This window comes from Ambystoma mexicanum, chromosome 5q, assembly GCF_040938575.1.
Source record: "Ambystoma mexicanum isolate Mex_15411 chromosome 5q, UKY_AmexF1_1, whole genome shotgun sequence".
NCBI classification, from domain to species: domain Eukaryota; kingdom Metazoa; phylum Chordata; class Amphibia; order Caudata; family Ambystomatidae; genus Ambystoma; species Ambystoma mexicanum.
The window spans coordinates 87,639,467-88,469,108 of NC_090933.1; the positions used below are offsets into that span (position 1 = coordinate 87,639,467).

The 829,642-nt window shown below is 46.1% G+C and overlaps 1 protein-coding gene and 2 long non-coding RNA genes across 4 annotated transcripts; 2 read left to right on the plus strand and 1 right to left on the minus strand.

Moving 5' to 3' along the window:
- Positions 1-22,760: 22,760 nt before the first annotated feature.
- Positions 22,761-35,547, plus strand: LOC138497233 (uncharacterized). The gene is made up of 2 exons (XR_011278546.1): positions 22,761-28,752; positions 29,271-35,547. It is a non-coding gene; the product is annotated as an uncharacterized lncRNA (long non-coding RNA).
- A 255,615-nt stretch (positions 35,548-291,162) lies between these two features.
- LOC138497235 (uncharacterized) lies at positions 291,163-561,414 on the minus strand. The gene is made up of 7 exons (XR_011278547.1): positions 561,343-561,414; positions 332,939-333,065; positions 332,707-332,828; positions 332,440-332,540; positions 331,991-332,072; positions 331,409-331,574; positions 291,163-291,649 (listed from the first exon to the last, which is right to left on the minus strand). It is a non-coding gene; the product is annotated as an uncharacterized lncRNA (long non-coding RNA).
- SCGN (secretagogin, EF-hand calcium binding protein) lies at positions 367,690-814,821 on the plus strand. Of its 2 annotated transcripts, XM_069620565.1 has the most exons (12): positions 368,144-368,437; positions 409,131-409,187; positions 459,328-459,398; positions 590,996-591,088; positions 641,168-641,257; positions 649,809-649,865; positions 650,767-650,844; positions 743,426-743,481; positions 747,008-747,053; positions 751,846-751,905; positions 791,745-791,813; positions 814,176-814,821. In XM_069620565.1, exons 1-12 carry the CDS (start codon positions 368,368-368,370, stop codon positions 814,302-814,304), a joined length of 876 nt encoding a protein of 291 aa, XP_069476666.1. In that variant the 5' UTR covers positions 368,144-368,367; the 3' UTR covers positions 814,305-814,821. The 2 variants fall into 2 exon arrangements, with proteins under 2 accessions (XP_069476667.1, XP_069476666.1); XM_069620566.1 differs by lacking the exon at positions 409,131-409,187 and having other exon boundaries at positions 367,690-368,437.
- The last annotated feature ends 14,821 nt before the right edge of the window (positions 814,822-829,642 follow it).

Below are 829,642 nucleotides of genomic sequence, written 5' to 3' on the forward strand. Positions count from 1 at the left end.
AGATCGGATTTATTGTTTGCGTGAGCGTACGCATGTTTTTCACCTTCAAATGGCAATGGCTTTTTTTCTGTATTTACGGACGTTCTACAAAACTATACAGGGTATATATGCATACCTGCCTACATTTGAAAATCAAAATTCCTGAGATGTATGACCCGCCTGCAGTCACACACAACTCCGCCCATTTTCACATGACTCCGCCCACATGTCAAAAAGGTAAACTCTTGTGATGGGAAGTCAGAAATTTGCAGTTCAAATTGATATATGCATATTTCATTAAATTGCCTTTTCACAAACAACCAAATTGCATTCGCCTTCCATAAAATCCACACGTTAAAATGTGCACATGTACGCTCCAAGAAACAATACAAATACAAAGTTTTCCCGGAATTTTGCAGTACCGAAGTGGACATTTCACCTTAGTTGTTTTTCATCAGGTTGTGGAGTGGTGAGTTGTCCGGCTTGCAAACCCGATGGCTGTGGTTCAATGGGGCTGAGTCCACCCTAACCTGGGCAAAAAGAACGAAAGCAAAAGAAACATGCTTTCGCGTTGAAAGTCAGCAAAAAAGAATGAAAGGTGAAGCAAAGTAAACGCGTGTTATTTTGCTTCACCTGCATTCTTTTTGCCAATGTGCTGGAATCGTTAGTCATTGCTGCAGAGATAAAGCCATACTCGGGCAGGTAGTCCGTGGCGGTGCAGTCCTTCAAGCATAACAAAACAAAAAAAAGCAATCAGTGAAAGCTGTCCCCCACCAAAATTCCTGAGATTCCAGGGTCTTTCCCCAAAGACCCACAGGAATGGTTAAAATTCCTGAGTCTCCGGGAAAAATCCAGAGGTTAGGTAGGTATGGGTATATGCCATATTTCTTCAGGCTTATCTGCGCAACACGGCTTTCACTGTTTCAACAGCAATGAGCTCACCCAAATTGGAAATTAAGCCCCATGTTTAACTCCTCTGCATGTTTGCTTCTTTTTCTGCACTGCTGCATAGGCTCATGCAGGCTTGGATGCCTTTGGGGCTGACAATCCCTCCTGTGCCTGGGGCAGGCTTAAAGTGGGGTAAGAAATCGAGGGGGGGCCCTCATTTGGGGGCGTGGCTTGTGGGAGGGGCATGGGCGAAAACGTACGCAAATCGTAGGGTATACAAATATATATAAATGTTATATATTTGTGTGCGTACCTTACTATGGTTTGTGTACTATGCAAGCCATCTTTTCTAAACATAGAAATATGTAACTTATTTCTACGTTTATAAAAGATAGCTTGCAAAGTACACAAACCATAGTAAGGTGTTACACCCCGACCTTCGCCGCATCACACTCCCCGGGCTCTGCCCCGTGCCTCTTCAGTCTCCCGCATTAACAAGGACAGTTGGGGAGCTCTATGTAAGGCCAGAAAGAGGGACAAGAAAGTGGTTGCTCTTCGGGCTACGGCGCCGCCATGCACCTTTTTTCTCACGCTGGCAGCTGCCATGGAGAATAGCTGCAACAAACTACATTTCCCAGAAAACCTGCCATGGGTCGTAGTTCCCGGCATTAATACGGGAGCCTCATTTTCGATTATGTCACGCCTCGTTGTTGTATTTAAACCACACCGGTTTTCAGAACGCCGCTTCTGTTTATAGTTACAACCGGCATTTTCTGAAGTGCTACTTCTGTACCTTAATTCCGGAAGTCTCCTGTTTTTTTCCGTGTATCAACCTTGCCTACACACGGACTCCTACATTTTGATTTTCCTTTAGTATTGTTTGCTGACCGTCTGTGTACCAGACCCCTTCCCTGCTCCCTGAACTCCTGGATTGTGATTTTGTTGTGTTTGCTGACTGCCCGTGTACCAGACCTTTTGCCTGCTCCCTGGATGCTAGAACTAAAATCCCCTATTGCCCCCACTGACAAATGTATCACTGACACATTATGGTGTAGCAATATTCAGAAGGCCTTATTAGACAAAATAGCTCGTCTACAAACCAAAATTAACGCAAAAAAATCCTTATTACTAGCTGACCCTGACTATACACAACCACCTAACAGACCATCCACCTTCAAATCAACGTGTAAACCTTTCAACTTTTCGTCCCTCGCTATCTGGGAAGTGGAAAACATCATCAGGAAACTCAAACCTTCGAACTGCCAAGGTGATGTCTGCCCTGCCCCGATCATCAAAGCGGCCGCGCATGACCTAGCACCTTTCATCACCAACCTCATTAATGCCTCATTTAAATCTGGAATAGTACCTGATAACCTTAAAGACGCCTGGGTCATTCCTCTTCTTAAAAAACCTACTCTTGACCCTGCCAACCCGTCTAACTATAGGCCTATAACGACTGTACCGTTCTTATTAAAAATATTAGACAGAGCAGCCTACTTACAAATACAGGCTTACTTAGAATCAAACAACCTCCTAGGACTTAGGCAATCAGGCTTCCGACCAAGACACGGTACGGAAACTGCACTAATACACCTTACTACTCAGATCCATAGCCTGAAAGACAATGGCAAACTCGCACTCCTTCTATTGCTTGACCTGTCAGCAGCTTTCGACTTGGTCAACCACCACTTTGTCATCACTTGAAATCTGCAGCACACTTTTCTGACGCAGCCACGGCTTGGATTAGCTCCTTCTTGGCGAACAGAACCATGAGGGTCTTTTCTGCTACAGATTCTGCTGAACCCTCACCAGTACCTTGTGGGGTCCCGCAAGGCTCTTGCGTGTCCCCGACACTTTACAATATATTCACTAAACCACTCTTTGATATCCTTGACGTTCTGGGTGTCACGTATACTAATTACGCGGATGACACCCAGATACTCATTCCTATCTCAGGTGACTACGTAACTGACAGTACCACCCTTAATGAAATCTACTCGGTAATACAAGCATGGATGGCACACCATGGACTGTGTCTCAATGACAAAAAAACAGAGTTAATCATCCTGGGTACTCATGCCAAACTTAAAAATCTCAACCCCTCATTCAAAGCCTTTACCATAGATGGTAACCTCATCCCTGTGTCAAATAACACTAAAACTCTTGGTATCTACATTGATGCCACCTTATCCTTCTACAAACAAACCAATGCAGTAGCTTCCTCAGCCACATACACCTGCAAGCTGATCACGGCATGTAGACCGTTCATCTCCACACCCAATTGCATTACTCTTGCTAGAGCACTAGTCCTTTCCAAATTAGACTACTGCAACGCCCTTTACCTGGGCACTAGTCACAAAAACATCAACAAATTGCAAGTAGTCCAAAACAATGCCATTAGGGCTGCCCTCAACATCCCCAAAAAAGCACACATATCCGAGACCAGACGTAAACTACGCTGGCTCCCTGTCGAGCACAGGATAGCTCTTAAATCATTGGCCCTCATACACAAAGTCAGGGCCAACCTCGCCCCAGCATACCTCACAAACCAATTTACACCCCACACCTCCTCAAGACCACTCAGGGCAGCACAAACTAATACCATGACCATACCGCGATTCAAACTGCATAACTCAGGTGGAGCTAGCTTCCCTGTTCAAGCTTCCAAATTATGGAACACTATCCCCGCGCCTTTGCGTGCAGAATCCTCATTCAACCTGTTCAAACATAACACGAGGTGTTGGCTTCACAATTTGGACTCCTCGACAGCCTATCCCCGGATCCTAGCACGCTACACTGATGCCGGCACACCATGTAATTTATGCATATTTGTATGCACTTGCAACACTATGATTGTACCTTCTGTAATTGTAACGTAACCACTGTTGACTGCTTTTATTGTAACTGTAACCAGATCTAACTTACGCGCCCTTATGCCCACGGGCCTGGCTGCGCTTTACAAATAAATAAAATGACAAATGAAATGCCTGGATTGTGATTTTGTAGTGTTTGCTGAGCGCCCGTCTACCAGACCTTTTGCCTGCTCCTGGACTGCTGGATTGTGACTTTGCTACTGCTACTCCCTGTTTGAATTCCATATCACTTGGCCACGGACTTTTGAACCCATTCCTCAGAGTGCTTCCGTTCTTCTGGGGAATAACATTGGTAAGAACAATTCTTCATTTTGGGAATCCTGTCTTCATCGAACTGTTACCTCATCTTTGGATAATATTGCTTCATTACTAAAGTGCATTTTAGAACGCTTTGCTGTGGTGCACCATCCCGAAACCAGTGCGACCCTCGTTCCGCCCGGGGATAGCTACCCTTCCTTTTTTTTTTTTTTGTTTTATACTTTCGTTGTTGCTCAGGATTCTTTGTACTACTCTTACCTCCACCAATGGTAAAGTATATTTCCTTGATTACCTTAATTGGGTAGTTTCACATTTAGCTAGTATCTAAAGTCTCTTCTGCTTTATAGGTTGCTCCAGGTCCTTTTTTGTGTCTTAAGGGGAACTCACTCAGGTACTCTAAATTTGATAGAATATTAATCTCTTGTCTTTTCTTTACAGCTGGGTCCGTGGCGGTGTGTTCTCCCCGCTCTTTTGATTGATCGGTCCCCTTGTCTGTATAGTTCAGCAGGTGGTCATATCAGTTTAAAGAGTTCATTTCCTCACAGAGAGGAGGCTCCAACCCGAGCTCCTTCAAGCAAATCTCCAGCACAAGAGAACCGGTCTGTTTTTAAACACTCCTCATACCGGTGAGTAACATAAGGTACGCACACAAATATATAACATTTATATATATTTGTGTGCATACCCTACGGTGTGACTAGTTTTCAGGCCATCTTTTTTAAACATTTCAGGTTTATAAAAGATGGCTTTGAAAGTACACAATTCAAGCCATCTTTTATAAAGCTTTGACTACGGACAAAATTGTCAGTCGGAAAAGCTTGATAAAAGATGGCTTGAAATGTGTACTTTCAAAGCCATCTTTCATAAACCTCGAAAAATGTCGAGGAATCCCCCAGGTTCGCCGAGGGTTAAAGGCGACCTGGGGAAACAAAGGGACAGTAACTCCCTCTGGTGAACTCTCGCGAGAGGGGTCACCAGACGCAGTTACTATGACTGACGGAAGTGGCAGCCAGTCACAGCATCGCTGTGGCTGGCTGCCACTTCTGTCAGCATGCCTGACTTCATTGCAGGCGCATCTCCCGTCGCGGCTGCGGCCTCAACGGGATAATGCATCCCGCGATTCCCACCAATGTTGCAGTAGGACTCAGGCCCCGGCCAACTTTAAGCACTGGCCGGGGGTGATATCATGTATGCCACCACCAGAGCGGGGACGAGTGTTGCGGCAGCCCAGGGTTCTGGTTGAAGAGCGACAGTGAGGGTTTAGCACCATACCTGCCTAATCTCCAGATCTTTCCCGGAGTCTCAGGAATTTAAACCATTTCTCCTGGTCTCTGGGAAAGACCCTGGAATCTCAGGAATTTTGGTGTTCTTTTTACAAGGTGATAGGAGTAGAATGTGTGAAGAAATTGGGATGCTTTTTTTTGCCCACTCATGTTTCAGTTGGCAAACTTTAAACTGTTCTAGATAATAGCTAATTTCCCTCCTGAATACAGAGCTGTGGCAAAAGATCTCTTCACAACAGTGCAGTACTTTTCAAATATCTGCCCAAAGTGCAGGATTCGATATAAGAGGGCATTCCACTGACAGGTGGGCATGGCGTGTGGGTGGAGCCGTGTGCAAATGGGCAGAGTCTTGTGTGGCTGTGGGCGGGGCATACATCTCCGGAATTTTGATTTTCAAATGTAGGCAGGTATGGGTAGCTCTATGGCATGAAGTACCCTTACCATGATTTCTGTAAATGTACTTCCTTTATGAGGGGCTCTGATTTGAACATTGCAGGGAGATGTGCCTATCTTCTCAGTGCTGACAGGCAGTGCATTGACCTGTAACGGCCAGCGTGTACCACAAGATGTCTTTTGATTCTCTGCACTGGCATTTCTTCTGCTGTCCATCTGTATAGTACAGAGTTCCTTTGTTTCCCTGTGTTGTCTCATGACTAGATGCCGGCATGGTCATGTATACTATGCTAGCATACAGTGAAAATGCAGTCTTGCCAGCAAGATAACAATTAAGTATTTCGCCTTAAAAGTAGCCATACGGTAAGGGGACGGGGGCAAAGGCGGCCACCGATGGAGAGGAGGTGAGCAGGGGGTCTGGATCACTGCAATGCCGGTCCCCCTGCGCCCCTCTCCCTCTGTGCCCCTACCTTCGGGGCCACAGAGGAGAGGAGGCGAGCGATGAAGGAAGCACGCATTGCTGGTGTTGTATGATATCAACTGTCTGCAATCTGCTGTGGGGAGCTGGATATCCTACAACACCAGTCCCTCTGCCTTGGCTGCCCCTCTGCCTCGTCACCCCTCTGGTCGTGGGCTGGCTTTGGCCGGTTCTGAGATTTGGCATCAGATGTCTGCCTGGATCTCGGGGCCAAGCCTGCCATGGCCCTGACCAGACTTTACCAAGGCCCCCCCCCCCCCCCAGCTTTGCTGAGGGGAAGCTGGGGGCTTGGTGACCTCATCTCCGCTGTGCTGCTTTCCCAAGCTGTCACTCGGCCATTTCCTGACTTGGTTTGCTCATCCCGGTTGTTTTCTTCTGTCCTGAAAGGGTCACCACAGGAATCGATGGCAATGAACATCACTGGGGTTGGGAGGGGGTGGCATCACTGTTAAAAGCAGCCATTCTACATGCTGGACACATTATTGTTGTTCAAATGTGCATTTTACACATTCATAGGAAAAATAATTTCCAGACTCAAAAATGCTGCTGAAACTTACGTTCACTGGTTTTCTTTGAAAGGTATTTTTTTTTTTGGTTGGAGCACCACACCAATACTCATAATCTGTATGCCCTTGCTTTGTGATTTTTCACAGGTTCTATTTATAAAGAGGTTATATGTTTGCCACTGATTAATCACAAATAAATGCTTCCCTTGTGCAGACAGCAGTTATTAGGAAATTAAACTGTGGGTTCATGGGTGCCAACGTTTGATTTTCACTATAGGGGCAGAGGAATAATTCCCCCGGCCAAACACATTTTGTAGCACTTACTTTTGTATAAGGAATTGCAAAAATTCATACTATTAACATGTTTTTGATGCATAACATCTCAGCAACGGTCTGTCAACGAGTCTATGCATCCGTTGATGTAATCAAAATCACTGCATTACCAACAGTATTTTGGGTGCACCACTGCCATAGAAGTGATTTAAAGTGAAATGTGTGTATATCTTTCTGCTGGTGGTGCCAGGCATTCGCCTGCATGGAGCACCATGTGCTGCAGAGAATCCAGGGGTCTCGTGTCTGACAGTCTGCTGCTACTTAGCACTGTCACCAAACTGCAGCTAGATGGCTATTACTCAATGTTTCCAAAAGTTAGCTTGGTGGATTAAACACTTCATGTAACATATATAGATAAATGATTAGAATGCCAGCAGGCTGGACTTCTCAACTATTGTAGGCAGGGAATAAATAGAAATGGTAAAATGTAACAAGCTGATGCTTTCTGTTTATCTCGCTCTCATTTATTGTCTCAGTGACTGAGAACGAGTCACATTTTCAGGTATGTGCTCTTGCTGCTCTCTGTTCTCTCTGCCAGCTGGGGTGGACTGACCCAAAGGGAACTTTGGAGATTTCCTAGTAGGACTCTGCACCCTAGGACCCTTTTGGGTGTGGGGGAGGATGTGCGCTCACTGGCAGTGTGTAGTGCTCAAATATTGGTATATTGGTAAGGTCAGTCTGGTAGGTCTATATTTATTTTTTTTATTGTACTTTTTCAATTGCAGGAACACAAATTGGCTCTCATCCGACCTAGGACAGCAAAGTCCCCAGCAGCAGTGGCCCCATCAAAAATCCTGACATCTGTAGTAGGACTTGCCGAAGGTAAGGATGCCTTTTTTTTAAAAAAAGTAACTGTAGTCTGGAGTGAGTCCAGTCTACTCCAGTCCGCTCTAGGAGCCGGAAGCCGGGTGCGCAGTGATTTGCAGATACTCGACTCAGACCCACATGCCAGGAGATGCTCAGTGCGATATAGAAATGCCTAACGCCGCCAGTCCACTTAATCGGCAGATGTCGCTACTTCATGGTCCACTGGAAATCGAACAACGCCATGGCAACTCCAGGACCGAGGTGAGTGTTGTGAGAGATGTTGATAGAGGAACGAGGCTACAGCTGCGCCATCGTCGACATGCCTCTTGGCAGATCTGCAAATTGCTCCGGACCCGTTTGATGGGCCAACCTCTTTTCCCTCCCAAATTCCTCTAACTCACTTAACATCGAAGACATTGAAGTTCCTTTTACGAAACTGGCATGGGAGATGACAATGCTTCGCCCCGTATGGTCGCAATGGGTCCCCTGGCGCAAATTCTAAATTTGACATAACGTGACACCGAACTTCTAGAAATGGCCATGCCAAGTATTTATACAGTGCAAAATGATGTTGACGTAAGCACTAAGATTAACAGGGTTCAGCCAATATGTCACGGTGATCAGCTTACAGATACCGCTACATTAGATGGCCACGCGGTTCTTACTGAGCTGAACGATGTTGATGCTACTTCAGCACTTCCACCACCATTAGTGTCAGCAATACTGAAGACGAATGCATCTCAAATAAAACACGCTCCCATTTAAAGAAACCGACATAAGTATTGAATTACCATCATCAGAGGAAGTATCAAAACAACAAGAGGTGCGCGTCGCCAGTGGTCAAAGACTGACTCAATACACCACAGATTGATGAGACCACAGAAAGACAACGAATTTGAGATGAAATTGCCAGAGCGACATATGGCCTTGATCTGACAAATGGATGTCAACTCCGTCCTGACCCAGCGGTGAGAGAGGCATGCTTAGCAGAACGCCTCAAGAAAGATTTTTTGAAATTGAGAGAGAGAGAGGCTTAATGATAGTAGTGAATCTCTAATGGCAGCTACAGTCCGCGGTGCCGCTACTAATTGTTCTACGCAATTTATTGGTGCAAAAACTACAGAATCGCTAGTGAAAAATGGATGAAAGCAAAGTCCAGCAACATTGCATAGAGACCTCATGAGCACGCCACAGTCCAGGATGACAGCTTAGGACCAAAACAAAATTGGCTTGACGGCCTCGGAATGTATGCCAAAAAATAATCATGGTTGTGCAGTTAATGGAGACTCGCAAAGAGATTGCCAAGTAGCTGAAGGTAATCTTTCTTGGTCCTGAATGAACCCTCAGCAAGTCGAAATTGACAACGAGTCGACTAACTAACAAAAGTAACACATCAGTGGTTGCTGGCATACAAATTCATAATAATGTACTGGCAGCAACAATAGCCATGGTTCCCTTTGTAAAATTATCAGGCATTGAACGACACCTTGAAGGATCAAGGGTCGCTACTTGCGATGAACTCCAAACTCATGGCAATGGCAATTTTGTATTGATCGAATTCAAAACCGACTTGACTGTGAGGCCGAAACCTCATCGAAATGGCACAATTGATTAAGCGATTTGGCTAGGAACGAGATGTCAGGCAAAGAGGACCTAATGGAAGCTGTAATGGAATGCACGAAATGGATGAGGCACAATTTTGACAAACTCGGTCCAATTGCAACGACATACACATGCAAGTGCATAAACAAAGTGGCGCCTGGCTTAGACGTCACAAAAAATAGAGGCATGGCTCTGAGTTCTGCATTCACGACGACCAATTCACCTGCCGACGGAGTTGAATGTTGATCAACTACCATCTTGAGGTCCAAACCTATGAAGGAAAAACTCAAATCCTCCGGCCCGCCAACAACACAAGTGGTAGTGTCTTCAGATCAATCTACAGATTCCTTATCACTAGCAAGAAAGGTTAGTCCCACTCAAGGACTGCTCAATGACGCTACTCTAAATGCCACGGCTCTTTCCTCTGGAAAGCGCTCCCTAATATTAGACCATGCGCCTGCCTCTTTTGACGGCATGACAGGAAAGTCAGTTGTTGACAAATGCAAATATTGGAACCAAACCCTCGTTTGGGATCTTTGCAGTTTCAACTAAGTCCTCAATATATCAAGTTACAAAAAAGGGGGAATTTCTCACCAATTTTAAGGCCCTGCCAAAAAAAAACCGAGAACCTTGGGCTACAGGTGAAAAATAAGTCCAACAGTTCAAAAAAGTTCATAAGAAACTAGACAACCCCCCCACAATTAGCAATGTTCCAACGACCATCTCAAAAAAATCAATGTGAAAAGACGAAGGTACCTCCAAATCGCTACAAAATTCTTTAGAAGCAATTCTTATCCAAAAAAACGTCAATTCGGAAAATAGAGACCTGGGTTCATTCGTAGATGAGTCTACATATTCTATTGAAGACGCTGAGCCGAATTATGACGTAAATGTTCTTTCCAACGAAATGGAGAATCTCTGCCGTTTGGCACCCAGCCGTAGGTCAAGTAAAGGAATTGAGTCTAAAACCCGCCCTATTGTGAAAGGTGGGTCAGGTGATCGGAATTTCGAAGCAAGTATTTTCACTGGTGAAATATCACCAGGAAAAAAAAAAGGAGAGTCCGGACAGAATCAGTTTGTCACCGGAAGAACGACCTTCATTCAAAACTGAATCCAAAACTCGCCTTTGCACAAGCCCAAAAAAATGGAGTTAAAAATGATCAAGCAACAACCCAAAGCTATGCAAACAGACACACCTGTCGGAAACTACAATTGGAAAACATCCTCTGTGAAAGAACGAGGTGAACATGAATAGGGGTTATACAATGTCACTTTTCCATTGTGTACCTTCACTGAGAGCCATAACATCTGAGGACATTGATATAGTGGAGTATGTGTCAGAAAATCAATCGGATTGGGTCATTTTGCACATACATTCCCAATTGATTGAAAAAACCCTAAGCGATGCCAGAAATGAACTTCTATCTTTTGGCTACGAACTCACAAGTTACATCGACTGAGAATAGACGACCCAAAATTCCTTTGAACCTTAATGTGAAAAACAGTCAAAATCTAACCAACAATGAACAAAGAAGAGTGTTTCTCAAGGAAAGGGAGGAAGACAAAAGAGGCAACTATGTTGGAAACAGATGTCGGAGTGGCAACCAATCGAGTTTAAAAAATGGTGATTAGAGGGGATCGAGAGGTTAACTAAATATCCTGATGCAAGGTGTCGACTGTTCCCTCATATCTTGGAACACCCGAGGCTTCTTGTATTTATTCCAAGAGACCGGTCTAAAAAAAGGTGAACATTCACTGATATGCCTTCAAGAAACCTAGCTGCGTGACACACCGGTATGCGATAGATACACAATCCTCCTTAATGCAGCAAAGAAGAACTAGACAGGCCGTCCTTTTTCTGGTCTACTGACAATGATTAGAAACAGTACAATTTGGACAGTAATAAAATCCTCAAATCCAAATATATTCAGACAGGAAAATATTTACGAAGTGCTAAGCAAACTAATACCACAATGAAACCACTCTTGTGAATACTTATTGGAATCCCGCAAATATTTCCTCTGGGAAGTTCATTGCTACTTTTACAGTGTTAATTGATGACTGTATGTTGGAGTTTACTCATCCATCCATCCATCCATCCATCCATAATTGTGTGTGGGGCCTTAAACTTATCCTGGTTCGATGGGAAGGGATTAAAGAAAGATCTATGCGTAAATTCACATGATGGAAATATGGAACGTGGTAAAAGTTGGGAGAAAGAACTAGAGATTTGAAACTGTTAAATGGTCAATCAAGAGGCGACATCATGGCGTCTCGCACCTGGCATAGAAACAGCCACAAAACGCTGTATTACATTTGGGCTTCGAAAAATCTCCTAAGTAAAATTAAACATCTAGAAATAGTCAAGATGGAAAATAGTGATCATGATGACGTGAAGCTGACCTGAAAAACTGATTTGTCTCCAGTTGGTGACTGTTATGTGTACAATGTAGAGATCAATCAAGGTCTAAATCGACAAAAATGAACAAGAAGGAGATCGAAGACCTAACAAATCAAATTTCAACCAAAGACGCATTGAAAGTGAGTCTGCTAAATCACGCTCCACTTTTATCTCAATTTAAAAGAACGAAAAGCGGTTTCAAAGAGAACATCATAAACGTAAATGCCCCTCTAGCAAAAAAGTTGCTGAGGAGAAGAAGAAAATGAAAACGGACATTATGCTATTAAAGTCAGGCGATCCAGTTTTGATGTCAGGCAATAAGAAAATGCTGCCAAAGATATTGCAACTGGCTTAAATCATTTAAACTGATTCGTGACCAAAAGAGGGCAGAGTAGATGCTAAGAACAATATATAACCATTATAGCAGAAATATTTGGACAATAGTTAACAAAGGGTCCTTATCCCAGAATGCTAACATGAGTTCCAGAGTGAATGCCGACGTCTGGGTAAAACATTATACAAATGTGTTTAAATACTCTACCCCTGAAGATTCCGCTCCCATGGCGGAGATGAAAGTTCCATGGAACGTCTGTTACACTGTAAACGACATAACGGAAGCGATCTCCAAGTTAAAAAAACTCGGGGGCAGCTGGTCCCGATGGACTCTCAAACATCATGTTAAAAAAGAGCACAGAGCATTGTGCCTCCTTTAAAGTCCTCTTTAGACAAATCTCCGAAACGAGGACAATTCCGTCTTCCTGGCAATCAGCGGTGGTTGTACCAATTTATAAAAAAGGAGAAGGGGATGATTTCCCCACAACTGCTGCCTGATTGCATTGTTAGATGCCATTGGTAAGATCTTTGCCTCTTTTCTTAAAAAAAAAATGTTCAAGATGGGCGAATGACTCTGAAACTGTCGACGTGCGTCAAACAGGCTTCACAAAAGCAGTCGGGAAGGAGCTAAATTTATTTCTGTTTATACCTATGTCAAGACAATAAATAAAAGCAGGGCTGCCCGTTGGCAGCATGAAATTTTAAATTGTACATTTCTTACTTGCCTGCAGCATTATTGAAGACAAACTTTTTTCCACTGAGAATTAACAGACCAAATCAGTTGGGCAATTTATGCTGACGATTTGGTGCTCTTAGAAACTATATGCAAATTGGCTGACAGAGATTATTAAGTAATCTTGAAGATTACTTGCAGAAAAACGATTTGCAGATAAATGTAAAAAAATCAAATAGTCTCTTTTGGCACAAAGCTGGGGGAAAAGAGGAAACTACTTCAAATGATTCACAGCCGGCGAACCTCTATAAAATAGTGTATTCGATACCTCGGCATTCTCCATAACAACTCAATAAGAAAATCGGAGCGGACCCAGGATATGAAAATGAGAAATCTAGCATTACAAGGCGCAAAACTTCATGCTGACTATGGCAAATTTACCTTGAAACCAGCAATTATGTTTGACGTGGCAGCCATAACTTTTGGCAGTGAAGCTGGCCTCAATATAAATCGTGTAATTTGGAATCACCTTGAGGGTCAAGTCTGGCGAATAGTTCTCCCGCTGCCACCAAATGTACGGATTGCTGCCATTTGTTACGAACTTGGGTTAGAGTGTCTGTTTTTAGCAGTTCTTTGGAAATCGGTGGCAACGCTAAGGAAAATGCTCATAGTATCTACCCCAACACCTTATCAGATCCTGAATCCAACTCCTGGGAAACCTTATTTTGGTCTGCTAAAGCGATGAACAGAAAAAATGTTTAAGCAATTGGTTTATGCCGGCATTGAAATTAATACTTTGTTGAATAACCCCTGCTATGGGACTGTATATAAACTGGTAATAAAAGATCAAAACTCTATACAACATTAAACACCAGAGCTGACGCACGCAGTGTGAATCAAATCCCGAAATATTTGGAAAAATTCCCTTCAAAATACCAACGAAGCCAGTTTTTGAGACGACTAAACCTATACCGAAAAACATACATGTTGTTCCTGAAACATAAGAACACTTCGAACAATCAATGTCGGTTTTGTGAGAACTCTGTCGAGTCTTCTAAACACTTGGTTATTGAATGCTAAAAGAAATTACTTTTTGGGAGAATTCACTTAGTTAAACGGAAATATGCAAGAGTGGTCGTATGTTCTGCTTGCCGGCAAGAATTTTAGGTTACCTTGTGCAGTAGGGATTTCAAACCTTTTTTTGCGGCTGTTCCTTGCTCATGCCCAGTTCAGGAGGGGAGGGTACTGAAAGTTCACATGTTATGTGGCAGATGCATTTACGGTGCACTGTGTAATCTATTCTGGTTTTCCAGTGTTTGGTCCTGCTTACTAGCTGATGCCCAACACCCAAGAGCTGGTTTTAGCTGCTGCTCATCTAATCTTAATTTTGAAGTCTCAGGTAGACCCATATATCCTTCACTAACTGTTAGTTTTCATTGCAGAAGCTTCGCTCCAAGCGTTAGTGTATCAACCTAACTAATTTTGTCCCAGCAAGAAAAATCCAGTGAAGTGCTTCACCCAGTCATACAGGCAGGTAAGGATTTATTTTCCCAATGTACCATTGGTTGAGTAGAAGTGCTGAAGGTTTATCGGCCCTGTGCAATGTGCATCCAGGTGTGGTTTTTTCTGCCATCTGTGGCCTTGTCCAGGACCATACTTCAAAAAAGAAAATTCAAGCTAGGACTTCACAATCTGAACAGGAAGTCCTCTGTGGTTTTTAAAAAACATTTTTTAATTCAACCAATATTTCGGACCCATTTTTGCTAGTCACTCCGCCCTCCCTATACACTAAAGTGGGGGTTTGCAGTGTTTTCACAGATTCAGGCTCCATTTTGAGATGGACGTTTCCTAGTGCCCAGAGTTGGTAGGAATCTCCAATGAAAAGCAGAAGAAGAGGTGCAAACTGAGAAAAGAAATGCAAAAACACGAACTATGAGGACTCTTTATTTGGACTTTAGGTTCACATGGATCGCAGTTGCTGGAGAAGTTAAGCCGCAGTGTGTAGTTTATGGTGCTACGCTAGCAAATGACAGCCAGAAGCCAACAAAATTAAGGTGCCATTTGGAAACAAAACATGCTGATTTAGCAAAAAAGACCAGGGATTGCTTTGTACGGCAGCTGCAAGGTATATAAAAAAGCAAAAAGGCACTGTTAAAAATGTGGCCTCAGTACCTTCACATGCTTTTGAAAGCTTACCACGTTGCATACTATCTGGGCAAAAAGAAAAGACCTTTTACAGATGCTGAGAAAGTGATTCTGCCAACAATTGTCGCTGTTAACTGGGTAATGCTTGGTGACGGTGCAGCAGAGAATTGCTAAAGTATCCCTATGTCTGACACCACAATTTTCTGCTGCATCACTGACCTGTCCTCTGATATCAGTGTATTATTATATTGCGCTTGAGACAGTCAATTTGCCCTACAGTTGGATGAGGCCACTGACATTTCAAAAGAACTCATTTGATTGCTAATGTGAGTTACTGCCACAGTGAAGAAATCTTGGAGGATTTGTTTTGTAAGCCAATTCAGGGCAGAGCGACTGCATCTGAACTCTGTGACATTGTTAACATAACAACTTCCTAAATTCCCACTGCCTGAAGTGGGAGGTGTGTGTTGGTATTTGCACAGAAGGTGCTCCTTCAATGTGTGGTGCTAGAGCTGGGTTAAAATCAGACGTGTTGGCAGTAGTGCCACTTGTATTGTGGCCCCACTGCAGGATACACTGTGAACTCATTGAGTTGCTTACTTCTGTTGTAAAGATTGTATATTTTCTTAAGAGGCACCCCACAAGAGCCCGTCTGTTTGCTATATCATGTGCAGAAATAATGGGAGCTGAACATATGAAGCTTTGCTGTTTCACAGGGAAGTCGGGTGCCTATCCAGGGGAAAGGTTTGAAATCGCGTTTTTGAACTCGGGCGCTAAGTGAGACACTTTCTCCTGGGTTTAGACCAGAGGAAAGAAGAGCCTGTGCGTGATTCACGCTGGTTTGTACTGTTTGCTTACCATGGCGACATCTTTGAAAAGCTACATTTTCTAAACCTCTCCCTTCAAAGCACAGAAACCACTTAATTTGCTATGAATGCAGACATATCAGCGTTCAAGAAGAAACTGGAGCTTTGGATGAGGAGGGCTGATGTTGGCATTACTGATGCGCTTCCAGTATTGGCAGATGCTCTTGAGGAGATGGAGTATGATATTTCATGTGTTGCTGAACTAATAGGAAACCATCTCAGAACCAGTCCTTTCCTGAGGACAATTGTATTGTCAATGACGGGGTGGTTCACCCTTTCCTAGCAGACGTAGGGGCACACCTCCCAATAGACCTCCCGGAGGATCTAATGGCGCTTCACAATGACCACCCACTGGGAGATTACAAAAACTGTCTTTGGGTGGATTTTGGCAAAACGTGTCTGCAGAGTTTCCAACTTTATCCAAATGTGCCCTCAATTTACTGTTACCTTTCAGCACCTTGTACCTTTGCAAGATTGGATTCTCAGCACTTGCAGCCATAAAGACTAAATATCGGTCAAAGCTGGAGGTGGAAGAAAACCTGCAGTTGGCTATTGCAAACATTGAACCCAATAGTGACAGGCTGGCTGCTGAAAGACAGGCCCACCCTTCACACTAGTTCTCCAGTATGCCACTGTCCACCTTGAAAGTGATAGCATTGATAGTAATCGCAAAGTTATTGTACTTAAGAAACAAATTGTTACATCAGTTGTTTGTCAAATGTTACTATATGACTGCAATATTGGCTGTTTTCTTTTGTGGGAAATAATTATCCAACACTGCTTTTAGTCAAGTCCTCTGTATTGTAGAACACATTCTGAGTGCTGTGTTTACACGTGTTAGAGTTATTGCAAGCAATGATTTTGAAAGAATTTAATGTTTGGCACCCACACCTCCATTTGTGGCACCATGCTACACCAGCGTGTGAGAACCGTTTGCAATCCATTAAAGCATTGGAGTCCGTGTGTATAAGTGGGCCCAAGCCAGGTATGTTTTTCTTAGGGGGAGCAGGCTCGGGGTCAAAGGTGGAAGACCACTGCTGTAGAGTGACTCTTGTTATAAAGAACATGTATTTCTTTTAAATTCATTTTTTAAAGGCGAAAACCTAATTGCTATCTTGCTGGCACTGTATAACCTATATTTTGATTGCTAGTTTGGAAGAGCTCTTAGACCCTCCCCGGTCCTTAGTGGACGGTGCACGTGGGGGCTTGAATGGCAGAAGCTTAATGTACTAAACAAACCTTTGCAAAATTCCTGGTTGCTTTTTAAAATGGTCCATTATTGCTGAGTAAAATTTTCATAGCAATGATCTTCTTGACCTATGTTAACCCCAGAACACTTTGCTTTACTGGTGATTATTTTTCCTTCTACCTCAGTGAGTGGGAACCTTTTTCCACACTTTGGGACTTTACTCTTTTTATGGGTGTCCTTTTTAAGACTCTCCACAGTGCCTTTTTAATGTTATCCTCTTTGACAACTTTTGGCACATACTGCCTAATGTTGCTGGGTTGCCCTTGGGGCTCCCCTTTTAACTTTCTCTGGCTAACCTTGTGAGAACTACAGTTGCCAAGGGTAGAATTCATCCCTTTTACATTTTATTAGGCGAGACCAGCACCCCCACCGTATGTGGAGTGCTGGGTAGATGCAGTGCATCCCAGTTCTCATTTTAACAGTGACATTTCTGTTACAGAGACAAGCTTATCTGTTAATGGCTGATGGCAGTGAACCTTTTTGCTAATTGGGTGCACCTTTACTGTGGGCAGTTTCCACAACCCCGGTAAGGGCACCCATGGGTGCTCATTTTACCAAAAAGTCCCTGTCCTCTTTTTGGTCATTTTAGTGTTCCTTGTCCTTTCTTGTTCCTTACAAGGCCGGGAAAATCCTTTGTGATCTTTGTTGGGAGACCTGTGAAGGCAGGAAGTGAGGTAGGAGTCCAATGCTCTGCAGCCCTTTGTCTTCCAGCTTGACTGCAAGAATCCAGTTCGAACTGAGAGACTGGCTGTCCTGAAAGGAATGCCAGCCCCCTCCCCCTCACACCCTCCCCCCAAGCTTGAATGTTGCATGGCAGTTTGATTGGCTGGGTTCCTGCATAAAAGTTTGATCCTGGAAGCTGAATAGGTAGTTGACAACTGGTAACCTTCTTTCCAATCGACCTGGGGATTCTGAAAACGACGACCAAGAGCTTGGTGAGAACCACTAGATTAAAGAAGACCTGCATTTTGAGCCATCCCACTGCAACCTTGCAGGCTGCAATACCCTGGGACCTCGCATGGTGTATGGTCTTCCTAATCTTGCTAGAACTTTGTGGGCATCCTGCTGGACCTCCAGAGATGTAAATCAAGTCGAAAAGTCCCCTCACCACAGTGCTGGACTTTGCAAACAATGAGAATCCGATCAACAATATTCAGTCTTATTCTGGCTCCTGAAAAGGGTGCCAAAACCACAGAACTGACTGCATCCAGCCGCAGAGAAACTCCTACCTAGCACCTTTCTAATTTATCCTTGCTGCAAACGTCCTTCCACTGTACTGTTTTCATGATAAAGGAATTCAGCGAATGGGTTTTTGGCTGCAGATCCTGAAGTCGTCCTGCTGCAAACTCTTCTTCTGTGCTGAGGTACTGTGTTGACTTGGGTATTACCTTAAGTCTCCTGTGATGCCTGTGTAGCTTTGAGGGGTTTCCTGTGATTGGGAGTCTTCTCGTCCAGTACCCCTGGGCCCACTGCTCGAAATCCTCCTAGGGTGTCTTCTCAGAAGTCCCTGGACCCTCAACTAACTCTAAATACTTACTTGTGTGAAAAGTTCCTCAGGAGCACTGAACTTTTCTTGCAACTGAACCCTATCTCACCCTGCCTGCAGCTGGCTCCTAGGCCACTAGTGTCCCTCTTCTGCCTCTGAAAGAACTCCTGCCATAGACAAGGAAAGGGCTGGATAATTACAGGGGTCTGCCTTGAAAAGTTACTTACTTGTAAATTGGTTGGTAACAGTAACAAAAGTTCTTGCTTGGAAAGTGTTTTGCCATTCTCAAAAGTATATGTAAAGTCTTACATTCTGTTTCGCCATACTAGCAGAAAGTAGATGTAAGGTTAATTTTCCCACCTGTGAATTGGTTGTGCCTCGTCCCCAAAAGTAATGCGGTTGGTTTCACTTTACTATTCCTATTGGGATATAAATGTATCCCAACAAGAATAGTATATAAATTGAGTTTTGCTTCCCCAGACATGCTGTTAGCCTGTGTAGATTAAGTCTGTCTTAGGTTATACTTACCTTTTCAGTTGCTGATGGCTCCCTTAAAAATTATACAGGTTTTACTTTCCTTGTGTTAGCTGTGTGACATCCTAAAACAAGTTGGAGTAGTTGCTTACCTAACCTGTGTTGCACGCATCTGAAAACCAACTATCGTAGTATATAACAACATTAGTATTTGCCTGCCTAGCATAACTGTGTGGCATTCTTGAAAAGTGTTCCTTTAGGTGTAGATGATCTTGGTCTGTCTGGTGCATCCAGAATTAGTGCAAAGAGTTCTTGCTCATCTTAGACTGTGTTTCACTGAGCTGAAAAGGAACTGTATTTGTATATTGCATCAAAAAGGGTTTTACTCACTTAGAATAACTGTCTAATCCTCAAAGTGTTTATAGGTATCTACTGTTCCTTGAATGAGAGTTCCACTATGCAGAAAAGTATATTTGCAAGTTGGTTTATTATGTGATTTCTTTGAGTGTCACTGCATGACTGACGGGGTCTACTACCCTTGTTTTTATTGTAAAGTAATCTAAAAGTAGCTAATGGTTTGTACTCCCCTAGAATAGGTATGACGTATACTGAATGTGTATGATAAGGTTTAACTTCCCTAGAACTACTGCTGGGTATTCTGAATGAGGTTTTATGCTTTGGTCTGTGTACCTTGAAGCATAGTGGTGTGTTTTTAAAATTGTGTTTGACTCTATGATCAGTACCTACCCCAAACCTTAACTTGGCCTACTTGTATTTAAAATAAACCTTGTCAGTGTTTCTATTGAATCCTTTTTTTCTTTTTTTTTCTTTTTTGATGTACTACATGTTCGGTGTACTTTCCGACAGCCCTCTCTCCCATCTAAGGTGAGCCTGGCTGCTCTGTCTATGCTACCTTATACTAAGAGTGGAGTCTTGTACTCTCTCAGTTGAATGGTTTTGCTAAACCCTTGGTTGGACTTCAGAAAAACTGTCCTAGCACTTATCCACGTGCTTATGATGGCCTTGTTCGATGTTGCTGTAAGATACAACTCATACACCTGACCGGACCTTCATTCGGTAGGAGCAAATCATTCCAGCGCTTTACTGGCAAGGAAAGAGTCACACAGGCCCAGCGATACTCAAGATTTGACTCCGTCGTCTGCTTAAGAACATTGCAGTGTTGGGTAGCACCAGTGAAAGTGTGTATATAAAGGGCACAGTGGCGCTATGGTTGTAATTTTCAATATGTTGCCCAGACAGCTGCATGCCGGTGCAGACGCCTGCTGGCATAGATTTCCCTTGTGTGAGGAGTGTTGATGTGGGAAGCGTGTGCACCTTTCAGAGCATCTTCAATATTGCTTAATTCTGAAGCCAGGTTCCAAGGGGCACAGTTTAGTTTGGCTTGGCTGAAGGCTAGCCAAGTTTTGAAGTGTGTGGCAGACTATTGGGGCCACTGTGTGGTACGGTGTGTGCTGCACGCATACCGCCAGGTGTAGTCTCAGGCTGGGGATGGTTAAAATGCCCTGATGAATGCACTCTTTCATTCCTGCTTCTGGTTGCACAGGGTGCTTTGGGCTTGGATGTACAATCACAATGATTTGCTTTTACTTTACGAAAGCTTCAAATTAGATTTGCTGTTGTGTTTCTGGGCACAGAGAATGGTTGCAGACATTGGCCATCCAAGCTCTCATTAACAAGGGAGCAAGAAAGGCTTCTCTAACCAACCGTGGACAGATGCCCACCCCCATATCTATTGCTTTCGCTTAACCCCTTAAGTGCCAAGGGCGAGCTATCTCGTTCTTGGGATTAGCTTCCTGTAGCCAAGGACGTAATACTTTGTCCTTGGCACTTAAGGAGTTAATGAAACCGAAAACGTTAGAAGGCATTGAATGGCGAAATACCAAAATCACCAAAAAAGGCCTTGGCACTGGGGGCGGGGGGGGGGGTCCATGGCAGTTAAAAGGTTAAGCCATTACTTTCGCTTAAGTCCTTGAACACCAGCCAACTAAAAAAGTAAAAACACAGAACGCCACTCTCTAAGAGGCATCCATTAATTGTCCAGCGACTGAATGAGATTTGCCTTGTCCCTCACCCCCCCCACCCAACCCCTCAACCTACCTCAAATCCCCCCCCCCCCTCTCCTTTCCACCTCGTTCAAGCTGGGGAAGATTGTTTACGCTATATGCATCAGTTTGGAATTTGTGTAATGCTAGTGTACAGGACAGGTACTCTGTTCTCAAGTTAAAGGTAAGGTCAAAACACCACTAAAGAGGTTCTGTAAAGCTGCCCCCTATACAAAGCGAACGATCTGGCATTCAAAGACTGTAATTTTGTATTGTAATGCTTTTGAATATTTATTCACTGCTGGAAGTGGCAGATGCTATACCTATGCAGCAGAGCTGTTGGATTGCTTTCACGCCATTTATTTTAACTCTTTAAGTGCCATGGGTTTTTCCCCCCAGTGCCAAGGCCTTTTTTGGTGATTTCGGTATGTCGCCATTCAATTCCTTGTAACTATTTTGTTACATGAGATATCTCGGCCAAATTTGTCCCATTTCTTTTCCCCCACATGTAGGCGGTCGCAACTCCACCCCGGAATACTATGTTGCTATAGGGGTGGGTGAGAGGAAATAACCAAAAAGGGCAAAAATGTGTTTTTTCAAAAAAATGTACAAAGAAGCCTGTGTTTTTTTTCCTTGTAAGAGCTAGGAACAAAATGGTTTCCATCCCAGACAATCCCAGACAAAGTGTGATATTTGGTGGTGAAAAAACACAATGTACACGTTGGGGGTTCTGGGTAATAAATTCTGGCCCGCTTCGCGCAAGTCAGACCTCTGTGTATTTCCACGGGTGTCCTCTTTTCAGAAATGCATGAGGTTCCCTGTTTTCCTTGCTGGCTTGGACACCCTAGGCCCATATCTGTATGGTGTGCCCGTCTGAAAAAATCGTGAAATTCAGCTGTCGGAAACATGTGGGAACGCGGTGTGTTTCGGTGGATGAGCAGAGTGAAATGTCTGAAAATTGTGTTTTTTTTTTTTATTTTATATTTTATTTTTTTTACCCCCAAATTTGGACTTTGCTGGGGGTTCTAGTTAGTAGTTTCTGGGCCGATTTGTGCAAGTCAGACCTTTGTGGATTCCCATGGGTGTCTTCTTCAGAAATGCATGGGGCTATCTGTTTTCCTTGCTGGCTTCAACACCCTAGGCCCAAATCTGTAGGTTGCCCACATGAACAAAATGTGCTGTGCCGAAAGGCTTGGGGTTACCAGTGGGTTACCCATTTCCTTTTGTGCCCCAGGTAGGTGCACCCACACATGTGCAGTACCGTTTTCATCGGGAAATTTGTGGGGATGCGGGAAGGCAGGCCATGTGTTGCTGGCGGTGTCTTGGTGGGTGGCCAGAGTGAAATGTCTGAGAATTGTCTTTATTTACAGCCAATTTCAGACACATTTCCCTCTGTCCACTCACCAAAACACGTTGCCAACAACAGATGTCATACCGTCCCGCGTTCCCACAGGTGTCCCGACGAAAACGGTACCTCACATGTGTGGATGGACCTACCGGGGGCAAAGGGAAAAGGGTAACGCACTGTTAATCTCATGCCTTTCGGCACAGCACATTTTGTTTGTGTGGGCAACCTACAGATTTGGCCCTAGGGTGTCGAAGCCAGCAAGGAAAACAGGGAACCCCATGCATTTCTGAAAAGAAGACACCCTTGGGAATCCAAAGATGTCTGACTTGCGCAAATCTCCCCAGAAGGTATTACCCACAAGCCCTGCCAAAGACCCACATGGGAGAAGGGTGCCCAAGGCCAGGGTTATTACCGCCAACCTTGCTGGAGCTCTGGCTGGCATGCGGTACAGCTTCTCCCCACCAGGGAGTACCGGCAGTGTGGCAATACCTCCCCGAAGGCAAAAGCTGTAATGCAGTTCAGCTGCAACTCCAGGACGGTTGGAGGTGATATCCCTGGCCTTGGACAGCCATGCACCATGTGGGTGTACTGTACCCTAAGCACAGCGGCAGCTCCAGGGATCCCCAGCAGGATCCCCATTCCTCCCCGGAGGTGACACCTCTAATGTAGCACAGCCAGGGCTGCAGCCTGGGCTTGCAGACGGAGAACCCACATGGGAGGCATCCGCTCCCAGGGAAACACCAATGTTCTGTTGGCATGGGGGGCGATTTGTGGCCTGCCCATGCAATAGTGTCCCAGCCCACCAAAATATCTGCCCAGATGGCCCATTCCCACCCACACCACCACAAACAATCCAGCCCCAGTCTCACCCACCCCACTGACAGTGGGCCCTAACCGTAGAATAATAAAAAACAGTACTCACATAACGTTGCAGCTGCTCACGTAGAAAAAGCTGTAAACAAAACAAAAAACATGTGTTACCTACGGTCACACCAGCAAAAACAAATCAATACTTTCCAAGAATGCTGTCATGCCTGTCAACCCTGGCATGCCTGCTTCTAAACAGAAGTCTCCCAGAACTGTGATTCTGCCTGTCCACACGGCCAATAGAACTGCTAGGTCATTTTATACTCCGTGGAGACTGTTTGGGAAGCTGCCTGGGAAACGATTTCATTAATGTTCAACACACGCATTTGTAACTCTCGGTTTCATTGACTTCAACACTCGCAGGTTTTACATCATGTGAAATGCGAGTGGTCACGTGTTGCTATTGCATGAATAAAGCAATTTACGTTCGCTGCTTCTAATCGTAATTGATTCCTGGCGTTCCAGAGCTTCACCCGCTTGCTGTGGACTTTCCTTTTCGGCTCCTGCCTGAAGCCTCATTCCACAGCAGTACGTCCGATTCTTAACAAGTCCGTTCCAATTCCACTCAGAATGGCAGTTTCGTAGTGCCATCTGCCATTGAAGCCTGTTGGCTTCCCCTCATAGCGGTCTCCCCACCATTCCATCAGCCATAGCCGTCTCCCCGCTATTCTTTCACTCATAGCGGTAACCCTGCTATTCCATCAATCATAGCCGTCTCCCCGCAATTCTAGCAATTCATAGCGGACTCCTCTCTAACTTATAGGGGGTTACGTCTGTGACTGTGTGCGGGCAGGGACCGTTTCTTCTTCCCTGCTTCTTTTTTCTCTGTGCATTAACCAGCCTATAACTGTGCATTAACCAGCCTATAACTGTGAAATAACTAGTCATCATTACAGTCACCTCCTTCGACATCAAAGACTTGGAACAACAACTGCCAACACCAATGCTACAACACCCTTGGGCATTTTTCCTTAATTCAGGACACGTGCACTGGACTTATTGGACGCTATCCTGAGTGCACCAACCGGACATCAGTGCGGCCCTTGTTCCTTTTGGGTTTAGCTTCCTCTACTAACATCCTTTTTTCCTTGTCGTTGTTTCCCTCTTGGATTACCTGGTGTTGATTGGGATTCTACCTGAGACTGTCCTTATCAGCAGGTTAGTGTGTTACAGAAAAGTCCATACTCTGCTCTTGGCATTCGTGTAGTCTTTAATGTACGTTTTTTGTTTCTATTTGTAGTCTGGCGATTTATTGTTCCTTACACTCCCCTTTCCACTGATTACTCCCTTTGGCGGTCTGACATCATTTGGAAGGTCTAACTTTGACAGGACGTCGTTCTACCTCAGATAACTCCTCAATACCCAGGAACGTCTTCCACTTGTATCCTTTATTGTGTTCCAACCTGTATCCTTTGCTTGGTGTACTGTACTGTACATTCTGGTTTATGACAAATGCCATCCCTGGTGGTCTACTGAACCTCACCCCCAGTGAAAACCAATTTGCCCTTCCTATGGGCAGATATCTTCCCCCAGGGAAGGCTGCATGAGGTGCCCCCCCACACTCCATTTGTGGTGGAGGGAGAAGCCCACCCCAAAAAGTCAGACAGGCCCCCGATGGATGAGGAAGTAGGGTCTGGGCACCCTGGGGCCAGAGTGGCACACCAATGTGCCCCTCTGTGCCAAGGCAAGTTTGGTAAACAAAAAAAAAATGGCAGGCTGCACTTTAGTGGGGGTTGAGGGGCACCCTACACCACTGGGGAATTTTGTAATGTGAAGGGGGGTGCACCTCTCCACCCCAATTGGAGGGGTGGTGCATCTCTTGTAGCCCTCCCTGGGGGAAAATAAAGGGGGGGGGGTTGCATGACATGCCCTCCACTCCATTGTGGGTGGAGGGTCACCACCCTGTCCCATTAGAAAATTCCCTGTCTGTTTGGGGTACTCCACAGCCCCCCTAAAATGTGGTCCACCATTTTCACTTTTTTCCTTTGGTAATCCAACTCGCCTTGGCGCAATGGGTGGTGGGGGCACCTTATCCAGTCCTCCCTGGGCCTCCTACAAACGGCTGTGTGAGGTACACCCCCCCCCCCTCCATTTGGGGTGGGGGAGAGGGCCACCAACATTTTGTGGGACAGGCCCCCCAGTGTGTGGGGCAGTAAGGTTTTGGCACCATGGGGCCAGATTGGCACACCAATGTGCCCCTCTGCGCCAAGGCAAGTTTGGTAAACAAATTGAAAATGGCAGGCTGCAATTTAGGAGGGGGGGCTGAAGGGCACCCTAAACCGACAGGTGATTTTCTAATGTAATGGGTGGGGGTGAGCCTCACCCCCCCCACACCAAATGCAGGGAGGGCATCTCATTCAGCCCTCCCTGGGGCATCTTATGCAGCCCTCCCTGGGGTCCCTGCCCCTTCCTAGGAGCAGATATCTGCCCCCAGGGAGGGCTACAAGGGGTGCCCCCATTTCCCCTTGGGGAGAGGGCCACCCCCCCCTTTTCCGTAAAAATAAATCCCTGGTGGACCCCCGCCCCCCCACTCCCACCCAAATCGCCCTTTTTTTTTTCTCCATTTTGCCTGCTTCCCTGGTGGCAGATAATCAGGCCCCCCCCCTGGGGCAGATGGCTAACATGCAGGCCCCATCCTTTTGGGAGCCGGCACACTTATTCCTGGTGGCCCTCCCCCATGCCTTCCAATTGGATGGGGAGCCACCTCATGCACTCCTGCCTGGGGGCAGAAATCTGCCCCCAGGGAGGGTTACAAGTGGTGCCCCCCCTTTCCACTTGGTGTGGGAGGGGGAGGGCCACCACCCTTTCATGGGTTAAAAAAAAAGCCCTGGTGCCACCCTCAGCCCCCCATCCCTGTTGCATTCTTTTTTTTCTTCAATTTGTCCCCCTCCCGGGGGGCAGATGATCAGCCATCTGCCCTCAGGGTTCTGCACATATGTGCCCCCATGCTTTGGGGGCTGAGGGGGCGGGGGGAGAGGGCTGCTTACTGTAAGCATCCCCCGCCTCTCAGACAGATCCCTTGTGTCTAGTGGGCATTGTTGGGCGCGGATCGAGCGCTCTGCGCCCAGCAATGCTTTCACAAAAGGTGTTGTTGGAAAGGGGAGAATCTCCCCTTTCCAATGACACCTCCCTCGATCTCCGGCTTGAAATGGGGCCGGAGATCGAGGGGGAGAAATGTGCAGACTCGCCTTTCATTTTCACCGTAGCAGCCCGAAAAGGCTGCTGCGGTGAAAATTACTTTCACGCCGGCGTGAATTACACACGCTGACGTGAAATTGGAAGTAATCCAGCCCCCTGGCAGTGATTACTGTTTTGAACGATCCCTGCTCTGCACGGATCGCTCAAAACAACGTGCCAAAAAGGACGAGCTATCTCCGAGGTAATGTCAATGACGAGATATCTCGTCCTTGGCACTTAAGGGGTTAAAGAACATATAGAGAGCTTTGTAACCCCAGTTGATTTTCCGTTGCCTTTTCAGTAGGGCAAAGTTGTGCAAGCCTTTGGGCGCATGGGACAGTGTTTTAATTCCCTCCATGACTCGTGCTCTCCTCCATCAATGTTTAGTTTATATTTGACACTTGGGGGGAAATCTCTACATGATTTAATAAATACAAATGTAAGTTTCAGGGACTTGTACAGATTACTGCATGTTCTAGTTCTACTTATGTCCCATTCCCTGTATAGGTTGATGAGGTTCCTGGAGGGTTTATATTGCCCCTTCAATGCGGTTTATTTTTTCCAACCATTGCACCTCCGCAGTTAATTAGTTTGCCTGTAAACTTTTAACTTATTTATTGAATGCTTGCCTGGGCTAGTTGTGATCACTACTTCATTAATTTGAAATTCTTTTTTTGATAATGATCTGCAGTGAATGGTTGGTTTTTCTTTAATGATGGGATCAGTTCATTCTCGTTCGATGTTGTGGAGCTGGTAGCTATTTTCTTGCTTTTCTGGATTTTTCAAGAGCCTTGTGTAACAGAGGACTGGCGCGTTAGCAGGTGTTTCTGACCCAGGCGTGAAAGGAGTGTTGTTAATCGCTTTGCTATTTGAAAGTGGAAGGTTACTTTACTCCTTTAAGGCAGTGGTCTTTAAACCTTTTTATGCTGAGCCCCCACCCCTTCAGTAAACCTTTCTGGGCCCGCCCCCCACAAGCCACAAATGTTTAGTTTCTATTAAATGCTTGCTTTCTATTAAGTCACCATAATCCTGTTTTAAATATATTCATGCCCCCCGCACCCCAGGCATACTTCAGGACCCCTTCAAGGGGTGAGGAGGGGTGTCAGCCCCCAGTTTGAAGACCACTGCCTTAACGCACCATAGCTGTTCAGCATAGAGAGGCCCCCTTTTTGTGGGTGGGTTGATTCCTTCCCCTTTCTAGTTCTGCACAATAACTGTTCTACTGATCAGTCTGATTGCTTTCAAACCGTCGTCAAGTAGGGGATACATGCTGCCCCTCTCTGGATTTAATGCTATAGCTGCTCCAATACGCCCATAATGTTCCACATCAATAGGTCCATGCCTTCCTCGGATGGGTGCACCCGACCCTCTAATAATTTGGCTTATCTACATGCATCATGCCTCTGCAAAATGTACCCTCGGCTTCTTTTGCTTTTTTGCAGGATTGTTCCACTGCTGATGAGCGCTGCACTATTCCAGCTGTAGTGCATCATTTATGGCACAGTAGCAATGCCTATTGGGGGAGGCGGGGCTTTTGTTGACCATTCTGGTCTGGAGGATAGTGCATGGCTCATATTAGCAAAGGCCTTCCTGCTAAGGTGTCATATTTACTTTTTGTTCCCCCCGTAAAGATCACTTTGGTCATGGGTTCTGTCCCTGCATACCCTCCTTTTTCTGGTCTCTCTAATTTCCTGTGCATGTTGCAATTCTGGTTGATATTTACATTTAAGAAACAAACAGGTGCTTATCTTTTAACGCACAAAACGACTATGCAGCATTTTAGGTACAAGAGCTCTGCCGAAAAGAACGTATTGCCTTTCCAGAACACCCACCTCAAATTTTATTAGCAAGCAGATGAAACTAGTTGGGGCCACAATGGGTGAAGCCTTGGAGGAAGTTACTAAGCAAAGCTTCGCTCACAAATAGGGACACTTCAGGCATGAACTTCCATGGCAAGCCCATTGTAAATTAATGGTTTTGGGTTGGGTACAGACAAGTTTCACAAATACTTGGAGCATACTAAATGTACTTTTTTTTTTGTTTCGTTTATATGTTCTCCTTTTAGGCAATAAGTCAAATCACAGCACTCTTTAATGTGTGTGTCTTTGATTGTGAAAATTCTCTGTGTATTTGAAAGGATGGGGAATTTGAGCCTTTGCCAATTCCTGTTGAAGTTCATTGTAAATGGCTGATGGAGGGTTTTGATGAAAGTAGAAGAGAAATATGTGAAGAAAAGGATTACAAAGCAGTAGTGCTTTTCCAGTAAGCAGGTAAGCAATCTATTTGATATTTGGTGGAGGAGGGTACATCTGACGTTCCTAAGCAGAGGCATTCCCTTTTTTCACACATACAGATGAGTACTGCACAATGCCTGCCACTCTTCTACAGCGTCTCTATATCCTAACTCTCTAAAGTACAGATGACCTACATGATTTGTATTATGTTATTGGGCATTTGTAGAGCGCCTTTTACAATTGGTTCGATAGCAAAGTGCTATGGGTTGAACGCCCTCGGGGACCATAGTCCAGGTCAGAGTATGTGTGCAGCTAGACTGCGCTGTGGGTAGGTGCATGGGGAGGGTGAGGGTGAGGGGGAGAGGGGGGAAAGGGGCGGAGGACAGGCAAAGCAAAGCGCCAAGGAGCACAAGAATAAGTAAAAATGAAACCAAGGGGACAGGTGGGATCGTGGTTAAGGGGAGTCACTTATCCCAGTGTACAGCTCAAGCAAAAAGTATGTTGTATCGATAGCCACATTTTGACGTTTTAACTTGCCTTTTTCATACCCGCAGCCAAGAAACAGTGTATTAAGACACAGAAAATATTTGATGAACTAATTAAAACCTATTGTGATGCAGAGGGACTCATTAAGGCTTTAAAAAGAAAGGCAGAGGAGGAGGAGAAGAAGCAGCTGCTGATGGAATGTGTCAAACTGGGAAGCGCTGCAAGACTGAGTGTTGCGTGAACTACAAGAAGAAGATGCAATGAAAAAACGAAAGGAATTGTATTGTAAAAGCTGATGGGTGGAAACTGACTATTCTCTAACTCCGTTATGGTCACAAAATCTGGAAAACCTGGCAGGGATGGCTAGTGTACTTCATTCCTCCCTCAGAACCCGCATCTCTGTTACTACACCTGGTCAATTGAAAGACACAACAGTAAATCGGCAGATGTCTCTGTGTAATGTGGCAGTTCCAAAAGATGTAGCTGCGCAACAACTACAAAATTGTGGACTATCATTGTCTGCTTCAAAGGTTTTGTTGGGCAGATCTAATTTGACAGTGTGTCCTCCTTACAGTATGACGGTCTTGCCTGTTTACACAGAGCAGTGGCACCTACACATTCCCATGCTCCTGCTCAATCATTCATACGGTATTTAAAAACAATGGAATTGGAACATTCCCCACAACCGAGCTTGGTTGCTATATCAGCCCTTGCTCCTAATTGACAATGTAATTTTAGCTCACATGCTGCTGTATTAAACTGAAGATGTGAGTGCTTTTGTGGGTAGAATTATATAGCTGATCTGGTGTATTTGCAGGTTGGTGCCAACTTGTAAATGGTACATGTTATTGGGTACTGTCTATGATTTCTGGTCGGTCAGCAAGTGGTTTCTTGGGTGTGGTGAATGGTCTAACTAATTGTTAGTTGCTCATAGTGATATTAAGCGACGTGACTGTCAGCAGTTTGTCATGCAGGTAGACCTTTAATGGATTCTGTTGTTTAGATCACGGAAAGTGGGTATTTTAGTGTGTGATGCCGTGTTTAGCTTGAGGTGAGAACTGAAATGAGGGAGTTTACAAGTTGTTTTGCGGGGTGGATTTGTAGTTTTGTACACTAAATCGAAGAACTTAGATGTTTTAGTGCTCTAGCATAGAAGGCAAAGATGGAAATTGACGGCTGCAAATTCCCTTGAGTTTTTTGCATTACACTAGCCATAAGTCTAACTAGACTCACCCTATAGTAATACCACCCATCTTATACAAAAGAGATGCATCCTGGGATAATCCAAACCCTTTTCCTAAATCTTTTGTATGCATCATGAAATCACTCCTCCTGGAGTTGTCTGCAATAATCGTTCTCAATTCCAAACCCATCCTGAAGTAATCCCCCCCCCCCTGCCCCCATCCTGAAGTTATCCTGGGGGTCCTCCTGGAGCAATGCCCTCCTGCCCCCTTATCCTGAAGTTGGCATGGGGTCATCCTGGAGTAATGCCCCCCCCTGAAGTTGGCATGGGGTCATCCTGGAGTAATGCCCCCCTGAAGTTAGCATGGGGTCATCCTGGAGTAATGCCCCCACCCATCCTGTCATGGGGTCATCCTGAAGTAATACAAGATCATCACTGTAAGTAATCAGAACTCATCCTGGAGTAGTTTGTGATAACTCTAGAATCATCTAATATATTTCAGCTTATACACCTACTTCAGTATGGTTTCGGATCATTTCCCTGAACATCCGGTGAATCTAGGATGGAGTCACCGAATGACTCCAGAATGAGCTTCCTTTTTGTCTGCTATGCTGTGATATAAATTATTCCACTTGGTGTAGAGGGGAATGAATGTACAATATGGACGCTACGTACACTCCTCTTCTGTTGTAAGTGATGTTTGAATAATCAGAAAGACAGAGCTCTGGAGGTCTGAGAAACAGTCCCTGTGTGCTGTCCACGACAGTGAGTCTGAAATATGTCACTGAGAACCGTTATAGAAGTCATCTATGTGTGGAAAATAATCGCATGGTTCTAAATAAGTCCGAACAATTAGGCCTTACCTGCTTCTTTGGTGGTCACTTAAATCTCAGCCAGCACCCGCATACAGTGAGACATGTCCGGAAGCAATGAAATATATGTGGAAATGCCAAAACAAGGTTAGCGTCAGACAACTGTTGTGTTAGTTACTCCGAACATGGGGGCACAATGACGCCATTTGGAGTATCTGCTGGCGTCAAAGGTGGTGTAAAGAGAGCCTCTGCAGGGCTTTTGAAAAGTGTACGCTAGTGCTACAGACTAGAATTCCGCTACATCTGGGAGAAAGTAAACTTGGTGTCATCCTGTAGTGGGGATCCACCGTCATGTTGGCCAGAAGTTCTAGAATGTATTTTAATTGTCCACTTCCAGGAACGCATATCATTCAGCAATCCCATTATCAATGGCATGGGAGACTTGAGTTCATGGTGAGAGGAGGTGGACATACATGCCGGCAATATTTATTCCGTTCGGGAGACGCTATTCCAAAACCTGGTTTTAATTTTGAATTCTGGGATTTGCTGTCCGGGATTGCCCCATTGTAACCCCAGGATTACAAATCCTAGAATGCAAAGTTAAGACCAGACTTGGCCTAGTGTCTCCCGAATAGAATGGATAATGTTGGCATTTATGGGTGAGGGGACACTGGGGATTGAGGGGCTGGCGGTGGGCACACTGCTGGCCTCACAGGTGCTGCAGGGCCCAGCCCTGTGTTGTGTTGCTGGAGTCACCCAGACTTATGAATGTTGCAGCGCGGGACCCTGATAGGCCATGTGGACATGACCTGGGTGCCGGGGGCACCATGGATGCTGGGAACATCGGAGATGGAGGGTGCCTGGGGTTGCCTCAGGGCACCATGCTGATCCGGGGGGCCCAGACCAGCAGGAACTCGCAGGACTATTATCACACGGTGTGAGCCTGCAGGCCCGTGATCACAAGGTATGGGCATGCAGACCCGAAATGAGAGACGTAGTCAGCAGTTCCATTGTTGGAGTCTGCAGCCGTTCAGAGTCACGTGCATGCAGGAGTGCCTCCCTCTCCAGTTACAGAATGGCAATACTTAGAACACTTGGGAATTATACGGTAGACAAATCATAGGATAGACCACTGATACATACATAGGGACTCTGGTAGTTGTAGACATATAACACATATCGAACACTGGAAATGTATTCGGCGGGTGACCGTTGTGGTTGACAAACTGCTTTTCGTGTGTTGGCAGTTTTACCACATTTTAAGAGACCCTTTATTAACCTGGGGCATGTGGAACCACTGAATGACACTATTGTTTTCTACTGGAACTACCTAGAGCATACCGACAATCTGCAGGAGCACAGCTTCACTTAGATATCCTTGCTGAGACCACTTTAAGCATGGAAATGACATGCAGGCTCACAGCACCAAAATACCAGTTTACTGTGTCCTCATTAAGCATTTGCGGGGCTACAAGCAGCCAGTTCAAGCTTGCACTGGTTTTATTTCAGAATAGTTGATAGCAGAGTTCAGGAGCCGGCAAAGCTGCATCCGGGGCAACGGGGGGCCACATCGGCTTAGTCCCTTAATGTTGGTGCAGGCAGTGGGACACAGGTAGCAGGGCGTCTAGGCTGCACCAAGTTTCAGGCCCATCTCCTGATCTTGCTGCACGAGCACTCTCATGAGCCGCAGCCCAGTAAGTGTCTTGTGGGCAGAGGGGCTGACCACTTGTCAGCCGGGCAGTTGCACTTGGTTCTCTTCCCAAGGCAGCAGGAAGCTGCTCTCGGTCCCTCCCTCCTTCTGGCCGGAGTCACTGCTATAGATGATGGATCTCTCCTAGTTTTCCTTTTTCCCCAGCAGTAAAATTGGTGATATCCCCGTTGCGTTCAGGGGCTGGCAGAAAGTCGCACCCGGGGCCACATCAGCCTTGTCCATGGATGGTAGGGCTTGCAGGGCAACAATAGTGGCAGGGCGTAGGGCCCACTTGCTGGGCAGGTAGGGTAACACTAGTGGCAGGGTGGTGGTGCCACTTGCTGGGCTTGCAGGGCGACACTAGTGGCAGGATATTTGACCCGATGTATGCATTGATGGTCTGTGCTGGACCTTTTCTCCCCCAGACATGAGACTCCTTTCTTTGTCGTCTGTGTCCTCTCCAGCTATACATTGTAAGGGCACACCGGGACACCTTTGCCTTTCCATCCCCCCCCCCCACCATGATTTCTGAGCACCGTGCCCAGAGCCTGCATCATTTACTTCCGGGGGAAAGTTATACATTTGATTGTAGCAGCTGGGACTGACCACTTCTTTTCTTTTGAACTCCGACATGGAGCCCAGCTGAACACTCACTGCTGTCATGCCCTAGGATCACCAGAGGGCCCTATATGCTGTTGTCCCTTTTGTCGACATGCAGTGCTTTATTACTTTCCCTGCCGGCGGCTCGGTATTCCTGCAGGAAGGATTGCTGGCACATCAGAGTGCTGCCTGCACTATCAATAAGCGTGGGCAGCCAACCAGAGCATACATTATTCACTGCCCAGTGGCCTGGGACCTCTTCTGATTAGCGGGGCTTCTATTTTCCCAGCTCTGTCACTGGAACTCTTCAATTTTCACCACTGCCCGCCTGGCCCGGGATCTTGGTGAGGGCTTCGGCAGGGTGGCAGGGTGGTAGGCTGGAGGATCCTGTTGCCGCTTGTTTGGCAGAGGGTCTCTCACCTTCTGTCTTTAAACTTGAAAGCTGATGCTTTCTCTTTCGCCGCCCGCCTGGCTCTGGATCTTCATGATGGCCTCGGCAGGGCAGATCCCTTCTGGATTGTGCTGGTGGGGTTCAGGTTCACTGCTGGCAGCCCATGTATGGTGTTGCGAGCATGCAGACAGCCACGTTGTTTACCGCACATTCCTCCTCTCCGGCGGGGGCAGGCACACAATGAGCAGCAGATGCTGGAGGGGCTGCATTTTCACCTCCTACACCCTCAACCCCCGCCTCTCCCACCACGGCTGCACAAGCAGACTCTTGACTGTGGGTTTGTGGCCGGGGTGAAGCAGACCGCCGGGTGTTGGGCATCCAGTCCTCCTTTTTCTTGCGGCTGTGGATTCCGCTTCCTCTTCCTCCCCCTCGGGCAGGGGAGACCACACTGCAAAGGTCCTTCTCCCTCATTGCCATTATTGTGGGCCTGGTGGTGGGCACACTGCCGGCCTCACAGGTGTTGGGGGCTCAGCACCCTGTTGTGCTGCCGGGGTCTTATGATTGTTGCAGGGCGGGACCCTGATAGGCCTTGGGCACACGGCCTGGGTGCCGGAAGCATCCGAGATGAAGGTTGCCTGGGGTGGGCCCAGGGGCACCATGCTGATCTGGGTAGGGGGAGTGGTTGGGGCGGGGGTGGGCAGTCCAGCAAGGACCTGCAGAACCGTGTTCACACTGTGTGGGCGTGCACGCAAGGGCTGCAGGACTGTGATCACACGGTATGGGCCTGCAGGCCCAAAATGAGAGACGGAGTCAGCAGTTCCATTGTTGGAGTCTACAGCCGTTCTGAGGCACGTGCATGCCGAAGCTCCTTTTATCAGCTTTGGCATCATGGCTCATATTAGAAGGGCAATACACTTGAGAGGGTCACACATAACACTGGGCAGCAAAAGAAGTTTAGAGGGCTTCCTAAATTGCCTATGTAGTGACTACAGCGACATCACAGAAACGTATCGGAGCACAAGTCTAGTTTCGACATCACAGAAACGTATCGGAGCACGAGTCTAGTTTATTATGGGAAGTTATAGTAAAAGTTGTAGCACTGAGTGAGCCAAGGGAGTTATTAACTGTGATTTACAGTATCTGAATGGTCACTGTTATGACATGTGGCAATTTAATATGTGGGGCTTTTTTGGAGGAATTATTTCTATGGACCTATATTTTGGGCAGAAAAGGCAAAGTGCGATAAAATGATTTGCCCAGGAGCACGCTTTGGTAAAGTGGTGAAGCTGGGATTGGAGACCAGTCTGCATATCAGGCATTTGACAGACATGCCAACATTACCCATTTTATTCAGGAGATATTAATCCATTCCTGGCTTTAACATTGCATTCTAGGACTTGTCAAGGTTTTATAATGGGGCAAACAAGGACTGCAAGTTCCAGAATTCAAAATTAAGACGAACACTACAATATTGTCTCCCAAATGGAATGCCTAATGTTGGTTTGTATGATTTTAACACATGTCTTCTCAGATGTGTCTGCTAGAAATGTTGTTTGTGACAGGTCTTATTGCAACTTTGGTTTAAAAACACCATCTGGCTGTGAACTGCACAGCAACACATTTGAATTGTGTTTTGCTAACTGAAGTAAAATTGTCTTTTTAAATAGTTTCTTGATTGCTTTTATTTTTATGGCATGTATATTTCGCTATATTGTCCGAGCTAGCAATATTCTGTTAATTCAGAAGCTACAGGTGAGGATTATTTTGGCTTGTCACAAGAAATTAATCACCAAGCACTGCATAAGGTGAGCTACATGCCTGAAGAATGTCTCTTGCTTTAACCTAACCACAGGTTCCAAGGGCTTCAGGGTAGAGGTTGGACTTGAGGCAGACAGAGTAAAGTGCCTCTACCACAGCTTGCCTAGTAGTGCAACCAGAGACGTCTTTATAGGATGGCAAAAGAGGGGGGCCCCACAAGGCTGTCTAATCTTAAGGAGTCTGTGACCACGGTACCAAACATAAATAGAACATCAGGATATTTGATGGTGTGCTTCTTGGCATACTTAAAGCTTTATAATACAAGAAGAAAACCAAGACAAAATCTTTTAAGATCACAGCAGACTGGATGCAAATCTTGTGGTTAACCTCTTGACCAATGTGTGATCCTCATCTCATTAATTTCGTATTGCCTAACCAGTCAAAATTACCCGTCCCTACACCTTTCAAAATTGTAACCCTTCAGAAACAATTGATTTTGTTCTCAGAACATGATCTTTAAAAAAGCCTCACTCATTGTTTCATTGGCTATAGTGTTGCTTCCTCTATATAAAAGTGAGCATTGATATATTACACACCACAGCTAATTGTCTTTCCTCTCTAATGGAAACACTATTTCAAAACCATGTCCTTTTTCTAATGTCAGTCTGTCTGGATACGGACATCTTTCTGGTAGCTTCTAGTCTTCATCCACTATGTATGCTATGATATGTGTAGCTTCAGCATTGGGCCAAATTGGTTTGCTTGAGCATCTTTGCATTCTGTGAGGCAGCTAAGGTCATCTGTCTATTCTGGATTATGTGTACCTTTTTCATACGACCGATGTCCTGCTTTTATGTCATAGCCTATAGCTTCCTCATGGCTACGCTTGATGAAAGTGTCCTCTACGTATGCTAGAACACATGTACCCTTATTGTGTAGTGTTAATGTTGCCCTTAGAATGCTACTTGTTTATCCTGTTTACAGGAAGAATGAAGAGGGTAATGGGGACTGAAATGGAGTACCGAGGCTTATTTTGATCACTGGGAGGCAGCATATCATGCTATGGGAGGTGATTGTGGTGAGGGGGGTGCATCCAGATGTTCGGATCGCTTAATTCCTTTGGTTCGGTGGAGGGCGAGCTGCCAAACGGTCTCCGGGCCGCAAAAGTGCTGAAGATGGCCCTGAGTGCAACTGAAGTAGAGCTTATTTGAGCAGAGGTCTTGAGGCAGGGCGAGCAAGCAATTTTGCATGTCTTTTTTTATGTTTAGAAGAAATAGCCTGGGCAAGGAACAAGGAAAGCAACCTCTCCAGTCTCCAGGACAGCAACCTCTCTACCCAAATCCCTAGCAAATCGTCATGACCCACTTACCCTCTTTTCCACTCCTCACCCCATGTTTGGTTTTCAACAAAGCTATGTTATATAAAGATGCCTTGAAACACAAATCGTGATAAAGTTTGTGGAGGTATGTAAATCCTTCTAAAAATATGTTAAGCAAAAAGTGAATGATTTCCCCCCCCCATCCTGAATGGAAGACTACTATGCCAGAATGCAATTCAGGGGAAGGCTAAAACAAATAAATGTGGGTTTGTTAAATGTACTTTCAAGATTTTCATAACACACAAAAAATATAATGTCTGAAAAGGCAACGTGTTTTTTTTAATTGTTTGACAATGGATTGCTTCATTTGTGATTTGAGTAGTTTGGTGACATTCTGCAACAACAACTAAACTTTTGGTGCGTTAAATGGGAGCACATGAAAATAAGGCAGATAGTTTAAAACTTTATGTGGCATATTTTACATGCCTTGGAAGAAGGCAGATTCGGGCAGGTAACTGTTGTTTTGTGTGCACTTTAAAACTATAAATACCTAATTTCCAGTTATTATCACCTAAACTTATAAACGTCTTGCCCAAAACAGAGGTTACCTAAATGAATCGTCACTTATAACTAGCCTCCAATTTAAATTCTGTACCAAAACAGAGAGTTGTAAGTAGCAAAGTAGTTGTGAGGCTCCACTCCCACATGCTGTGCACTGTCGTCTGGACCAATGGGGGGGGTGCACCCCTGTTGGGGAGGGGGTATTTGTCTCTCGTGTGTCACATGGGATTGGGAGGTGATGGCAGGCCTCCAGATAAGGTTCATACCAGGCCTGTAAATCTTGTAAACATGACAGATTAATTTTCCTGTGTACATTTACACACACCTTTAGAGCAGAGGGCAGTGCAAATGTCAGGTTACTTGACAGAAACCAGAAAACTTCTTTTGATTTTTATCTACATTGATGTAATTGCAAGCCATGGGAATAAGTCTCTGAAACCAAATGTATTTGTCTGAAGCCTTTCAAAATAAGAAACTGCGCAATGCGATCTTTCCATTCAGCTTCTGCGGTGTGTGTAGATGCTCATGGAGCAAACGGAAGCACTGTGCATATTTATTTTTCTAACATTTTAGGATAGGATAATTAATAAGATGGAAAACTAAGTTGCAATTGAGAATTAATCTTTTGTAACAAATTATGCTTTTTCCTAGTGAAAGCTAACCAGTATTGCACAATTGAATTTTTCCTGTGGTGTGTGCATAATCGTGCAGAGGCATTTTTACACTTATAATTTAATTTACACACTAATTATGAAAACAGTGTTTAAAATTATGAGTATGCAGGGTCTAGCTTACATCCATTCAACCTTGCAGTCAATGGTTTACATTACTATAAAAGGTCAGTGGCAGCAGGGTCTTTGCTCAAGGGTGAGTGATTAACATTACACCAATCACAGGTGTTATAGCCTCTCAAATCATCAAGACTACAATTAAAAGATCCAAAACCTGACTCTCCAGGGAGTGCCATCGCTTCTCAAAAACAAACAAATGAGTTACATTTGTAATTGAAATAGAAACTCAGCAGAACCTGTCCCTGTGATAAGCCAGATAGGTATTTAACTTTATGAAGCGCAACATACATGGTTCGTCCAACATCTGGGCATTGTGTTTATTATACCTCAGTCAATACTCAGTTTAGCGACCTCTGAAGGATGTTAGCCAATCAGATTGCTCAGCCGGTTGAGCACTCGTTGATGTGATCTGTAGGTAGCAGCGAATCCCGGCAAGGCCAACTTATCCTTTCGAGGTCGAGTACCAACTTCAGTTTGGTGATAATTGTGTTAAATATGTTCTATGTACAGCGCTTTGCCAAAAGCGCTGTACAAATAGCCATTTCACCATGAGATTCGATCCATGCCTCACTGCACTTTTGTATCATAACATTGGCATACCACTAAGGTATTCATCGCTACAGGAAATGGGATGACTTTCATTAAACATCAAAAGACAATTCTGCTATTGAACCACAAACCACACAATAAAATTCATGTTTGCTTTACTATGTAATTGGCTAGTTTTTTGAGTTTTCAACATTTAAATATATACAGGAGAGATCAAACGGGCAAACCCTAGAGAAAAAATGAAAGGTGTATTCTGTCCCATTGCATAAAGCTGGCGCATGCAAAGAATTTCCATATGGTTTTTGCACACGTTGGCTGGATGTCACATACATTTTATTCTATTGCAAAGGAGAAAAGTAATTGAAACCACATTCACTCTCAAAGTTTAAAAATCGGCAGTACAACTCCCACCTCAAAATCTTATCCGGAGCACTGGGTGACAGCCCAGATTGATTGCGATAGACAGAAAAAAGAACCTCATGCTTGGGAGTAACGCAGCTCCTACATAATACAATCTTTAGTACATTGTATACGTATGTCAGCTGGTACCTGTGGACCAGCTTGAGCGTGGTGCCCTGGATCATGGCACAGCCTGCGGATGGCCCTGGGGGCAAAGGGGGTCACTGTTATGTGAACCTGTCCTTATTAAAGTCTGCTCCAGAGCTAGAAATGTAATGCACAATGCAGTGGAACTGCGCCCATAGCAGTGGTGGGCTAGTGGATGGGGTTTCGAAAGCAATGCACAATACACGGCAAGAGTATGCAGCGGAGCGAGGAGGCAGCAAAGTGAGTGGGTAGGGCAATAGAAAGGGATCCTGCTGGCCCCTTTATCATTTTCTTCTCTTTGGTAAAACTTGATTTAATTTAAAATGCAACTGCTGTGAAGGCTTTAAGAGGTTTCGCTTCTCGTATACATACATAAAGTGTGGGGGATTTGGCCATTTAGATTTTCTTTCTTTTGTTGTCGGCCCTGCTGAGACATTTTATTTTCTTGTACAATAGTTTCACATTCTTTTGTGTTTAACAGTTCAAACTGTAAAGGAAACTCGAGGTATTCCAAGTAACTAAATTCAAGTGGAAGAGGCAAAGTCCTGTTTTTTATGTAGCCCCTCGCCCCATCTTCCTTTGTACATGATAATGTGGTATGTTATTGAAATGTATACCAGTATTGCTGCCATTTCCGTGTGTGATGAGTATTTGTTTTTCCTGTAGCATACTTTTTTCACAAAATGGGCGTCTCCCCTCATACTCCTACAGATCCGACCCAAACAGGATCATGAACACTGAACATACAGGATCTTTTTACATTGTTTTACTGCCCCAGTTCAGTAGGAGACCTGAAGACATGATTAGCTTGTAAGGGCCCAGGAAGCGAAATTAGGAGTAATCCTTTAGCAGCAAAACTAAACGGAAAATTGTTATAAAAAGTAGTGGAACAATATACAGTAATAAGGTTGGGGAAATCAGTTTTACTTCCCACACACCTCAACCTCTGGTCAGTTCTCCAGGCAATCAAATTTGGTATGCCAAACTGTGTTATGTTATATGCATTGCCATGTTTTAAGTTGTAGAAACGTGTAATGTCTTGTTCTGCTGATATCAATGTGTCCTTTCCTAAAGCTAAATGCACGTTAATTAGAATGTACCTGAGTGGCTACTCTATATACTAATTCACATCTTTGGGGAGGAAGGAGAGTTGATGATGGTTTCCTTTTATACTAGCCTGATAAGTCATGTAGTATTATGTTCAGGTTTTATTATAATGTTTTGCTTTCAATGTCTAAATTTCAAAAGCCTTTGAAACAGGTAGCGACCCCATAAACATGCACAAAAAAAAAGAAACGCCAGAAGGGTAGACTAGGAAATCGAATCTGTTATAACTAGATCGTACACCACTCTTTTGACCTGTCACATGAGGCTTTCTAATAACAGGGCACTAACTGCCAATCAGGTTGAGAAGGCTAGTCAAAGGTGGGATTATGGAAATTAGCTCCTGTAAGAGCCCAGCCATTACCTTAAAGGTCCGAGCTGGACTCAGAAACCTTCAGGAAGGCCAGACTGGGCTTCTGCTTCCAAGGAAGCCGTGCTTGAAATCGAGTGGTTAGTTAAATGTGCCCATATTTCCTTTCAGCTTTACCCTCTATAGAACCTCACCGTTCGGGACTCAGCGGATTGAATATAGTGGCTTTGCACACAGAGTTTTCTTGTGCATGGTTTCTACATGACTTGGCTCACCATGACACTGTGGCAGGCTCAGAAGTCTGACCAGTGCTAAGCCATAGACAGGACTGCTGTTTTGCACACAAGCCTACAATGTTGGTAACCACGATATAAATAAATGAGGAAACCAAAAAATGTGAGGTTTTTTTGCTCACATTTCAGGGAGCTGTTGCAAAAAAATGGCAGATAAAGATTTCTGTCATACAACCCCAGCCAAATGTTTTTGGGGGCCCAGGGAAGTAAGTAGAAGGTATTTGCAGCCTGTGATTTCTTGTTTAGGCTTCATCATACCCAGTCTCACAATTGAGTGAGTAAATTCCAGACATACCCCCTGGCGCAGTGAACGCCTCTTCTCCAGCTATCTCTCCTTTCTGCGCTGCGCCCCATAGAATACAGTTGAGTCCCACGATAAAGTCGGTCCAATTGTACACATAGCTCTTCCACCTTTTCCTTCAAAGGCCTTCCTGAGCACCTTATCCCTCGCCCTCATCCCAACTATCTACCCGACTTTGCTCCTCCCTACCACTACTGAATATTCCATCATAGTCCTCCATTGCTTCTCGACAGGCAAAATCACTTCAATGCCATGAACTATGGCAGTAGGTGCTATGCAAATTCAAGGTAATTTAAGATAACATAAATATCATTGAGCAGTCTCGTTAACAGTGGCATGACCTTCCTGGCTATTAAATGTACTGAGAAACTTTGCATCATATACGAAGTTATAAGTCAGAGAATTTAAATTGATTTAAGGCTAGAACCCTCACTTACTAAGTGTTAACTCTTTCTTGGTCTACTGCAGTGACTGTATAGCCGGTGATGGTACTAGGGGACAACTGCCCTCTTGGGCAGCTCCTTTATGCCCAATGCACCCCATCCACTGTACATTGTTTTTTATTTAATTTAAAAAGAGTGCAAAGTTCCCATAAAAAATATGCACTCAGTGAGGTGTTTCAAAAGCGGCAGAAACTCATACTGGCCTCACTTACTGCAGCCACAGATCGTGATTGCTTGGAAATTAGACTCCACTTTTTATTTTGAAACTCTTTTGCCCTCAAAAGAGAGGTCCTGAAAAAGGAAAGACAGTGTAGACGAGTTAGGAATGCTTGTATATTATTCCAAACTGAAGATTCTCTCCAGTGATACTGAAAAGCTGTTCTATTTGCATAACTGCATTCATGCAGGTGCTCATAATCCGAAGGAGCTTTTTTCTATCGTATCCCAGCCTTTCCACAGATGTATGATGCAAAAGCCAAATTCCTCTCTTTGGCTGGCCAACGAGTTTAATGAGTACTCTGTAGCTAAGATTCAGACTATTCGACACAACCTTCAGGTTATATCTTCCTTGGCTTTGCCGAAGGAGTGAGGAACTACATTTAGGCCAGTTCCCCTGTTTAGATTTCAGGAAGATATAGAGGAGATGGTCCTTCCTTTTATTAACAGGAGTTCAACCTACCCAAATAAAGCCAGACATCCTTCCAGCTATCTCGGTGTGCCATCTTGCACCTGGCCTCTCTTGCGTATTTTGTAATTTACTTAATCTCTCTTTTTAGCAAGGCATCTTTCATTGTGCTTTCAAAACAGTACTGTTCTACCCTCCTATTAAAGAAAGCCACATTAGATCCTTTTGTGCAATTACACCCCAATTACCGGTTCAACATGGATTGCCAACATCGTGGAAAAGTAAAAGTAAGCAAATACTCAATTGCAGCCTTTCATGGTTCCTCCGTGCTGCACTTCCTGCTTAGTGTTTTCTTTACCTGGATCATCATCTTCCACCATCTGTTCAGTACCAGGAGTCCTTCTTTGGAGGATACCTCCTTTACACCGAACTTACCTTGCTGACACAGGTTTTTCATCACAGTGGCTCTTCACAGTCCTTGCTACACATTAATGGTGAATAGATTGCGCCTTTGTGGAGCAGGGATTGGGCCATATTCATCCCTGTGTGTCCATTAATGGAGTCTGTGGTTTGCTTCCTGCACATGCTCACTTCATCCTGGACTGTGATCCTACCTTGACCCAGGTGCTCATCACTCAGCAACTAACTGGTACTGACGCATCGAGAAAAGAGAGAGTACTGAAGTAGCAGATCATAGTGTGTAAAAGGTAAATAAAGTGTTGGGGTGCATGCGCCCCTGTTTCAACTGTCATTCTCCAGCATGGGGTCTGGCATGGATTCACATGCTCATGAATATTCCCCGTCGTCAGGCTGGGAATCCTCGGTAAAGAAAAAATCTGTTTTGTTTCTGTTCTGTCTTTCTTAGTAGTAACCAATCATTGGTCCCTGGGTCATACTGCCCCAGCCAATGACTGCCCTCTCCCTAAGCCCCTCCCCTGGCAGCCATCCTCCGATTTTTACCACACGTTCAAGTGTTGGGAGTCCTCGTGCTATAGCTCTCGAGCTTTTACTTCATTTTACGATTTTTCAAAGAGTTTAATCTCATTTTTCGGTCAATCGAGCCTCCAGCTCCACCGTTTCTACTTCCGATCAACAGGGACCTGTTTCGGAATTTTCTACGGCCCTCAAGGGCAAAGTTTTCATCGAGTACGCTTCTTGGAGGATTCCAGAAGACCTTGAGGCCTACTCCGTGGACATGGCCCAGGACAAGGGAAGCTCGACGCCCGGATCCAAGCTGTTCAGGAACTGCCCTGGATGCGGATTGCAGAATGTGTTCAAGGAGGACGAGCATTCTAGATGCCTCTACTGCCTTCACGAAGACAAAACGTACGTGGAGAAGGAATGTGCGTTTTGCAAGAACGTGTCGGAGCGGACCATGAGCGATCGACGGATCCGCCTCACCAACTGGCTGGAAGGAAAGAGCCCAGCGGTAGGTGAGAAGAAGAAGAGGTCAGAGCGGCCTTCTAAGTCCTTTGAGGGCGTCCCGGCGACGGGGGCCCAACAGAAGGCTAAGCACTGCGAGTCTGCGGGCACCGGAAGTGCCGAACAGTCGGGCTCCTCGGCTGCCAGGCAGGGCACACTTTCACCAACGCCATCAACCACGAGCCAACGCTCTGGCTCGAGGAAGAGGAAGTCGTAGAACCTGGGTAAGCTTCTGGACAAGCCCCAGTCGATCCCGACGGAAACAGCCGAGGGGGAGTGAGGCGATATCCCTCCCTCCAAGGTGAAGGCCTCAAGCACGCCAAAAGTCATGAAGGCCCTGATTCACCCGGCTATGGCCTCTATCGAGGGAATCGTGATGACCCTGGTGAAGCCTGTGGAGGCTACCCCAGTGGAGGTGACCTCGGGGCCCAGAGTTTCCCTGCCACCGCAGAGGGAATCCTCTTTTCAGCCCATCCAAGAGACCCCCGTGAAGACCCCGGTGGAAAAAGAGGGGGGGCCGATGGCCATCACAGACACGGATACAACCTCTGAGGAGGAGCTGGTTGAAGTAGTGCAAGGTCTCAACAAGAGGTTTGACGAGGTCTGGTCCCACGGGAGGAACCCCGAGGAGGCGGACGAAGAAAGCGACGGTGGCGCTGACGAGGTTCCCGAGGAGGAGGAGCATCCATCGCGCCCGTCGCAGCCATTGCCGGACAACTCGGTGGCAATTTTGATGGCAATCCAAACCTTATGCACGGAGATAAGGACAAGATTGCCTCTACCCCCAATGGACGACCCAGCGGAGCCGGGCCCGTCGGGAAGCCCTCCAAACAAGCGGAGGAGAGTTCACCCCCCCCCCACCTTTCCAGCCCTCACGGCCTGTCGAGCCTTCATCTCCTTCCCCTGATCCTAGGGATGACGCAGGAACAGATACGGCTACGACGGGGACGGATGACGAGGGTGGTGACGACGGGATGGGCCTTCCATCACCACCCCCTCAGGCCTGCCCGCCCGACGAAATTGGCTCCTTCCATGCCATGATTTCCAAGGCATCCGAGCTCTTCCAGCTTTGCCCCGAAGAATAGAAGTAGGAAGGCTTCCTCTATCAAAGGCGCAAGGTCAAGAGGAAGACTGTCCTCGCTGTGCCATTGCTTGACGAGATCTGGCACGAGGGACTTGCTCTCCTGAAGAACCCGTCCACCACGCCTGCCAAGAGGGATCGGTACGAGAAGAAGTACCAGGTCCCTGATTCCACCCCTTTGTGCCTCAGGGCACAGCCAACCCCGGATTCGGTAGTCTCGGCGGCGGCCAAGAAGAAGGCGGCGGGGGCAACGGCTTCGACTTCAACCTCTCCACCTGATGGCGAGGGAAAGAAACTGGACGCTATGGGATGACAAGTCATCCATCCGCGACGACGACCATTAAGGCGGCCAACGCTCTAGCGATTGTGGCCCGCTACGACAGGGAGTTGTGGTTCAAGATCACCCCCCCGCTGGACTTCCTAGCGGACAACAAGAGGGCGGAGGCCCTGGGGATCCTACAGGAAGGTGAGGTGGCGTCAGACCATGCCGTAACGGTGGCCACGGACATCGCGGACACCGGGTTCGTCCAGTTGGGCAACAGTGTTTGCCTTGGATGGCGGGGATGGCTCAAGGCAACAGATTTCTGCCAGGACGTCCAGACCAGAGTTCTGGACATTCCCTTCGACGGGAGCAACGCTTCAGGCCATCAAGACCGACACGGAGACGGCTCTGGCCTTCGGAGTTTTGCAGCAACGACGGCCGCCCTTTCGGAACTCCGGAGGCAAGCAAGGTGCCTCCAAAGGATTCGGCAGTGGCTCCTCGACTGGGAGGCCGGCTGGTGAAGTTCGTCAGCATGTGGGAGTCCATCTCCACCGACCGTTGGGTGCTGGATGCCCTGGCCCACGGGCACACCCTCGAATTTCTAAAGAAGTGCCCCCGAATTCCTCCCATGGCCAGGAAGGAAAATCACATCCTACAACTGCTGTTAGAAGTAAGGGCGATGCTCAAGAAAGGTGCCATCGAGCTCGTCCCGAAGAGGCTCCGGGGCTCCGGAGTATACTCAAGATACTTCCTCGTCAGAAAGAAGACAGGCGGTTGGCGCCCCATCCTGGACCTGCGTCGGTTAAACAAATGCATCAAGGCCCAGAAGTTCCGGATGGTCATCCTCCAGCACGTGCTGGGACAGCTGGAGACAGGCGACTTCCTATTGTTGCTGGACTTGGAGGATGCATACTTCCACATCCCCATTCAAAAAGGACACTGAAGGTTTCTCAGATTCATAGTCCAATGACAGCACTACTAATTCAAGGCCCTGCCATTCGGATTGAAGTCGGCGCCCAGGGTAATTACCAAGTGCCTAGCGCCAGTGGCGGCGTAGCTGCACCTACAAGGGATCCACGTTTACCCCTACCTGGACGATTGGCTCATCCGAGCAAGGACAAGGGAGCTCGCCGTCGAGCACACAGCGAAGTCCATCCAACTGCTCACAGACCTGGGATTTTCCATCAACTTCCCCAAATCCCACCTGGTTCCGTCGCAGGTCACGCTGTTTCTGGGAGCCACGCTCGATACAGTGGCACGATTGGCTTCCCCATCGGAGGAAAGGACAAGGCCATCCTGGGCAAGGTGCAGCGCCTGCTGGCCACGGACGTGGCCAGGGTGAGGTCCATCAAGTCACTTCTCGGCATGATGTCCTCTTGCATCTACCTGGTGCGCCTACCCAGGCTGCGGATGCATCCTCTACAGAAGTTCCTTGACGCCCGTTGGATGCAAGCGGCGGGCAGCTTCGAAGACAAGATCCCGCTCAACCAGGTCTTCTGCCAAGCTATTCAGTGGTGGGGCACCCAAGCGCATCTCGCAGCGGGCACAGACTTTCAGACACCAGCACACCAGGAGATGGTGACGACGGATGCCTCCCTGGAGGGTTGGGGTGCGTACACCGGAGATCTTCACGCGAGAGGCCTTTGGCTCCCGGAGGAGAGGTCACTCCACATCAACATCCTGGAGCTCCGAGCAGTGTTCTGGGCTCTCAAGTCGTTTCTCCCGTCCCTCAAGGGCAAAGTGGTGAGGATCTTCACTGACAACACCACCACAATGTTCTACATCCGAAAGCAGGGAGGAACCAGGTCCCTGGCCCTATCCAAGGAGGCCCAGGATCTGTGGCATTTGGCCGTTGCCCAGGAGATGTTTCTGGTGCCCTTCCACCTAGCAGGGATAAAGAACACCATCACCGACTCGCTGAGCAGGAAGCTGCGCTCATGCCACGAGTGGGAACTGCGTCAGGTCAAGTGGATCGGCTTTTCCGTTGATGGGGCAAACCCCAGATCGACCTGTTTGTGACGGCGGCGAACTCCAAGTGCCAGAGGTTCGCCAGCAGGTTTCCCCAGCCGAGGAGCATGGGCGATGCTTTCTCGTTCCCCTGGGACGGCCTGTTCCTGTATGTGATCCCTCCATTGCCGTTGCTACTGCGACTCGTCAACCAGCTCAAGAGGTCCAAGTGCAGGATGATCCTCGTCGCACCGGCGTGGCCGAGACAGATCTGGTTCCCGGACCTTCTGGACTTGTCAGCGTCCCCCCCCCCCCAAAACAAACTATCGACGGACGCAGATCTTCTATCCGGAGAAGGAGGCGCCATCCTCCATCACAACCTGGGGTCGTTGAACTTGCAGGCCTGGCTCCTGCGGCACTAGAGTTTGGAGGGTACGATATCCCGGCGGACTGCAAGGTGGTGCTTGCAAAGGCCAGGGCGTCCTCAACTCTCAAGTGCTATGGACACAAATGGAAGAGGTTCTCTGTCTGGTGCCATGCACAGAAGATTAACCCTCTGCGAATTACAGCCCCTCAAGTGCTGCCGTACCTGGCTAAGGCAGGGCTGGCTCATGCCTCCATCAAAATACATCTGGCAGCGATCTCCCGCTACACCAGAACTACGGGACGATCGTCTCTGTGGTCTCATCACCTGGTGAAGGAGTTTATGAAGGGACTGTTCCTTTCATTCCCGCCGGTGAAGGCTCTGCCCGGCGTGGGAGCTCAATGTGGTGCTGCCCAGGCTCAGAGGCCCACCATTCGAGCCTCTGCATTCAGCACCGTTGAAGTTCCTGTCGTGGAAAACAGCATTTCTTGTGGCCATCACCTCCGCACGACGAGTGGGAGAGATCCAGGCCCTATCCTGCAAGCCTCCATACTTGACTTTTCACGAGACGAGGGTGGTGCTGAGGACGCACCCCTCCTTCATGCCCAAGGTGCCGTCGGACTTCCATCTCAACGAGCCCTTGGTGTTACCAGTTTTCTTCCCGTCGCCTTCGTCGCCGGCCGAGAGGACTTTGCACTCGCTGGATGTAGCTAGAGCGCTGAAGTTCTAAGTGGATCGCACGAAGAGCTTTTGGAAGACATCACAACTGTTTTTGAACTTTGGACCTGTGAACCAAGGGAAGGCCCTCTCGAAGGCTTCCATTTCCAGATGGCTCTCCGGCTGCATCATGCACTGTCACTGGTTGGCAAACCGACTGTTGCCCGGCCGTCCAAGAACCCATTCGACCAGAGTGATTGCTGCTACCACGGCATTTTTGTCTGAAGTGCCCCTGCTGGACATCTGCAGGGCTGCTACGTGGAGGTCGACGCACACCTTCACTAGATTCTACTGCGTCGACCGGGATTCCAGGGAGGAGTCCAGGGTCGGCCAAGCAGTGCTGCGCAACCTGTTCACCTGAAGGTGGGCCTGGCGAGGTGGTAAGAGTTGCTTAATTTTGAGTTTATGTAATGCTTAATGTTGAGCCTTGCCACCTCCCGTGGTTGTGCATGTGTGTACTGCTATGTATTCTTATATTCATGAGCATGTGAATCCATGCCAGACCCCATGCTGGAGAAGGAACACGTTACTTACCTGTAACTGTTGTTCTCCAGCATGGGTCTGGTATGGATTCACATGCAAACCCTACCTCCTACCCCTCTGCGGCTCTTCACTTGGTCATACTGTCACTTTACGTGCTACCAAATCTGAGGATGGTTGCCAGGGGAGGGGCTTAGGGAGAGGGCAGTCATTGGCTGGGGCAGTATGACCCAGAGACCAGTGATTGGTTACTACTAAGAAAGACAGATCTGAAACGAAACTGATACTGATTTTTTCTTTACCGAGGATTCCCAGCCTGACGACGGGGAATATTCATGAGCATGTGAATCAATGCCAGACCCATGCTGGAGAACAACAGTTACAGGTAAGTAACTTGTTCCTTTGTCCGTGTTGGGGTGGAGGTGTGTGCACAAGAGTTTCAATGTGTTTGTGCACATGTGTATGTGTGACTATCAGGATTAGTCAGGCGAGTACAAAGGCAGCGAATATGGCAAGGGAAATGTGCACCCAGGAACAACGACTCAGGTATGCTAGAACCCAGGAGTGCAAATAGAGTGTGACATCAAAACCAATATATGAAAAGGGATGTGGGGTAAGCACCTGACCGCGAGGAAAGTCGGCAAGCGCCTTACCCCCAATTGCTGTTACAGGTACTGACAGCGCTAAACCCACGTGGAGGGCAAGCAATGACAGGATCTGTGTGCTAACACTCTTGATGGTATTAAATAAGGGAACTTAAGAACTGTACTCACGAGGACGAGATAAACCTCTTGAATGTCAGCTAGCCCACGAATCCTGTTGATGAAACTGGGACCCCGAAAGGCTAGAACAGCAATGGAAGGAAAACTAAATACCTAAGTTGGAATAGTGATTACAAAATAGTGAGGAAAACATAAGCATTCACACAGGAGCTAGCTACAACCGCACACCACACCTAATAATCAAAGGGAAAATAAATGCAGAAGTGCAGTGGAAAACATGGAATGGATCCCACTAGAAAGTAAGGATCAGGAGCAGGGAAAAACGAAATAACCTATGCAAACTTCTCCCTACCCCTCCAAGGAAAAGACAGGAAGCTAAACTAAGAGGAAGGCTAAGGCAAACGGGTTTACAGCAGCAAAGGACAGAGTCAAAGAAATATAGAACACAGACAAACTGGGCTGCATCTAAAAGGGGAAAGCACTGAGAAATGCTGCCTGCAAACAGAGGAAGACAAAAAGGGAAATCAAGGGAGCAGAAATCAATTAGCGCATGAATCCGAAATTCAGGGCGGAGGAAACAAGAAAACAGGAACTAGGAAGTAGGTACAAAGGCAAGGAACCAGGAACAAGGGACTAGTCAAAAACAGGAACACTGCAAACGATGACCAGCGCTGGACTGAAGTAAGACTGAGGCTTTTAAAGCTGCTTAACGAGCACACGCCTCGGGTGTGCTGATTGCTGCACCTGCCGCCACAGCTGTTACCTATCCTCCACCCAACCTTGTCCTGCAAGGGTGGAGGTGGAGCAGTGGGCCAGGCATTCTGGGAAGCATAGTCATTTGGTTAAAGAAGCATTCTGTCTGCCAAAAACCTGGAATGGATCCGGAAGGGAAGTAGCTTGGAAAATAGGGATTTAGCGCTCCCAAATCATTACAGCACTGTAGTATAAAGTTCGGAGGAAAAGTCCAGTAGGGAATAAACCCCAAATCATGCCCCCAAGTGGTGGGAACGGGAGCGAAGGGAGCGAGTCGTGACAGTGACTGAATGTGTGCATGCATGTGTTTGTTTGGAGGATTTGTATGGAAAATTAATGGAAACAGGAACCTGCTAAATCGGAGTCAATCGCACTGAGAAGTTCCTGCCTATTCTTCTAAAGAATACCGGGTGTTTTTCTGAACTCCCAATTGCCAACAAAAAATGACGAACCTGTGAAACACAGTCAAACATTTTATTTAGAGAATACATAATACTATCCCCTACATATAGTTCGGAGCACACCATGAACTTTGAATGATGATGATTATTTATTGATCTGAACATACCAAAATGTGAGCTATCCAACGCACTGGTATTCTGTTGCACATCACCTGCAAAATGCTGCCATGTTGGTTCAAATGGAGCACAGCCTTAAACATGAAGGAAACAATCTTTCATCAGAACACTAAACTTCTTGTTGTAAAGATAAATATTTGAACATTTGTATTGTTTTCACTGTTGTAACCTGTATCTCATTTAGAATATGGGGCATGATGTTAAAAAAAATAAAGTATTTCTTTTTCTCTGAACAGCAAGAGATCTGCCAAATAAGTCATACTTTTTCAGATTATCTGGGAAAGAAATCACCATGGTGCAACTGCGAAAAGAGGAAAGCATTCTTTGAATACATAAAAAGTCAATAATTACATGTTAACCTGTTAGAAATCATGCAGGAATTATTCTGTGGCATTCTCTGTATTGCAGATTGTATATTTCTTAGATTGTATTTCCATATTCTTGTTCTCGTCTATTTTTCAAGTAAAACCCATGACATAGGGTAACTTCAGTTTAATTTTGCGATCAAAAAACAGAAATGGGGAGGTCTATGATGGCCACAAGTTAAGCCATCTGGAAAACCAGACATCCTACCCTTTACAAAATAAAACCATTAGGCCAGACTTTATTAAGAGAATTAAACGCTGAAGGCCTACAAAAATGCAGAAAATACACCTAATTATAATTTTCCGTGGTCCCAAGCTAATAAAATCTGGGGGTGGGCACGTGGTACATAGGCCAGGTTTGAGAGACAAAAGATCTAAATGACCCATATCCATTTAAAATTCTAACTTTGACATTAGATTGGTCATAAATCTAACATCTCGGCCTTAGTAATAAACAACTGGGCCCCTGACAGCTTTTCTCATGATTCATTATGCTAACACAAGGTTTTCATGTGCAGAGTTCGACAGAAATAAAGCTGGCCATTTTATATGACCATGTTTAAAAGCTATTTTGGTTATAACTTAACCATGCTTATGTCTTTGTTGAAAAAAGATAAATGTGCTAATATTGTGAGTGTCCCCTTCAAAAGGAGTTGAAATATGATGTACTAATATTTATCAACAATTAATAAATTATATAAACATTAAGAATGTTATCCCACAAACTCATGTTGCTGAATTCGGCATGAGCGCCCAAGTTTAAAAATCCTTATCCAATTAATGGGAAAAATACCTGTTAGGACTTATGACAGAAAATAGGAATATGGGCCGGAATCTTCCAGGACCACCCCTTGTCACATGTTAAAAATATGTTGGACCTGCTAAATTAAGGGGTGTCTTCATTGGGAGTGCCTGACTACTAAGCAAGCCAATAGAAAGATTTAACAAATTAGAAATTGTGATGTTGTATGACAAACAGTGGGAACAATTGGAGCCTATATAAGAAGGAACCTAAAGGGAAACCTCTGTCCAAAGGGATGAGTGCTGAGCTGGGACAATATCATGAGATGGGAGAGACCTTGAGCCTTGTACAAGAGGAAACCCAAAGCAGATATTACATGAAATAGAGCTGATTTCCTTGAGATGAGTGTAGCAGAGGCCAGATGAGACCTAGCTGACTGGGGAGATTAACTGAAGGCTGTGGGGGTCCATGATGGCTCTGTGCCTGAACATGATAATCAAAATGGGAGTATTGAATCCCCAATATAATTAGATATATGTCTTCTAGGATAATCCTTCTGCTAAGCCCCTGGAATGAGAGAAACAGAGGGATGTCACTATGGGGGCACCTTGCTTTCTCACTATATTCAAAGCTAAGTGACATCTGATTTTGTGCAGAACAGATAACATTTATCTGTGCAGAGTGCACAGTCTCTTGCAACTAAAGTCAAGTAAAGTTAAACCCTATGTGTCTCTACATGTGTAGTTAAAGCAGCATTTAATAAACCAAGACCTCTGAAGGCCTAGCCATTTCAACCTTGCGATGAAAGGGAACTTAACCGAGCAACTTCCATAGAGAATTATGCAAATTTAAATGAACATTCAAACTTTGCAGTTTAGCACAGAAAGGGGAGGCCTCTGTACTAGATAACCTCACTTTGCAAAGTCAAGTGTGAGGGATACTTCTGCTTTCAGACAATCACAAAGTCACGTTCCTTGGTTGTGTAGGCAAACCATTATTCGGTTCGTCAGCACAGCTTCCATTAACTCAAGCCTGTAGATGCTGGTAAAACCTACCGTGGTGTGGCAAGAACAGTAATCTGACCTTGTCGTGAGGGGGTAAGAATCCCACTCATCTTGGGGTGGGAGTCCTACCAGGGTGGAAACTAGAGCCAGTACTACCCAGAGGGGGATGGCAGGTCCAAATCCTTTTGCCTCCCCAAGCACCGCCTTATGTAAGGGTAGTAACAGCTTGCCTCACCCCACACCATGGGAATAAAGTACTGCCACATTTTCTCTTTTTCTGCTCAAGTCAAAAAGGAAGCAATGCCAGCACGTAGAAGCTACCCTCAGCACTACAAACCATCAGTGCCTCATGCAACCTGCATACAGCCATATGAAGTACAGAGACCAGACAGAGAAAGCCAGTGGGAGAAGGACCAGACATTGTATGCACCATTCCCTGGCACCGCACACCGCTCCCCAGTGCTGTGATGTAAAGCAGCAAAAATTCTGCAGCCGTCCTAAATAACTAAGGAATCACAATCACAACAGAGCGGCAACTACTCCACAAAACTTTACTTACCTTGACGAAAGTGTGCCATGGTCCCCGAACATGACTTGGACAATTTGCAATGCAGGTCACCATTGCTGTTTCATGGTGGCCCCACATGGAGAAAAGGTGCGGGGCTCAAACCACTCTTTATAATTTCCACTGTTTGTAACAACTCCGAGGTGGGGAAGACAGGGCCAGGTTGGAAATCAATGGGAGGATAAGGGGGAAGCTGTGGGTTGCTCAAGTGAGGTCAGAGGAAGAGTTGGTATACCAAGTGGCCAGCAGGAGAAAGGACCGTGGACTGGAGTGTGGAGGTGAATTAAAGAAAAGGTGAGGTATTGGTTGGTGTGAGCAAGTGGGACTCTGTAGTGAGTGTTTGAAAGGTGGGTGAGAGATTTAGATGGGAATGTAGCAATTAAATGGAAAGTGTTTGTGAGAGTTAAAGGGGGTTTGACTGAGTAGGTGGGGTGGGGTCATAGTGTGAAGGTGAGAGTAGTAGTGTGAAGGAGGTAATAATGTGGAGGAGAGTGCAGTAGTTTGTAAGAGAAAGTGGCAGTGTGGAGGAGGTACCTATAACAGAGGGTGTAGATGAGTAGTAGAAGGAGTGAGAGATATCAAAGTGACAGAGGAGGAAGATATAGGGGGAAGAAAGAAGGTGGATTGACTTCCACGTAGGAGAGTAGAGACACAAACGGAACATTTAGAGACAGGGAGAGGAATAGCAGAGCATGGGTCATGTAGAGTGCCTGGAAGGCACATTCCCTACCCCCTTTTAAGACTAACAAAATCCATAGTGTAGGTCTAATTTAGAAAGTCCAAAAGAGAGATTAGATAGAAATGGCTGTCACCTTCAAGTTCTTCTGTACAGCCAGTTAGAGACTAGACAGTAGGGATCAATAGGCTATATCTACTAACTCAAGGATCAGGGATGTCTGTGTTAGGGTTGTAAGGCACTCATGGTGGCAACAGTAAAGACAAACACAAATGATCACAGTTCAAGGATGTTTATTGCACTGTGCAAATGCGTTGGAAAAACACTTAATCTAAACCTAAAATGGGAGCAAGCGACAACCATCAAATAATAATAAGGCAGTCCTAGTGGCGCCTTGTCAAATAAAAGGGCCTATACAAAAAAAAGAAAAAACATTGCCAATCCTTGCCGCTAAGCAAAAAAATTTAAGTGTCGAATAATGTTCACAAGAAAAGAAAGAAGTGTTCACAAATTATAAGTCAGGATGTTATAGCTCGGGATCTCCCTTCCCCATGTTTTTAGCACGGGTCAAGACGGGATTCCTGAGAACAGCACACTTTCGGAGTGTCCTCAGCACATGGGAACATTTCCTTTCACTGGTATTGGGACATTTGGTGGTTAAGTCTCTTTTCTACAAAAAGTCTCTTGTCTCCAAGGATCTGATAATTTCAAAAATCACAACAGCAAAAAAAAACGGTTCCCTCTGGTAATCCCATCAGAAAGCAATGGTTTCCTCCCCCTAGCTTTCTCCTTGGCATCCCTCAGTCGGGTTCACATTTGCCACAGTTCACTATTTCAACAAAAAGATATTTCGCACCTCTTAGGTTCTTCCCTTTTCCTAAGTCCGGGTCTCAGCCCCCAGTCAGGCTTCGCACAGTTCAATCACCACAATGTCCCAGGGTATGTTTGGGTTCATCCCAGTTCACATGCTTCCCTCAGTTGTCTTCATGTCTGGGACTTGTTGTTTCACATGGATCAGGAGAGGAGGTACCAGACCTAGACCTTCGAATGAGCGCCCATTTGGCTCCGGACCACTCTAGCGGCAGTTTCTTTCACAAATGTTCCTTTGCGTCTCCCTCTTCCGGACTTGGGCCCTTCTTACAAAGTTCACAAGGTTCAAAAGGGCATCCCTCTTCCGGTCTTGGACCCTTATTAGCAAGTGCACAAGGTTCAAAATATGGTCTCCCTCTTCGGGGCTCGGACCCTTCTCACAAACTGTACAGGGTTCAAAAGGACCTCTTTCTGCAGGCTAGGACCCTTGTTAGAAAGTTCAAAAGGGCCTCTCTCTTCTGGGCTCAGACCCTTCTTAAAAGTTCAAAGGGTCTCCCTCTTCCGAGCTGAGACCCTTCTACAAAGGTTCACAAGGGATCTCCCTCTGCCGGGCTCGGAACCCTACAATGTTCACAGATGGCTGCCAGGCTCGAGTCTCCTCTCACACCTATTTTATTTATTCGTATTTATAAAGCGCACAGCAGCCCGGGGGCATCGTGGCGCTGTTACATATGCATAGCTGGTTACAAAAGAAGGCTTAGTAGTTACATTGGAATTTGCATTTACAGTTCATCTTAGCGTTAAATAGTACAATGAAGGCAGTATATATTTGCAGTACAGTTCATCTTGGGGTTACATATAACATGGTGGATAGCAGCTAGTGGGTTAGCAAGGCGCTAGGGCGTAATGGTGTAGAAAGGGTTATATGAATACTGTTGTTTTGAGGGATTTGCGAAAGGCGAGTAAGGAAGGTTCCGCTCTTAGTGCGTTGTATTTATTTATTTATTTATTCGTATTTTTAAAACCTAGTTTTCATAAGAAAGGTTTTGAGACTTCAAGTCCCAGAATGCAATGTTACGATTTTGCTCCCACTTCTCAGCAACCCAAAATGGCATTTGGCATTGGGAGCCCCAGGAGCTAAGAGGGGATATAGTTCTGAGGTCAGGGTCTCTCCTGCTGACCCTCAGAGACCTGGGTTTGCCTGACTGGCCCAGGGGAGGAGTTCGGCTGTTGGTACTGACAGGTAACCCCAGGTGCCCCTGGTGGTACAGCTCCCACTCCTCAGTGCAGTCTCCTCTCGACTCACAGGGCCAGTGTCAGGGCAGTTTCCTCCTCCTCTTCCTCCTCATCCTCCTCTTCCTCCAGGTTTCTAGGGCCTCCGCTGGCCTCCTGCACCTTTCAGCATCCCCAACTCAGTCACAGTGTGCTTTTCTGTCCCGCCTTTTATACTTCCTGGGAGTAGTGATTTGATCCAGGTGTGAGTGGTTGGAAGGGAATGCCTGGCCCTACCTGTCCTCATTAGCAGGACAAAGTGGCGGTCGTCCATAGGAATTAATGGCCCAGGGATTCCTATGGGTAATCCTTATCCTTCCAATCTCCCTCCACCTCGTCTCAGTGGTTTTGGAAAGGAGGGGAGTAATTCTGGCAAGTGTAGTTTTTACTAGGGAGTTTAGGAAAATCCAGTAAAATATTGTCAGGGAAAGGGGGGGTAGTCCTGTTGTACGGTACAGGGTGACATAGGTGATTTCGTCTCCGTGTTGGGGCTTGTTGGAATTGGGGAGGGGTTAACAGGACAGGTTTTTAAATAATATATGGCGACTGAGGGAAGGTCGGGTAAGGAGATGGTACTGTGGACGAGGATAGTCCTGCAGTTGTAATACACAAGATAGTAATTGCAATGTCTTTCTCCTGGTTCTCCCATGCCTCCTTTCTGAGTTGGTACTTGTTGGAATTAGGGGCAGGGGTTACCGGGACAGGATTTAGAATAACCTATAAAGCTGGAGGAAGTGTCAAAACGGGGGAAATATCGCGTCTCGCCATCGGATGTCTCACCCCCATTCACCGAGGACCCCTCTGCCAGGTGATCCACCCTCACTTGTCCACCCCCAGGGTCTGGATCCAAGGGCGATGGCCATGCCCTGGCCACCTGAGAAAGAGATCCCCAGGGTTCAGACAGTGAGACACCTTCATGTTTCTCACAGGTGTGAAACACAATCTATAGATGAGAGAGTGAGGGGCGGCCATAGTGCTCTGCCACAAGAATCAGTAAAAACTCTTGAATTTTCTATGGGAGTTGGAGTGTTGTTTGCCGCATCTGTGACATTAGCTTGTATTTCATTTACATGCATATGCTAGAAGCCAACCACACCACATTTTCACATGGGAACACATTACTACTGGGGAATTAATATCAAATACAATAAAGATGTCATTTTTCTGTGTAATATTTCTTTGATACCAATATTGGACTCTTCTTACAAAGTCCTTGATATTAGAGAAAGCAAGTAGTTTTATAAAGTTAACACAAAGGCTGACACGTGGCAATGCTAGCCTTAAATTGTATATAATGTTTCGAAAGTTATATAGAACTATAGCTCCCTTTAATTCTGTTATGATTGTGTGTGTTCTGTATCTTAGTGAGTTGCTTAATTGGCAGGCAAATTCTGCTTTTTTATAAACAAGCTGCTCATGTTTTTATGCTACTGTGGTGACTTTCCTAGTATAAAGTTAAGTGACCACCTTTGATTTCAATTTTTTCATTTACATAAAATAAGAGTTTTAACTCCAAATACACCGAATATCTTGTCCCAAAATTGTGGGGTGCGTGCCATGCCCCGCATTCCTGCATACAGACGTCCCGGAGCGTCTGTCTTCATGTGGAAGCGGTCCTGGCGACTGCACTCGGTTCGCGAGATACGCCGCACTACATTTCCCGGCAATCGCTCTGCTCGCGGTCACGTGAAGCGCACGTAACGTGTCCTGCGTCTTCGAGTGCCTCCAGTACTTAGTTCGGCGAATCCCAGCAACGGGTGCTCCTAAAACTAAGCAATTAGTTTGAGTGCCCGACTCTTTGATATTCTGATTCCTGTATTTTACCAGACCCGGCTCGTGCATCAAAGGACTATTCTTTCGCTTTCCCCTCTATGATTTCTGGTGCTAAATTCCCTCGACTGTTTCCCTCGGTTATTGAACATACGGCTATCAATTTGGACTGCCTTCATCTTGCCCTTGTTTGTTGTGACGCTTGCTAAGTACATTAATCTCACGTCCAGCGCAGTCTACATTAGGAAACTTTGAGCTGGACGCCTGTTCTCTAGTTTCTTTTTTCCGCACTGGCTACTGTTTGTTCCACTAGCTCCTTGGGACCCCCACCTCGCATAAGATCACAGAACACTCCACTTTCCGGATCCTACCAAAGAAACTGTTTTGTTTATCACAAGGAACTTTGTTCTACACATCGCAGTGACCACTTGGACACTTTCCTGATTCAAAGGTCACAACTTGGATTGGTTATTTTCATTTTGGGACGCTTTGCTGATTTCATTGTGGATTATTCTTGGACTATTTAGTTGCGCCCTCATGCCGTTCGGGTTAGTTGGTTTGCACAGACTTTCAACTGGGACTTCCTTTCCTTCTACTCTTCATCACCATTTTTCTGATTCCCAGTAGGTTATTGGAATTCTCCTTGACTACGTAGGTAAGAGGGGGTACTTGTGGGTGGTGATTGCTGCATTTTGGCATACCTGGCTGCTCTCCTGAACTGCTATATTTTGCTTTGTTCCCTTAGCTCTGGTGTCGCTGCTCCTGCCTTTTCACTCAAACCCCTGGCCTGTTAGTCATATTACATTTGTACAGTCTGCGCTCTTGGGGGGAAAGTCTTGTTAACGTTGCGTTCAAAACCTCTCAGAGTGAAGGGTTCCCATAGAGTGGATGCTTATCTTGTATCCTTTTTGAAGTCTGTATCCTTTTCAAGGTGCGCTACAAACCCTCCAAAAGGGGTGTTTACTTGTATGCTTTTGAAAGTGTGACAGATTTAGGAGCCTATTTTTGCCTGTCGGTCATGGAAACCGGACCTGACCCAATGGCTGCCTTGTTGCAAGCCTTTGCTGCCCTACGTACCGACATGGCATCCGCACATGCGACCCTCCATCAACGCATGGATGTGCCACAGAGTTTTGTGCAGCCTTTGCCGCCCGATGAGGAGTTTGGTGGTGCTGCTGTCGCAGCAGCCCCTCCTGTACCCCAGGCGCAACCACCTGCTCCAACACCCGTTGTGCTCCCTGGACCTTTTCCTTTCGCCCCACCGGAACATTTTGTGGGAGATCCCAAAACCTACCAGACTTTTGTGAATCTATGCCGGTTACATTTCCTTGTCGACCACTGGCATTTCCAAACGCTACTACTAAAGAAGCATTTATTCTTTCCCATTTGGGGGCAACAGCAGCGGCTTGGGCTAATCCGTTACTAGAAGCAAACGACCCAGCCCTGTATGACTTTGATGCCCTTATTCAAACTATGAATAGTGTGTTTGATATGCGTTACAAGGCACAAACTCCAGATCTTGAATTCCTTGCTATCAGTCAGGGCAAAGCAGACCTTTTGTCCTATCTTGCCCGCTTTAATCAATTAGCAGCGGAAACCACGTGGCCCAAACAGAAGAAGGCAGCTGTCTTCTATAAGGGACTGGCAGACGAGCTGAAGGATGCGCTGTCAGCGGTGTCTGCTCTGCCATCCGGCTTTCCTGAACTCTTGGACTGGTCTTGCAGGTTGATGCTCGCCTGCGGCAGAGACGTGGCGAATGTCGTGTTCCCGACCTTCGCTTGTCAGCTAAGTCAGAATTGGCATCTCCTGCCCTTGCAGGAGAACCTGAACTAATGCAAATCGGGGCAATTAGGGGTCCGTTAAACAAAGCCGAGCGAGAAAGGCGTATGGTTAACAACTTATTCTTCTATTGTGGGCAATCGGGCCATTACATTCGTATCTGCCCTAAGAGACCTGTCAGGACGGCGGGAAATGCCAGGACTAGTGGAAATTATATGGACATCCAGTTGGCAAAACATCATGGCTTAACTGTGGTTCCTTAGGTTAGACCCGAGGAGGTACATGCGGTAGACGGCTCTCGTCTAATATCCGGATGGGTAACAGAACAGACAGTCCTGCTTTACATGTCTACAGTAGAAGGCCATGCAGAACAAATCGTGTTCGACCTTATTTCTGCTCCCCAGTTCGGGATTATTCTTGGTCTATCCTGGCTGCGGACTCATAATCCCGTAATAGATTGGATCAAACAAACAGTCCACTTTTCTTCTGTGTTTTGTACTCAACATTGTTTTCAAAACCCGGATGTGGCGACTTTGTCTCCTTGTTTGGCCTTGGTGGCCAATCTCTCCTCCATCAATGTTATGTTGAGTAGTCCTAAACCTGAATTACCAGCAATATACAAGGACTTCTCCGATGTATTCGACAAGGGGCTATCTGAAAAACTCCCTCCTCATCGTTGCTATGACTGTCCAATTGATTTGGTGCCTGGGGCAGTGGTACCTCACAGTCGTGTCTACTCCCTGACCATAAAAGAAGAAAACTATCTAAAAGAGTATGTGGATAAGGCGTTGCATTTGGGGCACATTCGACCTTCCCGTTCCCCTGCAGCCTCTCCCATATTCTTTGTGCAAAAGAAGGAGGGGGATCTGTGCCCTTGTGTAGATTATAGAGCCTTGAATAAAATAATGGTTAAAAACCAATACCCATTACCCCTCATAAAGGAACTACTCGATAAGATGACCTCCTCTACCATTTTCACTAAATTGAACCTCAGCAGGGCATATAATTTGGTGAGAATGCAAAGCGGGGATGAGTGGAAAACCGCTTTCAAAACAAAGTTTGGGCTTTATGAATACTGTGTTATGCCCTTTGGGCTTTGTAACGTCCCGGCTACATTCCAACACTTTGTTAATGACATCTTTAGAGACATGCTGGATTGGTATGTAGTGATCTATCTGGATGATATCCTGATATTTTCAGATTCACTCACTCAACACCCCCAACATGTTCGTTCCGTGCTGCAACATTTGCGTGAACACTCTTTATGCCAAGCTAGAAAAGTGTGTGTTTCATGCATCCTCAGTGGAGTTCCTGGGGTTTCAGATATCTGCAAAAGTGGTGCTCATGTGTACCTCTAAGGTCAAGGCAGTAATGGACTGGCCGGTTCCGGACTCTGTGAAGGCGCTTCAGTCTTTTTTGGGGTTTTCAAACTTTTATAGGCGCTTTATTGCCTCATTCTCTGAAATTGTGGCACCCCTTACCCGTTTTACTAGTCCCAAGGTTCCATTCATTTGGGACTACAAAGCCCAGTTGGCCTTTGAAGCTCTGAAAGAAGCCTTTACTACTGCTCCTGTTTTGCAGCACCCAAACCCTGCTCTCCCTTATGTAGTGGAAGCAGATGCCTCTGCTACAGCAGTGGGGGCCATCCTTTCACAAATATGCCCTGGCACGCAACAATTATATCCGGTGGCCTATTTTTTCCGAAAGCTGTCCCCGGCTGAATGCAATTACACTGTAATGGAGAGAGAGCTCTTAGCAATTCGAGCGGCTTTTAAGGCATGGAGACACCATCTTCTAGGTGCTCGGCATCCAATAACAGTGTACACTGATCACCGGAACCCCCAGGCACTGTCACATGCAAAATGCACCAATGCCCGTCAAATACGCTGGCATTTATTTTTCACACTGTTTGATTTTACAGTCACGTATCGTCCTGACCCTGTACATGGTAAGGCGGACGCCTTGTCCCGCATCGGTACCGATCTTGACACCCATAAATCAGCATCACCAATATTGCCCTCAGGTTCTGTTGTTTGTGTATGCTCGGTTTCCACCTCACTTCTTGACAGAGTGCGGCAGTGGGCCAAGGACCATGTCTCTTTTCTCGACAAATTCGGTGCCCAGATTGTTACAGGTCTTCCTTATGTTCATGGACGGTTGTACCTGCCTGATAACCAAACCAGGCGGAAGGCCCTGGAATGGTCACATGATACCCCGTTAGCGGCCCACCCAGGTCAACTCCAGACCTATGACCTGCTGCATCGATGGTGCTGGTGGCCTGGTATGAAGAAGGATACTGAATCTTATGTATCTTTGTGCGGTATGCATACAGTGCAAGAAACAACCGGGGAAACCCTTTGGTCTATTGGTGAACATGCTCCTACCCCCACATCCGTGGAACACGGTTACTTTTGACTTCGTGGTAGAACTCCCATTGTTAAGGGGCATGTCAGCTATACTCATGGTGGTTGACGTATTTACTAAAATGGCACGGTTCATACCAGGTTCGGGAATACCTACTGCTCCAATTTTGGCCAGTCTGTTCTTCGATCATGTGGTACGTTTCTTCGGTCTACCTACAATCATGATATCCGATCGAGGCACCCAATTCACCTCACGGTTTTGCCGGGCCCTTACCCATTCCTTGGGGATTGATGCGCGGCTTTTGTCTTCTTACCATCCACAAACAGATGGCAGACTGAACGTACCAATGGCACCATGGAGCAATACCTTGGTTGCTTGTGCTTACAACATCAATCTAACTGGTTAACTGTCTTGGGAACCACGGAGTTTGCATACAATAACTCACGACACTCATCAATAGGTTGTTCCCCGTTTTATGCCTTGTATGGTTTACATCCAAGAATCCTTCCACCTGTTCTACCTTCATTGGACTGAATCCGTGCTGCGACATCCACGAGGGACACTCTGATTGCCATACGCGATTCAGTCATTACACATCTACAGACCGCACGGTCCCGGGCGAAGTCGCAAGCGGACAAACACTGTTCGCCTGCTCCGTCCTATGCCTGATGTGATTGTGTCTGGCTTTCAACCAAGCACCTCACCATTCAGGGTAAAAGGAAGTTGTTGCCTCGTTATGTGGGTCCATACAGGGTTCTTCATTGTCTCAATCATGTCGCTGTCCGTTTGGATATTCCGTCTCGTTGACGGATTCACCCTGTTTTTCATGTTTCTTTGCTCCGTCCTTTTGTGCCCGACACCCGGCTTCCTGTTTCACCTGCCCCAACCACTGTGCATGGGAGAACGAATATGAAGTGCATGCAATACTGGACATCCGTGTACGTCATGGAGTACGATGCTACCTGATTGATTGGAAGGGCTATGGTCCTGAAGATAGGACTTGGGAACCAGCATCCAATTTGCATGCACCCCGGCTATTACGTACCTTTTGGCTGGAAAGATGGCGTACCCGCAGGGGTGTGCGTCTTTTGTGGGGGGGTACTGTCATGCCCCGCATTCCTGCATACAGATGTCCAGGGGCATCTCTCTTTATGTGGAAGATGCCCTGGCGACTGCACTCGGTTCGCGAGATGCGCCGCACTACACTTCCCGGCAATCCCTCTGCTTGCGGTCATGTGAAGCGCACGTAACATGTCCTGCATCTTTGTGTGCTTCCAGTACTTAGTTTGGCGAATCCCAGCAACGGGTGCTCCTAAAACTAAGCAATTAGTTCGAGTGCCCGACTCTTTGATATTCTGATTCCTGTATTTTCCCGGACCTGGCTCGTGCATCAAAGGACTACTCTTTCCCCTCTACGATTTCTGGCGCTAAATTCCCTCAGCTGTTTCCCTCGGTTATTGAACATACGGCTATCAATTTGGACTGCCTTCATCTTACCCTTGTTTGTTGTGACGCTTGCTGAGTACATTAATCTCACGTCCAGCGCAGTCTACATTAGGAAACTTTGAGCTGGACGCCTGTTCTCTAGTTTCTTTTTTCCGCACTGGCTACTGTTTCCACTAGCTCCTTGGGACCCCCACCTCCCACAAGATCACAGAACACTCCTTTTTCCGGATCCTACCGAAGACACTGTTTTGTTTATCACAAGGAACTTTGTTCTACACATCGCAGTGACCACTTGGACGCTTTCCTGATTTGAAGGTCACAACTTTGATTGGTTATTTTCATTTTGGGACGCTTTGCTGATTTCATTGTGGATTATTCTTGGACTATTTAGTTGCGCCCTCGTGCCGTTCGGATTAGTTGGTTTGCACAGACTTTCAACTGGGACTTCCTTTCCTTCTACTCTTCATCACCATTTTGCTGATTCTCAGTAGGTTACTGGAATTCTCCTTGACTACGCAGGTAAGAGGGGGTACTTGTGGGTGGTGATTGCTGCATTTTGGCATACCTGGCTGCTATATTTTGCTTTGTTCCCTTAGCTCTGGTGTCGCTGCTCCTGCCTTTTCACTCAAGCCCCTGGCCTGTTAGTCATATTACATTTCTACAGGCTACGCTCTTGGGGGGAAAGTCTTGTTAACGTCGCGTTCAAGACCTCTTAGAGTGAAGGGTTCCCATAGAGTGGATCCTTATCTTGTATCCTTTTTGAAGTCTGTATCCTTTTCAAGGTGCGCTACAAACCATCCAAAAGGGGTGTTTACTTGTATGCTTTTGAAAGTGTGACAGTGCGATTGTATACTCTGGAGTGTTGAATCAGAAGGTGCTCCTTAGCAGAGTAAAAAGGTATATTCACAATGAATCCGACAGAGGGTTTGGATAGAACGGATCCATAGAGGTAAGGGGCTAAGGTGCTACACCAGCAACATGAAAGTAGCTTACATTGGGACTGATATCATGGTGATGTTTTTATAATTTGACAGGAAGGGGAATGCAGATGGGGTGAGTTATTTGGTAAAGCCCACTATACATCTGGATTTAGCAAATCTAGTGCCTGAAGAGACAATTGCAGTACCTACAATAATGGTAGAAAAAGGTACTGCCTGAATGCAACAGGTAGTGGACCCTGAACAAAATAAATTGACGTCCGAAGTAAAGACTCTGATTGTAATTTATGATCGCTCTTTGAGTAACAATATGCTGAAAGGTAGAACAGGGGTCAGCAGGCTGTAGTTCTCTAGTTGTTTTGGTCTATGAATCCCATGATCCCTCGCCATTGTCTCTGCCGGGTAGAACTGGTGGGGGTTCGTAATCCAAAACATCTGGAGAGCCAAAGATTGCAGACCACTGGTTTTGAACATCTGAATTTCTTTACCTCATCCATCGGCAATGAGAAACCTTACCTTCCAGACATCCAGACCATGCCAGCACCAAGCTTCTTTGCTGCCAACTGTACCTTGCCTACTGTGTTCACCTTGAGTACCACTAAGTGTAAGATCTCAAACATTTGCCCCCCAACCTTCTCAAAGCGGATCCACCCCCTCCATCCCACCCAAACTGTCCTGCAATAGTTACCAACTTTCTGCACTTGCTCCCACAGCAATGGACACATCCAACACAAATGACATAAATTATTTCTTGTCACTCCATTTTGCAATTTCCTTCACCGTGTATCAGCCATGCCTGTTGTCCATACCACTGTCCCCTGTACAAATAAAACATTCTTAATTCCTGCCATAGCTGGTCTATTGCTCGCCCACAATTACCCGAGAACATTCTTAGCTTTACCGAAGGGAGTACCAATTAGTGTGATCAGACAAGAACTTGGCTTCACTTCTATGCAGTCAGGGATCGCTTGGAAAAGGTAACGGATTTACAGTAAATCAATATCCCCCCATCAAATAGCCTACTCAGGAATCTTAATAAACAAGATTCAATCCATTTGTGCCGGGTGCGAAAGCAATAGGTGGAAGTGGAAGCCTGTGTAAACAAACTAGCTGAGGTGGAATCTAGTGCTGAGGATTGGATTTCCAACCCATGTAAAACAAAAAAGAACATGAATGAATGCGATTGGATTACCAAGAGGGAACGCATATGAATTTCCACCTATTTAACCATTCATGGTTAGAAGTGAAAGCTTACCATGAGGCGTCATACTTGTTTGCTTAAAAACCCATCACAAACGTTTAGAACTGATTCCATGAGATTAAAATGTAATCTGTGTTTAACGCATGGAGTTTTACGGCTCGAAATAAGACCATAAGGGAGGAAACATTAAAACATCTGGTGATTAATAGCAGTGTGTTGTCTGCACAGAGGGAATGCTGGCTAAGGACATTTGTTTATCAGGAGTATTGTTTGCAGACAGATGAGCTCTGGAATCGAATTCTCAATGCCCAGCAGATCTCGTTAGCCATTGCAGCATTAACATTTTTTAACTATAATGTTGGTATACGTTGGTGATATGGTTGTGTCATAGGATTAATCAGAGTTGTAAATGTGCTTGTTTTAGCTGGTTATATTGAGTGTAAACATTTTAAGTCTGCAATGGTATTCTTGAAAGGTTTAAGTGTAAACCAATGCACACCCAAAAAAATATTACTACCCGAGAACAAGATAGTAATAAAAGCGGAAATTGTCAGAATGTTTTTTTTAATATCTTATCACTTTTTATAGAATGGACTGGAATACTGGGCTGTTTGTCTCAGGAATGCTTTACTGGTGTTTGTGGGTAACTATTTTAGGGATGACAAAATCCATACCCACAAGAACAAGGAGAACTTTGCCTCAAGGAGAACGGCATCAAGACAACCACTGTATCACCCACATGAAGACCTGCAATCAGTAGAAACCAGCAGCAACCAGCGTGTATTCATGCCCATGTTACAATCTATTAAAGGGAAATTAAAATATCATGTGTGTAATATACAGTTGGCAACAGTACACCTTTGTGCTTATGGTTGTTGCCTAACATGCTGTACATTATGTTAAAAAAAGGTCACTTTATATTCTTTGCTATCTTTTAAAATTGTGCTTAACTCTTAAAAGAGCCTTGCAGTTGGCTAATGTTTCCTATCTGCAGTATACGTGGTGCCCCTCTGCCAACGCATTTCTGTGCCACATTGCGCCATGTTAGTGCCCCCCGTGAGCTGGGAGCATGGTTTGAGAAAAAATATTATGATGGGTGGTTCGAAGTGGCAGCATTGCACGGATGCATTGCTAGGTGTAGTGCTGCAGCCTCCCCTGCCTAGTTAAATACAGTACCTTAGGGCCGTTCCATTGATTTTTCCATACCACTCCTACAGTGGATCTTCACGCTGATGTGCTAAATAGGATGATTAATACCAATGGAGAAGTGTTTCAATCAATATTAGGAAGAGTGGCGTTAACAATATGTCAGGACAACTGATTACATCATATATATTACATGGCCACGTAGTTATGGTTAAGTTGCTGTTGCCATAGGAAGAGCACTTTTTGGGCGGCTTATAACTTCGCTCCCCCTGGACGAATCCACACCCACTCTGATTTTTTTTGCAAAGTTTGGTGAGGTTTGGTCAGAGGGGGCAAAGTTATAGGGGGGTCCCCATTTTTTTTTCCCATAGACTGAATGGGAAAAAAACTTAGCTCACGCCTACAGCTCAAACCGCTGGACGGATTTTTACCAAATTTGGACCAGGAGCCGCGGCTTGGTCCCGAAAGCGTGCTTTTGTAAATGTGGTGAAAATCCGTCCAGTAGTTTTTTAAAAAATGACCAAAAAGTAGGTCAGAATAAATTGGTGATATCTGTGTCCGCTTTGCGGACATACTTCCCTGTTCGCTCCGCGGACAGGACAGGGATTGGGCAAGCGGCTTGCGTGGTGTCCGCGGACATGTTACGTGCTTTCCCATTGGCTGCGGTGCAGCGTGCAGTGCGTCGTATTTTCAAAGACGCCCGCCATCTTTGTTTATCCCGAGGAGCGGGATCTGCCGCCTGCTAGTAAGGTCATGCCCGTGTCTTCCTCCCGTTCCCCCCACCCCCCGCTCATGCCTGTGTCTTCCTCCCGTTCCCTCCAACCCCTGCTCATGCCCCGTGTCTCCCCCTGTTGCTCCAGCCCCCGCTCACACCATCGGCACACAGTGTCCTGCAGAGGGCCGAAGAGCAGATCTGCCACCTGCACACTAAGTTTATGTCTGTGTTTTCCTCCCATGTCTCCCCTGTTCCCTCCACCCCCACTCATGCCAGTGTCTCCCCTGCTCCCCCCCACCCCCCGCTCATGCCCCGAATCTCCCTCATGATCCCCCCCACCCCCTGCTCATGCCCCGAATCTCCCTCACGATCACCCCACCCCCCGCTCATCCCCTGTGTCTCCCTCACGATCCCCCACCCCCCGCTCATCCCCCGTGTCTCCCCTGTTGTCCCCCACCCCCCTCTTATGACCCGTGTCTCCCTTGTTCCCCCCACCCCCGCTCATCCCTGTGTCTCCCTCACGATCCCCCCACCCCCGTGTCTCCCTCCTGTCCCCCCACCCCTTGCTCATGCCCCGTGTCTCCCTACTGTTCCCCTGCCCCCCGCTCATGCCCCGTGTCTCCCTTGTTCCCCCCACCGCTCATCCCCGTGTCTCCCTCACGATCCCCCTACCCCCGTGTCTCCCTCCTGTCCCCCCACCCCCCGCTCATGCCCCGTGTCTACCTCCTGTTCTCCCCACCCCCCCACTCTTGCCCTGTGTCTGCCCTGTTCCCCCCCCACCCCCTGCTCATGCCCCGTGTCTGCCCTGTTCCCCCCACCCCCCGCTCATGCCCTGTGTCGCCCTCGTGTTGCCCCCCACCCCCGCTCATGCCCCGTGTCTCCCTCGTGTTGCCCCCCACCCCCCGCTCATGCCCTGTGTCTCCCTCATGTTACCCCCCACCCCCGTTTATGCCACGTGTCTGCCCTGTTCCACCCACCCCCGCTCATGCCCCGTGTCTCCCCTGTTCCCCCCACCCCCCGCTCATGCCCAGTGTTTCCCTCTTGTTACCCCCCACCCCCCGCTCATGCCCTGTGTCTCCCTCCTGTTCCCTCCACCCCTCGCTCATGCCCTCTGTTTCCCTCGTGTTCCCCCCACCCCCGCTCATGACCTGTGTCTCCCTGGCGTTGTCCCCCAACCCCTGCTCATGACCCGTGTCTCCCTCGTGTTGCCCCCCGCCCCCCGCTCATGACCCGTGTCTCCCTCGTGTAGCCCCTCACCCCCCGCTCATGCCCCGTGTCTCCCTCCTGTACCCCCCACCCCCTGCTCATGTCCCGTGTCTCCCTCCTGTACCACCCCACCCCCCGCTCACGCCCCGTGTCTGCCCTGTTCCCCTCCACCCCCCACTCATGCCCCGTGTCTCCCTCATGTTAACCCCCACCCCCTGCTCATGCCCCGTGTCTCCCTCCTTTTCCCCTCCACCCCCCGCTCATGCCCCATGTCTCCCTCTTCCCCCCCCACTCCCTGCTCATGCCCCATGTCTGCCCTGTTCCCTCACCCCCCGCTCATGCCCCGTGTCTCCTTTGAGTTACCCCCCACCCCCCGCTCATGCCCCGTGTCTCCCTCCTGTTCCCCCCACCCCCCGCTCATGCCCCGTGTCTCCCTCCTGTTCCCCCACCCCTTGCTGATGCCCTGAGTCTCCCTCGTGTTACCCCCACCCCCACTCATGCCCCGTGTCTCCCCTGTTCCCCCCAAACCCCGCACATGCCCTGTGTCTCCCTCCTTTTCCCCCCTCACCCCCCGCTCATGCCCCGTGTCTCCCCTGTTCCGCTCCACCCCCCGCTCATGCCCCATGTCTCCCCTGTTCCCCTCCAACCCCTGCACATGCCCTGTGTCTCCCTCCTGTTCCCCCCACCCCCCGCTCATGCCCAGTGTCTCCCTCCAGTGCACCCCACCCCCGCTCATGCCCCGTGTCTGCCCTGTTCCCCCCACCTCCGCTCATGCCACGTGTCTCCCCTGTTCCCCCAACCCCCGCTCATGCCCCGTGTCTCCCTCCTGTTAACCTCCCACCCCCCGCTCATGCCCCATGTCTCCCTTCTGTTCCCCCCCACCCCCGCTCATGCCCCGTGTTTCCCTCGTGTTCCCTCTCCCCTGCTCATGACCCATGTCTCCCTCGTGTTGCCCCCCACCCCCCGCTCATGCCCCGTGTCTCCCTCATGTTCCCCCCACCCCCGCTCATGCCCCGTGTTTCCCTCGTGTTACCCCCCAACCCCCCTGGTCATGCCCCATGTCTCCCTCGTGTTCCCCCCACCCCCGCTCATGTCCCGTGTCTCCCTCATGTTCTCCCCACCCCCCGCTCATGCCCCGTGTCTTCCTCGTGTACCCTCATGCCCCTTGTCTCTCTCCTTTTCCCCCCCACCCCCCGCTCCTGCTCCGTGTCTCCCCTGTTCCCCCCACCCCCTGCTCATGCCCCGTGTCTCCCCTGTTCCACCCCACCCCCTGCTCATGCCCCGTCTCTCCCTCCTTTCCCTCCCCCACCCCCGCTCATGCCCCGTGTCTACCCTGTTGCTCCCACCCCCCGCTCAGGCCCTCTGTCTCCCTTGTGTTACCCCCCACACCCCCACTCATGCCCTGTGTCTCCCTCGTGTTCCCTCCACCCCCCGCTCATGCCCCGTGCCTCCCTCGTGTTCCCCCCACCCCCCGCTCATGCCCTGTGTCTCCCTCGTGTTCCTCCCACCACCCACTCATGCCCCGTGTCTCCCTGTGATGTCATCTTTGATGTTGTGGGTGTTAGTCTTAGCAGTGTACGGTGGTGGCGCGAGTTATGGTTGCTTAGCTTACCATAACTGGCGAATTTCAAGGGGTTTTCGGTTTTACTTGGAACCATAACGTCCCTTTAACAAAGTTTTTTCACTGAATTTCATAGGTCTTTAGTAGCGCAACTTAACCATAACGTCCCTTTAACAAAGTTTTTTCACTGAATATTTGTTTGGCCCCTCCGACATGACATTTGGACACCCCACCCCTTTGGCCAAGATTAGGGATTAAATGGGCTGGCTAGGCTCCAGTAAGCAACCCAAGAGGTCAGGCATGTGGGTGGGTGGGTGTTTCAGGAGGTCATGAGTGTGTGCGAGTGCAAGAGACCCGTTATATGTCCAGCTAGACAACATTTTTGCCATAGTGTGTAGCTGTATCCGAATGGCAGAGGTGTTGAGGCAAGTCTGTGTAAGTAGGCTTAAAAACATTAAAAAGTGTCCAGCTAGACCGAATGTGTTGCAGGTCATGGCTGCATTCTAATGTGTGTGCATGAATAGCTGTGCCTGTGGCAGATGTCCAATGAAGTGGTACGTTTACACTTACTCAGAAGGCCCTGATACCTTCCTTGTGGCCAAGAAGCCAGAATGTGTGCGAAGCTCAACTGTGCCACCTTGTCCCGTGCTGAAAACATGGGCAAGAGGAGCCAACTTCTCAACTATCCTGACATATCATTTCTTGAACACTTTTCTTTTGCATACATTGTTGTCCCCCACCAATTTGTATTTAGAAGTAAGTATTGGCAATAGGTTTATTAGTATAGGCCCTTTTATTTTGACAGACTCCACTAGGACCGTGTTATTATTATTTGATGGTCGTAGCCTGCTCCCATCCTTAGATTTAGGTTTAGATAGGCGTTCAAACAACCCATTTAAATGTTCAATAAATACCCTTGAACTGTGATCACTTGTGTCGGTCTTCACTGTTTGATCCCGTGCCTGCCCAACACCTGCCAAGCCTAATCTGCGTGATAGTGACAGCACCTTCATTACATCATCAAATATCTAGTCATGGGGGGGACGATGCATCTCCACTAGTCAGATGAAACTGAGTTTCAGCATGGAGTGCCTGCACATTGGTATATATTATATATTTTGAACACAGCATCATGTAAGTGATTTACAGTGGGAATGCTGATATATATCCTATTTGCATCTTCATGAAACTGATTTAAAGTGGTAATGCTGAAATATATTGTGAAATCAGTTCATTAACGTGATTTACTCTGGCAATGCAGATTTATATTGTGGATGCAGCTTCATTAAGAGAGGCATATAGTGTTGTGGGCACCTGTGTCATGAACGTGTTTTACAATGATAATCCTCACCTATAATCTGACACAGGCATCATGAAGGTGTTTTACAGTGGCAATGCTGCCTCATACGCTGACACCAGTGTTATTAATGTTTTCTTAGAGTGGTAATGCTGACATATATTATGGGAACCAACATCATGAAAGTGTTTTACAGTGGCAATGTTGACATATATTGCCAACACAGGCATCATGAAAATATACTGTTTGTGAACTTGCATCTATTTTATTTTTGTTACCATAAGATAAACAATTTTAAATTGCATGGCTTTTTATGCCTTGTTTCTAAACAATTGTACTGTAAAATGCCCCATTAAAAGCATTTATTTTTAAAATGTCCAGAGGAAGACCCCCTACCCATGTATGCCATTATATCCCTTCTGGGGTATTATGCTATTCTTGGTGACTCATGCTAATTTGGGGGAAATATTAATGACACCCCACTGAAAGTATTCTTCAGTCACTAATGCCCTTAAATCATTTAGAATGCCAGTGCCGGACCAGGAGCCAGATGCCCTGAGCAAGTATCAAAAGCTGCCTCTGTCTTTGGTCTGCAGTTTCGAATTTTAAGCAACACCCAGACTGTATAATCAAGTTGGAGGGCCAGCGATCCCTCCCATAAGTGGGATCAAGAGTATTACATCTTGCATACAGATTCCTGGTCTAATAAGCTTGTACCCACTCCCAGCCTGCTCTACTCCATGGCCTCGCCAAGGCTCACCACAGCTCTGTGTTACAGAAAAGAATTCCTTCAACAGTAGTATTCGTTCAACATTACCCCTGCATAGTGGGATTTTAATTTTCTAAATCACTGTCCAGGGCCATGACCACTATGTAAAAAGTGATTAACTAATGGGGCTCCCACTTTTTTGTTGGATATGCAGGATCTGTACTCACCAATACATAATTTGACTGTCCTAATGGTCATACCCATGTAGTGTAGCCCACTTGGACACCTAATCAAGTAGATAGCACCCAATGTATTGCAGTTGGTAGCATGCTTTTATAGTCAGGCAGACCTAGAACGATTTATTTAGCCCTTGTGTGAAAGGGAGAGGAAGACCAGCTGCCATACAGATTGTGGTCAGATGGATATTCCATTTTCCACAATGTGGTCAGTGTACGGGAGTGGCAGTCTCAGTATGAGTGGGAACATAGTGATCGCGAATGTTCATAGCTGTTCTAAAGGCTGTCATTTGTGAGTTTCCAAATAGATTTAAGAACTATAAATCTGCTTGGGATGGACATAAAGATGTCACACTGAGAGTGATGCAGTCATGAGACACCGGACCCTCACTTAAATCATCTTGCTCTCCCTACCTTGGAAGTAGCTAGTTCTAAAGAAGGATTAAAAGTGATTCAATTACGAGACACCAGACCATCATCAAAACCATTCTGCTCTCCCAGTTTTGGAAGTAGTAAGTCCTGAAGAAGGCAGCTTAAAAAATTAGACTGCTGAAACCAGTCGTCTACCATGGGGAGATCATCAAAGAAATAAAGATAACCCACAAGATTAGATCCTTTTTGTTGTTGACATAGTATCAATTGTTTTACAATTATTTCAATATTTTTCAATTTTTTCCTGTTTTTATCAATGAGGACTCAAAAGAACGAACAATAAAGGGTTCTTTTTCTTTCTTGCTCCTTGTTTTTTTAAACTTTGTTCACTTTGTTCTATGGGTAACAATGACACCGCGTTTGCATATGCGGTGCATGAAAATATAGGTTTCGCTTTCTTCTATCCACTTTCCTAGATAGGCGGCACAACACTGCATGCTAGGGAAGATGTGCAGCTCTGAGGGAAAGAATAGTTTTTCCAATAGGGCATAAATAAGTAATAACATGCAGATTCGTGCTCAGATGTGTCAAACTGCAGCAGTGCACAAATTAAACCTTCTAACATAAACAGTTCCTTAACAATTAATGACAGTAAAGAGACACAGAAAACGATTCTGCAAGCACAGAATGGGAAATGTAGAGCTGTGTATGGCTTTAATTAAGTGCTGCAGTGACAGCTGGAATTCTTTCTTCTGGCTCAAGTGGAAGCCATTGTGAAGTCACAACCGAAGCGTAATACCTGATTGCAGAGCGGTTGTAATGTAATTTTCTTATTACAAGTCAGCTGTGATGTCACAACTAGCTTATAATAATGACATTATGCCCAGGCTATCATGCAGATATTGCAGGCAGCCATGTATTATAGAGAGCTGTCACCAAAGTCCTTGGCAGACAATGTTGAACAACGGAACGAAACATAATGGTACACATGACAATGAAGTAAGTTGACAGAGGGAAGGAAAATTAGGTGTTAGAGGGAAGGCAAAGAAAGTTTATTTTTAGATGGGTACAAAAGATTAGCAACGAGTGGAATCAGGAGGATGAGTGAATAGCATGGGGTAAAGAATTCCAGTGTGACAGACCGAAGGCGAGAGGGAACATGTTACAGTTTAGGAACAGAAAGATGGTACAGAAATTGAGAGGATAAAAGGGAAGATAAATAGGAAGGGGCAAGAATGAGCAGGCATTTAAAGAGGATGCCTCTACATGTATAATAGTACGATCACCTTCAAGCGTACATCCACGATCCCCACCATTGCTGGCTATTGCGGAACATTTTCCCTGCGGGTCGCTTCTCTTGCCATATTTCTCCCAGTGCCACGAGGCACAAAGCTATCACGAGACTCCCTATTCACCTTAAGGTACTGCTAACTCCCGCTTTAGCACTACCCACTAGCGCCACCTACCGAACACCTTTTGCGCCCTCGCCGAAATAATGATCCTTGTTTATCTGCATCAGTACGCTAACTGGGTATACTGTCCTAATGCCATACTGCCTAACTGAAGCGGCCTAAAACTGTATTAGGTACTGCTATAAATTGTTCATGTCTTTTCCACAATAGCCCATCTTTAAAGAGGTGTTGTATTACTGTATTGCCTTACTAACTGTTCGACACGCCAACCTCTTAACAGCATACTAAGTACTATTGTGCACCCTATTAATTCTGTTGCTTGGCTATTTGTAACGCGCTTAATACCCACAGGTTTCTAAGCGCCACAGACCAAACCCATGTCTTGCTTCCAAGGCGAGCACGTTGCAACTTGCCCTGCAATAGGTTTATTACTAAAGACCCTTTGATTTTGACAGAGACTCCACCAGGACTGCGTTATTATTATCTGCTGGTCGCAGCTTGCTCCCATCCTTAGATTTAGGGCATTCGGATTGGCTGAGAGAAGGCGTATATAATCTATACAGATACATCTGTCACAGCAGTGTGGGTGCACTTTCTCAGCTGAACGAGAAAGAGTAAGACATAATTGCAGCCTTCGGAAATAGAAAGTGATCAGAGAAGGAAAGGGGGTGAGAGAGAGAAAGAGAAAGAGAGAAAGAGAAAGAGAAAAAGAGAGAGAGAGAGAGAAAGAGAGAGAGAGAAAGAGAGAGAGAGAAGCGATAAAGAGGGGCATACTTGCTATCATTCCTGCTCTCAGTAGTATTAGGCCTTCTCTGCATGCTTCAAACTGTACAAGATTACATCAAAGTGACTGGTTTACTATGCAGACAGACCTTCATAAATGCCTTGTGTGTGAGGAAACCTATTTACAGGACACAGAGGCGGTGTGCTTTGATTCAGCGCACACTCATGCTACACAAGTAACCCGCTCACTTGGAGCAGTTTCGGGCGCGCACCCCACTGCTCGGTGAGACATTGGACCCCACAGATGCGGGGACCAAGGTGCAGTGAGAAGCCCATGGCCTGTATTGCTCGGCCCTTGAAACTCTTCTAATTGGGCTCAGAACTAGCACATTGCTGCTGGTACCATACGTGTTTATCACTCACATTGCATAATGCGTGTGCAATGACGCATCTGTTTAATAAGAAACCTTTTTTTGGACATAAGCTCACAGTTGTGGAACTAATATTTTCCCTGTTGAAGGGCATGGCAATGTGTGAAAAATGTGCTGGCCATGACATTTTATAAGCTTGTGCGTGAAATTTGAAAATGCATAAAAAGCAAAGACAGTCCGCTCTATACCGCGTTACAAGCCTCATTTCGGTCCTAATAGCTGTTGGCAAGCACTAGTCTGACTAACATCTACACCTCTGTGGAACCGGGTTGACACTGACAAAGGTCAAATGCAAAAGCAGCATGGACCAGTCTTCGTGTTACAAGAACATGGGGCTGATAAACAGCCTTTTACAATGGCACAATCCAACATGCTTTGTAAACCAGGCCCCGTAGAGAATGATTGCACCAGTGCAAGTGAAATAAGAAGTATGGCTAACATATAAATAAAAAAAATGGTCAAAATTGCCCCAGTGCAAGAAACATATCCTTCCAATGCATTTCTGCACCAAGGCAATGTTTGCCATAGTCCCAGCACTGGTGCAGAATTTGCCCTGGTGCAAAGATGCATTGAAAGAATATGTCTTTTGCACATGGGTCATTTTTTTGTCCAAGTGAAGTGCACGATTCTGTGAAATGGCCCTATACAGAATGGAACTTGGATGCCCCATTATACCAGCACAAAGAAAAACATCATACCTTGCACAGGCCCAGGCAACATGAATTATTCCACACAAAGACATTTAAAAGAGCAAGTTATAAAATCAAGTCTGGCCAGAACTTGTTACTTGTGCAAGAAAGTCAGTGGCCTCGTGAAAGAAGGTGAGGCGTTAACATGCTGCACCCAAGCTCACCCGTTTCAGTGCACAGTCATTCATGCACAGATAGGAAACACTTCTAAAATGCGCGTGCGTCACGTGTAGCGTAGTGATCAAGGATGGCTGCCCGGCCCCTCAACAACACAAACAGAACACACTGCTCTCTAAAGCCCCCCTTTGCCCACCATCAGCCCAACTAACGTTTCTAAAATACCAAATGACGTTTTTAGTGATATATATTTTGGGTCAACTTAAAGGCATGGTCTAGTAAAATTCTTTTATTGTCCCTACGGGTCGGCCATGTTTTTTTAAGCCTAAGTGACTTGATTTTAGAAAACTTTCCTATGGACCTTACCCGAGTTTTCGTCCATTAAACGCACACGAAAACAAGCACCAGGGAGCCGCCATTTTCTGATAATCCTATCTTTTCCCCGATCGCCCTGGCTGACCTGCTTTTGCGGCACTAAATCAATTCCCCCGCCCCTGAGCCTGACATTATCAAAACATTCATATTCCCCGCCTCTCCCCGTGACGTTACTGTGCTGCGTAGGCAAACGCAATCAGTTGTCTTCTGCGCGACTCCACACAGAACCCGGAAACCAACACAGATCAACTCACAACACAGCGCGCCACAATTCGGAATATGAAACTGTACTTTAAAATGAAACAGCAACATGGTACATTTGGTAAACTACATTTATTTGACATTAAATGTTTAGAGAATATTCAGCATTTGACATATGAACTCCGGAAGCCATTTATTTTCTTTTATCTGTATCCGCAATAACTGTTCCGTTTCATCTTGAGTCACGCGCTGTTCCTTTATGGTACACAGGGTGTTCATTTTCATAAAAAGAATCACTTTGGAAGCACAGTGAACCGCAAAGCTGTTCCATCAACCAGGCACTAGTCCAGCCTAAAGGTTGATATGTTGCTTCTAGCCACTAGTACAGCGTAAGGGCATGTGGGCCCTTGGCGATCGTCCCATAATATGGTGATCGTGCTCCAGTTGTTGACACAAAGCTGCAGGTGTCTGTTGAAGAATCCATCCGCCGGTGTCTCAAACAGATGGCAGTGGCAGAAAGGGATCAAATACCTGTTATGAAAACAAAAAAATGATAATTAGTCTCGCTAGCCGAACTTCATTAATATTACTCATTTTATTTATTACGGCCGATCAGAAACTATTTGCTTGCAAGGATAGTTCAATGGAGTATGTTCGTCTCTAAAATCAATGCGAAAAGTAACGAGATAAATCGAGGCCAACACACAATGATAAACGACAGTCTACATGCGTGAGGAATGATATGATATATGATATGGCATTTGTAACGCGCCTATACTCAAGTGTTTCTAGGCGTGACGAGGCAGGTGGGGAACAAGGGCAGACAGACAACGATCCTACTAGGCCAGGTGTCTTTCTGATCGCGCATGGGGAAGGGCTGTACATGGTTAGTTGAATACAAATTAAATAATAGGGCCAGCTGGTGGCAAGTGCAAGGTAAATGCCGGGAGAAGGGGCTGAAGGATACAGAGACAGTCCCGTAGTGCAGGTAGGCAGTGCAGGGAAAAGTGGCTGGGCCAAGGACCGAGATCGGTGAGACCAGTGGACCTGCATGCCCATGTGCCCACTACGAACAGTTTTACTTGCTTTTCCTAGCTCTTCATTCATTCATTTATTCATGCATCCATTCATTATATCTTCATTCCGGTATAAAAGCGCGTAAAGATTTACTTATATTATATTTGAAATTTCCATTGTGTCTCTTCGTAATGCAGTCTGTAAAACGGACCGTGCTCTTGACAACGATTTTTCGTATACTGACCTAAAACTGAAACTCGGTCTAGTTTCTGAATTTTCTGCCTTATCGTCTCTTACGTTATTGCACACTCCCTTCAAATGTAGTTCTTTCGGCATGGTCCCTGTCTAAAGGTCAAAAAACAATAGACCCTTATACTTCCAGTGCGACTTGTGGGCCTCATCTGGGCGCTGTCCTTCGCATTCTTTATTTGCGATATCACGTAGTAAAGGCATCTGTGAGAACTTGAAGTTTAGAATCCATCTATGTAGTGCGCCTCAATGTGCAAATGCGAACTGGCTTCTCTCCCAAATGCCAAGGCCCGCTTGGCTGGCGCGTTCTAATTGCCCCAATTTTGTCCCCGTTGTCTGCGAGCTTTGAAGCCCAAATTGAGACATTTAATTTTTGGCGGAAGGTCAGGGAAAGTATAAAGTACCACAGGAGTTGAGTTAAAAGTGAGATTTATTGTTTGTTTGTTTGTTTTATTATTTGCAATACGCAAGCCTCCCCTCCATTAACAGTGCGCAGCATTTACATTTACATGAGATGAGACATGAGAAAAATATATACATACACATATGTGAGGTGAATAAAGAGAATTCAAAGATGACACCCAGCTTGTTCGCCACCCATGATGGTGAAGGTAGGGGTTAGGTTTACAGGTACGCTGTACAATAACATTTATTTACAAAAAGACAATCGTATTGCAATTATTTAAACCGGGATTTGTACTTCACAATCAGCTGTGCTTCGGGTGGGCTTGGCACAGTCGCAATGTTCGGTGGCAATGGATCACTGCTCTGCACAGAAACGTCCAAAATTCCATATCTGTGCTTCTCTAACACAGCAACAATAAGGCCTTTCACAAAGTCGAACTGCATTTCATCATAGACTGGTTTGATCACCCATTGCTTACTTCGTTTTGAAAACACCTTAGTGTAGCGAGGCATCCTTACTTTACCCCTAGTCCTAGATTGTTCACGTCCGACATTGCTGTTATGGGCCAAGACCGCTAGTAGAGTGCGATGTTTCATGCCCCGAAAGCTAAAATGCAAGCGCTTTGGCCTGTACTTTAGGCACATATTGTGGAACACCTCCAAATCTCCTGTGTGACAGAATTCTGTCAGTCCTCTCAAATCTCTTGATAGAGTTTTGTCGAAAACAATCTTCTCAATGGCTTTGTGTGTCGGTGAAGATGGAATCAACCACTTCTTCTTCCGTGCCTCCTCTGGGGACAAAGGGCCATGTTCACATTGGTGGAAATGTTCATTTGCTGTCCAGCGGTGAACGTTGGTACAGTGGTGCATCAGTGACCGCCATTTTTCAAGCAGTATTTCCACTGACCCCTCACAAGTTTTTGAGCTCCACCAAAGATGGTTGGTGATAGAATGTGACCACTGCAAAATACTTTCAAAACCTTTTTTTTTCCCTGCAGCCGAGATTTTCTTATTGATTGATTTAGCAAGATGCCATACGTCATATTGATGTTTAATATGTGGGAAATGCTCTCTCATTGTCTTGGCAATTGAAACGTGTCTATCCGTGGCTATGAGGTCGATATGCATTCCCCTCGATTGTAGATATTCTACTGATTTTATAAAACCTAGTTTCTTCATGGCCACTGAGGATGTACATTGTGTTACCTGCACGAACACCGAACTCACAATTTTCTTACTATCCATGTCCTGAAAGTAGTAGGTGCAGTACTTGGCAGAAAATCCAGGGCTGTCGCACTGTCCATCGCCGGCTAGCCTGAATCGTTTGCCTTCGAATGTACTTGCTAGAGACAATTGTTCAATTTTCCAAGCATCACTAATGGCCGGAGATAATCACGTTGGTATGTGTAGTACAGCGCTTTAGAAATTAAATGGAGTCCCACAAACTGAAAGAAAACCTCTAACTTTCTAAAACTGGAGCCACTAAAAAGTGATGCAGCTGCACACAGTAGATTGCCTGCTGGCAGTTTCCCCAGTATCGGTTGTGCAGACCATGAGAACCTATGATTTAATCTACAGGCGGCATTTATTTTGACGTTGCTGCCTTTTATTTGACGAGTCACATTAATCAATGGCTTCCCACATACTTTCCCTCTAATGGAATGCACATATTTCAGCATACTTATAATTTCCATCAAACAACTGTCGAATACAATGTATTTGCTCTCTTTCATTAGACTGTCATCCTGCGTCAACGTTGTTTCGGCTTTGACGTTGTGGAGATTTCAACACATTGGAAAGTAATATCGCTGATATCAAGTTCTGATGCGTCTATGGATGCTGCGGCTGGTTCATTCTCTGTCATTTCAACATCTATTACTTCAACATTGATGGGAGAACACAACAATGTCGACAGGTTTTTTGGTGGCAAATTTTTGGCGGGTGTAGATTGTGTAAATTGATCTGCAACTACTTCAGAGCTATCTTCAATACATTCAATAACATCTTCTTGTGGTGGTGCGGTCGCACTGTAGCTATGGTCCAATGCAACTTTGCTGTAGTCTCCAAACACAGTTAATTCATGTTCTGGCCATTGGACATGAGCATCTCGAGCCTGAACACGCCTCGCCTCAATTAATAGTTCTTCCATAGTGTACACGGTCTGGCAAGCCACATCTCTCATTCGCTTCACTGTCTGGTTTGTGTATAGTTCTGACACCCACGGGTAACTGGAGGAGAGATTGGAAAAGGGATGTTCAGTTTAAACACAAGATGGAGTGTAGTAGAATTGACTGGAAAAAAACATAAAATAGTCCCCAGCACAAACATTTTTTTAAAGTTATGAACTGTTTGTAACTAACCTTTTTTTGTTTTTCTTTTCTTTGCAACTTTTTTGACTCGACCTTCAACATCTGCACGCTGTAGCTCCGATTCGTTTCCGCATGTCCTCCCTTCCTCTTGCGCTGCAACGACTATATTTTCTGTATCCGCATAGACAGCACGGAATGAGGCTCCATCGTCTCCCTGAAACATAGTACTTTCATTACTATGTATCAAAATATTGCTAGCATAAAACACACGTGAGGACGAACACACAGGTACATCTCAATAGCCAAACACGATTTAAACATTGTCTGCAACAATCAAACGACAAGTATTCGACCAGTGATGATCTATTTCGATGGAACTGTCAGTATCCATACCTCTGGCTCTGCATGGACTGCTATGAATGGTTGTATTGGAGAGGAGGCATCCGCATCTCCCTGAAACACAGTACTTGCATTAGTATGCTTTTCAATATTAGAAACACAACACACACTTGGGGTCGACGGCACAGGTACATATAAAGAGATAACCACAAATGATGCATTGTCCAAAAGAATCAAGGGAAATCCAAATATGATCACATCTCATCGACTTATTTCAACGATTCCTTTACATCTGCATCATCTAAATGAGATGTGATTGTGGTGGAAGCTCCGTCGTCTCCCTGAAACACAGTGCTTGGATTAGTATGGTTTTCAATATTGGAAACATAACACACACTTGGGGTAAAACGCACAGGTACATATCAAGAGATAACCACAAATGATGCATTGTCCAAAAGAATCAAGGAAAATCTAAATATGATCACATTTCATCGACTTTTTTCAACGAATTATTTACATCTGCATCATCTAAATTGGATGTTGTGATTGTAGTGGAAGCTTCGTCGTCTCCCTGAAACACAGCACTTGCGTTAATAGGGAAGAAAGTATAGCAAATGGAATCACGTTATATGATCACGCATGATGGAGCTGTCATTATCCATACCTCGTGCTGCTGAAGAATATCTATGGATATTGCAAATGTAGTGCGCACTTCCGAAAGCTGTTGCGCCGATTCGTATACTTGAATGTCAGGCTCTGCATCAAGTGCAGGGGTTGACGCTCCATCAACTGCCTGAAACATAGTACTTGCATTAGTGAGGATTACAATTGTGAAAACATAACACACACCTGGACAGCACAGGTACATATCAACGGCTAACCACGAATGAAACATTGTGTAGAACAATCAAACAACAAGAATTCCAGCTCTGATGATGACGCTCGATGGAGCTGTCAGTATCCATACCTCCTGCTGTTGAAAAACATCTAGAAATGTTGTAGATGTTGCGGACACTTCAACATCTCCCTGAAAGACAGTACTTGCATTAGTATGGATAACACTAATTATAACTGAAAACAAACACCAGTGGACGATAACTAAGGTGTATATCAATTGGAAAGCAGTAACCAAACATTCGGTAAAATAATTACACGATAGAATAAAACTATTACTTGACATGCATAAAACAAGTATGTAGCGGATTAGCCTAGTAAGATTACCTGATACGCCCTAGAAGTGGTTGATAAATGCGACCACGTCAAGGATGTAGAATGTTCTTGCTTCAGATTCAAGGGATAGTCAAGAAGTTGTAAAGGTCAATTAATGATTGATAATGAAATGCCAATATTAAAAATAGCCATGTAAGCCGACAGAATACTTGAAAAATGCTCAATACAGCACAGTTCCCTGTCCCCATATATATATACATTGCGTTTGTGGGTTATGAAATCGAAAAAGAATATATTGATAAATGTCATTATTCAAAAAACTATACACTCATATCAATATCGAAATTATTACAAGGGATAGAACACCTACAATATCAATTAATCCATTTGGCTACCTACACACTACCGCAAGGCCGAAAGCTAAATCCGGACACTTGACTCACCGGTGGCGGAATGTGGACAAATAGAGTGGGAATAGCATTTTCGCGCAATTTCCGTGTCATTCGCCGTTTATTCTTCTTTGTTACCCAAGAAGTTGTGTACATGTCCAAGGAAAAGTGCCGGCTGCAGATGCGGTATCAATCACCCCTCTTGTCTTGTAAGACTTGTTGGACTCTACTTTCCAGCTATTCCAGTGGATATCCGCAATGTCTGACCCATTCTCTTATTCGAGCAACAGTTTTCGGGAATACATGCATTGTAGTTCCTTCAGATTTCGCATGGGTCTTCGAAGGGCAACCGCTAATCGAACAGGCAGGCATTGTTGATAAATCTGAAAAGTAAATATCGACATTATTATACAATCTTCAAGAGTAAAGATTTGATACAAAAGTAAATGAATCATACAATGATCAATGCAAGGTTTGTTTTGGTGGCAGGAACTATACCAGTTCATTATGTGCGGCTTAGTATTTGCATAAATTACAGAAATTATTTAAATTATGTGACTAAACTCTGAACATGTGACCCGTCCCTTGGATGTTCTGTCTTGCACGAGAAGGAAACATGCTTACATTGTAGACTGGACCCCCGAAGGATGCAATTCAATGACAATAGACAAAGATGAAAATAAATAGATCTATTGATAGCATAGCAATGGAAACTCAAGTCAATAGCAATGAGACCAATGAACATAGCACTATTGGGTACTCTACTCGCAAATAGATAGAAATTTAAAAATCTGCAAAATATGACCAGGATACATGGCCTTACCTTGACCAACAAACAGTTGGATTCAGCAAGCAGAGCAGTATGTTGCGGGAGAATAGGTGGATGGCCACAGGTAGCGCACTGATGGGTATGCTCGAAGCGGTCACAGAAGTTCACGGGTAGCACGACGACGAGCAGATTAGCATAGATCTCAGTGGTTCCCAGGTAGCACGTTCAGGAGTTGACTTGCAAAGCACAAAGATGTTCTCATGAGACATATCGAGTGGTTTTTAAAGTATTAGAAACTGGGGTGTGTTTGTGAATAAATGACATATGTATGTCGTGGTATTAGGGGGGCGGCCTGCTTGAAGGGGAGGCCTGCATGGAGACACGGGGTCTGAGAAGACCATGTGAACAATGGCCCCTTGGCGTGGGACACCTTTTGAAGTGTACATGTAGTTTGGCACCTTGGCCTTTCGCGCCCCTGACAGCCCCCCATGCCAGCGCTCATCCACTGGCGCGAACCGCCTTTGATACAGGGGGGTGGGATGGATGGCCCTGGGGCGTGCAGATAAGGCACAGGAAGACTGCTGAATGGAGACACACTTATGTGGATTGCAGGGGGGCGGCCTGCCTCAGGGGAGGCCTGCCTGGAGACACGGGGTCTGAGGAGACCATGTGAACAATGGCCCCTTGGCGTGGGACACCTTTTGAAGTGTACATGTAGTTTGTCACCTTGGCCGTTTGCGCCCGTCACTGCCCCCCATGCCAGCGGGCATCCACCGGCGCGAACCACCTTTATATCAATATACAGTATATCGCCTTTATATCAATGATAGTATATCGTTGCTTATCAATAACAAATGCCACATACCGGAGATTCTTGTGAGCACAGACCCACACTTCAACCGGTGTATTATAGTGGTCAAGACTGTATAATCCAATGGTAAATGTTAGTATAGATATATGTGTGACTTTTATAGAGACATAATCTACTGAAAGACTTTGAACAAGTGTGTTTTAGTGCATGCATTATCGAGAATATGTTATGTTAGCTTAGATAGATAGTGACCACCCTGCTTCACAGCAACCAGACCTTCACCCATTCGGAGCACAGATGTCTGACGTCCATCCTTGAATGGAGACACACTTGATTCATTTAAAAAATCGAGACAACCGTTGTTAAAATATATGTGGTGTTTTATTTTGTATCTTATTTTCATGACACAAAAATACAAGACTTTAAAGATTATACAGGTCAGGTTGCAGCACAGCGAGAGAAAATCCCCTGTACTGACCGCTGTCACTCGGGAACGTTTCTCTAATGGCACGAACGGCACACGCGGGTATCACTCTTCGAACGCGGTGTCCAAGCCTCCCGTGAAGCCACCATGTAAAGGAACGATAGGCCACCAGCCTGTACCATCTGTGAAAGGGAATGAAACAAACTGTTTTTAAATGACCAAGATAAGTTTAATAAACGTTTGTTGTCAATGACAATTCTTGTAACTAATGGCATTTTACACGGACAAATGCTATCTACACAATGCACACTATTGAACAACTTACATGCGTTACAATGATATGTAGATGTAATTTTGGATATAGTAGAAGAACATGAAATAGGAGTGGCATGACAAGCAGAGTATACTTACTCGTTACTCGGATTACGAGGACGAACAGTTTCTCGAAGTTCGTGCATAAGCACCATCATTATTCTCAACACGGCCCGTGTGAGGCAAGCTGCCCTGAAGTCTGGCAGCTCGGTGATGCATTGCGGTCGTGGCTTGCCTTCCGAAATGTAGGCCAGGCTTCCCAAGTTTTCTCGGCAGCAGCAGTTCTCGTCGTCAGTTGGCATTAGCTCGCACCGATTGCATGTGCACCAGGTGGAGACGCCGTCCATTCGACTAGGCCCAGGCTCTTCATCTGTTGATTCGTCCTGCCAACTGCCGTCCGAATCCCCACCGTTTTCGCGTGCTTCCCTTTCCAGTAGTTCCTCCTCAGTATACTCGGGCTCGTACATGTAGGGCATTATTGTAGCCATTGTGTGTTAAACAAACTAAAATAATTTATAGCAGTGGTACTGGTATCTGTTCACACGGGCTACAAGCGACGAAGGTAGCTGACCAGAGCACTGAAACGAGTCACAGAATACTCAAAGTAACACAGAGAGAGGAATGGAATCAAAAATCGGCTGCTGTGTGTTGTGAAACGGTCTGTTTATACTTATTGAGGAGAGAGGCGTCCTGCCATTTCCATGGCGACACGTCATTAGCTGAAGCGCAGCGAATGTTGACACGAGACGTGCTTTGGCGTTGGGAAATGGGCGGTACGAGTCTGCTGATGACAGGCTCAGGGGCGGGGGAATTGATTTAGTGCCGCAAAAGCAGGTCAGCCAGGGCGATCGGGGAAAAGATAGGATTATCAGAAAATGGCGGCTCCCTGGTGCTTGTTTTCGCGTGCGTTTAATGGACGAAAACTCGGGTAAGGTCCATAGGAAAGTTTTCTAAAATCGAGCCACTTAGGCTTAAAAAAACATGGCCGACCCGTAGGGACAATAACATTTTTTACTAGACCATGCCTTTAAGTTAAGGCGGGCGGGCCTAAAATAACATGTGACTACTGGCAAAAACAAACACAGAACAAGAAAGACAAATAACAAATTACAAAACTTTTCAACAAAAAATCTAAAGTAGCCAGCCATAATAAATAAGTGATCAGGCTGCATTGGATGGAGTCATAACTTGCTGGGGGAGCCACAGATGCAGTGACACTTGCGACTCAACAAACAGGAACACGTTTGAAGGCAAGACGCGATTTGTCGAGGCTAGCGAGAGTGCATGGCCAGATTATAGAACACACACTGGCACACAGCAGCACACACGGCTTGTCACAGACATCTTAGCAAATCTGTTAAACCCAGAAAACAAATTCCACGCCGTGTTTGTTTCTTTTCGTACAAATGCTGCACATCAATGGCCTTTAGGAATACCATCCTAAACTAAATTGCTGCTGTTTGAAAGAGCCAGAGCAGAGTGCCGCCGGTGTGCCCCGTCCATGGAAATCAATGCTTGTGTCAGAGAAAGCTTTTAACAGTTGTGTATTACAGAACGTGGATGTCAGTAACATAACATTAACCTATCCAGTGCTACGTTTACATTAGTTCAGGAAGCATGCACGCCAACATCTGGACCGCAATGAAACGGAAAGTCTCTTGCAGTGGCTGTTTTAAGTGTGTTCATAATGAGACAACTTGGCATTGGAAATGAGAGCGGGTGAATTGTTAAGTTTGAGGGAGTGGCGGGAATGAGAGTTTAGGAAGATGGGAGAGAGCAAGAAGATTGGGCAGTCAGAGTAAGTAAAGTGTGTAGGTTTGGGGGAGAGGACTGGAAAGGAGGGAGAAGCCGAACTCGATGAGGTGGGGAATGATGTATAGGGAAGGGAATTAAGGCAGGCATACGAGTGAAGGAGTAAGGCGTGAAATGAAGGTCCTTGGAGACGAAATGATGGAGAGTAGAAAAAGAAGGAGGGGCTGAGTGTGGCATGAGGAAGAGGAATAGGCAGGAGAGCAAGTTGGAGGGCAGGAGTCAAGAGAAGGAAATGAGGAAAAAAGGGGCAGAGGCGCATTTGAGTGGGGGTGGAGGGGCGTGGGAAGGGCAGCATGAAAGGAGGGGAAGATGCATTAATATAGCTTTAGAAATAAAATGGACCACTGTACAGACAGAAATGAACAGAGGTCAGGAAGCATGGTAAGGAATGAGGGGTGTCAGACAGAAACAGGTAGGGATCAGAAACGTGGTGGGGCGGGAGGGGTTAGAAACAGTTGGGGAGGGTGGGTTAGAAACAGGTGGGGAGTCAGAAACAGGTGGGGGGTCAGAAAAAGGGGAGGGCTTTAAAAACAAAGGTCCGAGGAAGGAGCAGGTGGGGGAGAGGATGGTGGGCCGGCAGACAAGAGGGGGCAAACTGTTGGAACTTGGAAGAGGGGGAAGGAACTAATCAGGGATGCGGCGGACGGAGGGTGATGGGGAAGAGGCACGTATAGAAACGGGCAGATAAGGAACGGAGAGTAACGGGAGTGAGAAGAGGCGGGAGGGGGCAGACATTGTCTGGAGCAGGCAACTCTTGGCAGCAAGGTGTTAGTGGGGCCAAGAGTGGATTGAGATGTGCTGGGGGAGGCGGTGGGAGGGGATAGGATGATGGTAAAGTGTCGAGAGTATGGAGTACTAGCAGGAGGGACTGAGGCGGGAGGGGATGGTATGGCACATGGGGGAAATCGGGTTGGTGAGAGAGTCAGAGAGAGTTGGGGCACGGTGTGTGTTGCAAGTGGGGCGGTGTGGTATATTCGAGGAGAGGCGTGGGCCGGGGCAGGCACAGGTGCTGGTGGGCTGTGTTGGGAACCTAGAGTGGCACACGACAGGCAGAACAGAGTGTGGCAGAGTGGGGGGAAGTTAGGAGTAGTCAGAGATGGGATGCAATTGATGTGAGAGAGTAGGGAAGGTGAGGGGTGGGTGCGGGAGAGCGTCAGATCCATGGGAGCCCAGGCAGGGTGGGGGAGTTGGGAGTACAGGGAGGGCAATGTCTCGTTGGAGTGAATTCAGGCTGGGTGGGGACGTCATGGACATGGTCGGGGGAGTGGAGTAGGCGAGTGTTGGTGTACTATGGGGTGGTGGCGGGGCGGGTAATTGGAAGAGAGGTGACAGTGCACATGGGGTGAAGTGATGGCCGAGTGATGAGGAGCTCAGGAGTCAGGACCTGCTGAAAGGTGGGTGCTGTATAGAGAGGTGATAGTACATTTCGTATGAGGCCTAGCAGAAAAAGTGCTAAATGTTTGCCTTAAAGCATAGGCCCTGTGTGGATCAATCAATCTTTCTTACCTCACGGTCGAGAGAGTAGTCGACTCTTCTGTATTTAAGTGTAGCCGCCTGCAGCGCCGGTCAACAACTGCTGCCTGCCTGCCTGTTGGTGTTGCTGCTGCTGGGCTCAGGCCTGGCACTCAGTTCGGTCGACGGTCCCACCCTGTCTTCTTGGGCCGGGGGGCCTGCCTGCTGGACTGGTTCTGCGGTGCGTGTGTGTCCTCTGTCGTCGTCGCCACGTCAAGTGGGCACTGCCACTGGCTGCCTCGTCGTGCGGTCGGGTGACGGGTGGCCAAAAAATAATGCCCAGGGTGAGGAGGGGAGGCCCACTTTATTCTCAGACTCAGAGAGAGAGAGAGTCACGTATCTCTCCACCGACTTAATTGTGGCGACACAGAGTCTGTATCGGCCCCAGCCCCAGGCACAAGTTGCTTTCAACTTTGCAGGGCAAGCAACACGTTGTTGTTAGTTCCTGCAAAGTTGAAAGGAACTTGTTGTGTGAACTTACTTCAGCCTCGCCCCCAGCCCAGCCAGCCCTGCAGGCAAGCAGCCCAGCCAGCTCTGCTGCTGCAGAGACAGCACTAGGCCGCCGCCTGGGCCCGGTGCAGTGTTTGTATTTGTAATTGTATTAACACTTGAGTCGACTTGACTAGGACGTCATCAATCATCACAGGAGCACGCACGTCCACCGGGCCACCACCCGCTGCGCAGCTGCCGGCCTGGTGGTGGCGGCCGGTCCTGATGCATCATGCATGCATGCATGCAATTTGCAATTGCAAATCATCAAAACAAGGTAACAACGTGTTGTTACCTTGCTTTGATGAATAATTATGCTTCCGGCAGCGCACCAGGCAGCTCCTCCAGCTTGCTCCAGGCTCCAGCCCCTGGAAACATGGCTGGAAATCCACCCCCCCCAGAGTCTCAGTTTCCTTTCTGACGCTGGCCTGGCCCCGAGCCTCAGGCGAGCAGCTCGGGCCACGCCCAGGCGGCCGCCCATGGCACACACTGTTATCTATCTTCAGAATTGATAGTGAGACTGACATCAACAATTTAACAACAAAAAAAATAATGATGGCCCAGCTTGGCCCGCGCCACGCGCAGCCCGCAGTAGGCACTCTGTGAGTCGCCGACTCGCGCTGCATATTTCTAAACATTTTACCGGCAAAAAAAACAGCCCTGGGGTGGCCTCATGAAAACTGCCTCCCCAGGTCCGAAAAGGTCAATGCGGCAAGTCCAACCCTGCTCCAATGCTGCCTCAAATAGCAAAGAACTGGGAATTGGAGTCACCCATTCCACCTCCTAGCCCAAACATCGCAAGAAAAGCATGGTGTACTACCATTCAGAATGCCTTAGCCACCAAAATCAAATCACTCCAAGACAAAATCATAATGGAAAGAAAGCTACTGGCGTACATTGCTGAAAACGCCCCCTACTGTTCTGTTTGACAACAGAGTAACATCTTCCAAGTTTAGTTTTACCGCAGTCACCCAAGTCCGTACTTTAAACTATCACTTCCCTCAAACCATCCAATTGTAAGGGAGATAGCTTTCCCGCGAAACTAGTTAAGACATGTGCTCCCACTCTAGCACCTATTATTACCAACTTTATAAACGCATCCTTCAGCACCAGTTCCATCCGCCCTAAGATCAAAGGAGCCTGGGTCACGCCTCTCCTCAAAAAACCCACACTAGATCCCACTATTCCCACTAACTACAGACCCATGACCACAGTCCCCTTCCTCCTCAAAATAATCGACAAAATGCCATATAACCAAGTGAAAATCTACCTAGAACACAACCAACTATTAGGCGATAGACAATCCGGCCTTCGACCTAAACACAGTACAGGGACAGCATTACTTGATTTAAAAAATCTGATGGATGCCATTAGAGACTCAGAAAACCTTTGCATCCTACTCCTACTCGACCTGGCTGCTGCGTTCGACCTAGTGGACCATGACAAACTATGCCTAGCACTAACAAAAAACTTTCATTTCTCCAATGATGCAACCACTTGGATAAAATCATTTTTATCAGAACGCACGTCCAGAGTAGCCATCGTCGAGGAGGCAGCCGATCCCATAACAGTACCCATAGGTGTACCCCAAGTATCCTGTCTCTCCCCCTCGCTCTATAATGCCTACACAAAACTTCTATTTGCAGCTTCAGATAACTTCAGATGCAGCTGATGATACGCAAATACTCATTCCACTCACTGGAAACAGGATACTATTCTCATAAATACAATCTACTCCCTCATCCAAAGGTGGATAGCAACAAATAGTATATGCCTCAACTGCGAAAAACCGAGATCCTCATAGTAGGTGCGCCTGCCCAGCTAAAAAGATTACACCATGACCACAGTACTATTGTCATAGATGGCACTCCCATATCGATTTCACACCAAGTCAAAACTCTAGGTGTATACTTAGATTCAAGTCTCACCATGAGTAAGCACATCAACTCACTCGTCTCATCCACTGCCTACACGGCCAAACTCATTGCCCTCAGTCGACAATTTCTTACTCCTCAGAACTTCATCACATTAGCTAGAGCCCTCATCATGTCCAAGGTAGACTATTGTAACATACTCCTGCTAGGCATAACAAAGAAAAATCTAACAAAATTGCAACTACTGCAAAACAAAGCACTAAGTGCAGCACTGGGCATCAAAAAGAGGGATCACATATCAGAGACTGGGAGAGAGGTACATTGGCTGCCCATACAAGCAAGAATACTACACAAAACTCTCACCATCGCTCATAAATGTATCAATCAAAACGCCCCCATATATCTCAACCAATGTCTCACTCGCAAAACATCTATTAGATCCCTCAGATCTAATAATAGCACTCACTTACTCATCCCCCATTTTAAGAGCAAAAGAACAGTTATCTCGAGCTTCCCTGTAGCAGCACCCAGAATCTGGAACTCTCGCCCCTCCAACATATGAAACGAGCCGCCCCACACTTATTTCAAGAAACTACTAAAAACCTGGATTTTTAATAAATTCTAACCTTCTTGCCTTTTTATGATTTATCGAATAACTGCAAGCTTACAAAATTTGTTTACCCATATTGAATGTTTGTAACGACAATGTCTAATGCTACTACTTGTCTTGAAACCAGAAAGCATGATGTTATCTTGTGACCTACGCCGTAATACCCCATGGTTTTGGCGTGTAATCAAATGAAATAAATAAAATAAATAAATGATACAAAGAAAGTATAAAAGGAGATGTAAGTCAAATGTTAAGAAGGATGCAGATTGAAGTGAGGAAGAGAACGAAAAAAGTGAGGACGTAAAAGGAAAAGAAGTTGGATAGCAGAGTTGCACATAAAGTGAAGGGGGTAAGGTGAGAGGAAGGAATACTAACCAAAAGAGCAGAGGAGTAATCAAGATGAGAGAAAGGGAGGAGATAAGTTTGTTAGCGTGAAATGAAAGAAGGGGAGAGACGACACAAAGATTATAAAGGTGGTGTGAGAGAGGCATGGTATCAACAGATGACACAGACAACAAATGTAACAGTTTCAAAAACCTTTATTAGAATATCAGGATGGGTGTAACGCCTAACGTGCCCTATTACTATAGTGGGATAAAGAAACTAAGGAATGTATATGTCTAAAAGTCCAAAACAAAAGCCTGCATGTGTCAAAACCTATGTTTGCCTTCACATTTAATACTTCAATGTAGTGTAGGGATTTGTAAACTCAAAATAGTGTTCAAAGCAAAAGTTTGGAGCAGTCTCTAGCTCCCTCTCCGAGGCTACCGGTCCAAAGGATAATGTTCACTAAAGACTTGGACTCCAATTCTTCAAGCCTCAAGTCTATCCCAACACACAAAAGTTCCAATGAACAATATCTTTAAGGAGCCCAGGGATCTTTCCCCAAGCTGTAAGTTCTGGTGCACAATCAACAAAGTTCCAAAGGGACTCAGATCTTCCCCAAGTTTCAAACCATAGTTCACAAACGCAAATGTTCCAATGAACAATGTCTTTAAGAAGCCCAAGGATCCTTCCCCAAGCCTCTAGTTGAAATTCACATGGTAGCAGTTCAAAGGAGCTCAGGGGTTCCCTTCCCCAAGCTTCCTGCATTGGCACACAACAAATAAATGTCTCAAAATAACTCAGGGGCTCCTTCCCCAAGCTGCCAGCCTTCGTCTGTATGAGCTGGAACTTCTTCCCTTGGTCTAGGTGCAGTTAACGGGCTGCACGGCCCACCCTTTACAGGTCATGCAAACCAGTGTAGTTTGCCCTATGTTCAGCCACCTCAGCGATTCTTTCAGGCTTACACATTCACAGTAATTCAAAGAATGGAAGTCTGTTTGATGTTAAGTAACTTTTGGCTTTTCTGTTCCTCAAATATTCTTCCTTGGCTGTCCACAAAAGCCTTCACTTTGCTGGTTTAGTGTAAGAACGTTAAAGGAGCTTTTTTGGCATTTTTCCTCCCACTTTGCTAGCTCCCCTCGGCTGTGCTTTTACGCTACTAGTGCTCTGTTTCCTAGCAACATTGTTTCTTTCACTATACTAGCGTTCGGACCTTGAAGCCTTGGGTTCTATTGGAGGCTTTCAACAACGTGCCGGTTGCACGTGACCACTCCGATACAATGTAATACCTTTAATTGTCTTTGCTTTTATACGCATGCCAGGTTTCAATACAGTACTATGAAACTCACCGGCTGCCGCGTTCTCTTCTCCATTCAAAAACTTCTTGATACTTGAGGTCAGGGTCTTACCACCTGCCCCTCAGGCACCCCTGGAGGATGTTTCCCCCTAGGGGATTGAGCAATCGTTAAGCACGGCAAAGGGGGCTACCACTCTCCATGGCTCCCTTCCCTCTCGCACTCCGCCTCCTTGGAGACACGGCTCCCTCACCATGCATAGACGCTCCACCTGGCAATGTCTCCTTCCAGCGTCTTGACGTTCCGTGCTCCTCTGGACTGTTGCGCACGTATCTCCTCCTCGCGCTCTCTCTCTCTCTATCTCTCTCTCTCTCTCTCTCTCTTTCTCTCTCTCTCTCTCTCTCTCTCTCTCTCTCTCTCTCATCATCTCTCTCTCTCTCTCTCTCTCTCTCTCTCTCTCTCTCGTCTCTCTTTATAGACACATGTGCCCCTTGAAGGGCTTTCAGGTGTGCACCACTTTCCTTATTTGCCTAACTGCAATCAGGCCAATTATTGGCATGTCCTTGACCTTCAGATTTGCAACTCTTAGGCTCCCTTTTCTTTGTCCCAGTACTATAATGGTACTTTCTATTGGTAACCTGCATTACTCTTGGGATCATGTTCTTCTTTCCAGTACTGGCCTTCATTTTAGGGGAATCAATAGGATCATAGTGACAATATTGTATGAAAGAAAGCTAAGGGAGGGTGAATTATGTCACTGTCATGAAGGAGGCATGCCATGTCTCTCACCCTCTGGTACTCTCTCCCCAATCCCCAAGGACCCTCCGCCTAGGTGATCCTCCCTCGCTAGTCAACCCCTAGGGTCGGGATCCAAAAGCAATGGCCCTTCCCTGGCCACCTGAACATAAGATCCCTGGGGAGTAGATGTGAGAGTACCTTCCGGTTTCTCACAGTGGAAACAACAGATGCAGGCTGTATTGTTGATGTGAGCTGAAAAGGAAGGGGAAGAATCAAAAATGACACAGAGGTTGCAGGCAGAAGGGAAAAAAGATAGAACAGCTGGAGGAAAAAGTTTGGTTAAACCGAGGGGAGGGAAAATAGGGAGGAAAAACAGGAGTTTGGCTTTGGAAGGGTCCAGGTGTAGAAAGAGGGAGGACATCCATGACTGGATGACTAGTAGGCCGGAAGAGATGGTATAATGAAGAGAATCGAAAAGAGAGGAAAATAAAAATAAAATCTGTGAATCATCAGTATAGATTCAGATCAGGGTGTAGAGACTGATAGTGTAACGATAAGAGTAAGGTCACGAGGGCATATACTTGAGGAGCACCATAGAGTGGTGGGCAGGGAGAAGAACAGTGGCCAGTCCAGGAAACAGAGTCGGAGGGATCAAAGAGATATGAGTAAAACCATTTTGGGACAGAGCCAGAAAAACACGATAGGAGAGAGAGGGTGGAAGAGCAAGATGCTCAACAGTGACAAAAGACAGCTGATAGGTGAAGAAGAGAGCTTGGCATGAATGCCAAGAGGAGAGGGTTGGAAACATACAGTAATCAGTTTCTGTAGCGTGTGCAGGACGAATGTCAGATTGAAGATGGGAAAGGAGGGGAACATATTGTAAGGAACTAATGGTGGCAACAGTAAAAACAGACACAAGTGATCACATTTCAAGGGTGTTTATTAAACTGTATAGGTAGGTTGGAGAAATGCCTAATATAAACCTAATTCTAAGATGGGAACAAGCTATGACCATCAAATAATGATAAGGCAGTCCTAGTGGCATCTTGTCAAAACAAAAGGACCTATACTAAGAAAAACCTATTTCCCATCCTTAAAGCTAAAAATAAAAAGAGTGTGGGACAGGGTTCACAAGAAAGAAAGAAGTGTTTCACAAATGATAAGTCAGGATCGGGTAGCCTGGGGTCCACCTTCCCCACGTTTTGGGCACGGCACAAGGAGGGACTCCTGAGCACAGCACATGCTCAAGCTTGTCTAGCACGAGACTGCAGTTCCGTTCTCCAGCATCAGGACCTTTCTATGGGTAAGTCTCTTTTCTACAAAAGATCTCTTGCCTCGGAGGACCTGATGTGTTCAAAATAACAAACAAAAAGTTCCTTTCCGTATGGATATTGGGTGATGACTTTTCAGCCCTGGGTCCCCCTCATCCAGGCTCGGACCCTTTTCAAATATCGGCCTCCCTCTGTCGGGGTCACTATGGCTTTTCTTTCAAAACAATTTCAGCTGTGGCATTCACAAGTCTTAATAACCTTTTAGGCAATCCACTGTGGACATCCCTTTGTCAGGTTGTCGGGCTAATTTCCTGGAGGTCGGCAGGGCCGCCCGCTGACCCCCAGGGGTAGGGAGGCCCCAACTTCTCCCGTGTCCCAAAGGAATATGAGGCACACACAAGAGCAAAGGGTTACTGCTGTTTATTGCATAGAAACAGACAGGGACAGGTTCTTGGAGCGTAGGTACCCAGGAATGTCTCATTGGAAATGGGCTCGCAGGCCCTTTTTCTAGCTGAGTAACGCCACAATGTGCGTCATCTGGGAAAACTTTCCCCCAAACCTAACGCTATCCCGGGTTGGTTCCCAGAGTGGTAGGGTCAGTATAGACCAGTATAGAAGGAAATATTATTGGTAGAGAAGTGGTCAGGTGGTACGCTTGGGTCGTCCCTAATAATTGTTTCATGAAAATAGTTACATGAAGAGAGTTAGTGATTGGTTGTGTTATGGTGTCATCAGTGGTTAGCCCCTCGTGTTTAGATTGGTTCATCCGCGAGCCCCCAAGCCTGGGACCATCATCGTTCCCAACTCACGATGTACCTGGTGCTGGCAACAATGTGTGACTATGTGTCAGTGGTGGACAATGGACAGGTCTTGCTACTGGCTGTTAGTGCGCTCCTTTCCCATCGCCGCCGGTGTCCAACTTGTTACTTTGTTGTTGCAGTCTGGATCCCAGACGTGAGACCCCAAAGCTTCTCTAGTCCTTGGAGCTTGGCATTGTATCAAGTCGGCCTGGTCACATGTTGAGAGACCATGGCTGAGGCAGAATTACGGGGATTTCATTTTTATTTCTGCTCGGAGAAGTCTTTAGCAGTGGCAGGTGTAACCTTAGCGTCGAGAGCACGGCATGTTAATTGCAACTTCGCGGCCTTGGCTGTGGGGCTCCCGTCAGGGTTGTTCTGCATGATCAGCACCTTGTAGCTCCGTCTGAGCTGCTGCGGGTCTGGGGACTCTGGTTTGCGGCCTACCTTGGCCTAGTTATGGGTGGCGGTATGTAGTCCATAAGGCGAGGGCTGCGAGCTGCAAATTGGGTCCTTATACATTAGTCCATCTACAGGATGTTATCTTCAGGGTTTTAGTAGCATGAAGCGTCTGCAAGCATGTACACAAGCTCTTCTGTCGTCTTGCATTTTAGCGATGTGGTAGTTGGCCTATGTGAAAAATAACAGTGATGCATGTCTGTGAGTGAGCGCGGTTCTCTAAATCATAGCACGGAGCGTGTTCTTCGTGTGGGTTGGTGTGTGTCTGGTCCAGGTGCTTGGCAGCACATGTGTTTCTGTCCATTGTGGCTATGTCGTCATGTCATCTCTAATGATGGCGGTATTGGTTTGTGACGTTTAGTCGAGTTGGTCCATATGGTTTCCCACCTCGTGCTTTGGATGGGGTGCGGCTGGCTTGTGGAGGTGGGGTGTGGCCATGGTGGATCATGACGTCCAGGGCGGCAGTCAGAGGGTCAAATTCATCCCGCTGTGGGTGCTTAGGTTGTGACTTCATTGGTCATAGTTTGTTTGGGGAAGGGATTGTCCCATTTTCCCTCTTCAAGGTTCACTCTTGTCAACACAATGTTCATTGGAGCATCATGCTCTGCCCCGCTTTGTCGGCCTCCTTTCGTTGGGTTCACTCTTGCCAACTATACAATTCCTTCTCCTTTCTTACTATGTGGGATCTGTCTCCCTTAGTTTTCCAATGATGTGTCGGTCAAAGACTTTCAACTGTACAGGGGGTTTTGCTTGACCGCTTTATGACCACTTTGACCATTTCTTGGCGGCTCTCCTTAGGCCTTCTGATATCCGTAGTTTCAGCATGAAAAGGGGAATCAACCAGAGTCTCTTGAGTGAGCACCCACGGAGTTCTGGACCCCTCTGCAGCTGGTCTTCTTGACAAATGTTAACAGTTCTTTGAACATCTCTTAATTTCCCTTTTTGCCACTTTTGTTCAACACACTTTGGATTCTTATCGGCACTCCCCTCGACTCACTGGCTGTGATGAACCGCTTGGCTTTTCTTGTCTGTGAAGTCAAGGACGGTACCACAGTAGTAAGCATCTCTCCCTGTTCTGCTTATCAGTGTAGGAGGGCTTCGTGTATGGTTGACATCTGCTCTAACACACACTGGCTATTGTTCACGGTCTTATGATTCCTTCCACGGAGGCTCCGCAGGTCTGGGTCATAAAGGGCAAGGTCGCTTCTCTACTTGTCGCCCCTTAGGTTCTTGCTGCCTTTCTCCTCCTCTTAAACTGCCGCCCTGGGATAGCTGTGTCGTCGTGTGGTTTGCCTTGCTCGTCATGTCCTCTCGTGCTCCACCTTTATCCCTGTGGGAAGGGCAAGGTATGTCAGGTGTGTGTGATTCTGGGCCATTCCCTTATGTTGGGACATGTCAAGTAAACGGCTCTGGTGTTAGTCCGTTGTCTTTCATTATGTGGGAAAGTGTTCGTGTCGGAAAAGGAGGGTAGAGTTTCTGAGTACCCTACATGGTAGGATGGGGATAGGGGCTCATAAGAAGGGGGACTCTGTGTCTCACCCATCAGTGTCCTCCTTCCACTCCCAGAAGACCCCCCTTCCAGGAGATCCTCCCTCACTGGTCCACTCCCAGGAACTGGATCCAATAGCGATGGCCATATCTTGGCCACCTGAATGACAGATTCCTGGGGTATGGTCAGGGAGACACCTTCAGGTTTCTCACAATATGTAAAAAAGAAGATATCTGAGAATATTCATTAATTTTGATAAGTTTAGATGGAAGCAGGAGACAAGGAATGGATCAACAATTAGATGGATGTGGTGGATCAAGACAAAAAGAAGAAGGAACAGTGGAGGAGTTGAGGGAGAGATTGAAAAAAGACAACTAAGGTACGGGGCAGCTAGGGACATACTGATGGTACTAAGGACAAAGGAATGGGATCAAGAGGGAAGTCAGTAGGACGCGCATATTATAAGTGGGCAGTATCAAAATCAGAAGGAGGAAGGTATATGGCAAAAGGGTGATTGAGATGAAAGAGGGGGGGTGGGGAAGTAGGCGATGGATGGGAAAGTCGAGGCACAAGCAAGAGATTTTGTTAGTAAAGTAATCAGCAAAGTCAGTAGAAGAAAGGGGGGTTGAGAGAGAAAGGTTAGGTGGACAAGGGACGAGAAGTCTGTTCAGAAGTTTAAATAGTTGACAAGGATGATTAGAGGGAGATAGAGAGAAAGTTGAGAAATTGTGTTTTTATCATTGAGTAGTAGAGAGTTGTAAGAAGAATAAAGAGCAGAAAGGGCCATGAGATAAGTAAGGCATTGTGACTCAAGTTCTATTGTGGCATAGTTTCTTTCTCTGGGGAAACATTTCCGACTTATATACAACACAGGCTGTTCTATCCCGTCATAGAATTGACGGCACCGCTCCTAACCCTAACTTTGAGGTATCAGTTGGGAAGACAAACTGTTGAAATTTGCCACTTTGAGGATAGGTTTTCTACATGAAATTAATTTGAGGGAATCGAAGTAATCATGATTGTTCCTTTCCCACCTAATCTTCTGGGACTCTGCCATCCTTAATTTGTCAGTTAGGCAAGAAGTAATGGATGAAAAATTGGGAATACATTTTCTATAATAGCCTACTAACCCTAAGAAAGTCCTTAAGCCTCTGTTGGTTTTTGGAATAGGAGTGTCTGTGATGCTGGAAATGCATCGGAGGCACAGGGCCTCCGTATCCTTCTCCTTTACTGCTTTTTGCGTATTTTCTGTCATGTTTTCCACGCAGGAGTTCGTGTGTGACTCCTGGCGGTGCAGCTCTCTCTCTTTTGGTTTGGTGAACAGACCCATGGGATACCCTTACGGCACCCATGGGTAGGGGTACAACCCTGTGCCCCTAGTGTATGTTTTTGGGCACCTGTGTGTGACCCACAGAGGAGGGTACGGGCTGGTGGCAGCTCCGTGCTGAAATGACTGGTGCCCTGAGCATCCTCCATTTTGGGATGCCCAGGCCCTGTCATTGGAATCGGTAGATTCCTGATGGAGACAAAATGGCCCCCATGGCCTCTTGCCTTCCATCACCTGTTACCCTGATCTTCCCGAAGTCCCGGGAAGCCGTGCCTCTGTCCCTTCCCCCTGACTCGCTGTTGGGTGAAACTTCCGTATATGGTAGTGTGGGGAAGTGCCGACCAGACTGGCTGGAGCCTTCTCAACGACCGTATGTTGTGGGTACGCCTGTGGGTGGGACCTGGGTGAATGGAGTGTGTGACGAATATACATTCTATGTTGTGTCTGTCTAGTATCTGGTGTTTCACACAATGGTTGAGACAGCCCTGCCCGAAACTGGTATGAATGCAGTTTGGAGTGTAAAATGGCTCGGTACTTGTCCCAATACACATAACTTGTTGTGAGTGTCTGGAGAGAAGTGAATGGCCTGAATACCTTGTGTACCTGATTGGTTGCCTGCCTGCATGAATGCCCGTAGCCGTCACTGGATGCTTGAGTGTGACCCATGGGAATTAATGGGAGATCAACAGTATGTCTGGGGACCTCTCACTGCTAGGAATCGTGTTCAGACACTGAAGTCCACTACGACGAGTAACTGGAGTGAAGCTTAACCTTGAGCCCTGCTGGACGAGAAGAATTGCTGTTGCTCTCTTTCGCAATCTGAAAGCTGCTGTGCTTCAAGAACTGACCCAGAGAGGACCTGGTGAGGCGCCCTCTTCCCGAGCTACGAGGGACCATCGTGCACAGCTGATCTGTGCATACACTCACTGGTAGACAGACCTTCGACAGGCTGGCGACCCAATATGGGGATTGCTCCGGAACTTCAAGGAGAAGCGCCCGGACTGTTGTCCGCCACTGTCGCCGACCGCCATCACCGACCGGAGCCGCCGTGCTCCCGTTGCCTAAGAAACTTCCATGATCCAAGGACGCTCTCGTCCGCATCGTCGCCACTGTATCCTGCTGGAGAAGGCCTGACCGTCGACGCGCCTAGGAGCATCCACCGGTGGGTTTCCCACCACCCAAAGACCACAGAGACGCCGACGACTCGACGCCCTTGCTGGGCCACAGTTCTTCAACTCTTTGCGGTCCAGAACTATCGATACCGAGGTGCCCCGCACGCTTCTTCCTGGCAGGACATTTAGGCTTCCCCGTCAACGAGCACCGCTAGGAACGACACAGACGCTTCACCGTCGTAGCTCGATCTGTTCTCCGTCAGACGTTCGACGACCCGTGACTCCTGCCTGAAAGGGAGGACACTCAAGAAGGGTTGTTGATTTCCCCGATGCAGAACACTACAACACCAAGGTACTTTGGGGTTGCAGAACTATTGGGAAGTCTAAGGGTGAACAATATATGGACTGGGCTTGTATCTTTCTTCTACAGGTTGCCCAGGTGGGGGGATCTCCACACAGAGCTGTGTTTAATGGTAGTTACCAGTATTCTGCCTATTGCTCAACCATCCTGCTTTCCTTCCTCTCTCTACTGCTGGTTTCCTCTTTATTTTGATCCGTGTGTCATGCTGACCGTATGCACTTTAATAAGATCGAGTAACGTTAGTGGTACCACTTTAGAACTGTACGTATTTACCATTGTTGATGTTCGGAGCACAAAGTGAGTTATCGTGATCGTGTATATGACTTTGAATATTAATTATATAAAGACTGTGTTTTAACCGATACAGTGTGTGGACATTCCTTCGTGGGGGCTTGGGGACTACACTGTACTTAAGAACCAGCTTGCATCACCTCCCGAGAAACTAGGCCTTGATTGCTCGACTACGTTACCATAATAGAGAATCTTGGCAGGGGTCTCTGTGCCTCCCCTATACCATATAGAGAGCAGAAGTGCAGACCCCCCCTCCGGTCTTTACAGTGTCCTTCACTGCTTTGACTTTTTCTAACTGGGGTTGGACTATTCCATTACCCACAAAGAAACCCAGTATTTTACTGCTGACTGGGCAAGGTGGCATTTCTTTGGGTTGGTCATAGGCCTAGCTTGCCTTATGTCCCTCGTGATCTGGTATAGATTAGACATATGTTCTTCCCAAGTACGTCTGTGTATAACAATGTCATCTAGATGGGACCCACTAAACTGGTGTATGGCGGGAATAACTGATCCGTTAACCTCTGAAAGGTTGCCAGAGCACCATAAAGCCCCAAGGGAAGGACTTTAAACTGGAGTATTCCTCTGGGGGTGGAGAAGGCAGTCTTTCCTTTATCATCAGTGTTCAGGGGGACCAGCCAATAGCCCTTGGTCTCATCAATCATGGAGATGTAAACGGCGGTGCCCAGCCGATCGATGAGGTCATCAATTCTTGGCCTTGGATAGTTATCGAACTGGGACACCATGTTTAACTTTCAAAAATAATTATAAAGCCACCATGATTGATCTGGTTTGGCTACCAGGACTATTGGCTAGGGCCATGGACTCTGTTATGGTGCTATGATATCATCTGCCAACACCTTCTCCACCACCTTTACAACTATTTCTGGTATCCGGTATGGTCTTAAATGTATAATCTTCCCCAAGGTTGTGCGGATATGGTGGTAAATTCCCCTGACTCTCCCGGGTAGACAACTGAACACATCTGGGAACTGGTTCAAGAGGTCTTGTCTATCCTTCTGCTGTGGTGCAGGGAGGTCATTAGGTATTTGTCACAATTCGCTCTCTTTGCTCTCTTTCCTGCCACTTGGGGGCGTGATGTGGGGATTTGGGGTTTATTCCCTATTGCACATTCCTTTCAAATCTTATAAGCCAATGCTGTGGAGAATTGGGAATGCTAAATCCTTATTTTTCATGCAATTTCCCTTCCAGATCCATTCCAGGTTTTTGGCAGCCAATATGCTGCTTTAATGAAAAGACTATGCTTCCCAGAATGCCAGGCCCACTGTTTCATCTCCACCGTTGCAGGACAAGGTTGGGTGGAGGATAAGCAGTCCATTTGGCTGGCAGGTGCTAGCAAGCAGCACCCCTGAGGTGTGTGGTCATTAGCCAGCTTTAAAAACCTCGGTTTGCTTTTTTTGTTTCAGATTTTGTTAAGATTTTGCGCATTGTTTACCAATGACCCTTTTATATATTCATATGCAATCTCTTAATCCAATTTCTGAAAGCATTATTTCTTGATCTAATTTGGGAGACTTTTTCACCATAGGGCAAGCCAGATCTTTCAATACATCTAATTTGGTGTTTTACGCAGCATTTTGTTGCTCTAATTTCTGGATTATAAGGCCTTTTCTTATTTAGTCACCTGAAACTATGTTTCCCCTGCCTACAGGGGTGTACTTGGACATGCATTTAGTTATTAACTCTGTCACATCACAACTTGAGCCTCCCTTCATAATTGTAATTCTTATTAATGTATTTCACCAGATGCTGATTGAAGGATTTTATATTCGAACCCGACCAAGGTACTCTATTGCCGCCGGTATGTACATTTACATCTCCTATCTGTTTAGTGTATTTTTATTGTGCCCCCTTCGGAGTTGAAGGAAGACTATCACATGATCGCTGTGAGTGTTGAAATGGACGCTCATTTCTTCTATCATTTCAAAATCTTCCTTAGTAGTTAGGAAGTAGTCAATAACTGCCTCACTCCCATTTCCCCACCATGTGTTCTTGCTAGGGGTTTTATCCTTTATAATACCATTTAGAATAGTTAGTCCCCATTCTTTAGCGCACTTTAGGCATGTTCGACCTTGCCTATTTCTTAATTTGGTCAGTGCTGAACCCTGTGCTTTCTTCTCACAGCGAGCATTTAGGTCTCCGCCCATAATATCCAGCTATCATTATGTGTTGAGGATCTCACTTGTTTTCACGCCCCCTGGTGGAAAATATACATTAATCAGCAGTAGGTTTCCTTATCACCCGCTTTATCACCCCTTACTTCCACTGCTAGTACATGTTCACTAAAACAAGAAATCGCTATACAAGATGCTGTTGTAGTTTTTCCCGTCCCAATTATAAGGCCACCACTCGGGCAACCTTTTTTTTTATTTTTGTGACCACTCTCTGGAACAGGGTGTAACCATCTATAAAGATTTCATGAGTCAACCATGTTTCCTGTAATAAGAATATGTCAAACTCATACAGGAGTTTGTGCCCCTTATTACAGTCCAAAAAAAGATTGTGGCCTCAAATGTTCCAATTTAGTATAGATGTGGATCATGGGTTCTGAGTGTTTCTTATAGACGGAAATCTCGATAGCCATTCCCATTCACCTGACTCTCCAGCCGGCAACTCAATTTCTAGCTTGCTTTCCATGGCAGTAGTCGTTACTTTAAGGCCTGCTCTTACAGTTCTGCTCCCGCCTCCTTCTTCCAAAGGCTGCTTCCGCTCTTTAGGCTGCAGTGTAGAAGTGTCATAGGCAGGCCTCTGGTGAGGAAGATACTCACGAGTTGAAGAAAGCCGTGAAGGACTTGCAGTATCTGAGGCAGAGTTGGAAGGCACAGGAAACTCAGTCACTGGGAGCGGGCACGTGTAAGTCCTTGAGGATGATGGCAGGCTAGTGTAGCATGCAGTAGACAATGGCAGACAGTCTGTTAGCCTTTTTGCAGAGAGTGGACAGGCGGGAGGCATAGAAGCTACAGGCAGGCTGGCGAAAGTTGTAGTATCTAATGCTCAATACTCTGGAGGGTCTGATGCTGAAGTCAAGAAAATCATCTTGTGTTGAATGCAAGAATTCTGGTTGTCCCCCAGAAGCATAAGAAGGGCAGGGTGGAGGTGCTTTGGAAGTAAATGGTTGGGATTTGGGAGGAATCTTTGGAGCTAAAGGAAATGCAGCAGTATCTGACAGTGTGGACAGGTGTACCTGTGTCATTGGCACTAAGGATAAGCACGCCACAGGTGTCTCATGAACTAAAGGCAGACAAGCAGCAGACTAGGACGGACTGCCGGACACTCTATGGCTGAATAGTGATATGCTGGATGAGTAGCTGTAGCTGAAGACAGGCATGCCAGAGGGGACTTTGAGGTTGAAGACATGCATGCTGGAGCCATCTCGGCAGCTGAAGACAAGCATGTAAAGGTCTCTGGGACTGGCCATGTGCACAATGTAAATGACAGACATGGCAGTGGTTATTGATTGAAGACACTTGTGCCAAAGATGACTGCGAGCTGGGGACTGGAACGTAGAAGAGTCAAAGGCTGTAGGAAGACAGGCTGAAGTCTTAGAAGTCGACAGACACATTGGTGGCTCAGGAACAGAAGGCGCCTCTAGGCAGTGGACTCCTTGGCATCAGTAACCAATGACTGAGCTGCATGTTTGCAGTCCCTTTCCTTAGTCGATAATCCAGACTCTCTTTCCTTGTCGAAGTAAAAATCAACCAGAGGAATTGCCACAGTAAAGTCTCTTAATCAAGATTTTGTCACTTGTCCACTCATGTGTTTTAGCCTCTGAAAGTAGCAGATTAACATCAAACATTTCAGGAATCACCTGCATGGTTTCTGGTTCTATAGACTGTGGATTGAGTTAATCAAAAAATGTGCTTTCTCTGACTGTTTGTTGTGATCCAAATTGGTAGGCTGCAGACTGAACACAGAGATAGAATCATGTTCCACATCAGCTAGATCCTTTACTTCAGTCTCAGCAGCTGGATCAAGTGCAGAGCCTAAGCCTACTGCAGTGCCTGAATCTATGTAGGCCACTCTTGTGGATTATGTATGGAGACCAGAAACGTACGTGTGTGCTAGCTCTGGGTTGTGACAAGCTGCTACTCCAGAAAGGTACAGGAGTGCATAGTAAATATTCAGCTAACTGGAATCCCTACCAAACAGGAGGACACATGTCACAAACTGTGCCCGGATTAAGTGCTGCACTAGAAACAAGACTTTCAGTATCAGTAGCTCTTACATACTGACAAATATCATGGTCTTCTAAAGTCTCTGGGCCCCATCACGAGTTGGGTGTTATCCCGAATGGGATACCGCCCAACTTGATTTGCGTTACCCCCCACTCATCCAGCGATATTACTGCTGGATCATGGGTTGGGCAGTAAATGTTAACGTTATTCCCCATTGGGTCTATTGGACCCAATGGGTAAACACGCCATACTCATGATTGGGCGTACCCTTAAATGCAGCAGTAACCCTGTTCCCACCGCATTTAAGGGCTACTGCCCAACTCATGTTGAGGCCCTCTGTGCTTAGGGACTGAACAGTGTTCACATCATCAACAACGTTTAAGGTCTGAGGCGTATTCAGCAAAGACTGTAGAGTTCAACCTGGATGGAATCGTGCATACTGTCCCCCTAGTGATGCACCCTAACACAGGTCAAAATGTTCTCCCGGGATATAAATACACAGTCGCGCACCGTACAGAGCCAATGCAGGTTTTAATTTATCAGTGCTTCCCTGGATTCATACTGGTTATGGGATACTTTGGGGATCTGGTGCCATATATACCGTTCCTCTCGTTGAGCACTGCCCGTACTGTGCTCGAATGGCCCAGGAGTGGGCTGCAATTCTAGCTTGATTATGGGCTACATGACCAGTCCCCGCAGTAAGTTTGGAATTTGGTGCTATGTGTCCCGAAGCTGGGCCTACCCCCCTGAATATGGGCTGCTTGGGCAGGTTTATATTTTGGTTCAGGGATCTTGACATCAGCCTAGTGCGTTTGATTGGAACAGTTGAGGCACTAAGTACCTGGGTTGTCAAAGCCCTTTTGGGACCAATACAATTGCTGTTTTGGCACATAGTCACGTCCCTGTTAGCCCCAGGCAAGGAGCTGCCAGCTGGGGTAGTTGCTTGCCTCCCTTAGGTTCCACCAAGTCCTTTTCAAATCCCCCCAATAGTTCTCCTCTTCTGTGTGTCTCAATGAGAATCAACAACAACCTCTTAAAATCCATTAGTTCATTCAGAAATTATGCTGGGTTAATTGATCAGGGTAGTAATGGATGCAGCGGTCATTGATGCTCAGCAGAGAATTACTTCCATGATGGTTTGCATTTTGATTATGTCCTGAAAGGGAAAAGTTTGTAGAGGGCACGGTGCCATTGGGCGGAAGCTGGGTAGCCTTTGTATTTTCAGGTTCCTTTACATCCCTTAGGGCTGGGGCCTCTCCAGATCTCAGCTGAGTTCCAGTAGGTTTGAAGGAATAGGGCGCTCAGCAATATTATTTGCTAAAATGATGGCCAATAGTCTAAAACATAGATAAGACATATTTTGAATGAAAGTTCCTATGTAAACACTTTGAGCAAACAAAGCTCAAAGTCTTTACATGGGAGCATCCATTTTGTGATTTCAGGCAGCCTCCTCAGCTCTGCCCTGGCGGCACTAAAGAAGCAGCAAAAGCCTCCTACTGGGAACTTTTGCTTACTGCAGCCAGAGCAGAGCTGAGGAGTCTGCCTTCACATTAATTTTACGTTTACGGTGCTCCCCAAGCCCAGGGAAGCACAGAAAACATAAAATGAAGCCAAAAAGCCAAGGCGTGTCAATTAAATGATAATTATACGTTGTTGTATTTGTGATCGCCGTAATTAGAAAACCACAGAAATCATAAATACAACAATTTTGTTATTCTTACTGCAGCAGCTTTCGCCTGGAGTCTCCTCAGCTCCCCCAACCCTGAGGGAGTCCAGGAGACTCCAAGCGGAAGCTGCCGCATTCAGAATAACAACATTGTTGGATTTGTAAATACTGCTGCATTTACAAATCCAACAACGTTGTATTTCTCACTGCGGCAGCTTTCGCTTGGAGTCTCCTAGACTCCCTCAGGGTTGGGGAGCCCAGGAGACTCCACGCAAAAGCTGCCGCAGTAAGAAGCACTGTGGCATTTCAAAACACCCGCGTTGTGTTTCTGCCTGCAGCGGCTTTCACTTTGGGGCTCGCGGGCTCCCATTGGGGAGCCCGCGAGCCCCAAAGTGAAAGCCGCTGCAGGCAGAAACACTGTGGCATGGAAACACAACTGCGTTGTGTTTCTGCCTGCCTTGGCTTTCACTTTGGAGTGGATAGAACAGAACAGATGGAGTGGAGCCCCGGAGACCCAAAGTGAAAGCCAAGGCAGGCAGAAACACTGCAGCGTTTTTGAAAACACAACGCTGGAGACCCAAAGTGATGGCCACGGCAGGGAGAAACACAACGCGGTTGTGTTTCAGAAACGCTGCGGTTTTTCTTTCTAAGTTTCTCTGGCTTCTCCGGCTCAGAGGAGCGCGAGAAACTTAGAAAGAAACCTGCAGCGTTTTTAAATACAACAACGTTGCATTTATGTTTGCGGTAGCTTCAGCTTGGAGCAAAGCTGAAGCTACCGCAAACATAAATACGTTTTAAAAGCTGCAGTTTTCTTTCTAAGTTTTCCAGGCTCCTCCAGCCTGGAAAACTTAGAAAAAAAAACGCAGCTAGTGCTTATTTAAAAATAAGAAATTAGCACTTACCGAAATGCAGCTTTCCTGCCTGCAATCTCTGGTCTCCGTCCTCTGGCACCAATGAACCAAAAGCCACCCAGTGGTAGCTTTTGTTTACTACAGCTGGCTGGCTTTTGCTTCATTAGTGCCGCAAGGAGAAGCAAGGCGGCATTCATTTCACAAAATGGATGCCTCCTAGTGCTTCCCATTTCAAAGTTTGAGCTTCATTTGCTCAATACTTTACATAGGGACTTGTAGGACATTTTGTGTAGATTTGGGGTCTGGCGGTATTTTCTTACCGACAAAAAAAAAAAAAGTAATTTGGCGATGACTTATCTTTGCATTTAGATTGGGTTTGGCCTTACCTCTTTTCAGTGACCATGTCTTGTTACATTATATTAGATAATTGAGTAATATACACTATTGGTGGTAATTTCTACTGGTGAGCATAACTTTCCTGTTCTATTTATGGCCCCAACATACAAAAAACCTTCCTTATTCTTATAATATTCTTGTGATCTATAGAGAGCCTTGGACCTACATTGAGAAACACCACAATTTCACATAGAGCGTCATCAATAACCTGTGGTATTATCATTGATTTATCTACATCAGTGAACTATGCTTCCATAGGCCTCATTACTGATTCATTACTGGTTCATAGACCCCCAGTAATCTATATTGTGTATTAGATTTCACCCAGACACCATGCACTGGGTGAACACACGCATACATCTATTTATCACCGCTAATTCTATTATTCCATCTGCCTGGGAAACATGACAAATGTACTACGTAATATCTTCCCTGTGTCATAAAATGTTATTCCAAAGGCACCAAGAAAAGAGAAAAACAAAAACTCTCTACACGTTCTGCTTTTATATTGTGTGTATTAGAAACAATTGCAATTCAAAATAACCTCTTACCAATTACATTGTGCTGTTCTCTGTAATAAAAAACAAGAAAAGAAACAATACAAAAACAGAGCAACATTCACTAAGAAAATCTAACACCATGCACATTCTGTGCATGATTGTGTCCCACTCACTATCCACACATTATGGTGAATTGTTTTCTGTCCAATACTAATCTTCAGCATCTGCCTGCAATTTGATTTTCAAAGTCTGGACTGTCCAAACCAGAAACATGTTGGTTTTGAATTCTAAATTATGGGATCTCCTCCCTCTCCATTATTTTCTGCAGTAATTTCTCATTAAAAAGGCTTCTTTCCTGTTCAAGCGCTAGTATGGCTTTTACTACTTTAGAACAGTCATTTATACCAATGTGAACCCATGGTTGCTCATTTTCCATGTGCATTTCAGCAAGTGTAGTAATGTGTTTTTCTGTGTCTGTTTTAGGAGTAGTATTCTGTTTGCATGTCTTCTCTTTTAAATAAAAACATAATGTGTGCTCATCTATTGCAGTTTGCCATTTTTTCCTAGGGCCTAAATAAATTTGTACAGATTGTTTCTCATTTTCACTTTGCATTTTATCTTGACATATCAAGATAACAGTGACGCTAGGTATACAGCTATTCTGGAGATATACCTCTACTGCATCATTTGTTTTGGCAACGGTGTGACATTCATTTATATTGCTCTTTTGTGATTTTAGTTTCTTAGGTCTCAATGCTTTTTTGGTTAAGGACCACAGTACTCCATTCACCCCATTTATGAGAGGAGACAATCTTTTCAGGCAATCTGTCCCCATCAGAAATGGAATTTCACAAATAGATGTGATCAATACCTCCTGTTTCATTCTGTGTTTTCCTATCTTTATGTCAACCTCGGTAACACCTATAATAGGCACCTCCTCCCCGTTAAAATTATGCACAGAACCTTCCTTTTTCCTCACTGTGATCTTATTCCGTGGAGATCTCCCCTCATTAATACTTTTTACCAATTCTTTGGACACAATTGTGGCCTGTGCACCAGTGTCAATCATTGCAAATGTATTGCATTTCTCTTCGACAGTGATAGGAGCATAATGCCTGTCTTCACCTTCCTCTAATACACATAAGAAGTGCACATTCTTACTGATTTCAGGACTCACCTTTCTCAGGCCTTTTTCATTTTTGTCTAAGCACATTGGTAAGTGGAAAAACATTTTTCCCTCCTTTCTGTCCATTTCTGTGTGAGAGACTTTATTCATTTCCCCATGTTAAGAGGTTTTTTGGAGTGTGGTCACTGTTCACCCATCCATCCAGGTATCATCAGAGGTCACATTACAATCCTCCAACTGAACATGTGTAACAACATCAATTGGCAATGTGTCATTGTCTAACTCTTTGCATTTGTGATCATTTAGTATGGTACCAGTCCTTTTAACTTCTTCAAAAATAGGTGGCTCAAAAAATTCTTCAGGTGATTGACCTGTACCCTCCTTTTGCGTATTTTTTTGTCTGCCTGTGTTTGGTTATTGTTTTGATTGCCCAGGGAAGGAGTTATAGCATCCCCACTTACTCCCTGTATACTGGTATTCCCCATACATGAGTCATTTTTCTTAAATCTGTCTCTTTGTTCTTTTGGAATTTCAGGTTTGGGTTTCCTGTTTCATTTATACAAATCTCCAAAGTTTGATTTAGCTCTAGGTTTAACCGAACTTCTTTCATGAAGGTATTTGCACTTTCTGTCACATGCACATTTGCTGGTACTTTCATTTTTAAATCATTAGGCATCTCAGAGTCATTATGGAAAATCACAGCAGAGCAATCTGTTTTCTTGGCACTGCAGGTATCATAAGTACTTAATCACTTATCAGAAACCACCCGGTCGTTGCTATGGCCTTCTGCCCACTCCTTTGATGACTGTTTTTGTGCTGTACAGAGCTTTCCTATTTGCTCAGCCAACATTTTCACTTGGGCCTCGAGACACTGGAATCTTTCCATTTCTTTAGAAGCCTCTCTTTGTGGCCTTGGTCGATATTGATTGTTTTCCCCCTGATTGAATATATTCTGATATCTCTCGGGAGAATAATTTCTATTGGGATTGCTTCTGAACTCTTGATTCATATGTGGAGGGGAGCGAGGTGTACCCATCCTTTGGTTGTAGTCCCCTGGTGGTTGTGAATCATTGTATTGACGTGGAGCGTAATTCATTTTCTGCCTCATGTCCTGTCTCTCATGTTGTGGGTACTGACCTCTATGTTGATTCCCATTATCAGTAAATCGATCCACATATCGGGGTCTATCCTGATTACCATATATCATGGTGTTGGGATCAAATCTGCTCTGTGTCCCCAATGTCTGGTAGGGACCATTATTTATTTGATCCTGTCTTTGTCTCTGATTATTATTCATACCTGACATATCAGGCCGATAGCCTGACCGGGGTCTATCTCCTAAGTACCTAGGGCTGATGTAGCTCTCCCTATTACTAGGCTCATGTGATTGAAACATTGGTGCAGGAAGTGACGACCTTTGTTGATTACCCCTTTGTTCAGGTGTCAAATTATTTTTACCTGGACTTTGAGCAGACTCAAGGGACATTTTGGCTGACCTGATTTCCATCACTGTTGCTGAGGGTTCTTTAGATTTTGGTCTAGTCTCTTTCATTTTATCAATTTCTCTACCCTGACAATAGAGTACCTCATATAGTTTTGTGCTTTGGTGTACAATCCATTCAAGTGATTTGTCACGGTCAAATTCACAGACCAACTGTGATATGATGTCTTTCTGTAGCCCATAGAAGTAGGCAGTCTTAAACTCATTAGAATTGGGGTCAAAAGATACATCAAAGCGAGAAAAAGCTCTTTTTAAGTCTTGTAAAAATTGGCAAGGTGATGTATGAGGCCCAGCAGTAATCGTGTAAGCACCTTTCTTCGCCTCCTGTAATGACTGGAAAGGAGAAAAATGACGTCTAATCTCTTTTTCAAATTCAGCCCATGTCATATTCTGCTGTTCATTTAATCACCTTATGATACTGGCTGTGGGAGCATCTAGCCATCTAGAGGTAAATGAAAATACTGTCTGTATTGTTCCTTAGGTATCTGGAGGACTTTAAATATGTCATGCACCGCTTCTAAGTGATCCTCTATGCAGCACTCCCCTCCCTTTTTAAATGGTTTGATCAGAGCTTTGATGGATTTCGTTATCTTGGGGCTACTCGTTGCAATGCACGGAATTGCACTACTTGGTGATTCAACCCTGGTTTCAGGTGTATGGGATTGGTGGCGGCCCCAAATGGGTGTATCAAATCCCCCAAGGGCACTGCAACCAAGTTCAGTCACCGGCCCACTCACTGGGGCACTAGCTCTTTGGGTAGAAATAGGATTCACCCAACTCCATTGAATGTGGTGCCCTGCCATCTACCCTCGGTCCTGGAAATGCACATTTGCTGTTCCAAATCCTTACACTTCTTAAGGAGCCTGTCTGCCTCTTTTTGCAAATAGTTGTTTTCATCACTCATTTTATTAATTACCTCCTGCATATCACACATTTGCATTTGGCATTCATTGAATTCTTTGTTTCTCTTGTCTCTTTCTTGAAACATTTTAACCATTTCCTGTTCAACATTTTGAAGATCACTTTCTTTTTCACAATGTTCTTTTTGTAAAATCTGCACCTCATCTTTGTCTTGTCTAATATGGTCTACCAATGCTTTTAAATGTACCACTTCTTGTTCACTATCCTCAAACTGTGTCTTGCTTTTAGACAATTGAGTATCAAGATCCCTACATTTTAACTGCATGTCTTTTTGACATACCTCCAATTCTGCTCTTAACATTTCCTCCTTTTTACTTGCCCCATCTAGATCAGCTTTTAACCTGTTACTCAGCTTAGTATCATTTTCTTGCATTCTCAGGGACCTATTCAAAATAAACCATGTCTTGGCGCATAGCCGTATCGGACAATCTTTCTCTGCATGTTTATCAGCTGCATTTAATAATCTCAGAAGGCAGACCTGAATTATGCTGCCTTCTGCAAAAATGCTGTCTAGTGGTTCTTTCTGCACTTCACCATAAATGCGGTCATGCCATTCTGTGGCATTATTTGATGAGCATGTCCCATGTGAATATAACTTTGCCTCCAGATATTGCACTAGCTCTGAGAATGTGGCTTCTATTTGAGACATTCTGAAATTCGCTTTTAGTAACACACTGCTATTATGAAATGGGTTCCCTCTAATGCATGGATGGTAGTGTGAGACACACTTGCCATGCCCAGTAGGTGTTCTATGATCACTTTCCCGGCCTGCAACACACCATATATATGTAGGATATTTTGTGTAGATTTGGGGTCTGGCAGTATTTTCTTACTGCCAAAAAAAATAGTAATTTGGCGATGACTTATCTTGGCATTTAGATTGGGTTTGGCCTTACCTCTTTTCAGTGACCATGGGCCTCATTACAAGTACTCCGGTCCGGAATTAACACTGGCGGTAAAACCATACCGGCACCGTTTCCATGTCCGCCCAATCATGACCCGCGGCCCCGGTAATAGCACCACCCTCAACCGCGGAAATAGGGGTCCCGTTAAGTCCGTCTGCACGGAAACCCCTCCGTTACCGTCAACACGAAACACCGTGAGCATCACAACTAGCGCGGACACGGAAATACCGGCAAAAAAAATGGTGGAAATACCGTGATCACGGTCGCGGAACCGCCGCCACCGCGAACACGGCGTTATACACTGCCTGCTGAACTGAATCAGGGCACAGGTGCACCAAATCAGCCCAGCTGGACCTAGCAGGCCACTGGGAGCCTACAAAAGGGCCACACCGAGCCCAACACAACACAGAACCATGCAGGCAGCAGCTCTAGTAGCACTGGGACTGGGCCTACTCAACCAACAGACAGCACTGCACATGGTGGCACATGGTGGTAACCACAGTGCCTTTTTTGCTTAAATTACTGGACAAAGCCGCACACTGCCAAATCCAACACTTTCTGGAAACCCACTCCATCCTCGGGACTAGGCAATCAGGCTTCCGGAAAGGACATGGCACAGAAACAGCCCTGGTAGATCTGGAGAATCAGATCACCCAAATCATGGACAAAGGCAAGCCTGCTCTTCTGCTCCTTTTAGATCTCTCAGCCGCTTTCGATCTGGTTGATCACAAGACCCTCACTTCACACCTCACACACTCAGCCAACTTCTCCAAAGAAGCAGCCCTCTGGATCTCTTCCTTCCTAGAAGGAAGAGCCATGAAAGTCTTCTCAGGCATCGCCAACGCCACTCCCACGACAATACACTGTGTGGTCCCTCAAGGATCCTGCACTGCACCCACACTCTATAACTTGTTCACCAAGCCCCTCTTTGACAAACTTGACTCATACGGCATTACATACACAAACTACGCGGACGACACACAAGTACTTCTACCCCTTTCAGGATCATACAACGAAGACGCAAAGGCACTCCACACAATCTACTCCGTCATAAAGGCATGGATGGCAATTAATGGCCTCTGCCTCAATGGTGACAAGACTGAAATCATGATACTAGGTCAACAGAACACCCTAGACAAACTTGACAAACTATACGCCAACTTCTCCATTGACAACTCCATCATCCCCGTATCCACAGCCGTAAAGACCTTGGGAGTATACCTTGACTCCTCTCTATCCATGACCAGACAAGTCTGCGCAATCACTTCTGCTTCCGCACACACCATCAAGCTCATAAATGCCATCAAGCCCTACCTCTCCAAACCTAATTGCCTCTCTGTAGCTAGAGCAACCATTGGAGCCAAATTGGACTACTGCAATGCACTCCTAGCCGGCACATCTGCCAAAAACATAAACAGACTACAAGTCACGCAGAACAATGCTCTTCGGGCCGCTCTTAGTATCCCAAGAAGAGAGCATATCACACAGGCTAGGCACTCAGCCCAATGGCTCCTGGTCAAAGAACGGATCACTCTCAAAATCCTCACCCTCACTCACAAATGCCTCTCTCTCTCCGCCCCGTCCTATCTATCAGAAACCATCCTCAAACCTTCCTCCTCCCGTCCTACCAGGACGCAATACTCTAACCTAATCTGCATCCCACTCATCAAAAAAGCCAAAGCCGGAGGACTAAGTTTCCCCTACATTGCAGCCAAGACCTGGAACGCCCTCCCTGTAGACATTAGAGCGGAAAACTCTCTTCCCATTTTTCGCAAGAAGTTGAAAACTTCATACCTTGCAAAATAACTAAACCGCTCAGGATTCCATGTAAATATACTGCATCTCTATTGTATACATGTCCACTGTAATTTTTGTATTATATGTAATTACTGTACCCTATGTAACTAAGATTTTGCCTGTAACAAGCGCCGCGATGCCTCCGGGCTGACGCGCGCTCTACAAATTTGAATAAATAAATGGCGCAGAGGAGGAGGCGTAGGCGGAGGAGGCGCAGGCGGCAACCAGCCAACCCTGCAGCTATGGCAAACCCCATTGCCCAGCCAGCCCGACCCCGCCACCAGCCAGCAATACCACGCATCAGGGCCTCACCCTGGAACCTCACCCCAGGACAGATTCGCACACTATACCGGCTGGACCGTGCAACAATCCTGCACATCACCGCCATGATTGAGGACAACATCAGCAGCCAAATTGACACCCCCACCGCCATCCCCCCCCTCTTGAAGGTTGTCTCAGTACTGCATTTCCTTGGCACTGGCACCTATCAACACACGGTTGGTGAGCTGCACGGCATATCACAACCCTGTTTCTCAAAAATCCTGGTACAGGTACTGGATGCCCTGTTGCGCCATGTGTCGGAACACATAGCCCTACCCCGCACCCTCCCCGAGGTCATTGCCACCAAGTTGGCCTTCCATGCCATACCAGGCATGCCAAATTGCATAAGCGCAGTTGACTGCACCCACGTTGAGCTGACAATACCACGTGCAATTGAGGTGGTGTTCCGCAATAGGAAACAGTATCACTCTTTGAATGTCCAGATGGTTTGTGATGCCATGCAACTGATACACACTGCTGCGCACGTTTCCCGGGCTCATCACATGACTCAATGGTACTGCGGAATTCCACGTTGCCACGGTACATGGAACGCTATGCCGGACAAAGCACATGGCTATTGGGTGAGTACAGCTGACAATGCTACAACCCTGTCGAAGTGGTGTGTGTGTGTCCAGGCCAATGAGCATTGTGAGTGTGCCGCTGTGACCGCACATGCATCACCCCCCTTCCATCTACCAAATACACAGCGGATGCCAAACATCATGAAGGAAGACATGACAGGGCACCACAATGTGCCCGTGCACACGCTGGCACAGCCAATCCCGTCACTGTCCCAAGAAACTTGTGCCACTGCAGACACCCACCCTCAATTGAAACACTGCCTCAAAAGGCACGAGAGGCGTGTAAATGAGACGACGTGTATTTACTACTTCCGTACAGTGGAGTCACTCTGCCAAGTGTGGACAGCACTGCACCGTGACATGCACACAATCAAATGTCACCCACAGGGCACAGTAAACATGCAAGTTAATGTGTAGACCCATATCCAGTTAGCGACATACATCGTGATGCCCAAAACATACCTCCATACACTGCATGGTACATATGCATGAATGAATGATGATACAAAATTGCACAGCAGCAGTTGAAGACATGATGCCACAAACACTGACATGTTCCCCCATCTACATCCCATGTAGGTGATGCGGGATATGCACTCACGCCATGGATGATGACACCTGTACGGAGACCAAGGAACAGGCATGAAGAGGCATACAATAGGGCACATATCCGCACACGTGGAATGATTGAGAGGACATTTGGACTGCTGAAGGCCCGTTTCCGCTGTCTGAGCAGATCTGGCGGATCATTGCTGTACAGCCCAGTGAAGACGGGTAAAATCACGCTCGTATGTGCCATGCTGCACAATATATGCCTGCGCAGGAACATCCCAATGCCACCAGATGCAGATGAGGAAGATGGGGATGGGGATGGGGATGGAGATGGGGATGGGATGGCACCGCCTCCCCCTGGGGGTCCACATGATGGCCAGAGAGCACGGGATACCCTGATTCGCATTTACTTTTGAGTCACAGCACATTCACAGAAATGCACGAACATGGTGACGACAGTGAATTAATAGTTGCACTGCAAAATAAATGATCAATGTCCACACATGTATGTCTTGCTTCGAAATGGTGATGTATTGATGTAATAACAACAGGGAAGGAGGTGCATTGGTTAGGGAAGCTGTACACCCGGGGCCACCCACCACCCAAACGTGTCCACCTCCACCCAGGCCCCATTGTTCAAACCCCCAAAACTACCTACCCCACCACCCAAACGTGCCCACCCCCACCCAGGCGCCATTGTTGAAACCCCCAAAACTACCTACCCCAACCCCCAATCGTGCCCACCCCCACCCAGGCCCCATTGTTCAAACCCCCAAAACTACCTACCCCACCACCCAAACGTGCCCACCCCTCTGACACCCTTGTAGTCCACATGTGTCCTGCACTGCCCCACACACATGCCATCACTTCCGTGTGCGCTTCTGTGCCTGTGCAACCTTGCCGAGGGACCCGTTAGCCTACCCGAGCGCCTCCTTGGACTGGCAGTAGTGGAGCTGGATGGGGTGGTTGTGTTTGATTGCGCAGAATCTGGGATTGAGGGCATCCGTGCCAGATTTGCCTGTTGGCCAACCAACATGGCCTCTACAAGCCTGGAGGTGTGGTCGTTGCCCTCCCGCACATGGCGTGCAAGGGTTACTATAGTGCTTGCAAAGCGTCCGATGGACCTCGACAGGCGACGCACTGAGGCGCTGTAGCTCTCCCTCTGCAGCCTGGATTCCTCTAGCTGCCTCTCCACCAGCTGGGTGAGGGTAGCCTGCTGCTCCTCCATCCGCTGCATGCGGGCATTCAGTTCGGCCATGGATGGGGTGGGCGACCTCATGGGACTCCTCAGTGATGTGGGGCTGAACTCCAGCTCATGGAAGGAGCCCAGGTCTTCCAATGTGGGCATCTCCCCCTGTGGCCCCGTTTCCGAGTGCTCTTGCGGGGCACTGTAATCACTGCAGGCCGCCCCCTCTGCAGCACTGCTGCCTTCGGTCTTGTGTTGGGTGGCCATGATAGGTTCCCGTGGCACCTGTCTAGACTCGGGCAGTGTGGAGACGGTGGGGATGTCGGTGGTGGTGGTGGGCGGCACATCTGTAGTGGCTGGTAATGTGGCCAGAGGTGCAGAACTGCCGGGAACATCCTCCTGTGTGGTGGCGGTGGCTTGTGTACTTGCCGGTGCAGATTGGCTGGCCTGTTGTGCACTATCCCTGTCACTTGAAACGGCTGTGGGGACACAAAGGGCATGCAATTAGTGTTGTTGTGGTGGCAGATGGGTGCATCACATGCGTCATTAAGATTGTACATTGAATAGTGTTAGTCACATGCATCTGATTGCTGGTGTATGCATTCTGTGATATTGGTTGCCATACGGATCAGGATGGGTCCTTTGTCCCACTCATGTACTGCCTGGGGGGGGGGTGGTTGTTAATGGGTCCTTTGGCTAACACATGCACTGCCTGGGGGGGAGGGGGGTTGTTAATGGGTCCTTTGGCCCACTCATGCACTGCCTGGGGGGGTTGTTAATGGGTCCTTTGGCCCACACATGCACTGCCTGGGGGGGGGGGTTGTTAATGGGTCCTTTGGCCCACACATGCACTGCCTGGGGGGGGTTGTTAATGGGTCCTTTGGCCCACTCATGCACTGCCTGGGGGGGTTGTTAATGGGTCCTTTGGCCCACACATGCACTGCCTGGGGGGGGTTGTTAATGGGTCCTTTGGCCCACACATGCACTGCCTGAGGGGGGGTTGTTAATGGGTCCTTTGGCCCACACATGCACTGCCTGGGGGGGGTTGTTAATGGGTCCTTTGGCCCACACATGCACTGCCTGGGGGGGGTTGTTAATGGGTCCTTTGGCCCACACATGCACTGCCTGAGGGGGGTTGTTAATGGGTCCTTTGGCCCACACATGCACTGCCTGGGGGGGTTGTTAATGGGTCCTTTGGCCCACACATGCACTGCCTGAGGGGGTTGTTAATGGGTCCTTTGGCCCACACATGCACTGCCTGGGGGGGTTGTTAATGGGTCCTTTGGCCCACACATGCACTGCCTGAGGGGGGGTTGTTAATGGGTCCTTTGGCCCACACATGCACTGCCTGGGGGGGTTGTTAATGGGTCCTTTGGCCCACACATGCACTGCCTGGGGGGGTTGTTAATGGGTCCTTTGGCCCACACATGCACTGCCTGGGGGGGTTGTTAATGGGTCCTTTGGCCCAGTACTCACAACTGCATATTTTCATGTGGCATTCATGTTTGGGCACTTACCGGCATCTGCAGGTGGGCTCACTCCTGCCTCAGCCTCCCTGATCCCATGGATTCCCTCAAGGTGGAGGACGCTGCTGCAACGCTCCTCCCATGCTTGCAGCCTCAGTGGGGAAGGGGGTCCTCCGCCTGTCCCACTGCTGCGTTGGCGGTGCGTGGAAATGAGGTTGCGTACCCTCAGCCTCAGGTCGTCCCACCGCTTGTGGCAGTCCTTCACGCTCCTCACTGTCACGCCCACAGCGGTGCACTTGCGTGCAGCTTCGGCCCACACCTCCTTCCTCCACTGCTGTGTGGCACGCCATTGGTCGGCGCTGAACAGCATCTCTGCATTGTCCACAATGTGCTCCACCAAGACGGTTAGCTCTGCCTCGCTGAAGCGCTGTTTGCGCTGCCTCTGAGCAGGAATCCTGGAAGACATGCTGGTGGTCCCTTTTGGCTTCTCAGTGTTAGGATTGTGCTTGTGCTGACTCTGGGTGGCAATGGATTGTGCTTTTATATGATGGCCGCCTCTCTGTTTTCTGTTTTGGCGATCATGGTATTTCCGGTTCCGTGTCCGTGGCGGCGGAAGCGGACACGGGTTTTGCGCCACTTGTGGCTGCGTTATTTCCATTTGCGTGGGGTTTTCCGTGACGGCGGTAACAACGTTTCCGAGTCCGTGTGGTGCGCGTGACCGACAGCGTGTAATCGGACGGTTTTTCCGCAACCTTGCAGACACGGAAACGTTTTTACCGCCGTCACGGATTTTGCACGGTCCCGGACTGGCAGGTTGTAATGAGGCCCCATGTCTTGTTACACTATATTAGATAATTTAGTAATATACACTATCGGTGGTAATTTCTAGTGGTGAGCATAACTTTCCTGTTCTATTTATGGCCCCAACATACACAAAACCTTCCTAATTCTTATAATATTCTTGTGATCTATAGAGAGCCTTGGACCTACATTCAGAAACACCACAATTTCACATAGAGCATCATCAATAACCTGTAGTGTTATCACTGATTTATCTACATCAGAGAACTATGCTTCCATAGGCCTCATTACTGATTCATTACTGGTTCATAGAACCCCAGTAATCTATATTTTGTATTAGATTTCGCCCAGACACCATGAACTGGGTGAACACACGCATACATCTATTTATCACCGCTAATTCTATTATTCCATCTGCATGGAAACATGACAAATGTACTACCTAAAAATCTTCCCTGTGTCATAAAATGTTATTCCAAAGGCACCAACAAAAGAGAAAAACAAAAACTCTCTACACGTTCTGCTTTTGTATTGTGTGTATTAGAAACAATTGCAATTCAAAATAGCCTCTCACCAATTACATTGTGTTGTTCTCTGTAATAAAAACAAGAAAAGAAATAATACAAAAACAGAGCAACATTCACTTTGCAACATTATCATATGATAAATTAAATGCATGGGATTTCTTTTGCTTTGCTATCCTGACTGCCTAGCATTTTTAGAACACATTCGCCAGCAATCGCATAAAAATAACCTCACTTCGAACTTGGCTGCTTACCAAAAGATTTGTGGTTTTCGCCCCCAGGCGATTTCCTTCAGAAGAGCGGCCCGGTTGGCAGGGGTTGCCTTCGTAATCTCGGTGTCTAAAGTGTGTGCGGCGAGAACGTAGGGTTCTCAAGCCAATGTTAAGACACCAAGATCATCCGTCTCTGGAGCCCAGCAAAAACGATCTGAACTTTTTCTGTCAGACTTTCCCCAGCAGAACTCTGCACCGTCCCATTCTGCCTAGGTGGCAGAACTGCAGATACACTTCCTTCCAATCATATTAGCAGAAAATGTATTCTGTTAACACCCTCATGTCCCAAACAATGGTAGCTTCAGATTATAATAACTGTATCTTTTTCGATTTCCTGCTGCCTTCCTGCTTTCTGCATTCAACACAGCAAGAGAAAAGAAGAGAAAAAAATCCAGTGCATATTTAAAACGAATTTCAAAATATGTATTTTCACCTCACTTTGTACATGGGACTACATTATAATGTTAATGAGTTAGCACTAGTGATTAGTACTTGTTAATTAAGTCAGTCAGTTAGATAAGTAATGTAGTCTCCTGTGTATGAGGCATTTCAAGGAAGAGAAAAAAAAAAAAAAAATCTGGTGCACTTTTAAACCTGCAGCCTGTCCCCATCTGCATACTCATACATTATGCTAGCAAAATAGGACTGGCTATATGTGTATGCCACATTATTGCTGTCAATAGAATGCTATCACATTCAGTGAGGCACTATAAACTTCAAGGCGCTATATTTTATACTACAGACCTTTAAAAATATATATTTTTAAGATATTTTTTTATTATTGGCCATCTTTTTTGCCAATAATATTTCTGAGCGCACTATTCCTTTAATATTTGCTTTTTGGCTCTCCAGTGCTTCGGTCATGGAGTCCTCATCCTTTGGGACCTCCAAATTGCTTTGGTCATTTGTTACGGTATTACTGGGTAACACCTCACCCCTCGGGGGCTGAAAATATGGAATCAATGCAGGGCTAGACAGGCAATTCCAATCCGCAGGTATGAGATCTGGGGCAGACGTGGATACTAACTTTCTTGGAGGCCTAACTGGGATAATAAGGCAGATGTTGCTGGGAATAATGGCAGGGCTGGTTGGGAGCCAATCGTTGGTCATGGGTGCTATGGGGGCCGGTATTGAGCTTGCTCTGGCATTATCGCTTTCTGGCTCGTTGAGATGTTTGTTGGCCAAAAATATACCTGAAAGTTCATGGCTGCATTTAGCCAACGTGTCGATGCTTGAGGGATCAGAAATATGGGCAGCTGGAAGAGCTGCAAGACTAGTTCCGCTTCCCGCCTCCCCTGCCCCACAGCCGTGATATCCCAGTTTTCCGGAAAGGTTTTGAGGTGAGTCTACAGTCGTCCCCACAGCCTCATGAACTCTGTTCCTGCAGACATTCCATTCCTGCTGATTCAAGTCATTAGCCTCCTTTCTGTTACCTATGGCGCAGGGTGGCCACAAATGCTCCCTTGCATTACAATCCTGGGCCTTAACCATACTAGCCTTGTGACTGGAGCTAGAAAACAGGTTGATTTCTTGGAGCAAGAAGTAGGCAACTCCTGTGATGGTTGAGGGATTCTGTATTAACTTCGTATGTATATGGGTACCAGGACCGGGGTGTATCGGGCCGCCAGCTGCCTCCTGAGTGTCAATAGTTTGTGATTTGCCTTTACCTGGTCCTCGCCCATGTTGGTGCTGTTGCAGTGAGGCAAAGTTCCAGCTGAACTGGTGAGCATAATGTGATGTTACAGTCTCTCACCTGGGGGGGACACGTTTTTCCGTTGACTTCCCTGCTTGCAGGGGAGGAGCCTCCACCTCCTCCTACAACCACCAAACTCCCTGCAGTCACTAAACTCCCGTGCCTTTCCCCCCACGGGCTTCACCCTGCGGGGGGAGGCCGTGACTCTAGACTGGTGAGGGGCATAGCCAAGGCAAGAGCTTCCCAGTCCAAAGTCTGCACAGCAACTCATGCACCCTTCCCCCATGGGCTTCAAAGTAGGCATAATTAATTACATCATGCATTTATTTTAAGATTTCAAAAAAACATATGTGCTAGTTATAATTTAAGTTATTATTTTTATTATTATGTATTCAATTATATTGCGGAGAAGGCCACAGCCATCTGGGCGCATACATTTAGACAAGGAACAATATAGATAAGCACGACAATCTTTTGGACTACATGGTCTTACCACAGTCATGGTCTCATTTCTCCTCATTCTGATTTACAGACAGAAAACCGCCCAGTTTGGGCCCCAAGATCCAACAAAGGCCCTATTCTTAGCCAAAGTTTATATAAAGCTATATTCAGTCTATGATCTGTGGCCATCAGGCACTTACTTCAGAATTGGTAACATTTTATTTCCTCGATCCAGTGGGTAAATTCATACAGTTAATTCATGTAAAGATGGCCCAGTTTTTTTTACAATTTTATAATATATGTTGTGCAGATTATATAACCAGGGGGACTCTGCATAACCTGCATCCTCTTTCTTCCATATGTATATCCATCCATGCGCCCCTCTCTTCTGGGAGCATCTTAAATCTTAGTACTATAATCAACCTTCTTATTGCTGGTGAAGTTGACTTTAATAAGTATTATTGGGGCTCAAGTACATTGTTTGGATCTCTACATACTTCTTATAATGCTTTAATTCTGACAGTTGTATATGATTTAATCCCCAATCGGGGATGAAGTCTGTGACACGGATAGAGTGAATGGAACGGATGGAGTGAATGGAACGATGGATGGATGGAGCGGAAGGAGTGTATGGAGCGGAAGGAGTGTATGGAGCAGAAGGAGTGTATGGAGCGGAAGGAGTGTATGGAACGGAAGGAGTGTATAGAACGGATGGAACGGATGGAGCGGATGGAGCGGATGGAGCGGATGGAATTGGATGGAGCGGATCGAGTGAATGGAATGGATGGAATGGATGGAGGGGATGGAGGGGATGGAGGGGATGGAGGGGATGGAGGGGATGGAGGGGATGGAGGGGATGAATGGATAGACTGGATGAATGGATAGACTGGATGAGTAGATGAGGTGGATAGAACGGATTAAATGGATGGAATGAATAGAGTGGATGGAACAGATGTACATAAAAAGGATGGAGTGGATGCTATGGATAGAGTAGATGGTACGGATAGAGTAGATGGTACGGATAAAGTGGATGGTATGGATAGAGTGGATAGAGTGGAAGGAGTGGAAAGACTGGATGGAACGGATAGAGTGAATGAGCGAACGGAGTGGATGGATCAGATGAAGAGAATGAAATGGACAAAAAATAGAACGGATGGAGTGGATGGAACGGATGAAATGGATGAAACGGATGAAGTGGATGGAAAGGATGAAGTGGATGGAACAGATGGAGTGGAGTGAACGGATGAAGCGGATGGAACGGATGAAGCGGATGGAACGGATGAGGCGGATGGAACGGATGAGGCGGATGGAACGGATGAGGCGGATGGAACGGATGAAGCGGGTGAAATGGATGGAACGGATGAAATGGATGGAACGGATGAAATAGATGGAACGGATGAAATGGATGGAACGGATGAAATGGATGGAACAGATGAATTGGATGGAACGGATAAATTGGATGGAACCGATAGAGTGGATGGAATCGGATAGAACGGATGGAACGGATGGAGTGGATGGAGTGGATAGAGTGGACGGAACCAATGGAATGGATGGAACAGATGGAACGGATTGAGTTGAAACCGGACGGAATGGATGAAGTGGATGGAACGGATAAAGTGGATGGGAAGGATAGACCTTGTCTTGTCTGGGTGTGTGGAATCGATGGAGTGGATCGTTTGGATAGAGGCGATGAGTGGATAGAATGGATGACTGGATGAGGCGGATGATGGAACGGATGAAGTAGATGGAATGGATAAAGGGGATGGAACGGTTGAAGTGGATGGAACGGATGAAGTGATTGGAACGGATCAAATGGATGACAAGAATTAATTGGATAGATCAGATGAAGTGGATGGAATGGATGTAACTGGATGGAACAGATGAACCGGATAAACAGATGAAGCGTATAGAACCAATGAAGCAGACAGAACGGATGAAGCGGACGGAACGACTGCTATGTACCTGTATCCCCATGTTACCCTATCCATCCTGTCGCTTTATACACGTATCCTGCTATGAGCGCCCCCATCCTGCTCTCATCCCTGACTGCTAGCGCTTCAATGATAAGCCACCATATCACACTACTACACCTACTCTCTCCTATACACCATTGTAAGGAAGTGCACAGAGCCAGGTGAGACAACTTTAGTTTATTGTAAAGAGCCCCCAGGGAGCCAACACCTCCCTGTCTCACTCCGTCTCCAACCGCCTCTCTCCGGTCACGCGGCAGCCGTGCTTGAACTGAAACAAAGGCTCGCATGATCGCAGCGAGTCTCAGGGCGCGAGTGAACCATGTAACTCACTACACATCTTCCCCCTCAAAGAAAACAAACTAACAAAGTAACCCCAATCACTTACAACCTAAATAATACATTACTATGACAATAAAATGATGAAGAAAATACAACATGAGAATAACAAGGAATTAACATTTGCCTTCCCAGAAATAATCTTTACATTCCCATAAATATTACAAAACGATAAATGAAATTGACGCGAATGAAAAATATTTAACATTTATAACCTCTCATCCACACAACTAGAAATTATGCTATGATGTCCTCTTCTACCACAGCACTGGCAGCTCCATTAACACTCATAATCTCTCATCCACACAGGCTTTGATCCTGTCCTATGAGAACCTTCCCCATTCAAGTCCTCTTCTACCACCACACCGGCATCACCGGCATTTCTATTATCAACTCGCAAAGTTGCCCTTCCAGACTCCTCTTTCGAATCAACTGCTCTTGCTAATCTTCCTTTTGACCACACTTCTCCCCCTTCTAGGATGACTACACTCTTTTTTACTGCATATATCATTTTCAGACCAAGGAACTTACTTTCCACACATTTATTCACCAACCTGGGATTTTTAACAAAGACCATCTCCCCAACCTTCCACTCATGATCTTTCACACTCATCTTGGCATCAAACAACTCCTTGTTTCTTTCCTGACTCACGTTGATAAGCCTCATATTGCAGTCCCTATCTACTTGAACAACTTTGGCTATTCCTAGCCATCCTGGACAGAGCCTTGTCCCAGGCTCTCTACCCTTCATGGACACAAACAGAGAAACTCATGTCACTCAATGTGCTGTAGTTACATAGTTCCAAGATAACATACTCAACACTTCCCTCCAAGGCTGTCTCATCCTCATGGCCATTTGCAAACCCTCCTTCAAATATCTGTTGACTCTCTCTATGAGACCATTAGCCTTGGGGTTATACAGTGTCCTAGTGTGTTTTATTCCATAACTATTTAGGAACCTCCTCATGGCCTCTGACACAAACCGTACTCCATTATCCGATACAATTTCAGCGGGTACTCCTTCTTTAAGGATGACTCTCTCTAGGAACACAATCAATTCCCTGGCCGTTACTTCTTTAACAGCTTCCCACTCAATCCATTTAGAGTGAAAGTCTACCACAACAAATAAAAATCTCGCGCCCTCACCTAATCCCGCTATCGGACCCATAATGTCCACCGCCAACTTGGTCCAAGGCTGGTCAGGTATGACGTTGGGGACCAATGGAGATTCTCTTACAACTCTGCTCTTGTCACAAGTCTGGCAAGCCATACAATCCTTGACATACCTCTCCGCCCTCGTGTCAATACCTGGCCACCAATAGCTCTGCCTTAATTTCCTTTTCATGGCTCCTTCCCCTGGGTGTCCCTGATGCGCAAGTTCTACCAACACGGATCTGAGAGATTCTGGGGGAACTACACATCGTCCCCTCCTTAACCTGTCTTCATACAAATTGAACTCTTCCTTAATCTCCCACAATCATTGAACTTCCTATCAAGCTCTTTCCTGTCCGGCCATCCCATCACAGTCCACCTTTTGATCAATTTGAGGTCCTCATCCAAATCCTTTTCCTGTGCCCACCTTTCCTGGCTAACAGCACTTTGTATCTCTGCTACTACCGACTCCTCCTCTACCTCCTTCTCGGCCTTGTCTACTAGTAGTTTCCCAACCGGCAGCCTGGACAGGCAATCTGCCACCACATTCCTTTTCCCAGGCAGATAACTCACATCAAAGTTATAATTCTGAAGTCCTAAGCCCCACCTACGTATCCTAGGGGAACCCATAGCCCACATTCTACTTTCAAAAAGCTGCACCATGGGTTTGTGGTCCGACCTGACAATTAATCTTCTCTCCCCAAAAAAATATTTAAAGTGACTCACGGCCCAAAACATTGCTAACGTTTCTCTTTCGATAACGGAGTACTTTCACTCTGCACCCCTGAGCAGCCTGGAGGCAAATGCAATGACTCTTTCTGTGTTGTTCTTGTCATATTGCACCAAAGTCGCGCCCAAACCCAACATGCTCACATCAACTACCAAGAGAATCCTATGTTTGGGGTCAAATCTTCCAATTGAGGGTGCTTCACTCACCGACTGCTTAATACAATCAAAGGCTGCATCACACTCTGAAGTCCACTCAAACCTTGCACCCTTCTTAAGCATCATTCTGAGAGGTGTGGACACCTTGGCAAAGTCCTTCACAAATCTATGATAATATTCGGCTATTCCTAAAAATGATCTCACTTGATCTTTATCTAGTGGCACGGGAGCACATTTCACCGCCTCCACCAAATCTCTCTTAGGTTTCACCCCTTGTTTATCAATCTCGTGCCCCAGATATTCCACCCTGTCAACAGCAATCTTACATTTGCTTCTCCTCACAGTTAACCCAGCCTCACTCAATCTGCTTAACACTTGTCTCAAAATCACACCATGTTCCCTGATGGAGCTTGCATATATTAACATATCATCTTGAAACACAATAATGTTGTTAACTCCATTCATTACAGTCTCCATTGCCCTTTGGAATACGGCCGCCGCCAAGGAAAGCCCGAACGGCATTCTGCAATATCTAAATGTTCCAAAGATTGTTATGAATGCTGTTAAGTGTTGACAGTCTTCCTTCAGGGGAATCTGATGATATGCCTGAGAAAGATCAATCACTGAAAATACCTTGGCATCATTAAGTACTGACAATTTGTCACCGATTATCGCCAAGGGATGTCTATCTATTAAAATGTTCCTATTGACGTCCCACAAATCTACACAGAGCCTAATGTCTTTGCAGCGACCACCACCGGTGACAACCATTCTGAACTCTCACTCTTCTCTATGATTCCTTTCTGCAATAATGACTCAATTTCCAATTTAAGTTTCTCGCTCAAAACGTGAGGCACTGGCCTCACCTTGTGCACCTTAGGACTGGCTCCAGCCTTCAACCGTATCTCATGTTCAAACCCTTTCACCATCCCTAATTCCTCTTGAAACACCATTGGAAATTCTTTCTCCCATTTGTCTCTCAGCTCAGCCACAGCAATAGGTTCTTCGGGACTTGCTTGTATTCTAATTCCCAATTTACGCTGCTCACCCCACCCCAGGAGAGACAAACCTTCTTGAGTAACATACACTTCTGATTCACAGCTTCTCCCTTTCTATTTAATGGAAGCTTGGAACTTCCCCAAAACTTCAATTCTCACATTGCATACGCATATGGTTCTATTCTGTGCTCCTTTAATAGTTTCACATCACCCTGCATACAACCTTCAAAAGTTGCCTTTGACATGAGGGTCCAAGGCGAACAACTGTCCACCTTCATTGTTACCACTCTACCATTGACCATAAACACATCCGTTGGTGCACCTCCCTATGTGAAACCTCGGATTCTTCCAGCACGTGTTTGGCCTGACTGTTTTGCAACGTCGCCGAATTCTACTCCTGTTCAGTTAATTTTCTGCCTAATTCAATGTTTTGCAACAAACCTAGATTCACGACATACTCTCGCGAAGTGTCCCTTCTTTTTGCACTTCATACATGAAATGTTTCTTGCAGGACAGAATAAACTAGTAGATATGTGGCGGTTGGTCCCGCACTTATAGTATTTAACTTCCTTGTTAGGGATTCCCTTGCGAAATCCTCTCACTGCAGCTGCTTCACCTTTCTGTTTGTCGCCTTTCATAGATGACATGTACTTGTGGGTCTGTTCCATACTTCTTGCCGTTTCTACAGCTGTCTCCAGTGACACATCTTTTGACAACAATCCCTCCTGTATTTTCATGTTATTGGTACATCGGACTAGTTGGTCCCATATAAGTGAGTCTGTTAGCGGTCCAAACTCACAGATGTGGCTGAGGGACCTTAAGGCTGCAATAAAATTCTCCACAGGCTCCTGTGGATCCTGCGCCCTCTGAAGAAACGTGTGTCTCTCAAATGTAATGTTTTTTTTAGCTTCGAAATGAATTTCTAACTTTTTCTCTGCCACAGAATATTGATCTAAGTCCCCTTGGCCCTCTTGTGGAGGTTCAGGTAGTCCATCATAAACGCTTCTACCTTCAGTTCCCAGATTGTGGAGCAATATTGCCTCCTTTCTTGCTGGAGCAAACCTTTCCCCCCCCTATAGCAATCAAGTAAGTGTCAAACAGCCTTTTCCATCTGTCCGACCTTATTGCAGAGTGCCTGGTTCTGATAGAAAAGGCGGTGGTGGGGACATGCTTGCTGCAGCCATTGTTATTGAGGGATATGCTTGTTTACTTTGGTGGAAAACAAATTCCCCAGCACTTTTGTGTGTCTTCCTGTATTAAATGTTCCTTATCCTGTATATCTATTTGCAAAAAATTCCGGTTTATTACCAGCTCAAGTGTGTCTGTTCTCTTTAGAGTCTTTTCTTCCACACTGCCAATTTGCAGGGGCCCTTTCCAAATCCTGCTTATGCTCAAACAGTTTTTTCTAGCAATTGGGCTTATCTTCTTGGCACAATATCCCTTATCCAATGGGAGACGGGTTGCTACTACATTGAGTGGACCTCCCCCCTCTGGGTGTGCCCAGCTCTATTCCCTTTTTGCTCCTCGCCTCGACATACAATGAGAGCTGGGGTGGGCGGGTCCAAAACAGGATCGGTTGCACTTCGCTAGCTTTGGCAACTTGGAGCGGGACTAGGGAGACCGCCCCCCCTGCAGCGCCGCCTCGCACTACTGGGGGCACCTCCCCGATCGGTTGCGGTCCAATCAGGCCGCAATGCAGAGGCGTCTGCTCTGCTGCGGCTCCGCTCCCGCTCCGCTTCGCTGGCAGGTCAGCTCCATAGGCAGCGGGCCCCCGCTGCTCGTAATCCGTGGCGGTCTCCCAGTACACCTCGTTGCCAGTGTAAGGAAATGCACAGAGCCAGGTAAATCTACTTTAGTTTATTGTAAAGAGCCCTCACGGAGCCAACACCTCCCTGACTCACTCCGTCTCTAACCGCCTCTCTGCGGTCACGCGGCAGCCGTGCTTGAACCGAAACAAAGACTCACGTGACCGCAGCGAGTCGCAGGGCGCGAGTGAACCATGTAACTGCTATGTACCTGTATCCCCATGTTACCCTATCCATCCTGTCGCTTTATATACGTATCCTGCTATGTGCGCCCCCGTCCTGCTCTCGACCCTGACTGCTAGCGCTTCACTGATAAACCACCATATCACACTACCACACCTACTCTCTCCTATACACCATCATTCAACTAGAACACAGCTATGCTATGACACATTCGGCCTAGCTGTTCTAATACTAACATGACCCCACTAACACCTCATCATCCTAATAAAACATAGCTAGCTTAGCACATTCCGACTAGCTTTAGGCGTTTTCTCAGGCCCAACACAGCCAGAACTCATCTGAGTGTCCACCTTCCAGACTGAACACATCCAACTGATTTCCTCAGCACCACACCTGCCGCTATGAAGCAGCTATCATGCAACAATCACACCAGCTGCACACATATCCGGTGCGCCCACGCACTATACCACACTCTCTCTCCCTACTGACCTGAACTACGGTTCCCGAGGGCGTTCAACCTACCAGCGCTTTGAGGTCATACCAATGAGGTAATGATACAGGGCGCCTGGCTAGGTCCTGATATGCCCAGGAGGGTGAACGTATATTCAAACAAAAAATCAGGATGGGAGAACCACACTTCTGAGATTCAGGATAATATTAGTTTAATCTCTGAATTTTGGTGATGATACATATAATATATCGATTGTTAGCATAATAACAGACAGACGGACAGTTGTACATTTCATATGTAGGTGTACCACTAGGTACCACCCTCAAGAGTGTGGAGGGTCTTAGCCTTCTGATGGTGCAAGATCTTTTGGATACACAGTTAACAAGGGTTTACAACACAAGAGTGAATGCAGGCCAGGACCTCAGTTGGTCCATGGGTATTGTCATAGGAAAGAACACAACAGCAGGTGTGTACAAGTATGCATGGGGTGAGATTGTGTCATAGATCTATGACACAACCTCACCCCATGCACACTCTTGAGGGCGGTACCTAGAGGTACACCTACATATCAAATGTACAACTGTCCGTCTGTCTGTTATTATGCTAACAATTGATATATTATATGTATCATCACCAAAATTCAGAGATTAAACTAATATTATCCTGAATCTCAAAAGTGTGGTTCTCCCATCCTGATTTTTTGTTTGAATATACGGTCATACCAATGATACATAAGGCGCTATATAAATGCCAAGTAACATAACATTACATAACATAACATAACATAACAAAACATAACATGTTCCTCAGGCACTCAGATTCCTACCTACCATTCTTGATAATGCCTTTCCCATGAAACCCAATAATGGGCAGAGTGAGTTATTTTTCTTGTTGATATATAGCCCTCCACGTCTGGTCACCACTGTGGCCAGTATAGAGCTGAGACCTAGTTCTATTCTTATGGCTTGTACCGGTACGGTACGCCCTGCAGTAGGCCCAGAATGCCTCACCAGATTTTTCCTTCGATTATGTTTAACCAATCCTGATTTGCTGTCTAGTAGGTTTCCATGCCATAACTTATTGCAGGTACTATGCACTGTTTATAGATGGTTTTACTTCCTGCCATACTGAAGCCTGTAGACTGGCTAGCAAATCTCATTGTCATCACTGCCAAGGCTGATGCTTTTTAGCTTTTTTCCACACGTAAGAGAATATCATTAATTTTCTCATTCAACAGGAACCTCAAGTATTTATACTCCGGTCGGTACTTGTTCAATCAAGGTTCCCGTGATATAACGCTTGCCACACTTTCCTTTTCTCTTTTTGCCCAGAATCATATATTTAGTTTTATCAAGGTTGAGTTGTAAATTGCTCCGCTCTGCAAATTTCTTTAAGTAATGTGAGAAAACTGAAGGTGTCTCACCTGCCAGTGCCCGGGGATCTATCGTCCAGGCGGCCAGGGCAATGCATCACTTTTGGATCCAGTTCCTGGGGGTGGACAAGTGTGGGAGGATGACCTGGCTGAGGGATCCCCGGGAAGTGGAAATGGGACACCAGAGGGTGAAACACGGTATCCCCTTCCCAATAACACCTTTTCCCCATCCTACCAGGTAGGATACCTAGGAACTCATCCCCCGTCCCCCTTTCCCGACACAAACACTTTTTCACAGACAGCTCACTGTGAGAGAAAACGGACTAACACCAGAGCCGCATACCTGACCTGTCCCAACAAAAGGATCAGACACAGTCAGGCAATTACTGATAATTACACACCCCTGACTTCCATCACACTTTCCCACACGGATAAAAGGCGGAGCACAAAAGCATACTCTGAGCAAGGCAAAACACCCGTAGCAGCAGTTCCGAGATGGCAGTTTAATACAAAGAGAAAGACAGCAAGACCAGAAAGGGTTGCAAGGAGGGAGTTGCCATTGGCCTTTTCAGAGGAAGAAAACTGTTACTTTCACAAGCCCTTTCACAAGCCCTCGAGGATAAGAAACATAAAACGGGAATTAAAGCTCAAGAAAGGTACATTGTGTGTCGAAGGTACCCGAGGCTCTCCCGCATCGATTGTCGAGTCAGGGAGGAGCGTTTGCCACCATGGTACTGTCCTTCGCTCCTACAACCAAGCCGCTCCAGTAAAAGTCAACACAGCCGGTGAGTGGGGGGAGACTTATAGCAGACCGGTCTGTGATATAACCAAGGTTGCAAGCTGCAACATTGTATGATGAAATCTGCAAAGAAAAAAGTGTAAAGCGTATGCGATCAGCGACACAAATATAATTGAATTTCCAAGGAGTGACTGAACTTTTGAAACCAAGGTAGATGCCATAAAAAGAGTGATCCAGCGCCACGTGGATGCTCATTCGAAGGTCTCTGTTAGGTATCCAACTGTGAGTGTAAAATTGAGAACTGTAAAATTGAAGTGGTCCTGCAACGCGTCAAGCCAAACCCTGTGCACATTCGAAAGTCTTGGATGGATATACAAACTGTAATTGGTCCGAGCACGGCTGAGGCAGACTAATCGTGAAAAGGCATCTGAACCCGGCTGAGGGGTATCCGTGGTGAACTGTGAGTCACCTGACAAAAGCTATTCTACAGGCATTGGAGAAGCAAACTGCAATTTGTCTGAGCCCGGCTGAGGGAGACCAATTGTGAAAGGGGATCTGAGCCCAGTTGAGGGGGCTCAGGGGTGAACTGTGAGTCAATTGAGAAAAGATATTGCTGTGGAAAATGTGAACCCGACTGAGGGATGCTAACAAACTGAAATTGGTCTGAGCCCTGTTGCGAAAAGGGACCCAAGCCCGGAAGAGAGGGTTCCAGGGTGAATCATTAGTCATCTGAGAAAGAATATTTTCTGACATTGTAAAGGGGGATCTGATCCCGGAAGAGCAGGATCCAAGGTGAAGATTGTGGCACAAAAGGGATCGGAGCCCGGCTGAGGGGGATCCAGGGTGAAGAGTGAATCGCCCTACTTGAATATTTGAATAGGAACTTTTCATTGTTTTGGTACATCAGGCCCTCTGAATCAAGAGACTTTGATATCTTAAGAAACTTAGGCACAGAAGGCCCTGATGTTGGTAATGAAGTTGTGTCCTCATGTTGAAGAAGCCCAAGAGTGCACTATGCTCGAGTGAACCGCCTTGTCCCGTGCTGAAAACGTGGGCAAGGGAGGAAAAACGTCCTGCACATCCTGACTTATCATTTTGTGAACACTTCTTTCTTTTTCATGAACATTTCCCGACACTCTTTGAAAATTAGTGATAAGGATTGGCAATAGTGTTTTTTAGTATAGGCCCTTTTATTTTTAACGAGACTCCATTAGGACTGCATTATTATAATTTGATTGTCGTAGCTTGCTCCCATCTTCAGATTTAGGTTTAGACGGGCGTTTATCAAACCCTTGATAAAGTTCAATAAAAACCCTTGAACTGTGGTCACTTGTGTCTGTCTTACTTTGATACCATGCCTTCCTTACAGTAATTAGCGATTTAAAGCAATTCATGTCTGGTATAAATGGACCAGATCATCTGCATAAGAGACCCAATCCATCGCCTGGATTCCAATTATCGGTGGGAAGTTGTTCACTTTTTCCAAGACTGACGGAAAGTCCGCAAGATACGGGTTGAAGAGCATGGGCGCCGACGCACACCCCTGTTTTAATTATTTTCTCAATGGTAAATCAGCAGTGCAGGTGCCCATACTGTCCAACGGATCAGCACAGTGTTATCGACATGAAAATTCCTCAACATTTGCAACAGGTCTATCGGTAGACCCCAAGCTTTCAACTCCCGCCACATTATTTCACAGTTAACAGTGTCATAAGCAGACTTAAGGTCCACAAATAGGCAGTAGATAGGTTTCCCTGATCTTCACCTGGTCTTATTTGCGAGAATATTCAGCATCAACAGTCTGTGTGATGTACCAGACCCAGTTCCAAAGCCCTTCTGGAGTGGGCCAAGTATTTGTTTGACATTTGGCCATGTTTTTAACCTATCCAAGATTAATGTACCAAACAGCTTGCCTGTTGCATCTAGCAAGTCTATAATTTGCCGGGTCATTGTGCTGGAGCTTTTTATACACAGGAATTAATACTGTCTTTTTTCCAGGTATGTTGCATCTTTGCCATTCTGCAAACCCTCTCAACAGATGACCCCACATTTCCGGCTTGTGTTTCAGACCTAAGTTTGGTCTTCCATCTGGACTGGGGCCAATGATCTTTTAAGATTTTTTATTTCTTCAATTATTTCTTCCTTATCAAAGGATATGTTGTAAGGTATCCTTCTGTTTCTAATAATAAAGTAGGAGATGGGCCCCCATCTCCAAACACTTTCATCATGTGGTATCTCCAAGTTGTTTCATCAATGGGGTTACTCACCCTCTTCGCTACGCCCCTGTGCTTATTTAAATGTTTGGGGTTGAGGGTATGGGGAGGTTACGGTGATGGGGATGAGGGTGTGGACAGGGTAAGTTGTGTGGGATGACAGTGTGGGGATGGTAAGGTGTTGGGGATGAGTGTGTGTACATATCAAATACATCACTTTGGACTACAGCCAATGTATCCAGTGGTTATTTAATTTCAGTGATGCATCTGCATTCAGCGAAAGGTTCCAATACAGTGGCAGGTGCATATGTGTGGAAATAGACATAGTTGTCCATTAGGTCCTGGCAGACAATGCGTCCTTCTCCCACTTCCTTGCATCTATCCTGAGGTGCCCCGTTGTCAACTGCAACTTCTTCATCATCACAGTCGGGCGGGGGGGGAGGATGTCATTATCCCCATGTGGAGGCACTGGAATATTCTGCAGCATTGCGAATATGACTATGGTTGTTCCAACTTTTAATACGCTTCTGTGCATGAGGGAGCCACCTGTCTGGCGGAGGCACCTGAATCTTCCCTTTAGCAGTCCAAATGTGTGATGAATACATGTCCTGGTCCGATTGTGTGCCTCATTATTGGCTATCTCCTGCAGTTTACCAGGGATCGCCGTGGGTGTCGTCGACAAGGGTAACTGCAGATAGCCTGAGTCTCCTGCCACAAATAGAAAGGACAGTATTGAACATGACTATTGCTTGTCAGAGGGCCTATTGTGCTGGTGGCCTTTGTGTGCTCAAATGTATTTGTGGATGATGCCCCATACATCACTGGGGGAGAGGTGGGGTCGGTGGCTTTCCATGGGCACTAGCAGAAAAGTGCATTATTATTCATGGGTTTCAGTCTCTTTGGGCATCACCCCTGAAAGCGATACTATGGCGATGGCGCTAGGGCATTTACTGGCCTATCAACGTTTATTGGCCAGGAATGGCTCGTTGGATTTGACAGGGGCCTTGATTGGTGTGAGGAATAATGTGCCTACTTTCATGCTTGCCAGGATAGCCTATAGAGTCTCCTCTGGTCACTCTGTGGCCAGCGGAAAGTGGGTAATGGGCCATGGCCTATTTCATGCGTCTTGGACTAGGCATTATGGGACTTGTAGTTTGCTCACATTTGTTCTCAGACCTGTCCCCATGTGTGCCTCTGTGCCACTTCCTTTTCAGAGTAAATACTTACCCAAAAGCCAGGTACGCTGTTCTCTTTGTGTTCATGTAAGCTGCAAGGGTGCTGTTCGTCAGGGCCATGGCATCATGGGTGGCACCTGGAAATAGGCTGCAGCAGCGGCTGATGGTGAGACATGCACATTTCTTCTGAATGTTCATGGAATTATACTGGTTCTGGTTCTGATATGCCGCCTCCACTGACTGGGGAGGCACCAATGCCACATGTGTACAATCCAGTGCTGCTGTGACATTGTGCAACTGGGTGATGGTGTACAACTGTGCCTTTGCATCATGCTCCAAGGCCTGTATGTTGGGCAAGAAGATGTGCTGGTGGCCATGCCTCATGAGCTCACCCAACACTTGCTCCAGCACTTTCGGGAATGTGGGCTGGGACATGACATGCAGTATCCTAACTTTGTATTGGCATGCACCCATGGCACAGAAGAGAAGGATGGACACCAGCTTCAGCAGGGGTGGGATGGCCGTTCTGATGGTGCTGTCGCTCTGAAGATCTGCCTCAATCAGGATCAGGATCAGCATGTCTGTAATGGTGTGCCGGTCCAAGCTATACAGTGTGACTAATTGTTCGTCAGTCAGTCTCCGGAGAGATGGACTGACACGTGGTGTGGGCAGCCCCAGCAAACACGTCTCCTCCGTTGGTGTGGTGCCTGTATCCTTCTCTGGATGACTACAGTAGCAGTTTGTAGAGGCCATAGTTCATGTGTGTTTGGGGAAAGTGTGGACCTTACATACCCTCCCTTTTAGTGCCAATTATTGGCACCAGTGGATACATTTTCCTCACCTGGATGCTTTTACCTCCACCAAAACCACAACTGTGGTTTTGGTGGAATTACCACCCATTTCTGATGGTATTTTGGTGGTATTTCCACTTGTAATGTGGCAGAAAACCATTTTTACCAGTTTTCAGCACTAATTCCACCAGTGGAATTTCACTGAGGCTAATTAATTAGCACCCATTTTCTGGACTTCTTTTTCGGTGGACTGGTATAAATTGTGGTAATTCCGTTACAACCACATTTTCCACTTACTGCCCAATTTACAATGAGCAAATTAACAAGGGCAGGACAAAGACTGATATGTTTGGGATATTTCTTCTCTGTGAAAGATAGTGAGCTAAAGATTCTGGGTAAGTCTCTCGTAACCAGGACTAATGTCTGGCAGAGGGACTCCCAGGACCCCGATTGTTAATTTGCATATTTATGTAACTTTGGGTCTCACCCTAAGTTACTAGGGGAATTCAGACGTGGACCTCTTGCTCACTATTCTTAGAGAGGCACAGATCCACCCTACTGATGAGGTCCAACCAGACCAAAACACGTGTCTGGGATTTCTGTTGGTACTCTTGTTCAGAGGAGAATTGCCTAGCATTTTGGTGCTGGACTTCCCCAGGGCACGACAAAGACAGATATGTTTGGGATATTTCTTCTCTGTGAAAGATAGTGAGCTAAAGACTCTGGGTAAGCCTCTCGTAACCAGGACTAATGTCTGGCAGAGGGACTCCCAGGACCCCCCCCTTGTTAATTTTCAACTTACAATGAGGCCCATAATGAGGAGCAGTAAACCCATAACAGGAGACAGGGAGGGAGCTTGGAGGGGGATGGGTAGACTGGAAGCTTAGTTAGTGTCCAAGACGTCCAGAAACAAGACCCAGCTGTCCCATGCCCGCCCAAGTCACTAAAGCCAGCCTAATAAAACTCAGTCAGAGACTGACAAGTCTGCCAATGATGATCGTAGCACTACTATGATTAGTAACCCCAATCTGCAGAGCAGCCAGGAGCGTCCATTGGATCCCTCTCAATTGGAGATGGTAAGGAAAAAAATGGCACTGGTCTAAGGTCTTCGATTTAGATACAGAGGTTCATAATGCGATTACTATTTAGGAAGCATGAAAGGACGGCAAGTAACATCTACTACTGCTGGTAACCATACTGTAAGAGTAAGTATTAGGGATAGTAAGCACTTATTTTCCTGGTCATTTCATTTAATTTATTTCTGCGAAAATGAAATAACATTATTAGTCAGACATATGTGAAATCAGCAAAGTTTTGTATAATCTGTACTATTCGAAAATGTGCATTTGCAACAGGGAAAGAGTGCTCAGCTAATCAGGTCACTGGAAATTGCCAGTGAACAGCCCATGTTTCATCAGCACCTGAGCCCCTACCCCAGGTGGCACCAGGTTTTTTCCTCTTGCCCCAGAGCTCTTTCCCTTTGCCCCTCCTCACCAACACCCTCCCCGCCACCAGTCCCCAAGACATCTCACACCTCTCCCCCACACCCACACTCTCTACCCACTTACCTGATGAACACAGCTTTCTGACCCGGTCACAACCTCCATCCCTGCCCTAGTGAACTGACATAGAAATAGAAAAGGGTTCTTACTATGGCAGCAGACATCTTGATTTTCTACTTCTATGGGAGATTGGGCTCCTGCAATAAGTGTAGAGCCTGTGTCCTTTGGAGAGATGTCGGGGCAAGTACATGGCCGGTAACGGCCCTGAAACCTCGCGCAGGCTCTGGCTGGCAGGTCTTTACCGTCCATGTATGCCTCCGATGCGGGGTTGAATGCTACATTAAAACCTGTTAAAAAATAGATAGAATGTGTCTGACTTCATCTGGACTTCATTTTCATCAGATATATTATTTGCTACTGAGTCTTGATTTACATTGGATTGTAATCAGAAACTTCCAAAAAGCATTCCGATACTAAGAACCGGGGGCCTCCCTCGCCCAGTACTTACAGGTCTCATGATGGCAAACACTCAGTGGGTGAAGCTAAATCACTTGATACAAATTTGCTGAAAGAACTTCTGGCGCTCACAATCAGCTTTTCCCACAGAATCTCTGTGCTTCTTCACAGGCATTGGTTAAACAATTTGACAGGCCCAGCTTCATTAAATTGTCCATAACTAGCCAATAAGGTGAGCCTATTTATCATATTGTATTACAAAGGTAGCGGGCGCCCCTCTCTCGCAAGAACAGACATGATAACCTGTTCAGTGGTTATTAACCACTTGAGAGTTCGCAGCCACTGCTTTTACTCACTGTGCCTTTCACAGATGGGAAATATCCATTTGCATATCAGTCTTTGTCCTGCCCAGGGGCAGTCCAGCACCGAAATACAATGGCAATTCCAATCTGAACGAGAGTACCACCAGCAACCCCATACACGTGTTTCACCCTTGTTGGGGATCATCAGTGAGGTGAAGCTGATGCCTCCCTAAGCACAGTGAGAGGGAGACCACGTCTGGTTGCCCCCAGGAGACCTAGGGTTACCAATCCCAGGTTCCTTAACAAATAGTATTACAAAGGTAGCGGGCGCCCCTCTCTCGCAAGAACAGACATGATAACCTGTTCAGTGGTTATTAACCACTTGAGAGTTCGCAGCCACTGCTTTTACTCACTGTGCCTTTCACAGATGGGAAATATCCATTTGCATATCAGTCTTTGTCCTGCCCAGGGGCAGTCCAGCACCGAAATACAATGGCAATTCCAATCTGAACGAGAGTACCACCAGCAACCCCATACACGTGTTTCACCCTTGTTGGGGATCATCAGTGAGGTGAAGCTGATGCCTCCCTAAGCACAGTGAGAGGGAGACCACGTCTGGTTGCCCCCAGGAGACCTAGGGTTACCAATCCCAGGTTCCTTAACAAATAGTATTACAAAGGTAGCGGGCGCCCCTCTCTCGCAAGAACAGACATGATAACCTGTTCAGTGGTTATTAACCACTTGAGAGTTCGCAGCCACTGCTTTTACTCACTGTGCCTTTCACAGATGGGAAATATCCATTTGCATATCAGTCTTTGTCCTGCCCAGGGGCAGTCCAGCACCGAAATACAATGGCAATTCCAATCTGAACGAGAGTACCACCAGCAACCCCATACACGTGTTTCACCCTTGTTGGGGATCATCAGTGAGGTGAAGCTGATGCCTCCCTAAGCACAGTGAGAGGGAGACCACGTCTGGTTGCCCCCAGGAGACCTAGGGTTACCAATCCCAGGTTCCTTAACAAATAGTATTACAAAGGTAGCGGGCGCCCCTCTCTCGCAAGAACAGACATGATAACCTGTTCAGTGGTTATTAACCACTTGAGAGTTCGCAGCCACTGCTTTTACTCACTGTGCCTTTCACAGATGGGAAATATCCATTTGCATATCAGTCTTTGTCCTGCCCAGGGGCAGTCCAGCACCGAAATACAATGGCAATTCCAATCTGAACGAGAGTACCACCAGCAACCCCATACACGTGTTTCACCCTTGTTGGGGATCATCAGTGAGGTGAAGCTGATGCCTCCCTAAGCACAGTGAGAGGGAGACCACGTCTGGTTGCCCCCAGGAGACCTAGGGTTACCAATCCCAGGTTCCTTAACAAATAGTATTACAAAGGTAGCGGGCGCCCCTCTCTCGCAAGAACAGACATGATAACCTGTTCAGTGGTTATTAACCACTTGAGAGTTCGCAGCCACTGCTTTTACTCACTGTGCCTTTCACAGATGGGAAATATCCATTTGCATATCAGTCTTTGTCCTGCCCAGGGGCAGTCCAGCACCGAAATACAATGGCAATTCCAATCTGAACGAGAGTACCACCAGCAACCCCATACACGTGTTTCACCCTTGTTGGGGATCATCAGTGAGGTGAAGCTGATGCCTCCCTAAGCACAGTGAGAGGGAGACCACGTCTGGTTGCCCCCAGGAGACCTAGGGTTACCAATCCCAGGTTCCTTAACAAATAGTATTACAAAGGTAGCGGGCGCCCCTCTCTCGCAAGAACAGACATGATAACCTGTTCAGTGGTTATTAACCACTTGAGAGTTCGCAGCCACTGCTTTTACTCACTGTGCCTTTCACAGATGGGAAATATCCATTTGCATATCAGTCTTTGTCCTGCCCAGGGGCAGTCCAGCACCGAAATACAATGGCAATTCCAATCTGAACGAGAGTACCACCAGCAACCCCATACACGTGTTTCACCCTTGTTGGGGATCATCAGTGAGGTGAAGCTGATGCCTCCCTAAGCACAGTGAGAGGGAGACCACGTCTGGTTGCCCCCAGGAGACCTAGGGTTACCAATCCCAGGTTCCTTAACAAATAGTATTACAAAGGTAGCGGGCGCCCCTCTCTCGCAAGAACAGACATGATAACCTGTTCAGTGGTTATTAACCACTTGAGAGTTCGCAGCCACTGCTTTTACTCACTGTGCCTTTCACAGATGGGAAATATCCATTTGCATATCAGTCTTTGTCCTGCCCAGGGGCAGTCCAGCACCGAAATACAATGGCAATTCCAATCTGAACGAGAGTACCACCAGCAACCCCATACACGTGTTTCACCCTTGTTGGGGATCATCAGTGAGGTGAAGCTGATGCCTCCCTAAGCACAGTGAGAGGGAGACCACGTCTGGTTGCCCCCAGGAGACCTAGGGTTACCAATCCCAGGTTCCTTAACAAATAGTATTACAAAGGTAGCGGGCGCCCCTCTCTCGCAAGAACAGACATGATAACCTGTTCAGTGGTTATTAACCACTTGAGAGTTCGCAGCCACTGCTTTTACTCACTGTGCCTTTCACAGATGGGAAATATCCATTTGCATATCAGTCTTTGTCCTGCCCAGGGGCAGTCCAGCACCGAAATACAATGGCAATTCCAATCTGAACGAGAGTACCACCAGCAACCCCATACACGTGTTTCACCCTTGTTGGGGATCATCAGTGAGGTGAAGCTGATGCCTCCCTAAGCACAGTGAGAGGGAGACCACGTCTGGTTGCCCCCAGGAGACCTAGGGTTACCAATCCCAGGTTCCTTAACAAATAGTATTACAAAGGTAGCGGGCGCCCCTCTCTCGCAAGAACAGACATGATAACCTGTTCAGTGGTTATTAACCACTTGAGAGTTCGCAGCCACTGCTTTTACTCACTGTGCCTTTCACAGATGGGAAATATCCATTTGCATATCAGTCTTTGTCCTGCCCAGGGGCAGTCCAGCACCGAAATACAATGGCAATTCCAATCTGAACGAGAGTACCACCAGCAACCCCATACACGTGTTTCACCCTTGTTGGGGATCATCAGTGAGGTGAAGCTGATGCCTCCCTAAGCACAGTGAGAGGGAGACCACGTCTGGTTGCCCCCAGGAGACCTAGGGTTACCAATCCCAGGTTCCTTAACAAATAGTATTACAAAGGTAGCGGGCACCCCTCTCTCACAAGAACAGACATGATAACCTGTTCAGTGGTTATTAACCACTTGAGAGTTCGCAGCCACTGCTTTTACTCACTGTGCCTTTCACAGATGGGAAATATCCATTTGCATATCAGTCTTTGTCCTGCCCAGGGGCAGTCCAGCACCGAAATACAATGGCAATTCCAATCTGAACGAGAGTACCACCAGCAACCCCATACACGTGTTTCACCCTTGTTGGGGATCATCAGTGAGGTGAAGCTGATGCCTCCCTAAGCACAGTGAGAGGGAGACCACGTCTGGTTGCCCCCAGGAGACCTAGGGTTACCAATCCCAGGTTCCTTAACAAATAGTATTACAAAGGTAGCGGGCGCCCCTCTCTCGCAAGAACAGACATGATAACCTGTTCAGTGGTTATTAACCACTTGAGAGTTCGCAGCCACTGCTTTTACTCACTGTGCCTTTCACAGATGGGAAATATCCATTTGCATATCAGTCTTTGTCCTGCCCAGGGGCAGTCCAGCACCGAAATACAATGGCAATTCCAATCTGAACGAGAGTACCACCAGCAACCCCATACACGTGTTTCACCCTTGTTGGGGATCATCAGTGAGGTGAAGCTGATGCCTCCCTAAGCACAGTGAGAGGGAGACCACGTCTGGTTGCCCCCAGGAGACCTAGGGTTACCAATCCCAGGTTCCTTAACAAATAGTATTACAAAGGTAGCGGGCGCCCCTCTCTCGCAAGAACAGACATGATAACCTGTTCAGTGGTTATTAACCTGGGATTGGTAACCTTAGGTCTCCTGGGGGCAACCAGACGTGGTCTCCCTCTCACTGTGCTTAGAGAGGCATCAGCTTCACCTCACTGATGATCCCCAACAAGGGTGAAACACGTGTATGGGGTTGCTGGTGGTACTCTCGTTCAGATTGGAATTGCCATTGTATTTCGGTGCTGGACTGCTCCTGGGCAGGACAAAGACTGATATGCAAATGGATATTTCCCATCTGTGAAAGGCACAGTGAGTAAAAGCAGTGGCTGCGAACTCTCAAGTGGTTAATAACCACTGAACAGGTTATCATGTCTGTTCTTGCGAGAGAGGGGCGCCCGCTACCTTTGTAAAACTATTTATCATATTACTTATTTTAACGTGGCCGTGCATACAAAGGGGAAAAGGAAAATGTATGTATTAACCTATTAAAAAACATCATTAAAAAGTGTGCAATATTTCCTAAAATGATAACATCCAGCACTATATTCTCACTACATTGAAATTCGTTTTCAAACGCAATGAATTATAAAACACTTATTCAGTCTCCTAGCTGTACAATTTTAAGTGAGGCAACCTCATTGGTGTTCTTTCATTAGAAAACGTTTTCTGTTTAATGCAGATATAATGCCCTCTTTGGGCCTAATCTCTTGGCCATCCTTATCGCAAGAAACATGCCGCCCATCCTCTGAATTTAGCCCCCTCTATTTACTGAAGAGCCGCACGTTCCAGCGGCAAATCTTAACTGTAGTGCTGTGCTGGCCTCTCTGGCTGGCAATTTTACACACTCAATACCCAAAAACTGGAAGCCAGCCAGCGAAGGACCATGGAACTCTCAACAGTGTATTGCTACACGATAACTAGAATGTCTGGTTCTGTTTGTCCTCACGTGCTCTTACATTCAATGGTCTCAGAGTAGAGACCACATATTGTTGCAGGGCATCTTATGAGGTATACTTAATTGGACAAAGTGCATGATATCAATTACTGAAATGTATACTTAGTCATGGCTCCTGCATTAGAAAAGTCATGGATTGTATTATCCACAATGAAAAAACATAAGGAGAGGATTAGCTGAACATTGAGGTCCAAGATCACGTTTCAAAAGGTGCCGGAGCCTATTTAAAATGTGTTGTACTGAAACGCGATCAATCAAAACTTTGTAATAAATCTAACCTGGGAGTCTTCCCCCAACTGCAGGACCAATATTGACTCTTTCATGAGCCCTGTCTTTCAGCAATTCTTTCCTATCAAGGCTTAGTGTTTTATTCATGGCCATTTTGGCCACCTGATCATGGTGTATTGTTTTCGGCGGAGTAAATTACAAAGAGGTCATTTACTTTGCCAAAATGACATTGTGGTGGTTAAAAGGGGTATATGTCTGTTGGGGGCTAAGTGGAATAAGGAGGTGAGTAGGGGTATGGAAGGGTATGTGTGAAGTTGTTCACGGGGGTCCTCCCTTTATAAAAAAAAAGGTGAGCTAATAAATTATCCCTTTGAAATGTTCTTTGTTGAAATCAGGTAGAGCCCTGGTAATGGTATCCCCCACCCTTTTTTAAATAAAATGAAGGCCATTTTTGTTGCCACCTGCTTAAAAGAACCGTATTTCATACAATTGCAACCCCCCTAATGATTTTGGCATATGCAATGCTTTTATTGTAGATCTGTGGTGTTGGATACTATGAGAAACTTGAAGGTGTCTTCATATCAAGTCCCAAGTGGTTCTGTCATCCAGGTGGCGAGGACACGACCATCGCTATCGGATCCAGTTCCTGGGGGTGGTCCAGTGAGGGAGGATCAACTAGATGGGGGGGTTCTTGGGGAGTGGGAGTGGGATACCGATGGGTGAGAAGTGGTATCCCCTTCTTTAAACACTTTCCCCCATCCTACCACGTAGGATATTCCAAAACACTGCCCCCACTCTCCCTTTTCTGACACGAACACTTTCGCACAACACGAAAGACAATGGACTAACACCAGCGCTGTTTACCTGACATGTCCCAATACAAGGGTCAGGCAAAGTCAGGCGATTGACCCGAATAACACACACCTGATGGGCCTTTCCCTTCACCACAGGGATAAAAGGTGGAGCACGAGAGCACAGGACGAGCAATGCAGAGCGCACAATGTGAGAGCTAACTCAGCACATCAGTTCAAGAGCAGGAGAAAGACTGTGCAAGTCGAGAGGATACCAAGGGGAGAATTGACTTTGCCCTTATCGACAGAGGCCTGTGAAGTCTCAAGAGAAGGAATCATAAGGCCGCGGACAATAGCCAGCGTGTGTTGCAGCAGATGTCCAGGGTTCCAGGGCACCTCCTCTACTGACAGCCAAGCCAAGGAGAGACGTATGGCCCAATCGTACCGGCCTTATCTCTACAGACAAGGAAGCACATCAGTTTGTCACAGCCGTTGAGTTGAGGGGAGAGCCAAAAAAGAAACCGAGCTTTGTTCAACGAAAGTACCAAGTGACTAACTGAACTTTGATTAAACAAAGAACTGTTGATCTAAGGAAAGGGGAAAGCCAACATAACAGAATCAAACATCACTTGAGAAACGCTAGGCGAATATCCTGCTATTGAACTACAGTAACCAGAAGACCTTGGGAGAAAGGAGAGAAAAGGGGTCGAACTGGTCATACAGGGTCTTGTCAAATCCCTTCTACAGTTGAAAGTCTTTGACCGGCAGATGATTGGGAAACTAAGGGAAACTAATCCCACATGGTAAAAAGAGTGCACGAACAGTGCTCTAAAAAGGTTGGCAAGAGTGAACCCGGCGGTGGGCTGCTAAGAAGAAGGGACGAAATCTGAACTCCCATGAACATTGTGTAGACAGGAGTGAACCCGGCGGAGGGAAGTCCATAGTGAATTGTTTGATAAGACATTAAGATTTGTGAGTGTAAGAGTTTAAAGACATGAACAATGTGCTGACAGGGGTAAACCCAGCGTAGGGATGTCCACAGTGAACAGTTTTGGAAAAGGGGCAAAACCTAAAAGAACTGTTTAAAGAGACTTTTAGTTTCTTTTAAATACAAAAGCATTGTATGACCATAGGAAGGGGAGTGACCCCCTTGGCATTGGGATCCGAGCCCGGCAGTGGGAGAACCCGAGAGAAAAGCCATTGTGAACCCAAAGGAGGGAGGCGGGAAATTGAAAAGGGGTCCGAAACCGAAGGGGGGAGATCCAGGGGTAGAAAGTCACCACCCAAAGTTCGTTAAGAAAGGAACTGTTTGATTGAATCGCTGAGTACGACTGTGAGAGATCTGGGCCCGGAAGAGGGGGACCCAGGGGTGAAGCCGTCACCAAAAACCATATGTGGAATAGAACCTTTGTGTTTGTTTGTTGAAACTATCAGGCCCTCGAAGGCAAGAGACTTTTTATTGAAAAGAGACTTTTAACCATCCGAGAACATGATAGCTGGCACAGAACTGTCTGCTTGTTCTGGGAAAGCTCGGGTGTGTGCTGTGCTCAGGAGACCCACCTTGTCCCGTGATGAAAACCTGGGGAAGGGAGACCCCTGGTAATCACACCCTGACATATTATTTGTGAACACTTCTTTCTTTATTGAAAGCCCTATCCCACACTCTTTCTGTAATTAGTTGTAAGGATTTGGCTATAGTCTTTTTTAGGATAGGCCTTTTTACTTTGACAAGACTCCACGAGGACAGCCTTATTTTTCACTTGATGGTCGACACATGCTCTCATGATAGATTTAGGTTTAGGTTAGGTGCTTTTCCACCCTGCATATACAGTTTCATAATCACCCTTGAACTGTGATCACTTGTGTCTGTCTTTACTGTTGCCCCCATGGGTTCCTTACAATACCTTTAGATTGTTCTTCCTCCGAAGGGTAACTTTCATCTGCTTGGCACTGCTGCAGCGTGCGCAAGCTAACTGATCCAGGGGGGTTGTCCATTCACAGTCCCTTGTTTTGGATGATCGTCGGTGACGAGGGAGCCACTGGCCCCCCAGGTCTGCCTGTCTGTCTCACAGGACATTGGGAAGGGTCTTGAAGGGAATTTGTGACTGTGATAAAGTGATTCAAAACAATGTGTGGGATCCCCTTTTTTATCGCAGGCACCTGGGGAACAACATTATTAAATTCTATCGAAGGTGATGTCTTGCGAGTCAATTATTTCGATTTCTAGGACTAATGCTCAGGTAATGGGTTAGTTCAAATACATATTTGAAAATAGCATTCTTTATTAATTCATAAATATCAAAATACAATTCAATGACATATACACATTAGGCAAAACCAGAATAAAAAGATTATTAAATTATGTACATCATTAACACAGATTTTGTGCAGAATCATGCATAAAAAAGTGCCAATGTGCATTAAGTGCAAAAAACAACTGATGTTTTTACCATCAACTGTTCAGCACTCTCTGCTGTGGAACATTGAATACTACAATGTTTTTCTTTTATTGCACACATAACCGTTCTCAAAACTTCTTAATTGTTTTACCGCAGTTAAAATAAAACTCTTTTCTTTTGCAATCCTAAACACATTTTACAAAAGAGGCTCATTCTTAACAGTCGTGATTGACGTGATGTGTGGGAGATAGGTGGAACAAACAACAAAGGAGTTAACTTCACCCTAGAACTCGAATTACACTGCTTTGCCTCCCTCTCCTCCCCTTTTCCCTGTTGGCCCCTGGACACTGGGCCTAGAGAAATGAAAGGCCCAGATTTATATTGTGGTTGTGAAAGTCTTGATGGCCCTTTTCTTGGAGACCAAAAGGAAAGAAAAAGAAAAAATGCAACTGTACCCATGAGAGGACAGTCCTCTCCTACTGGCCGCTGGATAGGGTCTCAGTTTGAGCATGGGCCTTGTATTCATATGAACGCCGATGAAATACTCCCGTAATGAAATGGGACAGTCAGTCCTCAATCCAACATCAATCTTTCTGTTGGTCAGATGATGGTCTCCTGCAGCTGGCCGCCACTTGTGACGCTGAGACCGGAAGTGACCGCTTTGTTCTTCCAGGTAAGGTTTTGTCAATCGTCTTGCCTTGAATCCTGGGGTTCAGGCACCAATTGATGAAACAGGTGCCATCCTACTGGTGTCAGAGGTGTTGCATTTCCGAGCCTTTACTCCCCCATGTCTCTTCCTCTTTGGGCATAAGGAACAGCATTGGGGGAAGTATATTTGTGTAATGGGCGGGAGACAGTGTAAGATATATTGTGGTTAATGTATGGCTTCTTCACTAAGTGGGTGCCCCTGATCTAATGCCCCTAGTATGCAGTCCCACCACACAATTCGAGCCAGAAATAGGCGGCTTGATCAAAACTCGAATTCATTTAAATTAATGATTTAAAGGTGGCCCCCAAGCTTTATGTAGTAGAAATAACCAAATATGACAAAATCACAAGCAGCTTGTCTACAAAAGTCAAAAATAACCTGCTGGCTTGAATCTTATTTCTCACACACAAGCATTCATTTACATAATCAAATCTCTATTGGGCACATTTTCGAGTAGCCCGGGGCTTAAATGGAGGCGCTAAAAACAGGTGTAACCGTATTATTTGTGTTTTTTTTTTTTTTTGCCTGAGGGCAGGGGCGGAATCCTGAGAGATCTGGTCTCAGGCAGTCATTGGCCCCCTGGAGCCTGGCAGAGAACTGATCCCATCCCTCGCAATGAGAGGCCTTGGCGAGGTTGAGATCCAAGATGGTCACCACAGGTGTGGCAGAGCTCCGTTGAAGGAAGAGACGGGGTGGCAGCAAAGAGGGTACCCTGAACGATTCCCGGAATGCTTGCCAGTGGGGAGAGGGGCATGGCCCTCCTGGCATCTCTCGGAGGGATGGGGGCTGCCTCTGCTGCATTCAGGAGTGGATCTGGAGAGGCTGGGGTGCTGCAGAGGATTAGGATGTCCGCCATAGGAGCATTAGAGTGCTACTGTAGGAGGTAGTGGGGCGTAGTAGACAGTGGTCAGTGGAACCTGCGGCCTGGGGGTCACTTGAGGTATGAGGGCTGACACTGCCTCACTCGGAGAGGACCCACAGAGAGTGGGGGAGATGCCATGGAGGTTGGGTGCTTCCCGGTCCTGTTGCAGGAGTCTGCGCCAGGGGGGTATCCAGGGAAGGCTTTTATAACCATAACATGGGTGCTTGCATTACTGGTGGGACCTGAAAGAGGAAGACTGATTAGAAAAGAGTGCTCTGGGAGAAGAGCCAATACACAGAACTCTCCAGCAAGGCTACAGTTTGCACCAAAGGGGTCCCCATAGTGGAAGCGGGACCTTCCCCTGACCCCTTCCCACCTCTTTCTTCTTGTCGTTGATCCCTCGAATTAAAGGGGGATCTCAGGAGTGGAGGGAGGAGAAACCCTTCACACAACAACAAAGGCGGGTGGCGATGGGCTCAACGGCGCAGAATCAGTGGCACTTGGAATAGATCCTCCAATTAAGATAGGAGGCAACCCCCAGTTCCTCTCCAGGTACGGCGTGTCCCCTTGGTGTGCAACCCCCAGTTCCTCTCCAGGTACGGCGTGTCCCCTTGGTGTGCAACCCCCAGTTTCTCTCCAGGTACGGCGTGTCCCCTTGGGGTGCAGACCCGCATCTCAGAGCCATGAAAGTGCATGCAGGGGCATATTTGCATATGGCTACATATAAGGCACATCAAAGTCTTACTTGTGAGGACTCCTGCTAATAGATACCAACCTCAGGTTGCTGGGTTACAATGACAGGCGGGAGGCATTGCAAGGCTCCCCCAAATCAAACATCATGGACAACTGCACTCCCTCAAAAGGGGCAATGCCAAGGTGACAGAACCCGAGTCAAGGGGGCAATGAGACGGAACAGAGTTGCAAGGCACGGTGGGTGCGCAGGGACACCACCGAGTCGATGATAATGGACAGGGGTGGACTGGGAACTAAAAGAGGCCCTGGAATTAATTACTGGGGACCAAAAGAGGCCCTGGAAATAAGGTTCAAAGTGGCCCCATTTGACACATTTTCAGCAAGCCCAATGCTTTTCCTATGAGAAAATTTGGAAATATCACACAAAAGAGGCCCAGGGTGCAGAGGCCCACCGGGAAATCTCCTGAGTTCCCTATAGGCCAGTCCACCCCTGATAATGGACGAGATAAAAAAAGCAGAGTGAAACTGCAGAACAAGGTTGGTGAAATAGGAGTGGAAATCACTTTGCTGAGGGCTGACCTCAGGAATATCACTGACAAAACCAAAGAGGCTGAAAACGGCATCCCTGCCCTGGAAGACTAAATGGCTGCGTAGCTTAAAGAGCAGATTTCGGCACTGGAATGCTTGTCCGATAGAGTGGCAAAACCAGTGGATGTGGCGGAGGGATGATCAGAGGAAATAACATCCAAAAAGTGGGCCTACGAGAGCAGGTGGAGGAAGAATCGATGTAACTCTTACTGGAAAAATGGCTGGTGGAGGCATTCACGAAGAGTGGCCTGTCTGCCTTTTTCTCCAGAGAGCTCACTGTTTGCCAGCCAGACCTCCCCTCCCCTGGGTCATATCTGAGGACCACAAGGGCCCTTTTCCTGAACTACAGTGGTACAGACTCTATACTGCAGAAGGTCAGACGTAAAGGCCCAGTGATGTTGGACAACGCAAACGTTTCCCTGCTCCCAGGTTTTACACAGGACGTACAGAGACAGTCCTTTGAAGGAGTAAATCGAGAGCTACAAAAGCAAGCTCTCAGATGCATGCTTTTATTTCCACCTAAATGAAAGTGGTGCACAAGGGGAAATCCTGTTTTTGTTGGCAATCTGTAGGAGACTTGGACTGGTTAGAAAGGCCAATCCAGGTGTCTGGGGTTCTGCGCCTAGCAGCGGTGCCAGTTGGAGGAAAGAATCGAGTCAATATCAGGGGAGTATGGACCGAGCAGATGGGGACGTTTGTCCCAGTGGGGACTCGCAAGCCAGCAAGAGTGTGGGTAGTAGAGGACGGGACCATGATGCTCTGAAATCCTGATACAAAGACTTGAGGGGTCGCAGTTCAGGACTCTGGGGCTGGGTCTAATGAGGATGAAATGATATTTGTAGACACCATCTAGGGGAAAACTATCAAGTCATCTGTGAACTGCCTAGTCAAGAAAATGTTAATGCTATGGGGTCATTGAAGAAAGTTATACAGTTGGTCTGGGTTCTATGTTCTTACATCGGCAGGTTTTTTTTTCGCAGAGTTTTTGCAGAACATTTTGTCTGAAAAAACGAATTGAATTTTCTTTTGATATTTGGGGGTATTTCCTGGCCACCCCTTTCGCTATTATCTAGTCCCCATTCCCCACAGGCCTGCCCCGACCCTTATATCACCTTGCAGAGGAGGGCTATAGCAAGAGCTACAAGAGTTTGTGGTAATATCAAGTTGCGATTATAGGCCATGTTTCAGGGGCCTGCAATGTCTTAAAGGGGAGGATGGCTGAAGCAGTAATACAATGCCTATCATAGAACATTAATGGTCTTGGAGACAAGTTCAAGAGCGAGGTGATGATGCATTTCTTAAGGCTGCATGTTCCCGAGGTGGTTATGTTTAAAATAAAATGCAGTTGCAGAGTTCAAACTGCCAATTGCTGGGTGAAATCATCTCATGATCAGGGTATTCCACACAGGGTTCATGAAAGGGCGCGGGGGAGTGGCCACACCAAGGAAGAAAATGATCTTGTGGGCAACCTGGTCCGTCAGACTAGGTAAAGAGGGGATAGATGAAGCTGTGTGTCAGGCAGAGTCAGTTTGGATCTCATCACATTGATAAAAGTATATGACAATCCCCCGGTTAAAGAGGACCCGATGGGGGGGGGGAAATAAGAGGCCTAATCATTGAAGCTAGATCCAATATACTTTTAGCGGCCGTGGTTTAAATGATGTCATGGAAATTGATCGAGACAGGAAGGTGGCAGCAAGGCGAAGGGGTTCTGATAGAATTAATTGGCAAGTTCACTTGGCCTGGTTGTTATTGACTACATATTTGTTGCAGAGGGATAATATCCACACGGTAAGAGATGAAATATCTGTCATGGGGTCTTTTGGACCATGCCCTATTGCTGTTGGAAGGTATTGGAACAAATGGGTTTTGAAGTAAGGTTTATAAACTGGGTGCGGCTGCTCTACGAATCGCCTACTGCTAGGATGAGGGTGAATGGCAGAGTATCAAATTACAATGTGATGGAGAGGGGAAAAAAGACAGGGTTGCCCTCTGTCCCCCTTCCTTTTCACACTTATAATAGAACCACTGGCAGAATAGGTTTCAGGAAGAAAGGATCTCTCTTTTTGCAGAAGATGTCATCCTTTAATCGAGCAACCGTGGTTGCCAAGTTTGGTGAGCACAAGGTTTACAAGTGAGTTGGGAGAAATTGGTCTGTCATTTGCTTTTGGGTGAGTATTGTAGCAACCATAGCTGGGGGAACAGAAAGCCACAAAAGACCCCTTTAAGTACTGGGGCCTTCAGATAGTTAGGTGTAGGGAGGATTTCTTTAGACTGAACTGAGAACCCCGCCTGGCAAAGTTGCTTCTTGAGGTTAGGAGACGACCCGGCAGATGGGCGGAGTTGCCTTATTTAGGATGACAGCATTCCCATAATTCCTGGAGGCCCTGAAAGCCACGCCTTATGAGGTTCCATCTGAGTAATTCAGTAAGTTGGAGGGTGGGCTATGCAGATTACTGTGGGGCTCCTCTCTTCCCAGAATTGCGCCAGAGACATTATCCAAATGTGTATAAGAGGGAAGTCTCAACCTACCCTAGAGAATATTTCTGGCCAATTCAGCTTGTGTCTGCCAATCATTGGCTATTCCTATATGAGGAGGATCTTGCAATAGAATAGAAAGATGCTGTACAGTATTGTTAGCGCTGTGCAACATCTTATATTGCAAGAGGAATTTAACGGTACTGCCTCCAGTGGTTCCAAATTACCTGGGGACCAGCCACCCAGGAGCAAAAGACTATTAACTGAATTACAGCAGATCCAGGTATTTTGTTGGTCGATGGAAATGTGGGCCAAATCACTGGGGAGCCTATTGGGGAACAGACTAATGCGCACCTGTCAAGAATGACATGGCAATTTCCGGCTTGAGAATGGACGGTTTTATCAATACTTACAAATAAGGCATGCACTGCATTAACAGCTTGGGGCGGTGTTTGACATTCCTCTGGAATCCCCCTGGCTAGGGCTGGTAGGGACAGCAAGATTTCAGAAAATAATCAAATCTCAAGGGCCTACAAGTGGATAAAGGCTGCAACTTCTAAGTTACTGGTTGGGCTCAATGCTAGATGGGAGACGGACCGGGGGCTGCAGGATGAAGGAGATTAGGCATGCACTCTATGCTCAGTGAGGGAAATAGCCATTAACGCTAGATATTATATGGATCAATACACATTTCTTCATAGGATATACTATACCGTATGGAGGCTTCAATAGATGGGCAGGACTGAGAAGGATGAGTGCCTGAAATGCAGTAGAGATGCAGGAATGTTCATCCGGGGGACATGCCATGCCCTAACATAGAAACCTTCTGGGGTGAGGTCTTGACCACTATAAGCAACATATTGGGAAGGGGATTGGGATCAAACCCACTTCTTTCCCTCTTAGGTGTATGGAGCGTCACAGACCTCTTGAACCATGAAAGTGCTATGGTAGGACTTGCCTTGGTTCTAGCTAAAAGGGATTTAGTGGGGATTTGGAGCTCCAGAGAGGTTTCCACCTTGAAGGAATGGGAAGAAATTATGGATAGGAACATAGAACTTGAAAAATTAGTCGACAAACATAGAGGCTGCCCTGACAAGGATGAGATGGTGTGGATGCACTGGAGGGAGTTGTGTGGGGTGAGAAATGTGATGGCAGACAACTTTGTAAAGAATTTTCAACATTTGGCATTTTATTAAAAAAACAGGTTGAATAAACACCTCGCTATCCCTACCCTGACAAGGATTTCCCTGCCTAAAGTAAACCAAAGGGAAGACTCTAACTAATGGGATATCTAACCCTCACACGTATATAACAATCAAAGTAAAAAAGGTGTAATATGGAAATTCATTTCAACACATATAACATATAACCAGATAGACAATATGATCAGTCTCTTGTCGTGATCGGGGTGAACTTCCCTTCTTGTGAGAAACCTGAGGTTATTCTCACTCCTAAACCCCATGGTTCCTCTTCTTATGTGGCCAGAGAAAGGCCATCGCTCTTGGATCCCGGACCTGGGGGTGGAGAAGCGAGGGAGGATCACCTGGGTGGAGGGTTCTTGGATATTGGTGAGTGGGATACCCACATGGGAGACATGGTATCCCCCTTCCCCTGTTAATGACCAACCTAACTGTCCCCCGGCCTTTAAGGACTACTGCAATTCCACCCCCCTAATTTCCCCACATTTAACATTTAAAATTGCTGGGACAAGGAAGAGGAGACCAAGAGTGATTAACACTACACCCACATTTTATCCTCTGGTACTAGTACTCAGAAGAGGCCTGCAGCTAGCTGTGAGGGTCAGGCATGTCCACTTAATCATAGGCAGGCAAACCTTGGTAAGGGTCCACACCTGCAACCTGTTAAGTGGCTGCGGGTGTATGAAATGAAGGTCAGAGAACAGTACAGGGAGAGCAACAGGGAGGCCTGCGTGGGTGAGACCAGCAGAGGACACTTTAATGTATGGAGGCAGCTCTGGTGGGACTGGAGCAGGAACCCGGATGCTGTCAGATAACCCAGGGAACTTGTGGGGCCCAAGACGAGTGGGCTGTGCTGTCACTACAGGTGTGGGAGTCTCCAGGACACAGCCCGAGCAACAGGAGCTGTGGGTGAACCAGGGGGAGAGAGGGTGCTGCTCGTGTCTGGAGAGAAATCTCTCCAATTGCCAGCGTGCAGAGAAAAGTGCCTGGGAGGCGTGTGGGGCTCACGACAGATGGTCCGCTGGCCTTGCAAGCAAGGAGAAAGCTGCCAGGGCCATGAGAGGCAGACTCAGAGAGGTGGTGAGTGTCAGGGAGAACGCTTGGGTACCGGGGCAAACCTAGCTGACCGTAACTTAGCAACTGTTCTTGAAAGCAAGTTCAGCTAACATATATTGAATACCGAATTGAACAGGAACCTACGATTAAGCATAACGAATATATCTTAAGTCCTGAATCTGCACCATTTTGGAAGGCAGTCCTGGTATACATGTTATGTTATGTTAGTTATGTTAAAAGATATTTATCCCGTGCTCTGTCAACAACGAAGTGGTCCCCTGGCACTCTGGCAGATCTGAAAAAACAAGAGGGTAGGGTAAGTTAGTAGGACTGGGCGGGAGAAAGAGCAAGAGAGCTGTGATGTGCCGCTGTTGACACCATCAGTTTGGTTTACACCGTTCGCTGAGCTTAGGAGTGTTTTTCGGTTGGTAGCCTTCATGTGCTGTTGTGCAAGGCTATGTGTGGTTTGTTTTGTTCTGTTGCGGTTTAGTCAGGGACGTCATTTCACCAAAATGTCAGGGGTGGCGGAAGTGACCTCACAATCCCATGCTCCGTGAGTGACATCACCGGAAGTGATGTCATTTGACTCCACCCTATGTGACATCACAGGCAGTGGCATCATAAAGCATTATCCCTCAGTAGACTAAGAAAAATATGGCTACAATATCACTGTATTGTGACATTTCATACAAGAATGGCTCATCATATGTAGCAGTGTGTCAAGGCCCATGTTGCCCATGTATGAACCCAAATACCCTTTTAATGTGGTTCTGCTCAGTTATTTCAACAGGACTACAGACTGAAATCCCATTCTGGGGGGACAGGGGCGGATAGACGGGTATAGGGATAGGGGAAAGCCAAGATAAAAGGGGAGGGGGAGAATATTTCACCAGAGAACATGTATTCTTCTAGTCGATGACATCCACAGTCCTCAATGATTTTGGCACCTAGCTCATTTTCTTCTGATTCGACAAGTTACCTTCAGTGTTGTGTTGTACTGTTTGCAGTTGTTTCTTGGGCTTTATTACTCCTGCACAAAACAGCCAGACATCTCAGATTTTCATCTCTTGCAGAACCTAGAGCTAAGTTTAAAATGGGTTTCATTAGTGCATTGGCAAATACTGCTATCTGCTCATCTTCCTGTATCTCTTTAAAGTGCTTGCATAGCTCAAAAGGAACAAAACATTTCTAATTCTTGTTTCTATACATTACTAGTATCGCGCTCTCACACTTTCAACAAGTATAATTATTTTGTTTTTGTTTCAGGTACACATCCTACCATACAAGGTCTGCAGAAGTTTGGTGTGTTACAAAACCTGATTACCAACATTGAAAACCTGTTATTCCACGTATGCAGTGCTTATGCATTGCCATTCTAGTTTTGCATCCTTACCCAAAATCTGAAAAGATTACTTGGAGTAGTCTGCATGCTACTGTGCATCACACATTTGAAGGATGGGTAGGTATTACACTCACATCCAGAAAACAGAGATCAAGACTCCATCTTCCTCCTTGTACTCTCGTGAGACTTCTGGTGTAATACTTGTTCTTGAGTTATTTCGGTTGCAAACAGAATGGTTAAAAATGTGTTCAAGACATACAGTGCATTACTGAGTGTTCCCAACTTCAGTACCGAAAGCCTCATGACTCCTGTCCCCATACATTGTGGGGAAAAAATCCTGGCTGCATTTTGCACTACTCCCACACTCACCAACACTCTTTATATGCCTAGGTTTTTGTTCCTACATTTTCATTGTCCTCTAGACCGCACACCTCTCCATAATGGTACACATTCCAACAATTACTACTATTGTATAGATTTTTGGATAATGCCCAACAGTTGCTCTTCCTTCACTCTGATCATAAGACTTAAAGTGCAGTTTCTTACCAGATTGAGCAGAACAATGGCTCAGCAGATGTGTCCGGTGCTGCTTTTTCAATGACAACAGTTGGGCTGTGGAACAAATTCTGCATGCCTTTCCTCATGTAAGGCGAAGATTCTGACTGGAAGGCAGGTTGTTGCTTAGGTGACCGGAAACCACAGAGGAGGGCTGTGAGTGTTGAATGGCAACAGATTAAGACACATAACTCTGGTAGTGGAGCAGCAGCTGTTTGGCAGAGAAGAGGCTGCCAGCATGCCAGGTGCTGTTTTGATGTCATAGAAAACTGGCTATGATGCCGATGGTGCCGGGCTGGTTTTGACAGAGGACACTGGCCCTCATTACAAGTCGGGCGTTAAGGGGTTAACGGCGCCGTCGGCGCCGTTAACCATTAACGCCTGATTCACACTTTAAGGCCTGCTTTTTGCAGGTGTTAAAGTCCAACCCGCTAAGGGACCTTGGTGCTAATTACGGCACCATAATTTACGGTGCCGTAATTAGCGCCTTCCCCATTCCCATTGAGCCCTATGGCCCAAAAATGGGAATGGGGAAGGGGCCATGGTGAATGGGGATTTACCGCCCCGCCAACCTTGGAATGGGACGGTAAATCCGCCATCCACCATGGCGGAATCCGGCATGGACCATGGTGCTAGTAGCACCATGGTCCAACGCCAGGGTTGTAATGAGGCCCACTGACTGGATGCGTCTCATCATTGCTTGGTTGACTACAAATCAAGAATAAGGTGCTGGCATTGCAGCATTTTGAAGACAGAACTGTAGCTGTGGGGCAGCTGGTGACTGGCTTAAAAGATGATTCTGCTTAGATGGTTCATCATTGCTTCATTGACTGGAAATGAAGAAGAGCCAGGCGGGATAGCAAATGTTTTCATGGCACAAAACTCTGGCTGTGCTGCAGCTTCTGGCTGACTTGGCAAGAAGATGCTGATGGAGGCTACTCAAATTCTAAGAGACTGTCAGGTGGCAGATACTTGTGGCTGTGCTACTAGTAGTGCCTCTCTGGCTTCACAGGAAAATACTGATTGAATGGCCTGCTGTTCCTTAAACTGCAAATCTGTAAGAGGCCAGCAGTGTGGCATATGCTGCCATTTTGAGGATACACATGACTGCTGTAAGTGTATGTGGTGCCCTTCTTAATTGGGATGTTTCTGATTTCATGGTCCATTGTTGCTTAGATCACTGGTAAACAATAGGATGCTGACAAAACTGAACAGCATACCATGCAGTGTTTTGAAGGTAAGACACAGAAGCTGGTTGTAGTTCATGAGTGATGTATCATGGCTGACTTCATGAGGAGAAGAGACTCATAGTGTAGGACAGTAGCAGATCGTTTTGAAGACTGTATGTGGTACTGATTAGGTCTGCGTTTCATGCAAAAAGAAGGAACTAACTGGAAAAGTGAGCTATAACCTAGCAATGTCAAAGAATATAATCGTTAATCTTTTCAGAGGATACCTCCTGTGCCGTATGTCAGCAAACCGGTGAATGGCATCACTCAAATTTACCTCGTCAACCGCCATAGGTTCACATGCCATTATCAACAAATCACTAAGTCTCTTGTCTTCACATCTATTACGCAAATAGTTTTAAACTCTTTTCAAACAGGCGAAGAACCTCTAATTAGTTGCAGTTGTAATCGGCAATGCAAGCACCAGATCCAACAGGTTTAGGACCTTGGAAAAGCCTCCTGGTGATGTATGGAGATAATAACTGACAAAGTGAATACCTGCTATAGTCTTGTCAGATAAAAAGCTCCTTGCAGTGGCAAGGCCTGAATGTAATCCAATATAATTTACTTGGGGGTCTAGGTAGTGCTCAGCAAGAACATCTGCAGATGAGTCGCCCAAGAAATGTGTAGACCCTGGATTGAACATGCCGGCAACCTTGATAAGCCCCATGTTATTTGTAAAACGAGCATCCAACTCTCTTACAAACCTATCCAAGGTGGAGAAAAATACCTCTTGCTTTAACCGTTCAGTCTGTGGCATTCTATCCTCAGAGTGTTCATAATGTCCAGGCCTCTTCCCTACAGTAGTACCAACAAAGTATTCTGTTAGTTTGCTGCTCAGTTGGTGCTGCCTTAATGGTAAAGCTCTTCGGTTGTGGTCTTCAACTGTTTCAACAGCAACTTTTTCTGCCAATTCCTTTGCGTCATTGACGATTTGCACCTAATGGTAATTCTTGTCACTTGAATTAGTTCACTCGCATTTGGCAAATCAAGATCCTTTCTCCAAAGTTCTTCAGATAACACATGACTCTTTTTCAGAATTTCTTCCATACTTAGCAAAGTTAGCAAAAACTCAACGCTCTGCATATTTCGGAGAAGCCCTCTGGCTTCTGAACAAGTCTGCTTGTCACATTGTTGGGATTCTATCACATTGAGTACAACTATAACGGTTTCAAATCGAACCTGATTTTTTTAACACAAGCGCATCAATAACACCATCTAGTCTTTCTAATTCATACACTACCAGACAACTGTCTTTTTGAGGTTTTACAAAGAGTTTATGTCAAGGAGAACTTTGTGAAAGGAACACATTCTCAGCCTGCAAAGTGCAGAAAAAATCGTGCACTGTTTGTATGTTAGTGATAGTTTGCACTAACACAAGGGTTAGACGATGTGCATGACAGTGAATGTAATTGCCCGTGTACTCCATTGAAACAGCCCCTCATAACTGATGCCCTATCATAGCATTGTGCCCTGCAGTTCTTCCAGTCAAGGCCAGCTTTGTGTACAGCATTGTCAATGGATGCAGCTAAACAGGAGGCATCTAGCTTCTCAATGTGGTAACATCCCATGGCTTTTTCCTGAATGTTCCAATCTTTATCTACAAACCGGATCACAAAGCTCAGCTGTTCTTTATATGAAATGTCTTTGGTTTCATCAATCAACACTTAAAAGTGCTTTGTCACTCTCCTAACGATATTCTGACGTACAAGATCTGCCACAACTGAGATCATGTCATTTTGATACTTAGGAGCTGTGTAGTGCCCATATCTTTGAGCCATTTTTACTTTAAGAAGTTCATTATTATCAGACAGCAAAAGCAATATTTCTATGAAGTTTCCCTTATTGTGGGACTGTTGCGATTCGTCTGTGGCTCGGAAAGCAAGTCCTTGACGACCCAAAAGACATACAACCTTTAGTAACTGCAGCACATGTTGACGATTCTCTTCAATCTCTTGGTCCCCAACCTTTTCTAGCATGGAAGCAATTGAGTTTTGAGGGCCTGTAGTCTGTTGTACACGCTTAAAGTCTCCTCAAGCTACAACTAAGGATTCATGCTTATCAGAATCTAAGTGTCTTTAAAGCACAACATGTCTTTTCCAATTTATCAAAGCCAATGTCAACAAATGGAGCATTGCCACGTGCACGCCCCCTCCTCCAGAAGTAGAACCACAATGTCTGCATGCAAAGCAGTATACTTTATTTTTCAGAACTGAATACTCCCGCCAAAGATATGTTTTGTAGTCTTCATTAAATTTACGGGAAGCAGTTACAGGGTATGTAGGAAGTTTTGGCTGTACAGGGTCACTGTATCGATATTGTGACAGATCAGTCACTACAGTGTCATCTAAATTAGGAGTTGGAGATCTTCTCGGAAATGCCAAAACTTGACGCATCTGCATACTGTCATCGCTCTGTAACCAAGAGCTGTCTGTGCTCTCTCTGAGGAATAAATTGTCAGGAGGGCAAGCAACAGTGGGGGGGATCATCAAACATGCTAACACAGGAAGAATAATCCTCAATATCAGGATTGAAAGAACATTCAGCGCTATCCAGGAAAGTTGAAGTATTGTTTAGGTCAGCATCACGTGAAACCATCACAGAACTGTCTGCATGTGAACAAGAGACTTCAGTGTCCACTACAAATGAAGGAGATGCTTTGTCAGCCAAGGAAGGAGGAGCTATAGACAAAGTGTCAGCATGTGAAGATCTCGGACCAATGTCAGCACATGTAGATGCACTGTCTGCACCAGAAGAATCAGCTGTGCTGCCAGCAAGAGTTGATGTGCTGGCCGATGGTTGGACAACACGTACAGCTGTGCTTGAACTGGCATTCGAGGTATCATCAGAAGGCTACTTCTTTCACTTGCTAGAATCAGAGCCTGGAGTAGGGTCAGCTCCTCTTGGTTTTGGAGGAAAAATATCAAGGATTGACCTTTGTTTTGGATCCTTGAGTTTTCCTGTAGGTGTAGACATGTTTGTTCTTTTAGTACTGCTGAATCAAAAGCTATTATTCAAGCAAATGATAGATTCCTGGGTGTCCTCATTTGTTTTGTTCTTCACTCTTCTTTGGGGGAGCACTTCTCCTGCATACTAAAGAGGAGACAAATCTTAAATGTATTCGTTTGGCTTAGAGCATATATATTATTGTACTCCCTGAAAATAAGCTAATGCTCCCCAAAAATTAAAAAAGAGATTGCAAATACTCCCAACAAAAAATAGGAAACACAGTGGATCTTGAGCCCCTGCTTTCACGCACACAGCTCCCTGGATGTTTGGAGAGGTAGTGCACATAGTACCACAGGAAGAAAGTACTATTATTATTGCCCGATCAGTAGACATGCACATGTATCTTTGTATGTGTATGAGTAACTAGGTGCAACATAATTATTAGAAAAACATTTCAGTTTTTCAGTTAAAGCATTTTTACTTGCTTCCGTAATACACATGGGGGAATTGGATTTACATTTTTCCACTCAGCCTTTCGTACACCCATCCCTCATCAACCCACACATCTCTCCCACAGTTACCAATCCATTCATCCAGCACACACACACCCTCACGCTTACCAAATCACCCACCTCTCCCACCCTCACCAATCCATCCGTTCACTCTCTTCCTCCCTCTCACCAGTCATTCGATCCAAAAGCGTGCATATTCCCTCTCACATACTCATCCATCAAATACAGATCTACTCACTCAGCAATTGAAACTTCCATTGCTCACCCCCTCACCAGCCTTTTCACTCACCACTCACTCTCACAACTCACCAATCCATTTAAAAAGCTCTCAAACCTACCATATATAACGTGTTGCCCTGTAGCACTCACAGAAAGTGTATGGGGGGCTAGAGAAGGGAGGGAGTACACACCCTGCTCAGAAGCATGGCAGTGAGGAAGAGGATCGCAGCAGAAGAAGCAACGGGATCGGCGAGCGCCATTGTTCACAGCGACCCTCGGGCCAGGAAGTACCTATGACGGATCCCCAGGTTCCCAAAGGATGATGAGACATCACGGTTTTGCCAGACCTGTCTGTCCCGGAATAGGGTGCTCTGTCCCCCTTTCTCAATATTATTTTTCCATTGGAAAACTCAGTGGTGCTGGTTTTTGGTAGTAGGTCTTCATAGCTGGCAGGCAGGAATGCACAATCTCGCAAAGAAGAAATGCAGCATTTTGTAACTTAAGATAGTGGTAATTTATTTGAACAGTAACACTTAAACCCCCTTCTCGTGCCTGGACGTCTTCTCTGCTGCTTCTAATAATTAAAGGCAATGGGCCTCATTACAGGTTTGGAGGTAAAGATCTGTCATTACCGGCATGCCGGTATGAACGTGTCCGAGTAGCGCTGATGCTGCAAAAAGAGGCTGATTACGAGTCCTTGTGCACGCGCGTAACAGCATGCCGGTAATGCAAGTACCGCCATGCCAGTAACATCCCACAAACCCCCTGATAGCGGCATCATGGAATGCACTGATACTTCCCCCTCCATCGACATCCCCTAAATAACGGTACCGCTAATACCATTACCGTTATTACCGGGTTCATCATTACCGGAACCGGAAGTGATGTCATCGCGCAGGAATGGGAAATGCACCGGCGGCCATCTTCAAGAACACAATCCATTTCAATCCTCTGCAGACAGGACCTGTGCAGGCAAAATCCCAAACACTCCTGGAAGAAGAGGTCCAAAGCTACCCAGAAAGCTGCAGCTCGCTTGTATAAACCGAGATTTACCGATGAGGAGCTAAATATGTTTTCCGACACGCTAGTGGAGCAGGCCGACGTAGTATTTTGTGCTGACCTGAGGCGTACAGCACAGCTAAGAAAAAAATAGATATGGGAGGATGCAGCACGAAAGGTGAGTGCTGTTGGCACCACCGCACGCACCATCAAGGACTGCAAGAAGCGGTGGGGCGACCTGCGCCTGCGAATACTCAACATTCTGTCGGCCAATCGCAGACAGGGGCTGACAACAGGCAGCAGTGCACACTCCCCCATAAAGTTAACAAGGTGGGAAGAGACCTGCAGCTCAACAATTGATATGGAGGCCATCGAAGGAGTAGGCGGTGCGGAGTATGGAGTCCCATCATCGGCTGATGAAGGTGAGTGAACCTTTGTGCACAACACAAGTACCCACAAACACCTGACATCCAAAGTACATTGTTGTCCAACAAATGTGAATCTGATGAGAGCTACTACATGGCCCGTCATACACACATTCACATATCCCTGTCTAGATGCTGGCCCCACCACTGTCACATCAAAATGCATCCTGCATGCCGCTCCTATACCTAATACACACACGATACAAAGAATGACAGCACATGTCAGACAGCACGCAAGCCACAACACACCTGTAGGCCACACAGCAGACACCATGCTAAACATGTCAACACCTGAGGGATGCCAATACTACCCCTGTCCCAATCTTGCACGCACCCTCTCCGCCACAATAACAAGCATGCAACGATCCACATGGCACAAACTGCACAAACACCAATGCATGCATGATGTAAGTACTCCCATCACTGATGCCCTGCCTCTCTCTCTGTCCCCCACAGGTACGGATGCAGACAGTGACGGGCATAATGCTGCTGCACAGCCCAGGACACCAGCCAAAACGTCCAGGAGTAGAAACGATGGCACCAGGCCATCCACATCCAGAGGATCAAGGTTGATCCAAGTGCCACACAAGGCACAGACCAGTACCCAACCAGCTGCACAGCCCCCAACACATGACCAGCAACCACCTGCCCCTACACCCCTGGAGACACATGTCTCACAGGATGACCCCACATCTGTGGGCACCGAGCATGACGGCTCACAGTCAGCAGCCACTAGTTCTGTCGGGGAGACAGCTGTATGCGCACCACATAGTGCCAATGAGGACGATGGGCATGTAGAGTACACCCATGAAGGAACCATATTGTTGAGGGATGTTGTATGAACGCCCTGCCCACAGGACACCCCACAGGTCACCCCACAGGGCACCCCTCAGCATGACCCTGAAGGCAAGGGCAGACATGAAGAGTGGGCTCTATCAGAGGACAGCCCCGTATTGGCCACATCAACGCCAGCCAATGAACCATCCACCTCTACCGCAATACGGGACCTCGAGGGACGTTTGTCAAGGATGGAGGGCCGCCAACAGGAAATGCATGAACTTGTAAAGCAATATGTTGCTGTTGGGGAGGTAACACGCCGTGCCATGAGGGACAACACTGTGGCCATTATTAAGGCTGTTAATAGAAACTTCAAGCGGGTCCATGAGGGCTTTGCTACTGTGGCCCAGATCCTTGCAAGAATGGCCAACACCATGGAGCAGCGGCGTCCAGCGGCATCTGAGCTACAGCCATCAACCTCGCCCACGGCCACGCCTGCCAGCTCCACGCAGACCAGACCTGTGTGCAGCATGCAGTGCACTGACACGCAACCCACTCCTCCGAAGAGGGGGCGGCAGTAGCAGGGGTACCCTGCACGTGTTCACTGGCAGTGCATCTGGACACATGTTATGCACTTGATGTGTGGGGGTGTTGGGGGGAGGGGTGAGGCTGGAGGGTGTGTTGGGGGAAGGGGGAGAGCGGAGGGTGGAGACTGGAGGCTGGAGGGGGGTGTGGAGGTATGAGGGGGGAGGGTAGAGGCTGCAGGGAGTGTGTGGGGGTGTTGGGGGGTAGAGGGGAGGGTGGAGGCTGAAGGCATTGTGTGGGGGTGTTGGGGGCATTAGGGGGGGTGGGGAGGGGAAGGGGTGTGTGGTGGGTGGAGGGTTCATTCATGTTGTAAATACCATCTGCACAATACACCTGTTGTGTAAATAAATCACATGACTGGACATTGCTTCTGAAGCATGTGTCAATTTATTGAATGACTGGGTACAGTGCAAATTCATCCCCAAAGCCAGTGCCAATATCCCCCTGTCACAGTGTCCAGGGTCCCACATCCATGTCACCCTCTGCATCCAGGTGCATGAGAAACTATGGTTAATCAATGATTGGCGCACAGCACGTCCCTCATGTGCATCGCGGCCTGGCCGATGTGCAACATCTTCTCCTTCCTCATCTATCTTCTTCTTCACCTGGTGGTGGCTGCTCCATGTCCGGTGGCAGAGGAACGTTCCGCCGGATGCACATGTTGTGCAGCATGACACATACCATGATGATCTTGCCCACCTTCTCAGGACCGTAAATGAGTGTGCCACCCGAGCTGCTGAGGCAGCGAAACCGTGCCTTCAGTAGGTCAAAGGTCTGCTCTATGACCACACGAGTGTGTGTATGGGCACGATTGTAGTCCTCTTTGTGTCTGTTCTGCGGATTCCTGACGGGTGAGGAGCCACGGCTTCAGGGGATAGCCAGCATCACCTGCATGGGAGCACAATAAGGTATGTGTACGGGTATTTATTCTGTTCCATTTGTGCTCAGCTTGTACATCGTTCATGCTCATATGCAGTATATCATGAATGGCAGTGATTGACTTCACATCTGCGCAACTATCTGCCTTGTACACAACTTGGCACTCCATGGTGCTGGTCTTGGGTGACGTACACAACTTGGGGGCCTTGACATTGGAATCGCCAACCACCCAGATGGAGTGACAAGGTCCATGATGCAGTTACATGTGAGGGTTGTGTGGCAGGGGATAAGACCAAATGCATGTTGGGCAATGTTTGATGCATTAGGCTAATGCCCAACGTGATACAGCTTGTTTAGTATATCAATTGTTGACGCTATGCACGTGTCCCTCGATGTCTTCACACATGTCACAATGACACAATATGATTGTTGGTAGGGGCCCCCAGGGTAGGGATGTGTTTCTTTGATTTTTCAGTGAATCGACTTGCATGCTGGTACTCATGTGCTGTGGGTGATTCCCCCACCATTCGCACCCATGTAGGTGTTGTTCAATACTTAATGGCTCGTATTTGATGGAACAACAAAAAAAATAATAGAACAACAAAAATGACCCTGGGCGAAATGAGATCAGAACATCTGTACACATTTAAACAATACCAAATCTTGTCAAAAAAAATATATATTTATTTATAAGCAATTTACACAAATATTTATTGTTCTCAACATCCACATTTGAACACCACCATTCATTCCATCATTCATTCACAATCTCACTATACATGTCAATATTCCACACTTGTGGTACCAAGACCACCTTGAACCAATATATTAACATACATTTCAACACCTCTTGGAGATTACAGTTAGTGTTAATACAAAAACAAATAGCATATTGCTTATTTGCTGTAACTCAACATATGTTTTGGTCGTCACAATAGGCCCCTAATTCAAGCCGGTAAATATAAGCGACCTTCTTCAGGAGACGGATGGTTCTGTTGCAACCACTCCGAAATGTCAAAAGGTGGAGGATGTCATCAAACCTCACTCTCCACGTGAAATAATGGAAAAGCGTGTCAACGATGGACTGAATCCTGCAGTGGTGCTAGATAACTCTGCGCCTAAACTGATCAAAAATTCAGGTATGGGGGTGTCTTGCGTCTTTAGTCAATAAATCCAAAGAGGAAAAATCCCTGTTCTCGCCTCATGCGGCCGAGTCCAGATATGTTCTTATTCTGGTACCCCAGTTTTTTCTCACTGTGCGGTGGTTCCAGTTCAATGTTCCCTGGATTCCTTCTCTCTTGTCCTGCACACAATCCAAATGTGGCTCCTATTTGAGAAATCATTGTCACATGTGTTTACCCATTTGTATTCATCAGCACATGTTGCCATGGTGTTATGCAGTGTTACTGTCGGGAAGGGGCAGTGACAGGGGATTTCCCTGAGAGGGTAATCATACTGCGCACTCATGGAAGCATGACCTGCGAGGCGCTTCGATGCGGTCATGTGTATTCAGCTTTGTGACTTCATGATGGTGCATTGTGGTGCTGTGGGTACGGGCAGGTGATGTCCAGTGGACAGATTCAGGGGTGTGCGCTGATTGTGGACAGATTGTGGACAGATTCAGGGGTGTGCTCTGATTGTGAGTCTGACATTTCCACATTGGTGTGCGGGCCAAATATGTCGGCCTCCATTTTCTGTGTCATCCATCATATTTTTATGGGCATGTTGTTTGCCAGCATTGACAGTGTCCAGACACCACATTGAGGACACTCCCATGGCCCAGAGGGCAGACAGGTTGCAGATGCATGTCCCCCCCCATGATACACTCCCATGGCCCAGAGGGCAGACTCACCCAGCATCCAGGCACATTGTGAAGCTTCCCGTTCCATATAGCGGGCCAGCGAGGAGTTCTGCAGCACCCTTGAATCATGCGTGGGCCCTGGGTATCTGGCACAGCAATGTGTTATCATCCTACTGGCGTCACACACCACATGCACATTGATGGAGTGGTATAGCTTCTGATTGCGGTACACAACCTCCACGGCATACAGAACTACCAACTCCACGTGGGTGCAGTTGAGTGCACCAATGACATTGGGCATGCCTGCCAGTGCATTAAATGCAATTTTGGTGTCATTCACCTCCTGTGCTGTCTGTGGTAGGGATATGTGGGCCCTTGCGTGCTTTAGGAGTGCATCCAGCACTTGGTTTAGCACACCGGAGAGACATGGTTGCGAGATGCCATGCAGCTGCCCCACTGTGTGCTGTTAGGTGCCTGTGGCCAGGAAGTGGAGCACCGACATCACCTTCAGCAGAGGGGGGTGGCGGTGCAGATGTTGATCAGGCTGACCAAGTCTTCATGTATTAGATCCACTATGGTGCTGATGGTGTCCCTGTCCAGGCAGTACAGGGTGTGGATCTGTGCTGGGGTTAAGTTCAATGGATTGGCACTTATGCAAGGGATTGGTGGCTGTCTGCACTGGTGGGATTTGCTGGGGCCGGTCTCACCCTCCTTCTCCTACGTCTCCTCTGTAATCCCTGCTGTACTTTATATTATAAGACAAGGACATAGGCTACCCCACCAGTATGGCACTTGCCGGTAGTGTAATATCGCAGTAAAGACTATGGCATTGGTCTTTTCATGAAACTGAGTACACCAATATGCATTCTTATATGTGACAATTTATTTTTCAATTAATGATTTTTTAAAACCAGCCTATACGGACTGCTGTATCTATGTCACCAATATTCAGCTCCTTTTTCCAGGAGAATTATATACAAAAGTCATCATATTGTCTCTTCATATGACTAACAATTTTAGTGTTAGTAACTTGTGAGGGTAGGTATCCAAAGTGACTTATTATGTGGTTAAGCTACATAACACATCTATCTAGTCGACACTTCTGGTGTTTCTGGCACGAGCGAGGTCGCTAATGCGAGCCGCAGGTGCAGCTGTGAGTAGCACACACGACGAGGAGGACTCACCAGCATCGTCCCCACCCAGCACATATTGAGCTCACTCACACCTGATCTGTGTCCTACACTGAGGGGGCATTGGCAAATGGCATTAGAGAAACGCCCTCTACTACTTAAAGATCTATGGGCATGGACCGGAGTCTCTTTACCCGTCCTCTCATAACGATAACAATTCCGGAGAATAGATATAAGATGTTGCTCGACCCACACAATCGGTGCAGCAGTCACAGCTGATCGGGCCGGGCAATGAGTCCTGCCTGGGCGGGCTGGCACCGCGGCCCTGCCAGGCCGCAGGCTCAGTGGCTCGTGGCCAGCACACACGACGAGGAGGACCCACCGGCAACCGTCCCCACCCAGCACTGAGCACACTCACCCCTGACCTGCTCACTCACCTTACCGTGTTTTAGCAGCCCAGGGGCTCGCTCATCGGCACGCGCACAGCTACAACGCCACAAGGACAAGAGAACCAATGAACCACACAGGCTGCTGGGGCAAGAGTGGACAAAATAGAGGAACCAGGCACACGCTGCACCATGCTTGGTAGCTGTGGCCACGCCTGCTTCCTTCTCTGATTGGAGGAAATGCAGAGGCCGCAAGAGATTGACAGAGGTCGCCAGCCAATCAGCAGAGGTCGTTCTTGCGACCTCTAGAGACCCCTGAATGACGTTCCTGTGTGCAGTGAAGTGCTTGCGGTTTGTTGTGGTTTAGAGGCATGGTTGAGTTTAGTTCAGAGTTTGAGAGGTTTACACAGAGGGGTGAGTTTTCTTTTATTGGTGGGGTTGATTAGTGGCATCACTGTCTTTATGGGACGCATAATGATATCCACAATTCCAGCTAGATGTGCCACTGGCTAAACTTCACAGTTCTGTCTAGATGTGCCACTGGCTAAACTTCCCAGTTCTGTCTAGATGTGACGCAAGCCAATATTCACAGTACTGTCTGGATGTGACACTAGCTAATATTCACAGTACTGTCTATATGTGACACAGGGTAATCTTCACAGTTCTGTTTGGATGTGATGTAGGCTAATATTCACAAATCTGTGTAGGTGTGACACAGGCTAATATTCACAAATATCTATGGATGTGACGCAGGGTAATCTTCACAGCTCTGTCTAGAAGTGACACAAGCTGAAATTCACAGTAGTTGCAGTAATACCTAAACTGATGGTTTACAAAGTGGTCAGTCTAAATGCGAGATATGGCTAGTTAAACACAGTAAAGTAGCTACAGTCAGGCTAGGTGTGGATAGAGAGAGGGTAGAGCATAGAGTGATGGTGGCTGCACTGGTTGGGTGCAGATTAAAGGGGCAACTAAGCAATCGGGAGGTGGGAGGGTGCACAGACCAGGAAACACATTTTTTTAGAGCAACAAAAAATAAATAGTTGGAGTTGGAAAAACCAGCGCGGACCGCAGGCAGAGTGATTACACCCTCCTAGGTGTTTCAGGAAGGGCACTAGGCCCAATCAGGAGTCAGGTGCCTTTTGGGAGGCGGGCGGGCAAAGGGGGACATGTAGGGGCTATGGGAGGTGATGGGAAAATGACTGCACCTGCCGTAAGGGGGCTTAGTGCAACAAAAATAAATAATTAAAGATGGAAGTCTATTCCAATGAAGGCACCAAGTGGGATGAGGCTCTGGCACTCACCAGGGCTGCAGCTGGAGATGGAAAACCAGCACGGACCGCAGGCAGGGTGAGAACACCCTTCTAGGTGTTTCAGGAAGGGCACTAGGCCCAATCCGTAGGTAGGGGCCTGTGTGGAGGCGGGCGGGTAAAGGGGGACACGAAGGGGCTATGGGCAGTGGTTAGAAAACTACTGCACCTGCCCTTAAGGCGGCTTAGTGCAACAAAATAAAGTCGGAAGTCTTGGACATTTGGATACAATTACAATCCAACTTCTACTTGTACTCCTGCCTGCGCAATTCAAAAACTAAACTCTTCCTAAATTAGACAGGTTAAATAAAGTGCATAGTAAGGCCGTGTGCAGTGGCTGCTCTTGGGGGAAAACGTGAGTTTTTCCTCATATACGAACTGTGTGACTATTCCTAAATGTTTGCTTACATGCACGTTTCCACACTTATTTTCAAACGTGTTGATTAGCGCTTCGACCACTAGATGTCAGCATTGTCACATAGATAATAATCAGCCTTTCACTATTTCTCCCATCCAAATGAGTACTTCTTAACATGATTTACGAGAGTTGTGCTTACCTTTTCTCCCTTGCCATTATTAAATGTTCCTCTTGTGGCCACATGCTGAAAATATTTGTTTCTAATGTTTTATCTCTCAAAGTTGAAACCTTGTTCCGAGCATTTCCTTTTATATTTTATATCCGTGCTAGGTGTGAAGTAGTGCGCTACTTATTTGCACTATTCCTATAAATACAGCTCTCTGGCCAGCTGTACACGAAGACCTGTGAACTTCGGGGCAGTTGTGTTATGGGCTCTGAATATCTTGATGCAGATTATTAATAGGGCGAGGGATAAGATAAAACCACGTATCCGCCCACGGATATACCCCATTGCCGAAAAGCCTAACTTTTTTTCTTAACTCCCCCGCCTTCCTCATCGAGTGCATAAACCCCTTACCTTACCCATAATCCTCCTGTTTTCATTTCAGACCCCTGGACAGGGATCCCTGAAGACGCCTGACGGGCCAGCTTGTTTTTGTTCCCCTGAAGTGTACCCAGCTACAGGACTCTGAGGCAGTTTCATGATTCTTCGTTGGTGTTTGGTATTCTCACCTGGGGGTCAAGTTGTACATGCTTGGTCTGCTTTCAGTGTTCGTTATTGTACACTTTCTGCTGAGTGGGCTCAGGCCCTGCCTATAGGTCTGGTCTACCTTGTAGGGGCCCTTAACTGCTTACAATTTTCAGTTTATTTTTTGCCCTGATTTTGGTCCCACTCTCAGGTGGGGGATTTCAGTGTTTCTCCCCTCCCCTGTGTCTCCTGTCAGGGTCGGACTGGGACAAGAAATAGGCACGTTCACCCAAAAAAAAGTGGCCCACCCCTCGCCTCAAAAAAGTTGCCCACCCCTTGCCTCACGACCCTTGACCTCTGATGACCCCATCCTAAAGTGACATCCCAGGAAGCGATGAAACACGACCTTTCACCCCTTGACAAAACAGAAAGTGGCATCAAATAGCATTGTTCCTAAGAACACTACGAAAAATATGGTTATGATTACACTAATGTGATATACATTTCATACAAGAATGGATCACTATATGTATAATTAATATCTGTGTGTATAGATCCATATTGACAAATTACTGTGAATACAGGCAGACGTCCACGGCAAAATGATAATGTTATTCTATAGCACTTACGCTTAAGCTCTTTTTTATAGAACAAATATCCATACAATATCACCCAGCCTGTGTTGGTACTCATTTATCGACCTAAGAAGCATGAAAGGCTTTTTGGAAAAAGAAAATTGGAAAAGAAATTAAAATAAATTCCATTTTTTTTCTTCCATACCGGCCCAGGCGTGGCCAGAAACCGGCCCCCACTCCCCAGGGACGATTTCGGCCCGGCCACGGGCCAGAGGCCGGGGGGCCAATCCGACCCTGTCTCCTGTTACTTTGGTTTCTTAGGTTACTTCAATTTCATAGACGTTTCTTTGTAGTGTTTTTGAGTAGCTTCTGTACATGTGTGACCTGCAGCTTTTGGTATTCGCCATGGAGTAAGTACTGGGACGAGGAAGAGGGACGTGAGGAAATGCTCGGATTACTTAGTTGTAATCCTCATTACTCCTAGTCTTGCTCTTCCTTGTCCCAGTACTTGTGGACCACCTCTCCCACCCTATTGGGCAGATTGCCCTAGAGCCGCGATATAACAGCATGATTCTGAGTAAGGTTTTATACCCTGGATGAGGAAAGTGGAGGAGTTAGGCAAAAAGGAGATCTTTTTTGTAATGGGTTCTGTCGGTGGACGGGTAGCACTTGGACTAGGACGAGTAGGACTAGGCGTAATGAAGATTATTTAAAGTAATCAAAACATTCAAATGTGCAGGAATGAGAACACAAAGACAATATTGTACATATTTATTAAATCCCTTTATTGCTTCCATTTACATCCTTTGGACAAAGATACCTGCTCAGTGTGTCTGTTTCATGCCCATCCAGTTCCATATATCCTCTCCCTCATCCCCTTGATTGAGTGACAGCACAGCAGACAGAGGGAGAAAGTATTGTCACTCCATCGTCCTCGTCTCTTAATGCACCTAAAGAGAAAGAGGGTGAGAGAGAGACAGTCTCGCGTCTTTTAAGATCTCCTCAGACCGTCCGCTCCAGTCTTGGGTGAAATGCCCTTGCTCATGTAGTGCATGCATGCATGGGATTTATAAAGCGTGAACCTGGTTTGGAAGCACAGTAGCGCTGTATGTAGGGCACTCACCCATGGGGTTACAGGTAGGGTGCAGGGGTATATGAGGTAGCTAGCTAGCTAGGATGGATAAAGGCTGCAGGGGAGTAGTGGGAACTCCTGCCCTTGTTCTGTGACCTTGACTGATACAATTCTCTTGTTTCATGGGCTTGTATTGTTCAGTATGCTCCCATAGGGTTTGCCTTCAGCTTCTCTTAGCTTTGCTTAGTTCATAAGTCCTTGCTACCTCTTGCAAGCCAAGTTCTACAAGGACTTGTGCCACTTGTATAGAGTTTTTTTTCTCGATAATCCAGATATGAACATCACTCTTCTTAGTTATACAGGCTTGCTATACATGCATTTGGTATGGATTACTCTGCGCATAAGTATGATTTTCAACTAATCGCCTTCCTTTATGGCATGTGATCATGTAGCCTTTCTCATATCATAATTGCCTATATGTTGACAGGAGCTTACCCTTTCACGTATTACATCACCTGTGACGTGCTCCAGTCCCATGACAATTTGGTGTCGCTCACTGCGCTACTATTGCTTCTTGTATACACCAGGTGCAGTCCATCCATCCTGCAAGCCCCACTGGGATTGTGCCTTTCATGAGCCCTTTCAATCTCTCCCTCTGTCCATTTCTTTGGGGTGGTATGCGGGTGATCTGGGCGTATGTGTTCTAGCGTATGAGCCACCAGAAATCTCTTTATCTCTGCTGACAAAAACTAGCCTCCATTTTCCCTCACCATCTGGGAGGGGGCTCCTTACCTGCAAAGGCCTCCCTGAATAATGTTTTAGCTGTCTTGGTAGTGATGACCTCCAGAAACGTCTTTGCTATCCTTTTGGTGGTATAATCAACCAACAGGATCATGTATCTTTGCTTTGGTGGCATATGGTTCATGGAACCAATGACATCAGCTCTCACTTTCTTCTATTCTTAAAGGGCACTTGTCTTGTGGTGAGTCTTTCCCCTTTCTGCACAGACCCTGCATTGATCTACGTGTGTCTCCAATGTGGTGCCTATTCAAGGCTACAAATCGTTTTCTCGCAGCCTTTCTTTGTGTCCTTTTACCAAAATGCCTTTTATGCGTTAGGTGGCTGAGCAACAATTGGGCCTCCTTGGGTGTGTTTTTCATCCATACCTTTGTGATAAGGATGCGAGTCAGGTGGTAGGGTTCATGGCTCTGCTAGACCCTTTTCAGTGTGGCCCTTTACTATGTAGAAGACAGTGTCCGATGGGGCATACTCTTCCCATTTGGTTTGGGCAATGGTGCCCTTGAGTACTGTTTAATGCCTGAGATGTTGGCTGCCATAGGCTCTCCTTTTACTTCTGTGTGGTTGTGGTCGCTCTCAAGTGGTAAATGGGAAAGATAGTTACTTGTTTGTTTTGGCAATCAAGGATGTTCTCTAAGGCGAAGAGAGAGCTATTCCTGAATTGTGGAAGCTCATCGGGCCAACCTGGGTGCTTGGTTTCCTTTGTCTTGTGGCGCCGCCAGGGTGTTCATCAATGGTGTGTGGTCTATCTGTAGATGCAAAGGCCTTCCCCGTAGGTATGCTCTGCAGTCTAGCGCTATACCCCATGGACAGGCTACTATCTCTTTCTCAATGATAGACTAATATCTTTCAATATCATTAAGGATTCTGATATGAATGCGCTGGTGTGTCGAATGCACCCGTCCTCTTGCATCACAGTGGCATCAAGTTGTCTGTCAAACGGGTGCAAACATGGCGGGTTCACAATTCCCAGTTTTCATTTCAGAAGAGCCTTTTCACATTCGCTGGACCACTCCTAGCGCCTTGAGAGATGCCACGGTAGCTGAGAAATCCCTTATGAGCGTGACTGCAGAACTCTGCCAACCCCAAGAAAGAATGTATTGCTCTTTTATTTGGGAAGTGAAAAGACCAGTAGGCTTCTAACTATGTTTTGTTTTGGGGCGCAGCTCTCTTTGAAATTGAGTACCCCAGGCAGTTCAGTTTATCCTGGAGAAAACTGCACTATCCTTTCCAACATTTTCCAGTCTCATCAATTCCTGGTTAAAAACAATAAATTATTGGGTTTTTATAGATATGTAACTGCTCCAACATACAACTCTGAATGAAAATATCATCTCTGTTTACCCTCCCCACCCCAGGTTCCCACCCTCATTACCTCCCTTTCCGAAACCACACCGAGCAGGGGTCATTGTTATCAATTCTTCGACCCATTCAGTTTGCCAAGTCTATCCACTTGTCTGGAATAGTGTGCACAGATGTCTTGGCCAAGCAAAGCATAACCCACTATTCCCAGGTACCTGTAACACGAGCAATGTCTGTAACCAATCTCCTATTGTTGTCCTTGTATTGTACCTATGTCAAGTAAGCTTCATGTAACAGCGCCACAATGCCCGAGGGCAGTTGTGTGCTTTAAAAATGCAAATAAATAAAGAAAGAAATAATGCAGTGGAATTTAAATGCTGAATCAGTGGGCTCCCTTACGACTCACATTTCTGTTTGCTGCCTTTAATGCACGCCGTTTGCATTCTCAATTGCCGCTGTCCTCCTTTTTTCCTGCCTTAGTCATATTTCCTTCCAGATGCAATTGGCTGCCCACCGTTTCGCACACTTTTTCTGAGAGCAAACACAGGAGAGTAGCCCTGCCCTCGTAATGCCTCAACAAAAGGGACCCCTTAGGTCAGTGTGATGGCACACACATAGTGCCCAATTCCATAAGAGAGAATTAAGATGAACTAGTTCAACGCAATAAAACCCTTGATGTTCAGTGAAAAAGCTTGAGTTGAAATGACATTAAGGGGCTTGTTTAATGCAACAAACCCCTGAAAAGTTTTTAAGTGCTGGAAGCTACGCCACCATAACTGTGAGCCCCACCAATATGCAGCCCATGAGTACACTGATGACATCACAGATGACGTCAGGCATGGCATCACTTATTACATCCTCAATGACATCACTGGAAAATAGCTGAAGTGGGATAAGGCATCAAAACTAACAATATCAGAATGAAAAAAACTGGTGAAATCAGCCTCCTCATCTCTATACGCACATGTCAGTATGTAGAATTATACATGGGTGACTATCAACTACAGGGAAATACTCAAAAAAGCTTTCTCTATGAGGTGACTCTGACGTCCAAGGTGGAATATTTCCTATTGGGTGTCTATTAGTTTCTTGCGTGTTTTGGGAGAAAGGTAGTGTGCTTTACTTTTAGGCTGAGTAGTGTGGGTTCACTTTGCTGCTCTTACCATATCCCTACCTAAGTAATAAATTCCAGACAACTTATGTGTATGGAAAAATTGTAGGCTGTAGGCATTTTATTTTTTTACAGAAAATCCAACATAAAAAAAAACATTCCATACCCATATGCTTTTGGGCACATTGTGTCCAGATCCGAAGCAGCTCAAGGTTCCTTCTGAGTCCTTGTTATCACTGAGCCTTCGTTCCTGGGCACATGCCGCCTACAACGTCTCTTGGACCATGTACCGAAAGAGTACTCAGCGTTCTTTTCTTCTGCCTGCTCCTTCTTTTCTTGGACCGTGTACCGAAAGAGTACTCAGCGTTCTTACTTCCGCTTTGCTCCTTCTTTTCGTACCGTGTACCGAGAGAGTACTCGGCACCCTGGCTCCTGCCTGCACCCCCACCTCTTCTGTTTCTCTTGTAGGGTGGGTTGGGAGGCAACGTTTTTCCTTTCCCTTCTCCAGGTACCAAGAGCCTACCCGAGAGAGGTGAGCTCTTACCTGGTTTGTGCCGCCTCTCCTTTTCCCAGACTTACTTATACCCCCCCGGCCTTTTGTTCCTTCCTGGGGGCGGCCGGGTTACCCCCTGACCTCCTGCTGTTATATTTCGCAACTTCCCAGGTGCCGTTTCCGGCCCTTCCTGGGCTTTTGTTTCTTGTGGCGCCATTCGGACGCCCCTCCCTATGCTCTCGCGCCGTTTTCCCCCCACCCCACGCCTGAACTCCCAGACCCTCTATCGTCCCGCATTTTATGCGGCCCGGGGCCTGCGTCGAACCACTCGCTCACTTCCGGTTTCCAGCCTGGACAGCTGGAGGCAGGCTGAGCGCTACTGTGAGGATTCAGCGGAGGGCCGTGTGTGAAGAGAGCTGACAAGCGTGTGATGTCATGGAAGTAAAATATAACTTATAAATAGGGCGTATTTGCTAAATGGGTTCAGCGGAGCCCATATGCAGCAATTCTGCTCTTCCCTAATGGACAAAGCCACAGCTTTTTTGTACACAGCTCCCCTCCTCTCTTGGCGAATAATAACTGGCCCGCAGACAGCAAATTAGAGAATGAATATTGTAATAAATGACTCAGTTTCGAATATCAGTACATAATTGTAATGGGTCCTTGATGGCAAGAGGGTCTGACATATTTCAGGGCTCCCTAAGCCTTTCATCCTCATGTGCTCGATAAATGAGTGTCATTGAGTTGGGTCAAACTAAGATTTTCTCATCAATTTGGGACTTATGCGATTGAAATTTGTATGAAATATCAAATATGATTAATAGTGTCATAAGACAAACTATGGCACTGGCGTTACTACTTCGGCCAAGAGCAAAAGGCTGCCTGGCTTCCCTGGGCGCCAATTTCATTTTCAGAAACCGAACAGGCAATCACTTTGGTGGGCGCAGCTGAGTCTATACGACTGTGTCATTACCGCCCCCGCGTACTCGGCGCCCCTGAGCACAGACACAGTCTCTTCTTCTGATCCATCATGTACGGTTGCATTTCTGTAAACATTACTGGCATGCACTGAAAAAGAGACATTGCCAAGACACAAAAGGTCTCATTTTTCAACTCCCAGAAGCATAAACAAAGTGCTAAAGACGGGGGCGAAGGAGTTAGTTAAGCCTGCCTTAACACCTTCTTTTACACGCTGCCCTTTTTTTGTTTTTTGAAGGGTGGGTGGGGTGCGATGCAACAGGAGTTATGTTTCTGCCTCCCTTTTCCCTTCTGCCTTCAAAAACCACTGGGTTTTACACCAGCATGACATTTTCATGATGAAGGAAAAACCACGAATTTCTATAGAATCCGCCTGCCTTTTACACCAGCAGAAATCAGGCGGAATCTGTAGGAATCCACTGTAAACGCTGCCTGCTATGCATAAACATTACAGAGGGAGATAATCATCAGTACTTATGTAACACTGAAATAATCCTCTAATTACCCTGGATCACGTATGGTAGACTGTCAAAATAAGAGTTGGAATTTTATTTGCTCTCATTTTTAAATTAAATGTTTTACCTCCAGGGCCGGCCTGAGGCATGGGCAGTCTGTGCTGTTGCCCTGGGCCGCACGCTCTTGGGGGCCCCGCAGCCACCAGCTGTCAGAATATGCAAAGTAATACACGTTGCGTTTAACGCGGGCTGTGCTGCTTGCAGGCACAGATCGCTTTTTTGCACCCATTTTAGCGAGGCGGTGCTGCCAGCTCCCAAACCCCTGTGACTCTCTTCTAGAGACAAATACCCCCCTGCGCCCACCTCCACAGCCGCCCATGAGACCCCTTGGGACCTCACAGTTAGGACTCATTGCGCTCTTCGTTTGAGCAGAGCGTTTAAACTTGAAGCTTTTTCTAAGTAATGGTCCATTTAAGAACCATAGTTTTGGTCAAGGCATTAAAAAGGGGTATTTTATTCTGAAAGCACATACAAAAAAATGTGTTTGCTGCCTCAAGCTGTCTTCTTTGCAGACAATTAAAATATTTCAACAAGAAAAGTTGCAGACTATCTCGCTAATGTGTTTTATGTGCTCGCTTTTTGGTGTGCTAAATGTCATATTTCACTTGCATCATATGAAGAATGCATTTGTCAAACGTTGCAAAACACACATGTTTACCTTTTCACCTTATCTTTTATGAGTATTTAAGTCTTGAAAAAAAAAGCCTAAAAAACATTTGTTTATCCTTTTGCTGAGTTGCATTCTGGCATTTGTAGTCTACAAGATGGGGAGGCGTGATAACATGATGGTTGCAGTCTTTTTGTTTAACATGTTTCTGTAAGAATTCCTATAATTTATGGAGTAATTTATAGGGTGCAATTTTCAAATCTCCTTTATGAAACAGAGTGTTGTTGCAAGCCAAGCCTGGGGGTCAGCAGGGGAAAGAATCAGAGAGCAAATTGGTTGAGATGATTTATCAGATCAATGCATGGGTGCAGGACTGAACATATTGCGCCCCGAGATCCTGTGCTGATTTTTAGGACACTTGTGGGTTGAAAGCATCCGCCTTCTGCTCTCAGAGTGCAGGCACCACCCCCTTGGGTGTTTTTGAGGACGGCATGCACAAAAAGCTTGTTTGCTTCAGTGTTCACCCACCAGGATTTGAACCCGGGTCCTTAAGATCTCGGGGCACATATCTTGTATGGGTATTTTGCTGCAGGTTTTTGGGTTTCAGAGGTGTGCACCTTTTACATTTTGCCAGCAGCGTTATAGGAAAGTCTCCTCCATCTGGTTAATTTTCAGGCATTGATGATTCACTAGTTGTAAGACAATGCTCATTTGTATTGTGCATTTTCTTCTATTAGGAAAGGGAAGGTGAATAAAATGTGCATATTTCACTTTAATATACCTTCAGTCCTGAACCCCCCTCTTTTTGGGGACTTCATCCCTATTGTTAACATATGAGGACCTGCAGAATTACTTACTCTGATTGCCTCGATACCTTCCCGGCAAACAGGCTTTGCTTTGATTGCACTATAAGGCAACCCAGCAGCAATGGCGCTTTGCCCTATCTGGCCAGTTCCAATTCCTGCCCCTACATCCTTTGAACCTGCAGTCACATTATGTATGCTTGGAGTACTTACTGGTGATCTTCATTACTCTTAGTCCTGCTCTTCCTCTTTACAGTACTTTCTTTTGAGGCACCCGCCTCAAAAGAAAAGTACTGTGACGAGGAAGAGTAAGACTCTTAATATTGAAGATTACAAAAAAGTAATCTGAGCATTATTTCCATGTTCTTCTTCCTTGTCCAAGCACCTACTTGTGAGACATACCAACTTCAGTGATCTATGGACCTAAATATTCAATCAGGTCGCCCGATGCCATGAACACCTGCTACCCTCAAATTATTGGACGTTTTCCAATGAGCGTGAATCTCAATGCACACCTGCACTAACTACACCAATATGAAAAACATCTCAATTCTGCCTCCTGTGCAGATTCAGCCGATAGTGTGGAAGTGGCAGCTGGACAAATGTTCTGAATAGCCACCTCCTGTGCTTCTGCCCTAGAGGCGGCAATTGATCTGTCTGATCTCCTCTGGGTATTTGCCGGGAAAGGGGCTTGGGCAACCGGATAAGCCATGGAAATAGTTTCCCTTATCCATCTACTGATCGTATCTACTGTTTCTTTCCTGCCGGGCACAATCCTCCATACGTAATGAACATACTGTTGTATCTTCTACACCTGTGTGTTCTATTGTGTAATAAGGTTGTAAATAATGCATATGTTACACTTGACTTGCTCTCCAGTGTACCCCTCATGACAAGGACATCAATCTGTTTTACCAAATTGAGAGTAAAACAGTTAAATACCCAGGGAAGGACACCCCCATGTATCTATGTACTCTATAAGCCCATAGTCCTTTTCCTTCACATGGCTGTCCCTTCTATTTCTAGTATCTTCTAAGGGGCCCCGATTTCTCCAAAGGAATCAGGGCTTCCCTCCTCACACCCAACCGATCCCATTCCACCCCTTCAGGTGACGACGGATTTGGGAAGCAAGATGGAAGAATGATCTCCTGGTGAAATTTGGTACCATCTTGGCCTTGGCTGGATCACAGCAAAGAAACAATGCATCCTCCTGCACCTCTAGAAAAGTAGTTTTGCAAGTTAAGGCATTATTTCCCCCAAATCTTTTAGCAGAGGGGATGGCCTTAAAGGACACTTCCTTAAGGGTTACCAAGTCTAATGAGATGCATCTTAACCAATCCTGGATTGGTTTTTATGAAGAAAATGATGATGAATGCTTAACCTTTTAAGGAGATAGCTGAGTACTTTTATGATGGAGTTTATGGCGCAAAATTGACTCTTATAAAGGTTTTGTCTAGATTGCATTGTTATGTGTGTAATGTATTTGGAAAATGTATCATGCTGTACCTAAAGGCCTATGCTGAATAAAGGTTTCCAACAACAACTACTAATGAGATCTTCCCTAATTGCTCAAAATGGACATCTTGTGAAACTCCCTACACTAATGGAAGATCCCGCAAGGGAACTACAGACACAGCTATAGGTCTGAAAGGATAGAAACCTTTCAAGAGCCAGTTCACTAATTGTACACTGCCCGGCTCTTCCCAAAACTCCCTGAATGCCCACTGACTTCCTAGTGTAGACATTGCCAACCGCAGTTACATCCCCTCAAGAAGGAAATGAAGATCTGGGATGCTGCATTCTAAAGCCAGAATCTATTGTCTCCAATGCCTTTCATAAACTCTGAATGTAGAGAGCCGACTCATCATTTTGGATTGCCTGGGCTAATTCTGCAGATAACGCCGGGAGCTGAAACTTTTGCCTCTGAATGTCCAGTCCCCCTGTACTGGAATTTTAGACTTCCCCATCCCTGAAATACTTTGATGGGATACTGACGACACAGGAGTAGATAACCTGTGTAAATTGCCATCTATGGGATCAGGGGAAACCAGGGCCTGCACGGGCAAAAAGGAGCTACCAGGATGACCTCAGCTTGGAGATTAATATATTTGACAGTCAAAATAATCATCTAAATTAAGTTTATACTGCTAGTTTGGACAATACGACAAAAATATGTACACCATAAAAATAAAAGCAACCAAAAAACTGCTCCAAAAACAACAGTTAACTTCAGTTAGCAGAACACAAACACCACTGTTATGCCCTGCATCCCACAGTCAGATTGTGTTTGCAAACCAAAGTTGCAAAAAGACCGGTCACAAACAATATTTCACTATCCACAGCGGAGACGATATGTATTCATGTGCTTGAGTTGCAGATTGGTCTCAAATTCCGGCTTAGCTACTTCTGTGAGCCACTTGTGTGAACTTGGGCAAATTCATTTATCTCACTGAGGGCTACCTGGTAAAATTAGACATCTCTACGAAGGATTCAGCTCACTTATATGCAGCCCAAAATATGCCTCACTCCTGATATTGCCAAATGTGTAATAGTAACAGTTAAAATGAATGTACTGAACCTCAGTTTATTTGATCCCCATGAATATTAAACACAAATGTTATGATGTCATTTTCTGTGATGCAAATTAGGGGGCCTGCAGATCTTTTGCCACCCCGGGCGCAGGCCCACAGAAAGTGGGGGGAGACCCCTGCACCGCCAACTGCCTCTCACAACCTACTCACCGCACCTCCACCAATATTGACTGACCCCCAACTCACCATATACATTTTGGGGTTTAAATAAGTTTAAATAATTCGAGAAAAATTAAATTTGACCGGTTGCCATCACTGGGCATCAGGGGGCGCTACCGCGAGGCAGTGCGCATTGACAGACCTCTGATGCCTTTCTGCCTTCAGTGCTATTGCCTGCCATGCTTACCTGGTGGCAGGCGCGGCTGCTCTGTAGGTTTGCTCCTGGTAGGTTTGCTTCTTGTGTTCGTTTATTCTCCTTTGCAAAAACAGATTTTATGAAACAACTAAAATTATAATATACAAATGACAGCACTTACAAATAGGGGTGTACCGAATAGTAGATTTAAGCATTCGGCCAAATGCCGAATAGTTAGTCAAGTATTTGTCCGGTTGCTTTACAATAAATAAAATTATGTAAACAAGGGAAAACACTTTGTAAATTAAAAAATGCTTTAGTATATCCATTCTTTATTGCATTTCTTTTCTTTGCCTGTCTACGGAAGATGTTTGTGTAAATCCTGAAAGGAATACATTATTAGAAAATAAACTGTTGAATAACAGCACACTTTGTACTTTTGTGCATTCATAGGTGTCGCTTGTTGGGCAGTGCCCAAGTAACTAAGACTAGCCCAAAAGTATAGTGTGCATCTATGCAATCGCTGTGGGGGCAGCCTGGGATGTGTCTGCTTGTGCTTTCAAATGTTCCTTTTGGGCCTACACATTTTTAGCCTTCTGGCTCCAGCAAGGCACTGAAACACAAAAGTAGTGTTTACATCAATTAGAACCCTGCTGACTGCTGAAGTGCTACTGAATACAAACCTTTGGGATTGGAAAGGCCTTTCAAAAGTTTCTTTTCTTTTTTTTATTATATTTTTTATTTACTTGTGTATAATCAAAGAAAATTGCTTTTTACAAGAAGAAGACCTGTTGAAACAAGTGTTCGGGTGATCAGATGATTCACGTATTCACGTATTCAGCTATATGTTTTCTGGGATGTCGACAATCGTTGTAGAATGCCGACAATCGAATGTGAGTTCTTCTTGGCAAAAAGAGAGATCTAAGACTTAACTTAGCTTAACTTTAGCATTAGCATTTGCTTGTATGCTATTGTGGAGTGGTTTCGATGGAATGTTTCTTTTCATTAATAGATTCATTTTCGGCTGGTGTAGGGAAGTATCAGTGCTGATTTTCAGGTCTTTAATTGCCATGTACATGTTAATTGTACTTATTTGGTTCACTTGTACATCCATTTGGTGCAATGTTTCTAAATTGTCAAATTGTATTTTCTTGTATTTATTACACAAAATATCCCTCCTTTTTAACTCTCTAATGCTGGGAGGGATATTTCTGCTGCCACAGACTGGGGCATTTTGTTTAAGAAAAATGTAGCCACGTTCTTTAGTAACATCTGTCACTTTCACTCCATTCAAAAAGACTCATTTTGGCAACATGAGAAAGTTGGCGGGTAGGTATTGTAACCTATGTTTTGATATTACGAGCACATCTCTGCCGCAGGCACAGTTCCCATTGAGCCATTTTACTTGCTTTATAACCTTGGCCAACAGGCCGGATACAGTTCTTTGATGCAGGATATGAGAAACCTGAAGGTGTGTCACCCTCTAGTCCCTGGGGATCTGTCATCCAGGTGGCCAGGACATGGCCATCGCTATTGGATCCAGTTCCTGGGGATGGACCAATGCGCAAGGAAAACTGTTACTTTCACAAGCCCTCGAGAATAAGAAACATAAGACTGGGAATTAAAGCTGAAGAAAGGTGCATTGTGTGTTGAAAGTACCCGGGGCGCTCCTGCATTGATAGTTGAGGTGGGGAGGAGCAATTGCCGCCATGGTACTCTCCTTGGCTCCCACGACAAAGCAGCTCCAGTTTAGTCCGCACAGCCGGTGAGTCGGAGAGGATGATAGCAGAACGGTCTGTGTTAGAACCAATGTTGCAAGCGCAACATTGTATGAAGAGGACCGTGTGTGAGGCATTGGTGATGAGCGACACAAGTATAATTGGAACTAGAGAAGTAATTGAACTTTGTGATTGATCCTTGGCAGACACCCCCAAGATACCATACACAGAGTGGTCTGGCACCACGTGGGTGCTCATTCGAAGGACTCTGTTAGATATCGATTACATTTCTTTCCATCAAACTTTTTCCATCTAGGGATAGTTACAGCAAATAATTTCCATCGAAAGAATGACCATTGAATGCATTTTTTATTTATTTTTTATTTTGTATGGGGGTGCCCCCAACCCCCGGTTTTAAAGCCTTAAAAACCTACCCAAAACAAAATTAACCCTTTACCCCCATAAAAATACATTCGATGGATATTTTTTCAATGGAAAAAATGTGTTGAATTATCCCTCGATGGAAAAAGTTTCTATGGAAACATTGCATACCTTAGGTATCCAACTGAGAGTGTAAAAGTGTGAAGTGTAACATCGAATTGTTCCTGCAACGGGTCAAGCCAAACCCTGTGCACATTCAAAAGTCTTTAATAGCTACTACAAACTGTAATTGGTCCAAACCTGGATGAGGTAGACTAATTGTAAAAAGGGGGTCTGACCCCCGACTGAGGGGTATTCGGGGTGAACCGTGAGTCACCCGAGAAAAGACTTACTAACTGTAATTGGTCTGAACCCGTCTGAGGGAGACTAATTATGTAAAAGGGATCTGAGCCCGGCTGAGGGGGGTCCAGGGTGAAGAGTGAATCACCCTAAGTGAATACTTGGAAAGGAACCTTGTGTTTGTTTGATACATCAGGCGCTCAGAAGCCAGAGACTTTTTGATAACTTAAGAGACTTGGGCATAGAAGGCCCTGATGCTTGTAATGGAACTGTGTCCTTGTGCCGAAGAAGCCCAAGAGCGTGCTATGCTCGAGTGAACTGCCTTGTCCCATGCTGAAAATGGGAAGGGAGGCCAACGGCCTGAACATCCTGACTTATCATTTAGTGAACACTTCTTTCTTTTTCATGAAGATCACCCCACACTATTTGTAACTTAGAGGTAAGGATTGGCAATAGACGTTTTAGTTTAGATCCTTTTATTTTCACAGGACTCCAGTAGGACTGCATTGTTATTGTTTTATGGTCGTAGCTTGCTCCCATCTTAGATTTAGGTTTAGATTAGGCGTTTATCACACCCTTGATAAACAATAAACACCCTTGAACTGTGGTCACTTGCAAGGCACACTACGACCTGAGCTATTTTACTCAAAGTTTGTATCTTACTGGGATCTCTTCAACAGCTAAATTAATCCACTTAATTATATTGTTAGGATTTGGAACTGGTGGGATTGGAACTTGTAACTTTCTGATTTCTCACACAGTTCATCAGCAAATCAATAAGCGCTTAAGGAAAATATCATTTTCCAATTGTGACATTGCGACTTGATAAACTATTGTTCCACAACAATGGTTTTCAACTGCAAAATAGAGGGGGGCTGGAGATAAATTAAAAATTTTGAGAGTTTTGCTTCAGCTCACCCATCCCCAGCAAACACTAAGATGAAAGTCTGTCTGTCCAGCGCATGAAGGGCAGCGACTTTGTTTGCACGATCACACCTCTGCTCTGTCTGTACTCAATCAAAAACGTGACAGCAGCATTTGTCCAGATCCTTTTAAAGGATAAACATGACATGCCTGAATGATTCCAGGCAGCAGTCAGAGCAGTACTTTATGTATTTTGTAGGAGAAACTATTTGGTTTAGAGTGATCCTTAATTAAGTATTCGTCAAAGCTGAATACCTGATTTTCAGCTGGAATTCGGCCAAATACTTACTTGAAGACAAATTTCGTTACACCCCTAGTTAAAGCCACTTATGCTGATTTTCGATTCCCAGCTGTGTCCAGTTATATTTATTTGCTACAGGATTCCTAAGGAAGATGACCAAAACATTTCGGAATGATCTTATTGTGGGCTCTTGTTGCCTTTCTCCTTCAGATAGATATGCCGCCATTTTTCTTTGTGAAAAATCCCATTTAATTTCCCTTACTTTGTCATTTTTTGTAATAATAAAAGGTGTGCCGCTTCTGCCCGATCCATGTTCCCTTTATGTCAAGTTTAGCTCCCTCGTAATGTCTCTTCAATCGCTTTGGACGTTTCAGGTTTGCGCCACCAGTTTTTGTTTTGTTTGAAATAGCTCAGCAGTAACTGCTTCATTGTATTTAGGTGGGTGTGTGAGCACACAGGCGGGTCAGAGAGTGGACTGCTTATGCGGCAGACACTGCAGAAAGAACCAACACAACCTGCCTTTACTAACAGCTGCTCCCTTACCATACATTAACAGGTCTGTTCCTCAAATAGCCAGCCCTGGAAATGGAAAAAATGCACTCTGGGAACCCTTTCCTCCTTGGGGGAGGGGGAAGGTGGGGTCGAGTGAGGAGGGGGCATGGCCGAAGGGAGTGACCGCAAGCCAGGGCACATCGCTTCAGGGAACACAAGCCTGAAGAATTTGCATTTAAGCAAAGAGCATTATGGGAGCATGAGGATGACCACAATTTTTAAATATAAAACATGCCTGTGATAGTGATCTGTAAGAAACCCTTCTGTTCAGTAATACAAGTTGAATGCTGCTCTTTTTATTGGTCACAGTAGTCACCCTAACCAAAAAAGTCTGTACATCGCGGGACATATATACCAATTTGGACAGCCTCTGACCTGGTGCACATCATCCTTTAGGATGGGGAAGCGCCTGCGTGGGTCTGCCCACGCCTCCGATAATTGAAAGAAAGAAAAGACAGCCTCTGAACAATATATAAGGTTTTGGATGTTTCTGCAGCTAGCCTCTCGTGCCCTATTTTCTGACGCACAGGTGCTAGCTTGGGAGGGGATTTACATCCTAAGTGGTGCTAAGGGCGAGTATGTTCGTCCAGCTCTGCTGGATCCAGACCCAGTCAGTGAAAGGGGCCTGAGCAGAGCTACCGCAAAGTGGTAACAAACGCTCAGGCCCATAGTATGATCCACCTTGCGCTAAACTTTAAGATACAGCTAACATACATTCTGGAAAATATTGTTTCTTATCCTGTTATACTTATTTTATTAAATGTAGGCCGCACTGGAAATGTCTGATCCCCTGCAGGACCTCTGACCTAGACAGGTTTTAAGAACAAGAATGTTGCAATGTGCCTTTAAAAAGCTCACTAGATGTTACACACTATAGATCTATCCTCTAAGCAATGCATGTGTTGGCATTATTTCGTTTTTCATTCATTGTGATTAGATGTATCCGGTTATTTATTTATTTATTGAAACTTTGGGGATATTATGTGGCGGTTACGTATGTTCTTCTGGTCTTTAGTGATTGATGTATGTTGAACGAAGAAGTCGATTTCTTTCGCGTCTCTTCGAATGAATAACTTTAAAACATTTTAAAAATGGATCGATCATTTGAAAATTCTTTATAAAATGATAGGCGCACGGTTGGGTGTGTTCTTAAAACCGCGGCACAGTGTGTCTTGCTGGAGCTCTGCTCGGTCCCGAGGCCCAGGGGCTTGCCTGGGAAACTTCCATTAAGCAAGGCAGCTGTGCCAGACAGGGCAGTCGCAGGTGTGATGAGATCATGCAGGCAAGCCTTCCCACTATACAAAAAAAGTGCACAAGAGGCATATGTTTGGACTCAGGGAAACAATCTGATTATTTTCAAATGCATGCGTGTTATTGCCTGTTGGTTAAAAGGTGGTGCTGGGAGGTTAAAAGGTGGTCCCAGGTGACCAAATACAAAGGCTGGGTGGAAACAATATCAGATGTAAGGATGCAAGACAAGTGAGAGGGAAGGGTGAGAAGGGGTAGAGTGGTTACAAAGACGAACACCCAAGTCGTTATACATGCAAAAAGAAAGGGCAGCATTGGACATGAGCGTGTAATATGCAAGGGGTAGGAATGGTACTGCATAGGTGAGCGATGAAGAAAGAGCTAGCCAACTGTTAAGTTAAAGGAAGTGATTATATAGCATCCATTAGCCAGACTAAGATACAAGTTTTGGCGGATACAAGAAGTGATTATAGAGCATCCATTAGCCAGGCTGCGATACTACAAGTCTTGGCGGATACAGAAAGTGATTATAGAGCATCCATTAGCCAGACTGAGATGCAACTGTTGGGGGATACAGGAAGTGATTATAGAGCATCCATTAGCCAGACTGAGATGCAAGTGTTGGGGGATACAGGAAGTGATTATAGAGCATCCATTAGCCAGACTGAGATGCAAGTGTTGGGGGATACAGGAAGTGATTATAGAGCATCCATTAGCCAGACTGAGATGCAACTGTTGGGGGATACAGGAAGTGATTATAGAGCATCCATTAGCCAGACTGAGATGCAACTGTTGGGGGATACAGGAAGTGATTATAGAGCATCCATTAGCCAGACTGAGATGCAAGTGTTGGGGGATACAGGAAGTGATTATAGAGCATCCATTAGCCAGACTGAGATGCAACTGTTGGGGGATACAGGAAGTGATTATAGAGCATCCATTAGCCAGACTGAGATGCAAGTGTTGGGGGATACAGGATTGCCTTTTATGCTTATTCCAGGCAGACATTTTTATACAGATGTTTATCTGTTTACTAGCTGATATACCCGGCGTTGCCCAGGCTTTCTTTCCCTCATAGATACAGGTAACTGTGCAAAAATTGGCGCAGATTGGTGAAACAGTGTGGAATTGTATAAGGAACAACACTTCGCCAAGCCACAAACCCACACATTTTGACTTTTACTGAAAACCATGGAAAGGAGTGGGGGTGTAAAAATATCTTGAAGCCAGTAATGTCCGGAGGGCTCTAACAGGTGACTGAAACATTTAGTGCAGATTCGTGAAACGGTGTGGAATTGTATAGGGAACATTTGCTAAGCCACAAACCCACAATGCCTACACCCAAATGTTCACTTTTGCTGAAATCTGGGAAGAGGGGTGGGGTTTCCAGATGTCATGCAGCCAGTACTGTCTGGAGTGTCCTTACAGGTGACTGCGTAAAATTTGGTGCACATTGGTGAAACGGTGCATAATTTTATAGGAAACATACACAAAGCCACAATCACACAAATGTTCAATATATATATATTGATTACATTCTAAATCCAGAGCATAGGACACAAAGGTCCTCATTACGAGTTTGGCGGTGCCGCCAAACCCGTCTCCTTTACCGGGTTCCCAGAATGGGGAATTACCGGGCCATTCCGAGTTCGGAGGGCCCGGTAATTCCTCCCTCTGGGAACCCGAGCCCGGACGTTCCCCATTCCCATCTGAGCCCCCATAGGGTTCAATGGGAATGGGAGAGGGAGCTAACAAGGGGCCGATTACGACCGGCCCGTTGTTAGCTCCTTCTTCCCCTCGCAGGACCCGGTAACAACGCCTGGTTTTACCAGGTGTCCTTACCGGGTCCCGCGAGGGGACCTCGTAATGAGGCGGAATGGTGTTAACGGGCCCGCCACCATTAGCGGAGCCCATTAACCCATTCCGCCTCACTTGTAATGAGGCCCAAACTCTTAAAGGAAGACACCCCCTAACCAGCACATTCAATACCCTAAGTTCTGCATGTGCAATTCTCTTAATACTTTGCGTCTCATCCATTTATATCCTGCAAACATTGCACCTCCGTTTATCAGCTGTCGTATTAAGCTTTCCACTAACTCCCCTTCATATGCCAATGCCAAGTATGGGGTGAAGGAGATTGGTTATATAAGCCGTTAATTGACCTATTCATAGACTCCATGGCTCAACAAGTCCCCTATATTAATTCGACCCATCTTTAAAAACAGACTAAAGAAAAATCGACTTTTGGGTTGCAGGAAGCCCCAAAACTAGCATAATGTAACTGTCCGCCTTTAAATGATTTGCTCCATATCACCGGCGACATGCGTCACCCCGACCCTAGTCAGCCTATCCTTCTGGTTTAGCAAAGCACTCCCAGACTCCTTCAAAATCTCGATGTTTTTTTTTGTCAGTGCTCCTTTTTAATTCGTCTTTATTTTGGTAGACTTTAGGCCCTTGAAGGCTACTGTCCTCTGATTGCATCCCTTTTTATCTGCCATTTTTCCTCTCTTTTCCTGCACTGCTCGGGAACATGGAGAAAAGGCTGCTCTGCCATGGTATGCGGAGATGTGCGTTGTAGCATGAGGTGGAGCGGACAACTGACCCAAGACTTGCTTGGTGAGATACTAACAGTAAAAACCAAACTAGGCGAAATATGCAACTGAACTTTTGACTAATGTCTAACTCTCATCCTCCAATCCTTACAACTCTACACTAGCCCTTCCACCTGTATCTTTGCACTCGCACAAACTGCATCACACAAATAAACACTATCCCACCATTTATATCTCTTCTCTTCTCTTCTGTGGTTTACTCGTACCATCTTATCCTACCCACTAAACAAATCTGCCTCCAGGCAATGGACTACGCTCTGATGAACAACCAACACCCATTGAAAACCCAAGCACAGCACAAACACGCAAGCACGCACACACACACACATACACACACACGCAACACTAAATCACATGCTTCCCTGCACATTGTGACGAATCAGCCTTGATTCTTCCCAAATCCCGGGTCAAAGACCCCTCTCCTGTGGCCAGGAGACAAAAGATACATCCTGACCCATTCCCTGGGAGTGGTGATGTGCAGATGAATTGCCTGGGGGAAGAATCAAAGCAATGGAGGAGGAGATTAAACACCTTGAAACCCCAGCCGCGACGCGGTATCCGATTAGGGTAGCAGAGGGTAAGGAAGACATCCCTGACGACTTCATAAGGAATTTGGGTCTTTCTCTCTTGAATAAGAAATAGAAGTCCAATCAATGAATGACAAGGGGGGGGGAAGTACGGGATTCAGAGGGAACAGAATCTGTTTGACTATAACATCAACAGGTCCTTCCCCAACTGAAGTTAAAGGACTTCTTATCTATATCAGTCCAACCATGCCATATCACCAGTAAAGAAGGATGAAATGGGAAAAAGGGAATTGTCACAGTTATATAAAAATCCAACTGGGTGGTCCCCTTTTCCCCAATTTCAACCACTGTATTACCATTCATTCTGCAAGAACCCTTATTGGTCTTGTCCCATTTCCCCCTCCCCATTTCCAATAAGTACTGGGACGAGGAAGAGGAGGTGATCGGGAGCAATGTGGATTGCCCATAGAAACAACATAGAAACAACATAGGGATGCAAAGTGAGGCTTACGATTTAACACCTTTGAATTGTCCCACTAATAGAGTCAGGCAAGGTCAGGCACATTTCTCCAACTATGCACACGTGCCAGAATCAGGGAGTGAACTGGGGGTGTTGACTGGACCCAGGAGCCAAAGAGCCAAGGAGCAGGGAGCTGCAGGTGTAGAAACCTGGAGAATCAGTAGGGAAACGGCATGCAGAGACCCTGGCCCGGTGTTCGTGAGGGGCTGCAGCGTGGCTAGGGAGCCGTGTCTCTGGGGAGCCAGAGCGAGGAAGCCTGTATCCTGCTGGCGGTGTTCAGTGAAATGCGTGTTTCCCTTGGGATGTGTACCGATCCCAAGGGCGTCTGAGGGTCAGGTGGTAAGACCCTGACCTCAGTCCAAACCCATTTCACCTGCTCGCCGGCGCTGCGCTACTGTTGGTCAGTCTCATGAGACAGAGAGAAACTCAGTACCATGTGTGTGGCTGGAGCGGAAGCAGGAGCGTTGTTGTCAGAAGAGCCCGGTGAGCGAAAGTGGGATTAAAGCATGCGAAAGCTGGAAAGCAGTGAAAGAAAGAAAATCAAAGCAAGAGAAAGGTAAAAGCAAAGAAAGCAACAGTTGGAAAGCAGAGAAAGAAAGCAAAGCGGAATGACAGAAAATGTGTTCTGGAGACACGGAAGTAATGAAAGACAGCTAAGTGTGCTGGTGGTGCAGAAACAGCCAAGAGTGGGTGTGAGAGAGACCCGAAAGTAAGGCCAGGGGTACAAGTGACCCAAAATCGAGAGAGAAAGCAAAGAGATAGTGAGAAGAAAACGGACAGTTAAGAGAGGGCACAAGCAACCCAAACATGAGAAAGGGTGCAAGCAACGCAAAAGAAATACAGAGTGCAAGAGGCATGGAAAAGAGCAAATGAAGGTGCAAGAAAGCATTGTGAAAACTGAAGGTGCAAGAGAGCACAGTGAAAAGTTAGGAGAAGTGTGCCAGGGGCACGTAAAGGTGGAAAGAAGGTGCAAGTGTGCACAACTGACAAAGAACTTGTGGGGGAAGCACAGTAAAGTGGAAAAAGACAGAGTGAAAGCAGCACAGAAGAGGAAAAGGATCCAGGGAATTACTCTGATGGGTAGATACTCAGTGGGCAATGAGGATGTCCCTTCGTCGGTTAGCCTAGTCTTGAACAGTTCCGTTGCTTGTATTGCTTTGAGGGTATTCCAGTGCAAGGGGGGAGGAGGAGGAGGAGGAGGAGGAGGAGGAGGCGGCGGCAAAGGGTGGTCAGGGCAAAGGCAGCCTATTGAGAGATGTTCATCATTCTGTCTGTTTGTATTCTGCCTCGTTGTCTTCCTTTGTACCTCTGTCATTACTCCTTTTCTTTCACTTTGCAGCCCCTCACCTTACCACCACTAGGTCTGATTACTCTTATTGTGCCCAACTCCTTCGCTTCTCATCTTTGGCACGTGACCTCATATCACTCCCTCTCCCCTTTTTTTCTTTATACATTCTACTCAATGTCTCTCTTGGTCTGCCTACATCTTTGCCCGTGTATCTCTGTCCTCCACCTTGCTCCCTCTCCACTCTTCCTTTCCTTGGCTTCATTCCCATTTCTCAGTTTCTAGCTTCTCTCCCATCTTATGTTTCTCATTGCCTTTAAACTCTCTTCCTCATAATTTCTTTCTTTTTTCACTCTATCCTCACATTTCGCCTTTCTCTCCCTCATGTTGCTCCCTATCTGTCTTCTGTCTCATCTTTCATTCCTAACACACTCACTTCTCTTCCCTGCTCACTTCTAATCACCCCTCTTTGTCTCCTTAGCTCCTTTATTCTTCTCTCTCTCTCCTATGTTCACCCCTCGACACACTTTTTTCCATCTCTGTATCTCTATTTCTCTTTCTTCTGCCTCACTGTATATCTGACTGTCTCACCAGTCCCTCTTATTGTCTTCTCTTTCGTTTTCACCCTCCCCTTTCAAACCCTCTCTATTTCCTTTTGCTGAAATCATTTGTGTTTTACAGCTTAGAGGTTGATAATTTGCTTCCATACTACATAGGCACAGTTAAAAAAAATTGACTTAAGGGCTAAACAGCAGGCAAGCCTAACCAGCAGTAAAATATACAATTTCTGAAAAGACACTTGATGGGTGCTAGGATGGGGGACTAGAGGCAGTATACCCAACCCACTGCCCTCCTTCACAAACAATTAACGCTCAAAGAGGGGCACCACAGCCATTCTACTCACAACCTCCACCCAGATCAGTCTGACACAGTGGACCAGCCCGTTATTTTGCATTCCTGCGCTAGAGGCATGGTGTCACCTGTGAGCGGTGTCAATTCCCTGCCACATGCCACTCCATCCAACCATCTCCCCAATTAGCCCCCAAATCCAATACTCCTCATGCACCTGTGGCGGCCGAAGCTGCGCCTTCAGCTCATCACATCTCCCCACTGTTTATTTATTTATTTACTTTTTACATTTGTAAAGCACCCACGCCCAAGGGCATCAGGGGGGCTGTTGCAATCCAGTTACACTGATCTTTGCACAAACATAAACCACGCTAGTTATACTGAGTGCTAGACATAAATAGGCAATCTAGGTAACTTTGATATTTGGCCTACATAAACAGCGGGGGGATCGGCGGGCAATGGTTTGCAGGTGCCTAAAGATGATAGCAATAGTCATAGTCATGAAGGGAGTTGTAGAGCGACAGGCTTCGTGCTTACTTCCGGTTTGAGTCTTGTAGCCTGGCGGTCGCACTGGGCAAAATGCCAGGTTTTTAAGGCCTTTCGGAAAGGCCAGTGTTCATCAGGTCTCTGCCTGCTCTTCTTACAAGTGCCCACAGGGGGGGTTGCAGGCTTACAGGCTCGCTCAAACGAGCAACAGCAGGTTGACAGGTTTAATTTCGAACTCCTGCAGTTTTCTGATATATGCAGACCTGTTGTACTGATTTTATGAATTGGAGTTTGTGTTGAACAATATTCCTATGTATTAGGAAGTTACATTCCTTTATGTGCAGATTTATGATTTGAATGAAATAATTCTTTCTTGTCTATAGAACATACGTAGTTTGCACTATGGGGGTTCCATTTCTTTTGGGAAATGTTTTTGAACATACCCATGTTCATTTGGTATTTAGGTTACTCAACTGTTTTGTTAGGATGAGAAGAGCAAACAGGGGTGTGTCCTTATGTGGCACTGCTGGCACATAGTTGCAAAGCAAGCATGCCAGTGTTTTCTTACAGTATTCTTCCTGGCATAAGGGGCAAAGCAAACAGGAGTGTGCTCTTACATGGGGATAATAGCCATAGATGTGTGCAGCCAACATGGACATTTTTTCTAACAGCATAACTAACCTTATGAACAAAGCCAACATGAGTGTGTTCTTACATGGTGTCAATAGCCATAGATTGGTGCAGCCAACATGAACATGTTTTCTAACAGCAGCATAACTAGCCTTATGATCAAAGCAAACATGAGTGTGTTCTTGTGTGGGGATATTAGGGCAGCCAGGATCGACATTTTGTATTTCAGTATCATTACTGGCATTATGCTCAAATTGGCATGTGGCCAGTAAGGATACTTCAAAAGTGGTGCCCGTGCAGCTTCAAGACCATGTAGAGAGGTTCGCACTACTGGAAAACCTCCAGCCTGGCTTCGACCCCAGACATGGGACTGAGACAGCATTAATAGCTATTTGGGATGAGCTTTTGATGCAAGCTGATGTTGGCAAACTCCCTATTGTAGTGATGTTGGATCTATCAGCTGCGTTCAACACCCTGGATCACAACATCTTGTTTTCACGTCTATCAGTAGTTGGGGCAGTGTCAGCACATAGGTGTAAGTCTTTTCTTGCTAACTGATGTAAAAAAGTAAAGCTTGGAGAATGCCTGCCAGACACATTACCACAGAACTGCGCCCATCCGCAAGGTTTGTCCTTGTCGTCACTCTTTGTCATGCATGCTGGACGTGGTTCTACCTCTTACGCTCATAGAACAGCTAGACCGTTCTATTCCAAATGGCGGTTGTTCGATTCATTGCCGGGAAAGAGACGTCTGCACTTTTCACGTCGCTAAATTCACGTGAATTCGGCTTCGTCACGTGATCTACGGCATTACGTATATAAGTAGCGTGGAAACTTCACTCGCTGCTTCTGATCGAATCATTTGGCGTTGTGTAGCTGAACCTCTGATCTGCATCCTTGCAGTTTTCCTCAACTGCTTCTTGGGCCTTCTATAGTGTGTTTTCCTCCACACGCTGATTCCTGGAGCTGTTTGTTCGCGTGTAATTCCACACGCGCACGTTGTCTTCAAACGTGGCTGTCCTGGGCTGCGTGTATCCTGTCAGTGTGCAAATCCACACGCTGTCTTCAAGCGCGGCTGGCCTGGACTGCGTGAATCCTGTTCACGTGTAATTCCACACGCACACGTTGTCTTCAAGCGCAGCTGGCCTGGGCTGCGTGAATTTGTTCGCGTGCAAATCTACAAGCGCACGCTGTCTTCAAGCGTGGCTGGCCTGGGCTGCGTGAATCCTGTTCGCGTGCAATTCCACAAGCGCACGCTGTCTTCGAGCGTGGCTGGCCTGGACTGCGTGAATCTTGTTCGCGTGCAAATCTACAAGCACACGCTGTCTTCAAGCGCGGCTGGCCTGGGCTGCGTGAATCCTGTTCGCGTGCAATTCCACAAGCGCACGCTGTCTTCAAGCGCGGCTGGTCTGGGCTGCGTGAATCCTGTTCGCGTGCAATTCCACAAGCGCACGCTGTCTTCAAGCGCGGCTGGCCTGGACTGCGTGAATCTTGTTCGCGTGCAAATCTACAAACGCACGCTGTCTTCAAGCGCGGCTGGCCTGGACTGCGTGAATCCTGTTCGTGTGTAATTCCACACGCACACGTTGTCTTCAAGCGCGGCTGGCCTGGGCTGCGTGAATCCTGTTTGTGTGCAATTCCACACGCGCACACTATTTTCTTTGCGGCTGTTCAGAACCGTGTGTACTTTGTTTATTCCACAAAAGGGCGCTATTTCCGACTCCTGCATCTGGATTTATTCATTTCTATACTTTTCTCTACATGGGAAGGAAGCTTTTCAAGGACTGTTGGAAGGTGACAGTGAACAGTACTTTGGACGCTATCCTGTGGTACAGCAACCCGGTATCTAGCGTGAGCCTCGTGCCGTTCGGGATAAGTCTCCCTTACTAATCTTCCCTTCCTTGTCGTTTGTTCCAATTCCGGATTTTCCTCAAGAGACTTCTGCTGGATTCTTCTACACCAGTTATAAGGTCAGTGTGTGAATCAATGCCAAATACTGTTCTATCATAGAGAGTCGATTTGGGGCAGTTTCTTATGATACTTTATTTTGTTCTAGGCTGACTTCCTATACTTTACCCACGCCCTTTCCAGTGATCCATCTCTCTGCCTGTTTCATCAGTCAGAGAGTCGTATCATTTGGAAGGTCTAAACTTGACTTCACAACTATCAAATCGTGTGAACAGGGATCCGGAAGACCCTACCATCTGTATCCTTTTGAGTACCGTATCCTTTTCAGTCAATACTTTGGTGCTTTATGACACTCTTGTTTAACATCTATGTGCAACCACTGATGGCAATCCTGAGGAAACATGAGGTCGGCTTCCAGTCTTATGCTGACGACACCGAAATCTATTTAAGATTGGCTACATTGGAGGAATCTCTCCCAAAAGTTCAAAAGTTGGTAGGTGTCTGGAAGAAGTGAGTCACTGGATGATCCGGAATCAGGGACAACTCAACCCTAGTAAGACAGAGGTGGCATTATTTGGCCCCCAGCTTCTGCTGCCGAAGGGTGCCAATGGTTTTCCCCTACCATGCTTCTTGGGTTCAATATTTAATTATACACCCAAAATCAAGAACTTGGACGGCATATGGTAGTCCTACCTAGGATGTAATAGCCAGGTTGGGGCTAAATTGCAGTTTGTGTTCTACTCTTTGCATCTCCTTCCTCTGGCATTGCTATACATACCTCCTCAAGAACACACAGTCATTGCAGCTTCCTGAATTAATTAAACACTGGACTACAGCAATCGTTTGTTAGCAGGTATCCCTAAAAGTCAGCTTTACAAGCTGCAGAAAGCCCAAAATTCTGATGTCAGACTTAGATTTTAAGTCCCAAAAGCTAGCTCCACCTCGGCATTGCATCGTTCCCTACGTTGGCTCCTGTTGAAACAGAGAATAGACTTTAAGATATGATGCATGGTCTATAAATGCCTACATGGTCAGGCTCCCTCTTATTTGACAGAGAAACTGACCCAATATAATCCATCCTGCTCTCTTCACTCCTCCGACAGGTTGCAGCTGGTCATTCCCCCTTCACGCTGTGCCACCAGAGCGGATAGACGATTTCCAGTTTATGGTCCTAAACTTTGGCATTCCATTCCTTGGAGGATTAGGAATCTGAAAGAAGTGTCACAATGTTGGAAAGCACTGAAAACCCACTTGTTGACCGAAGTGTAGGTGTATTTAATATGAACTAACAGGTCCCTTCTAGCTATACTGGTCGATGCCCTTATTAAGATCTGCGCCCAGACGCATTCAATTCTGGTGGGATTGCGCGGTACAAGTAAATCAAATCAAACAGGAGTACGTTTTTTAATGTGTTAATAGTGCTGTATAATGGGATATATCAGAATTGACATGTTTTCTCTGTGGTGGTAATTCTGATATTGTGAGTAAAGTAAAGAAGAGTGTGTCCTTATGTGGTGATATTGGTGCAGCCAGTAATTACATTTTCCATACTGTCGCATTAACAGTGTTGTGGGCAAACAAAACAGGACACACGTGTGTTTTTGTGTGGGAATACTGGCCTTTATTGGTACAGTCAGATAGGGTATGTTTTATTGCAGTGGCAATACTGGCGTTATTGGCCACAGTGAGCATGAAAGTGTCTTCTTACAATGACAGAATACTGCTATATAGTGCAGGAAAAAGCACCATAGGAATGTGCTGGGAAATACTTCTGTGCACTGTTGGTGACCTGGCATCTATTGAATGTTTCATGTACTTACCCTAAAAACCGGTTGCAAATTTGATGGCTTTTTAACACACTTTCACCAAATGTGTGTTGTAAAATGCACAATTTTCAGCTATTATTTAAAATAATTTCCCAGGGGGAGATCCCCTCGAGCTCCACTTGGTTTATTGGGGCTCCATCCCCAAGCTTGGCTGATCATGCCCAATCAAGGGAAATCAGTCTGCCCCTCCAATTCAATAATTCACCAGCCGTCAGGGGCAAGGAGGACACGAAATGGCCAAAGGTGCACTCTACAAGACCCAACTGCACTACAATACTTTCAATTTCATTGACTGCTGGGATCAAAGATCAAGAGACCAAGAGATCTTGTCAGGTCTCATAAAATATTATCCATAGTTTGTGGAACAGTTTGTGGAACAATGTGTGTTTATTTTTGGGTGAATAACTCAACAAGAGCGGTGATTTGAATAGTCAAGTGGGTTTCCTTCTAAGTTTGAATTGTTAAAAGTAGATAAAACACCCCATTTTCATAGATTTGATGTAAATGCAAAAGCACAGATTGGGCATATCATCATGGCACTAGAACTCCTCAAAGCGCTTGCTTCATAGGATTTGTGGGATAGAGATAGAAAATTTTCCATCCTGGAGCATTACGTTTTTGGACATCCAGGAACTGGGCATATGTGTGGTATTTAATATAGATTGTGAGGTGGCCAGATCTCATTGGTTTAATTGTTCACCACCAAAAGTCCAGGAATGGTAACTTCACACATGCCCAATTGTCTGCCTGATGGCCCTCATTACGAGTTCGGCAGTAATTATGCCGCTATTGGCAGCATGGTTGCCGCCAAAATCGCGTTGTGGTCCGGGTCCTCGGAATGAGGACTTACCAAGCCATTCCAAGTTCAGATAGGGCTGAATGGGAGAGGGAGCAAACAATGGGCCATTACGAGATGGCCCGTTGTTTGTTCCCTCTTCCCCTCGCGAGACCCGGTAAGCACGCCTGGTTTTCCCAGGCGTGCTTACCGTGTCCCGCGAGGGGAACTCGTAATGCGGCGGTACGGGGTGAATGGCGCCGGCACCTTTTACGGCGCCGTTCACTCCGTACCACCAAGGTCGTAATGAGGCCCTATAACTTTAGCTGACAATATGTGTCAGGAAACAGTAATAGACTAACTCACTATTGAGACTACCAGTGGATGTATCTAGCAGAATGGAGGAAGATGATAGTTTACTGGCATTGGTGGGTGAGAAATAGAATGTAGCAATTGGTGAGGAGAATTGGGCTCAATCATTTGAGCTGGACACAGAATTGCTGCAGGTCACCAAATATCTGTATTATGTGGGAGAAGGGGCTATGAACGAGTGGGGGGTTGGGTGTCAGAATGCAGGTTGGAATTGAAAAGGGGGTGTTCAATGTGTGCCTCCAGTAAATGCCAGAGTGATGGTAATTGTAACATTTAGGGCAGCGTTTGGCTAAAAGGGGTAGTTCTGGGATGCATTGTTGGCCTGCTGGAATGAACTCCGTCTCAGAGGGAGCGGATCCGGATAGTATTGATTGGACATCCACTAATAACATGAAGACACGTGGGTTCTAGACTTGCAGTTTCCAAGTGTACCATTGAAGGGGTGAAGGGAGGTGGTGTTAGATGTAATGTGCCCTTTGGAAATACTGGAATGGTGAGAAAGAACCTCTGCATGCCCCATACTCCTTTCTTGGTCATCAAAATAACCGACCGGGGACCAGCAAAGGTAATACCACCCAGATACCAATAAACGCATTTTCAGAATAATGATTTCAGTTCGTCTTGTTCCCAGTTAGACTGATCCAATTCAACAAGATTCAAAATAGGTGCTTTTAAGATCAAAGTTAACACATGAATTAGGAGCCCAGATATGTGCATGAAAGTGTGAGCTGTGGAGCCACAAACTGATTCTTTTTGTGGTCTAGATTGCCATGTAGGAACTCGCATTAACAAAAGAGGACTTATATGGGTTAAGACTATCTCCAGAGCAGATCTTATTCATCCCTTGAGTCACCATCTGGAGCATCTGGATCTACCTGCAGTGTGGCTGGAGTCCTCTGTCCAATGGGTCCAGCAGGCATGGAAATAACCAGCATTTAGGGAGGATGGATGGACCAGGCCTCCTTCGTCGAAAGCGTGTGCATACTGCATCAGACCAAGATATGGAATTTCATTTGAAGGTCTTTCTGGTGGTTCCTCGAACCCTGGGCCCAACCACCTTTAGTGCTGACCAGGAAGTATACAACTCCAGTTCAATACTCTGCTGTTTTGGAACATAGTCTATGTTTAGGTTTGCAGGAGATATTTGATCCATCCTGGAATTGAGTCAGGAAAAGCACCCTGCAAGACGACATTTTGAGCCTTTCTCAGACAACCCTGTTGCGCCGCAATGACTTTCAGCAAATGAACATGTTCATCACACTTGAGCATCATCGCTGGGAGCACCTGCAGAGATGATCCATGGATGTTGACAATTGTTTCGATTCCCTCTGACACCTGCACTCGCTTAAAATGACTTTGCTCTGAGAAAGCAACTTAAGTTCCAAGCCGGCACACTCTCCGCCACAAAACAGAAGTGTTGTCTCTTAGATCAAATCAGCACCAACACCATTTTCCTATTAAAATTGTCCACCCATACTTAGCCGTTCTTTCTTTTTTTTTTAAACACTTTATTAAGTTTGCAATGAACAACAACAACTACCAATAAATTAAATAATGTCTCACAGTAAAGCGTCACAACTTAATTTACAGAACAATATAAGCATCATACATCTTCAATCTGTCATAATAGTTTTATCCTGCGAAACATAATAGCAAACTGACAAATATACACAGAACAACAGTAGTCTACCACTATAGATTTAGAATGCACATCTATTGTAAGAATGTAGCCATCATTTTAGAATGGACGATTAAATTAGCCCATTTATCAAGCTATTTGGAATGTACTTCATCTGAACATAATAGGAAACCACAATGATGTAATGCAACCGTAGTACTTCATCTATAGCGTAAACACAACAAAACTATCTTTCTCCCTGGTAATATATACCAGTCTCACAGACCCGTGTTATGTCTGTCTTTAGTTGCCCCTACTTATCCGATCCTGTGCCGTGTCTTTTTCTACTTCTGACTATCTAGCAGACACTGCACTGTGGCTGTTTGTACTATCAAATGTATTCCCACTCGCACAAACTGCATCACACAAATAAACACTATCCCACCATTTATATCTCTTCTCTTCTGTGGTTTACTCGTACCATCTTATCCTACCCACTAAACAAATCTGCCTCCAGGCAATGGACTACGCTCTGATGAACAACCAACACCCATTGAAAACCCAAGCACAGCACAAACACGCAAGCACGCACACACACACATACACACACACACATACACACACACGCAACACTAAATCACATGCTTCCCTGCACATTGTGACGAATCAGCCTTGATTCTTCCCAAATCCCGGGTCAAAGACCCCTCTCCTGTGGCCAGGAGACAAAAGATACATCCTGACCCATTCCCTGGGAGTGGTGATGTGCAGATGAATTGCCTGGGGGAAGAATCAAAGCAATGGAGGAGGAGATTAAACACCTTGAAACCCCAGCCGCGACGCGGTATCCGATTAGGGTAGCAGAGGGTAAGGAAGACATCCCTGACGACTTTATAAGGAATTTGGGTCTATCTCTCTTGAATAAGAAAGAGAAGTCCAATCAATGAATGACAAGGGTGGGGAAGTACGGGATTCAGAGGGAACAGAATCTGTTTGACTATAACATCAACAGGTCCTTCCCCAACTGAAGTTAAAGGACTTCTTATCTATATCAGTCCAACCATGCCATATCATCAGTAAAGAAGGATGAAATGGGAAAAAGGGAATTGTCACAGTTATATAGAAATCCAACTGGGTGGTCCCCTTTTCCCCAATTTCAACCACTGTATTACCATTCATTCTGCAAGAACCCTTATTGGTCTTGTCTCATTTCCCCCTCCCCATTTCCAATAAGTACTGGGACAAGGAAGAGGAGGTGATCGGGAGCAATGTGGATTGCCCATAGAAACAACATAGAAACAACATAGGGATGCAAAGTGAGGCTTACGATTTAACACCTTTGAATTGTCCCACTAATAGAGTCAGGCAAGGTCAGGCACATTTCTCCAACTATGCACACGTGCCAGAATCAGGGAGTGAACTGGGGGTGTTGACTGGACCCAGGAGCCAAAGAGCCAAGGAGCAGGGAGCTGCAGGTGTAGAAACCTGGAGAATCCATAGGGAAACGGCATGCAGAGACGCTGGCCCGGTGTTCGTGAGGGGCTGCAGCGTGGCTAGGGAGCCGTGTCTCTGGGGAGCCAAAGCGAGGAAGCCTGTATCCTGCTGGCGGTGTTCAGTGAAATGCGTGTTCCCCTTGGGATGTGTACCGGTCCCAAGGGCGTCTGAGGGTCAGGTGGTAAAACCCTGACCTCAGTCCAAACCCATTTCACCTGCTCGCCGGCGCTGCGCTACTGTTGGTCAGTCTCATGAGACAGAGAGAAACTCAGTACCATGTGTGTGGCTGGAGCGGAAGCAGGAGCGTTGTTGTCAGAAGAGCCCGGTGAGCGAAAGCGGGATTAAAGCATGCGAAAGCTGGAAAGCAGTGAAAGAAAGAAAATCAAAGCAAGAGAAAGGTAAAAGCAAAGCAAAGAAAGCAACAGTTCGAAAGCAGAGAAAGAAAGCAAAGCGGAATGACAGAAAATGTGTTCTGGAGACACGGAAGTAATGAAAGACAGCTAAGTGTGCTGGTGGTGCAGAAACAGCCAAGAGTGGGTGTGAGAGAGACCCGAAAGTAAGGCCAGGGGTACAAGTGACCCAAAATCGAGAGAAAAAGCAAAGAGATAGTGAGAAGAAAACGGACAGTTAAGAGAGGGCACAAGCAACCCAAAAATGAGAAAGGGTGCAAGCAACGCAAAAGAAATACAGAGTGCAAGAGGCATGGAAAAGAGCAAATGAAGGTGCAAGAAAGCATTGTGAAAACTGAAGGTGCAAGAGAGCACAGTGAAAAGTTAGGAGAAGTGTGCCAGGGGCACGTAAAGGTGGAAAGAAGGTGCAAGTGTGCACAACTGACAAAGAACTTGTGGGGGAAGCACAGTAAAGTGGAAAAAGACAGAGTGAAAGCAGCACAGAAGAGGAAATGGTTCCAGGGAATTACTCTGATGGGTAGATACTCAGTGGGCATTGAGGATGTCCCTTCGTCGGTTAGCCTAGTCTTGAACAGTTCCGTTGCTTGTATTGCTTTGAGGGTATTCCAGTGCAAGGGGGGAGGAGGAGGAGGAGGAGGAGGAAGAGGATGAGGAGGAGGAGGAGGAGGAGGCGGCGGCAAAGGGTGGTCAGGGCAAAGGCAGCCTATTGAGAGATGTTCATCATTCTGTCTGTTTGTATTCTTCCTCGTTGTCTTCCTTTGTACCTCTGTCATTACTCCTTTTCTTTCACTTTGCAGCCCCTCACCTTACCACCACTAGGTCTGATTACTCTTATTGGCCCTCATTACGACCCTGGCGGAAAGGGGAAAACGATGGCGGAAAAGCAATACCGCCATCGAAAAGCGCTCGGTGCGACTATGACCCGTCACCGCAAAGTACGAAGCCATTAGCGACACCGTAGTGAACGCCAACGCTAACTGCACTAAGCACGCGCGCGCGCACCATGCCAAACCGCAAACACCACCATGGTGCAACGGTACGCCAATTCCGACCCTAGCGGACATGTACCTAACGCCATCAGGCATGGCGGAATGGACCATCCCGCCATGGCGAGAAATACGGCATCGTGAACCAACCGTAAATGGCCCACTGAGTGCCTGTACTCCACTCCCTGGCCACATTGCACAACTCCTGGCAGGCGCAATGTACTCACACCATGCAACCAGTGAAATCTACAATTCACCCATGCATGCCAACGTAGAAATGCATGCAGGTGTTCAAAGCGCCCCGTGAGTGGGCATCCATGTACGGCATGTCACCATAGCCGTACTGATGCAGCACAGGCATGTGAAGGTACAAGACATCAAAATGGAAATCAAGAACACATGACACAAAACAACAGTAGTCCCCCATCGCTTGCCACCAGCGCAAGGCAACATCCAAAACAGCATCCTGAGGGGGATTGCACCAGCCCTGTACTCTTGCCAGTAAACAAACCAACCATCAGCAGAAGCATGTACCACACAAGTTGGCAGAGTGACTGAGCAGCCAGGCACATCCCAAGAGGGGCCGATGGGAGCTGCAGGGCACAGATGGCATCAATACAGAAGCTATTCCAATGGACATGACCCCAGTCCCCCTCCAACAAACGCACGCAAACACAGGCACCTGTGACCAGCCACATTCTGAACATCCCATCATACCATCAATCGACCTGGCTGACAGGCACCAGTCGGCCAAAAGCCAATCCCCCGCCCCTGAACAGCACATCATGTAAACAGTCACAATGGCAGCCCCTATCCGTGACCACACTGTGCTACGTAGGCAAAAGCGGCCAGTACTGTACCACACAACTCAACTCAGAAGGCGGAACACAATGCAGATCATCTCGCAATACATACCGCCACAAATCGAAAATCGCCACATCACCTGCAAAGAATAACGCAACACGCCAAATATCGGAATACAATTTAAATGCACATCCAAATGACAAAGGCCTCACAGCAATTTGTAAAATAACACCAAAACATCCATCATCACCGAGGGCTGCATCTGCAATAATTGACCAGCTTCCACTTGTGTGACGCCCTGTACCATCATGGCACACAGGGCCAACATCAACGTTCCAAAAGGCAACATGGAAGCGGCAAGAACCGCAGGTCCGTCCCATGAGGCAGGCACTAGTCCAGCTGAAAGGCCGAAATGTTGCACCTAGCCACCAGAACAGCGTAAGGGCATGTGGCCCATTGGCGATCGTCCCATAAGATCGTAATGGTGCTCCACTGATTCACCCGAAGCTGCAGGTGTCGAGAGTAAAATCCATCTGGAGGAGTGGCGTACAGATGGCATCTGCAATAGGGCAGGAGATACCTGTCACCAAAATGAAACACAAATTAACCGATTGCACTACAGGACACATGATGCATCACTATCTTCATTCAACACACCAAATCCACACCCATATGCATGCTAGCCCACTCCAAAGGAATATACACACCCCTAAATCAGTATCGATACATAACGAAACCAATCGAGGTTAATACACCATTGGCAACGTCGGTTACTGTGCATGCGTCCGTCAAGATAGAACCCATGACATGGGATTAGTAACGTGCCTAGACACAAGTGTATGAAGGCGCGTCGAGACAGGGAGGATCCGACAAGGGCAGATAGACGTAAGTCCCACTATGGCAGCCTTGCATCACATAGCGCAGGGGAAGGGGATTGAATCAAAAAACACATGTACATGGCAGACCCTAAATGGAATCATCTGTCCATGCATCCATTCATCATTCCCTCATCCCGCAATGAAAACGCATGAACATTCACTCACATAATATGTGAAACTTCCATCGCGTCTGTGCGTAATGCAGTCTGCAAAAACCACTGTGCTCCTGGCCGGATCTGTAGTGTCGTGAAGCTAGATGGACTTGGGAACGTCCTGCCTTATCGTCCACTACGCTATTGCGCATCCCATTCAATTCATGTCATTCATTGCTTGCTCGTTATGGGCCCTGTCCCAAGGACATTCAACAATAGAACGTTACATTTCCAGGCAGACCTGTGGGCGTCTCCTCACCGCTACTTCGCAACCAAAAATCCTGGCCTTCGAATTCCTCACTTGCAACATTACGTCGAAAAGGCTTCTGTGAACGCTTGCATTCACAATTACATCAATGTAGTGCGGCTGTGTGTCATAATGCTAACTGGCTGCAATCACAAATGGGACGCCACGCCCGTCGGTGAAGTACGATACTGTGCTGCATGAGGGTCGGCCATCGATCGAGCCCTACATACCACTGACTCTTCACAGGTATGTAAGCGGCTGCAATCATAGCATGTGTAACAATGGGAGCATAGCATGAAAATCAGTCAAAGTACATCACACTGCCATCGGGATTTGATACATGATTCCAATCCCAAGATGCCATGCGGCCAAATGCAGCCTTACGTGCGGGACGTGCTCGGCCAGAAGGGATTGCATCCGCCACAGATTCATTCAATCAGCACAGGTGGAGGCCATACAGGCCGACAGCACATATATAGCAGACCCAAACCCCTCCCACAACCACTCCCACTCCAAAATGCTACCGGCAGGACTAGCGATGTTGGGCCTGGGGCACCAGATAGCACTGCAAGTGCTACAACTACAAGAAGACGACGAACAACAACAGGTACAACAACCGGGCGCACAGGGGAGACGGAGGAGAAGGAGGAGGAGGAGGGCAAGGCAGGGTCAGCAAGGCCCACAAGCACTGCCACTACCAACACGCAGGCGGCCCGCAATCCCACGCCTCCGAGCTGATCCGTTCAACCTCACTGCTGAGCAGATCCACACCCTCTACCGTTTGGACCGGGACACCATAATCGCCATTGTGGACATGACACATGCTGACCTCGTGAGCATGATAGATAGCCCAACCGCCATCCCACCCCTACTGAAGGTGGTGTCTGTACTCCACTTCCTGGCCACAGGCACCTACCAGCACACAGTGGGACAGTTGCATGGCATTTCACAGCCACTGTTCTCACGGACACTCTCCCAAGTGCACGATGCCCTCCTGAAGCACGCCGACGACCACATCACACTACCACGCACGTACCAGGAGATTACCAACGCAAAGGTGGGATTCCATGCACTTGGCGGCATCCCGGGTTGCATTGGTGCCATCGACTGCACCCATGTTGAATTGGTTGTCCCACATGCCATGGAGGTCCAGTACCGCAACCGGAAACAATTTCATTCAATCAATGTGCAAATGGTGTGTGACTCCAACAAGATCTTTACGCATTGTTGTGCCAGATTTCCAGGATCTACCCATGATTCTATGGTCCTGAGGAACACAAGAATACCACGCTACATGGAGCGACACGCAGGGCACAGATCCTGGCTACTCGGTGAGTCTCATTCCATGCATGACATCGTGGCCCATTTGATGCGTCAATGACCTTGCAGGAGGGGGGGGGGGCTACTTAGCACTATCATTCCACTGACACCCTTTATTCGTCCCATACAGGTGATGCCGGGTATCCACTGAAGAGATGGCTCCTTACACCAATCCGGAACCCACAGAACCAGCATGAGGAGGACTACAACCATGCCCACTCACGTAGCCGTGTGGTCATTGAACAGGCATTCGGCCTACTGAAGGCTCGTTTCCGCAGCCTCAGCAGGTCTGGCGGGGCACTCATGTACAGCCATGAGAGGGTTTCTAAGATGGTCATGGCATGTGTCATGCTGCACAACATGTGCATACGTAGGAATGTGCCCATGCCCCCTGACGCTGTACTGCATGCACCTGAAGATGATGATGATGAGGGTGGGGATGTGGAGGCACCCCAAGGAGTCCATGAGGCACAGGATGCACGTGCAATCCGACAGAGCATCATAGATGCATGCTTCTAGCAACCACGCATGGTGCCTATTACACGGAAAGGGGACCTGTGGCACTGTGTGTGTGTAGTACAGGCACATAGTGGACTGTACGCCTATGAAGGCCTCGTACGCAAATATCAATGTCCACACATGTCATTGGATGATAATGAAGTGCTGTATTGTTAATGTGATTTGATTCATACACCCTATGGACCCGCCACCCAGTGAAGCCCAACACACCCCCTCCACCCTACTTCCTCCCCCCCCAACACCAGTGTCCAAATATGCATGCTGCCCGTGGGTAGACGCTATTGCAAGCCCCCTCTACGGGTATCAGGGGCACCCCTGCCCGTGGAGCGCAGGTTCCTGCCAGATCTGCGTTGGGGGCTGCCCTGGACGGAACTTGCCACGGATGACGTCTCTGCCTGCTCGCGTCCATGCATGTCTCTGAGGGTTTGTGAGAGCTCCGAGAGCACACGGCGCACAGCAGCAAGTTCAGCACAAACGTCTTTGGACGTCGCATGCAGTTCCCCCCTCAGGCTCTCGGTGCTTCTCTCCATTTGTGCTCTCAGGCTCTCGGTGCTTCTCTCCATTTCTCCCCTGAGGCTCTCACTACTTTTCTCTATTTGTGCCCTGAGTGTCTCGGTGGATGTTTCCATGGCTGCCCTGGAACCCCCGCATTCATTCGCATGGTCCTTGAGTAGCGTGGACACTTCCTGCTGTTGCTCGATCAGCAGGTCGAGGGACTGTTGCCTCTGCTGGGCCATGGACATTTGCGGTGGTGTGACAGGGGGGCTGCTCAACACATGTTGCCTTGGCACAGGACTTGTGGGGGTTGGCCAGTCGTCGTCTTCTGGGTGCCCCTGCGTGGTTTCGTCATGGTGTAGGGGATGGGACATGCAGGGGGATTGGGAAAGGTCATGGATGGTACCTACGTCGCCAGCACTGTTTTCCGTGTCGGAGCATGCTGGCATGACAGCTGTGTCACCTATGGTGCTGCTACCACCAGAGGCAGTGCCATCAGATACGTTCTTTGGGGGGACCTGTGGTGCTGGGGTTGTGGACTTGCTGGCTGCTGGGGTGCCTGTTGCAGTCCCCTCCAGTGTGCTGGCACTTGATTCCTGCTGCTGCCGTGTCTTGATCCTTGCACCTGAGGTGGAGGCTCTTGGGACGTTGGTCCTGGCCCTCTTTGCAGGCGTGCTGGTAGGGGTGTCCTGCAGCTCGTCGTTGGTATCGGACCCTGTGGTGGAGTAAAGAGGGGCGAGCGTTAGTTATGGGTCTGTCGGATTTGGAATGGCAACGTATCAAATGCATTGGGGTGGTACATGAGGCTGATATGGGACTGGGCCTTGGAGGTGGTCTCATTTTCGTGTGGATTGAGGATGCATTCATTTGGCTGCCTGCAGTTAGGGGGTGCATGCTGCACATGTAGGGGTTGTTTATGGCATCTTGATTAATTTGTTTATTCATTCTGACTTTTAGAGGGCGCTGTCAGGGCAAAGTATGTATTGCACTATGGGGTCACATGGTACTGCACATGTTCGTGGTTTGTGGATTTCGCATTGTTTCTCTTGGCCAACCTACCTGATTCTCCGGATGTCGGCACTCCTTTCTCCATCCCTCCGACTCCCTCTATGCTCTCCATTCCTATGGTGGAGGCGCAGATCTCCTCCCAGGGGGTCAACTTGATGGGCGACTCTGATCCCCCCCCGGTAGCTGTGGCGATGTTCCTGTTCGCAGAAAGTATGCTGCGTACGCGGATCCGCAGGTCGTCCCACCGCTTGCGACATTGCTGTGGCGTGCGGGGTGTTGTCCCCACCGCACTTACGCGCTGTGCCACAAGGGCCCATATGGCCTTCTTGTTGGCAAGGGCCGTCCTGGTCATTTGACTGGAGAAGACGACGGCGGCATTTTCCTGCAGGGTCTCGGTCAGCACGGTCAGTTCCTCTCGGGAGAAGTGGACCTGCCGCTTGCGATCACACGCTTTCTTGGCTACCTTTCCCATATTTATTTTTTTAACTGGGGTTGCTAACGGGTTGGGATGTGTGTCAGGGTCGGATTTTTAATGGTTGTGTTGGGATTCGGATTTTATAGTTGTGCGGCGTGCTGTTTCCCGTTCCGGCCACATGCTTTTACTTCCGTTTCCGTATATTTACGGTGCCCGTAATTTGCGGTGCCCGCTCATTACGGTGCCCGCTCATTACGGTGACCGCTAAGATGGGTGGCGGTATTGCACCTGGTGCAGCGTACGGCGGCGGTAAGGGCCGTTTTGGGGTCATTTCCGCCATCGCAGCCTTTCGGATTCCGCCATGGCGTAATGCTCGTGCCCGATGGGTCGTAATTAGCCGCACTTTGCTCCTTCGTGCAATGGCGGAAACGCTATTTACGCTGTTGCGGTCCGGTCAGTCAATTTCCGCAAGGGTCGTAATGAGGGCCATTGTGCCCAACTCCTTTGCTTCTCATCTTTGGCACGTGACCTCATATCACTCCCTCTCCCCTTTTTTTCTTTATACATTCTACTCAATGTCTCTCTTGGTCTGCCCACATCTTTGCCCGTGTATCTCTGTCCTCCACCTTGCTCCCTCTCCACTCTTCCTTTCCTTGGCTTCATTCCCATTTCTCAGTTTCTAGCTTCTCTCCCATCTTATGTTTCTCATTGCCTTTAAACTCTCTTCCTCATACTTTCTTTCTTTTTTCACTCTATCCTCACATTTCGCCTTTCTCTCCCTCATGTTGCTCCCTATCTATCTTCTGTCTCATCTTTCATTCCTCACACACTCACTTCTCTTCCCTGCTCACTTCTAATCACCCCTCTTTGTCTCCTTAGCTCCTTTATTCTTCTCTCTCTCTCCTATGTTCACCCCTCGACACACTCTTTTCCATCTCTGTATCTCTATTTCTCTTTCTTCTGCCTCACACGTATATCTGACTGTCTCACCAGTCCCTCTTATTGTCTTCTCTTTCGTTTTCACCCTCCCCTTTCAAACCCTCTCTATTTCCTTTTGCTGAAATCATTTGTGTTTTACAGTTTAGAGGTTGATAATTTGCTTCCATACTACATAGGCACAGTTAAAAAAAAATTGACTTAAGGGCTAAACAGCAGGCAAGCCTAACCAGCAGTAAAATATACAATTTCTGAAAAGACACTTGATGGGTGCTAGGATGGGGGACTAGAGGCAGTATACCCAACCCACTGCCCTCCTTCACAAACAATTAACGCTCAAAGAGGGGCACCACAGCCATTCTACTCACAACCTCCACCCAGATCAGTCTGACACAGTGGACCAGCCTGCTATTTTGAATTCCAGCGCTAGAGGCATGGTGTCACCTGTAAGCGGTGTCAATTCCCTGCCACATGCCACTCCATCCAACCATCTCCCCAATTAGCCCCCAAATCCAATACTCCTCATGCACCTGTGGCGGCCGAAGCTGCACCTTCAGCTCATCACATCTCCCCACTGTTTATTTATTTATTTACTTTTTACATTTGTAAAGCACCCACGCCCAAGGGCATCAGGGGGGCTTGTGCAATCCAGTTACACTGATCTTTGCACAAACATAAACCACGCTAGTTATACTGAGTGCTAGACATAAATAGGCAATCTAGGTAACTTTGATATTTGGCCTACATAAACAGCGGGGGGATCGGCGGGCAATGGTTTGCAGGTGCCTAAAAATGATAGCAATAGTCATAGTCACGAAGGGAGTTGTAGAGCGACAGGCTTCGTGCTTACTTCCGGTTTGAGTCTTGTAGCCTGGCGGTCGCACTAGGCAAAATGCCAGGTTTTTAAGGCCTTTCGGAAAGGCCAGTGTTCATCAGGTCTCTGCCTGCTCTTCTTACAAGTGCCCACAGGGAGGGGGTTGCAGGCTTACAGGCTCGCTCAAACGAGCAACAGCAGGTTGACAGGTTTAATTTCGAACTCCTGCAGTTTTCTAATATATGCAGACCAGCTGTACTGATTTTATGAATTGGCGTTTGTGTTGAACAATATTCCTATGTATTAGGAAGTTACATTCCTTTATGTGCAGATTTATGATTTGAATGAAATAATTCTTTCTTGTCTATAGAACATACGTAGTTTGCACTATGGGGGTTCCATTTCTTTTGGGAAATGTTTTTGAACATACCCATGTTCATTTGGTATTTAGGTTACTCAACTGTTTTGTTAGGATGAGAAGAGCAAACAGGGGTGTGTCCTTATGTGGCACTGCTGGCACATAGTTGCAAAGCAAGCATGCCAGTGTTTTCTTACAGTATTCTTCCTGGCATAAGGGGCAAAGCAAACAGGAGTGTGCTCTTACCTGGGGATAATAGCCATAGATGTGTGCAGCCAACATGGACATTTTTTCTAACAGCATAACTAACCTTATGAACAAAGCCAACATGAGTGTGTTCTTACATGGTGTCAATAGCCATAGATTGGTGCAGCCAACATGAACATGTTTTCTAACAGCAGCATAACTAGCCTTATGATCAAAGCAAACATGAGTCTGTTCTTGTGTGGGGATGTTAGGGCAGCCAGGATCGACATTTTGTATTGCAGTATCATTACTGGGTTATGCTCAAATTGGCATGTGGCCAGTAAGGATACTTCAAAAGTGGTGCACGTGCAGCTTCAAGACCATGTAGAGAGGTTCGCACTACTGGAAAACCTCCAGCCTGGCTTCGACCCCAGATATGGGACTGAGACAGCATTAATAGCTATTTGGGATGAGCTTTTGATGCAAGCTGATGTTGGCAAACTCCCTATTGTAGTGATGTTGGATCTATCAGCTGCGTTCAACACCCTGGATCACAACATCTTGTTTTCACGTCTATCAGTAGTTGGGGCAGTGTCAGCACATAGGTGTAAGTCTTTTCTTGCTAACTGATGTAAAAAAGTAAAGCTTGGAGAATGCCTGCCAGACACATTACCACAGAACTGCGCCCATCCGCAAGGTTTGTCCTTGTCGTCACTCTTTGTCATGCATGCTGGACGTGGTTCTACCTCTTACGCTCATAGAACAGCTAGACCGTTCTATTCCAAATGGCGGTTGTTCGATTCATTGCCGGGAAAGAGACGTCTGCACTTTTCACGTCGCTAAATTCACCTGAATTCGGCTTCGTCACGTGATCTACGGCATTACGTATATAAGTAGCGTGGAAACTTCACTCGCTGCTTCTGATCGAATCATTTGGCGTTGTGTAGCTGAACCTCCGATCTGCATCCTTGCAGTTTTCCTCAGCTGCTTCTTGGGCCTTCTATAGTGTGTTTTCCTCCACACGCTGATTCCTGGAGCTGTTTGTTCACGTGTAATTCCACACGCGCACGTTGTCTTCAAACGTGGCTGGCCTGGACTGCGTGAATCCTGTTTGCGTGTAATTCCACACGCACACGTTGTCTTCAAGCGCGGCTGGCCTGGGCTGCGTGAATTTGTTCGCGTGCAAATCTACAAGCGCACGCTGTCTTCAAGCGTGGCTGGCCTGGGCTGCGTGAATTTGTTCGCGTGCAAATCTACAAGCGCACGCTGTCTTCAAGCGCAGCTGGCCTGGACTGCGTGAATCTTGTTCGCGTGCAAATCTACAAGCACACGCTGTCTTCAAGCGCGGCTGGCCTGGGCTGCGTGAATCCTGTTCGCGTGCAATTCCACAAGCGCATGCTGTCTTCAAGCGCGGCTGGCCTGGACTGCGTGAATCTTGTTCACGTGCAAATCTACAAACGCACGCTGTCTTCAAGCGCGGCTGGCCTGGACTGCGTGAATCCTGTTCGCGTGCAATTCCACAAGCGCACGCTGTCTTCAAGCGCGGCTGGCCTGGACTGCGTGAATCTTGTTCGCGTGCAAATCTACAAACGCACGCTGTCTTCAAGCGCGGCTGGCCTGGACTGCGTGAATCCTGTTTGCGTGTAATTCCACACGCACACGTTGTCTTCAAGCGCGGCTGGCCTGGGCTGCGTGAATCCTGTTCGCGTGCAATTCCACACGCGCACACTATTTTCTTTGCGGCTGTTCAAAACCGCGTGTACTTTGTTTATTCCACAAAAGGGCGCTATTTCCGACTCCTGCATCTGTGATACTAACAGGTGGATTTATTCATTTCTATACTTTTCTCTACGTGGGAAGGAAGCTTTTCAAGGACTGTTGGAAGGTGACAGTGAACAGTACTTTGGACGCTATCCTGTGGTACAGCAACCCGGTATCTAGCGTGAGCCTCGTGCCGTTCGGGATAAGTCTCCCTTACTAATCTTCCCTTCCTTGTCGTTTGTTCCAATTCCGGATTTTCCTCAAGAGACTTCTGCTGGATTCTTCTACACCAGTCATAAGGTCAGTGTGTGAATCAATGCCAAATACTGTTCTATCATAGAGAGTCGATTTGGGGCAGTTTCTTATGATACTTTATTTTGTTCTAGGCTGACTTCCTGTACTTTACCCACGCCCTTTCCAGTGATCCATCTCTCTGCCCGTTTCATCAGTCAGAGAGTCGTATCATTTGGAAGGTCTAAACTTGACTTCACAACTATCAAATCGTGTGAACAGGGATCCGGAAGACCCTACCATCTGTATCATTTTGAGTACCGTATCCTTTTCAGTCAATACTTTGGTGCTTTATGACACTCTTGTTTAACATCTATGTGCAACCACTGATGGCAATCCTGAGGAAACATGAGGTCGGCTTCCAGTCTTATGCTGATGACACCGAAATCTATTTAAGATTGGCTACATTGGAGGAATCTCTCCCAAAAGTTCAAAAGTTGGTAGGTGTCTGGAAGAAGTGAGTCACTGGATGATCCGGAATCAGGGACAACTCAACCCTAGTAAGACAGAGGTGGCTTTATTTGGCCCCCAGCTTCTGCTGCCGAAGGGTGCCAATGGTTTTCCCCTACCATGCTTCTTGGGTTCAATATTTAATTATACACCCAAAATCAAGAACTTGGACGGCATTTGGTAGTCCTACCTAGGATGTAATAGTCAGGTTGGGGCTAAATTGCAGTTCGTGTTCTACTCTTTGCATCTCCTTCCTCTGGCATTGCTATACATACCTCCTCAAGAACACACAGTCATTGCAGCTTCCTGAATTAATTAAACACTGGACTACAGCAATCGTTTGTTAGCAGGTATCCCTAAAAGTCAGCTTTACAAGCTGCAGAAAGCCCAAAATTCTGATGATAGATTTTAAGTCCCAAAAGCCAGCTCCACCTCGGCATTGCATCGTTCCCTACGTTGGCTCCCGTTGAAACAGAGAATAGACTTTAAGATATTATGCATGGTCTATAAATGCCTACATGGTCAGGCTCCCTCTTATTTGACAGAGAAACTGACCCAATATAATCCATCCCGCTCTTTTCACTCCTCCGACAGGTTGCAGCTGGTCATTCCCCCTTCACGCTGTGCCACCAGAGCGGATAGACGATTTGCAGTTTGTGGTTCTAAACTTTGGCATTCCATTCCTTGGAGGATTAGGAATCTGAAAGAAGTGTCACAATTTTGGAAAGCACTGAAAACCCACTTGTTGACCGAAGTGTAGGTGTATTTAATATGAACTAACAGGTCCCTTCTAGCTATACTGGTCGATGCCCTTATTAAGATCTGCGCCCAGACGCATTCAATTCTGGTGGGATTGCGCGGTACAAGTAAATCAAATCAAACAGGAGTACGTTTTTTAATGTTGTAATAGTGATGTATAATGGGATATATCAGAATTGACATGTTTTCTCTGTAGTGGTAATTCTGATATTGTGAGTAAAGTAAAGAAGAGTGTGTTCTTATGTGGTGATATTGGTGCAGCCAGTATTACATTTTCCATACTGTCGCATTAACAGTGTTGTGGGCAAACAAAACAGGACACACGTGTGTTTTTGTGTGGGAATACTGGCCTTTATTGGTACAGTCAGATAGGGTATGTTTTATTGCAGTGGCAATACTGGCGTTATTGGCCACAGTGAGCATGAATGTGTCTTCTTACAATGACAGAATACTGCTATATAGTGCAGGAAAAAGCACCATAGGAATGTGCTGGGAAATACTTCTGTGCACTGTTGGTGACCTGGCATCTATTGAATGTTTCATGTACTTACCCTAAAAACCGGTTGCAAATTTGATGGCTTTTTAACACACTTTCACCAAATGTGTGTTGTAAAATGCACAATTTTCAGCTATTATTTAAAATAATTTCCCAGGGGGAGATCCCCTCGAGCTCCACTTGGTTTATTGGGGCTCCATCCCCAAGCTTGGCTGATCATGCCCAATCAAGGGAAATCAGTCTGCCCCTCCAATTCAATAATTCACCAGCCGTCAGGGGCAAGGAGGACACAAAATGGCCAAAGGTGCACTCTACAAGACCCAACTGCAGTACAATACTTTCAATTTCATTGACTGCTGGGATCAAAGACCAAGAGACCAAGAGATCTTGTCAGGTCTCATAAAATATTATCCATAGTTTGTGGAACAGTTTGTGGAACAATGTGTGTTTATTTTTGAGTGAATAACTCAACAAGAGCGGTGATTTGAATAGTCAAGTGGGTTTCCTTCTAAGTTTGAATTGTTAAAAGTAGATAAAACACCCCATTTTCATAGATTTGATGTAAATGCAAAAGCACAGATTGGGCATATCATCATGGCACTAGAACTCCTCAAAGCGCTTGCTTCATAGGATTTGTGGGATAGAGATAGAACATTTTCCATCCTGGAGCATTACGTTTTTGGACATCCAGGAACTGGGCATATGTGTGGTATTTAATATAGATTGTGAGGTGGCCAGATCTCATTGGTTTAATTGTTCACCACCAAAAGTCCAGGAATGGTAACTTCACACATGCCCAATTGTCTGCCTGATGGCCCTCATTACGAGTTTGGCAGTAATTATGCCGCTATTGGCGGCATGGGTGCCGCCAAAATCGCGTTGTGGTCTGGGTCCTCGGAATGAGGACTTACCAAGCCATTCCAAGTTCAGATAGGGCTGAATGGGAGAGGGAGCAAACAATGGGCCATTACGAGATGGCCCGTTGTTTGTTCCCTCTTCCCCTCGCGAGACCCGGTAAGCACGCCTGGTTTTCCCAGGCGTGCTTACCGTGTCCCGCGAGGGGAACTCGTAATGCGGCGGTACGGGGTGAATGGCGCCGGCACCTTTTACGGCGCCGTTCACTCCGTACCACCAAGGTCGTAATGAGGCCCTATAACTTTAGCTGACAATATGTGTCAGGAAACAGTAATAGAGTAACTCACTATTGAGACTACCAGTGGATGTATCTAGCAGAATGGAGGAAGATGATAGTTTACTGGCATTGGTGGGTGAGAAATAGAATGTAGCAATTGGTGAGGAGAATTGGGTTCAATCATTTGAACTGGACACAGAATTGCTGCAGGTCACCAAATATCTGTATTATGGGGGGAGAAGGGGCTATGAACGAGTGGGGGGTTGGGTGTCAGAATGCAGGTTGGAATTGAAAAGGGGGTGTTCAATGTGCGCCTCCAGTAAATGCCAGAGTGATGGTAATTGTAACATCTAGGGCAGCGTTTGGCTAAAAGGGGTAGTTCTGGGATGCATTGTTGGCCTGCTGGAATGAACTCCGTCTCAGAGGGAGCGGATCCGGATAGTATTGATTGGACATCCACTAATAACATGAAGACACGTGGGTTCTAGACTTGCAGTTTCCAAGTGTACCATTGAAGGGGTGAAGGGAGGTGGTGTTAGATGTAATGTGCCCTTTGGAAATACTGGCATGGTGAGAAAGAACCTCTGCATGCCCCTTACTCCTTTCTTGGTCATCAAAATAACCGACCGGGGACCAGCAATGGTAATACCACCCAGATACCAATAAACGCATTTTCAGAATAATGATTTCAGTTCGTCTTGTTCCCAGTTAGACTGATCCAATTCAACAAGATTCAAAATAGGTGCTTTTAAGATCAAAGTTAACACATGAATTAGGAGCCCAGATATGTGCATGAAAGTGTGAGCTGTGGAGCCACAAACTGATTCTTTTTGTGGTCTAGATTGCCATGTAGGAACTCGCATTAACAAAAGAGGACTTATATGGGTTAAGACTATCTCCAGAGCAGATCTTATTCATCCCTTGAGTCACCATCTGGAGCATCTGGATCTACCTGCAGTGTGGCTGGAGTCCTCTGTCCAATGGTTCCAGCAGGCATGGAAACAACCAGCATTTAGGGAGGATGGATGGACCAGGCCTCCTTCGTCGAAAGCGTGTGCATACTGCATCAGACCAAGATATGGAATTTCATTTGAAGGTCTTTCTGGAGGTTCCTCGAACCCTGGGCCCAACCACCTTTAGTGCTGACCAGGAAGTATACAACTCCAGTTCAATACTCTGCTGTTTTGGAACATAGTCTATGTTTAGGTTTGCAGGAGATATTTGATCCATCCTGGAATTGAGTCAGGAAAAGCACCCTGCAAGACGACATTTTGAGCCTTTCTCAGACAACCCTGTTGCGCCGCAATGACTTTCAGCAAATGAACATGTTCATCACACTTGAGCATCATCGCTGGGAGCACCTGCAGAGATGATCCATGGATGTTGACAATTGTTTCGATTCCCTCTGACACCTGCACTCGCTTAAAATGACTTTGCTCCGAGAAAGCAACTTAAGTTCCAAGCCGGCACACTCTCCGCCACAAAACAGAAGTGTTGTCTCTTAGATCAAATCAGCACCAACGCCATTTTCCTATTAAAATTGTCCACCCATACTTAGCCGTTCTTTCTTTTTTTTTAAAAAACACTTTATTAAGTTTGCAATGAACAACAACAACTACCAATAAATTAAACAATGTCTCACAGTAAAGCGTCACAACTTAATTTACAGAACAATATAAGCATCATACATCTTCAATCTGTCATAATAGTTTTATCCTGCGAAACATAACAGCAAACTGACAAATATACACAGAACAACAGTAGTCTACCACTATAGATTCAGAATGCACATCTATTGTAAGAATGTAGCCATCATTTTAGAATGGGGGATTAAATTAGCCCATTTATCACGCTATTTGGAATGTACTTCATCTGAACATAATAGGAAACCACAATGATGTAATGCAACCGTAGTACTTCATCTATAGCGTAAACACAACAAAACTATCTTTCTCCCTGGTAATATATACCAGTCTCACAGACCCGTGCCATGTCTGTCTTTAGTTGCCCCTACTTATCCGATCCTGTGCCGTGTCTTTTTCTACTTCTATCTAGCAGACACTGCACTGTGTCTGTTTGTACTATCAAATGTATTCCCAACTATGGAAGTTTGTACTTTCAACTGTGCTACAATCTAGCAGTCAAAGCGTGTACTTGCAACTGTTGTGACTTGTGAGCCTTTCATATATTTTTGCATCTCTTATTTATTTATTTATTTATTTATTTATTTATCGCACCTAACCCTCAGGTACCTGGGCACATTTCGTGGGGTTACACAATGAGTTACATATCAACAATATAAACAGACTGCACATAGTTAGAACCATAGAGAACCATAGTTATATCTATAGATCTATATCTATAATCTCTCTCTCCTATATAGAGATATACACGGATGCACACACACAGAAACAGGCCTACAAAATAAGGATATTCCATTAAGAATATGGTCTAGGGAGCTTCCTCAGTGATGCACACCACACATACTAGTGGTATTGCAGGTGGCCTCTTGCCATCGCTGCAGGAGTTATTTTGAATATGGACTGTGCCCATAGCAGTTTATTATTAATGTGCTAACAATGGAGAGCCAGCTCTGCTTAAAAAGGAACACAATCAAATAACCTTTTGTATGGTTGCCCCTGTGTTTTAACTTGAGGATCAGGGGGTGTTGCAAGGTTTGTAAATGATCCGGGGCTATGCTAATGTCGGGAAACGGGGCGAGCTAGACTTTTGGTTGTAGCCCCTGAGCTTCTATCCGGGCGCTACAACCAAAAGACCGGGGGCTATAGCCCCCCCACCCGGACTCCCTAGCAACACATTATGCGAGGCGATTCTCCTCTGAACGTCTGCACCGCCACAAGCCTCAGTGTGCGTTTCTACCTTGTTGAACATGAACCGTGAGAAGTGGCCGTGGTGCTGTACCTTTCTAAGTGCAGCGAACCAGGGTTCTATGTCTAGATTACCCTTAAAAACGTAGGGCCCGATTCATGGAATATTTGCCTGGTTCAAAGTGAATTTGCAGTGCTGAAAAGTGACTTTGCACTGCCGACACAAAACCTGATTCATGGAACCGTGAAAAGTGTATTTTTGCCGAGCAAAGTCAGCGCAAAGTCATTTTTGCAGTACAAAATGACTTTGCCTGGCAAAAATACACTTTGCACAGTTCCATGAATCAGGGTTTGTGTTGGTAGTGCAAATTCACTTTGAACTGGGCAAATATTCCATGAATCGGGCCCTTATTGTGAAACTTCAAGATTTTGCAAATTTGTAAAAATGTGGGAGCCCCTCTACTGAGAACGAAAATCGGCCAAATAAACTTTTTTATGGGATCGGAACCACACAAGAGCCTATGCTAACACTTATTAGCTGACTCCCCCTTACCACCCGTAAGGAAGGGCAGACGACTGATCTGCAAATGGATTGTTCTTGTCTGGAAAGGCACAGTCGTCTGAAACATGAATGCAGGCCCTAGCAAGGGGCATTTTTCAAAAGAACCAGGTTTTTCAGCCGGGTTCAAGGGGCGCTCAGATTTTTGCCCGATTGTTAATCTGGTTTCTCCCATAGGGACAAGATGTATCTCAATGCAACACTTTGTGGTGCTGACTAAGGAATCAGTTGTTAACATGGGTAGCAAGTGTGCGGTCGCGGCACATAATTGGGAGGTACATATATTGATGATATCGCCCTTTGGTTGATATCGCTCTTTGGTTTATGTTTTGATACAAATGGTGTGTATGCAGGACAGGGGTGGACTGGGAACCATAAAGAGGCCCTGGAAATAATTACTGGAAACCAAAAGAGGCCCTGGAAATAATTACTGGAAACCAAAAGAGGCCCTGGAAATAATTACTGGAAACAAAAAGAGGCCCTGGAAATAATTACTGGGAACCAAAAGAGGCCCTGCACACAAAAAAAGGCCCTGGAAATAATTACTGGGAACCAAAAAAGGCCCTGGAAATAATTATTGGGAACCAAAAAAGCCCCTGGAAATAATTACTGGAACCAAAAGAGGCCCTGGAAATTATTACTTGGAATCAAAAGAGGCCCTGGAAATAATTACTGGGAACCAAAAGAGGCCCTAGAAATAATTACTGGAAACCAAAAGAGGCCCTGGAAATACTTACTGGGAACCTAAAAAGGCCCTGGAAATAATGACTGGGAACCAAAAGAGGCCCTGGAAATAATGACTGGAAACCAAAAGAGGCCCTGGAAATAATTACTGGGAACCAAAAGAGGCCCTGGAAATATTTACTCGGGATCAAAAGAGGCCCTGGAAATAATTACTGGGAACAAAAAAAGGCTCTGGAAATATTTACTGGGAATCAAAAGAGGCCCTGGAAATAATTACTTGGAACCAAAATGGGCCCTGGAAATAATTTTCAAAGTGGCCCCATAATATACATTTTCTGCAAGCTAAGACTTTCCCTATGAGAAAATTTAGAAACACCACACAAAAGAGTCCCAGTGTGCAGAGGCCTACCAGGAAATTCAGGGGTCGAGCGTACCTCAACATCTGAGAGGGACTGTATAACAGTTTTTACAGCTGGTCTAGAGTGGGGAAATTAACCAATTTGGCTGTCGCCCCTCCCTCCTTCCTCTAATCCTAGGAGGCTGAATAGGGAGTACCCCTTCCTTTGGCCCATAGCTGCATCTTTCACATCAAGTCTATTTAGTTAACAAAGCAAAACTAATTATTGGAGGCGTGTGCCATCCAAAGGTTGAGCTCAGCGGGTAAACCATTGGCTTCGTCATGGGGGGTACTGGCAGCCTTTTTTCTTCTGCATCTGTGCTCTGCTGTCACATTGATGTCGATTTTGAACGTGATACATTTGGCAGGCTGTGGGCTGGGCGTCGCGCCAGAGTGCTGCTTTCTACCTCAAAGTGGGAGGGCTTAATCCCTCCCACGCCAGGGGCTGGCACCAACAAAGTGCGTACTACAGTTTTCCAGTTTAGTCCACATATGATTTAGTCATCTGACAAAGTGCGCCATCAGATGAAAATCCATTAAAAACCCAAACCAGGCAGGGAGCCATCTTGGTAGAAACATTCGTTAAAAAGGTGAGTACTCTGAGCATGTGAGTGTTACATTGCTGTCTAGGACTGTCCGAGAGGCTGTACGCAGTTTCACAATCAGCTTACAGAAATCCCAGAAGGCCACCGCCCAAACTGATGCTCAGTGCACCAACGGCAGTGTTGCGGGATATCACAAGCTGCAGCAGAAAAGGAAGATGTCTCCGCGCCAATTAGCTCTATAAAAAAGCAGTTTTAGGAATGACGCAACACTACAGAAAATGCTCTCAAGGGAATGATCAAGTTCCAACCAGGACATTTCAAGCTGCAAAAGGAATATTAGAAAATGTGCCCACATGAGAATTAGATTGCACTGCGTGTATGCCTCTGGCCAAGGAACATGGCGCCACAGTGACAACGTAATGCGCCTTCCCGGATGATGAGTCCGATTCTCCATGGGCCTATCAGCGCCTGCACTTTCTTTTCTGCACACAGGCTTTTAGGTTTTCTTGTACAGTGTGGTATATTACAGTCTGCTTGCACAGGGAAGCAGTACCATCTCCAGTGGGGATATCCGTAAGGAATAGGGAACGCGAGCAGAACCAGGGGGTCTTCGTGCTTTTTGGCGCCTCTTTTACCTGAGGATTTTTTTTTTTTTACAAACTGTATTTATGTCTCAATAGCACAAGTTACAAGCATCATTCCCATCTTTGGTTTCGTCGCATTTGTACTCATGAGTATAACTGTTATAACAGCCCCCCGTTCCCCCACCCTCTTTGGGCAATATAACTTCCAACTTTGATCAAGGCAGCACAACAGTGTCCAATATAAAAGAGGCATAGTATACCAACTCCTATTGTTAATACTCAATATTCACAGCATGGAAACCCTGCGGAAGAGATTAGGCTTAAAGTACATTTGTTCCTTATCGTCCATACACTCATGGAATGGCAGCCATGTATTCTTGTATCTCAGAAGCGATCCATATGCCAGTGCCGTTACCTCTTCCATGGCCATCACTCCCCACAGTCTCAAGCACCGTCTGGCCACTACTGGCCCCTGCTTGTTTTTCCATGTTTGTAGCAGGTTGATTCTAGCCGAGTTCAGCATATGGGTGATGAGGTCTGTTCGGTACCCAGTGTTCGCGTAACATCCCTCAGCCGCCTCTCCCAGCAGGATTATCAATGGATCTAAGGAGACACCTGAGGGTTTCACAGTGTTAAGAAGTATTTAGATGCCAAGTGCATCTGCGTAGGCAGGGGTATTGCTAGGTCTGGAAAAGATCCGGGACTACGCTAATGTTGGGACTGTTGCGACTCGGGGCTAGCTAGCCTTTTGGTTGTAGCTCCTGAGCTTCTATCCGGGCCTGCAACCAAAAGACCTGTGGCTATAGACCCTTCAGCCCCCCGCCGCAACAACGCCTCTGTGTGTAGGAAAGACAGCATTGAGCACAATGCATGAAACACTTTGAAGTTATCAAGACCAAGACTGATTTGCGTGTGATTGGTCCCTCTCTTTAGTCTATACCCAGGGCCTAGAGACCCAAGCTACACCTCACTGATGAGGCTCAATGAGGGCGAAACATATATGGGGATGCTTGGGGTCTTCTTGCGCAGAACGGATGTCGACAAGAATCTCAGTCTGTACGCTCCCTTTTGGTGTGGGACCAAGCCGAGTTTGTATGTGTTCCTTCAAAAGGCCTAGGCCCTAAATCAACCAGACCGGAACAGACACATATGTTCTGTTACTCGCCCAACATAGAAGCAGATTTATCTTGGGTGTATGCACCAGGAGAGGAGCACTGAGTGCAGCTGTGTTGGGGGAGGAGCAAAAACAAGATAATATGGGGGAGAAGCACAGGTGGGGAGAGGTGGTGTAAAAGCAAAAGTGAGCACTTATACAAGGCAATGGTAGCCACATGAGGCCATTCATTTCATAATATTCCAAGGTGAGGCTGAAGAGATCCTATGACTAGATGTGCCCTTATATTGAAAGATATTTCCATCATAGACCAAGGTGCTGCCATCAAATGATCAGGTATGGATTATACATCCATTTACACAGGGGTTTGGTGGTAGGTAGTGCAGTCATATACCCTAATACCGGGTTTTCCTACCTTTTTTGGTCAATGAGCAACATTTGCTTATGAAATGAAACTGTGAGCAAGATCCAGACCTTGACAGAACAGTGGGCATCGTTACGGGTTTGGTGGTAAATCTGCTGGTTTACCACCAAACTCGTTTACCGTTACCGCCACTTGGTCCCGGAGCATTACCGCAGGATTATGAGTGGCAGAAGAATGGGGTAAATCTCAAGGGGATTTTTCATGGATTTACGGCGAGTGGCAATATTGTGCTGTAAATCCGTGGAATTTTGGGTTTACAGTGGAGGATTTACCTGCAGCATAATGCTGGAGGTAAATCCTCCACTTGAATGTCTAACTCCGAATTCGGTGGTGCAGTAAAAGTGGCAGTAATTCTGTTAGCATCACCTTTTATTAGTAAGGGAATTACTGCCACTTTTTTAATGCAATGCCGAACTTGTAATGAGGCCATGTTTTTTTTCAGGTGGTGGTAAAATGACTGAAACTCGATTTATAACAGTAAAACATTGACTATTTCAAATGGAGCACATCAGTATGCAGGAATTAACAGTAATCTAATTGGAGGGCAAATCTACATCTTTTAATTTAATTTCAGATTGCACAACACCATTATTGACACAGGCCAAAACGGAGGCTGGAAATGACATTTGACTGCGGCTCTGGGGTTATTCACCAAGGCATGTTTGGGAAATGTAGTGACAAACGATACTTTTGTTAGCATTTTAGGGCAGAAGTATTATATCTATGTGATCATTGCGCTGCCCGAAATTTCAACTACGAAAATGTTGAATCCGAAAATGGCGCCCCTCAGTGATCACATGGATCACATTTACCCGCTACGCCTTTATCCCTACTTACGTTTCCACTGCACACCCATTTCCCTTGCCATGGCTGCTCCCTCCCCCTGCAACGTCGGTCCTCTATCCCCAACGTGGGGCAGAACTGGCGCCGTAAGGTCCCTTTTTTGGGAGGGATCTTTATTGTCTCCCGCCATCCTTGTAATGGAAGCAGGGGACACCCCCACAACGCCCAAATCCCATTTTGCCAAACATGGCAATCGGGGTACAACCCCAGCACCCCCCCCTCCCCTCATTTGGTAAAATTGGATTCAGTATTTTTGTAAATGCCAAATGTGCACTAAACACACATTCAGCATTTTTGGGGGGGAGGTTTTCTCAGAACACCCAGATCTTGGTCCCAAATTAGAGCATTGAAAGAGAACCCTATTGACTGGTTGGGGAGTTCTACTCAATTAAAAATTAACAGCAGCTTCATTTGATGGTAATTAAGTTATGCGATGTATTCCATCATGGACAATTTGTCATGAATCTCACTTACTTTTGCATTATCCATATGCTGATGAGCAAAGTATCAGACAATGGCCCTCATTACAAGTCAGGCGTTAAGGGTTTAACGGCGCCGTCGGCGCCGTTAACCCTTAACGCCTGATTCACACTTTAACGCCTGCTTTTTGCAGGCGTTAAAGTCCAAGGCGCTAAGCGACCTTGGTGCTAATTACGGCACTGTAATTTACGGTGCCGTAATTAGCGCCTTCCCCATCCCCATTATGCCCTATGGGGCAAAAATGGGAATGGGGAAGGGCAAATGGTGAATGGGGAATTACCGGCCCACTCACCTTGGAATGGGGCGGTAATTCCGCCATCCACCATGGCGGAATCCGGCATGGACCATGGTGCTAATAGCACCATGGTCCACCACCTGACTTGTAATGAGGGCCAATGACAAGTTGTTCACTAGATTACCGTTATGAGGATGCATTGTGCATTGCTGGCAAATATGCATTATGGCATCAGCCACAAACCTTGTCTGTGCAAATTAGGCATATGCAAATTATTTATTGATGGAAAGTTGGGCATGCGTGCCACATTGTTGGTCATTTACCCACTAGCTGTGCAGTTGAACTGAAGATCAGGGCATAACAGTCGAACAAATGATGTGAACAGTGCACACAATCCCAATGTACAAAGAAATCGACTTGCAACCTATGTAATTGTGGACAGTTGGGCATTCATGTAACTTATTTGCCCATTCTGCACTTGCCAACATTTACTAACAGCCCTATTACACCCTGCCATAGTGCAGACGGTGGGTGGCCACGTTGATTACAGTGGTGGCTGAACCGATTACATAGCTGCTCCAACTGCGTCTCTTTCTCCAAGTGGTGCAGAGGTTCTGGAGGGTTGCGGAGGCATTTCCGGCCTCAGGTGCTCCATAATTGCCACCTCATTGGCTCCGTACGCATTGCACACCAACATGGACCAGGCAGTGTAGGTTTAGCAAGTAGTGGTCACGGTTTTCATGAGGCCCGCCTAATCTGTAGCCTCAAGATTCACACCATTAGTCCCCTAGCATGCTCCCTTTGCAGTGCAGACCCAAGTCACCACCCAATGGGATAGTGTAATAGCATGTTGTCTATGCTTCTGTGCACCAGACCCTCCCAACACCTGCCCTTCTGCCCACTGCCCAGATGCCTCCAAACAAGTAATATGACATGTCTATCCGCCAGAGCAGGCTGATGGCCTAGCTTTCCCAAACATCCCTACCTCAGCCTACTCTGCAGTGTCTTCCATCACTGTAGCACCTCCTCCTTCTTGGTCTCTACACTTTGGCCCAAAGCAACTGGGGAGCAACATTTTAGGGGGCTACGAGCAACATGTTGCTCCCGAACTACATGTTGCGGACTTCTGCCCTAGTGGTTCTCTGGTAGCTCACGTTTGTACAAAATGTGCATACTGTCACCAAATAACCATATAAACCAATAAATTATCAATAATTCCAACAACATGCTAGCAATTTCCACATGAGGTGCCAGGTACTCCTATTATAGAGGAACTATTCCCATAATATGTATGGGTACTCCCATAAAATGTCAGGTATTTTCACTATGTGCTAGGTGATGTCACCACTGGCTGATGTTCTCCCATCTCATTCACATATACACATGTGCACTCACACATATATTTACTCAAACACCTGCCCATCTACATCCTCGCAGTCACAGGCATGCACATTTACAGACAACACACATAGGGCCTCATTACAAGTATGCTGGTCCGGAAATAGAGGTGCCAGTTGCTCTGTACCGGCACCTTATTCCGGTCCGGCATACTCTGAGTTGCGATGCCACTAGCACCGTCACCGCAAGTGACCTACCGCATCCACCAACACCGTGACTGGAAAAACTGCTGCAAAACGCGCCGGCCGTGCCTAAGACACTAGCATGGCGTTAGTATCTGCACATTCCGAGCACCATGGACACAGAAACACTGGCATGGACATGTGTGCAGGTGTGCAGAAACAGGCCACAGGTGGCCCAAATCAGCACAGGGGGCCACCATGAGTACTGCAAAAGCACAAAGGGACCACTCCCACACCTCTTACAACACTACCATGCTTGCAGCAGCAGTAGCAGCACTGGAGGTCCTGCATGCACGCCTACAACTTGAAGAGGCAGGGAGCCAGAGGTATACGGCGGAGGCATTGGAGGAGAAGGAGGGCCATCATGGCTCTGAAAAACAATGGCCAGCAGGTTGCAGCCTGAAGGCTTCCAACCATACAACGCATAAGGGCCACACCCTTCAACCTAAGCCAAACCCAGATCCACACCCTGTACCGGCTAGATAAGGACACCATCACAACCATAGTGGACCTGATCCATGATGACGCTGTCAGCCTCATACAGATCCATACTGCCATCCCCACCTTGCTCAAGGTAGTGTCTGTGCTACACTTCCTTGCCACGGGCACCTACCAACGCACTGTGGGTAAACTGCATGGGCTTTCGCAACGATGTTTATCGCATGTCCTGTTTCAGGTTATTGATGCACTACTGCGCCACGTGGTAGATCACATAGGCCTACCCAGAACAGTTGACCAGGTCAATGCCACAAAAATAGCATTCCATGCCCTTGCAGGCATGCCCAATGTGATTGGTGCATTGGACTGCACACATGTGGAGGTGATGGCAAGGCATGCCATTGAGGCAGTGTACAGGAACCGCAAACTATACCACTCACTCAATGTGCAGATGGTGTGTGATGCCCACCACCTCATCACCCACTGATGTGCCAGATTCCCGGGTTCAACCGACGATTCCATGGTTCTGCGGAACTCCATGCTGCAAGGGTACATGGCATATCACAGTGGAGAGTGTACTTGGCTGTTGGGTGAGTCTATTTATTCAAGCATGTGCACAGTTGAATGGGGGGCATGATACACCATAGTGTACCTGGCTGTTGGGTGAGTCTATTTACCAAAGCATGTGCACTGTTGAATGGGGGGCATGATACACCATAGTGTACCTGGCTGTTGGGTGAGTCTATTTACCAAAGCATGTGCACTGTTGAAAGGGGGGATGTCCAACTTCTATTTGCAGTGCATGTATGCAATGCAATGCCGGACTCAGAAATAGCATGCCTCAGTTGAAGGCCTTGACTGTTTGTTTGTTTTGTTTTATTTGTATGGCGCTCCAAACCCAGAGGTAGAAGGGCGCTTAAGAATTTGGTTACAGAGTTGAGAAGTATCTGTGTGTTGCATACTTCGTACAGGTTTATAATATATACATATATATACAGTGGTCAATAAACAGAACATATGCAGTACGTACAATATACAATTTTCAGAATAGATACAGTGTCTAAGCCAGTTTCCGCACGGGTCTAGAGTTAGTGGTGTTATTCTTTGTTTAGCAGCCAGCTGATGACCTGCTTCCTAAAGATCTGGAAGGATTCGACAGTTTTGATGTTAAGCGGTAGGGAGTTCCAGAGTTGGGGGGCAAGCACTGTGAAGCTTACCCCTCCAGCTCTTTTTAGGTGGAACCTGGGCACTAGTAGGCAAAGAGTGTTGGAGGATCTGGTGAATCTGGTGGCAGGTTTCAGGGTGAGTTTATTAGCTAGAAAAGGTGGTGCTAGGTGATTGAGGGCTTTGTACGTGAGGCAGATGGTTTTTAGATAAATTTTTTGGCGTATGGATAGCCGTTTGCAGGCTTTCCTAGTAGCAGAGATATGCTCTTGTCTGAGAATGTTGAGGGCTCCGCGCAAGGCGTTATTTTGACTGGCGTCTCTGAAATGGCCAAACTGATCATGCACATGCATAAAAACATCAAAGCTGTACTGCAACATCAAATGTACTACATGTACCAGAATGCATCACACCAATGTCCCAAAACACAGCAAACACACGCTCAGCACAACCCACACCACCTGCAGCACAGACTAATCATTCTAATGCATCACAACACCCCACCTCCAAACCACTAGCGTACCGCACACCAAGTAGCCAGGTCACCTGCATGTTTCACGTGCACATACACATATGCATGTGACCTGAGCCGCTAAGAATTTGCCAGCCATATCTATGGTTGTGTGATATGGCCATCATAGGACTATAGAATTGGAACTGAATAAGAACACATACCAGTCTCATTCGTGTGTGTCGTAGTGAAAGGATCAGAGGTCAAGGAGGGTGTAAATGGGCCAATGAAAAGTGACTGCAAACCACACATCGACCACGCATGTTGCCACCGTCTAGTGGCTTGGTTAACATTGGGCTGTCATCGCCTTCCCCATCCATCTAATTATTTGTATGGTACCCCTCTGTGAATCTATCCACATCCATCATTTTGCAAGATTCATTGATGCTGTGCAGCCACTGCCATGCAGCACAACATGTGCATTAAAATGCAAGCACGCCTTCAGGAATGTACTGAGTCCCAATTTAATCATAACTCTTATTGTAATGCAGATAAACATCCTTACCTGTGTCAGCTCTGCCTATCAGGACTGCGGCCCCCGGCAGGATCTGCCGTGTCAGCCACACCAGCTGTGTCAGGCCAAATACTATCTTGCAGGCCCAGAAACATGCCACCTGGTAATGGCATCGGCACACTTACACCCGGACAAGCCACATTTCCTTATTGAACGTGTCATTACATTGACATTGATGACTGCATACATAAATCCCTAAAACCACCCTGATTCCACACAAAAATTTCCACACAATGTATGGACATCCTTTCCCACTGACAATGCACATGTCAACATGCTCAACTATGACATATGCTACGTCTTCAGCAATTTGCATGTGAAATTTTGCATTGGTTAGTGAACACCATACAGACTATACCAACATCATACAGGCCCAACAATAACCTTTTCCCCTTTCTGTCCCTCACATGCATGTGATGCTTGATACCCATTGATGCCATGGCTGATGCCCCCCATGAGGCAACCACAGAACCAGCAGAAGCAGGGATACAACTGTGCACACATCAGGACTTGCACGATTGAGCAGACATTTGGCCTATTAAAGGCAAGGTTCCGCTGCCTGAGCGATCGGGGGGGGGGTCACATATGTACAGCCTGTGAAGCTGGGCGCAACATCCCATTAATCCCTGACATGGACATGCAGCCACCAGAGGCGGAGGAGGGTGACAGTGTTGATGAACTGCCATTGGCACATCGCAGGGATGCCATGGATGGCCGTGATTCGTGTGATGCACTGATTCACCACTATCTTTGAGTACTTCACACATGCACCTGGCACAGGCCAGCTAACACAATGAGCATTGCACAGTAAATAAATCACTCACTTACACTAAAAAAACAATGTCCAGATATGATTTCAATGCAACACCAAGTGTAATGTGTATAATGGAATTATTGACAATTGTGGAATGGAAACCACAACTGCCAAAACTAACCCTCCCCACTCCCCCTACCCAACTATCCCTCCCCACTGCCCCTCCCCAACTATCCCTCCCCACTCCCCATACCCAACTATCCCTCCCCACTGCCCCTCCCCAACTATCCCTCCCCACTGCCCCTCCCCAACTATCCCTCCCCACTCCCCATCCCCAACTATCCCTCCCCACTCCCCATCCCCAACTATCCCTCCCCACTCCCCATCCCCAACTATCCCTCCCCACTCCCCATCCCCAACTATCCCTCCCCACTGCCCCTCCCCAACTATCCCTCCCCACTCCCCATCCCCAACTATCCCTCCCCACTCCCCATCCCCAACTATCCCTCCCCACTGCCCCTCCCCAACTATCCCTCCCCACTCCCCATAACCAACTATCCCTCCCCACTGCCCCTCCCCAACTATCCCTCCCCACTGCCCCTCCCCAACTATCCCTCCCCACTCCCCATCCCCAACTATCCCTCCCCACTCCCCATCCCCAACTATCCCTCCCCACTGCCCCTCCCCAACTATCCCTCCTCACTCCCCATCCCCAACTATCCCTCCCCACTCCCCATCCCCAACTATCCCTCCCCACTGCCCCTCCCCAACTATCCCTCCCCACTGCCCCTCTCCAACTATCCCTCCCCACTCCCCATCCCCAACTATCCCTCCCCACTGCCCCTCCCCAACTATCCCTCCTCACTCCCCATCCCCAACTATCCCTCCCCACTCCCCATCCCCAACTATCCCTCCCCACTGCCCCTCCCCAACTATCCCTCCCCACTCCCCATACCCAACTATCCCTCCCCACTGCCCCTCCCAAATATCCCTCCCCACTACCCCTCCCCAACTATCCCTCCCCACTCCCCATCCCCAACTATCCCTCCCCACTCCCCATCCCCAACTATCCCTCCCCACTCCCCCTCCCCAACTATCCCTCCTCACTCCCCATCCCCAACTATCCCTCCCCACTCCCCATCCCCAACTAACCCTCCCCACTCCCCCTACCCAACTATCCCTCCCCACTGCCCCTCCCCAACTATCCCTCCCCACTCCCCATACCCAACTATCCCTCCCCACTGCCCCTCCCCAACTATCCCTCCCCACTACCCCTCCCCAACTATCCCTCCTGCCCCTCCCCAACTATCCCTCCTCACTCCCCATCCCCAACTATCCCTCCCCACTCCCCATCCCCAACTATCCCTCCCCACTGCCCCTCCCCAACTATCCCTCCCCACTCCCCATCCCCAACTATCCCTCCCCACTCCCCAACTATCCCTCCTCACTCCCCATCCCCAACTATCCCTCCCCACTCCCCATCCCCAACTATCCCTCCCCACTGCCCATTCCAAATATCCCTCCCCACCCCCAACTGTCTCTCCACAACTCCTGTCATGTTGGGCAAGTCGTACTTGCACAAGTCACATACAGGGCACATGTCTGTTCTGGGCCTATTTGTGTCCCCTTTTTGTTGTTGGCGTGAGACTGTGTGCAGATCTGGATAGCCGCATTGAACGCTGCCTTGGGCTGCTGGGCACGGAACTAGCAGACGTTGAACTGGTAGATGGTGTGTGGCCCTGTTCCACGGGCTGTCCGTCTAGCAATGTCTGAGGGAACATAGCCAGTGCTGCCTGGATGGGTGCAGCTGGTGTGACTGATGCTGCCTGGAAGGGAGCAGCTGGGGTGTCCGATACTGCCCGGCGGGTGCAGCTGGGGTGGCAGTGGCAGTTGTACCTGTTTAGGGTGTGTGTCCTGGGTGGAGGTGGTGGTCCGTCGTGTCCTGCGGCGTCAACAGCTGGTGCCCCTTGAGGTGCTTGGCTCTGCCTCTTCATTGTCAGATGATGCGCCTGAGGGAGTCAGAAAGGCAGGTTGTCAGTGAACAGTGTGGATTGATGAGGCAGAGATACATGCATTATGTTGGTTGTGGCTGTGCTGTGTCGCGGACATGGTGGGGTACCTGGCATTGTGCACACATGCTTGTGTCATACGTACTGTGCGGGAGGATGTGTGATGTTCGTACATTGTAGAGTAGTGCGCTGGGGATACTATCGTGGTGTACAGCCAATAGCGGGGTACGGTGTTAGGGGTGGGACCTTCACGCTGTGGGTTGTTGGGGTGGGGGTGTGGTATGGATGTGGTCAGCATGTGCCTGTTGGCTGTTGCAGTTACAGGGTTCTGTTGGCAGTACAGGGTGCCTGTGCTGTGTTCTAGGTGTATTAGTGGTATGTGTCATGTTTTGTGGGACACAGTGTATGTCGATTTATCCACCAAGGTTGCTGTACTTTTGCAGGGGGGCATGCAGGTTTTTTTTGGGTGTTGTGGATGATGCAATTGACATTCATGTCATATGTTGGTACAGTAGTGGTTGCAGGATGGACAGGGAGGTTGGCATTACATTGTGGTTAAGTGTACTCACCAGCCTCTGCAGGTGTCCCAGCTCCAGCCTCTGCAGCACTGACCCCTTCAATGGCCTTGAGGTGCACACTGCTGCAAGTCTCCTCCTAGGGCAGCAGGCGTATAGGATATGCGTTCCCACCACATGTGGCCATGCACTGTCTGCGCTGGGCAGAGAGGAGGTTGTGTACCCTCAATCTTAGGTCATCCCACCGTTTGTGGCAGTCTCGCACTGTGCGAGTGGTTGTGCTGACTGCAGAGACCTTCTGGGCAACCTCCTCCCAGATGCTTTTCTTTTTCTTGGCCTGCTGGGCCTGCCTGCGCTGGTTGTTGAGAAGAGCTCTGCAGCATGCTGGACAATGGTGTCCACTTTATCATGTTCAATTCGACCTCACTGAAGCGTGGCTTCCGCTTTCGGGTCTCACAGACTCTTGATGTCATGGTCGGAGTGGAGTTTGTGTGGTCAGTAGAGGTGGATGTCGCCTGTGCTTTCAGGATTGCAATGAATTGTTTTAATAATGGCCACCAGCTGATTTTCTGTTCCGGCGATCACTTTCTTCCTGGTCACTGTATTTGCAGGACCGCTGTTTCCGTTGTGGATGGTTCCGGGACCGTGTTGCCGGATTCAGAGGCACCGGCATTGAGGGCGATGGTGTTGGCATTTTTGGGGGTTTTGTTTCTATGATGCTGGTACTGCCGTTTCCGGCACGCACAACAACATGTAATCATCCGTAGATTTCGGCATCACGGGTTGCTGGAAAGTGTGGCACCGGCATGCCAGAAACTGGAATTATTTACTGGCATACTTGTAATGAGGCCCACAGACTCTCATGTTCACACACTTGTACACTCTCCCACCCGTGCTCATTCACACATCCACTCTTGGACACTTAAACACCTGCCAACAAATATAAAATCAGTCACAGGCACCCATAAAGTGGCATAACCAACACGCATACACGCACATATGCACACACAGGCAGGCCCCTATGCATACAGCGCTAACACATACATATGCATGCTCCAGTGTGCTCACAATCACACACTCATACATGCACTCATTCATGAACAGCTCCTACCAGTGGTTAATCGCACTCGCGTACACAATGGGGCATGGCTGGCTGGTCGTCACACCCCATCTTTCGTGGGTCTTATTATGCACGGAGAGTGCATAGCTAGAATAAGTTCACAGGGGATAGGCAGCATTGACTCAGTAGGTTCAGCTGAATGGGACAAAAAGAGACAGTGGGGTTGACTTCCCTGCCATCCTGACAACCTCTGCCCTTTAACTGTGCCACTGACACAGTTCACAGACTCCTTCCCAGGAGCACGTGCTCATGATCAGTGAATGGTGACAGCTGCTGCTGCACTGAGTTTGTCGATACAGTTCTGTCAGGACTGGATCCCAATACTGCAAGGCTCTTTGATCAAATAGGCGTAACAGCGCCCCTCAATAGTACATCTTCAATGTGGCACCCATTTTAGTGCACAACTTTCCCTGGCTGTGGAAGGAAATGCTTCTACTGCCTTACGCGATACTAGTGCAGTCATTACACTCTGATTACTATGAATTATTCAGAGCACTTGACCTCTGACGGCTAGCACCACAAGTCAACCAAAACTATAAAAGTACAGAACTAGGTAGAGTGCCTCATCTGAGGTTGGTGCTTGGGGTTAAGCACAAAAACTGCAAATACACGAGTAAAAGAATCATTACCAAGAATCCTCTTTTCAAATGAAATTGTAGTGGATCATTTTTAGGGGAAGACAAATTGTGAACCCTAAATGTGAAAGAAGCCCAAATACGATCCCTATTTCTGGTTCAAATGCCGGTTATCAGACCCAAGATAGACAAGTAAAGATAGGGAGCAAATTCAAAAGATTCTGTATTGCATGTGGAGGATGTGATGCACAACAAAGGAGTTTATTATATTGGAGAAAGAGAAGAAGCGCAATTGATCCTGACAGGAAGAAGAAATGAAGTAAGCTGAACACTGGGCATTTTGCATAGCTGAAATAGGTTTGAATGGATGGGCCGTACGGCACTTGTGGAACCTGAGTAAAAACATGCATTTTTTAAGATTGAAACTATCTATCAAGAGGATCTGACAGTGGTAGGATGATGGATGCAGATTAGACAAGAAATTGATAGAAGGAAATATTAGGAATAACATTACAATCCTCTAGGATGAAATCTCTCTCTAAACAGGAGCCTCTGAGCCAGAAGTCTGTGTAAAATTAGAAAAGTGTTGTTCAATGGAGGAACAACACTTTAAAAAAAAATGTATTTGCATATGGTTAAAAAACAATTAAACCTTTTACAAAATTCACATCATGTTCGAAGTAAAACAAACATTAAAATTTGACAAGGAAGAAGAAAAAACTAAAAAGAAATCAAAATCAGTTAACAGATTCAATCTAAACATAGCCATCCTTTAAAAACATTATACAATTCTAACTTGCATTCGATTTTAAAATATCATGGCTTTTCTTCATAAAATTTCTTTTTAAAAAGCCGACTACCGTGAGCGCAATCCATGTGGAGTAACCTCCCAAAAGCCCTTGCCAAAGATTCTCAAAATCAATAAATTCCAATTTATAAATCTGTTTCTTAAAATATAAAATACAAAGATGCGCTAATGCAGGGCAAAATAGGATAAGGTGCTCCAGTGTTTCCTCTGCCTTATGATTGAAAAATACCAGATCTTTGGAAATCAACACTCTCCGGACATGGATTTGCCTGGTAGGAAGAATATTCAATCTGAATATCAGGAAATCATTACATACCTTTCTATTAGGCTAAGGGTTTTAATACGGAGCAGAGCCACAATCCCCAATTTTTTATGTTAAGTTCTAAGGTGGGAAAGTGCCTGATACTTATGCAAACGGTCTAAGGTATTGGCCCAATCTTTCCGATACAGCAACAATTTAATGGATAGAGGGGCATGCAAAAGGTCCTCCACCCTGACTACAAGATTAGATAAAATATTAATCCAGTAATCTGCAAGTGTATTTATTCTCTTTTCTTTCTTAGATCTTACTAGTTAATAAAAATCACAATACAGTGATTGTTAAGGAGGATCTAGCATATTGCGGGATAAGGATAAATATCTCCATTCAGCACGAGTCACTAAGGATGTCAAGTCGAGTCCATACCTAATTGCTGCCATCGGTAAACAATTTGGCAATCGCAAAACCCTTTCCCAAATTAACGCCTCATACTTTACCAGTTTCTTAAGAAACCACTCTTGCATCATTTCCACTCCATGAGCCTGATTCAGAATGCTGTGTAAAATCAGAAAATTGTTGTTCAATGGAGGAACAACACTTTTCTTAAAAGCACCATATTCTGTCAAAGAAAGAATGTTCAGCACTGACATCAAAGCCTCCACTCTTTCATGTCGCTGATTTATGACCTGACAACAGCCATGGCAACAGTCAGTAATGCAGGGCAGGCACTGTGTGGGGATTCTCCTTGCCTCTCTTTTGCATAAAAAAGATGAGTTCGAATTCAGTATCTAAGAGATGTTGTTAACAGCTATTGCACCGGTCTCCTTTTGCTGTACAGCATGCAAGCTAAGCATTTCCTGGATGGCAGCACCCGTATTTTGCTTTACTTAAGGAAAAAGACATTTGTAAAACAGCAAAAGTGGCAGACTTTTGAGGATTGCGCACAGTCTGACACTGGTGCACATACTCCCCTCCGAGCGATAGATTTTATGAGGTTTTGCAGCTGAAAGGCATGACAGCATCCCTCCAATTCTTCTACCTACCTGAGAATGGTGGTGCTGGAAATTGGAGGGGAGAATGTTGGTTTTCTAATACATTTTCTACCACATCTCAGAATCGTGCCCTACGTGTCTGCAAGCACAGCATTATGGGGTTAACAGAAGGATGTAAGGGCATTTATTATGATTGTTATATCTCTATGCGTGGATGCACACTTTTTGAAATACACAGAGAGAGGAAAGATGGGTGGAATGGTACGTGAGCCGAAAAGACAGCTTAGACAGTTAACCACCCAGCCCTGACGTTTGTGTTTAGCCTCCACGACACAGGGATTGCTCAGTATTTCATCCTTCGAGGTCAGTAAATTGAGGGCCATACTATTAGAAACTAGTAATCTATAACTCCATCTAAAAATGTTCTGGAGGCACCAAACAGCCACCCACTGAAAGGTAGACAAATAAGGTAGCAAAGTTCAAATACACCCACTAAGGAAGAAGGAATGGCTTACAGACCTAGAGAAATTGAAAGATCCACCTTGGAAACACCTCTTTGAGTGGTGACTTCATCCCCAACACTGTCAAGTCTTCTTCTTGAACCCAGGGGAAAGAAGAGTCTTATCTCTGGCTATGAAAAACATTTGGGGCTGTGACAAACTGAAACAGAGAAGGGGACAGCCCACTGAATGAAGGTCCCTGTGCCATGGGGTTGCACTCGAAAACCTGGAACATCTGTTATGCTACTGTCCCTGGTACACTGCACCAAGGAAGACCCTGTTGGTTTACACCATGCCATGGATTCGGACACAAAGTAAAAAGGAACTAGCACTCTTCCATTTTGGAGACCTCTTCCCAGAGAAGCAGAACACTAGCAAGCTTTCTGTGGAGAGCACAGTACATCTGGGTGAAATTCAGTATGGAACTTCCATTAACCAGGACCTAACATCTTTAGGGAGGCTGCAGGGCAAATAAGGCTTGGTGCCTTGTTCGTGCAGTTTTAAAACCACACAATATTCAGGTTTTGGGACTAACTGCAAATACTATGTAGGAATGAAGCAATGTATTAGCTTTCGAAGTCCCACAGACTTCTTCATCAGATCGTGCAGAGTGAAATGATTGGTTAAGAAAATCAGAAAAGACCAGTTCATTCTCAAAGTGAAGGAAAAAGAAGCATTTCGAACAGCATTAGATGAAGAATAAATATGCTTGGATTACAGGTTTGGAATTTCAGTTTTATCGAAAAGACTGACATTTTCCGAAAGCAGGGAACTCATGTAGCTGTTTGCAAACACTCCATATTTCTAGCTGAGAGATGCATTTTAGGAAAAAAATCATAAACTACGAATAAACAGGACCAACACTGTGTACCCGATAGTGGACATCACCACCAATCAACTTTCCGCCATCAGCCATCAACCTCTCCAAGCATGGACTTACACATGCTGAATAGTACTGACCATCTGCCCCGGCTAGGAACTAGAACTAGACCAAATTAAATTCTGAAAGGGTACTGGAAGACTACACACCACGCTTGTGTCTTAATGAATACTCCCATGGTAGAGAAATGAACAAAGGGCTGCCAAATGTTATGATGCCTCATAAAATGCTCAAACTGGACACTGCTATCTGACCTTAGCTTAAAATTAGAAACCTACATCTACTATCTCAGAAAATGTTCAAAAGCTGACCTACTCAACAAACAGGTAATTGAACAAAACCTCCTGCTACGAGAGAAAAACAATAAGAACGCAACAAACAAACAAGGAAATTATAATAAAACCAGCTGACAAAGGTGTTGCTATTGGCCATTGGGCCATGGATGTGCCAAAATACAAAAGAGATGCCTACAGACAAATTCCTGACAAAATGTATTCCCAGACAACACCATGACAAGATTTTTTACCTGAAACGTAGTAACACCCCACTGTGGAATACAACAATCTCTGCAACTCCGGAGTGCGTAGTGCATTCTAAGTGCAGTTGTGGCAGAAGAAGGATCTCTGCTGGTTTTAGCTGGGCCCCCGTGAAGCTTTGATCCAGCAAATTAGGGCCTGATTCATGGAACATTTTCCTATGGGATTGCGCCATTAGAAAAACACTTCCATGAATCAGGCCCTTAGTCTTGGCGTGCAGCCGGAGACCATACTTGTGGATGACTGGAAGTTCTCCCTCCATCTTTACACCAACTGCTGATGAAGGCAGAGGAAGAGGATGTCTTTAAAATGACTGCAATGATGCGTGAAGTGCACTCTAAGTGCAATTGTGGCAGTTGGTGCAGGGGCAGAGGAGCAAGGAGTCCAAGGTAAGTGCTTGCCTTGCCATTGTCATGTGCAAGTAAGCCAATAATGCATTAACCTGAGGTGACGCAGCAAATGGCCAGCAGAAGATAGCAAGAATCACCCTGAAGTCCATGCATCCCTGATGTGGCTGAGACAGGGACAACAAAAACTCAGGGAAATCTTCTGGGGAATAAAACCATGGTGATGTTGGCAGCGGACCTCGGTGGAGCTAGATCTAAAAGCTGAGCAGTGGATTGAAGTGTCCAAGAAAATCAGAAAAGAGATGCAGAGTCAGGATGCAGGAATAGGTGCCTAGCAGAAAGCCGCTGCTTCAGGTAAGCAGGAATGGTAGCATACAGGATAAAACACACTGCAAGGAGGTTGTCCCAGTCTGGAGCATGGATAGGGGAAGGCACTGAACACAGACAAAAAGAAGCAGTATGAAATGAAGTACGCTGCCGATAGAAAGCACACACACAGAGTAGGATATCAAAAGAGGAATGAGAGGGAGCAGTTCGGTAGCGGAGCTTCGGACTAGAAGAGTAGCAACGAGACAGCTGCCATGGTAAGTAGCCTTCCTGCGTCGGGAATCAGGATCCGAGAACGTCATCACGCTGCGTAGGAACATTTATACTGTGACCCTACGACGCTGCCACACGGACCAATGCCTTGTATGGGGCATGACACCCATGCTATTTTGCGCACTCATAAGCAAAGCCATATTATAATATCTTGCTATTTATTTTATAACAACTTGTCATTTATATAGCACTTTTATCCAAGATGCTTTACATAGAACATATACATCCGTTTTTATTATTACAATGGGGGAGGATTGAAATGAAGGGCAAAATGTTCCAGGAGAAACAAGTAGGCCCAACTCGCTTGTCTCAAGGTTGGATCCTATCAAACACCTGTCCACACTACCTAGAAGCTGTGGCTTTTCAAAAAGTATGAACTTTTCGCCAAAAGTACTTGTAGTCCTCGGGGGGCAGGCAGCATGAACAGCTCTATGCAGATGGGCCGAGACTTGACCCCGGGCAGCTCTCTAGTGGGAGAGTTACTCCCTCCTGAGGATTAAGACAGCCGTCTGGCCAGCATTGAATGTATGTTGCTCGCTCCATCTGCCACCACTGAGATGACCACACAGGATAATGAGAAATTGAATTACAATCCAACTATCAAATTGACAGAGATGAGCAACCGAGTCTCACCCCCCGTCGACTCCCCCCCCCCCCCCGGCTGCCCCCCGGCTCCCCCGTTACCAGCGAACCAACTTTAGTTAGATCCAGGACACAGTACCACCATGCACATAATTTACTGGACAAATCACTTGAGGTCTTTAGAGCTTCAGTCTCCACTCAAGCCTTGGATGGGCGCTCAGATTTCATAACAATAGAAGCTGGGTCTAACTTAAGGAATACAAATTATAACAACCCTCTATGGGTCTATGAGAACATCACTTATGATACGAGAGATGTAAAGGTGCAGCTTAAAACAATGAGTGCAAAAATGAGCTTCATTGAAGGCAATATCACTGCTCAAAATGTCAACATGGGCAGTAGAGCCCAGTGTAGCCAGTCCTTGCACTCATGCACCATAGTTAGCATACCTACCCCAATTTAGAAAACAACTTCAGTAGATCTGGTAAACTGCCTGTTGACAGAGGATATCAGGTAGCTGACTTGAGCCAATTCATGGGTCCTGCATTGAACACACCACAACTGGATGATGATAGGTTGAATCTGGGTGTGACGAGCCCTGTTAACAATGGTGAGTTTTCCCATTGGACAATGAGGCTGTGGCTTCCAACTCCCAAGTTCTATATACTCCTCGGAAGATCAATTTGAAAGGTAAAAACAAAACAAAAATTCAGGATTATCAAGAATACCCACTCCATAAAAAACAGAAGTTCAAGAACATTTCTGACAAATCTCACACATCAAATACTGCGTCCTGCCTCTGTTGACATTGGTCTGGAAGAGCAGGTTACTAGCATCAGAGCCACAAAGAAAAAGAGAAAGCATAAAGCAGAGAAACAATGAAACTGGCACAGTAACACAACCGCAAAACAACAGAAGGGAATATTCTACACTTTCTGCAAACGTTAGCACACAGGATTCCCTGCAGGAGTTGAAAACCTCTCAATCCATGATGTTGATGTTGCCCCTGCTATTCAGACTCTGACCCAACACCTTTCACCTGAATGCTAGACACCTCTGACCTGCTTGACGAAGGCTTGGACATGGTTGCCATTACTATAGAAACCGCTAATAATCCACAAAGCTCTAAAGATCCATCCAGCCCAGCAGGCACACCCTTGGTCGAGAAAGAGAGGGCATCGGGTCTGTAAGGAAGGCATGGTATGGTATCAAAAAGTAAGACAGCCACAAGTGATCACAGTTCAAGGGTGTTTGTTGAACTTCAACTGGGTTTAAAAAACGCCTATCTAATCCTAAATCTAAAGATGGGAGCAAGCTGCAACCATCAAATAATAATAACGCAGTCCTAGTGGTGTCTTGTCAAAATAAAAGGGTCTATACTAATCAACCTATCGCCAATCCTTCCTTCTAAATACAAATAGTGTGGGAAACAATGTTATGCAAAAGAAAAGTTTTCCAGAAATTATATGCCAGGATATTCAAGCCATTGGCTTCCCTTCCCCACGTTTTCAGCCCGGGAGAAGGCAGCACACTCAAGCTTAGCACAGTCTCTGTCTTCTCTAGCTCGAGGGTGCAGTTAAAAACCTCAACATCTTGGCCTATTGTGCCAAAGTCTTTTTGCCATTCAAAGTCTCTTTTTCAGCGGGCCTGCTGCAACACCACAAACATAAAATAGAAACCACCTGGGAAATTGGCATTAATTAAGGCCTTAAAACAGGCCTATAAAAACCGGCTGAAGGGTTACAAAGCAAGGCTACACCAATCGGAAGGGGAAACCATGTTAAAGGTGCATATACAAAATGACTCTCAAGTCTTTTGGAAGCTTATGAATGAGGATCCTGGCTACCAAGAAATGAAACCACTAAATCCGATTCCAGAGCACATTCGGGTGAAATATTTATTGGACCTATACAGTGTGTTGAATGACAACAAAGGTTTGTACTCCAAACTAATTGTGAAACATGGGATTTAAAGATGGCCATAGAGGACATTGGGCCTCATTACGAGTTTGGAGGTAGCCATGCCGTTTTTAGCGGCATGGCTACCCCCAAATTCTGGTCCAGGTCCCAAAAAAGGGGACTGACCGGGCCATTCCGACCTTGGAGGGCGCGGTAATTCCCTTTCGCGGGACCCGGACACGGTACATCCCCATTCCCATTTGATCCCCCAAAGGGCTCAATAGGAATGGGGAGGATGCAAACAACAGGCCCGTTAATGACGGGCCCGTTGTTAGCATCCTGGACTGCTAGCGGGTCCCGCTCTGCACCTCTGGTCTGGCCAGGCGTCCAGAGCGGGACCCGCTGCAGACCTCGTAATGTGGCGGCCCGGAAACGCCCAACATTTCTTTGAAAAAACAATAAATAGAACTCTGCAACAAATCAGCAAATCCATGACCTGCAGCAACGAGGAACACCTCCAATATATGATATCAGACAATCCAACTCCTGGGACTTCTATTTTAATTTGCACCCAATGATCAACAAGCCAGGAAATCTGGGCAGTCTGATCATCTCTTTTGTAAGTACATTACCCAAAGCCATGCCTGGCTAGATTGAATCCAACTTAAAACACTAGAGATGGACACAGACACAATACACCTACTCAATAAGATGCAAGAGATAAACTGTGTACCACTCGATGCACACCTGGCCACATTGCATGTCGCCAGACTGTATTCCAATATTCCACATGAATTTAGATCTAAAGCATTCCCGGAATGCCTGAAAAAATGGTCACCAAGCACACCCTAACCACAGATGTCAGAGATCTTATTATAAGCTCCCCTTATTAGGGTTGTGAGGATAGCTTAGGGGAAACACACTTGTCTTGGAAGCAAGACAACATAGAGCAACATAGGTTTTAATCCCGGGCCCGCGCTTGGAGACTGGTCCGCGGTATTAAGAATGTTATAAAAGATTAATTAATTCATTATTGCATACATTCAATTGATAAACTGAGCATGGACCATGACCAGAAGTACATGTCCATTAGATCTAGACCAAAGAAGACCTGGAACATACCCGTGCAATGTCAGGAGAAGTATGATGTGCCAACACATCTGCACCTTAAGAACCCCACAGAACCGAACAATACAGCTACAATACAATACAACCGGCAGTTCAGGCCTGCCAGTTGTTCAGTGCCCCTACCGGCAGACTTGAAGTAAGCCCGACTGGAACTTGTTACCGGCACCAATATTTCCGGACCGGCTCAATTACAATGAGGCCCATTGTCTCACTGTATAATCAGTTCTAGGCCTGTAATCAAAGACCGCTCATTGTCATCCTCAGCATGGTGCAAAGAGTGTTTAGTCAGGTTACGATGCTTTGGGGACAAGCAAGCCATTGCCTATCAATTTTAGCTTGGAGCTCTGAGTGTCTATCCAGGTCATCATGCTATCATGGTACAGCAAGATGCTTGGAACATCATTGTGTTCCTAGATATGAAGTCACAGCCTCATTATGAGTTAGGTGGCAAGTGGTAAAATTGGCAGTAACAGAGTTACTGCCAATTTTACCACTACGCCAGATTATGGGCCTCATTCCGAGGCTGGCGGTAAGGGTTAACGGTCACCGTTAATGGCAACGGTGACCGTTAACACTTACCACCATATTCCGAGTTCCCTTTTGCGGGTTGGCATTTAACGCCTGCTTTTAGCAGGCGTTAAAAATCCAACCCGCAAAGGGACCCTGGAGTAAATTACGGCACCGTAATTTACGGTGCCGTAATTTACTCCTGCCCCATTCCCATTGAGCCCTATGGGGGCAGGAATGGGGATGGAGAACCGGTATGGTGAATGGGGAATTACCGGTCCCTCCAACCTTGGAATGGACCGGTAATTACTCCATTCACCATGCCGGATTTCCATGGAGTAAATAGCTCCATGGTTGCTTACCATGGTGCTATTTACTCCATGTATAGCGCCAGCCTCGGAATGAGGCCCTATGTGTTTAGGTTTTCAGTGGACGATTTACCTCCACTCAATGCCGAAAAATCGGCAGAATTCACGGAATTACTGTGACGGTAATTCTGCCATGGTAATTCCGCAAAAAAAAAACCATTGAGTCCAATGGACCAAAATTAAATGGGGAATTACCCCACCGCCACCACTTTGTAACCAGGCAGAGATTCCGCCTGACCAAGTTGCGGTAACAGTAATTCCTCAGGGCTATTTTTGGGAGGATTTATCACTGATTTTCATCCTAACTCGTAATGAGCCCCTTTACACTGCCCCGACTTCATCAGTAAATTGCTATTTCCTAGCCTTTGTTCATGCAGGGAATAAGAAAATGAATCTGTGTGCATGTCTTGCTGGTTCAATGTGTAAGCAATAGGATTCTATGCAGAACTAAGTATATACGCGTGCATATTTATTTGAGTAAGCAATCAAGCTACTAGGTACCTTTCTATAATGAATGGTCACATATATTCATAAATGAAAAGTAACATAAAACACACACCTCACTAAGAGGCTGATTTGCAAATGTAAAGCAAATACTGGTGGATACAGGCTTCTAGCGCACTGAGCGCGTCCTGTTGTTTAAAGCAGTACATTCTACTAACAGGCCTTGTCCGGCCTAGGCTAGGTTACATATATGAGGGGAGTTCTAGCATGTCATGGTATCTCATTTGCTGCTTTTCTACCCCGCATGGGGAAGACTTTATTTATTTATACTGCGCCGTAGCCCACAGGCATCAGGGCGCATACATTTAGACAAGGACATACATATTGTGAAAGGGACAATTAGGTGTTAATTCTTAGTCCTAAGTATCTGTTTCATTATTTAAAGATGACCATCTTCAGCGCTTTCCTGAAAGCTAAGTAGTTGCACTCTCGCCTCACTACTTTAGGTAGACCGTTCCATATTTGAGCGGCTCTTATTGGAAAAGATCGGCCCCATCCATTTGATCGCCTGAAGGGTGGACAGCCAATCTGCCCCGACGCTTTGGATCTCATGAGCGGCCTGGGGTGTATTGGAATATCTGATCCCTCAAATAGCCTGGAGACTGTCCAAAAAGACATCGATGTACTATTCTCATGGCGTAGAAAGTAATCCTGTCGCTCAGTGTATGCCAGTGCAGGGCTTTCCTGTCTGCTGTACTGTTTTCCCTTCTGGCTTTCTTCTTTACTATTCCTACAGCGCTGTTCTGTATAGTTTGGCATCGAGCAATGCACCCATTATTTGCTCCAATCATCAAAGCGTTTCCATAGTCCAGCCTCGATAATATTGTGGCCCTTGCTATAGTGGCAACATTCTTTTCATTCAGATAAGGTCTGATCTGCTTTAGTAGTTGCAAGTGGTATTGGCAGCTTCTGTTCAAGTTATTAACGTGACATTCTGCGCTAAATGACGCTTCAAAGTAGATCCCCAGGGTTTTTACTTTTCCAAGAACTCGTATTGGGGAGTTCTTAATCTGGAAGATCTCATATTCCTTACTTAGTTTAGCCCGTGCTTGATGTGATCCAAAGATCATCAACTCAGTCTTACTCCCGTTTGAACACATCCAATTGGCTTTCATCGAGGCCTCAATGGTGTTATAGGTAGTTGCAACCTTACGAGCGTCAGTGCCATAGCAGCCGCTCTGCTCCATCACCAGATGTGTGTCATTTGTATAGTTCGTAAAAAAAGCTCTGATGTTATCGAGCACTGTGCATGGACATCTAAGGTACAGGTTAAACAACAGGGGAGCCCACACAAGAATGGGTGGCCACACATGACAGTTCCAAATTCGAAACCAGCATAGTAAGGGTTTCATTTTTATTTCAAATGCTATACCATTGAGGCCTAAGTCTAAGCATATAGAAGCGTGTGGTGTGCTGCATAGGAATGACAGGAGTGATTTTAGAAACACATTTCAGTCAATTCTTGGCCATCCATGCGCTCCATCCCCTAAAGGTTTGCCTCACACGTAGCAGCTGCCAATGCTTGTGCTGGGAAGACATCCAACATTAAGCCAGCTGCACTTCCTCCAGACCTCACAGAAAATACCTTTATCACCCCACCCTGTCTTTCCAGACTCAGGGAACTTTTTTGCACTTCAGTTGTGCACCAGCCGTAGGCACTAAAGTGAACCCCAAGATAATCAAAGTGATCCACTCCTCCTATTTCTATTCCATGTCATTTTATACAGGTTCTAAGCCCTTCTCTTGGATGCTACACTAAGCATTTATTTTTTGTACCATTATTTTTAACCTCAGTTTAGTGCAGAGACTGTCAAAAAATTATAATACTTGTTGAAGACATACATATGTTCTACCAACACAGCATCATCAGCGTAATACAGACTATTAATCAGCGTCCTGCTGAGCTACGGGGTGTCTCAGGTGATTTTACCTAGGCAATCTGTGATCTTCTTGAGCTACATGGAGAACATCGGGGTGCAAGAATGCACCTCTGTCACATTACTCTCATTACCGGGAAGATCACTCCACCCACTCCATACCGTACACATGCATAGTTACTGGTGTACAACCGGGAACAGCAAATATCAGCTCTAGGTGGACTCCTTGACGCTCAAGGCGTTCCCACAAACACTCTCATGGAACTGCATCAAATGTGGCTTCAAGATCTACAAATAAGAGATAACGGATGTTTAAGTAGTTTTGCATACTTCTTGTGAAGGAGATATAGCTGAGGCAGAGAGATGCGTACGCAAGCAGGGGAGGAGTCAATGAGCCCTGCACAGCCCGCAAGTTTGAAAAATGTTGTCAGAGCAAGAGCAAAGCAGCGGACACGCAGCCCCCACACAGAGGGAGAAAACGAGGAACAGACGCTGGTTACATGACCATGACAACTTTGTGGTGGGAAGGACACCCACTGAACAATGCTGAAACCACCACGTTGCAAAATCAGCAAACTGTCCATATACCCACAGCATTACCAGCTCACATAGAGAGAGAGCACAGAGAGCAGGACACCTGAGAAGACAGATACGTTGAGAAAACAAGCAATCGAAGAGACCCCAAGCGAAGAAAGTCCCTGGAAACATTCTCCCACTGAATCCATGGTAACGGGAGAATGGGAGACTCGGGAGGCCGCCAGGCATCATTATGGAATAGCAGGAAGTCGACTCAGTAGAATTGACAAGACAGTAAAGTTGAAGTTGAGGAGGTGGAACTTTAATAATGAGAGCGAATCACGATAAATAATTGGTCTACAGTACTAATTCCTAATATGAAGCTCGCTTGCAAGTCCAACAGAACATTGTTTTCTTTTGTTTTATTTTTTATTATTAAGTTTATTGAAGTTTACAGAAAACTAACAGGACATCAAGCTTATCAGCATTGTAACTGTAGAATTCATCGCAAATAATCTACACCGCTACTACCATCCCCAACCTTCACAGAATTAAAAATGTAAAACAGACCAACTTATTATTACATGCCATCCAAAAATCCACCCCACATTTGATCAATTTCATTTTTATATTTCTGCGAAGGATAACCCTCTCAATCCTGGCAACCTGCCTCAAGTCCTTCACCCATTCCGAACAGGTCGGCCTCTCATCACATTTCCATTTTATCAAAATTATTTTTTTTGCTGAATTTGCAGCCCTGAAAAACCAGCATTTCTGTGGATAAGTGAGTTCTTCCACTTTATCATCTTCGGCCAAGATGACAGTGTTGTAATCAAAATCCTCTTGCAACAATAGAACCTCATTAATCTTCTCAGTAACCTTCCTCCAAAATGTCCCCAGTTCATAACAATCCCAGATCATTGTTTTCTTCAACCCATGATTTTAGCTGTTATAAAAGTACCTTGCCATACATTTTGACAACTGCATTGATCAGCAAAATTGCTCGATAGTTGGAGGGTATGTTTCAATCCCCTTTTAAATATCGGTATGATCTCTGCTCCCCTACAACTAGTTGGTATACACCCATTTGAATAAATGATGTTAAATAATTTACACAAAATGAGAGCTCATATGGATGGTTCTGATTTATAGAGGTCGATGGGTGTACAATCCAGACTAGGTACTTTATTGGCTTTTTGGGTTTGTAGAGTGATGATTATTTCCTACACATTAAAGATTAGTAGAGGAAAGAATGTAGACAGTTCACCAAAGTTAGGCAGTAGAGAATTACCACAAAAGGGCCTGTTATGTAGCCCTTCAAAATGCTCTGTCCATCTGTCTGCCATAATATGTACCTCAACTGAAGAGACCCCACATAAGGTTCCCCCTTCATAACAATTTGTAAAAACGTTTTTCCATGCCTACACATACAAGCTCAATTCAATTGCCGGTAAGACAGCTCAGTGGGATCAGCGCTTGCTGCTGCGATCTGTGTGTGATCTCCAGGACAGAATCAGAATCCTGGCAAGGGCAAATCAGCCTTTCATCGTTTCGAGGTCGATAAAGGAGTAGCAACTTCAGTTGGATGATATTATATGTAAACCTGTTCCATGATGCATCAAGTCCCTTCTCCCCAAGGGGTCGCTCCCCGCTTGCAAGGCTAGGGAGGTGAGCCCACTCCGCAGCACCCTTCCTAGGGGTCAAGGCAAGTGGGATCTTACTGGAAGAGACTCCCCCTTTGGGGACAAGGACTCCTGTTCCTGTGAGGAACTCTCTATCAGATTCATAGAACAGTATACAATCCAGAGACTTGATTGAAGAGAAAATTAAAATATACTGTTACCAACAAGAATGAGGATCTATCCCTTTAAACAGAAATCTCCATTTAACTGGGACGAGGGAACTGGAAGAGGAAGACACGCTGAATAGAGCCGAGGCAAGAGACTCGTACGCAAGCAGGGGAGGCCACCTGCCAGTGTAACACCTTAGAGGGGAGGAGTCACTGACAGCCACCGAGCCCACAAGTTTGGAAACTTCTGTTGGAGCAAGAGCAAAGCACCGGATATGCAGCGGCCACCGAGAGGGAGAAAACGAGGAACAGACGCTGGTGACATGACCATGACAACTTCGTGGTGGGAAGGACAACCACCGAACAATGCTGAAACCACTACGCTGCGAAATCACAAAACCATCCATATACCCGTAGCATTACCAGCTCACACAGAGAGAGAGCACAGACAGCGAGATATCTGAGAAGGTAGGTACGGGGAAACAAGCAACCAAAGAGACCCCAACCAAAGAGAGGCCCTTGAAACATTTCGCCACTGAATTCCATGGTAACGGGCAGAATGGGAGAACCGGGAGGCCGCCAGGGATCATTATGGAATAGCAGGAAATCGTCTCAGCAGAATTGACAAGACAGTAACGTTGAAGTCGAGGAAGTGGAACTATAAAAATGAGAAAGAGCGAATCATGATGAATGCTGGATCAGATATCAGTAGGACTGAGTTACAAACACCATGCGAAGAGGGGAGAGAACTATATGTGTTAAGAGGCAGAGACTGTAAACCAGAAGGAGAATCCTATGAAGGGACAGCAATAGAGGTCCACAAGAGTAAAGATAAGTCAAACCACACCATGAGAGGGGGAACCTCAACTATCAAGAAAGCTTACCACAGCTAAGGAAAGGTATGCTACCAAAGTACAAAAGGCACTTCATTGTGGATGAAAAGTTAAGAGAGAGAGAGACAAAAGAGATTCCTGGAAAACAATCCCTAAAGAGGAGAGAAATCCGACAGAGCTTCTGAAAGAGTTACAAGAAATTGTACAGGGGGTGACAAGAGACTATTTGAAATGTACCTACTAATACGAAGCTTGAAGCCAAGGTGAACATCTTGAGAGAAAAGACAATCAGGAGAAGGGAGAAATTCTCCTGATCGTATTTTCGTTAGAATAGTGGTAGGGTCAGTTAGGATTTGTTTTTGAACAGCAGACTATTTTTGTGTTTTATGAATTCCTGACGAGACGACAAGTACCTTAGTTATTTATATATGCAGGGAACACCCACATGGAAATAGGGAAAGTAGTCCTTTCCTTATCATTTAATAAACATCCTAATAGAAATGTCAACAACGTGCCTGCATCCTTCTACTGACCGTCCACAGTTCTATGTAAAGCCCTTTGGCAAAAGCTCCATACAAATAACACATATTTATCAATTCTTGCCACCTTTAATTTTCCAGTTCAAGATGTTCCTTTTTCATTAGAGCCTAGTATCCTTCTGATGCTTTTACTGTTCTCTTCTCAAGTTGACTTAAGGGCTTGTACTTACTGTTTTCTTGGTTTCACTACATTCTTTGTCCAACCAGCCCTTAGTTTTAGTGTTAATAGCTCTCAGACTTTCACTGGTCTTTGTTACAAAGGGTTTCGAAATATCTGACAACTTTGGCCATTGTGCATTGGGATCTATTTAAGATTAGTAGGGCTCATAAACTGACTTATCAATGGCAATATATCAGAGTACATTGCTGGCTTTACATTATCCATTTCTAGGTTCAAACATTTTACATGTCTTCTGTTATTAGTTAGGGGCGCCTTCCCCCTCCTGCTAACTCTGCTCTGCTTATCTTTCAGACTCCCATTAGCCCAGAGAAAGCAAGACCATGAGGGAATGAACATGTAACAGAGAGGCCATTCTGTGCTTTATTGAAACTGCATTAACTCTCCTTGAAATATTCTGTATAAATGGCTTTCGAACACCACCCCCCACATTTTATCGGCAGTTCTGGTTGAAGCCTTATTGTTGGTGTTGCAGCCTGCAAATCATAGACTCGTGGCAATTCATCCTTTTTGATATCTTTCTTAATGCCGAGCAAAATGCATTTTGGATTTTCATTTTCATCTTTGAGATCTACCTGATGACTCTCCTCCCCCATTATGTAGTTATCTACTCCATCGGTTTGGTTATTTGATTATAAACAGGAGATTGTTATCAAGCTGTATTATTTGTGATTTATCATCCAAGGTATTAACATGGATCTCAGCGGGAACCATAGGGTTTCCCTTCCCAAATATGTTCTGGTGTATGAGGTAATTCTAGTGAGCGTGGCGATGTGGGCAAAGGTCTATGTAAATGCTTTGGCATTTAGTGGTCGCTCGCTGCAGGCACTATTCATCCAGATTTAAAAGGTGAGCCAGATTGTTTGATATAAGCCCCCTAGTTATTCAGTCTTAGATCAGTTTTCACTTTGATTTGCTCATCCGATGTAGTGTTATACTTTTCACTTGCCCCCTTATCATTGTCAAGGTCAATTAGTTATGTCTAAATCTAGTGAATTCATATATTGGCTTCCTTAATTGGGGTGATTTTCTTTGAGGACTGTTTTTCAACAGGGACATGTGATATATTGCTTGTAGCTGTTCACTTTCTCAGATTAAGTACTTTAAATAGTCAAATGTATCTGTTCACCAAATGGACGACCACAATATTTCAAAAATCAAATATGTAAAGCATTAAAACCTATATAGTAAAAATCCTAAACCCAGCAATTGATAAAGTGCAACAATATATTTGTGAACGGAGGATAGCACAGAGGCAATGCGTTTTGGAAGCAAGACCACGCAAGGATACAGAAGTTCGAATCCCGGATCCGCGCTTAGAAACTGAACTCAGGTTTGGTATTAGGCACGTTTATAAAATAAAACTACAAAATAAAATATTCCTGGCGCATTTAGCTCTCTTCGACCAATTAAGTTCACTACCAGTGGTTATACAATACGATTCCTGTTTCTGTGCCTGATTGAATGAAAAGTTATATACAAGTTCTGCTTTACAATGGGCATGCTAGACAGCCAAGCACATATGGAAAGTCATGGAGGGCTGAGACCAGAGTAAATAGTGTGAGCCTGGAGGGGCTCTAACAGGCTCAAGGGAGGAAGCCTGAAGCCCCCTCCCACTTATCACTCTCCGTTTGAATGAACACCAAACTATGCCAAACATATGCATAAGGAGCATACCTGGAGGACATCTAGTTGTACTATTTATTGATAAATATTTCAAATGGGGATACCCTGGCGGCAGAGCAATGCACACCACTTTTCCAATCTCTTGGGGGCACTATGCCAATGTTTTAATCGGTGGGATCGTATGCAGTGCCCAAACAAAGATAGGTCCAGTCACTATTGATTCTCTGCTTTTTTATCTTGATGAAGCTCAAGTCATGTTAAAAGAAAATTCAGAAGGGGCCAACCGTAATTGCATCCACCAGTCACCCCAGTTCTAAATAATTGGTGAAGTGTGGTGTTTGGGCCTATGGGAATCTATACGTGACTGCTATATTTCCACCCAAATACACACGAGCACCCTTCACTTTCACACGTCATGACGTGAGAGAGGCAGAAAGTAAAAATCTATTTTTATTGAACCAAGTGAAGAGAACAATATACAGGTAATTCTACGAGAATTTCTTTTGAAACGGTGACGCCCTGCCATACCCGTCGACACCCACACTGGCAGGCCCAACGGCTAAAGCTGGTTTCAGACGGAAATGGTGGCCCATTGACACCAGGGACAAGATCTTTCAGAGTGTGCAGTTGCAAAGGGCAGCGCAGCACAACATGGCTGACACTGGCGCGAGCCGGGTGCACTATATGTGATCAAGGGTTTATATACCTGAAGGTACTTATTAGCAACTCCCAATCTAAATTCCAGAACCAGTATGCCACGTCGGCAAATGGCAATATGGCCCAGAAACTGAGAGGCGCACTTAAACTGCAGATCCTTTCGGAAACGTGTGGTCATCCACCTGTCTGCCCAAGTGATAGGAAGAGTACCGATCGTTCAAAGTCTATATTTTAATAAACCTTTCGAAGAACTGTTGTTGAAGGTTTCCCCTTCACATTTGCACGCATGCGTATTAGAAGGTAAGACTTGGCTTGTATTTCATGAACTATACCTTGCCAGGAAAGATGTTTTACGTGAGGATTATGGCACAATGACGCTCCCAGACTATTGTATTTCTTTAAATGTAGCATTTGTGCAAGACACACTGCAAACCGAATGCTGTGTTACTGTTGCCATTACAAGCAGGAGGAGTTAGAGTAGACCAAGTACATGTTATGGTTTATTAGTACCCAGGAAGGCGTGCGGACCAAACAACTCACTCAAGCGTAACCTCAAACTAATAATCTTAGTCCGCTTTCGGAGCGATCTGAGCGGTCCACACACTACTGCTGCCATTTCCTCTACCTCACCGCTACTCTGCTGGAAACTTGCCAAACAGACCTCCCAAGCCCACCTCAACCTCACTTACATATGTCCCACTGCCGCTCTCCCTCCACCCTCGCCCGTCCCCTGCCCAAAAACATACCCGCCAGTTACGTGGAGAAGGGACAACTGGTAGTTCCCTTCTCCTATTTTGCCCGGTGGCCATTTTCTTTTGTATTTTTTTTAAATTAGCATGCCGGAAAGCTATTAGCCATTGGACCCTTTCCTGCAGGTTTCACCGGCTAGTAACGGCACTGGGACCCAGAGTTAAAGCCCTCACTTCGCTCAGGACTTTAATTTAGGCCTGTGCCATTGCTAGCCAGTTAAAGCTAAGGACTGGCTGTTATTACTTTAAATAATATCCTAACTGGACACGTATGTGTTAAGCATATAATGCATAAGAGCAAACCATGCTGCCTTCTCAGAATTGTGAAAATGTAGCATGTCACTACCTCTATCTCCAGTTATTATGTGTTCCGTAGTGTTGGGGCCATTACTAAGAACCTCTTACCTCCGCTCTCTGTGTGCATCTTTTCTATTGCGCTGCTGGGGGCTGTATTTTATACTCATTTAAAAGTCGTTTGGTATCTTATGTTAAGTATGATTTATAAAGTGCAGTGTTCACCTTTATCATGGCTTCCTGGCGCTGTTGGCTGTCACAGAGGCAAAGAGCTGCACCGCCAGTGCGGGGTTGAACTCAGGTAGGATGTCACTACGTGGTGGAGGTTCTGCTACCTCTTCAGCACTGTAGAGTGTCATGGGTCTTTGTCTGGTCAGTCATTTAAACACCATGCAGAGGATATTAAAACATATTGGCACATGGGCCGTGCAGCATAACCAATCAGGTTTCTTGTAATGCAGGCAATAATCACCGGTAGTGCGGGTCAGTCACGAGCAAATGAAGAGTTTGGCTTGTCTCCAGGCTTCTTTTTTGTTTAAATTTACCGTCATCCCTTTGTGGCTTCCTGCTCTTCTAGTGCTACCTTTGGCCCGGAAACAGAAAAAGGTCTCTTTCAAGCCAGATGGAGATCACTTCCCTCCCTTTCCATGCCAGCCAGGTGAGTATAGGTTTTTCTCTGTGATATGACATGATTGGTTACTTATAACACACTTAATACCCAGAGGTTTCTAAGTGCAGACCCTGGAATCAAACCTGTAGTGCTCCGTGTCGTTTTGCTTCCAAGGCGAGCATGTTGCCCCTGAGCTATCCTCCCGAGACAAGGATGTGGGAAAGATGTTTTTGCTCCAGAGGGAAAGCTTGTTTGCCAGAGAGATGCTATTGCCCTGGCAGTTTGACAAGGTGCTAGAAGCCTGGTGGCTTGCAGCTACTTATGCCAGCAGGCTAAAGCCACGAGACCTTGTAATCAACACCATTCCGCCTCATTACGAGTTCGGGGTGCCGTGCATTTCAAGCAGTAACTCTGTTTCTGCCACTCTTTTTGGAAGTGATGGAATTTCTGCAAGTTTTACCACACTGCTGAATTCCGACTTTGGAGGTGAAGTGAAGGATTTACCTCGAGCGTGCAGCTGGCGGTAAATCCTCCAGATTTAACATGGCGAATTATTGCCCACTGTATCTCCGACGAAACCCTCCCCCTCTGCTAACGGAGCCCTATGAATTCAAAAATGGGGATGAACACTGCCTTACCACCATTCTTCATCCTACGGTAAATCTGCGAGGCCAAGTGGTGGTAACGGTAAATTATTTTGGCAGTTATTCCAAAAGAATGACTACCAAACTCATGATGAGGCTCTGTTGTCCAAGGCTTGCAGTCTTTAATAGCTGGTAACGCCCACAGATACAGGCTTTAATTTTGGGTGCATAGTGCATTCTCCTCAGGTTTTGGGCACACTGTTTTTTTCCCCAGGAAAAAGATCAGTCTACCTATCCTATTACTATGTACTGATATATCGTAAAGCAAAAAAAGCAATACTTTTGGTGAAAGACAATTAAAATCAACAATGCAGAATTGTTGAAAGAGAATGGCCAATAAAAAGCGCCGTTCTAAAGACAAATCACAAAGAGAGAAGAAAGCGAGCAAGGAAAAAGGGCGCGGCAGCGGAGAACCACCGAGAAAGCAAGAAAGGTGCAGACAGTCCCCGACAGCTCTGCCCTCGTCTCCTCGCTGCCTCTGCTACTCAGCACGTGCACCTGGTCCCGCCCTCCATCTAATTGTGCCTTTATTTAAAAAAAATATGTTTCCAGAGAAAACAACCTGACACCTGCCTGAGATAAACAATATTTCCAACGTTCGACCCACCCGCTCCAAATCCCGCCAACTCCTCAGAAATACCGTACTATCTGAGGAGATTTTTTTGACGTCAATTGCAAGAAATCTTGTTAATAAGCAAGACCATGTAAACCTATATTAATAATTCATTCAACTTTCAAGCATGCCACCCTCTTCCCGCCTTTGTACTTCATGCGCGCAAATAATGTTTTGCTGCGTTCGATCCAATTTAATTATTGACACAATAAAAAAAACGGCTCACGCTGCGCTTTCTCTATGAAAGCAATCAAGTGAAAGGCACGCACAGCACATGGGTCCCGCGAATCAACATAAATCATGCATCTTGATAGCAAGCATGTAACTGCTGGATTCAATTATCGGTGTTAGCAAGATTGTCATCAGCTGCTGGCAAGCCCAGACCGCCTTGAAAAAACATTACCATGAAAGCATGGAACCAACATACTTCTGCATCTTTTATAATGTGTAGCAGTTCAACCTGCTCACTATGCAGAAAGTCTTCATAAATCCTAAACAAGAGACATTGGGCTTTTTTACCGGCATGGCTACCCCCAAACTCGGGTCCGGCTCTGGGTCCCGCTTAAGGGGAATAAGTGAATAACCGGGCCATTCTGACCTCGGCTGACCCAGTAATTTCCCTTTCGCTTGACCCGGAGCCAGTACGTCCCCCATTCCCATTCAAGCCCCCATAGGGCTCGAATGGGGAGGATGGTAGCAGCGGTACCATTCATAACAGTACCGTTGCTACCATCCTGTTCTGATCGCAGGTGCCGCTCTGCACTCCTAGTCTGACCAGGCGTGCAGAGCGGCACCCGCGAGCAGAACTCGTAATGTGGCGTTACAGTGATAATGGCGCCGGCATCACTACCAGCACCGTTATCACTCTACCGCCACAGTTATAATGAGGCCCATTGTTTATTGGGCCTCTTTACCAGTATGGTGTGGTGCATAGAGGTGTGATTAAAAATGGTAATAAAATCACCAGCACTTTTACCATGCCACAGGTTTGGTGGTAATGCAGAGGAGATAACTCCAACTCTTGGCTGGAGGTATTTCATCAACATTAACATCAGAAATTGCAGGAAATAGGGTAGTGGAATTACTGTCCTCGATAATTCGCACCAAATCTCCCCTGGAGTCCTATGGACTCTGAAAATCAGGCTTAAGAAAGACTGCTGCCCAACCACTTTTCATCGGGCAGATTTTGTCCAGTGATAAGTGGTGGTAATGGTAAACAAGTCTTGCGGTAATTCCTGTGGAATTGCAGTCAAACTCACAGTGAGTGCCACAGTGTGGTCTCAGGGAGAACCCGACTTGGGTAGGATTACTCAGAAGATTAGTTGAAGTACACATCTCTTTATATTTATGAATTATAATGAAAAGAGGATATTGAATATAAATGGCAGCATGACACGGCTCACGGTGCCCATCAAATGAAGATGGGTGAGGCCGCCAATCAAAAAAAAAGTTAGGGAATAGTACCAACTTGCTTTGCTTCAGTACCTCCATATTGTGTAATGCACGGGTAGCCTCACCACCTGTGCTGTATGTTTGCATGGGGTCCCATGTAAATGACCTCTGACTGCATCCGGAACCGGTGCTGTTAACCTATGCCCTGAAACAGCAATGCCAGAGACTAGGCCAGCACTGTCTGGTCTGGTTGGGCACATCCGTTTCTACTCAAAATGGAGCTCGGGTACAGACATTAGAAAGTCTCGTCCTCGTCCGGCTGCAAACCCTGCATCAACTTTCTAAAATCATTGCAATGTAAACAAAAGCAGGTTTGATTACCTTCTAATCAAAATACTTAAAATGAGAAGTAGACACAGAAAGTATACAGATTTTTAAAAAAAATTACTATCATTATCACTGTTATCGTTTATATGTTCATTTTTTTGCTGCTGCGTAATAGCTTTTTCTCATCATTTAGCGATAAATTGAAAATATAACAAGAGCCAATAACCTCTATTCAGCCATTTATGGCCGTAATTTTTTTAATCAGTGTTGATTATCTGAAGCTGCTCTCATGATTAGCAGCAGCGACTGGAAAGGTCCTGAAGGATCTGAAAAAAACAAATGAAACGAGACGCTCTGGAGGCCTGTTTCAGTGGTGACACATGGGTGAGAATGTGCATACCTCATGGGACAACCATTGGTGGATATGAGGTGGGCACATGTCTGTAGGATAGGCGTCCCTCCTTGTATGGCATCTACCCTTCCACCCACACTCTCCTGCCAAGTGTTTTGTCATATAATGTGACTAGAGCTGCTGTTAGGAAAGATTTCATAATTGTAAGTAATGTTCCTTCCATGTGGCAACCCCCAAACCTTTTGCTGTTGTTTTACACCATGATCTAGACTTTGCCAGAGAAGCGCAGCCTTCCTCCGCACTCCTCTGGGCTTTCGCTCCATTCTTACGGGAAACTGATATGCCCTTAAGACAGTCAGTACCGGGAGACTCGTTTCCCTTAGTCCTTTCCTCATATTGCAGCTTTTGAGCAACATAAAACAAGAGTGCACCGTAACTTACATTACTGCGCTCTTGGTTCTCTAGTCATTCCAATGGTCCTAGAAACTCTCGTTGGACTTATCATGAAATGTGCAAGTGTGTCACGGACGTGACTGGTGGCAGCTATCATTTCTTTGTGTTTTGAACCCCTTTTTGCCATGTTAACCGCGCTTCCCGCGTTTGGCCCAAATGGGTGGCCTGGCCTCCAAAATGGCCATGCCACGAGGTTCCTTGTCCTGTCCGCTGACCGTCTCGCCCCTTCACCTTCCCCCACGTCGAGCTGACCCGGGGCAATCCTTATTTGGTCATGAACTTTCCCGCGAAACACAACACTTTTGCGGGCTTCTGCATGCCTTGTGTGTGCCTCCAGGATGTGGGCTGGGATGTCTGTTCCCAAAACACATCCCGGGTGCCAGAGAGTCTAGTGTGTCTTGAATGCATGGGGCCACCGTGGTCCGTGATAGGTCCACGTATGATGTGAGTGTTTTGTGAGCAGGTCTCCCATTGGGTCCTCTCTGTTTTGGCGCGAAGGAAACTCTAGATAAGAGGAGTATTGTGCAACTAAGAAGCTGAGTCAAAGAATCACTGGTGACCCGCTGAAGGTTTGGCATCCTGCACTGCTGTCATCCTGTGAGACCCCTCTGCCTCTGATCGAACAAGAAGGCCTGTGCTGGCGCTTCGACCCTTTAGAATAGTGGGAACAATAATTCTCGGCACCTTCACCAAATTTTGTATGTAAGCCTTCGGAAGCGTCCCTGGGCCATCCAGTGGACTGACCAGCCTACACAGGAACCTTGCTCTGTCACCGCCGTCTGGCTTACTGCTAATCCTGTGTCCTCGGCACTCTCACACGATTCGTACACTTGGCATTCCTAGGTCTGAAGTGAGACGTGTGCCTTGCGACCGGAATACTTGCGGTTGCCGCGTTGCCCTGCTGTGGTAACAAACCTGTGTGTGTTCGCTGCATGTGGGACACCCTCGACCCTGACTCCTGCTGTCGCGGAATCTACACGGCATCGAGACATCCTGCTGATCGCATCTGAACCTGCCAGTACCGAAACGGAACGGAGAAGCCTGGGTCTGCCTGCATCGGGGACCGGTGAGTAGTCAATACTCTAACCGGTCGCCCTCCCGCAGGAGTCTGTGGTTCTCCACCGCTGACGTAAACAGCAACCCTTTTCCGCACTCGTGCCCTGCTTCTGCCCACAAGTGGAGGCCACGCTTGAGTAGCGGGGAACTGTTCATCATCGTTTTGTTCACCTCTCTGAACTGCCTGATCTCCCTGAAGAGACTCTCCTTTGCCTGTTGGCACCCGCGTGTGCAGGTACTTTTGAGCACAAGGCTCTACTCTTCGTAGGGCTCAGACTTCCTCCTAGTTAGGTGGCCTCTGATGTTGAACTGGATCTAACGATTATTTGCACTGCCTGTTTTCCTCCCCATCTAGGTTGCCTGCATATTTCGTGCTTCTAACTCTAACAACCAGTGGCTGCTGAATTTTTTGCCGCTATGGTCTTAAAAAAGGTTTCACTGTCATGATTGAATAATACTGGTCTACGGGCATGAATCCAGTTGGTATATCGGCATTTAGCTGATCTTAACATTGCTTTTATTGCCGGTGTATCAGCTTTCAGAATGATTTTACGTTCCCTGAGATATGCAGCTCTTTTTTCCCACACTTCAGAATCATATCTATGGGTGTGCTTCACCATTTGTTTGTACTTAATTATGATATTATCTTTAAATTGTTCTAAGATTTGTGTATATTAATTTAGAGTATGATGATTAGTATAGGCTTTAATAGAATTATTAAAGGCTTGCAATTTAGCAGCCGACCAACTAAATCTTGTTCTCGCATTATGAATCACCAGTGATTGTTGGAAATACTGCCGTTCTTCACTCCCACCAGATTTTTCCCATTCAAACTGCATGGTTAACAAATTGTAATCACTTGATACTTGGGTAGTGACATTTAACGAAATTATTCATGAAAAACTCCTAGAGTCCACAAATATTTGATCAATAATACTGTGGCTTATTTCTATGCAAGTTAGTTGTGCGGGTAGATCTCCTTTAGCTGAACCATTTACCATAGTGAAATTTCTTTCGGACATGAACGCAAACCATCTTCTGGCCGTCGGCTGCCCTTTTTTCTTGTTATCACAATCTATATTAGAATCCCCTAGTATGAACGTTAAAGTTATATCTTTAGCCACTGCTATTACTTCCAACATTGTTGAAAGTTCATGATAGAAAATATCGTCCGAAATTCCATAGGGGGTTTCGATATATATTTATCAAACCAATTGAGCCCACCGGGCTAACCAATTTGACCAGTTGTAGAGAACTACTATACGACAACCAAGGTTCTAGTTTGAAACCAGACATCAAGCGAACCGCTACCAATAAACCAGAAGAGGGTCTGCCTTTCAGTCCCCTGACCACAGGTACAAGTTCAACATGATAATTATCCCACACAGGAGTTACAAGTAACCAGGTCTCCTGAAAAACCAACACATCAAACAACACGCTAAATTTTTTTATCGAGGTCTCCAGATGACTATGACCACTTGTATTCCAACAGCCTACAGAGATATGAACTGCATCTTCCTTTTTATTTAGTTATGCTCTGGCAAACACAGGGGTATTAGATTGTAATCTTCCACTTCGCTCTGGTTTATCAATGTTCTTGGATGATGCATATATTGCATTAGAGTTTTGATTGAGTGCTCGTAGAACCTTTCAATGTTGCCAAAACAGGTAATGGCTTATTGTCATTATGATATATCTAAGCCACATATAAGATCTGTGGCTCGGACACAAATGCCATCAAACCTGAGCCAGCCGTAACAACAGAAAGATAATTCAAGGTACTTCGGGATAAAAATCCTCCTTATACCCAAAGGTATAATGGAAAGGAGATGGGAAATATTGCCTTAAATAAATTCTATTCCTCTGTAACAACACATTCTAATGATTCATCCTTAAATAACTTTAAGGAAACTAAATCTACCTTTAAAACCAAGAAGTTATTAAATAGAAATAACTTTGTTGTTGAGGACTACAAGTCCCAGAATCCCATAACTACTGGTATGAGGAAGAGGACTGAAGTGTTATGCTTTGGTAGTAGTCAGGCGATTAAGCCTGATAGCCCACACTTGAGGGAAGCTGAGAGGCTTAAAAGCCCCCCTCAGGCGCAGGCACTAGGGAGAAGTTGGTACTGTTGCTAGAGTGTATGCAGCAGTAGTAGAGGTAGAAGTAGAAATACATGGGGTTGGCAATCCAGGAAGAAGTGGGAGAACCAAAGGGATGCCAGGACTCTGATGCAACAGAATACACCTGCTTGTCCTGAGAGGGTCCTGTTCCCCCGAACTCTGTGGTGCAGAGGCTGCGCAGCAGAAGGCATATAGGAAGACTGCCTTTCCTCATGTGAGCCGAGTTGTAGAGATTGTGCAGCAGGAAGCATGTTGAAGACGGTGGTGAGCAGCTGTTATGAAGGGTCTCAGGAGTGAGAGGGGCTCCTTAATTGAGTGGGCAGACCGGAGACACCTTCAGTGAGGAAGGGCGGGGTCCCAAGTGAAGCCAGAAGTTGTAGAGGTTGTGCAACATGTGGAGAAAGAAACTCAGAAGTCAGTGAGCGAAACCTAGCATTCTGATTTCTTGCGCAAGCACTGCCGGCAACAGTATCCAGCTTAACAATCACTTGTGCAAGAGTAGAAGCGAAGATGTTTGTAGAGTTTTAAACAATTAAACACTTGAAATGTAGCATTCACGTGTGAGCAGGAATTCCTCCTTTTCACTTGCGTGAAGAGCAAACACTACGAAAAGCAATTGTTAAATTTAGATCCTGGTAAACTACCTGAAGAAATGGTCGCGTGTGCCTAATTACACTTGTCAGAGGAAGAGCATTATTCACGCAGACAAACAGTGCTTATGAAGAGAAGTCAAGTGTTAAATCTTGTTATTTGAAGTAGGAGAGAGCAAGTGGGGCCCAAGCCAAGAGTGAACCAGGTATTTGCCATTTGAGACTGAAACCAGCCTTTCCCAGAGCCAGAGAACAGTTTACACAGCCCTGTGAACCTATTAGTACTTCAGCATTGTCTAAGATACAAGTGTGCAAGCATTACCTGAAGCCAAGAGACTGGCAACAAAACTTCTGGGTAATTATTATGGCTAACTGTGGGAAGAGGGATAAAGGAAAGGTTGGGGAAGGAAAACCTGCTACTTATTAATATTTCTTGAAGTTGATGCAACCTACGTTGCCAAGGACTGCAGACAGAAGAGAGAAGTGTGTTCCAAAGGCAATTCTAGGTTTATTGTTGGTGGCAGACAGACAAGAAAGTCAAAGAGGCTGCACCTTTGAAAGGAAGGTTCTGAGGAAGAGTGCCATGCCTACTTGAGGGTTTTGAAGCACAGGAAAGTGTATCCTGTCAAACGTCATAGAAGGTTGAAGCTGTGGTGTTGTATTTTGTTGTCAGTAGATTTGAAACTTCAGTTGCACAAATGAAGTGGAATGCTATGAACCAAAGGAGTGTAGGTCCTCATGGTAACTCTTGTAGAAGTTGAAGTTGTTGAAGTGGAAGTGGCAGTCATACTGACAAATATACTTACTGTGACTCTTAATGTTCTAAAGAGAGACAGAATAACTATTAACCAAGAACTGTGTTTCATTAACATGTGCAGAAGTTGTCTTTACTTTGAATTGTGGTGATCCTTCTGGGACAACTGGAATTTGTGTCAAAGCATTGTGGCTGGGAATGACATTGAGTGGGGTTGAGTGGAGAGTGGTCTGCTGTGGTGCTTTGTGACCCTGAAGTAACTTTCTGGCTCTACTGCTGGAGGCGGAGCACTCTGTGTGCTTGATGCAGTAAAGCCTCATTAGCCCCTGAGACTGCGGAGCAGAGTGGGGTTGAGTGGAGCGTGGTGTGCTGTGTCGTGGATGAAGCAGGAAAATAAGCTTCTTCAATGCTGGTGCTGGTAAGACTTCTCACCTCTTAGTGTCAAAACAAGTGATTTCCCACCTTTGAGGTTTTGTGGATATGTATCGGTTTAATCTCTGGAAGAGGAAACGATGCCTGCCGTTACACATAGATATCCACCTTGGAGTCAAAAATATTCTGCCTGCTCACAAGTTATTTTAGTCTGCTGAACTCTAAAGAAGAGGAACTGTAAAAAAGTGTCTAGTGTTCCATTCGGCTATGCTGAGTAGTGGATTCAGTTTGTGAGAAAACTGGTATAGAAAACTCAGTTAGAGGGAAAATCATTGCCTTTTTAAAAGCCACAACGAAGAAATCTACCAGACAGATACCCATTGCTGAACCATCTACCTCAACAAACGTTGCTATTACTACTAGTATTGGAAATATGTCTCTCGACTCTTCGAGTGATACACCTATTGACAATAAATTATTGTTACATGTAGTTCTTAGTTAATGTGGGTGATGGTGTGATAGTGTGATAGTGTGATTTCCTCTACCTCTGGTCCTACAGCCATACCGTCCACGAGATTATCTAAATCACCTGATCTTACATAGATTGTGGCCAAAGCCCATAATTCATCATCAAGATGAAATTCCACTACATTCTCCCCAGAGACGTCATTTATTGATCCCTATACTGAACCTGAATCTATGACCATACTTAAAGCATTATTTTCATTATGCAACATATTATACAAAGATCAACAAATCATGTCACAGGGCCTTATGAAACTGGTTGATGTGGTATTATCTTCATACGATCAATTGTTGGTGGAGAATGCATCTAATGTAGTAGATCTGGCAGTAACGGCTGCCACCTGCATAGTCAATACACCTGATATTGCATCGAAGAAAATCAAAATAGCGCACTTAAATCCAGCAATAATTCATATATGATACATAAACGGAAAATGAGTAAGGATCCAAAGCAAAATCTTGGGACTTCGCTGAAATGCAAAATCAAATCAGCAAAAACCCAAGTGCCTTCCCAAGCCTTAGGTCTGACTTTTCTGAAACATCTGTGCTGTCAAGAGACAAATAAGGGTTTTGAAATTGTTCCAACCAACATCATAGCATTGAAACCAGTAAAAAGAAAGCATTGATGCTTTTCTTATGAAGTGGAAGCTCTTATCACCAAGAGAAGAAACTTTTCTGTTATTGGACATTTGGTTAACACAACCTTACTATGTTATTTTGAATTGCCATTTGATGTTTAGTGTGAAGGTCAGATATCCTGTGTTAGAGTGTTTCCCTTTATTTGTGATAGGAGGGGAAATCCTCCTCAGGGTAGGGATGGCGAGGCGTTTGAGAACATTTCTAAGTTAATAAAATGGCATATTTTGAACAATAATCCAAAAGTTGTCTGCCTCGCATTGCTGACCCCTCACAGCACACACATATATTCAGAACACAGTAAACAAATCCCTGAGAGCATTACTTCTATTCAAACCTGCAGGAGTCAAATGCAAGCTGGCCATTGTTCATATTGATATTACTTGCACGTAGCCAATACATCCACTCCCTCACACCTGCACAGCGGAGTCAAGTTGATTGCAATGTATTCTAAATGTTATTTGTTGAAGTAACTTTCTTTGATACCATACTTCACTTCACTTTTATTGCTTTATTTCGACAAAATAGTCAAAAAAGCAGTTCACAGAAAAGTTAAAAAACACAAATTACATCGTCACAATCGCTTAGCTCATAATTACTCCACTAAAATTACACAATCAGTGCTTTACCTTAAAACCAAATAAAAACAGATCAACATTATACAGACAATAGCAGGTCATACAGAAAGATGTCTTTACCCCATAGCACTGTTCAGCAATTTAGCGTTCCTTATATACATTTTTCTTGCCCAGCTCAGATAACTTGTTGTGGCAAACACAGTCTCCTTATCTGAGGCGTCCAGGCAAATTACCACAGCACCAGCTAGGAACCTACATCCACGGCTTAGGAGAGGCTTCAGGGAGCATTTCCTCAGAGGCTTGGTGGCCGGACTCCAACAAATGGTGTTGTACCATTTCTTCAGACTCACCACCAAGGATACATGACGCGGAAACAGCAATATTCCATCTATGCCGAAATACAGAAGGCGGCGAGATTCCAATATGAAACTTTAAATATAATGCTATTTCCCACCAGGGTGAGACATAGTCCAGATATTCTTCGCAGCCCGTCTGCGTCTTTATTGAACGATATCTGTCCAGCTGCTCAGAAGCCTTGGATCTTCCCTGGATGTCCTCCCGCACCTTTGCCCCTGCTGCACTCTTGAATGCTTCCTTTGCATGATACCATACTTGTTTTGATACTGGAGAAAATGTAATGTCCCGTACACACTTGCCTCATTTTGAAACGGTATAATTGAAGTCGACTGTGTTGTCTAGATATAAGCAGCATAAATGTTTCCGATGCCAAGGCTCTTTTAGAGTAGTAGTGTTGTGCTGACTATTTGTTCTTAGTATTTATACTATTGTAGTGATTTTCAGTTTAGTTGAAGTTACTTTATTTTTTAAAATACATTTCAATTTTTGAAAATCACAATCTATTTTATTAAGCAAAATTGTGGAGTGGGAATGTTAAAGATGGGGATGTTAGAGCTGGATGTTACACTAACGAGAGTCTAGAATTTAAACGTATAAAAATACAAATATTCCTACAGTAGGAAGGTGTCAGTAGTCCACAGGTTACAGCTGAGTCTGTACATTTTTGTAAGTGTTTGTCACATGACCGAGTACAGCAGGCGTACAGAAGGAAAAGACAGATTAATTGAAAAGTGTGGACAGATTAAGTGGAAATCTCTCCCAAGGCTGGCAAAGGTGGCTCCCTAGAACTGAAAGTTCCCCCACCCAATCTGAAAATATATAAATCGTTATGGAAGCAGGTTGACTAAAAAGAGTATGATTGCAGATTTAATGCCCCCATCGAAAACAGTAGAATAAGTCAGCATGAAGACAGGGCTTTGTGTGGTTCGAGTCGGCACTCGAGACTATGCGGTCCGAAGGGTTCAACAGGATGGAGTCAGCAGTTGAGTCGGGTTGAGGCAAAGGTACTGGTGGATCAAGTCACCCGTGACATAATGGCTTACACTGGTTTCAGTCAGTGGTCGAGTTGGGTTGAGATGAGGTCCAGTTGGATCCAAGCAGTGTTCCAAGATGTAGCTAGGTGGTACCTCCACAGCAGTGAGACAGCACTCAATTTGAGGCAGTAAGAAACGCTACTGGTGCAAGATGTAGTCGAACTGGTTTTAAGATGACAGCAACAGTACAAAGAGGCAAAAGAATGCCAAAAGCAGCACCATGGCACCTGTGTTGGGGCCAAGCATGGCCAAAGCAGTCGAAAGGCTGTCTAAGTGGTGAAAGAGGCTGCTTTGGACATCTCAGGTTTCTTTGGGTCACAATCAAGGGGCTCTATGACAATGTGAGTCCTTCTTGCTTCGCCCTCTCAATCCAGGGCCCTACAGGGGTTCCTTCACCTCCTGTTAGGAGGCTTTTTGCAGTGCAGCCAGCAGAGTGAAGGCCATTGGTCCACAGCAGTTCATCTCAGTGTTTTCTCGGGATGGCTAGGGGACAGAGCTCTCGTCTATGCTTTGTCCCCAAAATACTTCTCACCTATTATGCTGGTCACCGATCCATAAATGCTGAGTCATACTCACCGTTTCTCCTTACATCAGCTCTTTTGTTTGAATCTTGTTCCCCGAATCTGCCAGCTCTGTTTTCCTCTCTGTACCATAAAGAGGAGCTCTGCCCACCATACAGTCAACCATCCATCATACACACCCCACACCAGCGTCCTACTCCTCCTTGTCCCTTAATAGGGGGCTCAGGCCACATGCCCTCCACCCCTTCACCCGGCTTGCCCTATGGACCATAACCGCTAGCTGCCTCTCCTCCCTAGCCACCCATGCTCAACTTACCTCTCCTTAGGGATCCTCCTCCCTGTTTGTGCCTTCTCAGAACTTGGAACAACTGCCTCACTGAGTGGCCAACACTGGATGCCACCCCTTTCACTTACCTGTATTCCTCCCACATACTGTCAGCTGGCCCAGATGGTGGTGACTGGCGCTTGAGTGCAAAGGATTTGGCAAATCTATCTTCTACCAAGGTAGGTGAACCTGAACAGTCATGGGTCAGTAGAACAGCCCTCTTATGCCAGTGCATCCTCCTAGGGCCTTTACTGACATCCCAGGCTTATTTGCCTAGGCATATCCTTGGGCCATTGGGTCAGCCTTGAATGGACCAGGTTAGGATGTGAAGTTTTTGGTGTTATGGTGGTGCATTTCTAGGGTAAATGATTCCTCTTTTTGGTAGACTAACTGTACTGAAAGATTTTTTAGGAAAATTAGACCCTACAAGCAAAAGTGATTTGCCAAGAATTTCAAAATTTGTTGGAGTGGAGAAGCCAGCAGTTAAGACCAAGTGTCCTTTTTTTGCAATCTTCAATTTACCAAGCAGACCAATTTTTTTGACTTCTTATCTTTAGTTTTACATCAACATAGTAAGATGTCTACATTGTTTTCTTTCATGAGGAGATATTGATATTGATCGTTTTTTTGTATAGCGCATATACACACACATATGTTTCAAAGCGCATTAAGGCAAGTGAGGGAGCAAGGGAAAATACAATGACATTCTTACAAGTCCTTGAGATATTAAGAATGTGAAATTAACTATTGTACTGGGCCTGACGACATTTCAGATAGTGCAAGAGTTTTTGACAATGATAAGGAGAGGAGGGAGGGAAGGGGTGGTAGGAGTTGAGACAGACAAGCGACTATCATGCTAGGCCTGATGAAATTTCTGGTAGTGCAGGGGAATTACAAAAGGTGAGAGAAGGGGGGAGGAAGGAGAGGAACAAAACAAGCGACTGTGGTACTAGGCCTGATGACATTTCTGGTAGTGCTGGAGATTGACAAAAGGTGAGGGAGAGGGTGGGGGACATAAAAAGCGACCATCGTACTAGGCCTGATGACATTTCTGGTAGTGCTGGAGATTGACAAAAGGTGAGGGGGGGGCGGAATATAACAAGCAACTATCATACTAGGCCTGACAACATTTCTGAAAGTATAAGGGGGGAGGCAGGAGAGGAGCATAACAAGCGACTATCATACTAAGCCTGATGACATTTCTGGTAGTGCTGGAGATTGACAAAAGGTGAGGGAGAGGGGGGGGGCATAAAAAGTGACCATCGTACTAGGCCTGATGACATTTCTGATAGTGCTGGAGATTGACAAAAGGTGAGGGAGGGGGGGCGGAATATAACCAGCAACTATCATACTAGGCCTGACAACATTTCTGAAAGTACAAGGGGGGAGGCAGGAGAGGAACATAACAAGCGACTATCGTACTAGGCCTGACAACATTTCTGGTAGTGCTGGAGATTGACAAAAAGTGAGGGAGAGGAGGGGGGAGGGAGAGGAACATAACAGACTATCGTACGAGGCCTGATGACATTTCTGGTAGTGCTGGAGATTGACAAAAGGTGAGGGAGAGTGGGGGAGCGGAACATAACAAGCGACTATCATACTAGGCCTGACGACATTTCTGAAAGTGCAAGGGGGGGAGGAACCAGCAAGCGACTATCGTACTAGGTCTGATGACATTTCTGATCGAGTAAGTGCATAGAATCTAGTGAGGGGACTGGGGAGATGAGAGAGGGAAAAGACAGTGAGCGGAAGAGAAGACTGAGAAGCAGTGAGTGTGGTGAAAGAGAAGAAGCAAAGCCGGCGGAATACAGTTTATAGAACTCATAAGCAAATGGAGAGAGCACATCAAGTTGCAAAGGTCAATACTGAACACATAATGTTGCTAGAGATCAGCAAGTGCAAGCCAGGTTTCAAGTCGTAGATGGGCACAACATGATTCAAGGTCTCCCTGATTATGTGATGCTTAAGGAAGTCCAGCATGATAACGAGATTCGAGATGGGTGAACCAACATGAGTCACATGAGTCCAAAAAGTCAAATCAAAGCATCAGCAACAAGGCGGTGATGGTGTCACCATAATGTGTCAATACAAACTCCCACAATGGGCAGGGAGGGATTGTTGATGCAGGGGGGATAGCAGGAGAGGGCTGCCTTGGGGGGTGGACAGCAAGATGAAGGATTCAAGCATACAGACATCACATGCATACAAAAGGGGGCAGCGAAATACAAGAGGCAGGCATACAGGCATCACATGCATACAACAGGGGGTACAGCGAAGTACAAGAGGCAGGCATACAGGCAGTACATCCATACAACAGGGGGACAGCCAAATTCAAGAGGCAGGCATACAGACATCACATGCATACAACAGGGGGGACCGGTAGCGGACAAGGGTCTTCGTTGTGGGCCTTAGTAGTCTGGGCCGGCTTCAGCCTCCCAGTTGCTGTGATTGGCCTATCAAGGCCAAGGCAACCAATTGGAGAGGGAGTAAAGGCCAGACCAGGGTAAAGGCTCACTCCAGTGATTGTGATCCAGCCATCTTGGAAAGGTCAAAGCACATGAGGCACACAATGTGCAGCGTGGAAATGAAAACGAGAAAGCCAGGAAATGGGTTGAATCAAGGAAAGTGATTGCTCTTCATGCAATCATCAGGCTGCGTGCAGTAAAAGCAAAATTTTTTTGTAAATGATACCGAAATCCGCGCAACAGGCACGATGCACGCCAAAATTGTGAGGGTTACCCCAGCAAATGCGCAGCATTCAGATGTTGCTTGCAGGCAGGGTGAGGGCTGCAGGAGCAGGACAGCAGGGCTCCGTGTGTTAAAGAGAAGGCGGAAATGTAATGCAGGCCTCGTTGTGGGCCTTAGTAGTTTAGGCCTTAGAACCAGTTGATAGTATGTAATAAAGCGAATTTACACCAACCAACATTCTAAATCAACCTCAAAATATAAAAGAAAACAGGTTGGGTAGATCAAGTATTATATATTAACTTGTTTTCTATACTGTGCTTGCTAACCTAAACGTCCAATGTCTTAGCACTATAGCAGATAATGTTATCTAAAGATTGTCAATGTGTCAACATTGAAAGGATGAAATGATGATTCGGCTCTGCTGGGATTTAAGCTTGTGATGGGCTGCGTGATGAATACCATTGAATACAATTACAAACAGCAATCACTTAACTCACTGAGCTATTTGCATCCTTTCTATATACTGTATAAAAGGGGGTAATTTCTAAAGGTTTCAGAAGTACACAGAAATAAAACTGTCATGAGGAAGACGTAACACTTCAGACTGAAGCAAATTTGAAACGCCGATCTCTCTCTGTCTCTCACACGCACAAACAAATTCAAATTATACAAAAATTGTTTCCTACACAATCATTTTGAAGCTACAAAGGCTATTGTCGAAAATGTTTAGTTTGCTAATGCTAAGGTATAAAGCTCACGATCCCATTGGAACTTCGTATGGTGAAGGCTCCAATTTAGCAGCTGTGATTTTAAAAACGTGAGTTGGACTGCACCTACTTATACTCTCAAAACAAGGTTGTTTATTTCAGACCAAAAGTGCTTTTAACTAAATACTTTATTACATGTAATTGTAAGGGTTAGTGGGCCAGAATTGGCAAGGGAATTGCCAGGGGTAGCAGATGACTCCCCTCTTCTGAGATGATACCCAGAGTGTCTTGCTATGCATAAAGGGAGGGGACAGGAAGGAAGAGAGCCCTAACATAAAGCCAAGATGGTAAAGCCCCTTATCAAGCCACATTTCTACTCTGGCTACTCTAAATTTGCCCCATTCCCATCCCTGCTGACTTTGTAGGTCCTTTGGTGTGCAAAACACTAGTGTGAGGCGGGCCTTTGTTCTGTGAGTTCCTCTTTGAAGCAGGTTCCGAGAAGATCTCCTGGTGGGAGATCCTGTGCCTTAAGGTGAGTTGTTACCCTTCTCCCTGGGGAATCAAAACAAGGAAGCATCCTGGTTATTGTCTTCATTGACTTTCACAGCATTGATAATGGCAATCTGTCGCATAGACACAAAGTGAAAGGAAAAGCATGATAAGGAAACTTGCTTGTAGTCATTGCTTCACCTAGCAGGCAACTGGTTATACAGCTATCTCATTTCTAATCCCCCAATATTCCCACTTGCCACAGACAATAGTTACTAACTGTTTTCTGTTGTTGGAGTATCCTATTGCCGTACTGTTGTTATTTGGAACAGCCGGTTATAGACCATATGTTCTAGGGGAGATCCGTCTGTCCCTCTCAGCACCATCCAACACTGGCGGGCAGCTAACAAATGATTGTGTACCTACCTCGTCTGACCCCCAACATCTAACTGGGGTCACAGCGAATGGAAGGCTTTACTAAAAAGCTGGGCCTGTGAACATGCACGTAGTTCATTTAGGTTGTCGATGCCCAAATATACAACAGCTGGACTACACACATGGTAATAGGAAGGCATTCTGATTTTTGCGGTTGCATATTAGTGTAACCTATGAATTGGCATCAGGTTTGTCCTCAACAGAGATAACCTACCACAATTGGGCCGACCTCTAAACATTCTCATGAAACGCCTTGTCTGCTACAAGCTTCCAGCAACAATTGACGATCCTCCATCCTTATTGCCCCAAGAAACCAGCACTAGCATTGCTTCTGAGTATGATATGATATGATATGGCATTTGTAACGCGCCTAAACACAAGTGTTTTAAGGTGCGATGAGGCAAGGAAGGGGGAACAGAGGGAGGACAGAGACAACGATCTTACTAGGCCAAGCAACATTGAGATCACGCAAGTACTGGGGGAGGGGAGAGGGGAGCTTGATGCATGACTATGTTCTGCAATGCCTCGATTACATGTAACATAGTCCACTTTAGGCATAGACACAGTAGGGCCTGAGCGGGCAAGACCCATCTAAAATCTGTAAATTCCTGCGCAGAAGCAACGTGTGTCATTTACAGATGTCAATGTCACTGCGGTGGGCCCAACTACATTAGCTTCAGGCCCCACTTGTTGGACAATCCTGGCTACGCCTCTATGTGGCGTAACCTCTCTAAAGAACATATTGAACGGGATCCAAGAAAGAAAGGAAACGATGATGGAGAACGACCTTGTAGATTTTGGGTCAAATTCCATAGAGTTGTCCTACTCCCAACCGGGCATACCCTGAACAGTGGCCGACTCCTACCAAAGCCTTAATAAGATTATTAAGGAGATCCTATAAAGAACACACAAATCAGAGAGTCCTACATCTGCCTGATCAATTAATAAATATGATGTCTTCCTAAATACCCTTGCTGTTGAGCTCTCCCCCAGAAAGTTCAGTGTGATAGAAGCTCTACTTTCCTTAGAAACATTATGATGCTGACAGCAGTTGGGGCACTCTGAGCATCTACTGAAGGCGTTCTTCTATTATAACAGTATATGTAATACTTCAAAGAATTCGTGACGGACTGTAAGATTGTAATCAATAGATTCGATAAATGCCACAGCTTGTAAACAAGTTAATTAAGATGCGCGTGTCTGGTTTATTTCCCACTGTGACAGCAGGATAATGTAAGCTTCTGTGACCAATTTAGCTTTCGCTTGAGAACAACTGGTGCACGGGACAAGAGCTAGTAACAAACAGTAAAATCAACTGCAAAGAGACTGTCATAAATAGACCAATTGATGGCTCTCTGTTCCTTATCGGAAGCTTCTGAAATCAGGAGCAGGTCTGGGTAGGTTTCATTTACAGCAGCAAATTGAGAACCAGACTGAAAATCGTAATTGTTATGGGTTATTCATAACGCGCTTAATACCCAGAGGTTTCTAAGAGCGGACCCTGGGATCGAACCTGCGTTGCTCCGCATCGTCTGGCGTCCAAGACGTGTGCGTTGCCCCTGAGTCACAACTGCCTTTATTTGCCGGGAAATGGAAGCAGTGAGAGAGTGACTGTTGCGTAGTAATGCGCCAGTGTGCGCATGTGCGAGCAGGAACGAGGCTCGCGCATGCGCTTGAGAAAATGAATACAGCCTGCCAGCAGTTCGCGCCGGGGACCTGAATGGCAACAAGTCTCCGGCGTGTCTCCTTGTGTGAATGCGGAGCGCATGAGTGTGTGACAGCGTGGGGCCCACCAACGCCCCCACGCCTCCTAACACTGACTTGGTGTAGCAAATCTATACATGAATGTAACTCGTAGGGGGATGGCAACAAACCCTTATCTCAAACATTGTCTTGCTGTATAGTCTAAAACCACAGTCTCCAGTTCGGTGATTGCGAGCGACTGGTAGCTCGCCTGAGGCTTTACGCTCGCTCAATCCCAGACCCTCCCCTCACCATTCAAACAGCTGCCCCCTCCTTCTGCATTTTCCCTGCTAAGTAAATTCATTTTCTTTCAGAGGAATCAGCTGGGCTCTAAGCAAGCACTGAGACAATCTGGCTCCGCAGGCAGCCAGCACCATAACAACCTCCCAAACAGAATGATTGTGTTATCAGCAGAGCCTTCTTGCATGTGTGATAAGACATTTCTAGACCTGAAGGACTAAAACAGCACAAGTTACCTAGCAAATCTGTGTCTGCTTAAAAATCAGTAATCGGTTCAAGTGAGTAATAGAATAAAGCCTGTTTTCAAAATACATTTATATCCATATGACATGATTTCCTGAACTTAATTACCTCTTTTCAGCGTGATGTCAAAATCAAAAGTACCTGTTGTGCTCCCTATTGCTGTTGTCTTCAAAATAAACTGTTTTTTAAATCATTTTTGTGAAAAGAAACAAAGGTTTTGGGTCTGGTGATGACCGGGTACTTTTGGCTATGCTGCCCACTGACATCATTAAAATAGGTGCAGCTCATAGTGAGCATCTAGTGATGTCAGCATTAGGGGTGGGTGATCTGAATTAGTGCCGCGAGGGCACTTGAACTTAGAGCAATGGATGAATGGATAAGAATAGCACAAAATGGCGGTACACGACCTGTCGTTTTCGCATGTGTTCAAGTGAGCAAAACTCAGGTGAGTTGTATTGGAATTTTTAACTTGACGCCTTCCCGTTGCAAACCCCAAGAGCACATATATATTATAACCAAACTGATTCACAATAACATACACAATGGCATTATGGGGAACATAGCATTATGGGGGACATCAATGGGAACATGCTGAGTTAAGCCGGTCATGACTTCCCAAATGTGCTGAATTTCAATGGTTTAGTTGCAATAAATCTGGTCAATTTAACTAAACTTTAACCAAAGTTTTTTCAATGAATACATATACATATATATTACAGAGCCTGTGGTAGCGGCCCTGTAGTTATGGTTAAGTTGCTCAACCCATAGGAAGAGCACTGTTTGGGTGGCTTATAACTTCACCCCCCCTGGACGAATCCTCACCAAACTTTGCAAAACAAGTATATGCCCCTCTCGGAAGGAATGATTTTGCAAAGTTTGGTATGGTTACAGCAAGGGGAAAATGTTATAGGGGCGTCCCAAAATGTGTGGAAATCCTCACAGACCCAATGGAAAAATAATTTTGCTCAAGGCTACAGCCCAAACCACTGGACAGATGTTCACTAGATTTGCACCAGGAGTGGTGGCTTGGTCCTGAAAGTGTGCTTTTGTAATTTTGGTGTAAATCCATCCAGTAGTTATTTTTAAAACGGGCAAAAAGTCGGTAACATATAATTTGTGATATCTGGGTCCTGTCCACTGACTCATTTCCTGATACGGTCTGTGGACAGCCCTCTAGACCATCAGTATTCAAACTGTGGGGTGCAGCCCCACGGGGGTCCGCTGCCACATCCCTGGGTGGCCTTGAGAGCCCAGCATGAAATGTAAAAAAAAAAGGAATAACGTTTTTTTTTATTTTTTAGATTGGTAGAAATGGGCAGGGGCAGTTCACATGGTCGGGCTGAAGCATGACACTGTCTCAGGCACCAATGAAAAAGTGGCAAAGAAAGGTACCTCGAAACAAGAGGGTACAACCAGGGGCACACACAATAACTAACAAGTTATACACTTTAATTCGACAATTATGTCTGTAGTGATATTCAAAAAACAATTTTTCAACTTCAATATATCATTTTTGTTCAGACATTACATCACACAATGAAAAAGTGGGCCACAGTTGTAAATGGATATTCATTCACAGACTGTTTGAATAGTACTCAAGGGGTGCTTTGTGTTAAAAAGTAAGTACATTGTGATATTTATAGAATATTTATTCAGCAACAATGGTCAAAATTGCTAACTGCATAGTGAAGTAACTCATCAGACTGGCCCACATGGGCCAAAAAGGTGGCCCATTTTGACTGGCCCACACTAGCATTTTGTATTTTTGGTACAGACATTGCACTATAGGCCAGGGGGGAAGGAGGGTTGTACAACAAAGGTATTTTAAAAATGCCTAAATGCCTTTGTTGCACAATCCCCCTACCCACCTGCCAAAATCAGCTCTCCTTCTGAGGTGCTGTGGAGCCCAGGGGACATGGATGGTATTTATTTACTGGATTTCTATCATAGATGTCCAGTCAAAAATACCATGCTTTCCCCCTTGGCACCCCAGCGCCTTGCATACACACATAACCATGTTGATTGTGTTAGGTCTAGTGGGGCCCAGGATACAGAGATGGTATATTTTTGGTGGACATCTATCATAGATGTCCAGTAAAACATGTCATGCCTGCCCCCTGCACCCCCGCCCCAGCAGCAATTGCAAACTGTTTGGATATTTACCATTTCTTTTTAAAGAATACTCTACAATGCAACATTTTAACCCATTATTTTATAAATAGATTTACGGGGGGAACCCCCCTGAACCCACCTTGATTGGTTCGGACTCCCTCACTGCGCTCGGTCGCGGTGGCATTTTTGTAGGGAATAGTTATGCCCTTCCACTTAAAAAATTCACCAGCCGCCACTGGCTCCCGGACTGTGTTGGGAACGGGATGGGGGAGCCCAGGGACTATGGTGGGAGCAGGATGGGCAGGAACCATGGGATAGTGGTGGGAGCTGGGTGGGGAGAGCCCAGGGTGTGTGATGGTGTGGGGAGAGCCCAGGGACTGGGTAGGAGTGGGATGAGGGAGCCCAGCCACTGTGATGGGAGCAGGTTGGGGAGCCCAGGGACTATACTGGGAGTAGGGTGCAGTGACGGTGCACTAGGCTCTAGTGGATTTACAATGTTAGGTAACTTCTTTGATTGGCATGCTTGTCAGAGTCTCATATACAAAACAATCCAGTGTGCTCGTGAATGGACATCACACATTTCGCAGCTATCTCTATAAAAAATAAATAAAGACCAACACAGAGGGGCGGGGTAAGGGGATCCCGAACAATTTATTGTTTGCTCAGGGGTGCCTTGGCATAAAAAGTTTGAAGACCACTGCCCTAGACCAATCAGAGTCCGGTGTGGTGTCTGCGGACATCAGACACGCCCACTAATTGGATGGTGAAAAGCGTGAGGTGCGTCATATTTTTTTAAACGGTGGCCATGATGCTTTCGAGAATGGCATCAACATTTATTGGGCGCGCAACATAAAGTTACTATCTTTACGTACCCCCGGAATCTACTGCCCTTGAAATCGGTCCAGTGCTTGTCTGCAAGGCAAGCGCAATGACATTTATTTTTTTCCCTTTTTGATTTCATGATTACCCACAGGCCTGCGGTTCTCCATACCAAGGCTGATGCTCTCTCTCGCCTGGGGGTAGATGGTTCCTCATGTTCCTCATCGAAACTGACACAACCCTTCATATTACCTCACCATGTGGCTTGTGGCTGTACTCCTCATGGTTCACTCAAGGACAGGATTCGCAGCTGGGTGCTTTCTCTCCCTACTGAAGTGAAGGATATCAACGCACATGTCATCAATGGTTTACCATACATTCAGGATAAAATATACATCCCTGATACTGAAACTCGTCTCTGCGCAATGCATTGGTGCCACGACTCTCTGGTGGCTGCCCACCGAGGCAAGACTAAGATATTGGAATTATTATAGAGGTGGTCGTGGTGGCCCGCCATGTCAAGAGACGTTATTGATTACATTGCAACGTGTTCTGTTTGTGCCCATTGCAAGACACAGAGACCGAAACCAGTCAGTCTCTTGCACCCGGATCCTGTCCCTCACAAACCTTGGTTTATGGTCGCTATGGATTTCATAGTCAAATTTCCTCCAATCCATGATTATGACACCATATGGGTGGTAATCAATTACTTTACCAAGTTGGCCATTTTTGTTCCCTGTATAGGAGTACCGTCTGCTCCTGTTCTATCAGATCTCTTTCTTAAAGATGTGTTTTGTTCCTTCGGGCTACCTTCTGTTATTGTTTCCAACAGGGGGTCTCAATCCACTTTGCATTTCTGGCAAGCTCTGACCTCCTCCTTTGGTATTGAGGATAGATATTCCAGCACCTATCATCCTCAAACTGATGGACAGACCCAGGGGCTTAATGCCAGATTGGAGCAGTACTTGCGCTGTCTTTGTCTACAGTACCAGGAGACTTGGTTGACAGTCTTTTTCTCGGCTGAGTTTGCCTGCAACAACTCTGTTCATTCTTCTACTGGTTCCTCTCCTTTTTTATGTTCTATATGGGCAACACCCCCATTCGATCCCTCTTGAAGCATCTCTGCCTGCTGAAAGTCCTGCTGCTAGTGCTTCAGTCCGAGATCTAGTGACTGTGCATAAGGTTGTCAGAGACCAGTTAGTACAGGCGCAGGCCCATGCCAAGAAACACGCAGATCTACACCGTACCCCTGCTCCTGTCTTTTGTCCAGGGATGAAGGTCTGGTTGTCTACCAAGAATCTAAAATTGTGCGGTACACGTAAACTTGTGCCGCATTTTGTTGGTCCTTATGAGATACTCCAAGTGATCAACCCTCTTGCTTTAAGTTTGCATCTGCCCAGGAGGTGGCGAGTTCATCCTGTGTTCCCTGTTTCCCTGCTGAAACTGTGCCCCCGCTACCCAATTGTCCGCTCGCCCACTCCTGGTCCTGGTCGATGGTGATGAGGAATACGAGGTTATTGTGATTCTGGACATGAGGGTGTGGAACAGTAGACGGTTCTATTTAGTGGACTGGAAGGGTTACAGTCTGGAAGAGTGGACCTGGGAGGCCTCTGATAACATCCCCACTCTGGTATTATTGGCTCATTTTCACACTGCCAAAGGGGTGCACTTTCCTTTGGCGGAGGATACTGTCATGGCTCCGGTTTCTAGCCTTCATTGCCGTCGTTTTTGAAGGTGCCGGAAGCCTGCTATTCCGCTGCGGCTCTCCTGGTGGTTGCCATGGCACCTCCTGGAGAGAAGCAGCTGCAGGCGGCTGCGCCCCACCTTCTTCTCTACTCTCCGCATCTGTTGCCATGACTGCGCGATGCACACCAGCATTGCGCACACAAACGTCACAAGGCACACGTTCAACCCGGAAGCACAAAAGAACTCAAAATGCATTACGTAAGTGCTTCTGATTACAGATAGTACGTTGCTGCTTTGATCCTTCAATCTTGCCCATATCATTTGCTGCCTGGTAACTGACTTCTGTTTTTGCATCGGACACTCCTTCGGAATCAAGTTAATCCCTGCTCCCGACCTCGACTATGGTAAACTACTCTGTCTCTTGGATTTCGATCTTGTACTGTTAACTCATGCTTATCTGAATTTTTGACTTGGTTACTCTCAACCGATTGCTACTGGATTGCTTCCCTAGTTCTTGACCCTTGATTCACAACGGATTGATACCGGATTGTCCTTCATTTAGGTGAATTGATCTCTCGTACACAGAGTGCTTTGAACTTTGGACGCTTTGCTGTGTTTTCTATTGCACTCTGTCCCCATTAGAGTGCCCCATGCCGTACGGGAAAAGGTTCCCACAAACCAAATTAACTACCCTTCCCTTTACCCTACCTCTTCCAAACCCCCTAATTCATGTGTTGCTGCTCCTATCCCGGAGTTCCAGCGGAAAACATCAAAACATAGAGTTTTTGCCTATTCAGGTTAGTCTCTCTCATATTGCATATTATCATTTATTTCATGCTGCTCTGGTCTTAAAAACTCTCCTTCATTTCTTTTCAGCCTGGTGAATACCTGGTGGTATTTTGCTCTTCCATCTGAACTTCCATCCCGTCTGTATCTTGTTATCTCGGACTGGGTGGTATTTCATAGGGAAGGTCACCATCAGGGAGGAGGCCCACAGTGGGTTACTCAACTATTTCCAAACTGACTTTTTGACATCCCTGAGCACTTCTGGGTGCTTCCCGCCCTGTGAGTATTACAGAAAACCACAAGTTCCTAAACAGTCACAAAGAGGTCTGAAAGCCCCTTAACTGAGAACAAACATGGTCATATAACCTGTTCTATGGTAAAGTACCCACTCGGGAGGATCTACAACCACGTTTTAGCTCACTGTACCTTCCACAGAGGAGAAATATCCATTTGCATGTCAGTCTGGTCCCATCTACAAGGGCAGTTCAACACCGAAATGCATGAGAATCCTTCCCTGAAAAAGGTTATCATCAGTAAAGCCATCATACTCTTGATCAGTGGAAAATTGAGACCCCTCAATGTCTGAATATAAACCACGTATGGGTGGCAATTATCTAAAGCGTGACACAATGAACAAGGGACAGATTTCACACCTACTTACATGACAGAATGGCAGGTTCTGAAAACAGGCATCTCCCCAGATTAGAGGGATTGTCTGGCACTTTCCACACAGAACTAATAAACATTCTGGCAAGGCTGATTAAAAATACCAAACGTTTTCTGATGGTAATGGCCTGTTGAGACCACTGAGTTGGAGAAATCCGATATAATGTACATACGTAAGCTTTATCGACCTTTTCTCCTGATTGGGTAAACCTTTGCTACAAAAGTGACTCAATGCCACAATTTTTTAGGATTGTTAATTGATATTAGAGCACAATTATAAAACTATACATACAGCATTGCCAGGACGCTACGTGCTGTCCTTCAGTGATGTTGGCATACTACATTGCGCATAATTGCTTAGTTGACCCAAAACATAACTCTACACCTTCCCTTGTGATTGGGGAAGTGCTGAAGGACTGTGCAGGGATTTAAACATGTTTGGTACTTGCAATACATGCCTAATTACTCAGGAGTTTTTCAGAATTTAGGAGCCTGCACATGCTGGTCAGTAGCCATCATGCCAGAACATTGGGTCCAACTGCACGTTTTAGCTTTGCTGGCATGAAGACTACTGGTTACTTCCGTTTATGGTGCACTACACCGAGCAGCAGGGGCTGAGAGCTTTGCAACACCAGTATGCATACAATGGCTGTGACCGTGTACACAGACCCAAGGTATGAAAAGGGTATATAAAAAGTAAAACAAACGAATTGGTGTGTGGGTCCTGGTGAAGGCATTAGAATACTATTTTGCCAAAACATCAACATTATGTCAACTCTGCCCAGATATTTTTCTTCAAATATGATGTAGTTGGATTTCTGTATGAAAGAGAAAAATTGGACGGATCAAGTAGCAATATGTTTATGCTGCTTATTGTACATGTGGGTCTAGTGTAATGTATGTTTCTAGTATATCATTTTTGTTTTCTGATTGTTAAATATCCCCCCATTCAAGAATAGATCATAACAATCAGGGAAAGCTTCTCTCTTTTAAAAAAAAGTTCTTCTATACAAAGGTTCTTTGAATGAAAATTGATATTGGTATGAAAATGAACATGAATATGACTATGATATATTCAATTAATGATATAGAACAACACATTTGTATCGAGATTGACGATAAATTGCACATTTAATTGGAGCTTAGAATCGTTTAAACTGTGTGCGTATTTATTTTACGACAGGGGCATTTTCTTAAGTGTATTTTGGTTATCCCGAGCTTGCTGCCATATTGCGGGTCCCTCTTCTGTATGCAGACACCGCTAATGAAACTCCGGGCTGGATGCAGAAGGATGGGTGCACCATATCAGCTGCTGAAAGCTAAGTGAGCCAACCTCCACAGAGAGCTTGGGTCTGAGGAGGACCTGATGTAGTAGTGTCATGCTTGGGATCACTGGGTATCAAGGAATGTAGAGGTGAACACCCTCAACTGAGAGCAGGGCCCACAAAAAGTACCATGTTGCCATGGCAACTAAAGTTTGTTTTGAAAGGGTATGCAGTCATGTTATCGAATTCAAAAGAAAAACTGCATTTTTAAACGAACCCAAAACATCTAAAAAAATGATGTATTGTAGAAAACTATATATATGTGGTTGGCAATGGTAATAGTAGTTATAGGGGTGGGGGAAGTATATTTTTTTAAAGGAGGGTTTGAGGGGGAAACCCCCCGCAAAAAACATCGAGAAAAAAAAGCATTCGAAATAGACACTCACTTCTTTAAATGAATAATTTAATAGTAGTTATGTATATTATCAATTCATAGCAGATGCCAGCCTAGGGGTCAATAGACTTGGGCTACGTCCAAAACAAACCGGGCCAAAGGACATGACCCAGTCATCTCAAAGCGAGCCATTGTGCTTACTAAGCACAGCCTGTAGCCATGCCCAGTGTACACTGCCGCCATGCCGCAGAAGAACTCCGAGTGGTTATAGGAGGTCAGCAGGCTACCACTATACGTGCTGACCCCGTCACTCACCTGAATTAGCATCTGGATTTGACATTCAACCATGTAGCCACTCTGCCCAAAGCATGGCCTCTGGTCATGTCCCAGGTACCCCTAGTGGCAAAGGTGGCAAAGGTGGGCTGTGTTGGTCTTTTTTTGTATGTTCCCAAGATTAATTCAGGCCAGTGACAATTGCCTCAGAAAACATGTTTCTAAATTAGTTTATTTTCTTTCGAAAATGGTATCAACTTCACAGCTGAGCAGGATAGTAGCTCTGGGATTAATCCCTGTTAATCCAATGTAAAGTGAAAGAATCACAGTTTATCTCTTGTTACAATGAACGTAAATGAGCAGTTGGCATATTCCAAGCATTCCCACTACAGAGCCATGAACTCAGAATTAAGCAAAACGGCTGGTTTTAAACCTTTATCGACTTCTATAGATATGTTACAGAAGGCGTCTTGCCACAGCTATTTTTCTATGCCATGCTCCTATTCGTGTAGGCTTTCTAGTAATTTCTTAACTTTTTCTCTATAAGGGGCAAGTATCAATCTGTCCTAATTCGTCCACAACGTAGCTGGAAATGCACTTGCCAATTCAATCTTACAACACACATAACCAGTTCTACAGAAATTGTTCTAGCATTTATTAATTTGCCATAATGCTAGTAGGTCAGATTTACATTCTGATTAGCATTCTTTTTCTCTTTTTCACTTTTCTATTTATAATTTTAGACAAACAATACAACTAAACAACGTGCAAGCCAAGGGGCACATTTGTTCAGAAAGTACAAAAAGGTGCAATGTGATGAATATAAAAAGTATAATTCATACAGTGTTTAAAAGCATAGTGAGGTCTGTGAAGGCGTCATTTGCATTAAAAGATGTTTTTTGAGTCAAAATCTACAAAAACCATTACTACACTGCAGAGCGGGAACTCTTAACTCAATTCCAGAATTCCTATCAAGGTGTACTTAATATACGTCCTTTGTCTTAACCTAATAAGTGTCAATTGCCGGGCAGACATGTGACCAATATTCGGGTCATTTCCAGCTACGTTGTAGATGAATTAGGGCAGATTGATACTTGCCCCTTATAGAGAAAAAGTTAAGAAATTACTGTGAAGCCTACATGAATAAGAGTATGGCATAGAAAAATAGTTCTGGCAGGACGCCTTATGCTTGCTTCACAGTTTTTTAGCCCTTAGCCCTCCCACGATTTGGGCCGTCCCTCCAGTTACTCCTCTTCTCCTTCTATAGATATGTTGGCATGCAGCACACTGCTCAGAAGACAGGGTTGCAATTGATTATTACTGGTTACAGACAGTGGCGTAACACCAAATGTGGGGGCCCCCCTGCGAGCCATGCTGAGGGCCCCCCCCCCCCAACTCGGCAACAAATCACAGGTCGTACTACACTCTGAGCAGTCCTAGATTATCACGCTTGCACAATACGCATGAACGTGCTGCTGAAGGTGTATGCCGCACACTGTACTAGGAGAAAGATATAAATATGTGTTTTAATGCAATATAGAGCACACTTTCAGAGAATAATTGGCTAAAAATCCAGAGTGTTTACAATTGTTTTGTAGGGTAACACCAATCCAATACATGCAAGTCACCAGCAGTGCACACGAACATTAATGCTTTGCTATTAAAAATGCCATGCCACATTGAAAACATGTCTTACTTGCTGCACAATGTAGACCAGTGTAGACACGTTATAACATTACAGTAAAGCATGCCAGGCCACATTTAGACATACCTAGACTGGTTGCACAAAAATGCCAGTCGAAGCAATAACACTCATCAAGAAGAGAGCACACATTGAAGCCCGGGTCTCTGCTGCCTCTAACAACACGGCCAAACTCTTTAAAATATGCATGGAACTGGTCAATCCTGTTGCGGTCTCCACCTCTACTGTTCCCTCCCAAGCCCTCTTTATGGCTCTGGCCTCTCACTTCTCCGCTAAAACTCAGGACATCCTGTCCACTATCTCCTCTTCATCTCCCTCTTCCTCTCTTGGCCCCCTTTGGCCATCTCTACCTCTCCTCCTCCTTTCTTCTCTTTCTCTCTGACAACACCTGACAAGGTTTCAAGACAAGTCCGATCCATGAAAGTGTCATCCAAACAGGTGCTCCCCATCTCCTCCAGAACCATCAAGGACCATATTGACACCCTTGCTGCACCTGGGCTGATTTCTGTAATCACTCTTTCACCACTGGAACGTTCCCCTCCCCCCTTAAGCACTCCCTTGTGCACCCACTCCTCAAGAAGCCGTCTGCTGATCCTACCTGTCCGGCAAACTATTGCCCAATCTCCATCACCCCTTTCCTGGGCAAACCCTTGGAAAAAAGCTGGCCATCTCCCAGTTTACTCTCCACCTTGAATCTGTTGGTTGTCTCCATGACCACCAGTCTGGCTTCAGAGTAGCCATAGGCACGGCAAATGCTCTCCTGAACACCCATGAAGATCTGCTCTATAACCTTGATTCCAGCATTCCTTCTGTCATAATCATCCTTGATCTTTCCTCTATTTTCGACACAGTCAACCACGCCATCCGGATCAATGGACTACGTGAGAACCTGGGCATCACGGATCAGGCCCTGGAGTGGCTGACCTCCTTCCTCTTGGACTGCCCCTCCCAGGTCCAACTTGGTCCTTTTCTCTCCACCAACTCTCTCTCTACCTGTGGCATTCCCCAGGGCTCTATCCTCTCACCCTGGTTTATCAACCTCTACTTGGCCCCTTTGGCCCACCTGATCTCTACCTTCTCCTCTAACTTTAAGTGTAATGCAGATGACTCAGCTTTCCTTAAGGCTCCCCTCAGCCTCCTCTCCTCTCTCGCTCATTCCTGACTGTCTATCCGTGATTCAGGATTGGTGCGCCTCCAACGATATTTACCTTAGCGCCATTAAGATGGAGATCCTTCTCATTGGGACCCCTGCTTTCCCTCTCTCACTCTGGCTGCCCACCTTGGGCCCTCTTCTTTAGCCTTCCTGCGAGGCAAAAACCTTTTGTGTCATCTTCGACTCCACACTCTCTTTCTCTCCTCGCATCTCGGACGTTGCCAAGAAGTCCCTCTACCTACCAGCTGCTCCTTCTCAGAGGGACTGTTCCCTTTCTCAGTTTCCCCCAGAAGCTCACTGTCTCCAGAGCCCTGCTTCTCTCTAGGCTGGACAACCGCAACCGCCTCTTTCTCAAGCTGCCTTCCTCTATTCTCCGCCCTCTGCAACTAATCCAGAACAGGACAGCAAGACTTATCCTTGGCCACAAGCCCATGGATCATAACTCTACAGCCCTGAAATCTCTCCACTGGCTCCCTGTGGTTGCAAGAATCAAGTTCAAGACCCTTTGCATTGTCCACAAGGCTTTCTGGGGTCGGGCCCAAACTACATCCAACACTCTCTTCCAAAATACTTTGTTTCTCGAGCCCTTCCCCCGGCTACCTCCAACTCTCTAAGAGCTAGACGCTTCTTCAGGCAGAGAGTGGTGTAAGATCTCTCTCCTCTGCAGATGCCTCCCTCCGGAATGGCCTCCTTGCCGCTCTCAAACTTTAGCGGACCCCCTGATGTTCCGGAAGCAGCTCAAAACTTTCCTCGTCTACTCTGCTTTCGCTCTCTCCCTCCCCTGCTGACCTACCTGTCTGCTGTACCGACTAGTTGCTTGTCTACCCTCGGGGTCTCACTGAGTCCAGGCTCTTACTTGATCAGTCACCCTTGCACTGCCTCCGGCCTACCATGCACTTAGGGGCTGTAACTCTAACCCTACAGTCCCTTGTTCTCCTTGCACTACCCAGAGCCGCACTGTCCTGGCTGCACTTACTCAGAGCATTACAGCCCTGTTTTCCCCTCAATTCTTCCTTGCACTTCCCCCCTCCCTTTCCCCTTGCATTTCTCATACTCGCACTTGCACGATTTGAATGACACAAGGTCTAGTAAGATCATTTGTCTTGTCAACCCTCTATCTTCACTCTGTTGCTTGTCGCGCCAAGAAACGCTTGTGTACAGGCGTGTTATAATAGACTTATATCATATCACTTTATCACAGATGCTCAAAAAAAGATACAATGCTGCAGTAAGAAATTGCTGGACTGGCAGCACCCAAATGCCAATCTAGCCAGGTAATTACACTCAGCAGGACTGCTTTATTAGAAATGCTCAGTTAAAAAAAAGTCATACCAAACTGAGGAATAACTAGACTGGCTGCACCAAAATGCCTCTTTAGCCACTAATACCACATATCATGCCTGCTTTGCCTGGACATGGACAACCATTATGATTTATCGTACAATCCCACTGCCCACACATCCCCTCTCCCTTCCATGACCTACCCCAACCTCCAAAATCAGCTCCTTGGCCCAGAATTACCTTCACGTCCCTCTTCTTTGTCCCAGAGCTTACGTTTGAGGCTCCTTGCCTCATAAGTAAGTGGGATTAGGATTAAAGAAGATACAGGTAGCTAAATCAGGCATTACCTGAATGTACCTCTACCTAATCCCAGCGCTTGTGTATGAGGCAAACTGCCTCATACACAAATATTGCCTCATACACAAGTACGGGGACATGGAAGAATAGGGTTAGGAGTAATGACGATTACCAATAAGCAATTAAGGCATTAAACACAAGTAGGGGCTTAACAATATTCAGTTGATTGGGCTGCAGCACTCACCTCCAGAAATTCTGGGCTATGTTGACTCAACCTGGCTGACCTTCAGAGCAGTTGCCGGCCAGAACAGGACACAGATGTTAAACAGCACCTCGGTTTCGCTGTTAACAAGGGCCCAGCAGTTACTTACGTAAAGCATTTCACTGTTAGTACCAGCATTCAAATGCCAATTTTTTAAGCAATTGAAATTGTGATGTGTGTTTAGTACTTTCATGCCAGGGAAGTGATTGGAAGGGTAGAAAGGGAACAGGAGAACGTCATTCTCACAACAGTTCAAAAGTGGGTGCTTTCACACTTAAAGGAGAGAGTTAACTGCTTGTAACATTGAAGCTGCACTAGCATAGTCTAATTAAAATGCGTAAAGAAGTTAGATGCCCCCACACAAATAAGTTTGCCTCCCCCACCATCCGTGAAGTTAGCGCCTCTCCCAAAATGTAGGTTTTGTTGCGCCTCTGAAAACAAGCACAAACACCATTCACCATATACACGCATGCACACCCAGCCATCCTTACATTTAAGTGTGCACCCTTTCACCGTACACACACACACACCCAGTCACCCATACATTTGTGTTTACCCTTTCACCTTAAACTCACACACGCACACGTCATGGGGTTGAGGGGAGCCCTATTACTTCAAAAAGAAATTGGGCCTCTGTATAAGTTTGCCGGTCTGGTAACAACAGTACCGGTAAACTTGCTGGTACCGTTGTTACCAGACCGGCAAACTACGAGTTCTGTTTGCGGGTGCCTTCCCGCCCGCTAGGTCTGACCTGGCGGGCATACCGGCACCCGCGAGCAGAGCATGTCGGATGCACCAGCACCATTTTGAATGGTGCCGGTGCATCCGAGCTCCCCATTCCCATTGAACCCTATGGGGATCAAATGGGAATGGGGAGCATTTTTTTCCGGCATTCGCAAATGGGCATCTACCGGGTCCGGCGTGGCCGTAATAAGCTAATTCTTTTTGAATTCATATGGCTCCCCAACTCCATGACATGGAGGCCTCCAGCCTGGGGTCTTCCATGTCATGGGGTAGGGGGGAACCTGGGACTTCAAAAAGAAAGTTTCTTTTTGTAGTCACTCTGTATTCATAAAGACATTATTTCTGTTACAGAAATAATGTCTTTATGAAGGCAAAGTGATTTCAAAAAGAAATTAAAAAAAAATATTTAGAAAAAATATTTTTACATTATTTTTCTCCAAGTGGGGCCCCTTCCCAGGACATGTGCTCGTGGGGCCCCCCACACCGCGGGGCCTGCGGGGGCCCTGTTACGATTAACATCTGGCAAGCAAATATGACAACACCCAATACAATGCTACAGACCTATAGACCGAGGGAGGGGCCATTGTCTTGGGATAATGACCAACCCAGATGTTATGGCCCGAGGCAAAGTCGAGGACCATACGTTGGCGTAGGATCCTTATCCCAAGTGATAAATACCCCTGCCGAGGTCTATAAGGCTAATCGCACATACCGGCAATACCAATATTGGTTTTGGAGTTGTGCTTATGAAGTAGAAAAAGTTTACTATCTGTCGTTATGGGGATCGTTCAATGCCCTTTATGATTGATGTAGTAGAGGGATGGTGAGAGGTGGGGAAGAAGAGATGTGTAAGAGGATAAGTTTTCACCCCCCCCCCTCTTTTTTCTCCCTCCTTTCCATTAATATTGTCTTTTGTGATGTTTTGTGTGTGTTAGTGAGTACTTTTGGTATTGTTCTGCTATTTTATAGTTCACATTGGGTGATTGTTTTTTGATGTATTCAAGGCGGGATGCTCTGGGATTTTAGATCTTGATTGTTTTTTGCAGTACCTTGTTGAAACCTATGTGAAGATATTATGTTTTGTTGAAAAACTAATAAAGAAATATTTTTAAAAAACGAAAAAAGTTTACTAGTGAGTCAAATAAATAATTAATAAATTGCACGTGCTATTATTTTGTAATATTTAAAAACTAGGGCTGTCTTTATAAGTAAAGCATTTTAATTGAAAACGTTGTTGAGCTGGAAAGGTTTTAATATGACCATACCTTTGGTGTAATGTAAAAAGAAACGGATTTTCTACAAGAAAGAGAAAGCGTTTCACATGTTGTATCTTTCGCATTGGTGTGGTAAATTGTGGGTAGCAGTGGGAAAAAATACCCTCCCAGAGAGGGAGGGATTTGTTAAGCAAAGTCATAGCAGGGAGTTGCATTGCTGCCTCTCTGTCTGCTTCTGACGTCAGAATATTCAGGAGGCAGCCAGTACCAGTAGGTTTGACTGCACTTCGAACTTTCCGATTGGCTGAGAGGATGTCAATCACGACTTCCAAGTGCTAATATTCAGTGGGAGTCAATGACAGCATGCTGTTTGGCAAACAAATACGGTACTACTTTGCAACAATGGCGCAGCCTCTGTGCATGAGTGCATTGCCCAGATTTAGTCGCGTTGCCTACACAGCGAGGGAAGAAGTGAGAGAACAAAGAGGAATTATCTGGTTTCTGATACATGATGGCCTTGAAGTAAAATACCATCCCACTACACTCTTGTTTACAGAGCGCTTTCTTTGCTAGACAGGATGCAAGGTAAATGCTTATTCCTGCTCGACACATTTGAAACAGAAATGATTCTTCTTTTAAAGTTGGCTCGACTTTATGTCTAGTTCACACCGCGCACCCATGCAATCTTAACCCAGTTGATCAAATTCCTTCATTGATTTTGAAATTAAGAAGTACTGGTGATGGCTTTCCTTTTTTATGTGCAACGCATTCAGAACGTCTCTTTATACTTATTTTGCGATCTGAGAATGTCTGAGAATGTCATTATGACTCTGTCTCACTCCACCAGCCAGGAACCCCCAGCTTGGAAAAGTGCCCTTGATCCAGCTATAGTCCAAAAAGGACAGCCACCCCTGTCAGGGGGCCACGGGGCCAAGCTCTGGTATCCAATTCCAGGAACTCCCTCAGCCAGGCCCTCTCTGGTCTAGCTGGTAGATAGTCAGTCTCCTGGACTCACATAATCTCCAGACAGTCCATCTCCACGGATTCTTAGGAATTCGGACCTGCAAGAGCGTTCACCCAAAGCGCATTGAGGCCATACCAACTGAACTAGGTGCTATACAAATGCCACCCAGCATAGCATAACATAGCATGACATTTGTTTCCATAAACACATGCACCGTGTGTAGGATTCTGCATTTTTGGTCATTTTCTACATCTTCTAGCCTAGTGACGGTTCTCAATTCTGCAGGTGTTCCAGACTTCTCTAACCTGAAACTTGAAACTCTAGAAAAAGCAGCAGATGGCATGTTTTAACACTCTGACTGCGTCATTTATCCCAGCTACTTAAATGCATGATTGTGTCTTTTGTCAAATCCCTATCTATCATGTAACCATCACTGTGCTGGACTCATCCAGTTCTTGACCAATCGGGGGTTTTATAGACCCCCCTTCAATTTAATGAAATACAAAATTGAAGATTTCACTCCCCTTTTGGCGTTCAACAAGGTTTTTCTCCAGTAAAGCAACCTTCTAAATCCTGAACAATGCTCCCCAGGAAGGCCTGGTTTCATGACTTACCCACAATAACATGTGGTCTAGCTGGTACATAGTCTTCTGGACTTGCATACTCTCCAGACAACCCATCGGAGCACCCATGCACTAGCCAGATCTCCACGGGTCGTCAGCAGGGATGTACCTGCCCCTACCTACCTTCGTACTGGCTAAACTGCACCCACGCATTCTAAAATCCTCTCATCAATTCTAATACCTCGGACTTCGGTCCTCCAAGGGCGATCATCCACAGCGCTTTGAGGCCATACCAATGGCACTAGGCGCTATACAAATGCCATCTAACATAACATAACATTTGTTTCCATAAACACATGCACTGTTGCAATTTTGGTCAGTTTCTAAATATTCATTTTAGATTAACTAAGAAAGGCCTTCTGCGTATCCCCATGCAAATCAGAAGTTCGAATCTATTTCTGCTACTTTAAAAAAACAATGTTCGTGCAGATCAGCTGTTTGTACAGTCTTACGTGAGAGTCTCATAAACTGTGCACTTTAAGGGTGTACATCTGAATAGAATATGTTACACATATTCGTCTCTATTTTATCCATTGGCACCAGGTCCTCCAGGATGCCCATGTGCCCCGATGCCCATGAAACACACCCTTACCTCTCTAACAGCCTGTTGCCTAAGCCATCTAAAAACGTGTGATCGTTAGTATCTTTTCCTTGTATTTTCCTGCTCAGAGTCAACAACGTACTCATTTAGTTGGGCTATGAATATCAGGGGGGACTGCAGAGTTCCCAGTAGGCTTCTGCACCCTGGGTCTCTTGTGTGGTAACCTGTTTAACTTCCACATTTACTCAAAGGAAAAGGGTTGGATTTGCTGAAAATGTGAGACATGGGGCCGCTCTGAACATTATATCCAGGGCCTCTTTTGGTTCCCAGTCCACCCCTGCTGAACATACTCCAGATCAGATAACACAACATGAGACCCTTGCAGAGAAAACATAACTCAGAGTTCAGCAAATACAATGCACAAATGTATGTCAAATTTCATTGGAGTTGTGTTACTGCAGCCATCAGATGACTGTCTTGATTTAATCCCTTTAATATAGTTCGGTGCCTACGATGACACTGCCAAAGCACCTCTGGCCCGTGTAATTACAAAGTCATGTAATTGCTAGTGCAGCTTAACCTACTATTTTGTACCATTGTAATTTTTCGCACTTCTGAATTATGACTCCTAGCCCGCTAACCATGGGTATTAACTGCAGTTAATGTGTAAACAGTTAAGATTTGTGTCCTAAATTCCTAGATCTCCTCCTTTTTTTGTTTGCTTTGAATATCCCAAAGCATTGATATGATAAGATATTTTATTTATATCGTGCTCGTACATAAGTGTTTCCAAAAGAAATCGAGTGGAAACCACTGTATACCATCCTATTCAGGAGGCACTGTAGTCAATCCCCGTTTTCTGAGTGTTCATACCCGGTTTCACTGATTCTATCTTTGATGTCGACTTGTGCATGAAATAAACACACTTACAACTCATGCTACTAATTAAACACAAATTATATGGATGTTTTGGTCTTCTTCAGATAGTCTATATTTTTTATATATACATATGTATTTCTTTGTGCCTGAAACATTGTCACGAGATCCTTCACTTTTTTATAATAATACACCAGGTTCAAGTACATTCCAATAAAGCAGGATTGTCCAAGTCCAGGTCTCGAGGGCCAGATCCATGTTGGAGTTTCAGGATACCCTCATTAATATTCCTGAGATAAATTTGGAAACCATGATTCTAAACGTATGCAAATGCTGTTTCATGAATATTAATGAGCAATACCTGGAAAACCCTACAGGATTCTGGCCCTCGAGACCTGGAGTTGAACAAACCTGCGTATAAAGGTTTCTTCACACATCACACGTGTTATTTTCTGAACACTTTCCTCCTTCTCGTGATCGCTAGACTCCAGAAGCTCCTGGGATCCCTTCCCGGCTGATGACTCCACCTCGGGCATCGGATTGGCAAACCTCTAGTGACAAAGGGCAGTTGGCCTCATCTAGGATTGATAGAAAGATAAGAAGATTAAGTATTACATCATCTTGATTCCTTATTGATTTTTAAATTACTTCCTCTCCCCTTGCCAGGAAATCAGAAACAGAATGCTGGTTATCATTAAGGACTTGTTATCATTTAGCAATTCACTCATTCTTACGATACGTAACAGGGAAGACATTCATTGAAACAGCTGCTCAATCTGTGGCAATGGTGAATGAATCCTCAATTTTTTTAATTTAAGAATTTGGGTGATGGAGCTTCAGTTGCATCATAAATAGCTGCTCCTGATCACCCTCTTTGACTAGGATCTAATACACTACTGGATATGGTTTGTTCAAAAGTATTCATGACCCTTGCAAAACAGGCGAGATATTCAAACTACTTTGCCTTATTTCTTGCACGATTGTTTTTCTAAACTTTACTACCCACTTTACGTTTTATGGCCGTTGTCTTCCCAGTTTACAGCGCCTTTGAAGTTCTTGCACTAAAGGCAGCCTTTTGCATTGTAGGGGGAAATTGGGAATTTAACAATTTAAGTATTCCCTAGTGTACTGCTACATTATGATATTAAATAGGCACTGTAAACTGCCATGTTTGAAGTCTGCGGGTTGCTCATGTGAGGCAAGCCTTTAGACTTTACTGCACATGAAGGCTCTTTGCATAGGGTGTAGGAATGCTTGCCTTCACATCTCTTGCTTCTAACGTTTTTCCCTTTTGGCATATGTAAGTGTGTTTTAGGTTCCTGCTTTCTTAAGAGAAGTGGCATTAGAAGACATGAGTCATCATATTATAAGCGTTCTCACCTGCCTCACAGCATGTGTCAATCTTTGAAGAGTATACTCACCAGGGACGTCATTTCACCAAAATGCCATGGGTTGCAGAAGTGACATCACAAGACCACTGACCTCTGATGACATCACAGGGAGTGATGTCATTTGCCCCCACCCCAAAGTGATATATATATATGTATTTCTTAGCGATGGAACACGACATTTCACCCCTTGACAAAACAGGAAGTGGCATCACATAACGTACACTATGAAAAATATGGTTACGATATCACTGTAATGGGATATATATTTCATACAAGAATGGATCGCTATATGTATCATTAAGATCAGTGTGTATAGGCTCATATTACCAAATTACTGTGAATGCAAGCAGACTTCCATGGCCAAATGATAATGATGTGTATTATATAGCACTTACTTAAGCGCTTTATATAGAAAAATATACTTACAATATCACCCAACCTTTGTTGGTACACATTTATCGACCTCAGAAGGATGAAAGGCTGAGCTGAGGTGTTTAAGAACAGACTAAATCAGTGACTCACCCCCTGAAGTGTGCCTGAAATAAACCATTAATGAGTCTAGTAATTATTGCGTAGAATTCCAGAAAGACACATTATTTGGTATTCCTATTCTTTCTTATTTAGGGTCACTGCTGAAAGTGTTAGACATGTGGAAACCCTGTTCTTTTTTTCTTTTTTAGGAGGCCTGAACAAGAAAGCCAGCCAGTCCAGAAGCGAAGAGCCAAATGGCACTGGCCACAGCCCAGGAGCTTGCATTAAAAGAAATGTTTTTTTATATTAAATGTTCTTCTTTTGCTTTTTTCTTTAGGGGTAGCAAGGGAGACCTCAGGGGTCACAGTTGCGACCCAAGGCGACACCTAAATGACATCCCTGATACTCACCTTCACTTACTATATTACGATATGCTGCCCTCCCTGATAACACCAACTAACTTCAAAGAACACAGCTGAAATCAAAGGATGGCATAGAGGGGCTTTGTGCCCCGCTGGCAACATTGCTTCAGTATGATTTTTTGCCCTGTTGTTGGTTTGTTTTTGTTCTTTTAATGCTTTTTATTAATAAATTTTTCACCAATCCACTGGAATCGTGAAAGGTAATTTTTCCCACTACAAATCTGGTGCCTTAGACATCGGATTCCCTGTGGCTCTGCAGCCAGGTCCTAGGCCCTCCTGGCGCACTTCCCAGTGATCGCCCCGTGAGTCCGGAGAGACGATTTCGTCAGAGGGGAGAGCTGGCCGGAGTGCCCAGAGACTCGAGGAGGGCAGGCAGAGCAGGTGCAGAAGAAAGGGACAATCGAAAATCGTGGGTTGGTGAACACAGGTAATTGTGTTAGTGCATTGTTATGTTTTCTAATGTGTTGTCTGAAATCTGTTGTGATTATCCAAGGATACAGGACAGGAAAGTACAGTGCCTACAGAACTGTTTATCTGAATAAGACAAAGTAAAGTTGTTGGCCACCGCAGTTTAAAAGCAGCGCATCCATGCTCCCTTCTGATTTAAGAGAACACGAGAACGCTGTGCCGGTCTGAGCAGTTTAGTATTGATTTGGGATTAGGAAGAACGCGATCTGAGTGTGAAGATAATATTTTGGTTAGAGCCCCATGATTGTCCTGTCTTAAACTTAATACTTGAAACCCTAAATATGCAACTCAGTTGTGCCTCCTTTAAATTTTACACTCTCCTCTATCTTAGTAATTATTTATTTTATTTATTCATATACAGGAGGAACAATGTTCTTTTGATCACAAAAGAACGTACAATGGATAATAAATCAGATTTGGCGGGAAGCATGAGCTTCTTACAATGGGATGAGTTTGAGGGACATTCTGACCAGGTTGTGGAGGGGAGTAAATGGAACAGCCACCGGGGACAATTCATAAGTGAACATGCATAGATTACAGATAACCAACATTGGACATCTTTAATTACAGGTAGGCGGTATGGCCAGTTGTGCTTGGGGCGTGACCACGATGGGTGAAGTGCTAGAATGGAAGCAGAGAAAGTGAGAGACAAAGGCAGGTTAGAGGCAAGGGACATTTTTTAGCTAGCAGGCAGATGAGAGGTATGTTAAGAGGGTAACTCAGAGGTGTGAAGATTGGCTATTAGTTTTGTTTTGAACAAATAGTACGGGAGCTGTAACAGGTACTGTTTCTACCGATTATGTGTCTTGTCTTTCACTCTTACTGAAAAAGCTGAAATACTGCTCTGTATTGTGAGTAGGGTAATGGGGGATGTAGGCTGTAACCCAGAAGTCATCTGAATCTGACCAACACCTGTGGGTGTTTCCGTAATTTCTGTAATGGGGAGGAACAGAGGTTGGGTGTGTGAGAAACCCAGGTCTAGTCTCACTCTTTCTCCCCTTGAATCCTCAGGGCAGGTGGCCAGGGAAAGGCCATCACTCTTGGATCCTGATCATCGGGGTGGAGAAGCGAGGGAGGATCACCTGGGTGGAGGGTCCTTTATGGGCTATTATAAGCCAGTGTCCCTCACTTTTCCACACATGACATTTGACAGTACTGGGACAAGGAAGAGGTGGCTAGGCGTAATGCACACCAACATGCAGCACTTTGGTTCTGAGATGAGGAAGAGGGCCTCAGAAAAGTACCATTGGAAGGATCTGGCATGTCTTGCTAATAAGCCTATTGTCAGGCAATTAAGGAAAGGGACTTGCACCTACAACCCCTTTACGCAACTCAGATGTATAAAAGGGGCGTGTGCAGAAAGATGAGAGGAGCGAGGCGGGATGCTGAAGGGAGCCGTGTGACGCCATGCTGCAGCCGAGGAAGTACATTGAAGACCGACCTAGCTAAAGGTCCAAATGGGTGTGAAGTGGGAGTAGGAGCTCCGTGGCGTACAGGCGAGGCGAAGGAAGGAGACCAGATGAGGTCCTTCACTGCCCCTAAATGACTGCTGGCAGGTATGGCATGGATGAGGAGGAGGAGGTAAATGGGGATGATGAGGATGAGCACACCCCCTGCCCGACACCATCGTTCTGCCCGGCCACCCTGCACAGCCCCCCTCCAGCACCCATCCCCAAAATCTGGGACATGGATGTGTGTATCCGTGGTATGGAGGAACGGCACTGGGCATTGGCCAAGATGGTTCAGCAGCAGCAGACTGAATCTCGCCTCATGGGGAGTGCATGCAAGCTAGCAGCTGCAGGTACACACAGGCCCTGGGACACACCATCGCTGCCCTCATCATCCTTTCCCAAAAGGTCCAGGAGGGGTAATGAATAGGTGTCGGCAATGGCAGAAACCCTCTCCCACACCCTGCAGGTCACCGTGGAGAGTTTGGGGTTCAGGGGTCTGACCTGCCCTCAACTGTGACCACCCGAGCGAGCTTGCAGCAGGGCAGCCCGAGGCGCAGCTTCCAGCGGCTAGCAACCACACCTGGCCCAGTCAAGTACCCTGTGGCCAAGAAGCCTAAAATGTGACACTTTTGTGTTTGACACTGTGACTTTTGGGTGTTTGGGGTATGTGGGGTGAAGGAGAGGAATGTGGGGACAGGGTGTTTGGGGAGGAGGAGAAGGGGGAAGGGAGAGGGTATGTGGGGAGGGGCAAGGGTGTGAGGACATGATGTTTGGGGAGGGGGCACAGGGTGTTGTAGTTTGAATGTTTTATCAATACTTTCAAGTTTGCACTTGAAGCAATGAGTGGACATTCCTTATTTTGGTGCAAGTATTTATTGTGTGTGCGCATCATATGCAGTAAGGTGCAAGGGAAGTGCAGAGTGAAAGGGGTGCTGAGAAGAAGATATCAATGAGTTCTTGATGGGCCATGCACCCATCCCTGGCCTCCATGTGCACGTGCCTGGGCCTGGCTGGTGCTGCATCATCAGCATCATCCTCTGGCAGAGGAATGTCCATATCTGGGGGTAGGGTTATGTTGCGTCTGGCACAGATGTTATGCAACAGACCAGGAGTATCTGCCCCACCTTCTCTGGCCTGTGCATGAGTGCACCCCCAGACCTGTTTAGGCATCTGAAACGTGCCTTCAAGAGCCCAAAGTTCAGCTCGATAGCCGCCTTCGTCCTCACATGTGTCCTTTTCTATGCCATTGCCTCCTGCAACTGAGAGGGGTCATCAGCCACAGAAGCAGCGGGTATTGTGAAGGCATCATGAAGCAAGACACAGACAACAGATTCAGAATTCAAAATAAAACACTTTATTAATTTAAATGTCAGAATGGAAAAAGGCCTAACTTGCCCTATCCTAAGGTGGGACTTCCCTACCTAAATGAAACTAAGGAAAGTCTGTGTCAAACAGTTCAACTTAAGAATCTGTCTGTGTCCAAAACCTATACTTGCCCTCACAATTAATCTATACAATGTGTAGGGATGTCAGCAGCCAAAAGAAACAGTGTGCAACATAAAGTTCCGAGCTTCTTCCAGCTTGCAGCTTCCTTTCAGCTACCTATCCCAAGTATACAACAGTTCCAACTAAAAGTCTCAAAATTATCTCTCTTAAGTTCAGGGTGATACAGTTTTATCCAATATTCAGGGTTCCCTTCCCCAAGTTCCAAGTAACACAGTTCCAAACACAAAAGAACCTTTAGACTCCGTCCTCAAGTCAGTAAATGTTTCAAGTCTCAGGGTTCCCGTCCCCAAGACTTAATTTCAGTATCACAGAAATATCCTTTGTATTCTTAGGGGTCTTTACCACACTTGCACACTCTTTTTATGGTTGGTTTTCATGTGAATATATTGAATGTGTTGGATTATACTTCGGTGTTCCAGTTAATTCGGCTTTCAAGGAATATTTCTGTTATATGTAGTTTTCACACATTTTGGTATTTAATATGCCTCTATTTGGTTTAATATTAAAGTTCAATTCACTTTAGAATTCAGCATACAATGGTTTTACTTGGATTTCATTTTTTAATACAGCACATAACGGTTTTACTTGAATTTCAAGTTCTGTTCACTTCTGAACTCAATATGTAACAGTTCTGCTTATTTGTAAAGTTTTCAATCAGTTCAGTATTCAATAGACATGGGTTGTACTCATAAGACACTTTCAATTCAACCCGCTGTTTAATATTCCTTTAGTTTGCTTTAAATGGAATTCCCAGCACTTAGACTTTCGAAGACGTGTTTCCTTAAACATGCGACCACTTCAATACAAAGTATTTCTGGTAGTTCAATAGTTGACAATGGTTTAAACCGGAGACCTTTGAAAACGTGTTTCCTTAAACATGCGACCACTCTGATACAAAGTATTCCTCTAGAATAGAAAATGTTCAAACGTTCGCGCACCGGGTTTCTCATTCACTCGGTCGCGTTCACAGGTTTCCCAGCAGTGTGGATCGCACAGCCTTCTGCTTTTCAGGCCAGGGGTCCAACTCCTGCCCCTCAGGCACTCCTGTGTTGACATCTTAACACAGGGGAACGAGCATCTTGAACACCAGGGAAAGGCACTACCTCTCCACACAGCTCCCTTCTCAATGTTCAGGCTGCTCCACAGAGCCCCAGCTCCCACGTCACGCGTCGGTAGACTGCCTCTCTCTGCAGACCTCGGTGTCTCAGTGTGTTTCTCAAATAAGATTCCTTGCTGCTTGCACCAGCCTCCCCGCTTCTACTCCTGTCGCTCTCTTTTGCTGCTGGGCTGGTCCCTTAACAGACTGCAGGTGTGGATGCCCAAACATCCCTGCCTGACCGCAATCAACAGAACATGCTTGACCTTCACATCTCTTAGCAGGGATCTTCCTCGTCCCAGTACCAGAGTGGTAAAAGAGTGTTTCGATCAAGGGCACCCCACTCCCAGGCCCCAAGGACCCTCAACCCAGGTGATCGTCACTCGCTTCTCTGCCCCCAGGGTCGGGATCCAAGAACAATGGCCTTTCCCTGGCCCCCTTCACAGAGGATCCAAGGGGTTTTGGAGTGAGAATACCTTTAGGTGTCTCACAGTATCCAGAGTCACCTGCAAGGGGTAAGGATACAAGGTTAGCCTATTCTTGCATTTGGTAGAACTGTGTTTATTTGCCATGTTTTACACTTAGCCTGTATGTGTCGGGTAGCCACATTATGCATCTCGTCTAAAAGTATGGCTGTGCCTTTTGCTCCCTGCTGCCCCCTGTGGCAAGCATTATTTTTGCATCTGTGTTGTGATGGGTTATGCTCTCTGAGGCAGATTGCTGCGGGTAGGAAATGTATTGCCACTAACTGACCATAGTGAAGACTCACCAGTCTGCATACGTGCCCTCATAGTCTGAAGTGAACAAACCAAGCCTCTACCACACCACTGACTACACGCACGTCACGACGCCTGCAATGAGGTCAAACCATACACATTCATGCATCAACACCACAAGATGGGTACCAAGCACAGAAGGCCCCAATGCTCACTGACCAGTTCAGCAACACTGAAGCTGCCAACAATACCTCTCAATCCCACTAACCATCCACCCTAACACTGGTTCCATAGTAGACTCAGCAGAGTGCCAAGAAACTACGAAGGTGGCAACAGTGTGTGGTACAACATCCATTGACATTCACATTGACATTTACATGTCTGAGTAATGATGCTCAGCAGTGATGTTACCGGTGACAGCTGAATCTCAACAGTCAGTCTGTGCATGCATGCCCCATGTCTCACCAGGACATATGTCTCATGGCCCTAGGTGGCACAGTCTACTGATACACTTGCTTTTGGAGGGGTGGCAGTGATGCATCCTGGTACCTGTAGTGCACTGCACGTGGATGCCCTTTGGTGTTTGGAATGACCTGGTCAGTGACTGATACTTCTCCAGTCATGTGCTACTCCTGTGTGTTGTGGCCTGTCAATTGAGGTGTGAAGTGTTTGGTCCTGCATGTATGTACAGGGTGATTGATGGACATGCATTTGAGGTATTACCCACCCACTTTGCCTGCCACCCATGCTGCAATGTAGGTGTAAATGTACATGTACTCGCCCAACATGCATGTCCTTTGTTCTCTGTGATGTGCCATGCAAGCCTGCAGGGTGCTGTTCTTCAGGACCATGGAATTGTGGGTTGATCCTAGGGACCGGACACAGCAGTGTGTGTTGGTCTGGTCAGCATCACAGGTCACCTGGACATTGAGGGAATGGTATTGCTTCCGGTTCCTGTAGACCTCCTCTGTGGTGTGGGGGCCACGATTGTTTTCGTGCGTGCAGTCTAATGCTGCCAACACAATGGGCATGCCCGCAGTCGCATTGGTGGTGTTTACATGTGCCTGAGTGGTTGGGAGAGATGTGCTGGCCCACATGGCACAGGAGGGCCTTCAGTATCTGCACCAGCACTCTGGAGAAAGCAGGCTGCAATATGCCTTGCAGCTGGCTCACAGTGTTACACCATTTCGCCGATGGCAGCTTAGGCGTCATTGGTCCCTGTGTGGAGCTATGATTCGAGGAAACTCCGGTATAGCAAGAGAAACCTGTGCCAGCAGTCTAGTTGTTTCACGTTGCCGTCAGGAACACGTGATCAGTCATCTGATCCCTCTTAAGGAACCCGGAACTCTGCTCCGGCGCGTCGCTTCTGCTGAATGTGATGCTCTGTAAGTTCGCTAAGATTCAGATCCCCGAACCCTATTCTATCGACAACTATCTAACTCTCTTTTTCTCACTAACGTTCCTTTTGGTTGTAGAATTGTGTCTCGTCTCGGGCTGCTCACTTCCTCTCCCTCGATCAGTCCAGGGAATTCCTCCGTCCCTTCAAGCGGGGCCTTCCATTTGATATTCCGCTCTAGACCGCAAGTCCGCCTAGCGGAAGTAAGTCCAATTCCTACATTTAGCTCATCTTTCCCTTGTTTAGAACCATACTTACCAATCTTCCTTTGTCAGTTGTTATCCTCCTTTTTGGACTTCAAATCCTTCAACTGCCAGGGAGGACCCATTCGAAGGATCTAACTCCAGTCATTTCTAAAGTTAGTTATCATACTCTCCTCATCTACTTACCCTTCATTCTGCTCTTCTTCTACTCACCTGTAATTCTCGTTCTGTAGGTCTCTTTCCACTACACCACCTAGAGAAGGGCCATCCTGAGAGAAAGCCAGTCCTGACGTCCGGAGTCTTTCCTTCAAGAAGACTGATTCAAGATCTCCAGGGTTTTCTTCCCCAGAGGGTTTCCCTGGGGTTCGTGTTTCCCCTCACCGATTCTTATATGTTCGGTGCTAGGGGGGAACAGGGATTCCGGGGTGATTCTTCTCCTCTGCTGTTGCTGCTCCGAACAAGTTGGCATCCGATCAGGTTAGTGTTTGTACTCCTAAAATATCCTTTTTGGGATTTGGTTACACAATACCAAGAGGTACTAACCTCAACGGAGTTATAACTGTAACACACAGAGTGCTGGAACGTGCCAGTGGGCAGAAAGTGCAGGGCCAACACTAGCTTCATCATCGGTTTTATGGCTGTGTTAATGTAGGACTTCCTCACAATGTCATCCTGGATAAGGGTCAGGAGGTCAAGAATCGCCTCACTGCTTAGGCGGTGCAGGGTGTATCTGGCTTTTTGTGTGAGCCCAGGGTGTAGCACTTGTGTAGGGAATCACAGCATGACTTTTCCTCACCACCTGCATCCCCATCATCATCCTTCTCCTCCTCCTCGTCCTCCTGTCCCTGGCCTCCTGTCACCACTGCTGCTGCTCCAGCTCCATCAGCTGCACATCAGCATGCAGCGCCTCCAGGTGCATGGCAGCAACAAATAGTGTAAGCATGGTTGTTTTGAGAAGGGTTCTTGGGGTGGGTGTGGGCCTTTATTACTTTTTGAGTGTGTAGTGGGTGTACCTGGGTGGATTGTGTGCACCTGTGGCCTTATTTACACCACCTGGTTCCATATACCGGCTGCTCTGAGGTGGTGGTGTCTCCGGCATGGATTTGCTGGTAATACTGGCATATTTCTGCCTGTATTACCAGCAAGTCAATGCTCATAATATGCCGGTAATACCATTGTGCCGGTATTACCAGCTCATGTTTTGGGTATTGCCGGTATTTCCATTGCCTGTGTACCGGCAACGGTAATTCCATGAGAGGTGTTACCGGTGCCAGTGATTCCAGCAAATGTGTTCCTTGTCACTCATGATTTGCTGCAATAATGCCGGTATACGTTATTACTGACACTTGATTACTGGGCCAACAAACTTGTAATGACCTCCCTGGTGTTATCCGGTTGTAGGTTAAAGGGTCGACTGCAATTGATTTGAATGCAATAGTTTTGAGTTAAAAGGACCGGGAAAAAGATTGAATGTTTTTTTTGGGCTTTTTTGGGGCAGCTGGGGGCTCCCCACCCAAACCCCCGTTTTTGGTGTAAAAAACACTTTTTTTCCTATACGGAAGTCAAAAAATAAAAATACATTTTAAAAAAGGCATTCAACCTTTTTTTCGGTCCTTTTGTTTCGAAAGTATTGTAATTTGAAACAATGCATTCAATCCTTTGACTGGACACCGTCTTATCCCTGTGAGAATGGGCACAGGTCCGTCTAGAGAAGTGCCACTTCCTCCAAAAGAAAGTCCAGCACACTTCATGTTTCCTCACTATTCGCCCAAAACATGTAAGTACTCGGATAAGTGGCACGAATGTACACATAGTGAGTAACTTAGACACGTTCCCCAGGAAGGTACATTTGACTTAGACAAGATAATTAATTTATGTAAGGCACTAGAGGAAAAAGGGGTGCATGTACACCAACGCCAATGGGACAGTTATCTAAAGCTACTAAGCGACACACTGAGTCCATTCAAACCCTAGGACCTGCCTGACACTTCCTGTTCATGAAATCGTTTCCACATTCAAATATTTGGGAGTTGAAATCAACAGCTCCAAGAGAGGAGTGACCATGCAGCAAGCCTTATGGACCAAGACAAAAAATCTAACCTCACAACTACTTCTTGTTCATGGCCAACCAATGCAAATGATGCTGGATACATGGCTAATAATGAGCCAGTTCAAATTACTTTGAATCCTGCCACACTCCTGCCATGTGTCCCTCAGTATCCTATTTCTCAACATGCTAAATAAGGTATTCTCTCTGTAATATAATCTCTTCTCCACCAGGATATTATTGTACCAACCCACAGTCCCTGTAATGCTCCTATTTTGCCCACTAACAAGCCAGGTAAAGAAGTTTACTGTTTTATTCAGGATTTGAACGCAGTTAATGCTGCACTGTTACCATCTTTTCCAGTTGTCCCCAATCCAGCTACCACTTTGTCATGTATTCCCTACTCAGCCAAGTATTATACTGTTGTAGATTTGTTTTCAGCATTTTTCTCCATACCGATACATCCTGAAAGTCAGTACCTGTTCGCATTTATCAATAAATCCACACAATATATGTTCACTAGGCTTTCAATGGGGGTACGTAGAAGGCCCAACAATGTTCTCCCAAATTTTAAAGAAAGATCTTGATTAGGTTCAGTTTCCAGGAGCGTCTAAGCCGGTGCACTATGTCGATGAGCTGCTCCAAGCCTCCCCCCTCCTTGAAGTGTGTGAGGAAAACTCACTTATTTTGTTGAAAGTGCTTGCAGAAAAGGGTCAGGCATATAAAGACAAAATATAGTATTGTGTGATATCTGGGCCATGCGATTTCTGCAGGAAAAAGACACCTGTCCCAGGATCAGATTGGAGCAATCCAGAAAGTCCCTAAACCCCAGACCGGGAAGCTGATTAGGGGGTTCCTCGCAGGGTAAGTTACTGTAGGCAATGGGTACCAGGTTATGTATCCACAGATAAGCCCTGTGTGTACCTCACACATGAATCGACCCCCAATCCTTTGCTATGATCCCAGGAAGCAGATGATGCCTTTGTCACCATTAAGCAAACACTTGCAATGGCCCTGGCTTTAGGTTTGCTGGATTGTCACGATTGTGGTTCCCCATGCTGTGTTGTCATTATTCCTTAAATGGAAGACACACATGAGTCAAATTCCTGGCTTGCCCAATTTGAAATGTTACTTATTTCTGCTGGCAATGTAACTCTGAGTCGCTGTTCATTTCTAAATCCTACCTCTTTGTTACCAACCTCTGAGGATGGGGAGCCACTTGACTGTCAGGTTGTCATGGAGACACTCTTGCCACCCTGTGTTAAATTGTCTGATGTACCTTTGTTGAACCATGGCTTGATTCTTTTGTTGACAGATCTTGTACCTCTGTTCCAGAAACTGGGTAATTGGTTTCTGGGTACTCTGTATTTGCACCCCATGCTATTCTAGAAGCATATCAATTACCTATTGCAAAAACAGCACAGGTGCTGAAACCGTGGCTCTCACCCATGCGTGTGCTCGGGCTCGAGATAGATCAGCTATAATCTATATACCAACTCCCGGTACGTCCACAGGGTGGTTCATGACTTCGGAATTCTCTGGAAGCAGCATGGATATTTACCCTCCACAGCACCCCAGAATTAAATGGAAAATATGTATCAGCTCTATTGAATGCAATGTTACTTCCTGCAGCTGTAGCCATAGTAAAATGTAAGGGTCACAATCCCTCACAATCATTTACAACCCAAGGAAATGCTCTAGCAGATAGATGGTGCAGCTCGAACAGCGGACTTGAAAGGGTTCCCTGGCTCCTAATGAATTTCTTGTTTGTGTTGCGGTTTCATGGTCATGTATCCCTCCCCTTTCCCGTCTGGTAATCCATCAAGATCAACTCCCAGAGGCTGAAAAGGTGACCTGGACTCACTGTGAGAGTAGATTGGGAGTAGACTCCCTCTGGCGCTCCTCAGGTGGCTGCCTAATGGCACCCAAGATACTTTTTCCCTACCAGATCCATGAAGCTCACGGCTGGGCCCATTCAGGTAAAAACACTATGATCACATTGTTGCATCGATATTGGATGGCTTCTGGTTTAGCCTATATGACTCAGAGTTATTGTGAAAATTGTGTTATATGTCAAACATACAATGTTAGGAGAGCGGTGCCTACGAAGCTGTCTGCATGTACTGTACTGGAAGGTACATTTTTACACATGCAAACAGACTTCATACAGCACCCTGCCTGCATGACGTAAGTTTACTGTTAAGTTCTTGTTCATGTATTTTCTGGGTGGGTGGAGGCATATCCCTCTTGAAGAGCAGATGCTGTCACAGTAGCTAAGAAGATGTTAACAGAGTTTATACCTCGGTTTGTATTGCCCCTCAGTATAGACAGTGGCTGAGGTATCCATTTTACTGGTCAGGTTATTAGAGAAGTGTGCAAAGCCTTAGGAATAACTGAACAGTTCAGTTGCGCTCATCGCCTGAGCTCTAGTGCGCATGTGGACTGCCACAATGGGGACCTCAAGTTGAGGCTGTCTAAAGTGTGGAAATATACAGGGTTGAAATGGCCTGAAGCCTTGCCCCTGGTTCTGTTTGTCATTCAAAATAATTCTCAGCGTACACATACATTGTCTGCTCATTAAATCCTTACTGGTCTCCCTATGAGAATGGGAACTACCCTAGCAGCAGTTCCCCACATTCAAAGTCTGTCATTAGAGAAGATACTTTGATTAAATATTGTTGCATTTTGATTAAAACTGTTCGATCTCTTCATGCCCATCTCTGTGAAGCTCCTCTTGAACCGGCTACTAAACCTTGCCACCCTCTGCAGCCAGGATGCTGTGTTCTCATCAAGGTCCACCAGTGAATGTCTGCGCTCCTGCCAAGGTGGCATGGTCCATTTTAAATTCTTCAAATTATGAATTCCACCATCAAGTGCGTAGGGTTCCCAGCCTGAATCCATGTGACTCATTTCTGCAAAGTCGCTGCTCCAGCTGATGACATCACCTCCATGTCCACCGATCTCTGCAGGTTGGCTCCAGTTTCACTGTGACCACCGATACCACCACCCGTGACATCTCCGATCATTTGCCAATGTCAGACTCTTTCAGTGTTGCTGGAACGGAACATCCACTACCAGATGGTGATGGTGTGGCCCTGTCAGGAGTCTAGGCGGAGAGTACAGGGCAGAGGCTATCTCTCACTGTATGCAAGTAGATTAAGGGAGATTCCAGAGACAATGCTAGAATATAACAGATTAAAGGTACATACCAAGCTGGTAGTAGAAACAGGTATTCACAGGAACTGCAGGAGCAGGCTGTAAACAAAGAGACAGAGAAATGGCAAAGACAAGCAAGTGCGCTGGGCAACTTGGATTGATCAGAAATAAGGGTGTACTGGAATATGATAAGGGGTCTCCAGGGATTAAGGAAAGCCCTTGGGATAGGTACCAGCAGATTACTTTTAACAACAGTCATACAGCAACGTCATGACTTAGGCGTGCCGAGGAAGCTGTTGTACTCAGTGCAAGGGTAAAACTGAAAGACTATATACTGAGGCAGGTACGACTTCAACGGACTAGGTGAAGGCAACAGAAGTCTTCCCTTATCTGATCGGAACGGAGAACAACCCAGGGTCACACTGTAAAACGGATTCAAGTGGAGACACCACAGTGGACCAAGATGTATACAAGTAGAAAGCAGTGTTGAAAAAAATAACCAGGTACAGGACAGGATATCAGAAGCTAGAACTGGCAGGTTGTAAGGCAAAGGAACAGGGCAGAAGACAGATGAGTGTGGCAAGGCTGCCAGGCAGGGAAGCCCAGGGAAGAAGGCCAGAAGGCAGCGGAGTGCGGCAAAGCCGCCAGGCGGGAGCCCAGAGGAGCAGGGCGGAAGGCAGCAGAGTGCGGCAGAGCCGTCAGGCTGGAGCCCGGAGAAGCAGGGCGGAAGGCAGCGGAGTGTGGCAGAGCCATCACGTGGGAGCCCATAGGAGCAGGGCGCAAGGCAGCGGAGTGTGGCATAGCCGTCAAGTGGGAGCCCAGAGGAGCAGGGCGGAAGGCAGCGGAGTGCGGCAGAGCCATCAGGTGGGAGCCCAGAGGAGCAGGGCGGAAGGCAGCAGAGTGCGGCAGAGCCATCAGGTGGGAGCCCAGAGGAGCAGGGCAGAAGGCAGCGGAGTACGGCAGAGCCGCCAGGTAGGAGCTCAGAGGAGCAGGGTGGAAGGCTGCAACAGACTGGAGAGGGAGCTGCAAGTATCACCAGCAACAGGAATCAAAAGTCCAAAAGAGGAATTCCAGGAAAGGTCAAAAACTGGTAACAGGAGCACTAGCACGAACTCCCAGAGAAAGCAGTTGACTGACCACTGCTTCTGTTCAAAGTGAGCTTATAAAGGCCCTCCCAGCCAGCAGGCCAGCAGGGTGGAGCTGATTGCAGACTCTGGCAGCTGTGTTAAGACCAGCCCTGGCTTCAGTAGCCTGCAGCAGTAGCAGCAGTGGTGGTTTCTAATCAAGTGCCCTCACGCTCTCTGCAGCCTAGCCTGCAGTAGCTTGGAACAGGTGAATGCAATCAGGCCCTCTGCAGCTCTTAGTAGCTTGCTGCAAACAAATTTATTTAGTATGCCTCCTCTAGCCCTCTGCCTTTTGGACAGCATACATGTCCCAGAATGCATCTGCTGGTTTAACCCAAAAGCCGGAATGGAACATGCAATTAGATTAGTCCAAAACTGCAGCGGTAAAACAAGGAAATAAAGGCCTAGACGCATGTAACGGTGCTGCGTGGCAGGCGAGTAGGATCGTGACAGGCCCTTGATCAGCCAATATGTTTACGTGCTGATCCAAAATCTACTTATTAATTGGGAGGGAGTTGTTACATGGGGTCTATTCTGCCTCCAGGGCATTATACTCCTACATTTCCCGTTCAATCCTTTTTTAGGAGAAGCAGTGCGTGGTAAAACTTTGCTGTGGGAGTGGAATATCTGATACCAGCCTTTGGGATTAAGATAAACAGAGACCATTTGACTCAATTATCACGGTTAGTAGAGGATATTGCAAATGGCACTCCATCCTCGTTGCCCCCACTTTCCCGAGAGCAAGTAGCCATCCGCACTATGGTGCTTCAGAATTGTATGGCGCTATTGTAAAGAGTGAGTGCTGTACTTTCATACCAATTTACACAAGTAATATTTCTGACATCATCACCTATGTTTCTCACAATGTATGCTTCCTTCACACTAGTCCAGAGGTTTCCTTGACCTTTGGGGCTTGAATTGTATTTCTTGGGGGAGCTCTGTGTGCGTCTTTTGGTCAGATTTTACTTATAGCATGTTATGCTCACCTGATCTCCACGGGGGCGCCGAACGGAGCTGGAGGTTCTGGTGATGAGTGGTTCATTGTGCCCCCCTCTGACTTCGTCACGAAAGCAGGTTTGCCTAAAAATGTTAAATCAAATGTTACCCAACCATTAGGACGAGGGCAACTCCCGCTTCCCGTGACCTCCTCTTGCACCCCTCTGCTAGGTCTCACCTTTGTATTGTAATTGGCGGGCTCTCTGTCCTGCGTCTCTATGCAGGGGTACGTAGTAGTTCTAGGATCTAGTTACTTCACTGATCCTGCAGAGTTCCAAACAACTGTGACTCATTAGGTAAGACTTTTTCCAATGGTGTGGATTGCTTAAGAGCTCAAGTTGTTAAGTCCACTCCTGTGCCCCTTCCTTACAGGTTTCCCCTTGTGCTTAATATGGAGCGAGGTCCTTTTCAGGAATGGTAGCTGTTGAGTTCGCGGGCCCGCGGTCTATGCGCAGGGGCTGGCAGTGAGCAGATAGGCCGCGCGGCCTGCGGCGCAGCTCCAGCTGGAGCTTGAAATAATGTACACCCACGCTGGTGCTGGGTCTGCCCCGGAACTGCCTCCCGAACGCGGGGGCGGGGCTTTTATTAGAACGCCCTGCGTCACCGCGCAGCGGGACGCAGGGCGGAACGTAACATTCCTCCTTTATTATAAAACAAAACAAAACACATAGCTGTAACTGCCAAAACCAACTGCGAGGTCCAACAACAACTGTCTGTCTTCAACACTCAGCCGCCCTGCTATTAGGGTTCAGGGTGCCAACGCACCGGCTACCACACATAGTCACTTAGCTTAGCTGGGGGCCTTGTTGTTGTCCTCAGTCCGTATCGTCCTTCGCGGGGGTCACTCCCCCTTGCTTCCGGCTCTGTTCCATCTTCGCGGTTCAGGTCCTCGCGGCCGGGTCCATTCACCGGCTCCCAGTCTCCATCCCTCGCTCCGTCGTTCTCAGGGACGGCCTCCGGCTCTTCTTCACTGGGAGGAGTGTCCTCGCCTTCACAAGGGCCCTCCTTGTCGGTCCACAGTGTACGTGGTACGGCCTTGAACCATGACGCATTCCTCGTCACTTGACGGTTTCCCCGTGCCACCGTCACCATGGTTCCATGCCGGTTGCTGACGGTCCATGGAAGTTCTTCGTACCTGGTGTCCAGTTTAGACTTGGAGGGGTTTCGTAGCATGATGACCTGGTCACCCACTTGATAATGGGACGGCCTCGCTCTCCGCTTGCCACTCATGTGTTCGTTGGCATCCCTTCTCCTTCTCTCTGTGCGTTCCTCGTTCACTGTGTCCGGGGTTCTGCTTGGGTGATGCGGGATTGAGGATCTGATTACGGTGCCGAACATGAGGTCCGCTGGCGGAATGCCGGTTGTGCTGTGAGGCGTGACCCGGTAATTTCGGAGGAATCGGAAAAGGTCAACCTTCCAAGGGCTGGCGTTAGCCTTAGATACTCTGAGCACCTTATTTATAGTCCTCATAAATCGCTCCACATCCCCGTTTGCCTGGGGGTGTCTTGGAGTGATGTGGTGATACTTGACATTGAGTTCCTGTAGATACTTTTTGAACTCCTCCCCTGTAAACGGCGGCCCATTGTCGCTCTTGATTGAGACAGGTAGTCCGTGAGTCGCGAACATTTTCTCAAGTGCCGGAATTACCACTTCTGCTGCTGTGGACTCAACTACCTCGACTTCCGGGTATCGAGAGTGATCATCAACCGCCACCAACAGGTGGAGACCTTCTCGGAGCTTGCAGAAGTCAATGCTGATGGCCTCCCATCGAGAGCGGCCCCGTTCTGCTGATATGATAGGTTCCGGGTTTGGCGGGGCCCCCGTGATTTGACAGGGTAGGCACGTGGCAACGAGTGTCTCGACCCGCTCTTCGATCTGGGGAAACCATACTCGGTGCCGAATGCGGGCTTTCGTCCTCACCAGTCCTTGGTGTCCTTCATGTGCTAGGGCCACTATCCTGTCTTGTAGTTTGAGGGGTATCACGATGCGGTTTCCCCGTAGCAACAATCCACCTTCCGTGACTGACAGGTCTTGCCGCACTGTGAATATGCCAGACAGAAAACCTTTGGCTTCGGCTGTTCTGTTGTGGGTGTGTCTCATGAAAGTCTTCCAATCACCGGAAAGGATGGCATTTTTCACTAAGTCACAACACGGGTCCTGGTGTGTTTCCGCCTCTATCTCCTCGATGCTCACCGCCTTGGTGTCATGCGCCGCCTCCGCACCTGGCGTCTTTGGCCCCGCTGCCGCTTAGGGACTTCCTGATTCCCGTCACGCTGACGCTACGTTCTCTCTATGCGGTCTAGTCTTCTCCGCCGTAGCGCTATTTAACCACTCCTCTCCCTGAGCACAGCGCGTTGCAACCTTCCACGGTCAGCTGCTTTTCCTCGCTGCCGCGGTCTTGCTACACGCTGTTTACCTTTTGCTCCTCGAGCATTTTTACTCTTACTCTTTCCGTCCTTATTACCGGTCCTACTCCGGTCCCAGTCTTTCGTTTCCTCTCTACCTCCATTCCTTAGTTCCAGCTCTTTGCCTTTACTTTGTTTTTCTTACCTTTTGGCGTTTTTCGCTGCAATATAATTCCACCTGGTTCCGGTTGCTGCCTTCTCCCATCATTCATCTGCATACACGTCCAGCGGCCATCAGGATACTTACCGGTCCAAGGGGTTTTTTGCCTACTCTGGCTTTTTTCCCCCTTCCCGTCTCTCCCGGGAGGGGGACACGGTCAGGGCGCATTTACACGCTCTCACTGTGGCTTCCTCTTGTGGGAGACACTCTCAATCTCGAAAAAAGGAAAAGGATTATACGGCGCATCGAGCACTCAGTCCAGCTGAAGAGGATTTCGACTCCACAGGTGAGGAGGTTGAAGAGAGAAAGAAGGGTATTACACCAGTGGTAGAATCGGAAGCTGACAGTTTGCAACGCCCACAAACACCAATCATGGCTACTCCTGAGCAAGTGCAGGAACTAATCGCTGCGGTACAAAGCCTTTCTCTAGAAATGCAGAATATGAAAACTGAAAACAATCTGTTAAAACAAATGGTGGCAGTAAGGGAGCCCCCCAACACAGACCTGCCCCCTATGCCTTTGTCTTCAGGGAAGTATGATGGTTCCCCCAAGACCCTAAAAGAATTTCTTGACGCTTGCAGGGTGTATTTTTCCTTCAGAACCCGCACCTACGCCTCAGATCATGCCAAGGTTGGATTCCTGGTGTCTAATATGACAGGGAACGCTCTAGCTTGGGCCACCCCTCTAGTCACCGGAAATGACCCTGTCCTTCAGAATTTCGATGCATTCATTGCTTTTGTTAAACAAACCTTTGAGAGACCCGAAGTCTCGATGGCAGCTGGTGAAGACTTGATGGACATTCGTCAAGGACAGTTTGATGTGCTGTCTTATATCTCCTCATTTAAGAGATTGGCCATGGAGACGGGTTGGTCTGAACAGTCTCAATTTATTTTGTTCCGCAGAGGACTTCGAGAAGAATTAAAAGATGAAATGGCTCACTTTCCTCGGCCTACTTCCCTGCAGGATCTTATGACGGCCGCCCTTCAGATGGAGTTCAGGATGCAAGAAAGGCGTCAAGAAAGAAGAAAAGCACGTACCTCCTTTTCAAGGACCTCCTCACCTCCTTCGGCAGCGCCCAAACCTCACGATGAGCCCATGCAAATCGGCACTACTCGCCGTTCTTTAACACCTGAAGAAAGAAGGAGGAGAAGGGAACAGGGCCTATGTGCCTACTGTGCCTCTGATCGCCACACGGTGCATAATTGTTCTGAACTAACCAAGAAACCGGCGGAAAACGCAAACCCTCGAACCTAGTGGGGACGGGTTATCGAGGGCAATCTTCCAGTCCCTACGTTACTATGTCTATTGATTCCTCGAACCCTACTGAAGATTCCCGCCTGATGGTTATAACGGTCCAGGTTACTATCAATGGCAGCCCCGTAGAGACGCTAGCTCTCTTGGATTGCGGTGCCGCAGGAAACTTCGCTGACACCCTTTGGGTAGACAAAGTGGGTGCTTCACGGATAGACCGCAGCCACGGTCAGAAAGTAGAAGGAGTAGACGGCACACCTTTGAGTTCAGGACTCATTGTTCAGACAACCGAACCCCTTCCTCTGACTATATTTCAACATTCAGAAGTCATTACTTTTGACATCATTCGAGCAGCCCATTTTCCTCTTATCTTGGGGATTACCTGGTTGCGACAACATAATCCCCATGTCGACTGGAAGTCTAACACTTTGCAGTTTAATTCCAGCTATTGCCAGACACACTGCTTTAAAGAAGCACATTACCAGGAGGTAAAGATATCTCCCACTGTTCTCCCCACGAGTATAGGGGTGCTTTCCATTGACTCGGTATTGGAAGAATACCCTATGGTGTTTGCTGAATCCGCTCCAATGGCATTACCACCTCACAGACCGGAGGACTGCTCTATTGAGCTAATACCTAATGCCCTGGTCCCATTTGGACGAATGTTTGCTTTATCCAAGACTGAAAAGGACGCTTTACGAAAATATCTGGATGACAACTTGTGCAACGGTCTCATCAGACCCTCTAAATCCCCGGCGGGTGCTCCCTTGTTCTTTATTCCAAAGAGGGATTCTAAGGACCTCAGACCATGCATCGATTACAGGGGACTCAATAAAGTCACTTGTAAGGATAGATATCCCATGCCCCTCATTCCTGACATTTTGGAATCTGTACAGGGAGCAACAGTCTTCTCTAAATTGGATCTGCGCAATGCATATCATTTACTCAGAGTGAGTCCAGGAGATGAATGGAAGACGGCTTTCAGGACACCATTCGGCCTATACGAATACTACGTTATGCCTTTCGGACTGGTCAATGCTCCCGCTATATTCCAAAGGTTCATAGACCGAATATTCTCTGATTTATTGTTTATTTCAGTTGTGGTTTACCTTGACGACATACTTGTTTTTTCACAGTCTATGTCAGAACATCTACTACATCTCACTGAGGTCCTGGAGCGCCTTAAAAAACATCATTTATTGGCCAAACGTGAAAAGTGTGTTTTTGGGGTATCCTCGATCCCTTACTTAGGGTTTATCCTCTCACCACAAGGAGTACAAATGGATCAAAAGAAGGTTGAGGCCATTCTCCATTGGCAGGCTCCTTCCTCAGTCAAAGAAGTTCAGAGATTCCTGGGCCTGGCTAATTTTTATAGGCGTTTCGTGCCAGGTTTTTCCAACACTGTCCTACCAATCACCAATTTGTTAAAGAAGACATCTGTGCCTTTCATTTGGAGCCCACAGGCTGAAGAAAGCTTTCAACTCTTGAAGAAAAGCTTCTGCAGCGCTCCCATCCTATGCCAGCCAGACCAAAGCAAACCTTTTATTGTTGAAACAGATGCCTCTGCCGCAGCAATAGGAGCAGTTCTACTACAAGAGCATGACAACGCGGAACACCCAATAGCATATCTATCAAAAACTCTCACTCCGAGTCAACGGAATTATTCAGTAATAGAACGTGAACTACTAGCCATGAAAAAAGCCTGTGAAGTCTGGAGACACCTCTTACAGGGGTGCAACCACCCTTTTGTAATCCGGACAGACCATAAGAATTTACAAGTTTTACAGTCAATGGATTGCATCAATTCCAGACAAGCCCGGTGGGCGCATTTTTTCTCACAATATGACTTTACCATCACATATATTCCTGGAAGCCAAAACACTTTGGCAGATGCTCTGTCCAGAAAGGCTTTCTCCTCCCATGTTGCCTCATCCTGCCCGGAAAAGTTGTTTCCCAGGAACCGCATTGTTGCCACTATCTCTTCCCTGTTTCAACGGATAAAAGAAGCTGTCTCCTTACATCCAGAACCTCGCGACATGATCCAAAAGGATGGTTTGTTCCTGAAGAAACAGAGGATCTGGATACCATCCAAACCTCTTCAAAAAGACATAATGTCCTGGTGCCATGATCACAAGACAGCAGGCCATAGGGGACAAACCAGCACCTTGGACTTGATTAGTAGAGCTTTTTATTGGCCTAATATGTCTAAAGATGTTAAACATTATGTCAAGTCCTGCAGAGTCTGCTGTCAGAGTAAAAACAACACAAAGAAACCCATAGGTCTGCTACAACAAGATGCCATCCCGGAACGTCCGTGGAGTCATATATCTACAGATTTCATTGTGGACTTACCTTTGTCCCACGGATGTACATGCATAATGGTGTCCATCGACTCTCTCACCAAGATGGCTCATTTTTCTCCACTCCCTGGTATACCAACTGCCGATGGTATGGCATTAGTGTTCATTAGAGATGTGTTTCGACTCCATGGTCTCCCCGACAAGATTGTATCAGATCGAGGAAGCCAATTCGTCTCCAGATTCTGGAAGTCCTTATGCGCCGCTCTTAATATTCAGCGCGCTTTGTCATCAGGATATCATCCCCATACCAATGGGCAGACAGAGCGGTTAAACGCCACCTTGGAACAGTATTTGCGCAGCTATACCAATATGGAACAAGACAACTGGGTGGATATGCTGCCGACAGCGGAGTTCGCATATAATAATGCCAGTCATTCCGCAAGCAAAATGTCTCCATTCTATTGTTCATATGGCTTTCATCCCCGAGCCATCATTCCACATTTTCCCTGCAAACCTGCACTTCCGGCGGTAGAAGAGACACTTATCCGAATAAAGGACATCCAAGACAAAGCCAAGTTGAATCTCAGAGATAGCCTCCAGACTTACAAAAGGCAGGCTGACCGGCACCGGCAGGTTGTACCTGATTGGGAGGTTGGTTCCAAGGTATGGTTATCTACTAAATACCTTCCTAGATGGTCTCGCCCATCTAAACTGTCCCCCAGGTTTATCGGTCCCTATCCCATTTCTGCCAAGATCAATCCAGTGGCCTTCCGCCTTAAGCTGCCACATTCTCTTAGGCGGATTCACCCGGTGTTTCACGCATCTCTTTTGAAGAGTGCCGAACAGTCATTAAGGGCTCGTCCTTTCCCCACTCTTTCTCACTCACCTGATGCTCCTGATTATGAAGTGTCCGGGTTGCTGGACTCCAGATACCGCAAAGGGCGCCTGGAATACCTGGTGCATTGGAAAGGTTTTTCACATACTGAGGACTCTTGGGAACCAATTGCACACATCCACGCTCCTATCCTTCTCCGGAAGTTTCACCGTTTGCATCCCGGCAAACCGGGTGGCCTGGGCCTTGGCAGGGGGCATACTGTCATGCGCCGCCTCCGCACCTGGCGTCTTTGGCCCCGCTGCCGCTTAGGGACTTCCTGATTCCCGTCACGCTGACGCTACGTTCTCTCTATGCGGTCTAGTCTTCTCCGCCGTAGCGCTATTTAACCACTCCTCTCCCTGAGCACAGCGCGTTGCAACCTTCCACGGTCAGCTGCTTTTCCTCGCTGCCGCGGTCTTGCTACACGCTGTTTACCTTTTGCTCCTCGAGCATTTTTACTCTTACTCTTTCCGTCCTTATTACCGGTCCTACTCCGGTCCCAGTCTTTCGTTTCCTCTCTACCTCCATTCCTTAGTTCCAGCTCTTTGCCTTTACTTTGTTTTTCTTACCTTTTGGCGTTTTTCGCTGCAATATAATTCCACCTGGTTCCGGTTGCTGCCTTCTCCCATCATTCATCTGCATACACGTCCAGCGGCCATCAGGATACTTACCGGTCCAAGGGGTTTTTTGCCTACTCTGGCTTTTTTCCCCCTTCCCGTCTCTCCCGGGAGGGGGACACGGTCAGGGCGCATTTACACGCTCTCACTGTGGCTTCCTCTTGTGGGAGACACTCTCAATCTCGAAAAAAGGAAAAGGATTATACGGCGCATCGAGCACTCAGTCCAGCTGAAGAGGATTTCGACTCCACAGGTGAGGAGGTTGAAGAGAGAAAGAAGGGTATTACACCAGTGGTAGAATCGGAAGCTGACACTTGGGTCTCATTGCGCGCACTACTTGGCATATGTGTTCCTCTGTCTCTGCCGCCACTTGGATCTCTTGTTGAGTGGCCTCTCGCGGATGCCTGGAGAGATAGTCCGCAGGGTTTCCGCTGCCTGGTTGATATACGAGATCAAAGTCATACTGCTGGAGGTGCAGTAACCACTTGGTTATTCGGGCCGGAGGGTGTGCAGATGTTCCCATGAATATTGGTAGCAGGGGCTTGTGGTCCGTGATTGTTGTGAAATGGCGCCCATAAAGATAGAGGTGAAAGTGTCGGCACCCCCACAGCACGGCAATGGCCTCCTTTTCGATGTGTGAGTACCTTTGTTCAGTCTCTGTGAGGGCTCTCGACGCATATGCAATCGGTCTCTTCTCCCCTTCTCTCGTGACTTGCATCAAGATGGCTCCGAGCCCTACGGGGCTGGCATCTACAAACAGCTCTGTGGGCAGTTCAGTGTTGTAGTAGGCCATCTTGGTGTCAGCTGAGAGGGAGTTCTTGATGCTCTCGAACGCGTCCTGGCACGTTGACCCCCATTCCCACTTGACGTTGGCCTTCGTGAGTTCCCGCAGCGGCTCAGATAGCGTGGCCAGGTTTCGGATGAACCTCCCGCAGTAGGTGGCCATTCCTAAGAAACTGCGCACTTCCGTGGGGGTCATCGGTGGGCTTGCCGCCTGGATGTCTGCGACCTTCTGCGGGTCAGGTGAGATGCCTGTGCTGCCAAACTTGTAGCCGAAAAAAGTGATCTCGGATTTAAGAAACTCGCACTTTTCCCTGTGTATTGTGAGCCCAACCTCTTGTAGACGGCCCAGTAGGGCGTGAAGCCTCTTGACGTGTGTTTCTTTGTCGGGGGCGTGAATCAGAATGTCATCGCTCACGTTGAGGACACCGGGGATGCCCCTGATGACCTCCTGGATGGTTTGCTGGAACACCTCCGCGGCAGATGATATTCCAAAACTCAGGCGTTTGTATCTCCGTAGCCCCAAATGTGTAGAGAACGTTGTTATGTATCGAGAGTCTCTGTGGAGTCTGAGTTGGTGATACCCCGCCTTTAGATCAATTTTTGAAAATATGCTCGACCCTGTGAGGTCAGCCACAATCTCGTCGATTGTTGGGGTTATGTGGCGTTCCCTTTTGATGGCGGTGTTGGGGAGGCGCATGTCTATGCAGATCCGTACCTTCCCAGGCTGCTTGGGCTTCCGGGTTACCACCATGGGAGAGACCCAGGGTGTGGGTCCTGTGACTTCCTCAATGATACCTGCTTCTTCCAGGGCCTTGAGTTCCTGCTCCACTTGTTCTCTCATGTGGAAAGGCGTTCTCCGGTGCCGGACGGCTTTCGGCTGCACTGTCTCATCAATGTGAAGTTTGATGGTTTTGCCTTTCAGACAGCCTATGCCTTCTTGCAGGTCAGGGTACTGGTTCAGCATGTGCTCCACTTCCTTGTCCTCATTGACATGGCAGATAAATTGGACCACCCCCAAGTCCTCCGCTGCGTCCCCGCTCAGGAGGCTCTCAACACCTGCCTTCACCACATAGACTTTGGACCATAGTCTGTTTTTTCCGTGTTCCAGCATGGTGCGGAACCTGCCAATGACCGGCAGGGGCTTTCGACAGCCGTATGCATATAACAGAGTGTCGGTGCTTTTGAGCTCTGGTGTAGGACTTAAGGTCAGGAAAATGTTTTCAGGCATGACGTTCACCGAGGCACCTGTGTCGATGGTCATCAGAATGCACTGGTTTTGGATGGATACCATGCATTTGCGCCTTCGGGCGGCTTTTCTGCGAGGTCCTCGGTCTTGGCATAGTGCAGACACCATGTACACCTTCCTTCCTTTCCTGTCTGTGTCCTTGGAGGGGGCCTGCAGCATCGCCGAGATATCATCCCCTTCATCCTCCGTGGAAGAGCTGGCCACTGCGACCCTTCTAGCACTGGCTTGCTTCTTTTTCTTTGTCGCCGACTTCTCCGACTGGTTCTGCGGAGGTTGTATGGGGGTGTCCGTCGATCGGCATACCTTCGCGTAATGGTCCTTCCGGCCACATGCTCCACATGTGGTGCCTTGCGCAGGACAGTTGCGACGGCCATGTCGTGGGCCACCGCACCAGCCACACTCAGTGGGTCCCGGAGCGCGCGGTTGCCATCTGTTTTGGCCGTATCCACCACTGTTGTCATCTCTCGATGTTTGTTTGTTGGTGACGCGGGCCACCATGGCTGTGTTCAGAGCAGGTTGCAACCTGTGTAATGTGGCCTCCATGTTGGCCGCTCTGGTGTGTGCCAGTTCCCTCTGACGTCCTAGTTCAAGGATCCGCTGTAGGGGAATACCCTTCTCACTGAGTATTAGGCGCCTCAATTTTTCCGAATGAATCCCGTTGATGATCTGCCTCCTGATATCCTTCTCCACGTTCGTGAATTCACAGGACATGGCTAGCTTTCTCAGGCGGGTGTGGTATGCATCAAGGGTTTCCTCCGCTGCCTGTAGGGTGGTGCAGAAGAGAAACGTCTCATAGTCTGGGTTTAGTTGAGGGAGGAAGTGATCGGTGAGGGCGTCTTTCGCGCTTCGGTACCCATCCTGGCCATCCGCAACGTTGAGGGAATTGAAAATGCGCAGTACTTCGTCACCCACGCTGAGTAGAAGGTGTGCCTTCAGTTTCCTGGGCGCGGTGATCTCTTTGCACTCCATCGCCATCTCGAACTTCTGGATCCACAGCTGCCATCTGGGTCCGCATGACGACGGGTCCGTGAACGGGTCAAACGGCTGGACCAGTGTCGACGAAGTGCCTTGCGTTCGAGGTGGAGGTGGCGTCATGGACAGGTTTGCTGCAATTCTGGACGGCGTGGAGGGCCCAGGCGTGGATGTGCCGGCCGCCATGTTGGCGTGGACCTGATCCGTGATGTCGTAGTTGTCACTGACGGCCACCCATGCAGCGACGTAAGGCCTACCTTTGAGGTGTCACCGTATCCAGGCGCCGTGGTACGACTCCGGGCCTGGCCTTCCCTGCACGCCGTGATGCTGCTCCCTTGTGTTGGATGTTCGATGCCACCTGGATTTCTTGTTTCAGGAGTGAAGAAAAATTGACTTGGTGGCAGAGAGCATGCTGGATTCGGTAGGGAAGACGAAAGGAAAAAAAAAAAAAAATTTTTTTTTTTTTTTTTTTTTTTTTTTTTTTTGGGTGGGGGGGTCACGTGTGTGATGGCACCCCCACCGGGTGTCCAAAAATTTCGCCGATGGCTGTGTGGCGTTATTGTGCTCTCCGAGCACCGAGCCTTTCGTGATGTTCGTCTCTCCTCGTCGCCATTGTTGAGTTCGCGGGCCCGCGGTCTATGCGCAGGGGCTGGCAGTGAGCAGATAGGCCGCGCGGCCTGCGGCGCAGCTCCAGCTGGAGCTTGAAATAATGTACACCCACGCTGGTGCTGGGTCTGCCCCGGAACTGCCTCCCGAACGCGGGGGCGGGGCTTTTATTAGAACGCCCTGCGTCACCGCGCAGCGGGACGCAGGGCGGAACGTAACAGTAGCTGGCTTCCAAAGCTACGTTTTTTTGCGCCAGCGCTATGCGAAAGTCTTTCCCCACGGTTTTGTTTTCTGCGCAACTAACCTGCTGTTCTTTGCATTCTGCAGGTGTGGAATCTCCAGAACAGAGTTTGCGTGAAGATGGTTTGCGGGTCCGCGAGGAATTGCTGTCTCCGGGTGAGTAGCGGCGTTGCACAAGATTTTAAGTCTAAATGAGGCTTTCACCACTGCGATGCTAACCTGATATTGTCTTTTATGTTTCTACAGATGTGGCAGCTCCGGAGCGGCGATCGGGTGATGGGCAGCGATCGCGTGATGGTGCTCCGATGGACCGCTGGATTGAACAGGCTTCTGGTAAGTATTAGCGTTGCGCTGAATAGCGATGTAGCTTGCGTGGTCTGCACAGCTAACCTGGTGTCCTTTCCCTTGCAGCTCGGCAGTAACAGAGACTCCAGGAAGACCAAGATGGAAAATCAGGTAAGTGTCTTGTTCTGCTCTCTTTTCTCTCTTCCTTGCAGGTAGCTTGAGACAACTGGATGGGCGTAGCTGAAGACTGGCCTGGAGTTTGTAGACACGGTGAGTCTTGCGCTGCAGGAGTGCATAATAACGCGAAGCGTGTTCTGTACAAAGGGCGTGGCTTATATAGTCTTCAGAAAGTCTTCAGAAAGTAGTCCTTAGGAAAAGTAGTCCCAGCAACCACACCCAAGCAAATAGTTCCCTAGGCAAGTAGTCCCCTCAGCACTCTTCAGATTGGTTTACACATGCTTCACTGAGTTTGAAACTTGTCATCTTGGTGATGGCAGTATGAGCCTGGCGCCAACGGTGCCAGGACTGAGTCCAGGAGGCCCCTGCGAGACCCTTTGGGGCCTTTAAGGCCCCCATGGAACCCAAAGCCCTGGGCATGTTGGCCTACACCTGATGTTTGGGGGTATGGACCGTGACATAGCACTAGTCATCATTTTAAGTCGGTCTTGTCTGTCAATGGTTTGTTAGTGCCTCTATTATCGGTTATGCAATACCTGTTCTGAAGTTTGTCAAACTGCTCAAGTGCTTTACTGCCATGCTACTGAAGATATCATTTGCTATGATAAGCCCTTTGGGATTAAGATAAACAGAGACCATTTGACTTAATTATCATGATTAGTAGAGGACATTGCCCCTACTTTCCCGAGAGCAAGTAGCCATCCGCACTATGGTACTTCAGAATTGTATAGCGTTAGACATTGTTCTGGCCTCACAAGGAGCTGTCTGCGCAATTGTGAAGAGTGAGTGCAATACTTTCATACCAATTTACACAAGTAATATTTCTGACATCATCACCTACATTTGTCACAATGTATGCCTCCTTCACACTAGGCCGGAGGCCTCTTGGACCTTTGGGTTTTGAATTGTAGGTCTTTTGGTCAGATTTTACTTATAGCACTAGTCGGTTTGTCTGTCAATGGTTTGTTAGTGCCTCTATTATCGGTTATGCAACACCTGTTCTGAAGTTCGTCAAACTGCTCAAGTGCTTTACTGCCATGTTACTGAGTATATAATTTGCTACGATATGCCGGGATGTGATGTTTGTTCCCCTAGAGATGTTTGTTTTGATACGGGAGTGAAGGTGTCATAGGAGTGGACTGCGGGGGAACATTGGGAATTGAAAATGTTAGGAATTCGGCTATTATACTGCTCCATCTTGATTTTGAATAGGCATTGTAAACTGCCATGTTTAAACACTACTCCTTGCCCATGCAGGGAAAATCTTTAAACTTTAGACTTTACTGTGCATGTATTTGTAATGAAGGCTCTTTGCCTAGCATGTAGGAATGCTCACCTTCGCATCTCTAATTTCTGATGTGTTTCTATTTTGGCATATGTAAGCGTGTTTTAGGCTCCCACTTTCTCAGGAAAGCGACATTAGCAGACGGAAGTCATCATATTACAAGCATTGTCGCCGGCCTTTGATCGCGTGCAAATCTTTGAGGAGCATATTCACCTTCACCAATAGTATTGCGATATGCTGTCCTCCCTGATAAGACTAACAGGAAAGAACGCAGCTGGCCTCAAAGGCTGGCATAGTGGGGCTTTCTGCCCTGCTGGCAACATTGTTTCAGTATGATTTCTTGCCCTTTTTGGTCCACTCCTTCCATTGAAATGTATGTGTGCCTTTGGGTATAAGAGAATGATGCATGGAGTGTGGGGGGTCTCACTTGCGCTGAAGTCTCTTACTGTTGTTGGCTTGTTTTTGTTCTGTTATTGCTTGTAATTTATACATTGTTCACCTATTCACCGGAATCGTGAGTGGTAATTTTTTCCACCACACCATGTTCTTTTGTGTAAATGTTAATACATGCTGAAGATGATTCCTGAGTTTATCCATATACTCAAGAATTTTAGATGCATTTGTTTGTTTGGCCTGTGAAATAGGTGTTGTGGCAACACCATCTTTGTATCAGTTATCAATCAACTCTTGTAGCCTGAAATTCGTAGACTTTGTGGGCTGGCTCTGTTGACATGTGTTCTATGGAAAGGCAAACCCCAACTAGATCTGACCTCTGCCATACACATTTTTACAATATCAACAGTTGTCACATTATCTCTTTCAAAACCACCACTGAGCACACTGGTAAATACATGAAATAAAGCATCCTCGTCACACCAAGAGTCTGCCACATCTTTGTCATTTCTCCACTAGTGATGCAACTACTATCATCATATTCAGTTATTTGGGGAATGCCATCGGTGTGTGGATAGAGTGGGGTTAGGTAAGGTGGGTGGATGAGAATAGATTAGGGTGAGGTAGGGTCAGTGGGTGGGAATAGATTGGGGGTAGGGTGTTTGAAGTAGAGAAGAGTGAGTTAGTATGGAGTGGAGTGGGGCAAGCTAGAGTGGGATAGAGTCAGGTGATGAGAGTGGCTTGGTAGAGTTGGCTGAGGTAAGAGTGGCTGGGGATAGATAGGGTTGAGGTAGAATGGTTGGGGTGAGCTAGTGGGGAAGTAGAAAGCATGAAGTGGGGTGGGTGGGATAGAGTTGGGTAATGTAGGGTTGATTGGGATAGAATGGGCTGATGAAGGGCGATAGGGATGCAGTGGGGGAGATAGGATGTGTAGATGTGGACATAGTGGGATGAGGTAGGGTGGGTGTTTGAAGATAGATGTGGCTGAGGTACGGTACGTGGGTGGCAATAGATTGGGGTGAGGTAGGGCAGGTGTGGCAAGAGTGTGGTGAGGTAAGAGAAGGTTTGGATAGAAGGATTGGGAAGGGGAGGTAGTGTGTGTGGGGTGTGACAAATCCCAGGAATGTGTCTCTTCTCCTCAGGGAGGAGTCACCCCCTGTGAGAGACTAGGACAGTGAGGCCACTAGGCAAACTCCTCCCTAGGGGTTTGGGTAAGCAGGTTCTCACTGGAAGTAACTCTTCCTTAGGTGAAAAGGACTGTAAGATCTCCCTTAAACCCAATAACACTAGTGTTCTCAGCATATATGGGCATGATGGAAATGTTGACATAATGTGACCGTTTCCCATGGTTGATGTGGATGCTGACCCCTCCTGGAAGTTGAAATTCCAGGACCAATGGAACTATGTCTCTCACCTCAAGATATCACGTATAAGGAACCATACCCTCAGCCGGAGAGAGAGTGGAGCTTACGTGAATTCAAACAGCTGGAGGAAAGACTCACAGAGCAATGCCACCACTTCTGCATGGAGCTGATGTTGCCTGGGGGCAGGACCACAACCAGTAGACGGTAGGCAGAGAGCCTGGAATGGCTACTGTGCCCAGGAGTGATGGAGGAGCAAGTCTCCAGTCTCTCTATCCAAGAGCCACTCCAGTGCCAGGAGAACAGGCAACCGCCAGTGAAAGCACGGAAACAGCATCCCGAAAAGGAGGAAACTGCCGCCAAAGTGGAAAGCTCAAAATCCTGCAACTCAGAGGCCCGATGGGCACAGCAAAGATGCCCTATTGAGACCTTAAGAAGGGGAACCAACATCTTGCATGACGAAACAGATCCCTAGAAAACAAAGCACAAGAGAAATACCCCAAGGGGGAGGACCAGAGGAGTATACCCAAGAAGTGGGTGCAAGACAAACAGAGTAGAGGAAAATACCTCGAGGGGTGTAGGCAAATAGATAGATATGTGGTCAAGACACAGAGGTCTGAGTCGACCAAATAATCAAAGCTATGTATAAAAGCCAAAGAACTTTAATCAAGGTTGTGAATCAAAGGCCATAACTCCTCAGGAGACTACTAGAAATTATGCCAAACAAGAAAGTGATCTGATGTGGAGAGCCAAAAAAGCTACACTTGCAAAGCTTATCCAGAGTATGTGGAAGGGTTCACCAATTCGCACCAGTGAAGACAACCGCCTGATACCTAAAGAGAAGAGCCAATATCGCTCGAGACTAAAAGGGCCCCTAATACAAAAACATAGGAGAAAACCCCCAAAAGTAGGGGGAAGCAGAGGATTATACCCAAGGGCTGGCTGCAAGACAAATAGAGCAGACGAGAAGACTCGAGAAGGGTGTAATCAGGGTTGTTCAACTCCAAGCCTCGAGTTCCGGATCCATTTCGGGTTTTCAGGATACCCCACATTAATATTCATGAGATTAATTTGCATACAATGATTCTATTTTTTCTCATGAATATTGATATCCTGAAAACGCGTCAGGATCCTGGCCCTCGAGGTCTGGCATTGGACAACCCGGGTAGACGGACAGGCTAGTTGGTCCGCCAGAGATACATGGTTGAGACACAAAGGCCTGAGTCAACCAAGTAATGAAAGCTATTTAGAAAAGCCAAATAACTTTAATCAACACTCGGTATCAGAGTCCATAGGTCCACAAGAGAACACCAGCAATGATCTCAAACAAGAAAGTGGGCTGTTCCAAAGGGCCGAGCGAAAGGAACTACTAAAATTACCTTCAACACTACAAAACCTAATATAACAAGCAGACAGTGTACTTGTAAAAGTTGTCAAAAGTGTTTGGAAGGGCCGAGTAATCCACCCTGTTCACCTAAATTAAATATTTGTTGAGAAATGTTGTGACTTAGGTCAACGAAAGTCAAAAAGGAAGATTTCAGTTACTTTGCTGTGAGCATACTGACGGTGTGCAGACAAGAGGAGTCATTTCACCTTTATGCAACACTTTTGGGGTTTTGTTGGAACTGTGATGAGAGGCAAAGACCTGTGAAATTGAGAAGGACGCTTCATACATTTAATGTGAGGGGGTCAAGCACCAGCCACCAACCAACTAAATCAGAGTGTTCATGTGTACTAATTTTTGTTTTTCCTTAGAGTGTAGAGCCAGTTAGGTAGTTTTCGTTTTGGACAGACGACAGTATTAAATGTAAGACATCCTGACGAGTACTTTTGGAATTTACTTTCAAAGATAGGGAACCCCATTGCATCAATAGGGTTAGGTGAATAAAACGTATATTTTTACCATGTCCAGTTGTCCAAATTCTACCTGTGGGCCACCACAGGGGGTAAAGAGGGGTGGGGCATCAAAGTGTGGGTTACAAAATGTGTGGACAGGAACGGGTGAGGTCGGTGGGTGGGGTATGGAAGGGGGAAGTACAGTCAGTGTTGTAGAGACAGGTGGTAGTAGAGCGGGAGGGGTTCTTACCACAAACAGTAGTCAGGTAGAGAGCAGTGATGGTAGAGATAGTAGTGGTGAGGGTTCAGAGGGGAAGGAGAGGGAGGGTGAGGTAGCGAGGGTGTGGATAGAGTTGGCGAGATAGGGTGGGTGTAACAAAGGTTGGGGTTAGAGTGGTTGGGGCAGAGAAGAGGGAGGTATTATGGTTGAGATAGAGAGGGTGATGTAAGGTGGATGGGGCTAAAGCAGGTGGGGAAGGGATGGGTGAGGTAGGATGGATGGTGAATGAGTAGGCAGGGGTAGGGAGGGATGAGGTAAGGATGCTGAGAGTAATGACGGTTGAGGTAGAGAATGTTGAGATAGGGTGGATGACAAAGAGTGAGTGGGGTCCACCCACCAACAGGGTGAGGTATGGTATGCGAGGGGTGGTAGTGGATGTGGGTGTTGGAAGAGAGTGATTAGGTAGTATACGTGAGGGTGGAGAGGGGTGTGGGTAGAGTAAGTTTGGTTGAACAGGTTGGGTATGGTAGTGCGGGGTGTTGCTAGAGTAGGTGGGGCTGACTAGGGGGGCAGCTTGTTCATAATGCGCGAGGGGACAACAAACCACCAGTACCCTCTCCAATCTTGGAGGAGCCTTGCTAGCCCAGTGGAAGCACTGAGTATTCCTTCAACTGCCTGCTGCAGCTGAGGGAACACTCGGGGTTGGCTTAAACTGTAAACGGGAAATGTTGTTTCTCTTCTAAAGTTTAGTTCCCCAGCGCGCATGTCCAATAGACCATGCAAGGCCAAAGGGGTTTCTGGGGAACTTCACATCTGAATGTGTGTAGGGAGCGCTCGTGTGCTTCCCTGAACATTCAGACTGATCGTGGTGCTCGGATATAGGAACAAGGACGTGTGCTTTACTTCTTGATTCCTCTTCTTGCTGCTCAAGACCCGAGGAGCTTTTGTGGAGGCACCTACGCAGCAGAGCAGAGTGCAGACTGGGGCTGCAGGTAAGAAGAATAGTATTATGTACTATGCATTATGTACGTGTAAATGAGTGAGTGTATGATGTATGCATGCTCGTGTGAATGAGTATGTGTAGGAAGTAAGGATGCACATGTGAATGAACGAGTAAATGATGTGTGTGAATGTGTGAGTGAATGTTTTGTATGAATGTGTGTGCATTTCTGCTTGCGCTGGGCTAAGCTGATTTTGGTGGGGGAGCGAGCCAGGGTGGGCGATGGGGGGATAAAGCAAGCATGATATATGTTATTACATGATTAGACTGGAATTTTGGTGCACCCAGTCCAGATATTTCTCACTGTGACATGACATTTTTTTACTGGGCATCTATGACAAAACAAGAATGATAAGTGTTATTACGTGGCTAGACTGCAATTTTGGTGCAGCTAGTCCAGCCATTTCTTACTGTGGCATGACATTTTCTTTACTGGGTATCTATGATAAAGCAAGCATAATAAGTGTTATTACCTGGCGAACACCTTTGGTATTTACTTTCTACATAGGGAACCCCATTGCAGCAATTGGTTTAGGTGAGGGACTTTCTTTCTTTTGTGAATAAAACATACATTTTTTACCATGTCCAATTCTCTGAGTTGTACCTCTGGCTCACCACAGGGGGTAAAGATGGGTGGGGTACCAAAGTGTGGGTTAGAAAATGTGTGAGCAGAAAGGGGCGAGGGTGGGTGGGGTAGAGAAGGGGGAAGTAGGTTGGGTGGGGTAGAGATGGGTTGAGGTAGAGCGGGGGGGGGTTACCACAAACAGCGGTCACGTAGAGAGCAGTGGGGGTAGAGATAAGCTAGAAAACAAGCACGATGATGTATTCTGTGCCTAGACTTGCATTTTTATGCAGCTAATCTAGCTATTTCTTACTATGTCATAGCATTTTTCTCTGAGCATCTACAGTCAAGTAGGACAGAACTACATATAAATACGAACTGTGATTTCAAAATCCAATTACAGTGAACACCAAAACAATGCTCGCCTTTTTCCAAGCATCTGGCTTAAATTATGACAGGGTTCTAACGTCAATTCTTGCAAATAATGACAAGGGCTATTCTGTACAGCAAAAATAAAATGCGGGTTCAATAGCTTATGTGTCATATAGAGAGAACAAAAGGATTTTCTTTTATTTCCTGCAATCTCCTGAAACTAGACATGCTAGTAACCCACTGATGCACCCCTGCACCCCATATGTGCTACTATCACATACTGTTATACGTGTTTGGTTGCTAATGCTATACATGGTGTATCAGACCCTATACGTTAGAAATAAGAATGAGGTGCAAAATAATTATGGCACGTTTTCTCAGATGTAAACAGTTCTACTATGGAATAATGAGAAGTAGTGTGCTATATTTCAACATTGGAAAGATTCACCATGTTCAGGAAATCCAGTAACACTTCTCCTTTTGGTCACCAAGGAAATAGCCGAGAAATGTGTGCCAACCATTTATCTGCCCAGAGTGTTTCTGTGCAGATCTTCAAATTCAGCTGCATCATCTACAAATACCTTGAACCCCAAGCTACCTCATTGAGAGGTTCAGCATCTTTTGAGGCCTGTGATCCCCCAGAAGTAAGGACATGTGCAGACCTGACCTCTAGAACCAGAAGACAGGCCTTCAAAACTCTGGGACCTCCTCCCGACAACATCCGACTCACCCCTCTCTTCTACAGTACAGGGAGGGGCTCAAGACCCTCCTGTTCAAGGAATGGCTCTTCCCTAACACCTAGGTCCACCCACCTTCTCCTCCCCTCCCCATGCTACCTGAGACTGGGTTATCTGATCCCCACTGTTTCCTCCCGTGGTTGCTTGTAGATCCCTTGCTCACAAATTGCCCCCAAACCCTGGCCAGATGTTAGCTCGTTGCTTCCCGAAGCTAGGTCCGCATTCAATAAATATACTAATAATACTAAAACCGAGAAACAAAACTGGCACAGTGTTACCACAAGTGTCTGATGGTTAGTCAAATTTACCACGAAAAAGAACTATACACATACGGAAGCCCTGTGCACATGCCAAACAATGTGTGTATGCACAATGCAGCATGCATATATTGGCTCTTGGTCGCTTCTTTGGCATGCCGGTGGTTGGCTGGGATCCGGCAGCTATGGATTCACGGAAGGTGGCAAGTGGCGCCTAAGCCCCCAACACCCTGGCCCCCTGAATCGGCCAATGCCCATGTGTCTCGTACACCCTTGGGGGTGGTGCAGTGATGGATCCGGATTGGGGGTGTGCTTTGGCAAGAGCTCTCATGAAACCAGAGAGGATGCTTGCAGCTTGCTTGGCACGACTACTTGAGGAACAAGGGGTGGGAGGTTGAGTGGGGAGTGGGCCTCGGAGGACTCAGGGCGAAAGCTTCTCTCCTGAACTGGCAGGGTCAGCATGATGACGATCGTTGCTTTAAATGGAAAAAAAGGAGGTGCCGGTACTCACCAAACTACGAAGATGGACATTCCGGCGTAGTGCTTTCGGGGCCTGCCGTTTCAGCAGGCCACATTGCGCACAGGTCCCTTTAAAGCACACTCTGTTGTTTGCAGGCAATGCCCAGTGCGATTAAATAATGTGCCACGGATCACACACTTTGGTAAAGCAGTGTATCTGAGATCCTTTCGTGCAAACTGTGTTATTATGCTTTGTGTTTAGAAAGTTTGAATATCTATATTAAATGAGACTTTCTTTTTTTGCATATCATACTAGCAGATATAGCTGTAAAGTAAGCTGTAGAAGGGGGGGAGGTCATTATTGCTCAATTTCATTGCATAATAAGGAATTTGGTAGGTACCTGGAGCTGTGTGCGAGTTTTCAGTGGAAAACGTTCCATCACAACCCCAATTACTTAAACACTTACATAGTAGAATAGGCACTGCTAATAACAAAGAAACATCTTAAACAGGTACTTTCCTACACTTTACAAGTCAATCCCTGCTCCATCAAAGGACACCACTGGTAAGAGGTGAGGCACACTTAGCGAAGAGGTGTTCTGGAATCTCAAGTGTGCTGAGAGCACAGTAGATGCAGGTTTGTTTTTCCTTTTGTTCTGCAGGGTGGGCCCTGAAGAGACATTATGGGCACTGCGGGTGGTGGAGAGAGGAGGAGGGAGGGGGCGCTGCTTTCCCCAGCAAAGGCTGCAGAAGCTTAGTCCTTTAAGTTGTGATAATGTGAAATGAAAAGCTTTCATTTTCACCTCACAAAATAGTTAAGTACCGGTACTCTCTTTCTGGCGTTGAGAAGTGCAGGTACTGGAATACTAAAAAATAAGAAGTGCAGGTACTGAGGGCCGGTTGAGCGGCCCCTGTTAAGCATTGATGCTGATGGAGGTTGGAAACAAAACAGTTCTGCTTAGGGCTGCAATCAAAGGAAGAACAACTGAATTTACCTCAGAAATGAAAGCACGTGGCTGCGGCAGACATTTTAGGCGCTTTCTGAAGCTGAAAGGCAGCTTCAGCTGCAGATTATACTCGAGTAGCTCCTACAGATCGTTTAAATATCACAGCTACAGACAATTAAGCGAGTTCTTATGCCAGGGACCTTACTTGTCCTAATCAGATTTTATTTGGTTTTGTTAATACTACCCCGCGTGCACCAAGCGTATAGAGACAAAGCTGCCCTGAAGATGGACCTTTCAGTCCGAAATGCATCAGCATTGGCCTCTCCCGCATTTTAATGAGAATAATAATAATAATTTAGCATTTATATAGCGCTATGAACCCTCAAGCATCTGAGTGCTGCTTCTTATTCCCCGCGGTGCGTGGTTCTCATTTGTTGACCTCGGAAGGATGAAAGGCTGAGTTTGGCCCTGCCGGGATTCGAACCTACAGATGTCAAAGCGAGCACTCTACTCGCTGTGCTATCTGACCGGCTGTGGGAATCACACAGCTGCACCAATAAAAAGATGAATATGAAGATTTGAAGTTTGCGTTGATACTCCAGCATTCATTATATCTGATATACAGTAGCAGTTGCTTCATTACTGCCGTCCCATAATTACCAGAAATTGTGCCGGGCTCTGTTTTCCTGATTGGGTGTTTGTCAGGTTTCTGGAGGACGTCTAGAAGTTTATGATTAACACACGCACATATTGGGCCTCATCACGAGTTTGGCGGTAACCCTTAAATGTGGCGGTAGCGCTATTAGTGCCGCATTTAAGGGTCCGCCAAATCACGGCTTCGGCTGATTTCCCCCAGCTCTTAGCTGGGGGAAATCAGCCGAAATTTTGCGCTCATACTGCCGGCAGGAAATCCGCCGGCGGTAAGAGCGCGAAATTTCCCCATTGAGCCCAATGGGGAATGGGGCATTCCAGTTCCGCCAAACCCGTGATCCGGCACTAATAGTGCAGGTGGGTTTGGCGGTAGGGCAGATAACGCCGGCGCCCAACTCGTGATGAGGCCCATTGTGTTAAAAGAGTGCAGAAGGCTTGAATGCCACACTTATTGCTAAGCATACCATCGTTGGGTCAAATTGGGCCAGGTCACAGAAAAATAAAAGCCATCATGCTTTCATGCCACAAGCCAGATATCCACTTTACAACACACCTTCTCTGCATTTCCCTCGTACGTATGAATGATCTTGCCACATATGGGTGCACCTAAACCACAAACGACAGCAATGTATATGCCATACAAAGAATTACAGCTTTTGGGTCAATAGAATGCCATCCATGCCAGCCAGGAACAAATTAAAAGCAACTCCTCACATCTGTTTTGCTTTTATTTCCCTTCATCAGATGAGTACAGTGGTAGGATAACAGTAGTAAACTGTGACTCACAGTAAACCCCCTTTCATTTTTATATTTTCACCAGCCTCTTTTTCCCAGTAAGGCACCATCCAGCCACACCTGCAATGTAACTCAGTGTTAGTGTCCCTGCCAGTCCATGAGACTGCCAGGTCAGGATGCCCCTGTAATTCGTTTCTCGAGCATGTCGCCCTGCTCAGCTCCTTTTGTTAACTCTCTAACTGGTGGCACCTCGTTGGTGTTTCAGGAGGCTGCAAGCTGCTGCAGCCCTGCGGCGAACATGGAACCAAGGCCTTTTCCCCGCAGGCCCCTATTAAAATGGCGACGTGTGACTATAGGCCCCGGCAGACTCCACAGTCAGGCTGTATTTACCTGGCAAGCATGAGTACAAGTGTGCAACATTCATGGGCGTGCCCCTCCTGGGAGTCCAGACCGGGTAGTCGTGCCCAATGTATTTATATTGATCGGTTCAACTGATCTCGCTTGTGTCTGCGATTCATTGCTGCATTCATATCGTGTGTGTTCAGTCAGAAAGATTCATGGGAAGGTTTGGATGTGGTAACCATCTTTGATTGAGTGGTTGCCAAATGTTTGCATGGCCACTGTGTCTGATTGAAGGGTGGATGCAAATCCAGCACACAAGATCTCTATAAGACTAGTGTTATCTGCACTCTACCTTTGCCAGACGCTGACACATGTCCAGAAGCAGCTGGAGGGTGGACTCCCATAAGGAAGATGGAGGTTCCGCTCCAGCGCTCCAGAATCTTATGCCAAAGTGCTGCTCATTCCAGGACTACCGGAAACCACACGAAACCACACAGGTGATTCCCTCCCTTGACTCTACATACACAGTTGATTTATTTACCTCAGGACTCTGGGGGTCTCATTGGAATGAAATGAAATGATAGGTTATTTATAACGCTCTTAATACCCAGAGGTTTCTAAGGGCGGACCGGGGATCGAACCTGTGGTGCTCCAGACGTCTTGCTTCTAAGGCGAGCACGTTGCCCCTGAGCTATCCTCCCGAGACTATAGTACTTGTAGCCACTTAGCTGGGTTAACTTGTGTCTCTGACCCGTACTCTGCGGCACCAGATAAGCAATAGGTAGCGTGTAAGACCTACCACTGTTCAATCATCTTCTTACCTTCTCCAGAACTGTTGGACTTCTGCCTTTTCTGCGGTTTTCTCCAAGGAAGCAATCTCTGCTACACGAGTAGCCGCACCGAACTCCAACATCAGGTTCACCTTTATTCAAACCAGCAACATCATGCCAGGTCTTTGAATCATTCTCCTTGGCTGGTGGCCATCACCTGCACAAGACAAGGAAAAGAGTCAGAGCACACCTGAGTAAGGACTGTTTTCAGGGTAACATGTTTAAGGATCACACCAGGAGGGTGGTGTTATTCATATTTTATGAGGTGCGGGGAAGGAAAAGAGGGTTTTGGCACACAAACCCTATGGTAAACAGGAGCAAAGAAGAGGACCCAAGATTGGAGTCCTCCCGTCTCCTGCACACTCTGGTGATACGTAGCAAAGGCGTATAATTCTTAAGAACAATAGTACATCATACTGTGTGTAAAGTTGTAAGTTAGAGCTATATTCGGTCTAGTTAGGCCCGAGACACTCAACTAGATATAGTGTAAAAAGTAGATGGAGGGTGAACTCCCATTTATTCGTAAAAAGATAATTGAAGCAAAAGCAATACAGGAAGCAACATATTGTTTACATCATCACCAATAACAGAAAATCCACTGTTGTAGGCTGACGCGTTTCGAGGTCAATCCTCTTCTTCAAGAGCCTTTGTGGAACTGATGTGGAGAGTAGAATGACAAAAAGCAGATCAGAAAAATAAACAAACATTCCATTAGATCTAGTCATGTCCAACTAGTCTACTACATACTTAAAAGTCACATGAGTACTAGAGACATATATCCATTGTAACAAGGGCAAACTGTTTAAATGCAACCAATACACACACTACGGACCCCTGGATCAATGCATAAAATAACAAAAGATAGGCAATGATAGGTCACAATAATCATGGGGAGGTCATTAGTCATTATACATGGCTAGGAGGGTGACAAAAACCGATCCAGGGGGGGGGGAGGGAACTAGGACTGTATATAATCTCTATTGGACAGTAGAGAAACGAAGTTAAGGAGGGATGAAACTTACCTATAAAGTGGATGGTGTATGAACACAGTGGTATGTTGCTAGAGTTGTTGAAAGACAGGAGAATCAATCCTACAGAGAGGAATCGTGTGGGCCCAGAAACACTGAAGGGAGAGAGAAAGCGTGTAAAGTACTGATGGGTAGTAACGGTGGCAGATGAGCTGGCCCAATGAATATGGATGGTAAGTAAAGACAAAGGTTGTCAACAACATAAAATCAAAAAAGAGGTAGACTCAATTGTCTAAGTACAGAAAGTCAAAAGGGACTCACATGAAGTCAAAAAATGGGAAGACAAGCTGGTAATGGTGCGCGTGCGCACACTGTCTGTGTGGAGTGCCTCGTGTGGAATGGATCGTTTTCCAGTTTGTGGACCCAAACGATGAGTTGGCCACCTATGGATAATGTACAGACAAGCTATCACCTAAAAAGGCGAAAATTACACGGAAGACAATTCAAAAGACTCGTAAGTATGAACTCATTGTAATACACACAAGTAACTAACCTTGTGACCCAGGGGGTTCCTAAAGTGTAGTATGCTTCCCAAGGGTACAGCAAGACGTCATGGAGTTCGGTATACAAAAGCAATCAGCTTCGAGAAATCGAGTGGCAGGCACAGCAGTATTTGCACTCTATAACAAAAATTGAAAATTAGTCATACACGAGCTGCGTGTCTGAAAATATTGAGTAGATTGAGTCAAACAGAGGGGTTAGTGAGCGTACCTAATCTCAGTGGCATCGGAAGCTGTCAGCGTCCTCCAACAAGGACTGTGTCCATGGATACCAGGGAATGTCGCAAAACTTTTCTTTTCTTTCTTTAAATTAGAGTAGGCGTGGACGGACCCACGCAGGCGCTTCCCCATCCAATTGGATGATGTGCACCTATCCACCATTCAGCATTCAACCCACGTAAAATTCACAATTCCTCCCACCGCCCTGTCTGCCTCACAAAATCCAACAACACACTACTCCTCCTCCTGCCACTCACCCCGTCACCTCCCAACAAAGCCTTCCCACTCAACTCAGTCATACCCTGCGCAGACAATCGAACCCTCATCAATTCTCTCTCTACAGCATGTCTCTCACACCTAAACAGAAAATGTTCCACAGTCTCAGGCACTCCACACACCGCACAATCCCTCGACTCTCGCTTCCCCACTCTAAACAGACATTCATTCAGCCTCACATGCCCTATTCTCAATCGATTCAACATCACCTCCTCTCCCCTCCTCCATTCTAGGCTTCCCGGATCTACCTTTACTGACACTTTCTCATGAATACCAAACATCCACCTACCTTTCACCCCACTCTCCCACTTTTCCTGCCACTCATCCATGATCCGCCTCACCATCACTGCCTTCGTTTCATCCACACTCAAAGGCAACCTTACATCAACTGCTTCCCTTCTCATACCCTCACCCGCCGCCAGATCCACTAACTCATTTCCCAGAATGCCGCTATGACTTGGGACCCATGCCAACTCCAGATCCATCCCCCCACGCACACACCGATCAATCTTTCTCCTGATATCCAAAATCACATCCTTCCTATCACCATCCCCTGCCACAATCGCCTGCAACCCACTCAATGAATCTGAAAATACCACTACTTTCTCAAACCTCAACTCGCATACCCTTTCAATCGCCATTGCAATCGCCACCAACTCAGCCGTACAAATTGACACATCATCCGTCAGACGCCCCACTTTATACTCCCCAGTGCTTTCCAAATAATACGCCATTCCCACTCTTCCAGATACCGGATCCTTTGAACCATCCGTGAACACCCTGCACCCATCTTTCCCTTTCACATATGCCTGTCCCAAATCTTTGATCTCACCCCGCAATCCCCGCTTCTTTGACACCACACTCGTCAACTCTAAGCACACCTTAGGAGACCTCATCATCCACATCGGACACCTCACCAGATCCATATCTTTCACAACCATCAACTCGCCCACACCCCACTGCACCCCCTTCTCCCACATATGGAACCCCAAAGTGCCCCCTTTACTCCTCCACCGATCCCCATAATAGTCAAACCTCCAATTATACCGCAAACATTCACGTACCGGATGAGCCACACTCTTCGCACTACACTTCATCCACCACCTCATATTCAACACATCCCTTCTCAATCCCAATGGCATCTCCCCCACAAGTACCTGTACCGCATTCATTGGAGAGGACCTCATCACACCCGAACACACTCTCAACGCTCTCGCCTGCACCCTATCCAACCGCAACTTCTGACTCTTTGTGAAACCCACTGCCACCTGACATCCAAAATCTAGCACACTCAAAATCAATCCCTTATATAACATTCGTAAACACTTCTGCTGCGCACCCCACTCTTTCCCAGTCACCGCCCGCAACAAATTCAACCTGCGTTTACACTTGTCCATCACTCCATTCACTTGCATGTTCCAATTCAACTTTCTATCTAGAAACACCCCCAAGTACCGGAACTCCTTCACACTCTTCACCCTCACACCTTTCAAAACCAAGTTCAACTCCTGCTGCACTCTTCTCCTTGAAAACACCATACTCACACTTTTTTCCACAGACACCGAAAAGCCCCATTTCCCACACCACTCCTCCATGCGTACTATCACAGCTTGCAAGCGACTCTGCACCATCAACAAACTCCGCCCTCTTACCCATACCACACCATCATCTGCAAAGAAATCTACCTGACACCCGAATCCCATCATAGCCCGAATCAGTCCATCCACCATCACATTAAACAGCATTGCACTAATCACACTTCCCTGCGGTGTCCCATTTTCCATCTTCCAAACTTCAGACAGCACCCCCCTCACTCTCACCTGAAAGGTCCTATCCGCCAAAAATGCCCTTATCCACCGAAACATCCTCCCCTTCACACCCACCTCCAACAATCTTACCAACAACCCACTCTTCCACACCATATCGTAAGCCTTTTCCAAATCCAAAAAGAACGCTCCCACCAACTCTCCATCACATATTGCCTCTTCCACCCCAGTCACTAATCTCACTAATGGATCAGCCACTGACCGATTTTTCCTGAACCCACTCTGAAAATCACTCAAACACCCATTCGACTCCAAATAAAACCCCAATCGCTCAACCACCATCCGTTCCATAACTTTACACATCACAACAGTCAACGCAATCGGCCTATATGACTTACACTCCGTTGGAACCTTTCCACCCTTCAAAATCGCCACCACAATCGCTCTTTTCCACATCTTCGGCAAAACACCACTCTTCCAAATCTCATTGATCAAAGCTAATACCTCCAACTTACATTCTACCGGCAACTTCTCCAAAAATACATACATAACACCATCCACCCCTGGACTTGACCACTTCCCCTTCCTGATCGCACCATCCAACTCCAACATCGAAAACAGGACCTCATATTGCTCTTCCCAAGGCCCAACATTTGCCAACACCTCCCGCATCTCCTCCTCTACCACACCCATTCGTAACTTCACTGCTTCTGGAAAATTCCCCGAACTGTGCACCTCCGCAAAATACTCCCCCATCAAATTCGCCTTTTCCCCATCCTCACTAATCACCTCTTCTCCTTTCAACAACACTGACATTCCACCCTGTGATCTCATTAATCCAGACATCCGCTTGAACTGTTTCCATACCTCACCCACACCGGATTCATTCCCCAAGGACCCACAATAACCCCTCCAATAACCACGTTTTTGTTCCCGAATTACTCTCTGCGCCTTAGCTTTAGCCTTTTTATATGTCACCAAATCTACTATCATTCCTGACCTTACCGCCCTGGCCCTAGCCTTCTTACGTTCCGCCACCGCTCTCGAACATTCAACCGTCCACCAAGGTACCTCAATCTTCCCACTCTTCCCCTTCTCAATCTCTGGAACTGCCGCCTCAGACGCTGCTCTCATTCCCTGCACCAAATATTCATTCCATTCATCCACCCCCTCATCTCTACCTCGAGAAACAATCACTTCCTGACACACTCTTTTATACATCTCCCAATCAGCCTTCCTAAAATTCAACCTTCTCCCAGTCATCCGTGGCCTGATCCCTACCTCACCCCTTACAGTCACCAAGATACCAGAATGATCACTCCCCATGTCCCCTTCCACACGCACCTCCCAATCACATTCACCCGCTATAGCAGCAGACACCCAGGTCAAATCCAAGCACGACAACTTCCCAGTCCTCACATCCAGCCGCGTACCTGAACCATCATTCAGCAAAACCAGTCTCAATTCATCCGCCATGTCCTCCAACATTTCCCCATTTGTATCTGTCCGATCGCTACCCCACAACGTGTTGGCACTATTAAAATCACCACACAAAACACAAGATCCCACATGTCCCCTTATCACTTCAGACAGCACACCCACTTCCGCCACCTCACACGGATTATAATAATTCAGCACCAAAATCTCCGATCCTCCTACCTGTATCCCCACCCCGATCACCTCTACTTCTCCATCCACCACAATCTCTCTTGCTACCAACCCCTTTCGAACCGCTAGAGCCACACCCCCCCCTCTCCCTTCCAACCTATCCTTACGAAACAACTCAAAACCCGGTATCACAAACCTCAGATCACTCCTCAACCACGTCTCCTGAATACAAACCACATCAACATTCAGTTCCCCGCACAACACCGCTTTTAACTCCTGTCCATTTCTCAACAAACTTCTCGCGTTCCACTGCAATATCCTCATGCCGGAATCCCACTCTGCTTCCGCATTTTAGCAACCATCTTAAATACATCCTCTTCCACCACATCCACAACACTCAAATACCTCCTCCCCGCTTCCACCACTCCTTTCGTAAGATCCGACACACTGATAGAAGCATTCCTTTGAACCAACTCCAGCACACTCACTATGAAACACATAAACTCTGTTTTCGAAACAATCACCATTTCTTTGCCTTTCACCTCACCCATCACTTTCTTCCTTCCCACACCCTCTTCCACTACCAATTCTTTCGCACTCACCTCACTTGCTGCCCGTGCCGGTTTCACCTTTGCTACGGCCTCTGCATACGACAAACCTTCCACCGCCCTAACCTGCACCACCTCTCTCGCAACCCTGTGACTCTCACACCCCCTAAACGCAGTAGAATGCCCTCCCCCACAATTCACACACTTCATCGGAGTCTCCACCTTGCATTCCTTAATGTCATGATCCCCTCCACACCTCCCACAATGTCTTTCATTCCTGCATACTCTCGCCATATGCCCAAACTGTTGACACTTATAACACCTTATTGGCATCGCTACATAAGCCTTCACACGGAACCTCTGATAACCCAACTCCACCATTTCCGGACACTCCTTCCTCGCAAATCTCACTGCTACTGTCGTAGATATTACATCCCCACGTGCATCTCTCCTCCCCAACCTCCATGCTTCCACCACCCCAACATCCACTAATTTATCTTCTATCTCAGACATATTTACAGTCACCGGCACTCCATACAACACCCCCTTACACGACACACCACTCTGATCAATCGCATGTACCGCATGTCTACCCAAACAACGCACTTCCAAAATCTTAGCTTTGCTATTAGCATTCGTTCCCTCCACTAGCAACCGACCCCCAGCCACTACTAACACCCGAGTAACATCCCCCACAGCTGCCTCTATCCATCTAGCAATTTCCAATGGATTCACCCCCAAAAATGTCTTTTCGCGACTATCAGGTTTCAATACCACCTTCCACACACTATCATGTTGCATCTTTTCAGCCTCCAACACACCACTCTCCAAAGCCCCCAGCTCCTCCAAATCACTTTTTTCCTGACACTCCGACCCTGAGAAGTCCTGAACCAACCCTCCTTCATTATTCCTCTGAGGAGACCTGCTGCGAAGCCGTCCCCCATTTCCCCCTTTCCCCTCCTCCACAGATGAGGATCTCACAGATGTCACCTTTCCCCTCTTCTCCCTTTCCTCCACCCCTCCTTTCTTTCCAGGCTTCCCACCTCCCTTGCCCATCCTTACCTCCTCTTCTGGACACACTTTCCCCTTGCTCTCGCCTAAGGAGACCTCTCAGCCTCCTCAAGCCCAACTCCCTCCTCTTAGTCCCTGCTCCGCCCTGCCTGAGTCCGTCCACATGTAAACCGACAGTAACCCGGAAGTGAATGTCCTCGAAACCCCAGGCTCTCTCCCCTCGTCGATGTCGCAAAACTGACGATGTGCTAGTGGGAGCTCTATCACAAAGCGTGTAGAGGAAATAGAAGAGGAACTAAGTTCCTTACGCGTGCCAGGCAGACATCTTGGAGAAGGGTAGGTAGCACTCAATCACAATAGTGGCATATACAGACCGGCATGCATAGTATATAAATCACAGATGGAGAGCCATGATTAGGTATTGAACATAAAGGGCTCTTATTAATATTCATATTCAGAGTTCACACATTAATTTACAAGTTCCACAATATAACTACATTAAATGCCTAAACTGACATGATCAATCAATGGAAACTATGAAATCAATGCACATGCGCATGCATGAATGGATCATGAATAGATCTTGGTTGGACACCCGAGTTTAAGCCATCAACAAGGGGGGCCTCGCGATTGATCCAGAGGGTCATGAATGACAAGTGACCTGTTGTAGTCAATAAGTTCTATGCATAAACATAATCATACAGTGTAGGCTGTAAAATCAGTGCGTTTAGACTTAGAGCATATAAATGATGATAATGACAATAAAAGCTATTGTTCGGCTGACTAGATGTATTGATGGAGCATTCCTATAGGATGGGTCGCTAACTCGATCAAGGCATATATTATAGACGTAAACTTCCACGTAGTCTGACTATACCTCATGTATGTGCATCTAATGCAGTATATTACACGTATCATAATATGACCACATAGGAATATACATGGCCATAGACATTCAAATGAAAGCTGCACACAGTGCGCCCATATGTACCTTCGCCGTAATAGAGATTAGAAAGAGAACTATCTAGTAGACATCAGAAATGCCTAGAGCGGTCCTCATGATTAATTCAATAAGGTGAACATAACATATAGTAGCCTTTCATAGTTTATTATTAAAGAAGCGGATCCTCATCTTCATCAGAATGAATAATATTATAGACTCAGAGGGCTCAAAATGTTATGCACTTGGAGAAGAAGAACTATTGATACTGTGTGTCAACTCAATCCATACCTTGAGGGTATGGCTATGAAGATGATGTATGTAAAACTATGCAAGGTCAAGGATGCTAGTGGTGTATGGGTATGTAAGGTTCAAATAAAACAGTTCAAAGATGTTTCTTCATTTAGCCCAAGAGGATATTTGGTGTCCAAAAGGTATATCCAGTATTTTTCCCTTTGGGATAGGATTGATGGGTAGTTGCCACCCCGTTGTGGTTTTTTGACAACTTCAATGATTTGAAATTTCAGTTGGGCAATGCTGTGTCTTGCCTCCAAAAAATGTCTTGCCACCGGTGATTTTTGGTTGTTACACCGGATGGTTGATTTATGTTCCGCTATGCAATCCTTCAGTGGTCTTGTGGTCTGTCTAATATAAAGCTTCCCACAAGGGCATTTCAAAGCATATATTACGCCTGGTGTCATGCATGTGGCAAAACACTCAATCTTGAATTTTTTCTCCGTTTGTGGGTGAGAGATCGTGTCCCCTTTAATCACGTTATTGCAACAAGTGCAAATAAGACAGAGGAAGGTACCCATTTTTTTGGTCTGAAAGGTTCTTTGCTTGTCTTTGTTAGGTATTTCTGCCTTTACAAGTCTATCTCTGAGATTCCGGCCTCTTTTGAATGCCATCATCTGAATTCTTGGAAAGAGATTTTTTAGATGTTCATCACTTTGGATAATGTTCCAATGTTTCCGTATTGATTTGCTTATCTGAAAGCTTTGTCGTGAATATTTAGAGATATACATTAGAGGATTTGAATCACTTTTAGGTTTTGGTCTCAAAAGGTCCTCCTGTGTCAACCGGTTAGATCTCATATTCGCCTCCTGCAACACGTCCTCCGGGTATCCTCTTCTTTCAAAACGTTTGATTAGCTGGGAACACTCAACATCTAAACGCGCTGGGTCAGATATGATCCTTTTTAATCTCAATATTTGGCTATATGCAAGACCCTTCAGCATGGATTTTGGATGAAAGCTGGTGAAGTGCAACAGGTTGTTAGCCTCTGTAGGTTTGTGGTAGATAGTGGTAGTGAACTTCCCTTCATGTATCCTCAATCTGACATCTAGAAAATGTAGATATGGGTCTCCAGTCTCCATTGTGAACCTAGTTTACGGGTTCACTGTGTTCATATGTGCCAAGAAAAGATCCATCTCCGATCTCGTGCCACACCAGATGCCGAAGATATCATCTATGAACCGTTTCCATTGGATGATCTTGGTGGACCAAATAGGATTGTGCAAGACATGATCTAACTCAAATTTGTACATGAACGAGTTAGCATAAACAGGGGCCATGGCCGAGCCCATTGATGTTCCCGATATCTGATTGTAGAAGGTTCCTTGTAATCGGAAGTAGCTGTTGTTGAGGATCCGTGTGAGGAGTTTGATAATGAATTCCGGATTGCCTTGACTCTGATCTGAACTGGAGAGGAGCCAGTCGACAGCATTGATGCCTTCATCATGGGTAATTGAGGTGTATAAGCTGCAAACATCCATGCTAAAGATCAGGCAGTCAGAATCAATGGCTGAGATTTCCTTAAGGCAATTCAAAAAATCGGTGGCGTCTTTGAGATAAGTGGGAATACTCTGGATCAAGGGTTGTAGTATGCGATCCACATATATAGCCAGGGGGTCAAGGATGCTATATGATCCCGCGACTATTGGTCTCAATGGTGGATTTTGGTTGTCTTTATGAATCTTGGGGAGACCATAGAACACAGGTGTTATGGGATGCTTATTGACGAGATACTGGCATGTTTTAACACTGATCCACTTGTTGTCTAATGCATTGTCAATCAAGGTTTCAATAGAGATCTTAATGCTTAGTAATGGATCACCATTCAATGGAGTGTATGTGGTGGGATCATTGAGATGTTCCACGCATTTGTTGGTATAGTACCTTGTGTCCATTACCACTATTGCACCTCACTTATCTGCTGGTTTAATCGTGACCTCTTCGTCTCTTGCTAGTGTCTCGATGTGATCGAGTTGGCAGTTCTTGATATTGACCGGAGATGTTTTCTGGTAATTAATTTGTCTGAAGTCATTGAGTACTTTTCTCTCAAACATATCAATGATAGGGTTTTGTATCGGAGGGTCAAACAGGCTCTTAGGTCTTAACTCAACGGTTTTTTCTGTGACATCATCTTGTCCTGGCTCACTCTCGAAAAACATCTTTAATCTAATTTTCCTCATGAGTCTGTGGAGGCAGATTTGTTCCTCAAATAAAGATGTTTTACACGTCGGGACGAATAAGAGGCCTCTGTTGAGGATGAACAATTGGTCACTCGAGAGGGGTTTGCTGGAGATGTTAATGACCACATTTTCCATTACTTGTTCTTTCCCCTTTGTTGTTTTTTTGCCTCTTCTGGTCTTTCTCTTAGTCTTCCTCGTAGGCCTAAAAAAGCCCCTGAGGGTGTCGCTATTGGCCCCGTCTGTTGTTCGGCCAATCTATCGTTGTGAGGATCACTAGTATCACTCTGTGCAGCTGGTGGATATTGTCTTGATGTTTGTGGTATTGGATCTCCTACACTCCCACTGCTAATGTCGCTACCAGAGATTAGGGAGTTGGGGTGTTGTGGTCTATTTCTGTTCAGATTTCGGTGGTGATAGAATTCCTGCCAGGTGTAGACAATATCGTTTAGATAATCGAAGGTGTCTCGTTTAAATTTTCTTAATTTTCTTTGTTCAATATCTACTTTGTAGTTATTCAATTTATCATTAATGTCTTCAATTAAAGCTGGATTGCAACTTTGACAGCTCCTTGGCTATTGAGCCAGAGGCTTGCCGTTGGGATTTGCCACAGTGGATATGACTGTGCACCAGTTTAGAACAAGCATGACTTGTGGTGACCCTGCCCTCAGTTTGGTAGCTGTGCTTTACAATAACTGAGGAACTTCACTGTTGTAGTAATTCCGTTGACTAACAATGGGTTTTCACAAAGTTCTAAAAATCCTATTTGAAGATTATGAAAACTGGAATCCTGAACAGTTTCTTGAACACTTTGTGATTTCTGAGGAAGTCACTGGCCTCAAAGATTCTATCGTAGAAAGCTACGCACCTGAAAAATACAGCATAACTGTTTCTGCTAAAGCTGTCTGCAGAATATAATTGAACATACATACTGTGTGGACATCACCTCCTTGTGTGTTGTTTTATGCTCCCCTCTAGCTTTTCTCCACCCTGCTCACCTCTTGAAAGTATATCCTTGACTGACCTGCTACATCTACCCATGGCAGAGTCATGCATAGCTCCCCTGTGACCTTGATCGCTTGAACCATATGCAACCTTACACATAGGGTTCAGGAACAATTGATGGAGATTACTCAACAAATCTCAGGAATTGCTATCGGGGCCTGCTATGCACCACACTTAGCCAATTTATTATGGGTTTTTAAAATGATGCATGTGTTGACTGTGAGAAACCTGAAGGTGTCTCCCTAGCTAGTCCCCGGGGATCTGTCATCAAGGTGGCCAGGACACGGCCGTCGCTATTGGATCCAGTTCCTGGGGGTGGACCTTTGAGGGAGGATCACCTGGATGGGGGGGTCCTTGGGGAGTGGGAGTGGGACACTGACGGGTGAGATGCCGTGTCCCCCTTCTCTCAACACCTTTTCCTCATCCTACCACGTAGGACATTGAGAAACACTGCCCCGCACCTTTCCCAACAAAAACATTTTCAGATGACACAACAGAGAAAGGACTAACACCAAAGCCATTTACCTGACATGTCCCAGTACAAGGGTCAGGCAAAGTCAGGCAATTGATCAGAATCACACACACCTGACAGCCCTTTCCCTTCCCCACAGGGATAAAAGGTGGAGCAAGAGAGCACTGTACGGGCAAGGCAGACGGCACGACAAGACCGTTATCCAGAGCCGGCAGTTCAAAAGAGGAGAAAGGTGGCAAATATCGAGAGGCTGATGAGGAGAGATACAACAGGAGAGATATAACTTTGGCCTTTTCGACAAAACCCGTGAACCCTCTGCTGAGAGAAACGTAGGACCAAGGACAATAGCCCAAGTGTGCTAAAGCAGATGTCAGCGGTACACAGAGTTTATCGACCACGATAAGCCAGAGCGAGGGAGACACCTGCTTCCGTGGTACCAGCCTTGACTCCAGTGAAGAGGAAAGCCAAGTGGTTCATCACAACCGGTGAGTCGAGGGGAGAGCCGATAACAACTGAGCTGTGGTGTATGAAAGTCGCAAAGTGGCAAATTAAGAAAGTTCAAAGAACTGTAAAATTGTAAAGGAGAGACCAGTTGCAGAAGGTGACCGGCACCACGTGGGTGCCGTTCCCCTTGTGATTTGCATGTGATTTGCCTTGCTGGTAGCATGTGATTTGCATTGCTGGCAGCCCCTGTCACAGCAACGCTGTGTGTGAACATCCAGTGAGGGTCCCCGCTGAATCCAGAGATTGTGAAGGAGCCAAGGACCGAGGGAGATGTCCCGTCGTGTAGAGGCCTTTGCGGAGTGAAAAGGCGGGCCGCCGCTAAGTGATACGTTGGGCTGGGTGTAACGAGGAAAAGGTCAGACAGCAGACCTGCGCTGCCCAGGCGGACAGCTACATCAGTGAGGCATTTGGCGGGAGTCACCTGACCGATGCATGGCGGCAGAGCAGGCAGCGAGTGCCTGACAGCAAGAACGAGCCTCAGAGAAGAGTTCGCTGTGGCGAGATCTGACAGCAGGAAGAGCGGGAGGCCCTGCCAGCCCCAGTCGAAGGATGCCGGAGGTCCCTGAGGAAGAGGCTTGAGAGCCAGTGAAAGTCACAGAACAGACGAAAGTCAGTGCAGCGCTGATGAGGTATGACAGTGGGGAGCAGTTGGACTGCACACCTGTGGCGCTCCTACTTAATAGCTTGGGCAGCCGGATCAGAGAGGGGCAGACTGCCGCCCCAGGAAGAAGCAGAAGCTCCAGGGGCACCCCGGGGGAGCCGGGAGGCAGTGCATTGTGCAGAAGGGAGCTGCAGTGAGGGACCCCAAGAAGGCATCCTGGTAGGAATGGAGGGAGCCGGGAAGTTTGGAACCAGGATCTTGGAACTACCATACTCTATGGAACCCTGAGGCCCGGCTGTGATTTCAAAGGCCGATCTGGCAAACTTGTATGAGAGGTGAGGCGGACCTATGGCCTGCAGCTTTGAGGTGCCCTGTAAACATGCTGTCTTTTCTTGACAGTGTGTTGTGGGTCGAATGATGGACACAAGGTCACCAGGATATAAGGTATGTCCTCTATATTGGTTCAGGTCACCCCGTTAGTAGGTAGCTCTTATATATGGGTAACTGGCACCACCACCCAGGCTATCCTTTCTCAGTCACTCTCTCAGCCAACTGATTTCCTGGAATGTGGACACTCAAGCAACCCATCACATTCTACCCTAGAGTCTCATGACATCACCCTGACATCACCACTCACACAGGTAGTGCCCTCTACACAGTTCTTGAAGGTTTGAGGGCAGCATGAAGGCCTTTACCCTGCCTGAGTCCACCGGGTGAGGGGGCATCCTTGCTATCTACATAGGGAGGCCAATTGGGCACATCTAGGAGTGGTGCAAAGGAGGTGGGCAAAGGGAGGGGTATACAACCCCGCCTTGGAGCGCAGCGCAACAGAGCCTGGGGGTGCACATTAAACACTGCAGCAAAGATACAGGATTGGGCAGTGCAGGGTATGTTACCTCGCTGATAGGCCTCAGTTGTGAGACAAAGACAAAGTCAAGAAAAAAGGTGCTTTCCCCCCTCAATTAGCAAAACGTAGAGTGTAGACAGTGAAGAGTGTGGCTATGGTGGCAGGTGGCTTGGGAACCCTGCAGCAAGATGTCCAGATGATTCTGCTAGAGCTCAAGCCATTCAGGGCAGTAGTACAAACCTCTATGGGCACCATCACTGACAGGGTCTCTAAGGTAGAAGAGCGGTTGGAGACCCTGGAACACAATCAGCGAGTAGCGATTATAGAAGATGTGGGTCCAGAGGTGCACATAAAAGAGCTCAAAGGCACGGGAAGGGAGGGCGAAGAGCAAATAGGACGATTTCAGGGATAGAGAAAGGAGCAACAATCTAAGAATATGGGGTCTCCCAAGTAAGGAGGATGAGTCATCCAGGGAACTGGCGCTCCTGCTGGGCTGAGTGTTGAAGATGCTAACGGGAGAGACATTTGATAGGGAGATCCGCTTTGATAGGGTCCATAGAGGTGCCAGAGCAGCGAATGGGCCTCGCTCAGAGGTGGCTAAATGTCACTACTACTGCAACATTTTGCAAAAGGCACATGATTTGGGAGAAATAGACTGTGAAGTCACGTCAGTAAAAATATTCTGGGATTTGTGAATGTACACTCTGGAATAGAGGAGAAAATGCAGATCCTTAACGAAATGGCTTCAGGAGGAAGGGGTGCGATACCAGTGGCGGTTCCTCTTTGCCCTCTTCTTTGAGTACCACAGAGAGCACAATGAGCATAAACAGGGGGAGGAGGCAGCCCAGCTGCTGACAGAGCTGTAGAAGGAGGTAGCAAGGCAGGATCGGGAAGGCCAACACAAGTGCTTTTGCAAGAAAGACAGTGGAGCCAGGAAATCCAAGAAAATCCAGGCATTGCAATCAAAAGCCCCTTGTGGAAAAAGGAGCTTCTTTGAAGAATGTATTCAGCCTATGTTTGCGGGAGGTGGAAAAGTTATAACAGTTTATAGTTCTGTTGTTCGACACGATGCTGGCGTCCACGTTATCCTAGTGTCCCCGACATGCCTGGATTTCTCAGGGAGGCCGGACCTGGAGCCTCGGCTGATTGCAATTACCTGAGAATGTTGAGTATGTTATTCGAGTTCTGGGAGTAAGAGGGAAGGGGGAAGATGCATGCATTATTTTGACACAACCACAGCTGGAAGTTATCTTAACCAAGAGGGAGATCAGGAAAGGCTTTTGTGGTTGGAAAATGACTAGGTTGAAGGCTGCTGTATCAAGGTCCCTCATGGCGAACATGTTCCACAAAATCCCCCAGTATTGTTTCTGCAGGAAACCCATTACAGGTGAGCATGCTTTTGAAGAGGATGGGAATTGGGCAAACGAAATGGGTTTCAGACAAAGTAAGTAAAAAGGAGGGATTTGGGATTGTTTTAGCAAGGTCTATGCAGCTCAGGGAGGTCCAAGTCAGATGGAGGTTCGGAAGTAGGTTTATAGTAGTTAAGGCTCTTCTAGAAGGGAGAATGCTCAATGTGTCATACCTAGATGCCCCCAATGTGAAGCAACTGGATTTTCTTCAGGCGGTGTTCATGGTGTGGGAAGATTGGGATGAAGGATCTGTGATGGTGAGAGGGGATGTTAAAGTGGATTGGTGGTCTGTGTGGGGAGATAGAATCAAAACAAAGGAAATGGAGCACAAGCCATTTGAACTATTCCGATCCAGGTTTCCCCAAGTTGGGGGGTATACCTTCTTTTAACCCCCACATCAAACACACACTAAGATTGACCTCCTGCTAGTCCCTCAAGAACAGGATACCATGGTTGGTTTGCCTAGGGTGGAAACTGTTACATGGTCGGACCACGAGATGGTCACAACAGAGTGGTGGGTAGAGGAGGGGAGGAAAGCGACACCTAGATGGTGCTGCAATAATGGTCTCCTTCGGAACCAAGTATTTGGAGACTTCTTGAGCATAGAGATCAGCCATTATTTCGAAATCAAGGTCTCGACAGAGGTGCATTTGAAAAATGTGTCAGAAGCAGCCAAGGCAACGATATGAGACCTCCTTATAGTATAAGGGGCCCGGAAAAAATGGAGAGGGCTCCGGTAGAGTGGTGACTGATGGAGGAGATACGGCGTTTGAGGTCGACACTAACAAAACCAGGAGTGGACCGTACGGGACTACTAAGTGAGATGAGGTATAAAAGGCAAGAGCTGCACTCACTCTATATAGGAGAAGTACTAAAAAAGATGTGATCTGCCAGGCAAGAGGTTTTATGAAAGGGGGACGGTGTGGGACCCTTTTGGCAAATAGGGTGCATGAGCATAGAGTGGAGAGAAGAGTTGCTCGCATGAAGGATGCAAGGTGAAATTTGATTGATGTCCAGGGAAATATTCCAGATTGTTTTGCTGAATATTACAAACATCTCTATGCTCAGCCCCCCTCGTGTAGATAGGGGAACAAACAGGAGTATTTAGACAGACTTCCCATCCTACGGCTGACCACTGGGGAGAGCGCCATATTAGAGGCAGACATCACAGGGGAGGAGATACTTCATTCAAGCCATAAGCCATCTTAAACCAGGAAGAAGGCTACATTTCAGAATTTTTAAAACAGTTTCAGGAGATCCTGACGGGGCCCTGAGCCAAAGTCTTTAACTCAATGAAGGATGCCGATGATATACCGCCCACGTTTCTGGAAGCACTAATAGCCATTATCGCTAGGCAAGGGTCGTGGGCATTGTGCTTCCCATAGACCTATATCTTTGCTAAATGTGGATGCTAAGATATTCGTGAGAATATTGGCATCAGGGTTAGAGGCACATCTCCCCTGGCTGATTCACCCAACCAGACAGGGTTTATTCACAATAGGCAAGGCTCCGATAATTTGAGGAAGACCCTTCACATACTGAATGCACTGGAGGTACAGCATAGCAGAGTCCTGATCCTATCCTTTGATGCCGAGAAGGCTTTTGATTGGGTCAACTATTCCTTTATGAAGGGGGTTCTAAAGGAAAATTGGTATGGGGGCAAGGTGGGTGTGATGGATCTCTGCCTTGTATTCATCCCCAAGAGCCAGAGTGGTAGTGAACGGAAGAATGTCAAGGACGTTGTTTTTGAATAGGGGCACAAGGCTGCGCTGCCCCCTGTCACCCCTGCTGTATGTGCTGGTGATGGAGCCATGGGGATTTAGACTGCTGGGCAATGAGAGAATCACAGGAGTGGTAGTGGGAGGTCAGAATTATAAGATGAGCCTTTTTGCGGACAGCGCTTTGCTTTATCTCAGAAACCCACATACTCCCATTCATAGCCTGCTCTGGGGACTTTCGGTGTACAGTGAATGTTCAGGGTTCAAGATTAACTTCGATAAGTTAGTGGCATACCTGGCGGGGAACTGGTGTCAGGCGGATAGGGAATTTGTGGAGGGCATTGGATTTAGGGTACAACCGGAGGGGTTACAATATCTGGTGAATGAAATTATGAGGGACACAAAAGACCTGTTTGATAGGAACTATCTCTCTCTAGGAAAAGATGCATTCAGATCTGCAGGTTGGGGGATGGCTCAATTTCTCATGGATGGCACATTTAACTTGTGTCAAGATGATGATCCTCCCCAAGCTGTTGTTCTTGGTCCAGATGCTCCCAACTCTGCTCGTAACCCCCTTTTTTGCAACGATTCAGAAGGCTCTCCTGCATTTTTTGTGGGCTCGAGCAAAACCTAGGGTGGCCTACAGAACTTTGGTCCTACCAAAAGATGAGGGAGGGCTGAGATGCCCAGCCTTCATGGCATAAACTGCGAATCATGGTTGACCATCTAGACCCCAGCTCAGGGAAACAGTGGGTTCACATGGATAACATGGTCCTTGCACCGGCCACATTGGTTGAGTGGCTGTGGGTTCCACAGAAGGAGATCCCCAGAAGGGTATTGACACATCCTGCATTAGATGCGTTCTGGTCAATATGGTGAGAAAATAGCACCACACGCTGGCTGTCGACATGGCCCTTGCCCCATAGTTGTATTTGGACACTACTCCTGAGAAACTCGATTGTTGTCCCATTACAGTTCCAATCCTGGTACGAAACAGGCCTCTCAAGGGTGAGGCAGATGTGGGAGGAGGGTAGGTTCTTGTCCCTAAAACAACTGGAAGGATGCCTTCACATAGGTAGACTGTCGACTTTTCGGTACTTACAGCTTAAAGGTGTGCTGACAAAGTCAGGTTGGGGGGACAACCTACGAAGGGATCTCACCTCCTTTGAGAAGATACTACTGCAGGACACAAACACGAAGGGTCAGATAGCCAAGTTATATGGGGAGTCAAGGCGCAGTGACCCTTTTGACATCCTGCCAACATGGGCAAAATGGGCTAAAGAACGGAATAGAGATATCACTGACCGGTTGTAGACCAGGGTTTTTAAGAGGGTAAAGTTATCAATATTGTCTCTGCAATACAGAATGCAGGCAGTCACATTGGTACATGGCTGGCACTATCCCCTTGCCGAATTGGCCAGAATGTTCCCAGGGGCAAACTCACGCTGCTGTTGCTGTAGGCAGCCGAAAAGTAATTATTGTCATATGTGGTGGGGTTGCTCTCACATACAAAAGTACTGGACAGAGGTCCTGGACAGGCTTAAACATTTGGATGGGAAACAGAGGATATTGTCACCATGATTATTTTTGTTTGGGGTGCCTGCCGTGGATCAGGTGGAAGAGGAGGAGGGCCACATGGTGAGAGCCTTATTAGTGGCGGCGAGAAGCTGCATTGCACAACACAGAAATAGAGGTAACATCCCCATTGAAAGAAAATGGGTCCAGAAAGCAAGGGCCATATGTGATATGTAATATGTAACGCATTTAATGGATTAGGCGCACACGAACATAGGGGGAGCTTGGAGACGAACGATAACCTGCCATGGGAGAGCAGCGACATTGAATAAGTATGTGGGAGTTGTGATGGGATTATAGGTTGTTTTCATTGCAATGCATGTGGGAGGGGGCTAGGAAGGAGGATACAAATTGACAAGAGCCGTATGTTTTTGGATTGTAAGGTGTTTTATTGAGCTATACTGGTGTTTTATTGAGCTATACTATGAAAATGACAATAGATTTGATTTTCCAAATAAAAGCCATGACTGAATGAATACATGTGATCAGAATGGCATGTGATCAGTTTCCATCATAATCGAATGATTAACGTAGACAAATTGTTGTATGTTCTCCACAGGGATCAGGTTGCGAGTGTGGTATTTGGTGAGGTTGCAGACCTGAGAGTCAGAGCTAGAGAGACCGCAGGAGTACAGGGGTGACTAGTGGTTTCTAAACTCCTACTCAGCACCAGACTACTACTAAACCAGCACTGATCCTAATCTTGAAGGTGAAACAGGCACAACCCGACAGTTACACCTCCTTTGCCTCTTGTGGTAATGTGGGCTGAGGTTAGGCTATACTCTTCAGGAGGAAAGTGAGAGACCAAAGAAGCATCCCAAACAACAATAGTACTGTGGTATGAAAACAAAGGAAATGTCCAGCCAAGGTTCTATAAAACACAGGAGTCTTTAATTAAACTAAAAATATGTAAATCTACCAAAACAAGTGACAACACACCCCATCAGCGAAGATGCAAAATATGCAGACTTCTGAATAAAAGAGGCACCCTAGTTCTGAAGATAGGGGGACAATGAAATATTAGAGGTTGCAATTGGTTGGAGTTATATGGGTCGGGAATCCCTACCTACCGCACACCTTTCTTTAGAACCACTACGTATGTCAACCTGCAGCCTCACTCCTTGTTCGTCTGGGGACCAACTCCAGATCCCCAAATGGCTGAATGGTTAGTGGGATGACAAACTGCGGATAATGATGGGCGCTGGGGGGCTTCAATGGCCCAGGCATGTAGCGATTATGTTTAGATATAGGTTCATGGTCAGATCAGAACAATCTTCTTGGTGCCTAAAACTTATTGCTTTATTATTGCTTTTGCAATTCCACACGGTAAAAATGAAACATCATAGTGGCAGATAACGACAGTCATTAACCCATTGGTGAGTGCAAACAGCTGACGCGCGTTTCGACCTAAGTCTTTTTCAGGGCAAGTAGATTAGTAAGATGAGCTCTGAATGGGGCTGGTGGCTGGTCCTCCCGAGTCCGGGTGCCAGTTGGGCTGATTGGCCTGATCTGATGCTGTGTCCAGCGGAGGGGAGCGTGGATCCTGTAGCGCGAATAAGCGAGATGAAATATTGTCAGCAGAAAAATGTTCAAGTTCAATGGAGATGTCTTTAAAAAGGTCAAAGTGGGGACATAAATGTCATAGGGCCTTTAAATCAGGCCATGGGGACAGACTCATTACAATATCTTGTAGGGTTGTTCCTGAGGCCTGACAGTATAGAGCCAGGAATCTAGGCCATTTACAGTGGGTCCATACTGTCAAGTCGGCTCAACGCCATCCAGCGATGAAAGGTAGTCCTACAGTAGTAGCCAGCTCGAATCAGATAACGAACAGGCAGGCAAGGATCAAGTCGGCATCTCAAAGTGGTCATGTCAGCTCGACGCGGCCCAAAGATGTGATGCAGCTATTCAGTGGCAATCAGCTTGAAAATGGCTGGAGCAAAGGCAGGTGATTGTCAAGCAAGCAGCTCAAAGGCTTGAGTTAGACTGAAAAAGCAGTGTATTTTAAAGGCACATGCAAGGATCCTGCGGCTGCTCAAATGACTCGAAAGCAGTTGAGGCAGCTCAAAATCGACCAAGGCCCTAGATCTGTTCCTTGTCTTAATGGTTGCTGGGGAACGCAGTCCAGGGTCTCCGGTGATAAGTGGAGTCCTTGTTCTGCCGTTCCCAGCGTGGGAGGTTTTCATAGAGCACTTGAATAGGCGGACACCTCCATTGAGCGTAATTCTGGTTCCAGTGTTCAAGTAGCAGGTAGGCCTTGTCCAAACAGCAGTTCCCACCCACAAATGTTCTCTGGGATGCTTGAGGAGAAGGACTTGCTTCTTCCTTGGAGTGCTTTATCTTCACCTATATGGAAGAGGACTTGTGCACACTGATACCCCAATTACGTTCCAGGTGAAACCTTCTTATTCTGATGTCCAAAGAAGATTCAAAGAAGGTACAGTACGGGGGGGGGGATCCACTTCTCCTTATTTGGTCAATCGGTTACAGTGTTCCCTTGTCAAGCTGTCAGTAAGGGTCCAATCCTGGGTGCTATGATCAGTGTTCTTGCCTGGTGATGTTTGCTTTGTCTGCAGGAAGTGGGCAGGTGGAACAGGAGGTTTCAGTGGCCTAAGAGATTCCACGATAATGGGTCCCTTCTCCTGACTGTGACTAATTGTTACTCTAATTCCACCCCCTCTCCTGACTGCCCTGCATCAAAGGGACTCCAGCAATGACCTCCTTGGTGTGACCTCCATGTTGTCCTGGCAGGGCTATCCTTTGAAGCACAATACCCTCCTCAGCTCTGGAGTATTGCACTTTAAAATGTCTAATGTTGATGGCCCTTCATCTTTGTAAGGCCCTCAATGTATTGTCCCGCGGTTGCGGTTCCATTTACTCCCATCCACAACCTGGTCAGAATGGCACTCAATTTCACCCCATTGCAAGAAGCTCACTGTGGTTAAATGCGACCATAATACTGAAAAACACTGAATTTCTTTATTTGGGGGTGGGAGGTCGTTCCAAACCCCCTGATTTTCTACCCTTATAACGCCACAACAAAATCATGCCGACTCAGTTTAACCCTTTATCCCACTACCCTATATATATTTATTTAATATTTTCAGTGTTTTCCGGTATTATGGTCTTCGGTGAAATGTAGCACTCTGAATTGCTTTCGGTAAATTGACTGGGTACTGCTCACAGCTTCCCATCAAATCTGATTTCTTATGTATTGTATGTTCTTTGGTGATCAAAAGAGCATTGTCTGTTCCTGCATATAAAATAACTCAAATACAATATCAAAAAGAAATCTGTATTTCCTGCACTCTGACAATGGCAGCAAGCCTTTCCCAGAGAGAACAAAGGGGAATTCTAAGCGGAGCCCACATTATTTCTTTTGGGTGATACTCGGTCCCAAACAGCTGATACAGAAATGCCCTATCTCAATAATGGGTCACTAAAGAAAGGATGACAATAAAATGACATCAAAAGGTTTGGTCAATATACTTGTATATTCCCAGGAGCCAGTATGTCAAACCAGACATTCCTTATATACATTATTAATCAAACCGTTAATCAAACTGCCACCAGGCCCTGGGTTTATACAATTATATAGAATTTAGAAAGGGATGTCCATGGTTGAAGGCATCCCCTGGCTGTCTGAACTTTTCTTCCCAGCAGGTTGTTTACAGGAATGCGCATGTTACTCTAAATCTGCCAGGTTGTGAAACTACAGGGCAGCTGGTGGGGTTTTCAGTAGATAGCCTCAGCAAAGTTACATGTTTGGACTAGACTTTGCAGCATGGAGCATTATGGGAGTGAGGTCTGATTGGAAGATCTCACTTTAAAAGGTAGAATTACAAGCACAGTTTTATAAAACAAAAAAAGAAAAGCTCAGGCTTCTACACCCTAGGTGGTATTCCGTCAAAACAATGAATTGGGTGAAAGGCAGATAAGGTGTAAGAAAAAGCTCACTCACCTCACACACCAAAGCCACTACTTCACTTACTTTCACTATCTCAGGTTGGGGTAGATTGGGAGCAGATTACATTAATGGCACAGAATAATAGTTAAGGTTATGGCACCGGGGGTATCTCCTGCAGTGCTTTAAATGGAAAAAAGAAGTGCAGGAACTCCCCAATCTAGGCTTTAAGTGGGCTGTGGCTACCAGATAAGGTTCAGAAATTGCTGTAGTCCTGGGCCCTGCCGGGTCTCCCTGGCCCAGTGCTATGAAATTCACCCTGCCTCCCTCACTAGTCACATAGTTCTGTAGTCGACTCACTTTCTATGTGTTTCTTGCTCTTTGTGCCTGATTGTCTATTTTTATCACTTTCTGTTTGTCTCTTACCCCACTTTCCCAGCTCCTCCCGTTGCTCCGCGCCCACACAACCACACCACTTTACCCAGACCTACTATCTCCAATAGAATGGATAAACAGATTCGCCCGCCCACCTTCACCATGCATGCCCTGTCCCACACCCATTAGAAATGCTAGACTAGGTTCTCGCCTTGCTGCACCCACTACCACATGCCTGAACGCAGCCCCACCGACCATGACTAGAAACGATAGACTCAGCTATCGTACTAATCTTGTTACAAAGTTCACCAGAATGCTCACCAATCAAACTAAGAACCCCAAGCAGCCTACCTCACTTACTGAACCCCCACCGAGTCACAACCCTACTATACCTCACTCGCCACCACACTCGAAAACTAACCCTCCACAGATCTCTATCAAGGGAGCCCTCATCAACGCTCGCACATTGGTTGCCCACGCTACTGATGTCGCCGACATTATTTCCACTAACCACCTAGACTTTATCTCCATCACGGAGACATGGCTCCAACCAGCAGCCGGTCCCACTATAGCTCTAGCCACTCCAGACAACTACAACATCATCCGAGCTGACAGGAAAAATGGAATAGGAGGAGGAATAGCAATTATTGCGAAATCCACCATAAACATCAGAGAAGTAATCAGCACAACCCTACATTCAGCCGAACTTTTATCCGTCAAACTCCCATTATCTGACACACAAACCATCCTGCTGTATATTATATACAGACCCCCAGGACCCCTCTCAACCTTTGAAGAGGATATCTCCCTCCTACTCACTACCAATTTGAAACCGAAATCCCAAATCATCAGTCTGGGAGATTTCAACTTGGGAGTTAATGACCCCAATGACAACCAAGCCACTTCCCTTAATGACACGATTACTCATCTAGGCTTCACCCAACACATTAATCAACCTACACATACAAAAGGAAGATCCTTGGATTGGCTTGCAGATGCCAATTGCAACCTCTCACTGACTGACATCACTCCCTGTGCTTGGACTGACCATTATCTTATTACCTTCTCCTTACCTAGATCCTTACCATCTACCACACGACCCACAAAGTTACCTCAAATAATCTCCAGAAATAACCGCAACATCACTATAGAGAACCTCAAACCTCTCCTCGTGCCTATCAGTAAAGCTAATCTACCCACGCAAAAAAACAACCCAGAAGCCATAGTAGACCTATATAACAATACTTTAGAACTAGCCCTCAACCAGATAGCTCCTCTCAAAAAACGAAAAGCCAAACCTATTGCCCACTCCAACAAATGGTTCTCAGCAGAATTAAAAGCTCTCCGCAATATCAAAAGAACTGCAGAAACTAGTTGGAAAAAAGCCCCTTCTCTCTCCACTAAAGAGAAATTTGCAGCAGCTGCCTCCACCTACAAATCCGCCATCTTAAATGCTAAGAAAGAGACCTATAACTTGAGAATACAAAAGGCCAAATCGGGCACCAAAGAACTCTTCTCTATACGAAGAGAACTTGAATCACCATTGCCTCCTACAGAGGACTGCATCAAAGACAAGGCCTGGTGTAACAATATCCAGCTAGCCCTCGCTAACAAAATTGCCCTCCTACAAACCAAGATAGAACCAAAAAAAGCTAGCCTTGCCTCCAAGCAGAACCCCAGCAGCAAAATTAACCACACCACCCCTAATTGCCCATCTTTCCACTTCTCACCAGTCTCAGAAGAGGAAATAATCAAAATAATCACCAGCCTCAAACCATCCAACTGCAAAGGTGACATTTGCCCAGCATCTGTCATCAAAGATGGTGCTAATGAGTTAGCCCCTCTCAACACCTGTCTGATCAACTCCTCCTTCAAAAACTCAGTGGTCCCCAACAACCTTAAGGAAGCGTGGTTCTTACCCCTGCTCAAAAAACCCAACCTAGATCCCAACATCCCCACAAATTACAGGCCCATCACCACAGTCCCATTTCTTCTCAAAATCTTGGACAGGGTAGCCTATCTCCAAATACAACAACATTTGGAAGACAACAACCTCCTAGGCCTGCGACAATCCGGCTTCAGACCAAGGCACGGGACTGAAACTGCCCTCTTGGATCTAAAAATCCAAATGGATGACGCCAAAGACAAGGGCAAACTGGCCATCTTGCTCTTGTTGGATCTTTCTGCTGCCTTTGATCTGGTTGACCACCAGATCCTCACTCAACACCTCTCCTCGGCTGCTGCATTCTCTCAGAATGCCACTAAGTGGATCCAGTCATTTCTGTCTGACAGGTCGACTAGAGTCTTCGCCCCCACTGCGGCTGCGGACCCTATCCCAATCACATGTGGAGTGCCGCAAGGCTCTTGCATTTCTCCCACACTTTACAACAACTTCGCGAAACTCATATTTGACCGTCTTGATGATCTGGGTGTCAGCTACACTAATTATGCAGACGACACCCAGGTCCTCATCACGCTCACTGGTAGCTATGAAGAAGATGCTGCAAAGCTTAATGATATCTATTTAGAAATCCAAGCCTGGATGGCCACACACAGTCTTTGCCTTAACGACGATAAGACAGAATTGCTTATCGTAGGCTCCCAGGCTCGCCTCAATAAACTGGACCAAAGGTATCAATCCTTTACCATTGATGGCAACATCATAAAAGTTTTCAAAGAGGTTAAAACATTAGTTGTATACCTCGACTCTACCTTATCACTGAAGAAACAAATAAACTCTACCATCTCAGCTACCTCATACACCAACAAATTGATCAATGCCTGTAGGCCTTTTCTCTCCACCTCTAGCTGCCTCACCCTATCTAGAACGCTGATATTGTCTAAATTAGACTATTGCAACACACTCTACTTAGGCACTACCACAAAAAACTTGAATAGACTCCAGATCTTGCAAAATAATGCACTAAAATGTGCCCTCAAGCTCCCGCGCAAGGCGCACATATCCACGGCTAGAAAAGAAGTCCACTGGCTCCCTATCCGTGACAGAATTAAACTAAGAACACTGGTCATCACCCACAAGTGCCTATCACGTACTGCCCCACGTTACCTCTCTGACAAATTCTCTGGACACTGCCCCATTAGACCCACCAGAACACCTTACCTGCACCAACTAAAGATCCCTAATTATAACCTAAAAACAGCAGGAGGCTCCAGTTTTCCAGTGCTCGCAGCACAATGTTGGAACACCCTCCCCACTACAATTAGATCGGAAGCCGCATTCTGGCCATTCAGAGCCATGGTAAAATCATGGCTACTAGCCTAAACATCTAGATTCTCACCGACAAGACCGGCCAGCCGCCGCTCTCTACCTGTAGTATTGTTTACTCGATCTACAGCCTATTCAGGACCAACCTGTAACCCGGTCCACATTAGCCACTGTAACTTTTTTTGTGTCTATTCTCTGTACATACTCTCCTCGGTATATTCTACTCTTGTATGTAAACATTCAAAGTCTGGACTAATGTATGCCCTGTCTGCTGTATTATGATGCTCGTGTAACGATATGTAACTCTGCTATGCACATGATTATGCGCCCAGCTACCTGAGGGTTCGGACGCGCTTTATAAATAAACAACTAAAATAAGCTAAACTACACTTACAGTTTCAGCCTCTCTTTTTGTCGGTGTAAGTCCCTTTTTCCAGCGCTTGGTCCTTGGGCTGGGGCAGACTGAAACATTACAATTAGCGATTCCAATCAAATGCCCAGTATTATGGTGTACTTTTAAGTCATTCACTTGAAATCTGATTCCGTCAGGCTAATGCAGTTATCTCTCAAAGACGTTCATCAATCACAGACTGATTTTGCCCTGTTTCGCCACCAATATTCTGATGAATAAAAGTTGGCAGGCTTTGAAGGAAAGGAGGGTCAGAAAGACTACTATACAAATAACTACAATCTATAGATAAACGTGGGTGCTTAATGAGAATCATCACTGATAATTGTTCACAATCCCCATTGAAACACAGGGTGGATGCATTAATAAAGAAATTAGCAGACAGGTGTATAATTTAGCTCCAACCCCGATCATTCTTTCTAATGAGCTGCTCTGCAGACTTTTAAATGTGACACTTGGCGCCAACCCTGAACACCTGAAAGAAGCTCTGCAGATTTTTCCAAGGGCAACAAACCATGCATACTCTGGAAGGGGGGGGCTTTTTCTTCCCTCTGCAAACTGCAGAGAGAGGACCGCTCTCCCTACCACTGGTGTGTTAGCAGACTTTTCATGCAATGTTGATTGCTTCCACCCCGAAGTGCAAATGCATGGAAATTCAGGCGATTCCCAGTTGCAGTGCATTCTTTGCACTTCATACTGTAATCGTAAATGCCCTCCTGCATGTATGTACCTGGCGTGAGGCATTTACATGAATATGAATCTACCAGTGTTTACCAGTTGCTACGGATTCTGGAGGACTCCAATGCGTTTCTGCCATCATCAGAATCAGATGCTGGCAGATATGCAATCATTTTGGGAGGTGGAGCAGATAATGTGGTGGCCATGTCATTTTCATCCTGGAGCACAAGAGGTGGTACATGAGGTCAAAAAAAAGCGTAATTCTTTTACACATGATTTTCATTCTTCATTTACTGCTCTTGGAGATTGAAAAATGTCCCCCTAAATTTGATCCATTGTTAGAGAGGTTTTTTTTCTCAGTACTCCCAATTTTCGCAGGTAAGGCACAGCAATATTAAATGATTTGTCCAGGATTACACACTTTTTCCTTAAGTGGTGAAATCAGGATTTGGGGCCAGTCAGTGATTTAAGCACTTGTCCACAAATCTACCCGTCTATGGATAATATAAGTATTTGTTAAGGTTTGGGTTGGAAAACATAAAATTATAGTTTTATAGCAATGCATTTAAAAGTACACTGTTAAAATGGATTTCTAAACTCTGACCTGGTGGGCAGAAGTTAAGGATGCCACAGGGCCATCTTAAGCACTTGTGGGGCCCTGGGTACTGATATCTTTGGGGCCCCCTCCACCAAACCAAAGGAATGAAGGGATCAAGGATACTGGCCACGCCCCCCACCCGTAGCGCTCACAACCTGGGTAATCTGAGCACCGCACACACCGTGGATAATAAGCACCAATCAGATACAGATGGTTTGTAGCGCTATATAAATGCTACATTATTATTATTATAACCTATAGGTTGATATGCTGTCTCGGAGCATAATAAGCATGTTAACTCCCTTTAAAACCCCTTACCCTCTTCATTCTTGCTCTAATCAGAATGATAAACAAGTAGCATTTGAAGACCAACATCAGCAGACTATGAAGAGGTTACTGCTCTAGTACATACAGGATCATGTGTATCAATAACACCCAGGAAGGTATGCTTCTTGTAGTATTAATGCAGGACCATATGTAAAAGATACATGTAACCCGTAATAGACAGAGAAGTCACATTTGCTGCCTCACAGAATGCAAAAGTGGTCATGCATGGACAGAGGAGACCAATTGGAAGCAAGGAGAAAGCTACACATACCGTAGCATGGATAGTGGATGCAGATTAGAAACTACCAGGAAGGTGTCTTTATCCAGACAGGCTGAGATTAGAAGTGGGACTTGGTTTTCAAACAGTGTTGCCATTAGATGTCAAAGGAACACATGCCTGTGGTGTGTGATATAAATATGCTCACTATTAAAGTGGAAGCAACCCTAGAGCCTGTGAAACCATGAATAAGTATGTTATGAAGATCATACCATGAGAAGGAAATCACTGTCAAGGGTTGATAATTTTGAAAGGTTTAGGGACTGGCAATATTGAGAGGTTAGGCAATACAGTATTAAATTAGATGCCCAGGATCACACATTCGTAAAAGGATCAAGGGGTGAAGCTGGGATGTGTGCCAACTCTGCAATTTCTGCATTTGAACACTTTCTTTTCCAGTTCTTACCATTAACGAAAACAATCTCATTTTATAAAAACGGACTTGGAAAGTACACAAATCACATTACCAAACATGAACATTTTTAAACAAAATATTATAGAAGGGTGTTATGCAAAATTGGAATGGTTCTAGCTTCATTCTCTCCATCATCAAAGGAAGTATATAAGTACCATCATACCAATTGATGTGATTTAACACATTTAATCTGGGTTTGTCTGTTGTATTTTAGAGCTTTAAATACTTCCAAAACAATGGTTTGTGACATTTTCATTTATAAACGTGCACGTAAACCTTTGAATTTTACCAAAAAGCAAACCGTTTTTTGTGGCAAAAAAGCAGACCTTAAAATATGCTTGCCTGAGGCCTGCAACTTCTGGTCCGCTCTCTTCTGTCTACCAGCCCTTAAACTCAAATGGCCTACATAAGAAGAAAGATCAAGTAATGGGCTAAACAATACCAGCAGCATTCAAGAAGGCTAACCTTACAGAAGACAGCATAGTAATGTAAGATATATCAGATGATTTGACCAGGATCACAGTCTGCTGGCAAAGCCAGGAAACCAGCATGAAAACTTTCTTTCCATAGTCTTGAATTTGGATACTTATTCACCTCTTGGACTAACAGTTTATGCCATTGTTGGAGGCGATTGTCTAGGTTTTACAACACCCCATCTGAACAAACCAATTTCTAGACCTTCACCATACGGATCATATGTTAGTTTTTACAGCAACCCCTATCTGGTGCAGGTACATTGCTGATAATAGCAGATGAACACATATCTCTGCAATGGGTGCTTCACACACTGAGCTACCTTCTGAACCATTGTGGCACTCAATTTATCAATAAGCATTTCACTGTTGCCTATTGCACATAATCAACATAATTCCCACAGGAAGGAAAGAATGCTACAGAGTTGTGCTGTAAGGAACACAAAAACTGTGTATACCACAGTTAACACAGAAAGCAATACATGATGAATTGATCAAGGCAGAATGTACTTGTCAAAACGGAAAGGCAATGGGTTTAGAGCCTCAGCAGCACCCCATAAAATATCCTGACATGTGCCATTTAAGACTGGTGAACAATGGAATCTTACTTCTTCATATCAGGCAGCCTAGTGGGCCCCCCCTACAAGGTGGGGGCCCTGGGAAAGTGCCCCTTTTGCCCTCTCATAAAAACGTCTCTGGGATGCCCCCTAGTTTAGTGAAACAGGGGAACTTTCTGGACGAAGTAGACCAATCTACAGTAGCTTGGCAGGCGGTCAAGACTGAGGGGGTCATTACGAGTTTGAAGGTAGCCATGGTGCTATTAGCACCATGGCTGCCTCCAAAGTCGTGTCCGGGTTCTCTGAATGGGGACTTACCGGGTCATTCCAACCTTGCAGGGCCCGGTAAGTCCCCATTCAAAAAACCCTTCCTCATTCCCATTTGAGCCCCCATAGGGCTCAATGGGAATGGGGAGGGAGCTAATAACGGGCCCGTAAATTACGGGCCCGTTATTAGCTCCCTGGTCTCTTAGCGGCTCCCGCTAAGGATGCTGGTTTTACCAGCCGGTCTTAGTGGGACCCGCTAAGGGACCTCGGAATGCGGTGGTAAGGGTTTAATGGCACCGGCATCCTTACCGGTGCCGTTAACCCCTTACCACCGCACTCGTGATGAGGCCCTAAGTCTCAGGAGGGGTGAGAGTGATCGGAAGCCCACAATGAGCACACACAGTAAAACTCCACAGATTACCCTTAGACAAATGTATATCAAAAATACATTTATTATAGGCCTTATAACACGATTACACCACAGTTATCAAGAAATCAATTACTACACATTCTTATTCACTATGTAACATATATACAATAATGTGATTAGCCTAATGCTGATGATAGGGGAGAAAATAACCACAACCTGTAACAGAAAGGGGTTAGTTCGGCACATATATCAGTTTAGGCAGTCCTTCATCTACAATTCCTAACTTATGTAGTCCAGCCCTACGAAGTGAGGAGCCTAGTGCTCAAAGTACTGTTGTGCGCTAACAACGTCCGGCCGTGCATAAAACGGAAAGCGGGTTCTCTTCAGGGAGCTGTTGCTGCTCACAAAGGGGCTTGAGGCAAAGAAGAATGCATTTCCTATTCCCAGAAAATAGTCTACCCTTGCGGATAGAGCTGCTTTTGGAGTTCGGGAATAGCTGGGGAGTGCAGGCTATCCCAGACAAGGTGAGTATCTTTTGAGGAATTCTTGTACGTAAAAAGAGATGGATGTGCCAGGGGGCCACCGGTAAGTACTCACCGACCCTCGACACATCGTGGACCAAGCTTTGCCAGTCTAGCCCACTTCGCCTGTAGATGTTAACCCTGCAGTTTTAGGTTGCTCCGGCTCTTAGCGGCTGCGGGACGAGACGATCGTCTGTGGCGGTTCAGTAGCCTTAACTCAGCTCTCAAAGAAAGGAGAAGCACGTCTCAGGACATGGTAGGGCAGAGCTGCAGGCACTTTCAGCGATGGTCACACCAGGGCAAGACAGGGACTGTAAATGCTTGCAGCATGGTGCACTCTCATAAATTGTGACCCAGAGGAGCTAGGACAGCAGGTGGGAGAGGGCAGAGGACCATAAGCGAGTGATTCACAAAGTCTCGAGTCTCAACTCAGGACGGCGGCGTTCCTGTGCGATACCCTCAGTTCGAGTTGGCCCAGGAACACTTCCAAAGAGGCTCTTTGCGAGGGTAAGTAGGAGGCGCCAAGAGTAGTTGTTATCACTACTCCAAAGGGGCGAAGCTCCCTTGCAGGCCTTCCTGGTTCGATGAAAATGTAGGGGTCTGACGGGACAACAGGAGGGTGAGGGTGCCAAACCTTCCTAGCACATCACCGGCGGTTCCTGGAATCTGCTCTCTCATTAAGGATCCTTGGCTCCTTATGAAGTTCAGTGTGAAACTCAGTAGATCAACCTGGAATGGATGCAGAGCCCCTTCTCTTATCCAAGATTCATCCTGCGTCTAAATCTCAGATAGCCAATGGAAGCTCTGCTCTCTTGCATGCCCACCAGGCGTGGACCAATCATGGCCCACGGTGCTTCTAGTTATTCATGAATACCCGACATATGGCACCAGTAGTGTGGATTCAGACGAGAGAGTCCCAAGCCTCTTCCTGGGCACTAGCAAACGTGACATGCCAGAGCCCGCGAAAGATGCGGTTTTCACGGGAGGCTGCATGCCCAAATAAGGAATACCCGGGTCTATCAACCTGGGGGAAGGCAAAGGGACGAAATGGCCAAAGGACAGAAAAAAAGACTTTATGGCACTGGCCACAGTCTTGGGCCAAACGCAGTAAACACGGTAAATGTGGTATGGTTCATAAAAACAAAGTAAACTGCTGCCACCAGTTCGTCCTAGGCACACTTGTACAAACACCAAAAAAGAGGGTGACTAGGGCCATAAAACGGAAGGACCCCTATGCGCGGTACTGTAAGGTATTTGGCACATAGATAAAAAGTTACCAAAAAATGGCAACGTAGTCAAAGATTAAGAGAAACATAGTTTCCCAGTACTGACAGCCTGAAGATTGTTTCAATTTCCTCAAAACAAATGAGCTAAAGCCCAGAGGAGCGCAGCTGAAGACTGTGCTCCACTGGAAAAAGTGAGGTTAGGTAAGCCAAACAAAAGCAAAAGGTTTGGGGGGTTTGCAAATGGACTAAAAATTGCACCTAATGGAAATCTTTCCTCACATACACAAATTACATAAGGCATTGACCAGATATTATATAAAACATTATAGAAACATGTTGGCTAAAAATAGGATTCCAGTTTTATTTTAACCCTCTGGACCAGAAGACTAGTAAAAGCCTACAAAGTATGTGAGTTTTTAAAGCTGTATTTAAAGTGAAAGAAAGTGCAACACAATGTGATGTAATCGATTATAGGCTGTATTTCCCACAGCATGTAATGTTATGCTGCCCTCCCATTTATTACTCCCCCCATGCACACCTCTTAGTGGGCAATTGTCCCTCACCCACCCTGTGCCTGGACTACCAACCTCTCCTCTACACAAAGAAAACCTTCAGGGGGAGCAGAAGCGCTTTCCTGCACTTGGACGCTTCGTAGGGCAAAGTGTGAAGGCGGAGCGGGAGAAGGTTCTGGACAGCTGATACGTGTGGACGTGGAAATGTGGGATGGTTGGGAGTGTTATTGAGCACCGGTACGCTCCTCAAGCCTGGGGATGTCCCAGTCCTCAATACAGACAAAAAAAGAGAAGTGCAGGTACTGAGGGCTGTTTAGAGCCAGCTCATTTAAAGCACTGGATTCTCCCCCATACCTGGTTTTATTCTTTGCATTCAGGACCGCAGGACAAATGATTGGCCTTATTTCTTCAGGAACGAAACTGGTGGACATGAATCTCCTGCAACGATATTTAAACCTGGAGTCATTTCCACTGGCATATGATCCATGATTGCATTATGTTCCAAGCTTAGGAGTGTCCCACTGTCATAGGCTCCCGGCGTCAGTGACTGCGGCACAAATACTTACCTGCTGCGCATCCTGGGTGTCCGCTTGGGGCTCAGTTTTCTGGTGGGCATATACATGATTTCCTGCCTAAAAATGCTTCTGGGCGTTGAGGCAGACATGGCATCTGAAGTCGTGTAGTGCCTCGTATGTGCTGTGCACCTGCAGCGCTATCTACTAAGCCTATGGGCCTGAGTTACAAAATGTCTTTCAATGGGATTGCGCCATTTTAAAATGCTTTTGTACGTCAGGCCTTATGACTTTTCTTGATTCAATGTCTTCTGAAATCGGTGCTGTGAAGTGTACTATTTTCACCCATATTTTAAAAATATGTTTCCAGACATGAACCTGCTTTCCCACCAAAATCCTCCTAGGCACGTACGTTTGCTGCTGTTTGGGGCAGGTATTTGCACCATTTGAGAAAGCTAACAACTCCCTGATATTCATGTATCCTTACAAATTATTAAGAAGGCCCCTCAAAGCCTTGGTGCCTAGAGGCACCATTGGATCTTAAATCAGCACTAAGCATTGCTCTGAGAGGCAGGACCTGCTAAAATACATTCTTTGCTGTGAATGACGTATCTCACTTGGGATGCTCTCCAGCTATTATGTGCACTTACCCAGAGTTCCTGGCTTCGTTTTGCATAACGTATGTGTCACATTCTTCTTCTTCCCTGGGACCCGCAAGAGCCAAGGCCCTGCAGAAAGAGGTCCCTTGTACAAAGGCATGTGCGTGTGCATGCAGGAAGGTGATGTCACCCATAAAAAAGGAAGGGCCTGACAGATGGCCACTTCCCCTGTCCACCGACACCTACTTGGTGGTTTTCGGGTTAAACAAAAGAAGGAGCATATTGCCGGGCACCCGGGAACTGAAGAGGCCTACAACTTTTAGCAGCTACCTGTCAGCAACGCAGGGTTCCAAAGAACGAAGGAAAGACCAAAGGAAGACCACCAACTAGACAGGTTGAGGCCTCTGGTCTTGCAATTACCGCCTGATGTGTCTCCCTGCCCGCAGGCATCTTTTTTTACTATAAAAGGGTGGGCAAAAGCAGCCCATCAATGCTTTCTCTGCCCCTCCGCATGCATGTATGTCATTTAGGGGTTGCACCTGTGACCCCCTCTCGGTCTCCTTTCCTACCCGTGTGGTCTCCCTTGCTACCCCTAAAAAAACTGAAAAATAAATACATTAAATTGAGGCTCATGGGCTGTGGCCAGCAGCATGTGGCTCTTTGTTTCTGGAGTGGCTGGTTTTCTGATAGCTATAGCAGTAAGATAGCTCAGTGGGTTGAGCGCTCGCTGCTGCAATGTGTGTGTGTGTGAGCTGCAGGTTGCAGGTTCGACTCCCAGCAAGGTCAACTCCGCCTTTCATCCTGCTGAGGTTGATAAATGAGTACCAACACAGTTTAGGTGATATTGAATGTATATTTGTTCTAAATGAAGCGCTTAAGCTTAAGTGCTATATAATAATACATCATTATCGTTTGGCCTTGGACGTCTGCTTTTCGCAGTAATTTAGTAATATGGGCTTATACACACTGATATTAACGATACATATGGTGATCGATTCTTGTATGAAATGTATATCACTTTACAGTGGTATCATGACCATATTTTTCGTAGTGTACTTAGAAACAATGCTATGTGATGCCACTTCCTGTTTTGCCAAGAGTTGAAAGGTCGTGTTCCATCGTTTCCTGTGATGTCACTTTTGGGTTGGTCACTGTGATGTCATCAGAGGTCAAGGGTCATGTGACGTCACTTCTGCTACCCCTGGCATTTTGGTGAAATTACATCCCTGTCCGCAGAGAGGGAATACACGGAAGGGCAAGAGAAATGCAAAACACCCACCCTTCACGCCCGTGATTGACCAGCCACTGGCACAAGAAAAAAGCAAGTTACAAGAGATGGAACAACGGAGGTTGGATTGGCGTAAGAAAAATGGAGAAAAGATTAGTCCACAGCTCATCGCTGTGCACCGGTCATAGGCTTAAGAAGGGGCGGCATGGACGGCCTCGAGTTGGCCCATCACTGGACTTAGCAGCAACTTGGGCACCTGATCCCATGATGCCCAAAAGCACATCCTGACTTATTGCTCACTTGTTTTTTTATGCTTATCTTTTGGCATAATGAACCCTGCGGCCTATGTTTTCCCGCAGATCTCTCTCTCCTGGTATTTTTTGCAAAAACAAATTGCGTACAGTAAGAGGGGTGTTTTTTAGTTTTTTGCTGCGTTGTATGCCACTTCCAGGAGTATAGCGTTTTGTCTCTTTGTACTCGGAGATCAGCCAGGCATCTCCTAATCAGAAGCATCGGAAGAAGTGATCCAGTTAACGCCCTTATCTGGGGTCTGAAAGCCTGCAACGCCTCAACTCCTGGATCGATTTTCCGCTCTCAGTAATAATGGGGCCCTCTGCCTGCCGCCCCCAACTCACTCTAACGCTCCAGAGAAGGAAACGCCCCACCATACAATGTGCTCAAGGCCCCGCTGCCTGCCCTGCCCAAGACCACTTACAATTGATTACAAGGTAGCGTTGAAAGCCCGATCCGGAGGGGGGCGCGGAGAGGGCGGGCAACCGCACGTCACTGTGGATTCAATTTGCTAATGAGTTGCGCGAGTCCTGTCAGCCAGGCACGCGCAACATTTGCAGCTACCTGCGTGCCCTTGGGCGCGCGCGAGTGTTAATGCGGTTAGCTGTTTCCAGGCACTATGAGGATGTAACTCCGTGAACCGAACCCCCCATCCCCCATTTTGTAATCCTATCTATCATATTAGGAGCGTCCATTTTGCAGTGCTTTTGTTTTATATCACTGTCCCCGGCAGCCCGGGCAGCTGCGCTTTTCCCGTGCAGTTTCCGACTGAGGTCGTGCAGATTTCGCCGCCAGTGTCACAGGGGAGGTTGAGAGAGGATGTCGGATAGACTGCCATGGCAAATCCCCTTCCTTCCACATTATCGTGCGGACATGTTTTGTATGAAATATCTTTTGTTAATTAAATTGAATGGGGAGGGGCAGAACATGCTTTACTAAGTAAAAGAGTGCGTGCAGAAAGCCGTCAGCGTACAAAAATGGCATGGGTTAGACCGGTCAGCACAGTCACACACGTTCTGCTTTGGTACCGGATGGAGGAAGGGGGCGCTGGCATCAAGAGGGCATCACGACTAGTGCCATGTTATCACTTCAGGTCACAGCCCTCGCAGAATTTAACTTAATCCTATGGATGCCCCCACTCTTTCTTTATCCTGAGCGCGCGCACTACTTTCTGGTAAATTCTTTTCCGTGCAAAGTATCCCACGCCCGGATGCGAATTAACGGCTCCATTTTAGAGGACCCGCATTGAGCTGCAACAGCTTCAGGGCTATTTCAAAAGTTGGCTGCCCGTCCCTGAAGACATTATATATGCATTTCAGTGCGCTGAGTTGTGCCCACAAATCACCCGTTGCATTGTGTGCTGCTTTGTATTGCAACCCCTTGTGCCAGGGCTACTCCAGGGACAGCAGGGCTTGGCGCATGCGCTCTGTGGCAGGGGCGCGCGCTTATAACCCCAGCCTCACCCCAGAGCAGCAGCAGCAGCAGCATCAGCAGAGGCGCTCAGTAGCAGCGCTTGTCCGCGCGAGAGGCAGAGCCCGCCCCCCTCCAGCCCAGAGAGACGCCAGAGGCAACTAGAAAGCAAAACAACAGGAAAGTACCAAGAAGCAAGCGACCCGCGGGTGGGTGAGCAGCCGCCCTCTGCAGAAAGAGGACCCTCTGCCCTGCGCTCAGCAGCAACCGCAGCACCATGGACAGCGCCTTCCTCAAGCTGGACGCAGCCGAGTTCCTGGAGATCTGGCAGCGCTTCGACGCCGACGGTGAGTAGGCGCCCCGGGGCGGCCATGCCCCTCCCCGCAGGTCAAGGCACCCGACCCGCCTATTGTTTCCAAAAGCCAAGAAAGCAGAACGTGTCCTTGAACAGGAGGACTTCTTGTCAGAAACTAGCTCAAAAGGTGTGAGGGTGGGGCCGGGAGCGAGGGCTGCGACAGGGGCACTCATTTCTGAGTAAATCGATTTCAATGCACAACTTGAACTGAAAAGGAGTCCCCAGTGCTGGAGTCGCCCGCTGTAAACTCTATTTCACTCCGTGAACACAATATTGTTCTTGGTGCAAGCGTGCCTTGCTTTGGAAGGGTCCTCTCACAGTGCTTTAAATGGAAGCCGGTCCTTAGCACCCGTGCTTCTTATTTTTGAGCATTTGAGTACCTGCACTTCTCAAAGTCTGAGACAAGAGTGGAGGTAATTAACTGCGTGGTGAGGTGAAAATTAAAGCGTTCCATTTCACGTTATCGCAATGAAGCACTACACTTCTGCAGCCTTGGCTGGAGACAGCAGTGCCCTCCTCCTCTCTCCACCACCCGCAGTGACCATAATGCCTCCTTCAGGGCCCACTCTGTAGAATAAAAAATGAGACGGGCAGGGCTGGCTTAAGGGCAGGGTGGGCAGGGCAACCGCCCGGGCCGCCATGCCCCCCAGGGCACCATTAGCCCCATGCCACGCCAGCTCAGGGAAGTCTTTCAAGAGCTCCCCCGAGCTTGCATAATGGGAGAAGACGCGGCAAGTGCCCTTTTGTTATTAAATGCTGCTGTGGCGGCGGGGCGCATTTATAACAATAGGGTGCATTAGAACCCTATTCAGATTATTACCTCCCCGCTCCGATATGGAAGAGGCGGTTTTCATTGCAAGATGATGCTCATGCATTAGCGGGAGTGCCCAATTCCAGTGATTAAACTCCCTGCCAGTCTCTGGAGCGGGGAGTTAGAAAAAAATGTGGCGCTCCTGCACGCCCTCACCCCTCCCCCTGTTGACCAGGGGCGTGTGGGTAGGGGGTTACCGGGGGGGGGGGACAATTCGTCTAGGGGGATGCTGCTGCTAAGGCCAGCCCTGGAGACAGGCATATGCAGCTTCTGAGCTCTCAGCAAACTAGGCGTGGAACACGTTTCGCTAAGTGGGCTTCACCTGTTACCCACGGGGTCCCTGGAGAGTTTGCATATGGAGCAGGGGTTGATTTGGAAAACCTGGCAAATAACTTTTTAAACACTTTTCTTGGTTATTAGTAGTGCCTTTTCTAATATGTAAATGTTTATGTAATTGGGGTTGTGAGGGCACATTTTCGACTAAAACTCACGCACAGCTCCAGTTACCCACTGAATTCCCTTCTAAAGCTTAGTTTTACAGCTATGATATCTGCTTGTTCGATACACAAAAAGGAAAGTCTCAATTCATATGAATATTCAAATTGTTTTAGCATAATGTATAACAAAGTGGAAGTTTGTGGGAAAGGATCCCAGATACACTGCTTTACCAAAGTGTGTGATCCTTGGCAAATAATTTAATCTCACCATGCATTGCCTGCAAAAACTGGGAGTGGTCAAAGACAGCCATCTTTTATACATAACAATACTGGTGTCCAGACCGGTCAAAAGCAGTCGCGCCTTGAAACACTTGTGTATAGGCGCGTTACAAATGCCATATCATATCATGTGATTGGTGATCGTCTTTGAGAGGTGGCAGCATTGGGCTAACAGAATCAGATTTAAAGGTGATGACCTAACAAACAACCATTACACTGAGATTTTAGTTGGAAAGATTGAGATATTTCAGCAGAACATGCTCCCAAGGCCAGACTCCACAGAGTTAATGGGGCGATATCGCCCAGGTGGGGGTCCACTCTTTGGGTAATGGCCTGCCGACCTATTTAAGGGCCCGAGCGACGCAAGGGTCCCTTAACGAGGGTGGCTGCCGTTACCCACAGGGTGGGCCCAGCCACCGAGGGGCATATTGCCATTAGCACCCAGTGCTAACGTTTTTTTTATTAAAGAAAAGTATTTTCGTTCTGTGCCAGGACAACTCGCGGCGTCCCGTTCACAGAGAGAAAATACTCTACCAACATGGCCACCAGGGATTAGGAACTCGAGGCTCCATATGGCCAGAACGGGGACAGGAGCAGCTGCAGCGAAGGGACTCGCAGCTGCAGCGAAGGGACTCGCAGCTGCAGCGAATAGGTATGGGGGAAGGGATTTTTTTTTAAAAGCGTGGTCGGGTGAGGGAAAGATTGCGGGCGGGGGAACCGGCCATCATGCGGCATAGAATGGTGGCTGGCTCCCCTCTCCCCCGCCCAGCATGCTAATGAGGATGTGAGAACATAATTGAAGTGTGAGTGTGGGGAGTGAGACATATAAAAATGGACGCAAATAGAGAACGATAAACAAAGTGAGACAAACACAGAAAGAGACATGGAGTTCATTCCAAGTGAGATTAATTGAAATGGGTCAATGAGCCTCAGCAATTTCAGCATAAGAGCTATTTTGAGATAATCCCAGACTGAGCCCCTGCCCACTTAAAGCTTAGGTTGGTGAGTGCCTGCACTTCTTTTTTTCCATTTAAAGCACTGCCTCAGCAGCTAACTTTGGTGCTTCACTTGCAAGAGCCCGCATTTCCTCCCGCTCTCTCAAGTATCCACTCACACACGCGAGCTGTAGGAGACACTGTGCCAGCATTTTTTTTCTTATCCCTTTGGCTGTCACTACTAGTTTTGGCTGGTGTCCCCATATAGCAATACACTGTCACAACGATGTTTCAATACCTGACACACGTACAGACATTAAATTAGCCCTCTCGGCATAAATAATGAACGTTGTCTCTGCTGTCTGTGCTTTAAAATACACAATTATTTTTTCTGCCAATTTGAGATCCAATTGCTCAAATCTTTGACAACACAAAAAAAGTTAAAATCCCAAAGCAGTTTCAGAAGCTATCCCCCACATCGGTCTAGTTATTTACAGACGAATAACCAAGAGCAAACGGAAAGGCCCCGCACGTGCGTCGTTTCCCCACGGCGGCCTGAGAAGCCCGGACTGAGAAGCAGGCGACGTTGTCCCCAATACGCGCAGACTCTGCGCTCTCCATGCGCAAACCACCAAAAAAGCCGCGGGCCGCACCACTCACCGGGGCGTGGCGGTGCGCTATTTCCACGGGCGGCATAGTGGGGCCGCGCCCCTTCCAGGTTTCCACCCCGCGGTTTAATACGCTTCAGCGTGTTCTAATATTTGGAGAAGAGGCTTTGCCTGTGTGGTGTTTGTGCGTGTGTGGAGGCTGGAAAGGTTATGTCAGCAGCTGCTCTCGCCGACGTAATAACTTACGCCTGAACGGAGCCCGACGGCAAACAGTATGTGTGAGTCTTTCTCTGACAGACACCCAGGAGGTACCGGTGGGATACACACATTCTTTGTGTCGGTCTTTCCTCAAGAGTAAGCATTGCAGGCACGTATTTCCCCAGACATTCTTTTCAAACTACAACTTAAACACGGGAGTTCGATAGTCCATCAAAAATGTTCTATGTAATTCAGGATGAAAATAACGCACCCTAACACTTAACGGTACGGAAAATGTCGATGACAAACCAAGTGGAATGAACCCAACTTCAAAAAATGAAGTGGGGGGGCCGGAGGGTGGCAAATACCGCTTTTATTAACTGTTTTCCCCCGACTATGTTTGACTAAAGTAGGGGCTTTGCAACAGGCTTGTGTTTGGTGAATATAGGCACAGGCACCAGGGAGGAGTTGCAGTGTATCCCTCGTTCATCGCTATATGCTGGTAAGGTAGCTCGGCCGATTGAGCGCTCACTGCTGTGATTTGCAGGTGGCAGGGTCGAATCTCAGCAATGCCAACTCAACCTTTCATTCTTCCGAGATCTATAAATGAGTACCAACTTCAGTTGGGTGATATTTTATGGGAATATGTTCTATGTAAAGTTCTATTTAAATAGCATCTCATTATTCACAATTATATCGACATCTCTATTTGCATCAGTGATAAAAAAAAATACAGCATGTGCAATTGTTCAGCAATCTCAGGCGCAGTAACAAGCATAATGTGACCGGTAATATAAGAAGCAGAATAACCAGCAAAGACGGGCACATTGGAGGTTGGGTGATCAGTTAGTGCACAGCAGCATGGCCACAGAACATGAGGCAGAGTGACCAAGCGGGTGTAACCAGAGTAATCAACGAGAAAATAATGGTGATGGCGGAAGAGGCTGGTTGACCAGTGACTGTTAAGCAGGAAGCAGGGTCATGAGCTTACGAAGCAGCTTGTCGGGTGGGCGAGGCCGCTTCCCAGTGAAAGATGAAAGTGGATTGATGATGGGGTGAAGAGTAAAACTGGCTGGTGAGAAGTGAACAAAGCAAAGACACCAGGGCTCCAGCCCTAAAAACAAAAGTGGGGGGACTCGGTCGAGCATCGGCAGGCGACGTCACAGGACGTCAACAAGAAATAGGCGCTTTTCATTCATGCTTGCCTTTCACGGTTGAAAAGAAACCCACATCAGACAAAAAGCATTTGCCAAGGGAACAGACTTTCATCTGACCTTGCTGCTTGGGTATAAAGCGACCGCACCCTTTATATCTGAGAACCAGTACCAGAGCATGTCCATAGAGAAACATGTCAATATGAGATATTTTGCAACTCAACCAGTAATGATTGCCTGGTCTTGCGGTTAGGTTTCCTGCGTAAGTTGCCAATTTCTGAGTCAGGAGAACAGGCTTCGAACCCGGCCGCAGTAGTAGAGCTTGTTGTTATTTTTAATTTATTTTTACATTTCTTAAACACACACGGGGGATTTATTTATGTATTTATTTTATTGTTTATTCATAATGCGCTTAATACCAGCAAGTGGTTTCTAAGCACGGATCAGGATTCGAACCTATGTTGCACCGCGTTGTTTTGCTTCCAAGACAGACGCGTTGTCCCGGAGCCACCCTCTCGAAAAAGCAGACGGACACGTCCACCAGCCTGGTCCCTCGACTTGAGCCCTGAAAGTGACCCTATGAATGATATAGGGGCAATGAGCTAAGGAGAGTGTGCAGTCAATGATACAGAGTGAACAATGTTGAGCTAGGGTAATGCGAATGACGTGACCAGCCTGAGAGGCAAAGTAACCAGTGAAAGTCAGGAAATGGGAGGTGGTGTTCATCGGATGAGGCTGTGAGCAGGGTATGATTTGGGGTGACACATGAATAAGGGTGGATGACCTGTGAATGAGACAGCCTGAAGTGAACATACCAGGATGAGCATCGAATGTTGAAGTGAGAAGAAAGGGGAGTAGTAGGGTGAGCGTTAAAAGGAGAAAACGAGATGGGACTGGGGGTCATGAGCTGTGAAGGAGGCAGGATGAGCAATGGATGGGCGGGCTGATCAGTAAATGGTAGGAGAAGGTGCCAGTCTGAATAGTGAATGAGACAGGCCGAGTAATACTATACTTCTCTCGAAATGTACCAGAATAACCAACTTTGGAAACATGATGACAGTAGAAAATGGCTCTTACTTATTTTAGTATTTTTCTCCGAACGTTTCCATTTTAGGAAAATGTGCTGGAAATGCCTGCATGCAAAATCTCCTGTTGGTGACCTCACTCTCTAAAGTCAAGCAGGAATTAGAAGTCTCTTCCATGTTAAGCGCCCTGATGCCTGCGGGCTCCGGCGCTACATAAATATATTAAATAAATAAATAAAAAATAAATTTGGGCTGTCACGGCTCTCTAGTGTTTACTCTCCCTGACACACCCAGGGCATTACATGCGTTATAACCAAGGCTTGTGGGATGTGCCTGTAACACCATCAATGCTGTTGTGGGTTTAAAAATGAATGAACAAAACACCCTCCGACCAGAAATGTGAGAGCAGAATTGGCCATTTCAGTGAACAAACCACATATGTCACAGCGCTCATGCCATTCTTGGAAGTTCAGCTCCAGATCTGAGCCACGGATGAACGCATTGTGGGTATGCAAATTAATTCAAAAGCATACATTTTGCTATAGAAAACTGTCCTTGTCTTATAGGGCGGCACAGCTTTATACACAGCATTACTAGCCCTCAAGTGCACATGCACATTTCAGCATCATTCGAGATGTCCACTGTGGTGTAGCCTGACATTCTGCGGACTGGAGTCTACATAGCAAACACTATCAATGTTAGGGTGGGTTTAAAAATGCATACACCAACTCTAACTCAAATGTGAGAGTAGATTAGGTCATTTCAGCTAAGAGGTTACTACACCACTGGAAGTTGCTCGAGAAATGTGTTTTTGTTTTATAGTGTAGCACTGTTTTATGCACAGTCGGAATAACGAAAGACAGACCGTTCAAAGGATGCAGAGCACCACATATACATTTCACCATCATTAGGGATTGCTAGTGCATCCATTTTCTGGAGTAAAATGCATGCTTTTCAAGTAATATGTATACCCACAATGCATTGTTCAGGAGCTCTGAACTGTAGGTGAACTTCTAGGGCGGTCTGCCAGGTGACGTTGTGGCATGATGTCTGCACTTACCCTTGCACTTACCACCAGCGCACTTACCACCAGCTGGCCGTACTTCTCTTATGTTTTATTTATTCTATTATCCCATGTACTGCATTGTCCCCACCCCCCACCCTGCACTTTTCCTCCTTCCCCTGCAATTGCACGATTTGAAGGACACCTGGCCTAGTAGGATCGTTGCCTCTGTCTTCCCTCTTTTCCCCCTCCCTTGCTGCATCGCGCCTTCAAACACTTTTCTATAGGTGCGTTATAAATGCCATATCATATCATATGTATGGAAATATAGAGCTAAAACTATTGATATAGATCTAATAATGCCACAATGGCAGAGTTGCAGACGCACAGTTAAAGTTACATTGCACATGGAACCAATGCAACATTTTTCGTATGTAACTTAAGTTTATTTATTTATTATTTGTATAGCGCAAAACAAGGCCCGGAGGCCTAAGAGCGCTCACAAGACGGAAAAAACAAACAAATGAAAAAATGCCAGAGGAGGGGAACATTAACAGCCAGAGGAGGGGAACATTAACAGACGACCATCCTAATTTTGTTCAGCGCTTTGGTGTAAAGCGCAAACAAAATTACAAATAAAATACAAAACATACAAATATTCTCATCCATGAAAGCCCTCCAGATTTGGCATGAAACTGATCTGGCTAAATTTGAAGACTAATGACAAATTTGTCAAAGTTTAATCATTTTCATGCTGAAGATGATGGCCAAATCAAACATGTTTTTGCATTGCAATTTGCAGAAACTCTGAAGAATCCCTTTGTTTTCAGCCATTTAGCTTGAAATAGTCTGCTTTGATTTTTGAGAGTTTTGGCATACATATAGACTATATCCTTAAATGTTTTAAACCATCGAGAATCTGATCAGAGAAACTAAAATATTTGCTTTTAAGCAAAAAAAAAGTTGTATTATTTCCCTACATGCGCAGTAAGTGTGGAGGACAAAACTAAATGAAAGCACCCTGGGGCCGATTCATGGAATTTTTGGCGGGGTGCGAAGTGACTTTGCATTGCCAGCAAACACCCTGATTCACAGAGCGGTGCAAAGTGTACGTACTCTACCCCAGGCATTTTGGTGAAATGACGTCCCTATTTAAAATAAAGGCAACATATATATAAATTAACTTTTAACTCGCTATTGAGGCACCATTATTAGAGTAGAGAAATAAGGGATAGGTTGGTTCTTTGGGGGTCTTCCTGCCATCGTCACTTAGCCAAAGCCAGTAAGGGAGGGGAGACAGTGCAGGCCTACCAAGGCTTGCAGAGGTTATTTGGGTGTTTCTGTCACCTCTTCACTTAGCTACATCCAGACCAGGTGGTACACAGTGGAGTGAGTCATATTGTTCATGTCTCCAGTTCCTCTCTGCCTTGTGGGGAGACCTAACTTTAGGGGCTCCTCACACATCACAGATGCTAGGCATCCATGACGTTCTAATACCCCGCCAGCTGCCTGATCTCAGGCCAATAGGCAGAACAACCGGCTTGCTTGGTGTCACACAGGCACAGTAGGTACACATTGGGCCTCATTCCGAGTATGGCGTTAAGGGATAGCGGCCACCGCTAACGAGAGCGGTGGCGGTAATCCCTTACCGCCATACTCCGAGTTCCCTTAGCGCCATGGTGCTTTTAACACCTGCTTTTAGCAGGCGTTAAATACCATGGCGCTAAGGGACCTTGATGTTAATTACGCCACCGTAATTTACGGTGGCGTAATTGACGCCTTCCCCACTCCCATTATGCCCTATGGGGCGAGAATGGGAATGGGGAAGGGTAAATGGGGATTGGGGAATTACCGCCCCGCCAACCTTGGAATGGGGCGGTAATTCCGCCAACCACCAAGGCGCTGCCGGTCCGGGTACGGCGTCAACCAAGGCGTTAATAGCGCCATTGGTTAGCGCCGTACTCGGAATGAGGCCCAATGCCTTTCACCCGCTTCCTCTGCGATGCTGCCCCTTAACGACCCATCATTGGGTCAGTATGGTCAAGGTTTTGGGCAGGTCAGGGTAAGCACCGAGTAGCCATGCTGCAGTGTCCCTGTGCTCCATGGCCCGACCTGCTTGTGCAGGTCCACTGTCATTGGCAGCAGGGTTTTGGGCAACGGGCTTGCAGCAACTCCTGTACTGCCAACCCAAACTCGTCTCATCATTGACACCGGCGCATGGGAGAGGAGCACAACATAGCTGCTCATTTGGGTGCGTCTCATTCACCATCCTGTGCACCAGCATTAAGAAGTATTTGAGTTTGGCGATCACTTGTACTTTTGGTGACAGTACCGGTCCATGGCACGTTATCTGGGCCCTTGATTGCAGTTACTCGCAAAGGGCTGATTATCTGGGCATTTCATGACAATGTCGCTCAAATGATTGAGTACCTGTGCGTTTGATGACAGTCTATTACGATCAGTGCTCGAAGTGGAAAAAAGGAACTAGTGGTACTCTGGCTTCAACCAAAAAGGAGGGAGTGGGATGGTCGGATAGTTGGAAGGGGGTGGGGGCAAAGGGGTGACCAGGATCACAAGCCTTGGCTCAAATTGTTGGATTTCTAGGTCTACAGTAATAATGTCTTATAAGGTTTACTTACAAAAAACACAAATTGAATAATAAAGCTATATGGCAACATGTAAATCCTTATAGCAACATGTTAAGCCAAAAGAGTATCATTATGGCTTTAATTTTCACATCGTGAATGGGAAATGGGAAACTATAAGGCCCAGAATGCAAGATAATGGCAACCTGAAAAATCTAGTTAAGCCCACTGTACTTTCCGTGATTTAAGACATGTAATAAACAAAGATAGATATGCCGATTCTTTGTCACACACTTAACACTCGTTGCTTTCGGAGCAGAAGCAGCTTCCTCATAAACTCGTGTTTTTCCTTGTTTTCATTTCGTTTTTGCCAAGCCTTGGGACACTTGCTTTGTGGTTGGATACCATTCCCCAGCCCCTCTGTCCCTTCATGCCCTGCTGCACACGCACCAGAACCGGATTGGCTGCTGGGGCTGAGCCAGTGACCAAAATGTGTTTGGGAGCTGAATTGGCTTGAAAGTGCGAGCACATTTCTTTTGGGCATTTAACATCATGCTGTCCTTCAATCCAGGCGCCAAGGTAAGCCATCCAGTGCAATCTGCCCCATCCATTGCAACTTGAGCATTTTTAAATGTTTGTGCTTTTTGTGAGCGCTCCGCTCTGTTTCCCTTCTGTGTTGCTGTATACTTTCCCTTGTCCTACCCCCTATTGAGACTGGCCTACTTAAGGGAATCCTATAGCGAAACTCCACTGCAGCCCCCTGCGGCAAAGGGCCCCAAGGCAAATGGCAGCTCCCACAGAAGCAGCTCCAGGTTGTGTCCGCCGGTGACAGCCAGGTAAGCAGGAAGCCTGCAGTCGTCAACCTGTTTCGACTGACAAAGTAGGTGTGGTGTGGACAGGGTGGGGGCAGCAATCACTGTAACCCACCAAATGGTCCCTCATCTCTCATTACTCTTTTTTCTCTCACATCTCCACCCATAAACCTACAACCCAATGCATGAACTCAGAATCATATGACATCCACACCTTGCATAAAGACCCCATGTGTTAGCGTCCCACACCTAGGTGAGTTGTACTGTTTGCCAATGACTCACACCATAGTCAAGTCTGTTGCTTAGACTACTCTCACATCTAGGTGAACTGTGTTGCTTAGCCATTTCGCACATCTAGGTAAACTGCCTTGCTTAGCCATTTCTCACATCTAGGTGAACTGTATTGCTTAGACTACTCTCACATCTAGTCGAACTTTTAGGTTAGCAATTTTGCAAATCACACCTCCACGGCCAACTTAAAGCTCTCAGAAAAAATATTTTTGTAGACGAGCAGGTGAATGCTTTTTCACTAGTTCTGGCCCCCTCACCACCAACATTTTGGAACAGCAGACAAAAGGCTATGGTTCGCACCTCTTGTGTTATCCCATTTCTGCATAATGGGTATGGGAGACATGATGCACTTCGACAGTCATATAGAATGCACTCTTGCACTGAAAGTTTGGAAGGATGCCACATTGAAGGATGTCAGCACGCACCCCTGGGCATCATGGAGGGTTAAGTGAAATTTGATGAGGGCAGAATGATGTCATGAGGAAGATATATGAACCTATGCTGAAACGATATCAAAATACTTAAGAGTGACGATGTAACTGAAGCACCAAGAGAAATATGTATCTAAAGCTGAAGTAATCATGAATATAAAGAAGAATTAAGTAACCTATGGGTCAATAACTGTAAATACACAGTAACGCAAGATATAGGCGAAAAGCTTGCTATAGAGGAATATATAATGTGACAAGGATGGCCATGATAGGAAAATATACGCTGGCTCATGTCGAATTCAACCAAGCTACCTCAGAGACAGACCAAGACGTCAGAATCAGGAAATGCTCGAAATACAGTTTGTGTGCAAAACAGCGATGAGTCGAGGTTGGCCTGGGATCAAGGATACTATTTTAAAGGAATAATTGCAAGGTACAAGGGGAGTTATACAGATAAACCCTGAATGTGAGTCATGCCTCTTAGATTAAGGAAGAAGAAAACATCTGCAACTGCCAAAGTATTGGACAATTAAAAGTGTATGAACGCTATGCAAGATAGAGTGAGCAAGATTCTAAAGGCCAAGAGGAGCAACAGCACCCAGCATAATTGAATTAAATAGCAGTAAAAAAGAGGCTGAAATTGACAAATTTGTGGTCTCTTCACATGTAACTCAGAAGCCAAAGATAAGGGCTATTTATAAAAGCCACAGATGAAAAAAGTGGTGTGCTCATACTCCCTCAAATGTTTGAGGACAGTGAGCAGGCTACACGGTCAACTACAGGCAGAAGACTTTGGCTTATGGCTGACCGATGAGGGATGATGGATTAATTGGGAGAACAGAGAGTAATCTGATGCAGTTCAAAGCACCCAGGTTTCGTTTCACGTACGTACTGCTAAACAGCCGAAAGTCCAAGGTTGGGATAGTATGCCAACCAATAATTGTGTCTAAGGGGCAACCTAAGATACAAGGTTGCATAGACCAATCCGCTGCTATTTTGTCTGCTATAATCAGTACTATACATATTTAGAGGTAGTTCAAGGCGTTACTTACAGATAAGGGGCAACCAATGATGGATTAATTCTTATATGTTCTATAAGTAGATATGTTCCCATAAGCAACCCCTACTTTCAATAGGTTTTATGATTTGCCAGGTAGGATGACATCATAGATGACCCATATTGGGGTATAAGACCTCTGTGTAATCAAGTTTGTGTGTGAGTGTTCATGCATCAGTCCAATGCCTATCAGTTCTCCCTGCTTTATCAAATGAGAATAAAGTAGTACTTTGCCATATTCCTTGAGTCTGTGCGGTTATTTGGTGTCAGATCTTTATTTGTAATTCCATCTAGCAAAAGAGCCGCTTCAAGGTGTTAGAGCACAGGATGATAAGATACAAATGCTAGTGCCAGGGAAGTAGGCCAAGGAAAACCCAGGGATGTACATGGGAAGTGGGCCTCACCCCCCGGCATGCCACGAGTAAGGGCAACAAGAGGGAAATGGAACAAGCTCTATCTATGCCCCTACTAGAACCTAACCCCCAAGGGAACCCACTTAAGAACTCACCGCCCCTGCTGATTACCCTTTGGGCTAGGAACGGGCATCTATTCAGAAAGAGGGTCTGCACTCAGAACTCAGGCAACCAACGGAGTAGAAATGTATTGCAGGAACCCATCAACCCATAGGCGATTTTACTAATACAACTAGAAAAGGGCACACAGAAGAATGGAAGATACAACTAATAAACCGGAAAAGCTGAAGAAGATCAGCCACGGCCACTAACAACCCAAACTGCCACTAACAATCTAGCGCCGCATACACCGCTCACATACTGCACTAAAACAACCAGAACTCCTCAGCACAGCAAACCGCACACACTTCACAACACCGCAACAAGAGATAGCACACACAACCTTGCACAACACAACATGAAACCCACCTCCTGAATCTCGCACCCAAGCTCAGCGAACTGCACATCCGTACTGAAGTTGCCAATAGCACATCACAGCTTCCTTGCTCTTTCTCTCACTCCTCCCACTAAACCTCCCCCTCCTCCTTCTTAATTTCACAGAACCACCAGAGCGCAGAGACCACGCAAGGGGCACCAGCGTGCGGTATAAAAACCTTTAACATTAAAATTAGCTTGTGTCACATCTAGACAGAACTGTGAGGATTAGCTTGCGTCACATCTAGACAGATTTGTGAATATTAGCTTGCGTCACATCTCGATGGAATTGTGGATATCATTATGCGTCCCATCTAGATAGTGATGCCACTAACCAACTCTAGCAATAAAAGAAACTCACCCCTTTGCATACACCTTTCAAACTCTGAACTAAACACAACCATACCTCTAAAGCACAATAAACTGCACGCATCTTCACTACACTGCAACAACAAAACAAACATAGCCTTGCATAACAGGACATGAAGGCTACCAACCGGAAAACACACCTAAGCTCAGTGTACGCTGTAAACCGAACCGTTGTTGCCAACATCACATCACAGCTCTCTTGCTCTTTCTCCCGCTCAGTCCTCGTAACTTATCCCACCCTCTTTCCTTTTCAGATCCGCCAGAGCGCCAGGGGACCACTCCAGTGGTGACAGTGCGCAGTATAAATATCCTTTAACATAACATGATGTTGAAAACATTTGATTAGCAACTCCATTTTTTGCATGTCAAGATTATAGATATAAACAAATCTTTAAATGGGCGCTTTGTGTTGCTCACTTTAACTATCATAGATGTGCAAGATAACTGGTGCTTTGGGAGCTCTTTGAGTTTGGAAATGACCATCATGCATATGAAAGGCTCTGCTACTGATAATAGAAAGTTTTTTTTTTGCAACCGGATCACCATAGCGACCTGCAGAGCCACGGACGCTGTGTGTGTGTGTCTGCCTAACTGAGACCTGGGAAACGGACAGTCTTGAATGTCCCGCCTGAGACGACTCTATATCTGACTCAAGACAAATAAAAAGCATCCAGGTCGTGTTTCTTGAGCCTTTGAGCTAAAGGTATGCTCTGTAAAAAGCAAACAAAACAATGGTACGGCATACCAATGGTTTAATACACTCCTATCTCTGATTTCGATGCAGAGGATACCTCGTCATTTGGTGCAAAGCCTGGCAATTGGCTGTTTAACTGAGCATTCAACAGTACTCTCTGGAAACTGGTTGGGTACCTAGGTGTAGTATTCATTTGATTGATTTAGGATTGATAGAAGGCTGGGTCAGCCCATTCGGATCTGAAAATGTGATTTCAGGTTGTGCACAGATTTCTTCAGCAGGCACTTAGCCCACTGAACTATGTAAATCAGATAGCTCAGTGAGTTTAACATGGGTTGCTGACATCTGTATTTAAATTGCAGTTCACAGAATCCTAGCAGGCCAATTTCAGTTCTCCGTTCTTTTAAGGCTATTAATCAGTGTGCCATGATAATGGGTGATATATAAGGTATTTTATGAAAGCGCTATCAAGAAGCACAAACTGTGCTAGCAAGCTGTATGAATGAATAAGGGCAAGTAGCAAGGTATATGAATGAATAAGGGAAAGGTATTATCAACATCTTTATAACCCCATGTTAGGACTGATTTTCTATACTGTGGCCTGGTGGACAGATGTATAGAAGGCCAACCTATACTGTGACAGGGACAACTCCTATAGCCAAACCAGTTGGGGACCTGCAGCCAAACCAGTTCAAGGTAGCATTATCGAGGGTCTAGGCTAAGTCTCAAGAGGTGGTGACCTTGTAAAGAGTCCACAATGAGTACACACAATGGGAATCACAGATTACACTTAGACAGTATGTATACAAATACATTTATTTATTTATGGCCAAACAACACTATAAGAAATCACTACTAACAGGTAGAAATATCACACAACATTAATAATAGATTACATATATCCAGTCACTGGTTGAAGGCATAATCCACCTCAAACCCCTGTAAAAGAAAGTACAGATTAGATTATGCACCAATAGTGCACAGAGAGTTAACCCTAACTTCAATTGTCCTTCCCTAAGTTGTCTGGGGCCTTCTGCCCAAAAGTTCAGGAAAGTTTCGATAAAGTTTGTGAAGCTGGAAAAAGGAAGGTAGGGTCTCTGGGGTCCAGTGAACACTTCAAGGGTTAGAGGACAATGTATTCTAACTAATAGAAGTGTCCCCATCTTTCGGAAGGCTTGCACCAGTAAGCTATGGTAAAGCCAAAGTATAGTAAACGTTTTGTAAAAGTTAGGAACACTTTTAAAGGGAGTATAGGGGCAGCTGAGAACAACTGTAATTTACTCCTGTACTCTGATTCTTCCCCAGAATTGGCAGGTCAAGGGAAGAGAGTTCCAGGTTGCTTTTCCCACCATTAGTCACAGTCCTTGATTCGCAGGGGTTGCAGGTTCGAGCTGATCTCCGGTTGGTGTCTTTCGCTGGTGCAAGGACTCTCGGATGAAGAATGCCGCAAAACCTGATGCAGGACCCCTCACAGGACTGGACTCGGGTCAGGTAAGCTGTTTTGGACGGTGGTCACCTCAGCATGGCAAGGCAAAGGGCCTCACTTGTCGCAGTAAGACTTTCCCTTCTATCTCGGGTCCCCTTGAAGCTAGGATGCTGACATTTCACCGAGGCGAGTCTTGTAGGACAAACTGAGGATCCCCCAATTTCCAGGTTGAAACTCGGAACGGCGACATCAGCAGCATGGTAGCCCAAACTCAGAGCTGGTCAGCTACAGGACGGTCCCGGGACACCTCCGGAGGCTCTTCTTCGCAGGGTACCGAGCAAACTTTAGCAATGGATGTCCCCTCCACTTCAAGGGTCGTAGCTCCCTCGCAGGACTGTTGAACATCACGAGCAAGACAGGCCTCCACGAGGACAGCAGCAGAAGTTGGTTGCCAGGCCTCCTTCAGAGGAGTCTCAGTCTCTTCACGGGTCTCACAGCTGAACAGGAGTCTTGGCTCCTTCAGGCTACTCCAGGATCTCTGAAGAATGTGTGCAGTGTTCCTCTTCTTATCCTAAACGCCAGGTAAAAGCTGAAACTCCCACTAGCCAATAGCAGGACTAGCCCTAACACACACCCCAGCAGTGGTCCAATCAGGACCACTGGCGGGTACATTCATGCATACCACTCAAACACACTGAAACCCGTTTGTGGATTGGGACCAGACAGTCGAAGCCCACACCCTGCCAGCAAACATACATAGCCCTCCAGTAGCCCGCCATAAGCTTCTTCTTTCCCGGGTACTGGAAGTCCTCATAAGGATTTTCCTGGCCTCACAGGCCAGGAAGAAGGCTATAGAATAAGATGGCCAAAGGACAAGCGAAAAACCATGTGGCACGGCCATGTTTGAACAGTAGCCACAGTTAGTAGCCAAACATGGTAAACAATGTAAGGCTGAAGGCTGAAAATGAAAAGCACCAACAAATGGTAAAAAGTCACTGCTGCCACCAGCTTGTCCATTTAACAAACCTAGAGTAACCAAAAATCATTCTTTGAGTGTTAGTCTAGGGCAAAATAAAAAGTGTACCCTATTGCACTGCATGGTAAGATGCTTTGTAAAACGATAAAAGTTACCACAAGGGATAACAAGTAGTAACAAAGTTGCAATACTAAGGGAAACAATGTTTCCTAGTACTGACAGCCTAAAGTACATGTCAGTTTCCCCATAACAGATGAGCAAAAAGTTTGGGGGTCCATTAAAATGAAAGGAAAGATGCAGTAAAGAGAAATATTTCCTAACACCCACATACATACAGTTCATAATATACATGATCATTCATGTTTGAGATTGCATTGTGTTTTGCTAAAATAGGATGCAATATAGTTTCCAGCTTGTTTTCTATCACTCGTTCTCATGCATTATATACATTTCATGCTCATTTCTATGGGCTGTGGAAAATCAGTATGATCTATGACTGTCGATTATTTCTGTAAGTCTCTCAGAAGAGGGGCTCTCACACCCTTGTTTAATTTGTTAAACTTGGGATTTCTACCTAAGTAACCCAAGGCAATCCAGAAGTGGATCCCTTGCTCACTGTGCCTTAGAGAGGCTCAGCTCCACCTCACTGAGGAGGCCCAATAAGGCTGATGCACGTGTCTGGGGTTGCTGGTGGTACTCCTGTTCAATGGAGACTTGCCTGGCATTTCGGTGCTGGACTGCCCTTGTGGGTGGGACAAAAACTGATATGCTAATGGTTATTTATCCTCTGTGAAGGGTGCAGTGTGCTAAAACGTGGTTGTAGGCCCATATGAGTGGGAGATATTCCATAGAGCAGGATATTTGTCCCATGTTCGTTCTCAGTATAGAGGCTCCCACACCCTTGCTTTATTTCTGTAAGACCCCTAGGGCTGGGCCAGGGCCAGCCTCATGCCAGTAATGTGGTGTATGATAGACCCTGCCCCCGCCACAAGGCCTTTTAAGAGGCACTATCCTTTTATACATCGCCTTTTCACTATACCAGAGTTGCACTGCGTTTGAGAAAGCTTAAGCCCACAAAGCGGAGCTAAGGGGTTGTGTGTCCAAGGAAGGTTTTTAAAAAAATGATCCAAATATTGAATTTTAAAACGCATTTGTCCCTATATATGCATTAAAAAGAAATTACTGCCACAAAAGAGATATACAACATTTGTTAAGACTGAGGAAAAATAGAACAGAAGATTTACAACAAATTCTTTGCTTCAAGGAATGTGGGGGTTGAGGAGACAAAGAGCTGAAAACCAGGTTTCCCAACCAATAGAGGCCCATGGGGCAGAGACCCACCAGGAAATCTCTGGAGTTCTCTGTAGGCCAGTCCACCGCTGGTGTCAATCGTGGCATTCGAAAACTGGGACCTGGCTTACAACAGAGGTAATGATGAAAAGGTTGTAAAAATAATCGCAATACTGTATTTTAACTTGCTATTCATGAATCTGCTAAACTGGCTCTTAAGGCTTAACTATAACTTCCAAAACAGTTCCAGGTCCATGTATTCACAGCACAACTCACTCTATCTCCCCTGATACACAACACATCTCGCTTAGCCATTCACGACACCGCTCACCGCCCCTCACATATTCCTGATACAACTCTCAATACCACTTGACCACAGGCGCTCTCAACACCACTCTCCCGAATCCACTCACAGCACCTCTCACCTACACACAGAACATTCAGCCTCGGCCACTTAAAACTCCACTCATACTCAGCTTCATACAACCCCACTCAGCCATTCACACTACTCGCTCTAGGCCACTTAACGTCCCTCATCAGTAGTCACTAAGAAAACTACGGACCATCAATCACTCAGAACACAATTTACTCTCAGCCACTCATGATGCCTTCTTTTTGAGCCACTCACAACCCGCTCACATCACTCATAATCAGATACACGCATGACCCCTCAATGTCAGCCACTCCCAAAACCACTGACCTTAAACCACTTGTGACAAAACTTGCTCCCAGCTCACACACAATTACTCAGATACAATCTATTACAAAACCACTCACTATCAGTCCTTTAAACTACCAATAAGCTTCTGCCATTCCAAAGAAAACTCAGAATCCACTAGTAACAGAACTGCTCACCCTCTGCTGCTTACACACTCGCCATTAGCTGCTCACACCACCCCCACCCCCACACATACACACGTGCGCGTGCGCGCGCACACACACACACACACACACACAACATCTGTCCCTCAGATCACTCAGGCACAATTTCACACAAAATTATGATCCCCCTTGCACTCTTTACACATGCCCATTTTCACCTATCAAAATACAACTCAAACTCATCCACTTCCGATACCACACACACCCCCTGGCCATGCACAAAACCACATATACTCAGCCAAGCAGGATATCATTTACATTCTATCCTCTACAAAACGTACCTCAGTCATTCACAATGCCACTCACCCAAAGCTACTCACAACAGCACCCACTCTGCCACTCACAACACCACTTACGTTCAGCCTCTCATAAATCTACTCACCAGAGCAATTCATAACAACCCTCGCCCACAAACACACACAAAACCACCCACCCAAAAATACTCACATCTCTCACCCAAAACCACTCATAGAAACATTGAGAACAGTATTAGTTATGCACAGCAGCAGCCCATAGACAGACACTACTTCACTCACCTACAATACCACTCACAATTTTCCCTCAGTGTGACGGATGCCATCTGCAATGGTGTAAAAGTCTTAGCTTTTTAAAACTTTTGCTGATAACATTATGTGGGTAATTCTGTTTGGAAAGCGAGGTCTGCTAATCAGCCCCCCTTTCATAATGCTGCATGCCAAAATTATAGTGCACCCTTGTGACTTTATTTTTTTAATTTTTTTTAAAAAAATGTTTATTTGTCATGGCTGTGAAAACACAACCTTTCAAATATTTAACTAAATATAACATAATACATTCATATAAAATTATTTATAATGTAGAGTTCAACATAATAACAAATTAATTCCTGCCAAACATAAAAAATATCTAATGCATAACATTTCTAGCAATCTCTGCATCAAATTTAGCATAGCAGTTATCTAATGTCCCAGTGTCTTAATCAGATTAATGTGGTTAGTCCATTAAAGTCAGAGATTCCACAAATCTGATCAATGCCAAATTCATTTTTGTCAGCTGGCTATTATACAAAATAGACCACAATTCATCAGAGTCTAATGAGTAATGCTCTGCAAACATATGTTTGAAAAAGCGCACTCTTACGTCTAGTAAGGCCGGACATTCAACAACCAAAGGTTTTAGGCTCTCAGTCTGTTTCGGCGTAATACAAAATCTACATTCTTCATTTAGACTTTGTTTTCTCATAAAAAGTATCTCATTCGTATGACATAAATTCAGCCTTATTCACATGAAACTCATCCTACTTGTTGGGACCGGAAATTTTGTTAGATAATGTTCTAGACAGTGAAGTTTCTTGTCTCTATATGGAAAGTTCCTCAGGGATTTCAATTTCATACATGATTCTCCTGTTTTAATCCAATCTTGCCACCACAATTTTCTTTTAGCGTTTCCTGGATTAGACACAAGGAGATTATCATCAATATCTGCCTCTTCCATTACCTTCTTTGTTAGCCACACCGCTTCCGGGATGTGCCTTTACTTAGTCTCTCGACATTCTCAGAACCAGCACTAAACTGGCAAAAGGGAAGGTTCAATGGCCACATGCGCATTCCTTACAGCTGCCGGAACAACTTGTTACAAAAGGCAGAGAGGTGTATTTGTAATCATCTGCATCTTTGATCCAAATCAATAATTGTATATCCTAGTCAGCCTGATGGCCCATTAAACTGTAAATATAAGCCATGCCTGGTTTTGGCATGGTAGCTACTAGGTCACACAATTATAAAGCCAAAGCCATTTGATATTATACTAGTGCCCAGCTATAACAGGGCAATCTGTGTTAGCTGTGTGGCCTGGATGTCTCCAGAAGAGCCCAGTGGGACAATGACCAGGAAGCTGCCTTTTGATAATTCTGGAGGAAGGGCAACACCTTCCTCCCAGAGCACAGGAACCCTCATGAGGAGGTCACTTGGGAACCAGTGCTTTAAAGGCAGTCCTGATATAACAAGCCACACTTACACCAGAGTGCTGACCAGTGGAGTCCCTTTTAAGTCAGCAGACAATAGAAGGGAGAGGAGTTACAGTAGTCAGAGGAGAGATGTAGGCTGAGAGTGGGGTTCTACCATCTCGGTTTCTGTTTGGACGCTCTACAACTTTCTATCCTCCCCATTTCTTTCAGACAGGGCTGATGTCAGAAGTAAAAGAGCACTTTTTAAAAACCTCTTGGATTGGACTCCTTACTGCAGGCTTGCTTTGAACCAATCCTTTGTAACATTTTGCCTTCAAGGAGAGGAAACCCTCTCCTTAATTGAATGATCTTTGTACTTCAAGTCAAGAAGAATTCACCTAGAATTCTTTGGGGAATACAGCATATTCCAATGTCCTCTACCATGGGTGAGAAGACAGATGGCTCTATGGAAGAGCTCTTCTTCCTACACGACTCAAGGGAATATTTGGCATGAAACCGCTGAGTGGAGAAGGCCTTCTTCAACTGAAGTACTGGTACCGAGGAACCTGCAACTAGAGGTGACAGAACCCCAGCTAGTGCTCTGTACAAACCTTCCTGATTGGGAAGGGCAGAAGAAAGGACTCGCTTTGCCCCTTGAGAGCCTGGACTGCGTCTCCCAGCAACCGAAAAGTCAATAAACATCTCTGCGCCCTGGTTGCTGCATAGATCTGCTTGTGAGCTACACCCACCTGGATTTCGCCTGTCTTTTGCAAGCTTCTTCATGCCACGTGTCATTGCTGGTTGGACTAGACCCCTTGTAGGACCCAGTCGACCAGCTCACCAACCGGAAGCCGAATCACTGTTTCAGAAAGTGCCTTGAAGCCTGGGTCGATGCTGTTGAGTCCTAAAGACAAGTAACCAAAGGTATCTGAAGAGGTTCAGTCCCTCTGGCCCACCTTAATTACTTTTATGTCCCCTTCTGTACGTTGTAAGAGATATCCTTGACTATAGACATCTGCTGCTCAAATCATTTACCTGCACCCCTATCTCCACCCAGAGTGCCCCTTTATTGTAAAAGTTTGCATTCTCTGTGTTTACAGGCATGTGTCTGTAGTGTTGTTGATTAGTTGCATGCATTGTTTATTTTTTATTAAAGTTCCTATTGTTTCTAGAACCTTGGTTCGACATTCATTTATTTTGAAACCAGCGTACCATTGTTGTTTGTGTTGGAACTGTATCAGATCACACCCCTCCTGAAGCGGACAGCCTGCCCTCGGCCCATGTTACCACGGGAGACAAAGAAGAAGGTATACCCTCTAGGGCTGTGGCTGTTTCATCTTTATGAATAGGGTGACTCCTGGTGTAGCAGTAGTGTGGGGTTGAGTAGGCAGTATAGCCACTATGTATCCCTTTACTCCTGCAGAGCAGTAGTCAATTCGTCACATTCAGCCACTCAAAAAACCCCACCCAACAACACACACATAATACCTCTTAACTACAACAATACAGAATAACACTAATCTGCAGCGAGTACAGTCCCGCATTTCAAGATCGGGAGGTTTGGTCGCAGTAGAATTTGTAGAATTCGATATTGTTAATTTCTATTAGCTGAATTTGGCCGCAAATATATGTGGGGTGGGTGGTAATTGTGATAATAAATATAGGGGGCAGTCGGGGGACAGGGTGCGGGGGTCTACCCCTGCATATATTTGCGTCCACATAGAATAAAAGGAAAAAAATGGGACGAATTCGAATTAAACAAAAAAAAACGGACCAAATCACATTGTGCCCCACATTTTCACCTTCTCTCCACAAATGATGCACCGCAGAAACCTACCCATCTCCACAATAAGAGCAAGAAGCCACATACATTCCGCAGCATCCTCTCTCACTGCAGAAAATACGGTCATATTACCACTAACCATAGCAACTTTAAAAAAAATCACATTCAATGCCAAGATTAACTACTCACTCCACACGAGTTTTGTGGAACACTGACAGCCATGCACGATGCGAATCACCCACAACCCTCCCACCCAGGACCACTCACAGCACCGCACACCCCAGGCACTGCTTCACCTTTCCTCCAACTAGCATGCACCAGAAAACACCAAAGAATGTGTAGCAGTCGCAATGGCAAGCAGAACATAGTCAGGATTTGTATCTCGAAATAGGCACGCACACAACACTGTTGTCTTCAACCATGATAACTGTGCCGAAAGAAAAAAAAACTCTTCACAATTAACATACCCCGACTTAGTCCCAACCAGGAACCTTACCCTTCATTAGCATATTACCTTCTATCTGTGAAAGATATATAGCTCAGGGAGTTAAGTGTGTGTTGCTTTCATCTGCAGGTCGCAGGTTTGAATTCTGACAAGATCCACCCAGCCTGTTATCCTTCAAAGGTCGATGAAAGGAGTACCAAGCACAAGATCAGTAGTGAAACACAAACACAACATCTTAGACTTCATCCCTGAGCAGAAGACTGCCCGGCCATCACAGAAAACTGCAGGATACCAGAGTCGGGGTAGTATTGTCAGAAATATACCCAATTGGGGCAACACCGAAAACATCATTAAATCTTCCATACCAGCAGCGGGGCACAGCCACCTACAGAACTCTCCCGCAACTGGCCTATCCCAAAAGAAAGATACTTTGCCCCTCTTCCGCGCCCATATCAACACAATGAGCTCACTTCATCAAAATAACGTCACTCAAAGGATGCCTTCTCTCACTAAGCTCTGGCATCTTGGAAACCACTTTTAATGGTGCTCGAAAGGGCTGCTATCCAGACACAAGAGAAACTCATCCTGGTTCACTGGTTACCTAACTTCACAGAAATAACAACACTGAGGGGCAGGATATGCCTGCAGAAAACTGTCAACAAGAAACCTCAAATCCCATAAAATATGAATGAGACAATACCACCAGAGAAGCAAAGACCATTTTACAGAATCAATCAGTTGAACAAACATGCACCCCTATTAGAAGCGTTTTTCAGACTCTGATCTCCACCTTCCTGGCCTCTGCTGCCAATGAAGATTTTGAACTTGTTATAAACTACCATACTAACCTTTTGCCCTGCACTTTTGCCCTCTCCCGTGTAAATGAGTAAACGTTGCCTGCCATGGTTGCATGGCAGGTAGTGTTTACAATTGCAAATCAACGCTGCCTGCCAATGCTGCCTCCCATGGCAGGCATCGTTTAAAATGGATGCCTATGGAGTCCGCCCCCTTTATGCTGGTGCATAAAGCCGTCGGGCTCCATAGGGATCCTCAGCATTTGCGCTGGCATTAGAATGCATGCTGGCGCCAATGCTCGGGCATTTGTATGGTGGGGAGGTAGGGAGGTGGTAGAAATGCAAGTTGGTTGCACCCCTCCTCACTGCCATACAAAATGAATGAAAATAGGGTGTGACGTTAATGGAAGGCGTAAAAGCCTTAGAAAGGCATTTACGCCTTCCATAACATTATGCCACCATACAAAATGAGCTCCATATTGTTTGTTGTTATGCTTCGCTGTGACAATAGTGTTGGTAAACATGCCTTTCTATAAAAAACAGAGTTAATTTGGCCGTTATTGTACAAGATGATTTTTAAAAAATCAAACTACTTCCCTTAATAGAGGCTCCAACCCCCAAAAGCTAACCCCTCCCTGCTTTCCCTCTTACACACGTCCTTTCCCTTACTTTAAAAAAACTGTTTCCTTTATATTATTTTCATGTGGCCAAGTATATCGTTTTTCAATAACCACTTGCGGTTTGGTCTTTTCTAGACTGGCGTTTTTAAAAGCGTCATTATCATGTTACTGTTTTTATGAAACATCACCTATGAATTGCTTTTTGTCTTGGTTAAAAGATTAAATACAAATAAATATATTACTACTCCCATTAGGAGCCATCGCTCCTAGTCCCAAAGGCAAAAGCCTTCAGCTCATTCTTTTTGGGGACAGGCCTTATTTGGCTCCTTACTTTGCTCTCGGTGCAGGCATCATGCAGACAGAGAGGCCTGTCTCTGAAGCCACCTTGACCGCTGAGCATACAGAGGTCTAGGGGACAGTAAGTCCCTGGGGAAAAGCTCAGAGGGCAAAAACCCCTGGACACCGCAGAGTGGAATGAAGATGTCTGGTGACCAGACGGCGGAGATTCCTATCGTACAGAAGTTCTGAAGATGGTGAAGCGAAGATAACATACAGCGGGGACATAGTGGGCATGTGCGGGCTAGCTGCCCATTATTACCACAGAAGAGACAAAGACCATTGACCCACTGTCTTCTGCGTTCCTCTTCGGACAAAGGACCTCTGGCCATGTCTAATTGCATGGGATCGTCTTCTTCACTAGTAATCTTAGAAGCATTTTACAGAAGGTGGACCTAGCGAACGACTAATCGTGTACTGTTCTATCCTCCTTTTCATTTTTAACTCCTGTAACTTAAAGTCGATTTGTATCACTATCCACATAAGCTCTGAAGGGTCGGTGGGAGAGGTACCCTGGCGAGTTTACCTATTAACTCATCTCGTAATCTGCGTCGGAAGATGGGATATTGCGTTCCTTCCGGCCATCCAGTCTCACTGGCCATTTGCATGAATTTAGTCATGTATGTGAGAAGGTCTTGCTTTCCTTGGCGATAATCTTGGAACACGTCTTCATGTGTATGTGAGAGTTCTGTATGGTCAAAAATAGCCTTCAAGGCTCATACAAATGTATCATAATGTCCTGAAGTGACACCGCGTACTCACCTGAGTCGTCTTCAGACGAAAACACCACTTCCTCGTCGGATTGGAGTAGTTGAGCCCTTCTTCTTTGAAGTCTTCCTTTCTTTGTAGAGAAATGGCCGATCCCGGGAGGTAGCCACTATGCCCACTGGATGTACAGCCTAGTCAGGAGGCTGACCTCCTAGAAGCCGCCAATGGAGAAGGGGAAAAAGACGGAAGCAACAAAAACCCTTCTTTCCAGCAAAGCAGGTGGTAAGGATCCCATGATATCCGGGAATGTATCTGATGAATAATGCAGGTAAGTCTCCAGAAGGAAACCGTCCCAGAAGCAAGAAGATTCCTGGCTCCCTCTGCCTACTGGTGGCAGAGGGAGCCAGGAATGTATCTGGAGAGAGCGAGGCACAGAGCATCTTGCCGCAGGCAGGAGCATGCAGGAGAGCAAGGGGTAAAAGAGCAAGGAGGAAGGCAGCGGAACAGGGAAGGAGTGGAAGCAAAGCGAAGCAGGACTGAGGAGCAGCGGGAGAGGGAGGGATAGATAAAATGAAATGTGGAAACTAGCGTACGAACCAAGAGTAAGGCAAAAACACACTGCAGTTGCAACGCAGAGAGGAGTGGGCAGAGCCAGCTCCTGTGCGAGCGAGAAGCTGGGAAGCCAGGAAGATTAGAACGCACAAGCGCGTTTGCAGGAACGTGAAGGGACTTCAATGGAGGATCTTCCACTTCCTCCAAAGACTCCGCGGGCGACTCCACAGCGCCACCCAGTGACACATAATCATCGACTATGGGGTTAGCATGGCCGACATATGGTGTGAACATATGGTGTGGCCCAAGCCAGGGCATTACCTGTCAAATGGTCCACCATGCTACCCACCTTGGTGCATTCTGAGATGTATTGCTGAGTTTGGAAGACGAATTGTACAGCACATGCATGTAGGAATTCCTTCATCAGTCCAGGATTGCTGTCAAAACATACACCCAATGTGGCTGCCTCTATGACTAGAGGCAGCCTAATAGCTGCCTGTTGTTTTAGAGTGATGTTTTAGACCTTCAGGGCCTGTACCTCCACTGTAAGGGCTTGCACGGCGTTCACTAATTCTTGCAACTGCTCCATGGTTTTGGGCGTATCCAGAAGGACTTAGCATCGCAAACTCTTAGGGGCAAACCTCATTTGGCCCCTTACTTTGCTCCTGGTGCGTTTATCATGTAGAGAAGGGCGGCCTGTACCTCAAGCCACCTTGACCGCTGAGCATACAGAGGTCCAGGTGACGTAGGAGGAAAGTCCTGACGATGGAATCAGAGTGAGCAAAAGGCATGCAAAGAAGCAGGAACAAAGAAGAAGGCCAACAGGATACTAAAGTCAAGAAATGGCAGATTGGAGCAAACACCAGACTGAGGACGAGACACAGACTTGGAAAGTAGCAAGTAAGAGGCCGTAGAACTGAGGTGAGCAGAAGATCCAGAAGGTGGAGTTGAGGAAAGAAACAGGAACACACACACACACAACGCGGTATCCTAATATTGCGACGCACTGACTGAGCTCTGCAGCACTGCACGTCGGGTGCCATGACCTCATGGCGCCGTTCTATAAAGGCATCAAAAGTGACGCCGCCATCTTGGTGTGGGTGCGGTGGCGGCTGTGGCCGCAACAATTCTTGGCTCAGCTATGACGCTTGGCGCCATGATCAGAGCAATGGGTGCCAACTCCTCACACCCTTCCCCACTTGAAAGTCCACATTTATTCCATCTTTCTGGTTGGTTAATGAGTGGTTTGAGTAGTTGTTAGACCTATAGTATACATATAAATATATATATATTCAGTGAAAAAAACTTTGTTAAAGGGACGTTATGGTTAAGTTGCGCTACTAAAAACCTATGAAATTCAGTGGAAAAAAAAACTTTGTTAAAGGGACGTTATGGTTCCAAGTAAAACCGAAAAACCCTTGAAATTCGCCAGAAAGCTAAGCAACCATAACTCGTGCCACCACCGTGCACTGCTAAGACTAACACCCAGGACAGCAATCTTGAGTTTCTATATACCTTTTGAAACTTTCCGATCCTTTTTTTGTGTTCGATCTGTCCGCGGACAGTGCGCATGTCCGCGAACCGCGCACAAGCTCCCCTATAAAAGACCACGCCCAAGAGCTTATTCCCATTGTGTTTCTGGCTATTCTTCAGAACACAGTGATTTTTGCTGGCACCTGCAGACTACAGCATCATCGAGATGGCATCCTTGGCTGCTGAACTGCCACTTGGTGCTGCACCTGCTTCAGCACCACCCCCACCCCCTCCACCACCACCACCTCCCCAAGGGCCTGAAGAGGGGAACAGGAGTGAGGATGCGGAGGAGGAAGAAGAGGATGATGAAAATGAGGTAGAGGAAAACTCTATCCATATGCATGAACACAAACTTCAGGTATGCATATTTTCTGTATAGTAGATGAACACATTTTCAAGCAGACTTTTACCTTGTAAAATCTGTAAAATGAATTTACTGTACTTTTTTCAATTTCCTAAAATCAACTATCACTTATAAACCTTTATACTATTTACTTTCTTTATACACACACACTCAAATCATGTTAAACTAACATTTTTTAAATGAAATATATAGACTACATATATTCAAACAAAATTGCATGCAAACACAATCTATGTTTAAACCTTTATAAAAATACTTATACAATTTTATATTTTTTGTTTTTATTTATTTATTTACTTAATTGCTTTAAATTAGACATGACTTTGAGGTGCTATTACCTAGAACAGTTTACTTACAGAAATAGTGGTATTCACTAATGTATTATAAATTTCACAAGACATAGTAAAGATATTTTTTTTTGCTAGTTAGTCATTCAATACAATTTGTTCATTAAGAACATATCATATGTACTGAACTGATGCAATGTATCTTATGTAAATAAATTAGTTTAATGGTTTTACAGAAGGCACTGAGGATTTCAATTAAAAAAATCAATATCTAAATTAAAAACAGTGCTATATACAAACAAAGTTACTAATTTGAAGCTTTACAATTGCAGTGAAGACCAGTTTCCTAAAAAGAAGCAGCCGAATTCAAAGAAGAAAGAAAAACTAAGAAGTTACCTGTTAATTTTAAAAAAAAGTAAGTAAAATATCACCATAATATTTGTATTATTAATCAAATATACTACAACGTTAATACGAGCTATTTCGGTTTCTAAAAATAGAGATTTTGTACCATTTTGTCCAAAAATGTCCATGTCTTAAACAGCGATTTACAGCCAGAATGGCCCACAAATTTCTATTTTTGGACACACAAATTACCCAACTGAACCACTACAATTTTCATATTATAGAACAAACAACTGTTTTAATTGTATACATTAGATTTACTATTTGTACTTTTCCACACCACTAGCTTACTTTTTTTTTGTCATCTGAACCCCAGTTTAGTAACACATAAATTCAAGAATACCTATCCCTACTAGTTTTAGTTCCCAATGCACAATCACACACCATTACATACATCTTTATCATCTTACTCAAACACTCATGCACACAGCACACATACATTCCAGAACACCCCAACACATATTTTCTTTATTTTTTTCAACAGACCCTAAAGAATGCCTACCAAAAGTCAAGTCCGTAGAAAGCAACGAAAAAGTAGAGCAAATGAAAATAAAGGTGTCCAACATAAGCATCCATCTCTAGCAGAATTTGTAAAAAAAAGTTGAAACAAAACAGCTAATACAATCATTTAGTGAAACACAAGAAGTTTCAAGTACAACAACTTCGCTTCCTCTATCAAAATGTAAAACAAACCAAAAAACAATTAACAGAAAATCAGCTATCAGTACAGATAAAACTACTTCTTCAAATTTTAATATAGTGCAAAGTAAGCATACCAAGAAAAGTATTTTAGCCAAAATATACCGTCACAAAGTCCTTCAAAATCTTATAAAAACAGGAGAGAAATCAGGTTCAAAGCTTAAAACCTATCGTAGGAAATTATTCTTAGAAGCATTGATGGACAGTGCAATTCTTCTCAAAAGAAATTTATTTATTTTACTGTTAAAGAAAATGAAACCACTAACAAAACTAATAACTAAATTACAAAAAAGACTTCTCAATAAGCGAAATATCAACAGAAAGAACTTCTTAAGTATCAGCGCAGGTGAATGGAATCACACTACAAGCACAGAACCATATTTTAATGAAGAAGCGTACAAACAAAAGCAAACAAATACAATTGCCATACATAGCAGTGGTCGAGGTTATGAAAAAGTGAATAATACCATAATGGAACAAGAAGTACTTCTTACAAAAATATGCCCTGAAAACTTAGAATTACCCCTCCATTCAACTGAATCAGAACGTCTAGTGTACAAATGGCCATGTACGTCAATGTGTAACATTCCCAAACAATGTTTCAAATCTTTACGCCAATTCCTCAATAAATATGTAAAAAGCAAAGACAAAATCAAAATTAAATTACTGCAAAATATAGATACCTGTCCAGTGCGCAAGTACACAGGACGACAAGGACATTCATTGGCTTGCATTACAGGACCTACTTGTAAAACCACTTTCCATGATATCAAAAGGATATCAACACATCATTCAACTATAAGAAATCTAGTCTATAAACTACTATGCTAAAAGTCCTGCTTTAGCACTAGCAAAGTTAAATAACATCCTTCTACATGGTACAGCAAAAGACCTACTTGAAGAAATTCACTATATCCAGAAAAAATATTTTGAAAGTGAAAGCCATTTACAGAATGAAATAGATTTAAACCAATTAAGCAACAATTCTACACATGGCAACCTTTTGCTAAACACATACAAAAAAGAAATACTAAAATTTAAAAGTACATCAGCTGAAGTACCAAACCATGTATGTGTATGTTGCCGTAGAATTTTTTATAAAAGTAACACAAAAACTGTGGACCTATCATACAAAATATAAGACAATGAAGATTCTAAATGGTTTGAATTAGCTCTCTACCTTGTAGCAGAAAACAAATATGAAATAACTGAGCCCTTAATACTTTGCAGTTATTGCACTACAAAACTTGACAACAACCAAACTCCTTCACGTTCTATCACAAATAATTTGGAATTATACCCAGTACCAAAACCTCTACAACAACTTAATTTATATGAGAGCATCATAATTCAAACAGTACACCCATTTAAAGCAATAATACGCCTTCAACCAAAAACAGCAAAATTACCTCCCTCTGAATTGGTAAAAGGCATTCGTGGAAAAGTAGTTTATTTACCATTAAATCTAAAAGAAAATGTGCATACTCTAGGAGTGCAACGTCGAATGCAGCAATCTTTAATTATATTAGTAAATGGAGTACCTACAAAAGACAAAAAAATATGGCAACAGCTGGTAGATTTATATAAAGTTAGACAAGCCTTATTAATATTGAAGAAAACTTGAAAGATACAACTGAAATAATTCAAGAAACACAAGAAGCTGGTCAATTTGAGCTACTAGATCCTGCTACATATCAAATACTTTAGACCATTATACAATTCATCCTTTGCATTGTAATGACACCGTACAAGATGTACTGGAAACTTACCAAATGCGTCAAACAAAAGGATCGCCAATCAGTATATGGGAAAAAAGTATAGAAGCACATGCTTTTCCTCTACTCTTTCCTACCGGCAAAGGAGGAAGGTATGATGATAGACCTATTCAAATATCAGCTTCAGAATGCCGCTCATTACGGATGTATTCTGAAGATCCCAGATTTAGACAAAATGTGGAATACATATTCCACCTACTCTTTGAAAGTGAACTAGCAACTTTATGTTACGGAGTTGCACACATATTAAAATCAGGATCACACTTTCAAAATATGACATCTACACAATTATTACGCAGTCACGATTCATAAATCACAAGGTCTTACCCTAGACAAAGCAATGACAGATATTGGTAACACAGTCTTTAAAGAAGGCATGAGCTACGTAGCACTATCACGCTTATGTACACTTGATGGTCTATTTCTAATCAACTTTGATGCAAGTAAAGTAAACGCTGATATTCCTTGCATTTTAGAATATAATAGACTTCGCTCACTATACACTCCCCATCTAAACACATATTCTGTTCCACAAAAACTAAAACGTTGTAAAAGAAAACTAAATCAAACAGAAATGCAACAGGACGTCACTGCAAATCCTCCAAAGAGAGTAAAAGAAACTAATACTTCATCAAGTACCACAAACAAAAAAGAATCAAGTAGAGAAAGTAAACCAGGTACTTCTTTAAAGAAGGAAGACAAACTCCAAAAAAAGCAGTTAGATACAGAACTACCTGGACCATTTAAATTCTCAAATATAGTTGGTGTAAGTTGCTATGCAAATGTAGCAATGAATATTCTATTTCAATTACCACCAATTGTTGACAACATTTACTTACACAGTACAGACCCTTTGTGTTTGCAAATGTTAGTACTTCACAGAAATGCAGCAAACAATCCTGACAACACATATAGGCCCTCATTACAACTCAGGCGTTAAGGGTTAACGCCACCGTTAACCGTTAACGCCTGATTCTGATTTTAACGCCTGCTTTTAGCAGGCGTTAAAATCCATGGCGCTAACCCGCCATGGTGCTAATTACGCCGCCGTAATTTACGGCGGCGTAATTAGCGCCTTCCCCACTCCCATTATGCCCTATGGGGCAAAAATGGGAATGGGGAAGGGAAAATGGGAAATGGGGATTTACCGCCCCACTCACCTTGGAATGGGGCGGTAAATCCGCCATCCACCATGGTGTAAACAGAGTTTACACCATGGTGGTAAAGTTGGTGCACTTAGCACCAAGGTTGTAATGACCTCCATAGTGTTTTTGGAATAAGACGACAATTGGACTACTGTGCTGGAATGGTGAAATTCACTATAAACTCACAGGAAGATCCACAAGAATTTCTAATGTACTTACTATTAGTACTGGAAAACAAAAACATACCTATAAATGAAATCTTCCAGATTTCATACATGTGGAAACATGCATGCACTCTGTGCAACAATGTGACACAAGAAGAAATTCCCAATGAACGCTTCATATATATATCAATACCAAATTGTGAATCCATTCCATTTCAGCAACTTGTACAAAATGCAAACCATGGTAGATTATGCTCTACCTGCAATTCAGATAATCGCTCCACGTTAGTAATACAAACACATAGTAAATACGTAATACTAATGCTTCTACGTTACAATGCAGATGGTACCAAAAACAACTGCAAGCTGACTGGATTCACACATAGTCAAATATCACTTGGTACGAAAACCTTCACAACAATAGGTATAATCAACCACGCAGGAGCCACAACCAATTCAGGGCACTACACAGCATGTATAAAAAAGAAATGTGGATGGTTTGAATGTAATGATAGTACCATTACTCTAAAGCAGAGATTACCAGCAAATCTTACAAACGCTTATTTGATGTTCTTAAAACCAAAATTTCATAAATAAACTGCATTTAAACCTTTAAGTAAATTTGTGTTAAAAAAATATAAACTGTTAGAATACTCCAAAAGCTATCTAACTGCTCAAAGATTCTACAACAACTAATCAGATAAATGAATACCACTAAATTAGACCAAAAAATACACAGTTAGAATACGCCAATTGGTATCTAACTGTCCCAAAATTATAAATGTGCGTTAAAATAATATGAACTGTTAGAATACTCCAAAAGCTATCTAACAGCTCAAAGATTCTACACCAACTAATCAGATAAATGAATACCACTAAATTAGGCCAAAAAATACACAGTTAGAATACGCCAATTGGTATCTAACTGTCCCAAAATTTAACAATATCCAAATAGATAAATCAAAACCACTAAAATATATTTAAAAAATAGACAGTTAGAATACGCCAATTGGTATCTAACTGCTCCAAAATTTTATAATATCAAAACAAATGAAGAATCTGTTACTGCTCCAAAAAAAATACAACAAAGCAAAGTATAAAGCATTAGCCAGAAACAACAAGTGAACACTGAAAACAAACAAACAAATAAACTGTAGCATAACAGAAAAAAGTTTTTTTTTTAATCCAACATGGATTTTTTTTTCTCCCACAGACCCAATGATTTTAGCAACAAATACAGAAACTGAGCAAATTGCACAGTACTATCAATGTAATAAGTCATTACAAAATACTAATACTAACATGCTATTTTCTTTTATCACAGAAATGAAGAAGAAAAACATGGACTCCCATTACTAGACCAAACTGTAAGTATACAATAATAAGGACAACCATAGCAGCATATCACATCCATAGTATCTAATACCTTTGTTCCTTATACATTTGTTTTTCACCCAAAGTTATAAGCAAATATGAATGTGATATGCTGCGGTGGTTGTTGCCAGGGCATACAGTCTTGGGTGCATGGCCAAATGACCATGCACCCATGACTGTATGCCCTGGCAACAACCACCGCAGCATATCACATCCATAGAGTCAAACATTTCAACTATGATCTATGGGAAACTTTTAATGTCCGCGAACAATGTGAGTGTTCTTAGAACACTTTGAACTTGCCAGCGAACAATACGGACACCGTTTTCAGGACACCCCCTACGAACATTTCAGAACAGCGCGATAGTTCTTAGAACACTTTCAACTTAACAACGAACAATACGGACAGCGTCCTAAGGACACCCCCTACGAACATTCCAGGACACCGGGAGTGTTCTCAAAAACGTCTTCAGAACACCCCCATTTTGTTTATTTGCGAACATTTCAGGACACCGCGGGTGTTCTTAGAACACATTCAACTTGACAGAGAACAATACGGACTGCGTCCTCAGGACACCCCCTACGAACACTCCCCGGACACCGCAAGTGTTCTTAGAAGCGTCTTCAGAACACCACCATCTTGTTTATTTGCAAACATTTCAGGACACCGCGAGTGTTCTTAGGACACATTGAACTTGACAGAGAACAATACGGACAGCGTCCTCAGGACACCCCCTACGAACATTCCAGAACACCGGGAGTGTTCTTAGGTTCTTAGAAGCGTCTTCAGAACACCACCATCTTGTTTATTTGCGAACATTTCAGGACACCGCAAGTGTTCTTAGGACACATTCAACTTGACAGAGAACAATACGGACAGCGTCCTCAGGACACCCCCTACGAACATTCCAGAACACCGGGAGTGTTCTTAGAAGCGTCTTCAGAACACCACCATTTTGTTTATTTGCGAACATTTCAGGACACAGCGAGTGTTCTTAGGACACATTCAACTTGACAGAGAACAATACGGACAGCGTCCTCAGGACACCCCCTACGAACACTCCCCGGACACCGCGAGTGTTCTTAGAAGCGTCTTCAGAACACCCCCATTTTGTTTATTTGCGAACATTTCAGGACACCGCGAGTGTTCTTAGGACACATTCAACTTGACAGAGAACAATACGGACAGCGTCCTCAGGACACCCCCTACGAACACTCCCCGGACACCGCGAGTGTTCTTAGAAGCGTCTTCAGAACACCCCCATTTTGTTTATTTGCGAACATTTCAGGACACCGCGGGTGTTCTTAGAACACATTCAACTTGACAGAGAACAATAAGGACAGCGTCCTCAGGACACCCCCTACGAACATTTCAGGACACCGGGAGTGTTCTCAAAAACGTCTTCAGAACACCCCCATTTTGTTTTTTTGCGAACATTTCAGGACACCGCGGGTGTTCTTAGAACACATTCAACTTGACAGAGAACAATACGGACAGCGTCCTCAGGACACCCCCTACGAACACTCCCCGGACACCGCGAGTGTTCTTAGAACAGTTTCACTTTGCTTGCGAACAAAACGGACACATATTGAGTCCTTAGAACACCCCCCAGTCAGTTTATTTAGAACATTTCAGAACACCCGTGATGTCCGCAAACAAATCGAATACAAAAAGAACGTCTAACACGTAAAAAACACAACTTTCATCCTATCTCATACACTCCCACCCTCCCCAAACACTCCTACACACCAACACACTCTACAAAATACACATTTTGAACAAAGTTTCACCGCGCTGCCCGCGAATCCAAGATGGCGGGCGCTACCGAAAATCTGACGCGCTTCACGCTCCACGCCGTCAATCAGCGAACACGTTGCATGTCCGCGAACATTACGCAAGACGATTGGCCAATCAGGACACTGTCCGCGGAGCGAACAGGGAAGTGTGTCCGCGAACCGAACACAGATAGCACTAATTTTTTTTGACCTACTTTTTGGTCATTTAAAAAAAAACTACTGGACGGATTTTCAACAAATTTGCGAAAGCACGCTTTCGGGACCAAGCCGCTGCTCCTGGTCCAAATTTGGTGGAAATCCGTCCAGCGGTTTGGGCTGTAGGCGCGAGCTAAATTTTTTCCCCAGTCTATGGGAAAAAAAAAAGTTTTGGGACCCCCCTATAACTTTTCCCCCCCTGGACGAATCCTCACCAAACTTTGCAAAAAAATTCAGAGTGACCCAAATACTTTTTTTTGCAAAGTTTGGTGAGGATCCGTCCAGGGAGAGCGAAGTTATAAGCCACCCAAAAAGTGCTCTTCCTATGGAAACAGCAACTTAACCATAACTACATGGCCATTATATATATTAGTTTGTAATAAAAAAAGTGCCAGGCCTCAAATATTTTCTAGCAGGCCTTTGCCACGTGGGGGTTGCAGTTTGCCACCTACTGCTGGTACCACCCACTGCTGCTCACCGCAGCGCCAACATATTTGGGGTTGCAACTGTAATTTCCACTGCCTAATTGTGGTTGATGGGTGCACTGCACTCCCAATGACAGATGTGCGATTGACAAATACCAACCAACATTAAATAGTTGTGTCTGCAAATAAGGTTTTACTACTTCTTTGAACATATCTACAGGATCATTTTTCTCTGATTCTATGGGTGACAAGTGTAACATTGTGAAAGTCTTATTACTTAAAATAGAGTGAAAGTGCATTCTTCCTGTGGTAAAGTGATGCATAAATGCTTGCCATTGGCCTTTTCCTTGGCCTTGCCCATGTGGTGGTGCTGCTGGCTGGTGATTGTCCTATTGTTACCTTCTCTATACAGGCACCCTTCTGCCCTGCGAATACCACTCAGGACTGTGCAGAGCCAATCGCAGTCACATGCCTGCATGCTTTCAGACTCTGTGGGTTGGCAGCCTGGCACCCACCTGCATATATGTTCCCCCTTTACTGGCCGCATCTCAGAAGAGGAAGGCGTGGTGCCCAGCATAATAAGGCTTTTTGTGTCTGCCCACTTACTCCTCAACTCGCAGAGAAGTTGCAGTTCAAATGTGTGTGCCAGGCACCGGCAGTACTGACTCTGGCACCCATGCATGTGCGTGCCTGCCGGCTGAACTTGTTAACTGCAACAGGCGGCTGTCTGGCTGCTGCCCCTCACCCCCCACACACATACCCACATACACCTGAACTACCTGTAACACCCATCCCGCTGCAGTAGTGGAATAGTGCCAATGTCTGGAGCAGTGTGGGGCCCTGGGTGGCAATAGCGCCCCGCACTGCCACCTTCCGGCCCATGGATATTCATGTTCATATATAACTACCACCGTAGTGCCTGTGTGGCTCATCAGGTTCATGAATAAAAATGAGTCGGGGTAGGATGCAGGGCCAAGCGCTCCGTGCACAGTCTTGTTGCGTGACTACAAGTGATAGTTCAAATAATCAAGTGGGCAAAACACCACATCATAATCAAACTGAGCCTGAGACAATAAGTGCCAGGGTTCAAGAAGAACCCCCCCCCAGGATCAGCCCTGGCAAGCACCCCCACAAATTAAGCACTGTAGATGTACTTGTCTTGCAAATTCAATGCCCACCGCTGCATGCTTCCCACTCTTCTACAAATACAATGGACCCTGGAGGGACTTAGGAGTCCGATGTGCCGAATCCCACACCAAAGGAATCGCTGTGATTTAACTAAGCTGGCATTAAGTCTTAAAATCACCAAAGTGACCTGCTGTCCTGGGCAGCATGCGGCCGAGTGCACGACCCCCACTGTAAGCGTGCAGGTGGGGTGGTGATAGAATTGGACTAACATTTGAAATACAAGATGCGATGCCCAAACAGATACATTTAATAACACTTTCAAATATATTAAAGATAAGGGCGTCGGAGAGAGTTATGCTTGACTTAACAAGGACACACAGAATTGCGAAATGGAGGAAATATATAAGAAGGCAGGCATTTTGAAACTTAAATATCAATCAAAAAATCCCAAATAACTTTAAAATTAGGAATCCTTCAAAGCCAGTTTGCTGTAGAAGTGGTCGAATTCCAGCTTGGCGTTGTCTCAAAATAGCATTTTTCTCTCAGGGTAGAGAAACATAGTACTTTCATTTTTCTGTGGGACCTCTATGTTCTATTTGGCATCTCCTCGTGAAATTACTTTTCGGTGAGTTCCTAGACTTTCTGCTTTCGCTTAAGTACAAGGATGGATAGATAGGCAATCTAGGAAAGCTGCTTCCAACTGAGTTACTTGGGCTACTTACCTGGTCATGTCACTGACAAAAATCAATCAGGCCCTGGGGGTGACAGAAAGGGCCAGTGTTGAAGCAAAATGCCCATGACGCTTTACCCATGTGCCCTCTGGTCACGCTCACAGCTCATTCCGGCTCCTAAAACATAGCACCATGGCTGAGCTCATCCATCAGTGATATTGGTCAGGCAGCCACTCCATTGTCCCTGTGTCAGATGCTTTCTGCAACTCATTGTCATTTTGGCCAAGCTTGTTGCCAGGGATCCGGTGTTGTCTTACTTGGATGGTAGAAATGCCCCTTGTCAAGTCCATAAATGGACCCCAATTATCAAATATTTCAAGTAAGAATATGATTTGCAATAGCTCACTGAGGGCTGCCAACTAGGGGGGTTTTGCGATTGAGCCCAATTCCACACCCAGACCTGGGTCCTATATCACTAATCCTGTCTATGGTGTCCAGTCAAAGGGTCGAATACATTGTTTCGAATTACAATAGTTTCGAAACACAAGGACTGGGAAAAAAAGGTTGAATGCCTTTTTTAAAATGTATTTTTATTTTTTGGCTTCCGTATAGGACAAAAAAGTGTTTTTTATACCAAAAACAAGGGTTTGGGGGGGGGAACTCCCCCCCCCCAAAAAATAAAAATAAACCGACCTTTTTTCCTTTTGACTGGAAACTATTGCATTCGAATCAATTTCAGTCGACCCTTTCACCTACAACCCCTGTGTATACTGTAGGCATGGGGACCCCGCCTTCACCGCCATGGCCCGGTGCATCTCAATATGGGGTCTTCCGCCCACCTCCTCCATGCATTTGCGACACAGTACATCACAATATGGGGTCTTCCGCCCACCTCCTCCATGCATTTCCTCCATGCATTCGCGACACAGTGCATCTCAATATGGGGTCTTCTGCTCACCTCTTCCATGCATTTGCGACACAGTGCATCTCAATATGGGGTCTTCCGCCCACCCCCTCCATGCATTTGCGACACAGTGCATCTCAATATGGGGTCTTCCGCCCACCTCTTCCATGCATTTGCGACACTGATGGATGAGCCTGTGCAGACTCTTTGGTGCTGGCTGTGGAGGCACCAGAGCTGTCTGCACCCTGGGATCCTGGGAACTCCGAGGCTCAGGGCCTGCACCGACAGGCGCTGGGATGAGCTGCCAAGGGGTATGACCACGCCACATGGTCCCAGGCTGCATCCACCACACATGCGGGTTGGGGCTGCGTGGCGCAGATCTACTCCCCTGGCGCCCCATATACACGTCCCAGTGTCTTTGGTTGTGGGCCCTCCTAGCCTAGCGCCTGGGCGAGCGGACAGGTCAGCATGCCCTGTGGGTGCCTGGACTGTGCCGGGCCCTCAACATGGGTCCACACAGCCCAGTGAATAGCGTTCAGGTAACACATGGGGCCGCTCAAGGCCACAGCCCTCCAGGGAGCTCAGACTCAAGCCTCCTGCTCCTTCTACAGGTAGGAATGGTTGTTTTCTCTTGTCAGTTATCTCTCGTGCCAGTCAGCTCTTTTTTTTTTTTTTTACATTCCGTCCTGCCCCATGGTGGGTTGGATGGCACAGTCCATGGTGAACCGTGGGAGTTCACCTGTCAACATAAACACATAATGTACACAATGCATAAAATACTATCCCACCCTGGTGTGTGTGTATGTATTTTTTACTTTCCCTCAGGGGAATAGGTATGTAGCCCTCACCAGCCGGGCCCAATTTCGGCCAGGAGTTACATTAGCACGGTGGTATTGGTAGCTGATTGTATTTTCTCATAGTTGGCTGCCAAAATACAAAATCTGAGGTGAGACGGGTGGCTCTCACTCGAACCCTTCACATCCACCAGCAGGACACTCACTGTCTACCTGTGGATATACACTAAGGCCATGAGCATTTTGGTAATAATAACATTCCGCCAGTGGAAGCTCAGCCCTTCAATTGTACAGCAACCACAATCTACTCTACATGATGGTAAGAAACAGAAATTACGAATGAGGGCACCACATCTCGGTATTGAAGCCAACTCCGTAACACCCTCCTCACTGATACCAGAAGTCCCCATGCTTTTGGAAAGAACAACACCCCTATTCTAACACTCTTCTGCAACTATCTCAGCCAGGAAGTTCCTCGAGGCAAAACCGTTCCAGTTGCAGTGCTATACAAGGTTTCTCAATCACGCACACACTCGCTGATAACCAAGGGGCCTGATTCATGGAGGTGTTGTATAATGGCACAATCCCATAGGAAAACGTTCCACGAATCAGGCCCAATTTTCATCCACTTGTAATCTAGCAAAAAGTGTCAAATCGCTAACCATTCTGTGTGGACCTTATCTTCTACTTGAAAATTGCAAATTGTATTGGATTTTAATACTAAACATCTGCGTATATACACACACACACATGGGGGTAAGGGGGACGGATAGGGCATTTCTGTCAATTGTGCAAATTTCTTTGTGTTTGTATAGCTGAAAATCGTTGGCATATTAGCCCCAAAAAAGGGCAATGCATTGCAAGAAATGAATAGTGGTAATTTTTAATTTAGTACAATATAAGATAGCTTGTTTCTCAAGTAATAATCTTTAAGATGTTGTGTGTGCAGGATGCAGGATAGTACATTTAGAGGGTGACATGTTGATCTTACAAATCTGATCGGATTCCACATTGTGGTGTTTACAAAATGTTTGCCGTAAATTGACCCAGCTGTGAGCAAGGGGATAGGCCCACCCCAGTGTTGACCAATGCATCCCAATGGGTGAGGCCAGGGGGATCTTACAAGGGTGTGGGGCCCAAAGTCTACATTAAGACTTCACAAGACTTCCACTAGTACTTCATCATTATACTTTTGACCATTGCGGACATGCTGCATTAGACTCCAATGCTTTGATGTTAGTGTGGCTGAGTTGCCACAGTTGAGCAGCCTAGCCATGCACCTTGAAACCTAGATGTGGGGATGGGAGGATTCAATTACAGGGCATCTGCTGTTCTTGCGTGGAGTTACAGCATTCCTGTTAATTTGCAAGGGAAAGGCGCTGTAACAGTGTGAACTACGTCTATTCAGAGACAAAGTCGCTGTTTTCTAAATCAGTCTTTGTCTAAAGCGATATCAAAGTATCACACCTGTTGGTGGTGATATGGCCATGGCCAAGTCGCAATGCTGATTTTGAACATAATAGTGATTGTCTTTTTCACACTTATACGCCCAGAAACCCTTTTTTGTAATCCACCGTCCCTTAACGCTACTTTTATGGCCAACTTTCATTCTTTCTTCCTTCCCACTCTTACCTCCCATTAGTTGGTCATAAATGATCCGGGTAATCTACTAACCAACACCGTCTTTTGTTTTGGTTTTGCTTGATCTTGCAGCTGCTTTTGACACGGCTGATCACTCGCTTCTCTCTCTGATTTCTAATGGTCTTTTGGGTAAGGTGATTTTTTTGCTTTCTTTGTATTGTTTGTGATGCCCATACGCTGTGTTGTGGCCTGTGTTGTGGATCAGTTGTACATATTCTTGACCTCTTCCCTGTATGGTTTAACCGGGTACCATTTTTTTGTTCATCTTCTCCGTCCTCTTTACACCGTTCCTAAGTCTCTCTCATACCTTCCTTTGGATTGAATGCTTATGTCAATGCTATTGACAGAGATATCATGTTTATATGCTCAGCCTACTTTCTAACCAACCTGGCATCTGTGCTTGTGCACGCCCCCAGTTTCACAGATGGCTTCCCAGTTTCTACGCCTGAGCCTTTCTAAAGCGGATGTCACATTCTTCCCCTTTTCAACTTGTTTACCATTCACACCTCCTATTTCTAGTTTCTTTTTCATTCCCACCTCTTTATTTGAGAATATCTCTGACGGCCAAATGCCATAGCTGTCAAACTCTTGCCATTCCTGGTGAAATATTGCAGTATTTAGTGTAACGTGTGTGTCTCATCCTTTCTTGCTTCACTATTTGCTACATATTCTACACACCGTTCTTGCTTCTTCACTTTTCCCCCTCTGTTTTATGGACTGCCTGGCCCTCTCTTTTGCCACTAATGTGGATTCTGAATCTACATGCTTTTCCCATACTTCCTTTTCCATACTGCATGCCCACTTCTTCCAAACATTCTTACTTACAATGAGTTCACATGTGTCTTCATTTTGAAGTCTATTTTGTAACTGTTGTAGCACACATGTCCTGTCATGCCCTTGTCGTTTAGTTTTGCTCTGTCCCCATTGGGTTTTATATGCCCTGAACTCCACTGTCCCCTCTCTCTCCTCACTCCCACTTCCTCTATCCATCTCAAGATGTCTTTCATTCTCCCTTCTTGCCATTTACTATTGAAGCATTCCCTAAACATGTGGTATATTAGTTCGGTTGATAATCAATTCTTCTGTCGGAAGATCATTTGCATATCTCCCCCCCAATAAATCTTTTTAAATATCACATTTGGTGTCCCTAAGGTCTCCGATGCCGAATGAGCATGCTATCTAAATAACATATATATTGTGTGTTGGTCGAATAATGAGTTGCTCGGAGCATTTATTTCCCCATAAGAACCATCAGTTGTCATATTTAATCACTAATAAGAACATAAAAACGTAATGCTAGTGCTACCTCAACTACTCCTAATAATACAAATATTAACAATAATAATAATTAGACAAATATAGAAACAGTCTAAGTATCTAAGCTCAAACCTTAGATAGTTCAACACTCTTTTTTAATACAAATGTTGTGTTGTCACTCCATACAATTCATATCAAAAGTGTAATCACACTTCATAGCAGCAACTGTTTCTCTTATGTAATGCTGACATTTTTAAGCAAACTTTAACCAGTAAAATGCATTACTCTCAGACAAGCAGGCCACGTTCCATATAGGAATCTAAACCTAAACACATCACAGAAATCTTTAGACTAAATGTCCCAAACAATCCAATAATCAAAGTGTGATCTGATTGAAATCTTTGTGTAGTCTTGGGTCAGGCACATTAATTACCATAACCATTGATATTGATATTGATATTTTATTTGTATCGTGCTCATTCACAAGTGTTTCAGAGTGCAACAAGGCAAGAGAGGGGAACAGGGGAGAACAAAAACAACGATCTTACTAGGCCCAGTGCCAGTGGCACTGAGAATGCGCAAGTGCATGGGAGAGGGAGAAAGGGGAATGCAAGGGAGGGAAGGAGAGGTGGAAAGTGCATCTCTTCCCTTCTAACTGAACTTACAAATAAACCCCAGCACCTGCATAGCCTCCTCTTGGTCCATCCACTGATCCACCCCGTTGTGATCACTCCAGTAAGCTTGCATTAATCATACACTGGACCAGAAGCCAGGAACCTTCTCTACACTTTCCAAATACCCGCTATCAAAACCGCAGCACTTAACACAGCCCCTCATCCTAAGAGTTAAGGCAAACAGATGTAAGAAAGCAGCAACTACAATAACATCACATTTCTCAAGCCAGAACTCAGTCTGAATCGGTTTCCAGCAGACAATCAAACCTACATCAAACATTACAAACATGCCATGCCGTATAACATAAAACAATTTCCATGGCAAAGTAAGTCCTCTTCACCTGAAAGGTCTCCAACTCAAAATACAAACCACAAATAATTAAAATAATCTCCCTGGCTGTACCCCATCCTATCGAGAAACAAACGAACACAAAAACTCTGTGGTGATCTGCCAAATTTGTCCAGAGATTTACCTTCATCATGAAATTCAACACAATTGTTAGTTGCACTTACATTGTGCTCCAAAGCGAAATCTAATCCAACAGACTTGTTCTTGGGTTCTGCATTATAACTCACACAAATTCCCTCAAAACATCCTCAAAGAGGCACTCAGAATTGCATGCGCTTGCTTTGCACCCATCTACATCATATTGAGCAAAAGGGATACAGAGAGCTTGCACATTTCAGCCCACCCACCACACACTTTATAACTCAGCCCGGTCCATCTTCACGCATTTGCCACCAACCTACTGAAGAATAAAACCCTTGTCTTGGACATCTTCACTATCAACAGGCCCATAATCAGACACAAAAGACTTGAAATTACATTTTATTTCCACGTCAAGAAACATTAGTAGGTGGCAAGCTCACGCTTCTTCATCCACTTCAATCCTCTCACCGTGGAACTGAAACAAACCTACTCTAAATCTGAGCTTACATCTTTGAAGCCACTGTTTAAGGCATGGCATGTCTCCCAGTAATAACAGATTCCAATGCAACTTTCATCACTAGTGGTCATAAAAACCCTCTTCCATGACTCCAAAGTAGTATGAGGCATGTACCTCACCCTGCCCTATTTACCTTCCTCATTGCTTGTTTTATTGGAGTTGCTGAAGCTTGGAACCTTCCGGCTTAAGCCAAAAAAAGGTAATTTTGAAGACTGAGTCAATAATGGCCTCAATTGACTTGTCTCATTAACAGCAATCTCTACCCTTTTGAAGACTATTGGCAACCATGAACTCCTCCACCACTCCAACAGTGATCACACAGAACGATACATGTTGTGGTGAGTTGGTAGAATGGAGAACGAAAGAGGCTCCAACCACAGATAAACTTAACGACACTATCCTAATGTCGGAGTGTCCATATAATTCTATTTTGAAAACTTCAGGGTAGTGCTTCAAGTAGTAAGCCAAATATCCTTTACATACATTATTAGGTCATTAAAGAGTGATAGAAGAAGGCACGAATCCCTCATACTTAATTGTAATTAAATTCAACTTATTGATTTTTTCAAGTTAACCAAAAAATCATGAGCCATAGCCGGCTAGTTACTAAGCAGAAAAGTAAAACATAAATACAATAGTTGGAAAAACAATTTCACAATGGATACTCTCGCTGTTAAATAGTCACACAGTGAGTGGGTTAGTATCATGCAGTGGTGCAAGAAAACATATTTGTGCACAGTGAATGGAAAAGAACAGGGTCTTTTCAGTTGTATCAACAGGTTTTTCAGTTATTCTGTAACACAATTAGAATGAATATGCTGGCCAATTGTTTGGTCCCCATGTTATAGCAAAGGCTGACTAGTAACCCTGTTTTAAGTTGGATATCCAACGGATAAAGTTTCACAGGTCAGAGTTAATTCAGTCAGAGCAGAACCAAATTGGTATATCCAAAAAAAAAAGAAAAAACAAAAAAGAATTCTTGTGAATAATGCACGAAAAACAAGGGAAAGTATGGGAAGGGGGGAGCCCGATTTGTTAGTCCACTAATACAGCCAGGTACTCAAGTGGCCCAGCTATATTTGGGGGGATGAAAAAATCAAATCAGGGTGTCAATTGAATTGCAAGAGCAGAGGACCAAAACCATCGGTCTATGCCAGGGGGAGGGGCCCCCTATCAAGTTGTAAAGGTCAAAAGGGCACATAAAGTGCTAGGCCTTGGGGCGTTTCGGCTGGAGAATGGAACGCCTTCATCTGGGCCTCCGGTTTGGAAATCTCTGTGGGTGGGGGCCGCTGGACTTAGCCGCGGCGGGGCGGGATCCTGTCTCACTCTAGAAACCTGGCATCCACGTGCAGGGATAGTTCCGCTTGTCACATGGTGGGTACATCTGCAGGGGGGAATTGGTGTACCTTTGTGAAGTAAAAAGGGTCACCTCAAGGGGTGGAGCTCTTAGGAGGGGGTCCTAGTGGATAAGTCCGTGGTCAGCTGGCAAGGTCTGACTGAGCTGGCGTGCTGCAGGCTGAAGCTGGCTGTCAGCACTTCATATTAGTCACAGTAGACAGCTGTGATCGAATCGCTAATTCCGAGCATTGCATTGTTCTCCATTGCGGCTGAAGCTTTCCTAACGCCGCGAGGGAGCTGTATCAGTGAATGATCTGGAGGTGGTGAGTTGGTGGAGCTCCCCATTCTATTCTGTGAGCTGGCCAAGTTGCAAAGGACTGCATTGGTCTTTTTGCTCCCTGATTCGCTACCCATAGGATGGACAGACAGGAAACTGCATGCTTGCCCAGCCCCTCTCAAGCTTGCCCACCTCCTCTCAAACGTGGTAACAGCCCATCACAGACTTACTTCACACTGTTTGCAAATATGGATTCTGATGCTTGTGAATCTGCTTAGAATCGCAAGCTGTGCACATAGTCCGACATCTAGTGGTAATAGTGGAGTGCATCTTGTCTTTCGAGGATCAAAAGGGGGACGTCGACATGGGCATGCTTGTAACACTATCCCTAACGTGACATGTAGTGTACCCAAAATCCTTCACGCGTGGAGATCCCTCAAATTGTTTTTTTCCACATAGCTAGCTGGTCGCCCTATGCGGAGCCCGTACATTGCAAAGTTTTAACTTCATTATCCACAACCGTTGGTCAATTAGTCTTCGACCTTTCATCATCGACGACTACTTCTGGACCTACTTCGAAGACGACTATGGATTTCGGCAACTGGTGCTTCGGTTGACGCTGTTGACCGTGTGGCCTCAGCCCTTCTGGCCAGGCCTATGCAGTAGGGAGAATGGGGCCCTGGGGTTTGATTCTTTCTAGAATGCATTTCCTTTCACCCCCCCTATTTTCCCTTCTGGTCTTGCTGTCGCCCTTTACCTCAGCTATTGAGAGGACACCATTTACGTTTTGCCCGTCCTGCAATAGCAAATACCCGTGGAAGGACACTCACCGAAAGTGTAACAAGTGTCTCCCCTTGATCACGACGAGCGATCCTATAAGTCTTGCCAACTTCTTCGTCCAAAGACGCTAAAATATCTGCTGACAGTGAAGAGGATTCAAGCGGCAGCTATGGGTCCTATGTGGAGGCCATTGAAATGTCTGCGGCACCATCAGGTTCCGAAGTGCCCGGCCCCGACAGACATGCCACCGGTGCTGCTTTGGGGAGACAACATCCCGCGACAGGGGCACACTCGCACCATAAAAGTTAAAGCACACAACCCCACCAGCTCCCTCGATGGATACGTTGAGGAAGCTAGAGGCGCCAACGGGCCCGTCGAAAATGTTGACGCCCGCTGATCCTCATGATCGGCTGCCTTCCCTGCAACCATTGTCATGGCATGTGTCTGGGCATACACATAATGGCGTCTCTACCAAACAACACAAGAACGCTGATGCACCTCTTAAGAGCGAGTCAGCCCCAAGGCTTTCGCCGGCACTGCAAACCTCAACAAGGCCAACAGGCACATCAAAAACCCTATCGATCGGTCAGAACTACGTGAGAGTCTTGTTTTGGTGGCTAATAAATTGAAGGACACGTCCAAACATCTAGAGGAGTATTTGGAAGGGTCACGGTTTCTCTTACTTGACACCTGATGTCTGCACTTACCATGCACTTGCCATTAGTTGGCAGCACTTTTTATTTATTGTTTTTATTTATTTTATTTATTTTACTGTTATCCTTTGTACTAAACTAACTCCTCCGGTATCCCCCTAACTTGATCTCAATGTCACCTGGCCTGGTAAGATTGTTGTCTCCGTCTTCCCTCTGTTTCCCCCCTCCCTTGCTGCGTCGCGCCTTGAAGCACTTGTGTATAGGCACGTTATAAGTGCCATATCATATCATATCATATCTAAGGCTATGGCTGATAAATCTCGATCTCCTAAAGACTTCTGTCCTCCAGGAGAGCCCTTTCCCCCTCCAGACCCCTCTGGTTCATCCCTATGGAGCAGAGGTAGGTTTGAAGGGTACATGGACAAACTTTCCAAGTTTGTTGACTTCTCTGAGAAATGTATTACCCCAAAAAGACCTAGGGAGGAGGATTCCTGCCCTACTCCTTCTAAAGTACAAAAACGTTCCAGTCTGTTTCCCCAGGAAAAAGTTTTAAAATTATCAGAACCTGAAGAACTCTATGAGGACCCCTATTGTCAGGAAGAAAATCCTTTTGAGGAGACACCAGACCAGTGCGCAGACTGGGGTCAAGAACATCAGGTAGAGGAAACACCATGGCTTTCCCACACTACAACTCCAGATCCTGATGCCCTTTGTCTAGACCCAAAAAGAACAGAAGGCAGAGTCACAGCTACCCCTCCCTTCAACACACTGGTAGTGATGGAAAACCTACAGAAGGCTAGAAGATCACACTTACAAGATGAAACATTACTGGTAATACAAAATGTATTCTAAATTGAAAAACATAATAAAATCACAGAGGACTAAGTGGAGATCATTATCATCCACTTATACATGAACCATGCAACTTAATACATAGTGTAGTTGGTAACAAATACAGTGTGATGGTATGTACTGTAAAACATTAGCAGCACATTTCTACTATCGACACATATTGTGTGTTTCTGGTGCGGATACAATTTTGCAACAAATTCTCTGAGTGACACAATTTGTACAATGCTCCAAACTTTCCTCAGGACACAGTGGGGCGTTGTTGTCAAAGACGTGTAGAAATGGTCTAGAAATGAGTGAAGGTGTCTTGGGAAACTATTAGTGTCAGCTGTCACGTGTACAGTGGTATATATTCAGAGGCTCTGGAGGTGGCTTATTCCAGGTAGTAGAAAAATCCGGGAAAGAGCCGTCTAGAAGTGTGTCAGTGGTCCGGTCTGTGCGCATGCATAGACGTCTAGTTTCCCAAGATGCCGTCACTAATTTGTATACCATTTCTACACGTCTTTGAAAACAACGTACCATTCTGAAGAGGCACGCCTGCTTCAAGAATTTGGGCTTTAAGCCTGAGACACAAGCCTCCCTTGTAAACAAGCCAATGGAGAAGACTCATTTGTTTGGGAAGCCAGTAGGCGATGCCTTACAAACAGCAAAGCAGGTGCATGGGACTCTTAAGTCTCTGAATCAAATTACAGCAATACCCTATCAACAGCAAGGAGGTAACTCTCGCCATTCCTTTCGGGGGCAATCCTTCTCACATTCACCCTACAAGCAGTATGGGAAAGGGAGTTCCCCGTGGTCCTCCGGACAGGGCGCAACTGCCTCAAGTCAATACCAACAAAGGGGTCAGCAAAGAGGCAGGGGTAGGAACTCCACCCCAAGAGGCTCCCTGGCCTCCTCTCAAAAATGACTCGCCAGTCTGGGTCTGCTGGGTCCCCTCCCATGCCTCACCGGTCGGGGGGGGACGATTAACATCTTTCCTTCATGCATGGGAGGGGGTCACTTCAGACCAGTGGGTGCTCAAGACATTCACCCACGGTTATTGTATCAAGTTCCACCGGCTACATCGATACCGTCCACCAAAACCCAGACGCCTAGAACACCTGAAAATTCTGCCATAGGAGGTGGAGATCCTTCAAGAAAAGGGTGCCATACAAGTCGTCCGCTTTCAACAGGTAAATTAGGGTATTTATTCAGTGTACTACCTTGTTCCCAAAAAGGATCTTACCATGTGCCCTGTGTTAGACTTGCACTCAGCGAACAAGTTTGTCAAACCACACAAGTTCAGAATGGCAACATTGCAGGAAGTAATCCCACTGCTAACACAGGGGGATTACATGGCGAAATTGGACATGAAGGATGCATACTTTCATATTTCAATGTTGCCAGCGCACAGAAAGTATCTAAGGTTCATGATAGAGGACAAGCACTATCAGTTCAAGGTCCTCCCCTTCGGCATTGCCTCAGCCCCAAGGGTGTTTACAAAGGTGCTGACAGTAGTAGTGACTCTCCTGCGCATACAGTCCACCCCAGTCTATCCTTAGCTCGATGACTGGCTAATAACAGGGGATTCGTATGGAACATGCCTATCAAATACCCAAAAGACAGTCTCCTTTTCAGTCTGGGATTCTCGATCAACGAGGAAATGTCCAGCCTAGACCCCAGTCAGGTCCAGCAGTTTCTGGAGACTCGAATTCGGACCAAACACAGCCTCATCTTTCCCTCTATCGGGAGGGTTCAAAACATGATGTTCCAAATCCCTCACTATGTAGCCAGCCGTGAGGTGACTGTACGCAAATTCATGCGAATGTTAGAGATGATAGCCTCCTGCATTTATCTAGTCCCACACACGTTTGTGCACGCGCCCCATGCAAGAGTGTCTCTCCAGCCAATGGTGTCAGGCCAGCGGACTATGGGACGAATTAGTGGTTGTCTCGGCAGCCTTCGTTATCTCTCTGCAATGGTGGGCGAGGGAAAACCTCTTGCAGGGGAAGACCATCACCACCCCAGCAGTAGAAGCCACTCTCACCACGGACATATCTCTCATGGGGTGGGGGGCTGACCTCCTTCATCACACGACGCACTGCGTTTGGGGCCCAGCAGTAGCATCCAACCTCATGAACCTGTTGGAATTGTTAGCAGTGTTCAAAGCCCTGAAGGCTTTTCAGACACAATTACAGGGAAAAACAGTAGTGGCCTCACGTACAGCTCCACGGCCATGTATTACCTGAATAAACAGGGGAGCATGCACTCTCCAAACTGTCTCAGAACATATGGAAGTGTGCTCTCAAACACAAGATGTTCCTCCTGTCTCAACACGTTCCAGGAGAACACAATCTTCTGGCAGACGTGCTCAGCACAGACTTCCCACTACCCACAGAGTACGAATGGCGATTACACAGAGACATCGTCTCCAACGTCTTGGCAGACTGGGGCTTCCCAGAGATCGACTTGTTCGCAACTCTAGAAAATGCTCAATGCCCAGATTATGCCTCCAGGTACCTGTAGTAAAGCTCCAAGGGGAACAGGCTCTGGATAACATGGTCAGGGAAATGTGTCTATGCTTCCCCCCCCCCCCCGACTCTCTGTCATGGGCACTACTCCCGAGGGGCCAGGACTGGCCCAGCACCCTCGGAAGCAGACCCGTCTTCGGACCCAACAGACCCCTACAGGGGCCCTTTGGACCGTGTCCTGGCGCCTTTGGCGCCAGGCTCATGAAAGGTTTCAGTCCCGGCGCCAAGGGCGCCAGGCTCATATTGTAAAACAGTATCATAATGCTTGGGTGGACTTACCTGAGGCAGACCATGCTGCATACTTACCCAGGACAATCCAGTCTGGCTGAAGTCTCCAACCATCTGGGCTAGGAGGAACTATTTCCTTCTGGAACTCTTTTCTTACCTGGGTGGGACCAGTGGAAGAATACACACTGGAAGCACTTCTCTGCTATTTAAACCACGCCCGATGGGTTTCGCGTTATTCTGCAGCAGCAGCAGGACGCTCACCGAGTCGGCTCCTGCATCCCTGGTCCTGATACACCCTCAGCTTCCCGAGCAGCAACCTGTGGATGAAAAAGCACACAGGAACACAAACTTACCAGAATTCAGCCTCCAGAATCCAGTCTTCGAAACCTGCAAAACAAGAATCAAGGTTAGAAATCGTGCAACACGCTTGCAGCCGCGCTCGCTTACCTCATCCAATGGTGATCACGCCTAAGCTCACCGCGGCCTTCACTCTGGCTGCATCCAGCGCCTGAAAGGGAAAAAGACATAGTAAGAGGTGCCCGAGCAGAAGCGGTCGCAACGCCGTTATACTTACGAGCCTCCGCACGTGCAGCAGCGGCGGCATCGCCCACAGCCTTCCAGCACCTCAAAGGAAGGAAAGACATTGTTAAAGGTGCCCATTTCGGAAAACGGCCACAGGTCAGTGGTACTTACGTGCCTCCGCATGTGCAGCAGCGGCGGCTTCGCCCACAGCCTTCCAGCACCTGAAAGGAAGGAAAGACATTGTTAAAGGTGCCCATTTCGGAAAACGGCCACAGGTCAGTGGTACTTACGTGCCTCCGCACGTGCAGCAGCGGCGGCATCGCCCACAGCCTTCCAGCACCTGAAAGGAAGGAAAGACATTGTTAAAGGTGCCCATTTTGGAAAAGACCACAGTTCCGTTATTCATACGTGCCTCCGCATGTGCAGCAGCGACAGCATCGTCCAACAGCGTCTCTGCACCTAAAAGACTATACAAAGGGACTCTAAGCCTACACACTGAACTAATCCAGTGACGTAACTGTATTCCCTGCGCCCCTGCACCAGAAGCAGGATGGAGAGCTCAGCTTTACCAAGCCTAAGGTAAGAGCTCGCTGAGACTAGTTGAGAGCCTAGAAGTGGGAGAAGCAGAAGACTGGGGGGGAACCTTATCCCACCACTTAGGTATTTACCCCTTTTCTTCCACCTACAGAAAACTTACCTCAAAAGCCAGGCAGTTCATATTCGGAGGTCCCGTCCAGAGTGCATTCCGGGCCCGGTGCCGCAGTCCAGTCTGGGTCAGCGCCTCCGTAGGAACCAGGTGAGTGTTACAGAACGCGAAGCCTACCAAAAAATGTCCTACCCAGGCGCTATGGAAACTTCCGACACAGACCAATTGGCCCAGTTGTTGGGGGAATTGAGGGCCAAAGTCCATGCTGTTCGCCAGGAAACGAACGCCCTTAGGAGGGAATTGATAGTGTCAAAAGAACGAACTGATGAACTCGCAAGACAGTTATTACAGAGTCAAGCAGGACAATCCCCTCTACCTAACTCAGGGGGGAATTATACCCCAGTGGCTTCAGCCAATCCGTTTCAAATCAACCTACCTGGAAATGTGCCATTGGCACCACCTGAACGCTATTCTGGTGACCCTAAAAGATTTGCAGTGTTTATAAATCAATGCCGTTTGCACTTTCTTTGTAGACCCGCAGCCTTTCCGACGGACCAGACCAAGGTAGCCTTTGTACTTTCGTATCTTAGCGGCAGCGCCGCGGATTGGTCGATCCCTCTGGTTACACAGGATGATCCAATCCTTCAGGACTTCCCCACCTTCCAGGCCAGTATGGAAAGACTTTTTGCAAGGCATTCCCAGGGGCAGGCCCTGGACAACGAACTCCTTTCCCTACGACAGGGCAACCAGGACCTATTAGCCTATATTGCATCTTTTAATAGGTTAATCGTGGAAACTAGATGGCCTGAGGATAAAAGGATCACGCTATTTCACAGAGGTCTACGTGGTGAACTTAAAGACGTCCTGGCCCAGGTCGTGAACCCTCCTCAGGACTGCGCAGATTATATTGATTTGGTGGTCCAATCGGATCATAGGCTCCAAAATAGAAAGGCGGACCGATCCAGGTCTGAAACTCGAGTATTCACTAAAACTCAAAGCAACGCCAAAGGGGTTGACGCCATAGAACCTATGCAGATTGGGGTCGTAAAGGGCCCCATAACCCAGAAAGAGCGTGACAGGAGACGACAAATGCAACTGTGTCTCTATTGTGGAAACCCAGGACACTTCCTTCGAAATTGCCCGGTAAAACCACCAAAGAAGACAGTAGGAGCTTCTGACAAGAATTCTGATAAGCCTGAGCCGGGAAACGACCTCGCCCGACAAGCGTAGAGGTCAGCTTGCCGAGCTTAAGAACCAGTTCTTTGACCTCGCACTTCATAATGCCGATGGTACTCGTAAACCCAAAGCAACCAGAACGTTTGCATGCTATCAAGGCATACATCGACAGCGGAGCAATAGGAAACTACGTGGACCGCGAATTGGCTTCCAGGATGAACTTACCTCTTTGTCCAAAGGTGGTTAAAGACGTCATTACCACGGTGGATGGGACGGAAATCGCCTCCGGGCCGGTAACCCATACCACTACCGAAGTGACGTTACTAGGCCAAGACGGGCATCGGGAGGTAATTGTGTTCGACGTGATCAAGGCTCCTCAATTCCAAGTAATTCTAGGGATTCCTTGGTTGGAGAGACACAATCCTCAGATTGATTGGCGAGCAAAGACGATAATGTTCCCAGAGTGTGCACCAACTTGTTATCCACGACCCAAAATTGGCCTAGCGTCAGTAACTGCTGACGGTCCACAATTACCTCTAGAGTATAGAGAGTTCCAAGATGTTTTTCAAAAGGAACAGGCTAACACCTTGCCGCCCCACAGATCATACGATTGTCAGATAGATCTGCTACCCGGTGCAACTCCCCCTTGCAGTAGGATTTACGCCCTTACCGAGCCTGAGAACCTTCATCTGCGACAGTATTTAGACCAGTACCTGGCCAATGGCTTTATCCGTCCATCGAAGTCCCCTGCATCCTCGGCTCTGTTCTTCGTACCAAAAAAAGAAGGTGACCTCAGAACCTGTATCGACTACCGTGCTCTGAACCAGATAACAGTAAAAAATCGGTACCCTTTACCTCTGATCCCAGAACTCCTTGACCAAGTGAAAAATGCCTGTATTTATACTAAGCTTGATCTCCGGGGAGCTTACCACTTGGTAAGGGTCAAGGAAGGAGATGAATTGAAGACGGCATTTCGCACTAAGTATGGGCTATTTGAATAACAAGTGATGCCCTTTCGGACTATGCAATGCACCGGCCGCCTTCCAATATTTCATGAATGATGTCCTCAGAGAGCTCATTGATGTCTGCGTTGTCGTCTATATAGATGACATTCTTGTACACTCATCTTCAGAAGCTGACCATCAAAATCATGTCAGAGCGGTCCTTAAAAAACTTCGCCAACATAAACTTTTTACCAAGCTTGAAAAATGTGTTTTTCATGTCACTGAGGTCGAATTTTTGGGATTCATTCTGTCACCCAAAGGAGTCCACATGGACTCAAGAAAAGTTGACGCTATCCTCAAATGGCCATCTCCTACTTCCGTGAAAGGCGTTCAAAGCATGCTTGGCTTTGCCAATTTTTACCGCAGATTTATTCCAGAGTTTTCACGAGTGGTACAACCCATCACCGCCCTCTTAAGAAAAAATAAACGCTTCGAATGGTCTGCAGAAGCAGAACAAGCCTTCCAAGAGCTAAAGGCTAAATTTACTTCGGCGCCAATTCTGAAACACCCACGCCCGGACCTCCCTTACATCGTTGAAACCGACGCCTCCAGCTTAGCAATGGGAGCTGTCCTATCACAAAGAGATCCAGAGACTAACCAACTGCATCCTGTGGCATTCTGGTCTCGAAAGTTCTCAGCACCAGAGATCAACTACACCATCACAGACAAAGAGCTTCTTGCGATTAAATCCGCCTTTAAGGCCTGGCGGCATTATCTCCTCGGGGCCAGACACACCGTCACAGTGATCACAGATCATTGAAATCTGCAGTATCTGAGAACCGCCAAGGCTCAATCCTCCAGACAGCTTCGCTGGGCTCTATTCTTTGCTGAATTTGACTTTGTGATCACATACCGCCCCGGCAACAAGAACGGCAAAGCGGATGCTCTTTCCCGAATTGGAATGGGAGATAACGTTGCCAATCCAGAACCTGTACCAATAATTCCTGAACAAAGGGTTGTGGGTCTGATTACTTCACAATCCATCGGGGATATTGAAGAAAGAACTAAAGAACTTGTAACCTCACCAGACTTACAGAACTGGTTACAAAAAGGAAAAGATTTCACCGTAAGCAATGACTTGCCTTATTTCCGAGGACGATTGTTCCTACCACACGCCGATTTACAAAGACAGGTAATCTCCTGCTATCATGATTCATTAATTGAGGGTCACCCTGGCATTGCCAAAACCACAGAAAAGGTGAAGAGACACTTCTGGTGGCCTTCGTGGAGAAAAGACATAAAAGAATTTGTGATGTCCTGCGGTGTGTGCGCTCAAAACAAGGGTCAGAAGAAAAGGCCGGCTGGTCTTCTGCAACCATTAGACATTCCACCGTGTCCCTGGCATACCCTTTCCATGGACTTCATCACAGACTTACCCTCCTGTTCCGGGTACAACACCATTCTTGTTATTGGGGACTTGTTTTCTAAATTGGCCCACTTCATTCCACTAAAAGGTTTACCCTCAGCTTCAGTCCTAGCCAGGGTATTTCTCGAAAACATCGTCCGGCTACACGGCTTCCCGTCGGTACTAATCTCAGATAGGGGAAGCCAGTTTGTTTCCCACTTTTGGCGTAGGTGTTGTCGATTAGCTCAAATCGATGTAAGGCTTTCGACCAGCCATCATCCCCAGACCGACGGGCAAACCGAGAGAACCAACCAGACTCTTGAGCAATATTTGCGGTGCATGCTACAACAGTCAGAGAGCAACTGGAAGGACATCCTTTGGATAGCTGAATATGCATACAACAATTCAGTTCATTCGGGAACTGGGAAAAGTCCCTTTTACATCTTGTATGGGATTCATCCTCGAACCTCCAACCTTGATCCACCTCAAGATCTTGGAACACCCGCTGTGGATCAGTTGCATACTGTTATTACCCAAGCGTTTAAGGAAGACACTGCTCATCTACAACAAGCTAAAGAAAGGTACAAGAAAGGAGCAGACCAACACCGAAGCGATGCCCCTCAATACCAGGTTGGGGATCAAGTCTGGCTGTCCACCAAACATTTATCGCTTAAAGGGCCTCGCACCTTCAACCCCAAATACCTGGGACCATATCCAATTACGGCCATAATTAATCCGGTGGCCGTTAAATTGGAATTGCCAACCCATATGAGAATACATCCAGTATTTCACGTATCTCTTTTGAAACCCATGCAACCTGGGACCAGATTGACCAGTCCTCCAGAGCCCATTCAAGTGAAAGGGGAGCCCGAATTTGAAGTAAAGGACATTCTGGACTCTAAAATCATCAAGTCGAAGCTATTCTACCTAATCGACTGGAAAGGCTACGGACCTCAGGAAAGATCATGGGAACCCTATGACCACGTTCATGCTCCTCGTCTAGTCCGGAAATTTCACCGAACCTTTCCCGATAAACCAAAACCCCCGGGGAGGACATGTTTGGGAGGGGCCTTGAGGGGGGGGGGGTACTGTCATGGGCACTACTCCCGAGGGGCCAGGACTGGCCCAGCACCCTCGGAAGCAGACCCGTCTTCGGACCCAGCAGACCCCTACAGGGGCCCATTGGACCGTGTCCTGGCGCCTCTGGCGCCAGGCTCATGAAAGGTTTCAGTCCCGGCACCAAGGGCGCCAGGCTCATATTGTAAAACAGTGTCATAATGCTTGGGTGGACTTACCTGAGGCAGACCATGCTGCATACTTACCCAGGACAATCCAGTCTGGCTGAAGTCTCCATCTATCTGGGCTAGGAGGAACTATTTCCTTCTGGAACTCTTTTCTTACCTGGGTGGGGCCGGTGGAAGAATACACACTGGAAGCACTTCTCTGCGATTTAAACCACGCCCGATGGGTTTCACGTGCTTCGCGTTATTCTGCAGCAGCAGCAGGACGCTCACTGAGTCGGCTCCTGCATCCCTGGTCCTGATACACCCTCAGCTTCCCGAGCAGCAACCTGTGGATGAGAAAGCACACAGGAATACAAACTTACCAGAATTCAGCCTCCAGAATCCAGTCTTCGAAACCTGCAAAACAAGAATCAAGGTTAGAAATCGTGCAACACGCTTGCAGCCGCGCTCGCTTACCTCATCCAATGGTGATCACGCTTAAGCTCACCGCGGCCTTCACTCCGGCTGCATCCAGCACCTGAAAGGGAAAAAGACATAGTTAGAGGTGCCCGAGCAGAAGCGGTCGCAACACCGTTATACTCACGAGCCTCTGCACGTGCAGCAGCGGCGGCATCGCCCACAGCCTTCCAGCACCTGAAAGGAAGGAAAGACATTGTTAAAGGTGCCCATTTCGGAAAACGGCCACAGGTCAGTGGTATTTACGTGCCTCCGCATGTGCAGCAGCGGCGGCTTCGCCCACAGCCTTCCAGCACCTGAAAGGAAGGAAAGACATTGTTAAAGGTGCCCATTTCGGAAAACGGCCACAGGTCAGTGGTACTTACGTGCCTCCGCACGTGCAGCAGCGGCGGCATCGCCCACAGCCCTCCAGCACCTGAAAGGAAGGAAAGACATTGTTAAAGGTGCCCATTTTGGAAAAGACCACAGTTCCGTTATTCATACGTGCCTTCGCACGTGCAGCAGCGACAGCATCGTCCAACAGCGTCTCTGCACCTAAAAGATTATACAAAGGGACTCTAAGCCTACACACTGAACTCATCCAGTGACGTAACTGGATTCCAGGCGCCCCTGCACCAGAAGCAGGATGGAGAGCTCAGCTTTACTAAGCCTAAGGTAAGAGCTCGCTGAGACTAGTTGAGAGCCTAGAAGTGGGAGAAGCAGAAGACTGGGGGGGAACCTTATCCCACCACTTAGGTATTTACCCCTTTTCGTCCACCTACAGAAAACTTACCTCACAAGCCAGGCAGTTCATATTCGGAGGTCCCGTCCAGAGTGCATTCCGAGCCCGGTGCCGCAGTCCATTCTGGGTCAGCGCCTCCGTAGGAACCAGGTGAACGTTACACTCTCCTACTGAACAAGATAGTGCATAAAATGCACCAGGAACCAGTCACTATGATTCTGCTGGCCCCAATGCGGGCCCGCCAACCCTAGTTTTCTCATCTGATGGCAATGTCAGTCATCCCTGTGAGGAAGCTGCCATGCCCATACAACATGTTGTCACAAGACAATGGGGAAACTCTACACCCATTCCCGCAAACTGTCAACTTAGCAGCCTGTCTCCTGAAGTCATAGAGTTCGGACACCTCCACCTTCCTCAAAGATTCAGACTTAAAGCATGAAAACCAAACACCAGACACTGCTACTCCAGCAAATGGAAACACTTTGTGGTCTGGTGCAGTACTAAAGGCATCAATTCAATTGAATGCTCACCAACAGTTAGGGTCCTGTACCTAATTCACTTGCTAGATTCAGGCTTGGTTTTCAATACCTTAAAAGTCCACTTAGCTGCACCTTCGGCTTACACCACGTCTCATAAAAGGGATAACCAGTGGATATCTTTTGATATCGATTCTCTGTGTCGGAAGCAGCCTCTCTGTGTGCGTAGTGGAAAGCGAGGTGCGGCTTGACACGGGGACCTGGAGCTCGTAGGTGCTTTCCTCTAATCTCGGCTCGGCTCGGAACGGCTGGCGAGATTACGAGCGTGTGGAGGAACGCGAGGAACGCCGCGAGGAACACCGTGAGGAACGCTGACCACGAGGAACACGCCCGTGGGTAAGCAAGCTAGCAGGGAGGCAAGGAGGCTCCCTGCACCTTGCACTCAGTTCAGCTGCCCAGCAATACACCTACTAGGTGGTCCTCGGTGGCCCCCTGTATTGGCCTCCGGTATCCCATACCCTCCCATGTATTGCTTTTGACTAAGGGCCACCTCTTATTGTTATAGCGCGGGAGTGATCGCGAGGAGTGGGGATCGGGAGCTTGGAGGTGGGATCATGGGGGGCAATTATCACTTGGTATCCGTGCCCCTAGGGAACAGGAATACTTATAGTAGGGGAGTGTGGGGAACTGGAGGGGTTCAGCGCGGCTGGTACAGGAACTGCATTGTCTGCCTGCACACCCGGCATTGGTCCTGGAAGTGACCGCTTTGGGGTGTTGGCAACCTCTCAGGCGGCAACTGATATTTCGGATTACATCGAGGGTCCCTCTCCTCCACACTGGGGCGCCAATAGCTGTTTGCACACAGTGGTTACCTGCGGAGTATCAGTACAGTGTTTTGGCTGCCCGGAGACTGTGGACCTTAGGCCTTGGATCCGGGTAGAGAAATAAACGAACGCTGTCTAAACAACAGGATTTATCGCTCTATCAACCCTCAAGTGAGTGATTGCAGGGAATAACTTCTTTGTGCCATTACAGTTTGCTCCGAGTAGTACTTCTTTCACTGAGGTAGGACTCTGATAAAGGAACCTCCCACGGATTGTGTTGTCACTTTGCGGACATGCAGCGGGGGAAAAGAGTTCCCCAGTCGAACTACAAGTTGCGGAAAGGCAAGACACAACTTTTGAAGGAAGGCAAGGAGAACAATAAGAAAGGCAAAAAATGCAAGAAGAATTTAATAAACCCGGTGCCTGTGGTACAAGGAGCTATCACAGATTTTTTGGTGTGAATCCACCACCGGAAATAAATTCAACAATTAATGAGGAAACAGCTGTACCAGGCATTAATGGCAGCATCTCATTAAACTCCACGAACTTTGAGGATATTGATAACAACTCATTACTTGACCTCTGTTTGAGTATTCAGAGAGGAATGGCATCACAGAATTCACAGAGGGCAGCTAACAATTTAACTCATCAAAAAGAAAGCATTAGTACAACACTGGAGGTATTTAATTCCGAGGGCAGTAGTGGTCGGCTATCTGCCTCTCCAAATCTAGCGATGGCCTCCATGGAGGACGGCCCTGAAAACGATGCCGAAGAGGAAAATAGTCTGCACATCAATATTACGGCAATAGCCGAGCTCCAATCGTCAGTAGCCTCTCTACAATTTGCACTCAAAATACTCTTGCAAATGTCAGGGCGCATATTAACAAACACTAATACCATCACGAGGGCTATGGAGCTTAAGGACTTTCCTCGAGATGAGGTGGAAGTGAACCTCTTGGATGCAGTCCATATTGTGGAAGAGATGGAAGAGTCGGAAAAGATTATTTAGGAAGCTGCTGAGTATCCTGTTCCTAGTGGTAATGCCCTAGATGAGGAACCTTCAGTAGCAAATGTAGAAGACCTAGAGATAGCACAAAGTTCTTGGACCTTTCCTACACGGAAACAACGTAGACTAGCCAAAAGGGCACTCAAAAACAAGAAAGCGTCAATGAGCGCTCCACTTCCTATTGCGGGACTCCTGTCTGTCCCTGAGACTCGCTCTAAAAATGCCAGAAAAAGACTGGCACGAGCAGTAGCTCGAGCTACAAAGGCAAAGGGGCCTTTGTCAGACTGGTTAGTACCGGGAGAGAAGTCTAGTGTGGTGGATCTAGAGGAAGTCTCACGGGTGGACTCTGAGCAAGGTCTAGACTACAGTGCTACACTTTATCCTGAGGATCTCTTAGGGTCGGGGGGAACAGGAGAAGCACTTGAGCCTATACGGCCCGCAAAAAGAAGCTCAGATGAGGAACGTAATTTGAATCGCATCTGTTATATTAAGAATCTCTATCCTAGTGGAAAAAATCCCTGGTTGTCACGTACAGAGTTCTTAACCAGACTCCACTATATTCCTCAACTTCGAGTTATGAAATCTGATGATTTATTATTTATTGAACCCCTTCAGGTGCCTAATTCCCATGTCTCTGCCAGACATTGCACCTTTCTGGCTTCTGCGCAAATGATTAGAAAATTTAAAGAAGAGCTGATAGCAGTAGATATTGCCATTGACGTTGATCCACAGGAGAGGGACTCAATTGAGGAAACAGAGACTATTGATACACAAGCCCCCACTGCCAAAGAACCCAAAATGGTGGCACTGGAAAATTCTGCGGTGATTGAGATACAACAAGCCCTCAAAACACTATTGGAAGCTCTCCCGCGAATTACACAGAACCATTGAAGCTTTTCACTTATTTCATGGAACTGTCGAGGCTTTGTTCACCTTTTGAGGCCAGAGGGATCAGTGGATTTGCTGTCTAAGCACAGTTGCATATGTCTCCAGGAAACATGGACATTGAATCCACTAGTGCTTGATGGTTTTGTAGTATACCAGTCACTTGCCAAAAGGGGGGATAAGGGTCGCCCTTTTGGGGGTTTACTCACAGGGGTGGTTAACACGGTCAACTCACGGAAGATACAGTCCAAAGCCGCTGATTATCTTCAGGCGGTTGAGGTGGACTATCCAAATGAATATGGACAAAGCAGATTCCTACTGATTAACCTCTATAATCCCCCTGGAGCATTATCAAGAGAACCACTACAAGAGCTATTCAGGAGTTATTGTCGTCTTGGACACAAAGGTCTGGCAACATAGCGGTAGTGGTTATGGGGGACTTTAATTGTCATATGAGGGGCGATCATTTGGTTTCTCCTAACCCCGCTTTGAGTGAAATATGCTTGATGACTCATGGGAGAAGGGAGAGCGAATGGTTAGGGAGGTTACAATTGTTCGATACTTGGGAATTAACCATGATCAATGGTCGAACATTAGGTGATCGGCCTGGGAAACACACATGGACTAATGGCACATCGCTTATATTTATGTGCCCTGAAATGCAGTCCAGAGTTACTGATATGAGTGTAATGCCCAATAATTGGAGCGACCATGCGTTACTTCTTTGCTCAATTCGCCTCCCTCTCCCCTCTGCCTCTCATTTGAACATTGGCAGCATTCAAACCAATTGCTCAGGATCCAGAATAGTCTGGTCGGAGAGGAGCATTAGAGCGGCCACAGAAGCACTTCAATCTGCCGCTCATTGGACTCTTCCTCATTTCAAACAGATGACTGTTAATGAAATAGAAGAATGGATCCTGGGCTTCTCGGGTTTACATGCCACTATAAAAAAGAGGCATATGCTAAAATTGGGAGGTACAACACTCCCTTATAATAAGGGTATACGTGACGCCAAGAGAGGCCTAAGAGCAGAGATTCCGGGTTTTAAGCACGTGTACATAGGGGGAGCCACTTATTATGAGAAAGTCAGAAAAGCTAAAAATAGATACAGAGTTTGTATTAGGAACATCAAAACAACAGAGAGGATTAACAGAAATCAAAGGCTTGTTAAAACCATCTGCTCTAGAAACTCGCGTAACATATGGCAACTTTTAAATGAGAACAGAGAGAAGGTTAAGGGCCAGTTAGTTAATCCAATTGGTGCGGAAGCATGGGTTAAATTTTTATTAGGTCGTAATTCTGGAGAGGCGGATGATCCTAATATACCTATAGTGAAGGCTCCCTTTCCCCCGCCTCTTGATGTCTCTGAGGAGGCCATTTATAATAAAATAGCCACATTGAAAGCTTCCAGAGCTCCTGGCCCTAATGGGTTGGCCAATGCAGTTATCAAGAACCACCCTGTTTTTGGGCACACCTCCTTTCTATTCTTTTCAAAAAGGTCTTAGCCCAGGGGACGACTCCCCGCTCATGGCAAACGGCTATTTTGGTGCCGGTGTTCAAAAAGGGTAGTCGCATTGATCCAAATAACTATAGGCTCCTCTCCATGCTTGATACCACGGGAAAACTTTTTGCAGCATTTCTGCTTATTGAACTGCAGAAATGGGTAGAACAGACCAACACTCTTAGCAAATTTCAATGTGGTTTTCGCCGTGGCTTCTCTACCACTTGTTAAGACGGATTTCTGAACTCTGTCCTGGTGGCGCAGAAGTTCAGAAGGCCAACCTAATTACTTGGAACAGGGTAACCTCTGGACAAGCCAGACCAATCAAGGTAGCAATCGCGGCGGTCAAGACTAGGTCTCAAGAGGGGTGAGGGTGACTGAAAGCCCGCAATGAGCACACAAAGCAAGAGCGCTTACAAACTACTCCAAACAGTTGTTATATCAAAAATATAAACACATTTATTTTAAGGCCTTTAAAATAATGACCGTAGCGAGAAAATCACACTATAACAATATTAAACCAACACATACCATATCAACACAATATATATACAAATACACAGTCGCAAGCGTTCAAAGCACGAAATATGTAGTCCACCTGAAAGGAAAGGAAAACAGGCAGTGCGATAACGCTTTAGACTCAGTTCGCCTTCAGAGGCACCTAACTAGATGGAAGTCCGAGCCCTGCGAAGAGTGGAGCCTTGTGCTCAAAGTACCTGCCACGCCGGTGCCAACGGGCAAAAGGGGGAGCTCTTCGTAGGAAGTCAGGCAGTTCGGGTTAGTGCACAGCAGAAGGAGAACAGGTTCCGCAACTCAAGCGCAGCCTCCACAGCGGGCAGAAGCAGAGCGCGAGTACGGCCAAAAAGGTGCTGTTTTTACACAGCAGGGAAAAGCAATGGGATACTGCAGGAGGGCGACCAGATCCTAGCTAAACTACTCACCGGTCCCCGAAGCAAGCAGACCCAGGCTTCTCCACGTTAGTTTCAGCAGCTGGCAGGTTCAGAAGAGCAGGGAACGCCTCGAAGTCGTGTAGAGCAAAAGGACGTCCCAATCGACGAAACCAGCACAGTTTTGTTGCCGCAGCAGGACAACGGAGCCGCCGTGTGTATTCAAGCCAAATGTACACTCCTCCCTTCAGACTTGGGAACGCCAAGTGTACGAAGCGTGGGAGAGTGACAAGGACTCGAAATACAGCACAACCTGGCGGCAGTTACAGAGCAGGACTCCCTTGTAAGCTGGTCAGTCAACTGGATGGCCCAGAGACACTTCCGAAGGCTTACTTGGCAGGAGATGATGAAGTCGCCGGGAATAGCTGTTCCTGCTATTCCAAAGGTCGAAGCACCAGTACAGGCCTTCTGGTTCGATCCAAGGAGGAAAGGGTTTCACAGGACGACAGCAGTGCAAAGGAGGATTCCTTCAGCGGGTCACCAGCGATTCCTCGGTCCAGCCTCTTGGTTGCAGGATACTTGGCTCCTGTATTCCTTCGTTCGTGAGAACTCAGGAGATCGACATGGCAGTGGTGTTTCCAGCTCCCTCTTATCCACGGTTCCCTTCGCGCCAAAACGGAGGGGAGCCAATGGGAGATCCGCTCATCAACACACATACCATACGTGGACCAATCACGGACCACGGTGGTCCCAGGCATTCACACTACCCCAGACTCTCTGGCACCCAGGATGTGTATTGGGACCAGACATCCCAGCCCACACCCTGGAGGCACACAAACGACATGTAGAAGCCCGCGAAAGCAACTACGTTTCGCGGGAAAGTACATGCCCAAATAAGGAAGGCCCCAGGTCGCCCGACCTGGGGAAGGTGAAGGGAGCAAGACGGTCAGTGGACAAGACAAAGGAGCCTCGTGGTCTGGCCATTTTGGAGAGCCAGGCCACCATTTTGGGTTCAGGGCAAAAACGTGCTCAGAACGCCAAAAGGAGCTCAAAATAAACAAAACGATCGCTGCCACCATTCGAGTCCCTGAATGACTTGCACCGATCAAATACCATCCTAAAAGAGTATCTAGGGTCTGTAGAAGGCTAGAGACCCAAGAGAGCTGTAACTTAGCTTACAGTGCTCTCTTGTGTCATGTTGCACTAAAGCCGCAACATGATAAAGGAAACTACGGGAAACAGCGTTCCCCGGTACTGACTGTCTTAAGGGCATGTCAGTTTCCCCATAAGAAAAGGAGCGAAAGCCCAGAGAAGTGCGGCAGAAGGCTGTACTTCTCTGGCAAAGTCAAGAACAAGGTTAAAAACAATAGCAAAAAGTTTAGGGGTTGCCACATGGAAGGAAAATTCCCTACAATTACGAAATCTTTCCTAACACTCCCCCCTCCCAGACTATGGACAGGGGGAACTAATCCACCCCTGGATGAGTCTCTTGTTCAGGTCGGTAAAACATTCTGGACAACCCATCAGCATTGCTATGTTGGACACCTGGCCTATGCTCAATAGTGAAGTCGAAGCCTTGTAGACTTATGGACCACCTAAGCAACTTTGGATTCTCCCCCTTCATGTTCATTAGCCACTTTAACGGCTTATGGTCAGTCTGCACAGTGAAGTGGGTCCCATAGAGGTAGGGCCTCAGCTTCCTTAGGGCCCACACAACAGAGAAACATTCTTTCTCTACCGTGGACCATCTGAGCTCTCTGTCCTTAAGCTGGCGACTAATAAAACCGATAGGGTGTTCCTTACCCTTCTCATCTACTTGTGATAGTACAGCTCCTATCCCAGTGTCAGAGGCATCCGTCTGCACGATAAAAGGTCTTTGATAACCAGGGGCCCGTAGGACAGGGGCCTGGCACAAGGAGTCTTTTAAGCCATTGAAGGCCTTCTCACACTCGTCAGTCCAAGTTACCTTCTTGGGTTTCTTCGGAGTTGTGAGGGCAGTCAGAGGAGCAGCTATGGTACCATAGTCTGCCACAAAATTGCGGTAATACCCCGTGAGTCCGAAAAAGGCTCTCACTTGGGTTTGCGTAGTGAGGGTAGGCCAGTCTTGTACTGCTTGTACCTTACTGGATAGAGGCTGTCTCCTCCCTCCACCTACTTCATGTCCAAGGTAAACCACTGAGCCTTGTCCATTTTGGTGAGGGGCCACTCGGACACCCTCAAAAGAGCTAACTGAAGGACTGCTTGGGAACAGGTCGGGGAGAGGTTCAGACTCCTCTTCCTCAACATCTGAAGCCAGTAGCAGTGCTGCGATTTCGACGCTTGGGCCGAAAGCCTTCAGCCTATTCATGTGAAACACTTTGGGAGCCTGTCCAGGCCTTCCAAGGTCCACTGAATAGTTAACCTCACCCAGGGGCTCCACCACTGGGTAAGGGCCTGACCATTTGTCCCGTAAAGCTCGAGGCCTTATGAGATTCATGATCAGGACTTGCTGACCAAGTGTAAAGTTGATGAGGGAAGCTTTCTGGTCGTACCAATGTTTCACCAGCGCTTGCCCTGCCTTCAATTTATCACTAGCCAAGCCCATCAGAAGTACCATCCGTTTTCTGAGCCCTAGCACATAATCAACTACATTGGTAGTAACAGGGGGAGTGGGCATCTCCCGTCCCTCCTTGACGATGGCTAAGGGTCCCCGTACGGGATGACCGAACAGAAGTTCGAAGGGGCTGAAGCCAACACCCTCCTGTGGTACCTCTCGGTAGGCAAACAGTAAGCCTGAAACAAGAAGATCCCATTTTCTTCTCTGGGGCTCCTCCAGAGCCCCAATCATGCTCGTTAACGTCCTGTTGAAATGCCCCCCCAGACCATCGGTCTGGGGGCGGTATGCAGAAGAGAACCTGTAGGTGACCCCACATTCTTTCCACATAGCCTGCCTATACTTCGACATAAAGTTGCTGCCATGAGCCGACACAACTTCTTTAGGGATGCCAACCCTAGTAAACCTGCCGAGTAAAGCTTCTGCAACTGGCTTGGCAGTTACAGTGGTAAATGGGACGGCCTCAGGATACCTGGTTGCATGGTCGACCAGCACCAGGATAAACCTATTGCCTGAGGATGTTTGCGGGTCAAGGGGACCAACCATGTCGATCCCTACCCTTTCAAATGGTACCCCCACAACTGGGAGCGGTACCAATGGAGCTTGGATTGTCGCGCCAACCTTACCAGACAACCGGCAGGAGGCACAACTCCTGCAGTGACTTTCTACTTGCTCCCCCATCTTGGGCCAGTAGAAGTGCATGGATAACCTTTGCTTGGTCTTCCTCGTACCGAGGTGACCAGCAAGGGGAACTTCATGCGCCAACTGCAGGAGGAAGGGCCTAACAGCAAGGGGAACCACCAACCTCCTATGGTCTCCTTCTGTAGACTCTGTGGGCTCACTATACAGGAGTCCACCTTCCTGGTAAATCCTATGCATCCCAGGAGGTTCACCCTCTAGCTGGGAGCAGGCCTGTCTCCTTAGGCCTTCCAGAGATGGGCACTCACGTTGGCCTTTACTGAATTCGTCCCTATCAGGAACTCCTTCAACTAACAAGTCTTTTAGTTCAGGATGATCGTTGGGGTCGAATACTTCAGGCATCGCCACCTCCTCGTCAGGCCCGGGCGATTGACCAACTTCCTCCACCGCAGTGGTAGGCGAGCTCGGGGGAATATTCTCTTTCCCTCGTCTTGACTTGTAGACTCCTTTCGCCTTGGGTTTCCCCTTCGGCTGGGGCGGCGTATTGGACTTGGCCAATGCTGCCCGTGCTTGAGACCGTGTGTAGGGTCTTTCGGCAGTGTCTCCTACGAGCCCTAAACCTCTGAGATCATTGCCCAACAAGACCTTTCCCGGGACGTTTCTCTGAATGCTCTCTGGAATCCTGACTGCTGTACCATTTAAAGTAAGATTTACAGGGATCACGGGAAACATACGGAGGGGGCCGTCAGCCAACTTAGTGGGCATCAGAGTAGCTCTGGCAACTTCCTCTGAGTCTACCAAGGTAGAATCCACTACAGTGCGACTGCACCCACTATCCCTAAGAGCTGGAGTATCCACTCCATTGATCAGCACACTGTCTTTAAAGTAGTGCTTGGTATTATCCGGAATCCTAGCATAAGCCTCTGCGACTTTAGGCTCCCAGGAACCCAGGGACACTAAAACTACCTCAGCCTCTATTCCGCTGGGAAATGAGTCTGAGGAGAAGGATGCTCCTGTAATCTCTTCTTCCTCGTAGGAGAAGGCCAGATTAGCGGAGTGGACCCCCAAAGGTCTAACCTTACAACGGGGATCCCCCTTCACATGGTCAGTTGCTCCACAAGAAAAACAAGCCCCATTGGGTCTGTTTACGTAGGGAGGCTTATTGTAACCAGAGTTCTGTTTCGGAGGCGAACCTCCACTACCCTGTGAGTTCTCTTGTGTCTTACCCTTGTTTTTCTTTTTGTGGCCCTTATGGGAAGAAGATTTAGCAGATTCCCCACCCTCCATATCTTTGGACTTTTTCCCTTCCTCCTGCTTACCAGGATGAGTTTTGTCCTTATGGGACACTCGATGTGACACCCATAAGTCTGCTGCAATGGCCAGCTTCTTAGGATCTATCTCCTTCGAATCGGCCAAATGCTGCTTAAGCTCCGGGGAAGAAGAAGCAAAAATATGTTCCAGCATGACCAGATTGATCATGCCTTCGAAGGTAGAAACCTTATAACCTTCGACCCAGCCAGTTAAGTTTTTCAAAGATTCAGCGACATAAGATACCCAAGTACCACCTTCCTTTTTCTTATACTCTCGAAAACGCTTTAAATATTGGGCCGGAGTCTTCCCAAACTTTAAAATGAGAGTTTGCTTTAACATTGCGAAATCAGCCCGCTCAGCCTTCGACATTTCCATAATGGCACTGCAGCCAGAATGGGGCAGTCTACTGAGCAACCACGCAATCTTATCAGCATTGTCAACTTCCTGGACCTCGCATGCATACTCAAACGCATTCAGCCAGTCCATAATGTCATTCCTCTCTTCATACACACTGAGCAGATCTTTCGGAAACCGTGGATGAGAGGAAGCCCCAGACCCATGTCCAGGACCCTTGGATCCATTTGCAACCTGAAGCTTGGCCAGTTCCAACTGGTGATCCCTGTCTTTCTGTTTTTCTGCCTGTTCGATTTTTAGTTTGGCTATGCTGAATTCAAGCTCCTGCTGCCTAAACCGCAGCTCTTGCTTCTTGAATTCAAGCATAGCCTCCCCATCAACACTGGCAGAGGAAACATTAGACATTACATCCTCCCTGTCCTCGTGGTCGCGATGGATCAGTGCAGCGGCAGAACCGTCGGTTCTGCCAGTGAGAGCAGCCCCACCACCTTCTGCACTGTCCTCGGAAGTTATAGCGTCAAGCTGCGCTTCTTGCCACGCCACGATTCTCTGGATCATTTCCAATTTTGTGCCTTGAGAGGAAACACCTCTCTCTGCACACATCTTTTTCAGCGTTTCTGATTTGGAAGCATTTAAAGTTAACAAGGTATTTGCTTCCATACTGTTTGATAGGACTATGGCCTTTTTAAAGTTATATTACAACAATTCACTACGTGTACTGTTTGGAATAACCCGAAATGCCTTAGTTCGAGCGCAACACTGGATACCTTCAGTCGTATCCCACCGCTGTACACCAATTTGTTAAGACGGATTTCTGAACTCTGTCCTGGTGGCGCAGAAGTTCAGAAGGCCAACCTAATTACTTGGAACAGGGTAACCTCTGGACAAGCCAGACCAATCAAGGTAGCGATCGCGGCGGTCAAGACTAGGTCTCAAGAGGGGTGAGGGTGACTGAAAGCCCGCAATGAGCACACAAAGCAAGAGCGCTTACAAACTACTCCAAACAGTTGTTATATCAAAAATATAAACACATTTATTTTAAGGCCTTTAAAATAATGACCGTTGCGAGAAAATCACACTATAACAATATTAAACCAACACATACCATATCAACACAATATATATACAAATACACAGTCGCAAGCGTTCAAAGCACGAAATATGTAGTCCACCTGAAAGGAAAGGAAAACAGGCAGTGCGATAACGCTTTAGACTCAGTTCGCCTTCAGAGGCACCTAACTAGATGGAAGTCCGAGCCCTGCGAAGAGTGGAGCCTTGTGCTCAAAGTACCTGCCACGCCGGTGCCAACGGGCAAAAGGGGGAGCTCTTCGTAGGAAGTCAGGCAGTTCGGGTTAGTGCACAGCAGAAGGAGAACAGGTTCCGCAACTCAAGCGCAGCCTCCACAGCGGGCAGAAGCAGAGCGCGAGTACGGCCAAAAAGGTGCTGTTTTTACACAGCAGGGAAAAGCAATGGGATACTGCAGGAGGGCGACCAGATCCTAGCTAAACTACTCACCGGTCCCCGAAGCAAGCAGACCCAGGCTTCTCCACGTTAGTTTCAGCAGCTGGCAGGTTCAGAAGAGCAGGGAACGCCTCGAAGTCGTGTAGAGCAAAAGGACGTCCCAATCGACGAAACCAGCACAGTTTTGTTGCCGCAGCAGGACAACGGAGCGGCCGTGTGTATTCAAGCCAAATGTACACTCCTCCCTTCAGACTTGGGAACGCCAAGTGTACGAAGCGTGGGAGAGTGACAAGGACTCGAAATACAGCACAACCTGGCGGCAGTTACAGAGCAGGACTCCCTTGTAAGCTGGTCAGTCAACTGGATGGCCCAGAGACACTTCCGAAGGCTTACTTGGCAGGAGATGATGAAGTCGCCGGGAATAGCTGTTCCTGCTATTCCAAAGGTCGAAGCACCAGTACAGGCCTTCTGGTTCGATCCAAGGAGGAAAGGGTTTCACAGGACGACAGCAGTGCAAAGGAGGATTCCTTCAGCGGGTCACCAGCGATTCCTCGGTCCAGCCTCTTGGTTGCAGGATACTTGGCTCCTGTATTCCTTCGTTCGTGAGAACTCAGGAGATCGACATGGCAGTGGTGTTTCCAGCTCCCTCTTATCCACGGTTCCCTTCGCGCCAAAACGGAGGGGAGCCAATGGGAGATCCGCTCATCAACACACATACCATACGTGGACCAATCACGGACCACGGTGGTCCCAGGCATTCACACTACCCCAGACTCTCTGGCACCCAGGATGTGTATTGGGACCAGACATCCCAGCCCACACCCTGGAGGCACACAAACGACATGTAGAAGCCCGCGAAAGCAACTACGTTTCGCGGGAAAGTACATGCCCAAATAAGGAAGGCCCCGGGTCGCCCGACCTGGGGAAGTTGAAGGGAGCAAGACGGTCAGTGGACAAGACAAAGGAGCCTCGTGGTCTGGCCATTTTGGAGAGCCAGGCCACCATTTTGGGTTCAGGGCAAAAACGTGCTCAGAACGCCAAAAGGAGCTCAAAATAAACAAAACGATCGCTGCCACCATTCGAGTCCCTGAATGACTTGCACCGATCAAATACCATCCTAAAAGAGTATCTAGGGTCTGTAGAAGGCTAGAGACCCAAGAGAGCTGTAACTTAGCTTACAGTGCTCTCTTGTGTCATGTTGCACTAAAGCCGCAACCTGATAAAGGAAACTACGGGAAACAGCGTTCCCCGGTACTGACTGTCTTAAGGGCATGTCAGTTTCCCCATAAGAAAAGGAGCGAAAGCCCAGAGAAGTGCGGCAGAAGGCTGTACTTCTCTGGCAAAGTCAAGAACAAGGTTAAAAACAATAGCAAAAAGTTTAGGGGTTGCCACATGGAAGGAAAATTCCCTACAATTACGAAATCTTTCCTAACACCACTCATAACCTCTGGGTGATGGATACGCTCCGAACGCGGGCGCTTAGCAAGGGGCAGCCCCCGCTTTATGCGCTATACATTGACTTTAAGGCTGCCTTCAACTCCATCCCAAGAGTTAGGCTGTGGACTAAGCTAGAAACCATGGGCTGCCCGCCAGGTCTCCTACACTATCTAAGACAGTTGCATTACAATACTACGGTGTGCCTCAGATTAAACCAAGAGGGCAGTATGACCAGACAGGTAAGACAGAACAGGGGGGTAAAGCAGGGATGCGTAACGGCACCCCTGGTTTATAATCTATATGTTTACAATATTCCAACAGCACTTGCCGAGGCGAACAACTGCCCACCTAAAATTGGGGAAGCACCGTGCATGGTCTTAGCATACGCAGACGACCTGGTTGTATTCGATAACACCATAGCTGGTATTAGGCGCTCTGCGATGACATTATGGGAATACGCCAAGATCAATGGTTTGACGATCAACCTAGACAAAACAAAGGTGCTCAGATTTACGAAGAAAAGAGTATCCCGAGTCGAGCTATGGGTGTATAATAATAATATACTATATGCTCCATCCTATCGGTATCTAGGTGTTGAAATAGAACCGCGGGGCGACTATTCCCTGTGCAGAAAAGGGCGTATAACTAGGTCGCAGCAAGTAACAGCATTAATTGCGTCATTTACCTGCAAGCAGGCCGGTTATACCCTATGGGGGACGAGACACTTATATATTCAAGTGTTTGCGCCCATGATTACGTATGGGCTTGAGGCCCTAACTTCATTCGATCTGGCCTGGCTACAAGTGATGGAGGGTAAATTCTGGCGACGGATACTGGGATTACCTCCGAGTGTCCCAATGGCCCCGATTAGGCTTGAGTTGGGCCTTCCATCACTGAAAGCATTGGTACTTAAAAAGAGGGCGGGTTTCTATCTCAAAATGAAGAGTAGTTCTCCTAACCTGTTATTGGCTGTTATACATCAAGAAGTGAGTAAAAAACATACCACTTCCCCCCTTCAGAAAGATATGACCAAATTTCTCAGAGACATAGGTTGGACTCATAGAGGGGTAACTGTCTCCCAGGACGTTTTAATAGCGCTTGGTAAAAAGGTAGACCTTTGGGACTGGTTAGAGAACTTCTCACACTTGAGTAGTTTAAAGTCTTGTTCTTTTGTTAAATATAGACTCTATAATTTTATGAAACCTCAAGCCTATTTGTACCTCTGCCCCACCATTAGGCTCAGACGTTTTATTACTCTGTTCCGTTTGGAGCAATTACCCACTTTATATAATTTAGAAGCCAGGAATAAGATCCCTGCTATTGAGCGAGTATGTCGTTTATGCAAACTTCCTGATTGCCTGGAGACCGCTAAGCATCTGTTGACCGAGTGCTCGATATTGGGTTCCTCAATTTCTAAATATCTTGGGGAATTTGTGCACGACCCGCAAACTATATGTGAAAAATCATTCTGGCTTTATTGTACTAATACTTCCAACATGCATCTGTTCATTGCGCTGTATAATGTGTGGCTACAGGCTGAAAAAGTTATGGGCCTCTTGATTTAAACGTCCTAAAAGGGTGGGTTAACTATTAACTGAGTTACTATGATTAGGAAGAGGTCATACTTCTCCTACACAATCAATGGGTTTGGAGGCACAGCGTCTCTGGTAGGGGGGTATAACTCCTGCATAACCACCACTATGCATATGCTAATCTGTAGCCAAGGATAGTTGGCTATATATCATTTGTATTTTACTTTTCTTTCTCTCTGGAGTATTTTTTGACGTATGTAAAGGAATTATGTATTGATGTATATATTTATGCCTTATTTTAAATAGTTTATTTTTTCTATGTAATTTGTAATATGTGTAAAGTTTGAATTACTTTCAATCTGTATCACATTAAAGTATTATTATTATTATTAAAAGGGTTTTGTGGTGGAAATTTCCAGTTGTCAAGGCTTTCATGGGGGGGGTTAAAAGACTTCTTCCCCCAATTTCCAACCACCTCCCGGATGGGACCTAAATGTGGTATTAACTAGAGTAATGGGATCCCCATTTGAACCTATGCATAAGGCAAGCCTTAAGGCTCTCACTTACAAAACCACCTTCCTGGTGGCAGTCACTTCAACAAGAAGAGTTAGTGAACTGTAAGCTCTTTCAGTCCTAGACCGATTTGTCACGATTCACAAAGAAAAGGTGTTCCTGCGCACTCACCCACAATTTGCGCCTACATTTATTTCAAAGTTCCATGTCAACCAATCAATAGAACTACCTACTTTTTTCCAGAACCCCACTAACAAGGCGGAAAGAAATGCCCACATGCTTGATGTGAGGAGAGCAGTCATCTACTATCTGGAAAATGCTAAACCACTAAGAAAGACAAATCAGATTTTCATTTCAGTGGCAGCTTGCAGAGAAGGGGATCCTGTCTCTAAATCAGCGATTTCCAAATGGATTGTAAACTGCATCACACTCTGTTACACTCTTGCCAAGAGAGCTCTGCCCTTCAAGCCTAGAGCACACTCTACTCAGGGCAGTGCGGCTTCCATAGCATTCATTGCAAATGTTCCTCATGAGTCAATTTGTAAAGCAGCAACCTGGAGTTCTGTAAACACCTTTACAAGACACTACTGGCTGGATGCATATTCTAGGTCTGATTCTCATGTGGGACAAGCGGTACTAAGACATCTCTTTACTACTGTTCCGTCACACATCCCACCACCATCTCTGGGTACTGCTCGCTAGTCTATGCACAGCATGTGATTCTAAGCAGAGTCACAAGCATCAGAACACATGAATTACTTACCGTAATAGCATTTTTGATGATTGTATCTGCTTAGATTCACATGCGCCCACCCTTCCTTGGAGTAGAGGGAACATAGACTCTTACTCCTTTCTCCCTCTGTACTCACGATAGTCATAAGGCTCCCTCAAGGCAGAAAAAGCACAACCAGAGGGACCTCGACACGTGAGGAATTTTGGGTACACTACACGTCATGTTAGGGATAGTGTTACAAGCACACTCATGTCAACGTCCTCCTTTCGATCCTCGAAAGATAAGATACAATACTCCGCGATTACCACTAGAGGTCGGACTATATGCACAGCATGTGTATCTAAGCAGATATAATCATCAGAAATGCTATTACGGTAAGTGATGCATGTTCTATGGTTCCCACACCCCTTCAGGCAATGGCAGATTGGTTCATGGGTTAAACCCCAGGGAACTGAAGAAATACTCTCTGTCAGTTTGTGAACCAGTGGAGCATTGCCAGAGGGCAGGCATAGGCCAAATGTTGCATCTTGAAAGCAGGAAAACCGAAGAAGGGTCCAAACTGTGAGCAATGACCTGAAAGGAACCTTCACATGAGAGCTTTTATTTATATTGCTTGTTGGTTATGGTTGGTTATTTGTAAGATAGGATTTTGTGACCTACTTTGTTGGCCAAGAATTGGAACCTTTACGTTTAGGTACAGGATTAGTCGGGAGTCTAAGGACTTTCTAAGAATAGGTTCATACTTTTCTGTAATCCGCCCTTTTTGGGCATTGCTTTCTAAGGATTCATTACGAGTAGGTTTATGAACTTTCCGATTTCTTGGAAACTTCATTGAAGGTGCTGCATACAGCACAAATATCCCATTCTGTGTTGTCCAATCCATGACACTCTTTCACTCGTCACTCCCTTATTATTTGTTGATTTTTCCATAACACCTCCAGACTTTTGGTCCAACCTCTTGCCTGATATAACAAATAATAAAGACACTTGTGAAATCAGAGCTTTCTCATGTCGCTTGTGTTATTGCTTGACCTTCTTATACTGCGCATTACTAACAAGCAATGGCAATGCCAACAATTTGGGCATTTGTGTAGGCATGGAAAGGTCCTCGCCAGGCACTGCCGCAGTGGTATTAACTGGCCATTGATGGTAGCAGGTGCAAAATGATGCAAATACCTTGGCATTTAATAGCAATGCCTGGCAAATGCCTTACACTTATACACAAGCCAAAATTATTGGCATTGCCAATGCTTGTTTTTAACAGGACTTCAGTGAAGGACAGACCTGATTTAGAAATGTTCATACCACCAGTAGCACATTTACTGCTTAAATCATGTCATTAACTCTCAGAAGACTGCTTTGAAAAACACCAGCAGGCACTTAGAGAGAACAGTTTGATGGTAAGGCTTGAATAAAGTGAGCTTAACGAGCTTCCATGAGGAGGTGTTTGGGCATGCAGGAACAGGAACTAAATGACCATAGGGATTAGCATGGTCATGGGCAGTCAATGGGCGGATAAATAACCAAACAACCCCTTCAAGCTTTGTGTCCTCCCTTATGTGCCATTTCTCAATATCTGTACTCTAATGCAATAGTTAAGGCTTATAGGTGACTCTGCCACCTAATAGCCCAAACTATGAAGGAAAACATCGGCCAGTTACCATACCTCCATATGTCGCTCCATTAGCCAAGTCCTTAGTTTCGAGGTGTACATCCACAGAGACAGGAAGTATTTCCAATTTTTCTTCAAAACCACATCCTCCCTTAACCAAAGGACATCCTACTTGTTTCCTGTTCTTTCGCAGGAGGGTGTGGGGCCTGTTGGTAAGTTTTCCCTTTTCCAATGTTTTCTTAGTTTATAAAGAGGAGGCGTGCTTTCCCAGGGACACTGCAGACTAGGATCTTGGTTAACTATTTCTGCACCTCTGGTAAATATGACTGCCTTCTCCCTACTGGCTCTAGCTCGATGTAGGTGTGTGGTTTTTGTCAGGGCGATGATCCCAGGATGTCTTCTGGTCCCTGAAGGCCTCTTCAGAGCACGGGCTCTCACATAGGTGAGTGCCCTAGGTAGGCATGTTGTACCTCCTCTGGATGCTGCTTGGGGGCACATGGATAGGTGATTAAACTTCTGCTCTCGCCCATTTTGTGAACAGTCTGGATGTAAGTGTGAGGTTTGTATTGTGCTCATTACATTATTTTTCCCTGGGATCCTGTGGGGCGAGGATCCCAAGATGATATCTGAAATCTGCCGATCTATGCTAGGTTTGGACCCGGACAGATGTTTGCCTTAGACAGGCCCATTATGCCTTCCAGGGACATTGGGAGAAACATTGGTAGGCGTTTAAAGGTACTAATAAAGTTTCAGTATGGCGAGTGCCAGGTTTCTTGGCAATCTGCAGCCGTGCCCCTAATTCTCTGATGTCTTGTTCATGTGCTTTAAGTCCGAGATGATTAGAGGGTAACCCGACTCGCTCATATGCCTTCTTACATAATAAAGTGTCTTATGTCGGTTCTATGTCATTTCATCGACATCTGTTTTCACGACGGGGGCTTTGCAGTGGAAGTTTTGCCAAAAAAACATTTCAAATATTTTTACAAATTATTTTTGGGGGGTTCCCCTCGCAACCCACATCATTTACCTATTTTCTTTATTTCCCAACCCCCCCAACCCTTAATATGCCCTTGACTCCCTCCTGCTTTATCCCCTATGCCCTGTACCATCTCCTGCACACCCTGCACAATAAAAGGCGAGCAGCACGTGCAGCTCCCAGACCGGCCCGTGTACTCATTTCATAATCGCCCTCCGAGCGCACATTCATTCACATTCACATTCATTCCGGCTGCTTGATCGGTACTAAGTAGAACAAGTATATTGTTATCCACAAGGACATTTTGCGAAGAGTTCCCTCTTGAGCCTGACCTGGACCCCCTACAACTAATGCTAGTGGAGTCCTACACACACTGTGTCTAACAAGATACACACGAGTAACACAGGATCCTGCCTCCATTGCTCCTCCACCTATTTCTCTTTCGTCCTGATGAAGGCCACCCAATCTTAAGCACACCTGATCTGCTGCCAGAGGCTGAAACACACGTGTCGACATTTCCCTCCACAGTGTCTTACGTCAACACTGTCACCACTAAGTTATTTAGATCAGCTAATGTTGAATACATTGTCTGGTTCCAAAAGATTATATGGGACCAACCTGTTTTTGTTCTGCATGACATGTATTGTCAATAATGTTCCTATTTTGTGTTCCACATGTGCATCTGTTAGCTAACTTGTTCAGATCACATGACTGTTATGTTCTGTTTCTTCCTGTGTAACTAGGATTATTAATATTCAGTTTATTAGGCTATTAGTTAAAAACAAAAGTCTCTGAGTCACTAGTGGTTGTGATCCGTTCGGGACGCCCTGATTAATTGTGTACATTGCTACTTGACTTACCTGGACAGATCAGGGAATTGCACAGGGGACCAGGGGGTGCTCGAAGGCGAGCATAGGAGCAAGGTTGCAAAACGTTTTGCTCAGTGGATTTTCTCAGATTGAAAATGTGCATAGCAACCAGTGAGGATGAGCAGGTTTGAAGCCATTTTATACACATATAGCCTCATTGCTTCATGACCTTGCATGGGGTGTTCAGCGTGCCATGCTCCCCGTGCCCAGTCTCGGAAAAAAAGATGAACTTAGAGTGAAAGAGAGAGTGAGAACTAAGAAGGAATAGGCGATGGGGAGTTAAATGAGGTGAGAGGGAGAGACAGAGAGCGAGAGAAAGAGAAGGGGAAGAGGTTGGGAAAAGAAAGCGCTAGACAGGAAATTCAGAGAGAACACGAAGACTGACCAATATTGAGTGATGCACATAGATAGTGGGAGAAATAAAAAATAATAAAGATAGCAGAGAGCACAGATTGAGAAAGGGAGACACATAGGCATAAACAAACGAGATCATTGCCTTCCTTTCAACAAGCCTTTCTTTTTTCCCATTGGATAGGGAAGGGATATCTGTCACTGTCCTCTCCTAAAATTAAACGGCTGATCCCTGCAGGCCCCATAATCAAATTGTCACATTCTTTGTCTGCCTGTGGCTTGCCTCTATGATATTGGGTCCCAGTACCATCTTGATATGATATGGTTGGTTATTTATAACGCGCTTAATACCCAGAGGTTTCTAAGCGGGGATCGAACCTGTGTTGCCTCTGTCCAATCCCCATCTTTATTAGACTAACAATTTGACCAGCGAGTAGGAGACTAGGACTTATCTTACTCCTCTGGACTGCATGTCCTGTCTCTCCATCTGTTCGCCCTCATACATTCATCTCCAGGCTCCATGACCCCTCGCCACCGCCTCTCATTATAACATTCTTTTCGGTTCCATGAGGTGTGCTTTTTCAACCCTTTTTTGGGCTTCTTGAAGATGTACCCACACAGTCCGACTTGCCCAGCCATTGGCATCATCTTAGAAGCCATCCCTGAGAAGTGTATCAGCAGACAGGGATCCCATTCCGAGCACAGTTTTCAACAGGAAGCTCCCATTGGTTTGTTCCATGGAGGAGATGTCCTAGCACAGCACCACCTTCTCTCTCTGGGAAATACATATGGTTCTAAGTGATCTGACCGCGGCTGATTTTGGTGCAGCCGGAATGTTCGCATGAGAAAGGTGCGAACCACCAAAAGTTTGCACCTTTATCATGCGAACACACGTACATACCACGTGAGCTGCAGGAGTTTCCCCCGCAACCTATACTGTAAAGTATAGTGAGCGGGGTGTTAATGGGGACGCCCCCACAATTTTTTTTTATTTTTTTACTTACCTGCAATGCTACCACCAAAGGTTCGAACTTTTGGTGTACAAACCTTTGGTGGTAGCATTTTTAGAACTTTTGGTCCTTGATACCATTTATTTAAGATATGCTTCTTGCTCCAGCCTGGGAGGGTGCCCATTCTTTTACCCCAGGCTGGGGAGGGACCACCTTGGAACCACTCCCTCCGTCCCAGACCAGCTTGCCATAAAGAGGCGCTGAGCAACGTGCAACATACAGGTGGTAACAATCTCGCAGGGGTTGGGCTACAAGCCCCAGCTCCCTGAATGCAATAAGGCACATTACACGGGATGTGTGTTTTGTTGCCATTTCAGGCAATTATATGAAAAACAACACAGACCTACATAAAATGCCATACTCATGACTGCCCTTCCCCTATAGGTCCCCTCTGCCTGGCTTCCACATTTCCTAATGAGTTTAAGTGATGACATCGAGGTTAGCAACCCCCTGACAAGATGGACCGTGGACAGATCTCATTCCCATATTCTCCCCGGGGTTCCCGTATTATGCCTGTGAACACTTACATTGCCACTTCCAAATACATTTCTATCACCTACTATCTGCAGCTGCAATCTGCCCCATTTATATTCAGTGCTGCATGAACAACAGTCACTGTCTATATACATTATTCTTGTTCCAGTACAGTCCCTCCTTCTACATGTTGCTGTTCTCTTTTAACATTGGCCCAACTGGAGCCCAAACCCGTGGCAGCCACTCGCAAGTGTAGCTGAGTCATGTGGGTTATTCCTTTTAGGGCAGGACTGAGCCTGGCATGAGAGAACTAAACCAGTATATTTACTTACCAAATGAAAGAAAGTGCCACTCTGCTCTCAATGTTCCCAGCGCAGGTAAATTGGCGCAGTAAAGCAGGATTTTTAAAGTCACACAAAGCATCTTATATATTGTTATAACTTAAAGAGTCAGAAACATCCTCGAACTAAGAACAATTCACAGATCTGAATAATAGAGAAATCAGAATTTTGATTTCTACATTTAAAAAAGAGTTTTAAAACCAATTTGTGTTGTTGGCTCCTGGACACCCGCCTAAACACAGAAACTACATCCAACTCAGGACACCACCTCTTCTATCCTCACCTCTGCTCCCAACTAGACCCCACTCCCTCATAGACTCTCCTATTCCCAACCCAATCCACTCTCTTTGCCTCACCTGCAAGCCCTCCCAAACCAGCCCCAACCCCACCCTCCCTACCCCTGCTGATCCTTAACTCTCCCCTTCTCCCACCTCCCCCGCCTCTCCCTATCAGTGTCACCAGCTCATCGTTCTATCCCTTTTGCTCCAAAATATACCGAGCACTCCCCCTGCCTCATCTTAGACAGATCTCCTCTGCTCCAACCCCTCCACCACCCTCCCAAGAACTCGTCCTTCAGGAACCCTCTTCCCCATCAGCCCTAGACCTCCCCCTGCATCCCTTTCCCCTTCCATCAACCCCCTTTGCTTCACTACCTCACACAGCTCTTCCCACACCAAACCCTCTCTTGGATTCCACCTAGAAGTTTGCATCCCCTGCCCCCACTCCCTCCCCCCTCTACTCCCATCCCTCCCCAACTCACCAAAACCTTCCCCACCCTACCTGCTCTCTTGCATCCTTGTTAACGCCAAATCTGTCGCCAAAAACAAACACATAATTTTCGACTATGGGCCTCATTAGGACTCCGGCGCTAAACCATGGTGCTATTAGCACCATGGTCCATGCCGGAGCCCGCCATGGCGGAATGGGGAATTACCACCCCGCTCCGAGGTTGGTGGGGCGGTAATTCCCCATGCCGCCCTGGCCCTTCCCCATTCCCATTTTTGCCCCATAGGGCTCAATGGGAATGGGGAAGGCGCTAATTACGGTACCGCAAATTGCGGTACCGTAATTAGCACCAAGGTCCCTTTGCGGGTCCCTACTTTAACAGCTGGTAAAACCAGCCGTTAAGGTTGGGTCCCGCAAAGGGACCTCGTAATTAGGCGCTAGGTGTTTAAATGTGCCGCAGCCTTTTACAGCACCGTTAAACACTTAGCGCCTGGGTCATAATGAGGCCCTATATCTCCATTGAAAACCCAGACATCCTCTTTATCACTGAAACCTGGTTCTCTGACGACTTCGAAAACATCGCACGAAAGGGTTTCCTTCTGATTACTCCATGATCATGCACAATAGATCCAGCAGAGCTGAAGGATTAGCCATTCTCTACAAACAACACCTCATAATCTTACGTTCTGAGAAACAACCCTGATACACTGACTGCAAATCATTGCTAGTGAAATTCTAACTCACACGCTCCTTCACCCACAGTTTGCTATTCCTTTACAGACTTCCTGGCTACAATAGAAACGTTGCAGACTCCCTTAGTGACTCACTTACAGCCATCCTCATACCGCACCACTCCCTCTAGCCCCATGACCCGTCCACTCATTGATAACATGGAAACCCTCAACATGACCCAATGGATATCAAACCCTACTCGCAGCCATACCCTCAATGATTTAGTCAGCTCTACTGACTTGATCACTACTCGGCCTCCCCGTACACTAATCTGGACAGAGAACTCCAACATTGTCTTCTCTCTCACGACCTCCACCCCATTGCTCACCCATCACCAGCCCCATCCTCTCCTCCCTGTAGCTCTTTGGAAAAGGGTCCTTACCCCAACATGGTGGATTCCCTCCTATGCTCCCTCCCAATCCTCGCTCTCCATGAAGATCTTTTCGACGGATGGCTCTCTAGTGCCCTCATCCCTCTCATCTCGACTAGATCTGCTTCCCAGAGAACAGGCACTGATTCCAAATGGTTCACTCCCTCTCTCAAATCCCTCCAAACCTGTAAGCACATGGCAGGCCAACCCCACCCCCCAGAACAGAGCGACTTATGTTAGACAGATCTAGGCCTATAGGATGGAAATTAGAAAAGACAAAATATCCTTCTATGGAAACCGAATAGCTAACTCCTGTAACCCTAGCAGGGAACCCCACAGGATAATTTCAGAATTCTAGCCTTCAAGCTGTTCCATACCCTTGCCCCCTATTCTCAAGCACTCTGCAATGCCGTGTCAGACCACTTTTACAATATTGTTATCTAAAGACACTGCTCCATCAACACCAAATTAGCCGCATTCATTCCCCGTCGCTGCTGTCTCACCCTGAATTCCTGAAACTACTATCCCAAAGCCACCCCTACAGCGCTCCTGGAGACCCCTGCCCCCTCTCTCTTAAAGAACATTCTATCCTCAACCTGTGCAAGCAGCGTCGCAAGATCCATAATTAACCATTCACTGACATCCGGCATTGTCGCTGCAGCATTCATCAAAACCTCCCCCATCAAGCCTTTACTTAAAAAAGCCCACCCTCAACCCCCTCCTTCCATCCAACTACTGGCCAATCTCAAACATCCATTTCATAGCTCTTAGACTGCACGGCATACACCCAGCTCTGCCACTGCACGGAATCCAGATCCCTAGTCGACCCAGCTCAGACTGATTTCAGACACCTCAGAGGAATGGAAGCTTCCTTCGTCTCCGTCTGGAATGAAATAAAAAGAACATCAGACTCAGAAGGCTGTGCTGCACTTATGCTCCTTGACCTTTCAGCTGCCTTTGACATTATCGACCACTCCATCCTCAAGGACAGACTCCACTCTCTAGGCATCAGGGATTCAGCCCAGTGGCATAGCACATTTGCCCCGCCCAAAGCTGCGAGCCATGCTGAGCCCCCTTCTTCACCCCCAGCTCGGCAACAAATCACGGGTCGCGCAACACTCTGTTCCGGCCTAGATTACCACACTTGTGAAATACGCACAAACGTGCTGCTGCAGGGTTATGCCGCACACTGCACTAGGAACACGACAAACATTTCTGTTTTAATGCATTATACATCACACACTTTCTGGGAATTGACTAAAAAGCCAGAACATTTGCAATTATTTTGTAGGGTAACAACAATCCAACAACAATCCACAATTCCAATACATGCAAGTCACCAACAGTGCACAGGAGCATTAATCCTTTAATTAATTGGATGCTTTGCTATTAAAATTGCCATGCCACAATGAAAACATGTCCAACTGGCTGCACAATGTAGACCAGTCTAGACATGTAACAACATATTACAGTAAAACATGCCAGGCCACATTTAGACATATCTAGACTGGTTGCACCAAAATGCCAGTCAAAGCCATAACACTTATCATGTTTTTTTTTTTATCACAGATGCCAGAAATCTATGCAATGCCACAGTAAGAAATGGCTAGACTGGCAGCACCCAAATTCAAGTCTAGCTAGGTAATTACACTTAGCAGGACTGCTTTATCAGAGATGTGCAGTTAAAAAAGTCAAACCAAACTAAGAAAGGACTAAGACCGGCTGCACCAAAATGCCTCTCTAGCCGCTAATACCACATTATGCCACATATCATGCCTGCTTGGCCTGGACATGGAGGACCATTATGATTTATCGCACAGCTGCCGCCCCACCCCCCACACATCGCCTCTTCCTCCGACCCCCTGCACTAACCCGCAAAATCAGCGCCTTGGCCGAGAACGACCTCGAAGTCCCTCTTTCTTGCCCCAATGCGTATGTGTGAGTCATCTTGCCTCATTGCCTCATAGGTAAGTACTGGCATGAGAAAGAGTGGGACTAGATAAATGAAGATTACAGGTAACTAAGCCAGGCATTATCTCCATGTCCATCTACCTCACCCCAGTACTTGTGCATGAGGTAAAGTACTGGGACGAGGAAGAATTGGGTTAGGTGTAATGAAGATTACCAATAAGTAATCAAGCCATTAAACACAAGCAGTGGCACAACACCATTGAGCTGACCAGGCTTCAGTCCTCCCCCCACCGAATCCCCACTTGACATTTTGGGCTACGTTGACTTGAACTGGCTGACCTACAGAGCCGGACATAACAGGACACAGATGTTAAATGGTGCCTTGTTTTTTTTTGTTAACAAGGGCCCATCAATTACTAACGTAAAGCATTTCACTGTTAGTGCCTGCATTCAAATGCATATTTTTTTAGGCAATTAAAATCGTGAGTTAGGTTTATTACTTGCATGCCAGGGGAGTGAGTGGAAGGGTAGAGAGGGGACAGTAGACTGCTCATTCTCAAAGCACTCTTCAAGTGGGTGCTTTCAGACTTAAAGGAGAGAGTTACTGATTGTAACATTGAAGCTGTGCTAGCATAGTCACATTAGAATGGGTAAAGAAGTCAGATGCCACAAACACAAATAAGTTTTCCCCTTCCCCACCACCCCTGAAGTTAGCACTTCTCCCAATATTTGAAGGGTGTTGCTGCCCTGAACACAAGCACACACACCCAGGCAGCCACTCATATATTTAAGTGTGCAGCCTTTCCTCATACATTGACACAGGCACACACAGGCAGCCCCCCATATATCATGCACTCACTCCTTCACACAAATTACATTATATACATATATACACACACACTCCCATACACGCAGAGGCATTTAAAGAAAATACATTTTCTTACCTTTAATCCGTTGGTCGAGGAAACAAGGCCTACCTCTCCCTGCAGCATCCACAAACGCTTGTTCCCGTCATCTGTAGAGGATCTGGAGGCCTACATGTCACGGGGTGGTGGGGAGCCCTATCACTTCAAAACAGAAAATCGTTTCTTTTTGTAGGATCGCTGCCTTCATAACAAAAGGATTTCTGTTATGCTGTAACAGAAAAAATTTCTTTATGAAGGCAGAGTGGCTTCAAAAAGAAACTATTTATTTATTGAAGTTCAAAGGGCACCCTGCCAAGACAAGGGGTGGTGGGGCCCCTGATACCCTAGTGATTCCACCCTAAGACAGATCTCTTCCTTCCTCTCCAACCGCTCACAAGTCATGCTCTTGCCTCCCTTCTCCACCACCTGCCCTGTCTCCAATGGGGTCCAACAGGACCTAACCTGCTACAACTACGCTGATCTCACTCAGATCATCTTCAAGATTCCCAAGACCCCGGCCTTCTCCCATCCTGACCTCTCCTCCCGCCTCTCTGAAATCGACCGCTGGATGACGGCCAACCACCTCCTCCTTAATCCTGACCAAACCAAAATAATGATCTGTGGTAAAATCTCACTCTTCCCCCAACCCATCCCCTGGCCACCAACCTTAGGACCCCAGCACGTAGCATCCAACTCAGTAAAAAAACTGGGATGCACCTTGGACTCGGATTTAACACTCTCTCACCACATGAAACCGTATCCAGAACTTGTCATTAACACCTCTGCATCCTCAGACTAATCTTCCATTATCTCTCCTAGCCTCACTGAGTCTCAGCAATCTTGGCTATCCCCTCCCGATTAGACTATGGCAATTTCCTCTATCTGATTGTTCCTGCCTATGAGCTCAGAAAGCTCCAGCGGATCCAAAACTCTGCAGCCAGACTCCTCCTTGCCCTCTCACCCAGAGAACACATGCTTCCTGCCCTTAGAGTGCTCCACTGCTTCCAATCAGCCGGCGAGAGACCTTCAAGGCCACGTCATTACACACTGCACCCTCCACAACACGGGCCCTGAATTCCTCCAACACAAGCTTACACAGTACCAATCCATCGGAAACCTTACATCTGGCTCTACACTCCTTCTTGTGATCCCCCTTTAATTCCACCAGAGCTGGATGATCCTCCTCCTCTGCCACTCAGCATCTGAAGCGATGAGAACTAACTTACCTTAAGGAAGGCCCTCAAAACCTTGTTATTCCTCCAGCGACCTGACAAATGTTGGGAAGGGGACACCATCTTCCCACACCCCCAAGTGCTTCAGGATAAGGCAAAGGCTGCCACAGGTATTGTAAAAGAGCAGGGGTTAGGTGGGTGCCCTTAGGACTTCTGCACAGTTACATTATTTGATGCTTTATAGGCGCAGCACAAATGCGAGAATAGCAGCCATCTTAGATGCTAGCAGCCATTTTGTGGCACAAAGTTTAAACATAGTGCTGTAGTCAGCACCCCAGGCCTAGGACGCGAACATGAGCAGGGGAATAGGCTGTATCCCAAGCACTGATGAGAAAGCCCAGAGCTACACAGATACATAAACCTTTCATTGTCCTAAAAATGTTACCAATCTTTGCGCCCTGGGAAGAATGTTTTCCCCTGCATGGCCCTGAGAGGAGGGCTGAGTGTCTGTGAACTCTACGAACCCATGAGAAGGAGGGCACGGCCCTCCAGCCCCCACCACTCCCAATCCTAAGTTATTGCACCCAAATGCCCTCATTTTTGGACCCCTGAATTTCAAGGTAGCAGCCAGCACCAGACCACTGACCATAAACCTCTTAGACCACCTCCGATTGACAAAAAGATCACAGAGCAGGATCTTCCTGCCCTCACTTCTAGGTCACGTGATTTGTGCTGCAAGGTGCAGGAAGGGATGATATTGTAGCCAGGAACGAGGGTGGAAGTCCTTGGATAGATGCCGGCCTGTGTGGGAGCGAGTGAAGTGTGAGTTAGTGTGCCCTCGGCTTTTCCCCCGGACCCCTATCTACCCTTGCCAGGTGCACTGTTACATAGATAGAGATGTTTTCTGCATTTGTAATACGATTGCTACTCGGCCAACCTCTGACCGATGCCGACTGCAACATCACCCACGTCGCAGAATATGGATGGACAGGGCTGGGACCAATGGCATGGCACCCCCTATGGAGCAGGTAACCTATGTGTAGGGTCGCACCAACCAACCAGCTGCGCGGGTTTCCACTGTATGTAATGATGTCACTGATGATGCTGTGTACCTTCATACTGCTCATGCAGGTTTTTTTCAAAACGTTCCATGGCAGCAGAGATCTGTGATGCCGCTTTTTCCTTTTGTATGAAAATAAAACGTTGTTATCATTGCAAGAGGTGTACTTTCCTAAACAATCTCTCACCATTTCACGCTTACCTTCATGACACAGTCAGTGCCTCCCTGATATTTTCCCCAGAGCGAGGTAAAGTATCCTCTCGGAGCAGACCTAACGATCTGATCACATGGCTACACAAAAAGAAAAGCTCTAACTGAGGCTCAAGGTACATATTTCCACACCAATTCGGTGGACACCAGCAGCAGGCACGGCCGCCCACCCACAGGCATCTGCCTCCATACATGAGACTGAAACACAAAGCACAATGAGTTAATAGGTGCACACCAAAGATATAATTGTTCTTTTTAGATAAAGCGACAAGTCCAGACAAGCTGGTATTAATTAATTAGAGGTGTAAGGGAGGAAAAGAAGGCCTTTGCACAAGGCCCCATTATTCATAAGAAAGAGAAAAAGAGGATCCAAACATAGGAACCCTCCCGTCGCTCGCACACTATCAAAAATCCACCATAATGGTGGTAAATAGATGTCAGTAGAGTTTTACCTTTGTCTGATTGTTTCAATGGATACTGTTACATATATGCAGTCAACAAAAACTGGGGGGGTTTGTTTAAAGTCTGCACTCAAACCAAAAAACTATAAAGTCCAATCACAGTTTCTGAAATGCCAAGAAATCATTTAAATATGAGTTCCAGTATTTCCCAAAAGTTCTTTAATATGGTGAACAGCCGACACGCGTTTCGACCACTGGTCGTTCTCAATGCGAGTAATTGTTCCTTTTGGTTGTGTAAACCTTTACAAGTTTGGGAAAAATGCTAGTTGTATTGTGCTCTGTATATCAGCTTAGTCATATTTCCTGCGTGTCCGATATGTCTTCCAATTACACAATGGTTAACAGAGATCTGTAGATTTCTGAAAAACACTCTCTTTTTGGAAGTCTACATTCTTACTACAATTTCTCCTGGCTCGGTAAAATTCTCCTGCTGGAATATTACAGATTGTGGACCTCTGGTGACTACTTTGTGCGTATAGTACGGAATTAACCTCAGTTGGCTTGCGATATGTTCTAGTCTGTATTGCACCTCCTTCTAAAAAAATATGTAAATCCAAGAAATCAATAGCATTCTTGCTTGCTGAACCAGTACAATTAATGCCAAAATTATTAGTATTTGCATGTTCCACAAACAAATCAAATGTTGTCAAAGTACCCTTCCACACAATCAAAACATCATCTATATAGCGTTTCCACGCAACACGATTTGTCTTAAAAGAATCATTATTGAAGATATGAGTTTCCTCATATTGTGACATGAATAAGTTTGCCAAAGAGTGGGCAAATTTGGCACCCATTGCCACCACTTTGGCTTGTACATAATACCGATCATTGAAAATGAATGCATTGTTGTCCAATGTAAATCTTAGAAAACTTTTGAGCATCTGTACATGTTGTAAATATGATGCAGAGGCATTTTTAAAGACAAAATCTATAGTTTGAATCACCAGGTAGTGGTCTATACTAGTGTATAATGCCGAAACATCTAGAGTGGCCAGCAAATAATCTGATTCCCATTTTAGTGTCTTGAAAAATTGCAGTACACGTGTGCTATCTTTTATATATGATTGCATCTTGAGATATTGAGAGAAACCCTCAGTTACCCATCCTATACCACTCATTATTGGTCTTACTGATGGAAAAGTGTCATAGGGTTTATGTATCTTCAGTAAGAAATATATGGTGGGTACTGTGGGGTCTGTGTTAGTCAAAAAGGCCTTTTCGTCTTCTTCGTCTTCACTTAAAAACCCTTTATCATACCGCATCTGAACAAGAGTGAGTGAGTCTTCAACAAATTTCTTAGTAGGATTCGTTTTTAGGGGGATATAGCATTGCGGTGTATTCAGATGTATCATAGCCATAGGGATGTAATCTTTAGTGTTCATAATCACAATGTTGCCCCCTTTGTCAGCCTCTTTAATTGTGATAGATTTGTCTTTAGCTAAATTTTCTAAAGCTTGTAATTCGTTAGCTGTAAGATTCAATCTACATTTCTTCCATTTATTCGGATTACTGTCCAAGTAATTATGAATGTCTTTTGTGATTGCTTTGTGAAAGGTTTCTATGACATTATCTGTTCCCAACTGTGGTGTAAATTTGGATCTCGTCTTAAGTTCTTTTATTGGCAAATGTCTTGATCTCACATTTAATCTTTGCATATGGTATCCAAATCTGTGGCTGTTTCTTGATTGAGTGATGTTAGTGTTTCGATATTAGTCACACCTGAAATAGAATATGTGCTAAGTGGGTTTAGGTTGATCTTAGGCTTGAAAGTCTGACCTTGAGTAGAGAAAAATGTCTTCAATTTAAGTTTCCTCAGAAATTTATATAAGTCAATTTTGAAAGTTGACATAATTGGTACCCACGCTTGGTGCAAAAGAAAAACGTTTATTGAGCACAGCGATTTCTGCATTCGTTAAGTAATCAGACAATGGGTAGCCACAAGTTTTGGGCTTTTGATGTGTGAGGGAAGGCACCTAATTGAGTGGAAGCGAGCTGACTGCTAGAGTGATGTTGTGCAACAATTGGAGTTGCACCCATTGTCTGATTACTTAACGACGCAGACAATTGCAGTTCATACTAGGCTTCTGATGAAGAGGGATCACCCTTGAAAGGCGTCAAGCCTCAACCCATCGAACTTGAAAAATATGTGTTTGCTTATTTACACATGCTATGTGTGATTCAAATTCTCGTGCATTTTATGAAATGTATGCCTCCTGAAGTTCTGATTTTGACAATCCATATATGTAACAGTATCCATTGAAACAATCAGACAAAGGTAAAACTCTACTGACATCTATTTACCACCATTATGGTGGATTGTTGATAGTGTGCGAGGGACGGGAGGGTTCCCATGTTTGGATCCTCTTTTTCTCTTTCTTATAAAACACAAAGCACAACAACTCTGCCATTGGACTACAGCTACGTCCTAAGACAAAATGACAAAATATTTGTTCTAGCTGGACACATAACATAGGCAGCTGAACGCCGAACACGGAGGAGCACAGACTCCAAGGCCCAACAGGAGCCACTGTATACACAGGACAAACCCTACCTACCCAACCAGAACCCCACAGGGGGCGCCGGACCGCACTTCATAGCCTTGAGAAGGGCCTATGGGTTGAAACACGTGTCGGCTGACCACATGGGGTCATAAGAACCCCGACTGTACCTATAAAGGGCGTTTACAACCTAACCTAACAATCTAACAAAACCAAATAAACAAACCCTTTCACAATCAAGCACAAAACGTAAAAGCTGTGTGGAAAATATATTTCTTGGACTTAACAGATGCAAGGTATACAGGTTTCCCCTCCTTTTCTCTACCCAACAAACGAGGTGTGGGCTGCACTTCAACACTAACCTGTGATCTTGCCGCAAAAACTAACCAAACAGACCTTCAACACTAGAGCTCAGCAAGGTCGGTTCCACTCTAGAGCTCACGTTCTCCCATATTGGACACATAACAAGTCTCTCCTACTCGCGCACTCTCCTGACCACCCCTCAGGACCTATCCACTTGCCTGATCATCATGGGTAGCTTACTGGGGCTCGGCCATCCCACACAAATCCCTACTTTGGCCAAACGCACACACGCATTCTTATCCTTCTGACAATTTTCCCATATCTTGGACTTCGGTCCCCCGAGGTCGATACCCCCCACAAGCGCCTTTCGGCCATACCACTGAGGCGTTATATAAATGATAAACTACCACTACTACTACTTAATGTATATTTTGCTTTAGCAGCCAGGTGTTTTTTTGTTGTTGAGCCACCGGCTATCCCGGTCTCTGCTGTTATTTTTTGTAGGCTACCATTTTGCTCACTGGAGCACAGTTTAGTGGAATCTTTCTGTACCACGATGGAGGCCTCCATCGACAGGTGATGCATCCACAGTGGATTAACTAGCAGGATAGCTGTGGGCGAACCGTGACACAAACATTAAAACTGCATTTGGTCTCAGACAGCGAACAGAAAGGTAACTTCATTATAAAACCTGTGGTACAGTTACTGATACCCAATATCCCAGGACGGGCAAGGAAGGCAGTCTTCACCAGTGACTTGTGGGATGCACTTTTTAATTTCATTAATTTAAACCCTGCTTGCCACGTTTTCATGCTGAGTAGTCATGTGGTTGGTCTCAATACTGGATAGACAAGTATTCGTTTAATCATAACCATCTCTCCTGTGCACACTAACTTCTTTGGCCAATCCTGTGCCCCTCTGTGCTGCAGGGTCCTCTATGCCCTGTGTTCTGCCCTATCCCCTTTCTTTCTGTATCAGTGCTTAAACACTCTTTCACCAAGCGTCGGCGCACCAAACCCAGATGCCCTAGGGCTTGGTGCGCCACATAAACAAATAAATAAATAAATAAACAAACAAACAGAGAAAAGGCTTTCTCTATACAAAAGCCAAATCCACTGACTTTGTCAACGCTTTTGTTTTTAAATAATGACCAGAGGCGCAAGATCATACTCATTTCAAGGTTAACCCCTGTGTTAAGCGAAACCCGGCATAAAGAGAAGCGTGACAAACCCGTTTATACCTGAAAAGGAAAGACTATTATTATGAATGGCCTTCATGTCAGGGATGCAACACGCCAACATGCATTTCGTGACATAAAAGAATATGCAAGGAAATGCAGAAATGGAAAACATAAAGTTGATGTATACCATAGACTTCAGGGTCTCTATTTTGCACCATATATTGCGAGCTGGCAAAGGAGCAAGTAAACAAGTCATCACGTCTTTGCTGTGGCTGTTGGAATGCAATCGGTTTAATGTTTGGGAACACTTTTATGTCTTCGTTTAGATAACGGTTACATCGAAGGAAAGGAGCTGGACGATTTCTTTGCTCACCTGCTGAAGAAGCTTGGAACCTCCGTGAGTACAATGTGAACAACTGAGTCCTGATTGTCGCTGTTTTGGTGCTGCCAAACCTGCCCACATATCAGCTTTCCGTATATAATCCAGAAATCCCACAAGGGCCAAGGCTACACAACTATGGGGTGTTTTACATGTGCATCCAACAACATCGTTCTCTTGATTATGTGCACAAAATGCCCCGGGTGGGGCTATTGTTTGGGGACACTGGTCAGTCTCTACATTAAGGCATGGACCTCCACGGTTAAGAGTGTCCAGCTATTCTCCCTTCACACACACACACACACTCTCCCTCTATATGTATATGTCTCTCTCTTCCACACTGGGGGTGATCATTTTAAAGGATAGCTTATGCTAAAGATACTAGCCGTAGCTCTAAAGGTTTGGGTCTATTTGACCTTAAACATTTGACCTAATCACATTTGATTTAATTTATTTGACCTTTTTTTCCCTGTCTAAAATGCTGGGGAGACCGCCTGCAACCCACCCACTTCAACTCAACCTAATCTATACCCTTACACACACCCATATATATATTTAATTAAATGTAACCAAAAAAAAGGTTTAAAAAATAGGTCAAATGTTTTAGGTCAAATGTTTTTAGGTCAATTATTCTAATACCTGTATAAGCATACACTTGTGTAGAACTCTGGTGAGGTAAACCTCTAGCAATGGTACAGAATACTCCCCAAAACAACCAACAATGGTTCGCTCGTAGTTCTTTTCATCGTCCTGTATGCATTTGTTTGCATTCAGTCAATTCATGGTGGATGTACTCCAAAGACTAGAATGTGTAGCCTATGTTGCCTAGAACGGTTCAGGTTCAGTCCTCCATCCTGCATAGACCCACACACAGAAGCAGGCTTCAAAACAACGCATCCCTCATTGTATGCAACTGAAGTCATGCAATGCCCTCCCCTTATTACATTAATGTTACTTACTGTCGGGGCCAACAAACATCGGCTCATGGTGGGCTGTGACCCCTGGCAATAGAAATGACGGAAATGGCAAACATTTTTCAGCGCAAGGTACTCTGTATCCCTCTCCTAATATAGGTGCCACCCCTCAAACCCCTCTTTAAGAACCTTGAATCTCATATGAATATCACAATATAGCAAGCACTGGCAGAGCAAATGGTGTTAGCTTTTATGTAGGCACTGGATAGGCTTTTACTGTGGGGGTCTGGGAAAGGAGTTCATTTGGAGGTGTCAAGAGAAGAGCCCTCAGAGGCTGGATGACGCTATGATGGTTTTAAAACGTGATTGTTCTCTGGATATAGGAAAAATGTGTTTGAGTTTTCGAACAGAGCGAAAAAGATACATTTTTAAAGTTTAAAAATGGACGGAAAAGTATAATGGTAGTTGCTATCCTTGAAATAGAACACTCTGAAGGAGAGTGTATTGCCCATTTTTATGTACACAGGAAAGACACTTGCCAGGCACTGCCATAATGGTACATAGTCATAAGATGGCAACCGCTTGGAAATGGTGAGAGTGCCTGGGCATATGATGTCAGTGCCTGGAAAAGTCCTATAAAAGAAGCAAAACTGTTAGCGTTGGCATTGTTTGCTTTTACCACAAAGAATAGATTTATGGACACAAATATTGCTTGAAAATGAATTGATTGGCTAAAGGGACACAAGGCCAATACAGTTTGTATCACTCTAGGATCTGATTTACAATGGTAATTCAACAATTACCTTTCAGGAGACAGCTCAGAAATAATAATGGCTGCCTTATAAAAGGAAAATATGTGAAATGCAGATTGACTTCCCCTCTCTTTTAGTCCTGTATGAATCATAGACAAGGGTAAAGGTGAACCTATACTCTTTGTTTGTAAGGTCTAAGCCTTGTTGGGAAAAATTGCACAGGGGCTGCAACGTTTTACGAAATATCTATCTCTTTAATAATCATAAAAATACCTTAAAAACTTTACAAACATAATTGATTGTCAGTCATACCATTCAATCATCAACATCTATTCTAACAGGGGAATACGAAAGCTTACAAAAGACTTGTTGCATAACAATTAATCTGAATATGCATTCAGGACATAGGAAAAAGACATTAGATTTTCCCTCTAACAGTCGACATATGTTTCGGCCCGTTGTCGTGTACCACTTATGTCAACTGTGGTCACGGAAATGAATGTGGGGCCATCTTCAGGACAACGATTATTTTTAGAAGAGCAATCTTGTTCCCCATTGACACTCAAGCACATCTGTAATCCATAAACTGTGGTTTAGAATATTGAGCTTGGTCAGACATTCGGGTATGGCATGTAATGAACATCCCTTGTCCTCGTTCAGGTAAGTAACTTCTGTTTGTATATCTTTGAAACCAGCATCAAATTGACTGAAATCGGCCGGGGGCCTATCAATGGCATCACATGGACCTATGTTCCAATGACTGATGTTATGCCTTGATCTGTGCCGTTCGTGCACTGAGAAAACACTGTGTGTTTTCAAGCCGGCGAGGACTCCTTATAAAAGCCCATAGTAAGAGGTTACTTCATGATAAAGCTAGCTCAAAGAGATGCCACAAGAATATATTTTGGGGAGGTATGGGCAGGTAGTGAGTGGGAATGGTCATAGTGATAAGTAGGGCCACGGGTGGTCAATTATTTTGTAAAACACCAAACAACTCCCAAGGACGTGGCCCCCTCCTCACATCCCGTCTTGCGCCTACCTATAGTCCTATTCCAATTTCTAGGAGGCACTAAAGCACCACCCAAAAGAAAAAACTAAAAAGCATTGTATTGTAGATCTCAGTTATATATACACACTCGGAAGTCACACAGAAAAATCAGCTATGGGCCTACATGTCAAATAACACAGTATTGCTTGATTTAAATATGAAATGTTGACTTTTTTAAACATTTGCTCCAAAAACCAAAAGCCCTATTTTTAGAGAGGATGTTTGGCTGGTCAACTAGGAGGTGGGGAGTCTGTTTCTCCCGGTGAAGTGCTCAGTAAGTGATTGAATTATGTGATATGTGTAGTTATTTATATTTCATCAATACATGGCGCACCATACCTGCCTTCCCCAGGCAACTTGCCTCAACGCTGACAAGCACTCAGTCCATTGAAAAGCTACACACGCTTAGTATCCATGCCTACAGTACATGTTATGGTCCTTGTGTGCCCATTCCCATGTGAGTGATGCAGACCAGAATCAGCAGATATGCTATAGAAATTAGCATATCAAAAATCAAAAGCATAATTTCCTGGTAAATCCTCCTAGACAACAGCTTAGAGAAGGTCCATCTTCTACCCACATGTGCATTATGTTATTTTAATCCGAATAAGATATATTATGACCTTCTCTTTGCTACACTGTTTGAGTATATTCTTTCATCCAACTATGGAGGAATACTGATTATTTTTGGAGAACATTTTCAGAAAATATCGGCACTCACCTGTTTCTTTAGGAGTTTTTAGACCTTAATCTCTATACACTCCCATCAATAGCCCGTTTAACTACACCCAGAAGACCCATATGAATTTAAATGTAGGCCACCCGATGATTTGATGTAATCCTATAGAGCAGAGAGACTTGATATTGCAACTTTTGCAAACTCTTAAAGTCAAGTCCTGTTTTCAGTGAAATATCCTAGTGTAAGGGAGGCATGGTATCAAAAGTATAACAGGCACGATCTGCAAGTTCAAAACCTTTATTAAAGTTTTCAATGGGGTTGGAAAACTCCTATCTTGCTCTACAACTAAGATGGGAGTATTCTTGACCAATAAAGTAAACACAATTCTAGTCAGTCTTTGTCAAATCAAAATGGCCTAGATCTCTCATACAAAAAGTGTGTAAAGGGGCATATATATGCACAGGAAAATCGGTGTTATAACACAAAGGATTAAAGTGGCCTTGTCAGCTCTCCTCCCCATGTTGGAGAGCACGGAGTGAGGCGGCCCCCGTAGACAGGATGTCACACTCTGGCAGTTCAAAACATGGATCGAGTCCCGCCTGGCCTTTCAAGTTAAAGTCACTTATTCCAGCGTTCCAAAAGTTCTTTCACAGTACAACCAAAAAGTTCACCTCGGTCTCCCTCCATCGGGCTCCGACCTCTCAATCGCAATTTAATGTAGGCCTCCCTCAGTCAGGCCTGGACCTCTTTCAACAAAAAGTACATGATTCAACGTAGGTCTCTCTCAGCTGACCACGGACCTCGCAATCGTAGGAGTTGTAGGGGTTCCCTTCCCCAAGCTTCAATCACACTCTCTGGGCTCCCCTCATTCGGGCTGAAGCCTCTCTTCACCTTGCTTTCACTGTCAAGTGTTTCGAATGTGCAAGGATTTCTCCAAGTACCTCAGCATGACTACTTCGACTTTTGCTTACGTATCACCCTTCCCTTTTACACAAAGCATCTTGGTTCATGTAGTTGCAAACACAGCCAAAGTTCAAAGACAACCGTTTGATCCAGGTTTTCCTTCTGCCAGGAACAAACTTAATAGTTTCACGATTCAAAGTTAATTTCTTATATCTGGTTTCTTTCATTCAATTCTTGGCGCTTCACAAAATACCTGAAATATTTTGCGGAGAATTTCGAGTGGGCAATCTCCTTTCCCCAGGCCATTCCTCTACTCTGTATCTTTCTGTTTAAAGTTCAATAAGGCTTTAACTCTCACACGGGTCCCCCTCAGCCAGGCTTGGACCCCTCTGGTTTGATTCTGGTTTGATATGATATGATATGGCATGTATAGTGCGCCTACAAGTGTTTCAAGGCGTTTGGCAAAAATAATTGTCTCTGGACTTCAAGTGCAGAATGCAACAGTCTTTTTTGTTCCAACTTCGCTGGCTACCCCTAAATGGCATCCAGGCGGTTTTGGGAGCTGCAGAGGATCTTAATGGGATGCTTTCTTGCGGTCGTGGTCTTTCCACCTGCTCCTCAAAAGCCTGGGTCTTTCTGTCTCACCCAGGGGAGGAGCTCTGGTTTGGGCACTGCTAGGCAACCCAAGCTGTCCCTGGTTTGGCTCCCTGGAGTCAGAGTTCCCTCGCCATACTGCAGCCTCCCCTTTACTCACAGGCCCAGTAGTTTGGCAGTCCTCCTTACTCCATGCCTTCTAGGTCTCTCCAGCTGCAGTCCTTCTCTCGTGGCTTCTGTACTTCCGTCAGCATCCCCGGTTCACTTTGAGGTGGCCTGTGTGCTCTGCCTTTTATACTGACTGGGAGGCTTAACAGGTTTCAGGTCGAAATGATTGTAGAGGGAGTTCTGACCTTGCCTGGTCTCATTATCGGGACATTGCCATAGAGTTGATATGGTTTATTTGTATACCTTCCCTTGTGTAATCTTCATTACTCCTGTTTGGCTCTTATTCTTCGTCCCAGTCCTTGAAGGATAGAATGAATGTAAGGAATTCTGGGAAATGTAGTGTTTAGCAGATTTTGAAAAGAGGTCAGTTGAATAATTGTCAGGAGATCCGTCCATAAGAAATAGGGATTTATGGGGTTTATAGTGTCCCTCAGAAGGAGAGGGAAAGTTATTGTAAGAAAGAGGGGAATAAATGTGTCATTGCGGATAAATGGATTTTGGTTTCCCATTAGGATTTTGCCTCCTTCTCTTTAAGGGAAAGCGCTGTGGATGGGGCTTAGTTTGGATGACCCGGAAAGGGTGGGAGACCACGTCTCACCTTTGCATGTCCCACCCCCACTCCTTGACGACCCCTCACCCAGGTGATCCTCCCGCATTGGTCTACCCCCAGACTGGATACAAAGGCCATGACCGTGCCCTAGCCATGCCCTGGCCACCGGAGCAAGAGACCCCCGGCGTCTAGACAGTGAGACACCCTCAGGTTTCAAACATTAGCCACTCATTCTCGAGAGATGTCAAGTTTCACCTGCCTGTGGACTGCATATGGAGTTCATAGACAGAAATACAATGTTTTTCTATATTTGCTTTCATCGATGGCATGAATGTATTTCCCCCAAAAAGAGTCCCTTATACCAGTTGTAAGGGTGCATATGGAGCAGACAGGTAACATAGTGATTGCTATAGACTTTTATTAGGCAAGAAAATAAAGAAACAACCTAACTTTCCCTATTACTAAGAGGGGTTTCCCAGCCGCAACTTAAATACTTAACAGGGTTGTCAGAATGTCCTTATAACTTAAAGAGTTCACCGTCCTGTGTCAAAAATCCCTATCTCTGTCCCTTACACTTATAGTTAAACTAAAGGTTGCTCTAATGTTCTTGGTTCAGTAGACTCCCTTCTCCTGGACTGGGTATCACAGTTACTGGTTGTGATTTGCCTTGCAATTTCTTTACCTCACAAATAAAGTACAACCAATCCTTTAACACTCTGTATCAGAAAGTTCCCTGTTTCTTTACTCCCGGGGGAATGACTCCTTTCCCCTGGATCAAATGTTCTTAGCACAATACTTGTCCTGCCAGGGTGAATGACTCCCTTCCCCTGGCTGAAGGTTTCATGGTCAGCTTTCTCAATTGTCAAGAGAATGACTCCCCTCTCTTGACTTTGGCTTTTCTTTATACGGGGGGAATGCCTTCCTTCCCTAGGCTTCTCAGACCTTTTTTGCATTTTTTGCAGATGCCAGAGAATGACTCCCTACTCCAAGTAAATTGGTTTCACAGTCTACTGTTCATCTGATGCAGCCAGTATCCATAGGCAATTTAATCTAAAATTGCCCTATCGCGCAGAATCTTGCTTTGCTGTTTCTTTGTCTGCGCTGCCGCCTGATTCTATGATGGCGGGCGCAACACGGCCTCAAAGCGAGGCTGTAGCACGTCGTTCGGCAACAACAGTGCCTATTTCACCCAATCGAAGCCGCCGGCAGGCAGAAGCCGGCCCTAGAAGAAGACCGGGGAAAAGGCCCTGTTTGCCCCTGATTTAATCACATCTACCTTTCCTGTGGGTTCGAGAGGGCTGGAGCCCTTCTCCCCTCTCTGCTGGACCTTCATATCTATGCTGCCTGATGACCGCCGCGCTGCAGCCTCCTACAACAGCCTTCACAGCATGAGCCTCAGATCCATTGCACTGCACCTAATATCTAACCTGAGGTATTATTGATATTGTTCATCTGAGGCAGCCAGTATCCGTAGGCAATTTCACCTGAAATTGCCCACTCGCTGCAGAATCTTGCTTCGCTGTTTCGTTGTCTGCACTGCCGCCTGATTCTATAATGGCGGGCGTAACGCAGGCCTCAAAGCGAGGCTGTAGCATGTCGTTAGGCAACACAGTGCCTATTTCACCCAATCGAAGCCGCCGGCAGGCGGAAGCCAGCCTTGGAAGAAGGCCGGGAAAATGACCCTGTTTGCCCCTGTTCGCCGCGTGAGCCACAGTCATCCACAATGTCTTGGTAATCTCGTTGTTCTATTATCCTGCTACAATCATCCATCTACTGTACACTGCCACACCCCCAGATGCTTTTCCCACAGCCCACAACTATAGTGATCACAGCTGCGTTCAGTGTACTGCCTCCACTATTCGCTTACACTGTCCAGTTGCCCTCGCACATAGAGAAACTTTCGCCAAAGCTATAACGCCCCCTGCGCTCAATCCAGAGTACAACGATCTCGAATTGCCTTAACAGACTACGGTATCTAGACACATTCTCTAGGCAGAATTCGCCCCTGCCATCATTTGTTTATGCCGCAATACTGCATACGACACCACTGTTGTGTCGGTGTAACTAAAATCTCCCTTTCTTGCTTCCAAGTTTGAATACCCTATTATTACCGATGCACATTGTGTTTGCGTCCCAGTTGATGAGTTGATGCACTCACCACTATTGTTAACACATGCTTATTATCTATGTCTGTCGATATATGCCTTGATATATGCCCTATCTGCTCATTTAATGCCGAATCACTGATCCCGCCTACTGCATTCCTGCTGATCTAGCACAAAGCATTTAAGTCAAGCTAACCTACTGCATCTATATTGATCCTACCTATTGCATTGAAGCTGAACTAGCCTACTGTGTGATCCTACCGACTGCATTTATACTGAACTTGCCTACTGTGTGATCCTACCGACTGTATTTAAACTGAACTAGCCTACTGTGTGATCCTACCTTCTGCATTTAAATTGAACTAGCCTACTGCATCTTTATTGATCCTACCGAATGCATTTAAACTGAACTAGCCTACTGTGTGATCCTGCCCACAGCATTTAAGTTGAACTAGCCTGTTACATAGCAGGTGTACGCTACCTGTGCAACATCAGTCATGAATCTTGTCCAAACAAAGATTGCTACTTATTTAGTGCTCAGCTACATCACAAGTACCCTTACGCTCCTATCTCAGTGGCTATCACTACTATGGCCAATACGACTCTTATCTATGCAAAAACCTTTACCGCCATCTAACCAGATAAGGCCAACCTATTTACTGCCGCCTATCACTCCTACATTGAAACTAACACTCTCAATCAGCAAAGACACCCAACACATGTCAGAAACAATATCGCCAGCCCAATGGATCCTACGCTTCGCAAGTAAGCCCAAGCCCAACCAACCGTGCTCCACTAACTGGAGAAATTATAGATTAGGCTCCAGACTTACCAACCCCATCTCAAACTCAAGAGAGAACACCCAGCCACCGCCTAGGCCAGGCACTATCAACCACAATTCTAAACTAAATCAGGAACCTGAGCACTTATCACTCATCCACAAAGATCCAACTAATAATAGGACTAAGGAATCCCACAAAATTAGCGGAGCTCTCATCAACGCCAGATCTCTCGTAGCCCATGCCACAGAAGTCACTGACATCATCACAACCAATCAGCTTGATTTCCTAGCCATTACAGAGACATGGCTCGACAAAGCTGTGGGCCCTGCCCTCTCCCCAGCTGTCCCGGAAAATGTCACCATCATCAGAAGAGATAGAGAAACTTCCAAAGGGGGAGGCATAGCATTCATCTGTAAATCTAACCTTGACATGAGAGCAACTGAATCTACCGCTCTGCTCTTCGCTGAACTAGTCTCAGTCAAACTACGATTATCAGCCTCTCTCACCGTCTCCATGCACCTTGTATATCGACCCCCAGGCCGCTAGGACCTTTGAAGAAGACATAACGATCCTCCTTAACACCAACACTAAACCTGGCTTCCAAACTATTATACTCAGAGACTTTAACCAAGGTTTGAACGATCCCAGCGATACCAACGCCACCATCCTGGCTAATACTATCACAGAAGCAGGCCTCACTCTCAGGAACAATGGACCAACACATACAAAAAGTTGCATTGCAGATTGGATCGCAGATATCAATTGCATATCCTGCATAACGAATACTGAACCTTGTGTGTGGACAGATCATCACCTAATCTCATTCACCATTCAAGATAGTCCTCAAACTAATTTGGTTAGATCAATGGCCCCACCTGCCCTAACAAGAAACAAAAAAAAAATAACAGTCTCCAACCTCTTTCCCCCGATCCAATCTATCACTAATTCTGCAAGCCTACCCTCTAACCCAACAGACCTGGTTGTCTTGTATAATAATACCATCAACTCTGCTATTGACTCCATTGCACCACTTAAACTCAGCAAAGAGAAACCTACAGCGCACTTGAATTTGTGGTTTACTCCCAGCCTGAAAGCTCTGCGCAACGAGAAAAGACATGCTGAAGCCAAATGGAAAAACAACCTGACTGATCAGAACAAGTACTGTCTCACCTCTTTGGCCGACAGGTACAAAAAGGAAATCATTCAAACTAAATAAGGCACATTTAATGAAAGAATAAAAAAAGCCAGCTCGAGCAGTAGAGAAATCTTCTCTATTCTAAGGGAATTGGAATCCCCGGTCACTCCCAGTGACTTGTGCATCAAAAACAAATCTTGGTGCACTAATATCCAAGATGCCCATTGCAATAAAATACCATGCTCCAAGAGAAAATTAGTGCTAAGAAAATCACTCCACATAAGATTGCCTTAGAAACAGAAGAAGCCATCTTGCAAGAAACTACCATCAAACAAATCAAACCTAGTCACCAATTCAAATTCAACTCTATCTCAACTACTGAGGTTGTAAAGATCATTACCTCCCTCAAACCTTCTAAATGTCTAGGGGACACATGCCCAGCACCAATTATTAAAGATGCCCGCAAGGACCCAGCTCCTTTCATTACCACATTCATCAATTCCTCCTTCAAATCATGCTCAGTCCCCACCAAGCTTAAAGATGCCTAGGTATTATCCTATTTAAAAAACAAACTTAGACCGCAGCATTCCCACTAATTATAGGCCAATCACAACCGTACCTTTTCTTCTTAAAATCCTCGATAAAGCTGCCTATCTCCAGATTCAAGCTAACCTGGAGATTAATAACCTATTGGGCAGTCGCAAATCAGGCTTCAGACCGAGACATGGGACAGAGACTGCCCTTATTGACCTGAAGAACCAACTAATCGACCGGAAAGACAAAGGAGAGACCTCCATCCTTCTCCTTTTGGACTTATCCGCCGCATTCGACCTGGTCGACCACAATGTCCTGTGCAACCACCTAAGAACAGCCGCCCACTTCTCCAAAGAAGCCACCATATGGATAAGCTCCTTTCTGGATAACAGATCCATGAGAGTCTTCTCCCCTTCCTCCGCAGCAGACCCAGTACCTATTACATGCAGAGCACCACAGGGTTCTTGCGTCTATCCAACCTTGTATAATATATTTACCAAGCTCCTCTTCGACATACTTAACAATCTGGGTGTCTCACATACTAACTATGCCGACGACACCCAGATTCCCATCCCCATCCAAGGAGACTATGACATAGATGTAACCATGATTAATAAAATCTACTCAATTATACAAACGTGGATGGTCACCCATGGCTTATGCCTCAATGATGAAAAGACGGAGCTCTTAATCGTTGGGGCTCCTAACAGATTGACTAAACTCTCTCCCCAATACAACTGCGTGATCATTGATGGAATTAAGATCAAAGTGACCAAGGAAGTAAAGACCTTGGGCTTCTACCTGGACTCTGCACTCAACCTGAATAAACAAATTAACGCCACAGCCTCTGCTACTAGCTACACGTGTAAACTGATACATGCATGCACACCTTTCCTGTCTACGGAAAGCTGCATTACGATTACAAGGGCCCTAATCCTCTCCATGTTGGATTACTGCAATGCCCTATACTTGGGCACCAGTAAACACAATAAAGACACACTCCAGACACCCCAAAACAATGCCTCTAGATCTTTATATCTGCCCTAGGCATCCCCAAAACTCAGCCTTGGCATGCCCTAGGGATCCCCAACCCACGTGAGATGCCCTACCGATTGGCTCTCCATAAACGACAGAATTAAGTTCAATTCACTTAACCTTACTCACAAATGTCTTTCCAACAAGGCTCCACTATACCTCATTGATAGATTCATCAAACACACCTCAGAACAACCTATCAGAAAGGCGCAATCCAATAGCCTTAGAATACCCAACTTCAAACTCAACAAAACCGGTGTCTCTAGATTTTCAGTCTTGGCGGAGCAATTATGGAAATCTATCCCTGATTCATTAAGAGCCACATCTCCTTTCCACTTGTTTAAGTTTAATGTTAAGAGGTGGCTGCACTCCCGAGACCTGTGACCACATGTGCATTTATCCTTGTACCAAATCTTGCATATCATACCAAGGTAAGAAACTGCAATTAATGTATATGTACATTTCTGCCACAAAATGTATGTGTATGTATTTTTGCCCTTGGCTTCTGTAACTATGAAACCTGTAATGCGCCCAGATGCCCACGGGCTTGGTGCGCTCTATAAATGAATAAAAAATACAGTACAATACAACTTCACACTGGGGGAATTACTTCCTTCCCCATGTCTCTACTTTTAGCTAGTCTGGGGGAATGACTCCCTTCCCCAGGCCTTTCCGGCTTGTGCTGTTTTTTCCCGAAATTAGGTGAATGGCTCCCTTCTCCTGATGTCTTGCACACAGTTCACTACACGCAAGGGGAAGTGCTCCCTTCCCTTGGTCTTCCTTTTCAACAAATTTAACATTTGTAACATCCCCTTTGGGTTTTGGCTCTTCTTTGCACTGGCCCACTTGGTTCAATTCCCTGCCAAGTACTGCCACGAGAAAGAAGATTCATATTGCTATTTGGTTTTGGGTCCCCAACCCAAGTTTCACTTCCAGCACTTCTTTGGTTTGGCCCACCTGGTTCACTTCCCTGCCAGATACTGCCATGAATGAGGACTATGACTTGTGTCGTTCTCAGATTAGGGGTCCCAGAATCATGTTTCACTTTCACTTCTTCTTTGATTTGGCCCACCTGCTTCACTTCCCTGCCAAGTACTGCCTTGAGGGAGATGACTCGTGTCTTTCTCAGAGTAGTGGTCCCAGACCCGTGCCTCACATTCGTTCCCTTCAGGGGACTTATGTTTGCCGCTCCTGAACCAGACGTCGCCTCGTGGTAGCCAAGACCCTCTCATGCCCCCACCTGCCAGCTTGCTCTCTCCCATACCTTCTGGGATCTTCTTGCGGGGCTCCATTCTCTCCCGGGGTCTGCACTCACCTGCTTCAGATCTTCTCTGGCTTCCGACAGCATCCTGGTAACTGTGGCAGCTCTGTGCCTTTCGACTGCCCGCAGTCTGCACACTGGTTATGGACCACATGGTCCACCTCAGCCCGGAGGTAGTGCTACTGCCTCGCCAGCCTCATGGGTTTGTTGCTGCTTGACCCCATAGAGCCGCTCCTTCTCCTTGGTCAGCATCCCGGTCTCCTCCATACGTTTCTCCTGCTCTGAGCAGCTTCCACCAACAATATTGCTCCGGGGAGAGTTTGAACCATAAATAAGTCCTTTCTCACGTTTTATTCTCCACTTTGGATCATTCCTCCGTGGAAGACTAGACCGTTTCTGCCATGGGTTGTTCTTCATGGCTCCACAGTTCTTCATCCCAATGTCCAACTCTTCTACCTGACTGAAGGGTTCTATGTGATATTTTCGATTTTTTATAGGTCGCCTAACTAAAAGACTGATTTCTTTCGGCCGATTTTATGCGACCTATAAAACAGCAAAAAGCCACATTTCCATGCCCTCCCTCCCCCATCAATCCAGTACCCTCCTCCTCCTCTGGCGAAATTGACCCCCCCAAACCTCCATCACTCAGCCGCTGCCACCCCCCTTCCCACCCAAGACTCCCCCTATCCCCAGTCCAACACAGACACCTAAAAAACAAAACACACACACTCACACCCATAACCCCCCCCCCAAAACCCATTCCCAGGCTGTGCCTGGTGGTAATGGCACAGGGCCTGACTTTGTAGGCTGCAGCATAGCAAGGGCCTCTAATGAGAGCCCCTTGGATCTTACCACATAGTAAAGCCCAGGGAAGGGGGATTATTTCTACTAGCACCCCGGTTTTGAAAACCGGGGTGCTAATAGAAATCTTTTCTTTCAGATCATGGGCCGCAGCAACCGCGTGCCTCATTGCTGGTGAGAAAAATAACTCAACAAACATAGCCACCATTGAAATGGAGGGCGGGCCTTCGTTTCGTGTGGAGCCCATCTTCCATTTTCATGGCGGTAAGAGTGGGTGGTGAGCTTCGCCAAGGGCCATTGCCATGGGAAAAGGACAGATAAGTGTGGGTGGGGGAGTAGAGGATGGGGGAAGTGGCAGGCCAGCTGCAAAGAGGGAGACAATTTGGCAGGCATGGGTGAGCAGCAAAGAGCTTGCTCTGAGTGTAGCCTTGGATTAGTATATTCAGCATGCATTAGCTGCCATACCCTCCCAGGGTGCCAATAAACTTTAAGAAATAAAAATTCCTTTTCTGAACCCAACCACTTGACGGGTTTATAGTCATAATGTCGAAAAGAAAATGTCGACAGTCAAAATGTCGAAAAAAAAATGTCGACTTTTTTTTCAATGCATTTTTTTTTAAATGGGGGGGTTCCCCCCCAACCCCCCTTTTTTAATTTTTTTTTAACTTTTTCCCTTTTTTTAAACTCCCGAACCCCTAAAATAAATATATAATTAAAAAAAACGAAAGTCGACATTTTTTTGTCGACATTTTTGTCTGTCGACATTTTTTTTTCGATATTATGACTGTCCACCCACTTGACGATAGTATTAGGTAGAGTAAGTAAATCTATAACAGATGTGATGCTGAAAAACTATTGTTCCATTTGGCCAGTGTCCACAGTGCCGCAGAAAAACACATATTATTTGTTCAGTTTACAGAATACACTAGATACACCTGTATTTGTTCAGTCTTCACAGTGCCGCAGTAATGTATATATGTGTACCATTTTCCCATTGCCACAATAATGTATATATGTGCACAGATTCACAGTGCTGCAAGAAATATATTTTCCGTTTCAGACACACTCACAGGCATGCACAGACACATTGGGCCTCATTACAAGTTTGGCGGTAGCCTTGTCGGTAAAACCGGCAGGCTGCCGCCAAACTTTCAATGTTATCCGGCGCCCGCAAATGGGCAATTACCGGGTCATTACGGCCCTGCCGGACGCGGTATTTGCCCATTTGCGGGCGCCGGAAAAAAGATACTCCCCATTCCCATTCGGCCCGATAGGGCTGAAAACGGTGTTGGTGCATCCGACATGCTGTGCCCTGGCAGAAAGGCACCTGCGAGCACAACTCGTAGTTTGCCGGTCCGGGAACTACGGTACCGGCATGCTTACTGGTGCCGTAGTTCCCGCACCGGCAAACTTATAATGAGTCCCATTGTCCACATACCTGCCTACATTCCCAAAAGCAAAACCCGGGGAATGACGTCACCGATGCCCGCTCCCTTCCCCAAGACCAGCCCACCCGACTCTACTACTTAAAAAAAAAAGAAAAACAGCTGAGAGAAACGTGAACACATAAACAAAAGAAAAAGAGCAGTCTTTTTTTTTTTTTAAGTGTGCGCGGGTCACACCATTTTCACATTAGTGCAGGAGATGCTGCTAACTGGGCGCCGGCCTTCAGATCCGTTGCAGATCCTTAGTTTCCGCCCCCACCTCGATGTGATTGGCCACAATCGGTGTGTGTGTAGTCAATCACATTGCACCATGGGTGGATTTCCTTAGATTGCTGGAAACCCCGGAGACTCCACGCTCTTCCCCGGAGACCCGGAGAAGAGCCTAAAAACCTGGAGTCTCTGGGGTAAACCGGAGGCTAGGTAGGTATGATTGTCCATCAGGCAGACAAAGAGACTGAAAAGCAGACACGCACAAACACACACGAGCACACACAAACACAAAGACATTTAGTCACAAAGGCACTAAAGAACGCACAAAGACACACAATCTGACACTTGGATGGCACAGCCAATCATACTGAAAGAGGCAAGCACATACACAGACACACCTGCCTTCCAAGCATCACTGTGTGTGACCCACCACCCCCCATACACTGGTGGGTGGACTGGCTGTGGTAGTTTTCGGGTAGTAGTAGGCAGCATGGCTGACAGGCTACAGGGGAGGCATCCAAATGTCTACAAGTCTCTCACGACCACCGTGCCTTTCCAGGTACTCATTCAATAAGATCTACATGCACATAGGGCACCATGGAGGCATGAGCCCTTGTTTGAGGATGCAGATGGGTTGTCATACATGTGGCAAATATATCACTTTGCTGTTACTTCAGATCTTCCTGATAAGTCTGAGAGTGCTGATTCCACAAGGCGTCAGTAGGCCTAGCAGGCGTGAAGCAGAAGTTCAGCCCTGGAAGGATTTGCACAGCGCCACAACATTGTGTGGCAGATGCGCGCAGAATGGTCTGTCTACGCCCATGCATATCAATAAATTGGGAGGCCCACAATGAGCTGTAAGTGTGCGCCTGTACAACACCTTTCGCCTACCTGCGTGCGTACCGTCTGACTTCATGAGTTGCTCAGGCCCAACCATACATTGCACTACTTAAGCAATATTCCCGAGCCGCGGGGGAATTACCGAGTCAGGTAATGCCCCGGGGCCCATAGTTATAGGCCCGAACGAAGCAAGGTCCTTAACGAAGGCCCCGGGCATTACCTGCCTCTGTAATACCCCTGCCGCTCGGGGCATATTGCTATTAGTACCCTGACCCACAAGACCGGGATACTAACAGACTTCTTTTCTGTTCCGAAATGGTGCAGCGTTTCAAAACAGAAAAGAAAAAAAATGTCAAAGGAAATGGCCGCCGGGAATGGGCAAACGGAGTCCGTTTTCCCTTCCCATGGCGGCCATCGGGAGCGGACGCACAGGGAACAAAAGTGGTGAGGGGATTGCGTGCAGGGGAGGACAAAAAAAAATACCTGAATCCCCAGCGGGGGATGAAGGCGGCTTCCAGCCGTGTGGAGGCTCTGAGCGGGGATGGCCCTGCTTGGAGCCTCCTCATTGGCTGAGGGACTGCCACGCCCCCTGCCACGGACAAAAGAATTTGAATCCCGGCCGAGGGATTCCCAGCAAGGTATGGACCTGGTGGGGGCCAATCAGAATGTTTCTTACATTCTGGTTGACCCTCGCCGGGTACTAATAAGTTATAAAACAGGCCTAAATTGGTCCAAATTAAATGGGTAGCACTGCCCAGTGGGGCCATACCTTCCGGTATCGGCCAATTGCCAGACAGAACAATTAAAGCTTGTCGATGTTTTTAATATACCTAGGAATCAATTGCTGGAGAATTTCAGAGTATTCTATGTGCCTATTACACAAGTTGCCTGGAATTTATATTCTTTTATTGCTGGAGCTTTATTGTTGTATGGGAAGTGTTTTCTCAGTTAATTAGTGCATTTTAGTTTTCCCTTTTTGTTACTTGTATGGTTTTTACTGTTACCTTTGAGTACAAATCTTTATATTATTCTGTAATGTATTCATTATTCTTTTATGGTGATTTTTAACCCTCGAAATAAAGAACATTTAAATTGAAAGATGAAATTGTGCTTTTGACCACCTTATGGTGTGTTGCTGGAGCATACCTGATGAAAACACGAGGAGGGTTTCCTTTGATTAACATAGCGCCTAGTTTCTAGCATTATGATCCCAATCATGACTTATTTGTAATGTTCAGCATTTACTGCACATGTTGATCTTCGAATATCTCATTACACTGGAACACGGCGTGGGAGCGGGTGGGAGGCATTTGCTGCAGTGCTCTAGTGAGTCAGTTTGCGTGAATGTGGTCTGCAGAAAAGCAATGATGGCGGATGTGCTGTGTCCTGCCTTTAATGGGAAACCAAGTCCCCAAGGTGAAGATGAGGCATTTAGTACATCCGAGTGCACCAACTTTCGAAGATTCTATGCATGCCTATTGCTTGTTCTCCTTCGCCGGCCCACGCACACAAGTCCTTGAGAGCTCGAATTCAATTAGAAAAAGCTCTGTGCTTGAACAAGGATGATGAAATTGTATGGCCATTAGCTACATGGCCGGCCTAATCCTTTATTAAGCCATTATCCCATTATTGATGATTAAACATAAGTGGTGTATATTAATGAGAGAGGCCTTTTTAGATGTTGGCTAACGGGTATTGCTTTAGAGACACGAGGTTCATAGAGATCCACCTTTGTGAGTTCACATCATTTCCTCCTTTTTTCAAAAAGGTAGCAGGCGCCCCTCTCCAGAAAGAAAATGGCATGATAACCTGTTCTGTGGTTTTTTTCCCACCTTGAGAGTTTGCAGCCATCGCTTTTTGCTCACTGTACCTTTCACAGATGGGAAATATCTATTTGCATATCAGTCTTTGTCCCGCCGACATGGGCAGTCCAGCACCGAAATGCTATGACAATTCACCTCTGAACAAGAGTACCAACAGCAACTCCGTACACGAGTTTCAGCCTTGTTGGGCCTCATCAGTGAGGCGGAGCTGTGCCTCTCTGAGCACAGTGAGCAGGGAGTCCACGTCTGGGTTCCCCCAAGTAACTCAGTGTGACCAACCCCAAGTTCCTTTTGAATGCTTCTGATGGGATTGGATGAAAGGGGAACATTCTCTGGGTGCCTAGCAATAGGAAGCTTTTGGGGTCATTTTAATGGAAAGTCATTTTCCAGGGGGGTTAGGAGGAGTGTAAAGTCCATGTGTACAAAACGTATGCATTCACTTCATACCCGTCACATATTCATTTATTTCCAAGGAGTATAGGGTGCATGGAGCTTAATTTACTATTCTGCCTCCCCCTTCCTATCTACCATACAAATACTCTCATTTACGCTAGAATGACATTTTCATGCTGGCGTAAATGCCATGGATTCCTATGGAATCTGTCTACTTTTTGCTGGTGTAAACAGCAGGCAGATACCATAGGAAGCCATGGTAAATGGCAGGCAGCGTTCACTCACTTTGCACTGCTGAGTGCAAAATAGAGGCATAAAGGCAATTTCGCCTGCGGGTTAATACCTCCCTTTTGCACTCCACAGTGCAAATGATGAAAAATGACGCAGCAGGTCTGTTTGCAAGTGCAAACATGAGCAGACCCCTTCAGAAAATTGGCAAGCATTTAGAAAAATATGCACTTGTGAGTTTTGCTCTACTTCAGGGTTTGGCTCCCAATTGTCACTTCATTAATAAAAATGTAGCCAATATCTATTGTATAAAGTAGGAATTATGGGACGTGAGGAGGTTTAAATCAAAAGTATCTGATGCTCTTTGTTATCTAACTTATGTCAGACTGAGTTGGTTTTATAGCAGCTATTTCTGCCTGCAAAACCAGGTGTCTGAGAATGAATGGGGTAAATGCAGCTATTAAGCCTCTGATTACCTATATCTTGCCACCTCAATATGATTTAGAACAACGCCAGCTGCCTGGAAGGTAGTGGGTTGAATGCAGCTAATAGACTGAAGATTTAACACGTTGAACAAGAGGGTCTCTGTCAACCACTTGATTTCAAAGCAATTAAAGCAACCCAAGAAATAAGCCTGTTTAAAATAGTTTATCTTGTCCTTATTTGAGGTGTAAACATTTGCACACGTTTTTCACCTGTTTCGTTTGTAATCTTTCTTTTGTTATCATTTATGTTAAGATGAATGTACGTTAAAGATGGATGTATGTTAAACAAAAAAAAGAAGCATTGGCTTCTTTTCCCTTGCAAGGCAGTACAGAAAGGACATCCAATAATTACTGATTTAATCCCAGATTATGCAGCGAAAGAAATTATCTAAAATAGGTAAGGCAAATAAATCCAAATTAAAGACAGCATCAGGCTCTCCAATCTAGTCTAGTGGCCAACATTCCGGTATATGTTTTCTCATGCAATTATAGGAGTGATATCGGATGATATGATTGACAGTATTCTGTTTGCCACCCCTCTTTTGGGATAACCAAAATCAGTGATTTGTTGAATGAGGGGGGTGCCACCCCGTCTCTAGTATGTTATTGTACAACTTTACCAGATGGGGGAGGAGGAGGCCTGCACATTTTTTGTAAAATCCTACGGTGTATCCGTCCTGCCCGGGTGCCTTTCCATTCGGCAGTCTATTAATGGCCCCCTGTACTTCTTCAGGGGTGAAAGTGCTGTCCAGCATTACCACCTAACCCTCTTTTAGTTGTGCCATATACATCTCCCCCAAATAACCGTCCAGGACCTCCTCTCCCACCAGGGGGTTGCACACATATCGTGGCTCGTAATATTGAGCAGTCAGCCACCCCTACTGGAGTATTATTTAGCCTCCCCCTTTATCATGGACCCCAGGTACCCATCTGGCCGTCCTCTGCGCTTGGAGTCTGGCTGCCAGTATCATGTCTGCCTTATCCTCTTTCTCATAGTATTTTTGTTTGCCGAATTTACATTTCCTGGCTACATCCCCTAAATTCACTGCTTTTATGTCCATGCGCTTCCCCTGTAAGGCCAGAACATCCTGTTCCCTATATGCCCTGTCCCCCAGGTATGTGCTTCTCCAGGCCCAGATATATCCCTGCGCAGGGAGTCTTCCTTTAACTTTCGTTCCTGTTTCCTTCTCACATCCTCCTGTATCAACAGCTCCCTCCATGTCGCTTTCCCCACTTCCCACAGCGTTTCCCAGCTCACTTCCCCGGTGTCATTAATGCAGAAGTACTCCTCAATGTCCTGACTTGGGTGTGTGGCAAACAGTGGGTCTCTCCATAGCGAGTCATTGCAGTGCCATCTCGAGTCGGCTCTGCTCAGTCCCCCCCACATCTAGTGTCATATAGACCATGTCATGGTCAGCCCATCCCACCGGGCGAATTTCACACTGATGTATCCTCGTGCCCTCTTCTCTGTTTACAAACAAGTAGTCTATCTCATAGAGGTGGCATGGGGCGCTGAGTAAAAAGTGTATCCCATTTGGTGTGTATGCTTTTCCTGCCATATGTCCAGCAAACCTCTGCCCTCAACACTTTTACCAAACCTGTCTACTCCCTCCCAGAGTCGCACTTTCCCTCTACCCCCTGACAGAGACCCTATCAAAACTTGTGTCTGCCCAAGAGTTGAAATCCCCTCCCCCGCCACCCAGAATTGCCATCTCCCCATTTAATGCCATCACTTCATCCAATTCTCGGGTGTTGAACTCTTTTTGACCTCGATTAGGAGCATATACCGATGCCACCACCATGCTTAATCCATCTCATTGCCCCTGAAAGATCAGCAGCCTCCCGTCCAACCGCTCCTATACTATGCTATGCTTAAATTTCATGCGGCTACGCAAAATAATGCCTAGCGCTCCCTTTTTAGTTTCCTGTATAAACAGCATATCTAAGGCAGAATTGCAGAATTCCCCTATTAGAAAGGATCTCTTAGTGGGTAAATTAAGCCCCTTGACGTTGAGAATACTTATTTTAAGTCTGAATTCACCCTTCCATTCCTTTGACTTTTCCTCCATCAGAGGCTGACCATATTTCCATCGTCCCCCGGCCCCTGCCGCATTTCCTTTTTTGCCATCCAAGGCTGCGGCCCTGTTTGGCTGGTCTACGTCAGAATCTTCTATTCGTTGCCACCCACTTCCCACCTTGCCCACAAAATAACAACTACTCCTTTCTCCTCCCCTCGTGCCCCCTACCATCCCCTTAAAGATGCCCCAACTGAAATCCAGGGCCACCAGGGTTGCATCACCCCCCCATACTTTACTTCATCCCAATATTTCTAAACTCTCTGAACAGCGAGCCCAAACATGTTTCAACACCAACACCTCCTAGTACTGTTAGTTATTGTCCCTCATACCCAGCGCCTCCCACTCAGTTGAGCGGGGAGGGAGTGTTCAAGTTTCCTGCTGCCAGGCCTCTTCGCTCTTCTCCCTCCCACGACCGGTCATTTGGGCCTGCGCTCTTTGGGGGCTTCTGCGCCCGCTCCTGAAGATTCGGCATCCATTCCTTGTAGGTGGGCTAGCACCCCATCTGCTTCCTCCTTGGGTGTCACACGAAATTCTTCATTCGCCCTCTTGACGGTGAGCGAAAAGGGGAAATCCCAGGGGTACCTTGTGTCATGTTCCCATAGCCACAGGGTCAGGGCCCTGCAGTATTTACGTCTGGCAAGTGTGAAGGCTGACAAATCTTGAAATATGGCCACTTTCGCACCCTCATAGGACAGATCAGGGCAGCGCCTGCCTTTTTCCAGTATGCAGACTCTGGGCCTCATTCCGACCCAGGCGGTAAGTTACCGCCTGGGTCGTACCTTTTTCCAGTATGCAGACTCTGGGCCTCATTCCGACCCAGGCGGTAAGTTACCGCCTGGGTCGTAAACTACGTTTACGCCATGGTGGTTGGCGGACTTACCGCCCCATTCCGAGGTTGGCGGGGCGGTAAGTCCCCAATCCCCATTTACCCTTCCCCATTCCCATTTTTGCCCCATAGGGCATAATGGGAGTGGGGAAGGCGTTAATTACGCCACCGTAAATTACGGTGGCGTAATTAACAACAAGGTCCCTTAGCGCCATGGATTTTAACACCAGCAGGTGTTAAATCCTCCATGGCGCTAAGGGACCTCGGAATCAGGCGGTAAGGGTCGGCGCTGTTTACGCTGCCGTAAACCCCTTACCGCCTGGGTTGGAATCTTTATAGTTGTATCATTTGGCAAATATGGAGCATGGCCCTCGTGGGGGACCCCCTGCCCTGTCAATCCTTTCAAATATTATTTCCTTAATCTCACTCTTGTCTCCGTTCCAGGCCAACGACGCCTTCTCCTTCACCCCCAAAATACAAACTTTGCATCTCCCTGCCCTTTTTTCCAGGTCGTCGATCTTTAGCGAGGTCTCATATTCCTTCTTCCCCAGTTCTTTCATTCATGCCTCCATCAGCATCTCCAGAAGATCCGTTGACAACTGGTAGTGTTCCAGCCCTTCCACCTTTTTCTCCAGTTTATCCACTCTACCACCTAGCATCTGAAGTGAGGCCTCAATGTCCCTTCTGATCGATTTAATCTCCCCCAACAGCGCCTCAAAGTATGCCTTTGTGACCATCACAGCTCCTGTGACTCTATACTTGATGCCGTTTTCATTTCTGCTGGGCCTGCTGCATCCCGTGCAATCCTCCTCCTGAAAGTCTCAGGTTTCCTAGCTGCTCCTTCTGTAGCATGGACTCACCAGGCACTGTCTCCCGATTCCAGCAGATTCAATAGCAGGGAGGGTTGGGGTTTTCTGGAGCACCACCCCAACACACCACCTCCTATGGTTCTTGCCTATGGTCCTCAGCAATGTTCCAGCCCTCCAGCAGCCAGGCCACGCTTTGCGCAAAGTCTGCTCACGTTCCTGGGTCCTAGACCACAGGCCTCTCCAGCGCACACACTTGCTGCCCAAGGCGCCTCACTCCGCTTCTCCTCTTCGATGGGGAGAGGGGCCTCAGTCAGCTGCCCGCTACTGTTCATGGGCCAGGTCCATCCTGGATACACTCCGCTGCCCGCCGGTGGACCGATCCCGCCTGGGCGGGGCACAATGCTTGTTGGAGGCATTCACCCCGTTCATGGGCACGGCCAGTCCCTGGCCCCCTCCACTATCAGCCTGGGGGGGCCAGGCTACGCTCTCTGCTCACCCGTAGGGCGGGCAGCGGGATCACACCTGCGGTCGTTCCCTCCGCCCCGGCAACAGGAGACTTGTTCCCCAGCCCGGCCCCGCATAGACACCTCCTCCGTCCCTCAAATCTGCCCACCAGGCTGTTGTCGGTCGCCCGCCTGTAATATGATATGATATGATATGGCATTTGTAACGCGCCTATACACAAGTGTTTCAAGGCGCGACGAGGCAGGGAGGGGGGAACAAGGGGAGACAGACAAAAGATCCTACTAGACCAGGTGTCATTCAGATCGCGCAAGTGCATGGGTAGGGGGGACGGGAAAAGTGCAAGGGGGAAAGGGAGAGGGGAAAGTGCAGTACAAAGTGATTAGTAAAATACAAGATAAATAATAAGGGCCAGCTGGTGGCAAGTGCAGGATAAGTGCAGACAAGTGCTGGGAAGGGGGGGCTGTGGGATACAGAGACAGTCCCGTAGTGCAAGGGTTGCCAGGGAGGCAGTGCAGGGGAGAGTGGCTGGGCCAAGGGCCGGGATTTGCGAGTGGCCCAGTTGCTGATTCAGTACAGTTTCAGTGATTTAGCAGGGGAGAGGGGGAGAGAAAGCAGAAGTAAAGAGGAAGGTTTTGAGGTGCTTCCGGAACCGGCGATGGTTCTCCTCAAGTTTCAGGGAGGCAGGAAGGCTGTTCCAGAGGGAGGCCCGCTGCGGAGAGAGATCTCCCCCAACTCATTGCTTGGAGAAGTGGCTGACCCTGAGGGAGTTGGAGGCGGATGAGCGAAGAGCTCGAGAAGGAAGATATTTAGGAAGAGAGAGTTGAAGGTATTTTGGCCCAAGGCCCCAGAAGGCCTTGGGGACAATGCAGAGGGTTTTGAACTTAATCCTCGCAGCCACAGGGAGCCAGTGTAGCGATTTCAGTCCTGGAGAGATACGGTCCCTGGGCTTGAGGCCAAGGACAAGTCTCGCAGTCCTGTTCTGGATGAGTTGCAGCGGGCGGAGAGTAGAGGCAGGCAGATTTAGATAGAGGCTGTTACAGTAGTCCAGCTTCGAGAGAACCAGGGCTCTGGAGACAGTGAGCTTCTGGGGGAAGGAGAGGAAAGGAAGAATACCTCTGAGGGGGTGCAGCTGGTAGTGTGACTTCTTAGAAACGTCAGAAATGTGAGGAGAGAAGGAGAGTGTGGAGTCGAAGATGACCCCAAGGTTTTTTGCCTTGCAGGTAGGAGCAGGAAGAGGGCCAAGAGAGGCCGGCCAGAGAGCTGCAGGGAAGGAGGGAGTGGGTGTGCCGATGAGTAGAATCTCAGTTTTACTGGCATTAAGGCAGAGGTCGTTGGTGGCACACCATTCCTGGATAGCAGAAAGACAGTCAGAGATGAGGGAAGGAGAAGAGGAGGCCGAGGGTAGCCTGAAAATGAGCTGGGTATCATCCGCATAGCACTGAAAGTTGGGGCAGAGAGCAGCGATGCGGTGGGCAAGAAGTGCCAGATACTGGTTGAACAGCCAGGGAGAGAGGTTAGAAACCTGGGGGACATCACAGGTAGAGAAAAAGATGTCAGAGAGGAAAGACCCCAGTTGGACCTGGGAGGGTCGATTTGAGAGGAAAGAGGTCAGGCAAGCCAGAGCCTGACCAGTGATACCCAGGTTATCACGGAGACGGTTAAGCAGGATGGTATGGTTGACAGTATCAAAGGCAGAAGAGAGATCAAGCAAGATGAGAACACATGGAATGTTAGAGTCAAGGTTCGAGAGTAGATCCTCACGGATGTTCAGGAGAGCAGTTTCCGTGCTTCTGGCGCTGTGAAGCCAGACTGATGGTCATGAAGGCTACCGACAGATTCAGCATGGAGATTAAGCTGGGAGATGGCCAGTTTCTCCAGGAGCTTGCCCAGGAAGGGGGTGCTTGAGAGGGGATGGGAAGACTCCAGAGGCGAAGGAGTGATTGCAGAAGTCAGCAAGGGCAGGAGCCAAGGAGTCGATGTGGTCCTTGATAGTTTTGGAGGAGCAGGGGTGGACCTGTTTTGACGAGACTTTCATAGATCGGACTTGTCTCGAAAACTCGTCAGCAGAAAAAAGGGGAAAGGCAGAGAAGGAGAGAGGAGGGGTGGCTGCAGAGGGGCCAGAGGACGGGCAGGGAATAGAGGGGGGAGGTGATAGGAGGAGAGTGAGGACAGGATGTCCAGGGTTTTTGAAATAAAGTGTGAGGCCAGTGCCGTACAGAGGGCCTGGGAGGGGACAGGAGAAGTAGATACTGCAGCAGGATTGGCCAGCTCCTTGCAGATTTTAAAGAGTTCGGCCGAATTGTTAGATGCCGCAGTGATGCGGGTTTGGATAAGGGCTCTCTTCTTGCTGAGAACGGAGAGCCGGTATTGCCTTTGAAGCAGGCGACAGGCCAGTTTGTCAGAGGATGAACATGAAGCACGCCATTTCCTCTCTGCCACCCTGCACCTGCGTTTAAGGGTGACGAGATCAGAGTCATACCAGGAGTTGCATTTGGCTTTGGGCTTCAGGCGGATTCTCATGACAGGGGCAAGGATATCAAGAGTATCAGATATAGCAGAGTGGAGAGAGGAGAGGGCTGTGTCAGGATGGGAGTCAGCCGACGGGGGATGAGGGGGCGAGAAGGTGGCAGGGAAAGCCTCAACTGACACACGCTTCTTGGGTCGGATGACCGAGAAGGAAGGTGGCAGTGATGAGGGTGGCTTTGCCTGTGGGGTAGGGAGGGTGAGGTGGGAAGAAAGGAGAAAGTGATCACTCCAGCAGAGAGGAGTGGAGAGAGGGGAAGGTCAGAAGAGATCAGGGCATCTAGAGTGTGCCCTGCAGAATGGGTTGGCCCGGACGGGAGAATAGAGAGTGAGAGAGAGTCGCAGAGGTCGCGAATGAGTCCAGAGGGGGAACAGGAGGCATCCAGGTGGATGTTGAAGTCTCCAAGAATGAGGAGTTGAGTGGTTGAGGACAGGAGTGAGGCGGAGAGGACCGCCCACTCGGAGAGGAAGGAGGAAATTTGACCAGGTGGCCGATGGATAGTAGCCACAGTGAGGGAATGGCTAGGAGAGAGAGAGAGTCGGCAGACAAGACATTCGAAAGAGGAGTAGGTCTGCGTGGGAATAGCCGTGGCAGGAATCCACTCAGGGAAGATAAGGGCCACCACCCCGCCCCCCAGCACGGCTGGACCTGGGCACGGAGAGGATCTTGTAGCCGTCAGGTAGGAGTGTGTCAAAGCTGGTGACAGAGCTGGCCGTGAACCATGTCTCAGTGAGACCGAGTACGTCAAGGTCCAGTTCCTCAAGAAGGCGGCAGATATCAGAGGAATGTTTGACGGCAGAGCGAGAGTTAAGAGTGGCAATGTGGAGAAGGTTGCCATCTTTAAAGGACTTCCGGGGAGGGGTACAGATCAGAGGTACGCCCTGCGGAGGTGAAGAAGGAGCACGGGAGGGGGCAGGGAGGGAGGGTAGAGGCAAGGTAGCCGTGGACAGAGAAGGGGGGACAGCAGGAGAGGAAAGGAAGTTGATGAGCCGCGGGAAGCGTCTATCAAAGAGGTGAAGGTTGGCCTGAGGGCCTTGGACCAAGACGGTCCCATTAGCGTAGACATTAATGATGGCCTTAGAGGAGTGGAAGGAGGCCAACAGGACATCCCAACGGGTGCCGCCATAAATGGGAGAAGAGGAGAAAGGAGAGAGCACAGAGACCATATGAAGGGTCCATAGGTCAGGTGAAGGCACGAAAAAGAGGATATCAGTGAGAGTTTCCTTAGATGAGGCACTGGTGTAGGTGTCAGCGATAGGGAGGCCTGGGTTGGAGACCAGGATGTCCTTTTTAAACATTTTCCTACCAGATTTAGTGAGGAGAGCAGGATAGTCAATGGAGAAGCAGTTAGAAAAAATAGGAGAGATAGAGAGCACCATGGGATAGGTGAGGGGGGAGGAGGACAGGACAAGCGCAAGCAGACAGGAAGAGAGCGACAATCCCATGTTTCCCACAAATTCAGGACACAGTGAAGACAGTAAAGCATAACAGGTACCCAGTGGGGGGGCCACCTAAGTTTGAAAATCCTGCGAGAGGAGAGAAAACCCCTAGTTTACCGCTATTTGCAGGGCAAAGTGAGGTCAGGGCACCATGCGAATGAAGTGAACAGGAGTAGGTGCGGTGGGCCGAGGGAGCAGGTGGAGCTCACAAGGTGGACCAGCGCCAGGCGTCCCCTGCGGACACCTGCAGACACAGTGGGAGCCGCAGGTGTAGGAGCCGCCCTTTGACTGAGGGGCCCTTAGCCGTGGGGGCTGCCGGGCAGGGGGCTGCCCAGGGGGATCAGTATATGGGGGGGGAGGTGGGATGGGGAGGGCACCAGGAAGAGGCTGCAAGGGGAGGGGGGAGGAGGAAACACACACGCGCTCGGAGCGCAGGGAAAATAAAGTTACACGTTTAAACAGGAAAAACTAAATCCACTCACTTGAGGCCCTGGATGGGCTGGCAGGGAGTCACTCCTGCACTGGGCTGCCCGGCATGCTGCTCGCAACCCCAGAGCTCTGCACAAAGAGCCGAGTGGGGAGAGCAGCCGTCGGGTGGTCCAGGGACACCTGAAAGAGCCAATCAGTTGGGGGGGTGGGCGGGCAGGGAGGCGGGATGAGGAGGGCACCAGGAAGAGGCTGCAAGGGGAGGGGGGGAGGAGGAAACACACACGCGCTCGGAGCGCAGGGAAAATAAAGTTACACGTTTAAACAGGAAAAACTAAATCCACTCACTCGAGGCCCTGGATGGGCTGGCAGGGAGTCACTCCTGCACTGGACTGCCCGGCATGCTGCTCGCAACCCCAGAGCTTCTGTGTGTCTCGCCTCCTCTTCCTGTCGCGGCTGGGTGGCCCGTGGGGTCACTGTTCTCTGATGCCACCCCACCTAGGACCCCGGGTGGCGGCGGTTGCTCCGGCTCTCCAGGATAGTGCACACGGGTTCGGTCCGCCCCCGCTGCTCCTTGCCACACCTCATTCGACCTATCTGTCTGCGGCCGTTTCCACCTCTCTGCTATTGGGCCCAAACTCTGCCTTGCAGCGATTCGCACCTCCAGGGGTTTTCTTGCTATTAGCCCCGGTGATCACCGCCTGAGCCTCCGCAGTTGTCACCTTGGGGGGTTCATTCACACTTATAGCCCTCTGGCAGGGCGGACAATAGGGCTCGCTGTCCAGATCTCTGGGCGTTCAGGCGACCATCTTGCCTGCGCCCCCTGGCGGTCTCCTTGCTATAGAATAATTTTAAATAAAGAAATTATTAAATGGAGCTTGATTGGTGCTGGAGTAGCATGGTTTAACTGATATTGAGTAAGAATCATTGCTACATCGATTGTCAATAGATTTCACAGTCCATCAGAAAAACCTCAGAAACGTGATTTGTCAAAATTAGATAAACTATGCTGTTAGCGTGCTTGAATTGTAAATAGGACCGCTGAAACCTTATTATAGAATCGATCTGACCATTTCTTGCATACTGAAAAAAACTGTATCTGAAGCTGACATTTGCTGAGTGGTTAAGCAAGTCTTTCGAGCTGTTAAATAGCTCTGCTGAGCTACGTTGGATGATTGATCATGATGGAAACATCGAATGCCCTTTTAGGAGGAAAAAAGGGCTACAAAGAGGTTTCCTGGAAGAAATTGTGTCCTGAAGATGGCCTAAAAAGAAAGAACTAAAGACACTGGAGATAGTGTCTGAAATATAAAATGGCCGAAACATGTCGACAGTTATCTAAGATACCCATGTGAATTGCTTGTGGGATTTTGATGCAAACAAAGTGTTTACAAACTTATATATTTTGTGTTGCCTGCACCTTTTGAATTGTTTGTGCATTATGCACAATGTTTTTTCCTTTACCAACAAAGTTTTTTAAAAAAAAATAGGTTAATCGTCTAATTATGCAATGTTTTGTGTTTGTGGCAATTTGTGCCTTTTAATCGTGTATAATATGCAATAAAATTAGCTCATTTTGTAATTAGCCTCTGTGTGCTGGGTTCATGATGTTAAGCAGTAACAATATCAAATGGTATTTGTTTAGTTTGTAATGATTGTTCACTCGAAGCACTGGGGCAATGGAAAGAGTCACCCTATATGTTTTCTCCTTCTGAGTTAGTTCCCTTTGAGTTCTGATCCCCCGAGTGAAATAATTGAGAACTTTACCTGGTTTAGATAACATTTAATCCTCTGCTGACAGAATATTTTGAATTTCAAAATGTTTGCGGCCCAGAGACCTATCTTGATCATATGTACACTCTTTGTAAAGTGCTGTATTGGCGTTCTGCCTCTAAAACCTAAAATAAGAAAATGGCGGGGCACAGAGCCCAATGAAAGTCAGTGTTCCTGTGATAATAGCTCAAAGGTAATGCTGGCTCACTTGCTCTTCTATGGTTAAACCAAACCACTGACTTAGAATGACATATCGGGTGTACAGAGAACAAGGCAATACAGATAGTGCTTTGCTACTGATGTAACATAAATAAGGATCATGGAGGAGAACCATAGTCTTTTCTTTATTAAACTGGTTATAAGTCATGCGGACGACTTTGCCATTTTATCAAATTGGCCAGGAAGGTCATTTTTTGATGGCATGTGTTTTTAAAAAAAATGCTTATGGTTTGGTTGTTTGGTTAAAAATGTGCCCCCACCATGCACCTGCCCCTAACCCACTCCTCATCCTCCCCTTTTCCTATTTTCGAAATATAATCTTCTTTCCTTTCTGTTGTTCCCTTTTTTCTGCTGAACTTCCCCAACTATTTATGGTCGTCATTGGAATTCATCAACATAAGGGTCGCCTAGTAAGTTTCATCTTTTTTTCATCATACTGACTGAACAGTTCTATGAAAGTTTGCCGCATTTTTGTTGCAGAATGGGAACTTCTGCACATTTTATTTTGCCAAATTTGCAGATTTGTTTTGACCACAAACAGCGATGGAGGGGGCCTTATACCGCCACTAAACTCCCCCATTATATACTATTAGGCTGTATTCCGAAAGATGACATGTGAGCCGGGCTGGGTAGGAATCTTCTTTACTGAAATTCAGTAGGAAAAGACATTATGATCTTCAGGTACAAAGGTATAGAGAAGACATCCACCGGTGCCCATTCAACTCAGCCACACTCCTCCAACTGCCTCACTAAGACCTGACACACACCACCACTCACAGGACAGTAATAGGAACGACAAAAAGACATAACACATCTCCCTCCTTCACAACAAAAACACAACACAAGAGAGTAAATGGAACCAGGAACATAGGAGCAAAGCCAAAAAGTGACAAAAACAACCAAAAGCGCATAGCTGCTGCACACACCATCCCATCCCCTCACCCTCCTTCCAATGAATTGCTAGGACAACACACAACTAAAACTCCCCACCAACTACACTGTTGGCCAAGCAGCAGGAACCAAACCAACACAGGGAACCAGCCCCAAACCACCAGCCACATCCAAGTGCCCAACTCAGCAATACCAAATACCCTTCACAACCAAGTCAAAACATTGACCTCACTGAGGCTCTTTAAGTGAAAACACACTTAAGGCCCCAAAAATAAGAACAACCTACCAAAAAGACCTCCACATCGAAGGTGTAAGAGAAAAAACCTCAAGGGTACCGAGGTCCTCTACACACGCACAAGGCAAGACAATAGATCCAAAGGACAGCCAAAAACAATTGTAGAGTCAAAACACACTCAACCAGGTGAAAAGCAGCCAAGACTTCTAACGTGGCGTGGAAGAGACCGCCCCAACAAGCGCTGGGTGTCCAACACCACTGTGGCAGAAAAACTGTAAGCCGGGCCCAAGGCAGCTGGCACTAACGTGTCCCAAAAACCTAAACACACTGAGCTCAGGTGCCACTGGCGAAAACAGTCCCAAAAAGCCCTGGGTGTATAACACCCCTGCAACAGCAAAAACAGTATGCTGGTTCCAGAACAGCTGGTACTATCCTGCCAACGAAACACTGATACTAACCCACCCACCAAGTGGTTGAAAGACCACCCAGAGAGCATAAACCTTACAATCAGCCATAACACACACCTCTCCAAACAGTAACACTCCCACCAAAACATAGCCAAGAGGCGTTCAATAAGATGGAACAAAAATAACCAGTTGAAAGTCTGCAACATAATATAAATCCTAACTCTTAAAAGTCCATGGCCTGTTCTTAAGTCTTAAGGTTGGAAAAACTGTGAAAGCAAAAGTTACTCAATATGCAAGAACAACAGTTTCATGTCCATTGGTGTTCAAGACGGACCTATGAAGGCAATGAGGTTAATCAAAACATGCCAGAACCAATAAACATTGAGCTTCCAAAGAGGCCACGGCAATACAACCACACCAGACTCGTCACACACTGGAAAGGAAGACCAAACAGACAACTCCTAAACAGGCCTCACATCACATATTTGCTGCCACTCAATAATCACGGTTGAGCATTGAAAGCTCTCGAAAAAATGACAATAAATCTAGATCTAGCTCCTCTAAAACAGCCATAAATGTATTCCTTGAATCCCCCAAAGTGGTGCCACAGCCACGACAGTAACCCCACAGCTCTTCCCAGGTGGGCATAAAGCAGTTTCCTTGCTGATGCACAGTTTTCACAGAACGCAGAGTCCTGATCACAGTACCTTATAGTCCTGTGACACTTGCTCAAAGCACTGATCTGGGCCCACCACCATTACTGAGACAGCTTGACCTGCTCAGAGCCAGACCGCTGCATGACACGCCCTTATTCCGAATCAACAGAAAGCGCAGAACAGCCCGCAAGTAGAAGCTGTTGCCTTTTACCAGCATCATAACACGAGCATACTTCCTCTGACTTCTACTTGAGAGCTGTACAAATGTGCACATCACCACGTATCATAAGATTATCTGCAGCCAGCGTCTCGTGTGGTATTCCTGCCTCCCCTATTGGCTGATAGTGGGGCTCTGCATCAAATGGACTCTGCATCAAATGGTCTCTGCATCAAATGGACGCCGATCTTGGAGTTTCACGGAGCTCCTAAGGACAACAAGGACCAACTGACACTAGCAAGGTCCCGGAACAAGGCACCACCATAAACTGGTAAGAGACTCTCTCAGCTTCCTCGATGACCTCCCCAGCTTGGAGACCCACAACGTTTGGCACTGTAGATTGCAGCACCACTGACACTTTTGCCGCACACCTCCTCTGCCTCCTCGTACTACCCCAAACAGTGCAGCTACCCCTTTTGGCTGTCATTCACAGACCCTCACTCCACACCAGCCCTTTGCCAGTATGTCACCTTTGCCTCCTTGGAGGATACCTCCTCTGCACTGCCCCTTGCAGCACCATTCTCTGGCCGCCCCTTGCGGTCCCGAAACTGCTCTACCGGCCCCTTGCAGATCCGACTGTCCGTTGGCCACTGCAGACCGGACTCCGTAGCACAGATCCTCTCAATATTCCCTGTTTGTGCTGCCCCTCGCAGTACTGGTATCGCTGCCCCTTGCAGGCCTGTCACTTCTCCTCTGCTGCCAGAAATGGCTACCTGGGAGCAACCACTTATATCCAGCTCCCCTAACTGCAATGCAGCCAAAGGCAGCCAGAATCTCCGGCGGGGAAGCAGTGTAGGTCTTCTCCGCTCCTGCAGTGTCTCCGCCCCTCAAGCAGTAACTTCCCCCCTTTGACAGACTATGTAGGCCCACCCGTCCAAACCAGCTTGTCGCCAATATTAGGATGTATTCCAAAAGATGACACATGTGAGCCAGGCTTGGTAGGAATCTTTTTTACTGGAATTCAGTAGGAAAATATTTCAGGATTTTCATGTACAAAGGTATAAGGAACATATCAACTAGTGCCCATTCAATTCAGCCACACTCCTCCAACTGCCTCACTAAGAACCCCCACACATCAACAATCTTAAGAACCTACCACGCTGAGGCATTCTACACACATACCTACCAACTCACGCTCACAGGGCAGAAATAGGAAGCTCCACAAGACGTAACACATACCTTACCCCAGATCACCATATCTGTGCTTGTGGCAAAACAAATCTGCATAAAAAATGCTGCAAAACGGAATTTGGCAAAAGTTGGCTATACCGACTGAACACAATTACGGATAGGGGCAAACTGTATGACTGAAGAATTCATGTTCTGGAGGCTGAAAGTCAAAGAACATAATTAATCTTTCCTTTCACAGTTATCGGCTTTTGGGACTACACACTGGGCGGTGACAGGAGGGTATGGCAATAACAATCAAATCACCCCCTGTCCTCTGCTCTTTCGAAAGGGCTGTGGCTAATAACATTGGCAGATGCAGGTCCATGACCTAAACGGGAGGAACAAAGGGATATTCAACCAATTAGAAAGCAGTGGGCGAAGCCAGGGGGTTCTCATCCCAGACTATAAAATCCTTTTTAAGACCAGGGAAAACAAAAGAGTGGGTCGTGTTGTAGTAACCCACATCTCAAATGTATTCTGCTTTGAAATATTATACACTCACTGTTCCTCCTTTGAATGTATTATTCCTGCACGATAGATGCAAATATTGTATTGTGACAATGCTATACCCCTCCCTGAGCTATATTACATAATTCTTAGAAGAGCACTTGAAACTAGTCTTACTCCTATTAACAACAGCCATTTAACTTGAAATGCTAGGCGATAATTGAACTGGGGATTATTCAATGCCAAATAGTAGATGAAGAAAATTCAAGGGGACTCACCTGTGAGATAATACGGACTGATTTGTACCTACCGCCTGATATATACCCAACGTAAAATACCTGCGTGGTCCTGGAATTTGACAGCACTATACAGTTAAATATGCTTAGTCAAGTGAAGCTACGGAGTGTAAATCTTCAAAATACTACAAATCCAGTTGAAATATTAGCTTTAGGGGTGGGGGTTAGATGGGTGTGCTCATTTCTGAGGGTGCAGATTTGCATGAGTGCAATTATGCTGTTATATAGCCTTATGAGGATGATATTTAGTGAACAGAAGATTTTGGTTGTTTGATTAATGCATTTTGAAAAGTAGTTAATAACAAAACATCAGCCCATACAATTCTGATTTTAGAAGACTTTAAATTTGCCTGGATGTAACTGGAGCAATTCACAAAGCAGGCCACACTCTGGTTCAGTTGTTCTCTTAAATGACAAAACCATCAACCTCACAATACAGCCGCAAATCTGTTCAGATCATTCCCTCAAGATGTTCCAGCTGGTTAACACACAGTATCGCCCTCTCCCCATAACCACCGTAAGTCAACCCTTCTCCAAGTCCAACAATTCAACAAGATAAAAAAAGAACAGTAACATAAACTAAGCATGGAAAGCTTTGAGTAGACAAATCAAACTTTAAAATTATTGGTGGTAAACCAATGTCATCCTCACACCCATAGATCCCGCTGTCACTCATGATATTGAAAAAAATCAAAACCTTAACCCAAATGCAAAAATAATTTGGAAAAAGAAGAGCTGGCTGAACAAACCAGAATAAGCCACAACTTAGAACGCCTATGGCAAAGATCTGAGCCTACCTCCAAGACGTACTTCGCTAATTAGATCAGTAAAGTTACTAAATAGTTTTGGAGATGTTCAACATATTCAAAGAATTGTCTAATCCAGAAGCCACTTGGAATGTGGCAGGATTGCCCAACCAAGACTCTGAAGATTTGCTGCTCTTTGATGCTAAAATCTGTGACAAATATAGGGAATTTGTTCCTTCTTCTCAGGGGTAGCCAACCCCATTGAGACTAGGGAGGTGACGAGCGCTGAGCCGGCAGTGTGACTCAGCAGTCTTTGCAGAGAGCACCACTCGCTGCATCGATCCTGTTAGCAGCTTTTGGATCCCTGCAGAGGACACCAGATTCGTTCGGAAATCACATCCTGAACTTCACAGCTTCACCTTAGAGGAGCCCCGAGGGACCATCATTGACGAGATCCCGCTCCCTTTAAAGCTTGTGTGGCTAATTTGTTTACCGCAGCACTCCATGAACATCCAGCTCAAACATTCCCCCGTCCTGAAGAAGACCGTATCAGATATGAGGCACATCTCGCCCCTATAGACGGCTGAAACACCACGGTGTAGACGCACCTACTACGGCAGTAGATTGACACTGCTCTTGGAGAAATTTGCCATTTGCATTTTCTGTTTTAAATGCCCACTTGTGTTCTTGTTTAGCACTATTCACTGTAAATTGACAGTAGAGGATTCATGCTTCATTCCACACACACGCATGCGGATTGACCTATTTCTATGTTTTTTCCTTGTGTTTTTTTATCTGTATGACTGAAATTTATATTTCTGTGTTGTTTTATGTTGTATCGAAGTCTACACGGAAATGTACAACCATATAAAGAACTAAATATTTACCACACCTGGGTACAATTCACACAGTGTTTATTTAAAAATAAAAATTGTATTTGTGCCACGGAGACTAGAAAAAGGAGAGTGTTTTGAGTACACAATCGACCTATTCACCTGTATCTTTGTTTAACAAGTAGCCCTCCTGGGCAGAATAGGGTCCTCTCCAGGAGCCCTGATTTTGAAATCAGTTGACGTAGAGTCAATCAGCTCGGTTGGAGACGCGCTCAATGGATGCCGTTGCTATCGCCCGGAACCAGTACTGCCTGTAGGTGGGACCAAAGAGTGTATGTGGTGGGTGAGCAGCCAGCAGAACTTTGCTGAGCCTAACAACTCCGACCCAACCAAGTTTTCTAATCATGTCCTAAAGAGATGCTGACAAAGGACATAGAAGAGACAACAGTGATTAAGCGAGAAAGCTACTGCCAGAGATGGAGATACCGGCAAGCCACCAAGAAGGCTGCAACTGGAGAATGCCAGAAGGCAGCCCGATGCGAGGGATTTGCTGCCACCGGAGCTCCGTGGCGAGAGTACTGCAGAGTATAAGCTACACGGTTTGGGTGCAAGAAAGGGTTGTGGGTGGTTAAGATCTGCAAGAATATGGGGAAATACAAAACCTAATGATACCCAAGGAAGGCGAAGTCTATGCACTTGCTAGTCGACGAACCCATAAGAGATGCAAATAGCCCACAAAGAAATAGAGACGCAAGCCCAGCTTAAGAGAGACAGATCAAGCCAAAGAGATAATATCACTAATCACCAATCAACCAGATATTAACACAAGGAAATATCCTAGCAGGGTGTAAACCGACGCTCTAGAGAGCCCAGTCAAGGTCTGAAATGACCAAGCAAAGACACAGAAGTTCAAGATAACGAACCGGGCCAGAAGGTCCATAAGAGAGAGTTCACAATAGCACAAACACTGATCACAACCCTGAGGTGAGGCGTAATTGCTCCGAAAAGGGGGCTGTCAAGATACATTGTGAGTATTTGGAAGGGGATAACAAAAATAACCCTTTTTGTGCTTCAGTGACTGAAAGGGAAACCAGTTCATTTGGAGAGGCTTGAGAAGTGAATCATGCTTTCAGGAACTATAGCAAGACTGAGTGACATTTGTCAAAGGTCTTCTGGCAAACGCCAAGTACACAAGAACTGTTATGAATATTAAATTCAAAGAACTGTTAGGAGAGAAGGGGGGATCAAGTATAAGACCCGCAGAAGCCAAGCCTAACCAGCATTTACTTCAGTTGTTATAATTTGTGTGTAGTGTAGGAGTAGTTCGTAAGATTAGGTTTCAGACTGAGGACAGACTTTTTATGTTTACATGGGGTGTTGCTAGATTTGTAGAAGATCCAGGGATACGCTAATGTCGGGATTCAGGGCTAGCTAGCCTTTTGGTTGTCCCCCTGAGCTTCTATCCGGGGCTACAACCAAAAGACCAGGGGCAATAGCCCCCCATCCTCCCAATAGCGATGCCTCTGATGTTGACTAAATGTCCTGAGAAGCACCTTAGGTTTTCAGTTGTATATAGGTAAACTATCAGAGCAGTAGGGCCAGATGAGGCAGTTTCCTATTTAAGTTAATACAAATCTCCTGTTCAAATATGTCCAGTATTCTGATTCCTATTTCTGGCACACCTCAGATCGGAAAAATCAAAGGTTCCATTCTCAGTAGCAACCTGGAAGCACCTCTGTTCTCAATGCCACAACCCCATCATTTGCATTCAGAGTTCACAACCATCAAAAACCATGGCAAATTAAGACATCTTCAAGCTGGCTCGAAAGACAAAGTCAGCAATGCATGCCCAGCGCCCTGCCTGTTAAGATTCATTCTAACACTTGCCTTGGATATTACTGACTTCATCGATGCATACTGAGTATGGATATAGTTCCCAGTCCACACAGGCATGGCATTATTTCTCCTTTAAAATGGAAAGAGAAGTAACAAGACAACTTCAAAGAGATAGGATTTGGTTTTATATTGAGCTATACGCCAAAGCGCTGTACAGAAGTAGAACGCGGTACAACTAATGTAAAACACAATTAAAAAAAAAGTTAAAAAGCACAGTTAACCAGTTCGGAGATAAGATTTAAGATAACAGCGGAAAACAGGGAGAGGACAGGTATCGAAGAGGAAGAGGAAGCGTGTTCCAGTGCTTAAGGGCCAAAAGAGAAAAAGAGCAAAAGCGGAAATTAGCACAAGGGGGGAGAGGGATAATAAGAACAAGATCGGACTGGGAATGGAGAGATCGAGATGGGACATAAAAAGAGATGAGAGTGGAGAGATGGGTTGGGGCAAGACCATGGAGGCATTTAAGACATAAAACATTTAACAATAACCATGACTCGAAGAGAAGCAAGAGCTGGGCCAAAGGAAATAAAGAATAAAAAAGACATATAGCAGAATTGTATATGGAACAAAGAGGGGGGAGATGAGTAGCAAGAAGATCCAGTAAAAGAGAGGAGCAATACAAGAGTCGGGAGAAGATTAGAGAAGAAACAAGAATTTCTGTGGCAGAGACAGAAAGAAATGGTCTAGCCTCCTGGATATTAAAGAGCTGAAACTGCCAGGAGCTGGAGAGAGCAAAAATATGAGGAGAAAAGAAAGAGATGAGTCAAGAATAACACCTAGATTCTGGGCAGAAAGAGAGAGATGGGAAGAGGAGGGGGAAAGGAAATGGAGGGTGGAGGCAAAGCAGAAGGAAGAGCAAGAAAGAAAACCACTTCAGTATTGGAGGGATATTGATGAAGAAAATGGGCCGACATCCAAGATGAATAGCACGAAGAGAAGGAAATAAGAGTAGGGTGTATAGAAGATGAAAATGAAGATAATGGTAGAAAGAGCTGCATATTGCCAGCATAAAGATGATGAGAGAGACCAAAAGAAGAAATAAGAGAGGCAAGTGGAATTGGTTACGGAGAGAAAATTAGGGGACCCAGAAGAGAGCCCTGTGTCACCACATACTGGAGAGGAAGAGTAGAAGAAGAAACACCAGCCCAAGAAACCAAATAAGTGTGATTTGTCAAGTAAGAATGAATCCATTGCACACCGAGTCACCAAAACATAGACCATAAAGAGAACAGAGAAGAAGAGAATGATCTACAGTGTTGAAAGCGGCAGAGGGATCAAGTAAGACTAGAGGAGAAGCTTTCTGAGAATAGCGAGCAGAAAGAAGAGTCACAGACAGCGAGAAGTGCCATTTCTATTGAGTGAAGAGGACGAAAACCTGATTGATATATCGAAAGAAGACAAGAGGAGTTAACATAAGAAGGTATTTGAGAGTAGACAATATGTTTGAGGAGTTTAGAAAGAAAAATGAAGTGAGATAGGGCGGTAGAAGGAAGGTAGGGAAGGTTTCTTCAGAATTGGAAGAATGGAGAAATGTTTGAAAATAGAAGGGAAAGTGGAGGATTGAAGAGGAAGATTAAAGGGCAATGCCAGATAGATTAGCAAGACTAGGATAGACCTAGGGGATAAGAGAGTAAGGAAGAGGACCAGAAGGAGAGGCCGCAGGGTGGGCTTTAGAAAGAAAACAAGAAATATCAGTAAGAGTAAAGGAATGAAAAGAAGACAGCGAAGAAGAGATAGGGCAATAAGTGGTAGTACAAGGAGAAGGGGAAGAGAAAGAAGAGGAAAGAAAATAGGAGAAGAGTAACTTTACAAGAGAAGTAAGAAGCAAGATTGGATGCAGTGAGAGAAGATAAGAGGGAAGGGTCAGGGGCCAAGAGAGAAAGGATAAGGTTAATGATCTAAAATAATTGATGTGGTAGGCTGAAAGAGAGTGCAGAAGGTTGGTGTAAAAAAAAGGTGTTTGGCCAGGATGAGGGCTGCATCATAGTCAGAGTGTAGGGAAGAAAGGTTAAGAAGGTCAGAGGGATATTGAGATTTCCACCAGCAATGCCCAGCATGATGCAAGGAATGGCGGAGAGAATGAAGGGCAGCGGTGACCCAGGGTTGAGGAGGTTAATGAGAAGGTGAGAAAGAAGAAGAAGGATGAAGAGAATTGAGAGTGTCGAGAACCGAAGTAGAGAACAGAGAAGAGAAGGTATCAACTGGAAAGGATGCAAGGACCTCCAAAGCGGGAAGAGTAGATGTTAAAGAAGAGATAAATAAGGAGGTATCAAAAGAACGAAGATCATGATGAGAAAATCAGGCGGAAGAAAGAGGGGAGGTGGAAGGAAGAGGAGGAATGAGTTAAAAAGAGAGAAGGGAGTGATCATATGAGTAGACATGAAGGGCTGAAACTGAGGTAAGAGAAAGAGGAGAACAGTAATTCAGATCTAATGATGAACCAGAGGCATGGGATGGAGGAGAAGGAACAGTTGCAAGGTGGTAGGAATCACAAAGAGAAAGAAGTGGGATAGCATAGTGAATAGAGGAAAGATGGAGATTGAAATAACTCAATGGAATCAGAGGAACATCAAGTTGGAGGACAGATAATAATAGATCAAGGTCATTGCAAAAAGAGGTCCGGGAAGCAATAGATCAAGAGCAAATCAATAGTTAACGGCTTGGAAAAAGAAGAAAACTGATATTTGAAAGATGGAAAGAGTGGAAGATTTGGAGGAGAAGGAAGTAGAATAAAAGTGCATTGGAACAAAATACCGACACCACCCCCACAGCCTGAAGGGCAGGAGGTGTGAACAAAAGAAGTAGTAGATGAAAAAAGGGCTGAAGGAGTGACCTGATTAGTAGGGGGAAGCCAAATTTCAGTGATACAAAGAAAGTGAAGATTAAGATGGAGGAAGGTGTCAAGAACAGATTGGGCCTTGTTACCGATGGACCAGGCATTCCAAAGACCAAGATTCAATGTAGAAAGTGAAGAAGAATGAGACGGATAAATAATATTATTGAAGTTACAGGACTGAGCATGAAAGTTAGGACTAAGGGTCAATGGGAAGTAAGAAATCAAGGAATTGGAGAAGACATGGTAAAGGAAAGATTGAGAAAGAACAGAAATACAAATATGGCTATAGAACTCAAATGCCTTCTAGATGACTGCAATCAGGTTTCAGACCTGACATGGCAACAGATTTCAGCGACCTACCTTACATTTGTGGACTTCTGGCCTTTTCCAGCAAAGTGATAAGGTCGGACCCCAGCAGCTAGCAGCTGGTAGGGCTATCTCTGAAGTAAACAAAGAGTGGGGCTCCTCGAAGGGCATCGCCCCTACAAGGAAAAACCTCCCACAATAGGAGTTAAAACTCTCATTAAGATTTATGAGGGGTATGAAGCAGCCTTCAGTGCACCAAGGAACGGAGCATAGGATCCCAATGGAGGTGACGAAATAACAGATGAAGAGAGTGAGGCTGATCACGGTACGACATACAGGTAGGAGCGAGACAAATATAAGTTGCAATAGGTCAAGAGGTGAGACAAAAGAGGGGCACTAAACGTTGTGCATTGGGAAAGGAAGCAGCAACACATCTGCTTACTCGCAAGACAGCCTATTCATTTACCAATCTGTTGACTGGGCAGCCATATGGCGTGTTGATGCACATCGCTTCGTAGGCGCCATCTCGGTGGGGGGTGACGTGTCGGGACGGCTGCCATCTAGGAAGGGAATGGTTTGTTTCTGGTGCCCTGTCCAGTTCCAACATGCCCATAGCAATCATGGCGGAACTCGGTGTGACAGCATTCTGACAGCAGACATCAGAGCAGAACTCCTCACCACACATGAAAGTGGACAGCAGGCGGCCCTAGTTAGAACCTCTGGACCTATCAGTCGCATACTGCTGTGCATAGAATGCTCCTAAAAAGACTAATTTGCGCTCTTACTGCCGGCGGATTTCCCGCCGGCGGTAATAGTGGAAATTTTTGGCAGATTTCCCCCCAGCCAAGAGCTGGGGCGAAATCCGCCAAAGTCCTGATTTGGCAGACCCTTAAATCCGGCGGTAATAGCGCGACCGCCAGATTTAAGAATTACCGCCAAAGTCGTGATGAGGCCCTAAATATGGTGTTGCAGCAAGCAGGGAATTTGGCAACTTCGGATGGGCAAGATGGCCCCTGTCTGCCATTATCAACTGATTTAAAACAAGAAATACATTCTGCTTCCGGGGGCGTGCATCACCAGCACCGGCCTGCCTGCCCGAGCCAAGTAGGGCCGTGTGCAACATTGGCAGCCCTGCCTCCCCACATTGAACGCAGTATTTATCGCTATTAGCAACCTGGGCTGCAACCAGGCATACTGATACTTTTATTTTTACTTTGAGGGGAAGCAGGATTTGTGTGATTCACATGCGCCTTCTTCCTTAAAAAATAAACTACAAGCATATATGTCTGCAATTAGTAATAACTATTTCCAGGTCTTGGGAGCTGGCTGTGAGGTGTGCAGGATAGTCAGGAGAGGGAATTCTGGTGAGAGGAGGGGGGCTCAGGGTGAGCAACTCTAGTGGGGGTGATATGGATACCCGGCCTGGGGCAACAGCACCAATATGGCGGCTGGTGTAGAGGTGCACAGGTCTTGCATGGAACACCAACAGTTACTTGTGGATTCCATCTGTGATTCCAGTTTCCCTATTAGGCAGTGCCACTCCTCAGATGAGCATATATAATATTATCATAAGCGGAGAGCAAAGAGAAATCTGGTGACTGAGTTTACAGTGTTACAGTAGCTCTATACATGTACTGACTGGAAAGAACTATTGATTGCTACTTTGTGTAAATATCTATTTAGAATGTGTATTCATATGTATGGGGAAAGACAAAGTTAGAGACCAAGCAGAATGGATGTTATTGTAGCAGGCAGAGATCTGGACAGAAAAGGTGGAAAACTGCGGTTTGCAGACTGTCCGGGTAGCTGGTTTAAAGCAAGAGGTGGATGTGATAGAATGTGTAGGAATTTGTGATCAGCTGAAGGACTTAGCACCAGCTTCACATTTAACCAGTAGGTCACAGAACTAGATTTTCCATCAAAAGTGTTTGGCTGTGTGATAATGTACATTTTCAAAAGTGTTCTCCCATGATTGTCAATATGACGGCCCTTCCCCTACACATTTAAATACAGTTTACACTATAAGATTTAAATACATTAACCTAGACTGAACATTACTGAAAGACATAGAGACAATGCAGTGTTTTATAGTAGCCATGTTTTGAGCCTTGTGTAACACCTTATATTTTAGGATTAGAATTGCATGACTGACTTTCAAAAAAGTTAAAACATACCGATCCTTGCAAAACAGACTACAGATAGCTTAGTAAAAGTATCATCCTGTTTACTGCTGGTTTCCAATTATTTGAACACAAAACCTCTTTTCCTGGCAAAGACTGAGGCAGAAGTTGTTAGCACTTTTAAACGTGGAGGAGAAAATGACTGCTTCACTCTCCATTACCACCTTTTGAACTTGTAGTGAACAAAGGAAGGAGGGTAGTGAGAGACCTGTTGGCAAGTGAAGAATGCAGTGTGATCTGCACATTTTTTGAAGAGGGTAATTTAAATTGGCAGCTTTGCTATGCAACTGTCAAAGTAATTCACAAACCTATAAAATTAAATCACAAATAACGATGCAATACTGCTTGTTGTATGCCTTGCACATGACACACAAATCATCTTCTGCTCGAACAATACCCAGGGATCCAAGAATTCAATGACGCGATGTCTAATTCCAATTGACCAGTAGATGAAGGAGAGAGGCTTGTGTCTTAACAGAAACAAGATTGGCATCTTCCTTTTGCGACACACTCCAGCATACCCATAAACATTTCGAAAGGCTGCTAGCCATGGGACGCTACCTGCCGCAGTACAGCAAGGGTTCCTATTTTACCCAGATCTTTCTTTTCCTTCTCAGTTAAACATGATAGCAAAGAGCACACAACACCTGAACTACTGCTTATGCCAAAATGGAGAGGGCATCCCAACAAAAACATGTATATATATACTCAGGATACATTTGCAAACAATTATTAAAGATTAGTTATACAAATGTGTTTAATGTTTAATAGTCAAATACATATGCCACAAAAACGTTCCCAATGTGCATGAAACATAATTCAAACAACAAATCACCAAAAGAAAACACAGTGACATTTTTTAATCATTCAACTCAATCCAAACAAATGCCATGTAATGAAATTATTCACATATATTACAACACATAATTACATTGCCACAAACCAATTGCAACATGATACAGACTCAATGTAATAAATGTCACAAACAGCAAACATTATCAAAATAATGTATGCACAGATAATTATTGGAATGATAAATACAACTAAGTACTCTCCGATTAAAGATAAAAATGAAAATCAGCAAAAACAAAACACAATAACCCACAAATGAATAGGAAAACTTTGGTGGATCTGCATGCTACAATACAAAAAGGTGAAAACTTTAATGAGCAAGTAAAAATTACTTTGCACACTCTAACAGCCAATTTCAAATCCTCTTACAAGATATGACATAGAAATATATGCTAAATCCTGTACCAATCGGGCTGCCAATAATACACCACTATCACATCCATAAGCAAAATCTCATCTCAAGGGACTTTCAATCTACAACTGGATTCTTGAAGTGTGTTACTTTAAAGGGGAGGAGTAAGAAACTTGAGGTAGACTACGAAATAATCTCTGAAAGCATTGTGTGATGTCACTGAACAACAGAAACCTTTTTTCAGGATGTCACACAGATGGCTTCAATTACACATAATGGGGGTCATTATGACCCTGGCGTTAAGGGTTTAACGGCGCCGTAAAAGGTGTCGGCGCTGTTAAACCCTTAACGCCTGATTACGAGGTCCCTTTGTGGGACCCGACCTTAACGGCTGGTTTCACCAGCCGTTAAAGTAGGGTGCCGCAAAGGGACCTCGGTGCTAATTACGGTACTGCAATTTGCGGTACCGTACTTAGCGCCTTCCCCAGCCCCATTGAGCCCTATGAGGCGAAAATGGGAATGGGGAAGGGCCATGGTGAAATGGGGAAATAACGCCCCGCCAACCTTGGAATGGGGCGGTATTTCCCCATTCCACCATGGCGGACTTGTTACAACACCGGCACCAACCATGGTGCTAATAGCGCCATGGTTTAGCGCCGGGGTTGTAATGAGGGCCAATGTTTCAAAGACAGCTGAAGTGTTTTTATTAGGAATTTAAGGGGTGTCCAATTAATGGCTGTCCCTCTTTTGCTCACCTTTCTGTGGGCTCCCTCCACCCTAGCCCAGAATTCCCTAACCCCAAAGGTGATTGTCACTAGAGATCGGTAACCCATACTATCTCAAAAGCTTGGTGGCTATGGGTGGAGGGATAAAAGGCCTGGGTCTTATCTATATTTCTTCCTCAGGACTTCTTATGGGTTCCTTAAGCCTTCCCCACATATCAAGTGATGTTAAGATTGTGTCAGACTCAGGCAACCTGCTCTTACAAACCATCCCTTCCACTAGCACCCTCACTTGCCCCTCCCTTCTCCCATTCTCCTGTCTCTCCCTCTCTTCTACCTCTTTCCCTCTGGTCTTCACACACACAAACACACTCTCTCTCTTTCTCTCATTCTCCTCTTGCGTATCTCCTCCCCCTCTACATACCTTTCACTACACCACTCTTATCTCTCCCTAGACACCTATTCTCACCTCTCACCACACTTCTCTTCACACCTCTCACTATACCCCTCGCCCATCCTCTCACTACACCCCTCATCTCTAGCTATGTCTTATCACACTCTATTTGCCAGTCTTACCACTACCTTCAACCCCCCTGCTTCACTACACCCTCACCACTAAACCTAATACTACATAGCACTCTTCTCCTCACCCTGCCAACATACACTCTCTCTCTAATTCTGCCTACTCTTCCCCCTCTCTATATATCCTTCTTTCTCATTCACCTTTTGCACCCCCCCACCACAATACAGTTCCTACCACTGGTACCACGCTCTCTCTCACTAAATACCTCACATGCACTCTGGTCCAACTATGCTGCCAGCACTTCTTAACTCTTCTCCTCCATCTGTCCTCCGCCTGGTCTCTCAGGCCACCAGCACATCTCCTGGCCGCTCTCCTGCAACCCTCACTCTGTCTCTCATTCATTCCCTTTTATATTGTGTTCTTCCTGGTTCTGCACCCCTCCCTTCTATTGGCTAAAAGGCTCACCTGACTGTTTGGCCAATCTTACCTGTCTTTTTCCCAGGGGCTGGGTTGCACAGGTGAAAGGCTTTAAAGGAAACTCAACGCCCTCCCCATTTTCCAGCATGCTTTTGTTTGCTGTCTCTTGATGGTGTGGCAGCAACTGGAGGTTCAGGCTGCCCATTCCTCTTTGGCTCCCTTCATATGCTGATGAATTCTGTTGCCAATTCGGTTTGGAGAGGGTTTCTGTTTCTCTCCTGTTCCCCTCTCAGCACTCACAGTTTGTTTTCTATTCCCCCACCATTTGCCTGTGCTACATCTGGAGTTGGTAGGTTGGGTGTTCGGTGTCTCATTTCTGCTCGACAAGGACTTTCCCAGTTCCGTCACTGTCTGTTCTTGATTCAATTCTCCTGTCTCCGGGCCTGGTTTTCTTGGTTGCTTCTAGGTCCACTCTGGGAGTTTGAGTTCTAAAAACGTGTATAACATTGATGGCTTGTGGTGGGGGTAATAAAGGACTCTGTTGTCCCCCAACTCCATCTCCCCACTTAAGGGAGTTGTCCCCCCCCCCAACAGGCCCATGACCCTGACCCTGTCACAAATGTTAAAAGGAGGGCCAAATAAATACTCAACCACAACAAAAAATGGTCATTCAACCGAATATGAATTATGAAAGGGCTAAAAACCGACTCACCAAAATAAATAACGTTTTTGTAGGAGACATTCCAAACGGATCAAGTTGTTCAGATCAATTCTCCATGTTTCTAAAATCCCTAGGAGCATAAACAAAATCCAAAAGGGGTAATGAAATACATTAAAGAAAATATGAATTATACCAACCAGGTAAGCACAAGCAATAGTACTATGCTCACCTCCACCTTCTACAACAATAGGCATGCTCTATGTGAACACGCGGGCAAGGACTGTGGGACCAAAGAGCATTCCATACACTTGCGAGCAATACAAATAGTACAAAACACAGGGAAAACGAGGAAACGCAATGCATCGTTCCTCTACAAAAACGAGTTCTTTTCAGGCCTAAAGAATAGGCCATGAAATGTAAAATAACCTGAGCCTGTGATCTGGAAGGATAAAGACTACTAAAGCCTCAAAGCAAATGTTATCATAGACAAACAATGCTATAAATAAAGTTTGTTGACATTGAAGCAGTAGGGGAAAAGCAGTACTACTTCAGAGAGTTGATCAGAGCGTTCATAACGGTCTTTACCATTCATCTTCACATTAAAGCCTTGGTTATAAGAAATTAAACATTATATCAATTATTGTCACTGTTGCAATAACTTCATATCAATCCATCACACCTATGATCCAGTGTCATCTTTTCAAATACCCGCCTAGCGATTTCAATGGATCTAGCAGCTTCCTCCACAGGCCATTTTTGGCAAAAGCTTCAGTGCTTTGGGGAATTCACCTCACTGTACCAATCCCCCCCGCCCCCGCACCGCCCCCTCTGCATGTTCGCTCATGCAGGGGACACCCCAGCACACCTGAGTCTCCCTGTCGCTCTTCCCCCTTCCAAATGCCCCCGTAGGTGGGGATAGTCCCCCACCCCCACAACTACTGGCCTCCCCCTCTGTCCACTCACTCTGCCTCCTCCTCTTCTCTCTCCCAATGCCTCGCTCTGCCCATTGGAAATTCTCTCCCCCAACGCCTGGCCTCACCACCAACCCTGACCAATCCTTTCCTTTTCGGCCCACCACCACCTCACCAGCCTACTGCTTATTTGCGAAAAGCGTGAGCGCTAACTCCTGAAACAAAGCAGCCTGTTGCGAATTAGCCCGTGGCTAAAGTCGCCTGCATGATGTCAACAGTCGTAATGTCCCAAATTGACAAAATGCTGCATTAGTGGTGCAATCAGAATTCTGGTACGGATTTTTGAGTGATGCTTGTTCTCTCTAAAGTTAAAAGTGCTTGTAGTTTTCCCCATATAGGTTTTCTCATAAGGACATATGATTACATAGATAACGTTCTTTGATAGCCCAGGTGTTGCAAAAGGAGTGTCTTGTCTCTAAGAGTGTGAGGTTGACAGCCACACAAAGCATTTCAATTAAATGTCAATATTTAGGCCTAAACTGTCTGAGATCCCTACCTCTCACTATATGTATGCAACTACAAGGCAGCAGAGAGGTGTGATATTCCCTGCCTGCACTGCATGCCCAGCTTCTGAGTTCAGCCACAGTTGCTTATGGTGGTTTGCTGTACACATTGACAACATTTAGGGTCTCTTCAGAGATTTTGAACTCATGTCTTTCAGGTTTGTGAAGAAAAGGGGGGAAATGATTGGGATTTTGCCTGGTATCTTAATAGGTGGCACTTTTATCAGCATGGTGTATTGGAGACATATCGGCTCATTCGTATTCCCAGGCTACTGCATCAAACATGCCGACCGGCCAGGAAGGGCAGGAGGGAGATTGACAATAATCCACAGTAGGGATTGTATCAACCGCTCATCCAAGAACAAGGTGTTTGAATCATTCGGCTGGAATCCATCACCTTCCCACACATCTACAGACCATCTCACAGGAGTGACTCTTTCATTGCCGACATCTCCGACTTACTCTCCTCTGCTAAACCAGCACACACTAATAATGTCTTTCTCAGAGCCGACCCCGAGTCTCATGCTGACAACCACACCCAAAGGACACTTAACACAAAGACTGGATCCATGGACCTTAACCAAAATGTGCTCTCTCCCACACACAACAAAGGCAACTCTTTAGACTTACAGCCTCATCATTAGTTTGGCAGTAACCCTTAAATGAAGCAGTAACGCTATTACCGCCGCATTTAAGGGTCTGCCAAATCACGGGTTTGGCTGCATTTACCCCCAGCTTTCAGCTGGGGCAAATGCGCTGGGAATTTGCCGATGTTCGGTGCAATTACCACGCACTAATACCGCCGACGGTAGTTGCGCCAAAAATTCCCCATTGGGCCCAATGGGGAAGGGGCAATTCCCAAATGGGCCCAATGGGGAATTCCCGTTCCGCCAAACCCATGATCAGGTGCTAATAGCACCGGGGGGAGGTGGGGTTGGTGGTAATGCTATAAGCCCCAGCAGTATCCTGGTGATAATACCGCCGGGATACCGCCCAACTCGTGATGAGGCCCTTAGTCTTTGCATCATCCACCCTCTCCACCTGTGGAGATTCTATCCCCCTCGACATGCCGTCTTCCCACTGTCGATCAGCCACTCGTCTACAGCCCAGAAACCGGTTAGGCTAAATGCCCCCTCATTCAGTGCTGCCCATTCAAAACCTTCCTGATCAATAAGCTAGAAGCAAACTTTGTAGACTTCCCCACCACAGGAAATGCCTCCACCCTCCTGGAATTATTCAACAACTTCACTATGAAACTGGTGGAAACTCATTCCCATCCTAAAACCAGTCGCGCTAAAACCAAAGCATCTGCTCCGTTTTACACCCCGAGCTTTCCTCCAACAAATGCTCAATCAGAGCCCTAGATAAATGGTGGTGCAAAAATCATAACGTTGAGATCTTACCAACCTCAAATCTCTCTGCGCCAAGTGTAGGATTCTGATTACCACGGCAAAAGCTGCTTACTAGACCACCACCATTGCGGCAGCCCCTAACAGGAGCAAAGCCCTCTTTGAAGTAATTAAGCATTGTACGAAACCCTTGCCAGACCCCAGGGTGCCAGCAACTCAGGAGAAATACGATGGAATCAGCAACTTTATTGAAAAAAATAGACAAATCCAGCAGATCATCGAATAAACCACCCACAGCTTTAGCCCTCCCCTGCACTCCAGCACACACAGTGCCCACAATGCCCATCTGGACTGGATTCTCTCCTCTCTCTCTCCCCCGACCATCTAAAATCCGTCGCCTCCCTCCAGCCTGCTTCCTACTCTGATATCATCCCAGCCACCATCATTAAATAATTGACAGGCCCAGTGCTTAACCCCCTCTTCATCATCAATAATGCCGCTCTCACAGAAAGTTAACTCCCTGACACCCTCATGGCTGGTCTAATGCAGCCTCATTTCAAAATAGCCCACCCTAGACCCAGGTTTCTGACCAACTACTGCCCCAATACGAACCTCCCGTTTATTGACAAAATCTTGGAGAAAGTAGTTGCGACACAACTACTTTCCAGAATCGAACAACTACACCACCTAAATGACTATCAATCAGGGTTCCTCCACAAGTGCAGAATTCAGACAGCCACCATTCAGGTGGTGGATGATGCCCTCCAAATAATGGATAAGGGCGACTCATGCCGCCTTGTCTTCCTTGACTTCTTCACTGCATTCGACAACATTAACCACTGCTCCTCCTCTCCCTCCTTACATACAGGATAGTATTCTCTTGCACTGTCCTGAATTGATTTTCCTCCAACCTCAGGCTGAATCCAGGCTGTCAAAGTGAACAAGTTGTCTTCTAACCGACTCCCAGTCTCCTATGGAGTCCCCCAGGGCTCCATCATCTCACTGATCCTTTTTAACTTTTACATGAAGCATCCGGGCACACTCCTGAAAGATCCCGATATAGCCATCCACCAATAAGTGGATGATACTCAGTTGACAAGAGAGTAAAAAGCCCACAGGATATTAGTTGTCTCTGTGATTACCTAGCCATCATCCACTTATGATGTTGACTGCCTATTGCAAACTTTACCCTCCAAGACTGAATTTGTCCTCATCGGTCCTGCTTCTAAACAACAGCTTGTTCAATAATGGCATGTGCCTAGAAGGATTTGATCTGCAACTCTCAGATTCAGCAAAATCCTTAGGCTTTACCATTGACAGCAGCCTGTCCTTCCAGAAACACATAGCCAAGAAGGCCCACATGGCCTGGCTCCAAATCTCCACCCTTCACAAAACCAAACCCTTCATCCAGACTGTAGAGAGGGCACTTGTGGTCTCACACATCGAAGAGGGAAACAACCAAATGATAGGGCTGCCAGCCAATCACTTGGCTCCCCTAAAAGCAGTCCACCACGCCACAGCACGTCTTATTACTGATGCATGGAGATTTGACCAGGTCACTCCCATCCTACGTGAACTACATTTTCTTCATATCCACTCCAGGATACTGTTCAAGACTGCTTGCATCATCTGCAAATCAGTCACGAGTATCACATCAGCGTACCTGGAAGCTAAGCTCCAAATATTTGGTGGCACATACTCCTCGCACAGCAAATGGACCGACCGGCTCGAATCACAACTCGCCCACAAAGAAAGGAACCAAAAAAAATCCTTCGCTTGTCACAAGCCCACCTTCTGGAACTTGATCCCAGTATGGGTTCGGAAAGCCACACAATTTACATTTTTTAGCAAATCTCTCAAAAGTGTGGCCTTTTCAAAAAGGACCAATCCTAATGGGATCTATGTGAATAATGCAAGAAAATTATGTTGTGGTCGAAAATACCACATTTTCTTTTACCTCTTTTAGGGAAATATGTATGCGCAGGGTGGCGACCCCTGCGGCCCCAGCAATACCCCTTCACCTCTTATATTGACTTAATCCGCCCCCACATACATATCTGGTAAAATGGGGGTCTCAAATTTCTGTATTTTTGGCTTCGACATTATTTCATATGATCCCATCCCAATAGACACACAGGCTGACGAGCGGACCACAACTCACACTACTGTGCTTGCCAGCCAAAACAGTGGCTACTCATACCCTGTACAGCGCTCCTCTGCTCTCAAGCTAGGTCTGCACTTTAAACAACAAAATAAAGTAATAATAAACATTCTGTAAGCGGGTTTATGAACAGGTGTGCTTCCAGTTCCAAGGGCTGCATGTTTAATAGCGTGCACAGTAATCGCCGCAGCGTGCACAGTACTCATTGACAACTAATGGACCTTCCCTATTTGCAAAGGCTGTTATCATGCATCTGGTCTCCGAGGTGGCTTAATGAGCACACCATGGAAACCAGGAGGGGAAACATGCTCTAATCTGTGTTCCTGTTACGGTTCCATCTGTCTTCTTGACATATTTTGCACTGAAGGGAGTCCTGTTCTTTAGAATTTAATTTGAGCGAACAATTCAAAGCAAAATCAACTAAAGGGTGTGGTCTCATCCCCCGAAAACGGTGGAAAGAAAACATATGGCAGGCAAATTGCCAACACACTCTCCGTACATCCTTGTGATTTGGAGTTTGCCAAACTTCATGGCTTAGTGCTATTGGGAGTTTTAATAATGACCTTTTTTAAAGTCCACTCTACTTGCTGTTGATGTAGCCTAATTTGAATATTATCACTGTAACGACAAATGTGGTTTCATAAGGAAGGTTCAGAATTGGAGAACCCCTTTAGAGTGTGTGACAACTCTGCCCCCATTTCTTCCATGACAGAGCCCCTCCGTGGCAACTCTGTCACCCCCATGGTGTTGCTATGTGACCATAGCCTGATAGGTGTATCCCCGGGCCCGTGTGCCCACGGAGCCAGGGACTGTTTTTGCAGGGTGATCCCTGCCACTAGAACTGTGTGCGTGTCTGCTGGGTGCCACCAGCAACCCACATCCTGGTCCTTGTGCCCTCGAGCCAGACCGCAGCTGTTACTGTGAGTGTGCCGGATGCCCCGAGCGAGGTTCTCACTGGCCTGTGTGATCGCAGGTCCAGTCCCAACACTGAAAAAAGCATTTGTTGTGTGGTTTGAAGGTGTGGTCGCTGTCGACCAAAACACCAATGTTGTAAACCTTCATGACTAGCTTCCGGGATGTATTTAAGAGCCCAGCCAAGCAATGGTAGAGATGATGGATCCACTGAAAAGAGGAACAGCATCTCAGTTTTCATGCCATTGGTTTATCTTCATCCAATGCTGATCTTCTTTCAGGTAGATTCCCCTTGTTGATCGTTCCCAGACCCCTCTTCTACTTTGAGTCTCAGATGTCTGTGTGTCATTGGCATACATGTGATAACTGGTAGCAGGGACTTCCAGGAAGCGGGCTAGTGAGTCCTTGTAAATGTTAAGTAGGATCAGGGAAAAAAGTCAATCCTTGTGTTACTCTGCAGGTGATGTTTCCAGGTCTGCAAATACTGGTCCCAGTTTGATTTAGTGCAAGCATGTGTGAAGAAATTATGCGAACCAGCGTAGGGCTCGTACCCTGATGCAAGTCGATGTTTCGAGGCAGTCCATGTGCACTCCATGGTCAAAATGGTTCAGCACTGCTGATCAAACAAAAAGAGCTAGCACACATACTTTGTTATTCTTTGCAAATGGTAAACAGTCCATTGATGAGGTTGGAGTTCTGGCTGGGAATTGCTAAGTAGATTGTTGGACTGAATGCGCGAGGAAGGTTGGTTTGTTAAGACTCTTTACAAAGTAAAACTATATATCACAGACTAAAGATTGGTCTGTAATTTGCCACAATATCTGGGTTTTCTGTTGATTTTTTGGTAATGAATGAACCTTTCCTCAGGCAAACGTAGCAGTGATAAGGTTTGTGATCAGACACGAGTGCCGTGAGGCCCAATTTAATGAGCCCTGCATTCCATATGCAATTACTTTTTAAACGAGTCCAAACCCTTTCTGAGATCTTCTTCCAGGGCTCGAGTGACCTCAGTGGCTGCCATGGTGGCTCCGGGGAGTGGGGTAGATGAAGTTGGTGGATCAGTAGGACTGTGGCAGCTATGTTTGCCCAGAATTAGTCAACTGTATCACAGCGGAAAAGGATTAGATGTTTGCATAGGTATTTTCAAGAGACAGAGATGAAGTTAGGGCCACCAGATCCCGTTCGTTCTGTCCAGCTTTTTAGTGGAGTTCTAAGGCTATGAAAATGAGGTCCGAAAGGGGCCTTTATTCATCATACAACTGCTTAGCTTATAGCCCTGGGAATGTATTGTATTGTATTGTATTTATTAGGCTTATATAGCGCTTTATACCAATATACAACACTCTGTCAGGTCAGCCAATAGATTGTGTCTTAATCCTCAATTTCAATACGCAAAGATCTTTTATCTACCAATTGTTTTACTTCCTCTGACTGAGATTGATTCGTGGGTATTGAGAGGGACCAGTATGTCAAGGGGAGTCGAGACTTTTTATTTCAAGTTGTGCAAGGATTTTGGAAAGAGGCAATAGGTAGGCATAAGTTTCAAGAAGGGTCATTTTGACATCTAGGCTGTTGGGTTAATTTTGACACAATGTCCAGAGTCCATTTGTTAGTGATTCACGGCCTCATTCCGAGTATGGAGGTAATCATGGCGCTATTTGCGCCATGACTACCTCCCATAGCGGTACAGAGTCCGACCTGGTTCAATGGGGACTTACCGGTCTATTCCGACCTTTGCGGGGCCGGTAAGTCCCCATTGAAAAAGCCATTCCCCATTCCCATTTTAGCCCCCATAGGGCTCAATCGGAAGGGGGAAGGTGCTAATAACGGTACCGCAAATTGGGGTACTGTTATTGGCTCTGATTTCCCTTAGCGGGTCCCGTTCTTAACGCCTGGCAAAACCATTATCCCTTTGCGCCCAACTCGTAATGAGGCCCTCAGTCTTTTTTAATATTTTTTGTAGTTGGTTTAGACGGTGAAACATTTGTGGGGTGTCCATACAATATATGAAGATGGTTTCGTCTTTCTTGAGGACGATTCATAACAGAAAATGTCCATAATGTATATGAATTGTCATTAGTATACCTCTGAAGAATGTCGAGCAGATTAGCAACATCGATAGAAACATGTTGGGTCTTGATGTATAAACTGCATATACATTAGCAATAGGATTGAGCCAGTAACCTTGCATATTCTCTTGTGGTGGAATTAATGTTCTCTTTAGAGACTTCTTTTAGGTCAATGTATGTATAGATTGTCTAATTCATGTTTTGTGGTTGATTGTTTTACAATGTCAAAAAATTGTTAGGCGTAATTTGTGTAACTACATGTGAATAAATATTGTATTTGTGATCCCTGGTTAGTTAGTTACTTTAATCAGCCTCTTTGCGTGTTATAATAGGATACGTTGGGTCAGATCAGGAAGGTACGGTGGTGTAACCTTTTTGGAGTGATGATAAAATAGTGTTGATATGGATTGCCAGACATTTCACAATGTGATATGCAAAAGACTTGTATTCTGGGTCTTGAAAATCTCCTTGCAAGATATATGATTATAGAATTCGGAGGCTACTGCCAACCCTTCCTCTCCTTCTGTGGTAACACGGTTTAGTTTGGTAGAAGGTCCATGATGGCTGCTGTTGATTTGTCGCTGAGCAAATTTTCAGTGTGGAGGGGGGTCAAAGAAATGGGAGACTGAGTCAATGATCAAGTTGCAGTCGTAAGAAGGATTTTTCAAAGCATATCTTGCCTTTATGTGGGATCCTGTGAGTGAGCTTTTTGGAATAGCTGTATGTAGAATGTACAGAGCATACAATTTGTTTCTATAATCCATGGTGATGGATGGGGCACAAAACTCAAAAGAGAAGCTTTCTGGATGGGGCAGGGTAGTTATCTGCTCAGAATTCTCTCTGGCAAACCTCTGAAGTGGGCGGAAAGCTGCGTGCAGGAAGATGCAAGTTGAGGGAGGCTCATCTTGACCTTGCCTCATATGTTTAAATTGGTCGCTCATGGTGCCAGGGCTTCTGTGCAATGATCTAGGCTGGGCAGTTGTGGGGATGATTGTGTGAGCTTGGTGTCATCATAGGGTCTCTGGCCGGGCCTTTTGTTTGTTTATGGATGCAGCAGATGGTGGTGGACACCTTTGTTTGCAGTTCTTGCGTGGGTTTTATCAACCTGCCTAAAGATTTTTTAATGCAGTCTGGTTGCTATGGTTGTGCGGATCACTACCTTCCTGTTGTAGATGTTTATTGCCATGAGTCTGTGATTATGCTTCTTGCAGTTGTGACAAGTTCTGGACTCGCAGGGATTGCATTTGAAAGCAAGGTAGAGTATGCATGCCGGGGGAAAAGTCACCTGTATTTTGTATTGTTATTAAGGGAACTAGGTGTTGCACAGAAACAGCAGTATTTGGGATCATCCTGTATCAGGTGCCTTAGAGTGCAGTGAACAGTAACAAGTAATTGGCCGCTTCATGTTGGGGTGTGGACGATACATAGACCAGAGAAGGGACAAGACACACAGCAGACACTTGGAGGTAATACATGGAATGAGTACTTTGCATTTGATGGCAATACTTTACATCTATAGAACCCGGCCATTCTAGACCATTTGGAATCTAGGGAGTAAGTAGAAGGGTGTTTGCTCGCCTGTTCCCTTGTGTGTTGTTTTAATGTACACAGACCAACAAAGAAACCCTAGCATTGTGGATGACATTCCCTAAAAGAGTTGACTAAAAGGGTGCTGGACTGTTAGTGCGCACAGAAGGGCAGACATCTAGCTCACCCCTCCCTATTTACCCTGTTTATCTTCGCCACACGTTTGCCTTTCTCACTGTGTTTTCTTGATTTGGAGAGTCTTGGCCACTAGACTTTGCAGTTTGAGAATTACAATTCTAGAGTTTGTTTTGTGAGAGAAATGGTGCGTACTACTGGCCAATGGAAGCCAACAGGCTTCAAGGGTCTGTTTGAAGCACATCTCGGCCTATCACACAGCCACATGCCACTTTCAATAATACCTATCGCTCTGAAACTGCCCTCAAGTGAATATTTCCTTTTCCTTCAGACCTCACAAGTTTCCCTCCTAATTTCTGCAATCCTGTTCTATGATTTACTTTGGCTGGATCAGGATTCATTCAAACTATCAGAAGCACTCCCCTTTTTCCTTAAACCCGCCCATCCTCCGTTTGAACCCCCTTGTTTCTTTTCCCTGTCCCTTGCTTTTCTGCCGGTGGTGATTTGGCTCCTTATAAGGTGTTTAAGATAACATGACATGTGGGTGGGTGGGTGGTGAGATATTTATGAAGTGAAACAAATCGTCTCAAAGAGGCATCATGGCGCTAAAATCTTTCTATCGAAGCTATCCTCAAAACCTCAAAAACCACAAAAACATGTGATTTGAGTACCTCAGCATTCAATGGAAATACTGGCTAACACTGAAAACAATTTCGCTATACAAAAACCCAAATGGTTGAATTTACCAATTCCTTTTTATACTTTCAGAGCACATATTTGGTCGAGAGAAATGAAAAAGCTGCATTATTATAGACGAGTTGTTCTCCTGATATGAAAGAATAGGTTAAAGGTAATGCCTAACAGTGCACTTAATATGCAAAAGATGTCAAACAAAACCAACTCAATATACCAAGTCTTAATAGATTTGGGTGCAGGGGAGGAATAACTGCCCTGACACGAAGAAGCAAATATACACATGTGAAGGAAGAGCCCAATCTGCGAGCCCTCCTGGGCCCCGGACATACCATTAACCCAGGAAACTGGCTAAAAGTAATTATATAAATTAATCCAAAATACTACAATACACAAATACAATTGACACCCCGAAACGCGTTGAGCATTGATTACATCTTTGAATTGAACATTCATCATATATCTGAACATCAAAGATTAAAAGACATTTTTATTTAACATAATAACATTGTATTTGTGTGTTGAAGTATTGGGCTCTTTCTTCACATATGAAAGAATAGGTTTTCAGAATGATGTACATATTGAATTCATGTCAGAAGTAACCTTAATACACTCCGTCCACCCACCTGTACCCCTATTAGAGCCCTGTAAAACGGGATATCTACTTATGGTTTTGTCGCTGTTACTCACCCAGAGGTAGGCAGCGCAATTGCTACAAAGAAATGTGGTCTGTGTCATGCATTGGACAGTGTACATATTGTTAATGTGTCCTTCTGCAACATGCAACATCTAAGTGTCTCAGAAGCACAAACATAGACTGCTAAGCATTCTTGCTGTTGCATTTGCAATGGAACATGCTAGTGGTCTTCTTGCGTCATGATGCCAGGGAAAGAAAGACAACAGCACGCCTCTACATTTACAAGGAACTGCTGCATGCAGATTGTTTTTGTCTCCAGCAGCCCATATCCTAAGAGGGTGTGAGAAGCAAGAAAAAGAAGAGCTCCCCCTGCCTTTCGGCAACTGTGATAATAATGTGTTGTTTATGTAGCGCGTTTGCCAAAAGGCTTTACATAGAACATATTTACATACACTATTATCCAACCAAAGTTGGTACTCATTAAACAACCTCGGAAAGATGAAAGGCTGAGTTGGCCCTGCCTTGGTTCGAACCTGTGACCTGCAGATCACACAAGGGCTGCAGCAGTGCAGATCACAAACAAATTGCAGCAGGAAGCACTCGACCTGCTGAGCTATCTTACCGGCTATAAAAACCATGGTCATTGTCACTGAGAACGAGGAGTTGGACAGAGCATGGGAAGCACCAGAAAATGGTTCCCAATAATAGTAGTTGTGGTATTCCACTAGTGTACCACCCTTCCACAGAATGAACTACAATTATTAGCACATTGTGTCTTCTGCGGTCTTGCCTATTCCAGTTCCCCACGGCCTTAAAGTGTTGATGTGACTGTTAGAACTGACCTCTATAACCTACTGCGGTTAACTCAATCCTGGTACCTTGAACTAATCGTGTAGAGGACGAGTTCTTCCTAATAATGTACCACCCTACTGATTTCAGCAGGGCAGTCTATTCATGGAAAGAAGGAGGACACAGCCGGAACACCGCTGGCTGCAAATAAAGGCCACAGGTTAGTAAATCACATTACATACACACCAAGAATTAGAAGGATAAGTGAGGCTCACCTCTAGGATCTAGAGCTGTGTGTTATTACTGTAGTTTGGGAACGGTGCAGGCCAGAAATCCCCTTAAACACAAATAACCCTAGAATGAGTGTCACATCAACTAAAGAATTACGTAAACCCAAATAATTCGTTTTAGGATTCCTTACCCCCCAGTTCTCCAAGGTATTCCTGAACGAGTGTGTCCACAGCTGTTCAGCAAGTCCCAATAATCCACAGGAAAAACCCTATTCCTGACGGCACGAGTACGCCTAGTCCAGTAAACAACCAAGTCTCAAGTTCACAACAGGCGTGTGCAGAAATAGTTCCAGGAAGATGTGGATTCCGATTGGGTAGTAGTTTGAGGAGAAAAACAGTGAAGGGCAGATCCCAGTGAGCAGAGGAGCAGGGCTGAGGAAGCGACGTAGGTAGTGAAGGCGGTGGAACTGAGGTGAATACACTGAATGAAGATGAAGCCGTTCATGGTAAGTAGCAAGATGGGGCTGCTATAACAGCGTAGTTAGCAGGTTGGCAGGCAGAAACAATCCATTATGCGTAGCGAGAATCAAAACCATGGGAGCAGTGTCAGGGACAAAACGTAGGCGAGGCAATCCGTTTATAACATAGCCGGTGGTCAACAGGATCGGGTAACAATGAGGCAACAAAAGGGCAAGGCGTAGCAGGTCCGTGAAGCAAGCAAAGGGGTCAAAGGTTCCCGGATAACAGACAGCAAGACAAAAATCACAAGGCTTAAAGAACGATATTCAGAAGTGAGGCGTGTTGAATCCAAGCCATATTTAACCAATGGCAGTATGGGAACGCCGTAAAGCACATCTTCGAGACTTCCTGTTTCAGCGCATTGCGTTCCAGCGTTTCCCTAGCAACCCCCAGCTGGAACGCAACGTGAATCTTCGTGAGAGTGCTCTCGTCGGAAACCATGATGCAGACCATAAGGGAGGAGGAGCTCTCCTAACACGAGAAGGAGTGGGAATCTGGGAATGGGAGCACAGGGATGGACGTGTCCTGACAGTGACTCCCAAACATTAATTAACAAGCATTGGCTTGGTCAATTCTGGAGGATTTGTGCTTGGAAAGGCTTGTCTAGCTTTTGATCATTATTGCAATCCTCCAGTTCCGTCCGCCAAACCACTCACACTGTCAGTGGCACCAGAAAAGGAGCGGTTGGCAAGTCTGGGGTAGCTCAGCGACACTGCACTGTCCTCCATTGGTGGGATCTTCTTCAAAGCCAGCACACTGAAGAGTAGTAAATTGCTGAGCTCATGCCTGGTGGCTGCCATTGAAGAGGAGGTGGCCATGGATGAAGGGGTCAACCTCACTACTCGCCCTCCCCTCCTTGCTAACTGGTGGTTTTGTTAAGGAGCAAGCCATGAGATAAGAGTTGAGCATTGCTTTGCTCTTCTCCCACACACTGGCTGTCAAGAGCTGCCAGACATGGGGGGGAGAGGTGGACGAGATTGTGAGTAATGGGGCATTACTTGACCAATGGAGGCTGTTGGTCAAAATGGCAAGTTGATGGCAGTCCTTGCCTGTAGGACAGATACATGGGCCCTAAAGTGCAATCATTGGGACAGGGAAAATGGCTGAGCAGTGGATTGCAGCCTTTGGCTTTGGGAAAAGTATCTGAGAAGTTAGTGCCAATCAACGGAAATGGAGCAGGCTTCAAGGCATTTGATATCAATCCTTGACGAAGGGGCCATTGTGGTTTCATTTGATGACAATCATTGGCAAAGTGCCTGTCCTTCTTCTCCCATGGCTTCCTCCCGGGTCTCTCTGCTGCCTTTCGGGTCCCTGGCCCAAAGGCCAGGATGTGGCATATACAGCCAAAGGAGTTGACTATACAAAGAACAAAACTATTTGTTTTGTCAATGCTTGTTCATTAATGTCTAAATGCACTTTGACGATTTCATGATCCAAGGCCTTAGAATAAGCCATTTCCTAAGGCTTTAGAGTGGAGAATTGTTACGCTCACCTGACTCCCACGGAGGCGCTGGCCTGGTTCGCGCTGCTGTGACCTCTTCTAAGGTGATGCGCAGGGTTCGGAAGACGGACTGGACCAGGCCCCCAAATCTGGCTTGCCTGGCTCGCAGAAGTATCCTTCTGTAGGCGAAAATAGGGGATTAACTGTCTGCGGGGTAATGCAATCGGCCTCCCACTTTCCCCTCTCACCCTCCTCAAAACCCTTCTGTGATTTCTCATAGCGTCTCACCTTAGGGTCTGGAAGGACGAGCCCTCCATCCTGGTTCTGATGCAGGGGCGCGTTGGTATCCAGTTACTTCACTGGATTTTCGGATTGGTGAGAACCAAACTTGCTTGGCTTCCAGGTAAGTTTTTTGATAAGAGGTTCCCCTTGTGTTCATGCATTAATGTACTAATGCTATTGTCTTTTTCCCGATAGGGGCCGGTGTACGGAATGCCGGGGAACAGGCACCGACCCGAGATGAGAGGTGAAATCCTTGTAGAAATCAGGTAAGTCTTTAATGAGCGTTTTTTGGTAATGTCTTTTCATTCGCTCATTAACGCTGATGTCTTTTTTTCCCCTTAGGGGCCGGGGTCCGGAAATGCCAGGATGCGGCGCGGACCCGAAATGAAGAGGGAATGAATCAACAGGTAAGTCTTAACATGGAGATTTAGCTTTCCTTATTCCCTTCTCTCTCTCACCTTTTGTTCTGGTCTTTTTCTCCCTAGGTGCTGGGGCGTGACTGTGAATCCGGATGATCGCTGCTGAACATGGAAGCGCCCTGTAAAGGTGAGTGGAATGCGGCGCTGCAGCGATCGACGCGATGAGCTTTTAAATTAAAGTCTTCCTTTTCAGGATTGTCGGCGAGATGTCTCCGGGATGCGGATTTAGCAGGTAAGGACTTTTCCTTCTTCTGTTCTCTTCTTCTCTTCCTTTGCAGGTGATCCAGGATGCTGGCAGGCGTGCCAGAAGTCAGGATGCAGGAGCAGACACGGTGAGCGTCCAGCTGCTAGATGCAGAACAATGCGAAGCACGTGTGGCTGTTCGGGTGGGGTTTAAATAGCCTTGGAAGAAGTTCCAGGTATGTATCCTTCCTCCAATCAGGTATGTATCCTTCCCTGACCACGCCCGGATGGTAAATTAGTCCCACAGGTAAAGTAGTTCCTTTCAGGCCTTAAGGAGGCCGGGATCCTGCAGCATGGTCTGCATCAGGTAAGTGCACCCAAGCACTCCCATAATGAGCCTGGCGCCTATGGCGCCAGGACTGATGTCTTTTATGAGCCTGGCGCCATAGGCGCCAGGACACTGTCCAAAGGGCCCCTAAATGGGGTTGCTGGGCCCTTCCTTGGGGACTGGATGTCCGCTTTCGGGGACGCAGGGCTTGAACCGGCTCCGCGGGAGCGGCCATCATGACAGCACTCCCCCCCAAGGCCCCTCCCAAGGTTGTTCCCTCCGGGGGTTTTGGTTTGTCTGGGAAGAGTCGGTGGAATTTCCTGACTAATCGAGGTGCATGCACATGGTCGCTGGGTTCCCACGACCTCTCCTGAGGTCCGTACCCCTTCCAATCAATTAGGTAGAACAGTTTTGACCTAAACATTTTTGAGTCTAAAATGTTCTTCACTTCGAATTCGGGCTCCCCATCTATTAGAATAGGTTCTGTAGGTTTGAGTAGTCGGGTTCCGGGGACCACTGGTTTCAGAAGTGACACATGAAAAACAGGGTGAATTTGCATACTAGCTGGTAAATCAAGTTTAACAGCCACTGGGTTAATTATTGCCTTAATAGAATAAGGTCCCAGATATTTTGGGTTAAAAGTTCGAGGCTCTTTGAGTGGTAAATGTCTGGTAGCTAACCACACTTGATCCCCAATCTGATACGGAGGTGCTTCACTCCGATGTAGATCAGCATTCTCCTTGTATTTTCTCTTGGCTTGTTGTAAATGCGTAGTTGCCTCTTTGAAGGCTTGGGTAATTGTAGAATGCAGATGTTCTACTGCAGGCATTCTGAGGTTCTGAGGTGAGTCAAGGTTTGAGGTTCGAGGGTGATGCCCAAACAAAGTATAAAAAGGACTGTGGCCAGTTCCAGAGTGTACCGAATTATTATATGCGTATTCGGCTATCCAAAGAATGTCTTTCCAGTTGCTTTCAGATTGCTGTAACATACACCGTAAGTACTGTTCAAGGGTCTGATTTGTCCTCTCTGTCTGACCATCGGTCTGGGGGTGGTGACTGGTCGATAATCTTACGTCAATCTGCGCCATTTGACAACATTTGCGCCAGAAGTGGGAAATGAATTGGCTTCCCCGGTCAGAGATTAGTATAGATGGGAATCCATGTAGCCAAACAATATTTTCGAGGAATTCTTTGGCTAGGACAGAAGCAGAAGGTAAACCTTTCAAAGGAATAAAGTGGGCCATTTTGGAAAATAAATCCACAATTACCAGAATAGTATTGTACCCCGAACAAGGAGGCAGGTCCGTAATAAAATCCATTGATAGGGTGTGCCAGGGTGCTGGTGGTATGTCTAGAGGTTGAAGGGGACCGGCTGGTCTTTTCTTTTGACTTTTATTTTGGGCGCAAACACCACAGGACATCACAAAAGATTTAACATCTTTTCGCCAAGAGGGCCACCAAAATTGTTGTTTCTCCTTTTCCTCTGTCTTGGCAATACCGGGGTGTCCCTCTATTAATGTATCATGATAACCGGAAATAACTAGTTTGTGTAATTCCTTATGTGGCAGGAATAAGCGTCCTTGGAAATAAGGTAAACCATTATCTATGGTAAAGTCTGATCCCTTTTGTATCCATTCATGTAAGGTTATAGGGTCCAGGAGTTGTTTCACTCTGGCTTAAATGTCTTCGAGCGTCTGTAACAAAGTCATGCCTAGAATCCTCTGTTCGGGAATTATTGGTACTGGTTCTGAGTTTGTATCAGATTCTCCCATTCCAATTCGGGATAAGGCGTCTGCTTTGCCATTCTTGCAGCCAGGTCGATAGGTAATCACGAAATCAAATTCAGCGAAAAACAAAGCCCATCGGAGCTGCCGTGATGACTGAGCCTTGGCGGTTTTCAAATACTGTAAATTCCGGTGATCAGTGATCACTGTGATGGTATGTCGAGCGCCAAGCAGATAATGCCGCCAGGCTTTAAAAGCGGACTTAATGGCTAACAGTTCTTTGTCCGTGATTGCATAATTAACTTCGGGTGCCGAGAATTTTCTGGACCAAAATGCTACGGGATGCAGTTGGTTGGTTTCGGGATCTCTTTGGGACAGGACAGCTCCCATGGCTAGGCTAGATGCGTCAGTTTCGACGACATAAACGAGATCTGGACGCGGGTGTTTCAATATAGGTGCGGAGGTAAACTTAGCTTTTAAATCCTGAAAGGCCTGCTCGGCTTCTTCAGACCATTCAAAACGTTTATTTTTCCTCAAGAGTGCAGTAATGGGTTGTACCACGCGTGAAAATTCCGGGATAAACCTGCGATAGAAATTGGCAAAGCCGAGCATGCTTTGAACCCCTTTTACAGAGCTAGGTGATGGCCATTTGAGGATGGCATCCACTTTTCTTGAGTCCATTCGGACTCCTTTGGGTGTCAGGATGAAACCTAGAAACTCAACTTCTGTGGTATGGAAAACACATTTCTCCAATTTAGCAAATAGTTTGTGTTGGCGCAGTTTTTCAAGTACTGCCCTGACGTGTTTTCTGTGATCAGATTCCGAAGAGGAGTACACCAGAATGTCATCGATATATACGACAACACAAACATCGATGAGTTCCCGAAGGACAACATTCATGGAGTATTGGAAGGCAGCCGGCGCGTTACACAATCCGAAAGGCATCACCTGGTACTCGAATAATCTGTATTTAGTACGGAAGGCAGTTTTCCATTCGTCGCCTTCTTTAACTCGTACCAGATGATAAGCCCCCCGGAGATCTAACTTGGTGTATATGCAAGCGTCCTTCACCTGGTCAAGGAGTTCAGGGATCAGAGGCAGAGGATAACGGTTTTTAACCGTTATCTGGTTCAATGCGCGGTAATCTATACAAGTTCTAAGGTCGCCTTCTTTTTTGGGCACGAAGAACAAAGCCGAGGATGCCGGGGACTTTGACGGGCGAATAAAACCATTAGCTAGTTATTGATCCAAATATTGTCTGAAATGCAGATCCTCGGGTTCGGTAAGGGCATAAATCCTGCTACAAGGGGGTTGTGCTCCGGGCACCAGATCGATTTGGCAATCGTACGATCTGTGAGGAGGTAACGTGTTGGCCTGTTCCTTTTGGAAGATGTCCTGAAAGTCTTGGTATTCCGGTGGTAGTTGCATGGAGGCAGAGGTTACAGATGCTAGATTAATCTTCAGGTTTTCTGGGTAGCAGGTTTGTGTACAATCCGGGAAGGTTATTCTCTTAGCTCGCCAGTCAATTCGAGGATTATGTGTCTAACCAAGGGATTCCAAGAATAACCTGAAACTGTGGAGCCTTGATTACATCAAACACAACACCCTCCCGATGACCGTCGGGACCAATAAGAGTCACCTCAGTAGTGGAATGTGTTACCGGTCCAGAGGCAATTTCAGTTCCATCGACTGTGGTGATGACATCTTTGCTGGTTTTAGGATGGAGAGGGAGGTTAATCCTAGAGACCAATTCACGATCCACATAGTTTCCAATAGCCCCACTCTCGATGTATGCCTTTATTGCATGCAACCGCTTTGGCTGTTCTGGATCTACGAGAACCATTGGCACAATGAAATGCGAGGTCTGAGAGTTAGTTTTCAAGCTCGGCAAGCGGACCCCTACACTTGTCGGGCGGAGTCGTTTCCCGAAACAGAGTCTTCATGGTTTTTATCAGCGGCTCCTACCGCCTTTCGGGGCGGTTTTGCCGGGCAATCTCGTAGAAAGTGTCCAGAATTCCCACAATAAAGACATAATTTTAACTGCCGCCTCCTTTCACGTTCCTTTTGAGTTAAGGGTCCTTTAACCCCTCCAATTTGCATAGGCTCAGAGACATCAACTCCCTTGGGATTAGCATGGGTCTTGACCAACACCCGGGTCTCAAACCTGGACCGATCTGCTTTTCTGTTTTGAAGCCTGTGATCCAATTGGACCACTAAGTCTATATGCTCTGTGCATTCTTGGGGCGGATTTACAACTTGTGCCAAGACATCTTTAAGTTCTCCGCGAAGGCCTCGATAAAACAACGTGACTCTTTTATCCTCTGGCCATCCCGTTTCCACAATTAGTCTATTAAAGGTTGCAATATAGGATAGGAGGTCCTGATTGCCCTGTCACAGGGATAGAAGTTCGTCATCCAGAGCCTGCCCCTGAGAGTGTCGAGCAAATAACCTTTCCATGCTTGCTTGAAACCTTTGAAAATCACGGAGAATCGGGTCATCTTGAGTAACCAGTGGAACTGACCAATCGGCAGCGCAGCCGCTGAGATGTGACAATACAAAGGCTACCTTGGTCTGATCATTAGGGAAGGCCCCAGGTCTGCATACGAAGTGCAAACGACACTGATTCATGAATACTGCGAATCGTTTGGGGTCCCCAGCAAAGCGTTCGGGTGGGGCCAGCGGCATGTTTCCAGGTAGATTAATCTGCACAGGGTTACTGGAAACCACAGGAGCAGGGTTCCCTCCGGAACCGGGTAGAGGAGTTTGCCCAGCTTGACCTTGCAAAAGCTGTCTGGCCAGGTCATCAGTTCTTTCCTTTGATATTATTAATTCCCTCCTGAGGGCATTAGTCTCTTGACGAGCGGCATGTACTTCGGCCCGTAATTCCCCCAGTAATTGGGCCAACTGATCAGTCTCAGAACTTTCCATAGCGCCTGGGTGGGAATTTGTACGAAGGCTTCGCATTCTGTTACGCTCACCTGACTCCCACGGAGGCGCTGGCCTGGCTCGCGCTGCTGTGACCTCTTCTAAGGTGATGCGCAGGGTTCGGAAGACGGAATGGACCAGGCCCCCAAATCTGGCTTGCCTGGCTCGCAGAAGTATCCTTCTGTAGGCGAAAATAGGGGATTAACTGTCTGCGGGGTAATGCAATCGGCCTCCCACTTTCCCCTCTCACCCTCCTCGAAACCCTTCTGTGATTTCTCGTAGCGTCTCACCTTAGGGTCTGGAAGGAAGAGCTCTCCATCCTGCTTCTGATGCAGGGGCGCGTTGGTATCCAGTTACTTCACTGGATTTTCGGATTGGTGAGAACCAAACTTGCTTGGCTTCCAGGTAAGTTTTTTGATAAGAGGTTCCCCTTGTGTTCATGCATTAATGTACTAATGCTAGTGTCTTTTTCCCCATAGGGGCCGGGGTACGGAATGCCGGGGAACAGGCACCGACCCGAGATGAGAGGTGAAATCCTTGTAGAAATCAGGTAAGTCTTTAATGAGCGTTTTTTGGTAATGTCTTTTCATTCGCTCATTAACGCTGATGTCTTTTTTTCCCATTAGGGGCCGGGGTCCGGAAATGCCAGGATGCGGCGCGGACCCGAAATGAAGAGGGAATGAATCAACAGGTAAGTCTTAACATGGAGATTTAGCTTTCCTTATTCCCTTCTCTCTCTCACCTTTTGTTCTGGTCTTTTTCTCCCTAGGCGCTGGGGTGTGACTGCGAATCCGGATGATCGCTGCTGAACATGGAGGCGCCCTGTAAAGGTGAGTGGAATGCGGCACTGCAGCGATCGACGCTGTGAGCTTTTAAATTAAAGTCTTCCTTTTCAGGATTGTCGGCGAGATGTCTCCGGGATGCGGATTTAGCAGGTAAGGACTTTTCCTTCTTCTGTTCTCTTCTTCTCTTCCTTTGCAGGTGATCCAGGATGCTGGCAGGCGTGGCAGAAGTTAGGATGCAGTAGCAGACACGGTGAGCGTCCAGCTGCTAGATGCATAACAACGCGAAGCACGTGTGGCTGTTCGGGTGGGGTTTAAATAGCCTTGGAAGAAGTTCCAGGTATGTATCCTTCCTCCAATCAGGTATGTATCCTTCCCCGACCACGCCCGGATGGTAAATTAGTCCCACAGGTAAAGTAGTTCCTTTCAGGCCTTTAGGAGGCCGGGATCCTGCAGCATGGTCTGCATCAGGTAAGTGCACCCAAGCACTCCCATAATGTGCCTGGCGCCTATGGCGCCAGGACTGATGTCTTTTATGAACCTGGCGCCATAGGCGCCAGGACACTGTCCAAAGGGCCCCTATATGGGGTTGCTGGGCCCTTCCTTGGGGACTGGATGTCCGCTTTCGGGGACGCGGTGCTTGAACCGGCTCCGCGGGAGCGGGCTTCATGACAAGAATTGGATTGGGAAATTGCTAGACCACAGGAAATTAAATGTGCTGGTAAATTGTGTTTACTACTACCATTAATGGCCCAATCATTTCAGTTTGGTGGCATTGTAGAAGGATTATACCACTAACACAGGGTGTATATCTGAGACGATGATTGACCAACCCTTCTATGTGTAATGATATATTGGGATACCTCGCTTAACATAGGGTGTTCCCCATCCCCAATTAAACGAGACCGCAACACACCATTGTTTGGAATTTAACACACCCAATCTATGACTCATATAGAGCCCCCTAGACCCCTCTCCCTGTGCCAGCAATGAGCCAAGAACCAGGCAGGGGTATAGGCAGAATATATATTTATTTATAATTTGTTCAATTAATCTTTAATGATGAGACACACTGCCTTCTCTGGGGCACACAACCAAACTTCAACAATAAACAGGGAATTCATATTTGATCATGTATAGAGTGAAAACAAAGCACAGTTTTAACCTCAGAACACTTTACACATTGTACATGCCACCCTTTGCTTAATTTCCGGCAGACTTTAAAATGCTTGCAGTTTTGGAAACACAGATTTGGACAACTGCATGTGGCAAAGAGCACCATGTTTCCTTTTCACACAAAAATGATCTAAAATCGTTCTGCTAGTAGAGTCACTTACTTACTCTCATGAGAGAGTGTATATTGTTCATTGGAAATAACAGTAGTTTTACTTTAAAAAACACCTCTCCCCCAGCACCCAAAACCCAGGTATCACTGGCATGCAGCACTGCTGTGTTTAAAGGCCAGGCGAGGGAGTTGGGACAGTTTAGGAATTTCGTTTTGGGCCAAGGGCACTCCTTTGTTTAAATAGAATGTTTAAGGAGTGGTGACAATTGGGAATTTCGTTTTGGGATAAGTATACCTTTGGTTTAAAAGCAGGTTTTGGGAAGGGGTATCAGTGGGTAATTTCATTTTAGGGAAAAGGGCCTTTTTGTTTTAAAGGCAAGGTTTGGGAATGATGACAATTACACATTTCATTTTGGGGGCTAGGAAACCCCAATTATTTTATGGGACTATAATATTATTCAGAGAGGGTGGAAGTTTTGAACTCTTCCACGCTCCCACGCGTCAATGTATTTGGGAGTTATTAAATTAATATACAGTAAAATATGCTAAGGATCTACACAATTTGCCCTCCACCCACTATGAAGGGAAGATATTAAGGCAGGCAGATCCTCCACACACTTGGTTTCAAATGGATCAATTCTGCTTGCATGGGACGTCTGTTTTGGGGTGCTCGGGAAAGACGGCCAGGCTCCTCTTTGGACAGCACAAGGTCTTCCCACTTCAGTCAGAGATTGTCACCAGCGTTCATCCCTCATCTGGCTCTTCTTAAGGATCAGGGCCTAGTCATCTGTTGGCTTCCTCAGTTCCTCTCTCCCAGGCAAAGTTTAAGGCCTCTCAATGTTAAGGCCTCTCCGCCCAAGATGTCAGGCAGCTGGCTCAGGATACCCCCAGGTGGATTTAGGCTACGTCCTGGAAGATGTTTGGCAGCTCTCCCTCAAGGATGGTTTTATTGGGCAGTTTCTCTCCTTCTCTCCTCCCTGTCTGCATAGAGCAAATGCTTTTTAATATATCAGCCACACCTCCAATTATTACAATTAGGAGGTGCCAGTTTATTGGTGCTAACTTTCCCATTGGAGGATCATTCTCTCTTCTTCCTCCCAAGAGCCATTGCCTCCCTGCGTATAGGCTAGGGAGTTCTGTGATTTAAGTGAAGTGAAGAGGTACCCACTTTCTATCATTTGCATGTTTTAACACAACAGCTTTTTTCCTCAAAAAGTCCCTACATTACAAATGTTAGCAACTTAATGATAAATGCCATCATATATATATATATATTAATATCCCCCTCATGGCGAATCAGAAGGGGTTGCTTTCATTTCGGCATGCTGTAACATAGGCGCACTATGGTTTTTCACCCTTTATTTGAAAACTAACATAATTGGGAATATGAAACTTTATAATCAGATATTTGATTTCATAAGTTATCAGCTCCCCATCATTTCAGATTCGGAATAATTTTGGGGAAGCTAGAAACAACCTTTTCGATATATAAAACTCTACATTGCATCAAATTGAAAGTCACATTAATACCATTGCTTGAAAATGTACTTTAAAGTGAGATCAGCCACAACCCTGTAAGTCTCTAGGTCTCAAAATTATTAAATAATATAACATTTACAATGAAAGCCAATGACCACATGAAATGGTAGTCTTAGTTTTCCATTTTCCTGAACCCACATGGTTCAGGTCTTCAATAACATGATCAATCACTCTTTTGCGGCCCAAAAGCTGAGGTCAGAGATATAGTAAATATTGTATCTTCTCTTTATGGCATGCCATCCCCCAGTGAAGCCAGGAATTAGTCCACAAAATGTCTTCAATTTGGGGTATTTTTCAAAGTTCAGCTTCACTTCATCAAAGCCTCAGTTTATACAGCCCACCAATGTCCCTGTCACGCTCTGACTACATCCTTCTGCTTGGGCTTGAAAGGTTCAAAGCAATAGCTTATCAGCTGGGGAAGCCTGAGCAAAGCCAGGAGTGGCAGATGTTAGTTAGGAATCTCTGTGTTTGATGTCAGCCCCACTGTTTATTAGAAATGTCATTTTGGCTAACCCATAGTCTTTCTTTTGCTTGGCACACAGCAATTTTTATTAATGTGACAAAATGTAAGTGAAGGGATGCTGTCCATTTTGTCATTCACAAATGCATTTTATTTACATGAAGTCTGTTTTTGTGCTGAAAAGCGGGTTTTAGTCACCTGAAAGGAAATATATTCACATGGCTTTGAATTTCACCTGCAAGTCCCACTTTCTACTCTTCATTTGCTGAGTGCAGAGCATTTTGATGTGTGGTTGCTCCCATGGCAAATGCTGCTTTTTGTCTCTCAGCCAACAATGTGCCTTTTCCATAAGAACAATGTATTTCACAGTAAGGCCTAACCTGGCCTTACAGTTTATTTTTCCTGGGCTGAAAATACCCCACATATGATACGCCAACCATACAAAAAGCCAATAACAGACAGAAGACTGTCTGCTAATGAACAACATGCTTTTTATCCTTGACATTATCACACACACGTGTACACAGATACACACATGCATGTGCGCGTGCACACACACACACATTGGGAAAGGAAACCGGGGCACAACTCCTGTATTGGGTCCATCAATATAGAAATCCACATAAGGCAGAGGACATAAGCCTCAGAGCCCTGGCTCTACCAGTTAAGTAGAAGGTCACAGATGCAGCCACTCTGCTTGGTTCCATTCATTGAGAAACCCCAAAACAGGCAGAGGACATTTGGCCAACAAAACAAGATCTCTTGACTCCTCCCCCTTCCAAGGCACATTGTAACGGTCATGGTGACAGATCCATCCACTTTATTGGATCTTGGATAGGGAATAAAACAACCTTCAAAGTATGCCAAACTAAGGAACATAGTTCACTAACACCTATTGCCACACACCTCTTGGTATTGCGGAGTGTGTCAGTCTCAATCCGTTTGTCCCACACAAGGCTGCCCCTACGGGGAAACCCACACCAGAATGGGAAATTCTGCCTCCACACCCACGATATCTGCCAGAGGTGGGAGGCCAGGTGAATGGCATGCTTCGTGCTTTATAAATACTGCAAAGCATAACAGAAAGGAAAGGTTACACCTCATGCTAACATCTGTAACAGAGGTGGCACTCAAAAAAAGAGTACAATTATTGTGGGTACATTTTTAATGAACTCAAAAATTGCACAGAATGTATAGGTGTTGAACCCAGGAAGCAGAAAGGAAAGGCTACACCTGATGCCAGAGTTGGCACTAAAAAAAGAGTGAAATGATTGTGGGTACTTTTTGTAATGAACTCAAAAATTGCACAAAATGTATAGATGTTGAACCCAGGAGGCAGAAAATAATTAGGGGGAGAGGATAGGCCATCACACAGAACAAATGTCATAGAGCCAGGAGTATATCCGGTTGCAGATAGAAAGGCCTAACTAGTTGTGACATATGGTGTATCAGCACTGTATACATTATCAGGGATGCATGAATTAATGTGCAGCCTCCTGTTCTGAGATAGTTCAAACCACACTATAGAAAAGCTCAAGGTCTGCATCTGAAACTGACCAGGAGACACAGGAATTCTTAAACAGCTTAACTCAAAGGGACGAGAGAGCGGCACGCTATGACAGACACCTGTACATGCCGCATAGATATAAATACGGCAGATATTTTTTTCCCCAGATTCATTTTCGTTAACCTAATTCAGTGGGTCTCGTCTTAGTCATCTTGGTAGGGTGAAAGGCTGAGCAAAACCGCCAACATTCTAAAAAGGGACTTGTAGCTTGCACAAACCTTTCAAACGCGAACGCAAAATAATTATTGATAGCCTACCCAGTGAAGACTAATGTATGGTTTTACCCTGCTTGCAAGGGGAGGCGGCCTTGCCATTGAGGAGATGAGACCTAACGATGGGCTGTTGTCTCGCTCCATGTTGCGCAAGGCATCCTCTTTAGAGAAACATCGACGGAACTTTTGTTACGAATTCTTTTGTTTATAGAGTTCATATTAATTCTAAGGAACAAAAAGAGATTAAAAAGTACCCCTCTAAACCTCCTATATCAAACAGTAGCTATAGTGGCGCAGTTAAACAATATATACATGGGCCTGATGTAAGTAGACACTTAGGCCACATCAGGTGAAATGCGTTCCCCTTTGTCTCCATTCTCGCCCTCACTGGCTCTGGGGTTTCTAGTTAAATATTAACTACGCCAGAGTGGGGACAGTTGCTCTGTGAGGCGCGGGGCCTAGCGCCGCTGCACCTGGCTTCCCGCGTGTGCTTTGTGCCATCTCTGTTGACACAGCGGTTCTGCGTCTAGGCAGCGCGTGCTGTTTGCAGAGAGCACGGAGCCGCAGGTGCGGCGCCAGGCGAGATGGGCATCTGCTTCCATAACTCCCCGGCAGCAAATGGACTGGAATCGCATTTAAAGATGGGTTGTTCGTGTGTGCCTGGAACCCTGTCATTGCTGTTTGTGGTAGAGTATCCGGTGAGGCTGCTGGAAACAACTGGAGCAGATGAAGATCACACTCTTCTCATGTTAAAATGTCTTACTGCATCAGTGGCCGTCCATTCGTGACCTTTCCACACGGCTGCTTTTGGCATCAGCCTATTGTACTGACAAGGGTGCCTTTACATAGCCTCGCGTACAGCCAAACTCAAAAACCCTGAACGCCCCGGGAAATCTCCAGAGTTCCCTATAGGTCAGTCCACCCCTGGTTGTGTGTGACTGTGAACACACTCAGTGGGGGATGGGCCACATGTAGGCCGCGCTGCGCTAATGAAAGTCACAAGCCAAGCAGTGCTGGTCATTGGGCAGGCTCTCGCCGGATCCGAGATCCGGCACCAGATATGAAGCCAGATCTCGAGAACCGACCAGAGCCACACCAAACACCAAACCCATGCTCTGCAGCTGGGTTACTTGCAGCAAAGAAGAAAAAGAAAATTGCGCTGACGTCGTCACTAGTTTAAGTTGCTTTGCTGCCGGAACCGCAAAGGTGGGGGTTTGGCTGCTCGGAGCACGCGACGTTGGGGGCTGGGCTGCCCGGAGCACGCGAAGAAGGGGGGGGGGAGGTGAGGGCTGGGCTGCTCGGAGCACGCGAAGGTGAGGGCTGGGCTGCTCGGAGCAGATCTAATATTCCCTGTGCGAGCCGAGCACTCTGCACACAGAGCAGATTACTCTTTGTGCATAGTGTACGCACAGGGCAGAGAGGGCTGTCCTTAGCGATGGGCGAGGGTCAGATTGGCCCTAAGGCTTCTCGGCCCATGGCAAAGCCGAAATCGTCCCTGGGGAGTGTGGGTTAAGGGGCCGGTTTCTGCCCACCCGTGGGCCTGCAAGGCTTGCTCCAGCGAAACAGAATGGTATAAACCTAGTGTTCAGAAAAAAAGAGCCTAAAAGCTTCTGCACTGCGCCCATCAAGTTCATCGGCACAGTGCCTTAGGGCTCAAATGCTTGTACGTATTGTGGCATACTTAATTTGCCCTCTCCACAGCTCAATAGCTTGCTCTGTGGGGTGAAGGTCAAAAGGGAGAAGAAAGGTCAAGCGGTATTGGTGCAAAGAAACTGAAACGCAATTGCCACCTTTGTGTCCAAGGACGTCATTTCACCAAAATGCCAGGGGTAGCGGAAGTGACATCACACGACCCTTGACCCCTTGATGACATCACAGGAAGTGATGTCATTTGACCCCAACCCCAAAGTGATATCGCGGGAAGCGATGGAACACGACCTTTCACCCGTTGCCAAAACAGGAAGTGACGTCACAGCATTGTACACTATGAAAAATATGGTTACGATATCACTGTAATGTGATGTACATTTCATGCAAGAATGGATCACCATATGTAGCGTTAAGATCAGTGTGTATAGGCCCATATTACCAAATTACTGTGAATGCAAGCAGACGTCCATGACCAAATGATAATGATGTGTTATTATATAGCACTTACGCTTAAGCGCTTTATATAGAAAACATATACACCCAATATCACCCAACCTGGCTTGGTACTTATTTATCGACCTCAGAAGGATGAAAGGCTGAGTTGAGGAGTTTAAGAACAGACTAAATCAGTGACTCACCCCCTGACGTGTGCCTGAAATAAACCTTTAATGAGTCTAGCAATTATTGTACAGAATTCCAGGAAGACACATTATTTGGTTTCCTATTCTTTCTTATTTAGGGTCAGTGCTGAAAGTGTTAGACTTGTGGCACTCCTGTTCTTATTTTATTTATTTATTTTTTTAAAGAGCTTTTAAAGAGCCTGTACATGAGAGCCAGCCACTCCAGGACCATGCATTACAAAAAACGGAAGAAAAACAAATTTTCTTTTTTTTTTTTTTTTACAGAGGTCGCAAGGGAGACCACAGAGGTCGCAAGGGAGACCTCAGAGGTCGCAGTTGCGACCTCTGGCGACCCCCAAATGACGTCCCTGTTTGTGTCTGCGTCTTCTGTGAATAATTCAAGGGATTATATAAAGAGTTGCTAGTGCTAACTAGATATGTATGAAAACACTTTCACATTTACCAACACAGTTCAAAGGGAATTCATAATGCATACCACTGCCTTTCATGGGAGTGTTACGGAAAAGAGGGCTATTTTTATGAAGCAGTTACCAGTTTAATGGTATCCACTACAGAATAATTGCTAAGTGATATCATATTTTGGGTGCACCAGTTCCATGGACGTGCTTTAAAGTGGAATTGATATATAGTTTGAAAAAGAAGAAGCATGAAAGAAATTGCGTCGCTTTAAACTATTATTTTGGACATTTCCTTTGATCGGAGGTCACCTGCCAGATGCGCCCCCTCTAAACCCTTCCTCCACAGACACTGCCCACCCCCAAAACTCTGCCACCACCCTCAGGCCTTGTGGGATCCCCCACCAGATTTTTCCATTTCCACTACTGAATCCAAGTAGTGTCTCTAACGGTTGCCGCTTGTTAATGTCTTGCAGTGAGCGAGGGGCCATATTACTTCCTGCACATAGTGGTGTGCCACATCACTGCGTGCCCTCATGCCATGTAACACACCTCCCTTTTTATGCAGAAACAAAACTTTCAAAAGTGTCCACACTAACTTGTGACAATACACAACATTTTACCAACATTCAACATAACTTATACAAATAATTCCAGAGTGAGCAGGTTGTCTAGACCCAACACTATCTCCAGCTCAAGCGTTCATATCATAGTCGTGTAGGTATGCCGGTTGGCACCTAGACTCGTGCATGGGGTGTCAACGCTCTTTTACCACACGCAGTATTTTTCCTTCCTCTTCGCTGGGCTCTCTTGTCATGCGTTCGTCCCCTCTCTCTGGAGGCGTCCATTCAGGGTTGACATAGTTCCCATCGTTCATTTCTGGGCAAAGGACTTGACTACTCACTCTTCTCCCAGGCCCCTCTCTGGCTGGGTTCGGTAGATCAGACAGCTTATGGAAGAAGGTGGAATTCCGCGTTATCTGCTCTTGGCCGTCAGCTGCATTCACTTGGGATCCATGTACTTTAACTACCTGGAGGAGTGTAGGTTTGCGGTTGAGTGACATCTTCGCCGCCAGGTTCCGGTTCCGCACAAGAACTGGGTCTCCATACTGCAAAGTCATACTCTTGTAGTCATCGGCTTTCATTCTCTCGTTCGATCAGTGTTTCTCTGTTCACCCGCACTGCCTCATTGTCTAGGGTGCTTGGTGCCCTCTTTTCCACTTTGGGGAGCTATGTACGTGCGCATCCTTGAAACAATGCTTCTGGAGGAGCCACCCCTGTTGAGCAATACGGGATGCTGCGATATTCGAGAAGAAATTCAAACAGTGCTCTCTTTTCACATACCCCTTGACTGTGAGCAATTCAGAAGGTTTTGTTCAGGGTGCGCATTAAACGCTCTGCCTCTCGATTTGCTCATGGCTACACCGGCGTGACCTTTATGTGTCTGATCCCTCGCTTTGCCAGGAATTCTTCCAGACCTGAAACACTCTGAAACAGTGACCCGTTGTCGGAACAGATCACCTTGGGGAATCCATGCGTGCCAAAGATTTTCTCTATTATGGGCACCATGTCGTGTAGTGCCACGGATGGCACAAATTCTACCTCAGCAGGACCATTGGTCCACCATCACGAGGAAGTGAGAGTCACAGTGTGTGGAGTTAAAGTCCATATGTTCACAGTCCCAGGGTTCTTTGCACCTTGGCATGCCTTTTATGGAGGGTTCGTTGTGTTTCGGGATGCTTGCCTGGCTCCATAGGCATCCGTTAAGGAATTTCTCCACTTTCTGTTCGAGTGTAGGGAACCATACTTTCAATTGAAGGGGGCTTTTCGTCTCCGCCGCTCCTTGGTGCCCATGTTGGGCTAGCGCAATCACTCACTCTATTAGAGCTGGAGGCACTACCATGTGGGACCCTTGCAAAAGAGGCTGTATTCTGTGAACGTTAGATCATCTTTTACTTTCCAGAGTTGTTCTAGCGTTGATTTCACATCTTGGGTCTTGTTTCCCAGGTTTTAAGGGCTGTTTTCCACTGCCTAGACACTATGGCTTCTTTCAGGAGTTGGAAGCAGCTGTCGCTCATCGACGCTTCTCTCAGCTCTTCCACTTCCATGGAGTTTGATATGGTCCCATTGGTAACCATCCTCAAACTCTTCGCTCTCTGAGATGCTCTCTCGTGCTGTAACACCTTCATCGTTCGGATGCCTGGACAGGTAATCGGCTGTGTTATTCGATCCTGGTCTGTATATCAGATTGACACCATATTTGTCACTACTCACCAAGGACAAAGATGAGGGACCTGTTGTTTTCCTCAGTAGTCTTGCAAACCCAAGCCCAGAAGGTAGGGCCTCTTCTTTGAGGCTGACCTTCCCTTTGATACTAGTAGGAAAAGTTGCAACTGTGCCTGCACTTATTTGCGCCAAGATAAATTACTGGTGTATTTCCTTTTGCTATGAATGACAAATCCAAAAGTTCTGTTGTATTTGATAAAGTTTTTTATTTTGAATTTTCAGCCCCTCTTGGATCACACGTGTTTCGGCGTACAACCTGCGCCTTTTTCAAATCCGGGCCTTTAATGTGTCATTACGGTTCACACAAAGAATAATGTTCTTGTTGTAAATGAAGCACTTTTAGTCTACAAGCATCGGGTTGTAGCGCGAGCATCAGAATTTTCAGGTGGGATTGAGCCCAAGACTAAAAGTGCTTTATCAAATACAACAGAACTTTTGGATTTGTCATTCATAGCAAAAGGAAATACACCAGTAATTTATCTTGGTGCAAATAAGTGCAGGCACAGTTGCAACCTTTCCTACAGTTTACAAACGGAGTAGAGGAACTCAGTGTCTCCGTAGTGACCTACACTCATGCGACAAAGAACCATCCACAAAAGACAAAAACCCTAAAAAGGCTAATAATCAGCAAGCAACCCCGATTTGGTCGCGAAGGTACAGGCCTATGATATCTCAAAAAAAGTTCCTCAATGTTAGAAAATCCTTTTGATACTACCCTCTGTTCATTCAAGTAAATACAAACAAAGGTGTGATTCAGATGAAAGAGAAAAAAATACCACCAGGTATGCGGCAGGCTGTGGAAATAAGGACAGGTCTTAATATTGGCACTCTACTATTGGTCTGAAATACAAGGAATAATTTCAGCACTAAACTGATCTAGCTTGGGGCTCAACCGGTTATTGAAGGGATCATCTGGTGGCAAAAAAAGGCTTTGTTCTCACTCTAGACAGAAGAGGTAGTCGATGTATGAACTAGCTGAATTAACTTATGACGGTGTAGTTCCTAAGGAGTGCCTTACCTACACGGATAGAGAGTGTAGTTCAGAAACTGTTGAATGGCCAGAGTAGCAGTTCCAAGAAAATCCAGAGGAAAGAAGAGCACAGAAACAGTGATGAGGGAATGTATTATTAGGGCTAGTAGAGACCTACACCCGGATGGCACAAGGACGCATTAACAACAGGATGGAGCACAGTAATTAGTCAGAACAGCATCCATAGTCCAGTGCACAACACAACCCTCCAGGTAATAACAGTCATCTATTAATCCCACAGAATCAAAGAAAACGAAGTCACGGTACACATAGGGCAATCCAAAAGGCAATCCAATAGACATTAACAGTGCGTTAGCAGATAATCAGAAGTAATAGAAGAATCAAAATCGGAATCCAAAGCAGTCCATAACCCAGAAGCAGGGTCAAAAGGAGATTCAAGACTAGAGACACAGAAACCAGGATACTTACTTCAGTCAGAAGCTCTGGCGCCATTGTGAGGCTGTTCCTAATGGTGCCAGGGAAAAGTGTGCAGCGTGTTGACATTGCGTCCTGTACAGGTAACCATAGTGATTCTGTTGTTATCCGATGCAAGAGCACGGCTGTTGCAATACGGTGCCTACGTGCATAGCGTCTGCTAAGACGCCATGGCAACCGCCAATGCCGAAGGAAAGGAGAAGCTGTGATACAATATTTACGTGTTGGGCGCTTGTCACAGGGCATGTTCATGATAATACTCTTGCACCGCTTGCAGCCATTTCTCAATGCATGGTGGAGGGTTTGCCGAGCTGCCAGTCATGATCGGGAGTAGCATTTTGTGATCTTTTATGGCTTGGACTGCCTTTTCATATATATATATATATATATATATATATATATATATATATATATATATATATATGAAAATGGCAGCATCCCCAGAGTACTGCTAGGGCCTCCGTCTCTATCTGAGAATATCTCTGCTCTGTTGGGCACAGGGCCCGACTGGCATAGGCAATGGTCCTTGGGGTCCCAACGTGGCCTGCCTGGTTGAGTACAGCTCCCAGTCTAAACAGGCTAGCGTCGACCACAATTCCGGTGCTTTTGTCAGGGTCAAAGAAAGCCAAAGTGCAGTCTTCTCACAGAGCTGCCTTGATGTCATCGAATGACTTCTGTTCTAGTGGTGTCCATTGCCACAGGGGGGGACTGTTTTGTGAGGTTCCTCAGGGGTTCTGACAAGGTTGCCAGGTCTCTTATGAATCGGCCACGGTAGGAGACCATTCCCAGGAAGCTTCTCACCTCAGAGATGGTTTTCAGTTCCTTGGCTTCGCGTATGTCTCTTACTTTAGCTGGGTCAGCCGATATTCCGCTTTCTTTGAATATGAATCTAAAAAACTCTGTTTTCTTCTTCAGGAATTCACATTTTTTGTGATGGAGCATTAACCCTAGAGACTGTATTCTTTCTAGCACCGCTCCAAGGCATTCCAGATGCTGCTTTCTGACTTTGCGAAGATCAGAATGCCGTCCCTCACATTCAGGTTCCCTTGCATTCCTCCTAGGGCTCCCCAGAGGGTGTTCTGAAAACCTCAGCCGCCGACAGTATTCCGAAATTAAGCCTTTTGTAACGGTATAGGCCGACGTGAGTCGTGAATGTGATTATGTATCTACAGTCTTGTTGGAGCACCATTTGGTCATATCCAGTTCTGAGATCTAGCATGGAAAAGAAAGTAGCTCCTTCCTGGTTGGCTGCTAGTTCATCAAGTGTCAGTGTTATATGGCACTCCCTCTTAATTGCTTTATTTGGGAGCCTCATGTCTATGCAGATTCTCACACTGTCAGGCTGGTTTGGGTTTGGTGCCATTACTATTGGAGATACCCATGGTGTTGCTCCTTCTAACCGTTCAATGATTTATAGATCGATGAGGTTTTGGATTTCTTTTTCGACTCGCTCACGTAGATGGAACAGTACTCACCGGTGTTTTAGCGCTATTGGTTGGACCGTCTCATCTCTGTGGAGGCATATGGGTTCCCCTGAGATACACTCTATGCCTGTGAATACCTCCTTGAACCGCTTCACCTGCTCTTCCACGTCTTCTACGAAGACTCTGTGTGCGAATTGAATCAGCTTGAGGGCTTCCTCAGCTGTGCATCCCAACAGGGTCTGCTCACCCATTTTGGACACGTAGAACCATGCTCTGATTGACTTGTCTTCATGCCTTACCAGTGTTATGAATGTTCCTTAGAGAGACAATGGGGTATTGATCCCAGATGTGAATATTCTTACTTTTGTTCCCTGGAGTGGTGGTGGGTTGTGCAGTTTCAGATAATAGGCTTCTGCCATCACATTTACTGAATCTCCTGTGCCCAGGAGTACAGGGATGGTGGTGTTCATTATGGTCACTGAGCACTTTGGCTGGTGCTTGCGTTTACCCCGAAGCTCAGTACTGCTGAGATGAGAAAGACGTCCTCGTCACCCTGTTGTTGTTCATTCACTACCTCTGCGGAGGTGACGTTTGCATTCTGCTGTGGTTTGCTTTGTGCTGGCCCTCTTGGTCATTCTTTCCCTCGGGATACTGCAGCCGGTGCTGGCGCTCTGCAAACTTGTGCAAAGTGGTTTTGGTTTCCACACCTGGTGCACGTGTACCCTTTTGCAGGGCAGTCTTTTTCATGAGCAAGGTTGTAACCGCATTGGAAACTTGGAGTCAAATTAGTTCGCTGTCTCCTCTGTTGCCAGGCATCTCTACAACCAGGGTTCTTTGCCGGGCGTCTTCCCACTGCACATACTTCCTCCAATTTAACAGATTTTAATGCTGACTCCATCTTAGAAACCCTTTCGTCAGCCAATTCGTGGGAGCGCCCCAGCTCAAGTATTCAGGCTAGTGTTATTCCAGGCTCACAGAGGATTTGTCGACAGAGTTTTACCGAATTACACCCTATTATTATTTGCAGTCTTACTTCTTCCTCTTCATTAGACCATGTGCAGGTGGCTGCGAGCTGCCATAGGAGGCTGTGGTATGCTCCGGGCTTTCGTCACTTTTGCAGAACATAATTTTCATAATCAGTGTTGATCATTGGTGCAAAGGATTCCGACAGGGCCCCCACCGATGCACCATATGAGTCGTCCATTGGATGCAGTGTCTTAAACCGTTTGTGGACTGCAGAGCCTTCTGAGTATATCAGCGTGGACTTTTTAGCCACGTCGTTGCGCTCCCCTGTGGCGTCGAAGTACATTTCTAGGCATTCGTGCCAAAGTTCACAACATGGGCCTAGGCTGGCTGGGGCTCCATCAATGTCAAACTCGCATAGTGGGCCTAGGGACCCTTGCTGGCGGGATGTTCTCCGTTTTGGTGGTTCTAGTGCACCGTCCTCTCCCCCAGATATCGTGCCTCTGTTTGCCGAAACCCAGTGATAACTGGTGTCTCTGCCCCTTATTGCTAGCGGGCGCATGAATACTCCTCAGGAGCTGCAACCCCTTCTCCCAGTGATGATGGAGGACAAAGGTGACACTGGTGATACCTCTCTGGATCGGGCGCACAAGCACTCTCATGGGAGAGCCGTTCCTAAGAGTGGCCCTGGGCAGGAGGATGGCTGTGAATGTTTTGAACATGTCATGCGTTCCAAGAATTGAGGTGGTGTCCCTCCTGTGTGTGTAGAAACTCGTGGTGTCAGAAAGAAATTGCCTTGGGCTCTTACTAGTGGCATGTCACAATCCGCAATGAAAATGCAGGCACGGCAGGGTAGCATAAACTTGGGTGTTCTGAAATCAGATGCCTGCTCATAGATGGAGCAACAAGCGGGTCCAGGCTCGGAACAATCTCGTTGCCATTTGTTGTGTGTGACCGTGATCACACTCAGCAAGGGACGGGCCGCATGTAGGCCGCACTGTGTGTCGCTGCGTGAATGAAAGACGCAAGCCACGTAACGTCTGAAATGGTCCCCGCTCCTTGATGCCTTGCAGTGAGCCAGGCGCGATTTAATCCTGCACGCAGTGATGTACCACATCACTGTGTGCCCTCACGCCATTTAACAACCAGTAGGTTAGAGATGTGTTACCAGGTTTAAAAAATCCATACTTCGTTGTTAACACTCTTTTTTGCCTGGAAACCAGGCTGCTGTGGTTACACCTTATTACTGCGCCAGAACAAAATTATGCTGGAGACCAAGTCCAATTGCTGTTGTGTGATAGGGAAGTTTAATTGATCTGCCCTATGGATTACACGTGTTTCGGCAAGGTGCCTTTCTCAAATCAGGGCTTATCCAACTTTATTTCTCTTGATCATTACTGGAAGTGTAATAACGGGGATCAATCCCAACTGCAGATATCATTGCCGCGTCCCGCGTTCAAGCAAAGTGTTGCCTGCTTACATCTGTGTGTTTCAGTACCATTTTTAAATTGGATTAAAGTTAACATTCTATTTACACTTGCCTAGAAAATGGCATACAGCTCTAATGTTACTGTATTTGCCTTTTATAAAACACCATCCTTTTAGGTAATACTTTGTATTACAGTGATAATTGGAATAAGCATACAACACCCTTTGAGGAGAGCTCCTTAACTTTATTCTCTCCTTATTCCTCCTACAAATAGTAACTGTCTTTCCTGGCTCTGCCCCTTCCTCTTCCTCCCTCATCTCGCCTTGTGCCCTTGGCTCTACTTAAAGGTGCAGTAGCCTGTACTGGCTCAGCATTCTTCTACTAGTCGTGCGGGCCGCCTGAGGACCCGCTGTAGGCGCTGTCCTCCTCCCTCAGCTCCCCCGACTGCTGGTTCTCTTATCTGTTCACTTTCGCTTTCCGCCCCTCTGTCTGGGGGCATCCATGTGTCGTTGTGTGGTTCTGCCACCTCTGGTTCTCAGTCCGTTATTGGTGTGTCCGCTTCCTCCCTCTTGATGGAAGTGTTTGAATCGTGAGGCATTCTTTGTGACTTCTTATCTTGTGTTCTGTGCTGTCACCTTGGTCCCTTTAAGGGCCACCAACATGAGGGGTCTCGGTGAATATCGCCTTGACGACTGCAAATTCTTTGGACACTGCTTTCCGCTGGTTGTCTGTGTCTTGTTTGGCATGCTCTTTCTTCTCTGCATCCCTACTTGCTATGTCCTCATTTTGTTCTTCTGGGTCACTTGGGTTTCTCACCAACTTTGTCTATACTTGGAAGCGCATCATAATTTTGGCCGGCGTTCTGATGGTTGCTTCGTGGGGGGTGTTTCGGTAGTCCCTAAGCATCCTGCACAGTGCCTGGTTAGGGTTTACGGCTTTGACGTGAGCCCTTTGGATGGTCATTTTGATGGATGCCATGAACCGTTCAGCCATCCCGTTAGCCTGGGGCCATCTGAGTGTGATCTTTTGGTGGTTGAACCCATTGTGTTTTGCGAAAAGAGAGACGTCATGGCCGCTGAATGGTGGTCCGTTGTCCAATTTGATGGTGCGGGGTGTGCCCCATTTACTTAGTACTTTGTCGAAGATGGCGGCAACCTACTGGTATGCCATTGTGACTGTCCTCTTGATGTTGGGGAACTGTGAATATTCGTCAATTAATACTAATAGGTTGTCACCTGTTTCCATTGGGCCATAGAAATCGACCGCTATGCGGCCCCATGGTCTGTCCGTAATTTGTGTCGGTTGTAGCGGTATGGGTGCATCTGCTCTCACAGTGTATTGGCAGGGCAGGCAGGTTTTTATCCATTCTTCCACGAGGGTGTCCATGAAGGGGAACCAAACGTGGCACCTCAATAGCTTTTTCGTGTTGTCTTCCCCTCTGTATCCTTCATGGGCTGCTTTTATAACTTCCACTCTGAGCGTGGAGGGGATGACTAGCTTGCATCCCCACAGTAGTATTGAGTGGTCCTTGACTGCCAACTACTTGTTTATTTTTGTCAGCCTCTCAATCTCTTTTTTGCTTGCCTCCGAGTTTGTGAGCTGTCAGTGATAGTCCTTCCACTTGTTGTTGGTGGTTAGAGCTATGGCCAGGGTCATGGATGCGTCGGCTGCTGATGCTGAGGCAACCGTCTCTAGTGAGAGTGCAGATGGTAGGGCATTCGCTCTGAGGTAATTGAGATATTCCAAGTCGCACTTCCTTGTTATTTGTCCTCCTGTGGGGTGATGTGAGATGTAGTCCGATGGGTTCTGGTCTCCCCCGGGTCTGTGGATGATTGTGTAATCCTATTCTTGAAGGCGTATTCCCCACCTCTCGATCCTTGGTGGAATCCTGGTTCTGGGGTTCCCAAATAAGGAGAGAAGGAGAGAAGGACCTAGTGGTTGATGATTAGGGTGAATCTTTTTCCAATAATGAAGTTGTGGAAATGTTTATATACCCAGACCGCTGCAAGGCTTTCTTTGTCAACTTGCAAGTATGCTTTTTCCGTGGGCGATAGTACCCTGCTCGCATATGCCATGTTGTGTCTGGCGTGTGTGTCTGCCCAACTTGTTTGGGCAAGGATGGCCCTGAATCCGACTGGGTTGGCGTCCACGATGAACTCCATGTGCCATGTGGGGCCAAGGTACGCAAGGTGTTTGGCTTTGGCTAATGCTTGCTTGACGTTGTCGAATGCTATCTGGCATTCATCTGTCCATTGGAATGTTGTGTCTTTCTATAGGAGTCTCTGCAGGGGTTCTGTGTGGGCTGCGTAGTGCGGGATGTGTCTAGCACAGTAGCCTGCCATACGGAGGAAAGATCACACGTCCGCCACTTAGTGGGGTGCATGTAGGTTTGTGATGGTGCTGGCTTTCTCCGGGTCTGTTATCATCCGTGCGTCCGAAAAGACTTGCCCGAAAAATGAGAGTTTCCTCTTGTTGAACCTGCATTTCTCCAAGCTCATTGTGAGGCCTGCACTTTGCAGTGCTTTGCATGTCAGTAACAGCATGCCATTGTGTTCTTCCTGCGTTGCCCCGAAGACCAGGATGTCGATGCTGTAGTTCAGCACGGATTTGACCGGGCGGATAACTTGCCTGATGGCCTCCTGAAATATCTCTGCCACTGAGGAGATGCCGAAGTTCAGTGACCGGTATCGGAAAAGGCCCTTGTGTGTCAAGAATGTGGTGATGACCATCGACTCTGGGTGTAGTTCCACTTGGTGGTATCCTTGGACCAGGCCAAGTTTTCTAGAATGTGGTTGACTTGTTCAACTGGACAATCATGTCCTGAATGCATGGGCCTGGGTGTCGTTCCCGTTGAATGACGGTGTTGACAATTCTCATATCGACACACAGCCGTATGTGCCCTCCTTCTTCGGGGACGATCACTAGTGGGGAAACCCACGAGGTGGGTCCGGTGGCCGGTTCGATGATGTTGTTTAGTAACAGTTGATTAGTTCCTGTGGTACTGCCTGTTGGAGATGGAATCCCACTCTCTTGGGGTCCTGGGGTACAGGCCATATTGTCTCGTCAACGTGTAGCTTGATTAACACGCCTTTCAGTTTCCCAAGTCCCTTGCACAAATCTGGGAATTAGTTTGGATGACCACTTTTGAGATCGGGGGGCCTCTGGCGGTGGCATTGTCTATACTGCACACTATTTCTGAGTGGTTCGTCGGTGACTCGGTTGATTGGATCACTTTGCAGTTTTGGTAATGGATGTCTATCAGTCCCAGGCAGCTTGCCGTGTGGTAGCTTAGTATGAAGTGACCCTTGATGGGGCTGCAGATCACATGTATGGTGGTGTTGACCACCTGGCCATTATGCACTAGTGTGCATCGGAATTGTCCTACGGAATGTAGTGGTTGGACTGCACCCCATTGAAAGATTCTCGATGAGGTCTCTGAGAGGGTCGGTTTCTCAAGCATCAGTAGGAATTCTTGTTCACCCATTATGTTCACTGTTGCGCCCGAGTGTATTAGGAAACAATAGTGCCTGTTTCCTCGGTTGACAGTGATTCTTGGTGCTTCTTTCACCTCTTAGACATCCTGAATGAGGTTGACATATTTGTCCGCTTGGGGGCGGTCGTAGTCATTCGTGTATTCATATGGGTGTACTGCTTGTTGTTGTTCTCCATGCTATTAGTATGGGTGTGGGGGTTTATCGTACTTGTTACCAAACATTGTGCTTGCGTCGTATTGGTCATAACCGTGTTCCGGGTGCTGATATGGCATCTCGTCCATTGCCCTCACAATCCGCTGTTGTCCTTGGAATTGTGTCTGCTGGGGTCGTGGGGTATAGTGCGGTTGTTGAAATATTTGTTTGAATTGACTCCCTGGGTTGGAGGGTTCACCCTGGGTGTGAGGAATGGTCTCCCTTAATGGTATACTGATTGGAAATGCGCCTCCCCTACGCAATTGGAACAGTTCTGGGTGAGTGCCGGGCACGTTCCTGAGTGAGGGAAACTCATATCACATTGATAGCAGTGTCTTTTGGTCCGTTGGATTGTCTGGTTGCTTGGTCTTCCTGTGGGTGGTCCCCGGTCCCCAGTTCTCTGAGGGAGAATTGCCATGATTGACTCACTGTGTTCTCCCTTGGCTCCTGGGGTGTGCTCAATGGATGCCGCCTGTGCGTCCACTCTCTCGAATATTCTGGCGAGCTCACTCACCTCGTCGATCATTAGCGGTTTCTTGAGAAGTTGTTTTCTAAACGTGGGCGAGATGCATCCTTCAATGACACGTAGTCTTATTGTTTCCTCTACGGAAAATTGGTGAAATTGGCAGTGGATGCTCTTCATGAATTAATCTCGAAGGCGTGTGATGAATTCATCTATTGTTTCATCTGGCCTTTAAGAGTATTGGTTGAAGTAGTGCTCGTAGTCGCGGTTGGGTTCTATGATGAGTTTCTTGTTGAGTGCGGTGATGAGTGCAGCATAGCTTTCCTTCTCGTTTGGGGGGATGGTCTTGACAATGGACTTGATTTCCCCACCCACTAAGTTGATAAACATGTCACACAGAGTTGTGACTGTTCCTCCCCTGCGGTCTTGACAACATAATTAAAGTTTTCAACCCACTCAACCCATCTGGGCCCTTTGTCGCTCTGTGGGACCAGTGTGAATGGGAGTGACTTCCTCGGTAATGCGGCTTTGGATGTTGAAGCCATTACTGGGGGATGTATCCCTTGGCACGTGGGTGAGCTTGGGCCACTCATGATGTGTGAGCTGGTGGCTGTGGGCTCTCTCTCTCCCCTGGTCAAGTGACGTACCTTTGTTTGGGTTTGTCTTCCTTCGCAAGGTCTGGGGTCCTCAGGTCCTCGGATGAGTCCCTTTTGTTCTCCCCTGGTGTCTTGTGGTGTTGTTTCTCCCGCTCTTACTGGACAGGCGTTAGGCAGTGGGAACAGCCGTCCCATGTTGCGTCCGATAGGCTGCTGCTGCTGTTGTTGTTCTGGCGGGATCGGTGCTTTGGAAAAGGACGGCGGACTGCCGTGGAAACCCAGTGCAGGTCGGGTAATTAAATGCAGAGGGGGGAGCCGGCGGGATTGCCTCTCAGGAAGCTGACGTTGGACTGCCGTGAAAACTGTGCAGGCCGGCGGGATCGCCTCTGCTGTAGGACGGCGGATGCCGGGCGGGACTGTGCGTGGTAGGAGAAAACTTTGTCAGCAGTTGTTACAGTGATAATTAGAATAAGGACGCAACACCCTTTGAGGAAAGCTCCTTCATTTTATTCCCTCTTTCTTCCGCGTACAAACAGTAACTGCCTTTCCTGGCTTTGCCGCTTCCCGCCTTGTGTCCTCGGCTCTGCTTAAAGGCACAGTAGCCTGTAACAACGGGCGGCATAGTAAAGGCACATCTGCCGTCTACTTGACCTTGTGATGTTGATAAACATCTCACGCACATTTTGCATTTTATTTATGTATTGCATATGTATGTCGTTTGGTTAATATGGTAAAGGTCGGTAGCCTGTGGATGGTTGAATGAGCAGTAATGGTGGGTGGGTCAAACCTCTATATTCCTTCCCCATGTACCTGTGCAGTAGGAACACCATCATGATTCCCAACCTCTAGTTCCAGGCAGGGGATTTCGTATCTGCAGTCCTAATTCAACATTAAGCAGGGTCATGGCGTGTGGGATTGTGGGTAGTTGAAGTGAGTATTCCTCATGGGCTAGGCGTGGGGTCAGGAACCGATAGGCTTTCCCCAACACCTACCAGCGCTGTATGAGCATGCTTGTGATTCTGCAAGTGGATTTGGGCCACTTAGCTAGCCATCCCCACCTTCTGCACGCAGGAGTGCTGTGATGTAGGTCTTTGCATCGCACCTTTCCCATCCCATCACTGCTCTTTCCTGGTAGTTTGTGGTGATGTATGAGGGTCTGTGTGATTGCTTGTTCATGATGTTAGGCATGGGAAGCGGGAACAGATCTGATACCTCTAGCTCCGAGCTCCCCCGTGCTATCGTTGTTTGGGACCCAGCTTCTGTGCACAGTTGACAGCACTGGGCCTTATAATGCATTGTCTATGCTTACAGATTCCGTGCTCTCCTGTGTATCCGAGAAGCGGCAAGGCCGCAGGGAGCATGCGCGTGTGCTATTAAAGTGGTCACTCAATTCTCATTTTTAAGAGGCATGATTTACAAAGCGTTTTCAGTGGGTTTACGCCATTGTGAAATGCTTTTGGAAATCAGGCAAATCAGGTCCTCTGCCTGTGAAGCAGCGTTTGGTAAAATGGCGCGGAAGATCAAAAGGGGCCCTGACTAGAAGGACACGCTATCTATCTATTAAATAGCTGCATTTATTGACCGTATGTTTCTAATGTTCACACCAAAGCAACGGATGTGCAATTCCACTGGCTGCAAGCCCAGGCTACTTGTTCATCAGTATTTTAATGCTCCCTTTGAACGCCCACCAGGCCTAGCCATCCTCATCCTATTTGAAACCTCTTTCAGTTCTGTAAAAGTAACTCACTGTGCTAGTGTGCCTGCTGCAGAGATCTCAGTTTAACCAGCAGGTTTGCCTCTTCCTTTCATAGTTCCAAGGTTGTTGCATGTGTTCCATGTAAGGTGCCAAATAACAGCCCCTGCTATTTAAGTGTCACAATGCTGTTTGTGACATGTGCCGCATACATGGTATTTTGCATTACTTTAGCTATGGTTGTATGGTTTTCTGTACCTTAAATCTGAGCACTTTTTTCTATTTCTAGTAGTAGAACTTGTTTCTAATAATCACCTGATAATGTGTGCAGTGTGAAATGCTGAAATCGTGGTTTACATGTCTGGTTCGTTGGCTCCTACCTGGGATTGGGTGCGTGCACATGATGTGCAATCACCCAGGCACTTTGTCTTTAGTGTCCCCTTTCCAAAAGTCCCATGAACTCATGCCTTTTTTAGTTTTTCATACTAAGTGGCACGAAAGGGCCAGCTTTAAGCTGAAACTATTACATGGAAGTGCAGCTAGAGGGGGGATATCACACCCGAGGAGGGACAGAACGCTTGTGGGTGGTCTTTGGTTATTTACTCACCCATTGACTGTCCATGCCCATGCCAATTCCTATGGCTATTCCCAATCACTACCTGCCCCCCAAAACCCATCCTACTGGGATCTGGTTGTGCCAGCTTTACCAAGCCGTAACATCAAACTGTGTGCTGCATGCTGCCTTCAAGTGTTATTTTTGGTTCTATGTGATTTTGCCGAAGTATTTTTCAACATGGGACTTTTCATCGCCACGTTTTCATCGACCAAAATTTTTTAAATTTTTTTTTTAAAAAAAATTATTTCTGGGGGGGTTCCCCTCCCATACCCCACCTTAATTAAATAATCATTCCCCAACCACAACAAAACACCCACCAAAAAATATTTTTTTAAAAACGAGTTTTGGTCGATGAAAATGTTGGCAATGAAATGTCCCACGTTGAAAAATACTTCGACGAAATGCGTGTATGCCTTATTTTTAAGCTGTCTGCTGAGAGTTAATAACTCAATTGCAGCTGAAAATGCGCTACTTGCGTAATACACATGTCCTAACCAAGTGTGCCTTCAGCCGCTTGATTTATCTCCATTTCATGCACTGCAGTCTTTTTTAAAACACATATAGACAAAGCCAAGGCTTTTTGCTCATGTTCAGGTATTGTTAGCAGTGGTGTCCAGTTAAAGTACCGAATACAAAAGGATCGAATGCCAAAGGGTCGACTCAATTTGACATAAAACAAAATGGTCGATTTTTTTTTTTTAAATATATATTTTTTTTGTTTCCGTTTTGGAAAATAAAAGACTTTTTTACCACAAAACATGGGGTTAAAAATGTTTTAAAAATAAAAAATTCGACCCTTTGGTTTTCGGTCCTTTTGATTCGACCCTTTGGTCATTCGATCCTATGCATTCGAAACTTTGACCTATAACCGTTAGCAGTTATATGTGATTTTACAGGTGGACATTACAGAGTGGTACATTTCATCGTGGTCAAAACACAACCCCATCCCGACCCATTTTACCCCCTTAACCCACTACCTTTTATACATTTATTTAATCTTTTTGGTGTTTTTCGGTGTTATAGTCCTCTCTGTTATGTACCACTCTGTAATGTTTGCGATACATTGACTGGGTACCTTAATAGCTAGGCATTTGCTATCATATGTCCAGGGACTCTCACAATGTTCTACCTGTTAGCAACTTAAAGCCAGCCAGTAGCATGATGGCAGTGCATGGCAAATGTCTTACCCATGCCAACGCAAGGGCCAAAAACGATTGACTTTGCCAATGCTCGAGTCTGTTGTTCTTAGGCTCCTTTATGTTCACACGCACCCATAAGAAGAGAAACCATTGACACTATCTGCTGATTGGTGCGTTTTTTAAAGTTTCTTCTTTTAAAACAAACAGCAAATGATGCAGAACAAGTTACCATGAATACACTAAAGGTTATTAAAAAAAGGACCTCATTTGTCCAAGTTCCTTTTCATGTTTGCCTAAACAACGCACTCGTGTAGACTTTGCAAACATCATTAGCGTTCACCATCCGAGTGTATGGCTATGATAATCTCTAGCGTTTCCATTCCATCATTAGAAACTACACTTCCCACATCCTACATTACTACACAACCAATGAAGCGGCACATAAACAAAACCTTGCTTTAACTTTTTTTAAACGTTGTCTATTCTCTGTTACTGAAATACTTTTTTTCTTTTTTTTTATTAAACAGTGTTTTTAGTATATAAATACCGTACGCATAAATGAAACAAAGAACACTGCAAATCCAGAATTAGACAAAGGGAATGACCACAGAGAAATACAGACCGATGTGTAGTAAACAAACAGGTTTGGACAGTGCTAATGCGTGTTCCTTTACCGTTCTAGAGTCCATACCCCATTGTGCAAAAACGATTCTGTTTTGTAGTCAAACAGAAAGAACATTGCTCAATTACCTCTCTCTTAGTCCACCTTATAGGCTAGTCAGATAGAAACTAGATCAATTGGGGTAAGTTATCTATTTCATTTACCCACAGTGCATATGTGTTGACAAAAAGATTTGTCGTGCCAGAGAAATACAGGTGTTAAAAACACATTTTAATCAGCAATTAAATTCAATACATAGTGTGGTATATGCTTTCCACAAGACATTACCACCTTTCAAATATATAAAAACGTTGTACGTTTAAGAAAGACAATTTAGAAAAAACAAATCCAGAGTAATGGCACGATGGTGCCAATTGTGGCTGAGGTTAGTAAGTGACAAACACAATTATGCATAGACATAAGATGTTATTACCAATATCTATTTTAGCAGAGGAGCAAACTATCAGTGTTCAAACAGAAATTACACAAATGTTTTGTGTAAAAAGACAACGTTGTTTAAAGTGTCTTGGGGATGTCTACATATGTTTCGGTGTTCCGCTGTTATTGTTTAAAGCCCTCTTCAGGACAGTGCGTTGTTTTAGAAAATTGACAGTACGTTCAATGCTCCCGTCTCCGTTTGGTTGGAATCGAAAAGGAGACTCTAAAGAGAGAAAAGAAATTGGAGTCTTTTTTAATGAATTGTCCCGGATTGTGCAAAATTTAAAAAACAGAGTGATTTTGACACACTATCTTAGGCAAAATGTATATGTGATCGGGCTGTTTGCATGCCCTATGTGAGCAGTTTCACTGACCTTTTGATCTTGAATTGGTTGGACTAAAGTATTTAATGGTTTTTTTAAGGCCGTAACGTCCTGTTTCGTGATTTATGAATTTGGACAATTTATCCACTTAGTAACTTCGAATCTGTTTCTCAATAATTCGGGTAACAGACGTGTTTTTGCATTTTTCAATTTCAGGCTCTGGACCTATTGTGACATAGACAGAGGGGAGAAGGAAGAAGACACATAGTTGTCCGATATATTTTTGAAAACTTTTTGTTTAGTTTTTTCAGAACTGGTTTCTCTTGCAGAGATATGTTGGTTAACATACCTCCTTACCGAGGCTTCTTCACAGCTTTTTTATGCTGTTTTTTGTTTTGGGAAGGAGATTCAAAGGGCCCACATACATCGACTTCAACTTTATGAACTCATCTGCCTGAAAAAAACAAAACAGACGGGCGGGCTTGTAATTATATCTAGTTTCTATCTGACTAGCCTATAAGGTGGACTAAGAGAGAGGTAATTGAGCAATGTTCTTTCTGTTTACACTATATGAATAGTCCCTTTTTTTGCTCAATCCCCCTTAAACAAAAAACCCTGGGACTTACCTATTTTTTTCCTGTTTTGTAGTCAAAACATAAAACCTCACTTCACAATATATAATAAAAAAATAGATAAAAATAAAAATTATTAAAAGATAATCAACCACAAATAGACAGTACCTCGCAATTAAGTGCATGTTCGTCAAGATGTTCCTTAACTCTTCCTTAGTCTGTCTCACTGTGACATTCCCTAATGCTTTCTTAATAAATGGCGTCCCCCGTACCAAACTCTACCACCATAAAACCATTACATAAACCAAAAAATGAAGAAAAAAGTTTTCTCATACATAAAAAGAGTACATTTCAAATTTATCTTGTACATGTCAGAAATACTTCTCATTTAAGGTGCATTATGCATCAGTCCAGCAAGTAATTTATCACCCTGAACTATCACACTTTCAAGAGCTACACATAATTTCTTTAGGAGCCTTACTAATGCAAGTCAAAGAGATGTGTTAGTACTAATCATTAGTCTCATCCACAAGTCCTTAGCTACGACTGACGATGTGGAGTATACAAAAGGTGCCAATGTCTCCGGACACTTTAACACAACTTGGTATAGCGTTGCCTGACTATCTGACTTACAAAGGCAACACTTACGAACTCTGAAATACCAGTCTCTGTGCCTCTGAGACGGAAACTTACGTAGATACAATCTCCTTTGTCTTATCGAAACATAAAAGATTCCTCTGTTTCTGTATAGTTCGTCCTACCGTTTCATCTTGTTTTTAATGGTCAATTCAGAATCAGTGTCCACAATCTCCAGCAAACTCATAAAATGTACACATTGCTTGTTAAAATTATTCAAAAAAGGACAAAGATAACAAAACCTTGTTTTAAGTTTTTTTTAATGTTGTTTATTCTCCGTTACTGAAATACTTTCTCTTAAGTGTAATGTACACACACACGGTTAATATGTATTCCCCAGGTTCCTAACACAAATGGAGTGAATCCAGATGTGTCTCTTTGGAAAAAAGCAAATTTCAGCAACGGTCCTACTAATACAATGGTTCAGTGGAGTCTGAAATTGTTTGGCGTATGAGGAGCACCATTTTTACGGAGGTGAATAAAACTCAGGAAAAAGAAAGGTAGTGAGACCAGAGAGAGACCCAAGATTAGCTGCTCTGAGAGTTAGATAAAGTGTAAGAACGAGACAGAGTAAGTGTTGCAGGTCAAGGCTGTTAGGGGAGAAGGAGGATGAGAGAGTGAGAAACATGGACATGAGATACAAGCGAGGAAGAGGGAGGGACAGAGTTTACTACATACTGTTGATAACTACATAATGTCAAGCCAACTATAAATGTAGAGTGTTGCTGCATAGATTGCGGGACCCTCATTGTTGGCCCTGTCATGCGATGCTAAGCAGACTCCTAATAAAAGTTTTGGGCCCTGCCACTTTTTTTGGTGCACATTAAGCACTCAGCATTACCTATTTACCACCCATAGGAGTGTTCTGGTGTGATGTATGGATGGTTTAAATAAGTATTCCTGGCAGGGTAGGTGGTACCTATAGGTGTTCCCAATCTCCTACATGTTTGCGTTTGTTGATGTGATGTATGAGGAACTGTGTGATTCCCGATCTCCTCTGTCAGCAGAGATTAAGAGACATGTAGGCCGCCTTCCTCTCCTGGCAGTGGTATGGTTTAGGTCTGTGGTAGTCTTAGCAGGGGGTCAGGTGTCTATAGGGCCTTCTCGTTGCTTTTCATCTGTGTTTATTGAGGGGGTGTGGGTGATTCTTTGTAAATCCAGATCCATGCTGTTGGGCAAGGGGAGGTCGTCCCTCTAGGCCTTCCTCATCTCTTGCATGTAGGAGGAGTCATGGTGTAGGTTGCATGCGGTGGGTAGTCATGACGATAGGCCTTGTAGAGTCCCAGATCAATTAGAGATGATCATAATTGGTCAAACGTAATTTAATTATGGTAATGGTGTATTTGCTGTGACCCATGGTGTCGGCAAAGAGATCTGTTTGGCACTCAGTTTATACTTATTCAGTATAGAACCATAATTAGGTATGGCAGGGTTGCGGTTTGTGTATGTGCTTAATTGTTACCTTCTTATCAGACTTCACTGATCAAATAGTTGCATGTGCCAGAAAGAGAATGCTGGTCATTTGTACCTGGGAACAGAAAACATCCGCCAAAACATGTTGACATGTGTTTGGCTTTTGGAGCTCATGAGAGGGGTAGAACTCAACCCAGACAGGAGCAAGGCACCCAGTTCAAATGCGTTGATCACATGTTTAGATAGTGACTTACAGAAGAAATCCATTGTTTAAAGGCTACATTTCCAATTCCGTCCTAGTCTTGTTTACATTTACCCGCTCTTCACCTGATGATAGTTCTGCTCTTTGCTGATGTAGACCCTGCTTCGTGCTCCTGTTCTTTATAAGTTAGAGGGAAGGATAAATCCCTGACACGGGGCTGCATATATACGCAAACATGCCTGCAACCACATTTATGGCCAATGTCTATGTTTACTGAATTCTCTATTGATTTTGGCATAACTTCTTTGGAGTGTCATTTCTATAAAGGGGCCTTTCTTGGCTTAAACTATTGATCTGGTACCCACCTATCCATTGTGTCCTGGGGAAGGGGGTGGACACCTGAGTGGCTTTTACCAATAGGAATCACTGCCAGATACTCCCCATTTTGGGAAGGTCACAGGCTGCAGCTACTGAAATGTAACCAGCCATCACTTCTTGAGTGGTGCTGTCATGAAGCCTGCTGGGTCTAGAGACCCAAGCTGCACCTCACGGATGGTGGCTATTGCACCTGAAACATTTCTAGGCTTTCTTGTGGTATCATGTAGAAGGGATGTGGTCTAGCAGTGGACTGCCCCTTTTGGTGTGGGACCAAACCTGATTTGCATATGATCTTTCTCCTTCTGTAATGGCTGAAAAACGATGGTCTGGATGGCTGCCTATGGCAATGTCCATGGTTATGATTGTTCTAAACCTGCCAACCGTCACTCTTCAGTTTTGCATAAACATCCCCAGCAAGACAGGTGTGCCCAGACGTGGATCCTGAGCCTGCTGGGCCTAGAAACCAAAACTACAACTCATTGATCATGGGAAATCGACCAGAAACATGTCTGGGGTTGCTTGTGGGTACGTGCATCGGGGATATAACTAAGCAGTTTAGGCTGCACTACCCCTGATTTGCACATGGCCTTTGCCCTTCTGTAATGATTTTGCAGGATGAAAAACAATAGTCTGGAGAGTTGCACAGAGTAACGCCCAGAGTTATGATTGAGTCAAAACCTTCCAGCTATCACTCTTCCGTTTTCGTAGAGGCTGTCAAGAAGTAATCACCTCTGTAACTTCCATTTTCATTACTACAACTGCCATGAGAGGGAGCAGCCCGTGGGATGGAGCACTGCTGAGAGCCAGAGAAGTAAACTTCAGCTATTGGTCGATAGAGACAACTCGGCCCACCGCTTCAGTGTCAAGTATTGCCTCATTTGTCAGTCTCTGTCTTGTTTCTTGAAGCCTAGATAGCAGAAAATATCAGCTTAGCTAATAGTTTTATCTTTTGTGGTTGATCATTGTATTTTGCTTTTATGGGCACAAATTTGTGTACGCCCCATAAAAAGTGGTCCCATCTTAAAAACATGCAAGGTGAAAGGCGAGTTATGAGGTGGCCACTGCTATGTAAGCTATTAGCCTCTGCTAGCTGATTAAATACTTCTGACATTTTACATTGGCAACTGAGGGAGGAAGCCTGAAGTTACACACCCTGCTAGAGGTCCACAAAGTGCTTTTGATCTCAGCAACAACTTGCCTGGTATCATCAATTATTTTAAATCACACCGTCAAACCACAATTGCCCAGGGCTGTAAACAATGCCTAACAGACTGTGTGATGCATAACACTCCTTTTACTATGGGGCCAAAATGTAGGGCATTACCACTTTGAAATGTAGTCCATAGATGCGTGATGTAGGAGACCATGTGTAGGAGGGCATGTACTGCTTCATAACTATCATTTGCAGCAAGGTGCAAATATTTTTCTGTACCAACGTCCATTACCAGTTTACCAGCCACCCATGCAGAGAGAATCAGTGTTCATCTAAACTTGCTAAAGAAAGAGAGAGGCAAAGAAGGATATTATGAGAGGGGAAATTAGAGAATATAAATGAAGCAATAGAGAGGGGGTTGAGTGAGTGACTGTGACCGAGAGTGACTTAGAAACTGAGTAGGATGGTGACTCGGACTAGGATGAGCAGCTAGGACCTGGAACTAGCACAAGGGCTGGTAGGAGGGACTAGGATGAGGAACTGAAACGAGGATGGGGAGAGCGACTAGGACAAGAAAGAGGGCGAGGGACTCGGGTGACTGGTGAATTTGATGGCCTACAATGAGCACAAGGGACTAGGAATAGGAAAATGGACTAGGAAGAAGAGGGGCTATGAAGAGGGACTAGAATGAGGGACGAGGACAAGGGAAGAAGACGAGCACAACAGACTAAGATGAAGAAGAATGACTAGTATGATTAAGAAGAGCGAGGATGAAGGTTGGGGAAGTGGGACTGGAGTGAGGGACTAGGATGAGGGACTAACATGAGTAAGAAGAAGAAGCATGAGGATGAGGGAGAAGAAATTACAACAAGAGAGAAGGAAGAGGAAGAGAAAGAGAAAGAAATCCAATGAAGATGGAGATGCACTAGGACAAGGACGAGGGATGAGTCTGAGGAAGAGTGTCTAGGATGAGCAAGAGAAAGAGGGACCCGCAGAAGGAAGAGGGATTAAGATGAGGTAGAAGTAGAGGGGGGTAGAAGAGGAAAGAGGAAATGGTGATAGGAAGAATACGTAGGATGATAAGAAGGAACTAGGACCGAGGCAGAGGGTCAAGCTCAAGAAATAGCGATGAGGAAAATAAAGTGGCCCTAGGTCAAAGCAGAGGGGCGATAAATAGGAAGAGCGGGTAGGAGTAGGAAGACGGACTAAGACGAGGAAGAAGGAAGAGCGACTAGGACATCATTTTGGTGGCACTCCTACCAGGTATATGTAGGATTTCCTAGTCAATGTTTTGATGGGTTGGTTGAAGGCCTGGCTGCTCTGCTGCTGGGGTTTCCCTACAGCAGCTTGCATTGCTCTCTGCTCTCGCGTGTAACCTCACAAAGAGCTTCTCCTTCACTGTAAACTGAATTATCCCTTAATGCGTGGGTGCATTTAAAGTGGATTCAATGTTTGTGAAAGGTGTCCCACGCAGGCTCTACAAATGAAAGGCCTCCACGGTGGCAACATCCTCAAACTGTACCCAGGTGTTCATCAAACCTGCTACAGTAGCGATGGGGTACATCCTTTCCGCTCTACCAACTACCGAAATGAGGGGTAACTCTGTGTCACTTGGTATAGAATGTTTGTGAGATAAAGAAAAAGACAGGCATGCTCCCGGAAACAAAAGACCAGAGAGTCACAGAGTGAAAGAGCGTCATGGGTTAGGTGACTTCTAGGCCCTCTGAGTGCACAGGGTAATCTGGCAGGTAGGCTGAGGCAGGGGACACTGCAGGGGAGAGAGTTGGGCTGCTACATTTTAAAGAAATTGATCTCAGACATTGATAGGCAAACAGGGACATTCAGGGGGCAAATATAAAATGTGATTGCTTTATTTAGCATGATAACCAAAATAATTCAGGGCATGGACGACATTGTATTACTCTAATAGTTTAGTGCCACGCTGCCTTTGAGATGCGTCCGAAACACAAGGGAATGGGTAGATGGCGCCCCCGGGAGAGAGGGGTGAACACCAGGAGGACCGTGCCCTACCAAATCCAAGCAATGCCTAGTGCCCGTTCAGGTCACTCTGCACCTGTAAAAGCCACAATCCGCCACTGTTTATGACACAGCCACCCTGCTTGCCAGAGGTGCTCTGATGCTAAGGCATCCTCTGGGGCTTAAGGGGAGGACTAAGGAAACAGATGAATTGCCTGTGACGATGGCTGTCTCACAGTGACGAGTCAGGTGACAAGCGTGCCGCCCAGGATTTGTCACCATCCCACAATGTGATGTCCATGCCATGCTAAGTTGTCCATGCGCCCGTCTGCTTGCTTGGATAGAGTGTGTTATGACCGCGTAGGTTAGAGTAAAGGTTCCCTGCCTGGCTGTTTCTACATCATACAAAGGAACACAAAGCAAACAGAAACAAACCTTGACAAGGCAAACAGTTTTGGCTTATGTGTAGGGCATGGATAGGCATTTTCTAAGCACTTCCATGATGGTACTACCTGGACATAAAATGGTAACATCTTGCAAATGGTGGGAGTACCTGGGCATATGACGTCAGTGCCTGGCAAATGCCTATCTAATACCTGTGCACAAGCCAAAACGTTGTCTTTGCCAATGCTTATTTTTAACAGGACTGAGGACACACGTAATTTTCATAAATCAAGTGGCTGAAGACATACTTGGTTAGGTTAAGACATTTTTACTAAAACAGGAGCTCCTTTACACCTGCAGTTGGGCAAATTATTCTTAAAAGACTGCATAGAAATAAATAACACTGATATCCTTATACAGCACACATGTTGCTGTGGGACAGAGCTAGCTCATGGAGATCCCAGGGGAAATGCTTTGGGAGTGGCGGGTAGTGGCTGGGCATGGACATAGGGACATGGCATGGCCATGTGCAGACAATGGGTTAATAATAACCAAACAACACCTTCAAGCTGTGTATCCCTCCACACATCACATCTCCCGCCTAGCTGTACCTCAATGCAATAGATTTGGCTTATAGGTAGCAGTAGAGCACAACTTAACAGCCCAAAGTAAAAATAACGACCTTTAACGTTCTTGCCGCCAGCCAATGTCTATGATCAGCTGGGGAATACAAGCTGCCTGACCTTCTAAATCAAACAACCTACTGTGGATATGTGGCCCGTAAACAATAGTATTACTGAGAACCTGATATTGAACCTGATATTCCTTCTACATTTGTAGCAGTGTTTCGGTACTTTTCGTTATCACTATTATTGTGTATGAAACGTTGGGTTGCATTCTGTAGTGTCAAGAAACAGACCTCTGTCTAATGTAACAGTAACCTTTATAATTGCTATTATTGCATATGAATCATTATATTTCATTCTATCATGTCGAGAAACAGACCACAGCCTACACATGTGTCAAGCAATGTGCTCTTCATCAGGGCTTCAAATCAGAGTGCTGCTAGTAGCATACACTCTGTGTACATCAAATCATTATATCAGTATTTATAAATGATGTTCTTTGTGCACAAATATATCCTTGTGGGCCTTTCTTTGGTACCCTCACCCACTCACAATGTGTAGAAATTATATTATGTTTATTTTTGTTTATAAATGATCATTAATTTATGAAATTTTTGTTCTCTCTTATCTTTCTCAATCTTAGGTATGTGGGCTCTTGGGCTTGATTGTACTGGCTACTCACGCCAAATCAAACAGCCCTTCTATCATGGCTGTGATTGGCCATAGTAATTGGCATGGCCATTGGCAGAGAATGGGTGGCTAAAAAGCCAAACAGCACCTGCAAGCTGTGTGTCCCTCCTCACATCCCATCTCCCGCCTCGCTGCACTCCCGTGCAATAGTTTCGGCTCAGAGGTCGTGGTAAAGCACAACTGAACTGCCCAAAGTTAAAAACAACCTTTAACTTTCTTGCTGCCAGCCAATGTCTGCAATCAGTTGGGGACTGGAAGCTGCTTGACTTCCTGCACATCTGCAAAGTGTATAGAAATGCAGCACTGCAAGAATTGATGAGAATGAGATGCATTGTATGGCCAAAAAACACCAACGTGAGTGTTTAAGTGTACACGCCTTCATTTCCTGTCAACCCTAAAACCAACAAAATAGAAGGAGCCACATAAACTACAACTAAGAAACATGGGGGTTCCAGGATTAATGCTAACTTTCATGCATGTTACCATGCATGTGCTGCCAAGGGCCCAGATCATGCAACCCTTGGAAACGTGCCCTTCTGACTTCCACATGACAGGTTTCAGGACAATAGAAAACATAGATTTGATCCTTTTTGAAGTAATTCAATGCTTCTATATATATCCTTATTCCTAACAGATAATCACAAATAACCACTTACTCAAAGGAGGCTTTTACAGCAGAAATATTAACCCAGCACACAAAAGAGCGCAGCTAGCCCCCATGATAAGAATTCATCCTAGCTTCACACATAACTGTTTATCTCCCCGCTCTCGCATACTCTCCGACTACCTCTCAACACCCATCCAGCACCACATAAACTACACTGATGACACATCACACAACACCTCTGCCATCTGAATGCAGCTATCCCCACGATAAAACTTCAGCATAGCTGCACACATAGGGCCTAATTCACAGAAGCGTTTTCTGATGGCCCATTGGAAAACGTTCTGTGATTCAGGGCCAAAATGCCTCTCCTGCTCTCACATGCCCCTGAGCTATCTCTCAGCACCCGTCCACGTGCCAGCTTGACATGGGTGGCTAGCAGAGACTTGGCTTCGTATTGGCCAAAAGGCACACACGCATTCTAAACCTCACTGATGACTTTCCCAATCTTGCACTTCTGTCACCGAGGGCGGTCAACCTATAGAGAGTTGGGGCCCATACCTTGCTACTCTTTCATTCTGCTTTTCTGAGATTGGATATTACCCGGCAACATTTGCCCAAACCAGTTGATTCTTGAGCTGTGCCCGACTGCGATGCGTTACTCTCCCTTATAATAAAATCATCTCACATTTCACCTACATGCAGTACTAATAGGCAACGTTTTAAACAAACTTGTGTGGACTTCATAAAGAGTTCATATAGGTAGCTATTTCAACAATGTTGTGTTGTGTGCTAATGGATCATTTATCTCGTTGCCTTTGCTGTATTGTGGTTTAACAATCTGTAGGTGCCCCCTTTTCCTGACACCCTTTCTTACTGCCAGTCTATCCAAACATCACAACTCACTTTATACCTTGCAAAGGGGCTCCGTTGAAGCAGAGCACACTGTTTCCTCGTGGAGCCTGCACTTTCTATGTTGTGGTTAGATATAGCACATGCTTCACAGCACAGTCCATGGTAGGTAAGTGGTGCAAGCTTTATGCACACCCGAGGAAAGCACAGGAGGCTTTGCAACTAATAAATCAACCCCTTCGTTCCTAAAAGTTGGTTTAGTATTTTTATCTCACTGCTAATGTTATTTTAATTTTATTTTCTGTAATTCCAATATTACTTAATGTCTTTCTCCTTCGACAACATCAGCATTTTTGCGTTCTATAAAGCGTCATTAATCCATAATTGGGTTTACAAAACAAAATACTTTTTAGAAGGCTTCAATGGTAGATTAGAGCAGGCCTTGCCCTGAGTTCAGAGTGTGTATATGTATTGCTCTCTGTTTATTGATATATCAGGCCCGACCTACCCCTCTATTGGCCTGCACTTGATTATAGTCTGCTTGTGTTTAGCCCATGATTCTTATCATCTGGGACACGACTACGAATTCAGTGTCCGAATTATGTTAGCACAAGGAACAGATGCAAGGACACACATACTACTTACGCATCAAGACATTTGTATTACACCAGGAGCTGGCATAGCTGTTTTTTTTTTAGCTGCAATAAAGGCTTTACCTTTCAGGAACTCTGTTCAGAAAGCACAGAGCTAAACTCAAAAAGTTCACAGAGGGTCTATTTTGGGCAGAGGGTGGGAATGTTCATAAGCACTAGTATGGCCCTGGGCGATCAATGTGTGGGCAAATAACTCCACAAAACCCTCTAAGTAAAAGTAAATGTCCTTCATTTCATCTCATCTCTCCAATATATTCTATTAGCACATTGGCCGGGGATCACAGGCTGATACCCACAATCTCAGCCCACGTTCCAGGCAGCCTGTTGGCTGCTTCCCCTGCCCTGCATCTTCGACACACCCACCATTCACTGCCTTACGCTCCAATGTCAGGTCCCTTCCCACCCCCCACCCCCCACCCACCCTTACCTGATTAGTTCGGCAGCAGCACTCACTCCACCGCCGCTGCTGCCGCTCCGTGTCCCTGCTTGCTGCCATGCAAATGGCAGAGGGGCTCTGCATGGAGCCCCGCCTTCCAGCTCCACGGCGGCCATATTAAGTAAGTATTTTGTTTTAATAAATGGGACGCCACGAGGTGTCCTGTTTATTCAAACAAAACACATTGCTGTTAGCACCCCAGGTTTCCAAATTTAAAACCCCGAAGGCGCTAGTAGCGATAACACACGACCCTTGGGGCCAGATCAGGTGGTAATGGCGCCGGAGCCCATCATTAAATGCCGAGCGCCATTACCACCCTATACGCGGGTGTTATTGCTACCCCAGCTCCCCTAATAGTCAATGGCACAGGTACAAGAGAGGTGCAATATCTGAGCGACGTGTGGGGTCATTTCTACTTTTTACGTAGCGCATGCAGCAAATATCGCATGCAATCCCAACTCCTTATTGGGTGGTATTTTAGAATCAAGTGGGCTTTGTAGTACATGCTTTTACAATTGCTACCATGCTTATGGCGAGGCTTGCAGTGGTGCGTTTGTGTGTCTAACGTTATAGTGCATGGTGGATCTCTTGCAGTTACTCCAGGCATTCTTCGATCTTCCCTTTGGTACCAATCTTTTCCCATTACTTTTGTGGTAATGTGCACCCCCAGTCTGCCTGCTTGTCCTCCATATGCTTCGTGTGCAGACTAGGAATGTGGGCTTGCACCAATCCACTCGTGTTCTTGGTAACCTGCTGTGCCACGCCCCCACCCCTCTTGGTAACCTGCTGTGCCAGGCCCCCCACCCCTTATTTACTTGCTCAGGTCTCTTGTCACCCACTACTCACCAACGTGATGGCCGCCAGCATGGTATGATATTTATAACATGCTTAAAACCCAGCGGTTTCTAAGCGAGGACCCGGGGATCGAACCTGCATTGCTCTGTGTAGTCTTGCTTCCAAGGCGAGCACCTTGCCCCCTGAGCTATCCTCCCGAGCCATGGCTGGTGGCCGCCAGCAGATTAGAAACGGGAATGACTTGTGTGCCGCCTACGCCCGTGTGTCCCATCATCATGTTGTGTGTCATTGGTCCACGTTTTCCTTAATGGTTTTGCACTACACGGCAAAGAAATGAGAACTCCATGGGTTCTTGCCCAGCTCCTTTGCCTGCCTCTCGTGCCTGTCGCATGATGTTGGAGATTGCACGAAGAGGTCTCATTTACAAAAGCGATAGAAGCCTAAATAGTTGTTGTGCCAATATCCCGTACTGTAACTTGAATCTAAATGCAGTTGCCATTTGGGCAATCGCCAATGTTGGGGTAGGTGGCTAGGTCGAATGTAATTGGTTTATTACTGACTGTCATTGGCTTGGCTAATCGCCTGGAAACAGAAAAGCATTTTCTGCTTTTTATAGTAAAATCCACTTTGGTGTCATAAGCTTGGCCGAATTGAGCGTGCCATTTCCGTACCCGTAGAAGGTGCGTGCCAGGTTGAGGGCAGTTCAGCCACCCTCAGCAGTTTAAGCAGCTTCATTCTGTGCCACTGCGGATGAAACACAGCCCTTGGCCTCTCAGCTGGAGATTCCAGCATGGGTGCCAGCTTTCTGCATGCTGCAGAGCTGCTTTGAAAGGAAAAGAATAGGGAGAGCTTTGCATAGTAGAGCGGTGCTAAAGGGGAAAGACAATTAGGCCTTGCATTTCTCTCGTGTGTGACAAAGCCAGAGAGTAAGGGTCGTGTTGGGGTCAAGGTCTACAAATTTAAGTGGGGGGACTCCTCATCAAACTCGACGGGAGGCGATGTCACCGGAAATTAACATATCAGGGTGAAAAATGAACATTTCATTAAATCGGCTTTGCATAACCACCCAAATTGCACAGGACGAACGGCATTTGCCTTTCATAAAATCAACACACACACAGAATCAAGCAATCATATTTTCTTCTAATGGTGTTTTGAAAATGTTAACAGGTGTGCATGTTTTAAACCCCAAGAACCACTGCACATGTTTTCCCTGGGACTTGCAGTAGCGAAATGGAACATTTCTCCTGTAGTTGTTTGATGTTTTTTATCAGGTTACATAGTGCAGCGGTGAAGTATCCAGCCTGCAAGTCTGACGACTGCGGCTTGATCCCTGAGGTCGGCTTTAATTCATGAATTCAAAAGGACATTCCATTTTTCTCGTTTTAGTTGGGGAGACTGAGTCCACCCTCTGAAACAAGTGGGTGGACCCCGTACACCTGCATGTACCATTGACCTGAGCCCTGTAGTTTAGTGTATGAAGCATATACATTTCATGAGTTCCGGGCAAGTAGAATGACTGCCACATTTCAGGAGCAATTCTGGGTAATGTTTTGTGGGCAAACCCAGAATCTTGAAAGGCAAGTTTAAATTGCTGGGTGGATAACTCAGGGGCAACGCATTTGTCTTAGAAGCAAGAGAACGCAGAGCAGCACAGGTACAAATACCGGACCTGCACTTAGAGACTGGTCTCCATTGTTAGGTGTGTAATAAAAGATCAATTAATTCATTCAGTTGTTATCGGGCTGCCTACAGTGAGATTCTAAAACACTTTGTCTTGGAAAGGCAAAATAGTGAAGATTTTTCCAGGAGGAGGAACTGTCGCAAGAAAACAAGCCAACTCTAGAGTACACACGCCCTGTTCTCTGTAAGTCTTAACATAACTCACTGCACACTCTCAATAAACTGTCCTGTCAGAAATCATAAAAAAGTTATGCAATAGCTGCCACATACGTGCGCTCATGCAAATTATAAGAGTAAGAGCCTGTGACGCTCCCTGTGCCTACAGATCAAAGATTCACCTAACTGATGAGCTATGGCGACCCATCAATAATGGGCAGTGGGGTTGTGCCTCTCCATCCATAATGGAGAGGCCGCGAAGAGCACCAATGGCTCATGTCGGCTGGCCTTAGCTGTAAGGCCGGCTGTAAGGAGCGTTCTCGTCCACAGCAGCGGTCTTAGTCACAGGGACAATAGGCTCCTAAGTGTGGCCGATTCAGAGAGCGCCCAGGGGCCCGGTGGAGTTGGTCAAGCATGGACCATAACATGCTTTGGGAGCTCAAATAATCAGAGCCCTGGCATGCACAGAATGGCGAAGATTCCAACGCACCCCTATGGCAAACATATATTTTGATTCAAATCCATTCATAGTGTTAAAAGATAACATCATGAAAATGTATAATATTCAGATACCATAGGAGCCAATGTTTACATCATCATGCTTATTGTTTAGCACAATAGAGTTCTTTACAAACCTATCAACAACAACTCAATGTGGACACATTTTGAGCACAACGATGAAGTTGTCAAATCTACTATGACACTGATATATAATCTTGTTGTCCACACGTTGTGTTTCGGTCTACTTTGATATTAGAGTCTCCGGCTAGTGGGCGACTTTCAGCAGGATGATTTTTGTGTATATATATATATTTGTATTATCTAATTGTTAAATTCATGGATATGGTACTTGAGGTTAAGAAATGTTTGATTACTAGAATAGACGCTTACAGGTTACGAGAGGTACATCATCGAGTATTGACCATGTAGAGGGGTCACCCAAGGGGCTACCTCCTAAACCCACGTGTAGTTGGGTGTCACAAGTGGGTGGGGGGCAGCTGCTCTGAGTCCCTCCCTGAGGGTCCCTTTTGTAGTCCTCTTGATGCCAGGATAGGCAGATGGCACAGGACCCAAGGGGCGACCACGCCAGGGACTGGGATATTAGGAAGGCCTGCATATATGTGGTGAAAATTTCCATGATGGTTTATTTTACCTATTTGAAAAAATACATGTACCCTATGGGTCTTCAAAAAACCCACTCTGGTGTCAAGTGATTGTTGATTAGAAAGTTATACCATCTAGGAACTCAGGTGGTAACCCATCTCGTGTTGAACAGTATATCTGTTATATCACAGGTTGCCTGTCGCGCTCTTCCTTTGCAGCTGGAGTGGGGGAGGAGGCATAGCGTGGTCGCACTCCGGCCAAGTGGCGAGGGTCTAGCTAGTGGGCCAGGGCCCAGATTACACTGAAGGTACATTTGTGTAGTTTGAGATGTATATTTATTAGTTGCGTGGTTTGTGTACTGGATATTGATAGTCAAAAAAGGCTGTTCCTGCTTTCTCATTCTCTGTATACTTCTCCCTGTCTTTCCCTCCCTTTTTATTTATCTCTCTCTCTCTCTCTCTGTCCATGTGTCCCTTTCGTTTTCTCTCTCCTTCCCTTCCTCCCCACTTCTCGTCCGAATTCGGAGCACTGGCTTGAAGTCATGTTCCACTTCGCCTTTACCTTAGCAAAAGGTCTCCCTTGTAATAATGCCCCTAGAAGACAGCCTCAATCCCTTCTTAGCCCTTTCATGTGTTTCAAACCAAAAATATGTCTAAATCCTTGCAGATGGCGTCCAGGCAAGTCCATAACAAAGGCGTTGCTCTGCCTATGAACGTTTCATTTGAGGACCAGGTCTGAGGGATTCGGCCTCAGGTGGGTCTAGGACTCCGTCCAGTTTGATTTGGTTGCATCGTGTTGTAGATGGTGGTACAGCAGCTGTCACAGTAGCTGTATTTCACATACGGGTGTCAGTAGTGAAATATTGACTGTACGTTTGTCACAACATGGTAAACGATGACAAGCAATTTACTGCACAGCGAGAGCTGCATAAACCTCCCCAATCACTCCTCCAAAGACCGTGCTGACATCAGCTTACAGAGCAAGGCAATACAATTCATGGACCCTCCCTCAGGACCCATTTCTTATACCGCAGTATTTAACTCTGCCTATTACTCTGAAAGGGAGCAGGGGATATAGATTGGCTCCACAGCTTCTATGTTCCACTCTGAGCAAAGATCTGCACCAGTATAGCTCGGTGTAGCTTGGTATCTGATTAGCTTCCCCATAGCTTTACTGTGGTCACACAGACTATTCTGAGCTCAAGTGGATGCAAAAAAGAAAGCAGTCAAGCTATATTTCGACCTAGTATGTTCAAGATAGCCGGTCAACGACTACCTATGCTATAGCCAATTCCTATTTCAACTATCATCTAAACCTGTGCACTTGAAAACGAAAAAATAGGGTAAGCCTTATGTCAGCTGCTCCTAAACATGCCCATTTCCCTCTATTCCTCAGTGCTAAACATAGGGCGACACCCCCTGACACCTAATAATTCCCCACCCCCTGTTCTGCAACCTCTTCTACATGTGTTTAGCCAGCATTGTTTTACTTAAGTCTTTGTATGGAGAATATGTCCCTCTACATGTTGTACCTGACATGTTGAGCCTCATCACAAGTTTGGCTGTAATTTGGTGGTAAATCCACTGAATTGCCACCAGAATCAGTTACCGTCACCACCACTCGTGCCACGGATTTACTACAGGATTGCGAGTGGTGGTAAGGCAGTGTTTATCTACATTTTTGAAGCCAATGGTCCTCTTCTCTCTCTTGGACACCCAATCCCTTTCTTCAAGCATCAATGCTATAACTGTGCACATCTCCTCTCACCCTTTGCACCTGCGTCGTTTTCCACTGTTTTGCCCACATTTAGCTGGGCTTGCGGTGGCACAGACCTTCCCCATTTAGGACGTCCTCATACCCCTAAACATTCACGCTTCTCCATGTTTCAGGGATGTCATCATTTCCAGAGTAGAGGTAAAAGCAGAAAGTGGCAAAACACCCTTCCATAATTCAAGACGGATAGAGGAATGTGCAGAAATAAAGATGTAAGGATTGAAGGATGGAGGTGTGGAAATACAGAAGCCGAAGCCTGATAACCAGTGGAACAGACAGGTGTATGGGGAGATGGATACATGGATAGCCAAGGACTTTGTGAGGTGAAGCACCTTGAGATGGATGTTTATGTGGGATTTTCACACACAGTCCAGGGAAAAGGGTCTGCAACCTTCAGCTCTCCAGATGTTTTGGACTCCCATGATCCCTCACCTTTGACTCTGCTAGTTAGGTCTGTTGGAATTTGTAGCCAAAACCTTAGTAGAGGAAAAGGTGGCAGACCCCTGGTCAATGGGGATATATTCAGCCAAGAAAAGAAACTCACTTACCGGGAGGCGGCCATTAAATGTGATTGAGAAGTCAAGTCGTTTAACTTTTGTCTGCAGTCACATGTCCACTTGGCGAGTCACATTCTGTCCACAGTGAATTTCTATGTTTCAACTTGATGATTTTAAAGAAAAAAATGTGTAGCTTTTATAGCACCTGAGCAGGGATGTGCACTTATGCTCTGGCCCCCAAATCGTCTAGGACACCAAGCTCAAGAATGGAGGCTGCCATTTCTGCCATGGCTTCCTTCCACATGTAGCCACACTCATGCCTGTTGACACCGATGTGCATCCAGGGTTCTCTGCATTCCCTGCTTGAAGTAGTACCCTCTATTCGTTATCTGCGCTACACTTCTTGGTGGGTGGAGTCTCCATGGATATGCTCTCATATTCCCCACCACAGAATACCATGCTTCCAGAATGGCAAGTGCCATTTCAGCAAGGCAGGGAGAAACAAGGCAGGGGAGGAATCTGGAGGAATACGAGCAGAAGGGAAGATGGGGAAATGCAATGTACGGCAATCGGAGCGTCGTGCAGCAGGAAGGCAGGCAGGCAGGCAATGGAAAGGCGTTGTTTCGGGTGTAAGGTATACCCAGAAGTCCTTTCTCCAACATGTTGGATGTGGTGTGGAATGTTCCTTTAGCTTCCCAACTCATAAGTCCCATGAACCAACCAAATGTTAGCAAAAGCCGATCCCCACCTTCCCATACTTTCAGTCTTCTAATAATAATAATAATAAATAATAATGATATTAAGAATGTTGCCATAGGGAATATCCTGGCATGAGGGAGTGGAATGAAGGTCTAACGCAATGTCCCAAAATGAAGTGCCAACAGAATGAGTTCAACCCATTCTTTATAAGTCCTTAGCCTCCAGTCTACCCTAAGCTAGCTAACAATACAAATGTTCCAAAGATTGGCTAACACAAGTTTGATTAAACCTAGACTTAAGAGTCCATCATTCGAGGCCTTACCAACATCAAACAATAAAGTGGTCCAAGAAGGCAACAAAAGGTTCCCTCCGAGAGCACCACTATGAAGATAAAAAAAATAAATCCTTTGCAGACGGCGCAGGTGAAAAGTCAGGAGGATTACTGCATGGCTCTCTTTGTAGCTGCAATAGTAATAAACAGGTTAAGAAACAATCCACATGAGCCCATTGCCACAATATGATATTATATGATACGATAGTTTATTTATATCGCGCTCATACACAAGTGTTTCAGAGCACGACAAGGCAGGGGAAAAGGGGAGACCAAAACAATGTTCTTACTAGGCCCAGTGACATTGAGAACGCGCAAGTACAGGAGGGTGGCAGTGCAGGAGGGTGGCAGGGTGAGCAGGTACCTGGGCCCAGGGGACAGTGGGTGGCCAGGTGCATGGTGCCAAGAGAGAAACAGATCAGCAGGGGAGAGGAGGGACGAAGGCAGAAGCAAAGAGGAAGGTCTTGAGGTGCTTCTGGAACCAGAGATGGTTTTCCTCACGTTTCAGAGGCTGTTCCAAAGGGAGGCCCCGGCCAAAGAAAGAGATCTACCCTCAGCTCGTTAAAAAAAAAAAACGACTGACACTGAGGGAGTTAGAGGTAGAGGAGGGAAGAGCTCGAGAGGGGAGGTATTTGTGGAGGGATAGATGAAGGTATTTTGGACCCAGGCCCCAGAAAGCCTTGTGGACAATGCAGAGGGTTTTGAATTTAATCCTTGCACCCACTGGGAGCCAATGAAGGGATTTCAGAGCTGGAGAGATACGATCCCAGGGCTTGAGGCCAAGGACAAGTCTTGCAGTCCTCTTCTGGATTAGTTGTAGAGGGTGGAGAGTAGAGGCAGGTAGATTTAGAAAGAGGCTGTTAGAATAATCCAACCTGGAGAGAACAATGAGCTTCTAGGGGAAGGAGAGGGAAGGCAGAGTACCTCGGAGGAGGTGCAGGAGGAAGTTTGACTTTTTGGAAACATCTGAGATGTGGGCAGAGAAGGAAAGTGTGGAGTCAAAGATGACCCCGATGTTCTTAGCCTCACTGATAGGGGTAGGAGGAGGGCCAAGGGAGGCTGGCCAGAGAGTGAGGGGAAAGGAAGGTGGAGGCGTTCCGATGAGGAGGATCTCAGTCTTGTTGGCATTTAGACAAAGATCATTTGCGGCACACCAATCTTGAATGGCAGTTAGGCAATCCGAGATGAGAGAAGGAGAGGAGGAGGCCGAGGGTAGCCTGAAAATGAGTTGTGTCATCAGCGTACTGGAAATTTGAGCAGAAAAGGGCAATGCAGTGGGCGAGAGTTGCCAGGTATTGTTTGAAAAGCCAGGATGAGAGGTTAGACCCCTGGGGAGACCACAGGTAGAGAGGGAGATAGATGATAGGAAGGACCCAAGTTGGACCTGGGAGGGTCGGTCAGAGAGGAAAGAAGTCAGCCAGGCCAGAGCTTGATCGGTGATACCCAGGTTATCACAGAGATGGTTGAGCAGGGTGATATGGTTGACCGTGTCAAAGGCAGAAGAGAGATTGAGTAGGATGAAGACAGAGGGAATGTTATAGTCAAGGTTGGAGAGCAGATCTTCACGGATGTTCAGGAGAGCAGTTTCCGTGTTTCTGGTAGATGTGAAGCCAGATTGGTGGTCATGGAGAGAGCCAACAGAATCGGAGTGAACATTAAGCTGAGAGATGGACAGTTTTTCCAGGAGTTTACGAAGGAAGGGAGTAATGGAAATCGGGCGATAGTTAGCCGGGCAAGAAGGGTCAGCTGCAGGTTTCTTGAGAAGAGGATGCACAAGGGAGTGCTTCAGAGGGGAGGGGAAGGATCCTGAGGCAAAGGAGAGGTTGCAAAAATCAGCAAGGGCCGGAACGAGGGTATCAATGTGGTCCTTGATGGTTTTAGAAGAACAGGGATTATCCTGTTTTGATGAGGCTTTCATAGACTGGACTTGAGACCTAATCAGGGGAATAAAGAGGAAAGGAAGAGAAAGAGGGTGGGGGGTGGCTGAAGGAGGGACAGCAAGTACAGTCTGAGAGGGGATAGGGAGGATGGGAGGAGAAGGTGGACAGGGTGTCCTGGATTTTTGAGATAAAGTGAGAGGCACAGGCATTTCAGAGAGCATGGGAGGCAAGAGGAGGGGTAGAGACTGCAGCAGGATTGGCCAGCTCCTTGCAGATTTTAAAGAGTTCAGCCGAGTTGTTAGAAGCCACAGAGACACAGGCTTGAATGTGGACTCTCTTCTTGGTGCGGACAGAGAGACGGTATTGCCTTCAGAGCAGGCGACAGGCCAGTTTATCAGAGGATGAACAAGAAGCCCTCCATTTCCTCTCAGCCGCCTTATACTTACATTTAAGTGTAACTAGGTCGGAGTCATACCAGGAATTGCACTTGGCTTTGGACTTCAAGTGGATCCTCATGACAGGGGCAAGAGCATCAAGAGTATCAGAAATAGAAGAGTAGAGAAAGGACAGGACTGTGTCCAGGTGTGAGACAGCCAGAAGAGGAGGGGTGGGGAGAGAGAAGGTGGCAGCAAAAGCCTCAACTGACACAAGCTTCATGGGCAGGATGGCCCAGAAGGTAGGTGGCTTCTGTGTTGGGGTAGCCATTGCTTGGGGGGAAGAGAGTGAGAGCTGAGAGGAAGCAGTGGTCACTCCAGGAGAGAGGAGTGGTCAGAGGGGTAGAGAGAGGGAGGCCAGAGGAGATCAGGACATCAAGTGTGTGTCCTGTAGAGTGAGTGGGGCCAGAGGGGAGAATAGAGAGGGAAAGGGAATCACAGAGGTCGTGAAAGAGTAAAGATGAGGGACAGGGAGAATCGGGGTGGATGTTGAGGTCACCAAGGAGGAGGAGTTGAGTGGTTGAGGCCAGGAGGGAGGAGGAGAGGTCAGCCCACTCGGAGAGAAAAGAGGAGATTAGAACAGGGGGCCGGTAGAGAGTAGAAACAGTAAGAGAGTGGCTAGGAGAGAGAGAGAGAGAGAGAGCCTGCAGACAAGGCATTCGAAAGAGGAGTACATCTGAGTGGGAATGATAGTTGCAGGAATCCACTCAGGAAAGATCAGGGCTACACCCCTTCCAGGTCTGGTGGATCTGGGTGCGGAGAGGATCTTAGAGCCATCAGGGAGGAGAGTGTCAAAGCTTGTGACAGAGCTGGCCGTGAACCATGTCGTGGTGGGACCGAGGACATCAAGGTCCAGTTCTTCAAGGAAGTGGCAGATGTCAGAGGAGTGTTTGACAGCAGAACGGAAGTTGAGTGGCAAAATGGAGAAGGTTGGCAGCCTTAAAGACCTTCCGGAGAGGCGTATAAATCAGAGGTAGGCCCTGAGGAGGTAGCCTGAAGTGGGACGGAGGAGTAGGGAAGAGTGGGCAAGGTAGCCAAGGAATGAGAGGAGAGGACAGCCAGAGATGAAAGGAAGTTGATGAGGCGAGGGAAGCACCTATCGAAGAGGAGGAATTTGGCCTGAGGGCCTTGGACCATGACAGTGCCATTTAGATAGACATTAAGCGTGACTCTGGAGAAGTCGAAGGAATCCATGAGGACTTCTCAGCGAGTGCCACCATTGATGGGAGAGGAGGAAACAGGACAGAGCACAGGGATCATATGCGTGGTCCATAGATCCGGCGAAGGAACGACAAAGAGGAGGTCGGTGAGGGTCTGTCTGGAAGAGGCGCTGGAATAAGTATCAGCGATAGGGAGGCCTGGGTTGGAGGCCAAGATGTCCTTTTTAAACTTCTTCTTTCCAGACTTAGTGAGAAGGGAAGGATAGTTGATAGAGAAGCAGTTGGAATAGATGGGAGAGACAGAAAGCGTCATGGTTAGAAGGAGAGAGGAGGAAGAGGGAGGAGTATGCAGGTACAGCGGTATGGAACAGTCACTGGGCTAGCAGATTACAATCAATGGTCAAAGTTCAATGCAAATACACCCACGATTGACTTTCAAGTTAAATGAAAAATACACCCACGTTTGACTTTCAAGTTAAATGCAAAATACGCCAAAGTTTGTCTTTCAAGATTAAATGCAAAACACACCCAAGTTTGACATTGTAGTTAAATGCAAAATACACCCAAGTTCGACTTTCAAGATTAAATGCAAAATACACCCAAGTTTGACTTTGAATTTAAATGCAAAAACATGCTGCAGTTTGACTTCCAAGTTAAATGCAAAATACACCCAAGTTTGACTTCTTCCCTCCTCACTTTCTGCCCTCCCGCTCAGCCGTCTACCACTGAAAAATCCTTTAGAGCTGTAAACCTTAGTGTGATTTTCCATCCCAAAGAACACAAGCAAGAGTCCATAGATCAGTTAATCTGCCCGGCGAACAGTTGACAATAGAAGGAACCACAGAACAAAGTCCTGAAGGGATTTAGGCTGGGTGCCACTGGAATGAAACTAAGAGACAGGAGCGGAAATCCACTAGAAGTAGTCAGAGAATTTATCTATTCTCGTAAGAAGGCTGAGGAATGGTAGGATGTATTCTCAGCGATTAACACAATCAAAGGATCTACGTGATTACATCGAAAATATTACAATGAATCCCATTACATCGAATTTTTGTTTTGAAAAAAACATATTTCACCCTAAATCAATGCGGGGAGAGACCCCCTGCAACGCCCCTATCCTTCCCACCTTAATGAATACCCTAACCCAACCCCCATCTATATTTGTGTTGAAATGTGTTTTTAAAAATTCGATGATGGGATTTGTTGTAATCCCCTGAGATGGAATGTTGGGATGCCCAATAAAACCAAGACCACCATTTCAAGTCAAGGGTAATCGAACTTCAGAACCAGGAAATTGTCTAGAACAATACTTGGAGTCACAAGGGAAACCAAATAAAAATCCAGTGAGCAGTCCAAGTCACAATCAAATCAGGGAAAGAATACTAGAAGAATAACCTACTCAAAATTACAGTGACAGCACAACGTCAAATATCACTAGAATAAGAAAGCAAACGCTGCTCACTAACCGGATGGAATCCACCAAACAAGTTGTGAAGCACTGCAGTCCAGTTGAATGAATCCTTGTTGATGTGACTCTCTGACCTCCACTGTAAAGGTTCACATAATTGTTTGTTTGTCATTTCATGTTCTAATATTCCTGCACATGCATGATAACATCTTCTTACATGGAGGTCTAAGGGAAATGGAGTCTGAATTGGGTTGTCCCTCCTGGACCTTAATTCTTCAAAAGTCACAACAGGCCCCTCCTATAAATTATTTCCTTCACGATTTAAAAGAGGCTCCTTCTGGACTTTGCTGTTCTCAAAATTCACAACAGGTCACTCTGTGAATCACTATCCAGGCCCCTGGATCTTAATTGTCAGGATTTACAACAGGTCCATCCTGGACCTTAGCTTTTTTTTAACTTTCACCACAGCTTAAATGAGTAGGTCTTTTATCCCCCCACCCCCCTCTCACACATTCAGGGTCCTTGTCAGGCAGTCAATATTATGTCATTCTCCTATCTATCATGGGTCAATGTTATCTCTTCTCCCCGGAGTTGTTGGTGGTAAACCTAGTGGGTTTGGGGGAGGGTTATTCCTCTAGGTGCTTGGAGGTAGGGGAGCATACCTTCAGGCAAAGCCCCCTTCTCAGGCTGTCCAGGTCTAAGCATCTCACAGAGACTTTTTCCTGAACTCCAGGGTCTGTAACGCCTTCATACAGAAAGTAGTTTCCTTGAAGCACTCCCATGGTTTGCCCAGTCTGTCAGCTTCTCTGCAAGTCCTCTTCCAGTCTTCTCCCCTTGTATGAAGAGATCAGTACTTTTCACGCCTGCTTGCACTGTGATTCTCTCCCCAACTAGTCCTTCCTCGGCCCTTTTATTTAAACTCCCTAGGTCAAAGAGTGTTTCCTATGATTATATCTCATGAATCTTTTAAACACTTTTTGGGATTGGTTATTGTTATGGGGATGCATCATTTCTCGCATTGTTACTAGTCCCAGCTAGACATTGGGTAATTTCCTGGTGGATTAGTGATTGATTAATTCAGCAGTGCGGGGCTTGAAAGACGTCTGCACCATGCAGCTATTTCCTGAATTCGGTTTCCTCATGGGAAGTAGAGTGGGTTCATGTCCTTCCACAAGCTCTCTTGGCCATGAGCTTCAAGGCAGCAAACAGTGCATGGGTGCACTGGTGTTCGGATCACTCAGAGAACCAATCTCAGTTTAGTAAACAAAGGATGTTTTTTTTAAGGTTTGTAACTATTCTTCAAATACCCTCATATTGTCAGTATTTAACAGTTCTACTACTGGAGCAGCTCTCGTTCCACAATGTGCATGCTGGTACTTTGAGTTCCAACAGTCAATAGGAGACAGCTTAGCCTCTGCAAGTCGCCCTTAAAGTTGCTCCCTTGGTTATAGTTTAGCCATTCTATTGCGGGGGTTGTTCTGACTCCCTGCCCTGTGTTCTGAAGAATTAAGTCTGTAGCCTGGAGGACTTCCTTAGAAAAGGGTGCATTGTGGGAAATAGCGAGCCAGCAGGATCCCTCCTCAGCCTCCCTGTGGGCGGCCCATCGGGTAGCGGCCGAACCAACCCAGACCCTGGTGGCCTGCTTTCTTCAATAATCTGATGGGGCGTTTAGGTAGTTCACCACAGATGATCCAGTCCTCTTCAGTTGTATTTACCTTTTGACAACAATGGCTAGGAATCCATGAAATTGATTGCCCTTATCACTAAACGAGTTTGAGAAAAGGCCATATTTAAGTCCTGTATTATGAAGATTGCTTTATATTTTTTGTTGATGGTGCAAATACAAAGATAATAAACTACATTCGCGTTGGTGGCCACACAATTTGTGTACTCAGGTAGAAGCAATTGGATTGTGAACGCAACAAAATGTGTAACACATTCAGCAATACATTAATTCACATTATACTGATTTGTAAGTCGTCTGTACACGTATAAAGCCTTTATAACTGGCATTGCACATATAGGAAACATCCATGTATGGGTCATTTTTACATCGAGGTCTAAAATTAAATGATCTGTTGGGAAATATGGCCGCCTTGTTGGAAAGAGTTTCTAACATCAGCAGCGGTACGGTCAATATTAATTTCACATAATAGGAGACTGGAGCATTGAATCAGTGTAGAAAGAGCTTTAGGGAGTTCCAATAGGAAATTCCAAAAAGCACACACCAGGAACTTGGCACAATCCCTGAAAACACAGGAACAAATGGTTTGAAAAGAGATCAGTTTCGTTTAGTTTAGTTTCTTTATTTATACTGCACGCCGAACCCTGAGGTAACTGGGCGCCGGAGACTTAGAGCAAGTTACAGCAGGGCCACTATGGAAGTCCCTGTTTGATAGAGACATATCAAAACACAAAGGAAGGACGTTCTACTGGCGACCTCTTTATTTTCTGTGATAGGGCCCAGGGTGAAAAAGAAAAGCGTGCATGTGAATTCTTGCTTAAAACATTCCCTTCTCCATCAGAGCCACTGATTACAAACTCTGAAAGGATTCAAATCACTGTGGCTGAGAATGGACGACCCATTACTATGATTGCCTGTAGTGATCACGCAAGCTGACCCCTCTGCAATGTCTCAGTGGTCAACTGGGGACTCGAACCAGGAGCTTCTGGGTCAGCAAACGAGTCTGACAGTGAGTTCAGAGGAACTCCTCTAATAGAGCTTTGGGAGAAACTGCTAGCCTTCCAGCGATCGATTGGTCCTCAAGCAGCAACAAAGGAAGCAGTCGATTTTAGCAGAAAAAGCTGCAATATTGCTTAGTGGGATGATGGCTTCCCTCGCCGGCCCTATGGGTTTGCTGTAAAACCTGCACATAGTCACTGACACTTGAGAAAGGTAAATCCTGCTGTATCCCTAAAAGGCCTTGTGCTGTAAATCTGATGCAGAAAAATCAAAGACATCTGAAGTACAGCATTGTGAGTCGGAGCTCGAATGTATGAGTCAACACGGGGCCAATGTCTGACCTCCCTCTCAGCATCTGTCCTGGTTATCTCCTTCTGTGCAACTGGAGCACTGCCAAGAGAGCCATTTCATTAATCCGAAGATCGGCCATTACGGGCATCGACTGTACATGAATCAAAGGCCTTCTTTTCATTGTCCTCTCGGTGTCAGAGCAGAAATGATTAGGGATTGGATCACCATCACTCACATAGGCGGGAAAGTGCTTCCTCTGTCGTCAGGCAGCACACTCAGTTTTGCAGGCTCGCCGCTGCCCTTAAAGGAGATTTCTGATGCCATTCTAGGATTAGTTGCCCTTAATTACGGCGTACTTGCTTTGAGGTGTCTTGCTCGAATACTTCCTTTTGGATTGTTTGGTTAGGGTTAGAAAACGGTGACTCCCCTATGTAGAATAAATTATAGTACTTTTAGTGCTGCTCCAGAGTACCATTTTCTTTTAATTAGACGTGTAGTACACATGTGTAGTTAAGTAAACACTCGAGTGATTTATGCAGGTATTTACGGTATCATGATATGATATATTTAATTTTTATCGCGCTCATACACAAGTGTTTCACAAGTGTTTCGCCATACATATAGTCGGCGGGAAATGGCATAGGCAACATTATTTATGGGGATAATATATGGGGTAAAAGAGAGCGGGGTTTGCGGGGGTGTGCCCCACGCCCTTTAACAAAACATGCAGGTTTCACGGGTGTGCCGCGCAGGTTCCATATGGTAATATCGCTGCAAAAAAAAGGCCCCATTCTTGTATGGCAACATTTTTGCAGAGATATTATCACATGGAACCTGACATACATCTGATTTGAAAGGCCTATCCTACAGAATAACGACTGCTCATTAGTGAATTAGACTATATAAAATCTGAAATTAAATATCCCATTATACACTATGAATCACTATTTACATTGCCATTTGCAAATCCTTTAGCTCCTCTGTCTCCCTCTCTCGTAGGTAAACCAGATGATGCTATCATCTCAGTGAAAAGCAGCGTGCCGCACAGACCCGGGGATCGAACCTGTGTTGCTCCATGTCGTCTTGCTTCCAAGGCGAGCACGTTGCCCCTGAGCTATCCTCCAGAACCAAGGACGAGTTCCACTGCCTGTCAGTTCACCCCCTCTCATGCTCCGTGTTCTTTGCCTCATCTGCACAACAACAATCCCATTGCTGAACCGCTGGATCATCCTGTAGATGCCGACAAATTAAGGGGCCTGCTGACAAGGTTTTCGTCTAATCCGATTCTCATAAGACGATTCCTTGCAAGGGTGACTTAGTCTTCCAATATCGATGAGAGAATCACAACTCTTGAGCAATGGAAATTCCATTGGAAATCTAAAGCCTTGGCGTTATTATGAAATCAAGTGTGTGCTTCCATAGTGGCATCCCATTCTATACCAGGTCCATCCACTGCTTCATCAAACCACATCAAGGGCACACAACTCATGAGATCTTATGGCCTGTGTCATAGATGGTCTCAAGAACACAGCAGCTCTCGAAGACAGTTCAAAGTTTTTTATTGAAAGGCTTGAAAAAGCAATCACTAAGGCCTGTCCATCTCTCTTGTCTCCAGTGGGCTAATCCTCTCTAGCCCAGGCGCTCCTGTGACCAAGATGGTCACAAGAGATTGGTAACCCGTACTATTTAGTAGCTGACCCGCTGGTTGTGATGACCGAAAAAGTTCCCTATTAGGGAACTCCCATCCCCTGCACACTGTCTAAATCGCCAAATATTTAAGGATGAATGGTTCAATCTTCATTGTGTTAATTCGACAACAGTTTGTTTAAACATTCCATTTTTAGACTAGGATTTATACATCACCTAGTCTAGTTGTTAAGTAAAGTGACAAAAACTTTTTCATTTTTTTCATTTTTACACACTAATGTGCACAGAAAACGACTTGTAATTTGATATTTTTGACTGGTTCGGGATTTATTGTTCCAAAATCAGTTGCCCAATGCATTTTGAGATAGATTCTCTTCTTCAGGGGCTGTATGTATGCAAATCAAACTTTAAATCTAGTGGAAAAATGTAAACAATATTCTAAATTAGATATGGGTTACAAACTTAAATTGTTTTAGCAAGATTTCCAAACATTAATGTAGAAACAAAAATTAGATCAATTAAACAAATTTTGACATCGTCGAAGTTTGACCAGAATCTGTCATCATGTTAGAAGAAAACGGAACAATAGTTAAAGTTTTACACCAAAAGGTAAGTAGGTATCAATGCACTGTACAGAATACTGTATCTATGTTCATGGTAAGTTAACCTGCTGGTCAACTAACTACATAGATTGTGGTTTTTGAAGTGAGAAACCAAGTGTTTAAAATGTACCATGATTCTTCTAATCCCTATATTAATTTTTGTTAAAGTGCAAAGGAATATGCTTGCCCTGTTCCTTTTTCTGTAAAAAATGGGTAGAAGGACATTCTTCCCTCCGTGGTCTTGTCCGGCCAGTAGTGTTTTTGTTCATGTTTTCACCAGAAGTATCTAAGATATATATTACATGGTTAGCCTAGCTCTTTGTAAATCAGGGGGAGAATGAACAAAACTAAGTCCATTCTTTTTTTTAATATAACATTTTTATTGTTTTTTTAGAAACACACAAAACATACAGCCCCGTACAGCGGGGTAAACAAAACAAAACTTCCCAACCCCTGCCCGACAACAACCTCCCACCATAGCTCACCACCAACGTTCTCCAAATCACTTCTCAACATTTTGCACTCTTATGTCACACCCACCAGGTTATACGCAAGTCTCAGAGTTGCGCTATGGTACAATATTATGCTTACTGTTAGTGCATTTCTTCCCACTTTTGCCATATTTTCTGCGCTTTCTCAGGGCACCCTCTGGCAGTATAAACCCTCTTTTCCATGGCGATGCAGATGTCTACATCTGTGATCCATTGTTCAAAGCTCGGTGGCCTATCCGAGCCCCAAAGTTGCGCTATGTTCCTTTTAAGTATCGCAGTGGTGGTAGCTAAGAACGCTTTCTCATACCTTGATAGGTCAATGTCTCCTTCTATCCCCAGCAGTAATTGTTTTGGATTTACAGGTATTATCTTCCCCATTACCCTTGATAATTCATCACAGCACTGCTGCCAATATTGTTGAATGTTGACACATTCCCACAGGATGTGATAATACGAGCCTTCCTCCCACTTACATCTCAAACAGTATGGATTTGCAATCTTACCCCATTTGAACAGCGCCACCCTTGGGTAATATACCCTATGTAGTATCTTCAATTGGATTAGTCTCAGCCTGGAGGAGATGGTCGATTCTCTGGGGTACATTAATGCATTTATCCATTCCTCTGGAAGTATATCCCCTACCTCCCTCTCCCACTTGGCTTTCAGACTCGACATCTCTTTTGTGTCAAAGGAGTTAATAACACTATACATAGTCGATGTAACTTTCTGTTCAAGCAACTCTGGAAACACATTACGTTCTACTGGAGAATAATCAGGTATATCACACAATTCCGGAAAGTGAGCCTGCAAAGCGTGTTTGAGCTGGATATAGTGATATTGTTCGTTGGGTGGGAGTGCGAAGATGGCAGCTAGATCCTCAAACGTTAATATTACATTTTCCTTCATTACGTCACCAATTTTCGTGATACCTAGTTGGGCCCATGTTTGCCATTTAGGGAGTTTATTCACCTCCGGGAGATGTCTGTTGTTCCAGAGTGGTTGTGCTAGTGTTAGTTTTTTTATCCCAGCCCAGGTATTTATGTACGTCAGTCCAAATTAGGTTTATATGGGACAACGTGGAAGGGTTTGCGGATCAATCTTTTTTCTGGTACAGGAGGCTCATGATGGGCCTCTCCTGTGCATCAGTGTTCCGTATTTCGTTATGCGGTAGAGTGGTATCCCCATGCAGTTTGTTATTCACTATTGCCATTTGACTGGCCCAATAATAGGTTTGTAGCCGGGGGAGTCCAATCCCGCCCTCCCATATGGATCTCTGTAACGTGGTAAGTGGCATTCGCGGGTGTCCCCCCTTCCACAACAGCCTTCTAAGTGTTTGGTCTATCTTACGGAATTCACTGGTTGCTATTGGTAGTGGTGCGTTTTGTACTATATAAAGAAAACGGGGAAGGGCTATCATTTTAAAGAGTGCCGCGCGTCCCAGTAATGTGTGTGGCAGGGACATCCAGTGGCGAACATCATCCTAGAATCTAGCCATTATTGGATGTAAGTTCTCCCCTACATAATCCGTCAATTCATTTGTGGCTTGAATACCGAGGTATGTAAATTGTTCCCTTTCAATGCGATAGGGGCATACGTCCGGTATTGCATTGTCTATGTGCTTCATCGGGAATAGTATAGATTTCGACCAGTTGACGCGGAGTCCGCTGAACGTGCCATATCTCTCTAATAGGCGCGACACAACGGGACAGGAAACACGCGGATCTGCCAGATAGATTAACAAATCATCCACGTACAAGGACACCCTGTCCTCCCAGCTGTCCGCCCACCTGAAGCCGATCCATGTTTGAGTGGTCCTTAACAGGATTGCTAAAGGTTCGATTGCTAACGCAAAAATCGGCGCTGATAGGGGGCAGCCCTGTCGTGTGCCTTTACCCAGTTGGAAGAGTTTGGAGGTATACCCGTTTACTCTTGTTACTGCTACAGGAAGGTGATATAACAGCTTGATCCAACTCCTGAAGTAAGGGCCTATTCCCATTCGTCGCATAATTTCCCAAAGTGCCTCCCAGTGTACGGAGTCGAAAGCCTTTTCAAAGTCTATGGATAGAAGGGCTAGGGGGTTGTTTAACTTAGGTATGTTTTCTAGTGCCGTGTGTAGTCTATATATGTTTTGCCTGGTGGACGTTTGTGGCATAAACCCACACTGATCTGGGTGTACCAGTGTGTGTATGACTTGTTGCAGCCGATTGGCTAACACCTCGCAATTTATAAGAGAAATGGGTCTATAGGAACTGCACTTGTCAGGTGGCTTATCAGCTTTTGGCAAAACTATTATTGTAGCTTTTCTGAGGTCTGGGGGAGGCAACCCTGCGAGCGTGAGTGTTGGAATAGGCGCAGCAGTTGTGGGGAGATTATGTTTGCATCAATCTTTTTCCATATTTCAACCGGAAAACCGTTAGGGGCCGGGGTCTTCCCTGATTGGAGTTCTGACATTGCCCAGGTTACTTCTTCCTCTGTAATTTCTTGTTCTAATAGGGCCGCCTGTTGTTCATCTAGGGTAGGGAGGGTAATTTCTCCTAGTATATCAGTCGGTGGCGGTGCAGGTGATGCACTGTACAATTCCGCATAGTATTTAGCAAATCCTTCCGCTATATCTTGGTCTGTCACTAGTGGGTCCGGTTCTTCTGTTGTTAGTTTCCTAACTTGGGTGAGACCTAATTCCCTGCGCTCTAGCCACGCCAGTATTTTCCTAGCCTTGTCCCCAGTTTCATATATTTTCACACGCATTGCTGCGTGGGCTTGTTTTGTGTTGTCTAAGGCTATGTGCTGTAGTTGTTTCTGTGCCAATTGGAGTGCACGTTGTGTCTCGGGTAGATCATTGGCCACGTGGGCAGATTGAGTGTCCCGTACCTTGGCCTCAGCTGCATGTATCGCCTCAAGGTGTTTTTTCTTATAGGCTGCGGTCCAGGCTATGATTTCACCCCTTAATACTGCTTTTAATGCCTCCCATATCGTTTTTGGGCTATCCACCAAGCCATTGTTTGTTTCAAGGTATCTTTCGGTAACTTTTTGTATGTGTTCCATCAATTCCGGAAAGCCCAGGTAATAACCATTCAGTCTCCAGCTGGGTGGGGGGAGTGGTCTATTAGTCCTTGTTAGGAAAGATTTCTTAATTGTGGGTAATTTTCCTTCCATGTGGCAACCCCTAAACTTTTTGCTGTTGTTTTCACCAGGATCTAGACTTTGCCAGAGAAGTGCAGCCTTCTGCCGCACTCCTCTGGGCTTTCGCTCCATTCTTACAGGGAAATTGACATGTCCTTAAGACAGTCAGTACCGGGAAACGTTGTTTTCCGTAGTTTCTTTATCATGTTGCAGCTTTCGTGCAACATGACACAAGAAGGCACTGTAAGCTAAATTACTGCTCTCTTGGGTCTCTAGTCTTCTACAGGCCCTAGATACTCTTTTTGGATTGTAAATGATCGGTGCAAGTGAATCACGGACGGGACTGGTGGCAGCGATCGTTTCTTGTGTTTTTGAGCTCCTTTTGGCGTTTTAAGCGCGTTTCTCGTGCTTAGCCCAAATTGGTGGCCTGGCTCCCAAAATGGCCAGACCACGAGGCTCTTTGTCCTGTCCGCTGACCGGCTTGCCCCCTTCACCTTCCCCAGGTCGAGCCGACCCAGGGCCTTCCTTATTTGGGCATGTACTTTCCCGCGAAACGCAGATGCTTTTGCGGGCTTCTACAGGCCTTGTGTGTGCCTCCAGGATGTGGGCTGCGATGTCTGGTCCCAATACACATCCTGGGTGCCAGAGAGTCTAGTGTGGTATGAATGCCTTGGACCACCGTGGTCCGTGATAGGTCCACGTATGGTGTGAGTGTTTTGTGAGCAGATCTCCCATTGGGTCCTCTCCGTTTTGGCGCGAAGGGAACCGTGGATAAGAGGAGGCTGGAAACACCACTACCATGTCGATCTCCTGAGTTCTCACGAACAAAGGGATACAGGAGCCAAGTATCCTGCAACCACGAGGCTGAACCAAGGAATCGCTGGTGACCCGCTGAAGGACTGCTCCTTTGCACTGCTGTCGCTTTGTGAAACCCTTTCTACCTCGGATCGAACAAGAAGGCCTGTACTGGTACTTCGACCCTTGGAATAGCGGGGACAGCTATTCTCGGCACCTTCACCATCTCCTGCACGTAAGCCTTCGGAAGTGTCTCTGGGCCATCCAGCAGACTGAGCAGCCTACCCAGGAGTCTGGCTCTGTAACCGCCGTCCGGTTGTGTTGTATTTCGAGTCCTTGTCACTCTCACACGATTCGTACACTTGGCATTCCCAGGTCTGAAGTGAGTAGTGTACATTTGGCTGAGATACACACGGCCGCTCCGTTGCCCTGCTGGGGTAACAAACTGTGTGGGTTCACTGCGTTTGGGACGCCCTCAACTCAACTCTGCTGCTGCGGAATCTACATGACGATGAGACGTCCCCTGCTCCTATTTGAACCTGCCAGCACTGAAACTGACGCAGAGAAGCCTGGGTCTGCCTGCATCGGGGACCGGTGAGTAGCATAGCTAGGAACTGGTCACCCTCCTGCAGTAGCCCATAGCCTATCCTCGCTGTGTCAAACAGCACGCCGTTCCGTACTCGCACTCTGCTTCTGCCCACAGTGGAGGCTGCGCTTGAGTCGCGGAGCTCTGTTCATCTTCATTTGTTCACCGAACTGAACTGCCTGATTCCCTCAAAGAGACTCCCCTTTTTGCCCGTTGTCACCAGCGTGTGCAGGTACTTTTGAGCACAAGGCTCCACTCTTCGTAGGGTGTGGACTTCCTTTTAGTTAGGTGCCTCTGAAGGCGGACTGGGTCTGATTATTATTCGCACTGTCTGTTTTCCTCCCCATCTAGGTGGTCTACACATTTCGTGCGTCTAACGCGTTAGACTCGTTTGTATTTGTATATATATTGTATTGGTTTGGTATGTGTTGGTTTACTTGAGTTTTATTGTGATTTCTCGCTACGGTCATTGTTGCAAAGGCCTTGGAATAAATGTGTCTATATTTTTAATATAACACCTGTTTGGAGTAATTTGTAAGTGTCCTTGCTTTGTGTGCTCATTGCGGGCTTTCAGTCACCCGCACCCCTCTTGAGACCTAGTCTTGACTTCCGCGATCGCTACCCTGATTGGTCTGGCTTGTCCAGAGGTTACCCTGTTCCAAGAATTTGGGCTGGCCTTCTGAACCTCTGCCCCTCCCGGACAGAGTTCAGAAATCCGTCTTAACAGTCCTAATCGTTTCGTTAGCATAAGCGGGGAGTGGTCTGAGATACCTCTGGGGAGTAGTTGCGCACATGAGGCCTCTCATGCCTCATGTATGTTACTCAGTGGTAGGAAGAAATAATCCAACCTGGATAGCGAAGCGTGTGCACCAGAATGGTACGAATATTCTCTTGTGTTGGGATGTAGGGATCTCCATGCGTCATGTAACCCCAGTGCATTGGTAAATGTGGCGAGCTTAGTGTGTATGTTTAGGTTTCTGGATCGTACATGTGTCTTGTCTAACTCTATATCCATGACTTCGTTAAAGTCTCCTCCAATCAACGTGAGACCTTCAGTGTTGTTAACGATTAAGGGCGTAATGTCAGTAGTCAGAGGGGTTAGTAAGTTAGGTGGTGTATATACAGCGATCATGGAAATAGTGCGTTCCCAAAGGGTTCCTACCGTGTGTACATATCTACCTCCCTGGTCCTGGGTGACCGTAGTAGGGCTGTAGGGGAGTCTTTTACGTACTAGGATCAATACCTCACATGACCCCATGGTAAATCCTGCGTGAAAGGCTTGCCAGTAGTTTGTACGTCTAAACAGCGGACATCTTGTACCCGCCAGATGTGTCTCTGTTAAGAAGGCTACATCCGGCGAATGTCGGTTCAGTGCTTGTAGGACTAGTCGCCTTTTAATGCTATTACCAAGCCCATTAACGTTCCATGTCATCACACGGATGGCTCTACCTTTATCTACGTTGGTGCTCTGGGCCATAAAACTTGTGTATATGTGATGTCAGTATATTGTACATCTAAGGGTGTTCCATGGTCCACCAATCCAGGCAGGGAGTGAACTAGACCATACATCTGACGATTTATTGTCGAGACTCGTTTGTTCCTTTGTTCAATGCTAACCTTATGTGGGGGAGCTATTGTTGTGCACCCCTTAAACTTGGTGCGGTTTTTAACATAACACTTCTGACCCACCCAGCCCCACCCTATACTCCACCTAACCTGAAGCATCTGTCGCCCAATATAACAACCAAACACCCTGTCAAAAGGACATGTAACTCATTATCTAGTAACCATTACCCAAGTATCTTTGTTTCTGCTGTAACCAGCCTCCGATTATCTTGCTTTTGGTCGTTTCGCTTCCAAACTGACTGTTCGTAGTCACAGTCTAAATTCCTGGGAGGTGGCCTCGGGCGGCCGCCGTCACTAAATTGGTTTTGAGCTGTTGCATGTGGCACGGAAAGAGAGTGCTTCTCGTGCGATGTTTTGGCCATACTCTCAATGCGTCGGATCTGTTGGTGCTGCAAGGAGAACGACAAGTAGATGACTCAACGGGTCCCAAATGTAACCTGGCCATGCAGCAACCCAAGATCTTTCTGAAAACCTTTGTGTGGCATGATTATGGCGTCCGAGGGGCAGGATGAGGTTGTATCCAGGGTGCTGTGTTTCTTATTTCCAAGCTTTGGTTCTGTCGTGTTCCAGGAGATGGTGGCCCACAGCTCTTTTAGCAATATTCCTTCGCCTCATCCTGGTTGTTGCTCTGCGGGCTCCACCGCCTGTTCCAGCTCTACTGGTGCCATGTCCGCCGGGGGTCTCCCTCGGGGGGCACGTTCCGGGTGGGGCCAGGGTCTACCCTCCCGTCTCCCCGTTCGCGCCAACCAATCACCCTCAATATGGGTTGCCGCCCATTTCCATGCCTCTTGAGGGTCAGTGAAGTGCGCCGTCGTCCCTTTATAATAAATCTTAAGCTGAGCTGGAAATAACAATCCGAATTTTACCTTCATGAGGGATAGCTATTGCTTCCGTGGTTCAAAAGATTGTCTTGCCCGTTGCACTTCTCTCGTATAGTCGGGAAGAATGCTATCGGGAGCTGTTATAGGTGACCGTTCCCTTTGCACGGGCCATCTGGAGCAGCGCGTCCCTATCACGATAATTGAGGAGCTTAGCGATTACAGTTCTGGGTGGCATTCCTGGAATAGGTTTGCCAGAAGGTATCCCGTGGGTACGTTCCACCGAGAAAAATTTGGAAAAGGAATGTGGATCATAAATGTCCGCTAACCATTGTTCCAGGAACAATTCCATGCTCGGTCGCTCTGTCCCCTCTGGGATTCCAAGGATGCGTACGTTGTTGCGGCGAGACCTGCCCTCACCCTCATCCACTCTGGCTTCCAGGGTCTTCAACCGGCGCAATGTCTGTGACAATTGTTGGTTGATATTGCCAATGCTGTCTTCCGTACCTGAGATGCGCTATTCCGCTTCCCCCATGCGAGAAGTGAGTTTTTGCAGGTCATGTCGCAGGAAGGACACATCCGCCGCTATACTATCTATTTTCATTTCCATGGAGGTGCGGGAACTCGCGATGGCCGCCATTACATCTTTCAAGGACAGGGGATCCTCCATGTCTGGAGAATTTGGTGGTGGTGTTTGATCCGTTGGTTGAGATGTTGTGGCGAAAGCATATTGATCCATTTTGCTTTGTATGGCCGATTTACGCAGTCTGTCCTTCCCCATTCCGTAGCGTGGGATGTGGCGGAGTATACTGTGAAGGCCTGCTCTGTTGTGCTCCTTGACAGACTTCACGAGTGTCACATAGGCTTGTGGTTAGTATAATAACAGCAATGTGTCGTCGCGCCCCAGTAAAGGGACCCGCGTGAGCCCGCTCCAGGCAGTGTCTGGCAGGGAGTCTCTATACCCCAATGCTGCACCTCGGACCCGTTCCAGCACTGTTGTTGCGCTGCACCCTTTGATGTGTCGCCGCGTGCCCCTCCACCCAGTCTGTGGGTTGCGGGCGTTATGCAGTCCTCTCCATGGGTTGGAGGCCGAGGGCAGAGCCGGTCGTAGGCTGCAGGGCCAGCTCTACCGGGGGAGGGCGGAGGCCGTTTCACCCGATCGCACCACTCCGGCGCTGGTCTCCCACTTCATTCCCAGAGCGAGGGAGGAGGGGGAAGGAGAGGCAGAACAAATGTTAACTGGCCCAGGGGACCCAGTACTCCAGCGGGTGCAAAGGGGGGATCTGTCCGCTCTCCCTCCGCGCTGCAGCTCCTCCTACCTTTCTTCAGGGGTGCACACGCAGTGCCGTGCCTTCCGGGCTACAGCACGGGCCGATGCCCTGCCCCGTATCGCCCGTCACTCCCACTGCTCCCAGCGTTTCTCCCGCCGTCTCACTCCACAGTGGTCCGCGTACACTGTCCGCCTCTTCGGCACCGGGCACACCAACAGCGCGAGGGCACCTCCACGCTTCCAGTCTCTGCGTGGGCGCCGCAGCTCTCCTCCGCAGCTCTGCTAAATCACGGTGGCCATCTTGGTGTCATGTTTACGCGCCCGATCGGGTTTCAGCGTCGGCAGATTCCTCGGCAGATTTCTCAGCGATGAGTTGGTTTCCTCCTTTCTAACTTTGTGTGTTTGTGCCGCACCTCGTCCCCTTTGCCACAGATGTCTTAAAGACAAGTTGTGTTCTGCCAAAAAGGATGTTTAACACAGGATTTCTTCGGCGGCCGCTGGAGCTCCACAGACTCACGTCCTGTCCGCTCGCATTCTGGCCTCGCCCCCTTAAGTCCATTCTTAAACTATAATACAAGCTGTAAAAAGTATTTATTCAAGATGTAAATAATATTCTACACAAGTTATTCTGACCAAATATAATATACGTTGTTGCCTTAAACCCACAGACTAAAATGTAGGTTTTAAAAAAAAAAAAAAAGAAGACTAATGATGGCATTTACTGGTTTGTAAGTAGCTCAAAAGGTTGGAAAAACGGAAGTGCTCACTGAGGAGCTCTCGAATTCTACACTTCTGTAGGGCTGTTCACAAGTCACTGGTCTGCTCAACAGGTATGGTCATTCAAGCGCTAGTCACCTAAAAATAAGGGGACCCTTTGTTGGAGCACCTTTGTTAAGTTTTAAAGGTGCAGAGTTATAAAGCCTAAAGGGTGACTAAGATTCCTATTGAGTACTTACTATTAAAGGGTTGTGTTCCTCTCCAGGTCGCAGCGTTGTTAGAGCTCAGAGGGCTGGTGCAACGCCGAATGTATGTTAATCTAAATAAAATGGCTGTATTTATGTCGTTAATGAGCGTGACGTCATCACGTAGCGTACGTGAATGACGTCACATGTGTTAACAATGGTCGAGCATAGGATTACTCCAATATCTCATACTAGTCTAGTTATGAGAACAGTGGATGCTTATACTGCCATGCTGCTTAGTATAGAAAAACTGCTTTAAAACATGAGGTTTGGTCGCTTGTGGCGTTGCGGGCATGACGTCATCATGTAACGTACGTGAGTGACGTCACATTTGTAATTATTGATGAAATGACGGATCCCTATCCTTAAATGGTATCGTAATGCAACACAGTTTCAAATCCCGGCCCGCGCTTAGAAATCACTCGCTGGTATTAAGCACGTTATAAAAGAATAATTATAATAATTATGCTTCCTTTCCCTTTCTTCTGCTCTCTCCTCTCTTCCTCCCACTCTTTTTCCTCTGCCTCAATCTTTCTCTTGCTGTCTTTCAAATGTTCTTCTTTCTATTGGTACTCTTCTTGCTCTCTGCTATCCCCCTCCACTACCCACTTTGCTACTCTCCCCTCTGCACTCTACTACTCTCCTCTCCCTTTTCCCACTACTCTACACTCCAACCCTTCTTCCACAGTCACATTCCTTTTACTCTATAATTTCCTTATCTTTCACTCCACCTTACTTTCTACCCACTTTCACTTAATCTCACTCAGTCACTCATTCACTCAGTCACTTAACCACTCTACCATGCATGCACTCCCACACCCAAGTACCACGTTCTATCACCAACTAAAGCCTCTCCTTGCACTCAATATTTGCGTTCTTCTTCCTCGCTCTGCTGCACTGTCCTTTCCCCTCTTGGTCTGCCTCGTCCTCCTTCTTTTTGGTCTGCCTCGTCCTCCTCCTCTTCCTTTGACCTCACCCGAACAACCCACACTGACCTGTCCCTCCTATCCTACTTCATCCTCCCTGTTCCCCCTTGATTGGCCCTTTATTTCAGCTGGTTTCCCAGGCTAATGTCTATCTTCTTCCCTCCCACCCCCCGTGGACCGGGTTACATACATCAGAAATCACAACAGGCCTTAACAGCTGCCCCCTTTTTGTACACAGATCCGCTGGTTTTTCATGAGGGTTGCCCGCTGCAAGCAAAATCCATACTAGAGTTTGTGTCCATGCCACATAGAGTGTGTGAATTGAGGGGTCTGACTGTTGCTGTGTTCTGCTGCTTTCCCAATTGCTTCTGCTTCCCTTCTCTTGAGTTCTGTAGTTAGGTCTCCAAAGCAAGGACTCTGGTAGCTGCATTCCCATGGGACACTGGCCAGCATTGTGCACAACAGGTATGGGGGCAAGAAGAAGTGGTACTTCTCTCACTTAGCCAGGCACGGATAACAGAGACAGAAACTGGAGCCCTCCCAACCCCCACATCCCGACTCTAGGGCAGGACTGCCTCTGGCAAACACCCCTTTAGGCCTCCTGCCCCATGTTGACAGGGAGCACTACCCCATCTTGACAGGGTCAGGTGCCTGTCCCTGTCGTACCTGTCATTATTATGAAATCAAGTTTGACTTTCCCTAATGGTATCCCAGGCTCTGCACAGTCCTTTCATTACCTCCTCAAACCACACCAAGGGCACACAACTCAGGAACACATTATGCCCTAGCATTAATATGGAATTAAGTGTGGCCTTCCCAAGAGGCATCCCAAGCTGTATCGACAACCTCGTCAAACCACACCAGGGGCACGCAAGTCAGCAAATAATATGTCCTGTGATTATTTTGAAATGAAGTCTGCCCTTTCCAAAGGCAGTTCAGGCGATACACAGCACCCCCATATTGCCTCAGCAAACCACATCAAGGACCCACACCGCCTGCTTGACATTTGCTGAATGACTGAATGCTTTAAATTAAAGTCCCTACTTCTCTTCTCTTGAGATCTTCCAACTGTACTAAAAAATGTGAGATGTTAATAGGTCATGCTCTCACTCCAGCACCAGTGGGTGAAGTGGGCGGGGGCGGTTGGGAGCGGTGCTTCTCTACATTTGTAACTTAAGTTTTGCTGTTTCTATACTTTTATCTAAAAAAGAAACCGTTCCGGAATAGTTTTGTTTTAAAATAAAAGGGTGTAGGAAGCAGTTGAAACGTGCACTTCAGTGCAATGCACTGAACCTACCGTTATTCGCATTTTGTTTGTGGGTTTGTATTGTGCATGGGAGGGGGCTTGGCGATGGGGTTTGTGGAGAGTAGTTCCACTACTTCTTTTCATACACTTCGACCACTGTCCAACACATAATATACGATGGCTTTGTTGTAGCCAGGGCTGAATACTGATTTTTTGCATCTGCCTTCTTGCATCCTCCATGTCTGTTAAATAATTTTGTTCCAAAATTATGACTTGTTTTATATACACACATATTGTAATATCGCATGAGGGTTTGGCTGATGCTATTGGCCAGGTGTGCTTTAAAATCCATCCGTTGCCACTAAATGTACCCTAATTATTTTTGGTGAGTTTGGGTTGGTTGGGAATATCCCTAACCCCCTTCTGTGAAGTGGCCTTTGAATTGTGTGAAATGTTTAACAATGTCCCTAGTCCAAGATAACTTTAAACCCTTCGTTTCCCACTATGTTGTCAATAGTGGCGGCTGGTGATTTTAATTTAGAATGCAGGAAAAAAAAAACGCCACTAAATAACATTTACTAGACCCTAAAATGGCGTGCATAGCTCTAGTCACTGCCTGGCCATGCTAATCATTGCAATTGCTTTCTTTTTTTGGTCACAGAATGCTGTCACAAACGAAAAGGTGCAGAAAGTTAAAGAGCGATTTATGTCGGCATATGATGTCACTGCTGATGGGCGTTTACAAATACATGAGGTAACAATTGTGCTTTTTTGAAATGCTTCTAAATTTGAATATTTTCATGCTCATTGTTGATTCATAGAGAGAGAGAGAGAGAGAGAGAGAGAGAGAGAGAGAGAGAGAGAGAATAAAAATCCTCTGACAGCTGCAGCCTGACAGTATCTTCCAGAAAGAGCACTACAGATTCAGAGTAGACTAACAGAAATGTTGCCCACAAGCAAAGAGAGAGAGAGAAATATCTGTAATATGTTTACTATGCGATACAGGGCTGAAACCAGCAGAGTAATGCCTCAGCATTTAGTTGGTGGAGAAACAGAAGAAAAAAACATTGTCAAGCAAATGGGAACAGCAGGAGAACAGTTTAAATCGACCCTGCTCCCCAAATTCGACTGACAAACTGCACAAAAGCCTCTGAATCAGACAAATGGTGGTACAAATGGACTGGCACTTTTACCACCATTTTCACCCATTAGCAGTACCCAGAATATGACCACCTTTTCTTTTCCACTATATGGCTGAAATGTAAAAATTTGCGAGGAGAGGATCTTCTGCACTTAAGTGCAAACAGCAGCCGTCCACTCCATGAAATTCACAGTTCAAGTTACAGTGACCCTCCTAATTATTATGCGGCCAGTGGGGGGTGGGGGGTGGGGGGGTTGTTGTGCTGCGTAGCGCAGTGCTGGAATGATTCTCCAGCATGGGGTCTGGCATGGATTCACATGCTCATGAATATTCCCCGTCGTCAGGTTGGGAATCCTCGGTAAAGAAAAATCAGTATCAGTTTCGTTTCTGATCTGTCTTTCGCAGTAGTAACCAATCACTGATCTCTGCGTCATACTGACCACAGCCAATGACTGCCATCTCCCTAAGACCCGCCTCTGGCAGCCATCTTCAGATTTTTTACTGCACGTTTAAGTGTTGGGATCCTCGTGCTATTGCTCTCGAGCGTTCTTAGGAACATTTTCTCTTTTTCGGTCAAAAGAGCCTCAAGCTCCACCGTTTCTTTATCCGATCAACGGGGACCCGTGTCGGATTCTTCTACGCCCCTCAAGGGTGAAGATTTCGTCGAGCCACGCTTTTGGAGGACTCCAGAAGTTTCTCAGGCCCTTCTCGAGCATGGCCCAGGAGAAGGGAAGCTCGACGCCCGGAAAGCTGTTCAGGGTCTGCCCTGGATGCCAGCTTCAGCATGTCTTTAAGGAGGACGAACACTCCCTTTGCCTTTACTGCCTGCATGAAGACAAGACGCACGTGGAGAAGGACTGTGCGTTTTGCGGCAATATGTCAGAGCGGACCATGAAGGACCGCCATCAGCGTCTCGCCAACTGGCTAGAAGGAAAGAGCCCGTCAGGCGAGAAGAAGAAGTCCGAGCGGTCTTCTAAGACCTTTGAGGGCGCCCCGGCGACGGGGGTCCAACAGAAGGCCAAGCACCGCGAGTCCGCTTGCACCAGGAGCGCCGAACTGTCGGGCTCTATGGGCGCCAGGCAGGGCGCATCCTCCCCGGCGCCATCAACCACGAGCCAACGCTCTGGCTCGGGTAAGAGGAAGGCCGAGCACCCGGCGAAGCTCCTGGAGAGACCCCGGTCGTGCTCGAAGGCCCCATCGGAGGGGGAGCGAGGTGGTGACCCTGCCCCCAAGGAGAAGGCGGTGAGCGCACCTAAGGTGGTGAAAGCCTTGATCCATCCGGCCAAGGCCTCTATCGAGACAGTCGCGGCGGCCCTGGCTCAGCCTGTGGAGGCTACACCAGTGGTGGCGACCTCGGGGCCCAGAATCTCCCTGCCACCGCGGAGGGAGTCCTCTTTCATGCCCATTGACAGGACCCCCGTGAAACCTCCGACGGAGAAGAAAAAGGGGGGGCGGAGGTTGTCGTGGATTCGGCCTCAACCTCTGAGGAGGAGCTGATCGAAGTCTTAGGCCACGGTGCTGGTGTGGAAGAAGACCATCCTGTCGGGAGGGACCCCGACGTGGGAGACGACGAGAACGTCGAGGGTGCCGACGGGGCTCCTGATCGCCTGTCGGAACCCCCTCAACCAGTGCCGCAAGACAACTCGGCGGCCATTTTGTTGGCTATACAGTCCTTATGCTCGGAGATAAGGACGAGACTGTCGTTACCACCAACGGAAGAACCGCTCCCGACGGGGGACCCGGAGCCAGGCCCTTCTGGGAGCCCTCCTCTTAAGAGAAGAAGGATTCATCCTCCACCTCCTTTTCAACCATCGCGCCCTGCTCAGCCCTCCTCCCCGTCCAAGACACGTGGGGATGATACGGGGACTGACACGGCCGCGACGGGTACAGACGACGAGGTTTACGACAAGGATCTCCCGTCGTCACCTCCCACCCGGGCTTCCCCGCCCGACGAGATTGGATCGTTTCACGCCATGATCGCCAGGGCATCCGAGCTTTTCCAGCTCTGCCCGGAAGAGAAGAAGAAGGAAGGTTTCCTTTATCAACGGCGCGAGACCAAGAGGAAGACGGTCCTCGCTGTACCTCTACTGGACGATATCTGGGATGAGGGTCTCTCCCTCCTCAAGAACCCATCCACAACGCCGGCTAGAAGGGATCGGTATGAGAAGAAGTACCGGGTCCCAGACGCGGCCCCCTTGTGCCTTCGGGCACAGCCGACCCCGGACTCGGTCGTCTCCGCGGCGGCCAGGAAGAAAGCGGGGGGGGCGCGGCCTCTACGTGAACCTCCCCGCCGGACGGCGAGGGAAAGAAATTGGACACGATGGGACGCAGAGTCATCTCATCGGCAGCGACGACGATTAAGGCTGCCAACGCCTTGGCTATCGTAGCCCGCTACGACAGGGAGTTGTGGTACAAACTCGCCCCCCTGCTGGACTTCCTACCAGACGACAAGAGGGTGGAGGCCCTAGAGATCTTGCAGGAAGGAGAAGTGGTGTCGGACCACGCCATTACGATAGCGTCGGACATCGCTGACACTGGATTTCGCCAGTTGGGCAACGGTGTGTGCCTTAGGCGGCGTGGATGGCTCAAGGCTACTGACTTCCGTCAGGACGTGCAGACCAGAGTCTTGGACATGCCGTTCGACGGGAGCAACCTGTTTGGGAAAACAGTGGACGATTCCCTACAAGCCATCAAGGCGGACATGGAGACGGCCTGGGCTCCTGGTGTTCTCCAGCAACGACGGCTGCCCTTTCGGAGCGGCGGAGGCAAACAGGGTGCCTCCAAAGATTCCAGCGGCGGATTTTCCACCTATCGTCAAGCGGCCCGTTCGTCGTCACAGGAAGCCTACAGGGGACGAGGCAAGTCGGGCGGACCCCGCCGTCGTCGCCAAGGAGGACAAGGCGGCAAAGCCTCGTCGAAGCAGGACTGAACCGGCCGTGGGGTCGGGCCCCCACCGAAGAACCCGGTGGGAGGCCGGCTGGCGAGCTTCGTCAGCGTATGGGAGTCCATCTCCACCGACCGTTGGGTGCTGGACGCCCTGGCTCAGGGTCACGCGCTCGAGTTTCTAAAGAGGTGCCCGCGCGTCCCCCCTGTGGCCAGGAAGGAACATCACGTCCCTCAACTTCTCTTGGAGGTAAGGGCGATGCTCAGGAAGGGCGCCATCGAGCTTGTTCCAAAGAGGCTTCAGGGCTCCGGAGTTTACTCAAGATACTTCCTCGTGAAGAAGAAGACGGGAGGATGGCGTCCCATCCTGGACCTACGACGACTGAACAAATTCATCAAGGCACAGAAGTTCAGGATGGTCACCCTCCAACACGTCATGGGTCAACTGGAGGAGGGCGATTTCCTGTCGTCGTTGGATTTGGAGGATGCCTACTTCCATATCCCCATCCTAAAGGGACACCGAAAGTTTCTCAGATTCGTGGTCCAAGGGCGTCACTACCAGTTCAGAGCCCTTCCCTTCGGATTGAGGTCGGCACCCAGGGTGTTCACCAAGTGCCTCGCACCGGTGGCGGTGCGGCTGCGCCTAGAGGGGATCCACGTCTACCCCTACCTGGACGACTGGCTCATCCGAGCAAAGACGAAGGAGCTCGCCGTGGAGCACACGGCAAGGACCGTCCAACTACTCACGGACCTGGGATTCTCCATAAACTACGCCAAGTCCCACCTGGTGCCCGCGCAAGACGCACTGTTTCTGGGAGCGAAGCTCAACACAGTGTCGCTTCTGGCCTCTCCGTCGGAGGAAAGGACGAGGGCCATCTTGGGCAAGGTGCAGCGGATGCTGGTTGCGGACGCGGCCAGGGTGAGGTCCATCAAGTCCCTCCTCGGAATGATGTCTTCTTGCATTTATCTCATCCGCCTGTGCAGGCTCCGGATGCGCCCGTTGCAGGAGTTCCTGGACGCGCGCTGGATCCAGACGACGGGCAGCTTCGAGGAGAGGATCACACTCGACGAGAGGTTCCGACGAGCGATCTGGTGGTGGGGCACCCGCGCGCATCTGAGGGCGGGGATGGACTTCCAGACCCCGGGCCACCAGAAGACAGTGACCATGGATGCCTCCCTGGAGGGGTGGGGAGCGCACACCGAAAACCTGCACGCGAGGGGTCTTTGGCTGCCGGCGGAGAGGTCCCTCCATATCAACGTCCTGGAACTCCGTGCAGTGTTTTGGGCCCTCAGGTCCTTTCTTCCGTCCCTCAAGGGCAAGGTGGTGAGGATCTTCACCGACAACACCACCACCATGTTCTACATCAGGAAGCAGGGCGGTACCAGATCCCCAGCCCTGTCGAAGGAGGCACAGGATCTGTGGCATTGGGCCGTCGCCCAAGGGATGTTTCTGGTGCCGTTTCATCTGGCAGGAATAAAAAACACCATCGCCGACTCGCTCAGCAGAGAGCTGCGCTCGTGCCACGAGTGGGAACTATGACAGGATCTAGTGGACCGCCTCTTCCGACGGTGGGGCACACCCCAGATCGACCTGTTTGCGACGGCGACGAACTCCAAGTGCCGGAGGTTCGCTAGCAGGTTTCCCCAGCCGAGGAGCATGGGCGATGCTTTCTCGTTCCCCTGGGAGGGCCTGTTCCTATATGCGTTCTCTCCATTGCCGCTGCTGATCCGGCTCATCAACCAGCTCAAGAGGTCACGGTGCAGGATGATCCTCGTCGCACCTGCGTGGCCGAGGCAGATATGGTTCCCGGACCTTCTGGACTTGTCAGCGTCCCCGTCAATCAAACTGCCAGTGGACGCGGATCTTCTCTCCAGGGAAGGAGGCGCCATCCTCCATCACGACTCGAAGTCGCTGAGCTTGCAGGCCTGGCTCCTGCAGCGTTAGAGTTTGGAGGTTACGACATACCGGCGGACTGCAGAGAGGTTCTTGCAAAGGCCAGGGCGTCCTCAACTCTTAAATGCTACGGATACAAATGGAAGAGGTTCTCTGTCTGGTGCCACGCACAGAAGATTAACCCTCTACGGATTACGGCTCCCCAAGTACTGCCGTACCTGCTGACGCTGGCCAAGGCTGGACTGGCGCACGCTTCCATCAAGATTCATCTTGCTGCGATCTCCCGATACACCAGAACCACGGGACGGTCGTCTTTGTGGTCTCATCGTCTGGTGAAAGAATTCATGAAGGGACTGTTCAGATCGTTCCCGCCGGTGAGGGCCCCGGCTCCGGCGTGGGAGCTCAACGTGGTGCTGACCAAGCTCATGGGACCTCTGTTCTAGCCTCTGCAGTCGGCTCCGTTGAAGTTCTTGTCGTGCAAAACAGCGTTTCTTGTGGCCATCACCTCCGCACGACGGGTGGGAGAGATCCAGGCCCTTTCCTGCAAGCCCCCGTACTTGACTTTTCACGACATAAGGGTAGTGCTCAGGACGCACCCCTCCTTCATGCCCAAGGTGCCGTTGGACTTCCACCTCAACGAACCCTTGGTGTTGCCTGTTTTCTTCCCGTCGCCTTCGTCGCCGGCTGAAAGGACTTTGCACTCGCTGGATGTGGCTAGAGCGCTGAAGTTCTACGTGGACCGCACGAAGTGTTTTCGGAAGACGTCACAACTTTTTGTGAACTTTGGACCTGTCAATCAGGGGAAGGCTCTCTCGAAGGCTTCCATTTCCAGATGGCTTTCCGGCTGTATCATGTACTGCCATCGGTTGGCAAACCGACCGCTGCCTGGCCGTCCGAGAGCCCATTCCACCAGAGCGATCGCAGCTACCACGGCGTTCCTATCTGGTGTGCCCTTGCTGGACATCTGCAGGGCTGCTACGTGGAGGTCGACGCACACCTTCACGAAATTCTACTGCGTCGATCGGGATTCCAGGGAGGAGTCCAGGGTCGCCCAAGCAGTGCTGCGCAACCTGTTCGCCTAAGGTGAGCCTGGTGAGGAGGTAAGAATTGCTTAATGTTGAGTTTTGATGTAATGCTTAATGTTGAGCCTTTGCCACCTCCCGTGGTTGTGCATGTGTGTACCGCTATGTATTCTTTTATTCATGAGCATGTGAATCCATGCCAGACCCCATGCTGGAGAAGGAACAAGTTACTTACCTGTAACTGTTGTTCTCCAGCATGGGTCTGGCATGGATTCACATGCGAACCCTCCCGCCTACCCCTCTGCGGCTCTTCACTTGGTCATACTGCCTCTTCACCAAATCTGAAGATGGCTGCCAGAGGCGGGGCTTAGGGAGATGGCAGTCATTGGCTGTGGTCAGTATGACGCAGAGATCAGTGATTGGTTACTACTGCGAAAGACAGATCAGAAACGAAACTGATACTGATTTTTCTTTACCGAGGATTCCCAACCTGACGACGGGGAATATTCATGAGCATGTGAATCCATGCCAGACCCATGCTGGAGAACAACAGTTACAGGTAAGTAACTTGTTCCTTATGCACACACAGGTGTGTGTCTCACAGGTCCCCGCTTCTGTCTGCCCGAAAGCGCGCCAAGCCGGATCCCTTTATTTACTCTGCACGTTGTGACGTGCCACGTCACAGCGTGCAGTCACATGACACAACACTCCTCCCAAATTTTTATAACAGCAAAACATACTTGACAACATGTCAAAACAACAACACATATGTGAACCGTACACATATGTCATAAACACTCAGCATTCGAGAACTGGCACCGAGGGTTCTGTGCAAGACCATGGGGAAGGTTATGTCTCTATTGCATGCAACAGTTCATTTCCCGAGGTCAAAATCCCTCAGGCGTACAGGTGTCAGCTTTGCTCCTGGGTGGGATACCGCTGTTCAGTTACGGCAGTACCCCCGGGGTATCTGCTCTGCTCCACTCTCTCTGCAAGGCTCTCCTGGTCTGTCGTCTTCAGTGCCACTTGCTGCTGGGTGGCGAGCTGCAACAGTCCCTTCCCGTTCATACATAGCTATTCTGTAGTCAGCAGCGGTGTGGGGGGGTTCAGAGAGTCTGTGGAAAGAAACTCAAGTTCCTTGTCACTAGCCCCTTGTCATTTCCAACCATAATTTGCAATCCTTGCATCCGGACCACCTTACAGGGCGTTGGCTCATGTGTGAGGGAAGTTTTCCCTGTCGGGTGTCGGGTTCTCACCAAAACTGTGTCCCCTACCGCCAGGTCATGGACACGCAGTCCTCAGCGTGTATTTTCCTTGCTAATCATTGTCTCTCTTCAGGGCCAGACCGCCTCATTGTCTATAGTTGCTGGAGTTCTCTCTTCCAGTTCGAAGTGGAGGGTGCAGGAACATCTTCGGAAGAGGGCTTTCGCCGGGGCTATGCTGTGGAACAGTGGGGGGGGGGTGGTTCTATATTCAAGCAGAATCTGAAAAATTGCTCTTCGTTCAAACTTCCTTGTCCGTGCACGTTGCGAAATGTCTTGTTTAAGGGCCGCATGAAGCGCTCGTCCTTCACATTGGCGCAAGCCCACACCCGAGTGATAAAACACAACACTCCTCCAAAAATTTTATAACAGCAAAACATACTCAAAAACATGTTAGAACAACAACACATGTGTGAACAGTAGACATATGTCATAAACACTCAGCATTCGAGAACTGGCACTGAGGGGTCTGTGCAAGATCATGGGGAAGGTTCTGTCTCTATTGCATGTAACAGTTCATTTGCAAAGGTCAAAATCCCTCAGGCATACAGGTGGCCCCTATGCTCCCAAGTGGGATACCGCCGTTCAGTTACGGCAGTTGGGAGATCTCCTACCTTGCTGTCGAACCCCTGGGGTATCTGCTCTGCTCCTCTCTCTCTGCAGGGCTCTCCTGGTCCGTCGTTTTCAGTGTCACTTGCTGCTGGGTGGCGAGCTGCAACAGTCCCTTCCCGTTCATACTAGCTAGTCTGTAATCGGCGGTGGGGGGGGCAGCGGCAGAGAGTCTGCAGAAAAAACTCAAGTTCCTTGTCACTAGCCCCTGGTCATTTCCAACCATAATTTGCGATCCTTACATCCGGACCTCCTTAAAGGGCGTTGGCTCATGTGTGAGGGAAGTTTTCCCTGTCGGGTGTCGGGTTCTCACCAAAACCGTGTCCCCTACCGCCAGGTCATGGACATGCAGTCCTCAGTGTGTATTTTCCTTGCTAATCATTGTCTCTCTTCAGGCCGGACCGTCTCATTTTCTATAATTGCTGGAGTTCTCTCTTCCAGTTCGGGGAGGAGGGTGCAGGGACATCTTCGGAAGAGGGCTTTCGCCAGGGCTATGCCTGTGGAACAGTGGGGGGTGGTTCTATACTCAAGCAGAAATTGAAAAATTGCTCTTCGTTCACATGTTCCTTGTCCGTGCGCGTTGCAAAATGTCTTGTTTAAGGGCCACGTGAAGCACTCGTCCTTCCCATTCGTGCGAGCCCACACCAGAGTGATTTTTCGTGTGCAATCCCTCTTTCCACGAGGAACTCTTCGAGACCTGAGCTTTGGAAGGGTGGCACATTGTCCGAACATACAGTTTTGGGGAACCTGTGGGTAGCGAACATTTTCTCCATCGCTGGTATCACATCACGTAGGGCTAAGGAGGGTATGAACTCAACTTTGGGATAGCAGGACCATTGGTCTTTCATCACTAGAAAATGGGAGTCTCGCTGAGTGGAGCTGAGGTCCACGTGGATGCCTTCACGCGGCTCCTCACTCCTGAGCATGCACTGAATGATGGGTTCCTTCTCTTTCGGGGTGGCTGCATCGCACCACTTGCAGGCTCTAATGAATTCATCAACTTTGAGTTCTAGGGCGGGAAACCAGACTTTGTGTCTGAGGCAGGTCTTTGTTTTTGCGGTCCCTTGGTGGCCATTTTTTTAATTCTTTTTTTAAAAATGTGTATTGTATGTTTGTTATGCGGTTATACAGAAAGTAAAATACTGTTTCAAAGTGCCCAGTGGGCGAGGGGGGAGACAGGGTAATAAAATACATTACAAAACACAATATTTAATAAGTGCAGTGGCGGGAAAAAGGACAAACCTACTATGCCTTGTGAGTATTCAGACTGTGCAAATGCATCAATGAATGAAGAGGGCAGAGGGGGTAAGTGCTGGGGAGTCCAAGCTTATGGGCGAGCCACAGATGAAGTGCTTGGGTTGAAGAGTGCTATATGGCCTGGTGCCATGTTAGGTGTAAATGCGAACCTCAAGGACCGAGGGTGTGCCAAGGCAAGTGGTGAGGGTAGACAGGAGCTGGGCCGATTGGGTGTGGGAGGTCAGGGGTCCTGAGGATGCATAAGGGCCCTGGACACCAATCATAGCAACTGTGGGGTTAGCAGAGGAAAGAAGGGGAGGAGGAGGTAAAGAGAAATGTCTTCAGCTTCCGGAATTTTAGAAAGTGTGCCAAGGCAATTGCTCTCTCAGTCACTTCCATGGGGATCACCATGTGAGCCCTTCTCAGAAGGAGACCATCATCGGTGAAGGTTAGTTCATTCCTCACTTTCCTTAATTGTTCAAGTGTCATTTTAGCTTCATGGGTGCGGTTCCCGAGGTTTTCCAGTGGTGACTTCCACTAACCTGACACCATGGCTTACTGTAGGATCCTGAAACACCATCATTTCAAGATGCGGACTTGAGTTCTTTGGCATCCATGGACCTGGGGATGATCCCCACCGTGACTAGTCTCACGTATTCTTTTGCGTCTGCTACATGGCTTTGGGCGATTCCATATTCCGCTTGCGGGCGTCGGGATAGGTATTCCGTGGCATTGCTCTGTACAGGCCTGCAGACGAGGTTGACGCCATACTCCTGGAGCGCCAGGAGCCATTTCTCGATTTGTGGTGGTAGGTTGAGCCACCCGTCATAATGGGTAGTATGGGCTTGTGGCCCGTGCCCATTCGAACCGGCTTCCCATAAATGTATACGTGAAAGTGGCGACACCCCCACAGTACCGCCAATGCTTTGCGTTCAATCTGAGAGTACCTCTGCTCAGTTGGGGAGAGGGCTCTGCTGGCATACGCAACGGTACATGGCTGGCTTGCGTGAGGATGGCCCCTAGGCCAAATGGGCTGGCATCGACAATGATTTCAGTGTCTTTTCAAGGGTCAAAAAATGCTAGGGTGCATTCTTGTGATAAGGTGACCTTGATGTAGTTGAAGGACTTCTGTGCCAGGGCCGTCCATCTCCACGTCGTGGATTGCTCTGTAACATTTCATAGGGGCTAGGAGAGTGTGGCCAAGTTTTCGATGAAACGCCCACAATAGGTGACCATTCCTAAAAAACGACAAACTTCTGAAACTGATTCTGGGGTGTCCTCCCATATGTCTCTTACTTTCGCTGGATCAGCCGACAGTCCTCCCTCTTGAAATATGAAACAAAAGAATTCTATTCTTCTCTTGAGGAACTCACACTTTTCGTGGTGAAGGGTTAGTCCCAGTGGCAGTATTCTGGTTAGCGCCTTTTCTAGCTACTCCAGATGCTCGCCTTCTGATTTGGCATGAATCAGGATATCATCGCTCACATACAAGGTTCCTGGCAATCCCGCCAGGGCCCCACGTATGGCGTTTTGAAAAACGTCTGCCGCTGGGATGCCGAAATTGAGCCTCTTGGGCACTGTCAGGCTGTTTTGGTTTTTGGGCGATGACTATTGGGGACACCCGGGGTTGGGTCCTCCCACTCGCTCGATGACATCGAGGTTGATGAGGTTCTGTATCTTCTTTTCTACTTTGTCCCGAAGGTGGAAAGGGACACAGCACGGTTTTAACGCCACTGGCTGGATGGTGTCTTCGATGTGGAGGCGGATCAGTTCTCCCGCCAACTGACCAATGCCTGTGATCACATGGTGGAATCATTTTAGCAGTGCTTGCACGTCTTCCAGGAACACGCCAAATCAAAGTGGATGAGTCTGAGGGCTTCTGCTGTGGCTCAGCCTAGTAGTGTTTGGGTGCCTACTTTGGACACACAGAATCAGGTGCATATGTAGACGTCACCATGCTTGACATGTACTATGAAGGCACCTTCTAGGAGTAGGAGGGTTTTACTCCCGAAGGTGAATATGCATATTTTTGTTGTTTGGAGTGGTGTGGGTCCAGGCAGCTTGTGATATTGTTCGTCACTCATCAGGGTGACAGATGCACTAGTGTCCAGAAGTACTGGTACAGGGGTGTTTAGGATAGTCACCGAGCACCTAGGTAGGCGCTTCCCTCTGCCGCCTACTGTAAGCACGGCTGAGATAAAGAAGACATCCCCTGGGCCTTCTCCTTGTAGTTCCATCCTGGTGTCTACTGACATGGTGTTGGCTGTCTGTACTGCTTGATCCGGGGGGTTGCCTTTTGGGCGCTCTTTACCACGAGATACGCTGGCCGGAACCGACGCTCTGCAAACTCTTGCGTAGTGGTTTTAGTTTCCGCATCTCGTACACGTGTACCCTTTTGCTGGGCAGTCTTTCTCATGTGGAAGGGCATACCCACATAGTGGGCAGGGGGCAGAAGTGGGTGCATTCCGTTGCTTTTTCTGTCACCTGGTATTCCTTCCTCCTTGGCTCTTGGGCGACTGTTTTTTGACTGAGCTTACCTCCTCTAGTTTCACTGACTTTAGTGCTGACTCCATTTTTGAGGCTCTGATGTCTGCTAGCTCATGGGATCACCCGAGCTCAAGGATTCTGGGAAATGTTATTCCGGGCTCACGGAGGATTTGTCTCTGCAGTTTGACAGAGTGGCATCCGATGATGATTTATAGTCGCACCTCTTCTTCTTCATTTACTCAGGCGCAGGTTGCCGCGCGCTGTCTCAAGTGGCTGTGATACTTGCCCAGGCTTTCATCACTCTTCTGCATAGAGGTACGCATAACACATTTCTCGTAATCAGTGTTAACCATGGGAATGAATTAGTCTGACAGCGCCTTCACTGCAGCGCTATACAAGTCATTGGTGGGGCGCAAAGTCTTGAACAGCTTGTGGACTGCTGGACCTGCCGAGTATATTAGTTTGCATTTCTTTGTCAGGTCATCCTTTTCCCCTGTAGCATTGAAATACATGTCCAGATGTTCACGCCATAGTCCTAGACTGGTCTGTGCATCTTCTATGTCAGATTAATACAATGGAGTGAGCGACCCCCGCTGATGGGATGTGCCTCCCTGTTGTCGCAGTGCGGGCGCACCGGCCTCATCCGCTAACATCTTCCCTATGGGTGTAGGTGTCCATCAGGGTTTACAGGCACTCAGGTGGAGCCGCAACCCTGTACTTGGAGGGTGAGACCTGTCTCGTAGACAGCAGGCGCACAGGCACTCCTGGAAGGAGCCGCAACCCAACTATGGGTGATGATGGTGGCACTTTGAGGTCGGAGCACAAGCACTCTGTAGCGAGAGCCGCACCACGCCTTCATCGGGGTGACCCAGTGACAGTGCAGGGTGCAGGTTAATAAACCTGATGGGGGTGGTCTCAAGTATGACCCAGGGTTTTCAAAAAATTGAGGCAAGTACCTCAGAATTACTATCTGGACAGCAGTGACTGAGAGGAAGGCCTATGGCCTCTTACCGGCGTTTGTGGAACTCAAGATGTTCGAGCAGTGGGGAACCCAGATGACGTGAGCCTGCAGAGCTGGCAGGGGCGCGTCCTTGTCACCATTTGTTGTGAGACCAGTGGGGGGGGGCTGTGCTGTGCTGTGCAGCGCAGCGCTGGAATGACTATGCACACACAGATGTGGGTCTCCCAGGTCCCTGCTTCGGTCTGCCCCAAAGTACGCCAAGCCAGGCCTCTTTACTTACTCTGCACATCGTGCCGTGCTACGTCAAGGCATGCGGTCACTTGACACAGCACTAGTTAGTCCAGTCGGTGCTATTAACCGCATTGGTAGGTCACCAGCCAGCGACAGCTGCCCGCCCAAGTTAACAGTCCAGAGCAAGGACCTGTGGTGCCATCACAAGCAGATATGGCACGCTGATGGGGTTATATCGTCATTAGCATTCCAGCCCAAAGGTCCAGGTTACTAATGGCAATGGTTTTCTCCATATTAAAAGCAGTGGTAGAAGTGTGCCAAAAATAGTAGTGGAGCTGTGACTCCTATGGGGAAACGGGTCGGCTAAGGGAACTAAGGTCAGCACATATTTCAAGGGGTTTTGGATGGGCCAGGTTGACAGCCAGGTGGATGGAACAGGCAAACAGGTAGGTACCCTGTAGTTCGATCAGTTGGTCAGTCAGTTAAAACATTTATATATGGCCCTGTGAAATGAATCGCTTCCACTCTGAAGTCTTCTGGATCCCATACTTAAAACTTGCCTGAACAACAGATGCTTCAACAAGGCCGCCACTAGAAAATCGTGTGCTTCTATGAATACAATGTGGTCATTTATTACAAAGCCGGGATCCCAAGACTGAACATTTATTATCTCTGCTGGTCTCTCAGAGTCTGGCAATGAATAGTCTGTGGTCCTGAAGTAACCTGAAGTAACCCCGAAGAGTGCTTTACAGTAGTTTAAGGCTCATACTGTAACTGCACACCTGCCCAGTGGCATGAAGGGGCAAATCTCATGTAGAGAATGTAGACAATGTTAAAATAATGTTAAAATAAAATCCTGTGGAAATGACCTTGACCTTTATCATATGTAACATTTAACCTGAGATAAAAACGTCACAAGTTTTCTAAAACAATCCGGAGATGGGTTGTTGCAAGAGATGATTTCTTAGTCTTAGCACAACCTCCTTTAGCTCCCGATAGTTAAGATGAAACCAGATGGCGTTCATCCAGGCTGAGATGTCATTCGGATTTTGTAAATGTACAGTGAAACCGATTTCAGTTTAGCTGTAACTCCTCTAGGGTTAAAAACTGAAGAGGTGTGTTTTAACTTCAAAAATACCTATTCTGGAGTAATGAACATTTGTTTAAAAATTAGTGGAACTGATAAAAGTAAAAAATAAAAGTGTTGCTACTCAGCTTCCGATAGCTCCCGTTCACTTCGACCACTAATTAAGAACTCCTTCAGATTTAAGCAGGGCATGCTTAGAACACAAACAGTTGCATGTAAATGAAAAAGGATGGCTGCCAAGAAAACATTGAAAATGATCTCTTTCAAAACAGAAAAAAGCCCTTTTCAGTTTGCATTATTGCCCAGATGTGTCCGAAGAGATGTGGCCTGGGCGCAACAGATAAAAAGGTGTAAAAAAATAAATTTTAATTTCTTTAAAAGAAAAGGAATTGGTGGAGAGTGTGGCCTGGACGGGGACCATCCAGATTTGAGTCCTGCTGGCTCAGGCCTTTGCAATACAGAGGTTTACTGAGTCATATAGCAAGCATTGAGATACAACAGAGATCTCCATCATCAATGAAATTAAGCAGTACCTGGAAGATTAGTGGCAAGTGAACAAAACCCCAGTCCCCCCTGTCGGGGTGGTCAAGGAGGGTCCCCTTTATTGTAATGGATTCATGTTGTGCACACCATATTGATGGCAGGAGGGGGATGACAGCAAAACTGGGATAGTATCGAAAATCTATATGAATCACGTAGGAAGATGCAATATTAAAACTGCAAATGCAACATAAATACAAACTCATACAGGCGGATGCTTTTTTACACCAGCATTTTAAAGTAGCAGGGACATCCTTGACGGGAAAGAGAACTAGTTACTTAGTAATAAGGTCGTACCAACAAGGCAAGGTTCACAGTCCTTGCAAGGGAACAGATGTTATCTAGCCCTTTGTGTTAAAATGTTTAGAGGGGATTCGTCATTTGGTCGGTGGTAGTAAACCTAACGCCTGAGGCCAGGGTCCGATAGTTAAGTATTTTTCCAGGTCATCAGAGGGTGCATGTGGGCGCATAAATTAGATTAAAGCGCCAGGAGTTTGTGGAATGGAGATGGCTATCTGTGGTTCAAAGAATAATCCTATTTAAGCAGACCTCTCTCTAGATGCCAAAATACATCAGTAGACCATGCGCAATCATACTTAAAGTTAAAGGTTTTGGACCAGTTTTTGCTAGCAATTAATTATGTTTTCATACCAATGTTTAACAATGTACTGTCATCAGGACCTACTACAACGAATCCCAGGAAGAGGTGGGTTTTGAATATGATCTGAAGATAATAATGACAATAAGCCTGACCAATGAAAATGGAAGAATTGGGAAAAGATGGGATTTCTTTGAAGAGGTTTTGTCCAATCATATTTTGGGGGTGGAGGGTAATACATGTTTCGAATCAATTGTGTCCTCCCATGTATTCCCAACTTAGATATATCCTTACCTTCAGCTTTGCTGCTTCAGAAATGTTTTCTCTCTCCACCAGAGGGCACTCCACTCGAGGCGGCGGCGTCGATGTCCCTCGGCGGCATCCGTCGAGCACCGATGTCATCCGCTGTAAAAATGCCTCGAGCGTGCCCATTGGCTTCAGTTCCGTTTTTCCGTTAGCTTTACTTCGGATCGAGATAAACGGCGCTTCAGTTCAAACGATTATGTCGCCTTCATCGAACCTTTCCACACTGAAAACTGGTTTTAAGAAATGCCAGAAATGTGGGAGAAAGATGTCACTGACTGACCCTCATCGAAATTGCCTCTGGTGCCTCGGTTCCGACCATCAGATTGATGACTGCGATTCTTGTCAGTCAATGACCCACAAGGCCTTAAAAAGAACGAAGAGGTAAACTGGCGGTGGGGGAGGAATCCTCAAAGTTTTCTTCAAGAGGGAGGAAAGACTCGGCTGAGTTTTCGACAAAACGTCATAAAACATCTAGGTCGAGAATTAGATCCAGGAAGTCCTCTTCTTCATCTGAAAAAGCGAAGAAAAGACGACACTGGTCTCCCTCTTCCTCTTCCTCAACGTCATGTGAGGAAGTTATAACATGTCTGACAAGACTTGACTCCCCTAAAAAGTGGGAAGCTTTCAGAGCATCTATGTTGAAAATTTTTGAGAATGCGGCCCAGACCCCCTCAAAAATGTCTGATGAAGACCATGCCCCTACAAACAAAAAAGTGACAGGGGAAGGTCCAAGACGAGGAAATCCGACGAAAAATTGTTGAGGGTGTCTTCCAGGGAATCTTCCCAAACACCTCAAAAGAAAAACCTTCTGGTGCATAAATCGGAGGTAGAACATATGAAAAAGGCGTTAGATTTTCAGACGTCATCAAAGACCTCATCCAAAACATGTCCGAAGCTTCCATCGAAGCACAAGGGGTCGAAGACCCAACCGAAAAAGGTTACATCGAGTACACAATCGACGATATTGAAGACTCCTTCGACGGCGTCGATGGTCTCGACAACTCCTTTGATGATTCCTTCGGAATCATCGAAGACTACCTCGACATCATCGAAGGTAGTAGCTACAACATTGACGCCATCAACGCTTCTGTCGACGTCGACACCCATTACAATGGTGAAATAGGTGTTTCACTCAGAAAGTAGACATGATTTTTTTCAGACCATGTCATCTATATATGAAGGAATGTCGTCAAGAGAAGGGGAAGAAGATGAACAAGAGGTTTCATCTGCAGGTGTTAAATTTGGTACAAGACAAGTCCCTGAGGAATTAGTTGGTCCTCAATCTAAGATGCAAGATCTCTATGAGTGCCTGCAATAGGCAAGTGGACTGGATACTTCTCCAGAATACGAATTTGAAAAGCCTGACCCAGCAGAACATGCTGATTTAGGTTATAGAACATTAGTGAACAGGGTTAAGGAATTTATGGGATGGGGTAGAAACTCACCTGTTTATCAGGATGATGACATGACTGCTATCCTGTCAGGAGGACCTCAGCCAGACCCCATACTTCCTTTTCATATAGCTTTACAAAGGAGAGTTAATACTGCTTGGCAAACACCTGAAACTATTCCAGCAGTAAATAAAAAATGTGTGGCAAAGTATAGGCCCTGGAATTCTGACCCAGAATACTTAAGTAAACACCCATCTCCAGAAAGTCTGGTAGTTCAAGCACCTACATCAACTAGAAATGCTGAATACCCTACAATTCCCCCTGATAGGGATGATAAAAAGATTGATGCATGGTCTAGAAAGATTTTTACATTAGGGAGCATGGCTCTAAAATCCACAAATGTATCTTGCGCTCTGGCGAGATTTACATATACCCTGTGGGACTGCATGTCAGTGGCAGCTCAACACATCCCAGAAGGTGAGGAACGTGATGGGTTCCTATCCATAGTAAAGGATGGAAAGGAGGCTTTGGGGGAATGCCTTCAAGCAGGTTTAGACACAGCTGACAGTATCAGTAGGTCCATGGCATCTAGCGCAGTGCTACGCAGATTTGCATGGCTAAGAAAGTCAGGTTTTGCACCGGATGTACAATCCAGACTTCTTAATATGCCATTTGACGGCTTGAGGTTGTTTGGCAGCAAGGCGGATGAAAGTTTGGAAAAGCTGCAGACTTCCAAGGCAGCGGCAAAAATCACTCAGTGCCACTATACAACAACCTCAACAACGTCCCTACACATGCTCATCTTCCTGGAGGGGTCGTCCCTTTCATTCTTATTCCTCATTTGGGAAAGGAATGGGACAGGCCAGTCAAAGAGGACAAAAGAGATTTCCTCGGGGGCGAGTAAGAGGTGCTAGATCTGCCCCAGCAGCGGCATCTGTCCCTTCAGCCGCTGCTGCAGCTGCCGCAAAACCACTCTGAGGTTTTGATCCACAAGACCCCAGTGGGAGGCAGAATCTCACAGCATCTGCAGAAATGGCGGGGCAATACCTCAGATGCTTGGGCTCTGCAAACAGTATCCCAAGGTTACTGCCTTCCTTTTCAAAAGAAACCTCAGAATCACCCACCGGGATACAACTCTACCAAAAATCCAGACCCGCTCCTGTTGCAGGAAGTTTTAACCCTACTACAGAAAGGTGCAATAGAACATGTACCTGTAGCGGAGAGGAACAAGGGTTGGTATTCCCCATATTTCCTCATACCAAAGAAAGACGGAGGATTGAGACCCATCTTGGACTTGAGAGACTTGAACAAGTTACTCAGGAAGGACAAGTTCAAGATGGTTACTCTTTCTCAGATCAGACTGGTTGGTATCATTGGACCTTCAGGATGCTTACTTTCATGTGCTAATACATCTCAAGCACAGAAAGTACCTGAGGTTCGCGATTGGCAATTCTCACTATCAGTTTCGAGTTTTGCCATTCGGGTTGACCTCCGCCCGAGAGTTTTCACCAAGTTGATGGCGGTAGTGGCATTGAGTCTCAGAAGAGGGGGAGTTCACGTCTACCCCTATTTGGACGATTGGATGATCAGGGCACGTTCTCCCGAACAAGCCCAGGATCATCTATCCAAGACTTGCCACTTCCTTCACAAACTAGGGTTTTCTCTGAATTAAAAAAAGTCAAACATTATACCATCACAGAAGCTCCAGTTTATCGGAGCAGTCTTGGATACGTGTTCGGGCAAAGCCTCGTCTCCCAAAGAGAGAGCTCACCACATTCTGCAGATGGTAATAACATTCCAGAATGCCCAGTATCTACTGGCCTTAGATTTTCTCAGGTTGCTCGGTTTGACGGCATCCTGCATTTTTCTGGTGCAAGAAGCCAGATTGAGCATGAGATCCCTTCAATGGGCCCTCAGGACTCAATGGTCCCAATTTTCAGGGGAAATGTCAGATCTTTTACAAGTTCCAACCAGGGTAGTGCAGGATCTACAATGGTGGGCTTGCAAGGAACATATCCTCAGGGGATAATGTTTTTGGCAACCATGGCCGGAGATAACAGTAGTAACAGACACCTCACTCACAGGGTTGGGAGCTCACACCAACGAGTTGACAATCAGCGGTCGTTGGTCTCCATCGGAGTCCAAACTACACATCAACCTATTAGAGCTGAGGGCAATCAGACTAGCGCTGAAGGCCTTCCTGCCCTATGTACGGGGAAATAATGTCCTGATAATGACGGACAACACAGTGGCCATGTACTGCCTCAACAAGAGAGGAGGAGTAGGTTCACTACCACTGTGCAGAGCAGCAATGCAGCTCTGGTTCTGGGCAATACAAGAAGGGATCTCTCTGTCTGCCATTCACCTAGCAAGAGAGCAAAACACAGCGGCAGACACCCTGAGCAGGCAGAGCACAGTCTCCCATGAGTGGGAACTAGCTCAGGAAGTCCTTTTAGAGATCTTCGCCCTTTGGGGAACCCCACAAGTGGATCTGTTCGCTACCATTGTCAACAGGAAGTGCGGACTGTACTGCTCAAGGGAATATCCCCCAAGAGGAGCTCTAGGAGACGCATTTGTAGTGGAGTGGGAGTTTCCTCTTCTGGATACGTTCCCTCCAGTCCCTATGATCCCTCAGGTAATCAGGAGGTTGAGAAAGTTCAGCAAAACCATGATCCTAATTGCCCTGGATTGGGCCAGGAGAACGTGGTACCTGGACCTTCTCGACATGTCCATCTGCCCTCCAATATGTCTTCCAAAAAGAGAAGATCTTCTCTCGCAAGTGGGAGGGCACGTTCTCCATCCAGAGGTCAACATACTCAACCTTCACGCGTGGCTTCTGAGAGGTTGAGATACAAGGATTGGGACCTTCCGGATGACGTTATGGAGATTTTGCTTTCGGCCAGAAGGCCAGCAACTAAATCTTTGTACCGGTGTCATTGGAACAAGTTCAGTAACTGGTGCAGGGATAAGAATGTGGACCCTTTTCAATGTAATATTCCTACAGTATTATCTTTTCTGTTACATTTGGCTAATCTGGGGCTTCAGGTTAGTACGATAAAAGGATACTTAGCAGCGCGATCTAGTTTCAAGCGCTCGTCAGAGAAGGAATATTAATTTAAAATACCTTTATTAACCCAATTTATTAAAGGTCTAAATAATGTGTTTCCTCCAATACCCTTTCAAGTTCCTGTGTGGGATTTAAACTTGGTACTAAAGTTCCTCACATGTGTTCCATTTGAGCCTTTACATTCTTGTCCATTAAGGCTTCTTACTCTGAAAACAATACTTCTAATTGCATTGACATCTCCCCGCAGGGTAAGTGAGTTGCAGGCACTTTCTAGTGGTCCTCCTCACACCATCTTTTATAAAGATAAAGTTGTCCTTAGGGTCAAACCTTCTTTTTTTCCAAAAATCGTCTCAGATTTTCACCAGTCACAAAAAATAATACTACCTACTTTCTACCCTCCTCCTCACACAAGTAAGGAAGATGAACAACTACATAGATTAGATCCTACAAGGGCTCTTAGATTTTATATTTCAAGATTGGCAAAAATACATCAGTGTGATCAACTGTTTGTAGGATACACTGGCCGTAAATTAGGACTAGCTGTAACCAAGCAAACATTATCCAGATGGATAATCTTAGCTATAACTGAGTGTTATAGATTGGCTGGGAAAGATCCCCCCGATGAGTTGAGAGTTCATTCAACTAGGGACATGGCAACTTCAACAGCACTTCAAAGGGGTGTCCCTGTACAAGATATTTGTGCAGCAGCCACATGGTCATCCATGCACACTTTCATAAAACATTATGCTCTGCACTCAACTACCGCTCAAGGAGTTCTATTTGCTAAATCAGTACTTCATTCTGTACATGACTAAAGAATGTCTGTACTCCCACCTCCTATACAAACCTGCTTTGGGAGTCTATCTAAGATGAGGAATAAGTGGGAGGACACAATCTATTCGAAGAACAAGTTACTTACCAACTGTAACGTTCTTTCGATTGTATGTTCCTCCCACGTATCCCTCATCGACCCTACTAGCCCACCCCGCAATACAGTTTATGTGCTTTACACTCTAAATTCTTTTAAGCCTTGGGTCAAAAGAGGCACGCCTTTAACTACAATCCATGGGCTTTAATACATGAAAAAACAGAACTGAGGCCAACAGGCACGCTCAAGGCATTTATACAGCAGATGATGTCGGTGCTCGACAGATGCCACCGAGGGACATCGACGCCGCCGCCTCGAGTGGAGCGTCCTCTGGTGGAGAGAGAAAACAATTCCGAAGCAGCAAAGCTGAAGGAAAGGGTATATCTAAGATAGGAACACGTGGCAGGAACATCCAATCAAAAGAACGTTACAGTTGGTAAGTAACATGTTAATCTGGGAGTGTTTTAAATTGTTGCAAAAAGTATATAAACTGCCAACTGATGTTGTATTGTTGAGACTTGGGTTAGTTTGGTGCTGCAACACCATCTAACCCAGCGGTATTCAAACTGTGGGGCATGCCCCTATGATGGGCCGCAGCCTCATACTCAGGGGGGAGTGCATCCACAGCCTGAAAAGAGAAATAGCTCAGGAGGTGGGCGCAATAAGGGAAACACACAGAAAGCTGCCAGACAACAGATTAAGCAGCCTGCTGTGCTGGTAAGCACTGCTCTGCGATGTGCGTCTGTCTAATTTCTGTTTCTTGTAGATGACTGCGATGCATTCGGAATATGCAAACAAAGGAATGCATATTCCAAACGCAGCATGTTAGATGCTCTGGAGTCACACAACCTGCACCCCTCATTCTTTGTGTTGTCAGCCTTTCAAGTGGGGGCAATTTATAAGTGATGGCTCATTTAACAAGCCATTGTTTTTATACAGTATATGCTTAACATTTCAGTGTTAAGAACTGAACTGGGTCATTTTTATTCACCAGGCCAGCACAAGTATCAGTTAGCTGATCAAACCTATGCAAAAGAGAATTAACGTGCCACACAGAACATTTTTAAACTATTTTCTTTATTTTCGTGTCTGTATTTGACACACCAAAACTTTTTTTTATATTAGTTTTTAGTTAGATATGGTGCATCCCTGGAAAGGTTAACTCTAGTTTTCTTGCTTACGTATTCTAGTGGCTGCTTTGGGACATGGACTAAATGCATCCTCTCAGCACCAAAGGTCTTTTAATTGCCTAAACAAGACAGCCACTGCCTAGCGAGCACACCAGATGGCAACTCAATATCACTTGGCACCTTGATTAGGAAAGTGGAGTTCATTGTGTGTCACCATGCAGACAGTAGTGCATGGCAAATTAATGCAGTGATGTGTGCAGCAATGATTTGTGCGCTGCACAATTCGCCACCCTGTTGGTTAATGGTGTCTATGTGGTGCTCCCTTTTGTAACAGCACATATACCTGTTTTTGTCTGATGTGCCCAATGTCCATACAAGAGCACACTGGACTGTTTTGTGTATGTGACTCTGATGAGCATGCCATACTGTACCCACACTTACAACACATAAAGCAATCAAAGAAGTTGCCTCAAATTGTAAATCAACAAGGCCAAATGCCCTTTCTACACAGACACACCATTATTTTCACTAGCTGCGGGCCAGCACTAATAAGAGATGCTAATGCCAGCTCTGTTAGATAAAGCATTAGCCTGCTCTTTTTTGCCGAAATAACCCCCGAGGCCTGCACAATGGTGAGGAGGAGGTAGTGGCTGAGGAACTGTGGGCCCTATACCACGCATCAGCTTATTACTGATCAGGCTAAAGTTTGAAAGAGGTTAAATCCTTTCTGTGTAGCCTTTCTGTGCATTGTTTATTGGGTCTCTCTTGTGCAGTATCCTGCCCTGTCTGTAGATATAATTCCCTAAAGATGTTTTTGTATTGGGGTTAGGCATGCCCACACTGAGACCCAGCACTTCCTCCTCTAAAATTCTTCAGAAACAGGAAGCAAAAGAGCCGTTGTGCCCTATTTGAGTGGCTGATGTTGCAGCCATTTTATACTCACATCCAAAAACCTGAGCATGTATGGTTCATAGTTACAAACATTTTAATGTTAGGGTGAGTATTGTGAACCGTGATGTGGACACCAAGCCATGCATCAGTTATGCATTTAGAGATTCACACATACAGTCCTTTTATCACAGGAGGTAGAGATCTCTGATCACTTTTATAGTCCTGAAATGCTCTGTGATTTAATGCAAAGTATATAGGAATCCTCATTGGTGCTATTTGTCCCTTTTGGATGTGGACACTGGCAAAGCAAACCATCTGTGTGATCCTCACTGGCTTTTGCTCTTGGCATACCTTGCTGATATTTTCAATAAGCTAAATACCCTCAATATGTCTTTGCAAGGAGCCAATGCCAATTAATTTACAAATTTACAATGAATAAAAAAGTATTTGCCTTCAAGCGGAAGCTAAACCTCTGGAAAAGAACAATTGGAGCTGGCGTAGCAGTTCAGTTCCAATTGCTTGCAGAAGCAATTGAGGAAACAAGAGTACAACTTGCTGCATATCCTAGAACCAATCACAAGTCACCTAACAACATTAAGGTCCAGCTTTGAGAAATACTTCCCTGAAGAAAATGCTGGCATTAATGACTGGGCGATGCAGCCTTTTCTGGCAGAGAAGATGGTGCATCTTTCATTTGATGCCCAGGAGGAGCTGATTGAGGTTCAGTCGAACACTACTCTGCAATCTGAATTTAAGAACATTGCAGTGGGTGACCTTTGGCTTAAGGTAATCCTGGAGTATCCTACATTGGCAAGGTCTGCTATACAGTCTCTTACCCTTTGGGTCTTCCTACTTGTGCATAATAGGCTTGGCTGTACTGAAAACTAAATAGCGCACAAGGCTGGAAGTGGAGGACAACCTCAGAGTGGCGGTCTCAAAAATAAACCCACACATTGACTCACTTTCTGCAGAGAGACAGGCCCACCCTTCCCATTAGTACTTGCTCTGTAAAATCAAATTGCCTTCTGCTGAATATACTAACAGAAATGTATTTTGAGAAAATAAAAGCCCTACAGGAGAATTTTGTGTTTACTTGCATGGTTTCTATGTTTGGATTGGAAGTGATTGTCCTACTGTTTTGGAATGTCTCCCCAAAAACATATCCCTCCAGAATTATGGCACCACGCATTCTGCAGCTATCTCTATAAAGAAATATAACACCAACACAGAGGGGCAGGGCAGGGGGGTCCCGAACAATTTATTTTTTGCTCAGGGGGGCCTTGGCATGAAACGTTTGAAGACCACTAATCTAACCACTCCCCAGAACTTGTGTACAATAAACTTGCTTTGAGTACAACCATGTACTCGCTTCTGAAGTGGTGGGCCTGTCTTGGGTTAAGGTGATAAAAGGTCCACTCCTACACCCTCTCATTCTTTGGAGACAATGAGACACAATAGTCTTAAAAGGCAGCCCATCAGCTGAGCTTTTTTTTCAGACCCAGACCACATGCTTTGGTGACTTGCAGCATAGGTGGGTGTATTGTGGCCAATTGAAGACCAGGGTTGGCGCTGTTTACATTGGTACCCCCCCACAAGGGGCTGCATGAGATAGGGGTTGCTGCTGCAGAGTCTCCCCAGCACAAATAGCTGACAAAGAGACCCAAAGGAAATATTAAGCACAGTGAGCTCCCACCCTTTCCTTCTGGAGTTAGAGAGGGGAGAGCTGAAAGCTAGCAATTGTTTTTCCCTGCATCAAAGGGGATGTGATTTGGTTGATGGCGTATTGGGAAATGTCAGGACCTACCTGAGGCATAACTTGTTAAGCTCCTGGTGACACATAGGGCGGGGTACAGGAATTCTTGAAACTGGCTCTATGGTATATGATCCCTCGCGCACTCAATATCTCTACGCTGGCGCTAAGCTCATAGTGGAACACTGTAGGATTGAAGTCCTGTACATCACAAGGACACACTGGCCGATGTACTATTTGATTTTGAATCTACATTGCACTTAGGGGTCTCATATGTCAACCCATCCACCCAAAGATTTCCTTAAAGGGGAAAAACTGGCAGATAGAAAGAGGTGACAGACAAGAGGGAACCTAGAGATGGGCCGCAACAACAATATTATGATATGAAAGACTTACTCAACCCCTATAAAGAGACGAAGTTGAGGCCATCAGATGCTTCTTTGGTGATAACAATAGCAGAGGAAAATTCAGTGGCCCAATCAGACAATAAGACAGAACCGCCAACAAAAGGGAATATTGCATTCCTTTTGTGCCAACCTGTCAAGAGCAGTAACAGAATTAACCACAAAGATTTGGGTGATAGACCACAGAGTTGAGGAGACCTAGTCAGCCCATTGTGTTCAGGTGCAAAACAACGCAGTATTACACTGGCGACTTCACCAGTTAGTTAGAAGAAAATCTCAAACAGCTAGTAGAAAGACTGAAGATGGAGAGAGCCGATCAAAAATAAATAACGTCTGCATTCACAGCATCCTATTGGCAAGTGGTAGGGGTGGCAGGGAAGAATTGGTTGGTTATGTTAAGGGCTTTCACAGAACTTCTGCGAGAAGGTGAAAATACTGATCTTGAGGGATTTGTGGATGCGAGCAATGGTAGGAGCGAGGCAAAGGAGAGATCATGTTCAAATAAGCCTTTATCTGGATATAGTTTCAGGTTGGGGTTTGCAAAATGCCCAGAGGGCTTATGGTAAATGACTAAAAACCAAAAAGGAACAGCTATGGAAAATGTGTCAGGGATGGGCAAGCACAAAGTGATGGGTCGAATGTGGCAAATTAAAATCAAACCAGAAATCTAAGCCTATTCTTAATCAGTCCTCCTCTTTTTTGGGGATGCCCTAAGCTATCAAAATAAATGCTCCAACAAGACGTCCAACCAAAATGTTCCAAAACGCAATCTTAAGCAGTCCTGTTAGGCCCCCTGCCAACAAATAAATCCACAATATGTCACTAATGTCCAGTTCTATACTACAAAATAATGCAAAATAGCAAGGGCACTCAGCCTCCCTCTCCTGGAAGCACCCACAACACTGATGGGTCTTCTCATTTGATTGGCTCTTTCTCAGGTTTTTGGTTCTTCCTCCTCAGGGTCCCTCAGAGTTCCCATGTTTCTCCTGGCACCGTCTTACCAGGTCTTGCGGTCACAAGTCACACATTTCTCCTTCAAGCTTTCTCCGATGTCCTTCTCTGCTAGGGCTTTCCTCTCCTTGCCATTAGATGCCAGAGCCTTTCTCTCAAAGCATCCAACAATAATTCCACCTTCTCCCAACTGGGGTCTCCCTCCACTCTCAAGGTTGGAGTGCCAGCATCTTCCAGCTCTTCCTGGTAAGCATTTCTCCAGGGCTTCCATGAGTCAGGCAACGCTCTCCCTTCCACGAAGGGAGCAGCGATAGATACTTCTAGCCTCTCCGGGTCCAAGACAAGAATTGATTACCTACAGCCTCTTTTATAACCACCAGGCTGTCAGATGTCTTGTAAATCCACTTCAGATTGCCCCAGTTTGTGGCCCAGTCTGGGTCCCCAGTTCTGATTGATCCTCTTTTTTAATTTATTATTGCCTTTCCCCCATTGATAACCCATTAAAGAGGGACCCTGAAGTGTCAATGCTCCCTTGTGGTGAGCGTAGCCTTACGTGTATTTGCGGTCCTTGGCGCCTTCTTGAAATCTCTGCTGTGTTTTCATGTAGCACCATGGCATTCCAGACTCTTTGGCTGCCTCCCAGCCTGTGCTAGCATAGTGTGTCCATGCTCGTAAGGTAAGCCAACTTGATTTTGGTTTGCTCTGGGTTACTTGTGCACATGCTTCACGTTTCTGCAGCGGGTCTGATGTGACATGTAGTACCCTTTCATTTTTCTAAATATGCGGTTCCCGTTAGTGTTCATAGTTGTACCATGCCTCCTAGGGGACATTGACCCCTGGGAATCCTGCTCCTCTCACTCTCTGGGAATCTGTCTTTTTATGAAACCTTCAGAAAGTGGGAAAATTACATAGAACCGAGTGGCCCTTATCGAAGGGAACTCTGTGGACTACTTAAGGACAGATTGATAGACTCTGAATGGCCAATGTCTCCCAGAGGAGCTGTTTAAGATCTAGAACATGATCTAAAAGGTGCAAAAAAATCACACGAATCACAGCACATTTATTAGATTGATGTGCAACCCCTTGTTGAGTTCTATTTTCCTGTGTGTTGTCTCCTGGGTACAAAAAACATATTTTGGTCACTGCTTCTAACCTCTGGGTGAATCGTTTTCACTTGAAGATTCCACCTCATTGGCCAAGGGCGCTTTTATTTGTAACAATGCAATGGCAGAGTCGGTGCAGAGTCTCGTGAGTCTGCTTTGCCTGCTGGACTGCTGCTGGAACTGTGCAGTCCTCTTTCTACCTTCATCAACTGCAAGGGGTGTGCTCATAACCCCCTGTACTCCGCGGCGCGGAGTCGGTGCAGAGTCTCGTGAGTCTGCTTTGCCTGCTGGACTGCTGCTGGAACTGTACAGTCCTCGTTCTACCTTCATCAACTGCGAGGGGTGTGCTCATAACCCCCTGTACTCCGCGGAGCGGCGCAGAGTTGGTGCAGAGTCTTGTGAGTCTCTGGAGGCTCCCCAGTGTCATGATCTCTGCTTCCAAAAGGTCAGGGTTTTCCCAACTCCCTTGGAAGCAGATCCATAACCCAGGTTCCGAGTGCCAACCAGTCCCAATTGGGACCTTTTGGACCCAGTCCTGGCGCCAGTGGCACCAGGCTCATAAATATGCCCAGTCCCAGCGCTGGAAGCGCCGGGCTCATAATGCTTGGGTGGACTTACCTTCAGCAGACCATGCTGCTTACTTGCCTGCCAGTTGAGCCTCTGATCCTCTTCTGTTTGGAACTACCTTTCCTGTTGGGTGGGGCTGGAGCCACTCCCTAGATTCAGAACACTGGAACTGTTCTGGAAGGCAGGAACTCTTTTCTTACCAGGAACTCTTTTCTTACTTAGGCGTGGCTGTGGAAGGAGACACCTAAGCACTACAGGAGGCTATTTAAACCACACCCGGTGGATGAATCTTGCTTTGCGTTATTCTGCAACCTCTGCAGCAGAACGCTCATCGTGTCTTCTGCATCCGGTCCTGGGCCTAAGGAAAAAGGCTTACCATCCTGAATCCAGTCTTCAGCAACACCTATAAAGACAAGAAAGAACAGGTTAGCATTCCGGCATCTGAAAGGCAAAGGCTTACCATCCTGAATCCAGTCTTCAGCAACACCTATAAAGACAAGAAAGAACAGGTTAGCATTCCGGCATCTGAAAGGCAAAGGCTTACCTACTCTTCGTACGCTCCGGAGGCCTTCGGCGCTGCATCCCGCATCTGAAAGACAAAACAAGGTGCGTTTAAAGACATTGGGGAACTTTAATACTCACGTGCCATTACTCCTTTCCACATCTAATCCAGTGGGTATTCCGGCACCCTGCAGCCGCTCCGAACTCGTACCTGCAAAATAAAAAGACAGTTAGAGCGCATAGTGAAGCAGGCAACAAGCGCTTACTTACGTGCTTCCAGGCGCTTCTATTCATCACACGGGCTCCATCTTCAACTCACTTCAGCCCGTCATCCGCCATCGCCGGAACCCTGCAAAACAAGAGACATCATTACTAAAGACTTTAAAGACATTTGAATGACTCGAAACTTACCGCTCGTGCAGTAAACGACGGACAGCAGTCCTCTGAAGTCAAGAGGCCTGCGCTACCTATCCAGTGAAGAAACTGGTTACAGCACCCTGCCCTGAGGCAGATGGAGAGCTCGGCATTCACTTACCTAAGGTGAGAGCGTTAACCTTTGGGGGTCTACAGGAGAGGAGAAGAGGAAAGAGATAGGGACACCCCAATAACCCCAGTTCATTAACCCCATATCTTCTATCTGCAGACATCTTACTCTACACGTCAGGCATACAGTGCACAGAGGTCCAGCCCAAAGAGCCAACCGGGTGCTACACATCACCTTTGAAGATACGGTAGTCGCCCAGTCAAGACCGGCGCCTCTGCGAGAATCAGGTGAGCGTTACACCGAGGCTCAAGGGGCACAACCCCCATCGCACAACCCCCATGGATCGAGGAAGAATATCTAAAGTGCCGACAAGAATTATACATCACCCCTTTACCCGTCTGCAGCTGAAACGTGCTGAAGAAGGATCTGAAGGAACTTTACCTGTGTCCTGGAACCGCTTTGCCGTGTCTACTACAACAGTGGGGAGCAATCAAGTAAGGAAATCCAAATCTCATTCTTCCCCAGCCGCACGCATAATATCATTGCCGCGCGTGTCAATGGAAGAATTGAGCGTTTGTGCTAGTGACGTGTGAATCACGCATGCTGTTGTTTCTTGTGTAAATCGCTCCCACAGTGAGCCAGACTGTTGCCTTTCTCCCGATAGCCTATTGAGCTTAAAAAAAACAGGAAATGTTTCTATTAACTCTACCTGCAGAGTGAATGAAGGGGGGCCCTGTGACAGTGAAGTATGGGGAGAAGGTAATGGAGTCCCGCAAGTAATATGCACACAAGTGTAAGTTATCCTCTTGGGAACGGTGCACAAGCGCTGGGAGAGTCCTCATTTGTAGACGATGATGTCGGCTCTAACGGAGTCCAACTCCCATGCGTACAATCCGCTGACTTGGCAGGGTCTGTATGCTTACCGGGAGAAGCAGTGTTAGATGTTGATATGCAGGGTTCAACAAACCGCAAATCGCAACGGCTAACCTCGGAAGCTATTGGCTCATGGCTTGAATGTACTTCTGATACTACTTCCCTGATAACCATGACTTCTCACACAGGGAGTTCTTCACTGTCCCCTAAGTCTTGTGTCTCTCAACCTCTGTTAGACTCATCCAGCCCCTCGTCTCCCAATAAAACTTCCTCCAAAGTACCGATAAGTAATTTGTCTGAAATTATGACAGAAGCAGAGGAACGAGGCGCTAGAGAAGCTAAATGCAACCATCCCTCCTTTAACTGCATCAACCTTAATGACTCAAACTCCTTACGAAGAAAAAAGCAATTCCTTGGCCATAGTGAACAAACTCCTGTTGGATTTAACAAAAATGAACAGCTCATTGAATGCCAAATCAACATCAAATGACATTGATCTGAATAGTGGACTGACCACCATTGAAACCTGTTGCATGGCAAATGAGGTTGAGGTTAATGTACGACCAAGTAGCGAATGGCCAAGGGGTCTTAGAAAAAGAAGACGAATTGCTTCCAGTGAATCTCCCCCCATACCATGCTCCCAAAATAGAAACCAACGGAACAGAATTTCTTTGGCTCAAACCTATCCAGCGTCACCTAGAGGTTACACGAAAACCAACACAAGGCTGCCTATATCTTCATGTAATGATGAGCTGTCTGACTTCTCATCTTTGGACGAATCGCTGAATGCCTCTCCTATTAGACATCAGCCTCCCAAAGGGAAATCATCCAACTACAGAAAATCCGCCTCCCAAACATTGAAAGATTTCAAGCTGCAGAATATGGTAAAAGAAGCCTTAAATGATCTTAGACCTTTTGTTCTGTCCTCGCTGACCATAGCTATGGCTCCAATGCTCAAAATGTATAAGCAATTGAATGACAATGTCAAAGATCTAACTACACTTGCAGCATTGAAAAACTCCAAACTTGCAACAGCAGAATTGTCGCATAATGGAGGTAATACCAAAATGCAGGATTATATCCAAAAATTTGAAGCCTTAACCAAGGATCTTGTGGATCAGAAACGCTCAAACGTTGATGAGAAACGTCTAATGTCTGAAATAACATTGGAAGCGTTAAGTCTCCTGAAACAAGCTCAACCATCAAAGAGAATGTATGACGAGTCCCATCCAGCTTCCTGGGAATCTGAGCCCACACCACTAATGCCAGACACCTTATCAACTGTGCGGGAAGGCTGTGTCCTTCGCAAAAATGATCCAGGAAAGTCGTTGAGGACAATTGCTCCACTTTCAACAATGAATGGACGAGAGGAGGCAAATACTTCTAGGCCTCAACTAACGCAGCCGACTGTGAGTATTCCCCAGAGGGTTTCCCTGGGTGATGAAAGATCTATGAGCGAGGGAGTCAATCCCTCGGATGTGTCTCACTCAGATTCGTCACAGAAGCTACCATCGACTATTCGGGTTGCTGATGTTGTTATTCGTCTGCCAGACGTAAACATTATATCACCTCTTATCGAGCAATCTGAAACCTCATTGAAACCTCCCTCAGTTACTCCATCTACTCATCCTGAAAACAATTTGTTGGATGCAAGTATCCCTGTGCCATCTACGTCTGCCAATACTGAAGGAATTACTGGACTCTCAGAACAAGAAGCAAGCCGTTGTTCTGATACAAAAGATAGCACACATTGCCGATGTAAGCAAACTGCAGGAAAAAAAATCAAAGAATCAAAAATGCAAACGAAAAGGTAACAACATGGGATCAAGGAAATTTCTAAGAAATCTAAAATCAGTCAATGTATTTGTTAATACAGAAAAAGCAAATGAATCATCTAAAAAGACCAATATAGATGTCCTGCAAAAGTGCCCCGATGACTCTGAACCGACAATTGTGATAGAGGAAAGTGCCCAAACTGATGAGCAAGAGCTCTTAAATTTATCAGTCTATGAAGATGTGACAAATGCTGAAATAGACGTTGAGGAGTCGGAACACAAAATCACAAGTCCTGAGGAGTTGGCCAAAATTGATCAGCCAAACTCTTCGAATGGGGCACCCCAAGCCAGTAACGGGCGAGTTTGTGAACTAATACTCCTGCCAACAGAAGCGATCTCGTTGGCCCCCATTGAAAACTCTTAATAAATTCGAAACTATGGCGGAAAAAAGAAGACGCCTAGGTGTTTGGAAAGAAGCCCCAAAATTTGGAACTGAAAATAGCTCAGCTTGCTGGAATGACCATAGCAAAACGCAGACTGAAGAAACTGCTAAATCAAAACTTAACATGACTGATACGGCTAGTACAATTCAGCCCATCCTGAAGGATCCCAAAACAACTGCAACATCAAACATGGCTAACAAAAACCAACGAAGTTCGCAACAAAACCTTTTCGTAAACAAAGACAAACTGGTAAAAACTGCGAAGTATATGCTAATATTGGAAAGAATATTGGACACTAAAGATGGCCTAACTTTGAATCGAAACAATGTCCTTAGACTTTTACATCATGTTCCTGGACTTCGGTGAATTGAGTCCAATGACATTCAAACAGTGGCCTTCATCAATGATCATCAGAATGACAAAGTCGGTCTGCATATAAATTCCAGACTTGTCTGTGATTTACTCCTAAATGCAGTCTCGTTTCTGCTATCTTTGGGCTTTGATATCCATGAGGTCTCTCAAAATAATGTTGCAGACCCTTGTTCCACAAAGGCAATGGTAGCAATGGATAACAATTCGTCCTCAACCTACAAGGTTACCTTTGGAAACAACGCTAACTTAAATCCTCCCAATAAAGCTGCCATTACGACACCGAACAAGCCAGAAATCAACAAGGAATTAAACAGCCTCCCACAGGAAGAAACATTTTTTAACTTGGGAGAAAACATCAAAATTACAATTTTGGGAACAAATTCTGTAGTTGCAATCGAGCAAAACATTGAATCACAAACTTTGGATGACAATAACACGACAAAAAATTGGGATTGGCTAGCTGGCGTTCTGGGAGGGCAATCTAGCTAATGCCATCAGGGACGCTGTAGTCCCCACATGAATGTCCTCTCATGGAACACCTGAGGATTAATGCATTTATTTAATGAATCTAAAAAAAATCCATTGAATCAAACAGGGATTTGTCTGCAGGAAACGTGGCTGACTCTGTGCCCATTATCAGATGAGTATGAAATAATTATGAACCCAGCCATAGCGAGAAAAAAAGGTCGCCCATCTGCTGGTCTAATAACAATGGTGGAAAAAAACTTGGGTTGGACAGTGAAAAGTGCCTGTAATTATACTCCATATATCCAACACACAATAGCAGAGGCTACTTCAATGAATCCAAGAAAAAAATCCAGCTTAACATAATCAATTTATACTGGCATCATAAAGAAGCTGGTACATATAAATTTATGAATACAGTATTGGATCTAATTGACGCGATTAATAGCGAGCAACAAGTACCCAACATAATCTGCTGTGGTGATTTCAATCTATCATGCTTAAGGGACGTGCAAGATTCTGCAGCATCAACCACAACACAAAAGTTGGCAGCAAAATGGTGCTCGGCCCTGCAAGAAAGAAACATAACAATGGCAAATGGGAACACTAGTGGAGATATTCCAGCACAAAAAACATGGAAAAGTGGAAAGTCATCTTCCACTATAGACTATTTCTTTATTTCTGACAATCTGAGCCAACGAGCCTTGGAACTAACGGTATTAGAAGATCTAAACAGTGACCACAGTAAGCTAACACTCACTCTGCTTTCTCCGACTGTAGCGAAACCAAACAGCTGGAGGAATCAGGTTGAAGTAGAATCTAACAGAATTCGCCTGAAAATAAAGCCATTTGAAGTGAAGCGGATTACAGATTTATACTATAACCTCATAACAAGCTCAACAGAAGCTAGCCTTGAATACACTGTTGTATTAAAACAGTTTGACCATTCATAATGGTTCAAAAAGACCGGAATTTGCTCCCAAACACTGCTATAATCACGAAATTGCAGCAAGAAAGAGGCAATTAAGAAAAGAGCTAAGACATCACGCACAACTCGATCTTGATCAGCGACAGCTTGCAAAAAAAGCCTCAATGCAGCAATATAAAAACTGGCTAATTTCGCACAAAACCATCCAATACCAACAGGATAGCGAAGCCATGTTAGCGGTGCTCAGCAACAAGAATTCAGCCGACTTTTGGAATCTGATTAACAACATGAACTGTCAACAAAGTGCAATTCAGACAAACATGGTCCCGCAAGCTGAATAGGTTACCCATTTCGATTCGGTTTACAGAAAAAACAGCTCAACAATTGAACCTAAATTTCCGAAGCTCACCAAGTGGGATTTAAGGTTCGACAAGGAGAGCAGAGCACAGAGCATCCTACGAGCATCTTCTTCAAGAGCACCGGGTCCCAATGGACTTACCAACCATCTAATAAAACAAAACCCAGAGGATTGGTCTGAGTTCCTATGCTACTGTTCACAAAGATCGCGGAAGAAGCCACTATACCATCTAGCTGGAAATCAGCAATTATAATTCCCATCTTCAAGAATGGAAACAGAGCAGATCCGAAAAATAGCCCATAGCATTATTAGATGTCCTTGGAAAAATCTTTGCTACCCAGCTACAAAACCAACTGATGAAATGGATTGAATCTACAAAACATCAGGACCTCCGACAAACTGGTTTTGTCCGAGGCGTTGGCTGCGGCCTAAATCTGCTACTGTTGAATATTTTGAAAATGGATGCCATAAGAGCAAATAAAAAAATCTATCTTGCATTCGTGGACTTATCCCAGGCATTTGATAGCATTGACCAGGAATTATTATGGAAGAAAATGGCGACCTGGAACTGCCCTCCCAGTCTACTCTTGGCTATTAAAGCACTACACACTGACACTGTGATAAGGGTGAGACTGAATCAACAAGGACTCCTCTCTGAGCCAATAAAAAGTTATAGAGGAGTTAAACAGGGTTGCCCACTTGCTGCCATAATATTTAATCTGTTCATCTCAGACCTGGGGACTGCCTTTGAAAATAACAATGCCTTTGCTCCAAAAATAAACGGAAATGAAGTAAATTGGCTCCTGTATGCGGACGATCTAGTCCTATTGGATTTAACACCAATAGGACTGCAACGGAAATTGCAGATCCTTGATCAATATGTCACGCAAAACGGATTAACTGTGAATTCCCAAAAATCTGTAATCCTAACTCTGCAAGATCTTCAAAAAAACAAAAAGAGAGAGGGCCTGAAAAAGTTTAAATGGAGAATTGGGAAGGAGTCCTTAAAAAGCGTTGACCAGACCATGTATCTTGGCATGTGCATTAGCTCAAGTATCAACGAATCTCCTTGGGTTGCGAAAACAAAGGATATATGTAAACAACTAACAGCACAGGCCTGTATACTTAACAAGAAGTTTGGTAAACATTCATTAAAACCTGTCATGGACTTCTATAAAATTAAATTCATTCCGGCAATTACACATGGAGCCAACAGTGCCCTGGGATGTCCAGACACATTATGGTCTTCGCTTGAACATCACTTCTGGTCCAAAGTCTTGCGTCTCTAAATGGGTGTACCAACTGCTTGCATAAGATACAAGCTAAGTCTCTTGTCAATCAACGCAATAGTAACATGGACCACTCTAAATGAATTTAGAAAAATAACCTCTGATTCAATTGCTCCCCAATATCAGATTCTAACCAATGCAGACACAGGACCGGCAAATTGTATTCTGTCCCAATGGATAACACGCTGTGACAACATCCTCAGTGATCTATGCATCAATAGAGAGTTACTTCATATGAATCCTGTCAAAGTAAAATTACTACTATGGCAACAAGATTGGATTGATACAGGGGGCATAAGAGGAAATCATAGAATTATAAGAACATGTCCAGCCGAAGCAAGAAAACTAAATGATCCTCAATCTTACTTGCTTAAGTTCCCAAATACTGCCCGTAGACTCCTTTATATGAAATTTCGCTTGAACCAATTTCCAACAAGAGAAATGTTGGCAATTCGACAAAAAGATGGAGCTCCAATATTGACCTGTCGCTTATGTGGGGAGGAAAATGAAACTTTGAAACACCTTATTCTCTTCTGCACACAATTGCGACAGGAACGATCTATTCACTTGAGAAAATATATTGTGGCAAGACCAACCCTGTCTGCTGAGGATTGGTGGGATATGATGCATCAAGACGTGGAACGCAGCCTAACAATCGAACTGACTTTCCTTCTTGAAAAGATGATCGAAAAGCTGGAAAAACATAAAAACAACATCAAAGACGCCCTAATTTCAGCTTGAACATTGGCAACCTAAGAGTGTTTTGGACTGCAAACGCTCCATATTTAGTCTTATGCCTCTCCCTCTCGCCTTCTTCTAGTCTTTCTGTATATCTTTGCCCTTATTTTCCGATTGGCGCTCCTTCTGCGGATCTTTGTTCTTCAAGAATGAACTTTCTAATGTATTTGAGATTTTTTCTTTTTTTCTATTTTTTAAAGGTTTGTAACAAACCAATAAAAAAAAACAAAAAAAAAACAATGCAAATTTTCCTTTTTAGTGTTTTGGGGCTTCAGGGGGATCTTAGCTTTTCCCATCCTTTGCTGTTTCCTTTCACATGGGTTCAATGCTTAAGACTCATTCCTTAAATCTACATGGCTTGACGATAGTATGAGGGCAGCCGCCATCACCATTAGGGGGAATGCCACACCTTCTGAAAAGGTTAGTGGGACCCTGTTGGTAATCTACAATTTCACTGTCTTGGTAGGAATGTTGTGGACGGAGGTTGGGTTCCCATTTTGGAATTCTTTTGGGAATTAATCATTTTCATAATGTTAATGTTAGCCTTGCTGTTTCACCCAATGAAAAACTGCGATTCACTTAAGTCAGTGGTCATTATCATACAAATATTCACATTTATCAGTAAAGGTATTCACTTTTTGTTTAAATATTTATTTATTGAATCATAAACCATCAGCATGACAGCATTGTTACATGTGCAAATATACATAAAGCAATCGTAGCAGAGTTCTAACCATGCATTGACAGGAAGGGTCTGTAAACAATGTTGATTTGTTAAAACAATTAGGGGCAAATGTACGAAAGTCTTTACCCCAGAAAACCACATTTAGCATGCAGTGAAAGAGAAATCAGGGATTCTGACCATGTATTGTTTGGGCAGAATTTTGGTGAAGAGACTTATTGATCAATTAGTTTTGATGCAGATCCCAAATATCATTTGTTCTAGCTGTATCCAGTATTGCATTCTTGTAGATTACTACCACGTCGTAGCAAAAAGCAATGTCATGCATCCATGTTTGCAATAATGGGGGAGGGCCCCTCACCCATGTTCTAGTCACGCATCGCTTAGCCAATACAAGTAGTAGACCCACCAGTCACCTGGCATTCATAGGACCATTTTTGTGTAACTCTACAAGGCAATAATAGGTGGCGTCTCAATAGATTCACCTACCATTTTGTTAATATTTCGGAATACTCTAATCCAGAATTTGGCTACTCCAGGGCAAGTGCAGGAAGTTTGCCAGGCTGGACGCGCAACCTTCTGGGCAGTATCTGTGTAATTGTTCAGGGGTGTTATATATTTGATGCAAAATCTTAAAATGAAGCAATTTGAAATGGCTGTTAAAAGAAACAGATTTCGTCTGCGAACAATAGTATTTCCACACCTCTTCAGTTATAGGCTGTTCCATATATGTTCATAATGAGTAGAGGCGTGTATAGAGGTGTCTCAGCTACCTTAGTTGTCACCTGAGTCCACGCAGCACAGGTATAAGCAACTATGTTAACCTCACCAACCTTGTTCGGAGTTCCCTTAAGTATGACCAATCTAAGCAGGGCTGGTGTAGCTATTTCTCTTTTGATTCGGACATGAGATCTATCAGGGTTCGTGAGTACCAATAAGATAGAAATTGTGCCTGAGCAGCGAGGTAATAGCTTTCAAAGTACGGCAGGCCCCCTCGGACAAGCAGCACTATTAATCTATCCCAGCCAATTCTGGTCTCTTTGCCAACCCATATAAACCGGGAAAGGATGCTCCAGATTGATTTAAAAACTGGACGGGGAAGCACAAGCAGCAAGTTTGAAAGCAAGCACAAGAATCTCGGAAGCAAGGCCATTTTGACCAGAGAGATCCTCCCGAACAGTGACAACGGTAGGTTTCTCAAGGGCCCGGCTATAATGCTCCCGAAAAATTATCCAGTGTTTCTATCAATCTCTATTCCCAAATGATTGGTCTTGCATACGTGGCATTGTAATCCCAGCCCATAAGCAAATTCGATAGTCCAATCAGTGAGGGGAAATGAGACTAACTTTGACATATTATAATCAGAGCTGAAAAGACACTAAATTCCTGAATACTGTGCATCACCGGGCCTACGTTAATTAGGGGAATTTCAAGAAGCAACTACTCAGGATTGTCACCAGATCACCTCGTATTGTCCTCAAAATTCCAGACTCTCTAGATATCCAAACCCCTCTAATGACGCATTGCAATGCCTCCCACAGTGTAGAAGGGGATATCACTGAGCCAGTACTGTCCTCGAAAAAGGTAACAATATCCTCTTGATTGGAGGCATGAAAGAGCGAAAAAGATACAGCACTGAATTTAAATTTCCAATAAAGCCCGCCCCGTTTTGTACTGAGAATACAGAGTCGTAAGCAGACATGGGAGTGACCCGACAGCATTTGCGTGTGCGACGCACACTCCCCTGTCCAGCTAGCTCTCTCATCAGGCACAAGGATCAATTCGGGAGGGAGTGCGGTGTACAGAAAATTACAAGGTTAATTAAAAGGTCAGGTCATGCACCAACAGATTCAGAGTAGTGTGGTGAATGTATTTTGAGGGCATAGCAATTAATCAAGGTGACCGGGTGACCATAAATGATTCCAGTGACCACCAGTGTTGTGCCCACTGGTTCCCTGGTGGACCCTTTCAAACATAACTTCTCAGTGACTTGTGCAGTAAAATGGCAACCACCCTAGCTTAAGTGGAAAAGGTGGAAAATTATCTATGAAACTACCAGCTTCTAGCAAATCGTGACTCCGTAGCGGGATGCATGTGTATTTCCGGTAAGAAGGCAATGTTAATTCAGTACCTATCCATGTAAATTAAGATTTTCCTTCCTTTGAACTAGCGATTAATCTGGTTTTGTGGAGCCACGAACATTCCACAAAACCAGATTAATCCCCTTTATGATGTGTAATAGCTTAGGAGTCAGTTCAAATCCTTTAGGTACAGAAGGCAGAGTGTTGGGCCATAGAGACCAGTTCCCTGCAAAAGTCCATCGATAAGACCTCCCTACATCATGCGTTTTACTAATTGATAGTTGTACCATGCTGTAAAATATAACAACTGTGAACTTAAACATTTTAGAATTCCCCCCTGCTTCAACCCCCACCAGCAATCCCAAAACACCAGTGAATAGCTAACTCCCACCCAATAGAGGAGCCCATGCCAAGGTGTACTTCTCTGTGGGGCAGCTGTGACGAATCAGTAATGGTTCTTCCCAGAAACCTGGCCTGGGACCCTTCTCATGTGGCCAAGGAAAGGCATATGCTCAATGGTCCCAACCGTGGGGGTGGTGTACTGCTGGAGGATCACATTGGGGGGACAGGTCAGGAAGACTGGGAAACCCCCCTGTTTAACTTTCCCCGTAAACCCACACTTTTGATGGATGTTTGCCAAACTGCCGAAGTTAAAAGAACTAATTTTGCTGTTCTGGACTACATGTCCCATAATCCCAAAAGTACTGGGATGTCAAAGAGAGCTGGAGAGGCATGCTATGGCAGTAGTCAGGCAATTAAGCCAAATAGCCCACACGCAAAGCAACCTGGGAGGTATAAAAGGCCCCCTCAGGTGCAGGCAATAAGAGGGAGCTAGAACTGTAGCTGCAGTGAGCGCTGGAGTAGCAGAGGCAGAAGGAAGAAGGCACAGTGCAGACAGTTCAAGCAGAAGTGGGAGAACCCGAGGGGCACCGGAATGTGGATGCAGCAGATTTTACCTGCTTGGTCTGAGAGGGTCCTGGTTTCCCAAACTCTGAAGTGCAGAGGCTGTGCAGCGGAAGACATGCAGGGAGGCTGTTTTTCCTCCATGTGAGCCTGATTGCCGTGATTGCTGTGCAAGAGTTGTGTTGGAGACCGAAGCGAGGAGCTGTGGGCGAGTCGCAGGTCTCAGGAGCGAGAGGGGCTTCAAAAGAGAGTTGCTGAACCGGAGACATCTGAGCAGAGGAAAGGTGCAGATCCCTGAAAAGCCAGAAGCAGTAGAAGTGGGCAATCCACAGAACAAGGATCACAGAAGCTGGTGAGTCAAACCTGGCATTCTGAATCCTTGCACGAACATTTCCGGCAACAGTATCCAGTTCCAATATTCACTCGCATTTAAGTTAAAACGAGCTGAAGTGTTAATTGAAGCCTTCAAACAAAGGGACAATGGGAAAGTAGCACTTGCATGTGATCGAGTAATTCACATTTCACTTGCGTGAAGAGCAAACATTACAAAGATCATTGTTGAAACCTTAAAGCTCATAAACTTTATGAAAAAGTGGTTGAGTGTCTTCCATTACACAGAATAATGTTACGAAAGACATTGTTAAACCTCTAATATTTGTAAAACTTTATTCACCTGAACCTGGGATACAAGTCGTGTAAGAAGTCAAGTGGTTAAACATTGTAGCAATGCATATGCGGCTGAAGAGAAAGAGCAAACATTGCCCAAGCCAAGAGTCTTTCCCTATTTTACACTGAAAGCAGCCTTTCTCAGAGCCAGAACGCAATCGTATCCATACTGTGAGGACAAAAGAAGTCCAATCTTGCTGAAGACATCAATGTGCAAGCACTATCTGAAACCAAGAGAGTGGCACCAACGTTTTGGGGTAATTGCTTGGCTAACAGTTGGCAGAGAAAGTGAGGGCAAAGTTTAGAAAGGGGAACTTGCTGCTCATAAAAATTGTTGAAGTTGACACAACCTACATTACCAAATACTGTGAGAGAGGTAGGTCATACAGGCAAACTTGGGTTGTTACTGTGGCAGACAGACAAGAGAGGCAAAGAGGCTGCCCCTTTTGAAGATATACATTCAGAGGAAGAGTGCCTTGCCTATGTGAAGGTGTTGAAGTACCGTGAAGGGAGTCTTGTCAAATTCTGTCTATTTATTTTTAAATATTTTTGTTGGCATTTAGTTAAAACATTTTGCGTTACATGAGGTTGATAAGGATCATGCAGTAATGCCAGTTTTTGGTAATAACCATCAAACAAACAGAACAAAACAAGTCAAGCGGTTTTCTACTACAATCTTGGCGTATGGGAACATGGGACCGAGCGGGCGACCCGGCGTCCGGAGTGCAGTTCTTGCCCCTTTCCTCAAGGCATCCCCCCCAGTTCTCATATAGTTGCCGCCTGGGCATGGGGGGTCACACTTCATGGTATGCAGTTCATTCATGGGGGTCTGTCGTCGGATGGGTGAAACATGTCCCACACCAGTGTTTTCCAAGCAACCCATTTGTCGTTGCCATCCAACCCTGATCTATTGACTGCCTCCATCCATACTTAGTTTCAGCCTCCGCCCATCTCTCGAATTCCCTGTGCCAGTGTTGGTATTGTGGCCCCCCAACCCTCTTCCATGACATGAGATGGTTCTCTTGGCCAGGATGCTTGTGAGGTCCATAAATCTGAGCACATGTTTATGTTTGCTGATCCTGGGGTAAATTCCAAGCAGGCACTCCTTTGGTGACCACTCGTACCGGACAACACAGGCTGTTCTGCAAGCTTGCTCTATTCATGACCAGAAATCCCTCACCCGCTCACAGCCCCAGAACATGTGTGTCATGTCAGCTTCCTCCCTTCCGCACCATGGGCATTGCAAGCTAGCGTTCTTATTGAAGGTGGCTATCCTATGTGGGGTTATGTAAGTTCGGTACAACACTTTTAGCTGTATCAATTTGAAACAGTGGTTTCGTGACACTGCTTTGGGGTAGCTCAGCGCCCTCTCCCAATCCTGTTCTGTTAGTGTCGTGCCCAAGTCTTCCTCCTATTGTTCTTTTAGCGCTGCTCTCTTGGGGTTGGGTGTGTCTATGAGCATACTATATAGTCTTGATACTGGGCGCCAGCCATCGCTAAGGTTGTACATCAGAGTGAGGATTGGCCCAGCCAGCGACTCATCCGGCCAGCCCTCCCAGCCATCTCTGGCCACTTTTCAAACCCGTTGGTACCACAGGAACTGCCCGCCGGGGACCCTCTCCCGTTCCTGTATTGAGTTGAACTCCCTGAAGGCCCCCTCGTCATACATGTGTCCCCACGTGTATATCCCATTCCCTTCCCATCTTCGCAGTGCCGCCAAGTCTGTGCTGTCCTGGCATGGCCTGCCGCTATTAGTATTTCTGGGGAGTAAGGGTGCGTGACCTTCAGTACAGCTTGTGTCCTCTTCCATATTTTCCTCCCCAGTGTTACCACCATTGCAGTGTGCTCCGCCGCCCCAAGAGTAACCCAGAGTGCTTCTTTTAGTGTAGTGGGCGCAACTAACTGTTGTAGCAAAATAGTCTCCGAGGTGGGGTCATCGGACAGCCATTTTACCACGTGGCTAAGTTGGGCTGCCAGGTAGTACTTTTCCAGATGTGGCAGTTTCACGCCTCCCTGGTCATATGGCAGGTATAGCGTTTTTAGTGAGAGTCTGTGGCGGGCAGCGCCCCATAGGAACCCCTGGATCAGCTTCTCCAGTATGCGAAAGAAGGAAGCTTTGATATAATAATGCACATTGTTAAAGAAGTATAAGAATCTTGGGAGGATGATCATCTTGGTGATAGCTACTCTGCCTAGTAGAGATAACGGTAGCTTGGCCCAGAACTTCATGGAGTTCCTCATGCCATGCAACACTCTAGCCGTGTTATGTTCGTGTAGTTGTTCAAGCGTGCGTTTGATGTTGACCCCCAGGTACTTAAACAAGACAGTTTCCCATCTGAGGCCAACCGCAGGCAGCGTGCTGGAGTCTCTCCTTGCCAGTCCGGCTATTGGGAATATGCAGGATTTGGATCTGCTAAAGCTGATTCCGGATACCTTGGCATAGTTGTCCAGTATTTCTAGGATAACCGGGATGTTTAGATGTGGGTCCCTAACATATAAAAGCACGTCATCCGTGTAGAGTGACAATAGGTGCCCCACTCCCCCAACCCAGATACCCGCGTCTAGGTACTGTTTCCTAAGGTATATCGCTATTGGTTCGAGGCCCAGGACGTACAGCATTGAGGAGAGCGGGCAGCCCTGCCTAGTCCCCCTCTTTATGTCCCAGATTGCAGACACGAACCTCCCTGTTTTTACCCTGGCCTTGGAATTAGTATACAGGATGCGGACCCAGCGAATAAAGACCTCCCCGAATCCAAACCCCCTCAGTGCCGCCAGCAACCACTCCCAGTAGATTGAATCAAATGCTTTGATAGCGTCCAAGGAGAGTATAGCGTATTCCTTTTGAGATCTCTTGGTCTGCGCCAAAATGTGTTGCAGTCTGCGCAGGTTTAAAGCAGTGCTGCGCCTAGGTATGAAGCCTGTTTGATCGCTGTGTATTAAGTCCCCAATTATTATATTCAGGCGTTTGGCAAGGATTGTGGTGACGATTTTGACGTCATAGTTTAGCATCGCCAAAGAGCGGTAGGAGTCGCAGCTTTCTGTTGGTTTCCCAGGTTTGGGTATCGGGACAATTAATGTTTCCCTCATAGATCCCGGTAGTACCCCATTGGTGAATGCTTCTCGATAGACCTCGAGCAATACCGGTGTGATGATATCGTCATATGCTTTGTAGAACTCTGGGGGGAGTCAGTCGCTACCCGGTGTTTTGCCGGAGGTGACGGACCTGATTGCCTCAGTAATATCCTCACCCATTATTTCAGCGTCTAGGGCCTCTCTATGTGTTACCTCTATTTTGGGAAGGCCTATTTCTTCCAGTGTGTCTAATATATCTGAGTGTGCCACTTGATGGTCGTGGCTGTATAAGTGGGAGTAGAAATCCCGGAATGTATTGTTTATGCCTTGTTGTGTTTTATGTGATGTGCCTGTTTCGTCCTTAATTTCAGTTATTTGGTGTTGTGGGTGTTCCCTTCTACATAACCATGCTAGCAGCCTGCTTGGTCTGTCACCCTCAGCGTGCAAATTTGGCTGTTTTCACTGTGTAGTCAAATTTGGAGAGCCTACCCCATGCTTCTAAGCAATTTCCTCACATCAATGCTAGTTCTTCCTCCTCCCCCTGTGTCCCTTTGGTGTTGGCTTCCTTGTGTTTTATCTCCTCTTCCATTTTTTCCAGTTCAACCCTTAATGTTTTCCGTATGCCTCTTGCTCCGGTGATGGCCTCCCCTCTGACAACCACTTTCATTGCTTCCCATACTGTGCCCCATTGTTCAACGCTGCCCACGTTTATTTACATGTACCCTTCCAGTTTGTCCCGTAACCCCTCCGCAAAAGCCTGGTCTGTCAGGGCATCTGGTGATATGTGCCATAGTGGTAGGGGTGGTCTGGGGCCCCTCACTTTCCACATCACCTGCAGTGGGGAGTGGTCCGATATTGAACTGCCCAAGTATAGAGCTGAGTCCATTTGTGGCTGGTAATGTTTGGGTACGAATAGATAGTCTATTCTGGTGCGCAGGGCGTGGGGGCGGAGAAGTACGAGTACTCTCTGTCCATTGGGTGGAGTTCTCGCCACACGTCGACCAGGTCCAAGGTTTCTATCAGCGTGTTAAGCACACCGGTCGCCGCATCATTCCTGGTTACTGGTGATTTGGATCTGTCCAGTTCCCAGTCCCTAACGCAGTTAAAATCACCCGCCCAGATGCAAAGGCTGTCTTGACAGCTGGCTAGTTTGGCTCCCAGTGTGTCCAAGTGTTTTGGGATTCCGTAATTGGGGAGTTTATTATGCTGATTTCAGTCTGTTCAATCCAGCCCCTCACCACCAGATATCGTCCCTCTTGGTCTGCCTCCCAGCTCGATACTTTGAATGGGACCAATGGGCTAATCCAGATGAGCACTCCCCGGGCATATTTGGAATAGGGAGCCCCGTACACTGCCTATCCCAGTGATCTCTCAGCACCCCCAGGGTTTGTTGCGTCAAGTGGGTCTCCTGAAGCAGAGAAATGAATACCTTCTTCCTATTAAGGAAAGACTTGATTCTGTTTCTGCGTATGTAGGTGCCCAAACCCCGGACATTCCATGTTAGGATTCTAATGTTGTGGGCCATTTTGGTGTGTGCGTCCCCGCTGGTTGGCTCTGGGGTCATCCAGCCATTGCTCTCGCCCCAGCTGACGAGCTGGCCCATCACTCCAGCTGAGCCTACCCCCCACCCAATAACATTCAACAGCACACCCGTTCTTCATGTTACATGTGCCATTTTGTGTAGAGATCTCACCGATTGCATGTTTAAAACAAACAAAAACCAAACAAACTTGTAACCACACCCTTGTGTCTGTGGCGCTCGAGCGCCCCCGCAACTGACAGGCCCTCCAGAGCCAAGGTGTGCGGGCTGTGATGTGTCAGCAACCGGCCGACACTGAATGGTTAGTGGGGTGTGTACTCTCACCCCGTCGGAGGCTCCCGCCTCGCTCCTGCCTCATAACAAACTGTGGCGACCTTCTTGGTTCTTTACTTGTGCCCATGAGAGCTTCCTTTGTTGCATTCCACCCATGGCTGTCTGGACCGCTGTTCCTCATGTGACCGCTTCCTGGCCATCATCAAGGTTGTTGTGCTCCAGCCACATATTGGCCGCAGCCGGCATTTCTAGAAAAACAGCGTGCCCTTTATAGAGGACCTTGAGCTGGGACGGGTACATCAGCATGTACTTGAGGTTCAATTTCCTGAGTTTCAGCTTGACAGGTACAAAAGAGTTCCAGGCCCTCTGCACCACTGGGGTGCAATCCGGGTATATGGCTATGTTGGCGTTGTCCCGGCGGATCACTCCTCCTTCTCTGGAGAACTTCAGTATTGTTTCCCTGTCGCGAAAGTTTAGTATTTTAGCTATCATGGGTCGAGGATGTGAGCTCGGGGGCGGGCTCTTTTGCAGTGATCTGTGGGCCCTTTCCACCGTGAACCCCTGCGATAGCTCCCCAGCTCCAATCTCCTGGAGTATCATGTTTTCAACGAAGCCTGTTGGGTTGGACCCTTCCATTCCCTCTGAGACCCCGAAAACGCGTATATTGTTGCATCAGGCACGCCCTTCCGCATCTTCTGCTCGGGCCTCCAGCATTGTGTTCTTCCTTTCGAGCTCCATCAGTCGCCTCCCCAGGTCGCTAGTGGTTTCTGCTGTCTCTTTCAGGGTCGTTTCAGCCGTTGTGACTCTTTCCGTGAGGTTTCTCATTTCTTGTCTCATCAATTGTACATCCGACTTTACCTCCTCGATCTTGGTGTCAATGAAAGTGCGTAGGGCTGCGATTGCTTCGAGCACCTGGTTATCCTTGCTGGCAGAGCTCTCTACAGGCTGTGCCGCCTGTGTTTCTTGGGCGGTTTGTGGTTGCCCCTTTTGTCTGACGACGTTAAAGGAGTCCATGATTGTTGATTCCTTTTTCTGTTTCATGGATGGCATGTCCCCAGTGGTGGTTGGGATTGCAGGGGGTATCGGTTCTTCTCTGCCGGCGTGCCCTTTGTCATTTATGCGGTGGCGTATCGCTCGTGGGGGGGTTCCCGGGTTGGTGCCATCTGGTGGTTTCCCTCACGCAGTTTTTGTGTCTTGGGTTTCAGGTTTTCCACTGGCCGCACGGTCGGCAAGGGTGCGGCAATGCTATTTAGTGCCCTGGCGCTGGGTTGGCGATGCTGTGTTCCCTATTGCCGCTCATGCCGTGGTCCTCTCTATTCAGCTAATGCAGTGCTCTGATTCTCCCCAGGACTGCTTGTGTTGTGCTGTCGCCTCCACGTGGGGCCTTACAGATCAGCCCTGCCGTGTGCAAACTCAGGATTGTGGCCACGCGCCTGGCAGGGATCGATTTGTATCAGGTGCCCCCTGGTGGGTTCTGTCGCTGTCGAGTGCTGGTGACCGTCTCCAGGTCTGGATATGATATTCTCCTCAGGGGGCAGGGGTCCATGGCACCAGCCACAGGCACCGTAGTAGGTCCAGAGCACTCCGCGTCGTTTGTGTGTCGCAGACCCTCATGTGTGGGGGTCCCTCAGAGTGTTGTGTCGCACGCCATCCTTGTCACAGCGTGCTCTGTTGTAGTTCCCAGCTCCCAAAGCCCTCTGTGGTTTGTGGAGGCTGTGGTCTATTGCCCCAGGATCTGAGCTCTAATGTCCTCAGTTAGGCACAGGATGGGTTGCCTCCAACGTGATGTGGCAGGCAGTGGGCTCCAGCACCCTGCCCAGTGCCTTGTTCTCGGCCCGCCTAGCGCTTCTGCAGCAAGTGCATGGTCCCGGGGATGGTGTCCTAGCTCTGGGTCATCTGTTGTTGCGTGTCCCTGCCCACGCTATGGCGAACGTCACCCGCGATCTGTGGGGGACCACAGGTGGTTGTGTCCAGGTTTCACGTGGCCCCAGACCCCGTGCTCGCAGTATGTTTGGTTTTGTGTACTGTGGGAGCGCAGGTGTGCCACGTACCTTTCGTCCCTCGTGGCGTTTCCCTGCACTCGTGTGCAGAGGGTGCCAGTTCCTCCCCAGCCCGCACCCGCCGATCCTTGATCAGGGCAGGACTCTCCGTCTCCACCTGACGTCAGCGGAGCTGCACTGCCGTGCTTCAGGGCAGCGGGCGCGTGTCATGGGCAGCCCAGGCCGCCCGCAGCAGGAGATGGCCCGCCTCCACGCTTGGGTCAGTAGGCTCGCCTTAGCGCACGAGGGAGTTCAGGCAGCCACCTGACGTCAGCGGAGCCGCACTGCCGTGCTTCAGGGCAGCGGGCGCGTGTCATGGGCAGCCCCGGCCGCCCGCAGCAGGAGACGGCCCGCCTCCACGCTTGGGTCAGTAGGCTCACCTTAGCGCACGAGGGAGTTCAGGCAGCCACCACAGCAGGTCTCTGTGACCCCCAGGATCCTCCACAGCACCTTCTCAGTGTGCCGGAGCGCACAGCGCCGCCAGGCTTGCTCGGCGCCGCGCGTGCCAGACGCTCCTCCCCCTCACTGCCAAATCGATGTCGCGTCAGCCATCTTGAAGCCCGGGGGGTCCCGACTTTACCGTCGTCTCCTCACCCGCCCGCACTCCATTTTTTTGATTTGTGCGGTCCGGGGGTTGGGGAAATTCCTATTGTGTCCGTTGGTGCGGGCAAAGCCACACTGTTATGTCTTCTGATTGAAGAATGCAGGATCTTTCCAGGATCTGGGCAGGAACCGCGGGTGAAAGCTTCCTCAGGCATGAGCTCAAGCCACGCCCCCGTCAAATTCTGTCTAGAGTCATAATACTACCAAAGTAGTGGTGGTGTATCTGATTGTCAGTGGATACAAACGTTCAGTGACCCAAGTGAAGTAGAAGGCTATGAGGCAAAGGAGAATGTCCTCAAGGTAAACTATAGCAGTAGTGAAGTGGAAGAAGTAGTAGCACTGTGAAGGTATCCTGACAATTATACCTATTCTAAAGTGTAATACTGAAGCTGTGGATGTATCGCAAAGTACTGAAGTTGGGGTTATATTCCAATTTGAACAGAAGAATAAGTACTGTTAGCCAAGACTCATGTTCCACTAACCTTCTAGAAGTAGTATTTCTTTTGAACCGTATCTTCTTGAAAGTGGTGAAAAAGCTTTGTGGCTGGGAATAACATTGATGCTATTCTGAGGAAGTGGAAATTCTGTATTTGTTCAAGAAGAAGAACTCTGTTGTTGGAACTTTGGTTAACAAAACTTGACCTTGCTATTGGAATTTCAAAAACCGAATTAAGACTTTGCTACCTATGTGGATTTTCTTTTTCTTTTCTTTTGATGAACAGTAGAGCTGAACTAAGCTTGAATCCTGTGGAAGGGAGTTCACCCAGGTTACTGAAAAGGGTCACAAGAAACTGTAACTATCCTGGTTTATGTTGATTGAATTGCCATATATTTATTTCTTTGTTTTGTATGTTTAAGCGTGAGTGCCAGACATCTTGTTTTCGAGTGTTTCCCCTTGTTTTGTTAGGCAGGGAAATCCTCAGCAGAGTTGGGATAGTGAGGGATTTCTTATTATTTTCATCTTAACAAAATGGCATGCTTTGAACAATCATCAAACAGTTGTCCGCCTCGCATTGCTGACCCCTCACACAGCTCCGACCAGATAATCGCATTGCACCCCTCAAGAAATTATTACATGACCGACACCGCATGGGAGAGTGCACCCATATCCTCATTACAGTAGGACCTGGCATCTTCATGAACCCCCTATCACGAATCCCCAGAAAGGGATGAGCCCCCTCAGGATCACCCAAGGAAATTTGTGGAAACAGGCGGCGAGGAGTCTGAAAATTCCTTGGCAGCATCAGGTGTATTGCAAAGAACGATCTTTTCATTGTGTTCCACTCTACGTTCCTTGCCCTCATCACTTGCTTTATTCCCATAAGGGCCTTCCTTGAGGCCTAGCTCTTTGTCGAGAATTGAAGATGGCCTTTATCCTGAGCCATTCTGAGGATGGTGTCACAGACCAGATAGTAAAGTAGACAGGCAATTATCAGCCCTGGTGGGGCTCTGGGTACTGGTTTCTGGTCAGGGACCCTATGAACCCACTGAACAAGAAAGGATGACAAAACCAAGCTGGCTCCAGAGTGTCTTTCACAAGTTGTTCCACCAAGAGTTCCATCGATCCTGTTACCTTTTTCTCCGGGGCACCAGTGACTCTGATGTTATTTCTGTTGGACCTGGGCTCCAAAACATCTTGCTTGTCCACCAGGCTCTGCATGGTTTTCTTAATATTGAATAGCTCAGAGAATGTGGTTATCCCATTCTCGACCGTGGAAACTCTTTCCTCGGCTACGTCCAGCCTTGTCTAACCAGGATTTCATGTGGTCCAAAGTCAGCGCATAGTCATTTTTGCAGTACAAAATGACTTTTCCCGGACTTTGCACGGCAAAAATACACTTTGCACAGTTCCATGAATCAGGGTTTGTGTCAGCAGTGCAGAGTTACTTTTCAGCAGTGCAAATTCACTTTGAACCAGGCAAATAGTCCATGAATCGGGCCCTTAGTATATTGAATAGCGAGAAGGTTGGCATTGGCTAATAAGTTGGACGAGTTACTTTCATTGTTATATAACGACTGATTGTGTTAGGTCACAGTAACGTTTTGAAATGTTATTGTACTATACATGATTTTGATGCATCAATGCAAAAAAAAAAGGCTTCTATTAGCGGATTCTCTCTCGTTTCTGTTAAGGTTGTTATGCATAAAAATGAACCGATTTGATAATGTGGCTTTAGACCTTTAAAACTAGTGACGCCAACTTGAAAAAAAAAGGATGTATTTTCATTTTTAAAAAGGTATGTTTTGTTTCTTCTTTCACCAAGCATGATATTCTGGTAACCTGCAACGTTTATTTGTGCCTGCCTGTTCTTTTGCTGATTTTCTTCTCATGACTCTGTCCTACTTTGCATCTAAATTGTGTCCTTCAGCTTGCCAATATGATCCTTCCAGAGGACGAGAATTTCCTTCTGCTTTTCCGGCGAGAGACGCCCCTAGACAACAGCGTGGAGTTCATGCGGGTGAGTAGTGCCTAGCGCATCCAGTAGAGGGCGCAACAACTTCCGCTAGCAGGAGAGCAAGCTTGCAGAACGGCAGGCGCAGGGCAGGGATCAATCCATCGGGATTTGTCATCGGCTTAATATGTGTTTGTTTTTCGTGAATCCAAAACACATGCAGTTTGGTTATGTTCATCCGGCTAAGGCTGCACACAGAGTTAACTCTCAATGCCACTAACTGGTTAACACACACAGCAGTGTGAGAGGAGTCCGCTACACCAGCTTCAGCACTCAAGGAGGAGAATAGACACCCAACCCACATTAATTAATCCATCAGCCTTAGAACACCTACAGAGCTGGCTAGAATAGAACGGCGAGAAGCAATCATAACACTTACAAAGCGCGTTAGAACAGCACAGGGAGCGCCCCACACAAACCAAACCCTGCCAGGCGTAGCCCTTTTGCCCACCCCGATGATATTGGGAGGATTGGCGAGTGCCACACTCGGACAGATTTCTGAACTTCTGTTAACCTTCATACAACCGACTAACAAAAAACTCAGCATTTCTGCAGACTTACCTCACTCAAAAATCTCACACAACCATCTCTCGCACAACAACCCGCACGCACCTCACAACACTGCAACAACACATAAGCAGCACCAACAACACACGAGGACTGACATCGATCCAATACTCACACCAAAGCTCAGCACCCGGTGTATACCGAGTTGAAGCTGCCAACAGACACCACTCCTCTCACTATCCTACTCCCGCTTCACCTACTAACCCATCCCACCTTCTCATTTGCAGATCCGCCAGAGCACCTGGGGACCAACTCTGTTGGTGACGGTGCCCGGTACAAATACCTTTAATATTTAACATTTAACATATCTAAGGCATTTAGTCTAATGTTTGTAATGAAATAGCAATCATAGGGAAAGGTTCCACTTTTGACTTCTATGCTCCTTCTCTTTGGAATTCTCTGCCCTGTCATCTCCGTGATGTTCCAGCTTTATCACAGTTTAAAAAAGCTGGTAAAACCTTTCTTTTTAATTCTGACGACTAGACCTTTCTTGTGTCATCTCTATCTGTCTTGTGGTTGAGCGACTCATCCCTCCTACTGGACTACATGCGCACTGAGGCCATCTGGCAAGTTGCGATATACAAGCGATACTAATAATAATAAGGATATACTATATATCCAAATTCTTGCTGCTCAACCGACTCACTGATTACACTGGCTCATAGCAACCTACAAACTAAATCAGGGACAGGATGTGGAATGCCTTTTATTCCTCTTAGAAGAAGCACCGGTAAAGCATTTAGAAGCACACAGAATTCCCCAGAAACATTAAGGCACAAACGTGTAAGATTGGACGTCACTGAAAAAAGGAAGCCCAGTCCAGATACATGTGTTTCCAAAGCTACACCTAGGATGGCTAAATATGTTTTGGCATTAACATGTTTCCAGTGGCCCTCTGCCAAGTCTTTCTATGTCATCATCTCTCAGAGGAGCAGGACAGAGTGACACGAGCTGGCGGCTCTGACTATCACATAGTTGGATGGGGGTGGCAGGGTTTCAGTTTCTGCAAATATTTTGAGCTTTTTCTCCAGGATCCTTTGGGCAAGGTGCACAGCATCCTGGAATCAGTGATTTGCTCTACTTTACATACTGTGGCATGGACTCCTTTCCTGAGTTACCTCATAGCTTTGCAGCTGTGTTTAGTAACCTCTGGAGTTTTGATATTTGCGAATGGTTGAGTCCTGAATAGATTGTTTTACAGCTGTCAAATCAGAGAAGGATTAGAGCCTTGATGAGGTCATTCTTCGCTCTGAAATAAATTGCTGGAGCATCCTTCTGAGCATGTTTAGGTGGGAGGTCTTTCCTATTCATGCCATTTTGTGAGGGAGAGGCTAGCCCAGTGCCAGCAAGGACGCTGTAGATCTGTGCACTCTATCTCTCTACACAGCATTCCGTTGTTTTCTCTATTTCTTGTATCCCAATGGCACGAGATGTATCCTGATAGGAACGAGAATTGCACAAGGTGTGGAAACGCTGCTGGAAATTAGCAGCCTGTGATTTGAGAAATGCAATAGGTTTTTTGGTTTAAGGTAGTGAATTGTCCTTGTAATCAACCATCAGGGCTTGGGAGGGGAGATTGGTTATATGTGATTTTAACTAAAAGGAAAATTCGAAGTGGTACATTTCATCGTGACCAAAATACCGAAAAAATACAGAATGTTCTTTTTTTTTATATGTGGGGGTCCCCCAATCCTCCCGATTGTCTATCCTTATAACACCCCCCCAATCCCATCCCGACTCATTTTAACCCCTTACCCCACAAGACTTTATATATTTATTCGATGTTTTTGGTGCTTTCGGTATTATGGTCTTCAGTGAAATGTACCACTCTGAAATATTTTCGGTAAATTGACTGGGTACCGGGGAGATTGTACCCAACTCTCAAAAGCTCAGGAGCATTAGGGATGGTAGCATTAAGGACCGATTTAGACAATATGTCATCTTTTTCAGCACTTCAGTTGGCTAATCCCAACTTGCGCATAGAGTATATTTTGGTTGCTACCAATTTTGGACTGGTAATGTAATATAATGTGCTGTAAAGTGATATTGTATTGTGAAGCACTGTCAGTTATTTGAGACTTTGTACGGCGTGGTAATGCACAAGAAAACGGTGCAGGGATAGTAGTGGGGCAGAGGGAGAAGCAGGTGTGAAGCCTCTGGACGTAATGAGTGCAGGCCAAAATGATAGAGTCCTTGATCCCGGTATGGTTCTATATGGTTTGTGGCACCACTATCCAGAGAAAACCCACAGTCTAATGGATGACAGTGCTTGGATACCGTGAGAGCCATAGGTCTGAGAAATCTGTGGTTGAACTAAAGAGGTGGTGGACCATGCAGTGTGCTCTGTGCAGGGTCACCAAGGTTTATATGGTGGCGACCTTGCTATTAGGCAAAATGCTGCTGTGACAAGAAATGCTTCTCTACGGACTAAACAGCAGTTTGTAAGCTTGCAAGGCCTATTAACGTATCACAGGTTTGCTACAACCTACCTTGCTGTACTACCACTCCGCCCAGAGCCTGTATGAACCACAGACCCACCAAAGTTAATTGTATACCACTGAATTGGACTTAGAGTCTGATTCAGTATCTGGGCTATTTTAAAACATACTATGTGCAATATGGAGTAAATGGCTCCAGGCTGTTAGAATCAATGAAAAGAGAACTGGGGAAATATAGCAGATTGGTCATAGTATGTAATAGAAAGTATTAGCACGCGAAACAGAAATTTGCTGTGGCTTTTGCTTTCAATCAATCCCAGTTGGAATTTTGAAGGCCAAAATGTCTCTGCTCCAGGGCTTGATTGCGAAGTTCATGTCGTCAACATTGGGCAAGGGTTTTCAGGTCTTCGGCAAAGAGTGCAAGAGGATGAAGAGAATTGGTCTCTTGCAAATTATTGATCTACTTCTTGGCAATGTAGAGACTTGACTAATGTTTGGTGACATATGGCTAGAGCAGTATCTGGAAGCCCCTGACACATGGTTACTTAATATGTGGCATGCAAGATGATGTGGTCTACATCTCCCATCATTCTTCTCCAGTGTCTAAACTGGCAGGGGCTAATGCGAGTTGAAGTCCTCAATATCTGGGGGGGGGCAAACAATGAGTAAGCAGGCCCTAGAGAAATAACCTCAACCTTAGAAACAAGTCTCTGAACTGTGTCTTTCTGTGCAAGCCCCGTAAGCAGAAAAGGAGTTTGGAATAAAGTAGCAACACAAAAAAAGCCTGACAACCCCCCTTCTCATCTTACGCTGATTCATTGGAATCCAGATTGTTTATTTATTTTATTTATTTCCATTTATAAATCGCACAACTGCCCTAGGGCATCGTGGCACTGTTACAGAATATTCACTTAGGTGCAGGTTACATGGGAGAAAGACTTTGGGGGTCATTACGAATTGGGCGGTAAGGGTTAACGGTCACCGGTAAGGATGCCGGTGCCGGTAAACCCTTACCGCCCTATTCTGAGGTCCCTTAGCAGGTCCCAGGGGTTCTCTGCGGGTCCCGTTAAGGGACCTTGGAGCTAATAACGGGCCCTCAATTTGCGGGCCTGTTATTAGCGCCTTCCCCATTCCCATTGAGCCCTATGGGGGCTGAAATGGGAATGGGGAATGGTAAACTGTATGGGGACTTACCTGGTCTGCATAGGTCGGAATGTCCCGGTAAGTCCCCATTCAACCAGACCGGACACGGACCCGGGTTTGGAGGCAGCCATGGCGCTAATAGCGCCATGGCTGCCTCCAAACTCGTAATGATCCCCTTGGTCTTCAGAGCCTTTCGGAAGGCCATGAGAGAAGTTTCTTTACTAAGTTTGAGTGGTAGGGAGTTCCAAGATTTTGGTGCTAGCACTTCAAAACTGGAGCCTCCTGCTTTGACTCTGTTAAAGGCGGGGATTGTGAGTTGATGTGAGTATAGGCCGCATTTGGGTCTGAGAGTGGGTGCATGGTGTATTCTTTCGGTAAGATAAGGGGGTGTTATGGTGGCATGATCGGGGACCATCATTTAGTGAAATTTGATTTGTTTTGTAATAGCGAATTTGTGTCCATTTGACAATGCAAGTGTTCTTTCAACCTCTGAGAATCTGCCAAACTAAGATAACTGCAGAAGCAGCACCAAGTTCTCTTCGCAAGCATTCAGCCATCTTCCTTATGATCAGAAATTTGAATGACTTCTTAGAAACTACAGGAAGACTTAACTATCACAACTAGGCTAGCCACGTGGACCTATACGAAGGGGCGGCATAACGATTTTGAGCGAGAGGTGTCTGACTGGGAGGGGATGAAAATGTGGGGACAGATTTTGAAACTCCTTTCAAATTCATGAAGATAAAAGAGGTATCATAAGGTTTTACATATATGCTTCCTGGTCCTCGGTTACACACAGGATCAAGACAGGTGATGTAGGGGACGTGGAAAGAGCAGCACAGTATTACATGTTTAGTAAAGCAGCCCGGTGCTGAACCGGTTTGAGTGGAAGTATATTGTGTTATAAGAGAGAACCCCTCTGGCACTACTGTGGGACCTGATGGCAGTGCCATTTAACAACCCAGATAAATTGTGCTCTGATATTGGCTCTCCATTGGCATAATCATTCCTTGCCGTCAAATTACCCTTTGCGGATATTTGGAGAGGGCAAAATTGCAAACATAACTACAAATAAATCATGAATCAGGAATCCCGCCTCAAGTCGTTGCATATACCATTGTATTACGCACAGCACGGTTGAAAATAGAATTCTCGATTGACGTTGGAAGTTGAGGTCTCTGAGACTGCTTCCCTTGGTATAATCCATCTCACTGCAGAGTAAGCAGTTGTCCATCAGAGAACGCCTGATGAACAACCATCTGATAGAGCTAAAAGCAACGGACTGGTGCCAGAAAATGGAGTTAGTTTAAATGTCATTGGGGAGAAGGATAACCCAATGGGGGTCATTATAAGTATACCAGTAAAACAGCGTTAATACCAGTCTGGCAGTGTTACCGTTACTGGTGGGCTGACTGACGGAAGTACCACAGTATTACGACCTTGCACGGGTGCACTCACCAACCCGCTGGTAATGGTAATAACGCTGGACTGGTATTACTGCCAAAAATATGCATTTGCCAGAAATACTGCCAAATAAACAGCGGTATTACCGATACAGAAATAACGTCGCTGCCAGAACGGGAAGCGTAGCAGCAGCCATCTTTAAAAACTCAATACACTCCGAATCACCCATTTCCTGCTGGCATCCAGTCCCCATAGTTGTGTCAACATTATGGCACAAGACAGAAAGGCCCCTTTACCAGACCCTTAGCTCTGGAAGGCAAAATTCACAGAGTCTGAGCTAACTGCATTAGCAGATACAGTGGTGGAGCATGCCAAAGAGCTATTCGACAGCAGACCGAAAATCCTCAGCCCAGAGGAAAACAGCCATATGGGCTGACATAATGGCAAGTGTTTAGGCAGTGGAAACCGTACCCCGTAGAACCTAGGACTTTCACAAGCGCTGGGACGACCTAAGAGCGAGGGTCTGCAGCCCCGTACCCAGACACAGGAGGGAGACAGCCAGCACAGGAGGAAGCACAGTGGAACCCCTCCACCTCACGCCCTAGGACGAGATGTCAGCTCCATCCTCTGCATAGAGGAGATAGGGAGCACGAAGGCCAGAGGAAGGACCCACAGTGATGGCGGTAAGCACATCTGACACCATGATAAAGTGAATGTAGACAAACAGTGGATAATACCGCTCACTCTGTACCAAGACATACATGGTGTAGTAGTTTGCAGAGCTAATAGTGGCCTGTGGGCTTAAGCTGCCCCAGGTACTGAGACAGGTTTACCAAAACCTTGATGCGATCAACATAGATTAAATAGGGTACACTGGATTGGGCGCTAGTAGGTAATATTCATCAACTTGCCAGATTTACCTTGGAAGAAAACAATGTTAGGGTGTTGTTAAGAGTGCCCTTAAAGTTGACACATGTTTGGTCCTAAATACCTTCAACTCTCTCTTCCCAAATATCTTCCTTCCGAGCCCTTCGCTCATCCGCCTCCAACTCCCTCAGGGTCAGCCGCTTCTCGAAGCAACGAGCTGGGGGTAGATCTCTCTCCGCGGCAGGGGCCTCCCTCTGGAACAGCCTTCCTGCCTCCCTGAAACTTGAGGAGAACCATCTCCGGTTCCGGAAGCACCTCAAAACCTTCCTCTTTGCTTCTGCTTTCTCTCTCCCTCTCCCCTGCTGAACAGCTAATATTCTTCAGTGAAACTGCACTGATTCTGCAACTGGACCACTCTTAACGGCCTCGGTCCTGGGCCCAGCCACTCTCCACTTGCACTGATGCCCTGGAACCCCTCTGCACTGCGGGACTGTCTCTGTATCCCTACAGCCCCCCCTTTTCCAGCACTTGTTCTGCACTTACCTTGCACTTGCCACCAGCTGGCCCTATTTATTTATTACTTTACGCCACTTACCTTGTACTGCACTTCCCCCCTCCCCTTCCCCTTGCACTTTTCCCCCTCCCCCACCCCTGCACTTGCGCGATCTGAATGACACCTGGCCTAGTAGGATCGTTGTCTGTCTCCCCTTGTTCCTCCCCTCCCTGCCTCGTCGCGCCTTGAAACACCTGTGTATAGGCGCGTTACAAATGCCATATCATATCATATCATATCATAACCTCGTCTCATATCTTCAAAACTGGACACAAACACTACAGAGTCTATAATGTTCCCAATCAATGCATGTTGCATGCAGAATATTATACTTGGGGCCAAATGCCCAGGTTCCAAAGCAAAGTGATGGGATCCCTGTGTAGCGGCGGGATCACTGGGCCAAATGGCGATCTGCTTGGTTTGCAGCTCACCATTTTGCCCAGTGATCCTTCCACTAAACAAGCCTATAATTAACTAATCCATTTGGGATGCTGAAAGCATGCTAGACTGAGCGCCTGATTCTGAGCTCCATGTAAAATAAGAAAAGTGCCATTCCATGATGGAACAACACTTTTCTCATTTGCTCCGCACTGCATATAAATATAGCCACATAGGGCTTGATTCTGAGGTGCATGATGTAATTGAAAAGTGTCCTATGAAGGAGGAACACTTTTCTTAAACCCCATATTCTAACAACGAAGGAATGTGGTGGAGGGACATGAAAGCCTCAGCTTTTGCATGTGCCTGGTTTGCGGCCTATCAACGGCCCTGGAAACCAATCAGGAATGCAAGTCGGGACAGCAAAGAATTCTCCTGGCAGATCCCTGCTTTTGCCTATCAAAACAAAAGAGCTAATATACGGCACCTAAACCTTCACCTCTCCTGCAAACATCTTTCCTTTATAACAAATAGCATTTCCCAGACGGCACCAACACTCTTCTAATTCGCTGAAAGGTTTAGGACACTTTCTCAAATTAGAAAAGTGGCAGTCTTTTAAGAGATGCTCCAAGTGCCACCAGTGCACATATTTCTCCCACAACGAGGGATTTTAGCAGCATTTGCTGCTGTAAACCACAAATCTGCCCTCCAATCCTTCCACCCCCCCTGAGAATGGTGGTGCTGGAACTGGAGGGGAGAATGTCGGATTTCTTCACCACTTTGATCAGGAGCTCAGAATCCCTCGAGCAAAGAAGAAAGGCGTTCCTCCATCACTGAATTACACTTTTCTTTTTTTACATGGAGCTCAGAGACAGGCTCAAGCTGGATTGCAGCAGATAATCCCCTACAACCAAAGTGAAATGCTTGAGAGCCGGGGGGGGGGGGGGGCTACTCCTAACAGCAAATGCATACAAAATGGAAGAGAAACGAAGGTCATTGAATTGAATGTCTGTTACTGCCTCTGAAACATCTGTCGTAACATGCATTAAGTGAATATACAGTAACAGCGCCACGATGCCACCGGGCAGCTGGGCGCTTTATAAATTCAAATAAATAAATAAGTAAGGGGCTGGGGGATAGATATATGTATGGATTTTCCCACAGTTGGAATTTGCCTTGATTAATTTGTCCTGAATTGTTCCAATAGATTTGGAGGAAATATGATGCAGACAGCAGCGGCTTCATATCAGCTGTGGAGCTCAGAGTGAGTAGTCAATCTCTTCTTTTGATTCATTGATCTGTATTGCTACCGCACAGGGGTATGATGCTCATACCACGCTGGTATCTTGTATCTGCGTCACGGAATTCGCACCCCATCACAAATGGGTGCAACATTCAGAGAGCAAGTGGCACTGCGGTTAGTAATTACTTTGTTCTGAGATTTTCTTTATTACAATTCTAACTAAAATGTGGGCTCTCCTAAATCAAAGTTTGGAGGCCCATACCCTCTACCTGTCCTTTCAGACTGATAATTGTATTATTTGTATTTTTGAATACTGGTAAGAAATAGTATTTTTTATATACAGTATGTTTTACGAACAATGGGAAACATTTTCTTTTATATTGAAAGTTTTTATGTCAATTGTAGTTTAGAATAATCGGCAACAAAATTTCGTTTAAGTATCGTCGTTTTATGGAATGTGTGATATGTGTGGTTTTGTACTTAAAGGTTTTTATGCCGAATAAAATGTTGTTTGACTGACAGACTTTAAGGCTGGGTTAATAACCACTGATGACAGGATTCAGGGAGTTATGCTGTGTAGACAATGTTCCTTTTCTACTGATGCTAGAGCCAAAAATGTACAAAGAACCCCATTGGCCCAATGCCAACAGGTTCACCTTTATCCAATCCTGGCTGTTTCAGCCAACAACGCTTTACATGTTGTGACTTTTAGGCCTTCGGCTGGAATGGAAAAGGGGCAACTGTAAGATTCAGCAGGAAAAATGTGGTTAGCTAAAAAGTGGGCATTGGTTGAGGATGAAACTGATGACATGTGGCCAGTAGGCCACTATGCCCTTTGCAAAGATGCCCCATGAGAAACCATGTCAGAAGAGGTCACCAGGGTAAGAGCGAAATAAATGCTATCTTCCTCTTGTGTCGACAGGGCTTCCTGCAAGACCTTTTCTTGCAGAACAAAAATAAGATTTCAGACGAAAAGTTGGACGAGTACACTGATGCAATGGTAAGCAGAGTTTTCCTTATACTGTTCTATTGGTAATGCTTTTCCCATGACTGCATGATGTGTCCTGAAAACTGAAATTGAAAACGTACGCCTGAATCTGATTGTTGTGAGTCTTCACGGAAGAGAACCTTCAGAACCTAATTTATGAAGCCAGGTCAAAATTGTGTGATATGAACTGTATATTAATTTTTCTTTTCTGTTTAAGCCGCATCTTTAATAAACAAAACACAAAGTGTTGGAGTTATGGAAATTACTTATGCATTTTAACTTACTGTACAGTATAATATTTGGAAGCAAAACATCCATGAGTTGTCACATCCAGATGACAGAACATCTCAATATCAACTCTTTCTACTGGCAGGAGAGGCAGGCCCTGAAGCAGTTCTATATAGAAACAGTATGTGAATGTCATACGCATGCATGCTAGACTCATTACTTCTGCGCTAGTCTCCTGGCACTCAGGCTCCTGCAAGTGAATTCTGTGGATTATGGGCATGCCTGCGTTTCCAGATCCAGATGACGGGCTGGGTTGAGAGGGAGTTGGAGAATACAGCAACAGGAAGCACACAATCAGGTGTGAGGTGGGGTTGGGAGTGTGTTGGTTAAGGTTGGGTACATGTACACTCAATATCCCCAGTTCAAAAAAGTGGATGTGCCGAAAATACGTGGTGCCAGACTGAGATGACAATCACTTTAGAGGTGCATTCTAGCTGCTAGATCATGAACTATCAGCTGGTGTTCTCGGAGGGAGTGCCATTGGATAATTGAAGGGACAATTTATATTAATCAAGCATTTTGGGCTTTCCTGTAAGCATGGAAAAGGCACTTGCCAGGTACTGTTGTATTGGCATTAACTGTCTATTGATGGTAGCAGGTGCAAAGCGGTGCAAGTACCTGGGCATCTAATAGCAGTGCCTGGCAAATGCCTAATAGTTATACACAAGCCAAAACTGTTTGCTTTGCCAATGCTTGTTTTAACAGGACCTCAGTGAAGGACATGCACAGTGCTTATAAATCAAGTGGCTGAAGGTAGACCTGGATAAGACATTTTTATTTCCCCAGTTCGAGTTTACAACTCCAATTAATTCAGTAACTCTCCGAATACAGCTTTGAAAACACCCTGGTAGACACTTTGTGCAAAGTTTGATGGTAAGGCTTGATTAAAGAGAGCTCAAAGAGTTCCCATAAGGAGGTGGTTTGGGCGATGCAAGGACAAGGACTGGGTGGGTATGGCAACAGGGATTAGCATGGCCAAGGGCAGTCAATGGGTGAGCAAATAACCAAACAACAGCTTCAAGCTGTGTATTCCTCCTCAAATGGCATTTCTCCCTATCTGTACTCTAATGCAATAGTTTTGGCTTATAGGTGTCGCAAGTGTCAACAAACTAAAAATGAGGTAGGGTGAGCGAAACTAAGAGATAGAAGCAAGACTAGAAATATAGAAATGGTTGGAACAATGAGCAAGATTAACTGAGGTACAGAGGGTTTACTGGGAAGGAAACCGTGACAAAAGTAACAAAGAATACTGTGACTGCAAAGAAATGTCAAGGGTACTTATGGAAGTCCAGACATTATGAAGATTGTTGCAATAATTAAATAACCTTAGTCAGAGCGCAGGCTCCGCTGACAGAAATCATTCAAACATCGTTCTGGTCTAGGAAATGTCAGGGCAGTGCAGCATGCCCTGGCAGTTTACTATTACACATAACACCACCTTCTAAGCTGGAAATAACGGTTCTTATATGAAAGCAGCTCATGTGGATCAGATGGATGTAAACAAAAGTGCCTGCTGTTAGTTTCTTTCATTCGGTCACACCTCCAGCACAGGAATTTACCAGCAAGAGTAAAGATGCTACAAAATACTCCGCCTCCTCCACCTCTCCCAATTTCTCTTAAGTACTAGCGCGCGGTTTCCAAGTTCCCGTAAGTGCCCGCTCAGTGAACACTCACTCATCCAGGTGTGAAACCACCACTGAGTGTGAACTTCATGCAGAGTGTAGCACACGAGGAGACAGAAGAAACACCCAGGAAGGAGAATGTGCTGCAAAAACAGAGGGCAGGCAACATCCCAGAAAACTCTGGAAAATACATCATTCACCCTTCTCCCAACTGATAAAACAATGGAAGAGGGGTTACGTTAACACTAATATGAATTTATAGAAAAGTTTCAGTTTTACAGTAAAAGAGGAATATATGGAAGCATGTTCGATAGAATGTATCTTTTTTTCTTGGTGGATGACAACACCTTATTCATTTTTTTTAAAGAAATTACAATACATCTAAACAAAAATCTTATAACATTTCTCATTAGGATGAGAATAATGATTGCTTTTTTGTTTAAATGTATTTTAATTTCTTTAAAAAAATAAATAGATGTTGTCATCCTCCAAGGAAAAGCAAGCTCCCAATATGCAAATGACTTTAGCTATTTCAAACAATTTATCATTTTATTTGGAAGATGCATGATATATTTACCATTCGAAAATGGCCGACCAGAGAGCTTCCTTAGAGACAGTTATCCAAAATGGCTGCCTCCATGGGAGAGCTCACACAAAATTAAAGAGTTCCGAGAGGGGCAGGAATGGGTGGGAGTATTCATAGGGATTACGTTGACATGGGGCAGGGAATGGGAGGGATTACAACTGTGTATCCCTCCTCAAATATCATCTCTATTGGAAAAGCATTACAGATCCTCAATTCAGAGCCCATATTTGAAGCTCTTGTGTTAATGACAATAGTTCTGGCTTTAAAGGTAGCGCTTTCAGCACCACCTAATAGCCCAAACTAAAAATATGGAGGTGAGGGTGCATGGAGAGTCACGTACCATTTTTTCACTTCCAACCTGATGAGAAGAGCTGTCATGCCGCCATAGTGTACAGGTCCTTCAGGCTACTGGTAGAAAGGGCAGACTTCAGTTGAGGTCTCCCCAAAGGTGACAGCGATGCTGACCCTTAATGTAGGATGCTGATGTGACACGCAAATGAAGAGCTAAACATATTCGTAACAGACCCCTTTCTCTGGATCTTACTCCTCCTCCTGCTGGCCTCTCATCACCGCGTCCTGCTTTTTCACCACATCCTCCGTTTGCTCTCCTGTCACCACCTCTTGTTCTCCTTTTGCATCCTCCTGTTCTCTCACCACCTCATCCGGATGCCTTTCCTCCTCTCCCACTTTATCTCCACTTCTACCTTCTTATGCTGCCTTCAGCCTCCTGATTCTACTCAATTATTTACCTCTGTCCCTTTCCTCCAAACCACCTTCTTTTCCTCACTGCCACCTCCCTCTCTCAAGCCTCTGCCAAATCAGCTTCCTCATCTCTGCTCCTCTCGCCTCCAACAAGCTCTTTTTTTTCACCTCTGGGCTTTATAGACCTTCCCACTGTTATGGTCATCCCTTCTATTCCAGGTGAATATGATTTTGTGTATTCCTCAGGGATTGGCTCGTTTGAACGACAATTTTCACCTTGTCACAGAAGCAGCAGGGTCCCGCTGGTCCTGGATCTGTGGCTAAGCATTTATGAGGGTCAGCCGGGCATCTTGGAACGTGCATAGAACATGAGCGTGGGGAGGGTTGATACTGAGGTTACAAACATTCTGCTTTTCCCTGGTCTCTCTGATCAGTGACAATATATGGTATGTACAATCCACAGCAGTCCACATGTACTTCATTCTGATATTCCTCATGGCTATTTGCAGCGAGTAGCTGCAGGCCTGAGTTCGCTGAAGTTCTGCCTACTAGATCCCCAGACATGCTAGCCCAAAGAAGAGCCAAAGGGTAGTACTATGATCCTCTGCAGCTGTAATATCAGACTGCCCAAGCCCTTTGACACAGGAACAGGTTCAGATCGTCCATAATGGGCAACAGGCTGTTGACCCACCACTAATTATGGATGAGCCCAACCAGCCCAGTGACAACACTGAGACCTCCTCTAGCTGCAGTAAGCTGCTGAGGGAGGATCCTGGGTTTACAGTCCTCAGCACGCATGTCCAATGGACCATGAAAGGCAGGGGGCGTTTTGCTTCCCCAATCTTTAACGGCTCATTGGGGATGCTGGCTGGGGTACTGCAGACCTGAATGTGCCCTGGGGGTACTCTTGAACATCCGCACACATTCAGTGCCCCTGTAGTAGTGTGAAGGAGACGCTCTGGTCTTTCACCTTTCTGGTTTCTGTAGCTTGCTGCGTGAGAGCTGGAGTGCCATCACGTCAGGCAGTCTGTAGTTACACTGCAGGTCCAGAAATGATGTTTGTATGTACGTATGCATAGGTTTCCATCTGTAAGTATGCACACGTGCATGAGAGAGTGTATATTGTATAGGTGCGTATGGGGATGAAGGAGAGTATGAATGCTGTGTGGGTGCATGTGTGCATGTGTATAAATGTGGGATGGGTTTGTATATGGATCAGAGAGTGAATGTGTATGTAGGAATGGTGTGTGAATCTGCATGTGTCTGACCAGGATCGGGCCTCTGATTGGGGAGGGGGCATCAGAACATGTTTTTTTTACAGGGCATAGAGGGTAAAGCCAATATAAATGCTAGTCTGATTTTCATTGGTGCAGCCAATATGGATATGATTTCCTATTATGGCATGGCATTTGTTACAAGGCATAAAGGGTGAAGTCAACATGATGAGTGTTATAATTTTGCTAGACTGACGTTCATTAGTTCAGCCAGTCTAGTTATGTTTTCTTACTGTGGCATGACATTTTCTACTGGTATGAAGGGTCAAGCCAGTATGAAGATATTTATTGCATTGCTAGACTGGCCTTCATTGGTGCAGCCAGTCTGGATATACTTTTACTGTTGCATGGCATTTTATACTTGACATCAAGGTTAAAGCAAACACGATAAGTGTTATTACATGGCTAGACTGGCCTGCATTGGTACAGCCAGTCTCGACATGTGTGCTTACTGCGGCATGGGATATTTTGCTGGCATAGCCCAAAGGAGTAAGTTCTTATATGGGGATCGATGTGATCAATTTGGCCTGCATCACCTACCCGCCTCTCCTCCCTCCTTACTTTTCGGCTGCGCACTTCTGTGTGTGCCTCCAACTCATCTCTGTCCCTGCGGCATCAATTACCTTCCACTATCGTAGCTCGTAACTGGGACTGCAGGGTCCTTTTTAATAAAAAATCAATTGCATCCTCCCCTGCAACCCCCATCTCCCATTACACCGAACAAGAAGAGCGGGGGACACCCCTGCAACCCCCGCTCTCCTTATTCGGTGTAATGGGATTTCTTTTTGACCTTCCTATTTGTTTCTGCTTTCTCTCCTCCTCTCCCCTGCTGATTTCCTGGCTGAAACTGTAACTGCATTGGTTACCTGGCTACCCTCTGTTCTCGGGCCCAGGTCCCCTCCCCACCAGTTGCACACCTGCAATGCCCCCTGGAAACCCTTGCACTCAGGGACTGTTTCTGTATCCCTGCAGCCCCCTACCTGCACTTGAGACCTGATGTCTGCACTTACCCTTGCAATTGCCATCAGCTGGCCGCATCTTAATTTTTTGTCTTTATTTATTTTATTGTTTATCATATCCACCACACGGCCCCCTCCCTCTTTCCCCCTACACTTTTCCCCTTCTCCCCTCCCCTGCACTTGCACGATCTCAATGTCACCTGGCCTAGTAAGATCGTTGTCTCTGTCTTCCCTCTGTTCCCCCTCCCTTGCCTCGTCGCGCCTTGAAACAGTTGTGTATAGGCGCATTATAAATGACATATCGTTTCAGATCCCACTTTTGCCCCTTACCAAAATTCTGACTATGGATTCAGTCTGAATTTTGGTATTGATCAAAAGTGCAGTAATTGTACTGGTCGACATTTTGGTATAGTCCTCTTATATTGCATCACTGGCATACATTGGTGCAGCATGCTTGGACATTTGTTTTTATACTGGCGCATGTTGTGTGAAAAGTTGGCTTGAAAATGTGTTGGAAAATGCTAATATGCACTGTTGGTGACGTGCTTCTAATGGGTTTTTTCTTGCGCTACCATACAAAACCAATTGTAACTGTGGCTTTTTACATAATTTTTCACAGAAGATGTGCTGTAAAATGCGCCATTTTAACCCATTATATAAAGAATTTTCTCAGAGGAGAAACCCTCTGAACTCGTCTTGATTGCTTTGGCTCCCTGGCTACGCTTAAATGCTCCCACATATTCCAGGCAAACATTTACTCCCTTCAAATTAAACAATTCACCACCCACCATTGCCCGGGAAACTGTCAGACTTTAATTTGTCTCCTCAAGAAGATTGGCATGACTATGGGGTGCTGAGATGCAGGAAGGGACACAAAGTAATGGCTGACTTCAGGAAACTAAGAATTCGTCAAGTGAAAGCGACTTTAAATGCCTACCTGTTACAAGCCCCTCAAGTATTCTTATGTTCTTCCCTGGTCTTTCTGCTCAGTGACAGTATGCAGTTTGTAGTATTCTTGTGGGGATTCAACCAATGGAAGTCAGAAAGTCATTCATTATTATGTTCCTCATGGCTCTCTGCACCAGGTATATGCAGGGCTGACTTCAGGAAACTAAGCACTCCCAAAGGGCCAGCGACATTCAGATGCAACCTGGGAAAGTCCCAGAGGATCCTCTTCATGGAACTCCCGGGCCCTGGATCACATAGTGGGGGCCGGTTCCTGGCCACATGATCTATCCTTCTCCAAACCTCAGGGCCCATCAGATCATTTCATCACATATCTCCACCTTTCTTCCAGCCGACCCTCAACAGGGTTGTAACAGTGTATTTGGTGATGGAGTATTGTGGCTATGAAGCTCCTCCCTACTAGACCAATTCTTGGTTGTCTTGTTTCTCCCCTCCTAGCAGTTATGTTCCTTTAAGGGTTTTGTGGGGAGTGGTACAGTCACTCAGGATTATTCAGAATGTTAATGTCCTTGAAACCATCTGTCGGACTGGGGTAGATTTATTTATTTATTGTTTGCTTGTTAGGCACTTATACAATAAGGATATACTGTTTCAAAGCACCCACAGGGTAGGGAGGGTGTGAAATACATCACAACACAATATTTAAGAGCACAGGGGGAAGAGGGAGAGGGACAAACCTACTATGCCTTGTGATTATTCAGAATGTGCAAGTGCAGAAAGGAAGAGGGAAGAGGGGGTAAGTGCTGGGGAGTCCGAGCTTGTGGGTGAGCCATGGACGAAGTGCTAGGAGTGTTGTGTGCTGTGCTAGGAGTGTTGTGTGCTACACGGCCAGGGCCAATGGAGGTGTAAGTGCGAGGCTCCAGAGCGGAGGGTGTGCAGATGCAAAGTGCTGTGGATAGACAGGAGCTGGGAAGAATTGGTGTGGGAGGCCAAAGCCCTGAAAATGCATAAGGGCCACAGAGAAGGAATCAGCAGAGGAGAGAAGGGGTAGGAAAAGAGGAAAATCTTAAGGAGCTTCTGGAATTTGAGAATATCCTGCTAAAGGAACAGGGGGAGGGGGAGGCTGTTCCAAAGGAGTGATCTGTCCCAATCATTTACTTTTTAGTTAACCCAGCCATGACTGCTATTTCTGCTTTGAGGTTTTCTATCTTTGTTTGAAACTGCAGTCAGGCCTTAAGTTGCACAACTTAGACTCTGTGTATGCAGGCTATATCGGTGCCGGATTGCAGAGGAGAAGCCCGTCAGGATAAACCAGGTTGGCTCACAAGACACTCTGATGTCTTCCTGAGTCAAAAGGGCTTGGACCGTCTGACCTTAAAGCCACAGAGGAACATAGTACTGCTCTTCTCGTATGCCTTCGGCCTGTGAATCTTGTTGAACAAGACTGTCTTGCGATTCACTTCATTCTGGGATGAGACACCAGTCCACCTCTTCCTCCTCGCCCTTTAATGCTGGAACACAGTAACAAGTATTTATTGGCTATGAGGAATGGTGAGTAGGGCAGTGTCAGGCAATCTGTTCGATATTGCCACTTTAATCTGCTTTGTTCGGTTGTCGAAGTTATTACTGTCTTCTACTCAGACAGGCAGGTTAGAGGACTTGGAAGGCGACGGTGGTGGTAGCGAATTCCAGACCACAATTTCCAGTCCCATCTTCTTCCACTGTTGAGCCTGTTGGTGCCCAGTAGCCTTTTGAATCCCTAAATCCAAGGTGGCCTTGTGTAGTTGTCACACAGGCTGTTGCAAACTTGCAGGTAGGAGGCTACAAATTGGTCCTTGACAACTCTTCCTTTCTTACTTCATAGGTTCACTTCCCATTCTACCTCTCCAGGATATCATGTATCCTGTAACTCATCTGGTGCTGTGTTTCTAGTGGCAACATCCAAGCTTCTAACCAATCCTTAAAACTTCAAGTCACAACACAAGTATTGTCTCTGTTTAAGGAATTCAAAAATGTAAAGTAATTAATGTTATTAAGCTTGCTGGGGGTAAAACAACCCTAGGTCTAGGTTGTCAAAATAATTACATCGAATAGTGTCCTATCATTGAGGATACTCCTATCCCCTGCAAACCAATAAACTGAAATCCGTCAAACGTAAATGTTCTTAGCCAAGTTAGATTATTTTTAGTATAGAAATTAAAGAATTAGTGTCTGAAAAAAAGAGTTATAAAAACATATGCAAAATGAGCAAACTTCCAGCTGGTAACTAAGAGAGTATTTTATAAGCAGAATGTTTAAATTTCAATGTAGAAGATTCCACTGCTTGAAATCTTTGCCGAACGCGTTTCAGAATATACAGATCCCCTAATTAGGAGCTTGAATTAAGTTGATTTGATTGAGAATGGCATTACTGTAATCAAGTTTAGAGTTTATCAATTATCCAATGGCTGCTAATAAATCTTTTTTCGCAGTGAGATAAAAAATAGGCTGCAGAAGTATGAGCTGGTAATAAAAAATAAAACGAAATGCACTTTCCTGTCTCACTGATCTGCAGATTGTAGTTCAAATTAGAGTGCCAAATGCAGCCAAGATGTTTTACTTCATGCGTGAAAGAAATAGGAAGATCAAAAAGGGCAGGGCAAGAGGGGTGGTGATGTGAGTCAGCCAAAAGATGTTTGGGGCTGAATAAAAGAACCTCTGTTTTTGGAGGGGTTAAGTTTCAACCATTTTGCCAACATCCAGCCTTGCATTTCTTGAGCACAGTCAGATATTCATTTGATTGAATCTGATGAGTTGTTAATCCTGACACAGATCTGTATATCATGGGCATAAGAGTGGAAACGGGCCGAATTTGGAAAAAATGCTCAATAGTGGTCCCTTGTAGACATTAAATAATATAGGTGAAAGGGGGGAAGAGAGAGAGAGAGTAAAGAGCCCCAATTTACACCTGTTGGGTCCAATCAGACAGGAAAGATGAGAACCATCGTAGGGAATTATCCGACACTTGGGCGACTTTGGTCAGCCTGCATTTCAGAATATCAAAGTCAACTGTGTCGAATGCCGCCATAATTGGCTTGTACAAACTATTAAATTAATTTTATGAAGTTGAAATACCTTAAAATCCAAGCTTTTCACTGTTTCTGGTGGTGTTGTTCCTTATCCAACCCCAGTTTAGTATCACATCTCACGGCATATCATAAGGCATCTGCTAATCTGCATTAGGTAGCTGGAGGGCGGATTGCAGAGTCCAGGTAAGAAAGAATGTGTCTGATGTATTGTGCCCAAATATCGTTGTCTCTCTTACCTGCTTCTGCAATTCGTCCAATAGTACAGAAGAATGCATCTGGATCTGGCACTGGTGCAAACATCTGGTGTATAGTTTCCAGAAGTTCTGCGGCTTGGGCGGGGTGAGTGACAGCAGTTTTTAATGGTTTTAGGACTGCTAGCTATCTTGTCACCAGCTTGGCCAGAACCCTTTCTCAGGAAAGGTAACATCTGGGTGAGTAAAAGATAAAACTCTTACAAAAAAAAAAAGTTAACACATTCCCTGAAGATCTTCCTGCCCCCTTCAGTAACCCACTTAATGTCAAAGAGCTCCATAAATTGTGGTTTAACTGCTTACTGAGGGATCATGTCTTGTAACAGCACTTTCTCCTTCAATGGCATCCTTGCATTCCTCCATCATAAAACAGCAAGACAACTGAATGCTGGTCTCTTTCAAACCTGGGCTCCCCTTTTCCAAGATCCCTTCAGATCAGGACAATCCCAGGATCCCCTCAAACACCCCATGTAATGACTCCAGGGAGAAGAGTGTGTCCATATGCCATCCTTGTAAGCTGGCACCTCCAGAATTAGCTCCTTAGCATACTTAACATCGCTTGTCCTAGGGAACTCAGGATGCTCATGTAGGGCTTCCAGATTTGTGACAGGCCGAAGTGTCCCATTTGGGATGACTTCCCTGAGATTCCTCGGGCACGCTCGACAGCCATCACTTTAGTTATCCCCAATTGCACTTCCTTTCCGAATCTTGCACTTTGAAACATCAGCGCCCACAGACTTCTAGAGATCCAGGGGGATGCTTTAACCCAGTTGCCCACTTTTCATTGTCACTCCCACGCCTCCATTGTCGCATCTTCACTCCTCTCCTTGCTGTTCCTCGAGCATCCCAGGTTCAGCCGCGGCATTCTACCAGCTCTGCCACCACACCCGCCCCCTCACTCCCCATCCAATCTCAAGCTTGCCCTGTGCTCAAGTGTAGCTAAGCTTCATAATCTCTGAGAAGAGGTCTGCCATTTGGAAAAGTCCCTGTCAGCTCAGGGAGAGCACTCAGGTCACACAGTAACTATATCCACAGCATCCATTGATCCCAAACTCTCAGTCCAGAGTACCATGGTGCCTCTGCACTCTGAGGCTATCCGGAATAAGCCCTTTTAGCTGGAAACAAAAATCAGAGCCTCCTGAATCGGTGCAGTTGGCGGAGCCCGCAGGAAAAGCATCCATCTGGCTGCCCAGCAAGCTCCGCCCCAAACAAATTATGTTGTATTTTATTTGTAGAATTTCTTTATGTTCTTTGATGGTGCTCACTTGTTAAGAGAGCCCTAGTATCACAGGGTCTCTTCTCACAATGTCCAAGCGAACAAGAAAAAGCCACAGAGTTCTATGCAGAATGTTTGCACTCTCTGAAATAAACATTCCTAAAACATTGAATACATTTATAAAAGGTTTTAATTGATTCTTTACATTTGTGATTGGTGTAATGTTTTTGCTTTGGAATATGACAGCTTTCAATAAAGTATTCACTCAGTGAAGATAATCTAAATCTACAAAGTTAAAAGGCATAGAAGAGAGAAGGTAGAACCCTCAATTGGTTTTCATCGTTTCTTGGGAAACTGCATTCATCAGGACAAACCGGAACTTGCACTCTCCAGACTCAAAACTACAAATAGTCCGAAATGATGGCACTAATCGCACAGTAGGATTTAATAATGAGACAATCGCGCCAAAACTGATGACCTTTCACTAGCACCACATACTGGTAAGAGCCCATTTGTTGACCATGTTCCTGGTCCAAAAACACCTCTGCGGTTGCACTCCAAGTTCTCCAAGTCCCTATCAACTACCCAGTCATTTCAGATTAGCCAATTTACATTTTATATTCATCCACCCAACCACATAAAATAGATTTGGTGGCATATGGGTACACCTACATATTTAAGGCTCTGCTCACTTTAAGGCCCTATCACCACAAATTCAAGCAGAGGAAGAAGTCCTCAAATTCCAGATTAGTAAGCTCTTTCATCTTCAGCTCACGTTACAGTGAAGACATCCCAATTGAAAAGTATACCCTCGCTCAAGCCCAATTTTTAATATGTGAAACAGATCTCATCATTGGCTGGATATGAGGCATTCCTCACCCAGGAACATTGCCACTTATAACCAAGCAAATGCTTAAAACTGCCTCCAACATCTACTGTTTGCTTAGTGTTGGTTCCGCCCACACTAAAGACTTTTCCAACCAAGGGGTGCCCTCATGGAGGACATTCAGGGCCAGCAGGTTGTAACCTCACTCCTCTTAGTATGGGTTCTGCCCACACTAAAGCCTTTGTCAACCATCAGAGGCCCCCTTGGAGGACATTCAGGGCCAGCAGAATGTAACCTGCCTCCTCTCCCTGAAGATACACTCACAAACATTCAGGCACTTTAAAACTCACTTGCATTTTTGAATTGCCTCTTACTGAACAAAGACTGCCCCCGATGGCCTGCCATGCTCAACATATCTCAAATGAATAAATAATCAATATATACTGCACTACACTTGCCGGTGTCTTTCATGCAGTAACTCCTTTCACTTCCAAAATGCTGCTCTATGTATTTCAGGATCCTATGTTCTTTTCGTAGGAGTCAGTGTATTTTCCACATTAAAATTCAGCTTCAGCAGAATAGCCTAGAATCCAACTGCCTTCTATTAGAACACATCAGAGAGAGGTTCCTAGTTGTAGACTATTGGATAGAGGTCCTCCATTCACTATAACTTCTTTAAAGAACTGTCCTGTTTTCTATGTCTGGTGGTAGACTTATCTATGAATGGAAAATAATGTTCTCAAATCGGAATAGACAAATGGGTATCTCATTCTCAGCATTCACCAAAAATGTTCACTCACCTTGGTACTTAGAGAACACTTTAGCCATAGGAATATCAAGTTAAAGAAATTATTTTTGTAGTCTCTAAGTCAAGTGTTTGTGTCTGTGCAGACAACACACTGTCAGTCAGTTTTCTTAATTTTGAGGTAGTAGGAAATACCAAGAGGCTTATACCACCTCAGTAATGAGTAGGAAAGTGTTTAATCAAAAAACAGGATGACCTTCATCAAGGACTCACCCCCCCCATACACAATGATTTGGACTTTGACTTCCTGATTAGGTATAGGTTCTTGCGCAATAATGTGAATTTGGGACTCATACCAATAGTTTAATTTGTGACCAATGACAAAAAGCTACAAGAGAAAATGTTTAATGATTAATGACCTCTATCTTGAACAAGCGATGACTGTGGCCAGGATTGAAGAACAATCTGCAACATATACCTAGACCTTGGCTACAGCTAATAAGGCAGAAGTGAGCAGCCTCCAGAACAAGACGCTTAAACATCAGCGACTACTACCCAGAGAAAAGCACTTGTGTCCCAAAGCAGGTGGGTAAGTGGTGAACCCCACCAACAAATCACATGGGGCATGGAGCATATGTGTATGTGTTGTCTGTGGGAATAGTGATCACTTAGCCAGAAATCCACATTGTCCGCGTGCAACAAATGTAACAAGAATGGGGATATGGCCAACATTTGTAGAACAAACATGTGGTTGATCAGATATTTATATGAGGAAATATGCTTGGTGCGGGAAGAGATGAGTGATTTATTAATAGCGGCTGTTGAAGAAGAAAACATTTAGGCTCCCTGGTGTGAAATCAAGATAGATTGGATGATGGCTGATTCATGATCTCAGTATACAGTTATAGGAGCATTGATGTCCCCTAGGCTTGGATGGATGATCTGGCAAGTCCTGATATCAACCCCAGGGCATACAGAGGGGTGGCCATAAACATATATTTTTTTTCTTTTTTTTTTTTAAATTTAGCTGAAATCAATCAACTTTTTAAAATTTATTGTATAACATTTTAAACATAATTAATACAAAAGATATAACATTCTACATTATTTACATGAGCATGGATATCAAAAACTTTCAAGGAACATGTTTTTTAACACAAACAGCACTAGGTTACAGAAAGGAAACATTCTAAGTTTAGTTATACATTTCAACTTGAAATAAGAAGAATTAAATGCAGCAATGTCAGTAACCTCTGCTTATGCATCAATTTCATCAACAGTTTTTTTTTTTAGAGAATCCATTAATCATTCAGATGAAGAGCATTAAGGAAATTCACTGATGCTATATGTACACTCATATTAGCAGAATTAAGTAAAAAAGCCCATCTAAGGTTCGGCTGTACATTTGCAACTGTAATCATGTGCTTTGCGTAAGACTTATTTCTTAATGGAATCAAAGCTACGCATTCTATGATAATGTGTTCCACAGTTTCTTTTTGTGTTAAGTCACTACAAAATCTACAGAAGTTCTCTGCCATGCTAATTTGTCTATGTTGGGCTAAAATATCACGAGTGGGCCAAAGAGTAAGTCGCATTCTCAGAATTGCCATGCAAACTTGTGGAGATGGAGATTTTGACAAATAGGCTTCCACAATCCCCATTTTCTTATCAACATAGAATTTGCTGTTAAAATGCTTATATTGTAAACATAATGCACGAGTCTCAATCCAGTCATGGAGAAAGATTTTCTTTTTTGCTCTCACGGGATTCATTATGAGTGTCTCAACATTAACATCTGCCACAGCCATAATTTGATAAACATATTTTGTCCATTTCTGGATAAACAAATAACGCGATGTCAACAAATATAAAGACAATGTAGCAAGAATCGACTCTTGATTGGTATTTACAAGACATTTTCGAAATAATGCACATAATTGCCAATGATATTTTGAGCTTAACGATGTAAGAGCAAGCTCGTATCTCAAGCATGGACCAGGAGTTGATTGTGGTACATTTAAAATTTGTCTCCAAAATTTGGCTTCCAATGTATTCAAACATTTAAAGTTGGTAACAGCTCTTGCCTCCAACCCATACAATAAAACCGGTGTTACTTTTTTTTGCCAGAAGTGTAGCGCTGGGTTGATAGTAAAATTGCCATATTTATGGAGAATTCATTTAGTTTGGGATATTGCTGAGGTCAATTTATTTTGCAATGTCTGAAGATTTTCCATGGCCAATGAATTTCCTTCAAATTGTAAACCCAAGTATTTGTAGTTGGGAACAATATCTAATATGATACCCTTGACCATCCAAATATATTTGCTTCCCTTAGTTGCTTTATTGGTATATGCTAATATCTGCGATTTGTTTACATTCATCGACAACTCATTCTCATCAAAATAAATAGGGAGTGCAGATATTAACTTTTGTAGACCTGTTGGGGTCGACAAGAACGAGATCGTCAACATACCATAATGCTTGTATGGCAATTGAATTCATTTTAGGTGAATCAGATGCTATAGTCAAGAAAATATCTTTTACATCGTGGATAAAGAAGTTGAAGAGGGCTGAAGCTAGGATACACCCCTGCTTCAGCCCTCTTGATGTTCGAATAACCGCAGACAGCAGACCCATAATAGTCAAACGGACCTGTACGGACGTCGAAGAGTGTAAGGCAAAAATGATGTCTATCAGATACTGAGGACATTGAGCTTTGTGGAGTTTTTCGATTAACTTCACGCTGGAGAGCAAATCAAACGCTGCATTTAAATCAATAAATGCAAAGAATAAGGATGTCTTTGTGTTTTGCGCTTGTTCTTTTAAAGCGTTGAGGATCATTAAATTAACTACAGTCCCCAGGCCAGCAACAAAGCCTGTCTGATTTCGATCACGGCAGTTACTTGACTGTGTCCATCGGTTAAAGTCCCTTAGGACGAGCCGATTAAATATTTTACCTGGCGGGTCCAATAAAGCTATTGGCCGATAGTTTGACGGTGTTCCATGATCACCCTTTTTAAAGATGGGAACTGTTAAAGAGGTGCGCCAAGAGTCCGGAATTTTCTGCGATCTGAGAATGCGTTGGAAGATGTTATTCAAAATTACTGCCTAGTGTTTCGGGTGTTTTAGCATATAGTTGGTGATGCCATCAGGGCCAGCAGCTCGTGATGATGAAGACTTTACTATTAGTTCCTCAATTATGGCCTCTGAACATTATAGGAACCAAGGAGTTGTGAGTTGCCTTTTATACTGGAATGATTCGAAGGACTTGTCAGCATATAATGAAGTAAAATGTGTTATCCATTGGTTTTCAGAGACTCCATTTAGTTGGATCTGGAATTGTTTATTATTTGCATTTGCATTTAATAATTGCCAGATTTGTGAGGCATTTGTATTCGATGTTGCTACCAGAAATGCTTCTCTATCTTGCTGATACAATTTACCTTTGTGGGATCTGACCCAATTTCTATAGTGTGATTTTATCACTTTGCAGGCTTTGATTCTCTCGATCCACTGAAGTTTTCCGGTTGTTCTTCATGCTTTGTGATATTCTTTTTTTGCCTGTTGCGTAAGCGGGTCAAATGTGTGATTATGAGATCTTTTGGTTGGAATGTAAACGTTTTTGTATAATGACAGAGCATCTACATATGAGCGTGTTTGGTTGAATTTATCTTGCATCTTCAGTGTTTCATTTAGTGATATCAAGTTCTTCCGGGACCATTTGAAGCGAGATTTAGCGTTATTAACGCTTAGGGCTTGAGACATCCAGTGTCGCTCTCGCAGAACCTCGTGATTAATCCTGGGCCAGATTAACATTAGCATATGATGGTCACTCCTCGATTGTGTTATTATCTTAAAACTCGTTGACAGCATAAAATGTGCCTCTGATAGGTATATATAGTCGATGGTAGTTGATGAGGCTCCTCTCTGCCATGTCACCTGAGGTGGAATATCACCAGGAAGTGATCCATTAGCCATTCTCATTCCTATGTGTGTCATAAAGCTATTCCACTTATTAATCTCTTGAGTTTTTTTCTCTTTAGTGGTTTTGATGGGATCGAGATTGAGATCTCCAGCTAGTATGATTGATGTTATTCCTTTCGTTTTTGCGGTCAATTCGAAAAGCTCTGACAGATCTTTATAGAAGAGGCCATCAGATATGGCTGCTGGATTTCTATATAAGTTAATTAGTGCCAAATCTTGAGAATCAACTGTAATTTTGACAAGTTGGATGTAATTATTCGGGCTTGCCCACGGTTGTAATTTTAGCCCCGAACTGGATTTTACGGCTACTAAAAGGCCTGCCATAGGTCGACCCTTTTGCGCGGTTACTGCTGGAATAATAGATACCTCGTGATTGTCCCATATTGGCGTGATAGCTGTCCAAGTTTCTTGAAGGGCAACTATATCTGCCTCTGTAAGGTTGTTATTCGGTTCCGTTAGTAAGTGAGCATATCCCCTTGTGTTCCAGCTTACTAATGTAAGAGAGCTTTGTTTTTCTTTGATCACTTTTTGCTGCAATAATGGTTATGCTTGAGGTAAGAGTGGATGCCCTGTAATAGTTTGTTCTAAGGTGCAGTGCATGCACTGGCACTCATTAATGGAGGGTTTTGTGCTTACTTGTGTTTCACTCGGTGTTTCACACATCCTCCTTTCCAGATCTTGGGCCAGCAAGAAGCCCATTTTAAAGAGTTCCATCCTCGCTTGCCATAAAGTATTCATCACCTGACCAGATTTCATCCATAACCGGACTATGGCTAAGTTCACATCACAGATGAATTCTACTTGCTCAATATCCGCTGATGTTAGATCTTCTAGTTCAGAAACGTCATTAAAGATGTTAAGAACACTTGCTCTTGATAGGTCATATTGCTGGTATGGGGCCGCACGGCATTTCAATATCAAAGTATGGTAATTTGCAAAGGCCTTTTTTTTAAGATCCATCTTTTGCTGTTTAGGTGAAGGATCTTCAGATATGGATTGAATTTTAAATGAAGAATTTTTTGCCAGATTGCTAGACTTTTGTCGTGGTGCAGAGTCTCGAGGGGGGAGACTGCCATTAGAAAATGTAACTTTTAGTTGTGTTTCTTTCGGTTGAGCAGGGAAATTCAACATCTGAGAATGTTGCGCAAAATAGGCTTCAATCGCGGTCTTAATGGTGTCATTCTGTTCGTTGAACAAGCTGACAAAAGTCGTTTCTCTTAATGACACTGGAACGGACTTCTTAGAGCTAGGTTGATTTGGTTCTTCAAATCCTCCCAGCCGATTCGTTTGTTGTTGAGCTTCGCAGGCATTTACTGCTTGAGAATTGGGTTTCACAGCATAAACTTCTTTCTCTATCGACGGTGCTAGCGGCTTAAGTTCATTTGACCGTTGAAGAAGATATGCATCCACCGCAGTTTTAATTTCATCAATCTGATGATGGTTGTTTTTTATGAGAGCTGCTTGCTGTGAAACAGCTAGCGGCGGGGCAAAGGTTGATATATGTGCAACTTCCTCATAAGAACTTGATGGATTTAGTTTGTTGTGATGATCCGAATTCACTAACTCAAGTGCCGTAATAGGTTGATTTAACGGAGAGTGGTCCGTTAGTAATTGAGGCTGAATTAGCATTTGATTTGGAAGAGCTTGCTTTTCAACCAATGGTTTGACTTTGCTCGAAAGTTCATCAAGGTTCTCCCTGGGTTTTGTTAAGTCTACCATAGGACTACGTGATGGAGGATTGGTAGCTTTAATGTTTCTCTTAGTGAGTTGGAAAGGTTTAGTAACAAGATGTCTTGCTTTACCCTTGGGATGAGAAAACATCATAAATTGCTTTATTAGACTGTTGATTAATTTTTGTGGGATTGTTGTCAACACTTATCCATGAAGAGTTCGGGTCCACTGTTTTCGGGACATCATCTGCAATTGGACAGATGATGTGTTCAAAGTCAGGAAGACTTCCCGGGACCATCGAAGGTATTGTCAAGATTTCCACACACCTAGACATATCATTTGCAAATAAGACCTCCTGTTGAGACCGCTCTCTCTGATGCGGATGTGCTTGGATCCATGAGGTGATGTGATCCATCTTTTCGGATTGTAAGTTAATTTTTTGCTCAAGGGTTTCAAAAAGCTTAAATAAACTTTGAATGGTGGTGTTTACCGCCACCAACGTGATTTCCAAAAGCCCTGAATTTGTTGGAGTTACAGCTTTTTCTCTCGGGGAGGCACGATGTCTCGGCATAGGTAGTATATATGAAGCAGCCACGGAGATGGAAGAATCCATTGAGCAGCGCTAATGATAATCTGTAATAGCGGATCACGCAGACGCGCTCTTTCCCCGTGTAACAGTATGAATCGACACTTCTGAGAATACCTCTTCATTATCTTCATTGTCTTTGGCATCTGAGATTTCTTCTATTTGATCCAATTGAGGTTTCGGTAGCTTATCTTGTTCAGATTGCTTAAGCGTTTGTAGCATGGTATTATCAGACACAGGGAGTCCCTCACTAATCTGAGGTTCCACATCAGAGTTTTTTGGTATCTCTGTAGGTTCGAGTTGTGAAGACGGATGCATAGGATCCTGAGCCCTGGGTTTCAAAGGGATTTGTTTTTCTTCATGCTTCTGGGAAATAATCTCAGAAGAACCATTTGAACCTGAAAGAGGGGGCATACCTGCTTCAGTGAGGTGACCCTTCTGTGGAGTAGAAATGGTAATGTTTTGTGGTGTATTTTTCAAAGTAGGGCAAAATTGCCTAATATCCTTACTCGCCGCTGGAGTTTTTAATCGAGATTTAGCTCGCGGCGTTAATATAATTGATGTAGATGATGATACTCGTTTTAAATTGCTTTTAAATTTACTCAAATCTGCTCGCAAAGGCGAGCAAGTTTGTGTTACTGAATTCGGCATATTGGATTTAAGAGTGTAAGGTAACATACTCGTGACAAGGATGCGAATAATGAAGCTAATGCAAGCTAAGGCGCTAGGTTACTACAAGGGTAGTACAACTAAGCCAAGTAATGACAGTAATGTTAGCAACGTGTCATGAACTAGCATAAAAATAAATCAAATCCACATGCGCATTTAACCTTGCCTTGTGTCAGAAAAGCATTATAAATAAAAGATAAACATAAAAATAAACTCAGAAGTCCCCTGGCCACAAAGCCGCAACTCCGTGGCTAAGCGTCAAAGAGGGATTTGAGGGGACTTGCTTGGATGTGCGCGTGCGGTGCGCGTGCACAGCAGATTTTATAGTCCCACCTCTGTAGGCAGCCAAGCCTAAAGAAATAAACACACACAACGTTTTAGAAAGTTATTTTAGCACTATAAGTGCTATTATAAAAGTCAATATTAGTTGATGGAGGGTTCACCTTCTGGTATAATGAGTCCTTGTCAGGCTGTACTTCTAAAGGATCCAAAAAACGCGACCAAACACAGGAGTAGCAGCAGCAACAGTCTCCTGCGGCAAAGCAGGACTTGTGGGGATTTGCTTGGGTGCGCGCGTGCGGTGAGCGCGCACAGCAGATTTTATAGTCCCGCCTCTGTAGGCAGCCAAGCCTTCTGGTATATTGAGTCCTTGTCAGGCTGTACTTCTAAAGGATCCAAAAAAACACGACCAAACACAGGAGTAGCAGCAGCAACAGTCTCCCGCGGCAAAGCGGGATTTGAGGGGACTTGCTTGGGGGCGCGCATAATTATTATTTTTTTTTAACTTTTATTTATTCAGCTCGGCAGCACAGATACAGGTGAGTAACAACAGGGCATATAGAATCAAAACAATGCAAACGTTACAGATTCATATGGTAAATACAAAAGAAATAAATAAGGGAAAAAGGATCATCATATGCACATGGGGGACACATAGAAGGTCAGCACAAGGGTAGGTGGGAAATAAATCAAGGACCAACTGGGGATGAGCGAGGAGAAAGAGCTGTGGATGTAGGATCTGAATCGGTGTCAGTGGGGGACATAAATGAGCGAAACTTCAACCAAATAACTCTAGGTCTGGAGCGGGCAGGCTGTTGTATCGCCCAGGACTCTTCGGTGTCGGAAGCCCACGTAACTGCCTTGAGCCACTGTGCGTGAGTAGGAGTGGTAGGCCGAAGCCAGCGAAGTAAAATTGTACGCACAGCTAGCAGCATACAGAGGCCAGCTAGTTTCCTGGAAGCACGGTGGAGCTCGGGGAAATCGTGAAATAGGCACTTCATTGGGGATGGGGAGATAGGGTATTCGAGGATGGACGACACGGTGGAACACACTGCGCTCCAGAATTGAGTGAGACGGGGACAAGACCAGATCATGTGGATATAGTCAGCATCCTCATAGTCACATCTAGGGAACCTAGGGGAGGAGTCATTCGAAATGCGATGTAGCCTAGTCGGGGTGTAGTGGTACCTGTGGAGCAACTTAAATTGAATTAATTTGAATCGGGAGTTGAAGGAGACCCCCTGGATACGTGCGCACATATGGGTCCAACGATCGTCGGTCATTTCCAGGCCGAGATCTGTCTCCCAGGAGCGCTTTAGTTTGGAGAATGCAGGGGGTGATCTGGTTTGAAGCAAGGTGTATAGCCTAGAAATGTTGCCCCACATAGGGGAAGGTGAGGATAGTTCAGTGATTGCAGGCTCATCAGGTGGCAGTGCTGGGAAGCACGTATACTTGTGTTTGAGTACTCTACGGAGGGATGAATATTGAAGCCAAGCGGAGGGTCTCCGCCTAAGGGGCAGTGGGAGGTCAGGCCATTCTATGAAATTACCCTGTTCAAATATGTCACGTAGCAATTCATAACCCGCCTCAGCCCATGTACGAACAACCCGAGGGAGGGACTTGTGGGACCTCCGGGAGAAAATTCCAGATTGGGAGGTTACCATGAAAAGGCTGGGCGGTGCCCAATATTTGCCACGATTTGGATAAAGCCAAGTCGTGCACGTAACTGGATCCAGTGAGGCTAATACCATCGGCATGGGTGTGATCACCAGAGACCGGATGTCGCGGTCACTGACCGATAGCTTTTCCAGTTTGACATGGGGAGGGGGGTCTGATATATTAAACCAGTGCGCAATGTGTTGTGCTGCCAGGCAGTACTTGAGGAAGTCAGGTGCCCCAAAGCCGCCAGCCTCCATCGGGGCAGCAAGGGTCTTGAGCTTAAGACGGACCGCACCCGAGTGCCAGAGGAAGGTATTAAGCGTGCGTGTCAATGCCTGAAAGAAGTTGGCTCCCGGCCACTGCGGGACATTGGCAAATCTATACAAGAGTTGGGGAAGCACCACCATCTTCAGTACCCCTATCCTACCTGCCAGTGAAATCGGAAGTTTGTTCCAGCCCTGTATTTTTATCATAAGGTTTGTAAGGTATGCTTGATAATTCTCCTCCAAGACCCGTTCAGTGTGACGCGACACCACTATGCCTAGATAAGTAAATTTAGACTGTGCCCATGTGAATCCCATGGTATCGGGAGGGGGAGTGTGCTGGGAGTGAGCGGGAAAAGGGTTGATTTAGAGCAGTTCACTGTGAGACCAGAGATACGACCAAATAGAACAATATCCTCTAGTATTGGAGCCAGGTTAATTTTGGGGGAGCGAATGAAGAGGAGAGCATCATTAGCATACAGGGAGACTATTTCCGAAGAACCAGCGGTACGTAGACCCCTATGTGCGTGGTTTTGGCAAAACATGTCCACAAACGGCTCCATTGCCACAGCGAAGATTAAAGGAGAGAAGGGGCAGCCCTGTCGAGTGCCCCTAGCTATATGGAAGAGGGGGGAGCAACAGTCCTCAGTGCGGACTCTGGCAACGGGGTGGGAGTAGAGTAGCCTAACCCAGGAGAGAAAGGCAGGGCCGAATTTGCATTTGTCGAGTACCCGCCAGAGATACCTCCACGAGACTGAGTCAAAAGCTTTCTGCATATCAAGTGTCACAGCCACCGCGTGTACACCTGGGCTCACTCTACTTATAATGTTGAAAAGACGTCTCAAATTCAAGGAGGTGGAGCGTCCCGAGATAAACCCCGCCTGGTCTGGGTGGATGATATATGGCATGAAAGGGACAAGTCGTAGAGCGAGTAATTTTGCATAAATCTTGACATCACAATTGATTAATGAGAGTGGGCGGTAAGAGCCGCACTGAGTGGGGGGTTTGTTGGGTTTTAGTAAGACTGTTATGGTGGCTTTGCGGAGCGAGGGGGGGAACTGGCCTACCTCCACCGACTCCTCCCAGAGAGCAACTAGACGAGGGAGTAGGAGTGATTTGAAATGCTTATAGAACTCGACAGGTATACCATCCGATCCTGGGGATTTGCCTGATGAGAGGGAGTCTATGGCCTCCGAGAAATCCTCAGGAGTGAATGGGTTCTCAAGAGATCTGATGGTGTCGGGGGGAAAGGACCGAGAGGGGAAGTTTATCAAGATAGGCGTCAATTTCTGACGTAGTGGCGTTGTCTGAGTGAGCATATAGGGATTGATAGAAGGAGAGGAATACGGCATTGATATCTCCAGGTGAAGTGGCCAGGGATCCGTCAGGTCTCTCAACTCCAGGAATGGGAGGGGCACCAAACTCACGGCGGAGAAGTCTAGCCAGGAGACGGCTTGGGCGTTCACCCTCACCATATTTCCTCGCATGACTGGGGTTATCAAGAAACCTCAGTTCGCGGTCCGCGAGCGTGCGGAAGGTATCCAACTCTGTGCCAATTAACGCAAGGATTTCAGGGGTTTGGTCTAGGGTATGTTGGGCCTCTAACGCGGATAATGTGGCCTCGCTCTCGGCGATCTCCCTACGAATAGTTTTGAGGATACCATTTTCCTTGGAAAGGGCAATGCCTCTGATGTAGGCCTTAAAAGACTCCCAGAGAGTGGCCTGCGTAGACACAGAGTTGGTATTGATCTCGAAGAACTCCTCGATTGCTGATTCCATCTCCGAGCTGAAGGCCGGATCGAGGAGGGAGAGAGGTTTCATTCTCCAGTGTCTGGTTCGGTCACGGTCTGGGCCCCAGCGAAGGGTGACCGTCACTGGCGAGTGGTCAGAGAGGGTCCTAGGGAGGATTTCCAAGCCTGAAACGCTCCTTATCAGTATATCAGACACTAGCCATCTGTCAATCTGGGAAAAGGAATCTTGAACCGAGGAATAAAAGGAGTAAGATCGGGAGTCGGGGTAGAGGAGCCTCCATGCGTGAATCAGGGACAAGCGGGGAAGGGAGGAGAGTGTAGTGTATGCAGATCTGGAGAGTTGACGGGGTCTGGAACCAGATCTGTCCAGGTCCACATCTAATAGCGTATTAAAATCGCCTCCCCAGAGAATCGGTACCAGCGGGAAGCCATCTAAGAGAGTCATAAGGTGTGTATAAAATTCGGGATCATCGATGTTGGGACCGTAGATATTTAGCAGGACCACTTCCTTATTCTGGAGGGCACCATGGAGTAGCACATATCTGCCCAGGGGATCAATTTACATTGCAATGGGGTTGAATCTAAGGCTCCTGTGAATAAGGGTCATAACCCCACGGCTCTGGGTAGAGTAGGTGGTAAAGTATCTTTAAGAACCCCATATTTTAGCAAACTTTTCACAATACTCAGCGCATGCATGCGTTTCCTGAAGGAACAGGATTTTAGCCCCATGTCTCTCGGCCTGGAGCTGTAGTAGTCTCATTTTATTGTAGTTACCCAGCCCCCGTACATTCCAGCTCATAAATGTCAGAGTTTCCTCACTCAACACTCCCGAGGTAGCCATAGAGGAATACGGGTGGATGGAAATGTGCACCCCATGGACGGTGCTCAATGCAGTCAGATCTGTAACGCCATCGGGTCCATGGTGTCCTGGACTCTACCTTTTCTGCGAATACCAAGCTTTTTTAACGTATAACCCCATTCCCCCACCCCCTCCCACATCCCTCCCCCAAACAGAGGGATGAACACCCCATAGCCAAACAACCAAATCCAAAACAATGGCATCAACGCCTGGGGGGCCTGCGAACTGGCCTGGCGACGATGCTCCGAACCATGAGGCAATTTTAGGATAAACATGATGCCCGACAATGAGATCCATTCCCACCCGGGGGTGGTCCCACGGGGGGGGGGAGGGGTGGGCATGGACACCAGATATTGAACCAATATAACGGGATTGTAGGAAGTAAATTTCCGATCAACTGGATCGAGATGATGTATGGGCTCAGCCACAGATACTGAGAAAGTGTCATAATGACAAAGGAGCATCGGGAAGGGGAGGCAGATCCAGGGAAGGCCCAGAAGCGAACGGGGGAGCTCAGCAAGAGGTCAGACAACCCAGCAGGAGATTGTCGAGTGTACACCGCAGATGCCCGGAGAGGCCTCCACGGTGCACAATCGGCTAGTGGGTTATAGTTGTCCAGTAGGGTCTCTCAATGAGAGGTGATCGCTTGTAATGTCAATATCTCAACCAATATAATGGTGGTGGAAAAACAACGTCAAAAGGAGTGCAGTTCGAGAAACAGTCAACACTGGGACCAAAGGGCTTCCCCGGGATTCCCGGGCAAACAAGAGATCAGAGAATGCATGTGGCGAGTACCTGGGACGCATCGATGGGGGAGAGACCGCACCATCGACCGCCCAGCAGCCCGACCACATTGTGGTATGTCAGTTAGTCAGTAGCCAAAAACAACAGAGAGAAACAGCAAAGACATTAACATTATATGTTACAGATGAGACCAAGTCGGGATGAATGGTGACTCTCTTGGCCCATGACGGCCCGTGGGCGCCGCAACATGTAATGACAGTATGTTACAAGACTAGATAAGTTCTGGAACAGGTCACAACGGCATCCACTCAACAATAAGTCTATGTTGTGGCCAGCCAATGTCTCATCGTGTAGACTGATGCAATAAGGGATAAGACCCTCACAGTGCTTGTTGCGAGTGCAGTTCAGCCGGGGAAGTGTTCATCTATGAACCTGGAGGCCTCCTCGGGCAGCGTGAAGAAGTACACTCGATTTGCATGCTCGATTCGCAGTTTGGCGGGATATAGCATGGCATATTTAACCTGGAATTCGCCTAGTCTCCTCTTCACTGCCAAGAAGGTCTTGCGCTCACGCTGGACCGCCACCGAAAAGTCTGGATATAGATGGATCCTGGCTGCGCCCAAGAGAAGGTCTCCCTTGATTCTCGCCGCCCTGAGGAGGGCATCACGGTCGCGAAAATTCAGGACTCTGGCTATAATAGGACGCGGAGGGCCGCCAGGTCTGGGCTTCGCTTGTGAGTGCACGGTGGGCTCTCTCGATCGCAAACTTTGGGGAGAGTTTAGGGGAGTCCAGAAGTTGGAGTAGCATGCCCTCCACGTAGTCCTCCATAGATTCTTGTATATCATCCTCCGGTACCCCGATAATGCAGAGGTTGTTGCGCCTCGAGCGAGACTCAAGGTCCTCGTTTTTCTTCTCCATCTCAGTAACGCGGGCAGATAGTGTGGAGACCTCTGCAAGGAGGGAACCTAGGCCGTCCTCGGCGGCGCTCACCCGCGTCGCGATCTCGGCCACCCGCCCATCAGTTCTCTCCATATGTGCCTTAATAGAGAATATTGTGCCATTCATGTCATCCAATTTACTATGAATTGTGGTGAACCCCTCCCGGATGTACTCCATCATTTTCTGGGAATCGGATGGTTCCAGCGCCAGTGAAGTGGAAGGTTCCTGTGGAGATGTCTCCGCCCCAGGGCCCCCCAAGGGCTTTGTGAACATATTGATAGAGGATTGCTTCTTGCCAGTTCGCGTCGACATGATGCCGGTGAGAGGATGAATTTGAGTCTAGAAGACCAGACAGGGAAATGGATAGGGCCACAAGGAAGGCACCCGGATCGTCTCGGGAGCCGTGTGAGTGGAGGCAGGGCCGAACACCAGGACAGAGTATGGCGACTGCTTTCCAGATGGGGAGACCAGTCAATGCCAGACTGCAGATCCTGGGACAAAAGGGCCTCCTCGGCCAACTAATGTGTGCAGCAGCCAGTGAGCAGTAAGCGGCCCCAAGAAATTCTGTAGGGGGTCAGGGCCCAAGAAGCAATGTCCAGCAGGAGAGGCAGGAGGAGCCGGAGTCTTGGGTGTTGATGTAGTGAAGTAGTGCAGGGGTACACCACTGTATGAGGCAGTAAGGTGGTCGGCACTCAGACTAGTAGGTGGAGGTCGTCAAGGGCAGGTGGAGGGGCCCGGAGCCCTGGAACAGGCATAGCAGAAGGACAAGCAGATGGGTGGTTCGGCAAGGGTAGACACCTCTGGTTGTCCCTGTATCAGTTGATAAAGCAGATGAACCACCAACCACAGCCAGAAGGTTTAGGGGGGGAACTGGCTACAGGGCCCCAGGGGGGATCCCCCGTTGACGTCAAAAAGGAGCTGGTGAGTGCCGTGGCCGGGGGAGAGACCCACTGAGGGGCGACTCCGAGCTGGCACACCAGCGCCAGTGGGTTCCAGGGGAGAGAGAATGGGGTCGCCGTGACCAGCCAGTTCTGCACGTAGCGCCCGCAACCAGCCACGAGGGCAGGGGTCCAGTGCAGGCCGTGGGGCACCACAGGACCCAAGCGTCCCCCAAGGCTTCCAGAATCAAGGAGACGCAGGGCAGGGTCTGCCGTAGTGAAGTGGGCGCAGAGGAGATCGGGGCCCGGGACAACTCACCGCCCGGAGCCGGATCAATGGAGGGTCGATCGTGGTCAGCACACCGCCCAGGACGGGGCAGCGGAGCGGGTCGCTCTGGAATCCAGTGTGGGTCCCAGCCCACAAGGCAGAGGAAGAGGACGCAGCGGAGGTCAGCCCCTCTGGTGTAAGGCGGGAGAGCGCCGCAGTGCAGGGTGAGTAGAGCGCCCCTCCCCCACAGCGGGCCGCAAGTCGCGGGACACTGGCGCGATCACCTGGAACTAAGAGCGGGGCCGGAAAAGCACCTGCTCCCGCCGCGCTCGCAATGGGCTGTAGCTCCACAGCAGGAGCGGCTCAGTGGGCGGCACTCGAACTGCAGACGCCCGGCCCCACCAGCAATCCCAATAATGGGTTGATTGTTCGTAATGTCGGGGCAAACAGGAGAATTTCGGAGGGAAGGTGCCTCACGGAACGGAGCTGAGAATCAGGCGGCCATCTTCTCTGAGCGCAACAGCGTCCCCACGGTGCGCGCATAATTGACATAATTGGATAACACATGGTCGATAAAGAATTTAAGGGGAGGAGAGTGCATGGTAAATTGTATGTAGTCAAAAAAGGGGAACCTTTACTAAGCTGGAGGCACCAGAGTGACCTAAACATTAGTCCCTATTTCAACACATTAGATGCAGATATGCAAATGGATAGTGACATCTGCAACACATTTCCAGAAGGTTTAAATCCGGTATTAGGATGCCTCAAGGGATCTTCCCACAAGATAATCTGAAGAGGGGCACAGTGCCTGTATGACATAACGCTAGGCAAGTTCCACTTATATTGTGGGGACAGCTCAAACAAGAAATAAACCAACGATGTGCCAATGTGTAATAAAGGAGATAGAAGCAGCAGTTTTGCCTGTAATAATTGCAAAAAAAACAAAATGGTACCATTAGAATGTGTGTAGACCTCAGGTGTCTTAAAGAAAATATATGGATAGACCGCCACCCCGTCCCCAGAGTTCAGGAAATGAAGAAACCAAGTATTTCACCGCATTGTACCTCTCCTGTGCTTATCATCAGATAGTACTTCATCATGACTCTAACCCCCTAACTTTGTTTGTCAATCTGTTTGGAGCATACAGGTTCAGGTGAATGCCATTCAGCCTCGCCTCGGCCACAGCATTGTTCCAAAGGGTCATGGAGAAATTATTCCACAGTATATTGAGTGTGCATTGTTTTCAAGATGACACCTTGATTTTTGCAGAAGATTTACTACAGCATGATGCATGTCTAGAACAAGTGCTAATGATTCTTAAGAAAGGTGGGTTTGACTATAAAAAGAGAAAAATTGCGGTTTAGAATAAGAGAAGTGACATATGTGTGATGTGTAATCAAAGATCGAAGTATTGGACCAAAACCAAGTCTGATTGATGCAGTTAGTAGGGTGTTAACAGATAATGGTGTCCAATTTCGATCAGATGCAGTGGCCACATTTTTTAGTGTGGCTGGAGTGTGGCATGAGACCATGGCACAATATTCCATGAGACATAATGGAGAAGAGAGGTTCAACAGGGTTGTGAAGGGGACTCACCAACTTGCTCATATCTCAAATGTAGACACCCAAGTATTACTGAAGGATATGGGTATGGGCATATCCCATGACACCCGCATTCCACCCCCGGGGCTGTGCCATTTGTGTTATTCAGTGTATGAGACCTGTGCTTGAGTTGACACCGGAATGCCTATGGACATCTGGACCCATGACAGTGAATAGGCAGGAACTCAAAAAGAGAGTAAAGCAATGTCAGGTGAGGTACAAAATGTGGTTTGAGGAACAAAAACGGGGGTGCTGACGTTTTAAAGGTGGGCAATTGGATTTGATTCATGAACCCCAGGTTAGCTGGGAAGGGGATTCTCCATCTGTCTTCCAACAAGAGGGTGTGCCGTGCATTGGGCGTGGTAGTGTTCTCATAAGAATGGGACAAAGTGAAGTCAAGAACAGTTAGTCAGATGTCATGAGGCGGAGTTGAAGGCAAATGAAAGCACTTGGCCAGCACAGATAATTTGCCTATTCAGGCTCCAAGTGAAGTGAAGAGAAGAATGAACACGCTAACAACAGAATTGCAGTATGCGGAATAACAGGGTGAAGCTTCAAGTGCAACGATTCTTCCCAGGAGATTGGAGGATAATTCCTTGGACTCTGGAACAAGAAGCAAGCAGTCCTTGCAGGGAGAGGAGGGGTACAACAACAGCATTATGGTATTTGTATTTGTATTTGTTTTATTTATATAGCGCAGACCAGGCCCAAAGGCAACCGGGCGCATATCTTGGCAGAAAATTACAAGTATAACATATCATCACAATGGTACCAACAGATTGTGAACAAAATATACAAAATATACAATTGACGTTACAAATCAGAGCAATAAGCAGAACAGTAGTGGCGGAACAAAGCAGAGCTAGGTCCCAGATGGCCCGTCAGAGTCAGAAGGGCGGTTGTTAGTGAGATGTAACTAGCCAAAGCTTGGCTTTGTGTTTGAATAGGTTAAATGACGGTAAGGTTCTGATAGTGAGTGGTACAGTGTTCCAAAGCTTGGCTGCCAGGACAGGGAAGCTGGCACCCCCAGCTGTATGAAGCTTGAATCTAGGGATTGCAAGACCGTTGGACTGTGCAGATCTAAGTACTCGCGTTGGTATATGTTGAGTGAATCGAGAGGCTAGATATGAGGGGGCCAGGTGGTTAACACATTTGTATGTAAGGGTAAGTGCTTTCAGTGAGATCCTTTGGGCGACTGAGAGCCAGTTGAGGTTCTTCCTGGTTTCTGAGATGTGGGCAGATCGGGGGATATTAAGAGCCGCTCTAATGGCATTATTTTCGGTAGTCTGAAGTTTGTTAAGATTACCCTGGTTAGTGCCTTGGTACAATGCATTGCAATAGTCCAGTTTGGACATAACCAAGGTCCTGGCCAGGGTAATGCAGTTCTGGGCGGTAAGGAATGGGCGACAGGCTGAGATCAATTTGCAGGTGTAGGCAGATGCAGCAGCCACTGCATTGGTTTGTTGGGTGAGAGTCAAGGAGGCGTCCAAGTAGATACCCAAAGTTTTGGTATCTTTAGATACTTTAATTAGATTACCGTCAATGTTAAAGGAGCCGAACAGGGGACTCAGTTTGTTAAGTCTCTGTTGCGTGCCTAAGATGAGAAGCTCAGTCTTGTCATCGTTGAGGCACAGCTCGTGCTGGGCCATCCATGCCTGAATGACAAGGTAAATGTCATTGAGGGCTTTGGAATCAACAATGTAGTCACCAGTAATGGGTATGAGTATCTGGGTGTCATCGGCGTAATTCGTGTAGGTGACACCCAGATAGTCAAGCACATCAAATAATGGTTTGGTGAAGACATTATAGAGAGTAGGGGAGACACAGGACCCTTGCGGGACTCCACAAGGGACTGGTGTAGGGTCGGCCGATGCGGTAGGTGAGAAAACTCTCATGTGCCTGTTGTCAAGGAATGACCTAATCCAGTTGGATGCGTTGTCAGAGAAGTGGGCAGCAGACTTCAGGTGCCGACATAGTATTTGGTGGTTGACCAAGTCGAAAGCAGCGGATAAGTCCAGTAGTAGTAGAAGGGCCAGTTTACCATTGTCTTTAAGGTCCTCAATTTGAGTTTTGAGGTCAAGAAGAGCTGTTTCAGTCCCGTGCTTGGGTCTGAAGCCAGACTGTCTTGAGCCGAGGAGGTTATTAGTTTCTAAGTAGTTCTGAATCTGCAGGTATGCTGCTCTGTCAAGTTTTTTGAGTAGGAACGGTACAGTGGTAATAGGTCTGTAGTTAGTTGGTGTTTCGGGGTCCAAAGTCGGTTTTTTTAGGAGAGGGATAACCCATGCGTCCTTTAAATTGTTGGGTACCATTCCAGTTAGGAATGAAGAGTTGATGAAGGTGGTTATGAAAGGAGCGAGGTCATGTGCCGCTTCCTTAATGATAGGTGCTGGGCAGGAGTCACCTTGGCAATTAGAGGGTTTTAGGTTGCGAATGATGTTTTCGACCTCGAGGATGGTGAGTGGGGTTAAGCTGAATGGGGTGTGAGTAAAGGAGGCCGTTGGCGTAGTGGAAGGTTTAGTGGGGGGGTTGGTGAGTAGGGTAGTTTGTTTGGCGTTAATTTTTGATTGCAGGGTGGTGATTTTGTTGAGGAGAGCGTTTTGGATGTTGTTGCACCATTGGCTGTCTTTAGTGCAGGTATCAGGAACGGGGGAGGGGGCTTCCAATTCTATAAGGATTTTAAATAACTCCTTAGTGTTGGATTCTGCTTGTGTGATACGTTGGTTGTAAGTCTCCTTTTTGGCTTGTAAGATCGCTTCCTTGTAGTTGTGGGTAGCGATGATGAGGCGTTCTTTGTTAGGGTCACATGGGTGGCTCTTCCAGAGTGATTCAGCCTTGCGTTTTTCTTTGCGTAAGACTCTTAACTGCGGGGTGAACCAGGAATTCAAATGGGCTTGTTGTTTAGCTTTCCGTAATTTAAGCGGTGCTATATTGTCAATGGCTTTGAGCAGTGTTTGATTGAAGATGTCTACTAAGACTGTAGGGTCGTTGTGTTGGGACATACATTTGTTGAGGATAGGAAGGATGAGTGGGAGAAGTTTGTCCCTGGTGATGTCTTTTTTGTTCCTTGTGGGAGTGGCTGGAGCTATCGTTGGAGTGGTGAGAGGGTTGGTCGCTGGTAGGTGGAAGATGATGATGTGGTGGTCGGACCAGGCACAAACGTGGTTGGAACTTATGGTAGTGTTGCAATTGAGGTCAGTAATCCAATCGAGCGTTCTGACTTTAATATGGGTAGGTTTGTCAATGCGCTGTTGGAGTCCTAAATTAGCTAATGTGGTAGCGACCTCAGAGGCCAAATGATCCTTAGTGTCGTGTAGGCCAAGGTTGAGGTCACCTAGAAGCAATACCTGAGAGTTGGGTTTCGTATTGACAGTCAGAATGGCTGTGATCTCATCTATGAAGGAGCCAAGTTGTCCTGGAGGTCTATAGATAAGGTGGAGGGTAGCAGTGTTAGTTGGAGATAAGGTGAGTTTCACGGAGAGGGATTCTGCAGAACTGAGCTCTGTGTTGGGGATGATTCTAAGTGTGATGTTATTTCTATGTATGAATGCGACTCCACCTCCTTTGGATGTTGATTGTCGGTCAGCTCTAAGGATAGAGTAAACGTTGGGGATAGCGAGGGAGAGAAGTGGGCCAGAGGCTGCGTGTAACCGGGTTTCGGTAATGGCCACAAAATCAAGGTTATGAGTGGTGATGAGGTCAGAGATGTCCAGTGCGTGGGCCATAATAGATCTGGCGTTAATGAGGGCACCCTTGAGTTCTTTGGCAGAGATGGTGCTGTGGGATGGTAGTAACTTCTGTGTAGTAGTGGTGACGTGTGTGTGCTGAGTGCAGTGGGCACGAGGCAGTCTGGATCCAAGTCTAAGATTCCTGACTTGGAATGTGCAAGGTTGATTAGGTGTGGGTTTAGTGGCAAAGTGTTGGAGCCATAGGGCAGGGTCATTGAGGTATGGGCTACTAAGGGGCATTGCGGGATGGTGTAAAGTAGGGTGATGAAGGTTGGTCTTAATGGTGCTGGGAGGAGTAGGGGGATAAAGGTATGTGGCAATGATGAACCGTACGATGATGGCGAGAGTAAGGTGGCTAGCAGTAGGCACTGGCCGCATATCGTGAACCAAGTGCCCTAACCGTCTGTGCGGTAGTGTAAGCGTGCACTGGAGGGGACGTGGAGGAGTTCTGTGCTGGGCAGAGGAAGGATCAGCCAGGAAGTGGCAGTCCAAGTGCAGCTTGCTAGGTAAGTACATGTGCAATTATGCAATCAATGACTCAAAAGGCAGAAGTTCAGCTAATCTGACTGGGTAAGTACATGTGCAAATATGCAATCAATGACTCAAAAGGCAGTGGTTCAGCTAATCTGACTGGGTAAGTACATGTGCAATTATGCAATCAATGACTCAAAAGGCAGAAGTTCAGCTAATCTGACTGGGTAGGTACATGTGCAAATATGCAATCAATGACTCAAAAGGCAGAAGTTCAGCTGATCTAACTGGGTAAGTACATGTGCAATTATGCAATCAATGACTCAAAAGGCAGTGGTTCAGCTAATATGACTGGGTAAGTACATGTGCAAATATGCAATCAATGACTCAAAAGGCAGTGGTTCAGCTAATCTGACTGGGTAAGTACATGTGCAATTATGCAATCAATGACTCAAAAGGCAGAAGTTCAGCTAATCTGACTGGGTAGGTACATGTGCAATTATGCAATCAATGACTCAAAAGGCAGTGGTTCAGCTAATCTGACTGGGTCAAGTACATGTGCAAATATGCAATCAATGACTCAAGGCTGTGGTTCAGCTAATCTGACTGGGTAAGTACATGTGCAAATATGCAATCAATGACTCAAAAGGCAGAAGTTCAGCTAATCTGACTGGGTAGGTACATGTGCAAATATGCAATCAATGACTCAAAAGGCAGTAGTTCAGCTAGTCTGACTAGTTGAGTGCAGCAAGTTGCGAGCAGTTGGCTTAACATCAAACGCTATGCGACTACAGAACATAAAGGATGGTGCACAGCGTACATATGAGCATTTACAAGAGGCGGTGATTCGTAATTAGAATGCTGATAAAAAATGTGGCACTACGTAGTGAAGGCGCTCCCGAATGAGAGAGGGGAATGTCCTTAATATCCAGTCGGGGCAACAAAGGACGTCAGGCTGGGTGAGTTCACCATACTGGGTTCAGCTAGGTCAGGTCCACGAAGAGTCTTACCGCATTTCTTGACGGCGTTCTGTATGTGTCCTAAGGATCAGGAGCACATCATCAGCTGGGAGTGAGTGTGCTGCGGAGCGGTAACCAGCGCCGTAGCGGACCGGTGTCATATATACGGGTTCAACATAAGGCGCTCCCTCGCGCTCCACGGCGCGAACAGGGAGCAAACAGGGGCCTTGGTATGGGCCTTTGTGTGGCCTGCCGGCGGATGTGGGTAAAGGAAAAGGCCGCTAGTTGCCTAGCAGCTAGGCATCAGCCTCGGTTTCATGCCGCGCTGCGCCCGGCTTTAGTAGGTCAGGCAAGGTGGGTCAGGCAGTGCATGCTCGATGGCATCTGAATAACGATTTTTTCTTGGTGCAGGCAGGTGCAGTGAGGGTATCTGTGCCTTACCGCATGGATGGCTCTAGGTAGGCTTTCAGTGCGGCTGGGTAACGTGGATGGCGGTGACCGCGGCACGTGGAGTGCTCCTGCTGCTGAATGGTGGCTGCTGCAGGGGAGGAGGGGCTCCTGCCCTCTCCTCAGGGTAGCTGCTGGCGGTGATGAATGAGGCTCCAGGGGCAAACAGGGGCCTTGGTATGGGCCTTCGTGTGGCCGCCGGCGCTTCCGCCTGCCAGCAGATGTGGGTAAAGGAAAAGGCCGCTAGTTGCCTATCAGCGAGGCATCAGCCTCGGTTTCATGCCGCGCTGCGCCCGGCATTAGTAGGTCAGGCAAGGTGGGTCAGGCAGTGCGTGCTCGATGCTCGATGGCATCTGAATAACGATTTTTTCTTGGTGCAGGAAGGTGCAGTGAGGGTATCTGTGCCTTACCGCATGGATGGCTCTAGGTAGGCTTTCAGTGCGGCTGGGTCCCGTGGATGGCGGTGACCGCGGCACGTGGAGTGCTCCTGCTGCTGAATGGTGGCTGCTGCAGGGGAGGAGGGGCTCCTGCCCTCTCCTCAGGGTAGCTGCTGGCGGTGATTGTGAATGCTGCAGCCAGAGCATCACACCGCTTAGGTCAAGTTCCAACCAGTTTTTGAGACTTTGGGCCTCATTACACGGATGACGGTGAGCTATTAGCGCCATGGTTCATGCCGGTAAAATACCGGCACCGCCTTGGTGAAAAGGGGAATTACCGCCCTATTCCAAGGTTGGCGGGGCGGTAATTCCCCCTTCCACCATTGCCCTTCCCCATTCCCATTTGTGCCCCATAGGGCTCTATGGGAATGGGGAAGGCACTAATTACGGTACCGCAAATTGCGGTACCGTAATTAGCTCCCTGGTCCCTTTGCGGGTTGGCTTTTAACGCCTGCAAAAAGCAGGCGTTAAATTCCCCAACCCGCAAAGGGACCTCGTAGTAAAGCAGTAAGGATTTACTGGTACCGGTAAAATACCGGTTGTAAGAAGATTCAATTCAACACTACAGCTAAGTCAATGCCTAGTCTGGGATACTGAATGGAAACCCTTATTGATATATCTTTATGTCCAGTTCATGAGTTCTGGATGACTACCCCTATATAACACCCCTCTCTTAGAATCCCCCTGACCCCACTGAGCCAAGAAGTAGTTCTGTTTTGCAAATATAAAAAGTTTATTTGAGAATTTAAACAATATATATATATATCACACTTTATAATAAATTAATATCGGATAGGACACTTAGACATATGATGTTGATCAACAATGGGTAATCTGGCACTAGCACACTTCTTTACAATCAATGAGGAGTTAGTATAGGATGGATAAAGTAGCAAAACAACTTTTATGATTTCAAGGGAAAAGCAATGAGGAATAAAATGCAGTACAGAAATACTTGATATGATTTTAGCAAAAGATAAAATAATCACTTTTTCTCTGGCAATTCACCCCCCTCCCCTATGCAATGTAAGAAATGGAAGGAGATGGAAGTAACACACACAGTTCTTAGGAATGCAATCAAATATAATTCAGTTCACCCCAGCAAGCTTAGACCACAGATAGAAGTTTGAAACACAGGCCCAAAATGCTTTTAAAAGGTGATGGCAATGAAGTGAGAAATATGCTGAAAATGGTTTTAATTCCCTTTAGGAGGTTCAGGGGGAGTGGTAGCTACTTGGGATAAGTTCAGGCTCACTTTAGCAATGATTCAGAGATGGTGATTAAGAGGCAAACAAATTTTTAGCAAGGAAAGAAATGACTGCTGATGGTTACACGTGGCTGGATTTTTAACCAAATCGCAAATCGTGGTAAAATTCGCGAGTGCGTGAATCGTGATTACGGCAAAAGTATAAGGAGTTCCTAGCCCAAACGGTTCCAGAGATACGGACGATTAAATAAAGGTAGTTTTTCGGATTTAAAGTAAACTCAAAATGACAGGTGACAGCTTGCAGCTTCAGAATTGACAAGTGACAGTGGTGCAGCTTTACAAAATGACAAGTGACAACTTCTAGGAGGCAGTTCTGGTTAGATTAAAATAGTTTGGACTAGATTATTTTAAACTAAGAGCTTATTTCTGTCACAATCTGACCTAAGTACTCACAATATATTTTGGAAGGACTGGACCTCATCACGGATCTGATCAATCAGGCTAGCGGCACTTCACAGCGATCTGGTCTCTGGGTCTGCGGTTCTGTACGGTCTGGTCTGGCATTGGTCTGGTCTGTCCGGATACAGCGGTCTCTGCACGGCTCCTGGATCTCTGCACTGGTCCTGGCAAAAGTTCTTGGCAAGGGATTCAAGCAGCTCGCCCGGCTGTGAGTAGCTTGCAATGATTTGAGACCTGCTGCAGAGAACTCAGCTTGTGGTTTTAGGCCTCTGATTTAGGTTCTAAAGTATAAGTTCTAGGTTCTGGAGTATGTAGCTGGAGTCAGTCTGGAACTGGTATCTTCTGGATGTTGTGTGGTCTGGCAAATCGCTCCGCAGCAACTGGATTTGAATGTCTCTACCTGTTCCAGCAGTCTCTTGTTATGTGTTTTGGAAATGGGTGTGTGCCTGGGCCTAGCTAAGCCTGCCCCTCTCTACTTGTCATTGGCCCAATTCTCCCCTCTCCCATGATTGGGGGAAGGAAATGTGAGTCAGAGTGATGCTGTAGGTTTTATGGGTCAGAGGATCCTCCCCTGGTCAGTTTGCCCACAAATCTATATTTGATTCAAATACATATTGCACAGATACACAGTTGTTTAAAATTACATGCACCCATCACATATCACATGAGGTATACTCTGTTCAAACTCTGCTCTTCCTGGGGGCGTGCATTCAGAAATGGCAACATTTTGCGCTTTTTAACTGGTTTTGCAATATCGGACATTTACCCAAATTTACACACATGTGCGCAAGGAGTATGGACATTAATTGATGAAGTGTCAGATTTTTAACATGCAGACATTTGGAGTGAGACCCTATTTTCCGCTAGCAACCCCCCAGAATACACCACAGGGTCCTAACGCATCTCAAAATGTTCACAGAAAAATCACAAGAATTATGGTATCATTTAGATAATTTTGTCAAGTCCGCACCATGAGTTATACATCTTTCTTAAAATCATATTCTGGCCAACAGGGGTGTGTCTTCCCAGGTCACATGGTGGAGAAACCAGTCTATCCACTTTCTTTAAGCTCAGCCTGTCCTCAGAGGGGGCTGCCCCTCTCCGTTTCTGCCAAGAGGAAGCCACTTTTACGACGCCCCCAATATAACATTTGCCTGAGTCCAGGACAGGCCTTTGTTCAACTCCCTGTAGCTGCTCTACCCCTAATCTAATCAGAGAGGTGACAACTCCTTTTGGCAAGGGGAAGAGTGGCTGAGCAGGTTTTAACTCCTGTGGGGGTAGATGTCAGGCAGAATTGGAATCTCTTTAAGCCAATTTTTAGCTACATGTCATTTTTTTGTTCCCAGTTTAAATCACTTACGATTTTTACATACACATTAAATAATTACTTCCTTCAAGTCATTTCAGAATATAGTTTTACATTGTATCCACCTCTTAGCAAGTCTTTCCTTGGTCTGGTTTTGTTTCATTTGTTCAGTTTTACACAAAAGTCTGGTGGTTTTAAAACGCCGGCTTTCTGATAGTGGTGAGTATTGGTAATGCAACCATTTTTGGCATTTAAGAAAAGGAATTCCCCACAGTTCTAGGTTGCTTTTGGCAATCAGCATTGCCATTCCCAATGGTTTCAGGCTACTGTGTGGGTAGCCCAATGGTGGTTTTAGGCAGTGCCCTCCTGTGCTCACAACATAGGCAAAAATGGGTGGCAGCCTATTCTTCATGCATTTCCCTGTGCATTTTCTGTGAAGTTCTGGCCATCATGATGTTTTCCATGCCAGTACTGCACAGTTTTCCTATTCTGGGGTACATGTGGGCTTTTTGGCCATCTTGGATTTTCTAATCCCACAGCACCAAATGTTGCAGCATGATAGCTCAAACGTGGGTCAGGACACCCAACAAAGCCCCCACACGCGACTGCACTTTGAATTTGAGTCGATGGGGAGTCGGGTGCACAGAAGGTTGTGACCCACGCACTGGTATGTCCGCATAATCTTCTTCCAATTCTGCAAATGGCACAGTTCAGCATCTTTTCCTTCATCCGGTACTGATCGATCGGTTCTCCTCGCCGGTCCTGATGGGAATATTAAGCGGTACCCCGGGCCCCTTGGGTCTCTGCTCCCGGTCTCCGGATCGTCCTCCTTGGCCAGTCTCCAGGTTTTCTTTTTCCTAGGGCGACAAAGGAAAAGCGGCAATACCTATTCATGGACATTTCTCCCCCACCATTGATATAGTGGGGTGGCATATATATTTTAGAACTCAACAGATATGAACATGCACATTTTTTTAAATTAAGCGACAGGAACACATAAACTTGAGAAACACAGAATTTGATAGGCTATATGTAGGATATTTTAGGGTTGGAATTGAATTACTCTAGAGCGGTACCCTCTGGGATTACAGAGGACTCCTCCAGTTGCTGCAAAGTGTGCCTGGGATGGCAACACTTCAACTGGTTTATGTGGACCCACTTGTCTTCCCCCTCTGCCAAACTGCCTTTGGGGATGCAGATCTTGTAGGCCACAGGGGAGATCTTGTCTATAATCTCAAAGGGTCCCTTCCATGTAGGCAAGAATTTTCGCTGTTTGGCCTGCTTCCTTTGGAAATTGTATAGATAGGCCCGATCACCCACCTTATATTCCTTTCGGGTAGTTTTTAAATCATAGTGGGTCTTCATGCTCTCGGCTGATCTTTCTAGATTCCGCTGAGCATAGGCAAAAGCATGCTGAAGGTGTTTCCTTAAATTCTCCACATACTCATGAGTTGTGGAGGCATTTATCAACGTTTGCTCTTGGGTTCTGTATAGCAAATGCTGGGGAAGCACCATCTTGCGTCCAGTCATCAACTCAAATGGTGACATTTTGGTTGCAGATGAAGGGGTAGATCTGATGGCCATTAGGACCAGAGGTAATCGGATATCCCAACTTGGCCCAGAATCTGCCATAAACTTTTTTAAGATGCTTACAATGGTTCGGTTATATCTCTCCACTGCTCCAGAAGAAGCTGGCCTGTAAGCAATGTGTAGCTTCCTTTTAACCCCCAGTATCTCCCACATCTTTGTCATTACTTCACTGGTGAAGTGGCTACCTCTGTCTGACTCAATCCTTTGAGGTAGACCAAAACGGGAAAAGATGTGGTTAATCATCAGGGCAGCTGCTGTTTCTGCCTTGCAGTTTGGGGCTGGGAGACATTCCACCCACTTGGTAAACAAGCATGTAACGGTCAACATGTACTTGTTTCCTCTAGACGAGCGAATCACAGGGCCTACAAAGTCGATTTGCACATCTGACCATGGCAGTGTCATCCCCCTCTTTTGGAGAGGCGCACGGTGTGTGAGGGATGATGGCTGAAATTGTGCACACACAAGACACCCCTTTAAGTGTTGGTCGAGCTCCTGCCCCATGTGTGGCCAGTATGCAACCTCTCTTAAGATTTCCAGTGTTGTGTGAAACCCCCTATGACCGGCGGTGGCCTCATCATGGGTGTGACTTAACATCAGGCATTCGGAATGAGGTAGGAACCACCCACTGATCGTGGCCAGCTTTGGATTTCCTTACCAGCAAACCGTCTTGGATTCAGAAAATTTTTGGACATTTCATCAACACTCTTAGGTCCTCTTTCCCAATGTAATCGGTATCCGTCAGGGGAAAGTTCTCAGGGTCCTCAAGGTGTTGGTAAAACTTACCAATAATTGGATCCCCCTTCTGAGCTGTAATTAAATCAGCATCAGGGGTCTCCTTAGTCCATTGTGCAGTTGAAAGATCATTGTGAGCACTTGTCTGGGACCTAGTGATAGCGGTGACCTTGATTTCCCCCAACAGGGACTCTATTTCGATTAGATCCCCTTGGATGGCCCCGGTTTTGGCCAGCTGATCAGCTTTCCAGTTTTGTCTGGTCCCTCTACTTTGGAATGACCCTTGATCTTCTTCCAGTAGATGGTCATCCCATTCGAGGTGACCAGATCATCAATGTTTTGGATTAACTTCCCATGTTTCAGGGGTTTGTTATTAGCGCATAACATGTCTCTGGTTTTCCAGTTGACCAGGTGCTCCACGAACCCGTTCCGTACATAATCCGAATCTGTGATTATGACCAGTTTGTGTAGTTGATGCTGGACAGCAGTGAGGATGGCCTGATGCACAGCCATCAATTCTGCCACCTGACTACTTTGGGGACCAATTTTGTATCCAGCGGAGGGTTCTGGAAACTCCTTCACCCAGGCATTCCCTACGCCGGCCACCAGTTCTTTCTCCCCGTTGTTGTCAACATGGTACGAGCATCCATCCACATAGACAGTGGGCATTCCCTCACACTTGTCCTCTTCAAAAACTTTGTGTGGGGAATTAAGGTATGCCTCCGTGTTGTCCTTGATTTTTAGACTTTCGTCCTCGAGACAGTTTTCTCTGGCACAATCATGCAAGTCAGCCAGACCTTGCGCGAGGGGACTCTTCTTGTTTTGGCCATATCTGACCTCCACAGGAAAGCCTTGCATTGACAGAATCCAGGAAGTAATTCGGGAATTACTCACATTTCCGGCCCGGATTTTGTCACTTTGGAGATATTGCAGAGGCTGGTGTGGAGTCTCCACTATGATGTGTTCCCCATGGATAAACGGGCGGTAATTCTTCAATGCCCACACCGTTGCCAGGAGTGCCTTCTCACAATCGTTGAATTTTTCCTCCACAGAGGATAAAGTTTTGCTCACATAGGAGATTACTTTATTGACCTTGTCATGCTTTTGGTATAATACTGCCATCAAGCACGTATTAGAGAACCCCGTCTCCAGGAAGAACTCCTTGTTTCTGACAGGGTAAGCTAGACAAGGCGCTTGTGAGAGGCTTCTTTTGAGTTGTCTTACCGCCTGGGCTTGTTCTGGACCCCATTCCCACTTGACCCCCCCCCCCTTCAGGAGATGAATCATGGGTCTGGTGATCTCTGCGTAGCCCTCAATGAACTTTCTGCTGTAATTAGTCAGTCCAAGGAGGCTTCTTAGTTCCCGCAGAGTTGTGGGGTCTTTCAGTTTCTGAAGTGCTTCCACTTTCTTTTCCTGGGGACAGAGACCCTGAGGAGTAATCTCATGCCCCAAGAAATTAACACGGGTTCTACACCACTGTGCTTTCTGAAAGGAAAGTTTTGCTCCGGCGGCCCTCAACTGGGTCAGAACATAACGGATCTCCGCTATGTGTTCCTCCACAGATGAACTTTTGATGAGGACATCATCTACATAAGCCAGGTTACCCCTTGCACCCAGGTCGGGCATGGCGTAGGAAAATGTTGAATTCATTGCCGGAGTTGAGGTATCCGAAGGGAGTCCGGGTCCATGTGTACTGCTGGCCCTCAAAGGTAAAAGCCAGCTTGTATTGGTCCTCCCTACTGACAGGCACAGTCCAGTATCCATTGGTCAGGTCTATTGCAGTGAATACCTGTGACCCCTGGATCTGGGCCAGCCCTTGGTCAATGTAGGGCAGAGGCCATCGGGAAGTATGGACCCGTTTGTTGAGCTCCCTGAGGTCGGCGCAGAGTCTCCACTGGCCGTTTGGCTTCAATATTCCCAGCACCGGATTATTGAAGGTGCTGTGTATTGGACTAATTATTTCCCGGGACTCAAGGTTCTTAATTATTTCAGTAAGGGACTCCATGGATGCGAGAGGCAAACGATATTGCTTCACAAACACTGGAGTCATTCCAGGGTCCGTGGGAATTGTTGTGGTGTGGATGTCTGTGCGACCACAGTCATATGAGTCTACCGCAAAGAGATCTTGGAAATCCAAGAAAACTTGTTTCAACTTTTGCTTCTCTTCCAGCGTCACACAGGCATCAGCTAGGTTGACCCTCTCTTCCACCATCTGCCTGAAGCCTAGAAAGACTTCTGGTTTGGCTATCTCAGCGGCCTCCTCCAGCTGGGTGGAGAAGTCCCTGGTCAGAGTGCTGATTTGGACTGGAGGCCTCAGGTGGGAAAGGCAACCCTCATGGACCTGGAAATTCACCTCATCCCTCCTGAAGTCACAAGTCACATCTTCCTTACCATAAGGGCAAGAAGTGTACACCAGGAAGTTCCCCCCATGCCGGGTGAAAATCCTGTCTGGTGATATATTGTCCTCACTGTCACTGTCACTGTCAAAACAGTCCTTGGGGATTGGTCCTAACAGTTCATTTCCTAAATCAATGGAGAAATGTCGGTCATCAACCGCCATTCCAATAGTGTTGCCTGCGGCTAGAGTAATACTCTTTAAGTCGCTGTTATCCACCTCTATTAGAATGGTGTCATGTTCTATGTTGACTAATGGAGTTGGGTTTACCCCCAACCCTTGCTGTTGGAGAGAAGCGTTTAGATGTATGTAAGCATCAGGGTTTTTCAAATGTTGTCCTCTTTTAACTTTCACTTCCAGGGAGAATTGTCGGGTCCTTTCTGGGATGGTGACTTCCTCTTTGATCTGAATTTCAACTGCATAAGGTAGCAATTGAGCTGACCTAAATGCTTTTTCTGGATCATCAAAGCCCATGGGATTATCCGCTAATCGGGACCAAGCTTTGAAGTTTATTAGGTCCAAACTAATGGCAAAGCGATTGAGAATGTCACTGCCTAAGTAAAAGGCGGCAGTGACGTCTCGCACGACCCAACAATTATGGACTATGCTCTTGTTGCCAATGGAGATTTTGAGCATACACCTGCTTGGCAGGAGATGTTTGGAATTAGGTGCTTCCAGGTCCATTTCCCATTTGTCTATCAGTTTGAATGTGGGAATGGCTGGATCTTTTGGGAGTTGGCGGAACATGGCTTTGCTGATGAAGCTCTTACCGTTGTTCACACACACTCGAGCGAGAACAGAGTCCTTCCCATCATTTAACTGGACAGGGATGAACAACTGCTCTCCAATTTGCTGAATATCAGCCAGGCTCTGAGCTGATTTCACATCTTTCTGGACTATAGGAGTGGGAGTTTCTGATTGTGGATTAGTAAAGAATTTCAGGGTGTTTCCTTCCAGTGTGGAATACCACCTTAAACTGGAAGGAAGGTTGATTTTCAGAAATAGAGAGGACCCCCCATCACCAGTCTGTTGTCCCACTGCTATTACTGTCACGTCTGGAGTTTGGTTGTTCTGGAAGTGAAATTCTACTTGGTCAGATTTTTGTTCAACCATGTGGCAGGTGCCGTTTAAACTAACATGGTTGACACTCTGTTTTAATTTTATTGGTCGGCTAGTCTGGGTTCAGAGGACCTTGTTTACACAATCTATTAGGGGTTACAACCTTCTCAGGAGGTCATTCACTAGTAAACAAGGGGGGCCCTCTGGAGTCACTACTATGACCGGGTGTTTCACCTTGTGTCGCCCAATTTTGATGTCCAAATCTGCAGTCCCCTCGACAGGAATTTCCTTCCCGTCAAAGTTCTGCAGTTGTCCAGGAAGAGAGGTGAGAGGGATACGGTAGTTCTCCCCCCTTCCTGCATTTAGTTCCTCAAAGGCCCTTTTGGACAGAAGGGTAGCTTGGGATCCAGTGTCCACCAGTGCCAAAATTGTACCCTGCCCCTGTACTTGTACCGGGGCATAGTATCTTCCCTCCTTCTCCTCAAGGGGGCACAGATAATGCACATTTTTGGACAACTGGTGGGCTAACTTTCCGGTTTTGGACATTGCTAGCGAAGAGATTTGGGCAGAATTCTGTGGAGAGCCTTGGGAATCTGAAAGAAAAAGTTGGCAACTGGAGATCAGAGCCATTGTGGGTTCCCCTGGTTCCGGTTCTGGGCCACCCCCCCCTTTTTGGAGGCAGTCACCAGGATGGGTTTGAACCAGGGGATTTCGGTATTGTTGGTTCTGGGATGAGATGATGGCCGGCGGTAGCTCAATCTCCACATCTCCCCAGTCTGAATTGACATCCCTTGGGACCCATTTTTCCTTGGGAGGAGTTCCCCCATCTCTGAAGGAGAAGATCCTTTTCCCAGGATCTTCTGAGGATCCCTCTCCCTCAAATTGGAAGACCTGTACCTCCTCCACAAAGTGGGTCTGTTTGGGTCCTTTGTTTCTCCTACCTCCTCTCTGCTCCTTGGGTGGCAGACTTTCAGGGGTATGAGATTTTGTTTCCGGTTCCTGGTTTTCCAGGGGCTGTTTACAAGTTGGGAAGGAAGCTTCCTCCAAGGCTTTACACATCCCTTCACCTTGTGCCTCCTCCCTGGGAACCGGTGGGTTATCGGGGTGCTGCCCCCGTCATTGTTCTGGAGCACCAGGTCCAGAGTTTGGGGCATTCTGCGGTGGCATGCTCATCTGAGGGTTCTGTTGAGCCCTCAGTATGTGACCCAGATCCCGTGCCATATTTTGGACCTGGCGCTCAAGTTGTGAAACCCGCTCAGGCTGATACGGGGCTCTATTTTCTCCCCTGGGCTGATCCCGGGAAGGGTAGCTATCCCTTCTCTGGTAGTACCCCTGGTTGGGAAGATTTTGGTACCCCTCCACCCTTGGCCTCCCCTCTCCCGGATTAGGTTGTCTGGGCTCAGGGAATTGGGGAAAGAAGGATGGATGATTTTGGGGCTGTAAATTGGGTAGATACCTGGGGAAAAAGTTCTGCCCATGATTTGGAGAATTTCTGCCCTCCTGGGGGAAGTTAGGAGGGAAGTTCCCCGGGTCAGGTGCTTGGCTGGATCCCCCCCTTGGGCTGGAGGAGTCCACACATAACCCAGGATTGGTCGGTTTCCCTTGTAGCGGGGACTTACATAGTCAGGGGAGCGGGGGACCCCATTTGTGGGACTACCTCCTCGACTTCCTGTCGGTGACTGGCCCGAGGGCCTTCTGGGCTGTGAATTATTTGGTGCAGGCAGGTTTTTAGGCCCCCCCATCTCCAAATCTAAAACGGGGGCAACCTTTACCTCTGCCACCTTGGCAGCAGCAGGGGTGCTGTTGGTTTTGGGGTTTTTCGGCACATTATTTTTATTTTCGATATGCTTCTGCACTTCATAGATCCGGGTAGCCTGTTCAATGACCCAGTCTAAGGATCTTTTCTCATGAAAATCTCTCACGAGCTGGGTCATTATGTATTTGGGTAAGGCCTGGAAAAACGTATTGATAAATTCTCTGCTATCCGTGCGCACCCTTCTGGTGGTCTGCACAAAAGCACGTTTTAATTCTTGCACAAACTCTTGTGGGGCCTGATCCTCCCCACATTGCAAATTGTAGGCTGCCTTGCGAGCCTCTTGAGGATTTCTGTGAACAGAAAAATGTTTCAAGATGGCCGCCTTATAGGTGGACCATCTTAAATGATTTTGGTCCTCCAGCCCCGCAAAGAAACTGGAGTATTCTGGGGAGAATGTCCATTTGACGTACTGGATGCAGCTACTGCTGTCCTTCAAATGGAAAGTCTCCATCATCTGCTCATAAAGCTCCAAGTGTTCCCAAACGGAATACTTGGCGTTCTTATGATAAAGCGTGATGACACTCCTTATTGCCTTTATTTGCTTCAATGGGTCCTTAAGCAAGGCCCTTTTTGCCTTATTGGCCTTTTTGGTTCGGGTAACCCTGGTCCATTCATCCTCTGACTCAGAGGCACTGCTCCCAGAGGTTCCTGTCTGATCTTCCAGGTTTTCCCGGATTCTGCGAGCCTGGGAATGGCTGGCAGAATGTGGGGACCTGGTCTCCTGTGTCCTGCGCCGTTCAGAGGAGTCTTCAGATTCCTCCTTGCTGCCAGGATTTGATGGGTACCCCCCCCCCCCACTGACCTAACTGGGCAGGAGTTTTCAGGATGCCCTTAATGGGCCTACTCTCCTGGGGTTCCCCACTAAATTGCACTGTGCTTGGGTGCCCATACCCGGATGCCCGCCCCTCCATTCCTGGGAGGTACTGGCCTATGAGCCCCATACTTCTGGTTGGATAGTAATCTGCCATCCCTGTGGCCCGGTGCTCATGTGCGCGAGGGGACATGGGGGTGGCAGAGTCCAGGGACTGAGAGATATGAAGGCCTCTGGTACTAGGGCTCCTGAGGTTATGCTCAGGAGTCTCCCTCTCCCAGCGAACCTGGTCTCTATCTGCCCCTGCTCCCTGTTGCAATGCAAGAGCCTGCGCTTTCAGTTCCTCAGTTAAGGCCTTACTAGACTCTATCAGTCTCTCCTGCATTGCTACCTGTTGTTGGAGCCTATCATTGTGCTGACAGAGAGCCTCATTTTCTCTCTGTGCCTCCTGATTGGTCCTGTAGTACTGGGCCAGTCTTTGCTGCAGGAGGGTTACCTCCTGAGTCCCTTCCCAACTGGCCTGCTCCTTTCTTGCCAGAGCCTCCTCCACCCTCCTGGTGTGCTCTAACAAGTTCTGGTGTTCTTTTTGGAGGCCACCCAGTCCCTGGAGGGCCAGGTGATTTTCTTCCATTTTCCTTTTTAAATGGCAGACTTCCTGGCCTAAGGGGTCCCTTTCCTGACTAAGAGTCTGCATCTGTGCCGCCAGGTCGTCCCTTTGCCTTTGGAAGGCACCAGCTCTCTGGCGCTCCTGATCAAACTCTGCCTGGGTATCCAGGTCTTTCAGAATCAATTTATTGCTTTCTGCCTTTTCCCTATCTAGGTGGCTTTGCAGGGTGACTACCTGCTCAGCACATACCCTATTGAAATCTAATTGTTGCTCCAGCTTTTTCTGGCTCTGTAGTAGGGAGTCCAAACCTTCTTGGTACTCCTTTTGCAAGGCCAGAAATCTGGTATCCTGGTCAGCCTTTTCGTGTTGCAGGATGTCCATATCCTCTTTTAGTTTAATGATATACTGCCTACTATCATTGTCTAACTCCTGGCTCCTCTGCAGCCTCTGCTCAGAAGAGACCAGGTCCGATTGGACCTTCTCTAACGCCATCTGTCGCTTATTTGTCAGATCTTGGCTTTCAGTACATTTATCCTGCATGTCTCCCATATATAGGTACAGGTATGCCGCTATCCTGTAAATCTTATTGTGTTCATCTTTGGCTTTAGGAGCCATATATAGTTCACTCAGGGCCACATGTAATGGACCCTGATCTCTCCATATGTCTGACCCTGTTTCAGTGACCTGTTGCGCGATGGCCTGCAACCAGACCGTTTGGTCCTGGTGAGTCCACTCACCTCTCACAAATAGCTTATGTAAGAGGTGCTCCCTCGCTATTTTCATGTCTACCAAGGTCGTCATTCTAGAGATTGATCTATGTCCTGATTTACAGAAATTAGTATTTTATTTTTGCAAAACAGACCTTTTCCTTAGAGTGTCCCTTTGAAGAGTGCTTTACAGCGTAAAACAGCGTGGTGATCCGACCGGATGTATGTATCCCATCAGTTAGCACACTGTATTAAGCTGCACAAGTGATAGATCTAACCCAGACGTCCGGCTCGAGCCCCCAATTTGTAAGAAGATTCAATTCAACACTACAGCTAAGTCAATGCCTAGTCTGGGATACTGAATGGAAACCCTTATTGATATATCTTTATGTCCAGTTCATGAGTTCTGGATGACTACCCCTATATAACACCCCTCTCTTAGAATCCCCCTGACCCCACTGAGCCAAGAAGTAGTTCTGTTTTGCAAGTTTAAAAGGTTTATTTGAGAATTTAAACAATATATTTATCACACTTTATAATAAATTAATATCTGATAGTACACTTAGACATATGATGTTGATCAACAATGGGTAATCTGGCACTAGCACACTTCTTTACAATCAATGAGGAGTTAGTATAGGATGGATAAAGTAGCAAAACAACTTTTATGATTTCAAGGGAAAAGCAATGAGGAATAAAATGCAGTACAGAAATACTTGATATGATTTTAGCAAAAGATAAAATAATCACTTTTTCTCTGGCAATTCACCCCCCTCCCCTATGCAATGTAAGAAATGGAAGGAGATGGAAGTAACACACACAGTTCTTAGGAATGATATCAAATATAATTCAGTTCACCCCAGCAAGCTTAGACCACAGATAGAAGTTTGAAACACAGGCCCAAAATGCTTTTAAAAGGTGATGGCAATGAAGTGAGAAATATGCTGAAAATGGTTTTAATTCCCTTTAGGAGGTTCAGGGGGAGTGGTAGCTACTTGGGATAAGTTCAGGCTCACTTTAGCAATGATTCAGAGATGGTGATTAAGAGGCAAACAAATTTTTAGCAAGGAAAGAAATGACTGCTGATGGTTACACGTGGCTGGATTTTTAACCAAATCGCAAATCGCAGTAAAATTTGCGAGTGCGTGAATCGTGATTACGGCATAAGTATAAGGGGTAGCAAGTTAGTTCTAGGCTTGTTGAAAAGCTGAGATTCTAAGCTTTCGGAGGAAAGTTAAACCACGTTCCTAGCCCAGACGGTTCCAGAGATACGGACGATTAAATAAAGGTAGTTTTTCGGATTTAAAGTAAACTCAAAATGACAGGTGACAGCTTGCAGCTTCAGAATTGACAAGTGACAGTGGTGCAGCTTTACAAAATGACAAGTGACAACTTCTAGGAGGCAGGTCTGGTTAGATTAAAATAGTTTGGACTAGATTATTTTAAACTAAGAGCTTATTTCTGTCACAATCTGACCTAAGTACTCACAATATATTTTGGAAGGACTGGACCTCGTCACGGATCTGATCAATCAGGCTAGCGGCACTTCACAGCGATCTGGTCTCTGGGTCTGCGGTTCTGCACGGTCTGGTCTGGTCTGGTCTGGCACTGGTCTGGTCTGTCCGGATACAGCGGTCTCTGCACGGCTCCTGGATCTCTGCACTGGTCCTGGCAAAAGTTCTTGGCAAGGGATTCAAGCAGCTCGCCCGGCTGTGAGTAGCTTGCAATGATTTGAGGCCTGCTGCAGAGAACTCAGCTTGTGGTTTTAGGCCTCTGATTTAGGTTCTAAAGTATAAGTTCTAGGTTCTGGAGTATGTAGCTGGAGTCAGTCTGGAACTGGTATCTTCTGGATGTTGTGTGGTCCGGCAAAACGCTCCGCAGCAACTGGATTTGAATGTCTCTACCTGTCCCAGTAGTCTCTTTTTATGTGTTTTGGAAATGGGTGTGTGCCTGGGCCTAGCTAAGCCTGCCCCTCTCTGCTTGTCATTGGCCCAATTCTCCCCTCTCCCATGATTGGGGGAAGGAAATGTGAGTCAGAGTGATGCTGTAGGTTTTATGGGTCAGAGGATCCTCCCCTGGTCAGTTTGCCCACAAATCTATATTTGATTCAAATACATATTGCACAGATACACAGTTGTTTAAAATTACATGCACCCCTTGCATATCACATGAGGTATACTCTGTTCAAACTCTGCTCTTCCTGGGGGCTTGCATTCAGAAATGACAACATTTTAAGCTTTTTAACTAGTTTTGCAATATCGGACATTCACCCAAATTTACACACATGTGCGCAAGGAGTATGGACATTAATTGATGAAGTGTCAGATTTTTAACATGCAGACATTTGGAGTGAGACCCTATTTTCCGCAAGCAACCCCCCAGAATACACCACAGGGTCCTAACGCATCTCAAAATGTTCACAGAAAAATCACAAGAATTATGGTATCATTTAGATAATTTTGACAAGTCCGCACCATGAGTTATACATCTTTCTTAAAATCATATTCTGGCCAACAGGGGTGTGTCTTCCCAGGTCACATGGTGGAGAAACCAGTCTATCCACTTTCTTTAAGCTCAGCCTGTCCTCAGAGGGGGCTGCCCCTCCCCGTTTCTGCCAAGAGGAAGCCACTTTTATGACGCCCCCAATATAACATTTGCCTGAGTCCAGGACAGGCCTTTGTTCAACTCCCTGGAGCTGCTCCACCCCTAATCTAATCAGAGAGGTGACAACTCCTTTTGGCAAGGGGAAGAGTGGCTGAGCAGATTTTAACTCCTGTGGGGGTAGATGTCAGGCAGAATTGGAATCTCTTTAAGCCAGTTTTTAGCTACATGTCATTTTTTTGTTCCCAGTTTAAATCACTTACGATTTTTACATACACATTAAATAATTACTTCCTTCAAGTCATTTCAGAATATAGTTTTACATTGTATCCACCTCTTAGCAAGTCTTTCCTTGGTCTGGTTTTGTTTCATTTGTTCAGTTTTACACAAAAGTCTGGTGGTTTTAAAACACCGGCTTTCTGATAGTGGTGAGTACTGGTAATGCAACCATTTTTGGGATTTAAGAAAATGAATTCCCCACAGTTCTAGGTTGCTTTTGGCAATCAGCATTGCCATTCCCAATGGTTTCAGGCTACTGTGTGGGTAGCCCAATGGTGGTTTTAGGCAGTGCCCTCCTGTGCTCACAAAGTAGGCAAAAATGGGTGGCAGCCTATTCTTCATGCATTTCCCTGTGCATTTTCTGGGAAGTTCTGGCCATCATGATGTTTTCCATGCCAGTACTGCACAGTTTTCCTATTCTGGCGTACATGTGGGCTTTTTGGCCATCTTGGATTTTCTAAGCCCACAGCACCAAATGTTGCAGCATGATAGCTCAAAGGTGGGTCAGGGCACCCAACACGGTACCGGTAAACCCTTACCGCCATCCGTGTAATGAGGCCCTTTGTGTTGGGTTGGTTTGTGTACGGGTTAGGAGTGTGGGAGCCGCTTGCTGTGCACTATCCCTGTGTTGATGCTGAGTGCCGGGTGCAGCATATAAACAACATTTCGCCCGACGGTTGGGCCGGCAGAGGGGACAGAGCAAAGGAGGCGGTTTCCATCCACCTTTGTTGGGCTTTCCTTCTTACACATCCTGACTCACTGCTCATTATTAAAGTGTTATTACACTTACTTCACCATTCTGTCTCATTTATCATAAAGTGCCTCCACTTGAAGTGATAGGGCAAACACTGGAGCATATTAACAATTATTTAATAGTATCAGTGCACATACATTTGATTTGCATTTTGTATTTATTTGAAAACCGCAGATGTCAATTTCAATCAAAAAGGACTTGCAGTGGCACATTTACAGATGACAGAGTTGTTCCCCAGAAGGGTGCCTGCATAAAAGCACAAAGATGATAAACAGTAGTGAGACAGTTTCTGGGAAATGGAACAGGTGACTTACAAAGGTTGCATTAACCTAGGAGGACAAGTACGTCAAACTAAACGGAAGTACTGTACAAATATACACAATACAATTATTGGGACAGTGTAGGGAGTTCTGGGGTCAGCTAGTTAGGATTTAGCAGAGATCAAGGGGAGCACCCCCTTTGGCAAGTAAATGAAGTTTCCGCCAAGCTTTGAGGTGATCCACAGTCAAGCTGCTTTTGACTGTGATGGGCAGTGGGTTTCAATGGAGTGAGGCGAGTAGTGGGAAAGACCAGAAGCGAGAGGAAGCATTAATACCCCTCTCTATATATACAAAAGGGAAATGTGTAGATATGTGTGTGTGTGTTTTTTTTTTAAATGTTCAGCACACTTCCCAACATTCTACAAACAGGAAATTTGGCATGTGTGTAGGTTCCATGGTGTAAAAAATGTAAAAAGTATAAAATATACATTTTTTAAAACATTTCTTAAGCTTTTTTTAAAGCAGTCTGCAATGCTTGGATATTTGTGTGTGTCTTTTCTAAATGATCAGCATACTTCCTAACATGCTACAAACCTGAATTTTGGCATGTGGGTATGTTCCATGGTGTAGGCAATGTAACAATTATAAAATATACCTTTTTCTGATTTGTATTTTTAAGCGGTCTGCAATATTAGCCCTGCCATATGGCTCTTCGCACAGTAGTTCTGCTCTAGTTCTACGTTCATTTTTCCTAAAGTGGAACAGTTCATGAAAACCTCAGCAGCTCATTGTTCATAAACTTTCCACACTATCAGCATTCTAGCTGACATTAGTGGCACTCACTTTTGAAGTCATGCGAGTGACAAAATAGGGAGCGGGTGACAGGAAACAGTGCATGCCTCTTCAATAGTGTCCGCAGTGATATTGTCCGTCACATCGTGGCAAACCTCATGATAATTACAGAAACTTAATTTCCCACAGAAGTTGATGAATGTATGCCATCTCAACAGTACGAAGCTTACATGCTTCAGCCGTACACTAACGGGTATGGCACTTCAAGCTTACACGCTGCAGCCTTACACGTACAGCACTTATGCTCCCTCGGCTGTAGATCGGGACACCAAGACAATTTGTTCACACTAGCTCCTACAGGAAAGACTCGCAATATTGTCTACAAAGAAGCATTGGTTTAGTTAATTAAATAAACTTCAAACTAGAACTGAAGTAGGAATTACTGTGCAAAACACGGGTACACCTGCTAGTCTTAAACAAAATGATACATGATGTATTTAACCTCTGCAGGTGTATCTCTTATCAGAAACTTGCACAATGTTTTATAAATACCAAGAATGAAAACCATAAAGAGAACAAGTGCTAGTATCTTAACGGATAGAAACTGGGATCCAAAAGGCCCCCTCTTTGTGGCTTAAACATCAGCTTTCATACATAAAATGAATCCTTCATCAATAAATACTGTTCTCATGAAATCTCCCTTAGGAGAACCTCTACTTGACAGTTTATAGTGGAAAATTAAAAAATTCGAAACTAAACTAAGGGGAGAAACTCTAATTCTGGAAAAATGAAAGACTTGGCGGCTGCAGCTTGCCATGAGCATAACATACATTGCAGGGGCTCCGGGAAACCGCATGTTGGCTGTTTTTATTGGCATCCAGTTATTCTCACAGCGCCAGGTGTTCGTGGCTGGCCTCAGCGTCCCTGTCAAACCACGCCAGACTCCTGTGGCCGGGCTTTGGGATGTTCTGGGAGGGCTGAATAACCAACACATTGCCTCTGAGGGGCTGCTGCGTCTGTCGCCGCTCCTTTTCTTGGACACCTTCTGCGCCTTCCTAAACAGTCCATGTCCTCGCAGGTTCCAACGCAATCCTCCTTTGGCAGCGAAATGGCAAGACAGCAGAGTCAGCAGGGCCGCCAGCGCACCATTGATCCCCCCTGACAGAGGGCTTCTCTCTCTTGCAGCTACAAAGGGAAGGCGGCCTGTAGTCGCGACACGGGTAGCCTGCAAAGCACGTCAGGACTCGCCTCGCACACCCGCTTACCACTTTTATCCTGCCTACAACCCCGTACTTAATTATCAACTGCGTTAATTATCAACTGCGTCATTTGATGCCAAGGGACCCCTAAAAGGAAACCTGTCCCTGTGAGGAGACAGCATCATACAGACAGAACACATTAATGGAGCGATCTATTACAGGAAACGTCCACTTTCTGCTGTACGTGAATAATACAGGTTAGCGTCATCTCTAAAATTACAGTAGGTGATATTGTACAATCATTACCATTTTCATACATTTTTAAATGCTACTTACGGATGCATAAAGGGTACATTAGCTAACAATACCCAGCAGTGTCTCCTTGTGTGTTTGACATTGACCATTTTAAATTGTATGTTTCTCTTAATTCGTCATTTCTCTTACTTAGATGTGCCCCCATCCATCTGCTGTTCCTGCTTCTGCCAGGGCGTTACTTATGTTAATCCGAACGTCATAGCTTTTAGATGCCTATTAAGTGTGTGTGTGTGTGTGTGTGTGTGTCTGTGCGTGTGTTAAAATAATTAGCTGAAAGTAGTGTCAATCCAGACTGTAACATACTTATGGGTAATCATGAAATATCTGACAGAGAGGAAGGACTAAACAAAAACACTCAACAAGTCACCTTTATACAATTTTGTTATATATCTATTTTTTTTAATTCAAAAGTTCGTTACTAAGACATGAACATTCTGCTAACGAACTCTTCCCCTTTTGCATGCAGGTTCTGTATCCATCCGCATTATTCTTCATACACGCTCACGTTTCTGTTACCCTTCATGGGTCTTGTGGTACCGTTTCAACGCCCACAAATGTTAACTGTCCAAAGTCTCTCCACTTGGGGTCGCCAATGTTCCCCCAGTGGGTTTAGCATTTCTTTCTTTTAAGTGACTCGTATATGCTCTGAAATACGTACTTTAACCTGAGAAAGGGAACAAGAAAAAACAACAACAAATGGCAAACTCATAAAGACAGAAGCCAAGGAAGGCTTTTTCCCTCAAATTCGAACTGGGATGCATATCAAAATACACTGCCTCAAAAGGGGATCTCTTCATTCTTTTAACCGTTAAAGTCCACAGTGCCTGTCCACTTTTATGTTTATTTTCTATTTTAAATAGGTACATTTTCCATTCAATTCAATATTTTATTGTACATGGTTGAAACATCAAACCTTTGTAATACATTAACATAGAAAAACCCCATGCAAATCACCCATAAATCACGTTATATGTCATAAAATAGACTCTACAATTCCATATTAAAATGTCCTATTAATATCTCATTATAGCAAGCAGTTAAAACAAAAGTGGTAGGTGACATCTGTCTATATAAAATTAAAAAAATTCTAAGATTAGATGCAACCTACTGCCTAAGCTGCTAATCAGGGAACGACGGTGGTAGGACACCACATTTAAAAAGGCTGTCTGCCCTCTTGTGGGACCTGCGCGAGGATCAGCACAAGCATTAGATCCGTCCGGAACTTGCATAAGAGACCCACAGAGGCCTGCAAGTGTAAGGCTGATAGGTGGAGTCTCTGCTTACTGCAATTCGAAGTGGTCCCAAGGCGGTGTATGCCACCTACTGCAGTGCTGTGTGTCCCCTCTGGATTGGCAGGAAATCAAGGCAGTGGCCACCATTGTGGACAAGGCCATAACCTGGTCTTGAAACAAATGTCCAACCCAAAAGAAGGAAAAAGTGAAAAGGGACTCCACCCAACAATGCAGGTGGGGTAACGAGAAGCCAAAAGGTGAAAAAAAGCAAACTTAGAAAAAAACTCAGAACATGGGACACAGAAGCCCAAAACGCATAAGCAACACGACCTGAGGTATTTGCCTGCTGCAGGGTGAGCAGCAGGAAAAGAAGGGAAAATGGAGGCTCTCATTTCTACTTATGGTCAGTAGGCAGCTGTGTATTGCATTGTTGTGTATTGCATTGTTGGTCTGGTACTGTTTATTTATTTTATTTATTTTAATATAGCGCGCTAGATGCCTGTGCACCTCAGAGTGCACATAAAAGACACAGATTAGACAGACAAACATTTAAGATGAAGGAGGCAGTGAGTTATGTAAAGCAGGATAATTCGTCTGGATTAAGGTTAAACAAAAAGGTCTTAAAACATTTCTTAAAGTCTCTAATGGAGTTTGCCCGTCTAAAGTCGTGCCAAAGCTTGTTCCAGGCAGAGGGGGCATGGATATCAAACGCGGTTCCTCCAAAGCTCTTGAGCTTGAACCTTGGTTGCCCCAGTTTGTAGGGATCATAAGAACGTAGGTAACAGCCTGACGGGAGGGACTTGAGCGATCTGCCAGGTGCTGCGGGGCATCACCGTTGCGACACTTAAAGGTAAGAGGCAATAGTGTGTGTGTGAAACAGTGTTTAATCAGGAAACAACCTGAGGCTTCATGGAGAGCTCAGCGTCCATAATGACGCCCACGGTCTTGACATTTTTGGCGACTTTGATATTGTTCACTGCAGTAAGAAAACTGTCATATTCTGAACCATGTTCTTTGATTTTCTGTCCTGATGCTGTGATCAAAAGTTCTGTTTTCTCAGAGTTCAAAGCCGGGGAATAAGTAACCATCCATTGATGAATGGACTCATAGATTGAATTGATTGCATCCACGTCCTGCCTATAACATCCAGACAGTTCCAACATAACAAGAGTGTCAACTGCATAACTAGTGTACTGGACACCCAGGTCATGTAGGAGGGCAAGGAGGTGCATAGTATAGACAATGAACAATGTAGAGGATATACAAGATCCCTAAGGAACCCCACAGGTAACCGGTGAGGGAGCAGAACTGACATTGACCAAAGCCACCCTGGCATTCCTGGGTCAGCGAAAAGACGAAATCCACTCGGAAGCCGAACTAGAGCAATATGCCTGCTCGGTTTACGGAGCCACTAACAAAGAATGGTCAACTAAATCAAAAGCAGCGGACAGGTCGAGCAGCATGAGGAGGGCTGGCTGTCCTTTATCTACGATGCTGGTGAGATTGGATTTTAAATCCATCAACACAGTCCGTACTGTGCCTAGATCTAAAGCTAGACTGTCGAGTATGTTATTGCTCTCTATAAATTCCCGAAGCTGCACTTAATCGACACGGTCCAAGTTCTTAAGTAAAAATGAGACATTTGTTATGTGACAATAGTGTTTCGCTATGGTAGGATCCAGGTTACTCTTTTTAAAAAAAAAGAGGAGTGAGGTATGTCTGCTTTGGTAAAAGAAAGGTTGACAAGGTTGGTCACCCATGGAGCAAGAGTATCTGTACAAGCCTTAAAAATGCTAGAGGGACCGCTGTCCCCATGGAATGAGGTAGGTTTCATTCCTGCATCAATTTTTAAAATCTGAGCAGGGTTTAAACTCTAATAAAGACTGTACATGTTCCTTGTTAAAGGAAGATACTAGAGGGTTAATGGAACTCGACAGACCTTTCATGCACTTGGGGCATTGGTTTTGCTGAAACGCAATGGATTGTTGAAATGTTATGATTGAACTCATCATGGATTGCCTGACACCAGGCAGAATCTTTGAGGGGTGTTCTTTTGAGTGGAGATTTACCCTCGAACTCTTTAAGAATGGAAAAAAGCTCACGTGTATTGAATTTAGGGGTGGAAATCCGATTATTAAAGCTGTGAGATTTTACATCAAATGGCCTGTTTTAAATCTTTTACAGTTTGCTTATAGAGGGAAAGCGAGATAGGCGAGGGGTGCCTCCACCATTCCCTTTCTGATTTCCGCTTTGTGTGCTGAAGGGTGACAATCGTATCCTAAAACCAAGAGTTCTTAAAGAAATATGCATGATTTCAGTCAATAATAATAATTAGTACCCAGCAAGGGTCAATGTGCTTGTAACAACCACGCTCATTGGATCTCACAGGGGCATTCCCCGATCGACAAGGACTTACCTAATGAGGGACACGTGCCACATCCCTCACAGTTCCTTTTCATTCTCCTGTCAGGCCGCCATGGAAAGGGAGGAGGAACTACATGTAGTCCCTAGTTCCTTCTCCCTTTTCCATGGCAGCCATTTTTCTGTTTATCATTTTTTTCATTAGTTTTGATGGCCACCCCAGAAAGGGAGTTATGGACTAATCTGCAGCCAGATTTTTTTGGTTTTGAAACGTGAAGCGTCTCGCAAATGAAAAAAACACTATTTGTACCCCAGTCTAACGTGTCGGGGTACTAATAACTATAAGCCCCTTGCCGGGGGTGGCTTTACCGCATCAGGTGATGCCCAGGACCTTCGTTAAGGCCCTCGCTACACTCAGGCCTGTAACTATGAGCCTGATACTGTAACCCCCCCACCCACCTGGCTCGGGCTTATTGCCTAAGTGTTTGTGTTACCCAGCAGGATTCATGTTATAAACCTCTTAGGTTCAAGAGATTGAGTGGGCCTGCCAAGTTTCGAACTTGTGACCTGCAGATTACACATAGATGAGTGCATAAGATGCCTTTTACCACTGAGCTGTATTCTGTTGAATGAGAACAAAGAATATTAGGGTGCTAGTGCATTTTCTACAGCCTCTGCAACATCAATGGGTCTGCTGAAGTGTTGGTCAAAATGATGCAGAACGGCTACAAACATGGTTTCTGACATAAAAGTACTCCCACCCATCAGCTACATCAAGCCCCCTTGATGGACATTACTCGAAATATGTGAGAGCACGAAAGCTTCAAATTAGCTGTTCTCTGGTGCTTGTTGGTCTCCCTCCCCTAGTCCCTGGCTCTTGCTGCGATTCATCACCACCCATCCCTTTCGCACTTCACCCATTTTCCCCCTCTCATTTTCCCCCTGCCTGAATACCAAAGCAACCACCAGATAGCGTGGGTGTGCCCCAGAAAATAAATAAATAAACGTGATGCCAACGGAATAGCACCGAAAGGCCCCGTCAGTCTTATAGCAGGGCTTGTTGGTAGCCAGATGTTTACTGGACGAGGGTGAGTCATCGCTGATGCTTTCCAGTGTAGGCTCATTCTTCACCCCTGCAAACAAGGTTATAGAGAAAAGATGCACGGCACGAGGAAGAGGTTCATTTGTAATGAGCATCAGTGCTCAGTAACGGAAGAGGCACATTCACTTCTACAAAAAACACTTCCATCAGCAGCATCAAATTCGCTCATATGAGCTAAGCCGAAGGCACGTGTCACGTGTTGGTCAGATTGAACGGCGTTCGGTAGCATCGCCGTGTTTTGAGGGCTGCGTAGGAGCCTGTAGCAAGCGATACGAAGTTGTGCAGCTTCTCAAAGATGACTTCTGCTCCTGAGACTCTCACTAGGTGTGGCAAACTAGCCGGCTTTAGCCCTCTGCCTCATGGATCTTTTTGTAGATCTGTGGCTGAAGGAGCATACATGAGAGCAAAGTGGCAGAGGGCTCCTCAATAAAGTCCACACCTGCAAGGTTGCTCTTTGTTTCCTCCCACCCCCTTCTCATTTTCAGGCGATTCCCCCTTCCACCACATGTCGCCTGCGCCCGCCCTACCCGTAGGGCTTAATATCAACACACTGTGTGTCAGCCTACACGTAGCACTCTTTTTAGTGTCTCGCTTCAGCCATGCTGTCTGCAGACTGCAATTCCTTTTTACGACCGCAGGGACAGAAGTAATTTCCTCAAGGTCGTCGACTTTTCTTCCAAATTCACAAGAAATGGTTCGATGCACAGGGCTTCTGCACAGTACCATTGCATGGATTCATAGCCGTCCTAACCTCAGACCTATGATGGAGCTTTGCCTGAGCTTCCTGTGGCGGGGTTTGTACCTCCATGCTTCTTTGTTGTGCCCCCATGAGGCCCTAGTGCTCTTGACCATTGTATTTCGTATACCTCTCACCCCTGATATGTTCAGTTGATGCAGGGGCACCGACTTTTGGTTTTCCCAGAGGGAGCCGATGGGGAAAGGGGGGAGCCGGCGGCAAACCAAAAAAAAAGTCTAATTCTAAGAATAGGGACTTTCATGAAAATAGCATTTCCCGGGGGGTACCTGGACTCCGGAGTTCCCACGTACTCGGTGCCCCTGAGTTGAAGTGATCTGTGATACACAATGCCAAGTGTGTTAATAAAGAAAGTAAACAAAGAAATAAATAGTTGGTTGTGTGCCTTTGGCTCATCCTTATAGCAATGCAAACCTATACAGATTGTGCCCCTGCTCCGGCCAGTGGCACATCTTTTGCGCTGGAGGTCTAAGTGGTGCAAAACTGCAGACTGCTCCACAGTGGGGCTGGCCAGGCCTGCCTTGTTTTCTGGGCCTCTGGGGCTCCTCAATTGCTTTTGGTTCTCCTCTTTTGCTGGAGTTTTTTCTGTTCTGCAGTCTTAAAATAAGATTAATCTCTGCATCCACCTCAGATGCTTTCTGTGCATCCGCCCGCCTACACAGCTCAGCACATTCAAGCGATACCTCCACAACTAAGAGTGAGTCACTGTTTGCTAGAGCTGGCCTTTCCGCAGTGTCCTGGCTCAGTCCATCACTGTCTCAGTGTCACAGTGCCTCCTAACTTCTCGGCCTGCAAACCCTGACCAGAGCAACCGGGGAGCAATATTTGTGTGTCCCCCAAGCGACCTATTTCTCTCGAGCTACACATTCAGGACCACTGCCTTGGAGTCACTACAATGAAACAGGTCAGCTTTCTTTAACTGGTTGGCAGTTTCATAATGGCCCTCTTGGGGCAAGGACAAACAGGCATCATTTATGATTTACAAGCCACTGCTGTGCTCAGTGTTCCTCTCCTCCACAATCATAAACCAAACTCCAGTGCAGACTGCATGCCCCAGAGACGCAATGTCAAGAACAAGCCTGTCCTCAGTGCTGGAAAATCCAGATGGAGCAAGCAGGGCTTAGAGAAAGAAGCAGAACCAGACGCGGGGCAAGTAAAAGATGCTTCTAATGGAAACAAAGACCAGATGCAATGGACCAATCAGAAGCAGCCTGTGCTTTACAAATCAGTACTGATTGGTAGCAGACTCCATGTAAGATTGTTTTGCAGTAGATCTTGGGAGACTTAAAGGTGTGTATAGCCAGACCTGAAAGGCACTAGTGTTGTACATTAGGACCATAAGGCTTTATACCACATGAAGAATTCAAAGTAAAAGCCTGTTCCCCAAGCCATGGCTCTTGTTCTGTTCTCTTGTTTTCTGTTGTTTTTCAATTGGCGTGGTTCTTACTTCCATTCTCAGATAATTGATATGTATTTCATTTCCTTTGTTTTTGTATAACAGTTAATTCAATTTTGCCAAGTAGAACTGACTGCAGGAAGATACATAATAAAAACAGTTGCATGTAAGCCAGATATATGCAAGTAAATGAAACTCTAGCAAGAATAACAGACAATCCAATACATTTTGAAAGTAAAAAGTATATATCAAATATGCTCATAGATCAATCAAATTAAATGACAAAAGAGACAATCCCACAAGGAACGTTAAAGAGAAAGAAAATCAAAGGGGGTGTATAGACCATTAGATGACATCCAGCTGCATGTTTACAGCCCGACTCCCATTAAGCCACTCAAGTAAAAATGTACTATTCTTACGTGTGAGAATTTAAGAAATGAGCAGGCTATCTTATTGACAAAGGTGACCTTTGCTTTTCCGGAGGAGGTTGTAAACCTTACATACACTCATATTCAGAAGTGTGCTTCTAATATATGATTGCCTCCCAGCATCCACCTGATGCTGGTATCCTGTTTTACAGTCACCAGCCTTTAAAGGGGCCATCATTGTGATATGCAGAAGACGTTTCTGTTTGAAGGCTAATAACAAATGACGTCCGCTTTCCATAAATAATCCCCGCTTCTCCCTATAAGACTGTTTGTCATTTGACTAAGAATGACTTCTCAATCCCCTTACTGCTTCTATGTTTTGTTTTCTGTTGTTTTTGTCCATGTGAGCGCCCGGTGACCTTTGGGTGAGAGTTGCGCTATATAAAAAATATTTAGTTAGTTAGAAACAGTAAATAAAGCATTTCTATCCACGGGATAGAAATGGAAATGGGGCAGCACAGCTCACACCACTGATGCTTGACTTAAGGGAAATGCATGAAAGTTTAAGAAATAGCCCCCTCAGGCTTGCGCGCCACCTCCACATATTCCACAGCAGCGCTGGGCATTGCAAGGCACAGGGACTTGTGAATTGAGTGTGCCTTGTACAATGTGCAGACACACCCACCAGCTGTGCACACTTGCCGACAAAGGAGGCATCTGAATGTGCGTAGCCATCATGTGCACATTTAAATTCACATTGGGAATTCTGTGCCACTTTCCTGGCACAAGTGGGGTGCACTAGCACATCCCACTACTTGCACCAAAGAAAACATCTTTATTGGACGTTCTCCTGTACATTTCCTCCTCAGATCTGGAAATAATCAGTCATTCCTCCATTCATTGTTTTCCTGGACTTCCAAACTCCCAAAATGTGTTTCTTGGGCAAAAGGAGGCTTCTGTGTGAGCATAATGCATGGGGACTATTCAAGACTGACATCCTTGTTAAGGTATGAAGCAACACAACATGAAGGATCCTTGGTGCATTTGTACTTAGGAGTAGGTTGACTCTACTAATGGGCTCATTTGTGTTGGGTTGGTAAATGGCCCGGAAGCAGGCATGCATGTAGAGGCATGCCCCCGGTGTGTTTAGCCACCCCAGGGCCAATATGGATTAGTTGACACATAACAGAAAATCTGCTCTGCATATGTCCCCGCTTCATTCAAGTAAACTGGCCGTGTCTCTGCCTGCATCAGATTTTGCTGCAGATGGAGAGGTTGCAATAAGTAAGGATTCCAGCTGCTTCTCAGCATGGGGGCCAACGCTATTGACCACAGTGAGCAAGGCAGCGATCCAAGAGCATTTTCCACCTGGGCAGAAAAGGGCACTTGAATACGAGACCACCTATTTTCCCGTACCATTTGCGATCGCAGGCAGAACACAGTTATAATCCAGAGGAACATGGCCATGGACGAGGCCCGCTCTGCCTTATTCACCACAAGCATCACAATAATCCCAAAGTATTTCACCCCAGAATAGCAAATTCCTACAGCTATCCCACAACATGTGGTTTACAGATCCTACAGGATATCCACAACCCTATCATAATCGTGCAAACCGAAGCCCTCCTTTACATATTGTATCATGTCTGCGACTCGGATCAAATGAGAAGGCAAACACAAACTTAAGCTTTAAGTGTTTCATTTGGGACACAGTAGAGTGAGATTTCATAATAACAGCAAAGGCATGAAGTTCAGTATCGGTCTCCCAGATCTGTCCTCCAGCTCCCAGGCTCTAGCGTGGCTCACTCTTCTAGACCTCCCTCACGCCTGCTGAATGCCTGTCCCCACTCTCCTGTTTCGATCTCCTACTCCAAGCTTTGACACTGACAGAATGGGGTTGAGTGCTCTCATAACGCAGTGCTCCTGCCTTCTGACCTCTCTCTACTGAAAGGTTCTTCAGGTGAGTTAGCTGGAATGGGAATTGGCTGCTTCACTCCGCAATGGCTCACAGCCCTGATGTGGGTCTCAAGATTAGCTCACCCTGTCCCTCTCCTTCCCTGCTGCACTCTGACCCTACTTTCCAGCATCTCTCTGGGGTAAGGAAGCTCAGGTGTGTCTCCTTGGGTATCTGGTATAGGGATTGTCTGGTGGGCCCTACCTCTGATGGTGGCTTCCAGTTCTGATGTGGGACTGGCTAGTCCCCCGTCTTGGGCATCCTCTTTCTGATTGTCAAGCCACCCAGTGCAAACTCCTTGAGCCTATCTGTTCTTAACAGTTTGGGTGAGGAGGTCCTATGCTATGCATGGCTATCTAACTGATTCCTGCCGTAATTCAGGTTCCTCTCTTTCCCTCTGTTGATTTAGATGGAATTCTTGTAGTCGTCTGAGAGGAGCTAAGAGGACATTCACTGCTGGTTTTGCAGGACCACTGTTCTTTGCATCACTTAAGTGGGCAGTGGTTACACAGTACCCAGGTTCAGCGCAGGTGAAATCACTGATTTGGTTTTGGGGAGAGTCTTGTTTCCCTGATTGCATGGGGTCTCTGCTCCTCAGGAATAAGGGCTACCACCCTTAAAGGGGCACTGTCCTTATTTGCCGCCATGCGACTCCCCTCTGTCGTGAGATGAGTACAAAATGTGGGTGTCCAGGAGCTCCTCCAATTACAAGCCTGAGTCCATCATACACTAGGTTAAAGAGCCAATACCCCGTTGATCACCCCACTAGATGCCCCCAGAAGGATGCAGGGACTTCATCACATATCCCTGTGCTTCCCTTTAGCTCCCCCTAGGAATGACCTCCCAGTTTTTGTAGAGAGGAGGGTCTTTGAGAGTGCTAATGTGGGTCCCAGTATACCAAGCTATAAACCTCACCTCTAAAGGCTCAGAGGAATCAGTGAAGTCGGTAAAACATTGTGGTGGCCTCATACCTGGTATCTTGATTCTAGACCAGCCAGTAGACTTGTAACCTCTCTGTTTCTTCTGGATTGGCAGCTGTTTGCACGGGGGGCTTTGGAGATTCTCTTCCTTAGGGTTGCTCAAATGTGCTTGGCAAGGGTCTGTGCCTTGAAATCTTCTTCATTTTTCCTAAATGGTTCACCGATTAATCTACTGCAATTGCCTGATCATTTTTCTGTAGAGTTGCATCTCTTGTCAACAAGCAACCATCCTTTGCCCTAGATAGTGTGTCTGCTGGTTGATGTGTGTGGATGATTTCCCAGACTGGGTTGGAGATTGGTTCTTGAATTTTCACACTGCCAGCTACTTTGCTAGGGGGTAATCCCCTATGTCTGGACTTCTGGGTCCCTAGCTCTAGCATGATGTTGTATGCCCTCTTTTGTTTTGATTGTCATGAAGGTGGGGTTCTTCCAGCCAAAGGGTAGCAAGCCGACACACTTTATTCTAGCATATATATTTTCTTCCACTCGTCCCTGCAAGACCTGCTGTAGGAAGTTCTGATTTTTCCCTTTCTGGATTTTGTAGCTGCTGGCCTTTGGCAATCTGGAGCACTCCTCTTGCTTGGTGTGTTCATTATGTAGTTTTAATAGCATAACATCCTTCAGGTACCCCCACCATCAGGCCAGTCTGGATTAGCACTCTGTCTTAACGCTGAATGTCCATGGCAACCAACATGGTTTGTACTCAGTGCTCCAGATAAGATTTTGAAGAGGCTTGTTTTTTAAAGTTGGAAGTAAAATGATATTTTATGGAGTAAAACAAGTAAGTTCTATTCCAATGGGAGTATTTTACGAGCATGTAAAAAATATGTTTTAACTACAAAACAGAAAGGTTTTTGTAAAAAACATTTCTTTGCACCTAGCTATTCACGAACATTAAAAGATAAATGTTAACCTCTTTGGATCAGGCACTAACAATAGTAGTTTCCTCCTGTGGAACTACTGGTCTAAACAGATCCATGGAGCCGTGTGTGTGACAAACTTCACGTGTTGGTTTCCTGTTTTTTGTTGAGAGTATTTTTACTTCCTATTTGTGTTTTTTGGGAGTATTTGCCAATTTTTAGGGAGCAAAAGTGGTCGATACACACCTTATCTGCAGGGCGGTTTATACTCCAGTAGGCTCGCTGAGTTCATATTCATGCCATAGGTGTCAACTGGGAAAAGCCAAGTCCTACTGTGCCCCTTGTTCCTGATTTTGTCAATTCCTGCGCGACTACTTGGTTATTTTGTTTCAGCTTGGATGGTAGAGTCTTCTTCAGAAATCTAGATGCCTACCAGCCCATTACCACGGACGAGGCCCAGGACATGGAGGTAGGTTTGGAAAGGGTGGACATTATCCCCAGTAAGCTACTACCTATCTCTGGACTCCCTTCAGAGATCTCACAAAAGGAGGTCAGGTTCTCTATGAGGTATAGGCAGGATGCAATAGGTAGTAGGTCTATGTTAGCAAAACAAAACTCTGATGGCTGGAAGGTTTGGAATTTTTGGAATTAATTGTATCCTCAGGTATTGCCCTTGGCAACCCTCCAGACCATTGGTTTTCATCCTGCCAAGCCATTACAGAAAGGGGAAAGGCCATAAGCAAGTCAGACTCTGTCTCACCCCAAACTGAGCAGTCAAAATTTAACTGCTAGGTCACCTCCCTTCTACACATGACGACACGCAAGCCCAGACATGTTTCCTCTTCATAGGGCATTGTCAATGAGGTGTAGCTTGGGTTGCTAGTCATGGCAAACTCAGGACCCACTTTTTGGCATACTGGCCCCATCCAAGGTGACTTCATCAAAAGAGAAGAGTGATAGCTGGAAGGATGTGAATGCATCCTAACCTTAGGCATTGCTCTAGGCAGCCCATCCATGCAGGACCATTGCTTTTCAGCCTGTCATGTCATTATAGAAGTGGAAAGGCCGTATGCAAATCAGACTTGCTTCCAGCCCAAAAAGGAAAGTCCATCCTGAACTCCAATGCCACTTACAAGCAGGAAGAACACATTTCTTAAATGCACCACATGCTAACAAAGAAAGAGTGTCTTGTAGGTACGTGAAAGCCTCGGCTTTCGCACGTGCCTGATGTATGTCCTGACAGCGGCCCTGGTAACCATCAGGAATGCAATGCAATGGTTGGGAAGGGATTCTCCTGTCAGAGCCCTGCTTTTGCATGTAAAAAAAAATAGAAGTTAAAATACGGCACACGTGAAGTGCAGTTAACATCCACTGCACATGTGCCCCGTTGTTAACTAAGGCATTTTCTAGACTGCAGCATCACTTTTCTAATTTGCTGAAAGGTTAAGGACACTTTCGACAGTTAGAAAAGTGGCAGTCTTTTAAGAAATGATTGCAGTGATACTGCTGCACATGCTGACCACATAGTGAGGGATTTTAGAAGCTTTTACAGCTCGGAAGTACAACATCTCCCCTCCAGTCTTTCCACCTGCCTCAGAATGGTGGTGGTAAAACCCGAAGGGCAGAATCTAGGCTTTCTACACTACTTTTAACCCGAGCTCGGAATCAGGACCTCTGTTTTTTTTAGTATAGTGTTATTTGTATGGAGCCTTTCTTGGACATTCCTTTTATTTTGATACTTACTGCACTGTTCGTGTTTGGAAGCTTCCTCTGCTGAGCCACAGCTCGGAAGAGCACAGCCAGCCCTCTGCATTTGCTACCCATGAGGAGGCGCAGGAGGCGTATTATTCATGCTCTAGCTGTTTCATCTTTATGTCTGAAACACCACTGTACCAATCTGTGGTACATGTTTAGGCATAGCGCATAAAAGCCTTTGTTCTTCCTTGTACTTCTTCTAGCCAGTATTGGATTTAATTTCAAGTACAACGTTTAAAAAAAAAGATAATCTATCTGCAAAGCCAGGCTGCCCAAAATATATTCATGGTAGGTGCAGGTTACACGTCCGAAGCCTTTTTTTGATACCATAGCTAGTGGTGCAATTGCATGCAACTTATCACTTATGATGTTAATAACCTTTCTTTGATGACCTGCGCCAAATTGGTCCTTGTGATCAGTCCTGCCTGGATGCTGCAAATGATGAGTATTTTACAGAACTCCAGGCTATTTGAGAAAACTCTTACTACTATTTTAACATTCCCGTTCAATAAAGATATTAGCCGGTAAATGCTGAAAAATGTTTGGTTCTTGTTCGGTTTAGGTATCAGTATAATTAAGCCATCTCTCATTTGCTCAAGATGCTTTCCATCATCTGTGGAGCAATCAAATAGGTCAGAGTATTGGAGCAAACATTTGACTATTATTAATGTCATTTGACCACACCTTCTTTTTCACAGGCACAATGTTGCAGTGTTTAAAATAGGGGGATCGCCAGTGGTCAAATCAGAAAGGTAAAACAAAAACAAAAATGGCAGCACATGAACTTAAAAACAAAGAGGTGAGGGGCTGGAACGTTTCGAATTAATCTTAAACCTCTGGTAATTGCTTTTGGAAACCTTCCAGACCATTGTTCTTTGCCTGCCAAGCCATTATTGATATTGATATTTTATTTCTATCGCGCTCGTACACAAGTATTTGAGAGCGCGACAAGGCAAGGGAGGGGAACAGGGAAGAACAAAACAGCGATCTTACTAGGCCCATTGACATTGAGAACGCGCAAGTGCATGGGAGAGGGGGAGGAGAAAAGTGCATGGAAGGGTGGAGAAGTGGAAAGTGCGAAGCAGAGGAGAAACAGATAAATAACATACATAAATAATAAAGGCAACAAACAGTGGTAGTGCAGCCAGCAATTTGCAACTGCTAGGTTTAAGTCAGCAGACAGGGCAGGTCTGATAAGTGCAGGAAGAAAAAGGGGGCTGTATGGGTACAGATACAGACCCCAGTGCAAGGGGTGGCCCGGAGGCAGTGCGGGTGGGTGGCAGGGTGAGCTGGTACCTGGGCCCGGAGGACAGAGGGTGGCCAGGTGCACGGTGCAAGAGAGAACAGATCAGCAGGGTAGAGGTGGAGCGAAGGTAAAAAAAAGAGGCAGGTCTTGAGGTGCTTCCGGAACCAGAGTTGGTTCTCCTCAAGTTTTAGAGTGGCAGGGAGGCTGTTCCAGAGGGAGGCCCCAGCCGAAGACAGCGATCTACCCCCAGCTTGTTTCTTTGAAAAACGACTGACCCTGAGGGAGTTGGAGGTAAAGGAGCGAAGAGCTCGAGAGGGGAGGTATTTGCAGAGGAATAGCTGAAGGTATTGAGGCCGAAACATGTCTGGGGATGTTTGTGGTCTTGTGAAGAAGGGATGTGACCTAGAAGTCCGGGCTGGATTGCCCCTTTGGGGGTGAGACAAAGACTGATTTGCATATGTTTTTCCCCTTTCAGTAGTGGCTTAGTAGACGGAGAACGATGGTCTGGAGGGTTGCCCAGAGCAATTGCCGAAGGTTTAAGATTAATTCTAAACTTTCCAGCCATCACCTCTTTGTTTTTGTTTGTCACCCTGAGTGGGATGGGTATGCCCAGACGTGGGTCCTGTGCCTGCTGGGCCTAGAGACCGAAGCTACTCCTCACTGATGACGTCCAATGAGGCCGAAACATGCCTGCGGATGCTTGCGGTCTTATGCAGAAGGGATGTGACCACGCAGTTCAGCTGGACTGCCCCTTTTGTTGTTGGACCAAGCCTGATTTGCATATGGTCTTTCCTCTTTTGTAATGGCTTTGCAGGAGAAGAACAATGGTCTGGAGGGTTGCTCAGAGCAATGCCAGATGATAAGATTAATTCTAAACTTCCAGTCATCACCTCTTTTGTTTTGCTTTAGTCACCCCAAGTGGGACGGGTATGCCCAGACGCAGGTCCCGTGCCTGCTGGGCCTAGAGACCAAAACTACTCCTCACTGATGACATCCACTGATGACGTCTTTTGTTATGCTATAGCACATGAACAGGAGGCAGTGATAAGAAGGGGTAGTGTTAAGGGTAGCCTGCAAAAGGAATGCCGCAGAAGGGTACCCCAATCTATCCTAGTCTTACTACTTACCAATTTTCATATGCCTATGGCAGCTATAACCACGCCAACAGAATTTCTATTCTTCAAATTAATTATATCAGTTTATGGCCACTTTGGTAACTCCACCCCATAGAAAAATGTGTCAAATTTTTCTACTGAAGGAAACATGAAATTTGAGTATAATTCATTACAGAAAACAGTATTTTGCCCCCACATATACAGTAATTATGACTCGATTATTATTTTCAAAGACGAGTGAAATATTTAGTTTTCCTCCTAAGATGTTACTATCCTTGTGTGGAATAATACATATTTCAAGTTCAGCCTGGGATAAAACATTTGGATTCAGCTTTTGCTTCCAATAGCATTTCAAGATCGCTTTTGGCTCTCTGGAATTTTTGCCTGTGCTTTTTACTGAAGCACAGACACCGGTGGCCTCGCCATACCCCACCCAAAAACCAAGTTCAAAATAATGTAACTTACCTGCAAATCATGCTGTCGTATTGTTTGCATTTGTTAGAAGCTAAATCCATTAAATTCGAACAAATTACACTGGCCCATCCATACCAGTGTCCCTTCCCTTCTAGAGATTACCCCACCTACTTGTTTCAGTCGCCAAGACTGCGGTGGCGGTTGGTAATCCATCCTCTTGCCATTTACGTGCACCCCCTTTGCCCATTTCATATAATTAAGGACCGCACAAAGCCTTCCTTTGGGGACATTTGATTCTACTTTCCTATCTTGGCCTCTCTAGTTGAACACTTCTTTCCTGGTTTTTATTGCTTTTTCAGTTTATATTCTACAAGCCCAACACAACATCTTTAAAGTGCGTAGTTACTTCATTATTTATACTATCAGGTCTTCAGAGGCCTTTACTGAAAGACTCCCATTTTCCAGGAAGCTCTTTGCTTTGTCAAGTATTTGTTGTTTTGTAATGTCCCAGCTTACATTCAGCTGTGAGATCATTGTGGAACTGTACCGTAGGGGGGTTCCAGAGTACGTGGTGGTTGGAGAGGGAGAAAGAGGTGGACAGGTGCAGGATCCTATCCTGCTAATCAAGTGTGTGTACATTACTACTTACCACCTGCAATTCCTGCAGAGAACTATACAATATGGTGGTGAGCCTGATGAGGCAAACCCAAGCAGTGCCTCAAGACCCTGTTGCTTTTGTTGCACTGATGACCGGAAGAAAAGTGCTGTTGAGCCTAGTAGAGCCATGCCAATAGAAGGTGAGGGTTGTCCGCATTCAATGTTCGGGAATTAACCTAAAAGGGGGCAGCACCTCCCTCGTAAAGCCCCTCTTCCTTAGCGAAGCCCGCACGGTGGCCCTGATGCCCCTGGTATGCAATGCCGGCTGTAAAAACAGTGTGCGCTGGCATCATCAAACATAAGAAGAATATACAATTGTGGCCGTGTTGCTAAGGCAACACGGACAAGCCAGCTAGCATATGGCATCATGGACAGTCAATAACTTTGAAGCACATAGGGCATTCACATACACACCAAACACACTGATCTTGCAAGAGTTACTCCACTTCTAGCAACCATTCCTATTGGCAGAGCAAATATCCGGGACCATGCCCATGCCATTGACAGTTCACCCACCAGAATCTTCTCCTGGAGAACCCACCATTCAATGGGTAAAACGGATGGGATATTGAGGAAACTATTTAAATGCAGTGTATCATGAAGGATTGACAAGAGAGAAAGAAGGTCATTGCTATTACATGCCATAGGCCCTGATGGGCAATGGAAAGTTAATTTAATTCCTCCAATTACAGCTGAACAAGGTGCAGGAGACATGAATGCCTAGGAACTAGCCTTGATTCAACTGGACAAATATTACTTCCCCAGAACCAACATTGCTATTGATAGGTGCAGTTTTTACACCAGGCAGCAAGGGAGGGAGAGAGCATGGACTAATATGTAGCAGCCTTGAGCACACTCGCAATATCATGTAATGTTGGTAATGTTGGTGTGGGAATAGGAAAGACAAATCTATAAGAGTCAAAACATCATACAGACAAACAACATCAAGACCAAAGAACGCCTTTGGATGTGGGGAAACCCCATGCTTGCAGAGACCATAGCTATCGAGAATAAGTTAGGACATACAATACTGTCCTCGAAGCTCTCAAGGAGGAGAAGGTGGCAAATGAAAGCTCCGGAATCACAAACAACAGAAGCCACTCAAATTAATATAGCAACAAACAAACCAGGCTATGGAAAAAAGGTATTGAGATGCTGAAGATAAGAAGGAGAAATAAAGGCCCGATACAGAGAAGATTAAGTGGTTCCATTGTGGCAGACAAGGTCATCTAGATAACACTTGAACATGTCTGACTTTGAATCAGAAGTGCGCCAATTGTGTGATATGGGCCTCTTTGCAACAGTCTGCCTCTAGAATAATAAATTGGCATACCTCCAGGGAGAAGGAAGCTTGGAAGAAAAGCAAGTAATGGCCATATTGGTGCACACTCGGTCAACCTTTAGCTATGAAATGCTTGAGTTGCACCATACGAATCAGTCATGTTCCAATAAACCTAATAGTGAAATCTGCGCCCCATGCACCATCATCTCCAAAACTAAATGGGAGAGTAGTTGAAACAATAGCTTAAGGAAAGGCTCAGAAAGGTTGACATAAAAGACCCTGGTGTCACATCCCGGTTAAATTGGAGACTACCATGGCGTTTGTCCGAGCGCTACCCGACACGCAGAACCCTTTGAGACTACAATTCCCAAAACTCCCGCTACTTGTAGTCACGTGACACGTGCACTACGTTGTGGTGTTTCCTTCATTGTGGATCATATTTAAATGCCGGCTCTTCGGAGATCGGGTGCTCCTAAACTGTTGTTAGTTACGAGCTTCTGTTCCCGGACTCCTGTTTAAATCCTTGACTACCCGGCGCTCGAATCAAGTTGTTGTCTCCGCCTTGTCCTTGTCTGCCTCCCGACGCCTGCCTCCCTCGATTGTCCCCCTTGGATTATATGAACCCGGCTTACTCATTATTGACCTCCCATTTCTGAATCCTTAAGTTTTGGTGACCTGATAACCCGAACATTTCCGTAAGGGAACTAGCGTGAGGTGAACGCCCACTTCCCTGGTCATTTCATTTCTTTTCCTTCTCCGCTCCTGTTACTTTGAACACTTTTGGAACACTTTGCTGCCTTAACACCGGATTGCTTTGAACACTTTTGGAACACTTTGCTGCCTTAACACCGGATTGCTTTGAACACTTTTTGGGACGCTCTGCTGTTTAAACTCTGGATTGCTTTGAACACTTTTTGGGACGCTCTGCTGTTTAAACTCTAGATTGCTTTGAACACTTTTTTGGGACGCTCTGCTGCTTTAACTCTGGATTGCTTTGAACACCTTTTGGACGCTTTGCTGCTTTCACCGTGGTGTTCCTAGGATACTGGCACACCTTCCCTTCACCAGGCATCCTCCTTGTCTCTGCATCTCGATACTAGTAGGTTACTGGTATATTGTTTCTATGGAGCAGGTAAGAGTGGGTAATTGTGGGCGGTGTTGGCTGTTTGTTTTCTGGCACTACTTAGCTGCATTTCCTGAACAATTGTTTTGTTCTTTGTCTCTCTAGCTCTGACGATTCTGCTCCAGCCTTTTCACTCAAGCCCCCGGCCTGCCAGGTGTTTTGATCCCTGTAGGCTGAGCTCTTGGGAGGGAAGTCTTTGGCACATCACCATAAAGATTTCATATTCCTTGAGTGAAGGTAACTTCCCCAAAAGAGTGGGGAGGTATTATCTGCAACGACCAGAAAACAATCCCTGAGTTGTGACACCTGGGGATTTCAACTGATCTTGGATTAATAGTTTAAGAATGTGTGAAGCGCTGCCAGTGCTAAAAGCCTGAGGTCCATATTCTCACAACTGATGGAGGGATTGGAACAAATCATTTGCCATACTTCAAGATTAGTTTCAAAAACTGAAGCAAGACATTCTCTTAGGACTTGCTTAGTATGTGGGGAGTAGAACTTTACAGGTAGTACACCTGGGGAAAGCCATTTACCGTCCTCTCTGACCACAAACCTCTAATTGAGGAATTTAGGATAAAAGGGAATGTCTAGGCCGACGCCAGGGATAGGTACATTGACTTTAAGATTGCAAGAGTATGACCTGGAGGTGGAGTATGTACCTAGGGCACAGAAAAAGGTTGCAGACTTCTTATCCCATTTAACCCCAGATTTAAAAGCTACAGAATGGGAAGAGGAAGATTTGGTAGTGAATACAAGTGACACGATTAACTATGCACCCGAATCTATGGTATCTATGGATGAGTTGCTCAGAGAATTAGAGAGTTACCCAGTACTAATTCAAATTTGTGAATGGACACTGAAGGATTGGCCATATAAGAAAGTTGTGGTAATAGGGAATCCTCTTACTGGGAAGTTAGAGACCAAACATCTGTGGAAGAAGGAATGCTAATTTGCCGCCAGGAACTCATGGCTCCCACCACGCTTAGAGATAGATGAATACACAAAGCACAAGAGGGACACAACTCGGAATCACAGGCACCAAGTGGAAGATAAGATAAATGTATTGTTAGCCAGGGATCGATGTAGCTGTGAAATGTCCTTTGAGGGAGTGTTGGCCATGCTTACATTCCCATTAGAAGTATCAAGTTGAGTAAACAAAGACTCTCCCCCTTTCTGCCACCAGTGGTGCCATGGGAGTGGTTGGGTATACGTATTTGATCCTTGCCATATGTCGGCAGAGAGATCCAATTTATGATCCTATGATGGATCATTTCTCTAAATACCTAGAGGTAAAATTAGTTAAGTCAACATCTAATTCTGAAGTCATTCGGTTCTTGGAAATTATGTTTTGCATGAAGGTGCATGCCTGTGAAATGGTGAGTGACAGCAGGCCACAGTTCAGGGGTACACAAATGATAAGTTACACCAAAGTAAAAGGGATCAAGTGGAAGTTCAACTCCAATCGTCACCCTGAATACAATGGACTGCTCAAAAAATGTAACAAGGTTATCAAGGGAACAGTTGAACAAGCTTTGGTGAAATAGCATTTAGGCTAGAGAGGCCATAAATGAATTGCTCTGGAGCATAAGGTCACACTCCGGTGGGTCCATGGTGGTTTCATCCTTCTGTCCCATGCGAGGAAGATGGAATCCAATCCCGACCCGGGTTGGGTAAATTCCCTGTTAGGGAGCTAAGAAGAGTCGGAGCACTAGGTCAGGAAACAACTTGGTTAGCCACAAGAGAGGTGCAAAGGATACTGCGATAGAGGAAGGTTGTTTGTGGAGAAGAAGTGGATTCTTGGAAATTGGGTTAGAGATAAGGAAGGACGCCCAACTGTTAAAGAGGAACCTAAATTCTTTGAGCCAAAAAGCGTGGTAGAGGTTTGGCCAAATGCTTTGAGATGGCACGATGAGTCCACATGGGACCTAAGATTGGTAGCCAAGTTGCAGAACAGGGTAGCAAAGTTCCAGATCAGTGGAGGGGGCTCAGATAGTTGGCCTTCAGGAAACATGGTGCTTGGGACATAGGAATACCATATATAAATCAGAATGTTTTAGTAGATGAATGGAGAGACAAAGAGGCTAGACTGATTAGTAATGAAGAGGCACAGTGCAAAGAAGCAACAGTGGTGGTAGCACATGCATGGATTCACCAGGGAGAAGGCACTAATGTTTGCTAATGATGAGGGTTCCTCCACACTTGCATCCAGGCCAAAGCAAACAGGGAGGATGCCGGTCAAGCTCCAGGACTATGAGATGAAATGATTCCTTGGAACAGTGTCGGGTTATTTGTTATCCTTCAGTTTTCATATATTCTTTTGCATCCCTTCTTTATTTCTCTATGTCCAATCTATCTATCCACTAGCACCTCTACTTCTGTTAATAACCTGTTTTTACGTTATCATATTTGATCTTAACTGTTTACATCAAATAGTGAAGGTGTGTAACACCCCAGCTTACCGTCAGTTGTGTTATCACTGGAACTGTACCAGCCGGGGGTTCCAGAACAAGAGACAGTTAGAGAGAGAGAAAGAAAGAGGTGGACTGCTGTGTGGTCCTGTACTGCTAATAAAGTGCTTGTACATGTACATTACTACTTATCATGTGTGAATTCCATAGTCTCTTTTAGTGGTCCTGTGCAGAGCTCTGATAGTCTCCAAAAGCTGTTCTCGAGTCGGGCTTCCTCGGATGACTTGTAGTTTGCAAATATTTTATTGTTAGGGTGTTATCACAAATGAAGTGAGCAGCAAATCTAGTGTGCATTGTGTTCTCGGTAGGGTGGGAGGTTTGAAGGCTTGAACCCCACTCACAGACATATTTGTGAACTATAAAAAAAATAGGTGGCCCTTCTTCTGTTCCCAAAATGATCTTGGATGTTATTCAAAGGAGCCAGTAGCTTCCATTGGTACTATATGTCTCCTCCTCTTTCTCATCAGCAATTCCCTGGCATGCTGAAGATTCATGGGCCCGCATTTCAAAATGATATTTGTAGCCCACCTTTTGCCCCCCTCTGAGGCAGTAGTTTATTAAATTGATTATATTTTTCATGTATCCTGTTGAAAACTACAATGGGTGATGTCCCTGGGATTACCATTCTGGTGCATAAAATGAGCCCCACTTTGATCTTAATTATTCCTAAACCATATTCTATGCCCCATTTCAAAGGGCTGAATGCAGGGTAAAACATGGCGTGATAAGTAAAACATGTTTAAGGAGGTCTGTTTTTGGCATGCAAATTCACATTTAAAGTGACAAAGCATTTGGTTTCTGAACACTGATGACACCTTAGAGAATGTGCACTTAGTATCAGCCCCAACTTATGGCTTAATTCTGTTGCAAAATTCGAGATAAAGCAATGAGGGAAAGAGCGGGTGACTCCAGATTATCACAGGACCGATGTATGGGCCTCTCCACGACTGAACAAAGAAAGGCAGGCATCAGGGGAGGTGAAAGCCTAAATGACCACTTAAGAAGAGCATTTAAGCTGGCTCTTATGCTGGCCCTAGGAGATTTATGTACAGGATAAGGATGATTTACTCAGTGATTGAATTCTTTATATACTAAGTGAGATGATGATTGACAGACAGCGATTTATTTGCAAACTGAAGCAGAGAGAGAGAGAGAGAGAGAGAGAGAGAGATGTATTTATCGAATGCAGACTTGGTGCAAATAAGACCAGCTGAGGCAATGCTGAGTGACCCAAAGTACATGTTTGTAGGGTCTTGTGATGTATTGTTTGGGGCAGGCGGCCCTTGCCCAAGCTACCTGTCGTTCCTCTAGGCCATGTCCAGCATTTTGACCACACACCCTTGAACTAGGCCCCTTTGCCCCCAATTTCACATCACACGTAAAGCACTGCTTCCAGACACGTGGAGCTGACTTCACCTAGATGATAGCCAGCATCGAATGAAGCTAGCTTTGCATGTATTATGGCCTCATCATCTCCTAAATTCTTGAGGTTTGTAACATTATATTGTGATTTCCCAGCTCCCACAGCAATAATAAGCGGAAAACAATCAAAGACGTGGCCTCTTTTAAACATAACTTTATGAAGCTTGGGGCGCAGGGAGTCTAGAGATACCGCCTGCAAGTTTGCATTTGATTTCTTTGCACTGCGGGCGGCAGTGCTAACCTATGCAATGCTAATGAATATTACTGCTCGTTGACCTAGAAGTCTGCCGTGCTTCCTCAGTGCAAGCGAAATGCCTATTGAATTTGTATGGCAAATTATTAAAAACAAAGGAGCCAATGATACTAAAAGACATCAAATATAATGGATCCATTTGTGTACGCAAAGATGTATCTCCAGTGTTACTAACGTAAGACAAAGTCAGTTTTGCTTCTACAATAGAGAACAGGGAGACCAAACTCGATCCTTTCTCTTGACCTTTTTGTGGAAATGATAGATTCCGTAAACCTTTGCCAGCAGTAATGTCAAATCCCTTTTATTGTAAACTCCTGAAAATCTCAATTAGCTTCATTAAAGATCAAAAGCCCTCGCTTTCAATTTGATGAATTAATCACATTAAAAAAAAATATATAACATTGTAATTTCAAAGTTCTCCTTAATGCAATTTTAAATGTGATTGCTATTACAGGAAGAGCTGCATCCCACGTGCTATTACAGGAAGAGCTGCATCCCACGTTTAATATACTGATTATCCAAGAAGAAGAATTACAATTTGCACTGCATGGGATCCAATTTCAAATGATAATGTAAAAGAGACATAAGATGGCAAAACTCAGCCTGCCAAAATGGTTCCCTTTTTCTATTAAACAGGCAAGAAGATTTTTAAGTTGTAATGCTGCTGTTGACGTGAACACATTATTTCTTGAGCACACCATGATCAAGATTATTTTGCCACATGATGCACAGTAGCAAGTCTTTTTGGTTGTTGAGTCCAGCAGTGTGAGATGGCCAGGGCATTGGTGTAAATTGAGGCCTCAGAGTACAGACCTGTCACAACCTTTCTCTAACACTCTTGCCTGCGGACTTTCTGCACACGTAAATTGTGAACTCTTCATAACACCAATGAAAAGCAGAGTCGAAAGAAGAGATCCCGCACACTCATCTTAAAATGTTGTTAATCCCGACCATGGACAGTGATAGCATAGACCCTGACTACCCGACCTACATTAGCAGGTGCTTCAATAAGTTGTGTGAAATTCTCACGATGCATGTTTATGCATGTTTACAAAGTCAATAGAGAAATATGTCTGACGATGCACTGAAGGAGTTGCCGATTCTTAAAACATTGGCTTTAATAATGATTGAAGTGGATCTTCGAAGTTCTGAAAGTGTAGGTTGTCTTTGTGTTTGGGTGGTAAATAAGATGTAGACAATTATGATATGTCTTATTGATTCCGAGACATTCAACCATAAGAGACACAATCTTCCATTAACTGAATGATATCAAAGATGTACATCTCATTTAAAAATCATTAATAAGCCATCTGTCAGGCTTTTGGTGTGCCATCAAAGTCCTTTTCAGAAAAACACATATCTGATCACGGAATGGAAAATTGAGCATTTGCAAGCCTATGCAGTCCTGGAAACGTATGTCTTTCATGACAGCATCAGGGGTGAAGGTTCTCTGGATCCCGGCTAGTAAAAACTTTGAAGCACGGTGCACAAAACATCTGGAGGCAGCAAATACACAGGCAAGTAGGTCAAATGGGTTCCATCTGATTCCAACGACAAATGTTCATCGTGGGAGAATTCATCAAATTATATTATTGTATGCAGGAGGAGACCCCCTCACACACCTTCCCAGCCCGCCCTACCTTTTCTATTACCCTTGCCCCTCATACATTTGTGACAAAATTCAATGGAAATAATTCAATGAATTCTCCCACAATGGAAAATCCAGCGATGGAACCTCCCTATCCCGGTAAAATGAATGCAGTTTGTAGTAGGGACAAACCGCAACACCAGAAAGTGCATGTGCAAATGCCTCTGCAAATGCCCTTGGGCTCTAAAACAATATGTGCGTGTGCTGGGGGGAGCGTGGCATGTAAAACTGGCCTCTCAGAGTGTATCTTTTATACATAAAGGAATGTGCGCTCTGACCCCCGTATCTATGTCTCGTCTGCCGTGTGTATGTCAGGATAGGCATTGCTCGCTCTTGCCTTTTCCAGAAAAGGAATATGGACACAGAATGAGTGTTCATATATTTTTTCGATTTGTAGATTTCCACTCCATTAAATATAAGGTTGGAAATGTAAGAATAGATCTGCCACCTGAAATGGACACCATGCACCCCTGTGGTTGCAGGTGCCACTGCATATCAAAGTGTTAGCATGCAATTGACATTTAGAAATGTAATTTAGGCTGAGCTGAGCCACTTGTGCTTGAATCCCGGCTCTCCTTCTACACTCAGGTCTCCTTTATGCACAAGATACTTTGCATGCATTTGCGGATGGTCATAGGATGTGATGAGAAATGTGCTTGTCATTTCCTGTGGTCACCAGTTTCCTTGATGTTTTGTAAGGTGCACTCACCAGACTCACATAAAGAGTAAATTCATCAAGCAGCCGGAGGCCCAACCAGGCAATTTATTGCAAACAACAAAGACTGCTGTCAACGTCCATGTAATCTCACCATCAGCAAAAGCAGACTACACAGCACCTGTGTAATGGGCTTACGTTGACAAATGTTGACATAGTGGACCAAACCAAGCAAACCGCCATGTTCTGTGCTAGCTGGAGTTTCTTCGTCTGCAGGTTAAGATGTTATACAACGAACGAGTCTTGCCAAAGAGTAGTAATTGTGGAACTAGGTGGAAAATCAGTAAGGTTTGTAATTATATTGATAATGAACAGGGATAAATGCTTGAGCATATGCCCTCAAAGTTTTAGGACAACAAACATAATGCTTTCAAGTTTCAAAGACACAGAATGAACTTGAAAGTATACTTTTCAATAGGGAATACACGTTCAAGCTACTTATTCCTACACATTGCAGTATGTGTTTCATTTAATTTTGTCACTCCAGCACTTCTGAGCGTGTATGGCAGTCCTTACTCAAGTTGGGTGCGGCACGTCATGTTCTGTGTTTCATGAAATCATATATATATCACTAACAAAAAACGTTGTTAAAGGGATGTTATGGTTAATTTGCAACGGGCACATTTGTATTCAGTTCAAAACTTTTCAAGTTTAACTTTAGAAACAGAATGGAGTAATTACTTCAGAGACATGAGTCCAACAGACCGCTGTCTCCTACTTTCCATCACATCCATTTTCCAAGATAACTGGGTCCAAATATGAATTAAAGGGAACGTTTTTGCTAACAATTCGGCTAATTCTACACAAGAATTCAAGGTTAACAACACGGAATTAAGAGCCGTGCAACAAAATCCAGCATTTTCTACTTATAAAACTTGGCAATGCATGGATTTACCCTTCTGAGAAAGAAAAAAACAGCCAAACAGCCAGTGGATGTTTTTACTGGCGCACCGGCTGTGGAGTTGACTCGCTGCTGAGATCATCTCTGGCCTATTTTTCAGATGTTCTGCCCCATCTATTGTCGAGTCCAGTTGTTGTCTCTTTCGCCCTGAGGAAGGCGAATTTTGGGAGTTTATTGCCAGACAGTTGGGTTTTTGGCCGAAACGTGTTCCTGATGTCTGTTAATTTTTTGCTTATCAAAAAGTTTGCAAGAACATTTATGTAAAAGACACCTACACGTTAGCAGACCTGTTTGAAATCAAAAATTGAAAAATTTACCACAATTAGAGTGGAGATATATATTGTTTCTAAAACTGAAAACAATGTATTCTATTTTTCTTGTTGAATGTTTGATTTTTTTTTGCTTCAATATTTTGTTGTATTCATTGTCCAACCCTAGATTGTTTAATAAGTGTCACTATGTTTTCACTAATTCTATATGTATTTTTTACTGATTCCTTGGTCTAATTTTGATTTTTGTAATATAATATTCATCAAAATAAATGTTGTTTTTTTCCCTTTTTTCTTTTAATATTATCTTGATTGCTTTTAAAGTCTGACACAGCCATCACATTTGTTTTCTAGTGATATCATTACATGATACACTGCATATCCAAATCAGTATTTTCAAAAATATTTTGTTGAATTATTTAATCAGCAGTTTGGACCTTATTGTTATTGATGGTTAAGTTGCACTATCAAAGACCTATGAAATTCAATGGAAACACGTTCTTACAGGGACGTTATGGTTACAGGTCAAACCGAAACACCCCACAAATGTGCCAGTTATGGTAAGCTAAGCAACCATAACTCACGCCAGCACTGTGCTCTGCTAAGACTAACACCCATGACATCAAAGATGACATCGCAAATGTCATTGCTGACATCACTGATGACATCACATGTGTAATAACTTTTCATTAAAAGCCTGCACAAGGGATTCTCAATGTAATGTTCGCAGGAAACTATCAGCGGACATTGGGAGAATTATCATCAGATAGATAATTCATTGCACAATCCATTGCTATAAACACCATTGCAGTACAGACTTCTTTCCAGTGCAGGAGCCAACTCATGCAGAAACGTACGCATTGTCTGCAGCATGCACCTTAGAGGATCAATATTGATATTTGTGCCACGTTGGATGGTGAAATGCAGAATGCTTTTGTGTCACAGTTTTGCGTACTGTGAAACATATAATAAGTATTTAATAGTGCCTCACTGACAACATATTTCTACTACTTAACACAACACTAAAGAGACCACAACCCACGCCAATACGCCCATATAGAGGGAAAATACAGTAGTCAACAAAGTAGGAGTAGTACCAGAAAGTGTTCTTAACCTAACTTGTTATCTTTATGCGCACACACGATTGCTCTGTTGTAGGCCTACTTCTTCCCTTATGTACATGTATCACATGCTGTCACTGAACCCTTACAACATTAGTGTAAGAACATATGACAAGGGTAAGGTCTGCAAACATAGTACCTTTTCAATGTTTACTTCTTAACTCTCTGTGAAGAAAACCACCTGCCCTACATATGTCAGTGAACAAAAAAAAGAGGGAGCCAGACATGTTATGCAAAGTGCATGAATTGTGGTGCCAAAAGTGCGCAGATAAATTGACATTTAATGGTGTATCTGACAAGATGTGCATGTTTCTGGCACATCTGTGAGATGCACACTTTTTGGGGCAGATTTTCAAAGTCAAACACATCTCGGTGAGAAGCGCAATGGTGCAAAGATGCGCCTGTGCCATTATGCATCTCATTGCGGCAGAAATTCCCAAAGAAAAAACACCAGAAATGCCCAGTGCGCAAGAGTGTGCAAATTGTTGCGCAAAAGAGGTGCAAATAAGTGGGCCTTCATGGAGCATCTAATGAGTTGCACATGTTTCTGCAGCATCTATCAGATGCACACTTTTTTATGTGCAAATGCTGACATGAGCATCTACCCTAAACAACACAAGCAAAGTAGTTCAGACAGTTTTTTATAATGTTCATTCTCTTCTTGTCTTATGTGCATAAGCTAAAAATGAGACAATCATGCGTATTTTTCAACTTCTGCTGAGTGGTGAGTTAACTTTGGAAAGTGGTCACCTCCCATAAGGTTGTGGTATACCATTAACATTTTCCAGGTGGTAGTTTTGCCATGCCATTCGGGAATGTCATAGAGCAATGCCTATGTTTGAATTATTGTACATGCAATTCAGATACTTGTGTCTGTGTGATTGCTAGACACACATATGGAAAGTATTCTACTCCCTGATGTCCTTTCATTGGTTTGAGCATAAATATGGCAAGATGTTGAACCTCTGAAATGAGGCCGGGATGTGCGTTGGCATTATGTTTCGACAGAACACTAGTGAGGACAATTGCATGTCATGTACACTCACTGACCAGTGGCCTGATCAAGTGACAACCGTATATTGGTGTACTATCCGGCCTCAAACCTTTGTGCAGTAGCATGTCAGGTCTCGCTCCATAATAGTTATCATTCACATTCAAGATTGGGTTGCGGCAATCACACACAGTTTGTACATACAAGGAGTGTCAGTGTCTCCTGTTCCTGTAAAAGTCTCTTATGGCCGTAGGGCAATGAGGGCCACATGTGTGCAATCAGTGGCACCACATACGCACTGAATGCAGGTATGTCGTATAATGCCCTCACTACTCCTGCCCAGTAACATGTTTAATGAGGCATGCCTATATATACCACCCTAGCTATTGCAAGTACCACATTGAGGATCATGAATAGCACCTGTAACGGTGCAAATTAGGATATCACTAATGTGATGTTACTGAACCTCTGGAAGGAACCATGGAAAAGAAAAGCAAGGCTGACAGTACCTTGACTATTGGTGGTATGCCATGGGCTCGCTTTGTGGCTGTGATAAGGGCCCCCCCTCCTACATCTCCAGTATGATATGGGGTGGGAAGTGGAATGTCTGGGTGACGTCTTCCTCAGCGAGTTGAAATAAGTTGATCCTCCTCTTCGGGTCCATTTGTCTGCTCATTACCTACCTACCTACCTGCACCATTGGACACCTGCTGGCTGCACCTACCCTTGCACTTGCCTCCTGCTGGCCTCACTTCTTGTTATTGTTTTGATCCCATGTACAGCACTGCCCCCTCCCCTTTTCCCTGGCACTTTTCCCCTGCCCCTCCCCTGCACTTGCACGATCTCAATGTCACTTGGCCTAGTAAGATCGGTGTCTCTGTAATTCCCCCTTCCTTGCCTCGCCGCACCTTGAAACACTTGTGTATAGGCGCATTATAAATGCCATATCATATCATTAGTCGGTGCAGCAGCATGGTGCCTAATGGATTCGCCATGATTTTGGGAATGTCTACCTGTCTGTCTGTGCTGGGCTTTTATACTAAGTAGCTGGTTGCGATTGGGGTGCACTGTCTTTCTTTGGTTAAGAAAACCAGTTGCACTCTTTTCTGGGCCACTTGTTCCACTTGTGAAAGGAGCAAATGTTGAAGGGCATTTTTTGGATGAAATCCTGTGATCTGGTTTTGTGAATCACGAGTATGATGCATCTTTGCTCACTTTTTTGGTCACTCCCCTTTGCTTGTTTATTTTGATATATGTGCATGCTTTCCACGCACTTTGCACATCTTTTGCGCACATGTTGCGCTCCTTTTATAAACTGGCGCATCCCTTAATGCGCATTTTTGTGAACGAGGACGCACCAATTTCTCCAGTATGGGGTCTGGCATGGATTCACATGCTCATGAATATTCCCCGTCGTCAGGCTGGGAATCCTCGGTAAAGAAAAAACCAGTATCAGTTTCGTTTCTGATCTGTCTTTCGTAGTAATAACCAATCACTGGTCTCTGCGTCATACTGACCACAGCCAATGACTGCCCTCCACCTAAGCACCGCCTCTGGCAGCCATCTTCAGATTTTTACCGCACGTTCATGTGTTGGGATCCTCGTGCTATTGCTCTCGAGCGTTAGTGCTATTTTTCGCGCTTTTTTCACAAAAAAACTTCGATTCTTTCGGTCAAAGAGCCTCAAGCTCCACCGATCCTACATCCGATCAACGGGGACCCGTGTCGGATTCATCTGTGCCCCTCAAGGGTGAAGATTTCGTCGAGCTACACTTCGGAGGAATCCAGAAGCTTCTCAGGCCCGGTCTCGGAGATGGCCCAGGAGAAGGGAAGCTCGACGCCCGGAAAGCTGTTCAGGGTCTGCCCTGGATGCCAGCTGCAGAACGTCTTCAAGGAGGACGAACACTCTTTCTGCCTTTACTGCCTTCATGAGGACAAGACGCACGTGGAGAAGGACTGTGCGTTTTGCGGCAACATGTCGGAACGGACCATGAAGGACCGCCATCAACGTCTCGCCAACTGGCTGGAGGGTAAGAGCCCGTCTGGCGAGAAGAAGAAGAAATCCGAGCGGTCTTCTAAGACCTTTGAGGGCGCCCCGGCGACGGGGGCCCAACATAAGGCCAAGCACCGCGAGTCCGCTGGCACCGGGAGCGCCGAACGTTCGGGCTCTACGGGCACCAGGTAGGGCGCACCCTCCCCGGCACCATCAACCACGAGCCAACGCTCTGGGTCGGGTAAGAGGAAGGCCGAGCACCCGGCGAAGCTCCTGGAGAGGCCCCGGTCGAGCTCTAAGGCAGAGGAGGAGCGTGGCAGTGCCCCCTCCCTCAAGGATAAGGCGGTGAGCGCACCTAAGGTGGTGAAGGCCTTGATCCATCCGACCAAGCCCTCTATCGAAACGGTCGCGGCGGCCCTGGCTCAGCCTGTGGTGGCTGCACCAGTGGTGGCGACCTCAGGGCCCAGAATCTCCCTGCCTCCTCGGAGGGAGTCTTCCTTTGTGCCCATCGATAGGACCCCCGTGAAACCCTCCGTGGGGAAGAAGAAGGGGGGGCAGGGCGTCGTCGGAGATTCGGCCTCAACCTCAGAAGAGGAGCTGATCGAGGTCTTAAGCCACGGCCTAGGCGTGGAAGAAGGCCAGCCCGTCGGAATGGACCCCGACGCAGGTGACGACGACATCGTCGAGGATACCGACGGGGCCCCTGCCCGCCCGTCGGATTCCCCTCTGCCAGCACCGCAAGACAACTCGGCGGCCATTTTGTTGGCCATACAGTCCTTATGCTCCGAGATAAGGACGAGGCTACCGTTACCGACGGAGGAACCTCTCCCGTCGGGGGATCCAGAACCGGGACCTTCTGGTGTTCCCCCTACCAAGAAAAGAAGGATCCATCCACCACCTCCTTTTCAACCGTCGCGCCCCGTCCAGCCCTCCTCCCCGTCCACCCGAGGGGATGATACGGGGACTGACACGGCAGCGACGGGTACGGACGACGAGGCATACGACGAGGATTTTCCGTCGTCGCCTCCCACCAGGGCTTCTCCGCCCAACGAGATCGGATCTTTCCACTCCATGATCTCCAGGGCTTCCAAGCTTTTCCAACTCTGCCCTGAGGAGAAGAAAAAGGAAGGCTTCCTTTATCAGCGGCGCGAGGCCAAGAGGAAGACGGTCCTCTCAGTGCCTCTGTTGGACGACATTTGGGATGAGGGCCTTTCCCTCCTCAAGAACCCTTCCACGACGCCAGCTAGAAGAGACCGGTACGAGAAAAAGTACCGGGTCCCGGACACGGCCCCCCTGTGCCTCCGGGCGCAGCCTACCCCGGACTCCGTCGTCTCCGCGGCAGCCAGGAAGAAAGCGGGGGGGGTGCGGCCTCCACATCGACTTCCCCGCCGGACGGCGAGGGAAAGAAATTGGATGCTATGGGACGTAGAGTCATCTCGTCGGCAGCGACGACGATTAAAGCGGCCAACGCCTTGGCTATCGTGGCCCGCTATGACAGGGAGCTCTGGTACAAGATAACTCCCCTGCTGGATTTTCTGCCGGACGACAAGAGGGCGGAGGCCCTTGAGATCCTGCAGGAAGGTGAGGTGGCCTCGGACCACGCCATCACCGTGGCGACGGACATCGCCGACACCGGGTTCCGCCAGCTGGGCAACAGCGTTTGCCTTCGACGTCGTGGATGGCTCAAAGCTACGGATTTCCGGCAGGACGTCCAGACCAGAGTCCTGGACATGCCCTTCGACGGGAACAACCTGTTTGGGAAGACAGTGGACGATTCCCTTCAGGCCATCAAGGCGGATACTGAGACGGCCCGGGCCCTTGGAGTCCTGCAACAACGGACGCCCTTTCGGAGCGGCGGAGGCAAGGGCGCCTCCAAAGGTTCCGGCGGCGGTTTCGCTTCCTACCGTCAAGCGGCCCGCTCGTCGTCGCAAGAGGCCTACAGAGGACGAGGCAAGTCTAGCGGACCCCGCCGTCGTCGCCAAGGAGGTCAAGGCGGCAAGGCCGCGCCCAAGCAGGATTGAACCGGCCGTGGGGTCGGGCCCCCACCGAAGCACCCCGGTGGGAGGCCGGCTGGCGGGCTTCGTCAGCGTGTGGGAGTCCATCTCCACCGACCGTTGGGTGCTGGACGCCCTGGCCCGGGGCCACGCGCTCGAGTTTCAAAGAAGGTGCCCGCGCGTCCCCCCCGTGGCCAGGAAAGAACTTCACGTCCCTCAACTTCTCCTGGAGGTAAAGGCGATGCTCAGAAAAGGCGCCATCGAACTCGTCCCAAAGAGGCTTCGGGGCTCCGGAGTCTACTCGAGATACTTCCTCGTGAGGAAGAAGACGGGAGGATGGCGCCCCATCCTGGACCTGCGACGTCTGAACAAGTTCATCAAGGCGCAGAAGTTCCGGATGGTCACCCTCCAGCACGTCCTGGGTCAGCTGGAGGAAGGAGACTTCCTATCGTCGTTGGATTTGGAGGATGCCTACTTCCACATTCCCATCCTAAAGGGGCACCGCAAATTCCTCAGATTCGTGGTCCAAGGGCGTCATAACCAGTTCAAATCCCTTCCCTTCGGACTACGGTCGGCACCCAGGGTATTCACCAAGTGCCTCGCACCGGTGGCGGCGCAGCTGCGCCGCGAGGGGATTCACGTCTACCCCTACCTGGACGACTGGCTCATCCGCGCCAAGACGAGGGAGCTCGCCGTGGTCCACACGGCAAGGACCGTCCAACTCCTCACGGACCTGGGATTCTCCGTGAACTACGCCAAATCCCACCTGGTGCCCGCGCAAGTCGCACTGTTTCTGGGAGCCAGGCTCGACACAGTGTCCCTTCTGGCCTCCCCGTCGGAGGAGAAGACCAGGACCATCTTGGGCAAGGTGCAACGGATGTTGGTGGCCGACGCGGCCAAAGTGAGGTCCATCAAGTCCCTCCTCGGGATGATGTCTTCCTGCATCTACCTCATTCCCATGTGCAGGCTCCGGATGCGCCCGTTGCAAGAATTCCTGGATGCGCGCTGGATCCAGACGACGGGCAGCTTCGAGGAAAGGATCAAGCTCGACGAGAGTTTCCGACGAGCGATACGGTGGTGGGGCACCCGCGCGCATTTGACGGCGGGCATGGACTTCCAGACCCCAGCCCACCAGGAGACCGTGACCACGGATGCCTCCCTGGAAGGGTGGGGAGCGCACACCGAAAATCTGCACGCAAGGGGACTCTGGCTCCCGACGGAGAAGTCCCTGCATATCAACGTCCTGGAGCTCCGTGCAGTGTTTTGGGCCCTCAAGTCCTTCCTTCCGTCCCTCAAGGGCAAGGTGGTGAGGATCTTCACCGACAACACCACCACCATGTTTTACATCAGGAAACAGGGCGGAACCAGGTCCCCAGCGCTGTCCAAGGAGGCGCAGGACCTGTGGCATTGGGCCGTTGCCCAAGGGATTTTTCTGGTGCCGTTTCATCTGGCAGGGATAAAAAACACCATCGCCGACTCACTCAGCAGGGAGCTGCGCTCGTGCCACGAGTGGGAACTAGGGCAGGATCTGGTGGATCGCCTCTTCCGACGGTGGGGCACACCCCAGATCGACCTGTTCGCGACGGCGACGAACACCAAGTGCCGGAGGTTCGCCAGCAGGTTTCCCCAGACGAGGAGCATGGGCGATGCTTTCTCGTTCCCCTGGGAGGGCCTGTTCCTCTACGCGTTCCCTCCCTTGCCTCTGCTAATCCGGCTCGTCAACCAGCTCAAGAGGTCACGGTGCAGGATGATCCTCGTCGCACCTGCGTGGCCGAGGCAGATATGGTTCCCGGACCTTCTGGACTTGTCAGCGTCCCCGCCGATCAAGCTGCCGGCGGACGCGGATCTACTCTCCAGGGAAGGAGGCGCCATCCTCCACCACGACCCGAAGTCGCTGAACTTGCAGGCCTGGCTCCTGCAGCGCTAGAGTTTGGAGGATACGACATACCGGCCGATTGCAGAGAGGTTCTTGCAAAGGCCAGGGCGTCCTCGACTCTTAAATGCTACGGACACAAATGGAAGAGGTTCTCTGTCTGGTGCCACGCACAGAAGATTAACCCTCTACGGGTTACGGCCCCCCAAGTACTGCCGTACCTGCTGACGCTGGCCAAAGCTGGTCTGGCACACGCGTCCATCAAGATTCATCTTGCTGCGATCTCCCGATACACCAGAACCAGGGGGCGGACGTCCTTGTGGTCTCATCGTCTGGTGAAAGAGTTCATGAAGGGACTGTTCAGATCGTTCCCGCCGGTGAAGGCTCCGGCCCCGGCGTGGGAGCTCAACGTGGTGCTGACCAAGCTCATGGGACCTCCGTTCGAGCCTCTGCACTCGGCCCCGTTGAAGTTTCTATCGTGGAAAACAGCTTTTCTTGTGGCCATCACCTCCGCACGACGAGTGGGAGAGATCCAGGCCCTTTCCTGCAAGGCCCCGTACTTGACTTTCCACGACACGAGGGTAGTGCTCAGGACGCACCCCTCCTCCATGCCCAAGGTACCGTCGGACTTCCATCTCAACGAACCCTTGGTGTTACCGGTGTTCTTCCCGTCGCCTTCGTCGCCGGCTGAGAGGACTTTGCACTCGCTGGATGTAGCTAGAGCGCTGAAGTTCTACGTGGACCGCACGAAGGGTTTTCGGAAGACGTCACAACTCTTTGTGAACTTTGGACCTGTCAATCAGGTGAAGGCTCTCTCGAAGGCTTCCATTTCCAGATGGCTCTCCGGCTGTATCATGTACTGTCATCGGTTGGCAAACCGACCGCTGCCTGGCCGTCCGAGAGCCCATTCCACCAGAGCGATCGCAGCTACCACGGCGTTCCTTTCTGGTGTGCCCCTGCTGGACATATGCAGGGCTGCTACGTGGAGGTCGACGCACACCTTCACGAAATTCTACTGCGTCGACCGGGATTCCAGGGAGGAGTCCAGGGTCGGCCAAGCAGTGCTGCGCAACCTGTTCGCCTGAGGTGAGCCTGGTGAGGAGGTAAGATGCTTAATGTTGAGTTTGATGTAATGCTTAATGTTGAGCCTTTTCCACCTCCCGTGGTTGTGCATGTGTGTACTGCTATGTATTCTTTATTCATGAGCATGTGAATCCATGCCAGACCCCATGCTGGAGAAGGAACAAGTTACTTACCTGTAACTGTTGTTCTCCAGCATGGGTCTGGCATGGATTCACATGCGAACCCTCCCGCCTACCCCTCTGCGGCTCTTCACTTGGTCATACTGCCACTTCACGTGCTTCCAAATCTGAAGATGGCTGCCAGAGGCGGTGCTTAGGTGGAGGGCAGTCATTGGCTGTGGTCAGTATGACGCAGAGACCAGTGATTGGTTATTACTACGAAAGACAGATCAGAAACGAAACTGATACTGGTTTTTTCTTTACCGAGGATTCCCAGCCTGACGACGGGGAATATTCATGAGCATGTGAATCCATGCCAGACCCATGCTGGAGAACAACAGTTACAGGTAAGTAACTTGTTCCTTTTGGCGCCTTTGTGGTGCATCTCAGATATGCACAAGTTTTTATTTTTGTGCATCTTTCCCTAAGTCTTTTCAATCCTAGGGTTTAGATAGTGGCTTTTTAATCTGATGAGTTCAGTGTTGCGTCTGAATAGCTTTCTGTGGATGTCCTACAAATAGTAGGTGATAAAATACAAAAATTAGAGCAACCAAGTAAGGTGGTTTATCTTTATATTGTGTTTAATTGGCAATTTGGAGAAAATGTACTCAAAACACAAAGATCCAGATCCTCAAAAAAAAAAGAAATGGGCAAATCTGAGATGCGCCAGAAATAGAAAAGGAGTGCAAAATGTACTCTAAAGATGCGCAAAGTGGAAGGGTGGAAAATATTGAAATCAACCAGATTAAGCATGGAAAAGGGGAGCGTCCACCAAAAGTAGTAAAAAATGCACCAACATCCTAATTCATAAACCGCAATAATGACTGATGCACTAGGCATGATGCAACAGTATAAATAGAGAAGTAGCTTGATAAGGGTAAGAAGGTAGATGACGGTGCACAGATGAATCCAACAGGAAGATGATCTGATCACCTGTACTCAGCTTTCAACAATCTGGCAGTGGGAGGGAGACCCATACTTGGCTCTGATGAAAGGGCATGCCACACCACACTAAAGTGGAAATGTAACTGAAAGACTCATGACATTCCCAGGAAAGCATCAATCCAAGAAACTGGCATGTTCTGGTAACAAAACAGCAAAGAAGGACAGTCCTGCAAAGTACAACACAGCTATTTTTCAAAACATTTATTTCAGTCTTAACATGAGACATTCTATACACATAAATACAAAAAATAAAAATGCCACTTAAGTCCCCATGTCTCCACAAACGTGCTAAAAAAATAAAGGAAAGTCCCCTGGCCACAAAAGTGTTGCTTATGTGATCTGCGTACGCTGCGCCTGAGGGAGGGGCCTTGACTGGGGCAGGCTTCCAATGCAAATTGTGTCTCACGAGTGGATTGTAGTTGCTGGCCATGAGTGTCACTGGATGAGGCAGTGGGGCTAGAGCTCCTGGTGGAGGTGGTTGTCATTACTGCTACATATCCAAGCTGTTAGCGGCAGCAATTTTTTCTGCATGCTGCCTTATATGAATTCTGAGCCGCCCGCAGGCAGTTCTCATCTGGCTGGTGCGCCGCTGCTCCCTGAGTTCCCCCACTAGTGATTCCCTTGCTGCAACAGCCTGACAGCTCAATTCCTCTGCTCCCCACCAAGAGTTGTTTGCATGCAGGTCAGCTTCATTCCTCTGGCAAGCTGATGCTGACGCATTTCGTCCTTCCAGGTGGTATAGGGTGTGGGGCATGGCTTGTTGGTGCGTTGCCCTCTCCTTAGGCGTGAGTGTGATGGAGGATTGGCAGGCACATTGTCACCTGCGGCCACAGATGGTGCTTTTGTTACCTCTCCAGTGGCCTTGGCAGGCCTGTGTTCCTCACCACGTATATGGCCCTAATGGGAGGGGCCAGTACAGGAATCTCCACTGTGGTGGTGTCCTGCTCTGTAGATGCCTCTTCCTGATCGTCCCCTTCGAGTGGTGGCATGTTGGAATCGTCTTTCAAGGCATCCTGCAGATTGGCACCTGTTTGTGAAATAACATCACATATGTGACGTGTGAGCAACCTATACGTGTCATTTTCTTCAACAGTCATGGTTGCACATGCATCGACATGCCTCTACAGATGTTTTGCCCATCTTCCAACCTCTTGGTGTTCGCATGCACACAGTGCTTTGTGCACACACACACTGCAAACCTTCCATGATGATCCACGTGTCTTTCAAAGCACATTGCTGTCATGGAGTTAGGCGTGTGAGGGTCTGAATGTTGCATGCAATTTGACACATCATTTTCCTAGCTACAGGTTTCGGCATGTAAATGCGTGATATAAATTACGTAACAGTGGGTACATCTATCAAATGGCAAATACACGCACACACAAAGGTATGCCTCATGTCTGTATGGCCCACCTGGAGTTGATGCAGCAGTGTCAACTCCACGGATTCCTTCCACAGCGATAAGATCAATCATGCTAGTCACTGTCTTCTCAAATGGGGTCTGGTTGAGCCCTGTAGATGATCCTCCACCGGTGGCACTGGCATGGGCATGCATGGCTGCCAGCTTTGATTTCGTCCGGTGCTTCATATCACACCAGTGCTGTTTGCTTTCCATAATGGTTCCCACTGCTACACCCATGGCATTGATATTTGTAGTGAGCTTGGTCCAGGGTGCATTTCGCACTACAAGGCTGGTTCTTATCTTTGCAAAAGAGGCTTTCTTCATGGTCTGCCATGAAGTTGACTATACAACCTCTTTGTCACTCAAGTTGATGGCTCTGTGTTCTTTCTCCATTGGTCCCATGTTTTGCGAGCTATGGCAACTTGTAGCTGTGTAGGGTCCTGGATGCAAAACAGCCCTTTTCAAGTTCTCCAGAGAGTGTGTATGGGCGCTTCCTGCTTCCTGCTTTTCTCCACTTTTATGGGCATTTGCGCGTTTGCACGTTTTCTGGGGAGAGTTTTTGTCACATCTCACGTGATGTGCATGTTGGGTACATCATCAGACGTGAAACGATCTGACCATATGCACTTCTTTTTGGGTGCGTCATCAGATGCGAAACACCATTTGCGCCTGTGTTGAGGGCATTTGATCAGATGCGCCACCTTTTGGGAGCATCGTCAGATGCAAAACAACATTTGCGCAAGTTTTAGGCAGATTCACCACTAGCATGGACATTCCTTAGGTGTGCCATTATTTGCATCTTTAGCTACCCACTGTTAGAGCGCAAAGCACATTTTTGTTCGTTTTCTGGGGAGAATTTGACACCTCCATTGAGATGCACAATGGCACAGCTGCATAGGCGTGCCATTGTGCACCACACTGAGATGTGCATGTTTTTGAGAATCTGACCCAAATTATTAAAAAAAGTAAAGATGAAGTAGTTCACATGGATTTGTTTTAACAATTTCAGAGAAGGCTTTTCTTTGTCATGATGGTGCCTTTAAGTAGCCGCACCCCACCATATTTGCATACTGTTTTGTGAATGTTATGTTTATAGTCTTTTATTAAGTGCAAAATCGCCACCATTGTATTTTATAGCGCCTAGGCATCTTTCTTGGAGTGGCATACCGTTGCCCCTCCCAGGGTGTCCAGGCCTTGCATGTATTAAAACAAACACTATCTTTTTGTTCACTTTAGATGAAAATCTTTGACAAAAATAAGGACGGGCGGTTGGATCTGAATGACTTGGCAAGGTAGGAGCCTTCTAAATGTGACCATATTTTCCTTTGAAAAAAGTTCAGCATGTTTGGGCAGTTGCCTTTGTGTGCCTGACTATTAAAGTAAAATCTAAGCAAAGAATTCCCTTCTGTGCAGACCCATTCTCACCTATACACCGTCAAAGCGAGTAATCCCACTTCTGCTTTCTTCAAAGCGAGGAATCCCACTTCTGCTTTCTTCAAAGCGAAGGATCCCACTTCTGCTTCCTTCAAAGCGAAGAATCCCACGTCTGCTTTCTTCAAAGGAGGAATCCCACTTCTGCTTTCTTCAAAGCGAGGGATCCCACTTCTGCTTTCTTCAAAGCGAGGGATCCCCCTTCTGCTTCCTATGCATGCATGCATGGGATTTATAAAGTGCACACCTAGCTAGGAGGCAACAGAACACCTTACATACAATATGGACCCAGTGGGTAGCAAGTAAAGAGGCAGGGGTACAGTGCGAGCTTGGATAGATCTAGGGAGCAGGAGAGTCGAGCAGCACCAGAGCAGGAGGACCTGGGTTGAGTGAAACGATAAACGATTGGAGAGATGTTTTTTTGAAGAGTAGGGTCTTCAGACCCTCCCTACTCTGGAACGCAGTTGCTTATTATGAGCAGTGTATTTTGCCCTGTGTAAATTCTGCCCCATATTCTGAGATTCCTTACTCACACGGTTAGATGATACCAAAATAAGCTAGGAAATGCCACAGGCAATGCATGCAGAAGTCCAACACAACCCCCTACGGCATCACAGCCAAGTGAATGCCACATCAGCACAAGCGATCCTAAGAACTACAGGATAATGGACTTCATTATAAGTCATCCGGTCCGGTATTAAAGTGCTGGTATTATCATATACCAGCACTTTACCAGACCGGCCAACTACAGGTTTGCCGGTGGGACACCTGAGTTACCTCCAGACTCCATGAATGGGGATTTACACCGTCACTTTGGCACTTGTAATCTGGAGGTAATGACGCTGGACTGAGTGCCAGAAAGGGTAATAGCATTTGCTGGTATCCTGGCAGATTTACCACCAGAATACCGGCAAGGTTGTAATGAGGCCCAATGTTTTGCTTGTGGTGCAATCAAAATACACACGAGAAGCCAATCAGCTGTGAACATGGCCTCTAATTACCAACCTTTCTAGACATTAACAATCTCATCATGCTACTTCTTGCCACCATATACTACAGACAAACACACTCCTGGGCTATCCTGTAGACAGTCCTAATTACTCGGGGCAAGGCTGCAATGTATACAAGAAGTCAAGGTTAGGACTGGCTAAGTGATAGGTTCTGTTATTTGATTAAGATCCCATTTGACCTATTGGTATCATAATAGGTTTGCACAGCACCCAGACTATATTCTGTTCTAAACTGTTGTACCCCTAGTCTTCATATTATTCATATATTAGCACTCATGGCCCGGTTTCTTATTGCAATGGCCCACTACCTGCTGCTATTTCCACAATTGTGCAAACACAAAAGTGTAAATCCCCTCCCAAAACCCAGTAATTTTGCATGGAACGGAAAGAAAAATGCATTTGAAAAACAAATGTCTTTGAAAAAAGCCATTCATTTAAAATCGCAATATAGGCACAGCGTTTAATATTTTATACAAAACAAATATAAAAGCAGTTCACACATTTTATTTGCGTGGGGTTGATGTATGTAAACACAATTTTTCAAAGGAAAGTGCCTACACAATGGACCATTTTTCATAATATAGTAAAACCATAGTCCCTTTTTGTAGGAATGGCAACTCTCTCTTCATTTTACCAACCATCCCTCCACAGCACCACTGATGCTCCCGCGGTAACACGTGTTGGTATTTTCCACCAAGCATAAGAACAACAACCGAGACACCCCTAAGACAACACAAGTCACATGTGCCTTAACCCAACCTCCCTAGAATCTCATTAGCACACGGATAGCGTTTGCATCAATACCTCAGGCTTCATTTCTTGGCCTTCCCTCTCTGTACACTACCTCACCACCACCCTTTTGCAGAACCCAGTGCCAAGATGCCACCATTAATGGCAGAAGTCGATTCTATACAGGACGCAGCTGAATTACAATACTTATAGCTGTCCTTCAAAGCTATGGGTTACTATCACCAAGAGCAAATGTTGTAAGCCCAATGTTATATAGTTGTGGCATTCGCCCAACAAGAGGTCAGTGGGGTCATAGGAACTATAGAAGCAGGCACCTTGGTGGTCTGCTACCACTTAATCATAGGAAGTGGCATAGAGCATCCCGGAGGATGGCACTCTGTTGTATGGGTAGAAGCAATATGTACTTTGCATGGAGACTCAGTAGAGTTCCACAGTGCTGACCGGCAGTTCCCACTGCCACACCACTGAGGTATGCATGCACTCAGCAGTGCTCCAAAGTTCTTTAGAGAGCTGGCACCACATGCAGGTCACCTGCAGTGCCATCTTAGCACTGCTGAGGATCTGGGATGCTTAGCAGTGTTCTACAGACTCCCACAGAATGATGAAGCCCAGAGGCGAAGACAGGCTAGGGCCTGAGCGGGCAAACCCCACCCAAAATCTCAAAATGCCCACTCAGCAGCCCTCTGTGGGCATTAACAGATGTTAATGTCACTGCGGTGAGCCCAACTACATTAGCTTCGGGCCCCACTTGTAAGACAATCCTGGCTACGTCCCTGATGAAGCCTGAGAAGGGGTGATGCAGCCTAAGAAGCACAGGTGGCTTCTGAGAGGGAATGATGGAGCCTGAGTTGAGTGATGGATTATTGGGCCTCTACGGGTGGATAATAATGGAACCGGGGGGGGGGGGGGGCGTTGGGTAGGGAACTTGGGGTGATGAATTATGATCATGCATGGTAATGGTGTCTGTGGGCGCAAGGCTCGGGGAGGGTAATTATTTACATCAGTTATGGAGCTTGAGAACAAGTCCCTCAGGTGCAGAGGCGATGGCCCATGAAGCGCATGATGGATCCTTCAGTAGCCTTCTTTCTGCCCATGGCAAAAGGCCCTCGCTTCTTCACACTCCATTCCTCTCCCTTTTCCTCCCACCTTTCCCACTATGCCCTGGTCGGATTTATCACTGTCCCCCTTTCCTTCACATTGTTTCCCTCGCTCTGTCTGCCCTCTTCTTCATGCAACCCCATGTGTGAGAGTGCACAAAAATACCTTTTCACTATAGAAAAGCCCAGGCTATTGGCTTTGTCAATTATAGTTAGTATTGCTGCCTTCTGCTGTTTTAAGGAACGCTGCAGCATGCAGGTTTCTCTAAATGTATTTTATTATTATTATTATTATTTGTTTAGTTTCGAAAGAAACTTTACAATATATTCATAAAACATATCAAATACATCAAATGTTTAAAACACCGAATCTAGTCATCTACTATCATTATACAATAAATCTAAATTAATTTATTTTGCACTTTGGTTATACGGAACAACACAAATGCTGTTTCATGCACTGTTTAACTTTTTATGAATTTCAGAATGTGGTAGATTGTGATTGTTATTTTTGTTTTCCCTTCTTTAAGGATTCTGGCTCTTCAAGAGAACTTCCTTCTTCAATTTAAAATGGACGTAAGTATCCGACCAATGAAAGCTGTCCTAGGATTAACACCTGCCTTGATTTAAATTGTATTTTTAAGTGAAGATTTCTCATGACAGCCATTTTAGAAACATCGAGAAAGGTTTAGTAGCCTCTGCGCCAAATACAAATGGACGTTCGTAGCAGGTGTCCAGACAAGATGTGCCTTCCCTGAGTAAACAAGAAGTATTTTATCCACGAGGGTGAGGGGGGAATGAGGGCGGGGCCTAATCGTGAGGCTGCCTACAACATGTTCCATTTGCAGGTCCCGCAACATACAGTGCCACCAGTGCCACTACCAGAAAGCGGGTGCTTAATAATGCATATCACTTAAAAGCCAGAAAGTGGCAGGAGCAGGAATGCGAAATTCCAAACTGCGTTTCAGACAGTTTTTCCTTATTGTTTTGCATCCGAGAACATGAAGCAAAACCCAATCCATTATGAACACTTTAAAAAAAAATTGTACATCTGAAGCAATCCACATTTGGTCCATTCCTCATATGCGTATTAAGGGAAGCATTTCAAAATTATTCTACTCGGTTTGTGTGCTGTCCAAAATGTTAAGGTGCAACCTCTCAACACATTCTTTAACCAGCCCTAACAAGTGTGGGTACATTCACGTTCCCCAATCTGTCAACTGTTTTTATATCAAAAGGATACAGCCACCTCTACATTTCTGGACACCTGGAAGTTGTAGGCGTAACCCCAAATATATTCAATCCCATTCAAACTCCCAGAGTGATGCTTTGCTCCACCAGAATGCAAAGCCCCTTGGACTGATCCTCAGCAAATGTGTACTCTTGCTTGGAGTCTAATTTATCTGGATTTCTAATTAAAAAGAATGGTGTTCTGCATACCCATGTTGAACTAAAATTCAGTGATGTGATTGGTAAATGCAAGGCTCACATTTCTGGCAGTCACCTTTAGTCCAGAGACCCAGGTCTAGGTGTGAGGACACTGTTCTACAAAAGCTTTTTTGGTGCTGGACATATTGTAGCCTCTTCGGGCATACTGTACACCTAGGGATGGTTAGAGCACCAGTGCATATGCCCAAAAGGCAATAATGAGCAAATATGCCTGCCAGTAGCAAAGAGGTGGCTCTGAGAGCCCTGCAGTCAAGGGTACTGTGTCCGGGCACTGTGAGTCGTGTTTGTAGGCACTGCAGCGAGTGTTACTGCTGCCAGTGAAAAGCAGGAGTTGATGCCTTGGACCTGTAATAAACATCACATAGCCATATGCCCTGTGGGAAAAGGAACAGTGACCAGTTTAAGGCAGAGGGCCATGAACTAGGCATAGTGCCCACTGTACAGGGCCTCAATTCATGCCCTGTGACTAGCCATGCACTGGAACAGGCGCACTGTGCAAGGTCCTTGCCCATGACAGTGCTGCCAGAGGCATTGTGTCTGGGGCATGGCCTCAAGCCAAGGCTGTAGGCCATTCCCTTAGCACATGGTTTTATGTAAAAAACTAAATGACTGTCATTTTGGCAAAGGTTTTGAAATGGTGCTTTTTTGACAAGTTCTCTTTTTGTTGAATCAACTAGGTTTTTTTAAATTTAAAAGGCAGGGAGCCCTATGACTCATGTCCCCCTCCCTCACCCTATCTATGTCCCCCGACTTATCCTTTCCTATTGTAATAAATGATGTTCTAATGTTTGGCTTTTTTCTTATTCTTAAACCTTTTTTGCTTCTCGGGTGCTTTGCTCAAATAGTATTTGTGTGTCTCTGGCACAAAGACCAACTCAATGGTCCACTTCAAATCTTCTCACCTGCGCCCACTCACATCTGCACAGAATCCAACTACATCCCACCTTTCGTAGTCCACACTCCCTCCATTCACTTCTGCAGAGTCAAGCTTCCCTCCCTTCCTCCTATTCATCCCCAAATCCTTGCACGACTTGTCTTAAAATCTGTATATATCCTTTGACATTGAGAGGGTTATTATTACTAAAGGGAGGAAATGGTATGAGGAAAACAATTAGTGACAAGTATAAGTATCGCAAATCACGAGTTAAAGTCTTGCACAATAAAACCAGATCAGAAACGGGGAGTGGGGGAGCAGGGTTCAGCTCCAGGCTGGGCAATGAAAGCTCTGGTACAGCGGGGAACAAATACAGGAAGGATTTACATCTTTTTGAATTAGTGGCAGCAACAGAGAATCCAGGAGAGGAAGCAAGATCCAGTGGGCAGATGCAGACTGCAGAGTACGGGGGTGGCAATGGCACAGACCAGTGGAAAGGGGGTGGACAGACAGTAACATTTAAAAGGGGTCAAAGCTGATTGGAAACAAAATTCAGGTGGCATGGCAACAAAAGTAGGCAGCATTGTACCCAGGGGATAGCAATGCATCCAGAAATGGCAGTGGGGCCATTGTCAAAACAAACAGGAGGAATGCAACGGTAAAAATCCAGGAAAAGTAGAAATCCCACAACCCAGGTTAGAAGGGGGAGCCCCAACTCTGTAGTTTGGGTTTGCTTTCATACAGGTTTTGGGAGCAGGGGGAAGTCCAGAGATCATGGCAGCAATCCTCCTACAAACCTCTGCAAGACCAACGCATTTTAGGCCTTGACCCATGCACTTTCTTCTCCTTCAGCTGCCAGCTTCTGTGGCTCCTGGTCACTTCTCTGTTGCACTCCAACACCGCCATTCTCGCCTTACGTTTTCAAACCTTTTGAGTGATGTCTGTGATGAGCTATTTAGATCCGGGAATAAACAAGTGACAACAGACCGTTAACAATGGGAGCCATGACAAAAGTGGACTTTATAACACCAAATGGGGAAGAAACAAGCAATATGTGGTGCCTCCCATCCTGGCTGCTTAGTGTTGACACAAGAAGCACTTTTGCACCCATCATTTGTTTTGGCTCATAGCTAGTGCTTTAGCGATACAAATAGTTAGGCTCCCATGTGGCGCTTTTGGGACCACATAGAGAGGCTGCATAGTGTTGGCTGAATAGTAGCATTTTAGAACCACCATTTCTTATTGTTTTATTTAGCATTTTCAGAGCGCGCCAAACCCGTGGGTATCTGGGCGCTGGAGAGCAGGTAATACAAATTACAAGAGTTACCACGGCAACAATGAAAGACATAGGCTTGACATGTATCAGATTAAGCATATTTGCAGTCAAGAGGTATTTACAGATACAGTGGCCCCATAAGTATTAACAGATACAGTAATCATCAATAAAATGTACAGGTACAATCTTATTCACATAAGTAATTTACAGATACAGAAACAGATGTATTTGCAGATGCAGTATTATTGTATAGTGATGATACTGTAAACATTGAGGCAGTGTTTGACGTGTGCTCTCACTGATGGATGGAGGGCTACAGGTTAGATGTGAGGAACGAGGCCTTACGTTTTCTGCAAAATGAGGCGTGGGAAGGGTCAGCTCTGGTGGCTAGAGGTAGGGCGTTGCAGTCTGTGGCTGCCACGACTGGGAAGCTACGTCCCCCGGCCTTGATTATTTTGAATTTAGGAACTGCAAGAAGGAAAGCTGATGCGGAGCATGTGGGCTTGGTTGGTGGTTTGGGTTGGTGTGAGAAAGTTTGTGACATATTTGGGAGCTATATTAGTAGGGCATTTGTGAGTGATTGCCATTGTTTTCAATTTGATTCAGTCCTGAACCGGTAGCCAACACACTTGGCATCTGATTTCAGAGATATGTTCCCTTCTAGGTATGTTTAGGGCCACCCGTAAGACGTTGTTTTGAGTGACCTGTAGTTTTTTAATACTGCTAGTTGCTGTGCCAGCCTGGAGGATATTACAATAGTCGAGTTTCGACAAAAGGAGGGCTCTTGATAATGTTAGGCAACTGTCGTCTGATAAGTAGGGTCTGCAAGCGTTGATGAGTTTGGCAGTGTAGGCTGCTGATGAGATTGTTGAGTTGACTTGTCTGGAGAAGGTTAAGAAGGAGTCCAAATACACGGTCAACGTTTTAACTTTTTTAGAGACGGTGATGGTATTCCGATCAATTATGAAGTGTTTGTATTTGCGGTCAAGATTATTTTTAGGTGTGTTTTAGTACCGACGAGGAGTAGCTCAGTTTTGTTACTGTTTAGACAAAGTTCATGTTGGGCTATCCAAGATTGGATCATCTGGTATATGTTGTTGAGGATGGAAGAGTCTGTATCATCGTCTCCAGATAGATGGATGAGTATTTGCGTATAGTCCGCATAGTTTGTATAGGATACTCCGCATTCATCAAGGCGGTCGAATAGTGGCTTGGTAAATATATTATAGCGCGTTGGTGGCACGCATGATCCTTGAGGTACCCCGCAGAGAACAGGGGCAGGGGTGGCATTAGATAGTTTGGAGAAAACTCTCAGAGTGCGCTCAGAGAGGAATTATTTTATCGAGGGGATGACTTTCGGTGAAAATAGGGCTGCGCTGTCCAGGTGCTAGCACATTGTTTTGTGAATCACTAAGTCAAATGCCGCGGAGAGGTCTAGGAGGAGTAATATGGCTGTTTCTGTTGTCAATTATGGTGTCACCAGACCTGGGAGGCAGGTCGGCCTGAGAGAGAGTGAGGGGACACTACACTTCATTCTTGTGGATGCGTTCCTTCAGACATTTATTTAATGTGATTTATGATTCGTCGTTGCTAAAGAAGTCACTTCCGGGTACTGCCTGGAAACTGTAAGGAGGCCTGCGTGGTCAAAAGAGTTCCCTTTAGCACAGTCAAAACTGTTGGATTTGGCAATGCTTGTTTGTGTTGCAATGTGATGTGATCAAATTCCTCTCCATTTATTGTCTTTAACATGTTTATTCAATTGTCCACAGGCTGGCAGTAAAGATGAAAGGAAGAGGGACTTTGAGACTATTTTTGCTCACTATGATGTTGTAAGTATAATATGTCCATAGTATTTGCCTTTTATGTACACGGGTTTGAAGTCTCGATACAGAATTTAAGTTGAAAATCTACATTGTTAAACTCCACAGATAATGAGCAGTCACAATCTAAACTACTTGATAGGCCAACAAGAGATTGGGCCAAGACGTATTTCTTCAACTTTATTTTGAGGTGTTGGTTCATAGTTGTCGTTTCAGCACCAATTATGTAGCCGCAATATAATGCATTGAGTATGAAGAGGGGAGAAAGTCATTCTCTGGTGGATACATGTACTCCAGTAATGTTGCCAAATCCCTGCCCTCTTTACACTCATGCCATGCACGCATTGGTGGACCACATCACAAAAGGACATGCCATCGGCTCCTTAATGCTCTGTTTTTGGAATTCCACTTGTCTTATCTACCTGACTTCTGTTGTTAACTTCTTTTCTGTCTCGCTAATCAACTACTGAAGTGTTAGATGATAACCTTGTTAGGTGATGTAAAAGCGCTGAGAGATAATACATTTGTCTCTCTAATGCTTATCTGCATTGCACGGTTCCGGTTTTGTCAGTGCTTGGTTAAAATATAACATGCTTATGGAGACAGATATCATCCGGCCGCCTTGACAGGTTATTGGTTGCTAAATTAAAGGAATGGTTCAGCCACTTGTTTAATTCAACCAATCATAATGATATCCACATTGCAACATATATCCACCTATTAAACATTTTTTTCTCGTTGGGCATAGCTTACATTTAATATGATTAATATACGTAAACCGCACCTATCGCCACCTGCCATCTTGTGATCACGTAACCTGCAGCTCGATCAACCAAGTTCAAGTGCCCTGGCAGCAATAAAGCATAGAAGACTCCCCTGTGTGTGACTGCAGCTGCTGCATCCTCAAAGCAATGTCCCTGGTCAGGACGTTACTACATGACGGAGCTAAACATACTGGGCCTCATTACAAGTCCAGTGGTAGCCGGGCCAGTAAAACTGGCAAGCTACCACCAGACTTCTTGATTTTCTCCGGCGCCTGGCTTCACGGAAACACCGGGGGATTATGACCCCAGTGTTCCTGGAAGTCAGGTGCCAGAAAATCGTTAATTCCCATTCCCATTTGAGTCCCATAGGACTCAATGGGAATGAGGATGACGGAGCACTAGTACCGTTAATAACGGTGCCGATGCTTCCGCGAAAGTCTGCGTGTGGCTGCCGTCCCACCCGCCATGTCAAACTTGGCGGGCGGGATGGCAGCCGCCTGCAGACTCGGAGTGTGCTGGTCTGGTAACAATGGTGCCGGTAGGCTTACCAGCACCATTGCTACCGGACCGGCACACTCCTAATGAGGCCCACTGTCTATGTATTCACGTAATCACGTGTCTCCACACAAATGCAGAAGACACACAATCATGCAAAGCATTGCCACATTTATTTCCTTCACTCACTTTGCACAACATTTTGTTTATAATTATATGTGAATTAATTTAAGTAGTCGAGGCGTTAATATATCTATATGGTTTGGATTCAAATTTAAATTGAAAAACACATCGACATTAGGTAATCTTTGGTCATCAAAATAGCAAAAACATCACATCTTCAATTCTACATTGCTTAAGAACCCAGCTCCACACGGCTCTAGGAGCATATGTCCATTTATAAAATCAACTTTTCTTTGTAGTATAACTAAATGATTTGCACTTCCCTCTAATCCATGATAATTCCCTTAAGAAGAAAGGTGGAATTTTCAGTTGCTATGCCAAATCTCACCATAACGTTTTCATCCTGTAAAAGGAATGAACTTGCAGGAGGCATGTACAGGGCATGTCTCTATACATGAACATTGGTATACACCGACAACTATGATCTCAAACAGTAGCCTTGGATAAAGGGCAACCTGAAAAACACAACATAAATACACCTGGTATACCTGTTCTCCTTGAGTCCTGCCACATGGTGCTGACATAAAAGTCGACATATTGAAGTTGAAGTCCATCAAACCAAAAGAAAATCACAGAAGTGAAAAAATACACACTATTGACACAACTAAAAGGTGTGCTGATAGGCATTGTAATAAGACGATAAACAGAGCAATGCTGTTCACTTGTTACATGGTTGGCTTCAGCAAGCCCATAAACCATACCCATGTATGTGCACTAACATCATCCCTGTTCTCCTTGGGTGTAGTTGTGTGTTCCATAAAGAAGGCTGCCCATCAGACTAAACTCCTTTAGTACAAGAATTGAATAGCCAAGTGAACAAGAGGAAAAATAAAAAGTATGTACAATTGCTTCATGATGTACATTTGAATTAAAATATGGAGAGAAAACAGACATAGGGTATTGACAGGGTTGGTCAAACTTCTCAATTTTGATATCTATCACTGTTTAAACAATATAAAAAAAATATCAAGTAACTGTACTCCTTCGGTAGTGTCATATGGTTGTGTCATAAAAGTAGGCATGATTGTTTCCACCTAAGGGACAAAAATGAGCATATGTTATGTTGATTTATACCACCCACTACTGCCATTTACATGTTCCCCATGCACTATGGTGGTTCTGAAAGGTAAAGTGGGGATAAATTGGTTAAGGCAAAAGAGGGAAATCACAGCCCCTCTGCTCAGCTGTTGATTTGTGTAGAACCAGGAGTAACTTAGGTCTGTGGAGGTGTGTTTTCTAGTAGTGTTTTAGTGTGTACGCCAGAGATGTAATGTTGCCAGATAGAACATCTAATGATTGACTTATTGGGTGTTGGAGGTTAGTTGAGGATTTTTCTAAAATGATTAGAGAGAGGTGGTGTTTTGAAGCATTTCAGTGAGGAGGGTTTCTGTAGCCATCTGGGGCGTGTGTGAGCAGTGTGTAATGAGTGACAGTGGTTGATTAGGAGATTGCTAGTAGGTTTTTGGTTGTCTAGTTGTTGTGACTTGAGTGTCGTGTAGGCAGAAGAGGCCTCCGTCCCCAAATGCCGCACAGAGAGAACCTAAAGCCACTCTCTGTGCAGACGTTGAGACCACAGGCGAAGATGTTCAAGTCCGGGACCGCGAACCTCTGGGACCCCACGCTGCTGCAAGAAAATGCGGATTAAGTACCAAGCAATAAACAGTAACCACAGTGTTTAGGAAAAACGGAAAGGTCTTACCAATAAGGGTCAAGGAAGAGGTGGTGAACCTAGTGGAGAGGTCCGGGACCCAAGTGGACTGAAGTACCCCAAGAGGAGTAGTCCTCAATTGTTCGCCTGTTAGCAGGAACTGTGGAGCTATGAGACAAGAAGTCCAAAGAGCCAAGGTGCAAGAAGGAGATCCGGGAGGCAATCCAATAACAGTCCGTGGTCGAGAGCCGAATATCACTATGCAAACAAATCCAAAGGGTAGATCCAAGAAGAGTCCAGTAGAGCAGGCCAGGTCGATTCCGTGAGCAGTCAGTGATCCAAAGGTACGTAACGCCAAAAAGGATGCAGAGCACAGCTGTGAAGCAATGAGTACCTAGGTTTCTGTGTTTAAGTACTCGCGCTTCTGATCACGTGATGCGCGGCTGAGTCACGTGATCAGGCAAGAGCGTCACGTGACCTTACAGTCCCGCGACGCGGAAGCTCAATGCTAGTCCTTCGCGATCCTAGGCGCCAAGGTAACTGCCAGTGAAGAAACGGCCATAGCCTGACAGCAGTCCTGTTACGGACCAGGCGCGCGCGCAAGGCGTGTGAGTATCCACGTGAGTCCCGGAGAGGGGAGGGAGAAAGGGATGAGTGAGACGGGGGGCGGGGGAGCGCCTTGAGGACCATATGATGTATAGGTGTGTGCGTGGAAGGGATCGTGACATAACCCACCCCCAAAGGCCCACGAACCCGTGGGCAGGAAGGGTGATCCCGGTGGAAGCGAGCCACCAACCGGGGAGCGTGGACATCAATAGCAGGTACCCAAGAGCGCTCCTCCGGGCCATAACCGACCCAATCAACCAGATATTGCAAGCGCCCCCTGCAGATCCGAGAGCCCAGGATGGAGGACACCTCGTACTCGTCCGGGGATGTCAAGGACACCGGGGCAGCACATGCGCGCAAGCGGGAAGGGGCCGGATATGGTTTGAGAAGGGAGACGTGAAACACAGGGTGGACCCTCCAAGACCCCGGGAGAACCAGACGGTACGTGACAGGATTGATTACCCGGGACACCACATAGGAACCCACAAAACGGGGCAAACACTTCCTGCAACCCACTAGCCTCAAGTGACGGGTAGAAAGCCACACCCGGAAACCCACCGAGAAAGCCGGGGCCAACAGCCGCTTCTTATCTGCCTGGACCTTCATGGAAGACTGGGCCTCACGGAGATGTAATGCAGTCTGGGCGTGGATAGAGGACAGATCCCTAAGACAGGCACTAGCGGCCGGATTGGTGGAGGCCACAAGGTCAGGGACCGGCAACGTGCGGGGATGTTGGCCATAGAGGACATAGAAGGGGGAGAACCCAGTGGATGCATGAACCGCATTGTTGTAGGCGAATTCAGTGTGTCAGAGGGCACGCAACCAAGAGCACTGCTGCTGCAGGATCAAACAGCGGAGATACTACTCCATGGTCTGGTTCGTCCTTTCGGTCTGACCATCCGTCCCCGGGTGGTAGGCCGAAGAGAACCGGACATCAATACCCATTAATCTGGTCAGAGCGCGCCAGAAGCGAGAAGTGAATTGAGAACCCCGGTCAGATATAAGGACAGAGGGCAACCCAAAGAGACAGAAGACAGAATCAAAGAACAAGGTGGCCAGGATGGAAGCGGAGGGAATACCCTTACAGGGGATGAAGCGTGCCATCTTTGAGAAGGAGTCCACCACCACCCAAATAGTGTTGTAACCCTGTACCCGAGGAAGTTCTGTAACAAAATCCATGGTTAATGTATGCCATGGTTTCGGAGGCACGGGTAAAGGGAGAAGCAGGCATAATGGGCGTCCCCTACGGGTTTTGCATTGTGTACAAATGGTGCAGGTATTGACGTAGCAATCCACGTCCCTCTTCATGCCCGGCCACCAACACCAACGTTTCAGGAGGGATAACGTACGGTGTTGGCCAGGATGACCATTCACAGGGGCATCGTGCGACCATTCCATGGCCATATTGCGTGTATCGGCAGTGGGTAAGAATAGGCGGTTCAGCACAAACGGGAGACCATCCTGGAATACCGGATCCCACTCTGATAGTTGATCGGGATGCAAGGACACCCACTTGCGTACCGCGTCCCCTAAGGGCAATGAGGGGGTACATAGACAAATTACCTTAGTGTTGTCTAACAAAGTGTCAGGGAATACCGGCAGAGAAACCCCCCCGGGAGAGCGGGACAACGCATCGGCTTTGCCGTGTGCGGAACCAGCCCGATGTCGGATCTGGAAGTCGAATGCCGCGAAGAAAAGATGCCACCTCACCTGTCGACTGTTAAGACATTTTAAGGACGCCAAATCCTGCAGGTTCTGGTGATCAGAGAACACCGTGACTCGATGCTTGGCGCCCAAGAGGTGGTGTCGCCACACGCGGAATGCGTCCATAACTGCTAATAACTCCTTCTCGGTCACGGTGTAGTGTGACTCGGGGGTGGTGAACTTGCGGGAATGGAATGCAACCGGGTGCAGACGACCCGTGGACTGACATGCTTGGGACAAGGCGGCACCAAGAGCGAAGGAGGAGGCATCGGCTTCCACGATAAAAGGGAGTTCTGAGTCGGGATGCTGGAGGACAGGGGCTGTGGTGAAGGCAGTCTTCAGTGAATCAAAGGCCTTCTGTTGTGTATCAGACCAAAGAAAGGGGACGTTAGGACTGGTTAATGCGGTTAGGGGAGACACGATAGAAGAGAAACCAGAGATGAACCTCCTGTAGAAATTTGCGAAACCCAAAAAGGACTGAAGAGCCTTCAGGTTCGCAGGAATAGGCCAATCCAAAACCGCTTTAACCTTGGAGTGGTTCATGGACAACCCCCCCGGGAGTGATACAAAACCCGAGGAAGTCAACGTTATCAACGTGGAACAGGCACTTTTCCGGTTTGGCATATAGCGAGTGTTTTTGTAAGCGTGATAGCACCTCACAAACGTGGCGTACATGCTCTTCCAGAGACTGAGAAAAGATCAGGATGTCGTCGAGGTAAACCACGACGTAGACATCTAAGATATCGCTCAGGATGTCATTCATAAACCTCTGGAAGGTCGCCGGGGCATTACACAACCCAAAAGGCATGACTGTATATTCATATAAGCCGTACCGGGTACAGAAAGCGGTTTTCCATTCGTCCCCGGAACGGACGCGGACCAGGTTGTAGGCTCCGCGGAGGTCCAGTTTGGTGAAATGGTAGCCTGTGTGAGTTGGTCAAGCAAGGGCGTGATGAGGGGAATAGGGTACCGATCTTTCCTCGTGATAGCATTCAGGCATCTATAATCTACGCATGGGCGCAGATCGCCTTCCTTTTTAGGCACAAAAAAGATAGGGCTTGCTGCAGGCGTGGTGGATGGTCGTATGTGCCCTAGGCTCAAGGCCTTCCGAATGTACTCCTTGAGAGTCGTTTCCTCAGATGGTGAGAGGGAATAGATCCGCCCTGTGGGAATCACTGTGTCAGGGAGTAGATTGATGGAGCAATCGTATGGGCGATGTGGAGGCAGTGTTTCAGAGGAACCACGATCAAACACAGTCGCATAATCTCGGTATACCTGGGGAACATCTGTCGCCACTAGCCCGACTACGTGTTCTGATGGTGTTTCTTGCGGATCCTGCACCGTTAGCTGAGCTATAGCCTGAGCAGGATTGTCGCTGAGTGTGTCTGTGGGAAGACAGAAATGTTGACAGACATCCGACTCAAAGTGAACCAAACCCAATTTCCAATCAATGAGGGGGTTATGTTCCTGAAGCCAAGGGATTCCCAGTATGAGCCCGAACTGTGGCATGGTAATGAGATCAAAACCTATGGTCTCCCTGTGTCTGGATTGTATGGTCAATAGCAAAGCGGCTGTCTGTTGTTTTACCGGGCCCGAAATCAAAGAAGAGCCATCTATAGCATGTACTGGTTCGGGCCTGGTCTTGGTCAAGAGGGGCAGATTCAATGAACGGGCCAAGGAAATGTCGATATAGTTACCCGTTGCCCATGAATCGATTATCAAAGTAACAGGATGCGATACAGACGCTGTGGGCTGTAGAGTGGCTTGTACATGGATGGGCCGGATACGCCCAAAAGCGGGTGTTGGATTCGGGGTGTGCGTGGTATAGCTCGATCCCGTCCCTGGTACTATGATCGAGCTATCCGATAAGCCTGTGGCTTGAGTTTGGGGCGGCGTGGACATGCCTTAACAAAGTGACCTAATGTGCCACAATAGTAGCAGGCGTTATCCACCCTCCTACGTTCCCTTTCTAGGGGAGATATCGGGCTCCTGACGCCCCCGATCTGCGTGGGTTCTTGAGAGGAGTGAGAGGAAGGAACTGCCGTGTGAGGTGTGGAGGACTGAGCGAAACCTGCTTCCGCCCTTCTTTCGGACCTACGTGCGTCCACCTGAAGCGACAAATCAACCAGATCCTGGAATGCAGTGGGTAACGAGAGCACTACCGATAAGGCGTCCTTCATGGGATTACTGAGACCCCTATAGAAGACTACTGCCTTCTTGACCTCGGGCCAGGAGGTTTCAGCGGAGAGCTGGTTAAAACAGGTTATGTATTCAATGAGGGAACCCCTACCCTGACTCAAATCCAGGAGTTCCAGATCTCGAGACTGGACTTTGTGTCTAGTATCAAAAAAAAACCCTGGACATCTCGGTGACAAGGAGATCGAAGTCATATAAGGCTGGGTTGTCATTCTCCAACAAGGGGTTGGCCCATGCAGCGGCCATCCCAGCCAGATGGGAAAGGGTGAACGCTGCTTTCGTGGTGGAATCTGGGAAAGCCTGAGGTCGGCACAGAAAATGCAACTTGCATTGGTTTAGGAAGGTCCTGAATTTCTTGGGATCCCCATGGTATCTCTCAGGGGCTGCCAACGGGAACGGAGTAGGCAATACCACGGGAACGGGGTTCTGAGGTGGGAGAATCGGAGGTGGAACGGGTTGGGAGACAATAGGCTTCACAGTCTGTTGTGACTTGAGTGTCGTGTAGGCAGAAGAGGCCTCCGTCCCCAAATGCCACGCAGAGAGAACCTAAAGCCACTCTCTGTGCAGCCGTTGAGGCCACAGGCGAAGATGTTCAAGTCCGGGACCGCGAACCTCTGGGACCCCACGCTGCTGCAAGAAAATGCGGATTAAGTACCAAGCAAGAAACAGTAACCACAGTGTTTAGGAAAAACGGAAAGGTCTTACCAATAAGGGTCAAGGAAGAGGTGGTGAACCTAGTGGAGAGGTCCGGGACCCACGTGGACTGAAGTACCCCAAGAGGAGTAGTCCTCAGTTGTTCGCCTGTTAGCAGGAACTGTGGAGCTATGAGACAAGAAGTCCAAAGAGCCAAGGTGCAAGAAGGATATCCGGGAGGCAATCCAATAACAGTCCGTGGTCGAGAGCCGAATATCACTATGCAAACAAATCCAAAGGGTAGATCCAAGAAGAGTTCAGTAGAGCAGGCCAGGTCGATTCCGTGAGCAGTCAGTGATCCAAAGGTACGTAACGCCAAACAGGATGCAGAGCACAGCTGTGAAGCAACGAGTACCTGGGTTTCCGTGTTTAAGTACTCGTGCTTCTGATCACGTGATGCGCGGCTGAGTCACGTGATCGGGTAAGAGCGTCACGTGACCTTACAGTCCCGCGACACTGAAGCTCAATGCTAGTCCTTCGCGATCCTAGGCGCCAAGGTAACTGCCAGTGAAGAAACGGCCGTAGCCTGACAGCAGTCCTGTTACGGACCGGGCGCGCGCGCAAGGCGTGTGAGTATCCACGTGAGTCCCGGAGAGGGGAGGGAGAAAGGAATGAGTGAGACGGGGGGCGGGGGAGCGCCTTGGAGACCACATGATGTATAGGTGTGTGCGTGGAAGGGATCGTTTTATGCCCATGGAGGGGAGCATTTTAGGGTAACAGAAAATATAAATAAACATGCCTTTTCAAGCATAGCTGACGTAGGAGTTAGTAGGAGTTTACTTCTTATAACGATTTTGGTAAATCCGAAATAAATCCAAAGAACACATAGCAACACACAACAGTAATACTGTCATTGGATTAAGTCTTTATTGATATTTATTCAAGGGTAAAGCGTCTTCCGCATTTCCATGGCGACACATGAATGCATTGCGTAGACGGTACACCCAGCTGTGTCGTCCGCTCACATCATGACCCGGGGCGTGATTTTGCTGCTGCATCTGCTGACATCAGACGCATGAGCGTGTTCCATATGTTATTCCCACTAGTGCACTTGACCATAGTTAGATCACGCTGTAGGTTACGTTATCACAAGATGGCGGATGGGATAAGGTATGGTTAATGGAGATTAATCCTTCAAAATGTTTTGCAAAAAAAGTTTCATGCAGTGATATATGGTGCAAGGCAGGTGTCATTATGATTGGTTGAAATAAACACAAGGGTGACCCTTTCTAACAACTTACTTGAGTGCTTTGAGAGGCCAGAGTATTGAATTGAACTGACTGCTTAGTAACATTAGTGACTATGAAACAGGGTGATCTCGTACTTTGAAAATGTTGCTATCAAGTTGTGATACGTTACATTGTAGTGAACGGTGGGCACAAAAATATTAAATCTTTCAATATTAGGCATCAATTGTGTTCGGTACATCCTTATAAAAAATCATGTTAATTTCAAAGACTTTTGGATGAAACAGTTAATACACAGAAAGGAATGCAATTCACAATTATAATTGGTTTATTTGACAATACATGGGGCGGTTTAAATAATGGAAGAATCCAGCATTTGTAAATTCTGCACTACAATGGCTAAAATCATTCCTCACTGATAGAACCGAAAGAATGTACCGACCCCCTGTGGCATACCACAAGGATAAAGTCTCTTACCACTTTGTTTCAATATTTACATGGCACCGCGGAAGAAGCCCATGGAAACACACAGAATTACATGGTGCAGCTATGCAGATGACACCCCACTAATCTTTAGGATGGCAACCAACAATGATCCTGACAATCCCCTCAATAAATGTCTCCACGAGGTAAACGTCTGGATGACTAATAACAACCTAAAACGAAATCCAAACAAAACAGAAATAATGACCACCGCAGTGACAATCAAGCACACACATCTCTCGCCTGGCCCCAAGGAATGGGAACACAACCAGAAACATCCACAGTAATACAAACATCTGGGAATAACCATGTGCAGTGGACTCACCCTAGAGCCAAAGGTCAATGCAATAGTACGAAAATGCTTCTACCACCTGCGCTCAATAAGGGGCATTCTCCCATATCTAAATTTCTCACACCGTGCCCTTCTCATAGTCTCGCTGGTATTGTTAAGAATAGATTATACAGACAGCCTATACATAGGAATGCCGACTACCTCACCAAGAAATTACAATGCATCCAAAGCACAGCGGCAAGAATCCCTGTTTGATTAAACATAAAGGAATACATCAGCCCAGCCCTGAGAAGTGTAAACAGGTTACCAGTCAAAAAAAGAATCAATTTCGCATCTGCTAAGATCAGCGGATAAAGGCTTGATTGCAGTGGCCTCTTTCAGAAAAACAAAAACGGTGCAGGTAAATCCTTCCCCGTATCAGTGGCTGGCTTATGGAACAACCTCCCAGTTCAGCTACAATTGGAAACAAACTATCAACGTTTTCGCAAACTATTGAAAACGCACATCTTTAAGTAAAACCTATAATCCAATCCTAGCCGCGCTTTTATTATTTTAAAGTCCTGTGCTTTATGTTCCGCCTATTCTTCTGTCCTTGTGTTCCTGTCTCTGCGCCCCAAAGCTTGCGAGCTACCGATGCAATACAAATAAACAAATACATAAATAAAAATCTGTCTGCATCACACATAGAACATTACAGGGACAGGGAGCAGAATTCCTCCAATCAAAAATCACCCAATACCAGTCAAGAAGGACTCAAGTATGGAGGAACTGCATTCTTTCTTCCCATATCCAAACTACGGAACTCAATTCCTAAAGAAATTAGCATGACAGGGCCATTTCGGAAATGGCTAAACACCTGGTTATTTAATGCTCCGGGGTAGAGGCTGATCCACTATCCAGAATACGGGAAGTGTACGATGAAATGCTACTTTTTTGACACCACCACGATATTCGCGAGGCTACAACAGTCACAGCAATGCAAGAACAAACAGATGTCAAAGGAGCAGCACAGAACATGGCCAAACATCTTCTCCCAATAATGATAATTCTACACTTCCCCAATCCAACTACTAAAATCCACCCACAACAGACAAACTCTCTGCCCTTAGACCTCCAAACCAGAAATTACAGTCCCCCCAGAAAATTCCCCCCCCCCTTCCAGGCCGCTGCAGTGGCCCAGGGCGGGGTGGGACACCTGTTGTTGTGTGCTCCTGCTTAGCACCCTGATTGTCTTGCTAGCAGGACACATCTCCTGTTCGGCACCCTCATTGACAATAATTGTGCCGAAAGGGAAAGGGGTTCCGCTGGCAGGACAATGATAATGAGTCATTGTGCCTGCCAGCAGGACAACTTTCCCATTCGACTTCTTCATAGAGCCTGTCCCGTGTGTGGCAAGCTGTGCCCCTTGCATCAATCAGGCCAAACTGAGGCACTGCCGTGTCTCCTTCTGCTGCTGCAGGCTTAGTAATGCCTGGCGGCAGGACGCCAAATGTCCCAGTCCGCCTCACAAAAGATCCACTGAGAGGGGTTGGGGGGAGAGGGGTGCAAGCTGCCACCCTCCCGCTCAGCCCGCTGCTGTGTGCAGGTGTATGTGTGTTTGCTTGTTTGAAAAAGACAACGAGGGCTGTGTTTATGGGGCAATGAACTTAAGTGGTGTCTGTTTGGTACCTCTGCGGGTTGCACATGTGCAAAATGAGAAGGGCTGCATCTTCTCCTTAATGTTCCACCAATATAAATATAAAAATGTGTTTCAAAATGAGCCGATTTCCTCCTTTTTATAAAGATGTTCTTGTTGTATAAGCATCCCTTCAGGTGGTCGTCTCCATAATCACTCACTTGGTACAAGGACATAACCCTAATCAGTCCTACTCCAAACCCTCACAAACATCAGCCCAGTGATCCTGTCTCATACACTGAAATGACGGCATATATATACAGTGTGAAATTGCAAAATGACTCTACTCATGAGCTCACAGCCTCAGAGTATATTTGAAGTGATCGAGTTTGTGATACTGAAGTGTAATAGTGGGGTCGCTAGAAGTTTTACTGGTAATATCAATTTGTCTCAGGAGGATAGCTCAGCGGCAATGTGCTTGCCTTGAAAGCAAGACAACTTGGAGCAACACAGGTTCAATTCCCCCCTGGGTATTAAGCTCGTTATAAATAACCTCTCATATCAATATTATATATTGGATGTATCAGTACCAGTAGTATCATTACTAGCAGTTGCAACACCATTTTCATTATTAGTCATGCTTCTATTCATAGTAGTTCTAGAATATTAGCGGTGGTATATAATATATAATAATGGTGGTAGTTTAGTACTAATACTTCTACTAGTCATAGTTTTAGTAGCACCGGTAGCACAGACATCAACAGCAGAATTAGTATCCTCAGTATTAGTAGATTGGTATAAGAACTAAAAAACAAAAAACTAAAACTAAAAAAAAACAAAAAACTAGTAGAAATGCTGCTAGTAAGAAAGGGGTCAAAGAAGAAGAAAAGCCAATCAAATATCAGTGGTAGTGGGGGTGCAATGAGCACACACACATTTCATTGGGGGAGAGATGAGAGCCACCCAGCGAACGCCTGAAGAATGGGGGAGCAGTATCATCGGCTATATAACTCTATAGGGGCGGCAGGGGAGGTGTCCACATTTCTAGGTATGTAACCTTATTGGCGTCAAGTAAGAGAAAATGCTATTTTTTATTTTGACCTGCATGTCTCTTCTGAAGCTTTGTTGCTTTCTGGTTAGGAGTTGAAGGCAGTTTATAAACCTAGAGGCGAGACAGATTAAGCATCAAGCTTGCAAATGAACACAACTCAAAATAAGAAGAGATTTTGATGGGCAAATGTATCACAAGTTAAAATATTGAGAACAAATAAGACATATTCTCTTTAGGAACATTGTGGATGTTTTCTTTTGCCATTTATGCGACCCTTATACACCGGTGGGCCTAGAGAACCAGGACAGAAAATAAATGTTTTGCCAGGGGATTCATGGCAGCTAGAGGGGGCAGGGAAGCACTGGACTTACTGCCTACCCACTCAGCCGCCAACTAGGGAGTACACATATATGCCATATGACAAAGGTACACCGCTTTATTAGCATGACTTTACAGGTCCTAGAGCACATACACGGGCAGGTTATTTGGCTACATCCTTAGGGATGATTTCTTACTAACCCCTTGCCCCTGCAGATACAGCCCTGTTTTTCATCTGGGCAACTCCAGGGTGATATCACCCGGGTATCAGTCCCCCCCACCCAACAGACAAGGTTCCTGGGGGGATTAACTTCTAGAAATTCATATATATGAATATATTCAATGAAAAAACTTAGTTAAGGGGACGTTATGGTTAGGTTGCACTAATAAAAACCTATGAAATTCAATGGAAAAATATTGTTACAGGGACGTTATGGTTCGAAAAACCTCAAAAATTCGCCAGTTATCGTAAACTAAGCAACCATAACTCGTGCCACCACCGTGCACTGCTAAGACTAACACCCAGGACATCAAAGATGACATGACAAAACTTTTGTCCACATTCGTCAAAAAGCAACAGTTATAAGCCATCTAAAAATGTTGAGACCCCCCCCTCTAATTTCGCCCCCTCTTGAGAAAATTCCACCAAACTTTAGAAAACCATTTATATCTAGATCCAAAATCGTTTTTGCTAAATGTTGTGCAGATTCGTCAAATGACACCATATTTATTATATGCCTTTACAATATTTTGGGACCCTCCCAAAATTTTGCCCCCTCTTGACAGAATCCCACAAAACCATTCAGGATTAGTTCTAGAATAAAATTGCAAAATTATATAAGTTTCATTGAGTGGCGCAAAAGCCATCCAAAAACTGCTTTTCCCCAACCCTGTAATGCAGAAATAGGTACAGATGGCATAGGACACCTGAAGTGTCCGCGAACACCCCAGGACTACCCCGTGACATCTGGAGTGTTCGCTGACATTTTTGGCTTCTTATCCAATCCAATCCTCCTCCTCCCCCCAATCCCCAGAGATTGTTTGTTGAGTTTGACAAGTGCAATGCTGCTTTTTTTAAATGTTTTCACTGCGCTGTCCGTGAACCACAAAAAAGTCAGCGAATCCAAGATGGCGGGCATTTCAGGAAAACCGATGCATCTCACGTTTTTAACCACCCAATCAGCAGCTGCGGCCCGATGTCTGCGGACCACGCAAAAGTCAGCAAATTTTTCTGACCAATCAGAGGCCAGTCCCGACCAAACAGAGAAGTGACTCCGCGGAGCGGACATAGATATCACACTGTTACTCACCGGTGAGATGAGTGCGTGGAACCGGGGAGTATCCAAGACCCAGGAAGTTGCTTGAAGAGCTTTGGGTAGGGCCTCTACCCAAGCCTCCTCTCTGTGAGGGAATAAGACCTTCAAAATGATAGGACCACTTGCTGTATTTAACCAGACAAGGGGACTGATCACCCAGAAGGGCGGGGAGAAAGCGCACCGCCACGAACCAGGCTGTAAAGGAAGAACAACAAGTGAGTAATACGAAGGTAACAGTTGTCCCCTGTAAGCCTTACTAACTGATGGAATACCTGGGCTTTTTCCCCCCGTAGGATAGAAGAACAGCAACCCGGGAATCACCTAGGAATATAACAAGACTTAGTATCTAACTGGCTTAAACTATGACACAATTCAAGAGGTGGACAGGATCTTACCAGTGGAGAATGAATGGAGGATTTGAGTAGTTTAGAACACAACGACAGGGATAAAATAAGAAAAAGGAAATGTTAGTAGTAGGATGCTAATACCCGGGCGGCACGAGAGTCGCACTGGATTCGGGATGGTGCACAGCTGCAGAGCGTCCTTGAGTGCACGGATTAAACAGGTGCATTCCAAATGTTCCGTTTGTGAAGCAAAAGGTCTTACCACTGATGAACGAAGAATGATAACAACCAGTCGGGATGGTAGTTCCAGGGAAGGTAAGTGGAAGGCAGGTAAGGTCTGGCGCGATGCAGAACAACCAGCCGGGATGGCTATTCCTGAGAGGTAAGTCGAAGGCAGGCAAGGTCTGGTACACTAGCGGACAGGGACTATGGCAAAAGCGCGTAGAAAAGAAGTCCAGCAGAAAATCGGTTTTCGGTACACAGGCAGGCAATAACAAAGACAAACTTTTTCCAGCGGGGTCCGTGAAGCAAAAACAGGTTCGGTACACGGGAAGGCAGTTCAATAAGGGTATTCCAAAAATAGAGGGTCCAGTAAACAGTCCGAGTCGAATCCGTGAGAACAAGGAGGTTTAGCAATTGAAGATGGAACTTCTAAATGCTGGGAGTAGCTGTAAACCGAAGCGATGCCCTGGCTGCCTCCATGGACTACATCAGTGAGAGAGGCGGGGCAAGCCAATGCGAGGCTCTACCGGCAGACTACCATACGGAGCCAGGTTTTCTGGGGAATGTAGTTTCCGATTTGCTAACTTCCACGGCAGCTGCCATCGTGCATGAAATGGGGCAGCATAATGCCGAATTCTTTTGGGGAGCGCTACAAATCTCCCCTTCATTCTGGTAGTTGCAATAGGAAGTCGAAGTGCTAGAGGTGCAGGCGGCTGGGTTTTGCACACAGAGGGGGGTGAACGACGACCCATAACAGCATCCGCCCCCAAAGACGGCGGCAACCCCTTGCGGGCATGGAAACGACGCAGGAGTACAGGTGAGTGGATATTACACAAGGGTTCCCAAGACCTATCCTCAGGACCATACCCCTTCCAATCGACCAGATAAAAGGGCCGACCCCTGCAGAGTTGGAAGTCCAATATATCAGCAACCTCATATTCATCTTCGCCATCCACGCGAATAGCGCAAGGTCGCGTAGGTAGGCGCGTGGAAGGAAGGCAAGGGTTGAGGAGACTGACGTGGAAAACAGGATGCAGTTTCCATGAAGTTGGCAAAGAAAGACGCATTGTGGCAAAGATAAGTGGGCACCACAGACACTAAGAAAAATTGAGTCGAAAAATGAAGATAAATTGACGCTCAAATAGATGCTTACAGGAGCTGGCTGCAATAAGTCTGGAGACACCCTGACTCTTGAACAAAAAAACCAAAAAACCAAAAAGGACTAGATAAAAAAATCTAGTCCAACAGCCGCTCTCTGTACAAACCCCAAATGGGTGATATAATTTAAACATGGATTCCAACAATGGAGATGTAAATTCTTTTCTTCTTATGTATGAGTTCAATAGAAAAACACTTAATTCAAAGTAGAAGTGACGGTAATATGTTTATCAAAAACATGGATTCCAATCAAGGAGGAAAATCACTAATAATGTCTTAGTGAGGATTCAGCTGTCACATCTCATATTTTAAATAGACTTCTTTTACCAATGCATTTCGGAGCTTATAGCTCCTTCATCAGGGTGAGTCTAATCTAATTACATAGAATACAAATATATAACGCAACACTTGAGAAATAACACAATATATAAAAAAAGACAAGGTAAAAATTGAAAATCACATACCAAAGACACGATGTGGGTTCAGGATGGAATATGTAATGAAAAAATGAAAAAAATAAAGAATAAATAACTGAAAGTAGCATGGATAATATGACCAGGTAAACGAAGGGAAAATAATGTAAAAGGACTCACGAGACGTGTTTGGCCTCGTAGAGACGAGAATCCACAGTCAAAAAGCAGATGTGTGGTCTGCTGTCAGTAACGGCAGCGTGCAGAGTACAGACAGATCGGAAACAAAAGTGTGCATTAAGAGGAGTTTCGGGAGCTATAGTTACAAAGGAACATCTACAATGGTTACCTGGAGGATAATCAGGGTCTGTATCGGCTAAGAAAACGCCGTTCTGCATCGCTGTAAGCAAACGTTGCTAATGGTAACGCTGTTAAAAATACCCACGTGACAGCATCGCATCGGGCGAGCAGCGTGATGTGGCACGTACATATAAGCGAGACTGCATTAGAGATATATGGGCATGTATGGAACTATAAATATAATTGTCAACACTCAGGTAAATGAAAGAAGGAAAGTGGATAAAAGAAAAATAAATGTGCAACAATATCATAGACATAGAAAAAATACTATCAAAAAATACTATAAAAAACAGATAGTAGTAGAAGAAAAACATACAACCACACAGGCTCCAAAGATGGCAGCCCATGGAAAAATAAGAGAAAGTAAACATGCATCTCAGCCGTAGTGGGTGGCACCAGAGGTGTCACCTTGGGTCCCAGACGGATGTCCGGGAAAGGCTGACATGATGCTTGGACATAAATGAAGCAATTTAGAGAATTAGCAAATCTTAAACTAACGACTTAGGTGATCAAGAACACTACATGGATATTATCAATGCCTAAGGATACTGGCGTTAGCAAAGTTGGTCCTGACAAATGTCTAGGACCACATTAGTTGTCAATTAACAGTCTAGCCATTACATGTAACATGCAAAATCATCAATAATACATGCAAAAACATTATACAGTGTCACATGAAATCAACATAGGTGCATCAAATTCAAAGATAACAATGATAATTGATTTCTTCATTTAAGCCATTGGGATATAAGCTCCCCAATCTGTCGATCCAATATGTCTCTCTTTGGTTAAGCCGAAGGCCCAGATCCTCATGTGGATTGACTTTGCTCAACACTTCAAGAATCAGAAATCTGATTTGGGTCAAATTATGGCGTTTCTCGTTCCAATGGCGAGCCACTGCTGAATTGGGATTAGAGTTACGTATGCAAGAGCGATGTTCGTTCCAACGCATTTTGGCTGCTCTCGTAGATTGACCAACATAATATTTTCCACACGGACACTTTATTCCATAAATGATATTCTCACTATCACAAGTGCCAAATGTCCTCAGCAGAATCTTATTGCCTGTACTAGGATGGTATACGGTGTTGCCCGTGATGACTAAGTTACAATTAGTACAATGGAGACAAGGGTATGTTCCCGTGCGTTGAGTACTAGGTTCTTTCAAGGGAGGTCTTGTACGTACTAGTTCATCACGTAAATTCTTGCTTCTTTGGGAAGCAAATACCGGTAATTGATCAAACAATTTCTGTACTCTAACGTCATTCTTAAAGATGTTCCAATGTTTCTTAATGGAATTCTTTATCTTGTTGCTCTGAATGGAGAATCTTGAAACATATACAGGTGTTTGTAGTTCTCTTTTGGGTTTGGTAGTACCGGTAAGTAGTGTGTCGCGATCAAAAGTTTGTACCCTTTGGGACGCTAAATTGAGTTCTTCGTTTGTGTAGCCACGTGCTAGAAATTTGTCTTTCATAGCTAGCTGTTGAGCTAAGCATTCTGCAGGATCACTCACTATTTTTTTCACTCGTAAGAGTTGACTGTATGGTAAATTCTTCAGAAGACTAGGTTGATGAAAACTGAGACGGTGTAGAAGATTGTTGCGATCGGTGGTCTTGCGAAACAAAGTGGTGTTGTAACCAGTTTCGTTTTTGACAATACTAACATCAAGGAATGTGATGCGTTCTCTAGATATCTCGCTTGTGAATTGAATACGTGGATCGATGTTGTTTAGATATTCAAAAAAGACCATGAACCTGTCGTAAGTACCTGTCCAGATTCCAAATATGTCGTCGATACAGCGTAACCATAGGTAGATGTTCTGATTCCACTCTTGCTTTTTTAGTACATGATCGGATTCAAATCTGTGCATAAAGCAATTAGCATATGATGGTGCCATGGTGGCGCCCATCGATGTTCCTGAAATCTGTAAAAAGAACTTATTGCGATATTGAAAATATGAGTTCTCTGCAATAAATTGAAGAAGAGTCAGAATGAATTCTTTCTGTGCACGGATTGGAGGTGATTCAAGTAAGAGCCATTCAACAGATTCAATGCCTAAATCATGGGGGATGGATGTGTACAAACTCTTAACATCGATTGTAAACAAAAAATGTTCATGATTGAATATTGTGTCATTGAGTTTCTGTAAAAAGTGCGACGTGTCTCTGATGTAAGTGGAGGTTTTTTGTATCAGCGGTTGGAGGAAAAAGTCAATATAAACTCCAAGCGGTTGATTGATGCTGTCCATACCCGCGACAATAGGTCTTCCTGGTGGTTTGACTTGATCTTTATGGATTTTGGGTAATGTGTAAAAGTTCGGAATCCTTGGGTGAGTGTTATTAAGAAATTTGCGAGTGTGTTCATTTATCCAATCCAATTCAAGTGCCTTATCAAGCAGGGTTTCTAAGTTTTGTTTAATAGACACTGTAGGATCGCAGTCCAACGGTGCGTAGACGGTTCGATCTTGTAATTGTCTCATGCATTCAGCATCATAATCTGTGGTATTCATGATCACCAGTGCTCCTCCTTTATCTGCTGGACGGATAGTTATCTCTTTGTCACAATATAGGTCCCGAATAGATTTCATTTCGTGTGGTTTCATGTTCTTATGTGGTGGAATTTTGTAACTGATACGTTCAAGATCCTTAGTAACCATTTTCTGAAAGATGTCTATCGATGGAACCGAGATTGGTGGTATAAAATTACTTTTAGCTCGGAATTCTTGAAAATCAGGAGTATCGGTGGTACTCTCATGTGGTTCAAGTTCCTCAAAGAATACCTTGAGTTTCAATTTTCTGATGAACTTGTAGAGTTCGATCTTGGTATTAAACAAAGTTGTACTGTATGTGGGCACAAAGCTTAGCCCTTTTTGAAGTGTGTTCACTTCAGTCTTGCTCAATACTTTGTGAGATATGTTGATGACTAGGTTTTTCTCAGTTGTAGTCGTGTTTGTGGCTTGTTTCTGTTTCCTCCTCCCCCTGCGGGTTCTTTTGGGCGCGCTCCTAAAAAAGCCGAGCTTGTGGGTATTTGGGTTGAAGGACTGGCTGGGCGATTGACGTCACCCAATAGTTGTTCTGTGTGTACATCAGAGTCCCTTTGTGCTTCTGAATCTGAGCTAGATGTGGTGTCTGTTGGATGTTTATATAATTTCTTTGAGGCTACTGGTCCGTATTTTTCCATCCATGTATATACCTCTTCGTTGATATAGTCATAGGTATCACGTTTGAATTTTTTCACCTTTTTCTGTTCTAACTCAGTTAGAGGACGCAGAAAGACGCATTGCCACAGGATTCAAAACCTCTGTAATGGGAAAAGGACCCACAAACTTCGGTAGCAGCATACGTTTGCCAGGAATACGTAGATTACGTGTAGACAGCCAAACCTTCATGCCCACTTTGTATTCAGGAGCTGCAGTCCTATGCCGGTCAGCGTATCTTTTCGCTCTCTCCTGCACAAGTAGAAGATGGGATCGAACTCCCCTACGGACTGAGTCCAATTCTCTTACACAAGCCTGAGCGTCCGGGTTGTGAATGGGGAGTGCCGGATCCAAGGGCAAAGAACGTGGATGGAATCCATACAAGGCAAAAAACGGTGATACACCCGAGGCACAGTGTACCGAATTATTGTAGGCAAATTCGGCAGGGGCGAGCGTCTCTAACCAGGTAGACTGAAATTGGAGACACAGGCATCGGAGGAACTGTTCCAGAGTGGCGTTAGCCCTCTCAGTCTGTCCATCGGTTTGTGGATGGTATGCAGAGCTGAAACGATCGTCAATGTGCAGTGAAGAAGTCAAAGCCCTCCAAAAGCGAGAAGTAAACTGAGGGCCGCGGTCCGAAACTATGATAGAGGGAAGTCCAAAGAAACGAAAGACATGCTTGAGAAACAAAGAAGCCAGGACGGGGGCCGAAGGTAACCCCGAGCAGGGAACAAACAGAGCCATCTTGGAGAAGTAGTCGATGACAACCCAGACGGTATCATAACCGCTTAGAGGAGGCAGATCCACGATGAAATCCATGGAAACCATATACCATGTTTTATGTGGCACCGGAAGGGGTCGCAAAAGGCCCACAGACTTGGATCTCGAGACTTTGCATTGAGCACACACTGAGCAAGAGGCCACGTAATCAATGATATCCCTGGACATCGACGGCCACCAAGCCCAACGGCGCAGTGCCTCCAACGTCTTTTGCTGCCCCGGATGGGCCGCCATCAAGGAATCGTGTGACCAGGCTAAAGCTCGAAGACGTGCTTCTCCAGGAGGTATAAAGAGACGACCCTGGATATAAGGCAAGCCTTGTACGATGTCGAGATTTAATGATTCACATTCCTCATCATTTGAGGTCACCCAAGATGATATAAGGGCACGGAGCGAAGGCTGAGGAGTACAGGCACAAACCACCCTTTCAGGTAACAGCAGGGGACGATCAGCCTTAGAAACACAGGAACCGTGGGATAACCTTGAAAGAGTGTCAGCACAGGCATTGAGGCGAGCCGGTCTATATGTGATGACAAAGTTAAACTGGGAAAAGAAAAGATGCCAACGAGCTTGTCGGGCCGTAAGGCACTTCATAGATTTGAAGGCAAGGAGGCTACGATGATCCGAATAAACAGTAATCTGATGACGGGCCCCCAACAGATGATGACGCCATTCCGCAAAGGCATCTCTGATGGCTAATAACTCACGTTCTGTGATAGGATAATTGCGTTCATAAGGGGTCAATTTTCTGGAAAAATATGCCACTGGATGGATTTCTCCTGAATCGGGACATTCTTGTGACAACACTGCCCCAACAGCTGAACCGGAGGCGTCTGCCTCCACCAGGAAGGGAAGGAGAGGGTCCGGGTGTTGCAAGACCGGTGCTGTCGAAAAGGTGGTCTTCAGGATTTCAAAGGCCCGCTGTGCCTCCGGATTCCATGCATATGGTTTCTTGGAGCTGGTCAGTGCTGTTAAAGGAGAGGAGATCGATGAGAATGAATGGATGAAACATCGATAAAAATTGGAGAACCCCAAGAAGGACTGCAGTGCTTTAACTGAAGCAGGAACGGGCTATTCCAGAATCGCTCTAACCTTAGAGTGACTCATACGAATGCCACGACTGGTCAAGTCATAACCAAGAAATTCCACCTCGGCGGAATTAAATACACACTTCTCTGCCTTGACGTACAGGTGGTTCTCCCTCAACCTCTGTAACGCAAGACGCACATGTACGCAGTGATCTTTCATAGAGGATGAGTAGATAAGGATATCATCTAGATAAATTACGACAAATTGATCCAGATAGTCATGGAAGATGTCATTCATGAAGGCCTGGAAGGTGGCCGGGGCATTACAAAGTCCAAACGGCATCACTAAGTATTCGAACAAGCCATAACGTGTCTTAAAGGCAGTCTTCCACTCGTCCCCTGCTCTAATCCGAACGAGATTATAGGCCCCCCTGAGGTCAAGTTTAGTGAACATCACTGACGAACCAAGTTGATCTAGAAGCACTGATATCAACGGAGGAGGGTACTGATTTTTTACCGTAACATTATTCAATGCCCTGTAATCAATACAAGGGCGCAGGTCCCCCTCCTTCTTAGGGACACAGAATAATGGAGATGCCGCTTGGGACTTGGAAGGCCTTATAAAGCCCGTGGCCAAGGCTTTATCTAGGTATTCTTTCAGAACCTTGTCTTCTGGTAAGGTAAGGGAATAGACTCTTCCGGCTGGTATCTTGGCCCCAGGTAACAGGTCTATTGGACAATCATAGGGCCTATGAGGCGGCAATCGATCTGCCCTGCCCTTATCGAACACATCCCGAAAGGATTCGTATTCAGGAGGGATGTCTTTACTAGTGTCACGAACGATGGCACCTATGACAGACAAGGAAGCCACCAGGGCTTGACAGGAAGACTCCGGGCATACATACGTATCCTGAAAACAGTTTTCATTACACTCCAAAGAAGGGAATCAAACACTTTTCTTTACCCAATCAATAGCAGGGTTGTGGTGTTGCAACCATGGAATACCCAATATGACCTGATATTGAGGAGCTTTGATTAGATCGAATGAAATCGATTCAACATGTCCGTCTTCGGTCTTCATGCTGACAAGGGAAGTATTCTGTGTAACCAAACCGGATACCAAAGTTGTACCGTCCACAGTATGGACCCTCTCGGGTTGAGCCTTTGGTAGAATGGACACTTTGTTTTTTGCAGCGTAGTCAAAGTCCATATAGTTCCCCGTAGCTCCGGAATCTATGATAGCCAAGGAGGGGAACGTAGCGTCTTCGGCCGTGGTAAATAACACAGGAAGACTGACAGGAGCAGACAAAAAACCCTGTGAGTCCAAAGAAGACACTCCCAGCGTAGGGACTCTATCTATCGCCGGGATTTGGCGTTTCCCGCCTTTTTGACCTGTCTTTTGGGACAGTCTTTCAATTGGTGTTCTGAAGAACCACAATACATGCACAAATTATGTGAACGTCGATATTCACGTTGGGCCTGAGTCAAAGGACCCCTCACTGCCCCTATCTGCATGGGTTCTGGAGTCGGAGCAGGAGGAGTAACTACATCTGCTGGAATGGGGGTAAGGATTGATGTTTTACGTTCTCCTCTTCTTTCAGACCTTCGGGCATCTATTTGTAACACCAAGTCTAATAATTCACCGAAGGAGGTCGGAACGACCGGTACTGTGGCTAGGATGTCTTTTAATTCTTCGGACAACCCCTGGTAGAATACGGCTGATTTCTTCTCTTCAGGCCAGTCTGTCTCAGCAGCTAGCTGATTGAATCTGGTGAGATAAGAAAAAAGAGAAGAAGAGCCTTGTCGTAGACTCAACAACTCCAGGTCCGATGCTTGAGATTTGTAACGGTTATCAAAAACCTTATTCATGGCCAATATGAGTTTGTCACAGTCATAGAGGACGTAGCTGTTGGACTCAAGTAAAGGGTTGGCCCACGCAGCCGCTGTACCCCCGAGATGGGAAAGAATAAAGGCTGCCTTGGTGGTGGAGTTTGGAAAGGCGGTGGGTCGACACAAAAAATGCAATTTGCATTGATTCATGAAGGTCCGATATTGCTTTGGATCTCCCGCAAAGCGTTCCGGAGGGGCCAACGGGAATTGAGTGGCCATCAAAACCGGGGTCGCAGAAAACCCAGAGGCAGAAGCTGAAGGTAGACCAGAACCTGAAGCGGCCGCACCCGCCATGTCTACCCCGAGTGTCGGGGGGTTTTGAATACTCTGTAAGCTGTCGATCCTTTGATGCATGGCGTCATGAGCTAATGTCATGTCAGATCGTAACTCAGACACCAAACGAAACAAAGCAGCCAAAGGATCAGCTTCATCCATGGCTTCTGTTTTTGTTACTCACCGGTGAGATGAGTGCGTGGAACCGGGGAGTATCCAAGACCCAGGAAGTTCCTTGAAGAGCTTTGGGTAGGGCCTCTACCCAAGCCTCCTCTCTGTGAGGGAATAAGACCTTCAAAATGATAGGACCACTTGCTGTATTTAACCAGACAAGGGGACTGATTACCCAGAAGGGCGTGGAGAAAGCGCACCGCCACGAACCAGGCTGTAAAGGAAGAACAACAAGTGAGTAATACGAAGGTAACAGTTGTCCCCTGTAAGCCTTACTAACTGATGGAATACCTGGGCTTTTTCCCCCCCGTAGGATAGAAGAACAGCAACCCGGGAATCACCTAGGAATATAACAAGACTTAGTATCTAACTGGCTTAAACTATGACACAATTCAAGAGGTGGACAGGATCTTACCAGTGGAGAATAATTTGGAGGATTTGAGTAGTTTAGAACACAACGACAGGGATAAAATAAGAAAAAGGAAATGTTAGTAGTAGGATGCTAATACCCGGGCGGCACGAGAGTCGCACTGGATTCGGGATGGTGCACAGCTGCAGAGCGTCCTTGAGTGCACGGATTAAACAGGTGCATTCCAAATGTTCCGTTTGTGAAGCAAAAGGTCTTACCACTGATGAACGAAGAATGATGATAACAACCAGTCGGAATGGTAGTTCCAGGGAAGGTAAGTGGAAGGCAGGTAAGGTCTGGCGCGATGCAGAACAACCAGTCGGGATGGCTATTCCTGAGAGGTAAGTCGAAGGCAGGCAAGGTCTGGTACACTAGCGGACAGGGACTATGGCAAAAGCGCGTAGAAAAGAAGTCCAGCAGAAAATCGGTTTTCGGTACACAGGCAGGCAATAACAAAGACAAACTTTTTCCAGCGGGGTCCGTGAAGCAAAAACAGGTTCGGTACACGGGAAGGCAGTACAATAAGGGTATTCCAAAAATAGAGGGTCCATTAAACAGTCCGAGTCGAATCCGTGAGAACAAGGAGGTTTAGCAATTGAAGATGGAACTTCTAAATGCCGGGAGTAGCTGTAAACAGAAGCGGCGCCCTGGCTGCCTCCATGGACTACATCAGTGAGAGAGGCGGGGCAAGCCAATGCGAGGCTCTACCGGCAGACTACCATACGGAGCCAGGTTTTCTGGGGAATGTAGTTTCCGATTTGCTAACTTCCACGGCAGCTGCCATCGTGCATGAAATGGGGCAGCATAATGCCGAATTCTTTTGGGGAGCGCTACAAATCTCCCCTTCATTCTTGTAGTTGCACTAGGAAGTCGAAGTGCTAGAGGTGCAGGCGGCTGGGTTTTGCACACAGAGGGGGGTGAACGACGACCCATAACACACACATTGTTTTGCCTTACATTTTGGTCATTCAAATAAAAACTACTGGATGGATTACACCAAAATTACCAAAAGCACGCTTTCGGGACCAAGCTGCCGCTCCTGCTGCAAATTTGGTGAAAATCTGCCCAGAGGTTTGGACTGTAGGCATGACAGAAATATTTTCCCATTATGTCTATGGGAGAAAAATAAATTTTGGGACCCCCTATAACTTTGGCCCCCCTTGACCAAACCTCACCAAACTTTGCTCAGACTGGGCCATATACTTATTATGCACAGTTTGGTGAGGATTCGTCCAGGGGGAGCAAAGTTGTAAGCCACCCAAAAAGTATTGTTCCTATGGGTTTAGCAACTTAACCATAGCTGCATGGCCGTTACCGCAGGCCATGTAATATATATATATATATATATATTTCTGAGGCTTGTGGAATATGCTTAGATCACATGATGTGCATAGGCCAACATCTAGTGGAAGCTGCAGAGTATTACAGTTTGTTTTTTGAAACTCGAAAAGGGGCGTCGAACTAGGGCGTTCCAGTTATACTATCCCTAGTGTGACGTCCACTGTACCCATGATCCCTCACGCGTGTAGGACCCTCAGATTGTTTTTTTCCACCATACTTGTCGGAAGCATATCGCAGAGATCCCTTGGCTTTTGCCATTTATCTTTATAATTACAAAATGTCCCTGTTCTCCAGCCCTACGTCGTAGATCGCTGAAGATCAACGTCGGTGACTCGAGACCGAAGGAGAACAGCTGTCGAGACTACACGACAGACTTTGGGCCGCGGAAGGCCTCTGGCCTCGGCCCGGGCCTCAGAAGGCCTCTGGTCTCGGCCCTGTGCAAGTAGGGAGACTGGGGGGTGGTCACACACGCACACTCGTTTCCTACATATACCCGCCCACTGCCAATTAGTGACATATGGAGAGTACTTCTGCCCGAAGTGTAACTGTAAATTTCCCTGGGTATACAAACACAATACGTGTAACTTTTGTCTCCCACCAGACGATCCCGAGGATAATTCAAGGCCAAGACAATCAAGGACCGCTCGACGAAGCGGTGGGCCCACTATGCCAGGCAGGTAGAGGCCATGGGCGCAGTGGGTTCCTTCAGCGATGGCAGCGAAGCTGCCTTATCGGATGGCGAGGGCACAGGGGTGTCGTCAGGCACCCACGCGCAAGCCCCTGACCTCGGATGACTAACCGGCGGTTCAGCTATTGGGACAACACCCGGCGGCAAGAGCGCAACACACACCTCTTCCACCGAGCACACTAACCCCAGCCGAGATTCGACACGTATGTCGAGGGATCGGCAAAAGAAGGCATCAAGAGAATGGTCCGCCAAATCAGTGTCCTTTGGCTGTTCCAGGTCACGGTCGCCTCACGACACACAGCAACCATCCACGGTTGCTAAGGGTGCCACATTACCAAAGGTCATTGAGGCCCGGTCGTCAGAAGATGAGTCCCACCTCTTCCCCCAAGTAGCACGCTCAACGTCTACTTCTGTAGCACGTTCGACGTCTGCTTCCGAGATTCAACGCCCCTCTTCCAAGACTCCGAATCTCTTGACACCATCTCCGAATCTCGAGCCCAAGCGTCAAAACATTCAGAGAACCCTAAAGGTTCAGGTAAACATTCCTCCATTCATGGCAAAGGGGAAAAACAACATAAGAAAGCCTCAGAACATCAGGTTCAGAAGGAAAAACACAAAGGAAAGTCCAAGGTCCCTGACCCTGTCACCAAGGTAAAGACTGTTCCTCTCACTCCTCAGAATATAGACATGGATGAGGAACCACAACAGGAGAGGGCTATCCCCAGTTCCAAGCAATGGAACTCAGAGTACATTTATAGAGTAATGAGGAGGATGTCCTTTTTTGTAGATTTCTATGAAAAAGACCCAAATTACTTTCATAGCTATCATAGTACACCAGCTACCTCTTCCCCTTCGGGATCCAAACACCCTCAACCTCCTACTAAGAGGCTCCGTTCTGAGACTCCAGTTCAGGGTTTGATTTCAGACCCTTCTATAATTGAGCATTACCAGCCATATGGTGAGAAGTCAGAAGTACAAATGCTGGAAGACCAGGCAGGGGTCGATTACTATTGAGACGATGAGGACCAGGAAGAGGAAGAGGAAGACAAGGCGGAGGCCTATAGCCTTGACTCCCCTATTCCCAAAGATCCCCCGGTGAATGACTCACTGGTTGATTATCAACCTTTACTTAATGAGGTATTAGCTAAAGCTGCAGCCCATTTTCAAATTGACACACAGGGTGTCCAGGAAGAGAGAGATTTTGCAGAAGAAATTCTAGGGGTCAAGAAATCCATTGCCCAAACTATCCCCATTTTAAAATCAATCCAGCGCAGAATCGATCCTTCTCTGGTGACCCCTAATCTTACTCGGGCGGTTAATCCCCGAGTAGAAAAATTATTTAGGGCTGCTCCCTCCGATCCATTATACATAAGGGGTCAGTTAAAACCCGACTCATTGGTGGTTACAACCACCAGAAAGAGGGCGGGACCACCACTAGCTTCTTCTGAAGCACACCCGGACAAAGAGAGCAAAAGAATATATGCTCTGGGGAGGAAGGTGGCATCCACGTCAGCATACCAAGCACAAATTGCCAACACCAACACTCTGTTAGCAAGCTACAACTGCCACCAATGGGAACAGGTAGCTGCCCTCATTGCCTCTGCACCCGAACCTCTAAAGAGCCAGTTGGCCCAGATTACATCAGACGGAAGATCAGTGTCTGGATGCATTCTTAAGGTAAACTTCGATGCAGCAGATAATGCAGGGAGACTAATAGCAGAAGGCACCGTTATTAAACGCCATGCTTGGCTAAAACAATCAGGGTTAAAGCCCGAGACCCAAGCCACCATCATAGACATGCCAGTAGAACCAAACGTCCTATTTGGGAAAGCAGTGGAGGAAGCACTGAAGACGGCTAAGGACGAATACGAAACCTTAAAGTCCCTCGGCCAACTGACAAATAAGCCCTCATGTCAAAGGGGAAATAACAATAATTTTCGTTGCTTTCGCGGCCAAAACTCCCAAAGAGGGTCCAATTACTATTAGAGTCAAGGAACCTCATGGGGCAGCAATCAACAGGCTACCCAAGGTTTCACTAGAGGTAAAAAAAGGGGCCACGGTAGGGGGAGAGGCAGCCCAGCTAGAGGTGCAACGCCACCCAATAAACAGCAGTCACGTTCCACTCCGGGTCCCTTCCCTTGCATCCCCAGTAGGGGGGCGCATTTCCATCTTCACCCACGCATGGGAAGGGATCACTTTGGACAGATGGGTGCTGTCCACAGTGTCCGCAGGATACTGTATAGAGCTAGTAGAACGCCCCCGCAACCATCCTCCAAGACAGAAGATACACTCCTTGGAGCACCAAACAATCCTCCTCGAGGAGATCATCGTTCTTCTTGCAAAGGGCGCAATAGAACTCGTCCCGGGTAACCAGGTAAACAAGGGTATTTATTCAACCTACTTTCTTGTGCCAAAAGAAGATCTAATGATGCGCCCAGTGTTAGACTTGTGCCCTGCAAACAAGTATGTCAAGCCACAAAAATCCTGCATGACTACACTCCAGGAGGTAATCCCCCTACTAAAAAGAGGGGATTACATGGCAACATTGGATATGAATGATGCCTATTTTCATATTTCCATGTTCCCAGCGCACAGAAGCTTCTCGCGCTTCAAGGTGGACAGCCAGCATTACCAGTTCAAGGTGCTGCCCTTCAGAATAGCCTTGGTCCCAAGGGTATTCACCAAGGTACTGGCGGTGGTGGCGGTGCACCTATGCAGGGAGGCAATCCTGGTGTAGCCTTACCTGGACGACCGGCTCATTACAGGGGAAACCCCTGTAATTTGCAGATCCAACATTCAAAGAACAATCATCCTCCTCTTCCAATTGGGCTTCTTAGTCAACAAGAAAAAATCAAGCCTGGTGCCAAGCACCTCAAAACAGTTCCTAGGAGCTGTCCTAGACACACAAGAGGGGTTGGCCTTTCGATCAGAGGAAAGAATTCGAAATCTGTTGCTGCAAATTCCTCAATATCAGTATGGTCGCCAGATAAGGGTTTGCAAAAACAAAGTGATGTGTTTGCTAGTCATGATGGCATCTTGCTTTTACCTGGTTCCACATGCGCGCCTGCGTAAGCGACCCATGCAGGAATGGTTGGCGAATCAATGGTCTCAGGCAAGTGGTCATTGAGACGATCTAGTGGTCGTTTCACCAACACTAGGACAAAGCCTTCGCTGGTGGGCAAGAGAGAATCTGACAAAGGGGAAACCCTTTTCTGATCCAGAAATACAAGCTGTCATCACAACAGACGCATCTCTGGCAGGGTGAGGAGCTCACCACCTTCACCACACAGCTCAGGGTCTCTGGTCTCACACAGTGGCTCAGAATCACATCAATGTGCAAGAACTTCTGGCAGTCTTCAGAGCGCTTTGGGCATTCAAACCCCTCCTATCCAACCTGTGAGTGCAGATCCTAACAGACAGCACTACAGCGATGTTTTACTTAAACAAACAAGGGGGCCCTCGTTCACCAAATCTGTCCAAGCTTGCCCAGAAAATTTGGAAATGGGCACTCAGACGGAACATTTACCTGTCATCCCAACATGTTCCAGGGGATCTCAATTCACTAGCGGACGCTCTGAGCATAGATCCCCTCCCAGAGGAACACAAATGGCGACTACACAAAGAAGTTGTAGAAGATTTCTTCTCTCAGTGGGGTTTCCCCACTATAGACCTATTCGCCACAGGCAAAAACAGACAGTGCCCAGACTTCGCATCCAGGTTCCCCCAGCCAGGCTCGAAAGGGAACGCTCTATGGATGAATTGGTCAGGGATGTTTGCCTACGCTTTTCCACCAACACCTCTAATGAGGAAGGTGGTCAACAAGATACACAGGGAATCGATGACGCTCATCCTAGTTGAGCCTTATGGGCGAGACAACCATGGTTTCCACACCAACGCAAACTGGCAGTGTACGACCCCATCAAGCTCCCGTGCTGGTACAATCTACTCTCAGAGCACGAAGGACAAACAGTGCATCCTCAACCCAACTCGATGAACTTGCCAGCATGGCTTCTGAAGTCATAGAGTTCGGCCATCTGAATTTACCCCAGAGATGCATGGACATCTTAAAATAGTCTAGAAAACCTAACACAAGGCACTGTTACTTTGATAAGTGGAAAAGATTTGTTATTTGGTGCCAGAATAAACAAATCAACCCAATTGATTGTACTCCTTCCAATATTGTCACCTATATGCTCCACCTACTGGATGCAGGGTTAGATTTAATGCACTCCAGGTACACCTGTGGCGCTGTCAGCCCACACCACCTCCAATAACAGGGTGTCATGGTGGAAAGTACCAGTGGTCAAAGCCTTTATGGAAGGGGTAAAGAGACTCCACCCTCCAATTTCTAACCCACCACCAGGTTGGGACCTTAATGTGGTGCTTGTTAAACTCATGGGACCTCCCTTCGGACCCATGCATAAAGCTAGTCTCTAACACCTGACTCATAAAACAGCCTTCTTAGTAGCCATTACATCCATAAGAATGGTCAGTGAAATTCAGGCTCTGTCAGTGCAGGATCCTTTCTTTACTGTTCATAAGGATAAACTGCTTTTAAGCACTCACCCTAGGTTTTCACCTAAGTTCATTTCAAAATTCCATGTTAACCAGTCCATTGAGCTACCGGCCTTCTTCCAAGAACCCAAGAGTTCTGCTGGGGTGAATCTCCACACACTAGATGTGAGGAGAGCAGTCCTCTACTACGCGGACAAGACCAGACCGCTAAGAAAGACAGATCAACTGTTTGTCTCCGTAGCTCTAGGCAGAGAAGGAGTTTGTGCCTCGAAAGGTGCCATCTCTAAATGGATAGTCAGATGTATCCAACTGTGCTACTCCCTTTCAGATAAAACACTGCCTTTTACATCAATGGCCCACTTTACAAGAGGTACTGGGGCCCCTCTGGCTTTCATTGCAAATGTACCCCTTGACAACATTTGCAAAGCAGCTACATGGAGCTCCATTCACACCTTTACTCAGCACTAATGCATTGACACTCATTCCAAGACAGATACTCAAGTGGGACAAGCGGTTCTAAGACATTTGTTCGCTCATGACCGTTCTCACATCCCACCTCCTTCTTCTAACACTGCCCGCTAATCTATGCACAGCATGTGATCTAAGCAGATTCCACAAGCGTCAGAAGGAATACATTACTCACCATAATCATATTTCTGATGCTTGTATCTGCTTAGATTCACATGTGCCCGCCCTTCCTCCCCTCTGAGAGAAGGTGCATGGATGCTTGTAGTCTTATCTATCTTATCTGCTTGGAGCCTCTGCACTCGCGCTACTCCTCATGCCAGAAAAAATACAATCTGAGGGTCCTACACGCGTGAGGGATCATGGGTACAGTGGACGTCACACTAGGGATAGTATTACTGGTACGCCCTAGTTCGATGCCCCTTTTTGAGTTTCGAAAAACAAACTGTAATACTCTGCAGCTTCCACTAGGTGTCGGCCTATGCACAGCATGTGAATCTAAGCAGATACAAGCATCAGAAATACGATTACGGTGAGTAATGTATCCCATATGTTCCATCAATACACTCCTCTTCTATACCTCCAATGGAGAAAATGCAGAAATCTTTGAAATGTTGTCTCTCCTTGAGCTAGGGCAGCTATTTGTTTCATGGAATGCCTCTGATGCCCTGATTTAGAAATGGGTGCAGCTTCTACAAGTGGCGCTGAATCTGGCGCTCCTCTCCACACCTTACTTTGAACTGAACCCTGAATGGCCCTCCCTTCACCAGAGCTCCAGTCATGAAATGGAAAGTGATGCTAGCTTTCTCCCTAACAACCATGCTATGGTTCAAGATCAAGGGGCACTTGAGAAACCCTCAAAAGGCTAGTCTGTGTTGCATATCTATTGGAGAAACTAACATATAAATGTGCTTCCCCACAGGTAGTTCACTGGCGATTTAGGGTCTTTTTATTTATCCTTGCGGACGGGTGGGGTATTTCAAAATTGTGACATACCTAGGAATGGAGCAGCCAGCATAGCTATGGCCCTGTCAAGTGGGGCTGAGGACCCTTTTCACCCCATGGTATGCGTCCTACCAGGGAAACACCGGAGCCAAACCTGTACTAGAGGTGATGTAGGGAAGTTGAGGGAGACCCCTGTCACCTCTTCCCTGGTATGCATGGAGTCATGCATGTGCATTGGTACCTCTTTCTTTGACCCGATGCCATGAGCCTGTGCCCTGGTCATGGCTCTCTCTCATTTTCTTGTGGATTCCCAGGAGACAGCAGTGTCTATTGAAGAACTGGGACTGAAAGTACCACAATGCCCCTGGCCCAAAGGACAAGTCCCAGCCTGGAACAGGAGCAACTGACTGGTTTACCAATGAGCATGGCATAGGCTTTCCATCCAGGTGCCGAATGAGAGAGCAAACACCCACTATAGGCTACTCAGATATGGTACAGGGGAGCTAGGATGTTGCATCAGTGAAGCTGGAAATGGCAGGGTGACAGAGAACTCGAGTGTACCAGGGAACACTCCCTAAAACTTCAATGCACAATAATTTTCTTAATCTAGGTGGGGAACAGAGAACAAATGATGCAGTGAACGCATGGCAAGGTTGAAGGAAATGGAGACTGAAAGGGGCAGGGCTAAGGGCCTTTATGAAGACTTACTGAAGAAAGTCCTGCACACAAGGGGAAGAGATGGGAGGAGTTGGGGGTAACTTAGCCAGAGATTGGCTGAGGGAAGCAGCTGATTCAGGAAGCCAATGACAGCAGAGAGATGCTCCCATACAGAACGAGGAGGGCTATAAATAGCCAGCACAGACAGTCTGCAATGAAAGGTGTTTGGGTGAAGTTGGAGGAAGACCAAGAGAAAAAGAGAGGTGTGTGCAGCAGGCGGAGAAGGACTTGGGGAAGACATTTGGCATGCTTAGCGAGTGTGAAGCTAAGGGGTTGGGACTGAGAGGGAGGTACCAATTTGGCAGTTTGTGTGTCAATAAGAAAGTGATTGAAAGTATTTTTTGAGGGAGAGCAGTCAGGTGTTTCAGAGTAGGGGCGAGAGAAAGTGAGAGAGAGAGGGTAGTGAGAGGCAGGAGAGTGGAGGAGAGTATAGGCAGGGGTAGTGCAGGGATGAGAGAGATCAAGGGGGAGCTGGAGAGAAGAGTCCAACGTTGGGAGGGATAGAGATAAGACCAGGAGACAGAGTATAGAGAGGGGAGGGATCAGAAGAGGGAAGCCCTGGAGACGTTGTGTGGACAACAAGGAAGGAGGCATGTGAGAGTGAAGAAAAGGTTGACAGACAGTCATCCAGAGGAAGGGTGCCAGGCCAATCAGACTACCCGACTAGGTCCCTTCGAAAATCCCTGAGGGAGTTCGATAGATACGGCTACAGCCTTTAGGCCATGCTACAGTAGAGCAAGCGAAGACAATAGGCGTCACTTGGCTATAGGTAATATGGATAGCAAAAAGACCTTTGGGACTAGGCAGGTGGGAGCCTCTCCTCCCTCAAGGATTAGGGAAAGGATGCAGTGACCACTGCTAGACATGGACTCTTAATTGGATATTTTTGTACATATTTGTGTAATAAAAGTGGGCAAATCTATTTCTTTCGTCATGTCACTTATTGAGAATCGTGTCTCATTTATTCCCCCCATCCTGAGTGCTGTGATCAGCTAGTTCTGGCTTCAAGCATGCCAGATGACGAACAGGTTGCACCAAACAGAATGGGGTTGCCCGACAAATGAGTTTGTGGGAGAGCAAACCAGCAGCATTGCTAAGAACAAAAGACTCCCTGACGAGGAGGTTTGTGCTCCTGGACTATGCCCCTCCCCGCTCCGCTTCGGCTGCTAATGACCCTTGTCAATTACCGAAAGTCATTAATCATTGCTTGCACTGGCCCAGGTGTGCCTTTCCACCTCAACTCATGGTTAGGCGCGGTGGGAGGCTACACATAGTGTCGCAATTGGATAACCTGCATGTGTGCACACAGCACCCCACCGTGCCAAACTCTGAATCAGGGCGTAACTTGGCTTTTAGAAAATGGCAATTTGAGTAATCAATTCGAGCAGTGCTCTAACCCTAATATTTGTCATATTTTCTCAAGTTATTGAGAACCAGCTCTAGGATCATCCATTCACACGTGTATTTGCCCAGTGACCTGCTAGCTGAAGAATTGTTCCTGAAAGGAGTTCAGTATTTCTCTGCTTCAACCTATTTTTGCCATTTTGATGCTTCATTCGACATCGAAAAGATTAATGTCGCCCAAAAAGTACCTTAGGTTGACAATTTATGAAGTATTTCAACGAACTGTTTGTCCAGCAATTACCCGTATACAGTATTTATTTGAATAACACCCAAATACCACGTATCTACCAACAGCAACATGTCAAAGTATCACCTTCAAGCCATAGCTTTTTAGCTGTTGGGACTTGTTGGCTCATACATAAAATGGTAAGAAAACACAGTAGATGTCCCAGCACACAATTTGCTGTTTTGTAGAAATTCCAGCACTGTAAGAAAGTGCCCTCCCGAAATGGGACTATTCAGATGCTATTTTCTTTTTTAAATAACACTTTTTATTGCTTTTAAAAACAGGTTACAAGGTTAGCGCACACATCAGCAGACGTTTAGAGCCAGCAGAAATAACACCTCTGCCAAGCATTAATATGACTTGGTCGACCCAATTCTAAGCATTCAATATACAGTTACTCTATTAACTGGCTTCCTCCAATTGCCGTATTTGGGATTTCAGGGTTTCCCTCACATCTTGGTAATATTGCGTTTCATGAACAGGATTGCAGTGGACAAGAAAATGTTTCGAATTGATTATAAGAGGCATCGCCCCAAACCCCCAACAGCAGCAACTTCGGCTTGTAAGGTATGGTTTTATTTAGCCGCCAGGATGCCATATCTTATCACTGGAATTACTGAGAGTAAATCTGAAGACACATTCACGTCCATGCTTAATTTTGGCGCTGGAGTGGAGCTATAAAGAAACCCAAAAGGAGGCAAGACTAATTGTATAAAGAGATAAATAGGTGTGAAGCCCAACAGACAGGGTACGTACACACTTCTATTTTTAGTAGGCCTCAGCAAATTTGGTAGATTGTCTTTCAATAACCACCAAATAATGCCTGCCATTCACTGGCTGTTATCTCAATTTCCTGTCACATAAAGTACATTTTCATATCTATAGTTGGTAATGCTTCTATGATGCGATACATCTCGTCACAATGAAAGGGTTGACAGTACATTTTGTTTTAAACGACCTTGAAAATGGCCCTGCAGTTTGATGAACAGTTCAACCCTAAACAGATATCATTGATTGAAATTTAAATGCTGTTGAAACCGCTGGATACATTTGTCCCAAAGAATTGAAAGGAAACTTACAGGAGCATACCCCCTCATGCTGTGTCCAGATGTTTGTGATGTAGATGATAGCACATTTTGACATTCACAAAATTACATGGGAAACGCAGGTTTTGAGATGCCACCTGTAACAGTGCACCCCTTGACGGAACATCACAAAACTTTCCAGAACAATTCATCTTTGAAAAGTTGTGCAAATATTTATCACACAACCTCAAAGTTATACGCGTCACAAAACGTATTATTCTTATAGGGAGTGTAACATAACAACTGTTTGCACCATATTCAGCTAATAAAACAACAACAATACAATCCAACTCTGTTGAAATATATTTCAGTTGGAGGGCCCTTCTTCATTGAGTTAGCCATGCTACTATTTTCCAGGCATCTAAGTAAGGTGGCTTGATATTATTTAACAGGCCCCATTGTCAAGTAAACCAATACAGATTATGAATTTCATTTCTCTGTGTGCGTACATTATTCCATACAAAAGTGTTTGAAACAAATACAATCGCCACAAAAATGTACCCATTTACCCAACACCTTTCACTGACGGATTTCACACTTTCTGACGACCACATTTGATTTGTCTGTCAATTAACATAAACATGTCTTCATTTCATTAAACACTGACAGAACATGAATCGTAGAGGGCAATTTAGGTAAGCTAGAAAAATGTATATTTGTCACGTCTCACGACAGCACCAACCATTAACTCTCCTAACAAGACAGGTCAGCTCTTGTAAGGAACTCATGGTGGCAACAGTTAAGACAGATACAAGTCATCACAGTTCAAGGGTGTTTTTTGAATTTTATAATGGGTGAGATAAACGCCTAATCTAAAGCTAAATCTAAGATGGGAGCAAGCTGCAACCGCTAAATAATAATAAGACAGTCCAAGTGGCGTCTTGTCAAATAAAAAGGGCCTATACTAAAAAACCTATTGCCAATCCTATTGCCAATCCTTACTACTAAATTACAAAAAGAGTGTGGCATAATGTTCACCAGAAAAGAAAGAAGTGTTCACAAAAGGATAAGTGTTGTATACTTCTTGTTTCAGGTCACATGCAAATCATATGTTGTAGTTTCTAGTTAGTATGTCTTTTGTGTTCTTACATTATGAGGTAATCAGCCCCGATTGCATCCGCGTGCTTGGAATGTTTGTGGTTGAATGCTGGCGTGGTTCGAGCAGTGGGAGAGCGATTAAAGAATCGGGCGAGAAAGGCTGGATGTTGTATGGCAGCGGATGCAGGCTGGGCGCCGGGTTTATAAAAAATAAACTTACTTGTTCCTCGAACCTAAGAAGTTCTTCTCGTCATTACAATAAGTCAGGATGGTAAAACTAGGTCTCCCTTCTCCACTTTGTAAGCACAGGACAAGGCAGGACTCTAGAGCACAGCACGCTCCTTGGCCTCGTCAGCACGAGGTTCACAGTTCAGTTCAACAATATCAAAAACCTTCAGAGGCCAAGTCTCCTTCTTGCAAAAGTCGCTTGCCTTAGAAGGCCTGTGGTGTTTCACAAAGACAAGCAAACAAATGTTCTCTTAGTGATCTTGCACCTTGTGCGATTGCTCTTCGCCCTCATGATCTCCCTCTGCCGGGTTCAGATTTTTCTCACAGTTTGGGCCTCCCTCTGTTCCCTTCCCCTAGCTTTCCTTCGGCATCCCTCTGTCGAGTTCACACTTGCCTGTATTCAAAAAGATTCCTCTGTTGCATTTGCATGTCGGTGCGATGATGGTTTTTCACCCCTGGATCCCCCTCTTCTGTGCTCAGACCCTTCTCGAATGTTTGCCTCTATCCGTTGGGTACACTACAGCTTTTGTCAACTCAATTTCACTTCTGGCATTAACAAATCCTAATGTCTTTTTAAACAGTTCACTGTGGACATCCCTCTGTCGGGTTCACCTTTGTCAATACACTGTTCATTGGGACATTATGCCTTGCCCCTTTCCATCGGCAACTGGTCAGAGACTTTCGATTGTACAAGGGATATGACGTAAGCCTTGTTGACCAGTCTGGCATCTTACGTCCCCCTTTTCTAGGGCCTTCTAGTTCTTGTAGTTTCAAAAACAGGTCCTTTCGATTGAGCGCCAATGTGGCGCTGGACCCCTCTGCACCTGGACCTCTACTGGGCTTTCTTTGAAGTTCAAACACACACACAGGTTCTTCCTCTTGCAAATTTCTTGCATTCAAAATGTTGCTACTTGCAACCTTGGGCTCCATACAGTTCGGTTTACTATCAGCTTCCTCTGACTCACTGGTTGTGCTGAAACATTGGCTTCTTTGTTCTCTAGAGTCAATGATAGTACCACGGTAGCCAGCTTGCCTCTTTGCCTGCATTATCAATGTGGAAGGCCCCCGTGTAACATTGTCATCTGCTGCTCTGCATGCGAGCTCTAACTCCCAGTGTTATGATTTCCCTTTCCGAGGTTTCACGAACATGAGTTGAAATGGGCAAGGACAATTCCCCCTTTGTTGTCCTTCCAGGACTCACCGTCTTTCGTCTCCGTTTGAACTGCTGGTTTGGTGGAGCTGTCTACTCGTGCTTTCAGCCTTGCTCAAAGTGTGCTTTTCGTGCTCTGCCTTTTATCCCTGTGGGGAAGGTAAAGGGCTGTCAGGTGTGCATGATTATTGTCAGTTGCCTGACTCTGCCTGACCCGTGTGTTGGGATATGTCAGGTTAACAGCTTCGGTGTTAGTCCGTTGTCTGTTACAGTGTAAGAAAGTGTTTGTGGGGGAAGAAAGGGGGAGTGGCAGAGTTTCTAAATATCCTACAGGGTAGGATGGGGAAAAGGTGTTACAGGGAAGGGGATACCGCGTCTCAACCCTCGGTGTCCACTTCCACTCCTTGAAGACCCCTCGCCCAGGTGATGCTCCCCCACTGGTCCACCCACAGAAACTGGATCCAATAGCGATGGCCGTGTCCTGGCCACCTGGATGACAGATCCCCTGGGACTAGTAAGTGAGACACCCTCAGGTTTCTCACACTAGATAAACAAGATGGATTCCAGTAACACAACTGAACCAAACTCTGCATTTTACAATTCTGAAATACATCATAAAAGAGTACATGGCATGGCCTGTTCTGAGTGCGTTCACTGATGCCTGAATGTCATTAGTGCTGGCTGGGTTGGAACATGGCCAAAGCACTGGTGTAGACATATCCATCCAAGAATGCTGTGCTCTAGCTTTTCCTGTGTTAGCATACATTTTTGGCTACACTAGGTGCCACCTATGAGCCAAAACCTAAAAAAGAGTGCTGACCAAGGGATCTAAGAGTCAGCAGCAGCAATGAAATACGAAGGTGGAAACTAATGAACGGCAAGAAACATAATGCGATGAGTAGGACCATGTACCTTGATGAATGTTGGGTTGAGCTAGTGAGCATTGTTGGTGGTTGAAGAGAAAGGTGGTCAAAGGAGGGATAACACAGCAAACCAACAGAAGAGAGGTGAGTTGGGGGGATAGGAGCATGACATTAGTGAACATATGGTACTGGAGACCAAAAGGAGCAAAGTTGCGGAGCGATATCAAGGTCATTTAGCTTAACACTGAAACATTCAATCAGTGCCTGATTTATAATATGAGTTCCTTGACATATGATGCCAATAGCTGGCACCATAGAAATCAATTGATGAATACTGTCTTTTTGGTTGGTTAAAGATTGATTCCACATCATTATTTTGACATTCTTTCAGAGCAAAACTGGTGCCCTCGAAGGGCCTGAAGTGGACGGATTTGTCAAAGATATGATGGAGCTGGTCAAGGTGAGTGCTCGATGACAGGAGGAACTCATGGACGTGTGCATGGTTAGAAAGGTTTGGAGCACATATGTTTTTATCACAAATAGTTACATGAACATTAATATGCATCTCATTTACATGAACTACTCACTGTCTACCGGTCAAATGATACACTAAACATTAATATGAATCTCATTTAAATGAACTGCACACTATCTACCGGTCAAATGACACACTAAACAGTAAAGAGCACCTGTCACCTTTTGTGACTTGTTTAGCTGCTAAAGGTAGGTCTCATATTTGGGAGCTGATGACATCCTTATGCATACACATATTTCTGCACCATATTCAACTCACAGAACACTTGATGGTTAAAAACCATGCCTAAAGTCTGCCCCTGGGAAAGGCTTCTTTTCAACACTTCTTTGATATCAGCAATGATATTGTTCTTTGTGACACATAAAAATACCAGGTTGCATTCAAGACTGACTCAAGTTTGGAGGGTGTGCGGGCAAGGGTGCAAGTATCCCATCAGAAGCTGGGGAATAACAATATAAACTATAACATGAACATTTCCAAAAGGTAAGCTACTGAATATATGGACTGTAGTTACAGGCACAATATTGTTATTATAAATAATTTTTGCCAAGGATTAAAGGTTTTAAGAAAAGTCAACTATGAATAAATGTAATCGAAAAGGGGATTAATTTTATTTTACAATTAGTACATTATTTTAAGACCAATAAGAATTCATGAAGAATGAATTGATGCAGGTTTTTAACCAAGAACATATATTTACAATGCAAGGACAACAACCATGCCATAGATTTACCATAACAAACCTTTCCAAAAAAACATCCATTAATAAACATGACAGATACAACATATTGGACTGGTATAAAGAATTCAGCCAATCCTAATATTAAGCTAACACAATTAATGAAAACATTATAATTAATCTTAGAGAATCAAAAACATATCAATTAATCACAGAAATCTAGACATTTAAGAAAAAGGTTAAAACATCAAAACAATACATTTTACAATTATGGTGTCTTAAAAAGAAAAATGAAAGTGAAATTTGAGTTATATTGATTACTAACTCAATCACAAAATGCACACTAAGCAACAACTATCATTTGAAACCTTCATCTACCTTAACTGTTATGTTTCAGGGGATGGCCAGGTTTGTGGCAATTATCTATGCTCCCACCTCAATGTTGGATGATGAGTCTGTAGCCTTATTAATGGTAACTACAGTGATGCAACACATAACAAATAGCCTTAATAATGGCTGAGCATTCATTTGTGTAAAAGAGATCTATGACACAATTCCAGCATAGCCAAAGGAAGAGTGAGCATGGATAACTTCAGAAATGATATTGTTTGTTGTCCTTTAGATAAACTAAAATGTAAACATGAACATAGCTTGTGCTGGTCAAAGAGGTGTCCAAAACGGAATGGGGACACATGGATAAACATCTGTAAAACAAATTTAGTGTTTTGTTGGGACGATAGGAAAATATTTTGCGACCAAGCATCTTAAAGTGGCGTAATCTTGTATTTGCCCAACTGTGTCTATGATTTAAGACCCGTATGGTGTTAAGTAAAGTCCATAAGATTGAGTACTTTTTACAGTGGGACATTGCGAACCTTGATGTTTGAAAACCGGTTCTCCTGATGATAAACATTACAGTAAACTACATTTGGCCAACATAGCAACAGCCGTTCGTAGGCACTGGGCTGTCTATTTTATGAACACCCTTCTTAAAATAGATCCATTTAACTCTAACTCAACTGTGTCCTTTATTAAAGACTAGACTTGGGTTATCTAAGATCTATACGTTTAATTCTTTTGACACAGTCAAACTGTGCAGAGCTGACTATTGCATAAGCGGCCATTAAGAGAACGATTGTGTCACACGTGCTGAAACCAAATTAAAATGCAATGTATATACATTAATTTTCTTGGTTAAAAATTTATTTTTTAAAACTGCTCACACAAACATAATGGGCTTTAAGACAACTTGCATTGTATGTGTGGATCTGTAAAATTCCTTCACAATCTGCAAATGATTTCACATTTTATGTGAAGGAATATGTATCACAATCATTTGTAAACCCAGTGGCAATCCTAGTATTGAATAATCATGTAAGGGACTTTATATTGTACAAAAGGAACATTCATTATATAATCCAGATATACCATTCGTAATGAACTCCACATCATAACAAAATGATTCCATGTGCAATTCTAAATCATAGAAAAATACCTTAATTTATGTCAGTAAAGTGCAAAAATCAGAAACTTTGATCTCTGCATCATCCATTGAAATGAACAATGCATGGTCAACACACATCCCTGAAACAGCAAAGTATATCACTCAATTTGTTAATTTAAACCCATCCTAAGTGTTTGGAATTTCAATATATTTTTTTTTCTCCAGAATGACTAACTTTGCTCATCATTTACCCTCCTTTTTGTTGATGTAAATCGTCAAGGACTATCCATTGTATAACCTTGTCAGAATAACCATTTTCAACATAATGCATTACTAAGGGCAATAAAAGAGTCTTAGATGTTATCCGTGACCTATGCTCACCCATACAGATATTCACCGGCCTAGATGTCTTACCTGGACATGTTGTTGCATAGACGCAGTCTTTCTTTTGCAGTTAGATTACCATTTCAACCCCATATTGCTACCATTATTGTCAAGCATGGTTTGATGAGAGGTGTATATGCCAGAGGAACAGTTACCACAGGGTGGAAGTCAACCACTCTTGAAAGTCCCCATATGTCAGAGTTACTTGTGGTTCATTAACCTTTCTGTTCATGTGCCCTGGCCCACCTCCTCCCTGGGCCTTTTTCACTGCCCGCAGCATTTCCTGTGCTGTTGCTTATGCAGATGGCACAGGAAATGTGGTTTGAAGACCCCCACCCACATTTTACTTTGATATTTCTTCTTTTCTTATTGGCAAACAATGGAGGGTCTAGATCTCTGTCTCTAAATTTCAACATTTGCAAATTGTCCATAATTCATTCTTTAAAAACTGTGCTCTTTAAGCTTAGATGTTTTGGTCTGGGGTAACTTGTATCTCATGCCCACTTCATAGATAATTTCAAATGTTATTTGGAATAGCCTCTTTCTTGTAATCTGCCACAAAGGTTATTGGCTTCTGAAAACAAATCCCCTTTAGCAGTACTATTACTGATTAACATCAAGAATCTGCCATATGGGGAGTTGTCCCGTGTGTTGAATGGAATATTTGAGAATCATATATTCGTGCCTGTGCCCCTCTTGTACAAAGTAGTTTATACCTTAGTCTCTCAATTAATAATAAGAAGGACCAAGGAGGGTCGACTTGTTTTGCTTTTATGAACAGTAGATTGGAATTTCTGCACAGTGCCACTTCACCTGAATATCATATTGTACCTTTTCCATAGTGACATCTGGGCTAAGAACAGATTTTCCAAATAGATCACATCTCAAAGGCTTTAATGAACATTGTTTCCCAGTTCAGGGTTTTCAAAGTGATAGGTGGCATGCTAAAGTCCACTGCTTTGGATAATGGTCACATCTCATTTCATTGGTTGGGAGTGTTAGTTCAAGCATTACCATCCATCATTTGGCTTTCTTCATCTATAGAAAGCCTTTGGGCAGAGCATTGTCCTTCTGAGACAATTGTGAATAGTGAAGATTACTAAGTGGTTGTAACGCCCATCTGAACCCTCAAAAGCGAAATAATCAAAATTAAAAAAAGGAATTTCAAAACAAAACCAACATCTGCACAAAGCCATAAGGATATGGAACTGACCTGGGCACCAGGAAACGATAATTAATTCCAATCACTGTAGAGAAAGGAACACAAACCTCTCTAGAGATATAAAGACTGTAAATCACCTTCAGGATCAGCACACAGAGGAGCTGATCTAACAACTGGATAAATTGTGGTGACACAGCTGTAGTGTTTTTGATAAACCATTATTCCAGCATTATGATTCAGTAAGACGAGGAGAACTGGGAAACGCATGGAACTGGGATATATGGATGAATAAACAGCTACTGAGAACACAGTGAAACAGATAAACCCAGCTTAGGACAAACCTACCTGGGGGTCTAGATTGTGACGAATCTGAGTATGCTGTCCCTTCTCCCCTAGGGGAATACCTTTCTCATGGGGCGAGGGTGGTGCATCCACAGTTCAATAGTCCCCCTGGGGATGGTGCATCGCAAGAGGATCACATGGGAGAGGCTTCCTAACCCATGGGATTAAGGAGAACCATTCCCACCGCCTTACCAGACCCTCCTTTCTTCACAAAGCAACTTTTCCCTGAAGGGCATAAGGGAGCAAATGCTTGGCAGGAGAGTGAACCAAGCTACTTTCAAAGCACCACACTGCGAGTCTGGGACCTGCACCCATATAGGAATAACAGAGGAAAGCCTGGCAGGAGAGTAAACCAAGCTATTGCAAGAGCACAGTGCGAGTCTGGAACCCACACCCATATTAAAGTCGAAGAATAAGAGGGTCTGGGACCCTGAGAGATGTAAAGAGAATCCACAAGAGCACAGACACTTGGCAGAAGAGAAAACCAAGCTGGACATATACTTGGCAGGAGAGTGAACAAAGCTATTATGTTCAACCTTTGTGAGTCTGGGACTAACACCCATAGAGAGTTTGAGAACAAGAGGATCGAGGACCCTGAAGATAAGAGAGGCTGTTTTGCTGAGAATCTCATGCTTGGTAGGGCAATGCACCAGGTCAGTATTACAAAGAACTGTGGGTCTGGGGCTTGCACCCTTATGAAGATATAAAGTACAGTGACATTTATCTGAGAAGGAACAGGATCTTTAGGACCCAAAGAAAAGGAAAATATAACCAGAAGGAATCCAGGGGGGAAAGAGAAAACTCCTAGAAACCTGGAACTTTGTTTCTGGTAGAACATGTCTTTTGTCTTTTGAACTACTCGGAACATTGGAACATTTTCTGTTGCCAAGAGTTATTATGAACAGTTTACTTTGGAAGAAACCAAGCCTACAGAGTTGATTTAGGTTATTAGTGTTAGGGACAGAGGTAGGGTTTTTGGACACAGCGGTAACATGCATTTTGTTTTGACATCCTGTCGTATTGCTTAGTTTCCTTTCAGGCAGGGAAACCCCTCCTAGTATCCCTCCTAGTATTTAGGGACAGAGAGGCATCTTCCAACCCTTATGTTGGTTAATAAAAGTGTATAGCCAAAAATAGGCCAGTTATGTGCCCAAGCCTTCCTTCTGCACCCTTATAAGATTCACCTCTGCACTGCAGCCTGAAAATGCAAAAGGCACAGAACTGGGGACAACGGGTTATTAACTCATCTATGAAACCTTTAGCAGAACGGTGGACACCTGAAAGTGGCATGTGGGCACATGTTTAAATGTCACAGGCTGAGGGACCAACAGACCACTCGTGAAACAAAGTGCTGATTCAAATTCTCTTTATTTAAAGATCACAATGAAGAAGGACTCCCGGGCGAGTCAAAGAAAACCATCCCTCTCAACCCTTGGTGAAGCTATCTGGCCACACTTTTTCTTTCCTTTTGTGTTTGTGGCTTTGCTTTTATAGCTATGGCCATGATATTGATCTTCCATTGAGGGCACACAGGGTGCCAACCTCTTTGACTACAGAACAGCTGTCCCTGCAGTTTTTGGAGTTCAGAACAGATCTGCCCCTACATCCTTGTGCTTTGGAGAATCTTTATTGCAATGCAGCTATTGTTGAAATCACACAGAAGTAATCCACAATCAGTCCTATACCTGGAATGGCACGTAGACCCGAGTACCTTAAATCAGGTCAAGCTTAAAATTCCTTATGGTGCAGTTTGCCATGTGATTTTCCCATCCTTTTACAATAGACTGCTGGGGGCCTCAACATATTTGGCTTCCTGGATATACCAACATGTGAACCACTTTTAGAAAGCTGAAGTCAATTACATTGTTGAGGCTTTGAGATGTGTTTGTCCTCCGGGATGTAACAACACACCAGGGATGTACTCTCTGGGTGGCTTCCTCTGGTATCCTTTTTCTGCAGGCCTTTTCTATCGCACCCGTTTTGGATTTCTCCTGCGGGCAAGGCCTAGTCTCAACCACCGACAAGACTTTCCCTAAACTCTCCTCTATTCTTGACTGATTTCTCTCTTTTACTGCTTCCTGTCGCCCTCTTACGTATTGCATACCAAGGGCACTCTAGGTTTCTTAATGTTTCTGCTATGCCTATGGACCAACGCTCCTCCAACTTTCTTCCTCCGCTTCTGTTTTTCTTTTGGTCTTTAACCCTCTCTGTTCCCTCTCCTTCTGTTGCTCTGCCCTGGTCCCTCTTTTGGGTTGTCACTGTTACTCTCCCTTCCTCTGGATTCACATCCTGGCTGGCCATCATGCCTTGTTTAGCCTCTAGGAGAAAGGTACTGGGTTGGTCCCAAGATTTTTTGTTTTAGGGGGATTGAGCAGTATAGGAACCACTTATGTGGAGTTTAGAAAAGAGCAAAAACTGCTCAATTACCCCTCTCCTAGTCTAGCCTCTAGCCTTGTCCTACTTACTTTGTGTTACCTGCTTTCATCCCCTTTCCTTTCTTTTCCTAAAAATGTATCCAATTGTCACTCTGCCAGGGAATCTTCTTCTTTTTCTTTTTTCACGTGCTGCTTTTCCTATTAATGGGCCAAGCTCATCCTCCTTGCTCTTTAGGAGGGTGCCACGTCTTCCCTTTTCCTTTGCACATGCTTTTCCTATTTTACCTTCTTTGCCTACTTCACCATCTCCCAGGTATAATTTCCTGATTTCTTTGTTGCCAACCCTTTCTTCTGGTCTCCTTTTCTCTTCTTTCCCTTTGTTGTATTCTCTGTGCTCTTCTCTCGAAAATTAACTTCCTAAGTTTCTTCTTCATTTTCCTTCATGCTGCCATCACCTTCTCCACTTTTTTCTCCCTTCCTTTTATCCACCAACATCTGCTTTTCTCTTCTGCTTGTTTGCGCTTTCTTTTCCACTGCAACTTCTGGCAATCTATCCCTGCTGGTCCCTACTTCAGCCCCTCAGCTTGTCTCTATTTCACTTGAAAATGTACTTTGTTCCCCCACCAACTATCTTTCTCCTCTGCTCAATTTATTCCCTTTTCTGACTTCTATTTTATTTTCTTTCTCTCTCTCTCTCTCTCTTTCTCTTTCCCCCACTCTCTCAGACTCTCTCTCTCTGTTACGCAATTTCTCATCTTCCTCTCTATCTTTCCTTGTCTCTGTCTCCTGCCTTCTGATCTGTTTCTGTTTCTCTGCGGCTTCTTTCCATATTCTTCCGCTCTGTATCATTCTGTTTCCCCTCTTTTTCCACTCCCCGTAGGTTTCTCTGTTCTACTTCTACCTCCATTCAACCCACTTTCTCCTCCCCTTCCCCTGCTGTCCTACTTTTTCCCTCGTCTTTTTAGTCCCCTCTCTGAGTGTTTGTCTGCCTCCTTTCGCCTCATCGGTTTACGCCTCTCCTCTTCTCTGATCTTGTTGTTTCCTACTTCATTCTTCCGGCTTTCACATTCTAACCGGGTATCAGGCGATTCCTCAGGTTTGTAGGTTAGTCTAGTTTGTTTTCCTTTTGATTGGGTGGCTGCAACAAACCCTGATGGAACAAGCTAACCCATGTCTCTCTACTGGTCTCAGAACCCAAATGGTTTCCATGGTAAGAGCTGCCTCCTTCCTTTAGGGAAATACCCAGGGGGGCAGGCTGACTCCAGCATCCTGGCCCAGCATCCCAATCTGGAGCCAAGCCATTTTCAGGCAGTATACATTGAGACGCAAGCTGACCCAAAGACACTGCCCCCCTTACTCATGCTTGAATATCTTCAGACTAGGTCGCTGGACCTTGGTGCATGCCTTTGTAGTTGCTTTCCCCTTTTACACTTGCATAAATGTAGGTTTAAGAAGAGGTTTCTCTTGGTTGGTTGTACCAACTTCTATCCCTACATTCAGCGGGTTAGGAGTAATTCACAGGTCCATTGTAACAGCTTGCGTGCCTGGTTCCCAACAAAATGTATGTGCCAATATTCAGGTTTATCTCATCTTCCCTAGGCACCACTAATACTAGTAGCATATCTGAAAACTGGGGTCCAGACCAGGACCGTGACCAGCAGTTCCCTGGGTTCCTGCTTGTGAACTTGTCACATAACACAGCCCAAATATGAAGTGGGTTACGAAATACTGAACAAGGAATAGTTACTTCATTTTGCTCATGACTAGTCGCCCCCAAACTTTGACAATTCTATTACAGTAGGCTTCTCCAGCTGTAATGACCAAAGCTTCCATGCAAGTGTGAATAGAACTCCTACATGTAATGCTGTGCCAGAAGGAAAGAAGTGCAAGTACAGGGGAGACATCCCGAAATCTCAATATTCCATGGAGTGGGTAGGGCTCCACTGGATAAAAGCTGGGGAGTGGTAATGTTTGAAAGACACCTGTATCAAATAAGAAAAATCTAAGCAGGAAATCCTGATCACAAATTAGGCGTATGTAAAAAGCCTTGTGTTTTTAACACATTCTCAACCAACGCAAGATATTTAGCTGCAGAGTATTATTATAAACCTCAATTTCTTTATGGTCTCTCCCCTTGACATCACCCAAGGTAAACTGCCCCTTATTTTGGGGGGGAGATGGTCTCTTCTTGGGAGAAAACATTGGTGTTGAGCGGGGAAGCAAAAAAATTGTTGGGAGCCAGAAGCGAGGAAAAATTAGTACATCAGCTTTTTTCCTGATAGCGAATCAGCCTAACTTGCGCAGGCTCTTTTTCAAGGAACATTTCTTTTGGGTTCTCACTCAGTCTTGTTCATTGCCTGACCTGTCTTTCATTGGGAGCCTTGCATGGGTATCAAACTGCGTCAATATGCACTTTCTCTCTGAGGGGTGACGGGTCCAGTCAGTGCAGCTGCTGTCCTTGCACCAATGATATATTGAGGGTCCACATTTTTCACAGGAGTTTGAGGTCTTGTTGTTGGGGCACTCTGAAAGATTTTACTAGAAGCATCCCTTCTAGGCAGTAGTTTGTTAGCTCCCCACCGCATCAATAAAGAGAGTGGGGGCACCCATTTCTTTCCAGTGAACATAGCAAGACGGAATAGCCCAGCAACAGCCTGCCTAGAGGATAGATCTTCTCAGGCCGGCCATTGTAGGTGGTTTCATTTCAGATCACTACTCACAACAATGGAGAGCAGACTTCTGTAAGTCACCCAGTGTCTCCATAGGGCCCTATTACTAGATTCTCTGGCAAGCGCGGCTGCCTGAGTGACGGGGTTTCTTCTTTTTTGTAACTCTCTCATCCTAGAGCCTCCAGAATTTCAGCTATACCACCACCCCAATCTCATTGTTTACTTACAGCCTTTTATTCTGGAGTAAACGAATTCTAAAAAGGTGGGTTGATTTGAGTGTTTGTGGTGCAGGATTGTAGACATAACTCTGCCCTTAATGTTTTCTTTCATGGTTGTACTGATATACATGTTGTTGCTACTTGCCAGTCTTACACTGATCTTGCTAGTAATGCAATCACTCACATGAGAAAATGTAGATCATTGTCCTTTATTTATTTAGCCTATTGTCAAATGTGGTGGTAATAGGAGATTGCAGAACATGGTTCCAGGCTTGTATACTTTTTATTACTCTTAAGGAATTCCTCGGGTATGCCCTATCACCTCAGGTGGAGGCACAGCTAATCATGGCAAAGTAAATCGTATGCATACATGTAGTCAGTTGCAACTTATGTTAATGCAACCCTCGCGCATAGTAGGGGAAATTGGTAGGATCCCCAGAAGACTTTCTCTTGATTGACCAACATGTTGATGCAATTTATATGTATAAGGTTTATTGGGAAATCCAAATTCCATCAAACCTACAATGAAATTACAGTATAAAATCGCTGCTCCAATAAATTCAACTCAACATATGATCTAAACAAACTTTAAGATCACTCTTCAATACTAATTCAATTTAACTCGAAGCCTCCTGCAGATAAAACAAGTAAAACAGATAAAATGTCAACATCATCAACAAGACAGTGGGCCTCATTACACGGACGGCGGTAAGGGTTAACGGTCACCGTTAATGGCAACGGTGACCGTTAACCCTTACCGCCGTACTACGAGGTCCCTTAGCGGGTTGGAGTTTTAACGCCTGCTTTTTGCAGGCGTTAAATACCAACCCGCTAAGGGACCTCGGAGCTAATTACGGCACCGCAAAATTGCGGTGCCGTAATTAGCGCCTTCCCCAGTCCCATAGAGCCCTATGGGGCAGAAATGGGAATGGGGAAGGGCAATGGCGGAAAGGGGATTTACCGCCCCTCCAACCTTGGAATGGGGCGGTAAATCCCCTTTCCGCCAAGGCGGTGCCGGTATTTTACCGGCATGGTCCAGGGTGCTACTAGCACCCTGGACCACCGCCTTCCGTGTAATGAGGCCCAGTTAATCACAAAGTCACAGGGCTGGGAGAGGGTGCATAATCCTCTGCCAATTCCCTTAAGGTTACTCAGCCATTAGCAATTTACTTCTAATACACATTGGTGATGTGATAAACCTTAATAGTAACCATGCAATCCGAGGTGTATTAGCTTTTAGCAAATAGACCAAAGCTGATCGGCATTGTTTGAAATTCAAAGGTTTGAGGAGAGGTGCTAGCAGTGTGACTTGTAGCACAGGCAGAAGACAAATAGGTGTAACAAGGCCTCTAAGTCAGCCTTACAAATCTTCCAGATGTAATTATCTGGGTTATTTGCAGTGATCCCATCCAGATAAATGGTGTTAAACCTGGATCTGGTAATAAGGGCACATTAATTTCTTGACTTAGGCCATGACAAATAATCCAGCAGCTGTCCCACAGAGAAAAGTATCTACCTCCTGGTAGGAGATTTCTCGAGTTACAGCTGTTCTTTTGTTCCCGTGCTGAAAGGATGTCAATGACAATGTATCCGTGTTGCTACCAGCGCAGTTTGGCTGTCCAAAAACAAACTAATTCTTCATGTCCTAAGAGGCTCATCCAAAAAAGGAAAAACATCTTTTGTCAGAAGCATGCTGGGTACTCTTAATCAAACAGGACGGGAGTGCAACATGCACTCCAAGATCATATGGCTTAAGAGTACACAGCACGTTTCTAACATAGGTAGTTGTCCTTTTTTTTGAATGAGCCACTTAGGACATGAGCAATTCGTTTGTTTTTGGACAGCCACGCTTCCTTTCAGCACAGGGCCTTGAAAAAGACCTTTGGTCGAAACAGGTGTTGGCTCTTAATCAGTCACGTGTGTTCGGGCGTACTAATAAGGGCGACTGGGCAGCAACATAATCGGCACTGGCAATACTTTATGGTATACCAGGCAACGTGTCCATAGTGTTAGCAACCTTTCTTTACAATGTATTAATTACTATGTCCCAGTACTAGGCTGCAACAAGGCAATTTTACAGAGGCGCAGCTGAGAAACAGCTAGCAAGTGCTATTGTTTTCAAAAGAGTCAAAAACTGGGCCTCGATATTAAGGAATTTTGCATTGTTGAAAGTTATCACTCTCTTTGATTGTCGTTGTTATCTGTCATTGTTACCCTTGCAGTTATTAGCACTGAGTCATTATCTGGGCTAGGGTAGAAGGCCTTAAACCTGAGACATGTCTTAACTTTGGGGTAATCCAAATATATGTACCCATTGAGAGAGATTAGTGTTAATATGTTAATAGGCCCATTGTAGACTAGCTGGTCAAGTGAAGAACTTTTGCCGGATTTCTGATCAAGATGACAAATGAGTTGTGCTGCTTTCAGGCACTCAAGCGAAAAAATACTTTGCTTGAGCCACAGGGAGGGGACCATGTCCTGGAGCTGCCCATTTGGCATTTAGATGCCTGCCCTGGAGTAAACCCTGTTGCCCCAAGCCTAGTCCCAACTGATCCAATACCTCATGAAGGGGCGGTACATCTACTTCCTGCTACTGTAGCTGTGGCAGTGAAAGCTGCATTGCCAGTGAGCCGTCTTCTTCCTGCGCCAGAAAGCCATGGATATAATGTCTGTCTAAGACCCTTTTCAGAGGATCGGGCTGTAGAAGGGGACAATTATCAGTGGTGGGAATATCATAACGTCAAGATTCTGAAAGACCTGCAAACTAATGCAGGTGATTGAAGATCTCTTAGGGGAAGCATTGAAAAGTGTCAAATCCTTGCAGAAACAAAAACCCCTACAGCTGAAGAGGTTATGGATGCACTTGAGGTGCATTTGGTAGCAAGGGGCCCGAATCAGAATTGATGGCAAAGTTCAATGTCACAAAGCTCCACCCATGAGAAAGCCAATTAGACTACCTTACCTGCATTGAGCAGCTTGTCCATTTATCCCAATTAGTGGAATGGAGTAGAGACAGACAAACTGAATGAGTGCCACCACACATAGGTCTGTCAAGATACCAAGTCTGCTCAACACATGCTAATTCAATTCCAGGTAAAGGTTCAACTGATAAACCACGCTACCTATCAGCAGCTAGTAAAAGAAACCGGAACTGTTCAGTCAGAGAATGATAAAGGCAGCACCTACTGTCGTCTAGTGCAAGGAGGGAAGAGACTCCATGGCTGCTCCGCCGATGTTGAAGAGATGCAAAAGATGTTGAAACAGTTAAAGAGCAAAGAAAAGTTCTTGAAAATAATAACCTTTCTATTGAATGGGGTATAGTTTCTGCTTTGAGGGAGAGATCGGACCACCAGTTTTGATAAGCGCAAGAGCCCCCTGAAATATTCACTTAGTCAAACTACTCCCCTCCACCCTTGGTGGCACGGCCATCATTGCAGATTAGATGACAAGCAGATTATGACACAGTCTCCCTGTGCTATGTCGTGAAACACCACAAAGGCCTTGCAAGTGTACAAAATGTGAGCTTTGACCTAAATAAATATCCCCTCATTGGGTGCTAGCTGCAAAGGAACTGTTAGAGACCGAGGGGCACAACAAACACAAAGGGAAGCTACTTGTGCCCGGCCACAAGCTTCTCTATCCACAGAGTAAATAGGACACCACACAAGTCTACAGCCACCACAGTTAAATGGATTGGGACTGTATTCACACTCTTTGTCAACTTGGAGAGGAAGGCGCACTAAAACTCTGTTTGACAGTGGATCACAGGTGATCAGAGTCTATGACTCATGCTACCAGATGTATTTAACACACCTGGTACTGTAGCCATTGACAAGACTACATCTAATGGGAATAGGAGATGTCACCTGTAGATATCTGGTACCCCCATCTCACACAAGACATATTAGTTAATAACATCACTGGAGCCATTTTGGTGTTGGTCTGCACCACTCAAAATACCAACCCAGTTGCACCTTTGGAAATTCAAAGTCATTTTTCAACGTTTGGAATTGTGACAAGAATATATAAGCAATGGTTGGTCCACGTTACGCCTGCACATTGACAATGCATCCCATCTGTCAAAAGGCCTATCTGAATAAGGAAATAGATCAGACAGATACTACAGAGGGACTAGTGAGAGATGTGATTACTATTAACGGAAGTCAGAGGAGTAGTCCAGTACATTCCACTGTAGTGATCACCGAACAGATTCATCCAAGTTTCCTTCCTGGCTTGATATGGAAGCCTCTGGACAAGCTAACCTAGCAGAGGAGCTGTTAATCAAAAGAAACAAGCCCACAAGTAAGCTGGATGGGAAAGAAACCATTCTGGTTCTCAGGATACATTAACATTGCTCAACTTCATGTTATTCATCACTGTAACTCAGACCTGGTGCCAACTATAACCCGAAGGTACGGTTTCAAGCCTTGCAGCCAGGAGACCATGTGTTGATCTGAAGCCGAGGCCGTAGAGGGTGAAAAAAGCTACGAGACACCATCCGTCAAATCTGCTTGAATGTTCAGCATAGGAGAGGGAAGGTACTCGAAAGATAAATACTTTTACAGAAACCATCTGTTGTTTTTGAGGGATGGAGTGCAGATTCCAATTTCAAACTCTGGCGAGTATGAGGCTCTCTCTGAAGACTGTCAATGGGTGAGAGATGTCAAGCTGAGTAGAGGCTGAGCCCACTGCTTGACTGGAATATCTGCTGACCAAAGCACATCTGTGATGGAAGGAGTGTCAGATTAAGATGAGTTGTTGGTAGAACTGTATGCACCACATTGGTTCTGTGTGCCACAGCAAAGTAAGTCAAAGCATAATAAGAGGATACAGTGGTGGACGCTGAGGGCCCATGAAAATAAAGACAACCCTGCTCTGCCAGAACCTTAAGAAACTGTTAAACTAACTGATCACTAGGAGAATATTGAAGCAGCACACCCACTGACCCCTGAGAACCCTGGGTAATCTCAAAGGGGAAAGTGAGCTGTATCTGTATCCTTTATAACCAAATTTGCTAAGAAAATGGATAGCATTTTAGAAGTCACTAATATTGCTAAGGAGGACTTCTTACTATGTTTGCCTGCTAACAAACGTAAATTCCAAATGTTGGCCTGGTGTTTGCAATCAGATTGTATTGGTAACTTAAAATCATTCAAAGAATATGCATTATTTAGAAGAAAAATGGATGTCCTCCCAAGGTATTTATACCAATTTCCTGGTTTCACTGAGAGGAATTTGTACGTGCGCTTTCGTCTAAACCAGTTCTGTACCTATGATCGCACGCATTGCTGGGCTGACAATAGTGTTAAGTCGAGTGATCGAGGGATGGAATGTCGCTTTTGTCAAATTGCTGGTACTGTTGAATTGTTGAAACATTTGGTGGTATTTTGTAAATACTTTGATGAAGTTAGAACTCGACACCTGGGAAGCTATCTATATTCTGATTCAGAACTTTCGAGGTTAACTCTATGGAACCGATGCTTGTGGGGGAACAATGTAAGGTTGCTTATTAGCGTGACTACCTTTTTAAAAGTATTGGTGAATTGCATTTCTGTATTAAATTTCATCCTTCCGAGGTCGATAAATGAGCACCGTGGGCAATAATAAGCAGCGCTGAGGGTTCGTAGTGCTATATAAATGCTTATTATAATTATGATGATAAATGTATGAAATTATTGTATTCTTGTATTAGCCAGTATCAAACTAATTGGAAATTTTAATATTGCTTCCGTTTTTATTTTTAAAAATCTATGAATTGTAAAGTTTCTTTTTTGAATCAAATACAATAAAAAAAAATTAAAAAGTGAGCTATTCAGAAATGTACCATATATCCCCCCTTGAGTGCAGTTGGAGGTGCACATAGGTAGAATGCCTCACACTTAAACTTTAAAGTTACCCACCAACATGTTGGAACTATAGATGAAGGCCCCTGAGTTGATATTAGGAGAATAGAAGCCAGATTCTCCACACCCAGACTTGAGTGTAACAGTCCTGACGCTGGGATCCGAAAAAGATGGTATCCTAGATGAAGTTTTCTCGTGTTTGGGAGGGTTTAACACTGTACCAGAAGGGAATAAATACAAGTATTGGGGGCCGCGGGGTCCCCAGTTCTTACTGCTATCCCAATGATACAATATTCCCTGATGTAGGTAGTGCACTGCAGGCACAATCTGGGGAGTGGTAATGTTTGAAAGGTTCCTGTATTAAAGTATGTCAACCTAAGAGGTAAATCCTGACCTACAGTGAGCATTTCCCATACCTTTGGGGTATATAGAAAACCGTATGCATTTAATTCCACGCTTATATATCAATATGCTCAAACAATACAATGTATTTATAGGTAAAGTATTATTAATGGGAGATCCACCAGGGGGCGCAGAGATGGACTGACGCATCTCCGCTCGTCTCCTCGACAGGGCACAGATCGCGGGACCTGAGCCCCCCCCGACGCCCCAGGAGTGAGAAACCGACACCACCCAAGCCTGTAGGAAGGTGTCGGGCACCCCCAGCCCAAATTTGAGCTTCGTAGGTGGAACCAGTCCGAACTTCTGAGCACTTACTTCCCTGCGGGACGGAAGCCCCTCCTCCCCGCGGCGCCGCGGCTCCGCGGAAATCTACGACGAGCCCGGGCATGAGCGCGCCCCTTGCCAGTGGATTCCTCCCCCCGCCCGGGTCTTTCTGGTGAAGGTGACCCGCGGCTCGCTCCTTGGAGAAGAGGACAGGCGCATAGCACGACGGGCGGCCAAGACAGGGCCCGCACTGAGAGGAGCAGGGATTCACCCGCAGGAGCAGGCGGACCCCGGTGAGCCCCTTCGGGGCACAAGAGGTGAGCCCCCCACACCCCCGAACGTAACAACGGAAAGGATCAACGCGGGTGGAAACGGGCGGACCTCCGCTAAACCCTTGGCCCGGAGAGCACGAGACACGGGAGGCTATCACCTACGTAATAAGGCCTGGCCTGAATAGGTCCCCCACCATCCACAGAGGGAAGCTCTTTGGCCCCCAGTCCCTCGCGGAACGGAGTCGCCGCTTTAACCTCCGAGGCTGCCTCTAGCACCGCGATTCGCATCCCGGGCCTACTGGGGCTAAGGCCTATGAACTGGAGGGAATCCTTGCAGAAGTTTCATCGCACGCCCCCCGTAATGGCGGCCCAGGTGCAACAGGAACCGATGGACGCAAACTCAGTCACCAGAGGTATGGCGGCCCTATTGGAAGAAATTAAGGGCTTCAGAGCGGACATTACATTACGATTAGACACCCTAGACAAAAAGGTGGATAACTTGGACGATAGGGTCCAGGCACTGGAATCCAACACAGCCTCAGCCGACGTCGTTGAAACCCAATTTGACATGCGCTTGTCGGAGCTCGAGAGAAGGGAAGAAAAATGCGCCCTAAAAATGGACGATTTGGAGAATAGAGAACGTCGTTGCAACCTACGTTTCCTGGGCTTCCCAGAACGCGACGGCGAAACGCAGGCAGACATTATCAAGGCCGTTAATGTGGTAATAGGAATCTTATTTGAAGGGGCTAACACCAGCGAACCCACCATCGACAGAGCCCACAGAGCAGGGGCACCATCCAGAGGCCCCAGATCGGTGTTAGTCCGCTTTCACTACTTCTCGGAAAAAGACAGGATCATCGAATTAGCTCGCAAGAAGGGGCCGGTGGAGTGGGAAGGAGCCCGGATCTCGATATATCAGGATTTGTCGGCCTTTACCCTCGCGAGACGCCGACTCTGTGCTCCCCTGACGAAGATGCTCCAGTCCAGGGGAGTCAGGTATAGGTGGGGGTATCCTTTTTCACTCTCCTTTGAATTCGAGGGCTACAAGTACGCATTGATCACGGAAGACGATATCCAGAGAGTGTCGGGCGAACTATTAGACAATCCAAGTATGGAAACGGAGGACCAGAACTGTGTGCGACCCCCGACAGGTCCGAAAGGGAACAAAGCACCGAAGGAAAGGCGCAGAGTCCGAGGCCAAAGAAAGTACAGGAGAGTGGCCCCAACGTCTCCAGCTCCCTTGAACGGTGGAAACGAGCCGCTGGTGCCTCACGAAGCAAGTGACACTTGACTAGGTGAACAGAAGGGGATGTAGAAGTCTGTGAATTGTATTGTAACCGGGGATAGGGGGGGGCTCGAATCATAAGTTAAAAGAAAGATATGAGCCCGGAGGGGGGAGACACCGGTGGCCTGGTTTGGATTGTCCGGACAATGTCACGAATCAACCAGGCGATCAGGGGGGAGGCGGGAGGGGGGTGGGACGAGGGGGGGTTAGGGTGTTGGGGTTACTGCTGTTGCGCGCTAAGTTTTTGGGTTACTCGTGCGCCCCGGGGGCTCCTCCGAGCCTGTTGTGGGCGGCAAAGACATTGTGGGAACTGCGACGCTTGCGATTCAGGGAAGGGAGTTATGAGCCTTGACATCTTTTTTCATGGATGATCCACTCCTATCCTTAACAGTGGGGTCACTAAATGTCCGTGGGCTCAACTCGCCTACAAAGAGGTCGTTGATCCTAAGGGAGTTTGCGAAGTTACGTCTTCATTTCCTTTTTGTACAAGAGACTCATTGGGTTCGAAGTAAAGAGCCGAAGCTCAAGGCCAAAACCATAGAGCATTTGTTCACGGCCTCTTCACAAACGAAGAAGCGGGGAGTTGCCCTGTTGGTAGCCCCTGGGGCCCACTTTAGGTTTAAAGCCTCGAAAGCAGACCCAGAGGGTTGGTATCTCATGGTGAAAGGGGAGGTGCGGGGCCGCTTGTTCACCCTGGTCTGCATATACGCCCCGAATGAAGCACAAGACACCTTCTGGGAGGGTATGAGAGGAACAATATTGGCATTCTCCGAGGGCACCCTATTGGTGGGGGGGGACTTTAATATGGTGCTTTGCCCAGAGCGGGACAGGAAGTCTGCAAATCCCTGCCCCAACATCCGTCACCATAGGAAGTTGGCGAAGGCCTTTCAGGAAGTGAATGGGGTGCTGGGGTTGTGCGATACACATGTCACTGTACGGGGCCGGAACCCCGACTACACTTTCTACTCCAAGCCTCACGATGCTTTTTCACGCATAGATTACATCCTGGTGGACTCATCGTTGCAGGGAGAGGTCACAAGCTCGGGGGTAGAGACTGTCCCTTGGACAGACCACGATATGGTGACGATAAAGATTGGCCTCCCCCCCGCCCCGGTAGCTGAAACCCGATGGAAGTGCAATGACCTCCTCTTACAAGATAGGGAGATACGCCAAACCATCCTGGTAGCCATAGAAGATTACTTCGCCCTGAACGACAATGGAGAGGTAGGCACCATGGGAGTATGGGAGGCATTTAAAGCAACCATTAGAGGCACACTCATAAGTATTGGGTCCAGAAGGAAGAGGGTGAGGGAGCACGAGGAGAAACAGCTGAAAGGCAAGATAGCGGCCATCCAACCAGGGGGAAAACTGAAAACGCAGATGTTCCCTGGGCAATGGGAGGAATTGCAGGGGTTGCGAGCTAAGCTAGCCGACCTTCAAGTGGGACAAACGGAAAGGAAGCTTTCTTTTTTGAAACAAAAATATATGGAAAAGGCGGACAAGATATTGGCCTGGAGACTTCGGGAACTCAGGAATAGTAGGAGGGTCAATTCGGTTCGCACCACGGAAGGGAACCTTACCGCGAGGGACGCCAAGATCGCAGAGCAATTTAGGTTATACTATGAAAAATTGTACAGTTCAGAATATACTGGGAATGGGAAAGACATCGACCAATTCCTGGACTCTCTCCCCATACCGGGCCTTCTCCCTGAGAAAGCCGAGGCACTAGAACACCCCATCTCCCCAGAGGAGATAATCGACACTATATCCTCTTTAAAGAGCGGCACCGCCCCGGGAGATGATGGCTTCACAGTCAAGTTTTATAAGACCTATAGATCAGCACTCGCTCCATTCATGGCCAAGATGTTCAATGCCGCGCTAGACCAAGGCACCCTCCCCTCCACAATGATGTCAGCTATGATTGTAGTTCTGCCTAAGGAGGGTAAGGATCCCGCGCAATGTCAATCTTACCGCCCCATATCTCTTCTTAACACGGATGTTAAGATACTGGCCAAGCTCCTAGCGAATAGGCTGGCAAAACTCCTCCCCACCCTAGTGCACGGAGACCAGGTGGGCTTCATCCCGGGGCGCCAGGGGTCCGATAACATAAGGAAAACCCTCGACCTCATGCACGAGACATCCAGGCAGGGAGTGGAAGGGTACCTCCTTTCACTCGACTCAGAAAAGGCATTCGACCGGGTCGAGTGGCCCTACATGGGCAAGGTCCTCCGGAAGATGGGCTTGGGGGACAATTTTTGTGGGTGGGTAGCAGCACTCTACAACAGCCCCACAGCGAGAGTGTTAGTTAACGGAGGCACCTCGGAGCCCTTTTCCCTCACCAGGGGCACCCGGCAGGGATGCCCCTTGTCACCCTTATTGTATGCCTTGGCAATGGAACCTCTAGCTATAGCGGTCAGGAACGACCCAGAAATCACGGGTATACGATGTGGGGAGTGCGACTTCAAACTCTCTCTATTTGCAGACGACATCCTGGGCTACCTAACCAATATCCAGATATCCCTACCCCGATTGTTCGACCTTATACACACCTTTGGCTCTTTCTCCGGGTTGAGGATAAACACTTCCAAATCAAGCATCATGCCCATCGGCCAGAGCGACCTGGATGTCGGAAGCAACTCCGATATTCTAGGGGTCAGAATCGAAAGAGAATCCACGAGGTATCTGGGCACTACCATCCCCAGAGACCTGTCACAGCTATTCCAGTGCAACTTCCCAGGGATCCTTACCCGTATCAGCAGCGACCTTACTAGATGGGCTCCCCTCACGCTTTCCTGGCTGGGTCGCATGGTCACAATCAAGATGAATGTCCTGCCCCGCCTCCTCTACCTCTTCGCAGCACTTCCTGTTGTGATACCCGAGACTTTCTTTGAAACACTGCAGTCCCGTGTCCTTCATTTTATTTGGAATGGTAAGAGACCTAGAATCAAATCCTCCACCTTAACCCTCCCAAAGACACATGGTGGTTTTGGCCTCCCCGACTTCCGACTCTATTATAAGGCAGCCCAGCTCAGGGTGATGTTGGAACACATGCGAGATGACATGGGCACATACTGGACGTACATAGAAGACATCCATGCCCACCCGAAAAAGGTTAGAGATTATTTTTGGGCCTCTCCTAAGGTTCTCCCACTCCAGCTAAAAATGCACCCCACCTTGGCAGCCCTGTGGGCGCTATGGAAACCTAGCAGGGCCAACAAGCCCCTAACCACCTGGCCTTCCCCGCTATCCTCACTCTGGGGGCCCCCTATCGACCTAGGCACAAGAGGCTTCCGCGACACACAGGCCTGGTCCGACTTGGGCTTGGAAAGAGTCTCCCAGCTGACACGAGAGGAGGGCTTCATAGAATATGGCAGCTTGCTTGAGGCCCTGGTAGATAAGTCCCCCACGATTTTTGAATACTTACGATTGAAGGGGATTTTGTCCCAACCCCGGTGGTCCGAACAGCTGAGCCGCCCCCTCACCCCATTTGAATCCATCCTGGCCAAGAGTACATCACGTAAGGGTGCGCTGTCCAAATTTGATATGGTCTTGATAACGTCCGACCTAGAGGGCAGACAACCCTTTAAACGCATATGGGAGGAGAGACTGGGGATGCCCTTGGATGACCATACCTGGAGGGCCGTTTTTAAAGGTATTTTCGCGGGCTCCCTATTCACGGCTGCCATGGAACACAGCTTCAAAATTCTTCATTCCTGGCAACGCCCTCCATCCCTGCTGTCCAAAATGTTCCGAGACGTATCTCCTTTCTGCCCCAGGGGTTACCACCAAAGGGGAACCTGGTTTCACATGTGGTGGGGATGTCCTATTATACAGGTTTACTGGTCGGAACTACTTAGCTGGATCAAAGATATTGAGGGGTTCGGTCCATCCTTGCACCCACTAGAAGTCTTGCTGGGTATCCCCTTGCCGGAGACGGAAACAAATCTTTACCCCAAAGTCATTGGTGCCATGCTGCGAGCTGGAAGGCTGGCGCTTGCCCAAAAATGGAAGAGCGGCCAGGCCCCCTCCAAGGAAGAATGGCTTCATAAGCTTAGGATGATATTCTTGTACGAAAAGCTTACAGCAATAGCGAATGATACCATGACAGATTTTGTACAAGAATGGATGGCAGTCCTTCTGCACGATGATTGTGTCTCCATGCGCTTATAGAAGGGGCATTGTACAGGCTCATAACAGAGTGCGCCTGATCCGTTGACTCTTAGTAACACTCATCCCACCGCACTCTGCTGAGTTAACCATTGCGGCTAACACCGCCTGTTTTTCACTTCCAAGCTGTATACATGTTTGAGGGTTGAATGGTTGAGTTGCACGAACTGGACCCACTCTGTGCCCACCAACAACTGGAGAACCTGGGAGGAGTGTTGCGTCTCCGCTCTACTGTTGGTCACGCAGACCTGTGTAATTGTATATAATTGGCGGGCCCTCACTCGCCCCTCTTAGACCTGGCCTAGCTTCCGCTCACCTACCTTTCATATGAACCCCACTGTTCCCAGTGCTACTCTTAATAACTGAATGGCTCGCATTTGTACTTCCCGAAATTTCATATACTTGTAACACCACTAAACTTTGCTTGTTAATTGTTTGGGGGGGTGGGGTGGGAGGGGGGGATTCGGGAAAAGAAGTTAAGAAAAATGTAATTGAAAATGTTACCGACAATGTGTTTTTTTTTTTTTTTTCTGATGTTATTTGCTGATCGGGTCGGATGTTCGGCCCGACCTTATTTCTGCCTATTGTCAATAAAAACTAAATTTGAAAAAAAAAAGTATTATTAATGGGCTGGATCTCTTTACGGAACGTTACTAGGCTTCACAACAGGATAGCTGCACCTGGTTGCACATTGGTGGTCTTTGGTGGGGGGAGAAGTTCGGTTAACTGCTGAATACATGCTACCATTAATTTCATAATTAAGCATTTCTTTTGCTTACAGCCCAGTATAAGCGGTGTGGATCTCGACAAATTCCGCCAAATTCTGCTGAACCACTGCGATGTGAATAAGGATGGAAAAATTCAGAAATCCGAACTGGCGCTGTGCCTGGGGCTTAAAGTCATTCCATGAATTTGAGTGATCCTTCTGCTTTTCCTTTGCTAGGAAATGCTGTTGAAGCTGTACCATGCTCTGATTGCAATCTGTGTGACAGTACTGAATGTGGGCAGTCTGGGGATCTGGCAGTTCTTATAGTGGTGCAGTTGCATGCAGGTGCAGTCAAATGTGGAATGCAAAGTGGGCCTGGGAAATGAATTGCATAGATGCGCAATAGTACTTTAGAGGAAATGGCGTGTTGGGTTTATTTGTACTGTTTTATATTTGTGTCCAGCAGTGGCTAGTGATTTATGAACATGTTGGTGTGTAGTATCTCTGCTCCCTTCTCTACTTCCAAAATCATAGCTTGAGAGGAAATCCAGACTCCCCCTCAAAGGTGCACTTCATAGTCATGCTGTTGTTGCAGGTTTTCCTGTAATGCCCAGTGTCATTTATGCTGAATATAATGATTTGTCTTCTGAAAAGCATGTGCATTTTGCTTCGAATCAAAAGACTATTTTTAAACATTGATTAAAGTGTGACCCAGTGTGTTTCTGCTTGTCCTCTGCACTTTGTATCCCAATTGAATTCCGAAAGAGCTGGGCAAGTCTGGTCATCCGGGTAATGATAGCCAGGCAAACACTGGCTCTTTTCCTAACTCTGCAACTAATCTCTTCAGCTTATATTGCTGAGATGTGGGTAAAGAGGTTGCTTAATCTTCAGAATGTGCACATTTCTGCAGCATACTTCACGTTCAGTAAGGCTGTATTATCAGGGTTTGCCAGCAGTATGACGATATACTTGGTCATAGTTTAATAGTATAGACGAGAAGTTTATGTCACAGTTCATTCACCCTCAAAGACAGACCTGAACACCTCCACTCCAGTCATCGAATTGATCAAAGCTAATGGAAGTAGAACAGCAATAAGAAAGTGGCCCATCTGCAGAGGAGGAAACACACAGAAAATGGCCTGGTCAAAGAGTCATAAATATCTTACATGAAAAAATGTAACGAAATGATCAAAAAGGTAAGTCCTAGAAGCATGTCCATGCTAGAGTCCTCTAAAGGAAGTTATTTCTAAGACCAATGGTAGAGAGAGGAATCTAGAAAAACAAGCAATTTTCCAGCCAGGCAGATGATCCAGGAAGAAAGTGAAGAAGAAGAAAAGAAGGAAGGGATGTTAAAGAAAACCGATAGATCCAGGCAGGTGTCACAGATAGCCCACGGAATACACCAACGCTCTGAGGTGGTTAAAGGGTTTTTTGTAAGGTTTTGCTGGGTCCTATGCCCGTTCTTCTCTAGAAAGCACATGCTCCCCAATCTATACTCCATGGTGTTAGCATTAATCTATCTGAAGGCCCTCAGGGGCTTTCCAACTATCCCTTACAGAGGTTACCGGCCTAATAGGGGATTTGACTGTGCTTTATAGACACTCTGCTTAATTCAGTCTCCTTTCCAACACACTCTTGTACTCCTTTCCCTCTCTCTTTCTGGTGCTCTCCTTTCACTACTTTCCTCCTTCCAGCGCCACCCTCTTTTGTTCCTTCTACTCCGAGTCTTCCTCCTCTATCCCTCTGATGTCTCTCTTTCTAAGCCTCGCCTCCACCCTTTTTCCATCACTACTTCCTTCTTGATACTCCTACTCCCTCCTCTGCACTACAAATCCCTCCTCAGCAGTACAACTCCATCCGCTACTCTACAACTCTCTCCTCCGCACTACAACTACTACTCTTGTTGCCTTTGTATTCCTGCACCCTCCTTTCACTCACACTAGCACTTCATATACACTCCCTACACTCTGCCCTAGCCACACTTATTTCCTTTCATGCACACTCACAACACAGTATCCCTTGCACTCACTAACCAGTGCCTCACCTGCTCCAGAAATTGCCTCCACACTCTGCTTCTCCTTCTTTCCTTGCGCTTGTCTCTTGGTCTGCCACCTCCTCCTCTGACCTCACACAACCCACCACTTCCCATTGCCCTCTTTATGCTCCCCCTCCTATTGCTATTAGATCACTTTGCTGGGCCAATCTGGCCCTGCCTTCCCCACCAGGGAGGGATTACAAGCAGCAAATTTAACAAATATGGTTAAGCTCTGCACCTTTTCTCTTCATGGACATGCCATGGAATAGTGATGGCGACCACAGATAGTACAATGCCCAAATGTTAGGGGACCTTGGTCTGGGCTCCTCTATGATAAATGTAGTATACACCGGGTCTGGGACCTTTGATTTTGCCCCTGGTGGTCTAGGGGCTGACCAGTGCTCGAGGGTGATGGTTGTTGATGCTGCAGTGCAGTGTTATAGTATCTTACCGACTTTCCCTCTTTCCTTTCGTTGGCTCTCAGTCTCGGTCATCCGACTGCTGGCAGCTGGCTCGAGGTTTATTCTTGCATGTTTGGTTCTATGTCGCCAGTCTCAAAACAAGGGTAGTGTGTGTTGCTGGAGGGCTCTTCTCTCTCTGCCAGTTGGCACAAGTTGGGAGAGGGAGTGACAGGAATGGGGTCCCGCTCAACTGCCACCATCTTCCCCTGGGGTAGGACTGGCTCTTGATTTCTCCCTGGTTGTCCTCCTACCCCCAGACTGAGAGGGGTTCCCATCCCCTCTTGACAAGGTCGGGGTACTGACCTTGTTGCACAAGAAACCAAAAGAAATCAAGGGCAAGAATTCTAGGAAACATGCACTCCAAAAGAGAAAATATTATCACAACACATTATTCCAAAAGCCAGTGCATCTTAAATGCATATGAGGAATGACATGTGAATTGTGTATCAGCAGATTATATCTCAGCATTATGTACTATGTAATGTGTTGCAGCCTGCACATGTGCATTATATCCCCATTGGTGTAAAACCAATGGGGATATAAATGCATGCGTAGATGCTATGTCTGATGCCCAATGGGTAGAACCCGACTCCAACCCACAGGAAAGACATGAAGCACTACTACCATTGAAGAACCATTGCACAGTTGCAGTCAAAGAAAGACCGCCCTGCTTCCCACCATTTCCTGGTAAGTCAATGATTGGGCCTCATTATGAGTTCCGCAGTATCTTGCCGTTAACTCCGGCAGGATACCGGGAAACTAGTGTACCATCTCCGCCATCATTCTGGTATTACCGGGATATTACGGGCATGGGAAACGCCAGTAACTCCCCATTCTATGGAGTTCCATAGGACTCCATGGTATGGGGGTGCCCGAATCACCGGCACAGGTAGTACTGGTGCCGGGGATTCAGGCATGTATCTGCCGGTAGGGACCTGATCTACCGGCAGGTGAGGCCTGCCGGTAGTTCAGAGCCCCTATCGGCAGACTTGGAGAATACGTTGTTACCAGCCCTTTATTTCCGGACCGGCCACCTCATAATGAGGGCCAATGACTTTGTTAGTGTGGCGTAGGTCTGGTACTTTGCTGCTTATATGTCACCCTTCCAACAAACATTAAGTTGCAATAGTAACTCTAGTACTCTTACTTCATAAATTCCTTTACATTACCAAAATAAATGTGAACATGAAACCTTTAGCCAGGTGAGAAAAGTGGAAAATTACTTGCACAGCTTTGCATTTTTTTAAAATGTGTTTGCCAATGTAGCCAACCATGTATTTTACTTTGGCCCTTCCTCCTGTAGCAACTCTGCCTTTTTGATATTAACTTCCAATTATTTGTAGTGCGTCACATGAAAACAAATAAGTGAATGATAACAAATAGACACTAGCGACTAGCTATGTGAAGGGACACGAGTAGCCGATTAACTCATGCTTCCATACCCCTTACATCGGGATGCCTCATGTACACATTTCCCAAAAACTAAGTATTGAGTTGAAAGAATTTAGAAGGCCACGACTGCATAGTGCAAGCCAGGGTTTTTAGTATAAATTTTTTCAGCACAGCAAATATAAAATTGCACGTATAGATTTTCATCTCATCAATCAAAACAAAGAATGAAATGCCAGCAGAGACAATTATTTCTCTCCTCTAAAGTACAAAGAGAAAAAAGATACAGCAAAAGCGCAGCCAGAATAAATGTCCCAATATTGGCAGAGGGATTTTCACAAGATACTTTTGTCATTTTTAGATTGTAAATTGAAGCAAATAATTGCTTGTTCTTTTGCTGCTTTTGCTTACAATTCTGGAACCCTATTATAAAGGAGGGTGCTAGAGCCAATCTGTATATCACTATGCACAAGTGAATATTACTCCTTTCGGAAGTGATAGTGTAATACGTATATGCCACTTCCTGCCCCGTCACTTATATGCCACTTCCTGCCCCGTCACCTCATTGTATTGTGGGTCATGTATATTGCCATTTGCCGAATTTGATCTACTTAGCAGAACTGGAGTTAAGGCCAACCTTCATACCATCAAATTCTGTGCATTCTGTAATTAGAATAATTATCTGTGGAGAATTAGTTTTAAAAAGACAGTATGGGATTGAACTTCTCTCCAGTTATAGATATGTGTTAGGAATGCAGAGGTAATGAATAATGTTAACCAGAATAGGCTCCACGTCTGTGCGTAATTGATTAAATGGAATTGTAGGGCTGTTACATGCATTGTCAACTCATATTAAAATCGCTGTGATCATTATGAGAGATGCGACTGTTGTCCCATTACATGTTTTAGTCCTGCAAGAGGAGTGCTACCACTCTTGCTTTAGAAAAATACATGGCGGTGTCAGTCAGAGAATGACGATAAATTAATGTTTGAAATAGTTATTTACATGAATTGGGGGGACGTGTGTCACATGTTTCTGTTCATAACACTATCTCTGCAATCAATACATGAGAAGGGTGTATCAGTATTTGCTTAGTGAGGTGCCGCCCAGTGTAAAGAGGTTCTTAAATTATGTCGAGCAGTGAGAGGTCGGATGTGCTATAAAATGTGCCAATTGTCACTAACATTCTGCAACCATCTGTGTAGGAAATACCCGCAATCCCTAGTTAAGTGATCTTCCTATATTGGGAACTATAGATCATTATTTACTGGCTCAAAGCATTTTGAAAAGTTCACACCCTCATGTAAAATGTTCTTTGGAGCTTGCCAAGTACTGATCAATGCTACTATTTTGCGTGAAATGCTCCTTTTACCATGAAATTTTGTTGACATGTACGGTTCGGTTACCCTTCCCCCATTAAATCTGTCCCCATGAACGCTCCCGAAAACTCATAACATGGCACTGGGGCACCCTGTTGCCTCTTCTTTTATTTTAGATTTTCAAATATCATGTATATCAAGCTGTTGGAGAAGCCCGAAACTTTAAAAGGGTCTATTATAAATATTTTGGACTAAGTCTTGTGTTGCATGCAGAATAGCTTGGATTTACTAAAATGATACACATGAACGTTGAGCTAGTTATTGAATCTGTTACGATTTTACAATCAGGTTATTAACATTCACAGAAGGAAGAGGCATCCCCCAAAAGGTGCCTGTACAATAGCACAAAGATGAGACCAAGCGGTGAACCAGTTTATGAGGATGTAAAAGAAACGAGTTGGACATAGACTGACAAAATAAAACTGGCCTGCACCCCTGCGATGACGACTAGCCCCATGCTCAGTCGCTCAATTTGCTCCCCCGCCCTTGTGATGTATGGCCATCGCTGGATAACTTCCTGGCAGAAGCTAATAGTGCCTTGTGTACTGGACGATAATCTTCCACTAGGGAGAGAGTTTATGGGAGCAGACAGTGACCATTGTGGCTAAATTCACTGAGAGCTATAATGGCATGAACTGCCTCACGATCCTGCAGATTGCTGTCAATCTGTGAGGAACACAAATGAGGGTAAAATTCCACATACGAGTCAACTTAAAAGGTGCCCACTGGGATCCTCTACCAGCCAATGTAATTAGGGTAGCGGAAAAAGGCAAACTAACCTTGGTAAGCATGGTAACAAAACTTCCTTGTCGCTATCCCATCACACAAGCTCTTAAAACAGTTCATCGGGGTGTAAAAATTGTGATTTAAGGGCACTTCTCCTTGAAATGAGAGAAACAGTGCACTCACTTAGCCAGAAAATGGATCCCCCTCTAAGGTTGAGGCCTTCCAATACAAGATTGAACTGTTATGCAGTAGAATGGGGGAAGCAGAAAAACATCTGGGTGAGGCTGAGAACACTCTCACTAAACAAGCCACTGAGGGTTGGTAGTTAAAAAAAAGAACCAACCCCAGTGAAACTCAGGAACAAGGATTTGGAGTCAAGCTCTAGGAGGAACAACATCAACATTATTCAACTTCTGACTTCATTCAACTTCCAACTTCGACCGTATCACTAAGTACCGTGAGGATAGTGGCATTTGGGATCCACTTCAATCTAGTTTTCATAGTAAACACCCGGTATGGCCCACTTTCCTGTGAAAAATATCCCCGGCAGGCTTCTTTCACCAAACAACAGCCTGCCGGGCAAGAATGCATACACTTACTGGACATACAGGAAATGGGGTTTCCACGGGCCACAAACAGTGACACTGATGAGTTAAGGAGGGGGCTTTGGAAGGGTATGGTTATGTGTTTGTGTGTATGTATCTGTGTGGAGTGTATGTGTATGTGTGTATGAATGTTTTCTAAGTGGGGAATGGGAGCGTGGGTCGGGTGTCCAGGGGTGGCAGGTGTGTTCCCCGTAGAACACATAACAGGGCGTGGGTTGTGGAGGGCGGTGTAGAGAAAGAGGGTTGCAGAGGTGTCCCCTGCATTGGGAGAGGCCAAGGAAGGTGGCGGGCGGAGAGAATGATGTTTCCACGCAGCACCAAAACCAGGCTCGGGGGAACCAAGCTTCAGTGAAATTGGCATGTGGGGAAACATAATAGATCCAAACACTTCACCCAAACTGCACTCATGCATGTCTCCAACTTTGTCTCTAATGCTCACTACTCCAAACTCTCTCTTCTATACTCATCCTTTTGACCTTTTATGCCGCTTTTTACACTGTCAACTACTCTGCTCTGCTTCTGGCTCTCCAGGATCATGTATTTTGCAAATGTGCTCTTGCCTAGATCACCTCCTCCCTGGAAGGTCAAACCATTCAAATCTCCTGAAACTCGCAAACCTCTGAACCCAACCTTCTCCCTGTGGGCGTTCCTCAAACATCATTCATTGGACTTCTGCCTTCTGCTTTTCACCCTCAATGCCTCTGCCCTCAGAAGACATATCTCGTCCTTTGGGTATCACTATCACCTTTTTTTCTGATTATAAATATTTTTTTTTCTCCTTTCCCTCCTCCACCCCAGGCCTTCTCAGAACGGATTATGAACTGTCTCACTGAAATTTGTCACTGGAGGTCTTTCCGCTGCCTCATGATGAACTTTTCAAAAATAGAAGTCATCTTTCTCCTAGCTTCCAATGTCATTCCTCCCCTCACCTCACTCCTTTCTTCCTGAACTTCTTGCTCCCTTACCCAAGACTCGCAAACATGGGGTCCTCTTTAATAGCGACCTACAACTGCAACAATTCATCACTCCCACTGTCTCTGCTGCTCATTTTAACCTCCCCAACATTCAGAAATGTGTGCTTTTCTTCCCAACCACTCCACACAAGCTCAAATTTCCACTTTTGTGCTCATCAAACTGGACTACTGCTCTAACCTACTACTTGGCCTTCCTGTCTGCTGCTTTCTCCCAGTAGAAAAAGTCCTCAAATTTGCTACCTGCACTCGCTGCAACCTACCCAGATCCTCCCTGACTTCTACCTTCTGATAACCCATTGGTTGGCTCTCCACGCACAACCGCTCTCTTTTTGAATTCCTTCTCCTGGTCTGCAAAGCTATCAATGATCTTGCTCCTCAGTACCCGTCTGATTTTATCTCAATGTACTCATCATCTTGTTCCTTTGATCCTCCTCTACACTCAACCTCACCATCCCATACCCTCCCTCTGCCGCACTCTTTCTCTGTATTCCCCACGCTGCACCGGAACCCACAGCCCATAAGAATCAAAGCCAGCCCAATTGTGGATCTCCTCAAAGCTTGGCTTAAACATCACCTACTTGCCGAAGATGGAGCTCCTCCTTCCCTCTCCCCCATCCTCCCTACTTGACCCCACCACTGCCTCTAGTGATGTTAAATAATGTAATTGTGTATGTTTAATTAGTACTCCTTAGTTTGAAGCACTGCCCCCCTTAGGTTAATGGTATATTTGTAAGTCACCTTTTTTCTTGCATGCTTTTTTACATTTTTGTTTTGTTGTGTCCCTGGTACATGTCCTAATTTTTTACACCCTCATAAACTGGCTTCTTACTTGCTCTCATTTTTATGTTATTGTACAGGCACCCTTTGTGGGAAAATATGTTATTGTAAGTCATTTCTGATCAAAATCGGAATCCCTGTTCTTTAAATAAATACAAATACACAAAAATATGAATACAATTACATACAGGCCCTCCCTGCGACTGCCAAATCCAGCTCACCGGAAACATTCCTAGAGGAAGTGCTGCCATCTTCCTTGGGAGTCCAATCCCGGCTGCAGACTCTGCATCCTGCACCAGCTCTGCCATCTTGACCTGGAGTTCATCGCATATTGAACTTTGGGGCCCATGACCTTTTATTTATGCGAGGAAGAAACATACGTTATCAAATGTTGCTTCCAGCAAAATTATAAATGATATATGTCAAGCCCCTTTGTGAAACTAAATATATGCTATTCTATGGAAACAAAATATAGAAGATCACAAAGACACAGGAATCGGATTTTTCAAACAGAATGCATCTTTATTTTTGCATGTCATTAGTCACTAATCTCTAACAAGCCGCACTCTCTAGCAATGAGTGCTTTTGGCAAACCCAGCCCTCATAGCTCCCCAGCTCTACTCTACCCCCACAGCCAGCTCTCTAGCTCTGAGCCTCTCAGCGAGCCCCCAGACAGCCTCCCTCCAACAGAACAGAACAGCAATCTACTGTAATACATAACGATGATGCATAGAAATCATTCTATGGCAACCAACGTGCGTGCATACATAATTTCAACATAGCATAATCGTGTACTGTACTAGTTCATAGTGACATGTTCTTCTACATATTCTATTTCTAAGAACAGCAAGCATACCGTGTAAAATTCCTGTCTCTTCGCATTGAGACAATCTAACTGCAGAACGAAAACAAAGCAGAGCAGTCAAGGTTGTTTTCTAACAGTCTACCAAGATACACAATGTTATGATAACATCGCTCACACTGTTCAGCTGCAAACACATTCCCCTCTCCGCGCTTAGCATGAGCCGGATTCATGATGGACAAAAACACAATCAGTGTATCAAGAAGCCTCACTGACATAGGCTCTAGACGTAAGTTCATTCATGGGATTCAAATCATCTGTTCACTGCCCCTCTCTGCATTCAAGCAAGCATCTTTGGGCAAAATGGAGCAAACAAATCTGTGGTTTCATGTTGGTGCAGAACAAATTCTATTCTGCTGCACCACTTTCCTAGCTTCCCCTCACTCCAGAAGTGCTCTCCCTATCTTCTCGGTACAGATTGTATTGTGGCACTCTCGCATAGAGTGATCGCTGAACAATTCAGAAAATGCAGATCTCAACAGACCCTCATGCTGCTCAAAACAAGGGTCAATATTTCTGTTTCTCAATGAAAACATCAGGGTGCGTATTGATATGTATTCGCCATCCTCTACATCCTCCTTTCCCAGTTTAGGGCAAAGGCAAACACATTCTAAATTCTTCTCTCTTGTCTATGCGAACAGCTTGCATAATGGATTTATGATAACATTTCCCATTTCCAATGCACAGCATGGAAAAACATTTCAATTTGCAGGTGGTTTCTATGAGGCAAATCTCTGTCAGCTTGGAAATCAGCCAGCAGGTTCTGTGTACTTCTCAAAGCGGAGCAGTTTATCATGATCTCACTTAAGGCCTCACAGCATTCCACAGAACAGCTGTATTCAGCAACATCGCTTGGCACAGATGTTCAGTTGTCAGGCCAGTCTTTATGTGTAGGCCAATCTGGTTCAGATGTATCTCAAAACCATAACGAAAAAAATGCAGTATCGGGGATTGCATATCATAAAGCTGTTTTCACACAAAGCAAACTATTCATTCTGCATCACTGCATAAACACTGCCCTCCACAATTCATACAAGGTGAAACCTGTTCTAGTCTCTGTCAGAGACAGCAATGCTAGAATCTCAGTGTCAAGCCATTGTGATAGATGTGTACTAGTTCAGAAAGTGCCAAAGATCTGTCATAATTCAAGCTGATGTCAACTCTGTGAAGAACCTTGCCTTCACTTACTCTGCATGAAGCAACTGCTCTAGCTATTGCTCTAAGACATTCAGGTAGCACATAACCAACAAGACCCAATGCAAAGGAAAAATATCCCCATGGACTATCTCTCCCATCATGTTCTTGGACTAGCACTGCTAAAGCACATCCATCTTTCACATATACAAACACAACAAACATGTTCACATAATTCAAAATCTCCAAGTTTGCAGCACAACACAAGGCTGTTTTCAGTGTGACAAAAGCATTCTCTTTCTGACCGTAAGCATCCCATGGCAATGCTGATGCAACATGTATTCTCTCTGGCACAATCTCTGTAGCCATTCTCATACCCTCCTTCAACAAGAGGTACCCTGCATAGGCGTCCTAAGGTTGACTAGACTGGTACTCATTCAAAGAAACGTTCTGTCCTGCATTTGCAAGATCCTTCAGTAAACTAATAGTGCCATTCTGGCATACTTCACAACAGTCTGCTGCTGCTAGTAACAATGTGAAATAGTGTTGCAAGTCTAAACTATCACCCTGTACTCTAAGCACTCTACTGTAAATTCTAGTACTGTCAGTGTATCCTCATGGTATTCTAGCAAAGGTCAATGCATCAATCACAGAACAACATGTTCCTTGTGCAGAAATCATGGTCAATTTCTCCTCTACATAAATTGCAAAACAGTAGGGAAAAACATTGTCACCCTTTCTATAAACTGGCACAATGGTGCTATTACAATTGCTGTCATATATTGTCTCAATTTCACCTTTCCCCACCAAATCACAACGCAGTGCTAAGTACTGTTTAGAAACATTTCTCTGTGAGGATACTGTCAAGTATACACCATCCGAACTGCAATGAATCACTGTGTACAATTCTCTCAACACATTCACTCCCAATAGTTCTCTCCATAAAGGGATGTCTGCAAGTGGAATCTTTCTGTAAAGGGACCAACAGTAATGGGTACTAGCTGCGACATAGGGCATATTTCTGGCGTATATGCAAACCCTACAGAAACTTTCTGTTGCCCTGACATGGCAATATCTGGGACCATTGAGCTATCAATGCAACATTCTTGTGATATGGTATCTATCACAGATGAGTCTGCCCTAGGTAACTTCTTTTCCTGGGTCACCCCTATCACCTCATTCTCTTGCACTGACTAGTGCACTGATTCTGGGACCACTTCCGAGTTGTCTAACATAGTTCTCAGTCTATCCCGTATTGCTATCAGTCCACTAACGTACGGAGTCATTATCTCATTTTCTAACCCTGTGGGTTTTTTCTCAACAAACAAATCTTCACAACACATGTGAGTTTACAAACTAACTTCAGGCATCTTTAAACAAAACGTTTCTCTAGCCTGACAAAGTATGTGCACACATTTTTCAAAACAAACCTATTTCAAACAAATTTGGAGCATGCTCACCTAATTCCAAAGACAGTCAACACGATCTCCCATCAAACTGGAACTCCGATTTCTGTGCCTGGTAATCTTCATCCAAAAAAAGATGAAAACAGCATCACAGCTTCAAACAATGGCCAACATTTGACTCACTCAGACATCAGCGGAGTCTCTGAGCCTGAGTGGATTGCCTATATCTCCAAAACGTTGGGTGGTGTCAATCCCAGGCAGTCCCACAATTCCCAGCTACCTGATGTTTGGAGGTTTGGGAAAACCAAGGAAGAAGTCTCAAGGTTGATCAACATCAGCAAGCCCTCTCGGGCGCCGGGGCCCAATGGCCTTTGCAACTTGGTGATCAAAACTTACTTTGCTGCATGGGTGGACGTCCTCCACCACCTTTTCTGCTGTATTGCTGCCAGTCAAGCTCTCCCCCATTCCTGGAACGATAGTATCTTTGTCCCTGTTTTAAAAAAAGGTTCTCATGCTGACTCTCGCAATTATCACCTTTTCGCGATGTTATATGTTCCATCTAAGGTCTTTGTCATTCGCCGTCCTGTTTGGCGTTTGTATCCGCATTGGCGGCTACGCGCTGGAAGGGCGAGCAGAGGTTCCGCTACGTGATTCCTCCTTTACGCACCCTACGGTGTAGTGGTTTTCCAACATGGCGCCGCTGGGAAGTATTTCTTTCCTCCTCTCCCAGCGATCGCCGCGTTGCAACCCCCTTCACTGCGCTAGCTCGCTCCTTTGGGTTTACACGCTAGTTTTTCCAGCTTCGACCGCCACGGTCACTTCTTTGTACCTTTGGTCCGCCTCCCTCGGACTACCTTTCCTTCTCTCTCCCTTTCTACCTTTGCCTTGCCTCCTCTTTCCGCTTTCTCCTTACCTCCCGGCTTGTTTCCTCTTACGGTGCGCGGTCCTCCGCGCCCGCCTTCTCTGCCTTACCTTCGGCTGCGCTGTCATCCAGCCGCCTCGGTTTCTGTTGCTCTGGAGTAGTTTTCTCCGCTGGTACTCTTTCCGGTGGCTCTCCCTCTCTCCGGTTCCTTCTCTACTTTGGATGTCCGGCTTTGCCTGCTCCCATCAGCTTCCTGCCTCAAGACCGCCACTACAACTGCTTGCTCCGGATCCTCTCAAGCTTCTTCACTCCTCGGAGGGTTTTTTCTGCCTGAACAGGCTTTTTCCCTTCGCACTGTCTGGTCTCGGGAAGGGGGCCCCAGGTTTGCTATACTTTAGCGCTCCCTGCGGCTTCCTCTCGAGACAGATACGTTCTACACAAAAAGGAGAAGGACTACCTCTCTAACAGGCAACTGCAACCAGAGGATTTTGAATCAGGTGAGGAGAGTGGGGAGGAACGGGAGTTAGCGGAATCTTCCAGCCCGGACAGATTGCAACCCCAATCAGAAGAAATGTCGGCAGAAGAGCAGATACAAGAACTATGGAAGGCCATTCAGGGAATGTCCCAAGAGTTACAAACTGTTAAGGCAGAGAATGTGGTCTTGAAACAGATGATTACTGCCCGCGAACCACAATCCCCAGAACTTCCTGTCATGGCTCTTTCGGCAGGGAAGTTCGATGGAACTCCTAAAAGAGTGAAAGAGTTTTTGGAGGCCTGCTTAGTATATTTTACTTTCAGGCCCCGGCTGTTTGCCACCAACCAGACTAAGATCGGGTTCATGATATCGAAAATGACCGGCAATGCCCTGGCATGGGTTACTCCGCTGGTTACCGGGGCTAATCCCATTTTACACGATTTTGCTGGTTTTCAGAACCTGTTGAAGCAAACCTTTGAGAGGCCCGAACTGACTTACACCGCCTGCGGGGACCTGTTGGATATCCGACAAGGGTCATCGGATGTTCTATCGTACATTTCAGAGTTCAAGAGATTGGCTTCGGGTGCTGGGTGGTCTGAACAGGCACAATTTGCCATATTCCGGCGAGGCCTCAAGAAGGAAATTAAGGACGAACTCGCCAGAGCATCCAGGCCGCCTTCTTTTCCGGATTTGCTTTCCGCAGCCTTACAAATTGAATATAGACTGCAGGAGCGACGATCAGAACGCCGAAAACAACGAACTACTGTTCATTTTTCAGATCCCGCCTCATCCTCCACCGTCTCCTCCTCTCCTTCCCATACTTCAGACGAGCCCATGCAGATTGGATCTACTAGAGGACCTCTTTCCGCGGCTGATAGAAGAAGAAGGAAGGAGAATGGTCTCAGTGCCTATTGTGGGTCCGATCAACATCTCCTCAAGGAATGTACTGAACTTCCTCAGAAACGTCAGGGAAACAGTTTCCCTCGGCGCCAGTAGGGACCTGGTTCTGAGGGACTTCCGATTCATCCACCAGTCCTTATGTTTCTCTCTCAATTCCGGCTCCTTACATCCCCGAGGATTCCAGGCTTATGGTTCTACCTGTTATTATTAAGGTCAACGGCAGAGCAGTTGAGTGCCTTGCACATCTGGACTGCGGGGCCGCCGGAAACTTTGTCGACATCATCTGGACCAAAAGAATGGGTCTCCGCACCCTGCCTCGCAAAGAAGATCAAAAGGTAGAAGGGGTCGACGGTTCTCCTCTCTCTTCAGGACCCATTACTCACACCACCGAGGACCTATCGGTTACCATATTTCAACATTCCGAGACAATCCGGTTCGACATTATTCGAGCTGCCCATTTTCCGGTTATTCTTGGCATCACATGGCTCAGAAAGCATAACCCTCATGTCAATTGGGCGGACAATCAGCTACATTTTTGTTCCTCCTACTGCAAGCTCAACTGTTTTTCTGATGACGGTCTTCCTCAGATTGTTACAGGGTCTACCAAACAGCTGGCTGGGGTTCATGCTCTACCTCTGTACTGTTCCCCTTACTTGGAGGTGTTTGTCGAAAGAAAGCCAGCTCCCTTACCTCCCCATAGGCCAGAAGATTGTACCATAGACTTAGAACCAAATGCTTTGGTTCCCTTCTGTAGGATGTTCTTTTTAACTCAAGCAGAAAGAAAGGTTCTAAGAGATTATCTTGATGCCAATGTTCAGAATGGGCTCATTCAACCTTCCAAGTCTCCTGCCGGAGCTTCTTTGTTCTTTGTCAAGAAGAGGGACTCTACTGACTTGCGCCCTTGTATCGATTACCGAGGCCTCAACAAGGTTACCATCCGGGATCGGTATCCCATGCCATTAATACATGAGATCATTGAAGCTGTTCAAGGTGCACGTTGGTTCACCAAATTAGACCTCAGAAATGCATATCATTTGTTACGCATTGCCAAAGGAGATGAATGGGAGACCGCTTTTTGCACTCCTTTCGGCTTATTTGAGTACCAAGTCATGCCCTTTGGTTTGGTGAATGCTCCTGCTGTTTTTCAACGGTTTATGGATCGGATGTTTTCAGACTTATTGTCTGTCTCCATGATCATATACCTGGACGACATCCTGATATATTCCGGCAATCTAGAGGATCACAAAACCCATGTCCAACAAGTTCTGGAAAGGCTTAAAGACAACCAACTCCTTGTCAAACCAGAGAAGTGTGTTTTTGCTGCTACTTCAGTGCCCTATCTAGGGTATCACCTTTCTGAAAGAGGTATCTCCATGGATCCCAGCAAGGTAGCAGCTATTCTGGACTGGCCTTCCCCGACATCGATAAAAGCGGTCCAAAGGTTTCTCGGGCTCTCTAATTTCTACCGCTCATTCATCCCAAACTTCTCTGAAGCAGTCCTCCCTATTACTTCTTTACTCAAGAAGGTCAACAATCCCTTTCGCTGGACTTCCGAA

Coding starts and splice junctions, on each gene's coding strand:
- SCGN (XM_069620565.1), top strand. CDS start 368,368: ATGGACAGCGCCTTCCTCAAGCTGGACGCAGCCGAGTTCCTGGAGATC. Junction 459,399..590,995: donor TGAAGAAGCTTGGAACCTCC/GTGAGTACAATG, acceptor TTTTGGTCACAG/AATGCTGTCACAAACGAAAA. Junction 747,054..751,845: donor TTCTTCAATTTAAAATGGAC/GTAAGTATCCGA, acceptor AATTGTCCACAG/GCTGGCAGTAAAGATGAAAG.